This window comes from Bubalus bubalis, chromosome X, assembly GCF_019923935.1.
Source record: "Bubalus bubalis isolate 160015118507 breed Murrah chromosome X, NDDB_SH_1, whole genome shotgun sequence".
Taxonomy (NCBI): Eukaryota; Metazoa; Chordata; class Mammalia; order Artiodactyla; family Bovidae; genus Bubalus; species Bubalus bubalis.
In genome coordinates, this window is record NC_059181.1 from 14351699 (window position 1) to 15505131 (window position 1153433).

Consider the following 1153433-nt stretch of genomic DNA (forward strand, 5'->3'; position numbering starts at 1 on the left):
TGTTGAAATATGCTGTGGTTTCTGAGTTTTGTTGTCAGTTTCCCTTCCTCTTGATTCATTTCAGAAGATGTTTAAGTTGTCTTCAAGTGCTTCATGGTTTATAAGTCACCAAAATAACTTAAACCTTGTATAGTTATGTGTTTTAATAGAAGAAATTTATGATGCCAACAGCCAATTTTTATGACGTTATCTTTGTTTTCATGTAGGTACCTATGAAGTACAATCTAGCTTACTGAGGCTGTCAGATCATTGGCTCTGTGGATTCCAGAGATTAATTTGGGAGTTTGTGACCCTTATTGATTACATGTCCTTTGGAAATAATACATATAGCCATCCTCAGAGTAAAACCTTTGTCTTTTCCATATATGAAGAAAACACAGTTATCTCCCAGATAATTTGAAGTCTGGGATTTGAAGCTATCTTCCAAAGGGCACAGACACCTCTGTAGATAACTTATTTCATGAAATAAAAACAAACAGGTCACATTTCAGACTTTGGACTCATGCAAATTTATACACACTTAGAAGGTATGTGTGTCTTCAGAACATCTTGGTTCTTTCTGGTGGTTTATTTATTTTTTTTTTTGAGTACTGAAGCCAAAGCTCAAGACTGAAGCTTTCTCAGTGTTAATGGTGGTAAACCTCTGTTCCTCCCCCAGCCTCCAAATTTAAAGGAATCCATGTGACTGTCATCCCTGCTTGCTAACTCTAAATAAATATATTCTCTTGGGGTTCTCCTTTAGAGTTTATCATCAAAGCTGTCTGATGTTGATGGATCAAGTTTTCAGATAATTACAAGTATGCAGTATTAGTTAATAAAGCAGTTTGAAAGATCATTGGATGAGGCAACTTTTCTTTGGAAACAGTACTTTTCCATGCAGATAAAAAAAATCTGTCTTAGCTCAGCTGCTGTAACAAAACATCACAAACTGCATGGCTTAAAGAACAAACATTTATTTCTAACAAGTCTGAAGCATGGAAGCCAGTCTGGAGGAGATCAGAATGCCAACGTGATCTGGTTCTGCTGAGGGTCCTCTTCTGTGTTATAGACTGGCAGCCTCTCTCCATACCCTCACACAGTGGGAACACAGCAAGTTAGTCCCCTGACTGCTTCCTCTAAGGCAGTAATCCCATCACGAGGGCTCCAGTCTCATGACCTAACCAGTTCTTAAAAACCCCACCTCCCAACACCATCACATTGGGATATTAGGGTTTCAACGTACGAACCTGGGGGGAGAGAAACATTTAGTCCAGAGCCATATTTAAGCAGGTAAATTATCATCAAAAGTAAAGAGCATGACTTCGCATACAGAGCGCTTTATTCTTCTCCCACTTGTAAGTAGACTATGTCCATTGATGACAAAGATGTTTCTGTTTCCCCAAAGAACCCAATAACAGGCCCAGGAGAGAAAGAGCAAGGAGCACTTGAGCTGCAACCACCTGCTGGGGGCCAACACTTGGTCTGCACAGAACGGGGCACTAGATGGTTGAGTCAATTGGCTGAAGAGTTAACTGTGTCTTTATTTTTACCACTAATTAACTGGTACATTTTAATGCCATATAAGCAGCTCTGAGCCTTTTTTTAACCCTGTTTCTATACATACCAGTGCCTCTTAAGGGTAGAAGTGCAGTTCTTGGTGACTGTGTGTATGTGAAATAATCACAATTACATGAGAATCAAAGTCCCACATCCTCTACTTGCCACTCTTCTCCCAACAGTATTTTATGCAAGGGCAGAAGACAAAGACTCAAGTGCAAATGGAGACAGAGAGAGCTGAGAAAGATGACTTGATGCTTATATAAATCCCATTTTTCCACTTCCTTTGTCATGTATTGATGACTCCTCTCCAATATGGGCAATCCCAGGGCTTGAAGAATCTTAAAATGCTCTTCTGGCAACACATGGGTGAGCCGATCAAGGCAGCCACGCTTCTCCTTGGTAGCAGTCACATTCGGCAAAGAAGGGCTAGGCCGTCTCTTTGAACACCTGACTGTAGGTCACGTGATTGTCTGTGGCCAGAGCGTTTTTCAGACACTGCCAGAAATACGGGTGAGCCTGTGGGTTTGTTGGCCACTCAAGGACAGAACTGCCACAGAGCCTCTTCCGGAGTTGGAGAAACTTGGACTTCTGAAGGGGCTTCTCAAGGAATATCAAGATGATTACATCCACTTTTTCATCCATGAGCCTCTGATGGGATAAGTAAAATGCTATCTTAAAATTTTCAGTCTTTGCGTACTTGTCTGTCATCACAAACACTGTCTTTTTGCTAAGCTGTATGCTCTGGGAAAGATTTTCCAGAACAGGCTGCCCTGGTAACCAGTCCCTTTCCTCAAGACATAAATTAAAACACTTCTCTCTCGGGTCTTCCAATTTGGCCACCAGCTCGTCCAAAACCCACTCTGTCACTGCTGGGTCTTTAGTGTCATATACAATGAAAGCATCATAGCAAGAATTGGGTGATATCAGACGTCGATACCCTTTTATTTTGGCTTTACAGAAATGATAACTATACCACACATCCCAGAAATAGAGATGGTTTGCTGTTGTGATCATCATCAGAGAGAGAACTGCTGATATGGAAAGTGAGAGCAGGATGAAGTTAGTCAGATCTAACTCACAGGTATATAGATCCAGAGAGACTACACTCTGGCCCTTGTGTGCTCCTGGTCCCATGCAAGTCACATCTGTGGCCAAGTAAGGAATAGTCACCTCAGTATGGTTAACCCACCAGACAAACCACACAGCATCACAGTTGCACAGAAATCGATTGTGATGCAAAAACAAAATGTTCAGATTGTTGAGGACGTTTTCTGGAAAACTCGTCTTTTGGATAACCTGAATTTTATTTGAACTGAGGTCCAGATGTCGCAACTGGAAAGCACCTTGGAGAAAATACTTCGTCAGGCACCTGATTTGATTATTCTTAAGTATGAGTTTCTTGAGGCTGCGGGAACAGTTGGATAATCTCTCAGGGACAGTCTTCAGCTGGTTGAAGCTGAGGTCCAAAGTTTCTAGATTCTTCAGACTCTGTAGTTTTTCCCAACTGAAAGACTTGAGCCCATTTTTGGCTAAGGAGAGAGTCTTTAGATTTGGAGGCATACTATCAAAAACTCCCAAAGGTAAGAAACTCAGAGAATTTTCAGAGATGTCTAGCTCTTCTAAGTTTAGCAGATTCTTAAAGAATTTTAAGTATCTGTTATCACCATCTCTCCATAAAATATCCAAATGGTTGCCTCTGAACTCCAGGATTTGAAGAGATTCACTCTCCATGGTCCTGCTGGTGGAGGTAGCAATATCATTATAGTTCATCATCAGTTTCTTCAGAACCTTGAGGTTCTTGGTAAAATTTAGCATGTGAGTAATTCCTTCTGATTGAAAATAATGGCTGTTACTACTTATATCTAGGACTTCCAGGTTGTGTAGCTCCTCAAATGCAGTTGAGTAGAGTAAATCAAGCCGATTGTTAGAGAAGTCCAAATATTTCAACTCCACTAAAGGCTGAAATTCACTTCCATTGAGCGTCTGGCTAATGCTATTTCCTGATAAGTTTAGGCATTTGAGGAAAGAAAGATGCTGGAAATCAGAAGGCTTGATAAAAAATATATTATTTCTACTAAGGTCCAAGGTCTGCCCATACATATAACAATCTTCATTAAGAGGTAAGAAAGAAGGAGGCTCTTTGCTCTTGGACCGGCAACTCCTTGCATACTCATCATATCTGAAATAATGCAATGTTTCAAGGACCTGAGGCCCATGGCCTGCTACAGAAGTTCTCATGTTAGAGCAGAAACCACCTTCAGGTGAATCTCCCGAAGGTGATATTTTATTCACTGAAAGATCTATGAATTTCAATGTTTTAAATTGGTTAAAAATGCTGAGGTTAGCAATTTTTATAAAGTTAGTGCCAAGATCAAGAACTTCAAGATTGGGAAGATTATGTAATGGGAAGAGGTTTAAACTATTCAGCTCTTTAAAGACATAGCCTTTGATTCGCAAAACTTTCAATTTTTTCAGTGAAGAAAATGCATCTGATAGATTTATAACTGCATGGTAGACCTGAAGATCATAATTGAAAGACAGATCCAAGTTGACAAGGTTATGAAGAAGATGTAAAAATTTGGCATCCCCAATTTCTTTGGCCAAGAAGTTTTGGGAAAGATCTAGTTCTTTAAGTTTGTTAATGTTTTTAAACCATCTTTGGGGCACGTGCTGTAGAGAGTTACTGTGTAGACGTAAGACTTGCAATTCTGTCAATGCATCAAAAGCATTTGGATCAATCTGTAGGGGAGAATTATTTTCACAGGGTGTGCAAGGAAATGGAACATTATAACAACGAGGGCAATTTCCACTCAGATCAAGAACTTGTAGTTGACTGAGGTTATTAAAATCATCTTCTTGGATTTTTGTAATGATGTTATTGTAAAGATAGAGTTCTGTCAAACTAGATGGCAAAACAGTGGGGACAGCTGAGATATTGTTATCTTTTAGGGAGAGCAATTTTAAATTTCTCATATTTAGGAAAGCATCTTTTTCGATAGTAAATGAAACATTACAAGGGTTACGATAGTAACAGTTTTGGCCCAGGTAGAGTATTTCTAGGTTGGCCAGTTCTGTTAGATTCTCCTTCATGATCAAAAAGATGTTGTTGGCCTCCAGACTCAGCAGCTGTAAGCTGGGAGGAAGATCCTGAGGTATTTCTAGAAGCTGGTTTCCATCCAGGTAAAGAGATTTTAAATACGTGAGTTTGCTAAAGCTGTTGGGTTTAATCTGTAGCCTTTTGGTGCACACGTTGTCTTTTGGCCCCAGTCGAACAGGTATGCAGTTGCATCTGAAATCGATCTCCACCAGATGGTCCAGCCGGTGGAAGGAGGCTGGAGAGATGCCTGCTATGTGGTTAATGGTGAGGGTAAGGTTGGTGGCATTGGCAGGAATACCTCCAGGAATTTCTGTCAAATGCTTGTCTGTGCAGTCCACAATCACATGGGCATTTGGGGCATCCAGAGTGACATCACAGGGCAGAGTTTTAGGAAACCATCTAGCCCCAAGGAGTTCAGAAATTAGGATCATGTTAAAAAGGATAGGAAACTGTCTCTTCAATGTCCACATTGGAAACACCTGAAAGTATAAGAAAGAATAAATCACCCGTTTAAAATACACCAAGATCCAGAATTTAAAACTCCCGTTTGCTGCCTCTCTCTTGCTCCATTTGAAAAATCAACAGCTTAGGTTTATCGTTCTCAACTGTCTAAATAGCATCCCTGCCCCCACCCCATGACTGTAGTTGTCAATTACTGAGGTTCATAAAAACTTACATATTTCGCTTTCAGCATCTTAGCTTTTGTTATATCGCTTTTCAGATAGGGGAAGCAGCATTTTCCTATTCCCTGTTACTTATAATGTTACAATGGAAGAGCCGTCAATATGCTGCCAAAGTCTGAAATGCAACTACATCTGGTAAGAAAACCTTTAGTGCAATTAACATTTGCTTGTTAAGCCCACTCTGGTACACATTACAAGAGTCCTTTCCCACATCTGAGCTTCTTAATATGCTAAGTAGGGAAACACTTTACAGACTGAGACACAGCTCAGCGATATTAACTGATCTGTTTATGGTCACCCAACTCCTGATATTTTGGCACTGCTATCTATAAGCCCATTTTCCTCTTGGACTATTTTTGGAAATCATCTCCAAGATGACTTGGGGATGAACATTTTCCCTACACATTGGGTTTACGTTACACAGATTAGGAAAGGGGATAATATAGTAGGGTACCGCCTGGGTGATCCCCAATTGATCAAACAGGATACTCATGGGAATGAAAGGGGAGGGGCTTTAATAATTTATGCCAAGACTACAGGCACAAAGACTCTCTCAGACAAACTGGGACATGTGGGAACCTACTCTTATGGGTAATTCTTGGGCATCTATGTTTAGTATCAGAAACACCTGGACTCTGGGCAAAAAAGACCTTAAGAGGGAATATGGGACATAATGAAGAGTTTTACTAACCACCCTATTAACTCGAGCTTGCCTTGCATAGGGGGTAGTTTAACCATAGACTCGCTCTCAAGTTTCAGAATTTCTTTCAATATTTTCCTCCAGAACACTGGTTTTCATTTTGCCTGTGTTCATCCATGGGATGATCTAGCCTGGGTCTCTACAACAGCTTTCCAGCTCAATTAATGCTTTCATCCCCTCAACTGACTGAATCAACCAGTCATGCTCATATCTAATAAATCTACTGCCTACTTCCCTTAATTCCTTTAATAGGGGATAAATAAGCAAAATTTTCCCTCAGCATTTTCTCTACTGCAAGATGGTTAAAGAAGGAGTTCAAAGAGCTTCTTCACACATCTTTGCACACTTGTTAATTTATTATCATTTTATTAAGTCTTTTCCTCCCATTTCTACATGTTTTCTTGCACCTGTCCACTTTTCTCCTTGTCTACTCCCACCCCCTACTCCACTTTGCCAGGAGGTTTCCCCTGGACTATCATCACACTGGACTCAAACCTGGTCTCCTTGACTCCCATTCTCCTCTACAATTTATCCATCAAGAGCATCAGAGCAGTCTTTATAAACATGAATCAGATCAACCACAATGATCACTCATTATGTTTTGAATGAAGTCCAAAGTCTTTGCCATTGTTTACATCATGCATGTTCTGACTCTAGCCTACCACACTGACCTTGAACCACTTTCCCCCTTCTTTGACCACATGGCAGATATCCGGCCTGTTTTCTGTTCTGCATTTGAGTCAGTCTTGGCACTTGCTGTTCCCGCTTCCTGAAATGATCTTTCTCCTCTTCCCACAGCCAGGTCATTCTCATCCCCTGGGTGTCTGCTTAAATGACACATCCCCAGAGAGGCCATCTCTGAGCAACTTGTCTAAACACCCTCCCATGTAATAACAGTGATAAAGACAGGAGCAGTAATTAACTTAGATAGCATTTAGCATATGCTGGGCAAAGTTTGCAGTGCTTTACATATATTAACTCACTCATTTCATCTTCATATTAACCGCATGAGGGCAGCATTACAGGTCTTTGATCCCTTATCCACAACCTTTGCAACTAGATGTGTTTTGGAACTCAGAATTTTTCAGATTTTAGAAGGCAATGTGATGCATGTACCTCATATTATGTAACACTCCAAATGGAATCTGGGGCAGCATCTCATAATCAAACACATAAAAATTTGTGCAATAAAGCACAGGATTGTCCACTCTAAGTGGGATTTAAAAAAGAAGAACAAAAACAACAAACACTAGATCATCTGGTTCTGGTCTAAGATTCATCTCCAAATGAGTTCAGATTAAGTTGTGCTTACCGTCAGCTGAGTTAGGACAAAGCTTTCAGTTTAGGGATTCTGGAATTGTAGACCTCTATTATTATCCCCATTTTACAGATAAGTCAACTGTGGCAGAGAGAGGTATATGTACTCTGTATTAGACTACTGTGCTTTATTTCTTTCATAGTCTTTAGCACAATCAGAAATAATCCTGTGGATCATTTATGTGCTTCTGGTTTATGTGCTTATTTGTTTTATATATATTTTGCATGAAAATGTTAGCTTCGAGAGAGCAGGGTTTTGCCCTCATGTAAAACAATGTCTTGCACTTAATGCTGATTATGTTTGCAAAATACATGAATGAAAGAATAAATGCATAAATGAATGAACAGTGAAATACAGTAAAATAGTTAAAAGAAATCCTCCTTGGAGTAGGTTAGGTGTACAACATAATGATTTGAGATATTGCAAAATGATCACCACAGTAAGTTTAGTTACCACACATAGTTCCAAGTTTTTTTTTTTTCTTCTGATGAGAACTTTTAAGATCTACTGTCTTAGCAACTTTGAAATACGCAATACACCATACTTACATGACATTCCCAGAAGGCCAACTGCAGTTTTACTCTAAGGGGAAATTGCTTGACAATATTCCTAATGATGACATGTGATGATTAACTCCTAACTGTTCCAGGCAATTTTATGAAAGAAATGCCTTAGGACTGAAGTTAGCCTAGGGGGGATGGGAAGCTAACTTTATTTTTTTTTAATTGGAGGATAATCACTTTACAATATTGTGATGGTTTTTGCCATACATCAACATGAATCTGCCACAGGTGTACATGTGTCCCCCTTCAACTTGAACCCCCCTCCCACCTTCCTCCCCATCCTATCCCTCTGGGTTGTCCCAGAGCACCAGCTTTGGGTGCCCTGGAAAGCTAACTTTAGTTTTAGTTCTATAAGCAGGGATGGAAGGAAACATAGCTTCGCTAAGTGAGGTTTTCACTGCCTGCAGCCTGAATTCTAAAGATGATTAAGACTTCCTTAATTTGGGGCCTTCTGGGTTTGAAAAAGCCAACTGCCTTACCCCAAACAACAGCAGATGTCATGGATACAGCTTTAAGAGGAAGTAAGTGTATGTTCACACACATTTTTGTAGCACTTTCCATTAAGCATTTTCTAGAAGACAGTGAAAGCCAGCCCAGGGCCCCCAAAATCTGATTAGGAGTGCTGCCTTCTTCTTGACTCAGACAGCCTCTGGGAAGTTGATTAAATTGAGAGACAAAAACACTGAGGGAATACAGAATCTTCAGACTTAAGTGGTCTAAAGCTGCTCTGGCCAATGTGATAGCCACTGGTCACGTGTAGCTGTTTCAATTTAAATGAATTAAAATGAAGTGCAATTTTCAAATTCAGTCTCTCAGTCACACTAACCATATTTCAAGCACTCAAAGTCACCTCAGGTTCGTGGTTACTGTATTCAAGCACACAGATACGGAACATTTTCCACCACTGTGCAAAGTTCTAGTAGACAGAGCTGGTCTAGACTAGAGGTTGGCAAACTTCTTCTCTAAAGGGCCAGACAGTCAATATTTTAGACTCAGTTCAGTTCAGTTGCTCAGTCGTATCTGACTCTTTGCGACCCCATGAACTATAGCATGCCAGGCCTCCCTGTCCATCACCAACTCCCAGAGCTTACCCAAACTCAAATTTATTGAGTTGGTGATGCCATCCAACCATCTCATCCTCTGTCGTCCCCTTCTCCTTCTGCCCTCAATCTTTCCCAGCATAATTGAAGCTATTAATGTGGGTACTTAAATAACCACTTAGAGCATAATGAATCAAGGTGGTAAAAAATAATTCTCAGCTCACAAAACAGGTAACAGGACAGATTTGGCCCATGGGTCGTAGTTTTCAGGGCCCCGGTCTGGGCAAAAACTTCCACTTGCACATGGAATTACCTCAAAGCAAATTCAGTTCAAGTCTGCCAAATATGAGAAGAAATCATATCACCTATAAACCTCTAAGTTGCCTCATGGGCCACTAATTTCAACCAATAGCTTTTAGCCAATTATTTCATCCTCACCCCAAGAAATAGGTTCACTGACAATGAGGACACTGAGATGCAGAAACTATAGAACTTGCCTGCCAGGAGATCTGGCATGCAGTGCTGGCCCTCAGCAATTCTCCTGGCTTACCTTCCCAGAAGTCTAGGTATCAATTCACCCATCTCTCCCTCTAGGAGGTAAAACACTCTAGGGGCTGTGGCCTTATCTGTCTTGACCATTTCTGATGATGCCTGCCACCTAGTCAGCACAAGACAAATATCGGGCAAGTAAACCAAGGCTTTGAACGTTCTTAAAATCCCGTGGAAGGCTCACATTCAATGATCACAAACAGTAAAGTCTTTCCAAAGATCAGATTTTTGATAAGGTGGTGAGGAGGGACCAGGAGGGCTGGGGGCTTCTCAAGGAAGGAAGGAAGGAAGGAAGAAGGTGAAGTCGCTTAGTTGTGTCTGACTCTTTGTGATCCCATGGACTGTAGTCTACCAGGATCCTCTGTCCACTAGGGCTTGCCTAGTGGCTCAGAGGTTAAAGCATCTGCCTGCAATGCAGGAGACCTAAGTTCAATCTCTGAGTCAGGAAGATCCCCTGGAGAAGGAAATGTCAACCTACTCCAGTATTCTTGCCTGGAGAATCCCATGGAAGGAGGAGCCTGGTGGGCTACAGTCCACGGGGTCACAAAGAGTCAGACAAGACTGAGCGACTTCACTTCACTTTCACTTTGTGACCCCATGGACTGTAGTCTACCAGGATCCTCTGTCCATGGGATTTCCCAGGCAAGAATACTGGAGTGGGTTGCCATTTCCTTCTCCAGGAGATCTTTCTGACCCAGGGATTGAACCTGGGTCTCCCGCATTGTAGGCAGACACTTTACCATCTGAGCCACCAGCAAAGTCTGAAATCGGAAAAGAGCCACAGAAGAAAAGGGGATGGTATCCAAGGGAGGCCCTGGGGAGCAGACCTACAGAAGGACTCCTATGCAATCTGTTTTCTCAGAAGTTCTTCCCCCTGGAACCTGAAACCTGAGTGGGAGCACAGAACTCATTTGTCTCTCCTGGGAACAAGCACAGCCAGGATGGGACTGTCCCTGACTTGTATTCAGTCGCTGAGTCCCAGCCCAGGCAAGCTGGATGCCAGACAAGCCTTCTCGTGGCTCTCTGTGCCAGCTGCCTGGAACTCACAGATGGGTTCTGATCAAGCAGGAGAGGAAGAAAACTGAGTCAATGAACAAAGCCTTTTAAATGTGTTAATGAGAAATAATACCTTTCAGGCTTCCAAACAGAAAAGGTATGTTTGAGAAGATGATTGTAAAATGTGAAATAGTCCTTTATTCCCAAATTTCCCAAAGTATGGAAACTTCCCCTTTCAAACCATGGGGAACTACATGGCTTCAGAATTAAGCTAGGACCTTCGCTTCAAATAAAGGCTATTTTTAAATGTAAGTGTTCATTCAGCATGATATGAGGTCTGTTTTTTCATTTCATACAAATAACCCACATTTTTTTTTTTGCAATAATTGCCAAAGACATACATCTTTCAGGAATTTGATTTGTAAAATAACATAATTCACCATAATAGGCCTGGCTTTAGTCATGAATCATAGCTGATTACACATGTAAATATACTGGGTAAATTTGGATGCTCAATTAGCAAGCTAATTATGGTAAAAATGGGACTGTTTGCTTTTGTACTCACAGGTGTTCTGTTCTCTCAGTAAATCACCTTTTTGTTAAAATGGAAAATATAGAATTCACATTGACTAGTCATCAGACAGTCATTTGTGTGTGTGTGTGTGTGTTTTTTATAATGGTCAATTACCAGGTATTTATTATGTTCTTAGATGCCAAAGAAGATGCTTTGTTTATATTACATCACTGAGCCCTGACAATGAAGTTTAAAAGACAAATATTCCCATTTTGCTGATGAGAAAACAGGGATCAGAAAGGCAGTTTCAAACCAAGATTCAAACTCCATTTTAACCAATCATCTTCCAGTTATTTCATATTGTTCCAACAAATGCACTTGGTATGCTATATACATGCATCTTGGTTAATTTCCTTTTCAGTTAAAGGATTTTTGGTCATCTAAGGTTTTGATATTGTGCTATTTGGAGTTTTCATAATAAAAATGTCCAAATATTATGAAAAGGTATTTATGATTTGAGTGGGACCAACTCGAGGGAAAAAAAGAGACTTTTCAGATCATATAGTTCTTAGGTGTGCATTCATATCCAGTAATGCTATGCTAGCATAGTTCATGGATTTATAAATTTAAAGGCAGACTGAGCTTTAGCTTCCTAATAAAGACATATATGCCAAGGCCCCCAGATGCAAACATGCTGGAATCACCACAAAAATGGCAACAAAGGAGGAATAGAGAGTAAAAGGAGATGAATTCAAAGAGGGAGGAGCTGTAGTCCCACATTGAGGGTTCCTACAGGGCCTTGTCAACCATCCCAACAAGGAATGGAAGATCGATCCATTGCAAATTTTTAAGTCAAAGAGTGCCATGGTCTGACTTCCATGTTACAAAGATCATGCTGGTTACTGCCTTGAAAGAGACAACAAGGGGTGAGGTTGGAAGTGTGGAGACCAGTCAAAAGGCTATGATGGTAATTCAAGCAAAAGCCCCAGCTGGCTGGGGTAGAGGTGGTGAGAACTAGCCAGATACTTGGATAGATTTGGAAGGTGAAGCCAAATCAAATAGGACTTTCAAGTTCTTGGAAGAAAATGAGAAGAGGGGTTGGAGGCAGCCAGCATTTCTGAGAAGCTTCCTGCAAAGGGGAACAAAGATGCTGGCAGTAGTTCCCACGGCCAAGAGGGTCAAGAGGATTTATTTGAGGATGGGAGGAATAACGGCACATTGTAATGATGGTGAGAGGGAAAAAAACTTTTTTCCAAAAACCCCATCATTAATAATAGTACCAATGACAATGCAGGAGAGATGGGAGAATGCTGGTGTGTGGAGCCCAGGGAGGGAAGCAGGGAGGTGACCCAGTGCACTAGTGGAGAGATTTGGCTTTAGCAAGGAGCCTAACAATTCCATCCTTAGTATAAGAGTCTGCAAACTGTTCAACTATCTCCAACCTCCTTAGAAGCTGGGCAGGCTTTTGGGACTGTCTGGAGGACAGCAGCAAAGTAGGACTGCACAACTTCCAAGGCAGGGACAGACAAGGTGGGAGACTTGCACGGCACCCGGTGCTCCATCTTTCCCTGTCTCTCTCTCCACCTGAACTGGAGTCCTAAGCCACCAGCCTTGGAAGAAGCCCAGGGACAGCACAGCTGCCATGCTGGGGAGACCACCCAGAGACAGGGGCAGCCTGCAGCTGCGGAGCTTGCCCATCTGGGCACCAGACCTGTGAGGGCGGAGCCCAGCCCCTGACATCGACTGCAAGTCGAGGGGGAACACACACCAGCGCCAGAGCCACCTTGCTGAGCCCAGTCAACCTGTGGGCCCGCCACTCCTAACACTTGAGGACAGTGGTTGTTTCGAGCCAGTGGGTTTGGGGGTGATCTGCTCCACTGTGGTGGGTAACCAGACCATAAGTCAAGCAGGACAGGCAGGTGTAGAAGCTGTAGGTGGGCACATAAGTGGGGAGGAGCAGGTGGGTAATCTCTTCCAATTGCTGTGATGCTCTCGGGGAGACGGTGAGCAGCCGGCAGGAGGGGCTGGTGGGGCGAGGGAGAGGGGAAGGTGGAGAGAGTCCTCTAGGCAGAGGAAGTCAGGTGTGATTACCTGGTGGCAGGGAAAAACCCTTCACCATTCGGTATTTCATCTGCATTCCCCTCGCAGTCTTTATTATGTAATTTTCCATAGCCCCTGATCTGGTTGGATGAAAGGCCTACAGAAAAATTCTTCACAGAAGGAAATTGACCTCAAGGTGAGAACGAGTGAGGTCAGGGAACACTCACGGTTACACTCAGTTAAGAGAAGATCTGCTCCCTCCTTCGCTCATCTACCCAACAGACTGTCTGAAAGGCCAGCATACTGGGCATCCTCTGTGGGCTGTGACATGCCAGCCTTCAGGGGACCACAGGTCAGTGCCCTCAGATACTCCTCCCATTATTTTCAAGATGAGACAGCAGGAGAAAAAAAAAGGCCACATTGCTTGAGTTGAAAAGGAAGTGTTGGAATATGCATTTCCAGTGCAGGGAGTCACTGAAGCCAAGCTACTAAAGCAAAGCAGACCATGGCGCAGTGGGGATCCCCCACATGGACGGGCTGGGTTAAAGCAGAAGTGATGGCAGGCTGCAGAATCATGAGACAGGGACCAGGAAGAGACAAGGAGTGGGGCTCAATTGTGGGAAATCCTTGAATTCGAATTCAGTAAACTTTTGTCATGTTGCCGTGACACTGAATTGTTTGATAACTAAATAAGCATTGTATATATCACCCTAGGGGCTAACCAAGGTCTGCGAATAATGGAACTTAACAGATGTGATATTGTTTTATAGGCCAGACTCCACTGGGAATTTCCCTACTAGACTTACAATGACCAAATATCCCCTTTTTGCAAATTTTTGAAATATTTCTAATTATAGGCTAACCCCTGAAAAGTGTAATTACCATAGACATCAAAGTTTCATTATATAACAACCAAAAGATTAAGTACAAGGACATAACCCATTTACTTAAAAAATAGACTTTTTATCATTTCCTTTCTCCCATTTTAGCCCAACAGACCTAGTTTTCAAAATAAAAGAGTCAAATGATATAAAGGAGTCTTATATAAATTAGAAATTCAACAGCTACTTTGCATCATAACAGGCACCAAAGACCAGAAGAAATTACATCTTACTTGACCTCATACCCTACCCTCTTTTTGCCATAAAGGAAAACTGTCAACTTGGCAGACTTTTTCAGTAAAGAGCCAGTCAGTAAATATTTTGTTTTGCAGGCCATACGGTCTGTATCACAGCTACTCAAATTTGCCACTGCAGTGCAAAAGCAGTTATAGACAATATATAAACAAATATGCAAATACTAAAGCTAATTGTGGGCACAAAAATTTGAATTTAATATAACTCAAGGGTCACAAAGCAGTATACTTCCTTTGACTTTTTCAATCATTTAAAGAGATTAAAAAAACCTCTTAGCTTGTGGGCTATACAAAAACAGGTGGCAGGCTGGCTATGACCCACACCCATTATTTGCCATTGCAACCTAAACTTTGAGGGACTTCTGAGATATACAAATGATCTATTCTTGGGGTGCAAAGATGCTGGTTCGTTGGTTGATCTGTAATGATTGCTTTTAATTTTAGTATGATTTCCCCTATTTTTAAATAATCAGTTTTGATTAGTTTAGTTAATGGACTGCTTTGTTTGGCCATGAAGGAGTGTGCTATAACTAAGAGCAGAATAATGTTTTTATTTGTAAAATCGCTTAACTACTGTTATATCTTGGCATGTTGCCTCTAACACTCATCTCCTCCTTCCTGTATCTATTTCAAATAGTGAGAAGCACTTCAATACTGCCAGGTGCTTCATCTAGTAAAGTTTTGATTTTAAGTTCTTATTCTGTCATCTAAGCTGTCTCTGACATTAGTGAATCACTTTCCCTCATGAGCCTCTGATTTCTCAACTATAAAATGGTTTGAATACAGGGCTTTTTTGTGAAACTATTGAGAAAACTATTGAGAAACTATTGAGAAAAACTATTCATGCAAACTGTCATTCCAGATGAACCACCATTTAGCAAGCATCTAGTATGTGCATTAAAAACATCAGGAATAAACAATACTTCACTACTAGATTGCTTTTTCCATTTACCATTTTATCATGAGTACTTTCTTATGTCATTCAGTATTCTTTTAAAAAATATGAGACTTCCCTGGCAGTCCAGTGGTTAAGACTCCAGGCTCTCAATGCAGGGTCACAGGTTTAATTCCTGGTTGGGGCACTAAGATCCTGTATGTCAACCAGCACAGCCCAAAAAACCAAAATTAAACAAATAAATAAACAGATGATCTGATGGTTATATAACATGCTACTTAATGTCAGTCAGTCAGTCAGTTCAGTTGCTCAGTCATGTCCGACTCTTTGTGACCCCATGAATTACAGCACGCCAGGCCTCCCTGTCCATCACCAACTCCGGGAGTTCACTCAAACTCATGTCCATTGAGTCGGTGATGCCATCCAGCCATCTCATCCTCTGTCGTCCCGTTTTCCTCCTGCCCCAAATCCTTCCCAGCATCAGAGTCTTTCTTTTCCAATGAGTCAAATCCTCGCATGAGGTAGCCAAAGTACTGGAGTTTCAGCTTTAGCATCATTCCTTCCAAAGAACACCCAGGACTGATCTCCTTTAGAATGGACTGGTTGGATCTCCTTGCAGTCCAAGGGACTCTCAAGAGTCTTCTCCAACACCACAGTTCAAAAGCATCAATTCTTCAGTGCTCAGCTTTCTTCACAGTCCAACTCTCAAATCCATACATGACTACTGGAAAAACCATAGCCTTGACTAGACGGACCTTTGTTGGCAAAGTAATGTCTCTGGAGGACCACAGTTAATGAACCCTTTCCCAACACTGGACATGAGATGTTCTCTTTGCTATGCTGCACCGACTACCTTCATAAATTGCTTGCGACATCCCTGATCATTTCTTTAAGAAGAGCTTCTAGAAGTGGAGTTTCCATATCAAAGGGTCTGAACTATAACTATTAATAAGATCGAATAATTTCCCTATGCTTTTTGACCTTTTCTGTTTTTTTTAAAAACTGTTTTCATGTTTTTTCTTATAAAAGGTATCCCAATTTTTTTCTTAAGGACTACATTATCGCACTTGAAGCCCACATTGAAGCCCTGAGTAGGAGTGTGTGCTGGGCTTGGTCTAGGTAGAACAGAGGGGTCTCCAGCACGGCTTCCAGGGTTGAGCTGCCCAGCCAAAACCACAAGCTCTTAGTCTCTTGAAGCCCCGGCTCCCTCATCTATGACTTACAAGGCTGCTTAGAGGGTGAAATCGAAACAGAGACGTCCAGCCCTAAGCACAATGCTCACTGTAGTAAGCAGTCAATAAATGTGAGCTCTCTTTACTACCATCAATCCTATCACGCCATCCCTCAAGGGGCACAGGCAGATGTGGGCCTGGGTTTGCCTATAAACAGACATCTGAGTTTCTAGGAAATGAAACTCTACACTGTTGCTTCTCTGTCTCTTCACACAGTGTCCTGTGGTTAAGTCTTCATTAGACCTTAGACATGAAATGAGCCTGGGAGCCCACCTTCCAATCTAGAAGTCAGAGTGGGTTCCTGGTACAAGTACTCCATTGTGTCTAGTTGGGGTGACAAAATAATTTCAGCAAGAAGTCACTGATGTCTTTTTCTGATGAATTTTGTGGCATGCCTAATAACTCACACCACATGCAAAGGATCTGAATATACAATCTGTTATTTGAGCCTCCACAATGGCCCAGCAAGGCAACTAGAGAGCCATAGTAATGTTCATTTTATAGTATAAAAAAAAAGCTGAGTTTCAGGGGGCTTAAGTGATAAACCTAAGGATCACTCACTAGTAACTGGGATAGTGAACACAACAGAGTCTCTCTGTGACTAAACTTTAGTCAAGCTCCTCTGACTCAGCCTCGATATTTGGGCTTTTGTCTTCATGTGGCCATTTTTCACAAGGATCCTGTTAGGTTGGTTTAGGAAGAGCCCCTCACCACAGTTTCATTATCCTTGCTATCTGATCAAATACCCCATCTCTACCACTCCCCATCTTCCTGGCCTGCTTTCAGCAAGAACCCTGTCAGGTGGGTCGAGTCAGAACCACCCCACGCCCTGCCACCGCTGATGTTTCCTCTTAGTAATTTTCCACCCGCTGACCTTCACTCCACTCCTGGACTATAAATCCCACATGCCTCTGCACTATTTGGAACTGATCCCAGTCCTATACTGCAGTCTCGTTTCCCCGATTGCAACAGTTCCTGAACAAAATCTGCTTTTACAGCTTTATCTACTGTCCGGTTCTGGTTTTCTTGGACTGCATGGGAGCCCAGGCTCCCTGTATTCCTAGTCCTATGCATCCTGCCCACTCCCTCCCCTGCATACTCGTTTAGACACCACCAAATGCTAGAAAAACACAAAGGAACCTCAGTAATTTGTATGGTAATAAAGCCCAAAACGAGGGCTTCCCTAGTGGCTCAGTTGGTAAAGAATCTGTCTGCAATGCAGGAGACCTGGGTTCAATCCCTGGGTCAGGAAGACCCCCTGGAGAAGGAAATGGCAACCCACTCTAGTACTCTTGCCTGAAGAATTCCAAGGATGGAGGAGCCCGGCAGGCTACAGTCCATGGGACCACAAAGAGTTGGACACGACTGTACGACTAACTTTCAAAACCAAAAACGTGGGGTGAAAAAAGTTAGACCCATAGAAGCTATTTCCCCAATTCAAACATTTGCTCCTCCTCAGGGCAGGATGCATTAATTCTTATAGGAAGGAGAACACAGCAAGTATTGATTAATCTTAATTAATCTTAATTAATTGAAATTACTACCGTCTGAGCCACCAGGGAAGTCCATAGGAAGAAGAACACAGCAAGTATTGATTAATCTTAATTAATTGAAATTACACAATACCCCCCTGATTAATCTTGGTTATGAAAGATCATGAAAGTTTTCCTCAGTAAATAACTGAAGTACAGATAACTTAAACATCTCTCTTGCTAGCCAGTTTCAGTTCTTCCACAAAAAAGGACAAATAACACTTTTTAGGGATCTCTTAGCTGTCCTTACCATTTTCAGTCTTCTTCCAAAATGAAACAGAGAAGTCTGGTTGAAGAGAGCAGAACATGAGAGGTGTCAAGATCAGCCTGAGATGGACCCAGTAGCATCAACTAAGATAAAGAGAAAACACCAAACTTTACCTTGCAAAGACAGCAAAGGATTGATGCTTCAAAACGTGCTGGAAAGGCTGCTTTAATATACGCTGTTGAAAACACCTATTAATAGTATTTACTTCCTCAAGTCCAAGTATCAAGCCCAAATATACAGACGAGAGACACACTCCATAAAACCATTTCCAGCATTATTGTAAAAATCTGACTTTATCTTCAAAGAAGTGACATTTGAGACTACCAAAACTCTTCTTCAGATTCTAAAAAAAAATTTTTTTGCATATTATTTGGGTCCCTTCCCCTCTCTCCCCTTCTCTCTGAGAATGGCTCACAGATCTAGGTGCTTAAATGATCTGAGTTTTTCCCAATGTTTAAAATACCTTTCTTTGCTGCATGGAGTGAGTCCAGGTCTGGAGTCTTCTGAGGTGAAGAGATGAGCTGTGGAAAACCTACCTAAGTCATGGAGACTCCAGGCTGCCAGTCGTGAACCTTCTAAGTGCAAAGACTGGTTAAGGGGTAGGGGGAGGAGTGTGACTATTTATGCCATCACAGACATGAGGTTTGCAGAAGCAGCAGGTTCCTTTTATTTCTACCACCACAGTCAGGGCAACCTCATGTCTAAATTCAAGCAACTTGGCTGGCTGATGTTTTTTTCTAGAAGTTTCTCAACTGGCGCACTCCTGCCATTTCTGGTGAGCTACATCTTTGTGGCATTTTAAGATGCAGAGCAGCAACCCTGACCTCAGCCCACGAGATGCCAGCCACACTGCCCCTCGACAATCACAGATGTCTCTAGACATTGTAACATAGCCCCTGCCCCTGACTGAGAACCGTCATTCTACAGGTATCTTTGAGACATGTCTACATTTCCCTTGTTCTCTCTTAGGCTCAGCTGAAAGGGACTCTGGTTTCTGAGCAGGGGCAGACTTGGTTCTCTCACTTGAGTGAAATGAGGGCAGCTATACTCGCAGTCCAGGGTCAGGTAAAACCGTTTCTCAAAGTGGGGTTTCTGGTAGACTCATTCCCTTCTGAAGTGATTACTGGGCCTTTTAGGGGGTAGAGTCAAAATATCGGTGGTTATGTTTAAAAGTCCACCTAGTCGATCCAGAGAGAATTTGAAAATTGCCAAGAGTGCCACAGGAAAACCAGTTGCTAACCATCAGTGATATCTACTGGATTGAAAAGCGAGCAGTGCCCTAGATCAGCTGAAAAACTACTAGATACAATAATAAATGATCTTTACTGGGAGTTTATTTTGAACCGGACTGTTCTAACTGCCTAATATGTATTATTTCATTGACTACTAAAAAGAATGAAGAAATATCTTCTTAACCTTAAAAAAAATTTTTTTTTTTTTTTTACAAATAATGGAATTAATGCAGAAAAGATACTGGACTCTCCTCAGGTCACATACCATGTAAATGATATTCACACAAGCAAAAATTAAATGCCTTCTTATCAAACCATTTTGCCATGCAAATAATACATAAAAATTAATAGCTTTCTCACATATTTTGTTGTTTGGTTGCTAAGATGTGTCTGACTCTTTGAGACCCCATGGACTGTAGCCTGCCAGGCTCCTCTGTCCATGGGATTTCCCAGGCAAGAATACTGGAGTGGGTTGCCATTTCCTTCTCCAAATAAACATTTCCTTCTCACATATAGACAGTAACTAATCCAGATGCATAATAGAACTTCCATGTAAAAGAGCAACAAAAAAATATGAAATATTTGGGAAGAAAATTGTCATGAAACGCTTGGGAACGAAGAGGGTGGTAGATGGGCAGGGGTCAATGACGCCTTACCTCGCAGGCTGCTTCCTATCCATTTATTTGCCCCTCCGAATCCGCTCTCCATGCCTTCCTACCCAGCTATGTGTCTGGGCAGGCTGAGTTGTATGAACTTCATCACTAGCTGGCACACTTCTGGTTGAGTTCGGCCAAGGCAGAGAGAGGTCAGAGCACCCCTGGGCTCCCTTCCTCTCTAAGGCTGTGGGTTGGCTACAACCCTCCAATGAGGCTCTCATCAGGTGATGCTCCAGGGCCACTCTTTGTGAATTCTACTGTTTCCTCACCTCACCATTTTAGGCCTGGGGTTGTAAAGATTCAACCCTTGAAATGCTGAACCCTTGTTTCTGATTTCCCTATATTCTGTGCACACTATCAAGAATAGTGACTTTTCCCAATTCATCAGTTTCTTATTCTGAGTGTGCCACATGTTTTTCTTGTCAGGAACCTGGAAGACACAGAGAAGATGTAAAAAGATAAAGAGAAATAGATCGTTATTAGGGCTAGAGGTCACAGCAAGGCATTTTTGGTTTATCACAAAGATTAGGGTTATGCTATCCATAAATGTTATCTCCTCTGGATAGTAAAGGGTACATGACCAGATAGCTCTTATAAAAATGAGCCACTGGATCTGACTGGGTTAAGATCCCCAGTGAGAACAGCCAGAAAGAAAAAGTAACAAGGGGAGGATTTTTTTTCTTGATCTCTAAATGCTTCAGTGGCATAGTGTCGGCACATCAGTGAAAGGGATGAGACAGCAAATTTTAGTAAAAGCATATATGGGGAGACAACCCTGGTGGTCCAGAGGTAAAGAATCCACCGTCCAAAGCCAGGGACATGGGTTCAATCCCTGATCAAGGAACTAAGATCCCACACGCCACGGGACATCTAAGCCAACACACCAGAACAAAATATCCCGCATGCTGCAGCTAAGACCCCATGTGGCCAAATAGATAAATAAAAAAATGTTTAAATGCACATCTGGGGTATTAAAGTCACATCAATGGCAAAAGGAAATATTAAGATAACATTGGGCAACTGGCTTAAAGTTTGGAAAAAAATTAAGCTGTAGTCTTACCTTGTATCTTACATCAAAATTAATTGCATATGGCTCAAAAATTTAAATGTTAAGACCCTAATGCTGGGAAAGATTGAGGGCAGGAGAAGGGGATGACAGAGGACGAGACGGTTGGATGGCATCACTGACTTAATGGACATAAGTTTGAGCAAACTCCGAGAGTTGGCGATGGACAGGGAAGCCTGGTGTGCTGCAGTCCATGGGGTCGCAAAGGTCAGACATGACTAAGTGACTGAACAAGACACTGAATATTAAAAATACTAGAAGAAACCATGGATAAATGTTTATATAATCTTGATATGGTAAAGCCATTCTAAGCACAACAAGAACAAACAAAAACTCAACAGCAACAACACCAGAGTCTGAAAGAAAACATCAAAAAATTTAGCTACAAAAAATATATCTGCTTACTAATCTATAAAGTGAGGGATGAGGCCATGTGATCAGTAAGGGCATGCATTCATGTTTTATACTCTAAGATCTTGAGAGATTATGATACAATTCTGTGTTCTTGTATTGTTATTCATCTTTGATTCTGTCTGCTAGGTCCCCAGTGATATTGCAGACCCCTTGAGTCAAGAAAGTGTTGTCCCCAGCATCTTATCCATAATTGGTACTTACAAATCATTTTCATGATGATAAAATGAAAGTGATCATGAAAACCCACATAATTCAATCTCTTAAGTCAATTTTGAGAGGAGTCAGGGTGGCCCCCATGAGCTACCCACATTTGGGTGACATCGTGGGCCCAGGCTGCCGCAGGTTAGTTGGCTCAAGAGAAACGATTGGATGACGAGGATGTGCTGTGCATGCTAAGTCACTCCAATCGTGTCTGATTCTTTGTGGATGAAGAGGATAGAGTGCTTCTATTTATCTTGCAAGAACAGGCTTCTCGTTGGCTGGGACACTGCTTACTTGGTTTTCTAAGTCTCAACACATTTGTTTTTTCCTTTTGGATGCTCAGTCGTGTCTGACTCTTTGTAACCCTATGGACTGTAGCCCACCAGGCTCCTCTGTCCATGGGATTTCCCAGGCAAGAATACTGGAGTGGGCTGCCATTTCCTCCTCCAAGGGATCTTCCTACCCAAGGACTGAACCCACTTCTCTTGCGTCTCCTACATTGGCAGGTGGATTCTTTACCACTGCATCATCTGGGAAGCCCCTTTTACATCTGAAAGGAAAAAATCTACTTTTTCCTTTCAGATGAAAATAAAAGAAGATGGAACTGCCCTTGGTGGGTAGTTAAGGTTTAGGGTAAAGTGAAAGTTGTTCAGTTGTGTCCAACTCTTTGTGACCCATGGACTATACAGTCCATGGAATTCTCCAGGCCAGAATACTGGAGTGGGTAGCCTTTCCCTTCTCCAGGGGATCTTCCCAACCCAGGGATCATTCCCAAGTCTCCCACATTGCAGGCAGATTCTTTACTAGCTGAGCCACAAGGGAAGCCAAAGAATACTAGAGTGGGTAGCCTTTCCCTTCTCCAGGGAGCTTCCCAACCCAGGGATGGATCCCAGGTCTCCTGCATTGCAGGCAGATTCTTTACCAGCTGAGCCACAAAAGGTTGGTAAATGTAGCAAACTGCAACATGTGGTATTAAAAGAGTGTTTGTTGTTTGTCTGAAGTTCAACTTTAATTGGGTGTCCTGTATCTTACTTGGCAGTCCAAGCTTTGTGTCATACTTTCATCTAGAGAATTAAACACTGATGATTAAGTTTCTGAAATGAAAAGGCAGGCCAGACTTCTGCAGGATCCAGAGTGCTCAGTGAACAGGTATACAGCTGGGGACAGAAACCCAAGGTTTGAGCCCCAGCACTGCCATTTGATAGACGTAGACATCAAAGAGGTTGGGTGGAAACTTAACAACATGCATACTTTCCTAAAGCTGATGAGAACCTAAATAAATCCCTAAATCAATTGCTCTAGTCCACCTAAGGCTGTGGTCCTAGCATGGAGAAGTAGAACGTCTTAACATTTCTTTATTTGGGCGAGGATGGGAGTGATAGACCCCAGTGCTTCCCCAATTTCTGTTGCCTGTTTCCACTCTTGCATACTTAAAGCCAGGGCTCGCTTGAGCAAAAAGAGAAAGAACTTTAACGACAAGCGTCATAGTACTTTTATAACAAGGCTAAAATTTTAACCCTTTCAGTTAGATACAGCCATGAATGTCTTTCAAATAAAAAACTTTATTAGGAATTTGCAGATGCCATGAATGTGCTCTTTATAAAGGACACATGGAAACAGAACACAGCCTCCATAGTTCCTTCGTATATAGTATATTTTTAGCACTGTAAAGTCCCAGTGTCATAATTAAACTTGTCTTTTGTTTCATCCCCCCTCCTCCTTTAAACTGAAATGTGAGGCAGTTCTCTGCTTAGTCCTGTAAGTTTCATTTTATCTTGAAATGAAAGTGTTCTGAAAAAGTCCTTGACAGGATATGCAAATTCATACAACAAAAACCTTCTTTCATGTTGAGGACTGGTCCCATGTAAATATTAGTTTACCAGATGAGTCCAAAGGGTCAGGTGCTTTGAAAGAAGGCCCTGATGCAGATACTGGAGGGCAAGACTTAGAAAGAGAAAGGCTATTTATGGAGGTAGTGGTCGCTAAGCAGTTCTGCCTGCTGCCTTGGAAAATCAGAAGCAGTTTTGCCAGGTGGGCATCACAGATAATCCCTCTCACCATCTGGTTTGCGTAGATTCATAAGTGGATTCATTAGTAGTGAGGTATAGTGACAAGAACACTTGCTTGGGATTCGAGAGACATAGCTTTGTAGTAAATATGTGACCTCACACCTATACATTTCTTCATGTTTGAGTCAGAAGCACCATCACTCGAAAAGTCTAAGAATAAAACACCTGAGAGACAGCTATTGTTAAAACCTGGTTTGCCCATAAGGAAGTTGATACTCCAAGAAATCATATATCTAATATGCAAAACCAGTTGTAATTCATGTTTTCCCGACTCCATTGCCCATGTTCTTTCTGAAAGTCATCTAAACAGTGAAGACCTCAGCAATTTAACCAGATAAGAACAAAAAGTATGATTTTTGAGTTTATTTTCCATATGTGATGTAACTATTCATATAAGTGGTCATCTTTCAATGATCTATTGCTGTGTAACACACCACTCCAAAACGTTCAGCTTAAAACAGCGACCATTATATTTGTTTACCCTTCTGTCGTTTGGCTGGGGCTCTGCTGGGCTGTTCTTCTGTTTGTCTCAATTGAGGTCTCTCACGCAGATGCAGTCAGATGGCTTTGTTCACAAGTTTGGTGCCCCAGTGGGGACAGTTGGGAGGCTGTGACCTTTTGCTCTTTTACTTTCTATGTGGCTAGCTTGGGCTTCTTCTCATGGTGTTTGGGTCCTGTTGCTGTTGTTCAGCTGCTAAGTCGTGTCCAACTTTTTATGATCCCATGGACTGTAGCACACCAGGCTTCCCTCCACCATCTTCCAGAGTTTGCTCAAGTTCATGTCCATTGAGTCAGTGATGCTATCTAACCATCTCATCCTCTGCCACCCTCTTCTCCTTTTCCCTTCAATCTTTCCTAGCATCAGGGTCTTTTCCAATGAGTCAGCTCTTCCCATCAGGTGGCTAAAGTATTAGGTCCTAAGAATAAGCATTTCAATATACATAAGCCCTAATACGCAAGCACTGAGCCTTGTTTGCATCATCCTTCCTAATATTTTATTTACAGTAAGTCCCCTAGATACAAACCTTCAAGTTGCGAACTTTCAAAAATGCAAAACATGGAGCTTACTAATGAAGACTTGATGGGATTGGATGCCTAAACATCCAAGGACGAAGACAGACTAGAGGAAGGAGTAACTGAAGAACCAAAGAGATTCACAACTAGGGGAGTTTCTTTACTTGAAGAGGCACTGTTAGTTTTTGAGGCACAGGAGCCAAATGTAGAACAGTACACAAAGGCTACAGCAGCTGTTTAGAATGCAGTCCAGTGCTACTGTGTCATCTATGACTAGAGAAAAGGAGTTACTTCCCTCATAGCTGTCGGTAAAGAATCTGCCTGCAATGTAGGAGACCCTGGTTCGATTCCTGGGTCTGGAAGATCCCCTGGAGAAGGAAATAGCTACCCACTCCAGTCTTCTTGCCTGGAGAATCCCACGGACAGAGGAGCCTGGCAGTCTATAGTCCACGGGGTCTTATGACTTAGTGACTAGACACCACCACCACCACCACCCAGAAATCACTGGATCAGTTTTTTCAAGAGGGTAGATAGAATTGAATCCAGTAGAGTCAGAACCTGTGCCATCAACATCAAGTGTAAGTGACACTGCAGCTCTACCATCTCCCACCTCCTCTTCCTCCCCCAGTCAGTACTTCTTCTTGCCTGTTCACTTGATGCCAGCTCCTGTATGCCAGCTGTTGTACTGTACTACTGTACTTTTCAAGGTGCTATACTTTAAGATTAAAAATGTTTTATTGTGTTTCTGTTTTTTTATGTATTATTTGTGTGAAAAGTATTATAAACTTATAACAGTACAGTACTATATAGCCAATTGTGTTAGTTGGGTATCTAAGCAGTTGGGTATCTAAGCTAACTTTGTAGGACTTAGGAAAAAATTTGACTTATTACTACAAATGCATAAAATATATTATAATTTAGAACAGGAATTGGTTTGATGGAGCAATTCTATTCATAGGAATTATAACAAGGATAAAATATTTTTAAATTCTCCAAAATGTACGAGCTAGCTTGTACTGATTTGTGGCATTAATGGTGGTGCTTTGTTCTTTTATATACTCTCTGCTGCTCTTTATATTTTCTAAATGTATAAATGCTGATACACTCACATGTTAGGAAGAGCCAGCCAAACTTGAGAGTTTCTTTGTGGCTGTGACATTAAACCAGCTGAGGTTCTTAACCTCAGCTACACACTGGAAAGGGATCAGTACAAAGTGACTGATGTCTGGCACCCAAAGATTCGGATTTCACTACTCCTGGGTGAGGCTTAGGTTACCCAGAGTTTTCCAAGCTGCCCGATTCATTTCCAATTGACAGACAAGGTTGAGACCAACAGGCATAGTAATTCTCTTGATTGACCTTTGTTTAACATATGATTGGTTGACTTGCATTCTCCCTTCTATTAAAAAAAATGTTGACTCATCTCCAGGACCTATTTAACATTTCAAGTCAGTCGGCTACTAGTATGTATGCCCTTCTGTGTCCACCAGTTGAGTTGATTTCCAAGATTCAATTGTATTGGTTTCTAAATCTTTTTATGCCAGTTACATGTTTTTAAATAAATATGAGTATAAGCAGAGACAGAGTTAAATGTTTTTGACCGGCAGCCAAAGCAAGCTGCTTAGAAAAGAAAACCACAATGGTTCATTTTTTCTTCTCTTCTTAAAAACTTATTTTCATGATGGATCATTTTCTGTGTCAGGTTGGCCAGGCTTCAGTGATCCATTGTTTGGTCAAACATTAGTCTATATCTTGCTGTGAAGGTACTCTGTAGGTGCAATTAAGCTTTACAATCAGTTGATTTGAAGTAAGAGATTACCCCAGATAATCTGAATTGGCTTCAGAGCAAAAATCGAATGTTTCCAGAGGAGAAGGAATTTTGCATTAAGACTGTCACACAGAAATCCTGCCTGAGTTTCCAGCCTGCCACCTGCCCGGAAAATTTCAGATTCGCAAGCCCCCACAATCATCTGACCCAACACCTTACAGCAAATTCATATCTGTATCTATTTATCTTATTGGTTCAGTCTCCAAAGAATCCTGACTAAAAGCTGTCCGGTGAGATGTGGGTGAGATAAATGAAAAGGGGAAAGTATCTGAAAAGATTCTGTACTCAGACTGTTGTACACATGTATTTAAGTTCTCACTCCAGGCAAAATTTTAAAAAATAAAGGTATTCCAGGCAGTTTGTGGAAGACAGGTAATCACGGACCTGTACTCAAGGGGTCTTGGCTGTACCTGAAGACAACTGGTGAATATAACCGCCAGGCACTCTGAAAGCTTGCAGGTAGTGCTGTACTTGCCAGCTAACAAGTTCATCTGCCACAGGTTCCTGGATGCTGAGGGAATAAAAGAGACTCGAGGTCAGGCACAAGGACTTTAGTACTCAGAGCACAGCAGGCACTGATTCCCTTTATCCCACCAATGCCACAGACTGGCCCCGGGTGTATGCTATACACGAAGTGGGTTTGCAACACAGCTGAGGGACCCTGAGTATAGAGAACCCTAACATTCATGATGGGCTGCAAGCAAACCTAGCTGAACTTTGCCCAGGGGGAAATGCTGTCTTTATTAGACCAGACAGCAAACAAACCTGCCATCTGCCTCAGAAAGGGAGGCTATGTCTGTCTTCCAAAACTAGCCACTATCTTCTGCTTGCTATACAAACATCCTTGACAAGATGATCCGAACCAATGCTCTCAATGCCTCTGCTAATGAGATGTAGAGAACTGCAAGAGACCTCTGGAGAACTGTATCCCCAAATAAGTCCATTTATATAATTCAAGTTAAAACACAATATTTAAGTCATATATAGATCCTTTTTTTAAATATAAATGTATTTATTTTAATTGGAGGTTAATTACTTTATAATATTGTATTGGTTTTGCCATACATTGACATGAATCCTTTTTTAATAAGAGTCCTTGGGGAGGGAGGAGGGAGGAGGGTTCAGGATGGGGAACACATGTATACCAGTGGCGGATTCATTTTGATACATGGCAAAACCAATACAATATTGTAAAGTTAAAAATAACATAAAAAAAAAATAAGAGTCCTTGCCTTGGGTGTGGAGAAAAGGGAACCCTCCTACACTGTTGGTGGGAATGTAAATTGCAGCCCCTATGGAGAATAGTAGGGAGGTTCCTTTAAAAGCAAGAGTTGCAGTATGATCCTGCAATCCCACTCCTGGGCATATATCCAGACAAAACTATAATTTGAAAAGATGTATGCACCCCAGTGTTCACTGCAGCAGTATTTACAATCACAAAGACATGGAAGCAACCTAAAAGTCCATCAACAGCTGAATGGATAAAGAAGATGTGGTGCATATATACAAAGGAATACTACTCAGCAATAAAAAAGAATGAAATAGTGCTATTTACAGCAACATGGATGGACCTAGATTATCATACTAAGTGAAGTCAGTCAGACAGACAAAGAGAAATATCACATGATATCACTTATATGTGGGATCTAAAAAAATGCTGCAAATGAACTTATAAAACAGAAAGAAACTCACAGACATAGAAAACAAACTTATGGTTACCAAAGGGAAATGGTGGGGGAGGGATAAATTAAGAGTTTGGGGCTAACAGATACACACTACTTTATCTACTGTAGAGGACAGGAACTATATTCAATATCATTATAATAAGCTATAATAGAATAGAATCTGAAAATATATGTATATACACACAAATCTATAAAACTGAACCACTTTGCCCTATACCAGAAACTAACACAACACACTGCAAAACAACTACATTTCAATAAAAAAATAAATAATCCTTGAGTTAATTGACTTTTGGTTGTTGTTGTTTAACTGACTAACAGTATTGAAAAAAATAGTATTAAATAAAACTGCTTCTATTATTTTTCTCTTGGTTCCAGCTTCCTTTCTAAAGATACTCCTGTAAAAGAGATTCCCATATTAATAAAACCATTGGAAATTCCTTAGACATTAAGAAGTGTGTGTTGAACTCATTATTACAAATGATTAAGTACTGCTAATTTTTAACATTTTTTGGTAATAACTATTTTTGCAAATGGAATCTTGTACTTTGTGTTTCTAGAAAATAAGCTTTGCTGTTTTCCATCCATAAAACCAAAGTATTAACAATAATTCAAATATTCCAAGCTACTAAGTACCTGACAATTATAGTTTGGAGGTAAGTGGAAACAAGTATCAAAAACTTCTAATCTAGGTACATGTGAATCTTCAGATAAATTGAAAGCTTCTATTCTTTCCAAATGTCCATAAGTAGGCATAAATGTCCAGAGTAGGCATAACTTTTCAGCTGAATATATGAATTATGATTAAGTATAATTAAATTGATTGTAACTTACTAGAGTCTTCTTTAAGAAGGAAAGGATCTTCTACGCAATGCATGAACTCAGTCATCAGGGATGATTCAAGCTTGGCTGCATAGTGGAATCGAGTCACTGGAGGTCTTTAATAATCCTAATATCTGGATGCTTCATGGGTCAGTTAAGTCAGACTCTCCAGGGGCAAGGCCCAGGCATCAATTTCTTTCTTTCTTTTTTTTTTTTTACTGAGGTGTAACTGACATACAGAATTATCAGTTTTGGCTATACAATCTGATGATTCAATACTTGTATATGTTGTCAAATGATCACCACTGTAAGTGTAGTCAACATCCATCACCACACAGAGCTACACATTTTTAAAATTAATTTCATTTTATTTTTTTTGTAGTTGTTTACAGTTGGTTTTTTTTTAATTTTATTTTATTTTTAAACTTTACATAATTGTATTAGTTTTGCCAAATATCAAAATGAATCCACCACAGGTATACATGTGTTCCCCATCCTGAACCCTCCTCCCTCCTCCCTCCCCATTCCATCCCTCTGGGTCGTCCCAGTGCACCAGCCCCGAGCATCCAGTATCGTGCATCGAACCTGGACTGGCAACTCATTTCATGCATGATATTTTACATGTTTCAATGCCATTCTCCCAAATCTTCCCACCCTCTCCCTCTCTCACAGAGTCCATAAGACTGTTCTATACATCAGTGTCTCTTTTGCTGTCTCGTACACAGGGTTATTGTTACCATCTTTCTAAATTCCATATATATGCGTTCGTATATCGTATTGGTGTTTTTCTTTCTGGCTTACTTCACTCTGTATAATAGGCTCCAGTTTCATCCACCTCATTGGAACTGATTCAAATGTATTCTTTTTAATGGCTGAGTAATACTCCATTGTGTATATGTACCACTGCTTTCTTATCCATTCATCTGCTGATGGACATCTAGCTTGCTTCCATGTCCTGGCTATTATAAACAGTGCTGCGATGAACATTGGGGTACACGTGTCTCTTTCCCTTCTGGTTTCCTCAGTGTGTATGCCCAGCAGAGGGATTGCTGGATCATAAGGCAGTTCTATTTCCAGTTTTTTAAGGAATCTCCACACTGCTCTCCATAGTGGCTGTACTAGTTTGCATTCCCACCAACAGTGTAAGAGGGTTCCCTTTTCTCCACACCCTCTCCAGCATTTATTACTTGTACACATTTGGATAGCAGCCATTCTGACTGGTGTGAAATGGTACCTCATAGTGGTTTTGATTTGCATTTCTCTGATAATGAGTGATGTTGAGCATCTTTTCATGTGTTTGTTAGCCATCTGTATGTCTTCTTGGGAGAAATGTCTATTTAGTTCTTTGGCCCATTTTTTGATTGGGTCATTTATTTTTCTGGAGTTGAGCTGCAGGAGTTGCTTGTATATTCTCGAGATTAGTTGTTTGTCAGTTGCTTCATTTGCTATTATCTTCTCCCATTCTGAAGGCTGTCTTTTCACCTTGCTAATAGTTTCCTTTGACGTGCAGAAGCTTTTAAGGTTAATTAGGTCCCATTTGTTTATTTTTGCTTTTATTTCCAATATTCTGGGAGGTGGGTCATAGAGGATCCTGCTGTGATGTATGTCAGAGAGTGTTTTGCCTATGTTCTCCTCTAGGAGTTTTAGAGTTTCTGGTCTTACGTTTAGATCTTTAATCCATTTTGAGTTTATTTTTGTGTATGGTGTTAGAAAGTGTTCTAGTTTCATTCTTTTACAAGTGGTTGACCAGTTTTCCCAGCACCACTTGTTAAAGAGATTGTCTTTTCTCCACTGTTTATTTTTGCCTCCTTTGTCAAAGATAAGGTGTCCATATGTGCATGGATTTATCTCTGGGCTTTCTATTTTGTTCCATTGATCTATATTTCTGTCTTTGTGCCAGTACCATACTGTCTTGATAACTGTGGCTTTGTAGTAGAGCCTGAAGTCAGGTAGGTTGATTCCTCCAGTTCCATTCTTCTTTCTCAAGATCGCTTTGGCTATTCGAGGTTTTTTGTATTTCCATACAAATTGTGAAATTATTTGTTCTAGCTCTGTGAAGAATGCTGTTGGTAGCTTGATAGGGATTGCATTGAATCTATAGATTGCTTTGGGTAGTATACTCATTTTCACTACATTGATTCTTCCAATCCATGAACATGGTATATTTCTCCATCTGTTAGTGTCCTCTTTGACTTCTTTCACCAGTGTTTTATAGTTTTCTATATATAGGTCTTTAGTTTCTTTAGGTAGATATATTCCTAAGTATTTTATTCTTTCCGTTGCAATGGTAAATGGAATTGTTTCCTTAATTTCTCTTTCTGTTTTCTCATTATTAGTGTATAGGAATGCAAGTGATTTCTGTGTGTTGATTTTATATCCTGCAACTTTACTATAGTCATTGATTAGTTCTAGTAATTTTCTGGTGGAGTCTTTAGGGTTTTCTATGTAGAGGATCATGTCATCTGCAAACAGTGAGAGCTTTACTTCTTCTTTTCCAATTTGGATTCCTTTTATTTCTTTTTCTGCTCTGATTGCTGTGGCCAAAACTTCCAAAACTATGTTGAATAGTAATGGTGAAAGTGGGCACCCTTGTCTTGTTCCTGACTTTAGAGGAAATGCTTTCAATTTTTCACCATTGAGGATAATGTTTGCTGTGGGTTTGTCATATATAGCTTTGATTATGTTGAGGTATGTTCCTTCTATTCCTGCTTTCTGGAGAGTTTTTATCATAAATGGATGTTGAATTTTGTCAAAGGCTTTCTCCGCATCTATTGAGATAATCATATGGTTTTTCTTTTTCAATTTGTTAATGTGGTGTATTACATTGATTGATTTGTGGATATTGAAGAATCCTTGCATCCCTGGGATAAACCCCACTTGGTCATGGTGTATGATCTTTTTAATGTGTTGTTGGATTCTGATTGCTAGAATTTTGTTAAGGATTTTTGCATCTATGTTCATCAGTGATATTGGCCTGTAGTTTTCTTTTTTTGTGGGATCTTTGTCAGGTTTTGGTATTAGGGTGATGGTGGCCTCATAGAATGAGTTTGGAAGTTTACCATCCTCTGCAATTTTCTGGAAGAGTTTCAGCAGGATAGGTGTTAGCTCTTCTCTAAATTTTTGGTAGAATTCAGCTGTGAAGCCGTCTGGACCTGGGCTTTTGTTTGCTGGAAGATTTTTGATTACAGTTTCAATTTCAGTGCTTGTGATGGGTCTGTTAAGATTTTCTATTTCTTCCTGATCGAGTTTTGGAAAGTTGTACTTTTCTAAGAATTTGTCCATTTCTTCCTCGTTGTCCATTTTATTGGCATATAATTGTTGATAGTACTCTCTTATGATCCTTTGTATTTCTGTGTTGTCTGTTGTGATCTCTCCATTTTCATTTCTAATTTTATTGATTTGATTTTTCTCCCTTTGTTTCTTGATGAGTCTGGCTAATGGTCTGTCAATTTTATTTATCCTTTCAAAAAACCAGCTTTTGGTTTTGTTGATTTTTGCTATGATCTCTTTTGTTTCTTTTGCATTTATTTCTGCTCTAAGTTTTAAGATTTCTTTCCTTCTACTAACCCTGGGGTTCTTCATTTCTTCCTTTTCTAGTTGCTTTAGGTGTAGATTTAGGTTATTTATTTGACTTTTTTCTTGTTTCTTGAGGTGTGCCTGTATTGCTATGAACTTTCCCCTTAGGACTGCTTTTACCGTGTCCCACAGGTTTTGGGTTGTTGTGTTTTCATTTTCATTCGTTTCTATGCAAATTTTGATTTCTTTTTTGATTTCTTCTGTGATTTGTTGGTTATTCAGCAGTGTGTTGTTCAGCCTCCATATGTTGGAATTTTTAATAGTTTTTCTCTTGTAATTGAGATCTAATCTTACTGCATTGTGGTCAGAAAAGATGCTTGGAATGATTTCTACTTTTTTGAATTTACCAAGGCTAGCTTTATGGCCCAGGATGTGATCTATCCTGGAGAAGGTTCCATGTGCGCTTGAGAAAAAGGTGAAATTCATTGTTTTGGGATGAAATGTCCTATAGATATCAATTAGGTCTAACTGGTCTATTGTATTGTTTAAAGTTTGTGTTTCCTTGTTAATTTTCTGTTTAGTTGATCTATCCATAGGTGTGAGTGGGGTATTAAAGTCTCCCACTATTATTGTGTTGTTGTTAATTTCTCCTTTCATACTTATTAGCATTTGTCTTACATACTGCGGTGCTCCCGTGTTGGGTGCATATATAATTGTTATAGCTTCTTCTTGGATTGATCCTTTGATCATTATGTAGTGACCATCTTTGTCTCTTTTCACAGTCTTTGTTTTAAAGTCTATTTTATCTGATATGAGTATTGTTACTCCTGCTTTCTTTTGGTCCCTATTTGCATGGAAAATCTTTTTCCAGCCCTTCACTTTCAGTCTGTATGTGTCCCCTGTTTTGAGGTGGGTCTCTTGTAGACAACATATGTAGGGGTCTTGTTTTTGTATCCATTCAGCCAGTCTTTGTCTTTTGGTTGGGGCATTCAACCCATTTACGTTTAAGGTGATTACTGATAAGTATGATCCCGTTGCCATTTACTTTATTGTTTTGGGTTCGAATTTATACACCATTTTTGTGTTTCCTGTCTAGAGAATATCCTTTAGTATTTGTTGGAGAGCTGGTTTGGTGGTGCAGAATTATCTCCTCAAGTATTTTCTCATGGTCTTTCTTTTTGTCTTCTTCTTCTGGGACCCCTATGATTCGAATGTTGTAGCATTTAATATTGTCCTGGAGGTCTCTGAGATTGTCCTCATTTCTTTTAATTTGTTTTTCTTTTATCCTCTCTGATTCATTTATTTCTACCATTCTATCTTCTAATTCACTAATCCTATCTTCTGCCTCTGTTATTCTACTATTTGTTGCCTCCAGAGTGTTTTTAATTTCACTTATTGCATTATTCATTATATATTGACTCTTTTTTATTTCTTCTAAGTCCTTGTTAAACCTTTCTTGCATCTTCTCAATCCTTGCCTCCAGGCTATTTATCTGTGATTCCATTTTAATTTCAAGATTTTGGATCAATTTCACTATCATTATTCGGAATTCTTTATCAGTAGATTCCCTATCTCTTCCTCTTTTGTTTGGTTTGGTGGGCATTTATCCTGTTCCTTTATCTGCTGGCTATTCCTCTGTCTCTTCATCTTGTTTAAATTGCTGAGTTTGGGGTGTCCTTTCTGTATTCTGGCAGTTTGTGGAGTTCTCTTTATTGTGGCGTTTCCTCACTGTGTGTGGGTTTGTACAGATGGCTTGTCAAGGTTTCCTGGTTAGGGAAGCTTGTGTCGATGTTCTGGTGGATGGAGCTGTATTTCTTCTCTCTGGTGTGTAATGAAATGCCCAGTAATGAGTTATGAGATGTCTATGGTTTTGGGGTGACTTTTGGCAGCCTGTATCTTGAAGCTCAGGGCTGTGTTCCTTTGTTGCTGGAGAATTTGCTTGGTATGTCTTGCCCTGGAACTTGTTGGCCCTTGTGTGGTGCTTGGTTTCAGTGTTGGTATGGAGGCATTTGATGAGCTCCTGTCAATTAATGTTCCTTGGAGTCAGGAGTTCCCTGGAGTCAGGGTTTGGACTTAAGCCTCCTACTTCCAGTTATCAGTCTTATTTTTACAGTAGTTTCAAAACTTCTCCTTCTATACAGCACCATTGATAAAACATCTACATTAAAGATGAAAAGTTTCTCTACTGTGAGGGTCACTCAGAGAGGTTCACAGCGTTACATGGAGAAGAGAAGTGGGAGGAGGGAGATAGAGGTGACCCAAATGAGATGAGGTGGAATCAATAGTGGAGAGAGTGGGCTAGCCAGTAGTCACTTCCTTATGTGCACTCCACAACTGGACCGCTCAGAGATGTTCAGGGAGTTATACAGAGAAGAGAAGAAGGAGGCAGGAGACAGAGGTGGCCAGAAGGATAAAAGGGGGAAATGAAAAGGAGGGAGACAGATCCAGCCAGTAATCAGTTCCCTAAGTGTTCTCCACCGTCTGGAACACACAGAAATTCACAGAGTTGGGTCGAGTAGAGAGGGGTTAGGGAGGAGATACAGGCGACCTGGTGGAGAAAATGGAGAGTCCAAAGGGAGAGAGAGCAGTCAAGCCAGTAATCTTGTTCCCTAGTGAAAAAATGGGTCCTGAAGATTGGGTTCTTAAAGGTACAAAATTGGTAACAAATACATAAAAGCAAAAATTAAAAATCTAGAGTAGAGTTTGGGATTTCAAAAATGTGATGTTAATGAAAAGAAGAAGGAAAAGAAAGAGAGAAAAAACGAACAAAGAAAAACAAACAAGTTTGCGAAAATTATAAAGAAACTACAGGTACAAAATTGATAACTAATACCAAAAAGCAAAAGTTAAAAATCTAGAGTAGTTTGGAAATTCAAAAATACAATGTTAAAAAAAGAAGAAGAAAAATAAAGAGAGAAAACAAACAAACCAACAAAAACAATGTCGCAAAAATTATAAAGAAAATACAGGTACAAAATTGATATCAAATACCAAAAAGCATAAATTAAAAATCTTGAGTAGAGTTTGGAATTGCAGATATACGATGTTATACAAAAGAAGAAGAGAAAGAAACAGAGGAAAAAAAAAAAGTCACAGAAATTATGAAAAAAACTATAGGTACAAAATTGATAACATATACCAAAAGGCTAAAATTAAAAATCTAGAGTAGAGTTTGGAATTTCAAAAATACAATGTTAAAGAAAAGAAGAAAAAGAAAAAAAAAAAACACGGTCAAAAAATTATAAAATATATATATGAAGTTTGCTGAAGAAGAAAAAAAAAGGGTCTTTTTTTTTGCAAAGTAATAGTTATAAAAGTGAAAATTAAAGGACAATAGAGGACTTAAATTTTTTTTTTAATTAAAAAAAGAAAAAAAAAGAAAGAAAGATTGATCGTAAAAATAGTAAAAATATATCTAGGTCTTTCTCTGGTTTTGTTGTGAGTATTGTGGGTTCAGTTCATTTTTGGCTAGTTCCTTGGTCTGACTTATATTTCTCAAGATCTATAGGCCCCTTCCTATGTAGTCTGTAGTAACCACAGGGTTTTAATCTATGGCCTGTAGCTTCCAAGGCGTTTCCCTCTGTCTAGCTTCTTCTGTTTGCTGGTCTCTTCAGTGTCTGGTTCCCGCCCTGACACAAAGGGGACGGTGGAGGACACTATTTTTTTTTATTTTATTTAGGCTCACTTGTTCAGCCGCGCTGTGGGGAGGGAGGGAGGGATGCTGCAAACAGAAAACACTGGCGTGCACTCGCAGTGCCTCAGCCACACTGGGTCTGCCCCCGCTCACGGCGCGTGTAGCCTCCCTGCCCACACTGCTCGGGCTCTAGGTTGTTCCGCCGGGAACAATCAGAGGCCGGCCCTGGGCTGAGCTCCCAGGTCCAAGCCGCTCAGGTTCAGGCACTCGGGTAGTCCTCAGAGGCGCAGACTTGGTTGGGCCTGCGTTTTGTGCTCTTCCCAGATCCGAGCAGCTCAGGTGATGAGGTGTTTGGCGGGCGCCAATGCTGCGACTTATCGCCTCCCCGCCACTCGGTTATCTGGGTGTAAAACCGGCGCACCTTCTCAGGCAGATGTTGACCGTCCAGACCCCCAAGAAGTCTTAGTTAGCAAAGAAGCCTGCTTACAGTTTTATAGATAGTGTCTCTCTTGGGCTGCGATTGCCCCCTTACAGCTCTGGCTGCCTGTCACCGGAGGGGGAAGGTCTGCAGCCGGCTATCTCTGTTCAGTCCTTTGTTCTGTGCGCGGGCCTGGCCGTGTCTTAGGTTAGGGCTGGCTTTTCGCGTGGTAGATATCCCACAGTCTGGTTTGCTAGCCCAAATTATTTCGCTCAGATAGCGCTCAGGACATTCGGGCCCGATTCTTACTCTAAGGGACACAGCCCGCGCCGTGCTTCCCTGCCCAGCCCCCGCTTGCTAGTGCCGTGTGCAGGCGTCTGCGCTGCTTCTCCGCTGGGGGAGTTACCGTAGGGCTCACAATCTGCGATTTTTAATTGTTTATTTATTCTTTTTTCTCCCTTTTATGTTGCCCTCTGTTCTTCCAAAGCTCGGCACAGATTCAGCAGTGAGAAGGTTTCCTGGTGTTCGGAAACTTCTCTCTTTTTAAGACTCCCTTCCTGGGACGGAACTCCGTCCCTCCCTCTTTTGTCTCTTTTTTTGTCTTTTATATTTTTTCCTACCTCCTTTCGAAGAGTTGGGTTGCTTTTCTGGGTGCCTGATGTCCTCTGCCGGCATTCAGAAGTTGTTTTGTGGAATTTACTCAACGTTTAGATGCTCTTTTGATGAATTTGTGGGGGAGAAAGTGTTCTCCCCGTCCTACTGCTCTGCCATCTTGGCTCCTCCCCCCTAATTTCATTTTAAACAATATTTTATTTATTTTTTTTCTTTACTTTCAACAAGGGAAAATAACTTTTGTGAGTACATTTTTGAATTTATTGCCAGCATCATCTCTATTTATATAATTGCCCACATTTCCTTCATCTGCTTTTATGTACAAAACAATAGTATCACCCAGCAGGACTATTTTAATTTTATTTTATTTAACTTTACAATATTGTATTGGTTTTGCCATATATCAACATGAATCCGCCACAGGTATACACATGTTCCCCATCCTGAGCCCTCCTCCCTCCTCCCTCCCGGTACCATCCCTCTGGGTCGTCCCAGTGCACCAGCCCCAAGCATCCAGTATCGTGCATTGAACCTGGACTGGCGACTCATTTCATATATGATATTATACATATTTCAATGCCATTCTCCCAAATCATCCCACCCTCTCCCTCTCCCACAGAGTCCAAAAGACTGTTCTATACATCAGTGTCTCTTTTGCTGTCTCGTATACAAGGTTACTGTTACCATCTTTCTAAATTCCATATATATGCGTTAGTATACTGTATTGGTGTTTTAAGCTCCTTGGGGGCCCCATATGCAACCAAGTTGCCAACTACTAAACTACAGGACTTAGCCTTGCAGTATAGCTCTCAAACTTTATTGTATGGAACCCCATGCCTGCCACACCTGTTTCTGATCCAATAGGTCTGGGGAGGGACCCAAGAATCTGCATTTCTCCTAAGCTCCCTGGCAATACAGATGTCACTAGTCCAGGGCCACACTTTGAGACCCACTCCCTACAGAATTATGGTTATGTTAAAAACATCCGTGCCCCAGGGTGGTTATTTCAAATCTCCCCACATTAGCATGACTCTGAGAAAGGACCAGGCAAATGCCATGTGTGCAACGAAGACTTTTTTTTTTTTTTTGGAAGGAAAGTGAACAACCAACTCTGCAGAAGCAAGAATCCCAGGCTGATGGAAGTACCACACCCTATTTTGTGCTTTTCTTTTTTTACTGCCCTGAGACTTAATGATAAACTCCTTTAAGGACCAACAAAGACCCAATAGTAAGCAGTGGCCCAATACTTGGAAATCTCCACCCCTTCCCCAAAACAGCAGGAATAATCCTCCCACTCATCACCCAGCCCACATATTTCCAGCAACTGACACACACTCGCTTTCTGAGATGGCCCACACTGTCTGTGGAGTGTGTTTCTTTCCAAATAAATCAATGCACTTCTTACCTGTCACTTTGTGAAGGGAATGTTGGAGGAAACACCTGGATGAGAGGAAGGGCCTCCAGTGGAAGAGCACGAGGCCCATTGACCAACTACAGCATTTCTTCTAAGAACAGTGGCCTTAACTGAGCTGGTCACTTCATCCTTGGGCCTTAGTTTCTTCATCTGAAAAATGAGTCTAGAATGTTTTATCTAATTCCGAAATCTTATCAATTCCATGACATTTGACAAAAGAGGTGATGGGCTCTAGGACGTGACCATGGAAGACTCTGGCCACCTGTCACATAAGAGTTCAGTCACTGAAGGCCCAGGACTCCCATCACCTGGGCAGTGCAGAGGGATCTTTGCTTTCTGGATGTCACTGAAGTCAGACTAAAATCCAGCCACCTCTTTAAAGCTTACCTTAATCAGTTTCTTGACTCAAAAAACACATCTTGTGATCCATTCTAAAGCTGAAACCATTCTGAGAGGAAGTGGAGGGAGCAAGAAAGCACTTCATGATTTATTAAAATCTCACCATAATTCATGGTCGACGTAGGGATCACTGTTTGAAGCCCTGTGTCAAAAGGATAATGCAATTATTTTGGTGTAAATTTCACATTGTAGCAAGTACTGGTGTTAATATATTTAAAGTACCTTATGGGGACTTCCCTGGTGGTCCAGTGGTGAAGACTTAACTTTGCCATGCAGGGGGCGTGTATTCAATCTCTGGTTGGGGAGCTAGGATCCATATGCCTTGTGGCCAAAAACCAAAACCGAAGCAATATTATAACAAATTCATAAAGACATTTCAAAAGTGTGACTTATGACTACCATTGTCTTATCCACTTTGTTTTAAAATGCTTTTCTACTTGAGACTGAACCAGCAGAAGGATGGAGCTCCTCTGGAATTCTGACCTTAATGTCAGGACAGAGGATTAACAAAGAAGGTCCTGGTTAAAATAAATCTATGGTTCTCAGTAAGGAGCAATTTTGCCCCCAGGGAATACATGGCAATATCTGGTGACATTTTTTGGGTTGTCAAAAATGTGTGTCTTGGCCCCAAAGGAAGGAGGCAGGCTGCCACCGGCTTCTAGACAGTAGAAGCCCAGGGATGCTGCTGAACATCCCATGATGGGAAGGACAGCACTGCAACAAGGAATTCTTTAGTCCAAAATGGCAATAGCACTGAGGTTGAGAAACCCTTAAATAAACAGCACAGGGAATTCTACTCAATACTCTGTAATGGACTATATGAGAAAGAGTGGGTATATGTGTGTGTGTGTGTGTATATGTGTGTGTGTGGATATATATATATATATATATATATATATATGTACATAGATGTGCATGCTCAGCTGCTTAGTCGTGTCCAACTCTGTAATTTCATGCACTATAGCCCACCAGGCTCTTCTCATGGGATTTCCCAGGCAAGAATACTGGAGTGGGTTGCTATTTCCTGCTACAGGGGATCTTCCCAACCCAAGGATCGAACTCATCTCTCCTACATTGGCAGGCAGATTCTTCACCACTGAGCCACCAGAGAAGCACATATGTGTGTGTGTGTATATATATATATGTACAGTGTATATATATATGTACATGTATGTATATATGTACAGCTGATTCACTTTGCTGTACACCTGAAACTAACACATTGTAAATCAACCATACTCCAGTAAAAATAATTTTAAATTAATAAATATGTGCAATTCACCCACCCCCCCTCAAAAAAAGAGAAGAAATAGATTTTCTGGAGGCAAAAGGAAATGGCCAGAGGGATGAAGAGGGGCAGGAGCAGAGGGACTCTGTCCCTGAGGGGAGGTGTCTGACCCCAGAGAAAGGCTGTGCTCCTTTGTACATCTGGCTTCCTTCCCCCACCCCATCTTGAAATGCTTCCATCAGGGACATTGATTGAAGGTAAAATTGGTTCTGAGGAAAATACGTACTAAACATAAGAAGCTAATAAACACAGGGAAAAAATGATTAGCAGCCGAAGCACACCAGAAATGGCTATGAAAACAACAGAGTATCTTAAAGCAGGTATTTAACCTGGTAGAGATGTAGTCATGCACCTTTGAAACAAGCTTGCCTTTGTTCTATTTACATGTAATGCTGGGTATGAGCGTCTTGGTAGGCTCAACATAAACAATTCTGATTGCAGATTTGTTTTTTTACAATACTGAAAGAAAAATACACCAACAATATTAAAAACAAACACAAAAACACCCCACAGCACTGCCCTTGCTCCAAATGAAGGATTGTGTCTACCAGGGTGGGGCGATCATCCTTCCATGTTGCCCACATCACACACCTACGTATGAAACAATCCATGACGTGTTCCATTTATCTGGTACTTTTCATCAGAAGCCCATCCTAACACAGTGATCTTCTAGCAATTGCTCCACCAAGAATGAATGGGTGAGTAAGTGTGAGACCCCCTTCTTCACTTTGCCGGTGGAAGAAACCATCAAGGCAGGCCGGAAGACTCCAGATACAAATCTTCCATTTGACATCTGTCTGAAACAAAATGTTCCTAAGAGTCAAAATACAGAGAAGACATACTTCTAATGGATTATAGTTCCTATAACTTGCACCATCTCCAGTGACAAAGGTTGAGACTCCATTTATGGCTGCACCAACGCAAACCAGTAAGGAATTACTGACTGAAAACACCAGCCTTCTTTGCTAACTGGTTGTCCCCCATGTGCTCTTTTATCCACAGGACATTGTCCATGAATTGTGTCTTCATGGACGCGCTGCTCTTTGTAGGCTATGAAAACCATCAGTGGGGAAATGAGTGCACAGTTACTGCAGAGTGGGGTCTGTCCCTTTCAGTACTTTAGGAGGCTGCTCCACAGACCTGGTCCTAAAAACAGGATATTCTGAGACTTCAAGAAATTTGGGACCCTTCCTTGGTTCCTTGGATGAGTTTCAGTGGCACTTTCTGAGTTCTTTTTTGTTTAGTGCGGACCATTTTTTTTTTACAGCGTTTATTGAATTTGTTACAATATTGCTTCTGTTGTTGATGTTGTTTTTTTCGCCACAAGGCACGTGGGATCTTAACTCCCCAAGCAGGGATCAGACCTGCACCCCCTGCATTGGAAGGTGAAGTCTTGACCACTGGATCACCAGGGAAGTTCCCATGAGTTCATTCTATAGCAAACATAAGTGAAAATGTGCCCCCAAAGGATCACTCTGATGATCTGACACAAATTCAATGTTGCTGCTAAGTCACTTCAGTCGTGTCTGACTGTGCGACCCCATAGATGGCAGCCCACCAGGCTCCCCCATCCCTGGGATTCTCCAGGCAAGAACACTGGAGTGGGTTGCCATTTCCTTCTCCAATGCAGGAAAGTGAAAAGTGAAAGTGAAGTTGCTCAGTCATGTCCGACTCTTAGCGACCCCATGGACTACAGCCCACCAGGCTCCTCCGTTCATGGGATTTTCCAGGCAAGAGTACTGGAGTGGGGTGCCATTGCCTTCTCCGAAATTCAGTGTAAGGCCTCACAATTTTTCTGTAATTCATGGTCAGTCTTGGTGTTGAGGCAGGAAGATACTACATTGAATACTCCCTTCAAAGCAGAGGAGGGTAATGTCCGTCAGTGAACATTTGGGATTCTCTGCCTTCTACCTGGACTGTTCCCTGGGGTCTCTAAAGGTCACTTACAGCTTTAAAGGCAGCTCTACCAAAGGACTGGCAGTCAAGTCAGACCTTGAATATTTTTCCTAAGAGTACCCCTTTTTCCCTCTTTTACTTCTAACTAAAGCCTTCAGCTTCTACAGGTAATTGACAATGGATTTTTTAAAAAACTGTGATGCCACAGGTCACTGGCACGTTGTTAGGCTTGTCATATAGCCTCCTTTTTGTTGCAAATGGCACAAAGCCAGTTCAGAGCCACGAGCATGGGATCCTTTAGCCAAGCTGATGCTGGTAATCCAGAACCATCCATGTTAGAAGAAAGAGAATTCGAGTGACCAACCTGGCATGCCCAGGACTGCAGGATTTCCTGGGATGTAGGACTTCCAGAGCTAACACTGAGCAAGTCCCCTGAAAGCCCAAACATGATATTCACCTGATGGGGAAGGAACCATCTTTGCCACATTAGAACCACAGCCTTCAATTAGTAGAAACAGTCCAGCTAAACCTAGCATGAAGTCACAGCCTATTAAAACTGCTGGGACTTGACCAATCATCTATCTCCTCATTTTGACAAAGATACCAGACTCAGAGTGGTTGTCGACCTTTTCCCCGGGTCACACAGCTTGCTGGTATATCAGGAACCAGATCCTGGAACGCAACACTCCCAATTTAGGGCACTTTCCACTGCATCACATTTTTTGCTTTGCTCTTATCACTCTTGTAGAATGAGTTCATCTGAGTTTTCTTTAGGACTTGGCTTTTAAAATAGTGAAAATTGCTGTTTATATTGGGCAACACTTTTTTTTTTTTTCATGTTGGGATAGTGAATGGCATCAGGAGGCTATAACTGGCCTCAACTGGCCATTCACATTACTACATGGCATCCATTCCTGTCATTTTACAGCCCAGTGAAAAATCTTCAGCACGCAACCACTAGTCATCACAAGATGCCACCCTTGGTGGAGATGGTCACATGCCAGGACGATGTACCCCTGGGTGACCAGCTGGTTTGTGACTAGCTCACGGGCACACAGATTAGCATCTACAAAGTGCATGAAAATCTTGCTTCTTCATACCTTAGATTCTTTCAGGGGGAAGACATAAGATGCCTGTTCTAAAAAGTTGAGGTTAATGTAGAAAACAATCAGTTTTAAGTACTTTACAGGTATCATCTTATTTAATCCTCATCACTTCCTCTGAGTTACCATTATCCTGTTTCAAATACAAGGGAACTGAGGCATAAAAGGGTAATTAGCCAGCCCTGAAAGGTTCTGTTGTTGTCGTTGTTTTAACTCTAGTAAGCAGTGGAGGGTTCTGAGCCTCACGCTCTTTCAGAGGAGAAAACAAGAGCTCAGGAGAGCAAACCAATCCAGAACGTGGACTCTGGAACGCAAGGGGAAAGGTGGAGGGCTGTGTTCCTGGGGTGCAGGAGATAAACCAATATGGTGATGATCTGCAGTGAAAAGGAGCAACTGTCGACTTCTGCGTGCAGCACACACAAAGGATAACGTAGTGCTTCGGCCCGACCTCCATCTTCATTGGCTATCCTCACTTAACCATAGTAAGTACCAAACACCTTATGCTGTCCTGCATCAGTCCATGCTGGAGTACAGCCACTGGTTCTGGAGAATCCCACCATGATGTACCATTGGTAACAGTCCCTTCACAAAGTTCCTTCTCAGCTCCCCAGCCTCACTCGATCCTCTGAACCCCTTAGTATCGCATCTTCCCCTTTGACTTTTAGCCCGTGCACCCAGGAACTCAGCCAGTGGGTTGGATAGGACCTACCACATGAAATCAAACACTTCTGAAGAAGTGTGACAGCATTAATGAAACTGGCAAGTTGAAGTGATTTTGATATTTCCATCTCTCAATTTTCTTCCTCCCTTCTAGTACATTCTATCCTGTTCTGTCTTAAACTGTGATCTTCTGCAGTCGGCTTAGTTTTAGTTCTTTATATTTAACTGGGAATGTATTTCACTGGCACCATTTAAGACAGAATGGTGCCACTCTCAACATTAGCCACACATTAAAGCTGAACTCTCCTGGGAGAACCATAATTAGAAACTTACTTTGTCCCCACAAGAGTAACTTAGAGCATCACAGAACAGGTAGTTGTTTTATGGGAGAACAAAACTCTTCCTGGTGCTTCTGAAATCAAAGCATGTGAAAAACTTTTAAGGGGCTGACATTTAGGTTTGATCAGTTCCAACTATGAACACAACTACTCTGATATGAAAACACACAGTGCAGTCTTCAATTTTATAGGAGACATCTAGAATTCTTAAGTGGCCCAGATACTATGCTTTGGGGCAAGGAAACTGCTCACCAGTTCTTCAGAAACACCTTCAAAATGGAGAAGAGCTGACTTCAATGAACTTCTGCTTTTTCTATAATTTTATATGCTGGGCTCTAGCCATGCTATAGCAAACACTTCAAGGTACCCCATAAAAAAAGTCACTCCATCAAAACATATTACTCCATAATGATTATACAAGGTAGGAAAGAAAGAAGGAGCATGATTTTATTGAAATCTTTTAGTACAGTGTTGGAAGATCTTCGAATCCTATATTCTAAAGCAATACAAGCACTGCAAATGATGTAGTTCCTGAATCTAGTTGACATCATCTCTACCACAGGAAAGTTATCATACAAATCTCTTGAAGTTGATGGATGTAATTTAAGTTGAAAATGGAGCAACTTTGGTATATTTGTATTTCTCTGGATCCCCTTTTTGGCTAGATGTACACCAAGTCAATTGCCATTCAGCAGAGTTGGATAGAACCAGTATGTTTGATGGTCATTGAAATGTTTCCGCACGAGCAGCAAGGGATTGCATGAGCTCAAATTAAGCAGCTCTCAAGGCCATCTTCATCATCTTTCTTTGAACTGGACCATCAAATGCCACTGCGTAGGGCTAAGTCAAGTCTAGTTAGTTGACAGATGTACCAGAAGTACTTTAAAATACAAAATGAAGCTAAATAACCGTGGAAACAATCAGCTCTTAATTCAGAGAATGACAATATCACTTTCTTAATATCTTTATCTGAATATCATTTTTGAAAATGAATTTTAAAATTATATGTCAGCTCTGTAACACATTTAGATCTATGTGTTGGACTAAATCTTCAATGAAATCACTGCTTTAAATCAACTGGTTTTAGTCACTGTTAATGTGTCTATGCTGGGATGCCAAGATGTCTAGCTGCGTGCATTCATAACTACATTTTCACTCCACAGAAATTGAAGAAATACAGATTATCACTCATTTTTCAAAAAGAATAATTACATACATCTCAATAGACTATATATCTCAAATCAACTCTGTCTAGATAGAGTCCATTGTATTGCATAGGTGACTTTAGCCATTTTAAGGTACAGCAAAATGCTAGTTTCTGCAATGATTAAAACAATCCTTTAAACTTTGATTTAACCTCTGCTGTGATGAAGTTTGAAATCTTAAAGATTGCTATTCAGGTTTGTTAATAATTTAAAGAGACCTCATTTTTCCACCCACTGAATTTAGATCCGAGACTTTGCTCTGAGTTTTGAGATCCAGCAGGAGGAGGAGACTTTTCTTTCTTTTTCCTGGGCTTTGTCTATGGAGGCACGTTTTCTTTTTTGTGGGTGGAAGCACTCAGCTGGTTGTCCACCAACGTGCCCTTAGTACAATTCAGAGTTGCTGCTTGCTGCCTGCCACCGAGGAGGGGGCACCTCACTCAGGAGCCGTCAAAGGTCACCTGTGAATAAAGCTCTCTTCCCTCCACCATCACTCCTTGGGCCACCACTGAACATTCACTTTATGGAGCAACTAATGCTTACCTATTTGTCCTTTATTTGGCAGGCCCTTCTCACCTATGTAACAGCTTTAGCTAAAATAATCTATTGCCTAGAAGGTCTGCTACTTGTGATTACAAAAGACCAAAAACCACGAGGTCACCCACCACTAAGGAGATAACGTTTAAACGTGTATTTGGAGGCACCCACCAAAAATGTACCCTTTTATCATGTCAAAAGCAAAATAGAGATGGGACTAGTAAAACTAAGAGGACTTAGGGAAGAAGTCCTTGTTGCAGTGGAGAGCCACAACATAAAACTCTTGAGGAAAAAGGCAGAGTAAAAGCTAGAGCTAAAAACAGGACGTTAAAAAAACAAGATGGCAGGACATGAGGTGCATCTGGATGGACAGAGCTTGAACGTGACCCCGAACCTGGAGATTATCTCAAAAGAGTTTCTCAATCAGATCTATTGCTGAACAAACTTTGGGAATTTTAAAACAGTGTATTTCACGAAAAGTGACAGTTATGCTTTTCAGAAGGGGCAATAAAAAATACACTGCTTCTGGGGTGTCTATTGTTTACCAAAAATAAACGTGCCAGTGGCCATCTTCAGCTATTGATGCATTTCATCCTAATTAAACATAATGATAAAAATGGTTTCCTGGAAACCTGACCACTAAAAACAAATATTCAAAATTCAGGGTATTATTAATTCTCTAAGGTTCACTCAAAAGTGAAAGACTAATTCTCTACAGGGTTTCACCCAAATGTCCATAGACATTATCATTTTATATTTACAAAAAGGCTTTAATCTGAAGTGACCTTTGGTAGCCCCGAAATTCTTAAACTATGAACTTCCACAAAGAAATTATAAACTTGAAAGTTGTGGCCTCAAAGTACTGACAGAACAAAGGGCGGGGGGGAAGGTCACTTATCAGAACAAGTCAAGGTAACAAAAACATTTCTCCTTTAAGACTGTTCACTTAAAAGATCAAATAACCACTACCCTCCTCACTAAAGTGAAAATAAATGGTTGAGATCTTTAAGAGGGGGAAAACAGTGGCCTTGGAGTATACATAGACCTGATGCTTTCACATTAACATAACTGCTCAGTCCCAAAGCTAAAAAAATCAGACAAATGCACGCAAGTTAGAAGCCAGACCAGGCTTGCTCCACACCTCACATCTTTACAGTGGGACGTGGCTGAACAGGTAAGACACAGATTCACCGTTGTGGGTCCTTCGGATCGCCTCAGCCAAGATCATCGAAATGTCAATAACCTAAACACCAATGAAAAGACAGAAAAGGGGAGAGGAAAGTGGGACATCTCAGTGATGTTTAATTAGAAACGTAGAAGCCAGAAAGCCTAGAAAAGCTTTCTCCAGCACATAAGATATGCTACTAGTAAACCCCCAGCCCACATCCACTTCTTCTGAGAGGACAGTTTGTGCCTGTCTTCAGAGTACAATCCTGGGTGAGGGATCCTGGAAGTGAGATTTTTCAGTGTAGATACTTCAAAGGCTGTTCAGGGCTGCTGTTAACCAGAGACATCCTTTTCTTCGGGTGTTTGTTGTTTTTAAATTATTTTTACTCAATCATTGCATAGAGGATTTTTGTCTCTCGGTTTCTGAAAACACAGATACCATAGCATCTAACGATAAAGCTGTAATCACCTAACTCCAAGGTCAGCATTAGAACAGCCATACACAATGGAGAAGGCAATGGCACCCGACTCCAGTACTCTTGCCTGGAAAATCCCATGGACGGAGGAGCCTGGTAGGCTGCAGTCCATGGGGTTGCTAAGAGTCGGACATGACTGAACGAATTCACTTTCACTTTTCACTTTCATGCATTAGAGAAGGAAATGGCAACCCACTCCAGTGTTCTTGCCTGGAGAATCCCAGGGACTGGGGAGCCTGGTGGGCTGCTGTCTATGGGGTCGCACAGAGCCAGACATGACTGAAGAGACTTAGCAGCAGCAGCAGCAGCAGACAATGCATAAATGCATAGGCATGGCTGTGTTACAATAAAACTTTATTTACAAAAGCAGATGGTGGGCTGGATTGGGCCTGCAGGCCTTAATTTACTGACTCTCAACTACTGAGAATCAGACATGAAAATCTAAGGCAAAGCTATTTTGACCATTTTCAAACAAATCTCCTGGGGCCAAATGAACTGCGTTGCTCCCTGATAGATGAGAAATCACAAGGCGGATCACTCTGATCCATCTTCATGCTCTAATGATGGGAACGGAGGCTTCCAGCAATGAAAGGACTTGCCAAGGTTCACCAAGCTACAGAGGCCAAACAAGAATTCAAACCCTTTGACTTATTTCAGGTCAACTGGTGTACAGCAATCATTGCCACCTCTCTGGGGGCCCCCAAGTCAGGAGGGATAGGAGTAAACCCTTGGTATAGCCTTATCATTTCAAACAGAAACCTTGCACCCATTAAACACTAACTCCCTAACGCCGCTCCTGGCAACCACCACTCTACTTCCCCTTTCTATGCGTCTGACTACTCTAGGGCCCTCAGGTTAAGTGGAATCTAGTTTAAATATCACACAGCATTTGTCCTTTTGTGACTGGCTTCTTTCATTTAGCATACCATTTTCAAGATTCATCCATGTTACTGGATGTGTCAGAATTTCCTTCCTTTTTAAGACCAAGGAATATTTCACTGTATGAAGAGACCACACTTTGGTTACCCATTCAACTGGCGGTGGACAGTTTGGTCATTTCCACCTTTTTATTGCGACTAGGGCCTACTATGAATGTTTGTGTACAAGGTTTTGTTGAACACCCGTTATCAGATTCAGGGGAATAATCCTAGAGGTGGACCTGGTGGATCATACGGTAATTCTGTTTAGCTTTAGCACAGTCTGTTTCTTAATGGTCTTTACTGTGGCTTTATTCACTTACTCTTTATAACTTTGACCTCTGTTGACCCCAGCTTTTCCCAGATACTAACATGTATCAGACCTTCCCATTACAGGAAGCTACAACCTCTGCCAACATCTGCCTTAGCAAGGGGTCACACATGCAAGATGCAATGCTATTTTTTGGGATGTGAGCTAAGTGTCTCACTGCATGGCTCTGCCAGCAGTGTAGCCAGTACCTGAATCTTGGAGCAGTGCTTCATCTTGTCCTCTTGGGGAATAGTATTTGTCACAACAACAGCCTCAAAGGCAGCATTATTTATTCTGGAAATAGCTGGCCCAGAGAAGATCCCATGGGTAAGGATAGCATACACTTTGGTGGCTCCAGCCGAGAGTAGTCTATAAAACAAAAGACAAAAAAGTTAAGTGCGCACAAATATTCTTGAAACATTCTCCCCTTTGTGTGAATTTAGAAGCAATAGTGTGCTCCATACAGGAAAACATGAAACCAATTTCACTCACATTTATTAGTCTAAAACATGATCTTTTAAGCTATGTGCTGACCAAACACTTTGTATTTCCTTACATCAGGGAGTATCACCCTTGGCTTTGGGCCCGGACACTTCTTTGTTGTGCAGCACACATCCCTGGCCTCTACCCAATAGCAACACCCCTCCCCTCAGTTGTCACAACCAAAAATGTCTCCCGACATTGTCAAATGTCTCCCAGGAAACAAAACTGCCCAGGTTTAAAAGAGCAAAGCCAAAACGTCCCATGTTGACATACAATCAATACAAAAAGGTGAGCTATTCTACACTCTTAGTTTTGCTCTGTCTTTGAAACCTTCTGTGCACTGGACCCTCCCAGCACATCTCAGTACATGCATGCTGCAGCCATGCACAGGTGGGCAGTGGCTCCTAGGCAGGATAGCCCAGCTCTAAGCCCCTGGAAGGCCACAGCTGAGAAAGCTGGAGTGAAAGCGAGCAAAGGAAGGGAGGGCCTGAAGAGGCCGAAAGACTGTCTTTTCCCCTCTGTGCTCAGTTTCAGAAGCTTCTTCTCTGAACTTTTAAAAAAATACACTGCAAGTAAAACCTTGAAAACGAACACCACGCCATAAAGGACCACGGTTTTTTCCCTACCAAGACAAAAAGAAATGGGTGTAGAAACTGACTTTGGTCTGAAAATCCACTACTAAGCAATCAGTAATAATTAGGAGGATGGAGCTCGGTTTTTAGCAGCTGACGCTTCTCCTTTCTTCATGAGATGGCCTAGCACTTTCCTGAAGGGTCCGGAAGCACCCTCATACTTGTCTGCAGCATGGCAGATGGTGCCACAGGTGTCGGCCATGTCATCCACAAGGATAGCCACGCGGTCCTTCACGTCGCCCACCAGGACCATCCGGTCCACTTCATTCGCCTTCTTCCTCTCCTTGTGAATCAGTGCAAACTCCACGTTCAACCTGTCCGCGATTGACGTGACCCTGCTCAAAGACATATACAAACACAGATTTAGTGAACACAGACTTCTGGTTATTGCAGGGGGTGGGGAGGAGGCTGGGAAGAAGGGATAGTTATGAAGTTTGGGGTGGACGTGTATACACTGGTGTATTTAAAATGAATAACCAACAAGGATCTACTGTATAGCATAGGGAACTCTGCTCAATATTATGCAACAAACTAAATGGGAAGAGAATTTGAGAAAGAATAGAAACATGTAAATAAATAACTGAATCACTTTCCTGTACACCTGAAACTAACACAACACTGTTAGCCAACTATACTCCAATATAAAATTAAAAGTTAAAAAGATACATAGGGAAAAGAAGGAAAAGAATTACAGCTGAAGTCTGAAAACATATTCCCAAAATTACATTAGAAAACTCTCGGTTTACAAAATAAGAAAAAAAAAAAATAGACAGATGTGTCAAATATTGTCAAAACAAAAAAGACTGTGCTCCTCACAGCTGTATTTTAGGACTATTGTAACCAGCCCCACTCAAGATAATGCAGGAATCAGGCCTCGCCTGAAAAGCTGGGCCTGGTGTGGGGTATGTGCTAAGCAACCAACACGGAGGAATGTGCCAGGACATGGCTTTGCGCCTGGGGCAGCTGGGGAAGAAAGCCAGGGCGCCTTGACCATGGTCTAAAACTCCTGACAGTCAACAGGCTGGTGTTTACGGGCATCTTGTAAAGTCAGAGGCCCAAATGAAAGTAAATTATTTAGAAAGTACTAACTGCTCAGTTTGGGGAGCAGCCATGAGGGACAAAGTCCTGTTTAGCGAAGCCATGTAAGCTGCAGGCTTATGACAAAGGGTTTGACTGCACTTGAGGCCTCTGAGATTGTAATCACAGTCCAGGCCTCTGCCCATCTACAGCAAATGCTCAAAGTTATCAGCCCTGAAAGGCCTGAACTGGCTAAAGGAGAAGTTGGCAGGCTAGGCTTGCTGCTGAGCCCAGGGCATTCTACATTTTTCCTGTGAAGAACAGACTTCAATGATGAAACTTAGCAATAAAATAATCCCACTGACATAAGGGAACATGAAATATCCTGTTTCACTTCTTAAAATGACAGCCTCTTATTATGCAATGCAGCTGAAAAAAATTTTTGAAGGACCAAAACACAGACTCAGACACAACCCAATTTTGTATGCAGTCACTAGAGGATACAACCTCTGGATGCTTAAGTCCTGGCACCACTCACTGTGTCCTCCTCAAATGGTGATCAAGTAGAGCCCGGCCCAATCATTGAGGAGAACCCACTTTCTGGGGCCAAGAGGGCAGCAGGAAGGGGACTGTGTACCATGGGTTACTCCTGCTTGTTTCTGAGAACATTCAACAACTGGTATCATTTGTAACTGTGGTAGACAAAGTTATACATATTATATACATAGAGGTATGTATGTATACCTAATAGAATTTGAACACTGACAAAAATTTTGCCCCATAATCGCCTTAAAACATATACTACTCTATTTATGCCAATTTCATAAAAGATATGCTCTTTAAACTCCAATTAAGGAAAGCTAGTTTCTCAGAACATAAGACAGATTTTGCCAAGAAAAGCCTCTTGAACACCTTTCATATGAGCATATAAAAATTTTGTTTCTATGTAAGGATCAGGAAGACCTCGGTAGGGCAGGGCCAAGGTCCACAGCCTCACACAGGGACGCACCACCACGTGGGGTGAAGGTGGCATCGCCTGTGTTCACATGTCTGCCAGGTGATCTGCTCTCCTGAGTCTGCGAATAAACACACCAGCAGGGGGCGCAGCGGCCCGAGTGGGAAGGAAGCTGAGCTATGCAGTTTGGTGGGTAGGGTGGGGGTCAGGGGGATAGAGGAAGGCATGGAACATGAGTGGGGAGCCCCAGGCACTTCAGGTACCCAATGGCAACGTCAGAAGCAAAAAATCAGGGAAACTATTCCTGCAAAAAAGCTCCAGGGTTGCGACAATATCCCTATTTCTCCACAGGTTCCAACGCTTCTCTTCCAGGTGTACAACTGTGACTTACTGCCTATTCCTAACATACAGTTGTTGATACAGGGTATTATACAGAAATCTCAGGCGGAAAAAGCTAGAACAACAACAACAAAAATACATAGTTCAACTTCTATTTCTTCTGGATACACCATTACAGTCTTTACAGAAGAAAAAGAAAAGGAAAATCTGAAATAGTTGCACCAACTTCCCGAACCAGTTTTATGTGAATATTGACCATCTCAACAGTGGCGTGCTTCCTTCCTAAGGTCTACTTTTTTCTCAGCTTCAAAGACTACCCACGAGTGACCTCTTGTGGTGATATTAAGTTTTACCTGGAACAAATTAAGCTTCAAAGTTTTTTCTACAGCAACAAGTCCCAATTTCTCAGACACCTATTTTTGTCTGTGTGTGTGAAAAACAACTTATCACATCAAGCAAAGAAGTCACAGATAATGTCAACTGCATGTACCATGTGTTACTTGCGAGGCTATTTTGTTGGTTGGGGAATAGCTTACTCTAGGATATGCGAGATGTGTAGCAAAAATTTAAGGGAAAAGAAACAGAGGTGACAAGAATTCTGAAATGCACACCCTTAAAAAGTTTGCCTTTCCCAGCAGAGAGGGAGCAGCAGGGTAGTCTGAGTGGAACTTATCTGAAGGGGCTCTGAACAAAAACAACATCTTGCTGCTGGCCGAGCTAGCTGATTCTGTTATTATTATTATTATTTTTTAGCAGGGGTTAGCAAGTGCATGAGGGAACTTGGCATATAATAAAAGATGGTACTTCAAGTCAAAGGGAAAAGAATTGATTACTTAACAGTTTGGGGACAATCTAGATAGCTGGGGACAGTGGAACTTGGATTCTTCATTCACTGTTTATTCCAAAACAAGTTTCAGATTGAAGAAAAATCAAAATATTAAAAAGGAAAAAAGCAACCCTTAAAATACTTAAAATCAGAGGAGAGGAAAAATGTTAAGGGTGAATCTTTCATAAACCCAGAAGCCATAATTTGAAAAAGAGATAAATATGACTACATAAGAATGTTTTAAGAGTCTTGCAGAGAAGAAAAACACAACAAGAAGTGAAAAACTTGGAGAATTATTTGCTACACAGAGAAGCAAAGATGTCACTTCCTGCCTGCATAGAACTTCTAACAAACCAGAGGAAGAGGCGTCCAGCTGATAGAAGAAGCAAAAGGTAGGAACAAAAAATAAACATGCTGGAAAGAGCGCTCAACCTTATGCACAGCAACTGGAATTAACAGGAAGACATGCCCTGTACCACTCAGCTGATCTGTAAAGTAAAAAGAAGTTTGATCAAGTGCTGAGCAAATGAGCCTGTGTATGAAGTCACTGGCATGCATAGTCGGGAATGTCAACTGGTCTTTTCCTTCTTAACTGAAGTATACTTGATTTACAATGGTGTGTTAGTTTCAGGTGTATAGCAAAGTGATTCAGTTATACATATGTGTGTGTGTGTGTGTGTGTGTGTGTGTGTGTGTGTATACTTTTCAGATTCTTTTCTATTATGGTTTAAGATATTGCATATACTTCCCTATGCTATACAGTAGGTTCTCGCTTGTCTATTTTATACACAGTAGTTTTATCTGCTGATCCCAATGTTTTATCTTCTTTGAAAGACCCAATTTTGCCCCTGTCCATCAAAACCGAAATAGCTCATGCTCTTGGACTTGGTGACAGTAGTTCTAGGAACACTTGTACTTCCACTACTTGCACATGTATAGGAAACGTGAAAGTGAGTGTCCTGCTGCAGGAACATGCCTAAGAACACCAACAACAGGACCAACTCAAGAGGAATGAGAGACTGGCTAAAGGAATCCCTACGCCTACACACAAGGGCCTATTACCCAGCCGCCAAAACCAAGAAAGCCGCGCTCCTGCACAGCTGTGGAACGCTTGCTAAGGTGGAACACACTTTTAAAAAACACAGAGAAGTATGTGCAGCATATTATCATCTGTGTGAAATAAAAAGGGAGATACATGTTTCAATAGCATTTCCAAATGCTATTGGAAAGACTGGAAAGAATAGAGGCCTCTCAAGAAAGAGGTGGGACACATCACCTCATCCAAAAAAAAAAAAAAAAAAAAAACGGGAGGGGGCTGGGATGGGAAAAGACAAGGCCACACAAGTTTGTGGACGGAGCTCTCTTCACGTCGCCCTTCCTAACGGAGAGCCCTCTCCCCACCAGAGAAGCAGCTGTGCGCTTCTACCCAGGGACCGAGTCCGGAGTCTCGGCGTGCAGTACAGCACTCTATCGAATCGGCGTTCCACCGCCTTCACCCTGATCCTCAACTGTCTCTACTGACTGCTCAGTACACTTCCTGAGGCCATTCAGTGTGCCTGCGCTCTGTTGCTTTTAGTGCCAAGCCAGTTTCTGGCCAGCATCCTCCTTTTCCAGCCTAGCACTGTTCTGTGGCCCCACGAGGTGGGCTGCCCGCCGCCCAGTCATCTGCAAGCAGGGGCTCTCCGGGGGCTGCACCCTCTCGCTTTCCTAACTTGGATCATCAGGTGGTCTTCATCGCATGAGGTGGTCTTCGGCGGGGAGTATTTCCTGAACAGCTGGGCTTGTGGAATTCTCCCTCTGCCGTTCTGCAGCCTGGGGTCCATTTTCCCAGCACTGGGACCGCCACATCAGGGTGCAAGTGCAAATCCCACCACACATCCAGCCGTAGCATAGACCCTGAGCTGGCGCTCTCACAGGTGGCGCCTTTCTCCCTGCCCTCTCCCTTCTCTCCGGAGGCTCCCCTGTGGGCACTAGCCTCTGCCAAGCCACTCGTCTCTTCCTGGATCCGACCCATCACCCAGGTCACCCTGAGCGCAGCTCTCAGCCTTTTTTATTTCTTGGCCACAGTTATCTCCCTTTCCCTGGCAGTTCAGTTGGTAAAGAATCCACCTGCAATGCAGGAGACACCGGTTTGAATCCTGGGTCAGGAAGATCCGCTAGAGAAGGGATAGGCTACCCACTCCAGTATTCTTGGGCTTCCCTTGTGGCTCAGCTGGTAAAGAATCTGCCCGCCATGTTGGAGACCTGGGTTTGATCCCTGAGTTAAGAAGGGAAGGGCTACCCACTCCAGTATTCTAGACTGGAGAATTCCATGGACTGTATAGTCCATGGGGTTGCAAACAGTCAGACACGACTGAGCGACTTTCACTCACTCACACACTCACTCATCTCCCTTTCTCTTGGGGTGCTCTGTCGACAGGGATTTTAAAACTGTTCTATTTTGGCTTCCATTGCTAAGTGTTTGTAGTAAGAAGGCCAAGCTTGGTCAGTTGTGTTGTGAAGTGAAAGCCTTATTTTCCAATTAGGCTCATGGCTTCTATCACCAGAAATAAAAGCTTTTTAAAAACTCAGAACATTCTTTGCTGAAAATAAATGTCTATGTGTATTTTTTTTTTTCTTTCGTGAGTGATGAAATATTAAAGATGACAGCTCTCTGCTCTGGAGGTGAAGCCTGTTGGCTACTTACTTGGTCATCTGCAAAATAAACTGGTAAGTCATTTAAGACATGCTTCCTTACCTAACACATACAGCAAGGAAAAAGCAGTTAGCAAACCCAGAAACCTGTCTCGTGTCACCTGAGCCTGCGCAATACCTTTTGGCGCCCCCAGCATCAGGTGAAACAATGATACAATTTTTCCAGTCAGTGATGTTCTCCCGAATCCACTGCAGGACCGCAGGCTCTGCATACAAGTTATCCACGGGGATATCAAAGAAGCCCTAAGGGGAGAAGTGGGTGTCATGTTATAACAGGGCTTTTTAAAAAAGATCTTCTCTGCAATGAAATAAAATTAGAATTTTTTAGTCAAAAGAAGCCTTTTAAACAGATTCCCCTTTTACTTCTTTTTAAAAATATTTTTTCAATTAAAGTATACATTGTATTTCTTTTTAAAAAAATGTTTTTGTAACTGAAGTATAGTTGATTGACAATGCTATGTTAGTTTCAGGTATACAGCCAAGTGATTCAGATATATATATATATATATATATATATTCTTTTTAAGATTCTCTTCTGTTATACCTTACTACAAGATGCTGAATATAGTTCCCTGTGCTATACAGTGGGTTCTTGTTGTATATTTATTTTATATTTTATCCTTCCCCCCACATTTTCCCTTTGGTAACTATAAGTTTCTTTTCTATGTCTGTACAGACTCCCTTTTCTTAATTCAAACGGAATTAAATCAAAAGACAGATATGTTCCAGAAGCAGATTTTGGTTTAGCTGGTATCTTTGGGGACATGGTCTATTACCTTATGATCACCGCTATTCTAAGAAAAGGAGACTGGCTTTGTAGATAAGTGGGGGAAAGATTTGCTTAAAGCTAATCTTAAGCATCTTATTGTAAGCCAAATAATTCACAGTTTACTGTACTGCAGGGCAGGCATACTGTAATTCGGCCTGTTTTATAGATGAAGGAACTAAGTTATGAAGAGTATTTAAAAACTTAACTCTCCCATTCTAATTATTGGCAGAAGTTGAGGTAGAATTACAGAGTTTACTACCAAGAAGCCATTCCTGCTCCTCCAAAATTGAGTGGAGGCAAGGTGGTGGTGGAGATGGGCGATATCAATGTTAAATTATCTAAGTTTGGTAAAAAAGACGAAAATCCCAGAGAGTCACCATATACAAACTTAAAAACACAAGTAGTGTTACCTCCTTTGAAAACTAACCTAACAGAGAGTTAGGATTTAACCACTTGCATTAAGCCCTCATTATAACCAAGAACAATAAAGCAAATGCTGGAACCTGTATCTGAGAGGCATGCAGGTCCATGGTGATGATGTGATCCGCTCCAGCGACAGACAGCATATTGGCCACAAGCTTTGCTGAAATCGGAGCACGACTCTAAAATACAAAGGCACAACTTTTATAATAAGGGAGAGATGGCGACATCCAGATTTCTCCCACTGAGATCTACAGGAGAAAGATGAATCACAGATGTGTTATTACATGTAAAAAGAAGTAACATTAATAATTTAATCCCTCAATAATTTGAATTTAGTAATTTAAATTAATTAATAAAGAAAGCTATAGGTTATAACAGCAAAAGAGACTCATCCCAGTTTTATTCACCAAATACTAATTATTTATTATTGGGAGACAGTGTGCCTGACACTGGATACAGAAAACAAATATCAAAGAAGCAAAAATTAAAGATAAATACACATAATATCACAATTTATGTAATTCCAATTGTGACAACTAGGTAGAATAAAAGGTACTGAGAGAGAAAGTGAGAGGGAGACAGAGAGAGACACAGATAGACAACAGCATGAAAGACAAGAAGTTAAAAGACATTAGTTGTCAGAGGCCCCTCTAAGGAAAGTGCTTCTTCTTTTTTTTTTTAAGTTCACAACTGAGCAATTTAAAAAAAATTTTTTTTAATATAAATTTATTTATTTTAATTGGAGGCTAATTACTTTACAATGTTGTATTGGTTTTGCCATACATCAACATGAATCTGCCACAGGTGTACAGGAAAGTGCTTCTTAAGGCGAGGCCAGCAGAGGCAGAGACTAGTGGTGCAGAAAGAGCCCATGTGACATCATGGAGGCTGGGAGGTCACTCACATCCAAGGACGGACAGAGCCTAGTGTGGCTACCTGGTGGTCCAGGATGCAGCACAAGGGGATATCTGAAGGGAGGCAGGGCTACATCTTCAGAGCCCCAAAGGCCAGTCCTTAAAGCTGAGTTTCTGCACTACAGCTAGAAGCAAAGGCTGTTACGAATTCAACAACAACCAGAAGGAAGAAAGAACAGCTTAAGGTGATGGATCAGCTGATATTTAGAGAAACAGACCGCAGTGTGACACTGTATCTTCTTGAAGGTACCTAAGTTCTTCATAGCTTTAGCTTCTACACCATAAGTGGACATGAACTCTGCCCACGTCAAAACAATCCAAGGGACTATACAGGCATGATTGGGCCTATGGAAAGAGTTCAGCACTTTGCTATAAACCAAGCATTCTTACATACAACAAAAAAGAAAATGTAAGCTTAATAGAAGATTTTATTCAAACTTACAATGTTATGTAAGTTTCAATTATATCTCAAAGCGGAAAACAAAGATTTCATTCAAAATAGTAATAAATGATCTCTGTTAAATACACAGACACGCATACAGTATATTCCTGTAAAGACACACACAGGAATTAAATCAAAATGTGAACCGATTATTTTTATTTTCTCTAGTATCATTCTTTTCTAAAAAAAAGAAATTATATTTTACGATAATTCACACCCCCCCACACACACACTTTTTTTTTTCACACACAAAGAATGAGAGGAAATATCCCAAATGTTAACAATAAATGTTTCCAGAAAGTGAGATGATGGGGAAATAGTTTTCTAATTTTTTGTGAATCATTCGACCTGCTCAACTAACTCAGGTTTTTTCATCATGTAACTCCCCTGCTCTGTTCCATGTTGTCCTTGAGATAAAAAGCCCTCCTGCCAGTGTGGCTCTAGCTACTTAGAAGTGGTCTGCCCTGCACCCTCAGCTTCAAGGAGGAGTCCTCCCCAGAGCGGGCTCTGGGCCCCCTCTCTCCCTCTTCTGGAGAACACTGTAAGCCTTGCCGTCTACACCCACACTCCCACCTTACCCTTAATCTGCCCCTACCTCTGCAGACCCTGTATGTCTGATCCTCCAGATCTGGTTCCAATCTCCAAACTTTAGGCACTTGGAGAATTCCAGAGGGGAATGATCTGTCCGTTATAAAGGGACACAGCATTTGGCCCCCACCACGAGGGACCACCGTAAGCCACCTGCTTAAAGATGGACATCAGAAGATCGTTTGCGTAGAATGCATACTTCACAACTAGACTGTGTGTCCCTCAAGCGCAAAGGACTGGTTTTGGAGATGTCTGCATCACCTGCAACCCCAGCTCTGTACCTTGCATATGACAGTTCTTCAGTGAATATTTCATAACAGGATTTCTAGAACACTGAGTTTCCAAGGCTTAGTCATTCACCCCACTGACTGGGAGAGTTACTTAGTCTAACAAAATTCCAGGGTAATTAAAAGAACAAATCCATCGCTGGGAATGTGATTCACTATGCTGATCAACTTCCTGTAAGTTGATAACCTGCAAAAAGATTCCTCTGTCTCTCCACGGCATCAAGCCATTCTTACTTCTGAGAGCTAGAGCACAGGAGCAATTTCTAAATCCATACTTTCTTCTCTCCTTCAAACTCTGTTTTAGAAGTTAATTTTCAGACCATCTTTCATGATTTGCCTTAACACCCAACTGCATCTTGCAAGAAAAATGATTTACAGGTTTTAACTGACTTTATGGTTAAGAAAGAGAAAAAATTAGTATGGCATTTCAACAAAGGTAGTCAAGGTACAGCAACTGCAAATAAAACGGTTGACTCCCCTAATGAAAAATGGTTAAAAATCAAATATTTTGTGAGCCAGACCAGTCTGGACAAAGATTCTCCAGAGAGTCCAGATTTCATTCAGCATATTAGCTGCTGCCCTGATAAAAACCGTAAACTTTGAATCAGTTCTAATGAGGTGGATGAAACTGGAGCCTATTATACAGAGTGAAGTAAGCCAGAAAGAAAAACACCAATACAGTATACGAACGCATATATATGGAATTTAGAAAGATGGTAACAATAACCCTGTGTACGAGACAGCAAAAGAGACACATGTATAGAACAGTCTTATGGACTCTGTGAGAGAGGGAGAGGGTGGGAAGATTTGGGAGAATGGCATTGAAACATGTAAAATATCATGTATGAAACGAGTTGCCAGTCCAGGTTCGATGCACGATACTGGATGCTTGGGGCTGGTGCACTGGGACGACCCAGAGGGATGGAATGGGGAGGGAGGAGGGAGGAGGGTTCAGGATGGGGAACACATGTATACCTGTGGCGGATTCATTTTGATATTTGGCAAAACTAATACAATTATGTAAAGTTTAAAAATAAAATAAAATTTAAAAAAAAAAGCGTAAACTTCACAAGCTTTAAAAATGGAGATTATAGAAATTTGTGTCAGCACAACTGTCCTCAATTTTTCCAGTTAAGAAATCAAAAGAAACAATGTGATCATTGAAAATAGGTCTTAACTTTGAAAATTTTGAAAAACAGCCCTCTGTGATTCCTTTTTTGCTATCAGTTATTCTCCAACAATACGGCGTACCATTTCTGAATTCTGGGTTCCTTCTACTACTACTGGTGCCAACTCTCAACTGCTATCGTGGCCTTGCTTCTGTGTTGCTGACAGTGCTCACCTTGTCTCTTCTACCAGTGGTTAAGTTCAGAAAGTCGTGGGATTGTCTGATTGAGGTAAAAGAGAAAAGTGCCCACCGTATTGTTTCCAAGAAATGTTCCAACAGCAAAGTGACTAAGTAACAGTGAAACAAAGGAAAGAAACTGGTGTTCAAAATGGTCTCCACAAGAAAACCTATCTAAATGTCCAATAATGGAAGCTGGATAAAGAGATAGTCGGACAAAGCAGATTCAGGGGATAGTTAAGCCCACTGGGGGCTCTGGAGGGCTCTTTGCCAGCAAGATGGCAAGTAGAGGCCAGAGGCCAGGAGTGACCTCACATCCCCTGTGGGAGCAGGAGATCAGCCACATAGACCCGGCTGGTGTCTCTATATCATGATGATCAAATGGAAGAAACAAAGTTTGAAAATACAATCTTGGAACAACAGGTAAGTTCCAATCAGATACTTGCAAACAAAAAAATGCAGGTGTCTCAGTATTTGTATCAGTTAAAAAGAAAGTTAGGATAAAAAAAGACAACCAAAACCCAAAAAACCAGCTAGGGTTCCAAACTGTTAACACAGTGGGAGATGGCCAAGTAATAATAAAAGTAGTAATTTACTGAGAAAGCAGTAATGTATCAAATGTCTTAGTGCCAAGTGCAAAGGCTACTAGAAATAAAAGGAAAATCTGATGACAAATGGCAGAATACAGAATTTACTAAACCTCCTGTTATGTAGAAGAGAGATGGTAGCAGAATATTAGCTTCTCTAGTACATAGACAAGAATGAAGATGCTGAATAATCCCATGGAAACGCACAAATGGGAGGAAGAGCTAGGACGACAGATTACACTGAGGGAACAAAAGAAATAAATTTAAATTTAGCAGCTAAAAACGCACATAAAACTTGCAAATCAAGTCTGGAATAAAAGCAGCTTGACAAATGATACGTGGGAGGTCATATGCCTCACCAGAGCAGATGGGACCTACACATAAACTAAAGCCAAGTTACAAAGTGAAAGACACACACACACACACACCTCCCCACATACTACACACACTCCAATATTTCATGGCAATGGCAATTACCTGCTATTCAATATCCATAAACAAATGTTTTATGGACATATAGCCATGCCCATTCATTTACATTTGTCTCTGTCATACAATTAGAGCTTGGTAGTTACCACAGAGACCATGCAGACCTTCACAGGAAAACCTTGCTGACCCTTTCTAACATATATAATGAGTCACATTTCAAGTGCAGAATGGAGTTCTGGAGATCAAATTTTTAGTGGGCAATTCACTGACTAGGTGTCTTTAGCAGAGTCTGGAAACCACACCTGAAGGAGTTGACATTAAAATTTACGGGGACCTTGCTACAGGAATCCATATTTATAAACAACTTTTTTCACATGAGGGGAATCTTATGTACTGTTGAGAGATTTGCATTGTTTCAGAAAATCAATTCTGGAAACAAATGGAGGTGCACTGGAGAAAGTTTCTCTCGTAACTAGTTATCCAATCACAGGGCAACAGTGTGGCTGCTGAACTAAAAGGATTCACTTGGAACTGACCATCTATTCATAAAACACAAAGAGGGCAACAGCTTAAGTGTTGCTCCCATAGAGGGTTGAATGGTAACCCCAAAACTCATGTTCACCCAGAAGCTCAGACTGTGACCCCATTGGGAAATCAAGTCTTTGCAATTTGATTTCAAAGCAAGACGGTGATCAAGATGAGATCATTCTAGATCAGGGGGCTCCCTAAATCCAACGACTACCCTTTTATAAAAGGGGAAAGGACACACAGACACAGGAAGGTAGCCATGTGAAGACGAGTCGAGATGGCAATGACGCTACCAGAGGCCTAGGAAGGTCAGGAGCCCGCAGAAACGGAAGAGGCAAAGAAGGCTCCCCCTGGCGTCTCCAGAGGGAGTGCAGCCTGCTGGCACCTTGACCCCTGACATCTGGCCTCTAGGACAACGAGGGTGCACATTTCCGTCATTCTAAGCCTTCCAGTTTATGGTCATTTGCTTCCGCAGCCCGAGCAGAGTAATACGATCCCTTTGCAAGTTCCCCTCCACCTTCCCTGATTTTTCTTGAGGGCAGAGACCATATCTTCTTCAGTTTCTTCTACAACCTCACAGGGCCTCCTACAATGCCAGTGTTGCAAAAAGGATAATTCAACAATACCAACTTCATTCCTGTGGGGGGGTTAAAAAAGGGATACTGGTGTAAAGTTAACTTGGTATCCTGAGAGAACTGTAGACTCACACACAGCTGAGATGGTGCATCCTTACCCCAGTTTTTCATGGTGACATTTTGCAGCCCTAAGGAGGAAATCACAACCGGGATGCTGACATGGATACAATCCAGGGGTCTGCCTGGGACTTCATCAGCGTTTTACACTCAACAGTGTGTGTGTGTGTATGTGTTTAGTTCTACTCCCCACCACAAAGACACACACCAGTTTCATCACAAGGACTATAGTAAGAGTATTTTCAGACCTGCAAAAATACTCTTTACCTGTTTCTGTATCTACAAACATGACGGCTGATTCAAAGATAAACCTTAAATAAGGGCAAGAAAGCATGTTTACTCCATCACGACAGTAGAAGGCCAACATTTCCCAAGGAGTCGGAGGTATAAAGTGAGAAAATAAACGCAGCCATCAAGCCAGAGCCAGTTCCTCCAGCAGCTGCCCTGCACGCATACCTTGTCCTTCTTGTCTTGCCGGGCGTAAGGGAAGCACGGGATCACAGCGGTCACCCTGGAGGACGACGCAATCTTGCAGGCGTTGATCATGATGAGTAGTTCCATCAGGTTGTCGTTGATCTCGCCACAGCCACTCTGGATGATGTACACATCTTCCCCTCTCACACTTTCACCGATCTCCACGCTAGGGAAAGGAAGGTGCTGCTGTTAATAGCTAAGCCTCCCTGGGACCACTCCTAAGGGTTGTGACTCGCGAGTACTCAGCAGGCGGTGGTCCTTGAAGGTAGGACATCTTCCACTGAGAGGAGACAGAGCAAAATCAGCAAAGGGGAAGAGGCACACGGGCAAGGTCTGGGCAGATTAGGCACAAGCTTCCAACACTTCTTACCCGAGTGGAGTTGCAGAGGACGTGTGTATTCCCCCCCAGCAACCAGCTGTGACAACACAATCATAGAGGAAGCCCTGTCATCCCGGGAAGCTCATTGGAGACTCCGTTGCCTTGGGTTTTCTTGGGGGCCAGGGACTCAGTGTTAACCACATGGTTCACTATTCAGCAGGGACCCTTTTCCATGGGCAATGGGGGAAACCTTGCGCAAACTCAGTTCCCAGAAGCCAGCCAAGGGTCATCCTATAAAGGGGCCTTTTTCATATACGAGGGACTCTAATATGCTCTTTAGAAACTGTCTCTGGCCTGTTACATTAACTCTTTTTTGGCTCAGTACTGTATTCTAGTTTTTTACTTTCATTACTGTTACACGTATACATTGCTTTAAAAATTCCAACCATTCTGTAAGGCCTGTAGCAAATAAAATAAGCCCAGAGGCAGCCAATTTCATCTCTTGATGTGGTTTTAACATATTTATCTTCAAAGTCCCTCACTAATGCTTGGATTGCTTCATCTGGATTTTTCATTTTAGGCATCACGGGTTGATTTCTCACTCCGGACCATGAGGACTGACCCGTCCCCTCCCCATCCCATCCCCTGCATCAAGCGCAGCCCTCCCATCTCATGTCGCCATCCTCTCAGCACAGATCAGTTATCTGCCAACCAAATCTGAGGGCTGCATTTTAACTGTGTCGGTGCCATTCAGAGCCAAGCCGTACAGTAAACTGAAAACCAAGTTCACGTTGCCTTTCTGTACACAATTTTGGGGGGTGGGTTGTTCACCTTGGAGGAAGTGATGCTACCTCTTCATCTACTAAGTTTTCCAATACAAATGGCAGCCTCAACACTGAGCTAACAAACGAAACCCCACAATGTCAAGGTCAAGGCCTCGAGCGTGCCCTCTATTCCACGGCCTGCTCAAGGCTCGCCACCCCCCCCGCCTCCCCCCTCCCTCCGCTGGCTGACCTGGGTTCTCTTCCTGCCTGCACACAGCTGCCTCCTGGGGATTCCCTTCCCCTGTCTCCTGCCCTTGATTTCCCGCTCTCTGTACCCTTTCTTGGTGCACTTGCTGGTTTTGCTGATGGACATCCTCTGGTAGCGTCTTGAAAAAAGCAAACAGGAGCTTAACTCTTTGAAAACTGCCTGCCAGGAAGTTCCAAGTGTAGGATTCTGGGGGTTCAACAAGAGAATGAGTGAATACAACACTGGCATACATATACAATCAGCTGTGCCCTTTCTCTTGTGATCAGAAGCCAATTATACCCAATAGTATTGGAAGAGCTGATTATTTCTAAAGAAAATGGAAATATAAATGGTATTTGGAATACCATATAGTAGGCTATCTGAACCAACGGAAGCTTCTATCCAACTTCAAGTAAAATAATTAGAAGATAAAAATGCCATTTTTCAATTTGACATGATCTGGAAACAGTTTTGATCATAGTGGGTCAGCCTCCCATGTACTCTGTGCTCTGCCATGGATGGAAAAGGTACAATGCCAGCCTCAGGATGAGCATATGACAGAGTTTGATGTACTCCTCTCAAGCTCAAGTACTAAGGAGCTAAATGTAATTCCTTTGTGAACATCACGTCAAATGTGAGGTGAAGTTGATTGGGAAATCCCGGTATTATAGCTCAGAGGTTGACAATCTACAGCCTGTGAGCTGAGAATAGTGTGGTGGGCAAAATGATGGCCTACCAAAGACATCAATGTGCTAATCCCCAGAACCTTTGAATATGTTCATTTACAGGGCAAAGGAGAAGCAAAGTGGCAGATGGAATTAAGAATACTAGTCAAGTCACCTGAAAACAAGAGAGATTATCCTAGACTATTCTAGTTGGCCCAATGGGATTACAAGGGCCCTTAAACATGGCAGAGGGAGAGAGGTCAGAGAAAGAGATCTGAGGGCCGAAGCAGGGTCAGAGATGTGCTATGTGGCTGGCCCTGAAGATGGAAGAATGGGCCAAGAGCCAAGGAAAGTGGGCAGCCTCTAAGAGCTGGGAAAGCAATGGGTGGATCCTGCCCTAGAGCCTCCACAAGGAACACTGACCCACAATGGATTTCTAACCCGCAGAACTGTAAGATGCAACAGCAACAGAGCTGCTATGGGCCCATGAAACCTAAAATGTTATCTGGCCACTTACAGAAAGTTTGCCAACAACTCCTGATGTTATGATTTTTTAGCCCCAAATTTCAGGGGGATAAACTTCTTTGCCCTATTTTTTCTAAGGAACAACCTCAATCCCCATGGGGAAGACAGAAACTACGTATGATCACCATGGCAACTTTTTCCCAAAGCTATTCCTGATTCTACTCATATAGATGGTCACGACTGATCTTTATTCCAGGTCTTTCAAAAATTGTGGGCAGAAGGCAGCATCCACTGTTCTTCACTGATCCTGAAATAAGGCTGATGAGTTTATCTGAGCCAACAACAAATGGGTGTGGTAATTAAAAGACAGCCACGGACTAACACGTTTTCCACCAAGAAGGGCAATCTATGGCCCCTCCCCGTGGACCTGGGAGGACTCTGCAATTGACAACACAATGTGACAGAAGTGTCGATGCCCTGACTTCGGGGTCCAAACCTTCACAGACTGGGAGCTCTGACTTCCTGTGTTTTGAAGTCCTTGTGCTTGGATGCTAGTTTCCACGCTCTAATAAGGAAGCTCCAGCAGCCCTGTAGGGAGAGGTACAGGGGTTCCCAGCCAAGCTCCCAGGCCAAAGCTACTGCCAACTTACCAGCCATGCAAGCCAGCCAGCTCAGAAGTGGATTCTCCAGCCCCAGATGCCAACACGTGGGACAGAAAGAAGCCTTCCTTACTGAGCCCTGCTCAAGTCAGTGTGAGAGTCAAAGAAATAACGATCGTACACAACAGATAACCAGGACTTTGGGTCTTACAATCCAGGTAGCCACTCTGGGCAGGTTAACTGACCAGCAGAAAGGGTTACAGACGCCATCATCCCTGCTGTTCTAGGACGTCATCACAGCCTTTCAATGGTCAACTGGAAAGCTGGAACTGACATCTCCCTGTGGAGCTTAAATGATTTAGAGATGAGAAGGTAAAATCATGAGGCTCTGTGTCCAATTAGGCAGTGTTTTTTAAATGGGTAATAGGAGGAGTTGAGGACCAGCAGATGCCAAACCAGATTTATGGTCCTGGCTCAGGAAGAGATTTAGGAAGGGGCCCCTGGACCTGAACTGAAGCATTTTTCTCTTCCTTTCGCCCTTCTGCTTTTCATCTTTAGGACCACACAGTAAAAACCAGATTACCAGATTACAGGGAGGCCTGTTTGTAAAAACTCAACCTCTGGGCCTAGACAGTTCATGGGGAAGAGGGAAGTCAGGAAGTTAACCTCTGATAGTCTAGATATTAAAAACATAAAATATAACTATACAGCAATTCCCAGACTTCATGGTGAGTGGTTTCTGATACCTCATGATTTCTAATTACCTGGCAATTATAAAATACTCAGAAACAATAATTTTTTCTTGACCTATATGACACCACCTCTGGAACACAAACTGTTATTCCTTTCTTCTGAAAGCTACTGAAACTTGAACAGGACTGCTAAATATTGTCGTATTCAAACCTAAATATACTATCCTTTGCCAGAGCCCTGACCATCCTAGGAGACTTCTGTATGGAACTCTGCAAAGTGGAATTCTTTAGCTGAAAGACTCGTGCATTAATACTACCTGCTACTCATTCACAAATGTGTCTTCACTTATATTATCACCAGGGTCATGTAATGGAAGAAGGAATTCATGGAGCCTAAAAAGCTGACTCAATAGCAAACACCACCTTCTCTCTCTGTCATAACAACCACTCCTCTGTAGCTAAGCAATCTTTGCCTATGCCAAGGTCATCAAGATTTTTCTCCCATGTTTTCTCTTAGAAATTTCCAGTTCTAGGTTTTACATTTAGATTTAGGATTTCAAGGTCATTTCTGAAATGGTAGGAAGTATGGATGGAGTTGTTTGGGGTTTTGGTTTTGTTTTTTTTTGTTTTTTTTTTTTTTGTTTTTTTTTTGCAGCTCACCAACACTTGTTCCAGCCCTGCGTGTTGGAAATGTTGGCTGAACTGGGTCTTTGCCAAAGATATTAAAATGATTGGTAACTTAAAAAAAAAAAAAGATCAGTAACTGAGTATCGTGGTAGATATTTAAGGGGGGAGGGAGAAGGAATGGGACCAACTTGAAATGAGTTAAGAGCTGCGTGGACGCAGGCAAGTGGAAAGAAAGTAGCCCCTGGCCCGGCTTCCGAGGGGGCCACCAGCCTGACCTCACTGAACGGAGGTCACCGCTTCTTGCGGACCTGAGACATGGGGGGCAGCAGTTACACTCAAGCTATGGCCTTGCTGCTGGACACTGCAGTGTCCCAGGACGATGAAGAAGCTGGAGAAGGAAAAAAAAAAAAAGTCCATCATCTCTGAGGCAGAAAAGTTAGCACAAGGGATCCCAGCACGTGAGCCCTGAAGTTCTCAGGCTCTTTAAACCCTTTGCAGGTCCACACCTGCTGGATAACTCAGGAGCTGGCACCCGAGCAACTCAGGACTGTCACCTGGGGAGCTTTCAACATGCGGACCCTCACAGCCCTCGGAAGAAACCTCCGGGAGCGCGGCGAAGCTGCATTTTCCACAGCCCAGGGCGAACCCAGCGCGCCGCCCGGACTGGGGACGTGGGCGGGACGTTCCCTAGCGCGCCCTGGGTTTGGGAGCAGCGCTGCCGGCAGGAACGCGGACCCCGGGGCGAGCACGCCCCGGGCCATGTCCCTGCCCGCGTGCCCCGCACTCGATTCGGCTCCAGCCGGCTGCACCCACCTAGCCCCGCGGGCCGCCCGGGGGGTCGCTGTTCCCGGCTGGGGCCGCTCTCCTTGGCTTCTCACGGACGCCGCGGCGGTGGCGCGGAGGCCGCGTCGTGGCCGGCCCGCCCCGGAAGGGGGAGCGGGCGGCCACAGAGGGGGTCTCAGGCAGACGCCGGCCCCGGCCGGGCCGCTCAACCGCGCGCCCAGAGCCCTCCCCGGCCGGGCCCCCACCTGGTCTCCTGGTTGCTGAACTTCTTGGTGATCACCTTGCCCAGCTCCAGGCCCAGCCGGTCGGCCACGCGCTGGGACAGGTCCTGGTGTGAGCTGCCGCTGAAGAGCACGATGTTGGGCATGGTCGGGCGCGGAGTTCCGAGCGGCGCTGGGCGGCTGAGGCGGCGGTCACTCGGCAACCGGTGGCGAGAGCGGGAAAGCGCGACTGGCGGACACCGGGGAGGAGCGGAGTTAAAGAGGAGCTGGAGGGGGCGGGGCTGAGGGGCGGGGCCTGGGGAGGAGGAGCTGGAGGCGGTGGCACTCAAGGGGCGGAGCTGCGGGGTGGGAGGAGTGGGAAAGCGCAGCCGCGGGCTTCGGGGGAGGAGCTGGAGGCGGGGCGGAGGAGCGGCAAGGCGCAGCCGCGGTCCAGGAGGCCGAGCTGAAGGAGGAGGAGCCGCGCGGTGGGAAGCGTGGGTTAAGCGCCGCCGTGAGTTCCGGAGGCGGAGCTGGAGGGGCGGGCCTGAGGGAGGAGGGGCTGCAGGAGGAGGCGGAGTGGGAAAGTGCGGCGGCAGGACCCGGAGGAGGAGCTGGAGGCGAAGGAACTGGAGGAACGAGGCGGGGGACGAGGAGCGCGAGGCGCGGAGACGATGGAGGCTGGACGGGTAGCTGGAGGAGCGAGGGAGGGCGGGGCGGGAGGGGGAGAGCAGGAAGAAGAGCCCCGAGGGTGTTGCAAGGCGTGGGCTGCTGCACACCGAGGGCTGTGGGATGAGAAACACTGGGTGGCCTGGCTCCGTGGGAGAGCTCCAGGCTCTAATCTTGATCTTTCCGTCCAGCTTCGCGGGGGAGAGTCAGTGAACCTGCTGAACTGCGCACAGATGGAGGGTGCGGGAAGGGGGGAGGGAGATGCCTCCCAGCAGGAGCGCCTCCCAAATAAAATACCCTCAAACCCGTTGCGGATCGCTAGGGCAGTTTACAAGGGTCTGCACACTGGCCTGCAGGCGAGATCCACATCCTGCCTGTTTGTACCAGAGAGCGAAGCATCGCTTTACACTTGACCATTTTTGGATGTACCTGATAACAGCTACCATGCCATTGAACCCCGATTAAGAGAAGTATTTTCCTTTCTCTGATTAATGGGTGTCTGCTGCAAAAAACAAACAAACAAACAAACAAACAAAAAAAACACAACACACACACACACACCAAAAACTGTAAATTAGAGTTTGGATTTCATCAATAAAAAACATTGTGAAGTTTTTCCCTCTCTTGTTATTTAAGTACCTCCATAATAGCCTCTTCATTTTGCCTCTTGGCCCACAAAGACTAAATTATTTACCATCCAGTCCTTCGTTAAAGAGCAGAATTGCCCCGGGTCCTTGAAAAAGCCACAATATCAGCGATCATCTGAGCCCTGACAGCAGCTAAGGGGCAAAGTTGCTTTCGATGTTGGATGGAGCCAAGGCCCCTCCAGATTCCCCATCTTTAGGTCGACTCGGTGGCCCTCGTATCAGCTTCACAGCCTCCTACCTGTTGCTTTCTCAAGGACCTGACCCCAGGAGCAAGACGGCCCAGGTGACTCCCAGCCACAGCCCTCCACATTCCTGGAGGCCCTGCCTTCCCTTCTCTCCCTGCAGACAGAGCAGAAAGGTTTTCTCAAGAAGCAAATACAAAACTAACACAACATTGTAAAGCAACTATACTCTAACAAAAAATTAATTTTAAAAAATAATAAAATATATTTTTAAAGGACATGGCAGTAGTTCACTATTTAAGAATGTTTGTGGCACAGGGAACTATATTCAATATTTTGTAATAAACCATAATGGAAAAGAATGTGAACAAGAATATATATATACACATATATATGTATATATATAACTGAATCACTTTTCTATACATCAGAAACTACTACAACATTGTAAATCAACTACACTGCAATTTTAAAAAGATAAATAAAAAGCAAAATTTCTAAAAGCAAAACAACAACAGGCAAAGAATCAAATACAGTCCCAAAGCCAACCTCTGGGCACAAACCAAATGCAGGGGAAAGGAGTGTGTTACACAGGGGTAGAGGGCCTATGCATTCATGATGCTAGTCACAGTTTAACGTTCTCAATGTAAACAAATTAAACAGGGTGGATAAATGGCTAGGTTTTACCTTATGTTGCCAAGAATTGACTCTCCATCAATAAGAGAAAGCCACTTGCAGGCAGGGGGTTCAGTTCAGTTCAGTCGCTCAGTCGTGTCCGACTTTTGTGACCCCATGAATCGCAGCACACCAGGCCTCCCTGTCCATCACAAAACTCCCAGAGTTCACTCAGACTCACGTCCATCGAGTCAGTGATGCCATCCAGCCAACTCAGCCTCTGTCGTCCCCTTCTCCTCCTGCCCCCAATCCCTCCCAGCATCAGAGTCTTTTCCAATGAGTCAACTCTTTGCATGAGGTGGCCAAAGTACTGGAGTTTCAGCTTTAGCATCATTCCTTCCAAAGAAATCCCAGGGCTGATCTCCTTCAAAATGGACTGGTTGGATCTCCTTGCAGTCCAAGGGACTCTCAAGAGTCTTCTCCAACACCACATTTCAAAAGCATCAATTCTTCGGCACTCAGCTTTCTTCACTGTCCAACTCTCACATCCATACATGACCACTGGAAAAACCATAGCCTTGACTAGACAGACCTTTGTTGGCAAAGTAATGTCTCTGCTTTTCAATATGCTATCTAGGTTGGTCATAACAGGGGGTAGCCTGCCCTAATTCAACTTCATATTCTTGGGCTATGGGTGATTGTTGGGATTATTCATACCATTAGAAATTTTCATCTGGGTCCATATACTCTGTGAATTAGACTACCTAGCACATCAAGTGTTTCTTTTAAACTCCTGCATCTGCCTGCTCACCAAAAAATTGGCCAAAGCCTTAATTTTGGCAGCACCTCTGCCCCTTTTTCATTCCACCTGGAGATGTGCATGTGCTCTATTGTTTTAGGAGGAAAAACCCTACTTGGAATGACTTTTTATCTATGTGTTTTATGGATAATCACTGTAGCAATGAGATTCATACTCATACTCAGCCATATGCTTAAAGTTTTCATTGAATGACTTTGCCAATGTAATTATTTTAAGCTTGCCTAATAAAATTTACTACTAACAGTATTACTATAATTTTTATGTCCTTAAAGTTTCTCTCACAGACAAAAATATATACACATTCTCAGAGAGTGGCCTCTTGTTAGCATGGTGGGGCTGCAGTTCTTTGATAACAAAACATATGGACTCTATGAAACAGGAGAAGTTAAAGCCCTGGTCCTCAAAGTCTGTTCATGGTTGGGCATTTGGAAGCTATTATTGAAGTGTCACAAGCCACAACTTCAATACTACCAGGGAGAAGCAATATCTGAGTTGGGGCAACTAATAAAAATGGTTGTGGGCACAACACTTTGATGAGTTACTCTGCTTAAATGCTGAGTGTAAACAAGGGGAAATGTACCACTGGGATGGATCTGAGCTACCTAAAATCACTAGGAGTAGCAGACTGTCCAAAAAGCTGATTTTTATTTAAATGTGAATACTTTCTCTCCCAAGCCACTTCATCCTTGATCCATAACACCCAGGTTGTGGGGAAATCTTGGTCTAGAGCAGCTCTATCAGCTTTGGCACTACTGAAATCTAGACTGGATAATTCTTTGTTGTGGGCCCTTTCCTGTTCCTTGTAGGATGTTTAGCAGCAACCCTGGCCTCTACCAGTAGCAACTTCTCACCAGCTGTGACAACCAAAAGTGTCTCCAGACACTGTTAAATATCCCTGGAAGAGTAAAATCACCTCAGGTTGAGAACCACTTGTCTGAATGAACCACCATCCCTTTCTTCCTCCACATGAACCTCTCCTTGGAGCTGCTTGGGCTTCCTCACAGCATGGCTGCAGGGTTCCAAGATGGGTCACAAAAGAGTTCTCAATGAGTGAGAGCTTATCAAGCCTCTGATTTTATCCTGTTTGCTCAGGTCCCACTGGCCAAAGCAAGTCGCATTGCCAAGGCCAGTGTCCAAGTGGTAAGGGACAACATAAAGGCATGAATACTAGGTCTACCAGATGTCTACTCCAGTACACTGACTTCTTGGACAGAATGTGGGGTTGAGGAAGCCTCCAGGAAAATGGGACACACGTTCAAAGACTCAAGATTCAGAGGATGAAAAGAACATCTACTATGTTTACATATGATCTCAGACAACAAACATATTGTAAAATATTATTTTAGGATAAAATATTAATGGAGAAAATTAAAATGATAAGGTATTTCCATTGCTGACTTCTATTTTCACTGACTCATGGATAGGTTCACTGACTCGGATAGGGCTGAAATGGGAAAACACTGATTTGACTTTGTGTACTGTTTCTTACCTTATATTACCTGCCAATCTTTTAGCCAATTTCTGTCTATATAGTGAGAGCTCTAAGTATTTGCTGAATGAATTTATTTTCAACTATCCTAAGGCTGAGAAATGGAAGAAATGGCTCAAGTCACATGGCTAGTAAAAGGCAGCAAGGGGATTAGAATGCAGGCCTTCTAGCTCAGCCCTTTGTTCTCTGGAACAGTGCTGTCCAAAAGAAATGTAATGCAAACCATGTATGTAATTTATATGTTTAGTAGCCATATGTAAAAAGAGTAAAAAGAAACCACTGAAGTTGTCTTAATACACTATTTAATCAAATATATTCCCCAAATATTATTACTACTACTTATAATCAGTATTTAAATTATTGAGATATTTTCCATATTTATACCAAGTCTTAACATGATGTACACTTCACCTATAGCACAACTCAATTTAGACTCACTATAGTTCAAGTACTCAATATCCACACATGACTAGTAGTTGCCATATTAGAGAGAGAATCTCTAGAACACTGGTTCCTAAGAGCAGTGCCAAGACACACTGATTCATCCATTCTATCTTGTGTCTTTATTAGGAGTATAACAAATAATTTACAGCTAATTATAAAATGCTAATGTTTATAAATAACAAAGTATAAGTTAAAATGAATGTAAGTTTATTTTTCGAGTAGTGGAATTTTTCACTCATAATCAAGTATTTCTTCCAATTTTTATTTTGATATCTTTTCCTTTTACTTTCTATTATTTAAAGAAAAATACTTCCTAAATACTGAACACCCATAAACTGATCGCCTAGATTGAGCAGCTGTCACATTTTTGCTATATTTGCTTCATCTGTTTTTTTTCTGAAGTGTTCTACATTACAGTCATTGCATACTGACCTCAAAATTATTTAGTCTGCATCTATAAAAAGATATAGATATCACACAATAAACAAAGATTAACTCAAAACGGATCAAAGACCTAAAGATAAGAGCCAAAACTATAAAATTCTCAGAAGAAAACACGGGTATAAATCTTCAGACCTTTGGATTAGGCAATGATTTCTTTATTATGACACCAAACACAAGCAAGAACAACAACAAAAACAGAGAAGTTGGACATCAAAATTAAAAAATTTTGTGCTTCGAAAGACACCATCAAGAAACTGAAAAGACAATCCAAAGCATGGGAGAAAATGTTTTCAATCCATGTTTCTGATGAAAGACTTGTATCTAGAACATATGAATATGACCACAACTCAATAAAAAGACAAATAATTCAAAAATGGGCAAAGGAACCTGCAGCTTTATTCCTAAGTGCCAAAATTTGGAAGAAACCAAGATGTCCTTCAGTAAGTGAATAGATACATAAACTGTGGTAGATCCAAATTATATACCAGTATGTATTCAGGGATACAAAGAAATGAGCTATGGAGTCATGGAAAGATACAAAGGAACCTCAAAGGCCTATGGCTAAGTAAAAGAAACAAACAGAAAAGACTACATAGTGTATGATTACAACTGCCTGATATTCTGGAAAAGGCAAAACTACAGAGACAGTAAATAAGCTCTGGTTGCCAGGGGCTGGGTGGAGGGAGGAATTAATAGGTAGAGCACAGATGATTTTTAAGACATTTTTAGGCAGATTATTCTGTATGATACTATAATGGTAGATACATGTCTATAGATTTGTCCAAACCTATAGACTACACAACACCAAGAGTGAACCCTCATGTGAACTACTGACTTTGGCTGAGGATGACATGTCAACCTTGGTTCATCAGTTGTAACAAATGTAGTACTTGGGTACAGAATGTTGATAGTTGAAGAGGAAGGAGGTATGTTAAGAACTCTCTGTACTTTCCACTCCATTTTACTGTGAACCCAAAACTGCTCTTTAAAAAAAAAGTCCATTAAAAGAATGAGAAAAATAGGCCAAGGGTTTGAACAGATATTTTTTCAAAGAAAATGAACAAAAGGCTAATAAACACATGAAAAGATGATCAACAGCATTAGACATCAGGGAAAGGCAAAAGAAAACCACAGTGATACCACTTCATACCCATTAGGTTGGCTATAGTCAAGAAGACAGTGACAAATGTTGGTGAGAATGTGGAGAAATTGGAACCCTTGTATACTGCTTGAAGGCAGGTAAAATGGTACAGCTGCTTTAGGAAACAGTTTGGCAATTCCTCAGTTAAACACAAAATTGCCATATGACCCAGCAATTCCACTCCTAAGTATATAGCTGAAAGAATTGAAAACAGGTACTCAGAGAAACAATTTACATGAATGTTTCAGTTCAGTTCAGTTCAGTCGTGTCTGACTCTTTGTGACCCCATGAATTGCAGCACGCCAGGCCTCCCTGTCCATCACCAACTCCCAGAGTTCACTCAAACTCATGTCCATCGAGTCGGTGATGCCATCTAGCCATCTCATTCTCTGTTGTCCCCTTCTCCTCCTGCCCCCAATCCCTCCCAGCTTCAGAGTCTTTTCCAATGAGTCAACTCTTTGCATGAGGTGGCCAAAGTATTCTAGTTTCAGCTTTAGCATCAGTCCTTCCAATGAATACCCAGGACTGATCTCCTTTAGAATGGACTGGTTGGATCTCCTTGCAGTCCAAGGGACTCTTATGTTTATAAAAGCACTATTCACAATAGCTAAAAGGTGAAAACAATCCAGATGTCCATCAACTGATGAGTGGGATAAACAAAACATGATCTTTCCATACGTGGGATATTGATTCAGCCATAAAAAGCAATGAAGTTCTGATCTATGTGATGACATGGATGAACCTCGAAAATAGTATGCTAAGTGAAAGAAGCCAGTCACAAAGGACCACATATTGCATGATTCCATGCCTAGAACAGGCAAATCTATAGACAAGTACATTAAAGGTTACATAGGGCTGGGGTATGGGAGGATGGAGGGACTAGGGGTGATGGCTAAGGCTGTGGGGTTTCTTTGGGACTCAGGAAAATGTTCTAAAATTGATTATGGAGATGGATGTATAACTCCATGAATATACTAAGAGCCATTGAATTTTATACCTTACAAGGATGAATAGTGTGTGAATTATATCTCTAGAGATTTTTAAAAGGCCATTTCTTTATGACTCCAATACTATCATATTATCTAACATATTAACTATCATCTAACATATTATCTAACATAACTATCATCTAACATATTAACGTGTCAGGTTGCCCTCCTATGAGGGATATTGAGGATGACCCTGGCTTAAGGCGGTGATAGTCCGATTCCTTCATTATAAGGCTCTTTTCTACCCTTGCAAATGCTAATTTTCTAATTCTGTCATCCCTTCCTGTCTACAAATATTCACTGGAATTCTCCAGTAAAAAAGAGCATCCTTTATCTTCTGAAGCTATGTAGTTACCCTCAAATATAGTTTGTACTAGAAAATCGAGACTAGAGTTTCATTTTCTTCCTTTTAATGACCAGTTTTAAGAATATGGAGTTCAGTAAGAATGTCATCTCCCACTGAAAGGAAGGCGTGTCCTTGGAGATCTGGCAGGCCCAAGGTCCTGAGCAAGGACGGACAACACAAGCCAGGAAACCCTGTGTCAGCTCTTTCCAAGGCAAGGAGAGAGGACTATGTCTGCAGGATCAGGGAGCCGGCTTAAAGTGGTTGCTGCTGCTGCTGCTACTAAGTCGCTTCAGTCATGTCCAACTCTGTGCGACCCCATAGACGGCAGCTCCTCTGTCCCTGGGATTCTCCAGGCAAGAATACTGGAGTGGGTTGCCATTGCCTTCTCCGCTAAAGTGGTTACTTCTCATCAAAGGTGGGACAGTGTGAACAGCAAAAAGTCGTAGAAGGATAATGGACTGAAATACACAAAATATCTAAAAACCAGCAAGTCCAGAATAATAGGCAATAAAATGAAAACCAGAACAAAACAGGAATAGAAGTAAATCTCACTAGAACCCAAGGAAGATGAATATTAAACTAACTCCTTTCCATGAAAATTGGTCATTAGAGAGTTTGCTTTCTTGAGAGGAGAGGTGAAGGTAGAATTAGCTGATTTCTTGGGTAATTACATATAATCTGATGCTGCCCAGGGGAATCTCCTTTTCATGTAGGTTGGATCAGTCACTTCTGGAAATTAGATCAAAGATAAAGACTTCGCTGCCCTCAGTGATCCTAAGAGAGCTGGATATGGCATACCTAATTCAAGTAGAGGAGTCCAGCAAGTTAAGCAGCACAGGAATTCCCAACCAGGGCATAGATGGGAGTGTGAGGAAGTTTTATAATGGCAGCGCCAGAGGTTCTTCAAGCGAATAGAGGGTTTTCAGGGTGGTGAGAAGGTGGGGGAGCTTTCTGACGAGAGGAGCAACACAAAGTCAATTAAACTGAATTGAGTTTCATTTTACTGTGAGCCAGACAGATAGAGAAGGGAAGGGTCTAAACTAAGTAAGGACCAAAAAAGCAAGTTGTTGCAAAACCCTTTCTAGAATAAGGTAGTCATTGAGATAAGGAATAATATCGCACATGCATACAGCCAACACTTTGGCCACCTGATGCAAAGAACTGATCTGTTGGAAAAGACCCTGATGCTAGGAAAGATTGAAGACAGGAGGAGAAGGGGACGACAGAGGATGAGATGGTTGGATGGCATCACTGACTCAATGGACATGAGTTTGAGTAAGCTCTAGGAGTTGGTGATGGACAGGGAGGCCTGGCATGCTGCAGTCCATGGGGTCGCAAAGAGTTGGACACGACTGAGTGACTGAACTGATATAGCACTTGCTACATGGCAGGCCTTCACCTCAACCCTAACGAGGTTGGTCTTATGACTCTCATCTCCATTTCACAGGCAAAGAAACTGGGAAACAGAGAGGTTAGGTAACTTGCCCAAGGTCCCACAGTTATGTAGTGGAGTCAGGCAGCTTTTACTACTGTACCCACTGCCTCTTACATCACTCCATCATGTCAGTAGGAGAAACTGAAGAAGGCTTTCCATTTTAGATCAATGTGATGTACAAAAAAAGGTACTTCTTCCTTATGATAATATTTCCTGCTTCTAAAGAAATCACAGTAACACAATTTTGATAAAGATGATCCTGCCCACTGAACATTTCTTGGGATGTTGTTGGAATGCTTTGGCCTGCCTTGTCTCCTTTGATCTTTCTATAAGCTCTCTTTACCATCATCCAAGCCCGTGACCTGGAAAATCCTGATGATTTACATATTCACATCTCCAGCCCAGACCTCTCTCCTGAGGGCTAGGCATGAATATCCAACTCTATAGTGGGTGGGTAAACCAAGGCCAAATGCTGTTCATAGCCTATTTTGTTAATTAAGCTTTACACATTCACACGCAGATGAAAATGGTCATTGACATGTTGTCTATGGCTGCTTTGTGCCACAAGAACAGATTTGAAGAGTTGTGGCAGAGATCATGTGACTTTAAGGCCTCAATATTCACTATATTTTACAGAAAAAGCTGGGCCTCTTTGATAAGAAGTCTTATTCCCACCCCCACCCCCAGCTTTGTTGAGGTATAATTGGTATATACCTTGTGTAAGCTTGACATATACAATGTGTTGTCTGTTACACTTGTATATTACAAAATGATGACCCTTATAGTGTCAGCTAACACCTTCAGCACATAATTACCATTTCCTTCTTGTGGTGAGAACAACTAAAATCCATTCTCCCAGTAAATTTCAAATATATAATACAGTAGTATTGGGTTGGCCAAAAAGTTTATCTGGGTTTTTCCACATGATCTTACAGAAACACCTGAATGAACTTTTTTGGCAACACAATATTAGATATAATCATTATGCTGCACATGAGATGTCCAGATCTGGTTAAACTTACAGCTGAAAGTATGTTCCTATGGCTAATATTTCCTTTTCTCCTTCACCCCCTACTTCCCCAGACCTTGATTCTCATCTTCTCATCGCTTTTCATGTGCTGAGGTTGTTGGTTCTGTTTGTAAAGTCTCAATCTCAAAGTCTGATCTCTTCTGTCCATTGCCATAGCCACCAGTCAGCCCCAGCCTTGGCCTCCGTGATATTCGTACTAAGATCTTAGCCTCTCCGGTCCCTCTCCACACAACAATAAGAATGATATTTTTTAAAAATCAAAGCCAATTATATCACATCACTTTCCTGCTTACAACCTGTCGATGGCTTTCCATTGTGCTTGGAATTTGGCCCTGCCTAACCCTCCAACTTCACATGCCCTCACTGACCTTCAGCTTCTCTCATCTCCTGCCTACACCACAAACAGCTCTCTGACCACAGGACCTTTTCACATGTGTCTTCCTTTCTTTAGGAAGCTCTTTCAACTGACTCCTCCATCACAGGTTTGGCTACTTTGCTCTCTTGGGCTCAGTATATAACTGTCACTTCTTTAATCTCCCCACAAACCACAATTCTCTTTCCTCCCCTCGTTTCCACTCTACTTTTTCTATACCTCCTTGGTCCCTGCCTTCATAGCATTTATCTTAATATATAATTGTCATTGTGCTGCCTCCAGTTGCATGTTGCCTATTGACTAGACCATAAGTAACACAGTCCGGGATTGAGTCAGTCTTGGTCACAGATTTATCCTCAGAGTCTAGCACAGGGGTTGGCCAGATGGTAAATATTCTCAACTTTATGGACCATAGGGTCTCTATTACAACTACTTAAGCCTGCAATTGTAGCACAAAAGCAGTCATACATGTAAATAAATGCACACGGCTGCATTTCAATAGAAATTTATTTATAGACACTGAAATTTAACTTCTGTTATGTTACAAAATATTATTTTTCCCCAAATATTTTAAAGTATAAAAACCATTCTTAGCTTGGAGGCTGGACAGAAACAGGGGACAGGTTAGATTTGGCCTGTAGGCCATAAGGAGTTTGCCAATCCTTCATCTAGCACACTGCTTGGCAGATTCTCATCATTTTTTTTTTTTTATTTTGGGGGGAATAAAGAAGACAGACTGGGAAGAACTTAGAAATATTCTCCAACCAATACTCCTTAAATTTGCATGTGGATAGAGCAAACACATGGTGAAATGAAAATGTAATTATTTTGCAACTGACATGAGCAACACAGACAGCAACCAAAAATCCCCTCATCATTTGGCATCCTCCTAAAGATTCACTTCTCTTTATGCTGTGCAGACACAGCCATTCTCATAAACATTCCGGGGATAAAACGGGAATTATAGTATCAAGTGACCCCTAGAAAATTCTTAGAGTGATAAGGAATAACTCAACAAAACATGTTTTTCTGATCATCCTGTAATAAGGGACACTCGTGCACAAACACACCCTTCATCTTTCCAGTTCTAGCAGTGATTTTTGTCTCTCTGGATCCTTTTCTTCTCTTTCCCCAGAATACTGAGTAGCTTTTCCTTGGAGGAATTGGTAGTGAACCCCAAAATAGCACCCAATTTAGTGGTGCTTCTGCTGTTAGTTGGGGTCATTTTATTCTTGGCTTAGTTCTGTGGACCACCATCCTCTCTTCCTGCCATCAGGGCTGTGATACAATACAATTTCTCATTATGCTGCCGTATTACAGATCTGTTTCTCAGGCTCAGAGGAGTCAGTTAAACAGATAGAAACTGTTTATGCCACCTAATTATTTTAGCAAAGGTGGCGGGGAAATGTTGAAATCAACGTTTTCTTGGTGTTTATTGAAAAAGTGTTTTGTTTTGAAAGCTGTTTATTTTCTTAAAAAGATAAAATGAATACTTTTGGAAGCCTTTTTCTTCTTCTCCAAAATAAAATTCTAAAGTACGTCAATGAGTTCAGCATGTACTTTCCGAAGGTTTATCATATGTAAGAATCTGATTTATGAGCATAGTTTTATAACAAAAAAGATGTTTATTTCCCTGAATGCTAACTGTATGATAACAACTATCTACCCCTCAGTCCTCAAAGGCATGAAGTGATTTTCTTAATCTTCTAAAAGAGGAATAATGTGACCTTATTCAGGCTTGAAAAAGCTTCAGCTCAAGTGTCTTTGGGGAAAGAGCCATACTTTGTCAATTATTAACTCCACTGGCACTCCTTCAGGGTTACACTATCATAGCAAGAGAAAGCTGCCGCAAGCCATGATCACAAATTGTAGTTCAAACGCACTCCTCTGGAATATTTAGGTCCTTAAATTGCAGGTGCTTTAAATTAATCCAATAAAATACATTTAATAAACACCCATCTTGTGTGAAATACAAAGCATCAAGTATAAATTGTATCAGTTTAATTTAGAAAAAGTAAAGCGGCCAAAGTTAGAGGTGGGCAAGGATTTAAACTCTCTGTTATCTGTGTATAAGTTTGATTTTTTTTAAAACATTGAAACAGAAGATAATTGCTCATTCTTAAATAACGGGTAGGGTAAGCAGTCCTTTGTAAACTCGTGGGATGCAAAATATCTGACTATAGGTCACTGATGAGATGAACATATCTTACAACTCTGATGGGAATACAATTAATATAAAAATCATACATATATAAAATTATAAATGTGTTCCCTTTTAGTCTCTAAATAAACTAAGTTGTATCATCCAAGAGCGCTTACCAAGTAACCTAAGGGGTACCATCTTGCTCCTTAATATTCTAATACTTTCCAAATTGTTCCTGATTTTTAAAAATTGTCCACATGATCTTTTCCTTGATGCAGCTATGACCAGCTAAAGGATGCCCCTGTCTGAGCTGTAATTTGACACAAGGAACCACATCTAACTCATCCAATGATGTCCCCCTTAAATGGGTATCACAAGGCGATGGCACCCCACTCCAGTACTCTTGCCTGGAAAATCCCATGGATGGAGGAGCCTGGTGGGCTGCAGTCCATGGGGTCACTAAGAGTCGGATACGACTGAGTGACTTCACTTTCACTTTTCACTTTCATGCATTGGAGAAGGAAATGGCAACCCACTCCAGTGTTCTTGCCTGGAGAATCCCAGGGATGGGGAGCCTGGTGGCTGCCGTCTATGGGGTCGCACAGAGTCGGACACGACTGAAGTGACTTAGCAGTAGCAGTAGGGCCCCAGGGTTAGGTAGCTCCTGGATTTGTTGCAGCCCAGGGGCCACCAGGCTGTGTGTTTCACATCTCAGCTGGCTCAGCCTGTAGATACCAGAGCTTTTGACATGGTATGGACTGTGAGAACCATGGCTCTTCAGACATGGGGCCACCAACACTCCCTGCTCCAGCCAGCCAGGCAGCCAACACTGGCACTACCCTCACCTGCCTTCAAAGCTGCCAGAGAGCCATACTGTCTGGGGATTTCTTATCTAATCAGCAGAGAATATATGTTAATAGCAACCATATTATTCTCAGTGCTTAATCCACTTTCAACTTCTGATGAAGCAATAGCAAATTAATAAAAACATTTTCCAGCCACTTTTTCTAGCTGGGATATGAACATATTTAATATCTCCATTAATTGACCAAGTCGCATAGCCACCTGATGATTGGTTTTCAGGACATTCAATGACATGGCAAAACCTGTCACTAAGTTTATACTGGAATGCATGTTATTAATGATTCTTATTAGTCATAGCAGCTACTGTCTTGCTATTTACCATTTAGTAGAAAAGTATAGCAATTTCAGGTGAGACATGAAATGACTGATATTTAACCATTTATGACCTACAAAAATAGCTATGGCCTGTGATTCTACCTGGTAGTTCTAACAACTCAAACACCAGTACTGTGCAGTACACTCCCTCATAAATATGCTTTTCTCTTGGCCAGCGGTTCTCAATCAGGGATACTTCCCCCCCCCAGAGGACACGTGACACTGTCTTGGGTGCTAATACTGGCATCTAGTGAGCAGAGACCAGTCTCAGACACAGCTAAACATCTTACATCACAGGACAGCCCCCCACAACGAAGTATCCAGTCCAAAGTGCTGAGAAATCCGGCTCGAGGTGGATTTAGAGACAGACAGTCATGTACGTGTGTGTAGCTGTGTCTTACAGCTACAGTTTTTTCCTTTTCTCCTGGCCCTTTAGTCATGCTTAATCTTTCGTAGTACACACCCTGTATTTCATTAACTTGGTGAAAGAAAAGCCATTGAAAATAAGAAGTTAGGAAATTGGCAGGCCACAGATGAATACAGAAGCTTTCCTGTGATTATGAAAGGGTGTTTTCAGAGAAATGAGCGATGCCATGATCTGCTCCTTACCAGTGCACTCTCATTTTCTTTCAGAGTTGTCACCTACAACCTTCCCTAGTAGATCTTCTGACCTACCAACATTGGTTTACCCAATCATCTAAAGATATTGCGTTGGCCATAAATTTCATTTGGGTTTTTCTGTAAGGTTTTGTGGAAAACCTAAATGAACTTTTTAGCCAACCCAATGTATTGTTCTTTTTGGAATTTTCACTTTCAGCCACCGCCCCCCCACTCGAACTCAGTTGTACACTAGCCCTCATTTCTGACTTATTTGTGCCAATACTACAATAATGCTTATGGACATTTGGCTTGTTCAATGTGTGTCTTATAGCTGAGTGGATGTATTTCACACCTGTTCTTTTATATACAGTTCACGGGTTTGGACTGTGTGGGTTCACCTCTAAGCAGATATTTTTCAACAGTAAATACCACAGTAAGGGGTAGATTGAATCACAGAGGAAGAGGTACCTCAGATCAGGAGGGTCAACTAGAAGTTATATGTGGATTTTCAACTGTGAGGAGGGTCTGGCCACTAACCCCTGTTCATTGTAAAATAAACCCTGTGTTGTGGAATCATTTTAGATACACATAAAAGTTATTGAGCTTGCATAAAAGTTCCCAGAAACCCTTCACTGAGTCTCCGCTCACATTCAGATCTTACAAACTGGGGCCTACTTGTCAAAACTAACATTGTTTCAACACTACTACTAAACTCCAGACCTGATGTGATTTCACTACTGTACCATTATGTTTTTGGTTTTTTCCTTCGGTTCCAGGATTGGATCCAGGACATCATATTGCATTTAGTGTAGCTTCTTATCTTTTTTTTTAAATTGATGTATAGTTGATTTACAATGTTTTGTTAGCTTCCAGAAGGAAGCTAGATAATAGTTTGTAACAGGCAATTTTATCCTTCATCATTCAAAATAAGAGGCACAATTCAAACTGTTCTTTATAAAAAAGTGTGGGGGTTTTGGAAAGAAAAACTTCTAGGTAAAACCTTGTTTCTCTCTGCAGAAGTCTCCCCAGCATTTTTTCTGAATTTTTCTATCTTTGTAATGTAATTCTAGTCAAATACTAGTTTATTAAGATAGTTCAAGGTCTGATTTGCATGCCGTAATCTTTAATTCAAGACAATAAGATGCTATTCCTTTGGAGTTTTTTTTCCCCCAGTTTTAAAAATTGACAGTATATGATCTTAACAGATACCACTGAAAGAACCAAGAAGTGAAATATGTGTTAGCTTCGCGTGTACAGTTTTTTCGGATTCTTTCCCCTTACAGGTTATTACAAAATATTGAGTATAGTTCCCCGTGCTATGCAGTTCATTAGTTTTCTTCAATATTTCTTATAGAGAAGAGTTTTTTGACAGAATAGCAATTGCCTCAATTTTCTATTTCAAGGCGAAATGCAACCTGACAGAAAACTTCATAGTCTGGGCCAGAGTGAGGAAATCAGTGTCATAATTTCAGTCCTACGTTCTTTGGTCATCATAATGATGTCACTGCATTGTTGCCTTTCACTTGAATGACTTGCTGACTTTTAAAATAGAGAAGATTTCATCTAAAAGCCAGATCTTTGAGTTCACTTGAAAAATCAGAAGACCTGGCAGTGCTGGCCCTGCTTTTGTGCTGAGCCACAGTTGTTTGTTCCGGAGTCGAGGCTGACCCCTTTTGAGGGGCAGCAATCTCCTCTCTGCCGTGTCTCCGCAGGCTTTATTTTATCCCCATAGAGGCCAAATGTCAGTTGTCACTTTCCATCCCTTTGTGCCTCTGTTTGTCATTCTACCTGGCCCTCGTCACACATTTCCTTTGCTGTCTTGGCTCTTGCAGGCAGCTGATTTAGTTTGTCTACCTCCAAGCCTTAGGACCCACTTAAATTAGACAGCAAATAGCTGCCTGGCTCCAATTATCTTGGGCCTGCAACTCAGGACATGCCTGCAATCTGGAGAAATTTAATTATCCTCCTAGACAGTGAAAGTGTTTTCACTGTTGAAAGAAAAAAACACCAAAGAGCATATCACACAGGTCTGTATCAATGTTGCCTTAAGATGGAGTCTGTTTTTAAGCAGGGGATTCTGCACCGGCCTCAGCAGAGCCTGGCAGTCAAGCCTGAGATGGGGAATGGAGACCTGGGCTGCGCTCCTCACGGCCAAAGACCTGCATCCTGCCTTGTAAATGCTTGTAGAGAATTAAATAACAACTCAATTTCCAAGTGAATGATGCAGCCCTAAGAAACAGGTACCAGTAGCACGGTCGAATTGTAGATTTTTGTTTCAGATGCAGTTGGTTGGCAATTATCCTTTTCATTGTATGTATGTGGAACTGGAGATTTGCCATTTTAGTTTAATTCCCCAAATAATCCTTATGTTAGAAATATGTTTATATTTTCGATTTCTTTCAGAGAAAGGCTTTTTTTAAATTGTATCATCATTGTTTTGGTAATAATTTTCCATTTTTATTCTGCATATTTTGTATAATTTAGAAAATCTAAAATATGGAAAGTATATTAGTCTCATGGAGAAGCCAATCAAAGGGAAGGAACTAGAGCTTCCTATTTTTCTGAAATAGTGTGACTTCCAGTGAACTTGTTTTTCTAACAGTAAAGGAAATTTACAAATATTTCATTTCTTGATTCTTTCAGTGGTATCTATCAAGATCATATTCTGTTGGTTTTTAAAACTGGGAAAAAACTCCAAAAGAATAGCATCTTATTGTCTTGAATCAATGTATGGCGAAACCACCACAATATTGTAAAGTAATTAGCCTCCAATTAAAATAAATAAATTTATATTAAATTTTTTTAATTAAATTAAAAAAATAAAGATTACTGCATGCAAATCAGACCTTGAACTGTCTGAATAAACTAGTCTTTGACTAAAATTACGTTACAAAGATAGAAAAATTCAGAACAAATACTGGGGAGACTTCTACAGAGAGAAACAAGGTTTTTCCCAGAACTTTTTCTTTCCACAGCCCCCACACTTCTTTATAAAGAAAGTTTGAAATGTGTCTTTTACTTTGAATGATGAAGGATAAACTTGCCCGTCACAAACTGTTATCAAGCTTTCTTCTGGAAACAAAATTATAAAACTATCCTTATCATATTTGGCTTTAATGTCTATTAAGTCCATATTATGCATTCTCCAAGCACTGTGCTAAGTGTTTGCATTCATTATCTCCAATAACCCTCCCAAGAGCAGAAGAATTGTGAATTACAGGCTTCTATGATGGCTCAACGGGTAGAGAGTCCACCTGCCAATGCAGAAGATGCAGGTACGATCCCAGGGTGCAGAAGATCCCCTGGAGAAGGGCATGGCAACCCACTCCAGTATTCTTGCCTGGGAAATCCCATGGACAGAGGAGCCTGGTGGGCTACAGTCCATGGGGTCACAAAGAGTCAAACACGACTGAGTCACTAAACACAGCATCCCTATTTTATAGGCACATAAACTGCAGGGTGGGGAGAGTAGGTCACGTGATGGACAGCTGGCAAGGGACAGAGCTGGGATTAGAATGCATGTGTGTGCACTCTCCTGTCCCTGCCCACTGCTATGGCTTTATGTCCCATGCTTCCTACGCATTAAGAAAAAAACACAGGTACTTCCCTGGGGGTCCAGTGGTTAAGACTGTGCACCCAATGCAGGGAGCCTGGGCTCCATCCCAAGTCAGGGAACTAGATCCCACATGCCACAGCTAAGACCCAGTGCAGCCAAATAAAGGAGGAAGCACAAGCTGGAATCAAGATTGTTGGGAGAAATATCAATAACCTCAGATATCCAGATGACACCACCCTTATGGTAGAAAGCGAAGAAGAATTAAAGAGCCTCTTGATGAAAGTAAAAGAGGAGAGTGAAAAAGTTGGCTTAAAGCTCAACATTCAGAAAACTAAGATCATGGCATCCAGTCCCATCACTTCATGGCAAACAGATGGGGAAACAGTGTAAACAGTGGCTTACTCTATTTTGGGGGGCTCCAAAATCACTGCAGATGGTGACTGCAGCCATGAAATTAAAAGACACTTATTCCTTGGAAAGAAAGTTATGACCAACCTAGACAGCATATTAAAAAGCAGAGACATTACTTTGTCAACAAAGGTCTGCCTAGTCAAGGCTATGATTTTTCTAGTGCTCATGTATGGATGTGAGAGTTGGACTATAAAAAAAGCTGAGCACCAAATAATTGATGCTTTTGAACTGTGGTGTTGGAGAAGACTCTTGAGAGTCCCTTGGACTGCAAGAAAATCCAACCAGTCTATCCTAAAGGAGATCAGTCCTGAATGTACATTGGAAGGACTGATGTTGAAGCTGAAACTCCAATACTTTGGCCACCTGATGCAAAGAGCTGACTCATTTGAAAAGACCCTGATGCTGGGAAAGATTGAGGGCAGGAGGAGAAGGGGATGACAGAGGATGAGATGGTTGGATGGCATCACCGACTCAATGGACATGGGTTTAGGTAGACTGTGGGAGTTGGTGATGGACAGGGAGGCCTGGCATGCTGCGGTTCATGGAGTTGCAAAGAGTCAGACATGACTGAGAGACTGAACTGAAATTAAAAAATAAAAAGGAACATAAAAGCAATTTTTTGTCCCTAACCCTAGCCACCCCTGCCATTACCATGAGCACGAAGGTGAGTTCAGGGGTCCCCTGGCCTCTGGTTTCCCTGGTGCCTGCCTCCAGACTAGATCTCAAAGGCTCAGCACTGGAAATATAATAAATGCAGATTTTTGATTCATGTGCTTGTTTATACTATTCTGCTTCCTAAAGGGATCTGGGACAGCACAGAAAGATAAAAACCAACATACTAATACAAGTTTTAAAAGACCAAGTGGATTTCGAAGAATTAACTTAGAAAGCCAATTTCAAAGAGAACATTCAAAAGAGCTCTGAGCTTCCAGGTGGGCAAAGGAGGCCAGGAACTCAAAGTCGTGTATATGACTCTCCTGAGAAACACTGCAGGGGTGAAGGGACATCTCCAGACTCAGGATTTTGAAAGAAGGCATCTGATACTTACTGAAGGTCTGGTTGTAGGAAGAAATGAAGGACCACTGGCCTTTCATTTGGACAAACTCAGCAGCTCTGTTCTTAACCCATCAATTTTACGAGCTGTTATACATGAGGACAGATAATCCAAGGCAGCAAAAAAGGTTCACTTCCTTCCTTCCCAGGAATTGCTGGGTGATCCCCAGCTGAAGGAGGCTTATGCTCACAAGTAAACACACTTCAAAGGCCATTCGAAACACAAAACTGACAATATTTTGAGAAGAGATCAAACATGTATTTGAAGAGAAACAGTCTTTGCACAGAAAAGGAAAGGCGAGAATGATGCTGAAGGTTGAGAAAGGGTCAATGTGGATGCTCAGGGGTATAAACAAGATCTTTCAATTAGCTGAGTTGTTCATGTTAAGAGTATGGGCATGATGTTCTTTTGAATACTGATGAGCTGAAACAAGCCTTTAAAAAAATGTTCTCAGAGAAAGTATTTTTAAAAAGAAGGAAAAAAAAAAAAAAAAAGATGTTCTTCATATGCCTGGAGAAGTGACCTAGAACCAGCATGAAGCCATCACAGGAGAAGCATCACTGGCTTTGAAGTGACAATGATTAGGTTTGGCTGTGGGGTCTTCCAAGACTAAGCTTGTGAATTACAAGCTCTCAGGTCAGAAGCACAGGTCAGGGCAGGCGTTTCTATTTCTTCTGCAAGATCTAGAATCAGAGCAGCCCCATCCTGTTACACAAACAAGGGGGCACTGTGACTCACATGACTGTCCACGTGGTTTCTGGAGTTGTGCAGTGTACAACCTATGCAACTATACATGGCAACCCAGAGAGAGGGGAACCCAAAGGGGCTTTGGGTTCTTTTTCCTTTTTTTACTGTCTGCTGGATGAATAAGTATACACGTGAAGAGCCCATGACTTGGACAATATTTCAATGAGCTTAGCCTTAAATCAAAAGTGATCCTGAAAAGGTGAATGAAGAGTTGGGTTTTTAAATTGAGTAACTAAAAATACAGAAAAGGGTTTGGTATCTTAAGAGATGCTGTGGCAATTTTTGGCATAAAGAGAGGAAGCCTTTCACAGAGTACGAAATCATCTCATATAATTAGAAGAATCCAGATTTTCCTACATTCAATTTGCTTAAAATGAAGGCCATTGAAAAGCGTAGCTCCAACTCTGTGAGTGGAGCCCTCTGACCTTTTCACTCAGTCAACCAAAATCCCACTCAGACCCTCCTGCTCTCGGTCATCACAGTGCTACCTCTGTGAGTAGCTTGTGTCCAGAAAATAAGAGGCACCTATACAGATACTTAGAGCAGCCAAGGAGATGGTTGTGCTTGCTGCATGCAGATTAGATGAGAAAACCTCTGCCAAATGCTCTTGCCACCAGTGAAGTGCCATACTCATGGAAGACACTGTTACATGGGGACTTCCCGGGTGGTCCAGTGGCTAATACTCCATGCTCCCAATGCTGGGAGCCTGGGTTCAATCCCTGGTCAGGGAATGAGATCCCTCATGCTGCAGCTAAGAGTTCACATGTTGCAACCGAAAGATCCTGCATGCTACAACAAAGAACAAAGATTGTGTGTGCTGCAACTAAGATCCGGCACAGCCAAACAAATAAGTATTAAAAAAGACACCACTGCATGGAAGTACAGGCTAATGACCCACAGGCTAGTAGACCCCATGGGAGTCTGTGTGTGAAAACCCCAGGGAAACTTCAAAAATTCTGATGTCTGGGTCCCTCCCAGACATGGAGATTTCCATGGTCTGGGATGCAGTCTAGTTTTGGCATTTTTTAAAGATCCTCAGGTGACGTTAATGTGCAGACAGGAACAGGCTTGCTCTGCAAACTTAGCTTCCATCCACGCCAGCGGTCCCTCATTTAGCTTAACAGATGTCAGAACTACTGCCACAGTTCATTTCTCCCCCGTTCTCCAAGCAAATCTATCATTGGTTCCTTTTGTATGGATGACGATGACAATAATGATGAAAGTGCATAGAATAACTCAGGACACTTGCCCACTTAAGGATTTCTTAGGAGAGACCTTTACTGGATTATAACACACTTGACAAAAGAGCATAGCCATCAATTTCATCTAATGTCTGTTTCCTTTCCTTTCCTTTAGTGTGTCATGTGCCAGCTTGAAACTTTTAGTGGAACTACATTTCATCTTTGCATCAAATGTTTTTGACCATCTGCTCTGCATAAGGCACTTAAATTTTACATTTCAGGAATCAGATCACAAGTCTTGAACAAAGAACAGCATGTTCAACAGAGAAGATGTGCAATTACTTTGGCCACTAGATGGCAGGAATCTTAAGCCCAGAGTTCAGTAAATCAGAGCTTTCTTCTACAAAAACAAATCAATGGCCCCAAGGTGAGGATGGGGCAGTCTTAGGTGGTGTTTTAAAGAAAATGCCATTTATCTTTGATGCCTCTAGATTTCTTTTCCCCCCATATGTTTGGGGACTCTGCTCCCATCAGGTACAAATTGACCCCACCTGGCTGCATGCCTCCTGGTTCTGCTCCACCTCCTGGTTCTGCTCCGCCTCCTGGGAGCTCTACCTCTCTCCTTTCAGTGTGAGTCATTACATTTTAGATCTACTGGTTAGAGCAATTTAGCTTATAACAAAGGATGTAGATGACTGCTGCTGCTGCGTCACTTCAGTCGTGTCCAATTCTCTGCGACCCCATAGAGGGCAGCCCACCAGGCTCCTCTGTTCCTGGGATTCTCCAGGCAAGAACACTGGAGTGGGTTGCCATTTCCTTCTCCAATGCATGAAAGTAAAAAGCGAAAGTGAAGACGCTCAGTCGTGTCCGGCTCTTCGAGACCCCATGGACTGTAGCCTACCAGTCCATGGGATTTTCCAGGCAAGAGTAATGGAGTGGGGTGCCATTGCTTTCTCCATGTGGATGACTATATCTCAATTAAAGACAAAATCACAAGAGTTGGGAACAAAAACAAGTGGATGCGGCTCCCCTGGTGACTCAGTGGTAAAGAATCCGCCTGCCAATGCAGGAGACACAGGTTCGATCCCTGGTCCAGGAAGATCTTGCAAGCCATGAAGCAACTAAGCCCGTGCACCACAACTATTGAGCCTGTGCTCTAGAGCCTGGGAGCCACAACTACTGAGCCTGTGTGCCACAGAATTTGTGCTCCGCAACAAAAGAGGAGCCTGCACAGCAACGAAAACCCAGCAACAGCCAAAATTAAATACATAAAATTTTATTTAAAAAAACCAAGTGGATGATTCCTGTTGGAACTCTCAAGCTTAGGCACCTTAAACCTCATTCTGGGAAAATGATAGATCTCTCATCAGCATATATACACTTTTGCAAATGAAGTGTTACTGACAACAAGCTAGAGTAATATTTTACAATGGAAAGCAAAGAAAATCACATTCAGGGCAACAATGATTGTGGGCTCAGATCAGTGTTCTTCTTGAAAAGTTTAGAAAAGTCACACACAGATTTTAATTCATGAATACCTTACTTCAGTAACTTTTAAAGACTTACCTAGATGGAAAGCCACTTGAATACAGCCATAGATGAGAAGGAGATAGCCACTTGGTAGTGGGTATGGATTTGAGAGGGGAATCAATGACCTGGGGATTTCTCCTAGGTTTCTCGCTACCCTAGAATTCAGATGAGCTATGTCACCTCTCAGAACCTAAGTTTTCTCACTTAAAAACCAACATAGTCGCAAATACTCTCATCATTTGTCTTTTTTTTTTTTTCAATTGAGTTTTACTTTTTATCAGTTAAATAGTGATGGTTTAGAACAGGGGTTGGCAAAGTTTTACTCTGCAAAGCGTGAGATAGGACATGTTTGAGGTTTTCTGGGCCACGTGGATTATCCCAGTTACTTAACTCTGCCACTCTGTAGTGGGGAGGCAGCCAGATGTATTCACAAAGGTCCTCATAAGTGAAGGAGGCAACCAGGATTAGGCAGAGGCAGAAGAGATGTGACAACGGAAGCAGAGGTTGAGATGAGGCAGGGCTGTGGGTCAAGGAAAGCAGGCAACATAAATCATTATGTGATACATCTTAAAATGCTGCTGCTAAGTCGCTTCAGTTGTGTCCGACTCTGTGCGACCCCAGAGACGATAGTCCACCAGGCTCCCCTGTCCCTGGGATTCTCCAGGCAAGAACACTGGAGTGGGTTGCCATTTCCTTCTCCAACATCTTAAACTAATACAATGTTAAATGTCAATTATATCTCAATAAAAATGAAAAATTAAAAAAAAACACCATGTTCTTTGCTTAGTGGGATTTGGAATGGAACAGTGCTTCATTTAACTGGCTACGTTTAATTGGAAACCCCGATCATTAAATTGATACTTGTGTGTTTCAGTAGAGACCAAAAGAAATTAATAATATGAAAATTTGATTTTTTGAAACTTAGTATCCCTTTGAAAATAAGTCAACTTAGGTATTGTATTCCATTTTAAGCATTCTAATAAATATATTAAAAGCTTTAAAGTGAGTAACCAGTCTCTGTATTTGAATGTATTTCTTTCTTTTCTGTTTTTTTGTTTTCTTTTGGCAGAGTTAACACTTTATTTTGTTTTTGGCACGATGCTTGGCTTGCAGGATCTTAGTTCCCCACCAGGGACTGAACCTGGGCCCCAGCTGTGAAAGCCCAGAGTTCTAGCCACTAGAATGCCAGGGAATTTCCAGGGTTAACATTTTACACCAAGTCTTTCTGATGCAGAAGCCCAGAGCCATCAAACTGCCCGATACCCAGAGGCAATATTTACACAACCTCCTTCAATCTCTTTTCTTCCTTCTAGTTTTATTGAGATACATGTGTTATTATACTGAGAAATAATTAGCATATAGCACTGTATAAGTTTAAGGTATACAGCATGACTTGACTTACATACATCATGAAGTGATTATCACAGTAAGTTTAGTGAACATCTATCATCTCATATAGATACAAAGTTAAAGAAAAAAATTTCCTTGTGATCAGAACTCTTAGGATTTACTCAATATTCAGATATATAATCAGCAGGGTTAATTACATTTATCATGCTGTACATTATAGTCCCTATAACTTATTACTTATCTTATTACTGAAAGTTTGTACCTTTCAACTGCCTTCATCCAATTCCCCCTCCCCCAACCCATCTGTGATAATCAAAAATCTGACCCCTTTTTCTATGAGTACGTTTGTTTGTCTTCAAAGTCCAGTTGACCTACTGTGTTATTTGCTGGTGCACAACATAGTGATTTGATATTTCTATACATTTCAAAGTGATTATCATAATAAGCATACTTAGGATATGTCACCATACAAAGATAAGATGTAGTTATTGACTATATTCCCCACACTTTACATTTCATACTCCTGACTCACTTCTTTTGCAACTGAAAGTTAGTGTTTCTTAAATCTGCCTCACCTAGTTCTTTCCTTCATCCACTTCCCCTTTCTGTCAGGCAACCACTTGTTCATTCTCTGTATCTATAACTCTGTTTCTGTTTTATTTGTTTATTTGTTTTGTTTTTAAGATTTCATGTATAAGTGAAAACAAAGTATTTGTCTTTTTCTATCTGATTTATTTCACTTAGCATAATCTCTAGGTCCATCCATGATGTCACAAACGGCAAGATTCTTTTTATGAATAATATTCCATTATACATGCATATAGATATAGGTGGATAAACAGATCATAATTCCTTTATCCATTCAACTATTGATAGGCACTGAGGGCTGGATGAATCACAAGCTGGAATCAAGATTGCCAGAGTCAAATATCAACAACCTCAGATATGCAGATGATAGCACTCTAATGGCAGAAAGCAAAGAGGAACTAAAGAGCCTCTTTTAAAAAAATTAATTTATTTAATTGGAGGCTAATTACTTTACAATATTGTAGGGGTTTTTGCCATACATTGACATGAATCAGCCATGGGTATACATGTGTTCCCCATCCTGAACCCCCCTCCCACCTCCCTCCCCATCCCATCCCTCAGGGTCATCCCAGTGCACTGGCCCTGAGCGCCCTGTCTCATGCTAAAGAGCCTCTTGATGAGAGTAAAAGAGGAGAGTGAAAAAGCTGACTTAAAACTTAACATGCAAAAAACTAAGATCACGGCAACCAGTTCCATCACTTCATGGCAAATAGGAAAAAAGTGGAAACACTGACAGATTTTATTTTCTTGGGCTCCAAAATCACTGCAGATGGTAACTGCAGCCATGAAATTAAAATACGCTTGCTCTGGAAAGGAAAGTTATGACAAACCTAGACAGTGTATTAAAAAGCAGAGACATCACTTTGCTGACAAAGGTCTGTCTAGTCAAAGTATGGGTTTTCCAGTAGTCATGTATGGATGTGAGAGTTGGACTATGAAGAAGGATGAGTGCTGAAGAAATGATGCTTTGAACTGTGGTGTTGGAGAAGACTCTTGAGAGTCCCTTGGACAGAGAAGAGATCAAACCAGTCAATCCTACAGGAAATCAATGCTGAATATTCATTGGAAGGAATGATGCTGAAGCTGAAGCTCCAATACTTTGGCCTCCTGATGCAAAGAGCTGATTCGTTGGAAAAGACCCTAATGCTGGGAAAGACTGAGGGCAAGAGGAGGCAGAGGATGGGATTGGATGGTATCACCGATTCAATGGACATGAGTTTGAGCAAACTCTGGGAGATGGTGAAGGACAGTGAAGCCTGGCGAGCTGCAGTCCATAAGGGTGACAGAGTCAGACACAGCTGAGCAACTCAACAACAAGGCACTAAGTTTGCTTCTATATTTTGGCTATTATAATAAATGCTGCAATAAGGGTACATATACCTTTTCTATTCCGTGTTTTCATTTTCTTTGGATAAATAACCAGGAGTGGAATTTCTGGATCATAATCTTTGCAGGAATCTTTATACATACATAGAGGCTGCACCAATTTACATTCTCACCAGTATATGAGGGTTTCCTTTTCTCCACATCCTGGTCAACACTAACTTAACTGTTTTTTTTTTTTAAATAAATAGGTATTCTAACAGGTGGGTGGTGATATCTCATTGTGGTTGAATGTATTTCTTTAAAGTCTACATAGAAAATGATGGATTCGTGATAATTATCTGGAGAACATGTGGCCAGAAAGCATTTTGATGTTTTAGCCTCCATTTAAATAACCAATTCATTTGGCCCACGTGAGTGCATTTTGCACTTAGTTTATTCTCACAAGTCCATCAAGATGATGTGCTTCATAAAGCTAGAATATCCATAGAGACGACACGGAGGTTCTTAAGTGGAGTACGCTATGAAAAAGCAACAGATGTTTCAAATGATCTTCAACCCAAATAGCATCTCTTCCGCACTGTTTGGCAGCAACTGTAGGGCCTTATATATCTTTTAAAAATATTCCAAGTTTTTGGCTGAGAAAAATTACTGCTCCTCTTCAAATGGGCCCCCCTATTTCCCACACTTTTCAGAGAGTTGATAATCCATGTAGCTGGAAGTAAAGCCGGACTTTTCATCTTTCTCAGATGAATGTGGATTCCATAAACCCCTCTTTCTCTCTAGTCTCACAGCCAAATCTTGTATCAAACAGAAAACCCTGTTTTGAAACACCTCCCTGGACAGGTGACTGCTGCTGCTGCTGCTAAGTCGCTTCAGTCGTGTCCGACTCTATGCGACACGGCAGCCCACCAGGCTCCCCCGTCCCTGGGATTCTCCAGGCAAGAACACTGGAGTGGGTTGCCATTTCCTTCTCCAATGCATGAAAGCGAAAAGTGAAAGTGAAATAGCTCAGTCGTGTCTGACTCTTCGCGACCCCATGGACCGCAGCCCACCAGGCTCCTCCATCCATGGGATTTTCCAGGCAAGAGTACTGGAGTGGGGTGCCATTGCCTTCTCCGGGACAGGTGACTACTGGTTCTTAAATTGGGGGCCCTGAACCAGCAGTATTAGTATCACCTGGAAACTTGTCAGAGAAGTAAATTCTTGTGCCCCACCCAGACCTAGAGGTCAGACCTAGGCTTCTGAAAGTCCTGGGGCTGGGATCATGTTGCATACTCCAGTTGGAAAAGTCCTGTTTTGGAGGACTTTGGGGTAAAGTGATGGCTATTTAAGCCCCTGGCACAGTGTTTGACATACTGAAGATAATAAAATTTTCAGAGAAGAAAACTAAGAAAGAATCACTTAAGACATACAATATTGGAGGAGATAGCCTAACGGGACACAGTACAGCCTTAATTATTTCTAAAGGATCAAAAGAATATATATGTGTGTATAATTCAATCACTTTGCTCTACGCCTGAAAGTAACACATTGTAAATCAACTCTCCTTCAATTAAAAACACCCACAGAAACTTAATGTAGCCTTACTGGCTCCACCATCAGAAAGCCGAGAGGACTCCCTTTGTCCCCCTCCCACGGGGCCCTTTATTCTTGACTGACCCCACTGTGCCCTTGGCTTGATCATGTGCGCAGCCTCCAAGTCTTGGGAAACCGGCTGGGTATAGATTTGCGATAAGAAGGTACATGGATGGCTGCAGGCAGCCCCGAGGCCAGGGTCAGTGCACAGAAGGGAGGCTGGTAGTGACCTTTGATCACTCGGGCTTGGCATAAATACAAGGAAAAAGCAACATGCGGGGGCCGTTATCAGCCTGCACCTGACAGCAAGGCAGCTTGAGTAGGACTCCAGAGCAGTTGGTGAGGGGGGTGCCAGCTGAGCTGTGGGAACAGCAAACACGAACTTCTGGAAGGCTGAGATGAGCTTGTCTCTGATCGGCTGGACAACTTGGGGGACTGCAGAGCTCAGTGAGGCTTGTCCCTCCCCTTTGGGGTGCCCTGGTTTCCTTTTGTGGCCGGAACACTCATGGGTCCTCTATATTATGTAGCCACACTGCAGGAATTACTGGGATCTTTCCAGCAATTGTATCCTTGTCCTGTTGGGACAACCAAGCAGTCATTAGAAACAAAAATGACTGACAGGTGATGGTTTTAAAAGGTGCCTGGAGGAGTGTGGAGAAAAGGGTAACTTTCCTGCACTGTTGGTGGGAATGGAAATTAGTGGAGCAACTATGGAGAAGAGTATACAGGGTCCTTAAAAAACTAAAAATAGAGCTACCCTATCATCCTGCAATCCCACTCCTGGGCATATATCTGGACAAACTTTCAAAAAGATACTTCCCCCCTAATGCTCATTGCAGCACTATTTACAATAGCTAAGACAAGGAAGCAACTTAAATGTCCATGGACAGAGGAATGGAGAAACATATGTAGTGGATATATACACAATAGAATGTTACTTGGCCATAAAAAAGAATCAAATAATGCCAGCAACATGAATGGATTTACAAGTTATCATACAGAGTGAACTAAGTGAGACAGAGAAAGACAAATGTCATATGATATCACTTATATGTGGAATCTATATATGACACAAATGAACATATCTATGCAATAGTCTGATAGAATAGACTCGTGGTTGCCAAGGTTGATGGTGATGGGGGAGGGAAGGATTAGGAGTTTGGAATTAGCAGATGCAAACTATTATATATTGAATGAATAAACAACAAGGTCCTACTGTATAGGACAGGGAACTATATTCAATATCCTGTGATAAACCATAATAGAAAAGAATATGAAAAAGAATATATACACATAACTGAATCACTTTGCTGTGCAATAGACAATGACAACATTGTAAATCAATTATACTTCAATTAAAAAAAAAGCCTGCACTTTCCCACGAATGTGTTCATTTTACTTCATCTTAAAACACTAATGGCTAACATTATCAGGGCTTATTACAGGTCAGACACTCTCCTAAAGACATCAATGAACTCATGTATTTCTTATGAAAACTCTGTGATAGCAGCTGTTTTACCCCCATCTTACAGATAAGAAAACTGAGGCACACAAACATTAGGTGAACTCACCCAAAGTCAAGACTGGGATGCGCTAAGAGCTAGGAAAAAGGGAAATACATATTTTTAACTGTATTAACTGGAAAAGTGTTTCTGACTCAAAAATAAGTTCTAAAATCTACAAAACAAACTCCTAAGTTCCAAAAGATTTCTTTTATTAATGAAAGCTTTTACAGTAATAAAAGACTCAGTTTATTCATAAAAGGAAGGCCCTACAGGAAAACTTTCCTTAATAAAGCCTGTGATAAAGAGCAGCAGTAAAATCTTACCTGCAAAAATAATTCCATGTATCATTAAATCTCAAAATTTTTTAAAAAAAAAGATCATTTATAGCTCAGCAGCCTAACCAGGGATTTGTCCCTGGAGAGTCGTATTAAGTACTGAATTATGTGTCGGTGTTCTCAGCGCTACCTGGTGGGGTACTCTATTCTAATCATACTTCAAAGCGGCTAAAATAGAGAATTAGCATAAAGCCAGGGCCTAAAGGGCTATTTGGAACCCAGGTTTATTACTTTTATTCACTCAATAGTAAACATTTAATGAGTATCTGCTCTTTGCCAGGGATATCTCTGGTTACTTGAGAATAAATACAGATAAAACTCATCTCTGCCCTCAAGGAACTCAGTTTTACTGCAATAAACACATACCACTGCAGTTCATGAGAGTATAAGACAAAGGTCTCAGGAGATGGGAGGTCAGACTTCCCTGGGGGAGATCCGAGGTCAGAGAGCAGGGCCTACTTCACACGAGTCATGAAGTTCTGGCAGAGAGACTGAAGTTTGAGGAGGTTCAGAAATGCCCCAAGGGGTTGTAAATGACAGCTTCAAGACCCAGAATTGGAAGCCAGGTCTTTCTCCACCTGATCCAATGCTCTTTCCTCTTTACCAACACGAGAACGAATCTTAAGTGTAATGGATGACCAACTCGCACGTGGCAGATGGTTCCAAGGCACTCCAGTTTGATCCTCCTATATCACCTGTCGGAATGTTTGGATTCTGGCAGTCATGAGGGAATTGGTCATTGAACACAATGGTTGCAAGGTGAGTCTTAGAGCAATGGTTTCCCAAGTGTGAACCCTGGACAAGCAGCGTCAGCCCCACTTGGGAACTTGGTAAAATCCAAGCCTCTTAGCCCCACCCTAGACCTGCTCACAGAACACTGACTGAGCTGGGCTTTAACAAGTCCTACAGGTGATACCGATGGAGCTGAAGTTTGAGAACTGCCATTTTAGAGACGTTTAGCAACACTTGTTTTCACATTTGTCTGCTTGCTGACCAGTTGTCCAAATGTTGGGGCTGTATTTCATGCCTTCAGTTAGCTGGGGGACTAGGGTCTTGCTGCTTGTGTAGCTGGTGGATGAAAAACATCCTGTTACATAGGAGCTTGTTAGAATTGCAGAATCTCAGGCTGCCCCAGAGCTCCTAAATCAGAACCTCTATTTAACAAATGCCCAGGTGATTCATATGCATTTTGAAGTTGGCGAGGTGCTGGGCCAGATAACACCCATTTCCAAAGTTCAGGTTGTATAGTTCTGTGAGTTTAAATGTGGTCACAAATCAGATTGTATTGAAAGATTTTTTTTTTTTTAAGTACAACTTTGCCCCTGCTCCCTGGAACTGTTTCATCACTGTGGTAATACATTTTTAAAAGCCCTTGGTATTTTAGTTCATTTTAAAATTTTATTTATTTGACACTGGCATATGTATGACTGAGTCCCTTCACTGTTCACCTGAAACTATCATGATATTGTTCATTGGCTATACCACAATACAAAATAAAAAAGTTCAGAAGAAAAAATAATTATTTTATTTATTTTTGCTTTTTTGGCCTTGTCACGGGTCATGCAGGATCTCAGCTCCCTGATCAGGGATTGAACCTGTGCTCCCTGCAGTGGAAGTTCAGAGTCCTAACCATGGCACTGACAGGGAATTCCCTCAGTTCAGTTTTTAAGACAAGACATTTATTTGGTGCTTGCTGTGTGCTACATATTGTTCTGAGTACCAGGAAGACAAATGTGAGTACGATTCAGGTACTTCCTTAAGCAGAACAGATTAAAAAACAAAACCAAAGACCTAATGCTGTGTGAGTAAGGCAGTAATAGAAGTATTAAGACATGGGGAGCTCAGAAGAGAAAGCTTTGCTCTTGATTGGGGTTGGAGGTACAATCATGGAGGGCTGCCTAGGGAGGTGACCTCTGAAGTCTGATTGGAAAAACTAATAGGACTTCATTAGTTGGACAAAGCAGAGGAAAACTTCAAGACAGAGAGCTAATTTCCTTGGAAAAGGTCACTTAATATCGTGATTACAAATGCAAGAAGTATTTATCAAAAATCAATTGTTACTATACTTTTAATCTGTACTTATTCCTGTCTCAGGCACTTAGGAGCACTGCTCTGTCTTCTGCTCTATATTCTCCAAGTCAGATAAAAATGTCTTCCTGGATTTAGTTATTCTTTCCATTATGCTTTTTCATTTAAGATACGTTCAAGTGTGATTTAGTGATATTTTTACAAGATTAAATGTTATAATTATGTCTTATTCCACATCCATTTGCTTTTAACAGTATGAATATTGTATAATAGAAAAATAATTCTAAAATATAGAGCAATCCTTCACTTATAACAACATGAATGGGTGACATATACAGGCTGGGTTTCAAAAATAATTTTTTTTCTTTTCAAATTGCAGTTTACTCCCAGGAATGTAATTCTTATTTAATAAACCTGAAAATAAAACAGTACTTTCACCCCATCACACACTAGAGAATGCAATTTACATATATTGTTCAATTTCCCCTGACCCCATCAGCTGTGTGGTAATAAAAGGGATCAACTTAATGGAATTTAACCATGGCTTGGCTGCTTTTGTGCCCACCTAACAATGTAAGCTTTTTCTTCCCTTTTAATGTCTCATCCAGTTTTTCCTGGGAGTTCTTGATAGTATCTCACGTAAGTTCACCAACAGGTCTAACCAGAATGTGTGATATCTGCCTGTTCTTCTGCCTCCATTTGTTCTTATGATCTGCTCCCTGGAAGCTGGCGGACAGCACCTCAGGCTTACCCCATGCCACGTCACCACAATGGAATCTGGCTACAGGTGTTCCCTCCAGGGAGTTCCAAGTGAACCAGAAGCAGAATGAATATAACTTAGATGGGATACACATCACCATCCCCAATCTGTCCACCCTGTGCTATTTTAAGCCTCAGAATATGCTGCTGTTCCATAGGATCTGATCAGAGATCTGACGCTGAGGAAAATCGTCTACACCCATGGAAAAAAATAAAAGTGGATTCCTACTTTGCCTTCATATTAAAAAAAGTTTTGACAGGTTTCAGATGGATTAAAAACTAAGTATGGGGGGGGGAGAGAAATCAGGAGTTTGGGATTAATAGATACACACTACTACATATAAAATAGATAAACAACAAGGACCTACTGTATAGCACAGGGAAGTATATTCAATATCTTGCAATGATCTACAATGGGAAAGGATTTGAAAAAATATATATGTGTATGTATATGTATATATATCACTGAATCACTTTGATGTACCCTGAAACTAACACAACATTGTAAATCAACTATACTTCAATTAAATAAATAAATAAAACTAATAAATAAATAAAAGTACATGTCAGCAAATGTTAAAAAAAAAACACCCTAAATATGAATGGTGAAACTACAAAGCAAGTACAAGAGAATGTGTGAGGATACATTTCTCATGAACAATTGAGGAAGGACTTTTAAACAAAACCTTCAAGGCCAACATCATAAGATTAAAGACAGATGGGCTTGATTATTTCCATACTAAGCTTTTCAGTTTTTAAAGGAAACTATGGACAAAGATTACAAACGATGGATTGGGAGAAAATATTGGCAATGTCCCAAACCAATGAGGGCTTTATATCTAAATGCATAAGAAATATCTGCAAATCAACATTAAAAAAACTTGATTGAAAATTGGGAAAGAAACATAAAAGGAAATTAAAGGAAAAAGAATCCATATGGTCAACAAATCTATGAAAAGAGGCTCAAACTCCTTAGGTATCAGAGAATGCAAATTCAAACAATAAAGAAGGATAAATCCATTAACCAGGCAAAGTCAGAAAGCTGGACAATGCACATTGTTGGTGGGGTACACGAATCAACATCTTGTGGGTATGTAGATAGGTGCCACCATCTTGGTCACATTAAGGACACACATACCTTATGAGCCAGTATTTTTGTGTTTCATGTGGGTGTGTTGCTGCTGCTGTTATATAGGAGGACAAATGTGTAAAAATGATGTTTTACATAGGAGGACAAATGATGTCTCAGCTTTGTTTGTAGGAGAAAGTTGAAGATCATTAGGTGTTCATCACTGAAGAAATGGATAAATAAAGGTGGTAGATGTACACTGTGGGATATTTTATAGCAATAAGAAACCATGATCTGACCAAAGAGTACACATAGCAACATGGGGCAGATCTTTCAATAATAATAATATGAAAATAAAGATCAAGATGATAATTGGAAAAGAAAACATAGGCAGAACACTTGATAACATAAATCAAAGCAAGATCCTCTATGACCCACCTCCTAGAATAATGGAAATAAATACAAAAGTAAACAAGTGGGACCTAATTAAACTTAAAAGCTTTTGCACAGCAAAGGAAACTATAAACAAGGTAAAAAGACAACCCTCAGAATGGGAGAAAATAATATCAAATAAAACAACTTGACACACTAAAATATATAAGCAGCTCATACAACTCAATATCAGAAAATCAAACTACCCAATCAAAAAGTGGGAAAAAAGACCTAACAGACATTTTTCTCCAAAGAAGACATACAGATGGCTAACAAACACATGATAGGATGATCAACATCGCTCATTATTAGAGAAATGCAAATCAAAATTACAATGAGATACCTTACACCGTTCAGAATGGCCATTATCAAAAAGTCTACAAACAATGTTGGTGGGGATGTAAATTGATACAGCCACTATAGAAGACAGTATGGAGATTCCTCAAAAAAACTAGGAATAAAACCACTATATGGCCCAGTAATCTCACTTCTAGGCATATACCCTGAGGAAACCAAAATTGAAAAAGACACATGTACCCCAATGTTCACTGCAGCACTATTTACAATAGCTAGAACATGGAAGCAACCTAGATGTCCATTGACAGATGAATGGATAAAGAAACTGTGGTACATATACACAATGGAATATTACTCGGCCATAAAAAGGAACACATATGAGTCAGTTCTAATGAAGTGGATGAACCTACAGCCTTTTATACAGAGTGAAGTAAATAAAAAAGAGGAAGATAAATATCATATACTAACATATATATGGAATCTAGAAAGATGGTACTGATGAATTTATTTGCAAGGCAGCAATGGAGAACCAGACATAGAGAACAGACTTATGGACATGGAGAGAGTGGAGGAGAGGGTGGGAAGTATGGAGAGAGTAACATGGAAACTTACATTCCCATATGTAAAATAGATAGCCAATGGGAATTTGCTGTATGACAGGGGCTCTGTATCAACCTAGAGGGGTGGGATGGGGAGGGAGATGGGAGGGAGGTTCAAGAGGGAGGGGACATATGTACACCTATGGCTGATTCACGTTGATGTTTGACAGAAAACAACAAAATACTGGAAAGTAATTATCTCTCAATTAAAAAATTAATAAAATAACATCTTCAAAGAAAAAGATGATAATTAGAATGAGATCTATTATACAATCCCATTTGATTAAGTCATGATATATGCAAACAAAACAACACTCCCTTTTTCTTTGAACTTACCAGAAGACGTGTTATTCAGATGATGTACCTCCTGTACTGATTTAATTTCTTCCATTCCCTTCCTTTCCCCTCTCCTTCTCCCTCCCATGTCTTGGTCTGTTTGATTATCCAAACTGTGTGTGTAACTGTCAGTAAACACCCACTAGGAATGTTTTTCTACACTCTAGCCATGCCATCATGAAGAGGAACAGAATAATGTATAGAAGAGTTTAACATGAGCCTAGATACTCGAGAGTACTTCTGGGTTCTTTGGTCTGTGTTAGTGTTAGGGAATACATAATTTATTGCAGAGAGAGCAATCAATCTCTTTCTCTCTTTCATCTCTATCTCTACCTTTATCTTGATCTCTCATCTCTCTCTCTCCCTAAGAAACCAGCCAGCCTAATTTGGTAGCCTGCTTAGAAGGAAACCTCAGAGAAAGCAGATTCAGACCATCTTAGCCTGCTCCTCTGATTGCTTTTCCTGCTCTTGTAATCGTCATGGATCATTGGGCCTGTCTAGGAGGGAATCAATATCTAGTGAAGTTGAAGAAAACCTATTTCTCAAATTCCACACTTCAGCATACCTCCTGAGAAAAATCATAACACGTATGCACAAAGAGACAGGTACAAGAATGTTCATTGCAGCAGTGTTTTTAATAGCAAAACAACAACAAACTAAATATCCATTAACAGCATAATCTAAATTCTAATATGCAATAGACAACTGAAAAGCCATAAAGGTCAATGAATGAAAGCTCTCTCTCTTAAAAGGCATAAATCTTTCGAAACTGATGTTGAATAACAAAATCAAAGTGTGGAAAGGATATGTACAGTATGATACCATTTACATAAAGTTTAAAAACATACCAAACAATATTACACATTTTTAAGGACATGTAATCATGTGGTAAATATATGAAGAATTGCATGGGACGGGTACAAAAGCAAAATCAGGCTTGATGATATCTGAGGAGGGAGGCACAGGGCACTGGGGAAAGTTACTCAGAGTATTCCAACTGTCTTTGATACTCATTTCTTTACAATCAAGATCCAAAGCCATATGGTAATTTGCTAGGATCTGACAAATCTGGGTGACAGGTACACAGGAATTGACTGCAGAATATTCTAGATAATAATGTATGCTTCAGGTGTGTCATACAAAAAATCACAATATTAAATCAATGTGTTAAAGTAGAGAGAGAAACAAAGTAACTCACACATGTAGTTGTGTATACCTAGAATATGGCCAGGTCACGTATTATTCACCTATGCCCTCCACACAGTCCATTGAGCACACTGTAACCAAATCAGAAGTGAAACCAGCACTCTGTAGTTCATTAAAAAGAATTTTATGAAAACAACATAGCTGATATCTCTGAAAAAAATATCAGTTCTGTTCACTACACACTAAATAATGACTACAGAGAAAACTGAGAGGGGAAAAAAATAATAGAAGGAAAACAATCTAGAATTGAAGAAAGGCATAAAATCTCAGAAGGAAAAGATGCACTAAATTCCAAGCAAACTGAACAAAATACAATTCCAGATCTATAGACAACCTTGTGAAATTCACATTGTGAGTAAACAGAAGAAACAGATCTGTGGGGAGATGGCAGATCCGCTAAAGGAATGAGAACATTCAGCAAACTGACGTAAAAACATGATGGAACAATGACATCCATCCAAGGAATGTCATTTGGAACCTGGAATCCCATATGCAGCCAAATGATCAATTGAGCAAAAGGGCAAAGTGAAGGTATTTTCAGATATGCAAGATTCAAAAAGGTATCATTCCATGAAATCTTTACAAGAAAATTCCCCTAGTAATCCTGGATACAGGAAACTGTGGGGTCCATTCTAAGAAAGTTGGGAAGGGAAAGTCCTAGGATGATATTTATTCAGATAAAAATAGGTTTATACTAGAAAAGGAAGTCAGATGGCTCTAGCAAAGAGGAATGCCTTCAGGAGGAGCTTATTCCATAGGACAACACAATGGAGGTATTGGACCTGTTAAGGCTTTGATGGACCCACGAGGGAGAGATTAAAGAAGGCTGCAGGCTCTTTGTCACTCCTCCAACTGAGAGCTATAGCCTAATTCTCCTCTTCTTGACAATGGTGAGGCCTCAGGTGACCAATAAAATTTTACTGAGTGACTTTCCAGACTAGGTCATATGATTTGAAGTTTCTGCCTAGTTCTCTTGGGACCTGGTTCTCAGGTGACCAGTAAAAATTTACGGAGTGACTTTCCAGACTAGGTCAATAAGATTTGAAGTTTCTGCCTGGTTCTCTTGGGACCCTCGCTCTTGACATGCTCCATCTTGGAAGCCAGCCACCATGTAAAGGTGCTGCAATCTTGAAATTGCTATGTTGTGAGAAACCCAAACCTCACGGAGCAGTCTCATGAAGACTCTGTTTGACAGCCTCCAGTGAATTCTTGGCTAGTTGCTAGCCACATTAAGAAGTCATTGTGAAGCCCTGTCAAGCCTCAGGTGACTCTGGCCTCAGTCACCACTTAAACACAGCTGCATGAGACACTGCAAGTGAGAATCAGCCAGCAGAGTCCAACCCCAGACCCAGGGGGGATGCTAATAGTTCTTTAAGCTCCTACATTTTGAGGTGGTTTTTAATGCAGTGCTAGATATTCAGAATAGTGTATTTTAATTTCATGAGAAAGAAAAAAGGAAAACCTATAGAAACTTCAGGAAAACTTAAAAAAAAAACCTAGAAACTAAATACAAAGGAAGCTATGATATGATTTTGAAAAATCAATGCTATTTAAGGAAAGAGTCTATTTTATTTTGATGCTTTGAACATTCTTTCAAGTGACTTGGGAGCCATGATATTGAAGGTGGATAAAATGAATCCTCTTATCATCACAATACAAACGCTGATTATTGGCTTGTAAATTGTACAGCCAATCTAAGTCTAATGAATGACTTCATTTTCATGAGAGAAATGAAAATGCTACCAATCTTGACTAGGAGGAAACAGTAGGACAACCTTGCACTTATAAGGAGGAGGAATCAGATTTAGTTAAAGGGGCTCTATGAAGCAATGGCACCCCACTTCAGTGTTCTTGCCTGGAGAATCCCAGGGACGGGGGAGCCTGGTGGGCTGTCATCTCTGGGGTCGCACAGAGTCGTACATGACTGAAGTGACTTAGCAGCAGCAGCAGCATGAAGCAATGACACTGAACTTCTGTTAGGCAAATGTAGGGCAGAAAACTAGCTTGCTTTGGCATATATATGACCATTCTGGCTGCTATAGAACTTCTCTAGGTTGAATGCAATTCAAATTGTGTTCTGTCTACTTTCTCTTGTCTTATGAAACTTCTTCCCTTAATGTCTCCTGATGTCGAAAATGCAATCTGGTGAGAGTTCTCTTAAATATGTATGCGGCTGTTGTCATCTCTTTTGGATCTATTAATCATAGCCACTCTGTTTGTATTTCAATGTTTAAACACATTTTAAGTAATTTAAGCTTCAGTCACAAGAAAAAGTTTAGTGCAGAAAAAACAGTGATTTTCAGATGCGCACACTCATTAGAATTATATGGTGGCTTCTTCGATCCTATTAGTGGACTGCATCCCCCGCCACCCTCCCGCCCCCCAGAACCTGAATCAGTGGGTCTAGGTAGAACACAGGAATCCACATCTCTATGTTACCAGAGGGTGATGCTGCTGATGCTGGTCCAAGGGCCACACTTTGAGAATCACCAATTTAAGATACAATGAATTCACAGTAAACCCTTTCTTCTTTCCTTCCACATATAGGGGTCTCTGTTTTACCTTCTAGAAGAGCTCTGGATAATATCATGGTTTTTGCAAAAGCAGTTGACTATGATGGTTTTCCAGGCTGTAATGGTTTACAAAACATTGGTCCCTAAACATTGTGACCAATATTGCTTTTAATAACAGTGTAAATGATATCAATGTGGTGCTACTCATGGCCTAAAATAGGAGGAATGAGTGAAGAAGTGGTGAGGGGGAAAGAAAGATATGCTGGGGAAATAATTTGCTCCATTCCACATCAATGAGGAATCAACAGGGACCGTCTAAAGATGACTGAACAAGAAGCAGAGGTTTAACTGTAATATTTAAAGTTAGATAATGAAGACTAGAACACAGTAACACCCCTATTAGATATCGGATGGGGAGGAGAAGGAAAGGTGAGCGGTAACATAAATAAGTGAATTCCTCATCGTTCAAGAGGTGATTGGCAACGATTGTCCATAGTCGGTAAGTCAACAAATTGTACTATTTAGAATTAAGGAGAAAATCACTAGGAAAATTAAAAACAGAAACTGGTGAAATGGGTTGTCTCTTGGAACTGGGACTTAGTGGGGAGTTTGGGACGGGAGATGGTTGCTTTTTATTCTATAATTTCTTTGGTGGAATTTAAGTTTTTTAAAAATACATGCTGTATTTATTTGATTAAAAACAATTAAGCTAGCTACTTGGCCCAAACCTGGTGAAGAAAACTGCAATTCCTGAGTTCAAATTTTGATTCTGACAACATCCATGATTTAGGGCCAGTTATATTTGGATTCTCTAGCCTCAATTTTCTTTCTTAAAAAAGATAGATTATTAGGTATAAAATAAGCTACAAGAGGATATTGCACAACACGAGGGATATAGCAAAAAATGAAAAATAATCAAGGCATGATAATAATTTCTTAGAGGTTGTTCTAGGAAATAGATGCAATAATTATGCATGAAAATCATTTGGCATAGTACCTGGCACATTTGCCTGAATAAATGTTAGGTATTGTTATTAATGTCATTCTAATCATACTGGTAACAGAGTAGAAACCAAATTTGCAATAGTGAGGAACAGAGGCAGATAGGAGGCAGAAAAGACAAGCATGTATTTCTGGGTGATGTGACACTACATTTATTTACATCACAGGCATGTGCACGGGTGTGTGTGTGTGTTTGCCTTGTCTCAGCTTTCTCAGAAATCAACGGAGTATGAACAGAATACTTCAGTATAGCCTGATTCAACAATATAGTTTTACATAGCTTTGCAAAACAAAGGGAGAGAATCCATAAAGAAATGAGCCCTGTTCCATATTCATCTCTGCTGAAACCCACATGAAGGAAAGAGCATCCTTTCAGGGTACTCTGGCCAGCAGTGCCAAGTGGGCATGGAGGGCAGTTGAACTTCACTGTGTGGGCTCCACTTCAGATGAGTAACTTAGGAGCAGGTGACCTGGAGCCCATTCATCCCCCTTCCCATAAATACATGAGAAAGGCATGGTTATGCTGGCTGAAATTTAGCATCTTTAATAATTCATCTGCCAGTTTAATTGATTGATGTAACCTGACCTCAAAGTCATACTTGACTCTAAAATGAGTGCAAAGAAAAAAGTCATACTGCTGCAGAAAGTTTACCTGTGGACTCACCACTAATGAAATCCTGACCTGTACAGGTCAGTGCATCATAATTATTGGAGTTTCCAGCCCCAGAGAAGCCTGGCGTATTAACATGGAAGTAAATCTAGAGAATGGGCCAGGGCCAAGACAGAGCTGGCCAAAGGCTGTCCACGCGGCCTTTGATGACTTATGTCAGAGCTGTGGGTTCTGAAAGCCTTTGAAGTTTGTATTTCAAGTGTCTACACTGTATATTCTGTTCAGAGGAATATGTGACCTGTTGAGTTTGTTTGAAGGCTGAAGGAAAAGCCTTAGACGGCAGGGCTTGCAGCCCCCAAGGTGGTCCCCATGATTCCTGCCCCTGCTGTTCACGCCCCATCCAGCCCTCTCCCCTTGAGTGTGGGCAAGACCTGGAACATGCTTCTAAGCAACAGACTATGGCAATGGTGAAGAAATTTTGGAGATGTACTTACGGTCCCAAATCAATTTAATTTTGAGTTGATTAAATGAGTTTATTCTGGGAGGACCTGACTTAAACCTCTTTGCAAACTTGATAAAATAAGCAACCACGTTGGAGATGGCCCTGTGGCAAGCAGTTGTGGGCAGCCTCTATGACCCTGGGGTAGCCTCTGGTCTCCAGCCAGCAAAACAGCAGGAATAATGGCCAGTCCTAAAGCTGCAAGAAAATGAATTATTCTAGCAATCTGAATGAGCTTGGAAACAGAGTTATCACCAACCAAACCTTCAGATGAGAATGCAGCCCAACCTAAACCTTGTTTGCAACATTTTGAGACCCTGAGCAGAGGACCACTTAGGCTGTGCCCAGATGCCTGATCTCCAGAAACTGTGAGATACTCAATGTGTGTTATTGCAAGCCACTAAGTTTGTGTTAATGTGTTACTCAGCAATAGAAAAGTAGTACAGAAAGGTGGGGGCAGGGAGTGTCAGGGAGATAAAGAGGGGAAAGAAGACAAAGGCAATAATGAAGACAATAATGGATAGTGGAGATTCAAGTTAAGTTGGCTATACCTTCCTTTATTCCTTTCTACCTTGTATATATTTTAAACCTCAGAATGGATTGGGTCACATCTGAGTGGACTTGGGATCGGGCTTGGAACCCAACCAAGAAGGAAGTTGGGCCCAAGAACTGGTGGAAAGATGGGGAAAAGCAGGGGAAAGTTCCAGCTCTGGACTGAGGGTTGGTATGGCATCAGACTGTGTTTTCAGGAAAGACATATTTCAGGGAACAAACTGCATATGCTGCCTGTTAGGTCAGTATTTGACAAAATTTCCATATGCCATAGTATGTGGTAATCGTCAGAAAATAATCTATAGTCAAAATTCACAGCAGATTTTCAGATCTCGGGGAAAATGCAGTTATCCATGTAAATCATACATGATCATCTAAGGCGTCCAAAGGCTAAGAACAAGTGAGTGTTGTTTGAGTCTCTGTGTGTGTTGGCATTGTTCAGGGGCACTCTAATGAGGGGTACTCTTCAGCTACTACTGTTTCCATTATACACACCCTTTACATGTCTTTAGCACGGCCTGTATGAAGCCTATCAATTTCCCTCTTAGACTTTACTGCAATCTGTCACAATTATGCTTATTTTTCTACATTTTTTGTCTGTTTGTCTGCTAGAGCTTCATTGTCCAATATGGTAGCCACTAGCCATGGGTGGGTGTTTAAATTTAAATTAATTCAGTTGCCATGTTGGAAGTCCTCAATAGCCACATATGGCTCTTTGCTACTATATTGTACTTCAAAGATTTAGAAAATTTCCATTATTGCAGAAAATTCTATTGGACAGTACTGAATGCTACCCATTCAGTCATTTTTACCATGGGCTTCAGACCCTTTAAACACCTAAGTACAGAAAGTCTTCATTCTGGGTGGCTCTGATATATGTGAATCTCCATTAACAGAGTTTAGCAAAATACCAGTCCCCCAACATGGTTTAAACTTTGGTTACCATGGTATGTTAACTGTGAGTAACTCCATAAAGTACAAATTTTGCTACTAACTCTTTAATCAAAAAACCACTATATAAATAAAAGATGGGGACTTCCTTGGTGGTCCACTGGTTAAGAATCCCCCTTACAATGCAGGGGACATGGGTTCTATCCTTGGTGGATAATTAAGATACCACATGCCACGGAGCAAATAAGTCCTTGTCCCACAACTACTGAGCCCACGTGCCACAACTAGAGTGTCCATGCACTGCAACTAAAGATCCCAAGTGACACAACTAAGGCCTGATGCAGCCAAATAAGTAAATATAAATAAATAATAAAAGATGAGCATGATGATCAATGACTAATCATATCTCCTTCAAAGTCTGCCACTGATCAGTCAATGAGCATCTGGTATTCAGTTCATGCACAGACAGCAAAGCATGAAGCTGTGCTTCCTCCCTTTCTTCTGAGTGATAAAATGGAACCATATAACATTTTATAAAAAATGGATGATTACAACAGGGAACTGGCCAATGAAGGCAAAAGTGCAACAAAGAAATAAAAGTGGTTACTCTGGAAGTAGAATTATAATCGAATGTAAACGGAGTAACAGAACAAGTGGGTGACTGTGGGAATGTCATCACTGTCCTCATTTGGGATTACAGATATGCAGGTCGGCTGGAGGGATGCAGGGAAGGCGAACTTAGTGACATAAAAAAGGGAAGTGGTTGTGATGAAAAGGATGAAGCAGTCCCCAAGGAAGTGACACTGGGGAAAAAACAGTCACATTAAGGAACTCTTAGAGATATTTCACAACAAAGAAAGCACGGATGATAAAATGTTGGAAGTTGATCCATACTGAGAAAGGAGTATGGCAACTTGCTGAAGCATCGTTATCGTTAGTCGCTCAGTCATATCCGACTCTTTGCAACCCCATGGACTGTGGCTCACTAGTCTCCTCTGTCCATGGGATTCTCCAGGCAAGAATACTGGAGTAGATTGCCATTCCCTTCTCTATGGCAACTTGCTAAAGCATACAAAGATGCTAATTCCATACTGTAAGTTGTTGTTGTTTGGTTGCTAAGCCATGTCCGACTCTTTTACAACCCTATGTACTGTAGCCCCCAGGCTCCTCTGCCCATGGGATTTCCCAGGCAAGAATACTGGAGTGGGTTACCATTTCCTTTTCCAAGGGATCTTCCTGACCCAGGGATAGAATCTGCATCTCCTGCCTTGGCAGGCACATTCTTTACCACTAAGCCACCTGAGAAGTCCATACTGTAAGTTACATGATGCAAAAAAGGCAAGTACTGTTCAAACTACTCTTTATAAGGTTTTACAAAAAGACTCATTTTAATTCTCAGAGTTTCTAATGTTTTAAATGACTGTGTACTGGATAAATAGGCATTTTATTATATTGTCGTATCCCTATACATTAATAATTGATAAGAGAATGATATTTTGACTAAAAGTCTTTATGGATCACAGAACAATTGTAATTTTTTCACAGTATTAAGATCACTTTATGCGTTTTGGGCCTGCATGGTCTTCTCTGCAGTCCTGTACTACCATACAAAGTGAAGACTGTCTGCACTGACTTACTCTGAGCCCCTTCTTTCTTGCGAAATAACAAAGGATTACCCATTCTAGAATGGGTGTTCCCTTTTTGGCAGAGACCATGTCAATCATATTGTACTCTGCCTCCAGAACCTAGCAGAGCGTGTGCCCAGACTAGGACATTGTTAACAGCTATTTGAACAAATGAATGGACTCACCCTGGGAGCTGGAAGACAGAAAGGAGTTATGGGTCATGTAGTCAAACAGCAAGATGTGCCAAGGGTACTAATTCAACAGGAAAACAGAACTATTACTTGGTTGGAGGTTACCAAGAAGACTCAGCTTCCCCAATCCCACCTATATTGACAGTCGAAGCTAATTCTTTCTAACGTTGTGAATGACGAGACTGCAAAGGACATCCTAGTCAAGAATTTTGGTTTAGACTGCAGAGTGAAAAATGAAGGGAATTCCCTGCTGGTCCATTGGTTAGGACTCCATGCTTTCACTGCCAAGGGCCCAGGTTCGATCTCTGGTTGGGGCGATAAGATCCCAGAAGCCATGCAGTGTGGCACGTTAATTTTAAAACAACAGAAAACTGAGATGCGATTATAAATATGGAGGCAAGATTAGGGCAAGTTCATAAGAAGGCAGTGGGTTAATTTCAAGTTGAATGGTGAAATAAGTTATCCCAATACTTGGGATAATTGGTTATCTACTTCTTTCTGCTATGCAGGATTTAATTCCATTATTTTCTACAGCAGAAACGGTTGATAAAGACATGGATTGTTCTTCCATGGATTTCCTATGTATAGGCTTTGAAATTTATTCATTTTTTAAATTAAAAAAATTCTAATACAATTTCTGAAGTTACTTTCCAAGCTTTGAAATGAAAAAGTGAGAAGCGTAGGCTAGGGAATAGGTAGAATAAAAAGTACCCAACTTAGTGATGTTCAAGTTGGTATGAATAAAATTCGGTTCAAAAGGTAAGATTCCAACCCTTTGATCTTTCAAAGCTGAGAAGTTATTTCTGCAATCTGACTTGAAAGTTTTATCATAGTTTTTGGACTGCCAGAGGGGAAACTTGCACTGAAACCCACAAAACTAAACTGAAAACAATTCACACAGACAGACAGACACACATACATCTATATACTCAAACACCTCTTTTGCACCTCTATACTCTCAAACACACACCCTCCCTAAAATCAACCCCTTTCACAGCACAAAATCAGGTTAGAGAAACAATGTAATAATATCCATATATTTTGACTCCTGTGAAGATTCTCAACTGTTTAGAACAGAGAAGGAAGCAACTGAACATAGCTAATTTGCCTTGTTTTTCAATTTCAAAAATAGTTAACACAATTACGAATGGTGATAATCAGTCCAAGAGAACAAACATTGCCAAATTAAGAGTAAACCTGGAGGAATAAATCACAGAGCCATCCTGAGTAGCTCAGAAATAACATTCAGAGAATTACTGACACTTAGAACTATATAAAAGAAGAACAGAAATGCAAATTGTCTTTCCTAAGATGGAGCATGATGAAAGAGGAAATTCACAGCAAAAGGAATCGATCTATTGTAATGTTGTTGTGGCTGGTCATTTCAATATAGTCAGTTCTTCTTCTCTGAAACATAATTTCTTTTGTGATTAGACTAACTTCAGCTGGGCCGAGGGGTCTGTTTTAATTTTAATGTCTAATGCAATTGCATGATTTGTTGGATTTTACTGGCAGCCTAATGCTGTGAGGGTAATTCATCTGAGTCCTCCGTCTTTCCATGTCAATCAGATTCTTCCAGCCAATCCACTTACATAAGATATGGTGAAACTGAGACTCAGAAAAGGGGCAAATGTGTTCAGATTGAGTCAAAAGTTACACTCATAAATACCTACAATAATAATAACATTAGCATAGATATTGAAAAAATTGAAAGCAGATGTCCTAAATTGTTGACAATGATTGTCTTTGGGGGTTTCTTCATTATTTCTGTAACATTTCTTTGATGAAATTAGGGAATTATTAATTTTAAAAAGTGTAAAAATGGCATTATGATTATGTTTAAAAATTCTTATCTATAGTAAGTGCTTACCGAAATATTCATGGATTAAATGCTATGATGTCTGGGATTGGCTTCTACATACGCTGTGGAAGGAGGTGCCTAGAAATAGAGAAAATAAGATTGGACATGAATTGGTGTGTGATGAGTACATATTGAGTCATTATATGATTGTGTCTACCTCTGTATATGTTTGAAAGCTTTATAATAAAAGATTAATTAAAATGATAGGTGATACACCTTGAAAACTAGGCTTCAGACTAAGTGTAAAGGACCTTAGGGACAAGAAATTTTCATTCTCTGGTTCAGTGGTCTTCACACTTCAGTGAGCGCAACTCTGTCTGTGACAATATCCCATACATGCACCAGGCATATGCTTATTAATTGATTTATTTAAAATGATGTACATACACCACTGTGCTCTTAGGCCGTTATAAAACATACACAAATGTAAAAAAGGCTAGATAAAAATAAACACACGGATCATTCTAATACATTCTTCCTACACTCTAGTGGATCTGGACCCCACTTAGGAGCAGCACTAGCAACAGGGGAGCTTTTGAGGTTTTCTAAGTAGTAAAGAGTTTGTTTATATGAAACAAAAATTTATTGGTGCACCCAAAGGTTCTGGGAGATTGATTAGAAAGACCCAGAGCTATTTCACTGAGGCCTCCGAAAGAAATTAAATGGACTGGGACGGTGTTCTAACTGGAGATGTCACGTTCTTGTACAGTTCTTTTATACATATGCAGTACACTAATGTATTCTGCACAGTCAGGATACAATATGCATATAAAACAAACAGCCCCCACATGTTATCTTGGGCAATATATTTAATGCAATGCTTATGATGCTAATGATATATAACACTGAGTACTTACTGTCTGCCAGGTATTGCAGTAAGAACTTCATATACATATTTTTACTTAAAACTCATGACAATCCTATGGAAATAGATCTTATTACTGACTTCCATTTTACTAGAAGGAACTTGAGACTGAGAAAAATTGACTATCTTTCCCAAGATGAAAGGAATAGAAAATGGCAGAGCCGAAATTTAAATCAAGAAGTGTCTGACCCCAAATTTCATGTCCTTAACTATGAGACCATATTGCCTCCATATGGAATTAATGATAGCGTCCAAACCATGAGATCATTGTGATGATTAAATGAGATAATATATATGTTTCACACATTGTCTGACATAGAACACAATCCTATTAATATTTTAGTATACAGAATATTTACCAAAATTTTCCACAGTAAACACCATTAATACTTCTATCAAACACCAATATTTATAATTGTAATCAAATAATGTTTTATTAAACATTGTAATAACACATGTCTAAACTCCTTTTGTTTGCTACCACCTATAAATATGGGTGGCTTTTTTTTACTGAGTCTCTATGGAACGACTGATGAGAGAGATAGCAACTGGGGACTGTGTTATGCCTACAAAAATGGAAATATTTGCACTGGGCACACTCCTGTCATATTTTAAGAAGCCACCTACATAAATAAGAGTGTGTGTAGCTTGAACACTAAAAGAGCCATGAAGTACATATGTACATTATCAACTTTATTTTACAACTGCAGAATTTGAATCCTTTTGCTTTGACCCAAAGATACATTTTTAGAGAGACGATGGTTCTAAAAACTTCTTTGCATTACATCAGGTTCACTTAAAGCGGTCAAGTTTACCACTCTTTTTTTTTTTTTTAATTTTTTCCCAGTTTACATATTTCTATCAGCCAATCCAGACTAGAACATTTCATAAATACTTCATTATTTATTTAAGTATGGCTTCCATATTAGAGTAACTATCTTTCCCTGATTTTCTGTAACATTCCAGATTCAAAACTTTGTCCCAGTGTTAGGCTGTCATTGCAAATTTGGTTGGAAGCATGGGCTCCTGCAGAGGGGATGCATGAAGCTCTTTGCTGAGAGCTGTGATTTGTGATGTGACTCACAGCCTGATGTGTGGTCTGCTTCAAGTTACTGGACCTGCATTTACTTGTGAGGATCATTTTATGTTCCTTTTTGTAGTTTTGCAAATACTTCTCTAAATGCTCTGTCACTCTGAAGGGAATCCTATGTTTCATGGCTGAAATGGCAGGCATAGAGATTGTCTTTGGTTTGTATATTTTGACACTGAGTCAAAACAGAGCTTTCTTTTCATCAAACAATTTAATTTTGGTATTCTGAATTACTTTCACTTTCCATAATTAGTCTATAAGTAGGTATTATCCAGAAACCTGCCCATCATTCCCTCTGTTCTTCTATTTGGGAAGTACATTCATTCTAGAAACATCATGAAGAACATTTGTGTTGACACAATAGAATCCATTCCCACCCCATTTCTAGCCCAAATGGCATAAGCCAAAATGAAATATGTAGGATTCTTAGAAAAAAGCATCAGATAACCAAACACTATGAGCAAAAATTAATTTATTATATATATTCTCTAATAATTCATAATAGCTTTTTGAATTTTAAATTTTTTTGCTATTTCCAATGCTTAAAAATCATAGCTTTAAAACATAAGTACTGTTTTATATACATTGTGATTTTTCTTTCCTTTTCTTTTCTACTTCTAAATATGAATGATATGGTCTCCAAGTATCAGCTTGGAAGGAAAGGGGGTAGGATTCATTGTTTTGCTCCAACACAGTAGAAATTAAAATTTCACATCACATACCTGGAGTTTTGACTATATGAAAAATAGCCAAATGTCACCACTTTCTTGTATATTTCTTTTACATGTATATATGTATAATATAAACAGAATACATCTGGATTAGTACATTGCAACTTTTCATCAATGTGACTTTTATCTCCTATTTCATAGAAAATAACAAAATATACAGAGAGAAGAAAGGAGACGTCTGTTCATCGTACACATAAAGTAAATAAAAGTTCATGTATGGCTTTGCAAAGGTAGATTATGATGTGACTTTCATACTTTATTTATTTAAAAGCATCTTGAGAGAACGTGTTAGTGTGCTTACGAGAGCAGCCATGGTGGTTGAATGTCGCATCGAGAGTCCAACATTGGGATCACCAGTGGTCTTTCCAGTGGCTGCCTCAGCAGCTTTCAGGAGACAGATGTAGTTTATGACCACTTCATCGATCTTCGCTACTATTTCCTGCCGCTGTGTTTCGGAGTTCACGACTTTAACTAATCGCATGCAGGCTTCTGTTAGGCAACAGAGCACTTGAAAGCTGGAAGTCATAGCTAGGAGCATCTCTTCTGGGCTTTTCTCAGCCATTGCCATTTTCCGACAGGCACTTCCCAACTGTCTGGACTCAATGGATAATAGCTGCTTGTACTGAGAAAGTGTTAGGTCATATGCTTCAGGGCGTGACTCCTCTTTCTTTCCCTTGGTTGCCCTGACAAGGCAGAGCAGCTCATTGGCATCATTTTGGGCTGCGAGGAACCCATCGGGCATTGTATATGTGCTCTCCTTAAGGGCATTTATCCTTGCAATCTGGGCATCAAAAGCTAGGTTGCTGAAGTCCACATCATCTGGGCCACTCAAGTCTTCGGCCCAGACCTTCAGCACTGAAGCTCTGGACAGCTCTCCTCCTTGCTTCTGAATTCCAACAGCCAGGGGTGGGCTGGTTGGGTCTGGCATGGCTTGAGTCATCTGTGGTCGAAAGAGGCAAGAGACTTGATGGGTGGCCTCTCCCTCCTCTTCATCCTCATCACCATCTTCATCCTGCCCTCGGTTCAGGAAGCAGTAGCTGAAAGGTCCCCGGCATCTCCAATGGCTGCCTTCCAGCTTCCGCAAGGGCAATGTCCTATACAGCTTTGAGTCTTTGTGGGCCACCGGGGACTTTTTGTGAACTTTCCCCTCAGAGCTAAAGTGCATCGAGCTTTGGGAAAAACTTTTGGTGAGCTTCTTCCCTAGGGGGAGTTCTGCTCGCCTTTCTGAACTGGTCTCCTGTGCTTCTGTGATACCTGGACACTTTAAGCTGACCGCACCCTGGCTTCTCTCCCGGAAGGTCTCCAAACTGACAGATCCTGAGAGGATACTGCTGCTCCGTCTCAGAGCCCTCTGGCTGGGGGATGTCCTGAGGCTCCCCCTTCTCAGATCCAGTGGCCACCAGCTCACAGCCTCTCCATAGGCCTGGTTTGCTTGGGAGAAATCGTTAGGGTCTTGATTTGGAATTGGCACCTTTGATTCCGAGTGAATGTTTGATGGTAGCAGGGTGGGATCAGCTTCAGGATATTGAGACCAAGCTGAAGGCATGCCTCCTCGTCTCTCCTTCCCAGGCTCTGTCAAAGCTACACTAGGGGTAGCAGAAAAACAGAGAATCATTAAGCACCTCATGGGTGGTCATTTTTACTAAATCTCTATGTGATGTCTGTTATCTCCCAAGGATATATTTGAGAGAACACATGTCTTACAGAGATTATTCAAGCATATTTATGGCTTTGAAGTTCCATTTTAAGGAGTTAGATTAATCCTGGCATTGACTATCTTTTTAAAAAGAAGTGGCCTAATTTAATTAATGCAAATTAAATATACTAATCTTTTAAAGAGGACCCCATGAGGTTTTCCTGGTACAGGGTTTGAAGCTGAGACACTGGGAAAGTGCCAGAAAAGTTGTCATGTGAAAAGCACAATTTCCACTTCATAGAATTTTTGTGAGAAGCAAGGGGGTAAATTAGGTGAAAGCTCTTTGTAAACTGCAAAGTATCCTTTTACAAGTTTAGAGGAAAAGATGCTAGCTAGGAGACGAGTTAAGTAACATTCAGAGATGGGTTTCCCAAGGCAGGTGAAACTAGTGGTAAGTTTTGACAAAGGAGATAATCTTAAAAGGGCATGAATGAAAATTAACTGACATATACTGACTCAATGGACATGAATATGAGCAAACTCTGGGAGACAGTGGCGGACAGAGGAGCCTGGCATGCTGCAGTCCATTGGGTCGCAGAGTTGGACACAAATGAGCAACTGAACAAGAACAAGGTCTCACTGACATCTACTGACCTACTGGAAAAGACACTATATGAGGGTATAATTTGAAATTGGAAAGTATGAAAGAGCGTCTGTTTTTGTCCCATGATGGCCAGCCAAGTGGATCTTGGAGACTGATAAGTGCCCACCTGGTGGCAGAATGGTGAAGATGAGCACAGAAGATAGCTGTGCTCATGTTTCTACCTGTGCTTATTATTATTTTGGGGGAAATAAAACAGCTCATCATGTACCCCCAGACCTTCCTGACACTGCAGTAGGCCTGACACCTCAGAATACTCATCTTGGAGAGTTTAACAGAGTATGGAGAATCTGGAAATATTGCTGAAAGGCAAATGATCTCCCCCAATCCCTCCCAACTCCCAGATCCCCTGCTCTATTATCCTTCCCTGCTTCTCAAAAACGAAATGGCAAAATGAGAAATTTGATATCTTGAGAAGGAAATCAACATTTTGTGATTCTTATAACTTAAAAGTGGCACTGGGCCTGGCTAAAAGTCTACATTTAGAATTCAGGAAAAAAAATATTGCTCCATTAAATTCTAAAAGCAAGACAGAGCAGGAATCTAAAGGGCAAATGCCATTTCCGCTATTGCCCAGATCTAGAAACGTATGTATTAAACACTGGGGGACCAATGATTGAGAATTAACCTGGCCGCAGTTCAGCAGCTTTTTCAAGAATAAAACCCTAACTTTTACTTTTCTTCCAGATTTTTAGTTTTAGTTGTAAATTTGTTTTACGTGCTCCTGGCGGGTACCGCAAAGTGCTAAATCAAGAATTTTCAAGAATAAAACACTAACTTTTACTTTTCTTCCAGATTTTTAGTTTTAGTTGTAAATTTGTTTTACATGCTCCTGGTGGGTACCACAAAGTGCTAAATCCATCATTGCTGTACCTGTGGTTTCCTTAATCTTGGGGAGTCGATGACATCCGTCTCTCAGTGTGCCAAACAGGGGTTCGGCATTAATGGCTGTATGCAGGGCAGGCACCGTCATCCGCGGACACATCCCTTCTGTCTGTGGGTGTAATTCCTTAAAGGTGGCCCCATGGTTGGGCAGCCCTGGGGCTCTCTCCTCGGAGGGAAGGTAACTCACGCCTTTTGCGGACGCCTCGGCCATCAGGTGCTTCCCCAGGGAGGGGCAGAGGGGGGACTCCACCGGAGTGGCGCACGTGCTGCTGCTGCTGCCCGTGCCACAGCCTGCATCCACCGAGGAGCCTTGAGAGCTCTGGAGAGAAAAATGGCCCTCACTTTGCAACGACGACATCCTCTTGGCCAAGTGGTAGTCACAAAGGCGGCCCACGCCCTCCTCTGCTTCCGGGAGCTTGGCTGGACGGTCACAGCCGGACGGGTCGGCATCCTCCGGGTTACCTAAGTCTTTGGCGGAAGACACACAGGTGACGTCTGTTAAGAAGTGGTCCCGTGGGCCAAGTCCCGAAACCTCGATGGCTTCTCCCTCGGGAGCCCTGTCATCCTTCCCTTCGGTGTCCCTGCTCCCCACACCCGAAGCTCTGGGAAAGGTGATGCCTGGTGCTGCTTCCAATCCAGTTTTTTCAGCCACAACGCCCTCAGTGGCCACGTACCATCTTTGGCTGTCCTTGCGGAAGGCAGTTCTCTCCAGGTTAAAAGTGCTGAGGTGTTGACTGTCCCTTGAAGACACAGTAGCAAATTTACCACCTTTGGCGTCCTCTTCTGCCTCAGCTGTTTTGATCCCCTGCTGTTTTTTCCCTGGCATGCTCCCATTAAGGGGTGCTTTCCCCTCCCCATCGGCCGGCTGGCTTTTCCTTTTGCTGGTGCAGGAATACGCCATCGGCCCAAGGTGCAGTTTGCCAAAATAGTCAGTGACTGACTTGGTCTCCATGGTTTCGGGCTCCATCTCCATGTGGTCCGAGTGAAGCATCTGCTTGGAAGGCACAACTTTGGGCGGGAGGTCACTCACCGGACGGGCGGCCAGAGTGTGGGAGGCCTTTGGAGGCAAGCCCCCAGCAGGGCTTTTGGAGGCGGGGAACTCTGTCTGCTCTTCCGCCAAGGGGTGGTAGCCTTCGTGAGTGGCCAAGAACATGCGGGAGAGGTTTTCTGACTGCTTCTGGGCCGTGGCCAGTTCAGAACTCTCCGTCATTTCAGAAGAGTTAGTCTCATTGCCCGAGTCAGAGGAGGACTCGGGACTATAAGCCCGCAAGATGGCTACACCTGCAGGCCGTAAAAAACAAGAAGCGGTTAATGGATGCATCACAGGCACTAGGAGACACGTAAGAACATGGGATTCATTAGTATTAAAAACAATACCAAGTTTTTCCCTTTTCAGTAAGGACTCTGAGTTTATTGCACAGTTGTTCCGGAAATAGGGGGAAAAAATTGCCACATGTTATTAAAAAAAAAAAAATGGAAACCACATACACGAAAAACCCATGATGGTAGTTTCAGCACATTTGGGAAATGGGACATGCGTGAAATGAAGGACATATGACAGGATTCCAAGGGCGGATGGCTTGAAGGGATGGAAGGATATGGCTATCAGTGAATAAACGTAACAATCGTGAAAGAACCTGAATTGTCACTGGTCTGCGGATCTTCTGACACGGACAGAGCTTCCAGAGTGTCCAGTGTGGAAACGCCAGTGTTATCCAGGCCTGTGTCACACTTGCCCTCAGTGCTGGTGGGCACAGCGTCGATGAGGGACACGGGGATCTCGTCGTTCTGCAGGGTGCCACCTGGCTCCTTGTCCTCGAGGAAGGAAGCGGCTTGGCTCTGAGAGTCCTCCTCATCGGAACTATCTCTGAAGCCAGGTGGGGGCGCGGCGATGGCCATGTTCAGGGAACGCAACAGGAAATCATCCTCATTGTCGTCCCCTTCGGGAGGGGGCAAGGACGTGAGGTCGATGATGTCATCGCTTGAGCCAGAGAGGCTGAGAAGGGCCGGCTGGCTCATCTCTCCCACCACGAGGTCCTCCTCACAGCTCACCTCATCCTCGTCCTCCGCGTCATCTGTGTTCTCTGCGTAACAGATGTCGTGCAGCAGGGGCTCCTCTATGCCCTCCGCAGCCTCGAAGTTCTTCACGTCGCCTATGTTTGCGTACACAGAATTGGCCACGAACTGGACGCTCTCTGCGTCTGGAGTGAGACCCAAGCTCTTCATGTCGTTGGCACCGCTTATGTAGAGGTTGCTCTGCTTCTCCAGCAGTTCTGGACTCTCGTCCAATAGCCTTTCATAGCCGAGGGTGGGGGCAGTGACCCCCTCATCCAAGGCGAGATCTCCAAAAATAAAGGACACTTTGGCTCCTCTCGGAGACTCCTGTGCTTTCTTAAGAGTTTCTGGGCCTGAGAGGCTCAACAGGGACCGCTGAGCTAGACTTCTGTAGTCTGCCTCACATGGAGCCTCACCCGGCTGGGTCAGCTGCTGGGTCAGCTCATCTGAGTTATAGGTGTTGTCCACATACAAGTGCCGGTGGTGGTCTTTTGGACACAAGGTGCCATCCGGAATCTCAACTGCCTTCTGCTTTGCATCTATGTATGTTATCTGAGCTTCCTGCTCCTCTTCACCAATGAAGGTGGTCATTTGGGGTATACAGTTCCACTCGGGACCAAGCATGTTGTGCTTTCCTTTATTTTCAGTTCCTAAAGAGAAAGAGTCATGCAAAGACACATTACTGTGTGGGCTGGTTTCTGGGGGCACTTTGTCTCTGTTTCTTAACTTAATGGCTTGTAGCATCACTTTTGTGAATATGGTTATTATTCAGCTTTCCAAATAAGGGAGTAGTTGATTTAGGCTTCAGATATAAGGATTTCTTGGTTAGGAGAATTCTATTTTATCAAGTAGCAGAAAATAGAACTGCTACTTGATAAAATAGAATACCATCTGAGAGTAGGGCACTACAGCTTCATTCCATCTGATCTCTGGTTTTAGTATTTACAAGACCTTATTTATGTCTATAGATGTGAATATACAACATACCTTTATTTTTTTTAATTTTATTTTATTTTTAAACTTTACATAATTGTATTAGTTTGGTTCAGGATGGGGAACACATGTATACCTGTGGCGGATTCATTTTGATATTTTACAACATACCTTTAAAAAATCCTTAAAGGTGATAGTCCAGTGGGTTGTTATTCTGGGAAAGATTGCCCTTTTCTTTGGAAAGTGAAATCTAACATTTCCCACTTTGCATAGGGAGATGCTGGACTTTTTCCTCACTGAGTTAAGAGAAGGTCAAGGATCCTCATACTTCTATCATGTATTTCAGGAAATATTGTAATGACAATATAATAATAAATATATATGTATATAATGTATAGTAACACAAACTGTAATACTACATATTGCAATGGTAGCACTAAAACTCCTCTTTAGCCTTTTCCTGTCCTAGTGGGTTTGCATATTTTTACATATAAGTGCCAGCACACATGCCCATAAGCTAACATGCACACACAGGCAGGATGTAGAAGGTGGAGCATCAACAAGTCATGCACTCCTCTCTGCTATTTCTAAGCATAGTTAATACTTTGATGAATTTCCATCTTTATTTGTTTCATGAAAACTCCCAAAGATTTGTTTAATGTTCCTCCAGAATTAAAATGGCAAAATCCTAATTTAAACAGCATTGTGTTATTTGATCTTTAAGGGTCTTCCAATAGAGAATTCTGCTGTGGAAATTTTGCTCTGATATTTACCAAGACAGGGCAATGAGTCACTGTGTCAATATTGCTTTGTCAATTCCAGAGGTGACATTTTGAGGAAATGTTAGGGCCACATATTCTCCCATTTGTTTCCTCAAATTGCCCTCTGGCCCAAGTTTGATTAATGCCAATATCAGATATACAAGAGATAGAGGAAAAATAAAAACAAAAACAGTTTTACTGAAGAGGTTTTGGCTCTCTCCCAAATATATAATGGACTCAATGTTGAAGAATGTTCCAAGTCATTTTACTCAATATATGTATTTTCATGAATACCAAGTAAAGATAAAATTTGAAGACACTGAGTTACACAACAGGCATATTTACATGTGACATAAATAAATACACCTGTGGGGGTTCAGCATTGTTTTATTAACAATGACATGAATTATGACTGGCTCTGTGTGTGAGAGCATGTGTGTGTGTGTGTGTGTGTGTGTGTGTGTGTGTGACTAGTGCAGGTTGTTGTGGGGAGGGAGAGTGGTTGAGCAAGGATGTAAGAGAGCTCTTGGTTTAAACCCAAAGGTTGGCAGATTTTTTTCTGTAAAGGGAGGGCCAGAGAGTAAATATTTTAGGTTTTGTGGGGTCAACAGCTCCATTCAGCAACTACTCAACTCAACTGTTGTAACATGAAAGGAGCCATAGCTGACAAATAAGCAAACAGATGCAGTGACTTGAATGGTGACCCTGCAAAAGTTATGAATGTGACCTTATTTGAAAGGAGTCTTTGCAGATATAAGTAAGGATCTTGAGATGAGATCATCTGGAATTATCTGTGTGGGACCCTAACTCCAACGGAAAGTGTCCTTATAAGAGAAAAGCAGAGGGACACTTGGGCCATACACAGAAGACGGGGAGGCTGAGTGAAGATGGAGGCAGACACTGCAGTCATGCAGCTATAAGGAATGCAGATGGCCACCTGGAGCCGGAAGAGGCAAAAGATTCTCCCCTAGAATCTCTGGAGGGGGCCTGGCCCTGCCAGTGCTTGGATTTTGAACCTCTAGGCCCCCAGACTGTGAGAGAACAAGTTTCTGTTAAGTCCTCAAGCTTGTGATAATTCGTTACGGCTACCCTAGATATTTAATACAATGTACATACCTGAGTTTTAATAAAATTTCATTCACAAGAACAAGACTTGATCCATGGGACATGGTTTGCTGACCCCTGGTTTAGACCAACAAGAAAACTGAATAGGTCAGCAGGCTAAAAGCAATTTAATAAGACTTTCCTAAGGCCCAGAGATGCTTAACTATATAGGTTCAGGGATTTGCAAAGTACTTGAAGGGTTAATTTTCAAGACAGTGAAGAAGAAAGAGGGGTTTACTGTTCCTAGCTAGAGGTCTTGATGAAGGTCTCTGATCAGTTTGAGACAAGAAGAAAACACACACTCTCTCTCGGCTTTCTTCTAGAAGGGTGTGCTGATTTGGCTTCTGGAATGATCTGGGAGACACAGAAGGATGTTTCCTACAGATGAGCTGGCCTTAACAGACTTCAGACTCTACAGGTTTTGAGTCTCAGGAGATCTTTGGGGGAATTTCTGAAGAGAAGGGAGGCTTTTCAGCCATTAGAGGAAGCTGAGCTCCGAGCTGCAGCTCTGCTTGGGTCAACCAGTTAGTTGCTTTTTGGAGTGTGCCATCTCTCTCCCTCATCCTCTCTTATTAAACACAAGCATGCACACATGCAGGCTTGTGTGTGCTATTTGGAACATGTGCCCTCACCCTCAGGCTTACTGTCAAACCAAGAGAAATGACCGAAAGGTTGAAGCTCCCTTACTTCCCTATGGTGATATGATACTTTTTGGAACTAAGTTTTTGCCTCATGAAACTTTATTCAACAACACATTGTGAGTCTCTATAAATTAGACAGAACTGAGGCCTCTATTACTGTAACCATTTGTAGAGTGGTAGCTTTGGCTTTCCTCTTGCACCTATACAATCTTAACCATCCATGGGGAAAAGGTTTGATTTTAACAATACACTTTAGGATTTTAAGATTTTCCAACGCAAAAGGAATATGTTAAATTGTGGAACCACTCTTCGTAATTTCAAAAGTCACAGTTCAATTGCTCTAAATCTCCTCGCTCAATGAAAACATGTGGTCATAAAGATATTCACCACTTAACCCAGCACACACATCCACCTCCTCTTTGATTCAATGTATTTTTAATCAAACAGACACTTCAAGGTGGGTTGGGATGAAATCTAGCTGCAAGTCACAGTCGCCTTCCATCATGCCTTGCTCAACTCTCTGGTTTTCCTTTACCCTTTGACTATAACTTTTTTCACTCAACAAGCTGTCACAATAAACTGTGTACCAGCCTATCTGTATGTGTGCCTAGCTTCATATTACTATATTTTCAGGGAATAATAATTTTTGTTTCCTGATAAGTTTAAAAGTAGATTTTCCTTCCCTTCTTTTTTCTTCCATTTTCTCTTCCATCTTTCAAAAACTGACAATGGAATTTGTTCCCTCAGAATTTCCTTTTCTTTTAAAATAAACTCAAATTATGGAGCCTCTGATTATACATTTTTCATGGCTCAGTATCTCTGACTTGAATGGTAGGCTCTGTCCATCAGCCATATTTACTGACTGTCCACTATAGATGGAGGAAAAAGTTCAAACACTGAAGAAAAATATGCAAACTATTCTATATAGAATGGATGAATGATGAGGTCCTACTGTACAGCGCAGGGAACTATATTCAATATTATGGGGTAAACCATAATAGAAAAGAACGTGAAAAGAATGTATATACATACACACACATATATGTATAACTGAATAACTTTGCTGTACAGGGGAAATTAACACAACACTGTAAATCAACTATACTCTAATAAAATAAATTTCAAAAAATAGTTCTAGAATAAATGAAAACCATCTTCCCTCAAAGAAACTCTCAGTTTAACAGCTACAACCCACCTTATCTGCACTTTTGGGGCTACTTCTTCGTGTCAAAGGGCTGAGATGAATTATTTGATCTTTGCCATTTCGATGCTTCTGCGAAAAAGCTAATATGATGTCCAGGGTCCCTTCTAGAGCCCCAGGTCCCAGGGTTGGACAATTTCCATGTCTTCCCAAGATAGAGGTCCCAGAACCCTGGACATGAGTCTGACGTGGGAGGAGGCACTTGGTGTCTGGATGTAGGGCACCTTAATGAGGGACCAGCTGCTTATAAAGTTGGAGGCTCACAACTGCTGGGCATTCCATCCTGAGTTCTCTGCACCCTGACTGAGTTCTGGGAGAATGAGGCAGTTACAAATCAGACATAAAGGCTGAGACCTACACCCTTCACAATAATTAAATCACTGCTTTGGAGCTAGGTACCCAATATTTGCTAAGTAACATGTGAAAGAAAGTGAAAGTCGCTCAGTCGTGTCTGACTCTGCAACCCCATGGACTATACAGTCCATGGAATTCTCCAGGCCAGAATACTGGAGTGGGTAGTCGTTGCCTTCTCCAGGGGATCTTCCCAACCCAGGGATTGAACCCAGGCCTCTCGCATTGCAGGCAGATTCTTTATCAGCTGAGCCACAAGGGAAGCCCCATGTAAAATGTGATTTAAAAAAAAATCAACATTTTCATTAAAAAAATAGAACATATCAGAAGTATTTGGAGGTTTTTGTGTTAAATTTGGACATTAGATGCTTTTATGGGTATACTTTTTAATTTTTCAAGAAATATCCTTATTTTATTATTTTTTGAAATATTAATCACTTTAAAGTAAACAGGTTTGTTTCATATATGATATAAATGTTTCAATGCCATTCTCCCAATCATCCTACCCTCTCCCTCTCCCACATAGTCCAAAAGACTGTTCTATACATCTGTGTCTCTTCTGCTGTCTCGCTCACAGGGTTATTGTTACCATCTTTCTAAATTCCATATATATGCATTAGTATACTGTATTGGTGTTTTTCTTTCTGGCTTACTTCACTCTGTATAATAGGCTTCAGTTTCATCCACCTCATAGTGTATACCTGTGGCGGATTCATGTTGATGTATGGCAAAACCAATACAATATTGTAAAGTAATTAACCTCCAATTAAAATAAATAAATTTATATTAAAAAATAAAATAAAAGCGATACGGGTAAAAAAAATAAAGTAAACAGGTTTGGTCAACATGTCTTAGATCATTCTTTTTAATAATTCAAACCACAACAACAGCATTGTACCAGATTGGTTTGTCATGCTAGATTTTGCTTCTGCAGTGCTAACTCACCCCTAGTTTATATCAGCAATACATTGTTCAGTCTCAAAATATGGAATCCTTTTTACGTCTCCCTCTTCCTATATTAGCCTGTACGTCTATAATGATTAAATCTGCTCATCTCTCCTTAAAAGGAAACATCCTTATTACTGTTGTCAGTTGGCATGGGGAAGGGAGGCCGGTGCCTCGTGAGTGTGGGAAGAGAATACCTGTGTCCTGGGTCCCTGTGTTTTTCTTGTTGGCCATGTTAAATATCGACCTCCTGGAATCCACAAGCAGACGGTAGTATCCAGCCGTTAAGCAGGCCAGGTTCATGGCATCCGAAGACTCCATCAGGAGCGTGATGGGCTACACAGAAGAGAACGCTTTGGTTAAAACCATCCCCCCTTAATAACCTCCCTCAAGTGACAACAGTGACATTTGTGCTTATGAAATGTGAACAAACGAACTTCTGGAGTGACTGTTTCACTGGAGAAACACAAATGAGGGAAAGGTCAGGTATAACAGAGAGCCTGACTGAAAAAAGTTCAGGTGACACCATTTTGAAAGTCTAGACATTTGGAGTCTTTTCCAAGTTATATTGGGTTAAAACACATAACACTGGTTTTGTTTCAAATCATTAATATTTTTAAAAGTCACAGGTAAGGAGTCAGTTAACAGATACGAATTCACCATCTGAAAAAAAATCACAGGAAGACTAAGTTTGGGTTCATGGTGAAAATTTGTTTTGAATTGAAGTAAAAATCAAGTGGAAATTACTGTTAAGACTGAATGAAAAGTGTTGAAGAGATCCAGGGAAATGATACTTCTAAAAGAAATTGTAAATTCACAGGGAGGGGAAAATAGACATGGGAGTTGAGAAAAGTCCTTGCCCCAACTTTCTAGAAACATAATTGGATGAGGATCTTGGGCATACAGGGAAGCAACTATTCTCGTTGAGAAAGGAAGGGTGGATATGCTGGTGTGTTCTTGTTGAAAAAGAGAGAAAGTGAGAGGAAAATAAGGGAGCAAGAAAAAAGCAGACAACCGGAGAGGCACAGAAACAGCGAGATGACAGGTCCCTTGCTTTCACTGCCAGGGGTAGGACACTGGCCAGGACGATGGCCTTGGGTGATGAAACCTAACTTCCGTCCCAAGGCCCTAATCAACTCGAGTTGCTGCCTTTTCCTTCCATTTCAATGGCAGTCTCCCTCCAAGCAGCCCAGCAATTCTTTTATATAAACAGGAAACCATCCACAGGTCTTGTCACCTCCTTCTGTTTGAGATAGATTATCCCTGTTATCAGGTCTGTGATGACTGCACCCGATACACCCATTCTTATGCCCCTTTTACATGACAGGCTATCTTGCTCTCAGCATCTTCGGTCATGGACCAGGACAGGTATGCCAAGTCTACCCTTGGACATTCACTGCCATGAAGTCAAGTGCAGTGCCCTGGATGCAGCCCATGAAACACCATGGGCCATGGCCAGCGTGCCTGAGCTCCACGCTCTCCCTTGATGTGTCCCTTCTGTTGTGTAGAAGCCCATTTCCACGTTCTCCTCTCACCCTCCCACAGCACTGGGGGGTGGGGTGAAGCTGGGAGTGGGTCCTTCCCCCGTTCTCAGAGCACAACTTCTCCCAGTTCAACCTGTTTCCTCTGCAGACTCACTGGGCCTTTTCTCTACAGAAATGTCACATACATTAATGCTGCCAAAATCCAATGACTCATCTATGACTGGGACAAGACGGCGGGGACAGGGGACCTGGATTGCTTCCTGTCAACTTCTGTTTGGGGAGGAAATGTCTGCCCTCTGAGGACAAACTCAGATGGCTGTTTCCAGTGAAATGGCCATGATATTGAAGGGGCCAGATGTTCGGCCACCACTAATTGCTACAGCGTGAAAAGACAGATTGACTGAAATAGTCAGTCTTTCCAAAAGAATGAGCACATATGCATGCTACATCAAAAAGGAAATGGGGAATCTAAACAAAGTTGGGAAGACTCTCCCTGACTCTCTACATAAGAATCACGTGTTCTAGAAAGTAAGTAGGGAAACATTTCCCCACTCCCCATCACTCTGGAGCCAGATGTGACCTTAGACCCAAACTCATTTGCTTTCTCACATAGAGCTGAAGAGATGGAGCTCAGGGAAAGAGAGGGACTTGTCCCCTAATCACAGAGCCATCTAGTGAGGACTGGAGCCCTCATGTCTGAGTTGAGTGGATTTTTTCTTTACCCATTTCACCACTGATGGGCTGCACAGGTTGAAATTTTGCTTGCTTTGTAAATATCAGAAGCACTATCAGGAAGCAAGGTCATATGTCAATATCTGAAAGACTTACCTTCACATCCAGCACATGGAGCTCCACCCTCACCAAGCTCTCCTCTTCAGTAAACATCTCAATCCTGTTGACATGGCTGAAGTCAGCTAAAAGAGCCACCAGATTGGTTTTGGTGTTTATGACGTGGCTTATGCCATAGCGGGGTCCCACCAAGAGGGTCACTTCTGAGCGCTTTTCTGCCTGCTGAGAAAGACATGTCCACAAAATTTTAAAAATACCAGACTTCTGGCAATTCCCTGGTAGTCCAGTGGTTAAGACTCCATGCATTCACTGCCCGTGGTACATGTTCCATCCCTGGTTGGGGAACTAAGATTCTGCAATTTTCATGATGTGGCCAAAACAAATAAATAAATAAAATAACAATGAAAATGCTCTGAAGCACCAGGCATAGTTGAACCTGAGAGTCTGTTTTTCTAAGATTACATTTTCTTTAGAAAGTATTCCCGGGTTATATTGTACTAAATCATCCAATTAGAAGAACCAGATATATGATTACAGCAAGGCTCTGATAAATTATGAATAATGTAGGAAGTAAATGTTATCATAGTATGCATATTCATTATCATCAGAGGCTATCGGAAATGAGGATTTTTTTTCTCTTTTTCAAATCATTCTGGCCCAATGATTTAAAAGGAGGCCATTGTGAGAGTGCACCAATTCTCTCGGCTCTTCATATTTCCTTTTCTGGGGCATTCTGCAGTGATATTATCTAGCTTAACATTTCTTCTGATATTTTCAGACTAGGGTGCAGTCAATTAGAAATGAGGGCTGGAAAAGATTCACAGCTGATTTGCTTTTGTCATCAAAGGCAGCTCATTCAAGACAGCCTAGGCAGTGACATTTTGAAGGCCTCTGTGACTTCCACAAAAAAGCAAGAAAAAGAAATTACCACTAATGTTGCCTTGAACACACGGCCCCCATACAGTCGGAGGTCACTGAGGAACTTGAGATAATGGACCTTGGCTTGCAGTGCGGAGAGCTAAGGAGAGAAAAGAAACCTCAGGTGTTCACTCCATCAGGTGTGATTTTGTTTCTGCTGGAGACCAGCCGAAAACAAAGGCAAACGAGAAGGATGCTTCCACTGCCAACAGATGGGGTGTGACAAGGGCTCTTCATGAGGAATGAAACTAAGCTGATCAAGGGCTGTAACAGGACATCTAGCTTAAAATTTTTTCATTGGGTGGGGGAGGGGGGGAGTATAGATATGCTGGGCCAGGGCATTCAACAAGTCAGAACAAGATAATAAAATTCTCCACTGAAATGGGGTGTGCAGAGTTTGTGGGGGCTCTTTTGAATACATACCTTCAATCCATAGAAAGCCTTTTAAACAGGCTCAACCATCCCATCTTGTTTCTTCCAGTCTTTGTAAGTTTTTAGGGAAAATGAACTTTTTGAGCATCGATCATTGTGGAAATGTTTGAAATTCCTATCTAAGTCTCTAGTAATGTAATTCCAAGAATCTAGCGAGTTTCATAAATGATTGACAAATGAAATTTTATCCAGTAAAATTGATCCTTAAGAAGACTTAAAAATGTAGATTCCCATATCCTATAAAAATACTTGATTGAAAAAGTCCACATTTCAATGTAAAATATGATATAAAACTACTATATAAATATAAAATAGATAAACAACATGGTCCTACTGTGGAGAATAGGGAACTATATTTAATATCTTTATAATAATCTATAATGGAAAAGAATCTGAAAACAAATATATAATATATATACACACACATATACATATAACTGAATCACTTTGCTGCATACTTGAAGCATTTTAAATTAACTATATTTCAATAAATCTTTTTTAAATTTAAAAAAAAATGAAAGAAAGAAAAAAGTCCACATTTCATAACAAATGTTCCAGAAGAGTTTGTTAGGGGTGAAATTTTCCAACAAGGTGCAGAATATCAAGTGGCAAGGGCTGTAAAACTCTGTTTTCAACTGCAGATAAATTGCCAACTCATTTGTTAACTGTACCTCAACGCACTATCCTTCATATAATTGTAACTTAGGACCAATCATCCAGCCTACTTCTTTCAAAAATCCAAAGCACTTTGCAAATTGATGTGAAAGCAAAACACTCACTCTTAACTAGAAAAAATGACCTTTATAGAAGGACAGTGATAGACCGATCTTAGAGCCGTTATCCAAATTATTACAAAACCAGTGGGCCAGGCGTGGGGGAAAAAATATCACACCAAGTCAATTAAAAGAAAAGTAGCTTTGGGCAAATCAGAACTGACATTTAGAACATCTTGACCCATGACATCCTGCTATATTTTCATAGGCTGAATACTTACAGAAACTGAGAAGTAAGTCAAAGGTGACTGGTAGTGTGTCGAACTTGATTACATGTTTAAAAACAGTCATTGGGGTGATAAGGGAGCAGAAATAAGTATGTGTTAGCCAATAAAAAGGACTTAAAACCAGATACTAAGACCAAGAAATTACCCACAGAAATAATTTGTACTCCAGTCACACATATATCAATGGCCGATATCATTGAGAAAATGTTCTTGGGTTGGCAGGCTGCCTTCAGTTTTACAGTTTACATAAGGCTCCTTCTCTCTCTAGTTTCTAAAACCTTTTGCTTTTTATTACCAATAAACATAACTCTCTATTCTGACCAACAGTATATTTTTAAATGTTCTTTTTGTTTCTTCTACTCGATTAAAAAAAAAAAAAGATTTTAATGCTAATGATGGTGAGTGACAGAACTGAACTTATCTTCTCTCTAAAAGTACAATTCAGTTCATTGGTTGTCAATTGGGGTGATTTGGACAAAATCTGGAGACATTTTTGTTTGTCATGATCGAGAGGATGGGTGCTGACATCTCGTGGATAGAGACCAGAGATGATGCTAAATATCACACAGTGTGCAGGACAGCCCTTCTCCCCAACCAAAAATGATCTGATCCCAAATGTCAAGAGAGCCAAGGGAGAGAAACTTTGGTTTAATTAATGTGGCATCAAGTCTGCAGGGACCCTTACTGACTGCTGTGCACTTAAGCTGGTCTGAGTGGTATGCAAAACTATGATGAAAATATGAAATTATTTGGCAATTCTGTCCTCTAATCCCAAGGTCTTAGAGGCTTTGCAAGGTTATCCTGCATGCACATGTGAATGCGCACAAACTCTGTACAATAAGGAGTCTATAGTGTGCAAGGAATAAAGAGGTCTCCATAAGAATACTTATTTTTCATTAGTCTTAGAAACATGTGAATAGTTAAAGTAAGAGAAGGTTATATAGTGTTACAGCTTCTGAAAATCTGGTGCTAAGTATTTTATTCATGGGCTAATTTTAAACATTTTAAAAAATGCATGCAAGCCTCTCTCTTTAAAATCCATTTTCTATTAAGATGCAAATGTGATACCTTTTTACCGGGTGGTACCAAGTTTTGATTTGCTTTGACAAGGTGTGAAAGTGCTTTCTTTATGTTCTTCTCTTTCATGCTTTGCAGCACAGCAGAGGGAAGAAAAGTCTCTAATCCCCATTCTTTTCTGCAATAAAGAGCAGACCTTTAATTTCACATTCTCGTGATGATTAGTTATCTAAGACAAAATGGCGCTCTGATGTTTGTTGGAACAAACGAATTCTTAGGAAGGCAGAGAATGGAGACAAGTCCCCAATTAGGGAAGCAACCTTTAATTTACACTCAGGAAACATACTATTTGATCATTAATCCATATGTTTGCATTTTAAAAGAAATATATTCCTCACTGTCCAGAGAGGAGCATTTGGGATCAATGGAAATTGAAGAGACACTTTATCCATCCCACCTCTGAGTCTCTTAAAACTCACTCACATGTCTGCGTTTGTACTTCCAACAACTTTTCCCCATCCCTTTGTTTATTCTCATTGTCACCTCCCCTGTCTGCTCACGGTCGTCTTTCTCTATTCTCTTAGAAGGATGAGTATACCTCCTTCATGGTCCCAAACCATTCTTTCCTCCTCATCTCCCTCGCCAATGGTGATTTCTTTAGAAACACACAATTCTCTTTTCTCCCACCCAGATAATGTCTATCTAACTCCTTCCATCAATAGTTCTTGCTGAGGCGGGGAGCGGGTTGCCCGTATGGAGTCAGGGCAGGGTTTAGGACCCTTAAGTGTGTTTGGTACTGAAAGGGAGATATAACCATCTCTCATAGGTGCGGCTATACTAGGAAAAAACAAACAATGGGATTGGGTTAGTATATTCTTGCCAAGAATCTATTTCTCCAACAATGACTAGAATCCTATCCTAAGACGGTTCCACGTTTTGAATTCTAGGAAATTTATCCTAATCGGCCATGTGCCCAACCAGTATCTTCTAAATTATATGAAGACTTTTGAGAAGGCTCTGGTTATTTCTCCTGGTCCAGATTCTCTCTAAAGAAAAGTAGGAAGTCAGCCTCCCTCCACTTGGCCATTCACACGCTTTTCCCTAGTTAAGATGGTGTTTTTCATGATCACCATTTGCTTCCTCCTCCTTCTCCTCAACTTGTACTTATTTTCGCCCATCATTTGGCACTTCTTATGGACTACCTTGTAATTCTACTTATATCATTATTTTACATCATTATTTTTCATTCTATGTCTTGTCTTTATAATCAGATCACAAATTCTTCAAAGGTTAAGATAACAATTTATACTTATTACTATTTTCTCTTCTCCTAGTAGAAATATCATATAAAATGTTCAGTGAACATTTGTTGTGTGAATGAATTAATTAATGAGAACATTCATTAATCATCACAGGCTCTGCAAGATTCTTAGGCAAGCTAGGTATCTCTGGAAGTTTTTGACTGTACCATGTCCAAACTGGTAAAATGTGGGTACAGAGAGTAGGAACAGAGATGCATTTTGGTTGTCTGAAAATCATCTCAAGTTGTGCAGGCCACCTTTTCAAATGGGATCCAATTTCATCTGTCCCCCAAAACCTCAGAAAGCAGATTGGGTGAGGGTGTGAAGGGATCCACTTGGGTGTGAGACCTCTTTGTGAGCTGAATCTCTCTTGGCTTCCAGAGAAACTAAGAGAGAAAGAAACAAACCATCTGCAAAAAGAAGTGCACTGAGATTGGAAGGCCTATGGTTCTCAAACTGCACACAAGGATCTGTCCCTAGGCAGTGACAGGGCAACTGAGAATGGCAAGATCAGGGCGTTGGGAGTCCACAAGCTGGAAGCTCTCATCTTCCCCACAAAAGGCTCTCAAGCCTGCTCAGAAGAAGCCATTTTGCTGTGTGGGAGGGTCAGCCTGCCACTGTGGAACCTGGGGAGGCTTTGCAGGCAGCCAGCCCATGGGAAACTTCTTTGGGATGGAGGGTTTCAATCAGCCATATACAACTTGGAGGTGGAACAGACACTAAGGCTTTCAGTGTCACATGAAGATGAGGCTTCAGCCCCACCGTAAACTTTGAAACACAACTATTTCTTTTTCTTAGCATTAGAGCTGCCAGGATTAAGAAAATGGTGGCTGCCTTAGGCAACTGGATCACCCACCAATGGGAAGTATACAGACTGGGAGACAGAGGGTTCGCTTTTAAAGGATGACTTATATGAGCTTGTCAACTGAGGGCAACATAAATTGCTTTTTTCTAAGAAGGCAGGCTCTTTTCCAGCTAAAGAGGTAGTATGCTATTATAAATGCCATATTCAGCAAGAGAAGGTATTTATGTTCCAAACTTTTGATTCATGAAGCAAAGTTTGTATGGCATCCTTTCCCATGCTGTCACAGTTCTTTATTACCAATACCAACTTACCTGATTATGACTCAAGAAATTACTTTTTATATGGCATTTTGATCATCCGAAGGTACTCTCTGGTTATGCACACCGTTTTCTAAACCCAGGTCTTCAAATGATCACACAAACAACAGTGCAAAGAGGAGTCCCACTGCCTTGGTTCAAATCCTACCCTCCCTAGTTAATAGCCAGTGTGATTTGGATAAGTTACTAAGTTATTCTCAGCTTGCTCATCTGTAAAATGGAGTGACAGTTCTACACTTTTCATAGGGAGGTTGTGGGAATCAAACAGCTTAATGTCTGAAAAGTGCTGAGACCAGAGCTTGGCTTGGAGCCAAGTTCATTTAGGAATTTTAAAATGTACGCTTCATTTGCAATGTGACCTTCAATTTAACCATAGTTCTCTGAAGATGGATTACAGAAGAAATGGTCTCTTCCACCGAAAACGAACAGAACATTCATATATTTTGCCTCTGGTTAACAGATGCTCTGCCACAAACAAGATCAATTTTGGAAATAGACATACACATCAAAAATACCCTTGGGCATTAAGGAGACAGCATCTTTGTCTTCAAAATGGTTCGGAGAGTCAGCACTTACTCGATGTACTTGAGAGAGATTTTCTGCGTTTGCTTGGTGGTCACGGTTGCGATGTACATTTGCAGCGCTGCCAGCCTCAGGGCTATGTCATATTTCAGCTCCGGCCCAAACCTCTCCTGAACGACATCGTTACAACTCTGAAAAGACACCAGCAGAGGGCGCAGCTTGTCAAAGGATGCATCATGTCGCCCTAGAGTGACACGCGTTTCTTCTGTGTCCCACCTTCACGTCCACGTGAAAGTGAAGTGAAGTTAGTCGCTCAGTTGTGTTCGACTCTTTGCGACCCCACGGACTGTAGTCCATCAGGCTCCTCTGTCCATGGAATTCTCCAGCCAACAATACTGGAGTGGGTTGCCATTCCCTTCTCCAGGGGATCTTTCTGACCCAGGGATTGAACCTGGGTCTCCTGAATCGCAGGCAGATTCTTTACCATCTGAGCCACCAGGGAAGCTGCTTGGAATTGAGTCAGTATTTAAGTATACGCACACAGATCACACAAACATTGAACATTCATCACAAGTGAGCTGCTAATTAAATATTTAGCTTTTTGTAAAAATAACGAGGCATTTAGGAATGGAATTCCCAAACACAGGTGTCACGACGGAAAACGTGAAACCCTGGTAGCATGACGTGGCTTGTGGAGCTAGGCTACTGGGACTGGAATTCTCGGTTCCAATCCTCTTTCTCCACTTTCAGCGTGTGACCTTGGGCAAGCCCCTTAATTGTTCTGTACCTCAGTTTCCTCTTCTGTGAGTTGGGGATAATACTCCCCATTCACTGAGTTGTGAGGAGGATTAAATGAGTTAACAAGGTAAAGCCCTTAGAACTCCATCTGGTAAATTGGAAGCTCTCATACATGTTAAGAGCTGTCATCAGCAACATCACCCTCTTCCTAGCATCCAGAGAGGCTTCAGGGAGGCAGAATTAGAAGGCGATGGAGAGTAGCAGCTCTGGACCTACACCTGCTCGGGAGTCCTGGCTTCACTAATGGCTACCTCTGTGTATAACCTTCAAGTAGTTAACTTTGCTCTTGCAGCCTCAGTTTACTCATCTGTACAATGGGAATTCATACTAACAACGTGGCCGGAGTAGGGAGGGGAGTGAGGATGTGAGATGCACGCTTTGTCACAGTGCCTTGGTGCATTCAGTGAAGGGTGGCTCTTGAAATTGCCAGTCCGTTCCAGTGGGGAGTGCCCTCACTGTGACTTTGAGGGAGTCTCTTGGCTTTACTTTGTTCACATGTAAAAGGGCAATGCCTACCTCACAGGGTTTGGGGTGAGCATCAGATTGAAGAGGTGCTGAGACAGTGCTGTAACATGCCAAGCCCTTCAGGACCACACGGTTTGAGGGTGCCATTCTCACTTCCTCATGGATCAAACACTGAACCGAATGGTGATGATAAACATGGTCCCGAATAAGCATATTATGCATGTGTGTTTACTTATCTTTGTTATGGGAAACTAAACTCTTGGGCTAGAAAATACAGCCTGTCTCTGCCTTCTTTTATTCTTTGCCTTGCCTCCCAAATGATTTTAAACAGAAAACTGTACCAGGACTTGCTTGGCTCCTTTCTAAGATAAATACATTTATGACTACTTCATGCATTGATTTGACTGAATGGGAACATGTACCCTTGCAAAGGTTTGTCTAGTCAAAGCTATGGTTTTCCAATATATTTCCCAAATGTATGTATGTGAGAGCTGGATTATAAAGAAAGCTGAGTGTCAAAGAATTGATGCTTTTGAACTGTGGTGTTGGAGAAGACTCTTCAGAGTCCCTTGGACTGCAAGGAGATCCAACTTGTCATTCCTAAAGGAAATCAGTCCTGAATATTTATCAGAAGGACTGATGCTAAAGCTGAAACTTCAATACTTTGGCCACCTGATGTGAAGAACCAACTAGTTGGAAAAGACCCTGATGCTGGGAAAGATTGAAGGCAGGAGGAGAAGGGGACGACAGAGGATGAGATGGTTGGATGGTATCACCCATTAAATGGACATGAGTTTGAGTAAACTCCAGGAGTTGGTGATGGACAGGGAGGTCTGGCATGCTGTAGTCCATCCATGGGGTTGCAAAGAGTCAGACACGACTGAGCGACTGAAGTGAACTGATGGTTTCTGCACACAGTATCTGCCCTTTGGATACCTCCCCATGGCGCTCTGGCGCTATGGAGTTATGCCCTGCCTACCTGCTCTGGCTCTCTGCCTCTCAACCCACCCCTCACCCCCAAGAGTGAAGCCACATTCCCTCCCCTCCATTCTTCATATGCTTTTCCTTCTCCACTTCTCCTTAAAAGTCTTGTCTATCTGGACTGGACTGCACTCTGGTTGGAAATGGGTATAATTAGAGGCAGGAGACAGGGCGGCTCTGAAGGAAGACAGCCTCTGGGAGCAATTCCAAGCTGCCATTTTGTTTTTGTGGCATTAGATCTACCAGTTATTTCCAAGAGCTCAGGACTGTCCACAATGGGGCACCATGCATTTCAGGGTCCAGTTAGGGTCATTTTGAGGGATAGGGTGCCAGGCCATAAAAGGCATTCAAAGAACCATTTTTTTGATATATTACTTTATTTTAGGACTGCTAAAAGGACTTGCACAACAGATGTGAAACAGGATTTTAGCATAGAATTTAGAGACAAAAGGTCCAAGTGGGATCCTAGGCTCTGTCAACCACTAATCAAATGACTTTGGACCTGGCATTCCATCTCTCTTGAGTCTCAGTTTTCTTATCTGAAAAAAAAAATAAGCTAATGACAGCTAACTCTCAAGGTTGCTAGTATACCTGTGAGGATGTTTCATAATACGGACTGTGCTTTATAAAGGTGAGTCATCACTATCACTTCTCAGAATTGCGACTGAGGTTGTTGTTTCCCACTCCTGTATTTAACCAGACTTCAATTTTTTTGTCTAGGTGATTAGTCACTAATTACATTATATAATTAGTTCAGACTGATCCCAGAGAACTACTGTGACATATGACTTATACATATTTTTGGTACAAATTATGCATTTATTACTCTCAAGTGCATTATTTAAAATAGTTACACATGCAAATGGTGGTCGCTGATTTGCTTAACAGAGATCTCAACAGACTCCACTTTAGACCTACAAAAATTCATTTATAATGAACATGTGAGATACTAAAAAAAAAGAAGATACTGCTAAAGTGTTAGAACACATTTTGTAGCCTGATTATCCTGTTTACCAATTGGTGTACCATCTTTTTAAAAAAATAGACGGTGGACAGTAAAATGTCAGCAGAGCTTATTATAATTATGAATTAGAAGAGTCTGGATTATTAGGGCTTAGTGTTATTAGATATGTTAAAATCTGTAAAATACTTCATGGTCCATTAATGGTTAAGACATTTCTATATATTATCACTATTGAAACCTCTGTGGTCATTGTCATGGCTCACCTCATCAATGGCCACTGCCCTCAGTAAGAGCTCACTAAGTTGAATTGATTTTTGGCTGTGTAATGTGATAGACACTGTTTCTGTTTCCTCTTTTGTTCTCTAGGCTAATTTTGTTGCATCCTTTTAGTACCTTAAAATCAACACTTGGGACATAGAACCATTTGCAGGTCCATGGACTCATGCTAGACACATACGTAATTTTAGACAAACTGCATGTTCTATGATACAAGGCATTTTGAAACAGGGGTCTGAATCCAAGAAATTTTCATTTCCTGTTCTCAGTGAAGGATAAATAAGATGATGATAGATTAATTTTGGTCTCTATCACCCACCATAACATGGTCCCCGCCCCCGCCCCTGCCCTGCTACCCATCACTGGCTACTCCTTGAAGGAGTAGCTAGTCCACCAGCCAAGCAACACTCAAGGTAAGAAAGCAGAAATATCTTCAGTCTTCAGCTAGTCCCAGGGCAAGAGTCCCAGCAGGTTTTCCTGTTCTCAGGACAGTTCCACAGATATAAAGGATGTATCTTTGGAATAAGAAAGATCTCCATGAACTGCATTCGATTTGAGCAAACAGACTTAAATAGAACCATGCTTAGCAGCACTCCCGGGGTACTTAAAAGGTCTCCCCTCCCCAAAACAAACACAACTGTGTTCTTCTTTTAGAAATGCAATAAATTTGTGATGTTTAAAACAGAAGCCGAGTAAATGGTTTTAAAGCATCATCTTGTTAATGGGATGAGTATATAATTACAAAGAATGACAACTGAATGCATATCGTGTTCTATAGCCATGTGCTGATAGGCACCAGTAACTATGTATTTGCAACTAATAAGCTTAAAACATAGTATATGGGATGTGAGTTGCAGTGGCAGAGCCCTGGGTCGGTTCTCAGTAGGAATATGGGGAAGATGCAGTAACAAGTCAGCTGAGAATCAGGCTGTCCCATGCAGTCAGTTCTGGGTTACCTGGCCTTTGGGGAAGAGAGAATATTGTTGAGGGGTCCAGGGAACCAAAGTTTAACATTTAAGGAAGTCAAACTCATGGCAGTTCATTGTTCTGGGTAGAAAATGGAGTGAAGTGCACCGCACATCTCTCTTTTTGGAGTAGGACTACCTTTTCCTGATGATTTCAGGTTATCTACATGAACGGTAAACATCCTACTGAGCTCTAAATACCACAGTCTCCTCCAAAGAGGTGGGAAACATTTAACAGGCCTTTGCCTGAGTGCCCTCGTTGGTTGAAATGTTCCAGCATGTTCTGCTTTTCTCCTCCCACTTAATTTCTGCTCTCCAGGGCTTATTGCTACTTCATTTATGTCACTATTCCTAACCTCTGACATTTATCTTTTCTACATCTCTCTGCCAACTTCTATTTTCTTTTCATACCCAACTTTTTAAAGATCACAAAAGCTTTGCAATGTACAAGAAAATACTGAGAATAGTAAAACAAATACCAATTTATCCACTACCCAGAGTAAAGGAATATGTCTTTTCTTTTTCCTACATTCTTTGCTTTTTATTTCTTACTTAGGGCTCCAGCAACCTTTGACTTAACAGATATCCCCTAGCCAAAGAGAGCAGCATTTTTTTGCCTCCTTTTTCTGTGGGGGAAGGTTACATTAAGGTTTATAACCTCTTTGTGTAATTCTAATGTAGATGCTTAAGTATTAGGTAAGTGGGTTCTTACTGTTTAATGTGATTATATTGGGAATTTAAGAGTAATGGGAAGTGGTTATAGAGAAATATAGGAATATTGCCTAAATATCAAGTGGATCAATTCCCTTTGGGACACACTAGCAAAGATTCTCATTTCTGGAAGCCTTATTTTTTAAAAATTATATCCCAGAATCAGACAGAGACTGCAAAACATACTTTTACTGCCTTGAAATTAGTAATTCTACTACAATGAATATCATGATGTTTTAGAACAATCTAAACACCAAATAAATGAATGAACAAAATATGTAAATAAAAGAGAAGGGAATTCTTACAGAAGAATGCCAATGAATAACTGAAGAAGAAATAATGGAATTAGGCAAATCATTTTCAACCATTACAATAATAATATTATTATTTGGGCAAGCATCATCAATGAATACTGAAATGAACAGGTGAAATGATAAAAAGGGAGTTGCAAAGTGACTTTCTGCAAATTACTTATTAACTAGAAAAGGGAAAGTAGTAATTTCTGGAAAACATTATTTAATGTTTATGTTGACAAGAGTCAATGTGTAAAACTTCCTAGGAAAAAAAAAGAGTCAGGGTGAACCTTACCACAGAGGGGACAGAACGATACCATGTGCTTCCTGATACAATGCACTACAGAGGGCACGGAGTCACTTGAGTTGCTTTTCTGCCCCCAGTGCAGAGCCCCATCTAATCACGAGAAAACATCAGAGAAACCAAAATTGAGAGATTTCTACAAAATAACTGATCAGCATTCTGCGAAACTGTCAAGGTTGGGAAAATTAAAGAAAGGCTGAGGTAAGGCATGCTCCAGATTGAAGGAGACTAAAGTGACATGCCAACTAAATACAAAATGAGATCCTGGAGCGGATTCTATTCTAGAAAAAATGGATATAGAGGACAGTTTTAGGACAATGGGCAAATTTTGGATATAAACTGTAGATCATATAATGGAAATGTATCAGTGTCACATTTGCTTATTTGGTTAATTGTGTAATGATTATATTGGAAAATGTCCTTGTTACTACAAAATACACTGACATATTTTGGGGTAAATGAGTATGGTTTTAGTAACTGACATTCATATGGTTCAGAAAAAATATTGTGTGTGGTGGGGGGCGAGGAGAATGTGTGCACACACTGAAGATAGAGTAACGTGGTATAATGGGAATAACTGGTGAATCTAGGTGATGGATATGAAAGAGTTCATCTACTACTCTTGCCACTTTTTCACAAGGATGAAATCGAAATCAAGTGAAAATTTAAAAAGCACCATGGAACTTTACTCAATATTTTATAATAACCTATAAGGCAAGAGAATCTGAAAAAAAATATATATATATACTTTATATATATATATATATATATAAAACTCAATCACTGTGCTGTACACCTGAAACATGATATTATAAATCAACTATACTTCAATTTAAAATCAAAGCACCATGGAATCCTTTTATAATACATTAAGCTTGGGGGAGGTGAGGGACAAAGAGAAAGAAGATCCCAAATGAAAGAATTCAGGGAGGAAAACCCCACAGTTTATTCATCCCACAATGTTAGTATGAAACATGTCCCAGTTATCACATACCTGAACATACAGATACTCAAAAGCAACTGGATCTCGCCTTAAAAGGTCAATTGGATCCTTTGGGACAAAGCTGATTCGGAAAAGACATCTCATCTTATGGGAGCTGGGCCTCTGGGTGACCTAGAAGAACAGACCAATGACAAGACTCCTTCAGGGCTGGCAGAAAGGTCTGTGGGCAGAAGCGAAGGCAGCTTTCTCCAGACACTGAAGAAGGAAGTGGTTGAGGTTATTTTAGTATCTATCATCCATACTCATTCCCTGAAAACTGCACATACCTATGACTTAGGTCATGTTCCCCCACAGCAGTCCCTGAAGTGAGTTTCAAAAAGGAACTGCTCCCAGGAGAGGCCAGTGAGGGAGGAGAGGAAGGATGTCAGACAGCAGAGGAACCAGCTCAGGTCAGCCCAGCAGAGATGGCTGTGGGGTGTCCCGGGGAGATTCTGGTGGGAAACTTACCCCATGGATCCCCTGGGTGCACAGATAAGTCACTGGTTTTGGCCTCTCCCAGGGGGATGTGAATTTCCAGGTATGGATAGGATGGGTGCCAGCGGTCTGAGGGCAGTCCTCTGAAGATGCTGGCTGTTATAAGTGTCAGTCACACACTCAAGGGAGGCTGGGGGCAGGGCACAATAGGAGCCCCGGGGGAAAAGCGCAGAGACGGTCCACTACTGTTTATTACCGCATACCACTGTCATGGCTTTCTCCCTTAGACTCTAGGATGACGGTAGCAGTGAAAACGTGACAGTGACAACTTGCATGACATCCAACTGAAAGGCTGGGGGACAATCGTTCTGGCCCAGTCACTAAATCTGGAGTCCAGAAGTTTCCAAAATTACCCCAATTTCTACTCTCATGATTTGTTCAGATTGTTCAAAGGGGCTGAGAATATACCATAGGTCCTTCAGGGTTAAGGACCGTGAATCCTTTTGAGTTGCTTTCCTTTCCCCTAGCATACTGTGTGACACCTACTAGGTCTTAGTTTCTTAATTCTTTCTGTAACAAAAGGGAATCAGTCAATGGACAGTAGGTGATTCACATACAGCTGAATGAATGAAAGACACTGGACTTCAAGAAAACAGGTAAAAAATAAAATAAAATAAAATATTTTAAAAAAGAAGGTAAATTTAACTTCCCTTAAAGAGGAGGTCAGTGCAATGAAACTAAAAGCGTGCAACACGAACCCACACAGTTGTTCGACTTGCAGCTTTGTGCATCTGGGTGTCCGTTCTGATGCACTTGCATGCAGTTTCATGCACTTTAACTACTTTTCTGCAGCAGAAAAATCTGGCAAAAAAAAAATGTCTGTGGACTGATATTTAAAAGTTCAAAATATGATGGGGATTTCCTTGATGGTCCAGTGGTTACAACTCTGTGCTTCCACTACAGGGGGGCACGGGTTCAATTTCCTTAGAGGAACTAAGGTGGGGCATGCTGTGCAGAGTGGACAAAAAGTAAATAAATAAATAAAAGTTCAAAATAGGGAGTTTCCTGGCTTTCACTGCCATTGCGTGAGTTCAATCCCTGTCAGGGAATTGAGATCCTGCAAGCCATGCGGCGAAGCCAAAAAAAAAAAAAAAAAAAAAAAAAAAAGAAAGAAAGAAAGAAAGAAAAGAAAAAGAAAAAGATGTTCAAAAGAAAAATAGTATTAATAACAGCTTTATTGAGTCCCTGGCTTCCATGCGCACACACTCACATACACTCTGAGAATCTACATTGCTGACTCTGCTATACAGAAGAATTTCAAAGGAAAAACATCCCACATGTAAAGGTACACTGGGCATCCTGAGAACCAGCTTTCCAGCTGTGGGCAGGATTGCAAAACTGAGTGAACTCAGGAGCCCATAAGCTCTAGGCTGGTCATCACTGGCTGATCATAAAGCAAACCAGGATGGAGGATATGTGGGACCCTAAGAGAGCTGGGTGCTGGCAGGGCTGCTGTTGCATGTAACAGTGACATCACAGGGGGTTTGCCAGAAGATCTGCTCTGATATTAAGTCAGGGGTCATCGTATCTCTGGCTCCTTTAATTAGTGGCGGAGACTGGGGTTTGATCCCTGGGTTGGGAAGATCCCCTGGAGAAGGAAATGGCAACCCACTCCAGTATTCTTGCCTGGAGCATCCCTTGGACAGAAGAGCTTGGCGAACTACTGTCCATGGGGTCGCAAAGAGTCGGACACGACTGAGTGACTAACAGTCTCACTTTTCACAATCTGTGCTGAATTTTCCATAAGCCACCTTCAGTCTATTTTTATCAGTAGTAGGTTACACTAGTTTTGGGAAATAAATGCTGCTGCTAAGTCGCTTCAGTCATGTCCAACTCTTAGCGACCCCATGGACTGCAGCCCACCAGGCTCCTCAGTCCATGGGATTTTCCAGGCAAGAGTACTGGAGTGGGTTGCCATTTCCTTCTCCAATGCATGAAAGTAAAAAGTGAAAGTGAAGTCGCTCAGTCGTGTGGGAAATAAATGAATGGAATGCAAAAACATGCTTTAGACTCATTAAAAATGGCAGTCCATAAGAGTTACAGTCTCTAAAACAAGCAAAAACCCCAAATTCTTGGACATTTTAGGTAGTATGTAAATAACAATATTATGTTCTAGATAGAAGTTTAGTGTCAAACTGCTAAAAACTCAGGTAGAGTTGCTTAGCAGTTCCTTGGGGGTTTCCATCACAGGTAAATGTTTTAAAACAATTTTTGTTATTGGACATATTTCTTATACTTACTCCTCCTTTCTGTCATGCCTATAAATATTTTACAGGTCAAGTTTTCATATGTATTGAATTCAAAGGCGTATAGCCAATTTGTTTCAGGATATTTACACTACCAATTTTCTGTCTAGAGAGAATATTCAAGTTTCAGCACTTTGTTATTAGTTGTGATGAAAGACAAAACAAAGCCTCTTTTAGAAAGATAAGGGAAGAATCATTGTTAGAGGGTTTTTGTTTCCTTCTAATGTTTTAAGAGGAATTTAAAAATTGGAGATCAACCTGGAATGAGAAGTTATGATTACCTAGCATCAGAAGAGATTTTTGAAAGAATCTCTAGGTGGTAGATGGAAGTTCTGGGGGAAGGCAGGAATATCAAAAAGTTGTGGGAGGTTTCCATTAGACTCATAGTAACTGGCTGTCCGCCCACATCCCTTTGGCATTTACTGCTCCAAGGTGAAGGCTGGTACTGCAAACACCTGTGACCATCTGCCAGTCCAGGGCAAACGAGCACAGCCAGGGAGTAGCTGTCCTTGGGAGAAGCCCACCCCCAATTATGGAAAGGATGTTAGCAGACAAAACCCCAGTCCCCTTTCCCCTTGAGGGGGATACCTCTGAGGCGTGCTCTCTACTGGTTCCCAGTGTCCCCAGTGGGACTGAGCTCCAGCTGTCCACAGTGGGAACTGGCTTGAAAACATTCTTTAGTGGCAGCCCCTTATCCCATTTCCCCTCCTATTCCTCTCCCAGTATTTCCCAGTGTCGCCTCCCAAATAAACCACTGGAGTCTAAATCCTTGAAGGTTGGCTTATGGGGGAACTCAACAAAACACTGGCCTTTCACATATGGGGTTCTGTACATCAGGGGTCAGTCCCCTATACAGTGAATATATCAAGGGTCATTATCCAATAACGATGAAGAATATATCAAGGGTCATTACCCAATAACGATGAATATATCAGGGATCATTCCCCTATAATGATGAATATATCAGGAGTTGTTCCCCTATAATGACAGATGTCATTCCCCTATAACAAATAAAGAAGTCATCTGGTTCCAAGCATGTTTTGGTATAATAACAAACAATAATAAACAATTAGATGAGATTTAAAATATCAACAGGTAGATAAAAATAAAAGGTCAAGTTTAGAGAGGAATATAAATGAACACAAATACTGACTTTGTAAGAAAGTCATCACATTAAGTTTTACTAAATTGAAAGAGGTGAGAATACCTCCAGGTCCTGATGTGTGGCTTTTAATTGTGTGACAACCAAAAAGCAACTAAGCGTGATGACACTTTTTGCTACTCCATCCATGTGGGGGTGACTTGACTGCCTGCCTCTCCTGGTGTCTGCTCACACCCCTGTCCAAAAAGTCCCCTCTTCACTGAACTCTCCTACATAAGAGATATTTGGTGAAATCCCTTGTACATCCAACAAAGACCACGCCTGTGTGGAATCACAGGCAAAGTCATGGCGCTGTGCTGAGTTCAGCAGCAAAGCAGCCTGCCTGGCTCCCCAGCTAACAGATGGGGGTGGCACCTTGGTGACCAGGAGCTGGGACACATTGAAAAGTGAAGTCACTCAGTCATGTCCAACTCTTTGAGACCCCATGGACTGTAGCCCACTAGGCTCCTCTATCCATGGAATTTTCCAGGCAAGAGTACTAGAGTGGGTTGCCATTTCCTTCTCAGGGGGATCTTCCTGATCCAGGGATCGAACCTGGGTCTCCCGCATTGCAGGCAGATGCTTTACCATCTGAGCCACCAGGGAAGTCCCCTGAGCCACCAGGGACACATTGGTGGGTCACATATTTATAGTGGGCAGGACTGGGTTGGGGATTTCAGGCTTTCAAAAAAAAAAAAACTCCGAGGTAGGCACTCAGAACTTAAAAGAACGAAATATGATTTGGGCTTCATTTAAATAATCTCAGAAAGCATTTCTTTTAATAGTTTCTAGAAATCAATTAGCCACTCCAGTGTTCTTGCCTAGAAAATCCCATGGATGGAGGAGCCTGGTAGGCTGCAGTCCATGGGGTCGCTAAGAGTCAGACACAACTGAGCGACTTCACTTTCACTTTTCACTTTCACGCAATGGAGAAGGAAATGGCAACCCACTCCAGTGTTCTTGCCTGGAGAATCCCAGGGACGGGAGAGCCTGGTGGGCTGCCGTCTATGGGGTCGCACAGAGTTGGACACAACTGAAGCGACTTAGCAGTAGCAGCAGCAGCAGAGATCAATTATCGGAATAGGTGAATAAGTCATTACCATCACATAACATATATTTCTGCAGAGCCACCGCCCCCAGTGAGTCACTGCTGAGCCTTTGACAATTCTGCTTGTGAGAGCAACTGACAGTCTATGAAAAATTGACGAAAAGGGAAACATCACCTTGAGGTGTAAAATCCATTATGAATGCCAGCACTTCCTTTAGTGGGGCTGCCCAGGGCTGTGGGGAAGGCGGTGAAAAGATTCAAGGACAAGGGAGCTTGGGGCTGGGCGGCCTCTGCTCGGCCGGGCAGCATGGACCACAGGCAGCATTCACGCACCTGAGTTAGGGTCTCCTGTTCATGAAGCAAAAGCAGCTTTGTTCCGGCCCCTTCCGTCCTCTGCTCCAGCATGAGGGAGAAATGTTCGATGCCTTTGATGGAGAGCTTCTCTTGAAGGGTTAAGATGACATCCTTACAGAGGAAACATTGAAGATATGTCATCAAAATCAAGGTAGTCCTTTTAGATTCCACATATAAATGACCTTATATGCAAAACAGAAGCAGACCCGCAGACATAGAAAACAAACTTGTGGTGATCAAAGGGGAGAGGGGGGAAGGATAAATTAAGAGATTGCAATTAACCTATGCACCCTACTATATATAAAATAGATAACCAACAAGGACCTAGTGTGTAGCATAGGGAACTCTGTTCAGTATTTTGTACTTATCTCTAAGGGAAAAGAATCTGAAAAACAATATACATAGAAATATACATATCTATATTTCTCTATATAAGTGAATCACAGTACTGTACTCCTGAAACTAACACAAGATTGTACATCAATTCTACTTCAGTTAAAAACCAATCCAGGTACCCTCTGGAGTTAGTAGTCAAGATAGCCAAGGAGTTTACCATGACTGAAAAGTGTACAAATAGGCTGATTTTTCTGTTTTGTACGTTTGATTGATTCTTAAGCTTGATGCTCCAAAGACCCCCCGAAAGATACAGATACGGGGCCTTCTTTCTCTGTTTGACCTTTTCCTGGCCAGCCCCCACCCCAATTCTTTATGGACTTGAGACACGGAGAGGCAGTCAGGTGCACGGCTAGAAGAGGATTTTACCTATCACCTAAGGTCTTAGAGAGCCTGGCCACAGATTGTGCAGTGAAGTTGGCTCAGACACCCTCATTCTAAATGGGGAGGCAACTGAACCACCCCTGAAAGCAGTCTACCCCAGGGCTTGGCCTGCAGGCCAAATCCAGCCCACCACCTGTTTCTATAAAATAAGTTTTGTTGGAACCCAGTCTCACTCATCTCTTTATGTATGGGCTGCTTTCGTGCTCTGCCTGGGCAGACCTGAAACTGGTGGCAACGGAGACTGTGCGGCCTGGGAAGCCCAAAATATCTGCTATCTATCTGGCTCTTTACAGAAAAAAGAAAAAGCTTGCCAACCCCTCTGTAAGCGCACATGGTGGTGGTAAGGAAATGGGTGGTAAGGAAACGGGTTCTGCAAACAGTCGGGTTTCTACCCTGGCTCTCTTCTGTATCCGCTGGCAGCTTAGGGCCGGTTACTTCACTTTGAGGTACCTTAGTGTCCCTGTCTGTCAACCAGGGATCATAAAGATACCTGCCGCAGAACAGATAGCAGGACTATACGAGTTCATACATAGACAGCACTGATTACAGCACTGCTTGGCACACAGTTAGGGTATCAAGTTGATAAAAGAAATTTTCACATAATGAGGTCTTGGGAAGTCATTCCAACTTATGCATGAGTTAACCTGAATTTTGCTAACTCGAACAGTCTGTCTGTGGCCTATCAAACATTGTGCACCTGCTTTAATTATTAAAGTAAAGGGCCCATTGACCAGAAGTCATGAATTCCCAGGTTAAAAATAAAGATGAAATGTATCCTTTCCTGGGATGCCAATGCTGGTCTTTCTTTGATGATAGGACTCCCTACCTGGGTGCCAAGGCCAGATTGACTTGTTGTGTACATGCTGGTCTGGGTTTGTTTTGAAATCCTGAAGCAATGTATTGCTGACCTGTTTAATGTTCTTTTTTTCTGACAAGATATAAAACTGTGCTGAAAACCATGATTTTCCTAAAGCATTCTGGGAAGCTGGCTTCAGGTCTATAGTCCTCAGTTTGCCTCAAATAAAACTGTTTTCTATTCCGATTTTTGATTGTTTATTATTTTCATCGATGTAACAATATACGTATATCAGCTTCTATTTTAAATCTCTGAGGAGGGTAGAATGAACAAGCTGTGTCAGTAATCCTTTATATGATTAAACACTTATGATCAGAAAGGTGTTCTATACACAAGCACAAGTGTACTGCAATGCAAACAAATGTCATCAACCATTACTTTTTCATGTACTTGAAAACTAGTAAATGATCTCTCTTCAAATATAATTAATACTCAGATGCTGAAAATCCCATAGAGCAGTGGTTTTCCACCCAGAGAAATTTTGCTCCACAGCAACATTTGGCAATATCTGGAGATACTTTTGGTTGTCACACTGGGGTTGGGGATGCTATTAGCATGAAAGGAATTATTTGATCCAAAGTATCGCCAATGTCAAGAGAGAGAAACCCTGCCATAGAGAAAAAAATTTTTTTTAATTGATCTTTTTTGAGGTTTTGATTTTTCTCTGTGGATCTTTTTAAATTTCCTCAGGGTCCTTTAAAACAAAGATCCCCATAACTACTCACCAGGAAAAAAAAATCATTCAACAAAAATTCCATGACTAATACTGAATTTCATAAAGGGATTCTCTTTCAGAATTTTTGTTCAAGCCTCAGAAAAAAACAAAACCAGCCTCTGTGTGGCAACACATCCTTTATAAAACATTTTCCTGAATCACCCGGAAGGACATGTGATAGCAATAACATTACCCTATTGTAAATCTGTAAGCAAGAATTTTGGCAATTTTTCTTAAACAGTGTCATATCCCTTTCATACCTATACTATTTCCATTTTATGCCTACCAGTCTGCATCTATTGTGATAATAAGGCTATTAGGCACAAGCTAAGATAACTTTAATTTGATGTGAATTCTTCACATTGCTCCCCATCTTCTCACTGTCATCTGCCATTCTCAGGGAAATCAAACTTCGTCTGGGGTGGCTTCCTATAATAAAGAGGCCGGAAGGAATTAACAACAGGGCTCTCTCTCTCTTTTTTTAGGGCTCTCTTTTAAATTTAGATTTATTTCAGTTAAGAAATGCATTCAAATCTTCACCCATATCTTCAGATGGGTAAGGGGTCCAATGGCAAGGAGCTTTTCTGACCAGTTGGTATCATAGAACAAGACACAGTATCAAAGGGAGTATCTCTTTGGAGTTAGGTCAGGGGTCTTCAAACTAGAGCCTGGACCTTTCATTTCAAATCTGGCCATGGCCATTTATTTACATATTATTATCTGTGTAGTAAAAGATTAGTCTTGACTAAAGAAAGGTTTGCTTCTTTGCCCCTGGCTCTTGGGAGGTAACTTTTAAGCTCTTGGCAGGTCCTGCTTGGTAGGGGTGTTTTTGTTCATTGGGGAGTCTTGGGCTATAATGGATAGTCTATGGGATTTATGGTGGGGATTTATGGGTATGGGATTTATAAATGGGATTTATGGTGGGGGCCTTGAGTCATGTGCTATCAGCTTATCTCTGGAGGGTCAGGGTACTAAGGTCAGCTACACAGGTGGGCAGCTGTGTTTAAGTGGCCAATCCCCAATAAAATTTCTGACCATCAAGGCTTGGGCAAGCTTCCCCGGTTGGCAGAACTCTGTGCGTGTTGTCATAGGTCAGTGCCGGGAGAAATAAGCATTGCTGGCACAACTTCATTGGGGGAGTATGGCTGCGAGCTCTCTGGCTGCTCTCTGCTGCCCTGGGCACCTTCTCCCCTTGTTGATTCTTATGTATAGGCTTCCGCTGTAATAAACTGTAACTGTGAGTATACCAACTGGCTGCATTCTGTAAGTCCTTTGAGTGACCTTCTGAACCTACCTGTCTCTGACTGCTTTCATGGCACAACAACTGAGTCAAGTAGTTGCAGCAGAGAACAGCTGGCCCACAGAGCTTAAAATATTCACTCTGTGGTCCTTTTCAGGAAAAGTTTGCTGACCTCTAAGTTACTTGATCAATAATTGGAGTCACATCTCCCCATAAATTGATTTTGAGAAGGAAAAAAAGGAAAAGGACTTTTTCAGTCATCACCACTTAAAATTAGCAGTCTTATACAAAGGAAGTTAATATTTCATCTGCAATGATTTAAGGGTGATTTAAATGCTCCATCATCAATCTAATATTGTCTGCTCTATTACCTGCTAAATCACTACCTATTTAAAGCAATTCAGAACAAGCTGCTTGTGGTAGCATAGCAATAAGAACGCATGGCAAGTTGGCCTTGGCAGAAGTGATTCCACTCATAAGGTCTATGCTGATTAATTAAAAAAAAATAATGAGAATTAGAGGCTGACTATTGATAGACATTTTTAATACAAAGTGTATATTCTCTTGATACATTATGATACAGCTCATCACTAGGTACTTTTTATTTTTACCTCAATAAAATCTTTTTTATTGTGTCATTTGAAGAAAGCCTAATTTAGGCTGATGGAACATTAGGGAGGAATCAATTTCTGAACACACTTCTGCTCAATAAAATAGTGAATATGCACTTTTTTCCCCCAGGAAGGAAACATGGGGGAAAAGAATCCATATGCTTTGTAATAATCCCCATTAGGGAGAATTCACCTGTGGTTCTGAAATAAGAGGATTGCTCTGTGACTCCTCTTTTCACACCTGCCTTAAAAGCACGACTCACTTCTGCCTTTTTATGTATCGTTTTCATGAAATTGGTTACAGCAATTCAAAGTAAATGTTATCTTTACATTATTCTATCCCTTATTTTTGCTGGACACTAAAGTAGCAGGCATTTAATTAACAGCTAACATCTTAATCTTCTCTGTGGCTGACATGGCTGAGAAATCATGCTGGCTTTGGGCAGGGTGCCAAGGCTTCTTGGTGACAGTCACACTATTTTAATTAATTTTCAGTTGCATTAAAATGACTAGTTCTCGTATTTCATGACTGATAGCATATTATATTGGTTTGCAACACAGAGCAGAACCTTCTTCATTTAAATCTTTTGTTTGGGTCTGTATTTAAGTATTCACACACTACTGTATTTGGAAACAACCAAGACAATCTCAGATATAAACAGATAATTCTAAATGAAGCTGCCTACACAAAACTCACAGTGGGACTTTCATGTGATACCTGGTAGTCTCCAGGTACAGAGTTCAGTGGGTCCTCTTACCTTTATGGAGGTGCTGGAGTCAAAGCGAAATGATTTGGTTTGCCCATTTTCCAGATAGACTTTCAGGACATTTGGCATAAAAAGAAGTGAATTATCCTTAACAGTTTCCTATTTAACAAACAAACAAACAAAAAAAGAGTTACATGTCAGTCGAATTAGGATTCTGCCCCTTGTGGCAGCAGCAATTTATTGTAATCACAACATAAAAAAGAAAAAAAATCAAACTTTCTAAGGCCAACCAAACTATCCCTCTGGTGATATCTGAGTTCAGTTGTTTATAGCAAAAATCTTCTCCTCTAGCTACAGATAACTCAGTTGATTCAACTGAAAGACCTTTTCCTATCAGATGAGGCTTTATTTTAAATTAATTTAAATCAAGGCCTCCCACTGGAAAGCACAATAACAGAAATAATTCCTTTGTAATTAAAGCAAATGTTTGGGACCACAAGGCCAGATTTTAGCATAGCAACATGTCTTGAGCAGAATCAGGACCAGAAATGATATTGTTTCATGTGATGCCTGTTGGCAGGAGTCATGATGGCAAATCATAAACATTAATAAGCTTCAAGTTGAAAGTAATTTTGTGAAGTGATTTTTAAGCCACTTAGACATGTTCCTTGGGCTTCCCTGGTGGGTCAGCTGGTAAAGAATCTGCCTGCAATGCTGGAGACCTGGGTTTGATCCCTGGGCAGGGAAGATCCCCTGGAGGTCACAAAAAGTCAGACATGAATGAGTGGCATGTTCCTTAAACTCCAAGGGATATATGAGGAACAGGTTACTGTGTTAAAAGAATAAAACACTGTAACAAACAGATAACTTAAAAATAAGTCAAAAGAGATACTTGAAACACAAACAAAAGTAAACAAAAGAAATGTGTTTCTTTGAATTCTCTTTAACTGGAAATAGGGAGGGATGAAATGCGGAATAAGAAGCCAACATGGGTAAGTTCCACAAACATGTGGTTGGTCAAGAAGTCTTAGGAATGGAGGGAAAGCCAGCAATCATGAAAGCATAAGTTCCTTGTGTTATAGATGAGGAAATGGAGACCAGATGGCCACAGATTTGCTAACGTCCATCAGTTGGTCCATGAGAATTCAGTTTCCAGGTATGCCTGAAACAGGCTTTGGCCTTTCACTTCCTGTTTTTTTCTCTGACTCCCCTCTCCTCCTCTCTACTCCTGTGGGTTTCACACATGACTTTCCTGCTGCCTTATTCATTGAGTGAGTGAGGCTCCATGTCTAAAAGGAAGGCCACACAATGACTCAGAAGAGGAAGAGGAGACTGGAAAGGAAGCCAGTCACAAGGCTGAGCAGCAGACAAGAGACTGAACGTCCCTGCCATGTTCAAGCCTGTGGTTAGTCCATGGTGGATGAAGGAGATGATCGACCCCCAGAGCTGTCCTATATCCTATGTCCAAGCGGAACAGACGCAGGGCAGCAAGTTTTGGCAAGAAGACACTTGCACCATGAGTGCCTTGCCAAGGATCTGAAGGCTTATATCTTCAAATTCACATCCAGGACCACCCTCAGGGAAGAGTCTGTGGCCCATAGCAAGTATATCATGGATGACATTTTATCCCTGTGAGTTTACTTAAACAACAAAACCTCAACACCAAAAGCTGGCACTTCAAAGGTCCAAAAAATATGAGTGCCCTGGAGGGTAGCTTTCTAAAAACTAAAAACACTAGGCTCTATTTTGGGGGAGAAAACTGAAAATAAGCATGCCATTGATAGTTGCATTATTCATTTTGAAGATCAATTATGTGCCTGAGTAGCCATGATTCCTATCAAGACTTATTGATGGAGATCTGAGCAGTATTTCCTCAGTCCTGGTTGAATACAGGAGACTTTTCCATCATTTTAACTTCTTTCCCTCTTGATTATTTGAAATAATAGAGACATTTTATTTTGGATAAGAAAAACTTAGAGGAAACCCTTCTCAGAATATAGAAAGGGCTGTCACATGGAAGAATGCTTAGTTGGCAGAATGGGGAGAAGTACGTGAAAGTTTCAAAGGGGCATAGTCTACTCAACAGGAGGCGAGGTCAGAGATCTCAAATCAAATGAATTCCTTTGCAAAGTAGTGAGGTCCCTAAGCCTAGAAACATTCAAGGAAATAATGGACTATTATGTATTCTGGGTTTGGTTAAGAATCCACCTTACACAATTAAAAAAATAAAAGGAATCCGCCTTGCAACACAGGGGACACTGGTTCAATCTTTGGTTCAGGAAGATTCTGCATGCTGAGGAACAATTAAGCCCAGGGACCACAACTACTGAGCCCATAGTCTGTGACTCCTGAAGCCCTCTGGCCTACAGCTCATGCTTCCCAGCTAAAGAAGGCACCACAATGAGAAGCCCTCACACGTCAATTAGAGAAAGCCCATGTGCTGCAACGAAGACCCAGCACAGCCAAAACACAAAATAAAGAATAAAATAAAATAAATAGATCTTTTTAAAAAAACGAAGGAGGAGGAACACAGCAGGCACAACCTGGTGATCTCTCAATCCCTTTACAATCTTGAGATTCAATACCCCGTGAAAGCCAACAACCGATTTTGAACTGATCATTCCAGTGGGGCAATTGGCTCTCTGTGAGTCACCAGTAGGTGACTGTCAACTCACCGACACTTGGCCATTGATGATGACCTCCTCGGAGAACCGTACTTTGACTGGATTGGACTTTAATCTTGCCTTTTTTGCAGCGCTAATAAATGCTGATTTGGGAGACTAGAAAAAAGAAAGATCTGATTATTGGTAACATAAGGTCAACCTGGTAAGAGTTGTTTTCTATCTTTATCTTCCTAGATATTTAACATTTTTGCTCAAAAGGGTTTGGTACATGCCCAATTCAAAGACTAAATATGAATGATGGATGCAATCAAAACCCTGTCATGCTCATCAAGTAATAAGTTTGATTTAGCCACCAGACCAGAACTATAAACAGCATATGCCATGTTCTTCCAGAGCACATTTCCAAGGATCTTTTAAAATGACAGTCATGGAAGTATGTAAATCCTGCCTTCAATACAGAGCTTTGAGGGCAATGTATCAATAGAAGGTGAGGGGGTGGCCAAATCTCATGTTCAGTTTATAACAAGTTGATCATTAATAATCTATTTTAACACAGTGGAGAAGAGCCACTGACAGTTCTAAAATAACTGATAATCTCATTGTTATTTAGGGCATATTAAGGGCATATGGGACCGTGAACAGGAAAGGGTACACACACACATATGAAAGATGCCACACTTTATGAGTCCAAAACTTGAGCTTCAGCCTCTTGTTGGTAACCTGTGATCCTATAATCTTACTGGGCAAGGTAGCAAAGAGGCCTTGATTTAGGATTGAAAGTCAACTAAATCACTTTGCTTTACAGCAGTAATTACTAACACAACATTGTAAGTCGATTATACTTCAATAAAATAAATAAATAAGAAATAATTATAAAAAATAGAAAGTCAACTTCATGTTCTGCCTCCCCTTATAGGCCCTTTGTCTTTCGTTGGAAAGAGGGGCTGAGAGATTCAGTTGTCGCCCCTCAGAAATGCAAAGGACAATGAGAAAACCTGCTCAGAGGATATGATCTTGGGAAATGGACTTCATCTGAAAAGTAGCCTCTTTGCACAGTTTTCATGAAGCCCAAGGGGAAGGGAATTCACATGGTAGGTGTCTACCACATTGCAAGTACCACCTGTTTATTCTGCATTCTCTATTGAACCTAATATAGAGGTAAATAGTTAGCCTGAATCATACAATTGCAATTTTAAAATCCTACAATTGCAAATACTGGATATACCACGTGGTTCAATCTAACGTTCTTCATACTATACAGTTCTAAGAGATTGAGGATGTTGTGTAAAGAATTCTAGCAATTAACTCTAGAATCAATGGAGGCTCAACCTCCTGTGTACTGCAATCATCTCAAAGCACGAAAGCCAGTTAAGAGTATCCCATATTTTGAATTTCAAATAAAATGAAAAAAAAAAAAGATTTCCATCTTTTTCAAACACAAGTATACTTGAGATCAATTTAAAAACAATATATTGGAATGGATAAGTTAGGTGTGGTCTATCCATACAATGGGCTTCCCTGGGGCTAAGTGGTAAAGAATTCGACTACCAATGCAGCAGACTTGGGAAGATCCCCTGAAGGAGGAAATGGCAACCCACTGAGTAATCTTGCATGGGAAATCCCATGGACAGAGAAGCCTGGCAGGCAACAGTCCATGGGGTTGCAGAGTTGGACACAACTTAGCAAGGAAACAACATCCATACAATGGAATACTATTCAGCTACAAAAAGCATGAAATTCTGATACATGCTACAACATGAATGAACCTTGAAAACATCATGGTAAGTGAAAGAAACCAGACACAAAATGCCGCATATTTTATGATTTGATTCCACTTACATGAAATGTTCAGAATAAGAAAATCCAGAGACAGAAAGCAGATTAGTGGTTGCCAGAGGCTGAGAGGGTGGGGAGAATGAGGAGTGACTGTTTAATGGCTATGGGGTTTCCTTTTGGAATGATGAAAATGCCCTGGAATTCCAGAGTGTCAATGGGTGCGCAAGATTGTGAATGTACTCGATGCCACAGAACTGTACACTCAAATGTGGAAAATTTATGTTATGTGCTTTTTTTGTGATAATAAAACAAAATCATTGTTGGAAAAACTCATTATAAAATGTGTATGTGTATTCCTGGGTGGAGTCTGCCTTAATGCTGAGAAAATTCTGTTATTTCAAAAGTTCCCCTGTATCTTAAGGGCGGTATGGATGGATGGTTTGGCCTCCAGAATTTCAATTCCCCCATTTATGCAAGATGTTAAAGGGAATGGCTGCCCTTTAAAAACAAAACGAAGTGAAACACACCTGCCACCCTGCAAAATAATCTCTGAATGGCTGCTCCTAAAAAGAATAGCTTTGAGCATACTCAATGTGACTTAAAAGTCCTACTGCAAAGCTGAAGTCGTGGTACAGAGGTGTTCTCTTTGGTACCATAATTACAGGCCAAGCTTAGTCATAATGAACGAACAAATCATATAGTAGTGAGTTCATTTAGTTTTGATATGCCATTTTTTAGCTAAAGGGAAAACATTATTTTCCAGTAATGATTTTAAGCAGGGGATATTTACACTGGCACAATGTGTTTAGCTCCAGTGAAGCGGCTGTAATAAAGCTACCCAGAACAGGCATTGCTAATTAGATGAGATATTTGAATGTGGGAACACCCCACTTTCTCAGCATTGTTTGGGAATGATGTATTTCACATGTGTTCCATGCGCCAGATGCTGAGGTTTATTCCATTATGTATCTGAATTTCTAAATGTAATATTTTACCTCATTTTTCTAAAATGTTCTACATAATTCCTTGCCTCAATTAAAAGTATATTTAACAGAATGTAGTTTTCCACACATCTCATTTGCTGCATAATCTTAGAATGCAGTGATGGTCCTATGGAAGTACATAAGGTTATTGCCCTTAAAAGTGGCCCCTTAGAGCAGAATTGGTCAAGAAGGGGAAGGTTGTTTCATAGCTAATGCATGTCTACCTCTTGGAGATCCATTCCTGAATTTATTGGGTTGGCCAAAAAGTTTGATCGGGTTTTCCATAACAGCTTATGAAAAATATTGAACGAACTTTTTGGCCAACCCAAAGTTTCCCATGCCCTAGTAACAATCCTGGTAACTTAGGAAAACCAGAAAAGAAACTAGATAGCCAAGGTAAATGTTACTTTATACGTATTTTGAAGTCAATAGACTTGGGATAAAAGTCCAAGAATCTACACAAGTTGTATTTTGTTGTTGTTCTGGATTTGTGACTATTTCATATAATAGATACACATTCTAAAAATTACTTTTTGACAATAAAAACATAAGCTCTTCAAGTCTGAAGGTTATTGAATTTGAATCAATAAAGTAATGATTTCTTCCACTGACTAGAGTTACTTCTGGTACATGAGGTATGTAAACTAGTCATGACTACAGTTTTAACTGAGGCATTTCTCTCTGGCTAAAAAATATACAATGTGCACCACCCAAAAACCTGATGAATTAATTCCTGGCCACATGCTGACCAGGAGGTGCTGATCAAAAGCACTTCATATCCTGTGGTGGAAATGACAAATAATTACTATTTAGAATAATTATATTTTCTTGCTGTTAATTAATTTTACGATTAAAAGGCCTCTAATCAACCCCTGCACCTCTTTTCAAATTCCCTGTTGCAAAGATGGCCATGATAGATAGCTGACATTCTTCCGATGTTCTTAGATGTTCTAAGTCACTAGGACTTAGTTTGAAATAAAATTATATAAGATAAATTTTCTGAAGCTGAAGTGTAAGGTCTTGAACTTGCATTCCTGTAGCTCTAAAGTACTACTTGTATAGCAAAGATTAACTAGCTTACAGTTATCACTGGGTGACTGGAGTTCTTCCAAGCAGACCCTAGGACCAGAATTCATAAGATGATAGCTGATTTGGGAGATGCTCCTAGGAAGCATGGGCAGGTGAGCAGGGGAAGGTGAGGAAGCCAACTAAGCATTCATTGTTTAGTCAGGCACCACGGTCAGCAACTGGAGTTGAACCATGCTGGGAAGGTCTGAGAAACAAGGCAGGTTACATGCCTCGAAGTTGACTGAAGAAAGAGGGAACTGGGGTATTTATCTACCAGCTCCTGTTAATCAGTGATGAGAGGTGGCTGCTCTTCTGGGAGTGAGAATTCCTAGTGGAGTGCTCATAGAGCACACTGGCCTGCTCCAGGAGCATGGCCCTGTGGTGAAAGGGCCCACAGGCAAAGAATCCCTGGTGCTTTCAGTTGGAAATTGGGCCAGCATGCTCACATGCCAAGGGGATATGTTCTGGGTCCTGATAGCATCTACTAGAGAGGAGCTTCCATGAGGAGGTGTGTAGCCTCGCTCAGGCATGTGGAACACAGTAGAAGGTAGACAGGAAGTGAGAGGCAGACAAGTAGATCTCTCAAGTCTTTGGCCTAGAGGGAAGGTGAAACATGGTAGCATAGGGATGCCAGAAATGAGAGTAACTTAGCCCAATCCAAATGATCTGGGGTTATGTGAGGGGAGATTACACAGACTGTTTAAATACTCACTGTCTCAGGTAATGTTGGATTGGGATGCTCTGAAAGTTCTAGACTTGGAAACTATGGAAAGGAAAGAAGGGAGCAGCTGGCCAAGAAAGATCTGGAATTAAAAATGGTAACAGTATAAAGGAATAAGATGGTGTGTCAGAAGAAAACAAATAAAATCCAGAAGTAACCCAAATATTCCTCTTCTAAAATTCAATCCTGAGGAAATGTTACTAAATACAGATAAAGATTTACACACAAAGATGTTCTTTGCGGATTTATTTATAATAGAAATATATGAGAGACAGTGGGCCTAATGATGGATGCTGGTTAAGGATCTTGGTTCAATGTAGTGTTTTACAGACTATATATAATGCTTATATAGAAACCTTGATGACACAGGAAAATGCTTGATATACTAAGTAAACAAAGCAGAATAAAAATGTACATATGATATCAACTGCGATTCATGGGGTCACAAAGAGTCGGACACGACTGAGCGACTGAACTGAACTGATAGACTGGAAGTAAATAAGGCAAAATGTTTACTCTGGGTGTCTTTGAAGAAAAGTATTGCCAGCACATATTTTTCTGCTTCTGCATTTCCTTCTGCTCTTCCATGATTTTTCTCTAAGAAATAAGGTAAAAATGGTGGCTACTGAGGCCCCCATAATACTTAGAATAAGAAGGCAAAACCCATTAAGAATTATTTCTCATCAAATAATTTTGGGAATCCTGAGTTTTCTCCCAGACCCCATTGACCTGAGCCTCATTGGAGGTTGATTGCTATGGCTGGGTCATGTTGGGGTGTCCTGGGAACACATGGAGTGTGCCAAAAGGTGTAAACACTGGCTCTCTGTCTTGACTGGATCTTATTATGCAGAAGAAATACAACATAAAAACTGCTGACCAATAAGTTGCAAAGAAATTGAAATGCTAATTTCTCTTGTCTGTAATAAAAGCAGAATTAATTGACTTTCTTTTGGTCTAGTGAGTCCTTCATTTCTGTCAATTTTGGTTGCCAAGAAAATGTTTAGCAAATACATAAAATCTTTTTTTTTTTTTTTAAAGCCATTTGCTTGCAGGAAAATCCAAACACAAAAATAAAAGTAAAAATCTACAGTCTCTTTTCTCATTTGCACTCCTCTCTTCATTTGATGTATCTATTTAAGTAACTTTAAGGTTTCAATTCTTTCGGTTCAGAGGAGGAAAAAGCCACTTTGGACTGGATCAAAAAGAGAAGGCTTTAGGTGACACATTGATTCCCAAATAGGGGTGATTTTGGTCCCCAGGGATATTTTTGGTTGTGACCACTTGGGACAGCATGCTACTGGCATTCAGTCGGTAGAGGTCAGGGCTGCTGCTAGACACACCTCCCAACAGAGAATTCTCCAGCCCAACAATGCTGATGTTGAGAAACTCTGAGGTAGCATGCAGAATCTGTACTGAGACTTGAAAGGTAAGAAGGATTTGGTGAGGCTGAGGAGGTGGCAGGTAGAGTATGTGAGGAGCATTTCAGGAGGAAGGAGGGTTGGTCAGAGGAAAGTCAAAGTTGAGCATGCATCTACAATAACTGGCCAGGAGCAAGTGACTCTGAAAGGTGCAACCTCTGGCCGTAAGAACAAGCAACACTCCTGAATGTTAATATAGCACAACAGCAGAAGCCAACTGAACTCCCAGAAAATTCCAGATTATCTGTTAAAAGTAAGTTTCATGATTCACGAATAGTAGTGAGTATTGATATGAATAACAAGTCATGCAGACTGAAAAGGCAAAACCAGCAAGCAAAGCCATAAGACAAAACCCTTAACTTATACGCAAAACTCCTCTAGGCTTACTGTGCTGGGTAAAGTGCTATCCCATGTTGGAAAAATAACGTGGTTTGGAGTACAATAGTTCTGATCTTGCATTGCTAATGGATTATAAAGTAGGGAGAGAGAATTCAGGAAAGACAATGTAAACTTAAAGTATTACCAGGAATTTCTGGTTGGTCAATCACTTCCATATGACAGACATTTACATTGGCTTTACCAAAATGTATCTGTTCACTGCAGAGAAATGAAGAAGAGTGGATAGATCTGAAGTAGGTGTGAGTGACTACTGGTTTAAATGAAATAATCTGAAGACAGATGAGCTGTACTTTCTAAGGAAGGAATCACCAGGTCATGAGGTAGTGGATGTGAAAGGCCCTTGGATGGGATGCCATCTGACCCTCTCCTCACACAGATGAGGAAACTGGGATTGGAGCAGCTGTGGGAGTCACCTGTTATACTGTTGGGAGCTAGATCTCAAATTTTGGTGCTTTTACATCGTACTGTCTCCTTAGATTTCAAATCCGTGTGTGTGTGTGTCTGTGTGTCTGTGTGTCTGTGTGTGTGTGTGTCTGTGTGTGTGTATCTAGTTGTGTCAAACAGTTGGTACTAAAAGTAACACTCAATATTAAATTTTAATATATGTAGCAATGTTCCCCCATGGCATACCTTAATGTCTCGTGATCTTACTACAAACTTGAGTACATATTTTTTCCTGCCTAAAATGCCTAGCCTATAGTGCTTAGGAAGAAAATTTTATGACAGGGGAGATGAAGAATTTCGTCAGAAGATGGAGACTGGCAAATACCAGAGCCTTTGAACTGATGTAGAAATCTTTATGGGGAAGAAAAAAGAAGTATAAGCAGGTTGGAATTTCTGCTGTTCTACCTGAAGGCCACACAACAAACATTTGGGGAAAAAAATCTGAAGGAATTGGACTTGGTATTTTTTAGTTCACTGCCCATGTGTAAAATTCACAAGCAATGGTAAATCTATAGAAATAAATAAATAGTTAACCAGTGGCTGCTCAGGATTAAGGGTAGGAAAAGGGATTCACTGTAAATGGGAATAAGGAATCCTGTTGGGGTGATACACGTGTTCTCAGACTGGATAGGGGTGTAGTGGTGACAGTTGCATACCTCAATAAACTTTATAAAGATCACGGAATTATATACTTACAATGGATGAAGTTTGTGATATGCAAATTACACCATGATAAAGTTGTTTTAAAAAAAATTATGGGAACTCAAGGCAGTACAATTTTAATCATCCTCCACCCTTCTGACAACCTACTGAACTGTCCAACATCTGCACCAAATTATTATTATTCTTTGTTATTAATTATATATATATTTAAAAGTTTATTTATTTTTAATTGAAAGATAATTGCTTTACAAGATTGTGTTGGTTTCTGCCATACAGCAATTTGAATCAGCCATAGGTATACATATATCCCCTCCCTCTTGAACTTCCCTCCCACCTCCCACATCATCTCACCCCTCTAGGTTGTCACAGAGCCCTGGTTTGAGCTCCCTGAGTCATATAGCAAATTCCCGCTGGCTCATCTATTTTACATATGGTAGTGTGTGTGTTTCCATGCTACTCTCCACACTCATCCCACCCTCTGCTTCCCCGCTACCCCATGTCCACAGTCTGTTCTTTCTGTCTGAGCCTCCATTGCTAGATACCATATATATGTGTTAATATATACTATTTGTTTTTCTCTTTCTGACTTACTTCACTCTGTATAATAGGCTCTAGATTCATCCACCTCATTAGAACTGACTCAACTGTGTTTCTTTATATGGCTGAGTAATGTTCCATTGTGTATATGTACCACTGCTTCTTTATCCACTCACCTGTCGATGGACATCTAGGTTGCTTTCATGTCCTAGCTATTGTAAATAGTTGTTTTGAATGATATCTTTATTATTTTATACTTTTTTAAATTTCGTACTGGTCCTAACCACTTACTAAGGCCCATCAGGTGTAAGTCCAAGATATTTTCAAATCCATCCACCTCTTCCCATCATTACTCTACTTCAGATCACAATTATTTCTCACTGGAATTACTCCCACAACCTTGATCATCTGCTTCCCAGGGTCATATATCAGCAATCAGCATATTCCAGTTATTTCTCAACTTTAAAGTCCCACCAAATTATTTAGATGGGGATAAGGAAAATAATCATGCTTTAACTTCTTACAATTAGATATTCCCTTTAGACTTGTGATTCTCAACCTGGAAACTTAAAAGAATCACAAGGAAATTCTTGAGTTTTGTGTCATTTCCAGATGTGAGAGGCACATAGGACTGAAAAGCTGATTTCCAAGATATTTGGGAAATGCATCACTTTCTTTTCTCTCCAATGAAGGGTTTCTATCAGAGTACAAAATACATATAATCAAGATTTTGGAACTGGTACTATGAATGCATGCTATTTCTCTCTGCTGTTATTCCCTGGAGTGGAGTGGGAGGAGGAGACTGGAAATCTGAGAACACACACAGGCACTTTTACTCACAGGACACTTACAGGGTAAGGCTGAATAACAGTGAGGAGTATCGACTCTTTGCAGCTTCTGTAAGAGAGAGGAAAAAAAGTATTTATGACTTGCACAGAGCCTGGGCTCTACCGGTGATGGTGCTCTTTTGAAACAAAATGTGTGATGTTGGCGAATGTTCCAGGGCAGAGATTCAAAAGGCTCAGAAGTGAGCTTTCAGACCACAGAGAAAACCAGAATCAAATGTTTACCCAGTGGAAAGCCTCCTGTTCGATTTATATTGGGTGATATAATCTGCAACACTGAACAGCAGGGCCCTAAAATAAAACTCGCTGAAGGAAGGTCGGATTTTAAAAGCATCAACTGAGTCTCTCAAAATTGATTCTCCCCTTCCGACTTTCCTTTAGCTGCTTAAAATGTCTGTGCAATTTTCTGGAAGGGGATAGATTTTTAAAAATGCTATCAATTCACTGAACATCATTATCTTCTTAGGGTCAGCATCAGGAAAAGAAAAATGTCATTGTAGGTTTCTTATGTAAAAACAGGATCCCAGCAAATGTGACTTCCCATGCTGTGTGGCTTTCTAAGGCCAAGTTAACAATGCCTAGGATCTTGAGCCGATAAACATTTCAGAAGGGCACTCATTGGGAAATATTGGTCACCATAGTGAACACTGTGTACCAAAGAGCAGGACAACGTAACACAATGTCATGGTTTATTTAATTTCCCCCAAGTAACCCAAACCTTTCAAATAACTTGACCCCTTGAGGAAAAATCTTATTATAGGTTGCAATAGTTTTTCTTCCTTCCTTTGTTCCTTTTTTATACTGAGTAGGAGAAAGGTCAGTTGCCATTTTGTTGAGAAGGGGCTGACTTTTTCTATAGTTTAGGTGGTAATTAATTACCTGCTTTTGTGACGTCCTGCCCAAATGATTCAAGAGAAGGGGATCTATTGCGGTGCTGTTCCTTTGGAGAAGTTATGACAAATTGCATTTCTAGCGTTAAGTACTTTTCAACCCCTCACTATAAGCCCATTGCCTGGGGAAGACCATGTGATTTGCACAGGAGTGGTGGCGGCTGGGCCCTGATGGAGGGAGTGTGGGTGGGGAAGAAGAGAAATCAATGGGGAGGAAAAAGAGGACTAGAACTCAAGAACTGGATGAAGAATCAGAACATTTAGGATGATGTTGATGGTGGGAGAGGCCTGTCTGATCCCATCAATTCCTAGTTGCCAAGGGTTGACAGAAAGCCCCACTAACTGGAGTGGCAAGACCGTGTTCCCATTAGATGGAATAATAGAGCAACAGCGTAATCAAAGGAGAATTTGGTGAATGAGACAAATGACAGTGCATGGCTGGTGGCCATGGAGCCTCGTGGAGCAGTTTTGGGGAGAGTCTGGCACACCTAGGCAAACTGCAGCCTCACAGCACTAGGACCGAGCCATTCCACTCTGGTTCATATCCCAAGGAAATCCTCCCACTAGCCTCTGAGGGAAAGTGGATGAGGACGTTCCCAGTCAGGGGACGCATGGACGTGAAACACTGGAGGCAAGGTGGGCGTCCATCTCTAGGAGGGTGGGCATGTGGTGTGGGGGCCGAGTGTCATGTAATGATGTGGCAGGAAGAATCAGAGTGTGGTAGCCGTGGTGTGTACCTGTTGATCCTGCTTGGCCTGCTCTACCCAAGGCTGTCCCCAGAGCCCTTAGCAGTAGGCAATGGGCTCAGAACATATCCTGGGGGCACAGCTGATTGGACCCAAGTGTTAGAATGAGGCCACTGGATGTCCTCTCTCCAGAATCAGAACTAAGAGATACAGACAAAGAGCTGGAAGCTGAGTCACAATCATGACTGAATAAGAGGAAAGGTTACAGATGCCAGGGTCCCCTGAGCAGGCCTAGTTCCCACCATTCCTGAGGGCTGGTTGTTCATCATTTTACATCAATAAAATGACCAAAGTCAAATATCTCAGTATGATATCTGTTGTCAGTTCTGGCAATGGGCTTTTATTTTTCATTTCACTCATCTGTAAGTACTTAATTATCACCTGCCAGACAAAAAGAATTAACTCCATAGTGCTTTGTGTCCCTTAGGATTCTAATCCTAGAAGGAAAAAAAGATGGAAGTCACATGTGTTCATATATTAGAGAATGCCACAATGATTGAGGCAGGTTCAGCTGAGGCCTGATGCCAGTCACCCCTAGGTGCCAAAACAGTGTGTTATATACTTTCAAAGGAGAGAGTAAAACCAGAGTTTTGGACCCTTTTTCATCTTGGGGTATTAATCATGACTTAACTGAAACAAAGGTAACAGGGAAAGGCCAGTGCAAGCAGCACATGGCCAAAGAGCAGAGGCTATGTTTGAAAGATTATTACCCTTCCACAGAGACAGACTCTAAGTGTGCAATTCCTGTGATGATATCTGGAAGACAGTAGATATGGTGCCCTGGGGTCATTTAATAAAGGCAGTGCTCAACTGAGCTTCTTCCAGGGCAAGAGGGCCTTATTGGAAAGATGTAGAAGCTAAGGAGTGTTGGACACAGCCAGTCACTGGGTACTCTCTGATTCAAGGGACCTGCAGTTGGAACAACCCAACAGAGAAACATTCTAGAAATCTGCACAGGTACCCATAAGTCAACTGTCATGATCTTCCATGGATAGAGGAAGCCAATACTGGATTACCTTGGTGTCAAAACAGTGAGAATTTCCTGCTTTTTACCTCACTGTCCTGTCCTCATTTCAATGTGGAAGGTGCCAAAGCTGGAGAAGAATCTTGGGGAACTTAACACAGTGCAGGCTTCTCAGGTTAGAAATAGGGGCAAGGGAGAAATTTTGTGGCATTGGCAGTTTTGACTATCATGTGACAAATGAACATATTGATGACAGAGTAAGAGTTGTTGTGATTATAAGTATTCAAATGACTGGAGAAATTTTCTGAACATGCTTAATATATTTGTGGACCTGCCTGAGATTTGAATGAAGACCTGCCCCTAGAGAGCTGTTCTGAACAGGCAAAGAGGGAAAAGAACAGTTGCTTTACAATTTTATCCTGAGACCTAACTGCTACATTTACTCCCAAGTTTACTTTATTTAAAACTGACTTGAATAGATCAGATTATTTGAATCCAAATAGTCCTTAACTAAGACAGTGAGTGCTTAAAATCTGAAGAAGAAACAATAAAATGGTAAGTGCAAGAATGAGGGGTCTGATGTGGTAGGGTGGGGGAGAATGAATGGGCCCACGAGGCTGTGGAAAAGATGCTCATTTTCCCTAGAGCAATGCTCACTGGCACTGTATTTGTAATTTGTTCATTTCCAGAAAAAGAAAAAAATATTCACAGCTCCAGTACAGTCTGTTAGGAGCAGACAAACCCCTGGGGAAGGACTCATTATTCATGTTAGATGCTAACAGAATAAGCATAGACTGCATTAGCTTCCTATTGCTGCTGTAATAAATTAGTGGCTTAAAACAGCACAAATTGGTTATCTTACAAGTCTGGAGGTTAAAAGTCTGAAATGGGCCTCACTAGGCTAAAATCAAGGTGTTAATAGGGCTGCATTCATTCTGGAAGCTTTTCCAGATTCTGGAGGCTTCCTATATTCTTTGGTTCATGGCCTCTTCCTCCATTTTCAAAAACAGCAATGTAGCATCTTCCAATTTCTCCTTGAGTCTCCTGCCTTATTCATTCACCTATAAGGGCCTTTGTGATTACATTGGGTCCACCTAGATAATTCAGGAAAAACAGCTCCAACCTTAACTGAATCACTTCTGCAGAGCCACAGGATCTGGGCATTATGATGTGGATCAGTATTCTGTCCTATCACAGAAGCCAGCTTCAGTAGTTATTTTGTGCTGCATAACAACTTACCATAAACTTAGCAGCTTAAAACAACACACATTTATTATCTTACAGTTTCTATGAGTCAGACATATGAGTATGAATTAACTTGGTCATTTTATCCAAGTTCTCTGATGAGACTGCCATCAAGTGCTGCCCAGGGCTAAGGTCTCATCTGAAAGCTCCACTGGGAAAGATCCAATTCCAGGTAGACTTTTTACAGTTTTTGGCAGGATTAAATAGTTTCTTTTGGGATTGTTGGACCAAGGGCCTCAATTCCTGCTGGCAGTTGGCTGTAAGTCACCGTTAGGTCCTCGTTACATGGGCCTCCTCAACATGGCAACTTGCTTCATCAAATCAGCAAAGGAAAAGGAGACAGAATCCTTTGGCAAAACGGAAGGTATAATTTTATGTAACAGAATCACAGATGTGAAATTCCAGCACCTTTGCCATATTTTTTTGGCAAGAAGCAAATCACAGGTCCCACCCACATTAAAAGAGAGGGAAATACACAAAATTGAGAACATTGAGAGACAGGGATCATCCATGGGGCCATCTAAGATTCTGTCTGCAATACCAACAAAGAAAGATTCACAACCAATTAATCTGTAAGTGTCTCAAAGGTAGTGTCCATGTATGACTTCACCTTACACAGAATATTTTCCTGTCAAGCATGTCAGAAAGAAGCACTGCTCAGTATACATTATTAATTTGAAAATGGAAACCATTTTCCAAAATATGTCTATTATATTTACAGCATTTAAATTCTGTGTCTATAGTAATTCCCTTTTACTCATCTGAAACATATCCTATATTGATTTTAATTTTACCACTTAATGAGTAAATGATGCTGTCTCAATTAAAATAAAATATTCCAATATGTTATTTATCATTAGAACTAGGGATGTGTTTTTAGTCTGTTTTCTCTCACCTATAATTATTTAATTATAATCTGCCAGACAAGAACTCCATAATGTTTTGAATTCCTTAGAATTCCTAACCCTAAGATCCTAGGAGAAAATAAAGAAGATCAAAGCCGTTTAAAAATAGCCACAACAGACAAATTAGAATTTGGAATGAAAAATGGCTCATTCAAGTAATCAGATAATTTCTTTTTATGAAGGCTTAAAACAGCTAGGGACTTGAAACAAATCCAGTTAGGAGCACATTTAGAGAAGTACAATTTCATACTGAATGCCAAGCGAATTTTCTACTCTTAAAGATTAATTTCAAATTAGAGTGCCAATATTTTTTTAAATGATTGAATTTGTGAAAAACACCACTTTAATCCCTATATCACAGTGCTGACCTGCATAGGAAAATATAGTCTAATCTACCCTAAAACACTCCTATAAAATTTCCGTTTTATTCCTCTCTTTTCATTCTTTTAACAAAAGTCTTTTCTTAGATTTTTTTTGATGGAAAATCCCTTGAAACATGTTTGGGACACCCAACGTCAGTGGTTACACGTCATTCTTTGGCATCACAACCCATTTTAAAATTTCACTGGATGGGATTCTGTTGCAGTAAGTGAAGAATCTCAGATTCTAATGAGGTTTTCGGTATTAAAATCCCTTTCAAAAATGAAGCTAAAGTTTTTGTTTGTTTTCCCTTAGAGCAGAATAGCTTGACACCTTTCTTTGACTTTCCCACTTGATACCTACATGATCTTAATACTGCAGTATATAATCACATTGGCATGCACTATTGTATATTTCCCTCATAGACTGAATAAACAGATTTCCTTAACTAATACAGAGATCAACATGAATTTACGTGTGAAGAGCAATGAGATTTCCTCAAAGATTGGGAAAACAGAATAAAATGAAGCAAAAACAAAACAAACTAAAATATAAAGAATATATTCCATGTCAAAATTCAGGAGGAGTCTTGTTTTTTTTTTTTAAAGGATCTAAACAAGTGAACAATATGATTTTCAACTTCTCCAGTAGAAGTCAGGAATCAATTCATGAAGGCTGAAAAGTTAGGCTTTTAAAAGGAAAAATAAAGAGGTAATTTAGGGCAATATATGAAAGATTTTGTGAACTGTAAAATCACATCTTAACATAATTCAAAAGACTGATAGGCAGTATTTTTATTTGGAAAGAAAGGTGGTAAGGCACAGTGAAATGGTGTTTGAACTCTCACTTCTAAGTACACATAAGTCTTTCTTCTTGTTGAACTTCAGAGTTTTTCAAAGAAGATAGAAAAATATCCTTTTCAGCTAGCTAGTGCATCTCAGCCCTTAAACTCTCTGCTGGTGGATAGTCACTCTTTATGGAAAGAAGAACAGATAAACAGTATTTCTCCAATGATGCTTTACTCAGAAGAATATCGCAATCCTAGGTGTTGGCTGAAAAGCTTGTTCGGGTTAATCTGTACCATCTTATGGAAAAATCTGAACAAACTTTATGGCTAACCCAGTATTTTCTCTTCTTACCTGAACCTGGAGATATGAAAAAAAAAACAAGAGATTTCTGATGACTAGTCATAATATAAAGTCAGTTGCTGCAAAGCTGGAGGAAATAACACTGTCCCTCCATTTCAGAAAAGTCACCACAGGACTACTTGAAATGGAGGTTTAATGCTTCATCCAGTTGACCTTTCTACCATTCTCAACAGAGACTGCAATTATCCACTATATCAGTTCCTAACAGGTGCCGAAGCCATTAGCTGGAGAGGGTGGAAACAGCTAACAATCAAGCATGCAAACAGGGTCAACACATTAAGTGTGATCTGTCATGGACTTCATGAAACATCAACACTCCCCACTGTTGCTGCACATTGCCTTTACTTCAGTAACTGCAAAGAGGAAGAACCGGATTACCTGTCATTTTATTACTAAGGTTCAAGGGATGCGGAGAAAGGAAACAGGCATAATGAAGCCACCATAGTTATCAGGGCAGCAAAGACAGAGGGGATGGGTCAGAATTCACTTGTCCAGGAGCACTGGCTTGCCTTCTACCAATTCTACAATCTCTCTCACTACCATTTTCTCCTTGAATGAGGGGTGATATTGCTGACACAACCATATGCTGCCTGCAAGAGATGAACTTCAGCTTTAAGGATGCACATAGGCTCAAAGAAAAGGAATGGAGAATGATATTCCACGTAAACAGAAACCAAAACAGCACAGTAATATACTCATATCAGACAAAATAGGCTATAAGGCTAAAAAGGTAACAAAAAAAATCACTATAATGATAAACAGGATCAATTCATTAAGAAGACATAATAATCATAAACATATTGGGTTGGCTAAAAACTTCTCTTGGGTTTTTCCATAAGATGTAATGGAAAAATCCAAGCGAACTTTTTGGCCAACCCAATATATGCACCCAATATCAGAGCACCGAAATATACTAAGCAAATACTAACAGATCTGAGGGGCTTCCCTGGTGGGTCAGTGGTAAAGAATCTGGCTGCCAATGCAGGAGACTCGGGTGCAATCGCTGGGTTGGGTGGCTTAGACAGTAAAGTGTCTGTCTACAATGCTGGAGACCCGGGTTCAATCCCTGGGTTGGGAAGATCCCCTGGAGAAGGAAATGGCAATCCACTCCAGTACTATTGCCTGGAAAATCCCATGGACAGAGGAGTCTGGTGGGCTATGGTCCATGGGGTTGCAAAGAGTTGGACACAGCTAAGCGACTTCACTTCCAGTATTCTTGTCTGAGAAATCCCAAGGAAAGAGGAGTCTGGCGGGCTACAGTACATAGGGTCGTAAAAGAGTTGGACATGACTTAGTGACTGAACAACAGGTTTGAAGTGAGAACAAGTTTGGTACCCAAAGCAACAGTGAAGAGAATTTAAGGAAAGATTCTTATTAAGTACTATGTTAAAGGGTTCACCCTGAACAACTGCATAATCATACTGTTTATCTTTTCCCATCTGTACGGAGGCTCCAAAGACGGTCCTCAATGAACCATGCTTTTGAGGACTCACATAACTTTGTGTAGTCTTCTCCCACTGAATCTGGACTAGTTCTGTGACGTACTTTTGACAAATAGACTATTATGGAAGTGACAGTGCATGACTTCCAGGCCTTGATTAGAAGAATCCCAGAAGCCCTGCAATGTCCACAGGGGTATCTTGGAACATTCACTCTATGAGAAGCCAGCTGTCAGAGAAGCTCAGCAACCCCACCATCACCATGTTGTGAGGAAGCTAGCCCTGTGCAGAAGCAGCGTGGGGAGGGAGAAACTGGCCTGGTCAGACACAGTGGTGTCAGCTGTCTAAGTCCAGTGACAACACAGGTATGAAAAAGCCACCTTGGATAGCCAGTCCAAACAAGTCTTTATCCAGCTCCTGCTCTAGCAGTCGACTGAACTGAAGCCACAGGAGTGACAGCAGTGAGAACCATGTGAATGAGCCCCATCAACCCACAGCATCATGAGATAAGAAACTATTTTCTTAAGCCATTTCATTTGTTGGGTGGTGACAGAAAACTGAAACATCATCTGTCCATAAAGAGTTTGCAAACTATTTTTTTAAAAAACAGCCAAAGGAGTCAAAGGGATTTGAAATTGAACATGGCTCCCTTATCAAGGAAGGTTCAGTATCCAATCTAATGACTCCACAGGATATTCGAAATGGACACTTTAAAAAAAAAAATTTGTCCTACAAACGTAAGTGGAAATGTGGAAAAGGAGGCTCTAATTGTTGGGCGTGGGGCTAGCACAATTGTAACATTAACTATGGGCTTTTGGAGATTGGGGTAGTGGGGAAAAGAACTAAAAGCTCAGGGGAAGGAAAAAGATCCAATCAGAGTCTTGGACTAAAAATGCTTCACTACAAAAAAGAATTTTGAAGGCACGATTGGTGTTACCTTGTGGGGTATGTATTTGAACTTGCTAGAGAAAGGATTAAAGCACATTATAATTTTAGGTTTAGAATTCATAGCTTACATACAATCAATGACTTGAATATAAACCTAGGGAGAGACCAGAATTCTTTGAACAGTCCAATTCACATTTGACAGATTGCATTAAAGGCTTAAGCTGTGCTTTTCTTTCAAAGAATATTAGGCTATTGGGTTAAAATCCATATAAATGATGCAGTGACTATCAAAACTAACATTCTAATGAAATTGTATCATTTCGAATTCTTTTCTTAAATTGCATTTTTTAAACCTTTGTATTAAAATTTCAGGTTAGGCACTCTGACTTTGTAAACTGCTACTACTAACAGTTTTATTTGCATAATAATATTTGGTTTTAGTTTGACCTAATTTTTTTGTTCAATTAAATCATTTCTTTTTTTTTTCTGAATGAATACTACTTTTGGCCTTTGAAGAATCTTTAATGGATGAAACTGGTACTTGCCTTTAAGATTGAAAAAGGGCAGCAGGATCTCTTGCAATAAAAATTATTTTACACATCTATATTATACTAAATGGTTCTCGCCTCATTCATTCCTTCAGTAAGTATTGAGTATCTAGCAGAAGAGAGGCATTTGGGATATGGCAGGAGGGCATTTGGCAGTGTCGAGACATTTATGGTTGTCACAATGAGGGTGGCTGCTATTGTCATCTAGTGGACAGACACCAGGGATGCTGTTAACATCCGACATTGCACAGGACAGCCACCTACAACAAAGAAATTTCGGCCCAAAATGTCAGCAGTGCTGAGACTGAGAAACCTGAGGCTACGTCCGATGTACCTCCACCTCCCCCCCACCCCAGGAAAACTACTATCCTGGCACCGAACACAACAGAATACTTTGATCCCCAGTGGGAACTTATCTTAATATAATCACATAGCATAAACGATTTTCCTTTCTTCTTTCACTTTGAGTTGTGTTTAAGATAAATCCAAGTCGTTCTGTGCCACTGTGTGAATGTATCACAATTTCCTTATCCATTTTACCATTGAGGGATATTTGAGCGATTTTCAATTGGAGGTCACAAAGAATAGTGTTGCTATTAACAGTCTTGTGTATGTCTTTTGGTGAACATATGTAGGCATTATTGTTTGGTATATTCCTAGGAGTGGAACTGCCAGGTCATAGGGTATGCAGGTGTTCAAGCCAAGACCTTGTTTTATGGGGCTACATCATTCTTTCCAGAGCTCATGATATTCATATGTCTTAAATTCTATTCTGATAGTTTTCCTTTACCTTATTTCTTCTACTCTTCTAAGTGTGTGACCAAGCACTTTCTATTCTGCTGGCTCCTGGAATAAGCTGCAGTCCATCAATATATACATCAATATACATCTTACATCTGTAAGAGCAGGGAGCTTGGACTAAATCAGTAGTTTCCAAATTGTGCTCCATGCAACCCTTCTCAGACAGGGACACATGTCCGTGGAAAGAGCCCTGTATACCCCTGTATTTCTTCAACTGGAAATCCTCCACTGATTTATGCATTGAGACTGTGGGTTAGAGTTCTATTGAAAAAAGGGTTCTATTGCTAAAAGCAGTAGGAAAACCAATGGATAAAATGACTGCTATTGCTTTATCAAATTCCAATAAACCTTCTTAGCCTGCAAATCTAAATCCCATTTTGAGTTTCCATGAAGGTGTCCAGCATGCTCTGCTAATTTAAACTTCTTTTCCTCAATGAAAAGCACAAAGAACAAAGGTTTATTGGATTTTGTTGCTTTTCTATTCTTTATATTTTTAATAATGACAATAATATTACTTGCAATTTTATACTGCAATTGTAGAGCAATTCAGTAATAATCACGACACCCTAGGAGCTAGGTAATATTATTATCTTCATTTTACTGATAAGAAAATGAGGCTCAGAAAGGTTATAGCACAAAGGTAGTGGCACAGAACGACTTGGATGTATTTGACTTTTAATGAAGTCAAATGTCTGGAAAGTGGTGTTTTCTTCCTGGCTTTGGCCAAAAGAAGAGGTACATACTGACCAGAATGCCAGATCCCAGGTCAGAGCTTCCACTTCCAAAGGCCTTGTGTGTTCCTGCTTGCTTATTTACTCTTTCCATAAGCATAAGCACATCACACTCTGGTCCAAAGAGGATGAAAGGCTTGTGATGCAGACTTGCACCGAGCCTGCCTCTTCCAGGCAGGCCCTGCCAAGATCAATGGAGCTACTTCAACAGTTTCCAGATGTGTGAGAAAGAAATGCTTATTTCTAGCCACAAAAGGACAAATATTGGATGATTCCACTTAGATGAAATATCCGGGATAGGCAGATTCATGCACACAGAAAGTACACTGAGCTGACCAGGGACTGAAAAGTGGGAAGAATGGTGAGTTCTTGCTCGGTGCGTCCAGAGCTTCTATTTGGGGTGATGAGAGTTTTGGAAATAAGTAGTAATGAAAGTTACAAAACATTGTGAGAGTAATGAATGCCTCTGAATTGTACACTTAAAAGTGGTGAACATGGCAAATTCTATGTTATATGTATTTTACCACAATAAAAGAGACATGTTCGTTTTTATTAGCCCCTGAGATCTTGTGGTTATTTGTTATGAAGCAATTGCTGACTGATTGATACATCCTCTAATTGTGTGACAGGTGTCATGTGGAAAAGACTGAGAGTTTGATGGGACAATGAATATGAGTAAGAGAAGAAGACTCACTGTCTGGTCTGCCAAATGAAATCTCTCCATGTTAAAAATAACTCAGGGTGTGGGCCATGGAAGGAACAGATTGCTGGGCCGATTAACAGAGACCATTTATCAGTGGCTTATGGCATCTCAGGGTCATTGCCATGGATGCACTGCTGTCATGGGTTATGTGACATGACCGGAGGAATTCAGTAAGCTGAAAACACTTTGAAAACATTAAATAGTTTGAAGCCCATACACATTTGTAGCCTAGAAGAGACTAGTAAGAGACAGGTAGTGTCATATGCTGAGTTGAAGCTGTTAGAAAGTGTAGTTCATATCCTGAGTCAATTCCTGAAGAAAAAAATCATATTCTTATGCAATTCAAGTCAATTAGGCTTGACAGCCGCTTTCCATTTCCCTCTTAGTTCTCAAGACATTCATGTTTGATTCTGCTCTATCAGCGCTGACTTCACCTTCTGCTCAACAGTCCTGTAGTGCTCGCTCAATACAGGAATTTAATATATTTTTTAAGCGAAAACATGAAACAGAGGTCCAGGGATTGTCATGGAATACGTGGCACAATCACCAAATGGGAGGTGGCAGTTGAAACCTTTATACATACACTGAGGGGCACGAGATTGTTCAAAAACAGAGGCAGTCGCCAAAAGTCTCAGCAGCAAGTGATGTGACTGCAAATGGAAATAATAATAATAATCATAACGGTAATAATCATAATAATAGGCTTGTTCAGAGGATTGTTGTGAGCAGAAATTATAGATGGGGGAAATGCTTTTCGTATCTTGGAAGAAAGGTGCTATGTAAATTCCAGTTCTTTTTCTTTTTGTTATTTTCCCTTAAATACTGCCAAAAAAAAAAAAAAAAGATCCAAGTGGGTGGATGAGAGCAGGATTTCGGGAGGAAGGGGAGAGAAAATAATTTAAATAAGCAAGTGATGGAAGTACTACTTGGTCATTGCCTTGGCTTTAATAACCTTCATCCACCTAGCCACACAGCTATGTAGGTGGGGGGTGATTGTGAGATTCTATTTCCCCTTCTTGATCCTAGCCAGGAAATAACTAGATTTTATGTTCATTTTTTAAAGAGCATTCACTCTGTCTTGTCGACGTGGGTGTTGCTTTCACTTCCATCACTGTATTCTGTGTTTTTAGCATTGACTGAGAATATTTCTCCCAGGGAACTGTACATGCCAGGTCCCAAGGGCGGACAGATACTGGGGCTCCAGGGCAGAGAGTCAGTGAGCAAAGGCCAGTACGTGCACCTGTTGTTTGGAACTCAGCATTTCAGAAGGCAAGGCTGAAAGGCAGCTTGTTGGACTCCATGGGGATGGCCAACTTTGCCAAGTGAGATGGTGATGAGAAGCTTATGGCTTTCATGACAAACAGGACATGAATTGTTTTTCAAATTAACTCATTCAATAATAACCTATAAGTGGTGTGTTACAGTCCCCTACTATTATGGTGTTACTGTCGATTTCTCCTTTCATGGTTGTTAGCATTTAATAACCTATAATGGAAAAGAGCCCGAAAAAATATATGTATATACAAATATACACACATACATGTGTGTATATTTATATATGTAATTGAGTCACTTTGCTGTACACCTGAAACTAACACAACATTGTAAATTAACTATTGCTATTGCTCGCATGCTTAGTCATGTTCGATTCTTTGCGACACCATGGACTGTAGCCCAACAGGTTCCTCTGTCCATGGGATTCTCCAGGCAAGAATAATGGAGTGGGTTGCCATTTCCTTCTCCAGGGGAGCTTCCTGACCCAGGGATCGAACCTGTGTCTCCTGCATTGGCAGGAGGGTTCTTTATCACTGTGACACTTCAGTTTAAAAAACGGTTTTAAAAAAAGTAAAAAAAATGAATTCATTCAATAACCACATTTGGGGAAATGACTTTTCTTTCATCAAGCAGTGGAATGCCTCCTGTCTCCTTTCTCCTTGATCTACTCGGAAGCAATCTTGAACCATCTTACTGAGTCACACCATGTTCCTTCTCAAAATATGACGATTTCCAAAAGCATCTCAGATTCAAAGAAAGATTTTTCTCCCAGTAGTGGATACCCCTGGTAGCTCTCCACTTACACTTCAGCTTTAAAGACCACTGGACTTGATTAAACAAATGTTTGACATTCCCATCCTACGCACTGATGACTATTCTAGGCTATATGGATACACTAGTGAACAGAGAAAACAATCCCTGCCTGTCTGGGACTGTCATTCTCTGGAACTATCCAGGACTTGGGAATTTGAAAAGAGGATGCCTTAGCTGGCTGGCCTGGGTGAGGCCTTCCACCTCTGGCTACCTGTTTTCTCATTCAGAAGATGCAGAAATGGGACCAAACCTCAAACGACGAGTTTCTCCTAGAGACCCAAAGCTATTTAGCCTTCCAGTGGATGAGTTCCTTATATTAATCAAGCTGTTTTGTTCAATATAATTCACCTAAAACTTCCTGTGACCTCATCTTCAACAACAAGTGATACCCTAGGTTCTTCCTTCAGGACAGTTCCTAGGAATCACTCCTTTGAAGTCTTCCCAGATTACCTCATCTAGTTCCAGGCCTATTGGTGTCCATGGCAACCTGTCAACATCCATGGACAGCCCTGCAGGGGCGGGTGGGAGGAAAGACTCTGCTTTTCCCTAAAGAAAAGAGGGAACAAATTGGAAAAGAAAAGAAATAACTTTTTTGGCTCCATGAAGCCACATGGCTTTTATCAGAAGGTTTCAATATACATCGGAATGGGGATGGCCAGGATCTCTGTGGAGACAACAGTGATCATTTATTTCACACCTATTGTATGCTTTGTTGTTGTCAAGTCGCTGAGTCGTATCTGATTCTTTGCAATCCCATGGACTGCAGCATGCCAGGATTCCCTGTCCTTCACTATCTCCCAGAGTTTGCTCAAACTCATGTTCATTGAGTCGGTGATGCCATCCAACCATCTCTTCCTCTGTTGTCCCCTTCTCTTCCTAACCTCAATCTTTCCCAGCATCAGGGTCTTTTCCGATGAGTTGGTTCTTCACATCAGATGGCCACAGTATTGAAGTTTCAGCTTCAGCATCAGTCCTTCCAATGAATATTCATGGTTGATTTCCTTTAGGATTGACTGGTTTGATCTCCTTTCAGTCCAAGGGACTCTCAAGAGTCTTCTCCAGCACCACAGTTTGAAAGCACCAATTCGTCGGTGCTCAGTCTTCTTTAAGGCCCAACTCTCACATCTGCACATGACTCCTGGAAAAACCATAGTTTTTACTACACAGAACTTTGTTGGCAAAATGATGTCTCTGCCTTTTAATACGCTGTCTAGGTTTGTCACAGCTTTCCTTTCAAGGAGCAAGCGTCTTTTAATCTCATGGCTACAGTCATTGTCCACAGTGATTTTGGAGCCCAAGAAAATCAAATCTGTCACTGTTTCCACTTTTTTCCCTTCAGTTTGCCATGAAGTGCTGGGACAGGATGCCATGACCTTCAGTTTTTGAATGCTGAGTTTTGAGCCAGCTTTTTAACTCTCCTCTTTCACCCTCATTAAGAGGCTTTTTACTGTATGCTAGAGACTGTGTAAAGCAGTTTGCACCCAGTATTTCTCATGTACTCCTTCAAGTATGTTAGGGTTTGGGTGCTATTATTCTCTGGAAATTAAAATACTTTGAGCCCAGGAGCCAGAAATAAAAGAAAAAATAATACTCATTTACCAAAGTACATATACTCTTGCTGCAGGAGGAGGGTCCTTGCTAGCGTGACCCCGAGGCTGGATAAAGTAGGATAAGGGATGAGAGACACCTTGACCCACATGTCTTCATAAACACTGCTGCCTGCTATTGTTGTTAAGCTATTATTGTTTTTATTATTAATTCCAGTTTCCAGAGCCCTGAGGGAGAGCATGTCAGAAGATACAGAGGAGAGTCTAGCCCAGTGATGGAGTTGGCTCATGTCACTGCTCCCCACCCATGCACACTGCACATTCTTGGGGCTTCTGTCTGAGCTCATCATTGCTGAGGCTCCGAGAATAACTCCTGCAGGAGAAGATAGGATGCTCTAAACTGCTGTCAGCCGTGAGTCTGGATAGCCTGGGAGTGTGGTGTTTTGCAAAGCAGGTTTCTAAAGCAAGATCTTGACACCTGTCCAGGTCGGCAGCCTCCCAGGATAGAATTCAGTCTCCAGGGTCTCAGGCCTTGTCAAGTCATATAACACTGTCTGTTGCCTGGGTGCGTATCCCTATCAGCAGCGGTCCATGAGGGAGATGGTAAGGCAAGATCGGAAACCATCTGAGTTCAAGTCATCAGAGCTATGTCAGCTTCCATTCATTATTTATCACTGACGGCACCAGTCCTCTGATGGACTGCTTGACCCTCATCCTCTCTAATCTTTAAAATCACTCTGCAAGGTAGATTTCATTATTTCCATTTTACATGTGAGGAAACAGGCTCTCTTTAAAGAGGTTAAGTATCTTGTCCAAGGCCACACAGCTCATTCGAGGTCGAGTCAGGAATCCAACCCAGACTGCCTGTGTCAATGTTCTTTCCCTCTGTCCTTGGTAAAGTCATTATCAGTAATCAGAGTGTCCACATGCCCAAGTTTTGCCTTTCTCTGTTGGCTCATCTGAGCTTCCCAGAGAGGATACATGCTGTGTTCACCTTGACAGGCTGCAAAGCATGTTTCCATATTGTGTCTTTTAATCACCATAATGCCAGTGACAGGTAAGTTTCACTTCCTCCATTTGGTAATCGACTAAACTGTGGAGCAGAAAGGCTAAGCAATTGGATCACTTCACCCAGAAGGGCAGGGTTGGACAGTTGTAAAGCAGAGAAATGAAGAACGGGGAAAGAGCAACTTTAACTTGTGGGAGATGGGAGGCAGTTGACAGAGAGCCTCAGGGAAGGCAGCTCTGCAGCTGGGTCTCGATGGATGGGTAGGAGACTGACAAGGAAAGGGGTTCACAGGTGCACCAAAGGACCTAACAGTTCTGCAGGTAGGAATGCTTTGGGTCTGTTTAGGGAAGAGTGTATTTCTAAGCATAACTAGCACACAAGGTTGGGGTGGTGGTTCTTGAGGAAGAGAAGAGGTAGAAAGGATGCCTGGGAGAGCTGAGTGCAAGACACTGTTGATGCAAGGAATCCTGGAGAGAACCACTCTAGAGTAGCAGTGTCATTATAGAGGGAGAGGGTAACATCAAATGCTAACAGCTGGCAGAAAGCATTCTGTGCACAGGAAACGAAGTGGAGTTACAGGTGAAAATTTAAATGTATGAGTACAATTTGTGTTTAGTGGGTGTCTTACAGCAAAGAAAGCTCTAAAATGCCTGTTGCTACTACAGGAATTTACAAAACCCATTCATTTTTTTCAGAAGGAGGCCAGACACAGAATAAAGGTTTTGAAAACCAAGCAGCCAAATAGGGATCTCACTAATTCATAAATTCATTCACTTTTCTTTTCATTCAAACATATAGGTACCTGGGACCATGCTATGCTATAGGGAAATGAAGAACGTATCGGCTCCTTGTCCTCAAGAAGCCCGCAGTCTAGACGCAAGAATTAGCGTCACTGCAATGAAGGTGTCATGTAGAAGCATACATGGGAACATGGTGGTATGAAGGGGGAAGGGTCAACACTTCTCAGGGTTTATGTGAAGAAAGTTACACTCGACGAAGCATTTGCAAAGTAGGAGGTGCTTCAGCTGGTCTTCAGGGATGGAGGAGGAGTTTACCAGGTGGGTAGGGAAATGAAGGAATTCTGGAGCTATGGAAATAAGTCCAAAGGAACTAATGTAGGAGGGAAAATGGTCCACTTGGGGGCTGTGGAAAGGTGGGCATAAGGCCATAGCAGAGAACAGACAGGGAAAGAGGTTGCCCAGGAGTGTGGGCCCGATCACAGGTCTTCAAGCTATGTAAGCCGTGTGCACTTGACCTCAGATAGCTGTGACCCTGAGGTGGGTGCTTTAAACTGGGACTGGTAAAATAGTTTTATTTTGAAAAGTTGTCTGAGCCAACAGTGCAGGCAAATATTAAGGTTGTTGGGGAGAAGATGACTCAGTGATGAAGCCATGGTAATACCTCAGAGAAGGTGGAATGATGGCTTAAATGGAGTATGTAAAAATGGTGATGAAGAGGAAGGGAGATACAAACACGATTTGGAGGAAACCCGTGTCCAGAGGCCTCACCATCTAGATGGTGTCTACGAATGAAAAAGTAAAAGGCACAGATGGAATTAATGAGATGGAAACTATGAAAGAGGTTGTTCTGGTGCCAGAAGTAGCTAGAGCTCTTGGGTATTCCTAGCAGTTAGTGATCACAGCCACTACCTTCCAATTCACGTGGATCAGAACTGGAAATATGAAGAGCTCTAATGTGACTGAACTTGTCCTTGAATATCAATAATCAGGCAAATGGTACTATGGAGAACAGTACAAAGATTTCTTAAAGAACTGAAAATAGAATTGCCATATGATCCTACAATTCCACTCCTGGGCACACATTCATAGAAACCTCTAATTTAAAAAGATACATGGACCCAATGTTCATAGCAGCACTATTCACAATAGCCAAGATATGGCAACAACCTAAATGTTCATTGACAGAGAAATGGAGAAAGATGTGGTATGTACATACTATGGAATACTACTTAGCCATAAAAGAGAATGAAATAATGCTATTTGCAGCATCATGGATTGACCTAGAGATGATCATACTATGCGAAATAAATCAGAGAAAGACAAATATCATGTGATATCACTTACATGTGGAATCTAAAAAAAATGATACAAATGAACTTCATTACAAAACAAAAATAGATTTAGAGACATAGAAAACAAACTTATGGTTACCAAAGGTGAAAGAGGGGCAATAATTAGGAGTTTGGGATTAGCAGATACACACTACAATATATAAACTAGACAAACAACAAAGACCTTATGTATAGTGCAGGAAACTATTAAATATATTCAATATTTGTAATAACCTATAAGGGAAAAGAGTCTGAAAAACATATTCTTGCCTGGAGAATCCCCACTGATAGAGGAGCCTGGCAGGCTACATACAGTCCATGGGGTCACAAAGAGTTGGACACGACTGAGCGACTAAGCACACACATGTGTGTATAACTGAATCACTTTGTTTTACACCTGAAACCAACACAACATTGTAAATCAACTATATTCCTAATTTTTTAAAAAAGTCAACCAAGGAAAGATAAAAAAAAGAAGAAGGCGATGGTAAGGGCTCTGAACTCTTGTTTCAGTTGATAACTTTTACATGCATGTTAGGGAAGGGGGAAATTGTAAAACAGAGAAATGTTATTTCTAACCTCGGTAAGGAATAGAGACGATGCCACTAAAGAAGCTGTAATTCAAAGATGAGGGCTTTGCGTGGTGTTTCAGTGGTAAAGAATATGGCTGCCAATGCTGGGTTGATCCCTGGGTTGAGAAGATCCCTGGAGAAGGAAATGGCCACCAACTCCAGTATTCTTGCCTGGGAAATCCCATGGACAGAGGAGCCTGGTGGTCTACAGTCCATGGGGTCGCAAATAAGTCGGACATGACTGAGCCCCTAAAATAACTCAATGATGGCACATCCAGTGACAGCCTGTAACCAACTACAGGACAAAACACACCCTCTTACCAGGAGGAAAAATCAGGTTGAGGAAGAATAGGTACATAGCTCAAGCTACCTGAAAACAACACCCAAAATCTTATGAAATCTAGCAATGTTCTAATCCTCTGAGAGTTGACAGATTGTCAGTGGATGACGATCATATTTTCACTGATGGAAAGAGGTTGTGGGATTTCTATTAAATTTTTGAAGTGTGCTTTCCATGTTTGAATTTAGCCTCAACCTATGAAAACGATTTACTGTAATCAATGGCTATAATTTCTCCATGACAAGGTGTAGAGAAATCCTGTTTTCCTGTCTATTGGGAAATACTGCTGTGAACATGAACTTGTACCGTACTAACCTTGCAACTGAATTCTGAGACCTTTCTGCTTTGTATTAATAGGTTTATAGGCTGTACTTGGACTGACTATATGAAGAAAGGATGTATTTCACTCACACAACCTCTCCAATTGCTACATGAAGAATCATAAAAAGATAACTTTTCAAAAGCAGGTATCCACTGGGGATAAGAACAAGAAAAAACAAACAAATAGAAGTAGTGGAATAGCTTCCATGCTTAGGACCTAAAGGTCATTTCCCTCTATTACATGTCCCCAAATAGTAACAGATCAGAGTTTTGGCAGTATCATTGTTGTTTCTTCTTTTTACTTTCAAGGCTATGTAGAATGGAGAGGGTATAGGCTGGTGATCTCCATTTTTAATCATCCTATATTTTCTATTCTTACCACCATATGGAAGCTTAATCTCATTCCAGAACCAGAGTTAATTAAAAAGAATGCAAATGAAAAACATACGCAACAATCTTCTAAAAATCTTAACAAATTTTTGTGTTTCACACTAATTATGCTTTTCTTGAGTTTCATTAATCTGCAAGGGGGATCAATATTCAACTAGGCAAAACAGAAAAATGTCCCATAAAGTGGTGAGAAGATAAAAGGCAGAAACTGAGTTCAAGAGTGAGAGTTTTCAAAATTACTTGATGTCTAACACAAAACTACTATGTATAGGAAAACAGTATGAAACAAAATATAACAAGGCCTGAATGGATTGTAATATGTTAGAAACACTGGCCAGTGATTAGCAGGAAATATAAAGTAGGTAGGAGACTAATGCTATGTGAAAATTATTTTGATAATATTATAAAGTCTAATTTTTCATATATGATGAACAGTAGCAACGTTAAAAAAACCCCACAAAACACGACTATACAAACACACATTAGGAGTTCTTTTAAAAAATGCATTTTCTTTGCCCAAATGAGACCTTACTGGCTGTTCTGAAACTCAGGTAATGTATCATATAAATATGTCTTTAAACATATGCCCTGTAGAACTGTTAGGAAAAGTCTGAAAAACAGAACAGCTGAAGGAGTCAATCTGCATAGTTAATAATTCACTCTACATGCTTTGCTCTTATTAACATGTAGTTTTTCCACATAGATGGACTGCTGTTCAATTAACGAAAGGGAAATAAAAGTCCACCAAGTAGATCCCAGAAAATGATTAAGCAGGAATGGTACTCTGAGCTTCAGTTGGAAATGTGACTATCTGGTCATCCTTCACCTTCTGAGTTGTGCCAGATTCTAACCTGGGCTGGGTCTGCAGATTGAGGAGACGTGGTGGGGAGTGGCTGGGGCTTAAGATTCTACTCGGCTAGAGTGGAGCAGCAAGGCCACCAAGAGAGGCCTCTTGTTGCCCTCTCAGCTACCTAGATGAGAAGATGAGTCAGTTGTGGGAGGTCTTATTCAAGCTTGGGGCCCTCAGAGCTACTGCCATCCAGTCTATGGCTAAGCACAGTACTAGAATCTCCTGATGGTGAATCATGACCGAGAAATGGGGAGTGTGTCCCGTGGGGATACTGGAGACAAAATAAATATTATGGTGACAGCAAGAGCCCTACAACTATTTTGAATCCTATACCGTACATCCTCAACAATGCTCTCTGCATAGTGTATGTAGTTAAACATTTAAGTCATGCCTGAAAGATTTTAATCAGTGCCTGAGATAGTAAGATAGAGCTCAAAATTAGCTCATTTTATGCATAATATAAACCATATATAAACTTTGTCAAATATAAAGAACAAGGCTACACAATTACAGGCGTATCTTTCTAAATCAGGTCACTTTGACCATTTCCCTGTGTCCCAATTACACAATTGCCCCAAATATTGGTGTGAAAGATTTATTGCTGGTGGTTTTGTGTGAAAGGCACTCCTTCAATTGAAAGTTAAACCCATGTGACGATTCCTATGGTAGGCCATATTGCTTATGGTAACAGCATGATGACATGGTCTCCAGTGCAGAGTCCATAACTTACTAACAGAATTCTTAGCAACATAAACTTATTTGCTGACTGAAATTATTTCCGTCAACTCCAGTTGTCTCATCTCATTGACTGGCACCATCATCTACCTGGAGTTCACACTTGAAATTTTTGGAACTTACCATCCATTCCTCACTAACCATCAATCTCCTCATCAAATACACCACCAAGTCCTACTAATTATTCCTCTATGACATACTTTGCTCTACTCCCAGGATGATCTGTGCCAGTCAGATGTTACTTCTCAGCTGGATTCTTCCAAGAACTTCTAATGGCTTCTCTGTTTCCATTCTTCTCTCCTTATTCCATTCTCCATGAAGCAAACAGCCAGGGTGATAGTTTACAGTGCAAGTTGGACGATTTTAACTGTTTAAAGCCTCTCAAAGGTTCCCTCTTTTTCCTACAGTAGAATCTGGACTTCTATTCAAGGAATATATCAAGGGGTCAGCATGTCTTTTCTGGAAAGGGTCAGACAGCCAACAGTTTAGGCTTTGTGGGACAGATCATCTCTTGTTACTACGTACCTTCACAGTTGTTGTACAGAAGTAGCCATAGACAATATGTAGATACACAACTGTGGCTATGTTCCAATAAAACCTGATTTACAAAAATGGGCAAGGGGCCAGATACACTTACTTACTTACAGATAAGTAAGTCAGAGAGACAAATACCATACAATAACACTTATATGGGGAATTTAAAAAATGATACAAATGAACTTATTTATGAAACAGACTCACAGACATAGAAATAAACTTAAGGGGAAAGGAGGTGAAGCGATAAATTAGGAGTTTGGGATTAACATATACACACTACTAATCACGATTGTGTGATCACTCACCTACAGCCAGACATCCTGGAATGTGTAGTCAAGTGGGCCTTAGGAAGCATCACTACGAACAAAGCTAGTGGAGGTGATGGAATTCCAGTGGAGCTATTTCAAATCCTGAAAGGTGATGCTGCGAAAGTGCTGCACTAAATATGCCAACAAATTTGGAAAACTCAGTAGTGGCCACAGGACTGAAAAAGGTCAGTTTTCATTCCAATCCCAAAGAAAGGCAATGCCAAAGAATGCTCAAACTACCACACAACTGCACTCATCTCACACGCTAGTAAAGTAATGCTTAAAATTCTTCAAGCCAGGCTTCAGCAATACGTGAACCGTGAACTTCCAGATGTTCAAGCTGGTTTTAGAAAAGGCAGAGGAACCAGAGATCAAATTACCATCATCTGCTGGATCATCGAAAAAGCAAGAGAGTTCCAGAAAAACATCTATTTCTGCTTTATTGACTATGCCAAAGCCTTTGTGTGGATCACAATAAACTGTGGAAAATTCTGAAAGAGATGGGAATACCAGACCACCTGACCTGCCTCTTGAGAAATCTGTATGCAGGTCAGGAAGCAATAGTTAGAACTTGACATGGAACAACAGACTGGTTCCAAATAGGAAAAGGAGTACGTCAAGGCTGTATATTGTCACCCTGCTTATTTAACTTAAATGCAGAGTACGTCATGATAAATGCTGGGCTGGAGGAAGCACAAGCTGGAATCAAGATTGCTGGGAGAAATATCAATAACCTCAGATATGCAGATGACACCACCCTTATGGCAGAAAGTGAAGAACTAAAAAGCCTCTTGATGAAAGTGAAAGAGGAAAGTGAAAAAGTTGGCTTAAAGCTCAACATTCAGAAAACTAGATCATGGCATCCGGTTCCATCACTTCATGGCAAATAGATGGGGAAACAGTGGCTGACTTTATTTTTCTGGGCTCCAAAATCACTGCAGATGGTGACTGCAGCCATGAAATTAAAAGACACTTACTCTTTGGAAGGAAAGTTATGACCAACCTACACAGCATATTAAAAAGCAGAGACATTACTTTGCCAACAGAGGTCCATCTAGTCAAGGCTATGGTTTTCCCAGTGGTCATGTATGGATGTGAGAGTTGGACTATAAAGAAAGTGGAGCACCAAAGAATTGATGCTTTTGAACTGTGGTGTTGGAGAAGGCTCTTGAGAGTCCCTTGGACTGCAAGGAAATCCAATCAGTCCATCCTAAAGGAGATCAGTCCTGGGTGTTCATTGGAAGGAGTGATGTTGAAGCTGAAACTCTAATACTTTGGCCACCTCATGTGAAGAGCTGACTCATTTGAAAAGAACCTGATGCTGGGAAAGATTGAGGGCCGGAGGAGAAGGGGATGACAGAGGATGAGATGGTTGGATGGCATAACCGACTCGATGGACATGGGTTTGGGTGGACTCTGGGAGTTGGTGATGGACAGGGAGGCCTGGCGTGCTGCAGATCATGGGGTCACAAAGAGTCGGACATGACTGAGCAACTGAACTGAACTGAATATACAAAATAGATAATCAACAAGGTCCTTCTATAGAGCACAGGGAACTTTACTCAATATTCTGCAATAACCTATAAAGGAAAAGAATCTGAAAAAGAGTATATATGGATAACTGTATCACTTTGTTGTATACCAGAAACTAGCACAACATGGTAACTGCACTATATTTCAATTTAAAAAAATTAAAAACAAACAAAGAAAACAAGAAACAGGCAACAGGGTAGATTTGGCCCATGGGCCACAATTTGCCAACTCCTACTTTAGAAGATCATCTATCACCCGTTCCTGTCTCCCTCTGTCATCTTTTCACACCACTTTACCTGTTGCAGGCCAAGGACGACCACAATGCTCGTTTCTCTTCTCCAAGCCCTCTAAACTCTTTCTTCGCCTGATTGACTTTTCCCATCCTCTCAGTCACAGCAAAAAATGTCACATTCTCATCATTCTCCCCTACAGGGCCCTGCTCTTTTCCTTCATGTCACGTAACATAATTTGCTATTGTCACGTAACACGATACGTTGTTATATATTTATATATATATATAGTTGCTACCATTTTAGAGGTGGGGAAATTAAGACTCAAAGAGATGAAATATATTTACTCAGGAAATGTTTATTAGGCACCCGCTGTGTGCTAGGCAGGGAAGTAACAAGCACAAGCACCAAGCACAAGCACCTACTGCCCTGCCTAGCACACAGCGGGTGCCTAATAAACATTTCCTAAGTAATATATTTCATCTCTTTGAGTCTTAATTTCCCCACCTCTAAAATGGTAGCAACAATACTTGCCCTAGCAGATTGCTGTTTTGATTGAATATGTGAAGAACCCAGGTAAGTGCCGAGACCCAGACATCTCCTGTGTGTTTGGTTCTCTCCTGTGTACAGCTTTTTAGCGACTGGATGATGTCCACCTATTTATTTTTTCAAACAACATTCTGGTGGTTGGTGGTCTATCAATCCAGTCAGAACATTCAAGCTATGTTAGCTACATATTCATAATCTGAGTTAAAGATGAAAAAAGTATAGTTTTCTTTTTATAGAAGAAAACTTCATAGTTATTCAATCAATTCACTCTCAAGTCTTTTTTTTTCTAGAGGTAATTGTCAGTGAACTGGAAAGTTAGGTTAGAAACAAATGCTGGATTAGGTACAGGTGATCTCTGATATTGGATTTGATGGGTTTCTAGAGAGCACAACAGAACTTGGACTTCTTATGCACCTTTTTCTGCTTAAGATGTCCTTGGATGGTCTAGGATGTGTTGATGGAAAGCAGCAGGGATAAATCAAATGCAAGGACAGTGAAAGCACCGAGGTGATCAGTATACAGAGCACACACACTGATCCCAAGGGCTTTCATTCCTCTCATTCAGCACCTGGACTTGACTCTTTGTTGAAGAAATATCCTTACGCTACTGAGTCCACCATTGCCAGAGAACATGGAGGGAGCGCAGTGACCTTAAAGTACCTGGAAATTTATATTCCCCAGGAGGCAGTCACTACCAGGGAAGGCCCTGTGATAGAGGAGGAATACAAACATTCCTTCTTTTGGCCTCTGATGGGAAAACTATTAGGTGTGACCTAGGAGATATCCAGAACTCCCTGTGGAATGAACCAAACTTATCCACCCGGGACTTTCCATCTTTGGCTTCCTTTTCTTCAACATTTCCTAATTTATTTTTCCTGGGAACTCTTTCCATTAGATCATTTGCACATGAATCCTCATCTCAGGGTAAGCTTCTGTGAGCCCAACCCAAGACACTGAACAAGTGCTCAATGAAGAAAAACTGGTATTCATTCTATAATTGTCATTTCGAGCTCATGTCTTAATGGTCAAATTTTTGGTAAACTTCTTGTGGAAGGTATACACAGACAAGCCCAGCTTACTTGAAAAGTTTAACTAAATGCCATTCAACAATTTCTGGACAATAAAGAGTGGGAAAAGAAAGCTCAAAATATTTGGAGCTTGCAAGTAAATAAGAAACAGACCAGATTAAAACCAAAATCTCCTATGTCAGGGTCATGCTGGGAACATTTTCTCTCTATCAAAACATATTGAAATAACCATCATTAATAAGGATCATTCTTTTAAAAGAATGACTGGAAATGTTCTTTTAAACCAAAGAAATGCCAATCTGCATTAGTCTTACATAAAGACTTCTCTGAGCAAAGAGGTAATTACAGCCTGACAGGTTCCTAAAATAGCCTTGATTCTGTGTTTCTTTTTCAATCCAGAGGTGGGCAGATACCACCCTGGTGCCTCTCTGAATTACAGCTTATAAAACTTAGAAGAAAAAAACCCGAGATCTATTGAATTGTAATGTTGAGACTATACAAGCCTTGTAATACCTTCTACTGCTGCCTCGTCTCCTCACTGTCCTTTAAGGAAATGAAGTGTAAGTTTTCTTCTCCAATGGTCATGATTCCATCACTTCTTGTGTTGAAAACAGTGCTACACGATTTCTGTGCGGTCAGGTTCTCTTGGCATCCATGTTTGACTCTGGACTCTGCTAACTACTGGCTCTGGGAAAATACTCCATTCCTTGAGCCTCTAGAGCCTCACGTAGAGCATAAAGAAAACCTTTTCTGTTAATGCAGCATTCTGTGAAGGTAAAAGGTACCCTCTATTCACATATTAATCATGGAAGATTCATATAGCATGAAAATAATACTGGCATAGGCAATACCTTCTGTGGATCAAATATTTCCCATGTTACTTTACAGATACTTTTGCACGAAGTCATTTTTTATTTAAATCTAGGCTTTGATGTCCACAAGTGTTACATTCTCAACCTTTGAATCTCATAAAGCAAATCACACATGTACCATAAAAAGTGGTCTGGTATTCACTTCTGAGAAAAATATAAGCCACTTAGTTGTCAACAGAGCATCTATGTTGTATTTTTCCACAATATAAGATTATTTCATCTTTATTAAAATAAAAAAACCACACAGGATTATACTTTAGCTTGGGAGAATCACTATTTGTTTATATTTGTGTGCTAGGTCTGCTCAACAATTACTCACATTTGAAAGTATTATATGACCATAAGAAATACTTTATTTTTATAAATACTTTTGTATAATTAAAACTTTTTGATAAAATTTGTAGCCATTGGAGGCTGATGTCAAGTGGGTAAAATAAATATTGAACATCCTTGAGTTATACCATAAATAAGAGAGAAAGTAATGAGGATGGCAAAGTCCAAAACCTAAGGACATCCCCAGTAAAACAAGGTGAGGACATATCTTTATGAGCACCAACTAGGAGCTGGTGGAGATAAACCACCAAGGCACCTGTTTGGGAGTCTAATGGAAGGAAGGGGAAAAAAGGAGCTCTGATAAGATACCCCAGAATGCCTACAGGCCCTCACAAGCAGTGGAGATGAGCACCCAGAGGGAACAAGATGCGGGCATCCCTCATCAACAGAGTTGACAGGCATCAAGGCAGAGCAGTCAGGCACAAGCATGTCATTCCCTGCGTAACTGTCATGCTGATGCTGTAAGAGGGCCAGGCAGCAGCCACATTGGTTCCATTCTGACAAAGTGGATGTAGCACACTGATTCACAGCAAATGGGGGAGAAATTAGAAAGTTTATGAAGAACAGAGGTAGGTAGCTTCTGGCCTTAGAGGCATTAACATGAATTATGAGTATAAAGTGGCTTTCCTAGTGACTCGGTGGTAAACAACCCGCCTACCAATGCAGGAGATGAGGCTTTGATCCCTGGGTCGAGAAGATGCCCTGGAGGAGGAAATGGCAACGCACTCCAGTATTCTGGCCATGGACAGAGGGGCCTGTAGTCCACAGGCCACGGGGTCCCAAAGAGTTGGACATGACTTGGTGACTAAACAACAACAATAAATGAGTATAAAGGTATTACTTCAAGTCAAATGTCCAGGGAGCGAGCAAAATGGCAAAGAAGAGGTTACTTAGCTAATTTCAAGTAATGTTCATAATAAGAAAGCAGGAGACAATAGCCAGAAAATTTTAAAGGTAAGTTAAGTGTGGGGGTGGGGGTAGACATGGCTATTACACAAAGGCGTTAATCTAATGACAACCATTAGAACAAAAATATACATCTTTCTAATTACTAGCTGTGTGAGTATGTATGTAAAAACATGATGATAAGATGCAGTGATTGGTAGGATATAGAGTTAAGTGAAAAAGCAAAGTGAATAAAAGTGTCTTGTTTACTATCATTTCTAAGAATGGAGATAGATTACACTATATGCTCATATTAATGCAAGAATGAACCATAAAATGAAAATTTTTAAAAAGTGTTAAATAAGTGGAAGGAAACAGTGAGGCAGGACAGATAGAATTTACACCTACTTCTCTGAATATACATTTTGTATATTTGACTTGGGAATCATGAAAATATACATAATTATAAAGCAAAGTTAAAGAAAATCCCTAAAAATTGATTGTAAAATTTAATAAAGTACCTGTGAAACCAGTGGGTGGCATGGTTATAGTTATACATAATTTTAAAACAAAATCAAACAAAAGAGCCATCCCTAACAATTGTAAGTAAAATGAAGTAATTGTAAGCAAACTGGAATTTGCGAATCCAGTTAGAGGCAGAATGACACAGAGAGGCACAACCTCAAGTGATTTTAAAACAGTACTTTGAACATCCTTGTGGGGTATGCCATAAAAACAAATAGAACTGCAATAAACATATCTTACAATGTGTTTAGTAATTGGGTTATTTGCACTAGTGCTGTTCTGCTGAGACTGGTGTGTGTGTAGAGTGGGATAAAGTGGAGAAATTATGATGAGAATTGGGACTCAGAGTTTGAGAAAAAGGAGACAAAGATTTAAGACAGATGAGGTTACATAATAGCTTTTGGTCCTGATTTTGAATCAGACATATCATTTTGGTATGAGCTCATGATGTATTTTATCTTGAAAAAGTTCGCAAATGTCTTCATTCTGTCCTTATCAACGAGCACACCAGCGCTCAGGTTACTAAATACAATTTCGAACTAGAAGGAGTCCTGGCTCCTTGGAGAAATGATAGATTTCAGATGTGGAGCAACAAACAAACAAGCGGGATCTTGAGTATCTTCCCTTGTCAGAGTCAAGGCACTAACAAAGACTATTAGGGTCCTGTAGGGAGGATTCAATAGCTCTCTGTGCAAGGCTTTCACTTACCAAAGAGGAGACAAATTGAGCTTCAAAAAGAATAATAATATCAATGGATTTAAATAGTCAAATATAATGAAATCCATGCATTCAGAAGGACACATAAAAACAAACATGGTTTGCGGGAATGCTGACAAAACAACTATTTTTAAAACTGGTTTTGAAAAGTGGTAAATAAAGGGATGGAAGCAAGTGACTGTTCTTCCTTTCCTATGAATTATTCCTCAGGGTAACCAAATACTTTATAGAGTTATTCAGCTTATAACTGAAGAAGAAATGATGGAATTAGAGTATCAGCTCTTTGTAATCATTCATGAATTGATAGCTCTTGGCAAGATTATTAACAACTGCTTACATCACAGAAAGATATTATCAGATACCATAGACGTTTAGAGGATGAAAATACACAGCATCCTCCATAAGAGAGCGGATGAGATTCTTCAGCAAACAGGAGGGCAGAACATGTGACATGACACTCAGGGACACAGTCAGCAAAATTCAGGCTCTGGGGATCTCTACAGGATAAATAAGTTATTTCTTTAAATATACACAAATCATATTCAAAGACAATTAAAGAAAAAGAGAGGGGAGTGAAAACTACAGATTAAAAGAGTCTTAAAAGACATACCAGCAAATCATAGTATATCGACTTTATATAGATCTTGATTCAAATATACTGTAATAAAGGTGTGGGGGAGAATGGCTACATGTATATGTATGGCTGAGTCCCTTCACTGTTTACCTGAAACTATCACAACATTCTTATTCACTATACTGCGACACAAAGTGTTTTTGGCGTTAAAAAATAAAAGTAAAAATACAGAAATAAATAAATAGTTGAATAAAAAAAACACACAAATATACTGCAATAAGAAATTATTTTATGAAACCAAGGAAGATATTTGAGGACTGACTGAAAATCTGATTCAGAAAATACTGTTAATTTGTAAGGTATGATAATGCTATTGTGAATTTTATTTTTTATAAAGAATGCTATTCCTTAGAGATACATATTGAATTATTACAGATGAAATGATGCAATGTCTGGGGTTTGCTTCAATGTCATCAAACGATAAGGAAGTGTCTTGGGTATGGATGATTGGCCATGGGCTGATGGCAACTGAGCCTGGGTGATGGGAACACTAACTGACTATGCTATTCTCTACACTTAGGATTTTGTTCAAACTTTTTCATAAAATAATAATAAAGTAATAAATGTGTCCAAAACAACCTGCAGCCATGAGTGACTAATTGTAGTGGCAGTTTTTCCTTTGCAGAACCAACTTCCCCACCCTTCAGTTCAGTTCAGTTCAGTCGCTCAGTCGTGTCCGACTCTTTGAGACCACATGATCCGAAGCACGCCAGGCCTCCCTGTCCATCACCAACTCCCAGAGTCCACCCAAACTCATGTCCATTGTGTCGGTGATGCCATCCAACCAGCTCATCCTCTGTCATCCCCTTCTCCTCCTGCCCTCAATCTTTCCCAGCATCAGGTTCTTTTCAAATGAGTCAGCTCTTCACATGAGGTGGCCAAAGTACTGGAGTTTCAGCTTCAACATCAGTCCTTCCAATGAACACCCAGGACTGATCTCCTTTAGGATGAACTGGTTGGATCTCCTTGCAGTGCAAGGGACTCTCAAGAGTCTTATCCAACACCACAGTTCAAAAGCATCAATTCTTTGGTGCTCAGCTTTCTTTATAGTCCAACTCTCACATCCATACATGACCACTGGAAAAACCATAGCCTTGACTAGATGGACCTTTGTTGGCAAAGTAATGTTTCTGCTTTTGAATATGCTATTTAGGTTGGTCATAACTTTCCTTCCAAGGAGCAAGTGTGTTTTAATTTCATGGCTGCAATCACCATCCACAGTGATTTTGGAGCCCAGAAAAATAAAGTCAGCCACTGTTTCCACTGGTTCTGCATCTATTTCCCATGAAGTGATGGGACCAGATTCCATGATCTTAGTTTTCTGAATGTTGAGCTTTAAGCCAACTTTTTCACTTTCCTCTTTCACTTTCATCAAGAGGCTCTTTAGTTCTTCTTCACTTTCTGCCATAAGGGTGGTGTTATCTGCATATCTGAGGTTACTGATATTTCTTCTGGCAATCTTGCTTCCAGCTTGTGCTTCCTCCAGCCCAGCGTTTCTCATGATGTACTCGGCATATAAGTTAAATAAGCAGGGTGACAATATACAGTCTTGATGTACTCCTTTTCCTATTTGGAACCAGTCTGTTGTTCCATGTCCAGTTCTAACTGTTGCTTCTTGACCTGCATATAGGTTTCTCAAGAGGCAGGTCAGGTGGCCTGGTATTCCCATCTCTTTCAGAAATTTCCACAGTTTATTGTGATCCACACAGTCAAAGGCTTTGGCATAGTCAATAAAGCAGAAATAGATGTTTTTCTGGAACTCTCTTGCTTTTTCGATGATCCACCAGATGTTGGCAATTTGATCTCTGGTTCCTCTGCCTTTTCTAAAAGCAGCTTGAACATCTGGAAGTTCACGGTTCACATATTGCTGAAGCCTGGCTTGGAGAATTTTAAGCATTACTTTACTAGCGTGTGAGATGAGTGCAATTGTGTGGTAGTTTGAGCATTCTTTGGCTCTTAGATACTGATAATCCAGGTGGGGCTGATCCCATTTGCATCACATGACCTGAAACTGGCCCCCCTCCCCCTACCACTCAGCCAGAGCATAGTCCACTCCCTGGGTGATAATGACTTGTTTAGGAGTGGTGTGCCAACATACCTGGCCAATGAAAGTCCTGTCTGGGAAGCGTGGGTGGATTTAGTAGGAAGTGATGGTCTTTCATCCACTTGGCTCTTTAGGATAGTAGAATGCAAGTCTAGCTGAGCTATTTAAAATTTGAAAAGATGATGCTAATTCTAAATGATGATTTAACAAGTGCTGCAATCAATATGCCAGCAAAGTTGGAAAATTCAGCAGTGGCCATAGCACTGGAAAAGGTCAGTTTTCATTCTAATCCCAAAGAAGGGCAAAAGAGCCTGATGCTGGGAAACATTGAAGGCAGGAGGACAAGGGGATGACAGAGGATGAGATGGTTGGATGGTATCACTGACTTGATGGACATAAGTTTGAGCAGACTCTGGGAGCTGGAGATGGACAGGGAAGCCTAGTGTGCTGCAGTCTATGGGGTCACAAAGATTTGGAAATGACTGAGCGACTGAACTGAACTAACTGAAAGAATGTTCAAACTACTGCACAATGGCGCTCATTTCACATGCTAGCAAAGTAATAGTCAAAGTCCTTCAAGCTATGCTTCAACAATACATCCACTGAGAACTTCCAGATTCACAAGCTGGATTTAGAAATGGCAGAGGAACCAGAGATCAAATTGCCAACATCTGTTGGATCATAGAAAAAGCAAGGGAATTCCTGAAAAACATCTGCTTCTGCTTCACTGACTAAGCTAAAGCCTTTGACTGTGTGGATCACAACAAACTGTGGAAAATACTTAAAGAGACAGGAATAACAGACCCCTTTACCTATCTCCTGAGAAACCTGTATGCAGGTCAAGAAGCAACAGTTAGAACTGGACATGGAACAACAGACTGGTTGCAAATCAGGAAAGGAGTATGTCAAGGCTGTATATTGTCACCCTGCAGAGCACATCATGCAAAATTCTGGGCTGGATGGGTTACAAGCTGGAATCAAGATTTCCAGGAGATTGCCGGTATCATCAGATATACAGATGATACCAATCAATCAGCAGAAAGCAAAAAGGACCTAAAGAACCTCTTGATGAGGATGAAAGAGGAGAGTGAAAAAGCTGGCTTAAAAATCAACATTAAAAAAATGGAGATCATGGCATCCAATCACATCACTTCATGGCAGATAGATGAGGAAAAAGTGGAAACAGTGACAGATTTGATTTTCTTGGGCTCCAAAATCACTGTGGACAGTGACTGCAGCCATGAAATTAAAAGACGCCCTTTGGAAGAAAAGCTATGACAAACCTAGACAGTGTAAAAGGAGAGACATCACTTTGCCAACAAAGGTCCGTATAGTCAGAGCTATGGTTTTTCCAGTAGTCATGTATTCCCATGAGAGTTGGAACGTAATGAAGACTAAGTGCTAAAGAATTGATGCTTTTGAACTGTGGTGTTGGAGAAGACTCTTGAGAGTCCCTTGGACTGCAAGGAGATCTAACCAGTCAATTATAAAGGAAATCAGTCCTGAATATTCATTGGAAGGAATGATGCTGATGCTGAAACTCCAATACTTGGGCCACCTGATGTGAAGAGCTGACTCATTAGAAAAGACCCTGATGCTGGGAAAGACTGAGGGCAAGAGGAGAAGGGGGCAACAGAGGATGAGATGGATGGATGGCATCATCGAGTCTATGGACATGAGTTTGAGCAAACTCCGGGAGATAGTAAAAGACAGGGAGCCCTGGTGTGCTGCAGTTCATCAGGTGGCGTGTTGTCGGACACGACTGAGTGACTGAACAATGCAAGTCTAGAGCTGAGGTAAGTAGTTTTACTGCTACTGGGATAGAGCTCTCCTGAGAAAGAAGCCAGGACAGGAAGTAGGTGGAGCTAAGAGATGGAGGGCAAAGGATTCCCTGTACCACATCCTTTTGAGTTCCACCAGCCAGCAGATTCCCTTTTTTGTTTAAGCCAGATTGAATTCCACTTCAGCTTGGCCTGAAAGGCTCTTATTAATCACAGCTCTGCTACTTTGAAGATATATACTGTATATTTGAGAGCTCAAAGAGAGGGACTTCACAGGGAAAGAAAACAAATTACAGGGGAAGGCTACTTTTAAGGGCCTCCCACATATTTTATTACTTTGTCAAATAATGGAAACTGGTATCTCATAGTGTTTAAGAAACATAATACACACAGGAAATTAAAGGGTGAGAAATGTGTGCTGTATTTTTTTTTAAATCTTCGCACTTTTGAAAGCGTTCTCCAAATGTGGTAATTTTTATTATAAATCTCGAAAGAGGTTTCTTTTGTTATTGTGTTTAGCTATTCAGTTTTAAAATTACCAAGCTCTAAGTTACCCGAATACCCCAAAGTGCTCTATCAGAAAGAACATTCCGAATGTTATTTCCTGAATTCAGAGTGAGCTGATGCTGTTGATCGGGTTCAATGAAGAACAGCCTGTTCCACCTCTAATATCCTTGATTTAACATTAAATATAAATGAAAACACCCTAGGGTAGGGTGCTCGGAGCCTGTGATGAAAACTCATCTCTGACATGCTTCTTGTAAAAATCCAAGAATGTCAGCCCACAAAGCAATCCCATTTTATTAGACACAGAGATGTAGACTATTTTGTGCATAAAAATATAAATAGAACAGCAGCAAGAGGCTAAAAGGGAAAGAAGGATGTTTAACAATGATAAGTTCTCACATGGGGGGAAAATAACAAATCTTTTGTTTTCAAGGTCTTTTATTATTTGACCTAGAATCGGTAACAAATTTCACCTTGGTTGTTTACGCTGGAAATTCTCAGAATACAAAAACCCACAGATGTTGAAATAAACGTGAAATCCTATTTGGAATCATAACATATTACAACTGCTTCTGTCTAAATGGCAAGATCTACACTTTGGGGGTCCTTTTTTGTCTAACCGTATATATCACATGGAGATAATGTCTGTTTTATCTTCTCAGTTGTTTTCAAATGGCTTTATTGACTGCTTTTTAATGTCTACTACATGGTGATACATAAATTTGGCACACTTAATAAAGACTGATTTAAAACATACAGAATACTAATAAGCAAAGGTGTTGAAATTAAGGCCAATTTGAGAGACATGAGCTCATATGTATGGATGTGGAATTGAAAAGTATTTCAGAGTGGACAAATGACACTAAAGAAAGTCCCCATTTTCCTTGCTTCTGCATATCATCCAACATTTAAAAAAAGACTAGGTGTTTACACTGGTAGTAAGAACATGCCATTTCTTTGTATTACTAAATAATGCACCTTTACTCTGAACTCCTGACTAGTTGGCTGGTGGGTAACACATTCTTAGTTATGTCTTGGAAGAGTTCCCCTTGGCTGGGTCATGCAAGGGTCCTGGGGATGATAATCAGCTCTCAACATTCAGGAAAGATACTCTGATGGCTGAATCCACACATCCACCACAGACTGGCTTGCTCAATATCTAAGGGTCCCTTGGGCACTGAGGGGCAGCAAGGAGTCAGAGAACATGCACACCAAGGAAGCACTGGGCTGACTTCTGGCTTCATCAAGTATTGCTCAGCTGACCTTGACCAAATCACAGCACTTTCCAGTTGAGTTCAGAGCCTTGCATTTAGTTAGTACCAGTCCTGTTTCCTGAACTACGTGTGTGTGTGCTCCGTCGTCCAATTGTGTCTGACTCTGCGACCCCATGAATTGTAGCCCGCCAGGCTCCTCTGTCCAAGGAATTGTCCAGCAAGAATGCTGGAGTGGTTGTCATTTTCTCCTCCAGGGGATCTTCCCGACCCAGGGACTGAACCCGTGTCTCCTGTGTATACTGCATTGGCAGGCTGATTCTTGACCACTGAGCCACCTGAGAAGCCCTTAACTATCAATGAGTCCAATCACAGAAATGTGCCAGAATTTGTGTATGTGGCCCAGAAAAAGGCTTAATAAATGGTGGCTGCTTTCCTTTCGCTTTTTTTAAAAGATATTTCCGAACAAGTGCCTCTTTCAACAGCTTCTGTTTCCATGAGAAAAAAAAAAAAGGTAGCAAAGAGTGTCAGAGAGTACAAAATTTCTCTGTATCTTACTTGTTCAAAGAATCCTTTTCTGCCTCAGATTTATGTCAGTACATTTTTATAGATACTATTTATAACTAAAATCCACTATCTTACCATTCTGTTTATGAACTTGGGGGTCTCTGCTACCATACCAGCTGGGTTCCCAGCAGGGAGAGGGTGGATGTTGATAATTGCTACCTCCCTGCTCCCTTCTCCCTACTCTGTTGCTTGGGAACAGGGACAGGACTTTCCTCATTACCTCCTTCCTCTCTTCTCAACCATCTCCTGGATATGGTGCCATCTTGGAACATTCTACCCACTGGAACCAATCATCTGCAGGAATTTGAAATTTGCACCCTCTTGAGGAAAATGTATGATGCATTGTCTATTGACCACAAGAAGCTCACGCTGGAAGCATTTCATAATAATCATCTCCAGTGGTCCTCAATGGGGTGGGCGCATTCCCAGTGATGGGGGGAGCACCACCAGGTTTTAGTGAATGAGGTCAGTTGTTAACTGTCCTTTCATTCAAAGACAGAGCTGTGCCATGAAACATGATCTCGGATGGAATACCTATGGCTCTCTATCCCCACGTTTTGATGGGTGAGGTCTCTCAAGCCTATAGGCTAATTCGGTCGGCACTCTTGTTTGTGTAAATAACGTTTTATTGGAACACAGCCATGTATGTTTGTTTACATATTAATTATGGTTGTTTATGTGCTAGATGGCAGAGTTGAGTTGTAGCAGAGACCATGGCCTGCAAAGCCTAAAATATCTACTGTCTGGTCCTTTGCATAAAAAGTTTGCTGACCCCTGGTTTAGGTTATTCATAACCTACTCTCAACCTCAGGAGGGCACACGCCAAATATCCCTCCATCTTTCCACACCCCATTCCCCCATTTGACAAAACACTCTTGTTCCAGCCGGAATACACAGCATACCTCATCCTACCACTGCCCACCTGTGTGGTCCCACAAGTCAAGTTCAACGCCAATCACTTCTGAGTTCTAGCACCTGCAGCATGAGCCTAGCTACCTTTGAAAACTCTGAGGTTTAGGGCTTTTAAATTACTCCCCCAAGATATGTTAAACCTGAAAGATGAGACTTCTACTCAGGGTCCTCTCTGGTTTTGGTTGACTTCTGGGTTTGTGCTCCAATCCCCAGAAGCAGCAATGATGGTATCTGACATACAGAGACGGAGAAGGCAATGGCACCCCACTCCAGTACTCTTGCCTGGAAAATCCCATGGACTGAGGAGCCTGGTAGGCTGCAGTCCATGGGGTCGCTAAGAGTCAGACACGACTCAGCGACTTCACTTTCACTTTTCACTTTCCTGCATTGGAGAAAGAAATGGCAACCCACTCCAGTGTTCTTGCCTGGAGAATCCCAGGGACAGGGGAGCCTGGTGGGCTGCCGTCTCTGGGGTCGCACAGAGTCGGACACGACTGAAGCGACTTAGCAACAGCAGACATACAGAGAACAGCAGGTGACAAGTGACAAAGTGCTCCCCTGTACATCACCTCCTTCGACCTTGAGGCAAAGCCTTCCAAGTGAAAATTCTAAGTGATGATGCTGATGGTAACCTGAACAAATACAAAAGGAACTCAAATTTATGAGGAGTGGGGTTTCTGATCTTACCCCACTAAGAGTTTTCAGTTCAGTTCAGTCGCACTGTCATGTCTGACTTTTTGCGACCCCATGGACTGCAGCATGCCAGACTTCCCTGTCCTTCATAACTCCCGGAGCTTACCAAAACTCATGTCCATTGAGTTGGAGATGCCATCCAACCATCTCATCCTCTGTCTTTCCCTTCTCTTCCTGCCTTCAGTCTTCCCCAGCATCAGGGCCTTTTCCAGTCGGTCAGTTCTTCGAATCAGGTGGCCAAAGTATTGGAGTTTCATCTTCAACATCAGTCCGTCCAATGAACACCCAGGACTGATGTCCTTTAGGATGAACTGGCTGGATCTCCTTGCAGTGCAAGGGACTCTCAAGAGTCTTCTCCAACACCACAGTTCAAAAGCATCAATTCTTCGGTGCTCAGCTTTCTTTATAGTCCAACTCTCACATTCATACATGACCACTGGAAAAACCTTGACTAGACAGACCTTTGTTGGCAAAGTAATGTCTCTGCTTTTTAATATGCTGTTTAGGTTGGTCATAACTTTCCTTCCAAGGAGCAAGCATGTTTTAATTTCATGGCTGCTTTTAACTTCACCATCTGCAGTGATTTTGGAGCCCAAGAAAATAAAGTCTCTCACTGTTTATATTGTTTCCCCATCTATTTGCCATGAAGTGATGGGGCCAGATGCCATGATCTTAGTTTTTTCAATGGTAAGTTTTAAGCCAGCTTTTTCACTCTCTTCTCTCACTTTCATCAAGAGGCTCTTCAGTTCCTCTTCTCTTTCTGCCATAAGGGTGGTGTCATCAGCATATTGGAGGTTATTTATATTTCTCCTGGGAATTTTGATTCCAGCTTGTGCTTTATCCAGCCTAGCATTTCACATGACATATTCTGCACATGAGTTAAATAAGCAGGGTGACAATATACAGCCTTGATGTACTCCTTTCCCAATTTGCAACCAGTCTGTTTTTCCATGTCCCGTTTTAACTGTTGCTTCTTGACCTGCATACAGGTTTCTCAGCAGGCAGGTAAGGTGGTGTCGTATTCCTATCTCATTAAGAATTTTCCAAAGTTTGTTGTGATCCACACAATCAAAGGCTTTAGCATAGTCAATGAAGCAGAAATAGATGTTTTTCTGGGACTCTATTGCTTTTTTGATGATCCAGCAGATGTTGGCAATTTGATCTCTGGTTCCTCTGCCTTTTCTAAATCTGGCTTTCAATGAATAGCGGGACAATATTTTGAAATATTCACTGATATTCACCTCCAAGCCCATTTCTTTACTCTGCACGGTCTGCTGTTTTGTTTTTCCTATGGTCAGCCAGACAACATGTAATCATGACTGCAGGACAACACAACATACCTAGATAAATACCTAAATTTCAGGAGCTAAGGGCTAGGAAGGATATTCTATAAATGAGAGTGAAGCTCCTTCCTCTCCAGAATGGGGACTAGCAAGAGGCTGGGAGAGATGGGGAGTGTCTTGGGGAAAGCAGAAGAGCACCAACTTGTGGGTGCCTGGGAAAGGACAGGTGTGCTTCCCCTCGTTTGAGAAGCTGATTCTCCGGGAAGAATCACTTGGGAACCACCACATAGCCTTGTGAAATTAAAGACTACAGTGACCTATGTCTTCTTTCCTAGCAAGAAGCTGGAAAGTGACAAGATCACAGAAGGAATTAGCCTTGGAATTATTCAGTGTCCCATTATGGCTCCGGAGGAGCAAGTGTACCCAAAATGATAGAGACATGGCTTTGGAAGGGTTGAAGATGGTGAACAAGGGATAACAAGTAGCTCCCTGCCTATGTGAGTGATCAAAAGTGGACCAGATGGGCACAAAGATGTCTCAGTGAATTCTAGTGAGATCGATGATGAGGCCAAAAACAGAAACACACTTCACCTTTCCAACGCCTTCTCCCATTGCACCAAGCCCTGTAAATGTAGACTCCACACCACAGCAAATGAGATGAATTGACCATGCCCTAGGATAAGGATTTGGAATAAAATTTAGATTATGACACATAACAGATAAATAACAATGCACATCTGAGGGTATGGCCTGAGATTTCTGCCAACCACAGCCTCCACTGTGTTGCCTGTAAAAACACAATCTGGCCTTGAACACCTGAGACCCTCTATTAAAATATCTAGGGAATTAGGTTTATAGCTTGATCCTGAGCATGTTCTGACCACAGGCTCACCAAGATAATTTTTTTTTCTTTTCAGCTACTTATACAAAGGGCATGGAAGAATTTATAAATTGCTAGTTCTAAAGGATTAATAGAACATGGCATAAGGCCAATAATTATCTTTTTCCATTTTTGTTCTTAATTCAAGTAAAGTACTTGTTCTTACAAGGTAAGACATTCAGTAGTCTCAAACATAGAAGATCACTAAAAACATGCCCGACCTTACATTTTTCTCTGCTTCTTCCATCTCCAACATTGCTTTTCCATACATGAGTTGCTGTTATAACCTTTATAAACTATGGACTCAAATCTCCTTTTCTACTTTATCCATATTAGAATGTTTCCCCACACTTTCCATCTTCTAGAATCCCATACTTCTTTCTCCCCAGGCACTATAATTTGTAATTGTCAGAAAATGTGTACACTGCAAGTGTGTATTAGGTGAGACCACCATCTGTAACCTCAGCATACTGAGGGGCTGTTCCTTTGTGTTTTCACTGAAAGCACTTGCTGGTTTTACTACAGGGAGGCTTTATTATGTCATACACCATCATGCATGTTTTATTTGCGAGATGCTCAGTAGATGTTCATTGCTTTGTTGTTTTACTACTCAGCACCAAGAGGCATCTAAGTCCAGCTGAAATTAGGAAGGTGACCTTCTGAATATATTCTTCTATAGACACAACACTCTTGGAACATGATCTGATGAGGAGGGACTGACAAAAAGACAGATATTATTGTTAGATGGGTCCCTTCTAATTGCTTCATTTCACTCTTATTAAGCTTACCAGGCTCCCACTGACCGCAGCGAGCAGGTACTCCTGAGCTCTTCCTACAAAAATCAAGACAAGCATTGGGCCAACTGGTGATAGGAGACAGGCTATTTTGTCTAACCTAAAATTGGAGTGGAGGTGTCGATGGGGTGAAGGCACTAAGATCCAGATTCTAGAGCCCTTTCCAGCTCTGTTGTTTGCTGGGTTCACTAAGAACCTAATACACTAGATAGCTGGCTTGGTCCCTTTGAACTACCAGGGCCCAGTCATTTGTACTAGCTTTCTACTACTCCCACTGCATATCCCCTTCGTGGCCCTGAGCAATTGTCCAGGTTAAGCAAGTGCTTCAACCTCTCTAAGCCTCAGTTTCCACTCTATAATGAGGGTACAATAAACACTATGTGCCCGCACGGCTGTTGTGAAGGCTACAAAGGAGGAGCGGGTTAAGAGCATTCACTTAGGAGCCGGACTTGGTTTTCCTCTACTGCTTACTAGCTGTGGGATCTTGAGCATATTTGTTAACTTCCCTGTATCTCAATTTCCCCATCTGTGCATCCTGTGCATGCTAAGTGGCTTCAGTTGTGTCTGACTCTTTGCGACCCCATGGACTTGTAGCACATCAGGCTCCTCTGTCCATGGGATTCTCTAGGCAAGAATACCAGAGGGGGTTGCCATGCCCTTCTCCAGGGGATCTTTCCGACTCAGTGATTCTTTACCAGCTGAGCCACCAGGGAAGCCCAATAATACTGGAGTTGGTAGCCTATCCCTTCTCCAGCAGATCTTCCCAACCCAGGAATCGAACTGGGGTCTCCTGCATTGCAGGCTGATTCTTTACCAGCTGAGATACTAGGAAAGCACTGATGAGGGAGGACAGAAGCAAATGTTGAGATTGTGATTCAGGACATTTATCTAGGCAATGGATATTTCCATGTCTGCCAGTTGAAAAGTGAGTGTCTCTCAGGAGGGTTTGGAGTTCCCAGAGACAAACGTAAGATCCATTTTACAACTCCCTCTCTGTGTATAAACCTGCCCATCCAGGCAGGACCAACAGCCACCCTCTACCACCATCACTACATTCCTGCGAATTCTCGTTCACCCCCATGGAACATTCTCACCCAATACCCAACACGATCCTCCCACTAAATAGAGTGCAATTACTTAGTAGTCTCCTCTGTGAGGGTAGGAATCCTGTATTTATACACTACCAGCATTCTACATGACATTTGCTATCCCCTTAATGCTCAATAATTGTGAGCCCTATAAATTAATTAAATAAATTAAAAAAATGAATCTAATTGGATTGGCTAGCCTTGGGGGAATGGAGCATGATTCCTAATGTCTATGAGCAATTATATGCCACAGTTTTTTACAAACTAAAAATTTGGAGACTGTTTTAAGTTAATTTGTCTAATTGTGAAAAGCCAAGGGAAACTACCCTTGGATACTTCTAAAGAGAAAAGATATGGTAATTTGCAAAGGGCATGAATTCTTCAAAGATTTCAGTCTTCCACCACTAGAAAGTATGAGTTAGAGTTAACAATTTAGAAAACTATGAAATGAACGGAATTCATCTAATTTCAGTTGCTGCAATTATAGTTCTTTTTGAGGATACATGAAAAAACCCAAATGTGGTTACTATAGCAGTAAATTGGTCTCCCAGAAACTCATTTTCTCAAGAAAAAAAAGTCTACAATAGAGCAGCCAAATGATAAGAAAAATAACCCACAAAGAAACACAAATATATCTAGAAACAAAAAATGATCTATGAGCAAAAGTGGCAAAAATGGGGGAAAAAAAAAGACCAAAATAAGACCATGTAGGCAAGTAAGTGGATGCCAATTTTTAAAGGGAGAATTTTACGTGTTATTAAAAAGATGAGGGTTTTCCCAGATTTCCTCAATGGGTAAGAAAATGAGATATTTTATCAAACAGAAAGGGAATTCATCTTGTATAAGATACAGACGTTAAAACATATATCGGCTGAGAAGCCCAATAAAAAAGAGACTCTTTTACAAGAGCTGAATTTTCAGTGCAGTATACATATGGCAGATAGAAGACTAAACTGGCAGAAAGACACATGAACATTTTCTAATGGATGAACTTTTTCATTAGTGAGAAATGCACTACTTGAAAATTCTGGTTTAATGAGTTTGAAGGTATCTGTTCCAATAACTACACAGCCAGCTGCATCTCACCTCTGTGAATTGCACTGCCACTGTACTTAAGATTTGTTTGATTAAAATAAAGTACCCTGTTACTTTTATAAAGGTACATTTACTGCCCTGAGATTAAAAGGGAGTAAGTTTTAGGATGATGTGCTCACCCTCTCAGTACATCCAGGCCTATGTGTGTGTGTGTTTTAATTTTTTAATGTGTTTTATTTATTTTTGGCTGTGCTGGGTCTTTGTTGCTGTGAGGGCTTTTCTCTAGTTTCAGCGAGCCAGGGCTACCCTCTAGTTGTGGTGCTCGGGCTTCTCATTGCGGTGGCCACTCCTGTTGCAGAGCACATTCACCTACTGAGGACTTCAGTGGTTGCAGCACCTGGGCTCAGTAGCTGTGGCGCACTGGCTTAGTTGCTCTGTGGCATGTGGGATCTTTCCAGACCAGGAATGCAACCTGTGTCTCCAGCATTGGCAGGTGGATTCTTTACCACTGAGCCACCAAGGAAGCCTCAGGCCTATGTGTTTTTATCACTAACAAAACCCCTTCAAATCTGACAATCCCCCCATGTGGCTAAGGTGGGGGCTTGTCTGTCTTGAGGGGTCCCAAATGAATAGATGTGATGTAAGCTCCCCGAAGGCTCACCTGTCCCTGTAGATCGGGTGCCTAGCTCTGTGGCCTGCATCTAGAGTAGGTGCTGTAAAAACGTATGATAAATTGGTGAAAAAAATGTATGTTTTCGTGAGGCATGGATTCATTTATCTCACATTGAATCTCACGGAATAGCTGTAGGAGGGCTTGAAGAAAACCATCTAAATCGTCGTTTTTTGCAAAGAGTGCTGTTCAGACCCACTCCCTTTCAACACATCGTTAGTGGGCACCTCCTGCGGGCCTGGCATTGGACCTTGCTGTGGGGACATGGCAGAGGACAACACAGACAAGGTTGCTTTTCATGGAACTCGGGATCCAGGTCACCTGATTTGACAACATCAAGCATCACTGCTGAATCAAACTGTGTCCCTGTCATCCATCACTGAGACAGCAGCCAAAGGATGCTCAGACTGCATTCTAAAGTCAATTGCAAACAAACGGGATTCGTCAGAACTTTCTAAAAGGAGGCAATTGACTTTAGAATGTAGTCAGAAGCGATGCCGCTTCTGTCCTTCTCCTTCTAGAAAGAGTGGGGGAGAACCAAGGAGCTGTGAGAAGGGCCATGAGGCTGTGAGAGTTCACGTCCCTCTGTCAGGGATGAAGTCAAGTGGACATCTTAAAATATAGCCAGTCTGCCTGGTGCCGTACCCAAGAGGTCTTGCAGGAAAGCTAGTGCCAAGACACTGCCCTCCTCTTCCGCCACCAAAGAACCCACAGGTGAGTCTCACAGAAGAGCCAGTATGGGCACTTCAGGAACACAATGGGGGTGACAGCCAATGCTAATCAGAGGAGAAGCCACAGTTCACCCCAAAAGGGCTCAAACTGTGACCTCAGCTCACCCTCGGCCACCTTAGGGATGTGGAAGGGGGCCGGGCTGAGATAATGGCAAGAGAGTTTTATGTACCTGCTTAAAAAGCATGAGTGCTTTCCACGTCAACCCGTTTCAAACACCATGCCCCATCATCAAGAATGTGGGAATCCTGCAGTAATCATAACCCCATCCTGAGTAAAATCCAATACATATATCATTTGGATTTTAATCTAAATTTGGCTTAACCAAAGAAAAGGTGATTGGTTACCTTAAAGTTTCCTAAAACAGGGGTCACACCTTTTCTGACAAGATCAGATAGTCAATATGAGACTTCCCTGTGGGCCCCAGGTTGCTCTGAAGGTACAGGGAGCAGACCTTCTTAGATCCTGCTCTATCTAAATGAATGGGTATGGCTGGTTTCCAAGAAAACGTTATTTATGGGCTCAGAAATTTGAATTTCAAATTATTTTTCTGTGGCACAAAATATTCTTTTATTTTTTGCCCAACTCTTTTAACATGGTGAAAACCATTCTTAGCTCCTGGCTGTCCAAAACAGGTGGCGGTTGGATTTGGATTGCAAGCTGTCGTCTGCTCTCCGCTCTTTTAATTGGTTCATCTATTCAACTACTCTTCACTGAGCTCCATTATATAAAAAGTGTGATACAGATTTTTGTTTACAGAGATGCCATTTTCTTTCACCATGCTTTAAACCAGAAGGGAAAAATCTTTTTCTGAAAAAAAGAAAAAATCTTTCTAAATGCCCTGAAAGGATGGCTAGAACATGATCACACGCTTAAGATGACTTTTTCTCCATCTCTGTCTTGCAGCAGGTGATTTAGTCACAGCAAACACAAACAGAGATATTTTATTTCTTCTGTCATCCTCTGAGCACAGAAATCAATAACACTGATCACAGGAGCATGTGTTTAGGGGACAACATGAAGACCGTGCAACCTGTCATCAGCCCCACCTCTCCAGGATGTGAGCCCACAGAAGGCTCAGAGCCTGCCGGCCCGAGGTGTGTCCCCCCGACACCTACATGCATTTCAAGAGAGACTGGTTTCTAAACGGTCACATTCCAGCTCCCCCCAAGGGCTCTACATGGCGGCAGCACTCCTGACCCCTGCGTTCCTGGTCCCCAGGAAGAATGGCTCCTGCCCTAGGGTGACTGACATGCACCTCAGTGCTTGCTCCCCGGGAGGAACTCAAGGGGATTTGGACACCCCACGAGCACAGGCACTTTGCCATCCAGTTGGGAAGGCTCCACTCTGAGGCCAGCACTAAAGTAGGGTGACCAGACCAACCACCTCAGAAGAAGGACCATCTCAGGATGTGGGCCCTTTGCTGCTAAAACTGGGAGGGTTGGTTACCCTAAAAATAAGTGTCTATTTCTGTTTCTCTGTCTTCTCACCACTGTCCCAGTTCCTCCCAGGATGTGTGACCAGACAGCACTTCGGGGTAAAGCAGAAACTGAACTAAGCTTGGGAAAGAAAGTTTCTCCAGAAAACCCTAGAAATACATTTTTGCCTTTCTCAAGGTACAGATGTACCTTTCTGTTATGAGAGAGCGTTAAGTGTTAGAAGATTCCTATCTCAGTTTATTTAAAGTGTCCTGAGAGCCTTCCGCTTCCATCTTGCTTCAGAAGATCGGTTTATAAAAGATGTCACACAAGCTCGTTAGTATCCCTTGATGCTGGGCAGTACGAGGGGGTCCATTCATCTAACAGATACAGCTTCATTTGGAAAACTTCGCAAGACCCCTTTGCCCTAGATTCACCGTGGAAGTAGAACTCTTGTGGGCTTCAAAGAAGACTGTTGACCCTATTTTAACATCACATAAAATACATTTTCTGACACCCCTTTACGAATATCACATAACATTATTTACATCTATGCTGAAACTAAACCAATAAACCAAGCACATTTTAAAAACTGTTCTACTTTTGACCTAATGATCCTGTTACCTTGGTTGATGATTTGAAAATTCAGTAATGAATCACAGTCAGGTATGAAAAATTAGTGAACTGCATGTTTCTGTATCCATGCGATTACGTTTAGAAAAGTATTCACCACTTAAAATGAACTCAACAACGGCATGTTGATCTCCTTGATTATGGAATATCAATGTGTTAGTTATTTTGAAAGGAAACAAAAATGCAACACTTGGTTAGAGCAGTGGTAATACGACTGTTTCATTCAGCGTCTGCAGTCTGAACGTTTGCAGAACAGACAAGTAGGTGTCTATTTACAGAGCCTGGTGATTTACATTAGAGGTCAGTGTCAACAGCACTTTCAAGGTGATTGGGTCTGCTTGTGTTTCTGCTCTGAAATGGCCCATGGGAAGCCCTTCCTCTGCAGAGTGAGGTCTCAGAATTGTGCAGCCTCCTGATGGAGCCCGAGTGAGCGAATCACTTACCTGACTAAGTCGATGACTCGCTCCCTTGGTGCGGCGCTGACTGCCTCATCGTTGATCATTACAATCTGATCTCCCGGGATCAGCTTGCCTTCAGATGGGCCACCTGGAGACAAAGGAAAGTAAAGAGCAGGTGAGAAGCCCAGTGGTCATCCGTCCATGTGTAGCCTCGGCTCCTAGTCATGACTTCTTGCGAGCAATGGATGTTATCAGCAAAAACAAACCCCACCCATACATGGGTGTTCACTTCAATATCCTTGCCAACATTAGACAGAACTGGGGAGGTGGGTGGGAGCTTTGGGGAAGCGCCCAAGGCCCAGGGTGCACCCGGGCTGATGAAATCAGAAGCTCTGGAGGTGGGATTCAGGAATCAACATGGCTCTTAAACTTTCCAGGCAAGGTGGAGACTGGTAATGCTTCCCGCACTTTAACAGGCATATGAATCACGTGGGAATGTGTTGCCCTGCAGACTGACTCTGTACGTGAGGAAGACAGCAGGGGGACAGATGGCCTGTCCCACAAGGTCCTGGTGGCTGCTGAGGCTGCAGGCCAGCTGCCCACACTCTGAGTGTCAGGGCCCTTAGAAGAAGGTGTTTCCCTGACAGGTAGCTGGTCAGCAGGGCTGATGCCTGGCAGCCGAAGTTTCGACCACCTGAGCACACCTGGATTTGAACACAGCTACATTTGCTTCTTCTGTACAACAGGGAGACGGCACACTGTGGGGGCCTGGAAGACAGCTGAACACGAGGGTGCCAGGAAGGACCTGCGGGATTCGACTTTGTGTTATGCGTTTTGGGGAAGAGGGTTCAAGGAAGCAGGGCTTTGCTCTCAGCAACTGGGGGGAATTCTATTATGAGCATTTAATACGTATTGCCTGACAGGTGGGAGGAAGGAAGCTGGCTTTGGTAAGAAGCCGTGGTCTACCATGACTGCTGGGAGATGAGGGCATTGGGTTGTTTCTATGGTTTGGACTGTGTCGGGATGTTTGTGGTGGGGCTCACATGTGATTGCAGAGGATTTGTCATCCATCACAGCCTCTTTCAATTGTTTTTCCAAGGAGCAAGTAGAGAACAAATATTTGTTGAGCATTTATTGTGTACCAGGCAACAGGCTAAGTGCTTTAACTAGTAACCTCACTGAATGCTATAATCCCTTCCATATAATGACATGACTGAGGTTTACACAAGGGAAAAGAATTGCCTGGAAGGGTTGGACTGGGTCTCAGCTTAGGTCTGTGAATGCTTCCATGTTCAAGGTGGCCAGCATCTCTTTTGAACTTCCTCCTCTAACTCAAAACCTGGTCACTGACAGGTCTCTTGACACATAAACTGAAAGACATAGCTGCATGAAGCACACATTTGTACTAAACAAAACCTGAAAACAAATACTTTGATAATATGAATTGCTTTCACATGTCTAATGGAATTATCCCCTAAATACTGATCTGGTGCTATATGGTACTGGAATTTTAATTTTTTTTCCAGAGGTCTATCTGGGTAATAGGTACAACTGAAAGGTTATTTTTCAAACATTGTCAATTCATGTAGTGATTGAAATGGACACAACACTCAGAACATGGAACTCAAAGTAATTCAGCTGTTGTCTACCCACCAGACATTTGGCATACATGTCTCTCAATCTGGAAGAGACATTTGTCTCCTTTCTGCGGAGTGAGATAGAAGGGAGAACCTTTATGTGGCCCTGTATCAGTGATAGAAAATACTCATTTCCAGATGTGGGAACTGAGATTCAGTGTTTGCACACAAAAGGAATTCTGAAAGTCACTTGAGGGACTTTTAATGATGACTGGATTACATATGAGCAAGTCACTCAAATTCAAAGAAATGGTTAGAAGTCAAATGCTGTTCAAACACAGAAAAATCTCCAAAGTAAATGTTTGCAGAACGGATGTTAACTAATCTGATGAGAAAACCATATGCAGATGAACAAGACTTAGTCTTACATTTGACCTATGTTTTTTGATCACATGGAAATACTCTTTCTTAAGCAAGAATTATAGGAGGAAGCAATATACAGTGCCTTCCGGAACATGAAGTGGGGGAATACTTCAGAGGACTCTCATGCCCTTTACTCTGAAGGCTGGCTGGTCTACTATAGAATAATCTGATCTTACCATTGGAATCACTTAACTTCAATAGAGTTATTTTATGAGAGATACAATTTGTATGACTGCATTTTAATTCTTAAAAATGACTGGAAACAGTGCTCTTTGACTTTAGTTTTCGCTTTTTCTATTCTTCTCAAAATTGTCTTAAAGTAGGTAAGAGTGTAGGAAAGTTGAGGGCAAGGAAGGGAAGAGGCTAAAGGAACAGTAAGTCAATACAAGAAAATGAAAAACCAAACCCGAATCTCCAGTTAGCACTGAGGAGGACATATACATTGGAGAATTCCACAGAGATGTTAAAGTGTCCCACTATTACAAAACTGCATAGCCAATGGGACCCTGTTGAGGAAAAAATGTGTGTGCACACACATACATACATATAGTATTATGTATATGTTTATATATGAATGATACATAATACATGCAAATGTATAAACAGAATGGTCTTACTATATGTATGCTCTCCATGTATATGTTAATAATGGTTAACACTCAGTAGTTGGAACTCAGGTGATTTTTTAAAAACCTTTATCCTCTTACTACCTACATTTTTTTTAAGAAGAGTATATGGATTATTTCATTATTATAAAATACAAAAAAATCTCTTTTATTTTGAGAATAAAATTCTCAAGTGCATCGAGTTCAACAACTATAATCTATAGCTAATAAAATAAAAAGCTCAGCAGACAAAGTATGAAGCTGTGTGATGAAGCAGTGGTAGGAGTGAACAGGAAACTTACTCTTCTCTGCACAAGTCTAAAGAGGTTGATTGTATCTGCAGTCCTTGCCCTGGGCCATATTGTGTCAAAATGAGGAAAAATGAAATCCACTTTAATGATCTATACTAGCCCACTAGTTGGCTTTCATTCCCCCTAACTGACAGACTCAACTGGCCGAATATTTTAGAGTTTAACATTAACAGATATTAATCTGGCATCCTTCCAATACATTTCGTTCCCTCCCTATGGTCCTCCTTATCCAAAGGATGTAGAGAAGTTACATCACCCTGAAATGGAGGGGAGTTAACACAGAAGCTAAAAACAACCTAATAAGAGCAGAGGCAGGATTCAAGTCCATCAAACCCAGGCAGTCTGATGCCAGAGTCTGCACTCTTGACTACAGAATTTTCCTTTTGAACTCTGTTACTGATTTGAAAAATACTGGAGAAAAACAGCATAGAGGATACTTTCCTTTTGTCTGAAAATAAATCCAGTACAAGTTCATTAAAATAAGTATATAAATACACATAATTAATAAATAATAGAAAGAGCATGGTTTCTGGCAAAGGCAGCCCACATCAGGCAATGATACTACAGTCCATTATATTCAACTGTGTTGACAGTGGGACATCTCTACACTGAGAATGACTGAGACCAAGTACATTCATTATCTGATCCTATGAGAGAATTTAAGAGATTTGCCACACACTGTATCAGTTAGCATTTACAGCATAACAAGACATCCCCAAACTCAGTAGGGTTTCCTTTCATGCATATGGGTCTTTAGAATGATTGTGGATTGGCTGATCAAGGGCAAAGTTAGCTGGGCAGTTGTGCTGTACACTGAAGGTAGTCTGTAACAGCTCTCAGCTGCAGGCTGGTTGCCTTACAGGTTCATTTAGGAGATCAGGATGAAGGGGTAGCAGCCACTTCAGGGAAACTCTTCTTACGTCTATGGCAGAAACCCAAGAAACAAGCTCAACTAGGCAAGCACATTTCAAGCCTTTGCTTATGTCATCTTTATGTCATCATCTAATATGACACTGGCCAAAGTCAATCATCTGGTTCAACCCAACAGCTATGGGGTAGCGAAATATCTTCTGCCTCTAGTGGAAAGAGAGAGGAGTACATTTTTGCAAAAGAAGGCAACCACTCCCAAAGACCTAAATCCTAGAGAAACTTAACGACGATTTTGTGGTAAGGAGTTTGTCCGGAGCTGACTGAAAACAGCACAATGCCTGCTTCTTAATACATGCATTCATACATTAAGAAGTGGGTCATCTCCATGGTAACAAATGATGGATGGGTGTTTTGCTAAGTCTGGCAATATGATGGATTTGGAAGTTTAAAAGCTTGTTTGCAGAGCCATTTTTGTACCTCTGCTGGTCTGGCTTTATCCAGGTGCTGGGAAAACTTAACTAGACTTCACAGACTGAGACGGGACAGTATGAAACTTATGAAATGGAACAGTGGTCGTGCTGGCAAAAGGTCCTGGAGACCAAGCAGCGGGGTTGGGTGCTTACCTGGTGTTACTGAGCGGACGACCACGGGCTTCTCACTCCCTGCCACGAAACCAAACCCCAGCACAGGGTCCCGCCTCATCTCCACCCTCCGTGGGGCTGGAGGGATGATTGGGCAGCTCTCCAGCCGAGGGTCATCAAATGGGATTGCTTGCGTCATGTGACTGTGGGCAAAGCACACACAAGAGAGAAGAGGCATCAGTGTATGAGTTTCAGGTCACAGCACCTTCTCTAGCTGCAAAACCGTCTATTCTCTGTTGGGGAGAGAGCACGGAAGACGTGGGGAGATGCACTGCCACGCTTCTTCCTTGAGCACCCCAGGCCCACATCTGCTTCAGGCCTTTGTACTGGCTATTTCTCACCCTGAAATCCTTGTCCTTCAGATATGTGTGTGGCCCAGTCTCATCTCTCTCAAGTCTGTGCCTAAATGTGGAGCTTAAAGAGGACTATCCTGGTTACACACGCACACTTAAAATCGCAACCCTGTCTCCCCCCTTTCCCTCTTCTATTTTTTTTTCTGTTGTTGTTTCAAACACTAATCACTTGCTAACATGTTATGGAACCTACTTAATCATTCTGTTCTCCACACCAGAATGTAAGCCTCATGAAGCCAAGGGATTTTGTTTCATTCTCTGATTTATCCCAGATGCCTAGAATAATGCCTGACACATAGTGGACTCTCAATAAATAATTGAATTACCGAGTAGAGAAAAAGACAACTCTTTATCAAATTATAGCTGATCTGCTGAGAAAGAATCTCAGAATATTCTGGACCTTTAGTGGGTAACACGTATGGCTTCTGACTCCAGTGAAATTGAAGTGATGGGGATCATTTGGGTGGCAATGGGTTATCCTGGTGTCAAATACAGTCCCCCTTTTCAAAGTTGAGGAATTAACTCTTGGTGTTTCTATTCCAGAAAAACATTTAAATTATTTAAATGCTTTTGTTAACACCTAAACTTTGGAAGGCTTATCGATAATCTAAACTTGAAATCTGTACAGCCTTCAAAAATTTTCAAAGTGCTTCCATAAACAGCTCATTTGATCCACAAAACAATCTTAAGCATGAAAGAGCAGAACAGGTATTACTATCTGCATTGTGCAGGGAGGAAACTGAGAATGCTGGCTTATTGTCATTCAGGGCCCATGTGCCAGAGAGTCAGGTCGAAAATCAGCTCCTGTAAGTCTTCACTCATGCACATCATCCAAGGCAGACTTCATTGGAGAAGAGTTATTAGTGTGAACACTAGAAATCTCCTTAAATATGTAAGCCAAGATTATTTCAGTGACACAGACTTAATTCAATTTTTCTCTCTCTAATCTTCTTCAATAAGGAAAAGAAGATCATTTTAAAATACCTTGAAAAGATGCTACTCTACACACCATCTGGACAATGTATTGTTTAAATGTAATCAAGAAGGAAAGAGAAGGAGGAACCCTGTGGTCCTTCAGTGTAATTCATAAGAGTTGAGAAAAATCAATGAAAACCCTCTTTTTGGCATATATCACTGGCTAGGAAAAGAGAAGTTTAAAATCCCTTTGAAACAGAAAGGAAGGAAATGTCTTTTCAATCCAGCAGTTGGTGATCTGGAACACCAGCAAAAAGAGAAGTCGCAAACTAACCCTTTGCAGGTCATGTGCTGACACTCATCTGTTACCTCCTTTCATCTTCACAAAGCCCACTGATAGAAGGAGTTGGACCCCACCACCTCCTCTTTGTAAATACCCAAAGAGGAAGAAGAACTGGGCCAGGATCACACTCTTCTCAGGTGTAAAGCCAGGTGCTATTCACATCACGTCTTCTGATTCTAAGTGTCATGTGCTTGACCAGCTACATCATTGGCAAGGACAGTGCAGAAGGAGAACGCGGGGCCCTCCTTCCACCAGGACTGAGAACTTCAGGACAGTAGAAGGTGAAACTCGGTCCAGGGTCCAGTGTGACTGCAGCATCACATGCCCATGAGTTTGGCCTTGGTAGGGTGCTATCTCCAATGTCTCACTGGAGTGGTGGCCTCCACAGCAGTACCTGAGGCAGATGGTCCCTTGCCTTCCTGGTGCTGGCCCCGCACTCCACTGAGGCAGGGGCTGCTTCCCTGCACCCCACGGCTCACGGCCATGCCTAGCCACCAGGCTGGCCCGCTCTGGGGGCACCCGCTGACAGTAATCCTGGTTGATGGGCTCGTCTACCACTCTCTATCTGGTTACCCTGGTCTCCGCTGCCTGCAGGCCCTCCTCCATGGAGGGCTGGAGGTGGACATTGCTGGAGCACCTGAGTATTTCTTCAGACCCAGTCCCTTGCTGGACTTACACCTTTGTGCTCAGGATGTAGTGGCAGCAAGGCAGCCACCAGCTACAGCAGCCTCCTGCAGCCATTGGCTGGAGCCACAGTGGGCCCCTGGCTAAGCAAGAGTCCATGGGTGAGCAAAAGGTCAACCAGTGACTACTAGTGGCCCCGCTCAGCTATTGGTCGGTTCCACAGTAAGCTCCTCCCCCAACTGAGGGAATAATCGTAACTGTCAGTCAGGGAACTTTAGTGGTTCTGCTCAGCTATCAGTCGGTTCCACAGTAAGCACCTCTCCCCAGTGAGGGAACAGTGGTAACTGTCAAGCAGGGAGCTTTAGTGGCCCGGCTCAGCCATTGGTCGGTGCCACAGTGGGCCCCACTCCCTCCTTCTGACATAAAAGGAACCTGAATTATGACTGAGGGAAGGTGGTTTTTTGAGGTGCTCATATGCCATCTTCTCAGTCTGTCAGCTTTCAGATTAAAGTTATTCCTTGCTCCAATAACTCGTCTCCCAGGCCGGAAACAGGCGTGGCTGTTTGAGCCTGTGGGTGAGTGGGGTTACCTGGGGGTCACGGACACTGTGCTGTTCTCTTGTGTCCTCTGTAAGAGGGCTCCATCTCAGAGTGTAACAAGAGAGAAGAACAAACCCGACTCCATATTGGATCTGTATCTTTAGCTCTAACCCTTGTGCTCTGTTGTCTCTGCTTAGTTAAGCGGCCTCTGCACCTTTGTAAAAGAACATTGCCTTGTTCAAGGTTTATAGGAACATTGTAACCAGACCTATGTAAGAAGAAAGAATACTGACACCAAGAAGTTTGTAACAACCAGCCACACCCCTATTCCCTTTAGTATAAAAGAATTCTAACTCAGGTAATATGGGACTTCTGGACACTAGTTCACCATCTTCTTGGTTTGCTAGCTTTTTCAATGAAGCTGCTATTCCTTGTCCCCAAAACTTGTCCCTTGATTTGCTGGCCTGTTGTGTGGCGATCGATTTGAGCTTGGGTTCAGTAACATGAGTGTGCTGTACTGTAGCTACATTTTGAAATGCATCTCTCCTTTTATCCCCAGAGGGAAGAAAGGAAAAAATGGAGAGGAAACACACATTCTTTGGCCCTGAGCTCCGAGTTTGCAACAGAATCCACAGAAGACATATTCTAAATGATGAAGAGATCACAGAGGTGACGTAGCTTTCTAATAGTCATAGAAGTTATGTTACAGAGAACCAAATTCTGGCTGGCATAACTCAGTTCCAAGTGTAGAGTGGGACTAGGGAAGATGAGTCCCCATGTTACTGCCAGTACTGTGAGAAGCTTCCAGCAGTGGTGCCCAAACTTTACTGCATATTAGAATCATCTGGAGAACATTAAAAATCCCTAATGCCCAGGTTTCACCCCAGACTAACTATATGAGAATATCTAAGGGTGAAAGCCAGGATCACTTTTCAAAAAAGATTTCCCAGGGGATTCCAAAGTGTAGCAATGTTTAGGGATCATTCATCTGTGCAGTGGAGAAGGCAATGGCACCCCACTCCAGCACTCTTGCCTGGAAAATCCCATTGACAGAGGAGCCTGGTGGGCTGCAGTCCATGGGGTCGCTGAGGGTTGGACATGACTGAGCGACTTCACTTTCACTTTTCACTTTCATGCATTGGAGAAGGAAATGGCAACCCACTCCGGTGTTCTTGCCTTGAGAATCCCAGGGACAGGGGAGCCTGGTGGGCTGCCGTCTATGGGGTCGCACAGAGTCAGACACGACTGAAGCGACTTAGCAGCAGCAGCAGCATCTGTGCAGGGAAGGGTATGTTCTAGTACCTTCTAGATAACAGGAAAAGGGACCACAACTAATGTCCCTAGCAACCTCCCATAGCATCCACTGCAAATGTAAGTTAAAATATTTACAGCATCTCTAGAAAGATCATCTTCTTTCCACTTACATGATTAAGTAAGTCTCCAATTTTTAATTCATCATTCACTTAATAAGTACTACAATATTATTTTATTAATATCTGACATTTATTAAACATTAATTTCATGCTAAGCCTTTTTTCAAGATGCTTTCCATATGTTAGCTCATTTAATTCTCCAAAACAACTCTAAAATGCCTTCATTTATTCATTTCGTTAACAAATGTTTATTGTACGCCCACTGGCTTCTCAGTTCTGGGGACACAACAGGAATGAAAGCAGAATGAAAAATATGTTCACTCTAGTGGGCAGAGACAGGGAATAAACTAATGGATAAGACATATGGCTTATCAGGTCATTATAAGCACTAAAGAGAAAAATAATGCAGGGAGGAAGGCTACAGAGTTGGTGGGTGAGGGTATTGCCAAGTAATACTAGGCATCAGAAAATGATTGGAGGAGGTACATTTCAGCAGTGCAAAGGTCCTAAGGAGAAGTGAGAGTAGCCAGTGGTAGGGGGGAGGTGGAGGCAGTGAGGGGAGTGGTAAAGAACTGATGAGTGGTCGAAGATGACACAGATTCTAAGAAGAACTCTCTCTGTTTTTCGTTCTGAGTAAAAGAGGAAGCAGTTGGAAGTTCTGAATGGAGATGATGCGCCAAATACCATACTGAGAACAGACTGGAGGGCACCCCGATGAGCAGGGAGGGCATTTCAGGTCCCACTGCATCAGTCCTGACAAATCATCACGGTGCCCTGGAACAAGATGGGGGCAGATATGGCAAGATACCCTTGGACTTTTAACATATTTGGAAGTCACTTTGACAGAGGAGGGTTGGGCTCCTACTTTGGAGCATTCTTCCTGCACACACAGGAGGGTCCCAGTGAGGATGGACCTATGAGCCTGTTATCTAATGCAGGTCCCGAGTCCTGATGTACCCAAACTGCAGGAGACATTTACTCTTTAAGGAGCTACATGAAACACACAAATGCTCAGGTATAGGGCCAACAGGGGAACTGGTATGCTAGTCTGGGAATGAGACTCTGGAACCAGACTCTCTGAGTTCAAATCCTGGCCCTACCATTATCTAGCAGTGTCATGCAGACAAATAACTTCATCATCCTGTACCTCAGTTTCCTTCTCCAGGATAATAAAGGATAAGAAAGGTGATCATAAAGGAAACAATCTCGTCAGATCACTGTGAAAATTAAGTGAATGAACAAATGTCAAGCACTTTGCAAACTCTCTCACATGTGGGAAGCACTCAAAAAGCATCCACTGTTATTTTCATCTCTTGAGTGCAATGAACAGAAAGGCATAGATTTCAGACATTATGAACTCATTCAATCTTAAAATATGAAAACAAACTCAATGTTTCAATTGCCTATAGCCCAATGCTCAGTGAGATGCCTCACAAACCCTAAGCTCTGAGGCCTTCAATTTGAAGAATCGTATCAAATGCAATGACAGTAAACACAAATATACATTGACATGCATGAAGTAAAACAGTATCAGAATACAGAAGAAGAAAATCTAGGCTCCTCTAGCAACTGAATCAAGATTAGTAAGTTTTCCTCTTCTGTGTTTCAAAGACTGTTAAGTGATCTTGGAGTGAATGAGTGAGACTTAGGAGCAGGCCCTTTCATCCCACAGAAGATCTGCCCTCAGTCCCTAATACTTCCCCACCCCAATAAAGTTTGAAACTTACAAGCAGGTGTGTATTTTGTGATTGCTGCCTGTTCTAGTATTTTCTCTTTTGTTTATTATTATTTTTAATTCTATTTGTTTTGCTTGAACTTAGTGGATAACGTTCCACTGTTATTATCATTTTCTTGCTAAATAAGTTATATTTTCAGAATACATTATCTATAAATAATCAACCCCTGTCTCTTTGCCAGTAAGAATGGATTCACACTAAAATGTTCCCCCGTGAAACATCATTTTGCCCTTTGTGTTATGCAAGTATATTTTGGCTCTCTCCCTGCAATAGTTTTTATAAAGATGCTTGAGTTCTTTTATAATGAGCTGAAAAAGCAACATCTTTTTACCTGCTGAACATGCTTCAGTGAATTCTGATGCTGAGCCTTGAGGAATACAAATGATGAGCTACACAAACTTTCAGCCCCTGCCCCAATCTTCTCCAAAAAAAACACACAAATAAGCTAGACATCTCTGACCTAAAAATCCATAGTGTATTAACTGAGATGGAAAATGTGTCCACTGAGATTAAATGAACAATCTTCCTATTTTTGACAGATTCATTTCAAAAGGAATGATAGGAATTCTGCTGCCTAACTTCTCAGAACAAAAGGAAAGGGCTTTCTTTGAACTCAAGAAGCTTTTCTTCCTCAGCAGAAATAAAAGACTGATACATCCAAAGTATCACAAAGAACTATTTTGACTAGTAAAATGTGCCCTGTAAGAAAACCTATTAATACAGTAATTTCAGTTTTCCATTCACTTATTAGACCCAGTGAAGTCCTTTATTGGAATACGTGCTGAGCAGAAAGATCTTGGAAGAAGCAAAATTAGAAGCCATTACCCTTGGTGGGGAGTTAAAGAATATAGAAAGATGGCAGCAGGTGGGATCCCTAGGAAGTTAAGATTGGAATGAAAAGGAGTATAAATAAACACACATGCCTTAGTTGTGATTGAGAAGGTCATTGTTCATATTACCTTTCAGGGATGGGCAACTGAGAGCATGAGAGAGCATGAGAGCATTAAGCATCAACATATAATATTCCCATCTAGGTAGCACTGGTATGGGGTGGAGACAGAGGCATTCTTGATTTGCCACTGGATGTGATTTGCCACTGGACGCCACAGTGCTTTTCAGGGCCTTCTCACCGGACGCATGACACACTTCTCCACCTCTTGACTCTGTTAACAGCTCATTGCCCAAAGCATGTCACATGATTGAGCCCAGAATGACAAACAAAACACACCTGTGTGGGTGGAAATGAGCTCTTGCTTTTCTCTTGTCACCATGAGAAGACATTCTCAAGGTCTCTGTCTCCCCTTCAGCTTGGGCTCTGGAATGGACACATGTGGAACAGACCAGAACTGGAACCTCAGTGAGGAACCAAGTGAAACACAGCTGCCCCTCAGCCTAGATCAGCCAGCTGAATGAAGAGTAACAAATGATGGTTGTTTTATGACATCAACTTTGGGGGACGTTTGTTATGCACCAAAAGTTCACTCATACTATCTGTAGTTTGTATTTTCAGTAGTATTTAAAAACTCTGAAATACCACATCCAAAAAGGATGCATCCAAAAAGGATGCTCTCTACCAACCCTATTCTCCATACCACTGATGGCTAAATATATCACATTTTACAAACATTATAGGCACTTCCAAAGGAAACTTCTCCCCTCAATATCCCAGTTGACATGCTGGCACAGGCACTTCCTGCTCTGTTCTGCATGACTTTCTCATATCTCTGACTGGACTTGAGTAAGTGGTGGCTCCCAAGCCAACATTCCAGAAGCCCTGTTGTGACCTGTAAGGGGCCCTAATAAGAAAGGCTCTGAGCAAAAGTGCTGAGCCAGACCAACTAGAGTTCCCCAGAATACGGATGTCAGTAGGAAGGAAAAAGAAAGCAGAAGTGTGAATTATTGAAGTTGATAAGTTACAACTCAGAGGGGATCATGAGGTAGATTAGACCCCAGGAAATGTCTCCAGTAAGTCAAAATTAGGATGATGTGTGCAAAATAATACACTGAAATGAATTTTTGCTTTCTTCTCATTGAGGTTTTTTCTCTTCCATAACTAGTAAGGTAGACAGGCTTCATTCAGTCCCTTGCCTTAGGGAAGATGCATTTACAAGGGCCCAGAGCAAAAGCTGACACCAGAAACCCTCTCTCTTGACTTGTTTCCTTAAAGTCTGAGCAACTTGGCTTAGGAGTCAAGGGCAGAGGACCCCTGTGAGGTGGCAGAAAGTTCAGGAGAGTTAGCTTGGTGGTAAGTCTAGCAAAGCACCAAGATCCATAGGCTGAGCCTAAAGAAATGTCAGAGTCAGTGAACTTCAAGGGACCATGATGGCTTGGAATACAGTATCTTAGGACTGAAGACCACAAAAAGGCCTGCTGGAATTTCTGCTCTGCAGAGATTTCAGGGACTTTTGAATATTCCACATGATTATACTCGAATTGCTAATCAGCAGAAATCTAATATGACAACACACTTGAGTTGAAGGATAAGATTTATACTGGCTATGTGAGTAAACTGCATCTTTGAGGGAAAGGTGAAAGGAGAATTGAAAGAGAAGTGATGCCACTGGAGAGAAACCATACTGTGGAGTGATGTCAAGCTAGGAAATTCAGGAAGTATTGCTAATGAGGGTCCTAAAACTTCTCTGAATCTGGAACTACCTCCTAGAGCTGCTTCTCATGAGGCTAGGAGGCTCTACCACACTGCATTTCCATTCTCATACATCCATGGGATTCCATGTCTTTTAGGATATAATGTATTTTTATACTCGACTGCCCTCAGTTCCTTTTTTTAAAAAAAAAAAAATCTGGACAACCCTCTGTCTTCTGGAATGAAAAGAGCCCAAACAAATCCCACCCCTGGAGGTGAGTAAAATTTAATATAAACACATATAACCAGACATGATGTGTTTCCAGGACACATAACACAGTGAGTCTCAGGCTTTTTGCCTTCATGAATATATATGCAGATTATGAGTTCAGGGGAACTTAACTTTCACTAATCAATTCCACAAGCCACTGTCAGTCAATTCCCACAATATGTCAGGAGCATTTAAAGATTTAGAACTGTTTAGTCAAGCTTGGAAACTTACATAGTACTTGAAAAGCCAAGAGAATCCACAATCCTTACTTAAACTTGTTAGAGAATTTTAGGAGGGTTTGGGAAAAAATGGGGTTTTTTCTTAAAGGGTAGACAAAAGATGAAAAAATTCAATTCTTTTCAAATTAATTTATAGATTTTATGCCATCAAATAAAGATAACTCAACAGTTCTTTTAAAGAATTCAACAAAGAGAATTCTAAATTTTATATGATAATATAAAAGACACTCTGAACAAGAAAAATACTCTGGCCATAGAACCCTACAGGATACTGAGACACTGGGACAAATAAAGATAAGTATAAAATGATGGAGTAGCAGCTTTGACTACAACAAAACAAAGGTTCCAGGGTAAATTTAGATATAAATGCCTGCTTGAGAGAATTCAGTGCAAGCTTTGGCACCAAAGAAAGTGAAGTACTTTAGCATGTTAACAATATGGTTGCTTTCAAAACAAAACCATTAAGTGCAGTAGAGTGACTATGAAAATCTTTTGTCCTACTCAGGGGTAACTACCTGGTAACAGTGAACTAAAAGAGTTGTCTCTTCAGAATAAAGGGGGTATTATAATAATGAATGAGAAAGTAGCTTATTTTTTAAAAGAAACTTGGATTGTGGTAAGAATATAGGGAAACAGATGTTTGCAAATGATTCTAGCATTATGTGCTTGTTTTATTGAAAATTATGCAAATATGTATCTATCAAGACAGCAGCCTTTGAAAACCTGAATATGAATTTTTCTAACCTGTTTAAAAAACCTCCAAATGAAGCATTTCAGTGAACTCATTTGTGAAAATATGATAAATGGCAACATCTTCCATTTTGTTTGTGAGAACAGCTGAAGGACATCAAGGAATACAGAAGCTTTCCAGCTGAATTTCAACAAAATCCCTTGCATGGATGGAAATGTAAAACAGTATTTCCTGATCTAATAAACAAGCTGGTGAAACACTCTGTCCATTTGTCTCTTCTTATGTTTCTATAGTTCCCTCTTTTCTCCACTGACAGTGATTGAAACCAAGTAAAGAAATAGGCTGAACTTGCAGCCAAACCTTCAAAATTTATCCAATGAAGCGGTAAATCAAAATGCTCAAACACCCTGAATGACTTTGTTGTCATTTAAAATATTAAATACTTGTTAATGCAGCGGTAGTAGCAAAAATGATTAAATGATTACAAGTCATTAAAATGTGTATTTCATCTTCATCTGATTTTAACATCTATTCCTTATGGCCACATATATATTATATATACATAACATGAATACTGGAGAAGGCAATGGCACCCCACTCCAGTACTCTTGCCTGGAAAATCCCATGGATGGAGGAGCCTGGTAGGCTGCAGTCCATGGGGTCGCGAAGAGTCAGACACGACTGAACGACTTCACTTTCACTTTTCACTTTCATGCATTGGAGAAGGAAATGGCAACCCACTCCAGTATTCTTGCCTGGAGAATCCCAGGGACGGCGGAGCCTGGTGGGCTGCCGTCTATGGGGTCGCACAGAGTCGGACACGACTGAAGCGACTTAGCAGCAGCAGTAGCAGCAACATGAATACATGAATTTATATTAAGGGGCTATGTGTTTAAAACTTTTTTACTAATAGGCATACAAAAGCTACAAATGTGGACATTTCTGTTCTGTATGATCTAGGGGGTTCCTGATTTATGGTGTGGCTCTAAAAGGTATTCTATATACTCAATGATTTGAGAGAATAGCATTGAAACATGTATATTCTCACATGTGAAACAGATCGCCAGTCCAGGTTTGATGCATGAGACAGGGTGCTCAGGGCTGGTACACTGGGATGAACCTGAGGGATGGGATGGGGAAGGAGGTGGGAGGGGGGTTCAGGATGGGGGACACATGTACACCCATGGTGGATTCATGTCAATGTATGGCGAAAACCACTACAATATTGTAAAGTAAAGTGGAGAGTGAAAAAGTCGGCTTAAAGCTCAACATTCAGAAAATGAAGATCATGGCATCCGGTCCCATCACTTCATGGGAAATAGATGGAGAAACAGTGGAAACAGTGTCAGACTTTATTTTTTGGGGCTCCAAAATCACTGCAGATGGTGATTGCAGCCATGACATTAAAAGACGCTTACTCCTTGGAAGGAAAGGTATGACCAACCTAGATATCATATTCAAAAGCAGAGACATTACTTTGCCAACAAAGGTTCGTCTAGTCAAGGCTATGGTTTTTCCTGTGGTCAGGTATGGATGTGAGAGTTGGACTGTGAAGAAGGCTGAGCGCTGAAGAATTGATGCTTTTGAACTGTGGTGTTGGAGAAGACTCTTGAGAGTCCCTTGGACTGCAAGGAGATCCAACCAGTCCATTCTGAAGGAGATCAGCCCTGGGATTTCTTTGGAAGGAATGATGCTGAAGCTGAAACTCCAGTACTTTGGCCACCTCATACGAAGAGTTGACTCATTGGAAAAGACTCTGATGCTGGGAGGGATTGGGGGCAGGAGGAGAAGGGGACAGCAGAGGATGAGATGGCTGGATGGCATCACTGACTCGATGGACATGAGTCTGGGTAAACTCCGGGAGTTGGTGATGGACAGGGAGGCCTGGCATGCTGTGATTCATGGGGTTGCAAAGAGTAGGACACAACTGAGCGACTGAACTGAACTGAACTGCATTAGCCTCCAATTAAAATAAATAAATTAATTTAAAAAAATGGTAAAAGGTGTTCTATATACTCAAACAGAATGGACAGAATCACCGATATCCCAAAGCTGCTCACAGCTCTCAAAAAATCAGGCTCTCACATTCAGAAACATTCAGCAGCATTTTTAGAAACCAAAAAAGGAAGTTGGAATGCTGTTGATGGGAAATGGTGCCTTTCCACCCAGTTTATCTGATCCTACCCCAGGCACCAACATGAGACAGAGTGGCTAGCCCTGGGTTTGAGTGCCTAAGGCACAGACAAGTTGGTGGTTCTGGCATGTGCTCTTGCTTTGGGCTCCACTAGATTGAACCCTTTGGGGTTTGGAAATCTAACCATCCCAAATCGAAGATGTCATGGATATCTGTTCCTTACAGAGCATGAAGTATTGTATGGCTGGGCAGACTTTTTCTTCTTGATAGATCACCTTTTTTTTCTTTTTTTATATATCTATAGGAAAATATATTTTTGAACAAAAGACTTGATAACAATGAGCTAAGCCTTTCTCAAACATGTTAAAATCATTACTTTAGGTCTGAGAGTTTGTCTCCATCAAACTGGATTCTACCCATATTTTAGTGTAGTATGTGGTGGGTGGTGAAGACACAGGAGGCCCCCTCCCCATCCCAAGGGGCAGTTGTATATCCCTGTGATCTATGCATATTTGAAAATTTATTTTATAAGTTTGTACTTAGAAAGTGAAAACAATCCCATGGTTCTTTTACATTCAAACTATAAGAATGTGTGCAACAGAAACCCTGATCTAAGGCAATATTTTAAAACATGAATTGATTTTAATAAGATATTTTTAGAGAGATGATTAGGCACACTTTATAAATTTCATGATTTTCTAATCTTTATACAAAGGATTTCAAAAAGCGATTAAGTGGTAAGGGCTCACTTTGATGACTAAGAACTTATGATGGAAGTTAAAATTCACTGGTAAGGAAATCACAGAATCAAAGGTTTAAGCCAATAGTCCTGTGTTAATTAAAAACTTGTGACCTCTTAATCTTTTCTTCATTAAAATAATCATTCTTACCCCCTACTTAGAGCATTTAGTTTTCTTAGACATAAAACTACATGACTGCTTAGGGTTACACATCTGTTCTGTTCTGGGTTGGGTTTGTTTGCTTGTGTTCCCCTTGTTCTAAGCCCCATTACAAGGAAAAAGAACCTCAGCCCCACATCCCCTAGATCCACGCCTGGATCCTTTTCTATGAGCTCTGTGTGTTGGGATCTTGCTCCTGTGGAAGGCAGTAGGTGGGCTGCTGCTCTCTGGTTTCCATTGGTTTCAGCCAATGGAGGTACCTGTAGGGGAAAGCAAAGAGGAGGACAAAGAGATCAGGGTATTTCACTCTCCTGCTCCCTCCTTGGTTTGGTCCAGGTCTGAAGTGACTTCAGCCACTCTGAACACTGTTCCTGTCACATCAGGCCCCTTGCACAGCTCCAAGGTCACACCATGCTCCATGGCAGGCCTCTTGAGCCTAGTGATGATAACAGGTCCCAGCTGCTGCAACTCCCTGGGTGCCTCCATGACACTTGTTGGTTTCCTTATCTGAGCCCACATCCATCCATTTCCTGCCAGAGCCATGCATCAAGCCTCTCTCTTCCATGAAGCAACCTTGTAAGTCCCAGGAAACAAACTCTGTCTCTGGCATGGCACTAATAAGGAGTCTCCTTGTGCTGGCTTCCAGTGATCATTGTAATTCTAGCTTCTTTTTTGATTCTTAGCTGTGAGATAATAAACATCTCTGATGTGAGAGAAGCATTGAGATCAATTGTAGGGGATTCCCTGGTGGCTCAGATGGTAAAGAGTCTGCCTGCAATGCGAGAGACCCGGGTTCAATCCCTGGGTCGGGAAGATTCACCTGGAGAAGGAAATGGCAACCCACTCCAGTATTCATGCCTGGAAAGTCCCATGGGTGGAGAAGCCTGGCAGGCTACAGTCCATGGGGTCGCAAAGAGTCGGACATGACAGAGCGACTTCTATTTCTTTCACTTTCTTTGAGATCAATTATTCAACTGATATTTAATTATAAGATAGCAACCATATGTGTATTTACACCAGTGCTTCTCAAAAACAAACAAAACCAAAAAACCTTCTAAAATTACTTATGAAATAAACATTCTTTCTGAATGAAACATATTTTCTGCATATAAACCTTTAAAGACAATGAAGACACTGAACTGATGTGCTGACCACTGTGGAATCCATTTCAATTTGCCTAATTTGACTGAGATGCAAGCTCTTTTTATCTTGAGGTATGCTCTCTTTGTCTCTCTGTCCAAGTGTTCTGAGTAAACTTTTATCTTTGGTCAGCATTACATACAGTCAAATTTGCAAGACAGAGAATATCACTGAATTTGAGAGCTGGATGATCCTGACTAATGTTTTTATGTTTTAGAAGAGTTGATATGCTCATTTGAAGATTTTATCTACCATTTTCCTTCAAGTTGGCAGAAGGACTTTTCAAATTCAGTTAACATCAGTCTCTTTTGTTATTTATGCTGGATCAAATCTATCAACCATTTATTCAACAACTATTTAACAGAAGCTTTCTATCTGACTGTGCCCAGAATATGGCTATGTTTCAGACCAACAAGCTTATATTACAGTGCAGGCATCATCAAACTATAGTCCATGGGTTCCAAATGTGATTTCTGCCTGATTTAGTAAATAAAGTTTTATTGGAACACAGTCATACCCATTTATTTATGCATTGTAGCTGTTTCCATGCTATCATGGCAGACTTTAGTAGTTGTGACAGAGACTGGCCCACAAAATCTAAAATAACTACTATCCGGTCCTTTACAGAACAAAATTGCTAACACCCCTACCAATGGAAGGACTGAGACAATAAAAATCAAATAAATATGAACTATATCATGTACTGTCAGAGGCTGGTAGTTTTTATGAAGAAAAATACAGTAGGATAGAGAATAAAAGGGAGTGGATTGTTTCAACAAGATGGGAGTGGAGGCCTCTCTAAGGAGGCTATTTCTGAGATTTGAATGAAGTGGGGAACTAACCTGGGAAGGTACTAATGAGAAAAATATCTTAGGCAGAATAAATAGATGCATAATGAGACCTTGAGAGAAGAGTCTCAAGGCAATTGTTTTAATCAAGCATTCATGCCTTTAAGAAAGCTTTCATGAGCATCAATTTACTATGAAGTTCTCCTTGGTTCTATGCTTTCAAAGAAATTCACAGCCATTAAAGAAATCCCAACCCTGTAAGAGGAGCCAGATAGATAAAGACTTGAGTATAACAGATTGCTGACTTCCCTGGTGGCTTAGTGGCAAAGAATCCATCTGCCAGTGCAGGAGACCTGGGTTCAATCCATGGGTAGGGAAGATCCCCTGGAGGAGGGCATGGCAACCCACTCTAGTATTCTTGCCTGGAGAATCCAATGGACAGCAAAGCCTGGCAGGCTACAGTCCATAGGGTTGCAAAGAGTCGAACACGACTGAAGCGGCTTAGCATGCATGCATGCATAAGAGATTGCTAGAGGCAAATGTGATGGAAGAGTTCACTCCATACTTCAGGGGGACAGTTCATGAGAGTGGTCAGGGTACCTCAAGGGCAGTGAATGGGGACCGGGAAAGACTTCACACAGAAGATACCCATGAAGTGAGTCTATAGATATGAAGTGGTGACTACCAATAGGAACGGAACTATACTCCCATCCAAGGGAAGAGTAAGCAAAGCCATAGAGGCATAAAAGAAACTGGTGTTGGGACAGCTGTGAGTGTTGCTTGTTGGATAATGGGGGAGGGTGTTTAGGAGACAGCACAGTATCTAGGAGATAGGAGGTTACAGAGGAAAACTACAAGCCGTGTTAGAATGCTGCCCAGTATCAGCCAGACACCTTTATGTAAGCAAGAGCATGTCCTTCCTGGAAAGGTCAGAGGCTCTAAAATCTATCACACGATTAGGATCTGGTATGCAATGGGTTGAGGGAATAAAAATCCTGAAATTCTCTCCACATTCTAGGAGATGAAAGTAAGAAATCTTAGAAAATAAGATAAACATAGTTCTTAAATATTAACTTGAACACACATATTATTAATTTTATTAATGAATCAGAGTATTATTCATTTTGAAGGCTATAGTTCAAAGGACCACAAAATTTAAAAAGGACTCAGACTGAAACATTTTTCCAGTCATGTTTTCAGCCTTAGCAAATGAGATGCAATACATCTAGGATCTATTAGGGCTTGTATAAATTAATGTCCAAAATAGGTCCCACTAATTCAAGATCAAATTTATCCTTCAAGGACTCAGTTCTATTTGTCAATACCACCACAGAAAACCATTTCAACAATTAGTCTTTTATCAACATACAGTTCATCTACTCAGAGAGATTTTTGTCATCATTAAAGACGATGAATTTAGCGCCTACAAAATGCTTATTGACTGTGTCTTGTGAATCTAATTGTAGGATCTAAAAGGGTAAAATGTTTGTCAGTTTCCTTAAAGCTGCAAAATCTCTACAGCTAGACTGGTAATCAATTACTTTAATTGAGTTCAACTCAATGTGTTTAAGAGATGACTTTTATGTTAATGACACTCTAATGTGTCAGAGGCAATAACAGTCAAGTCACATCCTTGAGTTGATTGAGATGCTGAGCAGAGCTGGTGGCTCTCAACCTCGTCGCCTCACACCAACTCTAGGTATGCATTACCCCCAAGACCACTCAATCTTAGATTGAGATTTACTGCTGATTAAAAATTTAAAAGATAGGTAATCTAGGCAGGTAGCCACATAATGAACACTCATAATGATATGCATTGTGTGGCAATAATCAATATGAACCGTGTGAGATCTGGGGGAGTGTAAGTTAATGGGAATTGAATTTGAGAGAAGGCTTTTGTGGTTTAGTCGCTAAGTTGTGTCTGACTCTTGTGAACCCATGGACTGTAGCCTGCTAGGCTCCTTTGCCCATGGGATTCTCCAGGCAAGAACACTGGAGTGGGTTGCCATTTCCTAGAGAAGTCTATAGAATACTTCAAATACCACTAGGGGAACTTATGGAGACTTCATTTGTACAACCACATTAGAAAAAAATTTAGCTGCAAGCCCAAGCTTTTTTATTCTCAGCCCTGACTTCAGAGCTGCTGGGTAGGACCTAGGAGCACAGATCTTGAGATCGTGTCAATGGTCCTTCCGTGACAGTTGGTGAGTGGTCCTGTGGTTTCAGGACTGCCTTCCAGCTAGAGTAGAGGTGCTAGTGAGCAAGCTCAACCTCACCTGGAAAGCACTGGGAGGAAACCAGAGTATTTCATTGCTCAGAACCCATTTAAGCAAGAAAGGCCTTCCATTTCAGTAGGTAGAAGAGAAAAATCACCGAGAGTAAAATGATCAGTATCTTCCAAGGTAATGATTTTCCCACCACCTGACTCTATTTCAAAACAAAAATATTAAACTAAATAAAGAATGTGAAACAGCATTATGATCAGGCTTGAGCTAATTCACTTCAGTTGTGTCTGACTCTATGCATCCCCATGGACTGCAGCCTGCCAAGCTCCTCTGTCCATGGGGTTCTCCAGGCAAGAATACTGAAGTGAGTTAGTTGCCATGTCCTCCTCCAGGGGATCTTTCCGACCCAGGGATTGAACCTGCACCTCCTGCACTGAAGGCATATTCTTTACCACCTGAGCCATCTTTCCATGATACCTACTTCGATGCTTAAAAATATTTCATTTTTTCAGACCCAACTTAGATGATAATGTAAATTATCCTTTAATTCTTTGCATTAGTTAGTCTAGTATTATTGAGGAATTTGCATTTTTAAAAGGCATTCGAGGTGATTCTGGTACAGGGTTCAGGATTACATTTTGAAAAGCCCTGGCTCAGTGGGAGACATCCAAGGAGGGAGCTGAAGAGATGAAACAGGCAGTCAACTTCATATATCTTGTACTTTGCAGTCCCCTCTCACTGGTGGGACTGTCAATCATCTTAATTCCCAGTGACTTTCTTGAGAATCTGAGTTCCCAGATGGAGAAGCATTTATGGGAGGCAACAGCAATTCTTGATGACAAATAATTTGATGACTTGAATAAACATTTGCCATTATGTGGGTATGAATACAGACCTCTGTTGAGGGTTGGAAAGCATATAGATTAAAGGCACTTGTTTTAAAACTCGTATGTTCCACTGTTGAGAACTGATGTACCATCGTTTGTGGACAAAGGAAACAGCTCTTCATTGTTTCATTTTAATTTCCGGTGTTGCTCGCACACAGACTGGTGGTACTGGGACTTGGGAACATTCCTACCCGAACATCTGGAGTGCAAGCCAAGTTTATTTTATAGACCTTTACTATGGCAATTTGCATTTCCCTTTGTCTCAGTAAAGAGAATTTTAGGAAAAATTTTACTTCATTTTATATTGTTAGATTCACTGGAATAAGCTCAAAATAGCTCAAGCTTTCAGAGGCCATGCATGCTTAATGGCGTATTGAAATTTTTAAAGAGCTCAATTATTTTCCAGAATAATTAACATGTGTCAGCAGTATCCATTTTACTAGATGCAGATTTCTTATGATCATAAATTAATGTTTAACAAAATATGGAACATAGGCATTTTCAATGACATATATTTAGCAATTTTATGCATGCCTAATTAACTTGTCACAATAGTATTCATTTAATTCAATTTAACTGAAAGCTACTTTCAACCTTTATTAGTGTGACACTTATTTTCTGGGCCACACAAGCCACAGGGGAAAGAAATCAAAGACCCAAGATAAAACTCTGGGAGATTTTGCCCCAATCCCTCCCTACTTTTAAAAAAGGACTTTAAAACTTTATGATCATCTCTCTTCCTCACAAGTGGTTTCCATTCTCTTCAATAATTTATTTACCTAAGTTTTAAGTCATATTTTTAAAATCAGGCACTGTGCTAGGCTCTAAAGAAAAGAACCAGTACCATCATAGCAGCAGGTGCTGCTAACATGCACTAAGCTTGCCAAACACTGTTCTCAATTATATTGATATACATGCATTACTATATTTATTTTCACAACAAACTTTAGAGTATTCTTATCAATCATAGTTGAGGACACTGAGGAACAGAGTGGTAACATTCAAGATAAGAAACTAGAAAATTAAAGGCCATATTTAGAATCTTGGAGTAGGAAGGGCATTTCTCAATAAAATGTGAAATCTAGAAGCTCCAAAGAAAAGACAAACAGGTTCAACTACATAGTAATTTAAAGAGGTGAAAACATAAATTTGTAAGACAACACACTGGAAGAAAACATTTGCAAGATATAGAAAAAATATATAATATACATAAGAGATAAAGAGCTTACACAGTTAAGAAAAAAAAGGTAACCCAATAAAAAATAATCAGTGTGTGTGTGCCTCCTTAGTCACATCTGACTCTTTGTGACCCCATGGACTGTAGCCCTCCAGTCTCCTCTATCCATGGGATTCTCCAGGCAAGGATGTTGGAGTGGGTTATCATTCCCCTCTCCAGGGGATCTTCCCGACCCAGGGATCAAACCCAGGTCTCCTACACTGGCAGGTGGATTCTTTACCACTAAGCCAACTGGGAAGCATATGATCAGGCACATGACTAAAAATAATGATGACCACTTATTTTCCCTTAAACTGTAAGGTGGTGGTATACAACTGTTTCTGAAGGGTCATCATAAGTTTTGAAAATTTCAATGCTTATGATACGTGTCTTAGCAATCTCATTTCTAAGCCTATATCTTACATAATAACTGGGTAGAGCTATGTACCCAAGGATACGCACTGCAGCATTGTATTAGGGGGGAAAAGAAGAAAGAAATATGGGAATAAAGGAGTTCTCTTGGAAACTAAATATATAATCTCATAGTTAATTCAACAGAATGCTTGAAGAATGAATTTTTTTTAAATCACAGAAAGTTGAACAAAAAGACAAAACATTGACAACAGAAAAGAAAAACAATTGCAGATGATTAATTCAAAATATCCAACATACAATTGATAAGAATTCCTAAAGTAGGTGTTAACTCTTCTCAAAATGTTAAAAAAAAATTCTAAAATAGAAAAAAAAGGGAGAAAAGGAATTATCAAATAAATGAATCTCAATAGTTTCTAAGCTAAATGACCTGAGATTTTAGCCTGAGAGCCCTTAGCCTGACAATAAAATCACCTTCACACCTGGATGCATCACAATGAAACTTTAATACAGCAAGGATAAAGAAATTATCTTTAGAGCCATAAAGAGAAAAGATACATTGAGGATAAAGGAATGAGAACCAGATCATTATCTGACTGCAGGACTAGAGGCTGGAAGGCAATGTAATTTGACTTAAGTCTTCTGTGGGACAATCATTTTCAACCTAGATTTCAATGTCAAGTGAGAACACAAAATAAAATATTTCCAGACATACAAAGATATAGGAAGTTTACTTTCCACACATCTTTTTAAGCAAGTTATCTAAGGATGTGCTCCAACAAAATCAGGAAAGAGAAAGACCAAGAAAACCATGGCTTCTACTTGGGATAAGAAAAGTGAAAGTGAAAGTCACTCAGTCGTGTCTGACTCTTTGCAACCCCATGGACTGTGTATAGTCCATGGAATTCTCCAGGCCAGAATGCTGGAGTGGTTAGACTTTCCCTTCTCCAGGGGATCTTCCCAAGTCAGGGATCGAACCCAGGCCTCTGACATTGTAGGCAGATTCTTTACCAACTGAGCTATCAGGGAAGCCCTTGGGATAAGATAAGCCCTCATGTCACAGACAGTTTTGCAGTGGCCTAGGAAGGCATCCGGAGAAGGCAATGGCACTCCACTCCAGTACTCTTGCCTGGAAAATCCCATGGACAGAGGAGCCTGGTAGGCTGCAGTCCATGGAGTCGCTAGGAGTCGGACATGACTGAGCGACTTCACTTTCACTTTTTACTTTCATGCACTGGAGAAGGCAATGGCAACCCACTCTGGTGTTCTTGCCTGGAGAATCCCAGGGACGGGGAGCCTGGTGGGCTGCCGTTTATGGGGTCGCACAGAGTTGGACACGACTGAAGTGACTTAGCATAGCATAGGAAGGCATCATGGAGAAGGGCATGGCAACCCACTCCAGTATTCTTCCCTGGAGAATCCCATGGACAGAGGAACCTGTTGGGCTATATAGTCCACAGGAATCACAAAGAGTCGAACACAACTGAGTGACTAACACAACACAACAAGGAAGTCAAAAATCCAGATTAGAGCCGGGGGAGAAATTGAGGTGGGATTTGCCTGAGAAGAGGGTGGTTTGAGAGATCTGGTTCTATTATTCAGAAGGACAAAATATTTAAGGCAGGATAAGCAAAGGGGAAATGAAAAACAGAGACTGCTGGGGAAAAAAAAAAAGTAAAACAGTGGCAATATAACAGCAATAACTAGGTATACAGTAAATAATATTTTTTTTTTAGTAATCAAAATTAAAACTCTTAATTGAGTTTTAAAGTTTAGTTTCAACCTATAGATAAAGGCCAAAAGACTCAATAATTATTACAGGATAATTATACATGTTTCCATACTTTGTATTATTAAAGAAAAAATATGGAAAACAAAAAAAGGGTTAGGAGCAGTAAGCAAGAAGGGTGCATGAGTTATATTTTCAACATACTAAGTGAAAATTACTAGTATCAGAACATGCTGTTTTCAATATAAGGAAAAAGAAATAAAAGTCTAATCAGTCAATTAAAACCACAAAGATAAGAGGCAGTCATAGACGTATACTGGAAGAGGTGTGGGAGGAGGTGGTGGATGGTGCAACCAATCCAGCTCTTATCTGGCAGAGTATGTAACAGTCAGTTCAGTTCAGTGGCTCAGTCGCGTCTGACTCTTTGCGACCCCATGGACTGCAGCAAGGCAGGCTTCCCTGTCCATCACCAACTCCTGGAGCTTGCTCAAACTCATGTCCATCGAGTTGAGTTGGTGATGCCATCCAACCGTCTCACCCTCTGTCATCCCCTTCTCCTCCTGTCTTCAATCTTTCCAGCATCAGGGTCTTTTCCAATAATCTGGCTCTTTGCATCAGGTGGCCAAAGTATTGGAGCTTCAGCTTCAGCATCAGTCCTTCCAGTGAATAGTCAGGACTGATTTCCTTTAGGATTGATTGGTTTGATCTCCTTGCTGTCTAAGGGATTCTGAAGAGTTTTCTTCAAAGCGTCAATTTTTCGGCACTCAGCCTTCTTTATGGTCCAACTCACATCCATACATGACTACATAGCTTTATCTAGACGGACCTTTGTTGGCAAAGTAATGTCTCTGCTTTTAATATGCTGTCTAGGTTTGTCATGGCTTTTCTTCCAAGGAGCAAGCGTCTTTTAATTTCATGGCTGCAGTCACCATCTGCTGTTATTTTGGAGTCCAAGAAAATTAAATCTCTCACTGTTTCCATCGTTTCCCCATCTATTTGCCATGAAGTGATGGGATCGGATGCCATGATCTTCATTTGTGTATGTTGAGTTTTAAGCCAGCTTTTTCACTTTCCTCTTTCACTTCATCAAGAGGCTCTTTTTCCTCTTTGCTTTCTGCCATAAGGGTGGTGTCATCTGCATATCTGAGGTTATTGAAATTTCTGCTGAAAATCTTGATTCCAGCTTGTGCTTCAAGTAACAGTAGACAAGGTCTAAAATTGGCAATACTAGAAATAACAGTTTAAGCATATTACTCAGATCAGGAGTTGGAAGCTTTTTTTCTGTAAAGGTCTACAGAGTAACTATTTTAGACTTTTCAGGTCATATGGTCTCCATCATGACTATTCAACTCTGTCACTGGACAGTCATAAAGAATTCATATGACTGCTTCAATAAAACGTTATTTATAAAAAAAGGCAGAGGGTCAGATTTGACCTAAAGGTCATAATTTGCTGAGTCTAGATCTATATGGGAAATTACCACATTTACAAAAACAAAAGACAATAATTTTCCAAATTATCATTAGGGACACCTTACAGATTAACACTTAAATTTCCTTCTTCATTTAACATTTGGAAGGAATCTTTTCTCTTGCTGTTCAAAGTCAGGTGAAGACCACAAATGGTCTACTAAGATTAAACAATGGTAACTTTTTTTTTTTTTTAACCAACATAATTTTTATTTTTTTTTATTTTTTTTTAAATTTTATTTTTAAACTTTACATAACTGTATTAGTTTTGCCAAATATCAAAATGAATCCGCCACAGGTATACATGTGTTCCCCATCCTGAACCCTCCTCCCTCCTCCCTCCCCATTCCATCCCTCTGGGTCGTCCCAGTGCACCAGCCCCAAGCATCCAGTATCGTGCATCGAACCTGGACTGGCAACTCGTTTCATACATGATATTTTACATGTTTCAATGCCATCCTCCCAAATCTTCCCACCCTCTCCCTCTCTCACAGAGTCCATAAGACTGTTCTATACATCAGTGTCTCTTTTACTGTCTCATACACAGGGTTATTGTTACCATCTTTCTAAATTCCATATATATGCATTAGTATACTGTATTGGTGTTTTTCTTTCTGGCTTACTTCACTCTGTATAATAGGCTCCAGTTTCATCCACCTCATTAGAACTGATTCAAATGTATTCTTTTTAATGGCTGAATAATACTCCATTGTATATATGTACCACCGCTTTCTTATCCATTCATCTGCTGATGGACATCTAGGTTGCTTCCATGTCCTGGCTATTATAAACAGTGCTGCGATGAACATTGGGGTACACGTGTCTCTTTCCCTTCTGGTTTCCTCAGTGTGGGAGGAAACCAGCAGTGGGATTGCTGGATCATAAGGCAGGTCTATTTTCAGTTTTTTAAGGAATCTCCACACTGTTCTCCATAGTGGCTGTACTAGTTTGCATTCCCACCAACAGTGTAAGAGGGTTCCCTTTTCTCCACACCCTCTCCAGCATTTATTACTTGTAGACTTTTGGATCGCAGCCATTCTGACTGGCGTGAAATGGTACCTCATAGTGGTTTTGATTTGCATTTCTCTGATAATGAGTGATGTTGAGCATCTTTTCATGTGTTTGTTAGCCATCTGTATGTCTTCTTGGGAGAAATGTCTATTTAGTTCTTTGGCCCATTTTTTGATTGGGTCATTTATTTTTCTGGAGTTGAGCTGTAGGAGTTGCTTGTATATTCTCGAGATTAGTTGTTTGTCAGTTGCTTCATTTGCTATTATCTTCTCCCATTCTGAAGGCTGTCTTTTCACCTTGATAATAGTTTCCTTTGATGTGCAGAAGCTTTTAAGGTTAATTAGGTCCCATTTGTTTATTTTTGCTTTTATTTCCAACATTCTGGGAGGTGGGTCATAGAGGATCCTGCTGTGATGTATGTCAGAGAGTGTTTTGCCTATGTTCTCCTCTAGGAGTTTTAGAGTTTCTGGTCTTACATTGAGATCTTTAATCCATTTTGAGTTTATTTTTGTGTATGGTGTTAGAAAGTGTTCTAGTTTCATTCTTTTACAAGTGGTTGACCAGATTTCCCAGCACCACTTGTTAAAGAGATTGTCTTTAATCCATTGTATATTCTTGCCTCCTTTGTCAAAGATAAGGTGTCCATATGTGCGTGGATTTATCTCTGGGCTTTCTATTTTGTTCCATTGATCTATATTTCTGTCTTTGTGCCAGTACCATACTGTCTTGATAACTGTGGCTTTGTAGTAGAGCCTGAAGTCAGGTAGGTTGATTCCTCCAGTTCCATTCTTCTTTCTCAAGATCGCTTTGGCTATTCGAGGTTTTTTGTATTTCCATACAAATTGTGAAATTATTTGTTCTAGCTCTGTGAAGAATGCTGTTGGTAGCTTGATAGGGATTGCATTGAATCTATAGATTGCTTTGGGTAGTATACTCATTTTCACTATATTGATTCTTCCAATCCATGAACATGGTATATTTCTCCATCTGTTAGTGTCCTCTTTGATTTCTTTCACCAGTGTTTTATAGTTTTCTATATATAGGTCTTTAGTTTCTTTAGGTAGATATATTCCTAAGTATTTTATTCTTTCCGTTGCAATGGTGAATGGAATTGTTTCCTTAATTTCTCTTTCTGTTTTCTCATTATTAGTGTATAGGAATGCAAGGGATTTCTGGGTGTTGATTTTATATCCTGCAACTTTACTATAGTCATTGATTAGTTCTAGTAATTTTCTGGTGGAGTCTTTAGGGTTTTCTATGTAGAGGATCATGTCATCTGCAAACAGTGAGAGCTTTACTTCTTCTTTTCCAACTTGGATTCCTTTTATTTCTTTTTCTGTTCTGATTGCTGTGGCCAAAACTTCCAAAACTATGTTGAATAGTAATGGTGAAAGTGGGCACCCTTGTCTTGTTCCTGACTTTAGAGGAAATGCTTTCAATTTTTCACCATTGAGGATAATGTTTGCTGCGGGTTTGTCATATATAGCTTTGATTATGTTGAGGTATGTTCCTTCTATTCCTGCTTTCTGGAGAATTTTTATCATAAATGGATGTTGAATTTTGTCAAAGGCTTTCTCTGCATCTATTGAGATAATCATATGGTTTTTACTTTTCAATTTGTTAATGTGGTGTATTACATTGATTGATTTGCGGATATTGAAGAATCCTTGCATCCCTGGGATAAAGCCCACTTGGTCATGGTGTATGATCTTTTTAATGTGTTGTTGGATTCTGATTGCTAGAATTTTGTTAAGGATTTTTGCATCTATGTTCATCAGTGATATTGGCCTGTAGTTTTCTTTTTTTGTGGGATCTTTGTCAGGTTTTGGTATTAGGGTGATGGTGGCCTCATAGAATGAGTTTGGAAGTTTACCATCCTCTGCAATTTTCTGGAAGAGTTTCAGCAGGATAGGTGTTAGCTCTTCTCTACATTTTTGGTAGAATTCAGCTGTGAAGCCGTCTGGACCTGGGCTTTTGTTTGCTGGAAGATTTTTGATTACAGTTTCAATTTCCGTGCTTGTGATGGGTCTGTTAAGATTTTCTATTTCTTCCTGATCGAGTTTTGGAAAGTTGTACTTTTCTAAGAATTTGTCCATTTCTTCCTCGTTGTCCATTTTATTGGCATATAATTGTTGATAGTACTCTCTTATGATCCTTTGTATTTCTGTGTTGTCTGTTGTGATCTCTCCATTTTCATTTCTAATTTTATTGATTTGATTTTTCTCCCTTTGTTTCTTGATGAGTCTGGCTAATGGTTTGTCAATTTTATTTATCCTTTGGGTAACTTTTTAAAAAACTGTTTATTTTGTATTGGGGCAGAGATGATTAACAATGTTGTGATAGCTTTTGGCGAACAGCAAAGGAACTCAGCCATACATATACAAGACAATGGTAACCTTCCCCCAGTATTTAGGACAAGAACAGTCAACAGATGAAATGAACTTAAAATCAAAGCTTTAATCCAGCATCTCTCCAGGTAAACCACTGATAAATGCATCCTTTTGGCGATTTTAGAATTGAATACAACTGGATTCTGAACTCCTTGAAAACTGGGTAATATCTGTTTACTTTTAGTTTCTGCCACAGTAAGTAGTACAGAGTTGGTGTGCAAAGAATATTGGAAAATACAAACTTACTATACCTGTTCAGTTATTTTATGTTTCATTTACCAATATTTCATGGGGTTTCACAAAGAACTTCACTGGTACCATGCCCCATTTAAAATTTCAGAACCGTGGTTTCAGGTTTAAACTTGGTATAGTCAACTTGACTTTAACTAGTTAGATGAACAGAGAAGCTGTACATCCAGATTATGAATTAGGGCTAGAAACTTTTGCAAATAGGTGCTGATGGTAAAGAACCCACCTGCCAATGCAAGAGACATAAGACACATGGGTTCCATCCCTCAGTTGGGAAGATCCCTTGGAGTAGGAAATAGCAACCCACTCCAGTGGGCTACAGTTCATGGGTTCTCAAAGAGTCACACAGGGCTGAAGTGACTTTGCACTTTTGCAAGGCTCCCTTCAGGCTTTAGAATTGCATGACAAGTAATGGGTCTTTTTCTACAGATATTTGAACAGCTATTAAAGATATGTTTAGGAAAAGAACCAAAATGCAATTGTTGATAACTGGCACTTTAAAAAATATTACTTATTTTTGGCTGTGCTGGGTCTTCATTGCTACGCACACTTTTCTTTTTTTTTTTTTTAAATTTTATTTTTAAACTTTACATAATTGTATTAGTTTTGCCAAATATCAAAATGAATCCACCACAGGTATACATGTGTCCCCCATCCTGAACCCTCCTCCCTACTCCCTCCTCCCTCCCCATTCCATCCCTCTGGATCGTCCCAGTGCACCAGCCCCAAGCATCCAGTATCGTGCATCGAACCTGGACTGGCAACTCGTTTCATACATGATATTTTACATGTTTCAATGCCATTCTCCCAAATCTTCCCACCCTCTCCCTCTCTCACAGAGTCCATAAGACTGTTCTATACATCAGTGTCTCTTTTACTGTCTCATACACAGGGTTATTGTTACCATCTTTCTAAATTCCATATATATGCATTAGTATACTGTATTGGTGTTTTTCTTTCTGGCTTACTTCACTCTGTATAATAGGCTCCAGTTTCATCCACCTCATTAGAACTGATTCAAATGTATTCTTTTTAATGGCTGAGTAATACTCCATTGTGTATATGTACCATAGCTTTCTTATCCATTCATCTGCTGATGGACATCTAGGTTGCTTCCATGTCCTGGCTATTATAAACAGTGCTGCGATGAACATTGGGGTACACGTGTCTCTTTCCCTTCTGGTTTCCTCAGTGTGTATGCCCAGCAGTGGGATTGCTGGATCATAAGGCAGTTCTATTTCCAGTTTTTTAAGGAATCTCCACACTGTTCTCCATAGTGGCTGTACTAGTTTGCATTCCCACCAACAGTGTAAGAGGGTTCCCTTTTCTCCACACCCTCTCCAGCATTTATTACTTGTAGACTTTTCTCTAGTTGTGGCAAGCCAGGGCTGCTCTCTGGTCATGGCACATGGGCTTCTCATTTCAGTGGCTTCGCTTGTAGCAGAGCATGGACTCTAGGCATGCAGGTTTCATTACCTGTGGCACGTGGACTTACTTGCTCCACAGCTTGTGGGATCTTCCTGGATTAGGGATTGAACTGGTGTCCCCTGCATTGTCAGGTGGACTGAACCACCAGGGAAGTCTGATAACTGGCACTTTTAAAAGTTTGTCTATGACCATGGAAGAGGCAACCATATTAAAGTTTCCCATTATTTTTCAGGACATTGCCTTCCTTCCAGAAATTTAAAAGCAGATTCTCATGGGAATTTAAACTGTCAGAAATGAATTGCTTGTTTGTATTCCCCCCACAAACATCATATCAAAGTTAAAGCAAAGAAATAAAACTCTGTGGTTTCAGTTTAAATAAAGTCTCCTCTCCACACTGGGGCATAACCACAATTCATCATTTAATTATACATCGTCTCATATGATAATTATGCAAAGCAGACTTTCATTACGTCTCAAATTGAGCCCTGAAAACTGTGGATTTGGTGTAAATAACTGGAAATCAATCTACCTTTCTTTTTCTGAAAAGTGTTGCCTTTGAAATGTTATGGCTATAAGTATTCTTTTATGAGCATTATAAAATCATGCACAATTAAGAAGCAAATTAAGCGTGAAAAGGCCACAACTCACTTTTGACAGCCATGTCTCAGAAAGGGTTTCATGGGTAAAAGTGTACAAAAATGGAGCCTGGGTAGGGAAAGGGTTTGAGCACCTGTTTTCAGATCATATCGAATTTCAGGGTTTCTAGGTAATAATAATTGCTAATACTTTTTTATCTTACCTATGCTGCATGAAAAGATATTTCCTGTGTGACTATGACTGAAAAGTAGAATGTAAGTCTTTCTGTATTCAATTTCAGAAATATTGAAATCTGAGATTGTTCACATATCTGTCCTCTGGGTTCTCTCCCCACAGCGTTTTCCTTGAATTCAGAAAATTTGTGAAGGAGCGGTTGAGTGGATGGTGGCCTGATCTCTGGAAAGATAACTGCACTGCTTGCTTTCATGAATATTATCATTAGAGAATAAAAGGTTCAAATGAAAGACCCAGCTGGTGTCAGAGAACTGTTCCGTGCGCAGGGTTGGGAGGGTGGTGAGGGACCCCCGTATAGTGGAATGGGGTGCAGAATTGTACATTATGAATATCCTAAGTGTCACTAAGGGTAAATTTTAGGTTATGTGTATTTTACAACAATAAAAAAATGCATAGAAATATTTCCTTTTGAGGGACTAATTTTCTCCCTGAATCTCACTCATTCCGTTCTAGGCTCCTATGGGGGGGCACTGGTAAGAGAGGAAGGGCAGTATTAAAAAGGAATGAAATCTCCCTTGCAAAGCAACAAGCATTCAATTTCCTGAACCACTATGCATGAGATCTTCCCTGAGGAAGGGAGTGGGAGAGGAAGGAGCGAGCAGGGTATCTCCGAAGAAAGAATCCGAAAGAAAAGAGGCTACAATGAGCATGACCTGGTAATGGAAGGTTTTGCAATAACATTCAGGCAGGTTTCTGGTCTGATAAATTGTGTTTGTCGTTCTGAGCCACAGACTCCTTGCTGTGGAATTAGCTTTTTGTCCTTGTAGCTCTTTGTATCATTGAGCCAACAAGTGACAGCTAAAGTCTGTGCCTATAAGGTCTGGTTAATAGTTTCAATAGCTCAATTAAAAAAGACTGGCTACTGATCTGGATCAAACTTACAGGCAACACTCAGCACTGAAGAATGTTCAACTCCGCAGTAAATACCAAGAGTATGCTAAGAGACCAAGATACAAATGTCAGATCCTAAAGAAGTCACTTTATTTGAGAAGCCATAGGAAAAGGTCTCCTAGGCACTGGATCCATACTTCCTGGGTTTAATGACAGCAAAGACTAAGTTTTAAGTGAGGTTGAGACTGAAAATTAACTGCCTGGAACCAGCTGATTGGCAGAGGTTCTAAGTGACTGGGCTTAGTTTCTAAGTGGATTTTTAGCTTTTTGAATATTTGGCCAAAGCCAGTTCTCCAGTATTTCATCAACTCTTGGCTCTGGAAAACTGGAAAAGGAGGGCGGTCACAGCCTGCAGTGTGAGGGGGCTTGATGGCTTTTGTCTACAAAATCCATGAAATGTTAAAAATAAAATCTCAAAAGCATTGTTACATAATGATGAAGACATAGAGCTAAATATTAGCTGCCAGGTTGAATAGAGCATGCCCAGTCCAGTCCCCGACTCATGATCACTGCACCTGGGCTCTGTTGGGAGACCACAAGGATTTGGAAACAAGGCCAGAAAGAGGTTGCCCCTTAAGCTGGAACTACTTGAAACAAGAAGAGATCTGCTGAAGTAACTCTCCTTAGTAGATGGGTTTGAAATATATCTCCGATGATACTACACTCTGCAGACTAATCCAATGACAAAAACTAAGATGGTTCTCAAGGGCTATCAAGGACTCAATTGCATTGTAACACGTAAAATTGGAATGGTGGTCTGAAGGGTGTTGAAATATGTCGGGAGCCATGTTAGGCATTACTGATAAAATGGAGGCACGGCCACAACCCCCTCTCTTTGTCCTGCAGGCACAGACCTGGGATGAAGGAGTTAGGCCTTGTAATTCTGACTTGTCTTTTCCTCTCCTTGGCTGAGTTGACTGAAAAGAATATTAAGGTGCTTACTGTTCTTGAGAGGAGCATGAGAAGGCACAAAGTCTTCTGCAGCTGTGCTCAGAGAATAATTCATAAAGTTAATCATTGACATTTGTTCAAGGACTTTTACAAAAGAGTGTTCCAGGGTGAGCACACAGGCCGCAGCTTGAGACCATGGGAGGAATTGCTATCTGAAGCCTATTTTTGAGGAAAGTGTTTATGGCAAAGGAGTTTGCTGAATTTAAGGCTTAGGAATAATTAAAATAGGTAGAAGCTAAAGATTTAAGGGATGCTGTAATGTTAGCATATTCTACTATAGCTTATAAAGATTAGAGACTTTAGAGATATTTATAGCTAGAAGCCCTTTCTTAGAAATAGTGAGCTTAGGATACTAGGGGCAAACAGGACTTAGAAAGATAAGAATTAAACTGAGGAATGTGGTATGCAGCCCAGACATTAACATGAGTTACAGTGTATTCACAAGTATACATGAGAAAAAGTAGATAGAGAATCGCTGAGGAAGGAACTCCTTTTGAGGGGCAACAATGATTTATGGCCTGGAGAAGGAAATGGCAACCCACTCCAGTATTCTTGCCTGGAGAATCCCATGGATGGAGGAGCTTGGTGGGCTACAGTCCATGGGTCACAAAGAGTCGGACATGACTGAGCTACTTCACTTTCACTAATGATTTATGGAGACAACAAATCTGGGTCAGTGGGAACTAAAAATATCAAACCTCTGACCTAATGCTTTTGTAAAAGTATAAAAGAAAATCATAAGCTTGAAATAAACAGGCAGTCCAAGAAAACTGAGAGGCTGCCTCAGTTTCTCGCCGACACCACTCATCTCTTCAGGTTGATTCCCTGGCTGCTGGAGCTGGACTCCGGCGGAAACAAAGCAGGATGAAAAAGACAGATTCATAGACTTCATTCAGCATTGTCAAAGAGACAGAAAATTTTTATCTGTGATACAATTCTTGCTGTTTGGTGAGTAAGTCGTGTCCGACTCTTTGTGACCTCATGAACTGCAGCACACCAGGCTTCTTTGTCCTTCACTATCTCCCAGAGTTTGCTCAAACTCATGTTCATTGAATCAGTGATGCCATCCAACCATCTCATTCTCTGTCATCCCCTTCTCCTTCTGCCCTCAATCTTTCCCAGTATCAGGGTCTTTTCAACTGAGTTGGCTTTTCACGTCAGGTGGCCAAAGTACTAGAGTTTCACCTTCAGCATCAGTCCTTCCAATGAGTATTAACGGTTGATTTCCTTGATCTCCTTGCTGTCCAAGGGACTCTCAAGAGTCTTCTCTAGCACCACAATGTGAAAGCATCAGTTCTTCAGCACTTAGCCTTCTTTATGGTCCAACTCTCACATCCATACTTGACTACTGGATAAAGCATAGCTTTGACTATACAGACCTTTGTCGGCAAAGTGATGTCTCTGCTTCTGAATATGCTGTTTAGGTTTGTCAAAGCTTTCCTTCCAAGGAGCAAGTGTTTTTTAATTTCATGGCTGCAGTCACTGTCTGCAGTGATTTTGGAGCCCAAGAAAATCAAATCTGTCATTGATTCCACTTTTCCCCCTTCTATGTGCCATGAAGTGACAGGACTGATGCCATGATTTTCGTGTTTTGAATGTTGAGTTTTAAGCCAGCTTTTTCACGCTCCTCTTTCACCCTCATCAAGAGCTCTTTAGTTCCTTTTTGCTTTCTGCCATTAGAGTGGTATCATTTGCATATCCGAGGCTGTTGATATATCTCCAGATAATCTTGATTCCAGCTTGTAATTCATCCAGCCCAGAATTTTGCATGATGTACTCTGCATACAAGTTAAATAAGTATGGTGACAATATACAGCCTTGACAGACTCTTTTCCCAATTTGGAACCAGTCTGTTGTTCCATGTCTGGTTCTAACTGTTGATTCTTGACCTGTACACACTACTATAGAGTTAGATATATTTTCTTTCATTAAAGTTAAGTTTTACATGTTAGAGTAAGGGAGTTTTCATTGGGCACTTCTATACATAAGATAAAATATTTCCATGACTGTCCAATTTATTTTATTTGACTCACGTCTATACTCTTTAAGCAGCCCCCCCCCCCAAGTCTATTACTTCAGTTTTCCTGGTACCTAGATGGAAGATGGGAATATTCATTTCTTGAAAAGTTACACTTTTCAGTGTGAATTAATAAATAATATCTGATTTGGCATCCTAAATTTTTTGTGCAACAAGGTGACATATGTATACAAAAAGACATAGCCATATACATATATATCATGAATTCTCTGTGGGAGTGATATCACTTCCAAGAGGGTGAAAACTGGTTCTTAGCAGGAGGGGCACAAAAATCTTACTGTTTTTATATACAAAGCATCAATATACATGCAGTATGTAAACTTATAAACAGTATAAGTATTCATGATATTAAAAAATCAAGAAACAGTGATATAAATATACATACTATCTACATGGATGTATGTACTTCTGAATTTCTGAATTAATACTAGTTATAAACATATTTACAATTATATGATTGACTGAAAGATAGATATATAGAGCTTTTATATCTCTAACTATTTTTATATCAGTTTGGATTTTGTGTGAGTTCGTCAGTTCAATATGATGATTATCTCACAAAGCTATGCCACATCTTAGACCTGCTAATTACCCACTTCACACAGTGGATAACACCCAACAAGACAGTCACAAAGGTACATCCTGGGCAGATCTCAATGCAAGATCATCTCAGCAGCAACACCAAAGAGTGGACAGTCCTCACTCTCATCCAAGTGGCTCTCCTATGTGGCACTGAGTTTAAATGACTAATAACTCCTTCTTCCTTGCCCATCCTAGCACATCCACCTCGGGGAAATTGGATTGTTTCAGGCTCTTCACACTCTCTCACATCTTTGGCCACACAGCTCTCTTGTGGAAAGCCTCTGCCACCAACTTCATCTGAAGTAAAATCCTACAGATGATCAACACCCAACTCGAATAGAGGCTCTTCACCAAAGCCTTCCTAAGCCTCACTCTAAAAAGAAAGCGTCCACTCCGCAAGCTTCCCTTGCTTTGTTTCTACTTCTCCCACTGTACTTGTATTTTGCTCACAGGCAGCTGTCTCAATAAAGGTGGTCAATTCCACTGAACTGTGAGTGAGTGAGTGACAGTCACTCAGTCGTTTCCGACTCTTTGCAACCCCTTGGACCTAAGCCCACCACACTCCTATGTCCAGGGAATTCTCTAGGCAAGTATGCTGGAGTGGGTTGCCATTCCCTTCTCCAGGACATATTCCTGACCCAAGGATTGAATCCGGGTCTCCTCCACTGCAGGCATATTCTTTATTGTCTGAGTCACTAGGGAAGCCCCTAGCCTACTGAAATGTAGGCCTCTCTAAAACAGAAGGTTTTTTTTGGTGATTTATTTTAGAGATCCAGAGCACCGAAAACAATGTCTGGAATGAATAAACTGTTGTGGATTAAAACTAAAGGGTCATCTGCCCCCAGTAACTAATAAACACCTACTGAGTACCCACTATGTATGACACTTTTGCTTCTGTGGGAACAGAAGGATGATGACTAAGATGGAATTCGTTTTTTCAAGGGGTTTAGAGTTCAGTAGCGTCTTAAGACAAGTTCATGGATTGACAATTTTTCAAGAATTAGAGGCTTAATGTGACAGCTATCAGGGAATACAGGCCATCCTTGGACCCTCAGAGACCTCTGGCCAGTCCAGGTGACAGACACAGCTCATTAAACTGGCCTCAGAGGGAATGCCCACTCCTACACATTTTCTTTCTGTAGACAGAAAGCGACTACAATGCAGTGAATTCTTCAAATTAAATTATCTTTTCCTTTTAAGGTTCCAAAGAAAATGCTGAAGTTGATTTCTAAAGTTTTAGACCCAACATTTGTAGCACTCGGTTGAAGAGAGCTGAAGTATGGAAAGAGCTCCATCGCAGGGCCACATGCACACCATGGAGAAGGCACCCTCCATTCATTTCATCCTGCCCTGACCTACAACCTGCCTCCTATGACCCTGACAATGGATTTGTTTTGCTTTCTTGATTTCCCATAGAAGAGAGCCTGAGGGTGCCGTTGCAGGAGAAGGGACTGACAGGTTTCTAGTTTGACAAATTTAGCCTGCAGGCCTTAAGCACCTGAGGATGTACTGTGGTATAAACCCAGACTCCCTGAGACAGACTGCCTCCTGTATCCTCGCAGACCCTGACACACTTCAACTATCTGTATTAATGGGGCTCTGTTCAGAGCAAGAATCTCTTTTTACTTTTCTTCCCCAACTTAAGCACTATTAATTAAATGTCTAGATTGAATCTCTTTTTGTTATTTTGGTTGCATTAAGAAAAAGAATCCATCCCAAATGAAGTCAAAGCCCTTATTTTCACTCTGAACTTGGCTATCAGTGAGAAAGGAAAAGTTCTATTTCTAGAAGGAAAGAGCATTAGTGACTAGAAGTGAGGGGTTTAGGGTCTCCTGCCATACATTAAATGAGATTTGAGAACATATCAAGGGCCACTCTTCCCTAGAAATGGACATGAAATTGTGCCTATAAAGCATGGATGGGTACTATTTAACTTTCTACTGCTGCCATGACAAACTGCCATAAATTTCAAGGCTTAAAACCACACAAACTTGTTATTTTATAGTTCTGGAGGTCAGAAGTCTGAAATGAGTCTCATGGGCTAAAGTCAAAGGGCCAGCAGGGCTGGTTCCTTTCTGGAGCCTAGAGGACAATCTGTTTCCTTGTCTTTTCCAGCTTCTAGAAACTGCCTGCATTCCTTGGCTTCTGGTCTCCTTTCATCTTCAAAGCCAGGTATGGCTGGTCAAGCCTTCTTCCCATTGCATCACTCTGACGCTAACCTTTCTGCTATCCCCTTGCACATTTAAAGAGTCTTGTAATGACACTGGACATACTTTGGTTGAACCAGGCTATTCTCCCCGTCTTCAGGTGAGCTCATTAGCACCCTCAATCCTGTCTGCAACCTAAATTTCCTTGTGTCATTTTACATAAGATATTTAATCCCTGGGGGATTAAGACAGGGACATCTTTGGATGGCTAACCAAATGTATCTTCCTGGGGAAAAGGGGTTATTCTCTGTCAACAGATTCCCAAAGAGGAAGTTAAGAACCACTGGATCCATGCTACAACATGTCCTGAAACTCTAACACAGCTTGAATCTATTCATGTTATTGACAAGCTCCAAGGTAAAGGATTTAAGGCCATCTACCTGGGTCTCAACTTTATCCAGACTGAGTAATAAACAGGGGCACAAGAGACATGAGGAATGATTCTGAAAAAACACATCTTTACTGATAAAAATTAATTGATTCCTTTTCTTTTTTGGCCCATCAAGACAAAGCGTCTTAGATGGTTTTTACTAATGACACAACAAATGAGAAGAAGAAGAGGATAATTGACTTGCTAGATTCTTAAGAGGACTGAGAGCCAATTCTGATGATCCAGAACACTTCCACCATCCAAATAACCATGCACAGTAATTAGGTTCTCAAGGAAGGACATCACTGGAGAGACCTCCTTAATATGTCATTTCAGTAGGTAATGATGGATCAAGTTAGGAGGAGAGCCAGACAGCCAAGCTTTTGTGAAATGAGAGTTTCTTTATAACTCTTATGAGTTATTACAGAGTGAATACTGATACAAAAGCTGTCAGGAAGGGAGACTTATCTTGGTAGATTTTCCTGTTTAATAAGTACCGTCAGGAGATACAAGAGTGTCAGAAGAGAAGCCTAATTTTTAATGGGTAATTTTATTGGGTTGAAGATGTTAATGAATGCCAGTTATGAGACTTCTAGCTGCCTTTCCATGTGTATTTGAAATGCTACTCTGTGCTATAGGTTACTTTGAGTTTAGTCGTATCTTTCCAAGTTCCTGTGCACTCAACAGAACATTCTCATCTCTACCACTCCAACTGGTCTACGGCCAAACCACCCTGAATGTGCCTGATCTTGTCTTCCACAGCACTTCTTATAAACTGCTGGTCTTAGTACCCCTTCATATGTTTCAAAATTATTTGGGACCTCAAACAGGTTTTGTTGAGTTGGATAAATTAATCAATATCAAGTGTGTTGGAAATAAAAACTGAGACATCAAAAATATTTCTTAATTCAGTACAATAATAATAAACCCATTATATTGCAACATAAGCAACATATTTATAAAACATAACTACATTTTCCCAAACAAGAAAAACATGAGGAGAGTGATATTGCTTTCTATCTTCACACATCTCTTTAATGCCTGATTTACAGAAGATGGTGGGTTTCTCATATCAGCTTCTACATTCAATCACTTGTAGATCCAGAAAATGCCTTTGTATCCTTGTGATAAATGAGACTGAAAAGGGCTTCTAATGTTGCAGTATTACTACAGGAATAGTTTTGATATCACATACTCCATGATGGGACTTCAGCACTCCCTAGGGCTCCCACTTTGAGGACTGCTGCTCAGATACATTTTTCATCAGGGAATTACTACTATATGGTCCCTTGATAAATGAGAAACATATGGGTTGCAGGGAACACACTGGTCATAGCAAACACCCTCTTCCAGCTACACAAGAGAAGACTCTACACATGGACATCACCAGATGGTCAATACCAAAATCAGATTGATTATATTCTTTGCAGCTGAAGACAGAGAAGCTCTATAAGTCAGCAAACACAAGCCTAGGAGCTGACTGTGGCTCAGATCATGAACTCCTTATTGCGAAACTCAGACTTAAATTGAAGTAGGGAAAACCACTAAACCGTTCAAGTATGCTGCTGCTAAGTTGCTTCAGTTGTGTCCGACTCTGTGCGACCCCAGAGACAGCAGCCCACCAGGCTCCCCCGTCCCTGGGATTCTCCAGGCAAGAACACTGGAGTGGGTTGCCATTTCCTTCTCTAATGCATGAAAGTGAAAAGTGAAAGTGAAGCCACTCAGTCGTGTCTGACTCTAGCGAACCCATGGACTGCAGCCCACCAGGCTCCTCTGTCCATGGGATTTTCCAGGCAAAAGTACTGGAGTGGGGTGCCATTGCCTTCTCCGAATTCAAGTATGACCTAAAGCAAATCCCTTATGATTATACAGTGGAAGTGACAAATAGATTCAAGGGATTAGACCTGATAGAGTGCCTGAAGAACTATGGATGGAGGTTCATGACATTGTACAGGAGGCAGTGATCAAGACCATCCCCATGAAGAAGAAATGCAAAAAGGCAAATGGTTGTCTGAGGAGGCCTTACAAATGGCTGAGAAAAGATGAGAAGCCAAAAGTAAAGGAGAAAAGCAAAGATATACTCATTTGAATGCAGAGTTCCAAAGAATAGCAAGGAGAGATAAGCAACCCTTCCTAAGTGATCAATGCAAAAAAATAGAGGAAAATAATATTATGGGATCATTCTATTAATAATAATAATAGAATAATTCTATTCTAAGTATAGAGCTCACTTCAAGAAAATCAGAGATACCAAGGGAACATTTCATGCAAAGATGGGAACAATAAAGGACAGAAATGGTATGGACCTAACAGAAGCAGAAGATATTAAGAAGAGGTGGCAAGAATACACAGAAGAACTGTACAAAAAAGAGCTTCATGACCCAGATAACCACAATGGTGTCCAAAGGCAAGTGGGCCTTAGGAAGTATCACTATGAACAAAGCTAGTGGAGGTGATGGAATTCCAGCTGAGCCATTTCAAATCCTAAAAGATGATGCTGTGAAAGTGCTGAACTCAATATGCCAGCAAATTTGGAAAACTCAGGAGTGGCCACAGGACTGGAAAAGGTCAGTTTTCATTACAATCCCAAAGAAAGGCAATGCCAAAGAATGCTCAAACTACTGCACAATAGCACTCATCTCAAACGCTAGCAAGGTAATGCTCAAAATTTTCCAAGCTAAGTTTCAACAGTATGTGAACCATGAACTTCCAGATGTTCAAGCTGGACTTGGAAAAGGCAGAGGAACCAGAGATCAAATTGTCAACATCCACGGGATCACAGAAAAAGCAAGACAATTCCATAAAAACATCTACTTCTGCTTCATTGACTATGCTAAAAACTTTGACTGTGTGGATCACAACAAACTGTGGAAAATTCTTCAGGAGATGGGAATAGCAGACTACCTGACCTGCTTCTGGAGAAATCTGTAAGCAGGTCAAGAAGCAACAGTTAGAACTGGACATGGAATCGACTGGTTCCAAATTGTGAACGGAGTACACCAAGGCTGTATACTGTCACCCTGCTTATTTAATTTATATGCAGAGTACCTCATGTAAAATACCAGGCTGGACGAAGCACAAGCTGGAATCAAGATTGCTGGGAGAAATACCAATAACCTCTGATATGCAGATGACACCACCCTTATGGCAGAAAGTGAAGAGGAACTAAAGAGCCTCTTGATGAGGATGAAAGAGGAGAGTGAAAAAGTTGGCTTAGATGATGGCATCCGGTCCCATCACTTCATGGCAAATAGATAGGGAAACAATGGAAACAATGAGAGACTTTATTTTCTTGGGCTCCAAAATCACTGAAGATGGTGACTGCAGCCATGAAATTAAAAGACGCTTGCTCCTTGGAAGAAAAGCTATGAAAAACCTAGACAGCATATTAAAAAGCAGGGATATCAGTTTACCAACAAAGATCCATATAATTAAAGCTATAGTTTTTCCAGTAGTCATGTATGGATGTGAGAGTTGGACCATAAAGCTGAGTGCCAAAGAAATGATGTTTTTGAATTGTGGTATTGGAGAAGACTCCTGACAGTCACTTGGACTGCAAGGAGATCAAACCCGTCAATCCCAAAGGAAATCAGTCCTGAATATTGGAAGGACTGATGCAGAAGCTGAAGCTCCAATGCTTTGGCCACCTGATGTGAAGAACTGACTTGCTGGAAAAGCCCCTGATGCTGGAAAAGATTAAAGGTAGGAGGAGAAGGTGACCACAGAGGGTGAGATGGTTGGATGGCATCACTGACTCAATGGACATGAGTTTGAGCAAGCTCTGGATGTTGGTGATGGACAGGGAAGCCTGGTGTGCTGCAGTCCATGGGGATGCATAGAGTCAGACACGACTGAACAACTGAACAGAAATGAACTGAATGGGCTGCAGAGGATGTGTGCTTGGGCTGAAGTCAGAGAAAAAGAGAAGCTTTATTCTACGATTTAAAAATATTATCACTTTAAATATATTTACTTTAAAATAGTAAGATGCAGAGATAGACTGGGGGCTCTGGTCTCTCAGTCAGTCTCTAACAGTACTGCCTGAGAAGAAGGACAGTCTTCTCCATGGGTCTGGTCTCCTTATTATGCATTTTGTTCTGAGAGTTTTCAAGCTTGAAGAATTTTTAAGCAGTCAATAACTAGTGACCTAGGAATAAAAGCCAATTTCATTTTTAGGTCCCATTTAATAAGTAAAACAGAGAATGCACTATTATTCTTTAAAGGTACAAAGTCAAAGCACTTTATCAGTGTTCACTTTGAAAATTTCCTGGCTTTGCATTCACTTGCATTCAATAACTAATTTCAAATGTTTTATTTTGTCCCACCTTGAATATCAGGTGCTTCAGTTCACTCGGTCAGTCGTGTCCAACTCTTTAAGACCCCATGGACTGTAGTACACCAGGCTTCCCTGTCCATCACCAACTCTCAGAGCTTGCTCAAACTCATATCCATTGAGTCAGTGATGCCATCTCACCATCTCATCCTCTGTTGTCCCCTTCTCCTCCTGCCTTCAATCTTTCCCAGCGTCAGGGTCATTTCCAATGTCAGTTATTTGCATCAGGTGGCCAAAGTATTGGAGTTTCAGCTTTAGCATCAGTCTTACCAATTAATATTCAGGACTGATTTCCTTTAGGGATTGACAGGTTTGATCTCCTTGCAGTCCAAGGGACTCTCAAAAGTCTTCTCCAACACCACAGTTCAAAAGCATCCATTCTTCAGCACTTCGGTTCACATACTATTGAAGCCTGGCTTGGAGAATTTTGAGCATTGGTTTGCTAGCGTGTGAGATAAGTGCTATTGTGTGGTAGTTTGAACATTCTTTGGCATTTGCCTTTCTTTGGGATTGTAATGAAAACTGACCTTTTCCAGTCATGCGGCCACTGCTGAGTTTTCCAAATTTGCTGGCATATTGAGTACAACACTTTCACAGCATTGTCTTTTAGGATTTGAAATGGCTCAGCTGGAATTCCATCACCTCCACTAGCTTTGTTCATAGTGATGCTTCCGAAGGCCCACTTAACTTCATATTCCAGGATGTCTGGCTCTAGGTGAGTGATCACACCATTGTGGTTATCTGGGTCATGAAGATCTTTTTTTGTACAGTTATTCTGTGTATTCTTTCCACCTCTTCTTAATATCTTCTGCTTCTGTTAGTTCCATACCATTTCTGTCCTTTATTGTGCCCATCTTTGCATGAACTATTCCCTTGGTATCTCTAATTTTCTTGAAGAGACCTCTAGTCTTTCCCATACTATTATTTTCCTCTATTTTTTTGCATGGATCACTTAGGAAGGCTTCCTTATGTCTCCTTGCTGAAAAGCCCTGTTCTAAAGAATGACTGAAATGTTCATATCTTAGTACATGGGCATATCTTTTCCTAAAGGCAGCAACTATTCTCAATGGGACTCTAATCACTTCTCCTTCAATCATATCTTTTAAGGAGTTTATAAAACCCTAACATGATTATCTTAATATGTTTATAATAAGATTTGAAAATGGTTGAGGGAATTATATGTTCAGATGAACATATGCCACTAACAAATCAAAGCTATCTGGGAAGCCATGGGTTAAGCCATGGTTTAAAAAAGTAAGAGTACTCCACATGGAGTTTTTTGTTGTTCTTACAAGAATCGCCAGAGGTTTCAAGTCTAAAGCACACTGTAAACCTCCAGAAAAGGTCTGAAATGCATGGTGTTTGGGGACCAGGAACTATGTTTTTTTAGGGAGACCTTTGGACAGGGCTACCTGAGGAACAAACTTGGAGAAATCATGTCTTTTTAAGACAAAGCAAGCCATTTCAGAATTTCATGTATGTCATGAAAATCCAATCAATCATATTGATTTTTTTATTGCTATTTTCTTCAATTTATAAAATTGTGAATTTTTAAAAAAGAAATACAAGTAAAATCACATTTAGTTTATACCAATATTTACTGTCTACCACACAAAATAACTCTTTTTAAGCAAAGTTTTGGTGACCTCATTATGAACAGATCATAGCTTTAAAGCTTCAAAATTTTTCATGAAGTGAACAATAGTAACTAGGAAATCCCTTTCCAAAGTCCTTCAAATCTAGGAAAATGTATCAAATCATGTAACTATAGACACAATCATTCAGATGGTGATGAGTCAAGAATAGAAGCTTCCAATGGAAAGGTAAGAAAGAGAAGGCCAAGGGCCTCTAATGGAGCGCTTCAGAAAAGCCAGAACATGGCCTGATTATGGGCAATTACAAAGTGGAATTAAAATTTATCATCTATAATTATGGCACAGAATTGCTTTTCTGAGCTATAATCCCCAATCACTAAGACACAGTTCATCACGATAGAAAGCCTGAAATGGCTCTTAGGAGGAAGGAGAAACAGGCAGAAAAGGAGAGAAGAAAGCCTACCCTCGTTTAGTTCCCATTAAGTCAAAGTCAGGTTCAATGTCATATAAATGCACACGTAAAAAAATTATAAGCACTCCATACTTAGTGTGCAAAATGCCCAGAAACTGGGGGGGGGGGGGGACTGTTGCCATAGCAACACCTATCGGCAACTAGCATAAATATGTTTTCTATGCAATTTAATAAAGATTTTCATGTTGTGATCATTTGTGTAGTTTTCATTTAATTATTTCACAGGGCATTGCCTGGCTGAAGAGTAAATTATTCACTGTGGGAGAAGAGAGCTCAACAGTTCAATAAATTAAGGTCAGACTCAATGACTGGGTAGAGAATTTTGACCTCAAAGTTGAGGTTTGGATGTAGATTACTTGGAGACATGAAAAACACAAATGGCAATTATTTTATTTACTGAAAGCACAGTACTTCTGTTTTTTGTACTGTGGTTCTGGGGAGAAAAAGTTGGAAGTAGGAACCTGTTTAGTATTTAGAGCTCAGAGAGAGGATTTGTGAGTTTTCAAAGAGATTACCAAGGGGATGTGCGCTAAGGGGCTGATGGAAAGGGCAGGGAGGCTTATGGGGGAGGTGAAGTGACTCTCTGTGACCCCACGGACTACCAGGCTCTTCCATCCATGGGAGTTTCCAGGCAAGAGTACTGGAGTGGGTTGCCATTTCCTTCTCCAATGGGGAGAGGCCCTGGGTTAAAATCCTAGGGCAAGTGGCTCACCTCCAGGCAACTCTTGGGAAATTTACATTTAATGCATTACACTGACAAATATCTTGCTCTTGCTGCATTTAATTTCCTTCCATTTTCCAGGGCCCATTGTATTTATATTACCTCTTACTGGATGATAATTGCATTCAGTAGCTAGCCTACATCCTGTATAAGACACTGGGTCAGGCTATAGAGGACAAGGTTTTCAGTCCCTGCCTTCTAGGTGTTCAGTAGCTCCTCCTCTGTTGATGGCTCTACATTCCAATATGTTTCCTAGGCCTCCCAGTTCACACATTCACCGCACCCTCCAACTGCTCAATGCCTGGCTTATGGAATGACCAATATGATGAAGGAAACTTGAGTTTCAGAATTAGTGGGTTAAAGCGTCACTTCACCATTTAATTACATCTTTAATTTTGGAAATGTTATAGTTTTGTAGAAAAGTTTCAAAGATAGCAGAGAGAGTTTCTGTTAACCCCTTATCCAGTTTAAACTCAAAAATAAAAGCAAAAATAAACAAATGGGACCTAATTAACCTTAAAAGCTTCTGCACATCAAAGGAAACTATTAGCAAGGTGAAAAGACAGCCTTCAGAATGGGAGAAGATAAGAGCAAATGAAGCAACTGACAAACAACTAATCTCGAGAATATACAAGAAACTCCTACAGCTCAACTCCAGAAAAATAAATGACCCAATCAAAAAATGGGCCAAAGAACTAAATAGACATTTCTCCAAAGAAGACATACAGATGGCTAACAAGCACATGAAAAGATGCTCAACATCACTCATTATCAGAGAAATGCAAATCAAAACCACTATGAGGTACCATTTCACACCAGTCAGAATGGCTGCGATCCAAAAGTCTACAAGTAATAAATGCTGGAGAGGGTGTGGAGAAAAGGGAACCCTCTTACACTGTTGGTGGGAATGCAAGCTAGTACAGCCACTATGGAGAACAGTGTGGAGATTCCTTAAAAAACTGGAAATAGAACTGCCTTATGATCCAGCAATCCCACTGCTGGGCATACACACTGAGGAAACCAGAAGGGAAAGAGTGTACCCCAATGTTCATCGCAGCACTGTTTATAATAGCCAGGACATGGAAGCAAGCTAGATGTCCATCAGCAGATGAATGGATAAGAAAGCTATGGTACATATACACAATGGAGTATTACTCAGCCATTAAACAGAATACATTTGAATCAGTTCTAATGAGGTGGATGAAACTGGAGCCTATTATACAGAGTGAAGTAAGCCAGAAGGAAAAACACCAATACAGTATACTAACGCATATATATGGAATTTAGAAAGATGGTAACAATAACCCTGTGTACGAGACAGTAAAAGAGACACTGATGTATAGAACAGTCTTATGGACTCTGTGGGAGAGGGAGAGGGTGGGAAGATTTGGGAGAATGGCATTGAAACATGTAAAATATCATGTATGAAACGAGTTTCCAGTCCAGGTTCGATGCACGATACTGGATGCTTGGGGCTGGTGCACTGGGATGACCCAGAGGGATGGAATGGGGAGGGAGGAGGGAGGAGGGTTCAGGATGGGGAACATATGTATACCTGTGGCGGATTCATTTTGATATTTGGCAAAACTAATACAATTATGTAAAGTTTAAAAATAAAATAAAATTAAAAAAAAACATACACACACACAAAAATAAAAAGCTCAACATTCAGAAAACGAAAATAAATAAATAAATAAATAAATAAACTCAATAACAGTATGCAAGCATGGACTATAGTTCAGACAGTATTTGGATTTCATCAGTTTTCCCATTAACATCCTCTTTCTTGTCAGGATACAGTCATTTGTCATGTCTCTTTAGTCTCTTCTCATCTGTGAAAGTTTTCCAGTCTGCCTGTATTTTTCATGACCTTGACAGTTGTGAGGAGTACTGGTTGGGTATTTGATAGAATGTCTAAAATTGGGTTGCTCTCACATTTTCCTCATGAGGAGACTAGGTCATGGATTTGGGGAAAGAATATCACTGAGGTGATGTGTCTCTCTTATTACAATAACCTTGATCACCTGGCCAAGATGGTGCTTGCCAACTTTCTCTGCTGGAAAATTATTATTATTATTTTACTCCTTCACATACTCTATTCTTTGAGCTGACAAGGAAGAGGGGGTGCCACTAAGGTCTACATCTTAGAGAGAAAAAGTATATCAATTATTTGGAATTCTTCTGTAAGGAAGATTTGTCTCCTCTCTCCCACTAATTTATTTGTTAAATGATTCATTTTTACTATAGACTCATGTTTACTTGAGATTTACTTTGGGTTGTAACATAATACTATGTGACTGGATAAACAACACGGTCTTAACTGTATAGCACGGGATGGGAAACTATATTGAATGTCTTGATATATTATCCAATAATGGGAAAGAATATGAAAAATAATATATTCCTTCCTTCATTCACTCAGTCGTGTCTGACTCTTTGCAACCCTGTGGACTGTAGCCCACCAGGCTCCTCCATCCATGAGATTCCCCAAGCAAGAATACTGGAGTGGGTTGCCATTTCCTTCTCCAGGGGATCTTCCCGACCCAGGGATCGAACCTGGGTCTCCCGCATTGTGGGCATATGCTTTAACCTCTGAGCCACCAGGGAATGAGTCACTTTGCTGTACAGTGAAAATTAACAAAACATTGTCAATCAACTCTATGTCAGTAAATTTAAAACAAACAACTCAAAATAAAATTGATACTATGTAATTATTTTATTGCTCTAATTTTCCAGGCTTGGACAATGGGTGGTCTTTTTGATTGGCTGCTATGTCCCTTTAACTTTTCTTTTTTGTTTTCTTTTAATATTTCCTTACTTCCGAGCATTACAGGATGCCATAGTCTGTTCTTTCCCTGTTCTAATCCCCAAATCAGCCATTTCTCCAAGGAGCCCTGTGCCCTTTTATTGGAAAAAGGATAATTCTTTCCTTTTAAGAGGAGGCTTTTTATAGGAGTCATGTGCCTTAACCTGAAAGTTGATCTTACTTATTGATTCCAAGTAAAATGACTTATTGAATATAAAACTCACTATATTCTGTAAATACCTATTTAGCGAAACAGTACAAATTGTGAAAGTGCAGGTTCGGGGACAAGCCTATTGGAAAAAAAATGTTGTACTTCTATAGCATTAATTTGTTGTTGTTTAGTCCCTAGGTAGGGCTTCCCTGGTGGCTCAGATGGTAAAGCGTCTGCCTGCAATGCGGGAGACCCAGGTTCGATCCCTGGGTCAGAAAGATCCTTTGGAGAAGGAAATGGCAACCCACTCCAGTATTCTTGCCTGGAAAATCTCATGGATGGAGCCTGGTAGGCTACAGTCCATGGGGTCGCAAAGAGTCGGACACAACTGAGTGACTTCACTTCACTTCACTTTACTTTAGTCCCTAAGTCATACCTGTCTCTTTGCAGCCCCATGGACTGTAGCCCACCAGGCTCCTCTGTCCATGAGATTTCCCAGGCAGGAATACTGGAGTGGGTTGCCATTTCCTTCTCCAGGAGATCTTCCCAGTCCAGGGATCAAACCCATGTCTCCTGCATTGGCAGGTGAGTTCTTTACCACTAAGCCACCAGGGAAGCTCATAGTCTGAATACTTAGAACTAAGTAGTGTTTACACAGAGAAACATACGGCAGAAGAATTCCTTTTTCTCAGATGGAATGAACTCTACCAACCCATGTTTCATCAATTTGTCATTATTTTACCATAAAACAAAAGCTTTACCATAAAAGCTTCCCAGGTGGTTCAGAGGTTAAAGCATCTACCTGCAATGCAGGAGACCTGGGTCCGATCCCTGGGTCAGGAAGATCCCCTGGAGAAGGAAATGGCAACCCACTCCAGTATTCTTGCCTGGAGAATCCCATGGACGGAGGAGCCTGGTGGGCTACAGTCCACAGGGTCGCAAAGAGTCGGACATGACTGAGCGACTTCACTTCACTACCATAAAATAGAAACCTGAGCCATTAAGATTTGAAAAATCTATCATTCAACTAATCTCCATTTACGAATGTTTGAAGGAGCACACTTACTCAAATTTGGAAAGTAAATCCCATGAAATGTGAAGTGTGATGCTCAGACAACATCGTATTAATATCATCTAACAAGCATCTTGAAGATACGTCCTCACTAAAACTCAGTTCTTAGCCACATGCAACATTACTTGAAAATGTAGTTTGCAGCAGTGTTTCACAACCTACTTGTCGGAATACAGTGGGGTCAGAATTACTTGGCAAGTATTTCAGAGCAAAGAGCATTTAGGGGAAAGTGAAGTTCCCTGGGATTCCCACTTGACAGTTAAAGTTGTGTGTCAACAAGTAATGCCCCATGAATATTTTCATGTTTCTGCATGGTCTGCACTGGCATCTGGGTTAAAGGAGGCCAGAATTGCAACATTCAAGACTGAGGCCTTGGTAGTGATAGAGACTTCTGTCTCCCTGGAGTCATTTGTTTACATGTCAGTGTGCCAAGGTAGAGACCTTCACCTCTCCTCCCCAGACAGGATTTGTTCCATTTTAGAACAGTTTGATCCTCTCTTTCTCCAGAAAGTATGATTGATGTGTCAGAAGTTCCTATATAAGCTCTGGGTTATAATTCTGGAGTTCTTCTCTTGTGATGTGAAGCCTGGATATACAGGTAGACATACGTGGCTTGCACTGGTTTGCTCTGAAAAAAGAAGTGGGACTTCGGGAAAAGTTTCTCTGTAACCAGTCTGTCTCTAACCCAGAGGACTGGTGTGTGTGTATATGTAACTTTGACAAGCTGATTTGTTAGACTGAGGCTAACATTTCAGACCTTTCACAGCTTCAGGCCTAACACAGCACCGATACTTCAAGGAAACCAGGGCTGTGTTTCCATAGGCACCCACTGGTGTGGTGATACCTGTTACTTTTGTCTATTTTTTCCCCTGATATGTCTGTGCCCATAACATGAATGCTACTACAATATTTTGGATGTCACCCTGATGAGAAACGCCAAACATACTAAGATCCAAGGTTTTATGTGGGAAATATCTTTCCTTTATGCTTTGCTTTGGGTCTCAGCAGGCAAGGGCAGTTCACAGGGTGTGTGTTTATGTGAATTTTCAACTCAATTTCCTGTGTTTCATTTTGTTTCCTCGTTCAACTAGCACCATCTGAAGAGAATGAAGGATTTAATCATAACACTTTGTACATCTTTTGCACATTTTTTCCTCCCAAGGAGCTAAAATGACTTCACACTGAGTTCCTCACAGATCAAGAAAGAAGTCTCAAAAACTGACTTTTCACTGGGGCAGAACCGGGAGGAGCAGCCGCAGGAAACCGGGAAGCGGGGTCGGTGCCTGTCTGTGCTCCGGCCCCGCACAGACTGGAGCCCACGAGCTCCAATGGCTGGGGAGGCCCAGCGGCCACACCGGCACTTAGGAAGCTGGGAGGCAATATATTAAAAAAGAAAGAAAGAAAGAAGTCTCTGAGGTAGTTACACTGAAAATATTTTCCTAAGTGTTCAGATGAAGAAAATGGGGCCAGAGATACGTCTGCCTATGGCCAGTATGAGAAACCAACAATATGGGTCAATGTCCTGGATATCACAGTGAAGAAATATTTAAATATTTCATTTGGGTTAGTAAGAAGACAGAACTTAACATTTTCAAGTTACAGAAAGATTTAGTTTCCCAACTTCTCCAGGGAGTAACCAGCCCACGCTTCCTCCATACACAGGTTCATGTAAGCAGGACGTAGGTTTTTAAGCCTAAATCACATACATTAAGCTAATGGAAAATGACATAGAGTTCTGTGAACAATGCTGCTTCACTTACTAAGACAGACTGAACTAGATATAGGTAGCATTTGATCAATGAATGGAGGACTGGAATCTGTAGATGTGGGTTGGCTGAAATCTATCCCATAGGGGGGAAAAAAAATCTCCCCAGTTTCTACATACCTACTAGGACTGGAGAAGTCTACTTATCCTCTAGCCTGATGGCTACTTAACATCTAATTGTCATAGAGTCAATGAAAGCTTTTAGTGAAAAAGACATTCACAGACCTATGATATTCTGTCTTGTTTTTTCTTTGCAAATATAATGTGCCATTTAGTAAGTCCTCCTAGTTTCCCCTTAGGTCTGATTTGTAATGTGGATCATCCCAATATTCATCTTTCAAACACTACTTCCTCAGGTTCATAAAATGTGCTGCAAGAGAAAGCTGTGAGAGCCATGAAAGCACCACTCTTTTGCTCAAAGATTTTTGAGGTTCACTATTCTTAACCTCAAACCAACCTGGTGCCTACAGTCTTAATGAAGAGTGCATAAACCTGCAAAATAATATGCACAATTCTATGCATGCATAGTCTAGGGAAAGGTTCAGTACTGTTATCAGATTCTCCCAAAGGGTATTAGACCCAAATTAATCATTTGTGGTCTAAGGCAATTTTTTCCAACCTTAATTTCATTATCATCCCTAAGAAGCCCTTTAGACCTGTTTTCCTAATACACTTCCCCATACCCCATGAAATTTCAACATCAAAGATCTACCATGTATCTGTTTATGTACAATAGTTATTAGTGCTTTATACATAAAAAGAATAAAGCAAAACTTGTCCCCTGAGAAGCAATTTTTGTCCCACTCAGAGGTGGGACATCAGCCTCCACCGAGAATGCATTGTCTGCAAGGGTCACAACTAAATTGCTCGCAACTCCAGCTCGAATCCTACCCAAGCTGGCAGTGTGTCAGGGACATTGTTCTAGCCTCAAATCAACCCCCACAACCATAAATTTCACTGGTCCAGCAGTTGTATGAAGGTGGTATTAGAGTCACTGACTTACTGTTCCTTGAGCTACTTCAAGGCATTTCTATCTCAGCAGCTTATTCAGAGCATTGTCAGCTTTGGCGTGGTGTTTTCCCCTTAGAACTCTCCTTTGCTTCCATGACACGGTTCACGCACATATATACTAGGAACATGGCATAATTTTTAAGACTTCAATCTCTGGGGTAGATGGTAGGTTTGCCTTGACCACGCCATGATGAGAAAACTCAATTTTGAGCAATGGCGATAACAATAATGTTTATTTAGTAAGTATCTATTGATTTTTCCAGGGACATTTCCCCTTGTCAGTTCTCTTTTGAGGAACAGCTAACCTCATCCTCTCATCCCATTTGAGGTGACCCCAGTAACCCGGCTCATTTGGTAGAAGCAGGACTTACTTGAAAGTGAAAGTCGCTCAGTCATGTCTGACTCTATGCAACCCCATAAATAGCATATTGAAAAGCAGAGACATTACTTTGCCAACAAAGGTCTGTCTAGTCAAGGCTATGGTTTTTCCAGTAGTCATGTATGGATGTGAGAGTTGGACTGTGAAGAAAGCTGAGCACCGAAGAATTGATGCTTTTGAACTGTGGTGTTGGAGAAGACTCTTGAGAGTCCCTTGGACTGCAAGGAGATCCAACCAGTCCATTCTAAAGGAGATCAGTCCTGGGTGTTCTTTGGAAGGAATGATGCTAAAGCTGAAACTCCAGTACTTTGGCCACCTCATGCAAAGAGTTGACTCATTGGAAAAGACTCTGATGCTGGGAGGGATTGGGGACAGGTGGAGAAGGGGACGACAGAGGATGAGACGGCTGGATGGCATCACCGACTCGATGGACGTGAGTTTGAGTGAACTCTGGGAGTCAGTGATGGACAGGGAAGCCTGGCGTGCTGCAATTCATGGGGTTGCTAAGAGTCGGATATGACTGAGCAACTGAACTGAGACTATACAGTCCATGGAATTCTCCAGGCCAGAATACTGAAGTGGGTAGCCTTTCCCTTCTCCAGGGGATCTTTCCAACCCAGGGATTGAACCCAGGTCTCCTGCATTGCGGGCAGATTCTTTACCAGCTGAGCCACAAGGGAAGCCCAAGAATACTGGAGTGGGTAGCCTATCCCTTCTCCAGCGGATCTTCCTGACCCAGGAATTGAACCAGGGTCTCCTGCATTGCAGGTGGATTCTTTACCAACTAAGCTATGAGGGAAGCCCAGGACTTACTTAGGTCTGGCCAATGATCCTATTCCATTAGGACTGGCTACCCAATTTGTGGGATGCAATGGAAAATGAAAATGCAGGACCCCTGGTTCAAAAATTAAGAATTTCAACACAATGGCAGCAGAGAATTAAAAAAAGCATGGGAGCATTCTAAGTGCACAGTTCCAGTGAGGCTGCGCAGATAACACACCCATGAAGCAAGCCCTCCATTTCATACTTCCAGCCGCAATGAATGGTTCAGGGACAGACACAAAAGCAAGAGATGATTGTTAGGCTTATGCTTTGTGTGGGAGGGACAGCTAGAAAAGAGAAGCACTCTTTCTGCCAGTCCTAAAGCTTGTAAGAGGTAAGCCTGAGACTGAAAGTGGACAAGATAATCTGCCTGAAAATGAAGCCAGCCCAGAAGAAAACACACTGACAAGAAAGGGCAGAAATGAGTGAATTTTGCTAACATTGTTGGAGCCTTTGGATCCATCTCTACCCCTGAATATTAGGCAAAAAATCCTTCTTTGTTCTCAAACCAGTTTGAATTGAAGTTTCTGTCACTTGCAACCAGAAGTCTTAACTAACAAGATTACATTTCATGGTTGTTAGCAGGACAGTCTCAGGAACAGATAAATATTAACTATTATAATCACAAGGATCTTTTCTTCAAACTCCTCTAACACTTTGCTAACCTTATGCTCTTCATATGCATCGCAGGTTGCTTTATACTGTTAATTTATGTTTATGATAAATAGATTTTAAGCTTTTTGAGAACAAAAGTTATTTTTTAAAATTTTTTTCATAGGATCTAGAATATGACATGGTTGTATTAAAAATATCATGTGAACTGATTGATCATTTAGCACTTTGAAGGAAAATTAAATACAGATAAGTGTGTTTACAATATATAATATGACAGAGGCAGAAAATTCTCTGAGGTAAAATACAAGATTTTTGAAGCTTGTAATTTATTATGACTTGTAGCTAAAGAACCTTTTCTAGGAATATGCATCCAAGAGGAATGTGGAATTCAATGGGAAAGATGTTTTAACCTATTGACGTATTTTTGAAAAATCATTTCAACTGTGAATGATTATTAAATTTTTCAGTCTTCAATTGATTGAATAAGTAGAAGTATTTGAGGAGACATTTAGACATTTGTACTTACTGATTTTCTCAAGGCCTGGGAAAAGTAAAAATTGGTAAGTAATATTAACAATTTCCCTCTGACTGAGAAATTAGTGTTAAAGCTGTCAAAAAAGATGAGGAAAGATGAAAACACTAGGGAGAACTCCTACTCTCAGGTGCTGAGAAGTGACAAAAAATATATACAGACCAATTATTGTTCAGATATGTGACATGCCAGGTTTATAAAGAGAAAACAATAATCTACTGAGACTCACTGGACATAATCAGCACTTGCAGCTAATGAAACTCTTTACCATCAAATTTGTATTTATTATTTTATTTTATTTATTGATTGGCAGCACTGCATGGCATTTGGGATCATAGTTCCCTGAACAGGGATGAAACCTGTGCCTCCTGCAGTGGAAGCATGGATTTTTAACTACTGGACTGCCAAGGAAATCCCTCCAAATTTTTATTTTATTTTCTCATTTTGCTAGTAGCAAATTTCCAAAAGGTATACCATTGCTCTTTTGAATTTTTAAAGAAATCATGAACTATTCACTTTTCTCCCCCTTAGAGTCATTATGAAGTCAAATTGTTTTAAAGCCTTGTCAATACACCTCCTCTGAAGTCCCTCAGGTGACTATGGGTTTTTCTCTGATTTTTTGCAGTAGGGGCGGGGGGGTCCCTTCTAAATTTTCTCTTGCGGACTTCCTTTTCTGTCTATTCAGGCTGTTCATTTTTTAATTCCCTGGGTTCATAACTCTGTGGTTTTTGGCAATTCTAAGAGAAATGAACTTCAGATAAGAAAACAGACATATATATTGGAATATAGGTTTTAACAAGGGAAAAATACTAATTACAAAATCATAGACTTTTATATTCAAGGGGAAATATAAAAGTTTTTAATTGTGTATACTGTCTGATATTTTACTGTGAGAGTTAAATCAATATTTTCTTCAAATGATTTTGAAAAAAAGAAAACTCAAAAAAAATTAAATAAAAAATATGTATATCATCTTTATCATTATTTTCCTTCATTTAATTATATATTTAGAATTGTTTTCAATTTCTATGACTATGAGGTTTTTTAGTAATATTGCATTTATTTTTTAATTTAATAAATTTTGTCCAAAGGGGAGAAAAAGTATCAGGAACTATTACTAAATAATTTCTGCCATTTCTTAAACTCAATAAATTTAAATAAACTTTGTAATCACAAAGAATTTGCAAAAGAAAACTCGTACTTTCTTTCTCAAGTAAGTCTTGGCTTTCCTGGACTGAAACCAGGCAAGACATACTGAAAACAGACTAGATATTCTTATTCTTAAGAGAATAAAATCTAATTTGAAGACAGCAACTTTCTCTTCCCTAAATTTACAATTTAAAAGAATTATTCAACAGAGCAAGTCACAAGACCCCCACACCATACAAGTTTCTATAACTAAATGCTTCTTTGAGAAAGGTACATTCTTTCTTAAATAAAAGTTTCATGCAGACTTCAACACAGTATGCCTTAAAGATAAACTTATTTTGCCACTTTGTCAAGTATTCCAATTTTTGTTAACTTTTCTCGATTAACTAATCCTCTCTAATAATACTTTGCTTTCCTCCAATAGTTCCCTTTTGCTTTTGTTTTCTTAGACTCAGTAAGGATTTACTAGAAGGTATGGGCTTCTTCCCTTAGAAGAAATGGAGTAGCCATCATGGTCAACAAAAGAGTCTGAAATGCAGTACTTGGATGCAATCTCAAAAATGACAGAATGATCTCTGTTAATTTCCAAGGCAAACCATTCAATATCACAGTAATCCAAGTCTATGCCCCAACCAGTAATGCTGAAGAAGCTGAAGTTGAACGGTTCTATGAAGACTTACAAGACCTTTTAGAACTAACACCCAAAAAAGATGTCCTTTTCATTATAGGGGACTGGAATGCAAAAGTAGGATGTCAAGAAACACCTGGTGTAACAGGCAAATTTGGCCTTGGAACACGGAATGAAGCAGGGCAAAGGCTAATAGAGTTTTGCCAAGAGAACACACTGGTCATAGCAAACACCCTCTTCCAGCAACACAAGAGAAGACTCTACACATGGACATCACCAGATGGTCAACACCGAAATCAGATTGATTATATTCTTTGCAGCCAAAGATGGAGAAGCTCTATACAGTCAGCAAAAACAAGACCGGGAGCTGACTGTGGCTCAGATCATGAGCTCCTTATTGCCAAATTCAGGCTTAAATTGAAGAAAGTAGGGAAAACCACTAGACCATTCAGGTATGACCTAAATCAAATCCCTTATGATTATACAGCGGAAGTGAGAAATAGATTTAAGGGACTAGACCTGATAGATAGAGTGCCTGATGAACTATGGACTGAGGTTCGTGACATTGAACAGGAGACAGGGATCAAGACCATCCCCATGGAAAGGAAAGGAAAGTGAGGTCGCTCAGTCATGTCCGACTCTTTGCGACCCCATGGACTGTAGCCTACCAGGCTCCTCTGTCCATGGGATTTTCTAGGCAATAGTACTGGAGTGGATTGCCATTTCCTTCTCCAGGGGAATCTTCCCAACCCAGGGATCGAACCCAGGTCTCCCTCATTGTAGACAGATGCTTTACTGCCTGAGCCACCAGGGAAGTCCTAAGAAATGCAAAAAAGCAAAATGGCTGTCTGGGAGGCCTTACAAATAGCTGTGAAAAGAAGAGAAGCGAAAAGCAAAGGAGAAAAGGAAAGATATAAGCATCTGAATGCAGAGTTCCAAAGAATAGCAAGAAGAGATAAGAAAGGCTTCCTCAGGGATCAATGCAAGGAAATAGAGGAAAACAACAGAATGGGAAAGACTAGAAATCTCTTCAAGAAAATTAGAGACACCAAGGGAACATTTCATGCAAAGATGGGCTCGATAAAGGACAGAAATGGTATGGACCTAACAGAAGCAGAAGATATTAAGAAGAGGTGGCAGGAATACACAGAAGAACTGTACAAAAAAGATCTTCATGACCAAGATAATCACGATGGTGTGGTCACTAACCTAGAGCAAGACATCCTGGAATGTGAAGTCAGGTGGGCCTTAGGAAGCATCACTATGAACAAAGCTAGTGGAGGTGATGGAATTCCAGTGGAGCTATTTCAAATCCTGAAAGGTGATGCTGTGAAAGTGCTGCACTCAATATGTCAGCAAATTTGGAAAACTCAGCAGTGGCCACAGGACTGGAAAAGGTCAGTTTTTATTCCAATCCCAAAGAAAGGGAATGCCAAAGAACGCTCAAACTACCGCACAATTGCACTCATCTCACACGCTAGTAAAATAATGCTCAAAATTCTCCAAGCCAGGCTTCAGCAATACATGAACCATGAACTTCCAGATGTTCAAGATCGTTTTAGAAAAGGCAGAGGAACCAGAGATGAAATTGCCAACATCTTCTGGATCATCGAAAAAGCAAGAGAATTCCAGGAAAAACATCTATTTCTGCTTTACTGACTATGCCAAAGCCTTTGACTGTGTGGATCACAAGAAACTGTGGATAATTCTGAAGAGATGGGAATACCAGACCACCTGACCTGCCTCTTGAGAAACCTGTATGCCGGTCAGGAAGCAACAGTTAGAACTGGACACGGAACAACAGACTGGTTCCAAATAGGAAAAGGAGTATGTCAAGGCTGTATATTGTCACCCTGCTTATTTAACTTATATGCAGAGTACATCATGAGAAACGCTGGGCTGAAAGAAACACAAGCTGGAATCAAGATTTCTGGGAGAAATATCAATAACCTCAGATATGCAGATGACACCACCCTTATAGCAGAAAGTGAAGAGGAACTAAAAAGCCTCTTGATGAAAGTGAAAGAGGAGAGTGAAAAAGTTGGCTTAAAGCTCAACATTCAGAAAATGAAGATCATGGCATCTGGTCCCATCACTTCATGGTAAATAGATGGGGAAACAGTGGAAACAGTGTCAGACTTTATTTTTTGGGGCTCCAAAATCACTGCAGATGGTGATTGCAGCCATGAAATTAAAAGACGCTTACTCCTTGGAAGGAAAGTTATGACCAACCTAGATAGCATATTGAAAAGCAGAGACATTACTTTGCCAACAAAGGTCCGTCTAGTCAAGGCTATGGTTTTTCTTGTGGTCATGTATGGATGTGAGAGTTGGACTGTGACTAAAGCTGAGTGCTGAAGAATTGATGCTTTTGAACTGTGGTGTTGGAGAAGACTCTTGAGAGTCCCTTGGACTGCAAGGAGATCCAACCAGTGCATTCTGAAGGAGATCAGTCCTGGGTGTTCTTTGAAAGGAATGATGCTAAAGCTGAAACTCCAGTACTTTGGCTACCTCATGCAAAGAGTTGACTCATTGGAAAAGACTGATGCTGGGAGGGATTGGGGGCAGGAGGAGAAGGGGACGACAGAGGATGAGACGGCTCGATGGCATCACCGACTCGATGGACGTAAGTTTGAGTGAACTCCAGGAGTTGGTGATGGACAGGGAGGCCTGGTATGCAGCGATTCTTGGGGTCGCAAAGAGTCGGACATGACTGAGCAAGTGAACTGAACTGAACTGATGGGCTTAATCTCTCTACAATGTGGAGACCCAGTTTAGATTCCTGGGTCAGCAAAAACCTTTGCAGAAGTTAATGTCAACCCATTGCAGTATTCTTGCCTAGAGAATCCCATGGACAGAGAAGCCTGGCAGGCTATAGTCCATGGGTCTCAAAGGGTTGGACACAAATGAGCAACTAACACTTTCACTTCTAACTAACACAACTAACACAACAAAATGCTTATTAATGAGCCAATTAACCAATAAAAGATTTCTCAGCCAAATGAGGCAGGATAGTGGATGTGAAGCTCAAATAACCTTTCTATGCTTATGCATTACCTTGGATAATGGATAGGCCATTTTTGGCAGCTTCAAAATTGAAAATTCTGACATTTAACTGATTCCTCCTGTCCAAATCTGGAGGGGAGTATAAAATTCAAGCATAACACCTATAAAATAGTGCCATGCCCTGACCTTGGCCTTTTTATTCTTGGAGGTTATTTTTAATATTTTCCTTTTATGAATGAACCCATCTAATCACTAAGGCTGCTATTTACTGAAAGACACTGCTGTTGCTCAAACATTTCCGTGCTTTTTCTTTGCTGTCTCCTCCTTTTAAGCAAAATGACTTTTGAAAAAAGTTGGTATCTATTGTGCTATGACATCATTTAGCAAATACAGTTAATATTTTAAAGACAGAGCATTTCCTGAGAAAACGTCTTAAACAAAAAGCATACAGTATTTGGTTTTCACTATAACCTTAGAGTTGCAGAGGCAGATAACATACATCGCTAGTGTCTTGTTTACAAAACGGGAACTTCAGTTATCTAGATGTCTCTAGGTTGCTTTCTTTTCTTGTTCTTTTTTTAAAAATCAATGACTTATTAGGTATGACTCTATTGGTTTTCAATTCCAGATAATGTACCTTCAACTTTTTTTTAAGGGGAAAGCATGAGCGATTAATCAACCCTGTGAATATCAAATGAAAGACATACAGGTTCACTGTAGCCCATAAAGAGATGTACAATGGTAGCCGTTATGATCACACATGAATGGGTTAGTTGGTGACTTTGGGGAAAAATGTGCAAAGCTTGACATACTGTTCGTATCTAGTTGCACAGGATGTAGTGGCAAGAGACTGGCATTTTGGAATACTCTAGACATAGATAAAATTTTGTTTCTACCATATACTAATCATATGACTTCAGCTGACTTCATCTCTTAGTCTTGTTGTCTCATTCCTTTAAAAAAAGGGGTGCAGACAAATGATGCCTAACCCAGAAGATGCTATTAAAAATAGCAAATGAAGCAACTGACAAACAACTAATCTCGAGAATATACAAGCAACTCCTACAGCTCAACTCCAGAAAAATAAATGACCCAATCAAAAAATGGGCCAAAGAACTAAATAGACATTTCTCCAAAGAAGACATACAGATGGCTAACAAACACATGAAAAGATGCTCAACATCACTCATTATCAGAGAAATGCAAATCAAAACCACTATGAGGTACCATTTCACGCCAGTCAGAATGGCTGCGATCCAAAAGTCTACAAGTAATAAATGCTGGAGAGGGTGTGGAGAAAAGGGAACCCTCTTACACTGTTGGTGGGAATGCAAACTAGTACAGCCACTATGGAGAACAGTGTGGAGATTCCTTAAAAAACTGGAAATAGACATGCCTTATGATCCAGCAATCCCACTGCTGGGCATACACACTGAGAAAACCAGAAGGGAAAGAGACACGAGTACCCCAATGTTCATCGCAGCACTGTTTATAATAGCCAGGACATGGAAGCAACCTAGATGTCCATCAGCAGATGAATGGATAAGAAAGCTATGGTACATATACACAATGGAGTATTATTCAGCCATTAAAAAGAATACATTTGAATCAGTTCTAATGAGGTGGATGAAACTGGAGCCTATTATACAGAGTGAAGTAAGCCAGAAAGAAAAACACCAATACAGTATACTAACGCATATATATGGAATTTAGAAAGATGGTAACAATAACCCTGTGTACGAGACAGCAAAAGGGACACTGATGTATAGAACAGTCTTATGGACTCTGTGGGAGAGGGAGAGGGTGGGAAGATTTGGGAGAATGGCATTGAAACATGTAAAATATCATGTATGAAATGAGTTGCCAGTCCAGGTTCGATGCATGATACTGCATGCTTGGGGGCTGGTGCACTGGGACGACCCAGAGGGATGGAATGGGGACGGAGGAGGGAGGAGGGTTCAGGATGGGGAACACATGTATACCTGTGGCGGATTCATTTTGATATTTGGCAAATCTAATACAGTTATGTTAAGTTTAAAAATAAAATAAAATTAAAAAAAAATTAAATGAGTTCATGCTATGTTACAGAACTGGATCTACAGAAGGCTCACTAAACTATTTACTACAATAGCTATTACTAGACTTCCAAGTCTAGCCTACTTCTGAACAAGTAAAATCCCTGGTTCATGAGATAGAAAGCATTCATTTAATGAAACAAGGAGGCCATTAGTCCGAAGTGGTTCTAATGTCTTCGAGGCCACCTTGTGCAAACCAAAATCTAATCCTGTAAAGGCTTGAGCCATTTGGGGAAGTTTCACTCAGTTTTCCTGGGTATTTCCCATGGATGCAGGAGCTGTATGTGTCACTAAACTTCCATTTGTTTTTCTCTTGTAAATCTCTTTTATTACAGGGGTATCAGCCAAGGACCTAGAAGTGTATGGGGAAAATGATTTTTCCTTCCCTATGACAGGAATGCTTCTGAATATATCTGTTTTGTCTTAAGCCATACATAATATTCCAATATACTTCAATTGGACTTTTTAAACTGGAATGATATATTTTAATGAATATATATTCAAACTGAAAAAATATATAATATTATAATGAAGTCTCTGGACATTCATAATACCATAAAACCCGATTTAACCCTAAAAGTAAAAGCAGCTCTTTTGTCCCTTTCTTGTTTGCCCATTCTGTTCCTCTCTAACCTTAAAAGAACCCGATCACTAGGCAATTTAACCTAACTCCTGACTTATGCTCTCCAGAATATACACCATGCCTCGCCTAACCTATTGATTGTTTCACCAGATTGAAAGAAGAATGAAGAATTAAGTAAAGAATAACTAGCTCTCTACTCTCAACAGCCCCCTTAGCAATCCTACAAGCAGATCACAAGAGCAAGATAACAACCAAGAGTCAGCCAGTCTGCACGAAATGGAGAAGGATACAGAACCAACCTTCTGCCTCTAGGATCACTGAGATTCTTCCCTTCTTTATCTCTTTAAATACTCTCCTGCTGAGGAGAAGGTTGAGAGTCGGTCTTGGGACATGAGTTCGCCTTCTTGCCAGATAGCCAGCTTTTCTGATTAAAGCAACTTTCCTTTCTATTGACACTTGCCTCTCCATTTATGGGCTTTTGAGCTATGAGCAGTGGAACAAGAGTTCAGTGACAGAGGGAGAAAAAAGGAGATTTTAGTTGAGTGGACAGATAAACATAGTAGAAAAGATCCAAAGGGCCTTTGGATGCACCTTGCCCTCTATGATTCACCAGTTATGTGGAAGTAGAAGGTGGAGGTGAAGGCTCATTGACAGAATGAGAATATTATTATTTTTGCCCCAAATCAAGAGTGATAAGATACAATATTTAAAAGAAAGAGGAAAATCAACAATAAGAACAGAGAGGAAGATGGTGAATATTTTGAATGGAGCTCTTGCCCTGTGAGTGGAGAAGGCGATGGCACCCCACTCCAGTACTCTTGCCTGGAAAATCCCATGGACGGAGGAGCCTGGTGGGCTGCAGTCCATGGGGTCACGAAGAGTTGGACAAAACTGAGCGACTTCACTTTCACTTTTCACTTGCATGCACTGGAGAAGGAAATAGCAACCCACTCCCGTGTTCTTGCCTGGAGAATCCCAGGGATGGCGGAGCCTGGTGGGCTGCCATCTATGGGGTCGCACAGAGTCGGACACGACTGAAGCAACTTGGCAGCAGCAACAGCTTGCCCTGTGAGAAAACAGCCCACAGAGACAAAGCAGAGCATTCTTGTCAAGGAGTGGGGTGGGCTGTGACCCACAGCTACCCACAGTGTGGGCCTCCTGACTTTCTTGATCGCCAAACCCAAGAACACAAGAAGAAATACATTTTATTTACTGACCTAGTATACATATATATTTATTTATAGTGAAACAAAAGTTTTCCAAAGCAATATATATACTATGTGCAATGTAGCCTTTTTTTTCCTATTCTAATCTAGGTCATAGTTTTAAAGGCTGGTTGTGACTTAATGAATTGATTTCATGATTCACTAATAGATCATGGCTGCATGTGTGCATGTTAAGATGTTTCAGTCATGTCCAACTCTTTGCGACCCTATGGGCTGTAGCCTGCCAGGCTCCTCTGTCCATGGGATTCTTAAGGCAAGAATACTGGAGTGGGTTGCCATGTCCTCCTCCAGGGGATCTTCCCGACCCAAGGATCAAACCTGCGTTTCCTGTGACTCTTGCACTGCAGGGGGATTCTTTACCACTGAGTCACTGGGGAAGCCCCAGATCATGGCTACTTTTTGAAAAAAAGTGATGTTCCAGACAGCCTTTGGAAATCTTCCAAGGATATGCTCTTTAGCTGTGATGCTAGATAATGTTTGAATATTACAAAAGTCTGTATAAAACACTATATTACCCATAGTTTTTTCTCTATCATATTTTTGATATAAAATTGTGACCTATTCAGGAAGAGGCTAAACAAGGTGGAGAGAACAGGGAGAAAATCTTTTCTTCTCTGTATGCATCTGATTTTCTAGATATAACTTTGGAACCAGGTACAATTTTAAATATAGAACAAGATAAAATTTAAAAAGGAATGTTTATAAATAAAAGCAAAGTGAAACAAAGGAATCTAATTGTGAATTGAGTTCGTGACATATGTGCAAAGGAAGGAAACATTTCAAGTAAATTTAAAGCACAGAAATTTGACTAAACTTCTCTAGTGTTCTCCTAGGAGAGAATAAAATGAAATATATATACATATATATTCACATAAATACATATGTGTATGAGATATATGTGAACTGCATATACTTATACATGAGGGAATATGTTAATATTAGAACATACGCACTACATTCATATATACTTAAAAATCTCAAAGACAGAATATAAACATCTAGACACATACAGATAGATATATGTGTATGTATCAGGAAGGAGATTTATGTGCATCAAAAATGACTAATGTTCTATGAGATAAGGAATATTATTAAGTCAATCTTCCCCACTCAAGGCCCCAAAGGAAAAAAAAAGTGCTGTTTATATACAGAGAACAATTTTTTTTACTACCTCATTTGCCTTAGAAAATGAATCCTCTTTAATAAATGAGTTGGAAAACTGCTTTCAAAGTTGAAGCTGCCAGTGCAGTACTATGGTTCTTAAACTTGACACGCTATTCTGAAATATTCAATAGTACACCTCAGTGCATCAAAAATAAATCATTCCCCTCTTTTCTGGGGAAAGATATCAGATATAATGCTCTTCTTCATTTTTTAATATTCATGAACTTTTTATTCTTCAAAGAAGATGTAACATCTTTGAGGCCATTAAACATCAGTTCAGTGCAAGAATTTTTTAAAATACCTTGACTTGGTTATTTCCCATATGCAACACAGAACTCTACTCTAGAATGTTAAAAGAACATATTGTCTATCAAATTGATAGGTTTTAACTATGGCTTAAAAAACCTATGAATCTGAAGCCTCTGCTACACACCTGCCACTGTCCAATATGCAGTTATAATTTGTTACTTCCTTGTTAGAAAAGCATTTTTCGAAGGTCCAAAGTGTTTTATTTAAGAAAGACATAAATTCAATATCTTTTGATTCTAACTAAAATTGCCCCATCACATATGTAAATATTTAAGCTGCTGCTGCTGCTGCTAAGTTGCTTCAGTCGTGTCCGACTCTGTGCAACCCCTGAGACGGCAGCCCACCAGGCTCCCCCATCCCTGGGATTCTCCAGGCAAGAATACTGGAGTGGGCTGCCATTTCCTTCTCCAATGCATGAAAGTGAAAAGTGAAAGTGAAGTCACTCAGTTGTGTCCGACTCTGAGTGACCCCATAGACTGCAGCCTACCAGGCTCTTCCGTCCATGGGATTTTCCAGGCAAGAGTACTGGAGTGGGGTGCCATTGCCTTCTCTGAAATATTTAAGCTAGAAAAACCAAAATATCATAGATCCTCAGGTTCAGAGATATAAATCTCACTAATTAACGTTATGTATAAGATACATTAGTTCCCTCGCTATCCCACATCTATAAGTAATGTATCAAGGAGATATTAATGGGCACTTCTAAAATAAATGCAGGAGGTTCTGTGGTTCGAAGAATTTGGAAAATGATGGGCTGAAGAGCATGAAAATGCTTTCTTTACTCAGAACATATTATGCTAATGAGCATTTTGATTCTCAAAAAAAAAAAAAAAAAAAAAAACAAGGCTCCTTTCACAGACTTTTTTCTTGGATCAATGTTCAGTAAAACATTTAGGATAATGCTGATCTATTGGTGCCTGGATACTGCCAACAACAGGTAATTAGATTTGGCAGTGTGGTGCCCATTAAATCTTTTTGTAGCTCTGATTCAGAACTTCCATTTTCTGAACTGGATGCAAAAGCTGGCAAATTTAGAGGAAAAAAACAAATCCATTTAGGAAGATACACTCTGGGATTTTGTATTAGAGACCTTACACAAAATATAAACTCATTTAAAAAATTAACCAAGAAAAGTTACATTAATATAAGAAATAGAAGAAAAATGAAAAGCCATCTACAATTTGAGTCATCTAATTTTATGGGAAATCAGGAACAGTTAATATTGATATAAGAAGTGGAGAACTTTTGAATGTGCATATTGTAGGAATCAGATTTGCAAAATATATCACATTTTTTTTCTGCTCAGAAAGGTGGAAATAAGCTGGGTTGTTAGTACTACTGAGTTGACCCAGGGGAGGAAAGCTCTGTGGGGACCTAATGTTATCCCCTGAACCCAACTGATGGAATCCTTAATTGTACTGGCTTTTCTGTCTAATAATCTGGGAAATCTTGTGTATATGGACATCTTCAGAAGCTTATTTTGCTGGTTACAGCTCCATTCTTTCAATGCAGAACAGAAGATCCCTGAGGACACAGTAGAGAACAGGAAGTTTTCCAAAACAGCATGAGTTTTGAAAAAAAAAAAGAAAAAGAAAAATCAAAATCAACCTGCGACTTTGAAGGAAGCAAAGTTGACCTCAGAAACATCTACTCTTCGGGGGACTGTCCATGGTCCTGAGTTGTCTCCATGAAAAACGAATGGTGGAGAGTCAAGCTCCCTAGCTGTCAATATCTTATTTGCTTTAAAACAAACAAACAAACAAACAAACAAACAAAAAACAAAAACCAGCCTCCCCTAACCTTCCCTGTGGCTCAGATGGTAAAGAGTCTGCCTGCAATTCAGGAAACCTGGGTTTGATCCCTGGGTCGAGAAGATTCTCCTGGAGAAGGAAATGGCAACCTACTCCAGTATTCTTGTCTGGAAAAATCCCATGGACAGAGCAGCATGGTAGGCTACATAAAATCCATGGGGTTGCAAAGAGTCAGACACGACTGAGTGACCTTTCTTTCTTTCTTATTCCTTTCCCCTGACCTGTGCCTGACCTGACCTGATTAAAACAACCATCTTCTGCAAGGCCCAACCACACAAGACTAAGCTTGTCTACCATGGCTTCAATTGTTGACTTCCATGCTGTAGACTAGTAGTCCAGTTCCTTAATGGTTTCCAGTATATTACTTCTAATTTAAACAGTACACAGAGAGGTGTAGAAACAATTTTTAGGTACTCAACAATGATTTAAACCTAAAAAATGTTCATTAAAATAGACATAGTGTAGTCAGAACCTCTGATTTTAGAATCTATTCATTAAAAGTCTATTTATTTTTGTTTAGAATTCCTTCTATTCTCTGAAAAATTAACTTATCCTGTGCCAACATACATAATTTTTAAAGTTGGCATTGTTATTGCAAAAACCACAAATGATCATTGCAGAAAGGTAGAAAATATGGATTTAAAAAAAAACACTAATTTTCCTGTTTAAAAGTATATTGCATAAATTAGTGGAATCATACTTTCTTCTGTCATAGATATTTTGCTATAATTATTTTCTCATAAAATTTAAAAGTCTTTAAAGGATAGTTTCAATGGTTGAAAACCAGCTTCTCACAGGTCTATCACACTAAAGGTTACTATAAAGTTGGATAGTAAGGTTGCTTTCAGTTTTCTCTATTGTTAAAATATTCAAATAGTTTTATACGTAAATCATTTTTACATTCATGATTATATAGAGAGGCTGCTGAGGCTGCTAAGTCACGTCAGTCATGTCCTACTCTGTGTGACCCCATAGGCGGCAGCCCACCAGGCTCCTCTGTCCCTGGGATTCTCCAGGCAAGAACACTGGAGTGGGTTGCCATTTCCTTCTCCATATAGAGAGGCTATATCCCATGAAATAGTACTACGAAGCCAAAGGGAATGAATTATTTATTTCTTTCAGTTCTAATAGTTTGTATATTTTAGTCATATAGTATTAGAACAATAATTTTAGGCCACACAATTTTCAAAACCCTTGATAACTGGCTTACAAATAATAACTGTACGTAAGTGACCTCATTCAGTTTGATTAGCAATATACAGAATTTTATATTGCAAATATAAAAAATCTGGTGGGGGGGGGTGCCAGATGAGAGTGGCAATACACAAAGCTCAGGTATTTCGTGTTATTTCATGAAGATAGTAATATTTTTGGTTGAGGCAAGTTACATCTGATGTGAAATCTTAGTGTGTTACGGTTCCAAGAGGATCCTGAGCAGAGGTGAAGGGGGGCAGACAACATGGCCTCAGGCTGGAAGGTAGCACTCACTGTTGATGTTCCATCCAGGGCCCCTGGGCATTCACCCTACATACCTACAACTTTCTGCCTGAGGGCTTTTATTTAGGAAACTGGAGTACCTTGGCCAGAGAGCTTTACAAAAAGGTGTCAAAGTATTCCCCTGGAGTCATTCTTTAATCAACGACTAAAGCCTTGCCTGCCTGCCCTTGGTTGGATGGATAACTGTGAGGTTTGATCTGAGCCCAAGGGAGTCATGTATTTGATAGGGTACCTTTAGCTACTTCCTTTCCCTCTTTGTGTGTGTGTGTGTGACAGGGTAGATCTTTTTGATAACCTATCAGTTGGGTAAAGAGTTGAAGAAGACAACAGAATGAGCCTCATTTATATATTGATTTATTCTCCCACCCATCAGCATTTGGGTGATGCCCATGTTCGTACTATGGGAACACTATTCAAATACTTTCCTGCAGTCTCCTAGTACACCTGTATTCCTCTCATGCGTACATACCTCTTCTGCTAAATGGCAAGTTCCTTGATTATGGAAAAGCGATCCTACAGGCTGGGGAGGGAGACTCTCATTAGGAATGGGTCCCAAGACTCCCTTGCCGTTGATACCTTCCGCCCCTCCAGACTTCTGGATTTTGAGTCACTCCAGTCCCCCAGGAGGATGCTGTTGGCCTACCTGGAGCCCTCATTCCTGAACTGCCACTAGTGAACACTATGGGAACCGCTGGCATTCTGGCCTCCAAGTGTACACAAGCTAAGTCTCCAGGGCAAAGCCTTTGATGGAGTCCTGACCTCGCTGGCCAGTGGGGGCTTACGACCAGGTGCTATCAGAGGGGTCCTGAAATGGGAGACTGGGCTGGCTGGCATCCCCTGAATGGGAGAAACTGGACTTTGCAGCAGGAACCTTGGAGTCCTAGCACCAGCCCTAGCAGAGAGAGGAAGAAGAATTTGATCTTCCAAATGCCAACATGTATTGAGGATTTACAATAAGACAGACATTGGCTCTGACAGCTTTTTGCTCACTAAAGCAGATATCAACAAACTTCCAGAAAAGGGCCAGATTATAAGTATTTTAAGCTTTGTGGACCAAAGGGTCACAACCACTCAACTCTGTTATCCTGACCCAAAAAAGCTACAGACAATACACCCACAAAAACGTGTGGCCCTGCTCCCATTCAATTTTATTCATAGACGCTAGAATTTAAATTTCTTATCAAAATGTGATAAAATATTCTTCTTCACTCCCTCCCAATGCTTTAAAAATGGTAAAACAGATCTTACCTTGCATGTTTTACAGTTAAAGGTGGTGGGAGGTAGTTTGTGGGCCCCTGTACTGCAGTGATTCGGAGCATGGCTTCTGGAACCAGACAACCTGGGTTTGACTGAGTTCTGCCATTTGCAAGCGGTATGACATTGGGGGATGCAACTTAACATCACTGGGGAAAGGTCCCTACTGTGGAGGATTGTTGAGAGGGTGACCTCATCAGTGAAGTGCAAATAATACACATATAATAAATATTATGATGACTATGAAGCATTCATAATCATTGTCTTGGCATATTTACATGTAAACCCCACCAAGATCACACAGGTCAGGTACCAGTGTTTTAGTGGAGAACATGGTCAGTGGCAGGTCAAGCTTCAGCTGGCCCCAGCTCCACAGTATTTTCTAGGTGCACCCAACTGCCACTTCAGTCCCTGGGGTTGTTCAGTTGCTAAGTCCTGTCCGACTCTTTAGGACCCCATGAACTATAGCAGGCCAGGCTTCCCTGTCCTTCACCATCTCCCGGAGTTTGCTCAAACTCATGTCCATTGAGTGGGTGATGCCATTCAACCATTTCATCCTCTGTTGCTCCATTCTCCTCCTGCCCTCAATCCTTCCCAGCATCAGGGTCTTTTCAAATGAGTCAGCTCTTCACATCAGGTGGCCAAAGGATTGGAGCTTCAGCTTCAGCATCAATCCTTCCAATGAATATTCAGGGTTTATGGCCTTTTGAATTGACTGGTTGGATCTCCTTACTGTCCAAGAGATTCTCAAGAGTCTTCTCCAGCACCCCAATGCAAAAGCAAAAATTTTTCAGTGCTCAGCCTTCTTTATGATCCAATTCCCACATCCATACATGACTACTGGAAAAACCATAGCTTTGACTATACGGATCTTAGTCAGCCAAATGATGTCTCTGCTTTTTAATAAGCTGTCTAAGTTTGTCATAGCTTTCTTTATAAGGAGGAACTATCTTCTAATTTTGTGGCTGCTGCCAACGTCCACAGTGATTTTTGAAGCACAAAAAAGTCATATCTGTCACTGTTTCCATTGTTTATCCATCTATTTTCCATGAAGTTATGGGACCAGATGCCATGATCTTAGTTTTTTTGAATGTTGAATTTTAAGCCAACTTTTTCACTCTCCTCTTTCATCCTCATCAAGAGGCTCTTTAGTTCCTCTTTGCTTTCTGGCATTAGAGTGGTATATCCGCATATCAGAGGTTGTTGATATTTCTCCTGACAATCTTGATTTCAGGTTGGGATTCATCAGCCCTGCATTTTGCATGGTATACTCTACATCGAAGTTAAATAAGCAGGGTGACAGTATACAGCCTCAACATACTCTGTTCCCAATTTTGAACCAGTCTTTTGTTCCATGTTCTAACTGTTCCTTCTTGACCTGCATACAGGTTTCTCAGGAGACAGCTAAGGTGGTCTGATATTCCCATCTCTTAAAGAATTTTCTACAATTTATTGTGATTCAGACAGTCAAAGGCTTTAGTGCAACCAGTGAAGCAGAAGTAGATGTTTTTGTGGAATTCCCTTGCTTTCTCCATGATCCAACCAATACTGATAATTTGATCTCTGGTTCCTCTGCCTTTTCTATATCAAGCTTGAACACCTGGAAGTTCTCGATTCACATACTGCTGAAGCCTAGCTTGAAGGATTTTGAGCATTACCTTACTAGCATATGAAATGACCACAACTGTAAGGTAGTTTGAACATTCTTTGGCATTGCCCTTCTTCGGGATTGGAATGAAAATTGACCTTTTAGAGTCTTGTGGCCACTGCTGAGTTTTCTGAATTTGCTGGCATATTGAGTGCAGCACTTTAACAGCATCATTTTTTAGGATTTGAAATAGTTCAGCTGGATTTCTATTACTTCCACTAGGTTTGTCTGTAGTAATGCTTCCTAAGGCTCACTTGACTTCACATTCCAGGATGTCTGGCTCTAGGTGAGTGACCATACCAACATGGCTATCTGGCTCATTAAGACCTTTCTTATATAGTTCTGTATATTCTTGCCACCTCTTCTTAATCTCTTTTGATTCTGTTAGGTCCTTGCCGTTTCTGTCTTTTATTGTGCCCATCTTTACATGAAATGTCCCCTTGGTATCCCTAATTTTATTGAAGAGATCTCTAGTCTTTCCCATTCTACTGTTTTTCTCTATTTCTTTGCCTGGTTCACTTAAGTTGTCTTTCTTATGTCTCCTTGCTATTCTCAGGAATCTGCATTCAATTGGGTATATCTTTCCCTTTCTCCTTTGCCTTTCACTTCTTTTGTTTTCTCAGCTATTTGTAAGGCCTACTCAGACAACCATTTTGCCTTCATTCATTTCTTTTTCTTTGGGATGGCTTTGGTCAGTGCCTCCTGTACAATATTACAAACCTGTGTCCATAGTTCTTTAGGCACTGTGTTTACCAGATCTAATCTCTTGAAGCTATTTGTCAAGTCTACTGCATAATAGCAAGGGATTTGATTTAGGTCATACACGAATGGCCTAGTGGTTTTCCCTACTTACTTCAATTTAATCATGAATTTTGCAATAAGAAGCTGATGATCTGAGCCACAGTCAACTCCAGGTCTGGCAGTTGAAATTAATGGATCATAATATACTGCTGCATGGGAGAAACATGAGGGAAAATCCCTATATTCCCAACTACAGCTAAATTATATGGTAACTGAGTATATTTGTGCACTAGCCTGGAATTTTGCCACCACTTTTAATACCACTTCTATGGCAAAGCCAGGTTCAGTTTCTGGCTTACAAACCAATAATTGGGAAACATTCTAGTCATAAGAACAGAGTATAATAGAGCTGCCTTGTGGGCTATTAAGAAAACAGGAATAAAAACAGTTGGGAAGAAATAAAATTCTCACAATTTGGGATACAATATATTTCATGAAGTGATAAGTACTATACAGCTAAACTTCATTAGGAAATGATAAGTGAAAGCTTGGACAACTCTTTCATTGACATACTGAAACTGCAGCTCAAGAAGATGGCTTTAAATGCCCCTTCCTTCACTCACCCTGTTTCCAGCTGTGACTAGCAGTAGTTTTCAGCAGAACAGCTAACTGCTGCACAATAAATATAAGTCAAATGGCTAAGTGATAATTAGGGAAGCATTCATTCCTGTTTCTAAGATGTGCCCAGGGCTGGGGCTCAGGTTTAGTTTCTCAAGTTTTCCTTAACATGTGGAGCCAAGTCAGAAAAAAATCACTTACATAAAGGGTTGGCCCAAGCACTGAAGTGCAAAAAGATGATTCCAAGCTCCCTTGCCTTCCACCCTGCTGATCTCCTTGCAGTTTACCACTAAACATCATTATCATGCTCTTTCCAAACTAAGCCACACTATGGGAGGCTGCATCAAAGACTGCACATTAAAAAAGCTCAAAGAATCCTTTCCCTCCACCCCTCCCTCCTCCCCAGCAGGACAACTCATGCCACACAGTTCCCAAAGGAGTTAGGCCCATTTGAATTAATTTTGGACATCTCTGGGGTTTATCCTTTTTTGAATGTTGTTCACTGTGACTGCTCTAGGGCACCCACTAGCCAGGAAGCCTTTGATGTATCTTATACTTTGGTCCTGATGCCAGTTAGACAGAAACAAGAAATGCCCTTATTCTGCACCTGTTCCAGGGGGAATGGCTCAGTTTGAAGGAGCTAGGGAGAACATCTGCAGAATCAACAAAATTCTGTGATTTGGTGTCTTTTTTTTTTTTTTGATTTGGTGTCTTAATATAAGGAGCCGAATAAGTTGTGGTGAAAGGCGAGACAGTCACGTAGACAATTCAACCCGATCAGATTTAAATATCCAACAACAAAACATGGTAGGTCTTGAGACTATGAAAGAAGCAATATTTCACCAAGTTCCAAAATGTTAAAATTACACAGAAAGGGTATTTACTCTTGGCACCCCACTCCAGTACTCTTGCCTGGAAAAATCCCATGGACGGAGGAGCCTGGTAGGCTGCAGTCCATGGGGTCGCCAAGAGTCAGACACAACTGAGCAACCTCACTTTCATTTTTCCCTTTCATGTGTTGGAGAAGGAAATGGCAACCCACTCCAGTGTTCTTGCCTGGAGAATCCCAGGGACGGGGGAGCCTGGTGGGCTGCCGTCTATGGGGTCGCACAGAGTCGGACACGACTGAAGCGACTTAGCAGCAGCAGCAGCAGAAGCAAAACTATGTTAAATCCAGTCATGTGATGAATGGAGGGGGGCAATTTACAGCGTTATTGAAGAAAGGATTATTGTACATAATCTGACTCCAGCGAGCTCAGCTCCAGGACCACACCCTAGGTACCAACAGTAGTAGCTTGGCATATAGCACTAGGTTCCTGAGAAGGACTTGGCTGAAACTGCTGGTTGTTCGAACCCTCCAGTAGGCTGAGAAGGCAACCCCCAGATTTTAAGGGATAAAATAAATGACAGTGAGTTCATCTGGGGTGTCTACTTCAAGTTTCAACACACAGTTGGAATCTTTGCTCTAAAGTCTTCTCAGTAACTGACACTGTATTAGCAAGTGTCAGTAACTGACACTTGCTTGAGCATCTTTCAACCCTGAGAAGCTTTAGAATTGAGAACAGAAATAACCGAGAGATTCAAAAGCACCATATTACTATCTCCTGGCTAAGGCATCTGAACAAATATGGTATTGTCCTGTCTTGTAAGAGATAAGAGAATCTGGCTTGTTAAGTTGATAGCTGTGATTCCCAGATAAAGTATACAAGTGAATGATCAATTTAGTCTTTTTATTTATAATTTATATGCATATTCAAAATTTAAAAAACCCCTCTGTTTCACCATATTCATTTATAAGTTTGGTTTATTAGCTTTGTAAGATTTATTTTGAACCCCGGAAGGTTTTCTTAATAAATTCAGACAATGCACATACTTTAAGAGAAATTAGCATACATATATATATATACACACACATATAATACACATATATTATACACATACAAATTAAAGTATTTAAGGTTTTTTTTAAGATATTTAAATACTAAAGTGCATACACTGGAACACTACTGTTTGAAGGCTGCTATAAATTGAGTGCTCAAATACTCTATATTCTGCTTAGAAAATCAACTTAAAAGCCAGAGGGAAATTAGTTTGAAGTGTAAACTGTAAAGCATTGCATGAGAATTACTTAAACCAAACAACCCCTTGAAGAGGCTTTTCTGGGGGAAAAAAAAGGTGCTCAGAGAGGTACAAAGACAACTGAAAGGGGATAGTAATCATACTAGGTGACTCAGCCTGGACCAGGCAAGGAACTAAATTTTCACACTGTGTGTCCCTTATCCTCATAAGTGTACTCGCGTCTCTGAATCAGGATTCAACAAACTGTCTCTGTGAAAGGTCAGACAGTAAGTATTTTGGGCATTGTGGGCTGTATGGCCATATTGTAACCCAAATCTGGCCACTACACTGCAAAGGCAGACATGGAGTATAGTAAATAAATGGGCACGAGTGTGTTGCAAGAAAACTTTTATAGACAAAGACGAGCTCCCGGCTGGTTCCCTTAGGTCATAGTGTGCTGACTTCTGCTGCAAGTGAAGGGCAATTTTACCTATCTTATAGATGAGAAAACTGATTCAAGTCTGAATGTATGTGCTCCCTAAATTTCATATGTTGAAATCCTAACCCCCAAGGTGATGGTATTAGGAGAAAGGGTCTTTGGGAAGTGATTAGGTTAGGAGGGTAGAGTCCTTATGATTGGGATCTGTGCCCTTGTACTGATAAATGAGAACCTGGAGAGCTGACCCCCTTCTTCCGCTCTGTGAGGACACTTAATACTGAACTTTTTAGTTTCTGGAACTGTGAGATTATACATTTCTATTGCTCAAGGCACTAAATCTCTGATACTTTTCACAGAAGCCCCATGTACTAAGACAAAGAAAAGGTAAATGATTTGGTCAAAGTCCTATAGGCAGTAAAGGTGGAACAGGCACGTGAACCTTGCCTGATTCCATGGTGTCATGTTGCCTTGTAGGGGTCAAGACTTCAATTTCCTGGTCTACAAACCAAATGATCTGAATTCTGATGACCTGTACTACCTCTTCCTCATACTGGAATTAAAAAAAAAAATTTTGTGCCATGGAACCCTTTTGACAGTCTAGCAAGGCTATGGAATCCCTCTAAGAACAGAGTTTTTAAAAACAAAATACACAGAATTACAAAGGAAATTATTATACTAAAATATGGTTATCAAATGATATACTTTTAAAAAGGCTACAGCAGGCTTCTCAGTTTCAACACTACTGAAATTTGGAAGTGAAACATTCTTTCTTGGGGGAGGGGCTGTCCTGTGCATTGAAGGACATTTAGTAGATGTCAGTAGCAGGTCCCCTGCTAGTTGTGTTAAATGAAAATGGCTCCCTATATTGTCAAATGTGACCTGTGTCTCTTACAGACAATCACTGCCCTATTAATAGACGTGCTTCTTCATTAGCAGGTTCAATGAGGAGATATAGTGGAGGGTCTACAAAGCACCCAAACTTTGAAGCAGTCGTGAGCATCATGACATGTTGATAATAACAAAAACTCTAACGTGACATCAGATATATTTGTGGTTTCTGTTGGTGACCAAGTACCAGGCACTGAAATACTACTCTAGTCTGTTGTTTATATTCCTGACTGAAGAAAATGCTCACTGACAGTCAGAGGTCAATGAAAGTAAAAACCTAATTCAACCTTACCCACCCCCACTCTGTGCCCCAGTGTGGGTTTATGGAGTCTGTGAATCCTGTTCACGGCATTCTTGGAAATCCATGAACCTCGGGTTGGGAACCCGTCTTCTGGTTAAGACATATAATGAAAATATGACATTAGGAAGTCAGCCTGTACATAATTAATTTTAACAGATGATGAAGATCATTTAATTGAATGTACTATATTACAACAAACTTCTGACTCTGGTAGGGTAAGCCGTTTCCTCAAGGTCAGGCAGTTGCTTAGCAGAAGGCTCAGGATTTGGGCTGCCTTATTTTTAGCTAAGCCATCATCCCCCAGCAACCCACACTGACTGCTTTTCTCATTTGTGTTTCTTACACACATTGCTGACCTCCTAAACACTACCAATTCTCAGATCCCAAATTCCTCCTCAACAATTTGACTTGATCCCTGACCTATGAACCTTAATTGATTGTGGATATTCGAAGAGTTTAAGGAACATGAGACTAAAGATTAATTCTGAGGACTGTAAACAGAGCACTAAGCTGGGTGAAGGGAAGCAGAAGGGAGTGGGGAGGTTAGCTTTGACAGCTTCATTAGGGATCTGGAGTAGGGGAAAGACAGTAGGCTTGGATATACTCAAATATTATTATTGAGTTGGAGGAGCTGGAAGCATTAGAGAGGGGAAAGATAATAAAAAATCACTCAGGGATGCCACAAACAAGGGCAGGAGGTAAATGAAATTCTGGATTGACAGGCGGCTGACAACATGACTGTGTCAACAATAGTGGTATCAGCCAAGTCACCCACACTGAATGATACCTGCACAGCCTTGCCATTCAAAGTGTGGGCCACAGATCAGCAGCAGCAGAAGTGCCTAGGACCTCAGAAACAGAGACTCTCAGGCCCCATTCCAGGCTTCAGTCAGAATCCACATTTTAATAGATCTCCAGGTGGTCCACTTTCAAGTCTGAGAAGCACTGCTTCAGAAAATCTGAAGTCCAAGAAACCTGAGAGTTCCCAAGAAGCATGGCTGTACCATTTATAGAAAGTTAAACGTAAGGTTATTATAGGATCTGAAAGGAAATTCAACTTTGATGTGAGTTTCTGAGACCATTTTTTTTTTTTTAGTATTCCCATATCCCTTACTACAGTTGAAGGGATGCTAACTGGCTTCAGTTAGCCAGACTGGTAGTTGCTTTGCATAATGTTTTATGATAAAACACTGAGAAATCTAATAGGATTCCAAAATGTTGATATGAGTGGCACAAAGTTTTGTTCTCTAATAAAACTACTCTTTATTAAAATTTGTTAAAGCAGATGGAATAACAAATTATGGATGAAAAAGCATCAAAGCTGTGGATTATCATAAAAAAGAGGTAGATAAACCTAGAGTGAAGTAAATCAGAAAGACAAATATCGTATATTACTGTATATATATGGGACATAGAAAGATAGTACTAACAATACTACTTGCAGGGCAGCAAAGGAGACACAGACATTTGGGCAACAGTGGGGGAAAGAGAGGGTGCGATGATTTGAGAGAGTACCACTGAAATATATACATTACCATATGTAAATAGGTAGCCAGTGGGAGTTCGATATATGACAGAGGGAAACCAAAGCCAGTGCTCTGTGACAATCTAGAGGGGTGGGATGGAGAGGAAGGTGGGAGGGAGGTTCAAGAGGGAGGGGACGTATGTACCCCTAATACCGATTCATGTTGCTGTACAGCAAAAATCATCACAAAGTAATTATACTCCAACAACCACAAAAAAGAAACCCTAGTGAATTTTCTACTTCCACTTCTCCTTCTATTGTCACTTTAGCCATTGAGGGTCTTACTACTTCCTTCTACCCATTCTCTCCTGTCTCCCAAACTGATTTCTATCATGCATTTCCTTGGATGTTAAACAACACTCATATTATATCCAACCACTCTTCCACTCAGACACCTAATCACCCACCCACTCATCACAATCTTTCCATCCATCCTTCCACTCACATGTCAATTCTTCAAGTGCTGACCATCAAGTACCTGGCACCAACAAAATATTGAGATTTTAGGTGTTGTCCCTCTTTCTAAGAAGCTTTTATTCTCTTGAGATAGAAATTACAGAGAATTACTTGGCTCTTCTATACCCCTCTCTGATTTCTCAGATCTTACCTGGATCTGATAATCCTGTCAATTCTAGCCTGAAAATATCTTCTGATTTTGAACTTGCCAGCTTCATTGCCACCTTTTCCCTATATCTTATTTTGTATTATTTATCAACTCTCCTTGAAATATTATCTTAGCCTCTATCTACTATTTCTGGCAAATTTTCTACCTGATTCCACAGTTCCTTTCTAAGGCATATGTGAGTATGTGTGTGTGCTCAGTCGCTTCAGTTCTGTCTGACTCTTTGTGAACCTATGGACTGTAGCTTGCCAGGCTCCTCTGTCCAAGGAATTCTCCAGGCAAGGTAGAGGGGGTTGCCATGCCCTACTCCAGGGGATCTTTCCAACCCAGGGATTGAACCTGCATCTCCTGCATTGGCAGGTGGATTCTTTACTGCTGAGCCACTGGGGAAGCCCTCTAAGGCATACATTTCACTACATTATTGTACTAATTAGCGATCTTCAGTGGCTCTCACTTCCCGGATGTAAAGCCCAAGCTCGGTGGTATAGCATTCAACTTCCTTTTCATAATATGACTTCAATTTATCTTTCTAAACTCATTTCCTGCTATGAAAATTCCCCATTCATGACCATATTTCCAACATTCTAGCCATACTGTAGTTCCATAGCTCTGGAATGTATCACACAACATCATGTTTCTATGCTTTTCATTACACTGTGTTTTACACTTGGAATACCACTCCTACTTATCTTATTTCTTAAAAGTCAACTGAAATGTTACCTTTCATGGGCATTAAGTTGGGGAAAAAGAGGAGTGTCAGAGAAAGTTTCAGAGCAGAAGTGACATTGTGCTTATTTTTAACCATGAGAGACATCCCTCTTTTCTATATTCTCACTGGGTTTTGAATCTGACTCGGCTATAACATTGTCCATGTGAGTTACAGGTTGATGTACTCCTGTTCCCAAGCTGACTGTGAGCACCTCAAACACAAGAGCCACTTATTATCACAGCTCACACCATTGACATGATGACTGATAAACTTTTGCTGAATAAAATAATTATGCATCCAGCTTCTAAGATAGTTGTCAGTGATCCCTGACCCCTGGTATCAGCTGTCTTGTGTCATCTCCTTCCTTTGGGCAACTTGCTTCTAACTATTAGAATATGGCAATGTTGGGGAGGTATCACCCTTGTGATAAGGTTGCAAAAAGTACGATTTCCATCTTGAGAGCAGACTGTCTCTATGGACTTCTTGGAGCACATGTTTTGATGAAATGAACAGTCTTGGGAGGCCCACATGACAAATAAATGAAGGTGGTCTAAGGCAAACAGCCAATGAGGAACTGAAACCTTCAGTCCATCAAACCTGGAGGAGCTGAATCCTGCCAATAACTACCACTGTGTGAGCTTGAGAGTGCATCCTTCCCCAATCTAACTTTCAAATGAGTCCTCGAGCCAAGCCAACCCTTTGAGGGTTGAGGCAGAGGCTCTGAGGCAGAGGACCTACACCTTGTGTGTGTGCTCAGCTGTTTCAGTCCTGTCTGACTCTATGCGACCCCATGGACTGTAGTCTGCCAGGCTCCTCAGTCCTTGCGATTCTCCAGGTGTGAATACTGGAATGGGATGCCATGCTCTCCTCCAGGGGATCTTCCTGCAGCAGGATCAACCCCATATCTCCTGCATTGGCATGCAGATTCTTTACCACTGAGCCACCGCGGAAGCCACACCTACACCTTAGTCAGGTTTAAACTGCTGACCCACATAACTGTGAAATAAGAAAATCTGTGTTAGTTTAAGACACTAAGTTTGGGAGTAACTTGTTATGGCAGCAAAAGATAACTAATACAAAGAGAGAACTAAGCTGGGTGGCTTGATAAATAATAATCACTCAAGAATATTTATGGATGATCCTGCATGCTGGGTTAAAAATGAGTAGGAAAAAGTCTTTTTTAAGGTGAGATTTCCTTAAGGACTCCTAATGCTGGATTTTTATACACGGTGCACCCTGCTGGAAAGAATAATCCTTTGGAACAAAGGTCAAGATACTTCAAAGAGGAATCTCACACTTAGCAACACTCCCTATCTTTCTTTCCAGCTTGTCAAGTGTTTATAACCTGAGGAGCCCAGTGCAGGCTGGGTCAGGTCATGGAGGCTTTGTTATCACATCAGAAGTGAAGGAAGCCACCAGGAGACTTCCTGCTGTGAAGGAGTGGAGACATCTAGCTAGGGCAGCTGCTTCCTCCGGAGGCTCTGTCTTTTCTCTGATCTCCTCCTGTACTGCTCTTAAGATATAATTGCTCTGCTGATTTAGCTTCAACTAGATTATGTGGCTGGCACACACTAGATGTTTAGTAAACATTTGTTGAATAAATGAATAAATAAATAGATAAACAAATGTAAGCTCCTTAAAACCAGGGCCATATTTTGTATTTTTTCTTATTTTTCAAAAGTACCAAATGCATGATAATTGCCCAATAAATTTCTGTTGTCTGACAGGTTGGTTGGTAACAACAAAAAGTTTTTTTTTTTTTTTAATCTGTAATTCTTTTCTTTTCTTTAAAAAAATTTTTACTTTAATTTATTTTAACACCAAAAACATTTTGTATTGGGATATAGCCAAATAACAAAGTTATGATAGTTTCATATGAACAGTGAAGAGACTCAGCCATATGTATACATGGATCCATTCTCCCCCAAACCATCCTCCTCAAAAAAGGTTTTAAATGCCACAAGTTTTAACATGAGAAAACATTTCACTTTCCCTACTAAGACAAAGAAATTTCTTATTCTTTAAAATGTCTTTGGAATGAAAATTTAAGAAGCTTCGTTTAATACCTCAGGAGAAGTCCCAACTTTGGCATTTCAGCTGTGTAAGGATGTTGACTAGTAGAACAAAAAATATTGCAAAACATTGTGGTGATACATTAGAGACAGTTTGGAACTAATCTTCGCATAGGTATTTTAAGTATATTTACCTAATGAAGATTCGGCTTAACTACATTTGATTGCCATATAGAAGATAACTAAAATGGGAGAAGGATATTTTCCTTGAGTGGAGTAGTTCTCAGAAGTGTAAAGGAAAATCAACCAACCAATTACAAACCAAAACCACCCAGATTCCAAGGGAATAGGGTTTTGCTTGGGCTTCACGAAGGAGGAAGACAAAAACCAAACTGTAACTCAGATCTCTCTGATGTTGGGTAAGGGACAATTAATATTGCAAGCCCTAAGCCCAAAGGATTAACAAGAAGCACTTATAGTAATAGAAGTAGTGCCAATATAGTAAACAGAAATGTTAATTAACAAAGGAAGAAATGCAGCTAAATACAAGGTGACATAAGTGGAAACACCTCTAGTGAGTTCTCTAGGCGAGGGGCTCAACCAGAGAGATGCTACTCACATGTCATTTTACAGCAAGTGAAAAATCACTAACAGCTTTAATAAAGCACCATGAAGTATCTGGGTCTGCTGTAGTTACTCAACAGATATTTATCCCTCAAGAGATATACAGATTATGAGTTTACAATTTAGAAGACAAAATGATCAACTAGGGCTAGTCTTTTCTTCAGGGATTGCTTGACTATGTCTTCCCAGCTTTCTGAAATGTGATCTTGATTACCTGATAACCCATGAAGCTGACTGAATGTAGCAGATAAAAACAGACTGTAGATAAGAAAAGTCATTCTTCTGAATTTTTTTTTTACTTCTCATTCTAAGACTGAATCTCAGGAGTAGCACTAACAACCTAATGTGTCATGAAAGCTGAAGGATTTAAAAAGTGCCACCTATGGGTAATTCCTCTTAATATGTACACTGATGTACAAGGCAACAATATTATTTTAAAGCATAAGAAATCTTTCTGGCTCAGTAGAAAATTAAACTGTTCTCTCATAAGATAAACTCTTTCGGAAATTCAAAACCTTTCTATTGTCACCCATAGATGATCTCTCTTGAAAACACAAGGAGCTTTATTGGTTACACTTTCTACAATGTTGTAAAACGCATTTCTAAGGCTCATAGGAGCCCCAGATGGCTGCTGCTATCACAAGAGAACAATACAGAGAGTGTGTTATGAGGGTTGACACGGAAGGCCCACCCAAGGAAAAGAATCCAGAGGGAGGCTTTTGAGGTGTGAAAGTGACATTAGAATTCCTCTTAAGTCCTGTAGAAATGGACTTCTCTGAGTCAGCAGCTTCTGCATGCGTCAATTCAATAGCCCACAATGCTGCTTGCCCCAAGGGGCTCCTTGTGAACCAAAATGCAAACTTGGGATTGTATGAAGAATCATACACCAGGATAGGATCTCATTATAAGCTCCTGTCACTCAGTCTGGCTGCTCTAGATTTCAGGAGCAAACATTAAGACCAAAGGTGCTTAAAATTAAAATTCAGGGCACATGACTGTTAATGTCAGACCTAGTTCTTGCTGTGCACCCAGCTCTCGCTGTTGGGAGACTGACACAGACAAACTACACTTTGATGAATTGGTCACGCTGCAGGACCTGACCCAGCAGGGGAGCCTGCTGAGGGCTAGATGCTTGTGGTAACTTCTAATCAGGATTGCTTTTGCGATGAGGCACTATGAAGGCCCTGGAATTTTAAGTTACCTCCCCAGAAGCACTCTGAGATTGAAAAAAAAAATGTATTTCAAAATGCTTCATGGAAATAAAAAAGGATGCTTTATTCAGAATATAGAAAGAACACTGACAATTTAATAATAGGAAGATAAATGACCCCATTTAAAAATAGACAAAATATTTGAATAGTATTTCTCCAGACTAGATACATAAATGATCAAAAAGCATATGGAAAGACCCTCAGTATCTTGAGCTATTAGGGAAGCTCAATTAAAGACAGAAAATCACAAGAATTGATGAGGATGTAGAGAAACTGCTGGTGGGAATGTAAAATGGAAAACAGTTGGCCATTTCTTTAAAACTTAAACACAGAGTTACCAAACGATCCAGAAAATCCACTCTGTGGTATCTACCCAGAAGAAATACAATCATATGTTCACACAAAGCGATTTTTATAGGAACGTTCAAACAGTGGAAATAACCCAAATGTTGACCATCTGATGAACAGATGAATAAAATGTGATATATACATACAATGAAATGGGATTCAACCATAAAAAGGAGGAAACTACTGATACACGCTATAATATGAATGAAACAAAAACATTATGCCAAGTAAAAGAAGCCTGCCACAAGAGATCATATATAATATGATTTCATTTATATGGTATATGTGGAAAAGCCAATCCCAGAGACAGAAAGCAGATGAATAGATACCAGGGATTGGGGCAGAGGATGAGAACAGGAAGTGATTGCAAATGAGTACATAATTAAGTTGGCAGTGATAAGAATATTCTAAAAAAGATACTGATGACAGTTACACAACTGAATTTACTAAAAGGCACTGAACTGTACACTCAACACAAATGACTTTCATAATAAGTTACACTTCAAAAAAATGAAAATAAAAAAATCTATTAGAGTTGTATTAATATATCTCCATACTCAGTATACTCCCCGATCTTCTAGATTTCCTACCTGATTCATTGGCTGTCCAGGAGCATGCTGTCTAATTTCCACGCATTTGTGCATTTTCCCATTTTTCTACTGATTTCATACCAATGTGACTGGAAAAGACACGATTACAATGTAGTTGGAAGATATGATTGTAATCTTCCCAAATTTGTCAAGATCTGTTCCAAAGGCCAACATATGTCCCATCCTAGAGAAAGCTCCATGTGTGACCGAGAAGAACATGCTCCCTGATGCTGTTGGACAGAACACTCTGTAGGTCCACAAGGTCCAGAAAGTGAAAGTGAAAGTCGCTCAGTCATGTCAGATTCTTTGCGACCTCATGGACTGTACCCTACCAGGCTCCTCTGTCCATGGAATTCTCCAGGCCAGAATATTGGAGTGGGTAGCCTTTCCCTTCTCCAAGGGATCTTTCCAACCCAGGGATCGAACAAGGTCTCCTGCATTGCAGGCCGATTCTTTACCAGCTGAGCTACCAGGAAAGCCCCATAAGGTCCAGGGTGTTAGTTAAATCTGTTGTTTCCCCAGTGATCCAGCCTGGATGATCCATTCACTGATGGAAGTGGAGCACTGTAGCTTCCTACTATCATTGCATTGCTGTCCATTTCCCTCTCAGATCTATTCATTTTATATAAACTTGACAAGTCTAGCTTCCCTGGTAGCTCAGTTGGTAAAGAATCTGCCTGCAATGCAGGAGACTCTGGTTAGATTCCTGGGTCAGAAAGACCCACTGAAGAAGGGATAGGCTACCCACTTCAGTACTGTTGGGCTTCCATTGTGGCTCAGTTGGTAAAGAATCCGCCTGCAATGTGGGAAACCTCGGTTTGATCCCTTGGTTGGAAAGATCCCCCAAAGAAGGGAACGGTTACCCACTCCAGTATTCTGGCCTGGAGAAGTCCATGGACTGTATAGTCCGTAAGAGTCGGACATGAGTGAATGACTTTCACTTTCACTTTTCAATTGACTAATCTAAGGAATGGCCGATGATTGGGAAAACATTAGAAGATATGAGCATTTGAATTGGCAGACCCAGTAAAAGCAATCAACCTTACCAATAAATGTGGGCAACCTTCAATCCACTGAAGGTCTGAACAGAACAAACAGGAGGAGAAGCAGTGAATTTGCTGTTTCTGCTTGAGAGAGAATATTTTTCTACTGCCCTTGGATAGCCTCCATAATTCTGAGGCAATTCCTTGTAATAAGTTTCTTCTTACGTATATCTCTATATACCCTATTGGGTCTGTGTCTCTGTAGATCCTTGACTAATAAATCTAATACACTGCTACCTCCAGAACTTTGTACATTTCAAAGTGACAAACATCAGAGATGGAAAATACACATCTGTTTCTAGGCACCAGTCCCACTGGTGATATTTAACTTGAAGTTTGTTTGGAGAACTTGCTTCCTAACAAGTTGTCTTCCTCCTTCTCTTCTTAATAATTATAATAAAAAATAAAATAATTAACACTTAAATACTTCCTGTTCTTAGCACTTTACATGAATAAGTCATTTAACCTTCATCCAGTTCGTTGGAGTAAGTGCTACTCTCGTGCCCATTCTACAGATGAATAAAAGAAGGCACAAAAAGTTAGGTACCTTGCCCTCCATCATACAACTGGGGAATGACACAGGAGACTCAACTCCAGGCAGCCAAGCTTCAGAGCTCACACGATTAATCACCTGGCTTTCCTGTACCTTAGATTTTATTCACAGGTAATAAAAACCCTCCATTACAACATTATCTGGAGGTTACTTTCTATAAATGTACCCATGTGGAACACAACAATCAAGTGTTAGAAAGGATATGGGTCATCTCAGCCAAGAGTGTTTCAGCATCTCAAGGAGGTATAACACCACCTGAGCACTAAAACTTAGGTTCGTTTGTTTCATCAGGGGACCCGAGGCACTTGCATAGAGTCAATTAACTTTTATCTCAGTAGACTAGGAAAAACTCCCCTAGTAAACTGGCTTCCTCGTCATGAACAGATTATAAACTATAATTAAAAGGAAATGAGGAATCAAGATATTTGGGGGGGAAGGGTCTGCTATTATTGGGCTTCCCTGGTGGCTCAGTGCTAAAGAATCTGCCTGAAATGCAGGAGCCAAGGAGCAGCGGGTTCGATCCCTGGATGGGGAAGATCCCCTAGAAGAGGGCATGGCAACCCACTCTAGTATTCTTGCCTGGAGAATCCCATGGGCAGAGGAGCCTGGCGGGCTACAGTCAATTGGAACACAAAGAGTAGGACAAGACTGAAGTGACTTAGCATGCACACATGCAAGCTGCCATTATTAGAAGGCAGATTTAAAGCCCAAAACTATGTGAGAAGTTTGCCACTTGGTAGTCCTCCAACACAGAACATAAAAGAAAGGAAAAAACAACAACAAAGACCACAGAGAAAACAAACAGCATTGGCAACACGGACCCACTCAGAATGAGGACCAAAGGGAACCCTCCCTTCTGAACTTTAGTGCGCCTCATAACAGGGACTCAACAGAGCATACGAGGAGGGAATTGCATTTTTGTAAATCTTGCCATTAAACCAACAGCTATAATAAACGTCTAGAGTTTATAATTTTAGCCTGCCAGTATTAGAATATTTTACTTTAGTGAAGAGTTAGACAAATGAACCCTACATTTGATATATGTATGGGTGTCGGTGCAGGTGAATTCCTCCTGGTAACCTCATAGCCTTGCCTTTTAAATGGCCCTTGGACTCTATTTGGAAATTGCACCTGGGGAACAATTATTCAAATATATTGCCACCCATCCATTGAGTCGGTGATATTATTCAACCATCTCATCCTCTGTCACCCCCTTCTCCTCCTGCCCTCAATCTTTCTCAGCATCGGGGTCTTTTCAAATGAGATGGCTTTTTGCATCAGGTGGCCAAAGTATTGGAGCTTCAGCATCAGTCCTTCCAATGAATATTTAGGGTTAATTTCCTTTAGGATTTACTGGTTTGATCTCCTTGCTGTCCAAGAGATTCTCAAGAGTCTTTTCCAGCACCACAGTTCAAAAGCATTAATTCTTCAGCGCTCAGCCTTCTTTAAGGTTCAACTCTCACATCTGTACATGACTACTGGCAAAAATACAGCTTTGACCACATGGACCTTTGTCGGCAAAGGGATATCTATCTCTGCTTTTCAATAAACTGTTCAGGTTTGCCACAGCTTTTCTTCCAATGAGCTTCTTTTAATTTCATGGCTGCAGTCACCATCCACAGTGATTTTGGAGCCCAAGAAAATAAAGTCTGTCACTATTTCCACCTTTTCTCCTTCTATATGCCACAAAGTGATGGGATGTGATGCCATGATCTTAGGTTTTGAATGTTGCTTTATGCCGGCTTTTTCACTCTCATCTTTCACCCTCATCAAGAGGCTCTTTAGTTCCTCTTCACTATCTGCCATTAGCGCGGTATCATCTGCATATCTGAGGTTGTTGATATTTCTCCCGGCAATCTTTTTTTTTAATTTTAATTTTATTTAATTAATTGAAGGATAATTGCTTTACATAATTTTGTTTTTTCTGTCAAACATCAACAAGAAGGAGCTATAAGTATACCCATGTCACCTCCCTACCAAACTTCCCTCCCCAACCCACCCCTCTGGGTTGTTATGGAGTCCTGGTTTGAGTTCCCTGAGTCAAACAGCAAATTCCCATTGGCTATCTATTTTAGATATGGTATGGTAAGTTTCCATGTTACTGTGTCCATACATTTCACCCAGCAATCTTGATTCCATTCCGCTCGGCATTTCTCATGATGTACTCTGCATATAAGTTAAATAAGCAAAGTGACAATACATAGCCTTGATGTACTCCTTTCCCAATTTTGAACCAGTCCTTTGTTCCATTTCTGGGTCTAACTGTTGCTTCTTGACCTACATACAGGTTTCCCAGGAGACAGGTAAGAGGGTCTGGTAGTCCCATCTCTTTAAGAATTTTCCAAAGTTTGTTGTGGTCCACACAACAAAAGGGGGTACCATTTTTAATTTGCACAAGAAATGCATAGGCTAAATGAGGCTCTGATTTTTTTTTTTTAGAAGTAGGCAGATCACAAGCCAACAATGAACACAGTTTAAAAGTTATTATATGAGCTAAAGGTATTTGGACAGTAAGCCAAAATACATTTGAACAAATCATTCCACAGTTGCCTGTTTTAGTTATAAAAGAGATCATTGCCTTCCTCCAGTGCCATGCTTTTCCAATGCATTTTACTCCCAAGCCTGTCTTCTTTTCATCTTCCTCCAGAGATGTGGTCAAACCCTCTGCCTATAGGAATTTAAAAGCTTCCTTGACTTTATCCTTCCTTTGCTCCTTTATTATTCAGTTCTATTTCCCAAGCCTCTCTCTCCAGGGTCACTCTTTGACCCTGAAGATCTTCAAACTCACATTCCTAATACTTACTTCAGTCATTTACATAATAGCACTCTGACCAATGACTGAAAAATAAAGCCTTTAAGAAGTATATCATCCTAAAGACAGTTCTAGTCTACTAAATATTTAAGCTAGGGAAAAAGAGGCAGAAATAAAGGTGAATAAAAATAGGAAAATAATTGCTTAGCAACATGACAGGGTTTTAACCCAACTCTACAAATTGTACTGCAGATGTGAAGGCGTCTTTAATTTCGACTAATGGTGAAGGGAAAGAGTATCTTGAATATTTCACAGCATATTGTCCTGTATTTCCCAAGTATTCTATGGCAACCAAGTTACTACGACTACTAGATTCCACAGGAAAAGGAAAAAGACTGCATGACCTTCTAAATGCCTTTTTTCAAGACAGGTTGAAGATTCTGAGATTTTACCAAATGTCCTTTATCTGTTCCAGAATGGCATCCAGGATTGCTGTTGTTGGTTAATTGCCAAGTCCTGTCCTACTCTTTGAGACCCCTCAGAATGGAACCCACCAGGCTCCTTTGTCCCTGGGATTCTCCAGGCAAGAATACTGGAGTGGATATCCATTTCCTTCTCCAGGGGATCTTCCTGACCCAGGGATCGAACCCAAGTCTCCTGCATCTCCTGCATTGCAGGCAGTTTCTTTACCACTGAGCCACTGGGGAAGCCCACCAGCTAGGATACCACATCATATTTTGTTGTCATGTCTCCTTAGGCCATGACAGTTTTACCACTACTTTTTAGATACATAAATCAAAAAGATAGACATTTTATTGTGTAAGATAAACTGGTTAAGAATTAATGTTTCTTGTAACTCACAAGGTTCCCAGTGGACACAGTTTTCTAATACAGATTATTTTATAATGAGAAAAATGAGGCCCATAGTGTCCAAATGATGGCCCAGCATCACACATCTAGTACTGAGAGCTAGCATTCTAGCACAGGTGGTTTTACTCTTTCATTTCTGCGCTTATGATAATATAACACTTGTTGCTGGAATATACTGCAATCAAACTACCCCAAAAAAGTTTTTTCATTATATCTTGAATATCGGAGCTCATATAAACAGTTGTAAAGAATCTGCCTGCAAATGCAGGAGACGAAAGACACATGGGTTGAATCCATGGGTCAGGAAGATCCCCTGGAGAAGAAATGGTAATCCACTCCACTGTTTTTGCCTGGAAAATTTCATGGACAGAGGAGCCTTGTGGGCTCAAGTCCAAAGGGTTGCAAAGAGTTGGACACCGACTGAGTGCAGACACACACATAAATAGCCACACTAAGATATACTTCACTGACAAGGCCTTGATGAACTTTTAAGGTCTTCTGAGGAAATAATAAGATCAACTTTTGGTATGAAATTTCTATATCAATAAGTTAAAGAGAATTTTCATTCACTGATTTGTATATCAGCATCTTTCCTAACAACGTACTGAGCAAAACGTTTCAGAGAAAAGTCTATTCATCCAACCAATAATTCATTCACCCACCTCCTCAAATAAAAAAACAAACAAAAAGGACTTGCCAGTGGTTAAGACTCTGAGCCTCCTCTGCAGGAGGCATGAGTTTGATCCCTTGTTGGGGAACTAAAATTCCACTTGCCCCACAGCTAAAAACAACCACCCAACCAACCAAACAAAAAAAGCATCTACCTGTACAAACACACATGCAAGTACTTATTTAACAAACACTTATTGACCAACTGCTATTGCAAAGACAATACTCCAGACAGTGCAAACCAAGCCCTGTTGATCTCTTTTGTCTGCTGTAGTGGGACAGTCATGCGTCTCCAGAAATTTTTGGATTCAAATCAAATGGTATCAAAGTATTTATGTTCATGAATCCTTGTTTTTTTTCTTTTTTTGTGTGGGTTCTAATAGTTTTTCCAGTGGTCATGTATGGATGTGAGAGTTGGACTGTGAAGAAAGCTGAGCACTGAAGAATTGACGCTTTTGAACTGTGGTGTTGGAGAAGACTCTTGAGAGTCCCTTGGACTGCAAAGAGATCCAATCAGTGCATTCTGAAGGAGATCAGCCCTGGGATTTCTTTGGAAGGAATGATGCTAAAGCTGAAACTCCAGTACTTTGGCCACCTCATGCGAAGAGTTAAGTCATTGGAAAAGACTCTGATGCTGGGAGGGATTGGGGGCAGGAGGAGAAGGGGACGACAGAGGATGAGATGGCTGGATGGCATCACTGACTTGATGGATGTGAGTTTGAGTGAACTCCAGGAGATGGTGATGGACAGGGCGGCCTGGCGTGCTGCGATTCATGGGGTCGCAAAGAGTCAGACACGACTGAGTGACTGAACTGAACTGAACTGAAGTAGAAATATAGGCTTGAAAATATGACAAAGTGAACTTTGAATGTTGAGAGAAAAAAGAACAAGTTGAGGAGCCATGAGAAGGAATATTCTTTGAGTTTGGAACAAAAGAAGTGGGATGGTGTCATGGAAGCCAAGGGAACAGCCTAGAATAGAGCAAAAATAAACTGGGGACCTTTATATGGGAGCTTTATAAAATTTGAAAAAGATAATGAGTAGAATTTCTTCAAAACATTATGGACAATTAACGTTTTGAAATTACAATGGAGCTGTTTCTCCGTAGACCATTAGTATGAGCAAGTTGCTATGTAATTTTCACCTCCCTAATAATTATTTGTGCTTGCATTGAGCATTCCACTGTGACTGGGCTTCAAGTTGCTGTCAGTTCCTGTCCCTCAAACCCCCTACAGCAAAGGTGTTGGTTGAAAATGTGTGTGTGGGGGGAATCATGATACGCTCAAAATAAAAATTCTACTTCTTTAGTGGATTTTAACAATGTTATTCCTAGAATACCTTTTAGACGTGAGGGACAGAGGAGCCTGACAGGCTACAGTCCTTGGGTCACAAAGAGTTGGGCACGAATGAAGCAACTTAGCACACATGCAATAAATGTCAGAAGACAATAGAGAGAAGAAGAAGAGGGCATCAGAGGATGAGATGGTTGGATGGCATCACTGATGCAATGGACATGAACTTGGGCAAACTCCAGGAGATGATGAGGGACAGGGAGGAGTCCTGGTGTTCTGCAGTCCATGGGGTTACAAAATGTTGGACACAACTGGGCGACTGAACAATAACAACAGTGACTGTGAGAGCTGTACAAGAACTCTTACTGACAAGAGATATATCATGGAGCTTTTAGGCAACAAGTAGGAAAAAATGGCGGAGAAGGCAATGGCACCCCACTCCAGTACTCTTGCCTGGAAAATCCCATGGATAGAGGAGCCTGGTAGGCTGTAGTCCATGGGGTCGCTAAGAGTTGGACACAACTGAGCGACTTCCCTTTCACTTTTCACTTTCATGCATTGGAGTCGGAAATGGCAACCTGCTCCGGTGTTCTTGTCTGGAGAATCCCAGGGACAGTGGAGCCTGATGGGCTGCCGTCTATGGGGTCGCACAGAGTCGGACAGGACTGAAGCGACTTAGCAGCAGCAGCAGCAGGAAAAAATGGGGCTCTGGAGTCCTTTTTTAACTCCTTACATGACTCACAATGCAGCCTCAAAAGTCACTTTACCAAGGTCTGGCATGGTTCCTTTCATATGAGATTGCGGCCAAGTGCACGATGTTCTAGAGCAAGGTTTAGCAAACTATTATAGCCCATGAGTCAAATTTAGCCCGCCACCAATTTTTGTAAATAAAGTTTTATTGGAACACAATCATGTCCATTCGTTTACACATTTCCTATAGCTTCTTTCACACTACAGTGGCAGAGTTGCACTGTTTTCATTTGAAAGAGAAATGGTCTCCAAAGCCTAAAATATTTACTATTTGATATTTTATAGAAAAAGCTCGCCTATTCTGGAGATGTAAGAGATGTGGGTTCAATCACTGGGTCAGGAAGATTCCCCTGGAGTAGGAAATGGCAACCCACTCCAGTATTCTTGCCTGGGAAAGCCATGGACAGAGGAGCCTGGTGGGCTGCAGTCCACGGGGTTGCAAAGAGATGAACACAACTGAAGCGACATAGCACACACAGCACACACCTTGCTGACTTGACCAAGAGAATTAATAGCCGACAGGAGAAGAGTGGGGAAGTACATACCTTAGGGTGACAAAAAGCATCCTGGAAATGGCATGGAGACGGCTTTCTGAGTCAGCCAATAGTTAGCTCCAGGCAAGTTTCCCTCTTTCCTAGGCCGTTACTGAGAAATGCATGAGAAATGATTTTTAAAAAACCTCAAGAGGAGACGTTTGGAGATGAAGACTGAAGGCTAATTAGTTCTGAACAGATGTAGCTTTTTGAGCAACATGAATGATCAAGGAGTCCTTGTTTATTCTCTCATCCTCATGTGATCACCCTGTACTGGCCAGGCATCCCCTTAAACTCAAGGTGATGACACATAAGGCATGGGAAAAATAGGGGCACCGAGAATTCACTTTCCTCTTGGTTCCCCTTGCTTGCTTGCAAGTGTGCTCCATTGTGTTCGACTCTTTGTGACCCCATGGACTGTAGCCCAGTAGGCTCTTCTGTCTATGGAATTTTCCAGGCAAGAATACTGGAGTAGGTTGCCATTTCCTACTTCAGGAGATCTTCCCGATCCAGAGATCGAACCCATGTCTCTTGTGTCTCCGGCATTGGCAGGCGGATTCTTGACCACTGAGCCGCCTGTTGGTTCTCCTTATCCATCAGCAAGCGAAAGGAAGGGAGATTTGGTGGCGTGTGCTCACGTCAAGAAGTAAAACAAAAATCACTGAGTTCATTTTGTGCATTTCTACTCTCTGTTCAGAATGAAATATGTGTACGTGTGAAACAGCAGTTCCTCATATGAGTTACCTGCTCTGCTATTTGCATCTAGAACTCACGCTGCATAATATATAAATGATTGGGAACACTCACGCTGATGATTAAAAAATTTTGTTTTTGGCTAGTTCCAATGGCATTCAATAGAAAATCAAAGACATGTTGACAGAGACACATAGGAAAAACGGAAAACCTTTACATTTATGAGCACGTTCATCCTGCTGTTTGAACAAGGGGTGTGTTTTCATTTTGGAATGGGCACCAAAAATGAAGTAGCTGGCCCTGCATCTTTAGCTGTGTCCTTTAATATCAGATGGGCTTCCCTTGTGGCTCATCTGGTTAAGAATCCACTTGCAATGTGGGAGACATGGTCTCGATCCTGGGTTGGGAAGATCTCCCAGAGAAGGGAAAGGCTACCCACTCCAGTATCCTAGCCTGGAGAATTCCATGGAAAGCATAGTCCATGGGGTCGCAAGGAGTCGGACACGACTGAGCGGCTTTCAGTTCACTTTAATATGGCACAGATCTGAGAGTCTCTCCCAGCCTTCTTCGGTGAACTGCTGTCACCAAACCTGTGCTCCAGCAGTGGGTGAGTGGCGCACCCTGGGGCACAGAGATGGGACACCACTGCTCTTGACTCAGGCTGATCTGAGTGTCCACTAAAAAGCATTGCCATCTCTCAGCCTTGCAACTAAGAGACTCTTCCCTAGAAGGTGGCTACTAATAAGATGGTTTTATTCGGCTTTTGAGAGGAAATAGAGGTCAGGGCCTGGTGGGGAACAGTTGTCTCCTGCCCCCTGGTGGGCCCCAGGAAGGCACTTCTGCGCCTCCTCCTGGGTGGCAGTGCAGACAGTGATGAAAAGACACCTGCCACTACAGGTGATTCCTTGTTCTCTTCAGTTTAGCCAATTTCCTTGGCTAAATAGCGACGTCCCCTACTTGCCATTTGGGACAGGCCAGAGTTTCCTGCCTGGGTCCCAGCCCTAGGTGATGAGATCAAAATTGCTCTCTGCAAGGGCTGCCTCAGTCCAGAAAGTAGGGACACAAAGGCCACTCAGAGGAAGCAAGGGGTGGTAGGCAGCCCCAAGCTACTATTTCAATTACAGGCTGTGATGGAAACCTGGCCATCCAGGTGCTTGTCCTTTGCACAGGCTGCCTGTCCCTGGGATTCCAAATGGGCTCTGTGACCCACCTCATGTACATCCCCAGGGGCTACATAACAGCTCAGGAGAAAAGAGAGCCCACCCTGTCCAGCAGCCAGCCGGCTGTCGACAGCTCTTCCCAAATGTGCATGTCCCAACTCGGCCGGAATCAAGTAGCCCAAGGGACTTTGAATAATTACATTCCCTTCAGATACCTTGGCCTGCTGGACAAATAAGCAAATGCATTAGGGACGTGTCCTAGATGACGGCCAGATTAAGTCCACCAGCAAAGTTTCAAAAACTAAACGTGTAGGGAAAATGAAATAACCTCCAATAAAGGAGAAGTCTGCCTAGCACAGTTTGCTGTGCCATATGCTAAGGTAGAACTGGAATGGTGGTGTCATTTCAGAGCCTTCCTGTTAAAAGCCCTTCCATCAGCTCTGCAAACTTACCTTCCAGCTGGGAGCAGTGATTATTAACTCAGTGGAGAGGTGCTTTGTCAGATTCGAAAGAAAACAAATCTGCTCCAATGAAGGGAATAAACAGCCCCGAATGTTCAGCCTGGGAAGCTTTCGCATTGACATGACATAATTACCTTTCATTTCGTGTAATGATCCTATCACGTTTACTTTGTTCCTCCACTTCCAAAATTATAATATACCTCCCTCCCCTTGAGTGGATGCTCGGAATCCTAAGGAACTCATTTACCTAAATGGCATTTGCTCTTGCAATGAGGCAATTATTTACATTTTATGCAGAATTCATTGTGTGTACTTGGAAGCGAAACATTTTATTTAAGAATTCTTCACCAAAAACACAAAAATGAGGCAAACTGCCTCTACTCTAGGCTCTTAATTTAAAACCACACAAAATAACAGAGCAACCCACCTCAAATAGATCTCTCCTATTTCTTTTATTGGCACAACTGTTAATTTCTACAAAGACATTCTGCCTTTTATTGCCAGAAACAAAGAGTAACAATTTGAGCAATCTCTCAGATTCATTTGTCCTCTGTTAAGTGTGTTTTTAAAATGTAAGCTTAATAAAGTAAGAAACTGAAATCTGCTTCAAATATGAAATTGATCAACGGGTTGAGGGGTGCAACCAAAATATACACACGGAACTTTATAATTTAACTCTTCTTGACTTATTTTTATTCTTTAAATTTTAGAGAAGGAAAAGTTCAAGGGCATTCATCACATAACAAAAGATTATTGGATTCCTCCACAGAATAACACTAAGACTCTCTTATGAAATCTTGGGGTAAGAATGTAAAAAAAAAAAAAAAAAATACAAAGACTAGCCCTAGAACTATCAAAGTATTTGAAAATAATCAATTGCTTCTTCCCTTTTGGGGACATTTGAAGTAGACCAGATAAAGACTGGAGGGAATACTCAGAGGCTCCCACTTTAGGATGAAGAAAGGTTTTGATGCTGGGAAAAGATTGAAGGCAGGAGGAGATGGGGGATGAGACAGAGGATGAGATGGTTCGATGGCATCACCAACTCAATGGACATGAGTTTGAGCAAGCTCTGGGAGATGGTGAAGGACAGGGAAGCCAAGGGTGCTGCAGTCCATGGGATCGCAAAGAGCTGGACATGACTGAGAAACTGAACAACAAGGCTTTGTTATTTGTAATTTTCAAGATGACAGAATTCTGTCATGTTGACTTAACTGTCTTATGGTTAATAAAAAACAGGGATGGGGCACAAAAAGTACTTGTATTTCTTCAGATTATTCTTTTCTGGAGATAGAGGAGCCAAAAACACATTTCTCATTGACCACTAAATTGACTGGCAGATAGCAATGGCTATATAACTCCCAAGTTGGGCCAAAGCCATACTGGAAAACAAAGTGGAAGTTTCCACATCTCATTACTAGTATCCAATATTCAGGTTTCAGAATTGAATTCCTCTGCATTAAGAAGATAGTGACTTGGTTTAATTACCCCCCATGAGAATTGCTGGTTCAATAATAGAACAGTGTGTCTTGTCCAATATGCACACAGGGTTACATTTGCAAACTTATGGGGGAAAGTGGCCAGAAAACCAGTAGGTCAAAAAAGAAGAGGAAAAAAAAAAAGCCTCTTGAGTTTAGAACTTGAAAAATGAGGGCATGTGGTTTGGAAATGACCCTCCAGTCTGGTCTCCTACTGCCCAGCCCCTCATCCCTTTCCCCAGACTCCAGTGTGGCTCATCTAATCTATTTTGGTGGCAAATGTTTTAATATTTATTTTGCTCATGCTTAAATTTTTTCTTCAGCCTCCAGAAACAAATTTACAAAGCATTTATTTTTGCATTATCTCTACCCACCTCTACAGTTAAATAAGCATATATTGCTTCATTTAATTAAAAAATGGAAAATAAGGAACTCACATTGCTCCCTCATTTTTGACTATGAAACATATTATGTGTCTCTCCTCATGAGAAGAATTGACTCATTGGAAAAGACTCTGATGCTGGGAGGGATTGAGGGCAGGAGGAGAAGGGGACGACAGAGGATGAGATGGCTGGATGGCATCACTGACTCGATGGACGTGAGTCTGAGTGAACTCCGGGAGTTGGTGATGGACAGGGAGGCCTGGCATGCTGCGATTCATGGGGTAGCAAAGAGTCGGACACGACTGAGCGACTGAACTGAACTGAACTGAACTGATGAACTGAACTGAACTGAACTGAAAGGGCTTAAAAGAGATACCACCTGGTTGAGAATAATGGTTGGTCTCTCTGTTAGTGTGAGACCCATGGCAACAATGGCCTGCGTCTTCACCCCCGGCTCCAAAAGACAGATGGTTTCCTTCCTGGGCCTTCCCCTGTATCTAAAGCATATTCTATTGTTTCATATATCACTTCCACCACATTTTAAGAGCTTGGAAGGAAAGAATACACCTTGCTTATTTTAACATCTTCATCACTTGCATGTGTGTGTACTAAGTCACTTCAGTGGTATCTGACTTTTTGTAACCCCATGGACCATAGGCCTCCAGGCTCCTCTGTCCGTGGGATTCTCCAGGGAAGAATACTAAAGTAGGTTGCCATGCCCTCCTGCAGGGGATTTTCTCGACCCAGGGAATGAATTGGACTGTCTTATGTCTCCTGTATTGGCAGGTGGCTTCTTGACCACTAGCGCCACATGGGAAGCCCCATCTTCACCACTTAGCTGGTGCTCAATATACGTGGGGGGGGGACACATGTTAGGTGTAACCAAGGAGTGCTTGTACACGTGAGCAGATAATCAGGCTGCCCAGGCAATTTCTAAGGATGCTGAGTAGGGAGGGTATGGCAGAGTACATTGGTGGGGCTGGGGAATCCTAGGGGTATTGACCAAAGCTTAGTATGGATGAAAAGTCAAAAGTATGAAGGCTTTGGAGTCTTGACAATGTGGTGCAAACACTGTTCTGATTAGCCATAGAAGGTGGAGACCCCAATTCCCGTGAACCTCAGCTTCTTCTGCAAGAAGGAGATTCCTCTGTGTGCTTTAACTATTTCGCAGGACAGTTGTCAAGATGAAATGCAATCCTACATCTTCCAAGAATTTTCTAAACTTTGTTAGTTTGATATATAGTTACCTTATATTATCCAAATCAGAACACTCTGAGAACAAAAGGAGATGCCATCAGAAATTATGCCAGAAGAATACCCATAAATCAGGAACCTCCTGGGCAAACCTGGGTGCACAGTCACTGGTCTATGTCTATCCATCTCGATCTATAGTCTATATCCACTGACATCTATATCTACAACTCTCTTTGTATATCTGTAGCCATTTATATCTGTATCAATGTCTACATGATTATCTATAATCCTTAACTATATCCATATCTATTTCTCTATTTATATCTACAGCAATATGTATATCCAGCTTCATTTATAATTTATGGATGTTATTATTATAAGAAACATCTCAGAGTACCTTACTTTCCCTAGTTTGTCCTAATTTCTCTGCCCGCCCATTGTTCCCTCTCTTAGCCATTTCTCACCAGGATGCATCCTTTCAAAGACTCTTCTCTTGGTAGTTTCTCTCTTCCAATCTGCTTCTCTCCCTTCCCCTGTTCTGCTGTCTCTCTTAATTGTTAATAATAAGAAACTGAGAAATTTTTTTCCCATCTGTCATGTTTCTTACACAATGTTCTTCGTACCTCAAAAAAATTATTTCTCTAAGCATATCAACAAAACTTGTCCTTTTCAATCTTCTTGTAGTGTTGGTGAGAATGTAAATTGTGCAGCCACTATGTAGAACAGTATGGAGGTTCCTAAAAAAAACTAAAAATACGCTAACATATGACCCAGCAATCCCGCTAGTGGGCATATACCCAGAGAAAACCATAATTCAAAAAGGCACATGTACCCTCAATGTTGGGCTTCCCTGGTGGCTCAGAGGTTAAAGCATCTGCCTGCAATGTGGGAGACCTGGGTTCGATCCCTGGGTTGGGAAGATCCCCTGGAGAAGGAAATGGCAATCCGCTCCAGTATTCTTGCCTGGAAAATCCCATGGACAGAGGAGTCTGGTGGGCTATACTCCACAGGGTAGCAAAGAGTCAGACATGACTGAGCGACTTTACTTCACCCTCAATGTTCATAGCAGTGCTATTTTTCATAGTCAGGACATGGAAGGAACCTAAATGTCCACCAAGAGATGAATGGAAAAGGATGTGGTACATATATATACAATGGGATATTACTCAGCCATAAAAAGGAATGAAATTGGGCCATTTGTAGAGACATGGACTGTCACACAGAATGAGGTAAGTCAGAAAGAGAAATACAAATATCATATATTAACGCATATATAAGGAATCTACAAGAATGGTATAGATAATCTTATTTGCAAAGCAGAAATAGTGACACAGATGTAGAGAACAAACATATGAACACCAAAGGGGAAAGACGTCTTTAACCCCATGGAATAGTAACTCTTTATAGAAAACATGTTACCCAGCCCTACTGTAAGTAATTGAGGATAGAAGAGGAAAGATGAAATTTGAACATATCTTAAACTACTCTGAGCCATATTCTGAAATATTTGTAACAATAGAATTGTCTCAATTATCTCAATAGAATTAACAATAGCATTAACTCTGAGAACAGTGAACCCTGGTTCCTCCCATAGCTCTGTCCATCACTTAGAAGTTGTTGTATCTCCATCAAAAACAATTGTCTGATGTGAGTTATCATCTAGATCTCAAGACAAGATAAGAAAAAAGACATTTCTCTTTCAAAGAGAAAATGTAACAGTTGAAAAGTAAATGCAAAGGTGCTAATTACTAACAATAGATTAGTTTTCAAATTGTTCTTTTAACTTCTAAAACTGAGTAGAGAAACACTTTGTAATCTCTTTGTAACGGACATCACTTACTTGGTAAGAGAAAAACTCAGAATGATTCTGATTATTTATAAAACTCATACTATAAAACTCATCAGTGCAAAGAAACAACAAAGACTTTCAAAAGAAATACCATTTTTGACATCTTTAAACAGTATCTTTGAGAAGACTGTGGAAATTTACTCTTCAAGGAAGAAGCTCTGTGGATTTAGATAAGTGATACCGGTGACTTTGGTTTTAAAACTTGTCGTTTAGTAATCAGTGCAGGCTTCTATAATAAGTTGCTGATCTGCTCCTTCATGTTTCAACAGCTGGCATTAGGCCAGTGTAAATGTTAAATTGACACCTGGGCTGGCCCTTAAAAATGTCAGTGACATTGATGGAAATGCATATCTGTAGATCTAGTTGGGGTTCCTAGAATCTCCAACCAATGGGCCATCGTTTGGGTTTGTATCTATCGATTAACTGGCCTCTAATGTACAGGAGTCTCAATCCAACCACAGACAAAGAAAAATCCATTTTAATTAGGGAAGCATGAGTTGTACCATCACAAAATTCATAACCCATGTGTTTTTAAAATTACATTTCTTTGGCAGAAATTTTATTGTTTTGAGTCAATGCATCTAGGCCACCTCAACTGTGCCAATTACATAAATTCATATCCATGTTAATGAAATAGATGGCATAATATAATACCAAAAAATATCATATTTCTACCATTATGAGGGACACAGGCAAACTGTTGAAATTAGCAAACAACAACATAGAGTGTAAAAAATTCCTGGCCTATCTTCGTATCTTCAAGATTCCTGACAGATTCCTTCCCCATCCTATTTAGGAAGGACCCAGGAAGCCAGCCCCACAGTCACAAACTGAGCTCTAAAGAGAAGTCCTCTTCCCTCTGCAGAGACTAGGAAACCACTGACAACACCCACAGGAGTTTTTCCGAAGCTACTCGCCAGCAGTCTTAACTTAAATGTGCTGGACTGTCCAGAAGAGCAGATACTCAATAGCAATCTTGGCAGATGTTTCCATTTTTATAAAAATGATCCCCTATCTCACATGGATCCTATATTTGCTAATCAGTCCATAGTCCTCTGGGCTGAAACAAACAATGAAGCCTGTGGTATTGAAACATTTTTTCCCCTTGGCCTACAACCTCTGTTCACTTCTATTAGGCTAGGGCTAAATATGCTTTGTGATTTCAAATCTTGTTCACTAATTTCTCATAATTAAGAATATTTCACTTAGATTGGAGAAGAAAACAGAGTGGCCTCTTGCTGTTATTAGAGGTACAATATAAGCAACTTTTTTCACACAACTGCAAAAAACCAGAGCACTATACCCTCTGTGAAAAACAGTTTGGTTATTCTTGAAAAAAATGAACATCTAACTATCATATAATCCAGCAATTCCACTCCCAGGTATGTACCCAAAAGAATTAGAAGAAGAGACTCAAACAGATACTTGTGCGCTAATGCTCTTGTGTGCATGCTACATCTCTTAGTAGTGACCGACTCTTTGTGACCCTATGGACTGTAGCACACCAGGCTCCTCTGTCCATGGGATTCTCCAGGCAAGAATACTGGAGTGGTTGCCATGCTCTCCTCCAGGTACTAATGTTCACAGTAGCATTATTCACAAGAGCAAAATGATGGAAACAGCTCAAATGATTGCAGACAAATAAATGGATAAACAAATGGGATCTATCCATACAATTAAATATTGGGTGGGGCAAACACTTCATTTGGATTTTTCACTAAGATCTTACAGAGAAACCCGAACTGCTAGCCAACCCAATATTACTTGGTCTTAAAGGAATGAAATTCTTAGACATTCTACAACATGAATGAACCTTGAGAACATTATGCACAGTAAAATAAGCCAGATTAAAAAAGTACAAACATTGTATGAGTTCATTTATATAAGATACCAGGTATTGGGGTGGGGGGGATAGGGAATTACTGTTTAATGTGGACAGAAGTTTCTGTTGGGGACGATGAAAAATATTTGGAAAATGAAAGTGGTGATAGTTGCAAATAGTGTGAATATAGTTCATGTCCTTGAATTGTACACCTAGAGGCAGTTACGATGGTAAATAAAATTTACCATTATGTTATATGTAACATAACCGTTATATATATAATATAAATTAAATAACCTGTATGTAATATATATTTTAGCACAATTGAAAAAGAAAAGCACCACAAAATATCCAAAACCTTAACTAATGTTAGTGGGAGAAAGTTATAGGACAACCCATAATGCATGTAATCCTCTCTGATGATTTTTCTAGTTAGAGAAGAACCAGTAACATTTCTGTCTTAACCATTTCAAGAAGGCTTTCCAAATGACACTCCTCCATGTCAAACTTTATTCACTCATCTCAGACAATGAATACAACTGGCCTGAGATTCAATAACATACATTTTTGCTCTGGCCCAGGAGGACCTGCAACCCTGGGTATTCTCAGCCTAAAATGGCATGAGCCCAAGAACAAAGCAAACTCATGTCACCAGATATGGAAGGCCCAGGCGATCAGTTGATTGAGTCATGGCCTCCAAGTGCCCAGGAGTCCGCAATTTAAGAATGCTAATTCTACTGAGTCAAGGGTCGAGACAGAAATGTCCCAAAAGGCAAAGTTGGCACTGTTCATGAGTGTTGTGTTCAACTTACTTGATGAAGCAGTCTCGGCCATCCCGGTTTGCCGTCATCTCCCATCCATAGGGTGGTACCTGGTTCAAGCCCCAGGTTCCCGAGGGAGGTGGCCAGCCTGAAGACTTCGTCCTGTGGCTGGAGGAAAAAAAAAAATCATTACACCAGACTCCTGGAAATTTCTTCTCTGACAAATTCCAGAAGGGGCACAGGACTTGCTCCTCACAACTGTGGGCTGTATACTCAGGTGACTACATGAACGATTAGGACGTTTTTAGGTCATGTACTGGGCTCACAATCTGTCTTTACAGTATCTTGTTAGCTTTTCAAAGCAGCCTTACGTATACACATCTTGTTTTACAAGATGGGGAAATGATGAATAGCTCACAAAGATTAAGCAACCGTCCTGAAGACACACAAGCCAATTTTGAATGTTCACACTTTCTATGACACTAGGCACTCCTGGGACCAGATATTAGGACAGATTGGCAAACAAACAGCTATCACAACACAATATAAATGCACACATGAAAATAAATTCCTATTTTTATACATCTGAAACAAATAACTCCAAGCCTCAGTTTTCTGAACTCTGACTAAACTACAAAATTTCCACTTACAACTACACTCCAGTCAAAGTGAGTCAGAAAACCTTAGACAAACTCTCCATTTATGTTGCAGTGAAAATACACATATTAGCTTTTACATTTTCTAGTTCACACCTTAAATGTGACTTAACAGCAAAATGAAAGCGTAGGTTAAAGAAAATTTTCTAGAAGCCTGTCTTTCCAAGAGCAAGAGGAACAAGGAAGTGACTCCGTATCACAAGCAGCTGTGATGAGCAGCGTTGCTCAGTGACAACTGCTAACCAGAGGCCTAGGGTCCCGTTTCTGAGGCATCATTGAATCCTGGCCAGTGCTGTTCTGCCCGGGACCTGCAGGAATTCCATTGTTCTCTCAGGAACATGGGAGACTCCTTTAGAGCCCAACCATGGGAAGGAAATACACGATGTCATTTTAGGATGTCAACCAACATCCTTCACCATTTGTCCTGTCTCTAGGTGATATTTCTCACTCTAGATGGCCTGCTAGATCTTCTAGGTGGTTCCAAATTGTAGATGGGAACAAAGTACGTATGTGTGTGTTAGAGGTTGGGTAAGAACACCTCCAGAGTCTCACACTTAGTGTCTCAATAGTGAACCTGGAGCCCTTCATAATTAGAAAGAATCGCCCCCTCCCCCTGCACCATGTGTAACATGCACAACTTGTACAGCCATCTATGGCAGGCCTCCCACAGTAATATCCAAATCAGAGGTGTCAACCTGCCTGTAAGCAGGGGACAATTTTCACAGGATGCAGGGTAACTCAGCTCCACCCCTACTCCCACCTCATCCACACATTTGACCCTGACCCAACGCTTCTCCCCAAGGGAAACCAGCCCATTTCCTGAAAGGTTTCTGAAGAGGAACTAGCTTGCAGAATTTTAACCACCTCCATTGCCTTTCTTTAACTTCCTTTTCAGTTTTCCCACATCCTCCATAAAGTGTGGGGAGCAAAAGAGTTCACAAATTTAACACAGATCCCACCATAGGGCTAATTCCCACGTGGGGACTATTACAAGAACAGACATGCCAAGTTTCTGTCCTTCTCTGCACACAATCCAGCAGGGACAATATCCTCTGGTGGTTTTTGAAGAGTGAACTGCTTGTCTGCAGTGAGAACTCATGGAGTCTCTACTCCCGCCCCTCCTTCCACCTGACGAGGTGCTAAAAAAAGTCCGCCAATTTCTCCAGAGCACCAGAGGTCTTATTTGGAACAAGCCCTTCAAGGTATGAACAGAGTATATTCTGTTGTTAAAACCTTTTGCAAAAGTACAATAGGAGGCGACACATGGAACATTCTTTTAAGTGAAAGGAGAGAATGCAACAATTTATTCTGGATTACTAAACGACAGCTTGTATCAGAATCTTTATCTTTCCCAGAGGAAGAGAACTTATTAAAAAACAAAAACTGTTTTTTTTTCTCTCATTCTGTTTTTCCTGCAAACTCTAAATTACTAACAAAAATACACTGGCTTCCTAATATAATTTACATGTAAAATACAGGATTATAGTAATAAGCTAGAAGGAGACTGAATTTTATTATAAATAACATTCTGTCAAATAAGGCATGTTCAGGAAGTAGTAAAAAACAAGAGTTCAGCTGCTGCTGTTGGCTGGAAAAAGCCACTCAGTGAGTTAATTCAGGGCAAGGGACATCAAGTGATATAAAACAAATAACTGAATAATTAGTATCAGAAATAACCACATGTTAGTTTGTGATTGTGTTCACATAAAATGCATGGGTCAGAAGGACACTTGTAGAACTTAGCCAACTAAAAGTGCCAGCACGAACTAAAAAATAATCCCTTTTCAAATCTAACCACACATCCTTAAGAAGCACCAAGGACAAAGGTCAAATTCTGGAGGGGTTTGGCTCCTGGGTCTGTGCAGTGTGGGAGCTAGAAGTTCACTGCAATATACAACCTGGAAGCAAACAGTTACACTCTGCTGGGAAGATGCTCCGGGGACCTCCTTTCCTGGCTCTCATCCCTGTGGCTGCACCAAACCCTCTACCACTGCCAGATGCTGCCCACCTCGGAGCTGCTGGCAGACACTCTTTTCCACCAGGAGGGCAAAGAGCTGGCCCCCTGGAGAGCAGAGGCAGGGCCAGCGCACATAAAAGTAGAGTCCACTGGCTGCTTTGCTTTAGAGCCTCCTTGGAAGCAGACATTATCCCCAGGGTGGACCGGGAGCTGCTATGAAGCAGCGATCCTGTGCAGAACTCCTCGCTTCTGGGAGGAACGCTGCCCTTGTGTCTGGTGTGAGATGCATGCCCTTCATTTCCTGCCCCATTTCAGAAAGAGTCCACTCTGAGTTCCTAGGCATCCTTCCCAGGGGCTAAGGTATCTTACAGTATCTCTTCTCTGAATGAGGCCTTACTTTTCTGATGCAAAGACCTAATAGCTTCAAAGGTTCTCTTGACTCCCTCTATGGGGTCTAACTGTGCTGTAAGAAGGAACCATGTGGTTCTGCTCAGCTGCTGGCATGAAGGTAGGCTCCATCAAGCTTATTTGCAAGTACTCCTCCAGCCAGATTTACTGACTTAAAAACACAGGGCACCCAGTTAAATGTGAATTTCACACAAACATCAATTTTTTAGCATCAGTGGATCTCACATAATATTTGAAGTATATTTAACGAAAAAGTTACATTCATCATTTATCTGAAGGTCAGATTTAACTGGGTATCCCATATTTTATCTGCAAACCCTACTCCAGCCCTTCAAATCAATGAACACCCAGATTCTCTGAGAATATCAAAGAGGTTAAAATATCATGGTCAAGAATCTTTCTGATTGGACTTGACCTTAGCGGCAGGACTGAATACTGAATAGACTCTAAAAATTATGATTCAGCAGGTCTGAATTGCGAACAGGAATCCATGAGTGAATGTTGAAACTAGTTCCAATGATTCTTATCTTCAGGTAGAGTTGCTAGTGCTAAGTGCTAAGTTGCTTCAGTCATGTCCCACTGTTTGTGATCTTATGGACCATAGCCTGCCAGGCTCCTCTGTCCAAGGCATTCTCCAGGCAAGAATACTGGAGTGGGATGCCATTTCCTCCTCCAGGAGATCTTCCCAACCCAGGGATTGAACCCACGTCTCTGGTGTCTCCTGCACTGGCAGGTGGGTTCTTTACCACTAGCACCAAACAAAATAAGCTGAAGCTCCAATACTTTGGCCACCTAATGAGAACAGTTGATTCACTGAGAAAGACCCTGATGCCGGGAAAGATTGAAGGCACAAGGAGAAGAGGGTAACAGAGGATGACGATGGGATCACTGACTCAATGGACATGTTTGGCCACCTAATGAGAACAGCTGATTCACTGAGAAAGACCCTGATGCCGGGAAAGATTGAAGGCACAAGGAGAAGAGGGTAACAGAGGATGACGATGGGATCACTGACTCAATGGACATGAACTTGGGCAAACTCTGCGAGGCAGTGAGGTACAAGCAGGCCTGGTGTGCTGCAGTCCACGGGGTTGTAAAGAGTCAGACACGACTTGGTGACTAAACAACAACAAAGCCAAAATATCCACTTAAATAGAATTTCAAATACAAATTGAATACTTTTTAGTATAAGTACATCCCGTGCAACATTTGGGACATAGTTATATTAAAAGATAATTATTTAGTATTTATTCAAAATTCAAATTGAACTAGGATTCGATGTTTTACCTGGCAAGAATGAAGTTTGGGAAATACTTACTTGACTAGTTGCTACTATTCAAAGTTTGGGCTGAAGTCCATCAGCATGGGTTTCTCCTGGGTGTTTGTGTGAAGCGTAAAATCTGCATTTTATTGGCAGCCCTAGGTGATTCATATGCCCACTCAAGTTTGGTAAGTGCTGCTTAAATCAGGAAAGTTCGTGAAGCCTTGCTACACACGGAACCACATGAGGGAACCTGTAAACGACACATGCCTGGACCAATGCCAAGCTATTGGAGTCAGAAATCAGCATTTCATACGCCAAGATGGCCGCTACGACCCAAAGTAATTCTACCATTTTTTATTTAGCTCAGGAGACAGGAAAGGCAGGGTGTGGCAGTCAAGGGAATGTAAGCAGGAGCAGCAGGTTCACTGGTCTGAGGACCAGCAATAGCAGCAGCATCACCCATGAATTTATTTGAAATGCAATTCCTTGGGCAGGATCCAAGATCTACTAAACCCAAAATTCTGGGGCTGGGTCTGACTCAGCAATTTGTATTGAACCAGCCTACAGGCAATGCTGCTGCCCACTTGAGTCTAAGAACCACTGAGTTACAATCAGACTTTCTTCAATCCAGGCTCTGACATTTGCCATAATTTCAAGTTATTCAACCTCTCTAAAACCCTAATCCCAGCCCCTCCTATATAAAATGGCAGTAATAGGACCATATCTTGGGGTCACAAATGCATTTTGTAAAGCTTTTAGTATGCTGCCTGGCACATATTATAGGACTTGCTATAAATCTTTGCTAAGTAAATCTCTACCTAACCCTCAGAACAGCAGAAGTGTGAAAGGCTCTGTCATCTACTTTTTTCCAGCCTGGCAAGAACAGGGTAGGAAGGACCTGACACTAACCAGTTATACCTTTCTGTGAGGTCAGAAGTGGATGAGTTCAATAGAAATAGAAAAAAGTATCAGAAAGGATTTTTTGTTTAAACCAGGAACCATGTGTGTGTACATGGATTCATGGTGCTGAGGGTCAATTTCCACTTGTCTCAGGCCAGGCCTTGAGATTCCTCACAACTCTGATGTTCTGTGACTTCAACCTAAGAGCAGGGCTGTGTGAACCACTTTCAAACACTTAGCTCAGCCGTAAAAATAGCGACCTACATTGGCAGGGCTATTTAAATCACTCCAGAAACTTCCAGCAACTGACTGAACTGGTTTGCGACTTTATATTTGCAACAGATTGAAACTGTCCAGGACAAAAAAGACCTTCATATTTCACAAGAAGTCAGAGCAGCTATGATGGGTATAGACAAAGCTGTAGAACTATTTATGTTGAGACCATGGTTGGAAGCAGCCCATGGTCACTTCCTGGGTGCATGCCACTAAACCCTGGACCAAATCTTGATGGCAAATCTGCTCTGGGAGAAGGCAGTTTCTTAGCAAGCACCTGCAGAAACACACCTCAGTATCAGAAAAAGGGACACCATGGGGGAGAGGGGATGTGTGTCCTGTTCCCAAGTTCCAAATCAGACATGTTCCAATTCTGCCGCTTACTAGCTTTGTGATTCTGGACTCTTGATTCTTTGTGTCTTAATTTCTTCATCTGTAAAATAGAATTGGTCTCCCACAATGTTCCCCTCAACTGGGGGAGGGGGGCATGCCCTCAGGTATCTAGTGGGTAGAGGCCAAGGACGCTGCTCAAAATCCTATGAGGCATAGGATGGCCCCAACACAAAGAATGATCCAGCCCAAACGACAAGTGCCCCGTACTTGCCGAGAATAAACAAAGTAATGAATGTACAGTTCTTAGCACGGTATTTGACATAGGCGAGTGCTCAACATACTTTAGTGGGGGAAAAAAGCCTTCTCAGTGTTTCCACATAAAGTTGAATTATGATAAGCAGAATGGATCTTTACATCAGAGAGAACCTAGCTTTACATCAGAATTCACATGGCCATTTAATAGCTTTATGGCCTTGGGTGAATTACTTGGCCTTTCAGGTCTTCTGTGTGAAATGGAAGTAATGATATCTAGTTCACAGTGATGCTATCCTGATAGATGAGATACAAAAGCCCTGCAGAGCCGGCCTCATTTAGAACAGTCTCATCAAAGGGTAAGTAGTGTTGCAGGAGGTAGTCATGATAGTAATGGAAATAACTTTTGTATTTGACAGGAGTTTAAACAGCACTTGTATATACATAATTACTTTAGATACTCACAAGCCTGTCTCAGCATGCAATGACAGAATGCCTGCCAAAGCATTAGTGTTTCCATTTTAAAGAGGAAGAAACTGAGGTGCAGAGAGAAGGTAAAACTTGCCCAGTGTTTGATGGAGGCACCGGTTTTCTTCACTGGAGTGAAACAGGCCCGGCAATCTTGCTGGGAGACCACATGTTGTGTTATGTAGAATGTACTAGGGATGTAAATAGACAGAGGAGGGCAGAGGCCACCCAAACTCACCTAATACAGTGAGTGTCCAGGAGTGAACCCTGAGGCTTCCCGATCAAATTCTCTCTTATGCAAACTATGTCATAACTAAGTGTAACTTCAACTCAGATGGGTTTCCCTGGCAGCACACACGGTAAAGAATCTGCCTGCAATACGGGAGACCTGAGTTTGATCCCTGGGTCGGGAAGATTCCCTGGAGAAGGGAATGGCTACCCACTCTAGTATTCTTGCCTGGAGAATCCCATGGAGAGAGGAGCCTGGTGGGCTATAGTTCATGGGGTCACAAAGAGTCAGACATGACTGAGCGACTAACATTCAACTCATGTGCTTCCTCATATACCTGGTAACACTTATAACCAATGGCCAGGATGACACTGTATCCTTTGAACCTGATATGGAGAAATGAATTTCAATGCTCATTTCAGATATGAGATAACCCAAGCTACAGCTATTCAGTTATTCATCCCTGACACAGAATGACTCTATACAAATCCAATAAAATAAAACATGACCCAGAATTTGATTATCCTCATCTCTTTGGAGTCACAAAGATGATTTTCAGAATAACCCAAATTATAGAGTGCTAAATATGGTATTATAAGACTTAAAGCACTTCCTCATTTATTTTGCTTTAAGTGATGGCAGGGTATCCAAAAAAAACGACAGAATTCCTAATTTCACATAGCATGCAAGCAGATGACCTTCAAGGCTGATGAGCAATGTGGGTTGAGGTAAAGGAAGCAGAGGGGGAGTGAGAAGAATGAACAAAAGATGATTCTAGATGAATTTACAAAGTCCCCAAATTACAAAGTTCCCAAATTCCACATGGGAATCCCAGTTCAATGTGAACTGCATTTATAAAGGGCTTCCCAGGTGGCGCTAGTGGTAAAGAACCTGCCTGCCAAGAGACAGAGGTTTGATCCCTGGGTAGGGAAGCTCCCCTGGAGGAGGGCATGGCAACCCATCACAGTATTCTTGCCTGGAGAATCCCATGGACCAAGGAGCCTTGTGGGCTACAGTCCATAGGGTCGCAAAGAGTCGGACATGACTGAAGTGACTTAGTATGCACATGTACTCATAAAGAAACACAAGGTACGTGATGATCCTGGCCCAGAATCTTATGCAGTAAAACCACAGCTCCCAGTAACTTCCCTACTGGTCCAGTGGTTAAGACTCCATGCTTTCAATGCAGGGTGCATGGTTCAATGCAGGGTTCAATCCCTGGTCAGGGAACTAAAATCCCACATGCCATGTAGTATGGCTAAAACAAACGAAAAAACACCATAGCTCCCTGTCTGCAGGCAGCTAAGAGTGAAAGTTGGGGAAGGGGAGCGGTAAGTAACACATATAACTAATGCTGAGTACCTAGTATGTACCACGAGTTGTTCTAGGTGCTTGGAATATATAGTGAACAAAATAGACAGTGAAAGCCAGACTCATCAATACAGAAAATAAACAGCCCCCATCACCTGACAGAGATCTGTTTTCCCACCCTAGTATTCCACTAGGACTATGTCTAAGACTACGCTGAAACTTTTAAACTAACTCACCTACATTCCCTGAGCACACGTTTCCCAGGCTCATGTTTCCATGTCTTTGTTCATGCTATTCCCTCTGGCTAAACATTCTTCTTCCCTCACTCAATCTCTCTACCCTCTCGCCATCTGTCCCAAATGGATGCCTTCTTCAAATGCCTACGGAATGGAACTACTGCAGAAAGTAGGCCCTGAATCCCTTACCCTGAAATCATGACCTCGCATCTCTTGACTCACGGGAAGGCACTGTTTGCAAAACTGAGGTGCCATCTACCTTGTCTAATTAGAATAATGATGTGAATACATATCTTCCTAGATTGTCAGCTCTTGAGAGTTAATACAATTTTGAAAACTTCTACCTGTTGCACTTAGTTGGTGCTCAATGAACACTTATGTCTTAATACAGTCATTGCAACTTGAACTCTTCTCATTAGCCTTACCACCTTGAATTGGAATTTTCTCAGGATAATCTGTCAAATCCCTTGGCCAGTTGTGATTTCCTTAGGACATGGGTGTATCTCCTTCATGTTTAGGTCCCTGGAATCTACACTGAACTTAGTAATGGTAGAAGTGCAACGTTTATTGTTTGTAAACAGACTTGTCTTGTTACATTTGGTTTACTGTGTGTATTAGTCACTCAGTCGTGTCCAACTCTGCGACTTCATAAACTGTAGCCCACCAGTCTCCTCTGTCCATGGAATTCTCCAGGTAAGAATACTGGAGTGGGTTGCAAGTAGACTTGGTTTACTAAGGGCCACAAATTTTGGTACGGAAATAGTCATTTTATCATTGCTTTGGAGGGGAAACATAAATGCATGGAAGCAGTAATATAACTTCTTGGTGTCACCTTCTGTGCTTGAATGGCTGTGGGTGTGCGATTTATGTCTCTGCAGAGAAAATGTACAGACATGGACCTCATGGGATTTGCCTCTGAATTCAGCATTGGCTGATAAGCCCACACTCTACGTGACTGGATCCAAAACCACAGTTTTTTAAAATAAGTTTTTAGAAATTAAATTATCAATTTTTGCCTGTTGGGTCTTAGTTGTGGCACATGGGCTCAGTGGTTTCCCTGTGACATGTGGAAACTGGTTCAATGACCAGGGATTGAACCTGCGTCCCCTGCATTGGAAGGCAGATTCTTAATCACCGGACCACCAGGGAAGTCCCATCACAATCACTTTTTGCATCAGCACTGAGTGCAGAGTGGCACATTGAAACTGTTTTATGATATCATTTGTCTGAACAAACGAACGAATGAATAAATGAATGAACACTACTCAAACTCTGGGGCATCCTCTGAAAGGAGTCACGTGACAGTGACTAGGCAGGTCCAGAATTTCTACAAACAGATGCTGCAGCCATGAAAGCAACACCAGGCTCCACAGGAACTTGCTGCCTTGGCATTCCTCAGAGCCTCCTGCTTTGTGCAGACAAAACTGTAATTCAGAGTCTCCAGATCAAAATCAAAAGGCTTAAATCTAAGCCTCATTACTGCTAAGTGTTGAAACCTCAATCAGTGTCCTTGATAGAAGGTTGTTTTAATTTTTCTAGGTCAAGTTTCCCTTAGCTGGAAATGACTTTTCACTGAGGACAAGTTCCCAAGCGCTACCAGAATGTTTCTTCCCCCACCTTCTCATTTTGTGAAAGTGGAGTCCGACAGTCATCCTTGTACACTTCACCTAGAGGAGTGGTCCTCAGGAAGGGGCAATGGTGTCCCCCAGTGGACACTTGCCATTGATGGGAGACACTGTTTTGGTCCTTGCGGTGGGTGGTGGTGGTGTGCTACTGGCATCTAGAGGCTAGAGGCCAAGGATGTCACTACACATCCCACAATGCACAGGATGGTCACACAACAAACAATGAAAACAATAATCTGGCCTCAGGTAGCAATGGTGCAGAGGACGAGAAACAATGACCTAGGTTCATCAACCTTATTTATCTTATTGTGCAACACGGGGTTTCACCCCTCCCCTTCTGCCACTTTCTTCACGCCCTCTGTCTCTGTTTCTATTTGTAAAATGTTTACTTGAACCAATAGACATAGGGACATTTCAGCCCCAAATCCTTGCAGCATCTCTCTTAAGAAAAAGGATATTCTGCTTTAAAATGGCAATACCATATAAAACTCAAATTTAATATTGATATGTGTCATGCCATGCTAAGTTGCTTCAGGCATTGTCTGAATCTTTGCAACCCCATGGACTGCAGTCCACCTGGCTCCTCTGTCCATGGGATTTTCAAGGCAAGAATACTGGAATGGGTTGCCATTCCCTTCTCCAGGGGATCTTCCCGACCCAGAGATCAAACCTGCATGTTTAATGTCTTCTGCATTGGCAGGCGGGTTCTTTACCACTAGTGCCACCTTGGAAGCCCTTAATATTGATATAATACTATCTAATATATAGTCCATATTCAAATTTCCCCAATTTTCCTAATAAGGTTCTTTCATAGGTTTTTGGGGATTTGATTCGGAATCCAATGAAGCCTTACACTAAGCATTCAGTTATCCTGTCCCTTTATTCAATAATGTTTTAAGAGTGCAAAGTTATCCTAACTTCAACACTTGAGAAAAGAAGATGTAAACTTTTCCTTCGACATCCATCAATAACGGCCACTGTTGATAAATCACACCAGAACTTGTTTAAGCACTACTCCAGGAATTCACACAGTGCCTGGCAATGGTAGTGTTGCAGCAGATACTGTCTGTGAGTTGAGCTGACACACGTGTTTAGTTAGAGTCTTTTGGGCAAGGACCATAAATATAGGCAGCTGGGACAGTGCCCCAAAGACTCCTGGATTTTTCAATGGGCAGAGTTCAAGATGAAACATAAATTAATAACCCAACAATCATCCTAGAATTGAAGATGAAGAGATGGGCCAGTCAGGGATGAGAGGCCTCACTCTCTGGTTATTAGGGCAGATTGGGCAAGGAGGATCTCACGGACACATAGCAGGTGCCAAAGCAGAGTTTTGGACATCAAAAGTCCCTCACAGATGTCTTGATAGTCCAGGGGCCTGGACACAGCCAGAATACGTTGTTCACACTTGCTGGAGAACGAGAGACACTTATCTGTCCCTTTGTCCTTCCTCTTCCCAGAAAAGATCTGAGCGGACAAAGGAATCTCTTGAAAAAACAGGACAGCTGGGTTTAGCTCATGGTCCAACTGAGTGGACAAACAGTGCATTGTACAGCCAAGCCCATGTGGTCAATCAGCAACATCCACTGATGCTTGCATCGATGCCCTGCTGCAAGGTTTTGGGGCTGGCTTTGCATCTGATGTCACAACCCTAGAGAACAGTTCTTACTCTCTGAGCTAGAATACAGTCCAAGCACTCTGTCTCTCTTTCAAGCACCAAGTACCCTCATGATGTTACATTCATTTATTCAATTAATCATTCAAAAGATGTTTTCGAGGGCTTTTGTGCACAGCTAGAGCCACGACAAGCAGATAGGGGAGGGTACCATTGATGAGGAAGGCAGGCATCATGGTGCACCATACCTAGGCATGGTCCAGACCTTGGGTATTGCCCTGACTATTTATTTATGCTCCTGAGATATGAGTTCCATGTTAGGAAATTCAGGCATCAGGAGACAGGGAAGTCTACCTTACTCTTCTCCATTTAGACCTCAGGGGCAACTATTTGATCCACACTGACCATTAAATACATTTCCTGCTTCACCTCGGACCCACTCTTTCACTTTGAGCTGGAATATGGAAACTGAGTATGCTCTCCAGACCCAGCAAATGTGTCACGTCTTAGAACTGAATGATCATTACAGGAGGAATGAAAGCCATTGGCTGCACCTTACCAAATGGCCTAATCTAATTTTCAAATGTGTTGTGGAAACACTTTTGCAAACACTCATCATTTTGAGAGGCAGCATTCATGTTCATATTTGACTTATTCATAGCTGATTCATGACCTAATAAAGCTACTCAGTAAGATCAACCAAGTCCAACTGGCTTCCCAGGGGACTTTTTCATGAAACATATACAAAAAATTCAGACATCTTCTGAGTTACCTCTCCATTCTGAACATTATATTTGTGCTATTTGTTGGGGAATGCAGGAATATTCAGATCATTTAAAAATTTTTATGTATGAACATACAAAGTATGTGCTTATCTGGACTGTAGTTTTCTTAATATTCTTCAGTTCAATTCAGTTCACTCACTCATTTGTGTCTGACTCTTTGCGACCCCATGAATTGCAGCACACCAGGCCTCCCTGTCCATCACCAACTCCCAGAGTTCACTCAGACTCACGTCCATCAAGTCAGTGATGCCATCCAGCCATCTCATCCTCTGTCATCCCCTTATTCTTAGATTTCCTTAATAAATTTTAGAATCCTATATTAAAAGTATATCTCAGAACTATCTCTAGATCAAGTTTTTTTTTTTTTTTTTCTTTCTGGGTAAGATAAATAATACTTTAAAATTATCTTCAATTAGGTGCCAGCAGGAACAAAAAGAAAGAGATTATAAAATTGAAGGAAGAGAAGAAGAAAATGCTATGATGATATCTGTACCCTTTGGGAACTAAAAGTAAAAAAGGGTTCACAAGAACACTGGCCTGGAAGGCAGGCAAACAACTTCTAAGTCTACAATTTACAGCAGGGATCCGTGAACACTGGGCTTCCCAGGTGGCGTGGCAGTAAAGAATCTGCCTGCAGTACAGGAGACACAGGTTAAATCCCTGGGTTTTGGGAAGATCCCCTGGAGAAGGGAATGGCAACCCACTCCAGTATTCTTGCCTGGGAAATCCCATGGACAGAGGAGCCTGGTGGACTACAGTCCATGGGGTTGCAGAGAATCAGGAACATTTCCTGTAAAGAGGTGACAGCAAATATTTTCAGCTTCGAGGGTCATGTGGTCTCCGCTGCATTTATTCAACTCTAGTAGCCACAAGGAGAAGGCAATGGCAACCCACTCCAGTGTTCTTGCCTGGAGAATCCCAGGGATGGGGGAGCCTGGTGGGCTGCCGTCTATGGGGTCGCACAGAGTCAGACACGACTGAAGCAACTTAGCAGCAGCAGTAGCAGCAGTAGCCACAATGAGCAAACTAACGGGCACAGCCTGTGTTCCAAGAAGATGTTACTTATGCCCCAAATTTGTATTTGGCCCATCGCCCATAGTTAGGTGACCTCGGATTACAGTGGCACCTCGGAAAATTATTTCTATTTCTGTTCCTCGAGATTCTGATCCAACGAATGAAGGTGCTGGATTAGATGATTTATGAGGTCCTGTCAAGCTCCAAAATGTTCACCTCCATCAACTAAATACATCTCTTTCTCCAAATGCCATCATCTTTAACAGGATGGGAATATACCCAGACACAAATTACACGAAACTGTTTTTGCAACAGGGTAACAGTTCACCACTCAAGGGAAGTGAACAAGATTCCTATTTTCCACAGCATTTGACCCAAAGATAGAACATTATGATTCAATCCATCACATACCTGAATGTGATGGGGAGTTTTAAACCTCTGAACCATTGATCTTGTCTTCTAAATAGGGCCACTATATAGATGAGTGATGTTTCAAATAAGTAATATGCAGACAGTCTAAAGTTGTAATGAAAAACTTGCTAGACTGGCAGCTTTCCAAAATTCAAATCAAGATTTTGGGGAGCTTGCAGGAAGAGTATGACGAGCTGATTTTTTTAGGGTTTTCAAATGTGATGCTGCAAGATGGTTTAAATATGAAGAGGTATGATACCTAATAATATCCACCACTATTGTAGCCTTATTCACATTTTTAAACCACCAAAGGTCATTTTCCAAACTAAAATGTGTCTCTTTTCAATTGAAAATATGCTTGTTTTTGGTTTGCTATTCCAGTGTCTGCTGGAGATTTCTTTATTTACTGCACCTGCTGTAATGTGTTTAGACTGCACCTGCTGATATCCTTAACACAGGAAGCCAGAGGGTTAGAGCATACTTCCACACACCATGACTACTGCAAAACCCACAGCTTTGACTATACACAGACCTTTGTTGGCAAAGTGATATCTCTGCTTTTTAATATGCTGTCTAGGTTTGTCATAGCTTTCCTTCCAAGGGGCAAGCATCTAGTGTGCTCTATTTTTACCTAAAATTAGGAAGATTTCTGGTGGCTTTTCACTTAACACCAATTCATACAGAGATGCATGGCTTTGTTATTGAATTTCCATGACCATCACCTTTCCCTGTCACAAGTCTGAATGCACTATGCAGTTTCATGGCTTTTCTTCATTTTGCTTAACAATTAATACAGAAGCAACAAAAGTGTACATGATCCTAACTTCAGAAATTTAAATTTTTAAAATATTTCCTGCTTAGATAACAAAGAGGAAATCATGATTGCCCTAGATTTCTCATTATCTACACATCTTAAAGGTTATCCAAAACGTGTAAGGCTATAGAGAACACAAGAATATAGAGCACACAAACAGATACACTTGAGAAAAGGTAGCTGTCACTCAGAGCGTGCCTACTACTTTTCTTTATTTTCGGGGACTGGGGGGGTCCTTAAAACAACTGTGAAGATCCTAAAGGAAAATATGCATTCAAAATGTTGCCCATAGTAACACTCTGAGGCTTGCTTAGATTTTGTGCTTCAGTACTTGCAGTATGTGGGCTCAACAGCTGTGGCTCCTGCGGTTTAGAGCACAGGCTCAATAGTTGTGGTGCACTGGCTTAGCGGCTCCATGGTAAGTGGGATCGGGTATTTCTGAATTGGGTATTGAACACATGTCTTCTGCATTGGCAGTCGGATTCTTTACAAAACCCGATGACAGGAAACTTACCCATAAAATAATTTGAAAGCAACCAAGAACAAAGTTGATTGAAAACAGATATCCCTAGAGAAATCATATCCATCTTCTTAGAACCCTTTGCAATGAAGGCCAGCCTCGAGCACCCAGCGGTGCTGTCTCTGCTCTTTGTTCCCCACACCAGTGGTCATAAAAGCACAGCTCATGGGCTTGGCCCACTGCCTGCTTTGTATTAATAAATGAAATTTTAGTGGAATATGGCCGTGCCCATTGATTTATGTATTGTCTTTGGCTGCTTTGATGCAAATATGGTAGAGCGGAGCAATGTGACAGAGACCATGTGGCCTGCAAAGTCTAAAATATTTACTATCTGGAACTTTGGAGAAAACGCGTGCCAGTATCTGCTCTAGAGTACTGAGCACCTTCTGCACATCACTTCTCTAGCTCCTATATTACAAGAGAATAGGTGGTGAGAGAGAGAGAGATGTGAAGAGAGTACGCTCACTAGGGCCACCCAGTAGTACAAGTGCAGGTGACGTCATTCAGTTTATGTCATAAGTGACCCTATATCCTACACAGATACAGTTCTCTCACAGGTTTCAACCTCCTTATATCCAAGTAAGCCATGGACCACCAATATAAGGCTTTGCCTAAACTTCGAGCTCAATGAATACAGTTGAGTGAAACTCAACTCTGGAGTTTTTCTAGGGCACGATTGAAGCTGTGGCATTTAGGACAGTGAAATTACTGAGAGCAATAAGCAAACATCTGATTATACCTGTAACGAAATTAGCAGAAACCAAATGGTCCTATTGGCAGCAAAACAAAAAAATGGCTCTTACAGCCATTTTGTTTGACTGGGATTTTACAAGAGTCTCCTTAATGAATTGCAGCCATAAAATACATGATATTAGCACTACGAATCCTTGGTGAATCTTTACTTCCAAGTCATAGCAGAGACAAAGAGCTCAGTCCATGCCCTTTCCAATGCAAACAGCCCAGAAACACAGCCATTGGCACGCTGCTTTATGGGCTGTGTATTTCTCCTTCTGCTCCAGCAGCCCCATTCATCTGGTATTTTACAGTCTTAGCTGGGCTCCAAGGACCCAGCAGGAAAAAGAGGCAGTAATTGCCTTTTGTAAGCAATTAACTTTTTTCTTTCTTTTAAAATTTCCACCTTTATGTTCATCAATTTTTAAGGATGGAGTAAAAATATACACCGTCTGTCATTGCCTCTGCAAAGGAGACAAAGTCAAATGCTTTGTAAACTATCATATCCATTCCTTATATGTTCTCATGCTCAGCATTAAGCTATCATTCTACCAGTGCAGTGATTCAATACTTTTGCAACTGTGACTCCATACTACTCTTACCAGTTGCTAGATCATAACAGAAAAGTTTCCAAGATGCTTGGGAGTATTTGGCCCTTTCAAATAAATGCATTTAATTTTTTATGGGTATAGCAAGCTATTTCATTGGCTTTTTCCCCCACTACACTTTTTTTTTTAAATTTTTCCCATATGCAGATTCTATTTCATAAGTTTACGTATAAATTTAGAGAATTTATAAAAAAACTTAAAGACAGTTTGGATAAAAAAGACTAATAAGTGTGATGCTTAAATTTAATATTATTGATTTAGACTTGGGTGATAAAAATATACAGCAAAAACGATGTATTTCAGTGAATGTTCTTTCTTAATAACTTAAAATTCACACAATTCCAATAAAGCACAGAAAATAGGCCTTTGTTCCATGAAAGATTAGACTATAAATATTCCAATAAAAGCTCTGACATCCTATGTACAAATGCCATTCCATCAAGGAGCCCTACTTTGTATACGGAAGATAATGAGGTGTGCAGGAAACACACAGGATGGATTGGTGTACCTAACCTTGTGATGGTTCTAATAATGAACTTTGCTGTGTCTGTGCCTCTGTGTTGAATGACAAAAACTGAAAACTCCAACTCAGTGTAACCTATACCCCATGTTGGGTACAAGGTATTGGCTTTAGCCATCCTTTAAAATGCTGGTTAAATTCTCACCTCCTTTTAGAAGCTTTTGCACTCTAGTCCAGTCCACAGTAGGGTTTCTGAAATTCCTGTAGTCCTTATCATCTCACATCTCCACTTGAGTCGTCCACAGGCAACTCACATTCAGCACATCCAAAACTGAACTCAAGTTCATTCCCTCCAACCCACGCCTATGCCTAACTTCTGAATCCATATACAAGGCAACTCCTGTACTCCATGAGAAGCTACAGTGAATTTTCCTGAAAGGTATCTGCCTCCTCTTATCTTTGAGTGTTTAAGCTTTCTGGCCCCTTAAGCCTGGAAGCCTTCTCTAACCCTCCATTCATTCTCCCAGCAGAGCTATGATCCTTCTGGCTTAATAGTTCATCCTCCGAGAAACATTCTATCAGCCTGCTCTTTACAATATGGTAGCTACTCACCATATGTAGCTACTGAACACTAGAAAAGTGGTGAATTTGAAATGAGGTGTGCTGTACTGTAAAACAGAAACCATATTTCAAAGACTTAATAGGAAAAATATATAAAATGTTTCATTAATAATTTGAAAATGTTGATTACATATTGAAAAGATACTTTTTTAGATATACTTATTTTGGATATTTTGGATATACTTATCTTGGATATACATATTTTGGATATACTTATTAAGCAAAATATACTATTAAATCTCATTGTTTCTTTTTATTTTTAAAATATACCTACCAGACAAACTAAAATAACAAACACATTTAGTTCACATTATAATTTTGTTGGACAGCTCTAGGGCACTGGAACAGGATCAAGTGCTCCTCCCAGATGTCTTTATATCCTCCATTCTTTTTATTAATCTGGTAGGTGACTTGTCTATGTTTTGGGCTCTGTTGCCTTAAGCAGGAAACATGTGGTCTTGTTCAGTATTATTCCCATAACTGATGCCCAGTAGGAACTCACATGTTTGCTGAATGAACACAAGAACTACACTAAGAGTCAAGTGAGAGTCATTGACTGCAAATATCTAACGTGGACATTTAAAAGAGTCTCTTCTTCCTCAACAGATTTTTTTGGGTTATCTGAAAAAAAAGGTCTTAACTTTCACAGAACTCAGTAAATACTATTACCTTAAAATTCATTATCAATTCAACCAATAGGAAGCTAAAAATATTGCCTAAGAGTTTTATAGGTTGGGCCTGATGTGGGAGAGTAAGCATTCCATTTAGTTGGGCTGTGCTTAAATCAGGTACAGATGTGGAAGCTCTTTCCCTGGAGGGGAGAGGCTAAGGGCAGGGCTTGGGGGAACAGGGAGGAGGTGGGGGCGGTCAGAAGAATTGATTACAGTTGGGCTGCCAAGCTCCCTAAAGCAGCTGGGGAAATTCCTCACAGGCCACACCACTGAGAAGCTGCAACAGGAGTCAACATTCAGGAAGGGCTGTATCCAGGGACACACCCTCTTTTCTTTCTCCTCCTCCAGACAGTAAGGAGTAAGCAAGTAAGACTGTTCCAAAAGTGCAGAGTATTGCAGTCTGAGTTGACCATTTAACTCTGAAGTGTCTGTGATCTCAAGATGCTTCTGGAAGAAAACCAGAACCTTAATTTCTGCCCAGAGCAAGCAAGTCCATTGCTTGTACCTGATCAACTGCTCATTTTGTTTAATGAACTTCTCCATTTATTTAATGAAAATAACCACATCAAAACATATATTTTTCTCATAGGCTTTTAAAAAAAAATTAACTGGAAACCCACCTGTCCAATCGGCTTTTTAAAAAATTTAACTGGAAACCCAGTTGTCCAATTTGTCATTGCTTGCAGGTTCAAAGTCTATGTAATTAGTTATTATTAATGATATGTTAATAATTTCACTGCTGTGAAATGTTTCCATTGTAGACTCCTGAAGTCATTAAGATTATTGGCTTTATTCACAGAAAGGATGCCAGCCATCAATCATGACACACAAGACACCCTGACACAGGCCACTCTCATTTTAGTGAAAAGAAGGAGTGAGCTGAAAGTAGCTTTGTCTAGAGCACAGGAGCATGAGTTGAAAAGGAAGAGGCACTGCATACAAGAGAAATAATAAACTAGTAGGCTGCAAACCCCATAATTACTATTTATATGCCATCATATCTCATGCATATTACTCTCCCATTGATATCCAATACCTTATGGCTGAAAACTCTTTTCTGGGAGATACAATCAAAAATGCAAAGAGATATTGGAAATTTTGCTTTCCCTTTTCATTTCTTTTCTTTTTTCTCTTTGTAAAATGTAGCTTGCCTAAAGCTTCTATTCTGGAACCTCCTTGATCATCCCTGGAGAAATCGCCATTTTACCTCTCAGAGATTTTTGTTGTGTTTTTCTTCTTACTGACTGCCTGGCTTCCTCTCAGTCTGGGATTTTGGCCATGTGTCCTTGAAGCCAATCTCTGTTTATATAATTGTTCTCATATCTTTCTTGCAATTACTTTTCTTTTTTTATTCTTTTTTTTTTCAGGGGGTGGTAAATCTCACCCTTTGTTACATTTCTTTTTGATCTCTTGCCCGAAGAAGTTTCTCTTTCTGGTAGGCTCCTCTTGTTCTAACCCAAGGAGATAAAGCCACTCTGCAGACATTATCCCATCGATCTGCCCTAAACCCTGTAAGGAGAGTCTCATTTCCTAGGGGAAACAAGAGGGTAAAACAGCTGCATGCTGAACCTTAAAGAAACAGGAACATCAGACAACCCAAAGAAAACTACAGATTCAATGCAAGCCCAATCAAAATTACAATGGCATTTTTCATAGAACTACAATTCACTCTAGAAAAATAGTTCTAAAATTTGTACAGAACCACAGAAGATCCTGAATAGCCAAAAAAATCTTCAGAAAGAAGACAAGAGCTAATGGTATCACACTTCCTAATTTCAAACTACTACAAAGCTATGGTACTCAAAGCAGTATGGCAGTGGTAAAATATAAGACAAACACACCAATGGAACAGAACTGAGAGCATAGAAATAAACCTACACACATACTGACAATCAATTTACAAGGGAGCCAATGGAGAAAGGACAGTTTCTTCAATACACAGTGCTGGTAAAACTAGACACCCGCATGCAAAAGAATGAATCTAGACCACTACCTTACACCATACACAAAGACAATTCAAAATGGGTTAAAGGCTTGAAGGTAAGACCTGAAACTATTAAACTTAGAAGAAAACATAACCTCCTTAGCAATGCTTTTGTGAATCTTTTTCCAAAAGTAAGGGAAACAAAAGTAGAAATAAACAATAGGGATTACATCAAACTAAAAAGCTTTTGCCCAGTGGAAAAAAAATGAAAAGGCAATATACTAAATGGGAGAAGATATGTACAAATCATGTGTCAGATAAGGGGCTAATATCCAAAATATAGAAAGAACCCATACAACTCAACAACAAAAAATGAACTGAGGATCTGAACAGACAGTTTTCCAAAGACATACAGATGGCTAACAGGAACATGAAAAGATGCTCAACATCACTAATTATCAGGGAAATGCAATTTAAGGCCACAGTGAAATATTACCTCACACCTGTCAGAATGATTATTATCAAAAATGTTAGCAAGAATGTAGAAAAAAGGGAACCCTTGTGCAATGTTGGTAGGAATGTAAATTGGTACAGCCACTATGTACCAATGCCACAAAAAAGAATGGTAACCCCATAAAAAGTTCAGAATATATATACCATATGAATTGCCTACTTAACTTATGAGTATGTATACAAAGACCACAAAAACACTAATTTGAAAAGATATACCCACTCATATGTTAAATACAGAGTTATTTACAACAGCCAAGATATGGAAACAGCCTAAGTGCCCACTGATAGATGAATAGTTAAAGAAGAGGTAGTTTATGTATACAGTGAAATACTACTCAGCTATAAAAAAATGACATCTTTGCCATTTGTGACAACCGTTTGGTTGGACCTTGAAGGTAGTATGCTGAATGAAAAAATTCAGAGAAAGTCAAATACCATATGATTCCACTCATATAGAATCTAAAAATTTCAAAAAGATGTGAGCAAACAAAACAAACAAAAAAAACCTTATAGATACTGAGAACAGATTCATAGTTACCAGGGAATGGAGTAGGGGTGAGGTTAAAAGGGTGAAGGGGGTCAAACATGCAGTGATAGACTGTAACTAGAACTTTACTGGTGATCACTTTGCAATGTATAGAGATGTCAAATTATAATGCTGTACACATGAAACTTACATAATGTTATACACTATTTTTACCTAATTGCTTTTAAAAAAGGAAATAGGAACAGACTATCACTCACTTAGATCACAATAGTTTCAGATTTTTATATTTTAGGTTTCCCATTCTTTCCTTCTGAACCTCACCCTTAATTTTTACCCTTAACAAAAGGGTGACTCATCTCTTGAGATGTCTTTCTTTTATACATGTAGTTTAAAATCTGTTGCTGTCTCAAGTAGGAGAGGCACAAACAGGAATAAACACAAATTCAGTTTGTTTTGTTTTTAACTTACTCTCTATTTCATATGCTTCCCTTACATGGTTCCACAAAGGCTTACTTTTCTCCCTCCTATATTAATAATGGTTTTACTTAGATTTCTTCAATGGCATCTGATAACCTGGTAAACGAAGGAACTTCTGGCCAGTTCTCTCTTCCTCTGCCCATTGTGACAGATGGGGCAACTGATGCTGAAAAATTTAACAGCACCATGACAAGCTATTTGCATGTCCAAATTAGATCCATAGCTAGATCTTTAGAATTCACATTCTACACTTTGAAGGTTTTTTGAAAGCACTTTAGAAGAGTTTCGGATTTAATAATTTAAACAACCCTATGAGGTTCTTCCTATACACATTTCACAAATGAGGAAACTGCTACCTTACTTGCCCAAAGTAATCTAGCTACTAAGTGGATGGAGCCAGCATTATAAGCCAGGTTTGTCTAATACATATCGTGGGTCTATACTTTTTTTCAAAACTGTTTCTTTTTTGACAGGCTAAAGAAAAGGATTACCATCCCCTTGAGCTCCCCAGCTATTCACCCATGTTTTGTAGGGCTGCCCCCCACAAGCCCTTGACCTTGGAAGGCTCCCTCCATGGGAACCAAGAGTTTGACCTACTGGAGACCTTCGTCCTGTGAGCAGGAAGGAAATGCCTGCTGAGGGACATGCCATTCACATTATTTTTTTTGAAACTTGAAATGCATGTTCATAAGAGGCATGATGGTACTGCCAGCACATTCTCTCTGGGCCAGGTGTTGCCAAGGGCACAGGGGAAGCCAAGAGCCTGGGGACATTTTCCGGTGCCACCTGTCCCTACCTTGCCACAGGCTGTTGACTGCTTCAATTTTTCAGGGGGTTCCCTAGGGCAGGAACTCTTTTAGCATTCTACTGGGAATGCAAATGTGTAATTCTTTACACTTCTGCTTGGAGATAGGAAAAACAAAACAAAGAAAACATGGCAAGTCCACCAAGACCCTTCGCGGCCCTTTTCATCTATAAACAAGGCCCCCTCTGCACACACGTCAGTTCATATAAAGAAGATTAACCACTGGGCCGCTATAAATAAGAGATGGGCAATAATTATTAACAATGCAGTAAACAGGGAAGTGTATAAATATGAAAAATTTTCATATAATCTTAGAGAAAGAGAAAGAAAAAAAATTTCCTTCCCTACTGATCTAATTATCTCATCATCCATCTTCCCCTAGAATCATCTACAAGGGCAGTATTTCCTGAAAGATGTAATAGCTCAATAATTAGATACAGGCAGGTTCTCTGCAAGAAAGAACTACATAAAATTAAGTCCTTTAAAACCCACATTCTGGGCCAGCATCCTGAGCCTGGGTATTTATGACATTACCAAAGGGAGCCCAGGTCCAGTATTTTAGAGGACTTTGAAACCAAATGGACAAAACCAATCTTAACACACAACTACTACTATTTCCTACTTTGCAAATGAGGACTCTGATGTATGACCAGAAGTAGACTCAAATCTAAGAAACATGTCATATTTTCGAGATCTATGTGCTGCAATTCATGGGGTCGCAAAGACTCTGACACAACTGAGCGACTGAACTGAACTGAACTGAACTGACGTGCTGAAGCAGCATCACCATTATTTCCTAATCACCCATTGCTGATGAGTGGAAACACGTTACAGTGGCAAGTTTAATGAAGTATTTTCATATTAAAAATGCGCTTCTGACACCTTATAAACTTTACAGTTCAAGCTCCTTATTTTATCCATTATCAAGGGCTGAAATACAAGACTGTTCTTCCGTTGGGGATGTTTTAGGTGTGAATGGAATGATGGTGCCAGTCCACTTTGATTAACATATGTTGCAAATTCTATGTACCAGGAGTTGGGTTGGAGGAGACTGGGGCAACATTCTAGGGTTGGGGTAACAACCTCCCTAATAATTTTGTTTTAACCTGGAAATACTTTACAAACTCTTCTTACTCTGTTACTATGAAAACAGTATCAAAATATTGTTGTGGATAAGTAATCAAATAATCAGCTGCTTTATTGACTATGCCAAAGCCTTTGACTGTGTGGATCACAATAAACTGTGGAAAATTCTGAAAGAGATGGGAATACCAGACCACCTGACCTGTCTCTTGAGAAACCTATATGCAGGTGAGGAAGCAACAGTTAGAACTGGACATGGAACAACAGACTGGATCCAAATAGGAAAAGGAGTACGTCAAGGCTGTATATTGTCACCCTGCTTATTTAACTTCTATGCAGAGTACATCATGAGAAATGCTGGGCTGGAAGAAGCACAAGCTGGAATCAAGATTGGCAGAGAAATATCAATAACCTCAGATATGCAGATGACACCACCCATATGGCAGAAAGTGAAGAGGAACTAAAGAGCCTCTTGATGAAAGTGAAAGTGGAGAGTGAAAAAGTTGGCTTACAGCTCAACATTCAGAAAACAAAGTTCATGGCATCTGGTCCCATCACTTCATGGCAAATAGATGGGGAAACAGTGGAAACAGTGTCAAACTTTATTTTTTTGGGCTCCAAAATCACTGCAGAGCGTGACTGCAGGCATGAAATTAAAAGACGCTTACTTCTTGGAAGAAAAATTATGACCAACCTAGATAGCATATTGAGAAGCAGAGACATTACTTTGCCAACAAAGGTCCGTCTAGTCAAGGCTATGGTTTTTCCACTGGTCATGTATGGATGTGAGAGTTGGACTGTGAAGAAAGCTGAGTGCCGAAGAATTGATGCTTTTGAACCGTGGTGTTGGAGAAGACTCTTGAGAGTCCCTTGTACTGCAAGGAGATCCAACCAGTCCATTCTAAAGGAGATCAGCCCTGGGTGTTCTTTGGAAGGAATGATGCTAAAGCTGAAGCTCCAGTACTTTGGCCACCTCATGCGAAGAGTTGACTCATTGGAAAAGACTCTGATGCTGGGAGGGATTGGGGGCAGGAGGAGAAGGGGATGACAGAGGATAAGATGGCTGGATGGCATCACTGACTCGATGGACATGAGTCTGAGTGAACTCCGGGAGATGGTGATGGACAGGGCAGCCTGGCGTGCTGCGATTCATGGGGTTGCAAAGAGTTGGACATGACTGAGCGACTGAACTGAACTGAACTGAATCATAATATTGAAGAGGAATATCTACACCCTTTGGACTATTATACCTTTAGGGAGCACTGCAACACTGACTCATTGATTGTTAATGATGAGCTGTGCTTCTCAATAACCCCACTGTGTCTAACACGTGGTCTCTAATCACAAGGAGCTTTCAGTATTTAGAATTCACTTCTGTATTCAGTGAGGCAGCTAAAAATAACCTAGTGAAAGCACTGATGCCTGCCCAACAGGTATTTTTTACACCTCCAGCACTGCGTGGCTTACAAATCATTTATATCTAAACCTGCATCAGTTTCAGCTCTATGAAGGAAGACCCCAGGAGAAGCCTGTGCATGGCCTTGCTCTGTAACTTGAGTTCCCAGACTCCATGCTGACCTCATAACAGATATTTTGCTTGCAACAATTCTTATGAGCACTTCCAAGAGATCCTAACTAGGATTGGGGAAAAAACTTGAGTAATGATCTTAAGAATTTTGAGTTGGACAAACTTAGCTTTCACACTGGTTTCCATGTTCACTTTTGCACTTTTCAGTTTGGTGAAAAGTGCTGCTGCTGCTAAGCCACTTCAGTCATGTCCGACTCTGTGCGACCCCATAGACGGCAGCTCACCAGGCTCTGCCGTCCCTGGGATTCTCCAGGCAAGAACACTAGAGTGCATTGCCATTTCCTTCTCCAATGCATGAAAGTGAAAATTGAAAGTGAAGTCGCTCAGTCATGTCTGACCCTCAGCAACCCCATGGGCTGCAGCCTACCAGGCTCCTCTGTCCATGGAATTTTCCAGGCAAGAGTACTGGAGTGGGGTGCCATTACCTTCTGTGTTGGTGAAAAGTGGAAGAGAATAAATTTTTACATAAACATTTTCAAAACTTGCATAATGAATCATCAAGAGCAGCACTTCTTAACTAGGGATGGTTTTGCATGTCCCTATTCCCATCCCCACCCGGGGGACATTTGGTCATTTCTGGAGATATCTTTGGTGGTCCCAAGTGGTGGGGCCTGCCACTAGCACCTGTCGGGAAAGAGGCCAGAGATGCTGCTGAAGATACTGTAGTGCACAGGACAGCCCCCAACACAGAGAACAATCTCACCCATGCCAACTGTGCTGAAATCTAGAAGCCCTGCTCTACAGAGAGGGCAGAGAAAAGTAGACGGAGCAGAGCTGAGAGTCTGTTGAGTCTTGAGCATATACTTAGCTTCAGTTCTTTGTTGCAAAATGAAAAGTCCTTTCTCCTTTGGTTGTGGGTGAATTAGATGAGATGAAGAGGCCAAATTCAGAGATTGGTGTCCTCCCCTCCCTCTCAGGTAAACCACCTTGATAGTCAGGGAACCCACAGAAATGAGTCCTCCTCGACTATGTGCATCGCCATCTCCAACCTCCCACGGTTCTGGAGAGAGCAAATAAGGGACGAGCAGAATTCTGAATAAAAGTCCAACAACGAGCACCACAAACTCACCGACCTCAAATCTCCTTACTCCCTGGCCTACGCACTGGCCAAACAAATCTGCCACTCACATGTACTTCAGACTTTGCTTCTATTCTGAACTGTGCTTTAGGAACTTCCAGATCAAATCCGCCCTTCTCAGAGATCATGATTTTTATTTGTCATTAAATGAAGACACAGCTTTAGCTTCACTGATACACTGGTTTTCATCATGGTTCCATTGTGATTGGCTCTTTGCTGGATTTCACAATAATGATATCTTTGTAGATAGTAAAACTACAGTACAGATATTTGTAATATTGGTATCCTGGATCACAGATTTCCCTTTAAAAAGTGTTTCATCTGATGCTAACCATCAGACCACAGAGGGTAAATCAGAATTTACATTTCAGAGATGTTGAACTGACTGGTCCCACATTAAATGACTGACAGTTTTTGCCTTGAAAGGAAGCAGCACTCCCAAGATTCCATGTCAACTGTCTAAGAGAATGAATGGACTCCCAATAATAGCTGAGACATTTGTGGATATTTTTACCTAATAGATGACTTCATATTCCCTTGCTTAGGATATCCAATTATAAGCCAACAATGGATAATATATTGGAAATAGCTTCAAAGATTTTTTTCCTCTCCTCATTAGCTTATTTTAAGGTTGCCTTTGAAATACTCATCACCTTGCTTCTTCTTGAATACTTGCCAGTGCTTAGCTTCAATAAAGTAATTAAACAAGCCAGTCTACCTCAACCTGGAAAATCATGACCTCTGGAAATAAGATTTTTTCCTGGAGCGATAGTTTGCCAAGAATTTTTTTTTTAAAGGATAAAATAAAATGACCGTTTGAAGAAATGAAAAATAAATCTAGGTTAATTACAAATATCCAAACTATTAAGGTGTACTTATTTCCTACAGATCACCAAAAATTTTATGTCTAAATAACTGTACCCAATGTCCAAGTCACTTTAAGTTAATGACATGACTCGATTTAATTTTAAAGTAGAAAAGAACCATGCTTGTTAAAAATCCCTTTCAAAATGAGCGTTCCCTTAAGGAATCAAGGCATTGCTTTCCCCCCTCAATTTTTGTTGCATTATACCATCAGGATGTATCAAATATTAAAGGACTTAGATTTGATCATGTTACCATTCTATGTGTCCTATACAGGCAGTGTGAAACCAGCAGATTCAAGCACATTTATAACATATCTTTCCTTAGAAGGTCAAGGAGGGCTTTTAGGACATTTCATCCTCTGTGAACGTCTCTCCATAAATTTCTATACTCCTATCATGGAAGGAAAAGAGCAGGTGTCTGCCAAGTCCAAGGTATCAAGGTGACTCACATCTGGGATTCTATGGTAAGAGGGTAGTGACGGGACTTCACTTGGGCCCCATTTAGGGCATGTCAGTCACCTGCAGACCACAAGTCAGGCACACGCCAGAGCAGATAAGCAGTTTCTAAAAGTTAAACAACTTCACTGAAATGAACAGTTTCCTTTCTGCAAGAATTTTTATCACCCTGACTCAACACAGAGCCTGAGTACAGACACACAATGAGCTCCGAGCATCAGGCGACTTAATTCTCTCTTCATCACAGTCATAATGATGGGAGCATCATCTTGCAGGTGACATCTCCCTACCAGCTTCTTTGTTACGTCTCCATTTTTATGCAATCTTGCTGTTAGTTTTTGCTGCCTCTGTATGGTATCTCTTTTGTGTTCTATTCAAAAAGACTTCCTTTTTAAAAGCATGATTTGTTCTAGTGCTTTGATACCATCTCAAGTAGATACAGCTGGAGCCAAACCACTTCCTGACCAAAAAAAAAAAAAAATTTACACACATTTGTTGAAAATAAAGTGAAGCAAATGGCTCCTTCAAATCACTCAATCCACTGAGATGAAATTCATACACAGCCTCAAAGGCAAACATGATGTGTGGGGGTAACTCTAGTAAATGGGATTTCTGACTCATCAGAATTCACTCATTCTTACAAATTCACTGATTCACATCTCCACTCATTTTGTTTTGATCCATTCAATTTCATTTGTGATTGTTATTACACAAATAGATCTTTTCTTAAAGAAACAGGAAGAGTACATCAGTACTTTTTATTACCTTAGGACAAAAGGACACAGAAATCACATCATGCAACGATGATGAGAACAAGGGACACACACGTCCTAATTTTGATCTTGTTTTTTTTTTTCCCCCTTTGATTTAGGTAGCTCTGATTTAGCATTAATTCAAACCATTTACTCAGTATAAAATCAATTCCCTCCATTAGACATTACACATAGAAAGGATCTTATGTACAATAGAATACATGTTTTCCTCCCCCTTTGTTTGCATTAAATTGGAACAGATTCACTTAAAGTTGCATGAAAATCTGTGAAGTATTACCTTAATTAAAACAAAGTAGTGCTAGGGACTTCTCTGTTGGTCCACTGGCTAATACTCCAGCTCCCAATGCAGGGGTCCCAGGTTCAATCCAGGTTCAATCCCTGGATTAGACCCTACAACTAAGATCTGGTACAGCCAAATAAATAAATAAATAAAAAGAATTTTTTAAAAACCATAGTAGCACTATACTATGAAGCCCAACATACACTCTCCATTTCTTAAAAGTAAACAGATGATTTTTCTTGATGACTCATAAACTAGAATTTCATCTTAATCTATTTTGATAAGTCAGACCAGGCCCATGTGGGCTGTGGACCAGCTACTCCTCATGGAAAAATGAAGCCTTACTATTTGGACAGTCTCCCAGCACTGAGGCTGATCCAATAGGGATAAGCAATTAAAATGTCAATCAGAGTGATCTTCGGCTACTAAAATGTGAAGGAACAATTATCAGGAAATAAACGCCTATTTTAGGACATACCATATAAAATAATACTTTATCAAAAGACTATGTGTTTCATTCATTGAGCCCTTCAGCCAGAGATGAAATGTAGTCTTTGGTCATAAAGGAACACCATGTTGGAAATCAGATTTAAAAGCTGGATTGCATGGCAGAAGTTGGCCAGCATGTTTTAGAGGTAAAACTCTTGTAGATACTTCAATTGGCCAAGGTCTGTGTACACTGCTTTTCTTTTTTTCCATCCAGAAGACACTGATGGTAGGCCTTGAATTCTGCACACTGACATTTCCAACTGCTTTAGGGCTCCATCATAAGTATTTCTGAGCGAACAAGAAATGAAGCATGCTTCCCTGTAGCAGGCACACATAAAAGTTTCCATAGCAACACACACGCATAGAGGCACAAGCATAATTCTCCCCATTTTGGGACACAAAGAGGAAAAGAGAAGAGATGGAACTAACTAGAACCCTCTAGAAATGACTTGGTTCAAATATATCTACACTTCTAAAAAACATTTTGATGCTCCTTAAATGTATCTTGCTGCTGCTGCTGTTGCGTCGCTTCAGTCGTGTCTGACTCTATGTGACCCCAGAGATGGCAGCCCACCAGGCTCCCCCGTCCCTGGGATTCTCCAGGCAAGAACACTGGAGTGGGTTGCCATTTCCTTTTCCAATGCATGAAAGTGAAAAGTGAAAGTGAAGTCACTCAGTCGCGTCCGACTCCTAGCGACCCCACGGACTGCAGCCTACCAGGCTCCTCCGTCCATGGGATTTTCCAGGCAAGAGTACTGGAGTGGGGTGCCATTGCCTTCTCCTAAATGGATCTTATCTTCCCTCAGATGCCAACCAAGGCATCTCTTGCTCAACCTCAGCCATTCTTTCCTGCAGATTCCTTTAGGAAGTAGTTTGGGTTAGCCCTCTTGGCTCAGTGCCCTAAGCATGGCCCTCAAGCACTCGCAACAATCTGTGTGCTCTGCATCCTCCACTCACAGGGGTTCTTGCTCTTTCCTTCCTTTCTTCCTCTGTGATGTTAAGACTGCAGGAATTTCAAAATGCAAGTCTCTTGTGAAGTTCTAAAGACACCAATGTGTGTGTTTTCAGAGATCACAGAAGGGAGGAAGGACGGATCATAGGAAGACAACTTTTGGGAGAGATGGATATCAAAAAGAAAACCGAAGATCTCAGTTAGGCCTGCTGAGTAAAGACCAGGGTTGCATTGAGGGAGACAAAAGAGGTACAATCACATGCTGTGAAAGCATGATCCTTACCATTTTCTTTGTTTTTCATTACAGGCGCTTCTAAGGGGAACAACAGCAACACTGGGAAATATATTACTACAGGTTTTGATCCTCGCGTTACATTTTGTTTCCCTGTTTAGTCTCACAGGCATTTCTGAGAACATGAACCAAAAAGCCTTATATTCAGGGGGAGAAAAGGTTATAGTTCCACTCCTATTAATAATTCTCCACTTCAATGGATTAGATTTGTGTTGATAAATTCCCAAATATTCAGCCTGGAAGTAGGCTTGTACCATTTTGGCTTCTTCTATCTGGGGCCACCATCTCATTCAAGGAGAAAAAAATTAAAAAGTTCCACGGAGAATCTAATTTCAAAATGTTTTATAGATTCCTGAAACCTTTTAGGAAGAAAATGCAAGTGTCCAGTGGCATCTCTGCATAGAAGGAACGAGGGCAGGGAAGTCATGGGTCAGGCCAGGCACACAACTCCAGGTTTCCATCCAACAGCAAAAGAGATCAATACTCTGTATGCTTTTTGTATTTTCAGATACACATGGCATTAATGATTTATTGTCAGAAATTGGTCTCTACATTAAATATTTCTTTCCTTCTTTTGGCTTGTTCTCAACAGTTACACATCCCACCATAATCAAGTGTTCTAGGCACTGCATTTATTACTCAATCTATCCCTTCATTTAATCTTTCATTTAAGCTCACAACTCTCTAAGCAAATGCTTATCAGAACTAAGGTCTTCAAATATCAGAAGCCTAGCATCAAAGAGGATTCAAGTGAACTAAGAAAATCTAACTGAAATCCAGCAGAATGTTTGTTCTCAGGCACAAAGGACAATGAAAAGCCAGCTGTTGGAACATTCACTTTAGCATTTCAGAAGGCTTCTTGATTGACTATTTTATAATTAAATCCAACCTCCTTTCTATTTTGTGTCAACAAGACATTCATCCATCAGTACAGCTGAGCTGGGGACCATGAGGATATCAGAACGCTAACCCACCAAGCAAAATACAGTCAGAGACCATCTCATTACATCATTCTCTTCAATCATCACTTCCAAGAGGACAAATGCTTCCAAGTTTGGGATTACGTAATTTTTTCCAAATAAGCCATATTTTGTTACTCCTCTGTTCATACATTAGAGTTGGTAGATGAACGAGAGCTAGACAATATTAGAAAGGCAAAGGGGAAGTTAAGAGTATGTAACAGAGTCCTTTTAACCCTAGATTCTGTCTGCTGTTTTTCAGAGGCAATCACTTCAAAGAAAGGCTGTCCATATAGACTCAAAATACTAACTACTGGGAAATAGATCGCATATTTAGTGACGTAACTGATTATGACCTACAGTGGAGGACTGGGCGAACTGGTCTTGGGCCAGAGACTCTCATCTAGGGTGATGTTAAAGGAAGGAACTCCATTTTTCATCTTCACTTTTCATTTTCAGCCCATTGCTTTGCCAATTCAAAGTGACCACCTCTATTTTTAGTCCTGGAGCAGTACTATGGCCCTAATCCACCTGTCATTCTTACACAATTCAATTCCAAAATGTCTTGTATTAGATTATGGAAACAGTTACAGTTTTGTACATAATTACTGATCAGGAGCATCAAAAGTAACATCAAATGGCAAACGATTCTTTCAGGAGACATTCAGCTCCATGGAGCTTGCCTGGACATTATTTAGCGGACATTGGCTGGAGGAGGCCCCTCTGAACTCTGCCCCTTAGTCGGCTGTGCCTATTGGGGGTTCTTACTGGGTGAACTTGTCTGTTGGTTGTTGAGGCACGGGTGTACACATCTACAAACACATGCACCCCTAACTTTCTTTTTTCAAATGATGGTTAGCATGTTTTAATAATTGAGTATTTTAAAACTAAGGTATGTACATTGGTTTTTAGACATAACACACTTAACAGACTGCACACTTAACAGACTGCAGTATAGTATAACCATAATTTTTATATGTATTGGGATTTGACATTGAAATGTGTGGGATAAACAGAACTTTCTACAAGATGGGACAATGACAACAGCAAAGCTTTCTTGTTGATCAAAGAAAAACGGAGACTGGGGGTGGGGGAGTGGGAGGAGAGGGGGTAGGGGTAAGAAGAAGTTAATGCTTTCGGGATACCAGCACAGTAGCAGCTGCTTTTCATGCCGCTTGTTGGCCAATCTGTGCTAGTTATGCAGTTACAGGGGACAGAGCTAGGGCCGGTGGTGGTCTCACCGCCAGGGTCCTGGTTGAATGGTCTCCCAATGTTCTGTCTCAGATGTTTCTTTTAAAGGTGCTCAGATGCAGTCCAGGTGCTACTGGAGCAAATTCTTGACCTCCAAGAAGGGTCAGGAAATAAATACTTCAGCTTACATCTATCAGGCCAAATCTGGGGTAAACTCTACACCAGGCAGGAGTACGCTCTGCTCAGTTTTGAGCCAGATATTTTGAGGTCCTTTTAGCTATTTTAGGCAATACAGTCTCTGTCACAACTACTTAACTCTGCCCTTATAACATAAAAGCGGCCACAGCTAATATGTAGACAAATGAGCAGGACTGCAAGCCTGTAAAGCTTTATTTATGTAAACGGGCCAGGTCTGGCTTGCAGGCTATAATTTGTTGCCCTCTGTTCCACGTAAATTTTTATCAATTCACTAGTGGGTTTGAGCCTCAGATACTCACAATGCTAACCCACGCTCTGTTTTCTTTAAAGTGGAAAGTGAAAGTCGCTCAGTCATGTCCAACTCTTTGTGACCCCATGAACTGTAGTCCACCAGGCTCCTCTGTCAATGGGATTCTCCAGGCAAGAATACCGGAGTGGGTTGCCATTCCCTTCTCCAGAGAATCTTCCCAATCCAGGGATCAATCCCAGGTCTCCCACATGGCAGTCAGATTCTTCACTGATTTGTTTAGTTTTCTTATTTTTCTCTCTTCTTCACTTCCTTAGTCCTGCTCCTGGAAACACCTCCCAAATAAATGACCTGCCCTCACCTCCTTATCTCAGATAGCAGGCCCAGGCCTTGCTCAATGTCTGTTGACAGAAGTCATGAATGAAGTCTGTTGTACAGAGGCTGCGGTGCCCGAACAGGAAAGGATGCTTACCAGAAGATGCAATAAAGATAAAACAGCTAGTTCAGGACTTCTGTTTACTCTAGAATCAGAATAAATTATATCATCTTTATACTCTGCATCTCATCAATATCATTTAAGCAAAAAAAAAAGGTATGGTAAAGGAACATGTTTGGTTCATGAAGAGCGAAAGACCAGGAGGTAGAGTGGTGACCAGTAAAGTGGTGTTGGTGAATAGGCCCTCAAGCTTACTTCAGAACCTTTGCTCATCAAAGAGTCCTTCTAGAAAACTCTATGAAGAGCTGGTCGAAACACACTCTCAGGATTTAGTGAATGGTAATGACAAGGGGTATCCCTGATAAAAATAAGGAAGCCAGGACAAGGAGAGAGTCAGGAGGCCTCATAAGCTTCTCTAATATTTTTTTTCAGTTCATAAAATTCTTAAAGAAAACTCCTTTCTTTTGTGGGGGGAGGCTACTGGTTATAGATGGAAGGTGCTTTGGGATTTGGCACTATCTATAATCTCATAGCAGAGAAGGCAATGGCACCCCACTCCAGTACTCTTGCCTGGAAAATCCCATGGACAGAGGAGTCTGGTAGGCTGCAGTCCATGGGGTCTCTAAGTCGGACACGACTGAGCAACTTCACTTTCACTTTTCACTTTCATGCATTGGAGAAGGAAATGGCAACCCATTCCAGTGTTCTTGCCTGGAGAATCCCAGGGACGGGGGAGCCTGGTGGGCTGCAGTCCATGGGGTTGCACAGAGTTGGACACGACTGAAGCGACTTAGCAGCAGCAGCAGCATAATCTCATAGCTTACAATAATAGCAATAGAAAAAATATTCTACTCTTCCTTTGGTAATTGTTATATATGATGTCAATTTCAATTTGATTTTTTAATAGATGAATGCTTCAAATATTCACTTGCCAAAATCCAGATGTAACAGTACACTAAACTAACTCAACTTTAAGAAAGTGCCTTTGTCAATTGAGGTTTATTGAATAATAGGAATATGGAAAGTGGGCAAATATTTGACCATGTTCCTGAATGGCATTAAGCGATCTGTAACTGCAGAAAGTTGGTCATGATGAGTTTAATCCTATGGTCAAATATAAGGATCTTAACCTCAGCAGAGTGCATAAGTTTGCAAAGGTTCAGTATTTCAATTTCCACATGAAACAATAAAAAAATATGATATCCATTCTCTATTCTTCTTCTCTATGAAAACAAGGATCTATTTCAAATTTTATGACTGATAGGGCTACATTCTGGAGTAACAATATTCAGATGATACCACCCTCATGGCAGAAAGCAAAGAGGAACTAAAGAGTCTCTTGCTGAGGGTGAAAGAGGAGAGTGAAAAAGTGGCTTAAAACTCAACATTCAAAAAACAAAGATCATGGCATCCAGTCCCATCACTTCAAGGTAAATAGATGGGGAAAATGTGGATGCAGTGACAGATTTTCTTTTCTTGGGCTCTAAAAATCACTGCAGACAGTGACTTCAGCATGAAATTTTACCATGTATTACTTGCAGTAACGACCCTGTAGTAAGTGACTTCACTTTTACTTTTCACTTTCATGCATTGGAGAAGGAAATGGCAACCCACTCCAGTGTTCTTGCCTGGAGAATCCCAGGGACGGGGGAGCCTGGAGGGCTGCTGTCTATGGGGTCGCACACAGTTGAACACGACTGAAGCAATTTAGCAACAGCAGCAGCAGCAGTAAGTGTTAAATAATAAGATGAGATATATAATGTTACAGAGTTTATGAATAATTTTCATTTCCTAAAACTTCTCCTATAGCCTTGCATCAACCCTGTGAGATTATTAGGTTAATGATACTTGACTGAAAAGGTAAGGGAATTGTCACTTCTTGAAGTCTGCTCAAATAAACAGAAGCAGAGCTGATAGAACAACCTGGCACCTTAACTCCAAATCTATGCTTTCTTTCATCCCACTAAATCTTATTGTCTATGAAAAAGGAGGCCTCATATTGTACCGGATGGATTGACATAGAGTGAGGGATAACAATATATCCCCCATAATCTACAGCAAAGCTCAACATCCAAGTTCTATTAGAATCCCTCATTGATGCATTGACAAAATGACTCCTCATGTGGGCCTGCATCTCTTTTTCGTGTCAACCTATGTTGGCAGAACTGGTCTTGATCATCAAGAGGTCATTTTCCTTTGCAAAATCTGCCTCCAGCCATTCTTTGACATTTAATTCACTGTAGCTCATGATCATGTTATTATTCATACTTGCACTGTGGAATCTTACAATATTCTGGAGTTCTTCCAGGAATCTCATGGTTTACAATACACACAAGAATTTTAGAAGAGACTATAGAGCAAGAAAGGTTTTCTTCAGCTTAGAAAATAGGAATTTGTCTAGCAGATGTTCCTGTCTGAAAATATGGTATCCCAAACCTCCAAGGTCCTACTGGCTTCTGGAAAAAAAAAATCAAAGCTTACAGATACATCACTGACACTGTACAGACAAGAGAGGCTTATTGATGGATTCATGTCTGTAAGCACAACTTTTCTAGAATGTTAGTATTCACACAGAAATGTACACATCTAAAACAGAACTTTTAGCTAAGCCAATACTAATGTATATTTTGAACTTTCTAAAATATAATGAATTATCTTTCTCCTGCATTTTTGAAAAAGCACTTTCTAAAACACGTAAAAATCAGTTCACAACCAAAGATTTCCTATGCCAAATTTATTTCAGCTGTATTTTCCAAGTAGAATATGCATGGATAAAACTACTCCACAACAATGCCGAGGAATACAATTTGAACAGCAATTGAATGGTTTAGTATATTAATATGTTAGTATGTTAGTATGTCAGCCTGACGAACTGTGTAAGTAAAAGAGAAGTTCACTGTTGGACAATAAAACCATAATCCATGTGGATCAGTGAAGTGCTTCTTCTACATCGGAAAACACAGTTCTGCTGAATCTGCAGATGCTGCTATCCCTAGGTTTTAAAAGTAAAAGGGAAAAAATGGGCAGAAGACCTAAAGAGACATTTCTCTAAAGAAGACATACAGATGGCCAACAGGCACATGAAAAAAATGCTCAACATCCCTCATTATTAGAGAAATGCAAATCAAAACTAAGAGATATCACCTCACACCAGTCAGAATGGCCATCATCAAAATGTCTACAAACAATAAATGCTACAGAGGGTGTTGAGAAAAGGGAACCATCCTATATGACTGGTGAGAATGTAACTTGGAACAGCCACTATGGACAACAGTATGGGGATTCCTTAAGAAACTAAAACTAGAACTACCATATGGTCCTATAATTCCTACTCCTGGGCATATATCCAGAGAAAACCACGGTTTAAAAGGATAAATGCACCCCAGTGTTCACTGCAGCACTATTTACAACAGCCAAGCGATGGAAGCAACCTAAATGTCCATCGACAGGACAGATGAATGGATAAACAAGACGTGGGGTGTGTATATATACTGGAATATTACTCAGCCATTAAAAAGAATGAAATAATGCCATGTGCAGTAACATGCGGAGAAGGCAATGGCACCCCACTCCAGTACTCTTGCCTGGAAAGTCCCATGGACAGAGGAGCATGGTAGGCTGCAGTCCATGGGGTCGCTAAGGGTCGGACATGACTGAGCGACTTCACTTTTACTTTTCACTTACATACATTGGAGAAGGAAATGGCAACCCACTCCAGTGTTCTTGCCTAGAGAATCCCAGGGATACGGGAGCCTGGTGGGCTGCCGTCTATGGGGTCGCACAGAGTCCGACACGACTGAGGTGACTTAGCAGTAGCAGCAGTAACATGAATGGACCTAGAGATGATTATACTAAGCGAAGTAAGGCAGACAAACAAATATCATATGATACAGCTTATATGCAGAATCTTTAAAATTGATACAAATAACTTATTTACAAAACAGAAACAGATTAAAAGAAAACAAACTTACGGTTACCAATGGGGAAAGGTGGCAGTGGGGGATACATTGTGAGCTTGGGATTAACATATACACACCACTGTACTAAAAATATATAACCAACAAAGACCAACTGTATAGCACAGAGAATCTACTCAATATTCAGTAATAACTTAAATGGGAAAAGAATTTGAAAAAAATAGATATTGAATATGTATAACTGAATCACTTCCTTGTACACTTGAAACTAACACAACATTGTTAATCAACTATGGACCAATATAAAATAAAAATTTTTTAGAGCAATGTAGAAAAGATTTGAAAAAACAAACAAACAAACAAAAAATAGATATTGGGTTCTCATCACACAGGTAACTGTGAGGTTCTGGATATGTTAATTAGCTTGATTATGATAATCATTCCACAATGTATACATATATCAAATCATTAACTGTACATATTAAAAATATAAAATTTTATTAGTCAGTTTACCTAAATAAAGCTGAAAAAACTTTTCTAAAAAAAGAATTAAAAAAAAAATTCTGAGTCCATATTACTCCAACCTGTAAATCAAGGAAAACTTTCTCAGAATTACTAGGGAAGACCTTGCTGCTTTTAAGAAGACATCACAAAAGGCATTTTCCCCATAAAAATATCTTAAGTAAATTATTAACTTCAAAGTAAACAAAAACAACTAACGCAAAACCAAACCAAACCAAAATAGCAGCCTTGCCGTTCTCTCATGAACACACAGGTTTTCTGCTCTTACTTTGTTTTACAAGTATATCTCCTTTTCAAGAAATAGAACATCTTGCTGTTTGGACAAGTGCCAAGGCCTAATTCTCTCCATTATTTGCTTAATTTCCTCTACAAACTGTAGAGAGTTTTGAAAAAGAATGGGAAATAAACACAAGCTCTTACAATGGGCAAGAAAACTCAACATCACCATTGACCTGTTCCTGTATGATTTGACTGGAAGCAACAATGACAAATACGTGATTGGGTTTTATTAAAAAATGAGAGAGACATTACACAATAACATTTTTTGAACACTACTCCACTTTCTGTAGTCAAAATCAAAAGTGGTGATAATTATGCCCATGCTGGGCTGGGAGCCTGGCCTTGCCACTCGGAGCTCCAGGACTGAGGCCATCAAGCATTCATCATGTCTGACCAGATAGTCTGGGCAACTCAGAAGGCAGTTTTGAGGTGGTAATTCACTGAACTACAGGAAGCCCTCACAGCAGTGCATTTTTAGAAGTTGCAATTTTAGCCTCATCAAGTGGTAATTTACAAGTGATTTAATGGTGCTGAATCATGGGCCTGCTTCAACATTTATGAGTGGACATAAAAAGTTATGACAATTTCACAGCAGAAAATGAATATTAATATTAAAAATAGGCTTGGCTTTTAACTGATATTCCATTTCTGAGATGGTAGGGTACTTTTTTCCATGCTTGCTTAAAAGGTAGTCCTGAGGGAGAAAGATGAGAACGGCAGGCATAGTTCAGGGTACTGACAAGGAGGACCAGTGCCTTGTTGGGAACTGGGCAATTTCCAGTTAGACATCTAGTGAGAAGCTGCTGAATAACACAGGGAGCTCAACCTGATGCTCTGTGACAACCTAGAAGGGTGGGATGGAGGCTCAAGAGGGAGGGGACATATGTATACTTATGTCTGATTCACACTATTGTAAGGCAGAAACCAACACAGCATTGTAAAGCAATTAACCACCAATTAAAAATAGATTTAAAAAATACAGCTGTTTCTGCTGATTATAGCAAAGTTTCTTAATCACTTGCTGTCTTTATCTAGTTGCTTAAAAAAAAGCTATCAAGATAGATATTGATGCTTTGTCATGCATTGTATTATAATTTGTGGGATAAGTTTTAATTAATATCTGCAACACATTCATGGCCGGACATCAAACTCCATCTGTATATCACATTAAAGTTATATAAAACATTATTTTTGAGAAACTGTTACAATTGCCATTCACTGAGGAACAGCAATTTGAAAGGGAGGCTTAAAGTCAGAAATAAACCATTCATATTTGTTCTGTAAGATAAAGCCCTTCTCTGTTTTAGGGTTATCTTTTCAGATACGGCAACACTTGTTGGTGTTAGTTTTGTAATTTGGGTGCTGGCTTTGCTTGACCTAATTAGCTCTGTCAGGCTTCCCTGGTGGCTCAGATAGTAAAGAATCTGCTTGCAATGCAGGAGAACCAGGTTCAATCCCTGGGTCGGGAAGATCCCCTGGAGAAGGGAACGGCTACCCACTTCAAAATTCCATGGACAGAGGAGCCCAGTCCATGGGCTACAGTCCATGGGGTCGCAAGGAGTTGGACACCGCTGAATGACTTTCACTTCACTTCAATTATCTCTGTACGCTAGGCAAGAGGATTCAGCAGAGAAGAGAACACTCTACTGAGAGAATTGCATGACATCAGTGCAATAGAGCTCACAAAGTATCTCGTAATATACTGCTTGGAGGATGGTAGAGGTTAGTGAGAAAAGACAATAAAGATGTCTTGACAAAATTTCAAGGAAGGCATGGGAAATGGATTCAGACAAAAATAAAAGATAAGCCAGTGAGGCCATACACTGAGAAAAAATTGCTGCTCAACTGTGGCAAGAGTTGTTATACAGATAAGAATGAAAAAGAGGAAAATACATATGCCCACACATCACCAAGGGTATCTATAGTGGGAGCTACAAGGAATACAGGATCTGAAAAAGAGATTTTACACGTAATCTAAGAACTGACTGTGAGAACAGTCTGAAACTTTGGAGACAAATACAAATACATTATATATATGTAAATGCATGTTTTCCCTGTTTTTGTCCTGTGAGCATATTTTTATTGATGTGGTGCATGCCTGCTCAGAATATCATTTGCCTCAAAGTAGGAGCTGACCAAGAGACCCAAAGACATTTTCTAGAGTAACTGCTATGTGTGTTTAGCTAGACAGATAAATAAATCATATATATATACATATATATATATTGTTGTTCAGTTGCCAAGTCACGTCTGAACTCTTTGTGACCCCATGGACTGTAGCCCGCCAGGCTTCTCTGTCCATGGGATTTTCCAGGCAAGAATACTGGAGTGGGTTGCCATCCCCTTCTCCAGGGGATTTTCCTGACCCAGGGATCGAATTCATATCTGAGTCGCCTTGCTTACCAAGGGGATTCTTTAGTGCTGAGTCCCCTGGGAAGCCCCATTTTTACTGATATATACATGGAAATAAGTTATCCGTCAAAATGTATGATACTTTTCTTGAAGGCCACACTCTGCAAATCCTAGTTGCCTCCTTTTCACAAGGTGGAAAAAGTATCTAATGAAAAGATAAAATGAGAGAACCAATGAAAGACCCAAGTAGGTTCTTCAACCATTTACAAACACAGTCTGAAAAAGTTGAAAATGCCATTATTTATTTTTGGAGGGGTGGAGTTTCTACTTTTCTGAACACTATGAAGAAAAGGTGGCAAAATTCCTAGTCTCTCTGAATCAGTGGAGACTAAGGATTCTGATACTCAGTTCCAATGTGGGGGCAGAGCTCCTCTCGAACAAGCAAGCCTCTGGACATCAGCTGGGTGTCCTCCAATTCAACTCAATTCTAACACTAACTACCCAAAGAAAGCAGTTTAAGAGCAACAGCTCTCTCAGCATTATAGATACTAGGCACAAAGCCAGGTTTACACCTGGGCTTCTGACGGACTAGCTGGAGATTGAAGTTTCTAATGACCCTCTCTTTAGGTTTCAGTAAGTTGCTAGAATGGCTTTCAGAGCTGAGAGAAAAATATTTTACTCACTAAATGACCAATTTATTATAAAAGGATGTAACGCAGGAACAGACAGGTGGAAGAGGTGTGGAGGGCAAGACCATGGAAAATGGCATGGAGCTTCTTTGCTCCCCCAGCACTTTGCTCTCCAAGCAACAACATGTGTTCATCAACCTGGGAGCTCTCCCAACCTTGTCTATTGGGGTTTTCCTGAGACAAGACTTATCCTGATTTTTCCTGAGATTTTCCTGAGACAAGACAATACACAGACAAGATTGATTACCTGATTGTCACTGGCCATTGGCTGCTGAATTGACCTCCAGCCTCTCTCCTCACCCTGGAGGAGGGGCTGAGTCCCAGTCCTTTAATCACAGGTCAGTTCCCCTGGCATCCTGCCCCCAGCCATGGAAGTCTCAAGGACATGAACCTCGTTAACATAACAAGAGACACCTTTCTCACTCTCATCCTCAAGAATTTTAGGAGCTACCCTCCAGAAACTGGGACAAAGACCAAATCTGTCTTTTCTTATTATCTATCACAGTATCATAGTAGGTTTTCCTGAAAAGAGTAAATTCCAGCAAAGACTTGGAGGAGGAGAAGGAAACAGGCCCAGTGGAACAGCCAGGACATAGATTCTAAGGTAGATGCATGGCTGGCAAGTTCAAGGTGAGTGTGTCTGAAATGATCCGAACAGTAGGTGAGATAACAGGCCAGTTCCTGCAAGGTCCTGTCGATTATTCGATGGAAGGACATTGCAGAGTGAGGTGGGGAGCCACTAGCAGAATGTGCTCTTTTGATTTTCCGTCTCTCCTTGATCCGGATAAATTTCACAGCAAACTGAACCAAAAGTAGAGAAACTGAAAGTCCAAAAAGGAGACAGTTTATTGATTCGGTGGTGATTCATCAGGGAAAAGAAAAACTGCCTCAAACATCCTGTTGAAACTTTGTGGAGTGTCCCTTATTTGGGGGACAGTATAGCAGATTCTCCTAGAGGCTCCCCAACTGTTCTCCCTTCTCTTCCACCTCAGTAAATCCCTCTTTCATGCAGTGACAGCGTGGAGACACCATTTCCCTGAGTAGAACTTGGTGAGGCCACATGATTCAGTTCGAATTCATGAGATTGCAATGAAAGAATTCAGTGGGACTTTATGAAAATTGGTTAAAGCTGTGAGATGCAACTCTCCGGCATGTGTTTACTCTTTTCCTAATCTCTGGAATGCAGAGGTCCATGTTGTGTGTTCCCAGGCCAAATTAGTACAACAGGTGAGCTCCAGATTGAAAGCTCGTTACTAGACGGACAGAAGGAAAGGTAGAAGGACCTGAGGGCGTCCTTTGGTGACTGTGGCGTCCATCCAAGCCTTTTCTCCCAGACTTCTTCTACAGGAGAGAGTATCTTCTATGTTGTGAAAATACTATTTTAAAGTTATCACTATTATGCTTCTGATCATCATTTTCTATTACATGTAACAGAACATAAGGCTAACAGACAGAGTTAGGGTGTTTTTGTCATAGCTCTTTTCCTCCTTTAGCTTTTTTAAAAATATTGTTAAAAAAATCACTCTTTGGCTTTTAAATAATACATCCCTCTCTGCCCAGATAAGCATTGTGTCAACTACAAATTGGCACTTGCCACCTAAGAATCCACCTGCAATACAGGAGACACAGGAGACTTGGGTTTGATCCACTGGTCAGGAAGATTCCCAGGAGGAGGAAATGGGAACCCACTCCAGTATTCTTTCCTGGGAAAACTCATGGACAGAGGAGCCTGGCGAACTACAGTCCATGGGGTTCCAAAGAGTTGGACACGACTGAAGGACTGAGCATGCACACACATGTATCTCTACAAGGATTATATCATGAGTTGTAGCTTGACATAAAGTGCATACTTAATAAATGTTCACTTAAGATTTTGCCACTGTAGCCCCAATTCAAGTCATCTGTGTCCCTTTAATTTCATTAGTCAAAATAGATCAAATAAAATCCCCTGATATTTTCACAGGGCGAGCAACAGATATGGAAACCCTCTAAAATAAATGAAAAGCCTTTCAAATAGGAGTTGCATGATTTGTGTCAGTATTACATTTTGCTGCATTATTTTAAGACAAATATTAATGTTAATGTTCACTCTCTAGGTCTAGCCATTCTGATGCTGTGGTTTCAACTACTAAGAAATGACAACCTCGTCTTTCATTTTGAAGGCACTTACAGCTTCCAAAATATTTTCCACTGTGTTAGTGTCTGAACTACTTACAACAATATTCAAATGTACAGCAGCAAAATGGTTACTGTCACTTAACACGAAAGGATAGTGAGGATCAAAAAGTTGGAGCAACTTGTCCACATCCCTGGCTGGGAAGTGAGGACAGAAGTTTTAGACTTGATTCTTCTGATGGCAAAATCCCGTATTAGTTTAATCCCATAGTTTTCATTTCCAAACAATTTCTCAGAGAGCAGATGGATGGCTCACAATCAGTTTGGCTAAAAGAGGTTCTCTGAAAATCCCTTAACTCACAATTTCAAACAGCATGGTTCACCCAGGAATTTCTGCATCTCTGACTAGCCCAGCCAGGTATGAAATAGAGAGCTAATTCCCTTAAGTCTTGTAGTCAGATTGCCTGGCCATCAGAGAGACAGTTTTCTGAGCAGGGGTGGGGGGTCCAAGCACAAGAGAGGCAGACTCTGAAGGGTTGACCATGGAGGGCTCGGTGGGGTGCACACTGGCCCAGGAGTGCTACTCAATGGGAAAAGGTACTTGTGAAATCAGATTTGGCCTTCCACAGTCATTTTATCAAGCTATGTTTAATATGCAATGCATCACAAAACTTGAAATCAAATGTATAAATGTTAAGTGCACAAAGTAGAAGCGCCTCCATTTCACTATGTCCAACCTATGATTCCCTTTATTTCCATAAAGACAGCAATGATTCCTATCAGTTTTTCTTGCATGAAAAATAGGCAAACCCATTTGCCTGGATAATTTAATATTTCCCTGGCATATGCCAGGAATATAATTTTCTTTCCAGCCAAAGATTTCTTAACTCAATCCATGGCAGAAATAATAAAATTTGCAAGGACCTAAACTGTACTTCTTGGGTGAATTTGCCTAGTCCATATCACACAAGATAGCAATGTTTATTTATTTTTTAAATGAAGCTAATTTTATTTAAGTGTTCCTCAGCCAAGAATCAGGTAGTATTTTTTTTCTTCTTTTCATATACATCTTGTCACCTTCTCATTTGCCAACAACATGAAATCTAAAGGATAAATTTCTATTTTTCTCAGCTCTAAATGTACTTACCCTTAAAACAGAGAATAAGTGACAGTGTTAGACACTCAGTTGTGTTGCAACATTGTGACCCCATGGACTATAGCCCACCAAGCTCCTCCATCCATGGGATTTTCCAGGTAAGAACACTGGAGTGGGTTGCCATTTCCTCCTCCAGGGGATCTTCCCGACCTAGGGATTGAACCCGGGTCTCTCGCAATGCAGGAAATTTCTTTCATTTTCTTTACAGCCAAAGATTTCTTAATCAATGGCAGAAATAGTAAAATTCACAAGGACCTAAACTGTACTTCTTGGTTGAATTTGCCTAGTCCATATTACACATGATAGCAATGTTTATTTTTGTTTTAAATGGAGCTATTTTTATTTGTGTTCCTTAGCCACGAATCAGGTAGTATTTTCTGTGTTGTTTTCATACAGAACTTGTCATCAACTCATTTGCCAACAACATGAATTCTAAAGGATAAATTTCTATTCTTCTCAGGTTTAAACGTACTTACCCTTAAAAGAGAGAACAAAGTTCTTAGCAATACACAGATCATTTCATTTATCGGGAGTAGTTACTCTGAATTAATAAACTGTAGGAGAAGCGGATTTTATTTGGAAACAACAGGACACTTCCCCACTGATGAACTGAGTACACAAATATTCCATTACTCTCTGGACATGCACCATCAGTGGATTCTAAAGAGATTCAAGCAATATTTGCTGCATGCACTTAATTACCTTTCTATAAATACCACCTTTGTAAAACAAGCGCAGTTATCACCCATGACACCTAAACACAAATGATGTTTCCCAGAAAAGGTGAAAGTAGAATTCTTGTTGAAAGGACACTTCATATTGTGAAAGCAGACATTTGATGGCTATATTACACTTAGTGTGATGAAATCAAATAGAAAAGGAAGAGTGAAGTTAACAGGAATCAGCCAATGGATGATGCTTATTATTGTATACTGTTTTACTAATAACTGCAAATATGCTTTGTTCCTCAAACAACATTTGACCAGGAAACTGTGCAAATTACAATTCACGTACTTAACCCACATGTTGGTTAATAGAACAGGGTCTTGGACTCATGATGGAATTAGGATAGAAATGATTAGGTAATTGCTCCAGACCAAGAGAAATAGGAAAAGTGTAGGAATCATTAATTAGTCCATCACACTGGAAAACACCATGAAACCCTGAAACATTGTTTTCATCTGAACTTGGTTTCCTCCTTGACTCAGGAACGCTGCAGGAGGAGACAAGCTACAACATGGAACACATTCACAGACACAGAGAATCGTCTATGGTTGTCAAGGAGGGAGGGGGTATGGAGAGGGAGGGATGGATTGGGAGTTGAGGATTAGCAGATGTAAACGATTATATATAGCATGGATAAGCAACAAGGCCCTACACTATAGCATAGGGAACTATAATCAATATCCTGTGATAAACCATACTGGAAAAGAATATGAAAAAGAATATGTAAGTATTATATGTATGGCTGAATCACTTTGCTGTACAAAAGAAATCACCACAACATTGTAAATCAACTATGTGCTGGTGGTTTAGTTGCTAAGTCGTGTCCGACTCTTGTGACCTCATGGACTGTAGCCTGCCATGTTACTCTGTCCCTGGGGTTGTCCAGGCAAAAATACTGGAGTGGGTTGCCATTCTATACTTCAATAAAATAAATTAAAAAATAATAAAACTAAACAGAACTGGGGGGGTGGTTAATTTAGTAATTTTAAACCACAGGAGCCTAGCTAGAGTCCTCCAAACTGTTCACAGTAGACAATGTTTTGCAACATTTCTGTATTTTCAAAATTTCAAGTTGCTACTGACTAGTGAAATGCAAAATCACTACAGTGGGAGTTGACTAACATTCATAAAATAAATAGAATAAAACAGCAGATAGAGTTTATCACACATACAAATGGAAAATATGATTTTGTTCAATTTTGGTTGTTTTTATAAAGATGTACATACATTTATGTGTGTCCTGAAATGTATTGTAAAAATGTATCTCTCACTGTGGGTCTTGATCAAAGAGGATCAAAGCTACTAGTCTAGATAACCACCTCCTTTCTTATGATTTATCTCTCTCACACTCTCATCTTTGAGCTCACAGACCCAAGACACATTAACAAAAGTCTAATCCATTGAAGAAGGCTTGTGATGAAGCACTTTCATTATTTTGAAGTGAGATGACATCAAACACAACACATGAGATTGAAAATCCTTTAGGCAAACCGTATATATATACTGCTAGAAAAGAGACCAGGAAATGCATTGCCAGTCATCAAACACTCAGATTACATATCATCGAATTTCTGAAGTTGCTGTCAAGACTAGAGAGAATGTATGTAAAAGATGCTAGAACACGTCTTAGACATCACAAGCATTCAACCTATGATGTACTTGTTATTCCCAAACCTGCTGTGCTTAGTCACTCAGTTGTATCTGACTCTTTGTGACCCCATGGATTGTAGCCCGCCAGGCTCCTCTGTCCATGAGGATTCACCAGGCAACAATACTGGAGTAGGTTGTCATGCCCTCCTCCTGGGGATCTTCCCAACCCAGGGATTGAACCCAGGTCTCCGGCATTGCAGGAAGATTCTTTACTGTCCAAGCCAACAGGGAAGCCCTCCCAAACCTAGATTTATGTATCTTTCCTCTGTTTCTCCAACTTGAACTTTTTTGCCTAGAAGTTTCCCATTATTTTCATTCTTATGTTTTCTTTTTTTCTTTCTTCCTTTTTTCCTGTGCCTTATGGCATCTTACTTCCACAATGCTGATAATGCCCATACAGGGATCAATCTTTGGGAACCATAGCTCTACATGGACTTTTATGATAACAAATGCATTGGCCACTATAATACAAATCAGCCAGCCACAGGTCATCCACCAGGAAAGCTCTGGAACGAGCTGCCCCAGGTTCAAAGAAGCTCCTGAAGGATAAAAAATAAGGATGCAATTATCCTAATTTGTCTGAATCAAACTCTGATCAGAACAATTGCTCCTAAAATAAATGAAATATTCACTGGAGAGAGAAGAGAAGAGGGTAATGCCCTTTACTTGACTCCCCAAACTCCACTGTCTAGTAGGAAAACAAAACCAAACAAGCACGGTGTCTGCATTTTTGGAGTAAGTAGCAAAGGTCAGTCTCATCTCATTCTCATAAGAAAAGATCCTCACAGTTGCTATTTATGATCCTCTCTGCATAGACTTCTCCACCCCCTTTATTCCCACCTGTCAACACGAACACAGGCTCACCAAAATTAATGAAGGCCATAATTCTGCTTTTGCTTGGGAAATACATTTCTGTTCAGAACCTTATCATTTCCCTTGTACTTAGAAAACCTCAGCTTTAGGAAAGAGACCAGCTTTTTCCTCCCCGTTCTCCACTTCCCAAATAATCCCCATGTCTACTTATAGGTTAATGAAAATCCCGTGTCACTGAAATTAGAGAATGGACAGAATAATCTAGAGGGAGTTATCATGCACTCTAAGCCATGCTCTTGACCTATGACTACACAAAAACCACCAGGCAGACAGGAAATAAGAACCTGAAAAATCAGAGGTTGCTGAGCTGAATTAGAAGTGCCAAGAGGAGCATTTGGCCAATTTCTAGAAAATGGAGAAAGAATGCAAATAATACTGAAGTTGAAATTCTTCAAGGAAAACTCATTCATTACATGACTGGGACACACTTATCCTAGAGACCAAAATATGAACGTGAATGCGTTTAGTCAGTAGCTCTGGGTTTGCTCTCTTCCTCGAAAAGCAGAAACATCTGCGTCCCATGCCTACTTTGAAGGCACAAGAGATAGTGCAAGAAAGGGACAAATGAGCTAGCCCAGAGAAGAATCAAAACCCAATTAACCAAGCTTTCACTGGCCTCCACATCTACTAAGCTTGCTCAAAAATTTAGGTTATTTTATACTTCAGATATAATCTTCTTATATTAAACCCCAAAAACCTAGAAATAATAAAATCATATAATTTATGATCTTTTGCAGTTGGTGGACATTTTCACAAGGAAGCCTTGTCTGACTTCAGATTGAATCCTATCTGAAAATCTCAACTCATCACCTTCCCATCAAACCCTGCCTTCCCATTTCCTTCTGGCATTATCATTCTCTGTTAGGTGGATAAAACTTGCAGTTGACTTTGACTATCTTCAGCAACTTACACAACGAATCACCATCATATATCTTCTGGTGCTTTATGGGGTCTTTCACACCCCATTCTTTTCAGGCCCACTACTACAGTTAATAACAATAATACAAAGTATAACTGTTAGTGTGGAAGCTCATTACACTATGCTGGGAACCATGCCAACTGACCACATTCTTAGAGCCAGAGGCGCTAAGGAGCTTCGTGTTTCTAAACTATTTTGACGAGAAATGTTACAAGTTAGTAAAATAATCACCTTCTTAGATAGAAATTCTTAGAGGGAAGTCTTACCAATGAAAGGCATGTCATCATCACTGTGACAGCCTTAGTACCTGGGAGCTGAGAGAACTAGTTCTCCATTGAGTTGAGAGACCTTGTTCCATAGTTCACTCCTACAGAGGTCATTTTTTGCTACACACTCAGTTCTCAAAATTAGATCTCCATCTGCCTTTCCACAGTCTCTTTTCCTCTGACCCTAGCTTTTCAGTGTGTTCCTTTTCGTTTCTGAATAATGCACAAGGCAGAGACAACATGCCCTACCCCATGAGCCTATCATTTTGCATCCTCGGAGTCTCCCAATCAAGGGAAGTGGAGTGGACCCGATACTGGAGGTACTATCAGAAGGAAAGATTGGGGCAAAAAGCCAACAAACAAGATTAATGATGATCTCAATAGACTTGTTCTTCTCCACTTGCATTTTGTGTACTTAGCTATTTTTCATTTTCATATTTAGAGTTTTATAGGCCAAGCAGAGCATATAGCCCCCTGGGGAGGCTTCCCCTAAATTAGAGGGTTTTAAAATGTGCAATTTGGGCATCAGTTTAAGGCAACTGAATTTTTCTGGAAGATTTTTCAGACAAGGCCATGTAGCATTTCATGGACTTTCAAATTATGCCCTGTAGTTGCCCCACCATGTGCCCTTCAAAGGCTTTATGTTTAGAGTTGCCTCCAGCTGGGCTTTTGGCAGCACAGTAAGGAGGAGGCTGTCCTGAAGTGGATGCTATCTCTGGATTCAAGGGAAAACTCTATTTTTTCTTCTTAAATAGATACATGCAAATAAAACTGAGAGGAGACACTATCCAATGTCCAAAAGGAGCAGCAGGTTCTAGGTCTAGCAAAGAACTATTAGAACTGTTAAGAGAATTATGATGCAACTGTTGGGGGGATAGGGTCCCCAATCTCTTTGGTTTCTATTATGGACTGTCTGTACCTCCTCCACCCCATCCCAATTCATAGGTTGAAATCCTAACCCCTAAGGCAACAGTATTAGGGGGTGGGGCCATTCAGAGGGGATTTATGTCATGAATGGGATAAGGGACCCCAGGGAGCTCTCTCACTTTCCTCCATGTGAGGACACAGAGAGAAGAGGGCTGCCTATGAACCAGGAAGGGGGTTCTCACCAGGCACGAAATCTGCCTTCCGGCCTCCAGAAATGTGAGAAATAAATTCTTATGGATTCGAAGTCTCTGAGTCTATGGTATTCTGTCATGACAGCCTGGATGGAACAAGTTTCTTAAGTGAGAGTCTTGTCTCCCACTGCCCTTCAATCTGTTGTTACAGACCATTCACAGCATTCTGGAGTTTGGACAGCACTGGAGTGGGCACTGCCCATTGCATGGATTACACCCATTCCCATGGATTTCGTTGACTCCTCCCTGCTACCCCTCACCCCACTGATATCCTTGCCTTCTCAATGATCTCAGCAACAGATTTTCTGAGAGGCGGTATCCTAGCTCCCTCAGATCTGCTTGGCTGAGTACTGCAGAGAGGCAGCGATGCCCCTTAACCAGTAACTGAGCCTGCCAAAACCCAGCTTCCCACCACTGCTTGAGAACCATCTGAACTGTTCCTTACACTGCAGAGCTGCCCACAGGGTCGGGCTGGAGTCCCCTTAAGGACAGGGCCTGCAATTGCCCACCTGCTTCTCTTGCTCTTCTTCTCCTGTGTTCTGCTCTCCAGATTCTCAGAACCAACCCTGGGAGCAATTCCTTAAAAATATTATCAGAATACAAATCCTCAAGTCAGGGTCACTTTATCATATATTACATCTCTGTATGGTTTCAGGTAAACTATAGGTCACCCAGTTAAATTTGAATTTCAGATTCGAGGGGGAGTGTACATTAGGAGTTGGGGATTAACATATACATACTCCTATATATAAAATAGATAACCAACAAACAACTACTAATAATCAGCATGGGGAACTATACTCAATATTTTGTAATAATTTATAAGGGAAAAGAATCTGAAAAATAACATATATAATGTGTAACTGGATCACTATGCTGTAAACCTGAAATTAACATACTATAAATCAACTATTTTTTTTAAAAAGAGAAAAAATTGACTTTCAGATATATCACATATACTATTTGGTACATATATATTAAATGGGCTTCCCTAGTGGTTCAGATGGTAAAGAATCTGCCTGCAATGAAGGAAACCTGGGTTCAATCCCTAGCTCGTGAAGAATAATTATGTGAAATAAAAGTATAACTGGCCAACTGTGTCTTCATTTTCTAAATCTGGAAATATTATCTACTGTACTCTCAGAGCAACCAATTGAGATCATCATCTGCTTTTTAGAGGAAAAAAAACTAAAGTTTGGTCAAGTCTAGTTACTTTTTAAAGGTCATACAGGAGTTGGCAGTTTTCTGATTCACATGTGGGAACTTTTTACCTTTTTTTTTTTTTCAGTTTACAGTGGAGACGTCTCATATGCTGACACACAATATTCTCCCAACCCTCTTAGAAAATCAGTTCAGTTCAGTCGCTCAGTCGTGTCCGACTCTTTGCAACCCCATAAACTGCAGCACGACAGGCCTCCCTGTCCATCACCAACTCCCAGAGTTTACCCAAACTCATGTCCATTGAGTCAGTGATGCCAGCCAACCATCTCATCCTCTGTCATCCCCTTCTCTTCCTGCCTTCAATCTTGCCCAGCATAAGGGTCTTTTCCAGTCGGTCAGTTCTTCGAATCAGGTTTCCCCATCTACTTGCCATGAGGTGATGGGACTGGATGCCATGATCTTAGTTTTCTGAATGTTGAGCTATAAGTCAATTTTTTCACTCTCTTCTTTCACCTTCATCTAGAGGTTCTTTAGTTTTTCACTTTCTGCCATAAGGATGGTGTCATCTGCATATCTGAGGTTATTGATATTTCTCCTGGCAATCTTGATTCCAGCTTGTGCTTCTTCCAGCCCAGCATTTCTTATGATGTACTCTGCATTTAAGTTAAATAAGCAGGGTGACAATATGCAACCTTAACATACTCCTTTTCCTATTTGGAACCAGTCTGTTGTTCCATGTCCAGTTCTAACTGTTGCTTCCTGACCTGCATACAGATTTCTCAAGAGGCAGGTCAGGTGGTCTGGTATTCCCATCTCTTTCAGAATTTTCCACAGTTTATTGTGATCCACACAGTTAAAGGCTTTGGTATAGTCAATAAAGCAGAAATAAATGTTTTTCTGGAACTCTCTTCCTTTTTCGATGATCCAGCAGATGTTGGCAATTTGATCTATGGTTCTTCTGCCTTTTCTAAAATCAGCTTGAACATCTGAAAGTTCATGGTTCATGTATTGATTAAGCCTGGTTTGGAGAATTTTAAGCATTACTTTATTAGTGTGTGAGATGAGTGCAATTGTGTGGTAGTTTGAACATTCTTTGTCATTGCCTTTCTTTAGGATTAGAATGAAAACTGACCTTTTCCAGTCCTGTCACTTCATGGCAAATAGATGGGGAACCAGTGGAAAACAGTGGCTGACTTTATTTTTTTTGGCTCCAAAATCACTGCAGATGGTGACTGCAGCCATGAAATTAAAAGACACTTACTCCTTGGAAGAAAAGTTATGACCAACCTAGACAGCATATTAAAAAGCAGAGACATTGCCAACAACGATCTGTCTAGTCAAGGGTATGGTTTTTACAGTGGTCATGTATGAATGTGAGAGTTGGACTGTGAAGAAAGCTGAGTGCCGAAGAATTGATGCTTTTGAACTGTGGTGTTAGAGAAGACTCTTGAGAGTCCCTTGGACTGCAAGGAGATCCAACCAGTCCATTGTAGAGGTGATCAGCCCTGGGTGTTCTTTGGAAGGACTGATTTTGAAGCTAAAACTTCAATACTTTGGCCACCTGATGGGAAGAGGTGACTCATTTGAAAAGACCCCAATGCTGGGAAAGATTGAAGGCAGAAGTGGACGACAGAGGATGAAATGGTTGGATGGCATCACTGACTCAATGTACATGAGTTTGGGTAAACTCTGGGAGTTGGTGATGGACAGGGAAGCCCAACATGCTGCAGTTTATGGGATCGCAAAGAGTTGGACATGACTGAGTGACTGAACTGAACTGAATCATGATTAAACTGATACAAAACTAGGAAAGAAATAAAACTTCTATGGCAATAAAGGATACTTGCTAAATATGTACAGAAAATAACCTACCTAGCTGTTACATTAAAGATATCTTCCACAGAAAATTCAGAAATAGCTAAAAATAACTGCAGTCAGCATATGTTCAACATATATGCATTACTGTCCTAGAGATTCAAGCTAACAAAGTGATTTTTAAAATTGGCAAGAAGGCTTTAGGATTATAAAAGAAGGGACAATATTTTCGTTTCTCGAAGATAATGAATTTGTTAAGATAATCAGTATGTATTAGAATTTTTATGAGAACTGAGCACTTGGCTAGTGACAAGATGAACATGTAAGATCCCAAATGCCACATTCCAACCAGTTAGAATGTATAAACAGTAAAATAGATTCCATTATCAATAGAAAGAAAAAACTAGTAAATATCTTGGAATGAATCTAATGGAGAAAATGTATGTTAAGAAAGCATTCGTTCAGTTCTAATGAGGTGGATGAAACTGGAGCCTATTATACAGAGTGAAGTAAGCCAGAAAGAAAAACACCAATACAGTATACTAACGCATATATATGGAATTTAGAAAGATGGTAACAATAACCCTGTGTACGAGACAGCAAAAGAGACAATGATATATAGAACAGTCTTATGGACTCTGTGGGAGAGGGAGAGGGTGGGAAGATTTGGGAGAATGGCATTGAAACATGTAAAATATCATGTATGAAACGAGTTGCCAGTCCAGGTTCGATGCACGATACTGGATGCTTGGGGCTGGTGCACTGGGACGACCCAGAGGGAAGGTATGGGGAGGGAGGAGGGAGGAGGGTGCAGGATGGGGAACACATGTATACCTGTGGCAGATTCATTTTGATATTTGGCAAAATTAATACAATTATGTAAAGTTTAAAAAATAAAATGAAATTAAATATTCAAAAAAAAAAAAAGAAAGCATTCGTGAGGAACCATATATGAAGATATATACAATGTCAACAGAGATAAAACAACACTATGTTAGCAGCATACTGTGTTCTAGGATGATTGCCTCTCTGAAATGGACAATTCTTCTCAGTTAATTTTACTCAAATCCCAACTACAACATAAGAAAGACTTGCTGGCAATTGGCTAAAATAAATTAATAGGATCCTGGGCTAGTAAATATGCAAAAATAGCAATGGTGGTTTTTAAAAGGTGACCTTGTATATAAAATTTCCTCTCAGTACCACAGTTAAAGCATGAATGCCTGGATCTTCTGGATTTCCCCACATCCATGCTCTCCCTCCTCCAGTGTGGAGATGCCCTGGGCTTTGGGGATTTACCCAGCACCAGAAGTGGCCCTGAGTGATCTCAATCTCTCAAGTCCTGCAGGCAGATTCTTTACCAACTGAGCTATCAGGGAAGCCCTCAAGTCCTGCAGGTGGTTTCATAAGTCAGGTCTCAGTCCAGTCAGATTATTGCATTGCCAGGCCAAATCTGAGACTGATTTAGCATAAGTTATACGACTTAATTCAGGCCCGGGAGACTGAGGAGGAAATTTCCTGGGTGCTTCTAGAGAGGTAAAGACATGGGATGCCTTCTCTTCCTTTGATATTTTTCAGGAGGGACTTCTGGAACAAAGTGAGCCGCCATCTTGCTGTCAGAGATGAGGCCGATGCTGAGAGGAGAGAGGAGCAGGGCCATCACAGGGAATCAGAGTTGCAACCCCTGGGTTAACAACACAAGAAGTACTTTTATAATAATTTCTGAACTATGTAATGACAAAAGGATCTTCTTGGGTACAATCACAGTTAAGTATTTATCACAGGGTATTCCTAAATGGCAATTTCTCATGGAAGCTTTAAAACAGAATAGAATTTCTAATAAATGAAAGCACATGCATTGAAGGAACATACTCGAGTACAGAAGAAATGATATGAGTGTAGAGAAAGGCCGGGAGAGCCAAGGTCTACCACGACCAAAAGAGCTTTATTACAAGTCAGGCCCTTCGATTACTCACCTACATTATTTCCCTCCTCTACATCTGAAGACACTCTGCATTTTGTCACCTCCACGCTTTTAATAAATTTATAGTATTCTTTTGACTGGGTAGACCTCCATCCCCTCTTCTTTCCACCTATCAAGTTATCCTCATCTTGAAAACCCCACTGAGATTTTGCCTGGTTTCCAATACTTCCCTGTTCTCTCCTGGCTAGCCATCTCTTGCTCTTCCAGGCTGACATCACAAAGTTGGCAGTTGAAGATGTATTGCCAGGTGGTCTCTTCTGCTGTTGCTGAGACCTTTACTCACTGCTTAATTTTCCAAATATTTGTCTTCTTTCCAAATAGATTTTAAGGCATTTGGGGATAGGAAGAAAGTCGTATCTTTATGTTGCCTCGCACTCCGACATAGTAAGCTATCAGAAAACATTGTTCAATCAGTTGGATTTCTGGGATCATGTTTTTTGAACCATCTGCATTCTGACCAGAATTTTCTTGCCATTCAGTATCTTCAGCCCCAATTCCACTCTTGGGTATCCTTAACATGTCTTCAAATTGTAACATCTGCTCACTCCCCTTGGGTCAGGTAACTCAGAAGATACAACTGTGAATTTTGGCCAACCCCTGGACAGTGTTATCTCCCTAGCGGCAAGAGACTGATTCAATCTCCATGTTTTCAGACCCTAGGAAATCATCTGTACCTCCGGCACTGTCCACAGAGGAGAGGAGATGTCAATTCCCTAGGCTGTTCTTTATAGCTTAATCCTTTTCCTCTCCTTTCCATGACAGCAGAAACAAATTACTTTTTGTTCTTCACTGTTTTGTTCTGCCCATGGCTTCGTTTATGAAACCAAGCACCAACCTAATAAACGCCTTCCTTGCTGCTAAAAGCTACCATAGCTGCTCAACATTGGTGTGAATACTAACAATGATCAGAGCTCCAGAGCTAACCTATGAAACTTTAAAAGATTATTTCAGATACCAACGTATATTCACAACTCAACTATTTACTTTACAATCTCCCTTTCTTGGAAACTGCTTACACCACCCTCTCTGGCAACTTTTCACATCACATAGCAGGAAAATGCAGTTCATTTTCTATTATATAAAACTGTAGCTACCAATAGTTAGGAATTAACTTAGACCAGAGCTTAAAAAGACTCAAAGCTTCATTGAAGAAATCCTATCTAATCACAACATATTTATCAACAACCAAGCCATTTGAGGTGTGATTAAATGATTGAAAAGACTATTGTAAAGATTCAGTCACAAAATCTCTCTATTGGACAATAAATGTGTTTTATTGAGTATACAGATATTTATCTGGCTATATTTTTATCAAAGGTTCACAAACATTCTACTATAAGGAGTAAAAATAATGAACATGAGGTCTCATATTTCAAAAATAAAAAAACTTTTAGACAGAAAATATTCATTAGAATATTATTAAAAATTGCCTACCTTCATTTACACTAAATAGAATTTCTTTCTACCATGTACAGTCATTCTTAAATACAATGAAACCTAAGAACCACTCAGCATGGTGAAAAGGGTATCTGTACTCTAAAGTCTGGGCAAGCCTTTTGAGATAACCACCAGATCCCACAGATAATGGAAATAAATGGAAAATTCTCAACGGATTCTCAACTGTTCTATTTATCTGTTTGGTTTAGTCTATTCTGTTTTTGTTGTTGTTGTTCAGTCACTAAGTCGCATCTAACTCTGTAACCCCATGGACTGCAGCACGCCAGGCTTCCTCATCCCTCACTCTTTCCCGGAGTTTGCCTAAGTTCATGTCCATTGAGTTGGTGAGGACTATTCTGTTTTAGTTATATATTAATGCAACTATAGGGCAGGTTAGTTTCATGAGATGTGTGTTAAACATTGGGCACTGAACCTTATCTCACATACAGTAGGTGACAGATAAATGTTTTGTGGGTTTGAAACCAAATCTTGCTTGAACAGACTCACATTCATATTGTTATTCAAAAAGTTGTGAGAACATACCACCTTCTTCATCTCATGCCATCAGATATCATGCTAATTTCCTCTGACAAAGGTCCCATAAACCATTATCCACTCTCATGGGATGCACTGTATTTGGCTTATAATCTATGTCCTTTTCCCTCCCAGTCTCTTTGGAGCAGAGAACATACTTATATATGCATTTCTAAGAGCCAACTCATTGGAAAAGACCCTGATGCAGGGAAAGTCTGAAGGCAAAACAAGAAGGGAGCAGCAGAGGATGAGGAGGTTAGATAGCATCACCGAATCAATGGACATGAATTTGAGGAAACTCCGGGAGACAACTGGAAGACAGAGGTGCCTGGTAGGCTACAGTCCATGGGGTTGCAAAGAGTTGGACATGACATAGTGACTGAACAAAAACAACAAAAAGCCCCCCAAACTGCTTGGCATATAATAGGATTTCATTAAATAGTTGCATACATGAATGAATACATTAATTGAAGATAAGTTCCTAAAAGGTAAGAGTCCTTATAAGATGCAAATTGATTTGTAGCTCAAGAATAAGACTGAATTTCTCTATGCAATTTGGATATAAATACTCCTCTGAACCCTGAGTGTTATGGAAATATTTTTATGCAAATAGTGGCACCAGTCAAATGCTTCAGAGAATGGTTTTCATGTTAAAAAAGACTTCATTCCTAAAGAAGAAGAGATGCTTGAAAACAGCACTTAACAAATTTAAAGATGAAAAGTAGACTGAGGGTAAATAAATTGGTCATAATATAAAAGAGTGAAACCCGAAATGGTAATTCATTAATTAGACAGAGGGTACAGCAACAACTTCCTGTCCATCTTCTCATACAAAATATCAATTTCCAGTGGTTGGTAAAGCTAACCTTGTCATGAGAAGAAAAGGCAAAACCAGGAATTAAGCATTGTCCTCGTCTTTTAGAGGGCTATCATCCAAATAAAAAAAATCATCCATCCATTCACTGAACATATATTAATTGAACACTTACTATAAGCACATTCCCATCTACAATATAAGGGCTCCCAGGGTAGCTCAGTTGGAAAAGAACATGCCTGTCAATGTAGGAGCCACAAGAGAAGCTGGATAGCCCCTGAAGGAGAAAATGGCAACCCATTACAGTATTCTTAACTGGAGAATCCCATGGACAGAGAACCTAGCGGGCTATGATCCATGGGATGGCAAAGAGTCAGATACAACTGAATCGACCGAGGGAGCATGAAAACAAGATCTGCAATATTAGGACTCGTAATAAACCCATTTTCAGAGAGATTAGAGACAAAGGAGTTACATAACTTGCCTGAGGTTACACAGGTAGTGACAGCCAGGATTCTAATGAAGTCAGAAAACACTGAATGCTATAGCTAGAACTCAAAGGAATATAGATGGGATTGAAGATGTGATATTCTCAAGATTCAAGTGTACGCTTGAAGAGCAGAATTGGAGGGATGATTTCTGGAGGAGGTGAAATTAACAGACAGACTGAGTGTTCTTCCTGAACAAGAAATCAATCTGTGATTGGGGAAGGGCTATCACTCCTTTAATTTTCCTCACTTTGTGGTATTTTTGTTTCTTTGTTTTTCTTTTGCTTGAGGTGGGCCAGGGTCAGTTTACTTTTCTCCAGTGCTTTTTCCCAAAGCTGATTAAAGTCAGGGAAACGAGGATGGCCCACAGAGTTTCTTCTTAGAATAAGAAGCTCTGATGACAAAGAACAAAAAAAGGCCTAACAAAAAACGAGGGTGTCCAGAATGGCTCAAATTAGGTCATGGGTTTTAGGGCTCAGTCTTCTCTTTGTATAATTTCTTTTTTCCCCTTTGCTATGGCTAATCAATGGCCAATTGCCAATACTTTTCTCTAAGGTAAAGAGCTGTTCCCAACCATCTCTCACACCTGCTAAGCCAAGGATTGAAAATTCTGGAACCACTGGTGGGGTGGCAGGCCATCTTATCCACAGCACTCAGGATCAATGTGACTGAAAGGGAGTTATTTTGTTTCTATAATATATTCCCCGCTAATGTCACATGAGAATACTCTGACAGGAAACCTAACTCCATATTCCTTCCACATATATTAAATACAGACAAATTCCTCTAGCCTGGGGACCATATTCTTTCTCAAAGGATGCTTATTGCCAAACTGCATTTTCAAATAAATGTACTCAAAGGACAAAGTCATGAGGAATTTATGATTTCAAAAATAATTTGCCATAATTTTTAAAAATTTACCATATACAAAAATCACTGTTAACAAAATTTAAAAAGTACAAAATATGTAAAATCTTCAAAAAAATATCCAATTTCATTGCCAAGGATTATATACACAATTTTTATAACTCCAATGGAAATTACATGGAAAAAAAAGGACCCTCACACATCAAAACAAAATAGAGTCTAATGGAACTTTAGGGAGAGAGTAAAATAACCCCATAAGGAAAGCAAGACAGTATCCAGGAACATTAGACCAGGATTTCTCACCTTTATCACTCTTTGTTGTGGGGAACTGTGCTATACACAGAACAAAGTGTTTAGTAACATTCCTGATCTTGACCCACAGCATATCAAAACTCCCAACATACCCACCCTGCATCCAGACAACCAAAACGTCTTCAGACACTGTCGAGTGTCTCCTTGGGGTCAACTGACCCTGGTTGAGAATCATTTCTGGAGAAATAAGAATATATCAGCAGTTATCAGGAAATACTTAAACACCAATTCTAATTTTACAGAACAAATTTACTCTGTATCTATAAAGTTCTGATGACAGATGCATTCAGTAGAGGACAGGAAACAGGGTTTAGCTGGCCCAGAGCTCTGTGAAAACCTAAGAAAGAGTGCCTATTTACATGTAATTTTCACTTGTTTTCCTTTTTTTCCCCACAGAAGGTGACAAGAAGGAACAGGAAATATGACTTTGGTTGACTGGCAATTTCTCATACCTTTCAAAATCGCTCTGACAAGTTGATAGAAGAACATCGTGGAATACAAAGCAAAAAAATTAAACAGGAGGAAGGTGGCATTTCTTTGAGGAATGTGATCTGTCTCAACAAATAAAGGCATAAAGAAACCCGACTAAGCATAAATACGAGCTCAGTAGATTCATCTGTCTAGCAAAGAAGGCAAGGCTCTACTTGATTTTTCTTTATTCTGTCTTCCTGAATCATGGCAGAACAAGTGCCTAATTAGCTACAAAGGGAGAATCTCATTAAAGCAGTTCAGGAATTCTTTTTTTTTTAAAGAAAGACTTCACATATTCAGCCTATAAAAATATCCTCTGGCATTTTACTCGCCTCAGGCCGCTGTAACAAAATACCATAGACTAAGGGACTTGAACAAAATACCATAGACTATGGACTTGAACCGGAGAAGGCAATGGCACCCCACTCCAGTAGTCTTACCTGGAAAATCCCATGGACAGAGGAGCCTGGTGGGCTGTAGTCCATGGGGTCGCTAAGAGTCAGACATGACTGAGCGACTTCCCTTTCACTTTTCACTTTCATGCATTGGAGAAGGAAATGGCACCCCACTCCAGTGTTCTTGCCTGGAGAATCCCAGGGACGGGGGAGCCTGGTGGGCTGCCGTCTATGGGGTCGCACAGAGTCAGACGCGACTGAAGCGACTTAGCAGCAGCAGCAGCATGGACTTGAAGAAGAGACAGTTATTTCTCACAGTTCTGGAGGCTGGAAGTCCAGGAGGAAGCTTCTTTCTGGCTTTTAGAAGCCCATCTTCTCACTGTGTCCTCACACAGAGGGTTGGAGGGTGAGGGGAGGGAAAAGCACAGTGATGCCAATGACCGCCAAAGGCCCATCATATTGGGGGATAGGGCTCAAACATTCAGTCCATAACACTTGGGGGAAAAGATAAAAGCTCAGTTACTGAGCGACTTGTTTTCAGACTGAGGCTTGTCTTTGGGAAAGCCAAAGCACTGTAGAAGAAGCGCTGCATTCACCTAAGGCCAGGGGAATCTTCAACTACAATCTTTCTTTGTAATTCATGCAGCACTTGCAATCAGGGATGTTCAAAAAACTTTCAGGCAGGTAAAAAAATTTTGCGAGATTCCTGTTTTCAAAATGTAACAACTAGCATTTAATTATTTCCCAGATGGAGAGGCTATACAATCAGTGTATGGGATACACAATCAGTTCCTGTATACCCAGTGAATGTGAACTTCAGAAGAGGTCTTGAACCTTATCACTCACTCTCAGTGTAGTCTGTGGACACGCTGCACGAACATCATGGGGTAGCAGGTGAGAAATACTGAAGCTCAGGCCCTGACCCACACTTATGTAATCAGAATCTGTATTTTCTCCAAGATTCCCTGAAAAATAATTACGCTCATTAAAAGTTTCAGAAGCAATGCTCTGGTGAGTCCAATTTCATCATTTAAGACTACCTTGTAGAGTCTTTTGTGGTAACCATGGGAAACATTTTTTTGGAAAATATTCTTTTTAGAGCTTCCTGGAAAATATGAAAAAGTATCTTTTAAAATGAACTCCTGATATTACACGAATAGCAGATTACACATACAAAAAGGGACAATAGGGAACAAGAGACATAGAACTGCTACAGCAATGACCAAGTTAAGCCTTCATTGTAAATATTCTTCAAAGCAAGATATTTCTGGTTAGATAGTTCACATGGAGTATGAGAACTTTACTGAAAAGGTAATGACAAGAGCCATACCTCAAGCTCAAAGGAAAAGTGTTCTCCTACCACTTACTGTACCCAAGGTGGCATTGTCCATCATTTCTTCATGGTGACACTTTTCAGATCTTCCACACAAACCTTCAAAATGCTATCCTAGCATTATCAAGTAAGTACCAAATATCTAATAAGTAATTAAAACTCTGAGTTGGCTTGCTTTTTTCCTTTCCTTGCCCTTTTTTCCCTCCCTCCCTCCCTTGCTTTCTTCTGAGTTTAAGACAACTGACAAGGTTATGTGGTCAGGGAGTTTGTGATTTGAGACTACTGGGGCAGGAGTCGAAAGCAGCTGTTTTGCCCCTTTCCTGTTTGCCCATTTTGTTCCCCTTGTATTTTGAAAAAATCTAATTATAGGAAAGAGATCACTAGGCATTTTAATGTTAACTCCTGACTTATGCTCTCTGGAATGTACACCATGCCTTGCATAACCTGTTGATTCTGTTCCTAGATTAAAAGAAGTATAAATGAAGAATTAAGTAGTTAAATAACGACAAGCTCTCTACCCTCAACAGCCCCCTCAGCAATCCTGCAAGCAGATAACACACTAAAGATAACATCTGAAGAGAGTCAGCCAGTCTGCAGACAGTGAAGAAGGATGAAGAACCCAACCTCCTGATTCCATGATTCAGTGAGATTCCACAACACCCCCACTGCACCTTTTTCCCTTTAAAAACAATCCTGTTTGAGCAGAATCTTTGGAGTTGGTCTCAGGACATGAGTCCACCTTCTCCCCAGATAGCTGGCTTTTCTGAATAAAGCAACTTTAACTTTTACTGACACTTGCCTCTCAAATTACTGATTTGAGCGCTGAGCAGCGGAACCCAAGTTCACTAACAAAGCTTTGTCAGGCCTTGTTAGCTGTCTTTGGAAACAACACCAGGGGCTGAGATTTCTCTCATTTGAAAACAATGAGTCAAAGTTCAGTGTGTCTGTGTGCACTTTCGACAACTCAGTCGTTCAGTTGTGTCTGACTCTTTAAGACCCCCAGGGACTGCAGCTTGCCAGGCTCCTAGGTCCATGGGATTTCTAGGCCAGAATACTGTTGCTACTTCCTTCTCTAGGGGATCCTCCCAACCCAAGGATTTAATGGGAGTCTCCAGTGTCTCCTGCATTGGCGGGCAGATACTTTATCACTGAGCCACCTGAGAAGCCCCACAAGCACAAACTTAATGAACATGAATAATTAGTACACAGTTAGCTCTACAAATGAAAAACAATGTCATGTAATTAAAAGGCAATTGTAAAAATTGTTTTTGAAGTATAACAAGAATAAAGCCGGTCAAGCTGAATTGCAGAGAAAGACATTTCAGTTACATTGATGGGGTTCTTTCTCCTCTGAAGTGTTTTTTCCCCTACTTAGACCACAACAATATAGTAACAGGAAATATATGAAAAAGGTGGAAGATTAGAAGCTTAGAGTCCAGAATCCCTGTGGTGGCAGCCAGAAATGTAATTAAGGAAAACACTCATTTAAGTTTCTCCTCCCTTCAAAACCTAATCTCACATTATTTAGAAAACCTTGGAGAGAAACAATAATTCGGGGTCAACTTTGGAAGAATGTTAGATGACTGCTAACTGGACCCTGTGACCTTATTTAGAATGAAATTATGTGCCAAGAGATTTTAGGAGTTGGAATTTTTTTAAAGGTGTTATGCTTTCTCAAAGCCCCAAAATAAACCTTTCACACAAGAACGCCAGGAACACTAGCTTATTGCCTCTAAACTTTGCGTTTTGAAATCTACTGAGTTCCCGCAGGCAGGATATGAAACACCCAGTTCTCAAGAAAATTCTTTTCCCTCAAAACCCCAGTTCACTTTGAACAAACACAATATACATAGTCTATCACCCTTCCCTCTCCCTCTTGTAAACATCAGCTCTAACAAAAAAGATGCATCTTTCCCATTTCTGGACCTATTCTGTCTTTTTAAAGGTACAAGCATGAAGAAGCAAAATAAAAATTAAAAACCTGTCAAATGGTTGGTCAAAATTCTGGGCTGTTAACCACTTTCATCCCCTAGAGAACTAAATGGCAACCCACTCCAGTATTCTTACCTGGAGAATCCCATGGACAAAGGAGCCTGGCAGGTCCCAATCCATGGGGTTGCATGAGTCGGACACGACTTAGTGACTAAACCACCACCAACAACAACTACTTTCATCAAGAACCAGTCAAATCACATGCAAGAGTGCTACTTACAGAGTGAGACTGGCATAACTCTTTCACACTTTCATGAAAATGTATTGCCTCATTTGTTTTGCAGTAAGCTGTATATTTCACTTCTTACAAAAATGCAAGACTCCTTTCTAGCTCATTTTGAAATCCTGGAGAATCTTTCCTGATCAGTTTGAATCTTGCTCTCAGAGTTCATGAAACCATTATTCTCCAGGGGCCCTCTGGGGCCAGGGACTGAGTCACACACTTTATTTGCATTATCTCATTTCCCTCTTCAAACAGTTCTGGAAATGAGGTAATACTTTCAGATTTGGGGGATTGAGGAAAGAGAAGGTAATTGGAAGAAAAGGCTCCATGCTCAGGTTTTATACTCAAATATCAAAGTCTGAAGTCTATCCCTGGTATGTTACACAGTGTCTTTCTAGAAAACTGCTAATAAATATTTGTTGAACGAAACTGACTTGTAGACGAGGGTCTCCATTGGTCAGATGATGACTTGTGCACTTTTTAAACGCACACTGATATGAAAGCTGCCACAATACAATCTAACCAAATTCTTTCAAATGAAGTTAAAGATACCTAAGCGCTACTATAGCCATCTTACTACTAGAGTCACTGCATGGAAAAAAAAACAAATGAACCTTTTGGTCAACCCAATATTTGTCTTGCAAAATCAGATCCTGAGGCAGGAGGAGGAAGGGATCAGAAATTTAAAAACCATAGGGAACACATGATCAGAAATAATCAAGCCATTCTTTCTAAATTAAGAAAACCAAGTAATATAATCTCCTCCAATAAATACACATGCAACACCAAGAAATTTATTTGTGGTATTAGAGAAATTATCCGGCATTCTGGAAAACTGAAATTCATGCTGAAAGGTTTTAAGAACAAACAACAGAAGAAATGCAATATCTTTGGCCTTTCTAGAGAAAAGTCAAAGAAGTGGTGGCTATTTCCAGCTGTTTGGAAGCTGGCAATAATGATATTATTGGAGGATGCAGCCGGAGACTAACATGATTATGTCTGGCTCAATAACAGAGTTCTTAGCATATCTCAGCCTCGTCACATGGAAACAAACACTGTTTACAGAGAGAAACTGATGGATGTCTGAGTTTTCAGCTGGACCTGGAATAGTCCACAGTGACCAAATCATTGCTCTGTCAATTCTTTGGTGCCAGCTTTCTTTATAGTCCAACTCTCACATACATACATGACTATTGGAAAAACCATAGCTTTGACTAGACGGACCTTTGTTGGCAAAGTAATGTCTCTCCTTTTTAATTTGCTGTGTAGGTTGGTCATAGCTTTTCTTCCAAGGAGCAAGCGTCTTTTAAAATTTCATGGCTACAGTCACCATCTACAGTGATTTTGGAGCCCAAGAAAATAAAGTCTCTCACTGTTTCCATTGTTTACCCATCTATTTACCATGAAGTAATGGGACCAGAACTCATGGGAATGTCTGGGTCAGTCTCTTATGGGGTCACTGCTCCTTTCTCCTGGGTCCTGGTGTGCATGCACAAGGTTTTGTTTGTGCCCTCCAAGAGTTTGTTTCCCCAGTCCTGTGTCAGTTCTGATGGTTCTATGGTGGAGATAATGGTGACTTCCTTCAAGTGGGCTTATGCCATATCCAGGTCTGCTGCACCCAGAGCCCCTGCAGCAGACCACTGCTGACCCGAACCTCCACAGAAGACACTCAGACAGAATTCTGGCTCAGTATCTGTGGGTTGGGCATGCGTTTTTGTGCTGTTCCCAGGTCTGAGCAGCTCAGGCAACTAGGTGCTTGGCGAGAGCACTGCCACAGGTGGGCCATGCATCTTAATCACCTCCCCGGTCCTGGCTTCTCAGTGCCCTGGGTGCACCAAGAGAGCACCAATTCAGATGTGTTGTATGTCTCCTCTGGAGAGCTGATCTCAGGCTGAGACCCTCCTGGCAGATGTCAACCATCCAGGAATCCAGGAAGATGTGGTTAGCAGCTGGGAGCCTGCTCACAGTTTGATGGAATATGCCATCTTGGGGGCTGAGATTGTAGCAGCCCTTTGCCTTCCAGCTCTGGATGTAACAAGCCTGCCTCTCTGCCTATGGATGGGGAGGGACCAGTATGAAGCCAGTTAGCTCTTCTTTGGTATTAAATAAATCCTTTGGTCTGTGAGCAGGCCAGGCTGCACATTAGGTTGTTAGGTTAGAGCCTTTCGTGGGAAAGTTCTCTTTCCCATGAGTGTTCAGACATGCCCATGAGTGTCCAGGAGTCTTTGGTGGAGGCGTGGGGGTGGTGGTGGCCTGCTTCAGGGTCGGAGGCACTGAGTGCAACAATGCCTACATGGGATCTTTTGGAGGAGGTCGCCATTATCTTCATTACCTCCACCATAGTTTGGTCTCAGGTCAAGCAACAGGGAGGGAACACAGCCTGGCCTATCAACAGAAAATTGGATTTAAGTTTTACTGAGCGTGGCTGCTACTGCTAAGTCATTTCAGTCATGTCCGACTCTATGCGACCCCACAGACAGCAGCGCAACAGGCTCCCCCATCCATGGGATTCTCCAGGCAAGAACACTAGAGTGGGTTGCCATTTGCTTCTCCAATGCATGAAAGTGAAAAGTGAAAGTGAAGTCACTCAGTTGTGTCCAACCCTCAGTGACCCCATGGACTGCAGCCTTCCAGGCTCCTCCGTCCACGGGATTTTCCAGGCAAGAGTACTGGAGTGGGGTGCCATTGCCTTCTCTGAGTATGGCCCCATCCATCAAAACAAGATCCAGTTTCCCCTTCAGGTAGTCTCTCTCATCAGGAAGCTTCTACTAGCCTCTTATCTTTATCTATTAGAGGGCAGACAGAATGAAAACCACAATCACAGAAAACTATCTAAATTGATCACATGGACCATAGCCTTGTCTAGCTCAATAAAACTATGAGCCATACGGAGTAGGGCCACCCAAGACAGATGGATCATGGCAGAGAGTTATGAACAAAACATGGTCCACTGTAGAAGGGAATGACAAAAACAAGTCAGTATTCTTGCCTTGAGAATCCCATGAACAGTATGAAAAGGGAAAAAGATAGGACACTGAAAGATAAACTCCCCAGGTCGGTAGGTGTCCAATATGCTACTGGAGATCAGTGGAAAAATAAGTTCAGAAAGAATGAAGAGACGGAGCCAAAGCAAAAACAACACCCAGTTGTGGATGTGATGGGTGATGGAAGTAAAGTCCAATGCTGTAAAGAGCAATATTGCATAGGAACCTGGAATGTTAGGTCCATAAATCAGGTTAAATTGCAAGGGGTCAAACAGGAGATGGCAAAAGTGAACACTGATATTTTAGAAATTAGTGAACTAAAATGGGCTCCTTATTTCCAAATTCAGACTTAAATTGAAGAAAGTAGGGAAAACCACTAGACCATTCCAGTATGACCTAAATCAAATCTCTTAAGATTATACAGTGGAAGTGAGAAATAGATTTAAGGGACTAGATCTTATATACAGAGTGCCTGATGAACTATGGAATGAGGTTCGTGACACTGTACAGGAAACAGGGATCAAGACCATCCCCATGGAAAAGAAATGCAAAAAACAAAATGGCCGTCTGGGAGGCCTTACAAATAGTTGTGAAAAGAAGAGAAGCGAAAAGCAAAGGAGAAAAGGAAAGATATAAGCATGTGAATGCAGAGTTTCAAAGAATAGCAAGGAGAGATAAGAAAGCCTTCCTCAGCGATCAATGCAAAGAAATAGAGGAAAACAACAGAATGGGAAAGACTAGAGATCTCTTCAAGAAAATTAGAGATACCAAGGGAACATTTCATGCAAAGATGTGCTCGATAAAGGACAGAAATGGTATGGACCTAACAAAAGAAGAAGATATTAAGAAGAGATGGCAAGAATACACAGAAGAACTATGCAAAAAAGATCTTTATGACCAACATAATCACGATGGTATGATCACTCACCTAGAGCCAGACATCCTGTAATGTGAAGTCAAGTGGACCTTAGAAACCATCACTATGAACAAAGCTAGTGGAGGTGATGGAATTCCAGTGGAGCTATTTCAAATCCAGAAGATGATGTTGTGAAAGTGCTGCACTCAATATGCCAGCAAATTTGGAAAACTCAGCAATGGCCACAGGACTGGAAAAGGTCAGTTTTCATTCCAATCCCAAAGAAAGGCAATGCCAAAGAATGCTCAAACTACTGCACAATTGCACTCATCTCACATGTTAGTAAAGTAATGCTCAAAATTCTCCAAGCCAGGCTTCAGCAATACAGGAACTGTGAACTTCCAGATGTTCAAGCTGGTTTTAGAAAAGGCAGAGGAACTGGAGATCAAATTGCCAACATCCACTGGATCATGGAAAAAGCAAGAGAGTTCCAGAAAAACATCTATTTCTGCTTTATTGACTATGCCAAAGCCTTTGACTGTGTGGATCACAATAAACTGTGGAAAATTCTGAAAGAGATGGGAATACCAGACCACCTGATCTGCCTCTTGAGAAACCTATATGCAGGTCAGGAAGCAACAGTTAGAACTGGACACGGAACAACAGACTGGTTCCAAATAGGAAAAGGAGTACATCAAGGCTGTATATTGTCACCCTGCTTATTTAACTTATATGCAGAGCACATCATGAGAAACACTGGGCTGGAAGAAGCACAAGCTGGAATCAAGATTGCTAGGAGAAATATCAATAACCTCAGATACGCAGATAACACCACCCTTATGGCAGAAAGTGAAGAGGAACTAAAAAGCCTCTTGATGAAAGTGAAAGAGGAGAGTGAAAAAGTTGGCTTAAAGCTCAACATTCAGAAAACAAAGATCATGGCATCCGGTCCCATCACTTCATGGTAAATAGATGGGGAAACAGTGGAAATAGTGTCAGACTTTATTTTTTTGGGCTCCAAAATCACTGCAGATGGTGACTGCAGCCATGAAATTAAAAGATGCTTACTCCGTGGAAGAAAAGTTATGACCAACCTAGATAGCATATTGAAAAGCAGAGACATTACTTTGCCAACAAAGTTCGGTCTAGTCAAGGCTATGGTTTTTCCACTGGTCACGTATGGATGTGAGAGTTGGACTGTGAAGAAAGCTGAGCGACGAAGAATTGATGCTTTTGAGCTGTGGTGTTGGAGAAGACTCCTGAGAGTCCCTTGGACTGCAAGGAGATCCAACCAGTCCATTCTGAAGGAGATTAGCCCTGGGTGTTCTTTGGAAGGAATGATGCTAAAGCTGAAGCTCCAGTTCTTTGGCCACCTCATGTGAAGAGCTGACTCATTGGAAAAGACTCTGATGTTCGGAGGGATTGTGGGGAGGAGGAAAAGGGGATGACAGAGGATGAGATGCCTGGATGGTATCACGGACTTGATGGACGTGAGTCTGAGTGAACTCTGGGAGTTGGTGATGGACAGGGAGGCCTGGCATGCTGCGATTCATGGGGTCGCAAAAGGTCGGACACGACTGAGCAACTGAACTGAACTGAACTGAACTAAAATGGACTGGAATGGGTACATTTAACTCAGATGGCCATTATATCTAATACTTTGGGCAAGAATCCCTTAGAAGGAATGGAATAGCCATCATAGTCAACAAAAGAGCCTGAAATGCAGTACTTGGATGCAATCTCAAAAACAACAGAATAATCTCTATTCGATTCCAAGGCAAATCATTCAATATCACAGTAATCCAACTCTATGCCCTGACCCGTAATGCTGAAGAAGCTGAAGGTGTATGGTTCTATGAAGAACTACAAGACCTTGACCTTCTAGAACTAACACCCAGAAAAGATGTCCTCTTCATTATAGGGAATTGGAATGGAATGCAAAAGCAAGAAGTCAAGAGCAACCTGGAGTAACAGGCAAATTTGGCCTTGAAGTACAAAACGAAGCATATCTAAGCCTAACAGAGTTTTGCCAAGAGAACGCATTGATTATAGCAAACACCATCTTCCAAAAACACAAGAGAAGACTCTACACATGGACGTCATCAGAGAGTCAATGCCAAAATCAGATTGATTATATTCTTTGCAGCCAAAGATGGAGAAGCTCTATATAGTCAGCAAAAACAAGACCAGGAGCTGACTGTGGCTCAGATCATGAACTACTTACTGACAAATTCAGACTTAAACTGGAGAAAGTAGGGAAAACCACTAGACCATTCAGGTATGATCTAAATGAAATGCCTTCAGTGGAAATTCCTACAGTGGAAATGACAAATAGATTCAAGGGATGAGATCTGATAGACAGAGTGCCTGAAGAACCATGGAGAGAGGTGTGGGACATTGTATAGGAGGCAATGATCAAGACTATCCCCAAGAAAAAAAAATGCAAAAAAGCAAAATGGCTGACAGAGGAGGCCTTACAAATAGCTCAAAAAGAAGAAAAGCAAAAGGCAAAGGAGAAAAGGAAAGGTATACCCATTTGAATGCAGAGTTCTAAAGAAGAGCAAGGAGAGATAAGGAAGCCTTCCTCAGTGATCAATGCTAAGAAATAGAGGAAAACAATAGAATGGGAAAGACTAGAGGTCTCTTAAAGAAAATTAGAGATACCAAGGGAACATTTCATGCAAAGATGGACACAATAAAGGACAGAAACGGTATGGACCTAATAGAAGCAGAAGATATTAAGAGGTGGAAAGAATATACAGAAGAACTATACAAAAAAGTTCTTCACGACCCAGATAACCACAATGGTGTGATCACTCACATAGAACCAGACATCCTGGAATGCAAAGTCAAGTGGACCTTAGAAAGCATCACTACGAACAAAGCTAGTGGAGGTGATGGAATTTCAGTTGAGCTTTTTCACATCCTGAAAGATGATGCTGTGAAAGTGCTGACTCAATATGCGAGCAAATCTGGAAAACTCAACAGTGGCCACAGGACTGGAAAAGGTCAGTTTTCATTCCAATCCCAAAGAAAGGCAATGCCAAAGAATGTTCATGGGGTCTCAGGGTCGGACACAACTGAGCAACTGAACTGATGGTACCAGATGCCATGATCTTAGTTTTTTTATTTTAGTGTTTTAAGTCAGCTTTTTCACAGTCTTCTTTTATTTTCAACAAGAGGCTCTTCATTCCTCTTCACTTTCTGCCGTAAGCATGGTGTCATCTGCGTATTTGAGGTTACTGATATTCCTCCCAGCAATCAATTCCAGCTGTGCTTCATCCAGCCTGGCATTTCTCATGATGTACTTGCATATAAGTTAAATAAGCAGGGTGACAACATACAGTCTTGATGTACTCTTTTCCCAATTTGGAACCAGTCTGTTGTTCCATGTCTGGTTCTAACTGTTGCTTCTTGACCGTCATACAGATTTCTCAGGAGGCAGGTCAGGTGGTCTAGTATTCCCATCTCGTGAAGAATTTTCCACAGTTTGTTGTGATCCACACAGTCAAAGGCTTTGGCATAGTCAATAAAGCAGAAATAGATGTTTTTCTGGGATTCTCTTGCTTTTCCTATGAGTCACCGTATGTTGACAATTTGATTTCTGGTTCCTCTGCCTTTTCTAAATCCAGCTTGAACACGGAGAAGTTCTCATTTCATGTACTGCTGAAGCCTGGCTTGGAAATTTTTGAGCGTTACTTTGCTTGCATGTGAGATGAGTGCAATTGTGCAGTAGTTTGAGCATTCTTTGGCATTGCCCTTCTTTGTTCCTGGAATGAAAACTGACCTTTCCCAGACCTATGGCCACTGCAGAGTTTTCCAAATTTTCTGGTATATTGAGTGCAGCACTTTCACAGCATCATCTTCTGGATTTGAAATAGCTCAACTGGAATTCCATCACCTCCACTAGCTTGGTTTGTAGTGGTGCTTCCTAAGGCCCACTTGACTTTGCATTCCAGGATGTCTGGCTCTAGGTGAGTGATCACAGCACTGTGGTTATCTGAGTCATGAAGATCTTTTTTGCATAGTTCTTCTGTGTATTCTTGCCACTTCTTCTTCATATCTTCTGCTTCTCTTAGGTCCATACCATTTCTGTCCTTTATCGAGCCCATCTTTGCATGAAATGTTCCCTTGGTATCTCTAATTTTCTTGAAGAGATCTCTAGTCTTTCCCATTCTATCATTTCCCTCTATTTCTTTGCATTGATCATTGAGAAGGCTTTCTTATCTCTCTTTGCTATTCTTTGGAACTCTGCATTCAGATGGGTATATCTTTCCTTTTCTCCTTTGCCTTTTGCTTCTCATCTTTACTCAGCTATTTGTAAGGCCTCCTCAGACGACCATTTGCCTTTTTGCTTCTTCTTCTTGGGGATCGTTTTGATCACCACCTCCTGTACAATGCTAGGAACCTACGTTCCTAACACAGTTCTTCAGGCACTCTATCTAGCAGATCTAATCCCTTGAATCTATTTGTCACTTGCACTGTATAATCATAAGGGATTGATTTAGTATTTAATTATACTGCAATATAGGTATATATGTGTGCTTCTTAGGTAATACATAAAATAGAAATATCTAGCACAATTTTGAAGTCCTCCTACTGTTACATATGTCCAGGATAGTGTTGACCACTGGCAATAGTTAGTTTAGAGGCCAATGGGAAGGCAGACCTTTAAAGAAATCAGTTAAATAGGTTGAAGAAATAATAACTATTAGAGTATAGACTCATACTCTGGGATACTGGGGAGGGTCTCTTAGCATAGAAATGGTTTCTATGAGGAGACATTATCAGTGCTGAGGTTTCAAGACATAAAGATGTTATCCTTACCTAAAAATTAAGAAAAAAATTCAATTTAGTAGGCACAGTCTCTTCATTAGTAAGGCAAGAGATTATGCAAAAATAGCAAAAATTTTTCTTAAAAACCATTTTTCTGGAGTTCATAAAACAAAGGGCTTAATGTATGATGTTAATGTATAACTTTAATGAATGATAGCTCCCTCCTTTGTAAAGCAGATAAAGGAAAAGTCCAACATAACTAGAACACAGAGGAAATATATCTCATTTTAAACAAGACAGATAACTTTTTCTTCTTTCCCAACAAGGGATGCAAACTAATCTTTATTGTATGTTCCGTCTCCAAAGAAACAAAAAGGATAAATAAAAGAGAGCTGCTGCAGCTGCTACTGCTAAGTCGCTTCAGTCGTGTCCGACTCTGTGCGACCCCATAGACGGCAGCCCACCAGGCTCCACCGTCCCTGGGATTCTCCAGGCAAGAACACTGGAGTGGGTTGCCATGTCCTTCTCCAATGCATGAAAGTGAAAAGTGAAAGTGAAGTCGCTCACTCGTGTCTGACTCTTCACGACCCCATGGACTGCAGCCTACCAGGCTCCTCTATCCATGGGATTTTCCAGGCAAGAGTACTGGAGTGGGGTGCCATTGCCTTCTCTGAAAAGAGAGCTATAAGACACCAATTAAAATACCCTCTGAGAATATAGATTCATTTTTTGAAAATCAAAATTCATAATTGAGTCCAATTTAAAAAAAAGAAAGAGAAAGAAAAGGAGAAAGAAAGGAGGGAAGGGAAGGAGAGGGGTGGGAAGGGAAGGGATGGAAAAGAGAGAGGGAAGAAGACATTCAGAACAAAAGCTTAGTAAATGTTATCAAATCCTAGTAGCCTGCTCTTGACATTTCAGCATTTTAAAGAAGATGGACTAGTTCTTCCCCTTTAAAATTCTACATGCTGCCCAAAGATGTATAAGTTTCTTTATATTATTAGGAAGACCTGTAGATAAACAGCAAAATTCCTAAAAGCTCAGCCTCTTAGGGTAATTGTGAATCATGCTAAAGTAACATGACTGTGAAATGATCAGAATCATAGTAGAGTGTTACAAATAACATTCTTCAAAGTGAAAGACCAAACAATTTTCAGGAGATAATAACCAACATTCCTCTAAATCCTGACCATTGTAAATAATAAGTTTTGCCACATGAGCAATAAACCAGGAAGAATTTGGATACACCCACATACACACAAGGTGGTAGAATCGAAGACAATGTAGGAAAAAGTTAATTTCAAATGCTGAATAATATTTATACTCATAATATGTAAATGGCAGCTGAGTGCTACTCATAAAATTTTAGTAATGGTAGGAGCCTTAGTAATCAACCTTATCTACCTTACAATTGTAGTCAAAACAAAACAAAACAAAAAAACATGAAACAGAAAATCATACAGTCACATTTCACCTACTTCATAATTTTTCCCCTTAGTAGGCCAGATAGTATGATTTTATTTAGTTCCTAAAGAGAAAATCTTGAACTATGACTGTCTGGTAGCCAATTACTCCTTCTGAGGGTACCATGCATATCTCTTTTTTTGGTTAAATTCCAGTGTTTATACTGTCTGCTGAGACCAAAATCATCTTGTTAAATATCACCTGAAAATACCACAAAAAATATTATTCAGGTTACATAACAAATGCACTGGGAGGAGGGTCAAAGGGGTGTTAGAGGAATTCTGGTACAAAATCCTTTAATCAGATTTTCTCCAAATACATTAATTTGGTCAGACTGTTTTGTTCACACTAAGAACTAAAGAAATGAGAGTTTTCATTTGGGAGGAGCGAATGGATAGAGAAGGTGAAGGTTGTAGGGCTCAGAACTATCTCTATGAAACCAAAATATATTACCCAGCAATATTATTTATCCAGAGCAACTTTGGCCATCCCAAAATGCTCAGTAGGTCTGTACTTGTCATGAAGATTCCCTTAATCTCAGGGTTCATTTGTGTCCATAATAATTCCAGTGGAAGACATACCACCTGAGCATCAGTCTGCTGTTTAATTAGAACACTAGTAAACCCATGGTCAGATGTGTCATTATCTAGAACAGCTTCCATGGAAAACTGGGGATGACCAATGCTTGTCCCAGGCCTTCACCTCCTTGCTTACCTTTGTAGTGCTCACCACCTAAATAAAGTGAGCAGCAGCATACTGATATGGAGACAGTTTCCTTCATGATATCATATAAGGGACCTCGAGAAGGAGGACGCAATCCCAAAAAAGAAAAAATCAACCACTTAGCCTGGAGGCTTTCAATACAACCTGGTACCCATGTTTGGAAACAGAACTCTGAAGTCAGATAGACCTGTATTTGAAGAACTCAAGTCTCTCTAGTCTTGTCACCAGCTTGGGAAAATGACTTCTCTTCGTGGTTTAGGGAAAGATGTAGTGACATGTAAAGCAACACCACAGAGATTAGCATGGAGTGACTTCTCAACACATGTCAGCTCTTCTCCCTGAACTAGACTTTCTCCTTCATTATTTTTGGACTACTGCTTCCCTAAAGACCTACCCTATGATGAAGATTTTCAGGGTCTCTACATATTGATGGGTCTTCAACACCTGACATAGACAGCACCTTTGGTTCCAAAATTTTGTAGTTCTTTTTTTTTATCAGGAAAATATAAATATATATCCCATGGATTTCCAGGCTGATATAAAGTATTTTCAGTATAATATCATTATTAAACTGAGAAGGATCAAGTAAGAAAACAAATAAATCAACTGAGGCTAAGAAACAATATTTTCACTTCATAAAAGGCTTTTTAAATAATTCAAATAAATCTTTGTCACAAATAAAATTGAATTTCATGTGGAACCAATGATATACCTTTTGACCTGTAATCTGCCAAAAGTAGACAAACAGAAAATTGAAAACAGTCACATAAAAGTTACGTTGATAGGAATCTGTGAATAGATCACGGTGTGTTGGGTTGGCAGGAATAGTGAAGACCTCTCTGATTTACCATTAATGTGGAAGGTAAAAGCAACACATATTAAATTATGACTAAGTATTTTTGAAACAAGTCTTTGTGGCAATAACTTCTTAATTCCTTCTAACTTAGTCAAGATATATGCATATAAAACTACTGAAACCATATTAAATTATGACTAAGTGTTTTTGAAACAAGTCTTGGTGGCAATAACTTCTTAATTCCTTTTCACTTAGCCAAAATATACACATATAAAACTACTGAAACCCTTATTTATAGTCACAGAGACCAATTTGGGATTAACAGAGAAAGTCACCATCTTACAAACAGTAAATCCATAGTCCTATAGGCTTTAATTAAAAGACATTCATCATCCAGACATTAAATGAACTTGAAGGAAATAGAAGACAAAAATATCACCTTTTAGATTGCTGATGATTCTGGAATGCTGTGATTGGGAGAGCTTAACATCCCCAAAAATAGCACCAGATTTTAAAAAACAACCCTCCAAGTGGTTTAATTAGTGGGCAAACCAAATCCTCAAAAATAAGTTTGTACATATAAAAGCCAGCATGCAATGTTCCAGGGGCCAAGTCATAGCTGTAATAGTCTGTATAACACACTGCCCCCATATTTAACCAGACGTTTTTCTTTTGGAAAAGTAACTAAATCTACAGATCACTAGGTACCCTTTTCCCTATCAAACTGGAGTCTCCACTTGATATGAAAAATCTCTACACTCCTTCACTTAGCTCATATGGCGTTTATGTGGTGTTAGCTAGAATGTGAGCTCTGAACCCAGACTTAGTACACATGTTGGAACACCACCTCTTCCCCACTTCCTTTACCTTTGTTACAATTTCTGTATCTATAAAATAAATATAATAATAGTTTTAATTCACAGGGTTGATATTAGTATTTGGCTTAGTTTGGGTTTACCCAGGAGCAGACTGTAAGAGAAAGATTCTAATGCAGGGGCGGGGAAAATATTCAAGGAGAATAAAGCAGCCAAAAGAATGTATCATACAGCCAGCTACCACAGGAGTTTAATCCTGTCAGGAAATTTTGGAAATGGTTTAAACTCACATCTCTGAAACAACCCATATGAGGGACAAAGGAGCTGGGGTATTTATACACCAACACTTGTCAGTTGAGGTGCTCCCAGACAAAAGTACAACAGCAAAAACAGTTTCAGAAAGTTCCTCAGCCATAAAGATGCAGATACTGCTGCTTGAAGTCTGCCACCGCACAATGACGTGGGCGAGGCTGAATGAATTAATGTACCTGAAGTGTCTAGACCAGTGCACAGCTCATGGAAAGAGTTCCATAAGTGTGACTTACTATTACATATAATATCAGTATTATTACTATTACTTTGCCCAGAGGCATCACCTAATGCCACTCATATTTATGTCAACGGCCTACTACGAGGACATTTGTTGATGCTCCCAGTAGAGTAGCTATTCCATAACATTTGATGATCATCAATATGTTGAAGCAGACTCAACCAAAATGACTCAAACTGAGAAATCAGGGAATATTAGCATTTGCAAACTATCATCCTATGAGATGAAGTGCAAAGCAATTACAACCTCAAACAGAAATTCCTTTTCCATGAACCACTGAGTCTTTCTTTACCCTCATAAAATCCACCGCCTCTGTCTTGGCTGGCATTATTAGGCATGACCCTGAATGCCTTGCAACAGGCTGCAGCAGAGTTTCTTCAGTCTGCATGCTATAGAAATGCCTGACCCAGAACTGATGTCTGCCAGAACGTGGGTTAAAACATTACCAAAGGAGATAAGCAGACTCTAAAAACGTCCTCTTTTCAAACTGCTGCATCTATAAAATTCTTCCTGGACTCAAACAGGGAGCCTCAGACACCAAGTCAGCTAGACGCAGCAATCACTTATAGAGGCCACAGACACTGGATGACATTGAATCCATGTATGGAGCATTAATTGTGTCTAAGCTAATTCAGACAGTGGCAGCGTGGTGGGTGATGGGTTGGGAGAAGTGACTATGATGTGGAAGACAGATCTGTCTCAAAGTACATGGAGACCTGTTAGGTCTCCATCAATAGAAGTGGTTTAGCCATATTAAATACCAATCACTATGGACCTGTGCTTACTTTTGATGACATGTAATGACAAGAACAAAGTGTTAAGATTTGTCACAAAGCATGGCACATTGAATTATCATATGATATAAATTAGGCTGAAGGGGGATGTGAATCAGGTTGCATGGAAACTGAGCCTTTCAAAAGGATGTGGTGAAGAGACAGACCCCTAGTTCATTACTCAGCATTCATTCTTTTCTTCTTCCCCATATCAACAGCCCAATTTGCTCCCAGGAGATAAATGTGCCCAAGTAAACGACTGTAGCTCCCATCCAGCTTCCCTTCAAGTTATGGGGTGTCAGATGAGTTGCAAATTCTCTGCCTTTTTGACTTCCTCCCTTTCTGATGGAGCACAAATATCATCTTGTCCTCTACAGGGGCCTTGACAGTGGAAGTCATGTGCTAAGGATGCAATGGCAAACAGGCAAGGGAGCTTAGACCTCTGATACAGTCTATGGAGCCACCATATTGAATCTTGAGTATCTATCTCTGGAATGATACAAGATGAATACTTTCTACACTATGACATCTTTAAAATTGGGATAAGACTTACAGTTGATAGTGTTTTAAACTGTTCTCTACTAAGTCATTGCTGTTTGCCTTTAAGATGTGTGGACAATATAGTCACTGCTATTTCTATGGGCTTCACTTCAATGGAATCATGTTCTGTATTGATACAATTCATGTTAAGCTTAAATCCCATTTAAAATGTCTTGCAAAAGATTATACTATGATTCAATGTTGAAATGGAAAGTTACTGGTATACAGAAAGGCATGGAAACAGAGCAGCAAGCTATGAATTTGATATTAGGAAAGCATATATTAATGACTGAAGAACTGAAAAGATTTTCACAGTTTTTTAGTGAGGTGACAAATTCTTTCAGCAGGAAAATACCCACACAAGTATACAAAGCTGTGTTGTAGTGTGCTACAAAGATATATACTTAGAAAACTATTGCCTCTCTCAGGCCAAGCAAGGAGAACTCAATCATCAAAATGTGTGGAGTGGTTATTAGGAATTTGGAAGAAAAATCCCAGAGACAAAAGTGGGGATTATTAAGAAATGCCACATCACCAACACTATTGATGTTACAAGACAATATTGAATGAACAATTGTGGGCATCAGTGATTACGAGTCAAAAAGGCATTCAGAAGGCACTCTGAATATGAGGTTCAGGACTGCCCTAAACAATGTATTCTGCTTATGTTATTTTTCTTTCTGCACGTTCAAGAGTGATACATGAATAAAACTCTAAGCATAGAAAAGTCCAGCAGACAGAAAGGAAAATTCTGAGACCATTTCTGTAAGTCGGTAGTAAGATGAAAGGGGCCTGAAGGAAGGAAAGGCAACAACAAAAACTCTTACATTTAAAGTGGTATTTGCTAGAGGTAATGGCCTCAGAGAAAATATACACTAAACAGCCTTTAGCAAGAGTTGGGGATTAAGGAAAAAATTTTCTTCACCAGGGTTAAAAGTAACAGCATTTTAGGGGATTGTGGGCAGGATCAGTTTTGAGGGATCTGAAACTGACATTTTAACAGCTATTCACCGCTAGCAGCTTTTGCTTTGATTACATTTTTATGATTCCATCATAAAAGGGGCAAAAGCAGAACTTAAAAGTTCCTGATGCAAGGTGGTTACATCTCAAAAACCAATAACGGGGCTTATTTATTGAAGTTGAACACCAATGAGCATGAGCATGCTCAGTCGCTAAGCCGTGTCCAACTCTTTGTGACCTCATGAACTGTAACCCGCCAGGTCCCTCTGTGCATGAGATTTCCTAGGCAAGAATACTGGAATAGGTTGCCATTTCCTCCTCCAGAGGATCTTCCTGACCCAGGGATCATTTATACCCACGATTCCTGTATTGGCAGGCGGATTCTTTACCACTGAGCCACCTAGTAAGCCCACACCAAGGAGCATTATATGGTAATTATGAAAAAAAAATTAGAAGTACAGAGAGTAACATGGATGGATCTTAAAATCCCAAGGCTCAGGAGAAACACACACAATGATACATAATACTGGAAAAAATTTCCTCACATTGAAACAAAAATATATATATAAAACAATGATACTCACTTGAGAAAACACATGCATGCAAAAAGATCCACACTAAACTCAGGAGAATAATTCCCTGGATGTGTAAATAGGAGGGGTACAGGGATGAGATGAAACGAACAAACTATTATTCAATTCAGCCAGTGATGGTAATGGGTCACAAACTGAAAAATAATGAACTACATCTGATGCCTCTTCTCATGAAAAAAGTTTCTGCATAAACTGGAAGTTTAAATAAGCTTCAATAAATAGGCCCCATTCTTCTAAAATTCAAGAGAGAAATTGTGCATATATTATTACATACTTAAAAAAACAGATAAAAGGTAGTGAACACAAAATAACTTAATAAGCACTTTTAAGAATTACTAAAAATGTACCACTATTCAAAGGTGATACTAATCAATACCTTTCCCCCTCAAAATCTAAATAAAATGTAACATTGAGTGATTTTTGGTAATTGCCCTTTTAATTTTATTGAACAATGCTTTCAGTAAAATCAGAAAACATCAAAATTTAATTGAATTTATTTTTAAATCTACTATTCGATGATTAAAATATTCTTCTGTGTTTCTTTAATGTGTTTACCCAAACTTCATTTCTTCTGCTAATTTATTTTTCCCATGTTAAATTCTGGAGTAACCTCGTAGAGGTAAATTCTAGAAATGTGATCTGCATTTCTCTGTGTCACTCTGTTGTATTAATAATTTCAACATGAGAACCCATCTACAAGCTTTGCTGTCTTCAGTAAATGGAAAGATTTATATACTCCTCAGTTGCACTTCTAAAGAAGGGATGTGGAGCACACAAAGAGAAATAGTTTAGGAAATGGAGAAAGCACATCCCTGTTGGTTGGAGAAAAAGGGAAAACTGCATCAACACAACAAGTGTCCACCTACCTTACACCTACCAGGGTTTCTCGGCCTTACCCCTATAGACGGGGTAGGTCAGACAGTACTCTCCTGTGCGTGCTATCCTATGCGTTGTTGGATGTTTATCAACATCCTTGGCCTCTACCCACTGGATGCCAGTAGCAACCAAGCCCCAAAATGTGAAGTGGGCACAATCACTCAGTTGAGAAGCACTACTCTATAGAATAAGGGCAATATCCTGAAATCCACTGCAGAGCAAGCGCTGTGAATTACCAGTGTTCAGGAAAGGCTTAGGCTTCATCGACTGTGTGCCTTGTACCATGGGGAGTACTGTTTGATGCTACCTCACTATGAAGGTGTTTAATAAGAATAACAACAAAAACAGAACCACTAGATATCAAAAACTTACTGCTGCCTCTTGTCCTTTCTTCTAGTAAAGGCCTACTCATTTTTTTCCATGGAGATAAACTCTCCTCCATCAATTATGAATAGGGGGAGGATTGCCCACCAAACTGTCTCACTCACTCCTAGTCAGTGGAGTGAATGGATAATCTCTCTCTTATGGAAGCAAAAGAAAGATAGGAAAAGGGCAGAGGCCATTCATCCTTGTGAAGAATCCTTGAGAAGCCATCCTGTTGCTCCTTCTCAGATTTAGTAAGATGCCCTTATTTTTTATCCTCTCAGATACTGTTCTTTGAATCCTTAGAGTGCCTTCGTTTATTTTCTACTTTGGCTTAATTAATCAGTTTGGGTTTTGGGGATTTGCCATCCAAGGATCCCAACTGGTCAACAATCATTTATTGCACTGAACTATGGGGCTACACTGGTGGCTCAGACGGTAGAGAATCTGCCTGCTAGTGCAGGAGACCTGGGTTCAATTTCTGGGTGGGAAGAATCTTCTGGAAAAGTAAATGGCAACACACTCCAGTATTCTTGCCTGGGAAATCCCATGGACAGAGGAGCCTGGGGGCCTACAGTCCATGGGGTCACAAAGACTCGGACAGGACTTAGTGACTAAACAACAACAAAACCTTGCCTGAGCTCTGTGCTCTCACTGTGGCACATGTTGCCTCAGTCACAATCAGCTAGTAATCCAGGGCCCAGTATGGCACAGGTCCTCTTCTTGTTACAGGAAGCAGACGCGAGGCTGTGGCATGCACCTTTTCCATTCAGGTGGCCGGGGAAGCATTCGGAGAGCTTCCTCAAACAACAAGTGCTTATGTCTCACACAGAGAGATTTTGACTCAATGTGCCATGACAATGTTTTTCAGCAAAGTGCTATTGAAAATGTACTATGTACAAGGCAGTGTCCTTAGTTACTTAATTTGAAATCACGAGTAGAAAAAACAGGAGGAATTATATTTTTAGTTAAAAGAAAACTGAAAATTAGATGTGGTATCATGACCATAGAATTTGGTGGTAATCTCATAAGGCCTGCCCAGACTTTAGAGTATAAACACCCCTTTTGCCTTACTCAGTGGGTCTTAGATTTTAGTGTATTTGACAATGACTATACACGGTTGTTATACCCAAAATCATCTATAATAAACTGTATGGTTGATACTTTTGATAATATGCTAGTTTTGCAAAAAACATATACTTTGGGGCCTTTTATAATAAAAGGGCCAAAAATATATACTTTGCAAATCCAAACCCATATACTTTGTGGCCCTTTATAGAAAAAGTCTGCTGACATGAGAATTTTCTTGTTTAATCCTTGTAACAGCCCTGTGAGTAACAACAACTAATGCATACTGACGAATTTTGTATACAATTTTAAATACATTGTTTCACTTATTGCCTTCAACAATTATCCTACTAGGGAGGTACTATTGGAACACTTATTCTAGAGATAGAGACACTGAGGCAAGGTACACTAACTTTCCCATATCTACATGGCTCATAGTTGTTGGAACTAGTACTGTAATTCATGTCTGTTGACTCTGAAGCTGCAGCTCAGAGTGTTAAATTGCATGTTGTCACTTTCAAGCTATGGCAGTGTAAAAAAATTTATAGAAAGGAAACTCAAATAAGTTGAAGACGGAACACTTATTCCGTCTTTGCTCTCCTGAAGAATGGAGCGCTCCACCTGTCGGATCTAGAAAGAAACAAGATGAAAGACATCCCAAAGAAGCCTTTCTCTCTGCGTTTATCTACGATTATTTCTGGGGTCCATCAGGGAGCTGCACAGGGCCATCTACCTGGCGGAAGAGGCTTGCCCCAGCATCTCGGACACCATGGTGGCCCAGCTGGTGCAGCAGCTGCAGAGATATTCTCTAAGTGGTGGAGGAACTTCATCCCATTGAAATCCCTTTGGCATTTGGGGTTTTGTTTTTCCTTTTATTCTCCATGCCAGGATAGCAAAGCCCGATAGTAAGAAAAAAGACTCCCTCCCTCTTCCTTCCAAGCAATAGGTCAGCTAATGAGAGACTATCACAACTCAGCTGATGGAAAACCACGGCCTGTTTGTTTACTCTAGCCTCCTAACTTCCTTTCCTATAACAGAGTTCTCCTCTCCATTTTTGCAGGGGACTCACACAGGGACCGCCATGGTTGAAGAATTGTGATTCTTTGCTGATCCTGAATAAGCCCATTTTTGCTGTCTACTGGTTTTAGGTCAACAGTACATAGAATACTGGCCCCTCAAAAGATGTCAATGCCCTAATCTCCGAGCTTGTAAATATGTTACTTTATATGGCAAAAGGAACGTGAAGATGTAAAGAAGTATTTTGAGATGGGAAAATGATCCTAGATTATCCTGCTGGATCCCATGAAATTACAAGTTTTTGATAAGTGACATAGGAAGCAGGAGGGGCAGAGGACGAGATGTGATGATGGAAGCAGAGGTCTGAGTGATTTGGGGCCACAAGGCAAGGAATGTTGGCAGCCTCTAAGATCTGGGAAAGGTTAGGAAATGGATTCTCCCCTGAGCCTGCAGAAGGAACCAGCCCTGTTAACAGTTCGATTTTAGTTCAGTGAAATCTACTTTGGATTTCTAACCTTCAGCATGGTAAAAGGATAAATTTTAGTAGCTTCAAGTCAGTAAGTGTGGGGGAATTTGTTATAGCAGCCATAGGAAACTCATATAAGGGCCATATTTTACTTACTTGGGCCACACTTAGTAGACACACAAAGGCAGCAACACAGGGAATTATTATAATTCAAGCCAATGGTCGAAGCTTCAGGGAACAAAATAATGCAGTTTAGCGGGGTTTCAGTTGAGAAATAGCTTCTGGGTGATGGAACTACCAGAAAACTCAAGAAGAACTCGGAGAATGATTGCCTGTATTGACTGCACTGGGTTCAGCAGATCTTCCCTGGAAGCAGATACTAACCCAACCAGCTGTGTAGGGGAGAGAGACCTAGAGAGCATTACCCCAACAGCAAGAGGGGATTTTTTTTTTTTAATTAAGAACAGGCCTTCCTGTAATTTGAGTTGTTTTTTCACTCTAGTATCTCAAAGCCAATTTTTAGATTTCCATGTTAATGCCACTGCCCTCTACTCTGTTAAAAGATATCATTGGGACTTCAGAGATTATTAAAAATTTGACCTATGGGGATGATTATATAAGTACTCCTTGAAATACTAGTCATAAATTTTCCTGAAAACCAGGGTGTGTCTGAATATATTAGCATCATCTAGGGTTTCTCAGCCTGGATGCTATTGACATTAAGAACCAAAGATAAATCTTTGCTGTGGGGGCTGCCCTGCGTTATTGTACAATGTTGAAGAGCCTCTGTGGCCCTTATCCACTAGCTGCCAATATTGCCTCCTCCCTCAATTATGACAAAACATCTCTGGACATTGCCAAATGTTCCCTGACGAACAAAACTGCCCCCGGTTGAGAACCACTAGCATAGTCAAAGACAAACCATATTTTCATACTTCCATCATGCTATGATGAATTTCTACTCTCCTCATCACTACACAGAATGTCACCCTGCTCCACCTTTCAAAAATAAATAAAAAACCAGTGACATTAGGGAAATGATATTGAAAGCATGGATTCTGGGCCAGTATATAAAACTGCCCCATTGTCTCTATAGTGTTCCTCAGATTTTTATCTCAGTTCTTTTTTTTCCCCTTGGATTTTTATATGCAGGTCCTAAACAACAACAACAACAACAAAAACCTGAAATAACAATTTAATTATTCGTTTGCCTTTAGTCACTCATATATTAATTCCATAAGAGTACGAAAATTGACAATGTGCAAATAAACAACAGCTCCTGGGCACAGGTTTTAAGTCTTCATTACCCTCCTGATTTCACATTAATGAGGGAGACAGGACTTTGCAGCAATTTGACTAGAGATTAATAGTGCCTTTGTGCCAATCAAAACCTGTTCAAAATTCAAGGATGACTCCAATGTCACTCTCTAGGGAAACTTTTCTCTGACTTTTTCCATCCTTCTATGGGCTCCCCTTGTTCTATTAGAACATTTATTTCACTCTTTTATTAGACTCAGCTATTCACATGCTCATCTACTTCACCTTGGACTACACTCAGACCTTTGATTGTAACTTCCAATAACAAATTATAGGTGATAAAAGAAAAATTTAAAACTACGACAAAGCAAGTCAAATCCAGAAGGTTGAGACATTTCACAGGACCTGACTCCTTCACAAGTCATTGGCATTAATGAAAAGACAGCTAGTCTAGAATAAAAGAGATACTAGAAATGTGGGCCATTTTTGACTCCTTGTTTGGACAGTTATGTTGGGGACGATTGCAACAGTTTGAATGTGGAGTGAGAATTACATGCTTCGAAGGCCTTATTAATCTGCATAGGTATCAGCACTCTGTTTTGTATGTGTAATAAAATTTCAAGTGGAAGTACTTACGCTATATAATCATGATTTCTGCGATTTAAAGATACTTTCTCCAAATACAGTGCAACATGCTAGGAAGTGAAGTAAAGTGCTCAGTCGTGTTCGACTCTTTGTGACCCCATGGACTGTAGCCTACCGGGCTCCTCCATCCATGGGATTTTCCAGGCAAGAGTACTGGAGTGGGTTGCCATTTCCTTCTCCAGAGGATCTTCCCGCCTCAGGGCTTGAACCTGGGTCTCCCACAGTGTAGGCAGACGCTTTACTGTCTGAGCCACAAGGGAAGCAGATGTGGCAAAACTGTCATGATTGCTAAATCCATGTGACAGTGTTTTGGGATGAGCATATAGGTGTCCTTATACTATCCTCTGCACCCTTGGATATGTTTCCAAATATTCAAAATGAACGATCTAAGAAAGTTCACACTCAGCCACACCAACGACACAAACAGTGTTGAGGTCTGAGGCTGGTGAATGCTTCCTGGGTCACTAACATCAAACTCACAAGAGAAATACAGACCCAAACGGGGCCAGGTTATGAGCCAGTGAAAGGGAAGAACACATTTCAATACAGGAATCAGGAGCAAGTTTGAGCCTCCCAGAAGGTCAAGGCCAATGAATGGCCAGGGGACAGCAGAAAGGATCCACTCAGTATGACAGCTGTGCTGTTTCCATACTGCTGCTAATTTCGTGTTACTCAGGGATTCAATGTGCATTTACTGAGCACTCAGGTCCTGTTTGAGCTGCTAAGGGAGACAGGGACCAACAAGACCTGTATGGCTCTCAGGGAAATTCCATCCTTAGGCTCATGAGGGGAGACAGCAGGTGAGCTGCCAAACAAGTAAACCATAAATGAGAATGGCTAGGGTGCTGAAAGACACTGGGAAACCAAAAGAGGGAGAGACAGGATAGAGTCGACTGAACAGGAAGACGGACCAACTTCAGACTGAGTGGCCAGGACACTGGCATTTTCCAGGAGCCCTGAGTAACGAGGCCTGAAGGAAAAGGCGTTTGGAGAAGAGGGGAGAGAGCGCAACGAGTCTGAGGTAGGAAGAAACTTGGAAAATAAAGAGGCTCTTGTGCCAGAAGTGGAGTGGGGTGGGGAGAGTGGCTGCAAAGGCGGCATGGAAGGTAGGCAGGGGCCAGGTGAGGTCAGCCACGGAGGCCAAGCAGAGGACTTGAGAGTTGATTCTCAGGCGTGGGACATGGTGTAGTACCAGCAGGGGCAGGCCCATGATCTGCGTTGTGTTTTTTGAAAGACCTTTCTGGCTGGTCCATAAAAAATGGAGTGAAAGTGGGAAGAGCTGCAGCACGAAGAGCCATGAAGAAGCAGCTGAAGTCAGCCAAGAGAATGATGATTGGGGGCCCTGGTTACCAGTGGCATTGATTAAGTCAAAGGAGCCTATTCCAGAATCTTGTTCAAGGAAAGGAGGGAGGGGGAGGGGCGAGGGGGAGAGAGAAAGCAAGGAAGACCCCGAGAGGCTTGGCCTGAGTGTCTGCCCTGGTGCAATTGAATAAGATGAGGAAATGCTCTGGATCTTACAAGCAGGGTATTTTTTTTTCTGGAACATGTGAAGCTTATTCCTGCCTTAGGCTCTTCAGACTTCGATCCCCTCTTTGTGGAACGTTTCTTCCCTCAATTATTAGTTAGATCTCATCGGAGAGGCATTTCAGAGATTTCTGTCCTGACCACTCTATCGACGTTCTTAGGAAGGGGCAGGATTCAAGTCTGGAGAAACACTGACTTTGTTAGAGAGAGCCAGAATTAGTGAAGGGTTACCCTAGGCAAAACGCTGGCTGCCCCGCCCACCTCCCCCCTCCTCTTCTTCCTCCTTTTGGCCACCTGAGATTTCCCCAGCACAGGCCAGGGGGCCAGGGGCTCAGCCTCCACTCACTGAATGGGCAGGGCCCCCAGCCGGCACTGAACCAGGGAGGCTGCAGGGCTTCCCTGCAAGGGCCTACCTATCTGAAGCCCAATTTGCCCTTCCAGTAAAAAATGGGCAACTGTGGTCACCTGCCCCCTTGCTCGAAGGTAACTTGTGGACAACAGCTCTGAATAACATTTATCTCCCACAGCACCTCGTCTAATACTCCGTAAATAAATTAACAAGCATCACTTTGCACTACTTCACAAATACACTGTTTGTGGAATAGAAGAATCTAAACATTGCAGACATCAGACCTCAGACTTATTACGGTATCAGAGAAGTCATTATAGTATCTAAAGAATATCTGAATGGTAATATATCTAGAGGCCAATTGACTGCTGTATAAAACCAATATTCTTTAATCATCCTCTGTCCCAATTTAACTAACATATCCAACTTATGTTAGATATTTACTCCTCTTTTCATGTTTCTACATTTATCTCTGGCACATTTGGTCCTTCCAAAGACAGGGAGAGTGCTGGGGGATAAGAATAACAAGGAAAATCTGGAACATGGTGAGGAGCAGAAACGGGGAGCAACAGAAGCCAAAAACTCTTAGAAGCAACTGTCCTTAGACTGTCCTCACTCAACCTGCCAGAAGCCACGGATATAAGCAGCATCCGCATAAACAATTTCATTTGCATAGATGGAGAATTGTATTCTCCACTGAGGGACAAAGAGACAGAGAGACAGACAGATTGAGATTTAACTTGCTTTAGAAGACTCACCAAGATAGAAGGACATCCTATCAACTGACAAGTTAAGTTGTCCAACTTTTACAGGGAAAAAAATTAATGAAAATGGAACTTGAACAATAAATTTCCTTCTAATGACAGGCTTTCTTCAGCTAAGGTCTGGCTTAAACTAAGGGATGTGCAATTTAATTATATTCTTCTAACAAAAATAGAAGAATTAACCCTTTCTCTGAGGCTTGTTAAAATTGGAATTATGAGAAATTTAGTTTCTGAGTTTTGCGTACGTGTTTCTTTTAATTGTGGATCATGACTATAGTTCCAACTGTTCTCTTCAAATCAGTATCATTACAAAATCTTTCATGACTTTAAACTATTAAAGCAGAAACAGTAACACAATGAACTCTAATGAAACTCTTTTGTGATCTTGATACTTGTCCTGAACTTGTTTAATAACCAAACTGGAAACAATATTGAAAGGGCATAAAAATCATATAAGTTAAAGTGGCAGTTTGGCATCTATCCTGGGCCAAAAAGGGTACTAATAATTTCAAGCATAGCGGTAAGAAATTCAAGAAAAATATGCTATCAAAGTCACATTTTATAATCGTGAGATGATGGTTAATGTCTTTTTCCTTTAAACCAAATGAACCTGATTCACGTATGTCATGATGCCGGCTACATTCAAATATGCACTGACATCCAAGGGGGGGACTGATTAGAATTAATACTCCTCCAATAATTTTAGGCTTTGCACTCTGCCAGTTGGTGTCATCTCTCTGCTTTAGGCAGATTTCCCAAAAGGATACAGTAGTTGCCCACTTTCTAATCAAAAAACCATCTTGGTAAATTAAATATGACAAATATGAAGAAGCAGATGGTTCAACTTACTTTTGAAAAATGTCACTGAAGGTTAATTTTACTAATTATCATACATGGACTCATTTCACCTAAATATTGGGGGTGCTACCATGCAGCCCTCTCAAAAAAAGTTTATTAACCAATGGAGTATGAGTCACTCCATGTGTCACTTTCCTCTTCTGAGGAATCAGAAGCGAATGTAAATATTTACAGTGAGTTCCCTGCAAGTCTATTTTGCCAGAGCACACCTTTCAGATAAGTGCTTGAGAAAATGATGTGGGCCAGCATTATGAGATGTAAAGAATACACCAGAGAACATGCGGTCAAAGCAGAATGAATACTGCAGCATAAATATTTGGCAGAAAGCTTCAATGTCCATACTGTTTTCACATTTTGTGGCCTTGAGAAACTAGAAAGATGCCTTTATGTACATGATATCCACAACTGTATCTGTATCTCTATTTCTACATCCCACCCACATCCGTACCTTCAGTTCAGTCACTCAGTCGTGTCCGACTCTTTGCAACCCCATGGACTGCAGCACGCCAGGCCTCCCTGTCCATCACCAACTCCTGGAGTCCACCCAAACCCAATCCATTCCTTCAGTTACATATAAATCCACATCTATATAGAACCTACTCAGTCCTGGGACCCAGTCAAAGTACTACATATGGACCAGTGAACCAAGTAGACAGTATGGCAGTTTATCAAGAAAAATAATACAAAAAGAAGCACCATACAACCCAGCGATTTCATTCCTGTTACATGCAACCCAATGGTCATAAAAGCAATATTTACAATAGCCAAGATATGAAACTGACCTAAGTGTCCATCAATCAATGAATATATAAAGACACACACACACAAACACATACACATATAAAAACACACAATGGAATACTACTCAGTCATAAAAAAGGAATGACATTTTATCATTTGGAACAATATAAATGGACTTGGACAGTACGATGCTAAGTGAAATAAGTCAGGGAAGGACAAATACTATATGATGTCATTCATACGTGGAATCTAAAAAAAAAGAGAAACTAGTCAATATAACAAAAAGGCAACAGACTCATAGATCTACAGAACAAACTAGTGGGGAGAAAAGAGGAGCAAGATGTGGAGAACAGGATTAAGAGGTACAAACTACCATGCATAAAATAAGCGAAAAGGATATACTTTACAACACAGGGAATATAGCCATTATTTCATAATAACTATAAATGGAGTATAACCTTTAAAAATTGTGAATCACTGTATTATACACTTGTAACTTATATAACATTGTACAGTAGCTATATGTAAATATATATAAATATATAAAACATATTTTTATAAAATATATAAAAAGGACTCCAGAGCCTTAAATAAAGTCTCAAGGGAAATAATGTCAAAGAAGATTAGATGGATGAAAATTGATATATTCCAGATATTGTGAATGAAACACTTATTAATGACATCCACTTGATCATTTAAAATTTATCAGATGCACTCTTTATTAAATGAGTAACTGGACACAAGTTTGTCCGTTAATTTTTTGAAAACCTAGCTAGTTTATAATTAAAATGTATCATATCACTACTTTTGCAGGAAAAAACCCAAACACGTAAGGGGCCAAGTTAATGGCTTTTATATCCACAAAGAAAGTTCTGTTCATTCTCCAGCCAGCCCTCCGGGAAGGTATGGGTGGAGACCTACATGTCTTATACCCCACAACCTCCCTGTTTTCCTGAAAAGCCTCCTAGGACTAATTAATCTACTGGTGTACTTGTCAATAGAGCTTAACTCACTATACGATGCCTTAAACTAGCAGTTGGAGGATATAATTGTTATTGGTCAGTGCCCAAAACCGACACCAACAGATGGCTGTTAGTTAAATTTGTCAACACACCCAAATAAGTAGGGAATTTCATGCTTCAGAAGTGGCTAGCTGGATGAAGACTTCTTTTGAATCCTGGAAACGCCAACCTACAATATGCTGGAAGCACATGACCTGCCCCAACATTTCAGTCATCTTTACCTCAGCAATTGTGAAACAATATAAAATCTGTGTGCAACATCACCCACCTGAATCTTTATAAAGCACTATTCTGCCCTGTGTATTTGCCACAGACCAGCATTTTGAGTGAGAACACAAATAAATCCAAACACAGGGGTGAAAACGTCAAAGGCACTGCAACTCTTCCAGGCTCTTCCACGTAATACTTGATGAATAAAACAAATGACTTTTAAACTACATTGGCAGAGGAAGGAAGAAGAGGAGGAAGACAGGAAGAGAAAGGAGAGCCAGAGAGCCAGAGGATTACTGCTGACACCCAGTGTCTATCTACAGTATAATTCTTCGCTCTGAGTAGGAGAACAAGAAAGCTACAGCACTCCCTTAGAAAGGTTCGCAATCAACAATACCTCTTAAAAACATTTATTAGGAACTAGATTTTTAATCTGGTTTTGAAATGCAATACTTAACGGAGAAGGGAAAAGATCATGCAAGAGGAAAAGGGGTCACAGGGTGGAGGGCAAAACAAACTGTATTTGTCAATTTGGTCTTGAAAAGGAACCACCATTCTGTCTCGCCATCTTAAAGACTCATTTTAAATGCCCTCATCTCTCAGGTTCAACACGGAGATTTATCGTACTTTCTCACCCTGAAATTCTAGGATTCCACTGTGTGATTTTAAGTTCTGACAGCCATCAGTCAGTGATGGCAAAATGGGTAAGTCATGACATTTCCAAATCAAGACTACGGCCTAGTCTTATCACACACATACAGTGAATTCACTTACAGGTTCACAGAATGGCTATAGGTTCCCCATCTGGCATAGTCAAGTGCATATGATTTTGTTTAAAAGCTCTGATCTTTAAAAATGTGTCTGGTAGATCTGTAGGGAAATATTTTATTGCCTTGCATTCCCTCAGGGGTGAAAATGCTGTCTTGACAAATGGATTCCCTGAGAAAAAAGTATGTGCAAATTTCTAATCTTCTCAGAGACAGACGTTAGTCAAAAAGCAATGTCAACTTCTGTAATTTTCCTGAAAAGCTAGCTACTATTTCTTCTAAAAACAACAACAACAAACACTCTTGCTTTAAAAAGAAAAACAGACCAATGGTTTGGTTATTTTTAAATGGGCCTCTTCAGTTCAATATCTACTTAATTTTTTTCCAGACCAGAAGGCAAGATAGGCCAAGCCTATCTTAAATTAGATTAATCATGTTTTTTAAAAAATTACTTCTTTGGTCAAGAAAATGGAAACTCACATGGACAAAAAGATGATGCAAAGTGGTCTGAGAATGTTTTCCAGTTTTTACCTTTCTATCTCTTGAAGCAACAGAAAGAAATAAGAGTATTGATGCTTGAAAAATACAGATTAATAGGGTTGCCAGAAAAAAACACAGCACACCCAGTTACATTTGAATTTCAGATAAACATGATATCCATTCTTAATTTTTATTTGTGAAATCTAGCAGATCTACTGCTGCTGTTGCTAAGTCGCGTCAGTCGTGTCTGACTCTGTGCGACCCCATAGACAGCAGCTCACCAGGCTCCCCCATCCCTGGGATTCTCCAGGCAAGAACACTGGAGTGGGTTGCCATTTCCTTCTCCAATGCATGAAAGTGAAAAGTGAAAGTGAAGTCACTCAGTCGTGTCCGACTCTTAGTGGCCCCATGGATTGTAGCCTAGCAGGCTCCTCCGTCCATTGGATTTTCCAGGCAAGAGTACTGGAGTGGGGTGCTATCGCCTTCTCCAAGCAGATCTACTAGTGATTCTTTATTTCTCCTAAAAAACTAGGGAAACCAAGGCACAGACTGACTGACAGAGAAGATAGCTTCAAATTGAATTTGTAGTCTCTGCCTTCAGACCAATGGTGCATCCTGTTCACCTCTTAGCCATGAAGCTTGTTAACTTTAAAAATGGAGTTAAGTGTATATATCAAGTTGGAATCAAAAATATTTTAAATCTTTACCTGTATGTAGACTTAAGATTACATTGAATGGTTTTATCTCCAGGACATGGGAAGTAGAAAGAAAATAACGCAGACACATAGACATGAGTTCAAAATTCATAGAAAGAGGAAGGAAGGGAGTGTGTCCAAGATGGCCACAGTAGTCACATGTGACTCCTCAGGTTTCGATTAATTAAAGTAAAACAAAACAAAAACTTGAGTTGCTCAGCTCTATTGATTTTCAGCACTCAATATCCACATGTGGCGGTCAGCACCGATCTCCACCCTCAGAGAAAGCTTCATCAGACAGGGCTGGCCTAGAGTCTCCTAAGACCCTGCCTGGCACACAGTTATGCCATTCTGGGTCACTGCTATATAAAGCAGTGCTCAGGATGCACCAAGCTTCAAGGAAATCCTCGTCTCAGTCAGAAGTTTTGTTTCTGTGGTTCTCTACTAGGCTACCCACTCCAGTATTCTTGGGCTTCCCTGTGGCTCAGCTGGTAAAGAATCCGCCTGCAATGCAGGAGATCTGGGTTTGATCCCTGGGTTGGGAAGATATCCTGGAGAAGGGAAAGGCGACCCACTCCAGAATTCTGGCCTGGACTGTGTAATCCATAGGTCGCAAAGAGTCTGACAGGACTGAGTGACTCTCACTTCACTTCACTTCCTGTGCTCCTGCTCTACCCCAGTGCTCCTTATCCCTGAGGAACTCATCTAGGAGGCTCAAGCTACAGATTTCAAGCACCTGGCAGAGTGATGCCAAAGAATACAGGGCCCTGGTGCAGAGGATTACTGATTCCCAGGAAGCTCTCCACCAGCTAGCAAGTCTCTTTTCATATTTGTTCCTCACTTTCCTCATTTCTGAAAATGAGGACCAGACAATAGATGAGTTCTAAAGACTCTTCTGGCTTTAAAATGCTGTGATTCTGAGTAAGCAGCACAGCAAGACTACAGTGCCAGGGAGCATGAGCAAATTTAGGTACTAACTAGAAAGATCCTTTCTTGATTTGCTTCCAGTCATCACAGAACCTGGATGAGTTCTGCAAGGATGGTTCATTATATGATCATATTGTGGACTTGTGTTTCATAGATATCTATAGTAGCTACAACTGTGCAGGACGTCACTCCTGAAGAAGTATCTTTCTCTCTCTCAACAATGTCAGGACTCTGACTGTATTATTCTCCTATCCCCATCCTCATTTCAATGATGTGAATAAAGAGGTGGGTTTGATTAGAAGCAAGATATCATTCTCTTTTGAGAATTTTCTGTACTGAAGGGAATGGAAACTTTTCTCTTAAGAAGAATTCTGTGAGAAGTTTATGATGCTAAGCACCAGAGGGTCTCACTTGAAGATAAGGGATTTGGACTGAGCATCTCTTTAGGCCTTCTTTTCCAAAGGACTATGGATTCTATGAGGTACTGATACTTCTTTCCCATGCTGATCTGGAAAACTTTGACCCACAGTAAAGTCTTTGAGACATAATAAGGAATGAATTTAATAGAAGATTTCCACCAACACTCTCTTGATTACATTTTAAATCATGTCTTGAGCCATGGCATTGAAATTTTAAATGAGTGAGAAGGCAGCAAAGAAGAGAGAATTTTCAAAACATATAGAAGACTTTGTTCTTGCCCCCTCAAAACTTAATGTAATTTGGAGTGATTCAAACTGCAGATGCAAAAAAAGATGATAAATACCACAGGCAATAGACCTCAGCATTGGCTTCATCACTCCCAAGCAATATAGTTGTGAGCAAAGTATTGCAATTTCAGGGGTACCAATTTCCAGGCTTCTCTGAAATGAGGAGGTTCCAAGTATGACTCCTAAGGATTCATTCCCATCCACCATTTTGCAATTCTAGGGTGATGTACAAAAGGCTCTTAAAGTTGACATATTTGTTGCAATATCTAAGTATGTCAGACATTCTAGAGAGCATAAATGATGCAGATTAAACCCTGCATCATTTATGTTGGAATCATTCTTGTTGGAAGTTAAAGAATTAACAACAGAAACGATCATCTCACAAACAAAATTTGGTATAAACTGGAGCTTTGGAGAAACCTATACAAAGGTAAAAAGGGATCATGACCAAGTAAAGAGAAAAACTTCATCTCTTGAATATTTATAAATTAATTCATATTTCATGGAATTGTCCTTTCTTTTCTCTTTTTTATTTTTAAAGTTCACACTCTCCCTTTCATGCCATTGATAAGTTCTCTCCTCAGAGTGAAAAAATAAAAGAGCAATGGGCCTGGGTTTGGGTATCCAACTGTTGTTTCCCTACATAATTTTATTACTCTATCACAAAGCTGAAGTTTAATATTGTAGCCTGGTACTTAAGTTAACTGCACTAGAAAACTCCAGCAAGACTGAAAACTACAGCCATCAAAGCTAGTAAACTATCAGACTCCATATTCAATTTGACTTCTGTAGTAACAATTCCATTAATTCCTCTGATGGAGTGAGATGACCTGGGGTTCAGTCTTGGCAGTCATGCTCAGTAGCTACAGGACACCAAATGATGAACTCTCCTTGGTGGCAATCAATTTCACTGTGGAAAATACTACTTCTGAGGTGGGGGGGTTTGGTGAGCAGAGATTTCTAGACTCTAGAACAGGAGTCCCTAACCTCCGGACTGTGGACCAATACCCCTGTAAGATCACCAGCAGCATACGATTAGAAATAAAGTGTACAATGACTGTAATTGACTTTAATCCTGAAACCATCCCTCCCACCCAGGTCTGTAGAAAAGCTGTCTTCCATGCAACTGGTCCCTGGTGCCAAAAAGGTTGGGGACCAATGCTCTAGAGGTAACATAAAGCTAGGAAGGAGAGAACAGTCACAAGGTAACTGAGGCGACCAATAGGTGGTTACACCACTGATGGACACAAACACTGGCTGTCAGACAGATTCAACAAATCTACTGGATGCATGAGGAAGAAGGGAAGAGGAGAAAAAGGAGGGAAAGTACTTAGTGAGCTTAGGGACTGTTTTATATCACATAGTACTGTTCACCTAGCCCACAGAGTCATGAATTATGAGAAAAAAACAGTTTCTGAAACGAGACAAGTACATCAATTAGAGGCACATTATTAATATAATTTGTGTTAAATCTCAAACAAGAGGGATTTTCAACAAGATGTTACTCCATGATTAATTCATTTTAATTATGTTTTTCTTATTTACCTGATTTAAACTTGTCTCTTCAATCATGACACCTTATTAAAAAGCTATCTTCATAGATATAACTTTCCTTCCACAAGCTTCCTGCCTCTGAGTGAGGCTCATTTCACTTTCTAATCAATAAGCTTCATGCTCCTTTGTGCATCTTTTCGTTGACTGTTTTCACATTATTTAATCTGCCTTAGAACTTCCTAGAGGCTTAGATTTAATGCCATAAAATAGAAATGAACAGCCTTTAATCACCATGTTTGCCTGAAATGGTATTAACCTATGTTTAATGTACCTGAGCCCCCAGGGATGTTCATGGTATTTGAAACAGCAAAAAGTATTTATCAAGATTTCATTTGCAAATTTTGTTACTAAAATGCTTGCTGATATCATTAGACATTCTTCTCACATTGAGACAAAGGAAAGATGGTTTCTCTGTTGTTTTGTGAGTCTTAACCTGTAATTAAAAGAATAGCACACCCCATGAACATATCAGTTCAGTTCAGTTCAGTTGCTCAGTCATGTCTGCCTCTTTGCAACCCCATGAATCGCAGCACGCCAGGCCTCCCTGTCTATCACCAACTCCTGGAGTTCACTCAAACTCACGTCCATCGAGTTCGTGATGCCATCCAGCCATCTCATTCTCTGTCGTCCCCTTCTCCTCCTGCCCCCAATCCCTCCCAGCATCAGAGTCTTTTCCAATGAGTCAACTCTTCGCATGAGGTGGCCAAAGTACTGCAGTTTCAGCTTTAGCATCATTCCTTCCAAAGAACACCCAGGGCTGATCTCCTTTAGAATGGACTGGTTGGATCTCCTTGCAGTCCAAGGGACTCTCAGGAGTCTTCTCCAACACCACAGTTCAAAGGCATCAATTCTTCGGCGCTCAGCTTTCTTCACAGTCCAACTCTCACATCCATACATGACCAGTGGAAAAACCATAGCCTTGACTAGACGGACCTTTGTTGGCAAAGTAATGTCTCTGCTTTTGAATATGCTATCTAGGTTGGTCATAACTTTGCTTCCAAGGAGTAAGCGTCTTTTAACATATACTTAAAACTAAATACAGTAAGGAGAAATAGCCTTCAATAAAATTAAAAAGCTTTCCTTTACGTCTTGCTTGCCAATAAGTGTATGTTTTGATTCATTCCTAGTGTAAGTGCTGAATGTTAAGGAAATGTTTTTCTCTTGAAATGGGTAATTAGAACAAAACCCAAATTGTCCATGATGACCTTTAGGGAACGCCTCTCCCATAAGAACAGCTATAGCTCTTTATTATAACTTCCTTTTCTGATGACCATTTCTCATCATGTCCATTTACTACTCTTGATGAAATGCCTTTGGCCTTTGAGCTGAATCTCTTTCTTTGATTCTCCACTGCAGGCCCCTTTGTAGACTCTTGAAATATTAGGTATACATACAAAAATGGCAGAGGCATTTTCATGCGAAGATGATGAGTTGGTTACAGGTAAAACATGGCCATCACCAACTCAACAGACATGAGTTTGATAGTGAAGGACAGGGAAGCTTGGTGTGCTGCAGTCCATGGGGTCAGATACGACCTTGCAACTGAACACCACCATCAACAAGTAAAACAAACACAAAGCAGGTAATTCCCTCAGGTTCATTTTATTTCCTCAAAGCAAACTGAACAGGTGAAGGGGCTCAGCCAGCCCCAAGAGGGTTAGGTAGACCCCAGAATAATTTGAGAAGCCTGTCTATCAAACATAAGGCAGGGCCCCAAGAATTAGAAAAAGCCACCCATCCCCAGCTCAATCCATCCACACAGGGTCATTCTTGGCTGCTCATCACTTTCCCTCCTTTCAGTCAGAGTGAACCATGTAGTCTATATTTGGGTGCCAACTCTCCCCAGCTTTTCTCCCTCTCATACTTCTCACAGGAATGGGCTGTAGCTTTGTACTTCATTTGAGAGGGTTATTCAATTTGATGGCGATTTCAGCTGTGTGGATTCTCTTCCAGATGTTATAAGATCTAAGGCTGAAAATCTGGCTTCAGTGTGGAGGAATTTGTTTCCAATCATGAGGTAAATACCAGTGTTCTTCACATGGTTTTCTAAGGAACGTATGATGCCAGTGAACCTATAAGGCAAGACGTTTAACAAAGAGCAGCAAGAGGGGAGTGTCCTCAAAGCTCATCCGAAAGCAAAGGGTCCTACATATATGTGTTTACCTGTTCACTTTCTCAGTTTCTGAGAGGACAGTCGATGAACTGGTCTGAAAGGCCTTGGTTTACACATTAAGAGAAAACTAGGGAGAAAAACCAGGCATCATTTTAAACTCCTTGTACAGCTCTTCCAAACAACAGTCCCTCTTTCTCTTTGGACTACTTTTCTTGTAGGTAAATGTTTGTATTTTTAATCTACCGTTTGGCTCAATGCCAATCAAGATTACTCTTAGAAGTTCTTTGGTTCTCCTTCTTTTTCATTGTTGTTAATACAAGTTAATATGTTCTCCTTAAAATTTACCAAAGGCACTGTGGGAGAAATATTTTTGAAATATGTATTTTTAAAATTCATTCTACTTCTCTGTAAGACTCAGCATGTAAAGGGCAAAACGGTGTTGGAATTCTTTTCCACTAGGGCATACTTTTATTCAAAATTCAAGTTAATTTAAATACTGACCTCAGGACAATTAGACAAGTAATTGAAGAACTGACTGAGGTCCTTGGTATTACAAAATAAGGTCTGTATTCTTAAAATCAGGCAGCAGGTCAGAAAGTGAACTGGCCTCTCTACTCCAAGTTGTAAGGCTGCATCGTATAGACTAATGGAAGACACAGAATGTCTCAGTATGTTCTTTAACCTAACTAGCCTTATTGTCTCCTCTGATCACATTGAAATTAGCCTTATTGTCTCCTCTGATCACATTGAAATTTTGCACAGAATACCGTTATGTTTGATTTCATTGATAAGCAATAAGCTGTTAGCTGACTTGCCAAGGCAACATCCTTGGACTTTGAGCCCCATCTTTCTGCTCTTGGATGCTTCAGTACCTATTTATGCAAGACTGGTCACAGGAAGGACTCTGAAACCATGGCTTGCGATCAGAAAACTTATCATGAGAAACAGGATATACCCATTCAAACTCCTGGAATAGATCTGGGGCGGGGCGGGGAACATAGGCCATCAAAAAGTCTACCTAATATAACCCCTGAAACCTATGCAGTCCGGCCACCTATCAGCTAAATAGCCTGGAAGAAGCAGTAGAACATTTTCCAAACTAGATTCAGAGGAATACTGGTGGATAATAGAAGTGATGATCTAATAAATAAATTTTCAGGGAGCCGTGGATTATAGCTCCCTCTTGGAGAGTTGTACTATACAGGAAAAATTCTGCCATGTCCTTTGGCAAATCTGCTTTATTTTTGTTTACCCTTGCATTTTCTACATTGACCTGACCAAGTAACCCCGTTTTCCTATAACATCCTTTGAAACTAATATTCCAGTTTAGGCAACACTCCTCTAGTGAAGATGAACAGAGTGGACAGTTCCAGTACCCCTCTCTGTGAGACTCAATAAAGCTCCTGATCTCTGAACACCACCCCCCCCCGCCCCGCCCCACGGCCAGCTCGTTTCTCTCCAGATCCAGGGCTGTAGCAGATGGTTACTGAGATATTCTCTAGCCCTCTCAGCCCATTATTTATACTTTATATTAATGATGGTGGTGTCCTGAATATTAGTGTTGGGTCAAATTCTACAATACTGTAAAGATACTATTTCTCTGTGTGACAGTCACTATTACATTGGGGTGGAGCCTCAAGGGATCATCATGAGCAATCTTCTGTGCCACTTTATGTCCAACAGATAAAATGGGGACAGCTGAGCCAGAAGAAAATACACAGTCGGAAATCGCTCTACTTCTGGTTCTGCCATTTACTCGGGAGACTTTAGACCAATCATTTACCTCCCTTTAATTCCATGTCTTCACCTGGAATTTAAGAGGGTCGAAGAGGAATTTAAGAGGGTTCCCTTCGGGGCTAATAGTCGATGATGTGGGGCCCAGTGGCCTTCTTAAGTAAAGATAAGAATGTGTGGTTGTTGTGTCTCTGCTTTTACAACCTGACATTGACTCTATTGATTATTTCATGTCCCGGCCTTGACTAGAAATGCGGTTTCTAATTACAATGTTGTTCCAAAGAGGACACTGGAGCACCATTTTTGGCATCATTAATATTTCTTCATTCATCAATCTAGTGGCCATTTATTAAAAGGCAATATATGCCATGCATTTTGCTGACCCTGGAGGACACAAGCCTGAGAAAGACAAACCACCGCCACCCAGAAGCACAGAGCTTAATGGAAAATACAGACAAATAATAAAATCTGTTCTATAACAATGTGATAAGGGTTTTGTTTCACATCAGGGTTTCTTAACTTCAGCACTCCCGACATTTGGGACCTTTTTTTGACTCTGTTGGTGGCTGCCCTGAACACTGTAGGATGTTTGCCCACATCCCTAGCTTTTATCCACTAGATGCCAGTAGCACCCCAACCACACCAATGTGACAACAAAAATACCTCCAGATGCTTCCAAGTATATCCTGGGGAGGAAGTGGAAAAATCATCTTAATTTGAGAAACACTGATTTCAACATATTCTTTTATTGTTTGAGAATTTTCTATCTATGTGCTATGTCCTTGATGAGTCTGACAATAAAATTTTAAGCCTAGCAACTTGTCCCATTTTTTGGTATAAGTTCAATTTTCTTAATATTAAGTATGTGCACAAGTTCAAGGTGCCATCCTATTCACTGAGAGCTTTTTAAATATTAGCATTAGTATGACACAATTCGTCACTCTCAAAGGTTTAAAATCTTGTTCTGAAGTGCAGAATACAAGCAATACAAGTCAGGTGAGAAAATTTCAGAAGGGGTTATAAACAAATGAGTTAGGAGCAGATCATTCATCTAATTAATATTTCCTATGACAGGAATGGCACTGTGCAGGGCTCTGAGGAGAAGGCAGTGAGCAAGAAAGATCTTTGTGACCCGGATGAACCCTCTGATTCTGTGTTTCATGCAGAGTGGAAGCCTAAAGCATCTCATGCTGTGGACAGTGCCTCTGATGCAGTGAAGAGGGAGGGAGCAGGGAGCGCTAGGGGAGCGCTAGGGAGCGCCATGACTTTAAAACCAGATGAAGACGAATCATGCCTCACATCCCCCAGGGATCAATCCCAAGAGCATTTAAGCAACACCAGCACAAAATGTGGCTTTTGTTAGGTGAACAATGATTTGGGGCGGGGAGGGGGTGGAGGGTGGGGGAGGCTAGCCTCCACTGGGTGGGTTTGGTGAGAAAAGTACCCAGCCTCCCTGGGTCTTGGCTTTTCAAGTGCATAGTCCACACTGGGTCCCTGAGACTAAAGCCTTCAACAGTCCCCTCCGAACCTCCCCCACTCACAAATCCTCCCAGCTTCACCAGTCCCTGCTGGGCTGGTCCTTCAGATCTCTGTCCTCTATTTGTGAGTCAGCCCCTCTTCCTTATCCCCTGGTTAGGTGTGAGCTACTTGACTCAATACCTGTGATTACAGGAAAAGAGTGCAAGTGTTAGTCACTCAGTCGTGTTTGACTCTTTGCAACACCATGAACTGTAGCTCTTCAGGCTCCTCTGTCCATGGGATTCCCCAGGCAAGAATACCAGAGTGGGTTTCCATTCCCTTCTCTTCTCCAGGGGATTTTCCTGACCCAGGGATCGAACCTGGGTCTCCCATATTGCAGGCAGATCCTTTACCATCTGAGCCACCAAGGAAGCTCACAGGAAACAAGAGCCCTTCTCTATTCCCCCAAGTGCCTCTTGTAGAATTTCTTGCATCCTTTAAATGGAACCAATCAGGAATCTGTATGTTCTGCTCTCAGGAATTTTCTTGCATCACCGCAGCTTTGCCAAGGGGGTGCAAAGTGCCAGGCTCCCTGCCAGCCTTCTTGCTTCTGTCCTAACCACATCTGTTTGGATCCTCTTGCCCTTTAGTTCTTTGGTCTCTGGTCCTTCTCTGAAAGCCTTCAGAACTGGTCCTCTCCCCAGGAGCTCTGTTTGCAGGCTGCCTCCCTTTCAGCTTGGTTCCCTCACTCATTCAAATTCAGACTCAGTATGTAAGAGCACCGCTGGGTGCCAGGCCAAGGGCAAAGACCTTCTTAAGGATGATTTTTATCTAGTCCCCTGGTATAGTTACTCCATTTTGCAGACATTCCTCCTAAAAACCATCTGCCCAGAGGCAACCTCTGGATTTCTGTATCAAAAGTACATTTTCAATCTGAAAAATTTCTTATTTTGTAACGTGGATACAATTTTTTCCAAAATAAGCATGTAACTGAGTAGAAGATGAGATGTTTGGATGGCATCACCGACTCAATGGACATGAACTTGAGCAAACTCTGGTAGACAGTGAAGGACAGGGAAGCCTGGCATGCTGCAGTCCATGGGGTCACAAAGAGTTGGACACGACTGAGTGACTGAACAACAACCAACTGAATAGGGCAGTCTCATGAGTGTGTGACAATATTCTTCTAAATTCCTTAATAATTTTTATTCAACGTTGAGCAAGCTTAGCCTGTCTAAGAGCTAGAACCTCAAAGGAAATGTATTTCCTGGCTGTCACTTTCATGGTTCCTACATCAAGGGAGAGAAGGCATTCCAGCTCTCTCTCAGTTGGCTTCTGGAGAGGGTCAAAGGTTTTCAAGTCTAAACACGGGAGAAGTCATGTGTCCTGTGGCTCTCCACACGGGTGGTGAAGACATCTAGTGACATTGGCTAATTCTGAGACCCCAGTTTTGCAGCCCATAGGCATGTCCTTCATTGCTTTCACTCCAGTTGGTCATCGCAGATGATGGACAGGTCACGGAATCCTGTAACCACATGCTGTTGGGATGGGGTCCATGAAGTTCAGTTAGAACAGGCACCTCTTGGGCTGAGGACCCCACGGGACACACTGAGAGCCATCTGGTAAGGTAGTGGGGACTTTAGAAGCAAGAGTCCCCAGACTCACCCATGGAGTTCATCTTGGCTCCTTTCCTAGTTATGCATCAGTGTTTTTCGGAATCATCCTGGATAGATTGCTTTACCTCTCTGTCGCCCTGTCATCTCAACTGTAAATTGGAGATAGCATGAGCTCTCTGTTTCCCTGTGGTGTTCTGATAATTAGATAATGTCCCCCAAACACTCTGAGCTCTTCACAAAAGGCTGCTCTGTAAACACAAGATATCACAGTTGCTTTGACAGTTCAGTCTAGGAAATAAATCAAGCACAGACATCCCTAGCTTCCAGTGCCATGGACTCTGCTTGTTGGCTTTAACGAGACAGGCCAGGTTGGACCCTCAAAGAAATAATTGCAGCACCATTCGGTGCCCATGGGATTTTGGACACCTTTCTTCAACAGACCAGATGCTTGGTTTAGTTCTAGCAAAATACTCCACACAACGAAAACTCAACTGCTCATCCAAATTAGTGGAAACATTCTGGAATATAGGCCCTGTTTATTTCCTCTACTTTCTATTGTTACAGAGCTGCACACATGCTAACTAAAGGTATTAAGATAATAAAATTTAAGTTTCAATGGAAAATAAAGGAAAACTAGTTTGAATCCCTGTACACGATATTTTTCCAGTTTGCTGTTTTATAACTACTGTAATCATCAATCAAACCTGTCTTTCTGAAAATTCAGAACTTACCTTTTGCAACATATTTGCTATTTACTTTGATATTTTACTAGAAAATATTCCATAGAATTATATGGAATATTTAAGACTTTTAAGAAACTCACCAGAAAAGTATTGATTGGAAAAACCTAATTGATACCTTAAATAAGAAGTTAAACAGATAAACCAAAAAAATGGTAAACATACTTTTATAGGTTAAAAATAACCTGTTGTTATTATTGGAAGAATCTGCCAAAAATCAAAATTGCTTTCCCTATCAAGGCAAAAAGAGGAGTTGCTCCCTGTGCCACAGACTCTCAGTAGAAGCTACTACTTTCGATACCAATTGTCCCCAAAGGTTTTGCATCCCTTCCTCTAAATCTTTGCCCTTGTTCCCATTCTCTCATGCTCAGATCAGATGCACAGTTTTTGGCACGGGAACAACGAGCTACATGTCATGCCATGATGAGTCCCCAGTAATCACCAGCTTGTTGCTGAAGCACAGTGCCACTGGGTGATGCCTGCTAGGGCATGGCTCTTCTTTATGAGAACCCATATTTCTGTGCCAAGTATGCTTTAGTCGATTCTAAGTCTTAGCAACTCTGCTGCTGACAAACTGCATTGCTCCCAATCTAACTTTTTGAACAAATCTTCTGCAAGATATGTACACGTGTGTATATGTATATACGGATGTATATACATACGTATGTGTATCTACCAATTAATAATGCTGATATATATATATATATATGACTACATAATAGGCATATTATACATATCACAAATTGTCACATGTATTTGACTGCTAACTAAAAGAAATATTCAGTTGTATAGAGTGATAAAAGAAAATAGCCCCAGAGATCTAAAGAGCAATAGATTTAATATAAAATTGCGAGTTATATGAACAGTCTATTAGAAACAACGGACTCACATTGTCCACGTGCCCACTAACTGCATCTCAGCTCCCTGAGGATAAATACAATACCTAATTTAATTAAAAATCTATCCTTCTATTTTTAATGCTGCTTGTAAAAGAGCTCGACACCCGGACAGGAGATTTACGAGACAAGAGTTAAGTTTCCAGTCGCAAAATTCATCAATAACTTGGAGAGAACACACACTGCCAAGAGACACTGCTTGCTTCAGAGAGTTTTTACCAGAAAGCCAACACATGGAACAATGATTTACAAAAGCGAGCCTTAAATTTCATTAGGCAGATGACATGTTCTAACTGAGAACTTCACCCTCTCATCAAGATTCTCTCCAAAGGGATTATAGTAAGAACATAAGCTTTTAGAAAGGAACCTAAGGGGAATGTTTCATTTCTCAGGCTTTTTGTAGCACTGAAAGCCCTTTCTTGTTAGATTTTGGGAAAACAAACAGAACCAGTACTTCAAAACACCAAATGAATGTTCAAGATGAGATTTCACCGGAAAGAAAAGAGAGACAGTAAAGGGTCTGTGTACGCCATCAGTTTCTGGGATCAGAACTTTTCTTTACATGAGGAGTGCCTGAGAACAGTCTGCTTTGGGGCCAGAAGTCCCGGACAGCTCTGAGTACTTGGGGATGGGAAAACTCATCCTCGTGTATAAAAGTAACTTCTCTCAGCAGCGAGGAGAAATCTCTCCCTTTCTTCTCCTGACCCACTGGCCAAGAAAACCCAAGGAACCTATCATTTCAAAGAAAGTGAAACATAAGCCCCTGTTTCCCCAGGCAATCTCCCCTCGGCCCACACGTGCCTCCTCCACACAGCACACATTGCACGCTTTACCTTTAAATTCCCAGATTCTGTCACCGGTCCTTTCTACTCTATCCAGCAGGAATGCAAGATGATGCGTGCTCTTCACCCCCAAGTGGCATTTGACTCCACTGCATGCAATCACTCAATGCAGTATGGATGAACGGGCCAAGTTCAGGTTCACTGCCCTACGAGGCTTTATTCCTCACAGCACATGACCAGGGAGCAAGCGTGCGCCGCTGCTGGGGTTGCTCCGCTCCCGTGGAAACTAATGGAAAAAGCATGTTGCCAAAAGCTCTCTACAGGCTCGCTCTCCTCACCCTTGCTGTGACAATGTTAAAGCCGCCGCCTTGAGAAAAAACAAAAGCGAAAGGGACAAACTGCCTTCCCAGAGGAGCTTTCTCTTCCAGCAAAACGTGATCCATGCCACGCTCAGGGACAACAGGTGAAGCCACGGAGGAAGCCTTGAACTTTATGGCCCAGAAAAGCCTGGGCAAAGCTGGCTGGGTCCCTGAGAGGTGCAGGCATCGGGCGTCCTAACCGAGCCTGTTAGCAACTTGCCTGGGGTGTGCAGGGGGCCAGCAAATAAACCTCCAATAAACAATAGAGAACACGGTCGACAGCTTAACCTTGCTCCTGCCTTCAGAGATGCCAGACTGTTGTGTTTGCTCAGGACTCTCCTTTTACCAACATTCAATTTGAATGAGCCAGTGCAAAACGCGCTGTTCATCCACTCCGAGAACAGGATGCGTTTATGTGAAACACGAGGAGAATGCCTAATGGCCAGGCATCCTCTGCATTCCCAGGAGCTTGTATTACAGGCTAGCTTACATTTCACTGCCTGCATGAACCCCTGCCAGCACCTGCTGCACTTCTGCGAGCATCATGACTTCAAGCCAACTTCCCATACACACACACACACACACACACACACGCACGCACACCTGAAACATTGTGATGCCTCCTGCTAAGAGAAGCACCTTTTGCAAGCTCCCATCTGCACCAGGTGACACGCCGGGTGACGGTGATGAGGAGCAAGCTGACTCTGCCAGGCTTCTCTTTTCTCTTTCAATCAGCAACTTTCAAGTCTGGGAAAGAAGAGTGCCAGATGCATTGTGGTGTGTCAGCTGTAGGCTGAGAAGTAACTGCTCTGTGGGTCTGCATTAGAAATGGACTCACGAAAATGGGGCCGCTATAGCTTTAATTCATCTTGGATGTATAACATTAAATACAAGCTTAAGAACAACCCACTGTTCAAAAAACGTGTGATGTTACGTGACACAGTAAGTGTGCCTTGCAGGCTACTGCTAAGGTCCCATCTGATTACAATGACCTGTGACCAGCTGTGAGGGAAAGCAGGTCTCTGAGTACATTTCATTGTACATTTTCTCCTCATGTGGAGCTCTGAGTTGATTGAGTTTCAAAGAAAATATTGTTACAGCGCTTATTTTTCTTCCTTAAAATTGCCCCAACTGTCTAGTGTGGTCTGGTAATTAGCATTGCATGGCCGAGTTTCAGGCAGAATCTTGGTGTGGCCTGGCACTGAGCAACTTTCCTTAAGCTTCTTCCACAGCCTCTTCTGACTGTGGGTCAAATGCACTTGGATGGAGCAGAGAGAGTGGATGAGATTTACGTTCATGGAGTAGACAAATGACTGAGGCTATATGTATGCCTAGCAAGCACCCCATTGGAAGGAAGTACCTGGGAACCTAGTCAAAAGTATTTCCTTGGGAAAAACAGCATGTTGTCATGGAGGTCTGAGGAATTCTGCTCAAAACTATATCCAGGGCTTATGCAGAGCTCTAAGAAGTCACAGTAACCACACTCACAAGAGAATAAGGTAAAAAACAAACTACAATTTCTAAATTATACTTCATCATCCCGTAAATAATGTATGACAAAGGAAATGTCTTTCATTTATGAGACCAGAGTTTTCTCATCCCCTGACTGAGCTTGATACAACTCTCCTCCACCTTTTCTCCTGGATTTAGGTCTGAGAGAGAGCATGCCTTACTACTACTGATGTTTTGAATTCTGAGTGCACAGAATGACATTTTTTAAAAACAGAAAGAAAAAATAAATCTAGTAAAAATCACTCAGAGCACTGCTAGGTAACGTAACTCCTATGAGCTCCTCCTTGAAACTGTAACCAATTTGTCCCACATGGACTAAGGAATTGAGTGTAAGAGAGTGAGTGTGTGTGCGAGCATGCACTGATAGCATGGGAATAAATATCAAGTTATGTAAATCTCATCCTAGAAATCAATGGAAAATTGAGGGATTTTACAAACGGTTGATCAATCAACAAGTTAAAATGAACTCTAGCAGATTCTTAGACTTAACAACAGAGCCCAGTACATCAATTCAATCTCTAATCCTAGTAGTCATTTGAAGCCATTAGTGCAAGACTGGGAAGCACGAGTGGTGATGGGAAGGAGAAACAGACCCGTACGTTGGCACTGGTGATTACGAAAGAAATTCTTCTTAGGCAAACGTTCCACCCAGCTCTCAAACAAGCTATTTATGATTATTAGTACTCACAGATAGCCTGGACAATTGGAAGATGCCTTCCAGCATTTGAGGGAATATGGAAATAGCTGGTATAAAATGGTGACTGTAAGTATCAGTTCAAAAATTCCTATTAGAAGATGCTCAAGATGGATGGATTCATTTATCCATTCATTTCTTCAAACAAGCATGTCCAGAATACCTCCCATGGGCCATGCTCCATGCTGCCTGCTGGGGGAATGGATAATATATGCATACCTCCTGAAAACAGAGACTCCTGGTCTTCATACTCAGATGCTTTTCCTCGTTTCCCCAAGAATACTTCTGTCAGTCCCAGAAACTGACAAGGCAGGATTCTACAGGTGGGATTTCAGACTCCTGAGGAATGTCCCTGGGGTTCTAAACACATGACCCCGCTCTTCCCACACACCTTGGGAGACAGAAGGATAGAAAGCACCAAGGATGGTTGGCCCCTGAAGTGCCAGCAGGAACTACAAATGATTGGCTGTCTCCCATGACCTTTACCTTCTGGTATCAGCTTGGGGTTTTGTTAGATTACACAAGAGGCCTTGCAGATGTAACTAAAGCTATTCATCAGCTGATGTAAAAATGAGATTATCCTGGAATATTCGAGTGGACCCGCTGTTCTCACACGAGCCCCTAAAGGCAGGAAAGGGAGGTGGTAGGGTAAGTCACAGCCCCGAAGCCTGAGAAGGACTCAGTATGTCACTGCTGGCTTGAAGACGAAGAGAGCACATGGAAGGGAAATGGAGACCTCGGTTCTATAACTGCCAGGAACCGTACTCTGCCAACAAGCGGGGAGCTGGGAGGAGTGCCCAGCCTCTAAGAGTTGACAGCCGCAGCACCAATACCCTGATTTTAGCCTCGTAAGACCCTAAGAAAGGATCCAGACATGGGCTTGTTGGACAGCTGATTTACAAAAATTGTAAGACGGACAACAGGGGCTGTTTAACTCACTAACATAGTGGCAATTTGTTGCAAAGCCAAGAGATAACTAATAAAGCAGGGATGCCCATGGCCAACGTTAGTGATCATCCATAAACTCACCATCCAGTTTTGCACTTTCCATTCATTTGGCTCATCCATGGGGAGGGTGACCCTTACCAGGGCCACAGATGTCACTGGATGGACATACTAAACCTAGAAAGACACTAGGTCCAGGACTGGGACACCCAGAGGATAAGAAAATGGAGCACCAGGAGGGGAGGCATATTACAATTAAGTGCCAGACACGGTGTTAGGTTCTGGGGTTCAGATGCAAGGAAGCCAAAGTCCTTGTCTTGCAGGGGGTTACAATAGAATGGAGGAGACATGGCAACTAACTAGAAGGCAAAGCACAACTAAGCGAGATTCCAGGAACAGAGAGTAAAGCCATTCTTTCCATCTGGAGGTGGGGGTGGGTGCTCCTTTGGAGCCACCAGGAGTGTGACTACCCGAAGTGCCGGCTGTGCGTGCACCCTCCTCCAAGGAAAATTATCTGTTACCAGCTATCAAAAAAATCAGTATTTTATATAAAAACGGGCTCCAATTCTGCACTTGTATACCCTATCTGGCTACCCTCACCCTGGTCTGGCCCCTCTTGGATTCCGTCTTCATTTAAAATATTCATATTTTGTTCATCTTGGATGTTTTGCAGTTATTTTTTTTAAGATATTGTGTTAAGATACTGTTTAGCTCCATTGTGGAATCTGGGGGCAGTCTCTTATAGTTTGCTCCCCAGGAGACGCCTCATTTGCCTTACCCTGGGGTGGACCAGGGAGTGAGGGGCCAGGCAGGGCGAGAGTTAGTCCAAGCTCAACATGGGTAATTCTGGCAGGGATCGTCAGGAAAGCTGTTTGCATTTGAATTTAGGCTTTCTCATTGAGGGATTAGAGGACATTCTCTCTAGCTTCATCCTAAGCTTAAAATTCAGAGCCTAAGATTGTATAGATAATGATGTTGCATCTTTAGGCAGCTGGACTCCAAATGCTAACAATGCTTCCTTGCCTGCATACAGATGTATCAATGCTCAGCTTTAAGTCTGTTCGAAGTGTTTATCTACTTTACTGTTAGAGTAATTTCACTCCAAAAATCTCCAGAGCTCCCACTCTGGACACTGAGCTCATCAATAAAGAAAGATGAACAGAATTTAAGGCTTTGGTGAAATTCAAGGAGAGCTAAGTCAGAGTTGGGGTTTTTTCTGTATTCTTCGTCTAATGAGGTCAAACTCCGTCTGCAACTCCACACAGGTGGTGACGCAGCTTGAGGGAACCGTCGGCTGACCTGTGTGATGTAGGTTACCAGTGATCACAGACCCTCTGTTCCTCCTTTGAAAGATGGTCACCTTTGTGGGTTTCGATTTCTGTTCTAATAAAAGGAACGCTGGTATCCAAAATGGTGCTCAAAGGGAACGCTGAGCTTCCCAGTGGCTGACTTCATATTTAATTGGATCATTTTTAGAATGAGGAGGATTCTTTTCCCCGCAAGTTCTAAAAATAGCAGGAGACCACACAGTTTTGGCTTTGGATTATTGACAGAACAATTTGTCCCATTGGCTTTTTGGCTTTGTTTAGTTGGGAGATAATATTATTCTATTGTCAGATTGATGCTGGTTCTTGTAGCTGTGAGTGGGCTTAACACAAAAGGCGTTCTCTGGGCCAATTTAAATCAGCAGGTAGAAATTGTTACACATCTGAATCAAAATAGAGGAGAAAAGTATATGGCACTTGCTTTGATAAACTCCCACCATTTATTATCTGGGACTGAGGTTTTGAAAAGCAAACACTTTGTAGAGTTTAAGCAATCAGCATCTGATTATTACTTAATGACTGAACTCTCTTAAAGGCTCCATAATAATTAAAATGCAAAAAGGCAACAAAATGTCATCTGAGAGTTTGAATTTTTAAACACCCAGATTAAAGCATGGGAAATATAATAGTCTCTCTGAAAAATGAATAATTTCCTTTCCACTAAGTAATCAGTTAGAATTCTAATAGTTCAACAGAACATACAGAGCAAAGTGGGTACATGAACCAGCCCCGAGAAAACGTGGTCGCACATATGGCAGTTTCATACCTGACTTTACAAATCTAGGGCTAAGCTACGCAAGGTTTTTGCACTTTGTATCTAACAAAGACCAAAATATAATGAAACGGTCCTGTAACTGTAGAATTGTCTGATAAGGCAGGAGGAAGAGAGAACTCAGCAAGGCTGTTCCACTAAGTTCTAAAGGACATCCTGGCTACATCATGGCACAACGAGGCCAGGGGTCCACCAGCTCCTGGCCTCTCCCAGGGACCAGTCATAGAAAGATACTATCGGGCCCTGTGGTACTGCAGAACTGAAGTCTTTATTTCACCAGATATGAACGTTTCCATCACTCAGAGCTCGCTCTCCTGTGATGAGGTGTCTCAAACCCCCCAGTGAAGGGAAGGCCAGCTCTGTTAGCATATGACAAAGAGAGAAAAAGACCATGTTCCTAAAAGTCTTTTAGATTTTTCTTAAACATTTCTGGGCCCAAGTTACTAAAGCTAGAGCAAAAGGCAATGGCCTGGCCTAGACAGACTGCTGTGTGTGAGTGTGTGCTCAGTAGTGTCTGACTCTCTGCGACCCCATGGACTGCAGCCCACCAGACTCCTCTGCCCATGGGATTTTCCAGGCAAGAATACTGGAGTGGGGTGCCATTTCCTCCTCCAGGGGATCTTCCTGACCCAGGGATCGAACCCACATCTCCTGTGACTCCTGCATTGTAGGCAGATTCTTTATCACTTGAGCCACCGGGAGAACCCAAAACACAGGGTCTTTGCAGTTTAAGCAAGAATCCAGCTCAGCTACTTTGTAGTGCAAGGAGATGCTGATGGCAGGGATGGCAATAAGCAGGAGGCTAGGAGGGGCTGATGACACCAGGCTTCAGAGGACCTGTATACTTGGGTGGTGACTCTCACACCCCAGGAGGCATACCGGAATCATGTGGGAAGCATGTAAACAAAATCCTGTCTGGCCCTATACCCCAGGGATTCTGACAGACTGGGTCTAGGCTGGGACCTGAAAGCTCCTCATTTGATGTTCACATTTAACGAGGTCAGGAGTCACCCAAGTAAGGCAGGCAGGTTTCTGGCAGTTTCCAGAAGTTATCACATGTCAAACCCAGGGAGGCTACATGTGACTGAAGTTGACCGGACTATAGAGACTGGAAATTAGAATCAAGTCAAGAAATTCTGATGGAGCTCAGGCCTGACCTAGGTCCACACCCAAGATGCTGGGTGAGTGAGGTATGTCCACAGAGGAGAAGTGATTTCTGGAAGTCCTTCAGCATTTCTTCTATGCCACTGTTCCATCAATACATTTGTTCTTATTTTAGATCTTGTGATAGAACACAAAATGCCCAGCTAAAAGTGAATTTCTAATAAATAATAAATAATTTTTAGTAAAAGAATATCTCAAATATCACAAGGGTCAGTAATTTTTAGGATAAATGTATTCCAAATACTACATGAAATAATACCTTTTAGCATCAGTATATGAGAAATATTGCTAGAGTCATACTTGTCCTAAAGCTATGTGTTGTTTACCTGAAATACAATCTCGCTGTGCATCCTATATTTATATTCACTACATCAGGCCACTCCACTCATTTTCAGTCTTCATTGTTATCATGCGCATATTTATTGATCTCCTGTGCGGCCACCCAGCTGAGCATTTCATCTTGTGGCCTTGCGCTCTCCTGCCTCATAATGAGTAACTGTGTTGGGGGCGGACCTAGCTGTGCACATTCGACTCAGCCACTTTCAGAGGGCCTTGCCGCAAATGATTTACCTTTCTTAGCCTCAGACGCCCTCTAGGCAATGGGGGCTTCTTGTGGGATGTAAGGAGAATTAAGTACATTAAGTCCCCTATGTAAGAAAGAGTTCCATTCCAAGACGGTGTTTTTAAATCCAATTTGTTCCTAAATCCCACACAATTAATCTAGATACCCAACTAACACTATCAGCTATATATATAGTACTGTACTGTATGAGGTTTATAATACATTCACATTTTTGAAAGTTCACTGCTTGAAGGTTTGTATGTAGGGGACTTACTCTATGAGTCTACAATGTGCAATGTCCAGTGCTTGGCATATAATAAGACTCCTTAAATGGTTGCAGTTACTGTCCTGACTTCCTAACTAGTTGATTTCAAGGAGATCTTTGACACACTCATATAAAATTGAAGTAAAAAGACACTCTTAGTATGGGAATTTCAGGTTCAACTCTTTAGGCTATGAGTAAATTAGTTTTGAAAACAATATTTAATTAGGGATGTTTCTCCCTTACTTCCCATGCTTTCTCTTTCATTCTCTTGTCATTCCACCTGCCTGTTTCCCACCACTACTTCTCAGATGTGATCATGAACAAGCAATCTGTAACATGCTGGGAGCAGGAGATATTGATCAGGCCACGTTTATATGGGTAACTAATTCCGTAGTGTGTATATATATTTTTTAATCTACATGTTATTTAGATGACTTATACAAAGAAGCACAGATACTAAAAACAAACAAAAAAAAATCACTAAAACAGGTTTAGAAAGTACAAAATTCAAGTAGCGAAGAGGGTGGAATAGTTTTACAAGAAAATCTAGGCTAAAGACAACAATGGCAACCTAACTACGTGCTTCCCAGCAGGCCAGGCAAAAAGGGAAACACATCTATTCGTGGGTTTTGTGTCTAAGAGTAGGAAACATGCTGTCAGGAAGGAGGAATTTTCCCAGCAATAAGATTAATAGATCACCTAGCTCCCCAGACAACACAGTAGGCTGGGTCTATTTTTAGATTTTACTAAAGATACAGAAGCATCCTGGATTCCAAATATTCTGAAGGAAAAAGCCCCTGAGCACAAAGCAATCAAGAAACAAATATTAAAAATATGTTTAAGGAGAAGGTTTGGGTTCTAGCCATTTTAGAAATGACCAGGTGTCTGGCTAAGGGCAACCTTAAGAATTACAATGACACCCCATGTAATTTTTCTTTATTCTTACTTCATCCTTTGTCTTTAGAACACTTGATACATTTTGCAAGCGTCTTCCAGATTCCTTGCCTTTTCGCAAGACTAAATGTTCACAGCACATGGGATGGGTCCTGGGGAGAGGCACTGACCTGGGCTGCACGCAGCTGTCCCAGCCTGGCCGCCTGTGTGCCTCATCCGACTGCCCGGAGCCAGGGGTGTGCACGCCACATGGCCAAGACCAAGGGCAGAGGGCCGCAGCTTCTCAGAGGATTGGCTTGGGCCTCCTGGGAGAAAGGGCTAGAAAAACTCCCAACCCGAGCAGCTTTTGCCTTTTGTTACTTTTCTTTATCTGCTTTCCCATTTCGAAACCTTTGAATGAAGCAACCAATTTGAAGCAAATTCCCTGTGGACATTCTCTGGTGAATTATGTTCATTATTGAACAGCATAGATTTTCTTTTTTTCAAAACAGGAACATTACAGGACTGAAAGAGTGCTTGCTCAATATTAGAAAATGCTTTCAACATGCCAAAAGTTGAGGTTGGTCAGGAAGAGAGCTGTTCATCTTACAGGGGCAGCAAAAATTATCCATACACACACACATCTGTGCCACAGACAAAACATATATCATGCATATTTACATGTAATAGAAGAAGAAAATCAGTATTCTGAATTGATTATTTTCTTTACTAACTGTGGCTAAGCCCAACTCTTCAGCATAAGAAGGTCTGTGTGAATCTGGCCTCGCCCTCCTTCACTCATGGACTGTTGTACTATATCAAATTTAATCCACCACACATTTTATACATCACAGACCTTCTTTATAACAATGGTTTCCACTGACTATGAGACTCTTATTATTTCTCTCTAACTACTAAACTCCTATGGATTGTGAAGACCCAGATTAAACAGCACCTCCTCCATGAAGCCTTCCCAGAATGCTCCAGGCATGGTGATTAGCCCAACGTGGTATTTGCTACAAACCCATGACACTTCCCACAATGGACAATAATGAGTTTTAGTATGTTTCCCATTCTGATTTATGCCTTTATGTCTTCAGTGCTGAGACAATTATCTAGCCAAAGTAAAGATGTATTGAATTGGACTCAATCAATTCAACCAAAAAGAGGGCCTGAGTTAACTAAAAGATACACTCATGCTCTAAACTACTGCTTGTTAAGCCTGGTTTGGAGACAGGATCAGTGTGATTCCAAACACTTGCATGGTTTCATAAATTTTTATAGAATTTTCCAAATGAAAATAAGTTTTGAGTTTAGTTTCTAAATGTCCTTATATTGACCACAGTGCCCCTTGAAAAAGGACGGTGTCTCCAAATGGGAGAAGGCAAACTCAATAAAATTCCACAAAGCTCTATTTTGGGGAGCTACTTTCTAAAGAAAGAGAAAGAGTGGGAGAGAGAGAGAAAGAAGGAGGGGCAGAAAGCATTTAAATTAGGTTCGAATTTATCATATGCTTTTTGTAAATCTGGTGTGAACTTACAGCTTTTATTACATATAATGGTATTTTTACATAACAGGTCGGATGATTAAAATCTGTTGACCTGCACAAACAATAGCAAAGAGCAGAGACTGTAATGGATGTTCCTGATCTACAACCCAGCCATGTAGCCTTCTTCCCTTTTCAGTGCAGTGCCAGCCTTCACTCTATTGGAAGGTCTATGGCATGAATAACTCATATTAGCTGGTTTTGCTAACTTCGGTGATACCTTGCATTCAACTTCTTTTTCCTCCAAAAAGTCAGTTCTTAAACAGTCTCATCTCCAGCTACTAAAAAATGGCAAAGGCCAAAGCATTGGGCTGCAAGGTCCTGTGGTTTTTAACACCTCACTCCTGTCCCTGAGGCTTGGTGCCATGGCCAGGCGTTGGGCTCCAGGGACCAGCTCTCAGCCCTGCTCTCTTCAGAGCTCAGCAGAAGGGCCTCCCTGGGCCAGGATGCACAGCTCATGCCCCCTTCAGCTCTCAGCTCTCCCCAAAGACCAGTCTGGGTCCAGGACCCTGGGATGTGCCCCACAAACCCTGGAGGTTTCTGTCAAAGCTACTGACACATACCACTGAGCTGAGCACCCCTGGGGTCCTATGCCCACCTCCTACTAGGCGGTGCGGCCATCAGAACGAGGACTGTGTCACTCTGGCTCAGTGTCATAATCCTTGAGCTGGCACAGGATCTGGCCCATGGGGACCCTGAGTAGGTGAGTTCACATCCAGTGCCTGCATGGTTGCAGATAAAGGAATAGATGCATGAAGATCGCCAGTACCATGATTAGTTTGTGCCTTTTCTCTCTCTCTCTTCCAGACGTCTGCCACAAAACCCCACCTTGATCCTGGAACTCTGAGCACCCTGCACCATCGGCAGGGCCGGGTATCACTAAGGTCATCCTGTCCAGTCTTCTGACACCTCTGCTCCATCTCACCAGATGCCCATGGCCTGCAGGATCCATCTCCAGTTCCAGATTATGATGTCTGGGCTGCATCATCACCCAACTGAGTCTGTGCCTAAGATTCCCATGGCTCCCAGGCCCCATCCTACGTCCACCAATGCTAAACTTTAGCTCCACCCCTTATAAGGCTGGCCATACACTTTGGCTTTGGTGAAATGCCCTCACCCCTTCCTGGTCCAGCAAACCCCTTTGCCTACTACAGACTCAGCTCCAAAGGTACTTGCACTAATGTTACCCTGAATCCTGGGGTCTTGGTATTATCTTCCTGCCTTCAATTTCTACAACTCTCTATCCCACTCCCTACCATAAGGGAAAACGCCTGGGAAGACCATCAGTTATTTAGTTGTTCATTGCAAATCTGAGCTTTTAAGGGAAGTACAGTCCTTATATCTGTCTACTCCAGTGCCAGGCACAGAATATGACACGTAAAGCTACTGAATGAATGAATGAGGGAGGAAAAAACGTGGCAGAAAAGGAAAAAATGAAACAGAAAACAATTTAACAGGAGCTAAGAGGGGGTGAGAGAGAGGAATAAGGTGGAAAGCTTAAGGCAAGACACAAACAGAGGCAGCTCTCCTCCCTGGAAGGATCCCATGGATCAAGGCAGGTCAGTTCTGAGGAATGGAGAAGGAAGACATGTACAAGCCATGGAATTGTGGGAGGATCAAGTGAGGTCTATCCCAAAGAGACAGGCCTGGCTGGAGGACATCAGGAAGGCTCCAGAACCTGGTAAACCGAGCAGCAGCGTGGAGGAGGAGGAGGAGGAGCAGCAGCAAGGCAGAAGCCAAGGGTGCTCAAGGCAAGATCATTGCTTCATAACTTCCTATTCTTACAGGTCTGTGGAGGAGCCACAATCAAAGAAGACATGGTTAGAGCCCTGTCTTGTTTGCAAAGCCATTTCCCAAAACATCTCAGAAATGCTTCCAGCAGGAGCCACTGTTACGCAGGTTCAGAGCTGTGAGACCATAGCCAAGGGGCGCCTCTTCCCCAAGGTCCCATAGAACACTCTGCGAGGATTGGATTTCAAGCTCAGTCTTCTGCCTCAAATGACCCTTCATGTTGGGAAGTAGATTTAAATTTGTATCTTTGGGTTTCTGCTTGCTGTCTACCTTCTTGAGCTTGGACTGTTCTCACACAGGCAGTTTACAAAGACACAGAATCACAGTAAGGCCCACGTCACAGCACAGAACTTGCTAGATGCAGCAGCCTCTAGACTAGGACACACAGACAGGAGAGCAGGAGCTGAAAGCCAGCCCCATGTACAGCTTCAAGTCCAAAAGGTGGCCGGGGAGGCGGGGTGGGAGGCGGGAATCAGCCGGTCGACATGCTTTTCACCATTTCAGGTCATCTCCTGCCAAGGAAAGCTATGTGAACCTCACTAAGCCGGTCTCTGCAGCTTTGTGACAGGGACTCCAAGGATCCAAACTGGCTTCTAGCTTTTGGGAAAGCTCTTCTATTAACAACACGTGTGTGTGTGTGTGTGTGTGTGTGTAAACCATCTTTCCAACTTCTGTCAACCTGGTGCTTTAACATCTGCCCTCCATGCCATAATATCTCCATGCCAGATAATCCTAGTTTGGACAACCCAAGAGTACACCCCAGTCACCTTGCCTTGGCCTCGTGCCTCCCTCATCATCCGAATCCCACCTACAGAGGAGTTCTCCTCCAGGAAGCACGCTTTTCAAATACAAACCTACCCACCCAGGCCCACAGCCCTAACCGCCTCCTTTAATGGACTCTAACACTCCAGGCTACTATTCTCCTACCCTAATCACCCCAGGGCCATCCCCTCTGCGCCAGAGTCTACTGATATTACCCAGACGAGTGAATCCTAAACCCACATGCCATGCATGAGGCTGTTCCTCACCTCTTCGTTCCTCCAAAATCCACAGTAAAAGCTCTTGCCACAATTCCCCAGCTCCTTCTGCTTCCTAACTGACCCTGGTGCCTTCCCACATGGCCCCTGATGGCACAGCAAGCCACTCTCTTAGGAATTGTGAGTAATAAACTATGTTTCCAATGGCAATCATCTCCTGTCCATTGGTCTTACCATATCTAGAATTTTCTATTCATATACTATATTTCAGAACTGTGTGTGCATGTGTGTGTGTATGTGTGTATATGTGTGTGTTTTGGCATGGGTGTGGGTAGAGGCATGGGTGTGGGTGGAGAATCTGATTCTCCAGTTGTCTTCAGAGAAATTGGAAGTTTCATTTTCTCCCAATATGGAAACATGCACCTTTTCAATACCTCATAGATTTTACACGTAAATAAGGGACGCTTCCGCCAGGCTGTAAGTGAACTCACTGCACAGATGTTTGAATGGGATGCAGCAGTCTGCTGTCCTCATCCTGAAGTGCTCTGTCACCTAGCCTGCTCTCCTGCTTCTAACCACATGGAGCTAATGCCCTGGGCATCACCTGCCTCTCCATTTGCAAGCTGCCCCTTTCGAGGCTGTCAGGCTGACAACTTGGCACCACAACCTTTAAAGAGGCTGTCAAATTCTTCTTTAAAAAACACACGCACGCCACAACAATGGAATGGACCCCCTCACAGTGACTGAAACTTCCAGTGTCTGAACTGTTTCATGTGCCAGATGACAGCAGTGGCAGAAACCCACGACTGCATTTGGTTGGCACTCCAGCTGTTGGCGTGCCACCTACAAGCTGAGCCCAGTGGTTGAACTTTTAGGACTTACACAGTCTGAGATGTGGTCTGCTGATTTCTTGGCCCTGGGAATCCTACATTTCCAAGGACTCAGAAGAAATGGAAACATTTACTTACTACTAAATGCCACACGGCCTATGGAACTGTTTCATTCCAATGAGGCAATTACTTTGAAAGAATAAAACATTCTGCTTGTAGGGATGTAATTTGGACTTGCAAGTTGCTACAGGGTAGTATGAAAACTGTTTGTGAATGATGGCCTTTCCCTTCTAATGATTTCAGACCCGAAGAAGGTTAAGATTGGCTACATGAACTGGAAGAAAAGCAATAGACAGATTTCTACTAAATATTAATTTAGTCGAGCCTCCTTTGCTATCTGGGCTTCCCTGGTGGCTCAGAGGTTAAAGCGTCTGCCTGCAATGTGGGAGAGCTGGGTTTGATCCCTGGGTTGGGAAGATCCCCCGGAGAAGGAAATGGCAACCCACTCCAGTATTCTTGCCTGGAAAATCCCATGGACAGAGGAGCCTGGTGGGCTATACTCCATGGGGTAGCAGAGTCGGACACGACTGAGCGACTTCACTTTCACTTTCCTTTGCAAACAAAACTGTCACCATCAACAAAACATGTCCAAGTTCTAACATCTTGTACCTGTACAGGAGACCTTATTTGGAAAAGGAATCTTTGTTTGCCTGTGTGCTAAGTCGCTTCAGTCATGTCTGACTCTTTGTGACCCCATGGACTATAGCTCACCAGGCCGCTCTGTCCATGGGATTCTCCAGGCAAGAATACGGGAGTGGATTGCCATGCCATCCTCCAGGGGATCTTCCATACTTAATTAAGGCTCAGGAGATCATTCCAGATAGCTGTCTGGACCGTAAATTCAACAACAATTGTTCTTATAAAAAGAGAGAAGACAGGAAAAAACACACAGGAGCAGGCCATGTGAAGCCAGAGGGAGAGACTGGAGTCAAGCTGCTATGAGCAAACAAATACCTGAAGGCACTAGAAGTTGGAAGAGATTAGCAAAGATTCTCCCCTAGAGCCTTCTGACGGAGTATGACTCCAACAACATTTTGATTATGGACTGCTCACCTCCGGAAGGGTGGGAGAAGGAAGACCTTTCCATTGTTTTCATCCAACAGTTTGTTACAGCAACCCTAGGACACTAATATCCTGTCATATGTTCAGTCAAAGTCCAAAAGGCACAAATAGTAATGCCAAACTGCGTCCTTGTCTCACAACATTTGAAAATCGGTATGTTTAACTATTGCATCTAACCCTCTCCCTTGCAAGCAGAAAAGGCTAAATGATAAAATCTCCCTGCCACCAAACAGAAAGATAGGCTCGGTGTCCCAGCAAAGCCTGCTGGTTCATCTCCCTTCTCTCCTGCATTAGGGCAAGCCTGCTCCTCTGATTTCTCAAGTATCACAGAGGAGTGATATCAAGACCTGTCTGGAATCTTCCCCGAGTTAGCAAACTCATTATTCCCCCCGACAATGTTCTTTTATTGTTTATGTGTCCTACAGAGAAGATCTCCTTCATATTGCAACTGAACTTTCATTGCTCTAGCAATGATCCCTTAACCGATAGATAAATATTCTTCAAAGGTACCTTACATGATCAATTCAGGAAAATGCAACATCAGGATTGCACATCCTGACACCATTCAGGAAAGAGTTGATTTGCATTACTTTGTAAGACAAGGCTATTAAACTCAACTATTCCATTGTACTGGATATTAATTTTTTCCAAGAAACTTCACCTTTCCACTCTGAGCTGACAAAACAAGAATAATTTTGAGTGACTTCTATGATCATTCTCCAAACCTCAAAGCTCCACTGAGGCCTGTAGAATTCAAAATACAAACAGGTCTCTTCTTACATGACTTGAGATTTTAGAACAAGAGCTACAAAACACAAAAAAGCCATACACATCCCTGTTTTCTCTAGATGGACAGAAAAAGAAATGAACATATGAAGCAGAATTGTTTAACTGTTAGGAAAAAAAGCAAAACAAAACATCGCCTGTGTGTGTTAGTTGCTCAGTCCTGCCTGACTCTTTGCGACCCCATGGACTGTAGCCTACCAGGCTCCTCTGTCCACGGGATACTCCAGGCAAGAATACTGGAGTGGGCTGCCATTCCCTTCTCCAGGAGATCTTCCCTACCCAGGGATTGAACCCGGGTCTTCTGCATTGCAGGCAGCTTCTTTACCGACTGAGCCACCTGGGAAGCCCCAACATTGCCTGAACACAAACTAATTCTCAAATATACTTATTTCTTGAATTAGTTTTCCAAACACATGGTCACCTTCTCATGAAGTAACATGTAGCATGATTTAAGCATTTGGAAAGCAACCAGTTTTTAGTAGTAAAGAAACTGCAGGGATTAACCAGAGCAGGAGGAGAATATAGTACTTGTGGGAGGATGAAAAGGAATTTCAGCAGTTGGCTGACATGACTACTATCCACCCCATACCCCACCTTTATTCAGATGTACTTGACAAATATGACTACTCTTCATGGTGCAGAATACCAGTGACCAATAGTGACTCACACTTCTTCAGAATTAGAAATTGTGTAAATAACAAAGTAATCATTCTTTACCTCCGTTTTTCCCAATACATATTTAGTTTTGATATACAAAATGAAGCTTAAAGCACCAGGCTTCTCAATGTATGTACATGGACAATAACCTCCATTAAACCATCTCTGTATATCCCAATGAACTGTATATTTTTTTTCAGCTCATATCTCTGAGTAGGCCAATCTTCTGCAAAATTTTGCAGTTATTGGAATTTGGTGTCAATGCCCCTTAACCTTAATACCAATCAGATTCAGAAGAGAATCATCACATGAATCTCTTCACTCTGGAGGCATAACTGGCTGATACAATTTAACTGGTTACATATCTAAAATATCCAAATCTTTTAAAGATCAAGAGGCAGTGGTAAAGCTCATACTGCTAGTCTTTAAACATTCAACCTGATATGCCTGACAGAAAAATAAAAATAGTTTCAAATATCAAAGTATATTATTGAAATGTATAAAAGTAGCATTAAGATCAAACTTAAATCTCAGAAGGGGCTGCCTCTACAGGCTTGATGGAAAGTCTGTGGTGGTCATCACCAGATGAAGTGTAGACTTCTATGTCAGGTCAGTCATTCTGGGCTCTGCAGATGGACTGTTGCCAACTGCATAAGCCAGAGAAGGACAAGAAGAAAACTGCACCCTCGCCCGGCGCACAGCCCTCCAACACAGGTTCTTGTAAGCAAACAAACAAAAGGGTGGAAAGATGAGAAGAATGAACTACAGGAATTCTTATTTTCTATAGATAAACCTAAAAGTAAAACTGACATTCTGAAATGGCTGACACAAAATACTAAGTATCTGTATTATGTCTGTACCCCCTGACACACAATATGCTGCATATTCATAAGAAAAAATTGTTAAGAGGGGAACCTGCCCTGAGTTTCCTTCATCTTATTCATCTCTATTTTTATAGCTTCTATAATAAATTCAAGGTCAAAAATCAACTCTGGACTATTAATAGATCTACCAGCAATCACATTTCCAGCATCATGGAAACATGCGTCACATTCTCTCCATCTAGCATTGATGATAGCTTGCAGCATCCTGTACCCTTGTTTAAAAAATTTTTAAAAGGCAATTATTCCCTTCAGGGCAAGCTTTGTGGCACATTTTACAATGTTGCTGAAATGAGAGAGGTAATATCTATCTGGAAATCCAGTTAAAAGTCATTATTAGGAGGGACACATCTGATGAAGCAAAAAATCAAATTATAAAAAACAGAGCAAGCAAGAGATACCTACATTCTGAACATTGTCAGTAGACTCTCCCTGACCTGTTCTCATAGACATCCAACACTGAATTTCTGAAACTATCCCTTTTCTGCATTGAGAGCTGTAATTTAATTCTCTTTCTCTATGTTTCACAACTTTTTTTCCTTAAATATAAACTAGGGTAAGTAAAGACTTCTCTCAGAGGGTCCCAATGACTGAACTCCAAAATTAATTATCAAAGGAAGGGATTTAGAAAGGATGAATAGAATCACATTAAGAACTGAGATTTTGGTGATGGAGAGGGAATGGAGAAAAGGGACCCCTCCAACACTGTTGGCAGCCATGATGGAAAACAGTATGGAGGTTCCTCAGAAAACTAAAAGTAGAATTACTATATGATTAAATAATTCCACACATGGGAAAATACTGGAACACAGGTATAATTCAAAAGGACACATGCACCCCTATATTTATAGCAGCACAATTCACAATAGTCAAGACATGGAAACACCCTAAATGTCCATCAACAGATGAATGGATGAGGACGACATGGTACATACATACAATGGAATATTACTCAGCCATAAAAAACAATGAAATAATGCCGTTTGCAGCAACATGGATGGACCTAGAGATGATCGTACTAAGCAAAATAAGTCAGACAGAGAAAGACAATACCATGCGATATCACTTACATGCGGAATCTAAAAAAAATGATACCAATGAATTTATTTATAAAACAGAAACAGACTCACAGACATAGAAAAGAATCTTTTGGTTACCAAAGGGGAAGAGAGATGGAGAGAGATAAATTAGGAATTTGGGCTTAACAAATACACACTACTATATATAAAATAGATAACCAACAAAGACCAACTGTATAACACAGGGAACTATATTCAATAATCTAGGGTAAACCAGACTGGAAAATAATATAAAAAAGCATGTATAAATGTGTATTACTGAGTCACAGTTATGCAGCAGAAATTAACATAAAACTGTAAATCAACTATACTTCAATTTAAAAATAAATAAATAAAAGAAATGAGATTTGGGGTCATCAAGCAGAATTATAAAGCCATAAAACTGGCAAGATGAGAGCCTTTACTGTGCAATCCTATAAAATGGAAACATGAAGCTGCTATTATGGAAAGCATCTATTTCCTCTGTCACCAAATAACACAGAATAATATATAAAATAAGCTAGTCACTGTTCCAAATGCATAAACACTTGGATCTTAGCATCGAAGAGCATGGACTTACTCATAACTCATCTTCTCCAGGCAGGAGGTACATTTGCTGGCCTCGGGGTCTCAACGTATTCCATGTCTACACATGGGACATATGGGCACAGGGCGAAGCTTGTAAGAAAAATAATAAGTTGGGCTGTGCTTAGACTACATAATTTGGGAAAACACTAGTAAATTTAAAAAAATAATCATGGTGAGAAAGACAAATATCATATGCTATTGCTTATGTGGAATCTTAAAAAAAGATACAAACGAACTTAGTTACAAAACAGAAATAGATGCACAGATATAGAAAACAAACTTATGGTCACCAGTGGGAGAAGTGCATGCATGCTCAGTCATGCACTCTTTGCAACCCAATTTACTATAGCCCACCAGACCCCTATGCCTAAGGGATTTTCCAGGCAAGAATACTGGAGTGCATTGCTATTTCCTCCTCCGGGGATCTTCCCGACTCAGGGATGGAACCTGTGTCTCTGGCGTCTCCTGCATTGCAGGCAGCTTCTTTACGACTGAGCCACCTGAGAAGCCCCACCAAAGGGAAAAGGAGGGGAATAAATTAGGAGGTTTGGATTAGCATATATACACCACTACATATGTAATAGACAACCAACAAGGACCTACTTTACACACAGGGAACTATACACAGTATTTTGTAATAACCATTAAGGGGAAAGAATATGAAAAAGAATATATCACTGTACTTCAAACTTGAAATCAAAATGAAATTGAAAATTAACTAGGGCTTCCATGGTGGCTTCCACATATATCTATAAACCGGAGAATGGATCAGCAAATTGATACATTCAAGCAATGAAACGCAATTCAGCAATAAAAAAGAACAAAGTGCTGATACATGCTATAGCATGGATGAATCTCCATAACATTATGCTAAGTGAAGAAGGCAATCACTAAAGACAACATCTTGTGCGACTCCATCAATACGAAATGTTCAGAAAACGCCAATCTATAGACATAGAAAAGAGTAGTGGTTGCCAGGGGCTAGAGATGAGAACAGAGATTAACTGTAAATAAGCACAAGAGATTTTATACAAGTCCATAAATTTATGAAAAAAAAAAAAACATTGACTTAAAGTATAAGTGAAGTGGTTGAGCTGCACTATACATTCGTGACACTGTACAGGAGACAGGGATCAAGACCATCCCCAATAAAGAGAAATGCAAAAAATAAAAATGATTGTCTGGGGAGGCCTTACAAAGAGCTGTGAAAAGAAGAGAAGCAAAAAGCAAAGGAGAAAAGGAAAGAAATACCCATTTGAATGCAGAGTTCCAAAGAATAGCAAGGAGAGATAAGAAAGCCTTCCTCAGCGATCAATGCAAAGAAATAGAGGAAAATGATAGAATGGGAAAGACTAGAGATCTCTTCAAGAAAATTAGAGATACCAAGGGAACATTTCATGGAAAGATGGGCTTGATAAAGGACAGAAATGGTATGGACCTAACAGAAGCAGAAGATATTAAAAAGAGGTGGCCAGAATACACAGAAGAACTAGACAAAAAAGATCTTCATGATCCAGATAATCATGATGGTGTGATCACTGACCTAGAGCCAGACATCCTGGAATGGGAAGTCAAGTGGGCCTTAGAAAGCATCACTACGAAGAAAGCTAATGGAGGTGATGGAATTCCAGTTGAGCTACTTCAAATTCTAAAAAATGATGCTGTGAAAGTGCTGCACTCAATATGTCAGCAAATTTGGAAAATTCAGCAGTGGCCACAGGACTGGAAAAGGTCAGTTTTCATCCCAATCCCAAAGAAAGGCAATGCCAAAGAATGCTCAAACTACCACACAATTGCACTCATCTCACACGCTAGTAAAGTAATGCTCAAAATTCTCCAAGCCAGGCTTCTGCAATACGTGAACCGTGAACTTCCAGATGTTTAAGCTGGTTTTAGTAAAGGCAGCGGAACCCAAGATCAAATTGCCAACATTCGCTGGATCATCGAAAAAGCAAGAGAGTTCCAGAAAAACATCTATTTCTGCTTTATTGACTATGCCAAAGCCTTTGATTGTGTGGATCACAATAAACTGTGGAAAATTCTGAAAGAGATGGGAATACCAGACCACCTGACCTGCCTCTTGAGAAACCTGTATGCAGGTCAGGAAGCAGCAGTTAGAACTGGACATGGAACAACAGACTGGTTCCAAATAGGAAAAGGAGTACACCACCCTGCTTATTTAACTTCTATGCAGAGTACATCATGAGAAACGCTGGGCTGGAAGAAGCACAAGCTGGAATCAAGATTGCCGGGAGAAATATCAATAACCTCAAATATGCAGATGACACCACCCTTATGGCAGGAAGTGAGGAGAAAATAAAGAGCCTCTTGATGAAAGTGAAAGAAGAAAGTGAAAAAGTTGGCTTAAAGCTCAACATTCAGAAAACTAAGATCATGGCATCCGGTCCCATCACTTCATGGCAAATAGATGGGGAAACAATGGAAACAGTGGCTAACTTTACTTTTGGGGGCTCCAAAATCAGTGCAGATGGTGATTGCAGCCATGAAATTAAAAGATGCTTACTCCTTGGAAGGAAAGTTATGACCAACCTAGACAGCATATTAAAAAGCAGAGACATTAATGCTAACAAAGTACTTTGTTAACATTACTTTGTTAACAAAGGTCCATCTAGTCAAGGCTATGGTTTTTCCAGTAGTCATGTATGGATGTGAAAGTTGGACTATAAAGAAAGCTGAATGCAGAAGAATTGATGCTTTTGAACTATGGTGTTGAACTGTGTGAACTGTGGTGTTGGAGAAGACTCTTGAGAGTCCCTTGGACTGCAAGGAGATCCAACCAGTCCATCCCAAAGGAGAGCAGTCCAGGGTGTGTTCATTGGAAGGACTGATGTTGAAGCTGAAACTCTAATACTTTGGCCACCTGATGCGAAGAGCTGACTCATTTGAAAAGACCCTGATGCTGGGAAAGATTGAGGGCAGGAGGAGAAGGGGACGACAGAGGATGAGATGGTTGGATGGCATCACTGACTCAATGGATATGAGCTTGGGTAAACTCTGGGAGTTGTTGATGGACAGTGAGGCCTGGTGTCCTGTGGTTCATGGGGTCACAAAGAGTCGGACATGACTGAGTGACTGAACTGAATATATAAATTATACCTCAGTAAAGAGATTAAAAAAAACAAACAAACAAAGAGAAAAGCTCCAAAGGCTTTTTCCACGCATGAGTGCTCAGTCAATTCAGTTGTGTTTGACTCTTTGGCAACCCCATGGACTGTAGCTCACCAGTGGCTTCTCTGTTCATGTGATTCTCCAGGCAAGAATACTGGAGTGGGTTGCCATGTTCTCCTCCAGGGGATATTCCCGACCCAAGGATCGAACCCAGGTCTCCAACACTGCAGGCATTCTTTACCCACTGAGCCACCTGGGAAGAACTCCAAAGGCTTATGGCAAACTAACTGTGCCTCTGAAATGCCTTCTTCCCTGAGATCTGGTCTTTCTGCTTCAGGTTTCTCACATCTGACGCTGCAGTGTATGCTTTCATCCTATGCTCCCAATTCTGCAAGACAGTGACATGTGGACACCTGGGCAGCTGCCACTTTTTGGCTATTATGAATATTGCTGCTATGAACATAGGTATGCAAATATCTGCTCTAGTCACTATCTTCAATTTTGGGGGAGTATATACCTAGAAGTTAAACTGCTGGATCATATGACAAATTCTATGTTTAATTTTATGAGGAATTGTCATACCATGTCCATAATGGTTACATCACTTTACTAGTCTGACTAGTATTGGAACACATATACACCTTAGTGCAAAAACTGTAACTGCAATGTACTAAGCAGATACTGATAACCAGGAAGGAAAATTTATTCTGTTACTTCTCCTTCAGAAGAAAGGTATCATGCTACTCACACTATAAGTTTTTCAAATGGCTTTTATTTCATAGACATCAAATCCAGGTGTATTATATCAAGGAAAAGCCAAGCCTAGAAGCTCATCACACATGGAGACTGCACAAACTGAAGTGAGATTTGGTAATATTCTTCCCAACCATCTTTAGTCTCATGACATTTTAATCTCTGTTCCTTCAGTAGGGAGAGAAGAAAGGCAGCGACACGTGACTCTGTTATTGGACATCAGTTATGGTCAGAATTCTTTAGGATCATTTCATATGATCTTAGCAGAAAGATTTATATTAGTGATCATAAAGCTACTTGAAAACAAGATCACAGTGCACTAAATTTTCTAAAGGCACTAGCAGCAGTATCAGATTTGGGTCTAAAAATCCAGGAAGGTTTTTCATTAGGTAGCAAAGGAATACTGTTCTGGCCTACACCCAAAGCTCAAGATTAACCTTCTAACTGTCCGAAGATAAAAGATGTTTGAATAAAGTATGAAAGACAGTTGAACCCCAGAAAATGACTTCAGCTTGGTTCAGGCTTTCTGTGGCCATTTTCCCCATGCTTGTCAAGATTTGAAGGTTGCCCCTGAGGTCAGCTGAGTTGGAGGCAAGGTTTGGAACTGGCACAGCATCAAGCTGCAAGCCAATCTCCCACTTCTTGGGGCAGACATACCTGTCCCCTCTGAAGCCTGGAGGCAGATATTCCAGCCCAGCTGTTCTTACATTTCATCCTCCATATGAAAACAGCTGATTTCTACGTGGGAACAAACTGTCTTTGGTGGGGGGGGCACATCAGAGAGCACAGGTTGGATGAGATGGACTTTGGTTAGAAACAATTCTTTCCCAACAAAGAATACACCTGTTAGGCAAATGAAAACAATATAGGGATACTTCTGAATTTGTGTCAAGTTATGTTTTAAGTGGGTCTGAGATACAAAGTTAATTAAACATTTTAATAGTTACTGGAAAAAGCAAAATGTGCTGGCAATGCCACTTGGTAGAAACATGACCTTGGCAAGTTACTTGAACCCCTCTGAGGGTCAATTCCGTCCTCTGAAAAGTGAGGGTGATAATAGCATTTTTGTCTTAGAAGACATGAATGTTCAATGAAATCCTGTTGACATTGATCTGCAGCACAAAATGAGTTTTCAATGAATTCTGGCCGCTATCCTCATTAACCAAAAACCACTTCACAACTAATTGCAGCATTCCATTGCTGAGTTCTTCTGTTTGAACTCCCAATCCTTGCCCAAAGGCAAAAAAAAAAAAAAATCAAACAAGATGTGAGATATTCAAAGAGCAAGAATAGCAAATTACAGATCTGCTATTACAAAATTAAGTATAGGGCCTCATAAAGGGCCTGTGTGAGTGAAGAGCTCTAAAACTTAAGGGTCATTAGCTTCACGGCAAATTTGTCTCTACACAACTGTCTTGATGAGCAGCCCAAATATTTTGAGCTTCAGTGGGTGAGTGCAGCGCAACTGGTTTCCAGCCTTCTACAAGGCAGAAGTCACTCTGCCGGGAAGCCTGTCTAGTGGACGGAGAAAAGCGGGAAGCCAAAGCAGTGAAGTGATGAGCTAAGATGGAGTAATCCCACGCAGAGAGAGATAAGTGCTTGTGGGATGAAAACAGCCTCTAGAATCAGCTAGAGCCATTGTCTCTAAAAGCCACTCTGTGGACTGGTGCCGGTCTGCGGTCAATGGCAGGCAGAACCCTGGAGGCAGTTGCATCTGAGACACATCTCTTTCTGGGCCCAGGGGGTCAAGGTCAGTGCAGTGTCTCCCCTCAGCCCACACACAGGATCAGGCCTGGTGGACATCCCTGTCTCAGGTCCTAACTACAGAAGCACCCCACACCTTCTTCCTGGCCTTGCCAAGGACCTCAGCCATATAAGCTCTGCTTAGTCTGACCAGAATAGTCTAGATTTAGAGGACCACTATTTGGATATTCATTCCATGTTCAATTATGAATGTAATAACAGTGGAAACACCAGAGCACAGTCAATACCCAGATGTCATGTCACTACTTGGCTTATGCTGAACTAGCTAAGTTACATTGGGGGTTTTAGTTAGGATATAAAATAGGTACAAATAAAGGTAGTTACACAGTAAAAGGAAAATTTTAGGTTGTCATTTTTCATCATTCATATTTTCAAAATGTGTGTTTAAAATTTTGCAAGTCAACAAAAATTGCCAATTGTTCTCTTTGAGAAAGAATTACATCTTCTTCTGCAGTCTCTTAATTCTGCTGTTAAAACGCCTTCTTGGAAATGCAAACCAAAACTCACAGTGGGGTACCACGATGAACCCACCAGAATGACTGCAATGAAAAGGATAAACAATGAAAACCGTTGTGGGGAGACAGACAAGCAACCCTCATACACTGCTGGTGGGAGGAGAAATTGGTACACCTGAGTGTACAAAAAAGTCCTTTACTAGACTCCTAGATATGTACTCACATAAACATACAAATAGTCACAAGTGGCAGGAAGTAGAATGTTGACTTTGACACTGTTTGTAATATTTGGAAATTACTCAAATGTCCATCAGCGACTGAATGGCTAAGTAATCTGCGGTATATTCATTCAGTGGAATTCTATAAAGCTGAGAATAAATGAACACAGCCCTACGTAAAGTCACTCACATAATGTTGAGTGAAAGAAACTTGATATAAAAGACCACATGCTGTATGACTCCATTAATAAAACGTTTAAAAACAGGCAACACTAATCTGTGTTGTTTGAAGTCAGGATAGATTTTAACATAATCTTTGGGCTGGGGAGTAGTGCCAAAGGAGGCATGAGGGGCCTCTGGTGGCTGGGATGTTCTCTTTCTTGTTCTGGGCCCTGCTGCAGATGCCTACTTACTTCATGAAAATTTCTTGAGTTTGCTTACGATGTGTGCAATTTTCTCTCTGTAATACTTTCAAATGGTCTGTCTTTCTTGAAACGAAAGAGACTGTCACTATAGTAGTACCTCATGCATGAGACTGTGAGATTCCCAAGGCTGGGAACTGCTTGTCTAGAGGCCACCAAGAGACCCAGGCATAAAGAACAAAATTGCATGTTCCTGCATTTTTAGTGGAGACTCAGAAACCAGGGTCAAAGACCAAACATTAGAACATAAGATGCCCTTAGTACGTTTATCTTTTAAGAAATTACAGAAGTTTTGGAGCTCTGGTAAGAAGCTAGAGATGAAAACCTATTTATATGGGCTTCCTTGGTGGCTCTGATGGCAGGGCGTGTGTCTGCAATGTGGGAGACCTGGGTTCGATCCCTGGGTCGGGAAGATCCCCTGGAGAAAGAAATGGCAGCCCACTCCAGTACTCTTGCCTGGAAAACCCGATGGACAGAGGAGCCTGGTAGGCTACAGTCCATGGGGTCACTAAGAGTCGGACACGACTGAGTGACTTCACTTTCACTTTCACGACAACATAGCAATGAAAGAAGGCACCAGAGAAGGGGTTAGAAACACCAATAATGTTTACAAATTTCTGGATTCTCCACACACACTGCTTTCTGGAAAATACTGTAGCAAAATAACACATTATAGGCAAATGTCTTTATTCCAAATGTTCTTTTTCATTTCTTCCCATCTTCTACTTGGGGCACATTTTGCTCTGTGACAATGTAGCATCTTTTGGAGAGTTTAAGCAAGAGTTTTAAGAATGATCACTCTGCAAGGACTTGCCATGAACTTTTTCTACTTAGATTTTCCTTGCTCATCTCCAGTTTTCATTTCCTGTCTCTTGACCTGTTTTTAACTTATTAGAAAGTTAATCTGAAATGTCAGACCTGTTCCAACATACAGTTCTTATCAAGGTAGTTTTAATAAAAAACAGCTTGAAAATTTAATTAAACATGAGACAGTTTATCTCAGCCCGCTATTGTAGTTCCAAAACAACTTTCCTTTTCCATAAAAATACAATCACAATGACCAAGGCAGATGTGGGGCTTGATAAACAATTCTCACATATGAATCTGCTGGTTCTGCTTCTGAAATCTGGCAAAGAGCAGAAGCCAGAAGTTTTGCGCTGAAAAACAATACAACCATTAAGGCGAATCTGAAATGTGAAGATGAAAAAAATATTCTCTACTGGTTTTTTAAAAAATAAACCAGGTCCAGGATGTAAAAATCTAAAATGAAAAATCAAAACCTAAAGAATAGAGGGAACAAGAAACAAAAGGAAAGGAGTCTCTCTCACATGCATCAACAGTAGCTTGCTGCATGCTCTGTCTTCCTTGTTTTGCTCCTGACAATTTGAATGTATTAGACTCAATTTCTGAGATGTCCTGTGGCCACCTGTGTAAGTGTATTAAATGCCCCAACATCTGTTTCATGCATGACTAACTTCAGACAGGGTCTATTAATGATGGACCTAAAGAGAAATAAATGTTTCCCCCTAGTTCCTTTCATGCTCCACTTGAAAATTTTGATTGGTTACATTGTGTTTTAAGTTCCTTTACTGGTTATCTTTGTACTTTCCAGCAATACTTGTAATTTAAGCCTTAGTTGCTTAATGTATTCATTTTAGGCAGTAGCTTTTTACTGCTGGCAAGGAAACAAGAGGAAAGCCACATCCCTGAACTCCCACACCCTCTCCAGCTATGAATTTTTGTCATTTGTGTTAGATAAATTATATTATTAATGACTCATTAGGAAGACATCAAACATTTGCATCCTCTTCTGTAATCCCAATTCCCACAACTGTTTCCACTTCTATATTGAAAAGGACATACTCCTCATTTCAGCATCTCTATTAATTCCTGGTTAAAGAAATCTCAAAATCAAGTCTTTAGTTTTCAGAAGAGCTCACGGATGTCACACTTACTTGCACAGTCAAAGATGTCTCTCTTTTGCCTTTGTTCCTGAGATTCTGGGCTCCCACTGTCCACTTCCCTGGCACTACAGATAAAATGCAGGCCTGAGCTCAGCTGTGGAAATTTCTGGAGGCAGCTTTACAGCTGATGTGATTCCCATGCCTTCCAAGTGACTTGTTTTTTATTGCATCAAGAATTACAGGATTCTTTTCTTCCTTCCCATTTCTGGTATAAACTGCAGGTCTGCTTGTGGCTTATAGGGAAGCCTGGTATGTTGCAAGGTTTGCAGTAATTTTGTGGGTTTTGATTATTTATCTTCCATTGAGATGACCTGATGCCGGACTGACTGCACCCACTGCCTCGCCTCCCCCTGGCCTTCTGCGCACATGGCACGTCTGTGTGACTTCTCCTTCAAGGCCACCTCCCCCTTTGCACTCTAGCCAGGACAGGAGATACCCCTGCCCGGGTCCTGCTCTTTTGCAGACCCTCACGGGCCCTTTCTCATCTGTGTCCCCCATTCATGGAGAGCTCTCTTCCTTCAGAGGTTTGTCTTTTCTCAAGGGCCCCTTCACTTTAAGCTACATTTCAGTGATTGTCACAATTCTCTGTCTTGGTGGGTGGTTTCAGATTTGTTTGACAAACTTTCATAGCTTACTTCCTTGGTTTTAACAAAAAGAGAGTTTTCTTCTTAGTTTTGTATTCTCTTTGCTGTTTTTTCCATTAGATGATGGGAGGAGAATGGGGTTAGAACACCCTAACTCTGACATCTTTTAGCAAATTTCTCCATTATTCCATTTAAAAAATGATTGAGTTCAGTAAAGTGGGATGCAGCCTTAGCCTATGGGCCACTTGTTCTTTAGTTTATGATCAATCCTTGTTTTCTAAATGCTTTCTGAGCGGTCTTCTGGACAGCAAACACTCATTCAAGGTCGGCTTTTCTCTGAGAGAAAGTCCTCCTGCCTGTATGCACCTATTGGAGATGGGAGGCCCAGTGCCAGTGTCTTCGTTCTGCCTGCTGCTGCTGCTGTTGCTGCTGCTGCTGCTGTTGCTAAATCGCTTCAGTCATGTCCAACTCTGTGCGACCCCAGAGATGGCTGCCCACCAGGCTCCCCCGTCCCTGGGATTCTCCAGGCAAGAACACTGGAATGGGTTGCCATTTCCTTCTCCGATGCATGAAAGTGAAAAGTGAAAGTGAAGTCGCTCAGTCATGTCTGACTCTTAGCGACCCCATGGACTGCAGCCTACCAGGCTCCTCTGTCCATGGGATTTTCCAGGCAAGAGTACCAGAGTGGGTTGCAATTGCTGTTCTGCCTAATCACTCTCTTTTCAGGGATGCTCCAGAATTCTTGGGGGCCTCTGATTCACAGATTCCTCCTAGCCTGAGAAACAGAATCACCCAGGAGCCTCATTCTCAGCTTCCCTCTCACACATGGAAATGGGAAAGAAAATGGATGTCTCATATTTTCCTTCACTTATAGCCTAAGAGATTTCAGAGATCAATCTTAGTAGATACATAGTCTTGATCATCTAAATAAGGTTATCAGCTCATTGAAAGGAACACTTGCCAATGTAAAGTCTACAGTTTCATTTTCAAGTTTGGTTCATTGTTAAAATAAGTTGCTGCCCATGCAATGGAAGGCCATGCATGTACACACTTTAAATGACCATAAAGGAAAAATTTACATTACCAACTCTAATGAATTTAATTTTGTAAAATCTGTCCTTAATACTTCGAGTGTTTTCTCTAAATGATTGTTCATAAATTAGATTATCCAGCAGCCAAGAGTCAAATGTACATAGGCTCACTTACAAAATTCTGTTTCAAACAAAAATTGACAATATTAATTTAAATTACATATGATGCTTGGAAAAATTGCAGCAACTATGACATATATGTATGTATAATACAACAAAACATTTAAATAAATGGAAAAATAAAAAATAACACTAGTCATATTTCATTATCATATACTGTAAAATAACTATTTCTATTTTCATCAATAATTTAAATAATACTAATTTAAATAAATACATACTATCTTGGTTTACAAAGTAAAATATTCAAACTTTTCAAACTTCTACAGAATAATTAGGAATTAAGAATTTAACTTCCTATTGCCTACTATATATTTATACTTCTTCCCCAAAATAATCACCTGCAATTTTTATACTAATTTCATAAGCATTAATTCAAGATTTTAGAAGATGATAAATACTGTCAGAAATTTTATAACAGACAACAATAGAGAAGATTAAATATATCAAATACAAAAGGCATATTTTCAAGAGCAGCAATATCAAATTTGTCCAGCCTGCTTTCTTATGCCAAATCCAAAGAAGCAGCTTTCCCTTGATCAGATATGATTAAACAGACTATGCCTCACGAGGCTGAATCATCATATTATCATAACTATCCCCAACCAATTACTTAAAAAAATTTACAACCACTTTGTGACCCTGAAAAATATTATTTACATTAACTACTTGTCTTAGAATATTGAATAATAGATTTCATATCCTATTTATAAATGCCAATTCTACTAGTATGAATTAATGACAGGTCTTTTAAATTTTAAGATTACCCTTTTTTAAAGGGGATATTTTTATTATAGTATTTAGGAAAATAATGAAAGCAACCATCAGAAATAATAAAAATTGTGATTTTAAAACATCTCTTAACAAATACAAGAAAAATATCAAAGAATCAGTACTGTCCCTCAACAAATAAAGGGGTAAATAAAAAACGGAGATGAAAAATAAAAATCCACACCCATTCTTGCCAAAACTAGGAGGCAGACTGAAAAATACTTGTAAGGGGGACTGAAAGCAGCTAAGTATCTACAAGAAGTGTGCTAGAAAGAATTGCTATAGAATTAATAATCTACACAACAATTCTCTGAAGGAGGTATTGTCGTGCCAGCTTTACAGATAAGGCAATCTAAGCAAAGTAATTGTATAACTTTGCCATGGTTTCAGTAGAAATGGGGGAGAGACAGTGAATTCAGACTCACACTCTCTGAGCCCTTCAGGCTCAAGCCTTGTCAAGATGCAGCAACCCCCAAACAGGACAATTTCAGACTGGGCTCTGCCTTTTTTGTTCTTTACTTACAGAATTCCAGTGTAACCAATTTTTTTTTTAGCAAAATTTTATCTTCCGAAGAAACACATTCCACTTACTTCACAGTGAACCATAATGATATTTAATTAATGATAACTTTCAATTAATCATCAACTTGTCATCCTCACAACATACCATGTCTTTGCTTACTGGTTTGCTTTACCATAACTGGCTGCACAATTTTAAGTAGTTCATGTCAACTGCACTAATCTTTATTAAGTATTTACCTTTACAATATACATTAAAAACTTTTTGTTCATATTTATTAAAATATGAACAAATATGAACAAATTCAGAAAACATACTTTAAAGGCAAAATTATATTCTGAAGCTTAAATGAAACACTAAAGATGCCCCCTTTTCTGTTTCTAAAGATTTCTTGTACATAAAAAGACTTAGCTAATGCTTTTTATAAATTCAAAGCAAAAAAAATTCTCAGGCTCATTGTCAATTTTCTAAGCCTTAAGCACATCATACACTGTTATATTTTAAAGAGCTAGAGACATTAATAATTTTTATAAGATGTGAGCAGATTTAGTGTTCAATATAGTACAGAATTAACATGATGGAACTTAACTGGCTAAATTAGTGACAAATTAGATTTTGCTACCATCCCTCATAGCCTCAAATCATGTATCCATAGCATAAAATGCTGGTTTATCTATGGAAATGGGCAGGGAGAAATAAAAATCAGCAACACAAGGAATTACAAAGGAAATTTGGCGGGGAAATACTAAGAGACATGACACTAACATCCAAGATGACAAATGTGCTTGGACTATGTACGTATATGATTTACTGACTGTGGCTCCGCTCTACTTCAACAATTAGCATGATGAAATTAATATCTCCATGACAGGAACAAAGTATGACAATTCCTCCTCCCGCATTTACTAAAGATAATGAACAAGAAGGAAGATGTGTTGGTTTTGACAAAGACTGCACATAGGAGATGCAAGGGAGGAGAAGAAGAGGTAAGTGTAATATCCAAAGATTTAAAAAGTGGGGAAGGGTGTGCTGGCTTGCAGGGGCAACAGAGAGAAGCCAAGAAAGATAAGCAGAAGAAGGCAGAAGAAAAGGAGAAATCTGAGCAGTTACAGACAGGAGTGGGATGTGGACAGAAGTGGGATGTGGGAAAAAGAAGGATTTAATGCGGAAAGATTTGCAGGGTGAGTGATGTCCCTCCCCCTCAATCTACACACAGCCATGTCCTCCAGACCTTCAGCAAGGACCCCCATCCTTTCACAAAGCATCTTGAGGTTGCTTTTGTATTTCCTCTGAATGGCACAGCCTGCTGAGATGAGCCTTAAGGCAAGAGCAGGCAGCTTAGGTAGACACCAGACATGTGGACTAAGGGCCTTTGGAGCCAAAAACAAAAAGCTACACAGGGAAGACAACTGAAAGGTCATTGCTGAAATTTTGGACGACTGTTCCTCCAGCCGGCTTTCACTGCACACTATGATTTTGAATTGCAAATTAAAGGAATGAATGCATTTATGAAATACCAAATAACAAGATCGTAGCTTCACTGGCAGCATACGATACCCCACAGAAAAGAGAAAACAAACTGGGAACATCAAGAGTGACTGGAGAAGGGGCTTTTAGATTTCCCTTATGGATTTAGTAACCAGGGGGTGACTGTTGAGGTCATGCTGCTGAATGATTTTATCGGGACATAGCAAATGTGGAGAGCAATAAGGAAGTGTCATTAGCACTCACAGCTGCAAGCCCATGATGAATCGAGCGCAGGTAAAAACGCTGATGTGAGGGAAGAGAGCAACAGCTTCACTGATCAAAAAAGATATTAACCTCAGAACAAGGGATCTAGAAGCCTGGAATATGCTCCCAGTGATCTCTTTATCAATCCCCTCTGCTCCTCGGGGACAGGTGGGGGGGTTTCCCGTAAGACCTCCTCTCTTGCCCTCTAGTCACCCAACTTAGCAATTTCAATGCTCACCTCCCTGGTAGTGATGCCTGAGTCTGTTTATAGCCTTGACCTGTTTCCTGAGCTCCAGACCCAGATTTCCAACTGACCTGCCGGGCACGGCCAGATGGACAGCCGACTGATACCTCGACATCAGCAAGGCCAAAATAGAACTAACTCCCCCAGCTCTGCGGAGTCTCCCCCCTTTGTGAACGAGGAGTCACAGTACAGAGGATCCTCCCAAGGTCACACAGCAGCTTATAAAGGACAAAGTCAGAAGCTGAACTCAGAACTCTGACCTCCACATGGCAACTCTATCTCATTAATCTCTCCCACCTCCTGGGCATCTCAATGCCGCCAGCCCACCCCCCACCCCCATGACACTGACCTCCCACGGCAGTGTGGCGGTAATCTTGGCTGCCTCTCCTTCCGGTCACTCATCTTTCTTCTTCCTCTCCTATCCAGAGATCCTTATTCATGGATCCTGAGCTCGGATTACATCATTCAGCTTCCAATTAGTATCTACAGCTATACAGTCGGTAAAATCCTGGCCTCTGCCACCACACTTCCTCAATCCGAATCCCAGCTCTACCTCTTACGAGCTGATCAATGATGGGCGATTGATCTCTCTTTTCCTTAGTGTCCCAGTCTGTGAAATGGGAATGGTTCTAATGACACACTATCTCCTTGTGAGGAACAAACAATTTAATATGGGTGAAGTGGACACATGGTTAGTTCTGTGTAAAGGTTCGCTAAGTAAACTGAGTTTGCTCACTTGGGCCTTTGCAGCCTCTACAAGCTGACCCTCACCCACTTTCAGCCACATCATTTCATACACAAGCCATTCGTATCAGGTTGAATCTTCAACGCTCCACAAACATCTTCATTGTACCTTTCTGTCTTGGTTGTTTTTCCAAAGATTTCCTCAGTTTGGAGCAACTTCCAGGGTCTAGAGAGCAAGTGTCAGAGAAGGCAATGGCACCCCACTCCAGTACTCTTGCCTGGAAAATCCCATGGATGGAGGAGCCTGGTGGGCTGCAGTCCATGGGGTCGCTAGGAGTCGGACACGACTGAGCAACTTCACTTTCACTTCTCACTTTCATGCATTGGAGAAGGAAATGGCAACCCCCTCCAGTGTTCTTGCCTAGAGAATCCCAGGGACAGGGGAGCCTGGTGGGCTGCCATCTATGGGGTTGCACAGAGTTGGACACGACTGAAGCAACTTAGCAGCAGCAGCAGAGAGCAAGTGTGAACTTGTCCATCACAACCAAACCCCCATGTCCTCTCTTCCATCATCTGCTCTTCCAGTAGTTGTGTGACCAGGGCAAGTTGTGTGACCTTCCCAAGCCTCAATGTCTTCTTCAAATATAAAATGGGGACTAAAATAGCATCTTCTTTATAAGGGGCTTGAACATCAAATGAGACATATTATACATGTACAGGACAGTACCTGACACAGAGAAACACTCAGTAAGTTCTGGCAGTTGTCTACAGAAAGCTGTCTATTTGCTTTCATATGTCTCACATTTTTAGACTGGAACCTGGGAAGGCTATTTTATTCCTTTTATAGTGTCATGTACTACATCTAGTTACACATAGGTACTATCAAGACCCAGGTCTTTGTTGAATGAGTGAATATCAGTCAATCGTCCTATGTTAGTTGTTGGAACATAACAAATGTGTGGTCAGGTTCATAAATCTGAATTCTATTTTGTTCTATTGACTACCAATTCTAAAAAAAAAAAATAGGAGATTTGGCAAAATCCAGAGGCAAAAGTCAATACTTTGTTAATAAAATATTTTCCTTCCAATTAATTTTTTTTTAATTTTCCATAAAGGACTACAAAAGAAAGCAATTCTATATGGCTTCTGCTGCTGCTGCTGCTGCTAAGTCGCTTCAGCTAGTTGTGGTTAATTATGCTGCTTCTGGACTTCTTGAATTTTAATTCCAAAAGCCTTTAAAACATTTGAAAATGGACATTTTTTTAAACATTACTTCGATCAAGGATTATTCACTCACTGTGTTAGGAGATATGAAATAATATAAGACTATGGGGAAGAGCTGTAACAATAGTCTACCAGCGAAAGTCTAATGTAGCAGAGTACTAAAAGCTCAAGGTTTAGAGGTTGACAGAGCTTAAATCTTGAATCTGTCACCTGCCAACAGGGTGACCTCATGCCACTGAACTGCCCTGTGCCTCTGTTTCTCTAGCTGTAAGTAAAGGTACTAGTGCCTGTCTTGTAAAACAGCAGGAGTACCGGAAAAAAGTAACAGACACTCAGTAAGTGCTGACGCAATGACAGTGACACAATCATAATAATTTGGGAAAACAAAACTGACCTTTTGAGTTGGTAATCAAGATACAAAAGTCCCCATGAATTAGAGATGATCACAGCTTGGGTTCTAGTAAAATCACTAATTCAGCCTAAAGAAGAAAGACCAATGGTTCAGCATAGGGTGCTGTTTCAATATGCTTCTCTTCTGTGCATCATTACTTTCTAATCAATCATTTAGATTCACTTCCTAAAACAATGCAATTCTGAGGAATTATTTCATGCCTTGAAGATAATGGGGAATGCTCTGGGAGGCAAATGTTTATGAAGGACAGTCCTAGCCAGAGAATTGAAGGATGAAAGAATCTGAAATACCATGGACTCCAGACTCAGTTTTCTCACAAATAAACTGACTTGAAAACCAAAATCAAAAATCAAGCCAAAAACCCCTACCAAATTAAACTAAGCTGAGGGCTAGAGTCACGAAGTCTGCAATTCTCCTGAGGTAAGAGTCCAGTTAAGAGATGCCAGCCCTCAAGCCAGTGTGCTGACAACAGCAAGTGCTGGTCAGCTCAGCTAACACGATTTAAATGCCATTACCTTTTCGGGCACTAACAGGAAGGAAAAGGATTGAAGTAACCTCATTGAATCAAATCATTTAGGGAGAACACAGGTTACACAGATACATATAACCATATAAAGAACAATTTTCACTAACTGACTTTTTCTGAATGGTCTATCTTCTTCAAGCTTCATTCTACAAAGGCATAAGGGACCTCACGATATTTTCTGACTGGCCAGTTTATATGACTGTTGCCCAGCATTTATGCCATCATTAGGCTCAAAGGCAGACTTGGTTAAAAGACCTGGGAAAAAAGAAGCCCCTGACAGCTTCTGTAGCTTCCATAATTGAGATAGTTCACAACAGTGTAGTTCATTACCTCAAATCCACATCCCAAATAAATATCATAAACTGGACACTTAAAACTATCACACAGCATACTGTTAGAATACGTGTGCATTCCTTATAAATTCTAACCATATTTTTCTAGTCAGGTACATACAATTTCTCTCTAGCTCCTGAATTAGCAATTCTAAATAGCTCCATATCCTTGGACAATGGCAGTAATGATAATTTTTTATCTTACTTTCACAATGAAACAGATATTGAGCTAATAAATAAACATAACAGAAAAGTCTCTTAATGAATACTTGCCTACAAAAATATGATCTTCAATTTTGACATTAATCATAAAGCAAGGAATGTACGCTGTAAGAATTTAATAATAATTCTGGGCTGTTTGTCTTTGAATTGCTCTAATTGCTCCCTTACTGGTCAAATGTCTTTGAATTTCCCCACTTGAGTCTGTTCTATACAACCTAAGCTCTGAAACTCTGCTTTCTGTTTCCTGCCTGCCCTCCCAATACACAGAAGGAGGCACCATTTCTCAGAGTTTGCTTCACTGGAGCCCTGCCAGCACAATGCCCACCCCTACCTCCCACCCCAGACCTGCTACGCTCCAGTCACTCCACTGCTCTTCACCGTCAAACATCTGAGCTGTTAGCTACAATGCTCTCCATCTTGATTCCCCTTTTTCCTGTCTTTGCAGCTGAAGAAAAAGGCCTGATTTTGAAGCTGGACATTTTTCCTAGGCCACCTGTGTGACCTTTCAGGCTCGGCATGGGATTAGTTTGTTCAGCTAAATCCAAAACATGCTTAGTTTTTAAAAGTCTGTAGAGATGTTATGAGGCATGATCCTTTTGACCTTTCTCCCCAGATCAGCTTTCCCGTTTGAGATGTTCCCTGCAGTGTCTGTGGTGCCCGGAGGTGTGGCTCCATCCATGAACTGGCCGTGTGCCAGGCGCCACCCGAGGCTCCTATTTAAAAGAAGATGTGTCTGTCTTGCTCTATTCAGAAAACACCTCCTCATCTCAGGAAGAGTGATCCAAAGAGAAATAACCCTTCCAACATAGACCTACCAGGTCGAGCTTTGGCAATGCCATTGTTAAGTGGATTGTCAGGTCTCCACATAGAGTTATGCCAGTTGCTGGATACAAAGAACTTACAAAGGTCTAATAATTGTCCAGTTGACAATGGACAGATAAACAGACTGTATACATCATGACAAGCGGCCTCTAAACTGTAAACTTTGCCATAGCAACCTAAGAGGGAGCTAAAGTAAGACACAAAGAAAGCAAGCCTTATTATATCAATCTTCAGACTTGGAGATAGTCTCTTAACTGAGACTTAAATGGGCCATTCATCTTGGTCTCCACCATATTTTTCTCCTTCATGACAAAAAAAAATCTTGATGATGAAGAAATTCATTTCCTCTAACTTAACCACTCATAGGGAAACATTATAGATCAAGATCAAAGACTTTGCATCAAGAACCTCAACTCGACAAAGTCACCAGGAACAAATATTAAAGTGAATCCAAATTCCTTTGAAAAGATGCCTTTGTGCAAATTAGAGTTACAAGTGAGGTGACCGAAAAAAATATTGCCAAAGATAAATGTGTTGGAAGCTGATTTCTCTAAGAGGATAGCCAAGGTCTTCCTTAAGAATGAGTCTCTCCTTACTTTGGGAAATACCTTCACGGAACTTGAGATTATGCAAAGCTCAAGAGTGAAGGCAAAAGGAGAAGAGGGCAGCAGAGGATGAGATAGTTAGATAGCACCACCAACTCAATGAACACGAATCCGAGCATACTCGGGAAGATAGTGAAGGACAGGGAAGCCTGGCATGCTGCATGCAGTTCATGGAGTCGCAGACTCGGACACAACTTAGCGACTGAACAACAACAAGATCAAGGCTTATTCTCTGAAGAAGTTAAGAGAAAAAGAGGCTAAATCTGCTTTGCGTGAGCACATTACAAATATTGATACAATCATTGCTTTCCTGATAGAAACTGAAGTTTGAGTGTCCTGGAATTTGGAGAAGAGAGTTGATGGTTAAAGTGTCTCAGTGGGAAGAGAGATAACCCCAGAAAACGAGAGGATGTTAGACTCAAAGTCTTAGGGGAAACAGGCCCATGATAGACTTCAGTGGTGGGAAAGAGGTGATGTATTATTTAAAAAAAGAATATTAGTGGCCATCAACAGATGAATGGATAAAGAAGATGTGGTATATAGCTACAGCCATAAGAAAAAAAGATATTTTGCCATTTGCAGCAACATGGATGGACTGTGAGGTGAAGTAAGTCAAAGAAAGACAAATACTATGTGATATCATTTCTGTGTAAAATCTAAAAAATACAACAATAAATAAGCAGTTTCACTGATGTAGAGAATAAACTATTGGTTACCAGTGTGAGGAGAGGCAGGGAGGGGCATCATAGGGGTGGAGAAGTGAGAGGTACAAACCACCGGATATAAGACAGGCTACAAGGATGTATTTATTGTACAACATGGAGAATATAGTCAATATTTACAATAACTGTAAATGGAGTGTGTGACCTGTAGCAAATATATAAAAATAAAACAAATTTTTTAAAAAGAAATTATTAGTGAAAATGAAAAAAATCCTTTATAAAAAGTTAAGAAGTTAAGGAGGTTGCACAAACTAATACAGATCTGTGAATTCAAATGAAGTGCCTACCACACAAAAATGCCAACCAATAACTCCTTGAGCTAAAGTTACAAGTGAAGCAGGCACAGAAGCGTGTCTGACTTTCAAGACAGTATTTAACCTCAACTGTATCATCCTTAAAATGGGACAGTAATCTTTAAAGTGTTATTTAGAGGATTAAGTGAGGTAATAATATGTCAAAACATTATTTTTTTAATATGCTCAAAAAATAATATGCTCAAAACAATAGCCAGCATTTATATAAACATTCATTTTAAAAAGTAAGTACTAGTCATTGGAGGAGGGGTGCTAGAGCCATCGTTGTGTGTCTTTCCTTGGGGCTCCTTGGGGACAGGTGCTGTATCGTCAACTTTATAGCATAGCTCGCACATACAGGTGCACAATAAATGCTTCCTGAGCAGAACTGAAAGAACCAGAGCTGTCAGGTAATAACCTCAAGGGCCAAAACACCTCTTCTAGCATCCTACCTATATAAAAACTGGCTTGTCTATCAATGTATTGCTGCCGCTAAGCTGCCAAGTCACTTCAGTCGTGTCTGACTCTATGCAACCCCATAGACGGCAGCCCACCAGGCTCCCCCATCCCTGGGATTCTCCAGGCAAGAACACTGGAGTGGGTCGCCATTTCCTTCTCCAGTGCATGAAAGTGAAAAGTGAAAGTGAAGTCGCTTAGTCGTGTCTGACCCTCAGCAACCCCAGGGACTGCAGCCTTCCAGGCTCCTCCATCCATGGGATTTTCCAGGCAAGAGTACTGGAGTGGGGTGCCATTGCCTTCTCCGCTATCAATGTACAGAGCTCTGCAAATACCATACCTATTGAAACAGAGCAGGAGAAACAGGCTTAATCACTGAGACAATGCAGAAACTTGTTTCATTTCCCAAGAGTGTATGTCATTACAAAAAACACACATTTAGACATTATGAGGGGACAGGGCATTCAAGTCTTGCCTTTGCACTTATCTCCAGACCCACTGCTTTGTCAGCGTGGGCAACACTACCTATCTCAGCCACTGTGGCAGATTCTTGATGGGGAGATGACTTCCAGCACCACAGAGCTAGTAGTCTGGCCAGACCAGAGGAGAAGAGAGGGGAGAGGAGAGGAGGGCAGAGGAGAGAACAGGTGGGGAGAGAAGAACCAAGAAGGGCAGGCTAGAGGCAATGCCATTTGCATACAGATCAAATACCTAGGTTGACACTAGTTAATTCGTACTTCTAAACCAATTTAATGCCGAAGTTGTTCTCTCCCTGAAATAAGAAAATAAGAGAAAAGGTAGAGGATAAAGTTTACTGTCAAACTTACTTTCCAGTGGAAGGTAGATACTGATGATCCTTCAGTAACATTTAACAATTTAAAGGGCAAGAAAGGTAAGGATCCTTTCCAAGATCTCCTGAGAAAATCATATTATTGCACAGGCCAGAAAAGGGAATTTTCAAAGGAAAAAAATAATGAAGAACCACAGATTTTGGTTTCACCTTAACACACACTGGAAAAGACAATTCATCATCTAAGGACCCAGGAAAAGTCCTTCATGGACTATAACTAAACTGAAAGAATTTGAAGATAACCACAACAATAAAAAATTACACAACTGAATGTTTCTTCCATTAAGGTACATACATGACTTCTATGTAAATTATGTGTACTGTCCAAAAGACTCCCCAGTTTTAATTAAATTTCACCCCCAAACACATTTCAATCAGATGGCTAGTTAAAGCATAGAAAGAAAGGGCCATTATTGTAGTATTTGGTCAAAAAAGTTATGTTTACATATTTACTCTGCTTGACATCACAGACCACACGGGGTTGTGAAAGGTAAATCCAAATTTTGCATAAATTGTAAGGTATAACGTACCCATTTGTAGCTGAAAACACAGCCTAGGTTATAAGGCATCCTTAAAGGAGTAAGGGTTCATTGCATTGACAGTGTTCTGTCTCAGTTCAGTCGCTCAGTTGTGTCCGACTCTTTGTGACCCCATGGACTGCAGCATGCCAGGCTTCCCTGTCCATCACCAACTTCCTGAGCTTGCTCAAACTCATGTCCATTGAGTCGGTGATGCCATCCAACCATCTCATCCTCTGTTGTCCCCTTCTCCTCCCTTCAATCTTTCCCAGCATCTGGATCTTTTCCAGTGAGTCAGTTCTTTGCATCAGGTGGCCAAAGTGTTCTTGTCTAAAGCTACCTTCACTGGGTATCATAATTCTTTTTTCATAAACACAGATCAATTTCACATACCTTTTATCTTGGCCACATCTCTGTAACTATGAGCCCAAAAAAGAAACACAGCAGAGTGGCTGCCTTGTTACAAAAACACTCTAAATCCAACAAATTCTCAATGTGGTGTAGGTAATGAATCACATGTGCTTGAAAAATTTCAAGCACATAATTGTCTGTCCATAATAATTTTTGAAAATTGGCCCATTTCTGGAGTTTGTGCATATGGTCCATAAAATGTGTCACTTTTTCTATGATTCACAGACTTTATTCCAATTTTAAAGCAAACAGATGTTTATCTTTAAATGGGGTAGAAAATATAATGCTTTAAAAACTTTTGGTACATTTATTATGGTTAAAAATGGCAAACATCTGTAGTTAGGAAAAATATACTAGACTGCCTTAGTCCTGTGGGAAACCACAAATTAAGGGCTGACAAGTTCCAGGTATTTAAAATGTCTGGCTACGTTGCATTCCATATAAGATAGGGAGCTTAATCGGGATGATATTTACTCTGTCCATATGTTGCTTTCAAATTGCAAGGGCATCTTGCTTTCTGATGCAGTATTTTAAGAGCAAGCTCTTCAAGAATAAAGAAAAAAACAATATAGTGGGCTTATTAGTGAATTTTATTTTTACTTCATAAATATTAAATTATGTCACTAAGCAATTTCAAAATTCTATTTTCAAAGAAATCCAGGGGGGGAAAGTGACTTTCAGAATTCTCAATTAACTCCCAAACCCAAGAGCCTAAGTTTTAATATAAGTTGCAATTCAACTTTGGGTAAAATAAATAATTTACAATTTATCTGTTTCCTAATGGAAAATGAATTCTAATATAAATATTAAAGTGACCTTCAGAACACCATACATTCAATCATATTCCAGCAAATATTCACACTTCAGGTGTGTATTGTGTGCCCAAGGAGCACTTGTGATCAACTCACTTATTTCCTTAGATTTAATGGGGCTAATGTTTCTATATGTTGACTGCTTTGAAAACCAGGAAAATAAAATTTCAGCATGAAGCATTTAAAATTTTTCCCCAAATAAAAGTTTTATATTAAATACCAACCATTAAGGTCTTTTCTTATATATATATATATATAAAATGAAGCAGTATGACCTTGGACACAGCACCTCAGCTACCTGGCCTCAGTTTCTTCATATGAAATTAGAGAAGCCATAGGTTGACCCCATCCATATAGATGGCTTCAGAGGTGAAATTAAGTATTAGCTAAGAAGGTCACTATGGCAAATCAGGCTTTGCACTCACCCATTTACTTTACTTGGACATACTCATGGGTGTTTAGAACATGACATCACAAGGAAAGTTCTCCAGCACTCCACTGACAGCTGGTGAAAACCCACTGATCACCAATGCTTCATGGGCCATAATGGGGTCCCAGAACAAGTTGGCTCTAAAAAAGATTATTCTCTGTGATGCTTGGACTTTCAATAAAAAGAGTTTCTCAGCCCTCTTCTCAGCACCGTTTTCTACAGTTTGCCTGCTCTCTGAATAATCTAGCTCACTAGATTACCCTACCAATTATGCACTATCCCCACAGAATTAAAAATTTTTTATAGCTTTACCATCTATTAGCTGCTAACCTGCATGAACTACGGAATAGCAAAAGTGGTCTCTTACTTGGGTTTGGGGGGCATCAATTCAATTGAAGGTATTCATGCCATATTCATAGGGTGAAAACAACCTATGACTTCTCCAATTTCATAAGAAACTGAGGCCCAGGTAGCTGTCCAAGGTCACACCACTTGAATTCAGTTCTTGATTCCTGGTTGAAGTGCATTTAATTAATAACAGTGGATGTATTCTTGAGTATTTAATAACTTCCAGGCACTTCTAGTGACTATTCTACGTGAATCATGCCATGCAGTCCTCATAGCAGCCCTGTGAAAAGGTTTATAATTAACTCTATTTTATAAATACAGAACCTGAGGCTGTGTAAATGGGATTGGTTTACAGTTCACTGGGAAAAGCTCTATTTTCATCCCCAAGGATGCTGAATATCTGGTTTTTGACTCTTGGCTAAGATAAGGGCAGTGGGATTTGTGATGGGTGTTTTTATGTTTAGGATTTCCCTCTCGGATCAGTTTCTTTACTGATGATTTGCAACTGCCCTAACTGCTTTGATAACCTTGGCAGGGTAAGGACTGAGTCTGGCCCAGTGTCTCCAGGGAAAGGGCCCTGGAGAGCTGGCTTGTGGGAATGACTCTCAGACTCCAGTGCTTGCCCATATATGCTTTCTCTCGCAGCACCATAAAATTTGCCTTTAAACACAAGCGTCATGTGAGTATTTTCTGGGTAGTTCGAGAATATTTTCAGATAGCCAAACCTGGGAAAGCAGTACAGAGGCTTATGGAGACAAGGTGGAAGGTGGCTGAGAACTCATGGCCACCACTTCCAACTGTGAACGCTATAGCCTTCCAAGAGGAAAGCTGACAGTGCAAAGGTGTGCTGTCTGGAAAGGTCTGCACCACACATGAACTTATCTATAGAAGAGAAACACAGAGAACAGACTTGTGATTACCAAGGTGGAGGGAATGATGTGGAAGGGATGGAGCAGGAGTTTAGCATTAGCAGATGCAAACTAGCATGTATAAACAACAAGGTCCTACAGTACAGCATGTCTTGTGATAAACCATAATAGAAAAGAACATATGTATATGTATAATTGAATCACTTTGCTGTACAGTAGAAATGAACACAACATTGCAAATCAACTATACTTTAGTTAAAAAAAAAAGGAAGATCTGTGCCAGAATAAGGGCACCATTATTGCACTCATATACCCAAAGAGGGTAACTTTATCCAATTCTAGTTAGCTTTTTGCTGTGTGACAAATCATCTTCAAATAGAATGGCTTAAAACAACAACTTATGTCCTATATCTCTTTACTTAGTTCCCAACTCTGCAGGCTGGCAATTGGAGTGTGCCCGGCTAGGCAGTTCTTCTGGTATCAGCTGAGTTCACTCAAGGATCTGCAGTCAATATTGGGTTGGCTAGGACTGGTGATGTAAGATGGCCTGAGCTGGGATGGCTCTCGTCTATCACCTGGAGCCTCTCATTTTCCAGCAGTGCAGCCCTGGCTTGTTCTCAAGCGAGTGGGGCAGTGTTCTAAGACAAAGAGAAAAGAAGTGTCCAGGGCCTCTTAAGCATGGTGGGGTCAGGCAGGTGCATCATCACCTCGCCTGAACTCCACTGGTCAAAGCAAGGCACAAGCTTACCCCAGATTTAAGGGGAGGAGAAATAGGTGTCAACCTATTGATGGGAGGAGCTGAAAAGTCACAGTTCAATCAACATGACAAAGGCAAAGATGGAGAAATGGAACTGATTTTGCAATCAATCTACAATACTCACATAGGCTAGGAATGTATAGTAGGAACTTTGGTCTACATGTAATCTTTCTCTCTACAGAAAATGATGAACTATCCAAATGAAACTGTAAATCAGATCCTCTACCGTACTTTCATCTTATGAGGTAGATTACAGAGTTGACTCTCTGGCTGACCCAGACTTGCTCCCTCTGGCAACCTGTATTACAGCCAATTGAATCAACTGCAAATTCAAATACCACATACAGCACGCAGGAAATAAGCAAATGGAAAACAGAGTTCACGATTTGAAAACTTAATATTTTAATCACAGCATAATATAAAGTGATTTTTTATAGGAGTAAGTGAATTTGGTTTGATCAAACTGGGAAGATTTCAGAAGGCTATGATTACTCAGAAAACTCAGCAAAGGCCAACTCTCTTCCTCACAAAGGACAGTCATATTGCCAGAGGAATCAGCTACAGAAATTAGGCTATCTGGTGAGGACTTTCAAAACTACCAAGGACCATGTAACGAAAACTAAGCAATTGCCACATTTTAATTTGAAAGAAGGCTCCTAAACTAGGAAAGCCATTTGTTTCCCAGTCCACAGTATACTACTTTAGAGGACATTATGAAAGACATTTCAGTTCAAAATGCCAGGTGGACAATATATATATTTATCTCTTCTCCCACTTTAGATTAATTAAAGTGGATAAAAGAATAGAAGCAGACTAAGAACTGGTTCTAACAGAGCTAACAGGAAATCGGATGGATTGGCAGCCAAGAGAGGGCAAGTTTGGGGAGGACTAAGGGCTGAGGGAGAGGCAGGATCTGGAGAAGCAGGGGAGGGGTGCTGGGGCTTTTACTGTGCTTCCTAAACTTCTCATCTCATGACTCACATGGAAAATAACATTATTTTGCCTTACTGGATAAAGAGAGAATGCACAAGGCTGGAGGCCAATGTCCCGGGCCTTTAGTTGCCCTGAAATCACCAGGCAGGCATTGATTTCTCAGCCTCCCTGTGACTCAGTGGTTCTCAGCCCAGGGCAACTGTGCCCCTCAAAACAGAGTTAGCAATGTCTGGAGACATTTGTGACCATCACACCTACGGCAGGCAGGAAGTGGGGATTATTAGCACTGAAAGAGAAGCCAAGATGCTGCTCAACACCTTATAGTCTGCAGGACAGACAGACACCACGACAAAGATCTGTCCCCAAATGTTAATAGTGCCGAGGCTGAGAAGCTCTGTAATGATCTATCGGCAGCCCACCACTGAGTCTTGGTACAGAGGCTGCAAAGCTTAGATACAGTCAGAGGCATCTACAATGGAGGGGGAAATTGATGTGACTGGAAAAAATGGCAAAGTTTGCGACCCACAAGTGCCAGGTACAGAACTGGGTGGCACAAGCCCTGGACAGAACGTTGAAAGAATAGTTAAACATCTCTACATGAAATAATTCAGCCCACCCACACCCTCATGCAGAAGTACCCACAGCCATTATTTCCCAGAACAAGAAACGGGGAGATTTTCCCCTAAAGGAACACAATAAATCATCTGAGAAGATCTAGGGCAGAAGGTGGGGGTTACTGGTGCCCCAGATAAAGATCTCCATATTCAAGCATTTAGACATCCACAGTGAAACAGCCCCCACCCCTACCCCTGCCCCTACCCCCTCAGCCTAGAAGTAAGCCCCACTTCAGAGCCTCCTAGGAGCTGTTTGGTACATCTCTTTGAAGAGTACTGTAGGCCAGTGTTTCTTCAACTAGACAGAGCTTAGGAATCGCCTGGGCACCTTGTTAAAATGCAGATTCAGGAGGTCTGAGGTGGGGCCTGAGATTCTGCGTCTCTAAGGAGCCCCAGGGAATGCTCCTGCTCCTATTGTGGAGGTCGTTCTTTGAATAATAAGGATTTGAAGAGGTTGGCAAACAACTGCTAGGCCAAATTCAGCCCAAAGCCAGTTGTGTAACATGTTCCATTGGACAAGGTATCTATGGCTGCTCTGGCGACGTAAGCAGAGGCCACTGGGCCTGTAGTGTAGCCACTGGAGGTGCTGTTCTGCCAAACTTTCAACAATAGGACCACTGCCCATGAATCCAATTATACCCAAATAACCCGACTAATGTGCCTGGATCACAATTCCTGTAAAAGGCCAGGTAGCCAATATTTTTGGCTTTGGGTGCTCAACCATGGTTGCTGTTAGCATTCCCTTCCAACGGGCAACAACCTCGAAGTGAGATTGAGTTCATCAGTGTAGACAGGTTTCAATAGATCCAAGAATTCACACTACATGTCTTCTGTATTCATTTAACATTTTTAAAAAAAGGTATTATACATGAGTCCAATATAAAAAATAGTATATGAAACTGTTACATATTTTACAACAATATTATATTTCTCTAGCATAGAGAAACAGACTGGGATTAATTTAAAATACTTTCTTCTTCTGGCATATTTTAATTTGTGTCTTGCGTACAGGAAACATCACAGAAATAAAATGCAACCCAATGGAGATTACATTAAAGTGCTTATAGCTTTGACAAAGCATCAAACAAAACCGTTTCCTGTCCTCACAGAATTTTGAGTCTGTAGAACTTTCCTTGTCAAGCAAATATTGTAAGATCATAAAACATCAGTTTGTGCGTGGTAAAAAGTCTATTATGAAAAAGTCCACATCCATTATCTTAATTAGAAAATTTAATAGCAGGTGCTTTCTATATATATTGACTAAGGAGAAAGTAATTAATTTGCATGCATCAACCTACCTTTTTATGAACACAGACTCAGGTTGGTAAAAAGAGAAGTAAAATAATCTGGGAATTTACTATTTGAGAACATAAAGTGTATTACTGATGAGCCAAAATAACAAGAAAATTGGGAAAATTTCACTGTGACATGTTTATTTTCAAACTGCTTTTAGTTAAGTGGCAATTTCTGTTTCAAAATACATTACAATAGCAATTTTTCTTCATAATGCACTAAAATTATGCTAAAAATCCTGTTATCCTTGAGAACGACTAATAAACACAAGCAAAATGTGTCATTTTTTTCAAGCTCAAGAAATGCTTTTTTCATGTGGTAAGGCCCACATATAAGGGCAGAAGCTATGGTTTGAACAAAGAATTAGGTGAAGAACAAATTATCACGTGCTAATTTACTGGTCCTGGGCAGCCTTCACTGACTTGATTAATTTCAGACATCATCTGACAATTAATAAAGGGCATATTTTGAAATGTGCGTTAGGAAAGAATATGTTATGACTAAATTCAGTTCCTTGGGAAAAGTTTACACAACTCGAATTACACATTGCTGCTGCTCAGACACTCAGCTGTGACTCTGTACGACCTCCTAGACTGTAGTCTGCCAGGCTCCTCTGTCCATGGGATTCTCCAGGTAAGAATATTGGAGTGGGTTGCCAGTGCCCTCCTCCAAGGGATCTTTCCTACCCAGGAATTAAACCTACCTCTCTTGTCTCTTGCATTGGCAGGAGGAATCTTTACCACTTAGTACCACCTAGGAGAACTACACATTATCAGGCTGGAAAGATAAAATTAGTGAAAGCAAGGCTCCTGCCCAGCCTGAAAATTGTAAAATAGATCTTTGTTGTCTCTTCCTGTTTACCTGGGAGAAATGAAGGTAGGGTTTTGCCTGAGAGAACTTGGAGAGGGAAGGCAACACAGGGCTTTACTTTGAAGGCAAGACATGCAGATTCTTCCTTCTCTTTGTTGGCTGAACCTACCTGTGGCAATTCACGCACCCATTAGTTATTTCCATCTCTCACACCATGAGATGATGGAAGCTATACCAAGATTCACTGCTGCTGCTGCTAAATCACTTCAGTCATGTCCGACTCTATGAGACCCCATAGACGGCAGCCCACCACAGGCTCCCCCATCCCTGGGATTCTCCAGGCAAGAACACTGGAGTGGGTTTGCCATTTCCTTCTCCAATGCATGAAAGTGAAAAGTGAAAGTGAAGACGCTCAGTTGTGTCTGACTCTTAGCGACCCCATGGACTGCAGCCCACCAGGCTCCTCCATCCATGGGATTTTCCAGGCAAGAGTATTGGAGTGGGGTGCCATTGCCTTCTCTGACCAGGATTCAGTCCTCTTCCTTAAACAACTCATCTCCCACAGAGGTTCAACTTTGCTCTTAAAGGAAATGAACTCGGATGTAGACAGATGGGGTTTACATAAATCCAAGCCAACACTGTGGGACTCCAGTTGCCCTTGTGGCTAGAAGGGCCTTGGCCTGGCTTCCATGTAATCGCAGAGGCCCAGTCCCCAAACTGTAGGCTCCTAGAACAGGGTTAGGTGGGATCTCTCCCTGAGCATATGATTACTATACCCCGAAAGTAACCCCTCTGAAGAGGCTTGGGCCTCGTTCTCACTACAACAGACCATGTCTTGGTAACCATCCTCCGATCCATGAGCCACTAAAGGCTGAGTGTTTACTCCTGTTGCTTTTCCAACCTAGATACGGTACTATGAACAGCCCGAAGCCTTACCAGCTCCAGGCTCCCTCTATCCACTGGGCACCCTGTTACATTTGGTTCTCAGTGCTGCAGTCTGTCGGCTGGGGTGGGCACCCTGTTACATTTGGTTCTCAGTGCTGCAGTCTGTTGGCTGGGGTCACACTCATCTGATAGAGGCATTCTGGGGGACAACTATATTTGCTTCCAGAGCCAAGGTTACATCTACCTCCTCTGAGTCACCCCATTCAGAATGGTGGCATCCAATTCTGCTTGCTTTTCAAACTCCAGGCTGCCCTAAACTTGCTACCATTAACTAGCACTCTGGTAGTAAAATATTGACTGTGACCCACAGTTCAAAATAAACATTGCCTAGGAACGCATTTCACATATGCATATCTAAAACATTTATATCATATTTCATCAAATCTTAGGTGTCATTGATTCTGAGACCCACCTTGATTTGAGATGTCAAAACACAAAAAATGAGCAACTTAACAGTAACAAAGTATGAAAACTAAAATTTTGTGAAACAATATTCACACCACTACATATAAGGCACTCTGATTGTTTTCTGTCCTAATTCTGCTTGTGACAAGCTATACGGACTGATTTACCAGCTGCATGATCTAAAGTTGTAACTGGAAAACAGAGAAGGTACCTTACATGCTTACAGACAGGCACAGGCTTCCCATCACACTTCTGATGAACTCCCAACTCAAACCATTGTCTACAGGGCCTGCCTCTGGCATCTCTCAACCTTGCCCCACCACCTCTGTGCCTGCCCATGAGGTTCCTTGGAGGAGGAAATGGCAACCCACTCCAATAGTCTTGCTGGGAAAATCCCATGGACAGAGGAGCCCAGTGGGCTACAGTCCATGGGCTTGCAAAGAGTCGGCCACAAGTTAGCGACTAAACAACATGAGGCTCCTGCCAGGCTGTTCTTAAAGTCCCCTAACCACACCAAGCACCTTTGCCCACCTCATGTAGTCCTCTCTTGAAATGCCCTTCTTGATTTATCCCTATGACTGGCTCACTTCTTGTATCATCTCTGAGGTCAGCTCCTAGTCCCCTGACACCCTTCTGTCTCTTTATATCATGGCACTTCATTTCAATGTCAGGAGATAATTCATGGGTTTCTGCATGTCGTAGGCACTAAGAGCTTTATCCCCAGATGCTGGAATAGTAATCACCTTTGGAAACATCATGAGGAGCACCTCTCTTGGAAGGGATACAGATGAGCAGGTGTGCCAGCAGTTCTGAGTTGGGATTTTCCCAAGATGGGTGTTTGCAAACTGTGATGTAATCCCACTGTGCGCCCAGGATCAATTCAAGGCCCCTGCACATCACCCACTGCAACTTAGGGGCAAAGGAACCAAGGGAAACATGTGCCATCAGGAATGGCTGCCTGATGCATTCGGGCTGACTGTTTGTGTACAGATTAGATTTACGCCGGTGTAGAGGGCCAGCCTGGCAGCTCCACTGCGGCTGAAGGGCTCCTTCCAATTGTTTACAGCATTAACCACATCTGTACTTGTCCCGTCCTCTGCTTATCACCAGACTCCCACAACTAGATCGTAAGCCTCTGGAGGACAGGGATCAGGTGATAACAGAGTCATTATTAATATAAATGTACACTTCTATCCACAAGGTTTATAATTCACAAATTATACAGTTCACTTCTTTGCCCAGATAGGCCCTGTTATGGAAACTCCTAGCCACCTTATAAGTGGTCTAAAAGGTCTCATTTTACAAACATGTGTTCTCTAGAACATATGTCGCTTGACATATTTATTAGCTCAAAGTCTTGCTTGAGGTAATAAATGCTGACAGTTGAGATGCTTATAGTTAAAGCATCAAAACAATAAACTCCATTAACTAGAGTTGGTGAATAAATGTGGCTTAGCCATGGTTTGGGAATATTTTTGATAATTAAAAATTTTTATTTTCCTGCCTTAAAAAGTATATATAGAGAAGTGAATCTTGTTTGATAACTGAGTGTCTCATGCATCCTCAGGGTCTTTGTCATGAATATTAAACATGATTACATTGTATAGAAAGAGGTTCTCTGTTGGTACTTAGTCTGGAAATTAAGATTTTTAATAAACTCCTAATAAGGGTTTTTTCCAATGTTTTTTCTTTCCAGGTACTATTCAATTAGCTACACTTCTATTTTCCTTGTTTTCTAGCTAATCAGGGTTTCAAAGGATGGCTTTTAAAAGCCTTCTAAATGAAATACACAGCAGCATCACATGGTAAATCATATCATTTAGAAAACATACTGCTGGTTATCCCCTAACAGTATAAAACATTGGTGGAATTAATTCCTAACTGCTGTGTAGATGACACTACCTATCTGGGGTCCTGGTTTAATTTTCAAAAGCGGAACGTCTGTTTCTCAATGGATCTATTTACATTTATGCCATGCCAAGCAAAATATAAGAATAAAGTCTGAAGTTTTCCTCAAGGCAGAAACACTGATTTGGTCCTGTGTTTTACTACAAGCACCTGCTGGGGGTGCTTTGCATTCTGGGAGGATGGAGATGCAGGCGCATTATCACTGCCTTGAGTTGTGGGAAAGCAGCAGATGATGGGAAAGTTCAGCCTGGGGAGCCGGGAAACTTGAGGTACAATTCTCAATTGCTCCTACCTTGCTGCATGGCCTTGAAGAAGTCCCCTATCCTCTTTTTGCCTCATTTCCCTCATTTGGAAAATGCGAACAGTACCTGGCTGTGTGAATTAACTAATCAATCATTTTAAATGGCTAAGATAAAAGTGCTTTAGACTCGCAAGCCATTTTATAGGTTGTAACTGCAATCTTCCAAACACTCCATATGTGCGACTCTATTAAGCTAAAAAAAACACCAGCGGTTTCACAGCAAATTATACTAAATGCTTTATAAATTCCAGAGGCAAATGCTGATAAAGGTTCTATAAACAGTGTTTACAATGACAGCCAGGCACAGAACTGTAAAATAACATTATGTGGCAAGCATTCAGAAATAGGATTATTACTGAAATAATCCTCAGTTCCTAAACAACAGAGGAAAAGAAATCCACCATGGTGAAACTTCCAGAACTTCAGATCATCTTCCATTGACATCTGAATGGAAGATAACTGCCAGGAGAGTGGCCAATAGATTTTCTTTGTTCAGTGATAAAAATAGGCACCAGCGGGCGAGGAATACACTGAAAATAGAGACACTAGAAGCCCTTAGGTTTTACATTTCGCCCAAGTCTCTCCAAATGATCAATTCTCCAATCAACGCATTTTTACAGCACTGATCTCATTTCTTCTTGCCGGATCCCTGAGGAAATTTCAGGTTTGACTTTTGGCTGCTATTCCCAAGCCTGTCCTCTGCCCACTAAATGTGGGGACAGCTTGCCTCAAGCATTATTTAGCCAGACCCAGAAGGGCTGCTGAAAAGCTACTTGGGGGCAGCTCAGCCTGCAGACAGAAACTCCCTTCCCACCAGGAGTGTCCAGCACCAGAAGGCAGTGGTTCTCAAACTTGGCTGCACAAAAAATCAGTGGTAGTCCAGGCCCTAAACCATACTAATTACAGCAGAATCCCTAGGGGTGGGTCCGGGCATCAGTATTTTTTTTAAAACTCTCAACACTATCACAAATGCACAGCCATGTCTGAGAATGGGTGCTGTAAGGTACTCCCAAATGAATAATGAATGAAGACAGTGCAGAATACCTCTTTCCCATTGCTGCCTTGTTGCCTACATCAAGGGTCCACAAACTTTGTTTGTAAAAGGCCAGAGAGTAAATACTTTTGGCTTTGCAGGGCCTTCTGTTGCAACCAGTCAATTCTGCATTTGCCACACAAAAAACAGCCTTAGATAATATGTAAATAGTTCCAGGGCCAGACTGGGCACTTGAGCCCTACTCTGCTGACCCCTGATCTAGACTGTGCTCAATTATCTGTCTCTTAGTGCTAGTATGTTAAATACATCATAAAACACACAAATGAAAATTTTCAATGGACAGGATAAATATATGGTTAATTGTGTGTTTGATTATTAATAGTACAGAATGCACTCCTGCGGAACCATTCCTGTTAATATTTTTTACAGAGAGCAATTTGTTTTAATATGCTTAATTAATTTTGAAAATCTTGGTGTCTCACACTATGATACAGCAATCTGAAGGTCTGGCTTGAAGTTCATTGCTAAACTGGGATCAGTGGCTCTCAGAGTGAAAGAAAAAATTCACAGGGATCAGAGGACCCAAATGTTGACTGGCTGAGTTTTCCAACTCATACATCTCAGTTTGCAGCCCACACCCACTGACTAGGCAATCATTTTTGCTGAACCTCTGACAGAAAATGTCCATCTTCCATGGCAATAATCAGTTGTCCCGGAACCTAATGGGAACATGTCAATTTTCACATTTTTAATACATGAGTTCAGAGTCCACTAAAACCTTAACTCTGGAAGCTTTTGAAGTAGGTTAGAAAACTCTGTTTCCAAGAATTTTAAGCATTCAGCTATGAGTAATGATAGAAAAAATTATCATTTTCAGCAACAATATATTCACCTAAGAATATATAACAATGGAAATACAAACATCCATTTGCAAAATGGTCTAAAAGCTTAAAACATGTTTTTCTTGAAAAGCAGTTAACTACTTCTTCAGTGTTTGAATTTTTATTTTGAAATAATAAAGTATGTTTATGTCTCAAAGTCTATTAGCATACAATTAACACCCTCTTGTCACATTTGAAAATAATTTTTGTAAGATATAAAGAACATTTTAAATCTTGACAACACCTTTAGGAAGTGTTTTGCCATGAGATAAGGAGTAAGCCTTCGTATACATCAAGATTTTCATGGCCGTGTCTCATCTCATCACCAAGGACGGTAGTGTCTACTATTTGAAGGTATGTTTTAATTAAACTAGGCATAGTACTGACGTCCTACAGGATGTAACCAACAGCATGCTGGAAAACACTAAGAGCCAAAAAAAAAAAAAGAGAGAGAGAGAAAGGAGCAGGAGTACAGCTGACAACTCCTCCATGTTCTAAAACTTTCACACTTCCCTCTAAACACATGGTCGCATGTGATATGCGGTCACATGCTACACACCAAAATAAGCATTCCAGCATCAGTCTGTACACTGTATGGTACAAAAGTTTCATCTTGAGGGACAGAAAGCAAAGCTTCGCACCTGGATTCACATGTTGCACCCACTGGTACTTTGGAGCCCAGCGCGCCAGAAGGCAGAGTGAAAGGGCTTGGTAAGGATGGGCAGCCCACAGAAAGTGCGCCAGCACCCGCTGTTCTCTGCCCGTGCATACCAACCAGAAAGCTTCTCAGCCTCTAGGACTCTAAGGCACCCACTACAGCAGTCAGTCAGGAAAGCCAGTTCTCATTTGGCCTCCATTCTAACAAGGCAGTTTATGCTTTGCAAATGTCAACACCTGGTAACTAACCAGAGTCATCGCATCCTCATCCCAAATAACTCAGACTTTTCCAGAAAAGATGGGCCAAAGAGATCCAGAAAATCATAATTTTTAAGTCATCTGTGATTTCACCTAAACATTCTTGACACTTTCCCCTAGGTTCTTATTAGAACAAAATAGCATAAAGGAAATATGTTTCGTAACAGTGACAAGACAATGTTTAAGTCTTTGCCATTTACTTTCAATCCAATTTATGCAGTCATCAAGGGCCCTAAAATTCAAATGGGTTCTATATTCAGATCTTAAAATGGCAATAGGAAGTTCATTAAATCAGAACTAAAAATTCTTCATTGAATATAAATTTTAACGATTTTAGTAACATTAAAAAATGCTAAACCATGCATGCCATTTACAATGATGATCCCCGTAACTATAAATGATTTCTACTTCCAAATCAGAGTGCGATCACTGCATTCTAGCAGATACATTCCTGACTTTAAACCGACCTTTGTAATGTAAAAAAGAATGCCATAGAACCCTTGAGGATTTTTATGGTACTCATTGTAACACTGAAAGCAAGCATACCACACAGTGGATTTACCTGGATACCCTTGTGAAGGGGTGCATTTCAGAAGAGGATCTAAAATAATGAGAAGAAAAGGAAAATGTGAAAAAAATCAACAAAACTCATTACACTTGATAAAAAAATAAATACTGTAATCAAGTTTTCAATTGAGTTTAATAAAATCTATTATGCTTATATCAACTGGAAACACACAATGATTGAGAATATTTTTACTTTTCTTTCTCTCCAGAATTTAGATCATCCAATTACCACCTAAGATGTTACTCTTTAAGAAATGTGAAGATGAGCACAAATTATAGCAATTCACTCAGTGTAGATGGGCTACAGACATGTAACATTTGGGATGTATTGCGGTCACTCAGGTTCACCAAGCTTGGCCTTGATATTTGGTTATTGGGGGGAGTGGACATGATAGAGTCTATACCTTCCTAGAAAACTTACTCTCACTACTGTATCAGTTAAGAAAGTTTATACAGGAGTCAAATTTCATATATTTGAATGTATATAAAAGCACCACTGCCTACTAACTGTGTTACCTCAGGTGAGATAATTAAATTCTCTCTGTCAAGTTTTCTCCTTTGTAAATAGGAATGATAATGGTTCCTATCTCTTGAAATCATTGAAAGAATTAAATTTTAAAAAGTCACCCAGTTTACTAAACCTGACTTGTCATTTAAGGTCTGGGCTTTCCTTCAATACCACTTTGTCCCCTGTCAGCCCCTTTAGCTAAGGAGAGCGGTATTTCACCCTCAATTTAAACTGATGATTTAAACCAGATAATTGTAGTGGGAGCTGTCCTGTGCAATATAGGATATTTAGAAGCATCCTTGGTCTCTACTCACTACGTGCCACTCCTTTCCAATTTTGTGACAACAAAATCTATATACAGACACTGCCAAATATTCCCTAAGGGGCAAAAGCACCACCCCACTGAGAACCACGGTATCAAGCTCATATGACAACATTTTGTTTATCGATGCCTATTTCTCGTCCTCATCTGTCCGTCATAAATTTCACCTTAGGCCTTACTCAGTCTTGTAATGTGTCTTGCCTTACTTTACCCTTCAGAATCTGTGTAATTTTAATCCAGGCCTTGCCCATCTTATTCTCAGACACCTACAAATCCTCTAATAATCACGAACTGGTTTTCCCAGGCTGCTTACTGCCTCTTGGTCTTTCCTACGGCCCTTCCCACAAATCCACAAAAATATGAGATGACAGTGGTGGGGTTCAGAATGCACTACCCAAAATAGGGCATCTTGGTATACTGGATATTTTAAGCTGAAAGAATTTGAGAAACAGGAGGTGCAAGAAGGACCCTCTGGCTCCGCCTCCTCCTCCCTCATAAGACCCTCAAGGGAGACATGCCCTCTCCATATCAGAGGAAAGAAACACCCTTATGTCCGAAGACCAAGGGTGGCCTAAAGGAATCTGAACGAAGAGGGGTGGATAAGTTTTCACTAGTTGACTACCCTCAGCTCCCACTCTTCTGTTCTATCCTACTTCTTCACAACTTTCCACTCCTCGGCAAATCTAGCAAAATAGACCCCCTTAACCATTAGGGATATGATCCAAGACCCATAGTCGATGCCTGAAACCTCAGGGAATACAGATCCTTATATATACTACGGTTTTCCCTAGACATGTATACTGATTATAAAGTTTAATTTCTAAGTTCGGCACAGAAAGAAACTAACAATCAGTTCAGCTCAGTTCAGTTCAGTTGCTCAGTCGTGTCTGACTCTTTGCGACCCCATGAATCACAGCACGCCAGGGCTCCCTGTCCATCACCAACTCCTGGAGTTCACTCAGACTCACGTCCATCGAGTCAGTGATGCCATCCAGCCATCTCATCCTCTGTCGTCCCCTTCTCCTCCTGCTCCCAGTCCCTCCCAGCATCAGAGTCTTTTCCAATGACTCAACTCTTCACATGAGGTGGCCAAAGTACTGCAGTTTCAGCTTTAGCAGCATTCCTTCCAAAGAAATCCCAGGGCTGATCTCCTTCAGAATGGACTGGTTGGATCTCCTTGCAGTCCAAGGGACTCTCAAGAGTCTTCTCCAACATCACAGTTCAAAAGCATCAATTCTTTGGCGCTCAGCTTTCTTCACAGTCCAACTCTCACATCCATACATGACCACTGGGAAAACTGTAGTCTTTTTTTTTTTTAAACTTTACAAAATTGTATTAGTTTTGCCAAATATCAAAATGAATCCGCCACAGTAGCCTTGACTAGACGGACCTTTGTTGGCAAAGTAATGTCTCTGCTTTTCAATATGCTATCTAGGTTGGTCATAACTTTCCTTTCAAGGAGTAAGTATCTTTTCATTTCATGGCTGCAGTCACCATCTGCAGTGATTTTGGAGCCCCCAAAAAATAAAGTCTGACACTGTTTCCCCTGTTTCCCCATCTATTTCCCATGAAGTGATGGGACCAGATGCCATGATCTTCATTTTCTGAATGTTAAGCTTTAAGCCAACTTTTCCACTCTCCACTTTCACTTTCATCAAGAGGCTTTTTAGTTCCTCTTCACTTTCTGCCATAAGGGTGTTGTCATCTGCATATCTGAGGTTATTGATATTTCTCCTGGCAATCTTGATTCCAGCTTGTGCTTCTTCCAGCCCAGTGTTTCTCATGATGTAGTCTGCATATAAGTTAAATAAGCTAAACTAACAATAACTAATAATAAAATGGAAAAAATATATACTCTAATAAAAGTAACTTGAATATGCTTTCTCTTTCTCTCAATAATATCTCACTGTACAAAGTGAATGCCTTATTCGTAGTAACCAAGCACTTACACACTGCAAGAAAACTTTTGCAATTTGAAGTGCAACAGGAAAACTAACATAGATTTCTTTTTCCTTCTTCATAATGTAACAGTGAGAAGATGCGTTCTTACCAAAGGTCTGAGCTGAGTATCCAATTCTTTTGCTTTCTTATTGAGTAGAGAACTTTCTTTCACCTTTTCACTTAAAGCACTTCATGGCTTCTCCCTGGCATTTCAGAATCATCAGTATCATTCCTCTGGCACGTTTGGGCCGGGGTTAAGTAAAATCAGGATCACTTGAACACAGCAGTGCAACAGGGCGATAGCTGATAACCTCAGCCCCTAAGTGACTACAGGGTGGGACTCGCTGGACAAATGGACGATTCACACCCAAGGGAATAGAGCTGATGTCGCGAGATTTCATTACAGGAGAATTCATTCCGCTCCTTAGAATGGTGCGTATTCTAAAACTTAACAATTGTTTATTTCTGGAATTTTCCATTTAGTATTTTTGGGCCTCAGCTGACCACAAATAGATGAAACCATGGAAAGCAAAACCGCTGATAAGCGAGGGACAATTATAAAAATGTGTATGTTTAACTGTTTGAGTCTTTTCCTTAGGAAGGCAATCATCATAAGTAAAACATACTAAATAAATGTGTGTGCTTTTCTCTTGTTAATCTGTCTTTTGTCAGGTCCATTTTCAGGGTCCCTTTTAGAGAACCTGGGAGCAAAGAAAGAGAAAGAATTTTTCCTCTTCTACAGTATGAGCCTGTCACTGGAATGCTATCATTTAATTCATATTTGCAGACATGCTGGTGCAAGTAAGTCAATGGATAATTCTTACTACATTCTTTTCAAAACAACAAAATGGAAGATTAACCCAAAAAATCCAAAAGACCCCATTTGCTTGCAATATTAAAATGAAATGGGTTTTGCCAGGTTTCTCTCTGTAAGCAAGTGAAATTCATTTTCAACAGTCTTTAGCCAAATTTCCTGGCAAGCGAAGTCAAAACTTAATCACACAAAAACATTAACTAGTGTATTAGTCACTAGACATAAGATAAATTTATAACTGTTAAGTTGAGAAAGCCATAAACAGAAAAACTACTGAATATCTAAAATATTTTAAGTTGTAACACCATCTAATAAATATGACAGGCAAAATGTTAGCTATAGAAATGGCTGATCCATGATATTTACTCAAATGCCCGCATATTAAGGATTAAGCTTTTTTTCTTCTTTTAAGAATGCACTAATTGTGGTGCATTTGTGTTTCTTTACGCAACCCAGCAGCTGTGGTTCCAAACATGAGCCTTTGAGAAATACATTTAAATGAATATTTATAAACTTTTCTGTAACAAATATATTTAGCAACAGTAGCAGATGCCACTGCTTTCTCAGTGTTAGCTGTGTCACTAATTAGAGTCCCTCTCTAATCACGCTGTCCTGGTCCCAGTCACTTGTCTCTTAACTGGACCACCACCACATTCAGGATACAGACACACAGGCCAAGTTTTTTCAAAAGTCTTAAAACATACATAAACCATAAGCACTTAGGACTAACAACCTCAGATCTTCCCAAAGCAACTGTAGGCTCACTTAAAATTGACATTTTTATGTTATGAGCATCCAATGGGATAGTACCTCGAATACCACTGGGTAATTTCTACGTATTCTTCACCGCCTGTTTGCTCAGTATACAGTCCACAGACCACCAGGCCACTGCACAGAATCCTCAGTCTCACTCCCAAAACCGATTTGGAAGCTCTAGGAGGAAGAGTCTGGAAGTGCATGTTTTTAGCAAGATCTATCTCTAGATGACCTAAAGTTTGCAAGCCACAGCTTAAGATAATTTAGGCCCACGTTCTCCAGTAAGCGGGCTTGATAACTCCAAGTTGGTTTTAATGCCTATCTTTTGTATGTTCAAGCCCCCCAGAGTTCTTTTATCACTGCCTTATTACCTCTGGTAGAACTGATTCAGGTATTTACTCTCTCTTCACTCTAAACTTCTTAAACAGATTATCTGAGATTTACAGACAATTCATTTACTGGGAAGGGGCCACTTCTCTGGTAAAAAAAAAAAAAAAAAGAGCATAGCTACATTCCAAGAAAACTATTTCTAAAACCGGCAGTGGACTAGATTTGACTCGCAAGCCCTAGTTTGTCAACTCTTGCTGTAACCTCCTCAGTGGAGGCTACCTATCTCCTATTCTAGCCTATCTCATGGCGCCATTTCTTAAATTATAAATCCTGTTATCTTACTACCCAACCTCAGACTTCTGTTTACTATTTCTGAAATTGTTCTTTCAAAGGTCATCAATGACCACCAAACTGCCTGATTGTATCACCTCTTCCAGTCTTCATTTTCTCAAATTTGAAACTTGCATCTCCTTCCCTGATGTCCAGCTCTACTGTCCTTCTGATTTTTAAATATTAATTCTCAGTCTCCTCTTGGCTCCTCTTTCTCTATCTCACCCCAAAATGTAAGGATTTTCTAGACTTAGTCATTCCCTCTTTTTTAGGGAAAAGGGAAAGACTAAGCCTGGATGACCTCATGCATCATTCACTCATCATTCCCCTGGAGAGTCTTCTCTGAAATCCCCTGCCAAGGCTCTGGGCATCCTCTTTTTGTCTTCCTATTGCACCATGGATGCATATTAAATTATTACTGTTGGTTTCTTGATCTGCTATTCCACTGTGTAGTAAAAGCAGAGATGGTATCAGTTTGCAGAGAAAGACCACCATAAGAAAATATTCAGTCTCTTAAAAGAGGTAATGTATAATTGCAGGGTATCTGTGATTAGGATGATAAAAATCAAGAATTTCAGGTTGCTGTTTTCCAAAAAGGGGAAAGGAAGGCCATCTAGTTTCTAGTAATAAAAAGTTTAATTATATAAGTCCTTTGTATGAAAAAAAACTGAAAAAAGTGCAAACAAAAGCATCATCTTAAATCTACAAGAACCAGAAACTGTAAAAAGCAATGGAGCAAATTTGGAAAAGAAACAAATAGAAATTTTATAAATAGTAATAGAAAAACTCAATGAACAGGTTTAAAAGAAGACCACACAGAGTTGACAAAAGAATTAGTGAACTGGAAGATAGATTTGAAGAAATTATCCAGAATGTAGCACAGAGAAACAACATGCTGGCAAACACAAAAGAAAGAGGGGAAAAAAAAGAAAAAGGGCAAAATACAGAGGACCTAACCTTCATTTGCTACTGAGTACTGAGCTGAAACAATACACAAAGAATTATCAGAGAATATGTTAGTCTGATAAAACGTAATAGTCCACAGTTTTAAGACATCCCCCAAAATTAACAAAGAGGATAAAATAAATCAAATGCACATCTACAAATGGATATATTCTAAAAAGGAAACAACAAAAGAGACTGTCTTCAAAACAATCATATTTAGACTTAGAGTTGACTTGTCAACAACAATGGAAGTTCCAAGACAGTAGAATAATACCTCTAGTGAATTGAGAAAAATAATGCCCACTTGGAATAATAAAACCAACAAAAATATTTTTTAAGCATAAAAACAATATAAATACACTTTCAGAAAATTAAAATAGATTAGCACCAACAGAACCACACTAAATGAAACTCTATAGTATGTACTTCAATCAGGTAAAAACAGAGAAAAATATGCCAGAGGAAATTTCTAAGATACAGGGAAGAAAGAAAAACATATAAAGTAGCAAATATTTGGGTTTAAGTAAACAATCACTAACTGCATCGAGTAAAATTCATCTTGTGGGATAAATTAAAATGCAGAACAACAACAACCATGTATACGTTTATAACTGAGGGAGCAAGCAAATGGAGTTTCAATATTTTTTTGTTTTGTGGGAAGATTATTAAAGAGTTAACTTTAGACTTTGATAGCTAACAAGTCATGTTTTATTTTCTACAGTAATCACTAAAAGGATAGAAACCTGCCAAACCAACTGGTCCTGAAAATGAATGCCATTGGAGTGTCACATCCATGCCCAGCCATCATGACAGTGGATATACAGAAAGATAGGAAGGAAAAAAAAATCATTATGGGCCCTTCCTTGGTAGGCTCAGATTCTTCCCCATCCAAAAATATATATATATATGTAAGGCAAGAAAAAATGGACAAGGAGCATGGAATCACTGAGACAAATACAAAGCATAGAATAAGATGGTAGATTTAAATCTATACATATAAATATCTTCTCTATGTAAATATTTTAATATAAATACTTACATTAAATATAAATGAAAGCAATACTCACATTAAAATAAGATTAAATATTTTTAAATTTCAACCTTATGCTGCTTGTAAGAAACATAAAATTTAAGATAACAGAAAAAAGTTATAAAATTTAACATAATAGAAAAAAGTTAAAGGATAAATAAAGTATAGGGAAATCAACAGAGGAACATCTACCCATCAGCAGAAATAGAGTGGAAAATCTCAACTATTGATCTCTTTTCCTGCTGGGCAGATAAAGATTTCTAGTAATATTATTGTATGCTACTAGTGAAGTTGAAAATAGTTATCCACTATGACCAACTTCTTAAATTACGTCAACCTAGCTGCATTAGCTTGGAGACAATATTGCTTCTATAAGGAGTCCTTCCTTTGCTCCACATGAATGCTATTTTATGCTGAATATACTTCAAGAAAAACTTGATTTCATTTAATGACAATGATATTTATTCACTGAAGGCAAAGGAGGAAACTGGGCTGGTGATGGTTTCTGAATTTTAACATTCTTCCTTCATTTTTACTGAGGGGATTACCTAGGACTAAGACCAGTAAGACTTGTGCTGACATTGTTTAGCTCATTAGGCTGAGAAGGCATTGCTCTGAACACAAATGAGCAGAATCCAATCTGTGGAGACCAGTTAGGTTTGCTTCTACACAAGCACAGATGTCCTTTCTGATCCAATCAGCAACTCTTACACCAAGGGGATCAGCAAGACTGTCAACAGAACAGAGAAAATCTGGAACACCAGACACAATACAAGGATGTCCTGCCTGAAGGCTGCTCCAAGGCTTCATATAAGGACAGCATGTTTTGTGCACTGGAATAGTACTATAAGTGATTTGCTTCTAAAATAAATATGCTCAGATATCAGACTTTTGTATCTGCATGCCCCATTCCTTGATTCATTCAATAAATATTGATTGTCCACCTATGACTAGGAGCTAGGTATACAATGGTTAGTTAGCTAGAAGGTGGTCTCTACTATCACAGTGTACATAAGCTTAGCAAGTGATCAAATCAGCCTAATTTTATATACGAATTTCTCACCTCAAAAACTAATTTGGTGGTGGTGATTTAGCTAAGTTGTGTCCAATTTTTGCAACCCCATGGACTGTAGCCCCCCAGGCTCCTCTGTCCATGGGATTTCTCAGGCAAGAATACTGGAGTGGGTTGCCATTTCCTTCTCCAGGAGATCTTCCCAACCCAGGAATCGAACCCAGGTCTTCTGCATTGCAGGAAGATTCTTTACCAACTGAGCTATGAGGAAAGCTTTAAAAAAAAAAAAACTAATTTAATTACTGCTAAGTAGTGACAAAGTTTCAAAGTTTTAAAGTAAATTTGGTGCCACGTTTCTAAGTAAACATTAGTCCTCAAGAACTGACAGGCCTTATTTCTTGATCATTTTCCATCAATGGTTTAAACTTTAATTGCTAAGCAGGGAGAGTGACTTTCTAGGTGTCTCTTAGAGATAACTTCATATAAATGAAGTTTCCAGAATCCACTGGCAGCACATAGAGGCAAAACAACACAGAAGCTCTAACAGAACTTGGCTCTGAGCATGAAAGGTCCCCTAGAGGAGAGGCTGGTGAACTACGACACATAGGGGAACTCTCACAGCCACCTGGATTTTGTAAATAAAAGTTTGATTTGAACACAGCCATGCTCATTGGTTTGTATATTGTATATAGCAGCTGCCATGCTATGATGGCAGAGTTGATCAGTTGCAACAGTGATCCCATTTCCTGCAAAAGAAAACATGTTTACTATGTGATCCTTTACAGCAAAAGCTTGCTGTACAGGGAATCCAGAGAGGGACTTTCTCAGTCATATAGAAAATGGTTTCAGCCTCCATGCACAGACAACTGTTGAACAGCCAGAGAGAAAGACCCTTTCAGCAGCTGGTGCATGCCAAGATGGCTCCCTGGAATTAGCTATACCGTTTTTTGATAAAGACTTTTATTAAAACAAAGCATATATCATCATATAATTAAACCATCTGAACACTTGCCCTTAACAAATGCCAAAATGGCTGCTGGGCCGCCTTCACTGCTTTGGTGAACCAGGATCAGGGTCCCGCTCAGAAAAGTGCACGTTGTTCCCAACTTTCCTAGAGAGCATGCTGCCTTCCTGTGAAAGCCTGCTTGGTCATCCACCCCCTACAGTGTCTGTCATGGTACTCTCTGCTGGTTCATCAGGAAGCCTGAAGCTACTGCCAGGACAGTCACTCTGTCAAGAATTCACTGTGCAATTCAAATGCACACACCCCAAACACAGCTAATGGGCCACGTGTGGAGCCCAAACCTATTTCTCCAAGACCCAGCTGGACACAGAGAAATGAAAAAACAGAAACAGAGAGCACATATTCATGACCTCTTTCTGTGGTCATAGTAATAAGATCCAAATATCCTATGAACATTAGCTACCAAGCATCAACATTTGTAGGTCATATTGACCCCAAAAAGACAAAGCTTCCTACAACTGCATGCTGCAGAATCTTCTGGATACAGAGTTAAGCTCTACATTGATCTTGGTGAGACAGTATTTATTTAACTTTCTGAGTGAAGAGTGGATCTGTTGGATGGAATCCAAGGTGGATGTTAATGAGATACAGAGGATCTTGGAATGCAAAGTACCACTAGGGAGTCCCTGTATTTCTATAAATGTGAGCAAAGGAAGCAGAGGCATGCCAGAAGAAGCTAGGACCTCAGTGCCCAGGTATATTCTGCCAAGGCCCCTTATGCCACTGAAAATCAAATGGTCATCCTAACTATTTACATATGACCCAACACACTGTAACCAATCCCCACTTTAGTTACTACAGCAACATGCACAGAGCCTTACATTTACCTGCTCTGGAAAACTTCAGAGACCTCTCTAACTCCTCTCCTTTCTCTGAGCCCTCATCCAATCATTTTCCAAGCCCTGGGCGCCATCAACCTCCTAAGTGCTGTCATGTTTAGCTCTCTCTAATTCAGGCCTCTAGTTCAGCCCTCTTCCCTCCCACAAAACTGTTACAGTGGCTTTTTTGTTTGTTTGTTTCTTTTCTTTTTTTTAACTCCTAGTTTATTGGGTTTAGTTTCTTTGTGTTTCATTTTGGTACAACATACATGCAGCAAAGTGCACAGATCTAAGTCTGAAGTTCGATGAATTTTCACATATGGTTACACTCATGTATGCTTCCACTACCTTAGAGGACCACCCCCCCCAACCTTGTCCCCTTCTCATCCATGCTCCTCACAAACACAGACACCATTCTGATGACTAACACTGAAGGCTAGTTTTACCTGTTTTTTTGAACTTCACATGAATGGAATGACTCCTGTTGGACTTCTGCTCAGCACTGGCCTGTGAGATTCGTCCGACTGTTGCACGCACCATTGTTGCACAGTGATGATGCATTCTTTTTCATTGTGGTACATACATTCACACCGTGGACTACTATATGACAATGTATTTACCTATTTTACTGTAATGGACATTTAAGTTGCTCACAATTTGAGACTATGATGGATAAAGCCTACAGTGACCTATTCTTGGTCATTGATGTCCAATCTCTGCCCCATCACAGCTTCTTGCACAAGCCCACAAATGAACACTGAGACATCAATGTGCCCCTTCTACGACTCCACAGCACATGTATGGGTGCCAATGGCGTCTCCCTGGCTTTCTAGACAAAATTAGACTCCTTGTTCTACCATTCACGGGTCTCTGCTACTGCATTTGACGCATCATCTAGGATATTTCATCCACCTTTCTCCCCTATGTTTATGTTCATTCAGTCAAATTCCTTCTGTCCCCACAGCTCAAGCATGCCCGCACACACCTTCCCTCTTGAGGGCCTTTGTTTCTGCAATGGCTTGGGCGCTGGATGCCCAGTCTCTACAACATTCATTTATGCCTGTGGAAAATACCCACAACCTTTTAGGCTCATATAAAAACTCCAGCTCCCCCACTAAGTCTTGAAAACATCCTATTTCCCATTGTGGAAGTCCATGACATTTGAAGAGTCTTCAACTATTCCCAGTAGCACAGTCATGCTGATTACAGTGACCTCTTCAAAAGAATTTCCAGGAGAACTGGATGGAATGCAGGGCCGGTTACTTTCCTCAATCAGACTGCTGATGCTACTTGTGCCATGGTCCTAAGGACATCCCTTTCTGGGTTTCTGGAATTTGGTTCAGCAAGTAAATACTCACCTAAATTAATCTTTTTAATCACTTAAGAAGTGGGAGAGTTTGGCAAAATAAGAAATAAATCAGTTAGATAATGTTCAGTTTGGGTTTAATTTTAATAAAACAGGGCTTTAAAATATATTAATTTTTTGTGGACACAATAAGAGAAAGAAGAGAATTAACAGGAAAGGTCGCTAGTTATAGCCAGCCTGTGTTGTCACAACAAATATTCATTCCTTGCTGCCTGCCTAAATACTGATCACTGTGAGGCCCTGTGCTGGGAGCTGTGTGGAGGGTAGGGACCAGAGACTATAAACTTTACTCTAAAGGATCTCACAGTCCATTGGAAAAATTAAATGAGAATAAAATAATCCATGGAAAACTGATTTGAGAAAATCTTGGAGTAAAAAGAAAGCACATGAGCAAAGCTTTTTGAGACAAACAAGAAATGAGATCCGTATTTCTGGTTGTGCAGAATATTTCTGTAAAAAGAGATGTTTTCCATTTAGAACCCACATGTAATAGTTCACTTCTATTGGGTCAGGCTTTGGGGGATTTTTTAAAGCACACATTAAGTTTGTAAAACTTGTGACCGAAATCACTTGCCCGACTATAAAGTGGAGATTCAGCAGAGATGGCCATCAGGGTCTTAAGCTTGCATCTTGTCACCCATGGAGTCTCTTACAATTGCCCCTAAGATAGAGTCTTCTGGAGAAGGAAATGGCAACCCACTTGCCTGAAAAACCCCACAGACAGAGGAGCCTGGTAGGCTACAGTTAAGGGGTCGCAAGAGTTGGACAAGACTTAGCGACTAAACCACCACCAAGATACAGTCTTCCTGCTTTGCATAGTAACCCTGTGCAGAAATGTGCACATCTTAATCTAAAAAGAACTACGGAGAGATTTCAACCATAAAATCACTTAAGTACTTTGCTGCTTTGGCCACTCAGCACATTTATGAAGATCCCACAGGGGACTTTGGGCTGTCATCACCACTGCCTTCCGGGGATAATCTTCAGATTCCCTCTAATTCTTCTTCGGTCAGTGTGTCTCTGGGGTTACTTCCCTGTAACCTGAGAAGGTACTTCACTTTTCTGTCAATGATGGAGGAAACTGGAGTGTCATTCAAATATTCTTTCCAGAGGCTTTGCTAACGTGCATTCTCCCCCACTGCCTGTGGGCACAGGCTAATTGGTAGAAAACTGGGTGGCAGGATCCCGGGGACAGTGTGAATCCTCACCTATTCTGCCCTCCTCTACCTGCCTGACCTCTCAATAAATAGAGCTGCATCTGAGTAAGTTAACTGTGCATATGATGCTACTTTCGTGCGAAAAATCAGAGGAAAATCTTTATGAAATCTCTTTTCCTATGAGGAGTTGTACTCAAGTCAAGGTGTGCAAAGAATTTTTCCCATCAGTCATGATTCCTCATTTCTAGTTTCTAATCATCTTTACCCACAATTATGCAGTGGTCTGTAACTAATTGGTAAAATGGCAGAGTAAGAGCTGAATTACACTGTTCATAGCTTGCTGATAGTCACCCAATTAATAAGGTTCTGTCTATGGCATATTGTTCTACAGTGGATGGTACCAGGTCTTCATCATGCATAATTCATTTCATGTGACATGCATCAAGTCAAAATTCAAGCTCATGCAACAGGCATCTATATTTTATATGTGGTTGTAAAATACAATTTTTCCCAGGGTAGCTTCTGCCTCAAACGAGTGAATGAGTGATGAGCAGGGTGCCTTAAAACAGCTCCACTGGGCGGAGGCAGAAAATAGGGATGCTCTGTCTCCACAATAATGAACAGTGACAGGAAATTCACACCTCCATGGCTCCATCACTGACTTATACAGAGTTCTTGGGAGCAAAAGGAAACTATAGGCTATATTATTGCAGGCTTACTATAAAACAATGGTTCTTATCCACTAGAGGGTTTTACACCCCAAGAGACACAAAACAATGTCTAGAGGTATTTTTCCTTGTCACAACTTGGGGTGGGGGGGTGGGTACTGGAAATCTAGTGGGCAGAAATCAGGGATGCTGTTAAACATCCTACAATGTACTGGTGAGATAACAAAGGCCCCACAATAAAGTTATCAGAAAAAAAAAAAAGCAGGGGAAGAATCAGGCACAAATGAAACTTCCATCAACGTATGTGAAAGTCATTACATGGAAAGTTACCAAAGCAATTATTTCTGTCCAAAACATTTCATGTTATTAAAGAAACGTATATAAACATATTATTTTATAAATATACAATTCTCCAAACCAGGCAAGTTTATTCAATCTAAAATGCAGGAAAAAACTCAAAATGTATGAAGCGAAAAATAAATTCTGACATCAAAAAAATCCACAAGCTAAAAAAACAAACAACAACAAAAAAACAGTCATCAGACCTCAAATGTCAATAGTGCAAAGGTAGGGAGACCCTATTTTAACCTAACGTTATCATTTTAACTGTGCAAGGATTTTAGGTGTGTGCTAAATCGCTTCAATCATGTCACACTCTTTGCAACCTTATGGACTGCAGCCTACCTGGTTCCTCTGTCCATGGGATTCTCCAGGCAAGAATACTAGAGTGGGTTCCCTAGTGCCCTCCTCCAGGGGATCTTCCCAATCCAGGGATTGAAGACGTGTCTCTTAGGCAGGCGGGTTCTTTACCACTAGTGCCACCTGGGAAGCAAGGCTTTTAAAATGTAATGGGCCCCAAATTCCTTCTTCATTTTCCATGGTTAGAATCAGCAACTTAAGACCTAAGCCATAATAGATGATATTTGGCACTGACACCCAGGTAAATTGCATCTTTAATTTTATTGTTCACACAGAAATGAAATCACATGTAATTTTCTGAGAAAACCTAGCTGTCAAGGTAGACTGCATGCCCCAAGCAGTAGCTTCTAAGCAGCCACCAAGGCTAAACCTGATCTTTGGTACTTTGACAGTTCTCAAGTTGGACACGTCGGCCTCATGGTTGAGAAGAATGCAGAGTTTGCCTTTAGCCTTTTACACTGCTTGTGCAAGTGAGGTTTTACATAGACTTGAGTCTTTCCTCTTCTAAACTCTGTTTTCCTTCCTGGTGAACACAGCATTTTGGCTGTTGAAAGCTCTAATTTTATGAAGGTTCCCCCCAGAGTGCGACCTTCAGCCTATCTTCACAATTTACAAATTCCTCTCTGCTTCTGTTTTTAAATTCCTGTTCTTATTTGGGTTATTTCCAATAATCCAACTAATAAAGAGGGAGAAGGTATCAGTTAAAGACCTAAATAAGGTTTCTCTAAAAACTGTAATTTAATACACCTAAAGATAATGGTTAAAATGAGAGTTCAATCATGTTTATATATATATATATATATTCACAGTTATCAAATATACTCTCAACTTAAAACCTATCATTTTACTATTTACTCATATTGTGTTCTAATTAAGATGGTTAATTAGACAGAATAAAGCCAACATATGCTTTTCATTTCCATTTAAATCTCAATGTCATCATTCAGTTCAGTTGAGTTCAGTCGCTCAGTCGTGTCCGACTCTTTGTGACCCCATGAATCACAGCACGACAGGCCTCCCTGTCCATCAGCAACTCCCGGAGTTTACCCAAACTCATATCCATTGAGTCAGTGATGCCATCCAGCCATCTCATCCTCTATCGTCCCCTTCCCCTCTTGCCCCCAATCCCTCCCAGCATCAGGGTCTTTTCCAATGAGTCAATGTTACTATAACATTAATTTTGGCTTCCTTCAACTACTTTATCTGTCCAGCCAAAAATCAAAGTTTCATTTTACTTTTTTATTTATTGCTCGTGGGAAGAGATTTTCTTGAATTTTTAAAACAATTGTATACTCAAGATTTTATCCTCTTTAAAGATTCTTCTTGAATGAACATTTTCCTTTTAACATTGAGTATCTTTAGAAAAGGAATCTGTATGTTGGCAGTACCTTCCTTCCTCTTGGGACCAATTAGTTGATTTAATATATGCCATTGAAGGGGAAAGGTACTCTCCCCTCCTCTGTCCCCACTGGGGCTGTAGAGCCCCTCCCCTTCCCTAACATGCCCCCATTTATTACATTACTGTTTACAACCATCACCAGAATGCATATACACTGCCTACATTGTGGTGTGTTCCATGGACCATACTGTACTTGCTTGAACCTTGCACTTGATAAGTGTCTAATGGCTGTATGTAACAATATGAAGTTATACTTTTTGATGGAAATTTTGAGTTTTTATAGCTTTGGATGTATTGTATGGTTCCAAAGGCCCCACTGAAAACTGATTGCAAATTTTACAAAATTTCTTGAGAATTGGGACATTCCTGAACCCTGTTTTTTAACCAACATTTTATACTGACTAAGCTTTTGAAATAACCCTCATTCAATGCAGGAGACCTGGGTTCAATCTCTAGGTTGGAAAGATGCCTTGGACAAGGGAATGGCTACCCACTCCAGTATTCTGGCCTGGAGAATTCCATTGACTGTATAGTCCATGGGGTCACAAAGAGTCAGACATGACTGAGCGACTTTCACTTTCCTATTTTTTAACTAAGATTTTATATGACTAAGCTCTTCCAAATAACAGCAACATTCACTAAGCAAGAGTCATCGTGATAAGTTCAAAATAAGGTTAGTGACATCTGGATACAGGACTCTTTATCTCAGCTTCCTCTGAGTAAGCTAAGGACTTGCCAACTTCACTTAGCATTTATGGACCTCTAATAGGGTGCTAGCAAAAGGGATTCCTCTTAAGATTTTGTGATTATCAAATGAGATATTGGATGCTATGTGCTTACATATTGCCTGACAAATAGCGGCCAGTCAATAAATGTCAATAATAACAAATTACCTAATGTCTAAAAACTACCTCATAAATCATCTAGTTTGAGAAAAAAAGGAAACAAATACTGGTGAGGAGTAGAATTCATAAGCAAAAGAGCAGAGTAAAAATTTCCAATCTACACCTAAAATCAAAGCTAAAGATGTGGATATATGTAACCAAACCAGTCCAGGACAGAAGAACTTCCACACAGCAGCCTCCTGTTACTTAACCACAGGCTATGTGCCAGAACCCGAACGAATGGGCAACCTTCTCTTCTAAAGTAGTGATCTTGGGACTGAGATATGGTTAGTCATGGACTGTTTCCTTTTTCCTTCTTTCCAGCTGCTTCAATGTAGGTCTCTTGTGTAAAGGCAGGGAGCTTCTCCATAATACAGGAAGTACCTTGCAACATGTGTAGCAGGGCAGGGAGAGTCCAGAGACCCAACTGCAGAGGATAAATGTAGATAGGCTTCTCTTTATTTAAATAGTTATGACAAAATCTGACTTATTTATCATATCCTTAAGTATTTACTATTTTACTCCAAGGCCAAAAGGCTCACACTGAGCTTCTATTATTAAGTATCTGACGTGATATCCCATACTTACTAGGGATCTTTCACAAGTTAGGTGAATTTGATCTTAAGTATATATTCATTGAGCATCTATTGAATAGTCAGCAGCATCTTATCCAGAGGGACAAATATCCTTGACCAGGATAATGTATGAAACTAGCAAACAGCTACGTACAAGACTATTATTTTATTTGGAAGAAAGTCATTGCATATACCATATTGCATTTGGAGTCCATTGGTGAATCTCTGGAGAAGCTGACGTGCAAGTTGAGTCTGGCATGAGAGGCCACCAGGGGAGAAGGAGAATAAACCAAAGAAATCAAAGAAGAGCCTGTGTGGACACAGAGAACAGAATGTGTGTATGTGGTTTGGTGATGGCTATAGCCCAGATGGTGTGGAAGACTTGCAGAGAGCTGGAGGGAAGGTTTGGATCAGATGCTAAGGGCTTTTACAGACTCTGCTAAGGAGTTTGTCCTTCATTTGATGGCCAATGACAGGCTAGTTAAAGTTTACAAGGAATGAGAGAAACACTCAGATGTCCTTGTAGGACCAGCATAGTGCATAGTGTGGGAGAGACCAGTGCCAAGATGCCAGCCATAAGCCAGCTGTAACAAGTCACGGAGGAAGCAGTGGTGCATCAGTGAAGACAGTGGAAGCTGGCGTGGAGAAGTGGGGACAGATGCAAGAGACCTTTTAGGAGGCAGAATCTACAGGGGCTCCTGGTCACTGATGACTAGCCTGGGAAAACTGAGTGAAAGATAAAGCTGCTACTCTGCTCACAGAATTTAGAAGAATACTTTTGCCACCTGATGTGAAGAGCCAGCTCACTGAAAAAGACCCTGATGCTGGAAAAGATTCAGGCAAGGAGGAGAAGAGGGCGACAGAGGATGAGATGGTTGGATGTCATCAGCGACTCAATGGACATGAGTTGGCGCAAACTCCAGGAGATGGTGAAGAACAGGGAAGCCTAGTGTGCTACAGTCCATGGGGTTGTAAAGAGTCAGACATGACTGAGTGACTGAACAACAACAAAGTTTCCACATGGTAATATTCATTAGCACCCCAGTGCCTATGACAGAGAATGCCTACCTCTTTGGCCTCTAATATCTGCACAGGATAGTCAGATGCACCTACACTATTGCCCCCTCCCCATCCTGCTCTGAGCCATTCTACCAGCTAGTCCTGGCAAGGGGGCCATGTCCTACCTCTGTTCTTTGTGTATGTGCTTACACTATTTCCTTAACTTAAATACTGTGAGCTTTCATTTTTTAATGTTTAGATATCTTTGCTATTGTTCCAGGTATACCTCAGTTGAAACCTTTCCTTTCTTTTGCTTTTGTTGCAGAGTTTTATAAGTGACTTGTCAAATCCATTTATTTGTGATTCTTGCCTTAGTCTGTGTTCCCACAGTATACTATTCGTATTCCTGCATGCATCTATTGCCAACATGATTTACTTTTGTGTCTCACACAATTGAAACTTCCCGGAGGGCACAGACAATATTTTATTCGTTTTGCATTTCTCATCACCCATGAATATTTGATTTTTGAATAAAACTGAAATGACTAATCCTGGGAATTTCCTAGCAGTCCAGTGGTTAGTCAGATGCACCTCATGTCATGCTTCCCCTGCAGGAGGCATGGGTTCGATCCCTGGTGGGAAAACTGAGATCAGGCAAGCTGTGTGGCACCAAAAAAAAAAAAGAAAGAAAGAAAAAACCCTCAAATGATTAATTGTAATCATATCCTAGAGTACTAAATTTTAGAGTATTGGGGTAGGGAAGTGTCTTGAGGTACATTAATTACCTTATCATTTCAAGTCAGAGAAAAGCAACTCTCCAGATCTACCATCAAGAGGAAGGCCTGATGTGTCAGGGGAAACGGGTGTGGCCAGTAGGCCCACTGGAAGTGGCAGGGGAGTAGCTCTAGTGGGAAAGCATAGGAAGGTATTGGTTAGGACACAGGACCAGTGACAAGGCAAGAACAGAAGGACATGGCCCTACAAGAGGAATGGAGCCCAAAGAGCCAATTTCTTTTCTCTTCCACAGTATCTTATCTCTCCCACCATGCTTTCTTTTCCTCTAATGCTCCATTTTCTCCCACAATCCTCATCTCTTTCCCACAATTCCCTGCTGCATCCCAAGATTTTCCATTCTATCCCATAACCCACCATTTATTTCTTACAATTCTCCATCTCTCTCACAATTTCCCATATCTCCCACAAATTGCCCTTCTCTCCCGTAATTTACCATTTCTCCTACTTTCCTGTTGTTTCCAATTCTCTCTTCTCTCTCAGAATTACTCATCTTCCTAATTACTACCTAACCCACCACTCTCCTTCCACTCCTGCAATTACTCCTTTCACAAAATTATTCATTCTCTCTGCAGATTTCCTATTTTATCCCACAATTCTCTCTCCCACATCTCTCCATCCTCCTAAAATCCTCCATTCTCCCCCACAATCCTCCATGTTTTCCCATAATCCCATCTCCTATAATTTCCTATATTGTCCAACAATCTGTTTGTTTCCCACAATTCCCTGCACTGTCCCACAAGTCCTTGTGTCTGCCACAATCCTCTAGTCTCCCACAATTTCCTGTTTTCCACAATCCCCCATTTTCTTCCACCATTCCTTGCTTTCCCATAATCCTCCATTATTTCCCACATTCCATATTTTCTCACAATCCTCCATTCTTTTCCACCATCTTTCCCTCAATCCTCCATTCTCTTCCACAATTCTTAGTTTCTCCCACAATCCTCTATGCTCCCACAATTCCATTCTTTCACACAAGCCTCTATTCTCCCACAATTCCTCCTTTTTCCCCCAATCCCTCTTCTCTCCCACAATTCCATTCTAACCCCACTTCTCTTCCACAATTCCTTCTCTTTCCCACAATCTTCATTCTCTCCCACAATTCCATTCTTTCTCACAGTCACCCTTCTCTCCCACAATTCCATTCTTTCCCACAAGCCTCTATTCTCTCACGACTACTCCTTTTTCCTACAATCTGTCCTTCTCTCCCATAATTTCATTCTATTCTCTCCCACTCCACCATTCTTTTTCCCACAGCCCCCCTTTTCTCCTCCAATCCTACTCTCCCACAATCACCCCTCTCTTCCACAATTTCATTATTTCCCACAATCCCCCAGTCTCTGCTGCAATTCCTAGTCACTCTCACAATCCTCTACTCTCCCACAATTCCTTGCATTTCCCACCATTCCATTCTTTCCCACAATTCTCTCCCACAATTCCCATTCTCTCCCACAATTCCTAGTCTCTCTCTCAATCCTCTACTCTCCCACAATTGCTTGTTTTCCCACAATTCTCTTTCATCCACAATTCTCAGTGTTAATCAAAATGCATACCATCAGCAGTGGCCAATTCACATACCATGGTCCAGCACTTCAGATCAGTCGCTCAGTCGTGTCTGACTCTTTGTGATCCCATGAATCGCAGCACACCAGGCCTCCATGTCCATCACCAACTCCCGGAGTTCACCCAGACTCACATCCATCGAGTCAGTGATGCCATCCAGCCATCTCATCCTCTGTCATCCCCTTCTCCTCCTGCCCCAAATCCCTCCCAGCATCAGAGTCTTTTCCAATGAGTCAACTCTTCGCATGAGGTGGCCAAAGTACTGCAGTTTCAGCTTTAGCATCATTCCTTCCCAAAGAAATCCCAGGGCTGATCTCCTTCAGAATGGACTGGTTGGATCTCCTTGCAGTCCAAGGGACTCTCAAGAGTCTTCTCCAACAACACAGTTCAAAAGCATCAATTCTTCAGCGCTCAGCCTTCTTCACTATCTGAGCATTTTTCCAGAGTGCAACCCTCACTGCTCACTACTGGACAATTCATTGACTCTCTTTTGTCTTGAATGTCCACTTACTATGTCAGGGACTGTCCATTTATGCACTGGGAAATAACTGATAGAGGCCAGTGCCACTTTAGTGCCACCCACCCAACCTGAAATACACTTGTACTAGAATGAGAAACTAGTATAGGATTAAATACAGTGTTTAATAGAGATGACATTTTTTCACAGCAAAAATTTCTTGATAAAAGAATAATGTGTTATTTTCCTTTCACTGCCCTTAGGTTAGTGGCAACCTTTTAATATTAAGGTAAGTACTCTTCCCTCCCATGTAGTTTTATTGAGACAAATTTAGGGAAGTAATAAAGATATAAACACCACTAATGCACAATCTTTGCTCTAAAGCAATAGTTTTTAACCAGGGATGATCATGACCTCAAGAGGACATGTGGCAATCTCTGGAAATGCTTTTTATTGGTGATACTGGTAAGGAGGCATATTACTGGCTTCTAGGGGTTACAGGTCAGGGACACTGTTGAACATCCCACAATACACAGGGCAGTCCCTACAATAATTATTCAGCCCTTAATTCTATTTAAAATTTCATTAGGGCCTGCTCTAAAGGAAAGTGTTTTCAAAAGCTACAACTGACTCAATCTATGTCTATGAAATGTCTCCCATGCACCAGGTACAACATCAGGCATTGAACACAACCAGCCCAACCTACTAACCAGCCCAAATGACAAAAATTACTGTTGATGCAGATGCCAAAGCAAAGTTCCCCACAGTCTTCAAAAACTTGAAAATGAGAAAATTAGACAAGAGACATGTAAACACTCCTTATAGTAATAATTAAAAAAAAAGACTCCTAGACTGAAGAGAATTAGAAAGATCACCACTTACAGAGAAAGATGATGGTTATCAGAAGAAAAGTTAGTAATCCAAATCAGAGATGAAAATAAGATGATGAACAAGGAAAAGACTGAATCAAGGAAGGTACAGAAAAAATAACAAATTCACATTATTTAAGTAATACATATTTACAATATACCCAGTAAGTACCTTACACAGGTGATGTCATGGGATTCTCATGAAAATTTTGTGTTACTATTTTAAGAAACAGTTCTTTCTGGAAAACAGACCAAAGTAGAGTCCATGCATCCACTGGCTAGAGACAGGGTCCCTTCAAACAAAGTACCCCTTTCCTGAGGGCATTTCCAGAACTATAAAAACCTGAGTCAATTACACATTCAACTGACATCACTCACAACCTCTAGTCTGATTTCAGTCTCAACAAAGCAGCCTTTTGAAAATTTGGATCTTCTGTAGTTTCTCTGCAAGGGAAGAGTAAGACAAGCTGGCATAAACCTTCAGTTGATTCAAGAGTTTTCATTATACTTTTATAAACTGGAAGCTAATGATAAATTAACTTATCACATAGCTCACTTACAAGAAAAGAAGATACTGATGTGAAAGTGAGTATTCCAGTCTGGTTGAGAAATGTATTTCTTTCTCAAGGTAGAGTCTATACATTGCCAATTCAAAAAATTTTACATATATGATCTCTGTGTGTTTACATAAATAAAGTATGTAAATTGACAGTTCAACTCTATGAACTTTCTTAATAGGATTCCATCCTTGAGAGACCAATTTATGCTTAGTAGAAAAACATGATTGTATTCTCAGACTAAGTATTTGAAGAACAGTTCCTTGACCAGGCCTATCAGCTGGCCATCTGTATTCACTTATTCATCAAATAGATATTTATCAGTGACTGTACTGAGAAGTGGAGAAGGCAATGGCACCCCACTCCAGTACTCTTGCCTGGAAAATCCCATGGACGGAGCCTGGTAGGCTGCAGTCCATGGGGTCACTAGGAGTCAGACACGACTGGGTGACTTCACTTTCACTTTTCACTTTCATGCATTGGAGAAGGAAATGGCAACCCACTCCAGTGTTGTTGCCTGGAGAATCCCAGGGACGGGGGAGCCTGGTGGGCTGCCGTCTCTGGGGTCGCACAGAGTCGGACACAACTGAAGCAACTTAGCAGCAGCAGCAGCAGCAGTACTGAGAAGTGAGGATACAGGGATAACGAAGGTGACAGGGTCCTTGCTCTAGTAGAGGCACCCTCTCCAGCTGAGGAGATACCAACCTTACCATTGACCTTTTGCAAAATCATACATTTCTACAAATATCATACACCATCTAGTAAAATCCTTGTGACATATGCACATCACTTGTGGGGTAACACCTTGGTCAAATATATTTTATTTAACTGCTACATACCAAGCGTAAGAACTGTGTGTGTGTGTGTGTGTGTGTGTGTGTGTGTGTGTTTACAGCCATGGGCTGTTGGACATGTTTTTTCTAAAGTGTTTAATTACTTTTTTATTGAAGTATAGATGATTTACAATGCTGTCTTAATTTTAGGTGTACAGCAAAGTGATTCAGTTATACATATATGTTACATTCAGTTATAGGTAGCTATATAGATATTTTATTTCATATTCTTTTCACTTATAGGTTATTACAGGATATTGATTGTGGTTCCCTGTGCTATACAGAAGGTCCTTGTTTATCTATTTTATATATAATGTGTAGGGATTGGTTCAAGATGGTGGAGTAGAAGGACATGTGCTCATCTTCTCCTGCGAAACCACCAAAATCGCAACTAGCTGTTGAATGACCATCAACAGGAGGACACTGGAACCCACCAAAAAAAGATACCTCAGGTTCAGGTACAAAGGAGAAGTTGCAACAAGATGGTAGGAAAGGCACTATCACAATAAAATCAAATCCCATACCTGCCAGGTGGGTGACCCACAAACTGAAGAAAAATAACACTAAAGAAGTTCTCCCACTGTTGAAGGTTCTAGACTCCACATCAGGCTCCTCAGACTGGGGATCTGGCAAAGGGGTTGAGAATCCTCTGGGAATCTGACTTTGAAGGCCAGTAGGATTTGATTAGGAGAAGGCAATGGCACCCCACTCCAGTACTCTTGCCTGGAAAATCCCATGGATGGAGCCTGGTAGGCTGCAGTCCATGGGGTTGCTAAGAGTTGGACACGACTGAGTGATTTCACTTTCACTTTTCACTTTCATGCATTGGAGAAGGAAATGGCAACCCACTCCAGTGTTCTTGCCTGGAGAATCCCAGGGACAGGGGAGCCTGGTGGGTTGCCGTCTATGGGGTCGCACAGAGTTGGACACGACTAAAGCGACTTAGCAGCAGCAGCAGCAGCAGGATTTGATTACAGGACTTCCACAGGACTTGGGGAAACAGAGACTCCACTCTTGAAGGGCACAAGCAAACCTTGTGTGCACCAGGACCCAGGGCAAAGGAACAGTGACCCCACAGGAGACTGAGCCAGACTTACTGTGTTTGAGAGTTTCCTGCAGAGGCATGCATTGACAGTGGCCTGCCACAGGGCAGGGGCACTGGCAACAGCAGTCCTGGGAGATACGGCTTGGCATAAGTTCTCTTAGAGGTCACCATTAGCCTGTAGACTCCAGGTCCGGGTTGCTTCAGGCCAAACAAGTAACAGGGAGAGAGTGCAGCCCCACTCCATCATCAGACAATTGGATTAAAGTTTTACTGAGCATGGCTCTGCCCATCAGAGCAAGACCAGTTTTTCTCACAGCTGGTCCCTCCCATCAGGAAGCTTGCAGAAGCCTCTCATCCTCATCCACCAGAGGGCAGATGGAAGAAACAAGAACTACAATCCTGCAGCATTCAGAACCACAATCACAGAAAGCTAATCAAAATGAAAAGAAATAGGATTATGACCCAGATGAAGGAACAAGATAAATTCCCAGGAAAACAACTAAATGAGTTGGAGACCGGCAACCTTCCAGAAAAAGAATTCAGAATAATGATAGTGAAGATGATCCAGGATCTCAAAAAAAGAATGGAAAAGATGCAAGAAATGTTTGCCAAAGAACTAAAGAACAAAGAGAGATGAACAATACATTAGAAGGAATCAATAGCAGAATAACTGAGGCAGAAGAAAAGACATACATAGTGTTCATATTTTCATCCCTATCTCTTAATTTATCTCTCTTTCCACCTTCCTTTGGTAACCATTAGTTTGCTTTTAAAGTCTGTAAGACTGTTTCTGTTTTATAAATAAATTCATTTGTATGGTATTTTAAATTCCACATATAAGTGATATCATATATTTGTCTTTCTGTCTGAATTACTTCACTTAGTATGATAATCTCTAGGTCCATCCATGTTGCTGTAAATGGCAATATTTTGTTCTTTTTATGGCTGAGTAATATTCCATTGCATATATGTACCACATCTTCTTTATCCATTCATCTGTCCATGGCCATTTAGGTTGCTTCCATGTCTTGGATACTGATATTCATATAATGTTTCAAAAACTTTCTGTAATGAACAAACTCAATTACTTAGATCTCATGGTTCATTGTCTAACTCCTGTTGAGCTTCATATCCATGTGATGCATTGGTGTACAACTTTTGCTGCCATGAAATGCTATTATCTTTTCAAAACAGCATCTTATTTCATTACCTTATTCTAAGAAACATCAGAGTTGTGGGGACCTTTCAGGACCGCCTGGTAAACCAATGGCTTTCTTCAACTCCACCACACCTATTTGCAACAGAAGGGTTTAGTAACATCTTCTTAAAATAACAGATTCTAGGACATGAAGAGAAGAAACAGAAGAAAGGGGTTTACAAAACACTGATACAGGGTGTAAACTTCTAGAGTTCAGAGGACTATGCTCTGTTTCAGTACCTAATCACCACCTTAGACTAGTGAGTCCCCAATAACTACTCCCTGACTGCTGGGTCTACTCTTTCTCCAAGCATACTGCATTGCTCTAGGGGCCTCTCTACTATTCTTAGTCAAAGATGACCTTTAATGAAAATGAAATTTATTGATAAGTATATAAAATTTTTCATCAAGGTATAAAGAAAAAAAACTCGGTTTATAAAATGATTCCCACATTAAGTAATACAATAGCATGCAACTGAAGGACCAAAGTAGAAATTAATACTAAAATGTCACATAAGATTTTTTTAAAATACTGCCACATGAATCCTAAAACCAAAAATACTTAAAAATCACAACAGTTGACTTGCACTAAATTCAAAAAAAATGACCAAATTTTAATTCCCAAGTCTGTGGCATTGGCTCATGCAATACAAGGCGGTGAATCCTAATTTATTAGTCTTTCTTGTTTTATAACATTAGCCACCCATTACAACAAGGAAAATTTAGGAAAGGCAATGAACAAATTAAAGGTAGAACAAATCCAGTGTTTCTGTATTAAAATGGACAGTGACAGCACAAGTGAATTAAGGTATAATAGTTTCTTGCTATTTCAAAGAATGGTACAATTTACATATTTATTCTCTGCTGTTGGATTTCAAATTGTTGCCCTTCTTCTAGGCAATAATTTACAGTGCATACCAATTGCAATCAGGCAAATGGACTCATCTGAAATACTAAATTTCTTTGCCAGATCTGATCTACTTCTGCTACGTAATTCTTAGTATCCTTTTCTCCAATCCTGCATTCCACATTGCTATATTCTTATTATCGTAAGCTGCTAGCATTAGCCTTCTAGCTGCAAACTTGTGGAAGCACATACTTGAATCAGCCAAAGATAGAGTCGAAATTTTCATAACAACAGACCACAGTCACTAAGTATGAACAACCTGCTAGCTGATGGAGAGAACAGTCACTATGAAAGTTACTATCAAACTTTCATTTTAAAAATCTATATTTCATGTTTCATGTAAGAACATTAGTATGTGTACCTGTGTGTATGCTTCCATATACCAAAATGCTTTATACGTGGATTGGATTTCTTGAAGAGATTCATCTTTTGGCTCAGTGTTTTCAATTAGAGACAAGAGACTACACAACCTGGGAAGCATGGTTTGAATACAACAATGCGCAAGGAAAAGTTGTCATTTAAACTGGCATATAGTTTTTGATAAACACTGAATCAGATATGAGAAGACCTTGGTTCAAATATCATGCATGCATGCTCAGTTGTTTTCCAATTCTTTTGCAACCCCATAGACTGTAGCCCTCCAGGTTCCTCAGTTCATGGGCTTCTGCAGGCAAGAATACTGCAGTAGGCTGCCATTTCCTTCTCCATGGGATCTTCCTGACTCAGGGTCAAACCCACGTTTCCTGCATTGGCAGGCAGATTCTTTATCACTGTGCCACCTGGGAAGTCCTTGAAGTATCATACCTCAACTTTTTTGAGTGCGATCTTTGGCATACCAACTAATGGCTGCACACTTGTTTCCTCGATTTCAAACTGAGGATGAAAAGAATTACCTGATATTGTCCTAAAGCTAAGTCAAATAATAACCACATAAGTACTTTACAGTGGAAAGAAATATACAAATACAAAATATTTCTTCTACCACCATTTTATGGGTCAGGCCTTGAATTCATTGTGAAAATATTGCTAAAACAATAATAAAATTGACAACACTGCCCAATGCCACCAACAATAATAATGATAATAGATAATACTTATTTGTTATTTACTTTATTTGTTATTTGTTATGGCCTAGGGAAACGGTCTAAGCATTTTGCACATATTAAGCCTCAAAACAACACTTCTGGGTTGGTACTAACCAATTTACAAATAAACAAACTGAGTAGGTTAAAAGATACATAAGTGGCTCAAAGTTGTACAAAACTGGCAAGTTATTCATTGGGAAAGGAATAATACGGTGAAGAAAACAAATTTACTACAGTGTAAGAAAGTACCATAATGTAACTCTGCTAAGAATAAGACACTTGATTTTGTGTTTTCCCACCAGAAATACAGGAGTGATCATGAGAGTCTGTTTTCAGAAAAAAACAAAAGCAGAAAAGTAAGAAATGGCATGGCCTGGTTAAGAAACCTATGTGACTTTCAGCATTATTAGTAGGCTGCAAAGCAGGAAAAATAGTAGAAGCAAGCAGGCAAGAGTGTGTCAAGGGTAGAAGAGAAGGCTACAGGGACCTGTTGGAACCAGAGGGCAAAAAGTAGTAAGTGAAAAGTAGCTCCAGCATCTAGGAGCTGGTGGATATTCACCACTGGGCCTTGGTATTCTCCTGTTGACCACGGACAACTTCACAGAACATCAGCATCAGACAAAGCCACTTTGTGACCACAGACACACAGTGTGTTGTGGTTCAAGACAAACACAAGACACTATAAATACGTCTGAACTCAGATGAAACCAGAATACTGTCCAAATCATAAAAATGGCCAAACATCATCACTCTAGCTTGGCTAATATAAGTGACTGCTGCTTCTTTACTAAATAATTTTAGCTTTACTTTATTCTTCCTCCTCATAGATAAGATTCAGAGATCCAATGTGTTAATCCTCTGTGTACTCACAGAATTGCCTCAACTTCTGAAGCATCCCAACCACAGCAAAGTCCTGCATCTTGAACACTCCCCAAATCACCTAACACTAGCTCAAATCCTCTAAGTCCTTCTAATGCTCTTTCACCGAGACACCCATGGTTCCCCATGGATTATACTCTCCCTCATTGGAATAGGCTGTAAACCAACTTGTTCAATTCTAGGTGTGTTCCTGGCAGTCACTGTCTGGAAAGCAGCACGCGCTTTGCCATGCACAGATCTATGAATTTTTATTCCCAAGGCAACAAGGAGCAAAAGAAGGTTTTTAAGGGAGAATTGAAAATAACAAATGTTGTTTGGGAAAGTTCCTCTCATAATAATGTGGCAGTGAACTGCACTGGGAAGATGCTGCTGGTGTTAACACTAAGTAGGAAGCAACAACCCTTGTAGAGTAGATGGAGATGGGACCAAGGTAGTGATTGCCACATGAGGAAGGGAGACACAAGTCCAAAGTAGAAGTAAAAAGTGACTCACTGCTGAGGCAGGGAGGGTGGGACTTGGCAATGAGAATGATTGTGATTTCTACTGAGCAAGCTGAGTGAACTTTGCTACCACCGAGAGAAGCAGAAGTGTTTAGGGAAAAAAGATCAATAATAAAAGTTGGTAACTGTAAAGTTGAAATTGCTATAGGATACCCCATATCTGGAGACTGGGGGGAGAAGCCAGTGCCAAGATTCAAGAGTAATTAGCATATAAATGACATTTGAAGCCAGGAGGATTTAAGATCCTCCTGGGATAGAATGTACTGTGAGGCCCTAAAGGGAGCCAAGAACAATTCTTGGGGAATCATAATGTTTGATGGGAATGGAACAGCCAGCAAAGAATGATAAGAAGAATCAAAGAAATATAAGGAAAATTAAAATAAAGCAAAGAACTAGAAATCAAAGAGAGAAAGATTTGAAAAGTAAAGGCGATATCAAGAAATGTTACAAAGTAGTTCAAGGAAGATGAACATCAAAAACTGGCCTTTGGATGTGACAATTAAAACCTCCTAAGGGAACTACTACTCACAAAGGAATGAAGGGTAGCAGAAGGATAGGGAGTATAAAGGAATTTTTATTTGTTTTTTAACCCAAAGGGGCAATTTGAGATGCTAAATGACCCTGGTGATATAGCCAGGAGCTAGAAAGTTTGAATATAGGAGAAAAGAAGTTATAATTAAAGTCACAAGGTAGAGAAAGGAATACGGGGCTTTCTAAGGGATGGCATCCTTAGAATGAAGCTCCCTCTCCTTCTAAAAGAATGGAATAATGCCATTTGCAGCAACATGGATGGAACTAGAGATCATAAAACTAAGTGAAGTAAGTCAGGCAGAGAAAGACAAATATCATATGATATCAGTTATATGTGGAATCTAAAATATGATACCAGGGACTTTCCTGCTGGTCCAGTGGTTAAGAATCCACCTTCCAATGCAGGGCATGTGGGTTCCATCCCTGGTCAGGGAACTAAGATCCCACATGCCACAGGGCAACTAAGCCCACACACTGCAACAAAAAAGATCCCACATGCTGCAACCAAGACCCCAATGCAGCCAAAAGTAAATAAAAAATCAAATATTTTAGAAAATAATAAAAATGAATATGATACCAATGAACTTATCTACTAAACAGAAACAGACACACATATAGAAAAGTGAGAAAGGGGAAAGGGAAGTGAGGTATAAATTAGGAGTTTGGGATTAACAGATACACACTCAGTTCAGTTCAGTCGCTCAGTCATGTCCGACTCTTTGCGACCCCATGAATCGCAGCACGCCAGGCCTCCCTGTCCATCACCAACTCCCAGAGTTCACTTAAACTCACATCCATCGAGTCGGTGATGCCATCCAGCCATCTCATCCTCTGTTGTCTCCTTCTCCTCCTGCCCCCAATCCCTCCCAGCATCAGAGTCTTTTCCAATGAGTCAACTCTTCGCATGAGGTGGCCAAAGTACTGGAGTTTCAGCTTTAGCAGCATTCCTTCCAAAGAAATCCCAGGGCTGATCTCCTTCAGAATGGACTGGTTGGATCTCCTTGCAGTCCAAGGGACTCTCAAGAGTCTTCTCCAACACCACAGTTCAAAAGCATCAATTCTTCGGCACTCAGCTTTCTTCACAGTCCAACTCTCACATCCATACGTGACCACTGGAAAAACCATAGCCTTGACTAGATGGACCTTTGTTGGCAAACTAATGTCTCTGCTTTTCAATATGCTATCTAGGTTGGTCGTAACTTTTCTTCCAAGGACTAAGCGTCTTTTAATTTCATGGCTATTGTCACCCTGCTTATTTAACTTATATGCAGAGTACATCATGAGAAACACTGGGCTGGAAGAAGCACAAGCTGGAATCAAGATTGCCAGGAGAAATATCAATAACCTTAGATATGCAGATGACACCACCCTTATGGCAGAAAGTGAAAGTGAAGTCGCTCAGTCGTGTCCGACACTCTGCGACCCCATGGACTGTAGCCCATCAGGCTCCTCCCTCCATGGGATTCTCCAGGCAAGAGTACTGGAGTGGGTTGCCACTTCCTTCCCCAGGGGATCTTCCCAACCCAGGGATCGAACCCAGGTCTCCTGCTTTCCAGGCAGATGCTTTAACCTCTGAGCCTCCAGGCACAAAGTGAAGAGGAACTAAAAAAGCCTCTTGATGAGAGTGAAAGAGCAGAGTGAAAAAGTTGGCTTAAAGCTCAACATTCAGAAAACGAAGATCATGGCATCTGGTCCCATCACTTCATGGGAAATAGATGGGCAAACAGTGGAAACAGTATCAGACTTTATTTATTTGGGCTCCAAAATCACTGCAGATGGTGACTGCAGCCATGAAATTAAAAGATACACACTACTATATATATAAAACAGATACACAATAAGGACCTACTATATAGCACAGGGAACCATAGTCAATATCTTCTAATAACCTAAAATGGAAAATATTATTTATATATATATATATATATATATATATATATATATATATATATGATGGAATCACTTTGCTGTATACCTGAAACTAACACGACTTTGTAAATAAACTATACTTCAATTAAAAAATAAAATAATTTTAAAAGATTCAATTCCAATGACATATAGGAGAGGAAATGCAAGGCAAATGAGAAAAAGGTCACAAACCAATGAGAAAATACCAAGACTAACATATTTTAAAACCTTTCTGGTAAGGCTCTATTTTGAAACCCAGACTGAAGAGTAAGAAAGAAGTGACGTTAGGAGTAGGTAAACAAATCCAAGGAATAGAAACTCCATGGGTGTGAGGTGTCAAGGAAGGGAAGAAAGATCCAGAAAAAAAAAAGAAAGAAAAACAATGAGGTGTAAACCACTGACTCTCCCTCACAATTCAGTTGTTCAGAAAAGTATGGAAATAAATGGACAACAATATTAAAAATATTCATCGTCTTTTTCCACTCATACTAACACTGTGCTTTATCAGCTTCTTTTCCCAACACACCTGCAAGGCAGGACCTATTATTAGCTCTACTTTATACACAGCCAGAGACACACTGTTCTCTTGACATCAAAGTCAGAACCAGGCCCCATGGTGAACACCCATGTGCCTGTGCCTCACCCCAGTTTCACAGCCAAATTCGAATGTCAGAAGAAAAATATTTACTAAACAATAAATTAACAATGTGCTCTTTTTAAAAGAAGGAACAAATAGTGCTTACTAGTAAATCCTGTTAGGGACTAATACTTTTCCAAGCCAAATGATAAAAGTATAACATACTCTATCTCGAATCATAGCTCATTCATCACCAAGTGAAGGCTGGCCTGGCATGCACTGAAGCTGCTAGTCTTGGCAGAGAAAAACCCTAAAGGCAAAAAAAATCAGCCCCAAATTGAAATGATAGGATGAATTTGGAAAGTAATAAGTATAATTTTTCCAGGGCAGTAGTGCTTTTTCATTTCTTCCTTTAGGTACCACTGGGAACTTAAATTGCACATCTCTACATTATCACTGTCATCTGAGAGATAGGTGCACCCAAATCCCATCATGATGCTCAAGAACTAGCACTACGAAGGGTGTAGGTAGAGATCCTACTCGGGAACACAGGGAGCGTCCAAGCACAGGAGAAGTAAGGGGAAGGGCAGTCATGTAATCCACCTAGCATCCAGGGTACCTTGCAGAAGGAATCTTTTGTACAAAACAAAAATATCCAACTAGGGGGCTCCTATTTCAGAAGGAGCCAATGAACAGAAGGAGGGGGAGTTCATTAGTTCATACTGAGGCCCATATTATATTTCCCCAAACATTCAAAGAACAACACTAACATACTGTTCAGAGACTTTCAAAACGGGTGATCTGTAACCATATAAATGTGAAATGCTGAATAAGAACATATTGAATAGATTTAGGCACTAACAGAAACTTTATTAGAGTCATGCAAGTGTTCCCCACATTAATTCTCTATAGGTTTTCTTAATTTTCTCTGAAAACCTGTTATTATAGCTCCTGGAACCGTGGGGTAACTCAAAATGCAGTGTGGAGAAAGTTACTTATCAACTGTTTGAAACAGAGTTTTCAAAATTTCTTAAATTTATGTTACGGAAATAGCAACAACAAGAGTCCCTAATATTATAGTCCACAAATCCTACATGTGATCTTACGGGCCTGCCTAGGGTGTTATTCTTCCCTTCTTTGTGCCAGCCTGGGAAATGAAGGCGAGAGCAAATACCAGCAGAGGGAAAAATGGAAATCACTCACATAGTTACAGAGCAATTCAATATCTCTTGTACGTTAATTAGTCACTGAGGCAACTCACATTCTGAAAAAGCAACTGAAACGAAATGTTTACTGGAGAAAATGATAGTTCTACTAAAACTTCATTAATTAAGAGCTCACCAATTTAGCATGTGTCATCGGCTGACCTTGTCGGAGCTGGAATTTATCTCTGCACCAGGAAGAGTGTGCTCATCAGTTTAATGGCACAAACGAGATTTTTGAAGACATGCTTAATTTGCCCACAAGAACAAACTGATCTCAAGAACTTGAAAAACACTCACTTAAAAATAATGACAGGATTGATTGCAAAATCATTCCCATCTTCTCATTAAAGTAGTCGCGCCCATTTGGTTCGCCACTTGGCCTTCACCCTCAACACTGGATTCTGAAAGCTTCTTACAGCAACAGACAAAACTTTGCAAGGACACCACTGTCACAGGCACACTCAAGATTTGAGTCCAAGGGGTCTTCTCTTTGGGGGTCTGTGACTTAGGATTTTGATCCTGGGAAACCACAAAGCCAAAAATTGTAAACAATTTGTGCATACAGCATAGACCAGCACTGGTCAGTGGAACTTTCTACAGTGATGGAAATGTTCTAGATCTGCAGTGTCCAATAGGGAGATCCTGGCCACAGGCTATTGAAATGTGGCCAGCGATGCTGAGGAACTGAGTTTTTAATTGCAATCAATTTGAATCCGCTTAATTTCAATTTTAATAGCCACCTGTGATTAATGGCTTCATACTGAATAACACTGTTAGAGACACTCACCTATTTGGAGATTTCTGAACCCACAAACCTTGAAGCCCCATTCCTTTTCTGGCTCCCAGGAAATAAGTCAACTTTTGCTATGAATTAACACTCTTGATTAAACAGCAGGCCATGCCAAAATCACTGCAGATGGTGACTGCAGCCATGAAATTAAAAGATGCTTGCTCCTTGGAAGAAAAGTTATGACTAACCTAGACAGCATATTAAGAAGCAGAGACATTACTTTACCAACAAAGGTCCGTCTAGTCAAAGCTATGGTTTTTCCAGTAGTCATGTATGGATGTGAGACTTGGGCTATAAAGAAAGCTGAGCGCCAAAGAATTGATGCTTTTGAACTGTGGTGTTGGAGAAGACTCTTGAGAGTCCCTTGGACTGCAAGGAGATCCAACCAGTCCATCTGAAAGGAAATCAGTCCTGAATATTCATTGGAAAGCCTGATGCTGAAAATGAAACTCCAATACTTTGGCCACCTGATGCGAAGAACTGACTCATTTGAAAAGACCCTGATGCTGGGAAAGATTGAAGGCAGGAGGAGAAGGGGATGACAGAGGATGAGATGGTTGGATAGCGTCACCGACTCTATGGACATGAGTTTGCGTACATTTCGGGAATTGGAGATGGACAGGGAGGCCTGGCATGCTGCAATCCATGGGGTCGCAAAGAGTCGGACACGACTGAGCAACTGAACTGAACTGAACTGATGAATGTTTACCAGGAGGGGGAGCCCTGGCTGCCCAGAAATGGCACAGGGGTTCCTTTAGGAACTAAACTCCAAACTCCTCCTTCCCTGACTGCTCCTCTCAAGAAATAACCCAGGTCTCCACCTCCGAGCCACTTCCAGTTCAACATTTATACTAGAGATGTGTTTCCTTGGACAGCTTTGCCTTTTCCTCTAAAATTTAGTTTTATTATCTTTTTTTTTTTTTTTTTTGAAAAGAAGTTTTACTAAATACGATGCACTAGTAGCAAAAGAGAAGACTAAAAGCCTGACAAATTTGGGCTATTTTGTACTGCAAGGCTCTGTGCTCCTGTGTCTGAGATTCTAGGGTAGATGGATGTGTGTGCCCTGTTCATCTTCTAGACAACCCTAGGAGCTAAGCCATCCCCATTTGATAAATGAGGAAACTGGGGCACAAAGAGGTCCTGGTCACCTACTGGGAACAGACGGAAAGGGATTTTGAGTCCAGGCAGTCTGGTTCTGGTTCAAGTCTGTGGTCTTGGCCATCCCACTCTTCTGCAGACTCCCCAGCCTACACAGAGAGGCATGCCTCATCTGCACCCAGGAAGCTCTCAGGGCAAAGGGACATAGGAGGGTTGATTCCCAGGGATGTTGAGCTACAGAGCTGTGAAGTCTGTGGGTATGTTGGACCAGGCTTGGGGACCTCATATGCAAGAGAAAAGGGTTATGCAAAGGAACACATTTGTCAGGGGAGGTGCAAGGCAAGAGGTCCCCTGTTTCAGCTCTGAGGGAACTTGCCTCAACTGACTTAAAAGGAACTGTCAGGAATGGCTCACATGAGCCCATCCAAGGTGGTCTTTAAGAAACAGAGACAAAGGTCCATCTCTTTGAAAGCCTAAAAATCACTGTAATCTCTGAAAGAAGACAGCCTTCTAGGCTTGAGAGAGAACAGTGGAAAGGTGGCAAATGTTGCACTGCCATGCAGGGTGGGGAAGATGGCACTAGGGTGGAGGTGGCAAAAGTGATGGTAGGGAAGAAGGTTGGGTCCACCAGAAAGAATGCTGGACCCATCCCTGGGCACTTCTGGGAAGAGAAGGAATTAGCAGAGCAAAAAGACCTGGGACACTGAGTGTTTTTCTGGGGGCAATCAGAGCCTAAGACCACCGTGTTCGCCATAGCACCAGACACAACTGACTTCTGAGCAATGCTGGCAAGGGCAGATGTCTCAGGCTGGCTTCCTCAGAAGCAGACCTCAAAGCAAAGACTTGGGTGAGAACAGTTTATCTGGGAAATAATTCCAGACAGCTCAGATGGAAAGAGTGGGAAAGAAAGAAAAGGAGTGTTCATAAATGAGTGACTACTGTGGGTAGCTGGAGCTCAGTCCTGCTGAGGACCCCTGGGATGGTCCACTGGAGGAGGGAAGGAGCTGGGGTATTTACCCTCTAACCCCTGTCTGTTGTGTCGACCCCCCAGCACTTTTCCCGCCCCCTGGAAGATCAGAACACAGAAAGCAACCACTCAGTGAGCTCCAGGTGTTTGTAACAGGAAGCTCTTGGCAGATCCAGGCACACTGATCGTCCAGGGGGTTTGTGCGGGGCCTTGAAAGAGATGGTTGGACGACATTACCGACTCAATGGATGTGAGTCTGAGCAAACTCTGGGAGATAGTGAAGGAGAGGGAAGCCTGGCGTGCTGCAGTCCATGGGGTCACAAAGAGTCAAACATGACTGAGCGACTGAACTACAACTGAAAGTACTTGCTGCACCAAGTCCTCTGGGTGATATAAAAATCAAGGCCTCCTAAAGCCCCGCCTCATAGCCTCCACTTCATCTTCAGAGATGAGTATCTTTCCTTCCTCCTCATCTTCCCTTTAGTACTTAAGTGGCAGCCTAGATCCCTTGATGAGCTTTTTAGAGATTTTAGAACTAGATTTGGAAATTATGCCCATGACTTGGTCTTCCCGCATGCACGTGGACATAGCTTTTCATATTGAATGGGCATAATACATGAGTGATGGCTGGAATCTGCTCTGCCCGTGTATCAAAACAAATGGGTAAGCCGGTTAGGGAAAGAATATATTCAGAGAACAGGTGGCTGAGAGCATCTGTGCCCAGAAGTAGCAAATGAAATGGGTAAAATGCAAATAGGAGCTGGAAAAAAAATCATTCCCTGGTGTTTCCTATGAAAAAACAGGCTTGGTACTTTGGACTTTTTCGTTAATGTCAAACCCTGAAGTTTAGGTGGGAAAAATTTTATTAAGGAAAGGCACTCAGCACCTTCCTGGAAGATTAGACTCTGTTGAGATCAGTAAGTCAAGGAAAAGAGTGGCCAGGAGTTGAGATCTATGCAGTAACCTCACCCAGATTTCTAATTAGAGAACAAAAAAGTGAGATTTCACACTTCACATGGAGGTCTGACTTCAGGGACATTCATTGTTATTTCTTGCAATTTCTAATACTAGTTAGATCAGACACGCATGCATGTGTGCCAAGTCACTTCAGTCGTGTCCAACTCTTTGCTGCAACACTATGGACTATAGCCCACTAGCCTCCAATGTCCATGGAATTCTCCAGACAAGAATACTGGAGTGGGTTGCCACGCAGTTCTCCAGGGGATCTTCCCGACCCAGGGATGGAACTGGAGTCTGTTATGTCTCTTGCATTGGCAGGTGGGTTCTTTACCACTAGTACCACCTGGGAAGCCCAGATCACACATAAGTGAGACCAATTAAAATATGAAATACCATGCTAGAAATTCAGAAACTGTCCTCTTTCAAACCTTAGTGTAAAGCTTGGTATCTTTGTTCAATAGCCCCAGGTAGCTGTTGAATTCACAAAAAACATGGTTAAGAACAAATACAAATGTGTCATAATTGTACAATTACAAAGACTTACTTTAAACAAATGCAAAATGTCTTAATGATTTTTTTATTGATTGCATGTTGAGATGATCATGCTTTCGATCTACTGGGTAAGTAAAATATGTTACTAAAATTAACTGCACCATTTTATAACTTTTTAAAACATGGTTATTAGAAAATTTTTGATTTCTTATTTCTATTGGACAGTGTTACTTTCTATAAAAGGTCTTAAAATTTATTTTTTATTGTCAAAGAAACATCTCATATTTTAGCTAACCATCAAATAGTTTTCTCTTGCCCCTTTCCCACCCCTTTATGTAGGAAAGCAAAAGGTTTTTGTGCTCCAAGTCAGAGGACTAGAGATGGATCCTTACTCATAATGTCTTGGTTGCAAAAAGGGAAAATTGTGCATCTGTGGAGACCCAACTTGGCTACCGAACTCACACTGAATTCTTGACACACTGCTGCTCCTTCTGGGCCCAAGTTGTAAAGTGGAAGACTGAGCTAAATCAATCTCCAAATCACCCTAATCATATCAATTGCATGTGTGCATGCTCAGTCATTTCAGTTGTGTCCAATGCTTTGTGACCCTATGGACTGTGGCCCGCCAGGCTCCTCTGTCCATGGGATTCTCCAGGCAAGAATACTGGAGTGGATTGCCATTTCTTTCTCCAGGGGATCTTCCCAACCCAGGGATCGAACCCACACCTCCTGCATTACAGGTGGATTCTTTACTGCTGAGCCATCAGGGAAGTCCAATCCCATCAATTAATCTTCCTCAAAGGTCCTTTTCACTCCCAACTCAAAATTCTTCATGATTGCTGGCTGGACACGATGGTGCCTCCTGTCCCCGTTTTCTGTGTTACTGTCACAGGAAGCTGGCCTCATGCCTTTCTGTCTTCTGTGCTTCACAGCAAGTCCTCTGCGTGAAATCCTGAATCGTTGCGTCCCCACACCTTCAAATGTCACCCATCAATCAAAGTCATGCTAAAATGTTACCTTTCCTGTAAGAGCTGTATTTCCTCAGCTGGCAGTAATCTTAGCTCTTCTGGGTTTAACACCATATCTCGCTGCCTTCTAAAAAAGGAAATGCCTCCTATGTTGGGTAGTGGTTACTGATGTGTGTGTGTCATCTCTGGAACCCGGTGGCCCGTACTGAGGACAGGAGCACCCCATTCTGGCTTCCTTCTTCTACCACCTCTCCAGAAACACATTGTGCCCAAAGCATACATGATACAATAGGAGTGCCGCATTCAATGGATCACTTTGGTAGCTGACATGAGCTATAAACTCAATCACTTGTTTCTTTGCTTTATCGTTCTATCCATGCTATTTCTTTTTTAAGAGAAGTTAAGAATGAGCATGCATTTATTCAAAGTAAAGTGGCTGGTTTTTGTTTCAAAGCAGACTGACTGAGAGGCTAATGCAGCCTCAGTTTAAGGGCCCTAATTACAAGGCTCCTTCAGGGGCTCTGGGTGAGGTGCTGGTAATTCATGTTCATCATGTTGCAGTATTTTTCCCAGAGAGGGAGTCTCATGGAGCAACAGCTTCTGGCTTCACAAATATGGATCTGTGCCTGATTTTAGTTCTCTTTTAATTTTTAATTGGAACGAGAAGACATCTAAGCCTTTTCTTTGGTCACTCAAAAAAAAATTCCAGAGGCCATTTGTCGTTGTTCAGTCGCTCAGTCGTGTCCATCTCTTTGCGACCCGTGGACTGCAGCACACCAGGCTTCCCTGTCCATCACCATTTTCTGGAGTTTGCTCAAACACATGTCCATTGAATGGGTGATGCCATCTAGCCAAACCCATGGGAATGCCCTGATTCCACGTTCTGTGCTCTTTGTAGGTCTCTCTGGCTCTGTACATGAAAGACTCATAATAGTTTTGGAGCAAATGAGTCAACAAATGAATAAATAAATGAATATATGAGTGAAATCTTGTGATGTTACACAACTCCATAACAGGGAAACAAACTCTTTTGTAAAATGACAAGGCAGCATGGAAATACTCTCACCTTTGTGGGAGGAAACAAAGTGCAGTGACAACCCAGTAAAGAAACATTCCAGTCAAGGAGGCAAATTAAATCACAAGCATTTCTGATGCCCAGAAATGCAAATGCAGTACAAAGAGGAAGTCTTCCCAAAGTAATTTCCTGTCCATGAAGCATAAAAGAGGAACTCTCTTTTTCTTTTTTTAGGAAATGTATGATGCACACAGACTTTCATGACCTCAGCAGGATATAGACACACAAAGAGCAAATCCTAAAAATACCCTTGAAGTCAAGTTGCTCAGTCGTGTCGGACTCTTTGTGACCCCATGGACTGTAGCCTACCAGGTTCCTCCATCCATGGAATTTTCCAGGCAAGAGTACTGGAGTGGGTTGCCATTGCCTTCTCTGGGAGATCTTCCTGACCCAGGGATCGAACCCAGGTCTCCTGCATTGCAGGCAGACGCTTTACCATCTGAGCCACCAGGGCATCTATTAAAAGACTACCCCCCATGACACTGGCACCACAAGCAACCAGAAGCTTCCATAAACTAAGAAGGTATGCATCTTAGCATATCATATGATTAAACATTGTATTTACATAAAATATTATTTCTGTCATTTTCATTTTTTTAAGTTCAGGGAACAATTGGTATTTGGAAAATAAATGTATGTCAACTTATGCTTGCATAACTTCTAGTGTCTCTGAATGTGTCTGATTTGAAAGCCAAATTACCGTAAGTGCTAAAAATAATGTCACACTGTACTTTGGCAGAAAATATAAAATACAAGCAAGTTGAGTAAAATGGACAGCAATCTTCTTTTTAACAATTTTAGACATTTACTTTTTAATACTTTTAAAGTGCGTTTCTAAAAGAACAAGACCACAAATGGTAGAGGGCAGGAACTGAATTTCCTTAAAAGACTAAATGGGTATGTCAGTAGCAGTGGCAACTAAAATGACAGTCATTTTCCTTTTATTAAGCTGTGGTTCACATAAGAATTGTATTTTCCTTTGAAAATATCTTAGATATGACATTTATTCTCCACTTTGATGAATTTCTCCACAAGTTAGCTAATCATTACTAATGTTACAGATTTCAAACAGGTCAAGGTTCAACCTTTGAACTTTGAGATTAGATGATCTAAAGAGAAGAAAATGCAAACTAGTACATATAGGATGGATAAACAACAGGGACCTACTGTATAGCACAGGGAATTATATTCAATATCCCATAATAAAACATAATGGGAAAGAATATGAAAAAGAGTATGTATGTATGTATAACTTTGCCATACAGTAGAGATTACACAACATTTTAAACCAACTATACTTCAGTAAGTGAATTCCCTGGTGGTCCAGTGGTTAACAATTTGGCACTTTCACTGTGGTAGCCCAGGTTCCATTCCTAGTTGAGAAAACAAGATCCCACAAGCTGTGCAATGGAGACAAAAAAAAATAATAATAAAAATAAAACTATACTTAAATAAGATAATTTTTAAAAGAGAGAGAAGATTAATTAATAAAAAGTCCTACAGGCTTATTTCCCTCTATGAGTCATCCTAACCCAACCACCATGGTCATTTACTTCATCAGGTGCTGTTCAAACATCAAGAGCCTGTATTCTTTCACTGCTTTAATCATTCTACTCATTCCCTTGTCATTTATTTGATGCCACATTCTGCTGTCACTGCCTTCATGATGCCCACAGAAATCCCAATACCAAGACTTAGCTCTACCCTCAACACTTCTCCCAGAAATATATAACTACCTACCCAGGAGGCCCAGTGGCTGCAAGTTCAAAGTCATGATTGACAGAGAATATTCCCAAATGCCCAACCAGTGAATAATGATGATGACATTTATTGAGTACTTACTATAAGCCAGGCACCAAAGTGCTTTACATGTACAATGTCATTTAATCCTTAGAAAACTCTACTACAATTTTCCCTACTTGACAGATGTGTAAATGGAGACAGAGAAAGAATAGGAAACTTATTTGAAATTCACAGGTCACTGGCAGGACAAGGATTTGAATCTGGGCAGGGTCCCCCGGTATCCCTGTTGTCAACCACCAGAGCACTGCCCCTGGTTAAAAGAAAATGTCTGTATCAGTGTGGTCCCCGTATTCAAGGTGTCAGTCAGGCGGATGAGAGGAGCATGGTAGAAATGCAGAATGCTCTACTCAAAACATGAGACTCTGCATTTTAAAGTGATCCCCAAGGGAGTCTGATTCCCACAAAGTATAACAAGCACTTGTCTAAGAAACTCATTAATGACAAAAGATGCAGTACAGACTTTTTGATCACCCTGCAAAATCTCCCACTTTCCTTTTATCTTAAAATGACAAGCCAAAGTCACAAATAAAAGTTGCAAAAGTAAAGAAAATCTGGGGTACTCAGCCCAACTTTAGTTTAACTCACCTGGCACAGGTAATGTTGGCTTAAAAAATATTCACAACCTAAAAGTTGAGAGTTATGTTTTATCCAGTGGGAATTTCTAGGACTCCAAGCCCAGGAGGCAGCCCCTCAAGTAACCCACAGAGAACTGCTCCAAGGAGACAAGGGGAGTAGCCACCTTATAAGAAGTTTTGCAGCAAAGGGCAGGTAGTCTGAGTCCATAGATTATTGTGAATTAAAGAAAACCCAGTATCTCAAGTAAGGAATTTAGTACTTTTCTATGTCTGGGCTCACTGAAATCCTTCCTTTGATAGGCACCTCAGCTAGCTGGGGCCAGTATTCTGTTTTCACATCCTGAGTTTCCTCAGGGCTCACCAGCTCTGGAAGGAGGGCTGCAATAGCTGATGACAATGACATCCTTTTTTTTTTTTTTTTCCAACTGATATGGCAGGAAATACTCCATTTCTCAGTTAGCTGCTAAGAGAAGAGCTCCATAGCAGCTCTTCACACCACTGTGAGAATGGAAACCTGTGTGATGGTGGCTGCTGGCCTATATCTTTCTCCTGGCAGAAAAGGTGAGGCACTGGAAGCTTCACTAGGACAAAATGAGAAACAGGCAAAGCTCATCTACTGTCACCCTTGGCAGGAGTGGGGACTGGAAAAGGTTACCTTGGTGGGGTGATGATGGTGGCAGTGGCAGCTCTGGATGTCGCTCATATTTCAGTTCCTGATCCAGTTGCTCGTTACATAAGTATGTTCAGTTGTTGAAAATTTACTAGCTATAGACTTGGGATTTTTGCAACCATACTATATGTTGATAAAAGTATACATAAAATATGTGAATTTTTTCTATAAAATAGTCTCACTAAATAACAGATAGGCAAAATAACAGTTTTTATAGCAGAGTGGTAGGAATTACATAGTTTAAATGGGAATATTACTACATTTTCAACAAAAAAGCAAGGTATATTCTCTTTTTAGAAAAACTATATATACTTATTTACTATTGGAAGCAGGAAGACTATTCTAGATATTTTGATTTTTTTATAATTTTATTTTATACTCACAAAAATTACAAAAATAATCCAGAGAGTTTCCATGTACCCTTCACCATGCTTCTCCAAATGCTAATCCTATCTTCTATAAATATATTGTCAAAACCAGGAGACTGACTCAACTCCAGCTTCTTTCTACTAAGAGTTCACCAATAAGAATATTCTGCCTTATCATATGATCCAGCAATCCCACTTCTGGGTATATATTCAGAGAAAACCATAACTCGAAAATATACATGCACCTCAATGTTCATAGCAGCATTATTCACAATAGTCAATACATGGAAACATTCTAAATGTCCATCAACAGATGAATGGATAAGGATGACATGGTACCTATCTACAGTGGACTATTACTCAGCCATAAAAAAGAATGAAATAAAGCCATTTGCAGGAACATGGGTGGATCTAGAGATTATCATACTAAGTAAATTGAAGAAACACAAATATAATGATATCACTTATACACAGAATTTTTAAAAATGATACAAATGAACTTATTTACAAAACAGAAACAGCCTCAAGAACATTGAAAACAAACTTAATAGTTACCAAAGGGGAAAGATGGTGGGGGGAGGAATAAATTAGGAGTGTTGGATTAACATACATACACTACCATATATAAAACAGATAATCAACAAGGACCTACAAGTTCTCTGTGCTATTGTATGGCACAGGGAACTCTACTCATTATTCTGTAATAATCTATATAGGAAAAGAATCTGAAAAAGAATATACATATATATATATATAATTGAATCATTTTACTGCACACTTGAAACTAACAAAACATTGTAAATCAACTATATTCCAATATAAAATAAAAAAATAAATTAAAAAAATATTCTGCCTTGGCTGGCAATGTCATACCTTGTGGCCCACTTCATAGATTTATAAAGGAAACAATGGTTCATAAGTGAATACAATAAAGTATATGTTGCTTAATTTTTGACTGTCAGATATTCTTTTAATACACATTATATAAATATATACACATATACATATAAATTGTTATGTAGATATATACCTATATATATATGTATGTGTACACATCTGAAATTGAACAGTAAACAGTCATTAGGTGAACCTGCAAATTAACTTTTCCTGTTCATGACACTTATCACATGACTTGATCATAATCATTTAGTCCTACCAGTTGCCTAACTTCAATATTGGAGTTTCTCTGCATCTTCACCCCGCTTTCAATTCCTTAAGTGAAATTAATGCACTGATTTCAGATTGCAGGAGGTATGCATCAACCAGATGGTCGTACAGTTTTAAGAGAATAGAAAATTATTTGACACATAGCTCAATTAAGCAGTTCATCCAAGACAAACCAAAGAAGGTATTTTTAAATGCATATTTTGGAAGATGATAATGGCATTTGGCATGCTAACTAAGATACTTCATCAGAATGACATTATAAAGAAAAGCTCAGGATAAAAACATCAAACTGATGAAACTAAAGTAAAAAAGAAAGTCTACTGGACCATTGCAAGTAAATGATATTAGGTATAGTGAACACATGGTTATTTTTGCATCTAGGAATTCTTTCTGAAGGGTCCAGGAATGAGTTATTTCACCAGAGACAACTTTCTACTAGCCCATTAGGACTTTGGGAATTAAATGTTACCAAACCTAAATAAGGAGATCCAACCAGTCCATACTGAAGGAGATCAGCCCTGGGATTTCTTTGGAAGGAATGATGCTAAAGCTGAAACTCCAGTACCTTGGCCACCTCATGCGAAGAGCTGACTCATTGGAAAAGACTCTGATGCTGGGAGGGATTGGGGGCAGGAGGAGAAGGGGACAACAGAGGATGAGATGGCTGGATGGCATCACTGACTCGATGGACGTGAGTCTCAGTGAACTCTGGGAGTTTGTGATGGAGAGGGAGGCCTGGTGTGCTGTGATTCATGGGGTCGCAAAGAGTCGGACACGACTGAGCAACTGAACTGAACTGAACTGAAACCTAAATAAATACATAAGTTTTAGAGCCATCTTCTCATTAGTCTCCGAATTTTCTACTCACTTCATCTACCTAACCCAAACTCTAGGTTAGATGTGGTTCAAATACTGACTGAAAGTACACCCCCCTTGCCCGAATGGTACAATGCTGGATAATTGGAGTCTCCACATTCTATCTTGAATTCAGAGTTTCTCAGCCTCAGGAGTACTGACATTTGATCAGTAGTCTTTGCTAGGGGGGATGGTGGTGGCTGTGCTGTGCATTCTAGAAGGTTGAGCAGCTTCTAGGGCCTCTACCCATCAGGTGCAAAGAGCACACCCTCCTCAGTTGTGACAACCAAAAATGTCTCCAGACATTGTATATGCCCACTGAGGAGGAGGGGGTAAAATCACCACTTCTCTGGGAGCATCACTTAGATGGACTTTCAGAGAAAAACTCAGTCCTTTTAACAACAACTAAAAATAATGTGAAGGGCCTAGAAACAGGATGTATCAATGATGTGAGCGGATCCCAAAGATGTCATGAGTTTTTCATTACAGCTTCAAAAAATTTTCCCAATCTTTCCAGTCAATCAACATATAAAAGAAAGCTAGAGCAAGAAGGTTTAAAAGAGCTTTGAAGAGAGTATTTTTATCTCATTAATGAAGGAACTTAGGTCCTCTGAAGAGGTAAGCATTTCTCCACGATCACCCAACAAGCCAAGCTGTCTAGTTTCTAGTCCAGTTACCTTGGGTAGCCCACTTGGCTTCTCTCAAACTCTTTTTCATATAATTCAAAAGGTTACATTTATTGACCAGCTGTAGATCACCTGGTTATGTGACATAAAGCCACAATCCCACTCTCCCACACTGGTAAGCAATTGCAGGAAAAAAAAAAAAAAAAAAGAAGGAAATGGCAATATAACCAAAAAGAACAGTCACATTTCACCCTTTGGAATGTTATGGCCAAGTTGCCACTGGAGGGAAAGAACTGCAGATATATCTTACAGAAAAGGGAGGAATCATTAAGACTACTCTCAGTGAGATGGTAAAACTCAAAGTGACATTGATTTCAAAACTCCCTCAGTATTGTAGTTACAGCCCCCAAATCAGAAACATAACTTCCTGCAGAAGGCTGTGTACCCTAAGGAACTAATGATGTGTTAGCCTTGTCAGTGAAATGGAAAACTTCTGTGTGACAGAGTCATAAAAAAGGCAATTATAGGCACTGCCAGAGACTGTAAAATACAACAGGAAGATGATACTTGCAAAATTATTCCCAACTACCAGCTCACTTGACCCTCAAAATCATCTTAAGATGCTGAGACCCTTGTTTTTATAGTTGAAAGAATGAGGGCTGGACCCCTAAACATTCATAAGTGCAGAGTAGAGCCTGGAACCCAGATTCCCTGTGGAGAAGTCCACTACCTCTGCTCTTCACCTCAGCTGCCCCTAGAGGCAGAGGAGAAGGCTCCTGCTTTGGGTGTTGGTATTCTCTGTACTTCTGAAATGTTCCTGTCCACAACTATGCCAGAGCCTGCGACCATTCATGGGTGTTCCTGTTCTCCCCTGCTTCCTGGGCAAAAAGGAAGGCTAGGTTTTCCAGCGTGCCTTATATCGGTCTGTGTGAGGCTGGTGCATTGTGAGAAGTGAATGTGCTATCTCCAAGGCAGGCCAATCGAAAATTGCCAACTTGAGGTCCTCGCTCTTTTTTCCTGTCTCTACAGATCTAGAGAAAGACTGATCTGCCAGATGGAAGGAGTCTGGACTCCAGAATGACCCTGTGGAGCTGGGCCATCCTGATCCAAACTGCATGGACCAGGGATAAGACTAAGAAAAAAGCTTTTATTGTATCGAACCACTGAAATTTGGGGTATAATTAACTACTACTGTTGCTTCTGACAAAAACAACTAGGATAGCAACACATTTCAGGGGTAACATCCCACAAATTGTCAGGCAATTTCGGGGGGCTACACGTAGAGAAAAGAGTTACAGATGTTCCCCACAGAGTCCCAAGGCCAGTTTCTACTTGTCCAGTGTGCATTGTCATAAAGCCCTTTCCACCTCTGTTCAAGGATTTCACTCCCCAAAGACTTTCCTGCTAACCTCCTCTTCAGCAGGACTTCTAGTGAGAGCTAGCTTTGATAAAAGGAATGCCAGTTTCTTCTCCCATGACTCCGGGAGACTCTGAAAATATCCAAGTGAACCCCTCCTCCCAAACATTTTCTGTACAGAATCTGTGTAAACCAACACAAAAAATGATAGCTTATCATCACTCTGCCAAGAGCCAGCAACCCAAAAGTGAACCAGTAATTTGTTACTGAATTTATCAGGACTTATACTAATAAACATACTTCAAGATTTCACTTCCAAGCATCCCATCTGTCTTAGGAAAAAAGGAGCTATTTAGAGTGCTACACATTTTTTTGTATTATAAAGGGAGAAAAATGGGCTGTCATAATAACCAAGCTTGGTAAAATTACCAGTACTTGGTATTATAGAAGAAATTGGGGGAAATTACAAGGTGCTTTTGAAGTCATGCTTAAACTATTTTTTCCCGTCTAAATGGATAGATCTACAGCGTGCACAAAGAGGGCAAGTGGTTGATTATACAGACATCTAATTTAGTCTCCCAAATCCGGTCTAGGCCATTCTGAACATACAATCATAGGAGATGTATCTCCCACATTATTTCCTGAAGAAAGGACAAAATCATGAAAAGATGCATAAACCATACATATCTTATTTCAAAGTTTTAAATACACTCACAGAAGACTTCTAAGGAATGAGAACCCATACAAGCACAGAAAACTCTGATTATACTTAACTGGGCTTCTTCTTCCTTCTTAGAAGTTGATTGATTTACCATAAAAGCTTTACTAGTAGCTTTACTACTACTTTTCAACAGCTTTACTGTTGAACCAATGAGCAAATCACAGTATCAGAATCTGTTCTATACCAGAGGTTCTTAAATGTGACTGCACATTAAAATCATCTCGAAAAGACTTACAAAATCCTGATGCCCAGGTCACACTCTGGACCAATGACATCACAATCTTTGGGAGTGGGAACCAGGTACTTTTAAAGCTTCCCAGGTGATTACAAAGTACAGACAAGGTTGAGAACTTTGTCCTTGATAACTTCTATGGGCTAAAACCAAAACATAGGCAACCCTTGTTTTCCTCTTAATCCAAAGGCAACAAAGGAACTTCTTCTTCTATGGCATTATGTCAGCATGGTAATGTACAGCAGCATGAGAGTTAAAGTGTTAGTCACTCAGTCATGTCTGACTCTTTGCGACTCCATAGACTGTAGCCGGCCAGGCTCCTCTGTCCATGGAGTTCTCCAAGCAAGAAGAATACTGGAGTGAGTGGCCATTCCCTTCTCTAGGGGATTTTCTCGACCCAGGGATAGAACCCAGGTCTCCTGCACTGAAGGCAGATTCTTTACTATCTGAGCCACCAGGGAAGCCAACAGAGGCCTTCATTTTCCTCTACTGAAAACTGGCTTACTTTGGCCCTTCTTATGAAATGAGGGGAATAGAACAGCTTCTTTTACCAGTATATTTCACAAGAGATACTAGGCTTAATACTTTCCTTTATTGACAAAGGTCCGTCTAATCAAAGTTATGGTTTTTCCAGTACTCATATGTGGATGTGAGAGTTGGACCATAAAGAAAGCTGAGTGCTGAAGAACTGATGTCTTTGAACTGTGGTATTGGAGAAGACTCTTGAGAGTCCTTTGGACTGCAAGGAGATCCAACCAGTCCATCCTAAAGGAAATCAGTCCTGAATATTCATTGGAAGGACTGATGCTGAAGCTGAAGCTCCAAAACTCTGGCCACCTGATGCGAAGAACTGAGTCATTGGAAAAGTCCCTGATGCTGGGAAAGACTGAAGGCAGGAGGAGAAGGGAACAACAGAGGAAGAGATGGTTGGATGGCATCACCGACTTGATGGACATGAGTTTGAACAAGCTTCGGGAGATGGTGATGGACAGGGAAGCCTTGAGTGCTGCAGTCCATGGGGTCATAGAGAGTCAGATGCTACTGAGTAACTGAACTGAACTGAACTAGGCTTAATGGACTTGCCAGGTGATGCTAGTAGTAAAGAACCCACCTACCAATGCAGGATATGTAAGAGACATGGGTTGGATCCTTGGGTTGGGAAGATCCCCTGGAGGAGGGCATGGAAACCCACTCCAGAATTCTTGCCTGGAGAATCCCCATGGAAAAAGGAGACTGGCGGGCTACAGTCCATAGGGTGGCAAAGAGTCAGACATGGCTGAAGCAACTTAACACACACCAGGCTTAATACACCCAAACTTTACATTTCTCTATCTGAACTTCCCCCATTCAGAATAATTTAAAATAATTGTGTCTCCTGAAAATTAGTAAAAGAATGCTTTGAAACCAACCAAATAATAGCTTTAGACATTCTTCAAGAACATTCTATGGCACCATCAAATGTTTCTTGATTTTTAAAATTTGTTATGTTAAACAAACTCATTAAAGTTTTGTGGGAAAACAAACAAACAGTTGCCTACACTTACGTGCCACTTAATTCTACTCAACACCTGTCGTGGAGAAATGAGTTTATTAATTATCACATTGTATTTTGGGGACATAGTAATATAGGGCAGAACCATAATAAAGTGTTTGTGGAAAGCAGCTGCAGTGTGATAACAAGCCCCCCTCATCAAGAACTGAGGACGTGGAGGGTGTCTGGAGCCCCCAGGACAACACCCAACCCGCTCCTCTCCTCTGAACCTCAGGTTTCTAAATCCAAATGCTTATGCAACAGTTACAGGTACCTCACACTTCCCTGATCTTCTCATTAAAAAGCTCTTCTCCTCTGTCTCAGCAAATGGTCATTTTCTCCTTTCAGTTACTCAGCACAAATCCTTAGAAATCCCCCCAACTCTTCTTTCTTCACTCCACACCATCTGAGCCTAGGCCACTGTAGGAGCTCCCCAAGTTGATTCCCTGATGCCAGCCTTGCTCCTTTCTCTAGTCTTGAAACAGAAGTCAGCATGGGCCTGCATCAAGCCATGTCACTCTGATTTTAACTCTCCACTGTCTCTGCATTTCATTCAAAGTCAAAACTGGTCTTTAAAAGCCCTACACAGGTGATGGCCCACCTCACCTTGACTGCACTGTCTGTCACCTCCTGCCACACACACTCCACTCTAGGTACACCTGTCTGTTTGCCAATTCTTTTGCATGCGAGGCACACTATTGCCACTCTTAAGGTTACCAGCCATCATTTTTTTACCAGGGACTGAGAGGTTTCTGAAGACGTAGGACCTTCAGTGCATGTGGGACAAACCAAGATGAGTAGGTCACCCTACCTTTCCCACTCCCAGATGTCTTCCTTGGTGAAACCTTCACATTGGGTCTTAGCTCTGTGTGTGTGTGTTCAGTAGCTAAGTTGTGTCCGACTCTTTGCAATCCCATGGACTGTAGCCCACCAGGCTCCTCTATGGGATTTCTCAGGCAAGAATACTGGAGTGGGTTGCCATTTCCTACTCCAGGCGTTCTTCCCAACCCGGGAATGGAACCCACGTCTCCTGTGTCTTCTGCATTGGCATGTGGATTCTTAACCACTGAACCACCTGGGAAGCCACTACCTATAGCTAAAACTAACTCTTTTCCCCTCCCACCTATCCTTATCCCATCTCATAAATTCCTCTTTCTCAGAGCCTTTATCATCATTTAACATGCTCTATAGTTATTTACATGGTTTCATTTCCTACTCCCTCCACTAATAGGTAAGCCCACGAGGGCTATTTTATTCACCACTGTATTCCCCAGAATCTAGAAGAGTGACTAGCACACAGGAGATGATCAGTAAATATGTGCTAAATGAAATAATTATTTATACTGTATAATAAATGTTCTACATATATATGATTCAAGGTGACAAAATTGTTTCAAGATGAAAATAGCAGATTGATATTATTTCTTGGTGAACTTAAGAACTATAATCAATGGGCAATTAGAAAAATCCATGGCACAAATAAAATTTAGTGACTGTGGGAGAAAATAAACTTGCAATCTGAGCCAAAGTCTACCTAGGGAAGACGGACTGAAAGGGGACAGTTAGTGTGACATAAAATGCCTTTTGGTATTGTTCTTGCATTCAAATGTATTAAAATCCATTATACTTATGAAAGCACATTGAGGTTTTTTTCCCCAAACATTATATAAAATAATTATTATAATGTATCCACCACCAACATCCTAATGACATAAACAACTCATCCAAGAGGGAGTGAAGATACTTAATACCTTTTATTGTCATTAAAGACTGGTAGCATAGCAGGTGCAATACACATCAGAAACCACAATCACCTCATTTCACCCACAACCATCTTCATAAACAAATTTGTATTATTGCAAGGATATGCTGGGGGAGTTTTTGTTTTCCTTCCAAATAAATATCTCATTTTAAGAGGCAAATGTTTGCTTCATGAAGATAAATGGTAAAATTCCCAACAGTTTTCTTTCCCTCCCCACTCTTATGAATACTGGCTTTGATTTCATTTTCTGGATATATTTTGCCATCCAGAGTTTGAGGCTTATAAAATTCACGGCATATGCTGCTCATCAACCAGTACACCAAATTCCAGTGTGAAAAATCAACCCCTTCCTTCCACATCGGCATGTGAGTCATTGCTAACCAAGCTGCATGTTCAAGGGGAGGCGAGGAAGGACACTTAGGGCCAGACCATAACCTGATTCACTATTTATATATAACAAAAGAAAGATTGCCAACACACCCCCAATTCTACTTGAAGTGAAGGTTCAATCAAAGCCTGGCCCTATTCATCCCAGCCCTGTCTGAGGCCACCCAAACGGACAAGCCCTGCTGGGAGGTGGAGGAGTCTTGCTAAGCATTAACCATTAAATCAGCAAATGCTTTGAAGATGACCCTTGTTCCAAATCCCCTCAAAACCTTCCATGGATGGACAATAACATGCAGTTTTGGGGTATAAGCGGCCAACCCCTTCAGCAGTTCAAATTTTAAAAGAAATGTATAACCTGAATTTCCAGGTTGATAAATTAGTCTCTTGATCTGAAATCCACTCAAGAGAGAGAAACTCACTCTTGGGGAAATAACAAAGTAAGATTCCTAGACCTTCAAAGCTGAGACCTAGACTTGGGACTGTAGCAATTGAACTAAGATTTAGAGAGTTAACCCATGAAGTTTCTTGGGCACTTATTACCCTGATCTCTACAAGATCCACATGCCACAGTTTCCGCCCCAAAGAAGAATACCACAGGAACTCACAGAACAGCAGCCCTGTTTCATGGACCTTTGCCATGACCCACAACTTTGTCCTCTTGAGTTCTTACAGCAGTCTCACAGGGAGAGGACTGTTAACTGCCCTTTTACACTTACAGAAACAGGCTCAGCCGCAATAACTTACTTCTTCAAAACTTAAAGTGCCATATATACTGGATACTGGATATACATGAATACTGGGGTCAGTAGCCATTTCCTTCCCTGGGGGATCTTTCCAACCCAGGGATTGAATCCAGGTCTCCCACATTGCAGGCAGATTCTTCACTCTCTGAGCCATCAGGGAAGCCCAAGAATACTGGTGTGGGTAGCCTATCCCGACTCCAGGGGATCTTCCTGACCCAGGAACTGAACCAGGGTCTCCTGCATTGCAGGCAGATTCTTTATCAGCTGAACTATCAGGGAAGCCCTAAAGTGCCAAAGCAGCAATTTGAAGGATGATGTTTTTTTTTTTTTATTTAAATTTATTTATTTTAATTGGAGGCTAATTACTTTACAATATTGTATTGGTTCTGCCAATGGTTTTTATGTGACTCCAATACAACCACTCCCATCAGTTTGTTGAGGATTAAACAAACTCAAGGGCTTTCCAGGTGGCGCTAATAGTAAAGAACCTGCATTGGCAAATGCAGGAGACGTGAGACGCAGGTTTGATTTCTGGGTTGGGAAGGCTCCCTGGAGAAGGTCATGACAACCCACTCCAGTATTCTCGCCTAGAGAATGAACAGGGGAGCCAGGCAGGCTACAGTCCATAGGGTCACAAAGAATTGGACATCAACGAAGTGACTTAGCATGCACGCAAACTCAAGGTTAAGTGACGCATCTAAGGCCACACAGATGGTAAGAGGAAGCTCATGCTCTAGATGCTGCTGCTGCTGCTAAGTTGCTTCAGTCATGTCCGACTCTGTGCGACCCTGTAGACGGTAGCCCACCAAGCTCCCCTGTCCCTGGGATTCTTCAGGCAAGAACACTGGAGTGGGTTGCCATTTCCTTCTCCAATGCATGAAAGTGAAAAGTGAAAGTGAAGTCGCTCAGTTGTGTCTGACTCTTAGCGACCCCATGGACTGCAGCCTACCAGGCTCCTCCGTCCATGGGATCTTCCAGGCAAGAGTACTGGAGTGGGGTGCCATTGCCTTCTCCTTGCTCTAGATGAGGGACTGGCAAACTTCAACCAAAAAGAGCCAGAGAGAAAATGGTTTAGGTTTGTGGACCTCTCGGTCTGCAGCAGATACTCAACTGTGCCACTGCAGCCCAAGAGCAGTCGTGGACATGACACAGATGAATGGGCATGGCTGTCTTCCAATGAAACTTTATTTTCAAAAACACGCAGAGGTTGGATTTGGCCTGTGAGTCGGAGTATGCTGGCTCCTGCTCTAAACCTACTAAACTAAAGTACTTCTAGAAACAATTTAGAAGTGCAAATAAGGTCATTCATATAAGCAATTGATTGATTATTTTTGTGAGTCTTTTTGCTACATTTTATTAGGTAAACTAGAGCAAAAAATAAGTTATACTGTGATAATTTAAAGCAATACCAACTCAGTATTTCATATTTGTTATTAATTTCATGATGGAAAAATTTTTAACGTAGGTATATTGGTCTCATGCTTTTGAATATGTAAAAAGCCTCAATTTTACCACAAAAGAAAAAAAGCAACCAGAAACAGGGATGGTCTGGATGCAGAGATGATCAAGAAATGGCAGAATGTTGATAATTGTTGAAGCTGGATGACATGAGGGGCTGCTTTACTACTTGGTTTACTTTTTGTCTGCTAGAAACTTTCATAACAGTTAAAAACATGAAAGCCTTACTTATGGTTGAATACAATGTGCATGGCACCTTGAATTCCTTCAGGGGGCTAACTCTGTTTTCTTCCTGACCTCTTGCTGGGCTAAGCTGTTTGTAGTTTTTTATCACCAAAATTATGTCTGCAAGTCCTCCAGCTTCCAATAGCCTCTTCCCTAAAGGTCAAGTCCTGGTGGTGTGCATGTGGGCAGGAAAGATGCACTGATGGCATTTTAAGAGGATAAATGCAAATCACCAGCTTTTGAAGTCAGAGGCTCTAGGAAGCATCAAAACATTGCTGCTTTTTTTTCCCCTCAAATCAATAAACCCCAGAGAATCAGAGAGAATTTAGAGCTTCATATATTTTGCATTCTATTCGTGTCAGCTTTAATGATTCTGAAATGCAATTTTCACAGATTTTTACTAAGTAAGGCCTCTTTTTTTCTCCTTTGGGAGATGACAAGCAATCATCTGTGGTCATGTCCAGGGCTCAAGATCTCTGTCCGGGTGAGCATGTTCTCTGCAAGAAGCTTGGCTCTGCTCAGCAAATGTTAATTCAGCAATTACTATGCTCCAGAAACTACTATGCTGGGTACCAAGACATGCTACTCTGTCCTCAGGGCAGCTACTCTTGAGAGGGGACCAGAAATAGGAATATTTGCATACTATTTTAAGAGCAAAGAAGAGAAAAACCACAGGGTGTGAGGAGAACCCAGAGGAGGACCATTTGAGCCAACCTAAAGGCATCTTGGGCTTCCCTGGTGACTCAGTGGTAAAGAATCTGCCTGCAATGCAGGAGACATAGGTTTGATCCCTAGGCCAGGAAGTTCCCTGGAGAAGGAAATGGCAATCCACTAAGAGATACTTGAGTCACTTGGAAGGACAAGAGGAGGCAGCTATACACAGAAAAGAGAAAAGGGCATCTAGGGAGAGGCACCAGCTTCAGCAAAGGCATAGAGTAATGGAACAGCATGGCATACTGGGAGAATGACAACAGTTTGTTATTACTAGAGGGTAAAGTACAGTGCAGAGGGTAGAGTGAGAAAGAGATGTTTCACTCAGTCTCATATGCCAGGCTAAGGAGCTTGGAATGGTACGTTAATTGAGAGTCATGGATGGGTGAACAGGAAACAGCTGTGTACAGTTAGCATTTCAGAGAACATTCTGGTGCCAGAATGGTGCTGGGGATAATGGATTTGAAGGTAAGGTTAATAAGTGAGATCATCAAGAACTGGTGAAATAAAATCCAGTGAAAAATAATGACCCAGAACCCGGCAATGGATGGTGAGAAGTTGAGGAAGTGAGTTCAAAATTATAAACGGGAGGTAACATTGGTAAAGAGCCAGAATTGATGGTTATCACTAGCTTTCTGTTTTGGGTGACTGAGTAGGTCACTTACTGTGGCAATATAAAAGGAAAATAAATCTTAGGATGAAATTGGAGAAGTATTTTTGCAAGAGGTTGCATTTTATGTATCTGGGACATACACAGCTGGACTCGTCATTCTGAAGCTCAGGTAAGAGAAATTGAGACTGATTTTGGAGTCAACATATAGGTGCGGGTAAAATCACAAAAGGATGAGGTCACCAAATGAATGCATATTGATCAAGAAGGACAAAAGGCCAAGGTCACAACCACGGACACTGAAGTCCAAGATGCTAATATAAGAAGAACCTACAGAGTAACAAAGAAAACACTCAAAGTCAAGGAAACTGAGTGAAAACTCTTGCTTCTTCAGTGTGTTCTCCTTAACTCTCACACTAACACCACATGCACTACATTTCAGAGTGCAGGGGGTTTTGCCCCAACCAAACAATTCTCCTGCAACACCAGCTGGGTGTGCTACTATCTATCTGGAGACAGAGTCATTCCCACAGGTTAAGGGCTCAATTCTATAGAATTCCTCCCACTTCAAAAGCCAATCCCAAACCCAAACTTCTGACCAACCAGCTACAAACTGAAAGTTCCCATGACCCCCACCTTGGGTTCAATTAATTTGTTACAGTGGCTTATAGAATTGAGGAAAATATTTCACTTACTAGGTCACCAATTTATTATAAAAGGATATAACTCAGGAATGGCCAGATAGAAGAGATGCCTAGGGAAAGATTTAGTTAAAGGATGCAGAGTTTCCATACCCTCTCTGAGGTTCCCACTCTCCCAGCACCTCCACATATTCACCAACTTGGAAGCTCCCTGAACCTCTTACTTTGGGAATTTCTATGAGGGCTTCATCATGGTAAGTCTGACTGACCATTAACCAAATTTCTAGCCACTCACTGGAGAATGGGGGGTGGGACTGAAAGTTCCAAGCTTCTAAAAATGGCTGTCTTTCTGGTGACCAGGTGCTATCCAAGAACTCACCAAGAGTCACCTCACTCACTAGAACAAAAGACATTCCTGTTACTCAGGAAATCCCAAGGGATTTAGAAGCTTGGTACCAGAAACCCAGGGCTGAGAACTATATATATATATATATATATATATATATATATATATATACACACACACACATACATTTTTATTGTTTCACAGAAACCCAAGAGAGTTTGGTAGAGTCATAGAGATAAAACAAATTATGCTACAAGGAGAGTGTCATCTGGGAAAAGAGGTAATAATCCGTACTTTGCAGAGTTGTTGTGAGAGTTTGAGATAACAGACATCAGCATCTTGCCTAGTGCCTAGCATGTTAGCAGGCACTCGGCACCTGGTAGCCACCATCCTCCACTTGCTCATCAAAAAGACCGTGAAGAAGGTGAGAGGGATTGGGATCAGGAATACAGGTACAGGGGTCATTTCAATAAATGAAGGAACATCTTATCCTCTGAAACTGAAGGGAAGCACAGATGAAGGTTTGTCTAAGTAGGAAATGTCACAAGAGTATAAGCAGCAATTATTGACATCTACTTATGTCCCTGGCACAGGGCAAGATAATTATAAATGTTTTTCCATGGACTCCTCAAAAGAATTCTTCAAGGTACATAAAATAGGCATTAGGCTTTTTTTTTTTTTTCAGGTGAAGAAATGACTCAAAGCATTAAGTTATCCTCCAAGATCATACAGTTAATAAACAGCAGAGTTAAGACAGGAATCCAGGTTTGTTTAAGCAAAAAAAAATTCCCATGTTCTTTCCAATACACTTGGCAGATTAGAGAGGTCACTCATGCAGTCCTGTTTACCATCTCATAGTCCAATGGGCACAATAAGAAGAGGGGGAAAAAATCAAAGTAAATGAAAGATTTATACTGACTTCCATGAAGCTGGAAATAGCAAGATAATAAAATAATAAGAAAAGTCTTTGGCCTCAAGCATCATTAGATGGAAAATGAGTCAAGAATCAAAGCATGATCTTTTTTGGTTGTTTTATTTTTGTTGTTGGGGTTTTTTTATTATTATTTTTGGTGTTAGAAGATGGAAGAATGAGTAAGTCACATCTAGAATTTATAGGATTGTGAGAAAGAAAAAAAAGAAGGAAAATAAAAGAAATTACAAGTGCAATAAAGCCTAAGACAACATTTTCATTTTCAATTAAGAAATTGTCCTCATCTAGGCATATGTGCTTTGAGAATTTGCAAGGAAAAGTCATAAAGCCAAATATTGGTGAAACAAAATGACTTGTAAGTTTCAAACATTTATAGCATAAAGAAAATGAAAATGTTGGCAAGAGACACTACATCAGTAAAACCAAGTAAGAAACATCAACTCTGAAGTATCACCTCAACTAATACGACAATCAAAATTTAAATAAGCTGGATGTTATTTCTAATGCTTGGCAGTAAATATTGGCTGGAAAATATGTTTACAAAGTCACTATACCTTCAGTTCAGTTCAGTTCAGTTCAGTTGCTCAGTCGTGTTCGACTCTTTGCAACCCCATGAATCGCAGCACGCCAGGCCTCCCTGTCCGTCACCAACTCCCGGAGTTCACTCAAACTCAAGTCCATCGAGTCGGTGTTGCCATCCAGCCATCTCATCCTCTGTTGTCCCCTTTTCCTCCTGCCCCCAATCCCTCCCAGCATCAGAATCTTTTCTAATGAGTCAACTCTAAGCATGAGGTGGCCAAAGTACTGGAGTTTCAGCTTTAGCATCATTCCTTCCAAAGAACACCCAGGGCTGATCTCCTTCAGAATGGACTGGCTGGATCTCCTTGCAGTCCAAGGGACTCTCAAGAGTCTTCTCCAACACCACAGTTCTTTAGTCATTAAATAAATGAGAACACCGAGATAATAATTTGATTTCATGAATGCTAGCCACAAACATTTAGAGGATTAGGAAGAACTGAAGAATAATGCCCAAAGCCAGTGTACACTGTTGTGCCATAAATGGGTTATAAGTATGCACAGATATTTAACTAGAGATTCTTAACCAGATATTTCACCAGAGGAAGAAGCCTAGACAGTTGGTGCCTCTGGGTCTGTACCTTCTGTTACAAATAACCTCACTTATTTACTGATTTCTGCTTTTGTCATGACATGAAAAGGCTGGGAAGCAGTGACACACCCATAAATGAGGTGCTATCATCATGAATAGGACATTATGAACAGGATACCCTCATAGGGCCTTCTCTTGACTGTTTCCTGGTCACAGGTCATTGAGATGGTCCCAGATACAAGGTTAATCAAGAATGCCATGCCATGAGGGTGCAAGACTTTCAAACTCATTCATTACCTTGATGGATGGGCATCTGATTACCTGGCCAAATACTCCCTTTAAGTACACTGCAGAATAATACTTCATTTCAAATACCTAGTATATTGGAATTTAAGTTTTGAAACAAACTTACATTAAAAAAATAAACAGAGATGAAATAATCATGTATTCACTGAATATTTGAAATATAGCAGTGGACAAATCATGACCTGTTATTTGACATTATTTCTTCCTCAAGATTCTGACCATGAAATTGCCCTCTACCCCTTCTCATACCACCTCCACACAGGGCTCTCCTGGAAAAATGGCACATAAAAGCTCAATCTTGCCCCTTTTTCAACTTAGGCATAAACTCTGACAATTCTCCTTTATCCTTCTACCTTGTGCTGGGAGTATAGTCACCCATCCCAGTCTCTCCTCCTTTTGTGCTCTGTGCACTGATAATCCAAAATCCTACCCCTGGTGTCAGTCTCTTTTCTAAACTCAAGACTCAGTGTTGAATGAACAAAAGTTACCTAAAATCAAAATTGTTGCTACTTCTGCCACATTTTACTTGAAAGAGAAAATTAAGTGCTTTTCTGCTTTCATCCCAGGAAGGAAAATGCTGAATTCTCAATGCCTATGGCAGCTGTGGGCTGTAGAAGGGTAGGACCTAGATTTCAGAGTAAGGGAAGATATTAATGAGGTTTGGGAAAGGTAAGAATAAGTACTGATAACAAAGGGGAAAGTGGGGGAGAGATAAATTAGAAGGTAGGGATTAACAACAAAATGGGGGCTCTGTTCCACACTTGGAGCAATGAAAGTGAAAGTGAAAGTCACTCAGGTGACCCCATGGACTCCATGGAATTCTCCAGGCCAGAATACTGGAGTGGGTAGCCTTTCCCTTCTCCAGAGGATCTTCCCAACCCAGGGATCGAACCCAGGTCTCCAGCATTGCAGGAGGATTCTTTACCAGAGGAGCCACAAGGGAAGTGGACAGTGAAGAGAGAAGTAGACAATGAAGAGAAGTGGACAATGAAGAAGAGGAGAAAGACAGCGCATAAGGACAAGGAGGCCATCAATCTACTGAACAAATTCAATGGAAGCAGAAATTGAGACTGAGATGAGCACAAAACAATTTGCATCAGGCTTTCCCTATTATCAGCCCTGCTCTCAAGAATCCCGGACACTGGGGAGGCTCTGTGTCTCCCACTGTGTGTTGATTAGGGTTCAACATAATTTCATATGAATCCCAAAGCAAGCTGCCTCAGCTGCCTTCCAGTTTATGCCAATACATTCAATCGCCCACCTGACATCTACCTTCACCTGGATGTCTTACAAATATCCTGGAATCAGTCCCAGAACTAGACAAATACTCTTGTCCCCAAGTCAATCCATTTCCTCTTTTGCTAAAAGACACCAAACATCTACCCTGGTGCTCATCCTGGTCTCCCTGCTAGTCTTTCTCTCCTCACACACAGCCTGTTAGTCATCAAGTCCTGATGATGATGATGGTGATATAAATCCTACCATTTTGCTTCTCTACTTTGAATACTCTTCTTCCTCCAATGCCAAAATCACTGCAGTAGCCTACAAACCAGCTATTTATACGCCTCCCTCGCCTTTGTCCAATCTAAGTTCTTACAAGAATACTGCACCATCATATTTTCTATTAAAAAAATTCCTTCCTGGTGACTCTTCCTTTCTGGAGAAAGGAAAAAAGAAAAAAAAAAAAACTTATTTACATGCTTTCCTGGTAATATTCCCTTGTTCCTGGAGTACACTCTTTAGTCCTCAACTCTAAGTAGAAAATCTCTTGTGTTTTGTTTACTGGAAAATGTCTTTCATTTCACCCCTCCCTTAGGAGTGGTTTTGCTGGATATCTAATTACTGGTGCCGAGTACCTCCCTCACTCACTCCCTTCCTTCATCTATTCCTTCCTTCTCTCTCCCTCCCAGCACAGCCAACATATTTTTACATTACGCACACACATTTTCCAATTACTTTATCTAAAAATATGCTTGGAATAATCCTGTCCATTTGAAAAAATATAATCTTCAAATTGATGCAAGAAGTAGCATGAATAATTAATACCCACTGCTTTTAGTACAGGGCAATGACATTATGTGTGGTATACCTGACTTCAAGACACAGACAGCTTCTTAACTAGACTCACAGAAATCACAAGGGTATAAAATTCATGACACTTTAAAACTATTTTATTAAGAACATTGATAATGTTTCAATTATAAGGACCACAAATGGTTCTGAAAATTAAAATGAAATATTCATAGAAGTCAGTGAGAGTCAGATCTTACCTGAAGCTTTCTGTAACATCTTTGATAAAGGCCCACACCTCCAGTAATGGACCAGTGTTTATAGCTGAGCTATAAGAAAGTGCATCCTAGGGTTAATTTACCAAAGCTCTTCTCAAATTTTGGTTCTGCCTTCCAGAAGCCTGAACAAGAATCCAACACCTTCATCCAGATCACATTCCCCCCAGGACATTCCAACATTCCTGCATGTCTTGACTGTGTATGTACTTTGCTTCAAACAGAGAAGCAAAACAATAGAGACCCCCTGACTTACAGGACACTGTTTTGTGATTTTCCCATCACAACTATTCTGAGAACTGCTCAGATCTGGAAGTCCCACTCCCTCCAGGAAACTCAAATATAATTTGAAGTCCTTTATATACTATTCAAAGTCCTACTTCTAAATAGATTTCCTATACTGAACCTTCCCACCTAAACTAGTGAAATGCAGTTATACGTTAAAGACAGGAGTTATATATGCCCTCCACACATCAGTCTGACCAGGTGAGATTTCTGGGCTTTGATATACTGCACACACCTGAGGCTTTTCCTCCCGGTACATATGGTTTTCCATATGTCTGATCTGAATTTCTGTGGAAGTAATTAACACATACATGAATGCAATCATATGTAGATTTATGCACATGACCTTCAGATTTTCCATGTGACATTTTCAAATTCACATATTCAAGAGCTTCTGAGAACATCATCATCTAAAATCTCTTTCATTTCCTCTAGATATGGTAGAGGAATCAATATTAGAGATTGGAATCATTCAAAATTAGGAAAGACTCTCATGTAATGAAATATTATTATTGTTCGTGGCACTCAAAGAACGGTTAGAGGACATCCTTTTACTGGGTTATCTTACACGTCTTTCCTTAATAAAAGACTATTTCTGATTTTTAAAAATCTCCCAGGTTCATTTTTATACTTGGAATTCAGTGTGCTCATTGGTTCACATAAGCAAACATAGTCCCAAAATGTCAGACCACTGGATGCCCAGAGACTGTGTGTACCGTGGATAAAGCGGCGCCCTGCTGATCTAGAGCCCTGAGTCCTAGGCACAGACCTCATAAACTCTGCAACTTTTCTGAGCCCATCCCCTTCCCTACAAAATGGAGACCCTGGTCTGTCTCACAAAACTTCTTTGAGTTGTGCTCCAGAGAATTACCTAAACATATGGATTTTGCTGAATCTTAGCAGGATTTCTATAAAGCTAATATTTATTGAGGGTTTATTATGTGCCGTGAACAGATGTTTTGGAGCATCCTTTTTTTTAAGCTTCACAAAACTTCACGCATTTGGTTCCACTTTTCCTCCGCCAAGAAAAGTGAAGCTCAGAGAGGTGGGCCACTTTGCTTCACGGAGGCATCAAGGTTTCCCAGAATCTGGAACTGCACTAGTCTGGGTGCAGGCTGTCCAGAAGCAGATAATGAGCCAAGGGCATGTGTGGCCAGACCATGAAGGCAGTTCTCCCCAGGAACACTTGCTGAGAGGGGGGCAGCATTGGGAAGGAGAGGAAGCCGAGAGGGACAGACTCCCCGGAAATGTCCAGTACAGGGTAGCTTAGGCCGGATTCCTGGATTCTGAAGTGCAAAGCAAACTTCAGGGGTGCTCTGACCTGAGCCAAAGGATTTGGGCTTTGACTCCAGCCCCAGCCAGCCACTGCTCAAGAGCTGTGTGTTTGTGTGGAAGGGGTGGGCATAGGGCTGTCACTTTCAGGTCCTTCCAGCCTTTTCTACAATCAAGCAAAGTATGTTCAAATTGGGTTCCAGTAATCAAGGGGAATCACCAAGAAAGGGTGAGCAGAGGGCACAAAAACAGTGCAAATGATGTGAAAGAATCTAGGCCAGACCCTGATGTCATCTGCCCTACCTGTGAACCACGGAGCATGTGCCTGACCGGCCTGTGGGGGACACCTGCTCTGTGGCCAGCTGGGTGTCCAAAGTCTTCGAGGGAACTGGCTAAGACTGTGTCTCGTTTCTGAACATAAGGCCATTTTACCAAGCCTTATATTCCATTTGTGATATTTGGCAGTGTTATTCCTTTTCTGGCAGATCGGTGCTCATAGTGAGGCTAAGCTGAAAGAGGGGAAGAACAGAACTCCAGCTGGGGGCTTTGGTGTCCTGGCCAGAAGCGATGGGAGGGAAGGCCCTGGGCCTGCCTGGACTGTCCAGGAGCAAAGGCTTCTCTGACTGGCGACATCTGACCTGAGGCATCAGCTAGACACAGCATGCACTTTCTGCTTCTCCATCTGCAATTCCACAATCCCCATGCAAGGGGCCAGGCTCCCATCCAATCTCAGCTCCGCTACCTGGGTGGCTGTTTTTTTTTTTCAAGATTAAGACAAAGCACTTTGACCAATGATAGATTGTCAGTTGTGAGCATTTGGCTGAGGATTAAAAGAGCAGAAGCTTCTATTTTTCAGTATTGATCTCTCTTTTTAATGGCAGTTCTATGTTAAAATTTGGACAAAATAAAATTAAACTAATTTAAATGAGTTTTCATTTTCACTGTAGTGAAATCTTTATTTTCTGACCCTATGGGTAGTCAATTGGACTTAAGTACAGAAACTGTCCACTTGAGAGACTTTTATATTATGTTTTGTTCTATGAAATTTATTCTATAATATGTACCAGTCTCTTCAAAGGTATATACCCCTTTCATTAGCAGTGAGTTTTGCTAAAGAAACATCTAATCAAACCTGGAAATGATTTTATAGTGAAGTATTCACATATGGTATTCTGAAAAAAAAAAGTACTGTTAAGAATTCATAAGATGCTATTACTCATCAGAAGTTCAGATATGTTTGTGATCTGCTGTGAAAATAATCATTACCAAATAAAAATGTTAAGAAAAAGAATCCTTCATTTAGGAATGGCAGAAGAGATGGTCAAATGCTCAGTTATAACGTGCTTCACAGACGAGCAGTTTCCAGTTGGTATCACAGTGTGCTCCTGGAAATGAAGTCACCAAGTAAACCTCTCTGGCAGAATAACATCACATGGGACCTTCAGCATAGCAAAAAAGAAAAAAAAAAACTTTTTGCCTTTTGTGTCTACTATACTAAAAAAATTGCACAAAAATGATATAAGCATATATAATTAATAATTAAAATCAACATAAAATAAACTTAAATATGATACTCCATTCAAAAAATTATATTCTAAACTAAGTCCTACAAAATGAGCACTTTGATACACAAGGGGCTTTAGCGTCATCCCCATTACACACATAACTGCACTATGCAAGTTGACGAGCTTGTGTTTTTTGTCCTAAATCTAACTATCCACTTTAACCAATGTTAAATAACTCATTATCACCTTTCTTGTCTTCTGATAATTTAGAAAAGTTTCTGGGGGAATGCCTTGGACGGCTTAAGTCTCTGTAAAAGCTGCCCCAATGGTCCTCTTTTTCTCCCAATACGCTTGGGCGTATGAAGTAGATACTTTCCAATGCACCCCACTTTCACCAAACAGAACAATCAATCAACATGGGTGGGAGATGATGACAGGCGCACTTCTTACCCTGGACAACTAGATTAAATAGCAAGTCAGCAGCGCTCCCTTTGCCCTCCGTGCCACTTCTCCAAGGCACCAACACCCCTCAATGGCCCCAGGAAACACAAGCTCATATTTCTTGGGTGATCCTTCCTTTTCCTTCTCTGCCAGCCAGCCCTGCCTACGCTTCCCCAGTCAATCTTTGCTGCCCTACAGCATATGACTGGTGAAGTTAATACCACATTTTCTCTATGGAACCTAGTTAGACCTGCTACTTTCACAAAAACCAAAGTCCAGGCATTATGCTTCCCTCTACCTTCTCTCTATTTTACTAACATAATTTAATACCACAAAGGACGTACTATATGTACCTGAAACACCTTTAATGTTTTTGTGCCTATAATATTCAAGATTTTGAACAGAAGAATATATTCAAATACTCATAGTATCTGATGTGAAATGAAACAGTCATCAAGATCAAATACATAATGATTCTAAAAAATACTCACAATCTTTTATGCATAAAAATACTGTGACTTCCACGATTCCAATGTGTTTGTTTTCTTAATAAGTGTACATAACTAGGGGAGAAAAAAAAGACTAAAAGGGCAGACACGAGAATGTCACCAGTGGTTATGACTGAGCAGTGGAATTGTATGTCATTTGCTTTTTTTTGTTTTTGTCATTTTTACATTGTTTTCAAACTTGCTACAGTATAATTATAAAAACAGAACACTTTAAAATATACTTTCATAGCTGTTAAATAGAAAATATTTGCACATGACCCTTAACAATTCTCCCCAGTGCTTAGAAGTTTACTAACATGTTACAGAAACTCATAACATTTCCCTGGGAAACCAAGAAATCAATCACAAGGTACTCAACCAAACTACAAGGATGATCTACAAGAATTATCAAAATGCTTCTTGTGAAAATGACTAAGGCAAGAGCATATCATCTCCTGTAAGAGGAATAGGAAGAAGAGTCTTGTTCTTGCTTTTATGTGCAATAAGTGAGGCTTGAAACTGGAAAGAAAGAGATGCCTATATAGAAAATTACTGAGTATCATCAGGTGAAATTATACTTTCTTACCCCCACTCCAATTTCATTAAAGCTCAAACTAACATGTCAGTCTCTTAGAATTTCACCTCTTGAATACTCTTTTTGTGATTTACAAAGAACAACAACATGGTATAAAAGAAGATGGCTTTCTGTGCCAGCTGGGACATAGACAAGGAAGAGTATTAGTGATTGCTTGAGACAACTGGGGAACACCTAGAGAGACTCTCGTGACATTTCAAAATACCTTGAACACAAGGTTACAATCCAAGAAATGTAAATTGCATTCCTATTTTTTATACCAAGCTGCCTCCCTTGTTCACATTACATAATCTCCCTGAGTCTCAATTTCCTCTTCCATAATCTTACCTTATCACTATCTAAAAAAAAAAAATGTGAAAAATAGTAAAGTTATACATGGTTTTTTTTAAGACACTTAGTTTAACAAACTCCTCTTTTAAAGTGCAGATATGTCTGGTTTCAGCTCATGAGACATTCATGGATTAGTGTGAACCACTTTAAACTGGTGACAAATCACACCCTTCCTCTGGGGGTCATGCCTTAGGGGAGAATGAGCAATGATTTTGGAGCATGGGTACTCCGAGGAGGGCACTTGGGGATGGGTTAGCATGGAGCACCCAGAGACTGGAAGCCACTGGAGCAGAAGTACTCAACTGGAAGAGAATTTGCTCCTCGCCCCCAGCAGGGGACATCTGAAAATGTCTGGAGACATTTTAGTGTGTCATAGCTGGAGAGGGGATGCTACTGAGATCTAGTAGGTAGAAGCCAGGAGTCCTGCTTAACACCCTGCAATGCACAGGAGAGCTTGTGCCACAAAGAGCTATCCTATTCCAAATGTCAATAGTGCTGATGCTGAGAATCTCTGCACTTGAGATAAAAGAGTAGGGGAAAGAAAGCGTGAGGCAAGAAAATTCAAGACAAATTTCACCAACTCATAAGTTTCAGCTGGCACCAACGACTGCTCCATTAGACCAAAAAAAAATCTTCTCCTAGGCATATTGCCCACACTTCTCGTTTTAAATCATAGACTTAGGTTGATACAAATCTGGTTTCTGAATTTTTCATCCCTTTCTTTTTAAATGATAAGAATTCCATCTGTTGGCAGATGTAATGATACTCTATGGCCATCAACATTAATGGAAAGTGAGACCTTAATTTTAAGGTGTCCAGGAAAGATTATACTAAAATGTGCTAAAAAAAAATGCTAAACTGGTTCAGGAATCTCATGCAATATGTATCTCTTTTTTGTCTGCACTATTTCTCATCAGTAGAAAAAAAGAACAGAAATTACCATAAGAATTATGCAAAGAAAAAATATGGCTTTTTTTCTGTGACTCTAAGTGGTTTAACAGCATTATCAGAGAATGTGAAAACTATATTCTTAAAAATAACCTCACAATTAGTCTTACTCCATTTTCAAGGAATGAACAGCAAAAAGCCCAAGGAAATTAACAGGCTCATCCTGGAATACGCAGTGGCTCCAAAGCAGGTCCCTGTACACCCTGGGCCATCACTGAAGAAATGATGCTAAGAGTCCTGCAAGTATCTCTCTACCACTTTTGCATTCTGTCTGCTAAGAGCACAGAAATGCAGTCTTTACATATCAGAAGATGGTGGGAGATTGAAATTCTTCATTTCAGTCAAGTGACTACATGGTCAGTGTTTAGAAATAGGAGGACAGATCACTTTATTTTGATGCAACATGAACCAAGACTTCAACTTTTAACAGGGCAGCAATCAGACCGTGAAGCCTTCTTTTTAGTACCCACATGAGGTCCAGGGTTCAGTAATTGCAAGGAAATGAATCACAAGAAGCAGTGGTGAGCTCTCAAAACATCTGTTTGCAAAGCCCAAGATGGGATGAACACACTGGCATCCGTGGCTGCATCAGAAGAGGTGGGAATCTTTTACAGTGAGGGCAACTCTGTGCCAGTCCACCCGTGGTGACTGTATTTGGACATCCTCCTCTGTGGGTCCAAGCCAAGGATCCGGGAGAAGGAAAGATGAGTATGTGACAGAGGCAAAAAGATTGGAAAAAGAGACTGGGTTACATGAAGTATCTTTACTGTTCTGGGTGAGTACACACAGTACATATCTGGGGGTTGACAAAGCACTTGCTGGCACTTCTCAATCCTTGGGACCTCTTGATAAGAAGTTTATGAGCTGAATGAGTTTCAGGGCAGGCCATAGACACAGTTCTTTTGTGAAGGAAGAATTCTAACCACTGTTGCCCTGCTTTCCTTATCATCTTGAAGCAGGGGCGTTTTAAAAGGAAGTCAGGGATGCTAGATTAAAGGGTGGTTCAGGCAGTCAACTGTCTCCCTCTGCACACAAGTGCCTTTATATAAGTGCACACCCACCCTCAACATTCACGGGCTGGGCAGGAACATGGATGGAGGCCCAACTATTAAATGTCTAAATATGTAAAGGCTCCAAATCCACCCAATAAGCATTTTATCCTCTTAATTTGACAAATGTACTTTCTTAACATGCAAGGCAGTTTCAAGTTTAAAAATTTGCAACTCCTCAGAGTCCCATCCACAATGTGGCATCGAGGAGACAGCAACCAAGGGTGCCACAGACACACACACACAAACACACACACACTCATGATGTAGGCCTACGCAAGAGCTCATGTACCTCAACACTGTCGGCCTTCCCTTCAAAAACAACCCTACTTGGCCATCTTTGGTGGGTCTACCTTCAAGAGCCTGGAAGCAGGCAATGAATTGTTGGTGTAAGGAATTCCACGCCCCCAGGTAACCAGCACATGGTCTAGAACAGAAGTTGAGAACTTTCTCCTAAAAAAGCCAATTTTTTAAAGCACACATTTGAGGCTTTACAGGTCATATTATCTCTGCCACAGCTACTCAACTCTGCCATTACTACATGGAAATAGTCAGACAATATATAAATAGAATTGTGTGACTGTGTTCCAAACCAAACCTTTATTTGCAAACATAGGCAATGGACCAGAGGCCACTGTTTACTAGAAACTAGTCGAGAAGGCAGCAGGGTATAGACTCAAGAGGATACATCCCCTTGGTCCTTGAAATTCCCTGAACCATGGGAAGAAGCGTGCCTGGAAGAGAACCAAAGTGGATCTTCTAAAATGGCCCAAAATGGGAGCCACCAGCCATATGCGGCAGCTGAGCACTTGAAATGTGGTGGCTGGTCCACATCGAGATGTGCTCTGTGTACAAAACAGGATTTCAGAGACAGTACCAAAAAAAGCAAAATATTTCTATTGTTGATTTTCTACTGATTAGATACTGAAATGATTTTGGGGATAGGGAGTGTAAAAAAAAAAAGTTATTAAAACCAGGCTTCTTTGGTGGCTCAGCAGTGAAGAATCCACCTGCCAATGCGGGAGACACAGGTTCAATCCCTGGTCTGGGAAGATCCCACAATCTTTGGAGCAACTAAGCCCATGCACCACAACTACTGAGCCTGTGATCTAGAGCCAGGGAGCTGCAATGACCGAGCCCACATGCTACAACCACTGAAGCTGGCACGTCCTGGAGCCTGTGCTCTGCTCCAGAAGAAGCCAGAACAATAAGAAACTCGTGCACCACAACTAGAGAAAAAGCCCACACAGCAACGAAGACCCAGCACAGCCAAAATAAATAAATAAATAAATAAATATTTTTTAATGTTATTAAAGTCAATTCTATCTGGTTTTTCAATCTTTAAATATTGCTACAAGAAAATTTCAATTTACATATGTGTTTACATGCGTGACTAACACTTGTGGATGGCAATAGAGTTTTACCAGACAGGGCTGTTCTGCGTGAGGCCCTAGCTTTCCTGCTGGTCTAAAGACTGCACTGTTGCTGTGGCCAGAGTAAGAAAGCACAGGTAGACTGGATTTCAGCCCCATTCTTATTCCTCCTGGTCTGACCACAAAATGCGTAACCATACATGGGCTAGGACTAAACACTCTTCCAATAAATCAGGAGGCCACCAGTTGGCTGAGCTGCCCTCAGCGAACTCCTTCTGCAATAGGGAAGAACAAATCTGACTCTATATTAGATCTTTTTCTTTGACTTTAACCCTTGTATTATGGTGCTTTTGCTTTAAGAATGTTGTCTATAGTCAGAAATATACAGGATAATCTATTCTTAAGGCTGTGATTTTTAAGGGTGTAATAGTTTTCTATTCACATAGTGATAAAAAATTACAGAACAGAGAATAAATAACATTTGCCTCCACGAAGATTTACAGGAACATCGAGACTTGACTGACACGGACAGCTGCAAGAACAAAGGATTCCGACATCAAGAAGTTTGCCTGAATCAACCATGCCCCTCCTTCACCTTGCCTTTAAAAATGCTTTACTGAAATCTTTCAGAGAGTTTGGGGTTTGGGGGGCCTAAGGCCCCCAATCCTCCTTGCATGGGCCTGCAATAAACATTCCTCTGCTCCAAACTCTGACATTTTAATATTGTCTGGCCTCACTGTGCATCGGGCACCAAACTTGCATTTGGTAACGCTTTCTTAACTGGCAAAAGGGAAACTTCTCTCACTACCTGAAGAGAAGAGAGACCTCAAGTGGAAAGAAAGGAAACCCTTCTCGCATCCACTAAATAGCGAATTGTCTGAAGAGGCATCTATTTGTTTCTTGGGACTCTGATGGAAGGCAGAACTACTCCTCTCCCAGCCATGAACTTACTAAAGGGTCACTTACAGAGCTGGAGGGTGGACTCTAACTGACAGCCAGCCCAACCAATCACATGCAGTTTCTGGGCACACTTCTTTTCTTGGAAGAATGAACACAGAGTGCCCCCTAAAAATGGGGAGCGGTTGGCGACAGAACTGGTTCAGCTGTTTCTGCCTGCTGCTCACTCTACTTTAGGAATGTGGATCCAGGATGGCTGCACAGCTACTGGAATCAATGCTTATCTTGCTTCACTTTCCCACGCAGTCTTAGAGAAAAGCTTCCATCAAAATAACCTCAGTGTGCTTCCTCCATTTGAGGAACCTTTGGATACTATATAGTGATAGGAAAATCTTCCATTTTGTGAATAGAAACAGCCTTAAAGAGATGTCCCTGTTTCTTCCTTCCAAATATCTGCTGTAACAACTTGCAATATATTTATACTGCAAATTCACTAACTAAACTGAAAATCTGCTATAATGAATTTGCACACACATGCACACAAACCTATTAATGCCTTCATCAAATATTAACTACTTTGGTAATTTTTGTTGTATACGCTTTGTGTTATGGAGAAATCCATTGTGGATTGTTACAGAGGATTTTAGTGATATTTGGCAAAAATTGTTTACAGTTTTTGGATGAGTTGGAAACATATTATTTTTCCTTTATAAAATAAAATGATATTAACAGACTGCTTTTATCTAAACTCACCACCCAGCACACTTCTCAGAACTCAGAACAAGTAGGTTTAGAAAGGATGCAATGAATTAAAGCACAGGTTTCATGAGCAGAGATAACTAACAAGATCATTTATTTTATGAAAAGTGTACAATTATTTGAATAATGGTAGGTTGGCTATGTAGGCAGGTACATTAAATCTTCCTAATTACAAGCTGAAAAATAGTAATTCCTTACTCAGTCATAGAAAAGAATGCTATTTGCAGCAACACGGATGGACCTAGAGATTATATTAAGTGAAGTCAGAAAGACGAGTATCATATCACTTATGTGTGGAATCTAAATATGACACAAATGAACTTATCTACAAAACAGAAACAGACTCACAGGCATAAGAACAGACTTGTGGTTGCCAAATGGTGGAGAAGAATGCAGTGGGAGTTTAGGGTCAGCAGATGCAAACTAGCATAAATAACAACAAGGTCCTACTGTAGAGCATGGGGAACTATATTCTATATCCTGGGATAAATCATAATGGAAACGAACATGAAAAAGAATGTGTACATATGTGTAATTGGATCACTTTGTTGTACAGCAGAAATTAACACAACACTTTAAATCAACTATATTTGAATTTTTTTAAATAGTAATTCCTTTAAAATATAGATGTGTTCACACTGAACTTCAGTGATGATTCCTGTGCCTTAATATAGATGATGCACCTACTGAAAGGTTACAGGAAATGAAGTCTGTGAGAGGTCACTGAATGCCAGGAAAATCCACTTCTGGCCATTTCTTCTTTCTATCTGCTGGGTCCACCTCAAGATGTCTTACACTCACCACTTAGCAGACACAGACAGGGGTCAGCTTCCCTATGATGGCACTAGAGAAACAGCTCCACGCAAAAGTGAGAAGTGTACTTTCACTTCAAAATCTCAAATACGGGGGTCTGGCAGCATCACATTGATGAGTAAGTTACAAACTTGTAAATGACAAGCAAGGTACATTTGCTCCTTCTGTGTGGGACAGAGGCTGCCCTGACACCTCCATGGTGATGCTTTTAGGGTCCAGAGTCATGCGAGGAATAAGGATGACAGAACTGTGGTGGGCAGTGGGAGGCTTGGGTTAGAGCTGTGCACTGGACTCACATGGGGACCTTTAAAAAAAATACCCAGCCTGCGGTCTCCTCTGTGATTCCAGTGTAACTGGTCTGGGGTACTGCCTGGGTACTAGAGTTATTTTAAAGCTCCCCAGGTGATTCTGACATGCAGCACTGCAGGGATACTAGTCAAGGAAGAAGAGGCAATGAATCATGAACATCATGACAACCTCCTGACAGGCTCCCGACAGGACAGAAGTCTGCCCAAAGGGAAGCAACAGGGAATTCAGTCACTGGATCGGATACCTAGGGGCTTCACTTTGGCTGTACCTGGAGTATTGGGAAGGTTCTAAGGTCACTCAGTCTAGAAACATCATCTGACTCCGGGTTTCTCAACCTTGGCCCTAGACTTTGCAGTTTTAGGTCGGATCATTCTTTGTGTTGGGAGCTGTCCCGTGCACTGGAGAAAGTTTAGGAGCATCCCTGACCTCTACCCACTAGATGCCAGGAAAATACTCTACTGCTAGTCATATACCCAAAAAGCCTCTGGGAACAAAATTACCCCCGGCTGAGAACCAATGGATGTGATAGAAGCTGCATACTGTAGAGGATCATTTAGTTTCATCCACCAGACACCTCGGAATCCATTACTCAAGAGAACAGGAGTCTGAAAAGGGAGGCCCTGTCTGAAACTGTCAGGACTTGTTTATTAATATATGTTTATGAAAGTATGGAGTGCTCTACTGAACTTGGCCCTGTTGGAGGGATTTGGGAAGAGGTATTTGCAAGAGGCTGAAAGATCTGCAGCAGCATATGTGGATGGAAGGAAGCCCAGGCTGGGATGGCCTAAAATATAAATTACACAAAAGAACTAAAGGTTAAAGAAATCTGACACACCCAGAGGCCTGTCTCTAGGCAGCACTGAGTTGCTAATTCAAATGCACTTCTGCTGCTAAGTCACTTCAATCGTCCCACTCTGTGTGACTCCATAGATGGCAGCCCACCAGGCTCCCCCGGCCCTGGGATTCTCCAGGTAAGAACACTGGAGTGGGTTGCCATTTCCTTCTCCAGTGCATGAAAGTGAAAAGTGAAAGTGAAGTCGCTCAGTCGTGTCCGACTCTTGGCGACCCCATGGACTGCAGCCTACCAGGCTCCTCCATCCATGGGATTTTCCAGGCAAGAGTACTGGAGTGGGCTGCCACTGCCTTCTCCAAATGCACCTCTACCTTCCACTATCAGTGCAACTGTGCTTAAGGCTCCCCAAGAACTCTCATGGACCCAATGCTAATGGCACAAAAGTGACCCACTTGGACAAGATCTGAGTCAGTCCTGTTCCAATTCAAGTCCAAAGCAGATAAATCTCCTGAATGTAATAAAAGTCAAACAGCAATTCTTTACACTGCCTTTGGTGTGCTGATAAATGTCTGAAATTTCTCGTTGTTGTTCAGTCGCTAAGTTGTGTCCAACTCTTTGTGACCCCGTGGACTGCTGCACGCCACGCTTCCCTGTCCGTGGGATTTCCCAGGCAAGAATACTGGAGTAGGTCACCATTTCCTTCTGCAGGGGATCTTCCTGAACAAGGGATTGAACCCATGTCTCTTGCATCTCCTGCATTGGGAGGCAAATTCTTTACCACTGAACCACCAGGGAAAATAAATTTCTTTAGTTGCCAGCTTTTTAAAAGTTATTTGTGATGTCAGATAATTCTCAGGAATTAACGAAAAAAAAAAAAATACTCCTATTGGATTTTTTTTATGAAAGTTCTCCTTGTAGAAATCTTAAAATCTCTGATTGCTCTTTTTATGTTATTTGAATCTTTCTTCTGTCTTTAAAAGAAAATCTAGCTGATAACAATCTTTGGATTTATAGAAACTTCTACTCTCACATGAAATTTATACTTCAATGAAACACTACTCTTTGGGAAGGTGCCTATTTGACAATAACTCACAAACATCGGCAGGTGCAATCAGAACAAAAAGAAAGACGACAGGATCCAGAAAAATAAAACACTGCTTTGATCACTATTTCAAACACCTATTGCATGACTAGTTCAATAAATACACAAATGAGCCTGTCAAACCCAACTCAATTATTGGACACCCCTGCTGTTTTCAGCTTATTGCTCATCTTGATCTAAAAAAAAAAAAAAAATTAAGAACAAAACAACAAACAACCTGTCTTTCATTTTGTGACTATGCACATTGAGAAAATAAGGTGTGATAAGCTGAAATAATGATTATGTGGGGAGGGGGAATAAAAGAGCTCATGCATTTATAGATCTTGAAATCATGTGAACACAAGAGTTGAGGCCACAGCTCAAGGGTAAGTCTACAAAAATACCTTTCTTGTATAAAATGGCAGGCATTGACTGCTGTCCACCAGTAACTGCTCTCTTCCGCAGTGCTTCACCGGACTGCATTGACCAGGTCCCCTTGCAGGTATTAGGGACACATGTTTGCGTTCTAGCCAACTGTGTAGGCAAAGCCACCTATCAGCCTTGCCCTGAAATCTCTCCCAAGATCCCCCAGGTTTCCCCTCTTTTCTGACCATGGGGTACCATAACACCCTAAAACGTCCAAGCCCCTAGACCAGGGTTTTGGCAAACATTTCCCTGTAAAGGGCAGATAGAAAATATTTAGACTCTGTAGGGCACGTGGGCTCTGTCACAACCCTCAACCCTGCCCTTGCAGCAGCAAGACAGCCAGAGACCAGAACTAAACAAACAGGCATGGCTGTGTGCCAGTTTAACTCTCTGGATGATGGTAACAGAAATTTAGATTGCATATCATTTTCATGTGTAACAAAACACTATTCTTCCTATTATTTTTAAGCCATTTAAGCACTGGAAAAATGTAAAAACCATGCTTAGTCCCTTAGACTAAAAAATCTAGGTTCCTGTATGACTGCGTGGAACGGAAACTCTTCTCCCCCGTCCCCCTCGACTTCACACACTGCACAATGACATGAGTAAGAAATTGCACTGTGTTAAGTCTGAGTTTGTTACAGCAGTTGGAATACTTTAATACACAAGTATTTGCATAATCTTTACCGCCATGAAAAGAACAGATAGCAGGCAAACTGTTTCAGGCATGAAGTTGAAGACGTATTTACAATTTTTAATCAAGGAGATTTTTTTGTTCTCCTCTGCCTCCTCCCTCATAGTTTTTAACATTTGTCAAGGATAATCTGATAGGATAATTCCCAAGGGTTTTTGAGACAAATCCTGCCAGTGACCAGTTTCTATATGATGGATACCTAAGAAAAGAAATGATTAGTCTTAAAGAAAGAGGTACAGTTTCCTTCTGGGCAAACGGTGTCAATTCCAACTTAATGTGATAAATTGATAGCACATAATAATTCATATACAGTGACAAATACAAAAAAGTTATCTTCTTATCTGCAGATGGAACCACAGAGACCATTTCATGTAATTCAGAAAACATTGTTCCTAAAGCATTACTATCAGAGAAGGCAATAGCAACCCACTCCAGTACTCTTGCCTGGAAAATCCCATGGGCAGAGGAGCCTGGTAGGCTGCAGTCCATGGGGTGGCCAAGAGTCAGACACGACTGAGCGACTTCACTTTCACTTTTCACTTTCATGCATTGGAGAAGGAAATGGCAACCCACTCCAGTATTCTTGCCTGGAGAATCCCAGGGCCGGGGGAGCCTGGTGGGCTGCTGTCTCTGGGGTCGCTGAAGCAACTTAGCAGCAGCAGCAAAGCATTACTATTCCACCATCTAAGGAATTCTCCAGACAGACACTGTAATTAAGCCCCTAATATTCCTAACTTCATAAATTTTAAAACTGCATTTAAAGAACAGTAAAAGTATATAGAAAGGATTAGTTAATAAAATATTTGTAGTCAGATTATTAGACTCTATTATCTAAGAGCATACACATAAGTTTTTTCAAGAATTCTGTTCTGAAGTTTTAATGACATTTCTCTTATACTGAATATTTAAATAGGCAAACTTTTTATATTTGAGATGTAAAGAGATATGAAACTAAGTTTAGGATGATAAAGTACAAAATATACCATAACTGAATAATGATTACACTTTTAAATTATATATTTATAGGCAATGGTAACACGATCATTTTTATTAATAGAAAAAAATGATTAACAGCTTACAGCAGACTATAGATCACTTTTGTAAAGGCCTAATCTTGGATTGTCAAGAATGGCAAGATTTCCCCTCCCCATTTTTGTTTGTTTTTTTGGTAAAGGGCCAGATAGTATAGCAAATATTTTTGCCTTTGTGGGCCAGTCTATCTCTGTGGCAACTATTCACCTCTGCCATTGCAGTGGCAAAGTAGCCAAAGGTAATGTGTAAAATGAGTACCTGTGGTTCTGTGCCAATAAAACTTTATTTACAAAAGCAGGCCTTGCTCTACTCTGTCATTTTCTGTTGTACTGCTTCCCAGTAGCAACCGAAGAATATATCAAGAAAAAGTTGTCTCACCTCTTAAACCACTGGTATTTAGGAATTAATATAATAGGAACAGGGCTTCCCAGGTGGCTCAGTGGTAAAGAATCTGCCTGCCAATGCAGGAGATGGGAGTTGAATCCCTGGGTTGGGAAGATCCCCTGGAGGAGGGCATGGCAAACTATTCCAGTATTCTTGCCTGGGAAATCCCATGGACAGAGGAACCTGGTGGGCTACAATCCATAGGGTCGCAAAGAGTTGAACGTGACTGAGCACACATGTGCATAATATACAATAATAATATTATATATTAATTAGGACTATAATCATAGTCCTAATATAATAATTAGGACAGATATAGTTTAGTTTCCTGACCAGTTTCCAGAATTTTGTATCAAGCTCTTATTCCTCTCCAAAAAAAGGACTTTAAAAAAGATTTTAAAAAACAAAATATGGGAATGTTTTTTCCTTCTTGATTTTAATTTTAAGACTAAATGATGTCTTGACTCAACTAACAATTTACAGAAATACAAATAACTTGGAAACGTGTTAAGTGCTATGGAATTAAAAGCAGCCAAACCCAGACAAAGTAGAAATTCTACAGGGTAAATGACCCAGTTTCTTCAAAAAACACATTATAAAAGAGAGAGAGAAAGACAGCATAATTAAGGGGGAACCGACGGACACAGTCACTTGCAATGTGTAGACCTTATTTGGATTCTAGAATTCAGACAAGCAAATTACAAAAAAAAAAGAAAAATACTGAGACAACTGAAAATTTGAACACTAAATGCTTATTGTTATTAAACAATTACTGCTAATATTTAGATACAATTTAAAAAATAGGAAAATTGTTGAGAATGAATTAGATCTGGGTAAATACAAACTTTGGGGGCAAACATAAAGGAGAAAGGGGTGGTAGAAAAGATTGTAATGAAAATCTTTCCAGAAATCCTCAGGGTTAATATCTAAATATAGCCTCTCTTTTTAAATTTATGATCAAGTATGAAAGTCATATAATACAAAGATAAATAAAATGTGTTGGCACCAAGAATTGAAAGAAAATTTAATTGGCAATATTTTAATAAACCTTCCTCCCCATGAAGACGGAAGATATTTGTTCAAATGCTAAGAGCACTACTGAAACAGTCCAAGTCTGTTTGCCAACATGAAATATGGTATGAAATGATCCTTTTCTGGCAGACGTTTCATTCATGATCAGGATGAATGGAGCATGTCTGAACTTGCAAAATCATCTATTTTCTGATACAGTTGCAAAACAAATATAAAAAATGAACATTTGCTATAAAACTCAGACCTATACACTGGAAAATGATACAAATAAACATGTCTTAGCTGTAAAGACAATTTTTCAAAAGTAATTTTTATTATCAAATACACTTATTATCAGAACAAAGACTATGCATAAGCAATGCCCTCCTGTATGTTAATTTTAGGATATAAATTTAAACCCTTATTCTTTTTTGTGTAGATCAAGGTTTCTCAACCTTGGCACTACTGACATGTGGGGCTGTCCTGTGCATGGTAGGATGTTCAGCAGCATCCGCAGCCTGTACCTTTCTAGATACCAGTGGCAACACCCTCATCAGTTGAAGTGAAGTGAAAGTCACTCAGTTGTGTCTGACCCTTTGTGACCCCATGGACTGAATGTATAGTCCATGGAATTTTCCAGGCCAGAATACTGGAGTGGGTAAGCCTTTCCCTTCTCCAGGGGATCTTCCCAACCCAGGGATCGAACCCAGGTCTCCCACACTGCAGGCAGATTCTTTACCAGCTGAGCCACCAGGTGGACAACCCCAAATGTCTCCAAAATTGGTCAAGTGTCCCCTGGGGGCAAAATCAGCCCCAGTTGAGCATGATGAGTATAGATCAATTCACATCTTAATATCCAAGAGAAATTAATATCCATAAACACTGAAATATGTTTGGACCCGCAGGTTTGCAGAAACCAATGCTATCTATGTCATGAATATGCCAATACATACCTAAGTTTGTTGTCAAGCATTCTTTCTGACCAGATTCTTGGACATACTTAATTTGAGGATTATTTCAGCCTCCAGCAGTACCAGTCAGTAGAAATCAAAAGTCCCTCAAGTATGTGGATTTTTCTTTGCCAAATATTCCAATCATTTACAGAGAAACATGTGACATCAGAACAAGGACAGAGCACCTCATATGCATTTTAGAAAAAAATCACTTTGTCTGGTTTTTTAACACCCAATCCCACTGCCCAAGAAGATAACTGGAAATTCTCCATTTTCCTTTATTTTTTTCTTCTTTAAAAATATTTGACCAGGATTCATCATTTAAAGTTAAAGCACTTATTTCTACTTTTCCAATGAAACAATATTTTACATTGGAAATTTTTCATTGTGATTGTTTCATAGAAAAATACAGAAGACATATCTGTGAAGGTTCTTTTTTTTCTTTAGCCTTACTTCCAAATGTAGAAATTACTTTTACATTATCTCCTCTTTAATTTCTATTATTTGCCTGCTCATGATAACATTTTTGCATCCTGATTATAAAAGCATACACATATTTGGATTATGAATACATGCTTGTGTATTATATCACTCTTTAAACTTTAACCATATTTTTAAATTATCTTTACTGAATATTTAAATAGAATAATTTTTGAAAATTAAGTACATGTTTACTGAGTGATTTTCTTTTTTTTTTTTTTAATTTTATTTTATTTTTAAACTTAACTGAGTGATTTTCTGATGCTATATTTTTCTCCTTGTTTGTCTCTTTCTGATAAAAGCTACACTCTTTCTATGACTCTATATTTCACAATTTCAAATATATGTGTTGAGAAATAGCCTTCAGATTTAAAAAAACACTGGATAAAAAGTATAATATTGAATAGTAGATATAAAATAGTATACTGAAATCTAAGTACTGCTCTTTAATTTACACTTACTTTCATAATTACTGATGGTTAATCTTCTAAAGCAAGTTAAACATCCTAATTACATATTAGTTATACATGTCAAAAACCTAATTTATTCATTTTTATGATATTGAGAAAGCATGAATTTTGATATCTGAAAAAATTTTAGTTACATGATAGTCAGTAAAAAATCAAGTGTGCTGCAAGATGAAATAAAATTACCCCAAATCTTTGACATCTCTGGCCCCTCTTTTGCTTTGATCATACACAGAACATGGAAGGCTTCTCTTCCCACATGAAAGGCATGGGAAAAGAGAACTACTATTAATTATAATTAAATTTAAGTCTGTAAGAGGAAAGAACATTTTAGTCTCTCTCTTCTTGCTTTACCCCAGTTTGTCCTCAAGGTCAGCACGCATCGTGCTCAAAGCCATCACCACCCATAGCTTCCTGCACACAGAAGTGATGTGTGGTGCCTGCATCCTTGGGCTCTTTCAATGGTTACCACAGTTGAGGTCACTGCATTTCAGCCTCTGATGCTGTACCCTCTTTCCAGCCCCTACACAGGCCAGCACAGCATTTGCAGATGGGATGGCAACATGAGGTCATTAAAGGAACCCACAAAAAACCCACCCTATGCATTCATAAGGCAAGAGTCAGCACATACAATGACACTGAATGAATGAGTCATAAACACATAAAATCAAAATACCACAAGGGCAAGTTCAAAAAGATGGACTCCCCAGTGTTTGATTAAAACTGTATTTACAGACTGTTTTTTACCAGTCTCTCTCTCTTCCCCAGCAGTGTCCAAAGCCTTCACAAGTCATTAGCATGTTTTCTTTTTTCCCAACTTTGCAATTCATAACACTGCTGCCCCATTACTTTGGCTGGTTTTCTGACACCCAATCCCACTGCTGCTAAAGTGCTAAATATACATATATATAATTGCATTTTAAATGGAAGTTAATTCATTTTAATTTTGCTTTTGATATGTCTTAACACCCCTGGAGATGGCTGGCAATGTTCCAGGAGGCTGCAAAGCAAAGATGCCAGAAAGTGCAGTAGAAGGAAATCCAAGAGTACTGCTCAGTACAGTGGCCTCTCCGTGGACTTTCTGCCACTCTGTTCAAGTCAGAGCAAACACTCAAGGACCTGATGCATAACTTGTCTTCAATACTGCCTCAGTTCCTGCCTTCAGGATTGATTCTGCCTCATTTTGTAATTAACCTGTACTTTGGAGGTTCTAATGAAAGATTTATATTGTAAAATGTCAACAGAGCAATCTCTCCTTAGCACAGGACCCACAAGCTGTCACTCTTAACACACACACACACACACACACACACACACACTCATATTCAGCCCTAGTGTTAAAAGGCAGCCAGCCATCTGCCTAGCTTGACCAGGCGGTCTACCAACCCATCCTCACTCACGCTGTTCTTTTGCTGAACCCCGTGGGGCCATTCACAAACTGACAGAAAGGAAGCAAATCATCTGCAGCAGCTGGCTAAGAAATCAATTTCCCAGTGGATTATGGAGAATGAAAAGGCAGAAGACATCCCCCTGGAAGAGGCCACTTCATTCAACAAATATTTGGACAGTCACTATGTGCAAAGACTGTTGGAAGCCTTTGGAAATAAAAAACAAAGCACAAGTCCTGCCTTCGAGAAGTTTCCCTGCCATGGCCCATGGTTGTCTGCCTCCATTTCCAAATCTACCTTTGATCCCCTTTCTGCCCTGTCCAGCTCCAGTCGATGATGGCCTCCCAAGGGGGCTTCAGTGAGACCACCTCGCTTACAACTGCTAACTTCACTAACGGCACCTGAACTTCCCCGGTGGCAGCTTCACCGTTCACTCTGACTCATTGCCCTGAGTTTTGAACCTCTGAGTACTGAACCACTGTAAGTTTAATTAGTAGTTTTTGAAAGAATGAAAGAAAATAATCTCATGGTTGGGCATGATTAGGACTAGGGTTATAAAAATGAAGATCAAATCAAAGAGTTCCAGGAAGTTCTTTTTTTTTTTTCAGGAAGATCTTGAGTCACGCTTAGCTCCCCAAATACGCAGGGTTGTCAGATAAAATACAGGACATCCAGTTAAATTTGAATTTCAGATAAACAATGAAATTTAGTAAATATTTCCTAAATACTTCATGACACATACTCCCACTAAAAAAATCATTTTTTTTTGAAATTTAAATTTAACAGCATTTTTTATTCTTATTTGTTAAGTCTGGCAACTCCACATATATACCATTTTGAGATTCCTTTGGGTTAAGGTATTTCAGTTTTGAATTAAAATAGTTCTCAATTATTTTAGTCCTTTCACAATTATTTTTTTTTTGATGTAAATAGTCCTTACACAGCATTAATGGTCACAGAAAACTGGATTTGTGAATAGAGAACAAGAGTGCAGAGTGGGAGAAGTTGAGAGTTTGAGGCATTTGTATTATTAGTATTGGGTAAGACTACACAGAATTTAGGATTACAAAACACAGCTGGAAAGTAAAAATGGGCCACAAGAAGAGACCAGTAAACAATGGGGGTTTCTGATGGGGTTCTTGGTGGTAACTGTGGTCCTGTTGAATATTACCTCTGCATTCATGTAGACTCCTGTAACATGAGTTATTGTATTACTTTTTTCTGAAGGAAACCTCTACTTAACCTCATAGCATATTTGAAAGGCCTGTGCACTTATCCTTCCTACTATACCATTAGCTTCCTAAAAGCAAGGAATCTCTTATCTATTCTTGCATCCCAGAGACTTCTCTGGTGGTCCAGTGGCTAAGACTCCATGCTGCCAACAAAGGGGGCCTGGGTTCGATCCCTGGTCAGAGAACTAGATCCCAACAGGCCGTAACTAAAGATGCCACATTCTGCAGTCAAATAGATACTATTAAAAATAATAATATTCTTGTGACCCAGAGTTCCTGATTCTTATCTCATTCAGCTCATTCCTGATTACATGGTAAGAAAACATAAATATTTGCTCCTTCTTTTGGTTGACTGAATTGGTATGTCCAAATTAAATTGAAAGGCTGTACAACTCAGTGTAATCTAGTTAACACATCACCCCAACAGTGGTCCCTCTCTGCCCCAATCCCACCTGACACTGGTGTTCCCCAATCTAACCTCTCTAGGCAAGACCAGTATGTTCCACTGGCAACTAAAGAAAGCATCAGGGACGAGAAGAAACAGAAGGAAGACAAAACATGGAAGACCTTTTATTCCCATGTGACCTTTTCCAATGGGTTCCCCTCCTTCACTTTTGTCTCTTCTTTGTCTTAGGCCAGGATCCTATGGGCAACCATGCATCTGTTTGTTGAGTCAGTTCTGGCTTATGTCTACTGTCCCAGAATAATTATTAATAGCTCCCCTTTCACTCTCAGAAGTGCCCTGGTTTGAATGCTCATCACACTCACAGAACATTCAAGAATCATTTTAAGTAGGGAGGTAGCATGGAAATACCCAACAGAGCAGACAAACGTTTGTCCTCAGAATGGCCATGATAAAAGCATTTACCCCATTATCATCAGTGCTTCTCTTCTGCTCTGCTCAAGAAATAGAAATTACAATAACAGACTCATACAGTAGAAAATACTCAGGCTTTCAATCTCATTTGTTGGTTCCCAATTATGCTGAAAAGATGGGCTGCACATAAAGTATCTCCTAAGCTCCAGGAGGTCTTAAAATTGCAGTGAATCACAGTAGTCTCTCCTAGTGAGGAGTACATTACCTTGCTAATCTGAGTAGAGCCAACAAACCTTTGTTTTAAAAATTTAAACCTTTGTTTTAAAAATTTTACCCAAGCGAGTTTTCTGTGCCACTTTGTTAGCTATCTGGCAACTACTGACCTGATCTAATCAATTGAACTACCATTGTTAATGGACCAGATGTTTTTTTAAGTTAATTCATATATTTCTCAGCTTTTTATCAATTGAATAGAAATAAATGTATTACCAAAGAAATAACCCTGTGTAGCAAATACTACAATATATTGTTACTATATATTTTTAATTTAAGACCAAAGGGAAACAATAATTCAAATCAAGAAAGTCAATTAAAAAAAACATTTCTTTGATTATTATTATGTTAAATAAATACTATATGTACAGTGTGTAAAGTTTGCACTACATAATCATTTTTTAAAGTTTAATTTTCATCAGAATTAATATTTTGGTGACATTATCAATAGAGATTAGATTTTTATCTCTATTCTATTTTTGGTTCATTTATGACTACATTTTTTAAAAAAGCTTGAATATATTCTTACCCATGCCCCTAAACATACAGAACTTAGAAGGGACTAGATATTTAGAAGAAGTTGAGCCACATGAGGGCCTTGTGTGTAGACCTGAGCCTGGTAGGCTGTTCACCAATGCTTTGGTGGAGCAGAGGAAAAAAGGATCTACCAAGCTAAGAGGAAACACACCACTGGAGGAACAGCCATGCCATGTGTTAACTGCTTTACAAGCACTGCATCATTTAATTCTTTACAGTGAGGAGGCTGACACTACACTAATCAACTTGCTCTAAGTTTGACATCCAAAGGAAACATTCAGGTCAAGATTCAAGCTGACATCAGAGCCTGAAAATACCCACTATATTCTCTATGTACAAAATATTTGAATTAGAAATATTTTCTAACAGTGCTTTGTAGTTAGGCCTAGAAACAAACACAGAGGAAAGGTGAAAGGGTCAAGAAAATTTGTTCATTCAGTAGTTCTATGTGGACCAGAAATCACTAGAAATTACAGTTAAATGGTGGGCTGCAAATAGGAAAGAAAATCAACTGCTTCATGTCCTGAGTTCATCCATTCACTACGTAGGACTGTCCCTGAGGCAGACCAACCCCTTTGAAAACATGACCTCCTACCAGCTAATCTCACCATACTTGTGAGTCCTCATTATTAAGACTTTGGGGTCCCCCGGATCTTGATTCGCAAAGGTTCAGCTTGCTGTGTGCAATACCATGGGTGGGTGGGAGGATAGTTAGATGGGATTTCCGAGACATGGTGATTTGGTTCAAAAACAAAATGGGAGATTCTGTGACGACATTGATATGCCTCCTGCTTATGTGCCCAAAGATAGTCTGATTAACCTTGGTCTTAGTTTGCCTGTGTTCAGCACCTTATACACTATGGCCATGACGGCTGGCACAGTCATTTCAAAAATCAGGAGATTAACGGCAGTGCCAAAAGTTTACTCAGAGCCAAATCTGTTGGAAAGGATCACTTCCCTGTGGCCCACTTCTCAAGTGATAACAATGTGACTATGAGAGGAAAACAGCTGGTCCAATTCATCTGCAGACATAATTTAATCCTACAGAACTGCAGTGGTTCAAGAGGGAACAAAAGGACTTGGATGATAAATTTTCAGTGGAAGGCAAAAGACACATTTAACGGGAATCAAGAGAATTGAATTCGGCAGAAAGGTCTAGAAAAATAAAGACTGAAGAATGTTATTGAATTTTGCGGAATGGTGTCTTTTTAACTGTCAAGAGAGTTGTTACAGTAAAATAGCAGGATGCAGAGTAAATGCTAAGAATTAAGGATGGAGTGAAAGAGGAGAGAAATGCAAGCAGCTGGCAGAGACAACAAGCTCTAGGATTTCTGGTAAAGAACTGAAAGAGAACACTAGTAGCTCAAGGGAGGAGCAGAACAGAACCAAGACCTTCTCAGGATGATGAGATCAATGTTGGGTTGAAGCCTGGGAGAAAGGTCAACAGAGAGGGAGAGGGGAAAGATGAAGCTGAGGAACAGGGCAATGGAGAGGAAGATGAAACCATTCAGTTAAAAATGAAGGAGACTTGTCTGGTGATCCAGTGGTTAAGACACTGTGCTTCCACTGCAGGGGGCACGGGTTTGAGTCCTGATGGGGGAACCAAGATCCTGTATGCTGGGCAGAATAGCCAAAAAAAAAAAAAAAAAAGTGGTGGGGGGTACAAAAGAAATGTGGAGGGAAAGGGTGGATCAGGGAAGATCCACATGGAGCTCAACCAAGGGGTTCCAGGGGAAGGATTTTAAATGTGAAGGGAAGGAATGAAGGGCAAGAAATGAACACGTCAAGGGCATAGATTATATTCCAGGAACTTATATGCAGAGTACATCATGAGAAACGCTGGGCTGGAAGAAACACAAGCTGGAATCAAGATTGCCGGTAAAAATATCAATAACCTCAGATATGCAGATGACACCACCCTTATGGCAGAAAGTGAAGAGGAACTCAAAAGCCTCTTGATGAAGGTGAAAGAGGAGAGTGAAAAAGTTGGCTTAAAGCTCAACATTCAGAAAATGAAGATCATGGCATCCGGTCCCACCACTTCATGGGAAATAGATGGGGAAACAGTGGAAACAGTGTCAGACTTTATTTTTTTGGGCTCCAAAATCACTGCAGATGGTGATTGCAGCCATGAAATTAAAAGACGCTTACTCCTTGGAAGGAAAGTTATGACCAACCTAGATAGCATATTCAAAAGCAGAGATATTACTTTGCCAACAAAGGTCCGTCTAGTCAAGGCTATGGTTTTTCCAGTGGTCATGTATGGATGTGAGAGTTGGACAGTGAAGAAAGCTGAGTGCCAAAGAATTGATGCTTTTGAACTGTGGTGTTGGAGAAGACTCTTGAGAGTCCCTTGGACTGCAAAGAGATCCAACCAGTCCATTCTGAATATCAGCCCTGGGATTTCTTTGGAAGGAATGATGCTAAAGCTGAAACTCCAGTACTTTGGCCACCTCATGCAAAGAGTTGACTCATTGGAAAAGACTCTGATGCTGGGAGGGATTGGGGGCAGGAGGAGAAGGGGACGACAGAGGATGAGATAGCTGGATGGCATCACTGACTTGATGGACGTGAGTCTGAGTGAACTCTGGGAGTTGGTGATGGACAGGGAGGCCTGGCATGCTGCGATTCATGGGGTCGCAAAGAGTCGGACACGACTGAGCGACTGATCTGATCTGATACTGAATCCTTCATAGTTGGCATTTCATTCAATACTCCTCACATGCTGTGCCATAAGTATGTATTTCTTTAGAAAAGAGGAACCTGAGACTCATAGATACCAAGCAAAATTTGGTGGGCCCAGGGTTAAAACACAAACCTCCTTCTCTCCCTAACTTGAATGCATGATAAAACAGAAAAAGGAAAAGAGATGTTACTGTGGGAAAACATCTTGTCCACATGACAATTTTAGCCATTGTGAAAGTAATCACAATATCCAATGTGATTGTTTATGTGATAATTCCTGCCAGGATAACTCCTCCAATTCCACCAACTTGGTCTTATCTTACTTCTTGTTTTTTAAGAGATAACTATAAAAGGAGCAGATGCCATGTTTTTAAAATTTGATGCATGATTTGTGCAAAGAAGAGATAAAAAACTAATTTATCTTCCATTTAACATAATGAAAAACACTCAATAAAACTTCCAGTTGATTCAGTCTTCTAAAGATGAAAACCAAGACTATTCTCCAGTTCTTAGCTGCATTCTTCATATTTCACCTGGCAACAAAGACAAACTAATAAAAACCACACAGGGGCCCAAGAAAAGACATTCTTGTCCAATGGTCAGCAACCTTGTGTTTCACACCATCAAGGAATTCACAAATGGCTGTCTGTAAGCCAGTTTTAATATTCCAAAAATCTGCTGAAAAATGGGAATCTGCTGCCAATAAGGCTGCCTTTCACCAGAATCGTATCAGCTCAACGTGGTAAATGTAGTGCTTATTAAAACCTTGGATTATTAATGTCAGTGTTGGAAATTGTGATCATGTATGGTGGGCTGCAGTCCATGGGGTCACTAGGAGTTGGACACAACTGAACGACTTCACTTTCACTTTTCACTTTCATGCATTGGAGAAGGAAATGGCACCCCACTCCAGTGTTCTTGCCTGGAGAATCCCAGGGACGCGGGAGCCTGGTGGGCTGCTGTCTCTGGGGTTGCACAGAGTTCGACACGACTGAAGCGACTTAGCAGCAGCAGCATGGTGGGCTAGATCTTCCTACTAGATTAATACAGTGCAGTGCCAGAGTTGAAGGATTTCGAGTTTGTAACTGACCTTAGATAGAAGTAGCAAGTGAAACAACAGGTATCACTTATACCTAATAAACTCCTAAAGAATTTGAAGGTTTTCTTTACCTTTTATTAGTATTTCAATTGTGATGGTGATGACATAACATTACCATAAAACATTCTCTGCACTGAGAGACCCTCGTGAGACCTTCATGAAGTTAAACAAATACAGGATTCTGTGATCAGGTGAGCTTAGCAAAGCTTGGTTTAAACAAATTTCAAGAGCATCCTAAAGAGCAGGGCAACTGAGTCTTTTAATATCTTATAGTGATCTATACATCCCCAAGAGGGAGGAATACAGATATTCAGCATTTTCGAAATGTATTTGACCAAAGGTTTTCTCTTTTGCATGGTATCTGAAGGGGCAGCCTGGGGTTCTTCCAAATATACTTTGGGAGCACTAAAATGGACAATTGATAACTGTATGCCACTGATAAAACCTGGATCAGAAACAGAAAATGAGTAGGCATGGGTAAATCAATTTGACTGTATCTCACCACTTCATTATTACCCTTTACATTTTCTTAACAAATTTCCAGTTCTACACAAACATCCCTACACACTAGTCTGCCAGGCTCCTCTGTCCATGGGATTCCCCAGGCAAAAATTCTGGAGTGGGTTGCCATTTTCTACTGCAGGGGATCTTTCCAACCCAGGGATTGAATCCGTGTCTCGTACGTTTCCTGAATTGGCAGGGGATTCTTTATCACTAGCGCCACCTGGGGAGCCCACACTATAGAAAAAGGACTATAAATCAGGAGGCGCAGAAGCCATTCTCAATTTAACACATGTTCTGTTGGGTCTGGCTCTTCCCAACCATTGGGAAGCCCACAGTTCCTTATAGAGCTGCCTCCAATTACATCTAGTCCTGAATAATTTCCATTAGCCTCTGTGCAGTACCCACCATGGGTCCCTCAAAAGAGACCTGCAAATTTGTATAGAGGTTCCTCCTCGTTCTCTCCAAGGGGCATAAGGGAGCTGCTTTCCATTTAATGTGCATTGCTCTCACTCACTTAACTGCACGGTCCCTCACTGTTCACATTCGTAAAGGGGAACTTGTTTGTGAAACGCTGTAGCTTGCTAACCCTAATCCTAATTCCTTCCAGGAAGGAGTGAGGTTCTTCCTGGTCCGAATGCCTTTGGGTCACACTAAGAGACCTCCACGAAAGTGCCGAAAGAAGCAGAGCTACAATCAGAAAGCTCCATCTCATGCAAACCACTATATACAGAATGGATGAACAGCAAGGTCCTACTGTAGAGCACAGGGAACTGTATTCAATATCCTGTGATAAACCATAATGGCAAACAATATGGAAAAGAATGGATATATGTGTATAAACTGAGTCACTGTGCTGTACAGCAGAAATTAGCACAGAATTAGAAACCAACTAATCACCGGAAAAGACCCTGATGCTGGGAAAAATTGAGGGCAGGAGGAGAAGAGGGTGGCAGAGGATGAGATGGTTAGACAGCATCACTGAGTCAATGGACATGAACTCTGAGCAAACTCTGAGAGATATAGAAGGACAGGGAAGCCTGGTGTGCTGCAGTCCATGGGGTCACAGAGTCAGACATGATTTAGCAATTAAACAACAACAACATAAATCAACTATACTTCAATAAAATTAATTTTGAAAAAACAAAGCTCCATCTCAGGTGTATATTTTTTTGTTATTGTTCCATTTTCAGTTAAGTTACAGAAATCAAAAAAGAGAAGGACAGAAAACACTTTCCCTGGATGCCTGAATGACAATAGGTTTTTAGAGCACTCAGAGCCCTTAGAAAAAGGTGCTACTGATTAAGTATTAGCTTCACTCTGTATGTGAAGCGCCATCAGGATGGCCATCTCTCTTTCCTTAGTTGTGGTTAAACAACTTTGCACCAATTTATGATGAACAGTGAAACAGTTTTGTCCTCATCTTATTTGCTATAATCACTCCTTCTATCTCCTCTTCCCCCAGGTACATCAGTGCTCACTAGTAAGATGTGGCCAGTGGAGGCGATGGAATTCCAGTTGAGCTATTTCAAATTCTAAAAGATATGTTGTGAAAGTGCTGCACTCAATATGTCATTAAATTTGGAAAACTCAGCAGTGGCCACAGGAATGGAAAAGGTCAGGTTTCATTCCAATCCCAAAGAAAGGCAATGCCAAAGAATACTCAAACTACTGCACAATTGTACTCATCTCACACACTAGTAAAGTAATGCTCAAAATTCTCCAAGCCAGGCTTCAGCAATACGTCAACTGTGAACTTCCTGATGTTCAAGCTGGTTTTAGAAAAGGCAGAGAAATCAGAGATTAAATTGCCAACATCCGCTGGATCATCAAAAAAGCAAGAGAGTTCCAGAAAAATATCCATTTCTGCTTTATTGACTATGCCAAAGCCTTTGACTGTGTGGATCACAAGAAACTGTAGAAAATTCTGAAAGAGATGGGAATATCAGACCACCTGACCTGCCTCTTGAGAAACCAGTATACAGGTCAGGAAGCAACAGTTAGAACTGGACATGGAACAACAGACTGGTTCCAAATAGGAAAAGGAGTACGTCGAGGCTGTATATTGTCACGCTACTTATTTAACTTATATGCAGAGTACATCCTGAGAAACGCTGGTCTGGAGGAAGCACAAGCTGGAATCAAGATATTGGGAGAAATATCAATAACCTCAGATACGCAGATGACACCACCTTTATGGCAGAAAGTGAAGAAGAACTAAAGAGCCTCTTGATGAAAATGAAAGAAGAGAGTGAAAAAGTTGGCTTAAAGCTCAACATTCAGAAAACGAAGATCATGGCATCTGGTCCCATCACTTCATGGCAAATAGATGGGGAAACAGTGGCTGACTTTATTTTTCTGGTCTCTAAAATCACTGTGGATGGTGATTGCAGCCATGAAATTAAAAGACACTTGTTCCCTGGAAGGAAAGTTATGACCAACCTAGATAGCATATTGAAAAGCAGAGACATTAGTTTGTCAACAAAGGTCTGTCTAGTCAAGGCTTTGGTTTTTCCAGTGGTCATGTATAGATGTGAGAGTTGGACTATAAAGAAAACTGAGTGCCGAAGAATTGATGCTTTTGAACTGTGGTGTTGCAGAAGACTCTTGAGAGCCCCTTGGACTGTAAGGAGATCCAACCAGTCCATTCTGAAGGAGATTAGTCCTGGGTGTTCATTGGAGGGACTGATGTTGAGACTGAAACTCCAATACTTTGGCCACCTGATGCGGAGAGCTGACTCATTTGGAAAGAACCTGATGCTGGGAAAGATTCAGGGCAGGAGAAGGGGATGACAGAAGATGAGATGGTTGGATGGCATCACCGACACAATGGACATGGGTTTGGGTGGACTCCGGGAGTTGGTGATGGATAGGGAGGCCTGGCATGCTGCGATTCATGGGGTCACAAAGAGTCGGACACGACTGAGCAACTAAACTGAACTGAAGATTTTATTCCTTCCTTCAGCTGTTTACTTAAGAAGGCTTAATGCATAAAGTATTAATAGTATCCTTACTCGGCACACAAGCAGATTTATCTTTTTTAACTCATCTTTCCATATTTTAAATCTTAGTCTGTCATGGGGATTTTATTTAGTTCAGGAATTCAGATTTAGCATATTGTTTGCTTCATATATAGGATCTTGAAGAAAGGAGAAGTATTAGACTATTATTGTTAGATGCCTAACATCTGGCACAGCTTTAAGTAGCTGTGCAGAGAGGCAGAGAAAAGAGGCAGAGAAAGAATGGTTTATTCAAAGACTATCTTTGGTACTACAAGGCCTGTAGAAATTGGACATTTCCTAACTGGTACAAATATGGAAAACAAAGAGGTAAAACATATTCAAATCCATAAAGAAAAGTTATGTCCTTTATCCCAGTAAATCCCAGCAATATTATTCATAGATTTTATTCTAGGGAAATAATTCAAAGTCAGGAAAACAAAACTTATCTGAAGGGAGGAGCAGACCAAAAATCCAGATTTAAAAGCACAAAATCAGAGCCACACTAAATGTGTCACAAAAGGTATGTGCAGTCCCCTGCCTACCAAGAAAGACTTCCAGATAAAGATCAGAAAGAAAAACAAGAAAGGAAACAACACTGCTGTCTGGTCTGAAATCTCTATCACTACAAAACTGCTGTAGTAGCAAAATGTATTACAGAAAAGGAAATATCTTACCTGAAATTCTTCCTCTTCTTTTTACCTTTCTAAATGATACTGATTTAAAACACCCAAGTTGAGTTCCACTTTTATCACATACCTTTGCTCTTGACTTCTTTGAAACCATATCATTTCCAAACCAGTAGATCTCAAGCAGAAGTAATTTTGCCCCCTACCTCTGCTCTGGCAAAATATGGCAATATCCACGGACAATTTTGGTTATTATGACAGAGAGCGTGCTACTAGACAGAGTCTGGGGATGCTGCTAAATATCCTACAATAAATAGGTCAGCCACCACTCCCTACTGCCAAAAATGATCCAAAATGTCAAAAGTGTCAAGGTTGATAAACCCGCCACTAAATCATATAACTTTGTAATGTTTCAAAATATTTTACAAATAAAAATGAGCAAAAGATTTGAAAAGATACTTAAGCAAAGAAGATGTAGGAAAGACAAATAAGCATATGAAAGGATGCTTAGCATCATTAGTCATCAAGGAAATGCAAACTAAACCACAATGAAATACCACTTCATATCCACTAGTATGGCATCTATCAAAAAGACAGATAATGACAAGTGTTGTCAAGGATATGGAGAAACTGTAACTCTCCTTCACACTGGCATAAAATGTGAAATGGTCCACTCATTTTTGGTCAGTTTGTCAGTTTCTTAAAACATTAAACACACAATTCTTATATAACTCAGAAATTCTAGTCATTTACCCAAGAGAAAAAAAAATGTTTAAAAACATGTCCACACAAGACTTCTATGCATATGTATACAGCAAGTTCATAATAGCTAATCACGAGAAACAGGCACCCCACTCCAGTACTCTTGCCTGGAAAATCCCATGGATGGAGGAGCCTGGTAGGCTGCAGCCCATGGGATCTCTAAGACTCGGACATGACTGAGCGACTTCACTTTCACTTTTCACTTTCATGCATTGGAGAAGGAAATGGCAACCCACTCCAGTGTTCTTGCCTGGAGAATCCCAGGGTCGGGGGAGCCTGGTGGGCTGCCGTCAGTGGGGTTGCACAGAGTTGGACACGACTGAAGTGACTTAGCAGCAGCAGCAGCAGAAACAATCTAAATGTCCAAGATCTAATGAATGAATAAACAAAATATGGTACATCCCTACAAGGGAATATTACTAAATAATGAAAAGGGAGCAAGCCACTTATGTGTGAAACAGCATATCTGAATAGCAAGTGCTTAACAAACAGGCTGAAGTGTTTCACAATAAAGACAACTACCTCAAATGTCAAAGAGCTAGAGTAAGAAAATTAAGTGCAGAAATTACTTCTGTGATCTAAAGGACACATTTGGTGCCCACCAGGACATTCATCAGGAGCCCAGAATCCACAAGGATTAATGCTCATTCCCCTGAAACTGATATGGTATTCAGGGCACATTTAAAAAACGAATACTTCTTTGCATCTTGCTCTAAATTACCAGTGATCCACAATTCCATATAATAGTATTCAAGTAATCATTAATACATAGTTATATAGTAATGAATTTAACTTCTAAAATTTAAACAAAAGGTAAGGGAGAAAAATTAAGCTATAAAGTATGAAAATTTTTAGTCTGCCACAGCCATAGAAAAGCATAGAAAGTATAATTATTTGGACCATTAGATTATATTCTAGATCATAATATTAACTGTAATAGAAAAAAATATTCAATGTTGACCACTCTGATTCACTTTCTGGGAACAAAGGAAGACTACATTTCCCAGTACTCTCTGCAGTGAGGGTGGTGCCCATGTCAGTATCCCAGCCAACAGAAGAAATATAAGCTACTTCTAAACCTGAAATCAAGATCCTGCATGTTTGCTATACTTACTGGGGATAGGGATGGATAAAGACTGGGAAAGGATATAACATTTTTTCAGATGTCCTGTTTCTTGATCTGGGTGCTGGTTGCAAGAGTGTGACCAGCTGTCAAAATGCATGATTTGCACCCTCGTGATTATGCACATCTCTCTTTGTTATACTTCAGTGATAAGCTTATTGAACATGATTTTACAATACATCCCTCTTCCTCTTCTATGGCCACTTCCACTCCTACTTCTCTGAACACATGCTCTGACGGCAGACTTGTGAGATGGAAGCAGTTCCTACACAATGCCATGAATGGGGTTGGTTTATTATTGTAGACCAGCCTAATATGTTAACATCATCTGCTGCATGATACTTTGCCTCAATAGAGGATATAGTACCAAAGAATTCCTAATAGTGCTTGTACTAGTATTTAAGATCCAACTACGAAAGTTTTAAGACAGTATTTTTTAAACTTTGGTCCATGAACCATTATATCAGGAGCACTTGGGATGTTTGATTAAAGTAGATATTCCACACCAGAATTTCCAGGAAAGATAAATGGGAACCTGAATTTTTTTAATGAGTTCCCTAGGTGATTCTTTTGCATATAAGAATTTGAGAACTATTATTATAGCATGATAACAAAAGTCACAATAGCTGTTAAAGACTAAACTTTTATTTTAATACCCATAGGTGAGGGTATTAATACAAAGAATTACCCTTTGTCTCCAGTGGATTAAGACATAGGAGTCTGTTTCTCCTCATTAAAGAATCAAAGTAAAAAGCTCTCGACTGAGCACAGGAAAGCTAGATTCTAATTGTAGTTCTACTGTAATTCAATGTATGACCCAGGCAGAGTCATTCAAATTACTGGAGCTTCAGTTTCCTCATTTGCAAGACTTGAAGAGTTGGCCTAGAATCTATGGTTTCAAAAGAAAAACATAAAACTAGTTTAGTAAAAACTAAAAACGTATCATAAAGCAAATGTTATGTGTAAGGCAGTACATAGAAAACAAAGGCATTTAAAAATAAATTAAAAAAAAAGAAAGCATGAAAAGAGAAAACTATATTGACCCACACAGACCTCCAACTACCGCAGTCCATACGGGTGCCTCAGAGAATGCACAGAACCATCCACCTTGGAGCAAAGTTTAAAAAACTCCGATCTAGTTCATCTCTTAGATCCTTTATACATTCTTCAAATGTTGACAGTCATGATTATCATCCTCAAAAGCCTTTAATTAAAGTCGATTCTACCATTTTGTTATTTTTAGAGCTGACTTATTTCCTCTACTCCCATTTGGGGAAGAGTGTGGGTTATGCTAGAACTACAGAAAAGAAATTCAACCAGAATCTATTAACCCTGATTATGAATTCTCTGAACTAGCACAACTAAATCCTCAGACAATTTTGCATTCTTTGACTAGAAAGATCCTTACCCTTCTTGTAATATACTTCACACCAATTTTGCATGGCAGTTCAGAGGTGACAGCCTCTGCAGCCCATCACCCAGGGCCTGTGTGCAGTCCTATAACCAGTCTGCAGGTCTCTGTACTAACTGATACTCGGCTGTTACAGTCAGGGAGGTTCAGTACTGCAACCATTTTTGAAAGTCACTGTAAATCTTTTCACAAAGTTCTTTTAACCAAATATCACTGCACGTGATAGGATATTAACCTCAATTGCTTTTTCTAAAAAGAGTTCATCTCATAGATTCCTAAGTTCTTGTCTTAACCTCTTATTATTTTCCATTCTTTTGAGATATTTTAAAAAATCAAGGATACTCATGAACATGTATGACTAAAATCCTCCGTCAGAGTGCTTATTTCTCAGGTCCAATCAGATAAGAACCAAAATGAAGAGATATCTTGGTTTCTTCTGACACTTTTATGTTGACTAAACACACAATTCAGTGTAAAGGTAAATATATTCCTACTAAAACTTGTCATGTGATTCAATGCATTACATGATACAGTACATAGAAAGAGAATCAAGAAATTAGTTTAAGTGCAATATATGCTTTTTTCTGTAAAAATCCAGAGAGCAAATATTACTCTTTGCAGACCAACTACTCAGTTCATTCACTGTGCTGTGAAAGCAGCCAGATAACATGTAAATGAATGGGCATGACTGAGTTCCACTGTAAGTACTTTACAAAAACAGATGCAGGGCCGGATTTGGTCAGTAGGCCCTAGTCTGCTGACCCCTAACTTAGATGGGAATTTTTATGTGAGAGGGAAAAGACATAACCAAAATATTGTTTCCTGTGATAAGCTAATGATTATGCAGTTTGCCAATTAAGAGTATCAAGCTTACTATCTCAAGAACCCATGGGGTAGGACACTGCGTGCATGCGTGCGTGCGAGCTAAGTTGCTTCAGTCACGTCCAACTCTTTGTGACCCCATGGACTGTAGCTGGCAGGCTCCTCTGTCCATGGGATTCTCCAGGCAAGAATACTGCAGTGGATTGCCATGCCCTCCTCCAGGGGATCTTCCTGTGCCAGTGGATTGCCACGCCCTCCTCCAGGGATCAAATTCTAGTCTCTCGAATCTCCTGCATTGACAGGCAGTTCTTTACCACTAGCGCCACCTGGGAAGTCCACCAGGTAGGACATTAGAAATGTTATTTCCTCTTTTTATACTTTATGGATGGATGGCATCACTGACTCGATGGACGTGGGTCTGGGTGAACTCCGGGAGTTGGTGATGGACAGGGAGGCCTGGCATGCTGCGATTCATGGGGTCGCAAAGAGTCGGACACAACTGAGCGACTGAACTGAACTGATACTTTTCCTTAAAGAAATGAACTCATTTAAATACCAAAGGAAAGTTTCTTCTCTAGTAACCACGCTTATTGATTGGCATGTGTTGAAGACCAACCAAAGTATTTATGATCTACTTTTACTTTCCTTTTACACTTCCCTTTCTTTTGGTAAATCTCAAAACAGCCCCACCAAAGTTTACATTCTAAAAACAATGAAAAATTACACCTGGCAAAGTTAGTCCAATAAGAAAGAAATCAGGGGCAGAACCAGGGATGAAATAAAGACATCAACTTCATCAAACACAATTTTTAAAGTAATGTCCATTGATGTTTTTAGTTGTATGCAGAACACTGTTATACATTCAGTTTCAAGGCAAGTCCCCAGAACCCCCCAGATATATATGTTCCACATGTCAGAGACTGTCACTTGTATCCCATATACAAAGAATTTCTGCAGACCCCAAAAAGGGGTAATGAAGATTTTCATCCTAGGGCAGAGAAGAGGCCTTGCTTAGGCACAAGGAGCAAGGCAGTACCTCCAGGTTGTAAGGTTTGATTTCGACTCGGAAAAACAAATGCACACATTTATTATAACACATATAAAAGGAGCAAACCTAGAGACTTGGAGTAATTCTCAAGATTTAGATTAAGAATTTGATGCTATTTGAGTTCTGGGACCCTATTTCAAAGTGGAGATATCCCCACACCAATAAGCAATTCTAAAACCAGCTGAGTGTCCTCCAATTCAATTCTGGCACCATCTACCCAGAGACAGCATCAGATTCCAAAGGTTAAGGGCCCAGTTCCACAAGACTACCCCTCTCAACCCCCACCCCGATCCCTCTTCAACTGCTAGCTGAAACCCCAGGCTATTATCTGTGCTTCTGACCGATCAGCTATAAATTCTCATCACCCTCTCCTAGGGTTCAGTCCATTTGCTAGAGCAGCTCAGAGAATTGAGAAACATTTTACTTACTAGATCACCAGTTTATTATAAAAGGATCTAATTCAGGAACAGGCAGATGGACAAGATGCAGAGGGCAAGGCCTGGGGAAAGGGTGTGGGGTTTCCATGCTCTCTCCAGACCCTCCAATCTCTCAGCACCTCCACGTGTTCACCAACCCAGAAGCTCTCTGAACCCCAATCTTTCAGGTTTTCTTAGAGGGTTCATCACACAAACATGACTGATAAGTCATTGGCCACTGGTGATTGATTCACCATCCAGCCCCACTCTCCTCCCCGGATATCAGGAGGTGGGACTGAGTTGGTTCTCCTGGCAAACAGTCCCCCTCCTTAGGAGCTTTCCAAAAGTCATCTCATTAACACAAACCTGGTTGTGATGAAAAGGACCTGTTTTGAATAACAAGGCAACTACTTCACCTTATGGCTCTGAAGGGATTCTGGGAACTGAGAACAAAAGACAAACTATTATAACAAAAGATACTCCCATTGCTCTTATCTTCAGGAAATGCCAAGGCTTTGAGAAGCTGTCAGTCTAGAATTCTGTATAAAAACCAAATATATAAGAAATATATATTTTGTCATCTGAATGACAAAATATATATTTCTCATAAACCACAATTATTTCAGATGTTTTCTACTAACAGAGGATGGTTAACAGTAAAATAAATGTGACTTCCAGATACAAAGATGAGCAGAGGGAACCTCTCTGAGCCCAGTATCCTTTATTAAAAGTCATATTCAGGACGCTTTACATTCCAAATTTTAATACAACTGTAACTGGCTTAAATGATAAGGTGTTAGTTGCTCAGTTGTGTCCGGCTCTTTCCAACTCCATGGACTGTAGCCCATCAGGCTCCTCCTCTGTCCATGGGAATCTCCAGGCAAGAATACTGGAATAGGTAGCCATTTCTTTCTCCAGAGGACCTTCCCGACCCAGGCATCAAACCCAGATCTCCCACATTGGCGAGCAGATTCTTTACCATCTGAGCCAACAAGGAAGCACCCCCTTGGAACACACAGATTAGAAGTCTGGATGCCTGAAGCTGCCAGGCTGATGAGACCCTGCTGTTCCAGCCCTCCAGCTCATTAAATCTTCTGTGTCCTTTTACCAGCCATCCTGGAAAAGAAATGCTGTGCCCCATTGGCATTCATGACCCGCAGAATCTATGAACATGATAAATGGTTGTATGACACCACTAAGATCTGAAGTCATTGGTTACACAGCCACAGTCACCAAAACAACTGGATATAAAAACTATTCAAGTCAAGGGTCAGTAAACTTTCTTTAAAGGGCTAGACAGTAAGTGTTTGAGACTCTGTAGACCACGTGGTCCTCGTTACAACTTCTAAAGTCTGCTCACATGCCATGAAAGCAGTCAGGCAAAATGTAAATGAACAGGTGTGAGTGTATTCCAATAAAAGTTTATTTACAAAATCAGGTGGTGGGTGGGGATGGTGGGGGAGGACAGATCTGGTCCATGGAATAAAGTCTGCTGAGCCCTATTCTAGCCAACTTCTTGGAAAAGACTGATGGTGGGAAAGACTGAGGGCAGGAGGAGAAGGGGGCGACAGAGGATGAGATGTTGGATAGCATCATGAACTCAATGGACATGAGTTTGAGTCAAGTCCGGGAGATAGTGAAGGACTGGAAAGCCTGGCGTGCTGCAGTCCATGGGGTCACAAAGAGTTGGGCACTACTGAGTGACTGAACAGCAACAGCATTCTAGGCAAAGGAAGAAATCTACTGTTAGGCCCAAAGGCAGTAATGTGACTGTTTATTCTAGAGATAACATAACCTTCTGTATAGGAAAAAGAAGGTACTCAGAGAGCAGAAGGGCTTGATACTTAGGCTAGATACTTTCTCAACTGGCAGAGAAAGTAAAACATCCTAAGATTGCAGGTAAAAAGCAATACGTGAAAGCTTCTCTAAATATGTAGAGTTGACATTCTCAAAATTGAGATGCAAGCCATTTTTAAAGGTATTCAGTAGGTCAATATTCATTCAACAAGAACTTTAACTGAAAAATATCTTTCAGAAAAAAATGGTTAAAGGCCCATCTATCATTTGGAACTTATAGCAAAAATCAAGCCACTCAACTATAACACTATAGTCAGAGCCTCTTTTGAGGAAAATATGTCCCAGCTTCTTTATTTTTTTTTCCAGGCTTATTCTAATGACAAAATATTTTCCATAAATTCTAGATGCTTTCCTCCCATCCTTCAACCTTTATGTGTGAAAGAACCAATTTAATCTAGCAAAATTCATTTATATTTTATTTTTAAGGCCAGCAATAAGAAGTATCTCCAAAAGTTATGGATTTATTCTTGTTTTCAAAAGCATTAGGGACGAGAGAATTAACTTCTATTGTCTTTGCTATGTGCCAGGTACTTCATCGTAAAGGGGGCCATATCATGATAGAATGGAGACTTGGGGGTGGATTCTATTCTGGAGATGAGATTGGCCAACACAAGCCAGAGCTCTAGAACCTGAGAAGTCAGAGCAAGCTATCAAAATTGGGGCTCAGAAAGACAGGAACCAGGAAGAAACACAGTTATGACCATCTCTGTACCAGGGTTACCCAGAAGGAGGTAGTGAAGGAGGCTTGATTCAGACTCTTAGTCCCAATGTTTTTAGGGCCTCAGCTCACAATTTACAACAGAAAGAATCAAGAAATCAGCCAAACAACTAAACACACAAAATAAGGCACCAAAAAATGTCACTGGGCTTTCTAACAAACTATGAAGAGAATTTAAAAATCAGATGGAATAAAATTAGAATTCCTTTAGACTTGGCTGAGGAGGTGTAAGATTTTATCCTGAAAATGAAGAGAGGATGAAAAAACCTAGCAATCACTAAAGAATTAGTTTAATGACAACCATAAGGTGGTTATGAATTTTTGACTCACCAACCTGAGCTCTCCTGAGATATGAAATCTGTCCCCTTTGAAAGTGGATTCATCAAGAAACTGATTTGGCTTCAGATTACAATGACTTAAACAAGAAAGAATTTAAAGGTCTAATTTAAAGGTCTAGGCTATATGTCAACCAGGCTCCATGAAGTTGGAGTGTACTGGCGTCCCGAGTGCCATGCAGCTCAGCCTCTTTCCATATTGATGCTCTGCCGTCTCCATGGTGCATGCCTTGACCATGCCATGATGGTGTCCTATGTCTGCATTCCATTCCAAAGGAAAGAGGACAAAAATCAGCCTAATGTCCACCTAGTTATGGGGAAATGTGCCCATTAAACAATATGTGGATTTCTTTAGTTTTTTGGCCATGCTGCAAGCAGCATATGGGATCTTAGTTCCTGGATCAGGGATTGAACCACCATTCCCAGCAGTGGAGGCACTGGAAGCGCAAAGACCCTAACCACTGGACACCAGGGAAGTCCAAGTGCTCGGGCGCTTCAGTCATGTCTGACTTTTTGTGACCTCATGGACTGTAGCCTGCCAGGCTCCTCTGTCCATGATATTCTCCAGGCAAGAATACTGGAGTGTGTTGCCGTGCCCCCTTCCCGGGGATTATCCCAACTCAGGAATCGAACCTGTATCTCTGGCATTTCCTACACTGTAGGCAGGTTCTTGACCCACTGAGCCACCTGGGAAGCCCCAGGGAAGTCCAAAGGATTTTTAACTTGCAGAACAGGGGTCAACAAACTACAGTTCACAGACCACAGTCAGTCCACTGACTGTTCATGGTCAAAGGGTTAAGAATGGCTTTACTATTTTTTAAAAATTGTTTACAAAATAAACAAAAGAGAAATATGAGATGGATACCGTTTGTGGCTCTCAAAGCTTAAAATACTAACTATTCAGTCTTTTATACAAAAAGTTTGACAATGTGTTATAGAGGAAGAAAGAATGGATGCAGGGGGAGAATTGAAGTTTCTGCCTGAGCAGTAATTGTATTTTCAACAATGAGAATATTCAGAATTAAGTAAACAACGGATATCACATCACCTCATAGAGTTAGTATTTTTTAGTACATTTTATGAACAATCTGTGTTTATTATCAATATATGTGATTTAAGAAACTCTAAAATATTAACCTTGCCACTTCATGCTGAAAGGAATAAGAAAATTGTGTTTTTAAACAGAACTAGAATATTTCACATGCTTGTTTGCTTTATAAATTTAATTTACTATATTTACAAGAGACTGATTATATTCTTTGCAGCCAAAGATGGAGAAGCTCTATACAGTCAGCAAAAACAAGACCGGGAGCTGACTGTGCCTCAGATCATGAACTCCTCATTGTCAAATTCAGACTTAAATTGAAGAAAGTAGGGAAAACCACTAGACCATTCAGATATAACCTAAACCAAATTCCTTATGATTAGAGTGGAAGTGACAAGTAGATTCAAGGGATTAGATCTGATAGACATAGTGTCTGAAGAACTATGGACGGAGGTTTGTGACATTGTACAACAGGCAGTGATCAAGACCATCTCCAAGAAAAAGAAAGCAAAAAGGTAAAATGGTTGTCTGAGGAGTCCTTACAAATAGCTGAGAAACGAAGAGAAGCTAAAGGCAAAGGAGAAAAGGAAAGATATACCATTTGAATGCAGAGTTCCAAAGAGCAAGTAGAGATAAGAAAGAAAGCCTTCCTCAGTGATCAACACAAAGAAATAGAGAAAACAATAGAATGGGAAAGACTAGAGATCTCTTCAAGAAAATTAGAGATACCAAGGGAACATTTCATGCAAAGATGGGCACAATAAAGGACAGAAATGGTATGGACCTAACAGAAGCAGAAGATATTAAGAGGTGGCAAGAATACACAAAAGAACTATACAAAAAAGATCTTCATGACCCAGATAATCAGGATGGTATGATCACTCACCTAGAGCCAGACATCCTGGAATGCGAAGTCAAGTGGGCCTTAGGAAGCATCACTACGAACAAAGCTAGTGGAGGTGATGGAATTCCAGTGGAGCTATTTCAAATCCTGAAAGATGATGCTGTGAAAGTGCTGCACTCAATATGCCAGCAAATTTGGAAAACCCAGCAGTGGCCACAGGACTAGAAAAGGTCCGTTTTCATTCCAATCCCAAAGAAAGGCAATGTTAAAGAATGTTCAAACTATCACAGAATTGCACTCATCTCACAAACTATTAAAGTAATGCTCAAAATTCACCAAGCCAGGCTTCAACAGTATGTGAATTATGAACTTCCAGACATTCATTCTGGATTTAGAAAAGGCAGAGGAACCAGAGATCAAATTGCCAACATCTGCAGGATCATCAAAAAAGCAAGGGAGTTCCAGAAAAACATCTATTTCTGCTTTATTGACTATGCCAAATCATTTGACTGTGTGGATCACAACAAACTGTGGAAAATTCTTCAAGAGATGGGAATACCAGACCACCTGACCTGCATCCTGAGAAATCTGTATGCAGGACAAGAAGCAACAGTTAGAACTGGACATGGAACGATAGACTGGTTCCAAATCAGGAAAGGAGTACATCAAGGCTATATATTGTCACCCTGCTTATTTAACTTATATGCAGAGTACATCATGTGAAATGCCGGCTGGATGAAGCACAAGCTGGAATCAAGAGCACTGGGAGAAATATCAATAACCTCAGATATGCAGATGACACCACCCTTATGGCAGAAAGCAAATAAGAACTAAAGAGCCTCTTGATGAAACTGTAAGAGTAAAGTGAAAAAGCTGGCTTAAAACTCAACATGCAGAAAACTAAAATCATGGCATCCAGGCCCATCACTTCATGGCAAATAGATGGGGAAACAATGGAAACAGTGACAGGCTTTATTTTCTTGGGCTCTGAAATCACTGCAGATGGTGACTGCAGCCACGAAATTAAAACACACTTGCTTCTTGGAAGAAAAGCTATGACTAAGCTAGACAGCATATTAAAAAGCAGAGACATTACTTTGCCAACAAAGGTCTGTCAAGTCAAAGCTATGGTTTTTCCAGTAGTCATGTATGGATGTGAGAGTTGGACTATAAAGAAAGCTGAGCACCAAAGAATGGATGCTTTTGAACTGTGGTGTTGGAGAAGACTCTTGAGGGTCTCTTGGACTGCAAGGAGATCAAACCAGTCAATCCTAAAGGAAATCATCCCTGAATATTCATTGGAAGGACTGATGCTGAAGCTGAAACTCCCATACTCTGGCCACCTGATGTGAAGAACTGACTCATTGGAAAAGACCCTGATGCTGGGAAAGATTGAAGGTGGGAGGAGAAGGGGATGACAGAGCATAAGATGGTTGGATGGCATCACCAACTCAGTGGACATGAGTTTGAGTAAGCTCCGGGAGTTGGTGATGGACAGGGAAGCCTGGCGTGCAGCAGTCCATGGGGGCAAAGAGTCAGACACGACTGAGCGACTGAACTGACTGACAAGAGTACTGTTTTTGCTTTTGTTTTTGTTTTTGTGGCAATGCCACACAGCTTGTAGGATCCTAGTTCTGTGACCAGGGATCAAACCACAGCCTATGGCAGCAAAAGCGCCAAGTCCTAACCACCAATGGACCGCCAAGGAATTCTCTATAAGTACTTTTAAATCCTTTCTAAAGCTTTTGATTATTTGCATATCCAGTCACTGGAAACACTTCAAAGGAAAATATAATATATTAAATGCATACTTGTAGTGGGGCATATTTAAGAGAATTTAATACACTACCTTCGAAAATGAGTCTGATCATTGGAATAAGTAGCCTTTGTTTGATCTGAGTTAATGAAATAGTACTCAAAGAAAACGTGAAGGTGATTGTCCTTATTTTACTAGATGTAAAAATAGAATAATAAGATTGATTCACTGAACTTCAAAACACAAGAAAAACTAGGATTTTTGCAAGGGTAACTCTAATAAACTGAATATGAAGTTAAAAGCAAAGTTACTATAAATAATCTTTTCCATATGCAGAGGCTTCCCTTGAACATCAAAGAGCTCAGGGGCTGGTAAACAGATCTATAAGCCAAGTGGAGCAAAAGGGAGGGGAGGATTTGGCAGCTAAAGCAGGAGGGCAAGAGATATCCTCCCAGTGGAGAGAAGATGCAGGCTGCTTTGCTCAATCTTCCAGTCCACCATTTCTGCCAGAGCTCCTCATGGAGTAGCTTATCAAAGAAAACTTGGGTATAGCCAGAGGCTCAAGCAACCAGCACTCCTCGGCTTGGTGGATTCAGTCTCATTAATGAGAAGTACAAAAATGCCAGGCAGTCCAAGCCTGTCAGGTTACATGGAGTCGATCTCTCTCCTAGGTCCTTGAGGAGATTGTAAAATAAATGCCAGAGCCGTGAAACAATCACCCACTGAAATCAAACGCTGTTTTATTTTTAAAAAAGTACCTTTCAGAGAAAGATTCTATTTCATTTTGTCACTCTGAAATTATATCCGTGGAATTTTTTTAAAATGCCTAGTTTTGACATTTGGAAATCCTCGTATTTCTGAAAGTCTAACATTTTGGTGTTTGATATTTTAGAATACAACTTACCATTGAATGGTGTCTCTTTAAATTTGGCGAATGTTCAGGCTGTCACTTTCTCTCATACATCTAAATTCAAACTGCAGGTTGTCTGGTTTTATTTCCCCCTTTTGGGAGCCTGTGTGTGTCGGTGTGTGTGTGTGCGAGGGGAGGGTTCCAACACTGACACACGGTGACCGCCTGCAGGGTTTCCAGAACATCAGACTGTGCTCACTCGGAGCATGGCCAAGCTCTTTATAAATGTGTGTTAAGCTACACTCCCTTGTCTTTTAGGAAAAATGAGGACATCCTTGTCTACCCTTTCTGCCTGGCCAGCCCCTCCAAAAAGTCTTCTTCTGCAGGTCCACACCTCACACTCCCAATCAGATTCTTGATACATATTTAAATAGAGGGCGGGTTATTTCAGGCTCCAGTGGTACCAGTCAGTGGAAACTAAAATCCCTCAAATATGTGGATTTCTCTTTGCCAAATATTCCAATCATTTACAGAAAAGCCCAGGAGAGCATGAAGGCAGTTTCCCAGGGTACCCTCTGCTGCCCTCAGGAGATCAGTGTTCACACTGCATGTCATTGGTGACTTCTCCAGACTGATTCCTTGGGGACTCAAGTGACAAATGAGTCACTCAGTTGTGTCCAACATTTTGCAACCACATGGACTGTAGCCCGCCAGGCTCCTCTGTCCATGGAATTCTCCAGGCAAGAATACTGGAGTGGGTAGCTGTTCCCTTCTCCAGAGGATCTTCCCAACCCAGGGATCGAACCCAGGTTTCCTACACTGCAGGCGGATTCTTAACCATCTGAGCCACCAGGGAGGCCCTAACTTTCTCACTATGCTATATCCCCATGCCCAGGAGAGCACATGGCACCAAGAAGGGCTTCTGGAAACTTTGTCCGGAAGAAGAGAGGAAATTTACTGGAAACATTCAGAGGAGGAAGAAAGGAAAGGAAGAAAGGAAAGGAAAGGAGAGAGGAAGGGAGGCGGCATTGAGGAACCAGTTGGGGTGGGGAGAAGTGGCAGGAGAGGGTTGGGATAGGCTGGGGTGGGAGAAGGTGTGGGCACACCACTGTCCATCCCAGACATGCTCCAGGAGAGTGGAAGCCAGAACCACTCCACCACAGGGGCAAGGACACAGAACTCATGCAGCTTCTAACCAGTTCACACTGGTTTGTGCTAACCCATGCCAACTGGTGTTCATTCAAGCTGGCTTTTGCTGGTTCAAGCTAGTTTGAATGATCTGCACATTTTCCCACTCTGACTCAATTAATTTTTCCCCTTTGTATTTGCTTCTATCACTTACTTTACCTTTTGTCATATGGTTTTGTGCATGTATTTAAGAAATGCTTTCAATCTTGTCTTGAATAAGGTGGAGCTATAATACACTGATCTGCTCAAAGTCACAGGGCAATAATTATTCACAAAGGTACGACCACAGAAGGAAAACCAAGCACCTGTCACTTCAGTTCAGTGCAGTTGCTCAGTCGTGTCCGATTCTTTGTGACCCCATGGACTGCAGTACACTAGGTCTCCCTGTCCATCACCAACTCCCGGAGTTTACTCAAACTCATGTCCACTGAGTTGGTGATACCATCCAACCATCTTATCCTCTGTCGTCCCCTTCTCTTCCTGCCTTCAATCTTCCCCAGCATCAGGGTCTTTTCCAATGAGTCAGTTCTTTGCATCAGGTGGCCAGAGTATTGAGTTTCAGCTTCAGCATCAGTCCTTCCAATGAATATTCAGGACTGATTTCCTTTAGGATGGACTGGTTGAATCTCCTTGCAGCTGGTAAAGAATCTGCCTGCAATGTGGAAGACCTGGGTTCGATCCCTGGGTTGGGAAGATCCCGTGGAGAAGGGAAAGGCTACCCACTCCAGTATTCTGGCCTGAAGAATTCCATGGACTGTATGTCACTTAAGTGGAAACTTGGAAGTCAAGGCAGTGGCTTTCATTTCTCAGAATAGCAACATCTGCTACTGAAAAGATTCGTCTCATCTCTTACAAGTGAAATGATTCTAAGAAATGACCATATGAATATCCCTCTACACTGACTTCTCTTGTCAGTTATTAAAAGTTAGGAATTAAACATGAGGAAATGGAAGAGATTCACCTTTGTCAATAACTGAAAAGCACTATTTGTGGGGCTTCTTATCCTTTCTGGAATCAAGGACACTATTGATAATCATCTGAAAGTTAGGAGCCTTCTTCCCAGAAAACAAGCAATGTGTACAGGTAGATCCATTTTTACAAACACTAAGGGACTCATAGACCCAGCCACTTCCACCCATCAGGTCCAACCACTACACTGAAGCCCATCACACTGCAGCAGGGGTTTTTAAATGGTAATCTGTAGATTGGGGTTATGTGAGAAAGTGTCCAGGATTTCTTAGTGGAAAAAGAAAAATTAAATCTGTGCAGTGTATATATATAAATAGATGAGGCTGTAAAATGTCTACAGTCCTTACTCACAGAGGATTTCAATTTCTCTTCTTATTTTAGTTTCCTAAATTAATTTTTAGTTCTGTAAAGTTATTTAAGAAGTGGAGATAGTACATGGTATTGCTTTTTCATTTGTTATTTCAAATATTCAATACAGAACTGGCAAAAAATTAACCTCAAGAACTATACTTTTTTAATATATTATTGTTCTGTAAAATAAGAAAAAGGCATGGGGAAGTCTGCTCTTAGTTTTCTAAAACTCCAGATTAAAACCCCTATACGACATCATAGATATTTAAGGAAATATTTTATGATTGGAAATAATTTATACGTTCATTCAAGATATACTGCACTGATTCACAAGAGGCTAAGAAAATACTTTAGCAGCTAAAACAATTTAAAAAGGCAAAAGCCCATTCAAGTTTAATTGTGTTGGATTCTGTGATCCTTAATGTCACAAATAGTTTTTACATTCAATAATTAAAATCAAATTAAATATCTTATTGAAAGTCACCTTACTTCAGTTAGCTCATTCTAAACAGGAAAACCATTCTCTCAGAAGGATTCATAATTGTTGTAGTTTCTTCCAACTATGACATAATTTTGCCAAGTATTTCCTAAATAAAACTTTTCCATAATATTACTCTTTACATTTTAAATACAGGTAGTAAATGCAACAGATACTTGTATTTAATTGAGTAGAGTGGCTTAATTGAAATAACTGGTTCAACTGTTTTTAAAAATTGATTAAACACATTATTAATTTACTCTAAACTTTTATTATAGCATAGTAAGGTATTATCTTCCTATTTTTGTATGATTTAAAGGAGGAAATCTGAATTTATGAATTTAAAGATATTTACCTTTTAAATATAATTAATAATCAGCTATGCATAAGCAATTCTATTTGGTATAAAGGCCTTGAAAAGGATACCGAAATGAATAGGCTACCAAAGACATAATTTTGATTTTTCTGTTCTAGGATTTCTATTTGGTTATTTTTGTAGAGTTTTCTTCGCTCTCCTGAAATTCTTCATCATTTTACACATTATATCCATCTTTTCCAAAATTTTACAAAATTTTAAACACATTATAGTTAAGTTTTTAAAGCCTTTATCTGCTAATTCCAACACCTGGATGACATGTGGATCTTCAGCTATCGATTACTTTCTTTCTTGATTGTGGGTTACATTTTCTTGCCTCTTACAGGTCTAGTAATTTGTACTTATATAATACTGACATCATCATCATCAGTATTATTATTATTGGCCACCCTGTGTGGCTTGCTTCCTGACCAAGGGCTGAACCCAGGTCACAGCAGTGAAAGTCCAGAATCCTAACCACTAGGCCACCAGGGAACCCCCTATACTGACATTATTGATGATATGTTCTGTACAGTCTGGATTCTGTTATCATCCCCTGAAGAGTACTGACTTTTGTATTAATAGCAGGCAATTATATTACTAGAGGATGACTTTAATTCTGTGGATGCTTGCTTTTTAGGTGTTCTTAGGATGGGTCTATTTCAGTTTTGTCCTTATTTCAAGGGCATAGTCCTCATTCTTGGGACACAGTTCCTACTCCTAAAGCATGGCTACTCTGGGTTCCCATGAAAACCACAAAGTATTTACCAAACTCTATCATGTCACAAAATTTGCACTCTAATCTCTGTTTTCCCACCACAGGCAACTGGTAAAGTCTCTGTTCAGGTCTTTAACTTCCCAACCACTGCTTTCTGTCATGTTCTTTGGAGTCACATGTGCACGTGTAGTGTGAAGGAGTCAACTGGGGATGTGTACATGGATTTGGCAGGGGGTGCCCATCTCTAAGATTCCTTCTTAATTTCCAGGCAACCCTTGAACTCTAACCTCTGAATTGTCCACTAAATTAGAATGCCACTTTCTGCGTGAGCTCTCCCATTGTGCGCCATGCGAAGTGGGAAGCAGACTTGCTGGAAAAGCCAGTCAAGTGTGGATCTCCCCGATGTCCTCTTGTTTGAAGGGTCCCATCTCCTGCGCTTTCTGCTTGCTTTTGCTGTCCTCCAAATAGCTTCCCAAAACTTGTTTTCATAGTTTATAATTTTGAATTTATAATTTGTTATCAGCAAAATGGTTAGCTAGAGATGGTTAGTATAATACCAGCTACATGGTTAGTCCTAGAACGAGAACCTCGGAGACTGACTTTTGATTGGCTGATTGTTTGTTGTTTTTTAATGAAAGAAGTCTTCCTTTTTTCTAATTCACAGTCTTGGTTAAAATACTGAGGAATTTCTATCAAGAGCAAAGAGCTTTGGTTTGGGACTTAATAAGTTTTAAAGTAGAATATTAATGAAGAATAGTGAGGCATATTTTAATGCCAAAAACAGAAAGTCAGAATTGTTTTCTGCCTGCATACAGCATTATAAGTTTTGGCAGAGTTCTACAGGGTGTCTCTCCTTGTCACGTAGATCTAGCATCAAAAGAATGGAAACTCTGGGACACTGCTATTTTTCTAATAATAAATGATGTGACAATAAAGGAAGATGTAGAAAGGTTTATAAACAAAAAGTACAGCCTAATTGAGAAGGGATCACTCCAACGGCCTATTTATGGTGAAGGGAATAGTCTCCTTCTTTGATAGCAAGTAAGACACCACTACACAACCACACAAACTCATTATGATAATTATGACAATGTTTTTAGCAGCCAAAAGTTCGAGTTGTGAGCAACAGAGACAGAATGTGGATAACAAGCTCAAAAGGGACTAATGAAAGGAAATGTAGTTGTTCATGAAGGCTGTTCATGGAGCTCATGAGCACCAGGGCTGGAGGCAATGCCCACAGAGGCAATATTACAGGTCATATCACAGATAAGCACTCAAAAAATACCACTACTGTGGCCACTGAGGACAGACATGGGAATTTGCAGGCTAGAAACCACCAAGGTGAACTTGAACTGCCTCTGCTAGAAATACAGCAACTGAGACCTCTCACAACCAGCTACGGTGGCTACTGCCAACATGCCCCATCAGTAGAATGGACTCTTGCAGCCCTTTCTTCTCTAACCCACGAACAACCGATTCAAGGAAAGGTGTTGGTGTGTCTGATGGGACACCTGCCCCACTGCCAGAGGCAAGAAAGGCTGGAAAGGTGGTTCTGTGGCATCTTCAGGTTTTGAGGTGCCACTGGCTTACCCTCATGACTTTGGAAAGTTCCCACATGCAGGAAGGCCATTTTGATTCCAGGGGGTGACTCTCTCCCAAAGGAAAGAATAAAAGTTCTCTACAATATCCTTAAATCACAAAAGAAAGAATCCAGAAGCAACATTTAAGTACCTACCCAGTCCTAGGCCCTCTTGCTTAGCCCTTTTAAAGCACATTATCTCAATTTAATTTAATTTAATCGCCACAATAATCTTTAAGGCAGGCATGATTTCTTTCCATTTGCAAGGGTTGATTCTGAGGCTCAGAAAGATCACAGAGTGATAAAGACCAGATTTCTCACAGGGTTTACCTTGGTTCAAACTCATATGTTCTTGAAGAACGCAGAAAACATACTTATTAGAAAGTTATGTACCAAATGTTTCCCACTGTATCTTACACACACTGCTGTCCTGTTTGAGCCCTTTCTCAAACTTCCTTATATGTACGAGTCTCAATTCCCTGCTGGCCTCTAAACCCCATGCAGGTCAGAGACAGCTTCGTCTTCTCTGCATCTATAATTAGCCCACACGGTGCCTGAGCACACAAAAGAAGCTCAAGCCTTATTTGCTGAATAAATTGCACAAATCTTGGAAATTCATTTCTGCGATGAACGGTGGAATGCTGAGGTAGACAGAACTGCCCTGTGAAGTTGCATAATTTAGCAGCTTCCCTGTCGGAAGTTATGAAGGAAACAATACAGTACGCCATTTTAATACAGAAGAAGAGAGGATGGCTTTAAGGAAATAAACACCCCAAATATGAGCCATCCTGAGCTTTTGGCACTCTAAGTCAGCTGTGCAGTAACAGGCTGAAAGCACAGAGAAAAAATGCAACTATTTTTCTTAGTTCATACAGTCTATCGTCTTTTCAAGCTACTCATTTCTTCTGAATTCCAAACCCCTTGCCAAAGTCCTACCTTAGCAATTTTTTTTTCAGATAAAAATAAAAATCCTCTTAACTCAAAGGGAATTTGTACAATATAAATTCCTTATATAGAAAAATCTTAAGTCATATTTCAAAATTTATTACTATAATTTTTACACAATGTTGATTTCTTAAGAGGTAAGAGATTTAAGTTAAATAGAGAAAGTGAAGTGAAAGTCACTCAGTCATGTCCAACTCTTTGTGACTCCATGGACTACAGTCCATGGAATTCTCCAGGCTGGAATACTGGAGTGGGTAGCCTTTCCCTTCTCCAGGGGATCTTCCCAGCCCAGGGATAGAACCCAGGTCTCCCACATTGCAGGTAGATTCTTTACCTGCAAATAGAGAAAAGTCTTTCATAAATGGGTAGTGAACAGCTGGAACAGGTTGTGAAATGTTCCTCTCTGGAAATCTTTGAAAATTGGATAGATCCTGCCCCGGAGAAGGAAATGGCACCCCACTCCAGATTTCTTGCCTGGCAAATCCCATGAAAAGAGGAGCCTGGCAAGCTACAGTCTATGGGGTCACAGAGAGCTGGACATGACTGAGTGTGCACACACACACACACACACAAACACACACCCTCTTCTATCTTGGATGAGTGAGCCTACCTGAGTGCATTGGAAACAGGTTTCATGGGCTTCCAGAGTTTCTTCCAGCCTGGGTTACCATCACCACCATCATCCAAAGGCTTTCTTTAGCATCTAGTTAGGCCTGATTTTGTGTCCACATTGGTCAAAGAGTACTATAGGGACTTTGTTTCTATCCTCAGAGTTTAGTCTTTAGTAACCCAGAGAAGTGACTCCTCAGCCTTAAGCAAATAAACAAAGAAATACAATTAGCTCAATTCACAAATGGGGAAATTTACAACCTGTACAAATTGAGGGCAAATAACCTGGGCAGGAGGAATCCAGTTTATGTAGATAAGCAGGGTGGGATTTGGGGAGAAGAACAGATTTCTGTGGCATCAGCTTTTCTCTAGCTGATGTAGGAAAGATGAGAATGTTTAAAATGTCAGAGCACAGACCAATTGGCAAAGGACAAGGGTGAAGGGGAGAGCGCTAAAGGGAAGAGAACAAGGTTCATACACAGGTGATGAGAGCCTGAGACCCTTCAAAGAACAGAGGCAAACTACAGGCCTGCTGTTCTCAGACTAGGAGGAAGAGGCTTTGAAAGAGAGAGAATCTCAGAATGGAACAAAACCAAAGAGCCCGTGAAAGGGAGGGCATGCACTCTCAGCACCCTGGTCCTGAACTGGGCAGCTGGGGGGCCCTTTGGGCAAGAAACCTCAGAGGACAGTGAAACAGGTAAGGCAGATGACATGGGTGGCAGCAGCATTAAAGATCACCTGAGGTTAGAAAAGGGTCAAAATAATAAAGCTCTTCCTCACCTTTTCCCTCCAACCACACATTGTAAAGAGGAGGGTTTTTCAACTGTGGCATCACTGACATTGAGGGCTGGATCATTCTTCATTGTGGGTATTGTCCTGCGCCCTGCAGGATGAATAGTAGTATCCTTGACCTCAACCCACTTGATGCGAGTACCATCCTCCCACTCCAGCTGTGAAGACCAAAAACGTCTCCAGACATTACACAGTGTCCCTTGGGGAGGTGGTGGTGGTGGTGGGGATAAAGTTGCCCTGTTGAAAATCACTAGTAATAGACAATTGAAAAGACTTTGGGAGAAGGCGAGGGTGGGATGATTTGAGAGAATAGCACTGAAACATGTATATTATCATATGTGAAACAGATCACCAGTCCAGGTTCGATGCATGAGACAGGGTGCTCGGGGCTGGTACACTGGGATGACCCAGAGGGATGGGATGGGAAGGGAGGTGGGAGGGGGGTTCAGGATGGGGAACACATGTACACCCGTGGCAGATTCATGCCAATGCATGGCAAAAACCACCACAATATTGTAATTAGCCTCCAATTAAAATAAATATATTAAAATAAAAGACTTTAACCATTTAACCAGAATGAATCTCTCATTTATTGATTTGTATAAAAACGAAAGAAGATCAACCAAATGTCATTTCATGCACAAAGAAAAAGCCAAACTGGATTAAAATCCTCAAAAGGATTTTAGATTTCCACTTAAAATGTATTTGTTTATCTGAGGACCCCTCAGGAAACAGTTTTGATTTCCTGTTCCAACTAAATGTCAAATAAATGGATTCACTTTTTTTAATTAAATCTTTGATCTTGTGACAGTAAAAACAGTTCTGGGAGAAAAGACATTTAAAGGTATCACTGGTCCTTAGTACCTTGGTATAAATGAATAGACTATCTGAACCTTTCAGGGAAACAAGTGCTTTTGTTCTTGTTTTGAGGGAAAAGAGTTAAGATGAGTAAGTAGGACATCATCTCCTGTATGTACATCTGTCCCTGCCCTTCAACACTCTCTTGAGGTCACTGGGACTGAAAGCCTAGACACTATGTTTCCCGGCATCCCTTAGCAGCAAGGCTACCATCTACATCCTGCCTCTGAAAGTCATTCACAGAAACCTGGTAAGAGAAGAGACAGAAGACATTATTCACTGGTGGCAGTGAGAGTCAGATGTGTGGACATCAACAGATGATACACGCAGAGTTTTGCTGGGAGCTTCCAAGCAGCTTCTTAAGAATGACTCCATTAAGTGCTGAAGGTTCCTAAGATATCAGGTAGTGTTTCCTACCTTCCCTGCACCTCCTGAGTTTTTGATTCTACAAACGTTTCCCTGACCTTCACTACTTAATCCCTCCAACAGTGTGCAAGCAGATCATTCTCTATATTCAATCCCTGCCTGCTCAATATACCTAGAGTGGTTTCTGCTTGACTTACTCAATCTTGACTATTACATGGATAAGGCCACAAGATAAAAGCACTGAATACCAGGGCATGAGAGACCCCAAGGAAGAAAGGGAAACACCACCATGAAGTAGGGCACACTAGGTTAGTTTCCTAGAACTGCCATAGCAAATGACCAGAGTTTGGGTGGCTTAAAACAACAGAAATCTGTTCTCTCGAATCTAGATGACAGAAGTCTGAAATCAAGGTGTCAGAAGGGCCATGAACCCTCTGAAGGCTCTAGGGGAAAATCCTAGATTAATAATCCTTCCTTGCCTCTTCCTTTCTTCTGGTAGATGCCAGCAATCCTTGGCATTCCTTGGCTTGCCACTGCCTTTCTTTCATCTCTGTCTCCATTATTACACGGTGTTCTTCCCTCTGTGTATCTGCATCTTTACATGTCTTTCTTACAGCACATATTGGATTAGGTCCCCACTAATCCAATAGGACCTTACCTCAGCTTTATTATACCTGTAAAGACCCTATTTCTAAATAAAGTCACAGGTTGTTGTTTTTGTGGTTTAGTTGCTCTGTCATGTCTGATTCTTTGTGACCCCATGGACTGTAGCCCACTAGGCTCCTCTGTCCATGGGATTTACCAGGCAAGAATACTGGAGTGGGTTGCTATTTCCTTCTCCAGGGGATCTTCCTGACATAGGGATTGAACTGACATCTCCTGCTTGGCAGCTGGATTCTTTACTGTTGAGCCACCTGGGAAGCCCAAGGTCACAGGTACCAGGACATAAAACTTAAGGGCACAGTATTCCACTCAGTACAGGCATCAAAGACCAAATTTGCCTCTTGTTCCTTCTCTCCCAATGTCAGTCTTGCCCGAAGGGTTGCTGCCCTGAACATTATAGGAAGTATGTCCAGCATCACAGGAAATGTAATGTTCTTAGAACTAAACCTCACATCAAATGTGAACACTGCTCCCCCCCGCAACCCCAATGTTTCTTACAGGTGAAGTTATTCCTTCTGAGGGCAGGATGCTTACACAGTCACATACATGGCTCCAGGAAGGTGACAGATAGCTTGATATAAATAAACATTTTTCAGTTCATTCATTCAACAAAAATATTTTGGCAACAACATGCCCATAGCTCTGAGCTAAACCAAAGAAAAGCAAGAGACTGTTAATTTATTGCTGTCATCTTAACCATTTTTATACAACAGTGATGAATATAACCTTCTAGGGCTATCCAACATGTACTGTGGGCACTGTCAATAAGACACACACTGTATCATGTATGTGGGCCAATTTCTCTGCAGATCTCTCATCAGTCAGGATGAGGATGAGAAGAAAAATCTGGCACCCAAAAGGAGCTGCAGTTTGGCAGGCTGCAAGGAAATGAGGATTACAGCCAGAAGCACAATGGCATGAGAGGCAAAAAAAAAGAAAAAACATCCAGAGTAGAAAAAGACAACAAATCTTTAAGCAATAATCAATACATCTAGGCAAGTGTTACAAAATAATGTAAGACATCTGTGTTCACCATCTCTTTATGACTGTAAAACTGGGGAAAGAAACAGCTCTGCTTAATTTTCAAATCACTTTTATAAACAAATACATTAACCCGAGAGGATTACATGAACTTGGAAACATCTATTCATTAATAACTGTCATCTTCCCTTCTGACACACCATGCAGAGCCTCCAGCTTCTTCCCTTCTTCCACAGGAAGTTGTTTGTTACTAAACAGGGTTTTTTCCTGACTCAACTTATAAAAGCACAGAAAACAGTAGCGAGTGCGGGCCACTTTTTTTAGTGTTAAAGCCAAAAGCTCCTCTGATGTGCCAATGCACTTTGGCTTCATCTCATCTCTTGTAAATGGGGCTATTTTAGACCTGAACACAAAGCAATCAATGACAGGACCGACCAGAAATAGCAGGTTAGCCAGGGGACTGTCGGCCACCCCACATTCTCTGGCCCCCCTCTCCTCGAAGGGCCAGCAGACTCAGAGCAGAGTCCTTGCTTTTGCTGTTGCTCTTGAAGGATTTATTAAAAAAACATGAGAGGATGCTTTGTAATTGTTTCTCAATATAGAAGTGGGTATTTCTCTGGTTACAAAAAATATTACATGCTCATTTAGAAGTACTGTGAAAATACAGAAAAACAGGAAAAAATATAGAAATAATAACACAAAATCATAACATCCATAATTAACTGTTTTTCAGTTTCCATGCCAGACTTTAATGTATGCATACATGTAGGGAAAATGTGTTTTAAGGGAAAATTACACATTGCTTAGCTTCTGAACCGTGGAACATACCTTTCTGAGTTCTATGATTTTGATTTCATGGTGGCTCTGAACCTTTCATTGTCTTTGAACTGTTTTGAAACCCCATCAGCTATAGATAACTGACAGTAATGCAAAATAATACTTGTCAAATAAATTTGCAAATAAATTCTGTAAGGTGAAGGTGCAATTGACCACGGTTCCTGTTGAAGAAGCCACTTTTACTGCAGATTCATTTCAATATTCCATTCTACCATCTTACCAGTTCCCGCATTGATAATGACTTAAATAAGATCTTTAACATGTGTTCCTTTTATATCTGAGACTCGTGATTTTACTTTGTTTTGAAAATCGCACTTTAACACACATTATTTATCATTTTGCAATAATGTGATCCTACTGTAACTACTTCTTTGTAGGTTACTTGATTCTTTTAGTAATACATCATAGCCCTTCTCCAAGATGATTAATATAGATTTGTAATGAATGTATATTATTCTAGCTGCAGGCATGTTCCACACTGATGGCTATTTAGGTCATTTCTAATATTCTTCTACGGTGAACAATACCACAATGAACATCCTTGAAAAAAATTACACACCTGTCCAATTCATTCTTTGGGCAGCTTTCTAGAAGGAGAATTGCTGGGTCAAAGGGCCTGCACATCTAAATACAGAAACCTATTGCTGCCAGGCTGTACACATGAGAGGAGCCACTAAACACTATGAACACATGAGAGGAACCATTTCTCATAGGGCAGCAAACTTATCAACCTAGGAGGCCAGCACAGTAACACAGATGAGTTACTCAGGCCTCCTGTCAGAGCGCTGATCTCTGATGGGAACTGAGTGGTGTTCACTGCTCAGGGCCTGCTCCCAAACTCTCAGCAACCAAGGCATTCAAAGAAAACACACATATACTCATCATTTTCCTTAAAATGTAAATTGTCTACTTTATCGAATAAAGAAATGTTAGTGAGAAATTTGGCCTAGCATTAGCTAGTTTAAATAAAAAGCTCACTCTGTGAGATGCCTTGCTTCTCATAACTGACAGAAAAAGTTGCCCAACAAGCTGTATTTCTTGACAATCAAATAAGGACTCATGGGGAGGGGAGAGGAGGTGCCGCCATTAGGTTAAAAAAGAAAAATCCCCAAATCTGTATCTGTATTAATATCTTCAATCAATACAAAGTGTGGACTTAAAGAAATACAACCTAAAAGTTGAAGGTTGTGTTTTATTTGGCAGGAATTTTTAGGACTACAAGTCTGGGAGGCAATATCTTAAGTAACCCTGAAAAAACCATTCTGAGGAGGTGAGGTGGGGAGCTGGGTTATCTAGAAGTTTTGGGTAGGTAGTCTGAATGTCAAAAGATTACTGTGAATTAAAGGAAAACCGGTGTCTCAGGTTAAGAAATGTAGTACTCTTCTCTGTCTGGGATGATGCAAAAGTCTGGGCTCACTGAAATCATTCCTTTGATATCACCTCAGCTATGTGGGAGATTCCCTAGTGGCTCAGAGGTTAAAGTGTCTGCCTGCAATGCAGGAGACCACGGTTCCATCCCTGTGTTGGGAAGATTCCCCTGGAGAAGGAAATGGCAACCCACTCCAGTATTCTTGCCTGGAGAATCCCATGGATGGAGGAGCCCGGTGGGCTCCAGTCCACGGGGTCACAAAGAGTTGGACACGACTGAGCGACTTCACTTTCACTTTCAGCTATGTGGGGCCAGTATCCTGTGTTTTCACATCCTGAGTTCCCTCAGGGCTCACCAGCTCACCATCAGTGGTGGCTGCAATCACTGATGATTATGACATCCTTTGTTTATGATATGGCAGGAAATATTCCATTTCTCAAAAGTATCTAGAAATAATCTAAAAAAATCACTGAGATGTAAGAACCAAATTTTTAACATGCTGTACCTTATATTTATAAAGTTCAAGAGAGTTCAAGTTATCACTCTGGCACGCTTATCCCTGTCCTTTCTGATTATTTTTCTGGTGAAATATTTCCATGTATATATTTCAAAACAATCATTTTCAGAAAAACAATTTTTCCCCTTTAAATGAGTCACTGTAATTTTTATCTTCAAGAGTCATTTTAATTTTATGACCAGAGAGACACAAAGCCTGGAGAAGTCTGCAGAGTCTAATAGGGATGACATTTGAATGTCTTAAGAGTCAAAGAGATGCAAAACCAATCAAACTGTGAAGGAAGCTAGATATCTCAGTGGGAGAGGAAGTCATCTGTGGCAGATGGAAGAACTAAGTAAAATGCCCCTTGAACTCAAATGTAGTCTCCACAGAAGCAATTTAAATACTATCTGGGAGCTTGTGAGAAATGCAGAATAGCAGGCCCACCCAAACCTACTGAATGAAATCCTCTGTTTAGAAGTTGGATATGTAATAGATTAAACTGTGGGTACATAATTTATAGATGATAACATTCTCATCTTCTGAACAGAATTCCTGCAGCCTGGTCACAATAATCTTAAGATGACCTCACTGATGCATTCATTCATGTTTCCAGAATGTTTCTAGAGATATTCTTTGGGTTTCCCTTCAGGCCAACCTTAATAGAAAAACATGAATAGACAGGGTAGGACTTCTGCCCTCAAGGAGTTGATGGTCTGACACATCTATTTGAACAAACATATGTTTATAGATGATCATATGACAGATACTACAAGAGCACTAGAAGTATACATCCCTGCCAGAAAGGGCCGATCTCTCAGATCTACATGTTATTTTAACAAAGACATCCTGCAGCCCTGGCCCTTAGCGCTGCCTTCTGGGAAGCCAGCTTCTGAGAAGTTCCCTACATTAGCAGGTTGTTTTCCCACCTGGACCACAAAACACCTGTGTCTGGGGAACCCTGAACTTCAGTAACTGTGGCTGGTCCTTGCTATGATGTGACTGAATACCAATAAAAACCCTGAGCCCTGAGTCTCAGACAGGTTTTGTTAGGCAGACAAGCTGTAGGCGAATTGCTGTGTTTCTGTGCTGCAAGAGAGAGTGCTTGGACTATGTGGGAGAAGGCGAGGGTGGGAGGATATGAGAGAATAGCATAGAAACATGTACATTACCATATGTAAAAGAGATAACCAGTGCAAATTCAAAGCATGAAGCAGGGCCCCCAAAACTGGTGCTCTGGGACAACCCAGAGGGATGGGGTGGGGAGGGAGATGGGAGGGGTGCTCAGGAGGGTGGGACGCATGTACACCCAGGGCTGATTCATGTCGATATATGGGAAAAACTACCACAATACTGTAATTAGCCTCCAATTAAAATAATTTTTTTTTAAGTGCTTTGTGTTTGGGAACGATAGGGGAAGCCTGTGCATGGATTCTTCCAGACTAGGTCTGTGCCTTTTCATCTCACTGGTCCCAATGTGGAAACTTGCTCTGTAGCTGTGATAAATAAATACGTGAAATCATAAACAGGACTGTACGATGAGTCCCCATAAGTCCTTCTAGAGAACTGCCAAACAAGTGGGTGATTTTTTTGGACACCCAAACAATCCATTTTTCAACAGTTTACCATTTGGATTGAAATTTACACGTTAGTGTCTTTCCAAACACCTGGTCAGTGAATTTGAGTCTGGGGGGCAAAATAAAATTTTTAAATAGATGAAAGAAATTACTTTGCCAAGTTCTTTTTAACTTTGCCTCACCTACCTGTCATCAGTGTTTTTAAAAATAAGAAAATCTATACCGTATTTAACATACATCCACATATGTAATATACACATATATGGTGCCATGTCTTCAATTTCAAAAATGTCAGTTGAACATCAAATGACATAAAGAGAAAGGACAGAATGAAGCCAAGGGCAACATGGCTTCTATTAACCTATCAGCCATAATCTTTTATTCCAGTTACTTGACAAATTAACTGATCTTGAATAAAAGGGGCAAGCCAGCACTGGGGACTTCCATTTCATTTTGGCATTGTTTTCAATAATTATATGCAGGGCTTGCTATCAGCACTACCCCAGTGTTGTGCTAGGAATAGAAAAGTGTGAAAAGAAACAGTATTCCATCTGAAAAAGATCCACCCATTTTTATCAGCATGCCTTTCTTCCTGCTAGTTCTTCTGCAATAGAGAATCTAAAATCCTGGGTCTTCGAGACAGAATTAGAAAATGTCACAATTATTTTCAAACATTTTCTTAAATACTAACCTAAATCATACAAGAGATAGCCAATTTTATAGAATGGTACTTCAATAAACATTAACAGTCCCCACATTTTTTTCTCTACCCCCAACACCTATAACCTGTACACCTGATAAGGAAAAAGCACTCCCCAATTTTGTAAATTCCTCAGTGATTAACCTATAGAATCTTATATTTCACCTCTCTTATCTGCTTCTTCAACTGACACAAAACAGTGATAGGTATATGGGGATATAAGTTAATTTTCATCCATATCCTAAAGACAATCAGGTCATATTTTAAAAGCTGTTAATCAGGAATCCACACTTCAGAGGCGGCCAAGGCAAACACTTCAAATGTATTACCTAAATCTGCACCAGTGGGTTTGTTAATTAGCATAAGAGGCATCAGAAGTCATTTTTCATTGAAGAAAATTTTCATTTTTCATTGTAGTTTTGTAGCCAGCAAAACTACATAGGCCCTACTGCCCTTGTATGAGGAAAGAATAACAATTGGGCCAAACCAGCAGCTAAACACCCAAGAGTAAATCCTCTAAATTCTGCCATACCATCTGGCCTTGAGCACAATCCCTCACCCTCACCCACTACCCACTTGACAGAAAACTGTGCCTGGTCTAGCTAGACACCTGATACCATCCCTGTTTCCAAGAGAACTCTTCAGGCCAGTCCTGTCCAGAGACTCCACTGCCCTTCCAAGAACAGTAACTAGGTTCTGTTTTCTTTTTCATTTTCTTTCTTTCCTTTTGCCAGCTCACTAATTAATATCCATATAAACTTGGATCAGAAGCTTGCTTTCATGTTTACATAAGAACATACCACCCACTAGCCAGGTCATGGAAAAAAAGAGATATAGATCTCCCTTACCTCTCTTTCTCAGACTTTTACCAAGAAACCATTTTTTTTTTTTTCCTATTTTTTTTTTATTTTTTTTAAATTTTATTTTATTTTTAGACTTTACATAACTGTATTAGTTTTGCCAAATATCAAAATGAATCCACCACAGGTATACACGTGTTCCCCATTCTGAACCCTCCTCCCTCCTCCCTCCCCATTCCCTCCCTCTGGGTCGTCCCAGTGCACCAGCCCCAAGCATCCAGTATCGTGCCTCGAACCTGGACTGGCAACTCATTTCATACATGATATTTTACATGTTTCAATGCCATTCTCCCATATCTTCCTACCCTCTCCCTCTCCCACAGAGTCCATAAGACTGTTCTATACATCAGTGTCTCTTTTGCTGTCTCGTACACAGGGTTATTGTTTAAACTATCCAATTGGCATAATGGAGAAGGCAATGGCCACCCACTCCAGTAGTACTCTTGCCTGGAAAATCCCATGGACGGAGGAGCCTGGTAGGCTGCAATCCATGGGATCATGAAGAGTTGGACACGACTGAGCGACTTCACTTTCACTTTTCACCTTCATACATTGGAGAAGGAAATGGCAACCCACTCCAGTGTTCTTGCCTGGAAAATCCCAGGATCTGTGGAGCCTGGTGGGCTGCCGTCTATGGGGTCGCACAGAGTCGGACACAACTGAAGTGACTTAGCAGCAGCAGCAACTGGCATAAATCCCCTCACAACTACTTTCACCCTATTTCACAACGACCTGGCTATATTCTCCAAAAGGCATATATGTTTGTTTCATAACCGATGTATAGCACCTAGATGTTTTTGGTATTAAAGGAATGTTTGATAATATTTTGATGGAAAAATAGGAAAAAGTGAAAGTGTTAGTCGCTCAGTCATGTCTGACTCTTTGTGATCCCATGGACTGTAGCTTGCCAGGCTTCTACATCCATGGAATTCTCTAGGCAAGAATACTGGAATGGGTTGCCATTCTCCAGGGGAACTTTCCAACCTAGGGATTGAACCCAGGTCTCCCACATTGCAGACAGATTCTTTACCATCTGCAGCACCAGGGAAGCTAAGAAGACCATCAGGCCATATTTTGTATTGCATATAAGCCAGGCAAGTAGCACAAAAAAACAAAACAAAACAAAAAACCACCTAACAATGCTGAGATGGACAAATCTACGTAGAAACATGAGAACTGATTCGTAACCAGGCAGCAAAAGTTACCATTTTTCATATTTGACATTGCTCCCCACCTCCGGCCTGCTCTTATTCTTATTTCATACCCTTTTGCCAATGCCTTAAAAGGAACTTTCCCACTGTAGTTGTTGCTTTTTAAAAAAAAATCTGTAACACTCACTATATTTTTTCCAAGATAAAATGCTCTGAGCTATGTATCTGTGGTTTTGTTTTTGTTTTTTTAAGTCAGATAAACACGTGCTACTTTCTGGTATCTATAACACTTTCCACTAAGTTCTTCCTCTGTTGTTTAGGTGGGCCTTCTTCTAGGACAGAGGTTCTTAAAGTATGGTTCCTAGATCAGCAGCAGCATCACGTGTAAACTTACTAAAAATGCAAATTCTCGGACCCACCCCAGACCTAATGAATAAGAGGCTCTGGGACTGGGTCCCCAGTAATCTGAAAATAAAAAGGCTTCCAGGTGATTCTAATAAACACTGAGGTTCGGAAATCACATTTGGCACACACCTAGTTAAACTTGGAAACACTGACTACAGATGTACCCAAGCTGTCACCTTTAGAGAGAGGGGAAGCAGATGGCAAGGAGGTTCATCTTTTTGTCATGCTTGACTGGCAAGTTGAAAAGTGGTTTTGCAAAGTTCACAAAATCTTTTTACCACCACATGAGACCTCCCTCCAGTATCAGTGCAGCTGCCATCTTTGCACATGCTCTCTAGTTATTGGCCTGCTTTCTACAGCTTGCTATGGGCAAAGTTTCAAAACACCTGTTGGTGACTACAGAATACCATCTCTTCTCTATGAAAGTGAAAGTGTTAGTCACTCAGTCGCGTCCAACTCTTTGCGATCACATGGACTGTAGCCCACCAGGCTCCTCTGTCCATGGGATTCTCCTCTTCTCTACAGTATGAGGGAGAAAACAAAAGCAAGCTAATGAAATCATCGTGGATGTGCATGTCACATGGTATCCAGTGGCATCAAGGCTGGTCACAGCAGTGCCACTACAGGGCTCTGAGCCCCAGTTTGAGGAATGTGCCCAGAAATTTTGGTTGCATTTCAAAATGTGATAAAGTTTATTCAACCAAGAGAGAAGAGACAGCTCATTCAAACCAAACCCAAAGCAGAACACTGCCTTCAGGAGAAGGCTTTCCAGAAAAAAAAAAATCGATTCATAAGCATGTTTTGGTTTAATTTTTAACAGATTTTATTTTTTGAGCAGTTCTCAGTTAACAGAATTGAACAGAAGGTACAGAGAATTCCCATATAAATGGATGTTGGTTTTGGGGGGTGTCTATTGAAACAAAGAAGAATTTTCTTTTTTAGCCTGTTGATGTGATGGAACATTAATTTTCAAATGTTGAAGCAGCCTTGCTTATCTAGGATAAATTCCACCTGGTTGTGGTATATAATTATTTTTATACATTGTTGGGTTCAATTTGCTAATATTTTATTGAGCACTTCTGCATCTATGTTCACGAGAGATAACTGGTCTGTAGTTTCCTTGACTTGTAACGTCTTTGGTTTTGGTATTAAGGGAATGCTGGCCACATATAATGAGTTATGAAGTATTCCTTCTGCTTCTAGCTTCTGAAAGAGATTGTAAAGAATTGGTATAATTCCTTCCTTAAATGTTCAGAATTCTTCCTGAAGAATTCACCAGTGAACTTATCTGGGCCTGCTGCTTCCTGCTTTGGAAGGTTATTAATTACTCATTTAATGTCTTTAATAGTTATAGGCCTATTCAGATGGTCTTTTTTCTTGTGTGAGATCTGGCACAGTGTGCCCTTCAAGAAATTGGCCCATTTCATCTAGGTTATCAAATTTTTGAGCAGAGAGTTTTTCATAATATTTCTAATGTGCATAAGATCTGTAGTGATGTGCCCTCTTTCATTTCCAATACTAATAATTTGTATTAATTTTTTCTTAGCTTGGCTAGAGGTTTATTAATTTTATTGATGTTTTCAAAGAAACAGCTTTTAGTTTTGTTGTGAAAACAAAAATAAATTTAATTCAGTTCTACTCGAAAGAAACTCATATTTCTTTAGAGCAGACTGACTTGGAAACGACTAAAATATAATGCAATATGGTTGATAATGTAAAATATTTATGAAGGGCTACTGTAAAATATACGGGAGTGGGGAGTGCCACTGGAATCTAGTTGAGAAGAACCTGCATAAATGGGATGGATGAGCAAGTGTATTCAAGAAGGAAGGACCTGTGAATATGTCTCGTTTACTCTCAGGTGGTCAGCATCTTCTAAAACAGTCCCTTCAAAAATTGTATTCACTTCCATTATTGCCACCTTTTCCACTCTTTCAGCAGCTACAGAGGAAATTATGCTGCACTGCTATATTTGGGTAAGATAAATTCAGGTTCTCTAGATGTCCCCCAAATACTCTTCAGTATAGCTCACTATACCCTCTGCTATAAATGAACTTTGAGGAGATACAAAGGTAAGGTTACAGGGAATATATGAAGATGTGCTGACACATTAATGGATATACTCTTGTGCCAAATACTGAAGAAAAATACTGCGCGATGGTGCAAGTGGAGAGAGGAAACCACATTAAAATGTCAGTCATAATACAGCTTTCTTTCCTCCCCAGAATTCACTCTATGAATGAAAATATTATTATTTCTTTTCTGACATTATCTTCTTATCACCACGCCACAGGCCAAAGACACATTTGAGCCTCAGCTTTACTTACCACTTTGTTGTTAGGAAGTCACTTACCTATCTGAATAGCCACGGTATCAAAACATACTCATTCTGTCACCATCAACGATTATTTAAGTCTTCTTTTGAGGATACTATTGTATTATTACATGACATATAATAAGTAAAATAATAAGTAACAGCACCAACAAGCACTTTGGGAGACCCCATTAAAAAATTAAATAATTACGGAGACATTTTTTTTTTTACCCAAGAGATTCCAGTCACTCTCAAATACTATGAAAGTAAGACAGGAAGGAGGAAAGAGCACCTATCACCACTTTCTTGTTTGATAAGTCAGTGGTGCCTCATGATACACAAGCATTCTAGGTTATTAGCAGGACGGAATCTAACTCATAAGTTTTATGGTCAGGGTGTTATATATGGGTGGTGAGATTTTTAAAAGGTACTTTACATGAAGCAGAGAACTGAAATACCTTGGGGTGGAGGCAATTCAAGGAATTGTAGGCAAACAATAAAAGACATGGAAAGTGCAGATTAGTCGCCTTTAAAATTATTTATGATGTGAGGCCTATAATTGTACCTATGGATTTCCTTTTATAATCACTTAACCATCTTTCTTATGTGTAGTAGTGGGCAGCCAAAAACATCATCTCCAAGGCTGCAGATCATCTGTCATTCTTTTTAATCAGAATGGACTTGACAGTCATGATTTCTTATTAGAGGGAATTTTATGGCCCTGGGTAATGGAATTCAAAAACTACCAAAATGTAATGATTTCTGGTGAATAGGCAATAAAGTTATAGTGATATTTGATGAATGGAGCTCCTGGGAATAAATCGAGTTCCTTCAACTATCACTGCCATTAGCACTCCATTTTTTCCCCTTGTTTCTTATGTGAGGCCAGAAGTGCTTACATTTGCAATGACATTTTAAAAATGACTCTGAACAGTTTGCCCCTTGGAGATGTCTTCTAGTCTAGGAATTGTGAGTATGAGTATGTCAAGGAAAAAAGAACAGAGGGAGTGGGGAAGATACTTTTATAAGTATACAAAACTATTGGGAGGGTGGGCCCTGGCTTAAGGTCTATTGGTGGGAGAGAAGACCTTGGCCTCACCTCATTCCAGTCATTTCAATAAGATTAACTCATGGGTATTGTTAATTATGTACCAAGGCCAAACACCAGCACCAGAATTCTGGTTAGGTGGTTGTGGGCTGGGGGCTGGACCCCTGTACTTTATAAAATCTACACACATGAGTTCTTTGTTCAGTCATGGTGGTCCATAACCGCTTCCATGGTGATTCCGCAGGCACACCCTTTATCTAAGACACAAAAAAATCCTTTTAAGCAGGAGTTGAAGAGTAGAGTGTTGCTTTACCCTTTTGGCCATGAAATAATCTTATTATAATGCAGACCTTAGTTTTGGCCTGAGCACTTACTGGGATAAATGTGCAATGTTGGTGCACAGTCTGGCTCATGGAAGGAAAGTGCAATGGCAGAAGTTTTACTATAATTTTTAATAATAGCTCTGGGTGATGCCTTTTATTGTGATCTGTTTCAAGTCTGAGCATGTAATGGGGGTATTTATCCATTTCAGTATGTGAATGGACACTACTAGAGACATAGGCTTGAACTTTGAAATCAAGCTCCATGCTTCATTCCATGTATGTCCAGGGATTCACAGGAAGCTCAGTGCAGCCCCTCTAAGCCTGTATGCTTAGTCATTTAGTCGTGTCCAACTCTTTGCGATCCCATGGTCAATAACCTCAGATATGCAGATGACACAACCCTTATGGCAAAAAGTGAAGAGGAACTCCAAAGTCCCTCTTGGTGAAGGTGAAAGAGGAGAGTGAAAAAGTTGGCTTAAAGCTCAACATTCAGAAAATGAAGATCATGGCATCTGGTCCCATCACTTCATGGGAAATAGATGGGAAAACAGTGGAAACAGTGTCAGACTTTATTTTTTGGGCTCCAAAATCACTGCAGATGGTGACTGCAGCTATGAAATTAGAAGATGCTTACTTCTTGGAAGGAAAGTTATGACCAACCTAGATAGTATATTAAAAAGCAGCGACATTACTTTGCCAACAAAGGTCTGTCTGGTCAAGGCTATGGTCTTTCCAGTGGTCATGTATGGATGTGAGAGTTGGACTGTGAAGAAAGCTGAGCGCTGAAGAATTAATGCTTTTGAACTGTAGTGTTGGGAAAGACTCTTGAGAGTCCCTTGGTCTGCAAGGAGATCCAACCAGTCCATCCCAAAGGAGATCAGTCCTGGGTGTTCTTTGGAAGGAATGATGCTAAAGCTGAAACTCCAGTACTTTGGCCACCTCATGCAAAGAGTTGACTCATTGGAAAAGACTCTGATGCTGGAGGAATTGGGGGCAGGAGGAGAAAGGGACGACAGAGGATGAGATGGCTGGATGGCATCACCGACTCGATGGACATGAGTTTGAGTGAACTCCGGGAGTAGGTGACAGACAGGGAGGCCTGGCGTGCTGCAATTCATGGGGTCACAAAGAATTGGACACGACTGAGCGACTGAACTGAACTGAACTGGACTGCAGCCACCAGGCTTCTCTGTCCATGGGGATTCTCCAGGCAAGAATACTGGAGTTGGTTGCTATGCCCTCCTCCAGGGAATCTTCCTAACCCAGGGATCAAACCCAGGTCTCCTGCATTGCCCTCGGATTCTTTACCGACTGAGTCACGAGGGAAGCCCAAAACTACTGGAGTGGGCAGCCTATCCCTTCTCCAGGGGACCTTCCTGACCCAGGAGTAGAACTGAGGTTTCCTGTATCGCAGGTGGATTCTTTATCTAGGGAGGCAAGTATTTCTTGAAAGGCTTCCCTTGAATGTTCATGTTTGGTGTTCAAGATTTTTATTCCTATTCCCTAAAGCTGTAGTATGTTTTAAATCAGGATAATTCTCTTTGCAAAGATGGGAAAGTTAGCTTGGGACTTGAAAAATCCAACTGTTTTGCCAACTACTTTGCTAGTGAATACAAACATATGTATTCTCTTTTTTCCCCCTTTCAACCATGTTCTTTATCTACCCAGGTGGCATGCTCCCTTTTCAATATGCAATCTTAGTAAATAATAATTAAAAAGTATTGGAAAACTGTGCCCTTCTGATTTTCAGAGAATTTAAAGAGAACGTTTCCTTGATTTGTCCTGGGAGACCTGCCATTTCAGAAAAAACACTGCAAAACTTAATGAACTAAACATAGGCACCTCAGCCCAACTTTAATTTCTAACTTAGTTCGGGAAAGTCAATTTAGTAAGCTCTAAGAGGATTTTCAATGCTTCTATTTATATTCTGAAGAACACTAGACTGGTATGCAAGTCTTAAAAAGCAATGAACTGTGAATGCCTATCAGGGGGAAGACCTGTTAAACTTACCTCTGTGGAAGATAGCAGGAGGGGATTAGGCCCTTATTCTCTGCAATTTAATCAAGAATCTTCAAGACCAATCAGAGCTGAGCACAAAGCTGTAAACTAGGAAAGTTCAAATATTTGGGGGGGAAATTCTTAAATATAAGTATTAGACCAGATTTCCATCTCTAGGTGAAAGATCAGATAATTAAAGTCTTATCTTTTTCCAAAAGCTTTAGGACTTCTTTCTTCTACTGAGGACTTTTGTTTCAGATGGGGGAAAGACAAAAAAGACCATCTTCCTGGACTTTCCATTAGTGTAAATTTATGCCTTGTGGATTTGGGGAGGATAAGCCCTGCAGGCTAAGGACAGATTTTGGGTGGAAGTCAACCATTGTAAATATATATACCAACATATGTTTGGCCAAGCATGTCAGTAATTTATAATGTGTTTATAAGGCATTCCCTTCTCATTTTCTACTTTAACATCCTAGTTGAATGATACACAGAAATGTACCCTGTTAATCTCAGCAGGTTTGGGAGACCTGGAGAAACAAGCACGTCTGTTATTTTCCTGGTGTGGGCTTAGACAAAGACAGCAGCAATGGCATTCCTACAGATGAGAAAAAAGAAGCTCAGAGAGATAAACTGGCCCAAGGAAACACAGCTCATGAGTGGTAGGAGCAGGCATCCAACCCCACGTTTAACTTCTGCCTCTTTATAGCCAACTTCAGAAAAGGGTACTCTTTGAGCTGCATGGAACCAAGACAGACACACCATAATGAACTGTCCCCTGCCTCCCCTGATAAACTGATTGTGATAAAATGGTTAGTTAATTCAGATCCCCCCAAAGTGTCAAATTTGACAGGAAAAATAAGGTCAGATCTCACTGGCTTAGAATGAATATCTTGGCTGAACTGATCTGTGTGGATGGTCAACCCATTACAACTACAACAAACTCTCCATGGCCCTGGCACTCCCCGGTTCTTTCCTCCTTTCCAGGCATTAGACACATGATTTCACCTAAAAAAGTCAAGTTTTGAGCGGAGCTTATTAAACAATATGCTGGTTCAGCAGAAGGACTGACCAAGACAGAAAGTGATGACATATATACACATACATACATACATGCGTTTACTCTCCTAAGTAACCAGACAAAGTTTTGGATGAAAATAGGGCTTGAGAAATAAAATAAAGTTCCATGGGAAAATATTCACTGAATTAAAATAATTTTCAGGTGGAGTGTTCGATCTTAGGATCTTGACAGTTTTTAAGTAGCTTATGCTAAGAATATAAACATTACACTAAATATACATGAAACAAGACAAATCTTGCTTATATACCTGAGAAACAGAATTTTAAAATTTAGAAAACCCTTTAGAGTGAAAGGAATCTGTTTACTTCTTGACAAGATCTCTGGATTAAGATATTTTCTTACTTTGAGTCATTTCTTCATTATTGCTCACAGCTGCTATTTGCTAAACAGAGTAGATATTTATTACTGGACTTCCCTGCATCCATTCTTCCTTGGTCAGTTTCCTCCACCTTGTTTTTCATTTTAGAACTATCACTTTCTCTCTTGGTCCTTACAGTTTGAGTAGAGCTGAGATTATCTGGTAGAGTAGAAATTATCTGCTACCATTTCCTGGTATCACCAAGGAGAGGAACGCTCTTTTCCAGCTATAAAATACAAGTCTTAAGCTGCCAGTGAGGAAAGGCTGGCTGAAAATGAAGCTAATTCAGAAAAAAAGAGAGTTGATAGGCAGAGGCAGACCATAACTTGAAGAATGGACTGGCTTCATGGCCATGCAACTTAAGGAGTTCACAGAGCTGTGCACTTGGAAGGGCCCTATCCTTGGTTTAAGGTGATGCTATCATCATTTGAAATATTCTTAGAATCTTCAATTGTCATTTTACAATATTTACTTTATCATGTATCTATGTGTTACTCAAACCATCAATTATTATTTTTTGATGCCTTCAAAATAAGTTGCAAATATTAATGGGCCTTACCCATAAATACTTAATAGTTCATATAGTTAGCTAGAATTCAGATTTGTTTATGGACTTTTTAAAAGGTGAAATCAATAAAAATCCCAAACCTTAAGGGTATCATTTAATCAGTTTTTTAAAATTAATTTTTATTAGAGTATAGTTGCTTTACAATGTTGTATTAGTTTCTGCTGTACAGCAACCTAAATGTCCATCAACAGAGGAATGGATAAACAAGACATGGTACATATACACAACAGAATATCACTCAGTCATAAAAAGGAATGAAACTGTATCATTTGCAGAGACGTGGATGGACCTAGAGACTGTCATACAGAGTGAAGTAAATCAGAAAGAGAAAAACAAATATTGTATAAAATCACTTATATGTGTAATCTAGAAAAATCATACATTTGAATTTATTTGCAAAGCAGAAATAGAGACACAGATGTGAAGAACAAATGTATGGCTATCAAGGGGGGATGGGAGGGTGGGATGAACTGGGAGACTGGATTAGACATATTTCAATTCAGTTCAGTCACTCAGTTGTGTCCGACTCTTTGCGACCCCATGAATCACAGCATGCCAGGCTTCCCTGTCCATCACTATATAAAATAGATAACTAATGAAAACCTTATGACCAACCTAGATAGCATATTCAAAAGCAGAGACATTACTTTGCCAACAAAGGTCCATCTAGTCAAGGCTATGGTTTTTCCACTGGTCATGTATGGATGTGAGTGGATGTGAGAGTTGGACTGTGAAGAATGCTGAGCGCTGAAGAATTGATGCCTTTGAACTGTGGTGTTGGAGAAGACTCTTGAGAGTCCCTTGGACTGCAAGGAGATCCAACCAGTCCATTCTGAAGGAGATCAGCCCTGGGATTTCTTTGGAAGGAATGATGCTAAAGCTGAAACTGCAGTACTTTGGCCACCTCATGCGAAGAGTTGAGTCATTGGAAAAGACTCTGATGCTGGGAGGGATTGGGGGCAGGAAGGAGAAGGGGACGACAGAGGATGAGATGGCTGGATGGCATCACTGACTCGATGGACATGAGTTTGAGTGAACTCCGGGAGTTGGTGATGGACAGGGAGGCCTGGCGTGCTGCAATTCATGGGGTCGCAAAGAGTCGGACACGACTGAGCCACTGAACTGAACTGAAATGAATGAAAACCTACTGTATAGCACAGAGAACTCTACTTAGTGCTTTGTGGTGACCTAAATGGGAAGGAAATCCAAAAAAGAGGGGCTATATGTATACATATAGCTGATTCATTTTGAAATTCTTAATAATTTTTGAACCAGGAGCCCTGTATTCATTTTGCACTAGGCCCCACAAATTATGTAGCCAGTCTTACCTAAATACCTTGGCAAGACCTCTAGATCCTGCCATGTCTGAAGTCAGACCTATCCTGGGACCTTTCAGTTGTATAAGCCTGTAACATGTGCTCCTTTTTATATAAATGAGTTTGGGTTGAGATTTCTCTACATGCAATATAGTTCTGATTTGATAATATAACAACAATTAAATGATAATCCTTCCAACCTTCCACTCAATTCTAGAACAATTCTTCAACCAGCTCATAGATAATTATCCATCCTTTTCCTAAAACTCTTCAGTTGTGGAAAACTAACTACTTTGTAAGGTTGCCCATTTTCAAACAACTATAATATTCTTAAAGTTCTCCTTTTATTAACTTGTACTTATTAATTCTATTTCTAATCTCTAGAATTATTCAGATAAATTGTACCTTCTGCCACATGGCAGGATGTCAAATACTTAAAGATAGCTACAATCACATCCCTTAACAATTCACCATTAAGTTAGACCCAATCTCTTCCATTCTCCTTTTATGCAGTTTCCAAATCCTTGAACAGCTCATGTAATATCCAGATTGTTACCATCCACTGAATGCAAACTCCTACTGTGAACTACAATAGATTTCTTCCTTCCCTGACTTTGGACGGAACATGTCTATTAACACAGGCTAAAACAACATCACCTAAGGCAACTGGCTCCAGCCAAGCCACAAAGCTACTAAAGATCCCTTAGGACAGGGTCAGGCCAAGTCTCATCATTTTGCACTTGAACAACTGATCAAGTGCAGGAGTCAGTGAACAACAATGACAAAAACCCAACCCACTGCTGCTTTATGGTAAATTAAACTGTACTGGAACATAGCCATGCTCCATTTTTTACATCCTGTCTATGGCTGCTTTCATGTTACAACGGCAGAGTTGAAATTGGCTGGCCTGCAAAGTCAAAAATATTTATTATCTGGCTTTATAGAGAACAAGTATGTCAAGCTCTGATTTACACCAACAATATAAGCATTTACATTTATTTTTGTTAGATTTCATTTCATTAGTTTGGGCCCTTCATTCTACTTTGGTAAGATTTCCTTTAACTTCATCAATATGTAACCTACATCTAAACTTTTTAATGTCACAGACCAATGGTCTCAAACAAAATTGTACTGTATTACCTATCCCCAGTCTCTTTCTAAATTTTAATTGATGCATAATGAATTGAAATGGGTATTTTATTTAAAATTTTTGAAAAGTATTTATTTTTAATTGGAGGATAATTGCTTTACAATGTTGTCTTGGTTTCTGCCATACATCAACATGAATAAGTCATAGGTATACATATGTCCCCTCCTTCTTGAGCCTCCCTCCCACCTCCCACCCCATCCCACCCATCTAGGTTGTGACAGAGTTCTAGGCTGAGCTCCCTGAATCATAGAGCAAATTCCCACTGGCTATCTATTTCACATATTTTAATGTATACCTTTCAATACTGCTCTCTCAGTTTGCAATGGGCATTTTAGGTAACAAAGGAAATTACCCTTCACCCTAAATTCTAATCCAAAACATGGAGATCTAACACTGGCATTACCAGTTTCATTCTTAACTGGACAAGAAATATTGGAGTGGTGCTATCCACCACTGCTCCATGTTGATAGAAATGTTCTACACATCTGCATTGTCCAGGATGGTAACTGGCCATGTGCAGCTATTGAGGACTGGAAATATGACTAGTTCAATTAAGAATCTCCATTTTTACTGTTAACATAACTCACTGAATTGAAAATTAAATATAAATACGTACATGTGGCTAATGGCTACTATGTTGGAAATGAAAGCCTTAGAGAGTTAAGAACACTAAGCAGTAGTGAAGTTCCATGCTCTCTAAAGCAACTTTAGCTCTCTAAAGTTTTCTTGTTCAAGGCTCTTGCAGGGCTCACAAGAGAATCCCCTTATTTCTCCAGTAATCAATACCAACAGATGACTGGCAGGCTGAAGCCCATCTTGTCCATGATAATTAATGGCAAATGAGGGCTTTCAACTCAGCTCATGTTTGAAAGAATTCTGGGAAAGAAACAAATACATCATAAAAAGGGGCTAGGTTAGCAAGAAAGCAAGCAAACCAGAACACCACAGAAGCTACTTAGGAATTCATTAAGTTTTCATTTTACTACAAATACTTTAGTGAACATAGTAAATTCCTGGGTGGGCACTGAACTTTGTAGTTAGGACTAGGAATGAAAGCCAATTTGTTGGCCTCATTTACATGAAATCACTTCAGGAAGTGAGGCTGGATTTCTTATTCCTTGGTGAGTTCTCCCACCTAATATTTTGGGGTATCTCTTTCATGCATAAGAATCGCCATTACAGCATGTGGAACATATGGAAAACTGACCCTGTTCACAAGGGAGTCTGATGTGCAGCCACAATTTACAATCATGTCAGTAAATATTGATAGCTTGCAAATTTCTATCTTCCATCCAAATTACTCTCTTGAGATTCATACGCATCTATGCAACTGTGGTAGATTACAAAATATGGCCATGATTTTCCCTGTCTTGTGTGCAAAGACCCTTTGCAAGGTGCCTTTGTTGCTCTTCCCTTTAAGAAGGTGAAACTGAAAGTGTTAGTCACTCAGTCATGTCCAACTCTTTGCCACCCTATGGACTGTGGCCCACCAGGCAGGCTCCTCTGTCCATGGAATTCTCCAGGCAAGAATATTGTAGTGGGGTGCCATTCCCTTCTCTAGGGGATCTTCCCAACCCAGGGATTGAACCAAGGTCTCCAGCACTGCAGGCAGATTCCTTACAGTCTGAGCCACCAGGGAAGCCCCTTCCCTTTAAGGGGATGAGTCAGTTTCCCAATCTCTCAAAGATGGGCTAGTCTTGGAAACTGCTTGGCCAAAAGACTGGCTGAAATGACACTGTGCGTCTTCCAAAGCCAGACCTACAAAGGCCTTGCTTCTCCCTCCGCAGACCTGGAAAGCTGCCCCGAAACTATGGAAAGAAGCCAACTTAGTGTCCCCTGCAGGATCAGAGACCACATGGAGAAGAACCGAGGTGCCCTAGTCAACAGCCAAGAGCCTGAGGCACATAAGGCTCTCTTAGACCTTCTAGTCTCGCTGCTGTCCTGGATGGAGGCAGCCATATGAGTGAGCTCAAGAAAACCAGCAGAGGAACTATTCAGAAAACCCACTGAATTGTGAGAAATAATAAATTGTTATTTTAAGCCAGTAAGTTTTAGGATGGTTTGTCACACAACAGTAGATAACAGAAGTTCCAGCTTTCTCCAGGACATCTCCAGGTGCACGTCTCAGAAGCACATCAAATTTACAAGTCCATTAGTCAATGCATGGCCAGCCCCTTCCAGGTTCCACAAGTCTTCCTTGATCTCCCACCCCCAGCCTGGTGAGGGGTCCTGGTAGATGCTTCTCTAGCTAGGACAAGGTATTACAAACTCCTGTACCTTCTCCTAGCTCTCAGGGCATGTACATGTGCTCAGTTGCTCATGTCCAATTCTTTTCGATCCCATGGACTGTAGCCCACCAGGCTCCTCAGTCCATGGGATTCTCCAGCCAAGAATACTGGAGTAGGTTGCCATTTCCTCCTCCAGGAGATCTTCCTGACTCAGGGATCAAACTTGCGTCTCTTGTGTCTCCTGCATCTCCTGCATTGGTGGGTGGATTCTTTACTGCTGCACCACCTGGGAATCCCTAGCTCTCAGGGCATGCACTATGCTTGTTTCAGATCCTGTATTCCCAGCTCCTTGACTAGTATTTGGCACATACTAGATGCTTCATAACTATTTGTTAAATGGCAAATGAACAAATCATGGATTTAGAGACTTCAGCTATCTGGAAATGCAAAGATCCAAAAACAACCAGTGGTCTGGGTGAGGTTGGGGACTGGGAGTCGGTAAGGCAAGACAAACCCAAGCACAAGTTGTGAATTTGCCCAAAGCCTAGGGAATCTCATATTATACACATTTATAACAAACCTAGTGATCATATCGTGTAGATTATAGCAGCCATGACCTGAATGCTCGGCAAGAAGGCCTAAATCAATTGATTAAAAATAAAATCACTCACAGTGGGCAAACTGAAAGGTAACATAAATGACAATTCAGAAAAAGAAAGGAGATAAATGAAATTAACTACAAACAACAGACAGGAGAGGCAGGAAAAATATAGGACTCAGAGCTATTTGGTGTCTTGTCTTACTCAAAGTCCTCACCTAAGTCACCCTAAATGTCTCAACCAGCAGAAGAATGTAAGAGCAAGGAGGGTAGGGATTTTGGTCTCCTTTGTTCAGCGCTACACACCCAGCTCCTAGCCCATCATCAGCGTTCAGTAAACATTTATGAATTGAATGAACAACCTGCAATTATCAAAGAAAACACAGAATAGCTCAATGTCTAAAGTGAGAATGATCTGAGTCATTGGGAAAAGGTTAAAATATATTCATTATGCCAAGTTTAAGAACACAGGGCAGGAAGTAACATATTGGAAAAAACTCTATTAAAATTGCTTTTCAAAGTTTGGACATATAAGCAGTACCGTTCATTCATCTGAAAAATGTATGAACAAGGACAGCCAGATAAGTGGAGTTAGAACATGTCTATTTTTCCTTGCATAGCGAAAACTAGAATGGTCTCTCACATTTTTTTGTATTTTCTACTCTGCCAAGCAAACCAGGTAGAAACAATAAAACTGTAATGAATATCTTAAACCTTTTATTATGGAAATGTTCAAACATACATAAAAGTAAAGATAAGTTCATGCATCTCCACGTGACTATCACCCTGCTTCAATATCAGCCACTCTTGATCAACCTTGTTTCATGAAAATCACATCTACCTTACCTCCTCCACACTATACAAATATTTGGGGATGAATAATTGGTTTAAGAGCCAATTAATTGCTATCACCTATAATCTAGCAGGTGAAATTTCCAGATGTATTTGTATTTAATGGATACTAATTAATGGCATCTTTTCATTAGTGATTATTTCATCTAAGTCTATGAAGAATAACCCACTCATAATGGCTTTTTAAATTTTTTATTCATCCATAGAAAACCAAATGTCATACTAAAATAAATGATTCATTTTTATTTTAATCAATTTTTTATTTGTTGCTCCCATTAAGTCATTTCTCTTCTCAAGCATCGGAGAAATTGTATTTTTCAAACATGACTATGGCAAATCACATAAAAGAGAATCATCTTATGGTTTACCTTTTCCCCTGGTTCAGTTCAGTCACTCGGTCATGTCCGACTCTTTGGAACCCCATGGACTAAAGCACGCCAGCCTCCCTGTCCAACACCAACTCCCAGAGTCTACTCAAACTCATGCCCATTGAGTCTGTGATGCCATCCGACCCTCGTACTAGATGTTTTTAAATGTCACAATTCTATTTTCTGTGCCTTTTACAGATTATATATCCCAATTGTACTCTATTCTAATGTTCAGAATACAAAACATTGCTGTTTTGTAAGAAAGTTTAGATACCAAATAATTCTAAAAGTTTAGAATATTTGAATCCAGTTTTTTTTTTTTTCTGATTTGTCTTCACAATCCCCAGGCCTTCTGCCTCATTTTTAATTTTTTTTCTTTTTCATATTCTTTTTTTTTTTTTTTTTACTTTACAATATCGTATTGGTTTTGCTATACATTTACATGAATCTGCCATGGGTGTACATGTGTTCCCCATCCTGAACCCCCCTCCCACCTCCTTCTGAATCCAGTTTTAAAGCAAACATAACACCAATCATTGTCTTGAAATACACTTGTGTAGTGAGGAAAATTTATCATCTCAAACATATTTTATGATCTAAAATTTTGATTTAAATTATTGAATGTAAACTAAATCTGACTTTGATTATACAGATTTTAACATCACATCTAGTCCTATACTTACACAAACATTTTTTGAGAATAAACTTCGAGGAAATGCATAAAATTCTTAAACAACCTTTTTTCTTGGTTTGAAATCAGTGACTTCCCTACAGAACTTGCTATGTCACAGTATGTTGTTGTTTAGTCACTCAGTCATATCTGATTCTTTGTGACCCCATGGACTGCAGCATGCTAGGCCTCCCTGTCCTTCACCATCTCCTGGAGCTTGCTCAAACTCATGTCCATTGAGTCGGTGATGCCATCCAACCATCTCATCCTCTGTCATCCCCTTTTCCTTCTGCCTTCAGTCTTTCCCAGCATCAGGGTCTTTTCTAATAAGTCGGCTCTTTGCAGGTGACCAAAGTATTGGAACTTCAGCATCAGTCCTTCCAATGAATATTCAGAGTTGATTTCCTTTAGGATTGACTGGTTTAATCTCCTTGCAGTCCAAGGGACTCTCAAGAGTCTTCTCCAACATCACAGTTCAAAAGGATCAATTCTTCAGTGCCCAGATGTCTTTATGGTCTCACATCCATACATGACTACTGGAAAAACCATAGCTTTGACTAGATGGACCTTTGTTGGCAAACTAATGTCTCTGCTTTTTAATACGCTGTCTGGATTGGTCATAGCTTTTCTTCCAAGGAACAAGCATCTTTTAATTTCATGGCTGCAGTCACCATCTGAGGTGATGTCACAGTATAGAAGAGATTAAAGCCAAGGAGTGGGAAGTATTTTGCCCATGGCTGGGTGAGAGGAATTACATTCACTAAAAATGTATTTCACAAGTACTCTGCTGCAGTGGCTCTCAGACTTTACTGTACATGGAAATCACCTGCGGTATTTCTAAAAAATCCTGATGCCCAGGTCACAACTTGGACCAAATGATCTGGATCTCTACAGATGGGACCAATACACGCTGAAGCTGGCTTAACTCCCAGCAGCTCCAAAGGGCCAGTAGTGCACATGTCTTCCCAATTTTGTGTTCAGTGACAGTTGGTGGTGTGCGTGTGTGGTCAGTCACTCAGTTGTGGATGACTCTTTGCAATCCCATGGGCTGTAGCCCGCCAGGCTCCTCTGTCCATGGGATTTCCCAGGCAAGAATACTGGAGTGGGTTGCCATTTCCTTCTCCCAGGGGATCTTCCCAACCCAGGGATCAAACTTGGGTCTCCCACATTGCAGGCAGATTCTTTACCACTGAACCACCAGGGAAGCCCTTAATATGAATAACAGTCGCTAAGACATGTCTGACTCTTTTGCGACCCCATGGTCCTCTGTCCGTGGGATTTCTCAAGTAAGAGTACTAGAGTGGGTTGCCATTTCCTTCTCCAGGGGATCTTCCTGACTCAGGGATCAAACTCATGTCTCCTGCACTGGCAGGTGGATTCTTTACCACTGTGCCACCTGGGAAGCCCATTACACTTATGGTAGTAGCTAGGAATTGGCAATGGTGGGAGTATTTACGTAACAGAAAGGGGCAGACACTATAAATCAGAGCTCTTTATTTTCCAGGGAATCAACTGTTAAGCATTTACCAGCATATCACTGGAGTAGGGACATGAGGGGTGCACAAGTATCAGTATTTTTTTTCATTTCTTATATGATATTATACATGTTTCCATGACACTCTCCCAAATCATCCCACCCTCTCCCTCTCCCACAGAGTCCAAAAGACTGTTCTAGACATCTGTGTCTCTTTTGCTATCTTGCATCAGCAGATGAATGGATAAGAAAGCTGTGGTACATATACACAATGGAGTATTACTCAGCCATTAAAGAGTATCAGTATTTTTTAAAGTTCCCCAGATGGTTTCAATGTGCAGCCAAGTTTGAGAAGCAGTTGTCTCTAGACATGGTGATCCTAAACTTGAAAGGTCATCAGAATCACTTGGAGGACTTGTTAAAATACTGGCTGCATTTCTGATCCAGTGGATCTGGGGTAGAGCTCCAGAAGCTGCATTTCTAACAGGTGAGGCTAAGGAAACCTGTCCAGGGACCACATTTTGAGAACCACCGGTTCAGGGCATTAGTGAATGTGAACCAACTAACAAGTGCAACTATTAGCCCCAGAAATTGAGAGAAGGCAAAATCAATCCAGATAGATCACCTCTCACAATAAAAGCTGGGAAACAAGACCTAAATACTAGATATCTCTATTTATCCACACCTTTCATGTTCTGCCCATTCCTTATCACTTGCCCTCCATTCTCTGAGTACATTCATTCATTCATTCCTATCACCATCTTTTATTGAGTCTATATTATATGTCTGGTAGGATAGGACGTTAGAAATAAAAGATCAAGGAGACAAGATCTAGTCTAGAAGCTTACCTCCTGATTGGAAAGAGAAGCATCTAGATATTCAATCAGAGTAAGGCCTAGTAATTGTATCAAGGTTGGAGGACCACTGACTCAAGAGAATCATGACCAGATGTGACATGCCAGAGTAGCACCAAGAGTCCCTGAGGGAAGGAGGAGTTGAATTTGAGAGGAGGCCAGGGCCACTCTGCAGTGAGTGACTTGAAATTATGTTTTAAAAAACTGAGAGATTGCTTACATCTTCTCCTGGCCATTTGGGCATCCAATACCCCGAGGAAAGTCAAAAAAGCTTTGGTTTTTGAAAACGGGGGCCAGCAAACTGCAGTTCACCAGCATATAGGGCCCACCACCCACGTGAGAGGTGAGAATAGTTTCCAAATGGTGGAAAAAGTACAATAATAATATTTTGTGACACATGAAAGTTATATGAAATTCAAATTTCTGTGTCCATGAAGCAGTTTTATTGGTACACAGCCAAACTCATTCATTTACGAATTGTCTGTGGCTGTTTTCATGTGACAATGAGAGAGCTGAGTAGTTGTGACAGAGACTATGTGGTCAGCAAAGTTGGCCTTTACAGAAATGCTTGCTGAACCCCCTTCTAAAGGCTGAGCCTGTGAAGGTCTAGAGAAGCTTCTAAAGGATGAGGAAGAAGGGAGTGACCAAGGCCAAGAAGAGTTAGAGGCCCCCAACTGGTGGCTTCCACACTGAATGGAGCCTCAGAGCCCCAGAGATCCGGTCTCAGCCCCAGAAGTAGCACATATCTTCTGGGACCATCTAGTGAGAGGCCACCAAGATCTGTGGCCTGTGTGCTTCAGGGAAGGTGCAGAGGCCAAGCTGACCAGGAGGAAGACAGGCCGTCAGCAAAGGCAGCCACTTTCAAACGCCAACCTAGGATTCGAGCATGGCAGCTGCAGTCATGACAAAATGAAGACCAGAGGCCCCACTTTAACAGTCCTGGCCTCCTTAACCCCAGGAATTCTAAAGGAGCCTAAAAGTAGGAGCAGGGACTCTTTCCCCACCCCACGCACTCCACCTGTCAGGCAGGTGGTAGCAAAGCCAGGCTGAATTTGCTTTAGGAAAAGAAACAAACGTGGCATTTCCTGATGCACCTTAGTTCCCAATATTCTGTTCATATTTCAGATGCCCTTCTCTTCGCTTGGCTCTCCTTGAATTTGAATATCAAAGCCATTTTTCTTCCTGGTTCCACTGACATATGGCCAGAGGGGAAAGCTGGTGATCCCTGGAGCAAGATGTCTAAGCACACCTGTGGCCTCCGTCTCAGCACAGCATCCACTGTGGTTGGTTGCAAAGAGGCTATGCCGTGCTCCAAATATATCTGCTGGAGAACAGCCCAGATTTAATTTACTACTACACTCTGGGTGCAGGATCTGTTAATATCTTCCAATTACTTGCCTCATACAACATAGCTATTTTAAGCAGAAGTCACTTAAGGCTTCCTCATCATAGAAAACCTTCCCTTTTCCACAAACTTGTGGTCAGAGAAAAAGTCACAGAGACCTTGAGCTTGGATTCAGCCCACAGTTAGGATTTTATATCTTTGGAAGCAGGAACTGCAGCAGTTTGAAGTTCTTCTGGGGAGAAAGGGAATATACGCTTTGGACAGAGGATGACTTGATTTGGCAAAAGCTGCTTGAATGGACTGTTCAGTTATGCAAATGTCAAGTGGAGACTATAATTAGTAAAGGAAAGGTTTGAAATGCTACAACTGCAACAGTGGCCGATAAGAAAGTTGTTGTAGGTGGAGCCACACCCCTGTAGATAATGTCTGCCTTAAGAAACATTTCTTTTCTTTTTTTTTTTTTTTTTTTTTTTTTTAATTTTATTTTATTTTTAAACTTTACATAACTGTATTAGATTTGCCAAATATCAAAATGAATCCGCCACAGGTATACATGTGTTCCCCATCCTGAACCCTCCTCCCTCCTCCCTCCCCATTCCATCCCTCTGGGTCTCTTTTCAATGATGGATTTGGCTGTCCTTTGCTCACAGCTTCTAGATTCAACTTCTAGATGCCATTTGTAGTCTCAGCTCACGGCCCTTTCAAACCCAGCCCCTGTGGGTCCTTCTCACCTTCCAAATCTCTGACTCTCCTCTTTCTAGCTCCTCCCCCAAGTCTCTGCTAACTGTTGATATGTCTTTCTCTGTCTCCCCAAGTTCATGAACCCAAGGAGCCTCTGGGTTACCTTCAGTCATTGTGACTAGGTGCTGTGAGCTCCATGCTCATCAGCTTCATGGAGAACAGTTCAACCAGGTTTTGGCTCCTGAGTTTACCACAGCTTTTGCCTGGTTTTGTTGGGCTCTGAAAACTGAATCTGGAACCACTATAAGCTTGCAAACCTGCCTTTTATCTCCAGTATCTTGCCAAGTTGTAAGGTAGCTCTTTCACTTGAACGGGTTCGAAGAACACACACCAGGCTCTCCTCTAAAGCGCAAATGATTTCTCTGCTATGTTTTTGCTGTGGGAAATGGCCTTGGCTCTTTCAAAGGCCTCAGGGAGCCCACCAAAGCAAAGTAGAGAGATATCAAAAGCCTGGTTTCTCATTTTGAAAGCTGCTTATATAACCATATCTGGCATAAAGAAAAAAATAAAACTTACAGCCCAAACTGGGATGTACCATCAGTAGAAAAGCCCTGAGGTAAGCCTGTGGTCCTTATGTAGCACATTTCAAGGCTGGCTGCTCTTGTTAGTGCTCCCCCCTGCACCCCCACCCCACTCCCTGCCCCCGTGCTGGTTTGAATCATTTGTTTTTCAGTTTATGGGGTCTCATTCAACAAGGAAAGGGATTCCCTAGTGGCTCAGATGGTAAAGGGTTTGCCTACAATGCAGGAGACCTGGGTTCAATCCCGGGGTTGGCAAGATCCCCTGGAGAAGGAAATGGCAACCCACTCCAGTGTTCTTGCCTGGAAAATCCCATGGACAGAGGAGCCTGGTGGGCTACAGTCCATGGGGTTGCACACGACTCAGCGACTAAACAACAGCATCCACAAGGAGAGTTACAGAAATTAGCAGCCCTTCCTCCATTGTACTTGGGGTTACATAGTATTATGACCCCAATTGCCAGGGAAATACAAAAGGGATTAGTGAAGTGAAGTGAAGTCGCTCAGTCGTGTCCGACTCTTTGCAACCCCATGGTTGCAACCTACCAGGCTCCTCCGTCCATGGGATTTTCCAGGCAAGAGTACTGGAGTGGGTTGCCATTTCCTTCTCCAGGGGATCTTCCCGACCCAGGAATCGAACCCAGGTCTCCCACATCGCAGCCAGATGCTTTACCTTCTGAGCCACCAGGGAAGCCCTCAAAAGGGATACCTAGACCCCAAATGCTGGGTGTCCTGAAATTCAGAAGAAAAGGCCCTCAGATGCTTTCTAATCACCGTTTGCTGTGAGAAACTTTTCTGCAGTGTAACCCCAGCAGCTAGAAATCTGAGACCCAGTGGAAACACCTGCTCATTAGACCCAACTCTTTTGAATCATACCCGAGAATGGAAAGCCACACAAAGAATGATCTCAGCCTGTTAACCCACCAAGGAGTTTCCAGACATTCACAAGACACTGAAGTTACACACAGGAGACAGGAGAGGGATTAGTTAAATCGTGAAGTTCCCAGTCGGATCCTGTGGCTGCTCAGACAGGAACTGGGTTTAAACTCCAGGGCTGAGCTACCTGGGCCCAGGGAGCAGAGTGCCAGTCAGCACTGGGCACAGCTGCTATCAGTCCAAATAATTGTGGCCCCTGGAAGAGTGCAGAGGGTTAAAATCCAGACACTCATGAAGACTGTTTCCATGCAGTTTCACTTTGAGTCTTGGTAAGAAGTATATTTAGCTTGATCAAGTAAAGCAAAGAATGAGCAGGACATTTCAAGTTGCAAAAGACCTACAGAAACATGTGACTAAATCCTCCTTCTCTTCCCTCAGCTAACCAGAAACTGAGCCGCTCCCCACCTGGCAGGGAACAAACAAGCTAACATATTTGCACGAATTTTCAGACGCACAGGCCTTTCACATTTTCAAGTCTCCTGGTTCATCTTATAATATATGGCATTTTGGAATCTCTGCTTTCCCAGAGAAAGTCTAATTGGTTGATTATTCTCAGGTTCATGATTGAACAATCACAATTCCTCGCCATTTCAGCCAAAATCTATGTAAGTTCCACTTGAGAACGTAGAGAGGAGACATCACAGAGGCTGAAAAAGATTCTGTTGAAAATTTCTAGGACTATCAAGAAAGGGTCTGCATCAAAGCACAAAGCAGCTTGGAAGAAAATCCTAGAGGCAATAATGAAGTACTCATTCAAGAAATGCTGCATCACCAGTGCTTTCCATGGCATCGAGGAAAATATTTTGTGGAAAATCATGGACATTAATTACTGCATTGAAAATGATCCATACGGGTCAAGCTCTATGTTTTATATGTACAAAAGTTTGAGGAATACCTTAACTAAGTTGTTTGCTGATATTTCACTTTTTTGTATGCACCAGAGTATTATATGGTTAAAATCTATGCTGAACTCTAAAAGTTAGCTCAAGAAATATAAAAGTATTATAAAGCAATATATACAAGGGCTTGCCAAACTCTTTCTGTAAAGGGCCAGACAGTAAATATTTTCAGCTCTGTGGACCATTCAGTCCACTACTGCAACTATCCAACTCTGACACTGTAGCAGAAAATCAGCCACAGACAACATGTAAATGAATGGGGGTGGCTGTGTGACAATAACACTTTATTTAAAAAAAAAACAGGCACTGGGCCAGATTTGACTTAAGGCCAATTTGCCAACCTATGATCAAAGTGATAAAACATGATGTCTTCACTTCCTAGTGGACACATATAGAAATGTCTGGCAATTGATGAAGTCAGATTCCATGAAATTTGATATATATGCCAATGATACCAACTGTTGCCCAATTGGGGAAAATCCCAACGTCTTTGTTTCCCACCACCTCTTTCCTTCCAGTTCAGGGGGATCATACGTACAAAGTGCTTCCCCTTTGTTCTAGATTTCACTAGTCACCACTTACTTAAGTAATCTTCTCACATATCCACGTTCCTAGCCTCCTTATTACTTTCTCTTCTAACATTCTTGTCTACTGGCATTAGAAAGCTACCTCCATGTGATCAAAATGCAAGCCTCATCATGAATAATAAGTTTAATAGTTGTATTAGGGATGTGCTTTGTCAAAGAAGATGAAAGAAACACTTTGAAGTGAAAGAAAGTAATAAAGAATCAGTGTCTTTACCTTCTAAAATTCTCAATATGGTGCAAAATAACTTTCAGAAAGTGACATCTCCTTACTCTCTAATAAAATCTATTCCCCCTGCTTCAACATGAGCATTTAAAAGGCTCCCTAAGTTTTATTCTTGTGCTGTTTTGTCTTTGATGGCATCACAACAAGGCTGTGCACTGTTCATGTAAGTTGCATGCATATGGTATTCTGATCACACTGCAGGTTAGAGAACTTTTTTTCAATCTAGCTTTGAATTTCTATTACCAGGAGAGGCTATTTGCTATAACAAAGCAACCCCAAGCCCAAAGTATCAGTGGCTTAATTCAGCTGAAGTCAGTTTTCCCTATCCCAGTCCAGGAAATTAGGAGAGGTGTGTGGGTGTGTCGGTGTGTTTTGTTCTGCACAGTTTCAGGGTCCCAGGCATCTTCCATCTGTGAGTTCTGCCTCCTCTAAGCCTTTAGACCAGGAATGCTCAATAGTGTCAGTGCTGACTTTCTAGACCAGCTCATTCTTTGTTGTAGGGTCCTGTCCTGTGCACTGAAGGGTATTCAGCAGCATCCCTGGCCTCTACCCACTAGATACCAGTAACACCCCCCACTCCATTGTGACAAATAAAAATGACGTCTCCAGATACTGCCAAATGCCCCTCAGGGCTACAACAGTCCTTCTTCTCCACATTGAGAACCAGGAACTTACTCAAAAAGATTATCATCACTCATCAGAGATTATGTGTTCTATTTATTCCTGGGAGACTAAATTTATATGTAAAAGTTTTTAAAATATGAAATCAAGTTATCTTTGTTCAGCTAGTACACATGGAACGTGATTCCAATAGCTGTTGGACACAGAGTTCTTCAGCTGGAAAGTCCATTATATCATCTTCCCATAAAAAGCAAGTGCCCTGTTCGTCTGCCTTGAATTATTTCACATGCATTTCAGAACCATTTCACTGGCCACAGGATCAAATGCCATCCATGAGTCACAAAAGAAGCCTTTAAAAGCCTGAGTGAAATGGGTTCCCTTGGGAGTTTTTCCAGACCCCAGGAGGTACCCCTTGATATTCATTCCCTCTCCCTTTAAAAATCCACTATTCTACCAGTTTCACTCCAAAGGAAGGCAACGGGCTATGCACAAAACCACTTCTACAACTGAAACAAAATCCCACGAGATTGTGAAAATAACTCTTAAAGCCAAATGCTGGGACCCCTAATAATTACTTACATTATCCTAATTCCCTTGAAACAGAACTACCTCTCATTCTTGCTGATGCAAAGCTGCTAAAAAGTAATCAAAGACAGGTCTGGGTCTTTTGGATGTACCCATCAACGTTTAGTGGTTACTTAGGAAAGAAAGAGTAGTATAATTACAACTGATAGGTTTTCCCTACAACTGGCACATGCTAGAGCCCTTGAGGTCATTTTTTGGAAAGTGCTGTCTTAGAGGAAAAAGGAATAGTGCACTGGCAAGTATAAACATGCACTAAAACCCTCATGGCTACAATTTGTCTAGGTCAGGAGACTTAGAGGGAAGACCGCTATCAAAATCAAACTTTGAAACCACAAGGTCTCAAGCACCACTTTTTTTCCTCCTCCCCCCACCCCCCAAAAAAAAACCACTGGAAGCAATAAACCCAATTGCGAAAAAATTATGACAATCAAGAATGATCAAATAATAGCCACCAAAGTGAAAACAGTAACTATATAAAGTCTTACCACTTTGCCGACAAAGGTCTGTATAGTCAAAGCTATGGTTTTTCCAAGAGTCATGTACAGATGTGAGAGGTGGACCATAAAGAAGGCTGGGCACCAAAGAATTGATGCTTTTTCAATTGTGGTGCTGGAGAAGACTCTTGAGAGTTCCTTGGACAGCAAGGAGATCAAACCAGTCAATCCTAAAGGAAATCAACCCTCAATATTCATTGGAAGGACTGATGCTGAAGCTCCAATACTTTGGCCACCTGAAGCGAAGAGCCAGCTCATTTGAAAAGACCATGATGCTGAGAAAGATTGTGGGCAGGAGGAGAAGGGGGCGACAGAGGATGAGATGATTGAATAATATCACCAACTCAATGGACACGAATTTGAGCAAACTTAGGGAGATAGTAAAGGACAGGGAAGCCTGGCATGCTGCAGTTCCTGGGGTCTCAAAGAGTCAGACATGATTGAGCGACTGAACAGCAAGAGTGGGAAAACATGGAGAGAAACACTACTCCAGAGAAGGAGAAGGCATAATTGGAATAGTTTATCTTGCTCAAAGTCCTGGGAAAATCTCACCAACGAATATCATTAGATCCTAGATATCTCTGTTGCATGCCACTTACATACTGGGAAGGCCAAAATCCCTAATTGGAACCTAATGGCTCCATTTATCATTTGAAAACCACCTTCTAACAACCATCTATTTCCTTTGTGCCAGAGCACCAAAATATGCCCTCTCTCCCCTCCTTTCTCCTGCTTTCATGATGTGTGACCTGAGGAGGAGGCATCAAAAGATGTTACCAGTGAGAAATTCAAAATAAGATGAAGAAACATTTTTACTTAACAGGATGAATCTGGACATTTCAGTAGTGGAAAAATTCACGAAGGTGAAGAATGTAGCTGGATAAGGTCTACGGCTCATTGTAACATTAGAAGTTAGAGAGGAAAAGAAATCTATCAAATGTCACCAATTTGCAACATAAGCAGATTGTGTGCTCGGTCAAGAAGGAATCTCCCTGACCTGAAAATGCCATGTTCGCCACAGGGAAGGGGACATACCACCCGCTAGGGGTGGAAGTGGAGGAGTCTTACCAAGTTTGCCTGGGACTAAATCCCAGATGCTGCTGTCAGGGTGTCTGTGGTGGGCAGTGAATTCCAAAGCATATGTCATCACCACTGTGACTCACTGCTACACAGACTAATTTACCCTGGCACTCGTGGTCCTCAGTTTCAAGGGCACTAATTGTAAATGTCATTGAAAACGATAAACAGGAAGCAAGTCACCAAAAATAATGCATCTGCTTACAGAACAGTCTGGATTCGATTTACTATTGCACCGTGAGTGGGGAATCTGGTGTTCCAGCTTATTCGCCTCACATAACCACATCTGTTCCAAGGAGAAGGTGCTGCAGTAATTACAAAGCCTCTGTTCCTACAACGCTCTTTATCTTGTTCTTAGAACCACCAGCACCTTTGATTGGGGCTTGCTATGGTGTTACCCAAAATGGACCACACAACTCCACCTAATTAATTTTGAGTTCTACATTGTTCCCAACTGGATAAACATTGTTAAATATGAGAAACCTGTTCCCACTTTAGAGTTCATTATACATGCCACTCAGAATTCTTAATCAGACCCTCCAATAATGATTCCAAGAAGAAAATAACTAGTTTTACCTGCAGTTTCAGATTACTTCCACAATGCAGATTTTTTTATGTTCTCTAACATCTCATGACAGCTACTGTTCTTTGGAGTAGATGCATGCATTCATTTCAGAAACAAAATGTACAAAGGCAGTATAGGTTCAAAGGAAAGAAGGGAATATGTAATGGGATGGTTATCTAGACAGAAGGTTACTTGCGATTTTTGGAAAGACTAATTGCTCTATTTCCTTTGGTGGTGACGATAAAAATCATACTGCATTAAAGAGAGGGAAGAAATCACTTTCATTAATACCCACATTGTTGGAAGTGACACTATCACCTCTGGAAATATATAAAATACGACGAATAATATAAATATTGTCTTTGCTATAACATAGCATTATTATTTAAAAAGGCAGCTCCATGTGATCAGAGGAAGCAAACGATGACAGCACATCAGAGTGGCATTAATTTCTGCCATACACGAAGGAGTTACAAGTGGGGACTCTGAAGTGATGGTCAGATCCTGAGTCAGCTTCCTCCTTAGGTAAGTTAGTTACTGAACCTCTCTGATCCTCAGTGGCCCCCTCTGTAAAGCAGGACTAACAATACAAGCTATCTCATTAAGTTGTTGTGAAAATTAAATACCAGAGTTACTGCTGAGAAAATGCTTATCAAAGTGCCTGAGACACAGTGAGTCCTCAATACGTTTTAGGTAGTTGTGGGAGTAGAAGCAACAGTGGCAACAGCAGTAGTCATGAGAGCAGCAGTAGCAGTATTTTAGTATTAATAGTAGTAGTAGCAGCTGGAGTAATATAAGAGAGTAGTTAGGAATAATATTGGGCTTCCCAGGCGGCACCATGGTAAAGAACTCGCCTGCCAACGCACAAGACACAAGAGACTTGGTTCGATATCTGGGTTGGGAAGATTCCCTGGAGAAGGGAATGGCAACCCACTTCAGGATTCTTGCCTAGGAAATCCCCTGGCAGGCTACAGTCCATGGGATTGCAAAGAGTTGGACACGACTGAGCACATAACATGCACAGGAATAATATTATCTGTAAGTTTTGGAGGTGGAAAAATCATTACTAATATAAATATTAAGATGTGGTATTTGTAAAACTGCAGAACTAAGTAATATTACTATTACTGGTAATATCCCTGGTGGCTCAGATGGTAAAGAATCTGCCTGCAATGCAGGAGACCTGGGTTCGACGACTAGGTTGGGAAGATCCTCTGGAGAAGGTAATGGCTATGCACTCCAGTATTCTTGACTGGGAAATTTCAAGGACAGAGGAGCCTGGCAGGCCACAGTCCATGGGGTCACAGAGTCGAATGCGACTGAGTGACTAATACTTTCACTTTTTTCACTTTAATATTAACATTTCTAACAATGGCATTGGTGGTTGGCAACATAAAGAGCACTGCTATTACCAGTACTCGTAATTATACTAATAATCTAGGCCCCGAAAATCACTGCACAGGCAATAAAAATAATGCAATATAAAATTGGTCTATTTTGTACCAGAAATTATCATTTACTTTGGACATGGGGGTATTCCAAAGACCGTGATATTCCACCTTCCTTTCAAAGAAGATAATTGTATCCTGGACCAATATTAGGAAAAAAGAGTCTCATCTTCATGTAGATAAAAGGGAATGAAAGCCACAGAGAAATCATTAAAGTAGGGGTTATTTATGACTTATGTTGATTACCAATGAGGAGGAAAGGTTGCTCTGAAAAGAATACAGATCTGAAACAGACAACAGAAATGAGCTTATTACTCTAGCAATACGAGTTTCCAAATTACAGCCAATTCTTGATTATCTAGACACAAGTGACCTGGTTTGAGAATGGTGGTGGTCAAAAACATATAGCCACATATAAGAAGATCTACACCAATTGGCAGGTGGCGCTAGTGGCAAAGAACCTGCCTGCCAATGCAGGAGACATAAGAAATGCAGCTTCAGTCCCTGGGTGGGGAAGATGATCCCCTGGAGGAGGAAATGGCAACCCACTCCAGTATTCTTGCCTGGAGAATACCATGGATAGAGGAGCCTGGCGGGCTCCAGTCCATATGGTTGCAGAGTTGGACACAACTGAAGTGACTTATATGCATGCATATGAATTAGAACTTTATTACCAAGAACAGAGGCCACTTGGTGTCTACCTATAACTATCTGCACTATCCTGGTACAGCCAGTTCTTCAAACTCACACTCCTCGCTTTGTAAATGTGAATTTATTTCAGCGGGACTGATACATTAGGGAACTATTTGAGGACAATGCAAATTTCCTGTTTCCTGATGCGCCATTTCATTGAGGAGAAGGACCATGAATTAAGAAAATTGCATGCAGCTGAACAGAGCCACATAGGATCCCACAAAATGTGCTCAGACCCCCCCCCCCCCCCGCAAGGTGTACAGCTCCCTCAGTTCACAGGTCCTCACCTGCTGGTGCAACCTCCATCCTGATTTCAGATCGCCTTCCTCCACATGCACAGGCCAACTTCAGGGCCTTTTGAGGGAAAGTGACATATGTATTGTAGTATTTATGTATTCCCTAACTACTTAGCATGTGCTGGCATTTTTATGAAGTTCTTATCTTTTTTTTTAAACTGTCCTGACAATGTGTTTTTTTAATATTTTAAGTGCCATGCTCTTCACCCGTTTTCTCCACAAGCCTGGTGGGTTTTTATTACATGATCTTGCAATTGCACTATAATTTCAAGAACACATATGTCATATCCACATCTTCCTCAGCCTAAGAGAGAGACCTTACTGCCAAATGTCTATAACAGAATATAGAGCATGGAGACACACTGTGGTGGCCCAGGGCAATGGTCAGGAGAACTGAAGCAGTCCCAAGATCAAGATTTTTCTCACCCCTGGGATGAGGACAAAGTACTGAGAAGACAGGGAGCTCTCACTCAAGAATGAAGGGTAAGAACAGTGACAATGCTCTTGGAATTTCAGAACGGACTCTGCGGCAGAGACTGGCCAGCTGGTCACCAGACCAGTTTTTTCTCTTTATGATACCTATGAAACTACAATTCCCAGTGTCTCTTGTGGTTAGATCAGCCTCACAATGTGTTCTCACCTATGGATGAGAGCAGAGGGGATACATGTGCCTTCTTGTTCACTCTGCCTTCCTTTCAAAATCAGCCTGCTTTATGCACACAAACATGACGTCTTGGAAGATACATACTGAAGATCATACTGAAGACGACAGATGCAAAAACAGAAGGAACTTAGGTCCCTACATCACCACTTGCACAATAGGGAAGAACAAATCTGACTCCATATTAGATCTGTTTCTTTTACTGTAACCTTTATATTCTGTTGCTTTTGCTTCTTCAGAGTGTTGCCTATAGGACTTCCCTATAGGTGGTCCAGTGATTAAGAATCTGCCTGCCAATGCAGGGGATACAGGTTCGATCCCTGGTCTTGGAAAATTCCACATATGGTGGGACAATTAAGCCCATGTGCCACAATAAGAGAAGCCCCCCGCACAGCCAACTAGAGAAAGCCTGCTCACAGCAATGAAGATCCAGCACGGACAAAAATAATTATTTTAAAAAGGGCAAAAAAAGAGAACTATCCCTATGGCCTGAATATATAGGACAGCCCATTCTCAAGACTCTGACCTTTAAAAGTGTAGCTTTTCCTTCATATAAAGATAAAAAGTTGCAGAACAAAGAATAACATTTGGCTAGTTGGAAATTTACAGGAACATTGTGATCTGAGCTATGAGGACAGATGCAAGAACAAAGGATTCCAACACCAAGAAGTTTGCCTCAACCAACCATGCTCCTCCTTTATCTTGCCTTTAAAATGCTTTCATGAAACCCTTCAGGGAGTCCAGGGTTTTGAGGGCATGAGCCACCCATCTCCTTGCATGACCCTGCAATAAACCTTTTCTGCTCCAAACTCCTACTTTTCGTTTTGCTAGGCCTCACTGTGAGTTGCACACACAAATTTGCATTTGGTAACACTTGGAAGAGAGCAAGACATAAAGGATTCTGGTATTAGAGATATCACACAATTTGGAGTTATTTTATTAAGCAGCTTTACCTTAACTTATCAAATCCAGACAGACTGGTCAACATGTCCTGCTGCTGCTGCTGTGTCGCTTCAGTCATGTCCAACTCTGTGCGACCCCACAGACAGCAGCCCACCAGGCTCCCCTGTCCCTGGGATTCTCCAGGCAAGAATACTGGAGTGGGTTGCCATTTCCTTCTCCAATGCATGAAAGTGAAAAGTGAAAGTGAAGTCGCTCAGTTGTGTCCGACTCTTAGCCACCCCATGGACTGCAGCCTACCAGGCTCCTCCTTCCATGGGATTTTCCAGGCAAGAGTACTGGAGTGGGGTGCCATGTCCTTCTCCAATGCATGTATGCATGCTAAGTCACTTCAGTCGTGGCCAACTCTGTGCAACCCCATAGACAGCAGCCCACCAGGCTCTTCTGTCCACAGGATTCTTTTTTTTTTTTTAATTTTATTTTATTTTTAAACTTTACATAATTGTATTAGTTTTGCCAAATATCAAAATGAATCCGCCACAGGTATACATGTTGATTTACAGTGCTAATTTCTGCTGTACAACAAAGTGACTCAGTTATACACACACACACACACACACACACACACATATATATATATATATACACGCACACACACATTCTTTTTTTATATTTTTTTCCATTATGGTCTATCCCAGAACATTGAATATAGCTCCCTGTGCTATACAGTAGGACTTTGTTGTCCACCCAAGGCATACACTTCTTAAACACTCCAGAAAGTGCTCCTGCATTAACCTTTTAAGCAAGAACACTGCAGTGGGTTGCTGTTTCCTTCTCCCCACATGTCCTGGTCTAGCTTAAATGTTAAAAGGTTAATGCAGGAGCACTTTCTGGAGTGTTTAAGAAGTGTATGCCTTGGGTGGACAACAAAGTCCTACTGTATAGCACAGGGAGCTATATTCAATGTTCTGGGATAGACCATAATGGAAAAAAATATAAAAAAAGAATGTGTGTGTGTGCGTGTGTGTGTATATATATATATATATATGTGTGTGTGTGTGTGTGTGTGTGTGTGTGTGTGTGTATAACTGAGTCACTTTGTTATACAGCAGAAATTAACACTGTAAATCAACTATACTTCAATTTAAAAAAATAAATTTTAAAAAGTCATGCCTTTTCTATGCAACAGCTTCTCTACTGTGTAGGGGTTATATAATGTTGAACAAGGCCCTCTCTCCTTTCAAGGAATCTACAGTCTAGCAAGAAGAGAGAGAAACATGAGTGACCATAAAAGATATTACACAGGCAGCAATTCTACTCTAAGGAATATGCACAAGAGAAATCTGTTCATCAGATCATCCTAAGAAGGCATAAGAACAATCAGGACAGCTCTGTTCAATATAAAAATGGAAAATTCCCCAAATAGTCATTAAATCAGAATGGATAAATAAATTGGGGGTCTTCATGTAATGAATACTCTACAGCAAGGAGAATAAGCAGACTACCACTGCATATGAGCATAAGTGCGTCTCACAAATGTTACTGAAGTGAAAGAAGACAGACATATCCACATAGTACAATTTAAACTAAGTTCAAAGACAGTTCAGCCAAATGAACTGACAGTGACAGAGGTCAGGATAGTAACTAACTTCAGGAAAAGGATCTAAGGAGGGCCACTGGACTTCAAGTTGTATCCTAATTCTTGAAGTGGGTAGTGGTTACATGGGTGCATTCAGTTTATGAAAACTCAATGAATCTACACACTTACGATGCAATTGTTCATGACTATCATGCTTCCATAAACAGCTAACAAAATCACAAATGTTACTGATGTCAAGACAGCAGTTTGCAGAAGGTACCTCAGAGACTCAAAGATTCAACGTGTCCACAGAATCAGCTCACTCACTTAGGCAAGTGAGAGACAAAGATTTTTTTGGTGGGATGTTTACTACTATTGGGGCTTCCTTTGTGGCTCAGCTAGTAAAGAATCTGCCTGTAGTGCAGGAAACCTGGGCTCGATCCCTGGGTTGGAAAGATCCCCTGGAAAAGGGAAAGGCTACCCACTCCAGTATTCTGGCCTGGAGAATTCCACGGACTGTATAGTCCATGGGGTAGCAAAGAGTCGGACACGACTGAGTGACTTTCACTTTCACTTACTACTATTGAGAACTTCTGCCTGCTTCCTCATCTTGCAACCCAGTCCTATAACCTCCAGTTCAAACAGCAAATTTTTTTATTTACTACCTAAGTACACCCTCAAGCCTTAGGAGTCCTCAGGAGTCATATTTTTGCAGATACTAAAAACTGTACAAGCAGAATTACAGGGGAAATGGATTTCTCTGCTAACGAGAACATGAATTTTTTTTTTTCAGTAGATCTCTCCTTGCCTACCCTCCCTCCTTTCCTCCCTCCTCCTCCTCATTTTTGCCCTCTCACCCTCTATCTACACACATGAGCACATGCACATACATATGTACATACATATACAGGAGAACCTACAAGATTCTAATGCAGTCACATCTCTTGACTCACTGAGGCAACCAACAGCTGTAAAGTTCAACAGGCTTAGGCCACTCCAGATGCAAAAGAAGACTCTCTGCCCATCAGGTCCTGTCGTGGAATCAATACATGGCTCAATCTCCAGGGTTCGCCATTTCTGTATTGGTTGATGTGTATTACTTAGTGCCCTTTCAGGACAGAAACCATCTTAAACTAGATCAAGAAAAAACAAAACTGTGGCCTGTATAAGTAAACCCACCAAGGTATACTAGCTCCTGGCATGGCTGGATTCAGAGCTCAGATGCCATGAGAATCCTTTTTCCAAGCCTCTTACTAGATGCTGACTCAAGCTTTCAGCCAGAGGTCCCCTGGGACTGGCACATATGGCTACAGGAAGTTTTGGGATTACATTTTTAAAGCCCATCTTCATCGAAGAACAAAGTACTTCCCTGCCAGCTCAGTTCAAAAAGCTCCGGGTGAGAGCTCTCATTGGCTCGGTCTGGGTCACGAGGGCTGAAAATCAGCAGCCACTCACGGATATTATGGCTGGCATGGGGAAAGAGAAGCTCCCAAAGGAAGAGAAGGGATGTTCCAAGAAGAAGGAGGAGTCCCAGAAGTGGAAAAATCACACATCTACAACCCCGGTATTTTTCAAACCTGGGCTGCTCCTTATATAGGGCAGGGGGTCATGAAAATAATCCCTGGGTTGCAATCAGCAGAAATTAAAAATGAAAAAGGATAAACAGAACAGAATCAGACTGTACCCAACTCAATATTACTTTGTGAAACTTTTGTTTTAATTATGGCTATGTGTGTGTGGTATATGTGTGTACTGGGTAACAATGGAAATTTTTCTTACTGTGGGTTTTGGTTTTAAAAAATCAGAGTAGTACAATACTCTAGGCAATCATCAAACATCAGATCTGTTTAACATCTATGCACACACACCTACCCACTCCTGGGAATACTTAGTGGATATTTCATGCCTATCCCCATATCTTCATTTAATGTGATTATGGCTATAGATAATACAAAAAAAGTTTAGCTGAGACATTTTTATTATGAACCATTACACCTTATCCAATCAATAAGAAGATGTTTAGGCATAAGAAATACATGATTGTAAAATTCTTTTCAGTGACACCCAAACAAAAGAGCCTAATAAATTAATTGGTTTTAGCATAAATACCAAGGAAAACTACTTTCAATTTACTTAATTGTTTATAATTATCTTTATAACCTTACTTTCAATCATATGATTAATACATTCTTGTTGGAAATAATGTGTTCGTTACAGAACAGCATGAAAGAAAAGATCATTTTACTGAAATCCTGTCATATAAGAAACACAGAGAAGCACACTCCCCACTCACAGAAAACTCTGGCCCTATGAGCTCTTCCTCATGAGGGCAACCGCTGTCATCAGCCGATGAGTCAGTCGGTAATTACTAGGTATCCATGTAACCATCCCTTTCTGGAGATCAATTTAGCAAATCCTCCCTATTCTCCAGAGCTGGCCTAACCAACAGTTATTTCCTCTCCTTCTTTCCTCCCAGTGTCTCAGTTTTGCAGAGGCATCAGATGGCTCTGTGCAGGGCTGGGGGTGGGATGGGGGTAGTGGGAGCTGAGGTCCTCTCCCACACTAGAAACTAACTTTGAATTCATAGAAACCAGTGCTATTTTGAGTGAGACAGCTCTTCATTATACAGAACTGTTTTGCTCATGTTAGGATGTATCACTGGTTCCTTCCTGCTGTATGCCCATAGGAACCCTGCACCCAACACTACAAACAATTGGCACACTCAGGGTCATTGCCCATCAGTTGCCTGCCAGTTGAAAACCACTGGTTAGAGAAGCAGGGGTCAGCAAGCTTTTTCTATAAAGGGCCACTTGGTAAATATTTTAAGCTTTGTGGGCCACAGAGTTTCTGTTGCAACTACTCAACTCAGTCACTACAGTACAAAAGCAACCATAAATTTTTTGAATGGGCATGGGTGTTCTAATAAAACTTTATTTACAAAACACATCCTAGGCTGTATTTGGTCCACTAGTCATGGTTTGCCAATGTCCACAAGTCTAAACCAGCCAAGCCGATTCCCCAAACCAAGCAGATTTAAGAAAGACATGAGATATCATGATAATTCTGGATAATGCAAGATCAAGGGACTCTGCTATGAGGTTTCAGGGAGAGTTTTCCACACTCCCAAATAAGGGAGGCATTGCAGAAACATATCCTCCCCTCCTTCATCTTTAGCTTTTTTGGTGTAAAGATATCATAGCTGGAGCTACTGTAGTCACTTTGTAACCATAAGAAGTGCAGTCTACATGCTGAGATGGCACATGAGAAAAAACAACAAAACCCAGAGCCCAGGAATCCAGTTAACCAACACTAAAATGGCCCTATCTCTGAATTCTTATGTGAGAAAATAAATTCTCCCCCTCTTTAAGCTGTTAGTTGTGTTTTCTATTACATGCTGATGACAGTATCTTAACAAATACACGTTGATCATAAAGCAGTAAGAGTCATACATTAATTTCTACTGGCATATGAGTACAGTGTCTACATTGACACTTGTTAGCTACCTCCAAAATTCAAGTGTTTATTCTGCAAACAATAGCCTTGTTGTTGTTCTCCAAGTACAGTTCTGAATAAAAGAGAAAATACCAGAGAATAACTACATGTTGATTGCTTCCTCAACATCTTTCCCCTTCTTTCTCCATGATACTGGAACCCTGATTCTGAGCATTAGGATCTCTGGGAAGGTGAGCCATAAATGAACATCTCATTGCCCTTTGCTAGATGTGGCCATGTGATCCATTCTAGTCAAGGAGATTCTAAAGGGAGAAAGTCAGCTTCTGCAAAAGATGTTCCTCCATGATTTAAAAAAAGAAAAAAAGAGCCACACAAGGAAAACACCTCACAGTGCCCCAGCACTTGCTGTTTCCTTTCTCTGAGCCCAGTCATGTTATGATATGATGCCTGGAGCTGTAGCAACCACTTTATACCATGAGGTAATAAGCATGGCACTGGTGAAGCAGAAAGAAGGAAAGAGCTTGAGGAAAGCCCAACCTAGGAATCATCTCCCTCTAGAAATATATTGTTTAAGCCAAAGTTATTCAAGTATTCTTTTACTTGCAGCTAAAATATCTTGACCAATAAACAGATAATAAGAAAGGATGACATTTTTAACTGTAAAACACAGAACCTATTCAGGTTACATATGAACTACTAAGGGCTTTCCCTGTGGTTCAGCAGTAAAGAATCCACCTGCAATGCAAGAGATGTGGGTTCGATCCCCGAGTCAGGAAGATCCCCTGGAAAAGGGAATGGCTACCTACTCAGTATTCTTGCCTGAAGAATCCCATGGACTGAGGAACCTGGTGGCTACAGTCCATAGCGTTGCAATGAATTGGACACAAGTGAAGAGACTGAGCACATCCATGAACTACTAAGTATAGGTGGCCCTAAATAAACTACCCATAGCGTAGTGGAGTTTTGATGTCCACTTCCAAGAAAGCAGACACAGTAGGATAACCTTATAGGGCTAGGGCTGGCCTGGGGGAGTGGTCCACATACGCTTCTGTTTCTTCTATCTTCTAAAGCAATTCTACTTTTCCAATGTGGTTTCTACACTTCCCTTCAAAGCATCCACTCATCATAGCAAAGCACTCAGTGGACAAAGGGGGAAGAGTTTATCACTCTTTTGCTTTGAATCCTTTACTACATAGCATGTGGGGGGTATTACATCTTCTTTGTGGGAAAGAAAGCAAGCACGGCAGGAGGATATAAACATTTACAACACAATTCCTATTCAAGTTGTTTAAAATCTATTTGGGAAGAGAAAAGACTGTTCACAGTGGGAACATTTATAAAGAGAATCATCTGTAAGTGCAAAGTGATATTATCTAAATTCTCCTTTATGCAGAATTTCCCCCAAAGCCCAGAAAGATAAAAATATTTATAAACCTAAATCTGTATCCACAGAGAATTCCCTGATGGTCCAGTGGTTAGGACTCCTTGCTTTCACTGCCAAGGGAGTGGGTTTGATCCCTGGTTGGGGAATTAAGATCCCACATGCTCCACACTGCGGCCAAAAAAGAGAAAAAAATTCTGTATCTGCACATTCATTTGTGATTTTCTTCCCATCAAGAACTACTTTTAATGATGTTTGATGACACAGGACAAGGATCAGCAAACTTTCTGTAGAGGGGCACATGGTTTCAGCTTTGTGAGTCATCTGGTCTCTGCAGCAAACACTCAACTCTCACATTGTATGGACAAAGCAGCCACAGGCGACACATAATGGGTGTGGCTGTGTGCCAATACAACTTTATTTACGGACACGAATTTGAATTTCATATAATTTTCACGTCATTAAATACTGTTCTTCTTTTGATACGGGGAAACCATTTAAAAATGTGAAAACCATTCTTAGTTTTACACAAATATAGGCCCACAACAGGTAGGATCTGGCCCACAGGCTGTCGTTTGCCAACCCCTGATCCCTGACCTAGGACACAGGAAAAAATATGAAATGACTTCTAGGTCAGCATTAAAACTGAGTTATGCCCGTGTACAGTTTTATGTATGTTTCTTCTTGCATTCAGATGATCTTTTTAAAACGTTAACACATATGCCTATAATAGCCAGACTCTTTGATTAAACACACCACTATATTCCAGAGAAATGTAAGTTTATGGAGTTATACATGACCACATCATTACCAGAATGAGATAAACGAAAGGATTAACCAGTAGAGACGAACCAGGCACTTTATTGCCTTCTACGTGTGTTTCATCAACTCAGTTAAATAGCACTCTATTCTTCAGCCTGTCAACATGATCTCAACCGGAAAGCCAAATTATGAACTAATGGCATCATAATCAAATTACGGTCCTAATGGAAACATCCATCAATATATCCCCAGAACATGGTTCTCCAAAAAACACCAAGTTGTCCTCTTTGGTGAACAGAAGATTGTCAGAGGATACAATTTTTAAGACTGCTGTCAAAATGTGGTGGTGTGTGTGCTCAGTCATGTCCTGCTCTTTGTGACCCCATGGACTGTAACCCTCTAGGCTTCTCTAGCCATGGGATTCTCCAGACAAGAATACTGGAGTGGGTTGCCATTTCCTTCTCCAGGGGATCTCCCCAACCCAGGGATCAAACCTGTGTCTCCCATGTCTCCTGTATTAGCAGGCAGATTCCTTACCACTGAGCCACCTGGGAAGGCAAAATTTAATTAAGTTTAAAAAACTTATACATACACTTTGTTGGGTGGTGGGGAACAAAATAAAACATACTTTTTCATTTTATATTCCTATCAGAGAAAGAGTTATCCAAATATAAAAACTGATGGAACTTTGCTTCAGAGTACTCAATTCTATACAAAAAGTAGGAGATCATTTTTATAATCATATGATTTTTCCAGTTTCATCTTAATTTGCTAAAAAAAAACTACCTGATCATCAGTGGTTAGGACTCCATGCTTTCATTGCCAAGGGCCCGAGTTCAATCACTGGTCAGGAAACTAAGATCCTGCAAGCCTTGCAGTGCAGCCCCCCCAAAATTTATATATATATATATATATATATATATAATAGAAATTACTACTAAAATTGTATAGATCTGAAATTTATATTACATCTCTATGACATATATCCTTAATGTAGTAGATCATCTCTTGTGCTTCATTCATCCTAGATAGAGAAAACTAAGTATAGGTTAAAACTGAGTCAGCAATTTAAACTTTCATCCAAGGCAGATTTTTCAACATTTTGTCACATTTTGGGAGATAATATTTACCTAAATTTTGTTGTTGTTTTCTAAGTAAACTTCCTTCTCCCTCTAGATTCCCCCAATCTAATAACGCTTTTATTAATGTCTTATGTGTCCTTTCAGTATTTTTAAACATAAATAAAACTGTACCATTGTATAATTTTCTATGTTCACTTAATAAGTACATTTGGAGATGGTTCTATACTACTGCATAGAGTGTTTCCCTTTTCTTTACATTTTATAGCTGTGTTTCATGCTATCTTAATCTATGTTCTTATAGGTGCATTTCTTAGAATTTGCTTATTCTATGTGTGTGTGTTAGTCACTCTGTCATGTCTGGCTCTTTGCGACCCCATAGACTGTAGTTCTCCAGGCTCCTCTGTCCACAGAATTCTCCAGGCAAGAACACTGGAGTGGGTTGCTATTCTCTTCTCCAGGGGATCTTCCTGACCCAGGGAATGAACCTGGGTCTCCTGCATTACAGGCAGGTTCTTTACCATCTGAGCCACTATCAATAAAATGATAGAAGTTTAGAAACAAATTAAATTTAGAGGGAATATTGCATAATTTCCCCATTTTACAAATGTGAAGAAATAAAGATCTGCTTGCTAAAAATCCACCTGAAGTTTCTACCACCATTATGCAAGTCTTCCATTCCCAAATGCCTCAAGTCTTGTCACTAGGTTAACTTCTGTGACAAATGCTCCTTGTCAACTTTAATACCTTTGAGAAACCAGAATGTCCACAATTTTAGCATAAAATTTAAATACTATTTTAATGGCATCTCAAACTACCTTCTGACTTTTATGAGTTTTGAAATACTCAGTATGCTATTATTAATGTCATAAAAATATGCTCATGAAATCCAAAGACTTCACTGTAAAGATATTCATCACATTATTATTCAAAGCAAAACACTGGAAAGGATCTAAATGTTAATTAAATAGGAAGTCATTCAGTAAACTGTGGTATATATAGCTGTTTATTTCATATGTGTAAAAAAATTTCATGACACAAGAATACATTTTTTTAATTTAAAGATAGAATTGTGTATACAGGATATTATAATAACTATGTAAAATAAATGGAAAGGTTAAAGAAAATAGAAAGATAACAGTGATTATATCTCGCTGGTGGAATGTCAAATATTTATATATATTTTTTCCCTTATACAGTCTATATTCTCAAAGCTTTTTACAATAAAGTTATCTTACTTTTACAATCAGAAAAATCATGTTAAAATTCTGATGATATTATTGGACTCTTGGATTTATATGGGTATCCTCACTTTTTTGAAATTCAAATTTCTTTGTTAATAGTTGATATAATCCTAGGGTTCAAAAAATCTAAAGACAATAAAAATATACAGTGTGGATGGGGACATGGGGATCCACCCATGTCTCCTGTCTACCCAGTCTGTCTCACACATAATCCCCTGTACCCACACTTTACAGAGTTAAACACTGTTGTTAGCTTTTTGTGTATTGTTCTAGTTATTTTTATGCAAACATAACAAACATGTGTATTAAATCTTCCTTCCTTTTTAATACAAGTTTTTCCCTTACTGTTAGCACTTAACAATAAATATATTCAGAGATTTTTTTTTCAGAGATCTTTTTATATTACTACATATAAAGAAGTTCCTTGTTCTTTTTCCCCCCTGGCCACACTGCATTTTATGTTAACTTTTAAGCCAAGTTCTCATAGACCTATTTCTTAAAATTTGCTCATTCAGTGCGATATTTTAGAAGTGCAACATAAAAACTAACCCTCGGTCAAATATGTGCACTTTAACAAGACAATATCTTTCCTTTAGTACAGTGACAATTTCAATTTCTAGTACTTTATTTCCTTTTCCCAATATACTGTATGCAAGATACCCTGATCATGGGTTTGTTTGTTTTTTATTGGAGTATAGTTGATTTACAATGTCCTGTTAGTTTCAAGTATACAGCACAGTGATTCAGTTTTATACACATATTCTTTTTCAGATTCCTTTCCCTTACAGCTTATTACAAAATACTGAATATAGTTCTCTGTACTCTATAGTAGGTCCTTGTCATGGGTTCTTTACTCTCACATTAAAGTACCTAAAGCTCTCAATATCAAATCATTAAATATGATAACAAGCATTGTGTACAATTCTCTCCTGGCAGTAGAGAAACAATGTGTATAATCAGAGAAGACTAGGATATTCAGGACTAGACAAAAGGAGAGAAAACAAAGTGAGACTGTGAGGATCTGGGTCCAGATGTAGAGCTGAGTCTCAACCTGTAGGGCTAGGCAGTGGGCTTCACTGCCAAGGGTCCAACAGGCACAATAAATGAGCTCTGGCATCAGATCCTAAAAGTTAGGAGCAATCTTATCTGCTGAATGAAGTACAGAAGCAGGTATATCTATGAAAATTGATACTTGACCTCACGTGGAATGCAGCACGCTTTCACTCTGATTCATTCATAATTCACCAAATATTTACTCATTATCTACTCTGAACCAAGAAGTTTAATAAAAGTTCTCTTTAAAACAAACAGCCCTCTTCAGGAGGCTTGCCCTCAAAGAGCTCATAAAAGAGACACAGTGCCAAATTGGACTGAATTGTAATATCATATGTGACAGTCAACTACTGCCATGGTAACACTGCATAACAAACCTCCCCAAAACTCAGTGTCAGCCAACAATAAGTGCCTGTTTTCATGCTCATAGGTTAAGAGGATGATGCTGTGCCATGAATCTAGCTTCTGGAACTAGCAGACCAACCCAGACAGTTCTTCATACAGTAATGTTATAAGCGAAAAAGAAATGAACACAGCTTCTTAAGGCCGTCTACCAAAATTGATGCTCTGACCCCTGTCTGTGTTCCACAGGACAAAGCAAGTTACAAGTCCAACAGCAGTGGGTCAGGGAAGGACACTCTAAGAGGAGGAACTGTAATTTCACATAGAAAAGGCTTGAATTCAGTGAAGGTTTAAGAATTGGGAACAAAAGTACAATCTACCACATAGTGAATGAATAAATGTTATGATAAAAGTAGGGCACGTGATGCCCAGCAGAGACTGCGGTACACAGCTAGACTAAATTTCCCAGCCACTCTCGCATTTAGATATGGCCATGGTTGAGGTTAATGGAGTGTGGGTAGAAGGATGTACTTCAATTCCAGGCATTGCCCTTCAAAACCTCCCATCCAGTTTTCCCCCTTTTCTCTCCCATCATCTGTCGCTGAACCTTGGTGGGCAGGGCAACCTTGAATCGCATACTGAGGAGGAGAGAGCCTCCAGCTTCTGGGTGCTCTGAGTGAGTGTGTAGAGCAGAGCTCCTTCAGTCCAGCAGGAAGGCCTGTTAGGGGCTCCAAGTAAGAATAAACCACTTATTCTCATATTGAGGGGTTAACCTGCTAAAACAATTAGATTATCTTAACTAACAAAAGATGCTCGCCAAGCCATTTAACCCAGGATGGGGAGTTAGAAAGGCTACATGGAATAAGCATAGATTAGAAACTGAAAGATAAAAAACCTTTTCTAGGTGAAAGGGGGGCAAGGTAAAGATTGTTCCAGACAAAATGAAGAGTACATTTAAAGGCTCAAAGGTGTGACACAATTTAGGACTTCTAAAAAAGTTCAACACAGTTAGAGGTAGGGAGGATGTGTGTGTGTTTGTTTGTGTGTCCACCTGTGTGTTTGGGGGTTGAATAGGAAGTTAATTAATTAAGGCTAGGGAGAAATAAGTTTCCAAAAATAAGAAACCCAAAGGAAACAAAGCAAACAGGGGCCCGCCCCCACAGGGCAGAGATAAAGAATGTGGATTCTCCCTTGGGGACATTAAGGAGCAAGGAGACAGACAGATAGAGACATCACATTCGCACTTTAGAAAGCTTCTAAATTCACCTCCAAGTGGTACAGTAAGTGTTAACAGCTAAAGACCCCAGAGAGGGCTGCCAGGGCTGGCTGGGAGCGGGGTGTCCCCCTAGTCACAGCTTCCTTTCCCTCTCCTAGCAAAGCAGGCAGACAAGGCTCTAGCCCCAGGGCAGAATTTGAGTCCTGGGCACAGAGCTCAAGGAAGAGCAGTGAAGTGCTCCTGTCAAGGGCACAGAGTAAATATCGCAGGTCTTCTAAGCCACATGATCTCTGTCATAACTATTCAACTTTGCCACAAGTAGCCACGAACACAGAAGCAAATGAGCGTGGCTGTGTTCCAATAAAACTTTATTCACAAATTCTGGCAGGAGATAAGTAAATGAAAATAGAAGTAAACATATCAGGTGGGCTAGAGAGTGCTAATCCGTGCCCTGGGCCACAATGCAGGCAGGCACGTGAGGGGTTTGTGACAAAACTAATCCCAGACTTCACTCGCTGTGTCCCTGAGACTCCCCCTGCCCCTGCCCTGGCATCAAGACTGGTGACCTGGACTGTGATTTTTATAAGAGGCAAGCACTCTCAACTCCAGTTAGACGGCCATTGCAAAATCACCATGGTTATATGTATGAGCCAATGTAGAACAGTCTAGAATTGGTCAAATGGCTTCATGCTCTCCACCATAGCAATCTTCCACCAGTTAAATAATCATGCCAGTTAAATATATAAAGACACTCCTTCCTACATTCAATGGGTGAATTTTAACATTTATTTGGTAAATTTTGGACTATTGTGTTCTTTAAAGCTCATCTTTGTGAGATAATCATCATGTTCTCATTTTCAGTTAAGCAAATCTCACATAATCTTTGAAACATAAGGAAATAACCAAAATAAACATTAAACCTCTAAAGCAAACAGGAATTGTAGGGAAATTGCTTTTCCTTTTCGAACTTGACGCACATTTCTTTCATAAAAACAACAGTATTTTTCTATCATTCAAAAAGGCCTTCTTAAAGTAAAAACTTACTGACACCTATAAAAACTCATTTTAGCATAATACTAATTTTGCTCATTGACCTTATAGGGTAAAACACAGCGTTCTTAGAAGTTCAACTTGATGACTTTTAAACCATTAATCATAGAAAACCACTTCAAATGTCAAAACAAAAATAAAAGTTTATTCTCTGAGACCAGTCCAAGAGACTTGCACACTCCTTTCCATTCCTGAGTTACTGATCCTGATCACTGTTCAGCTCAACAAATTACGATAACTCATTTGTTAATAAGTATTAGAGTGGGTTTGTACATGACTTTATTCACTTATTATCTAGTATAGAGTAGTCATCATATGCCAAATGCTGTAACCATACTTGAAAATACATTTCTAAAAGAAAAGGGCAGGATGAAACTTTCTTATCTCTTTGTCAGGAAAAAATGGGAATGGTAACTTGGTTATCTAAAACTAAGGCTTAGAGTTCTTCAAGATACTTTCCACAGCTGAAGTACATAATGACCTAAATTGCTCAGAAGCAAGGCTACGTATGTTTGATATGTCTTTGCCATGAAGAACTAAAGGCATATAAGTAACATCATATGATATTCATCTTTCTGTTTCTGACTTACTTCACTTAGTATAATAATCTCTAGTTCCATCCATGTAGGTGCAAATGGCATTATTTCAGGAGGAGGTAGGCAGGGATGGAATGGGAGGTTGGGGTTGCTGCTGCTGCTGCTGCTAAGTCACTACAGTAGTGTCCAACTCTGTGTGACCCCAGAGACGGCAGCCCACCAGGCTCCCCCGTCCCTGGGATTCTCCAGGCAACAACACTGGAGTAGGTTGCCATTGCCTTCTCCAATGCATGAAAGTGAAAAGTGAAAGGGAAGTCACTCAGTCGTGTCCGACTCTTAGCGACCCCATGGACTGCAGCCTACCAGGCTCCTCCATCCGTGGGATTTTCCAGGCAAGAGTACTGGAGTGGGGTGCCATTGCCTTCTCCGGAGGTTGGGGTTAGCAGATGCCAACTATTAATATTTTATATAGAATGCATAAACAACAAGGTCCTACTATATAGCACAGGGAACTGTATTCAGTATTCTATAATAGACCATAACAGAATAGAAAAAATTTAAAAACAAAAAAAGAACTAAAGGCAGTCTAGTTTTTCATTATGATGCTCTCAATCAAATCACAAGAAAGTTGAGGTGAACTCATACAGCCTACCTCCAGTTCTCTGTCTACAACTAAATCCACTTATCTAGTTTTCTTTCCATGTGGAAAAAGATTAATGAAGGTCATCAGCCATTAGGACCAGGTGGCTCAAGTGTACTGTAAGGAAATACCAGGCCTTCTCCTGTGGACTTATCAGTTCTCCACACACGTCAGTTGAGGCTATACAAGTACTGCTGGCCCATTCTTTTTCCATCCATGTTAAACTAGAAGTTGAAAGCTTTATGGAAGGCAAGTATCACTCTAACACATATCTCTCCAGTCCAGAAAGCGGGCCAACTCAGTGACCAAAGAATAAGCATGCAAAATTGTCCCCAGTGCAACAAATACCACGAGGGCAGTTATGTGCACTTTTGATGCTCAGTGTCCCTACAGTTAAGTAAATAAGATCAGAAGTTTCAATAAAGACAAGGTCTACATTAACTGTGAATGTGTACTGGTGAATGCGTGTATTTAGTATACTAAATTGAACATGTGTTGACAAAGCTTCTCTCCTTAACCAAACTCTAGCCAGGCTCCTCTGAGCCCTCCCTTGACTAGGTTTCAACCTCGGCTCAGAAAGAACTGAACAAACACTTCCTCAGTTTCTAAAAACTCAAGGGTACACCCTTAGGATGACTTCACCTCCATTTAAAGTGCTTGTCTGAGAAAATTTAAGGCTACAAATGAATTGACTGCTTGTTCCAGCCCAGATCTGAAGATGGGGCCTCTGTCTCTCAGCCACTGTAGGAGGGCAGGAGTCTTAACTTTGATAAGAGCCAGCTGACAAAGCCAGATGGGTTTCACATGGACCAACCCTCTTCTTGCTTTTTCTAATATTTCACTTTCCTGCCTGTACTGACCCCCAGCTCCCTCCCTCCCTCTTCCCTCATTCTCCCTTTAAAATGCCCAGTCACCTCTGTACAACTGGAAGCTGTAGTTGTGTTCACAGCAGTCTCTTTTCCCCACTGCAATAGAATATTACTGATTAAAATCTGTCCATACGATTTTAACTAGTGTCTGGCTCTGCTGATCTCTGACACTGTGTATTTGGTTATGCTTGTGCCCACATACACGTGCTGATAATGTAACGAAGAGAACATAGGAAAAGGCATTGTTTTGCCCAGGAGTCAGTAAACTGTTTCTGGAAAGAGGCAGACAGTAAATATTTCAGGCTTTGCTGGCCATAAGGGCCTTGGAGCATCTATTCAACTTTGCCGTTGTAGAGCAAATGTAGACATAGACAATCAGCAGATGCAGGAGCAGAGCTGTGTTCCAATAAAACTTTATTTATGCACACTAACATTTTAATTCCATATTCTTTTGATTTTTTAAACCATTTAAAAATTTAAAAACAATTCTTCAGTTCAGTTCAGTCGCTCAGTCGTGTCCAACTCTTTGTGACCACATGGGCTGCAGCACTCCAGGCACCCCTGTCCATCACCAACTCCCAGAGCTTGTGCAAACTCATGTCCATCAAGTCAGTGATGCCATCCAACCACCTAATCCTCTGTCATCCCCTTCTCCTCCCACCTTCAATCTTTCCCAGCACCAGGGTCTTTTCCAATGAGTCAGTTCTTTGCATCAGGTGGCCAAAGTTTTGGAGTTTCAGCTTCCATCAGTCCTTCCAGTGAATATTCAGTATTGATTTCCTTTAGGGTTGACTGCTTGGATCTCCTTGCAGTCCAAGGGACTCTCAAGAGTCTTCTCCAACACCACAGTTCAAAAACATCAATTCTTCGGTGCTCAGCTTTCTTTATGGTCCAACTCTCACATCCATACCTGCCTACTGTAAAAACCATAGCTTTGACCAGACAGACCTTTGTCAGCAAAGTAAAGTCTCTGCTTTTTATATGATGTCTAGGTTTGTCATAGTTTTTCTTCCAAGGAGCAAGTGTCTTTTAATTTCATGGCTGTAGTCACCAGCTGCAGTGATTTTGGAGCCCAAGAAAATAAAGTCTGTCACTGTTCTTAGCTCACAGGTTACGTGAAAACAGTGAGCAAACCAGATTTGGCCCACAGGTCAGTTTACCAACCCATGGTTTAACGTATTAATTTCCTTCCCTTGCTTTGATTAGCTTTCAAAGTTCAAGATCATTTGATGATAAGAGTGGTAGATTTAAGGACTGTATTTCTCAACAAATTAGAAAAATGCTGCCAAATTTTCTCAAGGAGTCAAGTATGAAATTAGTGGTTTTAAGTTCATTCCTTAAAGATAAATTTTCTAGTTCACCAATAATGGATATTCTCTCATAGTAAAACATCCATGCAAACTCCAAATGGAATAATAAAGCAATAAAGTTGAACTGAGTGTGTATGTAATCATTAGAGAAATGCAAATCAAAACAACAATGAGATATCACCCCATACCTGTCATAATGGCCATCATCAAAAAGTCTACATACAACAAATGTTAGCAACGATAAGGAGAAAAGGGAATCCTTCATTGTTGGTGGGAATGTAAATTGGTGCAGCCACTATGGAAAACTATGGAGATTCCATAAAAATGTAAAAAGACAACTACCATATGATCCAGGAATTCTACTGTTGGATATATATCTAGAAAAAACCTGATAACACTAATTCAAAAAGATACCAGCATCCCAAAGTTCATAGAAGCACTATTTTCAGTAGTTAACTTATGGAAGCAACCCAGGTGTCTATCACCATACGTATAGATAGATAAAGAAGATGTGATATAATGGAATATTATTCAGCCATAAAAAGAATGAAATTTTGTCATTTGCAGCAAAGTTCATGGACCTAGAGAATATTATGCTAAATCAGACATAGACAAATATGATATCATTATATGTGGAATCTAAAAAAAAACCCAAAAGAATGTACAAAGCAAAACAGAAAGATCCACAAATACAGGAAAAAACTAGTGGTTAACAGTGGAGACACTGAAGGGAGGAGGGACAAGATAGGGTTATGGGACTAAGAGATATAAACTATTTAATAATATGTATAAAATAGATAAGCAACAAAGATACATTGTACAGACCAGGGAATTAGCTTGTAATAACTTTTAATGGAGTACAAGCTGTAAAAATACTGAATCACTATGCTGTACACCTGTAACTAATAAAACATTGTAAGTCAACTATACTTCAGTAAGAGAGAGAAAATGAACAGCTGGAAGGTTCATAAGCAGAAAGTGAGAATTTCCAGGTCATGCTTTTAAACAAGTAAGTTTCACTTCATCTGACAATCTACATCAAATTCTGATAGCAAGAAGGTAAATTCACTTGCCCCAAAGAGAGAGAGAGAGAGATGCCTGAAATATACATAGCCTGAACTAGACATCTTTTCCCAGAACAGCTAACGACTAGACTTTCACAGCTGCAAACTAGCAAGCTCTGGGAAACTAGAGTTAAATATTCCTAAAACAGGAATCTAGTTCTGTTATGAAACTGTTCATCATTTCACCTCATGACAGCCACGAAAATCAGCAGAACTCAGAAAGGACTCAGACGATGAGCAAGTAGCATTTTTAATAAAATTCAAATCCAGAGTCTTTGCGAGTTTTTCGTTGCTAGCCTCCAGAGTCACTATTATCAGTAACATTAATGCAATTACTTGGGTAAAAAGGGAGATGGGAAAAATCTGACCTTTGCATTGCTTCTTTAGCTGCCCTTTTCCCTAGGAAATATTTAATTCTGAATAAGGGAAAGGTAAAGAATAGAAGTTTAGTAGTCTCTAAAAAGGTTTTACATAAAATGTGAGGAAATTTTATATATATATATATATATATATATATATATATATATAAAATTCTTACTCAAATGTATGCTTGGAACAAAATTAGCACACATTATTTGTCACTGCTATATACCACAAAATAACTTGTGAAACTACAAGAAAATGTAAAATAAAGCAGCCCTCAAATTTACCTAACACTGCAAGAAAGAACATTCACATTAATAACTGGGACCAAATAATTATCTCAAAGTGTTCCATTTTGCTTAAAGAAAAGAAATCTTCATTTTTTTTCTATTCATGAACTCATGGCTCAGTTTAATAACACCCCTATGAGTTTTGGGTTTCAAATTACTTCCCTCGGGCAAAGGGGGCATAATCATATGTTTTTCTACTGAACTACATTCTTCTATAAACATTTCAAAGAGTGCATCTGCTTTACACATGAAACAGCTGATACAAAGAACAGTAACAATAAAAAATATATGCCTATTTTTATACTATTACTGGTTTATAAGGCAATCATCTGTAATGCTCTCATCTACAAAGATGTAAAATGATATATAACTGTTACCAAGGAAACAGTGAAGTAAAATTGCATGTAAACTATCAAGCAGTTTAATAACCAGAAAATTAGAAGAACAAGGAAAAAACATCTCCAGATAGAACCATGACACATTGTGCCACCCACAATGGATGCAATCAAGGGTCACTACGCAGAAAGATGATGTAAAGGGTCCCAACTTGCCGGCTAGTCCAATACTTGGCAGGTTTTTGTTTTTTTCTTTTTTAATGATGACCATAGGATGTAAATGGATTCTTAAGGGGCAATTTGTATTCTGACTTTTCACATGATTAAAAGAGTATAGATTCTGGGAACAAATGGTTAAATGTAGGTAGTCTGAAAAGTCAAAACACGTTGTTTTTAATTCCATTGTGGATTAATATTCTCTTGGAATTCTCTGTAATTGCTACTTTCTTTACTCACTGGTGGGACAGTTAGCAAATATCAGACAGCAAATACTTCCTGCATGAACATTTAGAAACTCAAGTTCAACTCACTTAGGAACCAAAGGAAAGGCTAAGGCCTGGGGTAACTGTGTGTTGATCTCTAAACCAGGAGAATTTTAAGTACTCAAGTAACCACACTGATCAAAGCTAAATCCTTTAGGAAGATTATCCACTCCAAAATCAGGAGAATCCTGCAGTGTAAGCACTTTTACACTTCACCTTTGAGAAAAGAACTTGATTTCTGTAACGGTGTTTAAAACACACACACAAGACTTTATTCCTTCAAGGGCAGAAACAAGCAGCTGCAAACATGTGTTTCCACATGCTGATGACCCTCTAAAGGTATTTCTATTTCAGCTTGGGGACCATCGTTGAGCTCACACTGAGAAACAAGAAGAATTCTTATGGATGGGAGATTTCTTAATCGGCACATAAGCTCAGAACATGTGCAGCTTCTCTCTTTAGAATAAACACTCTATTTGGATCACGTTAAGGATAGAAAGTGAAATTCACACTCATTTACTAAATTTTAACCTCTCTTTAAAATAAGATACTAATCCCCCACAGCCTGGCTTGGGTTTTGCAAAAGCTCAGATTTGTGAATATCATGAAGGCATCCTAGAATTGAGTAAAAGAGTATAAAACATCTTTTCACTGATACACAGCACTGTTTCCCCCCAAGCTCTGAAGTTTAAGGACAAAATCTAGGCTCTAGATGTTTCATTAATCTTAACGTTTTTAGCATTTGAGGCAATCGATGGCTATCTTGGTTACTTTGAACTATATTATCCGTTGAACCTCACTTTCCCTTGGGCATCTCTCTGTCCATCACAGATGGCACCAGGCAACTGCTAAACCCTTGCTCACAACCCTTTCCTGTCCATGGTTCATGATTTGACAGCTGTTTATAATCTAGCCACAGGCAGCAGCATGCAGGAAGTTAATAGAATAGAAGTGTGAAGCCACGGCCTTTGATGACATCGGTATGAAATCAAACAATCTGCCACAGTACAATCATCCACCACTCAACTTACCCATCAGCTGTATACCCCGTCTACCCAGACTAAGTTACACTGGAGCCTCTCCCTGGGAAATCTGCTTGGCACATTAAGACCCACCCAATGTGAATAGAGAAGGAAGGTGGAGATGGGCAAGAAGAACAAATAAAGACCGGTGGATGTTAGAGAGAGGCACATCTGAAAGGTAACGTCCAAACTGAATGTTTCTGAAATGACCCAAACATACTTTAGCAAAGCAAAGTCAACATACATTTCTGTCAAAACAAAGTCAATATACATTTCTGACTACTTGACATTACTCACTTTTGCCTGATGCAATCGACACTTCCCACCCTGACAGCGAATTATTCTCTCAGGATTCCAAGGGAGTATAAAGCAGGTCCTAAAGACCTCTGATGTCTCCCTCCTAAGATAGAGGTAGTAACTGCTATCAAGAGCTCAGGCCAGTACTTCCAGAGACCTGGGCAGTAGAGGTGGGGCACAGTCTTCTAAGTCTGCTCACACTGGGCTCTTCCCAGTGAATGCCACTTTCTGGGCTTGCTGAAGTCTCCGGAAGGAAGCGTAAGCAGGGCAGGAGACCTAGGAGGAATGCTCTGACAGATAAAACCTAGGTAGCCAAAAAGTGGGAACGTTCATCCTCTATCAGCACGGCCTGAGAAATCTGCCTGAATTGATGATTTTTCTTCCGTTTCAACAACATGGCCACTTGGAAGCAAATTTCTAAATCTCTCCAGGCTTAAAACTACACAGTTGCGCAAAGAAGAGCTAAAGGTCTTTCTCTTCTGTCTCCATGGCTTCAGCATCTAGGTCACTGCTGGGAACACCTGACAGGTTACCTGGGTCCACCTTCGAGCTCACTTTTCAGGGGTGTGGAGGTCCAGTTTTGGGGTGGGGGGCAGGGGGTCACTTTTGGTCACTGCTGCTTAGAAAGCAGGAACCCAAGCTCTAAGCACTTCTGGTTTTCCCTAGCAGGCGCGATTACAACCATCTTCTCTTAGCCCTGAATTGACCCCAAACACCACTGGGGCTTTTCTTAGGGAAAACAAACTGTCGTGAAGATTGCTCTGTGCGTGAGGGCATGTGTATGTGTGTGTGTGGTCTACAGTCGTGGCTCCACAAGCCCCACCAGCCAGTGAGAGAGAAGTTGAACGCGGCAGCCCCTGGCCACCTCGCTTCCGTCCTAGCTTAAGCTCAGCTGCTCTCTCCGGCTTTTGCTTCTCCCCGAGGATCCCGCAAAATAAAGCACCAAGTTGCCCACGGCGGGGGCCCTGGGTGCACGTGAACCGGCGCGGCCCCTACCTCGAGAGCTTTGCAATCTTCACAAAGCTGAAGACATCCATGCAGGCAGCCGGGGACCCCGAGCGCGGTGGCTCCGTCGCCCCTTGTCACGCCAGCAGCAGCGGCAGCCGCGGCAGCCCCATGGCCGGCCAGGACCTCAGCGCGCCCCGGGGCTCGAGTGGCGGCGACGACGGGTGGCGGCGACGACCCGGGAGAGCCCGCACCTGGAAGCGGCGGCTGCTACCCCCCTCCGGCCGCAGGCTGCGTGTGCATCCCCGGGCAGGACCATTGATGGGCGCCGGTGTCGGGAAAACTCAATGGAGAGGGGGCCGGGCCGGGTGCGAGGGGCGGGGGTGGGGAACGCGGCCCGGGAACCGCCGGGCGCCCCCGGGGAGGGCGCTGCTCTTGCTCCCCGACCCGCCGGCCCCGGCAGCCCCGCGTGCCGAGGAGCGCAGACTGAGCCGGGAGGCGGCGGGCGAGCCCGGCACACGCGCGCGCACCCCTCCCGGCACTGCAGCTGCCTGCCTGCCTCCTTCCCCGAGCCCAGTCCCTTTTCCTCTCCCCACCCCCAACCCGCGGGTGGTGGTGGTGGTGGGGGGGGCTCTCCTGTCACCGCTGCCTCTGCCTCCGGATCCGAAAGATCTGATCTAACAGTCTCGGACACACCGGGGGGCCGTGAACGCTGCCCCCTCCCTCCCCAAACCTAGCGAGAGCCGGGCCACCGCAGATTGCCCAAAGCCTCGGCGGGTTTCATAAACAAAACTAGCGGTCGGAAAGGAGCAGGGATGGTCGAGGCTGGGTCGTTATTCTAGGGGAAGGGGAGGGAGATGCCCGGCGAGGCGGGCTGATTTGGAGAGCGCAGAGTTCCCACCGCTTCCCCGAACCGCTGGAGCGAGACGTGACAGCTGGGTTGGCTGGGAAGGTGTGTCTTTGGACAGCAGCACCGGGAGGGAGTCGGAGAAATAAGAAAATAAGAACGAGAGGCATCGGCGGGGGAGGGGGGGTTGATACACAGAGCTGCTTCTTTCTAGAGGGGCAGAGAGATGAGGGTCCCAGGAGCCAGCGGCGCGGAGACTAATAGGAATGGGGTTTCGAAATCTAAAGGAAGGGAAGGGAGGAGAATGGGGGTCTGGCAGGCGGAGCAGCCGCTTTCTCAAATTGAGCGGTGGGTGAAGAAGGAAAAAACCTTACTCCAAACATGAAAACCAAAACACAAAAACATAAACACATACCTTAGGCAGAGTAAACTCCAAGTTGCAGCCATTTAGAACTCCTAGCCTTCTCTTTTACATAATTATCTGGGATAATCACCCCTCTTCATTAACTCAGTTTTGTCTCCCCCGAGGCTCAGGCTTCCTCGGGCCCCCTTTTTCTTGTTCTTTATCTTCGATACTCAAGGCCTCTTCTCCAAAATCCTTTAAAAATTTCTCCCCAGACTCTGTGAAGGTCAGATGGCTGCACAAAGTGTGTTCTCCCACCCAGAAGCGTTCACCTGATGACAGGGCCACCGCGAGGAAAAGATGCCACCCCCGAAATGTTGGAGGATCTGGCCAGCTCACTTCTAGCTCTCCAACAGGATTAGAGAAAAGGAAATAGGTTTAAAGTTCCCAGACTTCTGCTCCTATCCTGGTCTGTCGCTGCATTTAAAGTCTTCAGTATTCAAGCCTAGTGCTTCCACTTTTTTTTTTTTAAAGGCATTTCTTTCAAAAATTAAACATAAAATCAGTAGCAATCTGAAAGATCTGAATGACTCGAGACTCAGGCACAAAATTACATTATTTTTAAAATAAATAGAATCCATTTTCCTTTAGCTTCCTGTAGACAGACTGGTTTAATTTCATGAACGGGTTACTACTCATGATCAGAAGAGGCAAGAAGGACCTTGGCTTTTGAACCCTCTTTTGTTTGTGTAAAAATAATTATAGTTTGGGTCTGTACTGTGCTTTATAATTTTGAAAGCGCTTTTGCATTTGAGTCTCATAGCAACCCTGTCATATAAGTAGGCAACATGTTTAAAAAAGAGAAATCTTTTCTTTTTATGCCACAATCGATTCTCAATAAATTGTCAGCACTAGACAGATGAGTTTTAAATGCTGGCCTTCCCTTGTGGCTCAGCTGGTAAAGAATCCGCCTGCAATGCTGGGTTCAGTCCCTGGGTTGGGCAGATCCCCTGGAGAAGGGAAAGGCTCCCCACTCCAGTATTCTGGCCTGGAGAATTCCATGGAATGTACAGCCCATGGGGTCTCAAAGAGTTGGACAGGACTGAGTGACTTTCACACTTTCAATTTCAGGTAAGATTACTTGTCTGATCCAAACTCTGCAAAAGCTCTCCATGCTTTTTTGAGCTGAAGTCACACTCCTACAATGACCAGTGAGGCCCTAGATGCCTGGACCTTGATTTCTCTGACATCATCTAATTACTTCACATCTCCCCTCACCTTTACTAGGCCCCAGCAACACTGGCCTCCTTGCATTGTTCTTCAACTCTGCAGGTACCCTCCCACCTCTGTCTCTTTGCAATGGTTGTTCCCTCGGCCTGTAATGCTCTTCCCTCAGATATCTGCATGGGCAGCTCTTTTGCCTCGTCAAGTCTTTGCACAAACATCCCTTCCAAAAAACCACCTCTGAAAACCTCTTTAAAACAGCAAGACCTCCATGCCCTGAGACTCTGAGGCCTCATTAACTGTTTTCCCTCCTTGTTTCCATAGCACTTATCACCCACTAGTATATTATATAATTTATTTTTATGTCTGTTGCTTCTTGTCTGATTCTCTTGCTGGAATAAAACCTTCACAAGGGCAGTTATCTTTTTTGGTTTTGTTTTTTGTTTTTGTGGGTCCCCCCCATTACTGATGGATCCCAAATGCCTAGAACAGTTCCCTGGATGTAGAAGAACCTTAATAGATACTTGTTGAATGAATGAATTTTATGCTTATGAGATTCACAGCGAAACCAGCGCTGGCCAAGCATCCCCAGTGGGAACTGCTCCTTCTCTGACCTCATTGCTGATGTCTGTTCATCTCACACCACTCCTCCATACCCAGCATCCTTCATCCTCCTTTGGCTTACTAATGATAACAATGAAGGCCCTCATAGTCTTCACTAATTAATCCCCTTCACCCTGTCTACCTCTTCCCAAGAGAATAGCCACCAGAACCTTCCTTCATCTCAGAATCAACAACTGGCAGCACAAGATCAGCTCTTGAGAGGGAAGTAAAGCAATGCCTTGGGAGAATGTGTTTTGAAAAAGTGCTCCCTTCTGAGAACAGAACAGTTGGGATGCCCTTTAAAAAAAGATAACCCTATTAATCAAGAATTATGACGGATACCAAATAGCTAGTTATTCAACAGTGACAATGTCAAGAAATAGGTATTATGTTTACTTGTAGAGAGACAGCCTCCCTTCAAGACATCTGGTCTACCTGGAACAGCTTGCTGTTGGGCTTTCAATCTTTGCCAATTTGCGCACTACAGTTATGAATGGTGCAGATGCCGCCTCTCCACAGTCTAATTGCCAACAGGGGGAAACAACGACTGGCTTCTCCAGTTCTTTATACTCCTCTGGTACATTAATTATCTAAAATGTTTTCTAATGGATTGATATATATATATTTTAAAGCAAAGAGATTTCCCCCCTCCTCCTTTGTTTTTCATTGACATAAAAATGGAAGAATCTGCTCCCTTGATACAAGCTAACACAGCCAGTTTATATCTTTAAGCTCTCTTGGCAGAGAGACAAAGATGTGAGTAGCTGGTCTCCAGGCCCTGTTCCCTCTCTGCGTGCCAGGTGTGTGCAGCAGAGGTTGGGATAGGTTTCTTTGTCTAGCATGAAATGGATCTGCCTAAAACAAACAAAAACCAATGTGTGGCATTTGAATACACGTGGTTTTCTGAGGTTTTATTTTCAACCTGGAGACTCTCTAAGGCCCCTTAAATATCTTGTAGAGATTAACTCATTGGAAACTGTACCACCCGGCCGTGAGAATCTGTTTGCTTTGCTTTGCTTGGCTCAAAGTGGCATTTGGTCATTTCTGAGAACAAAACACTTTCAAACACTGTTGAACATATTCACAAATAAGAGACTTAAAGGCATCAGATCCAGAGCAAGACATTTAACTTTTCTGAGACTCAGTTTTCCCAGCTGTGAAATGAAAATGTGTATTTCTACCTTACCTAGAATGAGTCTTTGAGGTTGAACACCAATTCAGAATTGACTACATGTAAATTGAGGCACATGGCTATTAACTCCAGAAGGATTTTCACAACTGTCTTGAGCCTTGGCAGTAAAAGTTTCAGTCCATAAGATCATTACTTTGAATGTGAAAATATCTGCTTAGATTGATCAGAGGAAAACATCTGCTTTGATTGATCAGAGGTGGGTGTTTTGCCTAAAAATCAGTCTCATTGCTTCCTGGTCAGTCACCAGAGCCCTAAGTAGTTGTATCTTTTCTGCTCTGAGGGCTTCTCAGGGAAAAGAGGGAGGCATTTTTTCATTACTGTTAAGACCTTATTTCAAGCTAGTGTCAGGAATCTGCTATTGGGCCAGATGTTCGGTACAGGATGGTAGCTGAGGATTCTTTTGATGCAAATTACAGTAGAGAGAGCCCCATGCATTTCTCAGTTGGACTGTAGCATCTTGGCCATCTGGTCACAGTCTCGAAAACAGAAGTGAGTAGGTAAAAGCAAGGTATCCTCTAACTCAATAATTATTTAAGGAATTCTCCTATGAACCAGTTGCTGTTCTAGGCACTGGAGAATACAGCAAGCAGCAAAACAAGTTTCAGTTTGCATAAACTTTACATTTTCGTAGAGAAGACAGATGATAGACAGCAAAATAGAAAAACAGCAGATGGTGATGTGCAGAGAATTAAAGTCATTTTGATTGAAAGGAAGTCATGAGATGACTAAGATCCAATGGTCAAAGAAGATTTCTCCAAGGAGGTTATCTATCAACAGATGAATGGATAAAGAACATGTGGTATATACATACAATGGGATATTACTCAGCCATAAAAAAGATGAAATAATGCCATTTGCAATAAGGATGGACCTATAGAATATTATGCTTATGAAATAAGTCAGACATGTAAAGTAATTAGCCTCCAATTAAAATAAATAAATTTATATTTTAAAAAATTTTGAAAAAGAAATAAGTCAGACAGAGAAAGACACTCTATGTCATTACTTATATATGGAACCTAAAAAATAACACAAACAAATATATATAGCAAAACAGAAATGGACTCAGATATAGAAAGCAAACCAGTGGTTACCAGTGGGGAGAGTGATGGGGGAGTATAGGAGATAGGATTAAGAGATAAAAATGACTATGTATGCAAACCTTTCTATGGTTTACAAACAATCACCTTTAAGGCATTGCTTTATATCACCCTGTTTGTGTGCATTCTTTGCTAAAGCATTCCATCCTGAGCATTCCATCCTTGTTAACCAAGCACTGAATTTTGCCTGGGATATAAAATAAATAAACATGAATTTACCTAAAAACAGTAGGCAAAAAATAAATAAGCAACAAGCATATAATGCATAGTACAAGGAAATATAGCCATTAGTTTGTAATAATTTTAAATGGAGTATAACCTATAAAAACTTGCACCTGTGTGCAAGTTTTTGTGTGAACGTACATTCCATTTCATATGTTACCTAGGAGCGGGACTGCTGCATCATGTGACAAATTTTATGTTTAATTTTATAATAAAACTGCCAATTTCTTTTCTAAAGTATCCATACCATTTTGTATGTATGTATACACAAGCAACATATGAGTTTGTATGTATGTATAGCAAGGATATCAAACCAGTCAATCCTAAAGGAAATCAACCCTGAATATCCATTGGAAGGACTAATGCTGAAGCTGAAACTCCAATACTTTGGCCACTTGATATGAAGAGCTGACTCACTGGAAAAGACCCTGATGCTGGGAAAGATTGAAAGCAGAAGGAGAAGGGGGCGACACAGGATGAGATGGTTGGATGGCATCACTGACTCAATGAATATGAGTTTGAGCAAACTCTGGGAGATGGTGAAGGACACAGAAGCCTGGAGTGCTGCACTCCATGGGGTTGCAAAGAGTAGGACACGACTGAGCGACTGAACAACACACACACAAAACCTATGGGGAGGGAGGTAGGAGGGGGGTTCAGGATGGGGAACACATGTACACCCATGGCTGATTCATGTCAATGTATGGCAAAAACCACTACAATATTGTAAATTAATTAGCCTACAATTAAAATAAATAAATTAAAAAAAATATTGAATCACTAGGCTGTACACCTGAAAATAATATAATATTATAAATCAACTATACTTTAATAAAAAAAGAAATACTCCACCCTCCAGACTCCTTATTCCTCAGTTTTAGTTTTCTCCATAGTGCTTTATATCATAGGATAGTTTAAATTTGTTTTTAATATCCTATTTCCCCTACCAGAATATGAGCTCCATAAAGGGGAAAAAGGGAAATATTGTTGATTGAATGAATGACAGAATACATTACATTTCATAGAGATGAAGTGAATTGCTTAGAGTCACACACACAGTTCATAGTAGAGTAAGGATCAGAACCCCGTGTTCTTTGCACTACGTCAACTAATGCTTCCCGCATCTGAACTAGCACATAATGGATAGTAGATATTTGGAGAGAGAAAGAACAACTAGGAGGGAGAAAGAACGCTTCCTGAAGGTGGTGATGTGTGTGTGTGCTCAGTCGCTTGGTTGTGTTCAAGTCTTTGCCATCCCGTGGAATGTGTAGCCCACCAGGCTCCTCTGTTCATGGGATTTCCCAGGCAAGAATCTTGGAGTGGGTTGCCATTCCCTTCTCCAGGGGATTTTCCTGACCCAGGGAATGAACTCACATCTCCTGCATTGGCAGGCAGATGCTTTACCACTGAGCTACCTGGGAATGCTGAGTCCTAAAAGATATGTGAAATTTAGTTATCTAAAGGCAGAATGGGGCTTTCAAGGTGGAGGGCACAACATAATAAAACAGTCAGGGGCATGGAAGTGTTGTGTGTGCTGGAAATGTAGGCAGTTTGATGTTGCTTGTTCTATAGTGAGAAGAAGGGAGAAGAGAGATGAACCCTGAGGCAGGCAGGGACCAGGTCATGAACTGTATCTTATAGTCAGTGGGCTTCCAATTTTAATTGCATAATGTTTTTTTATTTAAAAGCAATTATTTCTAAGAATCTCAATGCAGAAAGCAAACACAGAGTGCGCTTTCCTTGTCTGAAGTGGAAGTAGATCACAGCTCCGATAGCATCCCCTTCGCCTTCTTTCACTCTGCCAGCTAAGGCACCCCATGGGCTCCATATGAACCTAGTTTGAAAACCATGGTTTTAGTGATGAGGAGTTATAGACTAGCTTAAGGCAGGATACGATCTGGTCAGACAGCAATTTGAAATACATCCTTCTGGAGGCTTTGGGAAGAAGAAGGAACATAAGAAGGCCAGTTGGGAGAATACAGAGGGAGTCTGTGGCAGAAGATGAAGAGATAGAGCATTGTGTTGGGGATAAAATCAGCAGGACTACTTATCTGATTATTTTGGGGAGCAAGAAGGAAGGGGTGTGAAGAAACTCTTCCAGATGCCTAACTTAGATGCCTGGGCCAATGGAAATGTGCCTGAGACAGTGATAATCATGTAGTAGTTTTGTTGGGAAAGGTGATGAATTCATTTTGTGATGTATTGAACTTGAATAGACTGTAAAACACTCAGGTGATGTGCATAGGATGTCAGATGTACACACCCGAACCCAAAGGGCTATAGCGACAGGTAAGTCGGTTCAGCTGCTCAGTGTGTCTGACTCTTTGTGAATCCATAGACTGCTGCAAGCCAGGCTTCCCTGTTCATCACCAACTCCCAGAGCTTGCGCAAACTCATCATGTCCATCGAGTCAGTGAGGCCATCCAACTAATTCATCCTCTGTCGTCCCCTTCTCTTCCTGCCTTCAATCTTTCCCAGCATCAGGGTCTTTTCAGATGAGTCAGTTCTTCACATCAGGTAGCCAAAGTTTTGGAGATTCAGCTTCAGCATCAGTCCTTCCAATGAATATTCAGGACTGATCTCCTTTAGGATGGACTGGTTGGATCTCCTTGCGGTCCACAGGACTCTCAAGAGTCTTCTCCAACACCACAGTTCAAAAGCATCAATTCTTCAGCACTCACTTTTCTTTACAGTCCAACTCTCACATCCATACATGACCACTGGAAAAACCATACCTCTGACTAGACAGACCTTGGTCGGCAAAGTAATGTCTCTGATTTTTAATATGCTGCCTAGGTTTGTCATAGCTTTTCTTCCAAGGAGCAAGCGTCTTTTAAATCCATGGCTGCAGTCAACATCTGCAGTGATTTTGGAGCCCCCAAAATAAAGTCTGTCACTGTTTCCACTGTTTCCCCATCTATTTGTCATGAAGCGATGAGACTGTATGCCATGATCTTAGTTTTCTGAATGTTGAGTTTTAAGCCAACTTTTTCACTCTCCTCTCACTTTCATCAAGAGACTCTAGTTCTTCGCTTTCTGCCATAAGGGTGGTGTTATCTGCATATCTGAAGTTACTGATATTTCTCCTGGCAATCTTGATTCCAGCTTGTGCTTCATCCAGCCTGGCATTTTGCATGATATATTCTGTATATCATTAAATAACCAGGATGACAATATACAGCCTTGATGTACTCCTTTCTCAATTTGGAACCAGTCTGTTGTTCCATGTCTAGTTCTAACTGTTGCTTCTTGACCTGCATACAGATCTCTCAGCAGGCAGGTCAGGTGGTCTGGTATTCCCATCTCTTTCAGAATTTTCCACAGTTTGTTGTGATCCACACAGTCAAAGGCTTTGGCATAGTCAATAAAGCAGATATAGATGATTTTCTGACTCTCTTGCTTTTTTGATGATCCAACGGATGTTGGCAATTTGATCTCTGGTCCCTCTGCCTTTTCTAAATCCAGCTTGAATATCTGGAAGTTCTTGGTTCACGTATTGCTGAAGCCTGGCTTGGAGAATTTTTAGCATTACTTTATTAGTGTGTGAGATGAATGCAATTGTGTGGTAGTTTGAGCATTCTTTGGCATTGCCTTTCTTTGGGACTGGCATGAAAACGGACCTTTGCCAGTCCTGTGGCCACCACTGAGTTTTCCAAATTTGTTGGCATATTGAGTGCAGTACTTTCACAGCATCATCTTTCAGGATTTGAAATAGCTTAACTGGAAATCCATCACCTCCACTGGCTTTGTTCGTAGTGATGTTTCCTAAGGCCCACTTGACTTCACATTCCAGGATGTCTGGCTCTAAGTGAGTGATCACACCATTGTGGTTATCTGGGTCATGAAAATCTATTTTGTATAATTCTTCTGTGTATTCTTGCCACCTCTTCTCAATATCTTCTGCTTCTGTTAGGTCCATACCATTTCTGTCCTTTATCGAGACCATCTTTGCATAAAATGTTCCCTTGGTAACTCTAATTTTCTTGAAGAGATCTCTAGTCTTTCCCATTCTATTGTTTTCCTCTATTTCTTTGCACTGATCACTGAGGAAGGCTTTCTTATCTCTCCTTATTCTTTGGACCTCTGCATTCAAATGGGTATATCTTACCTTTCCTCCTTTGCCTTTAGCTTCTCTTCTTTTCTCAGCTATTTGAAAGGACTCCTCAGACAACCATTTTGCCTTTTTGCATTTCTTTTTCTGGATGGTCTTGATCACTGCCTCCTGAACAATGTCATGAACCTCCGTCCATAGTTCTTCAGGCACTCTGTCTGTCAGATCTAATGCATTGAATCTATCTGTCACTTCCACTGTATAATGGTAAGGGATTTGATTTAGGTCATACCTGAATGGTCTAGTGGTTTTCCCTACTTTCTTCAATTTAAGTCTGAATTTGGCAAAAAGGAGTTCATGATCTGAGCCACAGTCAGCTCCCAGTCTTGTTTTTGCTGACTGTATAGAGCTTTTCTATCTTTGGTTGCAAAGAATATAATCAATCTGATTTTGGTGTTGACCATCTGGTGATGTCCATGTGTAGAGTCTTCTCTTGTGTTGTTTGAAGAGGATGTTTGCTATGACCAGTGCGTTCTCTTAGCAAAACTCTGTTAGCCTTTGACCTGCTTCATTTTGTACTCCAAGGCCAAATTTGCCTGTTACTCCAGGTGTTTCTTGACTTCCTACTTTTGCATTCCAATGCCCTATGATGAAAAGGTCATCTTTTTGGGGTGTTAGTTCTAGAAGGCCTTGTAGGTCTTCACAGAACCGTTCAACTTCAGCTTCTTCAGCATTACTGGTTGGGGCATAGACTTGGATTACTGTGATATTGAATGGTTTGCCTTGGAAATTAACAGAGATCATTCTTTGCAGACGCATAGACTATACGGTCCATGGAATTCTCTAGGCCAGAATACCCGAGTGGGTAGCATTTCCCTTCTCCAGGGGATCTTCCCAACCCAGGGATTGAACTCAGGTTTCCCGCATTGCAGGCAGATTCCTTACCAGCTGAGCCACAAGGGAAGCCCTGTGACAGATCAATGAGGCACAAAATATGATAAAATGTTAATTACCAAATGTTAATTCTTCAGGGAATAGTGGGTGTAAATAATTGAGCAATGTTCTCAGAGCTGGAGTTGGCACCTAAAATAAAAGGGATTCTTGAGAAACGAGGCTAAAAAACTAATAAGAGCAGTAAAGGAAGGATTGCTTCTTTTAATTTTCTTCCTTCCTTTACTTTTTACTTTCTACCATGCATGTGTTAGTATTTTATGGAGTTGGGTGTTGGGACTAGAGGTAACAAGGCAAGACAAGCTGGTTTAAAAGTTTGATTAGTATTAAATAAGATGATGAATCATGCCATACATTTGTAAGTTTTCATTTTTCTAAACTCTTTTTGTCCTATTAGTCCTCGAAATTACCCTGTAAGTTAGACAAGAAAGTTATTACTATCCCATTTGGGTGATGACAAAAGGCAAGATCAAAAAAGCTAAGTGATGACAATAATTTCTATAAAGTATGAGGATTATTATGAGAAGTACTGGTTCCTAGGAATAAGTCTAGTGTCAGGAGGGTAACTTTTGCACAAAGATTTATGGAATAAAAGTCTCTCAAGTTCCACCAACATAATTCAAGTTTTATCTCATATTTGATTATCTTAAAGGAGATTCAAAAACTAAACATGCCATATAGGGCATTAGAAAGAGCAACAGACAAGGCACTAGGATTTCTTGGTTCTGCTCCCATATCCATAAATAAAAGCGACCCTTGAAATATCACTTAACTTTTCTTAGTGTTGACTTCCTCATCTGTAAACTTTTATGGGTTAAAGTACATTTGCATATTCCCATTCCCTTCCTTATTTTGTGCAATGCAGATAGACAGGCGCACCTTCCTAAAGATCAATAGATACACGATATTTTGAGATCTTATCCACTTTGGTAATTCTGTAATCAAGAAGGCTAGATTTTACAGGAACAAATTTATGATCAGAGACTTTTACCAGTCAATTGTAAATCTATGAAATAGAAAATTATTAGCTCATTCTCCTATGAGTTGAACTTTATTCAAAGTTAAGAACCACATTTGCTATATGTACCTTCCAGTAGGCCTTATTAGGTCACCTAATTTTCTTTATATCTTTAATCCCCGCCCTTGCTCACCCATTTTGCTCAGGCATATACCAAAAATCTGTCAAAGTAGGAAGGATCATAATTACTGCTTTCCTACTGAATCTCCTCCTGTCTGATAAAGTATGAAAAGAAAAGGGGGAGGAGGTCATTTAAAAGATTCTAAGAGTGTGTAATTTTCAGAATATGATTCTCACTATGATATACCCTGCAACAATATTTTGAATTCCTATGCAACTTTGTATAAAAAGAAAACCATAAAGGCTCATATGTGTCAGAGACATGTTTTAATATTTCAGACTCATTTTAAACTCTTAGATCTGGACTCACTTTTATGCTATCTTTCTCATATAATGTTCCTGCATCTGGGCCCCTGACTAGACAAAAACTAATCAAATCACTTTGAATAATAACACTTCTGCTTGATGGATAAATTGCTTTAGTTGTGAAGGCTCCCATGAGGGTGAACTTAAAGGAAGATAAATGTACAAATATGGCTGTATTGAAACCTCTTATTTCAGGCTTTTGAAATCTCAATCATTCATTTATTAATTAGTTCATTCAATTACTATTTATTGAACAGCTACCATATGACATCGACTGTATTCTAGGCACTGCAGAGAGGAAATCAAGATGAACAAGACTTGATTCCTGCATCAAGGACTGTAGCAGACACTGTTGCCTATTCAACATGTATGCTTTTTCTCTTCTCAGTGGAAATGAGGTCCCTTTTCAAAGCCACCTGAGGATCCACCTCTGATCCAGTACCTCCTCCTATACACACAAACAGTGCATCCTGTCTCCAGTGAGGTCATCAAGTCTTGGGCTGTGGCTATCATCTTGCGACTATGAGACAACAAGCATGAAGACAGAAAGTCAAGTGGGGTAGAAGACAGTGGGGTAGAACCTGGACAATGTTTAGTTGTAGACCCTACCTTGACTGCTGGCCTTCAAATTTCTTATTTTATGAAATAAATAAGTCTCTTTTCTGCTTAAACCTGTGAAAATCATGTATTCTGTTACTTGCACCTGAACGCTTGCCTAAGTGATACAGGGAGTTAACACTGGTTGTGGGAGGATGGAATGAAATAATTTCTCAGATAACTATAATGGAAGAAATATAATAAGGCAATTATGCAAAAACCTAGAGTATAAGATAGATAACCATTATGATATCCCAGACTGGTATAATAGTTTCCAATTAGAAAAGGTTTCTGCATATATCATCTCAGGATTTATAGCAATCCTATGAGGCAAGGATTATTACCTCCAATTTGAAAATGATAATACAGAGGTTCTAAGAGGTTAAGTCACTTGTCAGACATCACACACAAGCCAAGTGGAAGCATCAAACAGATGCACCGTAATTTCTAACGCATTGCGCTTTCAGCTATACCACAGGTACCTCAACCAGAACAATAGCCAGGGGCCTGGGGAAACCCCATGAGAGGTGGAGAGAAGAGGGTATGGAGTGAACAACAATGCTGAGAGGAAGGAAACACATCAGGAGGGGAAACAACAGAAGCCACCTGAAGAAGGGACACCTTTTGAGCTGGACCCTAAAGGATGGGTGTGCGCTAAGTTGCTTCACTTGTGTCTGACTCTTTCTGACCCCATGGACTGTAGGCCACCAGGCTCCTCTATTCACGGCATTTCCCAGGCAAGAATACTGGAGTGGGTTGCCATGCCTTCCTGGGGATCTTCCCAGCCCAGGGATCGAATCTGCCTGTCTTATGTCTCCTGCACTGGCAAGTGAGTTCTTTACCACTAGTACCACCTGGGAAGCCCAAAAGATGGGTGGGAATTTAGAAAGGGATCAGAGGTAAGACCATTCTAGAAAAAGAGAATATTATGAAGATGCAAGTTACACTGAACAAGTATCTCAATTGAAGTTAGAGAGAAACTAAAGATATAAGGGACATAAGAATTCTGAAACTAGATCATAAATTTCATGCCAAGGAGTCCAAGTTAGTAGAAAATGGGGCTCTGTTTGCAACTCTAGAAGGGAGACTACGGAGGCAGTTACAAAAGGAAATTGAGTTTTATCAACAGAGTTATAGGTAGATGAAGGAGAACAGAGCCCAGAGAAACCAGGAAGAGGGTATCTGTGGTAGTTGGTCCAGATAAGAGAGCTCGTGATGACCTAAAGTGGGGCTCAGTTCAGTTCAGTGCAGTCATTCAGTCGTGTCCGACTCTTTGCGACCCCATGAACTGCAGCACGCCAGGCCTCCCTGTCCATCACCAACTCCCGGAGTTCACCCAAACCCATGTCCAATGAGTCGGTGATGCCATCCAACCATCTCATCCTCTGTCGTCCCCTTCTCCTCCTGCCCCCAATCTTTCCCAGCATCAGGGTCTTTTCCAATGAGTCAGCTGGGGCATCCAAAATTGAAGAAACAGGATGGAGTTGGGATGGTGGTGGGACTTATCTACCGAGTGCAGGAGATGGTGTAAAAGGGAGGAACAAATGAGAAACTTCCAAAAATCCAGTAGAAGCAAGTTTAGGGGAATGACAGAGATGATTGGTCCACTTGCTCCCTCACATCCTAGGAAGAACACTTAATTTAATCAAATCAAACTGTCCCACTCCCTGACTTGCAGAACCACTCAGAGGGTTCTTTCTTGGGCCATTAATCCAGTCTGCATGTGTAATATGGGACCTCTGTCTCGTTTCCTGGAATCACCACCAAAATTCCAGATCCATCCTAAGTTATGTACCTGGCTTTGTGATGTGCTAAAATCCACCTCTCCCACACTATCCTTCAGAGCAGGAGAATGGAGGGAGATCCATTATCCCTTTCTTTCTGAGGCACTAGCTTTGTCTCTGAGCAAGAAATGTGATCTTCTCCTCTCTATGGCTTTTTGTTGTTATTATTATTGTGTCATTCATTCTGGCTTTCCTGGGAATCCTCGCCATCAATTGGCAGACAGATGTCCTTCTCTATGGTTCTTCCTGTGTCCTGCTGTGTCACTGGCTAGTGACAAGCTGTGGCTTAGTTGTCAGCTAACTAATTACAGGACAGTCTAATTACAGACATGTTACACTTGCAAGGTATTATTACTGAGGCCCTGTCTGCCATCACCCAGAAGTAATCTAGCAAAATGCCATCACAATTGTTAGGGGACTGGTATATGGAACGATGTAAATTCTGCCATAAATCATTAGCCCTGGGAATGCCCTTGGATTCTGGGCAGGAGACAGGAGCATAGGAAATGGAGAAAGGTCACTAAGCTGGATTCTTTAGGGCTGTTCAGTGTGGCAAGGCAGAGTTTTCTGTGTCCCTCTCCTTATTCAATCCTTGGCCTCCTCACTCTAAGAGCACTTTTGTTTTTCTATGCTTAAGCTTAATGGCGTTTGAATTCTTATTATGAGGGGCTATCACTGTTAGCAAGGGGAAAGTTTTTCTTATGTCATTTCACTCTGAAGAGACGGAGGATGTAAAGCTATATCTGTGGAGGACTTCATCCTGTCTGAAAGGATTCACTGGATTCCTTCTAGAACAGAGTTGGGAAAGACAGCCTCTACCCACTTGACCCCAGCGTGTTTGCCATGAAGGCTCCAGAAAAGAATCAGGGGTGGAAATTTAAAAGAAGGGTGGCCAGGGAGGGAAAAACTGTCAATCACCCACCAGAAGCTGACTGTTAAGGTGGTAAGATTACTCAGTAAGAAAACTAATCTTGGACATGGTCCTTTGGACTTTCTGTATATTTGAGATTAGCCAAAAATGAGATCCCTTTCTTTCTGGTAACACCCCTGGAAAGCCTCCCAGATATGGTTTCCTTCCAGTGTTGCAGAATCTAAGGGATATCCTTTTAAGTCCAGATGCTTGATATCTCAGGATTATGAAGATCCAGAAGAATCTTCTAGAATATTAATACAACTTATGTTCATTCAAGAATACACAGAAGAACTTTACAAAAAAAGGTCCTAATGACCTAAGAAAAGTTTATGACAAACCTAGATAACCACGATGGTGTGGTCACTCACCTAGAACCACACATCCGGGAGTGTAAAGTCAAATGGGTTTAGGAAGCATTACTACAAACAAGGCTACTGGAGGTGGTGGAATTCAAGCTGAGCTATTTCAAATTTCTAAAAGATGATGCTGTGAAAGTGCTGCACTCAATATGCCAGCAAATTTGGAAAACTCAGCAGTGACCACAGGACTGGAAAAGGTCAGTTTTCAGTCCAATCCCAAAGAAAGGCAAGGCCAAAGAAGGTTTAAACTACCACACAATTGTACTCATTTCACATGCTAGCAAGGTAATGTTCAAAATCCTTCAAGCCAAGGCTTCAGCAGTACATGAATTGAGAACCTCCAGATGTACAAGCTGGATTTAGAAAAGACAGAAGAACCAGAGATCAAATTGCTAACATCTCTTGTATAATATAAAAAGCAATGGAATTCCCCCCAAAACACTTACTTTTGCTTCATTGACTATGCTAAAACCTTTGACTGTGTGGATCTCAACAAAGTCAAAACAACCTTTGACTGTGAAATATTCTTCAAGAGATGGGAATACCAGACCACCTTACCTGTCTCCTGAGAAGCCTGTAAGCAGGACAAGAAGCAACAGTTAGAACCAGACATGAAACAATGGACTGGTTCCAAATTGGGAAAGGAGTATGCCAAGGCTGTATATTGTCACTCTGCTTATTTAACTTATATCCAGAGTACAGCATCAGAAATGCTAGGCTGGATGAAGCACACACTGGAATCATGATTGCCAGGAGAAATATCAATAATCTCAGCTATGCAGATGATACCACTTTAATGGCAGAAAGCAAAGAGGAACTAAAGAGACTCTTGATGAATGTGAAAGAGGAGAGTGAAAAAGCTGGCTTAAAACTCAACTTTCAAAAAACTGGGATCATGGCATTCAGTCCCATCTCTTCATGGCAAATAGATGGGGAATAAGTGGAAACCGTGATAGATTTGATTTTCTTGGGCTCCAAAATCACTGCAGACGGTGACTACAGTCACAAAATTAAGACTCTTGCTCCTTAGAAGAAAAGTTTATGACAAACCTAGGCAGCATATTAAAAAGCAGAGACATCACTTTGCCGACAAAGATCTGTATAGTCAAAGCTATGGTTTTTCTGGTAGTTGTGTATGGATGTGAGTGCTGAAGAAATGATGTTTTTGAATTGTGGTATGGAGAAGACACTTGAGAGTCCCCTGTACAGAAAGGGGATCAAACCAGTCAATCCTAAAGGAAATCAACCCTGAACATTCACTGGAAGGACTGATGCTGAAGCTGCAGCTCCAATACTTTAGCTACCTGATGCAAAGAGCAGACTCATTGGAAAAGAGTTCAATTCCCTTCTTTTGCCAAGTACTAAAGGGAAGACTGGGCTTCCCAGGTGGCTTGGTGGTAAAGAACTCACCTGTCAGTGCAGGAAACACGGGTTTTATCCCTAGGTTGGGAAGATCCCCTGGAGAAGGAAACGGCAACCCATTCTAGTATCCTGGCCTGGAGAACCCCATGGACAGAGGAGGTTGGTGGGCTACAGCGCATACGGTTGCAAAGAGTCAGACATGACTGAAGCAACTTAGCACGCATGCATGCACATAAGACATGACAATATGAAACTCCTAAAAGATAACATTGGCATAAATTGTCCCAATATTTTCTTAGGTCTACCAAGACAATAGAAATAAAAGTAAAAATAAATAAATGAGACCTAATCAAACTTATAACCTTATACATAGCAAAGGAAACCATAAATAAAATGAAAAGATAACCTACATACTGGGAGAAAATATTTGCAAATGATGAGACCAAAAAGGCCTTAACTTTCAAAATACACAAACAGCTCATACAACTCAATAACAACAATGACAACATACTCAATCTGAAAAAGGGCAGAAGACCTAAATAGACATTTGTCCAAAGACATACAAATGGCCAACAGGCACATGAAAAGAGCTACACATCACTAGTTACTAGAGAAATGTAAATAAAAACTACCATGAGGTCCCTACCACCTCACACTGGTCAGAATGACCATCATTAAAAAGCATACAAATAACAAATGTTGGAGGGGACGTGGAGAAAAGGGAACCTTCTAATGCTATTGGTGGGAATGTAAATTGGTGCAGACACTAAGGAAAACAGTATGAGTGAGTGATAGTCACTCAGTCATGTCCGACTCTGTGACCCCATGGACTGTAGCCTGCCAGGCTCCTTTGTCCATGGAATTCTTCAGGCAAGAATATAGGAGTGGGTTGCCATTTCCTTCTCTAGGAAATCAGTATGGAGACTCATTAAAAAGCTAAAGATAGAGTTGCTATATGATCCAGTAATGCCACTTCTGTGCATATACCTAGAGAAAGCTCTAATTTGAAAAGAAGCATGCATTCCTATGTTCATAGCAGCACAATTTACAATAGCCAAGACATGGAAACAACTTAAATGTCCATCAACACATGAATAGATCAAGAAGATATGGTATATATACACAATGGAATACTATTCAGCCATAAAAAGAATGAAATAATGCCATTTGCAGCCACAAGGATGGACCTAGAGAATATCACACCAAGTGAAGTCAGAAAGAGAAAGACATATACCATATGATATCACTTATATGCAGAATCTAAAAAATAACACAAATGAACTTACTTAGAAAACAAAGATACTCATGGTCATAGAAAACAAACTTACGGTTACTAAAGGGCAAAGGGGATGGGAGAGGGATATATTAGGAATCTGGGATTAGCGGATACAAACCAATATATATAAAATAGATAAACTGTAAGGTCCTACTGTATAGCAAAGAGAAATAAACTCAATATTCTGTAATAAACCATAATAGAAAAGAATATTTAAAAGAATATGTATATATATGTATAACTGAATCACAATGCTATACAACAGAAACTAACACCACATTGTACATCAACTATACATCAATCAGAAAAAAAGAAAATACAGAAGAATCAATAGTAAAAGAGAAAATAAGGACACATATAATTATGTATACTCAAAGATGACAATATACACATGTAAATGCAAAACTAAAAAAATGTAATTTCAAAATATAATTATGCATATTATTCATAATAAAAAATACCCAGTTTGCTTTTGTGATTCAAATTCTGTTTATATGCAACTATGTAAGAAGAGGTGGCAAGAATACACAGAAGAACTGTACAAAAAAGATCTTCACGACCAAGATAATCATGATGGTGTGATCCCTCACCTAGAGCCAGACATTCTGGAATGTGAAGTCAAGTGGGCCTTACAAAGCATCACTATGAACAAAGCTAGTGGAGGTGATGGAATTCCAGTTGAGCTCTTTCAAATCCTGAAAGATGATGCTGTGAAAGTGCTGCACTCAATATGCCAGCAAATTTGGAAAAGTCAGCAGTGGCCACAGGACTGGAAAAGGTCCGTTTTCATTCCAATCCCAAATAAAGGCAATGCCAAAGAATGCTCAAACTACCACACAATTGCACTCATCTCACATGCTAGTAAAGTAATGCTCAAAATTCTCCAAGACAGGCTTCAGCAATATGTGAACCATGAACTTCCAGATGTTCAAGCTGGTTTTAGAAAAGGCAGAAGAACCAGAGATCAAATTGCCAACATCCGCTGGATCATCGAAAAAGCAAGAGAGTTCCAGAAAAACATCTACTTGTGCTTTATTGACTATGCCAAAGCCTTTGACTGTGTGGATCACAACAAACTGTGGAATATTCTTCAAGAGATGGGAATACCAGACCACCTGACCCGCCTCCTGAGATATCTGTATGCAGGTCAAGAAGCAACAGTTAGAACCGGACACGGAACAACAGACTGGTTCCAAATAGGGAAAGGAGTACATCAAGGCTGTATATTGTCACCCTGCTTATTTAACTTACATGCAGAGTACATCATGAGAAATGCCGGGCTGGATGAAGCACAAGCTGGAATCAAGATTGCCAGGAGAGACATCAATAACCTCAGATACTCAGATGACACCACCCTTTATGGCAGAAAGTGAAGAGGAACTGAAGAGCCTCTTGATAAAAGTAAAAGAGAAGAGTGAAAAAGCTGGCTTAAAACTCAACATTCAAAAAACTAAGATCATGGCATCTGGTCCCATCACTCCATGGCAAAAAGATGGGGAAACAATGGAACCAGTGACAGACTTTATTTTCTTAGGCTCCAAAATCACTGCAGATGGTGACTGCAGCCATGAAATTAAAAAGACAGTTGCTTCTTGGAAGAAAAGCTATGACAAACCTGGGCAGCATATTAAAAAGCAGAGACATTACTTTGCCGACAAAGGTCCATCTAGTCAGAGGTATGGTTTTTCCAGTAGTCATGTATGGATGTGAGAGTTGTAAATAAAGCTGAGCACTGAAGAACTGATGCTTTTGAACTGTGGTGTTGGAGAAGACTCTTGAGAGTCCCTTGGACTGCAAGGAGATCCAACCAGTCCATCCGAAAGGAAATCAGTCCTGAGTATTCACTGGGAGGACTGATGCTGAAGCTGAAACTCCAATACTTTGGCTACCTGATGTGAAGAGCTGACTCATCTGAAAATACCCTGACACTGGGAAAGATTGAAGGTGGGAGGAGGAGGGGACGACAGAGGATGAGATGGTTGGATGGCATCACCGGCTTGATGGACATGAGTTTGGGTAAACTCTGGGAGTTGGTGATGGACAGGGAAGCCTGGCATGCAGCAGTCCATGGGGTCACAAAGAGTCAGACACAACTGAGTGACTGAACTGAACTGAATGATGAGAAATGCTATTGTGCATGGGACAAACTGAAGGAACCATGAAAAGGAACATTTAAAGAAAAGCAAGCTAAGCTAAGCTAAGCTAAGTCGCTTCAGTCGTGTCCGACTCTGTGCGACCCCATAGACTGCAGCCCACCAGGCTCCCCCATCCCTAGGATTCTCCAGGCAAGAATACTGGAGTGGGTTGCCATTTCCTTCTCCAATGCATGAAAGTGAAAAGTGAAAGTGAAGTCACTCAGTCGTGTCCGACCCTCAGAGACCCCATGGACTGCAGCCTTCCAGGCTCCTCCGTCCATGGGATTTTCCAGGCAAGAGTATTGGAGTGGGGTGCCATTGCCTTCTCTGAAAGAAAAGCAAGCAATAACTTAATTATGCTCTCTGGGTGCATTCCTGCAAGACAACTGGAAACCTGGGCTGAACTATAATGACTAAAGGGGTGGGAATCCTTAGCGAGCATAAAGGCAGGCCATCTTTGCAGTTGTACAGGACATGTACTGCAAAATTTCAGAGGGCATCATTCATATTATATTAATAATAGGTCTGCATATTTGCTCTGAAAATTTTTTCATAAATTTTCAGTGAAGAAAATTAACACTGAAGTGTCTGAGGAAAATAAAGTCTTTTCTATTATAATTTTCACTAGGATGTTATAAGGGCTGCTTAGTTTTAGGTATCATATTAAAGTTTTTGATAGTTAATCTCAGGCCCATATATACTTACATCTGAGGACCTCGGCCCTGGAGGCCTTAAAGTAAAGAAACTTCCATGTCATGGATATCAAATTATTGGTGTGTCCTCAGTCATTCAGTAATGTCCAATTCTTTGTGACCCCATGGACTGTAGCCCACCAGGCTCCTATTTCCATGGGATTTTCCAGGCAAGAATACTGGAGTGGGTTGCCATTCCCTACTGCAGGGGATCTTCTTGACCCAGTGATCGAACACGAGTCTCTTGCATCTCCTGCAATGGCAGGCAGATTCTTTACCACTGTGCCACCTGGGAATCCCTATCCAATTATTGGTAGATCTTCTATCAGTTGATCTGAGAGCTCAGACTCTAGCAATACTCCTACAATCTCCTCATTATTACTTAACATCAAACTCTTTACAGGTGCTCATGTGACTGTTCAGCTCTTCTCTTTTTCCTTCTGGGCAGCTAGATCATATTTCCCAGCATCCCTAACCATTGGGTGTAGCCATATGAGAGATTAAAAGCCATGAAATACAGGTGGAAATGCTGACTTGACTTGTGCAGTTTTCCATTATCCTCATCGACTGACTAAAGGTAGAGAATTCCAAGGGCTTACAGAAGGATGGAGCCACAAGATGGAAAGATCCTGGGTCTCTGAGTGACCATATGGAACCCTTACCAACCCACTTTGCACTGGAACACAAAGGAATTACTTCTATATGAATCTTCTGTAAATTTTAGGTTGGCTGTTACAGCGGTCAGTCGACCCTTCCCAGTACATTGGAAGAGGAAACTAGCCAACAAGTCCATAGGGAGAGTGATAGCATACAGACTTTAACACCACAGAACCTGGAGCCAAATGATTTGTGTCTGAATCTGACTTTTCCTACTTTCGACCTGTGAGACCTTAACCAAATTTAGCTAAACAGCATGTCTCAGTTTCCTCTGACATGAAACTGCCATACTAAGTATACTTAACTCCCAAGTGTGTTACGAGATTTAATACATATAAATTAGCTAGCCTGATGTCTCACCTGTCATGAGCATCAATAACAGCTATTCTGAGGCTGATAGTGGAACACCAATTATGCATATGCTGAAAGACATACTGATGGTAATGATACAAGAGCAGGCTTTGTCACCAAGTCCAGGTCTTCTCCAGGGCCCTCCCCTCAGCATAAAATGCCATCAGTCTTTGACCCAGAGATGAGTAATGCTGGAGAATCCATACACCACCGGAATGGAATATGTTATGAGGCTTGGATATGATGGTATCAGTGAGAACCACACACACAGTTCAGTTTCAACTTGTTCCAGTTTGAGAAGATTCCCAAATATCTGTACTCTGTGAGGGATTCTTCTCCTGAGGGTCCCACCACCTACCATAAGACCATGGCAGAAGGAGGGAAAGTTAGAGCATGCATGGATCACCTTACTCAAAGTCACTTTGCCAAGGTGAAGTGGTTCTCCAATCATTTTGCTTCAGGACTCTTAATACATTTTTTTTTTTTTTTTATTTAAAGTGACCTTTTATTTATTAGTTGCTTTTATTTTTTTTTTTTTTAAATTTTATTTTATTTTTAAACTTTACATAACTGTATTAGATTTGCCAAATATCAAAATGAATCCGCCACAGGTATACATGTGTTCCCCATCCTGAACCCTCCTCCCTCCTCCCTCCCCATTCCATCCCTCTGGGTCGTCCCAGTGCACCAGCCCCAAGCATCCAGTATCGTGCATCGAACCTGGACTGGCAACTCATTTCATACATGATATTTACATGTTTCAATGCCATTCTCCCAAATCTTCCCACCCTCTCCCTCTCCCACAGAGTCCATAAGACTGTTCTATACATCAGTGTCTCTTTTGCTGTCTCGTACACAGGGTTATTGTTACATTTTTAAAATTAATGAATGACCTCAAAAATCTTTTTTTTTTTCACCACTCCGAGCAGCATGTGGGATCTTAGTTCTCTAACCAGGAATCAAACTGGAGCCCCCTGCAGTGGAAGCACAGAGTCTTAACCAGTGGACTGCCAAGGAAGTTCCTCAAAAGTCTTTTGTTTGTATGAAAAATATGTATTGATATTTACTATATTAGAAATCAAAACTGGAAAGTGTTTAAATGTTTATTTTTAAAAAATAAGAACAATAAGCCCATTACATGGTAAAAGTGAAAGTCAAAGTCACTCAGTCATGTCCAACTCTTTGGGACCCCATGACTATACAGCCCATGGAATTTTTGTGGTCAGAATACTGGAGTGGGTAGCCTTTCCCTTCTCCAGGGCATCTTCCCAACCCAGGTCTCCCACATTGCCTGCTTTGCAGGCAGATTCTTTACCAGCTGAGCCACAAGGGAAGCCCAAGAATACTGGAGTGGGTGCCCTATCCCTTCTCCAGTGGATCTTCCCGACCCAGGAATTGAACTGGGGTCTCCTGCATTGCAGGCAGACTCTTTACCAACTGAACTATCAGGGTAATACAAACAATATTTTAAGTGAAAAAGAACTGCATTTCCAAAAGAAAAAATTAGTAAGAAGAATAGGACTGTTTTATATTTTTGAAAATCTCTTTAAGCTCTGGCTTAAAGAAGCCAGCTGGATTCTCATATCTGCTTTTGCATTCAATCTGTGAGATATCACACACTATGAGCCTCCAGAAAACTCCACCAGGCATTCGTGAGAGAATGAGATTGAAAAAAAGCAAAAAAAAATTTTAGTATTACTATAAAAGTAATTTTGACCTTGCAACCCCCCGAATGAGTTTTGGGGACCCTCAGGATCCCAAATGACATTGCAAGTAGAAGTGGTAGGCCATGCCTCAGTGCCCAAGGCTTGCTCAGTTTTCAGTGGCTCTCACTATTGGGTTGTAGGACTTGTGATCTGAATTGACTATATTTTCTTGTAAGTAATCATACATTATGGTATCTTGAGGTAGATGAGGTATATACATTGTCATCATTTGAAGGAGAAATTAAGGCACAAAGAATGTATTTGTTCATCCAAGGTCATACAGTAAAATTCTCTGGAATTCCAGCCTTGAGTTATCTTCCACCCAATCAAAATTCTTATGTGGCCCTGATACTACACTGACATGTCTACTTAGTTCACTCTTGGGTTGGTAAATACAGATAATTTGAGGATAGTGATAAATACAGATAATCTGAGTAGAGTACACTTTTTTTCACAGGTGACCTCAGCTCTTGTCCAATCATACTGGAGGCTATACTTAGCATTTTCTATGCATCCTAACAGAGATCCAACTCCCTGACTCAATAACAGAGACAGATATTTGGTGACAATTTTCTGGCGAAATCTTGAGGGAGGGGGTGGATAAAGATGACTCACACTACACACTACTTACAGGAAAGTCTGTTAATTTCTTTGAAATTTCCATCATTATTTCCCCATTTCTGGTCACTTCGTCTGTCCTTCTCTCTTCTCTCACCTAGTCACTAGAATCTTACTCGCTTCATTATAAAGGAAAATTTAGCTTTCACCCTTAGTTCATAATTCCCACTCTACAAAAGAAAATTCAGTGATTGGTGACTATTGCTGCTCCTTTGAATGCCCCTTAGAGAGCAGAATTTACTTGGCCACATCTGGAATCATTCATTAAGAAAAATATGATGACAAAAGTTTTTTTTTTTTTTTTAACTTCTGTCTTTAATTTCTACTGACTTTCACAAAACTAACCTCAGGATCATAGAGCTTGAGGCAATCTCAACAAAGTCCTCTAATTTATACCCCTGTGAGTATGATACCACATATCTGCTCCTATAAATACATTTATGAAAAGTGAAAAAGAAAGTGAAAGTCGCTCAGTCATGTCCGACCCCATGGACTACACAGTCCATGGAATTCTCCAGGCCAGAATACTAGAGTGGGTAGCCTTTCCCTTCTCCAGGGGATCTTCCCAACCCAGGGATCAAACCCAGGTCCCCTGCATTGCAGGCGGATTCTTTACCAGCTGAGCCACTGCTGCTGCCGCTGCTAAGTCACTTCAGTCGTGTCCGACTCTGTGCGACCCCATAGACGGCAGCCCACCAGGCTCCCATCCCTGGGATTCTCCAGGCAAGAACACTGGAGTGGGTTGCCATTTCCTTCTCCAGTGCATGAAAGTGAAAAGTGAAAGTGAAGTCGCTCAGTCGTGTCCGACTCTTGGCGACCCCACAGACTGCAGCCCACCAGGCTCCTCCGTCCATGGGATTTTCCAGGCAAGAGTACTGGAGTGGGCTGCCACTGCCTTCTCCAGCTGAGCCACAAAGGAAGCCTAAATACATTTATACATCTTATATAAATAAAGAGTCCATGAATTTCTCTGAGCACAGCACTGCAGCCTAAAAGGTTGAGTTTATGTTGTCATTAAAATCTATATTCTATTGCATATTATATCAGGGCAATAAAGGTGATCTCACTATATCTCTATTTCACCTTCATATGTTTGGGGAAATTCTCACATCATTACTATCTTCTACAGGTTAAATAAGCATTAATTTTAAACTCACATGCTATTTTATTTCTCTTTTATCATTTCCTTAGTTTTGCATTGTTGTTATTCAGTTGCTAAGTTGTGTCCGACTCTTTGTGACCCCATGGACTGCAGCACACCAGGCTTCCCTGTCCTTCACCATCTCCCTGAGATTGCTCAAACTCATGCCCATTGAGTCAGTGATGTCATCCAACCATCTCATTCTCTGTCGTCCCCTTCTCCTGCCTTCAATCTAGACCCCCTCAAATTCTTCCATGTGCTCTTTTAAATTTGTAGGCCAAAATTGCACTGAATTTCTAATAAGGTTGATTTTTAACCATGTAATGTATGATATATATGATTGTAAGAACTAGTTCATAATTTTTCCTCATTTTCTATTGATGACATCAGTAACATGACAATTTTAAGATTAATGAGTCTTCTTCCATATCATAGTGAAACTAGCTATTAAAATTAGAAGGCAAAGAAACAGCCCTGGGGTGTGAAGATTCTCAAATACATATATATCACTCAACTTTTTTATAGTGGAAGTTTGGGGACCTATGTGTGACTCAAAACCTCCTTGAACAAACAGGACCAAGTGTTTATTTTTATAATGTGTGCCCCCAGCCCCACAGTGTTGTGGACCAAGGATGTACACCTGGTATAATGTCAACCATCATATCAAATCAAAGTTTAGCCAAATCCCTTGCCTTGAGAATCTGCAATCAGCCAACAGTGGATGATGGATTAAGTCAGTAAAGTCATGTGAATTGGGCCCCTTCGAGCCCCTTACAAGTAGTCAGCATCTTTGGAGAGCAGAGACCTAGAAAAGCAGAGATGGGAGAGGTGTTGCAGTTGTTGACAAAGAATTAAAGAGAAAAAAAGAGATTTCAATCTCAGCATCTTCTTCCATTCTCAAGAAGCTTGGCCACTTTCTGATTCCTGTGTCTGAGAAATTGCATAGTATAAATGTACTACAATTCCCTTCTTCCCATGACCTCGTCTGAGATTTCTAGCTCTTGCAACCAAACAATTCCTAGCCAAGACTATATTTGCCATCTGATGAAGACTAAGGTTTGCCCTGGAAACAAACAGAGATCATTCTGTTGTTTTTGAGATTTCATCCAAGTACTGCATTTTGGACTCTTTTGTTGACTACGATGGCTACTCCATTTCTTCTAAAGGATTCCTGCCCACAGTAGTAGATTTAATGGTCATCTGAATTAAATTCATCCATTCCAGTCCATCTTAGTTTGCTGATTCCTAGAATATCGATGTTCACTCTTGTCATCTCCTGTTTAACCACTTCCAACTTGCCTTGATTCATGGACCTAACATTCCAGGTTCCTATGCAATATTGCTTTTTACAGCATCGAACCTTGCTTCTATCACCAGTCACATCCACAACTGGGTGTTGTTTTTGATTTGGCTCCATCCCGTCATTCTTTCTGGAGTTATTTCTCCACTGATCTCCAGTAGCATATTGGGCACCTTTTGACTTAGAGAGTTCATCTTTCAGTGTCCTATCTTTTTGCCTTTGACTGTGTGGATCACAATAAACTGTGGAAAACTCTGAAGGAGATGGGAATACCAGACCACCTGATCTGTCTCCTGAGAAACCTGTATGCAGGTCAGGAAGCAACAGTTAGAACTGGACATGGAACAACAGACTGGTTCCGAATAGGAAAAGGAGTACATCAAGGCTGTATATTGTCACCCTGCTTATTTAACTTATATGCAGAGTACATCATGAGAAATGCTGGGCTGGAGGAGGCACAAGCTGGAATCAAGATTGCCAGGAGAAATATCAATAACCTCAGATATGCAGATGACCCCACCCTTATGGCAGAAAGTGAAGAATTAAAGAGCCTCTTGATGAAAGTGAAAAAGGAGAGTGAAAAAGTTGGCTTAAAGCTCAACATTCAGAAAACGAAGATCATGGCATCTGGTCCCATCACTTCATGGCAAATAGATGGCAAAACAGTGGAAGCAGTGGCTGACTTTATTTTTCTGGGCTCCAAAATCACTGCAGATGGTGACTGCAGCCATGAAATTAAAAGACGCTTACTCCTTGGAAGGAAAGTTATGACCAACCTAGACAGCATATTAAAAAGCAGAGACATTACTTTGCCAACAAATGTCCGTCTAGTCAAGGCTATGGTTTTTCCAGTGGTCATGTATGAGTGTGAGAGTTGGACTATAAAGAAAGCTGAACACAGAAGAATTGATGCTTTTAAACTGTGGTGTTAGAGAAGGCTCTTGAGAGTCCCTTGGACTGCCAGGAGAGCCAACCAGTCCATCCTAAAGGAGATCAGTCCTGAGTGTTCATTGGAAGGACTGATGTTGAAACTGAAACTCCAATACTTTGGCCACCTGATGCGAAGAGCTGACTCATTTGAAAAGACCCTGATGCTGGGAAAGATTGAAGGCAGGAGGAGAAGGGGACGACAGAGGATGAGATGGTTGGATGGCATCACTGACTCAATGGACATGAGTTTGGGTGAACTCCGGGAGTTGGTGATGGACAGGGAGGCCTGGCGTGTTGCAGTCCACTGGGTCGCAAAGAGTTGGACATGACTGAGTGACTGAACTGAACTGAAGTCTGTTAATAGCCAGCAGTGACCTACTGTGGACCTTTATATTTTTAAAAATAAAAAGTATTCAGCAATTTGGTATAAAAAAGGGGAAGAAAGTGGAGGTAAGAATAATACTTCTTGTTTTCCTTGCTGTCCACTCAAGTGTATACTTAACAGGCTAATTACTGGTTCTTGATGAGGAGAGTTCCAGTGGATAATTCCACTTACTAGTATGGAGACAAGGCAATAATGGACTGTAAGAATGAAAATTAGGAAAGAGTGAGTATTTAGGTTAAAGAGAGTCAAGCAGGCTTTTGGGAGGAGGTAGATTTTGAAGTGGTACTAGGGGGTTTTAGAAATCAATAATAATTAAGAAAAAAAATGAACACTGTAATTCACTGTTTGCTTACTCTTCCTAACCACCGTATGTGGGTTATATTGAGAATAAGAGTATTTTGAACATGAGAAAAAGAATTATCCAGGTGAAATGTGATGTGGGGAACAGGAAAAGAAGCAGTAAATATGGCTTATGTTCAGGAAACAAAATGATTAGAACATGCATATTGGGAGGATCATTTGGTAAGATCTGACAATGAATTTTTTTAATTCAGTAAAACAGGTTGCAGTGAGGGTGGTAGGTATAGCGCAAGTAAAAGAGTATATACAGAAGAGCACCATCTCTGAGTGCAGTGAAGGAGGCATGCTGGATGGAGACTATGGGGCCAAACTATGGGAGACCTGGAGTGCTAGGTTCATGAGGTTAACTTAACCTCAAAGCCAGTTGGTATGATATTTATAAGAGGAATGATAATGTTTCTTTCTGTTTTGGGGAAAAATTGATCTGGGTTCAGTATCATTTAAGGGCAGAGCATGAAAGAGGTAAAGGGCAGCATGAAGAGATGACTGCAGGAATGTGGGCTGAGATGATAAAATACTAGACGAGGAGGGTGGGCATGAAAATGTAAAGAAAGGATAGACTCTGAGCAATGCTGAAAATAAAGACTGATATGTGTGGTGACTGTTTTGATATAGGGAAAAAAGAAAATGGAGAAATTTCAAAGGTTATTCATCTGATTAATTATTCAACAAACATACAGCAATAAATACATACTCTCTGGTGCTGTTATAGTAAAGAACGCTCTTATTTGCTAGCAACCAAAACTGAATCTAGCTATCTCAGGTGTGGAAGGAATGGATCATAATGCCAGGGGCTCACAGAATCAGTGAGAACTCAGAGAATGAGGCTTAGAAATTTGGCAGATCCAAAATTGCCTTGTAGCAGTCTTTCTAACCCAAGTTTCATGAGAAAATTAAGTTCTATCACCTTATAGCATGCGTTATATACAGTATAGTGACTTAACTCCTCTCCTATGCATCTAAAATGGCACTAGTCATATGCTATCTTTGGCAAAATTGAGAAATCTGTCACTCAAATCATTTTCACTTTCTCTGCCTCAAATGAGGTACCCTACTTGAGAAAGCCTGGCTGGGGGCTGAGCAGAAGTCACCACAAGATGGTCTTGCTGCTGCTGCTGCTGCTAAGTCGCTTCAGTCGTGTCCGACTCTGCGACACCAGAGACGGAAGCCCACCAGGCTCCCCCGTCCCTGGGATTCTCCAGGCAAGAACACTGGAGTGGGTTGCCATTTCCTTCTCCAGTGCATGAAAGTGAAAAGTGAAAGTGAAGTCGCTCAGTCGTGTCTGACTCTTAGCGACCCCATGGACTGCAGCCCTCCAGGCTCCTCCGTCCATGGGATTTTCCAGGCAAGAGTATTGGAGTGGGCCACACATTATTCATTGCCTTTGTTCCCATGTGTGCTTAGTCACTCAATTGTGTCTGATTCTTTGTGACCCCATGGACTGTAGCCCACCAGGCTCCTCTGTCACTGGGAATTCTCCAGGCAAGAATACTGGAGTGGGTTGCCATGCCCTCCTTTATGGGATCTTCCCAACCCAGGGATCAAACCCAGGTCTCAAACCCAGGTCTCGTGCATTGCAGGCAGATTCTTTACCATCTGAGCCACCAGGGAAGCCCTTTGTTCCCATATTATTACTCATTTGCTTAAGATTTAAAATTTCAGAAGCATGGAGAGAGTTCAAGTATATGGGAAGGCTTTTTTTTAATTTATTTATTTTAATTGGAGGCTAATGACTTTATAATACTGTAGTGGTTTTTGCAATACATTGACATGATTCAGCCATGGGTGTACATGTGTTCCCCATCCTGAACCCCCTCCCACCTCCCTCCCCATCCCATCCCTCACGGCCATCCCAGTGCACCAGCCCTGACCACCCTGTCTCATGCATCAAAACTGGACTGGTGATCTATTTCACATATGATAATATACATGTTTCAATGCTATTCTCTAAGATCATCCCACCCTCGCCTTCTCCCACAGAGTCCAACAGTCTGTTCTTTATCTCTGTGTCTCTTTTGCTATCTCACATATAGGGTCATCATTACCATCTTTCTAAATTCCATATATATGTGTTAATATACTGTATTGGTATTTTTCTTTCTGACTTACTTAACTCTGTATAATAGGCTCCAGTTTCATCCACCTCATTAGAACTGATTCAAATGTATTCTTTTTAATGGCTGAGTAATATTCCATTGTATATATGTACCACAGCTTTCTTATCCATTCATCTGCTGATGGACATCTAGGTTGCTTCCATGTCCTGGCTATTATAAACAGTGCTGCGATGAACATTGGGGTACACGTATCTCTCTTTCAATTCTGGTTTTCTCGGTGTGTATGCCCAGTAGTGGGATTGCTGGGTCATATGGCAGTTCTATTTCCAGTTCTTTAAGGAATCTCCACACTGTTCTCAAGGAATCTCCACACTGTTCTCCATAGTGGCTGTACTAGTTTGCATTTCCACCAACAGTGTAAAAGGGTTCCCTTTTCTCTGCATCCTCTCCAGCATTTATTGCTTATAGACTTTTTGATAGCAGCCATTCTGACAGGCGTGAGATGGTACCTCATTGTGGTTTTGATTTGCATTTCTCTGATAATGAATGATATTGAGCATCTTTTCATGTGTTTGTTAGTCATCTGTATGTCTTCTTTGGAGAAATGTCTGTTTAGTTCTTTGGCCCATTTTTTGATTGGGTCGTTTATTTTTCTGGAATTGAGCTGCAGGAGCTGTTTGTATATTTTTGAGATTAATTCTTTGTCAGTTGGGGAAGCCTTTTTTAAAAGATGCTTTTAAATGGATCCTGGGGGAAAAAATCAGTGGGGACTTGAAAGTCCTGCCAAAAAGAGATCATCACGTGTAAAGTCAGAAGGTTGAAAGGGCTTGGTTGACCTGTTTTGGAAATGACATCACGGGCAAAAGGGCTGGGGATGTGAGATTGGGGCTGATGGCAGAAGATGAGGTGGGTAAATGTGAACAGGCCTTGAAGGTCTGTTCCAACAAAGAGTTTAGATTTTATCCTCTAGGTCCTAAAAATTACTGAAGTTAGCAAAGTTTGAGAGTGACAAGATCAGACTTTGTTTGTCACAACAGGAATACTGATGAGGGATAAGTTCTAAGAAGGAAAGACTCAAAGAGTAAGGAAACTCCTATATACATGATATGTCAGCAGCAGTGGGCTATTCATCCATGAGCCAAGGTACATAAATCAGGACCCAGAAATGTTTAAATGACTACTGTAGACCAGCACAGCTTGGAAGGGAAGAGTGAGGATTGAAATTGCCAGGGAGCAAGGACACCATCCAGGAATGAATTGCAATTGTCCAGGTGATGAACGATAAGGTTTCACAACAAAGAAGTGGGAGTGACAGTGGGGAGAAGACACTGTAGGAATGATACCAGGCTAAGGAACTGGTCAAGAGATAACCTTGAGCCTAGAGCATGATTGGGTTATGTATGACATAAAGGCACTATCTGAAGTCAATGAGGAAGACAGCAAAGGGGCCAGCATTGGAGGACAGTCAGAGTTAGGGGATGAAACGAGGAAAGGAATCAACAGAGGGGATGGGGCAAAAAGAAAATGTCACAACACCATGGGTCGGGGGGCAACACTGGAGGAAGGGGACACTTAAGAAAGAGAAAGGAATCTCAGAAACAAGAAACAACCATCCCAAAGGGGATACATCTCATCTCTTCTCCCTGAAATCCCTCAGATCCCAGGCTCATTAAAAACCAAACTAAACCACTTCTTCAATCTTGTTCATATGACAGAGAATAACCTCATCTTTTTGCTTCTTTGTGCTAGCTTCTTTCCATCAAAGTCTTATTTACTCTCTGGGGTATTTATTCTTACATTGTGAAAAGTATACTAGAAATAATTAGGTATGACCATATTACTTGGCCTCATCTACTACCTTTAGGAATATATTCCAAGGAATCACTTAAAAATGTGTTCAAGACAGGTTATACCCATAGTGCTCATAGTGTAAACAAACAAAGCAAAATCAAAACAGAATAGACACCCAGTAAGTGAGCACAGCTGGGACATGGTTCCATGTACTATATTCCAACATTTTACTGCACTGTGGATCCAGCAGATACACAGAAAATTTACATGGATTAAAGGAAAAGAAAAAAATAAACCTTAAATGTACCAGCAGAAGTGTTGGAAAGGGGTCATAGAATCTTACAGAAAAAAATAAGATTACATTCTAAAGTTATTTTGTACTTTTATTATCTATTCAGTTCAGTTCAGTTCAGTTCAGTCGCTCAGTCATGTCCAACTCTTTGCGACCCCATGAATCACAGTACGCCAGGCCTCCCTGTCCATCACCAACTCCCGGAGTTAAAAGGTGAGTGCTCAGTCAGGTCCAACTCTGTACGACCCCATGGACTGTAACCCGCCGGACTCCTCTGTCCATGGGGTTTTCCAGGCAAGAATACTGGAGTAGGTTACCATTTCCTACTTCAGGGGATCTTCCTGACCCAAGGATTGAACCCACATCTCTTGTGTCTCCTGCATTGGCAGGCAGATTCTTTACCACTGACCCACCGGGGAAGCCATTAACATAGTTATTTGTGTTTATTTTAAAGATGGCTAGATGGTGAAATATAAACCAGTTATTTCTCATATGTTAGTACAATGAGAAAAGAAATTTCATTTGTTGGATTAAATTGCCACAGATAACACAGTTAAATGTCATTGATTAAATAAAGATCTTGTACAATGTACTTGATGGGGTTTGGACAAACTACCCGAAAATATGGCACCTTGGTAGATTGATTGTTTTAACCTGAAGGAATTTGCACAAACTCTGGCAGAAGCAGGAAGGTCACTATAGCCTCCGCCTGAAACAGGTCATAAGATGCTCATGTGAGAGGCCCCTTCCTCACATTTCGAGGAAAGGAACATTCTGATCCTCCTAAAGCTGAGAAGAATCTGAACAAACAGGCCTTGCTAAGCTCCCCTAGTTTACTACAATTACTTCGTGCTCCTTTAACCTGTCATATTTTTCCACAACTGTCCAATCTTCATCAAGGCTAGCATCCAAATACACAGGTCTAACTATTTCTTTGGTTTTTCATTTCCTTATGAAGGCTCTTGTATCATGTAAAACTTACACCAAATAAATTTGTAGGATTTTTGTCCTGTTCATTTGTCTCTCTCAGTTTGCTTTTCAGGCCCAGCCAGGGACACCGAGAGGGTTAAGGAAAACTTTTTTCTCCCCTAGGTATTCTTACAAGCACAAAGTCAAAACGCCCTGGTGCAAAAATATTTCAACTTTAAAAAGAGGAGATTAAAATAAGAATGAGTACTTAAAGACTAAAAATATCCTTCTCTAAGCTTTTCAGGAAAGTAATATAGGGAAACAGCAAAGAATAAGAACCACTCTGAAAGCGAGAGATTTATTTATTCATTTATTGTGAAATGGGAATTCATGTTTATTTGATACTAGCCATGAGAATTATAACAAAACATTCTCTAGAACAGCAGAAGCACACAATTAAAAAAAAAAAAATGCTTTGAGCCTATTTCCTACTCCCAAACACAAACAGAAAAAAAAAAAAAAATTCACAGAAACAGTGAACAAGGGAAAACAGTTCAAACTTAAGAAAGACAAAGATGAATATTCTGAAAAACAAGAAGAGTGACAGTTGAGAGGAAAAAAGAAAAATGAATAACAGGAGGAAAAACCATTGCAGAAAGTCTCTGTAGCATATAATAGGCTGTAGGAAGGAAGATATTTTAAAGGTGAACTTGACTGAGAACAAGAGTATCTGAAAGAGAATTCCCAGTTGGTAGCATAACAAAAGTGAAAAAAAGTGTTTTAAAAAGGTACAAAGAGATTAAAGGACAGGAAAATATTGGAGTCATTTAAAGTTATATGTATAATTTAATGTTCTCTGCACAATTTTTCATATTTCCAAAAATGCTTTATAATTCCAAATATCTATATAAAATGTTCTTAAATTGCTCCTGAAAACCATTTTCTTTAATACAGTATTTTTCAAGATTCTTAGTTGCAAATAACAGTATTCCAACTCAGATCAGCTTAAATCAAAAAGAAATAATTCACTTATTGTGGCAGGCCCCCAAAGATATCCATGTTCTAAGTCCTCAGAATTTGAAAATATGCCTCTTTACAGGGCATAGGGGACTTCTGCTGATGTGATTAAGTCAAGGATTCTGAGATGGGGTGACTATCTTAGATTACTTCAGTGGATCCAAAGTAATCACAAAGGGCCTTATAAGGGAAAAGAGTGGAGAGAGTCAAAGAAAGATGTGATGGCAGAAGCAGAGGTCAGAGTGATGAGAAGCTATAAACCAAGGAAGGCAGGCAGCCCCTAGGAGGTAGGAAAGGCAGAGCCATTTTAGACTTCTGACCTACAGATTATAAGACAACGAATGCATGGGTGTGTGCTAAATCAGCTCAGTCATGTTTGACTCTTTGCGATTCTATGGACTGCAGCCCACTAGGCTCCTCTGTAAATGGGATTCTCCAGGCAAGAATACTGGAGTGGGTTGCCATGCCCTCCTCCAGGGGATCTTCCCTGGCCCAGGGATCTAACTAAAGTCTCTTATTTCTCTTGTGTTGTCAGGCAGGCTCTTTACCACTATTGCCACTTGGGAAGCTCTTATTTTATACTGGAGTGTGTAGCCTATCCCTTCTCCAGGGGAACTTCCTGACCTAGGAATCGAACCGGGGTCTCCCAGATTGCAGGCAGATTCTTTACCAGCTGAGCTACCCAGGAAGCCCCTGATAATTTGTTATAGCAGCAATAGGGAACGAAGACACTCAGCCACACTACACTGCGTGGCTGCTGCTAAGTTGCTTCAGTCGTGTCCAACTCTGTGTGACCCCAGAGACGGCAGCCCACCAGGCTCCCCCGTCCCTGGAATTCTCCAGGCAAGAACACTGGAGTGGGTTGCCATTTCCTTCTCCAGTGCATGAAAGTGAAAAGTGAAAGTGAAGTCGCTCAGTCATGTCCAACTCTTAGCGACCCCATGGACTGCAGCCTTCCAGGCTCCTCCATTCATGGGATTTTCCAGGCAAGAGTACTGGAGTGGGGTGTCATTGCCTTCTCCAACACTGTGTGGCAGCCCTGCTTAAAACTAGCAACCCCAGAAGAAAAGCAAAATCTCCCTGCCTCAGCTCCAGAAAAGCCCAGAGGAGAGAATCTGACCTGGGTGCTACAGGCCCCACCCATTTCTTGAACCAATTATCGCTAGGGGTTTTCTCTGGATATATACATGCACCCCAGTGTTCACTGCAGCATTATTTACACTACCCAAGACACGGAAGCAACCTAAATGTCCATTGACAGAGGAGTGGATAAAGAAGATGTGGTACATATATACAATGGAATATTACTCGGCCATAGAAACAAATGAAATAATGCCAATTGCAGCAACATGGATGAAACTAGAGAGTGTCATACTGAGTGAAGTAAGTCAGACAAAGGCAAATATCGCTTACACATGGAATCTAAAAACAAAATGGTACAAATGAACTTATCTACAAAACAGAAATAGTCACGGATGTAGAAAACAAACTTATGGTTACCAAGGGAGAAAGGGGGAGAGATAAATTGGGAGATTGGGATTGATATATACACTCTACTATATATATAAAATAAATAACTAGTAAGGATCTACTATATAGCAGAGGGAAGTCTACCTAACACTCTGTAATGATGTATATGAGAATAGACTCTAAACAAGAGTGGATATATGTATGTGTGTAACTGATTCATTTTGCTATACAGCAGAAACTAACACAATATTGTAAATCAACTATACTCCAATAAAATTAAAAAAAAAGACATTTCCTAAGAAACATCGTATTTGAGATAAAACAATAAATTGATAAATGTGGGTTAAAGACAGCAAAGGTATAGTGAAGTGGGGGGTGAACTTGAAGTCAAGAGTCCAGAATTTAAATTTTAGTTCTATCACCAAACATTGAGGCCACCTTGCGCAACCCCTTAACTCTGTTTCTTCAGCCCTAAAATGGAAATAAAACTAAATTGTCTTCTCCCATCCCACTTGTAAAAAATTCTATATTATTAAGTGAAGTTGGCAGCTCAGCATTAAGGAGGACAATTATTACGTTAATAACAAGTAAAACAATTGCAAAATGCAATGTCTAAGTGGCATTGTTTTTAACCTGAGCTGAGGTTGCCCCTTTAAAGACATGGTCACTGTTCAAAGGGGGCTTGAGATGCCAGGGTGTAAGAATTCCAAAGAGTTGATGGTTGGTAGAATCAGATGGCAGATCATCAGGACTCTGATTATTTGGCTTCCTCCTTTTTTACTGACCTGTTATAATCATGTCCTCCCTTTCTGCTCTGATGAGCCTGGTTGTGGTCAAGGCCAAGTGGTGGGTGTGGAATCCAAGAAGGTGAAGTGACCCTTTGGGGTGTAGCTCTCAGAAAATTGTCTTAGAAAACATCAAAAATATGTTCACACTTTCCAAGATATCTTTAAATCTCAGGTGAAAGGAACCAACTCTGGTGTGAATATGGTACTGATTTACTTTAAAGACTTACCAGGTAGCATCAGAGTTGATCTAGAGGTCAGGGGGAGCTCACTAAATACATACTGAATGAATGAACTGGTTTCAAAGTGCTGCTGTTCATCACTTGCTGAATACAATTTTAATTTTGAAAGTGAAAATGTTAGTAGCTCAGAAGTATCCGCCTCTTTGCGACCCCATGGACTGTAGCCTCTGTCCATGGAATTCTCCAGGTAAGAATATTGGAGTGGGTTGCCATTCCCATCTCCTGGGGATCTTCCCAACCCTGGGATCAAACCCAGGTCTCCCACATTGCAGGCATATTCTTTACCATCTGAGCCAGCAATGAAGCCCTAGATTTTAACTTTAAGTTTATATAAAAGAGGCAAAACTCTTGTTTTTCTTTCTGGTTCCGTATCTTTATTATCATCAGCAAGCATTTGCTATCTACTTCCTTCAGACATTACTTTTGTTTTAAAGAGCCTGAAGTCAGGGGTTAAGTGAAAGTTTAAGGAAGCTATACACAGAGATGATTTCAATGATACTAAAACCACAAATAAATATACAACATAAACACATACGAAGGATATTTAAGTTAATGCAAAATCTCGATGTCTAAGATAATGCAGACTGGAATGCGGCCAGCAAAAATGTCATTTTCTGACTTAATGGAGAGATTAATAAATCAAAACCATGAATTATATATGAAGTCTCAGCCAGGGTCTCGGTTATTTTTAGCACAGGAGAGTAACACGATGCTGTAGGTATGGTCTGTGCCAACACCATAACGGGAGGAGCAAGTACCCAACAAAGCAGGACTGCGATGTTTCAATCAACAAAAGCAGAGACAAAAACTCAGCATCTTCCAGAAGAGAGAGCCAGCTTTTCTCCTGTGCAAAACCTAATGGTGAGCACGAAGGAAGGAATCACGAGTGGGGTGGGGGGGGGGGGCTTCACTAGCACATAACAGCTGATGCAAATACCTGACACTGTCTTCAGTGTCTCTGCCTGTCAAGTGATAAAGGTAATTTGCGATGGGATTTTAAGTTACCCTATGATAAACAAGGCCACTGTCTGAAATAAAAATAAACAGGGATAATTAGCACCAGACGAAGATACATTACGTACACAGACTTAAAAAGGAGTCTACAGACTTGAGTTCAAATCCCAGGTCTCTGTTGTCTTCAACAAGCAATTCAACCTATAGAAGCCTTAATTTACTTGTCTGTGAAATGAGAGCAGTTTGTCTGTATCATAAGGTTTGGGAAGGACTCAACTTAATGACCCATGTAAAGTGCTTAGCATGGTGTCCAGTATATAGAAAGTGCTCAATAGTTAATATTTCTCAGAGATACACCTGACAGTCACAAAGGTTAAGTGCATGTGTATAACTCCATATTAACTTTTATAATCATTAATAAATATAACTATTTATATATAAAACTTAAGGGATAGGGTTTAAAAGGTTTTAGTCGATGTTTCACAAAATGAAACAAGTCCAGGCCCCACAGATACTGAAGAGTTTGGGAGCACCTAGTGTGACAATCACATAAGGGAGTTTGCTCTTCAGTGAAGAGAGAAGACAACTCGGGAAAAGAGGAAACCTATAATATGTTATATCAACACCACTTCCCTGGCCTTTAGTGCCACAGGTACTAGATGCAGATAGCAGTCCCACCCACTAATGACCATATTTAAGCTTTAGTGTTAAGAAGGAAATCACAAATAAACCAACCTCTTGGAGACTTCCAAACAGGAGAGATTAAGAATATCTTTTTATTGGATGAATAAACATTTATTGAATATTCACCAAAACGTAAACTCTAGTTATTGTTGGGTGGTAGACTACACACGATTTTTAATTTTCAACATGTCTTTTGATTTGTAGATAATTTATAGATTTTCTAACATATTTATATTTACATATGCATTAAGAACCTGAAGATATTTAAGTAGTATCTTCTTATTTTATCTAAGGTAGGGAATAGGCAGGGGCCTGCAAACTCTAATCTGATGGTCCCCTGTTTTTGTAAATGAAGTTTTGCTATAACCCAGCCACACCCCTTTGTTCGTGTACTCTCCATGTCTGCTTTGGCATCACAATGGCAGAGGTGGGCAGGAGCAACAGAGACCTCAATGACCAAAAAGCCTAACATATTCACCATTTAGCCCTTTAGAGACAGTTTACTGAGCCCAGAGTGAGTCAGTGTGAAGGAAATTCTCAAGCATGGCTTGCCCATTCTGGAATATCTTCTACAAGTGGGCCCCTCCCAACCTATGATGGTTTGGACAAGTCATTAAACTCATAAGTTGCCTTATTTGTAGAAATAAATAAATAAACATAAACCTTTATTGAGTGTTTACTATGCACCAGGCACTCTTCTGAGTGCCTCACAGATTAACTCATTTAGTCCTTATGACTTCCCTGGTGGTTCAGTTGGTAAAGAATCTGCCTGCAATGCAGGAGACAGCGACTCTGTCACAGTCAGTTCAGCTTGACATGGGGATGGCCTCTGTCAGTCAGACTTCAAAAAGTTCACAGATCAGTTTCCACGTGACCATACAACAAAGTGAAATGCAGTCATTAAGAACAATATTCATGAACACTATGGTAAACCCACAGTATTCCCTCGCACACAGACTGGAAAATTACGGACTACAGTTTCTGAAGGGGCTTCCCAGGTGGTACCAGTGGTAAAGAACCCACCTGCCAATGCAAGAGATATAAGAGATCCAAGTTCGATCCCTGGGTCTGGAAGATTCCCCTGGAGAAAGAAATGGCAACCCACTCCAGTATTCTTGCCTAGGGAGTCCCATGGACAGAGGAGCCTGGTGGGCTACAGTCCATGGGGTTGCAAAGAGTCAGACACGACTGAAGCAACTTAGCATGCAGGCAGTTTCTGAAGTATTTATTTGGGCAGTGGAATAATAGGGTGACTTTTTCCCTTTCTCCCTTCCTTCTGTTCTTCCTTTCCTTTCTTTCTTTTGGAGATATATATTGTCCAAGGTTTTTATAATTAATATTTGTTACCTTTGAAATCAGAAAAAAAGTTACACTTGGAAAAGAAAACCTTGATGCACTAGAATTGATCAATATAAGCAACCCCCAGATAATAAAAGGTCAGAATCTTGTCTTAGTAGAAACATCTGAAGGGCTGTGCAATTTCTATCATGGAAAAAAATGAAGGCTTTGAAGGGTGAGATAAAACTTATCAACTACTCTGAAGAGCAACCATGTAGAGGAGAGACGAAACTTAATTCCAGGTAGTTTCAGAGAGGAGAAACTAGGACCGACAGACAGAAGAGGAAAGGAAAATTCAGTAGAGGAGGAAATGCTTTCCCATAATGACAGTGTGCTAAAAAGCTTGACAGCGCTCCCTCTCTGTGGAGGCACACCCTCAGATGACCATCTATAGAAACACATACCCAGATGCAGGCTGATTATCTACAGAAACACCCCAGATGCTGGATGACCATACATGAAAACGCTCGCAGATGCCAATCACAGTACATGGAATTCTACGTCCAGATGCCAATGAACAAAAAGGCACACACTGTGATGCTGAATGTCCTCCCTGCTCACAACCCTTCATAAATGACCATGAACTTGGCTTTCTATCTTTAAGATACTCTTCAGGGCTGGGAGACATGTCCTAAAATAAGTTATGAAGTCGGTAGCATGTCGTCCTAAAACAAATTATAAAGTCGGCAGCATGTCTTTAGGGACAGTGTTTCATGAATATGAAGAATGCTTTGGAATCAACAGCACGGTGACAATTAGCTGCAGAAGAGTTGCATGCTAATACTCAGCTGCTCCTCCTTTCAACCACCTGCTCTATGGCTTCACAGATGCAGGGGATACTCGTTACCCTCCCTTACAAAATGCTCTCAATTAAGAAAAAAAAGAGGGGACCTTCAAAGTGGAAGGAAGGACACACAAGATTAAAGAGGAGAAACAAGGAATGATCAAGTATGGAGAACAAGGAAGACAGCAACAAGTGAATACAAATATAAAACTGTTTAGAGAACAACCAAGAGCGAACACTGAAAATACAGTTACAAAATAAAGAAATAAATGAATTCACACTCTGGCCTTTGAGGTTTATTCACCTGCTTAAATCATGACCTACTTTTGTAGATGTTTCAAAAACTGTCCTGAAAGAAGTTTTACAGGGTTATTTAAATAGAAGGAAAAAGAAAAACCAAAACATCTGTGATATCTATATTTTTATCACCAATTCTCCTACTTAGCTCTATAACCTGCAGAAAGTTAATCTCTCTGAAACTCCACTTGTTCATATACAAAATGAGGATTATACCTATACAGGAATGACAGGACCAATTTCAGCTTCTGAGCTGCCTTTTCTCTAAGAAACTGGAGCATAAACTCTCTGTGTTTATGATTTCTTGTCACATGAAGGTAGTTTTCTGCCTCCTAGAAAGTACCATGTTATAGAGAGGAGAGGACTCAACAGATGAGGCAGGGGAGCTGGCTAGGCTAAGGTCACAGTACAGAATTTAAATAGGACACTGATTTCTGGTTCCCTCATCTAGGAGGCCTTCTCTGATACCCAGCATGAGTTGGGTGTCTCTCCTCTGTACCAAAAGAGTACCAAGCACATCTCTATTATACTACATATGCCCTTTCAGAATTGTCGATTTGCTCATCTGGTAGACTTTTTTTGTCAAGCTTTTGTCTGCAACTACTGCAAAGCTGAGCAGATTGTGGGCTCCCAGTAAACATTCAATAACAATAAAATGGCTTTGGTTTGTTTACCAGGAAAATGGGAGAACAGGTTGAGAGGGTTGTTAATGTCTCTCCTGGTCTTGAGATGTGGATAAATAAAGACCACTGTTCTAAGTCCCAAATCGAGTCTCAAAGAGGTGATTGTTTTTTTGGTTTGGGGGTAAAAGGAGACAGAGTCTCAAAGGAGAAAGACATTGATATAACTAGATCCTTCTCTTCCCATGAAATGGACATTCCTAACTCAGCATCCAGAAGGATCTATTTTTCAAAGAATTCAGCTCTTATCATTCCTGTGCTCATAACCCTCCAAATGATTCCCCATCTTGCCCAGAGTAAAAGCCACAATGGGACCAGATACCATTCATCAACAGATGAATGGATAAGGAAGATGTGATACATATACACAATGGAATACTACTCTGGCATAAAAAAAGAATGAGATCATGCCATTTGCAACAACATGGATGGACCTAGACGTGATCACACTAAGTCAAGTAAGTCAAAGACAAATATCATATGCTATCACTTACATGTGGAATCCAAAGAAAATGATATAAATTCATTAAACAGAAACAGACTCATAGACAAAGAAAACAAACTTATGGTTACCAAAGGGGGAAGGAAGGGGAGGGATAAATAAGGAGTTTGGGAGTCAGTTTATTTCAGTCACTCAGTCGTGTCCAACTCTTTGTGACCCTGTGGACTGCAGCACGCCAGGCTTCCCTGTCCATCACCAACTCCTGGAGCTTGCTCAAACTCATGTCCATTGAGTCAGTGATGCTATCCAATGATCTCATCCTCTGTCGTCTCCTTCTCCTCCTGCCTTCAATCTTTCTCAGCATCAGGGTCTTTTCCAATGAGTCAGTTCTTGGCCACTGATGCTAGAGCTCAGCTTTAGCATCAGTCCTTCCAATGAATATCGAGGGTTTACTGGTTGGATCTCCTTGCTGTCCAAGGGACTCTCCAGAGTCTTCTCCAACATCACAGTTCAAAAGCATATATTCTTTGGCACTCAGCTTTCTTTATGGTCCAACTCTCACATCCATACATGACTACTGGAAAAATCACAGCTTTGACTAGACAGACCTTTGTTGGCAAAGTGACGTCTGTGCTTTTTAATATGCTGTCTAGGTTTGTCATAGCTTTTCTTCCAAGGAGCAAGCGTTTTTTAATTTCATGGCTACAGTGACCATCTGTCATGATTTTGGAGCCCAAGAAAATAAAGTCTGTCACTGTTTCCATTGTTTCCCCATCTATTTGCCATGAAGTAATGGGACCAGATGCCATGATCTTAGTTTTTTGAATAATGAGTTTTAAGTCAGCCAATGCAAACTAGAATACATACAATGAATAAACAACAAGGTCCTACTGTATAACACAGAGAACTATATTCAGTATCCTGTAATGAACTATAATGGAAAAGAAAAAAAGAGCCACCACTCTTTCCATGACCTATAGATAGTATACTGGCTGGTCTTTTCCTCACTCACCTCTCTGACCTCTCTCCCTGGCTCACTCCATTCCAGCCTCCTTACTGCTCCTCCAATTTACCATGTACTATTCATCCTCAGGGTCTAAACCCATGTGGTTCCCTCCTCTGGAACTTTCCCCCTAGATATCCCAATGGCTTGCTCTCTCACCTCCTCCAGATTTGCCAAAAGTCAGCTTCACAAGAAGACTTATTCTGACCACCTCACTGGCAACCTATAGTCTCCCTTCCAGCACTCCCATCCTTTTTGCTGATTTATTTTTCTCCATAATTCTTGTTGCCTTTCTTATACTATACAAGTTACTTTTACTTCATCGGCTCTTTGAATCTGTGCTTTTGTCTGTCTTGATCACTGCTGTGTCCCAGCACCTAGAAGCCTACCAGGCATGCAGCATGGGACTCAATGAATGTCTGCTGGATGAATGGACACAACTAAGGCAGCACAATGAGATGGGAGTGAGGCTCATGAGCCTCAAGCTGCATTGCCTTTCCTGTTTGGCCTTTGGGCTGTTGCTCTAATCTCATGTTTATGGCCTCCTCCTGAGTTCATATTTGCTATGCTCTTCAGCTGTCTTTCTCTTTCAACCTGTGTCCACAGGTTACTCCCTTTCTGGTCAGTGGGAGCTCGATCCCAAGGCAAATTAAGCAGGAGATAAAGCAATGGAAAGGGAAAATGCCTGCATGTACTAATGGAAGGCAAAAAGCTATTATCAACAGAGAAGGCATGGGGTTGACCATTGACCTTATTTCCTGATGTGGAAAAAGGAGGCAAACATCAATTTTTCAATCCCAGACTTTCACAAAAGCTATTTTTGAGTTAATGATGGTTAGAAAAGAGATCTTACAAATAAAACCTGAAGACAAAAAATCTAGCACCGTTTTCTAGGCACAGCTGGTGCTCATGGGGCCTGTTGAAATCTTGAAATCCTATGTCCAAAGATGTAATTCATTATAAGAATGAGGCAATGAGGCAGAACGGAAAGAGCCAAGCTTTGCATATAAGCATTTGTATTTCTTAGTGAAGAAACAAAATTATAATCCCTACTTATGAATTTATTTTAGAATTAAACAGGATATTTTAAGAGCAGCATATTCTATGTATAATTATCCAATCCACAATGGGTGCTCAATAGATGTCAGCTGTCACCGCCACTGCCAACACCACCACCATCATCATCGCTGTTATTTGCAAGGGTTGATCTATCAATACCTAGGGGGCAGTAAGAGAGAAGGGTACTATCATGCTGAGAGAAACAGAGAGGAAGGGACACTCTGTAGGCTGAAAGATGAATTTAATTCAACTAGTTGAGAGTTTCTCAAGCTCAGCACAGTTGACATTCAGGACCACATAATTCTTTACCATAGGTGGTTACCCTATACATTTTGAACATTATCCATGGCCTATACAGATGAGACAAACAGAAATCCCCCAGCTGTGATAAACAAAAATGTCTGTTCAGTTCAGTCACTCAGTCGTGTCCGACTCTTCGCGACCTCATGAATCACAGCATGCCAGGCCTTCCTGTCCATCACCAACTCCCGGAGCTTACCCAAACTCATGTCCATCAAGTCAGTGATGCCATCCGGCCATCTCATCCTCTGTCATCCCCTTCTCCTCCTGCCCCCAATCCCTCCCAGAATCAGGGTCTTTTCCAATGAGTCAACTCTTCACATGAGGTGGCCAAAGTATTCTAGTTTCAGCTTTAGCATCAGTCCTTCCAATGAACACCCAGGATTCATCTCCTTTAGGATGGACTGGTTGGATCTCCTTGCAGTCCAAGGGACTCTCAACAGTCATCTCCAACACCACAGTTCAAAAGCATCAATTCTTCGGTGCTCAGCTTTCTTTATAGTCCAACTCTCACATCCATACATGACCACTTGAAAGACCATAGCCTTGACTAGACAGACCTTTGTTGGCAAAGTAATGTCTCTGCTTTTTAATATACTATCTAGGTTGGTCATAACTTTCCTTCCAAGGAGTAAGCATCTTTTAATTTCATGGCTACAGTCACCATCTGCAGTGATTTTGGAGCCCCCCAAAATAAAGTCTGACACTGTTTCCACTGTTTCCCCATCTATTTGCCATGAAGTGATGGGACCAGATGCCATGATCTTATTTTTCTGAATGTGGAGCTTTAAGCCAACTTTTTCACTCTCCTCTTTCACTTGCATCAAGAGGCTTTTTAGTTCCTCTTCACTTTCTGCCATAAGGGTGGGGTCATCTGCATATCTGAGGTTATTGATATTTCTCCCGGCAATCTTGATTCCAGCTTGTGCTTCTTCCAGCCCAGCGTTTCTCATTATGTACTCTGCATATAAGTTAAATAAGCAGGGTGACAATATACAGCTTTGATGTACTCCTTTTTCTATTTGGAACCATTGCCAAATATCCTCAGGAAGGAACAATCACTCCAAGTAGAGAACCACTGATGTCTGACCAGGAAACAGGAAATAGAAAGCAGTAAAAAGCAGATCTGACTTAAAACGTTTGTATGCTGCTGCTGCTGCTAAGTCGCTTCAGTCGTGTCCGACTCTGTGCGACCCCATAGACGGCAGCCCACTAGGCTCCCCCATCCCTGGAATTCTCCAGCCAAGAACACTGGAGTGGGTTGCCATTTCCCTCTCCAATGCATGAAAGTGAAAAGTGAAAGTGAAGTCGCTCAGTCGTGCCCGACTCTTAGCGACCCCATGGACTGCAACCCACCAGGCTCCTCCATCCATGGGATTTTCCAGGCAAGAGTACTGGAGTGGGGTGCCATTGCCTTCTCCAAAACGTTTGTATACATATCCTTATTTATCTTTGTGCTGTGTAGTTTACAGTGGAAGTTTGGCAAATCATGGTGTGTATGTGTGTGCTAAGTCACTTCAGTTGTGTCCAACTTTGTGTGATGCTATGGACTATAGCCCACCAGGCTCCTCTGTCCATGGGATTCCCCAGGCAAGGATGCTGGAGGGGTTGCCATGACCTCCTCCAGGGGATCTTCCTGATCCAAGGATCGAACTCACATCTCTTATGTCTCCTGCATTAGCAGGTGGGTTCTTTACCACTAGCGCCACCTGGGAAGCCCAGGCAAATCATGGTTCGCTGGTCAAATCCATCCCTTGCTTTTTTAAGTTATATTTTGTCAAAACACAGACATGTTCATCATTTCCATGTTATCTGCACCTGCTTTCACGCTACAAAGGCTGAGTTGAGTAGTTGTGGCAGAGAGTGTATGGCCCGCCAAGCCTAAAATATGTAGTATCTGGCCTTTTGAAGACAAAGCTGTGAGATCCTTGGTTTATAGCACAGATAGACTCTGGAGTCAGGCTGCTTGTTTTTAAATTCTAGTTCAGCTTATCACCAGTACATTTTGCAGCAAGGTCCTTGAACCTCCTGGTGCGTCACCTTCCTAATCTGTCAGTAGGGCTGATGATAATGGTGCCAAACTCCCAGGGTTGTTGTGGGGATTAAATGAATAAAGACATGGGATGTGCTCTGAACAGTTCTGTGAATGTTGTAGGCACTCAATACGTGTTTGCCATTATAATACTCTTCAAGGAGAAACAAAGAAAACATGGTGATCTTACCTTTTAAGGGACTGATTTATATATCAGTAAAGTCTGCTCAGAAAAGAATAAAATCTCTCATATTTCAATAAACTTATTAGTCTCCTTCCTTAAATAATCTCTCACTAATACTTAATGAGCTAATTTCAAAGAAAGGAGAGAATCAAAGGCCTTTGCAAAATGTGAGTTTAAAGTGTCTGATGTTACCATCTACCCCATATACAAGACAGCAAAAGAGACACTGATGTATAGAACAGTCTTTTGAACTCGGTGGGAGAGGGAGAGGATGGGATGATTTGGGAGAATGGCACTGAAACATGTATAATATCATATATGAAACGAGTCACCAGTCCAGGTTCCATGCACGATACTGGATGCTTGGGGCTGGTGCACTGGGACGACCCAGAGGGATGGTATGGGGAAGGAGGAGGGAGGAGGGTTCAGGATGGGGAACACATGTATACCTGTGGCAGATTCATTTTAATATATGGCAAAACCAATACAATATTGTAAAGTTAAAAAATAAAAGAAAAAAAAAAGAAAGTGTCTGATGGAAAACTGAGCAAGAGAAATACAGATCTGTAGTAAAACCCATTGAGTACTTTCTCGTCACTTCAGATGAAGGAAGGCTATGCTTTCTTTTGTTCATTGTCTTCTTCCTTGTCTTATTTTTAAACTTCTAAAAAGGAAGGCTTTCAAGTAATAACACACATTCAAGTGGGCCTGGATGTGTATACAGCCCCATCACAAATCCCTCACTGTGACTAGACTTGGAGCCTCGTTTTACAGGAGTAAATGAAATTCTAGCCTGCCTGCTAGCATGTGCTAGGGTTGTTTGAGATTCTCCAATTCCTGCTTATTCTCCAGGTATCAGCATCAGTTCAGTTCAGTTCAGTCACTCAATCGTGTCCGACTCTTTGCAATACCATGGACTGCAGCATGCCAGATTTCCCTGTCTACCACCAACTCCCAGAGCTTACTCAAACTCATGTCCATTAAGTCGGTGATGCCATCCAACCATCTCATCCTTTGTTGCCTGCTTCTCCTCCTGCCCTCAATCTTCCCAGCATTAGGGTCTTTTCCAGTGAAATGGATCTTCACATCAGGTGCCTGCATCAGTCCTTCCAATGAATATTCAGGACTGATTTCCTTTCGGATGGACTGGTTGGATCCCCATGCAGTGCAAGGGACTCTCAAGAGTCTTCTCCAACACCACAGTTCAAAAGCATCAATTCTTCAGTGCTCAGCTTTTTATAGTCCAACTTTCACATCCATACATGACTACTGGAAAAATCATAGCTTTGACTAAACAGACCTTTTTGTTGGCAAAGTAATCAGCCCATATATGACTACTGGAAAAATCACAGCTTTGACTAAACAGACCTTTTTGTTGGCAAAGTAATCAGCATAGGTACTTCCTTTCTTCTCATGACCCTTGGCATGTTCTCCAAACTACTTCAAATTCCAGAAGGGTTCAGAGGACTTCATGTCTCAACAAGGCTTTTCATCCCATACCCACTGCATCTGTTACTCAATGCCTGTTCATGTGGCTGCCTTGTTTCCCAATCAAATGTTAAATGACTTGTGGCAATGACCTTACCTTGTGTTTCTCATGTGTATCTCCTTTTGCACTATGCTTAGAGGAGGAGCCTGTAGTAGGCACTAAACTAATTAATTAAAAATTACATTGTTTACAGTACATATATTCAATAAAGAACTCACATAATTAAATTATGTATCCACACAACCCTATGAGGCAGTACCCTGGAGAAGGAAATGGCCACCCACTCCAGTATTCTTACCTGCAAAATCCCATGGACAGAGGAGCCTGGCAGGCTATTGTCCATGGGGTGGCAAAGAGTTGGACATGACTGAGCAACTAAGCACATGAGATAGAAAGTACTGTGAAACTAACTTAAAGGTAAGGAAATTGAGGATTACAAAGATTAAGCAACTTGTCCAAGTTCACATTTCTAATAAGTGGTGGAGGCAGGATTTAAACTCATACAGTCTCTTTCCAGAAATTGTATGTTTAGCCGCTACATTATGCTGCAATTAGAATAATTGTTCAATGCAAAAAAAAAAAGAAATAAGGATTAATGTAAATAGATATAGATATAATTCTATGAATCATTGAAGAAGCAAACAACATCATGGTTAAACGGATGAAAAATTTAAACAAATAGCTCACAGGAGTTTATCTAAATGGTCAACAAACATATGAGTAAATACTCAACTGCATGAGTTATCAGGGAAATGCACATTAAAACCTTATGTTGCTATCATGACTTACCCACTGGAATGTCCAAAACAAAAAAGATGGAGAGCAAGGAGTAGAGCAACTGAATTCTCACACATGCTGAATGGGACCACATATTGATATAACTATTTTGTAAAACTGTTTAGCAGTATCTATAAAATCTCAACAAAAGTACATCCCATGACTCAGCAATTCCACTCTTCAGTTTATTTTCCACAGAAATGCATACACAGATTAATTCAAAGGTAAATATTAGAATACTCATAGTAACACCATTCATAATAGACAAAAGCTGGAAACCACCTAAATGTTGATACATAGTAGAATGAATAAAGAAACACCTATATTCTTCTAATAGAATATGACTCAACAAAGAAAAGGAACAACATATAATATCTCATCAATACGGATGAATTTCACAATGTTGAGTGAAGGAAGCCAGTCGGAGAAGGTACCTAGCATCTAATCCAGTATAATACAGCACAGATCCTAGTGAAACAAACCTATGCTGTTAGAAGTTAAGAAAACAGTTATCCTTGGAGAAGGGAGTATGAGTGGGTCTTCTCAGAAAAGACCGCTAATATTCTATTTTTTACTCTGAGTGTTGGTGAATGTGTTCAATTTGTGAAAATTCATTGAGCTATGTGATTAAAATATATTCCCTCTTCAATACAGAGTGTTTTTCCATATCCAGTTAAAATTATTTTGGTTGATTTAAAAAGGAGTAAATTATCAATATTCTCCTTTATTTCCAGACACTGCTTTTTGTTTTGTACATGGTATTTAGATAACAAAAGTCACCATTCCCTGGAGAGAGCAACTCATAACCCATAAGAACCGTTTTTCTGCTTGCACTGTCACAAACCCTTTCATTCTCCAGATCAGTTCACCACCTCCAGTCTTTTGCTAAACACACTAGAACATGTCATTCTTTACACAGAGCTCAGCACTTGAGAATTGGAAAAAGCTTCACAAGCAAGAAAATTGATGCTTAAGAGTCAAGTTGTTGGTCTGATACCATGCAGCCGATTCACAGTTAAGGTGAGAGCTTGGACCCAGAACCCCTGACTCCAGCTGTACTCCTGTCCCCGCTGTTGGCTAGGAATTAGCAGACTCCATGGGGAAGGTCCAGAGTTTACACTCTTCTAGGGCAGCTGACCATCCCTGGAGTACAAAAAAAAAGATGGATGCCTGCAGCAAAGGCCCCAGGAGTTGGACATCCACACACTTCTCCATGAAAACTTGATAGGAATCCAATAGGAGACGATACATTTCTTAATTTTCTTTGCAGCCAATTGTTTCTCTCAGACTATATGTACATGCTAATTTCTGTAGCTGAACAGAAGAATCATAACCTAGTACTTGGTGAGTAATTACATGGTACATTGTGCTATAGGACTGTTAACGTGCTTTGGGGGAAAGAAAGAGAAAAATTTTACAAGCGGCAGTTTTTTGCCTTGTCATTTTGAAGGCCAAAAAAATCTATATTTTGTATTCAAGGAAAACATGTTTAAATTAACGATGTGGGTATTTTTTGTTTCTCCTTGAACAAGGCTTTTGTATCTCTTCCCTGCTTAGTGCATACTGATGCCAGAAGGAGGTGAAGCTACAAAAGAGGCCAAAGTATTACATAACCCAGCCTGGGTAAACAAATCCGTCTACCTGGGAGGCCTCCTGAATCTCGATGCTGACCCTGGGTGATAACAACAATGAGCAAGGAATTCTAAGAGGAGAGCGCTGAGTGCATAAACTTGTACATTAATTACAAGCTGCAGAGCAGCAGAGAACTGAGTTCAGTTATAAAAGAGGGGAAGTTGGCCTGGAAAGCATGTTGTGCCATATTCTGAACTTCTTTTCTCTCTCTGATTTTGCCCTAGCCTCTTAGCCCATTACCCCCTCACCCTGACCTCCCATCCATAGGCCCTCGGTGCTTTTGGTGGATATACCCTAAGGTGACCCTCAAAGACTCACACCTGTGCATAACCCCTTCCTGGGTACAAGTAGGATTTATGATTTGCTTTTAACCAACAGAATGTGGCAAAGACGGTGAGATGTCACTCCTTTCAGTTATGTTACTAGGCAAAGGTGATGGGATATTCAGTAGGAGTCCATCTTAGCAGGTTGGACTGAGAGACTTTCCCTTGTTGGCCTTGAAAAAGTAAGCACCATGTTGTGAGATGGCCTCATGGCAAGGAATGCAAGCAGCCTCTGAGAGTGAGCTGGCATCAGTAAGAAATTTGGCAACCTCAGTTCCACAGTACCAAGAAACAATTCTGTCAACAACATGAATTTGGAAGAGGACTTCAGCAAGGTAAGGCAGCCCAGCTGATATACAATGGCAGCCTCGTGAGACAATGAGCAGAGGACCCAGCTTATCTACATCTAGAGTCCAGATCCACAGAAACTGTGAGATAATACAGGTGTATTGCTTTAAGCCACTAAGTTTGTGGTAATTTGTTATGCAGTAATAGAAAAAAAATACACACTAACTGGAGTAAAGCTGAAAAATTCATGAATATGTTGAGATTAAATTACATGCTCCTGAACAACCAAAGGTCAAAGAAGAAATCCAAAGAAAATTCAAGAAATATCTTAAAACAAATGAAAATGGAAGTATACCATATTAAAACCTATGGGATAGGGAAATGTTGCATGACATCTCTTATATGTAGAATCTAAAAAGAAATGATACAAAAAAACTTACAAAACAGATACTCATAGTTTAGAGAAGGCATTTATGATTGTAGAGGGGTGGGAGGATGGATGGAGGGAGGGATGGTTAGGGACTTTGGGAAGGTCATGTACTCACTGCTATATTTCAAATGGATAAGCAACAAAGACATACTGTATAGGACATGGGACTCTGCTCAATGTCATGCAGCAGCTTGGGTGGGATGAGAGTTTGTGGGAGAATGGATACACGTATATGCATGGCTGAGTATGTTTGCTGTCCACCTGAAACTATTGCAACATTGTTAATCAGCTATACCCCAATACAAAACTAAAAGTTAGAAAATGAAAAATAAAGCCTATGGGGTGCTGCAAAATCAGTTCTAAGATGCAATTTTATAATTATAAATGCCTACATTAAGAAAAAATTCTCAAATAAACAACCTACCTTTATACCTCAAGGAACTAGAAAAATAAGAACAAACTTGGTCCAAAGATAACAAAAGGAATAAAATAACAAAGATCAGAACAGAAATAAATGAAATAGAGGCCAGAAAAAACATTAGAAAGATCAGAAAAAATAAGAACTTTTTAAAAAAAAGACAAACAAAATTGAAAAACCTTTAGGTAGCCTAACTTAGAAGAAAAGAGATGATTCAAGATCAGAAATGAAAAAGGAGACATTACAACTGATACTACAGAAATACAAAGGATCACAAGAGACTACTAATAACCAATTATATGTCAATAAACTGGATAATCTAGAAGAAATGGATAAATTCCTAGAAACATATAGCCTACCAAGACTGAATCATGAAGAAAGAAAATTTGAACAGATCAGCACTGAATAAGGAAATTCGATCAGTAATATTAAAAAACCTCCCAAAACAGAAAAGTCCAAGACCAGATGATTTCACTGGTGAATTCAACCAAACATTTAAAGAAGAATTAAAGCCAATCCTTTTCAAACTCTTCCAGAAAACTGAAGAGGAGGGAACATTCCCAAACTTATTAATAAGGCTAACACTTACCCTGATAGCAAAGTCAGATAAAGACATCACACACACAAAATATATACATAGATAGATAGATAGATAGATAGATAGATATAGATATCCCTGATGAATATAAATACAAAAATTCTCAACAAAATATTCTCAAATTGAACCCAACAGGATGTTAAAATGATCACATACCATGATCAAGTGGGATTTATCCCTGGGATGCAAGGATGATTCAACACATTCAAATCAATAAATATGATATACCACATTAATAGAATGAAAGATAAAAATCATATATCTTAGTAGAAGCAGAAAAAGAATTTGATAAAGTTCAACATCTTTCATTATAAAAAATCTCAACATATTGGATATAGAAGACACATGTGCTCAGTCACTTCAGTCATGCCTGACTCTTTGCAACCCCATGGACTGTACCCTGCCAGGCTTCTCTGTCCATGAGATTTTCCTGACAAGAATACTGGAATCGATTGCCATACCCTCCTCCAGGGGATCTTCCTGACTCGGGGATCAAACCTGCATCTCCCATATCTCCTGCACTGCAGGCAGATTCTTTACCACTGAGCCACTGGGCAAGCCCTTAAAAGACAGATACATCAACATAATAAAGGCCATATATGACAAACCCACAACTAATATCATAGTGAATGGTGAAATGTGGAAAGCTTTCTAAGGTCAGAAACAAGGCAAGGGTGCCCACTCTCATCACTCCTACTCAGTACAGTACTGGAAGTCCTAGTCAGAATAATCAGGTAAAAAAAAGAAATAAAGGCATCCAAACAGTAAGAGAAGGAATAAAATTATCTTTGTTTGCAGGTAGTATGATCTTATGTATAGAAAACCCTAAAGATATCACCAAAAAACTGTTAGAACTAATCAATGAATTCAGCAAAGTTGTGGAATACAGAAACCAACATACAGAAAACAGCTGCATTTCTATACACTAACAACAAAGCACGTGAAAAAGAAATAAAACAATCCCATTCACAACAGCATCTAAAACAATCAAATACTTAGGAATAAATTTAACCAAGGAGATAAAAGATCTGCACACTAAAAATTCTGATGAGAGAAACTGAAGAAGACACAAATGGAAACGCATCCCAAGCTCATGGATCAGAATAATTAATATTGTTAAAATGCCTTTACTACCCAAAGGCATCTATAGATTCAATGCAACCTCTATAAAAGTTCCACTAACATTTTTCACAGAAATAGAAAACAATCCAAAAATGTTTATGGATCCATAAAAGACCCCCAAATAGCTAAAGCAATCTTGAGAAAGAAGAACAAAGCTGGGGGCATCACATTTCCTGATTTCAAACCATACTACAAAGCTATAGTAATCCAGTGTGATATTGACATAAAAATAGACACATAGACCAATGAAACAGAATTAAGAGCCCATAAGTAAACCCTTGCATACATGATTAACCAATATTTGATAAGGAGGCCAAAAATACTAGATGAGGAAAGAAGTGTCTCTTCAGTAAATGGTGCTGTGAAACTGGGGAAACTGGGTAATCATATGTAGAAGAATGAAGTTGGACTGCTATCTTATAGCACTCACAAAAATTAACTTGGAATGCATTAGAGACCTGAAACTATAAAATTCCTAGGAAAAAAGCATAGGAGAAAAGCTCCTTGACGTTTATCTTTGGCAGCAATTTCCTAGATATGGCACCAAAAGCACAAGCAACAAAAGCAAAAATAAATAAGTGGGACTATATCAGTAAATAAGCAGGACTAAAAAGTTCTATACAGCAAAGAGGCTCTCAACAAAATCAAATGGCAATCTATGGAATGGGAGAACAATTTGTAAATCACATACCTGATAAGAGGTTAATGACCAAAATATAAAAACAACTCATACAACTCAACAAGCAAAAAACAAATAGACCGTTTTAAAACTGGGCAAAGGACCTGAATAGACATTTGTCCAAAAAAGACATATAAGTGGTCAACAGGTACATGAAAAAGTGCTTGACATAACAAATTGTAAGGGAAATAAATGCATATCAAAACCACAATGAGATATGACCTCACATCTGCTAGAATGACTATCTTTGAAAAGACAAGTGATAACAAGTATTGGTGACGATGTGGAGAAGAGGGAATACTATGCACTGTTGGTGGGAATGTAAATTGGTGCAGCCACTGTGGAGAACAGTATGGAGGTTTCTCAAAAAATTAAAAAAGAACTATCATATGTTTCAGCAATCCCACTTCTTGGACAAGTATCCATAGAGAATGGAAACGAAATCTCAAAGAGATATTGGCACACCCATATTCAGTGAAGGATTATTCACAATAGCCAATATACGGAAACAACTTAAGTGTCCATCCACAACAGATGAATCAATAAAGAAGATGTGGAGATACATATGTATACACACATACAAGTAGGCATTTTTTGTTGCTTAGTTGCTAAGTCGTGTCTCTTTCATGACCCTATGGACTATAGCCTGCCAGCCTCCTCTGTCCATGGGATTTCCCAGGCAAGAATATTGGAGTGGGTTGACATGTCTTCCTCCAGGGGATCTTCTTGACCCAGGGATTGAATCCATGTCTCCTGCACCTGCAGGCGGATTCTTTATAAAGATATTCTTTATCTTCCTTGAGCCACCAAGGAAGTCTACAAATAGGCATACACGTAGATACTGTGGTTCTGGCTCCAAACCACTGCAATAAAGCAAATATCACAATAAAGTGAGTCACATGAATGTTTTTGTTTCCCCCTAGTCTGTTAAGTGTGCAATAGCATTATGCATTTTAAAATGTACATACCTTAATTAAAATACTTTATTGCTAACAGCCAAAACATGAAAACAACCTAAATGTCCATTAATAGATGGATAAAGAAGATGTAGTACATATATATACAACAGAATGCTACTTGGCAATAGAAAAGAATGAAATAATGCCATTTGCAGCACCATGGATGGGCCTAGAGATTATCATACTAAGTGAAGTAAATCAAAGACAAATACTATATGATATCACTTATATGTGGAATCTAAAGTATGACACGAAACAGAAATGGATTCAAAGACATAGAGAACAGACTTGTGGTTGCCAAGAGGCAGGTGGGTCAGAGAGGGATAGATTGGGAGTTTGGGATTAGCAGATACAAACTATTACATATAGAATGGATAGGGAATTCCCTGGTGGTCCAGTGGTTAGGACTTGGCACTGCCACTGCCATGGCCCAGGTTCAATCTCTCGTCAGGGAACTAAGATCCTACAAGTCATGTGGCGTGGCAAAAAAAAAAAAAAAGATAAATCAACAAAGTCCTACTATATAGCACAGGTCTATAGTCAATATCCTATAATAAACCATAATGAAAAAATATGAAAAATAATGCATATATATGTGTAACTAAATCACTTTGCTATACACCAGAAACTGATACAACATTGTAAATCAATTATACTTCAATTAAAAATAAATTTAAAAAGAAAGAAATTATTGCTAAAAAATGGCAAAACAATTATAATAGTTAACATCAAAGAACATTATGCTAAGTGAAGTAAGTCAGAGAAAGACAAATACTGCATGATATCACTTATATGTGGAACCTAAAAGAGTTGAAGTCAGAGAAACAGAGAGTAGAGTGGTAGTTACCAGGGGCTCGGCGGGCAGGGAGGCGTGGGGTAGGGGCAGTGGTGGGAGAAATGTTGAGATATTGGTCAAGGGGTGTAGACTTTTCGCTATAAGATCAACAAGTTCTGGGATCTATTGCGCAGAATAGGGATTATAACTAATAACACTATATTATATACTCACAAGTTGCTAAGAGAGTTGATATTAAATTTTCTCAAAAAAGAAAAAGAAATGGTGATTATGTGATGGGATGAGGTTTGAGCTAATGTTATACTGGCAATCATTCTACAATATATTAACATATCAACATATTGTACATGTTTAACTTATACAATGTTATATGTCAATTACATGTCAATAAATCTGGAGGAAAAAAGAAAACAAATACAGCACCCTCAGGATTTGCCTGAATTTTCAGGGCCCCTCAAGTCACTTCCCACTCAGACCTCCCTATCTTTGTCCCATCTTTGAAAGAGGTTCTTCCTCAAACATCCAAACTATCTTATTTCTCCAGAGCCTTAAAAGAAATTAATCATTAATCTCTAATAGGTTATTAAGTAGACATTAATCAACCCTGTTATCTGTTCACTCAAAAACTCAGAATTTTTCCAGATGTATTCTCTGACTTATCAACTGCTATAGAACAAAACAAAACAGCAAAAAAAAAAAAAAACCAGTTCTGTGGTCAAATACCTTTGGGAAATGCTGAGCAAAGCAAAGTTAAGCAAATGCCTTCATTTACAAGAAGATAAGCATATGGCATTTCTGTAACTTATTTCACTACAGAGCCATTCCCTCGTTCACTTTTTGGTGTGTATGAGTGGAATTTCACAGGATACCAACCCAGAATGCACACACACACACACACACAAAATGATGAGAATATACTCAAATAGAAAATCTATAAATGATAATAGTTATAGCAGAAGTTATTCTACAATAATGGGTTTTTAAGGGTGTTTTCTTTTCTCTCTAATTTTTATTGCTTGCAAATAGTTTTTAAAAGGTAAAAAATTAGGAATAATAGCTAACATTAATCATCTCAACCTAGAAATTCTTTTTACAAAATTAAGGGGTGATTATTCATAAAACAGATCAATTAATTTTTTTTCAGTATTCAAAAGATGCCCACTGGAGAATACCTTGGTTCTCCAGTGGTTGGAATTCCACGTTTTTACTGCCAAGGGCCAGAGTTCGACCTCTGGTCAGGGAACTACAAGATCCCACAAGCCACGCAGTGCAGCCAAAACAAGCAAAAAGCAAAAGATGCTCACTGGTTTTTATAAAAGATGAATCTCCTCATATATTTAAACTATGCTTCAACTCTTATAAATTGAAATACACATGTTTAGGGCAATAATTGCCATATGGTAGACCCACAAGAAGGTTTCGTTTAATTGAGCTCTTTTAAGCTACATTTACTGGGTAAAATTTACCATCCGGTGGTATATCTATTATGGGACATTAGTAAACACCATTAACAGAGTTAATTATTTAATTGAAATTACTATCTCATGATTTCTTTTCCCCTGCACCAAGTATTAAAATAAAAGGGGTGGAGACCATAAGCATTTTATCCACTGTTTTTAATTTTCTATTCTTCCATTATTTGTGATCCCCTGATGATAAGTTATGACCAACCTAGACAACATATTCAAAAGCAGAGACATTACTTTGCCAACAAAGGTCCATCTAGTCAAGGCTATGGTTTTTCCAGTGGTCATGTATGGATGTAAGAGTTGGACTATAAAGAAAGCTGAGCGCAGAAGAATTGATGCTTTTGAACTGTGGTGTTGGAGAAGACTCTTGAGAGTCCCTTGGACTGTAAGGAGATCCAACCAGTCCATTCTAAAGGAGATCAGTCCTGAGTGTTCATTGAAGGACTGATGTTGAAGCTGAAACTCCAATACTTTGGCCACCTCATGCGAAGAGCTGACTCATTTGAAAAGACCCTGATGCTGGGAAAGATTGAAGGCAGGAGGAGAAGGGGACAACAGAGGATGAGATGGTTGGATGGTATTACCAACTCAGTGGACATGGGTTTGGGTAGACAACGGGAGTCGGTGATGCACAGGGAAGCCTGGCGTGCTGTGGTTCATGGGGTCTCACAAAGTCGGACACGACTGAGCGACTGAACTGAACTGAACTGATGACATCCCAACAGCAACACTTTTCCCCAACTTTCTTCTGGCTCTACTTAAATTCAAGGTATGTTACAGAGGAACCTGGCAGGCTATAGTCCATGGGATCGCAAAGAGCCGGACACGACTGAGCAACTAACACTACTATTTGAGCTTGTCTTAAGGCTCTTATGTTGCCAATCTGCATATTCTCCTATCTGAATCTGTGTGCCAGAGTCCTCCACACACACAAGTGTGCTGTGCTGTGCTCAGTCACGTCTGACTCTTGGTGAGCCCATGGACTGTAGCTTGCCAGGCTCCACTATCCATGGGATTCTCCAGGGAAGAATACTGGTGTGGGTTGCCATGCCTTCCTCCAGGGGATCTTCCCCACCCAGGGATTGAACCTGTGGCTCCTGCATCTCCTGAACTGCAGGTGGATTCTTTACTGCTGAGCCACTGGGGACATTCCTACACACAAGAGTATCTCATGCTAAAGCCACTGGTCTTTCCAAAGCTTCCACCCAATGTGGCTTCTCTCTTCTGCAAGTTTCCTATGCCAGAAGAAGATTCATTTAAGTATTCATTATACCATTCTGCTTTCATTCACATTGAGGCAAGAAAATTTAAAGCCCATTGCTTATTTGTTTTTCTGATATGTCAGAAATTGTTCATTATTTTATATAGTGAACCACCAAAATATCTAACTCTCTTTTGATGATCAAAAATAAGACTCAATATTAACATCAGAAACTCCCCATCACTCCTTCAGAGTACAGTAATTATGTGACAATTTCACATATTTCCTGTGAAATATAAGCTTTTTGCAAAAGGAAGGGTGATTTAGAATGCACACACACAAAACTACATATAAATCAATTAGCTTTTCTCAAAGAAACAACAAACAATAAATAAGGAATTAACTGCATTTCATATTATCATTCCATGTGGTTAAAATCTCACTCTGCTTTAACAATTAATTAATCTCCTCTAGAAAATGACTTGTGTTTGATTCCTGGAAGAAACAAATAAAAAACATCATGAATTGGGCTACATCAGGTAATTTTACAAGTATAACTCACCCACTGTCTGAATAACGTCACACTGAGAGGGAAGAATATTTATGGCGACTCCTTCCTCGCATCATAAATTTCACAGGAACGAGGAAATTTGTCTCATACACAGTGAAGAATACTGATGAAATTTTCGAAGGTAGGCTCTGTCAATGCTAGTGACATTAGGGGATTTCAAATGTAATAAAAAATGAAAAGCACACGTCCACAGTCGTATTTTTCTCCCTCCCCATTAGAATCTAAAATTATACTGAAAGCATTAAGTAAAAGAAACTGATATTCTAAAAGCAGCAATCCAAGTGACATCAGGCATGGGAAAGGTTTGGGGCAGCTCTGCTGTTCCTTCTCAGCCTGTTACTAAACGTGTGTGCCTTCTTCCTCTCTGTTAAGTACTTAGAAGTAGCTAAGACAACAGTCAAATTCACAGCTGTGAAAGAAGCCCTGAAAACCAGAAATCACCAGTAATGACAAGTTCACCACTCAGAGAAACCACAAAGACTGCCTGCCTAAGACCACTCTGCTTGTATTACGCTCTAAGTCTTCCGACTTAGAAAGGGAAAATCTGCTTCTGGGAAAATCTTTAAAAAAGAAAGATATCATTATCCTAGAGGGAAGGAAACTGTTGTCAGCATTAACCGTAACCGAGTGACGACACACAGGTTGTATCCACAAGCAAGATAAAAATAAATGCAACAAAGGAAAGCTTATTCTCATCCTCTGTGCTCTCAGTGTGTGGGGGAACCGAGCAGCAGGCCCTGGTCCACCTTTTGATCATGTGCAAGTCCACTCTGTCTAAGGGGATTTAGCTCATGAAAAGAACCAGTGTGAGAAAACCAGGAAAGATTTGCCATGATAAAGTCTCCTGTGGGTAACTTTAAATAAGCAGCCATTTAAATGGGAGGCAAGGAAAGCAAATAGGTAAATAATTCACACGAGTTGAGTCTGACACATTTTCAGAAGGTAATAAAATGCAATATATATGCCTATATAAAGAAATAATTCAGCTCTGCATTGTTTTAGCTGGGTTGCTCAAGAAATCTATGTTGATACTGCCTTGACCTTGTACAATTACCTAGAAAAGCAGCTGTAATCACTACTGAAAGGGAAGTGCTCATAAATTCCGTTTGAATTATAATTCCCAAATAATCGCACCATAAATAATTTTTAGAATTCTATAATCTTCCTCTTATTTCATTCTTCTCTCAGCAATAACTGTCTTCTATTCCTTCTTCAGGGTCTGATATTTTCTGATGTTTTCAGCATAGACTGTGTTTTTATTTTTGGCTTCCAAGTTTTTGAAGTGCTACTGAGAGCTTTCTGCCCAACTGACGTCTTCTCACAGATATCCACGAGTTAGCTTCTCTTCTCTTTTTCTTACAATCTGCCAGAAGGAAAAAAATCTTCTCTGGCTGAGGAATGTAAGCCAGAAACAAGAGCACTCCCTGGTGGACATCTACAGTGATACTGCCTGAAAAGACATGGAGCACTTTTCCTCCAGTCTCTGTCAAGAAGGGATGCTTAAGAGGAGGACCATACATGTTACTGACCAAATCGGAATTCTTTTGAGAGTAAGTGGAGGTTGTGGAGATAAGGACACCGAAAAACAGACGTAAACCAGGAATGTTTGGGGCAAACATTCTATGGCCATTCTAGATATTAAAGTTAGAAATAGTGAATTTGTTCCTTGGGTAGCTGAAGTGAAACAAGAAATAGAATTTGCTAACTTGTGGAGGGGAGGGAAAAGAGGGGCATAGTTGGTAAATAATATGACTGTCCTCTCCTCATTGGGGAGGAAGTCTTCATTCTAGCTGCACCCAAAGAATAAAACACATTACTGATTGAAAGGATATGGTGCCTGATCTCCCAGAGTTTTACAAAGTCATCAGTTCAGTAACAGTTTAAGATATAAAAACTTAATTTCTGCATCAATGTGTTAGTGATCCAAAAGGCACATTAAGGTACAATATATCTTCGATTTTACTCTGTATTTAACTCTGGAATGTAAAGAGATATTCATGTTTCTAGCCAGTTTATATTGTAGTCATGGTTATTAAGAGGCTTTCTCTATTTTAAGAAGCTGGTTGTGGAATATATTTCAGTTAACACTGCCAGTAGCAGAATGACATGAAGAGGTGGGTTCAAGACCACAGATTCTTACAAAACAAGTGAAATCATCAGGTTATATCTGTGTAATTGGCAGGACTTAATACTATCTCAGCCTGAATGAAAAATATTATATAATAAAACAAAATAAATGGAAATAATCTTTCATGAGTGCCAATAATTTAGATTTATGGGGTCATCTATACAAATCACAATTTCTAATGGATTGCCAAACATGTGTCTGAAGACTTTCATTTCCAGTTGTGTACATTTTATTATCATCTGAAGGGCTAGAAAATTGGAGTCTTAAATTAAAGTGTGAAAATGGGGACATAAACCAATGTTTGTAAAATGGATAGTGTGCAGAGATTCAATAGGCAAACTGTATCTTTCACAAGAGGTTTCATTACAGTTTAATTATATAAGTGGTGAAATTTCATTCTTTCTTCAGTTCACAGAAATATCCTGAGACTGTAAATGGTAAACACAGATATTTCAACTGCCAGGCGCATTGTTGAGGGGGAAGCATTCAATGGATACAGCAGCACTTTTCACATCAAAGTACCATTTCTAGGATTACAATACCCATATTTTACAGAGGTGTGAAAACTCAGCTTATGTTACAGATGAAGTGACCTGGGTATTGAGAAGTTAGTCCAAACGAGGCCTGGAACCCTTTAGAACCTATTAAGCTGCCTGAAGCAGGACTCTGAATTTCCTACTGCCTTACATCATTAGTTGTAATGCAGCTGGACAGACTCACAGCTGTGTTCATACCAATTTCATTCTAATTACATTTCCATGAAATTACACTGCATGGATTTTACTGCAATCAGGAGATGCCCACTGACTCCTTAATGGAAACCTGGGGGAAAGACCCAAGTTTAGTGGATCTCAATTGGGATTGGTTATGTTCCCCCCAACAAGGGACACTTTTGCCAATATCTTAAGACATTTTAAGTTGATACAACCTGGGCCTGGGGGTAGGTGTAGGCAGGTGCCATTGGCACCTAGTTAGAAAGACCAAGGATGCTGCCAAACACCTTACAATGCACAGAACAGTCTCCAACAATAATTACCTAGCCGCAAATGTCAATAGTGTTATAGTTGAGAAGTCCTGCCCTAAACATTCGCAGTGTATTTGAAGTGATTTCCTAAAATGGATCCCTCCATTTGATAAGTCACCAAATCCAATTTAGGTTGATGCCTATGGGCTGTAAAATCAGATACTTTCAATTAGTTTCCCAACTACAGGAATGTATTGCATCTGGAGCTTGGTGCTCTTTATTCAAAGGACCTTTAGAATGTGTTTCTGGAACAGGAAGGAAAGGAAGAAATTCTGAGCTGCCCAGATAAGAAGAAATGGCAAGTGTCTCATTCTTCATAGCCTAAGATGATCTCCAATGAGTCATATCCTTGTAGAATCCCATCCTCTTGGAAGTGACTGGGACCTGTGAGTTGTTTGAACATGGAAAAGTAGATGGGACATTATTCTCATGATGATGCTACATTGTATAAAACTCTTAGAAGATTGGACTAAGACATTATCCTGCTGGCCTTAAAGAGTTAAGCTTCCATGTTGTGAACTGTCTATGAAGTGGGTCATGTATCTAGGAGCTATGGGAGGTTTCTAGGATGTGAGGATAGCCTCCAGTTGACAGCCAGTGAGCAGCCAGTAACCTCAGTCCTACAATCTCAAGGAGATAACCTGCCAAGAATCTGGGGGATCTTGGGAGAGGATCTTGCCCCAGTTGACCTTCAGATGACACTGCAGCTCTGGCTGAGGCCAGAACTGCAGGCTTGTGAGACCCTGAGCAGAGGGCCTAGTTAGGCTGTGTTTGAACGTGAGCCATAGAAACAGTGAGATAATATAATGCGTTCTGTTTTAAGCATCTTGAGTTGTGGTAATGTGTTACTCAGCACCAGGATGAACTCACAACGGAAGAGCACTGTCTGTGGTGCTGAAGAGAAAGTATGCACCGTATGCTACTCTTTATTAATCTGACTTCCTAACACACGCAGAGAGAGTCTGAGGTGATGTTGGGATTAGGATCACTCTGAAATGGCATCTAAAGGCCAACTGGCAGCAGTGAATCAAAAGGAGCCACATATTGAAAAGTCCATACTGTTTCACCAAACAAATTATGGAAAGCCTCCAGATTTCAATTTCACTTATTTTCTCTCCAAAGTGACCAGATCACCCACCCCTAAGTGGGAAGAAACATGAGATGCTTTTCTGTGAGAAACAGCCACGTGGTGGCTTGCCATAGGAACCCTCGGTAGAGCTTTACTAGGTGGAGAGGGCGATTTCAAGGAGATGAAATTCTCCATTTCCAGCTGCAAAAATCCCACAGCCCACCTCCTGCCCTTCGAGGGACTGAACATAGATTAATAAGCAGCGGCACCCAGTCCTTCATCTAGGGTTTCAGGAGGAAGATTCAAATAGAGTTCAGGTGATAGTAGAAGTGACTCAGAGAACCTCTGTCAGTGACACTCACAGGGATAAAGGGGGATGGACGCAAACAGAGCTGTCCCAATTCAAAGTATGTTCACATGCATGGGCACACACACACACAGCAAATGTGGGATCTAAACAAAAGTGCTTGTAATGGAAAGAATAAATTTTGGATGGAGAAAGCAAGTGACACGAATAATCAGAGGAAGATTTACTCAAGTAAACATAAGAATATTTTAAGTGACTCAAACCCTGATGGAAATGAAATAAAACAGATTCTATAAAATAATAAGAAAAAATGAATAAAAAAACAGAATGAGAAGAAAAGGGTGCTGGCAGAGCTGAGGAAATAAGAAAAATGATACACTGTGTGACTAAAAGAGAGCTAGAGATGGGCAGCAATGGTAATGTTTATTGAGATAACATACATGAGGTGATAGGAACTTATCTAAGGCCGGAGGCAGTGTGGATGGAAAAGACTGAGTGCAGATTTAGGGGAGAGAGAAGGGATGCAGAAAAAAGGGTCTATTTAGTAAGCAGGAAGTGAATGAATACAGAACCACTCTTAGGAATTCAAGCAAGGGATTTCTAGATCCAAGAGCAGGCAGAGTCAAGTGCTAAGTGCTAAGGAAAGGTCATCAATGAGTAGACCAAGAGGGGGAAATTTTTCTCTCTACAAAGGAAGAAAAATCACAGGACTTTCCATTGTGGTGCCTTGAGGGTCCTTGATCTTGATGGGCTGCCAAGGGGAAATCTGAACTTTCCAGATCAAAATGAGAACAGCAGGGCTGTATTTGATCAGCTGTAGTTTTCAACTTGGAGTCTTAAGCTGCTAAGAGGAGTCTTTGCCAACCACCCTTCCTTTTGACAAACGGACTTTTGATTTGAGGGTAATTTTTAGAGTCTTTTAGGTGAGATTTCTGTCTTGAGATAGTAAGCTGTCTTAGGAATCCTGGCAACAGGTCAGAGGCTTCTCTCTGTCTCTGTCTCTGTCTCTCTCTCTGTCAAGAATTTAAGCTGCAGTTGGTGCTTTTCCCCAGTATCACCCCATCTAAGGACTACTAACTTGCCAATGGAAAATGGTACTTGGTGCTACTCTCTACAGGGAAATGGAGCCAGTGAGGAGGAACCAAAATGCTTTATTCATGTGTTAGATATACTTTAGCCAACCTCCTACAGAACTGAGCAATGTTCTTAATTCTCTACCCTAAGTGTCTATTCTTAATACAGTACAGAAAAGAAAGCAATGAAAAACATTCCTTGCAGTGATGTTTTTTAAAAAAGACAAACCACAGTTTCAAAAAGAATTCATAGAATAATTTTCTGAAATATTTATTATGAAGTAGAGGCCAGAGTTTGGGGTTAAAGTACTACTAACAACACAGTAGGGAAAGGAGAGGATTAGCCAAATAGGATATGTCTTATTTTGCAATTTCAGATTCAATCTCCAGTGCTCTTTGCAATCAAGACCCATGGGAAGCTAAGTTCAGTACAGGCAAATTAACTCAGCAACCACTGTGGTCATTGGCTATTTTCTGCTAATTTGCTATTTTAAACAAAGTCTGAAAAGTGACTTGCTGCTCTGCAATTATCATTTAGTTCTGGCTAAGAAAGCTAACTTCCCCACAATGCTGGTTGACTGGCAACAGGGAGACCCAGGACACCTGTGGCATCACTGTAGTTCTATGGCATTTTAGAGCAATTAGATACAGATCTTCAACTCTGACCACCACTAGCTGTGTTTTCTTTGACAAATCTCTTAAACTGACTATACCTCCTTTTCCTCACCTTTTGAAAACAAAGAAAGTAAAATGAGTGAAGGATAAAGTCAAGAGGTATCACTAAGCCTGCTTTAAAACATTAAAGGATTAAATGGCAGACTTTAAGGGCAGCACTGGGCAGATTATTTGTATTTTACTATATTAGTCAAAACTGTTATTTCCTTATAGATGTAATTGCTTATGTTGATAACGTGATTGAATTTTACAAAAGAAGAGCATCAGGGCTTTCAAAAAATCTTCCTAACCTGACTATTTTGGCCAATGGTAGGATCTATGAGGAAAGAATCACTTGTCACACGGGTGTGTATGGTGCAGTAGGGAGTGCTTTAGAAGAGAGGAGCAGGAGAAATTTTAGGAGTAAAGCCCGACGGCAGGCTCCTGTCCAGCACCCGTGCCAATGGACTGTCGTTATGCGTTTCTTTATCTCCTCTTCTAGACTGAGTTCATGAAGGGAGAGGACTCTGTCTTTCTCTCTTAGCTTTCTTAATAACAGCAAGTTAGATGGACTGAATGGGAAGAAAGCATAGTTTTGGTGAAGAAGTGTCAAGTCTCCATTTCGAAACCATATCTGATAACATTACTTGTGTTGAACATTTCTCTTATGAAGAAAGAGAAATGGGTCACTAATATAGGTCCTATCTTTCTAGGCACAGCTACTCTTTATTTAATTCTCAGCACTTCTGGTACTATATTTTCTGTGTAGCTGTAAGGTCTTGCCCATCCTCCCTTGGAAGTTCTCATTTACAATCACCAATAGCATCCACTTTATCACCACCAGCACCAGGACACTGATACAGGCATTAAATCCAGAGAAGGCTAAAAGTTTCCAGTTCCACTTCCCTGACGTGTGACTGCCACTGCAAGGAGCAGTTTCCTTCTTCCCTGGGTCCTCATGTCGTTTTTACCACGAGCATTTGTATCTTGTTTCGACCTTTCAGTTCAGGCTGCTGAGCTGACTGTGTTTTTCTCCTTCGTTCTATGACTCAGGCTGGAGAGTCCTGTTGCTCTCATTCCTTGAGGTTACTTGGTGATATCCAGAACGTCCTTAACTCAAGAGGAGAGAATCTGTTTAGATCTGTTCTTATTTTTTCCCCAGATTTCCATTTTTTCTTCTCTCTACTCTATGGTCCTTAAGTGTGTTATTCTTCTTTCCTTGTAGGCAGGAAGAAAGATACTTCTAGAGTTCTCAGAAAGGTGTCTTTGGTTTCTTCACATATCTCACCATCACCATTCCTGTTCTCTTTTTAGAAACCTCCAGGTAGCAGCCCCTGAGTACTTCCACGGCAGCCTGTGCCCTCCCAAATTTGCATATCATTGACAGTTCAGTTGCTCCAATGTTCCTCTTCTCCAGAATTCCCTATATTTTGATCTCCAGCCACCTCTCACATGCTCAATGAGCACAGGCATATAAAAATAATAATTTGGGGGGCCTTCCTCGGTAGTCTAGCAGTTAAAACTCTGCACTTCCATTGCAGGGAGCATAGGTTCCATTCCTGGTTGGGATCCCACATGCCCTGCAGCAAGGCCAATAATATTAGTAATTTCCAACCCAAAAGATAAAAGAGCAAAGTGAAGCATCATCGGCTGGTTCACCTTGTGCCCAGGCAAAGCCATGGACTTCCCCCAGGTTGTAACTATCCCTGATCAAGGCTCAAGGAGGGACTCAAATCACAGCCTGCACAGGCATCAGATCAACTCATTCAGTTTCTGACACGATGTGACCAACTAAATTGCCTTTGTCTTCTGCAAGCTTATTACTCTTTAGCTTCTTTATCACTGGTTACAACCTTCTTCCTACACAGGCTGCTAGCTCCTTCCTCCCTTTACAAATACTGCACTTCTCTTTCAGAAAACCACAATTTAAAGCATTGGGAGAAGAATAACTCTGAACATTGTTGCAAGAATCATAGGATAAAAGAGATTATCTTAATTATGTTACTCAACATGGTGCAAGACCCATGCAGAGCAAATACAGTTTCAATCTCTCATCACTGGAGAAAAGCTAGCAAAACATGTAATACATTTTTGGAACATTTACACGTTCTTATTATCTCAAATCTCATTAATAGAATACAAGAACCATATGCTGAATCAATAATATGCTGTGTGGAAGGAATAATCTCATTTATCTTGCAATGGTAAGGCAGATCTACAGCAGTCCAACTTGCATGATTTCAGGGAGTTAAGAAAACTCTCTTTTTATACTGACTGAGGCTTGAAATTTTACATTATTCAATTATCCCTTTAAGACATTGATCTCTTTGGAAAAATCTCTAAACAGGTATCAGGGAATTGTATCTCCTGGTGGCTCAGAGGTAAAGAATCTGCCTGCAATGCAGGAGACACAGAAGATTTAGGTACAATCCTCAGATTGGGAAGATCTAATGGAGGAGGAAATGACAAGAAAAAAAAAAAAAAAAAAAAAAAAAGGAAAAGAAACAGAAAGGTGCTGTTCCTGTCTGTAAGTCAAGAGGGACATTGCTATGAAGCATGATCAAATATTAACAAGAATGATGTCAGATGTGCTGGGGAACTTACAACATCTGTCTTAACATTGGAGAGTTTGAGGTTTGCTGGGGCCAGAAAGCATTCATAGAAACTCCAGTGCTTGTATTATCCCTCACTGCTGGGTCAAATGCCTACCTGACAGGTCCTTTCTTTGGCTGGTAAGGGTGGACGTGGCGTACAAACAAAGTTTTCACCACTTTGTAAGGAAAAATTTATGGAGAAAGGGAAAGTGGGGAACATGGGTGTTTTGTCAGGCTCTCTCAACCTCATGATTCAGTCTGTTTGCCTTCACTAACGAGCAGGCAAAGAGGAATAGAGATTATGCAGTATTAGGGCAAGAGACCTGGGGCCATGTGACCCGCATTTCATTATCAGCATTGCCACTTGCTGTCTGTGCAAACCTGGGTAAGCATCTTGTCCTCTCCAAGGCCAAATGAATGAAATCGTAAGCTAATAAGGCTAAGTACTTTTCTCACAGGATTGCGGAATGTTTTGAAGGAAAAGTTCTGCCAAATGCTTCATAAAGGGTTAAGTGTTATAAAGATATTAGCTGTACTACCAGACGCGTTGATTGGTGCCACGTGCACCTCAGTGAAGCCACTTCCACTGATCTGTGTGGTATATGCCATGTTTTGTGGGATTTATAGAAGTAAGGGAGGTGGGAAGGGAGGGAAGAAGAGAGAGAGGGGTGGAGAGGGCAGGAAAGATGCAGGAAGAAGGAAGTGGAGGAAGGGAGAGAAACGGGGAGGAAGGGAAAGAGGAAGGAGGTTGAGAGGCATGTTAGGAAGAAAGTAGGGAAGGAGGAGAAAGGGAAGAGAAGGCAGGGGAGAAGGGAGACAGGAGAAGGGAAAAGTGAAGCCTGCCTAAGGCCCCCAAAGGAAAATCTTGACCAGGTCTCATCAATACCGAGGGACCCATTCTATCAGCTCTGTTTACGGGCTCTGGGCAGGTAACTCAACCATCTTATTATTGTCACCTGCAATATGTAGATAATTGAACCAGTCTCTCATAAATACTGCCAAGTAATTTTCTAAGACAAGAAATTGACTCTCCAAAATAAATCCAGAGCACACACTCCCCTGAACGGTCTTAATGACCAATACAGCCTAGTGCTGTGAAGAAACAGAGTGGTTTGCAATGCAAATGTCCAAGAAGCTCTAATGCTCACACTTTAAATGATTCAGTTCAATTATATCTCATCTTTGAAAAGGCTGTTTCATTACATTGACAATATCAGTTCCACAATATATGTCTGTTTTTTGGCCTAAAGGACCATCTTTTATGTGAGCTAATTGTGCTGATGCACTGTCACTGGACCTGTTTTGTTCCCTGCAGTAGTGAGAAGGCTACCGCAATGAATCAGCTCCGTGTACTCATGCTCCCTCAACCTTTACTTATATGGCTCGTTTTAGAGGTGCAATTCACAGCTACAGAACAATCACTTATCTGTTTAAAGCCAGCAGAACTATCCTGAGTTGCAGCCTTGAACCATGGCCTCAACTTAACATTCTAACAAAAGGAGTTAAACAAATCAGACATGATATTAATAACTACTGCTCAAATACATAGTTGTCCATATATATGGGCTTTCTGTGAAATGCCCAGGTTTTTACAAATTCTCCTGTTGTCCCCTCTAAACCATAAAAATTTCCAGAAATTCCTAACTTTCCCTTTTTTTTACATCAAAACCACATATTTTGAAATGCCCCCCACACTAAAATGTGGCATAAAAACTCTTTGTTAAATATATATCCTCATCACCAACAAGGACCTACTGTGTACCACAGGGACCCATACTCAATATCCTGTAATAACCTATATTGGAAAAGACTCTTAAAAAGAATATGCATATATACATATAAATATATAATTGAATCACTTTGTTATACACCTGAAACTACCACAACATTGTAAATCAACTATATTTCAATTAATATATATATGTCCCTATCAATTGTTCAGAAAATATTTGACCTGTCCATTTACCATTTTTAAGGCCAAGCTTTTCACAGGACCCTTGGGCTTCATCCCTCCCTCTTTTTTTCTTTCTTGTTTACTTTTTAAATTACGAAAATATGATCACACATTTACAAGAGACTTGGAAAATACAAATCAAAGTTACATATAGCTCCACTATATATTACAATTATTTTTAAGTAGAAAAATTACAATTTTTAGTTGGTTTCAATAGCAAATTCTCAAAAATTAATAGAATGAATAGACAGAAAAGTAGAAGGATATAGTAGACATGAAAAGCACTACAAACCAATTCAACATAATCAAGATTTATACAATCTTCACACAACAGCAGGATACAAATTCTATTCGAGTTCTCATGGACTATAAACCAGGAGACACTGGAACATATACAGGGACATAAAACAAGGTGCAAAAATTTCATGGTCTAAAGGTATTGAAATCATACAGAGTCTGTTCTCTTATCACTGTGGATTTATGTTAGAAATCAATATCAAAAGATATTTGAAAATAACCCACACATTTTCAAGTGCAAGGTGACATTTACCAAGAGAGACCTTTAACTTAGCCATAGAAAACATCAATAAAGTTAAAAGACCGAAAAACAAAGGGTGATTGCAGAGGAGAAAGCACTTAAATGAGAAATTAATAACAAAATGAGAAATTAAATCAAAGGTACTTAAAGAAACTCCACATAATTGGAAATTAAATGTCCACTTTTAAATGATGGGTGTATCTAAGAAGCCACAACAAGAAAAATTTAAAAATATTTGTAACACAATAAAGATGAAAAGAGAAGTTATCAGAATTTGTTGCATGCTGCTGAGGCTGCTCAATGCAACTACAATTGGAATCTTGAATAAGGCACGAAAACAAATAATGGACACGAGCATAAAGTTTTGTGAAGTTTGAACTAAATCTGTACTTTAGTTAATAATACTGTGTCACATGTTAATTTCCTAGTTTTATTTTTTAAATATAGTATTTTACATTCTCAGAATTGGATTAGAAGTTTCAAGTCTCATTCAAAATATTTTTTTAAATCACTAAGAAAATAAGCTTTCTAGACTTTGAGCTCGGAGAAGGCAATGGCAACCCACTCCAGTACTCTTGCCTGGAAAATCCCATGGACGGAGGAGCCTGGTAGGCTGCAGTCCATGGGGTCGCTAAGAGTCGGACACAACTGAGCAACTTCACTTTCACTTTTCATTTTCATGCATTGGAGAAGGAAATGGCAACCCACTCCACTATTCTTGCCTGGAGAATCCCAGGGATGGGGGAGCCTGGTGGGCTGCCGTCTGTGGGGTCGCACAGAGTCAGACACGACTGAAGCGACTTAGCAGCAGCAGCAGCAGCAGACTTTGAGCAGTAATACTAGCCCCATCCCGCTTTTTGATCACTCAAGCACATCACTTTAGAAATTGTCACCTATCTCTCTTGTGTCTTCAATACCCCCCTCTATTTTATCATTGCCATCCACATTCAAACATCCTGTAATATTTCCAGTATCAAAAATAAAGCTTTCCTAGAAATTCTGTGGCAGTCCAGTGACCACCCTGAGGCCAATGCCCATAATCAACACTCCCCTCCCATCTTTGCCATTTTATCCACAGATTTGACATGGGGATCCCTCTCTGTTCTAAATGCTTTCCTCACAGACTTTAGGGACTCCATGCTTGGTTCTCCTCTCCCTTGTGGCCAATCTCTTAAACTCTCGATCTCTTAATTTCCTCTACCTCCAAACATCAGGATGTTCTGGGCCCAGACATCCTTATTCTGCTCGCTTACTCCTCAGGTAAACTCATGAAACCTTCTGGATTGAAACCGCATCTATCCACTGACTTGGGGAAAATTTGTGTCTTCAGACAGGACCTCTTCTCAGAAATCCAGATTCACATCCCATATCTCAAACTCAATCCATGAGAAAATCCTACTTGTACTTTCTTAGACATATATCCATAATACAGCAACTTCTCACCAGCTTGGCCATGACAACTGGGTTCTAAACTACCATTATTGCTAGCCTGTATTCTTATTCTGCTTCTACCTTTGCCACCTACAACCTAATTTCCATTTGGCAGCCAGAATGCTACTTCTAGACTGTCAGCTCACGATGCTTCCTGAAGTTTCCCATCACACTCAGGGTGAAAGTCCAAGTTCTAGCCATGGCCCTCAGGACTGACCCAATGTACCTCTCTGATCTCACTGCTAGCAGTCCTCCAATTGTTCACTGGGCTCTATCCACAGGCATCTCTCTGAATCTCATTGAAGATGTCAAACATCCTCCTTGCTCAGGGCTCTCACTCCTAGCTGAGATAGTGACAGTGCTCACTTCCTCATTTTCCTCAGGTTCTACTCAAACGTCACCCAGCTGGTGTGGCTTTTTTTCCTCCCTATATAAACAGCACCAACCCAACACTCTCACATGTCATTTCTTTTTCCTTGAAGGACTGGTCACTGCTAGAAACACCATATATTCACTTGTTTTGCTTCTTTCTTTGTTGTCTATGTATCTCCTCTTAACATAAACATTTCAGGGGCAGGGACTTTTTTATAGAGTGCTTGAAATTGAGTCCACCACACAATAGATACGCAATAACTATCATTAGATTTATAGAGTACAACATTTTAATGACAGTCCATCGATTAATCAACTAATCAATGAGTTTGGTAATTATTGATTGTGAACTTACTGTGTGTAAAGAATTTTGCTAAAAGTCAAGAACTCATAGTTAAAGTTAGAAAAATAAGCAGTCTAGTTCCATAACTAAAATCCATTATGGCATAATGTGTTCATTAGATTTTGACAGTAAGGACTGGGGGGAGGTTGAGGATCAGAAGGTCTGGACACAGATCAGTCATCAGTAAGACTGCTGTGCTCTCCAAGTGATGGCTTCCTTTCTCCCTTTATACTTTTCTGAAGAATAAATACTTTAACAAAATCTGAGCTTGTTATTATAATCAGAAACAATCAATGAATCTCTTTTTCTCTTGCTCTTTTTCTCTCTCTCTCGCTCCCTTTGTCCTGCCTCTGTCATCACATTTCCTTCTCTGACTGACCCTCATGCATTCTTGTAAAGACCCTTGTGGATATACTGGGTCTATCCAGATAATTCAAGATAATCTCCCATCTCAAAATTCTTAATCACACTGCAGAGTCCTTATGGCATCTGAAATAACATTTAGGATTAGCACACGGACATCTTTTGGGGAAGGACCTTATACTGCCTAAAATAGTCATTCACTATGAAAACAATAGGAAAAGATGCAGTATTTTGACTCATCAGATCAGTAACTTATGCATGCCAAAACTACAGCAGAACTTAAGAATATTAAATATTATTAACATAAAACATGCTTCACTTGGTGCTTGGCTTTGAGTGAAAGGGTGAACACAGGCAGCCCTGACTGGTCATGAGCATTTCTGGGACCTGGTCAATGTCCACAAACCAGTGGAGGAAAGGAGACGAGGAAATGAGCTCATCTTCTCATCTTATGTGAAGAAAGTTCACTGTGCAAGAAACTTGTTATGGAGCTAAGTGCTTCTTCAAAATCTTGGGGCTGCTGTTATTATTGTTTTATACTGTTTTTCTCTGTCAGATTCCTGGAGTTATAAACTGTAGGGACTAGAGTTTGACTTTTACAATAGTGTTTCCCCTCAAATAATGCTTCCTTTATGCTGCTTCTGTTAAAAAAAAATCCGGAATTTTGAAAATTATAACAAAGCATTATTTTAGGACCTTAAGTCATCTATAATATATGAATCCCACATCTTTATTGCTCTTCAAGCATCTCAAATATTTAAAAAAAACCCTAAATGTTCCAAAATTAATTTTTCTTTCCCTGTGAACAAGCCAAAAGTAGTTACATTTGTTAAAGGTCAAACAGAACTCAAGTTGTTTAAAGGGCAAAAAGCAGAAAAGAAACACTGAATATCTCATCAAATATATTTGTTTAATTGATCCTTCCAATTGTTTCTGTGCACATCATGCTCACAAAAAAGACACATTCCTGGGAAGTTAAATTTCAAGGGTTTGTCTCCAATCATGGACGATTATAGAAAAGACACTCTTAGAATTTGATTTGTTTCCTAGGTAACACCTCTTCAAATCTGGTGTCTGTGTCTCATCATTTTGCTCCTACACACGGATAAAGATCCTAAAACTAAGTGTAAATTTCAGGGACAGAAGATGACTTGAGCAGGCATCCTAAAAGAAGGATCTGGGATGGATATTATTCTTTGGAAGGAAATTTAATTTCTTTAAGTTAATATAAATAGCAGGAAAAAGAAACAAATTTGGAGACTTGCTGAAGCTTAATTCTCTGAAGGATATTGTTATTCTAGCAGGTTAATCTTGGACCCAAACCAAATGATTTAAGTTTCTGAAACACATGAAATATCTCCTAGTTTAACCCAATGGCTGTGGCATAATATAGCTCCCAGGGGAGGAATACAGTTAGATTTAGTTAGATTTATATGTTTAAACAATTGTGGCTGATTTACAAACTTTAACAATGGGTTTAAGGCTAGAAATATAGCATAAATGAGATTCATATAGACTGAAAAAAATGAATAATCTCTCACATAGCCTCAGGGTACAAATTTGGATTATTAAACACAAATATTAAAATGACTTTGATACAAAAAGAGCCATTCCTCAAGGTATAAGAAAAAAGGGCAAACCATAAATTGTGTCTATGTCCCCATCTTCTGCTGTAATATAGTATTCAGGAAATATTTTGTTTAAAATAATCATCAAACGTAGCCTCAAACCACAAAGCCAAAAGCAGAAACAAGAGCAGCCACATTAGGTAGACTGCTGCAGCTATATGTATACAAAGCAAGAAGAGATACTCACATTCAATATGCCGCCATAAGGGTAGGTATGGAAGTGGAGAGGGAGGAAGGAGGAATATCAGGATCAGGCGGCCAGGGCCTGATCCATCTACACAGCTAGCCTGCCAGCCCGTGCCTTTTGAATGGAACTGTCCAAGGTCCTGAAATAGGCGTCTGAACAAGCCTTGATTCCCCTGATTACAATATGAAATTGTTACCAGTCACTGGCATTGGCTGAAGACACACTCTCTTTGTCTTCTGCCACCATGAGTCACTGTGCATTTCCAGCTACCCGCTTCTCATGGTAGCTCAGTACCTGAGCCTGGCCAGAGATAGCTCTGTTTGAAAGGGATAAACCAGAATACCTGGAGGTCACACAGAAATCTGTTTAAAGATTTAATGATTTATTTCCTTCTAATATCCCTGGAGAAGGAAATGGCAACCCACTCCAGTATTCTTGCCTGGAGAATCCCGTGGATGGAGGAGCCTGGTGGGCTACAGTCCACGAGGTCACAAAGAGTCAGACACGACTGAGCAAGCAACTTAACTTAATATTCACTAGCTTCTTCTAAGTCAACACCCACTCAATTTGCCAATTGAGAATGATTTAAAATTCAACAGTATTTGCAAATAGGAATCGTTATGGCCTTTTACAAACTACAGAAGCCTAATTATTCTATTTTCATGTTAAGTGCCTAATCTTCATTTAGTAAATGGAGATTATTAATTACGCACACTGACATTTAAAAACAGTATGAATTCTGTGTACTTATTACTAACTTGAAGCGTTCAAATCATGTAACTTCCTGCACAAATTAGCTCATTTATGTTACACCAGACAGAAAAATCTTAGTGATCTTTATTAAAAACAGACTAATTCACTGAAATGAACATTTTTTTTCCAATTTTTAAAGGGTCTTACTAATTACTATATCAAGACCTAGAAAAAATTTTCCCCCAGGATATACTGTCCGGAATTCTTAAGATTGATTTTCACTTAAAAATTATTTATTTATTTTTGGCTGTGCTGGCTCTTCTTTGCTGTGCCCAAGCTTTCTCTAGCTGCAGGGAGAGAGGACTACTCTCGAGCTGCAGTGCACAGGGTTCTCATTGCAGTGGCTTCTCCTTGTTGCAGAGCAGGGGCTCTAGGATGCGAGAGCTCTAGGATGCAAGGCAGATTTTTAACCACTGGACCACCAGGGAAGACCATTTTTCACTTTTTTTTTAAGCAGCGGAGAAATCACCTAATAAGGTAGATGATGGATTTGTTACTCCTGCATAGGTTAGCCCCACCATTTCTGACTTTTCATTCCTCTGCATCTGACTTTGATGATCAACAGTTCCAAATTTACACATTTAAGAATTTTAAATGATATACTTAAAACATGCTTGGATTCAGGTCCAGAAAAAGACACCTGACCAATAATTCACACATTAGACATATTTCTTAGTCATGTGTTCGTCAGGTTTGAAATGGGAACAGGGAGGCATATTCTGGGAGTACTGATTTATCGGGATATCTAAAAAAATTCAATCACAATTGAAATCTGTGCCAGAGACATGGTACTGAAAGGTACCAGATTATGCCACCCTCAAATATGCCTCTTTGACATATGGATTATTTTCAGCTAAAGGCAATTGAGAACCAGTCCAAATTCTAAAAACAGGGCATAAATTTTCCTTTTGTGAAAGAAATGTCCATTTATAAAGGAAATTTCCATTCATAGAGATGTCTCCCTCTCCCTTACCAGTTGCTAAGGACTCTTACCAACACCTATGCAGAGAGAAGGCTCCTAATTAAATCTGCTGAACAAACCTTATTAAACAGCCTTTGTTTACCATACCTTCCCAGGTCATCCGTCCTTAACTTGCCTCTCCCACACAGAAGCCCCAGACACCTTTTTGTTTGCATTTAAACACAAATTCTAACCACTCTTTTGGATTATTCACAACTGACTGCTCCCTTGTGTACACCACAAGTCACATATTAATAAACTCCTGTTTGTTTTTGTCTTGTTAATTTGTTTTTGGCCAGTCTCATTTATAGGGCCCCAGCTGGAGAACCAAAGATAGGTAGAGGAAGAGATTTTTCCTTCTATACTGTACTGTCTCATAAATTTTCTCCTATTACCACAGAATTCGGTCAGAACCCCAACTCTGATGCAACCTTGTCCTGGAATGTTGAGCAGATGCAATAATCCCTGAATTCTAAGTTTAATCATCACCATAATATCAATGTGATTTTCTACTTTATAGGGTTGTTTAGAGGACTAAAGGAGATTGTATACATAAAGCATCTAGAACAAAAAAAATGTCTGGATTAAGTGGATGGTCAAATAATAATATGGTCTGCCAGATCGGTATAAAATAGAGAGAAAGCTAAACTAATCATTCATCCTGATCTTTGATCACTCTCTAATATTTGAGACAATAGCACGTTGTGCATAATAAAATAGAACTATGGTATCAATAGTCATCATCATCAACAATAAAGAAAATATTATACATGTAATAGTCTGGGTGGAATTCCGATGTCTTTATTAAAACAAAAGTAAATCCACTTAGTTTTTCACTATACATATCACTATACATAACACAAGTGATATGTATCTTCAAACACCCTCTTCCAACAACACAAGAGAACACTCTACACATGGATATCACTGGATGGCCAACACTGAAATCAGATTGATTATGTTCTTTGCAGCCAAAGATGGAGAAGCTCTATACAGTCAGCAAAAACAAGACCAGGAGCTGACTGTGGCTCAGATCATGAAATTCTTATTGCCAAATTCATATTTAAATTGAAGAAAGAAGGGAAAACTGCTAGACCATTCAGGTATGACCTAAATCAAATCCCTTATGATTATACAGTGGAAGTGAGAAATAGATTTAAGGGACTAGATCTGATAGACAGAGTGCCTGATGAACTATGGACGAAGGTTCATGACACTGTACAGGAGACAGGGAACAAGATCATCCGAAGGAAAAGAATTGCAAAAAAGCAAAATGGCTGTCTGAGGAGGCCCTACAAATAGCTGTGAAATGAAGAGAAGTGAAAAGCAAAGGAGAAAAGGAAAGATATACCCATGTGAATGCAGAGTGCCAAGCAAGGAGAGATATGAAAGCCTTCCTCAGTGATCAGTGCAAAGAAATAGAGGAAAACAATAGAATGGGAACAACTAGAGATTTCTTCAAGAAAATTAGAGACACCAAGGGAACATTTCATTCAAAGATGGGCTCAATAAAGGATAAAAATGGCATAGACCTAACAGAAGCAGAAGATATTAAGAAGAGGTGGCAACCTCCCAGAATAATGGAGATAAAAGTAAAAATAAACAAATGGGACCTAATTAAACTTAAAAGCTTATGCACAATGAAGGAAAATATAAGCAAGGTGAAATGACAGCCTTCAGAATGGGACAAAATAACAGCAAATGAAGCAACTGACAAACAATTAATCTCAAAAATCTACAAGCAAATCCTGCAGCTCAATTCCACAAAAATAAGCGACCCAATCAAAAAATGGGCCAAAGAACTAAACAGACATTTCTCCAAAGAAGGCAAAACTAATACAATTATGTAAAGTTTAAAAATAAAATAAAATAAAATAAAAGAAGGCATACAAATGGCTAACAAATACATGAAAAGATGCTCAACATCATTCATTATCAGAGAAATGCAAATCAAAATCACAATGAGGTACCATCTTACGCCGGTCAGAATGGCTGCTATTCAAAAGTCTACAAACAATAAATGCTGGAGAGGGTGTGGAGAAAAGGGAACACTCTTACACTGTTGGTGGGAATGCAAACTAGGACGGCCACTATGGAGAACAGTGTGGAGATTCCTTAAAAAACTGGAAATAGAACTGCCATATGACCCAGTAATCCCACTGCTGGGCATACACACCAAGGAAACCAGAACTGAAAGAGACATGTGGACCCGAATGATCATCACAGCACTGTTTACAATAGCCAGGACATGGAAGCAACCTAGACATCCATCGGCAGACGAATGGATAATAAAGCTGTGGTACATATATACAATGGAATATTACTCAGCCATTAAAAAGAATACATTTGAAACAGTTCTAATGAGGTGGATGAAACTAGAGCCTATTATACAGAGTGAAGTAAGTCAGAAAGAAAAACACCAATATGGTATATTAATGCATATATATGGAATTTAGAAAGATGGTAATGATGACCCTATATGTGAGATAGCAACAGAGAGATAAAGAACAGACTGTTGGACTCTGTGGGAGAAGGTGAGGGTGGGATGATTTGAGAAAATATCATTGAAACATGTATATTATCGTATGTGAAATACATCACCAGTCCAGATTCAATGCATGAGACAGGGTGCTCGGGGCTGGTGCACTGGGATGACCCTGAGGGATGGGATGGGGAGGGAGGGGGGAGGCTGGATCAGGATGGGGAACACATGTACACCCATTGCTGATTCATGTCAATGTATGGCAAAAACCACCACAATATTGTAAAGCAATTGGACTCCAATTAAAATTTTTAAAAAATAATGAAAAAAAAAGAAGAGGTGGCAAGAATACCCAGGAAAACTGTACAAAAAAGATCTTCACAGCCCAGATAATCACGATGGTGTGATCACTCACCTAGAGCCAGACATCCCGGAATGTGAAGTCAAGTGGGCCTCGGAAGCATCACTACGAACAAAGCTAGTGCAGGTGATGGAATTCCAGTTGAGCTATTTCAAATCCTGAAAGATGATGCTGTGAAAGTGTTGCACTCAATATGCCAGCAAATTTGGAAAACTCAGCAGTGGCCACAGAACTGGAAAAGGTCAGTTTTCATTCCAATCCCAAAGAATGTTCAAACTACTGCACAATTGCACTCATCTCACATGCTAGTAAAGTAATGCTCAAAATTCTCCAAGCCATGCTTCAGCAATATGGGAACCATGAACTTCCAGATGTTCAGGCTGGATTTAGAAAAGGCAGAGATCAAACAGCCAACATCCACTGGATCATCGAAAAAGCAAGTGAGTTCCAGAAAAATATCTACTTCTGCTTTATTGACTATGACAAAGCCTTTGACTGTGTGGATAACAATAAACTGTGGAAAATTCTGAAAGAGATGGGAATAACAGACCTGCCTCTTGAGAAATCTGTATGCAGGTCAGGAAGCAACAGTTAGAACTGGACATGGAACAACAGACTGATTCCAAATAGGAAAAGGGGTACATCAAGGCTGTATATTGTCACCCTGCTTATTTAACTTATATGCAGAGTACATCATAAGAAATGCTGGGCTGGAAGAAGCACAAGCTGAAATCAAGATTGCCAGAGAAATATCAATAACCTCAGATATGCAGATGACACCACCCTTATGGCAGAAAGTAAAGAACAACTAAAGAGCCTCTTGATGAAAGTGAAAGAGGAGAGTGAAAAAGTTGGCTTAAAGCTCAACATTCAGAAAAATAAGATCATGGCACCCAGTCCCATCACTTCATTCGAGACAGATAGGGAAACAGTAGAAACAGTGGCTGACTTTATTTTCTTGTGATCGAAAATGCAGATGGTGACTGCAGCCATGAAATTAAAAGATGCTTACTTCTTGGAAGGAAAGTTATGACCAACCTAGACAGCATATTAAAAAGCAGAGATATTACTTTGCCAAAAGAAGGCCTGTCTAGTCAAAGCTATAGTTTTTCTAGTAGTCGTGTATGAATGTGAGAGTTGGACTATAAAGAAGGCTGAGTGCCAAAGAATTGATGCTTTTGAACTGTGGTGTTGGAGAAGACTCTCGAGAATTCCTTGGACTGCAAGGAAATCTAACCAGTCCATCCTAAAGGAAATAATTCCTGAATATTCATTGGAAGGACTGATGCTGAAGCTGAAACTACAATACTCTGGCCACCTGATGTGAAGAGCTGACATTTGAAAAGACCCTGATTCTGGGCAAGATTGAAGGCGAGAGGAGAAGGAGACGACAGAGGATGAGATGGTTGGATGGCATCACCAACTCAACAAACATGAGTTTGAGTAAACTCTGGGAACTGGTGATGCACAGTGAGGCCTGGCATGCTGCAGTTCATGGGGTCGCAAAGAGTCAGACATGACTGAGGGACTGAACTGAACTGATACATAACTCTGGTAAATTTGAAATTTTAGATGTACTGAATAATTTTCTATGAAAATATCAATTTTAAAAATTAATCCTATGAGATATAGATACTGGGAATTGCCTGTCAACAAAAGAATTTGAAAATATAGTGAAAATCAAAATCCATAAAGGCATTTTTTTTTTGGCTTTACTGCACACTTTTATGATCTTACTTTCCCCACCTAGGTACCCAGCAGTGAAAGTGCTAACCACTGGACTCCCAGGGAATTCCTGGCATAGATGGTTGTACAGAGAAAACCCAACAAACACAAAATGATCATATATTTCTATTACTTAAAGTAGTCCAGAATAGGGGCAAAAATGAATGTTTCTCTTTTTACTAGGCCAACCATCTCTGAAAATGCTGCTGCTGCTGCTAAGTCACTTCAGTTGTGTCTGACTCTGTGCGACCCCAGAGAGGGAAGCCCACCAGGCTCCCCCGTCCCCGAGATTCTCCAGGCAAGAACACTGGAATGGGTTGCCATTTCCTTCTCCAATGCATGAAAGTGAAAAGTGAATTTGAAGTCACTCAGTCGTTTCCAACTCTTCGTGACTCCATAGACTGCAGCCTACCAGGCTCCTCTGTTCATGGGATTTTCCAGGCAAGAGTACTGGAGTGGGGTGCCATTTCCTTCTCTGCTCTGAAAATGAGCAGCACAAAATAAGGAGTGTTACATACAGATCTCTTCCACTTATTACTGTATACACGAATTTATGAAGTAAAATACTGACAAATGTCATTCCATAGATTTGGTTATCCTATAATGAATGAATTTTAGTACACTACTATGTTAAAGCAGAAAAGCATATTAACATTTCAATAGATAACACAAAGCACTGGAGAAGTGTCAATATCTGTTGTGCAAAAAAAACTACATAATATAGAAATGGTGGGAAACTTCCTTAATTTATGTCTACCACAAAACTATAGTAAATTTCATTTCCAGTGGTAAAATATTGGACACATTCCCATAAAGCCATGAATAAAGCAATACTCGCAACTCCTTCATCTCAACTAATCAACATTGGACTGGAAGTCTTATCTAACACAATAAAGAATATAAGAAGCATAAAGAGTGGGCAATGACAGATAAAGCTGTCAAGTATTTTTGGTATAATATTCTAATATAATTTTCTACATGGAAAATTTTAGTGGCTCAATAGACAAACCAGTAAAACCACAGAAATCAGTAACATGGTGAGATCAGTTCAGTTCAGTCACTCAGTCATGTCTGACTCTTTGTGACCCCATGAACCACAGCACACCAGGCCTCCCTGTCCATCACCAACTCCCGGAGTTTACCCAAACTTATGTCTATTGAGTCGGCGATGTCATCCAACCATCTCATCCTCTGTCGTCCCCTTCTCCTCCTGCCCTCAATCTTTCCCAGCATCAGGGTCTTTTCCAATGAGTCAGTTTTTCACATCAGGTGGCCAAAGTATTGGAGTTTCAGCTTCAACATCAGTCCTTCCAATGAACACTCAAGACTGATCTCCTTTAGGATGGACTGGTTGGATCTCCTTGCAGTCCAAGGGACTCTCAAGAGTCTTCTCCAGCACCATAGTTCAAAAGGATCAATTCCTCTGTGCTCAGCTTTCTTTATAGTCCAACACTCACATCCATACATGACTACTGGAAAAACCATAGCCTTGACTAGATGGACCTTTGTTGACAAAGCAATGTCTCTGCTTTGTAATATGCTGTCTAGGTTGGTCCTAACTTTCCTTCCAAGGAATAAGCATCTTTTAATTTCATGGCTGTGATCACCATCTGCAACATGGTGAGACAGAAACCTTTACAAAACCAAAGTGCTCCTATATACCACCAATAAATAATTGGAAAATATAATTAGGTAAAATAGGTAGGGCTTTTGCACAAACAACTCTGGTTCGCACATCCATCCATCCACTCACTCATGCACCTACATGAAGAAAAAGAAGAAACAAATACTAAAAAACAAGGAATAAACTCAGTAAGAAATGTGGAAAATATATATGAACGAAATTGTAAAATATCATTGAAGTGTTTTTAAGAAGATTGTAATGGAGGGACCTGACCATATTCTTGGAAAAGAAAACTCAATATCGATAAGAATAGTCATTTCTCACCAAAATAATCTATTTTAATGATTAAATTGGTTACAGATCTTGGTGGAGAAGGAAATGACAACCCACTGGGTTGGGAAGATCCCCTGGAGGAGGGCATGGCAACCCACTCCAGTATTCTTGTCTGGAGAATCCCATGGACAGAGGAGCCTGATGGGCTGCAGTCCACGGGGTCACAGAGAGTCAGACACGACTGAGTGACTAAACAACAATACATATCTTGGAAAACCATAAAGCTACAAAAAAGTGGAACAGATTTATATGTACTGACAAGACAAATAACCATGATACAGTGTCAAGTGAAATGTTTCCCAGAATGATTCCATTAATGCAAAAGAAACATAGTTGCGTGATTGTTTGTACACAGAGCCAGAGTTGTATATAAATAGTAGTATCACAGAGGGTAGAAGGGGTAGGATGAGGGCAGGGCAGTAGAATTGTAATTTATTCCTATGACTGTACGCTTCAGATTTTTACAACAAGCGCTATTTTTCTAATTAAAAACTTTAAGGATATTAAAGACAATAGGACTTGCTTGTGCATGTGCGTGCTAAGTCACTTCAGTCATTTGTGACTCTTTGCAATCCTAAGGACTGTAGCCCACCAGGCTCCTCTGTCCATGGATTTTCCAGGCAAGAATACTGGAGTGGGATGCCATGCCCTCCTCCAGGGGATCTTCCCAATCCAGGGATCGAACCCACCTTTCTTATGTCTCCTGCATTGGCAGGTGGGTTCTTAACCACTAGTGCCACCTGGGAAGCTCTAGAACATGTTTCAGTTCAGTTCAGTTCAGTTCAGTCCAGTCACTCAGCCGTGTCCGACTCTTTGCAACCCCATGAATTGCAGCATGCCAGGCTTCCCTGTCCATCACAAACTCCCAGAGTTCACTCAGACTCATGTCCATCGAGTCAGTGATGCCATCCAGCCATCTCATCCTCTGGCGTCCCCTTCTCCTCCTGCCCCCAATCCCTCCCAGCATCAGAGTCTTTTCCAATGAGTCAACTCTTCACATGAGGTGGCCAAAGTACTGGAGTTTCAGCTTTAGCATCATTCCTTCCAAAGAAATCCCAGGGCTGATCTCCTTCAGAATGGACTGGATGGATCTCCTTGCAGCCCAAGGGACTCTCAAGAGTCTTCTGCAACACCACAGTTCAAAAGCATCAATTCTTTGGCGCTCAGCCTTCTTCACAGTCCAACTCTCACATCCATACATGACCACAGGAAAAACCATAGCCTTGACTAGACAGAGCTTTGTTGGCAAAGTAATGTCTCTACTTTTCAATATGCTATCTAGGTTGGTCATAACTTTCCTTTCAAGGAGTAAGCATCTTTTAATTTCATGGCTGCAGTCACCATCTGCAGTGATTTTGAAGCCCAGAAAAATAAAGTCTGACACTGTTTCCACTGTTTGCCCACCTATTTCCCATGAAGTGATGGGACCAGATGCCATGATCTTCGTTTTCTGAATCTTGAGCTTTAAGCCAACTTTTTCACTCTCCACTTTCACCTTCATCAAGAGGCTTTTTAGTTCCTCTTCACTTTCTGCCATAAGGGTGATGTCATCTGCATATCTGAGGTTATTGATATTTCTCCCGGCAATCTTGATTCCAGCTTGTGTTTCTTCCAGTCCAGCGTTTCTCATGATATACTCTGTATATAAGTTAAATAAGCAGGGTGACAATATACAGCCTTGACGTACTCCTTTTCCTACTTGGACCAGTCTGTTGTTCCATGTCCAGTTCTAACTGTTGCTTCCTGACCTGCATACAGATTTCTCAAGAGGCAGATCAGTGGTCTGGTATTCCCATCTCTTTCAGAATTTTCCACAGTTTGTTGTGATCCACACAGTCAAAGGCTTTGGCATAATCAATAAAGCAGAAATAGATGTTTTTCTGGAACTCTCTTGCTTTTTCCATGATCCAGCGGATGTTGGCAATTTGATCTCTGGTTTCTCTGCCTTTTCTAAAACCAGCTTGAACATCAGGAAGTTCACGGTTCATGTATTGCTGAAGCCCGGCTTGGAGAATTTTGAGCATTACTTTACTAGCATGTGAGATGAGTGCAATTGTGCGGTAGTTTGAGCATTCTTTGGCATTGCCTTTCTTTGGGATTGGAATGAAAACTGACCTTTGCTGCTGCTGCTGCTGCTAAGTCGCTTCAGGCGTGTCCGACTCTGTGCGACCCCAGAGACAGCAGCCCACCAGGCCCCACCGTCCCTGGGATTCTCTAGGCAAGAACACTGGAGTGGGTTACCATTTCCTCCTCCAATGCATGAAAGTGAAAAGTGAAAGTGAAGTCGTTCAGTTGTGTCCGACTCTCAGCGACCCCATGGACTGCAGCCTACCAGGCTCCCCCATCCATGGGACTTTCCAGGCAAGAGTACTGGAGTGGTGTGCCATCGCCTTCTACCAAACTGACCTTTACTGGCTTCTAAATACTTTCAGATTCAAATTCCCCAAAATTAGTTCAGAACCAGTATACCGAACACATACCTGATTCTTCAAGAACAAAATAATACATACATAAAATATACAGATACAAGCAAACCCACAAACAAATTATATGTTTCTCATCTTTCTGAGTATAAAAACACCGAAAAGTGATAGTGTTAGTCACTCAGACATGTCCAACTCTTTGCAACCCCATGGACTGCAGCCCATCAGGCTCCTCTGTTCATGGGGTTCTCCAGACAAGAATCCTGGAGTGGGGTGCCATTTCCTTCTCCAGGGGATCTTCCTGACCCAGGGATTGAACCCAGGTTTCCTGCATTGCAGGCAGATTCTTCACCATCTGAGCTATCAGGGAAGTCCCTACCCACCACATAGGAAGACTAAGTAAGGCACACAGCAAATATCATGCACTAAAATATGTGAACTGTTATTATTCACAGACAGCAAAATCAGAGAAAAACATGCAGTGGCCAATTTGGATATAAAACATACTAAACTACATACATAAGCTTGACTCATTACATGTAAAAACAAAATAGGTATCATAACTATAGGAGAATCATGACTACAAAATACACGATCTTAAACCAGATTTGAGGTTAACAGGGAGAGGGGAGAAAGGAGCCCACAAAGCAGGTGAGAAGTAGTGAGGAAGGAAAGCCAGAAGCTTCACATGGATTTACCAGGCCAATGATCCATTCACCACTAATTTTAATGTAAAATAATGGTTTTTGCTTAAACTTACAGATAAAGGGAAAACAATTTTATCCTTAAAGATAATCTATCATAGAGATAGCATGGAAAATAGGACTCCCCCCCCCCCACTGCATTGGAATTTAATATAGGTTTCTAGGCTATTTTCACTTAGGGCAAAGTTTCTCAGTCCTGGCACAACTGACCAGCACTATAAACCACTGGGTTGGATAATTCTTTGTTGTAGGGGGCTGTCCTGTGTAATATATATTATAGTATGTTTAGCAGTGTCCCTGATCTCTATTTACTAGGGCCAGCAGCACCCCTGTTTCCTAGCTACGACAACCAAAAATGTCTCCAGACATTGCTGAATACCTCCAGGCATGGGGGAGCATGTGCAACACTGCCCCAGGCTGAAAAATCAGTGACTTACCGAAATGATGAACATTCTCCTTTGTCAAGAAATATTCTCTAAATGCATCTTTTAATGATTTTAAAATATTACAACACACGGGCTTCCCTGGTGTCTCGGACAGTAAAGAATCTGCCTGCAATGCAGGAGACCTGGGTTCAATCCCTGGGTCAGGAAGATCCCCTGGAGAAGGGCATGGCAACCCACTCCAGATTCTTGCCTGGAGAATCCCATGCACAGAGAAGCCTGGCAGGCTACAGTCGTTGGGGTCGCAAGAGTTGGACACGACTGAGCAACTAGCACTTTCACTTTCACAACATACAATAAGTTAATTCAAGCATTACATATAATTAGGCATTTTACTTTCATCATCTTTTGTTTCATGATAAATAAGAAACACTTGTACAAAATTCTTTGGTTGGATAACTGATTATTTCCTTAAAATGAACTCCCAGGTTGCGTTATTCAATCAGAAGGCATGAACATTTAAAAAATGCACCCTTGTTCCATTCTCCAGCAATACTGAGCCAAAGACACACTCCTTTGAAGGGAAAATATGTTTTCATACCTATGCTACACTGTGTATTATACTTTATAAAAATTATTTATGAATCAAGTACATTAAAAATGATATACCACATCACTGTATACCATTTTTATTTATCAGCATTTATTTTCCTATTTACCCTTCAATGGGCTTAGTCATTTTATTTGATGACTGAATATTATATAAAATATTATTCTTCTGTATGCAGTGGTATTTTTTGAAGTAATTTCTACTTGTATATGACAGATGTCACCCTCTGTGTTCCCTGTATAATTTCATTTTACTGGCCCTGACTGCATTGCTAGGAAGGATTTGAAATGTGAGAGCAAGACAACAGAAAGGATTTATAGAAATACTCTGAGAGGAAGTGGACATTCTTTTCTACCAGTCCGAGAACAAGAATTTCTTACTTATCTATTGATAAACAGTCTAGTAAATTCAGGCTCTGGAAATGAACCTGAAAGCGAAGATAAAGCAGAGGCAGAAGAACTGTCATCATGAATCAAAAGCTAATATTGAACTGTTCTCTAGCATAACTCTAATATCTGTGTAATAGCAAAGTACAAGAATGGATATTCATAATACTATTTGTGCATTTTCAGAAATATTATATGAAGTACAGTATGGTCTATTTGAGAAGGCAGAATTCTAAGGTGATCTCCATGATTTTCACCCTCTTGATTGCAGTTGGAGATGCCCTAAGCAGAGGACCCAACAAACCCACAACTGGACTCCTGACCCACTGTTTTAGGCCATTACTTAGAGTTACCCAGAATAGAAAACTAATACTGTAGGAGGTGACTAATATTAATTTAGGGTAACTTTCACTAAAATGGTTAAACTATTTGAGCCTGTAAAAATTTAAATTTCAATGATCATATCTGGAAATTTATTCTTTTTGAAGAGCTCAGGCCCCAACAAAGGCTTGATGAGGAGAGGGCAGTTTGTATATTTCACCACCTGTTAAAATGTATCATTAATGCATAACCCAGGATAGTATACTCAAATCTAAATTTATGATCTAAGTTTTTAATATATTCCATTTACGACAAAGATAAGAAATGACACCAGAGAAATAACTAAAAATAGTAACTCTGATTTTGACTCTTTTCAGTGATGCTGATGAGACTAAATTATGCTCTGTTCAAAAACACCATGATCAGTAATGTAACTAATTGACAAATGAAAGCAGAAGGGACATCTGCCAAAATTTGGGTAATTAAAATAAATGCCTGTCTTCATTATGTACACATTAAACTTATCATACAATTACGGTATGATATTTGTATTCTTTGTTTCAAAGAATTTTATAGTATCAATTTTTTTTCTAAAAATAAGCATGAAAAATTAAACTTACACAGTTGCAAAAAGGAAGAGAAAAAGGAAGAAAACAATTTATTCCAAAATAAGGTTTTGTTTTTTTTTAACTATTTAAACCATACCTCATAGGAGTCATTTGAATAGACAATGCATAACTGATAAAATACATAAGAATGATCATTAAATTATTTGTTATAATAAAACACAGAATCACCTCACATACTCATCAATAATGGGGATTGTTAAATATTTTTTATGTTATGTAATAAATGTTATGTAGTCATTAAAAATAATGTTTGTCAGATTTTACTGACATGGACATACCCATAATGTTTTATTGAATGGAAAAAGTTGTAACACAATACATACAGTTTGAGGACATTCTTATTTTAAAAATATTGTGTACATTTTTACACTTGGTGCGAAGAAAGATTTAAAATATAAGGTTTGTGAAAATAAAAGGACAAAGATTTAGCAAAACCAACTGCTAAGAGAAGAGTACATTGGGGAGAAGGAATAAGGAGGAGGCACTCCTTTCATTCATTATAATCTTTATGAATCCTGAATCTACATGGTTCACAGATACAGAATAATGTATAAAGTTGCTCTTTCAATCTAATTTCTAAAATGTCTAATTACACATCTTGCAAACATCAAACCAGATTCAAGCACAAACCCTCAGAAATAGGAGTCATATTCCCCTTCTATCCTCCTAGTCCACTACCCTTCTTCTGCCATATGGCCTTTTATGTGGCTTGTTTGACCATGTCTCTCCTGGCCCCCATGGCTCAAGCCCTCAGGCTTCATCTTTTCCTACCTATTCTAATCCAAAAACTCCTAAAAAATTCTTAGCCAAATGAGGCAAACTTCTTTCCACTTTGAATAAACTTGAGCAGAGAGAATGGAAACATCTATACATTAATAATTTGTGACTTATCACATTACACTCTTATAATTTATTTTTTAATATCAAACACATTTTAGTTAGGTTAACATTTTTTTGATATGTACTTTTTTTTTTTTCCATTTGCTTCTTGGTAGCAAGTTCTGTTCCAGTTCAAACCTTTCCATTTTCATCTGATCAGAGTTAATTAAGCTTAATTCAACAAATTTTTCTTGACCACTTAGTGACCAAAATGAAGATGGCAACCAGATGAAGATGGATGTTCTCAGAAAGATTACACTCTAGCGAGAGGAGGCAAAGTCTTGAACAACAGGCATAATAAAGAAATAAATTACCTGGAGTGGGACTTGGAAGAGAAGAACATGGTAATGAGAAGTGGGGAGTGGGGAGTGCACAAGTCACTTAGATTTTAGAGAAACTAAAGGAAGCTGTGAGGAGCCAGGACAAATCAAGGACTCACCATCACACTGAGGACAGGTCCAAGATGCAGTGGAAGGGCGCTAGACTGTGGGAGGGGAGATGTCTGTGGTCCATTTCCACTTGCTTGTCCCTTAAACCACTGTCTATGCCTCTGCAAATGCATACAGGCCCCTCACTGCAAGCCCGTAATTGGAACTGAGAGGCAATTCATCTGTTTCCTAAATGTTCCCATTAAGAGATTTTGGAGAGGCTTACAATTAAGAACTGGCCACAGTTAGGCTGTTGACCGAAACATTTTCTTCTGGCCTTTTTCCTTTGTAATGTGTAGGTCTTGATTGACCTTGCTCCCACATGAATCTGTTTCCCACCTGAATACATAGCTTAAGTTCAATTCTTAAGAGAGTGTTTTACAAGAACCTGGAATCTCGCAATATGTCATAGATGTAGCAAGAGAAAATATGGTCCAAGTTAAGAATACCCTTATGTTGACTAAACTTTTCATTTTCCTTAACCACTTCTCTACCTTCCTTGATACCTTGGATCATGGCCCTAAACACTGCTGTATTCGGGTTTTATTAATATTAATGTTGGGGAGTTATTGTTGATTTATTATAGGTGACTTTTTGTCACTGTCGTTTGTTTAAAGTAACTGTGCTGTGCTTAATCGCTCAGCTGTGTCTGACTCTTTGTGACCCCATGGACTGCAGTTCACCAGGCTCCTCTGTCCATGGGATTCTCTAGGCAAGAATACTGGAGTGGGTTGCCATGCCCTCCTCGAGGGGATCTTCCTGACCCAGGTATCAAACTGGAGTTTCCTGCATTGCAGGCGGATTTTTTACCAGCTGAGCTACCAGGGAAGCCCTAAAGTAACTGAGAGATTGACTAAGTGAGAGACCTGGAAAGGACTCCAAACACTGGGGGAATCCTGAATACATGGTAACTGAGTGGCTGTGGGACAAACAGATAAAGAGATTGAGATACTCAGTGACCGCTTTGGAATGGCTCATACTTGCCCACTGTCAAAGAGTAACAGAACTAATTAACTGTCCCTTGACTTTCAATTCAGGGCTTTCCATTCCCTCCATTCCCTTTTGTTATGTGAGTCAAGTATACACTCCTTTGCCTACTCAAACACCAAACATTTTATTTGTGGAAATATGTAAAGACATTATTTCAGTACTCAGATGCTCTCCTCCCCATGCCCCTCTGATTCTATGGGTGAGTGAGATCAAAGTTACAATCCCATAAATTTCTTTGATGTGTTGGTTAGACCATCAATATAGCAAGCTGGGCAGAAGACAAAAAGGGCATTTAACAACCACAAGAAACACTTTTACAAGCTTCCCTTCTCTATAAATCTGACATAGTGATTTACACAGGACTCGTCTGAATTTACCTTCAAGTAGCAGAAATAACCTCAAGAATATGGATCCTGGTAAAATCTTGATATCCTGATTAGCACAAAACATCAAAATGGCAAAATGCCATTAGACCTTATTGCTGTGTTTAATCAACAAATCTTATATGTTTCAAAATTTTTTAAAAATCCTTACATGAAAGTCACTCAGCCATGTCCGACTCTTTGCAACCCCATGCACTATACAGTCCATGGAATTCTCCAGGCACACCATAAAAATGTGTCTAAATGATTAACAGACAAAATCGCTGGCTCCATTTAATGAAAAGAATTCTTTCACATTCTCTGCACAGCTTAAAATTGTCTCTACTGACCAAGATATCACTTCTCTCTTTGTGCTTCTGAAGTATTTGGAATATATTTCTACTCACATGGGGTTGTAACCACTTTCTTATATTCCTTTCTGCTAGACTTGGAGGAAAAGGAACATCACCCTAACAATCCCAGTGACTGGTACAACACTGAGCATTTACTAAGTTCATGGATAGATGTATGGATGAACGGTTATATAGCTGTGATATCTATAACACTTCACCACCATTACCACCATATAAGAGTTTATCAATGGTTTTCCTTTTAAATTAGCACACATTTTCTTTTTTTAAAAAATTAATAAATTTATTTTAATTGGAGGCTCATTACTTTACAATATTGTAGTGGTTTTTGCCATACTTGACATGAATCAGCCATGGGTGTACGTGTGTTTCCCATCCTGAACCCCCCTCCCACCTCCCTCCCCATCCCATCCCTCAGGGTCATCCCAGTGCACCAGCCCTGAGCATCCTGCCTCATGCATTGAACCTGGACTGGCGATCTGTTTCACATATGATACTATACATGTTTCAATGCTATTCTCTCAAATCATCCCACCCTCGCCTTCTCCCACAGGGTCCAAAAGTCTGTTCTTTACATCTGTGTCTCTTTTGCTGTCTCACATATAGGGTCATTGTTACTATCTTTCTAAATTCCATATATATGCGTTAATATACTGTATTGGTATTTTTCTTTCTGACTTACTTCACTCTGTATAATAGGCTCCAGTTTCATCCACCTCATTAGAACTGATTCAAATGCATTCTTTTTAATGCTGAGAGTCATGTATGGATGTAAGAGTTGGACTGTGAAGAAAGCTGAGTGCCGAAGAATTGATGCTTTTGAACTGTGGTGTTGGAGAAGACTCTTGAGAGTCCCTTGGACTGCAAGGAGATCCAACCAGTCCATTCTAAAGGAGATCAGTCCTGGGTGTTCTTTGGAAGGAATGATGCTAAAGCTGAAACTCCAGTACTTTGGCCACCTCATGCGAAGAGTTGACTCATTGGAAAAGACTCTGATGCTGGGAGGGATTGGGGGCAGGAGGAGAAGGGGACAACAGATGAGATGGCTGGATAGCATCACCGACTCAATGGATGTGAGTTTGAGTGAACTCCGGGAGTTGGGGTCACAAATTCATGGGGTCGCAAAGAGTCGGACATGACTGAGTGACTGAACTGAACTGAACTGAATATTCCATTGTGTATATATACCACAGCTTTCTTATCCATTCATCTGCTGACAGACATCTATGTTGCTTCCATGTCCTGGCTATTGTAAACAGTAGCACACACTTCCACAGCAAGGTTTCTTTTGTTACCCAGTCTACCTCCCAAAAGTATGACATTTATTATAAAACATAGTTGTGTAGCCATCATACATATCAATAAAATATTATAAATATGTTTAAAGTTCTATGTGTACATTTCTCTCTACACCCTCTAAAGTTTGGATTATTCTGAATTTGTTGTTCATCATTTCCATGCCCACCTTTATATTTTTACTACACAGACATGTATCCTGAAATCACAGATAGTATTATTTGCATGATTTTAAGCTTTATTCACATAGATGATATTGTACTATATGGTATTATCTATATGGATCTTTGTGTAATGTGCTTTTTGTCTGTCAACATGAGATTTTTTTCCATGTTGACACATATAGCTCTAGCTGGGTTATATTTCCTGCTGTGTAATATTCCATTATAGTAATGTACCACAATTTATTTATCCATTCTTCTCTTGATGGCTATTTATGCAGTTTATAATATTTGACTCTGGCAATGTTAATATGAACATTGTATACAAGTGTAAATACATGTGCACAAGTGTGAATCATTTTTAGGTGGGATTGGAACTACAAGGTCATAGGAAATTAATGTCTTTGACTTTACTAAATATTGTCACACTGCTCTCCACTGAGTGTACAAATATATATGCCCACCAGCAACATGTGAAAGTTCTGGTCATTTCACATCCTCACCAAGACTTAATATTATCAACTTTTAATTTTTGCTAACTTCAATGGTATGTACTGGTATGTTATTTTAATTAGCAGTCATCTGATTACTAATAAGAATAAGCTTATTGAGGCTTTCTTTCTGTGAATTGCCTGTTTATACTCTGGTCATGCCAAACTGGGTTATTTGTGGGATTTTTCCTATTGCTGCTGCTACTGCTAAGTCGCTTCAGTCGTGTCCGACTCTGTGCGACCCATAGACGGCAGCCCACCAGGCTTCCCGTCCCTGGGATTCTCCAGGCAAGAACACTGGAGTGGGTTGCCATTTCCTTCTCCAATGCATGAAAGTGAAAAGTGAAAGTGAAGTCGCTCAGTCGTGTCCGACTCCTAGGGATCCCATGGACTGAAGCCCACCAGGTTCCTCCGTCCATGGGATTTTCTAGGCAAAAGTACTGGAGTGGGGTGCCATTGCCTTCTCCATTTTTCCTATTAATATATTCTAAATAATTTATTGTCAATTTTATGTATAATAAACATCTTCAAGTTTGTGGCTTATCTCTTTTCTTCTTTACAAAAGTAGTATTTTTGATGCTTAGAAGCTTTTAATATTTAATGTAGTTAATGTGTCCATCTAGTATCTTATGGTTTGTGCTTTTTAAATCTTATTTAAGAAACTTCCCCTACAGTAAAGCCTCAAATTATGCCTCCTGTATTTTCTTTAAAATATAGAAATTTTAAAGTTTTGCTTTTCATATTGCAAAAACTCTTTAATTCTACATGCTTGGTTGTACTTGACCAATCTTACATGAATATATATATATATATATATACACACACACATACATATGTGTTTATATATTTGTGTGTGTAGCTTTTTTCAAAGAACAAAATTTCAGTTGTGTTGATTTTTTCTATTGTATCTTTGTTTTCTCTTTCATTTCTACTCTTTATTAGTTCTTTCTAATTTCTTTGAGTTTACTCTAACATCTTTACTGAAATGTTTAGCTTTTTAATTTTTAGGTTCTTCTTTTCCTTAGTATAAGAATTTAAGATTGTTAATTTTCTAAGAACCACTACTGCTACATTCCCCACGTTCTGAAATACAGTATTTTTTTTTATCATTCCTTAATTACAAATGTTTTCTAATTCCATTATAAGTTTTTCTTTGATCTATGTGTTAATTTAAAATGTGCTTTTAAATTTCCAAGTGTACAGATACTCATAAATGAATGATTATGTTTGTGCTCCAATAAAAGCTTAGTAATAGACACAGAAATATGAATTTTATATAATTTCCAAATGTCAATAAATATTCTTATTTCTTTCTCAACACTTAAAAATGTAAAGAACACCCTTGGTTGTTAGATTGTCTGAAAACAGGCAGAGAGCCAGATTTGGCCCACAGGCAAAGTTTGCCAACTCCTGGTTTAGAACATTTTCTAATACAAAAAAAGCAATGCTTGTGTTTGCTATTATAATTAAGCCAAGCAGCATTAATAATCACTTATTTTAAAGGATACTTTTGTTTCCACAGCAATTTTCCTAGCTGACAAACTGGCCAACAGAAGCCTCTTATTGTACCACTGAGGACAAAGTCAAATAGCTTGCAGCACATGAGACTGCAGCCTCCTATTTACTGATTGAATAAGATGGTTGAGTCTGCACTGATCTGGGAAAGCAGAACTTTAGAACTAGGACTTCAATGACTGAGACCTGAAATGCTTAAGTGACTTGATCCATTTCTGACACTGGGAGAGTTGCATAAAAAAACCCTACTCATCTTTCAACTCGGTCGCCTTCTCACAGACCTCTCCCCTGAACTGTCCAAGGTTAATGCCCCTGTCGTCTGAACTCACTTTGCTCTTTGCACATACTCCCTGTAGCAGCTCTCAGTGCACTGCTTTTCTCTTTCATTTGAACATTCCTTATTCACCCTCCTATCTCTCATAATGACATCAGTGAAGCCAACGCCTGGAAATGGCTCATTTAAAGATTATTAAATGAATGGATGTGGTCTCCATAGAGCAAAGCTCATATATTTCCAGTAGACAGGACCAACTGACAGAGTAAGAACGAGCTAATCATTTCTCAGATCATACAAGAAGAATGATACGATATGCAATTCCCTTGCATATCCATACAAACCTCAAGATCTTTAGAACACAAGCGTTGTGATGAGACTATAACAAAATTATCTGAGTATGGCTCTAGACTGCCGGTTATAAAGTCATCTTCTAATGCTTAGTCACTTCAGTTGTGTCCGACTCTGTGTGACCCTATGGACTGTAGCCACCAGGCTCCTCTGTCCATGGGATTCTCCAGGCAAGAATACTGGAGTGGGTTGCCATTTTCTTCTCCAATAAAGTCATCTAATCATTGCTAAATTGATTTTTATAATAAAGATGTAAGAACTATGGGTAACTTTCTTCTTAGGCCCAAATAAGATTTTATCATTCAGAAAATTGGTAAAAATTAACTCAAATAGCTGAATTATACAGAAGGGAAAGCAGTAATTCATTTTTCCTGTCAGTTGTATAAAAAGCCTTTCTTATGAAGAACAAACTGTATTCTAATTTGATAATATTTTCTCCTCTTAAAAAAACTGAGTGAAACTGAGAAAAGCATTTAACTTCATAGGACTTACAGTAAATTTTCAAAATGCTAGAGATTGACATGCCGTGCAAAAATCCTAATTTTGCTAAATAACACCATGATAAGTCTATTCCTCTATTTCCACTACTTCATAGACAAGAAAGAACACTTTAACATCAAAGTGTAGGAAAACAATGTTATACTGGTTAAAATGGAGTCCTTTTTTTTTTTTAATTTTTGGCTGCACCCTGCAGCTTTTGTGATCTTAGTTCCCTGACCAGGGATTGAACCTAGGCCATAGCAATTAAAGCACAAGTCCTAAGTTCTGGACTGCCAGGAAATTCCCCAAAATGTAATCATTTAGATTAAATAGATTTAGCTTTTAAAATGAAGGCTAAATAGTTACTATTTTTTATATTATGCTGCAGATTTGAGAAAAGATTTTCAGAGGTCCCCAAAGCTCTAATAATGCAAAAAGTCCAGTGTTTGAGGAATACTGAATTAGACAATATCCAAGGCCTCTTGTAACTCTTTTTAACATAGTTATTTTTCTGCATCATTATATATTAGATACTTCTCTTCCTTATAACAAGCCTCATAATTAAGTCACCAAAGACAGTTCTTTCAGAAGCTTCTAAGTTTTCTTTTTCTTAAACGTGATATTGAATTTGCTTTCTAATCTACATCTTTATCAATTTCAATTATCTTCCTGTTTGATTTACAGGTTTCATCACTAGCTCACTAAATTAGCCATATATCATGTCTTTCACCCCAAAAAAGTCATATGGTTTTCTTTTAAAATGCTTATATGGCAGAACTTCCATTTATGACAGAGGGAAAATTTTGGCAAGTCCTCTCCCCAGCAAACACATATAAAGCTGGACAAAACAGTCACGAACAACCATTTCAGAGCTCCAAAAATTGATCAAAGGCAAACAACAAATAGAGAAGCACTTATTGATGAAAATCTCCCAAGACTTCAGGAGAGAACTGTGGGAGTCCATGGGCTGCTTGCCCAGAGCTGCTTTCATCTCCACTACCTGGTTCAGCAGACAGGAATGGTAGCTCTAGCGGTAAGGCTAGATTGAAACTCAGCAGCTTTACTGCAAGAGAGGGTTCACTTGATTTGGAGCAGGGCTGAAAACCCATTCCCCAACAGTGTTGTCAGTGAAAGCAGCAAACTCTGTAGGAAATTCAAAGGGAAAAGCCACAGTCGTGCCAGCCTCAGGTTCCAGAGCAGAGGGGAATCCAGGAAGGAATTTCACAAGGAGGTAGTCCTGGAAATGAGAACGTGTTAAAAGAAAAGCACTCCACACATCTCCAATTGACTAGGCAAATTACATGTATAGGCAGGGAGAGCTGAACGTGCCCAGAGGAAAGTAAAAGTCGAGGCAGACTTTAAAATTGCCTGAAGTCCGAATGTGCTCCCAACCCACACACACTCACTGGTGGAGTGTGGCAGCCAAACAACTTGAAGTGTTTGAGCACAATCTCTGCCCGATCACTGCCTCAGTATTATGTTATCCAGATACAGCAGTGACGTCTATATATCCAGGATAAACATCTCAACTAGAGGAAAAAATGAGCAGAGGGAATATCAACCACACCTGCCTAATTAACATTTAAAGGACATGCTACTTAACAGCAATATAATACACATGTTTCTTCAAGTATACATGAAACTTTCCTCAGAATAAACCATATCCTAGCCCACAAAAAAAATCTCAATAAACTTAAAGGAATGAATAATTTAAAGTATGTTCTACACAATGGAATTAAACTGGAAAACAACAGAAAGGAATTTAGGAAATCATCAAATACTTGGAAATTAAGCAATACTTTTCTAAATACTATATAGGTAAAGAAGAAATCACAAAGGAAATTATAAAGTGTTTGAACTGAATTAAGACAAAATTACATATACTAAAATTTATTAGATATAGCTAAAGTGTTAGAGGATAATTTATAGTTCTGAAGACTTACCTAAGAAAAAAAGAAAAGTCTCAAAACAATAATCTGTTTCCAACATTATAAACTAGAAAAATAAAGAAATTAGATCCAAACCCAGCAAGAAAGAAATCACAAAGATCATAAAGGAAATCAATCAAATGTACAGTAGAAAGACAATAAAGAAAATCAGCCATAAAAACTGATAAATTTCTAGTCAGCCTGACCAAAAAAAAGAAGAGACAAAACCAAACTCAGGAGTGAAAGTCTGAATATTCCTACCAATTCTAGGAAGGTTAAATGAACAAGAAGAATTATGAACAAATTTATACCAATATATTACACTAATTAGTTGAAATAGACAAATTCCTAAGAAGATAATCCAATGATAGACCTAAATGTAAGAGCTGAAACCAAATCTAAGAGAAGACATAGGAGAATTCCTTTGTGAAGTTAAGTTAGGCAATGATTTATTATATGTAGACATAAAAAGCACACAGTATAACAAAAAGTGGTAAACTAGACTCCATCAAATTTATACTCTACAAAAGACAATATTAAAAAATGAACAAGAACTCCACAAATCTGGACAAAAACATTTCCAAAACACATCGATTAAAAGGTTCAAATCTAGAGTACATAAAGAACTATTATTAACTCAAGCCAACAATAATACATTTGCATGGAAAATTAATATCACAATGTTATACAAATACACAACTCTTAGAATGGTTAAAATGAAAAAGACTGAAAATGTTAAGTGCTAGCATGGATACGGAATAACTGGAACTCTCATTCATTGTAATGAGAATGCAAGGTGGTGTAGCCACCTTGGAAAACAATTTAACATGTATTAAAATTTTAAAGGCAGGAGGACAAGGGGACATCAGAGGATGAGATGGTTGGATGGCATTACTGACTCTATGGACTTGAGTTTGAGCAAGCTCTGGGAGTTGGTGATGGACAGGGAAGCCTGACATGCTGCAGTCCATGGGGTCACAAAGAGTCAGATATGACTGAGTGACTGAACTGAACTGAACTGAAAATTTTAAACATATATTTAATATATATCCCAGAAATCCCACTCTGAGATAATTACCTGATAGAGATGAAATCACAGGTCAAAAAAAGACTGGCATATGCATATTTATAATGAACTTAATCATGATCACTCAAAAACTAGAAATGTTAACACCCTATCAATGCAAGAACACTGGAGTGGGTTGCCATTTCCTCCTCCAATGCATGAAAGTGAAAAGTGAAAGTGAAGTCACTCAGTCATGTCCAACCCTCAGAGACCCCATGGACTGCAGCCTTCCAGGCTCCTCTGTTCATGGGATTTTCCAGGCAAGAGTACTGGAGTGGGGTGCCATTGCCTTCTCTGGTTAATAAACTATAGTACAACCATACAATGAGATACCATTCATTAATAAAAAGGAACAAATTATTGATACATACAAGAACATGGATGAATCTCAAAAGTTTTACATTAAATTAAACTCAAAAGGTCACACACTGGGTGTTTCCACAGGAAAATGCAAGACAATAAGGACAGAAATCAGATCAAGGGCCAGGGGTGACAGGGAGAGGAGACAGGCATAAAGCAGCACAAGAGAACTTTTTGGCATGATAGAAATGTTTTATATCTTGATTGTGATGATGGTTACATGACTGTATATATCTGTCAGCATGCATCTTAAATAGGTACAAAAGGGGAAAAAAGATGATATCAACAAATATTATCTTCATGAGAAAACAAGTTTAGAAGTAGATCCCCTCATCTTCTCACACTAAAACTAATACATCTGTCTAGCAACTTATTCATTTCTTCTAAGTTTTCCAATTTGTTGGCATATAGTTGTTAATACTATTCCTTTATGATTTTTTAAAAATTTCTGTGGTACTGGTTGTTATTTCTCCTCTTTCGTTTGGACTGTAGCACGCCAGGGTCCTCTGTCCATGGGGATTTGCAGGCAAGAATACTGGAGTGGGTTGCCATTTCCTACTCCAGGGGATCTATCTAACCCATGAATCAAACCTGTGTCTCTTGTATCTCCTGCATTATAGGCAGATTCTTTACCCGTTGAGCCATTGGGGAAAGTTCCTGCTAGATAGATACAGCCCACCAAAACAGAATCAAGAAGAAATGAATAACCTGAACAGGCTGATCACTAAAGGTGAAACAGAATCTGTTACACACACACACCACACACACACATACACACACAAAAAAAACCTCTTTTAAAAAAAAAAAAACTCTACAAATAAAATTCTAGAACTGGATGACTTCATGGCAGAATTATACATACATATAAAGTTTGCCATTCTTTATATTTTGCAATATTATTATAATTTTTGTTCTTTGGCCACTCTACAGTCCTACTTTAAGACATGCATCCAGTTCACTCCCTATGAAAACTTTACTACCAGAAATTTGGATGGCTATTTCCCCCAATTTCTTCCAAGTCTCTAGTGAAAAATGTCTTTAATAAAGAATCCATCCATATTCCTCCAAAATAAGCTAGTTACTGTCTTATCCTGACCCTCTCCATTTTTCTTTACTTTTTCCTCACATGTAGTGGCATTACCTGTTTGTTTATTCTCACATATACTGGCAAACATATTTGTGTGTTTCTGTCTGTATTTTTGAATATATATAATTTAAAAGTATACTTTTCCATCTGACAAAGAGTTAGTATCTATATAATATTTGTCAAGTAAATGAATGGAACTTAAAAAAAAATAAATAAAAACTCTAACAAGATAGCTGAGAACACTGGAGAACTACCCAGAAGTTCCATAAGTCAGTGCATTGGCTGTGTGAGGAGAAAGATATGGTGTAACCTATCTGTACAGTACCAGTACCCAGCGTGCATGCATGCTAAGTCACTTCAGTCATGTCCAACTCTTTGCAACCCCATGGACTGTAGCCTGCTAGGCTTCTCTGTCCATGGGATTCTCCAGGCAAGAATACTGAAGTGGGTTGCCATTTCCCTCTCCACCTGCTGCTGCTGCTGCTAAGTCGCTTCAGTCGTGTCCAACTCTGTGCGACACCAGAGTCGGCAGCCCACCAGGCTCCCCCATCCCTGGGATTCTCCAGGCAAGAACACTGGAGTGGGTTGCCATTTCCTCCTCCAATGCATGAAAGTGAAAAGTGAAAGTGAAGTCACTCAGTCGTGTCCAACTCTTAGCAACCCCATGGACTGCAGCCTACCAGGCTCCTCCGTCCATGGGATTTTCCAGGCAAGAGTACTGGAGTGGGGTGCCATTGCCTTCTCTCCCTCTCCACCAGTACCCAGCAAATAGCCATAATCTCATAGCTTCTTAATAAACATTTGTATAGCATAATGGACAGGTAAATGGTTTCTAACAAAGATACTTGGCCAAACTCAGACACTCTGCTAGGTGTGGAGGTAGAATATTAAATGGTGAAATCTAAAAACAAAGGAGTCTATAAATTAATCTAATTCCCCACAGTACCATGTCAATAGTGCCTGGATGTTTGAGAATCTTTGTGCATAATTGTAGTGCCAAATCAGTAAACAGACAAGCACTTTAAAAAGCAATCATGTATAAAGAACAATATGTTTTTCAAATGACTCATTTAAAGATTAAAACAGATAGACAAATCAAAATAAAGAACTTTTGGGGATATAGTTCTCTCTATATAGAGAGAATAGAGAACTTTACAAAATAGAGAATTTTTAACAAATCTTAAAATTCTGTGCAAGTAAAAAAAAAAAATCTGTGTAAGATAAAGCCTGAGCTGAAATAAGGTTCTGTAATAAATTTGTTTCACTTGAAGTAGGCAGAATTTCTTATTTGCATTGCATTTTGCAATAATGAAGCAAACTTAAAAAATTCTCTACAAACTGTTCATTTCTTAGCTCTTGATTGTTTTCCCTCAAATTCAAATCAATTTGTATTATTTCTAAAGAAATGTCAGACAGTTCTCAATTGTTTGCAATGATTCACTATTTTTTCTTGTTCAACTTTTTACTTTGCAAATTTCCTAATAATATCCTTTATAGCAATTTTTCTTTTTCTAATCCAGATGTAATGCATTGCTTCTAATTGTCATGTCTCTTCATACTCCTTCAATCTGGAACAGTTCCTCTGCCTTTCTTCCATGACATTTTCATTTTGAAGAAGAGAGGGGTCAGTTTTGTTGCAAAATATCCCTCAATCTGGGTTTCTAATGATTACATCATGCTTAAGCATTTAAGGTGGGCTTCCCAAGTGGTGCAGTGATAAAAGAATCCACCTTCCATGGCAGGAAATGCAAGAGATGCAGGTTCAATCCCAGGTTGGGAAGATCTGGAGAAGGGAATGGCAACCCACTCTGGTACTCTTGCCTGGAGATTTCCATGGACAGAGGAGCCTTATGGGCTACAGTCCATGGGGTCGCAAAGAGTCAAACATGACTGAGCACAGCACAAGCATTTTAGGCAGGTCCCTCACAGACCTGTTATACATAGGTTGTGCTATATCACATCAGAAAGAAAGGAATGTTCATTTGTGCTAGTATTGGGGGTGTTGATTTGGATCATTTAGCTTAGGTGGTAACCATCAGACCTTTCTACGGTAAAGGAATCTTTTATCCTTTGTAATTAATAAATAACTCATGTAGAAATACATTGATAGTTCATGTGATAGACAGGGAGGCCTGGCGTGCTGCAATTCATGGGGTCACAAAGAGTCAGACATGACTGAGCGATTGAACTGAACTGAACAGTTCCATTACATATATTTTAATACTAAAATATGACATTGTAAGGCATAATATCTTCAAAAAGAAACACATTTAGCCTCATTTGGTATAGTTTTGGAAGAGAAAGATGTGTTTACTTACCAAACAGGTTTTCAGAAGTTATCGTATATTCCCATTATTTTTAAGGCATAGATTTAAGTAGATGTTGATAGAAAGGCTCTATAGAAATTGCCTATTTTCTTCTGGTACCAACATGAGGCTTATTGTTTATGCTTTGTGCCCATGAGCCCTGTTGGACAGTCATTTCTCCTGTTTAAAATTCAAGAGCAGTCCTCTTCATTCTGAAGGAAACAAAATGCTTTTCCAATGTACTGACAAATGTACCATCTCACCAAGTATCAAGAAGCCCAAGAGGCCAGACTGGATCAATAAATAAACTTCCAGCCCCCTGCCTAAGCTCCAATGATTTAGTTCCATTTGAGAGTCCCTTGGACTGCAAGGAGATCCAACCAGTCCATTCTGAAGGAGATCAGCCCTGGGATTTCTTTGGAAGGAATAATGCTAAAGCTGAAACTCCAGTACTTTGGCCACCTCATGCGAAGAGTTGACTCATTGGAAAAGACTCTGATGCTGGGAGGGATCGGGGGCAGGAGAAGGGGACGACAGAGGATGAGATGGCTGGATGGCATCACTGACTCGATAGACGTGAGTCTGAGTGAACTCCGGGAGTTGGTGATGGACAGGGAGGCCTGGCGTGCTGCGATTCATGGGGTCGAAAAAAGTCGGACACGACTGAGCGACTGAACTGAACTGAACTGATGGAGTGTAAACCCTGAAATACAGTTTGAGATCAAGTTAGACACACTTTGTTACAATACAAACTGGTAACCCACTAGAAACGCTACTGGCTTAAATTAGCATGTTATAATGGAAAGAGCCCTATAGTTTAAAACAGCCAGTGTTTTTATCTTAACTCCATCATTTAAACCTAACCTTGGTAATTCACTTTCCTTGCTAAAAATTCATTTATTCTTCTTTAAATTGGGGGTCACAGTATCAGTTCTGTAGGGTTGTATAAGTAATAAAACATTAATGAGTTCTGAAAATCATAAAGCACTTACAGATATTTGCCAACGAGGGATAAATTCCCTTCAAAATACAATTATTATTATTTCCCACATGAAAAATCACTCCACTTAGATCCGATGTTAAATAAAAATCTATTGATCAAAGAATTTCCAAAGCTTTGAATGTCTGAAAATGGAGCATCCTGATTGTACAAATGAAGCAACGCTGAAGAGAACTGAAATTTAGTGATGCCAAGAATCAAACATAAACTGCTCAAGAGACTGACTACTTTCCACACTGACTTCATGGAATGAAGTACAGTTTTAGAAGGAACAGCTGCCAAGTTGGGTTGTCAGCTTACTGCATACCTTTTACAGTGATGCTGGAGCAGTCTACACACAAGACTATGGGAAACACTCAAGCACTGGCTGCTTTTATCAGTCTCGTGTACACACATCCACATCTGCACATGTGTGTGTACACACAATGGTCTGGCAATGAAACCAAAGTGTAACTCCCTTCAAGTAATGACTACATGCTGATTTATGAGTTCATCTAATCTAGTTCTTGAATAAACCACCAGAATAGTAGCTGTGTGTACCTTCCAGTGAAAGAACCTGAAAGGGTGGAGGCAAATGGTCCAGCTGTAATGTAACTGGTGTTCTATTCACAAGCGCTAAAATATGCATTGGTAAAGCTAGTGACTGCACTTGAAGCTTCATGTAAAACAGGATTATGTACCAGATGAAAATGTGTTCAGCTAAATCAATCTCCCACCCTAAGGAAATAGCAGAAGGCAAGAATTGGATGGACTGGGGCTCAGAAGGAACGATAAGCAAGAGGAGCACTGATCTTCTTACCCATTGTCCCCACCCCCACCCTTTTGTCACTTCCTTCTCCAATTAATATGGATTTATGGACATTTATTCCACAATACCCTTCTTTCACTCTCCTCTCAAATCCACTTGGCCAAAGCTTAGCCCTAATAAACCCAACTCCCTACACTGACATCACCTTCACCAGATGCTGACAATAGCTCTAGAGAATTCAAAACAGAATGGATTCGTAATATTGTATTGAAGGAAGTCAGCCTTAAATGGGCCGCAGAACTCCTTTGACTAGTAATCCTTTGTGTTTCTCTGGTCATCCAGTTCCCACAGCAGCTACTCTCAGATGTAACTGTTATGTCTGACATTCCAATAATGTATTTAATGCATAAAATTCCAAGAATGAACACTGCTTAGAAGGAACTTACAATAAAAACTTACATATTAACAATCCAGGTAGTTCATATTAAGAATGATTAAAAACTCTACAAAGCAAGGGAGAGTCTGTCTGATTATGAGAAAAATCACATACATGAATAAATGTATTCATATACATGAATAGTAAATTCAACGGAAATGTAAGAAGAAAATCATAACCAAATAAAGAAATTATTCTAGTAATCATGTTCAAAAATGCTCAAAATGCTCAAAAATCATGATTGAGCTTCAAACTTTCCCCCAAATTTCCAGGTTACTAAGGCAAAAAGACAAAGATCTATTATATGAATCTTATTGAATAGGCAATAGGTGGAAATTCCTCCCGAAAGAGTATTCTTTTTATTTACTAGCAATGAAATTAAAATCAAATGTCTCATGTAGGTCATGAACAACATTTTTTATTAAAATGACAAATACCATGTTAAATTTTGTACGTTTATTTGTAGTGGTGGCTTCTGACAAAGGTAAAAAGCAAAACACTGAATAACAACTCTATGATTCCATGGGGGGCTAAACTGAGCCCATGAATATAACATTTGCTGGTTCAACTTGGTCCAATAATAGAATTAAAATACTCACAGCAGGGTTTCACACCACGGCACTGTTTGTCTTTGTGTGTGTGCTCAGTTCCTCAGTCGTGTTCAGCTCTTTGCGACCCTATAGACGGCAGCCCACCAGGCTCCTCTGTCCATGGGATTTTCTAGGCAAGAGTACTGAAGTGGGTTACCATTTCCTCCTCCAGGGGATCTTCCCGACCCAGGGATCCAACTTGTGTCTCCTGCATTGGCAGGCAGATTCTATACCTCTGAGCCACCTGGGAAGCCCACACCGTTTACCTTTAGGGCCAGATAATTCTTTTGTGTGGGGACTGTCCTGTGCATTGCAGGATGCTCAGCAGCACCCCTGACCTCTAACACCAGATACTGGTAGCACTGCCCTTCCTCTTCCCAGGTCATAAGAAGCAAAACTGTCTTCAAACATTGCTAAATGCCACCTAAGGGGCAAATTCACCCCTGGTTGAGAACCAGTGACCTAGACTAAATTAAAACCAAATGACTCCTCAGCTTTCACCTTCCTAGTCCATCATCTACACTGATCAATTTCACCTTGCCACTGGCCTTGTGGGAAATTCACCATGAGAGACATTGCCACCTTCAACATTTTCACATTTGTTTTTGACATTCCTCTATCCCTCCATATTCCTTCTTAACCTGCCAAAAATCCTTTGCAGATTTAATTTCAAAAGATTTTTATAAATAATTCTTTGCTCTGAATAGAATGCATCATACAGACAGATGATACAGGCTTCTATTCACTACTGTTTCTATCAGAAAACTGACCTCGTAGGGGAAAGCACAACTACTTCTGTGACTCAAAATTGTCCAGCATGTTGAAATATGCTTTTCTATATTCACTCCTCCTCTCTCCAGTCCTTGCATAAATTACCGTGAACTACTGGTATTGGTACTTTATAGTTTTCCCTCTAAGGAGATTGCTGTAGACCACTGTAGACCACTCAAACTATTCTTCTATAAGCACTACAGGTTAACATTTGTTATGTGCATTCTTTATTTGTCAGGTATTATGGTAGATACTTTACAAATATTATCAATGTTCCTCACCAAAACTTTTCTATAGAAGCATTATTGACATCCATACGGTATCTTAGAAAAGGAGATGCTCAGGGTTTGGGGAGAGAAATACAGTAATAGGCACTCAGCTTAAGAGGGAAATGTCTGCTGTCAAAACACTGCCTTCATTTCTTGCCCCTTTGCTTTGTTTCAATTAACATTCTGACTTTCCTTGTCTTGAGTAAGTCAATGGCTAGCTCCAACTTGATTTTTTTCCTTTTCTTTCTTCTCCTTCCTAGTGCTAATGAATAGTGCTTTCTCTAAAAACTTTCCTGGTGGTTCAGTCGGTAAAGAGTCTGCCTGCAATGCGGGAGACTAGGGTTCAATTCCTGGGTCAGGAAGATCCCTTGGAGAAGGAAATGGCAACCCACTCCAGTATTCTTGCTGGAGAATCCCATAGACAGAGGAACAGGTAGACTACAGTCCACGGGGTCTCAAAGAGTTGGACACAACTGAGTGACTAAAACACACACTAACAACAACTTTCATGCCCATTTGTCTTAGAATGATCCATATTCCTTTTGTAACTAAGGAGTGGTTAGATGCCTGTGCTTTGTTGTCATTTTTCAGATTTGCCATAGAAAGTAAATGCTGTTTTTGTTGTCAGCCTAATCAATTACTGCCAGACTTACAGAGATTTCAATTACCACAAAATCAGGCCTCACTGAGTAGCTCAAGATGAGGCTTTCCATGTTGCTGGTCATAATCAAGAGGCCCCAAAACAATTATAAAGAATACCAAGCACCAATAGCTCTACCTGGGGAAGAAGGTCTCATCCGGAGGTTTACTCCATCATCCTGTATTTGGGTGTTCTATTTATTGTGGGGTATTGTGCTAATGGTAGTGGCACGGAACAAGCTTTCTTAGATGACTGTGAAAGATGATACAGTGTAGATACTAACTTTTCGGGAAAGCCCGTTCTTTTGAAATGATCTCAAAGACTAACATTCTCATTGCAGGATGCCAGTGTGCTTCATGAAGTCTGGGAAGTTTCCTATGATTCTGTAAGTCAAACTGGTCTCTACCTTTACCACAATAGCATAATGAGAAAGACAGAGTTCCTGCTAGGAGTGGGGTCCTAATACCTGTAACAATTCTCATTTGATCTGCAATAGTTCTCACTTGACAGATGAGCAAATGAGGCTCAGAAATATTAGGACCATAAATTAGCAAATGGAATGTACAAGGCTGAATTCTAAGATGATCCTCAACATTCCCATGGTATTGGTGTACAGGCCCCATGTAATTCCTTTTCTTTAGATGTGGACATGATCTATGAATATGATGGGAGAGTTACTCCCACGATCAGATTACATTAAATGTCAAGGGTATTTCAGATGTAAAGTCCCTAATCAGGTGATGTTAAATTAATTAAAAGGGAAGTTATCCTGGGTTGTCCAGACCAAAAAGGTGAGCCCTTTAAATGGGGTCGAGGGCTCAGAGAGATTCTCCTTCTGCCTTTGAAAAAGTAAAAAATATGAAGAAAAACAAGAGGGAAGGAACTTCAGAGGTCTCTAGGTGCTGACAGCAGCACTAGGCTGACAACCAAGAAGAAAGTGGGTTCATCAGTGATACAACCACACGGAACTGAATTACAGCAACAACTACATGAATGAGGAAGTGGACCCAGAGCTCCAGAAAAACACAGCCCAGGCAACATCTTGCTTTCAATTTGGTGAAACACTGAGCACAGGCCCAGCTAAGCTGAGCATGGACTCCTGACTCATAAAAGCTGTATGTTTTCAAAGCTGTCAGCTAAGTTTGTGGCAATTTATTATGCAGGAGTTGAAAACTAATGTATCCTTAATGTTGAGAAATAAAATTCAATGTTTGGCAATAGAAGGAGACTAGTGACCTACTTAATAAGCTTGCTTTTTCCATCTTATGGGAACTTCAAAGACGTGGCCAATTTTTAAACAAAAATAATAGAAAAAGACTGTACAGTTTATAAGCAAATGATTCCAATGCATTTAAGACTACACTGACCACTAATCAGGAATAATTTTACCTGTACAGGTAACACATCCCAGATACTAGCTTTACTAACATTTCTTTTGACTAGAAAAAGAAGGCACAATTTAGTTCAAAATAATGCATTAGATATCTATAAATGCATCACAAGGTCCAATTTATAAGAAGCAAAGGCTGAGATGTTTCTGTTTGACTTTTTCTGCATTGAGACTATCTTTCTTACTTGCTTACTTACTTACTGCTTATCTTATTTATACCCCAGCAAATCTGTTTTCAGAAGGCTAGGACTGAGGAATGAGTGCTGACTTTCATGAATAATTTTTGCTGATCACTCTGTTACACTCCATGTAACAGGAAAGTATTGTTTCAGGCCGATTCTAGTTTGCCTCTCATAGATTGCTCACTTATATTAGATGATTACATCAAATGTCTATATGATTGAGGAAATTACAGCTTCTCAATTTAAGATCTGAAGATTGTCTCTTGCTGTAAAGAATCCATTGGACTGATGTGAGAACAAACTGAGTTAACTTTGAGAACCTAAAATTACGAGCCATTGAAAAAAACCTTAGTCATGAGGAGTTTAATATAAGATGAATTTACAGAATAGCAATGAACCCTAAGTTAGAATTACCCAGTTTTTCTAGAAATAAACAGGCTCAAAAGACATAAATCAAAAGGAAGCAGAATCCAAATCAATGTAAGAGGTTACAGCAATCTCATCTTTGTAACCATTAAGAGCTGCCTTGTATGATAATCAGTTGCCAGTTCCTAGAAATGATTATGCAGAACTTGGAATATCACTAGTTATGAAAGTTATAGGGCAAATCCCCACACTACATGGGTGAGTGAACCCAAAAAACAATAAAAGTCCCCATTTCAATTCTAAGAGTTTTTATAATTCTTTTTTTTTAATTTAAATTTATTTATTTTAATTAGAGGCTAATTACTTTTATGATTCTTAAGAAAACAGATGTAATCATTTAAAGAGCTATCCCACACAATGATATGCCTATGTTAGAACACAATTTATGATATATACATCACTTACATATTACAGGAAAAAATTTACACCTTTTTCCTTAGGTAAAATGCAATCTTGACAGTTTGCTCAAACTCTTTAATGGTGAAGGAAGAAAGAACACCCAGCCACAGTTTCTGGTATTTAAGGCCCCATCCCTAGATATTCATATATGGGGAGGGGAATTAAGGAAGGAAAGAGAATAATTAGATAATCGAATATAATGACATGTGCATAACTTTATCAACCATCATGTTCTGCACCACACTGGAAAATTCTACCTCAAACATGTTGGAAAGCACCTCTGATCAAGAATAACCCTCAATATTCATTTCTTGAGAAATCCTATGTACAATGGGCAACACTATGATCTTATTTTCATTGAACCAGTTATCCCTTCTTCAGAGAATGCTCACATTTTTCAGTTAATTTGATTAATATTTGTCTCCTTTATTTTATTGCAAACTCCATGACTCAGGGATGATGTTAAATTTTGATCACAATCACCAGAATATTAAAAAAGGACATCAGTAATCAAAATCTATTAAACAGGCAAATAAAATAATAATACAAAAGAGTAAGGAAGATAAAATGACTTTACCATCCCCTAACGTGCCCATTCAAGACCTCTTATTCCTGTGTCAAGGCAAGAGATGAAGGTGGCTTGGCCTCATATATGTTGATGGAGATAGAAGTAGAGACACTTAAGTTATATTTTGAAGAAATAGTTTGAATAAAAAAGATGTAATCATTTAAAGAGATATCCCACACCATTATATGCCTACATTAGGCATATAATTAGTTAGACATTATATATAGTTAGAAGCTACAGGACTAAAAAATGCATTGCTATAGGGGATGACGAAGAGGAATGAGTCTAGGTAAACTAGCTTATAACCTGATTTACCAAGTGGATGGTTTATTGATATGAGGATCACTGGGACATGAGCAGGATTTGTATTAGTTGTCTACCACTGTGTAGCAAATTATTCCAGAACTTAGAAGCTTAAAACAACAAACACTTATTTTCTCATTGTTTCTGTGGGCCAGGCATCCCAGCGTAGCTTAGCTGATCCCCTCTCTCGGGGTCTCTCACAAGAAAGGACTCAAGCAATCACAATGTTGGCAGTCATCACAAAGTTCAGCTGTGGCAGGAATAACCTCCAAGTGCACACTCAGGTCATTTTTGGTAGAAAGCAGTTCTTCAGTGGTTGTTGGCCAGAGACCATTCTCAGTCCCATGATCACTCTCAGTCACGTAGGCCACTCCATCCAGCAGCTCACAACACAGCAACACAGAGTGAGGAAGCCAGAGAGAATGCAAGCCACGTGGAAGTCAGTCTTCTGTAACCTAATATTATTGGTGATGTCCCATCACTTTTGCTCTATTTATCAGAGGCAAGTCATTAGTTTTAGCCCACACTCAAGGGAGGAGACACAGAGATGTGAATATGAGGAGGCGGGATCGCTGGGAACCATATTGGAAACTCTCTACCACAGGTAGAGACAGAAAAATAAAGAGCTTCTTTTTTCCCTAAAATGTCTTAAGTTTGAACCTAAGTGGCCTCTGAGATAACCAAGAAGATGTGTCAAGTAGGTAACTGTCATGATTCATGAGTCTGGAGCTCAGAGATGTGGGTGAGAAATGGCACTTTGAGCACTGTCAGTTTATACTTAAAGTCATAGGAATAGATAATACCGTCTAGGAAGAAAGTGGGAGGGAGAGACGAGAGGCAATGGCTTGATACCAAGTTCTGAGGAACCCCCAAATTTTAGTTTAAATAGAAGAGGGCAGGATGAGAAAGAAAATTCAAAAGGAGTGGCCAGAGGAGAAGGACAAAAACAAAGACTCTGGGTGTTACTGAACCAGGAGAGAAAGTGCAGAAGAACAAAGTGCAGAAGAAGATGTTGCTGAGACATGGCATAAGATGATGACAGAAGAGTGACTTTATAGTTTTAAAAACCAAAAAGAAATACAGAAAGATCTAATTATATATCAACATGAGGCCAGGTAAATAGATTGTGGTATATTCATGCAATGGAATACTCTGAGTAATAAAAATGAGTGAAAAAGAGAGACACTCCCATCAAAATGGAAAAATCCCAAAAACCTAATGTTGAGATTTAAAAAGGCAATTGTTATTCACCTGGTCTCAATAATACAGTTTTATAACCATTAATGCATAATTGTGCTTTTCTCACTGGTTTAAGAATTTTCTAGTTTAATAACTTCATCATTGTTCACCATTTATTTTCTAAACTGGATATTTGCTTCACAGATATTAGATTTATTGTAAAAAAATTGTTTTGTGTCATCATAATATTATGATTGACCTAAAGTTCCATAAAGTGATCTGATAAGACAATGAAAAAAAAATAAAATAAAAAAATCTAAAATTAAGTATATAGTTTAGAGATCCATTTGTATTTAGGAATAATGTAAAAGTAAGCATAGGAAGTATTTTTAAAAATTCTTGAAAGCAGTGATATCTGGGATGAAGCAGGGAGAATGCAATCAGAGAAAAGTATACAGACAACAGACATCACCTGCTCTGTAACAAATTATTACTTTCAAAAATCTGAAGCAACTATAGGATAATATATGAGTATTACTGATAGAATTTTCTCTTTCTGTTTATATATTTAAAATATTTCATAATGAAAATTTTAAAATAACAAAAATTGACAAGATTTGGCAACCTTTTAAAAGTAGCTTTAAATGGAGTAGTTTAAAATGTGCTAAAGAGAAAATGAGAAGTAAGAAAGGGTAACTTCTCCTATTGAGAAGCTGGACTTCACCCTCTGAGTGATCTTGGAGAAGTTATTTAACCTCTCTGAAGCTCAGTTTTCTCATCTGTAAAATGATGTGTGTGTATGTGTGTGTGTGCATGCATGCTTAAATGTGTATGTTGTTGTTCAGTCACTAAGTCATGTCCAGTTCTTTGTGACCCCATGGACTGCAGCATGCCAGTCTTCCTTGTCCTTCATCACCTCCCAGAGTTTGCTCAAACTCATGCCCATCGAGTTGGTGATGCCATCCAAACATCTCATCCTCTGTCATCCCCTTCTCCTCCTGCCTTCAATCTTTCCCAGCATCAGGGTCTTTTACAATGAGTCAGCTCTTCGAGCTACTCAGGTGTGTATGTGTGTGTACAGATATATGAACATATTCACACATGCAAACACACAAATATATATACATACATCGGTGACTGTATTGCAGGCAATAAATAAATCAGAGCTATAATTCAACCTTCACAGTGAGGACTTAAAAAAGACAATTGTTCAGAGTTTAGCTAGAATGTAGATTACAGAGAAAAGAAATGAAAGGAAGGAGGAAGAAAATGGCAGGGAATACTGCCAAGTGGTATTCAGATCTATCTGTGTTAGTACAAAGAAACTAGAAAAAAGATCTTCAGAAGCCAGCCAAACTTCATGGCTTGACTGTAGTTACTCAACTTTCAAAAGAAAGCAGTGTTCCAGCTCTACCCTTTCTACCACTGCCCTCCCAAAAAAAGCATAAAGGAAAAAAAGAGAGAAGGCATCTCTTCAGTAACTGCTTAAATTAAAAAAAAAAGACGGACTGACACAGGAGCCTAAAGAAGATGATCATGGTAGTTATGACTAGAATGGGAAAGGCAAACTAAGCTCAGAGACCCTGAACAGAAATTTCAAGGGAGTTGATGCTGAGAAGGAGGAATAGAGCAGAATTCCTGAAGATGGATTCAGGAACAAAAGGTCCTAAGAACCTTTTCCCATGTACAATGTGTCCATTACTGGTAGAGAGCCTCTAACAACTTTCGCTTCCTCCCATGCCAGGCACTGTTCCTGGCACTAGGAAACCATGGCGAACATGACAAAGACTATGCCTTCGTGAAGGTTATATTCTAGTGGGAAGAGACAGATAAACAAGCAATGAAAGAAACTGTGATCAGTAGTAATTTAGAAAAATAAAGCAGATGAGCACTAGGTGGGAGAAGGTTGGGAATTAAAAATCCCATGAGCAGGGACACACTCACTAATAAGGTGACTTGTAACATGTAATAAGTATGGTGATGAGAGGCCAGGAAATGAAGGATGACTTGGGGAGTCTGAACTCCTTTTTGTGAATCCTGGCTCAAACAGGATAAAAGACAAGATGAGATTTGATCTGATGGTTTCAAGGCACAGTGGTAGTGGCATCAAGGCCATGACTGTGAGTGGGGAAGGAAGAGATGGGGGAAACACAGTGGTCCAAACAGCTGCATCCAGAGCCTAAGGGCTCTTTCTTGATTCTGATTAGGTTTTAAAAAGAGTTTGAGCTGAATAGTCTACTAAAAGGCAAAACTGAACTGATAGAAGAAATATGTTGTTGGTACCTGACTCTTGCTTGACCTGGGAAAAACTGTGAAGAATGCCGTAATTAAAGGCATCAGTACAGGAGAGAGTCTGAATCCTAAGGGACATGACCAAGGAGATAAACAGATCTGGGCTTCCAGAGACATAATGATGCTGATGATATCTCGAGCGTGGGTGACAAGCCTGGGGTGCCATGTTCCAGCCAAGCTCCATGGTGATTTAACAACACACAATGACCCCAGAGTGAGCTGCTCCTGCTTAAGGGAGACGATAAGGTGCTAAGTGAATCCACAAGTATTTCATCTTCAGGTCCATTTCTGAGAGAAATCCCAGTGTTGAAAATCTTTGATGTGTGTGCCTGTCTTATTTTTTTTTTAACCAAGGAATGCGTGGGGCCTACCTACCAACAAAGGTTCAGCTCAGCAAGTCCTGTGCTACCAAATGGGATCATGACATACATGCTACCAGCAGTTTTCATGAGTGCAGATGGATTCTTAGTTAAAATAATAGCAAATAGCACACAGTGCTTTTTTAAAAAATATATAAATTTGTTTATTTTAATTGGAGGCTAATTACTTTACAATATTGTAGTGGTTCTGCCATACATTAACATGGCTTATATTGCACCTTCCAAAGTACTTTATATGTACTGAGTCACTTTTTTTTTTTTTTCAATTTAAATGTTTGAGAGAGGATTAGGATCTGTAGATTTGAATTTGAACTAGCAATAGACAACCAGATAATCCTTACTTTCTATTCCCTAATAACAATAAAAGCATTGTCAATAGGAAATTAAGAGCAAAACAAAACAAAATCATATACAATACTACATACCTATTAGAATAGCCAAAATCTGAAACAGTGACCACAGCAAATTCTCATGAGGATGTGGAGTAACTGTCCTTCATTGCTGGTGAGAATGTAAACAGTATAGTCACTTTGGAAGACAGTTTGGCAGTTCCTTGTAAAACTAAACACATGATTTCCATAAGATCCAATAAACAAACTCCTTCATATTTACCCAAAAGAGGTAAAAACTTACATCTACACAACACTTGCACATGGATATTTATAGCAGCTTTACTCAACACTGCCAAAACTTGGAATCCACCAAGATGTCCTTTAGGCAGTGAATGGATAGATGAACTGTGGGACATCTGGACATGGAATATTATTCAGTGCTAAAAAGGAATGAATGATGAAGCCATGAAAAGAAATAAAAGTGAAAGTGAAAGAAGGAAGTCTGAAAAGGTTACATGCTGTATGATTCCAACCATGTGACATTCTAGAAAAGGCAAAACTATGGAGACACTTTCGGAAAAGACTCTGATGCTGGGAGGGATTGGGGGCAGGAGGAGAAGGGGACGACAGAGGATGAGATGGCTGGATGGCATCACTGACTCGATGGATGTGAGTCTGAGTGAACTCCGGGAGTTGGTGATGGACAGGGAGGCCTGGCATGCTGCAATTCATGTGGTCGCAAAGAGTCGGACATGACTGAGCGACTGAACTGAACTGAACTGAACTGAATGGAGACACTAAAAAGATCAGTGTTTGCCAGGGGTTAGAAGGGGAGGAAGGAATGAATAGGTAGAGCAGAGAGAATTTTTAGGGTAGTAAAAAATATGCTGTGTGGTATTATAATAGGGATACATGTCATTATGTTGTTCAGTTGCCAAGTCATGTCCAGCTCTTTGAGACTCCATGGACTGCAGAATGCCAGGCTTCCCTGTCTTTCACCATCTCATGGAGCTTGCTCAAACTCATGTCCATTGAGTCGGTGATGCCATCCAACCATCTCATCCTCTGTTGTCCCCTTTTCCTCCTGCCTTCAATCTTTTCCAGCATCAGAGTCTCTTCTAATGAGTCAGTACTTTGCATCAGGTGGCCAACAGCTTCAGCATCAATCCTTCCAATGAATATTCAGGACTGATTTCCTTTAGGATGGATCTCTTGAACCCAAGGGATTCTCAAGAGTCTTCTCCAACACCACAGTTCAAAAGCATCAATTCTTTGGTGCTCAGCTCTCTTTATGGTCCAACTCTCACATCCATACATGACTACTGGAAAACCATAGGTTTGACTAGACAGACCTTTGTTGGCTAAGTAATGTCTCTGGTTTTTAATATGCTGTCCAGGTTGGTCATAGCTTTTCTTTCAAGGAGCAAGCGTCTTTTAATATCGTGGCTGCAGTCACCATCTGCAGTGATTTTGGAGCCCAAGAAAATAAAGTTTGTCACTGTTTCAATTGTCTCCCCATCTATTTGCCATGAAGTGATGGAACCAGATGCCATGATCTTAGTTTTCTGAATGCTGAGTTTTAAGCCAGATTTTTCACTCTCCTCTTTCACTTTCATCAAGGGGCTCTTTAGTTTTTCTTCACTTTCTGCCATAAGGGTGGTGTCATCTGCATATCTGAGGTTATTGGTATTTCTCCTGGCAATCTTGATTCCAGCTTGTGCTTCATCCAGTGCAGCATTTTGCAAAATGTGCTCTGCATATAAGTTAAATAAGCTGGGTGATGTACAGCCTTGATGTACGCCTTTCCCAATTTGGAACTAGTCTGTTGTTCCATGTCCAGTTCTAACTGTTGCTTCTTGACCTGCATACAGATTTCTCAGGAGGCAGGTAAGGTGGTCTGGTATTCCCATCTCTTGAAGAATTTTCCACAGTTTGTTGTGATCTACACAGTCTAAGGCTTTAGTGTAGTAAATGAAGCAGAAGTAGATGCTTTTCTGGAATTCTCTTGTTTTTTCTATGATCCAACAGATATTGGCAATTTGATCTTTGGTTCCTCTGCCTTTTCTAAATCCAGCTTGAACATCTGGAAGTTCTCAGTTCATGTACTATTGAAGCCTAGCTTGGAGAATTTTGAGAATTACTTTGCTAGTGTGTGAGATGAGTGCAATTGCGTGGTAGTTTGAACATTCTTTGGCATTGCCTTTCTTTAGGATTAGAATGAAAACTGATCTTTTCCAGTCCTGTGGCCACTGCTGAGTTTTCCAAATTTGCTGGCATATTGAGTGCAGCACTTTCACAGCATCATCTTTTAGGATTTGAAATAGCTCAGCTGGAATTCCTTCACCTCCACTAGCTTTGTTCATAGTGATGCTTCCTAAGGCCTACTTAACTTTGCACTTCAGGATGTCTGGCTCTAGGTGAGTGATCACACCATCGTGATTATCTGGGTTGTGAAGATCTTTTTTGTACAGTTCTTCTGTGTATTCTTGCCACCTCTTCTTAATATCTTCTGCTTCTGTTAGGTCCATACCATTTCTGTCCTTTATTGTGCCCATCTTTGCATGAAATGTGCCCTTGGTGTCTCTGAATAAATTTGTACAAATCCATAGAATGTGCAATATCAAGAGTTAACTATAATGTAAACTATGGACTTTGGGTGATGATGATATATTGATATAGGTTCATCAATTTTAACAAATGTTGCACTCTGGTGGGTATACTGATAATGGGGGAGGCAGTGCAAGTGTAGGGGTAGGAGGTATATGGGAGATGTATTGTCCCATCAATTTTGCTGTGAACTAATATTGCTCTTAAAAGAATAGTCTTGGGACTTTCCTGGTTGTTAGTTAAGAATCCACCTTGCAGGGCATACAGGTTCAATCCTGGGTTGGGGAACTAAATCCCTACATGCTGCAGAGAAGTTAAGTCTGTGCACAGTAACCACTGAGCCTGCACACCACAACTATAGAGTCCATGCAGCACAACTAAGACCCAACACAGCCAAGTAAATAAATAAATAACAAATTTATTTTAAAAGTCTTAATAAAAATATTTAGAAAAGCATATAAGAGAAAGTAATAGTGTTGTACCATAAACTTTTCCCTTATTTTTGGACAGTAGACCCTTGACCCTTCATTGACCATTTATTCAGCCTGAATGAGCTCTTCTATGAGGGCTGAATTTGATGTTCTTTTGAGATAAATGTTAAAAAAGAGAGAGAGAGAGAGAGAAGGCATTGACTGTTAGGGGCCTGAAATGCAGACATCTCAGTGAAGCCTGCCCATAAAATCAGCTTCTAGGGGTTAACCAGTTCCTGACTGACTAAGAAAGGGATGCTATGAATAGTCACAGGCAGGAAGTCTGGCTTTTCCCATATGGTTGAAATAGGTGAAGCTTATGTGTTCACATGAATTTCCTGCTTAACAGTTCATCTCTTTCTGTTTCTCAGCAGTTGACCCTGTAAAAGAACTCAACAGTTTATAAGAGCCTGGCCAAGGAACCAGAGAAGCAGAGACAGGGTATCTGCTATTGATTGAGCGAGTACTGGAAGTCAGAGAAGGAAATGGACCAGAAGCCACAAGGCAAGCCAGTGAGGAAGTGCACACAATCATCAAAGATCAGGGCAAGTAAGGATTCCAAAGCTAGGTCAATCAGTGAGAAGCAGGATATAAATAGTACTGGTATATGGGGCAAGCACTATTCTAAGGCGAACAGTAGCCTAGTGAATGGAGAAAATAGAAGAACCATGTAAAACTCAGGAGGTCAGATGCAAGTTCTGAAGAAGTGAGACCAGAGTTTGCCTCCAATGAGAGGTTTTGGCTGGCTTCGCGAGAAAGCTGGGCCTTCCTCGAGTGTGGACAAATCCGAGGCCCACGCTAGAGTCATTTGGCAAGGTATTTCCAGAGGAAAGAGTAGAGATAAAGCCATGTTGTGAGCCTCTTAATGAGCACTGTGCTTTGGCCTCACCTTCCAAAAGCAGAGTTTTCAATTTTTTTGGTACTGTACTCTATATATTTAGAAGTAGAAACAATTGATTTAAATAGCTTATTTTGTAAGGATAATGCTCAATATAATTATTCTTTTTAGGCGAGCATTCCTTTAACTAACTTCGTTTAACAAAAGTATAGTTCTCAAGGTCAAATAAGTATACTAAGTAATCTATGACAGAAATGAAAGGGATTCAGCAAAAGAAATCTCCTTTCCCCAAAAGCTTTTCCGGAGAAACACATTTGCAGCATTGTATTAGTCATTATTTTGCTTAAAAGATGGCCAAGGATAGTTATATAAAATCAATTCACTCCGAATTTAATGCACTCTGGTCTACTCAATGCACCACAATAAGTATACTAACCACATTGAGCTTTTCTTCCAACTCAACCACATGTAATAAGCTGCACATTAGATATCCCACAGATTCTCATAATTTTTCTTCCATTTCTTTTGACTTAACTTATTCAATGAACACTTTTCTCTCCAGTGGGGTCTTGGCTTCACCCTCAGCTTTCTTCTACTGACTTCTTCAATCACAAGCTCCCAGGAAGCAGTATAACTTTCCCTCACATCACATCCCAGTCTAATAAAACCCTAATAATAGCTCTCTTCTCTAGGTAAAGTAGTCAATATCATTCCTTCTTTGCTTATCCATCTATACTACTGCAGGAGAAACTGCAAAAACAAACAAACAAACAAACAAAAAAAAACACACAATGAACATCAGCAAAGTGGTTATTTTTCTTGCGCTAAAGTCCCAAGCAGTATGGTAGCTGTGTGATGCCACTGGGGAATCTATGCCACATCTGTCTTTTTGCTCAGACTCAGCATAGAATATGGTTTTCATTTAATGTTTATTGCCTTATGTTTGCGAAGTGGCTGCTTCTCTTCCAATATTATAACTATGCCCTAAGCAGGAAAAAAGGGAATGTGACAAACAAAAGCCACCCAAGTCAGCTATCAGTTGTCATTTTGAAGAACATCCCTGAATACATGTTTTTCCAAAGAAGACATACAAATGACCAACAGATACATAAAAAGGTGCCCAACATGACTAATCATCAGGGAAATACAAATCAAAACCAGAATGAGATATGACCTCCTTTTCCAGGGAATCTTCCAGATCCAGGGATTGAACCTGGATCTCCTGCATTGTGGGCAGATTCTTTACTGTCTGAGCAACCAAGGAGGCCCTCAGTGGATATTATTCAGCCATGATAAAGAAGGAAATCCTGCCATTTGCAACAACATGGATTGACCTTGAGGGCATTATGCTAAGTGAGATAAATCCGACAGAGAAAGATAAATACTTTATGATCTCACTTATATGTGGAATCTAAAAACATGATCTCATAGAAACAGAGATGAGAATGCTATTTACCAGGGCCTAAGGAGTGAGGAAACAGGGAGATGTTGGTCAAAGAGCACAAAATTACAGTTAGAAGGTGAGTACGTTCTGGCGATCTAATGTACAGAATGGTGAGTATAGACAATGACCCTGCACTATACATTTCAAAGCTGCTGCAAGACTAGAGCTTCAATGTTCTCAGACAAAAAATAAATGCTAAGTATGTGACATGATGGAAAAGTTACCTAAGACTATGGTGGTAACCACATATCAACATATAAACATTTCAAATCAATACACTGTATACCTTAAACTTATACAATGTTATATGCCAGTTATTTCTCAGTTTTAAAAGGGGAGAACAATAAATATCAGCTATCTGATGATAGACAAAAGAAATAAGTACAAAAATACACAATGATAAGCTTTGATAAATGGTAAGATGAAAAAGGCCAAGTTGATATGAGAGCATACATTGAAGCAGAGTAATCTAGTGCATGGAACATGAGATATTCATGAAAAACCTATTGAGTGAAACCTGGAAAACAAATAGGAATTAACTAGGTGAGGGAGCACTGTGTTCTCTCCTTGCTACCTCCAAACTGGGGAAATGGCCAAAGAGTCAAAACTGGAAACTTAAGCTTTTAAAATTTACTGTAAAACAAGGACTTCCCTGGTGGTCCAGTGGTTAAGACTCCACGTTTCCACTGTAGGGGCACAAGTTTGAACCCTGGTCGAGATTTCACAAGCCACACAGTCAAAAAAGAAAAAAAAAACTTTATTATGAAATGAACTTGGGTGGGGGGTGCATATATTTTAAAATCCCTGAACTTGGAGATGACAATCTTCTTAAGGTTAGTCTACATGAAAATGAGTCCTTTTGTCTGAACTCACTCTTGGAATTAGAAAAAGAAGCCAACATTTTTTTCTTCTTTTTTCAAAATCCAGTATAGTGCTGCTAGTTATAGAAACACAGTTTAGAAAAACTCACGTACTCTTGCCTTTCTTTACGTATCTTGGGGTCCAACCACAAAGCCCTCATTAAGCTAATGTATTTGTCCTTTACTGTCTAGCATGTTATTTTCTACTGTTGCCTATTGGGAAATAGAGGGAGATTTGCAATTTAATCATGACAACTGCACTTCTACATCCTTTATCCCATTTCTGCATCACACCCTGCCATTGTACAGTTACTACTTCCACAGAAGCTTACACTCAGTAAACTCACAGAGCCCTTGATTCTGTATATTTTCAGCAGCAATTCTGGCACGGCTCTCTCTCTCTCTAGAATTTCTTCAATAGGCACACACATTCATACTCACACCACATATGCACACAAGTACGTATATATTTCTATTTCTGGGGATCCATAGACTTTTAAAATTCTGTTCTTTCCTCTTTAGGATACTGAAAATGCTGATGGAAGAATACTATCTTTTGTTTTCCTTCTTTCTTTCTACACTATCTGGCTCAATTCTCTGTAAATTAGGCACTGAGCCGATAGGGATATCTATTATCCTATCATGCAAGTCGGATCCTATCAAATTTCTGAATTTGTGGAAGTGAGCTTCCAGCTCACAGAACAACTGGAATGTGGCGTTCAAAATAACTTGTAACTATACATCAGGTAGCATCCACTTGGCACTGTAAAATCTCAGTGTTATAGAGACAGGCCATTTACTACTCATAGAATAGAATGCTGAATACCGCAAATGAGAGGGACAGCAGCGTCATCCCTCATGGGCAGCAGCTGTCCCCTCTTTGTTTAAGCAGAGAGAGACAGACCCTAAGAAATCCCCTCACTTTGCTCTCCCCGCCCGCCCCCAGAGTTTCTTGTCACTGTTTCCTGTCTGCATGACTGCACTGTTGACAGCCACGACTTGTGCTGTCAAATCTGAGTCTGGCATCCTCTGGATGAAGGTGTGGGGGAAACCCAAGCAGACACCTTCCCAAGCTTGGCTTGGAGGACATATAGGAGAAAAATGAGACCTGGGTCTACCAGGACTTTTAGGGTCTAGCACAGTCCATGCTTCTCAAGAAAACTAGGAAAATATTAATATAGTCTAAATAATATATCTGATTTGAGAATGATTTTCAAAGAAGTACTAATATGTGATTTATATTAAGTTAGTTCCAAAATGATTCGTTCTCCTATACCAGGATGCTTTCTTCATGATTTAGGTAATGGGCTTAAAGAGTATACTCACATAGTATTTTCCTAAGAGTGCCAAGCTGGGGGATGTTGCTGACAGCTAGACAGAAGCAGTGGAAGTAATTCTAACAAGTTGGAGAACTGCAAGAGTACAAACCTGGTGCAGGTCAATGACAACTTATCTGGGTCAAATCATAAAGGAAAAGATAAAACTAATAACCTCAGAAACTGGCCTAAGTCAGGTTCACATAGTACTAGTAACTGTAATTTGAGCAAAGCAGATCCTGAAGAGTTGGTTTTATGGACTGTAAGGTTCTTAGCTGCTACAAGTAAAGATGACCTCATGTTTAAGACTAGGCGGTTGTATCCACGGGGCAGAGCTAGGGACAGCCACTGCTCCAAAATATTGCTCTTCCTCTTTCTGCACATCTGGATGCTCACCATTCAGAAGTCATTACTTTGGAGTACATACTGTCCACTGGTATTAATTATCTATTGCTACAAAACCCTTACTTCACTGCAAACACTTGCTGTCAGAGTTTGCCCTTCTGTGCTAAGGGCACCCCAGCCCTTGTTCAAAAACAGAAGCAAGTCACTAAGTCAGTTCCACATTCAAGAGGAGGGAATCACACAAGTGAGTGAAGACCAGGAGACAGAGTTCCCTGGTGCCATGTCAGAAGCCACCGACCACACCACTCCTGGCTGTCCTGGTTTTAAATGTTTGCTTTCTGGGGAAAGATCACATATGAAGCTTCTCATATCTAAGTGTAAGTACATTTGTGCGGTTTCTTTGGAATCAAGAGGAAGCTAGATGAAGGCTGATACATAAGAGGTAGAGGGAACTGTAAAAATGGTCAGTGTCTTAGAAAGGGGAGATGGGCAAGAGTTAAGAGAATAGGCCTGACATCACCAGAGCTTGAGAAAATAGTATGGTCAAGTAAATTAAATATGAGTCAGCAAATTGGCACTGCAATGAAAACAAAGGAAGTTTGAGCTGGATAAAGAGGAATATAATACATAAGGGCTCTGGAGATGATGTTCACTGTGTACCCCACAATGGTGAGATCTTTGGGAGACTAAAATCTCTCTTTGACCATGGATATAATGAGCTTGAATGTTCCTCAGACTAATATGCAGAAAATAAGGGAAGGCTGGGGATAAAATGGAAGAAGGCCACAATAAAACCTGTTTATCTTCCCTGAAGAAAAGGGCTCTGAAACACTGAAATACACTGCTAAATCTGTAACTATAAAGAACTCTCAGGGAATTTCCTGGCATTCCAGTGGTTAAGACTCTGTGCTTCCCCTGCAGGGCACACGAGTTCCATCCCTCATCAGGGAACTAGGATGCCACATACTGCACATGTGGCTAAATAAATAAATAGCAAACATTAATGGTATATGGGTCTTATGCCAAGAAATAACAATTCCCACTGAAGTAGAACATGAATTCTGCATTGGTTCTTTAGCACCAGCCTCAATGTAGGTGCTATGGATTTGTCTAATGCAACCATATATTCTAGTCTGAGCTTCCTCGGAAGAAAATTCTTTGTGGGATGCTACTAGGTACAGCCAGTGACATAGTTGGTTTCCATACCTATAAAGAGCTAAGAGAGAAAAAAAAAATAAGTGAAAGAGCAAAGAAAATGTGATAAGCAAATTGAATGAGTAGAAGGGTATAAGAAAGGGCCAATACACTTTCATGATAACAAACAAGACAAACTAAAGAGACTTAGAAAAGAAGGGAACTTGCAAAAAAGAAAGGGTACAAGTGAACTTATTTATGAAGCAGAATCATGGACGTAGAAAACAAACTTATGGTTACCAGCAGATAAAGGATAAATTGGGAGACTGAGACTGGCATATACACACTAGGATGTATAAAATAGATAACTAATAAGAACTTGCTGTATAGCACAGGGAACTCTACTCAATACTCTGAATAGCTTATATGAGAAAAGAAACAAACAAAAAAAACCCACAGTGTATATATGTATATGTATAACTGAGTCACTTTGCTGTACATCTGAAACTAACACAACACTGGAAATCAAATATGTTGTTGTTTAGTAGCTAAGTTGTGTCTGACTCGGCAACCCCATGGACTGCAGCCTGCCAGGCTCCTCGTCCATGGGATTTCCCAGGAAAGAATACAAGAATACTGGAGTGGGTTGCCATTTTCTTCTCCAAAATCAATAATATTCCAATACAAATTTTAAAAAAGGAGGGAACTTCCTCAACCTGATAAAGGGTTATCTACAAATAACCTACAGATAACATCATACTTAATCACTCACTAAGTCACTTCAGTCGTGTCCAACTCTGTGTGACCCCATAGGCAGCAGCCCACCAGGCTCCCCCGTCCCTGGGATTCTCCAGGCAAGAACACTGGAGTGGGTTGCCATTTCCTTCTCCAATGCATGAAAGTGAAAAGTGAAAGTGAAGTCACTCAGTCGTGTCTGACCCTCAGCGACCCCATGGACTGCAGCCTACCAGGCTCCTCCGTCCATGGGATTTTCCAGGCAAGAGTACTGGAGTGGGGTGCCATTGCCTTCTCTGATCATACGTAATGGTGAAAGACTAAAAACTTTCCCCTTAAGATCAGAAACTAGATATGAATGTCTGTTCCAACCATTTTCTATTCAACACTGTACTGGTGATTTTCATCAGAGTAATTAGGCAAGAAAATGAAATAAAAGGCATCCAGAATGGAAAAGGAAAAAGTCAAACTATTTGTGAATGACATGATTTTGTACATGGAAGCAAACAAGGAAAATAATGGAAATTACCCAAAAGTACAGAGGTGATATCATTGAAACAATACTGATATCATATATTTATGTAGCATTTTACAGCTTCCAAAGAGCTATGCATCATTTTATCTTCATAACCACCTGTAAGGTAAGTACTATTATTAATGCACATCACAAGTGACAAAACTAATACTTAAAAAGTGATGTATTTGTTAATGAAGCCAGTTACTAAATATCATAACTGTCACCCAAATCTCCAGCTCCAGGACTCTAAATCAATGCATAATGGTTGCTTGGTTTCTTGTCTTTTAAGAGCAGCATGGTCCAACAGAACTTTCTGCAATGGTGAAAATGGTCTGTATCTGCATTGTTCAATACTGTGGCCACCAGACCCAAGTGGTATTGCACACTTGAAATGTGGCTAGTACAACTGAAAAACTGAATTTTTAATTTTATTTAAATTTAAATAACCACATGAGGTCACCATGTTGAACAGTGTAGCTCTAGAGAGTTAGTCCCTGCTCAAGGACAGAAACGGTATGGACCTAACGGAAGCAGAAGATATTAAGAAGAGGTGGCAACAATACACAGAAGAACTCTACAAAAAAGATCTTCATGACCCAGATAACCACTATGGTGTGATCACTCACCTAGAGCCAGATATCCTGGACTGTGAAGTCAAGTGGACCTTAGGAAGCATCACTACGAACAAAGCTAGTGGAGGTGAAGGAATTCCAGTTGAGTTATTTCAAATCCTGAAAGATGATGCTGTGAAAGTGCTACACTCAATATGCCAGCAAATTTGGAAAACTCAGCAGTAACCAAAGGACTGGAAAAGGTCAGTTTTCATTCCAATCCCAAAGAAAGGTAATGCCAAAGAATATTCAAACTACTGCACAATTGCACTCATCTCACATGCTAGCAAAGTAATGGTCAAAATTCTCCAAGCCAGGCTTCAACAATAAGTGAACTGAGAACTTCCAGATGTTCAAGCTGGATTTAGAAAAGGCAGAGGAACCAGAGATCAAATTTTCAACATCTGCTGGATCAGAGAAAAAGCAAGGGAATTCAGGAAAAACATCTACTTCTGCTTCACTGACTACACTAAAGCCTTTGATTGTGTGGATCACAATAAACTGGAAAATTCTGAAAGATGGGAATACCAGACCACTTGACCTGCTTCCTGAGAAATCTGTATGCAGGTCAAGAAGCAACAGTTAGAACTGGACATGGAACAACAGACTGGTTCCAAATTGGGAAAGGAGTACATCAAGACTGCATATTGTCACTTGGCCTATTTAACTCAGATGCAGAATACATCATGGGAAATGCTGGACTGAATGAAGCACAAGCAGGAAGAAATATCAATAACCTCAGATATGCAGATGATACCACCCTTATCACATGGTGAAGAGGAACTAAAGAGCCTCTTGATGAAAGTGAAAGAGGAGAGTGAAAAAGCTGGCTTAAGACTCAACATTCAAAAAACTAAGATCATGGCATCTGGTTCCATCACTTCATGGCAAATACATGGGGAGACAATTGAAACAGTGACAAACTTTATTTTCTTGGGCTCCAAAATCACTGCAGATGGTGACTGCAGCCATGAAATTAAAAGACGCTTACTCCTTGAAAAGCTATGACCAACCTGGAAAGTGAAAGTGAAAGTTAAGTCACTCATTCGTGTCCGACTCTTTGGGACCCCATGGACTGTAGCCCACCAGGCTCCTCCATCCATGGGATTCTCCAGGCAAGAATACTGGAGTGGGTTGCCATTTCCTTCTCCAGGGGATCTTCCCGACCCAGGGATTGAACCCAGGTCTCCACATTAGAGGCAGACACTTTAACCTCTGAGCCACCTGGCTGCTGCTGATGCTGCTAAGTCGCTTCAGTCGTGTCCAACTCTGTGCAACCCCATAGACGGCAGCCCACCTGGACAGCATATTAAAAAGCAGAGACATTACTTTGCTGACAAAGGTCCGTCTAGTCAAAGCTATGGTTTTTCCAGTGGTCACGTATGGATGTAAGAGTTGGACCATAAAAAAAGCTGAGCGCCGAAGAATGGATGCTTTGGAACTGTAGTGTTGGAGAAGACTCTTGAGAGTCCCTTGGACTGCAAGGAGATCCAACCAGTCCATCCTAAAGGAAATAAGTCCTGGATATTCATTGGAAAGACTGATCCTGAAACTCCAATACTTTGGCCAGCTGATGCAAAGAACTGACTCATTGGAAAAGACCCTGATATTGGGAAACATTGAAGGCATGAGGAGAAAGGGGCAACAGAGGATAAGATGGCTGGATGGCATTCCTGACTTGATGGACATGGGTTTGAGCAAGCTCCGGGAGTTGGTGATGGACAGGGAAGCCTGGCGGGCAGCAGTTCATGGGGTCACGAAGAGTCGGACATGACTGAGCAACTGAACTGAACTGAACTAAATCAGAGACTCCTCCTCATGGTTCTAGTCCCACAGTGACCAACCTATATGCAATTCGTTATTGACTATGAGGAATATATACAGAAGCACAAAGAGAGACAAACCATCCTTGGGAATAATTATAAGTTGTTGTATATCCTCAGAAATACATACAATGACTCTGCAACATATAAACATGTAGGAGTGTTCTAACCAACCAAAAATAGAAGAAATGCTTTCCTAAAAACTACAGCTTTCTTTTCATTAAGGGGGTGGGATGAGGTCAGAAATAATATACCTTATGTTTAAATGATTATATATGTTTTTCTGTTCTTACACCCACTCCAGTGAATTCTTGCTTCTAACTCTACCACTACAGATTTGCTAAATGAATTGCTGTTCTTCTTTAAATACCTCCTTCATGTTTCCACTTTATACTTTTTCTTAGGCTATCTTTTCCGCTGGGAATGTCTTCCTCCGTCTTGTAAAGCCAAACATGACCACATCCTTCAAGGCCTAAGTCAAATTTATAATCTCCTGGAACACTTTCTTATCTCAGCTAGATGATGTCCTTCACCCTTCAACTATTTCATTTGCAACACTTAGTACTCTACCCACATATTATATATAATATAATATACCTACATATAAACTATATGTGTACATATAGTTTTACGTACACATCTTCCCCCTGATTAGACCCAATCAGTAAACCACAACTTATGGACAAAATCTGGTCTATTGCATGTGTTGTAAATAAAGTTTTGTTGTAATAGAGCCATGCTCACTATTTTACAGCCGTATTTTCTATGGCTACTTTGCCCGATAATGTCAGAGTTGAGTAGTTGCAACAAACTGTCCCTCAAACCTTTATATATTTCCCACTTGGCTCCTCACAGCAAGTTGTTTGATCCTGTATCACTATAAGCTTTTGGAATGAACTATAGAAACCTTTTAGAACTAACACCCAAAAAAGATGTCTTTTTCATTATAGGGGACTGGAATGCAAAAGTAGGAAGTCAAGAAACACCTGGAGTAACAGGCAAATTTGGCCTTGGAATACGGAATGAAGCAGGGAAAAGACTAATAGAGTTGTGCCAAGAAAATGCACTGGTCATAGAAAACACCCTCTTCCAACAACACAAGAGAAGACTCTATACATGGACATCACCAGATGGTCAACACTGAAATCAGACTGATTATATTCTTTGCAGCCAAAGATGGAGAAGCCCTATACAGTCAGCAAAAACAAGACCAGGAGCGGACTGTGGCTCAGACCATGAACTCCTTATTGCCAAATTCAGACTGAAATTGAAGAAAGTAAGGAAAACCACTAGACCATTCAGGTATGACCTAAATCAAATCCCTTATGATTACACAGTGGAAGTGAGAAATAGATTTAAGGGCCTAGATCTGATAGATAGAGTGCCTGATGAACTATGGAATGAGGTTCATGACATTGTACAGGAGACAGGGATCAAGACCATTCTCATAGAAAAGAAATGCAAAAAAGCAAAATGGCTGTCTGGGGAGGCCTTACAAATAGCTGTGAAAAGAAGAGAAGCAAAAGGCAAAGGAGAAAAGGAAAGATATAAACATCTGAATGCAGAGTTCCAAAGAATAGCAAGAAGAGATAAGAAAGCCTTCTTCAGCGATCAATGCAAAGAAATAGAGGAAAACAAAAGAATGGGAAAGACTAGGGATCTCTTCAAGAAAATCAGAGATACCAAGGGAACATTTCATGCAAAGATGAGCTCGATAAAGAACAGAAATGGTATGGACCTAACAGAAGCAGAAGATATTAAGAAGGGATGGCAAGAATACACAGAAGAACCGTACAAAAAAGATCTTCACGACCCAGATAATCACGATGATGTGATCACTGACCTAGAGCCAGACATCCTGGAATGTGAAGTCAAGTGGGCCTTAGAAAGCATCACTACGAACAAAGATAGTGGAGGTCCAGTTGAGCTATTCCAAATCCTGAAAGATGATGCTGTGAAAGTGCTGCACTCAATATGCCAGCAAATTTGGAAAACTCAGCAGTGGCCACAGGACTGGAAAAGGTAAGTTTTCATTCCAATCCCAAAGAAAGGCAATGCCAAAGAATGCTCAAACTACAGCACAATTGCACTCATCTCACATGCTAGTAAAGTAATGCTCAAAATTCTCCAAGCCAGGCTTCCGCAATATGTGAACTGTGAACTTCCTGATGTTCAAGCTGGTTTTAGAAAAGGCAGAGGAACCAGAGATCAAATTGCCAACATCCGCTGGATCATGGAAAAAGCAAGAGAGTTTCAGAAAAACATCTATTTCTGCTTTATTGACTATGCCAAAGCCTTTGACTGTGTGGATCACAATAAACTGTGGAAAATTCTGAAAGAGATGGGAATACCAGACCACCTGATCTGCCTCTTGAGAAATTGGTATGCAGGTCAGGAAGCAACAGTTAGAACTGGACATGGAACAACAGACTGGTTCCAAGTAGGAAAAGGAGTTCGTCAAGGCTGTATATAGTCACCCTGTTTATTTAACTTATATGCAGAGTACATCATGAGAAATGCTGGACTGGAAGAAACACAAGCTGGAATCAAGATTGCCGGGAGAAATATCAATAACCTCAGATATGCAGATGACACCACCCTTATGACAGAAAGTGAAGAGGAACTCAAAAGCCTCTTGATGAAAGTGAAAGTGGAGAGTGAAAAAGTTGGCTTAAAGCTCAACATTCAGAAAACGAAGATCATGGCATCCGGTCCCATCACTTCATGGGAAATAGACGGGGAAACAGTGGAAACAGTGTCAGACTTTATTTTTCTGGGCTCCAAAATCACTGCAGATGGTGACTGCAGCCATGAAATTAAAAGACGCTTACTCCTTGGAAGGAAAGTTATGACCAACCTAGATAGCATATTCAAAAGCAGAGACATTACTTTGCCAACAAAGGTTCGTCTAGTCAAGGCTATGGTGTTTCCTGTGGTCATGTATGGATGTGAGAGTTGGACTGTGAAGAAGGCTGAGTGCCGAAGAATTGATGCTTTTGAACTGTGGTGTTGGAGAAGACTCTTGAGAGTCCCTAGGACTGCAAGGAGATCCAACCAGTCCATTCTAAAGGAGATCAGCCCTGGGATTTCTTTGGAAGGAATGATGCTAAAGCTGAAACTCCACCTCATTTGGTCACCTCATGCAAAGAGTTGACTCATTGGAAAAGACTCTGATGCTGGGAGGGATTGGGGGCAGGAGGAGAAGGGGACGACAGAGGATGAGATGGCTGGATGGCATCACTGACTCGATGGACGTGAGTGTGAGTGAACTCCAGGAGTTGGTGATGGATAGGGAGGCCTGGCGTGCTGCGATTCATGGGGTCGCAAAGAGTCGGACACGACTGAGCGACTGATCTGATCTGATAGAAACCATATCTGATTTATTTTTTTAAATCTTCACAAGACCTAGAGTATTGCCCTATATATAGCAGTAACATCATAAATACTTTAAGAATTTTCTGTTTATAAGGAATTAACAGCGTCTGCTTATGTATATCAATTTTCTATGGCAAACATTATCCCACCCAATTTCTCATTTACTCATCAAGACAGCTTCCTGACACAGAAAAAGTAGGTCTCATTATCTACATTTTACACCATGAGAAATTGAGGCACAAAGAGACTTATGCCTATGGTCAGAGCTAGTAAAGAGAGTTGCAAAACTGGGTCATAAACCCAGATCTTCTGATGTCTGACTCTGAGCTACCTTATTCTGCCTCTCTGTGCTTACCTGCTTTCCTCTAAATTGACCTAAGATGGTGATGGAACCCAAAATAACACTTGTCGTTGTATTGTTTTTCAGTCACTCAGTCGTGTTCAACTCTTTGCAATCCTATGGACTATGCCCGCCAGGCTCCTGTGTCCATGGGATTTACTCAGGCAAGAATACCGGAGTAGGTTGCCATTTCCTTCTCCAGAGGGTCTTCCCAACCCAGGGATCGAACCCACTTCTTCTGCATTGGCAGGTAGATTCTTTACCACTGAGCCACCAGGGAAGCCCATATATCTACTGAGTAAATTAATAATCATGTCTCAGGTAACTCATGTTCATTTTTAACAGAATTGCAACTATTTTTATAAAAGAAAGTGAAGTCACTCAGTCGTGTCTGACTCTTTGCGACCCCATGGACTGTAGCCTACCAGGCTCCTCCATCCATGGGATTTTCCAGGCACGAGTACTGGAGTGGGTTGCCATTTCCTTCTCCAGAGTATCTTCCTGACCCAGGGATCGGACCCAGGTTTCCCGCATTGTAAGCAAGACGCTTTACCTTCTGAGCCACCAGGGAAATCCATGTATCTACTGAGTAAATTGATAATCATGTCTCAGGTAACTCATGTTCATTTTTAATAGAATTGCAACTATTTTATGAAAGCTAGTCATTTAAAGTATTTTTATGCTTCTAAATAAAAAAATGTATTTAAAAATTAAATTTAGAGAACTCTCTGGCAGTCCAGTGGTTAGGAGTCTTTGCTCTCACTGCTGAGGGCCCAGGTTCAATCCCTAGTTGGGGAACTAAGATCCCACAAGCCACAGTCCCCACCCTGCTAAAATTAATAAATAATAATAATAATTTAAAACTTAATATATACAAAACTTTACAGAAAATAATTCCCCCCCTCAATTTTTTTCCCCCCAAAACTTCAGAAGACAGAGGAAATGTACATTTCCCACGCTGGTCACACTGCCTCTCCCTGCTCTGTTTGTCTTCCTTACAAAGGCAGTTTCTCTTTTCCATTCCATATCTTAAAGCTATTGACTTCAAAATAGCACCTATCAGATTTAGCCATAAGCAAGAATCATATGCCCCACTGGTATGTTCAGTCTTCACAGGCCAAGTTTATCTAATTCAAATCCATTATCTGTTCAGCAACACCTCCTTACTATTCAGTATTGATTGTTTACACATCCAATATGAAACACTGGAAGAAAAGCAGAGTGGCGAGAATACAGGACATTTGTTTTATGTCTTCCTGTAAAAACCGTCTGACTTTACTCTGAATATATTAAACACTAGACTTATGAATTTTTAAATAGTATTTGTAATGTCTTTGCACTTATATTAGATAACTGCATTGTTTTTGATACACAAATAGGATTCTTTAAAGAAATACCCCCTTCTCTGAAATGGGTCACATTCTTTATAGTTATAAAGTGCCTACTTATTTCTGCCCAGTAAGAAAAAATGGATTCCTTTTGAGCCTGTTTGAGGTGTTAGATTCAGCTTAAATTATGCATGCAATTTAATGCAAATGAAAGGTTTCAATATAAGAAGGTGGTTCTCTGAGCTGGAGGCTATCCTATTGGCAAAATATATACCATCAAGTATATATTCAACTCTCTGTGGACAACCAATAAATGTTTGTAGACTAAAAAAAAAATCAACACTTTTTTTTTTAAAAAAAGCAAAAATTAATATTTTTAAAACTACTGTAATAAGGGCTATTAGAATGTCTATAAACTGAGGAACATGTGTCTAATACAGATGTGACCTCCTTTCTTGGTTCATCACCGTAAAGACTACTGGGCTAGCTGGGGACTCCAAGATTTTAATTCTTATTACACAGAGTTATTCTGTTGTCTTTTTGTCATTTGCTTTTGTACCCTATCTTTGGGTATTTGTTTATTTTTACTCTGCCTTCTGAGAATGACTTCAAGCAGCCTACAAAGGCACATATATATTTGAGATTAAAATGTGTTTTGAAAAGATGAAGCATCTCTCACCCTGTGTGACATGCTACACTACATGAACCAAAAAGACTAGAAGCGTATTGTAAAGTCAAGTGGGCTCACCAAAGCCTCTGTCCCCGGAGTTCTGATGTCAGCAGTGACAGATAATGGAGCCAGATTCCCTGCAATTGAATCCTGGTTCTGAACTCGGTTCTGCACTGCCATGCCATGTGATTTTAGCCAAGTGTCCTCTCCACTCGAGGCCTCAGTTTCCTCAGGCTGAAGTAAGGGATACTAAAATAACATCCACCTTAATTTAAACAAGGTGTTGGAACAGTACCTGGCACAAAGAAAACCTCACCATGCCTTCAAGAAGGAGTATTAGTACTAATCATAGTCATGTTTCAGCATCGGCCTGGCAAACAGTGATTCAAAAGTAATCTCTCTTAGTCAGGATAAACCACGTGAGTTGTTTTTGTTTTGATGCCATCTCCAGTTACTGTCTCCTTCTCAGTATATTTCTCCTTCCTCTTGTCAATGGTGAGTATCCTCACCATCCTAGTGCTCTTCAGGGGGAGGGTCCCATACTGTGGCCACTGACAGGCCAAGCTTTACCCTTGGAAGACTGTCACCAATCTCTACTCAGAATTTAAGAGTATCATAGATTTTAGGTATACCCTTAAGGGCATATTTCTATCATGTAAAGGACGATATAGAAAATGGAGCAGCTTTTAACCTTGATAAAAGCCTTCTCTTGGCATGATGAGTAACAGTGTGCTGCAAATCTGCCACTACTTCTGTCTCCTGACTCCAAACACACTGGTTAACCAGTGGGCTCCAAAGGAGAGAAGGCAGCATTGTGTGAATGAAGGAGCTGAAGGAAGGCACAGACGGCATTCTAGACTACAGCACTGTCAGAGAAAAGCACTGGGAAGGCACATACAAGGGCATTCTGGGTTTGGGAAATTCTGGCGGGGACCTTGTCTGAAAGGCTCTAACATGATCACAACTGCCTCTTGGGGAAGCAATGAGAAGGCGTGGAAAAAAAGGAGATGCCAATTGTCCTGGATATCTATTGCTGCATAAAGGACGACTTCAAAATTCAGTAGTTTAAAACAATGACAATCGTTTATTTTGCTCCTGAATCTGTAAGGTGAGCAGGACTCAGCAGGAAGGATCGTCTCTGAAGCACATAGTGGCAGCTGGGAAGTTCTACTGAAGCTGGGGAATCCAACTCCAACACAACTTATTCACATGGCTGAACTTGGCGTCAGTAGTAATCCGGGCACAGTCCTCTGCATGTGAGCTTTTCCACAGAGATGTTTAGGCTTCCTCAATGCATGGAGGCTGGGTTCCAAGAATGAGTGTTCCAAAAGACATGAAATAGAGATTTCATGTCTTTTAAGGTTCAGGCCCAGAAACTGGCACAGCAACATGCCACTGTAGCCTACCAGTTAAACCATCATCAAGCTTACTCAGGTGCAAGCAGAGAGGATGCAGAATCATGCTCCAGTGAGAGGTGTGTCAAATAGTTTGTGGCCACCTTAACTTGCCACACTCAATGGTCTGAAGTAGACTAAGACTGACATAGCCTCTCTCTCTGCTCCTTCTCCATCACCTCAGCAAAGGAGAGGAGCTGCAGTTGGCCACCTCATAATGATGTAGCCCTTCCTCTAGCCTCAAGATCACAGAAACCCTTCAGTCTTTGAGTTGGCATGTATTAGAATCCCTTCCTTTTGGGGGTACTGATACCTCTTTGCAAAAATCTACTTCTTGCTGCCCTAAAATTGGTCTTTGTCTCACTAAGTCAGATTAAACTGTAAAAGCAAAATGTTACAGCTATGGGGATGGAGGGAGAGATGCAATTACATGTACAGTGTTCCCCTCAGGGGATCTTGGGCCTTATTGGCCACCAAGTGACTTTGAATTTTTGATATGTTTCAAAATGATGACATTCTCAACTATATATTTACAGATAGAACTTAATTACAGATAAGACTTGCTTTTTTGATGGCTTTTCTGGTAGTAAAACTATCCACATGATATTTATTTAGTCCAAGGCAATGGAAACATGTTAAAAGTCCTTGTAAGAAACCCTGAATTTAAAGATATCAGAGAAATCTTGTTTTCAGTTATTTCTGCTTCAATATAGATTGTATCTATTAAATGCTTCTGTTATTAAGTGAAAAAGTGTATATACCTAAGCCCAAGGGCTATTTTGCTAAGAGCCAATTTCCATTATGAGATTTTATAATGGGCTTAAAGAGCAAATGTTCAATATATGATAAAATTAGTTTTTTAAATCCTAGGTTTGATGGGTTCAGAAAATCAAAAGAGTCAGAGGATTCTCAAATAAAGCTAAAAGATAAAGTTGATTTATATGTAGGGACCAAGAGTGGTGACTCCTGCGAGAAGTCTGGAAGAGAGGCAAGGGGGTTCATTGTACCAAGGCTATTTCTTCTAAAAGACTGAAAATTTTCTTATAAAGCTCAGGTTCTTAAATTTCACCCAAAGGGAAAAAGGAAGCATGAGAGAGTTTAATGACTAATGATTTCTTCTCTAAAAATAAATCCCACTTTTAAATGTGGCAGCCTGGGAGGAGACAGACTTGCTCCCACAAGCATGGAGGTAGGAGGCTTGAGTAATAGGGTCACAAGCCACCCTTTCCCCACTCGGCACCAGCCACAGAGTTTTCTGTCACACTTCTGGGAACCTTCTCAAGTCAGAGTTGCTTCAGGATGGGCACAGTGAAGCCATCATTTCCAGGCCTAAAGGCATATCAATTCTTCTCTCGGCAGAGCTCAGAAGGATGACATAATGCATTTAGTGAAGGCTCACATGTCTCTTAAAAGATGATTCATCAGGATAAAAACTAGGACAATAAAATTCTACAGAATGGCTCTGCATCTCTAGGTACTTTGGGATTAAACTAAACATGAGAAATAAAAGAGACTCTGTCTAGACTGGAAATATATATATATATATATATATATATATATATATATATATATAATGGTAAAATAAAAAGAAGCAAGCAAATGATTAGCTTGTCACAAGTTCTTTGTGCTGGGGAGTCTCAATAATGGTCAAGCTGAAGTTAAAATATAAACTGTCAACCCAAGATGGTGCGTCCATGATTTAGGCCATTGCTACTCAAAGTGTGGTCCATGAGACCAGCAGCATTAGCATCACCCGACATGTTAGAAATGCAAATTCTGAGGCTCCATCCCAGACATACAGACCCAGAATCTGTGGCAATGGGGGCCAGCAATCTGTGTTTTACTAGCCCTCCAGATGATTCTTAAGCACGCTAGTGTGCAACAAGCCCCAACTCAGATTGCGGAGAGAGGAAAAATGACAAAATAGACATTTGGTTGACTTAGGCTTAACTCTCAAGAATGCATAACAAAAATGAGGCATAATTCATGTGTTATTTAGGTACTTGGGAAATTGCCTAAAGTTTGATAGGATTTGAGCAAATGCTAATAGATGAAACTTGACAAGTTCACAAATCATTTACTAAAATCACTCATCCCCAAATTACTAAAGATGTACTCCACACTTCAGAAAAGAGTGATGTTAAGTTATGTATGGGGTTTAAGGATCTAAATAATACAAGGAAGAAGTCAGGCAGAGTGCTGGGGCCAGCAGAACATGGTCTTGCCCCTTGGACAGAGGAACACTTGGGCCCAGTACAAAGGTCAAGAGGCTAGGCTGGGCTGGACAGAACATGTTCCCCTGGCAGGGAGAGGCAGCATGGCCAGGGAGTCCACATGGATATAAGGGGGCAGGTGCAGATCACAGACAGCAAGCAGAAACACAATCAGAAGCTTGAAATCTAACCTATTCCAATTTGGTTAAATTTCTAAGTGGTTCAACACCAAGGTGATAAACAATATAAGGGTTTGGGGGTCAGAATCCAAGCCTGCCTTGGGGAGATAGGGGAAGGAGAGACATGACATATTCATGACTGGAACCTCAGATAAGTTAATTCTGTTAGGAACCTATGTGCCTGAAACACCCACACTCAGACCTTTGTCTGCAACCTGACATCAGGTGTAGTTTTTAATAATTGTACATTTTATGTTAATGATGTATGTTTGTGTGATGATGGGTAGATAAAATAGGCACAGTGAGAGGAACCAGTGAAAGGAACCAGGTGACAAATGGGGAAGGGGATCAATAGTTCCTCAGTGGATTCTCAATATGTATTTGTCGAACTGAATGAAATGGATGAGAATACACATACCAAGTTCTAAGTAACCTGTGATAGAATCACTTCCCTTAGTCCAGTGACTGTCTCTGTTAATCTTATCTTATCCCTATTTTACAGATTAAGAAATCAAGGTTGACACAAGGTAAAGCAAATCAGTCCTTTCAGATCTCAGGCCCTCTTCCACTGTCTTGGGCTACAACAGGTAGGAGAAAGTCAACGGGTAACCCAGCTCAATGCTGTTGCTGCTCCTGGGCCATCGCAGATTGGGTTTTTGAGTTTGAGTTCCTGGAATAGGTGGGGGTGGGGGGTTTGATAAGAGTAACTTAAAGTCAAAGTAGCTTCTAGAACAGTTAGTAGACACCTACTCAGTTCCTGCTTATTTTACTATAACTCTACACAACCCAGTAGTATCTTAGGGCCTGGGTCTTTGGGAAAGAAGTTCCAATCTCCACCTTCTCTGTTAGTGGGACTACTGAAATATATGATCACCACGGCAACTTTAGTAGATAGATATTATGTCAGTGTGTCTTTATGTTCCAAATCCCACCTCCTTAGGCTTGAGAAACTCATGCACAAAGGACTCAGTCTTGCATTCTCAATGTCTAATACTATAAAATACACAGTACTTTCTTAGTAATGGTTTGTTGAATGAATGAATGAATCTAGACCTAACCCCACAGGGGATTCCTTCTCTAGTTTCCAAGGGACTGTTCTCACTCATTTATTGAGCATCTACTGTGTACAATGCACAATTCCAGGAAGTGGGGGATACAACAATGAACACCAACAAAGGCTCTCAGTTATCAGCTCTACTGCATTCAGACTAAGGTTTTAAAAACTGGGAATGAGGTAGAGAGGAATAAGAATGTACTAAGGCTACTTTTGACTTGTAACACTGCTTAATTTAACTTGGCTTTTCTGTTATATACTTGCTTTAAATGAGTCCATCACATTGTCATGTGATTAGATGGACAATTCTATGAGAAACACTACTGAGTTTCTCAGAATTGCTGACTTGATACACAACCAAAGCCACCTGCCTATGAACAAACCTAAGAAGATAACAGATTCCCATACCAACATGAGCATAAGCATGCAGGCTATTAATTCTGTGTATCACTCATGCTGCATAAAGGGGAGTGAGGGGCCCACAAACTCACTGGAGATCCAGAAAGTTAATTAAAACACATTCTTCATTGTAATAAGTGCTCTACAAATGCACTGAGAAGGAAGTCCAATGCTCTGAGGCTGCATTTTGCATCTTCCTTTCTAGTAATAAGAACAGGTCTCTGAGGAGCCACTGAATCCTGAGTTTAACATGGAATTTGTATGTCAATGGATGTTCCACAGGCCCCTGGAAAGAGTGACAGCTACAAATACTACTATTTACTCCCTAATTCTGGTTATACACAGACATTACATGCATGGCACGCTCCAGATCACATTTTCTGAAAGCCCAGGTGTTTGTTCTAGTCTGCCAAGGATGGCAAGTCAATCTTCATTCAAAACCAATCAGTTCAGTCACTCAGTCATAACCGACTATTTGAGACCCCAAAGACTGCAGCACGCCAGGCTTCCAGGTCCATCACCAACTCCAGAAGCCTACTCCAACTCACATCCATCGAGTCAGTGATGCCATCCAACCATTTCATCCTCTGTCGTCCCCTTCTCCTCTTGCCTTCAATCTTTCTCAGCATCGGAGTCTTTTCAAATGAGTCAGTTCTTCGCATCAGGTGGCCAAAGTATTGGAGTTTCAGCTTCAGCATCAGTCCCTCCAGTGAATATTCAGGACTGATTTCCTTTCAGATGGACTGGTTGGATATCCTTGCAGTCCAAGGGACTCTCAAGAGTTTTCTCCAACACCACAGTTCAAAAGCATCCATTCTTCGGCAATCAGCTTTCTTTATAGTGCAACTCTCACATCCATACATGACTACTGGAAAAACCATAGCTTTGACTAGACAGACCTTTGTTGGCAAAGTAATGTCTCTGCTTTTCAATATGCTGTCTAGGTTGGTCATAACTTTCCTTCCAAGGAGTAAGCATCTTTTAATTTCATGGCTGCAATCACCATCTGCAGTGATTTTGGAGCCCAGAAAAATAAAGTTAGCCACTGATTCCACTGTTTCCCCATCTATTTGCCATGAAGTGATGGGACCAGATGCCATGATCTTCGTTTTCTGAATGTTGAGCTTTAAGCCAACTTTTTCACTCTCCTTTTTCACTTTCATCAAGAGGCTCTTTAGTTCTTCTTCCCTTTCTGCCATAAGGGTGGTGTCATCTGCATATCTGAGGTTATTGATATTTCTCCCGGCAGTCTTGATTCCAGCTTGTGCTTCCTCCAGCCCAGCATTTCTCACAATGTACTCTGCATATCAGTTAAATAAGCAGGGTGACAATATACAGCCTTGATGTACTCCTTTTGCTATCTGGAACTAGTCTGTTGTTCCATGTCCAGTTGTAACTATTGCTTCTTGACCTGCATACAGGTTTCTCAAGAGGCAGGTCAGGTGGTCTGGTATTCCCATCTCTTTCAGAATTTTCCACAGTTTTTTGTGATCCACACAGTCAAAGGCTTTGGCATAGTCAATAAAGCAGAAACAGATGTTTTTTTGGAACTCTTTTGCTTTTTTGATAATCCATTGGATGTTAGCAATTTGATCTCTGGTTCCTCTGCCTTTTCTAAATCCAGCTTGAATATCTGGAAGTTCATGGTTCATGTATTGCTAAAGCCTGGCTTGGATAATTTTAAGCACTACTTTACTAGCGTGTGAGATGAGTGCAATTGTGCAGTAGTTTGAGCATTCTTTGGCATTGTCTTTTTTTGAGATTGGAATGAAAATGGACCTTTTCCAGTCCTGTGGCCACTGCTGAGTTTTCCAAATTTGCTGGCATATTGACTGCAACACTTTCACAGCATCATCTTTCAGGATTTGAAATAGCTCAACTGGAATTCCATCACTTCCACTAGCTTTGTTCCTCGTGATGCTTCCTAAGGCCCCCTTGACTTCACATTCCAGGATGTCTGGCTCTAGGTGAGTGATCACTCCATCGTGATTATCTGGGTCATGAAGATCTTTTTTGTACAGTTCTTCTGTGTATTCTTGCCACCTCTTCTTACGGTATCACTGCTCTCCTGTCCACACTTATGAAGTACGTGAGAAATAGATGGTCATTTATATAGTCTCTTATTTCTCCAGGTTGCCTTCTTTCTTTATGCAAACTATCTATCACCTATCACCTTCCTAAATTTTCAAATATGCTTCTGTATGACTGTCAAGGAAATCATCAGAAAAGACAACTGACTGAGACTCCTGCATTTTCAGCTCAGTACAATATCATGTGGTCTATCTCAGATTAATATAAGGAATAATACACTGGATATGGCTGTCTCTCAGACTGTATTATAGCAGTTGTCACAACCCACTTTAACTAAAGAGAATGCTTGCTCCCTGAGTGTAGCTGCTGTATCAGGGAGCCCCGTGCATGTGGAGTGAACTCTTAGGGTGGGAGGCATGCCTGAAGTCATTCTTCTTCTGTTCTATAAAGGCAAGCAGTGCATATACCATTTATTACATAACCCATCAGTAGAGTCCAGAATAGCACCTGATCTTCGAGTATACTTGCATTCCTGCAGCTAAATGTATGAATATTCACATGGGGCAAGAGAAACAAAAACTATAAAGAGGTTCATATCAGTCTTTAAAATGCATCCAATGAGTTACAAATTGAATAAAGGTAAAAAGTAGGATTTACAGAACCATTCATTCGACAAATTTTCCTGAAGCTAGGGGTTCGAGAAGCAATAGACACAATTTCCTAGGGAAGGAACTCACATATGTGAAAAGAATGATAACTCAGCATGACAACAGAGCTAGCCAGAGGGTACTAAGGGTGCAGAGAGAGAAAAGATTTCTAATGCAGTTTGGGAAAACTTTCCAGAAGAAGGCAATGCCCAATCTCAGTCTTGAAAAGTGGGAATGTAACCTGAAGAAGGGAAGAGATGGACGAATGTTCTGGGCAAGGAAAATGTACTCCAAGGCAGCTACTGTGGTCAGGAATGACTGAAAAAAGGACACTCAGAAGCTGAACTTGGCATCATGCTTGACAATTTGGCTACAAGTAAACCAACTGTTTTTGGTTTGTTATGATGTTGAACTTTTCTTCTGTTAAACAGTATTGTATATTTAGGTCAAGTTGCCTTTTATTAACCTCAGATACACAGATGACACAACCCTTATGGCAGAAAATGAAGAAGAACTAAAGAGCCTTTTGATGAAAGAGGAGAGTGAAAAATCTGGCTTAAAACTCAACATTCAAAAAACTAAGATCATGGCATCCGGTCCCATCACTTCATGGCAAATAGATGGGGAAACAATGAAAACAGTGACAGACCTTATTTTCTTGGGCTCCAAAATCACTGCAGATGCTGACTGCAGCCATGAAATTAAAAGACGCTTGCTCCTTGAAAGAAAAAGCTATGACCAACCTAGACATCATATTAAAAATCAGAGACATTACTTTGCCAACAAAGGTCCATCTAGTCAAGTCTATGGTTTTTCCAGTGGTCATGTACAGATGTGAGAGTTGGACCAAAAAAAAAGCTGAGCACCGAAGAATGGATGCTTTTGAACTGTGGTGTTGGAGAAGACTCTTGAGAGTCCCTTGGACTGGAAGGAGATCTCACCAGTCCATCCTAAAGGAAATCAGTCCTGAATATTCATTGGAGGGACTGATGCTGAAGCTGAAACTCCAATACTTTGGCCACCTGATGTGAAGAACTGACTCATTGGAAAAGACCCTGATGCTGGGAAAGATTGTAGGCAGGAGGAAAAGGAGACAACAGAGGATAAGATGGTTGGATGGCATCACTGACTCGATGAACATGAGTTTGAGTAAGCTCTGGGGGTTGGTGATGGACAGGGAAGCCTAGCATGCTGCAGTCCATGGGGTTGCAAAGAGTCAGACATGACCGAGCAACTGAACTGAATTGAACTGCCTTTTATTAGGCTCTTACTGGACCTTATCTTTATTTCTCCTGTAATTCTAACCAATGTTCTGGGCATATTTTAAAATAAGAATTGAAATCCAAATATACTTTATTGGTTTTTTTGACACCTTATCTCCATGTAACTCAAAATCTTCACAGATATTTTCACAGCTCTACTCTATGCCAAACTAATTGGAGAAAAATAATCCGAACTTGTATCAAAACCTACAGAAAAGATTTCATGTGGTTGGAGCGGAGGGAGGGCAGAGCAGAGATGGTAAAAGAACTGAAGTAGGTAAGATAAAAAGTAAAGTGGGTTTTTAAAACTATCATTGGAACATACGATTTGGCATAATTCAAAAGTAATAAATCTGAGGAGGCATATAATTTTATCACTTCAAGCTTAACTCTCAAACATGGACCTTTTAAATGCCAGTAAAAGTTAAGATCTTTTTCTCAAAAAGTAGAGCATTCAAAGCACAGAACATCTTTTCAGGATGTGCTCTGAGTGTTGACAAGGAAAGGCTCATCTTTACCACTTTCTGAATATCACTGATGGGCTCCAAAGACAGACATAGCCATCAGCGGCGTGCACAGATGCTCATAACCATTTGAAGAAGAGGTTTTTAGTTGGTGGGGCTGGTGTGCTCCATTTGCTAATTGCTTCCTCTGTAATCTCCCATTCAGACTCGCGTTCTGCCTTTCTAGTCTCCAATGTGATCAGCAGCGGGGGGCACAGATCCAGTCCCCATGAGACTGTTACACGTGCACACGGCACTCTGCCTGTGCAAACTCATTTTGTCAGTGGTAAATTTCAGTGACTTCCGTAACGTGCCCCATCAGATTTCAAACAGGCTTAATGACCTCTTGAGGCTGCAATACACCCAGTACTATTTGTCTTCATGTACATTCTTTTGTCGGGGGCTAAAATAAAACATTTATTCAACTTGAAAGTTTTCTGATCTACTTGTTAGTATTTCTATGTTCATTTATGGCGTTGGGCCATTTCCGCTTCTCTTTCTTCCTTGAGTGTCTTTAGAACACTTACCATATAAGCCAAACTTCAGTTTTGGTCTGGCATAGCTAGTGATGTCTTAATTACTTTTGGATTGAGTAGCAGGCCACGGACAAATACGGCACCTCTCAAGGGAACCTTGAGGACAAGGGTAGAGGTAGGCTATGGGCACCCTGGATAAAGTGATGTGCTAGGTGGGATAGTTCCACAGATGACCATCTTCCAAGGCCTCCCCAAGAAGCAGCAGGCAAAGCGCTTTCTCCATGAGATCCTTATACACCAGCAGTCAGATAGTCAACTGTTATTTACTGTATGTCACACAGACAGATGAAATTACACAGACTCATAGCCCATCTAGATAGGGACCCTGAGCCATCCCTACATTAAAAAACCAAAGCAGATTTCTCTTTTTTATTAAAAAAAGAAAAAGACATCTTCCCAGACAAATGGAAAAGCACTAGTCAACTAGTTCTTTTAAGTGACTGTGCAGCTGTTCCCCATGCAAGCTGTTTGGAAAGACAAGATGTTTCCTAAAGCAGCATTCAAAGTTTGCATAACTTTTCATGAATCCTAAGAAATTTTGGAGGTAGGATATGTCAAGCTGACAAAACAATCATTTCTCCTCTGAGCATGAGCAATCACATTTCCTATGATATAGATACAATGTATGGATTTACCACAAAAAGGCTTTAAATTTTAAAGGTGCCCTTTTATGGCAGAACTTTAAAAAACAGGATTTTGGATGACACTTAGGCAGAAAAGACTATATTATCATAGTCAAGATTTCAGTACAAGGTTAATACACATGGTCACCAAATTGGACTTGCCATCCCAGACCTCTCATCTTTGATCCAGCCCCAGACTCCGAGCTATGGAGAGCCACCTGGATGTCTTGCTTTCACCTCAAATCTGAAAAGGCCCAAAGGGAAAACTCTTCACTTTCTTATCGTTCATTCACCCATACAAAAACAGCAATACAAACAAAGAAAATGTGTGGTTCTGCTTCCCTAGTTTCCAATTCCTTCTAAAGATCCCACCATTACCATAGCCTCATTCAGTCAACATGTGCAGGGGGGATCTAGATGGATAAGCCACATGGCCAGCCTCTAGAGCACAGCATTAAAATGTGTCATAATTTTTGTGACAAAATTATGCATAAAGTATCAGGGAATGAAGATCAGCAGCATCCATCACAGCCTTTCAAGGAGGTCAGAAGATCCTTTGAGAGAAGACAGCACTTAGGTCAAGACTCTAAGGACTGAAAGGAGAGGAGGGCATTCCTGACAGAAAGGAACAGGTATGAAAAGGAAGCATAAAATTTCATGGTTAATTGCAAATAAGTCAGTGGAATCATGGGCTTCCCAGGTCACACTAGTGGTAAAGAACCCGCCTGTCAATGCAGGCAGATGTAAGAGATGCGGGTTCAACCCCTGGGTCGGAGAGATCCCCTGGAGAAGGGAATGGCAATCCATTCCAGTATTCTTGCCTGGAGAATTCCACGGACAGAGGAGCCTGGCGGGCTATGGTCCATGGGGTTGCAAAGAGTCAGACATGACTGAAGTGACTTAGCACACACGCACAGTGGAATTAGAAGGCGAGACAGATGTAGGAACCTAGCAGAACAAGGACAGAAACATGAGCAGACCATGAAGAACTCTATCTACTAATAAGTTTGACCTTTACACCAGTAGGGAATCACTCGAATGACTTGTCCAGATCCATTTAAACAAATTATACCAGTTTTGAAAGTTTGGATTATTGCTCAGAAAATATTTGCTGAACCTCCCTTCTACTTGGAGTATATACGTCCCTGCCCCATTGACTTGGTTTTTGTCATGTATCTTACTTTCAACAAAGGGATACAACTCTAACAGAAGCTTGAAGTACACTTTGCCCTATGATGGCCATGTGAAGAGCATGCTCTAGGAAGCCTCTGTCCCTTCAGCCTGGGCCATGAGACCCACGTTGTAGACATGAAGCCTGGAATTCAAAGCCTGGTCTGTGGACTCCGAAACATGGAACCAAGCCCCACCAAGTTGCAGCCTGAAAAAGAGTCACATTAGCCAATTCAAAGACTTACGAGCAAGAAAAAGAAATGTTTTTTAGTAGTTGGTGGTGTAGTTGCTGTGTCTGACTCTTTGTGACCCCATAGACTATAGCCCACCAGACTCCTCTGTCCATGGGATTTCCCAGACAAGAATACTGGAGTGGGTTGCCATTTCCTTCTCCAGGAGATCTTCTCGACCCAGGGATCGAACCTGCATCTCTTGCTTGGCAGGCGGACCCTTTCCAACTGAGCCACCTCGGAAGCCCCAAATGCTTTTAGTTCAGTTCAGTTCAGTCACTCAGTCATGTCCGACTCTTTGCGACCCCACGAATCACAGCATGCCAGGTCTCCCTGTCCATCACCAACTCCCAGAGTTCACCCAGACTCATGTCCATCGAGTCAGTGATGCCATCCAGCCATCTCATCCTCTGTCGTCCCCTTCTCCTCTTGCCCCCAATCCCTCCCAGCATCAGAGTCTTTTCCAATGAGTCAACTCTTCGCATGAGGTGGCCGAAGTACTGGAGTTTCAGCTTCAGCATCATTCTCTCCAAAGAAATCCCAGGGCTGATCTCCTTCAGAATGGACTGGCTGGATCTCCTTGCAGTCCAAGGGACTCTCAAGTGTCTTCTCCAACACCACAGTTCAAAAGCATCAATTCTTTGGCGCTCAGCTTTCTTCACAGTCCAACTTACAGACCACTAAATTTGCGAATGTTACACAGCATTACTGCAGCAATAGATAGCACATGCCTGTTGGAAAATATGACAAATTTTACCTTGTATTTAACCTACTCCTTCCAAATCCAAAATATCAAGGTGATATTCTTACAGTCCCTCGTTAGAATTGTATTACTGGAACAGCATCCGAATCAATATTTCTGAGTCTGGTTTTGCTCGGTTCCCATGCATCCTGAAGCCTAGTCTAGACTACTTTTCTTAAACACCACCTTCATATCATATCTCATGTCAAAATCTGCAAGACTTCCCATTACATAGCCTTACAGCTTCAAATGCAGATGTTTCCAAACACTACCAAGTAGTTTAATCAGTTCACTGTTTGTACCCCAAAGTAATCTTTTATGCCATATCTTTGTTCAGGCAGAACTTCTCCCCCTCAGCCTCATTTAGAATATTCACTATTTCTTTTCAACTCATCTACAAAGCTTCATTTTATGCCACCTTTCTTCCATGTAGTAATCACCCTTCCCAGACTTCTTAAGAGTTGCAAGGACTATACGTTTCTATAACATTTTTAGTCTACATTCCAGGAGACTTTGTCAAGCAGTGACTTTATATATATATATGTGTATCTTACTTTCCCAAGTACCTTGAAATCTCCTAGAAAGCCAGAACTACATAAAATTTTACTACATTTTCTTGTCCCCCTGCCAAACTCTTTGCAGAATGGCTGGACACAATAGGCAATGGAAATTTGTTTGATACCCTAAAATAAGTTTTCACTTGATCAATACACAGTGATTAAGCCCCTCCTCATGTACCAGGCATTATGATATGTGATGGCTGAGAAAAGATAAACAAGCCATCACCTATGGCCTCAAAAGCTTTACAATTTACAGCAACAACAAATATATACAAAAGGAAGCATCACTGTTTCCCTCTGAAGGAATCTTGTTTCATTTGTTGTATATATTTTAACTGTTTATACCTATTGCCAGACTAAAAGGATGAAAGAGGAGCATGACAGATGCACTTGCTGAAGTCACAGTCATGTCTTACCCAGAGAATTTTCCTAACCTAATTGCCACCACTTTGGGAACATGATTGTCAATCCCTACTTATTTTCTCACAAAGGCAGTGAGGAGGAGCCAAAAGTTCATCTGGGAGGGAATCTTCTGCTAAAGCACACTATTTATAGTCTTCCAGTTTACCAAACAAGTCTCCCCTCTCCCACCCTTCATCTGACAAAGATGTAGCAACTTCCCTAATTTATCAAAGAGTCAGTGTATCACATTACAGAATCAATGAACTAATTAATGGAATTGTATTTTCTAGGTATACACTCTGCTTTTTTTTCTTTTTATAAATGGAGATTCAGTACCTAAATAACTGCATCTTTATACCTGGTACATTTGGGGTAAAATTTAAAGTCCTGTTATTGATTATGAACTAGAACTCAGTAACAGAAGTTTAAAGTAAAATTGCCAAAAGATTCTGAAAAATAGTCTTGATGCATTTACCAAAGATGAAATTTAACTGAGGACCACTTCCAGCCTTCAGTATGTCAGCCACATTAAAAAAAAAAAACTTTTCATTGAAGTACAGTTGATTTACAGTATTGTGTTAGTTTCAGGTGTATAGAAAAATAAATCACTTATACATATACACATATCTACTCTTTTTTTAAGATTATTTTCCCATGGGCCATTACAGAGTATTGAGTAGAGTTCCTTGTTCTTATCAGTTATCTATTTTATTTATAGCAGTGTATATATGTCAATCCCAATCTCCCAATTCATCCCTCCCCACCTTATCCCCTGGTAACCAAAAGTTTGTTTTCTACATCTGTGATTCTGCTTCTGTTTTGTTAACTCACTTCATTTATACCCTTTTTTAGACTCCACATATAAGTGATATCATATGATATTTGTCTTTCTCTGACTTAATTTCACTTGATATGACAATCTCTAGGTCCATCCATGTTGCTGCAAGTGGTGTTATTTTGTTCCTTTTTATGGCTGAGTAATATTTCACTGTATATATGTACTACATCTTCTTTATTCATTTCTCTGTTTATGGACATTTAGGTTACTTCTATGTCCTGGCTATTGTAAATTGTTGCCAACCACATTTTAGCAAACATTACGAGTTGCAATGTTGGACATTTCAGATGCAATTTGATACTAATTATGAGAGTGGATATTTAACCACATAAGTCAAAAATTTTACCTACATATTTATTAGTCCAAGACCATGAAGGTCCCTGGCTATGACAGATGCCAAATCAGAAAAGGAGATAACATCACCATTGGGTAAAAGCCTTCTAATGACCAAGAAGGATAACTACATTAATTTGTGGTGACACAGTGAGATTTTAATAAAGTACTAAGTTTCTCTTTTTTTATTTTTTTTATTGAAGGATAATTGCTTTACAGAATTTTGCTGTTTTCTGTCAAACTTCAACATGAATAAGCCATAGGTATACATATATCCTCTCCCTTTTGAAACTCCCTCCCATCTCCTGCCCCATCCCACCCCTCTTGGTTGATACACAGCCCCCATTTGAGTTCCTGAGCCATACAGCAAATTCCCGTTGGCTATCTATTTTACATATGGTAATGTAAGTTTCCATGTTACTCTTTCCATACATCGCACCCTCTCCTCCCCTCTCCCCATGTCCATACGTCTATTCTCTATGTCTGTTTCTCCATTGTTGACCTGTAAAAAAATTCTTCAGTACCATTTTTCTAGATTCCGTATATATGCATTAGAATACAGAATTTATCTTTCTCTTTCTGACTCACCTCACTCTGTATAATAGGTTCTAGGTTCATCCACCTCATTAGAACTGACTCAAATGTGCTCCTTTTTATGGCTGAGTAATATTCCATTGTGCATGTGTACCACAGCTTCTTTATCCATTCATCTGTTGATGGACATCTAGGTTGCTTCCATGTTCTAGCTATTGTAAATAGTGCTGCAGTGAACAATGTGTCTCTTTCAATTTTGGTTTCCTCAGGGTATACCCTAGGAAATGCCTAGGGTATGCCTAGGAGTAGGATTGCTGGGTTATATGGTGGTTTTATTCCAAGTTTTTTAAGGAATCTCCATACCGTCTTCCATAGTGGCTGTATCAATTTACATTCCCACCAACAGTACAAGACTGTTCCCTTTTCTCCACACCATCTCCAGCATTTATGGTTTGTAGACTTTTTGATGAGGGCCATTCTGACTGATGTGAAGTGATATCTCATTGTAGCTTTGATTTGCATTTCTCTAATAATGAGCAACGTTGAGCATCTTCTCATGTATTTGTTAGCCATCTGTGTGTCTTCTTTGGAGAAAAACGTCTGTTTGGGTCTTTTTCCCATTTTCTGATTGGGTTGTTTGTTTTTCTGGTATTGAATTGAATAAGCTGTTTGTATATTTTGGAAATTAATCCTTTGTCAGTTGTTTCCTTTGCTATTATTTTCTCCCATTCTTGGGGTTGTCTTTTCACCTTGCTTATAGTTTCCTTTGCTGTGCAAAATCTTTTATGTTTAATCAGGTCCCACTTGTTTACTTTGTTCTTATTTCCATTACTCTAGGAGGTGGGTCATAGAGGATTTTGCTTTGATTTATGTCACTGAGAGTTCTGCCTATGTTCTCCTCTAAGAGTTATATAAAATATACAGAACACTTCATGAATTTGTGTGTCATCCTTGGGCAGGGGCCATGCTAATCTTCTCTGTATTGTTCCAATTTTAGTATATGTGCCTCCAAAGTGAGCACTACGTTTCTCTTAGTACTTCAAATAACTGCATGTTTAAAGATCTAACTGCTGAAAGAGCATACAAGAATTCATTGTCTTCAGTTCTCAATCTTTCCATTTGAAGGAGCATTTTCCAAGAAAAGTAGACTATTTGGTGGGAAAGAAACCTGAAATGTTTAAGACAACTCTATTTACAGCTCCCTGGCAACTAAAATGGGAAACTTAAGAAAATAAAGATAGCAGGACCCAGACAAGAGTGGGAAAGATTGGGATGACAAAATTAAATTTCTCTGGGACTTCTTCCAGTCTGATCTGTGACTTAAAAAAAATGTGTTACAGTATGCCACTGCAAAGAAACAGATGTCAGAAAACCCAAATTTGAGCAGAAGTGGTGCTTCAGAGTACCACACTATAGTGTGACATTCTTGATGATCATCTTTGATCTTCAGTTACTTTTGAAAGACTCTTCTAAACTCTTAATTAAACCCAACCTTCTTTGTAAAGAACTATAATTTAGCAGTGAGAAACTTTTCAGAACAAAGACAAAATACATAATCTTGGGGGGAATAAAAGGTCCAAAGACCACATGTTCAAGCTGTTCTGAGCAAAAAGGGAGAGCTGTTGCAAGTATTTTGGAGTGTTAAGTGGAAAAGGGACTGGGAAAAAAGGATTTTTTAAAAGTGATACCAGTATTTCAAATTATTCTGGGCTGACTTCAGAGCCGACATATGGCATTAAAAATGCAAGAATGAAAAGAAAGAACACAGACAGAAAACTGGAATGAAGGACTAAGCATAGAGCTTCCTACAAAATTGATGTCTTCTAGAAGTCCATGGGGTCGCTAAGAGTCAGGCATGACTGAGTGACTTCACTTTCACTTTTCACTTTCATGCATTGGAGGAAGAAATGGCAACCCACTCCAGTGTTCTTGTCTGCAGAATCCCAGGGATGGCAGAGCCTGGTGGGCTGCTGTCTATGGGGTCGCACAGAGTCAGACACGACTGAAGTGACTTAGCAGCAGCAGCAGCAGCAGAAGTCTATGACCTAAATGTAAACTTTAGGTTGCTTGAGTTATGGGATGAATATTGCCCATTATCACTCATTCTCTGGAGAAGTAGCAAGCATAGAAATCTCATTTTATAGGAATTATCTTTTAGATTTAATCTAAACACACACACACACTGAACACAGTTTGCCATTTGTGTCTCTGTGAATTTAAGAATGCTCCTTGAAGACAAGGAAACAAAGCAACAGAGTTGAGTCTTACAGACTCCACAGCCCCTTTTAGCAGCTTCTCCTGGCAGCTTCTCCCTCATCTGAAAGACCTCTCCCACTCTCAAACATGCTATTCAAACAGTATTGTTAAACTTGCTCTATCCTGCTATCTTCTCATCATAAGAGCAAACCATCTGTGGGTTCTCACTGTATTTAGTAACTCAACACCTTACATCTCCGAAGACTATCAACCTTTAAAAGAGAATAAAAAGTCAATGCTAGATTCAAAGGAATGAGCTCCACAAATAGTAGGGGAGGAACTGGGGTGAAAAATAACCTTCCTCTGACCCTCAAGCCCCCTTATGTGATGAAACTCTCCTTTCCCGTATGTATATCCCAGGCTCTTCCAACCCTGGCACCAGTGATATTTGGAGATGAAGAACTCTTTGTCACAGAAGACTGCTGTGCACCGTAGGATGTTTCGCAGCATTTGTGGCCAATAGCATCCCTTTACTCAGTTTTGAAAATCAAAAATCCCCAGATATCGTCAAATGTCTCCTGGGGGACGAAATCATCCAGCCAAGAAGCGCTGGTCTATGTGAAGACAGGCTTTACTTGCAAATACCAGTCATCTTAGAATTCAGTGCCTCAGATTGTGGTTTTTATCCCTGTGCAGTTGCTGTTAGTACATATATTACTCTTTAGAAAACAAAAAACAACACAGGAAACCTTTTCATCACAAAATAATTAGCAGAACTGGACTCCAGTCAAGAGCTTTTGTTCTTATCTCATTGAAGAAAAATTTACACATGAAAATATTCTCAAACAAGGACTCAATACATTGTCACATTCCTTGCCTTCAGACTTGTTTACAAATACCTATTTGAAAAGATATTAAAGGGCAAACAACTATATTCCTTCAGACTCACTGTGGCTTTTGAAATTACTGCATCACAAAAACAGATGGAATGAAAAAATAACTTTTAAGAACATATGAAGAGGCAGAGCTTTGTTTTTGCAAAAATGCTAATATTAGATCCCTGACTTGTACAATACATGTTTCTGGCTCAAGTTAGACATACTGGTCTATAGAATACGTTGATTTTTAAGTGAATGCTATTTTTGCTCAAGTTTTTTATGGTAGTACTACCCATCCCCATTCCTGATGGTTTCCTGAGTTCAGTAGGACTCAACTGGGAGCAATTTTGTCTCCCTCCCCCAGGGTGAGGGATCTGTCAATGTTTGAAGATATTTTCGGTTATCACAACTTAGAGGTGGCAGAAGAGGGAATATAGCTGACATATAGTAGGTGGAGACCAGGGATGCTGCTAAACATCCTATAATGCATGGGACAGCCCCCGATTATTCAGCCCCGAAAGTCAGTAGTACCAAAGCTGAGAAATCCCAGTCTAGACACGTAATTAGAACTCCCGGACACAGCCCCTGATTTGGTTACAACCTATGGGAAAGAGATGGTACCCACATCTTCTCCATTTGCTTAATCACCATGCTGCCTAGGATAGGGATACAGCTACTGGAGGTACCCCATTTATCTATTACTTGAAAAATCCAATTTTTTGGAAAGAGAAGACAAAGAAATAACTTCATTCTTCTTGATTAACGCATTCTTGGTAAACTAAAAAAATTAAAGTCTTGTTGGAATAAAATCCTATCTTTTAAATGGATGAATTGCAACATTTGCAAAAAACAAGGACTATTTTGGAACCTGGTATCTGTTGGTTATACATTTGAACCTCCAGGGGGCGCTTAAACCCTCTACCCGCTGAGAGGCAATAATGCTGAAGGGCCTCCCCAGGGCAAAAGGAGGCCGCATGCTAGAGGGTGGGGACAAACAGTGAGCAGTAAACAGAATTCAAGTGGGGGCAGGGTAAGGAAAAAGAGAGAGAGCTCAAGTGAGGCTAGAATCTTTCTCCCTCTTGAAGTATATCTCTTCACCATGAATTTATTTTCTCTGCATCTCTTTTTAGGAATTCCAGCTAAAATTTTTGAATGAGAGCTCTGATCTCACTTAATTCTTTTTGAAGGTTTATGTAATTCTATCACATTGTTCCAAATTCTCTAAAGGCAGTGAAACTCAACAGAGGACAATCAAAATATTAAGGTACAAAACACAGGTGGTGGTGAAATATCCCATCAAAAGCAGGCATCTCCTTGGGACTCTGGGTAAGCCACACTAGATCCCTGTCCTGAGAGACTAAACACGTGGCAACAGCAATAACATGTTGGTTTTTGTAATAATCCTTGAAAGTATATAAATAAACCAAATATCTGCAAATAGAAATCTTGGGAGCTCTTCTTATGAGTAAGAATTTAAAGCACCAATCTTCTCCTGGGCTTGGAGACTTTTAGAACAAAAAGTTTTAAGTGGAACTGGAAAACAGTTATATATTACAGATGCACCCATATTGCTCATGTAATATTTATAAGCCTCAGAATGATCATTCTGATTATTCCCAGCTGATTTTAACAACGGATTTTTTTTCCCTCTCTTAATTAGGTGCCTGCGTGCAAACAAAAGCCTATTATAGCACTCAAAAAGAACACACTGAATAAAATTAGAGCAGATCTATCTTCTAAATCATTGGATAGTAGTCTAGATATAAAAATAAAATGGTTCCCTGTGATCTGGATGTGAGTGCACTTGTAAGAAAGCTTCAATGATTTCAATTGTCACCCTTTGTAATCTGGGCAAGCAAACCCCAAATCAACTCTAAGTTAGTATTAATATAATGTACCTCAGTTGAGATGCACGCCTTATTGGTGTCAAAGGTATGGTTGCCTCCTTCTCTGTTTAGAGTAGCAATTTGAAAATGTTCTCAGGTGAATAACGGGTAAATGACTAAAATGTAAAGGAAATAATTTTTCCTACTGTTCAAAGCACAGAAGTATTTCAGATTGAAGAGGATGTAAGAAGGATGGATGTTTTAGAAGCAGTCACTATATGTAAGCTTGACTCTGATATCTATTCAACTGCAATTAGTGTCTAAATTTAAGTCCCTGTCTGTGGTCGGAAGAGAGGTACAAAGTTAAGAATTCTGCTGCAGTATGCACCTACCTGGCCTTTTATTGAGGCATCTTATCATTTATGTTTCAAGAAAAAGATAAAATAGATTCAAAGACATGGGATCCACACAGGTTAACAATAAAAAGGCTTGTTTTATATGATAATTACTTGATGTAATCATACTTTGTGTTTATGCTTGAAACATTGGGCCTTATTTTGTTTTCTTTTTTTTTATTTTTATTTTTTAACTTTACAATAGTGTATTGCTTTTGAAATGCTGTTAAGGATTACATTCTGTGACACAAGGACTTCCCTGGTGGCTCAGACAGTAAAGCATCTGTCTCCAATGTGAGAGACCTGGGTTTGATCCCTGGGTTGGGAAGATTCCCTGGAAAAGTAAATGGCAACCCACTCCAGTATTCTTGCCTTGAAAATCCCATGGAGGAGGAGCTTGGTGCAGGCTACTATCCATGGGGTTGCAAAGAGTCAGGCACCACTGAGCGACTTCACTTTCACTTTCTTTCCTTCTGTGACACAAAGACCCTAACGTGACCCTGAAAGGTTGTTGCTGAACCATGCAAAGATCCTGGGATCCTTGGCCTCCTGAGGAGAAGAATTCAATCCGGGGACAGAGACTAGGCTTGACTGCTCAGAACTTTTGTGTAATAAAGTTTTATTAAAGTATAAAGGAGATAGAGAAAGCTTCTGACATAGACACCAGAAGGGGGCAGAAAGAGTACCAGCTTGCTAGTGTTAACAATGGAGTTACATACTCTTCAATGAATCCAAAGAATGTCTGGAGGTTGTAAAGACCTCACCGGACATACTCCCATAATTTACATTTTAAGATAACAGAATTAGCCAGAAGGTTTAATCCAGAGACTGTCCTCATGCAGGATACATTATTATATAATCCTTGTAAAGACCAGACCTATTCCAATAATTTAAAAATAATACATTTATTTCTGCTTTATTGACTATGCCAAAGCCTTTGACTGTGTGGATCACAAAAAACTGTGGAAAATTTTGAAAGAGATGGGAATATCAGACCACCTGACCTGCCTCTTGAGAAACCTATATGCAGGTCAGGGAGCAACAGTTAGAATTGGACATGGAACAACAGACTGGTTCCAAATAGGAAAAGGAGTACATCAAGGCTGTATATTGTCACCCTGCTTATTTAACTTATATGCAGAGTACATCATGAGAAACACTGGGCTGGAAGAAGCACAAGCTGGAATCAAGATTGCTGGGAGAAATATCAATAACCTCAGATATGCAGATGACACCACCGTTATAGCAGAAAGTGAAGAGGAACTAAAAGCCTCTTGATGAAAGTGAAAGTGGAGAGTGAAAAAGTTGGCTTAAAGCTCAACATTCAAAAAACAAATTTCATGGCATCCAGTCCCATCACTTCATGGGAAATAGATGGGGAAACAGTGGAAACAGTGTCAGACTTTATTTTTCTGGGCTCCAAAATCACTGCAGATGGTGACTGCAGCCATGAAATTAAAAGACGCTTACTCCTTGGAAGGAAAGTTATGACCAACCTAGATAGCATATTCAAAAGCAGAGACATTACTTTGCCAACAAAGGTTGGTCTAGTTAAGGCTATGGTTTTTCCAGTGGTCACGTATGGATGTGAGAGTTGGACTGTGAAGAAAGCTGAGTGCTGAAGAATTGATGCTTTTGAACTGTGATGTTGGAGAAGACTCTTGAGAGTCCCTTGGACTGCAAGGAGATCCAACCAGTCCATTCTGAAGGAGATCAGCCCTGGGTGTTCATTGGAAGGACTGATGTTGAAGCTGAAACTCCAATACTTTGGCCACCTCATGTGAAGAGTTGACTCATTGGAAAAGACTCTGATGCTGGGAGGGATTGGGGGCAGGAGGAGAAGGGGACGACAGAGGATGAGATGGCTGGATGGCATTACTGACTCGATGGACATGAGTCTGAGTGAACTCCGGGAGTTGGTGATGGACAGGGAGGCCTGGCGAGCTGCGATTCATGGGGTCGCAAAGAGTAGGCCAGGACTGAGGGACTGAACTAAACTGAACTCCCATAATTTACATTTTAAGATAACAGGATTAGCCAAATCCAGAGACTGTCCTCAGGCAGGATACATTATTGTTAAATGATCCTAAGGAATGTAGAGGGAAAAAAGTTTGTCTTTCTTCCTCCTTGAGAATTCCAGACCCCTCTCTCCTTGGGGACCCCTAAACTTCTTACCAACCTGCCTAGGAAATGACTCTCTAAACCCCACAATGATTCCCACTCTCCTGGTACTGGCATATTTCACCATAATTCATTTTCAAAATTAGTAAGAATTATAGAGGTGCTTAATGCTACAAAAAATAAGGTACTCTGAGAATAAAGAGGGACCTATTCTAGGGTGAGGTGTTGGCAGTGTATGTTACGGAGAGGAGAAAATACAGCAGTTCTACATATACTAAGTTTCAAGAAAAAGCACTGACCATAATGTGAATTAAGATCTTGAAGATGCCAAGATATGGAAACAACCTAAGTGCTAGTCGACAGCTGAATGGATAAAGAAAATGTGATACACACACACACACACACACACACACACACACACACACAGAGTTGTTCCTTGAACAACATGAGTTTGAAGTTGCATGGATCTACTTATATGCTGATTTTTTTCAATAAATACACAAAAAATACATGTAAAAACCATCATGTGCAAGACTTGTATTGAAGAGGATCACTTATCCTTATATAGATATAAGGTGATATTGAATATAAAATTAAATGTTAGTTTTCTTGCTGTTTTGCAACTTTGCTTTCAAAGAATTACAGTATTGTATAGTATATCTGTCTGTCTTTCTCATGTATCAGCCTATCATCAGAAGTGTTTTGTAAATATAACGGCGTTTTCAATACTGAGTTATAAATATGATTTATAGTGTATGACACAAAAATGTTATAAGTATTCATTCATTAGTGTATAGTGCTACCGTATCAAAGCAATCATATCGATTGCACAGTTCAGTTCAGTTCAGTTGCTCAGTCATGTCCGACTCTGTGACAACATGAACCGCAGCACACCAGGCCTCCCTGTCCATCACCAACTTCCGGAGTTTATCCAAACCCATGTCCATTGAGTCGCTGATGCCATCCAACCATTTCATCCTCTGTCGTCCCCTTCTCTTCCTGCCATCAATCTTTCCCAGCATCAGGGTCTTTTTAAATGAGTCAGCTCTTTACATCAGGTGGCCAAAGTATTGGAGTTTCAGCTTCAATATCAGTCCTTGCACAAGGCAACCATAAAGCAATCACATTGCTGCTTATTCATTATCAATCATTACCTCTGTAAAAAAATATGAATTTTCACATTATCTTTTCATTTTGACATCTAGTGTTAATAATACACATAACATCTACAGTATTTTGTAGAACATAAGACAATTCTGATGTAGGTATTGACAATTAATTTTGTAAACAGATGTAAACTCACTGTATCAATACATACAGTAGAATATTGAAAATGTATTTTCTCTTCCTTATGATATCCTCTCTTTCTTTCTTTCTTTTTTTGCCACTCGGCATGTGAGATCTTAGTTCCCTGACCAGAGATTGAACTGGTGCCCCCTGCAGTGGCAGTGTGGCGTCTAACTGCAGGAGCAGCAGGGAAGTCATGCTTATGATTTTCTTAATAACATTTTCTTTTCTCCAGCTTACTTTATTCTAAGAATACAATACATAACATATATAACATACAAAATAGGTGTCAATTGACTGTTTACATTATTGGTAAGGCTCAATGATAGGATGTTAGTAGTTAAATTTGGGGGGAGTCAAAAGTTACATGTTTATTTTCAACTGTGCAGGGGTCAGCACCTTGATCCCTACACTGTTCAAGGGTGAACTGTAAATAAAATGGAATATCATTCAGCCTTAAAAAAGAAGGAAATTCTGCCATATGTGACAATAGATGAACAGAGAAGACATTATGCTAAATGAAATAAGCCAGACACAGTAAGACAAATCCTGCATCAGTTCATTTCTATGTGGGAATATAAAAAAGTTGAATTCATAAAAGCAGAGCATAGGATGGTATTACCAGGGGCTGGGAGGTTGGGGAAATGGGGAAATTTAGTCAAAGGGTATAAAGTTTCAGCTAGGCAGGATAAATACATTCTGGAGATCGAAAGCACAGCAGGCTGATGACAGTTATGGTACTGTATAGTACTTAAAATTTACTAAGAGTAAAGTTTAAACATTCTCACCATGCACACACAAAATGCTAACTATGTGAGGCAATGGGTGTATTAACTAGCTTGACTGTGGTGATAATTTTACAGTGCATATCAAAATATGATGTTGCATACTTTATATATACAGTTTTTGTCAGCTGCAGCTCAATAAAGCTGGAAACAATTTTTTTCCATCGTAGAGCTATTCCTTTTTGTCCCCGAGTTTTCTAATCGTTTCCAAACAAATTTTTGTATTTGTGGGGTGTGATTTATTCTCTACAAAAACACTCTACTCATTAAGATTCCATTTTTTCTAGCAGCCCTGACTTATGTTGCTCATAATAACCATTTCATTACTTCAGTGATTCAGTTTAGATGTCTCCTGAAGTAATTACCAGAAAGATTTCTTTTTCTTCCTCTCTAAGATGGATAGCATATATTCTTTGAATCGGTTTTCAATTCCAAATGTACTTTGTTTCTTCTTCTTTTTTTTTAAAGAGGTACAATGCTCTATGCTATGCTATGCTAAGTCACTTCAGTCATGTCCAACTCTGTGCAACCCCATAGACGGCAGCCTGCCAGGCTCCCCCGTCCCTGGGATTCTCCAGGCAAGAACACTGGAGTGGGTTGCCATTTCCTTCTCCAATGCATGTACAATGCTCTGGATAGCGCAATCTTGCTCAAGTAGCTATGCTGCAATATTCATGGGTAGAGTTCTCTTCTTATTTCTCCACTTAACACCATTTAACACATTCTACCCTTTTGAAACACAGAGAAGGACATCAGCCTTGGAGATGTTTTCCAGGAATAAAACCAATGAGAAGCCCCAATGACATCAGATTGTTCTGAGTATCCATCAGAGCCCCAGAGAACAAAACTACGTGGGCTGACAGATGTCCCTGAGTCCGTTGTGTCCACAGGTGCCATTTCTGAGATTGCAGGACCATACCAGAATACTCCAAAAAGCAAATTTACACAAATGCAGCCATTTTCTCAGAGCTTGTTTTCTATAGTTCCAGCTACCTTTTAATAAGCAGCAGCAGCAAAATTTATCGACCTAAATGCCTTCTTGACATTTTTTTATTCGTTACACATGAGAAAAAAACACTATTTGCTTCATAGTCAAGTACAATTTGCTACTGTTTCCAGGTACAATCCAGGTACCAGGATTTATCCTGTTTTGTTTGTTGGTTTGTTTGACAAGAAAAAAACCTCTGGGATAAATATGATCCTGTGCAACGGAAAGTTAAAATAAAAATCTGATGCAATCCAAAACAAAGGACAAAATAAAGTGAAAATGATCACAGAACTGGTCCCATTAAAGCTGATGAGTCATGGCAAATAAGGAGGAAATAAACAGGGTCTAATAAAGATGCTGAATCACAGCCCTTCAGGGTCTTTTTGAGCCAGGTTAATCTCTTAAATTGGCTAGTCATTGGTAATTCTCTTTAGGCAAAAACTTGAATAGTGATGGGCTTGTTTGATACACAACAGAAGTATTGTGATCTGAGGAATCACATTATATTTGGTAAATTGATCTAACATTTAAAGCTATGTCTTCCAATAAACACATTTAAAGGGTTAACCAGATTGATGCCTTGGCCAGAAAGTAGATTTCCCTTTCCATTTAAATAAAAATCAGTTTACTGATCAAGGTCACAGCTTACCGGAAAAAGGATGTGTAGTCAAGAGTGTTGCGTTTTAGATATTTCTTAAAGGGAAAAAAAAAAGACAGTACCAGATCAAGACTGCATGACTTTTTTTTTTTTTAAAGAAAAAAATAGCTTTTAGAGAAAGCACCTTTATCTTTCACAGTATTCACTATAAAAAGGCCAGTAGGCCCTCCTCTATTGTCCCTTAGTTCTTCATGAAGAATTTGTCTTTAAATTTTTTGTGTGATAAGCTACAGATTATTCAGATACCTCTGTTGCAAGAACTAACATCTCAGGCCTGAAAACTTGAAAAGAACCTACTCCCCACCTCAACATCAGGGAAGTTTAGGATTAACTTGGCAGAAGAGACACTCACCCAAAGAGGGAACATTCAGGAGTGCCACAGAGAGGAATATCATAAAGTCTCCCTGTCCCTATGGCTCTGCCACAGCCTCAACAATTCCCAGTGTAAGAGCCACTGCTGCGAATGGTGGCCTTTTTCTCTGGAATACCCTGATAAAATGCAAACAGCATGTATGGAGAGGGAAGGGTACTCACTGATACCCACTGCTACCGATAAGTCGCTTCAGTCATGTCCAACTCTGTGCAACCCCATAGACAGCAGCCCACCAGGCTCCCCCATCCCTGGGATTCTCCAGGCAAGAACACTGGAGTGGGTTGCCATTTCCTTCTCCAATGCATGAAAGTGAAAAGTGAAAGTGAAGTCGCTCAGTCGTGTCCAACTCTTCACAACCCCATGGACTGCAGCCTACCAGGCTCCTCCATCCATGGGATTTTCTAGGCAAAAGTACTGGAGTGGGGTGCCATTGCCTTCTCCCACTAACTTCATGTAATTCACCACATAACTAGAAATGCTTCAATTTCAGCTGAGAAACTGGCCAGCACTTTATAGACATGGATTTTCAGAGCGTGCATCAAAGACTTTATTTCCCTCCAGGCTCTCTGCTCACCCACAGGGAAACAGGCAAAGTAAGGCTGTACTGTACATGGCTTCTAGGTAGTTCAACTTTCTATCAATTATATTTTTAACTAGGAATTATATTTGTCCTCATGCATTACCCATCAGAAATAGAATCCATCTTCTCTGTGCAGCGAATGCCCCCAAATTTAGTATCCCTCAATGCAAAAAAGGGCTTCCCTTGTGGCTCAGACAGTAAAGAATCTACCTGCAATGTGGGAGACCCAGGTTCCATCCCCAGGCTGGGAAGATCCCCTGGAGAAGGAAATGGAAATTCATTCCAGTATTCTTGCCTAGAGAATTCCCTGGACAGAAGGAGCCTGGCGGGCTACAGTCCACAGGGTTGCAAAGAGTCGGACATGACTGAGCAACTACACTTTCACTTTCTTTCAATGCAAAAAGGTGGGCTTCCCTGGTGGCTCAGCAGTAAAGAATCCGCCTGCAATGCAGGAGCCACAGGATATGAGGGTTCGATCCCTGGTTTAGGAAGAGCCCCTGGAGGAGGGCACGGCAACCCATTCAGTGTTCTTGCCTGGGAAATCCCATGGACAGAGGAGTCTGGCGGGCTACAGTGCATAGAGTGGCGAAGAGTCAGAAGTCAGACTAAAGTGACTTAGCATGCAGAGAACAATGCTAAAGGAAATGTCCATAATGAGGCAGCAGTAGGCAGAAGGCTCAGGCAGCAGTATGACTGCTTTCTTGCCCCATGATTATTTATTTGGATCTTATAAAGGCCTCGCTATATGCCTGGTGTTTCAGAGTTACATTTTCTACATGTTTTAAACCTACCCAACAAGTCTGCAAAGGAGGTAGCATTTTTCTCGATTTTATGGAACCAGAAACTAAAGCTCAAAGATAATTTTCCAAAGCCCCAATGTGTCTGACTGCAATGCCTGCAAATTTTCTCGAGAGCATGCTTTGTCCTATATTCAGAATGGTGTCACTTTCTTTGGATGAAGGCTTAAACAACTGAAAGCACTAGGCGGAGACACAGGCCTCACAGATGCCAGGCATCTGCTCTTGTTCTCCACAGGCCTCTGCCCTCCTTTGTGATGTGATTTATGCTCAGGGTCATCAGTGCCTCATCAGACTCGGATAAAGCAGAGAACCAACAGTCAAATCTCAGCATCCTAAGCCAACAGTCTCATTCTCCTGACTGCGCTTACCTTCTTGACCTGAGCTGATGACCCTGTGTGGTTTTCCTGGCCTCCAGCAGCCCTTCAGGAGCTCTGCTCCTTAGCCTGGTGCAGTGGGGAAACCAGACCTCCTCCATTAATCTTTCCTGCTCTAGATTTTCTGACCGTGTGGACTTCATCTTTCCCGCCCAGTCTTGCCCCACCGCCACCACCATGGCAGGGGTCGGCCTGGGTCAACAGCTCCCGCTTAGCAGCAGCCTCTCTCTGTGACCCTCTCTCCTCACTCCAGCCAGGAGCTCCCACTTAATAACAGCCTAGATTCCAGGCAAACCACATACAGGGCTCAATGTCCTGCACGTACAATGGCATGTGGCTGGCTCAGAAAGAGATGCTCATTACCAAAGCTGCTCAGAGGGCTGCCCCCCAGGCCTCCCACGTGACTTTTCCCACCTTTCAGCTCCCATGGATCTCCTGGTTTATGATGACTACTCTGGACTTTTAACCTTTACCCTTTCACTTTCCTAAAAGTGAAAGTCGTTCTGTCGTGTGTCTGACTCTTTGCAACCCCATGGACTGTAGCCTGCCAGGCTCCTCTATCCATGGAATTCTCCAGGCCAGAATACTGGAGTGGGTAGCCATTCCCTCCTCCAGGGGACCTTCCCAACTCAGGGATTGAACCCAGGTCTCCTGCACTGCAGGCAGATTTTTTACTGTCTGAGTCACCAGGGAAGCTTGCTCTTTCCTAGACCACTTGCAACTCTCCGTCTCTTGACTTTGACCTTTTATCTCAGCAAATCCTTCACCTCCTGGATGACCTGTGTTCCACTTTAAACCACTCCAGATCTCTAGTTCAAGTCTGCCTCTCAGCTTTCAGCCCCTCTGGAACTTATGTCTATGCCCACCCCTTTGAGCTGTAGCCGGGTCTGTCAAGCCCAACTCCCTTTCATCTAAGGAACCTTCTATCACTGTCAATTGCTAGACTGAATCCTAATTCTCAAGAGTTGAGAAGAATTCATTTAACCACCATCCTGAGAGCCTGTGAGCTTTCTTTGGCAGACAACAAGTTTTACTGCTTGTTCCCTAGTGTTCTACAGGATTCTTTATCACAAGCACATCTCTATTGGTCCAGTTTCTTTCTTATGAAGTCGTTAGCTTTCTCTCTTAATGACAAAGGAGAATAACACAAAAGACAGAGAATGAAAACTTATCAGCAAAAAATCACACACAGGCTTTCTTCTAGTTAGAAGATGAGCTTTATAGGCAGTTCTCCACTTTTGTTCAGATATGCTCTGGAGAGCACTGCTTCTCTCACTTTCAGAACCGCTGCAGGTCCTTGTTAAAACACAAATTCTTGCTCAGTAGGTGAAGGGGGAGAGTGTGTTTCTAGCAGGCCGCTGGTGACAGCTACATCAAGGCCTACAATCTGTGCAGGGAAGCCCTAGATCTAGTGACATCTGGGGATGGATGTAGACCCAGCCTCCTCCTTCAGCAGGACATGCAACATTAGATGGCCCTAGTCTCTGATTCAGATCTTAGCCCTCATCTTAGAAACACCACATTTTACAGAAGACATGTAAACAAAACCAAATGTTTTCAAATGTAACAATGATTTCTGTATTCCTAGCTATGGATGGGAGCCTGAATTAATAGACACAGTGGTTGTTGCTTTCCACAAGGGGAGGAGAAAGTGAGGCATTGAAGTGGTGGTTACTGGGCAACCTAAAGAAATAAAGTTACTGAATCCTGGTGCTTAATGAATAAAAGACCCCCAAGGACATGACGCCATGTGAGAGGGAGGCAAAGTCAAGCCTCCATTTCAGAATGTTGCACTGGGCTAAGTCTAGATAGGACCTGACTGAATTGAGACAGGAAAGAGTCATACTTGTTTATTGAGCTTTGGCAGCTTTTACTGGCTGAAAAGTTTTCCCTTTTTTTACTCAACCTAAATCCTTGAGCTTTAATATGAACTAATTTATCTTACATACTCATAAGGCTAGGGCCAACTGATTACTCTCTCTTCTAGATATGGCATATAATTGAAAATTTTCTAAATTTTTTGAATCTCAATAGCTAGCATCTGTAAGGCATTCTATATGTGCTTTCTGTGAGTCAATCTCAGCCAATTCTCTCAACAACACAAAGGATAAGGTAGTCTTTTAGTCCTGTCTGGCAGATGAAGAAAGAAGAGAGGGAGAGCAGGGAATGTGCCTGAGGTCCCAGGAGTGAGCAACAAAGGCAGGATTTGAACTCAGGCATATGACTCTAGCCCAAAGTTTCCCACTAACTATCCTGCCTCTTCATTATTACATGTTTAAAAAAAAACTGGGCAATTACACTATATTTTCTCATCCATGGAAGACTCCTCTGGAATTCTAATAAGAAGTCCTCCAAGTGAACTCAAGAGCAGAAACTAAATATGATCTGAGAACCTAGCTCAAGAGAGAACATAGAAGGGACACTTTACTCTCCTTACTTGTGGTTCTTTCATCCACTTTCTATACTGAATTATGGTTTGGATTTCTTCCCCTACAATACTAGTTGCTGTTCAGTGTATAGTCTGTCTTCTCTGAGCTCAGTATCCTTTATTAAAAGTCATATTCAGGATGCTTTAGCTTCCAAATTTTAAAAATACAGCTGGAACTGGCTCAAATGATAAAGTGTTAGTTGCTCAGTTGCGTTTGACTCTTTGCAACTCCATGGACTGTAGACCACCAAGCTCCTCTGTCCATGGAATTCTCCAGGCAAGAATACTGGAGTGGGTAGCCATTCCCTTCTCCAAGGGATCTTTCCAGCCTAGGGATCAAACCTGGGTCTCCCCATTGCAGGGAGATTCTTTACTGTCTGAGTCACCAGGGAAGCCCTAAATGATAAAGAGGATATATTGATCCACATAACTGAAAACTCCCAAGATAGGACAGGGTCAAGAACCCAGTTCCTTTTCAGCATTTAACATTGCTGTTGAAATTACTGACCACATCTGGGGCCTGCCCCACTTAAGAGTTCTAGGATGTGGAAGGCCAGGGACTCTCATAGCTACTTGCTTCCTCATTTCCACTTGAGAGGAGGACCATCTCTTCCCCAAACTATCAAAGTCCTGAGCTTCACTCTGATAGAACCAACTCATTATACCAGATCCATTATAAGATGCATATTTTCATATTGTAACATCTCTGAAGTATTGCTAAAATTACATCTTACCACTCATATATAGTTAGGTCAGGGTTTTTCCTCATTTTTTCTTCAAAAGTGGAACTGTTAGTTGTCAATCATGTCTGACTCTTTGCAACCCATGGACTATAGCTGACCAGGCTCCTCTGTCCATGGAATTCTCCAGGCAAGAATACAGGAGTGGGTCACCATTCCCTTCTCCAGGGGATCTTCCTGACCCAGGGATTGAACCCAGGTCTCCTGCATTGTAGGCAAATTCTTTACCATCTGAGTCACCAGGGAAGTGGTTCCTAAAATAGTGTGTCCTTTTTGGTACCTAACACTGGGACTAACCAGTCAGGAATGATCTCCAGAGCCACGGCAGCCTCAATCCTTGTACCTAATGCATTACTGCTAGTTCCCATGGAGGAGGGTGGAACAAATGTTGGGAAGAACATTGAAATGTTCTTTAAGTTACTAGGCATGTACTCAGAGAAGGCAATGGCAGCCCACTCCAGTACTCTTGCCTGGAAAATCCCATGGACGGAGGAGCTTGGTAGGCTGCAGTCCATGGGGTCGCTAAGAGTCAGACATGACTGAGCGACTTCACTTTCGCTTTTCACTTTCATGCATTGGAGAAGGAAATGGCAACCCACTCCAGTGTTCTTGCCTGGAGAATCCCAGGGATGGGGGAGCCTGGTGGGCTGCCATCAATGGGGTCGCACAGACTTGGACATGACTGAAGCGACTTAGCAGCAGGCACATACTAACGTGAAAAGTCTAGTGCTAAGTTATTCATTCTTTTATCCCATCATTTATTTATTCACTTAAATGAAAGCATTTATTGAATTCCAACTATGAGCTGGTATTCTTCAAGGTACTAGAATATAAATAATTGAGACATAGACACTGCAACTGACTAGCTCATACTCTCTGCTGCTATTACATTGTTAAATTTTACATATACATATGTTTCTACATAAGTAATACAATTACAATATTATAGTAACTCTGGAGTCATGTTCTACCAATAATAATCAGATAATAATCAGCTAAAGGAAATGGCCAGGCCACAGATAAAGTGCTGTATGGAATTTTATACTCCAAAAGCTTTGCTGCAAGAGAAGGAAGCATGTCTCCTTGGCTCTAACAAAATCTGGGGCATGTAACACAGCAACTCAGGTTTCGATTTTGGAGTAAGAATGGCAGACCCATCCATGGCTAAGATGCATTCAGTGACTCACAGATTCCAGAAAGGAAGGAAATAAAGAAATGTTGGGTATCAGATCATGACCTGCAGATATTTAGGAAGCCCAGTGGAAAAATCCCTGACAAATTCAGCCATTATAAACCATGTGAGACACACAAATGATCTGGAAGAAGGGAAGAACAATTGCCAATTACACATACTGACTATCAGATCAATACTATATTTATTTTCAGGGGAAGCTTAAACCAGGGGACAATAAAACAGAATTGGATTGAGCCAAAGGATGATTATCCAATTTCTATGAGATTCTTGGCTGGGAACAAATTCTCTGTCTCAGCTGTGTATAGTATGAGATAAATAACAGGCATTTGTGATGAGAGCCCCAGTGAGGTCAAACCACATTAGCAAAACTAGCAAGTGCTTTAGGCAATCACCAAAACCTTCCGGGAAAAATCATTTCACCCAGCCAAAGTGGCAGAGATTTGCAGTCAGCAGAAATTTTCTTCCTGACAGCTACTCTTTCTGTTCCCTGGTGGTTCTTATATACCTCCTATTTATGAAGAACAGTGGCATCCTGCAGATCATCTGTACAGAGCGCTATTAGTTAATTTTTGTGATTGAGATGTGGTTGGTTAGTGCTAAGAGCATGCCCTTCTCCCCTGTTTTCTAGGCAACCAGTGTGCTTAGGCATTTATGCTGATCACAGTGTGTGGACTCTTGGCAATGATGAGGCAAAAGTGATCAAAAAGTTTGCACATGATATGGCAGCATCAGACTCCATCTAAGAAGGCAAGTCCCATGCCAAAATGACATCTGTGTACTACAAAGTGCCAAGGGCCTGCAAGAAGATCAGATCACCTGATGGGTCCCAGGAGAGAAAAAAAAAGACACCAGGAAAAGCTCTCCTCTTTAGACTCTCTTGATGAAGGTGAAAAAGGAGGGTGAAAAAGTTGGCTTAAAACTCAACATTCAGAAAACGAAGATCATGGCATCTGGTCCCATCACTTCATGGCAAATAGATGGGGAAACAGTGGAAACAGTATCAGACTTTATTTTTCTGGGCTCCAAAATCACTGCAGATGGTGATTGCAGCCATGAAATTAAAAGACACTTACTCCTTGGAAGAAAAGTTATGACCAACCTAGATAGAATATTCAAAAGCAGAGACATTACTTTGCCAACAAAGGTTCGTCTAGTCAAGGCTATGGTTTTTCCAGTGGTCATGTATGGCTGTGAGAGTTGGATTGTGAAGAAAGCTGAGTGCCGAAGAATTGATGCTTTTGAACTGTGGTGTTGGAGAAGACACTTGAGAGTCCCTTGGACTGCAAGGAGATCCAACCAGTCCATTCTGAAGGAGATCAGCCCTGGGATTACTTTGGAAGGAATGATGCTAAAGCTGAAACTCCAGTACTTTGGCCACCTCAGGCAAAGAGTTGACTCATTGGCAAAGACTCTGATGCTGGGAGGGATTGGGGGCAGGAGGAGAAGGGGACGACAGAGGATGAGATGGCTGGATGGCATCACTGACTTGATGGACGTGAGTATGAGTGAACTCCGGGAGTTGGTGATGGACAGGGAGGCCTGGCGAGCTGCGATTCATGGGGTTGCAAAGAGTCGGACACGACTGAGCCACTGAACTGAACTGATAATCACTGCTCATTAGGGATGAAGATTGTTATAGTGACAAGAGGGGTAAAGGGAACTGAAAGGGAAATGGAGAAGAGACTTGATATACACTTTTAGAAAAGTATATCACTGGAGAAGGGAATGGCAAACTCCTTCACTATTCTTGTCTTGAGAACCCCATGAACGGTATGAAAAGGCAAAATGATAGGATACTGAAAGAGGAACTCCCCAGGTCTGTAAGTGCCCACTATGCTACTGGAGATCAGTGGAGAAATAACTCCAGAAAGAATGAAGGGATGGAGCCAAAGCAAAACAACACCCAGCTGTGGATGTGACTGGTGATAGAAGCAAGGTTCGATGCTGTAAAGAGCAATATTGCATAGGAACCTGGAATGTTAGCTCCATGAATCAAGGCAAATTGGAAGTGGTCAAACAGGAGATGGCAAGAGTGAACATCGATATTCTAGGAATCAGCGAACTAAAATGGACTGGAATGGGTGAATTTAATTCAGATGACCATTATATCTACTACTGCGGGCAGGAATCCCTTTGAAGAAATGGAGTAGCCATCATGGTCAACAAAAGAGTCCAAAATGCAGTACTTGGATGCAATCTCAAAAGCGACAGAATGATCTCTGTTTGTTTCCAAGGCAAACTATTCAATATCACAGTAATCCAAGCCTGTGCCCCAACCAGTAACACTGAAGAAGCCAAAGTTGAATGGTTATATGAAGACCTACAAGACCTTTTAGAACTAACAACCAAAAAAGATGTCCTTTTCATTATAGGGGACTGGAATGCAAAAGTAGGAAGTGAAGAAACACCTGGAGTAACAGGCAAATTTGACCTTGGAGTATGGAATGAAGCAGGGCAAAGGCTAATAGAGTTTTGCCAATAAAACACACTGGTCATAGCAAACACCCTCTTCCAACAACACAAGAGAAGACTCTACACATGGACATCACCAGGTGGTCAACACTGAAATCAGATTGATTATATTCCTTGCAGCCAAAGATGGAGAAACTCTATACAGTCAGCAAAAACAAGACTGGGAGCTGACTATGGCTCAGATCATGAACTCCTTTTTGCCAAATTCAGACTGAAATTGAAGAAAGTAGGGAAAACCACTAGACCATTCAGGTATGACCTAAATCAAATCCCTTATGATTATACAGTGGAAGTGAGAAATAGATCTAAGGGACTAGATCTGATAGACAGAGTGCCTGATGAACTATGGATAGAGGTTCGTGACATTATACAGGAGACAGGGATCAAGACCATCCCCATGGAAAAGAAATGCAAAAATGCAAAATGGCTGTCTAAGGAGGCCTTACAAATAGCTGTGAAAAGAAGAGAAGCGAAAAGCAAAGGAGAAAAGGAAAGATATAAGCATCTGAATGCAAAGTTCCAAAGAATAGCAAGGAGAGATAAGACAGCCTTCCTCAGCAATCAATGCAAAGAAATAGAGGAGAACAACAGAATGGGAAAGACTAGAAATCTCTTCAAGAAAATTAGAGATACCAGGGGAACATTTCATGCAAAGATGGGCTCGATAATGGACAAAAAAGGTATGGCCCTAACAGAAGCAGAAGATATTAAGAAGAGGTGGCAAGAATACACAGAAGAACTGTACAAAAAAGATCTTCACAACCAAGATAATCACGATGGTGTGATCACTCACCTAGAGCCAGACATCCTGGAGTGTGAAGTCAAGTGGGCCTTAGAAAGCATCACTACGAACAAAGCTAGCGGAGGTGATGGAATTCCAGTTGAGCTATTCCAAATCCTGAAAGATGATGCTGTGAAAGAGCTGCACTCAATATGCCAGCAAATTTGGAAAACTCAGCAGTGGCCACAGGACTGGAAAGTGCCACGGGTGGAGTTCCTCAGGTCCAGCCCTGGTGGATCCAGGGAATTCGAAGCAGGGACGGTGTCAGTGAGATCAGGAAACAACTGCTTAATTAAACGTTAATTAAGGATATAAAGAGTGGTTAAATAAGGATAGCTCAGCGAAGAAATTCAGTGAAGAAAAGAGGCTGAATAAAATTCCGAAGCAGGGAATTTACGTCACCTACGAAGGCCACAGGCATCCTCCCATTCTCCCGAAGGAGAGGAGACACTAAGGCCTCCCCGGTCAGATCTTAGAAGCCCAGGCAAAATTAGTAGGCTTGACGAGCTTTCCCGCCTCAGAGGAAAAATTCAGCCAGAAAGTGAAAGTAAGAACGACATGGGGAGACCAAATTTCGGTGAACAAAAGGACGTACTTTATTTTCCAAAGTAGTTTTATACCTTAAGTTGTGCATAGAGGATCATGGGGGAAGGGGTAGAGTCATGCAAGGACAGCAGTTCCTGATCCTAATCGAAGCCAGGCTTTCAAACTTATCATATGCAAAAGTTTAGGTGATTTACATCATCTTCTGGCCAGGAGGCCTGTTAACGTTTTAAGAAACTTATTTTTCTCTAAAGGTGATTATTCTAAAGTCAGGCGCCAGCCTCCAAAAAGCATTGGATAAAGTTGCATTCCTATAGGGCAAAGGTGAGGTGGGCTCAATCAAGAAAAGAATTAACTCAAGGGTCCAAGGTTACAAACATTGAGGCTACTACTTACATTTCTATACACCAATTATATCAATCAATACACTGCCAAGGACACAGTAGGTAAGGGATATGGAGACTTAGCAGCAAACATTGGCCCAACAAGTGAAAAGCCCTTCACCAATACAATTTCTAATCAATCTTTTAACTACTCAAAGGAATCTGTATTTAGACAGTTTTAGAACATCTCCTGCCTCTCACAGTTGGGAGGCTCTGAACAATCACATGTGGCCGGAAAAAACCTATTCAGGCAGGCTAGAGGATTTCCAAAGGAGTTTGTAGGTTGAAACACTGTCACACCCAGGAATTATTAACTGGAGCTGTAAGCTAACTCTTTTCAGAGAGAGGTAGTGGGGGACAGCCCCCGTAAAGTCAGAGGTGTAGGTGAAAGCACAAAGCAGAAAGTAGGCAGACTCTGGTTTTGGGGGTAGATGCTCGAGAATTTCCAGGAAGATTCCTGAGGCTCGATCCCACCTTTGCGAATGCCGAGCCTCCTCCTTCATGACCTTTGCCACGGATGGAGTTCCTCAGGCCAGCTCCCGGCAGGAAAGGGTCAGTTTTCTTTCCAATCCCAAAGAAAGACAATGCCAAAGAATGCTCAAACTACTGCACAATTGCACTCATCTCACACACTAGTACAGTAATGCTCAAAATTCTCCAATCCAGGCTTCAGCAACACATGAACCATGAACTTCCAGATGTTCAAGCTGGATTTAGAAAAGGCAGTGGAACCAGAGATCAAATTGCCAACATCTGCTGGATCATGGAAAAAGCAAGAGAGTTCCAGAAAAACATCTATTTCTGCTTTATTGACTATGCCAAAGCCTTTGACTGTGTGGATCACAATAAACTGTGGAAAATTCTGAAAGAGATTGGAATACCAGACCACCTGACCTGCCTCTTGAGAAACCTATATGGAGGTCAGTTCAATTCAGTTCAGTTCAGTCGCTCAGTCGTGTCTGACTCTTTGCAACCCCATGAATTGCAGCACGCCAGGCCTCCCTATCCATCACCAACCCGCAAAGCTTACTCAAACTCATGTTCATTCAGTTGGTGATGCCATCCAACCAACATATCCTCTGTTGTCCCCTTCTCCTCCTGCCTTCAATCCTTCCCAGCATCAGGGTCTTTTCAAATGAGTCAGTTCTTCACATCAGGTGGCCAAAGTATTGGAATTTCAGGTTCAGCATCAGTCCTTGCAATGAATATTCAGGACTGATTTCATTTAGGATGGACTGGCTGGATCTCCTTGTTGTCCAAGGGACTCTTAAGAGTCTTTTCCAACACCACAGTTCAAAAGCATTAATTATTTGGCACTCAGCTTTCTTATAGTCCAATTCTCACATGCATACATGACTACTGGGAAAACCATAGGTTTGACTAGACAGACCTTTGTTGGCAAAGTAATGTCTCTGCTTTTTAATATGCTGTCTAGCTTGGGCACAGCTTTTCTTCCAAGGAGCAAGTGACTTTTAATTTCACGGCTGCAGTCACCATCTGCAGTGATTTTGGAGCCCAAAAAATAAAATGTCTCACTGTTTCCACTATTTCCCCATCTATTTCCCATGAAGTGATGGGACCAGATGCCATGGTCTTCGTTTTCTGAATGTTGAGCTTTAAGCCGACTTTTTTACTCTCCTCTTTCACTTTCATCAAGAGGCTTTTGAGTTCCTCTTCACTTTCTGCCATAAGGGTGGTGTCATCTGCATATCTGAGGTTAGTGATATTTCTCCCGGCAATCTTGATTCCAGCTTGTGCTTCTTCCAGCCCAGCGTTTCTCATGATGTAGTCTGCATATAAGTTAAATAAGCAGAGTGACAATATACAGCCTTGACGGACTCCTTTTCCTATTTGGAACCAGTCTGTTGTTCCATGTCCAGTTCTAACTGTTGCTTCCTGACCTGCATATAGGTTTCTCAAGAGTCAGGTCAGGTGGTCTGATATTCCCATCTCTTTCAGAATTTTCCACAGTTTATTGTGATCCACACAGTCAAAGGCTTTGGCATAGTCAATAAAGCAGAAATAGATGTTTTTCTGGAACTCTCTTGCTTTTTCCATGATCCAGCAGATGTTGGCAATTTGATCTCGGGTTCCTCTGCCTTTTCTAAAACCAGCTTGAACATCTGGAAGATCACGGTTCACATATTGCTGAAGCCTGGCTTGGAGAATTTTGAGCATTACTTTACTATGAACAAAGCTAGTGGAGGTGATGGAATACCAGTTGAGCTATTTCAAATCCTCAAAGATGATGCTGTGAAAGAGCTGCACTCAATATGCCAGCAAATTTGGAAAACTCAGCAGTGGCCACAGGACTGGAAAATGTCCATTTTCATTCCAATCCCAAAGAAAGGCAATGCCAAAGAATGCTCAAAGTACCACACAATTGCACTCATCTCACATGCTAGCATCTCATTGGGCTGTTGCAAACATGAGTACAGTGTCTGGCATAAAACAATAACTTTCACCATGAACTAGACCCAAGGCTCAAAAACTAGGTGTTGGGAACTGGTCGTCCCCAGCTGGTCACAGGAAAAGAGAATTCAGGAGTAGAGAAGATGGAGTAGAAAGAGTTGGTGGATCTACCCAGTCAAACAGAGAAAACAGAGGACACAGAATTCTAGATGTTGGCCATATCTCTCAGTGAAGATTCCTGTGAATCTTTCACTTTTATGAGAAAAATCAACAGGTCAGTCACTGTAGCATCTGCAATGAACTACCCACTCCAGCTGCCACTCATCAGTCTTCTTAAAGAAACCACAATGCCCAGGAGTTAGCCACTTGTCAGTGTATCCCAGGCTCCTATCAGTCTGGGTCTAAGCTGAAGGAAGTTGGAGAACTTCCCCTCCATTCTTGAGTCTGTAAGATCAATTCTGGTCCTGATGCACTGCAAGGCCAGATGTTCATTGTAAAAATGCAAATGATCAAGGCCCACAGTAAGAGCTCAAGGCACAGGAAATTTACAAATTCAAACCCTTATTGCTATGAATGCATTGTGCAAATAAAAGTCATTCAGGGACTCTTGGGAGGCACAGCTCTAATCGAGACAGCAAATTGCGACTCTAAAGCTAAACTAAGAAATGCATCCATCAGAGTCTCACAAGTCATCACCATATAACAGCACTATCCATGCAAAACCAGTCCATGATGCTGTACATTTTCAGCAGTAATGGGAGTGGCAGGAGGTGGCGTCTCCAATTTCTGAAGGCAATGAATTGGGAAGAAATCCCACCATGGATGAGATATATTTACATCTAAAGTCTTTGCTCAGTTCTAATTCCAGAATAGTAATAGCACTTTATTTTTTAAATGGCTGTTACCTTTTGCCATGAAAAACATAAAAGAAACCCAGATAAATGACTAAAACTCACTCCCAAGCTACTTACTTTCTGATGGCTGGGGAAGTGGGGCCTGAAATGAGAACAATTAGAAGAGAATCCTCCAGTGTAGTCCAAGTAAGTGTGGGCACGCAGAATATTTAATCTATCCTACTTGAAAAAAAAATCAGCTGTATTCATATAAGTTAGTTTCTTAAAAATAAATGAAAGTAGAGACATAAAGGATGAAGCATTCAGGAGTATTATGGATCAAAGCAAGAGTGTGAATTAAAGGATTGTCAGTTGGCATTACTGGAAATAAAAAAGAGAAAAAAGCATATTCGACTTAGCTGGTGTTACTTATTGATTATGCTTTAGAAAATACTAAATTCATGAAAAATTAAGTCTTGGTTAAAGCATTTTGAAATCACAGATTATTTTTATATATCCATGCTATCTTTTCAACCCATTGCCATGGTCAATTGAGAAAAATTAAGGCTAAAATAGCATTATTATGATTAGATGCAAATGTGTCCATGCCATATGAAGGTTTCCTTCATTCTATTCTTTGTATAAAAGCTTCTTTCTTTCCAACTTTGTATATGTTTTCCTCAATTTAAGTTTCTTTTGCGCAGGATTTGTGTCTTAGATGGATTTTCAAGCGCAGCACTTAAAAAATACCACCTGACTGAGTCACTAAATATAAAATATAGAGTTGAGGAAGTATGACAATATTGTGAGAGACTGTGAAATAAATTTCATATTTTAATGCAAAACAAGACAAATTTGTGAATGAAAAATGTTGCCTGCTTTATCAGTAAACAAAGGATGCTATAGCCATCAAGCTGCTTTGGCCTCCCCCACAGTGAGCCCTGAGGGGACCTGGTAGGAGAAAAATGGGCTGCTGGCTGCCAAGCCCTCAGCCGCTGTAGTCACCCCCAATGGTGCACCCTAAGGGGACTCAGGAGGAGAACAAACAAGACACTGACCCTAGACAAAGTGCATATCAAAGGAATGATTTCAGTGAGCCCAGACTCCGGCATCTCCCCATACAAAGAAAAGCACTAAATTCATTACCTTGAGATATCTGGTTTTCCTTCATTAACAATAATCTTTTGACTTTCTGACTACCGGGTCTTTGCTGCAAAACTCCTATAAATCCTCCTCCTCTTACCTTTTTCCTCGGAGATATGAAAGTCCACCAAACAAAACATAAAACTCCACTTTTAGGTTGTGCAGTTTTTCAGTCGACAACTTTAAACATAAAAAAATGTCTCTGCCCTTTGGCCCCCTCATTTGCCTCTACTGTGCACTGTGGATCTACATTTAGGCATCTACCAAACCTTTCCATCAGCAGAAACACTGCTCAGACATAAAGGGCAACGTTCTCCTAGCACCAACAAGACAACTCCTTAAAAGATTATCTTTTTTCTTGATCTTATAAGGGCCCATGATGACCCATGACCTGTTAGGCTGTGTAAACTGTCAATAATTCATCATTAATATACAGTCCTGTCTCAAAAACATATATCTGTGCTTTGATTCCTAATAAGTGGAACAGTTCTCAGAGTTTTCTGCAATTCTGTTTCCAGGTTGCAATCCTCAATTTGACTTGAATAAAATTTTCCATTTCTTTTCTTAGAGCAACTACTTAAGTTTTTCATTGACAAGATATAAGAAAACTATTATTTTCCCCTTTTTAGGAAAGAACCTGCATTGCAAGACTATGGAACATAAGGAGTTTGCTTCTAAATAACAATCAAATCAAGGTACTATTCAAGTTCCATACTGGGATGAAAACAACTAATGCCATTTTCTTTTATATTCATGTATTGTTTGATTTTTATTTTAAATTTAAGATGCTGAGAGAGTGGAAAGCAACAGACAAGAGCCATGTACAACTAGCACAAGAATACTAATTTCTATTCCCAACAACGATGAAACAAGAGGATGCTTATGCTGGACTCATCCTGCCAGACAGCCCAGGGACTCCTGAAGGAATGAAACACTTACCGAATCAAACAATGGGGAGAGCATGTGGTAAATGACAACACCTTTGGTAGCATGTGAATTGATATAAATAAGCAGATACAATATCTTTTTGGACACTGAGGTGAGTTATAGTGAATTGATGAGTCTTATTTCTGATTAAAATATCCATAACAAAATTATTCTGGAGTATGAAGTAACATGTAGGGAAGGAATGCCACTTGTTAGCATATGAAATTATCCAGCCCATATATAAGAAGCTTGATATTTCCCTTCCACTGCATCATAAAGGCTGGGAGAAATCAGTTCTACAACTGATCTTCAAGATAATGACTGTCCATCAAAAGAAGATGTCAAACAAGTTTACAAGAAAATCTGAAAAAAGCAAAAAAGATTACTAGGTATCTCCAATGGGAAAACTATGAACCGAGAAGAACACAACCTTCTGGGTTATCTGATTCTAGCCTATCATTTTCTTTGAGCTACTTTACAACAGTAAATTGTAGATGACAGCAATGTAAAATAATTCTTGCTTATGGACATGCAAATAAATTGTCTGGTGGCAGTTGACTCCCTCAACCACATTCCTCGAAAATAAGGCAGCTTTGTGTCCATTTGTAAATTCACTTCAACATTTCTTTACTCCATACGTATCAATAGTTCACTAGTGCTACTTTGAATTGGCTGTAACATCTTTCTGGGACCCTCATTTAATTAATGAGTTACCTAAAATATTTTACATGTTCAGTTTGTATTTGTATGAATCATGATTTTACCTTTTGTTTAAAATTATCCTTTAACAGGTTCTATGAAGGAAGTTGTTAATAGTCAAGGTCTCTAGAGGGAGATGAGACCAGCCAGTGAGTTCATCTACCTTTTTATTGCTCTAGTTCTCTGGCTTGCCAACAATCACAGCTTTTCTGTAAGGGAGAAAAGGCAATACAACAGGCATTCTTGTCCTCTTACAAACTGGTTTTTTTAGTGTGAACAAATAAATTTTGACTGATGATAAACCATTCTCTTTTGAGTATGATTAGGCTACACATAAGGCTGATTGACTCTAAGTACCACACAAGCCTCATTTCTGAAACTCCAAACCTGAGGGCCAGATACTAGAACATATGTTAGTAGCCAGCCTGCTTTCTTTGGCAACAATTCAACCTCAGTTCTCTAACTTTAACATGGAAAAAAATTTCTAATGCTCTTGAAATATTCTAAGTATATTTTCTGAAAGGCCAGAGATGAAAAGAACAAAGATGCTATTTAAAACTGGTACAGAAGAATGTTTCAAAGAGTTTGCTACACAAAAGAAAGCACAGTGATAAAAGAGGAACTGTCCACAAGCAAGGAAGAGCTAGGTCACACTAGAGACTAATTCAAAATGTGCACACATGTATCATAGGACCACAACACCCATGAATTCCACTAAGGGTCAATCTAACTCTACTAACAGTAAAATGAGCTCTTATTACTATATTCAGCATCTTCTACTGTAATGGCTTTATCTGATTTTTGAGTAGCTAATGTCTCTAAAGCAGTCCTCCTCTCTTTGAAGCTCATGTACATTTTTAATTGAATTTATTACAATACCATCTTTAGGAATGCAATAAATAGAATACACAGTGGAGGTAGCCTCCAGTCTCATTGGGGAAAATGGAATGCTTAGACATGGAGTAGAACTGAGCAATGAGTTCAATGCATGCAGAGAGCTGGAGAGAGCGGAAGCTTTGTGGACACACCAGCGATCAAGCACATGGTGGGCAGTAATAATAGAGCACATCTTTCAGAGGGCATGAGCCATTGCATGGGAAGAAAAGTATCTTTTCCTTCTACTCTTTTAGGTTCTCAGCTGAGGCCACCATAACAAAAGACAGATTAACAAGAGAAAAGCACCCACATTTATGTTTTATGTGACCTGGAAGCCTTCATAAGGAAATAAAGACATGAAGAAATGTCAAACCTAAGTTCTAGTGCCCAACACAGAGAGTCCAACCAAACCAAAACGGAGTATGGAGCACAGAAAGGTTTATTGCAAGGGTCATCCAAGGAGAACAGGTGGCTCATGCTCAAAGACCTGAACTCTCTTTGATGAGTTTCAGGGAAGAACGTTTCATAGGCAAAATCTCAAGGGAGGGCTGCAGGGTGTGTAACCCTCCTCCGGTTGGTGGGGAGGTAAAAGAGTGGTGTTCCTGAAATCTCAGCTATCAGTCTTCCCGTTCCAACAGGTTTGAGGTGCGCTTACTTGTGTTCAGCCTGGAGTTACCATCCTCCACCTTGGTGGGAGGCCTGCATTCCTGTAGAACTCACAGATATGTATCAAATTGTTATGTACATCCCTGAGAAGGAACCAGGACCAGGACAGGTGCCACTGGCTGCACTATTGTTTCTCTCTGCTTCCTCTCACTTCTCTAATTAGTAACTGTTTGAATCTGCCCTTTGGAACTCAGAGAAGGTCTAGGAGGTTGAAACCTTTGTTCAATAAACAAGAAATGGGGGACACAGAATACCCTTTGTATTCAGGCGGGCCCCATGAGGTCCTGCTTGGTTTCAAAAATAGAATGAAGTGTTTTCATACTAGGTCTGATGAAGAATGGAAAGTTGTGGAAATGAGATAGGACAAAGGGTATGAGCTGTGGGTGGTCAACTGGAGGAAACTGAGCAAGCACAGTTCCTTCAGATTCCCTCCAGCATCGCTCCACTTGCAGAGAAAGGAATGCTCCTCTCCTCGGGTATGGGGGAGGGGGGCACCTCTCACTTCAGGGTCTTATGACCTGACTCAGGGGAAGGGCAGAGCCCTTCCTGCTCCTGCCATTTCTCAAATTTCTTCAGCTTAAAATGTTCAATATGCCAAGGTATCATAGTTTGAGGTAGAGTATCCTGAAACCTGTGGGCTTCCCAGATGGTGCTAGTAGTAAAGAACCCACCTGCCAATGCAGGAGACACAGGAGGCACGGGTTCAATCTCTGGGTTGGGAAGATCTCCTGGAGGAGGTAATGGCAACCCACTCCAGTATCCTTGCCTGGGAAATCTCATGGACAGAAAAGCCTGGTGGGCTACAGTCCAAAGGGTCACAAAGAGTTGGACATAACTGAAGTGACTTAGCATGCATGCACATCCTGAACCCTGTAACATTGCCATACTGCTTACCTCTGTCAGAGTTGATTTTGCAACTTGGCAAGAGATGAGCCTGAAATGTGAAGCCGCTGAGGCCCATAGCTGAGAGAAGCTGGGAATACCTTTACCCCCACATTGACCCCTTATTTGTCCTTCAGAAATCTAGGCTCAAAGGGGGACACCTTTCTTTGCCATGTGTTTTAGAAGTTTCCTGTAGTGGAGTGATAAGACTGAGACTATCCTTTTGGAAATTCAATTTTGTACCTGTGGAGTGAAACAATATCCACTAAATAGGTCGTGAGGTTTAAATGAAATAAAATGTATAAACTGCTAGTAAGGTAAAGTAGTTAAAGCTGAGTTGGAGGTCTGTGATTGGTATGAGGTTTCCTGACCATGAGGCATGTAAGTGCAGGCTGACTTAGGTTTAGATTTGTAATGGGGATCAGGCCATGTGAACAGCCTCCATTTTGTGGGGCCCAATATAAGAATTAACTTTATCACTACCTAAGATAAGGTCTGGCTGATTGTTAACACATGGTTTTCTTGTTATTGCTGTCACTGTGGTTGTTTGGGAGGAGTTGTAGCCTCCTCCTTGGTGATAAGACTTTCCTGTGAAAGAAAAGAGTGAAAGTGTTAGTCACTGTCATGTCCAACTCTTTTGGGAGTCTATGGACGGTAGCCCCCCAGGCTCCTCTGTCCACAAAATTTCCCAGGCAAGAATACCAGAATGAGTTGTCATTTCCTTCTCCAGGGGACTTTCCTGACCCAGGGATTGAACCTGGGTTTCCCACATTGTGGGCATATTCTTTACCGTCTGAGCCACCAGGGGTTCCTACTCTGTTAAAAAGCTGCTAAGGACATGAGCAAGGTTAAGAACAAATTCTCAATGGAAATCAGCAGTTCCTACAAGCAATTCATGATCTTATAATGAAAGACAGAATGATAGCAAACAACAGTGCAAACTGTAGAATGCTATGTCAAGACTCCAGGATGATATTAAAAAGGATCTGCATTGTTTTATCGGACAAGGCAATGGCACCCCACTCCAGTACTCTCGCCTGGAAAATCCCATGGATGGAGGAGCCTGGTGGGCTGCAGTCCATGGAGTCGCTAAGAGTCGGACACGACTGAGCGACTTCACTTTCACTTTTCACTTTCATGCATTGGAGAAGGAAATGGCAACCCACTCCAGTGTTCTTGCCTGGAGAATCCCAGGGACGGGGGAGCCTGGTGGGCTGCCGTTTATGGGGTCGAACAGAGTCGGACACGACTGAAGTGACACAGCAGCAGCAGCAGCAGCATTGTTTTATAGAAGCTGTAGTCAGCTGATAGTCATAGTGGACCATGGCACTGAAAAATATAGTGTTAAAAAAATTAACCTTTTTTCGTCCCTCACCTCCAATGAAAGATTCCCCTGCTCTTAGTTGTGTTTCTTAATTTAAATTATTAAGTTTTTCATATAAAAAAAGCACTTCAGCCATGATGATTATTTTTAGTAGGTAATAATGGGACAACCTGCGAACACCCTCTTAGCCACAATGTCCTCTCATTACTGTAATTAATGACTTCCCAGCATTTCTTTGTTCACCAAAATCACATATTGGTATACACCAGACTCACTGACATGGGGAAAATTATGTAATATCTTTTTCAGTTGCAACTCTTCCATCCAGCTTTAAATAGTTTACACAATTCTATCCATCCTCAAAGTATTTTTTAAAAATCTATGCTATATATTTGCATGTGTTTAATGCTAAGTTTGGTTACTGATTCTTCTCTTAAAAGAGAAATTCAGCATTCACCCAAAAAAGCAACATCTCTTTAATTATAAAACACATCAGTTAACTGAACAAAAGTCAACAAGTATGTTTTGTATTAAAGAGAATCTTTTTATTAAATAAATGCTAAGAGGCTTGTGTTTTAAAATGTTCCAGTCACATACAGAGACAACATTAGACTTTATCTGAGCCATAGGGGCTTGGAATATAGGAAAGGTTAAGAAATACCTCCATCCTTTTGTTTTCCAGGGAATGGCTTACTTAATATGGCTTCCCCATATGACTTCCATAAAACTTGTGCATTTACCTAGGACAATGTGAGACACAACCCCCTACATTTCCTTTCGTTGCCATAAGTGATTAGCTAGACTGGTTTTACCACTGACTGGTGTGGACAAAATGCCGGCCAATAGCATTGGAATGCCAAGCCCTCTTGACGCTTCAAGAAAATCAGCTGACCCCAGAGAAAGACATTTCCTGCTCAACTGTTGGAACACACCACTTGCTCATCCCTCTCTGCAATATCGGGGTTCTTTCTAGCCTTATTTACCTGTTCTTATATAAGAAAACTATTTTCTCCCCAGCCTTTGAGATCTTATAGCCAAATTGTTCTCTCTACTGTTAAGTTCTCTTTGCCTAATGCAATGGTCCCTTCCACTTATTACAATAATCCTTGTGAATAAAGGTCTTTCCTTACCTAAATCCGGATTTGGTTTTTATTTGACAAGAGAAATCTGGGTAAAAGTTTTAAACAGTACCATGGTTAAGAATCTTTGACTCCTAAATTCCAGGATCCAAAAAAAGCTCCCTTTCTTTTTATACCCTCTCCACTATTTTTTAATTTCTTAATTTTATCTATTTGCAATGAAGTTAACAATAAAGTGCTTCTTGAAGGAAGAAGGATATTAACACAAACGATAAACTAACAGAGGCAGGTAGGAGACAGGAAGTCTCATTCACTTTTAGCCTAAATGAAAATGGTACCTGATGAAACTGAAAGAAGAAAGTGAAAAAGTTGGCTTAAAGCTCAACATTCAGAAAACTAATATCATGGCATCCGGTCCCATCACTTCATGGCAAATAGATGGGGAAACAGTGGAAACAGTGGGTGACTTTATTTTTCTGGACTCCAAATCACTGCAGATGGTGATTGCAGCCATGAAATTAAAAGACATTTGCTCCTTGGAAGGAAAGTTATGACCAAACTAGACACCATATTAAAAAGCAGAGACATTACTCTGCCAACAAAGGTCCATCTAGTCAAGGCTACGGTTTTTCCAGTGGTCATACATGGATGTGAGAGTTGGACTATAAAGAAAGCTGAGTGCAGAAGATGCTTTTGAACTGTGGTGTTGGAGAAGGCTCTTGAGAGTCCCTTAGACTGCAAGGAGATCCAACCAGTCCATCCTAAAGGAGATCAGTCCTGGGTGTTCATTGGAAGGACTGATGCTAAAGCTGAAACTCCAGTACTTTGGCCACCTGATGCAGAGAGCTGACTCATTTGAAAAGACCTTGATGCTGGGAAAGATTGAGGGCAGGAGGAGAAGGGGATGACAGAGGATGAGATGATTGGATGGCATCACCGACACAATGGACAAGGGTTTGGGTGGACTCTGGGAGTTGGTGATGGACAGGGAGGCCTGGCATACTGTGGTTCATGGGGTCGCAAAGAGTTGGACCCAACTGAGCGACTGAACTGAACTGAACTGAAAATGGTACAGTGGGTGCCTATTTGTGGCCACGTATATGCAAGCTTCAGAGGTTTGGATTCATGTCACCTGATTTCTTTTTGTTGGTTTTGCACCAGCTCTCAGAGCCATCTCGTTATGTCTTGCACTCTGAACCCCACCTGATCTTGGTCTTCTCACTGCATTTTGAATTTAAATGTGCAAAAAGAATCTCCTGCAGAGTTTGTTAAAACACTGCTTGCCGGACATCACTCTCAGTTTCTGATTTTGGTGGACCCTGAAATTTTGCATTCCTGATCAATTTCAGGGCAATACTGATGCTGCTGATGGTCCCCACCTTGACTCTATTCATTATTTGGCTATCCTCAGGCAGGAAGTTCCAACCCCCTTGGCCAGGGCAGCCATCCACAAGAGAGGCGTTGGTGACAGGGGAGATGTTGTATGAAAGTGGGTAGGGTGATGGCTGCAAATACATCCTCAGGGTTAGCTTTTCCCCTTCTAGAATCTCTAGGACAGGAAGAAATGCAAAACATCAAGGCCTTTCAAATACACTTTTTTGAGCTTTGAGTAACAGCTTCAATCTCAAGCATCTACTTCTTGCAATGGGAGGAGAAAGGAGGCATTGGTTGGACTGATGCCAGTTCCCACTGCCTTTCAAAGATTACAATCGGGCTCTGGGGAAGGCAGATTAGGTTTTGCTCCCCTGGGATGCAAACTGCAGCATCTGCGATAAATTTGAGGAGGTGTTACCCTGATAAACACGACTTCCCTTGTATGCTCCAGCTGTGATTTAATGCTCCCATCCTGATGTACCAAGAAGTGTCGATTTTGTAGCTTCAAGAAATAAAAGCACCAAGCTTAGCCTGATGGGGAAGGAGTCTGCATCCTGTTATTCTCTTAAAGCCCCCCTTAGGGGGATAAGGCTCCCACAGGCCCTGGGTCTCCCTGAAACACTGACCAGTGGCTGGACTATTCATGAAAGCAGGACTGACTCACTCACTAGGCACATGAGGCTTGATGCCCAAGCCTCGATCTTGTGAACATATTAAGCACCACTGAACTGGGTGAATTTCTTTAAAAGGTATGTGAATTATATCTCTTTAAAAGGTATGAAACTTTAAAAGGTATACGAATTATATCTCAATCTTTTTGCACAGAGTGATCATAGTCCAAGGCCAACCACAGTCCTTGCTGAGCCTATCCTTGACCCCAAGTAAACTTATAATAATACTGTTCTCACTTAAGAGTTCTGGAAATAAGACACATTCTAGATATGAAAAAAGAGGAAAAGGGAAAAATTCCATCCCCCCGCCCCTGCAAGCTAGCCTAAACCACCATATATGTACACATGTTTACAGAGTTCATTCTAGAAATGTCAACATTATCTGATCTCTTCTTTGGAAACTTGCCATCTCCCTGGAAGGCTCTAACTTGGATTAGGTGTTGGAAGCTGCTCCTCACCCCAACTCTTCCCCTTCTGAACAAATACTCTGCAACTTTCCGGTTTCTTTTTTGTTTTTCCCATAAGGGCTCCCAAGAATAGGAATCCTTGAAGTACCAATAGTGAAGAAGGATGAGTAGGAAAAGCATCTTCTTATGAGACTTCACGGATCAGTCAGTGCATGAGAGGACAGCCATCTGTACATACACATACACCTCACAGCCCACACAATTCAAAAGCCAGACTGGGCTTTTGTTACTCAATGACATCACATTTATCATATTAATGGGACCTCAAAAAGAGACTCTCCAACAGCCTTTTCTCAAAGCCTCTATTATACCTTAAAGTGGAATACTGATAGCCTCTCAGAGAACTAATTCGCAAGCCAAGGAGGAAATTCTAGGAACTTTAAGTAATATCTCATTAAATTCTAGCTTAGCAGAGCTCTCATATGATTAACCTTACACATTTTCAAGACTATTATTTGTTTTTTGAGAACACAGGGAAAATGTTCTAAGGATTCAAATGCTCATGATTGCTAGAGAATCAAGTATTTTTTAAAATGGTATGTCCAAATGCTACATTAAAACTTTAATTAGCCAGAATACCAGGACACCACGAATAATTTGTTAATTCATTTATTTTAAAAAGAAATTTATCAAAAAGCCTTGGTTTTCAACACTAGCTGTTGAAGGTCTCTCTGAAATATATTTTTCTTTTATTATTTTATTTTATTTTCATTGAAGTATAGCTGATTTACAATATTATCTTAGTTTCTAGTGTGCAGCAAAGTGATTCAGTTTACACACACACACACACACACACACACATATATATAAATATCTTATTTAATGATCTCCAAGGTTGTTTTTAATCTATAGGACTCCTTCTTCAATCAAAGTCCTATGTGAAAGCTAACCCATGATGGCTGCAAAGTAGAGCTGTTGAGGTTGGAGTGGGCATTGATGGTTCAGGCCCTACCCACATAGCTGCCCCTTCCCCTCTACAGGGTTGAGAGATAATCCACCCTAGAGGTATTAAAGAGGTGCTTCAGAATCCATTGAAGAGTAAAGTACAATTTGAAAGCCATAATTATTAGCCAGTTTCCCCTTTCCAATACAGTTTCAGGGGGGATTGCTATTTTTTTTAAGAGGCTGAAAACATCAAACATTTATTATCTCACTCCTGTGGGTCAGGAATTCAGGCTTGCCCTAGCTGGATGCCTCTGGTTCGAGGCCTTTCACAGAGCTGCAGTCAAGCTGGTGGTTGGAGAAGGCGGTTTAATATGAAGCCCTGATTGGAAGGGCTCCCCTTATAAGCTCCTGTATGTGGTTGCTGGGGGAGGCTTCAGCTCTTCAAGCAGGTTGATGATGGACTGAGGTCCTGGCTCCTTGGGGACTGCTGTTCCCACCTGGTACCTCACCCTCACCCCCTGCATGAGTACCCTAGAGACAGTGAGAGAACGACACCAAGACAGTGCCATAATCTTTTTATAATGTAATCTCACAAGTCACATCCCACCATTTCTGCCCTATTCTAAATACCTGTCTGCCAGTGTTTAGCTGGATGTTATGTAGCTACTAAGTAAAAAGTAAAAGTAAAAAGTCACTCAGTCGTGTCCGACTCTTTGCGACCCCGTGGACAATAGCCTATCAGGCTCCTCCGTCCATGGGATTCTCCAGGTAAGGATACTGGAGTGGGTTGCTATTTCCTTCTCCAGGGGAGAAGTTACTGCTGCTGCTAAGTCACTTGAGTCGTGTCCGACTCTGTGCGACCCCATAGACGGCAGCCCACCAGGCTCCCCCGTCCCTGGGATTCTCCAGGCAAGAACACTGGAGTGGGTTGCCAATTCCTTCTCCAGGATTGCTATTTTTTTTACGATTGGATGTATTTATTTATTTACCACTACACAGTAGGTCCTTGTTGGCTATCTATTTTAACTCCCAATGTATTTTTAATTAATATTAATAATAGCTACATTTATTACAGGTTAACTATAAACCAGGACTTCCCTGGTGGCTCAGTGGTAAAGAATTCACCCACCAATGCAGGAGATAAGAGTTCAAGCCCTGGGTGGGGAAGATCCCCTGCAGAAGAAATGGCAACCCACTCCAGTATTCTTGCCTGGGAAATCCCATGGACAGAGGAGCCTAAGGGGCTACAGTCAATGGGGTCGTAAAGAGTTGGACACGCTCAGCAACTAAAACAACAACTGTAAACCAGTTCTGTGCTAAGAGCCTTACTTGTTCAAATTACCTCAATTAATCTTGACATCCACCCATGAGCGTTAACTTATAGCCAGTATACAGTCCTTTCAAACAAGATTTGCTCTGCCTCCAGCTCATTATTTGAACAAGGCAAAACCATGAACTAGATGAAGTAAGTAACTTTTGCCTTCACCTCATATCTTCCTCTTTTACTCTCTCTCTCTCTCAGAGCCTCAAGCTCCAGGTATTATCTGTCTTTGTGCCATTAATTTTTTTCAGTGCCTAATTACCAAGTGTTCACTTTGTATCAGGCACTGAGGCTACCAAGACAATCTCTGACTTCCAAGAGCTCAGTCCAGAGGACATTGCCCAGATGCTAGTCTGCTCATTTTAGGAAACTGCTGGGCTCAAAGCATTGACACAGTTCAAATTTTTTGGGGGAAAGCAGCCAACTTCAAATATTTAAATAAAGATCCACAATATCTTATCTGAAACCCTTGGTGCCAGATGTGTTTCAGAATTTAGAAATTTTCAGATTTTAGAAAGGTAAGGTGGTACTTATACCACTGTATTTGTCAGGATAGACTAGATTATACTCCAGGAATGAATATGTCCAATACCTCTGCTCTCTGTCTCTTCAGGTCAGAACAGAGACTGTCAGGATCATTGCTGGTCAGAGTTGGGGAAAGAACGAAAGCTAATTACAAACTGTCTCCTAAAACTTTGACTCGGAAGTGACATAGATTATGTCCGCTCACTTTTCTTTGGCCAAATCAAGTCACATGGTCAAACCTAACTTCCAAGGGGAAGCAAAGTGCCAGCCTCACAATGTGCCCAAAGAGTGAAGAACAGGAAATGTCTGTTACAAAGCCCTTTGGATTTCCACATCATATATTATGCAGCAGAGTCTGCCACGGCAAGGAGTAAGAAAACCCAATATCTGTGCCACAAAAACTGTGAATATTTACACCGAGGGGTGGCTGTAAAAAGAGACGATGTATGACCTCACATTGGTTCAGTTCAGGTCTTGTACACAAATGACTTTGGGGGCCAAACTTAGAAAAGTCTCTGTTTTTCAAGCTTTGGGCATTTCAGATGTAAAGGATAGTAGATATGTGCTGTGATCAAATTTCTATTTTTGCTCAGTTTTATATTTATTTTATTATAATTTGATTCTTTTCCATAAAGACAGTGTCTATTTGCAAAATTAAATGTAAAGGGAGTGTGGTCATGACCTTGAACCTTGGAGGTGGACTTCCAGATCTGCTACTTATTTCTTGAGTATAAATAATCTGGGATGGGGCCTGGGCATCAGAATTCTGCAAAGCTCCCCAGGTGATACCAAGGTACAGTCCCATTAGAAAACTGCTGCTCCTATGGCATTTCCTGAAACAGGAAATCAGCATTCTCTAGTTGGAAAAAACAGTGTATTTGTTTTTTAGCTCTCTTTCCTCAGTAACAGCACACAAAGCTTTTGTGTCTTGCTCTAAGAGAAGAAGGGAGGGAGTTTTGGAGCATAATTGTGGTTTGTGGACATACGTGGTGCTGCTCTCAGCTTATTGGGAGGTGTTGGTTCAGAGAGTGGCTTTCTGTCCTATTTGCCACCATGGCTCAAGGTTCAGGGTACAAGGACTAGCAACTGCTCTTGGTGGCCTCAGTTCTACCCCTGGTGGGTGGTCATGGAAGCAGCAGCCTCTGGATTATCTGAGCATATTCTGCTGCTCCTGGCCTCTCCCTGGGAAAGCTGTTTTTCTCACCTGCCATTTGTAAGTTAGCTTCATACTGCCTAAAATCTATGTTCTATTAATTTTATACAAAATTACAAATGCATGGCCTAAAATCTATGTCCTATTAATTTTGTGTGAAATTACAAATGCTAACATCCCACCAACTGCTGGAAATAGATTTCTTGATAAAAGCTGAAATGAGAGTAAAATTTGTATGGCAAGAAAGGAAAACAATGATCGTAAGCTCCAAATTAGTCAGCCCTGCTAAAGGGTGAAACAAGTAAAATCATTTAAATGGACTACTATGTCAGGGTCAACTTACAGAAAGGGAAACCCCTAATACCACCCTTTATTAATGCTTAACTGCCATGCTCAGGTAAAGGTGTTGGTAGAAACAAGATATTCCAATATTTATTTACGTTCACTCCTGAAACTCCAATAAAAGCACTGTAAAAACTACTTAAAACAACTAATCTCAAAATAGCAAGAATTGAACAGGGAACAAACAACAGCAACAAAATTCTGGAAGCTGGAAAGCAGATGGGTAAGAAGTCAGAAAGTTAGCAGACCGAAAGACTCTCCATCCTAACTTGACAGTGGCAAAAGCCACAATGCAGCTCAATGTATATCACAGACCAGGGGTCAGTGAATCAAGTTGGACTGAAACACAGATATGCCCACTGCTTTCAGTATTGTCTATGGCTGCTTTCATGATACATCAGCAGAGCTGAGCAGTTGTGAGCAGCTGTAATTTTATGGTTGAGCAGTTATACGGTCCACAAAGCCTAAGATACTATCTGCCCCTTTTGAGAAGCTTGCTGATCCCCATCGTACATTACTCCAGAGGATCAGGAACTGGCAGTATCAAGTACCTCAGGGAGTTGGTGAGAAGGTGAAGTTATTAAAAAAAAATGGTTGGTTTAAAGTATGTTTAAGAAGCAATTAGATTTCCAGTTTCCCAGATCCTGTACAAAAGGGACATCCAGAGATTAAATACAAAAGGGGAAGGCGGTTCATAGAAATTAAAAATAGCTCAATGAATGGGTCAGAAAATAAGATTAAATGTTCCAAAACTAGGGGAAAAATATAAAGGACTAGTCTAGTAGTTCAGTATCTGAATATAATAAGATATCTAGAAAGTAAAAAAAATGGGAGACAGGAAATCATTGATGAAATTATTTTTAAAATATCAGGTACTGAAGAAAATCAATGTTGAGAATGAATTTGCCCAGTGAGTGCCCAGCAAAATGGATGACCAGAGACCCAAACAAAGGCCTGTCAACATCAAAGGGTGGAACAGAAAAGATCCCTCCAGCTTCCAGAGAGAAAAATCAGGTCAAATCAAGAGATGAAGAATCAGAACAGCTTTGGTCTTCCCAACAGCAGTACTGGCTCCTGATAGATATACATGGAAGCAATGCCTTCAAAGTTCGAAAGGAAAATGGTGCCATCTGCTTGGCACAGAGAGATATTCAATAAATATTTATTCAAATCAGATCAGATCAGATCAGTCACTCAGTCGTGTCCGATTCTTTGCGACCCCATGAATCGCAGCACGCCAGGCCTCCCTGTCCATCACCAACTCCCGGAGTTCACCCAGACTCATGTCCATCGAGTCAGTCATGCCATCCAGCCATCTCATCCTCTGTCGTCCCCTTCTCCTCCTGCCCCCAATCCCTCCCAGCATCAGAGTCTTTTTCCAATGAGTCAATTCTCTGCATGAGGTGGCCAAAGTACTAGAGTTTCAGCTTTAGCATCATTCCTTCCAAATAAATCCCAGGGCTGATCTCCTTCATAATGGACTGGTTGGATCTCCTTGCAGTCCAAGGGACTCTCAAGAGTCCTCTCCAACACCACAGTTCAAAAGCATCAATTCTTCTGTGCTCAGCTTTCTTTATAGTCCAACTCTCACATCCATACATGACCACTGGAAAAACCATAGCCTTGACTAGACAAACCTTTGTTGGCAAAGTAATGTCTCTGCTTTTGAATATGCTATCTAGGTTAAGCTGCAGCAAACTACCAACCTTATTGCTGATTTGTACTTTCTTTGTTTCCAAGTCCCCTAGAGGAATATTACATGGACAAAATATGACAAGAATATGAACACCCATGCTCATTCCACCTTGCCTGGCACAGTTGTAGGACTCCAGAGGTGATTAGTGTATAAATAGGTATACCTCCACCCTGTCCGGCCACCACTATCTTGCTCCCAGATGTTTTCATTACCCTTGTAACTCTACTCTTGCCCACTTAATAGAATCTTCTCACAGCAACAAGTGAAAAAAATTGCATCAAGTCAATCTCCTACTTGGTATTGCCCAATGACTGACCATTGCTTTCATAATAAATTCTGTACCATGGGCTGGCTACAAACCCTTGCATGACTGGCTCCTTGGCTACTTCTCCAGCCTCACCTCACTAAGTTTCTGGTCTTTTCTTCATAGAATGTGTTGTGATCCTTCTTGCCATGGGGCTACTGCACATGGCATTTTTTTAAACCTGGAACTCTTGTACACCACTTTCACACAGTTGCCTCCTTTGTATCTTTCAACTCCTAGCTTGAATATGACATCCTTAGAGAGGCAACTCTTGAACACTTGATCTAAAGGAGCTTCCTACTTCAATTATTCTCACTCGTATTATGGTTTTCTCTTCCTTCGTAACACTTAGAGCACAGAGTAGCTATTTATTTTATTGTGTCTCTCCACACAAGTGTAGACTCTGTGAGGGCAGAGATAATGCCTGCTTTGTACATCATTGTTTCCATTGTGTTGACCATGCTATGTGTTTAATAACACTTGTTTGAAAAAGAAAATAAGGAAGGAAGGGTAAGAGACATGGAAAAAGCTGACTTCTCAGCTCACCATCGGTAGTTTCATGTACCATACTCAGGTCACTGTAATGACTTGAGATTCCAGTATGGAATTCTGCCCAGATTTCTGGTTTTGTGACACAGGAATTCACCTGAAATTCTAGAGTTTCATCCACAGTACCTAGGTATTGTAGCATCACTTTCTGCTCAATTATCAAGATTCTCCAGCTGGTCCTTCACTTTTGGCACAAGGAAAGGTCACAGATTGCAAAATCTAACCATTCACTTTTAGCATACTTATCAAAGGATGATGATTGCTGGCTTAGATTATCCTGTTAAAAAGTTGATCCGTTTACATGAAATGTTCAGAATCCATAAATCCAAAGAGAAAGCATATTTTACTGGCTGCCGAAGTTTGATACTCAGTTGCAGGAGCTGGGAGGAGAGGGAAAGAGGAAAGGACTGCTCAGTGGATATGGGGATTCCTTTGTGGGTGGTGAAAACATTCTGGAACTAGCTCAATATGGGAGAATATACTAAATGCCCCTGAATTGTGCACTTTAAAATGGTTAAATTGCTGAATGAAAATGTCATTATTTACAAATTTTGCCAAAATAAATAAATGGATCCTATGTGACTTCCCTTTACTTATTCTAAAAATAAGAGACCAGGATTATTGAAGACAACCTAATCCTTAACATCCCTTTTTTAGTCACAAAAATCTGGTCCTAAATGGATAATAAATCTCACTATGTTTGGGGGGAGCTTCCATTTTCTCATTTCCAGTAGATTTTACGAGGTAGGAGGTTACTATTTTACCTTAATTCTACTATAGCCAGAATTCTACTTTGCTTCTTTTGTGCCTTAATTTGTAATTAAAGCTTTTTAAATTAAATACTATTCAGAAAACTAAGATCATGGCATCCAGTCCCATCACTTCATGGCAAATAGATGGGGAAACAATGGAAACAGTGACAGACTTTATTTTGGGGGGCTCCAAAATCACTGCAGATGCTGACTGCAGCCATGAAATTAAAAGACGCAGGCTCCTTGGAAGAAAAGTTATGACCAACCTAGACAGCATATTAAAAAGCAGAGACATTTCTCTGATAATGAGTGATGTTGAGCATCTTTTCATGTGTTTGTTAGCCATCTGTATGTCTTCTTTGGAGAAATGTCTATTTAGTTCTTTGGCCCATTTTTTGATTGGGTCATTTATTTTTCTGGAGTTGAGCTGTAGGAGTTGCTTGTATACTCTGGAGATTAGTTGTTTGTCAGTTGCTTCATTTGCTATTATCTTCTCCCATTCTGAAGGCTGTCTTTTCACCTTGCTAATAGTTTCCTTTGATGTGCAGAAGCTTTTAAGGTTAATTAGGTCCCATTTGTTTATTTTTGCTTTTATTTCCAATATTCTGGGAGGTGGGTCATAGAGGATCCTGCTGTGATGTATGTCAGAGAGTGTTTTGCCTATGTTCTCCTCTAGGAGCTTTATAGTTTCTGGTCTTACATTTAGATCTTTAATCCATTTTGAGTTTATTTTTGTGTATGGTGTTAGAAAGTGTTCTAGTTTCATTCTTTTACAAGTGGTTGACCAGAGTTCCCAGCACCACTTGTTAAAGAGATTGTCTTTAATCCATTGTATATTCTTGCCTCCTTTGTCAAAGATAAGGTGTCCATATGTGCGTGGATTTATCTCTGGGCTTTCTATTTTGTTCCATTGATCTATATTTCTGTCTTTGTGCCAGTACCATACTGTCTTGATGACTGTGGCTTTGTAGTAGAGCCTGAAGTCAGGTAGGTTGATTCCTCCAGTTCCATTCTTCTTTCTCAAGATCGCTTTGGCTATTCGAGGTTTTTTGTTTTTCCATACAAATTGTGAAATTATTTGTTCTAGCTCTGTGAAGAATGCTGTTGGTAGCTTGATAGGGATTGCATTGAATCTATAGATTGCTTTGGGTAGTATACTCATTTTCACTATATTGATTCTTCCAATCCATGAACATGGTATATTTCTCCATCTGTTAGTGTCCTCTTTGATTTCTTTCACCAGTGTTTTATAGTTTTATATATATAGGTCTTTAGTTTCTTTAGGTAGATATATTCCTAAGTATTTTATTCTTTCCGTTGCAATGGTGAATGGAATTGTTTCCTTAATTTCTCTTTCTGTTTTCTCATTATTAGTGTATAGGAATGCAAGGGATTTCTGTGTGTTGATTTTATATCCTTGAGGTACCATTTCACACCAGTCAGAATGGCTGCGATCCAAAAGTCTACAAGTAATAAATGCTGGAGAGGGTGTGGAGAAAAGGGAACCCTCTTACACTGTTGGTGGGAATGCAAACTAGTACAGCCACTATGGAGAACAGTGTGGAGATTCCTTAAAAAACTGGAAATAGACCTGCCTTATGATCCAGCAATCCCACTGCTGGGCATACACACTGAGGAAACCAGAAGGGAAAGAGACACGTGTACCCCAATGATCATCACAGCACTGTTTACAATATCCAGGACATGGAAGCAACCTAGATGTCCATCAGCAGACGAATGGATAAGAAAGCAGTGGTACATATACACAATGGAGTATTATTCAGCCATTAAAAAGAATACATTTGAATCAGTTCTAATGAGGTGGATGAAACTGGAGCCTATTATACAGAGTGAAGTAAGCCAGAAAGAAAAACACCAATACAGCATACTAACGCATATATATGGAATTTAGAAAGATGGTAACAATAACCCTGTGTACGAGACAGCAAAAGAGACACTGATGTATAGAACAGTCTTATGGACTCTGTGAGAGAGGGAGAGGGTGGGAAGATTTGGGTGAATGGCATTGAAACATGTAAAATATCATGTATGAAATGAGTTGCCAGTCCTGGTTCGATGCACGATACTGGATGCTTGGGGCTGGTGCACTGGGACGACCCAGAGGGATGGTATGGGGAGGGAGGAGGGAGGAGGGTTCAGGATGGGGAACACATGTATACCTGTGGCAGATTCATTTTGATATTTGGCAAAACTAATACAGTTATGTAAAGTTTAAAAATAAAATAAAATTAAAAAAAAAAAAGCAGAGACATTACTTTGCCAACAAAGGTCTGTCGAGTCAAAGCTATGGTTTTTCCAGTAGTCATGTATGGATATGAGAGTTGGACTATAAAGAAAGCTGAGCGCAGAAGAATTGATGCTTTTGAACTGTGGTGTTGGAGAAGACTCTTGAGCGTCCCTTGGACTGCAAGGAGATCCAGCCAGTCTATCCTAAAGGAAATAAGTCCTGAATATTCATTGGAAGGACTGATGCTGAAGCTGAAACTCCAATGCTTTGGCCACCTGATGCAAAGAACTGACTCATTGGAAAAGACCTTGATGCTGGAAAAGATTGAAGGTGGGAGAAGGGGACAACAGAGAATGAGATGATTGGATGGCATCACCGACTCGATGGACATGAGTTTGAGTAAGCTCCAGGAGTTGGTGATGGACAGGGAAGCCTGGCGTGTTGTAGTCCATGGGGTCACAAAGAGTCTGACATAACTGAGAGACTGAACTGATTATTTAGGTAATGATATATTTTAAAATGCATCTTGCAACTACAAATCAACATAATCATCCAGAAAATTTCCACAGGGTAAGAGTTTGAAGCAAAGTTACTATTAAAATGCAAAATGTAGCATAAATTTCCGCTACAGCACAACTTTTCAAAGATACATTTACACTGGGAAGAATCAGTAGTAGCTTTTCCCTTGCTATTTTATATGCATCAAAACCAGAAGCCAATTTGAAATAATGTTTAGCCTTTGTTCACCTCCAAAGGTTTAGCATTCATATGTATCTGGGTGGTGTGTTTTCCTCATTTCCTCACCGCACATGTCCTTCCTGGAAGCCTCTGGTCACAACTGACTATTGGGGATTGATGTTTAACAGGGCTCCTGTTGGCCTCACATGCATGGCCTTAGGAAGGAAGAAGACCTGAAGTTCTCAGCAGAGGAGAAAAGCCTTCTCAACCTACAAAGCGATAAAGATATCCCTCCATGCTGCTAAGTAGCTTCAGTCGTGTCCGACTCTGTGCGACCCCATGGACTGCTTCTCCATCCCTGGGATTCTCCAGGCAAGAACACTGGAGTGGGCTGCCATTTCCTTCTCCAATGCATGAAAGTGGAAAGTGAAAGTGAAGTCGCTCAGTCTTGTCCAACTCTTAGGGACCCCATGGACTGCAGCCCACCAGGCTCCTCCATCCATGGGATTCTCCAGGCAACAGTATTGGAGTGGGATGCCATTGCCTTCTCCATCCCTCCATAATAAGTGCTAAAAATAACTGCCATGCCTTCAATCTCCCTTGCCTAAGTCCTCTAAATTAGGGGATAAATCTAGAAGCTTGCTTGAAGTTGACTGGATTTCTTCAAACTTTGAACACTAGATTTTTTCCAACAGAGGTACTGCTCTCTTTAAGATTCTCAATACTTGAGACTGAAATGTTTCTTAAGCAAATGAAACACCATCCATGCTTCTCATTTTGGAATAAGCCTTCATATATGTAAGCTGTTTTTTCTTCTCAGGAAGGGATGATATGTAAGAATTACCTATGGATCTGAATTGGCATATGGCTAACTGTGGGGAGGACGGGCAGAATGTTTCTATATTTCATCAAGTGTTCAGGGCTGTGGGGAATGTGGTTACTAGCAAATACCAGAATGGCCTACAGGTAAACATATGGCACTGCACATAATAATCATCTCCTAAAACCTTCTGAATGTACTGTAAAAAAAATTCAACACTACTTTATTGTACTGCTAGAAATTCAGTGTCACAAAGGGGCCAAGTTTACTGGCAAACTTGAACCTGACCTTCAGCATTCACAAGAAAAGACCAATCACACTGCAAGTAATTTGTCTGTCCTAGGTTGAGGATACAGAAGTGGAAGAGATAGTCATGGTTCATAACTTCGAAGAGTTTATAAGCTTGCTGCTGCTGCTGCCAAGTCGCTTCAGTCATGTCCGACTCTGTGCGACCCCATAGACGGCAGCCCACCAGGCTCCCCTGTCCCTGGGATTCTCCAGGCAAGAACACTGGAGTGTGTTGCCATTTCCTTCTCCAATGCCATTTCCTTCTCAAAATACTACATACTACCCAATTATGTTTGTCAAGAACACATTACTTTCTCATGTGGGAACAGAAAACACTTCCTCAAATGCTCTCTTTACATTTATAATGAAAGTCAGTCTCCCTCACGAATTAAGTAAACCACTCTTACCATGGAGACTTTGCTGGGGGTGGGGAGGGCGTAGAGCTATAGTTTAGAAACCACTGTTTCAAGCAGCCAGAGAGATGCTTCTCCATTTCTCAACAAATTCTGTACCAGTATTGCGCTTGGAGATGCTGAATGTCAAGATGTTCCTTCCAGCTTCAAACTTCCTGTTTCTGTTTTAGATAAACTGCCATGCAGGTTGGCAGAACCACGCTTAAGTGTGAACTCAAGCACACTTTCCTAGCTTAAAAGTTAGGTAGATTCAAGTAAGGCAAGCAAACAGACAAAATCCCTGCAATTTCAAGTCTGAGTACCCACTGCAGTGACCCAGTCAGCATGCAGGGTTCTTTTCATCTTACCAGCACAGTAGACTAAATCCACACCTCTTGGTTGAAATTCTTTGAAATTAAGATTATCAGACAACAGACTGGTTGCCTGGCATTGTCAAACCATCTTGATAAGCTCATCCCCCTTTAAGTATGACTGGCAATGGGCCAGGAGAGCTGGGTATATGCCATGAATAAGCCAGGACTACTTAACTGAAATAAAAATTCCACACCTTAAGCTTTCTTCTGAAGAGTTTAATTTAAAAAGAAAATTAGCACAGAGGCAAACATAAACAAAAGGGCAAGGTTATTGCATGCTTAGCACCAGACTGATCAACTGAATCATAATTAGAAGTTCTGCCACTGAAATAAAGTAATTTGATGCTACATTTATTCTAGCATTATATTGATCATCCCTAAAGAAACAAAACTAACTTCAATAATGTCACCAAATATTTTAGAAACTCAGTTTCAGTCCTACAAATGCACACAATTATTCTCCCCAATTGAGAGTAGGTGGGTACAACTGGTTTCTGAAATAGAATTGATGGTGGAAGTACTGAGAAACAGTAAGGGTTTTGATTCTCTGGAATTTCTGGGAAGTGATTTGGGTGTAGGAAGAATTGAAAATCATTTTGCAGCAATAAAATATAATGTTTGATTTTCTGCTGACTTTTTCCTGGTTTACTGCAACTCCACACATCTGGAAAACTTTCAGTGATCCAAATGAAAGATATTTCCAATGAATCATTTGAGGTTGCTGAGATTAGCTCATAGCTTAAATACAAAAAAGGAGAACAGCCAATGGAAGAGAGGGGACTGCTATGAAAGGCAGTAAGCCCATCTTCATGAGGAGCATTGCAAGGGGATGGTTAGTACAAAACAATAAATACTGCTGACAAGCCATCTTCCAAGAGGAAGAAACAATTCTTTTTTATGATCCATGAATAATGAGGCCAATCTGAAACTGGCAGTCTTTTCCACAATTGGGGCAGATGTCTCCATGTTAGAATCTAGGACTTACAGTGGCAGCGTTTATCTTTCTCTTTTGTGGAAATGTGTACCTGAATTTGGAGTGTCTAAGCCCTCAACCCCTGTGCTGGCATTTGGGGATTTGGTCTTATGAATAATACATAGATATGCACTGAGCAGCTGCTATATGCCAGGCACTATACGGTGGCAGTGGAAAGCAATGCCCCTGCACTCGGTGGAGAGAGAAAAATTATAAAGAGTAAAGCAATCATTCAATGTATACATCAAGAAGAAACTTAGAATAATGGGAATGATATATTAGCAAGGGTAGTCAGAAAAGGTAACTCTGGTGCTACAGGCAGAATTTAAGCAGGCCTGTGAATGGAATCAGGGGCTAGTCCTGCCAAAGATGTGAGTTTCAGGGAGAGGAGGATATGGGCAAAGAGTAGGCTGGACAAAGGTACCCAGGAAAATGCGTGTCAAGTTCAAGGCATTTTTGAATATTTCTTGTATTATTCTCTGGTCCTTAGGAGACCTCCTTTTGCTCAGAGAGGAGAACAGTACTTGCCTTGGGTATTTAATATCTGGAACCTGGTTTGAGACATTCTACTCAAAGTAATGAATGTTGAAGAATTTCATTGCACATTATATAGCTGGAGATTTCTGCTTTAAAATGACACAATCATTTGAACAGTTGACTAATCTCTCAGTTTGAATAATATTTTCCCAAAAAGTTATTAATATTCCCCCAGCATTTTGATATACTTTAAAAAATATTTTTACGAATTAAAAAACTTTATTGAAGTACGACTGATTTATAATGTTGCTGATAAACTTTTTGTATGTTGCCTGAATCATTAATATAACTGGCAGTATTTAATTCATAAAATTAAGGCAATCATGATATCTGAAAGTAGAAAATTTATGACTTTTAGGATTCCTATAACAGGAAAGAGAGAAAGGTAAAGGTTAGAATAAGTTAAGCAATGGAAATAATGTGATTGTGAATATAGAATTACTCAGTAAAGATGAAAATGTATATATCGATTTAAAAGCTTTTTAATTCCATAAAGTTTTTCAGTGAATACTTCATCTTTCTTAATTCATGCCTATAGTAGTTTTATCTGCTAGATTATAATTCATTTTTAAAAGAGGAACTAAACGTTATTAATATCCCTTCATAACAAGTCTCCCACCTAACGGCAAGGGGCAAACACAATCCTGGGCTCAGGATTGTGGTGTGTATAGCCACCTTACAATTAACAACATGATTTAATTAATGACACTACTTCATGCTGATTATCATACTCTTAACAGGACAAGATCCATGGGGTTGAAAAGAGACACAACTGAGCAACTGAGCACGCATGCGCACGTGCACACATGCACACATGCACACGCACACACACACACACACACACACACCAGGAAAAGAAACTTTTCTCTTTTTTCTAATGTAATACCTAAACAATACTTCTGGCCAATTTCATTACAATGTCCTTGTTATGATCAAATCCTTTTAAAGTGACTTGGGAATTCTGAAACACAGGTGACTGTTGGCATGTGTGCATTCATGTAGTCATAAATCTATTAATCAAATATTCACTGAATACTTACCCTGTGCCTCTTCTTCTCCCAATTGTTCTGCTTAAGGAAAATGACAAAAGTGCAACTTTTAAAAAAAATAGCCTTGAGACAGATTAAATACGGCTACCAATTCTTGGTCTTCTCTCATCAAGAAATGGAGGTTATTTCTCCATTTCTCATTTTCTGTTGAATCTGGTTTACTGTGACTGCTTTAACTAAGAATGCAGCAGAAGTCAAGCCATTCTAATTTCAGACTTCCCTTTTAAGAGTACTCACAGTTTCTGTTTTCTCTCTCTTAGAACTCTCACATTTAGGACCTCCAAGTCACTCTGCAAGAAGTCCCATTCTCTTTCTGGAGAGAACACGTGGAGAAGCCAAGTGGAGGGGAGAGCTACTGCGACAGCGTGGGGAGGGAGAGAAGCCTGGCCACCCCAGAGTCCCAGGTGAGCCTCTAGATGACTCTAGACCCAGCGTTACCTGACCACAACTGTGAGAAACCCCAAGAAAGGCCAGCAGAAGAGCTGCACAGCTGAGCCCAGTCAACCAACGGAACTATGAGAGAGAATAAAAGGACTGTTATTTTAAGCCCCTGTATTTTGGGATGGTTGGTTATACAGTAATTAAATAATGAAATAACCCTCAAGGGAATTTGGGGGCTGAGGTCAGTATTCCAGAGGAGGCAATGTGTGGCCAGAGGGTTACAAACTTTCTGCCCTTTACAGAAGGGACTCGCTGAAAAGGATGAATTCCCCTTCCTCTAGTAATGAACAGGCTATTCTGGAGCTACATAAAGGCAGCCTCTTAGACATCCCCTAAGAGGGTGGTAGGTTAAGTCACTGTTTGAGAAGAGATTATGGGACCTCAGAGCCAAGGCACTGTCTCTAGAGGCAGATGCACAGCTCCAGCTCCACTGTACCTCAGGCTTACCCACAGCTCTTTATCGCCCCCTCTCCCAAGGACAAGCAGGCTTACAGTAACTGTCTGATACCTTTCCAAGCCATGAGTATTGCCTTTTCTCTCTTTATCGATGTACAGTTGATTTACAATATTGTGTTAGTAGAGCTCCATCTTGAAGATTATCAGTAATGCCTCCTGCACCCATTCCCTGCTCCCAGGATGATGTCCAAACTCCTCAGGAAGACACAGAACAGACTCTCCACGTCTTCATGTATTCGTTTCCTGTGGTTGTCATAATAAATTACCTATATATAAACTTCATGGCCTAAAAACAATAGAAATTTAGTCTCTCACAGTTTTGGAAGCCAGAAGTCTGAAATCGAGGTGTCTGTAGGACAGTGCGCTCTTCAAAGGCACAAGGATTCTAGAAGAATCCTTGCTTCTTCTAGCTTCTGGTGGCTCTAGTCATCCCTTAGCTTGTGGTTGTATCACTCCAATCTCTGCCTCTATCCTCACATGGCCTCTGTGTACATGAGTTCTTCTCTTCTTATGGGGACACATCACTGGAGTATAGGTGCTCACTCAGACGGGGACAAAAGGCACACCAATATTGCATTTTCTGGAAAACTGTTTCTAAGCCTCCCTTGCATTTAAGTTTGGACCATGAGATTAATTCTCATCAAAGAAATGAAAATAGAATGGTATATTCCATTTCTAGGCTTTTCCACTAAAATTTCCCAAGAAATCATTGCCTTTCTCTTCTTTCCATCTGTGCGTCTGTGCTGCTGCTGCTGCTAAGTCACTTCAGTCGTGTCCGACTCTATGCGACCCCACAGACAGCAGCGCACCAAGGCTCTGCCGTCCCTGGGATTCTCCAGGCAAGAACACTTTAGTGGGTTGCCATTTCCTTCTCCAATGTGTGAAAGTGAAAGTGTAGTCATTCAGTCGTGTCCGACTCTTCGCGACCCCATGGACTGCAGCCTACCAGGCTCCTCCGTCCATGGGATTTTCCAGGCAAGAGTACTGGAGTGGGGTGCCATTGCCTTCTCCGTGTGTGTCTTAGCCTTGTGCAAATTTCATTAACTCTTTGAGTTTTACTTTGTCTGTCAAATAACACTGATAACTGTGTCCCAGGGTTGCTGTGAGAAGTAAAGGAGAGAAAAATCCAAGCACAGAGTAGGTTTTCATTAAATGTTATTTTGTTTTCTTCGTACATCCTTCTTAGGAAGTGAAGAAATTCATCCTGAGGGGAAGTTAAAGCTTAGCATGTATCAGTGTTATCAAAAGAGACATTTTCCTTTGCTGCCTAAATCATCATTTTAAATCAAAACTCATCTTAACAGGACTAATTACTGTATAGAGATATTGTGACTAATTGTATGGGGACTGTAGAGAGTGGAGATGGGAAAGGAAGAATGGAGGCTGTTGGAGCCAACCTGCAGGCAAGAAGACAGGGTCACTGCATTTGGTTAACAGGGCCACTGTGTAGCTGACTGGAGTTTCCTTGTCATAACAAAGCTGGCATTTAAATAAATAAGTTAGTGTTAATCATCAATTGTTATTAAAACCTGCAGTTACTGCAGAAGCTGAAAACATACTTGGCTTTTTTTCCCTCCCTTATTTTTCCCCTGGTCTTAGCAATGTAGAATCTCAATGGTCCGGAAGAAAATTTTTCTATTTTTATTAGAAACAAAATGAGCAGGGTGTGGAAATTATATAAGGAATTTAGACGGTGGAAGGGAGGAGAGTTTGGTGTGTTTGTGTAACGCTTCATAAAAGGATGCCAGCTGTGTTGTTTTTAATTCAGGAATTATAGGGCTAAAAAGAGATTTACTCACCAATAAATATCCATTTCCTTATTCTTCATGGCCATATTGTCCTCCAGTAATTCAGTACTAATTCCAGACCAGTTTAATATTAATAGTTACCCAGCAGATAACACAGCACTGTCACAGATGCTGAGCTCTGTACCATGCATAAACTGAGACTCTGAAGAGGAGCAAGGAGGAGGAAGGGAGGGCTTTTTCTAAAGATACTCTACACTGTTTAGCTTTAAAACCTAGAGAATGGGATATTATGAGGCAGCTTCAATCAACAGTCTTGAAGTAGAAGCATAAACTAGTTTTTGTGGAATTCTGATTTGGGCAGCATTTTCCTCAGTCACTTATCCTCAAATTCAACTCTTCAAGTAGGCAAGAACTGTCACTGGACCCCGCCAATAGTAACTGATTTCTTGGTGCTCACTGTTGGCCCTGAGTTCCTAAGAGTTTTCTGAAACATCCCAGCCAGACCAGTCACACCTCCACAGCACCTATGTCACCTAGCTCCCCGACCCCTTTGGGCAGCCTCCCACGCTCCATGGCCCCTGTCCTCCCCACCACGCAATCCTGTTTGATGGATTCTTATGTATTCATCAGTGATTCATAACAGACATTTGTGTAGTTCCTATTATTTGCCCTTTAGATTTTGACATATAATCACAGCATCTACCTAGAGCAGCGGATCCCAACTGGGGGACAGGTTTGCCTCTCAGGGGACAAGAGTAAGAGGATGTACAGAGTCAGGGGAAGTCTGAGGAGAAGGGCAGTCCATGTTTGGTCCAGAGCCTCAACAACATCAGGATTCAGTGTCAGCTTCTATGATCTATTCACACTTGCCCCACTGTGACAATAAGAGCGGCCACAGCTCTAACTATTATATTTCTATGGAACTATGTCTCAAAGCAAGAAGGAGAGAGAAGCCTTCCATTTCCATATGCTCCTCTGTCAAGGAAGAAAGTTTCTGTCTAGCCCCAGGCCCAATAGTTTCCTGAGGTCACTTTGGCCAGAACTGAATCACATGTCCATGTCTAAGCCTTAGTGGCAAGGGAGGCAGGGAACATAGGTTCTGGCATTTTAGTGGGCGGGGGTGTCTGCTGGCAAGGAAAAGGCCTTGGGAGGTTCCACAAGAAGGCAGAGAACAGTGTAGACGCTGCCTGGCTCTGTCCTCAGAAAGCTCACAGCCTATGGCAGGAAGAATCAGAACAGCACAAGGCCGCTGCTGCCATCTAGAGCTAGAAGGTAAAACACAAAACAGGAGCTGTCAGCACTGTCTGGAGAGGTCAAGGAAGGCTTCACAGGAGACACATGCCTGGCCTTTGTCCTGAAATCCCTGTTTTAGAAAGAGCATCTTCACCCAAGTCAGAAGCTCAGAGAGTTGTCTTTGAATCCCCTCTTTCCACCTTTCCACGTGTGACTCACCCCCAATATATGTCAACACTCTTCTCTCTCCCAGCTCCATACTTTCTCAGTCTTAATTCAAGATCACAGACTTAGTTCAAGATCTCATCCACACTTTCCCTCCTGATTGCTGGACCCCTCGACTTTAATCCATCTTCCACACTACCTCCATAGTTATTGTTCCAAACCTTATATAGGGTCATGTCAAAACTGCTTGCTGACTCCTTATTTTTTAAATAAAATACAATCTGGCCTCCTTGGAGTGCCAGGCCCAGGGCACTGCAGTCTTTCCTCACCTGCCTTCCTAGCCTCACCTTCTGCCTTTAAGCTTCTGTACAGAAAAACAGGGCGATTTTGCTATTACCCAGATATGCCACATAATTTCATGCCTCCATGCGTTTGCACAGGCTACTTGTGCTTCCTTCCCATCCACTTCCCTTATTTGTTAAAGTTCATCATTTTAGGTCCAACTTAAATGTCACCATATCCATGAAGCTTCTTCACTCTCTGTGGCAGAATTAATATGCTGCCTCTTCTGAGTGTTCAGAATGCTCAGAATGTTCTATTGAACCTCTACTGTGTTGAGGAATTCCCTCACTGTATCTAATATACACTTTCAATAGGCCAGGTACTTATAAAAGTTTTTTATATGAAACTCATTTAATCCTCACAGCTGCTGCTGCTGCTGCTGCTAAGTCGCTTCAGTCATGTCCAACTCTGTGCGACCCCATAGACGGCAGCCCACCAAGCTCCCCCGTCCCTGGGATTCTCCAGGCAAGAACACTGGAGTGGGCTGCCATTTCCTTCTCCAATGCATGAAAGTGAAAAGTAAAAGTGAAGTCGCTCAGTCGTGTCCAACCCTCAGCGACCCCATGGACTGCAGCCTACCAGGCTCCTCCATCCATGGGATTTTCCAGGCAAGAGTACTGGAGTGGGGTGCCATTGCCTTCTCCAAATCCTCACAGCAGGCCTCTCTATAATTATCACCCATTTAACAATGGGGGAAGCTGAGGCACAGTGATCTCAAGAACTCTTCTTGGTTTCAAATGCAGTCAATGAGTCCAGAGGTGAGTTCATCATTTCTATACCAGCACTGTGTGATGGAACTTTCTATGGTGATGGACATGTTGCATATCTCCACTATCCAATATGGTAACCATTAACCACACAGAGTATTGAGCACTTGTAATGTGAGACCAGGGTGACTAAGGAACTGGATTTTAAGTTAATTAATTTAAACAGCCATATGTGACTAGAGGCTACCATACTGGACAACACGGCTCTGTACCATATTCTTCTCCATATAAGGGCAGAGACTACAGCTAGTTCATATGCCCCTAGGACCCAGCTTCAAGGCTTGTTAGATTGAAATAGACTTACTTCCTTTTCTGCCATAAAAATGTAGTGCAGCCTTTCTACCCCTACAAATGAGGGACAAGACTATTTTGCTGAGTTCCATTCTGCAGCATATGCTACGCAATTTCTATTATTAGAAAATTTGGTTAACCACTCTAATTGAAAATATTTCTTAAAAAAGCTGTTTTATTACTTTTTGATACCATGAGCTCACAAAGCAACCTCATGTAGCTTAGAAGAGAATCCGACCTCTGTGTTCAGAAATACAATTCCACTTATTGACAATTCTTCTTTATATATACAGGTCAACATCTAATAACATTTTTAAGGTCAGCACACAGCACCAAGGAATAGGAAACAAAAGTCAACTGCAGTAAACACAAGCACATCCTGAAAGCTATTAGTTTTACATTGCTAGAAGGCTATTTTTTGTGTGTGTGTGTGTGTGTGTGTGTGTGTGTCACCATATCCCATGAAGATTTATGCTTAACTTTGGAAGATATCCATATCAAGAAATAACATTAAATTTCTGAACATTATTCTCAAATCAGTGTGAAAATATCTAAGTGACAAAGGCAGCATATGTTTTGTCTTCACCATGTTATTTAATGTATACATAAAAAAGGTTAATTTTTCTCCTCCATTCAGCACAATGCACAGAGAATAATAATATCCATAGAAATAACTTTCCCATGTGGTTAGCTACAGTTTAAAGAACAGGCAGGGTTGTTTGCACATTTTGAGTTTTGTTTTCTTTATCAGGGAGAAAAGAGAGATGGCAAGAACCTGACTGTTAAAAGTTGTAAAGAATTTTCCAATAATCAAAGGATTGTGCTTTAAAGCTGTATATAACATAAGCCTGCAACAGGATACTAAATGGTTTTGTTGAATCGGGGGTTACAAAGTGGTGGCCCTGGGATGTATTTTATTTTACCCACACAATTTTTTTTTTAAGAAATGTATTATCTGAATGCTTTCAGATAGGACCTGCATGCTCAAATGTTTCACTGTTCCCACCATTCCTTTTTGCTTTCTATCTGTTCAGTACTCCCGTCTAGTTTGCCTGTTTGGCCCTCTGGAGGCATTTAAGTTTGAACACCTGGCTAGGCGGTATTCCACTAACTCAGGGCACCCAGACACTTTCCCCTGCAGTCCAATTCTTACCTAGTTATTATTCAAATGACATCATAATTGAAGGACGAGTAATGTGCTACTCAGATGCAACACACCATCAGTTCACCAAGTTAGATTTATTGATCTTTTAAACAAAAAGGACAAATTCACTTCCTGCATTTATGAACCTTCTCTAAATCTAGAGGAATTGATTCATCCAGGAAATATTTACAGAATACAGAGTTGTAGACCCATGTTCTTCAAGTCACAGAATCCTAGCAGAATTAGAATTCTGGGATATATTGGCAGGTTTTAGTGCCTACAGTAGTTAAAATGATTATAATTATCAAATCTACAAATCCCTCCATTTTATTTCCTCCACATCTGTTTTCTCCAGTGTTTTGCTGGGAATCCCAGTGAAACAGGAAACTTGAATTCAGGTCTCACCACCCCTCTGCTCACTCACTCAATCTACCATCTTCAGCTGCTGTCTTTCTCCTATTTCACAGCTTTGGGGAAATTCTTGATCTTTCTTCTACAGGAGGTGCTGAAACACAATCAGTTAGAAACCTGCAAATACTGAGTTTTTCCTTATTTACCAAAGGAAAAATGACATCAAAATGCTTAAGTCCAGAAAGCAACAATGTATTCGAATATTTACTGAACCACGAACCATCCAATATCAACTAGTTTTCCTCTAAGACTCAGGTAACTCAAAGAGATCTTGAAGGTCAAGTTCACTATTGGTCAGGGTTCTCCAGAGAAACACAACCAACAGGATATGCAGAGATAATAGAAAATGTATTATAGGAATTGTTTCATGAGGTTATGGAGGCCAAGAATTCACCCTTCTTCTGCCTTTTGTTCTATTTGGGCCCTTGAAAGATTGGATGATGCCCACTCACAGTGCTGAGGGCGGACTTTATTTACCCAAAATCTACTAATTCAAAGGCTAATCTCTTCCAGAAACACCCTCACAGGCACAATCTGAAATAATGTTTTATCAGCTATCCCTTGGCCTACTCAAACTGACACATAAAATTAACCATCCCAGTCCCATGCCTTATGAAGGAGCAAGGACTGTTAGTGATCATGTAGTTACTCCCTACCAAAACTGAGATCAAAAACATCTAGACCAGAGATTCACAACCCTCAAACCCATCAAAATGATCATGACCCAGAGGGGCAGGACTTGACTTTAACATACTGATGCCTGGGCTCCACTCCAGAGAATCTGAGGTGAGGCACCAAATATTGGCACTTGAGGTGACTCAATGTGCAGCCAGCATGGAGAACCTCAGGTCCAGACTAGCACTCCTCCAAGTACTGGCTTCAGACAGTCAGCATCACAGTGGGAGGGGATGCCCAAGAAAATTGGAATTTCTGCCTACACTTCCAAAAGGGCGACAGAATTAGGATACCTGGGGCCAGGGCTCAGGAATTTGCATATGCCCAGCTCTCTCTGAAATACGTAGGCCTAGTAAAACTGTAAAGCACAGGCCAGACAAAAGTATAGAACTGCAAGTACCACTGGCATTAGAGGCAGATATGGGTATTAATCTCAACTTGCCCACTTAAAAGCTACAGGCCCCCTTTACAGGTGAGTTTCTTTAGCTCTAAAATGGGGTAAAGGTAATGGCCTCAGACTTAAAGGAAATAATATGTTATAAAGCCACAGCATCACAGAGTTGGTGATCCATAAATTCCCTTCCCCATTTGCCATTGTCTAGAAGAAGCCTCTTTTGTGTAATCTCATTTATTCTGCCATAAATTTCAGAAAACAAGCAACTTGGAGTCATGTCCTACAACCGTGATTGAGCAACAAAGTGCTTCCACATCTAGAAATATTGCAAGGATTGATGGAGTATTTTTAAATTGTCTATTTGACCAAAAGAAATCTGCAGGCAGGGTCCCAAATCTTGTTTTGTCATCATGTATACATAGAACTTTTTTACTCCATAGATCAAGATAAGTTCACTAGCTTGTCAGGCCAGTGGACTCAACTGTCAAGTGGCATTTTTGTCCTTGGAGAAATCTGAGTCTTTGTATTTTTTTGTGTGTTATTATCCTAGTAAGTCATTTGCTATCTAACCTACCAGAGCAGTAGTAAACTAAAACTGTCTGTTCACTGTGTCAATCATTTAGACGTGTGCCAGGAGGAAAACATCTTTCTGGTAAATGATCTTTTTGATCTCGAGAAGAGAAAACAATTTGTCCTGTGTTAACCATGTGTTTTTATTTTCAAGGTAACCTTCTAAGGCTGCTTGCTTGCATGCTCAGTCATGTCCGACTCTTTGTGACTCCATGGACTGTAGCCCGCCAGGCTCCTCTGTCCATGGAGTTTTCCAGGCAAGAATACTGGGTGGGTTTCCATTTCCTATTCCAGGGGATCTTCCCAACTCAGGGATTGAACTCATGTCTCCTGCATTGCAGGAAGACTCTTTACCTCCTGAGCCATCTAAGGCTGAGCTAAATATAAAGATGTAAGGCCAACATGGTTACAAAACTTTCACTAAGAGGCAAAAAATAAGACAAGAGGCTGGGAGTGGTTTAGAGAAACTCACTGTCCCCCAAGTGTCAGCTTCTACTGAGAAGACCAAGGGCCATGATTTTCCTTTCTTCAGTGGTTTCTGAGGAGGAGCCCACCTTTGCAACTGACATAGCCTGGGAAAGCCTTCCCCTCTTCTCTGCACTGCTCACCTTCTTCATGCTCAATAGCACTCATTTGTGAAGCAGCTGCACTGAAGTCCCCAACTCTCTCTCCTGCTATTATCATCACAGTAGCTCTCAGTTCCCATGTAGCCCCAAAATGGCTGCCAGCTACAGTCCATCCCGGCTGTCTACCCTGTGCTCCACACTCTTGCTAACCTGGTCTCTGTACCCTACCCACTGAGTCTCTAGGAGAAGCCTCCCTGATGCCAGTACCTATCAGGTCCCACCAAAATTATGCCAAAGAGTCTCTCTCTAGCTGCTGTCTAAGGTGTCATCACAGAGTTGGGGTCCATTCAGAAGGATGAAGAAGCCCTTTGCCCCACCATGGTGTCACAGTTTGGCATTCTGCACCACAAAGCTTCTGTAATTACTCCAGGGTCTCCTAGAGTACTTGAATGATTCTGTTAACCTTGGCCTCTATACTGCTTTCACTGTAGGGGGTTTAAAACCAGCTCAAAGTAGAGTATATGGATGATTTGTCTGAAGAATATGCCAAAGCTGAATCAATAAGGAAGGCTTCTTACTGTGGAACAGAATTATTAACCATGTGAAAGTAGATAGACCTTTCTACTATAGTAGTAGATAGTAGTAGTAGTAGATAGTATAGTAGTAGATAGTAGAAAGTAGTAGTAGAAAGACCTCAATAAAAGAAGGTAGGGAGTTCCCAGCTTGTTGCCTTAGATCAACAACATCACCAAGGTCCCAGGACCATTTCTATCTTTCCACTTTGTCACTGTCAGCATTTTTGCCTTAGTTTGTAACCTCGTGGTTACAAGATGGACACTACAAATCCAGGCATTACATCTTATAACCACATTCAAGGCAGTAAGAAGGGGGAAAGTGCAGTGTAGAGGAAGTGTCTTTCCAAGCTCCCTCTTTTGCCAGGCAGTAAAATCTCTCCTGGATATCCCTTAGTAGTCTTACTCGTATGTCTCATTGGTCAAAAGTCACATGGCCACCTAGTGAATAAGAGGGGCTGAGAAAGGGAGTATTTGTCCAAAGGAAAGGGGATTACCATGCATTTATTTAGACCACCAGTTTATACCACTTTCTGAGACTCATCTTGTATAGTACATACTGCCATCTAAGTAAAACTGAGTTCTTGGGGGCAAGGGAAAGGGGGGAATACTATTTTGGATAGATTAGCTTAGTGTGCCACAGAAAGTAGGAGGAGAAAACACAGTCTTGTTACTTGAGGAGCTACTTCCATTATCACCAAAAATAGACTTACTCTGTACATGTCAATAATACTGTGTATCTTTAAATATAATCATAATATAAAAGTTCAGAAGCTGTGAGGACAAGGTCAGAACTTCAGAGTCCTAACATTAAAGGGAGAACAGCAATCAAAGGATCAATAACAATTCTGTCTTAGTATGGTCACTGTTGATATTCCTAAAAGGTGCTGATGAGTATTGACCTCCCAGGAGTGTTGGAGGTCAAGGCTGATGCAGAGTCAATTCCAACTTGCTTCCTGAGAAGGGTAAAAGTGAGGACCAAGACAGGAAGCTCAATATTGGTTTCAGCTAATTGTGTGAAACCACTTGACTTGATGTTGGCAGGGCAAAATTGAACACTGAATTTAAAACCCAAATTCAACTCTTGCCTTCCTTATTTTAAGACTGTCCCTTATCCTTCATCTGAAAAGGTCAAGGATCAACGGGATTTGATGAAAGAGACATACACCCTCCTTAGCCTCAAGCTTAGTGGCAAAGTCTCTTCTTAATGATGTGAGTTAAGTGAATAAGACAGCATTTTATGAAGTCTACCTTTCATGATGAAGAGTCCTGTCTGGTTTTCATCGAAATAGATATTGTAATAAGCAAAAAATGACAACGGTTTAAACCAGATGATAACGATTTATACCTACTCATTTGAAAGAGAAAGACAGAGGGGATAAGTATGACCACTTCAAAATAAATGACACCATTTCTGCAATAGCCTAATGTTTCACTTAATGGATGTCTGGGTCAAGGAATTTAGACTATATATATAAACGTGGTTTTAATTTGCTCTTCAACCAAAGTTTCATTCAACTTTTCTTCAATAAAAGTGCTATATTAGAATAAATATTAAAATTGAAAATATTACACTTTAGAAAACAACGGCAATATATTCCATTTTGGGGTTGATGTCTGTGCTCAGGACTGATGTATAAAACACATACCAATCATCTCTGCACCCTTTTTCATTTACTTGAGAGATTTGGAAGATGTCCAGTGGTACATTAGACTAGTAATCACACTCAAAGACTATAAACAAAATGAAAAATGGCAGCTATCTCCTGCACAATGCCTTCCAAATCCTGCCTTCCTCGGTTTCCTTTCTATAGGCCTCCAAGAGTGCCCTGCTTATAAACTACATTCTTCCAGTTATTCAGGCCCCAAACCTCAGAGTTATGATATTTATCCTATCAGCAAATCCTGTTGGCCTCATATTAAAATCATGTCCAGAATCCACCCATCTTCTGTAAGCTCCACAACCAGGCCAATGGCTCCAGCCTCCCTATTCACTCCCCTGGATTCTTGCAATAACCTCCAATCTCCTGACCCTTACTTTTACCTTTCTGTCAGCCACTCATTTTCCTTCAGGGAATTCTGCCCCATAATGGGTGTGATAGAGAAGAGGCCACTACCATTTCCATTTCAATTCCATTTAACAGGATGATCTCCCATGCCAAGTACGAGTGGACACAAAGTAAATTCCTACCAATTCTATTTTTCTGGGGTGAGAGTTAAATAACAAATCTCACTGAAAGGAAATTTAATAAGTTGTTAAGTTATCATATCTTTTATATTGGATTGCTTATGATTGGATAAAAAAAAAAACAAAAGATAAACAAGGAACTTGGCACCCGTCAGACCTGAAGACTATTGTTCAGTGGTTTGGACCCCTGAGTCACTAACAGAGTATTTTCCCAAAGACCAAGCATTTGGATAATTCTTTAATACCCAATACTTTTGTATTATTGTGAGGTTATGGTAATAGCAGAAAATGATTCAGGGAAGGATGATGCTATACTGGTAGCAAATAACAGAGAGATGGAAAGGAAGGGATATTTGGAATTGTGTTCTCTATTTTTAGTACAAAATGACCCATAAACATTATTTCACATAGTAGTCCATCTAAGTGCATGTGTACTCATGTTCAAAACTCCTCCTAAAAATAAAAGTATTATCAGGTAACTCAGTGACAACAACAAAATAATCATTAACATATTATCTATCATTTCAGCCTTAAACCTTAGCTCTCTTGAGAAGAGAGAGAAAGATGTCAAGGGGGTGACAATCAAAAACAAAAATAAAGAAATAGAAGTGAAGGATGATAGCACAAAGTGTCAGCTGCAAAGAAAGTCAACATCACTTCTGAGTCAGAGCAAGTAAAAATAAGATTAGGATTGATATCAGGTTTTAATCCACAATAAACTCTTCAGCCATTTTCTTCTGCACTAACAAATTATTCTGCAACATGCCTCTTGCTACAGTCACCAGCCATAGCCTGAAAGGAAACAAATACACTCTCTATCACCCAGGTGCATTTTAGGCATGAACAATTAGAGTGCCACAGAGAGAAATGTACAGCATGATGCCGTTAGGTGCTACATCACAGACATGTCCTAAAAATTTATAGTTCAGACTTCCTGCATTCCTCAGTACAAGGAAAAGCCATTTTGTCATGTGTATGAAGCTGTTGCACAAACATAAGTCTGTCTTTAGGGCAGGTAGATGTTATGTTCACTGCAGAGTGGAAAGTTTGTCAAACTACCTCTAAACCCTTACTCAGACAACCAAAGCAGTCTTCTCATCTCAAAGGCAACTCCATTGTTTTCCCTTCACTCAGACTCTAACCTTGGAAATATCCTTTGCTCACTGGTACTCTCACAGTCCACGACACAACTGGTCAGGAAACCCTGTTAGCTCTACTTTCAGAGGACTTCTAGAATCTGACTTCTCCCTATCTCCAGAGCTGCCATTGTGTCCAACACCCCCACAGTCTCTCACCCAGATTAGTGACAGGTCATGTTTGAGGCTCCTCCTCCAGGTGAGGTTGATGCTGCTGATCCAGGGACCACACTTGGGTGGCCAGGCTTTGGGGTGTGTGTCCAATGGAAGGATATTGGAGAGAGGGGGAGAGATTGGAAAACAGGAGAGTATCCTTGGCTGTGAATAATAGGATATGGAGCCAGTGACACACAGCACGTGAGAGAAGGTACTGGAGACAATCCAGGCTAGTGGAGTCACCTGCCTGCCTGCCCCCCACCCCTTACTTCTGCCCTTGCTCTGAGAGTCTCTTCTCAACACAAGAGTCAGATTGAACCACGCCCTGCTCAAAACCTGCAGGTGGCCTCCTTCTGAGAGCAAGCTAGTCATTACAGTGACTGGTCTGGACCCTCACTGACCGATTTCCTCTCTTATTTCCTTCTTCCCTCTTCCCCACAGACCACTCACTCACAAGGTCCTCTTCCTTTTGGCTTGAGCCTCAGGCTGCTCTTGTTGAGGTTTCTTACCAGGTGTTCTTTGCCTAGGATGTTCGGTCCCAACATATGCATCCTCTGTCCCTCACTTCCTTCAGGACTTGATACAAACATCATCTCAGGGAGGCCTATCCTGAGCACCCAACTCCTCAGTGAGCCCTCATCTGTCCCTCACACTCTTCCCCACTTCTGCTCCCCTTACCCTCTACTAGTTTTCCCACGGCACTTGTATCTTACACACTGTACAGTCTATTTACTTATTACCTTAACCAGTTACTGCCTGTCTTCTGCAGCAGAATGCAAGCACTGTGAAGGCAGGGATTTTCTCAGCTCCATTCACTGATGTATCCCCATTACCTAGCACAGTGTAGGGCACAACGAACATACGTTGAGTAACTGAATGAAAGTAATCTTTGGTGATAATATCACCTACATGAAGGAAAAGCTTTCACTGTGACAAAAAAAAAATTTGAAGAGAAAATAATTTTTTAAAAAAAGTTTGTGTTCTGGAAATAATCACATATACAGAAATAGAGAACAGTACAATCAAGGTCCATCTAGTCAAAGCTATGGTTTTTCCAGTGGTCATGTATGGATGTGAGAGTTGGACCATAAAGAAGGCTGAGCACCAAAGAATTGATGCTTTTGAACTGTGGTGTTGGAGAAGACTTTTGAGATTCCCTTGGACTGCAAGGAGATCCAACCAGTCCGTCCTAAAGGAAATCAGGTTTTTTTTTTTTTTAATTTTGTTTTATTTTTAAACTTTACATAATTGTATTAGTTTTGCCAAATATCAAAATGAATCCGCCACAGGTATACATGTGTTCCCCATCCTGAACCCTCCTCCCTCCTCCCTCCCCATACCATCCCTCTGGGTCGTCCCAGTGCATCAGCCCCAAGCATCCAGTATCGTGCATTGAACCAGGACTGGTGACTCATTTCATACATGATATTTTACATGTTTCAATGCCATTCTCCCAAATCTTCCCACCCTCTCCCTCTCTCACAGAGTCCATAAGACTGTTCTATACATCAGTGTCTCTTTTGCTGTCTCGTACACAGGGTTATTGTTACCATCTTTCTAAATTCCATATATATGCGTTAGTATATTGTATTGGTGTTTTTCTTTCTGGCTTACTTCACTCTGTATAATAGGCTCCAGTTTCATCCACCTCATTAGAACTGATTCAAATGTATTCTTTTTAATGGCTGAGTAATACTCCATTGTGTATATGTACCACTGCTTTCTTATCCATTCATCTGCTGATGGACATCTAGGTTGCTTCCATGTCCTGGCTATTATAAACAGTGCTGCGATGGACATTGGGGTACACGTGTCTCTTTCAATTCTGGTTTCCTCAGTGTGTATGCCCAGCAGTGGGATTGCTGGATCATAAGGCAGTTCTATTTCCAGTTTTTTAAGGAATCTCCACACTGTTCTCCATAGTGGCTGTACTAGCTTGCATTCCCACCAACAGTGTAAGAGGGTTCCCTTTTCTCCACACCCTCTCCAGCATTTATTACTTGTAGACTTTTGGATCACAGCCATTCTGACTGGTGTGAAATGGTACCTCATAGTGGTTTTGATCTGCATTTCTCTGATAATGAGTGATGTGGAGCATCTTTTCATGTGCTTGTTAGCCATCTGTATGTCTTCTTTGGAGAAATGTCTATTTAGTTCTTTGGCCCATTTTTTGATTGGGTCATTTATTTTTCTGGAGTTGAGCTGTAGGAGTTGCTTGTATATTCTCAAGATTAGTTGTTTGTCAGTTGCTTCATTTGCTATTATCTTCTCCCATTCTGAAGGCTGTCTTTTCACCTTGCTAATAGTTTCCTTTGATGTGCAGAAGCTTTTAAGGTTAATTAGGTCCCATTTGTTTATTTTTGCTTTTATTTCCAACATTCTGGGAGGTGGGTCATAGAGGATCCTGCTGTGATGTATGTCAGAGAGTGTTTTGCCTATGTTCTCCTCTAGGAGTTTTATAGTTTCTGGTCTTACGTTTAGATCTTTAATCCATTTTGAGTTTATTTTTGTGTATGGTGTTAGAAAGTGTTCTAGTTTCATTCTTTTACAAGTGGTTGACCAGAGTTCCCAGCACCACTTGTTAAAGAGATTGTCTTTAACCCATTGTATATTCTTGCCTCCTTTGTCAAAGATAAGGTGTCCATATGTGCATGGATTTATCTCTGGGCTTAAAAAAACAAACAAACAAAAAAAAACCTAAATACTTAGAAAAAAAAAAAGCATCAACTCTTTGGTGCTCAACTTTCTTTATGGTTCAACTCTCACATCCATACATGACTACTGGAAAAACGATAGCTTTGACTAGACGGACCTTTGTTGGCAAAGTAATGTCTCTACTTTTGAATATGCTGTCTAGGTTGGTCATAGCTTTTCCTCCAAGGAGCAAGCATCTTTTAATTTCATGGCTCTAGTCACCATCTTCAGTGATTTTGGAGCCCAAGGAAATAAAGTCTGTCACTATTTCCATCAAAAAAAATAAATAAATAAAAATAAAGGAAATCAGTCCTGGACGCTGAAGCTGAAACTCCAATACTTTGGCCACCTCATGTGAATAACTGATTCACTGGAAAAGACCCTGATGCTGGGAAAGATTGAAGGTGGGAAGAGAAGGGGACAACAGAGGATGAGATGGTTGGATGGTTGGATGGCATCACCGACTCAAAGGACATGAGTTTGAGTAAGCTCTGGGAGTTGGTGATGGACAGGGAAGCCTGGCGTGCTGCATTCCCTGGGGTTGCAAAGAGTCGGACATGACTGAGTGACTGAACTGAACTGAACTGACAGTGAAGGCCATGTACCCAACACCCAGCTTCAACAATTATCAACACATGGCCACTCTTGTTTTAGTTATACCTCTATCCATTTCTCCAGTGGATTATTTTGAAGCTAGTCTCAGGAACTGTATCATTTATTTGTAAACATATCAGTATTATCTCTAAAATATAATACAAGGACTATCATCACCCCTAACAATCCAGACAACCCCTTCATCACCAGAGGCCCAGGAAACCACTGATCCAATATCTGTCACTCTGGCTGAATTTCACCTATTCTAGAAATTCATGTAAATGAAATTAGACTCTATGTACTCTTTTGTAACTGGCTTCTTTGCTAAACATACTGTTTTTGCAACTCACCCACGATTCATACTATACTTCAAAGTAGAACAGGAACAGCAATTGTCACCCAGGTGGTACTAGCAGTAAAGAACTCGCCTGCCAATGCAGGAGACATGAGATACAAGGGTTTCATCACTGAGTCAGGAAGATTCCCTGGAGGAGGGCATGGCAACCCACTCCAGTATTCTTGCCTGGACAATCCCATGGACAGAGGAGCCTGGTGAGCTACAGTCCATGGGGTAGCAAAAGAGTCAGGCATGACTGAAGAGACTGAGCACACATGCAAGATGCAGTGAATATTAAGCGACTTACACCCTGATTAAGTCAGATACTGAATTTAGCAGCTTTTAAACTTCCAACCACAAAAATACAGGGTTAAATCCTCACTGTCTAAAGTGTGTTCTGTTGGGGACCAGCAGTGCTGGCATCCTCTGGGAACCTGCTAGAAATGCAGGATCCCAGGCCCTGCCCTAGACCGACTGAATTAGCATTTACATTTCAACAAGATCCCCAGGACACCTTCTAGTTTCAGCAGCACCTGGTTAAGTAGTCTTTGGGGGAACAGTTCAGTAGCCCCATCCTTGTGTCACATGCAGACTGTTGTGTCAGGGCTCCCTGCGTTGGTCACTTGACATGAACTAATAAGCAAGGACTCCTAACATCACCTTGGCCTCTTTGCAAACACCAGCTTGGCAACAGGGGGTAGAAAGATCAGGCAGGAACAGTGTGGGGAAAAAGCAACTAATGTAGTCAAGTTTTAATTTCCTTCTTAAAAATACATCTACTTCTAAGATTTAGGAAAGCTAATTGAATTATCTAAACCACAATAGCCTAAAGAGCTCAAGAAGGGTGTCTGTGCATTTACACAGGGGAAATCATTCAGAACTCAATGGTTGACATCTGAAATGCAGGAATCACATCGAAGAGCATCCATAAGACACAGTTTCTTTAGAGGAAAGAATCTTTGAATTCTTGCATATTTACCTAAAGCAGAAGGGTAGCTTGATTACAGGGGATTACAAAATACTGGAAAGGATTCAGGTGCAAATATAAACAGTGACTTTAAAATGGCTATAAAATCTCAGGATGCTTACACAACCCTGTCAGAACCATAAACATTGACTCAGCTGCAGGAAGGAAACAGACTATGCGAGGTGGAGCTCTCCCTAATACATGGTTGAGAGGTTTCTAGAACAACAAGACACACAGTCCCTGGGTAGGCACTAATGGAAGACCGAAAGGCAGACGTTCCCCATCTTAACCCAAAGTGAGATGAACCTACGCACTGCAACAGTTAATCTGCCCATCCACTGGTCTCTGCAGTGTCACCACCAGCAGCCAGATAGTCTTGTTCTGTTATTCTAAAACTGTCCAATTTTGAAGTTCAGAAAACTTTTTGTTGATTTTAACAGGGTCAGGAGGTGGTCCTAAGATGGCGAAGGAATAGGACAGGGAGACCACTTTCTCCCCGACAAATTCATCAAAAGAACATTTGAACACTGAGTAAATTCCACAAAACAACTTCTGAATGCCAGCAGAGGACATCAGGCACCTAGAAAAGCAGCCCATTGTCTTCGAAAGGAGGTAGGAAAAAAATATAAAAGATAAAAAGAGAGACAAAGAGGTAGGGATGGAGATCCGTCCCGGGAAGGGAGTCTTAAAAAAGAGAGAACTTTCCAAACACCAGGAAACACTCTCACTGACTAGTCTGTGGTGAGCCTTGGAACCACAGAGGGCAACATAACTGGGAGGAAAAATAAATAAATAATAAAAACCCACAGATTATGTGCCCAACAGTAACTCCTAGCAGAGAAGCAGCTCAGACACCTGCATCCACCACTAGCAAGTGGGGGCTGGGCAGGGAGGCGCGGGCTGCATTGCTTAGAGTAAGGACCGGGCCTGAATGCCCTGAGGGCAATCTGAGGGAACTAACTTGGGCTAGCAAACCAGACTGTGGGATAGCTACCTCGCAAAATGCCCTAACCTAAGACACCGCCAGGCCCGCTCACAGAACAAAGGGCTGACTAGAGCTACGTGAAAAGCCCTAACCTAAGACACTGTCTGGCCTGCTCACAGAACAAAGGACTGAGCAGAGCTAGCCGGCTGCAGACCGGCCTATCCCCCTCCAGTGAGGTCAGCCAGAACCAGAAGGGGGCAACTGCGGCCCCAGAGAGGCATTATCTACCAAACTGCATGCAGGCTTCATTGCTAACCAAGACTTCTTGGGATTCTGGACAGTCGACATCTGCCTGAGAAGGTGCACTGGTTGTACACCCAGAAAACCGAGCAGCAGGGATGGGGGAGGTGATAAGTCGCAGCGACCGTGCTTGCCCAACACCTGGTCACCTGAGCTGCTCGGACCTGGGAAGGTCACAAAATGCAGGCCCAACCGAGTCTGCGCCTTTGTGGAGTACCCGAGTGCCTGAACCTGAGCAGCTTATTTAGACCCGGGAAGTGCATACCACCCAGAGCCGGCCTCAGACAGTTCCCAGCAGAGCAACCTAGAGCCTGAACAGTGTAGACTGGGAAAGCACACACGCCGTGAGCAGGGGCAAACCCAGTGTGGCCGAGACATTGTGAGCAGTCCCCACAGACACCAGTGATATTTGTTTGCAGCGTTCCTCCCTCCCCACAGCACGACTGAACAAGTGAACCTGAAAAAAGGGACCACCACTGCCCCCTTGTGTCAGGGTGTAAATTAGACACTGAAGAGACCAGCAAACAGAAGAAGCTAAAACAAACAGAGGGAACCGCCTTGTAAGTGACAGGTGCAATAGATTAAAACCCTGTAGTTAGCACCAACTACATAGGAAGGGGCCTATAGATCTTGAGAAGTATAAGCCAGATCAAGGAACTATCTAAAAATGAACTGACCCCACATTGTCCAAAACAACACCAGAGAAAGTCCTAGATATATTTTTACTATTATCATTCTTTAACTTTGTTTTAATTTTTTATATTTAAAAATCTTCTATTGCTCCTTTAATTTTCATTTTTATAACCTACTATTACTTTGCAAAAAAAAGACCCTATTTTTTAAAGCAAACTTTGTGTATATATATATATATATATATATATATATATATTATAATTTTTGTGACTATGTTTTTGTTTGTTTGTTTTTCTTTAATATTGTATTTTTGAAAATCCAACCTCTACTCTAGATTTTTAATCTTTGCTTTTTGGTATTTATGATCAATTTTGTGCCTTTAAGAACCCAATCTTCATTACCTATTTTTACTTGGGAGCAAGATTACTGGTTTGACTGCTTTCTCCCTCTTTGGGCTCTCCTTTTTCTTCACTAGGTCGCCTCTATCTCCTCCCTCCCCCTTCTCTTCTCTACCCAACTCTGTGAATCTCTTTGTGTGTTCCAGACTGTGGAGAACACTTAGGGAACTGATTAGTGGCTGGATCTGTCTCTCTCCTTTTGATTCCCCCTTTTATCCTCCTGGCCATCTCTGTCTCCTTCCTCTTTCTTCTCTTCTCTGTATAACTCCGTGAACATCTCTGAGCAGTCCAGACTGTGGAGCACACATAAGTGATTACTGGCTAGCTTGTTCTCTCCTCTTTTGTTTCCCCCTCATCTCATCCTGATTTTAATAGGGTCAGGCTTGTTACATTGGATGAACCCAAGGCCCTCTGTACTCCTCTCCTTCTTCCCCTTGACCAAGTGCTCCCAGGGCAGTGACTGGATCTGTCATTCATTCTTTCTTCCTAACAGTTTTCATTATGCTTGAAATATTTCCTCTTGGAACCAAGTGCAACAGCCCTGTGCTAACTTTCTATCTATTCCAATGGATCTCAGCTGGGGGCGATTTTGTCCCCCAGGGCACATTTGGCAATTTCTGGAGACATTTTTAGTTGTTACAACTTGGGGGTGCTAATAGAACTTAGTGTAGGCTGCTAAACATCCCACAATGCATAGGATAGCTCTACAAAGAAGAATTGTCTAGTTCCAAGTATCAATTAGTGCTGCTGTTAAGAAACCATGCTCCTCTCTAGTCTGCTATCCAAGCAAAAGCAAGAATCATATGGTCCAAAATAACTATCTGGGAATCTTTCTGGTCCTTTGAGTTTACATTTCTTGGACTGTAGTTGAGCCTAGCCAAGTTGACACATCCAAAAAGCCATGGCAGAGTTAAATGCCTTATCACACCCAGCTCACCGGGTACAGTACACCTCATTCATGGTTAGTACTCAATACGTGTGACAATTATCCTTACCAGAGCCATAAAAGTTTATTTAGTCCAAGATTCTTATACCAAACTGCTTTCTGCATGTAATGCATTTTGATATTTCGAAACTGAAATTCTCAATTTCAGTTTTACATTGACTTATATTAGCTAAAACATATTTTCATCCCTAACCAAAAATAGATTATTTGTCATCAAGATGTCATAGACTCTTGACAGACAGTATGAAAGCTTAATAAAGAACTCATGGGGAAAATATATGCAAAATAAAGTGCAAGCTCAAGCACCTGTATAGAAAGGAGTTCCTAACAAAAATGTCCTTTATAGACAGAGTCAACTCCAAATTTTTAAAAAGTAAATATACTCTTAGCCAGGATTCCTCAAGACTCTCAAGGTCATGGAAACAAGTAAACACAGAGAAACTGTCACAGAACAGAAAAGACTGGGGAGACATGTCAACTAAATGCCATGAGGTATCTCAATGGGGTCCTTGAACAGAAGAAGGGGTAGTAGAAAAACTGGTGAAATCTAAATCTAGTCTGAAGTTTGGTTAATATAAATACCATTGCAGCATGGAGATCTATGATGTTAACACTGAGAGGAAATGGGTGAGGGCTACATGGAAGCTGTCTGGGCTATCTGTGCAATATGCTTGTAAATCTGAAATTACTCTAAAATTAAAAGGGTTATTTAATAAAATAATAAACAAACCTGAATGATCCTCCAGGAATTTTGATCAAAATCCTGAGGCCCAGACATGTATACAGTGACAAAGCTGCCACTGATTTTGAAGCAAACCCCAGGACTGAGAGTCTTCCCAAGCTTCATTTCTGAAAGAGCATATCCTATTGCCATTTCTTTTATTTTTTGCATAGTATACAGGATTGCAGTTCTCTGAGCAGGGATCGAACTCGTGCCCCATGCACTGCAAGCATAGAATCCAAACCACTGGACCACCAGGGAAGTACCCTGCTCCCAGTTCTTGTTATAAAATCATCCCTTCAGGAAAAGAGAGGATACCTGAGGGACAAGAGAGCAATGTCTGCCCAGGATCCTTGTTGGGATCCCCAATCTCTGACCTAAAGCAGAAGACCCCTAGGAAATGCAAGGCTAGTCTTTTATTCTAGGCCCTTTCTTTAACTATGGAAAGTCCCTTCAGTTTCACTATCTCAGAACTTAATTACTGAGCACAGTAACTCCATTCTCTGCACAGTAGATTTTTATGTACTGATTCTTGTGCCTCTGGTTGTGTCCTCCTGCACACGTGTCTTTTTGCTCATTCTGTCTTCCTTCCAGCACATGCAGGAGTGAAGGAGCAGGTGGCTGTCAGAGCCTTCAGCCCAGACTTGGAGGAGCTCCACTCCCTCAGATGCTCATTCTCCCAAGGAGGGCTGCAGAAGGACTGTCCTGGCGTTTAGTTTGAATTACAACAAAAGCAAGCTCATTGTTGAAAAACAGAGCACAAAGGTTGTACTATTTCACTTGGCAAAGACCTTGGGTCTCCACCTATGTTATTCATTTCTACTCTATTGTGAGCATGAAAGCAATCTATTCAGATAAGCCCTGAGGCAGGATTTAAATGCCAAAGCCAAAATAAGAACAGGAAATAATAAGAAAAAGAAAGGAAGGAAGGGGAAGAGAGAAGGAGAGAAGGAGGAAAGTTAGTTAGTTTCAAAAAAAAAAAAAGCAGTATCATTTTCAACCAACTTAGCAGCATCTGAAAAATCTCTGTCTACTCTCATAGACACACACACACACACACACACACACAATCACACATACGTGCATACATACGGAAGTGCTCAAACCTCTACCTAAAGCTATTGAGCCATCTGATCAAGCATAGAAATAACACTCAGAATATTATATTATAGTATTTGGTCAGTAACTCATTCATCAAATAATTCATTTATTTATCAAATAATAAGTAACTACTATGTGCCAGGAACTGTTTTGGGAGCTGGGGATACAACAGTGGATGAGTCAAAGTTTCTACACTCACAAAAACTTTAGCATTACTAAATAACATTTATCAAAAACACATTAATTGCCAGTTATTGGCCTATGTATTCCCTTAATATGTATTTTTTTCACTTATTTCTCACAGCAACCATATGAGGAGATAAAATTATCACTCTTAGTTTCCAAATGATAACCCTGAGGCTTGTCAAGATCTAGTAAATTACCCAAAGAAACTGAAAGCACATAAATTTGAATCCAGAGAGGGTAATCATAGCACCAGGGCTAATATTGCACAACTAACATTAGATGTCAGCTGTTAACCTATCCTGTGGTGGCATAAAGTGTTGATGGGACCAAAGCAAATGTGAATCTTGCTCTTGACTCCAATGTGGAAGAATTCTGGGGCTTTCTTTCTTTGCTCTCTCTTCCCATGGCTTCTGGGTCTGGGAAGAGGAGTGCCCTTGCTTGCACTTGGTCCTCATTCTTCATTCCTTCCTCTCTCATTCCTGGAAAGGGAACAGCAAGGAGGAAATTGCCTTTCCAGCCCACGCACAGCTGGTGGAAGGAAGCTCTGGCAGGCACCGAGCTCTCCCAGAAGCGGGATTCCAGGAGGAGCTGTTCCCTGCTCCTCTCCTTTGCTCGCCCACTTTTGGATGCACTTCATCCACATGCCACCTGTTATGTGCAGCTCAAAGACTGGCACTGGCTCCCTGTAAGAGCCCAAACAGGGCTCTCTGCTTCAGGTGGAGACCCAAAGAGTGGCAGGAAGATGTGTCTGAAAGAGAAAGCAGAGAAAACGCTGGACTGCAGTCTCTGAGCAATGGCTCTTGGAGACACCTCGAGAGGCAGCTGCCCAACAGGCAAGGCCTGTGTCAGGCAGCTGTGTGCCCAGGAATGAGGAGCAGTGCACATATGGCAGAGCAGGGCCATACCATCTGTCACACACCCATGCCAGCCTCTTCACTTTAGGCATGGTGGGAGTGGGAGGCGTTAGGAGAAAAGCAGCAGCTCACCAAGCCAGCCACACACCAGGGCTCCCCTCTAACGGGCTGTTCCTCTAAACATTTAGACTCCTTCACTGCTGCCATATGGCAGTTGCCAGTGTATACAGTCCCATAATTAAGAGTGTGGAGTTTGGAATCAGAAAACCCTAGGATTGAATTCTGCTCCACTAGGTACAAGTACAGGTCTTTGAGCATCAGTTTCCTCTTTTGTAAAATGGAAGTTATAATAATTACCCCTTAAGGTTGTTGTAAGGATTAAATTCAAGAGTAACTGTAAAGATCTAAGGGCAGCACTTTAAAAAAAAAAATAATAAGTACTAAGTAAACAAAGCCTTTTCCATGCTGAGTCAAGCCTCTGACTGTAAAACATTCTTCTTTTGTAGGTGGTAGCTTTTCTGTCTCAATTTTTGAAAGTAAAAAGAGCAATGGCACTTCTCAGTAAACTTGAATGTGCCTTCAGAGCCCCTGAGGACTGTGGGAAAAGACAGATGCTGGCTTAGTAGGTTTGAGGGAGCCTGAGAATCTGTATTTCTAACAAGCTCCCAGTGATGTTCACGCTACTGGTCCAGGGACTATAATTTGTATAGCAAAGGTCTAGTAAGTGACTTAGCAGTAACAGGAAAACAGCTGTGGTACCCTGGGTAAGCCATCTAACTTTTCTATGCTTCAGCATTCTTAGATGTAAAATTTTTAAAGTTTGTCTAGATAATGTCACATTTCTTTCATGCTATCATGCTGTGATAGATTATTTGAAAAATGGCCACCTACAGCTCCTCCCACACTACCTGCTCTTCAGCAGCATGACTTTGCTGCCCCTCCCATTGAGAGGTGGATCCCCTTCCCTTGATTCTGGCTGGTTCTGGGACTTGCCTAAACCAGGAGAATGTGGCAGAAAGAAAGTTGTATGACTTTCAGTTTCTGGCCTGAGGAAGCTTAACAGCTTTTCTTTTTGCCTTCTTAGGAACCAGATGCTATGTAAAGAAGCTCAGGCTAGACTGTTGTATGAGAAGAGGGGGAGGGTCACCTGCCCCAGCTCTAAGTACCACAGCTGAGGGGCCGAACATGGGAGTATAGCTTTCTTGAACATTCTAGCTCCAGTTGACCACCTAACTTTATGCAGCTATACAAGTGACCCCAGCTGAGATTTCATGCAGCAGATGAATCGCCCTGCTGAGCCCAACCCAGAATTATGAGAAATAACAAATCTGTTTTTAAAGCCATTATGTTTTGGGAGGTGGTTTGTTACACAGCAATTGACAGTTGATATACATGTTTTACTCCCATAGGAGATAATACAACCTTCAAAACCAGAACTGCTGGAAGAACTACAAAGAAACATGCCTACCAACTGGAGAACAGAATGTATGCCAAGAGTTGACTTTTACATTTAGAGATCTTTCTTCTATATTCAGTTTAATTTAATAAGTACTTACTCAGGGCTACTGTGAGAGAATTGAGAGATATAATTTCAAGAAACTTGCAATATATTTGGGAATGGTAATATGCTACAAAGAAAACAATAAGAAAACATGCACCAATTAATAATAGTACACTAAGCCCGAATTTGAGTCCCATGAAACAGAAGACTGGTTCCAAATCAGGAAAGGAGTATGTCAAGGCTGCATATTGTCACCCTGCTTATTTAACGTATATGCAGAGTACATTATGTGAAATGCTGGGCTAGATGAAGCACAAGCTGGAATCAAGATTGCCGGGAGAAATATCAATAACCTCAGATATGCAGATGACACCACCCTTATGGCAGAAAATGAAGAAGCACTAAAGACCCTCTTGATGAAAATGAAAGAGGAGAGTGAAAAAGTTGTCTTAAAACTCAACATTCAGAAAATGAAGATCATGACATCTGGTCCCATCACTTCATGGCAAATAGATGGGGAAACAATGGAAACAGTGACAGACTTTATTTTGGGGGGCTCTAAAATCACTGCAGATGGCAACTGCAACCATGAAATTAAAAGACACTTGCTCCTTGAAAGAAAATCTATAACCAACCTAGACAGCATATTAAAAAGCAGAGACATTACTTTTCCCACAAAGGTCCATCTAGTCAAAGCTATGGTTTTCCAAGTAGTCATGTATGGATGTGAGAATTGGGCCCTAAAGAAAGCTGAGTGCTGAAGAATTGATGCTTTTGAACTGTGGTGTTGGAGAAGACTCTTGAGAGTCCCTTGGACTTCAAGGAGATCCAACCAGTCCATCCGAAAGGAAATCAGTCCTGAATATTCATTGGAAGGACTGATGCTGAAGCTGAAACTCCAATACTTTGGCCACCTGATGTGAAGAACTGACTCACTAGAAAAGACCCTGATGCTGGGAAAGATTGAAGGTGGGAGGAGAAGGGGACAACAGAGGATGAGATGGTTGGATGGCATCACTGACTCGATGGACATGAGTTTGAGTAAGCTCTGGGAGTTGGTGATGGACAGGGAAGCCTGGTGTGCTGCAGTCCATGGGGTCACAAAGAGTCAAACATGACTGAGTGCCTGAACTGAACTGAAGCCTGAATTTGAGAATCAAAATATTTTAATATCAACAATAAAATTCTATGGACACCTAAAAGGAGTTCAGTCAATGTATTCTAGAATTATCACAGAACAATTTACTAGAGGAAGTACAACTTAGGCCTGGATAAATGGAGGAGTAAAAAGAAGTATGTAAAGATTGAGTAATGGTGTTCAAATCTGCTATACAAAAATGAAAAACTCAGTCTTATTGACAAATGCATTCTAGAAAGTTCTCAAAGTCCTTTATACAGAGAATGACAATTTTAAACAGACTTTTGAAATTATTTGCTATAACATATGGCATGTATAATTTCACTAAATTAGTAAATTGTGGAAATTCAAGAGCATTATAGAATACATGTGACAGAAATACAATAGTAGAATTTCAGAGATGTAATACAGGTAAAAATTGGGATGGAAGAGTGTGAAAACCAAAAGATGATGACATAGAACTTTAAAGGTGAAAAGTGTATACAAAATAGACTTGGGACAAATAAATATAAAAGATTCAGTGTATATAGTGATCATCTTGAGCTCTCTCATCCAAATCCCAGTAGTAATACACTTCATTTTGAAAAGTATTTTCTATTAAGTGGTTGCTATTGGCAATGTGAAAACTCAGAATTAAAAATTTCCAATAATATTCCAATAAAATGAGTTCAGTGTTTAAGAATAAAATATGAGGAAAATAAAATTATACTTATTTTTAGTAATATTCTTTATAAACATTTTCTGTAAGAAAAGTACACACTTAAAATCATATTTTAACTGTACTGGATAATAAATCAACCAATCTATTTTTTTAGGACAAGAAACTAATCTTTTAGGCATCCTCTCAAAACTCCATTTATCTATGTTATCATTTTGCTACCTCTTTCCCCATGAAAATCTAAGGGGAAAGAACAGAATCCTGACATACTGGTAATATGAGACCTCAGAATAGTACTTGTTTTAGACAAAAGCTCGAACCCAAAATGATAGCTGAGTGTTCAAGTATTCACAAAGTTTAGCTTAGTAAGGGTATAACGTTACTCTCCAACTAGCATGTAGATCAGTGCCAGGTACATAGTCAGCACTCAACAGTTACTACCTGAACACATGTCAATGCATGCAAGCTTTCTCAAAGACAGCTTTGGAGAGAGTAAGTAAGAAAATACAGGGCTTTTTTCTCAACCTCTTATAGTTAAATCCTTCGAACACTCTTTCATTTATCCATTTAACAATGAAGCTAAAAGGCCAATATTGGAAAGGCTACAGTAATTTAAACTCTAAATAAAGGGTTATTTATTTGTTGAGTACCTATACCATGCTGGGGAAAAACAGACAATAACAAAGTAATACATTTATGGACTGTTAAATGACTGCAAATACTCTGAAGAAAATTAAAGCTGCATTTACAGGAGGAGAGCAGTGAGCATGAACAATTTTTAAGTAAACGGTTCAGGAAAATTTTGTATCTGAGAAGGAGACATTTGAGCAGAAATGTGAGTGGTAAAACATTCCAGAGAAAGGGAGCCATTAGCACCAAAATCCTGAGTCAGAGACTTGCTACAAAGATATGACTAACAGATTACAAAATTAATACTAAAAAATAGAGAAATAGAATAAGCCAAAAAGTTAAAAAATAAAAAAATCAAAGATGTGATCACTGGAGCTGGCTTTGTGTGTATGTGTGTGTGTGTGTTTATATTCTCCACTTCAGGGTTTTGAGTTCTGTATTAGGAAGGAGAGATGACATTTCTCGGGGCAAATAGATTAAAGACACAGAACTTTCAACCCATTAGCTTCAGTCCCCTGGGAGGATTCTGTTCAATCCTGTCAGCCATTATCTATAATACAGGATAACCATCTTTACCTGAGTGGGCTTTGAAAAGGCAAAGCATAGTCCTTGTCAGAGAAGGGTCCTTCAAGTGCATGTTGAATTGCCTCAGGAAAAACCTTCTGAAATCTCTGCTTTTCAAAACACTGAGTTTGTCTGGGCTTTGAAACCAGAAAAAAAAATGGTTTGTCTAAATCGATCTCTTCTCTATAATTCCAACATGTTTCCCAGCTGTTTCCTTCTAGAAATCCCACTTATTGAGACAGTAGAAGAGTCTCTAATTGTCATCTTAAAATATCTTCAGAAAATAGCAGTACATTTTGAGGAAAATTATGAATGGGGAGTACGCATTGGTGGGGCTTGAATTATTGATTACTATTGGATTCACTTTCTTGATTTGTGTTAGAAGAGCTGAGAAAAAGACAAATATGATTCCTCAGGGCAGGTGCATCTTTGCAGAGTAAAGCACTCTCTAATCTGGGCATCTCAGAGGGACACCCTGGTTTCATAAGTATTTAGCCATAAATTCATCCCAGCTACTGAAAGCGTAGATGGAATAATCAATCACACAAATGAGCCTTAATAAGATTTTGCTTTATTTGAGTATATATTCAACTCAAAGCTTTGACATAATAGCTTTTGTGCATAGTTAATTTAATAAAGTCTATTAAATAGAGACAATCTATCGGGCAGCACGTCCAAGAAAGTAATGCCCTTTTCCTCAGGAAAAAATGCTTAAACAAATGTCCTCAGAAAAGAAACTGCTTAAACAAATAAGAATCTGAATTAAGTACGGAGGACTTTATGAATCTCCTGGGTCTGTGGTTGAGGCCCCCCTGCCTCACAGACACTGGAAGACAAAGAATGTGACAATCGTAACACCTCAGGTCTGCTGGGCACTAGAACAGTTTGAATTTTATAGGTGATGTGTATACTCAAGCAGGCCATGTTGACATACAGCTTTTTTTAACATTAAAAATTTTTAATTGTGGTAAAATACACATAACATAAAATTTACCATCGTAATCATAATTTAGTGTACAGTTCAGTAGTGTCAAGTATATTTGCATTGTTGTACAACCTCTGGAAGTTTTTCATCTTGTAGAACTGAAACTCCATATGCATTAAGCAAAAGGACAGCTCTCCATTTTACCTCCCTCTCCCTCCCAGGAACTACTGTTCTATCAATACTTTCTGTTTCTATGAATTTGACTACTCTAGGAACCTCATACAATAGTATTTATCTTTTCGTGTCTGTCTTATTTCACTTGGCATAATTTCCGAAAGGTTCACCCTTGCTGTAGCATTCATCAGAATTTCCTTCCTCTTAAAGGCTGAATAACTTTCCATTGCAAGTATAGACTTTGAGACCCCATGGACTGTAGCCCACCAGGCTCCTCTGTCCATGGGATTTCCCAGGCAAGAATACTGGAGTGGGTTGCCATTCCCTTCTGCAGGGGATCTTCCCGACCCAAGGATTGAACCTGGGTCTTCTGCATTGCAGGCAGATTCTTTACCATCTGAGCCACCATGGGAGCCATATGTATAGACTACATTTTGCTTATTCATTCATCTGTGATGGACACTTGGTTTGCTTCCACCTTTTGGTTGCTGTGAATAATTTTGCCATAAACATGAGTGTATAGCTATCTCTTCAAGATCCTGCTTTCAGTTCTTTTGGATGCATATCCAGAAGTGGAATTACACAATTATTTTGATGGAGCTATTTTTATGGGTCCTCTTGATATAAGAAACACTTGTTGTGATCATTTAGTCAATAAGCCATCCAACTCTTCGTTATCTCCTGGACTATAGCTCACCAGTCTCCTCCCTCTGTCCATGGGACTTCCCAGGCAAAAATACTGGAGTGGGTTGCCATTTTCTTCTCCAAAGGATCTTCCTGACCCAGGGATCAAACCCGCATCTCCTGCACTGGCAGGAGGATTCTTTACTACTGAGCCACCTATGACTCACCAATTTTGAATCAGGTCCCTTGTTGAAAGGGACTCTTCAAAATGTATGATTGGCATTCTGTTACCAAGTCATGCATAGGACAGACTTCCCTGATCCTTATTCTATACTTAACCCCTCCACAATTATGTGAATTTCACTTTCTACTTTATTCATTTGTTATTTTTTGAATATTTATAAATATGCATTAATTTTATAATAAAAAGGCAATAAAGATTATCTAAAGTCTGTTAGAACTAAGTATCTAATGGTTTCTCAACTGTCTCTTAAAACGATCAATTCAAAGGAAATTTATAATGTGAATATTGGGAAATGAATTCTATAGAGAGAGAATATATATATATTCTAATATAATATATTAAAAGATCTGCTAGAAACTTTTATTTGAAGATTTTCTGTGCAGTGTGGAGCTAAGAATAGGAACACAAATTCCTCCTTTTTCCCCTAGTATCCAACATAACACTGACCAATAAAATTAAGTATGCTCAAGAAGCCTCCAAATATCAGAGATGTATATCTTTTAATTATCAAATGGAAAAGGAAACCAGTCAAATTTTTAATTGAGTATGTATTAAGCCTCTGTTGAACATAAACAAAGTAAGGCCATTGTAGTTTTATAGGTGAAACTAATTAACATGAGGTGTTCAGTGGTAAAGAATCCACCAGCAAAGGCAGGAGATGCAGGAGACATAGGTTTGATCCCTGAGTTGGGAAGATCCCCTGGAGAAGGAAATGGCAACCCACTTCAGTATTCGTTCCTGGGAAATCCCATGGACAGAGGAGCCGGGTGGGTTGCAAAGAGTCAGGCATGACTGAGGGACTGAGCACGCACGCACATAGACTATTCAAGATGTCCATGTTAGCTCCAAGAATGGGTGGTCACTCAGCTGAGAATGGCCTTTAAGAGCCAAGGACAGTGGTTAAGACATGACTCCCTGTTATGGGTGGTTTGCCTACCAGGAGATGCTGAACCTACTCTTTACCTCCTCACTTCTAACTCCCACCTTCTCTCAAGCCCACCACAGGGGAGATGAGACCCTAGGATGGAGAAAGGGCATCCATTGGTTTATTTTTCAGTTATCAGAACAGCTGGAATTTTAATGATTTGTTCTTGGGGCCATGCCAACACCATGACATCAATAGGTACCTGAGTCACAAGACCTGTAAAACACAGCTGGGTCTAAACTGCTTCAATAAAGTAATCTCTTCAAATACCAGTGTCCATTTATATTGTTCAAAGTGAAACCCAAGAACTTGCTATGGTATCCCAAGCCACTGTGGATTCAGGTCATCAATAACTGATTTTAGAACATACTGCTTTTAGAAGTGTACTCTATTTAGAACTCTGCCTGGAAGATTCAGTCCCCTTAGCCAGTGAGAATTTGCACTTGTTTGCTTATGGCTGTTTTCAGGTACTAGGAAAGCTTACAAGGAGTCCGGAGGCTCTGTCTCTGTGTAGACTGGGAGTGTTTTCCGAACAGATACTAGGTCTACTCTTTTTTTGTTCCATCCTCTCTGCCCACTCTCCACCCACACATTAGTATTATGTTGTGCATATCTAAAGTATTTGTAAATTTTAAGATGTAATTATCTTCTAGAAAGATTAGAGAGCCCTTTACCAGGATGTCATAAAAAAGGAATATGGATGGATGAGAATCCTTGAGTTACAGCATATGCTAGATGCACCGCTCCTTTCTCTCATGTAAGGACAAATCCTGATAGCAAATTATTGAGAATTTTGGTGAAAAAATTAGCACTTTTCCCCAGACTTATTAAGGTATAAAAATTGACTATTTAACAAACTTCTCAGGTTCTAACTTCTATCTTTGTGCCAGTGAATCCTGATTTGTATTTTCAGCCCAGACTGCTCTCTTTACAGTTCCCATCTACTGGGTATTATTACCTCAGAGGCCCTTTACACTACAACACTGTCCAAAACTGAGCTCGTTTAGCCTCTAAAATATCAGCTCCATAAAAGCTGGGATGTTGTTTTGTTTGCTGTTGAATCCCCAGGACCTAAAATAGCGCCTAGCATGCAGGTGGGTGCTCAATAAAGATTTGTTGAATGAAAATGAATGAGTGAAAAGATCCTCCCAGAAGGCAGTCTTCCAGTAATGCTCCACATGTTACAAGAGGGTTCTCCAGCACTTGAAAGTTAACATTGAACCCTATACCTCTCAGCCCTCCAGCCTCCTCTCTTGAATCAAATTGCCCTCTCTGCTGCTTCATCCCCATTAACCTCTAAATATGCTCAAAATCTACTATCATAAAACAAACTGTTACTTTATTATACAGTTATCTATAAATCTTTTCACTCTATATTCCTATAATTTTGAATACCCTAGAGCTCCCACCAGAGAAGGCAATGGCAACCCACTCCAGTACTCTTGCCTGGGAAATCCCATGGACGGAGGAGCCTGGTAGGCTACAGTCCATGGGGTCGCAAAGAGTTGGGACACGACTGAGTGACTTCACTTTCACTTTTCACTTTCATTCACTGGAGAAGGAAATGGCAACCCACTCCAGTGTTCGTGCCTGGAGAATCCCAGGGATGGGGGAGCCTGGTGAGCTGCCATCTATGGGGTCACACAGAGTCGGACACGACTGACGTGACTTAGCAGCAGCAGCAACAGAGCTCCCACCTCACATCCCACTCTTCCTCTTCTCCGTACCTTTCTCAGGCAAGGAATAGCTCGCTTGGAATGCCCTCCTACTCTCCTGGAAAAGCCCTTTTTGATCTAGCTAGCTTCCTCTTACCCCTTAATTTTCATTGCAGGTATTATTTCCCTTATGAAGCCTTTCCCGGTACCCATCTCCTCCCAGGAAACCAGGCTATGTGTTCTTCCCCTGTGCCCTCATAATATCCCCAGCCAGGCCTTCCCAAATTTTTTCACCTCTTGGTACACATGTAAAATGCTTGAGGCCGAGTCTCAGTCCACCACAGTCCTTGTGCAGCAGCATCCGGGTACACTTGTGACTGAGTCATGGTATGCCAGTACGGCACATCATGGTGTTTCATAACTGCTGTCAGGAGGGCACATCACTACATGCACCCCATTGTGCTCTGATTATCTGCATTTGTGTCTGTCCCTCATTGCACTTGTGAACTCCTCAAGGGCAAGAATTTTGTATTCTCATTTTTTACATTTTAAATGATCACATACTAAAATTGACCTTTCTCTGGATGTACAGTTCTATAACTGTTATCACAATGTACAGATTCCTCCAACAATGACCACAATTAGGACATTGACTAGTTCCATCACACAGGGTTCTATCACATCCTCCTTCTACTTCTAACCCTCATTGGTCTGTTCTGTCACTATACTTTTGTCTTTTCAAAAATGTCATATAAATAGAACCGTACAGTATGTATCCTTTTGAAACTGGCTCTTTCCACTTAGCATAATGTGTCTGACATTCATCCAAATTGTCATGTATATCAATAGCTTGTCCCTTTTTATTGCTGAGTAATATTTCATTGTGAGCATTTAAGACAGTTTGTTTATCCATTCATCCACTGAAAGATATATGGGGTGTCTCCAGTGTGGGCCAATTTCCAAACAGCTGCTATAAACATTTGTGAAAGGTTTTTCTGTGAACACCAGTTTTCATTTCTCTAGGGTAGATACTCAGGAGTGGGATCTTATGGCTTTTATGGCAAATGTATATACACTTTTATGAGAAACCAATAAATGGTCTCCAAAGCAGCAATACTGTTTTGTTGCTACATTGTGCTGGCAATGTATGGCACTTTCAGGGGCTCCACATCCTTTCCAGCACTTGGCATTGTCAGCATTTTTCATTTTTCCCATTCTATTAGGTGTGTTGTGGTTTTTCATTGTAGCCTAGACTTTTATCTTGGTACCCCAGCATTTAGCACATTGGTAGATCCTCAATAAGTATTTACCAAACTGAAATAAACATCCCATTTTTTGACTCCTGTTTCAAGTTCACTAACTTTTTAATTATACTTTCTATAATGAAAGCTTTATGTTTAAAACCAAAGAAGCTGCACAGAAGTATTGAACTCCCTTGTACCCTCCTATACTCACTGCTCCCAAGTCCTAGAGGAACCACTGTTCCTTTTGGAAGATTGATATAGTGATATAATCTATAACTTTCACTCGAACATAAATCAAACTTAAAGACCTGCCAACAAGATTGCTTTGAAAGGCTCACTATCACCGCTACTAGGACTAACAATAAGCATCACCATCGGTTATCAGATAATTGGGTGAGCCAGGCACTGTGCTAGGAGCTATTCCTATAGTAATTCATTTACCCCACCAATCCATGAGATAGGTGTTATCGTCTCTTTACAGACATCGGGACTGAGGTTTAATGAAGCTGACAAATTTGCCCAAAGTCATACAGCCAATAAGAGAAGGCATCAGGGTACACACCCAGGTCAGGCTGGTTCCAGAAACCATAGTCCTAACCCCCATCCTGTGTGGCTCACTCTCCTGAGCAAAGGAACCAGCTGCTCTCTAAACAACAAAAACTCTCTCAAGTCACTTAAAATCTGAAGGATTATCACAGTTCAAGAAAGCAAACCATTCGCCTCATCACATCAGTGTTATAATCAACAATGAGTTTTTGATCCTTCTGATCAACAATGAGGCACCTGGATGAGGGGTGCAAGGACCCCCAGTTTGGAAAGTCTGCTCTGACTGAATGAAGGACAGACTCAGGATTTTAGATCTTATTCCCATGAAGCCAGTAGCAGGAGTGGGACTCAAGTGAGCAGCACTTGTAGTTCTATGAAAATTATCCCATCCACTGAATCTTGAGAGCATCCTCCACAGGAGACATGAGTTGAAGCTATAATAATAGTTGCTTTTTAGGTTGAGTCATAAAAATACAATGGAATTATATATGTATACATATAAAATAAATTAGTAATGTACTAACCTGAATCATCTAATGACTAAGCACATCCAGGGATAACACAGATCTTCAGTCCTTAGAGATATATCTAGCATTAATTCTAATAAAACAAGACATACTAGACTTTTCACTGGATGCATGGAGTTAAAACTCTGGGCAACAAACCATCAAATTGGAATTCAGTGGTTCGGCTTTAGAATTTTTGATTTAAAATATTTCTTATCTCTTTTATTACATACTCTCTCCCAAACTCATAAACAATATGCTTCAATGAGCTTGGAGCTGAATCTGTTTCTTTTTATGTTATTGACCAGGCCAGAAAGAGACACAAGTCTCAGGATCTTCTATCTTAAGGAGTCACTTTCCTTAGCCCAAATATTCAATCATTTCATCCTTCAAGAATGAAATCAACAGGAAAATGTATGCACTAAAAAGTTACCAGATGAAATTATGTCATAAGCAAACAATAGTTTGGAGGGCATAATAACTAGTTCCAAAATGTCAGACCATTCTGTGTGATTTAGTCCCACATAAGGACATAATTTTCTAAATTTTCCTTACAGTGAACTACATAACAGAGAGAGGTTTCATTTGCACTCATGCAAATGAGTTAAACTGGTTTAAAAGGAAGAGTGCCACCAAGTGATTACTGCTGTGGAAAATTACAACAACTCTAAAAAATATTTGGCTCAAAGTCCCAAGTAGTAGAAGTCAAGGGTAATGAATTTTGTCCATTTGGAGAGCTTCTTTAACCTGTGGCAGTTCCTTTATAGTCGTGCCTCCACACAATGTTCCTATAGCAATGCTTAAACACTCAATTATCATATGGTCTACCGAAAGAATATCATTTAAACAAATTCGTAAGTGGCTTAAAATACACAGTGCCAGTGATTAATGAGGAAGCATTAAATAGCAGAATGACTGGAAACTTTCCAATCAGCATTCCAAAATGTATTCATTACTGACAAATTTCTCATCCTTGAAATTTTGACAACCTCGAGAAAGAATTTCGTATTATATAAACCATAATCCACTCAACAATGATCTGAACTTGCTGTAAAACTGTGGTTTTTCTCAAAGGAGAAAACCTTATTTATCAAGACCACAGAACACAGATTAAATACAAACCAATTTGCATAGCCAACATAGCATTTTCTGTTTAAAATTCACTAAAATTCAAAACTTTTCATCCAGACAGATACATTTGTCTCTGAGAAGACACCTTTTTAAAAAAGAAAATAAACACAACATAATCCAATTTCCCTTTCAAAAAGGGCAGTCCAAAGTTTACCGAATTATAGCCTATTATAATACCATATCTAAGGACGAGCAGCTGAAATCAGTTTCTTTTTCCTCAAAATGCCTTTGGACATTCAGTCTTATGGAAATAACCAGAGTTGAGCAGAGTTTTGTACTTTTCTTTTATAGGATATTCCTGCCTCATCTGCAATATTCTTTTGAAATACTAGAATTTCCTGGACAAAAACTCAGAAACATCTCATCACTTTTCTATCAAAGGCATCACTATTGTATAATTCTGACAGATGGCTTTCAACCCTTGTGCAAATAAATTTGTCCAACCAAAAAACACGAGATAATCTCTGAAAACAATAAGTCTCCTGCTATTTACACTTGAGGACTCTTACTCACTGGCATATGTGTGCTCCTTCCTCCTCTACTGCCTTGCCGAAGCCCCAGGGAATGGAGAAGGTCTGCCAAGTTCCTCCTTCAAGATCCTTATCCATGGTAGGAAGCCAAAACAGCCCACCTCTTCCTAAAGATAGAAAGAAAGAACTCAGTTTTTGATTATTTTATAAGAAGAATGTTTGTATCATAATAAACAACTGCCAGACAAGAAGAGTGAGGGGGAAGGAGAGGCGGAATCGATGCTGAGAGGCCAATCGTATTTCATCACTCAGCTACTTGGAAACCAGATATGCTGAGATAATCACGTGCTTTGAGAGATTTGAAGATGCAAAAGAGGAGTAGCTCTGTCTTCTGTAAATTATTAACAGGGACCTTTTTCCCAACCATGAGCAAAGATTCACATGTTACCCATTTCAGAAAAAAAGTAATCATGTTTGGCAGGGAGCACATAAATTGACGAGCCAAGGAACAAGATTTCTGATCTGAGCTCTGCCACTGACCCGTATGAAAAAAAGTAATCATGTTTGGCAGGGAGCACATAAATTGACGAGCCAAGGAACAAGATTTCTGATCTGAGCTCTGCCACTGACCCGTATGAATCAGGACAACTCTGTGCATTTAGAATCAAAGTGATATTACACTGGGAATAAAGCAGCACCTTCTGAAGAGGCCATAACTGCAGTTGCAGCATCTGCCTCTGATGAAAATGAATATTTGCTCCTCCCCCTCTGAAAACTCACTATGGGCTTTTGGCACTATGAGCTGGAATGAAGCCACACCTGCACACAATTCTCACAGCTCTCGTAGATTGCTGTGAACTTCTCTCATGGCTTTCTTGTGTTTCATCCAAATTTGAGATTTAACACGACTGTCTTAAAGCCATTTGAAGTTGCCAATGTTAATGCTAGAGCCTAACCGGTAATTTAAACTCAGTGGGAAAATGCTGATTCAGAAAGCTTTCAGAAAGCATCGGCTTCCAATGACACAGATGGGGACATTTGGGGCAAACTGTGTTTAGTGCTGTGGGATGTCTCTTTTTCTCTAGACCAGGATTTCTCAACCTCAGCATTATTGGCATTTTCAGCTGGAAACTTCTTTGTTGCCAGGCTGTCCGGTACACTAGGGGATGTTTAGCAGCATCCCTGGTCTCTACCCACAGATGCCAGCAGCACCTCCAGTTGTGACACCCAAAAATGTCTCCAGATATTGCCAAATATCCGGTGGGAGGTAGAATCACCCGGGTCAAAACCACTGCTATAGACCCAATTCTTTTTTTAAATTGTGCTTGTGCTTCGTTACTCAGTTGTGTCCGACTCTTTGCGACCCCATGGGCTGTAGTCCACCAGGCTCCTCTGTCCATGGGATTCTCCAGGGAACAATACTGGAGTGGGTTGCCATTTCCTCCTCCAGGGGATCTTTCCATCCCAGGGACTGAACCAGCATCTCCTGTGTCTCCTGCATTGCAAGCAGATTCTTAACCTGTTGAGCCACTAGGGAAGCACTGTGCTGGGTCTTTGTTGCTTTGCACGGAGTTTCTCTAGTTGTGGTGAGCGGGGGCTATTCTTCATTGTGGTGCTCAAGCTTCTCATTGTGGTGGCTTCTCTTGTTGCAGAGCATGGGCTCTAGGCATGCAGGCTTTAGTAGTTGTGGCTCACGGGCTTAGTTGCCCTTCAGCATGTGGAATCTTCCGGGACCAGGGAGCAAACCCATGTCCCCCGCATTGGCAGGCAGATTCTTATCCACTGCACCACCAGGGAAGTCCTAGATCCAATTCTTAACTAAAGTTTTTCAAAATAGGAGGAATGTTATTTACATTTGAGATAGGCTTATGCCAAAGACAGGTGGTACGTAAATAGTCAAGGCTGTGGGCTAACCCGAGGACTCATATGCAGGTGGCCAACTGATTTGTTTTAATGGACATTTAAAGTGGAGAATACAGTGAATTGCCTGGCTGTCCAGTGGTTAGAGCTCTGCAATTCCATTGCACGGGGCATGGGTTTAATCACTAGCTGGGGAACTAAGAAAGCCACAAGTGCCCAAAAATAAATAAATAAAGTGGAGAATACAAACTTCACATTTACCTTTGCCAAACTACTCCCTACTTGTGATGGTTAATTGTATGTGTCAACTTGACTGGGCCAAGGGGTGCCCACATATTTGGTTAAACATTATTTGGGATGTGTGAGATTTCATCTAGATGAGATTAACATCTGAATCAGTACTGAATAAAGCAGACTGCCTTCCCCAATGTGGGTGGGCCTCATCCCAGGGAGAATTCACTCTCCACCTGTTTCCGAGCAGGGACGTGGGCCTTCTCCTGCCCTCGGGCTAGAACTACACTACTGGCTCTCCTGGGGCCCCAGCTTGCAGACGGCGGGTCATGGGCTTTCTCAGCCTCCATAATCATGTGACCCCTTTCCTTATAATCAATCAATAAATCTCTGTATGTATATATACACACACACAGACCTCAGAGATGGCGTGCATTTGGTTCCAGATCACTGCAATAAAGCAAATATCACAACAAAGCAAGCCACATGAATTTTTTGGCTTTCTAGTACATATAAGAGTGATGCTTATACTATTCTATAGTCTGTTAAGTGTGCAATAGCATCATGTCTTAAAAAAAAGTGTGTGCCTTAATTAAAAATAGTTTATTGCCCCCAAAATGCTATCATCTGACAACACAGGGTTGCTCTAAATCTGAAATTTGAAAAAAAAAAAACAAAAACAAATGCAGTATCTGTGAAAGGCAACAAAATGAGGTATGCCTGTAAACACAATAATAGCAGCCTACTTAAATTCAACACTGAGAAAAAGTAGGTGCATGGTTTCAAAAGCAAAAGTACAGAGCAGCCATTCCACAGGTATGGTGGACCTCTCTTCATTAAGAAGACTGGCATGCCTAGGAGAAACCCTGCAATGGGGTAGTTGCCATGGGAGAAGGAACAACCTTCAGAGCCTCAGAATTTCCTGAGTAGGAGCAATGACCGAGAGGAACACAAATTTCTCACGTGGTACAGTGTGTCAGGATGGCTGGCTGTCCACTCCAGGGCCTTACTGTGGAAGTTAGTATAGAGGGGTCAGTCTCTGAAGGGTTGAGGTTTGCGCTTTGTGGTTCCTACGGGAAGGGGTATGAGTGGGTCTGCAAAGAGATATGCTGCATCCCATTTCCTTCGGGATAAGACAGAGAAAGAGTTTTTAATAAAGCAGAAGGGTGTTCTGAGATGGTTAAACCACACTCCCCTCTATGGACTGGATTGTACAAGGAGGAAACTGTGTGCCTTGGTAACTGTCCAGGGTGATCAATGTGGTCTGGATGGGGGAAAGACCCTCCACCTGAGCACTGGGACCCAGAAGCAGGTGCTTCAAGAAATAAAAGCTCTTTATTTCTAGTCGATTTATCATATTTATCCCTTGATTTGGTGCTATGAATTTTTCTTTTCTTTTTTTTTAAACTTGGAAACACTCCTTAATAATGTCAAGAGCTACCAACTGGAGTACAGAAATTTTATCCATATTTACAGCTGGACACCAAAGATCTATTAAATACCTACCAAACAGCCTGCACAAGTGCAAATATGAACGACAGATCACATGTTGCTATCCTCAAATACCTTACATTTGAGGATTGGAGAGAGATGGTAAATATCCAAGAGCAGCAGATCTGAAAGATTTCAATTCGTATTTTCATTTTTGTTTTTACATAAAGTTGAACTGCTTTGCTTAGTTTAAAAAACTAAAGGTACACTTTGAGTGACTTTAAAATTACAAACATATCAACTTTTCTGACTAGCCAATAGAAAAAGACTATATTCTATTGCCCAGTCAAAAAGAAGTAAGATTACTATTTGAGAGTTGAGAAAATAATTTTATACTCTTCTAAAGGAAGGTGTTGAGAATTATTTAGAATTGTTCAGATAAAGTCCTTAATTCTGGGTCTGACATTCAAGGCTTCTGCCATCTCTTTCCAACCTTCCTTTCTGGTCCTGCCTCTCTTCTGCTTTTACTCATACATTCCGTGCTAATTACACTAAAGAAAGCAATGAGCGCCCTGTGATTTTCCATTTCCAGACATTTGGGTTTCTTCTCTTCCTTCCCATTAGAACACCAATTCCCTTCTTCCTGACCAAAATCAATTCTTCCCCAAACACTGGTTTCACAACCCATCTCCTATGATGCATTTCACTCTCTCCAGGAGAATTAATCTTCCCCCTGGGTATTTATAAAGGACATGGTGTATGCATGCATGCTCAGTTGTATCTGACCCTTTGTGACCCCATAGACTGTAGCCCACCAGGCTCCTCTGTCCATGGGATTTCCCAGGAAAAAATACTGAAGAGGGTTGTCATTTCCTTCTATAGGGGATCTCCGTGATCCAGGGATCAAACCTACATCTCCTGTGTTTCCTGCATTGGCAGGCAGGCTTTTTACCAATGCGCCACCTGGGAAACCCAAAGGACATGTTACCTCTGTAAAAGCATCTATCACACTCTGCCTTCCATTGCAGGGACTTGTGCTCAATTTGCTAAACTCACTGACTGTCCTAATACGGTTTTTGCAGATACTTTAGGATTTTCTATATAGCTGATCTGCAAATTAAATCAGTTTTACTTCTTCCCTTTCAAAACCTTATTCCCACATTCCCCACCCCTGCCTTGCTTTAATGCACTGGTTAGAACCTCCAGTATAATTTTGAATGGAAGTGGTGAGAGTGGAAATCCTTGCCTGTTCCTGACCTTATGGGAAGAGCATTCTTAAGTAGTACAAAGAATTGATAAACCAAACTTTATGAAAATTCAAAAAACATGTTCTTCAACAGTGTATGGAGTAGGGAGAACATTTTTGTGTTTCTGAATAAATTTTGCTAAAAACTTGGGATCCTGAGCTAAAATCAACCCTTGGGACAGTAATTTAAAATTAGGTACACACTGAGAGAACTCCAGAGAGATGGACCTAACTCTAGGGGTATATGTTTACATTTCAAGGGAAAATGAGGCTCAGGGCCTTAGATAGCCAGAGACATTCAGGTTTATGTGGTCCTTGAAAAGATTTCACTACATTCCTAAAGATTAGAGTAAGAACCCAGGATTCTTCCATCCTATATCTGAGGAGCCAAAGTTTTATTCCCTCTTTTTGAGAAAAGAGGGGGAGACAGCTGCCTCTTTCTCTTGTACACAAGCAGAGAAAATCCATTTTTCTCCATGTCTCACCTATGGATTATCTGGCCCCTCACATAAGAGGTTTTTCCATCTGACTTTCATTGTGATGCCCCAGGGATGGGGCAAGGGGGCCAATGTAGTGATTATTAGGCAAGTAACACTAACGACAGTCTGTCTCTGACTCAGAAAGCCTCATGAACACATTAAGGATAAAATTAAAGAAGACGAATATTAAGAATGCAACAAAAAGACACTGGGCATGATTTCTGTCTCTCTTGTGGTAGGAGGCTGTAAAGAAAAGGTCTGAGAAATGGCACACACCGTCAGGTCAAAATCAGTTTTTGTGCTCATCTACCTGCCAATTTTCTCATTTTTTTCTTTTATTGTGACAAAATATACATAACATAAAACTTACTATTTAAAGCCACTTTTCAATTTACAATTCAGTGCCACTAAGTACATTTGCAATGTGCAACCAGCACTACTATCCATTTCTAGAACTTTTTCATCATCCACCAAAGAAACTCTGTACCCATTCCACAATAATTCCCCATCACTCCCTTCCCCAGCCCCTGGCAATCACCATTATACTTTCTGTCTCTATGAATTTGCCTATTCTAGGTACCTCGTATAAGTAAAACAATATAGTATTTGTTCTTTTGTCTTTGGCTTATTTCACTTACCATAATGTTTTCAAAGTTCATCCATGTTGTAAGATGTATGAGAATTTCATTCCTTCTTATGGATGAATATATCCCACTGTATGGATAGACTACATTTTATTTATCAGTTCATCTGCTGATGGACACATGGGTTGTTTCCACCTTTTGGATATTGTGACTAACGCTGTGAGTCTCTGTTTTCAGTTCTTTTGAATATATGCCTAGGAGTGGAATTGCTGGATCACATGGTATTTCTATGTTGAACTTTTTAGAGAACTACCAAACTATCTGACAGAGCAGATACACCATTTTTCATTCCCACCAGCAATGCACAAGGGTTCCAATTCTCCACATCCTCACCAACACTTGTTGTTTTACAGTTTCCTTCACTTGTATACTTTTGTAAACTGTTCGGTAATTTTAAGCTTTAAAAAACCTTTTTTTATCTAGAAAATTGGTCTCAATAACTGGCCTTGCCACTCTCAGAAGCAGGAGACCTTTTACTTTAAAAAAAAAACAAAAAACAAAAAAACAAATTTCCATGACAATATCACACACAGTTGGTACAATAAATCTCAAAGTAATCTCACTGCCTCTACAGAATCTGGAGAAACTTTTGATAGATTGCTAAGAACAAGTACATCTTTAAATTTACATTAAAATATGTTATTTTCAATTCCTATGCTCATTTTTAGTACTTCTCCTTAAACAGATTTCTGCCCTTCTCATGTGGTTGACATGGTGTTAACATGAAATGAACATGTTAACTCTAAAAATAAATCATCCACAGAATAAATTATTTTAAGTTAAAACTACCCTTTGAAGAGCAGCCTCCTTGGTGTTTTGTAAAAATGTTTTTCTCCAGTAACAATAAAAGCTGACTTTAATGAAAATTGAGGAAATGTCAACACTACTTTCCTGTTATCTATACACTGTCATTTATTTTTCTATTTTCTGTCATTTTCTCTGTAAAACAGTAAGGAAAATACCACACAGCTTGCTGGAATAAGAACAATCTTTTTCAACTTTGAACTTATAGTTAGAAATAATTTACAGAGAATGAGATTTTATCCTTCCTGCATAAAGAAAAGGAAATGTCATTAAAAACATAAATTGATTATAGCCTTTTGAAATTGAAGGGAAATTTTTCTTCCCAAACTCTTTCTCTCAATCTAAATGCTCCAAGTAATATTGTTCAAGGTTCAGGTAAGTTGGTTATTAAGTAAATTAGCTTTGAATATACAAGTGGCATTCAAAAACCTGTCTAACCATGAAAGATTTAAGTAAGTTCAATTGTACCTGCAATGAAAAATGAGGAAAAGATTAGAAAAGCTCATTACTTAGAATTCACATAGCAATTCATGTTTTCTATGCATCCAAAATCAGATGCAAGTCATTGCTCAAAAAGGATCTGCATTTTTTGTTGGGTGCCCTTCTCCATAAAACTCATAATGGTAGAATTTCCTATTTCCATCCATCTTCCTTCCCATCATTCATTCAATGTCTACTGACTACCAAGAGTGACCTAGGCATTGTTTCAGGCAGTAGGGCTAGAGAAATGAATAATGTCTGGGTAAGTGCAGTGACGTCAGCATTCCCTCCCTGCGGTGTTTGAGACTGCTGGCTGTAGTTTTGCTTCCCTTCCTGAGCCCTTCAAATCAATAATTCCTTATCTAGCACCCCACATCCATCTGCTGTTTGGTTCCTAACCTGGCTTTGGCGGTGGTGGTGGTCTAGTCGCTAAGCCGTGTGTGACTCTTGCAACACCATGGGAGCCTGCCAGGCTCCTCTGTTCATGGGATTCTCCAGGGAAGAATACTGGAGTAGACTGCCATTTCCTTTATCCCTGGGCCCTGCTATGTAAGTGTGCTAAATAGCACTCCTTCCACATGTTGCATCTTGCAAGCCAGTCTCAATCACCCTCCACCTTCTCTCCAGCTCCGAAATTCTGTCTAGCTGTAATGCCCAATGTTCCCAATGAAAGCTAGGATTTAGGATGACAGATAAAACTTAGGACTCCCATTATATTTGAATTTCAAATAAACAATGAATTTTTTAGTGTAAATATATCCCACACAATACTTCAAATGGGACATACTCATACTAAACAATTATCTGACATTATCTGAAATTCAGCTGTAACTGGAATCCTGTATTTTTTTATTTGCTTAATCTGGCAACCCTAGTCACAGCAAATAAACTACATTCCTCAAGGAACTGACCACTGTGAATTAACACGCATGCTACCAGAGGAATCACAGCAGAACTTGCTTGGGACTGGTTCTAGGTTGAGTTCCCCTGGAAGCAGACCCTAAGACATGAATCTGAGTGCAAGCAGTTTATTTGGGAGGTGACATAAAAGAGGGTAGGGGAGGAATCCAAAACAGTGTGCCTTAACCAACACGTTACTGCTCTGGATAAGTGAGAACCCACTTGAGAGATGTGTCCCCCAGGAGACAGAAATGCTGCGATACTGTTCATCAGCTCACGTTTGGCATCAGTTAAGGATCACTCCTGGGGATTTTAACTCCCCTGCATTTCCAGCCAAGCGTGTCTGGGCAGCCAGCTAAAAGCCTCTGGCAGAGAGTGATAGGTGCTTGCAGCAAAGCCAGCAGAGATGGTGAGTGCCAAGCAGAGAGGAATAGGCACTGCCGTGACAGCATCTGCCACAGTGATATCTCTGGATGATGAGCCCCGTATAAACTGAGTTAATTTGGGAATCAAACCTAAGTCCAAAAATTGCAGCAAGTAAGAATTGGGAAAGACCTCAAAGATAATCTAGTCTAATTCCTTACTTCAGAGATCAGGACGTTGAGTTTCTTATCCAAAGGAAAGAGTTACTTTTGGCAGGTCCAAGATGCTGTTTCTATTACTGTAGGTCACCATCAGAGTGATGAATGAGTTGCAAAGAATTTTGATGTTTCCTGACCCGGATCCTACCATTTTACACACAAAGGAGAAGAAACTCTTTGAGCTTGGTCAGGAGTGGGGTGTTGAGCAAGGACCAAAGTGATCTGGGTTTTATGTAGACTCAGAGCGTCCCCCTCACTGTGAACTGAGAAGCCACCCTCCTGCTTGGATATGGGAAATAGAGTAGGGTGTGAATTAGGAATCAGGCCCCTTGTATGCAGAGGTCACCCTGCCAGAGAGCACGTCACTACCCTTTTTCTGTTTCCCACCCATCCAATCCTTTGGCCACCTCATGCAAAGAGCTGACTCACTGGAAAAGACCCCAAAGCTGGGAAAGACTGAGGGCAGAAGGAGGCAACAGAGGAGAAGACAGTTGGATGGCATCCTCAACTCAATGGACATGAGTTTGAGCAAACTTTGGGAGATGGTAAAGGACAGGGAAGCCTGGCGTGCTGCAGTCCATGGGGTCGCAAAGTCAGGCATGACTTAGCAACTGAACAACAACAACAATGCTCAAGTCAACAAGACACTTGGTTTTCCCCAGATCACACCAAAATCTCATATAATGAAAGTTGCCTGAGGAAAGATGGAACTTATCCAGGAGTGCCAGCTTAGGCTCACCTCTTTACTCCATCATCTCAGTATTCCTTCAGAGTGGTCCCATAGAAACTTTAGGGGTGGGCAGAACTCTTGTTCTGATTCCCTCCCAAATTTGGGGTGAAAATCGAGTGGAATCATGGTGTGAAATCTCTAAATTTCTATAGGCTTGCAATCTACAAAAGATAACATAAAATAGATATTCCAGCTCCTGGCACAGAACTGCCACATAGTAGATTCTCAGTTAATGTTTAATGAATGAATGATAAAGTCCTTGAATTGCAACTTATTGCTTACTCTCACTGAAAAATAAATGTATTCCACTTGTTGCTCGGTTTGCTAGGAACCCTTGACTATATGATTTGATGGTGATGTTCATATTCCATGGCCTGGGATAGAGGGTGTAACCAATAGTATTATGAGTAGTTAAGGAAGAGGATGACAAGTACTGGAAGAAATATCCAATGCAAACTTTATGACCTGAAGAAAATTTTAACAGATCTGTCTTTGGAAAGTATCCATGAGGCTTTAATTTATTTAAGCATTTATAATTTAAACCAAAACAAGAAAACCAACCAAGATAATGTAATTGATTCTAACTTATAATTTTTCTCCTGCCATATGTAGCAACTAATAATTTTCTTATCTGGTCCATAAATGACCTCACAGTAGGTCAAGGAAATTTGACTGGGATCTAATGTCATATTTAACATTATTTTTCACTTCTTAACTCAATATGCCAGACCTACACTTAAAGCATTACAGATTGTAAGTGAAGCCACTTATCAGAGTCACTTTGCAAGGTCTTTACTCTTACTTTAGTAAAGCTGTTGGGGAAAGCAGTGAGATAGTAGCAAGCAAGATAATAACTCTCTTCTCTAAGCACTAAACACAAAACCATAGAAACAAATTCAACCTGCAATGCTCTGTATGTCTTCAAGATATCTGTGGTAAAATCTTTTTTTTTAATTTATTTTAATTAGAGGCTAATTACTTTACAATATTGTATTGGTTTTGCAATACAATCAACATGAATCCACCACGGGTGTACACATGTTCCCCATCCTGAACCCCCCTCCCACCTCCCTCCCCATACCATCGCTCTGGGTCATCCCAGTGCACCAACCCCAAGCATCCTGTACCCTGCATCAAACCTGGACTGGTGATTCATTTCTTATATGATATTATACATATTTCAATGCCATTCTCCCAAATCATCCCACCCTCCCTCTCCCACAGAGTCCAAAAGACTGTTCTATATATCTGTGTCTCTTTTGCTGTCTCGCATACAGGGTTATCATTACCATCTTTCTAAATTCCATATATATACGTTAGTATACTGTATTGGTGTTTTTCTTTCTGGCTTACTTCACTCTGTATAATCAGCTCCAGTTTCAACCACCTCATTAGAACTGATTCAAATGTATTCTTTTTAATGGCTGAGTAATACTCCACTGTGTATATGTACCACAGCTTTCTTATCCACTCATCTGCTGATGGACATCTAGGTTGCTTCCATGTCCTGGCTATTATAAACAGTGCTGCGATGAACATTGGGGTATACATGTCTCTTTCAATTCTGGTTTCCTCAGTGTGTATGCCCAGCAGTGGGATTGCTGGGTCGTATGGCAGTTCTATTTCCAGTTTTTTAAGGAATGTGGTAAAATCTTTATGTCTATTTAATGAGAACTTTTACTTCTTGAAATCAATTGTTTTCTAAGACAACAATGAGTATAACCTTAATTCTATATCACTCTGAGTTTTCTTTAGGGACATAGTGTCTTTTTAATCTTTTATTATTTTTAATTGGAGGATAACTGCTTTACGATATCATACTGGATTCTACCATACAGCAATGTGAATCAACCATAATGGACATAGTGTCTTAAATTCTAGGGAATTCAGACATGAGCTCTGAAAAGGATCTTGCACACCACTGAGTCCACTGAATTCATTTTACAAATGACACAATCAATGCCCAAAGAAGTTAAGTAATGTTCTCCAGCCCAGGGATCAGCAAACTTTTACTGTAAACAACTAGACAGTAAATATTTTAGGCTTTGTGGGTCCTATGGTCTCTGCCACCCCTAGTCGGCTCTTTCACTGTAGTGTAAAAGGCAACGTGGTTGGCCATCCATTTTCATGGATTCCACATCCACGGATTCAACCAATCACAGATCTAAAATATTCACAGACAAAAAAATTCCAGAAAGTTCCAAAAAGCAAAACTTGAATTTACTGCACACTGGCAATTATTTACATAGCATTTACATTACATCTACAACTATTTACATATCATTTACATTGTATTGGGAGAAGGTGATAGCACCCCACTCCAGTACTCTTGCCTGGAAAATCTCATGGACGGAGGAGCATGGTAGGCTGCAGTCCATGGGGTCGCTAAGAGTCAGACACGACTGAGCGACTTCACTTTCACTTTACATTGTATTAGGTATTATAAGTAATCTAGAGATGATTTAAAGCATATGGGAGGATGTGTGTATATGATATACAGATATGACACAATTTTACATAAGGGACTTGAACATCTCAGATGTTCATATTCATGGGGGTCTTGGACCTAATCCCCCAAGGATATCAAGGGATGACTGTACTTTGACAAATGAGCATGGCTGTGTTCCAATAAAACTTTATTTACAGAAACTAGTGGGAGCTTGGACTTGGCCTCTAGGCAGTAGTTTGCCAAACCCTGACCTAGACTGCACAGCTGAGTAATGTCATAGCCAGGCCAGACTCAGCTTATATAACCATCTATGTTTATTTATTTAGTCATCTAAGTAATACCTACTAAGAATATACTGAGTGCAAGACATGAGGCAGAATGGTAGGGCATTCTGCTGCTGCTAAGTCGCTTCAGTCGTGTCCGACTCTGTGTGACCCCATAGACGGCAGCCCACCAGGCTCCCCCGTCCCTGGGATTCTCCAGGAAAGAACACTGGAGTGGGTTGCCATTTCCTTCTCCAATGCATGAAAGTGAAAAGTGAAAGTGAAGTCGCTCAGTCGTGTCCGACTCTTAGCGACCCCATGGACTGCAGCCTACCAGGCTCCTCCGTCCATGGGATTTTCCAGGCAAGAGTACTGGAGTGGGGTGCCATTGCCTTCTCCGAGGGCATTTTGGTACAGCTGAATAACCCCAAGTTCAGACTGTAATATTTTGTCTACAGGGATAAAATTTAGCAGTCTCTACTAATTGTGTCTCAAGAAAACATCTTCATTTGGCGATCAAATTTTTGATCATTGAAACTGTCTCTGAGACACAAAAATTTGATCTCCTTTAGAGCTAATAGTGTGATACACCTGCAGTTATAAGTCTCTGTTCTCAAATGCATAGGTGGCCTGATAATTTTATTCCCAGAAACAAGCCATCAGGATTTCCACTATCAGTACCCCTACCCTCCTGCTGGATCATGAGCATTTCTTCCAGTGAGTTTTCACAGAATTTGGCTCACCCTACAACCAACTCCTCCTTTCTAATACAGAGTCTCTGCCAAAGGATATCATGGATATCATGGAGAGGAACCAGTTTCATAAACCAATGATCCAAAGGCACTTGTTCAAGCGAAGCAGAGGACAGGAGAAATGTTCTGAATCTTTCCACAAATATTTACAAGTCCCAACAACATTCTGGGCATACTGGGTTGAACTGTAAAGATAAAACCCCTTTCTAGAGGGGCTTAAAGTAGAGTATGGAGGACATTGAACAGTGAAAAGTCCTGTGAAAATAAATAAATGAGAGTAATTGAATGCAGAGGGATGGGGGCTGTGGAGAGAGGGAGAAGGGGGCTACATAATATACAGTGATCAGGGAAGGTCTTTTTAAGAGGGTATCATTTGGGATAGATACTACATGGTGACAAGGAGCCAGCTTCATAAGGATCATGGTGATAAGAACTGATTCTTAATGCACTGAGTTCAAATGTCCTGAGGTAGAAACTTGCTTGGTGTGAGTTCAGTGTGGTTAGACTAGAGAAAGCAGGTAAGCACAAGAATAGTGTGAGATGATGTCAGAATGGGGGGCAGTGGTGTGCAATCCCTGGCCACTGTGCCTATGAGTCAGTGTTTACAAAGTAGGGTACATGTTCCACAGGGCAGGACCCCAGACCATCTACTGAGGTGAGGGATAAAGAAATCAGCATTTTTATTTGAATATATTTCTATCACAAATAACAGGAAAGGAATTAAGCTTTGTTAATAGGTCATATAAAGACTGACACTGGTGCTCTCTTAGTCAGGATGTCTGAACGTCATGAACCAGGTATGTTACTGGAAACTTTCCGAAGGAAAAGGGCTTTCAAAGGGTTTGCAGGAAGCCTGCAATGTTTTTGTCCTGTTGCAGTTGATGTATGCCTTAAGCGAATTTAGATTATATTCTTCAGCTGTAACTAAATGAAATAAATACAACATATGAATGCTTAAACAGCTCTGTGCAAAGGAATCAAGCACTGAAAATAAGTCAAATAATAAGAAAATGGTACAATTTACATTGTTTCTTCTTTCCCTAGTATAACCTCTTTAATAGCAACAATTCCTGGGTAAAAACAATAATGATCTAATTCAATACTTTCAAAAGTGTTTGTATGCCACATTTCACATCATGGTTCAGTATTTAGATATGTATATAGAGTCCTGTAACTATACACAGATACATAGATATAGGTACATAAGTGAAATAAGAGTGTATCAAAACAATACTTATTAGTAACATACACTGATATTTTATCTTGTTTTTTAAATGTTTTATTAATTTTAAGAGATAGTCATTATTAATATTATAATCTACCAATAGGTTGCAATATGCAGTTTGAAAAATACTGACACAATCAGATCTGAGGAGAAATCAGCCACACAAAATTGAGTTGAGACTATCTAAATATGGATTGACCTCCATTACTGTTAACCATCAATCTCACCACAAAAGTATATTTTTCCCTTTAGAAATTGGCTAATGGTAGCAATGAAGTCATCAGAATTCACAAAATATTTTAAAAACCAGCATGCATGCAAACACCCAGGCCACAAAACAAACCACTACCATATTTTTCAATACTATTAAAACAATGAGACAATACTCATATATCACTTAACAAAATCTTACTAAACTTCAAAGTCTCTTTATATATATATAATCCGGAGAAGGCAATGGCACCCCACTCCAGTACTCTTGCCTGGAAAATACCATGGATGGAGGAGCCTGGTAGGCTGCAGTCCATGGGGTCGCTAAGAGTCGGACACAACTGAGCGACTTCACTTTCACTTTTCACTTTCATACACTGGAGAAGGAAATGGCAACCCACTCCAGTGTTCTTTCCTGGAGAATCCCAGGGACAGGGGAGCCTGGTGGGCTGCCGTCTATGGGGTCGCACAGATAGGACACGACTGAAGTGACTTAGCAGTAGCAGTATATATATAATCTGTAAACATATATAGACATATAAAGACACAGGCATATATAGATAGTCTCACCATTTTTTTTTTTTTTTTTGGACTGAGGTGATATATAAACATTAAATAAGTTTGGAGATCACCATTATAGCTCACAGAATTTGTCTGCCCTGGACCTTCATTATCCATCTGTGGATCTTCAGGACTCTAGAACTGAAAACTGTGATTTTCCACCTTGTTTCTCCTACTATTGCCTAAACTCAATGTTTGCAGTCCTTTATTACCTGAACTACTAGCCTGGAACGTGTACCCACACTGTGAAATCCTTTTCCCCAGTGCAAGTAACTGATGGACATAGGACCTCTAAAGAGTAGGCCACGTAGTTATTCTCATGCCAGACCCTTGTATGATTTGCCTTGTTTTGATTCAACTTACTCTACAATCTGGATATCCTTTTAGAAAAATCAAATGTGTAAAGGATTTGGTATATCCCAATCAACACTCAGTTTACCAGTTACATAATTTACTCTAGTTAGAACTATATTTGGAGAGAGATAAACAAGTCTTCCCTGGTGGCTCAGATGGTAAGGTATCTGCCTACAATGTGGGAGACCCAGGTTCAATCCCTGGGTTGGGAAGATCCTCTAGAGAAGGAAATGGCAACCCACTCCAGTACTCTTGCCTGGAAAATCCCATGGATGGAGGAGTGTGGTAGGTTACAGTCCATGGGGTTGCAAAGAGTCAGACACGACTGAGTGACTTCACTTTCTTTCTTTTAAACAAGTCTAGTCATATAGATACATGAACCTCAGCCAGTGTCTTAGCCTTTCTAGACCTGTTTCCATATTCATAAAATGGTGAAAATACATAGCTCTAATTAATCCTACTACAGGGATCCCCTGCTTTTCAAAAGTTTGCTTTACACTACAATGTTTTACAGTACTTGTTTTCACTAACTTAAAGAAATAAGATTTCTGCTTTTACAAAAAAAAAAAAAAAAAAAAGCCAAAAAGTGAAAACAGTGCTCAGCGTTTTCTTTGTAGCAGCCCTTAGAGAGGCAGCATGAATCCCAAGCAGTGAGAGTGGTACCACCAACCTCCTTCCTCAGGAACTACACTCAGCACCTCAGCATCAAGCCAACACAGCCTTGAACTACGTCTGTGAGCATCTGTGCTTTATCTTATTTTGTGCATACATTAGCAAAATGTGTCCTAAGGTAACTGCCTCTTCGCTTTATATCATTTCAGCTTATGAAAAGTTTCATAGGAACACTTGGCTTTTGGATAGTGGAAAAAACAGCATAAGGGTTAATTAGAAAATCTACAGAATGCACTTTAGCACATTTCTCAGTGTAGAATGGGTACTCCATAAATTGTGGCTCTCATTTTCTTGTGGAGATTCAGTTCTGTGTAGCACATCTTCATATGGTGTATACAACTGTCATAGATGTGCTTTAAAAAATCATACTTTTCCTCTAAGATCAGGAACAAGACAAAGATACCCACTCTTGCCACTTTTATTCAACATAGTATGGGAAGTCCTAGCCAGAGCAATTAGACAAGTGAAAGAAATAAAGGGCATCCAAATGGGAAGGGAAAAACTAAAACTATCACTATTTGCAGATGACATATATGTAGAAAACCTAAAGACTTCATAAAAAAAATTGTTAGAAACAATAAGTGAATTCAGTAAAGCTTCAGGATATAAAATTAATACTCAAAATCTATTGTTTTTATACACTAATAATGTTTTTATACACCAGGGCTTCCCCGGTGGCTCAGATGGTAAAGCGTCTGCCTGCAACGCAGGAGATCCAGGTTTGATTCCTGGGTCAGGAAGATCCCCTGCAGAAGGAAATGGCAATCCACTCCAGCACTCTTGCCTGGAAAATCCCATGGACAAAGGAGCCTGATAGGCTACAGTCCATGGGGTCACAAAGAGTTGGACACGACTGAGCGACTTCACTTTCACACTAATAACAAAATATCAGAAAGAGAAATTAAGAAAGAATCCTACTTACAATTGCATCAAAAAGAATAAAATACTTGGGAACAAATTTAACCAAGGAGGTAAAAATTCTGTATATTGAAAACAATAATAAAAGAAATTGAAGAAGACACAAATAAATAGAAAGATAATCCATGCTCATTAATTATAACAATTAATATTGTTAAAATGCCCATACCAACCCAAAGCAGTAGGCAGATTCGATGCAATCTCTATCAAAAGTCCAATGGCATTTTCCACAGAAATAAACAATCCTTAAATGTGAATGAAAGCACAAAAGATCCTAATAGCCAAAGCAATCCTGAGAAAGAAAAACAAAACTGAAGGTATCATGCTCTCTGATTTCAAACTATATTACAAAATTATAGAAATCAAAAAGTATGGTTTTGGCATAAAACAGACACATAGATAAATGGGACAGAAAATAGACCACAGAAGTAAATCCACACATAATGGTCAATTAATTTATGATAAAGGAGCCAAGAATATACAGTGGGGAAAGGAGAGTTTCTTCAATAAATGGTACTGGGAGAACTGGACAGCCACATGCAAAAGAATGAAACTTGACCACTATCTTACACTGCAAACAAAAATTAACTCAAAATGAATTAAGACCTGAACATAAGACCTGAAATCATAAAACTCCTAGAAGAAAACATAAGCAGTAAGTTCCTTAACATAGGTCTCAGCTATGATTTTTTTGACACAAAAAAGGGAAAGTGACAAAAGCAAAAATAAACAAGTGGGACTACATCAAACAGAAAAGCTCTCTATAGCAAAGGAAACCATCAACAAAATACAAAGGCAACCTACAGAATGGAGAAAATATATGTAAGGTATATATCTGATAAGGGGCTGATATCCAAAATACATAAAGAAGTCATACAACTCAACAGAAAAAAAAATCCAATTTAAAAATGGGTAGAAGATCTGAATAGACATTTTTCCAAAAAAGACATGAAGATGGCCAACAGTTACACAAAAAGATGCTCAACATCATTAATCATCAGAGAAATGCAAACCTAACCACAATGAGGTATTACCTCACAACTGTTAGAATAGCTGTTATCAAAAAGATAAGAAACAAGTGTTGGTGAGGATGTGGAGAAAAGGGAACTCCTGTATGCTGTTGGTGGGAACGTAAACTGTTGGTGGTGCAGCCACTATGGGAAGCAGTATGGAGGGTCCTAAAATCTAAAAATAGAACTATCATATCATCCAGCAATTCCACTTCTGATATTTACCCAAAGAAAAAGAAAACACTAACTCAAAAAGATATCTGCACTCCCATGTTTCCTCCAGGATCATTTACAACAGCCAAGATACAGAAACTACCCAAGTGTCCATCAATGAGTGAATGGATGAAGAAACTGGAGTATAAATACACAATGGAATACTATTTGGCCATAAAAAAGAATGGAATCTTGCCATTTGTAACAACACAGATGGACCTTGAGGGCAATAAGTTGAAAAAAAATGGAGAGAAATAAACAAATATGTCCATCTGTATGTACATAAGGTATGAATTTAACTAAATACATATATATGTTGCACACATATGGCTTTGAATATTTTCAGTGTATTATATAATACACAAAATATATAATACACATACACACAAAAAAAATTCTAAAGTCTTTAGTCCTGGTAGTGAGTGCAATTCCCAGCCAGGTACGTGGGAGAGTTCAGCCTCTGGCACTCTGGCAGAGGGAAAGGCAGCAATGAAGCAGAGCAGGAGCAGCAAGCACAGGGGTTGGGTAGGATGAAAACCAGATGAGGATGACATCCTGGAAGGCCAGAGGAAGCAGGGAAGGTGTGGCAGACGACAGGAGAACTCTGCTGGGGCACGTGGCTCCCCTCTGCTCTCATTACCAGAGGTTCATAGAGTCGGAAGCCCGGGAGACTTGGGTGGAGAGTCAGATGGGCTGACTGGTCACCTGTGACTTAGGGCTGTAGTCTCATACTCCCCTAGCACGCAGATTTGTACACTGCCAGTGTTCCATCCTGCAGAATAATGCCGCAAACAGCTCTTCTTCTCAATGCCAATTACCACAGGAGTGAGGGTGGCATATCTTGCCAAGCTAGTGTAGCACAGCATTCAGGTCAGGTGGCCCTCAGATGGCCAGACATTCACTGTGGGTGACTGGGAAGAGGCAAGGACTGGGAAGAATCTCCCGCTGCCGCCGCCAAGTCGCTTCAGTCGTGTCCAACTCTGTGCGACCCCACGGACTGCAGCCTACCAGGCTTCTCCGTCCATGGGATTCTCCAGGCAAGAACAGGAGTGGGTTGCCATTTCCTTCTCCAGGGAAGAATCTCCCAGAGGAGTTCAAATACAGGAAGCATTGGTCATTGGTCATATTGCTGGCAAAATCCAGACTAGCCTGGCAGTCGGACCCACCTCCCCACACCCTTGCTGTTCTTTGTTGTCAAGAGAAAAAAAATCAAGTCACATACTTTTACATTCACAAATAAGAAAACAATACCATCCTAATGATGTTTGCAAGAAAATGAAAACAATCTTTCCGTCAGATCAGCACTGCTATCTTCGTCACTTTCTGTTTCCATAGACACTACGTCAACTTTGAAAATGATTCATAAACATTCACCTGTATTTTTCAAAGATGAAATGGAAGGGCAGGGATTGGAATCTTGCATTTTATTTTCCACTCTCTGGATAAAGTGAGGTTATGAAGCCACTTATTTTTTTCTCTTGGTCTCATTTCCATCCACCTATAAGACAAATGATATCACGTTTGACTATCTTCTTCACACAAAACACATTATGCATTTTTAAAGAACAGTGTGATTCACTCAGTTTTACTCACTGGCAAAAATCCTTCTTTTGGGAATGTCACAGATGGATGTTCTTCATACTTTTCTACCTCTACCACCCTCAATTTAAATAATGATTAACTTTATGAAACTACTGAGGACAATGAATTATAAGGTTTATTTTACATTTTTCTGCACAAGAGTAAACATTTACCAGAGAAAAGCCCATTTTACTATAAGCAGAAGTCAATATTGCCAACAACATCAAAGAGCAGTAAGGTCAATAGGAAGTGTCCATTAAATCTCTTCCAATTTTGGAATGCATCTTTGTGCCAGGGGATTAGCAGATGAGTGAAAGTCTTCGTGGATAAATGAGGTACCAATTTTCTAGAATAATCCCAGAGCAACAAAAGAATGACAGGATAGTTTTACATATAAAGACAAGAGGCCTGACTGCTGTTGCATTTGCTAAATAACCCCTCAGTCACTCAGAAGAAAGCATGAGTTTTCTCCAAAGAATACGAAAAGCTCCTATTCTCCAATAGTGCAAGCAAATCAAAACCACTGGCCATTTCCCCCTTCCCTTCTACTTACCCTGTTCAAAGTCCTGGCTTACTCTCAGGACTGCTCTAGATCCTCTAGTCAGTTTCCTCTGTTCTTGCCCCTCAGTGTGCCTGGCCATCTGTTTAGTGCTGCCAATGCAATGCCCTTTGAGTGCCCTCAGTCAGCACCCAGGCTCCTCTTGCTCCCACATCTCTTCACTCCTGTTAGCTATCTGATCAGTCTTCATTTATTTATTGCACATATTCCCAGTATAAATTATTTTCACAGATGCATATAAGTGTGTGACTTGCCAAGGCTGCAGCATGTGTGGGAATCCAGTTCCCCCTTCCTCTGCTTCTGCCCGTCAGACTATTGTCTCCCCTAGTTAGCACCTGCAGCAAAGTCACAGCCTCAACTTGTGACAGTACCATGATATCCAAGGCAACCAACGGCAAGGTCTTAAACATAGAATTATTTCAATGCAAGACAAAGCATAACGCAAAGCTGAGGAACAGGCAGACAAAGCGCATGCTTTAACATATGTCTTCATTAATATTAAATTGAGTTAGTTTCTGGGTGGCAAAGAGTTGTTTCACAAATTATACAAAGAAGGAGCACTGTAAATTAAGAAATTGTATGGCCATGTCATAATGCCTGATAAAATGTATTAAAAGCATACTGAGAAAAAAATTAACAGAGAAAAGAATTTTTAAGTTGTTTTTCTCAAACATTTAAGACATCAGTTCTGAGTCTGAAGCACTGAACTAGAGGCAGAAACTATTAATATTATTCATTACTTTGAGTTTACATGGAATTAACTAGAGTTCAAATAATATTTTCTTTAGTCATACATTACATATACAACTTTAATCATACTTTATGACTGAACTATGAAATAAACTGCATCATCAATTCTTGTAATAAGTGAAAAACTTTGTGACTCCCTGCCTACAAACACCCAGGGTAACCTAGGGAGTGCTGCAGATTTCCATAGTTTTCACCAGTTTCACCAGAGTCTCCTCAGATATCCATGAAACCAAAACAAAAGCAGTGTGTTCACCATACAAACACCTCTTCAAGACAACCTCCCTAGCCATGCACCTCCAACCAGGTTACTATCCTTAAAAACTTTGAGTTGGTCTTGGTCCTTTGTCTAAGATGTAGAAGTCAAGATGAGATTAAATGTACAACGATTTTTTTAGTGAAAATGCTTGTGCAAAGAGAAATACAGATGAAGCCAGGCAAGGCTAAGACAGCTGATGCACCCACTTTCTTATGGATGGAAGCAACCCAGACTTCCTTAATGTATAAGTAAAGGTTCGTTTTGCTGAAGGGAGTTCTTGAGTCAAGGTCAACTGACAAAGGAGTTTGTGTCTCCTGGAACAGCATCCCTTATTGTCTTCAAACCTGCTCGGTCACAGTTGGGGAGCAGCCTCTGGGAAGCAAGATCCACAGTGGATTCGAACTGTAGGAGCGGGGGCCCTGGGACAACTGTTCCACAGTGTAGGAAGGTCTACAAGGTGCATTCCCAGGGCTTAAAATACCACTACTACACAGACATTCAAGTTTGTACCTATAAAATAAATCTTGAGCCTCAAATTTTCACCAATCACTACCTAACCCACCTGCAAACAATTTCTAGTATTTTGTTTTAGATACCTTTTTAGTAATTTAAGTACCATTTTCACCTGCCCCACAGGTGACCAAAATGCTTTCCCTCATGTTATTTCCTCCTTCTAATACTTTCATCTCAAACCCTCTTTTCAAGATCCTACCCACTTTATAAGGTCCATATGAAATGTCAATCAACTACTAAGACTGTCCTCAAAATTCTTGCTCCCACCCCATCTGCTCAACCTCCACCCTATCTAGGAACCTTCATGGGATTTCACCTACTTAGACATGAGCATTTAGAACGTTAAGCACTGTCCATCACTTTAGTTGTTATTAATTTTATCACCATCACAAACCCCTGGAAGGACTGCACATACTTCAAATTTGTATTCCTGTAATATTACACAAAAAATAAACTGAATAAATGAATTAATTTATTAGTGAAAGATCAATTCTGGCCTGGTGTATATAAACAACCCAGGTCTAAAAGTAAAGCTAAAAGACCTTCTTTATATCTTAAGTTCTATGCTTGTGCTGATTTTTTAAAATTTTATAAGATAAACAGAAACTATTAAACCCAAGGGTAGCTAGTGGTATAGAATCCGCCTGCCAATGCAGGAGACATGGGTTCAATCCCTGGGTCAGGAAAGATTCCCTGGAGAAGGAAATGGTAAACCACTCCAGTACTCTTGCCTGGGAAATTTCATGGACAAAGGAGCCTGGTGGGCTAAAGTCCACAGGGTTGCAAGAGAGTCAGATACAACTTAGCCACTAAATAAAAACAACAATATTGATTCTAACATTTGAGGCTAAAAATCCCATAGACCTGGGAAAGGACAGCTGCAGTCATAGAGAAATACACAGTAAAATAAGCTGACATAGGAAGTTGACCCAATAAATGACTATTTTGTGAGAGGTTTAAATATAGAATCCTGTTAAATTAATTAAACAAGGCCATTAGATTGAGGTGACGTTAATGCCCTAGAGGCCCACCTAAGTAAACTGAAATTTAAGTTTGTAAATGCCTCAAGGTTACAAGATCAAAATGCTAAGAATGACCAATCAGAAACAGCCAACTAGGCTTGAAGTTATAGCCAATAATTTCCTTACTTTGCTTTTGTTTTCTATGTCTTTCTCCAGGCTCCTGTCAGTGGAATGTCCCTAACCACTTCTGACATGGCCCTGCCTGATTCAAACTGATTTTTGCTCAGAGAAATTCTACAAACTTTTAATATGCCTCAGTTTACCTATTAACAGCTCTGGCATCAGCACAGGGAACCAAAGAAGCCCCAAGAGCCCCCAGGAGCAGTGAGCCAACAGGAAGAGGGGCCTGTGAAGTTGCCCGATGGGCAGTCCGCTGGCTGCCTCCTGAGGTGATGGGCGAGTCCCTCTCAGAGCCTGGACCTTCACACTTTGAGCATTTCTTTTCTCAGATTGGGTCCAGAAACTGCTCAGAATCAGACTGGATCCAACTTAGAAACCAAACTGAGTCCAGGGACAAACTGTGTCCACCTTAAAAATTGGGCCAGGACAGACCAGGTCCAACTTAGGAACCGAATGAGGTCCGATGGCGAACTGGGTCTGGCAAAGAACTGGGTCCGAATTAGAAACTGGACCGGGTCCAGGGACAAACAGGTTCCGACTTAGAAACCGAAATGGGTCTGGGGACGGACTGAGTCCAACTTATTGAAAGAAACCGGAAACCTGGTCCAGGACGGACTGTTTGTTTATTTTTTTTAATTGTGGTAAAAGTCACATAATATAAAACATACTATTTGAACCATACTGCTGCTAAGTCGCTTCAGTCGTGTCTGACTCTGTGCGACCCCATAGACGGCAGCCCACCAGGCTCCCCCGTCCCTGGGATTCTCCAGGCAAGAACACTGGAGTGGGTTGCCATTTCCTTCTCCAATGCATGAAAGTGAAAAGTGAAAGTGAAGTCACTCAGTCGTGTCTGACTCTTAGCAACCCCATGGACTGCAGCCTACCAGGCTCCTCCGTCCATGGGATTTTCCAGGCAAAAGTACTGGAGTGTGTTGCCATATATTTAACTGTAAAGTTCAGTGGCACTACGTACATTCACATTATCATGCAACTCACCATCAAGATGGACTGGGTTTGACCTAGAAACTTCACTGGGTCTGGTATGAGGCCTCAGGTTAATAAAATGTCTTGAAATCAACCTTACTGGACTTCCCTGCTGACCCAGTGGTTAAGATTCCCAGCTTCCAATGCAGGGGGTTCGGGGGGCAGGGTTTGATCCCTGGTTGGGGAATGAAGATCCTGCAAGCCTTGTGGCACAGCCAAAAAATTTAAAATAAATAAAGACAAATTTTTAAAAATAAAGTTATGGGGGGGACCCCCTCTCCCCCCCCCCAAAAATAAATAAAAATGAAGTTAATTTTACCAAAGATAATCTTGAGTTACGGTGGCCACAGTGGAGAACTTTTAACCACCTGAGATGACCTTATCCAGTTACAAGGTGCCCTAGAGAAAAGGGTCTCAGCCAGGCACTCACTATGAAGGGTCGGGAGAGAGTTACTTTTCCCCTTCTGTGGTTTCTAGTGACCAGGACGAGACCCACTGGAACACCTCACTTGCTCTGAATCATGCAGACGGCATTATGGGGAAACTGGCAGGAGCCTGGCAAAGGGTAACAGTTCTTAGCAAGGTCAGCTCTCCTGGATTTGTGGAGCATGGGCGAGAAAGGAAGGGGAAATTTCATGTTGTCCTTTCCTTTCCAAATTCATAAGGGCAGGAAAACACATTGGCTATCGATTCTTTCCTTCCCAGGAATAGCTACTGCCTTCTTGTTTGTCTCATTTTGTGCCCTGAGAACTTAGCTTGGCCAACTGTCAGGTTGGGGACCTTAAACATACAGCCAGACAGAAATACTGACTGTTGCCAGCTGTCAGAGGAAGTAAGTCTTTCTTTCTTTTGGTTATTTAGGGGAGTGGCTCAGGATCTCCAGAGGGTAGTGTTATTTACATTCTCTCTGAGAACCTCCCTTGTACCCATGAGGCTGTTCAACGTGCTGAGAATATTTACTCTTCGATCAGTTGAAACCTCCTGACAATATACTCAAGAAGTTTCTGTGGGTTTTTTTGTTGTTGTTCACTTTTTCTAAGTAGCTCTATGGTCAGAAGTTGGCCAAATTGGAAGCTGATATTCAGAGCCTGGTAAGAACGTTTTTTAGGCCTTCTGCCCAAGCACTATGCACCAAAAGGGAAAGAAAAACATTCTGAAGCCATGGTGGAAGGGTTTATTAAAACATCTCAAAGACAAAGAGCTAGAAATCAATGATATAATCTTTGTTACATAATTTGTCAGCAAGAAAGGTAATTGAAGATGATGGCTGGCAGTTCAATGTCTCATGAAATTTTCACAACTAATCTAAACAGTGCTGCACTCAATATGCCAGCAAATTTGGAAAACTCAGCAGTGGCCTCAGGACTGGAAAAGGTCAGTTTTCATTCCAATCCCAAAGAAAGGCAATGCCAAAGAATGCTCAAACTACCACACAATTGCACTCATCTCACACGCTAGTAAAGTAATGCTCAAAATTCTCCAAGACAGGCTTCAACAGTACATGAACCAAGATCTTCCAGATGTTCAACCTGGATTTAGAAAAGGCAGAAGAACCAGAGATCAAATTGCCAATATCCACTGGATCATCAAAAAAGCAAAAGAGTTACAGAAAAAAATCTACTTCTGCTTTATTGACTATGCCAAAGCCTTAGACTGTGTGGATCACAACAAACTGTGGAAAATTCTGAAAGAAATGGGAATACCAGATCACCTGACCTGCCTCCTGAGAAACCTGTATGCAGGTCAGGAAGCAACACTTAGAACTGGACATGGAACAACAGACTGGTTCCAAATAAGAAAAGGAGTATGTCAAGGCTGTATTTTGTCACCCTGCTTATTTAACTTATATGCAGAGCACATCATGAGAAACGCCGGGCTGGAGGAAGCACAAGCTGGAATCAAGACTGCTGGGAGAAATATCAATAACCTCAGATATGCAGATGACACCACCCTTATGGCAGAAAGCGAAGAATTAAAGAGCCGCTTGATGAAAGTGAAAGAGGAGAGTGAAAAAACTGGCTTAAAGCTCAACATTCAGAAAATGAAGATCATGGCATCTGGTCCCATCACTTCATGGCAAATAGATGGGGAAACAATGGAAACAGTGACAGACTTTATTTTGGGGGGCTCCAAAATCACTGCAGATGGTGACTGTAGCCATGAAATTAAAAGACACTTACTCCTTGGAAGGAAAGTTATGACCAACCTAGACAGCATATTCAAAAGCAGAGACATTACTTTGCCAACAAAGGTCCATCTAGTCAAAGCTATGGTTTTTCCAGTAGTCATGTATGGATGTGAGAGTTGGACTATAAAGAAAGCTGAGCGCAGAAGAATTGATGCTTTTGAACTGTGGTGTTGGAGAAGACCCTTGAGAGTCCCTTGGACTGCAAGGGGATCCAGTCAGTCCATCCTAAAGGAGATCAGTCCTGAATATTCATCGGAAGGACTGATGATGAAACTCCAATAATTTAGCTACCTAATGTGAAAAACTGACTCATTTGAAAAGACCCTGATGCTGGCAAAGATTGAAGGCGGGAGGAGAAGGGGACAACAGAGGATGACATGGTTGGATGGCATCACCGACTCAATGGACATGAGTTTGAGTCAACTCCTGGAGTTAGTGATGGGCAGGGAGGCCTAGCATGCTGCAGTCCATGGGGTCGCAAAGAGTTGGACATGACTGAGTGACTGAACTAAACTGAATCTAAACAGAAGTAAAAACAACTAAATTAAAGAAACAGAAGTAACATAAATGTTTGTAAATGCACTTTTCAACGATAATCATGCTTTATGGTATGTCTACTTAAAAATAGCTTTCACAGCCACTATGGAAAACAGCATGGGGATTCCATAAAAAAGTAAAAACAGAGTCACCGTATAACCAGCAATTCTACTCCTGGGCATGTAGCTGAAGAAAGCTCTAATGAGAAAAGGTACATGCACCCCAATGTTCATAGCAGCACTATTTACAATAGCCAAGACATGAAGGCAACCTGTATGTTCACTGACAGATGAATGTCTAAAGAAAATCTGGTACATTTATACAGTGAAATATCACTCAGTCATAAAAAATGAAATAATGCCAATTGAAGCAACATGGATGGACCCAGAGAGGATCATATTCAACGAAGTAAGTCAGACAGACAGACAAACATCATATGATATCACTTATACATGAAATCTAAAACATGATACAATTGAAAAGTGAAAGTGAAAGTGGCTCAGTCGTGGCCAACTCTTTACGACCCCAAGGACTATACAGTCCATGGAATTCTCCAGGCCAGAATACTGGAGTGGGTAGCCTTTCCTTTCTCCAGTGGATCTTTCCAACCCAGGGATAGAACCCAAGTCTCCCACATTGCAGGTGGCTTCTTTACCACCTGAGCCACAAGGGAAGCCCAAGAATACTGGAGTGGGTAGCCTATCCCTCCAGATCCACTGGAAGATCCAATGGATCTTCCCAACCCAGGAATCGAGCCGGGGTCTCCTGTATTGCAGGCAGATTCTTTACCAACTGAGCTATGAGGGAAGCCCTAATACAAATGAACTTATTTACGAAACAGAAATAGACTCACAGAGATAGAAGACAAACTTATGGTTACCAAAGGGTAAAGGGAGGGGAGGGTTTACTCTACACCAGAAACTAACACAACATTGTAAACCAACTATACGTCAATAAAAATAGTTCCAAAAATATTTTTGGTAACTTAAAACCCTAAAGTTACCTGAGATAAGTTAAATGATGGCTATTAACTGAACATCTAGATCATTTTCAAATAAGATAAAATGCTGAAACATTAATTAATGAACGTAAGTTTATTTACTTTTGGTTTTCTTTTGCAGAAAAGAAAGATATTTGGTTCTACTAGTAAATTTGTTTTGTGTCCAAAACTAAGAAGAATATACTTCTAGAAACTGTGAAAGGTATTTATAAATTTGCCAATCCACAGAATGCTAGTATAACAGACATTCTACACTGCTTACTTCTCAGTTTTCACTAGGGATAAAGGATTCTAAGGGTCAAGATTTTTAATAAATATATGTAATAAAAACCACTTAGAAATAATAAAGGTGAGAAGAAACAACTGTACCTGTAAACTGAACTCGAACCTGAATTCTTTTAGTTTCCTCCAATATCTGCTACAACTCTCCAAACTAGTGTTTACAGTTTTCTCCCATTCTTCTGATTTGGAATCACTGAGAACAATGACTACCCTTGAACCTCCTTGGAAGGGACAATACCAAGTCCTTCTCACTACCCAGATGGCAGTCAAACTTCAGGGACCTGAACCTGGGTACACATCTCCCACTTAAAAAGGGTTTTTCCAGACCTTTAGAACTGCACACCAGCTGGAGACGTAAAATTGACTAGGGAGGTTCCTCCCCAGAAGCAGATGGCATCTTGAGGGAGACAGCTCTCCTGAAATCATGAATCAAAACTGTCATCCCCAGTATGAAATCTTTATTCCTTTGCCTTCCTGCTACTTTCATTTTCCTTCTGTTAATGCTGGGAAGACAATGCCCTTTAACTTTGAGCACTATCGATGCATCTGGGGCTAAGGCCATAGCGACACAACAAAGTCACAAGACTATCTCGCTAAGGTGGTTTAGATACTATAATTGCTATAGATTACTTGTTGGCTGAACAAGGAGTGTGTGTCATAGCAAATATCTCCTGCTGTACCTGGATTAACACCTCTGGTATTGGAGCAAATGCAATAAATTAATCAAGCCACCTGGCTAAAACTGGTTGATACTCCTTTGGGTACATTCTTTGATGTATTTGATAGCAATTGGTTTGATTCATGGAGGCCCTGGTTAAAAAGTATACTTCAGGCTCTTGGTATTATCCTCCTATAGTCAGCATTGTAGAGCCCCTGATGTGCCATGTTCTCTCAAAGTTCTCAAATGTGTGTCCACAGCCATCAGCAGTACATCAGATGGTCTACTGCACTGAGAGACAAAAACAAGATGATCATCAAAAATAATTCTCCCACAGATCAGACATCATAACCGATGAGCTTCACAGTGAGACAAGAGCAACTTAAGTCTGTTGGTGCCTGAAAGTGGCTCTAATACCAAATTTTAAGTCAATGTCTCCTGCATGAGAGGATGACCAAAAGGGGGGAATAGTTTCATTAAAAAGAAAACGTTATTAGAGCTGAGGCGGCTGGAATGCCTTGGTAGCCTAGTTAAGCAAACAAAATCTAAGCTTGTTAAGTTCTTCAAGGTTATGAAATCAAAATGCTAGGGACTACCAATCACAAACAGCCAGCTAGGCTTTAACTAATAGCCAATCAATACTTTCTTTGCTTTCCCCATTTTCTCTATAAAAGTCTCCCCCAGGGTTCCTGTTAGTGGAGTACTCCTAATAACTTCCAGTTTGGGGCTTCCCTCTTTCAACTGACTTTTGCTCAAAAAAACTCAAAATGTTTAATATGTCTCAATTTACCATTCAACAATCTTAATAATACCTCTTCATCTATCTATCTCCTTTTTCTTGATTTCTTTTTCAGATATCACTTATCTCAGCTATTGGGATTCCCTTGTGCCTCAGCTGGTAAAGAAGCTGCCTGCAATGCAGGAGACCTGGGTTTGATCCCTGGGTTGGGATCTTCCCCTGGGTTGGGAAGATCCCCTAGAGAAGGGAAAGGCTACCCAGTCCAGTATTCTGGCCTTGAGAATTCCATGGACTGTATAGTCCATGGGATTGCAAAGAGTCAGACACGACTGAATGACTTTCACTTTCACTCTCCCAGATATCACAGTCAACCTCCTATTTGAACTTGTGACTCCGTTTCCTTTGTACCAAACACAGCTGACCTTTGAACAACGTGGGGCTTAGGGGACTGCACAGTTGAAAATCCAAGTATGACTTTATATATATAGTTGGCCCTCTGTATCCAAAGTTCTTTATCTGCAGAATCAAACAACTGCACATCGTGTAGCACTGTAGTACATATTTATTGAAAAGAAATCTGGTATAAGTGGATCCACATGGTTCAAAATTGTGTTGTCCAAGAGTCAATTGTATATCCATAATTAATACAAGGAAATAAAATCATTAAATGCTTTTAAGTTGCTTAAGAGTCCCATAGCAGAGATTGAACTGTGACTGGAGTCCCTCAGACAGCAAGGAGATCAAATAAGTCAATCTTAAAAGAAATCAACCCTGAATACTCATTGGAAGGACGGATGCTGAAGCTCCAATATTTTGGTCACCTGACACAAACAGCTGACTCATTTGAAAAGACCCTGATGCTGGGAAAAATTGAGGGCAGAAGGAGAAAAGGACATCATAGGATGAGATGGCTGGATGGCATCACTGATGCAATGGGCATGAACTTGGGCAAACTCCAGGAGATGATGGGAGACAGGGAGGCCTAGCGTGCTGCATTTCATGGGGTTGTGAAGAGTTGGACACAACTGGGCAACTGAACAACAGAATGTTGTAAAGTTTTCAATAAAAAATAACCAGCAATAAAAGATAATTAATCAATCTTCATATCTGAGAATAACCAGGAATTTGAGCTTTATGGAAGCCCCTAAAACTCATCTCACCTTACCTGCAGCAATGAAGGAACCATCTATTCCTAAGTTGGTGCAGGAAGAATCCAACTGACTTATGAAATTGTTACCTCTTTCATGAGTTCATTTGTAATCAGGTTTCAAGAACCTCATAAGATGCTTCCAAGGGAGAAACATTTCTCCAAGACAATTTGTCTCTTTTAAATATCATTAAAGTGTGATTGGCAAGGAGCCCTTAAGGATCAGACATCCAGAGGGAGAAGAACATATTACTAATAGCTAGTCAGGTGCCAACTGGCTCAAATTTGCCAACTTTCTTTCCTGGGAAAACCAAGGACATCTAAGCAAAGGGAACTTTGATGATAATCAGGAGACATTCTCTGGCCTCAATAAGCTGCTTGGCAGGAGATGAATCAGGATTGCAAATGCCACCTGGGTCATGGTATGGCTTCAATCACACAGTCCTGATACATCCTGGAAGAAGCTGAACTTCAGGCCAAGATTTCATAGAAAATTCTCCAGCAAGAAGTTCTCCTTAGACCCAATCTCCAAAACATGATTAATTCAAGAGATAGTAACCATGTGTAGTAAGTGCTTAAAATTGACAACCAAGAACCACAGCAATAGAGTCCCTTGGACTGCAAGGAGATCCAACCAGTCCATCCTAAAGGAGATCAGTCCTGGGTGTTCATTGGAAGGACTGATGTTGAAGCTGAAACTCCAATACTTTGGCCACCTGATACGAAGAGCTGACTCATTTGAAAAGACCCTGATGCTGGGAATGACTGAGGGCAGGAGGAGAAGGGGACGACAGAGGATAAGATGGTTGGATGGCATCACCGACACAATGGACATGGGTTTGGGTGGACTCTGGGAGTTGGTGATGGACAGGGAGCCCTGGCGTGCTGCGGTTTACGGGGTCGCAAAGAGTCGGACACGACTGAGCGACTGAACTGAACTGAACTTCTAAAAGATAAAACAATAAACTGAGAAACTCTTCTTTCTAAAATACATGCCCATTGTTGTAGATTGCCAGTGTTCTGGCAAATGTGTTCTTACTTTCATATTGTCCTGAGAAATGTCTCTGTTGCATTTAATTGATAATTTGACTCATCTAAGTCAACAATAATACTCAGTAATTTGCAAGGCAAAAGTTGTTGCTGTTTAGTCACTCAGTTGTATCCGATTCTATGCCACCCCATGGATTGCAGCATGCCAGTCTTCCCTGTCCTTCACCATCTCCCAGAGTTGGCTCAAATTCATGTCCACTGAGTTGATGATGCCATTATCATCTCATTCTCTGTCGTCTCCCCCTCCTGCTCTCAATCTCTCCCAGCATGAAGTGTCCACTCCATCTCAAGATTCTGTCTCAAAGGATCATTCCAAGTTCAAAAAAGCAGAAGTGAATATATTTTGTAAAACTTGTTCATGTGAAAGCCTGAAATTCCTTTTTAACACTGCAGGAAAAACCTCAAAACACTGCATAATGCTGTACTTTCCTGCTTTATGCTTCCTCTTTTTAGCTATTATCAACTTCATACTGCAGATAATAAAAATTGATGGCCTGGATAATTTTGTCCTTGTCTGCGAGTATATTTCTTCCCATGTGCCATAAATGAATACTATTTTAATTAAATAAATGTCAAATAGTTCAGTTCAAGCATAGGAATGGCCTTAATAAGTCTCTATTATGTACACAAGTGTTGAAGAATATGGTGAAGAAACAAATAATATTTTCACATCTTCAACTTTATTAGAACCAGGGTAAGAAAAAATACATTATTTTGACAGCTACATTTTTAAGGATTTCTGCAAGTATATTTGTTTTCTTAATAATCTATATTATAAATATGCATCATTTTGTTAAAGTTATCTTAGGATAGGAAGAAGGCTCATTTACACAGGGGTATTATAAACTGATTCAAAGTACATTTCACAGAATATTTCTTTTCAGAATCAACATTTTTTTCTACAAGAGTCTTCATAGTAAGTATTCTTTTAATGTATATATGGAACATTCTACATGAGAAACTACAGACAGGGCCAACATACCATCCCCCCAAATTTGAAAAGGCTGAGATCATACAAAATGTGTTCTCACCATAGGCTCTGAAAAAGTACTGAAGTGTAATCCACTTTACTGATGAAGTCTGCTGCCTCCTCCTCCTGACACATAAGTAATTCCCAAACAGAAAGTGTGATTGTAAGGTCCAGATGGCACAAAATGGCTGAATGGGAATATCCTAGGCCCCAACTCACCCATCATCCGTTTTTCTGCCCAATGGGCTGGACTCTTATTTTCAGCTAACACCAAGTAAAGAAACAGATTTCCCACCAAAACTAGGACTGTCTCCTTAGGCATACCAGACAAAGATGTTTCACTAACTTCTTTGTGATAAAGAATTAGAAGTTGGTAAAAAAATCTCACTGTGTATCTTTTAGAGGGGGTTTCTGGTATATATTTATACTTATGTCACTGTGGGTACACTGTATATAATTCGAATTCCATGTGGTCAGTTTCAGTTCAGTTCAGCCACTCAGTCATGTCCGACTCTTTGTGACCCCAAGGACTGCAGCACGCCAAGCTTCCCCATCCACCACTAACTCCTGGAGCTTACTCAAACTCATGTCTATCGTTTCAGTGATGCCATTCAAGTGTCTCATCCTCTGTCACCCCCTTCTCTGTCCACCTTAAATCTTGCCCAGAATCAGAGTCATTTCCAACGAGTCAGTTCTTCACATCAGGTGGCCAAAGTATTGGAGTTTCAGCTTAAGCATCAGTCCTTCCAATGAATATTCAGGACTGATTTCCTTCAGGATGGACTGGCTGGATCTCCTTGCAGTCCAAAGGACTCTCAAAAGTCTCCTCCAACACCACAGTTCAAAAGCATCAATTCTTCGGCACTGCGCTTTCTTTATAGTCAAACTCCCACATCCATACATGACCACTGGAAAAACCACATCTTTGGCTAGATGGACCTTTGTCAGAAAAGTAATGCCTCTGCTTTTTAATATGCTGTCTAGGTTGGTAATAGCTTTTCTTCCAAGGAGCAAGCGTCTTTTAATTTCATGGCTACAGTCACCATCTGCAGTGATTTTGGAGCCCGAGAAAATAAAGTCTGTCATTGTTTCCATTGTTTCCCCATGTATTTGCCATGAAGTGATGGGACCAGATGCCATGATCTTCGTTTTCTGAATGTTGAGTTTTAGGCTAACTTCTTCACTCTCTTCTTTAACCTTCATCAAGAGGCTCTTTAGTTCTTCACTTTTTGCCCTAAGGATGGTGTCATCTGCATATCTGAAGATACTGATATTTCTCCCAGCAATCTTGATTCTAGCTTGTGCTTCATCCAGCCCAGGATTTTTATGATGTAGTCTGCATATAAGTTAAATAAGCAGGGTGACAAAATACAGCCTTGATGTACTCCTTTTCTTATTTGGAACCAGTCTGTTGTTTCATGTCCAGTTCTAACTGTTGCTTCCTGACCTGCATACAGGTTTCTCAGGAGGCAGGTCAGGTGGTCTGGTATTCCCATCTCTTTCAGAATTTTCCACAGTTTGTTGTGATCCACACAGTCTAAGGCTTTGGCATAGTCAACAAAGCAGTAGTAGATGTTTTTCTGTAACTCTTTTGCTTTTTCAATGATCCAGTGGATGTTGGCAATTTGATCTCTGGTTCCTCTGCCTTTTCTAAATCCAGCTTGAACATCTGGAAGTTCTCGGGTCATGTTCTGTTGAAGCCTGGCTTGGAGAATTTTGAGCATTACTTTGTTAGTGTGTCAGATGAGTGGAATTGTGCGGTAGTTTGAACATTCTTTGGCATTGCCTTTCTTTGGGATTGGAATGAAAACTGACCTTTTCTAGTCCTGTGGGCACTGCTGAGTTTTCCAAATTTGCTGGCATATTGAGTGCAGCACTTTCACAGCATCATCGTTTAGGATTTGAAATAGGTCAACTGGAATTCCATCACCTCCACTAGCTTTGTTCACAGTGATCACTGCTTCCTAAGGTCCACTTGACTTCACATTCCTGGATGTCTGGCTCTAAGTGAATGATCACACTATTGTGGTTATCTGGGTCATGAAGATTTTTTTCATGAAGACAAAGACAAGACTTTCTTGTCTGTCCTTGCTATTATTTAGAACTCTGCATTCAAATGGGTATATCTTTCCTTGTCTACAAGATGGCTATATCTATAAGATAGTGGAGTACAAGGACATGCACTCACCTTCTCCTGCAAGAACTCCTAAATTACAACTTGCTGCTGAACAACCATCAACAGGAGAATGTTGGATCCCAGCAACAAAAGATACCCCACATCCAAGGGCAAAGGAGAAGCTCTATCAAGATGGTGGGAGGGGCAAAATAGCGATTAGAATCAAACCTCATACCCACCAGAGATGCTTGGAGGGCTCAAACAAACCTTGTGCACACCACGACCCAGAGACCCCATAGAGACTGAGCCAGAACTGTGTTCAGTGTCTCCTGTGGAGGTACAGGTCAGCCGTGGCCTGCTTCAGGGGCAGGGGCTCTGGGTTCAGCAGGCCTGGGTATGGCATATGCACTCTTGTAGGAGGTCACCATTAACCCCACCATAGAGCCACCAGAACTTACACAGGACTGGGGAAACAGACTCTTGGAGGGAACAAACAAAACCTTGTGCGCATCAGGACCCAGGAGAAAGGAGCAGTGACGCCACAAGAGACTGACCCAGACTTGTGCGTGAGTGTCCAGGTGTCTTCGGCAGAGGCGTGGGTAGTGGTGGCCTGCTGCAGGATCGGGGGCACTGAGTGCAGCAGTGTGTACACAGGACCTTTTGAAGGAGGTCACCATTATCTTCACTACTTCCACATAGTTTGGCCCCAGGTCAAACAACAGGGAGGGAACACAGCCCCACCCATCAACAGAAAATTGGATTAAAGATTTACTGAGCATGGCCCCACCCATCAGAACAAGACCATTTCCCCCTCAGTCTCTCACATCAGGAAGCTTCCATAAGCCTCTTATCCTTCTCCATCAGAGGGCAGACAGAATGAAAACCACAATCACAGAAAACTAACCAAACGGATCATATGGACTACAGCCTTATCTAACTCAATGAAACTATGAGCCATGCCCTGTAGTGCCGCCCAAGATGGACAGGTCATGATGGAGAGTTCTGACAAAATGTGGTCCACTGGAGAAGGGAATGGCAAACCACTTCAGTATTCTTGCCTTGAGAACCCCATGAACAGTATGAAAAGGCAAAAAGATAGGACACTGAAAGATGAACTCCCCAGGTCAGTAGGTGCCCAATATGCTATTGGAGATCAGTAGAGAAATAACTCCAGAAAGAATGATGAGATGGAGCCAAAGCAAATACAACACCCAGTTGTGGATGTGACTGGTGATGGAAGTAAAGTCTGATACTATAAAGAGCAGTATTGCATAGGAACCTGGAATGTCAGGTCCATGAATCAAGGCAAAATGGAAGTGGTCAAACAGGAGATGGCAAGAGTGAACATCGACATTTTAGGAATCAGTGAACTAAAATGGACTGGAATGGGTGAATTTAACTTGGATGGCCATTATATCTACTACTGTGGGCAAGAATCCCTTAGAAGAAATGAAGTAGCCATCATAGTCAACAAAAGAGCCCAAAATGCAGTACTTGGGTGCAAGATCAAAAACAACAAAATGATCTCTGTTTGTTTCCAAGGCAAACCATTCAATATCACAGTAATCCAATTCTATGCCCTGACCAGTAATGCTGAAGAAGCTGAAGTTGAACGGTCCTATGAAGAGCTACAAGACCTTCTAGAACTAACACCCAAAAAGGATGTACTCTTCATTATAGGGGACTAGAATGCAAAAGTAGAAAGTTAAGAGATACCTGGAATAACAGGCAAATTTGGCCTTGGAGTACAAAACAAAGCAGGGCAAAGGCTAATAGAGTTTTTTTTTTTTTTTTGAGAGAACGCACTGGTCACAGCAAACACCTTCTTCCAACAACACAAGAGAAGACTCTACACATGGACATCACCAAATGGTCAATACTGAAATCAGATTGATTATATTCTTTGCAGCCAAAGATGGAGAAGCTCTATACAGTCAGCAAAAAGAAGACCAGGAGCTGACTGTGGCTCAGATCATGAACTCCTTATTGCCAAATTCAGACTTAAATTGAAGAAAGTAGGGAAAACCACCAGACCATTCAGGTGTGACCTAAATCAAATCCCTTACAATTATACAGTGGGAGTGACAAATAGATTCAAGGGATTAGATCTGATAGAGAGAGTGCCTGAAGAACTATTGACAGAGGTTTGTGACACTGTACAGGAGGCAGTGATCAAGACCATCCCCAAGAAAAAGTAATGCAAAAAGGCAAAATGGTTGTCTGAGGAGGCCTTTCAAATAGCTGGGAAAAGAAGAGAAGTGAAAGGCAAAGGAGAAAAGGAAAGATTTACCCAAGTTGTCAGTTTACCCATTCTCAAAAATTTCTACTGCTATCATACCCAAGCTAAAGCCAAGTATTTCCCCAAAGCCTAGGTTAGCAAAATACATGTGTGTTAGTTGCTCAGTCGTGTCTGACTCTTTGAGATCCCATGGACTGTTGCCCGCCAGGCTCCTCTGTCCATGGGATTCTCCAGGCAAGAATACTGGAGTGGGTAGAGATTCCCTTCTTCAAGGAATCTTCTCTACCCAGGGATTGAACCCAGGTTGCCTGCATTGCAGATATATTCTTTACTGCCTGAGCCACCAAGGAAGCCCAGCAAAATCTATAAGAAGAGTTTAAAAATTAACAATTCATTTCTTAGTTCTTTACATTGAGAATACATAAAATACTCTTGTAACTCAGTAATAAAAAGACAAACCATTTTTTAAAAGACTTAAATAGATACTTCACCAAAAATGATATACAGATAAATAATAAGCATATAAAAGGATGTATATCATTAGTCACTTGGAGAAAGGAGAACCCTTATATACTGCTGATGGCAATGTAAAATGGTATAGCCACTTTGTAAAATAATTGGCAGTTTTTTTTTAAGTGAAACTTCCCATATAAACCAGCACTTCTACTTTCTGGAGTCTACCCAAAAGAAACGAAACTATATGTCTACACAAAGACTTGTGTGTGAATGTTCATAACAGCATTATTCATAATAGTCAAAAGGTGAAAACAACCTAAATGTCCATCGACTGGTGACTCCATAAACTCAAGGCACTCTATCCATACAATGGAATGTTGCTCAGCAATAAAAAGAAACAAACTACTGATACATGCTACACCATGAATGAACGTCAAAAAACAATTGTGCTAAATAAGAGAAACCAGACACAAGGGATTGTATATCATATGATTCCATGTATTAGAAATCTCAGAAGGGCACATCTACAGCTACAGAAAGCAGATCAGCATTTGCCTGGGCCTGATAAAGGTAGGGGTGAAGGTTGGAGCAAAGGGTTAGGAATTAACTAGAAATGGGCTCAAGACAAATTTTGAGGATAACAGGAAAATTTTAAAACAAGATTGAGATGATGGTTACACAATTCTATGAAACTTACAAAAAATTAAAAAGAAAACCATTGGGTCCATTTAATCCAAAATCTTTATTTTACAAATGAGAAAAGTGCCTTCTTTAGCCCATAAAAACATATGAATGTCTTCCAGCACCTTTTGCTCTGTCTCATATTTGAACTCTGACATTGATTTCTAATTTTTCATGTTGAGGATCCTATTTCTCATGGAATGAAGAATATGCCTTAGAATATAGGGCAAGAAATTTGTGCTAGATTCTTGATGAGTTACTTTGAACTGAACTGACTTGATTTAAATTTATTGGAATAAGTTTGGTGAGTCTGAGCCATTCTCCTGAATCAGATCTAACACTGTGTTTCATCACTTAGTTGTGTCCAACTCTTTTCGACCCCATGGACTGTAGCCCGCCAGGCTCCTCTATCCATGGGGATTCTCCAGGCAAGAATACTGCAGTGGGTTGCCATGCCTTCCTCCAGGGGATCGTCCCAACCCAGGGTTCAAACCCTGGGCTCCCGCATTGCAAGCAAATTCTTTACCATCTGAGCCACCAGGGAAGCCCAGATCTAACATAGTAGCTTTTTTGTTCATTAATTATTCAGCTTGTACTACTGCAAATTCCCCAAACATACACAGAAATACTCATATCCAGGGGTAAACAAAAAATAGCCTCTAGGTTAAAAACAAAAGCCAAATCACAGACTCCTCTCACTGTGAATTAATATTCATTTCTAGTTTTCTACTCAGTCCATGGGATTCTCCAGGCACGAGCACTGGAGTGGGTTGCCTAGCCTTCCTCCAGGGGCTCTTCCTAACCCAAGGATCAAATCAGCATCTCTTATGTCTCTTATATTGGCAGATGGGTTCTTTACCACTAGCGCCACCTGGGAAGCCCCAGCCATATGGAGAGTCCATAGTGAGGGGACAGGCTGGGTGAGCTCTAAGTTTCCTTGAAGATCTAACATAAATCTTTCCCTTCTCCAGGGGATCTTCCCAACCCAGGGATCGAACCCAGGTCTCCCACACTGCAGATGGATTCTTTATCAGCTGAGCCACCAGGGAAGCCCAAGAATACTGGAGTGGGTAGCCTATCCCTTCTCCAGCGGATCTTCCTGACCCAGGAATAGAACAGGGGTCTCCTGCATTGCAGATGGATTCTTTACAAACTGAGCTATCAGGGAAGCCCACATAAATCTCAACTCTGTATTACTCCTGACTACTGTTTATCATTTCTACCATCACCTATTTCTATAGCAGTTGAGCACGAGTTTATTTTTGTCTCACTCTTCTACCACATCTTTAGGAAAGTAAGATTTTTGTCAGATCCAGCATAGAAGAAACAATCTCAGCTTAAAAAAAAGCCTGAATCCAGGAATATTTCAAAATAATTTCCTCAAAATCCAACATCAACATAAATATTTGAGATTGCTAACTTAAAGAATTGACCAGTAGGATTTTTTTTAATAAAAAAGAAATGTATTGAAATAGAACTCCTCTTCAGGTTAAAAATTAAGTGAAATATAAACTATTATTCATAGTAACATAATTTATAGTCAGAAATATAATTCATAGTCTGAAACATAAGTTCAGTCCAACATGGCAATGAGCAGTCAGGATGCCCAAACTCTATCCAAAGAAGTTTTGAGGAAAGTGATTTATTATTTTAAGGATTAAATTTAAGTATTGTTGGGCTCATACCTTTTATTTTATATTTCCCAGTATTAGGGAATGAGTGGGACAATGGGAAAATGGAAAAGACAGTCTCTCTGGGGAATACTATGGGAAAGTTGTTGAGATAATTTTCTTTAGATTTGGCCAAAACCTTTTTTGGTAAAGAAGTACACAATGCTGGCTTGTGTATTTAGAAAGGGGTGGGTGAAAATACAGCAAGAAAAAGCATATAAGCTAATATCTCATTAAGCTGACCACACCCTGATACCAGTTGATGACTGACTTTATTCCTTTTTAATTATCTGGAATGTGCAACAGTGGGAACCCAGCCAGGGTCGATATTGATTGGAAAGATGCATCTTTCTGCATCAAAAAAGTGTCTGATTCTTGGACAAAAATAAAGCACACTAAAAAGCTGCTGCATAGCACAAGGAGCTCAGCCTGGTGCTCCGAGATGACCTAGAGGGGTGGGATGTTAGGTGGGAGGGAGATTCAAGAGGGAGGGGATATATGTACACATATAGCTGATTCATTCTGTTGTACAGCAGAAACTAACACAATATTGTAAAGTAATTATACTCCAATTTTTTAAAAAAGCAAAAAAAAAATGGATGCAGATTTTAACTTTACACGTTACTTTTTTGAACTGTCAGACTTTTTTTTTTCATGAAAATATATTTCTTTTACATTTCAAAACCTAATAAAAGTATTCAAGAACAAAATAGGGCTTTTTCATTTTCCTCATATGCATTTTCCCTGAAAGGAATGGGGGTGGTGTTATATCAATAATGAATTTTAAAAAGAAAAAGCCTAAATTCTGCCATCAAAAATATTTAGATTCAAATTTCATATCACTCCCCCCCCCCATATATGTGTCCTAAGCTTTCACCAGAACCTAACAATTAGGTTTATCTGTTTGTTTCCTCCTTAAATAGTGAGCAACTCTATAGTTGGGTCTTGGCATCACTGATCATTTTTGCTCTTGTGCCTAGCACATTGCTTGTTCATTGAACTAAACCACTAATGTCCTGCCTCCTCCGACTTCCATCTTTGTAATCTTTGCTGAGTCAGCTTCCTACATCCACAGTAGGAGTGACAATAAAAACCTCACAGAGTTGTTGATTAAGATGGTACAATGTATATACAGCACTTGGGCTTCCCAGGTAGCTCAGTGGTAAACAATCTGCCTGCCAATGCAGGAGACGTGGTTTCGATCCCTGGGTTGGGAAGATCCCCTGGAGAAGGAAATGGCAACCTATTCCAGTATTCTTGCCTGGAGAATCCCATGGACAGAGGAGCCTGGCAGGCTACAGTCCATGGGGTCACAAAGAGTCAGGTATGACTTAGCAACTGAACAACAACAACCAATATAAAGCACTTGGCACAGTGCCTGGTGTGTAACAGTCTCCATTCACCCTCACCTCTTTGAAAATAGGTCTCTTCCCAATGAGAAATAGTAATAGTTTTCACAAGGTAAAAAAAAAAACCAGACTTTTTTTTTATCAGACTTTCGTTTTTTTTAATTATTAAAAATTATATGTTACAAATGTTTCTTCCCAGTTTATACATATATATTCATAAAATGTGTATATATATATTTTGTTGTTGTTGTGTCTTTTGGCCACACTGTGCAGCATGTGGGATCTTAGTTCCCCAAACAGATTTCAAACCTGTGCCCCCTGCACTGGCAGTTCAGAGTATCAACCACTGGACCACCAGGGAAGTCATGATCTGACTTTTGAATGCCACTTTGAAGGAGGCAAAGATGGGCCAGGAAAACCATTAGCCTTGGCACGTGTTTCAGGGGTCCCAAGACTGCCCATACATTCTTTGATGTGCGAGAAGAGCTCACAAAATTCAGAAGCCATTGGACCCATGATTACAGGGTATTAGAGTAATCACCAAAGGGGAAAAAGCACAGCAGGAGGAGTCTGAAGGAATCCATGTCCAGATTTCCTCCATTCTCCCCTGGCACCAGGCAGGAATGTGTTTCTTCTAAAAACGAGATGCAGCAAAAGATGGGCAGTTTTCTGCCCAGTGAGGCCTGCTTGAGACTCTGAGTCCAGAGTTTATATCAGGCCTTGGTCACTTCCCTTGTGGCTCAGCTGGTAAAGAACCTGTCTGCAATGAGGGAGAGCTAGGTTCAGTCCCTGGGTTGGGAAGATACCCTGGAGAAGGGAAAGGCCACCCACTCCAGTATTCTGGCCTGGAGAATTACATGGACTGTGTAGTCCATGAGGTCACAAGGAGTTGGACATGACTGAGAGACTTTCACTTTCACTCTGGTCACTTAGGCATGATGACCTTCCACCACTACTGAACTTCCAGATTCCCAGAAGGAAACAGGTGTCTAGGAGCCCAGATGGGCCAAACAACCTAATGCCTGGAGAACGCTTCAAAGGCAAAGTTCCCAGGTATCTACCAAGGGCCAACCTTGTAAAGCAAGCCATTTAAAGACAGCCACCTCGAGCCAGCCATGTTAACTCTTCCCTGCACACCTGGCAAGGGATAAATTGGGCAGAGAGGGCAGAAGTTACAGGAAAGGAGAGTAATCAGAACTGAGGAAAGCAGAGAAAGGAGACAATTGTTGAAAGGAAGAGAGAAAATGAAGTAAAAGGAAGGCAAGGAAAGAAGATACGAAAAGGAAGAAGGTAGACAGAAGAGAAAGTCATCACCTGGCTGACCCAAGCTGACCTTTCCTCCAGCCACCAGACCCTCGAGCATCCTGGCTCCGTGCTGCCCTCCCAATGCCCCACCTCTTCATCCACTCTGTTTATATATATAACTGTTGTGTTGGGCCTGCTGCCTTGGAGTAATCTGGCTGTTCTGATAAGGAGAAAAGAGAAGGGAAGGGGAGGGAAAGCCCAACAGTGATGAGATGGAAATAGGAAAAGGCATTTGAGCTAAATGGAACAAGATGGCAAGAACAGGCTCCGGGGGCCCCTCTGAACTTTGAAAGAAACACACAGTCCTTCCAGCTTTAAAAGACAAGAAACACTGGGAAAATATCATGGCTAAACAGGCTCTTCTGAGTGTATTTTAAATTACAGTGGCCTCCTTGACTTCCGAGAGGTCCTTGCTTACTTCACTCATTTAAATACCTAGAGCAAGTTCTGTTTTTTAAGCTGAAACTTTCTAGGGTTCTTATTCTTTCAACCTTCCCTTTTTTGACTTGCTGAGTTCATGAAAAGGAAAAGAGAAAGAAACTCTTCCTTGCTTTAGTGCCTTTGTAATTGAAAAATATGACAGATCCTTTTCTCACATTCCATCGTTTAAAAAATGCTGTCAGACTAAGCCTTTGCCAAGTTTCAACACCAAGTGAAATCTTACCAAAAAAACTGAAAGATGTATTAAAAGCAGATGGGTTATAGGTATAATCGTACAGCCTACACATGTGTTATGGTTTTTTTTTTAAATAAGCTGATCTCTCTTGTGTTAAAAGTATAATATTAGCTACATTTATGTACTTAACTACATATATATCCTTTTATTATTCCTCTTTCTTATAATCAGGAAAGTTTCACTTTTGTAAAAGATGTATATATTCACCTGGATGAAATGAGACACTCTAGATAAGAGAAGAAATTAGGAGGAACATGATAGCTTGCCATCCTCAGTTGCCTAGAAAACTACCACATAGGAGGAGGAGATATTTTCACAACTTCAGATAATGGTAGTTGAACAAATACAAGATAATTTGCATCAGGCACAGCAAACTCACTTAAGGAAAAACTTGATGTCAGTTAGAGCCTTCTAAAAGTAGAATGGACTGCCTCATTCAGTAATTAAGTGAGGGGCATTGTCACTGAAGGAGCTCATGCCTGGAGCCTTCGTGTTGGTGAGACTCAGTGATCAGTGGAGACCCCGTGGAAGGACTGGCTGGAAGAGTGAACACAGAGATTCCCACAGAGTTTAAAGACAAAGAGTGAAGTGTGAGCCTGGGAAGCTTTATTGACATGGTGTAGATCTCCAAAGTCTTATTGAGATGGGTCAGGGGCCAAAGAAAGCTAAAGAGGTTGGAAAGCACAGTTTAGCACAGACATGGACAGGAATTCTGACTGGATGGAGCAACCTTAAAGATCAGCAAACAGAGGTGTACTAGTTAGGTTAGGCTAGAATACGTGGGGGTAACAAAGTAACCTGGAATCTCACTGGCTTAACATGACAAGAGTTTATCCTTGCTCAAAGTGCATGTCCCAGTGCAGGTGGGTAGGGAGTTCGGTCCCACACAGGTATTCTGGGGTCCAAGCCCATGGAGCTCTGCTGCCTTGTAGCTGCTTCATCTGGGTTACAGAGGCTCCAAGTTCTCTGAACATAAGGAACAGAAAGAGGCAGTGGTACACAGACTCTAAATTACTCACACCTAGAGTTAGGCTTCACCTCTCCTCGTACTCCCATTGGCCAGGGCTCAGTCACAAGCCCCAGCTTAACTATGAGAGAGGCCAGAAAGACAGGGGAGGAGACAGATAATCAGTGAGGTAGGAGGGTGCACTGCCCAGCGGAGGCGCCACAAACATTGTTTATTCCAGCCTACCACCCTGTAAGGCCTTCCCTGCCTGGTATTATACATGTTCTGAATCTCTGACATAGTGACTTACCATTGTCTGAGCATTCAAACAGAAGCCAAAGAATGGCCAAAATCCAAAGCACTAAACACCACATGTGAGCAAGGATGTAGGGCATTCACTGCTGGTGGTAATACAAAATGGCACAGGCACTTTGGAAGACAGCTTGGCAGTTTCTTACTAAACCAAACATACTCTCACTATATGAACCAGCAAATGCTACTCCTTCGTATTTACCCAAATACCAAACTTATGTCTACACAAAAACCTGCACATAGATGTTTATAGCAGCTTTATTCATTATTACCAAAACTTGGAATCCATCAAGATGTCCTCCATACAGGACAGCACTGGAGACACAGACATAGACAACAAACGTATGGACACGGTGTTGGGGGAGGAAGGAGAGGGAGGGATGTATGCAGAGAGTAACATGGAAACATACATTCAGTTCAGTTCAGTCACGCAGTTGTGTCTAACTCTTTGTGACCCCATGGACTGCAGCGCGCCAGGCCTCCCTGTCCATCATAACTCCCAGAGTTTACTCAAACTCATGTCCATTTAGTCAGAGATACTATCCAACCATCTCATCCTCTGTCATCGAACCCTTCTCCTCCTGCCTTCAATCCTTCCCAGAATCAGGGTCTGTTCAAATGAGTCAGTTCTTAGCATCAGGTGGCCAAAGGCTTGGAGTTTCAGCTTCAGCATCAGTCCTTCCAATGAATATTCAGGACTGATTTCCTTTAGGATGGACTGGTTGGATCTCCTTGCAGTCCAAGGGACTCTCAAAGGTCTCCTCCAACACCACAGTTCAAAAGCATCAATTCTTCTGCCCTCAGCTTCCTTTATGGTCCAACTCTCACATCCATACATGACTACTGGAAAAACCATAACCTTGACTAGACAGACCTTTGTTGGCAAAGTAATGTCTCTGCTTTTTAATATGCTGTCTAGGTAGGTCATAACTTTCCTTCCAAGGAGCAAGCATCTTTTAATTTCATGGCTGCAGTCACCATCTGCAGTGATTTTGGAGTCCAAAAAGATAAAGTCTGTCACTGTTTCACCATCTATTTGCCATGAAGTGATGGGACCAGATACCATGATCTTAGTTTTCTAAATGTTGAGTTTTATGTCAATTTTTTCACTCTCCTCTTTCACTTTCATCAAGACGGTCTTTAGTTCTTCTCTTTCTGCCATAAGAATGGTGTCATCTGCATATCTGAGGTTATTGATATTTCTCCCGGCAATCTTGATTCTAGCTTGTGCTTTATCCAGCCCAGCGTTTCTCATGATGTACTCTGCATAGAAGTTAAATAAACAGGGTGACAGTATACAGCCTTGACGTACTGCTTTCCCTATTTGGAACCAGTCTGTTGTTCCATATCCAGTTCTAACTGTTGCTTCCTGACCTGCATACAGATTTCTCAAGGGGCAGGTCAGGTGGTCTGGTATTCCCATCTCTTTCAGAATTTTCCACCATTTATTGTGATCCACACAGTCAAAGGCTTTGGCATAGTCAATAAAGCAGAAGTAGATGTTTTTCTGGAACTCTCTTGCTTTTTCAATGATCCAACAGATGTTGGCAATTTGATCTCTGTTCCTTTGCCTTTTCTAAAGCCAGCTTGAATATCTCAAAGTTCTCGGTTCACGTACTATTGAAGTCTCGCTTGGACAATTTTCAGCATTATTTTGCTAGCATGTGAGATCAGTGCAATTGTGTGGTAGTTTGAAAATTCTTTGGCATTGCCTTTCTTTAGGACTGAAATGAAGAGTGACCTTTTCCAGTCCTTTGGCCACTGCTGAGTTTTCCAAATTTGCTGGCATACTGAGTGCAGCACTTTAACACCATCATCTTTTAGGATTTGAAATAGCTCAACTGGAATTCCATCACCATCTTGGCTAATAGAGTTTTGCCAACAGAATGCACTGGTCATAGCAAACACCCTCTTCCAACAACACAAGAGAATACTCTAAACATGGACATCACCAGATGGTCAATACCGAAATCAGACTGATTATATTCTCTGCAAATATAATCATCTGTTCTCCAAAGATGGAGAAGCTCTATATAGTCAGCAAAAACAAGACCAGGAGCTGACTGTGGCTCAGATCATGAACTCCTTATTGCCCAATTCAGACTAAAATTGAAGAAAGTAGGGAAAACCACTAGACCATTCAGGTATGACTTAAATCAAATCCCTTACGATTATACAGTGGAAGTGGGAAATAGATTTCAAGGATTAGATCTGATAGACGGAGTGCCTGAAGAACTATGGACGGAGGTTTGTGATATTGTACAGGAGGCAGGGATCAAGATCATCCCCAAGAAAAAGAAATGCAAAAAGGCAAAATGGTTGTCTGAGGAGGCCTTACAAATAGCTGAGAAAAGAAGAGAAGCAAAAGGCAAAGGAGAAAAGGAAAGATATACTCATTTGAATGCAGAGTTCCACAGAATAGCAAGGAGATAAGATATCCTCCCTCAATGATCAATGCAAAGAAATAGAGGAAAAGAATAAAATGGGAAAGAGTATAGATCTATTCAAGAAAACTAGAGATACCAAGTGATCTTTTCATGCAAAGATGGGCACAATAAAGGACAGAAATGGTATGGACCTAACAGAAGCAGAAGATATTAAGAAGAGGTGGCAAGAATACACAGAAGAACTGTAGTACAAAAAAGATCTTCACAACCAAGATAATCACAATGGTGTGATCACTCACCTAGAGACAGACATCCTGGAATGCGAAGTCAAGTGGGCCTTAGGAAGCATCACTATGTATAGTTTGTAAGCAAACTATCACATACATTATCACATATAAAATAGACAGCCAATGGGAATTTTCTGTATGACTCAGGGAACTCAAACCGGGGTTCTGTAACAACTTACAGGGGTGGGATGGGGAGGGAGGTGGGAGGGAGTTTCAAGAAGGAAGGGACATATGTATACCTATGGCTGATTCATGTTCATGTTTGGCAGAAACCAACACAATACCGTAAAGTAATTATTCTTCAATTAAAAATAAATGTTTTTTTTTTTTAAAAGGTGTCCTCCAGTAGGTGAATAGATAAATAAATGGTGGGATATCCACACAATGGAATATTAGTCAGTGCCAAACATAAACGAGCTATTAAGCCATGAAAAAAACATGGAGGAAATTCATATAACTAAGTGAAAAAAGCCAATCAGAAAAGGCTACATACTGTTTGATTCCACCTAGATTACACTGGAAAAAACAGAACTATGGCAATATTAAAATGATCAGTGGCTATCAGAGGTTATGAGGAGGAAGACATGAACAGGCAGAGCACAGATGACTTTTAGGGCAGCTGCTAACTGAAATGATTACTGGTATTTGACCATCTAGTAGTTTCCTCAACATCTTTATACAGTATGCTTTATGTCACAATATCTTGGTTAATCAAAATCAAATTTCTATTAATATTTTGCTACTGCAGATGAAGATTTAACCAACTTCCCTCACCCAAATTCCCAGAAGTCCTTCTTCCCCAAATTCTGCACATAGTCATATCTAACGCAAGATTTTGTCTCAAAATTATCCCATCAAAAATGAAGTCCTTATTAAGCCTTTCATATGACATGCAGTCTCTCAATTACTTCATTTTGAATACCAAAGTTATATGTGGGGAAGATACATTAACCTGAAATGACCTCAGTCAAACTCAGTCTGAAAGCTTACAGAGGTCACTTGACATGATATAGGGAAGGTAAATCAATTTAACACAGATTGAGTCATCATTTGTGGAGAAACAACTTCAGACTTCAGCTCTAGGTGCCACTGTTACAAGCTTAAAAAAATCAGATTATTACAATAAATTAAGTGCTTATGTTGTAGAGCTTAATATACATTAGTTCAGTTCAGTTCAGTTCAGTCACTCAGTCCTGTCCGACTCTTTGCGACCCATGAATTGCAGCACACCAGGCCTCCCTGTCCTTCACCAACTCCCAGAGTTCACTCAAACTCATGTCCATCGACTCAGTGATGCCATCCAGCCATCTCATCCTCTGTCGTCCCCTTCTCCTCCTGCCCTCAATCCCTCCCAGCATCAGAGTCTTTTCCAATGAGTCAACTCTTCGCATGAGGTGGCCAAAGTACTGGAGTTTCAGCTTTAGCATCATTCCTTCCAAAGAAATCCCAGGGCTGATCTCCTTCAGAATGGACTGGTTGGATCTCCTTGCAGTCCAACGGACTCTCAAGAGTCTTCTCCAACACCACAGTTCAAAAGTATCAATTCTTCAGCGCTCAGCTTTCTTCTCAGTCCAACTCTCACATCCATACATGACTACTGGAGAAACCATAGCCTTGACTAGATGGACATTTGTTGGCAAAGTAATGTCTCTGCTTTTGAATATGCTATCTAGGTTGGTCATAACTTTCCTTCCAAGGAGTAAGCGTCTTTTAATTTCATGGCTGCAGTCACCATCTGCAGTGATTTTGGAGCCCAGAAAAATAAAGTCTGACACTGTTTCCACTGTTTCCCCATCTATTTGCCATGAAGTGATGGGACCAGATGCCATGATCTTCGTTTTCTGAATGTTGAGCTTTAAGCCAACTTTTTCACTCTCCACTTTCACTTTCATCAAGAGGCTCTTTAGTTTCTCTTCACTTTCTGCCATAAGGGTGGTGTCATCTGCATATCTGAGGTTATTTATATTTCTCCTGGCAATCTTGATTCCAGATTGTGTTTCTTCCAGCCCAGCGTTTCTCATGATGTACTCTGCATAGAAGTTAAATAAGCAGGGTGACAATATACAGCCTTGACGTACTTCTTTTGCTATTTGGAACCAGTCTGTTGTTCCATGTCCAGTTCTAACTGTTGCTTCCTGACCTGCATACAGATTTCTCAAGAGGCAGGTCAGGTGGTCTCTTTCAGAATTCTCCACAGTTTGTTGTGATCCACACAGTCAAAGGCTTTGGCAGAGTTAATAAAGCAGAAATAGATGTTTTTCTGGAACTCTCTTGCTTTTTCCATGATCCAGCGGATGTTGGCAATTTGATCTCTGGTTCCTCTGCCTTTTCTAAAACCAGCTTGAACATCTGGAAGGAAGTTCATGGTTCACGTATTGCTGAAGCCTGGCTTGGAGAATTTTCAGCATTACTTTACTGGCGTGTGAGATGAGTGCAATTGTGCGGTAGTTTGAGCATTCTTTGGTATTGCCTTTCTTTGGGATTGGAATGAAAACTGACCTTCTCCAGTTCTGTGGCCACTGTTGAGTTTTCCAAATTTGCTGGCATATTGAGTGCAACACTTTCACAGCATCATCTTTCAGGATTTGAAATAGCTCAACTGGAATTCCATCACCTCCACTAGCTTTGTTCATAGTGATGCTTTCTAAGGCCCACTTGACTTCACATTCCACGATGTCTGGCTCTAGGCCAGTGATCACACCATCGTGATTACCTGGGTCGTGAAGATCTTTTTTGTACAGTTCTTCTGTGTATTTTTGCCACCACTTCTTAATATCTTCTGCTTCTGTTAGGTCCATACCATTTCTGTCCTTTATCGAGCCCATCTTTGCATGAAATGTTCCCTTGGTATCTCTAATTTTCTTGAAGAGATTTCTAGTCTTTCCCATTCTGTTGTTTTCCTCTATTTCTTTGCATTGATCACTGAGGAAGGCTTTCTTATCTCTCCGTGCTATTCTTTGGAACTCTGCATCAGATGCTTATATCTTTCCTTTTCTCCTTTGCTTTTCACTTCTCTTCTTTTCACAGCTATTTGTAAGGCCTCCCCAGACAGCCATTTTGCTTTTTTGCATTTCTTTTCCATGGGGATGGTCTTGATCCCTGTCTCCTGTACAATGTCACGAACCTCCATCCATAGTTCATCAGGCACTCTATCAGATCTAATCCCTTAAAGCTATTTCTCACTTCCACTCTTCCACTGTATAATCATAAGGGATTTGATTTAGGTCATACCTGAATGGTCTAGTGGTTTTCCCTACTTTCTTCAATTTAAGTCTGAATTTGGCAATAAGGAGTTCATGATCTGAGCCACAGTCAGCTCCTGGTCTTGTTTTTGCTGACTGTATAGAGCTTCTCCATCTTTGGCTGCAAAGAATATAATCAATGTGATTTCGGTCTTCTGGTGATGTCCATGTATACAGTCTTCTCTTGTGTTTTCGAAGAGGGTGTTTGTTATGACCAGTGTATTTTCTTGGCACAACTCTATTAGCCTTTGCCCTGCTTCATTCTGTATTCCAAGGCCAAATTTGCCTGTTACTCCAGGTGTTTCTTGACTTCCTACTTTTGCATTCCAGTCCCCTATAATGAAAAGGACATCTTTTTTGGGTGTTAGTTCTAAAAGGTCTTGTAGGTCTTCATAGAACCATTCAACTTCAGCTTCTTCAGTGTTACTGGTTGGGGCATAGACTTGGATTACCGTGCTACTGAATGGTTTACCTTGGAAAAGAACAGAGATCATTCTGTCGTTTTTTAGATTGCATCCAAGTACTGCATTTCAGACTCTTTCTTTGACCATGATGGCTACTCCATTTCTTCTAAGGGATTCTTGCCCACAGTAGTAGATATAATGGTCATCTGAGTTAAATTCACCCACTCCAGTCCATTTTAGTTCGCTGATTCCTAGAATGTCGACGTTTACTCTTGCCATCTCTTGTTTGACCACTTCCAATTTGCCTTGATTCATGAACCTAACATTCCAGGTTCCGATGCAATATTGCTCTTTACAGCTTTGGACCTTGCTTCCATTACCAGTCACATCCACAAGTGGGCACTGTTTTTGCTTTGGCTCCATCCCTTTATTCTTTCTGGAGTTATTTCTCCTCTGATCTCCAGTAACATATTGGGCACCTACCAACCTGGGGAGTTCCTCTTTCAGTATCCTATCATTTTGCCCTTTCATACTGTTCATGGGGTTCTCAAGGCAAAAATACTGAAGCGGTTTGCCATTCCCTTCTCCAGTGGACCACATTCTGTCAGACCTCTACACCATGACCCGCCCGTCTTGGGTGGGCCCACAGGGCATGCCTTAGTTTCACTGAGTTAGACAAGGCTGTGGGCCGTGTGATTAGATTGACTACTTTTCTGTGATTATGGCTTCAGTGTGTCTGCCCTCTGATGCCCTCTCACAACACCTACTGTCTTACTTGGGTTTCTCTTACCTTGGACATGAAGTACACCAGTTGCAACGGACCACGTAGAAGCACCCCAGCTGCCACAGACCATGCAGAAGTGTGGCCGAGGGGGGCTACCCATTGCCCAAGGTCAGGGGCGGCGGCCAAGAGGAGCTACCCCATGTCTGGGGTCAGGGGCGGCGGCCAGGAGTGCCAGGCTGCGATGGTGCAGGAGCGGCCGGGAGGAGCTACCCCATGCCCGAGGTCAGGGGTGGCGGCCAGAAGGAGCTACCCCATGCCCAAGGCCAGGGGCGTCAGCCGAGAGGAGCAACCCCATGTCCAAGGAGTGGTGGCTGCGCAGGCGCAGGAAGGCCGAGAGGAGCTACTCCACTTTCAAGGTCAGGAGGGGTGGCTGTGAGGAGATACCCCTCATCCAAGGTAAGGTGCAGCGGCTGCACTTTGCTGGAGCAGCTGTGAAGAGATACCCCACGTCCAAGGTAATACACATTAATACGTGAATTATGATAAAATTTCTATTGGCGGCATCACGCTCAGATTCAAAAAGGGCTGTGAACAATTGGAAGTGAGCATGGCACTGTTTTCAAGCAGCTCTATCTAGAGAAGTGTACGTCCATGTGCATGTATGGGAGTTTGGAAAAAATGCATCATCAAATGTGAGAATGAAAAAGGAATCTAGGTGGAATTCCACGCATTTGGGATGGAATTCCCTGGTGGTGCAATGGTTAAGATTTGTCACTTTCACTGCCACGGTCTGGGTTTGATTCCTGGCCCAGGAACTTAGATTTCTCAAGCCACACAGCATAGCCAAAAAAAAAAAAAAAAAAAAAAGGCTATTTTGTAAAACAATACATTTGATATAACACAAGGTTTAGAATACATGTTTAAAATATGTATTTATATAATTAAAGCTTAACTGAAATATGATAGGTAGACATTTGGCCAAAATACTGGGTATTTTTATACTAGTTTGAACCATTTTACTTGCCAGATTCAACCATTTGTGACCTACAAAATATGAAAACAACATACATTTCAAACTGTGTTAAAAGCATACTGCTCAATAATAAAAAGACAATATAATTTTTAAATATGTAAAGGATTTAAATAGACATTTCTTCACAGTAGATACACAAATGGCCAATGAGCACACAAAAAGAAGTTCAACATTATTAGTCATTAAAGAAATAAAAATCAAAACCACCAGGAGATACCACTTCATACCACTAACTTATATGCAGAGTACATCATGTGAAATGCAAGGCTGGATGAAGCATAAGCTAGAATCAATATTGCCAGGAGAAATATCAATAACCTCAAATATGCAGATAACACCACCCTTATGGCAGAAAGTGAAGAAGAACTAAAGAGCCTTTTGATGAAGGTTAAAGAGGAGAGTGAAAAAGCTGACTTAAAACTAAACATTCAAAAAACTAAGATCATGGCATCTGGTCCCAACACTTCATGGCAAATAGACGGGGAACCAATGGGAACAGTGACAGACTTTATTTTCTTGGGCTCCAAAATCGCTGCAGACAGTGACTGCAGCCATGAAATTAAAAGACAATTGCGCCTTGGAAAAAAAGCTATGACAAACCTAGACAGAGTATTTAAAAGCAGAGACATTACTTTACTGACAAAGGTCCATCTAGTCAAAGCTATGATTTTTCCAGTAGTCATGTATGGATGTGAGAGTTGAACCATAAAGAAGACTGAATGCCACATAATTCATCCTTCAAAGTGTGGTGTTGGAGAAGACTCTTGAGAGTCCCTTGGATAGCAAGGAGATCAAATCAGTCAATCCTAAAGGAAATTAACCCTGAATATTCAGTGGGAGGACTGTAGCTGAACCTGAAGCCCCAATACTTTGGCCACCTGATGCAAAGAGCCGATTCATTGGAAAAGACCCTGATTCTGGGAAAGATTGAAGGCAGGAGGAGAAGGGGACAGCAAATGACAAGATTGTTGGATGGCATCACCAACTGAATGGACACAAGTTTGAGCAAACTCCAGGAGATGGTGAAGTACAGGGAAGCCTGGTGTGCTGCAGTCCATGGGGTCGCAGAGTTGGACATGACTGAGCGACTGAACAACAGCAACCCACTAGAATGGCTAGAATCAAAAAAGACAGATAATAACAAGAGTTGGTAAGGTGGAGAAACTGTAACCCTCATACACTGCTAACGACAATGTAAACTGGTGTAGCCACTTTGGGGAACAGTTTGACAGTTGCTCAAAAAGTCAAAACCAAAGTTCCCATATAACCCAGTAATATCAGTTCAGTTCAGTCACTCAGTCGTGTCTGACTCTTTGCGACCCCATGAATCGCAGCACACCAGGCCTCCCTGTCCATCACCAACTCCCAGAGTTCACTCAAACTCACGTCCATTGAGTCAGTGATGCCATCCAGCCATCTCATCCTCTGTCGTCCCCTTCTCCTCCTGCCCCCAATCCCTCCCAGCATCAGAGTCTTTTCCAATGAGTCAACTCTTCGCATGAGGTGGCCAAAGTACTGGAGTTTCAGCTTTAGCATCATTCCTTCCAAAGAAATCCCAGGGCTGATCTCCTTCAGAAAGGACTGGTTGGATCTCCTTGCAGTCCCAGGGACTCTCAAGAGTCTTCTCCAACACCACAGTTCAAAAGCATCGATTCTTCGGCGCTCATCCCTAGGTAAATATCTAACAAAAGTGAAAAAATATGTTCATACAAAGAACTATGCACAGATGTTCACAGCAGCATTATCTGTAATAGCCCTAAAGTGGAAATAACCCAAATGTCCATCAATGGACATAAACAAAATGTGGTCTATCAATACAGTGGAATATTATTCAGACATAAAAAGGAATGAAGTATTCATACATGTAACACATGGATAAACCCTAAAAACATTATACCAAGTGAAAGAAACCAAACAAAGAGAGCCATTATATGATTCCATTTATATGAAATGTCTAGAGTAGGCAACATATATGCAGAGTACATCATGAGAAACACTGGGCTGGAAGAAGCATAAGCTGGAATCAAGATTGCCGGCAGAAATATCAATAACCTCATATATGCAGATGGCACCACCCTTATGGCAGAAAGTGAAGAGGAACTAAAAAGCCTCTTGATGAAAGTGAAAGAGGAGAGTGAAAAAGTTGGCTTAAAGCTCAACATTCAGAAAACGAAGATCATGGCATCTGGTCCCATCACTTCATGGCAAATAGATGGGGAAACAGTGGAAACAGTGTCAGACTTTATTTTTCTGGGCTCCAAAATCACTGCAGATGGTGACTGCAGCCATGAAATTAAAAGACGCTTACTCCTTGGAAGGAAAGTTATGACCAACCTAGATAGCATATTCAAAAGCAGAGACATTACTTTGCCAACAAAGGTCCGTCTAGTCAAGGCTATGGTTTCTCCAGTAGTCATGTATGGATGTGAGAGTTGGACTGAGAAGAAAGCTGAGCGCTGAAGAATTGATGCTTTTGAACTGTGGTGTTGGAGAAGACTCTTGAGAGTCCCTGGGACTGCAAGGAGATCCAACCAGTCCATTCTGAAGGAGATCAGCCCTGGGATTTCTTTGGAAGGAATGATGCTAAAGCTGAAACTCCAGTACTTTGGCCACCTCATGCGAAGAGTTGACTCATTGGAAAAGACTCTGATGCTGGGAGGGATTGGGGGCAGGAGGAGAAGGGGACGACAGAGGATGAGATGGCTAGATGGCATCACTGACTCAATGGACGTGAGTTTGAGTGAACTCTGGGAGTCAGTGATGGACAGGGAGGCCTGGTGTGCTGCGATTCATGGGGTCGCAAAGAGTCGGACACGACTGAGCGACTGAACTGAAATGAGAGTAGGCAAATCTGCAGGGACAGAAAGTAGATTAGTAGTTACCAGGGGCTGGGGAAAGGGGAGTGACTCCTAAAGGGTATTTTTCTTTTTGAGGTGATAAAATGTTCTGGAGCTAGACAGTGCAGTTGTTGCATAACTTTGTGAATATACTAAGAACTACTGAATCATAAACTTTCAAAGGGTGAATATTATGGCATTTGAATTATACCTTAATGATTTAAAAAAGAGGACAGCAACATTTTCCAAATTTTCAGAGGGGACTAGCCCTTACACAGGATTGACTTTTGTGTGGTGTTATTTTCTTGGGTTTTCCTTCTAATCAGCAAAAGGGAGGTTGGGAGAGGCCATAATTACAGACTAAAGTATGAAATGAGATTTCGTTTCTTCCTATCTATATTGTGGTATGAAAAAATTCTGACCCCATGATATGCATAAAGATCTAGCCTTCCAGTTCTCTTAATTCTTTTATTTAAATCTGGTAACAGTAGGCTGGCAGTCCTGTATGAAAACTAGCCTCTCAGTTCAATAGCAGCAGGAGCAGCCCACCTGATTATTCTATTCCATTTTATTTTTCAAAATTGAACTATAGTTGATTTACAATGTTGTGTCAATCTCTGCTATACAGCAAAGTGACTCAGTTTTACACATATATACATTTTTTTTCAATATTCTTTTCCATTATGGTTTATCCCAGGAAACTGGATATAGTTCCCTGTGCTATGGAGTAGGACCTTGTTATTTATCCATTCTAAGTATAATAGTTTGCATCTGCTAACTCCAAACTCCCATTTTACCCCCCACCTTGGCAAGCATGAGTCTGATCTCTATTTCTATAAGCATGTTTTGTAGATAGGTTTATTTGTGTCATATTTTAGATTCCACATATAAGTGATATTGCATAGTATTTGTCTTTCTCTTTCTGATTTACTTCACTTAGTATGAGAGTCTCTAGCTGCATCCATGTTGTTGCAAATGGCATTATTTTGTTCTTTTTTATAGCTGAGTAGTATCCCCTTGTATATATGTACTACATCTTCTTTATCCATTCCTCTGTTGATGGACACTTAGGTTGATTCCATGTCTTGCCTATTGTGAATAGTGCTGCTATGTATATAGAGGTGCATGTATCTTTTTGAATCATGTTTTTGTCCAGATATATGAGAGGAGTGGGACTGTTGTGTCATATGGTAGCTTTATTTTAGTTTTCTGAGGAACCTCCATACTGTTCTCCATAGTAGCGGGGGCCCACTTCAGATGGGATACTCATTCTCCAGTTCGCCATGCCCCCTCCTCAACAGTTATCACCCACTCACATCACCTACCTAGTTCTGAATATATTTGAATTTGCGATTCCTGGTCAAAGAGTCCATTCTAAAAATTAAACTTCAATAAGCAGTGCTTATATTGGCTTCAGTTAGGAATGTATTTAGCTGCAAATAACAAACATCTAAATAACAGTACCTTAAATGCTTAGGAGTTTATTTCAAGACATCTGGAAGTGGGTAGTCACTGAAGCTTGATCAACAGCTCAGTGATAATAAGATCTCCATGTTGTAGAGGCTACTAGCTGTCTATCAAATATTATTTTATCTTTTCTGAGTTACATGAACCTTGAGATTATTTGAAAGGATGATATATAACAAGCTAAAAATGAAATTTCCTGTGGCTCAGCTGGTAAAGAATCCACCTGCAATGTGGAAGACCTGGGTTCGATCCCTGGGTTGGGAAGATCCCCTGGAGAAGGGAACAGGTACCCACTCCAGTATTCTGGCCTGGAGAATTCCATGGACTGTATAGTCCATGGGGTTGCAAAGAGTTGGACACAACTGAGCAACTTTCACTTTCACTTTACAATTAGGAGTATTTCAGAAAGCTCCTTATCAGTGAGATAAGTAAAAGTCACTGAAGGGAACTTACAAGAAGGCAATTTTAAAGGGTTTACACAGCTGGCATACGCCTTCATTTCTCTTTGCTGTTCTCCTTCTTTATGCCTGAAATGAAACTATGATGGCAGGAGCTCTGACTGCCATTTCGAGAAGAGAGGGATCAGGAAGACAACACACAAAATCAAAAGAACATCTGTCCCCGGTTAAATCATATAACCACCATAACAATCTTGGACTCCAGACTTAATAAAAACTGTCATTTAAGCCATCCTTTTATGGGTTTTTATTACTAGCAGTTGAATGTAATTTCTGATTGATACACTGCCAGTGTATCTATAGCTCCTTTGGCTTTTTCACTGAAATATTTAAATTACTGCTGCCTTGCTCATGACAAGAATATGGAGAAGGGGGAAAGGATCTGTCACAGGTTCAGCTTTTGTGTTCACTGAAAGCACTGGGCATTATTCAGGCACAAAGGATATCTTATCTAGTTGTGGATGAAATTAGGAGCACACAAATTTTTCCTTGACTATGTATATACTACTACACTTCCTATTAAGGAAGTTTTGCTAGTTAGGACAAAGATGGCATATATGCAAAACATCCATTGGAGCTCAGAATATACCACTAATGCTCTAGTCCAGGTTCTTTCAATTCCATGTTCCCAACTACCCTGCGCTCTGGAATGACTCAGTTTTCTTACCTACTTTCAAACTAAAGCAAAACACTCACTGCAACAGTACATAGATGTAAATGCACTGAAACCATGTAAGATACAGGTTCATCCAATTCACAATAACTTCCATGTGGAAACAACCTATATATCCAGAGACAATGAATGGATAAAGAAAATGTGGCCTATTTATACAATGGAATATTCAGTTCAGTTCAGTTCAGTTGCTCAGTCGTGTTTGACTCTTTGCGACCCCATGGACTGCATTATGCCAGGCCTCACTGTCCATCACCAACTCCCAGAGTTTACTCAAACTCATGTCCACTGAGTCGGTGATGCCATCCAGCCACCTCATCCTCTGTCGTCCCCGTCCCCTCCCGCCTTCAATCTTTCCCAGCATTAGGTTCTTTTCTAATGAGTCAGTTCTTTTCATCAGGTGACCAAACTATTGGAGTTTCAGCTTCAGCATCAGTCCTTCCAATGAATATTCAGGACTGATTTTTTAAAAATATAGAATATTTTTTAAATGGAATATTAGTCAGCCTTGAAAAATAAGGAAATCATGGAAATGGGACCACATGAATGAACGTGGAGGACATTATGCTAAGAGAAATAAGCCAGTCACAAAAAGACAAATATTCTATGATTTCATTTATATGAGAAAGTGAGAGTAGTCAAACCCATAGAGGCAGAGAGTTGACTGGTGATTGCCAGGCACTGAGAGGAGGCGGAAACAAGGAGAAGCTACTCAATGGATATAAGGTTTCAAATAGAAAAGATGAATAAGTTCTAGAGCTTTGCTGTACAACATAGGACCGGAGTTAACAATAATGTATTGTGCACTTAAAAAAAGTGTTAAAAGAATAGACCGCATGTTAAATGTTCCTACTATAATAAAAAAAAATGTTAAGTTAGATATAGCCAGATAACTGGAAAAATATGTATGTAAGTGTATATATATATATATATATATAAAAACATATAATTTCCACCTAAATGAAAACGCAGCAGCTAAAAAGATCCCATAAGCCATAATAAAGATCAAAGTTGTTGCAACTAAGATTAAGTGAAGCCAAAGAAATAAATATTTTTTAAAAATAAATGAAAACACAGAAATTTTAAATTATTGTAGTAAACTCAACACAGCCCAAGAATACATCTTTTTTTCAGACCCAGTTTAAGCCATGCTGTCCTGAATAGTTAATGATGTCTCCCTTATATCTTTCTTTGACCCTTATATGTGCCTTTCTCACTGTGCTTGTCATTTTGTGATATACTTCTTTGTTTTCTCATCTTTTCCTACTTGTCTAGGAGCCTTTTGAGGTCAGCAACTGCTCTTCTCTATTTCCTTAAAGATAAATCTAATTACTTACCACTGGACAAATGTTCTAAAAATACTGGTTGCTTTGAATGAAGCTCTATATAAAACTCATCACACTTTGAAGGAGGCCCATCAGTATAATAAATCTGAAATTATCTGTACTTGTATTTGTGCACGGAGAAGGCAATGGCACCCCACTCCAGTACTTTTGCCTAGAAAATCCCATGGATGGAGGAGCCTGATAGGCTGCAGTCCATGGGGTCGCTAAGAGTTGGGCACGACTGAGCGACTTCCCTTTCATCTTTCACTTTCATGCATTGGAGAAGGAAATGGCAACCCACTCCAGTGTTCTTGCCTGGAAAATCCCAGGGATGGGGGAGCCTGGTGGGCTGCCATCTATGGGGTTGCACAGAGTTGGACACAACTGAAGCGACTTAGTAGCAGCAGCAGTAGCATTTGTGCAACACACACAAAAAGGAAAACCCACTAAAAAGTACTCGAGCCTCAAGAACTTGACTTTGACAACCTGCAAAGAAGACCAAAGAGGGCATCTTGTTCTCTTTGATGGGTATTTATTATTTATTCTTCTTACCAGAACTCATAGATTTTGTTCATCCTTTTGGTTCCATCAGCACCAAGAGGCATAACGATTGTGAAAGGTCCCCTAATGTCTTTGGTGCCCCATTCCCAGCCTTCTATTTTAGGGCAGAGCCAATGATGTCATTTACAGAGAGGCTTGCCAGGCTCTGCATATGGTTTGTAATATAAATAGATCACATCTTACGCATATCAGCAAGACAGAGGAGGCTTGCCCTCCCCAAAGTCTGCTGAAGTAGAAATTCTCAACAGAAAAGTAGGCAAGCCACCTCTACTTTATACTTCTCAGGGAATTTAAGGATGTGTTCGGCAAAGATTTCAATCTCTGGCAAATTTAGATGAATCCTGGACTATCCAAAGATAAAACATGCCCAAACTAAAGATAAATGATAATCCTGTTTCATTTCAGACTTCTTCCTTCCATTGGGCTTTGTGACTGCATAGTTAATTTCAATTTATGTTCATGGTCTGTATTATAACCTACTGCATTAGCCTCAACATATATTGATTAGATTTTGTTTTGTTGTTTATAAATAAAACCTGATAATTGGGCTTACTCATGAGAGGAGTCGCCATTAAAATAAAAATAAACCACTATGCTTCTGAGCAACAAATTGTCACAAACAGGCAATCTTTCCAATCTATTTCAACACCTAATTATTTTTTTCTTTTAAACACTTGTTATTTGAAAAAGTTTAACACTCATAAGAAGCTACAAAAATAATACAGATGTCTGTGTACCCTCTACCCAGCCTGGCCCAGTGGGAACATCTTTAGTACCTATAGTCCACTGCCAAAACCAGGAAACTGACACTGAGACAATATAGTGACATTAACTAATAATCTTATTTAGATTTCACTCCTTTGTCTCACTTTTTTGGAGGTAAGTGTGCAGTGTCTAGTTCTGTGGCATTTTATTACGTTTAGACATGTATAACCACCACCACAACCAGGATACACATTATTATTATTTTTAAACATCTATGGAAGTCCAGCTATGCACAAAGGACTGTTGGGTGCGTTTATTTAACAATTTCATGAGGTAAATTTATTGTCTCCGTTTTGGAGAAAGAAGACTTAAATAAAAAGGAAAAAGCAGACATTTCCCCTTTTTTTCATCTTTTAGTATCAGGAGTGTGGCAAAGAGACACTCCTGTCTAATGACGCTAAATTCAATGTGAGGGATTTATTTTTTTTAACTTTTATAATCAACCTTTCTTAAGTCAGCTCTCCGATTTTCAAATGTATAAAGTTCACAAAATCTACTCACTTCTTAAAAATACCACCATTAGGCACAAAGTAAGGGAAGAGATCATAAAAGAGAGTCCATCCTACAGTTCAGGACGGCAAAAGCTCCAAGTCTTAAGTCATTTTTGCTTTTCCTCAAAACCACAGCAACTCTATTTCTGTTCTTATTTTTCTCTTGCACCCAGACAATAGTGTTTTTGTCCTCTGCGGATTATTCTAAAAATAAAATGTGAAAGAAGAAGAAACATGTAAAGGTCTCTATCTTTGGTTTCTAAACATTACTTTTAACCTCCTATTTAGTTTAACTGCCATTCCCTACCAGAAAACGCTCTGCCCACTGCACTGTCTTCAGATTCCATGCGGCTGGAAAACGCACATGGCCTTAGTGCTTCCTGCGCCCCTGGCCCTTCTACCACTGGGGGGCTCACAGAGGAAATATGGCGGAGCTCACTGGGGCTAGGGGACATCACTTCCTGTCTAATTTTCACCTCTGCCTTTCAGCAACCATTCAGCCAAGTCCAGCCTAAGCAAGTTGGGACCCCACATAGGAGTTTTCTTCCTACTTCCCTGGCCTCTCCTTCTCAGTCTCTTTTCCCATCTCCTTCTCTTATTTCTGACCTCCAAAGACAGAGTCCTTGGAGCCCAACCTCAGTCTTTTCCCTAAAATACTGATACTCTACCAAGGGTGATTTTTCACCCCAGAGGCCAATTGGGATTGTCAGTAGACATTTTTAATTGAGGAACAGGGTGGGAGGGGGGCAGGGTGAGAGGTGTGCTAATGGTATCTAGTGGGTAGAGGCCAGGGATGCTGATAAATACCCTACAATGTATATTGTAGGACAGAAGAGTCCCTGCAACAAAGAACTATCCCACTCCAAGGGTCATTGTGGATTCCCAGACAGCTCAGTGCTAAAGAATCCACCTGCCAATGCAAGAGCCACAGGAGAGGCAGGTTCGATCCCTGGGTTGGAAAGATCCCCTGGAGGAGGAAATGGCAGTCCACTCCAGTATTCCTGCTGGGAAAATCCCATGGACAGAGGAGCCTGGTGGGTTACATCCATGAGGAATCAGAGAGCCCGACACGACTGAGTGACTGAGCACAAGCACACCGGGTCAACAGTCCCCGCATTATAAAGGCTTGCCCTAAAGATCTTACTCAGTGCCACACTATACCCAGACTCAGTCCACATGCTGCTTACTCCCAGGTTTCAATCTCCAGTCCTGTCTTCTCCCCCATCTCTGGGTGCTTATACACAACTGCCTCCACTTAAATCTATCACGTGCTTCAAACTTAACTTGTTCACAACTGAATGTACTGGCATCCACAAACCTGCTTCTCCCCTAGTCCTTCCCATACTGATGATGAAACCATGCAAAGCAGTCATCTTAGACCCAAATTCTGACTGCAGGAACACTCTGATTAGGATCAAAGAACAGTGGAGCTGTGAGGGATTTCATTTGGGAGACGAGGAGAGCAAGATTCAGTAGTTTTGAGATGTCCCTACATCTACACATTTAACTTGATAGTAGAGCCAGAATGAGAAAGACTGTTTCCTACAGCCAAGTAAGCTGACTTGGCTCCCTCGGGTAAAATACATAGCTCAGTTGCATTCTCTTTTTTCAGAAGTCAATGTTAGACAGCTTCGTACAATGCAGGTCCAGCAAATCTCAGCCCAAGGGCCAATCTGGGGCTGCCACCTGTTTTTGTATGGCCCATGAACAGAATGATTTTACCACCTTGAAATACTTGGGTGGGGGGGGGCGGAAATTCAAAGAACAACAATAATGTATGACATATGAAACTGACATTAAAAACAAATGTTAGTGTCTGTGAATCATGTGTGACTGGGACACAGACACATTCATTAATGTTTTATCTATGGCTGCCTTCATGCTACAGAGCTGAACTGAGAGGCTGCAACATTCACTATGTGAAGGGCAAAGCTGAAAATACCTGGCCCTTTATAGAACAAGGTTAGTGACCTCAGTACATTAAGAGTCCAAATTAAACAAAGAAACATGGATTTCAGTTTCATCTCAACCGGCAGTGTGATCTTTGACTGTGTTTCAACGTCCATGAGCCTTACATTGAATAGGGGTAATGATACTGCCCTTAAAGGATTGTTTAGGAGTATTAGAAGTAATGCTTGTAATGATTTGGAGTACACTAGGAGGAATTCAACAAATACTAGCAAAAATAATAATACTTACTAATACTATTATTACCACAAACTTTACCCCTCAAAATGTCCTCTTTGGTACGCTTTGAGAGATTTTGTGTCAAATGCCTTCTGAAATCCAGGCAAACATGGAACTTAAAAGTCCTAGTCCTTTTCATCCATTGGTTGCATGATAACAGAACAAGTACCCATCACATTATGTTTTTTGGTAACAAGCTGGAGGGTGGTTAATATCTTTATAACTCATATGACATTGTGCCCAATTGTGAATTCCCTGAGTTTCCTGGAAAAATCATCTCCTGAGTAATAAAGGTGACACTACCTGAAAGAGAAAGCCATCAAGACCTACTCCATCCTTTTTCCAACTTTCTTATCCCAAGACTGTCAGAAAATAAGTTTAGTTAACAGAAAATAAGTTTAGTTAACAGAAAACGGGGAAACCAACATTAAGTTAGTGAAGAGCATGTAGAAACAGTCCCCAAACCCCCAGGACCCCACTCTTTCAGATTTCCCGGAGGGCACTGCATGTGGCCAGAGAGGCAGAGCCTGGCTGTGGTTTTGGAACTGGCATCCCCCACAAGCTTCCAAAGATAAGAGATGGGAGCATGGCTGACACTCACCTTGCCCACGGCTGCCCTCGGGGCCTTGACCTCAGCCCTGGCCACATCCAGTCCTGCAGGAGACTCTGCCATCCCTGGGGGCTTCTCGGCCTCAGGCTTGCCTCCTGGCTTACATCTCATTCCTGGAGTGGAAAAGAGGTCAAGCCTAACTCTTTTTCTTTGTGTGACCCCATCCTTTCCCCCTCTCACATCCCGCCATTTTCTCTGGCTCTCCAGGGATTTTGGCTAAGCACAGGGTCCTTTCCAGCCTCCTCACACTTCCTCCTTCCACTGGACTGCCCCTTTCTATGGTACCTTCTGGGATGATCCACATTTCTCATGAGTGACAAGACGTCATCTTGCTAATTAACATACGGCCTAATTATGGTGGTGTTACACTTTAGGAGACAGAATTAAAGTCTGAAGTGACCTAAGTAATTAGGAGAGGCAGACAGAGACAAATGAAAGCAGTAGCAGTACCGTGGGGGTGCCCATGACTTGGCCATGTCCAGTGAGGCTGAGCACCACAGGCCAAGACTCAGGTGCGCGGACACCTCAGGATCAGCTCCGAGCCAGGGTACTGTGGTGCCTGCTTGGAGGTAGCATCCCCATGTAGGGCAAGATGGGATTTTCTTTCCTCCTCCCTCTCTTTATCCTTTCCCTGGCACTGAGTTGCCTCTTGACAAGATAAGAGTAAATGAATTAGAAAAATGCACGCCCACAAAGATTAATTTTCACCCAGTGCTACAGAAGAGACAGGACTGACAGCTTAATTGCTGTGCTGAGGGTGACGCTGCTAGGAAGTGGTCCCTACTCTGCTAGGAAATCTGGCCAAAAACTAGGACAAATGAGGACAGGAGGTGTGCATTCTGGGTTCCCCCAGAAGTTGACCTGGGGTCACGAGTGTGAGTACAAGTCATTTATTTGGGAGGCGCTCTAACAAGCACTGGCAGGGAGTGAGAAAATGAGACCAAGGAGGGAAAGAAGGCAATAGAAGGTATGTTAACAAGCAAGCACTGCAGCTCAACTTGGCTGGGCAAGTGGGAGAGATAGGAGAACAGAGGTCAGAGAACTTTTCCTATAAAGGGCAGAGAGTAAATATTTCAGGCTTTGGGAGCCATGGAATGTCTGTCATGATGACTCAATTCTGCCATTGTAGAAAAAATGTAGCCAGAGACAATATGTAAATGAATGGATTTGCAGTAAAACATTATTTGCAAAACCAGGCAGCCAACCCAATGGCTGTAGTTTGTCAGCCCCTTGCTATAGAAGAGTGTTTCTCAAACTCTCGTGGTGAAGGACCCATTTTTTTTTAAATGTCCAATCCACTGAACAAGACTTTTGTAAATACAACAAAAATGAATCACTGGAAAAGCAAAATTTAAAAAACAGGCATACAAAGTATAAGTCTTTTAAAATTAATTAAAATCAAAAGACACAGAATATCTTGGTCTAGTTGCTTTAGGAAGTTTCTAAATGCCCACTCTGAACTGCTAAGTTATCACAGAAAGGTGGAGTCCTTGATCTCAGCCAAGGCCCTCACCACAGTTTATAGCCCCATGGTCTCTCTTACTAGGTGAGAAGGCTGGGACTGTTACCCACTGATACTTCTATTGTTATCAAGGGCTGCTCCCCAGCACATCAACTCCTGGTCCTTCTGGCCTATCTGGCAAATGGACCATGCACATTTCTGCCATCTGAGAAGGAGAGGCACAGGGGCTCCAGGTAGGAAGTTGAAGGCGAGTATGGGAATGGTGAGGACCAAGAGGTCACTGGCAGGCCACTGTCGGCATCACTACAGTGTGATAGAATAGAAAGACCATGGGCTTGGAATGCAAAGAAATTGAGACAGAAGTCCTGGTTCTGCCACTTAACTTCTCTGTTTCTACATTTTCTTGTCTGAAAAATGAGTATAATACGGTGAGGGTTGGACATTGTTATTTTTTTGCTATTGTTGCTGCTGTTAAAGACTTTATTTTTTTTTTTTAGAGCAGTTTCAGGTTCACAGCAAAATTGAGAATAAGGTATTGATACAAAGAATTCCCATATACTTCCCACCCCATACAAGCATAGTGAAGTCGTTCAATCATGTCTGACTCTTTGCAATCCCATGGACTGCAGCCTACCAGGCTCCTTTGTCCATGGAATTTTCCAGGCAAGAGTACTTGAGTGGATTTCCATTTCTTTCTCCAGGGGATCTTCCTGACCCAGGGATTGAACCCAGGTCTCCTGCATTGCAGGCAGACGCTTTACCTTCTGAGCCACCAGTGAAGCCCACCCATACATGCATAACCTTCCCCATTAGCAACATCCCACCAGAGTGACACAATTGTTACACCTGATGAACCTACACTGACACCACATAATTACCCAGAGTCCATAGTTTGCATTAGGGTTCAACTCTTGGTGTGGTACTTAGGATATGTATCTATCATCATAGTATTATACAAAGTATTTTCACTGCCATAAAAACCTTCCTTGCTCTGCCTGTTCATCCCTCCCTCCCCTCAACCCTTGGCACCACTGCTCTTTTCACTGTCTCCATAGCTTTGCCTTTTTCAGAATGTCAACTAGTTGGAATAATCTTTTCAGACTGATTTCTAACACTCAGTAACGTGCATTTAAGGTGTCTCTGTGGCTTTTCATGGCTAGATAGCTCACTTTTTTTTTTAGTACTGAATATTCTACTGTCTGAAAATACCACTGTTTATTCACCCATTCAAAGGGCATCTAGGTTGCTTCCAAGTTTTGGCAATTATGTAAACATCTGTGTGCAGGTTTTTGTGTAAAAATAAGTTTTTAGCTCCTTTGGGTAAATACCAAGGAACACAATTGCTGGATTATATGGTAAGAGTGTATTTACTTTTGTAAGAAACTACCACACTGTCTTCCAAAATGGCCGTTGCCTCCAACCAGTGAACGAGAGTCCCTGTTGCTCCACGACCTTGTCAGCATTTGGTGTTTGTCAGTATCTAAATTTTGGCCATTTTAACAGGTATCTAGAAGTATCTCATTTTTGTTTTAATTGTATTTCCCTGATGATATATGATGTAGAACACCTTTTCATATGCTTATTTGCCATCTGTATGTGTTCTTTGGTGAAGTGTCTGTTAAGGTCTTTGGCCCATTTTTTAAAAAGGATTGTTTATATTCTGACTGTTGAGTTTTAAGAGTTCGTTGCATATCTTAGGTAACAGTCCTTTATCATATATGTTTTTTGAAAATATTTTCTCATTTTGACTTGAGTTTTAAATGGTCTGATAAAAAGCCCTAGCATATGTGCAACATTTGGGGCACATTGACAAGAACTCAATAATAACTCCCTTTCCACAAAATACACAAATTATACAAAAAGTTAGTGGTAGAAATCTAATGGACTGTATCCCATTAACCTGTATTTTTGTCCCTTGTTCTCCATTTTACATCATTCAGCTGCATTCACCCACCTAGTCTGGGTGTGGTGAAGGTGGTGAGGATGAGTCATAAAGGAGATGGGGCTGCAACAGGAGCTTTAGAGAATGAAAGGGAAAGGGAGGAGGAAATTGAAATGATAAATGTTTATTAAGCACTTATTATATCCTGGGTTCCATGGGATATATATGTAAGAATAATACATGGCCCTTATTCTTAAAGAATTTATGGTTTAACCAGGGTGGATAATAAAATCATGAGATGAATATAAAGTGATACTCATTGATAGTCTCCTATGTGCCAGGGATCTCATGAGATTCTGTGTATACATTAGCTATGATTCAGTTGAGAACACTGCAAAGAAGACACTGTTAACCTCATTTTAAAAAGGAAACTGATGTGCAAGGAAGGTATGTGACTCATTCCAAGCCACATGGCTAGTAAGTGACAGAGCTGAGATTCAAGCCCAAGGCTGTCTGATTCCAATGCTCACAGTCTTCATACACCAAGCTATCGAGAAAAGCTCCTAAGACAAATCATAGATAGTTTCATTGTGAGAAGTGCAACCTGGACTGAAAAAAGAATACACAAAGACTCATAAAAAGAAAAACAATCCATAAGGAAGATACAAAAGAAATGGCTCCACTATAATTGAAGTCTGTGAAAAAATGGAAATAGGAGAAGTAGGGTCAGGTGTTTGAGGGTTCTGACTGGTTTTGATGGTGTTTGCCAAGGATACTCTCAATGAGATTTTTCTAGGAGCTGGAAACAAAAAATCAAAATTCATCTGAAAAAAAAATTTAAAAATTAAACAAAAGTGTAATAAGGCCTGACACTAATATAATGCTGTATGTCAACTATAGAGACTACATGTATACAGGATATATATCTATGTCTATCTGTATCTATCTATAGATATCTATATCTACATATCTATACTACAGCTATACTTGTGTTCAGTCACGTCTAACTCTTTGGGACTCTTTGGGCTATAGCTCATCAGGCTCCTCTGTCCATGGGATTTTTCAGGCAAGAATACTGGAGTAGGCTCCCGACCCAGGGATTGAATCCGTGTCTCCTGCATCTCCTATATTGGCAGGTGGATTCTTTACCACTGGCGCCACTTGGGATGTTGATTATAGCTTCCCAGTTGGTTCAGTGGAAAACAATCCGCCTGCCAATGAAGGAGACACAGGTTCAATCCCTGGGTCGAGAAGATCCCCTGGAGGAGGGCGTGGCAATCCATTCCAGTATTCTTGCCTAGAGAATCCCATGAACAGAGGAGCATGGTTTCTCTACAAAGGTCACAAAGAGCTGGACACAACTTAGCACGCACGCACACATATGTCAATTATATCTCAATAAAAAATTTTAAAATAAGTTTTAAAAGTACATACTATTTAAAAGAAGTGCAATAAAGAAGACTAGTCCTCACAGGAACTTACACGTACTAAAAAGCAGTAAGAATTCGAACAATGAAATACTGGCTCAAGAATAGATACAAATCAGTCAGCAGAAGAGAATCAGCAGCCTAGAAAAATGAGCTTTTTTGTTCAAAATTGAATATTTAATAAAGAAAGCATTACAAAACAGAAAGGGAAAAATCATTTACCATATGTTGTTGAAAAAACAAATTAGGAAAAAAGACGCTCTCACCTTATGCTATATATCAAGTTAAATTTCAAGTGGATTTAAGAGTTTTTTAAGTTAAATATAGAAAATATTTAATTTCTGGTAAAACATGCTTCGAAAAATAATGAAATTTAAAAAAGGAAAATGCAGAAAGCTCTTCTCACATCTAAAGTTCAAATAAGGTATGGTTAAGGAACAACAGTGCTTCAGCTCCTTGGAATGATAGACGGCCATTTGAATAATTATAAAACTATAGCAACATTAAAAAATATTTAGGCTGGACATAACTATGAAAGATATGGCACATTATTTTTCTATTGTTGCTGTAACAAATCACCACAAATTTAGCTGGTTAAAAATAACACATATTTATTATGTTACAATTTTGGAGGTTAGAAGTTTGACATTGGTCTTACTGAGCTATAATCAAGGCGTCTTCAAGGCTGCATTCTTTTCTGGAAACTGTGATGGAGAATCCATTTCCTTGCCTTTTACAACCTCTAGAGGGCACCCACATTCCTCGGCAGATGGCCCATTCATCCACCTTCAAAGTCAGCAAAAGCCAATTGAGTTGTTCTCACATCACTGCACTCTGACTTCTTTCCAGAGTCACATTTCCCTCTGACTCGTCTTCTGCCTCTCTTCCATTTTTTTTTTCAAAAATAATGGCTTTATTGAGATATAATTCACATGGCATACAATTCACCCACTTAAAGTGTACAAGTCACTGGTTTTTAGCATATTCACAGAGTTGTGTAACCATCATTATAATCAATTTTGGAACATTTTTAACACCCCTTCTAAGAAACCTTATAACCATTAGCAGTTACTTCCCCTTCCCCCTCAAGTTCTTATTCCTGGATGAACACTCATCTATTTTCTGTCTCTATGAATTTTCCTATTCTAGACATTTCAGATAAAAGGAATCATACAATACACAGTCTTTTGTGACTGGCTTTTTTCACTTAGCATAATGTTTTCAAGGTTTGCCTATGTTGTGGCAGTATTAATACTTTATTCCTTTTTATGCATGAGTAATATTCCAGTATATGTATATAACATATTTTGTTTATCTATTCATCAGTCATGGACATTTGGATTGTTTCAGGGGATATTGTGAATAATGCTACTATAAACATTTATGTACAAGATTTTTTGTGGATATGGTTTAATTTCTCTTGGACAGCCCTTGAATAGTTAAACATGGTGTTATCATATGACCCCCAGTGCTTGGCTCACCCCACTCTATTCTTAGATAGAGTAAAAACCCAAGAGAAATTAAACCATATCCAGAAAATTTGGAAAACTCAAGCAGTGGCCACAGGACTGGAAAAGGTCAGTTTTCATTCCATTCCCAAAGAAAGACAATGTCAAAGAATGCTCAAACTACCACACAATTGCACTCATCTCACATGCTAGTAAAGTAATGCTCAAAATTCTCCAAGCCAGGCTTCAGCAATGCGTGAACCGTGAACTTCCAGATGTTTAAGCTGGTTTTAGAAAAGGCAGAGGAACCAGAGATCAAATTGCCAACATCTGTTGGATCATCAAAAAAGCAAGAGAGTTCCAGAAAAACATCTACTTCTGCATTATTGACTATGCCAAAGCCTTTGACTGTGTGGATCACAAGAAACTGTGGAAAATTCTGAGAGAGATGGGACTACCAGACCACCTGACCTGCCTCTTGAGAAACCTGTATGCAGGTCAGGAAGCAACAGTTAGAACTGGACATGGAACAACAGACTGGTTCCAAATAGGAAAAGGAGTACGTCAAGGCTGTATATTGTACCCTGCTCATTTAACTTATATGCAGAGTACATCATGAGAAATGCTGGGCTGGAAGAAGCACAAGCTGGAATCAAGATTGGCAGAGAAATATCAATAACCTCAGATATGCAGATGATACCACCCTTATGGCAGAAAGTGAAGAGGAACTAAAAAGCCTCTTAATGAAATTTTCAGTGAAAGAGGAGAGTGAAAAAGTTGGCTTAAAGCTCAACATTCAGAAAACTAAGATCATGGCATCTGGTCCCATCACTTCATGGCAAATAGATGGGAAGACATTGGAAACAGTAGCTGACTTTATTTTGGGGGGCTCAAAAATCACTGCTGATGGTGATTGCAGCCATGAAATTAAAAGACACTTACTCCTTGGAAGGAAAGTTAAGACCTACCTAGATAGCATATTAAAAAGCAGAGGCATTACTTTGTCAACAAAGGTCCATCTAGTCAAGGCTATGGTTTTTCCAGTAGTCATGTATGGATGTGAGATTGGACTATAAAGAAATCTGAGTGCCAAAGAATTGATGCTTTTGAACTGTGGTGTTGGAGAAGACTCTTAAGAGTTCCTTGGACTGCAAGGAGATCCAACCAGTCCATTCTAAAGGATATCAGTCCTGGGTGTTCATTGGAAGGACTGATGTTGAAGCTGAAACTCCAATACTTTGGCCACCTGATGCGAAGAGGTGACTCATTTGAAAAGACCCTGATGCTAGGAAAGATTGAGGGCAGGAGGAGAAGGAGATGACAAAGGATGAGATGATTGGATGGCATCACCAACTCAATGGACATGAATTTGGGTAAACTCCAGGAGTTGGTGATGGACAGGGAGGCCTGGAGTGCTATTGTTCATGGGGTCACAAAGAGTCGGACATGACTGTGCAACTGAACTGAACTGAACTGATGTAAAGGATCATGTCATCTGCAAACAGTGAGAGTTTTACTTCTTCTTTTCCAATCTGGATTCCTTTTATTTTTTTTCTTCTTCTCTGATTGCTGTGGCTAATACTTCCAAAACTATGTTGAATAGAAGTGGTGGCCTCTCTTCCATTTTTAAGGACCTCATGATGATACATTGTACCCACCCAGAAAATCCAAGATAATCTTTCCATTTAAGGCCAGCAATAAGTAATCTTTGTTTCATTTGCAGTGTTAATTTCCAGGTTTTCATGTAACCTAACAAATTGCCAGGTTCAGGGGATTGAGAGATGGGCATCTTTGAGAGGCCATTATTCTGTCTATCACGTGGTTTTCAACTGATGAAGAAAATACATAAAAAGATAACTTAAAGTAGGCTGGCAGGATAGTAAATGAATACCAACCAGACAGTCAAAGGGACAGTGTGCATGTGTGCTCAGTCATGTCTGACTCTTTGCAAGCCTATGGACTGTAGCCTGCGAGGCTTCTCAGTCTATGGTATTCTCCAGGCAAGAACACTGCAGTGGGTTGCCATTTCCTCCTCCAGGAGATCTTCCCGACCCAGGGATTGAATCCACATCTCCTGCACTGCAGCCAGATTTTTTTTTAACCACTGAGCCACCTGGGGAGCCTTGGGTGTTTGAGCTCAAAAAGGCTGGAAGCCATTGATGGGTAAGCAGCGGTCCTTGAGCAGGGCTGAATGCCCGAGGGCAGACGTTCACCCTTTGACATGCCTGTGTCCTGGGGATCTTGTAGAAGCGCAGATTCTGCTTCAGTAGGTCTGGGCTAAGCCTGAGATTGTGCCTTGTAAATGTGCCCCCAGTGGATACTGATGTGCTGGTCCCTGGATCACATTTGAGTAGCAAGGCACTACAATGCTTACAATTCCCAGTCTACCTGGCTTTCAGAAAGATATGTCAGAAAGATATGTGAGCAACATTTCTGGTTTGCTTGGGACTGAGGAAGTTGCCCAGATACAGGACTTTCAGGGCTAAAACCAGGAAAGTTCTAGACAAACCAGGATGAATTAGTCATCCTATTTAGAAATGTGAGGACGGACACTTATTAGAAAAAGCAATGGAGACTTCCCTGGCAGTTCAGTGGTTAAAACTCCACACTTCCATTGCAGGGAGCATGGGTTTGATCCCAGGTCAGGGAACTAAGATCCCCACACACTATATGGCGTGGCCAAGAAGAAAAAGAAAAAACAACAACAAAAATCCTGTGTATTTTACTCCCAACTAATCTCTAATGGATCACAACTGTGTTCTGACCAAGCCTAAACTTTGGCCCCAGGATTCTTCCTCACGTTGAGTTCCAGCAATCACTACCAATCCATTGGCACTGGCAAAGGAAATAAAACCTATTTCCAACTGAAGTTGGAACTAACAGTCAAAAAACATGCTGCAGTGCTTCTTGCTCTCTCCACAGAAATGAGAGACACGATGATGACAATGAGGGTGATAATTACAACCCAGCAAAAATTTGGTGTGTGTTAAGGTCATTTTTCATATTTTTGTAGCAGTAATTATAGGTGAGAATTACTCATTCAGATCCCAATGATAATTATAAACACAGCTTGATGTGATGGGGAAAAAAAAAAAAACACATATCTAAGGAAGGGAAGGTTGGGGTCCAAACAAGAGACATAACTGCCAGGAGCCTGTGTCGCTCTTAGAAAAATGGAAAAATCACTGACCTTACACTTATGACTAATGTTTGGGTCAAATGCTGAGCCCATACTTACAAGCTTGCACTCCATTTCCTTCTTTCTGTTCTCCTTTTACCAGTGGATTCACTTCTCTAGTTACAGACTTATCAAGAAGAGCATTCATGACAGGAGGAATGAAGCCTGATTGCTGAATGACAAACCATATGAGGAATCAGATCCTTGAAGTCAACCTCCAGAGGGGTGAACCTTGTTTGAACTCAACTGTTAACATCGCTTTCACTGAGCTCCAAGTCTCAAAAAGAAGCATCGCCGGCAACTCCTCCAGCCACATTCGCTATCAGCACTGTTATTAGTTATCTATTGCTCTCTAACAAATGACCCTAAAACTTTGTAGACTGAAACACCACACATTTGTTATCCCATAGTTCCTGTCGATGAAGGATCTGGGCGCAGCATAACTGAGCTCTCTGCTTCAGTGTCTCCTGCACGGCTGCACTCAAGGGTAAGGCTCATCTGAAGGACTGAGGAGGGAGGATCCACTTGAGTTCACTCAGGTGCTTGTTGGGAGGAGTCACTTCATCAAGCATCGTTAGACTGAGAGCCTCAGGGCCTCATAGGCAGTTGCTTAGAGGCTCTCCTCAGTTCCTTACCATGCTGGCCTCTCCAGTTGGCTTCAAGTCAGCCTGTGAGCGTGGAGAGAAGGGAACCCTCATACACTGTTGGTGGGAATGTAAATTGGTGCAGCCACTATGCAGAACAATATGGAGGTTCCTTAAAAGATTAAAAACCGAGCTACCATATGATCCAGCAATCCCACTCCTGGGCATGTATCTAGAGAAAATCATAATTTAAAATGATACATGTACCCCCAATATTCATGGCAGCACAATTCACAATAGCCAAGACATGGAAACAACCTAAATGTCCATTTACAGATGAATGGATATAGATGTGATATATATACACAATGAAATACTACTCAGCCATGAAAAGAACAAAATAATGCCATTTGTAGTAACATGGATGGACCTAGAGCTTAGCCTACAAAGTAAAGTAAGTCAGAAAGAGAAAGACAAATACCATGTGCTATCACTTACACATGGAATATAAAATACAACAAAAATGAACCTATCTATGAAACAGACTCACAGACATAGAGAACAGATTAGTGGCTGCCAAGGAGGAGAGGGGTAGAGGAGGAATGGATTGGGACTTTGGATTTAGCAGATGCAAACTTTTATATATAGAATGGATCAACAACAAGGTACTACTGTTTAGCTCAGGGAACTATATTCAATGGCCTGTGATAAACCTTAATGGAAAAGAACATGAAAAAGAATATATATATATATATATATATATATATATATATATATATATATGTTGTGCTCACTCACTCAGTCATATCCGACTCTTTGGACCCCATGGACTGTAGCCAGCCAGGCTCCTCTGTCCATGTGGATTCTCCAGGCAAGAATACTGGACTGGGCAGCCATTCCCTGCTCCAAGGGATCTTCCCAACCTACAGACTGAACCTAGGTCTCCCGCATTGCAGGCAGATTTTTTTTACTGTCTGAGCTACCAGGAAAGCCCAAGAACACTGGAGTGGGTAGCCTATCCCTTCTCCAGGGGAACTTCCCAACCCAGAAATTGAACTGGGGTCTCCTGCATGCAGGCAGATTTTTTTACCAGCTGAGCTACCTGGGAAGCCCACACACACACACACACACACACAGTGATATGCATGCTAAGTTGCTTCAGTTGTGTCCAACTCTGCAACACTATGGGCTGTAGCCTGCCAGGATCCTCTGTCCATGGAGATTCTCTAGGCAAGAATACCCTGAGTCTCTTACATCTCCTGCAAGCATCCCCTACTGAAATCACTGATTCCAAACCAGCAACAAGCATTTCGTGAAGCAACCACAGAAATGTTTCCATTCCTGCCTCTAGAAATGAAAGCACATTTCCCCCATCGCATTATTTAAGGAATAAAAATAAAAGATGATGTGTACTTTATTTGTTGCCATGGTGCAGTAGCAAGACAATAAGGTCCTTAGGGGAACAGTCATAAAAGTCACAATGTCTAGCTTTGGAAAAATTGAGTAAGTCGGCCTTTAGTCTATGTTCATGGATCAGCCATGAAAATTGGTGTCAGAAGAGTTATGTGTCTTAGTTGTTCCATAGTTCTCCCTGACTTCCTAAACTTTACTAAAAACTTAACTCCTCTGAAGGGGGTTCCAGGGTTAACCCTTTCCAGCTCCAACCCTTCTATTTATTGAATAACTTCAAATTATTACTCATGAATAATGTTCCATATATGTCGAGTCAACTATGTAGCTTGAGAACTCCTTCTCCCCATGAGTGTAAAATATTTTAATATTATGGATTATGTCAACCCAAATTACAGACACTAAAAATAAAAACAGAGCTGGGAAGGACCTTAGCAATGATCTGTGTACTAGTTCTCAATCTTGACTCAGAGCATCCCTCCAAACACTTGCATTAGAATCTCTAGGGGTGAGACTTGGGAATCAGTGGTTTTAAAGCTCCCCAGCACCAGAGCCAACGTTTAGAACCATTGCTCTACCCTAAGTGATTTTCCTAACACTGTATGGCTAAATAGTATCAAAACCACCAGCACCATGCTTTCTTTAGAGCTGGGACTGATAGTCTGTATTCTACACTGGGTGTGATCTGAAGGAGTTGTCCCCAACCTTGGCTGCCTAAAAGAGACACTGAAGTCTTTTATTAACACATACAGATTCCTGTCCTCATCCCAACATAAATACTGCTTTCTATCTTTATGAAGCTCTCCAGGTGATTCTAATATGTAGGCAAGGTTAAGCACTACTAATCTAAAATGTGAGCATATAGCATAAAACGTCTCTGCTCATCTTTCTTAACCACAGACCACAAAGTAGGAGGATAAGACTCCAGCATGTCTAAAGGGCTTTATCAGAATGAAGTCATGTCTATTAAGCTTTTAATGTCCAGAAGGGGAATGTAGAATAGACATAATATATTTCAGTTCAGTTCAGTCAGTTCAGTCGCTCAGTGGTGTCCAACTCTTTGTGACCCCATGAATCGCAGCACACCAGGCCTCCCTGTCCATCACCAACTCCCGGAGTTCAATCAAACTCACGCCCATCAAGTAGGTGATGCCATCCAGCCATCTCATCCTCTGTCGTCCCCTTCTCCTCCTGCCCCCAATCCCTCCCAGCATCAGAGTCTTTTCCAATGAGTCAACTCTTCACATGAGGTGGCCAAAGTACTGGAGTTTCAGCTTTAGCATCATTCCTTCCAAAGAACACCCAGGGCTGATCTCCTTTAGAATGGACTGGTTGGATCTCCTTGCTGTCCAACGGACTCTCAAGAGTCTTCTCCAACACCACAGTTCAAAAGCATCAATTCTTCGGCGTTCAGCTTTCTTCACAGTCCAACTCTCACATCCATACATGACCACTGGAAAAACCATAGCCTTGACTAGACGGACCTTTGTTGGCAAAGTAACGTCTCTGCTTTTCAATATGCTATCTAGGTTGGTCATAACTTTCCTTCCAAGGAGTAAGCGTCTTTTAATTTCATGGCTGCAGTCACCATCTGCAGTGATTTTGGAGCCCAGAAAAATAAAGTCTGACACTGTTTCCACTGTTTCCCCATCTATTTGCCATGAAGTGATGGGACCAGATGCCGTGATCTTCGTTTTCTGAATGTTGAGCTTTAAGCCAACTTTTTCACTCTCCACTTTCACTTTCATCAAGAGGCTTTTTAGTTCCTCTTCACTTTCTGCCATAAGGGTGGTGTCATCTGCATATCTGAGGTTACTGATATTTCTCCCAGCAATCTTGATTCAAGCTTGTGCTTCTTCCAGCCCAGCGTTTCTCATGATATAATATATTTAAGCTACCCCAAAATTACAGAAATATTTCTGTGAAGAATGAGGAAGATTTCCAACAACAGGCTTCATTGTTTAAACCTCTAATATGAGAAGAAATATAACACTGATCGTATAAAAATCTATCCAAGGCATAATGTAAGGAAGTTGGTGATACAAATATTATCTTAAATATGAGATATTCAAACATGATAGAAAAAAACAGATATGTTCTTAGGAGCCTTGAGTGAGTCAGTGTGAGAAGGAGTTATTTAGGAGTAAGTAAAGACGTCAAAAATGCTGATAGGGATTCAAACAAGGAAAGTATATTAGTTATCTGTCACTACATAACAAATTATCCTAAAAACCAGCAGCTTAGGGCGACAAGCAAGTATTAGCTTGTAGTTTCTGTGGATACAAATCTTGGAAGCAACTTAGGGGACTGGTTCTGATTCAGTCTCTCATGAGACTGCAGTCATGGTATTGGCTAGGCTACAGTCATCCTAAAGTTTGACTGGGGATGAAGAGTCTGCTTCCAAAATGGCTCTGACGATGGACAAGTTGATGCTGGCAACTGGCAGGAGGCCTCAGTTCCTTGCTATGTAGACCTGTTCATAGGGCTGCATGGGTGCCCTTATAAAATAACAGCTGGCTTTCCCTACAGTGAGTGATCCAAGAGTGAGCAAGGAATAAGTCACAATGCCTTTTATGACAACATCTCAGAAGTCATGTATTACTTTTCTATCTTACATGAAAATATTAGAAGCAAAACATTTAGTCAATGCCACACTTCAGGGGAAAGTAATTAGGTTTTACTTTTTGAAGAACAAGTCAAAGAATTTCTGGACATATTTTAAAACATCACATAAGGCAAGAGAGAAAAGACAAAGACCAGAATGGGCTTGCTAGTAGATCTAAGACAAACTTCATTTCCTGTAAATGACAAGCAACCCAAACTATTCCTTTTTTGACAACTGCCAAGAGGTCCAGCTATAAGCCTTCAGAATGGGCTAGAGAAGCTTCTGGCAGGAAATGCGATTATCTGAGATTTTTAGTAACACTTTCACTCTACAAATATCTATCCACCTGTTTCCTGAAGGCTGGAATTGTTATAGTATTGAGGCAAAAGCCACATCTGGAGAGAAAGGACAACAGAGAAAATGACAACTGAAATAAACACTGATATAGCTGAAAATGGAAATATTTACTCACCCAATCAGTGGGAAGTCTCAGATCACAGAGTTAAACTTCTCATATAGGGAGAGGATGATAGATTCCAAGAAAATTAGGAGAAAGGACTGTGAAATATGAAATAAAATGGAGTCACTACATCAAGGGATTTTAAAATGGAGCTGGGAGGCCATTAAGGAGATGGACCATAAGCACATTCTCATGGGGTGGAGCCATGAACTTCTGAACTGGGTCAAACCACAAATACTCCAAGGACTATGAAACCTGTCACAGTAAGTAACTTTCACTTCCCTCTAGTAACAGCCTTCATATTCAATCAGGTTTAGCCAAGACTAGCTTCTGTCTCCAACTCCAAAATTACAAAATTCTTTGTAATGCAAACCTTCCTTCTTTGCCTTTAAAAGCTCCTTTTACTTCCTCAGTTCAGTTCAATCACTACTCAGTCATGTCTGACTCTGCGACCCCATGGACTGAAGCATGCCAGGCCTACCTGTCCATCCCCAACTCCTGGAGCTTGCTCAAACTCATGTCCATCAAGTCGGTGATGGCATCCAAACATCTCATCCTCTGTCATCCCCTTCTCCTCCTGCCTTCAAGCTTTCCCAGCATCAGGGTCTTTTCCAATGAGTCAGTTCTTCACATTAGGTGGCCAAAGTATTGGAGCTTCAGTTTCAGCATCAGTCCTTCCAATGAATATTCAGGACTGATATTCTTTAGGATTGACTGGTTGGATCTCCCTGCAGTCCAAGGGACTCACAAGAGTCTTCTCCAACACTACAGTTCAAAAGTATCAATTCTTCAGCACTCAGCTTTCTTTATGGTTCGGCTCTCACATCCATTTACTCCCTAGTGGAACACTGTTTGGGTTGCTACCCAAATCAGTGTGCCCCAAATTGCATTCTTTGATCCCCAAGCAACATTTTTTGCTTGATTATTGCCTCCTAGGTTCATTTAGGTTGACAGGACACAAAAGGGTTAGGATGAGAGCTAGGTTGACTGGACTTCAAAGTCCCCACAATTTTGCCCAGGTAGGGCTTCTAGTTGCTAGGTAATTGATCAGAAATACTTCTGGAATTTTGCTTCATACTCTAGACAATGAGAAATACTAAGGCAGACACCTAAGATCTCATTCTATGGAACTCTGAAGGTGAATCTCAAGTTTCATTCTTTGCTTGCTATGTTGTTCAGCAAATCATGAAACATCCTGCACCTCTCCTTCCTCATTTGGACAACAAGGAGAATTAACAAGGACTACTTTAAAGGTTATTGGGTGAGTTAAACAAGTTATTATTTCCCAGAGATAAATCCACGCACCTATGGACACCTTATCTTTGACAAAGGAGGCAAGAATATACAATGGAGAAAAGACAATCTCTTTAACAAGTGGTGCTGGGAAAACTGGTCAACCACTTGTAAAAGAATGAAACTAGAACACTTTCTAACACCATACACAAAAATAAAACCAAAATGGATTAAAGATCTAAACCTAAGACCAGAAACTATAAAACTCCTAGAGGAGAACATAGGCAAAACACTCTCCAACATAAATCACAGCAGGATCTTCTATGACCCACCTCCCAGAATATTGGAAATAAAAGCAAAAATAAACAAATGGGACCTAATTAAAATTAAAAGCTTCTGCACAATGAAGGACACTATAAGCAAGGTGAAAAGGCAGCCTTCAGAATGGGAGAAAATAATAGCAAATGAAGCAACTGACAAACAACTAATCTCAAAAATATACAAGCAACTCCTGCAGCTTAATTCCAGAAAAATAAGCGACCCAATCAAAAAATGGGCCAAAGAACTAAACAGACATTTCTCCAAAGAAGATGTACAGATGGCTAACAAACACATGAAAAGATGCTCAACATCACTCATTATCAGAGAAATGCAAATCAAAACCACAATGAGGTGCCATCTCACGCTGGTCAGGATGGCTGCGATCCAAAAGTCTACAAGCAATAAATGCTGGAGAGGGTGTGGAGAAAAGGGAACCCTCTTACACTGTTGGTGGGAATGCAAACTAGTACAACCACTATGGAGAACAGTGTGGAGATTCCTTAAAAAACTGGAAATAGAACTGCCACATGACCCAGCAATCCCACTGCTGGGCATACACACCGAGGAAACCAGAATTGAAAGAGACATGTGTACCCCAATGTTCATCGCAGCACTGTTTATAATAGCCAGGACATGGAAGCAACCTAGACGTCCATTGGCAGATGAATGGATAAGAAAGCTGTGGTACATATACACAATGGAATATTACTCAGCCATTAAAAAGAATACATTTGAATCAGTTCTAATGAGGTGGATGAAACTGGAGCCTATTATACAGAGTGAAGTAAGCCAGAAAGAAAAACACCAATGCAGTATAATAATGCATATATATGGAATCTATAAAGATTGTAACGATAACCCTGTATGTGAGACAGCAAAAGAGACACAGATGTATAGTCCTTTGGACTCTGTGGGAGAGGGCGAGGGTGGGATGAAGTGGGAGAATGGCATTGAAACATGTATAATATCATATGTTATTACTGGCAAAACGAATCACCAGTCCAGGTTCAATGCATGATACAGGATGCTTGGAGCTGGTGCACTGGGATGACCCAGAGGGATGGTATGGGGAGGGAGGTGGGAGGGGGGGTCAGGATGGGGAACATGTGCACACCCGTGGCGGATTCATGTTGATGTATGGCAAAACCAATACAATATTGTAAAGTAATTGGCCTCCAATTAAAATAAATAAATTTATATTAAAAAAGTTATTATTTTCACATCATTAGAAAAAACACCTCTTGACAGTATGGCAAGATGCCCCACGACTCAACCTCAATATTTCTGCATATTTGCTGATTAGAAGCAGTACCCAAACTTCTAGAAATCTGCATCCTCAATTGTTGCAGTTATTTATTGTTCCAATTGACCCTGCTGTCTGAGGGACCATTTAAGTGAGCCTTCTTGTTCACATACCTATGTTAAGGGCAGACCCACAATCCTTGGGTAGCTCCTGACTACGTGAAAGTAGTAAAGTTAATTATTACACATCAATAAATGTTTTTTGCTTCTTATATCAGTTTTTGGGCTTCTCTGGTAGCTCAGCTGGTAAAGAATCTGCCTGAAATACAGAAGACCATGGTTTGATTCCTGGGTAGGGAAGATCCCCCTGGAGAAGAGATAGGCTACCCACTGTAGTATTCTTGGGCTTCCCTGGTGGTTTAGATGGTAAAGAATCTGCCTGCAATGCAGGAGACTTGGGTTTGATCCCTGTGTTGGGAATATCCCCTGGAGGAGGGTATAGCAACCCACTCCAGTATTCGTGCCTGGAAAATCTGCATGGACAGAGGAGCCTGGTGGGCTACCATCCATGGGGTCACAAAGAATCGGACATGACTGAGCGACTAAGCACAGCACAGCATATTAGCTTTTACCCACAAAAATGTCTTAACTTACCTTTGATATTTAAAAACAATTTATTAAAGTTTCCAACTCAAAAATTAATTATTCTCAGTTTTTTCACTCAATCTACTAATCATATTATTGTACTTCTAAATCTACCAAATTCTAATAATCACTCATGGGGGATCATTAATTAATGCTTGTTCCCATCACCAGTGCAGTTGATTAGAGACTCTCTTTAGTATATTAAACAGCACCTAAATTTTTAATACATTCTATGTCTTTTTTACATGCTTCAATTGTGTAACAAATCTTCACAGGTACTTAAGTCATGTTTATAATCTAATGAATTAAATTTGTAAATATGCTGATAAACTCAAGTTTTCCTGAACTTTCTAATACTGTTACTGAACACAAGTTGGTGTGCCCAATGCACATTCAGGCCAAACAAATCAAAATGTGGGAGTTTGGAGCAGAGAAAGGTTTATTGCAAGGCCATGCAAGGAGAAAGGGTGGCTCGTGCTCAAAAACCTCGAACTTGCAGATGATTTTCAGGGAGAGGTTTTTATAGGCAAAATTTGGGGTAAGGGCTGCAGGGCATGTGACCTTCCTCTGATTGGTTGGTGGTGAGTTAACAGGGCGGTGCTCCAGGAATCTTGAGCTCAGTCAGAAGTTACCATCCTCCACCTGTGTGAGTTCCCACAGAACTCAGAGATATTGATATGTATATTCCTTGAAAAGGATGCTGGACTCTGCCCCAGCACTGCTCTATTCTTCCTTCCTTTCTTCTTTTCTCTCTTTCTTTCATAACACCCATTTATTAACTCACAGTTCTGTAAGTCATAGTCTGAATAAACTTGATTGGGTTCTCTGCTCAAGGTCTCACAAGGCCAGAATCCAATTCTTGACTGGGTTGGGTCCTTTTCAGGAAGCTCTGGGGAAAATACATGCTTTCAAACTCATTCTTACAGGTAGCAGAATTCAGCTTCTTTGCTGGCTGTCGGAAGGGGGTTGATCTCATCTCCTAGAGGCTGCTCTTAGGTCCTTTCCACATAGCTCCCTCTCTCAAGCCAGCAATGCAGAATTTGTCATGTACTGAGTCCCCCTTGTGCTTCTTCTCTGTGATTTCCTCTTCTGCTACATTGTTTCTTGGCTGTTTCTCCTTTGTTTCTGTATTCCCTCCCTTCCCTGATTAGCAACTGTTCCAATTTGCCCTGTGGAACTCAGGAAAGGTCAAGGAGGCTTAAGCCTCTTTCCTTCAAATAAGAAACGGAGATGGGGCATAGGGTGGGGGTCAGGACATGGAAAGAATCTGTACCAGGAAGGGCTCCATAGGGTCCTGCTCTATTTCAGTATTGCTTATAAACTTCATAAAATTTCAAGCTAAAAATCACAAGCTTAAATCAATAACAAATATACATTTTGAATTGGAATCACAAAGCTGACTGGTTATTTTAATAGGGGAAATTCTCTTAAATATTGAAAACATCTTAGGGACTTCCCCAGGGGTCCAGTGATTAAGATTCCATGCTTTCATTGCAGGAGGAAGGGTGTGCTACCAAGTCGGGGAGATACAATCCTACATGTCATGAGGCATGCCCCCACCCCCGAAAGAAAAGAAAGGAAAAAAAACACCTCAAGTAGCAAATATGTATCAATTATTCTTAACCACAAAAATATTAATGCTATACTTTTCATTTTCGTAAAACTTTTTTTCTAAATTCTAACTTTTCCTTGGATTAAAGGCTATGGTTTTTCCTGTGGTCATGTATGGATGTGAGAGTTGGACTGTGAAGAAGGCTGAGTACCGAAGAATTGATGCTTTTGAACTGTGGTGTTCGAGAAGACTCTTGAGAGTCCCTTGGACTGCAAGGAGATCCAACCAGTCCATTCTGAAGGAGATCAGCCCTGGGATTTCTTTGGAAGGAATGATGCTAAATCTGAAACTCCAGTACTTTGGCCACCTCATGCGAAGAGTTGACTCATTGGAAAAGACTCTGATGATGGGAGGGATTGGGGGCAGGAGGAGAAGGGGATGACAGAGGATGAGATGGCTGGATGGCATCACTGACTTGATGGACGTGAGTCTCAGTGAACTCCGGGAGTTGGTGATGGACAGGGAGGCCTGGCGTGCTGCGATTCATGGGGTCGCAAAGAGTCGGACACGACTGAGCGACTGATCTGATCTGATCTGATCTGATCCACTAAGAAAAACACAACTGTTTGCTTAAGCATTGAGCATCTTAATGTTTTCATTCAAGCAGTTATGGCATCCCCCAAGAATGCTGGGTTACCTCTCCAGGTGATATTTAGGCTTGTCTTCGAGTTCCCTGAAGAGAGGCCCTTCCCTCAGTCCTCATGAACAGATGCGCATACATAACTCTCAAGGGACACACTGAAGGCTCTTTATAGCTGACACACTAATGCTCCCCACATAGGGTGGTCTCACAGCTCAACTCCATGTAATCTGATTCTTGAGTCTGCCAATAAAAGCCTGGAATCCTTTCCACAAATCTAAACGATGAGGTTTTGACTATATTTGCTTCATGAATATACTGAACACTTTTTCCTCCAGCTCTAGAGGCTTGAGTGAACCCTACAGTCTTTTCATAGCCTTAGTATCTAGTAAAGTCAGAGTCCTATAGTTATTATAATAATATGCAACTGGAGAATGGATTGTTAGGGCAAATAGAGAAGCAGGAGGAAAGTAGTTTGATGATTCACAGGAGACACGACAGTGTCCAGGACCAGAGTGATGTAACCAAGGACTCTATGAGGCCTTTCCAGGACAGACCTCTCCCCCCATGTCCTCTGCCTGCCTCTTCTCTGTCAAAAAGATGTCTTCCAGGCCTCCTGAGTCACAAAAGCCTGACTCAAGAATTAATGATTGTATTGCTTTTCAAAAATTGGGCTTTATTATAAAATATTTTGGTTTCAAATGACTTACTAGTCAAGAATCTGCTAAATATTATCATGATGGTTAAATCTTATGTGTCAGTTTCCTTAGGCTATGGTTGGTTTCTTGATCAAATACTAGTCTAATGAAGGTATTCTGTAGATGTGATTAACATCTATAATCAGTTGTCTTTAAGTAAAGGTAATTATTCTCCATAATGTGAGTCAGTTCAGTTAAGTCACTCAGTTGTGTCTGACTCTTTGCGACCCCATGGACTGCAGCACCCCAGGCTTCCCTGTCCATCACCAACTCCTGGAGCTTGCTCAAACTCATGTCCATTAAGTTGGTGATTTCATCCAACCATCTCATCCTCTGTCATCCCCTTCTCCTGCCTTCAATCTTTCCCAGCATCAGGGTCTTTTCCAATGAGCCCAATAATGTGTTCCAATAATGTGGGTGGGCCTTATTCAATCAGTTGAAGCTCTTAAAAGCAATAACAGGTTTCCCAGAGGAGGAATTCTGCTTTAAGACTCTACAGAGAAGTCTTGCCCAAGTTTCTAGCTTGCTGGGCTACCCTACACATTTAGACCTGCCCCTATAGATTTCAGACTTGGCAGCCCCACAGTCACATGGGCTAATTCTTTAAAATAAATCTCTTCAATATATGTTATATAGAAATGTATGCATAAGGCACATATATGCAGATATATCCTATTGATTCTGTTCCTCTAGTGTTAAAGAGAGACTGATACAGTTAATTATTCCCATTTTACCTGCAGGCAAAAATTAATAAGCAAACTACATCTAATGATCAAAAAGTAACCTTGGGGCTCCTCTAATTATGTACCCTACCTCATGTACATCTGACGTGTTTCAAATTTTTGATGAATCGAAGAAGGAAGAAGGGAAGGAAGAATTTCCATTTACAAAGTGAACGTTTCTGGAGTCTCTGTTTGGAAACAGAGAGGAAGGTTGTAGCAGCTGGTCTTACTGCTGATACAGACTATCCTCAGCACCTCTTGGAGGGTTCACCATGCGACACTCATAAAAGAAAAGGGCTGATGAGTTGTTCTGCACAGAAGCTGAGAAAAGAGATTTCTAGAGACAATATGCCATTGATAAGAAATTATTTCAAATTGTGAAACGCATCTGTGTAAAAGAAAAGTATGGAAAAACCTGCACATTCTTTTGTTAGCAAAACTGAATTCAGCTAGATAATCTTTCCCATATTATTACAAAGCAAGTTTTACATTAATTAGCAAGCTCTCCCAACAGAATGAAAGGCAGCTGATTTTCTAAATCACTTGCTTACTAATACATGATTGCAATTTAATAGGCTGCTATGAATAACTTATTTTTAGGACATAGGTTTTGCATGCCATTATTTTCACAAAGAGCTGTTTTGAAATATAAATTGGTTTTCATGTCCCTGACAGATTTGTATATATGCAGAAAATGAGAAATACTGTCACTGAATCATAGGACTAAATGTAAAAGCAAAACCTTAATATTTCTCGAGGAAATCACAGGAAAATATCTCTTTGACCTTGAAATAAGCAAGGCTACCTTTAAACAGGACTCAAAAGGTATTAACCATAAAAGAAAAAGTGATTAACCACACTTGATCAAAATGAAAAATCTCTGCTCACCAGAAGACACCATCAAGAAAATGAAAAGGCAAACCACAGACTAGGATAATATTTGTAATATACAATCCATGACAAAGTACATGAATCCAGATGCTAAAAAGAACTGCTCTGTGTGTGTGTGTGCTCAGTCATGTTTGTGACCTCATGGACTATAGCCCGTCAGGCTCCTCTGTTCATGGGACTTCCCAGGCAAGAACACTGGAGTGGGTTGTCATTTCCTTCTCCAGGGGATCTTCCCAACCCAGAGATCCAACCCGTGTCTCTTGCGTCTCCTGTATTGGCAGGCAGGTTCTTTAACACTGCACCACCTGGGAAGGAATACATGGACATACTCCTCTGTAAAAACTCCCTGAACTGTGCACTGAAGACCTTTGCCTTTTACTGCCTATACATTATTAGAAATTTCTTCTTCATGGGTAATTGTTGCTTCCCTGCTTTCCCCATTCATAAGAAAAATTCCAGAATCTACATAGGACAGTCACGATTTTAAAAAGTAAGTTAGACTGTTTTCAAAGGCTCCAGATAGAGCAATATCCTAAGATATTACAGCAACTGCTCTACCATGGTTTTACTAATGTTTAGCTTCTATAAAAGAGGCAGAATGTAATAATTGAATCCTCTGCTCTTTGCTAAAGTGGGCCATGACAGCATGGACAGCATACAGGCACGAGGTCACCTAAGGAAGAGCTAACAGCGCTCCTTCTTTGCAGCTCACCTGTCCTCATCAGTGTAGTTTCACTGGCTCCGGTATGTCATGTCATCTTGTGTCTGTGTTCTATCATGACAGCTGTGTGGATCTCAGGAGTCTGCTGTGGGGCTGTGTCCAGGTGGCTGTCATCCTCTCTGAAAATGCTGTTGGCTCTGTGGCCCCCTAAGCCTCTCCAGTGACCCCCCACCTCAGGCAATCCAAGTAGAACTCCTTGTCTTCCAGAAGCACATGGGTGCTCTCCATTACATAAAAAAGACTCATATTTCCAGTCCACTCTCCCTATGATTGGGTTTCCCAGGTGGCTCAGTGGTAAAGAATCTGCCTGCCAAGCAGGAAACGGGGGTTTGATCCCTGGGTCGGGAAGATCTCCTGGAGAAGGCAATGGCACCCCACTCCAGTAATCTTGCCTGGAGAATCCCATGGACAGAGAAGCCTGGCGGGGTGCAGTCCACAGGGTCACAAAGAGTCAGACATGACTGAAGCGACTAAACAGCAGCAGGAGAAGCTCTCTACAACTACGGCAGATGTCTATGAACTTGGGCTGGGGGACAATTTGAGAGCATGCAAGGGGCTATTTTCACAATGGTTCCTCCATTCTACTTTGTCCCAAACCTCTGATTTAATCCCTACTGGGCTCTGAACTGTGAAGTCTTGACATCTGCCTGGTCCACCTCTAACCCTCTGGCCCTGCCTGCTGTTTGAGGAGTTTGACCCTCAGCTGCTTCCCTATTGGCTTGGACCTTAATAGGCCACCTGCCTCTCAGTGTCCCATGTTACGCCCTGCAGATTCCAAACCCTGGCCCAGAAACAGGGCCAACTCTAGATCCAGGTATGGGGCCATCACTCCACTACCACTGATCACTCTGAATGGAGGTTGAAGAATGATATGTTGAAGGGAAAGCTTCTATTTGAGAACAGTTTAAAGAACTCAAAGAATGCAAGTTTTACTATCTCCAATTTAACAATTTTCCTATTTTGTAAATGTAGTTGAAAAAATTCCTACCATATGTAAAACTTTTTGCCTTTTCATACTGTACACTCCAATACTTTGGCCACCTGAGGCAAAGACCTGAGTCATTGGAAAAGACCCTGATGCTGGGCAAGACTGAAGGCAGGAGGAGAGGGGGACAACAGAGGATAAGATGGTTGGATGGCATCACCAACTCAATGGACATGAGTTTGAGTAGACTCTGGGAGCTGGTGATGGACAGGGAAGCCTGGTGTGCTGAAGTCCATGGGGTCGCAAAGAGTCGGACATGACTGAGCAACTGAACTGAACTATGTCAAGCTTTAGGCAGGCAGCTCAAACTAGAATTTTGATATATGGAAATCCTTTTCTCAGTTTGGTGTTTTGAGGTATATATCTGAATGGGAATTTTCTTTAAATGCTATAATGCTACATACACATAGCCACATTTATGGGATACTAATACTAATACATTTTCATAAATAAAGGGCTGGATTGAGAAAATGATGAGCTTTTCTGTTATCTGAGAAAAGTACTTTACTTCAGATCCATGTATTGACTCTGAGCAAATTTACTGCCTAAAAGAGGTTTTGTTTTGGTTTTCTACCTAGCTGAGTGTAGGAACTAGCCTTAGTTTATAGCAAAATCCAAGAAGCACATCTTTATAGACTGAAGTGAAAAGAACAGTTTCTGCAAAATTAAGTATGCATCACACTTGAAAACCCTGAGGTCAAAGAGAAACTTAGACCCTCTCAGGAAACTCTTTTGTCCTAGGCTGAAATTCAAGACTGAAGTTCAATTTAGAAGCCTGGAACTATCATCTATTATTTTTTACCCTGGCCACTGCACTGTTAAAATGGAAGATGTGGCTAATCAATTACAGCAGCTGAGGTGGAATACTGCATAGCTTGTAATCTCTGAAGCTTAAAAGGAAATCTGTTTACAAAAATTCGGAGATACATCAAAATGACAAGGGGAATAAAAGTGCCTTCATTTTCAATTAACACCAGCCAGAGTTTTAGAAAGCTGTAACATCCTCATTCCCCTTTTCTTTACCTCTTCCAATATCTTCCAATTTCATCATCACCACATTGTGGAAATAGAATTGATGGGATGTTTACCAAACAGATGTTTTCAAGGGATGCTAATAATATATTTACACTGAAAAGCTACTTTTCCAAGGGGACATAAATTACAAGTGACAGAATACAAGGTACACAAGGATGCATTAAAATGTATACCACAGAGCAGACAGTATCACAGGAGATGTTGTCTCATCAGTATTTATTGAACACCTGCTATATGATAGAAAGTTTTCATGTTTCTCCTGAAGATTTAATAACCTTTTACTCTGTCAAATTATGGACTACCTGTTTAGAAGATGACTCAAAAAGAAAAGTATAATAATTCACCATACTCAGAACCAACAGGGAAGAAGTAAGGATATTCAGGATACTATCGTCTTATGACTAAGTGAACAGAGAATCGTATATGTGAGTGTGTATATACATCCTGGTGGCTCAGCTGTAAAGAATCCGCTCCATCACTAATAGACTTCCCTTCCCATGGCCAGTGCCCTCAGAAGGGAACTCTATTAGTGATACAGATGTCCAATTGTTGTTGGTAATTTGTTCTTCCTACTTATTTCTTTGCTTCTCTGCCTGAACATAACTTTCTCATACCAAATACAGGTTTTTTTACCTCTAACTTCAGCCAGCACACATCAGCGAGACCGTTCTTCTGGTAGCATAGCCTCAGTTTCTCGATCACTACTCTGTAAGTCAGTGGTTCTCCAGCAGGGCTGACTCTGTACCCCTAGGGTCTTGGGCAATGTCTGGAGATATTTTGACACAACTTGGGACAGGATGCTACTGGCATCTAGTTGTTGGAGGCCAGGAATGCTGCTCAATGTCCTGCAATGCATAAGCCAGCACCCCATGACAAAGAATGATCCAGCCCAAAATGTTACTCGTGCTGAGATTGAGAAATTCTGCTCCAGACTTAGGAATAATCAGGCCAATTATGTGACTTGCTAATGGCTTAATGACTAGGTCATTTTATTTTAGCATCTCAGATGCAGAGGGTTGAATCAATCAGAGTTCCTGGTTTTTGTCACATTCTCATCACTGGACTCTACAAGGCCTGATTTTCTTTATTTTCTATCCCTATTCCCCAACTCGACCACTCTAACATACTTGATGTGTATCTTTTATTTGTATATGACCTTGGATAGCCCTTAGGGGTGTGTTTGTGCACGTGTTTTTCATTTTTTTTTTCAGGTAAGAAGTGGATTTATTCAGAGTGAAACACACTCCAAAGACAGAGTGTGGGCCATTACAGAGGGCGAGTGCAGCGGCCTCAAAACGAGACGTGGTTAGCTGTTGCTGCTGCTGCTGCTGCTAAGTCGCTTCAGTCGTGTCCGACTCTGTGCGACCCCATAGATGGCAGCCCACCAGGCCCCGCCATCCCTGGGATTCTCCAGGCAAGAACACTGGAGTGGGGTTAGCTGTTATGGGATGGCAATGAGTGGGAGGATTGTTCCAGCCGTTTTGGGGAAGGGGTGCAGATTCCCAGGAATTGGGCCCCCACCCACTTTTTGGTCTTTTGATGGTGCCTTGAAACTGTCATGGTGCTGTGTACATGTGTTTGATGTTACATGCTTGGCATTGGGCTCGAAACCCACGGCATTCTCTTTCTGATTGCACACAGCACTGTTCTCAAGATCCACCCACACTGCTGTGTGTGAATCCAGTATGCTCTTTCTCTAAGAAAAGAGAGAGGCATGCTAAGAAATATTCCTAGAGTATGCTTTCACCACAGTTAACTAATAGCCTCCCCCACTCCCACCAGTGGTGGCGTTTGTAACACTTCACTAGTACAAATGTCATGACAAACACCTTAGAAAATGTTCCTTCTATATCTGTGTGAGAATTTCCCTGAGACATGTATCCAGGAGAGAGACTACTCAGTGCTATTTCAGATATTATCACAAATAGTCTTCCAAGCAATAACGTGAGATATTCAGCATCATTGTTTTCGACTGTAGAGAAGAAACAAAGGAAATGTCCAGGGATTACATACAGTGCCCACCAGCAGAGCTAGGATTTGAACCTGTTTTTTCTGAAGCTCACACCTCACTTTCTCTTGAGAAGCTTCTAGATGTAGAAGAGAATGAAATCCAGAGCAGAAATGTCACTGACAGAACAGTGAGACAGAGGGATCTGTGGAAGTCTGTAAAACATTCTAGAATCTTCTACCCTTCCCCAGATGAAGTATCTTCCTCTCCAGCCTCTTATTATTCTCAAGGTATCCAGGAGCAAATTTCACAGGGACAAATGCACCCATCACAGGGAGGATGAGAAGGACCTGATGGCCTGAGCTTCAAGCCCAAAGGACACTCTGCCAAAAAACCCCAATCGTCTCCTGGTGTTGGAATGTCTTCCCCATTTGTTCTTTCATTCGTTTTCAGCATTAATCAATCCTTATATTCTCTTGCCTTCTAGCTGAATCATGTTTAGAGAAGTCAAAACTGGATTAGGCTGTGTACCAGGCAGGCTAATTAAATCAGGAGGAAGCTAGTGAAATACCCCAGGCTCATAATCTAGATTCCCAGGCCTGGGTCCAAATGCTACTGAACCACTGAGAAACTGTGAGCAGCTCACCTTCTCTGAGTCTCATTGAACTCCCCCGGGAAAGAGGTGAGGTTCAACTTGTTTCAAAGCACATTCAGGGTCAGTAAACGTCCCTCAAGAGCCCTTCAGAATGGCAGGGCGTTTGGGAATGAGAGTGCCAGCACTTGTCCACTTTGACCAATTTTATATACAGTTGTCTCTCCATATCCACAGGAGGCTGGTTCCAAGACCCTCCTCAGACACCAAAATCCAAGGATGCTCAAGACTCTTATATAAAATTGTGTGGTATTTGCCTAAGCCTACACACATTCTCCTGTATACCTACATAAAATCAGCTCTATTCTATGTATAATACCTAACACATTGTAAACGCTATGTGCTCAGTTGCTCAGTTGTATCCAGCTCTTTGCAACCCCATGGACTGTAGCCCACCAGGCTCCTCTGTCCATGGGATTTCCCAGGCAAGAATACTGGAGTGGGTTGCCATTTCCTTCTCCAGGGGATCTTTCTGACCCAGGGATCGAGTCTAAATCTCCTGCACCTCCTGCATTAGTGGGTGAATTCTTTACCATTGTGCCACCTAGGAAGCCCCAAATGCTACATAAATAGGAATAAATACAATGTAATGTAAATAGCTACCAGTGCATAGCAAATTCAAGTTTTCCTTTTGGGAACTCCTTAGACATTTTTTTTCCAGAATATTTTCGACCCATGGTTGATTGAATCTGTGGATGCAGAACCAGAGAAACAGAGGGCTTGCTGTAGCAATGCTACAGATCATACATGTCTTTTTACAACAAAGGGTTCCAGCAAAAATGAAAGATTCTGAAAAATGATGGATCACAGTGACTTTCAAACCCGGCTCAGTGCCAGATATTCTCTCTTTCTGTGACAAATCCCCCTTCTCTTAACCCCAGAGCTCTGGCTTCCTTTAACTTCACTTCTAGAAAACAAAGACACTGAAGGAAAAATCGTGGTAGAGGGACCAGGCCACCTTCTCCGCTGGACACAATAAACCCGGGGTCCAGAGCTCACAGTATGTCTAGAGGCCCACACACATTATTTGCATTTTCATTTCTTTTCAAATCAGAAGAAAAAAGTAGTATAATAATAACGTACAAAAATGACTGCAGCCTGGATTAGATTTGTCTTTAAGCCAAAAGAGTGTGTGTGTGCTAAGTCGTTTCTGTCATGTCCAACTCTGTGTGATCCCATGGATCGCAGCCTGACAGGCTCCTCTGTCCATGGGGATTCTCCAGGCAAGAATACTGCAGTGGATTCCCATTTCCTTCTCCAGGGGACCTTCCCGACCGAGGAATTGAACCCATATCTCTTACGTCTCCAGTACTGGCAGGCAGGTTCTTTACCACTAGCGGCCTCTGGGAAAACTGTAGTAAAATACAATTTTTACTACATATTGGTGGAAGATGGGGCCCACGAAGGCATCATCCGCCCCAGTCGTGGGAGATACATGGCCTCTAGAAGACAGATCTGGGTTCAGATCCCTGCCTTTGCCTTCTTGGCAGCCTGTTATTTGTCTCTGTGTCTCAGTCTCTGGTCAGCTCAGTGGGGACTCAGGTCCCCCCAGGCATTGCTGGGAGGCTTAAGTGAGCACGACTGCTCAAGGCTCTGGTCCACAGGAAGGACAACACCAGCCCTCCTCCCCCTCCTGCATCCTTTTGGCACAAGCCTCCAGCCAGATCACACAGGCAGACATTTCACAGGGCACTTAGCCAAGATTTGCTCCTTGACCTTGCCTCTAAATTTCTACAATCTCCTGCCAGATAATTCAGCCCTGCTTTGTTCCCTCTGTGAGGGATTAAACAGAAATCAGAGAATGGTTTTATAATTACTCCCTGCTTTTCCGTGGAAAAACTGCCAGTGTTGACATAAGCTGATGTAAATGCTGGAGTCCCTGCCTGGACCTTACCCTCTCTTATATTTATGCCCCAGAGCTGAGAAGCAGCCAGACCTGACAAAAAAAGTAGAAATGAGTAGAATGTACGGCTTGATTCACTGGAACGATCTATCCCTGGAAAGGTACACCTTTCAGAAACACACAAAAACTTTTAAACTTCCAGGTGAGTATTTGCTGTTTTCATTGAAAAAATAAGAATATGGCATTAGTAGAACCACTTCAAATCAAGAACCTGCTTAAAATAAAGCAGAACTGATGGGCCACCTTAAAGCCATGGAGGTAGTTCTCTGTATGAAAGTATTAATAGCTAGAATTCATTTGGGAAACTGTGTAGAATGTGTGTGTGTGTTCTTGTGTGTGTGAGTATGTGTGTAGAGAGAGAGCAAAAATAGACATGTACATACACACACGTGTGCGTGCATGCTAAGTTGCTCAGTCGTGTCCAACTCTTTGCACCCCCATGGACTGTAGCCTGCCAGGCTCCTCTGTGCATGGGATTCCCCAGGCAAGAATACTGGAGTGGGTTGCCATGCCCTCCTCCAGGGGATCTTCATGACCCAGGGATCAAACCCGCCTCTCTTATGTCTCCTGCATTGGCAGGCAGGTTCTTTACCACTAGTGCCACCTGGGAAACCCTACACACACACACACACAACCAGTTAAAAGGAAATTAGGATAAAAGAGTGGCCTGGGACCCTAGCCCCACCCCCAGCTGGATCACCTGGACTAAAATCAGGCTGCGCTCATGCTTCACGTAAGCAGCAGCATGCCTCTTACACTCTTTCTGCAGTGAAAGGGGCCTCACCTGAACACAGCTCCCTCTAGGTCCAGTGATGCCCTTCCTGAGACAAAAGGGGCCATAAGTCCCCAGGGACTCTAAAGGCCTTGGGTCTTGTGTAGTTGACATTTCTGGACAAGTCCTGCAAACATTGGACACCCATATCTAGACTTCTGAGTGCCAACCTTTGGATTATTCCACCTTTGACATGGTTGCTGTCAGGCTATCTTATAAGAAGGAAAACTCACAAGGGGCAAGGTGATTCTGCTAGGACGTGAACCCCTGATGCATATGCAGCAAAAAGCCAGACTCCTTTCTATTGGGAGGATGGGGTGCTCACACGTCTTGTCAACCCTGGCTTGATAAATCTGCCCTTTCCCTATAGGACGTACTCCTTATCCCATACTACGTAACATCCAGTTAATCCCACATCTTGATGAATGGCCCAGAGGCAGTCATAGATATAGACTGAGATATTGCTGCTGATCTCTGTCTGAGTGGTAGGGCTGTAGGCAATGGATATTTTCTTCTTTCTACTTCTTGGACTTTGTCAATTTTTTTCCTTTCCCTTAGAATGGAGGAGGGGATAGTTACCATGTAAAATGAACATGGGGACTTCTCTGGCAGTCCAGTAGTTAAGACTTTGCCTTCCATACAGGAGGTACAGGTTCGATTCCTGGACAGGGAGCTAAGACCCCCACATACCTTTCTGCCCCATAACTGGAACAAAAACAACAGAAGCAATACTGTAACAACTTCAATAAAGACTTTTTTAAAAAAAGATCCTCTACATTTAAAATAAAATAAAATGAGTGGGAAACCAAGCACATGGCAGCCCCTCAAAAGAAACCAATCTACTTGGTGAGGTGGTCTGGAATTAACCACCCATTCCTTCAAAGGTGTAATCTATGAGATACTGGTTTTAAAGGAAAGCTAATCTCTGCTTTCATTTTCTCACGCTAAATGTTGCTGAAAGAGAAAGCAGTTTGTGTCTCTTCAGGTTAGCGGATACTAGTCTCTGTTATGAAAGAGTCTCTTAGAAAATGTCTTGTTGCATCTTGACAAGGTTGCTTTCCCTCCAGGACTCTCAGGGAAAGCTATTTTTGTGAGAAATAATAAATCAAGCTAAATAAAAGATGGCCTAAAAAAGGTTTTATACTTTCATTTGTGAGACTGGTACGTGGCAGTACATGAATCAAAGTCACCTCATTTAATTGACTGTCCTAACAAGGGTGGTTATCTGGCTCCACAGCCTATAGGAGAGAAGAGAAGTGGAATAGGGAAAGGATGAAGACAGCATGTGAGAGGCTTAGCGGGTAACGATGACAGTGGTGAGTGGACACAAATAAACCCCTGCCTGGCTCAGAGGGTAAAAACCGAAGCGGTGTCGAGATATTTTAATAGCAGATATCAAGAATTTCAAACAAAATATGTGTGGTACTGTTGGATCAAAAATAAGAAATTGAGTTTGTGTTCCTTTGTTTGTTTTATGAACGGTGCCTGGTACGTGGCAAGCATTTGCTATAGGGATACTGAATGGATAAATGACACAGATCCCTGACAGGAACACAGTGAAATGGCCACACAGATTTTGCTGGAGCCCGTAGAAATTCTATTTTCTTTTTGGCAAGTCATTTAGAAAAATGGATCAGATCTTAAAAATGCCAATGATTTGGGATTCGGCAGTTGTATTTCTAAGAAACTGATCTAACAACATAATCTTAACAAACATATTTTCAATTGATAGGCTATCAGCAGTCACACTGGAAACAAATCAAGTTTCCAATAAAGTGGAATGGTTAAATAAACTCAGTGGACTATTACACCACCAGTATCATAGGATGTTTAGGACAACCTGTAAAAATATAAGAAAATTCTCTAAATTCTTTACATTTATCTATCAATCTATTTATCCATCTACAAATATATATACACATATGTGAACATGTATAATTATATCCATATGTACAAAAGCATATATGTGGTATGATTATACTTTTGAACTAAAAGAATAACTATTATTTCCTATACCAACAGTGGTGGTGGTGGTGGTGTAGTTGCTAAGTTGTGTTCGACTCTTGCAACCCCATGGACTTAGCCCACCAGGCTCCTCTGTCTGTGGAATTCTCCAGGCAAGAATACTAGAGTGGGTTGCCATTGCCTCCTCCAGGGGATCTTCCCAACTCAGGGATGAAATCCAAGTCTCCTGCACTGGCAGGCCGGTTCTTTACCACTGAGTCACCTGGAAAGCCCACCAACAATACTGCAGAGTAATTAAATAGTCACTGAAGGAAAGTTTCACTTTACAGAAGTATTCTAGGTAATAAATGAAGATTGAATGAAAGGATTAGATTAGAATAACACCCAACTAGTTACCTTTGCTGAGTAACAAATTACCCCAGGACCTAGTGCCTGAAAACAACATTGTTTCTAGGGGTCAAGAATTCAGGGCTGGGGCTTCCCTGGTGTCTCAGTGGTAAGGAATCCTCCTGCCAATTCAGGAGACACGGGTTCAATCCCTGGTCTGGGAAGATCCCAGATGCTGAGGGGCAGCTAAGGCCGTGTGCCACAACTACTGAACCTGAGCTCTAGGACCTGGGAGCCGCAACTACTGAGCTCACGTGCCGTAACCCATATGCCACAACACAAGAAGACGGTGCACTGCATCTAGAGAGTAGAGAAGGCCTGTGCACAGCGACGAACACCCAGCACAGCCAAAAACCCAAAAAAGAAAAAGACTTCAGGAGTGGCTCAGCCACGGCTTCTGGTCAGGATCTTCCAGGAGCTGCCACCAAGACGCCATGTGAAGACTTGACTTCCAAGCACACTTGTGGGACTGTGGTCAGGAGGCCTCAGTTCCTTTCCCCCGGTTCTCCTGACATGGCTACTGGCTTTGCTCAGAGCACGGGGCCCAAGAAAGAGAGGCAGAAGCCATGTTGCCTTTTAAGATCTTGCATCACAAGTGGCATACCATCACTTCTCTCATATTTTAGGGGTCATGTACACTAACCCTGATACAAGCCAGAAGGACATCACAATCATCCATGGCTACTGACATCAGAAGAGAGACAGGACCAGATATGAAGAACCACTGAAGTAACAGCAGCAGCCATGAAGTAGTCTGGTCAAACAATTTGAACTTGGATCTGATGAAGCCTCTGCTCCCATCTACATTAGTAGGAACTAGAGGAGCCTAAGAAACTAGGACTTTCCTGGTGGTCCAGTGGGTAAGAACCCGCCTGCCAATGCGGGGTACACAAGTTCAATCCCTGGTCTGGGAAGATTCCACATGCCGCAGGACAGCTAAGCCTGGCAAGCCACAACTACTGAGCCCACAGGCCGAAACAACTGAAGCCCACACACCCATGCTCTGCAGCAAGAGAGGCCACCCCAAGGAGAAGCCTGTGTGCCACAACTAGGGAGTAGACCCTGCTCCCCACAACTGAACACAGCCAGTGCAAAGCAATGAAGACCCAGGGCAGGCAAAAAAAAAAAAAAAACAAAACTCATTAATTAATTTACAAATGATTGAGTCAAATAATCTGAAGTTTGCCTTGGGTAGAAGACACCAAATAAATGCTCTTATCTTCTTTGCTTTACTTTTGTAACAGATGTTGTCAAAAGATATCACCATCTTACCTTCATGATTAATATTCCTGCCCTAACTCTTCAAGCTTTTAGTGTCAAAGTAGATCCATTTACTTTCTTTTGGTGTGATTCAATATTCTTATTTCCACAGCATTATTTAGACTGAGACAGAATTCACATATCATAAAATGCACCCATTTAAAGCACACAATTCTGTGGTTTTTAGTATATTCACAAAGTTATGCAACTATGACCACTAATTCTAGAACAATTCCATCACCCCCATAAAGAAATCCCATATCCATTAGCATTCCCTTCCCAGAGCCCAACCCCTTTACCCATGCCCTCCCCCTTACCCTAGGCAACTATTAAATCTATTTTCTGTCTCTATGGACTTACCTATTCTAGGTATTTCTTATAGATGAAATCATATAATCTATACATTCTTTTGTGACTGCCTTCTTTCACACAGTATGATGTTTTCAAGGATCAGCCACATTGTAGCATGTATGAGCACTTTGATACTTTTCATGGCTAAATAATACTCCACTGTATGGATAGACCACATCTGCTCATCTCTTTTCCAAATGATGGGCATTTGCACCGTTTACACTTTGGGACTATTATGAATAATGCTGCTATGAACATTTGTGCACAAGTTTTTGTATGGACATATGTTTTTCTTTTGGGTAGATACCTAGAAGTAGAATTGTTGAGTCCCATGGTACCTCTGTGTTTAAATTTTTGAGTAACTGCCCACACTTACATCTTCCCTGTGTCTACTACACTCAAGGTCTTACTGGACTGGCTTGCCTTGTTCACATGTTCCTCCTCAACCAAGCACTATGATGGCCAAGAGTCTGTGAGGAGCTGACTGGCCAGTCAATGTCCTTTGCCCAACCTTGGAGCTGGAGAGGAACTCACTCACCTCACATACAAGCCACAAGCCACAGGGGACTGGCAGTGAGGAAGTGGGGTGGCCCTCATAGGAAATGTGAGGAAAGGGGAGCAAAGGAGGGAGCAAAATGCAAAAATGCCTGCCCTGCTGGCTTTCTATGAGTACAGATCTAACCGACCCAAAGAAATGATGAATTGAGAACAAGACATAATCTACTATGACCTTTTTGCCTCTGTCTGGCACTTTGTACGATAGCTTGCATGTCGTCCAAATAATTTTTAATACTTCCACAATTATTCCTGAAGCAATAAATCTAATTCCAAGAAACATATAAAACAAGAAACACCAAAAAAGCAAATGAAAGTCTCCCTACTCTGAGCAACCAGGGTTAAAATTTCAGTGATTTACATGTTTTTTTTATACATATGTAAACATGTATACAAACAAAATATTTATTAACCAACTAGAACATTTCAATTTGACTGGCTCTCAAATTATACCTAATTTGTTATTTTGGAAAAGTCTGGTTTTCCGCCATCAGGTTGACATTTAAATGCAGGACCTCACTCTATTTCTTGCTTTATGTTGACATAATAGCTATTATTACCTAGTACCTGTTTATACTTTATTTTGTCCAACATTTTTAAATGCTTCCATTTGTCATGGTATTTTTACATGGTGTGATATCTGGAATTTACTTCAAAAACTTTAACAGCAGTACAAGAAGTGGGTAAAAGTATGGATAAAAAAGATTGGCTATTAATTGATAATGGTTGAAGCTGATGATCATACCTGGGGCTCAGTACTCTACAGGGTCAAGTTTTGTATATGTTTAACATTTCCCATAATAAAACGCTTAAAAATTAACATTTTATACACGACTGTCCTAGATCTAAGCCAAATTTTTTAGAAGTACTTATTTTGCAATTTTAATTTGAGCTGAAAAAATCATTATACCATCCTTTTCTGTTATAAAATATAAAATATATATCATTGGATAAATTTTCTCTTCTTCCTTTGTCCAAGAGGTACCGTACCATGAAAACATATATTTATGTTGGAGTCCTATGTGGAAAGATTGTCTTTGTTATACCAATGCAAAATGAGTATTACAGAATCATGTAGCAATGAATGCCCAGTTAGACCATTCAATTTAATGCAATGCAGAGCAGACTCCATGTTGACAAATTAGCTACAGAACAACCAACTATGAAAAATGGTGCCACATCAGAGGGGCCCAGGCATCAGTTCTTTGTCAACCTGCCCATCATGAAGGCCAATAGGAGCCATGCACCCTGAAAGCATGTGACGTTACTCAAGCTGACAGGAGGCCAAGCCACGATTTAGCAAATCTCCAGCAAAACCTATGTGATTGCCACAAATGACTATGCATTATTTCTGTAATGCTGCCTTAAACAATGCTATTCTTTACTGTTTCATTCTTTAAAAAAATAACTCCCTGTTTTAAGATGATTAAAATCTGCTCAGATGCTCTTTGGCTGACTTGATCGAAATACACAATTCAGTCATCAACACTGAAAACAGTATGCATTTTATCGCTCTTTTTGAATATCCTGATAGCACACTACTTCTGTGGTGTGTCCCTGGAAAAGATTTGATTTGGTTCATTTAGATACAGGAGATGGGGGAAACAGGAAACTATCCTTAGGAAAAGAATATCCTTAAGATTACTGTTTACAATGAGATGCTAAAGATAAAATCATCAGTTTGGAAGTATTGAACAGTGTACTGGAAGAGTAATTTCTCAACAACATACACTGGGAGGTGTCCACGGAATGCCTCTAGATGTGTCTATGAAGGCAATTAGGCTAAAAAGTGGACAGCCAATTGTAGCGTGTTCATTTTCCCCTGTCAAGGTCCACATCCTTATGAGGTGGCAATTTCCACAGTAATCTAGGAAATTGAAATGAAATAACTGTCATTTCTAAGTCTTCAAAAAAACTCATTACTGGCTCTTTCAAACTATTCTGTGCCTTTTAGAAAATATAGGAAGAGGGCTTTTCTGTTTCATAGTGGATCCTTGATTCCTCTCTCAAGCCTTGAATCGCCAATATCAGCCATCAGCCTCACAAGCATATTTAATGTCTCAATTTCAGTCTCTCTGAAGAAGATACTTCAACAGATGGTTGAAAAGGAAATAGGACAAGAATCAAAGAAGATGGTTTCAAAAGGAAGCTTAGAGAAACTAACCCAATGCATGGTAACTTCATATGGCTAAAAAAAGTGCCAGTCAGCTGGCTGGTGGATTAGAATAAGGTCTGTGCATCACTGTGGACTGATTTTACTTAAGGAAGTAGAAAAGAGAAACAGCCCCTCCCAGAGATCCAGGCTCTGGGCTGGGTTCTAGAAGCCTGATCTCGGCAATCAGAGGGGTGGAGCCCACCTTCAGGCTGAGTGCTCTGGAATTGAAGGGAAAAAAATCAGGAAACGAAAAGATAATACATAGGAAGCACCAATCCAAAAGAGCCAAAGAGGAAGGCAAAATCCACTTCCAGACAAAAGGTGTGAGGAATGAATTCTATTTATTTTTCTTTCATTTCTGAGACAGTTCCTGGAGAGATTCGTGGTGGCTGCATGAGCTGAGAAGGAACTTTCTGTGGCAGGAGGAGGAGGCAACAACTAACTGCTGTCCTAGCCATGCTGAAATTTTCAACCTACAGCACTTCTCGTGTGGTCTGTGTGAAGCCATACCATGCCCAATGCTATTCTAATCAAGCAATGAGGGATCCATGGGAGAAGCTAAAGGAATTTCATCACACTTACAAAACAGACACTTAGTCACAGCTGCTCTCCAGGGAAGTGTGGGTTTTCTCGAGCCCCTTCCTGCATACAATAGGCACACACCTCCGGGGGAGGGTGTGACAGTCTGATCAGGGGCACACTGGGGAACGGTGAGGACAGGACAAGGAAAGGCTGCGTTCCCGCCTGAGTTCTTACAGGCTGAGAAAAGGGAGCCCAGAAGGCAGCGCGAGCTTTTCTGTTCTGGTGTCTCTCACACAGGTAGAGAATACACTACTGTGACCTAGAATGAAATGGCTGTAAAGGGCAATACATCGGCTTGAAAAACAGTTGCAATATTTACTTTTTAATAGACTACATAGTGTTTTGCTTCCCTATTTTAATTTCAAAAGGAAATACTTCCCTTTGGCTTTAATGTAGGTCACATTATAGCAATGAGAAGAATGATATATCTGATTTATATAATGCATACACATAAAAATAGATGAAAAGAGTATCTTTGGTGCTGAGGAAGGAAATTCCTTTCCCTGAAATCCCTTGTGTTTTAAATGGCATACAAACCTCCCCTAAAACCCCCTCCCAAAAAACAAACCAAAAAAAAAAAAATGGTGTGCATACTAATGAAAAACTTTCCACAATTCCTACCCACATATGGGCATGTGTGGATGTGAAAAAACCCAACCATGACCTCATACAGAAGTAATGTATCATGAATGAAATATGAGATATTGAGGGATTACAGAAAAGTGTAGAGGTCAAAAAAAAAATCAGTCACTACAAAATGGGCAAGAGGGTTTTGAAATCATGACTTTCCTTTAGCTTCATTATTTGAAAGCCCAAGAACTCAACTATTTGGAGTCACAGGATAGAGAGCTACTGAATGTATTGTGAAAATTGAAACTATCCAACTGTTTGCCTTCTGCTTACCAAACAGGATTTCACATTAACAAATACCCTTTCCCTGAAGACATTAAGTGATTTTATAGAACCTAAAAGGCAATGGTAATCAAGTAAGGAAAAAGCATGTATCACTCTCAAGTCATAAACAGATTTTACAAATGGTGCTTGATAATATTAGCATGGGGGTGATGCTAATGGTATAAAAATAACAAGTACAAACTCACTACTTGTTCATTATTATATTACTTTAGTTAGTTTCAGGTAGTTTATGTGGGTATTATCAGAATCTGAAATCTCCTTCCTAGATAATTCAAGTCCTTTAGAAAGCAGGAAAAGCACTACAGAATTTCTCTAGACCAGGGGCAGCAAGACAGCCTGCAGGACACATCCTACCCACCACCTGCTTTTTGTAAAGATGGTTGTACTCGAACCCAGGGCTATCCAGTCATGTCTATGTCGTCTGTGGGGCTTTCATTCTCTAATGGCAGAGGTTGAGCAGTTGCAGCAGTAACTGTATGGCCCAGAAAGTCTACATTGTTTACTATCTGGCCCTTCACTGACTGATGCATCGCTGCTCCTGCTGCTGCTAAGTCGCTTCAGTCGTGTTCGACTCTGTGCGACCCCATAGACGGCAGCCCACCAGGCTCCCCCGTCCCTGGGATTCTCCGGGCAAGAACACTGGAGTGGGTTGCCATTTCCTTCTCCAATGCAGGAAAGTGAAAAGTGAAAGTGAAGTCGCTCAGTTGTGCCCGACTCTTAGCGACCCCATGGACTGCAGCCTACCAGGCTCCTCCGTCCATGGGATTTTCCAGGCAGGAGTACTGGAGTGTGGTGCCATTGCCTTCTCCGGACTGATGCACTAGACATTTCATTATTTATCCTCACTGTCCCCAAGGTGCAAAAAAAAAAAAAAAATACCAGCTAGGTAACATCTCAGTATCTAGGGTGTCGTTTACCCGAACATAATTCATGGGATTTACAGCGTTTTGATAGAAAGTCTGCAAATGGGGCCGTCAAGCAGTCCTCCCCTGGCTGTGTTGCATTTTGCTTTCTCCACCAAGACATGGAGTTTGTTTTTTCTCCCTCTGAATCTGGAGTGGCCCTGTGACTTGCTTTGACAGCAGAATGTGGTAGAAGATGCCCGGTGGTTTCTGCTTTGTTCTCAGCACCATGAGCCACCATGTCAAAGTGTCTCCCCTGCTGGAGAGGAGCCACCAGTCCCCAGACCAACCAGGCACCCCAGGCTTGAGTGAAGCCATCTGGGAGGTTGCAGCCCCACCTGAGGTCCCAGCTCAAGGCAGTCACAGGGTAGCACCAGCCAACACCATGGGGAACCGTGTGACAACCTAGGTAATGGGCAGAGTGGTGAGAAGGAATACTGTTGTTTGAAACCATCAAGCTTTGTCATTACACAGCAATCAGAGCACTCAACTTACTGTTCTGATGTCCCATTTGGTATTTCAAAACTTAAAGCTACTTTGAAAGAATTCTAAAACAAGCCAACTCCATCATGTGGTTTTTTTTTTTTTTTTTAATATCTTCAAAACAAGAAACATTCTGTTCAGATGGCAGTGTGAGCAGGTTGGATGAAAAATGTCTCTCCTAAACTACAAGTAAGACATGGAGAATTATCTAAGCAAGAGTGAAATCACCTGGCAACAGCAATAAGACATAAAATATAATCATACCCTAACGTTGCAAAGATTTTTTTTTAATCCATCATCTTATATCAGGGGTTTCAGAATCTCACGTTTGAAGAATACATTTTTCCCTCCATTCTACCTGTCTTATTAAACAGAAAATGGGTCAGGAGAAACAAACACTTCACAGAAACCAAAACCACAGCTGTTGAATAAGTCAGCTGATGAGAGGTGACTTGTAACTGACTAGTGATAAAAGGATCAAAGTTGATAACTCCTCCCAGAAAAAAGAGAAAACAATTGAGAAGAGGAAGGCTATGGAGAAGAAACTGATACAGACGTGAGAAGAAAAGTCCACCTGGTGTCACAGAAAGGTAGAGCAGGGGATTAGATTTCCCAGGGAGTGTGGAAAAGGGCGTTTAAGCAAATATAATTTAAATATCATAGAACAGGGGCTTCCCTGGTGGCTCGGTGGTCAAGAATCCACCTGCCAATGCAGGAGACTCTGGTTCCATCCATGGGTCAGGAAGATACCCTGGAGAAGGAAATAGTAACCCATTCCAGTATTCTTGCCTTGGAAATCCCATGGACAGAGGAGCCTGGGGGGCTACAGTCCATGGAGTCACAAAGAGTCAGGCATGACTTAGAGAACAGAAGGACTTCAACTAACCTTTGAAATACCCTGGCCTCAAAGAGGAGCGGAGAAGGCAATGGCATCCCACTCCAGTACTCTTGCCTGGAAAATCCCATGGATGGAGGAGCCTGGTGGGCTGCAGTCCATGGGGTCACTAAGAGTCGGACACGACTGAGCGACTTCACTTTCACGCATTGGAGAAGGAAATGGCAACCCACTCCAGTGTTCTTACCTGTAGAATCCCAGGGATGGTGGAGCCTGGTGGGCTGCTGTCCATGGGGTCTCACAGAGTTGGACACGACTGAAGTGACTTAGCAGCAGCAGCAGCAGCAAAGAGGAGGCGGGAAGAAAAAAAAATCCAACATGACTGTGGCACCTGCTATAGTGGTGGGAGGATGGATGTTATCTTTCCCCCTACTTTTTAATTGTGCTTTGATATGTCTCTGCCTTTCAGTTTTTGCCTTGGTTTTATTTGGGGGGCTGAAAAATGTTAGTATCATGTGATTTTAAAAAAATAGGGGTGGGTTGGTTTAATAATAAAAAATAATAACCTTATATAGATGAACCTATCTGCAGGGCAAGAATAGAGACACAGACTAGAGAACGGACATGTCGACACAATAGGGGAAGGGTGGGTGGGACAGAGAGTAGCGTTGACATGCATACACTACCATGTGTAAAACAGATAGCTAATGAGAAACTGCTCTATAATTAGCACAGGGTGCTCAGCTCTGAGCTCTGTGATGACCTAGAGGGCTGGGAGGGGGGTTGTGCTGGGAGGGTGGTTTCAGAGGGAGGGGATATATGTGTGTGTGTGTATATATATATATATATATATATACATATATATATATATGTGAGTCACTTTGTTGTACAGCAGAAAAAACACTGTAAAGCAATTTTACTCCAATTTAAAAAAATAAAATAATAACCTTAGCATTTTTAGAAAATGATTTTTGAGTCTAAGTAGGAGGAAGAAAATTAAGCATAAAAAGAAATATATTGAAAAAGAAAAACATAGCCTTATTGATCAATCTAACTGCAAATTTCTTGTGGGAATCCCCCCTCCCCCATAAAAGTGGTCACTTTGACAAATAAAATCAATTTTAAAAAGAGGAAAATGCCTCAAAAATAAATTATGAGTGTTAAAATGAGCCTAACAGAGGACTTCCCTGGTGGTCCAATGATTGAAACTCCCGTTGCCACTGCATCGGGCATACCTTCTATCCTTGGAGGGTGACTAAGATCCCACATGCCACGAGGTGCCATCAAAAAGCAAAAAACTAAATAAAAATAAATGGGCCTAACGACAACTACTGAAGAATAACTCTGAAAATGTAAACAAACAGGCAGGCACAATTTGAAAATGTGGATTGGGTTTCGTAAACTTTACCTGTAAAGCATCAGATAATACATATTTAAGTCCTTGCAGGTAAAAGACAAAGATAATTAAGGCTAACAAATGCACAAATTGCACCAATTGGAGAAGGAAATGGCAACCCACTCCAGTGTTCTTGCCTGGGGAATCCCAGGGACGGGGGAGCCTGGTGGGCGGCCGTCTATGGGATCGCACAGAGTCGAACACGACTGAAGCGACTTAGCAGTAGCAGCACCAACAAATGCACGGGAGCGGGCTTTCTAGAAGCATTTTCACACGTAACCAGTTAGAGTGTAAATCACAAAGATGCGTCTGGAAAGCAATTTGGCAAATGTTTCAAGAACTTTCCAAACGCGTATAACGTGTTGATACCTGTGGAGCAAACAGCGCTGCTATTCGGCTGCTGCTGGGACCAGGGGTTTGAGAAGGGGCTTCTGAAGGAGGGTGGACCTCCAACAAGGATGCTTCTGGAAAGTGCCGAAAGAAGGCGGAGGCTACAACCCGCTGCGGCTGCCAGAGCGAGGTGCCCTCGCGTCCGCGTCCGAGACGGGAAATGCGAGCGCAGCAGGACGAAGCCCCGCCCCGCTCTGTCTTTCCTTCTCCAGTGCCCTCTACTGGCGGAAACAGGAAGCAAAGCCAGCACAGGAAAAAATGCGGCTTGCCAAGCCCCATTTTCAGCAAAACAGAGGACAGCAGAAAGCGGTGCATTTGAAACTGCCAGATAATCACTGAAAAACTGGCAACACTTGAAACCTCTTTATAAAAATTCCCTTAAGAGTACAAGATGTGCTGGATATTTCCCAAATCAGAGCCTTGATTCCAAACATCTTCAAGGGCAGAACAAGCTTCCCTGGTGGTGCACAGGGTAAGAATCTGCCTGCAATGAAGGACACGTGAGTTCAATCCCTGGGTTGGGAAGATCCCCTGGATCCGCACTCTTCTTACCTGGACAATTTCATGGACAGAGGAGCCTGGGGGTAGGGGGGAACTACCGTCCATGGGGGACACAGAGAGTTGGACATGAGTGAGCAAAAATAGACATATAGATGTTTCTTTTAGAGTGATTTCTGGGTGCAAGCAGTTTGCTGCTGCTGCTGCTGCTGCTAAGTCGCTTCAGTTGTGCCGACTCTGTGCGACCTCACTTCATTATTGTTTTAATCATGATTTTGTGAGCGTTCTGACTTGGAAGTTTTACACTTGATCTTAGCCAAAAGGCCAAGGAGTGATGGCTTGGAAGTTTTAAGGACAAAGATGTAGCTTTCCAGTAGTTTTACTTTTCCTAATTTTTCTATACAAAATGCATGATGGAGTATTACTTCTGTTACTTCTAGTACAAACCTGCAATTCTTATTGCCAGTTATAAGAATTTTAAACTAGCAGCTGTATTACAGAGCGTCTATAATGTAACCTGGCATAAATCAAAAAAACCTCAGGCAGCTCTCAGATATGGTTACACATTGAAAGCACTAGGGTGCTGCTGACATCATCCTGTCATGATCTGCTGGTCTGGACTGAACCCAAAGGACAAAGGGTACACACAATTTGTTGAGAAGAGTATTTATTGGGAGGATAGGCTTCTTGTGGACTGATGCACTTTTGACAGGGGATGTATAAAATCTAAGAACATTTAGCTACTTACTCCGTAAGCAACAAGGAGTATTATTGATTTTCTCCTGGCTACAGGGAGAATATTGTTTGACCTAACCCTGATTGTACCATGGTTCAATTCAGTTCAGTCCTTCAGTCGTGTCCAACTCTTTGCAACCCCACGGACTGTAGCACACTAGGCCTCCCTGTGCATCAACTCCCAGAGTTTACTCAAACTCGTGTACATTGAGTCAGTGATGCCATCCAGCCATCTCATCCTCTGTCATCCCCTTCTGCTCCTGCCCAGCATCAGGGTCTTTTCCAATGAGTCAGTTCTTCATCAGGTGGCCACAGTATTGGAGTTTCAGCTTCAGCATCAGTACTTCCAATGAATATTCAGGACTGATTTCCTTTAGGATGGACTGGTTTGATCTCCTTGCAGTCCAAGGGACTCTTAAGAGTCTTCAACAACACAGTTCAAAAGCATCAGTTCTTCAGTACCATGGTATATTTACCATATCATGTCTCAGGATGGTAAAAAAACAGGTTTTAAAATTTGTCCTCCCTCTCAATTGAGAAAACCAAAGAACTGGCTTGCCCTATGGACTAAGGAACCCATGGCCCCTCAGAAATTATCTAATGTGGTGCATTTGCCCAATTCAACACAATATTTGAAATATTTTTCAGGTGACCAATCAACTCCTTTCCATAACACTTGCTCTGGAAACCAATGAGTGCTTTTTACCACTGTGAAGGTTTTATTTCTAATTTCTATGAGCCCATCAAAGAACAATCCCCAGTACCACCTAAAAACACTGTTGTGGGGGAGGGCTCGATATGAGATGAGGTAACGTGGAGAAAGTTTCAAAGAGACTTCAAATTTCCGTCCATTTTCTTTTCTTTAGCTCCCTGTGTTTTAAATGTCTCACAGGACAGCCTCCCTGAAATTTAACACCCAAGAACTCTAGTAAAGCCAAGTCTCTGTCTAATGGGGTAACTTTAGACTCTAGAAAAAAAAAACCCACGTGTCTGAGCATCCAACAATTCTGGCTGTATGACCTAGAGAAGGACTGGCATTTGAATACAAGAACTCTGTACAAGGGCTAGTTCTTTGCAGCACTGTTAAAGGGGGGCTTGGAAAAAATCTGAATGTCCAACAGTGGTAAAGGAATTAATACAGGATAGCATATCCACATGACAGATTTTTATACAGCAATTAAAAGAACTCAGTGTGTGCCTAGTGAGAACACAAACTGATGCAGTTTTGTATAGGTACAAATGTATATTTATACATGTATGTGTATATATATGTATATATGTAAATATGAATCTATATGTTAAAATGTGATGACGAGTATAAGAGCAGGGAGTTTCATGTGCACAATATCTGTCCACACTATACTAAACTCAGAAGGGTCAAGGATTGAGATCCAGGTAATGGTAAAAAAAAAAGAATTTTAGCCAAATCCAAAATGTTTTAGTTCTTTTTCAAACAGTGGCTGGAAACAAATCTTAAAAAATAAAGTCAATTTATGGTGAAAGTATATTTTATTATATTCTCAAGTTTTCTGCAAACTTTAAATTTTTTACAAAATAAAATCCAGGTCGTGCTAGCTACAAGATCTAGGATCTTGGGGTACGTTGCTGTCTTTGTCCATTCTCTCACTTGGTACCTGATTAGAAGCAAAAGCACGTATGCATTCCTTTGGTTAGCTGATGGCTTCTAAACATGCCAGAATTTCAGCAATTTCAGCCAAGGCAATGGACTTTGAGCTGTTCCATACAGAGTGTGCAAAATGAATAGGCACATTTCAATGTTAGCTATTGCCAGATAACTGACCACCACCAAGTTCAGTTCAGTCACTCAGTCGTGTCCGACTTTTTGTGACCCCATGAATTGCAGCACGCCAGGCCTCCCTGTCCATCATCAACTCCCGGAGTTCACTCAAACTCATGTCCATTGAGTCAGTGATGCCATCCAGCCATCTCATCCTCTGTCGTCCCCTTCTCCTCCTGCCCCCAATCCCTCCCAGCATCAGAGTCTTTTCCAATGAGTCAACTCTTCACATGAGGTGGCCAAAGTACTGGAGTTTCAGCTTCAGCATCATTCCTTCCAAAGAAATCCCAGGGCTGATCTCCTTCAGAATGGACTGGTTGGATCTCCTTGCAGTCCAAGGGACTCTCAAGAGTCTTCTCCAACACTACAGTTCAAAACCATCAATTCTTCAGCACTCAGCCTTCTTCACAGTCCAACTCTCACATCCATACACGACCAGTGGAAAAACCATAACCTTGACTAGACGGACCTTTGTTGGCAAAGTAATGTCTCTGCTTTTGAATATGCTATCTAGGTTGGTCATAACTTTCCTTCCAGGGAGTAAGCGTCTTTTAATTTCATGGCTGCAATCACCATCTGCAGTGATTTTTGGAGCCCCCAAAAATAAAGTCAGCCACTGTTTCCACTGTTTCCCCATCTATTTCCCGTATGGGTCCAGATGCCATGATCTTAGTTTTCTGAATGTTGAGCTTTAAGCCAACTTTTTCACTCTCCTCTTTCACTTTCGACCACCCCCAAAGAGTGACTTAAAACAATAAGCATTTATTTTTAGTCCATAATATATGGGTCAACTGGATGGTTCTGTTAACCTAGGATGGGCTTGGCAGATTTTGACTGACTTGTCTATGCATCTGTGGTGGGCTGGTATAGGCTGGGGGTTGATTGGTTGGTCTAAAATGGTTTCACTCACATGTTGAGCAATTGGCTGGCTTTTGGCTGAGTGATGAGACTAACTAGGCAACATGTCTCTTATCATCCAGCACGTTAGCCCAGGCTTGTCCACATCTAAGGAAAAGAAGGGAAGTGAATCAATTCTGGCACATTTTCTTGGCCAAAGCAAGTCCCCAAGCCAGACTAGTTGGTGTTTTCTATGTAGGAAAACAGCTCTCTCGTTGAGATCTACTCAAAGTCAGTCTTACACACGCACACACACACACAGCCAGACCAAATTCAAGGGGGAAGGAAAATTGATTTAAAATTGAAGTACAGTTGATTTACAGTATTAAATGTTAGATCCTACCTCGTAATAAGAGAAACTGCAAATTTACATTTCAGGGGCTAGGGAAACGGAGATGGGGTGTATGTAAAGATTTAGAAACATTCTTCATTCTGTCTACCACACTATGGCTTCTTCTAGACCACCAAATTAAAACAGGGTTTTAATGCTATGATTGGTTAAGTTTTATGAACTACAGATATAAAAGATAAAATGGATTATCATGTAAGAAAAGAAAATCTTACTAGGTTTTCCCTCTAATAGACCATTTTTGTTTTCAGTTTTTGTACTACCCAAACATGTTTAAGCAGCCTTCATCCTCTGACTCTAATAGGTGTGTTTCTATACAGCTCACAAATCATCTCACTCAAAATTATTTTCTGGATAATAATGGGTAACTAATAGAGGCTGACGATCCGAAATTGTCTCAAAAGTCACCTTTACAACAGTGAAGATTGAACAGTAAATAGAACCTGCAGGCTGGTGTAATTTACCTTGTGCCAAAGCAGAGCTCCAAAATGACTTATTAAATCATTCCACTGAAAGTTGTAAATCTGAATGAGAGAAGTACAAATCAATAGAAAAACAGTCAAGCACTTTATCACTTATGCTTTTTTATGACCTTTTAGAAGGATAAAGGTTGATGTCGCAAAGAAATTCCAGAACAGGAAGACTTGTAAAGATGACCTGGCTATGGTTTGCATTATTTTTAATTCACATTACTTTTGCTGTCACTAAACTGTTTGTTAATCTTTTTGGCTTATATCAGAATATCCATATATCATTATTCCTCATGCCCTGCCATGCAGAAGAATTTGGGAGTCAGAGAAGTTTGAAGATCTGCCAACTTCCCATTTTCCTATAAAGGACATTGTATGAAGGCATGGACCTGGGTCTCCTGACCTTCCCGTGAAGTGTAAAGTCAGTGGAGTGAGGAAAGGAGCCTTGCCTGCCTTGGGCAATGATGCATGAAAGAAGACATGTGAATGATTAGATCAAATTCAGCTCTCAAAAAGGGATTTCTGTGGAATATTTTCTTGAGTTTTAGGCATAGCCAATCCCTAGATCACCACGCTTTAACTGAGATGTAATTCACATGCCATAACACTCACCATTTAAAAAATATAAAATTCTGTGTTTTTTAGTAAACTCAGAGTGGGGCAATGATCATGACTGTCTTAATTCCAGAAATTTCCATCACCCTGAAGAGACCTCAGCCCTATTAGCAGTCAGTTCCAATCCCCTCTTCTCCCCATCCTCTGACTACCACTAATATACTGTTTCTATAGTTTGCCTCCTCTGGACATGTCACAGATGGAATCGTATGTGGTCATTTGTGTCTGCCTCCTGCTAGACCCCTTTTGATGAAAGAACGTATGAACCCGGTGTTACCAACTCTTGGGGGATCCCTGCTCTCTCCCTGCCTGACTGGAGGTCAATCCCAGCCTGGCAATCCACCTCCACAAAAGGTCAAAAGCATACAGCCATCTCCTCAAGCTATAAGTGAATGGTTGACATTTTGGCCACAGTCATTTATGGTGATGAAAGAAAGGATTACACTGTAAGTCCCCCAGCAAACATGCCCCAATCCTCTTTTGCAGAAGCAGACCCTTCATTGCTTTTCCTTTGGTCCTCAGAAATATCCACCATCCCCTGAGACCACAATCAGACTGTTCAACACATGAACTCTTGCTTATTCACTCATTTATTGTAACTGTATTTGTTGGTGTGTGAGGACAGATGTAATACATATGCTTTCGATGCCAGAGGTATATTGGCAACATTTTCAACCACAGCAAGGTGATCTGGGCTGGGCCCCTACTGGATGTGCCAGTCTATGTGCAAAAGGAGTAGAGCTGGATAAGCATGTCATCCCACGTGTTGAAGATACTGGGGACATACATTCTGCTTACTGGTCCCACTATTTACACCAATCAGAGGGAAAGTTAAAGCAAAGAAATCGTCATTTACAAATTCACTTTGAGTTTAGAAGATGTATTCCAGGAAAGAGAGACATAGAAAATAGCATTGTTTTTATTGAAACTAAGTAGACACAACATAATTCAATCAGCTTAAAAATGCACTAAGGCTTTGTCCCAAATGAACATCTGGAGGAATCTGGCTTAAGCATAAGATAAGCAGAAGCTAAAAAAAAGTGTCTCTCCAATTATTAACAAAGAAAGAAAGAAAAAAAAAAGATTTAACTAGTGTGTTGAAGAGTCTAATTTCATTCGGGTGTAAACATGACTTCCCCAAGTTACTGCTTTTAATCTTAATCTATTGAAACCCCTTTTCCCAATGGATATCAAGTCTCTTAACATCATCTTGCTAGATTTTATGTAATGATCGAAGGCAAGAAGTATGTTGGCCCCAAACCAGCCCAGAGTCAGGCAAAAAGACAGTGATGGGCTGCAGCAACTTCAGGGAACCACCTCTCAGTAAGGCAGCCAAGGTAGGAAAATCAAAGAAAGGAAAGGAAAACAAAAGTCCTTAACAAAAAAGGCACAAAGGGAAAGCAAAATAAATACACACCTAACCCTAAGTTGAGGAATCAAAGTTACCTTACTGTTTTCCTACAACAAATAAAGAGAAAAGGACAAGACCAGAGTAAAAACTCTCTCCTGGTTCTTTCCAATAAGATCGAAAATCATTTATTTGAAATGGCCAAAAATAACATTTTACAGAAAAGGAACCATAATATTACATAACCAAGTGTAGCTATAAAATCTCAAACATTCAGGCAATGCTTTATTTAAATCACCAAAAATAAGGTTTTATAGAAAAGGAACTGTAACAAGCAAATGTATAGCTGCAAATTTTCTTTTGCCATCAATATCGATTCCCTCTAAAATATTCAGGGACTACTTTGCGGTTTCCAAGCAAAACTAGAATTTGTGGGAGAGTTGCTCAGCCTTATCATAAGAATGAAAACAGTTTGCTAAACAATTTTGTTTAATGCTAACAAATAACTAAAAGACGTGGTTACTGCTAACAAGTACCTCCGTCTACTGAAACAGCCCAACCTAATCACATGTTCATTAACAATTCATTGTGAACACAGCTGCTGTTTTCTTGCCATCACAGATCACGTGTATGGTGGCAAGGGTTAGATGCTGGAGGCCATCGAGGCACCGAGGAAGTAATCCTTAACAGAAATAACTACAGTAGGTAAGCAACTCAAACAAATGGGTCCACCTCTGCCAAAGCCCCCCAGGGTGGGTGTCACATTTGCTTTCTGCATAAAGAAGGCCCACAGACTCCCTAGTTCTTTACTGGGAACCGAGAACTAGATAGAGCAGCTGTTCTTCTAGGACCATCAAAACCTTAATAAATTGCCCTGGGATTCTTCGTGCTGTAGTGCGCCTCACAGGCAGCAACATAGGCAGACTCTGGGAAGAAGTCATCATGATACTCCGCTAAAAACCTGGAAAAAAAAAATAGCCCCTATGATCACCAGAGTAAAGACTAAATACCAGGAAGCAAAACAGGAATTTCCACAACTGTAACATTTCACTCTTTTTGTATTAGGTAGAAAAAAATAATATAATCTTGATTTCTATATACTGATTATGTTCACTGCACATACCCAGCTTCTATGTTAATGACTGTTTCATTGGAATTCTTTGACTAGCAAGTGTACAAATTTCTATTTCTATAGCTTCTAAACTCCACCAGGTGGCAGTCTTGATTATCTAAACACTTCCATGCAAAAAAGCCTCTGAGAATTTCTACATTTTCCTGTTTTAAAAAACAAACTATAAAAAATAAATTATTAACTCAATAAATGTCACCTGAGAAATGCACAGTACTTACATGGGCTAAGTTAAAACAAAACTGAATGGTTTAATCAGTAAAGAGCATTTTGAGTTCTACTTTGCCGTTGCCAAAAGATGCTCTAAGTTCCAGCTTAGTAGTAAAAACTTAAGACTGACTTATGCCTGACTATGGATTGATGTTGAAATATAGCCAGTCACTGAAGAATCTGCAACACAGACACTGTCTTGACACTGAAGTATCAAATATTTCACCATGAAGGGCTCAAACAGGCTCACATGGGCCGCGTTAACTAGCATGCTAAGTAATTAGCTTTCTGTTTGTTTCCCTGGCCTCCTCCCAACTGTCCTAATTCCTAAAAAGGTAAGGATATACCTCTGCGATACCTTCTTCAGTAAAAACCAAGTCAAATTCATTTCAGGTAACTCTTTCTTCTTCGATTGTACCTTTTTTATAGCAACTCTCAATCCACTAATTCTATAGTTGACACGTTTGGATACATTTTCATAACCCATTACAGCTGAACAGTACGGGGATTAGGGCTCCAACCCTCTACAGAGTTGAAAATCCCTGTATAACGATTTTATTAGTTGGGCCCTCCGTATTCACTATTCCTCCAAATTCACAGATGCAACCAGCCACATGGATCATGTAGTACTAAGTATTTACTATTAAAGAAAATCCACATATAAGTGGATTTGTGCAGTTCAAACCCATGTTGTTCAAGGGTCAGCTGTACTATTTTATTTGTAAATCTTTGTACGTAACCTCCTAAAACCCTAATTTCTATTTTGTTTTGGGCATAGCTCAGAATTAGAAGGCTCTCCTGTGCTAACTAGTGGCTGTCTCATTTTGGCATTATTTGATTTCAGTATAACAAAATGTTTATACAAAACAGAGTTGTAGGTTTGTTTGAGGGGAAGGCTGAAGGAGATTAGGGCATTTTTGAAACTTTTTTCTAATAAAATGTTTTAAAGTTGAATTCCACTCATTTGATACATTATTCAAAATACCCAGACAAAGACTCATTTCTCTGGCTGGAGTGTTCTCCACTCCAGTAAATCCTACTTGACTAGCTCTTACAGGTTGGGACCTAAATACAAGGAAAAAGTATCCTCTTAAAGAGAAAGAAAAAACAAGGTCAGGTACACAGGACACACTGGGTGAGGCAGAGTGACAAGCAGCCTGGAACACCAGGAGAAACCAGTCAATAGACATCTAGGTGGGAGAACTGCGCCACAGGCATAAGGGAGGCTGGGGTCTGCGGCCCCAGGTATGCAGAGGGCACAGCCTCAGGGTGAATGATCCAACCATATAATAAAATGGCTCTGTCAGGTGAAGAAAACGCTACCTTTCTCCAAATTCACAAAGTATCAGCACAGACTATTCATCATTTCTCTTAACTCCAAAGTAGACACCAAAATCAGACCTACAAATGTATGTACATGGAACAAAGAAAAGTCACATGCTTAAGGTACTCTTGAATAAAATACATAAAATTAAATAGTTATCAATCTCAATCACTTCTTTAGAAAATTAATTTTCTACTCACATGGCTATCCAACTGGATTCTTCCAGTGACATAAAAAAATTTTACCTCCATACCCTTTGTTTAGAAACCAGATAAACTATGAAAAAATGAAATAGCTCCAACTCCCCATATTACAATTAGTATTAGAACCAACTATACTTAGGTAATACTGCAGAGCTAGCTGCTACATCTGCTGAAGACAAGTTCAAAAAAGTCATATATACGGTGGCAGAGTAACTTTTGACAAAGTAATAACAATACCTCAGAAAGAGATCAAAGTGCTTCAGTAAAGCCTTCAGATTCTTCTCAGAAAAGGACATCTTTCCAAGGATTTCTGGAAGTTTCACTGCATTAAAAAGAAAAGCAAAATCATTTACAACCGGCAGAATCTGGCGATCAGTAGGAGATCCTCTGGGTCCCTGTGATCTTATTCAAACTGAAACTAACATCTATGCTGCCAAACAAAACCAAAACTCTTACTGAACATAGAGTAGTAAGTACAAATATTACAAACACAAAGTGGAAAATAAAAAAGGTAAGAAGAAAGCAGGGCAAAGGATTTCTTACCAAACAAACGCAGCAAGTGTTGTGCCCCATAAATGTAAGAGGGTGGAGGTGGTTGGTCGCCTGGGGGATAACTATCAGGCACAAGTTTCCAGGAGAGGACCTGGGAAAAGCACAGAGAATGCTTTGTTGTTATATCTTCACACTCCATTACCCACAGATCTGTACATTTGGAATTCCAGCAGAAATACACACACTTTGACATTCCCAAGCCGGCAGAAAGACACAGCTCATCAAGTGTCTCATTTCTACCCTGGAGCTGCCCATCCATTTGGCACCTCTGGAGCTGCCTCACAGCTGGACCAGAAAATGGGAAGAAACCAAACACGGAACAGGACAATGACAAGAAGCCAATGTGGAGGTTCTAAAGCCATCCCACCTTCCTTGGCAACGTGGAGACAGTTCTAATCACCTACAATTAAGACAGATTGTGCGCAGATGAAAAAAATATGCCACTGTATCAAATAAACACAAACTCATAAAAATAAACAAGGAAAGAGGGCTTAAAATTGGGGAAATATTCGATTTTCTAATTTTCAATAGCTTCTACCTGTAAATTAGCTGTAACTGTTTTGTCATTCTGCCCCTTCTCCTTTCTTGGAAATTCTGCTGTTTTAGACAATGAAGCAATAAAAGATGTTTTGAGAAAGGTTACCACTGTGTCAAGATTCTCTAAGATTCTGCTATGTTACAGTCACTCTGGAAACTAATTTCACCCACTGAATCAGGTGAAAATAGACTTCAGCCCTGGAAACTGCCTGCTTTTCCTTCACTTTGAATTCTAGAAGTGTGGGTGGATTGGGGGCTTTTGTTAAAGTAACAGTTGAATTTAAAAACTCTATGATGAGCTTCCACAGAAATATTTCAGCAAATTATAGGTCTATTCTACCTAGTTGCTGCTTTGCCTTTTGGGATCTGCCAAGTTTAATCTGGAAATAGTTGGGTCAAAGGAAGACCTCTATAAGACAAAGCAGAAGGATGCCAAAATGAGCCCAGAAAGGCTGATGTAGTCAATTTAATAAAATGAAATTTTAGACATTAACAAGCACCACCATGGTTCCATCTGTCTCCATGCTGAAGGCTCAGGCTTCAGCCCGTGCCTCACCAACCCCACGCTTCTGTGATACACGAGCCTCAGAGCAGGAGTAGGTTTCTGCCCCTTTATACTATCCCTAGCACCGAACTCCACGGTGCACACAGCTACAGCTCAGCAACTGTTTTGACAGTGACACTCAAAGTGAACATGGGGGAATCCACCATCACTGGAGGCACGAAGGGCACACTCATGTGCAAAAGCAGATCATGTGGTTAGTTAGCAAGCCTGGCTACTTCCCTCCCTCAATTCTGCAGCTCAATGTAGTGAATCAGCTCTCTCAAAGATGCATTATGGGGGGAAATAACAGGTTTCCAGTGGAGGAAGTCTCAACCAGGGTGTGCACAGGAATCGCCTGTGATCTCAACCAGGACTACGCCAGTCCAGACCCTCCCTGGTGCGGTTGGGTGGCAAATGGCATTGGTAGAGTGAGTCTCAGGTGGTCAGGATGCAGGGCCCTGGGGAAAATATGCTGCAATGGAGGCTTAATGCAGACGGAATGCACTAAGGTCTCATCATGAGAGCCTGTCCAACCCCAACCACTTTTTCACTAGACCGTGTAGCTGTACCTATCACCACTAGATGGCGGCGTTGCAACAGTGACCAGAGTGGGAATGGCTGTGCCTCAATATTCAGATGTTTTCTGTGAGTCCCCAACTTTTTGGCACCAGGGACCAGTTTCGTGGAACACAATTTTTTCACGGCCCCAGGGCAGGGGACGGTTTGGGGACGATTCAAGTGCATTAGATCTATTGTGCGCTGTATTTCTATTATTACATCAGCTCCACCTCAGCTCATCCGGCCTAAGATCATGGAGGTTGGGGACTGCTGTAAGAAACAGGATTCTTCTTGAATAAAAACACCCGCAGGGCTTTCTAGTCTGAAAACAGGAAAGTTAGGGACTGCTTGCACTAGGAATTTCCTAACCCTCCCTCAACATCACTGGAACACGAACTGGGTTTTCTAGCAGAGGTCAGTCAACTTATAACCCTTGAGCCAAAGCAACCCCCTCATGCTAAAAACAACTGTTTTTTTTTTTTGTTTTTTTTTTTAATTTTATTTTTAAACTTAACATAACTGTATTAGATTTGCCAAATATCAAAATGAATCCGCCACAGGTACACATGTGTTCCCCATCCTGAACCCTCCTCCCTCCTCCCTCCCCATTCCATCCCTCTGGGTCGTCCCAGTGCACCAGCCCCAAGCATCCAGTATCGTGCATCGAACCTGGACTGGCAACTCATTTCATACATGATATTTTACATGTTTCAATGCCATTCTCCCAAATCTTCCCACCCTCTCCCTCTCCCACAGAGTCCATAAGACTGTTCTATACATCAGTGTCTCTTTTGCTGTCTCGTACACAGGGTTATTGTTACCATCTTTCTAAATTCCATATATATGCGTTAGTATACTGTATTGGTGTTTTTCTTTCTGGCTTAACTTCACTCTGTATAATAGGCTCCAGTTTCATCCACCTCATTAGAACTGATTCAAATGTATTCTTTTTAATGGCTGAATAATACTCCATTGTGTATATGTACCACAGCTTTCTTATCCATTCATCTGCTGATGGACATCTAGGTTGCTTCCATGTCCTGGCTATTATAAACAGTGCTGTGATGAACATTGGGGTACTCGTGTCTCTTTCCCTTCTAAATGTTTTTTTTTAATTAAATGAATACTACTTCACAACATATAAAAATCATATGAAATTTGATTACTAGCACACATATTCATTGGAGGGACTGATGCTGAAGCTCCAATACTTTGGCCACCTGATGTGAAGAACTGACTCATTGGAAAACACCCTGATGCTACAAAAGATTGAAGGCGGGAGGAGAAGGGGACGACAGAGGATGAGATGGTTGGATGGCGTCACTGGCTCAATGGACATGAGTTTGGGAAAGCTCCAGGAGTTGGCGATGGACAGGGAGGCCTGGCGTGCTGCAGTCCACAGGATCACAAAAAGTTGGACACAACTGAGTGACTGAACTGAGACTGAGCACACATGAATGAATTTTGGGGCCACCCAGCACACTCATTTGCGAACTATTCACACCACTTTCACAAGCTGATGCACAACCCTGAAAATATTTACAATCTGACCCTTTATAAGAAAAGTTTGCTGACCCCTGTCACCAAACATTGTCTCGTAAAGCCATCCTCCCCTGTGCACAGAAACAAGGAAAGCACACCTGCTAGGCAAGATTTATACAATACCCCCGTGGACTAAGACATCTCCTGAACTCCTGAAATACTCACTATGTATCTCAGTTAACTGGCCTTAAAAATAGTTTCAAACTGAAGCTCTCCTGTCTGTAAAAGGGAACTCTGCTGGTAAGGTTATTCTCAAGAACCTGAGGTAATTTAGATCAAGCTCCTGGAACAATGCTAGCATACAGCATGCCCTCAAAGGGATGGCTATTAATATTACTGTTAAAGATGGGTTTTATATTTTTAAATGGTTAAGACCAAAAGTAGAATAATATCACATAAATGAAAAATTATCTGATATGCAAATGGCAGTGTCCATAAACATGGCTTTATTGGAACATGGCACACTCATTCATTTACACAGTGTCTGGGGCTGCTTTGGAGCTGGGGAGTCTCAACAGTGACTATGAAGCCCACAAGGTTGAAAATATTTACTCTGACTTTTTGCAGAAAAACTGTACTGACAATTGTTCTATAAAATAACAATACTCCTATTTCAATGCTGCTGCTGCTGCTAAGTTGCTTCAGTTGTGTCCGACTTTGTGCAACCCCAAAGACGGTAGCCCACCAGGCTCCCCCCATCCCTGGGATTCTCCAGGCAATACTTGGACTTACTTGAAATAAAAGAGGAATGGAGGTGCAGGGCTATAATCTCATTTTAGATACCACAAATACAATGTTACACATCATACAAAAAATTCTGTTAATATCCACAGCAACAACCTAGATGTCCATCAGCAGACGAATGGATAAGAAAGCTGTGGTACATACACACTATGGAGTATTACTCAGCCATTAAAAAAATACATTTGAATCAGTTCTAATGAGGTGGATGAAACTGGAGCCTATTATACAGAGTGAAGTAAGCCAGAAAGAAAAACACCAATACAGTATACTAACGCATATATATGGAATTTAGAAAGATGGTAACGATAGCCCTGTATGTGAGACAGCAAAAGAGACACAGATGTATAGAATAGTCTTTGGACTCTGTGGGAGAGGGCGAGGGTGGGATGATTTGGGAAGATGGCATTGAAACATGTATATTATCATATGTGAAACGAATCACCAGACCAGGTTCGATGCATGATACAGGATGCTCAGGGCTGGTGCACTGGGATGACCCAGAGGGATGGTATGGGGAGGGAGGTGGGAGGGGGGTTCAGGATGGGGAACACATGTACACCCATGGTGGATGCATGTTGATGTATGGAAAAACCAATACAACATTGTACAGAAAAAAAAATAATAATAATTTAAAAAATTGAAAAAAAAATATCCACGGCAAGAGTAACATGTTTTTTCCAAGCAAACGGGATTTCCTCTTGTAAGACTTTTTAAGAAAACACAAAAGGAAGGGTTCGGTGGGGGTGAACAACAGACACTAAGGCTTTTACCTCATTTATTTCATTAGTTCTTCTGCCTTCAAAGCCAGCAAACACCGCACTCCCTTCCTTGCTAGGGGTCAGAGGAACAGGTGAGGATGATCTGCTATGAACAGGTGTCTCTTTAAAAGGAAAAGACTTTAATTAGTCACCAATTAATTATCCACTAATTAATCATACAGCTACTGAATTAAAGATTGCTGAAAGACCTTTACAAAGAGCAGAGAAGTTATTAATTTTTACCAATAAGACTTCCCTGTCAAGGACAGTACTTGGAATATTATTTGATGGAAAAAAGGAAAGAAAAGGAATCAAGTTCGGAGATATCCCTAGTGGCTCAGACAGAATTCACCTGCAATGCAGGAGACCTGGCTTTGATCCCTGAGTTGGGAAGATCCCTTGGAGAAGTGAATGGCAACCCACTCCAGTGTTCTTACCTGGGAAATCCCATGGACAGGGGAGCCTGGCGGGCTACAGTCCAGGGGGGTCGCAAAGAGTTGGACACAACTGAGCGACTAACACTTTCTTTTTCACACTTCACTGGGATAAACTACGTGCAACATGATGAAACTTGAAAACATTGTATGTTAAGTGAAAGAAGCCACGGACAAAAGGCCACGTATTGCATGATTCCACTGATGAACTCATGCCTAGAAGAGGTAGATCCATATGTACAGGACGTTAACTAGTTCAGGGCTGGAGAGAGGGACTGCAAACAGATGGGTGAGCCAGCGCAAAACTGGTCAGTACCAGGAATCCTGATTGTAGAGCTGAAGGCGTGGGGGTGGGGGGGGCTCCCATCTCCCGCTGGACTGGGTTCAGGAGCACGGTGCCTGACCCAGACCAAGCACAGAGTCGGCATCACCTCTCCCCGGCATGGCCCTCCTGCGGGCAGTGGACCTACTCTTTTCCAGGTGCAGGAACAGCTTGGGCATGCTGGCAGACGTGTCCTGCTGCCGGCGCTTGGGCTGGGGCGAGGCGCTGCTCTCAGACAGCCTGTCGCAGTTGGCAGAGTGGCGCGTGGACCGCCTCAGAGACTGAAAGGCTTCTGGCTCGCCTTTGCGCCTTTTGGGGGTGGTTGGTTCGCCTGAGGTTGGCTGACTCTCTGTGGACTGTGGTGTGGATGGATTCAGCAAAGGTGGGCTTGGAGAGAGCTCCTCTTGGTTCCTACAAAAGCAAGGGGAACACATCACACGCGCCCAGTCCACAGAATCTATGCAAAGCCTGGAGGGGTTCCTCAATGTCCTTCTTCAGGCAGAAAACACAGCCTCCACTCCACTCCAGGAGGCTTAGAAACTTTCACTTCCAGACATGCCAAAACAAATACTTTCTTAAAAGGTACCCAAACATTATTATACCATTTTCACCCTTTAACTCTTCAAGGCACCCTGGCATTAAAGGCTGTGATACCCTTTGTCCTTGTTTTGTATCAGTGGTTCGCAACTCAGGGGTGATTCCACTCTGGGGGGAACACAACTCAGAGGTGATTCCACTCTGGGGGGAACACAGACACCTTCTGGAGGCAGTTTTGATGGTCACAACTGGGAAAGTGCCATTGGCATCCAGTGGGTGGAGGCCAGGGATGCTGCTCGCTATCCTACAGTGCATAGTTTGGCCTCCGCCACCAACAATGATCCAATTAAAAACATCGGTCGAGCCAAGGCTGAGAAACCATGGTGGCGAGACTAAGAATACAACGTCATCTCGTCACAATGTAACTACTGATAGGGCTAGAATGCCACAAACGTTGGCCACATTTTGTGGAAACATGCAGTCCACTCTAGATACTGGGAACCTTGAGGTTTGGAGGAGGGTGTGGGGACATCAACATAGGTCCCCACTGGGAAGGAAGGCAGCCGAAGAAGAGACGGTCATAATGCAGACAATTATCAGACAAGACCTGAGGAGGAAGCGGATCAAGGGGCTGAAGGAGAAAGGAGGGCAATGCTTGGTGCAGCAAGTGGGAAGCTGTCAGTGACTTTGGGGAGCAGAGGGAGGCAGGAGACCAAGATAGACAGGAAACATGCAAGAGGAGATGCAGGGGTGGAAATCATGAAAACAGACCACTCTCTTGGGAAGATGGGCCTGAGGCAGACAAGGAAGTAGCTTACACAGATAGAGGCATGGACTCAGGTGCAGGGGGGACTTTTGTTGAACCCAAAGAATGGAGATTTGGAAATGCTTGGTCACTGAGGGAAGACAGTGGTGACATAGCAGAGCGGGAAAGAAACTAACCTTTATTTGAAGGCCTAAGGCAGCCAGCCCTTCATGCACTTCCTCATTTAACAACTAGCTACAGAAGCAAATGTTCTTTCCATTGTTGAGAGGAAAAGCAAGAGACTCAGATGACACCTCGCCAAGTCACAAATTCAAACCCACACCCAACCTTCTCAGGCCATGCTCTATTCACCCCAATGTCTTTGGAAAGAAGGGCACTGGCTACTCTAAAGCCAATTTCTCTACACTGAAATCTTCACTTGGTAAAAACTTCCAGAGACATTTGAAAGTGAATGATGACTCAAGCTTACCCAAGAAGAAAGAAAACCACCAGGACAGACAGTGGTTTGCAATCTACTCCCTCCTCCAAACGTGTTGGCCCCATAGCATCCAACGGAAATCTTTAAAAACAGATCTAGCTATTTGATTTCTGATAGCTGATGGTTGAACTACAAGCTAACTTACCTATTAGTGCTTGTGGTACTTTCCTTAATCGGAAGAAAAAATTTGGACGAAGTCACCTTTTTATACTGAACTTGTTCATATGGATAGAGCAAAACCAATGGGAGAGTGTAATCAAAGGTTATTCTTAATCCATCCACCATCTCCTTACAAAGGTCAACGCTGGAAGGATTAAAGAGATTAGAGATGCAATAAAATAACAGAACTTTTCAAAATGTCACAATGAAGGTGCATATTTCTAATCAGGAAGTGTTAAACACTATATATTACACCTAAGTGTGCAAAACACAAAGTCTGTAGGTGCTAACGATAATTAAATGGGAGCACAGACGTAGAATATAGAGTGCAGTAAGCAAGTAATTGTAACTTACACACTGAACACAAGTGAATATGCTCAGTGCCACACAAGGAGCCCAAGGAGCCTGTGCTCCGGAAAGCAGACACACCCCAGATGCCCGCAGCTGAAGGGGTTGGTCGTGATGAGCTGACACACCTGTTTTAACTGGAACAATCTACTTGTCTGACTCCACTCCTACTGGGAGTGGAGCGACTGGGAGTGGAGCTTGCCTGGTTCCCAAGGCAAGCTATGAGGACAATTACTCAGATTAGGGTAAAGACCTGTTTGTAAACAGGTTTCAACAAAATTCTCATTCCCCATTCTGGTACTTCTCAAAGCAAAAAAAAAAAAAAAAAAAAGAGTTCGCTCCCTAAATTACATCATTGAAAACTTCTTCTAGTGTTGAGGCAGCGCATATCCTCAATGGATTCACATCACACTCCTAAAGAGTTACTGAACATTCCGGAAAAATGCAGTATTTTGAAACTTAACTGGTTACTGTGTGAATTAAGTGTAACAGTATGTGAACTGTTTCATAGTAACTGAAACAGAGACAGTGTTACCTCTTCTAAATGGAAGTTTATTCTCTAACACCCAGAGTGAACCATGAAATGCCAACCCTCCCTCCCCTACTTACTTCTTTTCTGCTGGGATATAATGCACATTCATGTTGGCGTGTGGCATAGCATGATGGTGACGAGGCCTCTCATTGGCTGAAAAGGCTGCATTGATAGCAAAATGCTTCACGTACGATTCCAAAATAGTTATAATGTTGGTCTGGCATGGAAGTTTCACTAACTGTTAACAAAAACATAAACATTTGATGTACACATTCCATTGGATAAACCATATATTCCAAGAAACAGTGGTCTTGTGTACGTCATTTTTGAAGCTAAAAAATAAAGTCAATTGTGTATGAAGATAATTCTTTAGGTAAATGTGCTTTGAAACTCTCTGACTTTTCTTCTACTGATCATATCCCCATGTATATTACAATAATAATTTAAAGTTAATTAATAACTAATTTTAAAAATAAATGCAAGCAATGATTCTCAGCTTAGGGACACATTAGAACCATTTGCGGAACCTCTAAGATATCCACAGCTGCCACCCCCAACGTCATAGATCAGTTTTCACCTTAAACTTGAAGCCCAGGCATCAGGACTCTGCAAAGCTCTCTAGAAGATTCTAACAGGCAGCCAGGGCTGGAAAAGTCTGAGCACACTTCCATCAGGAGAACACTACTGCCAGAGAAGTGTAAAACCCAACTCAGCACAGAACCTGAGTTTCATTCCGCCAAGGCTCTCAACTTTCTGTGACTGCAAAATATGGCTCTACTACAAATCCATGTTTTATGTGTCCTCCTTGTTTACCCGTTTCCTCCTGTTGATATAGTAACAATCATCCTCAAGCTTCTTCTTCAGAACATCAGGGATTTCTATAGTTATTGTTCTTTCTTCCATTTCCTTTTTTGCATGCAGCTCTGGTCCTTCCTTCTGCAATATCACAATTTCATTTTAACTACCTAAAACAGAGAGTCTACACCCAAAGAAGGACTAACATAAGCACAGCCTACAATGAAACAAACCAGTTAATCCTTGACATTTACACCAGTAATGATGTCACATGTTCTAATGAGAAGTATATTAAAGGCCAAAAGTTAACTTGTTTTAGGGCGCTAACGACATTGAAAATGCTTATTTCTTTTCTTCCCAATTTAACTTTACCAGTGGGATTCATGTTAACTTTGTATTCAGCAAACAGAAGATGCTAAACTCTTGATACACACCATTTAAAAATTAATCAGCACTATAAAAAGTTCACAATTTCATTGCAAAGAAAGAGGTGAAATGGTTTGTGGAAACATTTCATGGGTATAAAAAGCCACAGAGAAGTTTTTACAATAAAAAGGGTTTTTTCCCCTTATATATGAAGTACAATTTTATCACATTTGGTTAAAAAGATGGATTTTTACAAAACATTTCACAACTAGAAAATTTTACCATCAAAATATATGCCAAAGAGTTTTTACAATAAGAACTGTATACCACTTCAGTCTTTTCTTCAATATCACCCTCTTCACTTATTTCTCCATCCTTTTCTTCACTGTCAGAGGAACTGCTTATTGCTAGGTAAAACAAAAAACAGCAGTCAAACCTGCATTACACACTTCCTCAACCCTTACATCTACAATTCCTTAGGATGGCATGGGTATTCTACTGCTAGTAATAATAAACTACTGACCAGCATAAAGTTTAAACGCCGAACACAAATATTGGACCTTTCAGAATAGAAATTTATTTTGAAAAAATATAATACCAACCCCAAGGGGTGCAAAAACCACACAAGTAAATGATCTGCAAGTGTTTAGTCACCTAGGATCTTATCGTTCACTGTCACATTCACAAGTGGAGCAAGGCACCATGAAGAAAACATGAGAATGGAGCTCTGAGGCACTACTATAAGACACTGATTGAGAAGGCACGGGTCATGTGCAAGACCCACCAGGTCTAATTAGGAACTTTCTGACTGCTACTTGAATTATCAAAAACAAATGAGCAAATGTTTTATGAAATGAGCTTACAATGTTTCCTTGTCTAAAGTTTCAGTGAATCTTTCCCCTCAACCCTGCAGTATAGAAGAACTAGGTAAAACTCCTTTTAACCAGAGACAATAAGTCAAGCCACTCACAGTTTTCATCGTTTTCATCTTTTTCGTCAGCAGGGAGGCTTTTTAAGACAGAGTCCACACCAGGCAACCTGCAGCGCTTCTTCTTTCTTCCTGTGCTTCTCCTGAAATGGATAAAGACCACTGAAATGTTGACTGATATGGGTCTTGAGGTTAAAAGAAAAATGCAGTAACAATAATTCTTAAGTATCGAAGATATAATTACATTTTAAAACATAAGTGGTAACCTCCATTTAAAAATACTACAGGATAATCTCTCTGAAAGCACAGTAGTTATTTCGAATACAATAGAAACACTATTTGCTACTATGTTTCAAATATGTTACATGACTTGATAAGCCACGTTTATCAGATTTTTAAACTTTTCTCTGACAAAAATTCTAAACCTTAAAAGGAAACACATTGAGCAAAATTCATGTTTTTGGTATTCTTACAGGCGAGCTACAGCTTTTTTGGCCAATTTCCGCTGTAATCTCCGATTTTCATCAGTGTCACGAAGGACATGATCCTCTGCTGCCCATCTATCCCAGCTAAAGAAACAAAAGAGGAAAAGGGTGTAAAATTCAGTATTTTAGTTTGACATGAAACAAATGTTAAAAAAATTCAGTATTTTAGTTTGACATGAAACAAATGTTAAAAGCACCACACAGGAACAGATGTGTCTCAAAATTACTTACCTTTCAGAAAACTATTTAAATATTTTAAATTACAAAAAGAGAAACCACAACTCATTCAGACACAGAAGCAATGAGAGTCTCCAAAAGCAACCATTGAGAATCCAAATATAGTCGACTCAGAAGTAATCCGAGTAGGCAAGGTTTGACAAAAAAGCAAAAACAGGAAATGAAACTTTCCAAGGAGTGTTTCTAAAACTTAACAAAGAAGTTTGCAATGTTCCTGTGCACAGATGATCAATTTTCAGTCAGGTTTAACAAGTACACTCACCTTCTGTTCCAACCATTAAAATGGATCAGATATTCTGGGATCTTTCTGCCTTTTTCGTCTTTCCCAACAATAACATCGACGATCTGAAACCAGAAAATACCGTCCACAAACAGCAGAACATACAGAATATCAGAAGCTGGATTAGGAAAACTAGATCATGGGCTTTTTTGTAAAAGAAAGGAAAGCATTCTCTCCTTTTTTAGACGGAGAACTGGGCTGAAACATTTTCCCTTTCAATTCCATTTTTTCCCCTGAGTGGATGCCTCAAAATAGGAAACATCCCTCCAACCACCCCCTGATTGGTCTCTGAGTGTGAGAACGGGTGTAGGTTCTGAAGCCATTAGTCAGCCGAGTTGTCACTAAGAGTCCCGGCCTGACAAGCGAGCCTCTGCCGATAGACCTCTGGGAGTTGTAGTCTCCTGGGCTCCGCAGGATCCTCTGGCCAGTTAGGCTCGCAGATTCTGCCACCTCGCCTAGCGGTGTCCCCAGGGGGAAATTCGGGGGCAAATGAAGGGGCGTGTCACCCTCAGGGAGACTCAAGGCGGGGAGGGAGGAGGCACGGCAAACAGAAACGTGAGGCAGGGGCAGCGGGTTGGAGCCCCAAAGTAGAAAGGAAAGCCCGGAGGGGCGCTAGGGCCAGCCCCCACCCGCGACCTGCGAGACACACTCCTTCACGCCACCCAGACCGGAGGAGCTGCTGATGTGGCTCCATTTTCTCCCAACCTCCGAAACTTAGGTGGACAGGCAGGAGCCGCGACACGGCCAACTGAAAACCTAAATGGTGCAAGGCCCTGGAGGACGAAGACACCCACTCAACCTGGCTCTCAGAGAGAATCCAGGCCTACGGGAGGGGCCGAGCCCAGACCACAACGGGCCCAGGGCAACGGCGTCGCCAGTTGACAGCCAGCCCTGCGGTACTATCTATGGATTAGGACGGGGGCCGCTCGATCAAGGCATCGCGCGGGAGCCCAAGCGGCCCTAGGCAGCACAGGACGGGGAGAGTTAACCTCCAGGCAGAGGCCTTGAGCAAGCGGCCTCCTGGACGCGGAGCCCCCGCCGCCCTCAGGTGCGCAAACCGACGCCGCGGCTCCTGCAGCGCGACACCGCTAGCGCTAGGTTTCCGACAGCGCCGGCGCAACCCCCGGCCCATGGCGGAAGCGGAAGCGTCCCAGCCCCGACTCCCCATCGCGGCGTCCCGCGAGCGCCCCCTGCCGCTCGTGCGGCGCCGCGCAGGCCGAGGAGCCGCGAGCAAGGAGCGCCGAGCCCCGCCACTTCCCCCGCTCCGCGGCACCGTCAGCACCCGCATCCGCGTTCGCCTCCCGTCCCGGGGTTCCCGGCCCGCGCCTCCTCCCTGCCCCTCCGCGGCGGCACCTTGGCATCGTACAGCACTCGCGCCTTGGTGGGGTCAGGCTCGAAGCACAGCACTTTCTCCCCTGAATGGAATTTAAATTTCATGCCCTCGCTCGCGCTCATTTGCTCATCGTGGCGGAGGGCGAGGCTCCGGGGCGGGCGGAGCGCGCGCGGTGGGGGAGGGGGGTGGGGGCTGGGAGGTGGCGCGCGGCAGCGGGGGTGGCGGGGAGGGAGCGGGGACTGGCGGAGGCTGTGGCCGGCCCGCCCTCGGCCCCGCCTCTGCCCGCCCCGCGCCACCGCTGGACCTCCGAGCGGCCAAGCGCGCGCGCTCCCGATCGAGCGCGTCCCTGCGAGTCGCCGCCGGGCTCCCGGGTGGCTGGGAGTCGGGCAGCCCGCGGCCCCTCCAGCCCTCCTGGGAAAGGCGGCCGCAGCGGGCTGCGCCCACGAGGTCAACGCGCCGGACGCGCGCCGTCTTGGCTTCGGGGACTGGAGAACCTGGGGTGGGCACTGGCGGCGGGGAAGCTCCCTGGCCGCGCCGACTTGGCCACCTTAGCAGAACGCGGTGGCCACCGCGGGCAGGAAGTCGGGCCGGAGTCGGGTCTAGAGGGGCAGTGGGCTTGATTCGGGGTGGGGGTGGGGGAGCGAAGCGTGGTGGAAGAGAGATTAAAGCATCGGGGTTATAGCGGGGCCAGGATGAGCAGGTGGCAGCTCTGAAGCACGCCGGTGACAGCGGGCGAGCAGTGGGTGGCGAGGCTGATGGGTCTTTACCAGGGTCGTTAACATCTCATGTCTCAGCTTCCCCCACGTGGTTTTCCAACACCCACAACTGGCAGAGATGCTCCCTCGAGGTCTGTCTTCTCCAACACACTGAAACCTCCCTACAGGTGAGAGTTGTTCTAAGGCCGATACTAGCAGGTACAGACAGAGAGGGGATGCTCAGGACGAATGACGGATGCTGGGAGACCCTTTCTTGAAGGACAAACCTCTACAAACAGGAAAGATGGTGCTGGGTTTTCTTTTGAGGAGTGGAAAGCCTTTAGGCACTGTAGAAGACTCATCTGCAAACTGAACTGCCAGTCCCCCACACTCTGGGCTCTGTTCTTGCCTCCAAAAATGTACACTTGCCTCCTCCTTCACTGGGCTCCTGATGCACATCCTTCACATTTCAGTTTGGACACAGCCAAGAGAAAACCCCTTCGCCTTCCCTAGACGATGATGCACCCCTCTAGGGATTCCATCTCAGCCCTCTTGCATTTACTGCCCTGCAGTAGAAGGTCTGTTTACTTGGTAAATGTCTTTAAGATGCTCCACTCCTGAAGTTTGGGAAGGCAGGGCTACAGGGAATCTCATCCAGCTCATCGTTACATACTCTTGCTTGTATGTCCATCTGTGACCCCGTGGACTGTAGCCCGCCAGGCTTTTCTGTCCATGGGATTTTCCTGGCAAGAATACTGGAGTGGGTTGCCATTTCCTCCTCCAGGGGATCTTCCTGACCCAGGGATCGAGCCTGCATCTCCTACATTGCAGGCAGATGCTTTACCACTTAGCCATCAGGGAAGCCAGGCCTGCCAATGCATACTCTTGGCACACAATGAATAGTGATGAATTGATTGACTAGATTACAGACTTATGAAATAGAGGAGGAAATGGCAACCCACTCCAGTATTCTTGCCTGGAGAATCCCATGGACAGAGGAGGCTGGCGGGCTACAGTCCATGGGGTCACAAAAAGTCCCGGCTTAGCAGTTAAACAACAACAACAGTTGTTGGGATAATACAGTGGAGAAAGCAGAACTGGAGCTATGATTCCTCTTCAGGTTGTGGTTTATCTGGGATGAGATCTTGACGATGGTGTTCCCCATAAATGGCAGGGGGACCTCTGGGCACAAATAATTGCATGTCATACTTAAGCCATAATTTAATATTAATGTTTTTCTTTTTCTTGCTGGTAAATGGAGATTTCCCCTCCAGACTCTAAGCTCTCAGAGCAAAACTTGGATGCTTTCTTTTATTTCTCTCCATTTCTACCCCTTATATCCTTGAGCAATGCCTTTTCCCCTGTCTTCCTAAAAAGTCCAAGAATGCACAAGGCTTCAGGATCCTAAAAGTTACAAATCCCACTAATGGGAGCACCCCCTGGCAGCCCTCATCCAGATTAGGACCCCTAGAGAGGTCTTCATGTCTAATGTGGGTGGAGCATCCTTTTCCTCTTGGGTTAAAGGTAAAGAACATGGTGGACTCTGGGATCTGGTCCTACACTTGTCGGTTCCTAGTTTGTGTCTAACCTTGGACAACTGAGTAGTCTCTCTGGGATGCAGTTTTCATACATTTAAAGTGACAATTATAGTGGCTTCTACCTCAGGGTTGTTTTAGGAATAAATCAGTCTATTCAGTGTATATGCCTTTGTGCATAAAAAGTGGTGGGTCAATGCTTGCTATTAATATCAGGCACTTAGTGAACACTTCTACTTGTCCCAATTCATTCAACAAATATTTATTGAGCCTCCTGTGTGCTGGATACTAGACACACAACGTAGGATACAGATATTACCCCTGGCCCCAAAGAGGATACATTTCAGGAGGGGCAGAGCAGCATGCAAGCAAATACAAGCCTCGTGGGTACTCTGATAAAGCTTGCCCTGGAAGAGGACAGACACAAGGGCTTACATCTCTCTAGGAGGAGGGGAGTGTCAGAAAAAGCTCCAGACTGGAAGTGCTCTTGTTAAACAATAAACTAAAGATATTAAACATTTTAAGAGCAGAAATCTATTGGAATCTGGCAGCACCACACCAGGCGTGGTTAGGAGTGCTACACTGTCAGGAGCTCCTGAGAGGCTTTCACAGAGATAAGGCAGAAGTAAGGAAAGTGCTGATTGGCTACAGCATAACCAGTTGGCTGTTTCTGATTGGTTGTCCTTAGCATCTTGATTTCATAACATTGAGGAACTTACAGGCTTAGATTTTGGTTTGCTTACCTAGGCTGCCAAGGCATTAGGGCCACCTCAGTCTAATGGCCTCTTTGTTTAATTGATTAAACCTGTTCGCCCTTTTGGTCATCCTCTCATGCAGGAGAGATTGACTGACAATTTGGTGTTAGTGCCACTCTCGCTCACTCACAGTTAAGTTGCTCTTGTCTCATTTTGAAACTCACAGGTTTTGATGTCAGCTCCGTGAAAGATCTGTTTTTGATGTTCATCTCATTTTTCATCTTGTTTCTGTTTCTCTAAGTGCAGTGAGACCACATGATACACTGCTGATGGCTGTGAACATGCATTTAAGACTATCGAGAGAACACAGCACACCAGGGGCTCTACAATGCTGACTATAGGAGGATAATGCCAAGAGCCTGAAGTATACACTTTGACCAGGGCCCCCATGAATCAAACCAATTGGTATCAAATATATCAAAGAATGTACTAGAAGGAGCATCAACCTGTTTTAGCCAAGTGGCTTGATTAATTTATTGCATTTGCTCTAATACCAAAGGTGTTGATCCAGGTACAGCAGGAGATATTTGCTATGGCACAGACGACTCCTTATTCAGCCAACAAGTAATCTATAGCAATTATAGTATCTAAACCACCTTAGCGAGATAGTCTTGAGACTTTGTTATGTCCCAGATTCATTGACAGTGCTCAGAGTTAAGGGGCATTGTCTTCCCAGTGTTAACAGAGGGAAAATGAAACTAGCAAGAAGGCAAAAGGAATAAAGATTTCATATTGGGGATGAAGATCTTGATCCATGATCTTGGGAGCCCTCAAGATGTCATCTGCTCCTGGGGAGGAACCTCCCTAGTCAATTTTACATTTTCAGCTGGTGTGCAGTTCCAAGGGTCTGGAAGAGCCTGTTTTAAGTGGGGGATGTGTACCCAGGTTCAGTTCCCTGAAGTTTGGCTGCCATCTGAGTAGTGAGAAAGACTTGGTATCGTCCCTTCCAAGGAGGTTCAGGAGTTGTCATTGTTCTCAGTGATTCCAAATCAGAAGAGTGGGAGAAAACTGGAAACACTAGTTTGGAGAGTTGTAGCAGATATTGGAGGAAACTAAAAGAATTCAGGATCCAGTTCAGTTTACAGGTACAGTTGTTTCCTTTCACCTTTATTATTTCTAAGTAGTTTTAATTACATATATTAATTAAAATTCTTGACCCTTAGAATCCTTTATTTCTAGTGAAAACTAAGAAGTAAGCAGTGTGGACCATTATACTAGCATTCTGTGGATTGGCATGATGTTTATAAATACCTTTCACAATTGCTAGAAGTATATTCTTCCTTTTAGTAATTTTTCAGTGTGGCACAAAACATGTTTCCTTGTTAGGATCAAGTATCTTTAGTTCCTCTGCCAAAGAAAGCCAAAAGTGAATAAACCTGTGTTCAGTAATTAATATTTCAGTATTTTATCTTACTTGGAAATGATCTAGATGTTTAATGACTTTCATTTAACTTATCTCATACAACTTTAAGGTTTTAAGTTACCAAGAAGACTTTGGAAACTAATCTTAAGTAAACATATCATAAGGTATGATTATTGTTGAAAAGTACACTTTTAAACTATTACTTACATCTCCTTAATTTACTTCTTTTCAACAATTATGTTTACTCATGAAAATTTCATGAGACATTGAACAGCCAGCCATCATCTTAAGTTACCATTCTTGCTGACAAAACAGAGATTACATAATTTTACTTTATATTTACATAATTTAACTTTAGTTAACTCTGGTAGAATAAAAATGTTCAACTTAATACTGATTAGTCTAAAGAGATGCCTGTTTTAATTAAACCAACACAGTTAAACTAGCTTTCATTTACCAAAGATTATGCTAGACCATGTGAACTTGAAAAACATTTGGGTTGGTTTCTATATTTCTTAGCACACACGATCTATATAAATGTTTGTTGTTTCAGCATATTAGAGTTCTTTACAAATTAATTTTGGCTATACTATCCAAAGGTAGGAAAATAACACACATCTATCACATACATAAACATACAGACAGATGCAGAGATCTTACAGGTTTTGTTTAACATTTTTAGCCATGGGATACATACAATAAGGCAAAACTCACTAGTTTATAAAAGAATGGTTGGATCTAAATTGCATATCAGGCAGACAGAATGAGTTAAGGTTACTTGCTCAGATGGCTTATTTTTTTACTGATATTAGTAGGGAAAAGTTTTAAGATTCTTCGTTCACTCACTCCCCAAATACCTGCTGTTGCTGCTGCTTTTTCTTCTTTTTTCCTGATAAGCATGACTTCTCTGAAGTTTGCATTTCATGAGATGCTTCTGGGTTCCTAGAGAAAACTAGGTAAAACATCATTTACATTTCACAACTATCCCTGGGAGGGAAAGGATCCATAGCCAATGTGTTTTCCTGCCAAAGTGAATTTGGAAAGGAAAAGACAACGTGAAATTTCCCCTTCCTCTCACCCATGCTCCACAGATCCAGGAGATCTGACCTTGGTAAGAACTGTTACCCTTTGCAAGGCTCCTGCCAGTTTTCCCATAATGCCGTCTGCAGGATTCCAAGCAAGTGGAGCGTCCCAGTGGGTCTCATCCTGGTCACTAGAAACCATAGAGGAGGAAAAGTAACTCTCTCTCGACCCTTCATAGTGAGTGCCTGGCTGAGACCCTTTTCTCTAGGGCATCTTGTAACTGGATAAGGTCATCTCAGGTGGTTAAAAGTTCTCCACTGTGGCCACTGTAACTCAAGATTATCTTTGGTAAAATTAACTTCATTTTTAAAAATTTGTAGTTATTAATTTTAAATTTTTTGGCTGTGCCACCAGGCAGGTGAGATCTTAGTTTCCCTGCAAGGGATCAAACCCTCACCACCCCTGCACTGGAAACTGTGAATCCTAACCCCTGGGCCAGCAGGGAAGTCCAGTAAGGTTGATTTCAAGACAACATTTTATTAACCTGAGGCCTCATACCAGACCCGGTCAAGTTTCTAGGTCAAACCCAGTCGGTCCTGATGGTGAGTTGCACGACAATGTGAATGTACATAGGGCCACTGAACTTTACAGTTAAATATGGTTAAAATAGTATGTTTTATATTATGTGACTTTTAACCCCAATAGAAAACATTAAAACAAAAACAGTCTGTCCTGGACCAGGTTTCTGGTTTCTATTCATAAGTTGAACCCAGTCCGTCCCCAGACCCATTTCACTTTCTAAGTTGGAACCAGTTTGTCCCTGGACCCGGTCCAGTTTCTAATTCGGACCCAGTTCTTTGCCAGACCCAGTTCGCCATCGGACCTCATTCAGTTTCTAAGTCGGACCTGGTCTGTCCTGGCCCAGTTTTTAAGGTGGACACAGTTTGTCCCTGGACTCAGTTCAGTTTCTAAGTTGGATCCAGTCTGATTCTGAGCAGTTTCTGGACCCAATCTGAGAAAAGAAACGTGTGAAGGTCCAGGCTCTGAGAGGGACTTGCCCGTCACCTTGGGAGGCGAGCGGGCCGCCCATCAAGTGACTTCAAAGGTACCTGTTTGCTCACTGCTCCTGGGGGCTCTCGGGGCTTCTTTGGTTCCCTATGCTGATACCAGAGCTGTTAAAAGGTAAACTGAGGCGTATTAAAAATTCGTAGCGTTTCTAAGCAAAATCAGCTAGAACTGGGCAGCACCAAACCGGAGTGGTAAGGGGTGTACTGCTGACGGGAAGTGCGGGGGCTGTGGGAGGCTTTTTAAAAATTTATTTATTTTAATTTATTCTTTAATTGGAGCGAAATTGCTTTGTAATGTTGTGTTGGTTTCTGCCGTACAACAGCGCAATTCAGCCATAATTATAGATCTATCACCTCCCTCTTGCGGGAGTGGGTATGAGGGCTTTTATAGCAAAAAGGCATAATCAAAATAAGGAAATTATTGATGGGATGTAGTTTCAAGCCTAGTTGGCTGCTTGGTATTAGTTGTCCTTAGGTTTCAATTTGGTAACCTTGAGGCATTTACAGGCTTAGATTCTGCTTTTGATTTGCTTATATAGGCCTCCAAGGGGTTAGAGTCACCTCTATCTAATGGCCTCCTTGTTTAATTAATTCAAAAAGTTTATAAGGTATCTTCCTCCTTTTCCAGGTTTTGGGTTTTGCTTTTTTTGTTTGTTTGTTTCATATTTGGCAGGGCATTAGAGGATTAAGATAGCCATCAAATCTCTTATAACAGAATTAAAAACAAAATTCTTAATAGGTCATCTAGATTGAGCTGCAGAGATCCCTTCTCTTGGCTGTAGCAACGTATGTCCACGTGCCAAATTTATGCATTGTTCACACTTGGCCTTTGGCTGGTCCAGGTGTGTGGCTGCTGGCAGAGCCTCAGTTTTGTGCAGGTCTTTGCCTTCCCAAATCCTCAGAGAATCATCCTCCCACCAGAGATGGATCGTAGGGCTGGCTTCTGAGTATACATTTGGAACAGCTGGGGAACTTTTAAAACCTGTGGTTGCCTAGGGTAAAAACATGGTTTCCAAAGCTCCCAGGTGATTGCAATGTGCAAGTGGAGGCGAGAACCACGCCTCTCGCAGTGACTGCTTTTGGGCGTGTACACGGGTTACAACCCCGCCAATAAGAGGTTTTCATGGTGAGGGGAAAGCGTGGGGGTGGGCACATCTAGGAAGAGAGGCTTTCCTCCCCCCCTACCGAAAGAGATGGATGTGATATAAATTCTCCTTTTACTCACTGGGTTTTATTATCTGGGCGGGAGTGTCGGTTAAATGCTGCAATCAGTCTTCTTCCATGCTCTGAGAATGAAGGCAAAACCTTAGGGTGGGGTCACTCAACTGGGTCCCTGATACCTTTTTGTGTGTGACTCCCAGAAATTATCCAGCCCTGCTGCCTGACTCCAGGCTTCTTGTTATGCTGTAGACTGGTGCAGCTGAAACTATCCTGATCGCGCCTCTTCTGCAGTTGCAGAGAGTTAAGTTTTTGGCACCTAGCATGATCTTTGTATTCATTGTAATGCTATTGCTGAAATGCCCCCCAACCCCCGGACTGAGAATGTATTAAAAAAAATAAAACAGGGCATAAAGACATAACTGATGGTGAATTCAAAGTAGTCCTTCAGGGTATTCAGGGTTAAATAGGCTTTGTGAATGAAGGGTAACAACCGTTTATGATACAGTTGCAATTGAGATTTGCTCTTTTATGTTTGGAGAATGGCCTGTGGCCTTAATAGTTTTGATGTTGAAACTTTTTCGTTACTTTTGTCTCTAGTGATATGCAGACTTACATTCTAAGAATGTGTTTTGTGGTTAAGGAATATTCTGATACAAACTTGTAGTGACTCGCTTACAAAAGTGGCAATGCGTCTTAATTCTTAATCCCTAAGTGCTGCTTCTCAGGTCAAGTGGGGAATGACCTTTGCTTCTTGGCTCCCACCCTTGGTGTTTCGAATGATATAGAGATGTCCTTCCAAGGTGAAATCCAGCTCTTTACATGTGGTTTCATTATGAAGAGTTCCAGAGTGACACTGTCAATGACTGCCAGCCAAAACCCACCAGGAATACACTTTTTCAGCTTGAGTGGAACCAGTTTATCTCTTTCCTTCAGTCTGGGAGAAGGTATACTGTGGGGAGCCTTGTTAGAGAACTTGGGCTTATGTTGAGTGATTTGGGGCGTGATTAAGGAAGTGGAGCTTCGTTCTCCAGTTTGACGCTGTCTGGAAGACAGGATCATACGACTGGGTATTTGAATACATCTTAACTGGGAGGGGGATCCAACTGAGGCTGAAGCTGTAACTGACAAAGACACAGCCGTCACTTCTTTGCTTGAATAGGGACTGTTTTGTATTTTGTGTTTGGACAGTATTTGAGTTTTGTCTGTTCAGGCATGATTACAGAGTGGGTGTCTTAGTGACCAAGGTCCCTAAACTGGCCTTTTCTGCTCTTCTATGACATTGTTTAAGGCCAGTAGGAGAACAACCAGGCCCAGTTGTGAAGTCCTGACCAGTTCCTGGGTGTCAGAAGCTGCTTTTCTTTTTTTTTTTTCCTCAGTGGCTAAGGTTTATTGGGGCTTCCCAGGTGGCTCAGTGGTAAAGAATCCACCTGCCAATGCAGGAGACATGGGTTCAACCCATGGGTCGGGAAAATCCCCTGGAGGAGAAAATTGCAACCTGCTCCTGTATGCGGTCTCACAGAGTTGGGCACGACTGAAGTGACTTAGCAGCAGCAGCAGCCAGTATTCTTGCCTGGAAAATGCCGGATAGAGGAGCCTGGTGGGCTACAGTCCATGGGGTCACAAAGAGTTGGTCATGACTGAGTGACTAAGCACACAAGCACAAGATTTATGGAGTGTTTCTGCTGTGGTAGGCATGGTACTAAGTACTTTACACTTCAGACTGCATCATCCCCACCACCTTATGAGATGGTATTCTGATTATGCTTATTGAATCGATAGAGAAACTGGGACCTGCCTAGGTAACTGGCCTGTCCGAGGTCGGGGTGTGAGTTCAGCCAGACGCCAGAGCCCATAGTACTCTTCACCACTCCTTCCCAGAAAACCATAATACTGTGCTTGGGTAATCAGACTTAAGGTCACTTTATAAATAATAAGGCTACTAATATATATGAGGTCTGGCTTGAATTTGAAACAAAGCACAAGTATGAAAAATTATAACAGCAGCACATCTGTATTAGGAAGCCTTTTAAAATTATGCTGTATAATGATACTTATTGACATAGAAAATTATTAATGGTATAGTAACAACAAAAGGCATTGAAGAAGGAATTTGGATTTCTGCTCACCCAAGGAGCTTTTTAAACCTGCAGTTTAGACCCCCTGTGACAAAACACTGATGGTGGGCCTCCAGCATCTGTGCACCCAAGAATTCAAACTCTTATTGAACAGGTTAAGCCTAGTGTTTTGAGGGATTAACTGAGGCAGGTATTTGTCAGGCTTTCCTGTTGTGTGATCAAGAACATTCATGGCCAACACCCAGCTTACATTTGGGTTCTGATGATTTCAGAGCTGTGGAACATGGCTGTTTAACATTCTCTATGGACTTTACCCTTATCTAGGTCCAGTTGGTGCTTATCTATATCGATGGCACAGGTGATTATCTATATCGATTGGCAAATTTGAGTAAAGCCACTGTTGGCATTAGATTTGTCGCCAGTAACAAGTCCAGAAAATTTCGTGTCTCAATCCTGGTCAAGATTGAATGTTTGAAGCTGAGGCTTAATCCTTGTAACAGAACCAGATAATAATAGCAGCCACTTATGAAGTGGCTATGTGCCAGGTTCTTTATGTGTCATTTTCTTTAGCCCCATAAACAGTCCTCCAAGGTAGGTACAATTTTTTTTTCTGGCCACACCACATGTCATGCAGGAATTTAGTTCCCTGACCAGGGATCGAACCTGGTCCCCCTGCAGTGGAAGTGCTGAGTCATAACCTCTGGACCGCCGAGATGTTCCCTAAGATAGGTACTATTTTCTCCACTTATAAACAATAAAAGCAAGGCTCAGTGACCTTTAGGGACTTGGCCAAGGTGGCACGTCAGTAAACCTGTCTTTCACTCTGATTGCAGTTCCCATGTCCTGCTACTTTCTCAGTTTACTTGTTAACTTCCCATTGAGTTTTACAAGCTTTGAAAAAAGCATGCAAAAGTCTAAAGAAGTTTTAAATGTCTCTGTCTTTATGCCGCCATGTAATCTCTGCTCTCTGCACCTGTGACATATCAAATTAGGGCTTGCATAGGGAATATCATTTGCATGAAAAAGGACCCTGAGCTTACAGTCATAGAATCATTTCAGTCTTCAGGATATTGAATCATGCCAGCTACAATAGCTAGATTATGAGTCTCCTTACAGTTAGAATTTCAGAGAAATTTACAGAAAATAGTTTTATACGAGGGCCAAAATATCAAATCAGGTTTTCTTAATTTGACCTAATAATGAGAGTCTCCAAATGCCAACGCCTCTGAAATATTAAAACCTAATTGAAGTTTGCATAAGAATTTCAACAGAAGCATTGAATGTTTTATCTCAAATTTGTTTTACTTAAGGCTCATGTGATGTTTCTGAGTAAAATAACTATATTCTTGACTAATTTCAATAAAATGACAGTGTTATAAATAATAAAATCTGCTTCTGTTAATTATATATTGTGAACTGGTGAATCTTGACTGGGGAACAGAATTCATATAAGCTGTAAATTTTGCTGTTAACCATATTCTGAAACTTACTAGTTTTTTGATCATTTAAATGTTCACATTCCAATCAGTGGATCTAGAAGAAAAGCAGTGTTCTTTGGTTTTATCATGTTTGAAAAATGACCCTTTAGTCCCTGTAATTAATTTGTTTTTTAGGTGTTTGGAGAGAACATGGTAAAGAGAATTGAGGTACAGTAAATATTTATTATTAGCTTTAAGTTCTCCCAGGAGTCATGGCTATAGGTTTACTTCCCCTTTCCTCAAATCTATGAGTATTGTTTATAAGATGTCATGTTGACATTGTTTTTAAGACTCTAAGGAAGAGACTACCATATGAGTATATGACAAATGGATCATGAAAAAAGTGGCATAATCATCAGATTAAAAATCATTGGCCTAGATTATCCTGCATTATACTAAAAATGGAAACTTTGGGCTCAAAAGTAACGAAAATTATTTTCATATTTTATTTTTCAGAGATTAATTACTATAAATATGATATTTAAAAGAACATTCAAAATTCTAAGGATGTACAGTGACACATAGGATTCAGCCTCCAAACTCTGTCTATGTACACAATACTCTCCAATGAGGTTTATCATTCACAATGATGATTCTGAGGTATTGTCAGATCTGTTCCATGCGATCCAAAAGATCGGATTCTTGGCATCACTGTCATGTAGATTGTGTGGCAGTGCTGTATCTGGTTAGCCTCACAGGACTTGCCATATTCCTTATTCTGGGAGAAGGTCTCTCTTTTTAGTCACAGGCTGGGCACATGGTCAGGGTTGACCCAAGGTAGTAGTATCTCATCTCCCCACCAAGGTATTAGGCAAAAAAACAGTCATCTCAGTTGTTCAGAGCCAAATAGAATCATTCCCTGTTCTTTCTTGCTACTTGGACACAGAGAGAAAGCAACTAAACTGGGACTGGGTCGACATCTTCCCCGCCTGATGGAGAGGCTGACCTTCATAACAGTGTACGAAACTAATTCATAAAGAGAAGCAGAAACAAGTTGAAATCCTAGTGGGTAAAGTGTCCTGATGATGATGTTTCCTGAATTCTCAGATTCTGCAGTTTTTTCCTATCATAGCTGGGTAGCTCACTCAATCTAAGGCAATGCATTCTGTTTTCTTTAATCTGGGTTTTCAGATGGGTTTCTGTTACTTGCAACCAAGAGTCCTAATGAACATAACAGTCAACATGCTAAGATCTTGCTGATGTGGCCACTATTTTATATGTAGCAAAGGTGGAAAAGTGAGCCAAGTTATTTAAGACACAGTATTTAACAATTTGAAATTAATATGAAGGATTTATTCCACAAACCTTGTACCAAATTTTATTTTTCATTTTATTAGCATCCACTTAAAGTTTTAATAATGAAAAATAAGTATTAGCTGTAATGAGTATTCCAATCTCACCTTGGGTTTGCAAATGCTTTTCTGAGTGTGGTAACACTCAATCCTGACTTGTGCATGCTGTTATGTAATTGTTGGTATGTTGCAGGAGGAGGCTAGAAAGGATGATGAAAGACCAGTTCTCAAGTAGGAACAGAAAGATGCAAAAGGGGCTGAAATGTGAAACTAATTCTGCTTTTCTTTACTCAATACTTGGTTTCCATTGGAAGAAAACAGAAACTAGTGAATCTGAGTCTCAGAAGGGCTGTAACTTACAGCTGGTGAAGTTGCACAGACAAGATATGAATTATTTTGTGGCTATATAAACATGTGACTAAAAAGAGATTGGACTCTGATTAATGCATTAGATGGTCAGATCTGCAACCCTAGTTCTTCATGATGGTACTTCCCCAGATGGCCACCTCAGCCCCACTGATGGGGCCAGCTGGTGACCTGCAAAATCATGACTCCAGACACTTTACTCCCACGTGTCAGAGTCCTGTTTCTAAATAGCCTGCTTGCCCTGTACCTATGGAGTACCCAAAGTATCTCAAATGTAACAAGTTCAAGGGAAACTCGACCTTTCTTCCTAAACTTCTGCTGTGAATCTTAGTGGCTAAATCACCATCCACCCTCTTAGTCAAATCATATACCTGAATACCAACTGTTAACTTTTCCCCCTCACCCAGTCATTCAATTCTACTTTCTAAGTAGCTCTTCAAATTTGTAGTTATTCGTGACACCCTCTTCCTCTCAGCTCCCTCAGTAATCATACACCAAGTCCTAGCACTTAAATAGCTAACCAGTGTATATCTTTTATTCCATCTGAGCTGCTGCCACCCTCATTTGAGCCACTGTCATCTCTTCCTGTGTAATGGGACCTCCTTGACAACTCCTATGTATCTTCAGGGCCTTGCACAATTTCAAGTAACCCATCATTTCTCCAAAAATGCCTGTCAACTGAACTAATCGGTCGGTCAGTTAATTAGTGAATGTTCAGCCTTCAAAGGTCTCAGAACCTGGCATTGTTCTTGGTATATCTCAATTGCTCCAGAATTGCTTGTTGAATAAAAGAAAAAAGAATCTTTAGACTTCAAAAGTCATCTTGATCTCAATTTAATTTAAATTGAGAATGTGTAATAGAATATTACTCAGCCATAAAAAAGGATGAGAATTTGCCGTTTGCAAAAGCATGGATGGACCTGGAGGGTATTATGCTTAGTGAATTAAGTCAGACAGAGAAAGATGAGTACTATATCTTGTCACTTATATGTGAGATCTAAAAGATAAACAAATGAATATAACAAAACAGAAATATGCTCGTAGATACAGAGAGCAAACTGGTGGCGACCAGTGGGAAGAGGGGCAAGATAAGGGTAGGGGATTAAGAGGTATAAGCTACCATGTATAAGATAGGTGAGATACCAAGATGTACAGTACAGGGAATATAGCCAATATTTTATAATAACTTTAAATAGAGTATAATCTGTAAAAGTATTGAATTACTATATTGTACACGTGAGACTAATACAATGATGTAAATTAACTATACTTTAATAAAAATTTTAAAATGTGGATAAATAACGTTAATAGCTTTGATAGAAACCCAAGTCTATATATTTTTATTTTCCTTTTATTTCTCAAAATGTAATGAAAAGGTAAGGCCTAAGCAAGAAAATAGAGATAGACAGATTTTAGTAAAAGTTACATTGATACTCAAAATGGAAATCACATCCCAGAAATTTATCAAGTAGTAACTGTTCATTAGGAAAAAAAATTCAAAGTTATATTTTATTTTCAAAAAAAGAGGAATCAAGTCTTAAATGAAGCAGGCTACCCAGGTAATGAATATTACAGATGTGAGGATTAAAAAATCATTGCAGAAAAAAAGGAATATAGAACATTGCTGCTGCTGCTAAGTCGCTTCAGTCATGTCCGACCCTGTGCAACCCCATAGATGGCAGCCCACCAGGCTCCGCCGTCCCTGGGATTCTCCAAGCAAGAACACTGGAGTGGGTCGCCATTTCCTTCTCCAACGCATGAAAGTGAAAAGTGCAAGAGAAGTCGCTCAGTCATGTCCGACTCTCAGCGACCGCATGGACTGCAGTCCACCAGGCTCCTCCATCCATGGGATTTTCCGGGCAAGAGTACTGGAGTGGGATGCCATTGCCTTCTCCAGTAGAACATTGCACTTAGCAGTAAATTTGGAAAGCTCTTCCTCTGAGATGGAGAATGACACAAAAATGCCCATTATACCTCACTCCTATTCAGTACTGAGGTACTAGCTAGAGCAATAAGGCAAGTAAAGAAGTGAAAGAAAACGTTTGAAAAGGGAAAAATGAAGCTATCATTATTTTCGAATGACACTTATCTATGTAAAAAAAAAAAGAACAAAACTAACGTTCCATCAGTATTTAAGCTATAAGAATTATTTAATGAATACATTTACTAAGGTTACTACAACTATGTGCCAGCAATAAGCAAAAATGAAATTTAAAATACCATTTACAATAGCATAAGAAAAGCCCAATACCTAGAATAAAATCTAATAAAAGGTACAAAAAACACACAGTTCTAGCCACAGGTTCCGGGAAACAAACTCACTCAGAAGGACGATGCAGATAGTGGAGTGCAGTTTATTACACTGGAGGGCCCAAGGCAGAGTCTCCTCTTGGCCAAGGACCCTGACCATATAAGGTATACCCTACGTGTACATGCACAAACCCACCTCCCCAAATTCCCTGACAATCAAAGTTAACCCATGATTCATATGCCTTAAGCCTAGGTAGATAACAGTGGACTATTATCAATAGGCCTGTGGTCATACCCCAATAAGCATAATAGAATGTATGATTCTATTTGGTTACACAGATAATTAGGGTATTCTTTAAGCAATGGAGAGCCCTGGGGCTCTTCCTTCCAGGGTCCTGGTTTTCCAGTTGGTATGTCATTTCCATAGATACTGGGCATATAGCTCAAAGTCCACAGTCCGGCCCAAGATGGAGTCCTGCTTTCAAGATAGAGCCTGTTCTGTTTCCTCCTTCAACACCATTATTGAGATAAACAGACCTAAATAAATGGAGGACTATATCATGTTTATAGATTGGGAGATTCAATATTGTAATTTAGTTCTCCCCAAATTGATCTATAGATTCATAAATACAGTGTACTCCTAGCAGTGTTTTAAAAAGTTGACAAGTGGATTCTAAAATGTACATGGAAATGAAAAGGACTAGAAACAGTCAAGAATATTTTGAAGAATAAGAAAAAACCTAGAGGAATTAGAAGATATTGGATATCATGACTTATTATAAACCTACAGTATTTAAGAGACTGTGGAATTATGTAAGAATAGACAAGCAGACGAATAGAGAGTCCACTGAGAGACCCCCACATGTCACTTGAATTATGTAAAAGCAGTTGTTTCAGTGTGGTGGAGCAAGGATGGTCTTTCTAGTAAATGATGCTGAGTCAACTGTATGTTCATATGAAATAGGTATCTTGACCCCCTAACTCAGCCATCTGCAAAACCAATCTCAGGTGGATTGTAGGCACACATGTGAAAGGTAAAAACAACAAAATAGAAGAAATCTTAAGAAATTTTCTTCACAACTTTGGAGGTATCAAAATGCTTTTAACCGTAAAAAGCACTAATTAAAAAGAAAAAAGTGTACTACATTGAAATTAAGAACTCTTGTTCATCAAAGGGCAGCATAAAAATAGTGAAAAAAATGTGGTCACAGTGTGCGAGAGGATATTTGCAAAGTGAGTGACTTCAGCAGGGGCATGCAAATTACCAAGATTTTATCATATGCCTGCCTGCAAGTTCTTTAAATGGAAATGACCCATGGCTGATTCTTGTTGATGGATGGCAACAACCACCACAATATTGTAAAGTAGTTCAGTTCACTTCAGTCGTGTCTGACTCTTTGTGTCCCCATGGACCGCAGCACGCCAGGCCTCCCTGTCCATCACCAACTGCCAGAGTCTACCCAAACCCATGTCCATTGAGTTGGTGATGCCATCCAACCATCTCATCCTCTGCCGTCCCCTTCTCCTCCTGCCCTCAATCGTTCTCAGCATCAGGGTCTTTTCAAATAAGTCAGTTCTTCGCATCAGGTGGCCAAAGTATTGGATTAGCCTCCAATTAAAATAAATAGATTAATTTTTAAAATTAAAAAAAAAAGTAAATGACAGATAATACCAAATTTTGGCAAGGCTACGGAGCAACTGGGACTCTAATACCTTGCAGGTGGGACTATAAATTGAAACAACTACTTTTGCAAATTGTTTGGAAGGCTTCAGTAAAGTTTAACGTGCAGTACCCTATGACCCAGCTATTGTATTCCTGACTCTATGCCCTCCAGAAATGCATACATAAGTTTACCAAAAGACAAGAAGGTTCATAGTTGTTGTTCAGTCACTAAGTCGTGTCCGACTCTGTGACCCCATGAACTGCAGCAGACCAGGCTTCCCTGTCCTTTGCCATTTCCCAGGAGTTTGCTCAAACTCATGTCCATTGAGTTGGTGATGCCATCCAACCATCTCATCCTCTGTCACCCCCTTCTCCTCTGACCCTCAGTCTTGTAATAGCACCTAGACTATCAGCTATAGAAATATTCAATTGTAGACTGGATACATAAATTGTAATATATTAATAAAATATAGCACAGAGAACAAACAATAAAGGTGAATCTCTCAAGGATATGATCATTTTTCTACTTTTAAAAATTGAATTATAATTAATTTGTAATATTGTGTTAGTTTTAGGTGTTTGGCAAAGTGATTCAGTTATGTGTATATATATGTATATAATTTTCCATTGTAGGTTATTACAAGAAATTGAATATAATTCCCTGTGCTGCCAAGTCGCTTCAGTCATGTTCGACTCTGTGTGACCCCAGAGATGGCAGCCCACCAGGTTTCCCCATCCCTGGGATTCTCCAGGCAAGAACACTGGAGTGGGTTGCCATTTCCTTGTCCAATGCATGAAAGTGAAAAGTGAAAGTGAAGTCACTCAGTCGTGTCCGACTCTTAGCGACCCCATGGACTGCAGCCCACCAGGCTCCTCCGCCCATGGGATTTGCCAGGCAAGAGTACTGGAGTGGGGTGCCACTGCCTTCTCCTATAATTGCCTGTGCTACATAGTAAATACTTGTTGCTTATGTATTTCATATATAGTAGTTTATATTGTTAATCCCAAACTTCTAATTTTTCCTTCCTCCTTTCCCCTTCAGTAACTGTAAGTTTATTTTCTATATTTGTGAGTCTCTTTGTTTTGTACATAGATTAATTTGTATTATTCTTCAGATATCAGATGTAAGTGATACCATATAATATTTTTTCTTTGTCTGACTTGACTTGACTTAGTATGATATTCTCCAGGTCCATCCATGTTGCTACATATAGCAATAGTTCATTCTTTTTTTATGGCCGAATAGCATTCTATTGTGGGTATACTCACCACATCTTCTTAAACCAGCCAACTGTTGATGGGCACTTGGGTTGTTTTCCTGTCTTGGCTATGGTAAATAGTGCTACTATGAACATTGGGGTGCATGTATCTTTTTGAATTAGAGTTGTCATCTTTTCTGGATTGGGGGTGGGATTGTGGGATCATGTGATAGCTCTATTTCTAGTTTTTTAAGGAAACTCTGAGCTGTTCTCTATAGTGGCTGCATCAATTTACATTCCCACCAACAGTGTAGGAGAGTTCCCTTTTCCCCACACACTGTCTAGCATTTATTATTTGTAGACTTTTTGATGATAGCTATTCTGACCAGTATGAGGTGATATCTCATTGTAGTTTTTATTTGCACTGTTCTAATAATTGGTGATGCTGAGAATCTTTTCTTGTGTCTGTTGGCCATCTGTATGTATGTCTTCTTTGAAGAAATGTCTGTTTAGGTCTTCTGCTTATTTTTTGATTGGGTTGTCTGGCTTTTTTGTTACTGAATTATATGAGCTGTTTGTATATTTTGGATATTAATGCCTTGGCAGTCACATCATTTGCAGGTATTTTCTCTCTCAAGGTTATTATTGAATGAAGGAAGCTACATACTGAACAGTACTGGTGGATTATTTCATTTAGTTACAGTTCAAACATGGGGAAAAAGTATATAGTGGTTAAGAGTTGAGATAGTGTTTACCCTTGGGAAGAGGGACAAAAGAGGATATTCTAGGTTCTAGGAATATTCTACTTTGTTATGTGGTCACTAGTTACTTTGGTGAAAAGTCACTGAGCTGTGCTGTACTTTAAAAATTTGTGTATGTCAATTTAAAAAATTACCTAAAGAGTTTGCTTATCAGGCATGAAAAATAAGATGTCAGAGAAGAATTTTTAGAGAATGCTTAGAAATCAATAAGTAAAAAGATTAATGACCTAAAAGACAAAAAACAGGCAAAGAAATACACCACTTAACATGGGAGAAATTTGGCAGAAACATTTGAAAATATGTATAACCTCATTAGTGTTTAGGGAAATGTATCTCCAAATAAAAATTTTAAATTTCACATTCTCAAGTTGGCAAAAATGTAAAGTCTAGATAATGCAAAGTTCTGGTAAAGGTACTAGGAGATGAGATTTCTTAAATGCTAGTAGAAGTACAAATGGGAAAAACCACTTTGGAGAACAATTTGACCATAGATCATAAAGTTGGAGATGCACTATTTTTGATTCACCAGTTCCATTTTTAGGGAGCTATCTAGAAAAATTCTTAACTTTATGTAGCAGAGACAAGTATAATAAGAATGTTCTTTATAGAATTGTTATTGCAAAAGCTTATGAAAATTATTTAAATATATGATAAATGGAGAATGGATAAAATATATAGCATATATTCATATAATAGAATACTACACAACAAATAAAATTACATAGAGCCATTGTATCAAAACCATAGTAGTTAGTAAAACATGATGTTAAAAAGCATATAAAATAATACTGTATCTGATATTTGTATGCAAATGCACAGAAACAACAAACTCATAGTGATGGTTCTTTTTCCAGGAAAGGACAGAAACAGGGCGAGGGAAGGGGCACATTTCAGGGAGCGGGTTTTCCCATTGCATAAATGTGTAACTTATGATTTTTTTACTTAAAAATTACTGAAACAAGTAGTATACAATATAAAGAATTGATAAAACTGTGTGGTAAGCATGCAAGTATTTGTTATATTATTTTCTCTAACATTCTGTGTAGCTGTGATATTTCATAGTAAAGTTTTAGCCAGAAGAAAAGGTGAAACACTGGGCTATTTTCCACAAAAGTAAACCCCTCTGAAAAGGAGAGCTAGTTATACATGTGTGTTGATGACACTTAACTTGATCAATATCTTGTTCCTACATTCAAAAGTACAGCCAAAAGCATTGGGGATTGTTTTCAGATGATAATAGCTGACAATTATACAATGCTTTCTTTGTCAGACTCTTCCTTTTCCTACTCCCTTCTTGTCATTCTGTTTTCTCCCCATCTCTTCCATCTTCCTACCCTTCCTTCTTTTGCTCTTTCAGCCTTTAAAATTGTAAAATATTGCATTTATTAAAAAAAAAAACTGCATACAGCTTAACAAACTGTTGTGAAACAAATTCTTCAAAAACCAAGATTGAGGTGCAGAAACATAGCATGGTCAGCCCCCAGAAAGCCCCATTATGCCAGATTCTGTTCCGAGGGGCACATAGAGGCAGCATGAGGTGGAGCCTGTATTCTACACTAGGTCATTGGTTCCATAGTCTGTGTGATGTGTGTATACACATACCTTTCAGTTTCCTCGTATGTAGGCTGAGTAAGATATTCATATCTGACTCATAAAATTGTTGGAAAAGGTTAAATAATATATTGTAAAGTGCTTATAACAGTGCCTGGTACATATAATTCGCCTCCTGCAAGGAAGTATGGGCCAGCAAACTCACAAAAGAGGCATGAAACAAAACACATGTACAGTTTCCTGATGTAATATTGAAATGAACACGTAAAAGTTTAGGAGAGGGCACACAGTTCAGAACTTGAGAGTCCTCAGGAGACCTAAAGCTTTCCTACCCCTAGTACTTTTACGTAAAGGAGAAAAGTATATTTTGCAATGGATTTGTAGTATAAATTCTGCATTTAGAAAGAGATGTGCATCCTAGGAGAAACACAGCAACAGAGAGACAACAGGCATAGGAAGGAAGATTATGCAGCGTGGTCATTGCTGATCACTATCTCATCAAAAAAGAAATTAGTAAGCATCACGTCCTAGAGGAGAGACTAAGGACATGAAACCACAGAAGCACGTTCCTGGCCTCATGAAACTAGATACTAGTCATATAGATGAATTTACAAATTCAGTGAAAAAATAAGGTAGTGATACAGGAAATACAGAGGGCCAGAGGAGCAATTTCATGTCTGAAGGTCGCAGAAAGGCCTTCTAAAGGAGAATTTATGCTGAAAGAGAATGATTGTAGAGGAAACGTTAGTTGTGGAGCTGAACAGAAAAGCAGAGGCAAAGATTTAGAAGATGTGGCCAAAGCTGACTTTGCCTGAAGTCTAGACATAAGAGAGCACTTTGGGGGCTGCTCAATGCCCAGTGTAGTCTTTTTGACCACAGTGGACAATGGGAAAATGTGGTCAAGTACATCACATTAGCTCGCCATGTTTTCTAAATGCTTATGTTGGATTGTGGCTGATCTAAGTCACTTATCTTATGAACAGCTCTGGGGCTTCTCACTGAGATTGATAGATTAAATGTGATAACGTTATAGTTTATTGAATCTTTTCTACCCTTTTTTCATTGTTTATATCCCAAAGGAAAAAAATACAAATAATACTGGATTTATTTTATAAACAGAAAGTTCCTAGATTCCCTATAAAGACAGTGTCTCTGACCAAATAGAGTTGTGCTATCAAACTTCCCTTTTTTGGAAATCTTTAACAATTTTCATCCAACAATGTTTAAAAAACAGTTTTTAGGATTATAATAAACTGATGTTGTAAAATAGCACTTGGGACAAGTCATGCATTCTTTGCTCATTGTTTAAACTGTGTCATTTCAACTGGACCTAAATATTAATTCACTTTTATTAGTTTTATAATGTTTTCCAGGCAACTTTTAAATGGGAACTGATTATTTTGCAGATAAGTCTCTTACAGACTTGAGACCAATGGACCTTCCAAAAGGATCATGAAAACAGCAAAATGTATAGTGTTCTAACTTTTAGTTCTTTCATAAGTGAGGATGATAAACTTTTAGAATGGCCTATATATATATTTAAACTTACATAATTAAAATTTTATGCACCACTGACTATCCATATCAATGTTGTTTATACTAAAATTTTAAGTTTCAAGGGGCAAAAAATGTGGTTGATAAACTCTAAGTTATGTAATTATTCTGAAAGACAAATGGGGACAGTGGGCTTTAACATGAATTTGCTGGAAGAACTCAAAATAACATAAATCTAAAACCCGCAACATCCCTATTTCTTCCTAATGGCCCTTTCTTTAGCTTTGAGGACACATTAATCCTTTTAATTTCATTTTCCAGTGTACAAACTGAAGGTAGTCATGCCTATTATCTTCCAATTTAATAGCAATCATCAGCCTTTTAAAGACTTTATAAAGGCAGTAGTAAAGGACTAGGATTAAAATTTGGAGATAAAGGTCAGGTTGTACTGGACAAGCAAGCTAGTTCCTAGGAAGCTATGTTGTGTGAATGTGAAAGTTGCTCAGTCATGTCTGACTCTTTGCAACCCCATGGACTATACAGTCCATGGAGTTCTCCAGGCCAGAATACTGGAGTGGGTTGCCTTTCCCTTCTCCAGGGGATCTTCCCAGCCCAGGGATTGAACCCAGGTCTCCTGCATTGCAGACAGATTCTTTACCATCTGAGCCACAAGGGAGCCTTATGGAAGCTATGTTAGGTATGTTCTAAATTTCACTGAATGTGGCTGCTCTGCCTAAGTGACTTTATTTCATTTAGCAAGCAGTATATAGGCATTTTATATATACAGGCTTCCCTGGTATATATGTGGGCTTCCCTGATAGCTCAGTTGGTAAAGAATCCACCTGCAATGCAGGAGACTCCGGTTCAAATCCTGGGTTGGGAAGATCCACTGGAGAAGAGATAGGCTACCACTCCAGTATTCTTGGGCTTCCCTTGTGGCTTAGCTGGTAAAGAATCTGCCTGCAAAGCGGGAGACCTGGGTTCGATCCCTGGGTTGGGAAGATCTCCTGGAGGAGGGCATAGCAACCGACTTCAGTATTCTTGCCTGGAGAATCCCTTTGGACAGAGGAGGACAGAGGAGCCTGGCAGGCTACAGTCCGTGGGGTCACAAAGAGTCAGACATGTGTGAGCGACCAAGCACAGCACACATATAGGCATTTTAAATCACACCAGTTTATTAGTATGTATGTATTAGCAGTATGTATGGGGCTCCAAAATGGTTTGAATTTTCAGAGTCCATTTGAATTGATCCCATTTCTGACATAAAGAGGTTTATTAAAAGGATTTAGGGGACAATGAAATAATTGAAAGGGATGGGAGAGTGAAAGTCATGCAGTTGCAACTGTATACTGATTTCAAAGTTACACAACCATAGCCAGGATCTGGAGTTGCAGAAGCTTCGGCTGCCATAGCCACAAGTGCCACTGCTTATTCATACCTGTGAAGCTGGAGAGTAGACCCCAGGAGATGGAGGCCAGCAACCACACAGACTCATAGCTGTCTGACTGTTTGCAGCTTGCACAATATCTTTTAAAATTAGTCACAGTTGTTGACCTATATACATCACTATGGGCTTCCCAGGTGGTGCTAGTGGTAAAGAACCCACCTGCCAATGCAGGAGACAGAAGAGACTCGGGCTCAATCCCTGGGTCAGAAAGATTCCCTGGGGGAGGAAATGGCTACCTACTCCAGTATTCTTGCCTGGAGAATCCCATGGACAGAGGAGCCTGGTGGGCTATAGTCCGTGGGGTTGCAAAGAATCAGACATGACTAAAACTACTTAACACACACACACACACACACACACACACACACTCTACTATATATGAAATAGATAACTAATGACAACCTATTGTATAGCACAGTGAACTCTTCTCAATGCTCTGCTGCTGCTGTTGCTAAGTCACTTCAGTCGTGTCCGACTCTGTGCGACCCCATAGACAGCAGCCCACCAGGCTCCCCCATCCCTGGGATTCTCCAGGCAAGAACACTGGAGTGGGTTGCCATTTCCTTCTCCAATGCATGAAAGTGAAAAGTGAAAGTGAAGTCGCTCAGTCGTGTCCGACCCTCAGCGACCCCATGGACTGCAGCCTACCAGGCTCCTCCATCCATGGGATTTTCCAGGCAGGAGTACTGGAGTGGGGTGCCATTGCCGGTGACCTAAATGGGAAGAAAAACTAAAAAGGAGGGGTATATGTATAACTAACTTTGCTGTACAGCAGAAACTAACATAACGTTGTAAAGCAACTATACTCCAATAAAAAGTAAACAAAAATTGAATTGTTAGTCACAGTTGGACTTTTATATAATATAACCCAAGGACTAAGTGATAAAAAACAACCACTGTTTACACATCTTGATATAAAATAATAATAGGAGGAGAGAGAAAAAGAAATATGGTTAGTATATAAAGATATATACATAAAATGACAAGGAAAAAATATCTGTAGCTACAATATTCCTCAATTTGGCAACTAATCATGTATATATATTTGCTGTTTACAAATGTCTTTCCTTTTGCCTTTGAATAGTATTTCAGCTGGTTAGAATTGTGTCTATGGTGAGATAATGTCACCCAGTCTGGTGATGAACTTACCACTGCCATGAAAACCAAACAGGTTACCCAGTTCTCCATCTTGGTGCCAAATACTGTTTTAGTCAATTACATGCAGAAAGCAACAACAACAAAACACTAGATATTTCAAGTAGAAAGGAATTTACTACAGAAAATTAGGTGCTAGGAAACTCACTGCAAACAAGGCAAGAGCTGAATTCAGGAGGGCTAATGGTTTAAAGATCGCACCATAATCGCCGTGATTAATAAGTCAGGAAGCAGTTACTGTCAATGTCACCACCACAACTGAGCCCCTTATTCATGGAGCTAGTAAGTAGACCCTGGAATGTGGGGTGCACAGGTACTGCAATTGCTCATGTCCACTTCACTTTTCAGACTCCAAAGCATCAGGAAGATGTCTCTTTTTATTTTAAATTTCATACACGTACAGCTCACTGATGAAATCTAAATCATAATCACAAATCCTAGCCATATGAGAGTCTGGTAAATGTAGTTTTTAGTCCTCTAAACCCCCATGAATACAAGGTAGGAACAAAGAAGGGCATGAGGAAGTTGTGTGCTAGCACACTTATTTTCACAGACATTTATGTTACTTCTTGGCTTTTGTTATTACACCCAGTCTTAGGAGGAGTGTCTTTATGCACACACCATTTCTCACATATCCTAGGAATTGTATTGTTGGCTTAAGAGATAATGCGCGTTGAAAATTTCTATTAAGCACTGCCACTCATACAGAGTGTGTTCTGTGGATCAGAAGTGTTGGCATCACCTGGGAGGTGGTTTGAAATGCAGCATCTCAGGCCTCACCTTCAACCCACTGAACCTGAGTCTGCATTTTCACAAGATTCCCAAGGGTTTGTGTACACATTTCAGTTTGATTAGTACCAGGATAGGGATTGTACATATTGAATTCCCAGTGGCAATATACGTATGGTATTCTCACAGTATCTTCACTAAGACTGTGCTCAGTCTTCTTAATATGTTTCAAATTAATATTTGAAAATAGCATTTCTTTTTTATGAATGAAACTTAGCATCTTTTCAGATTAAATAAGATAATTTTACATCAGTTTCTTTGAACATACATCATGCATCTATTGAATTACTGGTCTTATCAACTTAAGAATGTCTTTAACAGGAAGAAAACTAACCCTTCATCTTTGCAAATATTTCCCCCATTTTGTCATTTTCCTTTTTGTTTATAGATTAATTTCCATACAGAACACACACATATTTTTATCCGGTTGATTTTGTTAGTCTTTTGTTTCATAAATTAGAGATTATTGTCCTATGTTTAGAAAAACTTTTATTGCCTTGAAGCTATTTTAAAGACTCATGTTTTGTTTTGTGAGGATAAAATCTTTGATTGATCAGAATGTATTTTGGTGAGAGGTATGAAATAAGGATCTAACTGGATATTTAGCATTGATGACTACACATCAAGAATTCTTAGCCTGGCATTCATGAATGCATAGAGCACTTAAAGTCCTGAAATTGCATGTGTAGTTGTGCATGGATTTTTATTTTTCTGAAGCAAACATCTGTAGGGTTCATTAGATTCTAAAAAAAAAAAAAAACAAACTAAGAACCATTTCTCTATGTGTCCATTATTCAATATGGTTTCAGTTACTTTCTGAATATTCGTTACCCCCAAGTGTCCAGTCAAATCCTTCTCTTTACCTTCAGACATGGGCATACCAAAGTTGGTGGGGCCCAGGGTAATCATCAGAATCCTAATAAGAGAGGCAAGAAGATCAAAGAAGAATGAGATGGAATGACAGAAATAGAGATTGAAATGATGCACTTTAAAGATAATGGAAGGGGCTAGGAGCCAAGGAATACAGGTGGCCTCTAGAAGTTAGAAGAGTCAAGGAAGTGGATTTTCCTCTGGAGTCTACAGAAGACATCAGCCTTGCTACAGGGACTTTGGTTTTAGCCCCTTAAGACTCATATAGGCCTTTTGACCTCTAGATCTATAGCAAAACACATTTGTCTTATTTTAAGCCACTAATTTTTTGATGATTTATTACGATAGCTATAGGAAGCTAATACATGATATACCATTGGGAAGGCAGCAACAAAGTAGCTCAAGAACTTAACAAATTTGCTAGTCTTATAACAGGTGATATCATGGGCCCAGATGATACAGCAGCCAAGCTCGTCTTAACAGGATACATTTATGTAAAGTTAAAACACACTGGACTTGCAGATCAGCTCTCTTCTGTTACCCTAAAATTGCAAACAACTGGGGCATTACTGAAAAGATGGATGGAACTGAAAGAAATGGAAGTCCATAGAACTTTGACTCTTTTTTCCCATCTGGCACTCTTACCTTCTTTGTCTTACATTCTAAGCACCTTGTGCCATACAACACCTTTCTGTCAATGTATGAAATGTCTAGTTATGTCCCTGTTTCTCAAATAGGGGGAAAATGTAAGCAAAGAGTCTCAAGCAGAAGGGAACATGGCAGTGAGGCATGCCCAAAGGTAAGAAGACACTGAGCATTAGAAAACTAGAACTGAGTTTAACTTGAGGGCAGAGGAGAAAAGTGGAGAAACACTAGCCAAGGCAGGTTTGAATCTAGCATGTGCAATATAGTCTGAATGTTTGTACCTCTTCAAAATTCATTTGTTATAAGCCTAATGTCCAAAGTGATATTATTAAGAGGTGGGGACTTTGGGGAGGTGACTAGGTGATGAAAGCAGAGCCCTCATAATTGGGATTAGTGCCATTATAAAAGAGGCTCCAGAATGCTCCCTCATGCCTTCCACTATGTGAGACACAGGGAGGAGCCAGCAATCCAGAAGAGGGCTCTCTGCAGAACCTGACCATGCTGGCACCCTGATCATGGGCTTGCAGTCCCCTACAACTGTAAGAAATACATTTCTGTTGTTTATTAGGTGCCTGGTCTGTGGTATTGTGTTGTAACAGCCTGAACAGATTAAGACACCACCCACCTCTTGAAAATGGGCACCTGGTGTAGCTTGGTCCCATGCCATCTGAATACCTCACTTCCAAAGCCACACTAAGATAGTGTGACTGTGACAATATGGTCAGACAACCAGAGTTTGTAAACCAGGGTCAACTCATAACTCCAGCCTCTTGCTGCCCAGGGGAATCTGTGGAGCTGAAATTGACAGACTCCTTTCAAGGCCACAGGAAAGAACCTTTAGTAACACTTGGTTCAGAAGATCTCTTTCCTTAACCCCAGTCCCCTGCTCCTTAAAGCAAAGAGTTCTATCATTCTCTAACTGTAGTCAAGGACAGAATTTGTTTGTTTTTAGAAGGCATTGACAGACAGACAGTGTTAGCTAAGCCAGATGCATTGTCATGTTTGGTGAAATCCAAATAGTAACAAAAATTGCTAAAGGGATGTTGAAGAGTTCAAAATGACTGAGGATAGTCATCACCACTGTGGAGGGGCCTCAGAGTGGGTATAGGTAGCAAGAATATCTAAGGTGACTTTGAATGGAGCTGTATTTTGATCATTTTACAAATGAAAATGTGCCAATGTAGTCATGATATAATTAAAAATAAATTTGTAAAGAAAATATCTGTATTTGAGAAGCTGAATGTTGAGGAACTAAAGATAAAAAAGACCCCCAAACCTCAACAGTAAGAAAATAGCACTGAAATCAACTCAGATAAAAGGAAGCAAATGATGCCTTTACATGGATGAGCATAAGCCACCTAGAGATGGAATGTCAAGGGAAAAAGAGACATTAGATACTAAGATGACGAAAGAAGAGTCTGGAATAGAGTCAGGGCATACCACGAATATACAAGGAGAAGCAACTCTGTTATTCGTCTTCATTCCTCTGGTTCTAGAATAGTTCTTTGTAATTATGTATGCCTACATGAACACACATTGGATCTGTTTTCTCTTATTTTATTATCATGTAACATATGATATAGTGACTCTGCATCATAATATTTAAGTTATGGGATATTAAGAGAAAGAGTAAGCATCACTTAAGGACTTATCTCCTCATCTGGGAAAGGAGTTAGTATGTTTTTGGTTGTACACAGGATCATGTTAAGTAGAATTATGACCTTGTTATTGTGTTTGGAGATTAAGCATGGTTAAAGGAGATACATATTAGTGTCAAGCTGACAAGGTGTGGCCTTGTGATGGGTGATTTTATATATCAACTTGACTGGAACATGAGATACCCAGATATCTGCTTAAACATTGCTTCTGAGTGTGTCTGTCAGAGTGTTTCCAGAAGAGATTAGTATTTGAATTGGTGGACTGAATAAAGCAGATTGCCCTGTCTGAGGTGGATGGGCATCATCCAACCAGTTAAGGGTCTGAAGAGAACAGAAAGGTGGAGGAAGGGGGAATTCTGTCTCTGCCTGGCTGCTTGAGCTATCAGTCTTCTCCTACCCTTGGCCTGGGACGTACACCATAGGTACTCTGGCTTCCCAGGCCTTCGGACTCAGGTTGGAATTTATACCACTAGATTCTGGGTTTCCAGCTTGCAGATGGCAAATCCTGGGACTTTTCATTCTCTATAATCTCATGAGCCTTATAATAAATCTCATTTTAGATCTCTCTTTCTTACCTTCTCTCTCAAGATAGATATCTAGAATGAGATTTATTATAATATTTGCATATATATACATAATACCTCTATATTCGTTTCCCCTATTGGTTCTATTTCTCTGAAAAACCATGACCAATATAGAATGAATGTATAAATACTACTTGAGCTTTTATAGTCATTGTGGCCCCGTGTGTCTGTTACTATTCCTATACCATTTATTCATTTGCTTCTTAGAATTGAATCAAGTTCTCAATGAATCCTTTTGTTAATTTCATAAAAACATACATTCCATTGCCCTGACTTTAAGCCTAATGTACACATATGGAAAATAAAAAAATTATGTTGATTAAAAAATAAAGTATAACAAAAGAACTGAGAGAATCAATCAGTAGAGAAAATGGGGAAGTATTTTGGATATGGTAACACTTTGTGTAAATGTGATCTGTAATTACAGTATTCAGTCTCATGTGATAGGCTGAGACTGAGTCCCTGAACTGCTCTTGGTGGTGGGTCCAGTTTCTGTAGCTGAGTCGTTGTCCCTCACAACCTTTTACTTTGTTCCCCTTAAGCAGGGCCTATTTCTTTCTCCTTGGGAGTGTCGATGGATGTGAACTGGTCCTTTGTTTTCTCTGACAATGTGTCCTTCCTCATCAGTGCTGCCAATTTGCAAGAAGACGCGGAAGCTGAGGTGCCTACCAGCATATTGTGACCCTAAGTTTATTGAAATGAAAAATGATAAAAGGCCCAATGTGTCCTAATTCTGCCATATATTATGCTTTTGTAGTAAATAAATTAAAGGGTCTTATGAAAATGCACAGTTATTTGAGAATTATAAATAATTCATTATCGCTGATAAACTTTTAGCTGGAATTGTCTTATCAGATTTTCTATGCAGTTACATGGAACTGTGTTGTGACAATGGAGGTAATAAATGCAAAAGTATTTATAGAACAAGGAAGGGAATGTCTGGAATAAGAATGGCAAATCTAAGGCATGTGTGTTATCCTCGTTCACTTCCCAAACCTGTGGCCAACATCAGACTCTTACCACTTTAAGCCAGATAGAATATCAGAATCCTCCTCAACACAAAGTTCTAGGAAAACACTGCATGTTCATTGGTGTTGACCAAAGACTTAAAGCCTCTTGTCATGTCCAGGAAAATGTAAGGGTATCACAGTGGAGGAACATAGGCAGGGGTGACAGGAAGAGGCTGAGGAGCTGGTCAACATGTTATTGCAAAGGGATGCAGTACAGTAGCCAACTAGGTGATTGCCTTTCCATATTCATAGAGCCAAAGAGCATCACTTGTCAAAATTTAAGTATCAGTACATAGAAATCAGCTGGGGATCAGAATCAGCTTCTGATTCGATAGGTCTGCACTGGATCCCATGATTCTGCATTTCTAACAAGCTGATAGATGTTGCTGACGTTGCAGGTCCAAGGATTGCATCTTGAACAGTGATGATGGAAATTTACTTACAGAGAGTTAACTCATCTGTTGGGCACAGGACTCTGTACTCTTCCTCTGTGTTGTAGAGGAGAGAGACTAGAGTAGGAGTCAGAATACCCAAGTTCAAGTTTAAGTCCACCACTTATTTTGTGACCTAAGTCTTTAAGGCCAATTTTTATTATTTGTAATATCAGAACAGAAATACATACCTTATGCACTACTCAAGGGGATCAAATAGTTATCTTTGTGTGATATTTAGAAAAGGCTCATTAAGTGTTAGTTAACTCTGAACCTGTCACAATCACTAGTATTCCAAGAAGACTCGGAATTTCTGGCTACACACCACCAAAGTATCTAGAAGAAAAATTTTATCAGCCTTCCAGATGGCTGTCGACATGATGCCAAGCATCCAAATATTTGGACTGCATTCAAAACATATTTGACAAGCATTTTTCTCCCTTTCAGATGGGTGTTTTGGCTTCAAGAAGACAGAGTGAGGGGATTTTATGTAGAAAGATGTTATCTATCTAACTTCACTGGCTCTTTTGTATACTTTGGAGCAGCTTACAGACATCGAAGAATGGTAATGCATGCAACATGGATAATCTCAATTTTCAGAAAGCCTTTGATAATGTTCCATCTAATGGACTGCCTAAACCCAAGACAGCGGGGATGCTTGATAGAACCATGGGAAAAGGAAAAATTGGCTAGAGAACAAAACAAAAAGTTTAGAATAAGACAGAATGGAAAATAGATAGAAGATGGGGTTGCATTCAAAGAACAGTGGAAGAAGTCCAGATGTTTGCATTGTGACTGTGACATAGATTGGTGTGCAAACTTCCCAGGTAGCGCTAGTGGTAAAGAACGCGTCTGCCAGTGTAGGAGACATAAGAGATGTGGGTTCGATCCCTGGGTTGGAAAGATCCCCTGGAGACGGGCATGGCAACTCGCTCCAGTTTTCTTGCCTGGAGAATCCACATGGACGGAGGAGCCTGGGGGGCTACAGTCCATGGGGTCACACAGAGTTGGACATGACTAAAGCAACTTAGCACATGAGCTACAGAAGAGGCAGTTAGGACTGTGGTTTTACCATACAAGAACATCAAGCTTGATGGTGATGTGAACTTTATGACACTCTTAACATTATAAGGCCTACATATTAGACTAGAAAGACAGTTAAGGATACTTGAAACCACTTCTGATTTAAGAATTAAAAATAGCCAGCTTCAGCACAAGACTTTTAGTAGAAATTTTATGTCTTTAATTACTTTATCTTAACCCTGGGTGAATAAGAAAAACATATTCTTTTATATCAGTGGTTCTCAACTAGGGGCAATTTTGCTTCCCCTTGACCTCCAGGGCCATTTGGAGATGTGTGGACATTTTTGTTTGTCACATCTGAGGGGGAGGCTGCCATCTAATGGGACAAGGCCAGGGATGCCACTAAGCAGCCTACAGTTCACAGCACAGCTTCTTAACGGAGTTTTGCAGCCCAAATGTTAACAGTGGCAACATGAGAAACCTTGTACTCTGAAGTGCACAGGAGGGAAGAATTCACAAGAGAAGAATGTTCTGTACAAAGCATCTGTCTGAAAAAATAATTTGTTGAATGAAGTACTCATTATCACTGAAGAAAAGTGATCTAATACTAGAAACAGGAGGAGGGGGAGAGACAAAAGAATAGCAGAAATATAAGGAGAAAGATTCCTTCTCAGGCGAAAACCGTGAGCAAAGACATTTAACCTTGCTGTGAACTTTTGTGTCCCCCTCAACTGGTGTTCCTCTTGGGTCTTCTGCTTAATTAACTTCAAATGAATTGGTCTGGAGTTTGCTACAGAACAGGATCTGTAAAAAACTTCTGTTACATTCTGGCATGCAGATGTTTGAGTCTGTACATGCCAACCAGTCCCTTACTGACATCATTCTCTTTTAGAGAAAAATGTAGGTTCAATGAGAGAATGAAGAAGGTAGTTGGAACAAAGAAGGAATTCCAAAAGTTTTAAAAATGTATAAAATTTTCCTTTATTTTATGTAATATAAGAGAAGAAAGTAATTCTTCTAACTAGATGTTCCTAGAGGCACATTAAAAATAAAAACAGGCTTGCTTTCGATAACCACATTCTAGGACCAGTGGAAGAGGCAGCTACCATATGGTGCACATTGAATGATTTCAGGGGTTCTGGAGAGGACTCCAGGCCCTGTTGTCCACTCTAACTCTTGTCATTTCACCCTAATGGCCACTTTAGAAGTTTTGCTTCCTATCACGGCACAAAACATTCTATTCAAGGTTCCTCAAGCAACTTACTCAGCTAACTCAATTTATTACTTAACATGGTGTGTGTGCTTAGCTGCTCAGTCGTGTCCGACTCTATGCAACCCCATGGACTGCAGCTCACCAGGCTCCTCTGTCCATGGGGATTCTTCAGGCAAGAATATTAGAGTGGATTGCCATGCCCTCCTCCAGGGGATCTTCCCAACCCAGGGATCAAACCCAGGTCTCTCACATTGCAGGCAGATTCTTTACTGTCTGAACCACCAGTTAACATGGATATGAACCAGAATAGAATGGAACATAGCTCATAAGTTGAAGAGAAGTGGGAAAAAAGAAAAGAAATCTGGCTGAAAATAGCAGAAAAAGCTGCCTTAATTTGCATTTTATTCAAAATTCAGACTTATTTGTAAGAAGGCAGGGCCCTGAATCATTCAGAATTCCCTCTTTCTTAATTCATTGGAAAGCAAAACATACCTGTGTCAGGTTCTTGGCTAGCAAAATGATGCTTATTGACCTCTGACTAGTTCTACTTAGGAGCTTGTAACATGTACCTCCAGAAGTTTGTCTGGTTTCCCAAAATGAGAGGGTTTATCTGGTGGAAGGGGTGAATTATGTTGACTAATGTCATGCCAGAGCTAAGGACCCCTGAAGCAACTTGAGAAGAACTCTACAACTAAGCCCGTTTTTATGCACAGATATTCATATAAACTGGCAGTGTCGTGAGTTTTAGCGTTATTGTCATCTTTCTTGGTTGCATTATTTATAAAGGTTAATTGATAGAGCCCTATAAATTAATCAATTTATTTTTTGAATTGGTTTGTGAGATATGTGTATGCATGGGAACATAGACACTACATATCTTAACAGATAAATGTGAACATTCTTTTCATCCTTTTTTTCATATTCTATTTTAGATTTTATTAAGGTATTAGTGAATTTTAAAGGTCTATATTCAACATCAAATAGGGCTAGGTATGGGGCTTCCGTGGTGGCTCAGTGGTAAAGAATCTGCCTGCAATGCAGGAGCCACAGGAGACACAGGTTTGATCCCTGGGTCAGGAAAATCCCCTTGAGGAGGGTGTGGCAACCCACTCCAGTATCCTTACCTGGAGAATCCCATGGACAGAGGAGCCTGGTGGGCTACAGTCCACAGGGTCTCAAAGAATTGGACTCGACTAAAGTGACTGAGGACAGGGCTAGGTATAGGACTTTCCAGGTGGGGCTTAGGGGTAAAGAATCTGCCTGCCAAGCAGGAGACCCGGGTTCTATCCCTGGTGCTGGAAGATACCCTGGAGGAGGAAATGGCAACCCACTCCAGCATTCTTACTTGGAGAATCCCATGGACAGAGGAGCCTGGCAGGCTACGTCCATGGGGTTGTAAAGAGTCAGATGCAACCGAGTGACTAAGCAACAACAGGGCTAGCTATGCTTCCCTTTATTACATTTTTGTGGATCCCAGCTTATCATTGAAAAATCCTCATTTTTGTTTGAAAATGGGAAGGAGCAAAAAGACAACAGTGAATCAGTACCACCACTTATCCTCAACTGACCCTTTAGTGAAAGGGGCCATTAAATGCATCTTATATCTATATCTATCTATCTATCTATATCTACCTTGTGTATATATCTTATATTATATATATATCACCATATACAAAGGGGGAGGATATGTTATATATATCTTATATGTATATATTTAAAATGATTCTCAAAGGACACAGATGGCCAGCATAAGTTTCCACCAGCCCCAATGCTAAGCAGCCAAGAATCTATTGAGGTGCTAGTCTGTCTGGCAAATGCTGCATGTAGTTTTATCAAAGTGGTAGAGGCGAGATACTGGGGTGTCCTGAGTACAGAGAGAGTCCCTCACTGGCTCTCCAAATTCTGGTGGTTGTTTAAAAATCCATTTTGCATATGTGCAAGCTTTGGGACCATTTTCAATCACTTCTAAGACTCTCTTTTCTTCCACTTATTTCAGAACATTTAAGAGAGTCATGAGTAACATTGATAATGTGGAAACTTTACAAATGGGAGCTGCTCAGTTTGCATTTGTCGATTGTCATATTTCAGTCATAGATCATCGTCACCATAAAGCATGACTTAAGTCTCAGTATGTGAAGATGACAATTAACTTTCTGCATGTGAGGGATTGATTCATGACTTTGAGTCAGTCAGTCAGAAGAAATGTAGAAGAATATAGAGAAAGCATGCAAGAATGAAGAAGAGAGAGTTACAGATTTCAAACAGCTTAATAAGGAAGATTAAATATCTATTTTTTGCCTAGTTCTTTATCTGCAATAGTCATTTTGTAAATGTTCAGTTGGCACTAACCATTATACATATTTTTGAAGTTGATGTATATGTTTTATGGAAAAAAACTATCAGGGACTTACCCCTGGATTATCCTCTAATGTAGTGTACTCATAGACAAACCCACATTGAGGGCATCACTATTACCAAGCATGTGTAAAGTCCTGACCCTGGAGGGTACAAAAGATGCCTAAGAAAGAGTCTACCCTCAAGGAAACGGCACTAATGATGGTGGCAAGAAGACATACTTCAGAAGGTTGGGTGGCAATAAAAATGTTTTCCTTCTACACCAAGACATGTCGTTGGTGACGGGTACAGCCAATACTTCTTTCCTAGGCAGAAAAATGCAACCCTCTCCCCGCAAAGATCTCTGCATCCTCATCCATGGACACTGAAATGGTACCCTGCACAACAAATCACACTTGCCAGGTATGATTAAGTTAAGGTTACTGAGATGGAGAGATTATCTTGGATTATCTGGGTGGACCCAGTGGTATCACAGGGACTTTCTAAGTTGGAGGCAGGAAGGTCAGAGGCACAGCAGGAGATGTGAGGAGTAAAGGGGATCAGAGTAAGACAGGGCCCTGAACCAAGGAACTCAGACCATCTCTATAATCTGAAAGAAGCAAGGAAACAAATTCTCTCTTAGAGCTTCCAGAAGGAAGCAGTCCTACTGACCCGTTTTGCATTTCTTACTTCTACAATCAATTTGTGTCATTTTAAGCCACTGAGTTTGCAGTAAATTTTTACAACAGCCATAGGAAGCTAATGCACTTGCTATAAGAATGCACCTCATTTCAGTGAACCCCAAAGTCCACAGCTGTCAAAGGGAGGTGAGACAAAATCACTGTTAAGTACTGACACATCATATTCTTGACTAATTAAATATTTAAATATGCGTTCTTCAGAGAATAAGACAGAGCAGAGGAAAAGCAGCCCAAGTACAGAAAGGAGGAGGTGGGAGGCAATGCTTAGTTTTTCTGTCTGAATTTGCAAAGTAAGGAACGAAGGTGGTATGATTTTCAGGACTTCTCCCGTTTCAACTCCATATGAGGTGAAGTATCAGAGAATTGTGGTCCAAGTCTACCAAAGCCATTAATTGTTGGTTTGATTCTCAATAATGAACAAAGGCGGTTTTTTTGTTTTTTTTTTTTTGTTGTTTTTACTGATATCAGTTTTACTCAAACTGATGTTGTGTTGCCATTATCAGGTAAAATTGCAATGTTATGACACAGATTTTTTTCTATCAGTCTACAAAATTTTAGTTGATTTTTTTTTTTTTTTTTTTGCAAAAGAATAATCTTGGTTTATAGAAGACCTTGGGGTGGGGTGGAAATGGACATGAAGGATCAAAGCAGAAGTACTAATTTAGGGATGATGGTACAGTGAAGGTAGCCAGTTCCTCATTGTGAGCCAGGCATCTCTTCCTACTGAAATTCACAAGAATAAGATAGAGTAGTATTACTGCAAGCACTGTAAAAAGAAAATAAATAAAGTAGGAAAGTCACTTAAGAGTGAGAAACCACTTGGTGTTCAAAGAAATATATTTTTATTTTTTAATTGCTATCCTAGGATCACTAAGGGACATGGACTTCTTATCTTAAAGGTCCCAGGAAGCTCAAACTTCAAGAACAGAGGATAACAAAGAAAAAGATCCCTGTACATATAAAATGCCAGATATTCAAGTGGCATTGAGGATCCAAATGAATACCTCAGTAATGATACAGAGACAGTTTTCACCAGGGAATCTGGCCATGATGGGAACTTCAGTGTGAGATGGCAGGGAAAGTAAAAAGGAAACAAAACACCCCCTCCAAAAGAAGAGAGAGAGAAATTAAGGCAAATAAAAATGATTTATGCAGGAACATTGTTGGGAAAGAACAACACTTCAAGAACTGAAGTGAAAGAATCCAAGATGCCACCTTAGTGTGTTAATTGCCCCCTTAGTTCTAAAATCAATTCCACACCCTAGCTGAGCTCTTTCCTGTGCTTCTAGGTTACAGTAACAGTGATGGTTAATAAGAGCCAGCCCCTGTGCTAAGTACCCCCCCATACGTTATCTTCCTGTAGAAGGTAGAGAGACAGACGAGAAAATCAAGGCCTAAGCTACTTGCCTGAGACCTCAACATTTCCAGTATGGAACTGCTCTCAAACTAAAATCTCTCTGGTTCCAAAGGTCATGTTTTCAAGCCCCCCACTATACTGAAGTTAAATTCACACGTGGCTGCAAGAATATTTCCTGGAAATGTCTTGGCCCTTATCCCTTCCATTAGTGCTTCTCTCCCCTTCTGTCCATCTTTCCAGCTGTACCTCCTATTAATTGTACGTTGGAGCCCACCATTTCATCTGTCTTGTTTCTTGGCTCCTATTGTGTGTATTAGTCACTCCGTTGTGTCCGACTCTTTGCAACCCCATGGACTGTAGCCCACCAGGCTCCTCTGTCCATGGAATTCTCCAGGCAAGAATACTGGAGTGGGTACCTATTCCCTTCTCCTGGGGATCTTCCCAACCCAGGGATCGAACCTGGGTCTCCCACATTGCAGGCAAATTCTTTACCATCTGAGTCACCAGGGAAGCCCCTACTGAGAAATTTTCAAATATTTATCCTTCTGCTCTCTGGTCTTCTCGTTAGCTCTCTCTTCTAATTCACAATTCACTATTCAGCTGTATCCACCCTACTGTTCAGCTTATTTACTGAATCCTTTATTATAATCATCAAATTGAATTTATCTATTATCTATCCTTGTTATTTCTATGAAATTTGATTTCCTTACATGCTTTATAAGTTTTATCTGTGAGCTCATTTTTAGAAGAAATGATCTTCTATAGGAATCCTTTAATCAGCCTATTATTCGCCTATCATGGCCATCTTTGTCAGGACTCTACAGGGTGTCTCATAGCCCTTCATCTCTTTAGCTGTGGAGGCATGAACAAGAGACACCCAGGGCAAGTATGCAGCAAATATCCCTCACAGTCATCCTGAAGGAAGTCTAGCAAGTGGTTTGTAGACTAGACTGGGAGTTGGAAAACTATAGCCCATGAGCCAAATCCCCCTCTTGATTATTTTTGAAATTTAAGTGAGCTAAGAATGATTGTTGCATTTTAAAATGGTTGAAAAATACATAATATTTTGTGACGTGAAAATGACATGAAATTCAAATTTCAGTGTCCATAAAGATTTACTGGAACGCACTGTGCCCTTTTGTGTACATATTGTCTGTGGCTGCACTCACCCTACAGTGGCGTTGTTGAGTACGCGAAACAGAGAACACATGGCCCACAAAACCTAAAGTGTTTATGTTCTGGGCCTTCACAGAAAACTTTTGCCAGGCTAGATCATCCCTGTTTGAAAGTGAAAGTACACTCCACAGATGTATGTCCAAATTCTCTGCTGATATAAACTCAGAGCACACAAAATAAAACAGAAAGGCTGTGATTGCCAGTACCTTCAGATACCAAGGAAATATCTAAAATGCCCCCACTTCGCACCATTATTTTCTCAGGAAACCATGCCATTCCTCACGATGACCACCAGATGGCGACTCCAACGGTGGCGCAGAGGTTCATCGACATTTACGTACATGATCCTTGATTTTCTGTCTTAGAACCACAGTGAGGAACTGGTACGGGTACGCAACAAATGGCCATGAAAATAAAGAATTAAGTTCAATTTTAAAAGGAACAGAATCCAATATTATTCTTGTCTCCTTGATCCTTCTTTTCACATAATTTCCTTCAGGAGCATGGGGAATAGAGGTTTGCATTACTTCACTGCTCACTTCTAGGTCAAGGATTCCTGTGTCTTTTTTTCCATAGTATGTAGTATCTATCCCTATAGCTTGTCCACAATTGGGATAACATGTACACTGCTTTCCTTCTATTATTAGCTTAAAATCATTTTGGCATTTAAGGGTATATTTATCAGAATATCAAATTCCATGAGAATATAATGAAAGGAAAACCTACTTTGAACTGACAAACTTATTCCAATCTACATATCATTGGTGAGAGCTCATGGCATAGTCACATAAGAAGCAAGGGGAGCCCCCAAAACAGTGCCAGATGGGGTGGCTGCTTTGCAGTGATCACCTCTCATGATGGAAACGGAGCACAATTGTTGGTGGGCAGCTAGCATGCTGCCATAATGAATATACATCTTTAACTCAAAGCACTTTAAAAAAAGAAAACTTAGTAATTGCTGTAGGTTCAGAAGTGTCTCCTCAAAAGATATGAAGTTCTAACACCCAGTACCTCAGAATGTAACCCTTAGAAATAGAGTCATTGCAGGGCTTCCTTCGTGGCTCAATGGTAAAGAATTGCCTGCCAATGCAGGAGACATGGGTTCGATCCCTGATCTGGGCAGATCCCACGTGCTTCAGAGCAACCAAGCCCATGTGCCACAACCATTTGAACCTGTTCTCTAGAGCCCAGGCACCACAACTACTGAAGCCCTCGTGCCCTAGGGCCCAGGTTTCACAACAAGAGAAGCCACCACAATGAGAAGCCCATGCATTACAAGCAGAGAGTGGCCCCCACTCACCACAACCAAGAAAGCCCGTGTACACTAACGGAGACCCAGCATAGCCAAAATAAGTTAATTCATTAAAAAAAAAGAGAGTCATTGCGGATATAGTTTACCCCAAAGTAGAAAGTCTGTGTATATTCCAGATATATTAGTTATTTAAGTATAATTTAATTGAATTTAAATTAATTGAATTTTAAATAAATTTGAGCAAATTCCAGGAGATAGTGGAGTACAGAGAAGCCTAGCATGCTCCACTCCACAGGGTCACAAAGAAATGGACATGACTTGCAACTGAAAAATAACAACAAAGTAATTTAAATTTAAAATTAATTTTTTGTTACTTTTATGCTGCTATTAATAGTGAAGTAAGTCATGATCATTACACTGCACAAATAAGAAGAAGGTTAAGGAGATGGAGAAGGCAGTGTGTTCTTTACGGATATTTTCTTTTCACTCATCATTCCAGCATCATGTGGTTCTGCCTTGGTTTTTGGATGGAAACAGAAGGATGTTTAATTTCCAAATGCACAGACTTTCAGCCTTTCAGATATCTTTATCACGTGTCTCTTTGTTCAGTCCTATTGGCTCAGACATCTCTGGTGACTAGTCCTGACACCATCCTCACTTTAGAATGTCACGAACCTGAGGAAGCTTAAGAGACTTCTCTCTCAGGAGAAAAGGCAATCTCACTCCGTATGGAGATCTTTGAATAAAACACCCATGCCAAAGGCTTGGTGATGGCAGAAGGTCTTTATAAAGGAATATATATGTATATATTTTTTGGTTCAGACATATTACCTGGAGCAGAATTTCTCTGCCTGGTGTGATTCTGCACCCACCTCCCTCGGGCAGGTTGACAATGTCCAGGCACAGATTTGGCTGTGACAACTGACAGTTAGTAGGTAGAAACCAGGGAAGTTGCTAAACATCCTACAATGTACAGGCAATCCCCCAGCAGAGAATTAGCCAGTTCCAAATTTCAGCCATGCTGAGGTTGAGAAACCCTGACGTAGAGTAACACATGTAAAAATAGTTCATATTGAGGTAATCCTTTTATGGCATTTGCTTTATTCTCAAAGCTGAAGTTTCAAATAGAATAATACAATTATGTAAAGTTTAAAAATAAAATAAAATTAAAAAAAAAAGAATAATCTTGAGAATTCTAAGAATAATACTAACTTTCCGTGAAATTTGATCATGTGCCAAGCACTGTGGTAACTGCTTTATATAAGCAGGAGTGACTTACAAATTCCCAGATCTCAGTTTTGCTTTTGATGTACAAAATTGAGAATCTAGGAAATAGAGAATTTACAATTTTTTGACATTAAATTTATTCCTGAATAGAACTTAATTTAAAAATCATAGAAACAGTGAATAAATCATCAAAGAAGCTTAATTCCATGAGTGCTAACGCTTTTAGGAAAAAAAAAAAATACAAATAAGCATAATATTACTCCAAGATGAACATGTTGAGAATGCTTCATCTTTTTAAAGAATATTTATCCCTTTGAGAAAATGTACATGATTCAATGTTCAATTAAAAATTCAGCTATAAAAGTATGATTTCAATTCATAGTGATACTTTTCTTTATAAATGAGTGCATTGACAAAAATAGTGGAGAAAAAAATGTAGTGAATGAAATATACTAAAATATTATTGTTTTTTGAGGTAAGTTTCTTCTTTATTTTGGTTATTTTATAAACTTTCCACACTGAATGTGTATTATGCATTACAAGAGGCAGAGGGGAGGAAAACAAAGAGAGAGAGACAGAATGTCCTTGGATGGAAACTCTTTTAACACATTCAGTGAATAGAGACATGCTTTTGATTGAACTATTTATGACTGATAATATTGGCTTCATTAATTGTACATAATTAATTGATTGTATGGAAAATTTATTAATTATACAGAATAGGTCTGATGGGATAAATTACCCTCTTTCCATATTTGAGGAAATTTAAGTAAAATTAATTACTAGTTCACCTAACCAAATGTGCTTTGAAAGTCTTCATTTCCTACATGCTGTGTCTATTTCTGCTCAATTTTGTTTTTGAAGGTGTGTGAAAAAGAAACATTTCAAATATTAGCTATATTTATTTCAAACATTCTTGGGTATTTGGCTAAATAGAGAAAAATCCCTGTATTTGTATTTAATGGTTCCTTTACCTATGAATCTAAAAACAGATTGTTGAGAGAAATTAATTCCAACTTCCAACTACCTTTTAAAAAAAAAATTCAGTTTGAGATCTTTCACAACTCAGACTTCCTAGAACTCTGGCTTCTGACCACAGATGCTTAAGATAAATAGTATGGAACAGTCAAAAACCATACCTCAGTATTCTGAGCTTTGTACTTGGGAATGCAGCAAGGCACACTCAGATTCAGGAATCTTCTCTGCTCAGTTACAACCATAGATGAAAAGACTCTGGCCCAAATGTAGGAATGGTCTCCTCAAAGATGAGAAATCATTTTTTCCAAAATTAAACTGACAGGAATTTGAAAACTAGTTACAAATTTCACATTGAGTTAGCAGACAGGCTGTTTCAATTAGGAATGGTAAAAAGAGGCTCATTTCTCATTTCTTTTTATTATTATCCAAAACACTTATAAAAAGAGGCTCATTTCTCTTTATTATTATCAAAAACACTTAATCGACGTTGTACTCAAGTGGTAGCAGACCAGTGGTTCTTAACCAGGGTGATTTTTCGCCCCCAGGGGCCATTTGACAATGTCTGGGGACAGCTTTTGGTTGTCGCAACTTGGTAGTGGGACACTACTGGCATCTGGTGGGTAGAGGCCAGGGATACTAATTTTGAAATGTGTGTTCAATAGATATGTGTGTTCTTGACATTGATTGTATTTCCAAAATGGGTTTAGAATTTTTAAGGTATCCGTTACTGAGAATTGACAGGAGCCTTGAAATCAGGGGCTTCCCTGGTGGCTCAGACGGTAAAAGCGTCTGCCTGCAATGCGTAAGACCCAGGTTTGATTCCTGGGTCGGGAAGATCCCCTGGAGAAGGAAATGGCAATCCACTCCAGCACTCTTGCCTGGAAGACCCCATCCATGGGGTCGCAACCTCCGTCCGTGGGGTGGCAAAGAGTTGGGCACGACTGAGCGACTTCACTTTCACTTTGAAATCAGGAATCCAGGACATTAACATGCAAGCTATGTAACTTTTAATTTACTTAACATTGTAAAAACTAATAGATTTTTAGAATTCAAAGTTGCATTCATTTGTTCCTACATGGGAATTTTTCTTATATTTAAACATGAAGCTAAACATTAAGTAGGAATGTTTAAGTAGGAAATGTGTCGATCATTAAGTTATTTTCTCTCAGCCCAAACTCAGTCTTCTATATTTTCCTCTTGATATTGGGGCTGAGAATCTGAAAACTTCATTTTCCTTGTGCCAGTAGGGTACTGGCAAGGAGGGTACTGCAGGGGAGACTGCAAAGCTGGAGGAGGCGGAAGGGGCTTGCCCTTTTCTGTTTGCTTCTTGTTCCTGTCAGTGTTACCCTGGCAGTGACTCTACCTGGCAGTGGCAGTTGTTTTCAAGTTCCTAGGTTTTTTCCCCCACCCTCATTGTACTACCTTAGAGGTACCAGCACAGGCCAACCTGTGCCCTCTCTTCAGAGGTCTGGGTATTAGTTTTCTGCTGACCTCCTCTGATCTCCTAGGCTCCAATATCCCCAAACTCTTTGCTTTATTTCCTTAGCCTTCGAGTGGTAACTATTGCTTGCAGTTACTTTGTCTGTCTTACCTCAGTGGGTCCTTTATGTCCCTTTAGTACTCCTATACCAGTTCAACCAGTTCCTTATATCTAATTCTTTCTGTTAAAATACCTGGTATGATTGTCGTTTTCCTGACTGGACCCTGATTGAAAAATTAAATCTTTTTTTTTACAAATGATTGCCACAGTATAGTTCTTTATCCTCATCTGCAATATGTAGAAGTATGAAAAATGTAAGTTTTAACACTGCTTGAACTCTGTTAAGAAACAAAACTACCAGAAAATTAACCAGAAAACAGATAAAGCTATAGGTATTGTTAGAGTCTACTATTTTATACCTGGTTTCTTTGCTGCTGCTGCTAAGTTGCTTCAGTCGTGACCGACTCTGTGCGACCCCATAAAGGGCAGCCTACCAGGCTCCCCAGTCCCTGGGGTTCTCCAGGCAAGAACACTGGAGTGGGTTGCCATTTCCTTCTCCAATGGATGAAAGTGAAAAGTGAAAGTGAAGTCGTTCAGTCGTGTCCGACTCCTAGCGACCCCATGGACCACAGCCTACCAGGCTCCTCCATCCATGGGATTTTTCAGACAAGAGTACTGGAGTGGGATGCCATTGCCTTCTTCGACCTGGTTTCTTTAGGCTGACTTAAAATAACATCACATGTATGGAATTACATTCTGTTTCACCGGTGGAAATCTTTTTACAGCGTGTCTTTTGATTGTCCAAATCATTGGACAGTTTTTGGTGGCATCCATCAGTTCCTTTTCAAACTTATCAAACACTCCCTTAGGTTCATAAGGGATGAATGATCATAATTATTTTAGCCTACATCACTGGATGCCCAACCATTCTCCCCCTATTATCTAGAGCAACCAGACACAAAATAAAAACTCATTATCCTCAGAGCATAGCCCAACTCTGCTCCTGAATGTCAGGACTTTCAAAGAGAGTACTCAATTCATTCTGTGAGAGTCTTTAATCCATCTAAAAGAGTTGCATCTCATGGTGGTACATTTTTACCGAAGAAGGCATCAGAGATAAGGTATTATTTGAGTTGGATCTTAGGGGATAGACAGAAGTATACTAGGTGGATGGGAGTGGAGAAGAAGACATGTCTGGGGGAATGCTTTCTGGGGAATTAGTTGTGTGGACTGCCCTGGAATGCAGATGTGGGGGCAATATATGTGGTTAACCATGCAAGAAACATGGGCTGTGGCCGTGCTAAGAGGAGGGCATGGCAACCCACTCCAGTACTCCTGCCTGAAGAGTCCCCATGGGCAAAGGAGCCTGGCGGGCTGCAGTCCATGGAGTGGCAAAGAGTCGGACACGACTGGGTGACTAAGCACCCACACATGCCGTGCTAAGGAATAAAATTTGGCCTGCAGCCAAGAGGAAGCCATTGAATGATTTTCATCAGGGAACTGGCATGAATAGGTCTGTGCTTTAGAAAAATACTTCTGGCAGCCATGAAGGGGTCAGATTAGAGAAGGAAATTTGAGGCTAAGTGAGACCCAAGTGGGGAGCCGTCTCTTTATCCAGATGGGAGAAGGTAAGGCCATGAACCAAGTTGATGGCTGTAAAGGTGGAGAAAAGGATATGCAAGCTTTCCAACATTATAATAATAATAATAAAAACTTAGGACTTACCTGGTGGTACAGTGGAGAAGAATCTGCCTGCCAACTCAGGGGCTATAAGTTCGATCCATGGTCCGAGAAGATCCCACATGCTGTGGAACAACTCAGCCTATGTGCCACAACTACGAGCCAGTGTTCTAGAGTCTAGGAGCCACAACTACTGAAGCCCAAACACCTAGAGCCTGTGCTCTGCAACAAGAGAAGCCACCACGATGAGAAACCCATGTACCACAATGAAGAGTAACCTCTACTCACCACAATTAGAGAGAGCCCTGCACAGCAATAAAGACCCAGCACAATCAAATCAATAAAACAGTAATCTTCAAGGAAAAAAACCTTAGCACCCAAAGCTGGGAGAAGTGGGAAATGGCAACTGAATGCAAGATCCTTGACAAAATGAGAAATATAGAAATAGTGGGTGGGGGCAATTTCACCTTGTCTCTGTCCCCTAGAGGCCCTCTTCCTATCACTTTCTTACCGTGCTTTGGATATGTAAGACATCCAACAAGTATTTGTTGCATGATTTCCTTAATTAGTTTAACCTTCTTCAATTGCTATTCTCAGACCTCTATTTTAGAGAAAAAAATTTCACTTCAGTTTTATTAATAACATTTGAATTTCTATAGTAGATATAGATAATTATTGTGTCACATATGATAATATATCATGAATGGGAGGCATACTTTTTATTTTCCTCTTTTTCTTCTATTTTTTCTCTTTTTTTGGGAAATTAACTTTGACATTCTAATTAAAAGATAAAAAACAAAAGCGAATTGACAGCAAAGTTTTTAGGTATTTTTTTTCCATATTCTTTTTTTTTAAATTTTATTTTATTTTTAAACTTTACAATATTGTATTGGTTCTATACTGAATGTGCAAATTTCCAAATATGCCTTTAGCAGAAGATGAGAACTTAGTGGTGAAGACTTAAAGGTGTGAGGTGGATCTGACAACACTGTGTGAATATGAGCGTTGTGCTTCTGCAGGGCTCAAATTGGCCTCAGAATGAGGAAGAGGAGGAGGAAAGAGCTGCAACATTGGCAGCAGCAGAGGAAGAGGGACCCGAGAAGGGGTTGATATTGAGCTCAATAGTTGACTTAAACCTGCTAGAAACCATATTGTGGATGTTGGTCACAAGTGCTACTAAAAGGAGTGATATTTAAAAACCAATTTTGAGTTCTGTTTGGAATTCCTGTTGTGCTTGAATGTTTTGTAATTTAAAAAATAGTGTACTAAGGGACTAGATAGTGACTTCTAATGCACAGGTTTCCTTTCTTGGGCAATAGAAAAATTCTAGAGTTAGTTTGTATCTTGCACAATTTGTGAATATACTAAAAACCATTCATTTTTACACTTAAAGAAATTTGAATCATAGTTTTAGTTCATGTTTTAATTGTCATCTTATGTTCTGTTAATGAAATTAGTAAACTCATGTGACTTTTTATTGAAATATGGCTGATGTATAGTATTATGTTACAGGTGTACAATATAGTGATTCATACTTTTAAAAGTTTATACCCCATTTATAGTTATTATAAAATATTGGCTATATTCCCCATGTTGTAGCTTATATTATACCTAATACTTTGTACTTTTTAATCCCCTACCTCTATCTTGTCCCTCCCCATTTCCTCTCCCCACTGGTAACCAGTAGTCTGTTCTCTGTGAGTCTGCTTCTTTTTTGTTGTATTCACTAGTTTGTTGTGTTTTTTTAGATTCCACATATAAGTGATAACATACAGTTTTTGTCTTTGTCTGACTTATTTCACTTAGCATGTGCATGCATGCTAAGTCGCTTCAGCCATGTCTGACTCTTTGCAACCCTACGGACTGTAGCCCACCATGCTCCTCTGTCCATAGGATTCTCCAGGCAAGAATACTGGGGTGGGTTGCCATTTCCTCCTCCAGGAGATCTTCCTAACGCAGGGATCAAACTCATGTCTCTTAGGTCTCCTGCACTGGCAGGCAGGTTCTTTACCACTAGCCCCACCTGAGAAGCCCAAGAATACTGGAGTGGTTTACTATTCCCTTCTCCAGGGGATCTTCCAAACCCAGGGATCGAACCTGGTTTCCTGCATTGCAGGCAGATTCTTTACCATCTGAGCCACAAGGGAAGCCTCACTTAGCATAATACCCTCCAAGTCCATTCATGTTGCTGCAAATAGCAAAATTTCATTCTTTTTATGACAGACTAGCATTGCTTTGTGTATATATATACTACCACTTCTTTATCTGTTCATCTGTTGACGGACACTTAGGTTGCTTCTATATCTTAGCTATTTTAAATATTGCAGCTAGGAACATTGGTGTACATGTGCTTTTCAAATTAGCGTTGTTGTTTTCTGATACATACCCAGGAGTGGAATTGCTGAGTCACATGGTAATTCTGTTTTTATTTTTGTGTGTGTGTGTTTTGTTTTTAAGTTTTTGAGAAACATCCATACTGTTTTACACAGTGGTTGCACCAATTTACAGTCTCACCGCAGTGTAGGAGATTTCCCTTCTCCCCATATCCTTACAAATATTTGTTATTTGTGTTCTTTTTGATGATAGTCATTCTGACAGGTGTGAAGTGATATTTCATTGTGTTTTTGATTTGCTTTTCCCTGATGGTTAATGATACTGAGCATCTTTTCATGTACCTGTATTTCCTCTTTGGAAAAATATCTAAGCAGGTCTTCTGCCCATTTTTAAATCAAATTAAAAAAAAAAGTTTGTTTCTTTATTTTTGGCCATGCTGAATCTCTGTTGCTGTGCAGAACTTTCCTCTAGTTGCGGTGAGCGGGGGCTGCTCCCTAGTTGTGGTGTGCAGGTTCCTCACTCTGGTGCCTTCTCTTGTAGAGCACGAGCTCTAGGGCACGTGGGCTGCAGTAGCTGCAGCTCCTGGGCTCTAGAGCACGGGCTCAACAGTTGTGGAGCACAGGCTTATAGTTGCTCCACAGCATATGGGATCTTCCTGGATCAGGGATTGAACCTGTGTCTCTTGCACTGGCAGGCAGATTCTCTACCAATAAACCACCAGGGAAGCCCCAGTCAGGTTGTTTTGTTGGTGTTGAGTTGTATGAGTTCTTTATATATTTGGGGTATCAATCCCTTATCAGTCACATTGTTTGCAAATATTTTCTTCCATTTAGTAGGTTGTCTTTTTGTTTTGTTGATGGTTTCCTTTGCTGTGCAAAAGCTTTTAAGTTTAGTTAGGTCCTGTTTGTTTATTTGTGCTTCTATTTCTTTTGCTTTAGGAGATAGATTCAAAAGATTATTGCTATGATTTGTGTAAAAGAGTGTTCTGCCATCTACTTTTCTCTAGGAGTTTTATAGTATTCAGTGGTGGCTCAGATGGTAAAGAATCTGCCTGCAATGTGGGAGACCTGGGTTCAATTCCTGGGTTGGGAAGATCCCCTGGAGAGTATGGCAACCCACTCCAGTATAGAGAAGCCTGGCGGGCTACAGTCAATGGGGTCGCAAAGAGTTGGACATGACTGAGCAACTAAGCACAGCACTTACATTTAAGTCTTTAATCCATTTTGGGTTTCTTTTGTATATGGTGTTAGAGAATATTCTAATTTCATTCTTTTACATGTAACTCTCCAGGTTTCCCAGCACTACTTATTGAAGAGACTGTCTTATCTCCATTGTATATTCTTGTCCCCTTTGTCATAGATTAATGGACTATAAGAGTGTGGGTTATTAAAGAGCGTGGGCTTTCTCTTCTGTTCCATTGATCTATGTATCTGTTTTTGTGCCAGTACCACACTGTTTTGGATTACAGTAGCTTTGTAGTATAATCTGAAGTCAGGGTGTTCACTTGATTTTTAATAGATTTTATTTTATTTTATTGCTATTTTAAATAGCTCATATATTTACTTGGTTCAAAAGACAAATATATGAAATGCTATTACTTGAGAAGTTTTATTCCTATGAATATTTACTCTTATTTCCCACCTTTTCTTCACAAAAGGTATTATTCTATACACAATGTTATATATGTTGCATTATCCACTCAACAGTGTACCTGGGTATCTTCCCACACTGGAACATAGGAAATTTTCTGACTCTTGGATTTACAGTTGCACAGTATTCCATTAGTGGAAGCAAGAGGATTTAGTTAATCAGTCCCCTGCTTCATCTGTTTTTTTAAACATAAACAAACATCTACATAGAATTTCAAAATGTCAGTGAGTAAAGAAAACACATACACAACTCACACAGATGTATGCTTTCAAATATTTCAGAATGGTTTCAGAATGAACAGAGTAAAGAAACTTCTGATTTGTTAGGTTCTAAAACAATAATTTATAGAAAATATACTATAGAAAACTCATTTGGAATCAAAATACTTACCAGTCACAGAAAAGAAAAATGTCAGTGTCCATAGTGCGATTCTTCTTGTCAATATTTTGAATGAGGATACATTTCTTTTTAAAGTTTATTAAAGGTTCATACAATGGTGCAAATTCTGTAATTTTACATTTAATAGTAAAACAAAGCATTTTGTCATAGAAAATTTATTTATTTTTTGAAGTTTTATTGAGTTATACTTAGTCTATGTCTAAATAAAGCACAAGCAACATGCTTCCATAGATTGCAGCAAAGTAGAAATGTTTAAAGTTCAAACATGCTAAAGGAGCTAATTTTTTACTTTCACATTTAATAGGAAACAATCAGCCTTTTATGATTGATAATAAATTTAATTTAAAAATCTTATTCAAAGGAATCTTAGATTAATCCTAGATTTAAAAATCCAGTTTTTAAAACCAAGTGGTCAGTTTTGCATGTGTTCATACTCTGTAACAAAGCTGAGATTCAGATGGCAACCTTTGAAAAAAAGCCAAGAGGTTGAAAGTCAGTATATCGGATTCTTTTCCTATTCATCTTGATAAAAAGCACTGACTTTATATCATTTATACATTCAGTAATTATATCCCATTGTGTAGGAAATAACGAAAAATGAGGAACAATCAATAAAATAGATGGTGTGCCAGAAAGAAAAATCCATTCAGACATTTGTTAGCATGAATGATTTGATCATGCTAACACTAGTTTTTGAATAAGTATTATCTATAATAAAATATATTTCCCAGTGAGCTAGAAGGTGAGACGATCACAGGTGAATCTTTTGACAATTTCATTGAGTATCTGTTAGTTGTTTTCCATGTAATATACATTGGCAAGTCTTGATGGCCAAACGTAGCATGTATGACTTTTTAAATCTTTGTGATAGTCACCAGAATAATCTCATTTAAAATCTAGCTTGATTTTTAAATGCAACTGATTTTGGCACTTTTAGCAAAATGGTATAAGAAGTTGTTTTTTGAAAATTGTTTTTCAATATGGCCTTCAAAAGGAAATTTATTTTCTTTCCCTGGTCTATAGAGCAATACCAACCAAAAGTTCCTCTTTTATTGCTCTTGTAACATTCCCATATCACAAGGAACTTTTGCTCAGTCCCTTATAACTGTGCTTTCTAAGTGTTCATTAGCTAATTCAATCTATTATTCAGTTTATGTATTTTTAAAAGTCTGTTATGTGAAAAGCCATGTACAATTTGCTGTTTGAGAAGTAAAGTGAAAAGTGTATGCCTGCTTAGTATACATGTAGTAAAACAAAATAGAAAGACATGAAAATTTAAATAGTAACATATGGAATGGATAATATGAAGTGTACCAATATAAGAGGAGGAGAATGCAGGTAGGATACTTGTGATTGCCCAGTACCCGGAGTGAACAGATACCATGCGTGATGCAGAGAAGATCAAGGTGTGTATGGATGTGAGTTTGGGTGGCTTCACATCACAAAGAAGGAAAGATAGCGATAGGCCATGGACAGAATTTGGGTGAGCAGAAGGTAAGGAAGGTCAGCAGGCATGGAGATACTTAGTAAGAAACCTTGGAGAGGAAGAAGTCATTCTGTTTGGGGGCCAGTGACAATGCAAGTGTGGCTGGGGTCAAACATAAAAGGAGGAAAATAGGAAGCCTGGGAAACTGAGGTTGGAGTCAACCAATGAAAGGTCTTGAGTTTGGAAATAGGGACAAATTTGCCATTTATTTTCTCCATACTGGGTACCATTTATTCATTCACCAAGAATTTATGGAGTGTTGGGCATGGTCCTGAGGAGCTGGTCATGAAGTAGTGACTAAGATGCTCAGAGTCCCTGCTGCCCTGGAGCCTTTGTTGTAGAAGGGGAAGACAGAAGATAAACCACAAAGCAAATTAACAAGATCATTTTAGCTACTGAAATCATGGTGAAAATAATGAAATAGGATGATGAGAAAGACGATGATTGAGGGCTATGGACACATTTGAATTACATATATGTGTGTTTTAAAGCAAGGAAATAACACTATCAAAACCATGTCTTGATGAAGTTCCATTTGTCTTGACTTGATAAACACACAAACACCAGTGGTAAAGAGGAGTCTCCTGGCCTCCTCACCTCTTATGAGTTTTATAAAACATTTACTGAATGGAGCTTTTCTGGAGACTATTCTTTAATTTTGTTTTGTACGTTAAGAAGATCTCTAATGATAGAGATTTTGATCCAAGTAGAATAGTGAGTTCAAGGCAAGTTGTCACCTTTCCAATGTAGGTCAACAGGAAGTTTCTTTTGGGGGTTTTGGTTAATGATAACATTGTAGAATGGGCCAAGGCTTTGGAAAAGGAGTGTTTGCTTGACCCATCCACTGTCAGTTACTGTCCATGTTCCTTCATGATCATTTCCACTGAATGTTATCATTCTTAAGGAAAAATAAATATTCCTAATGACTATTGATTTCAGTCTGTGTTTGCACAGGTTACATGAATCAACAGCATTTTAGGCAGTGCAGATTTGCCCAAATGAGTCCCCCCACCCCGCACCCTGTGACCAGATGGGCAATGTTAAGCCAACAGCATAGTCAGCAAAAACTGCTGGTAAATATGAACAGAAATGAGTGTTTCAGATAAGAAATGATCTCCTGGATGTGCTGCCAGAAAACAACTGTGTGAGTTTAGCATTCTGGCTGAGGATTTCTGGAGCAAGTCAATTTCATAATCTCCTAAACTCTGCTTGAAAATGCAGATCCCAGCAGTTTGTTCTATTGGTCTCTCACCATGAAAGCACATCTTCCTTTCCTTCAAAAGTTTTATTCATTTTCCACCTCCTTTCAACTTGTAGCCAGAAATTCATTGCAGTATAGCATAAAGAAGTGGACTTTGAAGTCTGAAAGATCTGCGTTCATAAAACAGCTCTATCTGGATGGCTCTGGGGATCATTTCACTTTTTAAGCCTCATTTCCTCTTTCATGTAGATCACTGACTAAATGCTTACCATATCTGAACTTTAAATAATGTAATGACGATAAACCATAGTATGTATATGTATGTGTGTGTGTGTGTATAAATGAATGGATGAATGAATGGATACCTTGCACATAGAAGATGATATACAGACAAATGTTTGAAACTAAGCACCCCATTCCTCCGCTTCCCCCTATAATTCCTTGTTTGGAAAAATTGCCATTATTCTGTATGTGTACCTAGGCTATTTTTTTCTCTCCCTGTTTCCATAATGTCTTAGAACTGTGATTTTCAAACTTTAATATGCATACAGATCACTTGGGGATCTTGTTAAAATGCAGATTCTGATTCAAAGAGTCTGAGGTGGGCCTGAGATGCTGCCTTTTTTTTTTTTTATGAGTTCCCAGGTGACACTGTGGCTGCTGGTTCATGGAACATGGTTTGAGTGGCAAAGTGTTAGAAGGAAAATTGAAAAGATAGTATTAGGAATGCACTCAGCTACATGTAATATAACATCTAAGAGTACTTTATCAAATTTTGTTCTCACACATCAAGAAATCTAGAGGTGGCAGATTGCTGCTAGCATTACTTTTGTGATTCCATGATATCTTAATTTTCCCTCATGTTTATTGGTGAGTGGCCACAAAATGGGTGCTGCAGTTTCATGCTTCATTTTCACATTCAAAGCATCAAGAAGGGAGAAGGCCCATGCCAAGCTGTTTTCTTTAGTCACGAGAACAGAAGCTTTTTCAGAACTCTCTGAAAACTTTATCTTATGTTACAAGTATCATCTTGGTGTCACATGGCTAATGTTGCTCCAAGATAGCATGGGAAAATGAGTCTTCTAGGAAGAAGGAGAGAGTGGGTATTGAGTGGGACACTAGCAGAGTCTGCCCTATGTTCATCATATCTTGGATAAATAACTTCTATATAGCTCTTCTTTGATACCTAACCTCTTAATATACACTTAAAATATTCGTAATAACTTCTGTAGGCTGAATGTGTATGTGTTCCCCCGAAATTCATAAGTTGAAACCCAATATCCACTGTGATGGTTTTTGGAGGTGAGGCCCTTGGGAGGTGATTAGGTAATAAGGGCAGAGCTTTTATGAAAGGGATTAGTGCCCCTATAAAAGAGACCCCAGAGAGATCACTTGTTCTTTCCACAGTGTAGGGATACAACAGGAAGATGGCCTTTTATGAACCAGGAAGCTGGCCCTCACCAGACATTGAATTTTTGCTGGCATCTTGATGTAGACTTCTCAGACTCCAAAACTGTGAGAAATAAATATCTGTTGTTTGTAAGCTACCCGGTCTAGGTATTGTTACAGTAGCCCTAACACACTAAGACAGTAACTCTTTGAAGATTTACTTAGCTGCTTTAATTGGTCAACTGCTTTTTATAGCTCTTATATCACACAAGACTAATATGATCTTCAAGACTACAGAAAATATAATTGTGGGTAAAAAAAGTCAGCTTTCAATTATTTAAGAAAATATTCAGATTCTTACTGAACATACACCATATCACTTAAGTAATCCAGACTCTTAAATACTTTAATTTATATTTAATTAGGTCTCAGTGAAGGAATTAGATGCTAGGAATAATAGGTCAAAGGGAACATGGGAATGTTAATCCCTTAACTATAAATAGAAGACTAGTGATACACAGTAAACACAGATCAAAATGAAGTTCAAAAGGCATGCCTGAAATAGGCTTTTGCAAATGGGACTTCTAAGGAGGAATTATTTTAGCAAAAATAGCTTCTATTTTAAGAAATCATGCATGCTAGACTAATGTATTTAGTGGCAAATAAATTAGTGGATGTCTAATAAAATTTTGTGAAAAAGAATTCTTAATATGAAGAGACAAGCAGATTTATTTTCTAGGAAAATTGAGCCAACTCTTAGGAAATGAGAAATATAAATTTAATATTAATATTAAATTAATTTTCATTAATATTAGATACCAATAATAAAATCAGATTTCAATTACTCAAGACTATATTGACATTTCACCCGCTTTATTTACTGAATCAGTCAGTCAATACACATGAGATCTTTAAATAGTCTGTTAGGGACTGTAGACTAAGATTTTAAGTAAACATAATTACCTCTGTGTCCTAGTATGACACGAACCAAAAAAAAAATCTGTTTCCAGAGATGATGTGCAAAGATATGGTTTTGACTTTAGATACAGATTTGGATTGAAAACATTCACCTGCCACCTTCTTCAGCTGACTGATGCTAGACTATTTCCACACCATATTACTAATGTTGACCATGTAGGATTGTTCTGAAAGTGAAATGAGAGGATAGGTAGGGTGTCAAGCACTCAGTAGGCCTTCAAAAATGTTCTTCTTTCCGTCTCTGTACCTTTCAGAGAATACTCAGTCTGCTTTCTGTTACTTGGTTTTCAGATACTAGATTATCAGAAAGGTGCTTTGAGGGAAAGTATAGGAGGCAAGAGACTGTGAAAGCCTAACAGAGTGGCTCTATTATTTTAAAGTATTATAAGCCCCCAGGACATCTGAAATAAATACTAAAATAACATCTAGAAGCAAATGTAAATGATTTTTACAATTCCCTACTCTTTGATTGTTTGAAAGTCTCAACCTTTAGCAAATTTGGCCATAGTACAGATAATTAAGAGTTGATTAATTCCATTGACTAGATTTAGGCTCAAGGACAGCTGGTTTGGCTTCATACTTTGTTAAATAACATCTTTTTAAGAATCCATGTCAATTAGTGTCTGAACTTAAGAAGTCTTAACGGCAGAGAGAATTTGGGTGGCAAAGATCATTTCCAAAGAAAATGGGTATGCTACTACTGCAGAAACGAGGAGCAACTTCCTACTTGACGTTTTGGAGCAAACCAGGCACATTCACCATTACAGCAATATCAAAGTGGCTGGTTTCTTTTTCTGTGACACAGTAATCATTGTTACCTATTATGTCTAAAATCATAAAAATGATTGATCATATTTTTGATGCAGGATTAAAGCAGGCAAGGGATAGAAGTAGGGCTAATTTACCCATTATATCCTATGAGCATATGATTAAGGCTTTGGGGCTTTTTAGGGGTTTAAAAATATTTAAGACACAAAATAAAATTTATAGGCTCAAGAATACAAAGTTAAAATTGTAAAATGAATAAATGTTTAATTAAATGTCCACAAAGCCTAACATTATGTCAACTTCAATAATTAATAAACTTAGTATCCATAAACATTTCAGTATATTTGAAAACCATCAGTAAGTTATATTTTCTCACTTTGTGAGAGTTGGTGTGTGTGCATGATGAGTGCTGAGAAATTATAACCAGTTCATAAATCAGAAGTTTCTTGTAGCCAAATATCATAAAACATAATTATAAAATCATTAAATTTTTTGCAGCAATTGAATTATGCTTCCTTTGAAATGTGGGTTTGTTTTAGTATGTTTTATTTAACGTAGAATGGGGACTCCAAAAGTTAAGCGAGCATACTTAGACCAGCCCTTGTAGTAAAGACCTGTTGTTCAGTCACTGAGTTGTGTCCGACTCTTTGTGACCCCATGGACTGCAGCGTGCCAGGGTTCCCTGTCCTTCACTGTCTCCTGGAGTTTGCGCAAACTCATGTCCATTGAATCAATGATGCCATCCAGCTATCTCATCCTCTGTCGCCCTGTTCTCCTCCTGTGCTCAATCTTTCTAGGTATCAAGGTCTTTTTCAATGTGTCAGATCTTCACCTCAGCTGGCAAAGTATTGGAGCTTCAGCTTCAGCATCAGTCCTTCCAATGAATATTCAGGGTTGATTTCCTTTAGGATTGACTGGTTTGATCTCTTTGCTGTCAAAGGACTCTCAAAAGTTTTCTCCAGCCCCACAGTTTGAAAGCATCTGTTCTTTGGTAGAGACTTGATTGTATATAAAAAAGTATGAGTTGAACACCCATCTTATAGAAATCCTATAATATAGAAAACTCAGTAATGTGATTAATATTTGATGTGCAATTATGGCTGTTATTGGCAGAAGAAATCTCTAAGTTTTATACTTTAACAAATAATTCATCTTTAAAATCTTCTCTCATCACCTTTCTTTTCCTCTGTCCTTACTGATTCCACATTTTAAGATTTCTCAAATATAAAATTCTAGACTTGGTTTTTATGGAGTGTCAGAACATACTTCTAACTGACACGATTATCTATAGCTATGAAATTAAGGCTTTGTCTTCCTGGTATCAACATTGCCCTGTCCCATTGCCCTTCGAGATAGCCCTTCACTCCTTCTCCTTAATCTTCATTCGTTTACAAGTTCGTTCAGCATTTATTAAGCCTACTATACCAGACAGTGTGATAGGTTTGGGGAATGTGAAGGTGCCTGCCTCAAAGAACCGGTAATCCAACTACCTAGAGTTACTGTTATGCAAACACGAGCACTGTCCAAACAGACATACTCCAGTCCTGCTGAAGCACTGTTTATTGGTGGGAAACTGAAGGAAACAGAAGCAGTGGCCAGTGTGCAGGTCTCTAGGGCAATGCACAGAAACCTGGCAGGACCAGACACTAGACCCTAGGAGAGGGGAGAAATAAAATCGAGAGGAAACTTAATCCAAAGGACAGCAGAAATAGAGAAAAAGGAAAAACAGAAAAGAAAAATTGGAACAAAGGAAGAGCATACGATAAGATGGAAAAAGGAACCCAAATAGTTTATAATCATAATAATTGTAATTAACTCTCTAGTTAAAAAGCAATGATCAGCAGCCAAAATTTAAAAAAAAATTTTTTTCTAAGTTGTATTGTTTACAAGAAAGGTCTACAGTAAAAAAGCACAGAAGTGTTGGGATTAAGATAATTAAAAATATTATATCAGATAAATATTAATCTAGAGTTGATATATCCATATATCCTCAAAATAGACTTTGAGGCAAAATATGTTACTAAGAGGGCCACTAAATATCAATAAAAGTTTTAATGAGTAAAAAGTGTTGACAGTTTAAAACTTGTGTTGTCTAATAATAGAGCTTCAAATTCTGTAAAAATCAGATCAGATCAGATCAGTCGCTCAGTCGTGTCCGACTTTTTGCGACCCCATGAATCACAGCACGCCAGGCCTCCCTGTCCATCACCAACTCCCGGAGTTCACTGAGACTCACGTTCATCGAGTCAGTGATGCCATCCAGCTATCTCATCCTCTGTCGTCTCCTTCTCCTCCTGCCCCCAATCCCTCCCAGCATCAGAGTCTTTTCCAATGAGTCAACTCTTCGCATGAGGTGGCCAAAGTACTGGAGTTTCAGCTTTAGCATCATTCCTTCCAAAGAAATCCCAGGGCTGATCTCCTTCAGAATGGACTGGTTGGATCTCCTTGCAGTCCAAGGGACTCTCAAGAGTCTTCTCCAACACCACAGTTCAAAAGCATCAATTCTTCGGCACTCAGCCTTCTTCACAGTCCAACTCTCACATCCATACATGACCACTGGAAAAACCATAGCCTTGACTAGACGAACCTTTGTTGGCAAAGTAATGTCTCTGCTTTTCAATATGCTATCTAGGTTGGTCATAACTTTCCTTCCAAGGAGTAAGCGTCTTTTAATTTCATGGCTGCAGTCACCATCTGTAGTGATTTTGGAGCCCAGAAAAATAAAGTCTGCCACTGTTTCCACTGTTTCCCCATCTATTTCCCATGAAGTGGTGGGACCGGATGCCATGATCTTCGTTTTCTGAATGTTGAGCTTTAAGCCAACTTTTTCACTCTCCTCTTTCACTTTCATCAAGAGGCTTTTGAGTTCCTCTTCACTTTCTGCCATAAGGGTGGTGTCATCTGCATATCTGAGGTTATTGATATTTCTCCCGGCAATCTTGATTCCAGCTTGTGTTTCTTCCAGTCCAGCATTTCTCATGATGTACTCTGCATATAAGTTAAATAAACAGGGTGACAATATACAGCCTTGACGAACTCCTTTTCCTATTTGGAAATGGAAAATATCTGTAAAATATCTGTAAAAATATCTGTACAATATCTGTAAAAATAGATATTGATAAATTATAAGGAGAAATAACAAACTTACCATAATTGAAATAATTTGTACTTTTCCCTCTCAGTAATTCATAGATGAAGAAAACCATAATGATATAGAAGTTACAAGCAAACTTGAATGTATATGTATATATATGCATATATAGAGAGAGAGAGAGAGAAAGAAAGGTTGATTATAGTAAACAATTGTGCTATATATTCTTTTCAAGCACATGTAGAACCTTATAAAATTTGAATACATACTGGAACATAAAATAATCTCAACAAATGTCAAAGAACATTATCATACATCTCATCTTTTCTGATCACAACTACATTAGAAATCAAAAACATTTGAATCATCAGGTGGATGAAACTGGAGCCTATTATACAGAGTGAAGTAAGCCAGAAAGAAAAACACCAATACAGTATACTAATGCATATATATGGAATTTAGAATGATGGTAACAATAACCCTATGTATGAGACAGCAAAAGAGACACTGATGTATAGAACAGTCTTATGGACTCTGTGAGAGAGGGAGAGGGTGGGAAGATTTGGGGAGAATGGCATTGAAACATGTAAAATGTCATGTGTGAAACGAGTTGCCAGTCCAGGTTCGATGCACAATGCTGGATGCTTGGGGCTGGTGCACTGGGACGACCCAGAGGGATGGAATGGGGAGGGAGGAGGGAGGAGGGTTCAGGATGGGGAACACATGTATACCTGTGGCGGATTCATTTTGATATTTGGCAAAACTAATACAATTATGTAAAGTTTAAAAATAAAATTAAATTAAAAAAAAGAAATAAAAAAACAAAACAATAGAAAACAAAAACATACCCTACACTTTTGGAATTTAAGGAAAAAAATATATATATAGTTTAAAGGACAAATATTGGAAATTTGAAAATACTTGTAATTTAAATATATTAAAATACTATTTCTAAAATTTGGGGGATGCAACTAATGTGATATTTAATAGGAAGTTTATAGTCTCAGATGCTTAATTAGTTCAGTTCAGTTGCTCAGTCGTGTCTGACTCTTTGTGACCCCATGGACTGTGGCACACCAGGCTTCCCTGTCCATCACTAACTCCCAGAGCTTGCTCAAACTCATGTCCATCAAAGTGGTGATGCCATCCAACCATCTCATCCTCTGTCGTCCCCTTCTCTTCTTGCCTTTAATCTTTTGCAGCATCAGGGTCTTTTCCAGTAGGTGTAAAAACCTTTTCGTGTTAGGTGGCCAAAGTATTGGAGTTTCAGCTTCAGCATCAGTTCTTCCAATGAATATTCAGGACTGATTTCCTTTAGGATGGACTGGTTGGATCTCCTTGCAGTCCAAGGGACTCTCAAGAGTCTTCCCTAACACCACAGTTCAAAAGTATCATCAGTTCTTCAGTACTCAGCTTTCTTATATTAGAAGACTAAAAATAAGTGAAACCTCCACATTAGAAAGCTAGAAAAAACACAGAATAAGCTCAAAGAATGTAGAAAGATGAGAATAATAGATAACGTAAATTAAAAGAAATATATAATAGTTCAAATAAAAGCCAAGTCATTTATTTTAAAAGATTAACAGCAGTGACAAACAACCGACAAAACTCATAAAATAGAGAAATCAAAAAGCCAAAAGCCCACAAAACGGTACTAAGAATATAAAAAGGACTGACTACAGATGCCGCAGAGATCCAAACGCTAATGAGAACGACTGGCTTAGACTGTGCACAGGTTTTATCCAAGAGAGAAGTTAGAAGAAAGAGTATATAGCATAGGTTGAGTGCCGAGGTAGAAAGGAGGAAGTCTTCTGCTTTTCTCAGAGAACTAAGAAACAGGGATCTCAGTGAGAATGAGAAAAGCAGATAGGGAATTTATAGCTCCTTAAAAATAGAAAAAAAAGTGTTAAGTGTTAGTCACTCAGTTGTGTCCAAATCTTTGTAACCCCATGGACTGTAGCCCACCAGGCTCCTCTGTCCATGGAATTCTTCAGGCAAGAATACTGGAGTGGGTAGCCATTCCCTTTTCCTGGGGATCTTCCCAACCCAGGGATCAAACCTGGTCTACTGCATTAGAGGCAGATTCTCTACCGTCTGAGCAACCAGGTATAGCTCCTTGACTATCCTGCAAATCACTGTCATTGATCTTTTTTACACCTTTTCACCAGAATTTACTCCTCTAAAAAAAAGGTACAGGTATTTCCTTTGACAAAGACTTTGGAGGCATGTAACTTAGTAGTCATGATGCCTTTGGCCAGAGCATTTGGGCAACCCCTCTCATGCTTAGCACCATCATGGTGCTAAGTACTTTGAGAACATATTTAATTTTTCAACTCAGTGTAAAAAGCCACTTGGATCAACCCTGATAAGAAAGATGAGTCAAGGTGAAAAACGTATTTTGAACCAAAAAAATCTATAACTTTACAGAAACAAGTGTTATTTGCTTCTTAAATAGCATTAGAAACCCTTTGTATAAAGGATTTCCACATATTCCAAACAATGATAATACACACAATCTCTATAGGTGGTTATGTTGGAGTACTCATTCAGCTGGCAGGTCTTTAAAAAGAAAATTTGAATTACCTTACTTAGGATAATTACTCATTTAATGTTTTTTTTTTTGATTGAGGAAATAGATTAATAAACCCACTTAATATTTCATAGGTGCTCAAAAATGGAAATTATTTTGTCAATGTTTAATATCTTTACTATAATACATATGTTAAAGAGAACATACAGTCCCTACTCTGAGGAGTATATTTCTTGATGATCCTTTAAATGAAACTAGCAATAGACTGGGGTATGCATTGATTTCTTTAGTTAACTGTTTAAAATTTACTATATGAGTGATAGTTAAAGACTGCACACATCTATAATAATCAAAGGATTTCTCTAATTCCAATTAGATGATTAATTGACTATTCTTTATTACAGTTTTTTCTGTGTTTGTCCTCCAAGAATTGGGTAATCTTTTCATGAGTTGAATTGAATAAGCTGGGAACTGGGGGTTAATTTTTCTTACACCGATGGTACCAATATCATCACTGGTACTAGTTCAAGTTATGTCACTACTGTTCTTTTCCTGATGCTTTATAATACAAAAATGTTTTTTTGTCATAAAAATGTGACTATAAATTCAGTGGGAAGTAGAAAGTTTATTAATTTAAGTTTATGTCATCATAAGGCTTGTGCACAGAAAGAATGAACAAAAGATTACATGAATATATATTCAGTCTAGAAACTGATTTGTCTGAGTACCATATGCATGTTGGTAGAATAAACTTTGCACCGCATCTTCCTTTTTATGCAGCCAAAAGCTCACAGAGCAGTGCTTTTCCACTTGGATTCCATCATTTATTTTGTTTATCACTTCCTGGCCCTTTCCCACGGGACAGCACCAAACTGATGACTCAGGTTTCAAAAAGCCACTCAATAGGTCAAAGATAAAGTTACTTCTCTTCTCCTGCTAGCCCCCTCCTCCTTGCTTACTTTATCTTCATGTGAACGCTGTTGAACTGCATCACAAGACACACTCGCGTGTGCGCGCATGCGCACACACACACTAAAAAGAGGAGCAAGCCTTTGCAAAACAGTGAGTACATGCTTAGCCCCCAGTCAGATATTTTTGCATCAATCTTTTTTGTTCCTGCAAAGACAGAATAATTGGCATCATAAAGCCATCAAGTTCTACCCGGGTTTCTAAGTTCAAGTCAGAGGCTTGAGTTCTAGGCCCAACACTTGAAACATGTCTTGTGAGTAATTTCAACAGTTGATGTTCTATTCGTTTCAAGACTTTTTTCACTGGTCACTCACCTGCCCCCGCAGCATGGCAAGTTACATATCCACATAAAATATGATGTGAAACCAGTGCCAGATCCCAGGAAGAAAGCTAACGAGAAGCATTATAAGTAATAGCTCTTGAAAAGACTTCGGTGTCAGTCTTCTTAAGTGTACTTCTGGAAGAGTTTGTGTCAAACTATTCATAGTTAAACAAATGTATTGCTCTCTTTGAATACAAGTAATTTTAGAGTTTTTTTAAGCTTAATTTTCCGCATTTTATAAATATTTTCCTTCAGCTTAAATTGCGGAACATGCTAACTATAAATTGTGTCAAAATAGCAATAATATTTCATAAGTCCAGATGTCCTGTTTCACATAAAAGAATGAAGATTTTCCTTGTTTATTTTGGCAGATGAATGAAACAGGTGACCCTTCCATTTGGTCCCACAAAAGCAGTTAACAATTTCTCTTCAGTCAAAACAGGAAGGGAATTTGGGGGGCAACCCTCCGGCATGGGGACCATCTTGCCCTCAGGCCTTTGAAATGTAGATCACAGACTGCTATCACATGTCCTCCATCCAACCCCATTCTCCAGAGATGAAATAGGGACCAAGGGTGTTCAGTAATTGAGAAGGTCCAGGTTATATTAACCATAGATTCACAAGATTGGGTTGAACCCCCAGACACACGGATGGCTAAGGGAGCTTCAACAGATCCAATGACAAGAGTTACGTGGACTCATGGGTTGGCCATTTCTCTTCCTTAGCACTCTCCATCCCTGCCTAAATCCTACCCAGTGGCTGCAGGCTTCTGACAGTAAGTGGCAGGCACCACTGTCTACCTGGGAGCTGGTATTCCCACTGTTTGTTTAACAGAGTTAATATCTGGAGGGAAGTGAGTCCCCTCTACTTGCTCTCTCACAGCCCTCTGTGGTATCGTTATCTGTGACATTCTGATAAGGCTCAGAGTGGAGTGGGCTGTGGGGATCAGCCAGCAAGTCCGAGACAGAGCAGGACTAGAATCTTTGTTTACCCCTGGCCTGTTCTACATCATTGCCTTCAGAAAGAAGCCAGCAATTGCCCATCAGATGCCAGAACATGATATTGCTCCATGAAGACAAACACTCTGTTGCCCTATTCATCTATTGTTTTGTGAGACCAAACTTTGAATGTTCTTTTGCATTTTTTAAGCTTTTAGTTTCAGTATTTAGACCTTAGATCCACAAATGAGTTACTAATATTCCCCAGTGTATAATATATGATCCCCTTCATTATCATTTAAAGCATTTATTCTTCCCCTTTATTTTCCTCTCACATTACACTACCCTGACAGGTTCAATATATGTCTTTACATAGGCGTGTAGTCTTGAAAAAATTTCTCTCATAGTCCACTGTTATCATCAGTCCAGGTGATATCTCTTTCTGATTTTATTTTATCTGTTTTCTTCTTCATTCTGAACCCTGTCTTAGGAATACACCCTAGTATGGTTAATATATATCTTTGAATAAGAATATATTCTAGGAAAATATTCATTGTTGTTTTGCATTTTATATTTAAAATTTTAATTTACATAAATGATGTTGTATTCAAGATCTGATTCTGTAGATTTTGCTTAACTCTATCATTTTAAGATCTGTCTTTTTTGTGTACTTTCAGTTTACTGCTTCTAATCACCGCTTTGTTTTCTATGGGTGACTTTCATTTTGGTGTTTTTAATTTATTTTGAGGTCACTTGTACACAATGGTTTTAGATAGTGGTCCAAATTACTTTTCTTTATAAATAGAGCCAATTTTCAAAACATTATCCAAGAAACATTATTGTCATCAGTTTTGAATGAAATTAGGCTCCTCTCTCTCCTCTTATTTTAAAGAAATTTTAATTGAAATTAATTGAAATGCTTAAATATCCTTCTTTCTTTCTTCATTTGGCTAGGTAAGTCTATTTAATTCAGTTAAATGAACATTTCTCAAGCACCTACTCAGAGCTAAATATGCTGAGTACTGGGAAAGTGAGATGAATTGAAGCCAATGTTACAGTCTAGTAGGGGAGACACTTCCACACTAACAACATAATGTAGAAAATGCAGTAATGAAGGCACATACTGAAGGTTATAAGAACCATGAAGAGACTTCATAGAAGTGAAGTTCAATTGGGCCTTGATTCTTGAAGCAGGTGTAAGTGTTAGACATTTTTAAGGAGGTTAGAGGTCACATTCCAAAAAGAAGAAAAGGCCTCTTTAAGATACCAAGATGTGACAAGAGGTGGGTTTTAATAGCAGCCAGGCAATGCCATTAGGAGAAAGGAACGGTGTGAGTATGAAATGCCAAGTTAGATTATGACTGGTTAAGATCACACATGTTTCTGAGAGCTGGCAGTGGTCATTGCGGTGCTCAACTGGGAGAGGATCCTAATAAAGTTTAAATTCTTGGAGTAAAACTTTGGGCCAGATGAATGCAACTGAAAGAGGAAGAAGCTGATATCAGGGAGACAAATTAGGAGACAGTTGTCAGAATCAAGGGTGAGACAATGAGGGCTTGCTTCACAGCAGTGGCGGCGGGGAAGTGGAGGAGGGGATGGATTGGAGAGGTATCCAGGAACAAAAAACATTTGTAAACCACCAATGGCTCTGGAAGTTGAGCAGAAGGCCTCTGAATTGATTATTGCAGTGTGTCTGGTTCTTACTTGTTTAATATGGCCATGACCTAATAAAACTATGGTGCTAAGTTTTAAGGCTGCAGTCCTATATAGAACTTGAGAAAATTTCTCTCTGGCTTAGGAAAACACTTGATGGGCCTCTGGGCTCTGTAAAGGTCTGTTCCAGGACCTAGTCACAGATGAGGAGTTTGAGGAAAATAGGGTTGTCTACTTTGTGCTCTGGAAAAAATAGATTTCAGCTCTCAGAACTGGTGGAAGTGAAGGGGGACTGAGATCTGTTGAAAGAGAGTAAGAGGATTCTCTGTAACAGCTATGGCTGAGGAAACCCAGGAGTGTTGATGCCCAGTTTCAAATGACTTCTAAGACTTTGTGGTAAATCTTCTCCAGTTTTTTCAATCTTTGATAACCTCTACTATAGAATTCAGCACTTTTTTGAGTTGCACTTTGACAATGAAGAAGAGGAGACTGTGCATCCAGCCTGGGGCAGAGTGGTTTGAGGACAAAGGTAGAAGAAGCCTAGAGAGGTAACTGAGGATGGCAGGGCTCAGGAGTTCAGGGGAGGAGGAATAGGTGTCCAACACTGCAACACAGACACACCCAGAAATCCTTGAAAATACCCAAGTAGCACTCAGGGCTGGTGAAGTGGACAAGAGCCTAGATTTCAGTTACTTTAATTGGAAACTTAAGGGAAGGGTAACTCAGTAGGTCAGAGACTCCGGCACTCCAGTTACAAGATAACCAAAACATTCATACCAGAACCCTAGATACAAAGACTCTAAACCCAACTTGGTGTGCCTTGTGTGGCCTGCATTTCCTCAGTGACTGAGAGAAGATGGGTTATACTGGGTCCAAGATAACTTCTGATTCTAAAATTCTCAACTAACCTGATCAGCTGCTTTAAGTGCTGACTAACATGGTAAGTCTTGCAAGTGGTTTTCAGAGTGTTGTTTTGGTTCACCACATTGTACGCCAGGGTCAAATGTCTTCTCTTGTGTTGATTTTCCCTCAATCACTCTCTGCTGCCTTTATTTCACTTAAATGGGGGAATGTGCCTTATTCACACCCCAAATCTTCAATCAGTTGAAATTTTTTATGCAACTACAAAGAAGGAAATACTGCATTTTTAAAACCTCAAAATGACTTGAAGTGTTCAGTTCATAGCTAGAGGGGATTTAATCCTCTTTCTACCAGGGCCTTGTAAATTCTATAATAAAGAGCATACCTCTCCCCCTTGGTTCCATTTTAAATGAATTGTGCTCCTCTATGACAATTTTGGAATTCCTAAGCACCTTTTCTTGGCTCACCGCTTATTTCACCTCCAGACTTTTGGGGCTACTGCTTTTTCCCCTAATTGTGGACTTGAGATTGCTCTCAAAATAACTTTTACTGTGAAGCTTATGTCTCTTCTCATTGTGGCAAAAGTGATATGGGCAAAACATATACTACTTTTATTTTCTAAAATTAAAAAAACATAGTTGTGCAACAGCCATAAGTAACTATTACAATTATAATATCAATAATAAAAGCATCTTTGTGTCTCTACTCTGTAACAGACAAAAGAGTAGTTGTAGAGAAAAAGTGTTTGCTTTTTAGTATGTACTTTTCTAGCCAGTGGTAGAAAGAAAATATACTTTATTTAATGTCTGTAATTCCCTTTAGTAGTTGTACTCCCTAGAATGCAATTGTTGCCATATCCACTGATGAGTGTTCATAAAAATAGTTGGGACACATTGTAGATTATTATTTAGAAGAGAAATCTATTAATTTTTTCTTTAAATTAACCTGTAAATTAATTTAATTCCTTTAATCTGTTAAAAATTATTGTAGGGAAACAATTATTTTGTTCAGTTCCTTTGCTGAAATTTAGTACAATTCCATTCAAAGTACTTTCTTTTAGGGAGAGGAAATTTGCATTAAAATATGTGTGAAGAAATAAAATTCATCAAATATAAATCATTTACAGAATATTCAAATTGCAGGTGTAAGAATGCCAGTAACTAGATAAAAATGAGGTGGTGTAAGAAACAGAGTAATTTCAAAGAGTAGTATTAACTTGAAACTATCTTTTCCAAAGCATGAAGAATAATAAAGCAGCTATTTTACTGCCAAAACAATTTTGAGTTAACAAGAGAAGTCTGGCTCCAAAAAAGACCACCAGACTTGAAGCTAAAGATAGTGCTAAGAACACACTCAGTTCACCCAGCTCACATTTTTGTGGTGACCCAGTAACAAAGGAAAAGCTTATGGCATCTTTTATGTTGTTGCAAATGGATGTAGGTCTTAGCATTGAGGGCAAAGCTCATTTTCCTATATATCCAAAGATCACTGGTGCACATCTTTTGTGGATAAATATATAAATATTTTGGTTTACTCTCAAAATTTTCTTGTTTTTCTCCATGTTGTGTTACTTATATTTTCCACAGAATGAATGTATTCAACTTCAAAACAGCACCATTCATTGGGAAAATTTCTGTAAAATCACAGATGGTTTCTTTGGAAGCCCCAGTGTAAAAGAAAATCAAGGCACTTCACAGAGGAGGAAAATTTTCCAATAATGCATTGTGTGTACATGTTATGCAGGAAAAAAATGTTGGGTGGCCATTGTGAAATTAATCAACTTTCTGAAGACCAGTTTCATTTCAAAAAAATTGGGGGAGTGGAAATTTCTATTAGAGAACTTTTCCAGGATTAAAAAATTGTAAAAACTAATGGAAACATTATAACGAGTTGCTCTTTATAAACATAAACACTTGGAAAGAAAGAAATTGAAGTATGAATTATGAGCAATCAAAATATTTCCTATTTTCTATCAACTGATACACCTACCAAAATACAAAATAAAATGTTAAGTGTAATTGTACTTATTAATTTAAAAAACACTCATTGAATGTTCATCATGTGTCATGCACAGTCCTAAGCATTTTACAAGTATTAACTCATTGAATTATCATAATAGCCCAGGAACAAAAATGGCTATTGTCCCATTTTTTCAGTGGAGGAAATGGAGGCACAGAGCTGGAAAAGAGCAGAACCAGATGTCAAATGCAGCCCTGATTCCAGCATCTGTGCTCTTCACCCCTTGCTCCATTGCCTCTCAGATATGTCTTTGCTATGTGCATGATTTGCTAGATGATGGCCCATGAAGAAGAAAACAAGGTAAGCTCTCTAACACTGCAATATTCGACAGCCAGAGATGCTTGTAACAGGGGAGCTAAGAGAGCTTTCTTGTTTGTCAGTGCTCCCTGCTTCCCTCCACACCCCTCCTGAGAGCGTGCAAACAAACCCCTTTGCAACCTGTCAATGTGCAATTTCTGACCCACCACCTTTTTTATTTTCATTCCTTCCTATGTTTCTATTCCTAAAAGCCCCATTGGGCAGAGAAGAAGCAATCTGGGTTGATGGAATTTCTCCCCCGCCTCAGCTCTCAGTCTTGGTTCTAAACTACGTATTGTCTTTCCAGGAATGATGAATGTATGAGTCTCATAGATAATCAGGCTAAAGAACCTGGTCCCAGGATGGATCCACTGATATGCATAAACTTTATATATTATAAGAGCTAGTATCTTCTTTTTTTATTGGTGGATAATTGCTTTACAATGTTGTGGTGATCTTTGCTGCACATAAACATGAATCAGTCATAATTATATATATATATATATATATGTATGTAATATAGAACTTCCCTGGTGGCTCAGATGGTAAAGCATCTGTCTACAATACAGGAGACCAGGTTCTATCCCTGGGTTGGGAAGATCCCCTGGAGAAGGAAATGGCAATCCACTCCAGGACAATTGCCTCGAAAATCCCATGGACAGAGGAGCCTGGTAGGCTACAGTCCATGGGGTCACAAAGAGTCGGTCACGACTGAGCGACTTCACGTCACTTCACTATATGGAAAATAGATGGGGAAACAGTGGAAACAGTGTCAGACTTTATTTTTCTGGGCTCCAAAATCACTGCAGATGGTGACTGCAGCCATGAAATTAAAAGACACTTACTCCTTGGAAGGAAAGTTATGACCAACCTAGATAGCATATTGAAAAGCAGAGACATTACTTTGCCAACAAAGGTTTGTCTAGTCAAGGCTATGGTTTTTCCAGTGGTCATGTATGGATGTGAGAGTTGGACTGTGAAGAAGGCTGAGTGCCGAAGAATTGATGCTTTTGAACTGTGGTGTTGGAGAAGACTCTTGAGAGTCCCTTGGACTGCAAGGAGATCCAACCAGTCCATTCTGAAGGAGATCAGCCCTGGGATTTCTTTGGAAGGAATAATGCTAAAGCTGAAACTCCAGTACTTTGGCCACCTCATGCGAAGAGTTGACTCATTGGAAAAGACTGTGATGCTGGGAGGGATTGGGGGCAGGAGGAGAAGGGGATGACAGAGGATGAGATAGCTGGATGGCATCACTGACTCGATGGATGTGAGTCTCAGTGAACTCCAGGAGTTGGTGATGGACACGGAGACCTGGCGTGCTGCGATTCATGGGGTTGCAAAGAGTTGGACACGACTGAGCGATATATATATATATATATATATATCTCCCTCTTGGGGGCTTCCCAGGTGGTGCTAGTGGTAAAGAACCTGCCTGTCAATGCAGGAGACATAAGAGACATGGGTTCGAGCCCTTGGTGGGAAAGATTCTCTGGAGAAGGAAATGGCACCCCGCTCCAGTATTCTTGCCTGGAGAATCCCGTGGATAGAGGATCCTGGCAGGCTACAGTCCATGGGGTCGCACAGAGCTGGACACGACTAAAATGACTTAGCAGAGCACAGCACTCCCCCTCCATTCCACCTCTCTAGGTCATCACGCAGCACCAAGCTTGAGCTCCATGTGTTATACAGCAGCTTACTGCTAGTTATCTATTTTACACATGATATAGTGCATATATATCTATGCTACTTTTTCAATTTGTAAGAGCTAGTATCTTAATTAATCTTGCTTAGTTCAGTCCCACTTTTTAAAATAATTCCTCTATCATCTGTACAGTGCTGCAATACTCAAGAAATTCATTTAAAAAACTGCTGTTTTTCCATGTGAGTTATTTGTATAACTGCTCAGCTCTCCTAGTTAATTCCCATTGTGGTTTCTGTGGAAATAATGAGGCAACTAGCTTAGAAATTGTGTTCTGCAAAATTTCCTTTAAAGCCTAACAAATAATGTAAGTTACATGTTTAAGCTTTGCTTTATAAGACACATTTATTTTCTTCTAAAAACTGATTTTACTACTATGACATTGTCATTTGGTATTTATGTAGCACTAATTCATTGTGGATGAGTGAGTGAACAAAGATGCCTGACACATGAGTGGATTTTTATCAGCATCTGCATCATAAGACTAGCAAGTTAAAGGACTGTGATTGTTTAGAGATTTGGCCAGAGTAACATAGTTGGAGTCAGGAATAACCCCTTGAATCTTGGAGTCTTGTTTAATTAGTCCATCTACTGCTGATCATTTGCATTGTTTTAGATATTTCTGACCTAGAAATCATGACATTGGGGCTGATCTTCATAGCCCAATGTGATATAGGCTCTAGAAAATACCTCCGATTTGCGCAGCTAAAGAATTCAGGTAACACTCAAGATCTCTATCGTGAATTCCCTCCCAAGTAGATACTCCCCTTGAATGTTTGTTTGTTTTTCTTACGCCATATAGAGTGTTTTATTTCCCTGTTGAGTTATTGAGATAATTGTAACTCTGTTGACCTGGCCTCAGAAAACTGGAAAGGATCCTGACTTCCATTTCAGCACCAGTTTCTGGATCTTGTCAGGTCTTGTGTTTGTTTAAAAGATGATATATTTTGAGGTCAAATTAGTCTAAGCACCAAATTTAGGATTTTGTGAAAGAGAAAAAGGCAAAAGGGCAAAGGTTTGAAAAACCTAATGTGAAGAGAAATGTTTGTGTAAGGTTTTTTAAGAATTAATGAAAACATGAAAGGTCATTGAAACACTGCCACTTGCAGGGCTATGAACCCAACTGACAGCAGTGTCTGAAAGCATGAGAACTAGAAAGTACACATGCCCTTAAAGGCAAATGCAATGCAGGGAAGTCAGCCAATGGCATGTGTGCCAAAACTATATTTAGTTTTGGAAACTATAATTTCACTGTAAGTGAAGTATATTACAAAGATTTTTTTTTTTGAAATCACAGAAGTACTGTCTTTTCAGAGATTATAGATCTGTGGGTTGAATAGGAACTCTTGGTCTCGTGAAGATAAATGCCATTGCCAATCAGGGAAATATTTTTAAAGCCTCTAACAGGTCTATTAAGAGAAGCCAGACTTTGCTTTTCTCATAAGGACAATGAAGTGAACCTTGGGAAAAACTTCAGGTCTATTAAAGCTTACTCTTCACATTTGCCTTTGTTGCTCAGGGCTTTTAAGGTCACCACCATTTGCCTTTTTAATATATTTTATTGAATATATTTTATTGAAGTATAGTTCATTTACAATATTTCAGGTGCACAGCACGGTGATTCAGTTATACAAATACAAATGTATTATTTTTTAAATTATTTTGCATCATAGGTTATTATATTAACTGTAATTCCCTATGCTATACAGTAAGTCTTTGTTGCTTGCTGCATATCTATTTTTTAATCAGAAATCTAGCATTCTATTCATACTAAGTCAAACAACTGGAATCTAAATGTCATAATTTTTTAGTTAGGCAAAAATTCATAAGTTTTCTAAAATATATGTTATACATGTTTTTATATATGTATACAAAGGCTTTTCTACTACACTTGATAAAGGCTTGAGAAAGAACATTAAAAAAAAGAGATGGAAAAATTGGAGAATATAAACTAAATGAAATGGGAGCACTGAATATGAAATAGAAAAAGTGAAACAAAATAGAAAAAATAGAAAAAGTGAAATAAAAGTAAAAGATCATACAATCCAGTTGTTTTTAAACATGACTGCTCATGAGAAACATATCTGGAGCTCTGGAGAAAAAAGCAATACCTGAGCATTTGTATTTTTAAAAAACTTTCAAGATAATTCTGGTATGCATCTGGATTTTAAAAAGTGATTATGGGTTTTTCTATTAGATCCTAGTTTTGCTGATATAGAGTATTATTATTTTTCTCTTGACCAATCATGATACAATGGTATTAAGTGAGTAATCATTACATAATCACAATAGTAAAAGATGTTTATCAATTTTCACAATCAATAGCCAGACAAAAATAAAGAATAATTATAGTTGCAAGCTATAATGGGAACATGATTAACTTTACAATATAAAGTAATTACCTAAAATTTGGGGGGTTCAAGCAGAGTGATGTGGTAAGTAGAAGTGCATACAGGCACATGTTTTCATCCACCCAGTCAGTCTATGTCTTGTGGTTGGTGCATTTAATCCATTTACATTCAAGCCAATTATCAATATGTAAGATCCTATTACTGTTTTCTTAATTGTTTAGGGTTTTATTTTTTTTGTAGGTCTTTTCCTTCTCTTGTTTTTTTTTTTCCTGCCTAGAGAAGTTCCTTTAGCATTTGTTGTAAAGCTGGTTTTGTAGTGTTGAATTCTCTTAACTTTTGCTTGTCTGGAAAACTTTTGATTTCTTCATCAAATCTGAAGGAGAGTCTTGCTGAGTAGAGTATTCTTGGTTGTAGGTTCTTCCCTTTCATCACTTTAAATATATCATGCCATTCCCTTCTGGCTTGTAGAGTTTCTGTTGAGAAAGCAGCTGATAGCCTTATGGGAATTCCTTTGTAAGTTACTTGTCATTTTTTCCTTGTTGCTTTTAATATTTTATCTCTATCTTTAATTTTTGTCAGTTTGATTACTATGTGTCTTGATGTGTTCCTCCTTGGGTTTATCCTTCCTGGGACTCTGTGCTTCCTGGACTTGGTTGACTATTTCATTTCCCATGTTCAGGAAGTTTTCAGCTATTATCTCTTCAAATATTTTCTCAGGTCCTTTCTCTCTCTCTTCTCCTTCTGGGACCCCTATAACGCAAATGTTGATGCATTTAATGTTGTCCCAGAGGTCTCTTAGGCTGTATTCATTTCTTTTCATTCTTTTTTCTATATTTTGTTCTGTGGTAGTGATTTCCACCATTCAGTCCTCCAGGTCATTTATCCATTCTTCTGCCTCAGTTATTCTGCTGTTTATTCCTTCTAGTATTATTCATCTATGTTTGTTCTTTAATTCTTCTAGGTCTTTGGTAAACATTTCTTGCATCTTCTCAATCTTTGCCTCCATTTTTTCTCCAAGATCCTGGATCGTCTTCACTATCATTATTTTCTTTTTCTGGAAAGTGGCCTATCTCCACTTCATTTAGTTGTTTTTCTGGGATTTTATCTTATCCCTTCATTTGGAACATAACTTTCTGCTTTTTCATTGTGATTAACTTTTGTAATATGGTTTCTGTTTTAGCTGCTGTGAGACTGTGTTTCTTCTTGCTTCTTCTATCTGCCCTCTGATGGATGAGGCTAATAGGCTTGCGTAAGCTTCTTGATGGGAGGGAACTGTGATGGGAAAGACTGGGTCTTGCTCTGGTAGGCAGGGCCTTGCTCAGTAAAGCTTTAATCCAATTATCTGCTGATAGGTGGGGTTGCACTCCTTCCCTAGTAGTTGTTTGGCCTGAGGCAACCCAGCCCTGGGGTCTATAGGCTCTATGGTAGGGTTAATGGCAAACTCCAAGAGGGTTTATTCCAAGGGGGACCTTCCAGTGTCCCTGTATCTGTCTGTGATGAGCCCCTGCTGACCCATGCCTCCACAGGAGGCCCTTTAACCCTGGCAGGCAGTTTGGGATCAGTCTCCTGTGAGGTCATTGCTTCTCTCCACTGGGTCTTGGTGCACACAAAATTTTGTCTGTGCCCTCCAAGACTGGAGTCTCTGTTTCCCTCAGTCCTCTGGAAGGCCTATAATCAAATCCCACTGGCCCCCAGCGCCAGATTCCCTGGGAATTCCCAGTCCTTTGGTCAGTTCCCCAGGCTAGGAAGCCTGATGTAGGGTTCAGAACCTTCACAATAGCACAAGAACTTCTTTGATATTATTGTTCTACAGTTTATGGGTCACCCACCCAGTGGGTATCGGATTTGATTCTATCGTGATTGCGCCCCTCCTACTGTCTCACTGCAGGTTCTTCTTTGTTGTTGGACGTGGGGTATTTTTTATTTTTTTGAGGGTTCCAGCATCCTCCTTTTGATGATTGTTCAACAACTAGTTTCAATTTTGGTGCTGTCACAGGGGGCAATGAGTGCACATCCTTCTACTCTGCCATCTTGAACCAGAAGCCCCCTTTGCCTTTTTGATTATTGTCTTAGTCTGAGTTTTCTATAGGCAAATAGAAATCAAGGAGGGCTACCACCTCCTCAGAAACGTCTTTTTTCATCTCTGTAGCTAAGGCAGCCCACAGTCTCTGTGTTTTCCACTCTTTATAGCACATAGTAGTCCTTGAAGTTATATATTAATTTGTTTATGTATTTGCCATGTGCCTGCCTTTATAATTTGATAAGCTCTTTGAAGGCAGAGATGCTTTTTTTTTTTTTTTTCTGTTTACTGCTATATATCCAGCACAGAGGAGAATTCCTGGTGCATAAGTTGTTGCTCAATAAATATTTGTTTACTGTTTGAATAGATGTATAAAGCCATGATCACCCATTTTAAGGCAAAACATTTCAAGAGATGCTTTGACTAGAACTTGGAGGTTCAAACATACCTACTGACAACTGCTTGTGTATGAAAACTATTTGACTAATTTGAGACAGGTCAGTCAAGAGATTTGTGCTGAAGTTTCTTTCCCTAGAAGGATCATGTGTGAAAATCAGCATTTCGAAGGTGTCTTGTGGTTGCCACACAAAGGGGGCTCCATTTTGGAAGAAGTTTCATTTCCATTAGCAATAGAGCCTAAAAGCTGACAAAGGAAAAAAGAGGAGAAGAGGTCTTTCTCACCAGCAGGTTACTTTCATTTGCCTTTTTCAGTCTTATCAAAGGAAAGTGTCATTGAATCCAATGTCTACCTTTAAAAAGTTGATGATGTTCTACATTAGACTGATAATTTGAGCCCTAGAAGAGAAAGAAGCTAGTTGACCATGGGTTAAACCTTTTCAAATAAAGAGAGGCATCAACAAAATATGGCATGAAAGGGCTCTCAGTCATCTTTATCAATTACTCTATTCCTCCAGGGTAGTTTGGGATTATGTTTTATCTGGCCCTTTCATTTCCAGTGTTTTTAATTTGCCTTTTAAACAACAGTAAATGTCAAACCAGGACACTGAAGCAATCTGTGAAAACAAATACTTTATCTTGCTGGAAATCAGTAATAATAAATCCATCTGGCTTATCCTTAGAAGTCTTAGCCTCTGGATCTGGTCAATCATCTGAAAATCCCACGACTCTCCTTTGGAAACTTTTTTTCTAGCAAGATTCTGACTCAAAAAAAGTATATTCTCATCTTTGCAATGATTTCTCCAGTAAGTTAAAAATGTACAAAAAGAAAAAAGCCCTCTTTTAGTTATAGCCAATATATATTTTGTATCAATAATACTCTTTTCTTAGTTGGTGGTCTCAAGAGATGCATTAATGAATAAATCAAGAGATGGATTCCAAAACTAGTTTTAGCTGTATATATTCACTGCATCTCTCAACAAATCTTGAAACAGATTTTAAATATACACACACAAACATATATATATCTCAGAACTATTTGGCTCAGTTGAGTTAAAATATACTGAGCTGGAAATGGTGAATTTTATGGTATGTAACTCATATTTCAGTAATGATGTTTTAAAAGATGAACTGAGCTAATTAATGTCACAGATGCAATTCAGAATAACAAATAACATTATAGAGGATGACTTCGCTGTATGAGGTGGCAAGAATTCTAGCTCCAGTAATCTCTCATTCATTCACTGACTTACTCATTTTTTTTCATTTAAATTAGTGCCTACCTTGTATCAGGCATTGTAGAATATTCTGAGGATATAAGATGAATAGAATACAGTATCCCATATCATAGGCATATCATTTGTCATTTTTGTGCCACAGATTTCTCTATTTCTTCAGTAAATGGACTGGATACTGTGCTTTTCTCCTTGTATGAGTCTCATTGCTGGTGGAGATAGTAACAACTAGGTCAAAGAAAAGAGGCATAGATTTGAGGACATACTGAATGCATAAAAAATTGCCTTGGCACTGCTGAACTGTAAGTGCCTACTGTCAATAAAGTATATATTTTTTAAAATTCAGGACTTTTTGAATAAAAGGTTTATGCAATCAAATCAAAGTGGATTATTTCCTCAAATCAGGCTCTTGAGTAGTTTAAGCATATTTTTTTCTATTTTCTTAATGATCCACATTTTGTCACATTGTCTGAGCCAAATAAATTCTTTCTTGGCCCTCTCTGCTTTATCAACTCAATCTCCATTTAGAAAGACACCGTTTGGTCCAACATCAATTTTAAAATGCCTCAGGGATCATCTGGCTCAAGTCCACTGACTTTCCATTGACAAGAACTCATCTGGGCAAGAGGAGCCCTTCTGAGTAAGAAAAGGGAATTTAGTAACAGTAACTTCGTATAACCTTAGAACCCAGTTTGTCAGGGTTGGCCTCCTTTCACTTTATAGATAACAAGAATTTAATGAGCTTACCACCACTCTAAAGACATCAAGCAAATCATAAAAGGCAAATAATGGCCTTCTACTCAATTTCTTATGAAGTTATGACGAACCTAGACAGCATATTAAAAAGCAGAGACATTACTTTGCCAACAAAGGTCCGTCTAGTCAAAGCTATGGTTTTTCCAGTGGTCATGTATGGATGTGAGAGTTGGACTATAAAGAAAGTTGAGAACCAAAGAATTGATGCTTTTGAACTGTGGTGTTGAAGACTCTTGGGAGTCCCTTGGACTGCAAGGAGATCCAACCAGTCCATTCTATAGGAGATCAGTCCTGAACACTCATTGGAAGGACTGATGCTGAAGCTGAAACTCCAATCCTTTGGCCACCTGATGCAAAGAACTGACTCATTTGAAAAGACCCTGATGCTGGGAAAGATTGAAGGCAGGAGGAGAAGGGATAGAAGATGAGATGGTTGGATGGCATCACTGACTCAATGGATATGAGTTTGAGTAAGCTCCAGGAGTTGGTGATGGACAGGGAAGCCTGGCGTGCTGCAATTCATGGGGTTGCAAAGAGTCGGACATGACTGAGCAGCTGAACTGAACTGAACTCAATTTCTTATTCAGTACACATGAATCAAACTAAACACAGCTTGTTTATGTCTTTCATAAGAGTATTGTGTCCAGTTTGGGGTTTACAACTTAAGAGGAACATGAAGTAGGTCAAAAGTGCCCCAAAGAACATGTTTAAAGCACTAGATAGTGATACTGGGAAAAACATTTAAAGACTTATCCTGGAGGGAAAAAGGCTAGAACTCTTTCAATAAGTGAAAATATGCACAAGAAACATACCTCTGGCTGCCTAATTCCCATCTGCATTCAGAAATTATGAAGGGCAAGTTCAAATTAAATGTATGACATTCCCGTTCATGTTTTAGGATGACTGTGATCTTTTGGTCTTCTTAGCCAGATTTCCTTGTGGCTCAGATGGTAAAGAATCTGCGTGCAATGCAGGAGACCCGGGTTCGATCTCTGGATTGGAAACATCCCCTGGAGAAGGGAAAGGCTACCCACTCTAGTATTCTTGCCAGGAGGATTCCATGGACAGAGGTGCCTGGCAGGCACCATAACATTGCAAAGAGTTGGACATGACTGAGCGACTTTCACTAGCTAGATTCAACATTCATGAAGTGCAAATGGGAAGTAGATGGGTTTTGACATTGGACAGGTATGGGTGTGAAGCACTAATTTATGAAATGGTAATAAGAATATTCACATCACAGTAATATTGTGTAGAAATTATCTGTGTAAAGTTCTTGACATGGAATAGGTGCTTTTAAAACATTAAGCCCCCTTTCCTCCTTTCTTCCACACCTGACTCCCATACCCAGACACTCCCAGTCTTGGCTATGTGGTCTAGATCGGGGTTCCTAACCTCTGGGATCTAATACCTGATTATCTGAGGTAGAGTTGATATAATAATAATAGAAATAAAGTGCACAATAAATGTCATGCACTTGAATCATCCCCAAACTACCCCTCTGTCCCCCAGTCTGTGGAAAAATTGTCTTCCACAAAACTGGTCCCTGGTGCCAAAAAAGTTGGGGATGACTGGTCTAGATCATGTGAATCAGGAGATTTGTGTGACATTATTTGTCATACATCTTCCATAGAAAATATGTTTTAAAAACCCAGTTCATATTGTGTGTTGGGATTAACTTACTGGCTCCATCATTGACTACTTGTGTAAATCCTGGCTCTGCCATTTACTAGGTAACTTAGGCAAGTTTTTAACCTGTTAGTGACTTGGTTTCCTCATTTGAACAATGAAGATAATAACTACCCATGTAATACACTTGACAAAGTACTTGATGCATATTAAGGGTTGGATTTTATTACTATCACTGTTACATTATTAGGTATTTGATTTGTGATGGTACATAGACAAGCTTAGACAAGCCATAAGCTAAGCTAAGCTAAGTCACTTTAGTCATGTCCGACTCTGTGCGACCCCATAGACAGCAGCCCACCAGGCTTCCCCGTCCCTGGGATTCTCCAGGCAAGAACACTGGAGTGGGTTGCCAAATTTATTAGCATGGATTACAAAATAAGGCACATAGACAAGCCATACTATGTGCCTTATTTTGTAATCCATGCTAATAAATTTTATTAATAGGTAATAATTATGTGTTTGTTATATATCAGTGTGTTATTCACTCAGTCGTGTCTGACTCATTACAACCCCATGGACTGTAGCCTGCCAGGCTCCTCTATCCATGGGACTTTCCAGGCAAGAATACTGGAGTAGGTTGCCATTCCCTTCTCCAGGGGATCTTCCCAACCCAAGGATCAGACCTGGGTTTCCTACATTGCAGGTAGATTCTTTATCCTCTGAGCCACCAGCAAAGCACATAGACATCTCATAGTCATTAAGTCCATGTATCAGAGAAAGTACTGAGTCTCTGAAGAACTAAATAATTTTACCCAAGATTTGTTGGTGTCCCTCCTCCCTCCCTTTGTCTGTCTGTCTGTCTCACAAACACATGCCCCTAGGACTCAAACTTGATGATGTCCAACTCAAAGGCCATGCATTTAATGAAATAGCAATAGTTTTGATAAGCAGATGCCTATATCATAATTGCTTTTTTTAGTTCTTCCACAACAAGTCAAATCAACAAAAACACCTTCCTCTGGTTCAGTTCAGTTCAGTCGCTCTGTTGTGTCCAACTCTTAGCAACCCCATGAACCGCAGCACACCAGGCCTCCCTGTCCATCACCAACTCCCTGAGTCTACCCAAACCCATGTCCATCGAGTTGGTGATGCCATCCAACCATCTCATGCTCTGTTGTCCCCTTCTCCTCCTGCCTTCAATCTTTCCCAGCATCAGGGTCTTTTCAAATGAGTCAGCTCTTTGTATCAGGTGGCCAAAGTATTGGAGTTTCAGCTTCAGCATCAGTCCTTCCAATGAACACCCAGGACTGATCTCCTTTAGGATGGACTGGTTGGATCCCCTTGCAGTCCAAGGGACTCTCAAGAGTCTTCTCCAACACCACAGTTCAAAAGCATCAATTCTTCAGTGCTCAGCTTTCTTCACAGTCCAACTCTTACATCCATACGTGACCACTGGAAAAACCATAGCCTTGACTAGACGGACCTTTGTTGGCAAAGTAATGTCTCTGCTTTTTAATATGCTGTCTAGGTTGGTCATAACTTTCCTTCCAAGGAGTAAGTGTCTTTTAATTTCATGGCTGCAGTCACCATCTGCAGTGATTTTGGAGCCCAGAAAAATAAAGTCTGACACTGTTTCCCCATCTATTTCCCATGAAGTGATGGGACCGGATGCCATGATCTTAGTTTTTTGAATGTTGAGCTTTAAGCCAACTTTTTCACTCTCCTCTTTCACTTTCATCAAGAGGCTCTTTAGTTCTCACTTTCTGCCATAAGGGTGGTGTCATCTGGATATCTGAGGTTATTGATATTTCTCCTGGCAATCTTGATTCCAGCTTGTGCTTCCTCTGGTGCCTGAGGATAATTCCAATTTTCTGAGATGCACAGGGTGAGAGCCAGCAGAGACCTGAAAAGCCAAAGATAATTAGAATGGGGCTGGGAGGTTGATTTACGATTATTGATTGAGCCCTTAGTCTTACGTGATATGAAATGTTCCAGCACTGGGAATACAAGGGGAAATCAATAAGTGATGGCTCTTGCTGCATGAAACTTTTAATCTTGGCAATGTCAGAGCTTGAACATACATAATTGCACTAATAAATACCATATAACTACCATTTAGACAAGTGCTATGATGAAGAAAAGATCTGAGAGTAGAGCACATATAACATCTACCTAATTTAGCCCAGAAAGGAGAAGAAGTCAGGGAGAACTTCTCAGAAGAGTGACATTTGAATTGAGACCTGGAAGGTGAGAAGGGATTTATTTTGCTCAAGTTTAGTTGACTGGGCTAGTTAGTATCCAAACCTGAATTATACATTAGACCTATGATTCTCATTTCTGGGTTTCTCTCACTGCTCTATAAATCAACAAGTTCTGACAGTTTGTTTTTGCCAACTCCATGACACTGCTTTATAAAACCATTTCTATTTAAAAAGGGAGGAAATCCCTTAGATTTGGCTCCCTGATTCACAACCTGCTTATTATCTTTGAGTGTCTTATTTCCATTCCTATATTTTTAAAGACATGGTGGGAGTTCGTTGGTATGTCTCTAATGGGTGTCATCACAAAGCGGTGAACTGTGAAAAATACCCTAGGAATTCCCAATAAATCATACAGGAGGCAAATGAAGGGCATCCAGCTATGAACCTGAACAGTTCTCTTTTTTCAACTAGATCCCTGGAGGTTCTTTCTAGAGCAAACCTTACCAGGATTTGGTTCTACATAACTTTTGAGGAGTTTGATCAGCTCCCACCAAAGGCATTTCTCTTGGGTTTGTTCTGTGAAGTTATTTGTGTCTCAGGTGTGTGCTCAGCCACTTTAATGCAGAATGAATTAAACACCAAAAAAGATACCCTAAAGCATCATAGCCCTCCAGACCTTAGTGTTTTTTTCTGGCTTGAGCCTGTGATACACTTCTGTGTATTGCTCATCAGTTACATAACCAAGTCCCAAGGGCAGAAGTTTCCTGAGGGGCAGAGTGGACTCCATTCTGAAGGAGACCCATGTGGGGGACCCAGCTGCAGCTCAGCTGCTGCTATGACAATGATGTCACCAAGCTTAGCATCTAGGCAGGATGTGCCATGGATCCTTCTTCTCCTTTCTTTTAAAATGAAACACTGAAAAGCATTCTTTAGCCATTCTCTTGCCCTGTTTTAAAAATCTTTGAGATTGCTTTTTTGCTCAATGAATTCTTGGCTCTGGGTTTTATCAAGTTGTTAGAAAGAATAAAAACCAATGGAAATAGTGAGAGACTTCATTTTGGGGGGCTCCAAAATCATTGCAGATGGTGACTGCAGCCATGAAATTAAAAGATGCTTGCTCATTGGAAGAAAAGCTATGACCAACCTAGACAGTATATTTAAAAGCAGAGACATTACTTTGCAACAAAGGTCCATCTAGTCAAAGCTATGGTTTTTCCAGTAGTCATGTATGTATTTGAGAGTTGGACTATAAAAAAGCTGAGTGCCGAAGAACTGATGCTTTTGAATTGTGTTGGAGAAGACTCTGGAGAGTCCCTTGGACTGCAAGGAGATCCAACCAGTCCATCCTAAAGGAAATCAGTCTTCAATATTCATCAGAAGGACTGATGTTGAAGCTGAAAGTCCAATCCTTTGGCCACCTGATGTGAAGAATTGACTCATTTGAAAAGACCCTGATGCTGGGAAAGATTGAAGGAAGGAAGAGAAGGGACAACAAAGGATGAGGTGGTTGGATGGCATTTCCGACTCAATGGGCATGAGTTTGAGCATGCTCCGGGAGTTGGTGATGGACAGGGAAGCCTGGCATGCTGCAGTCCATGGGGTCGCAAAGAGTCAGACACAACTGAGTGACAGAACTGAACTGAGTAGTATAGCTCAAGTAGTATAACAGTTCTACAAACTGGGTGGTTTAAAACAACAGAAGTTTCTTCTCTCATGGTTAAGGAGGCCAGAAGTCCGAAAGCCAGGTGTCAAGAGGATGGCTTCCTTCTGGAGGCTCTAAGTAAGTAAGTAAGTGTTAGTCGCTCAGTCGTGCCCAACTCTTTGTGACCCCATGGACTGCAGCCCACCAGGCTCCTGTGTCCATGAGATTTTCCAGGCAAGGATACTGAAGTGGGTTGCCATTTCAACTTCTCCAGGGGATCTTCTCAACCCAGGGATTGAACCCGGGTCTCCTTTACTGCAGGCAGATTCTTTACCGACTGAGCTACAAGGGAAGCCCTAAGGGAGGATATATTTCATGCCTTTTTCCTAGTTCTGGTGACTGCTGGTAATCCTTGGTGTTCTGTGGTTTGTAGATGCACCATTCCAATCTCTGCCTCCATTTTCACATGGCCTTTTCTCCTGTGTGTATATGTGTGTCCAGATTTTCCTCTCCTTTCTCTTATAAAGACAGCAGTCATTGGATTTAGGACTCACCCTCATTTAGTCTAACCTCATTTTAACCTAATTGCATCTTTGAGGACCCTATTTCTAAATAAGGTAACATTCACTGATTACAGCAGTTAGGACTTGGACATATCTTTTGGGGGAGGAAACAATTCAACTCAGCACAAGAGGTAAAAAACCCTGCTCTCTATTTAATTTTCCTTCCCTTTCTATACTGACTAAAGGCACAATGGAACCATTATACAGTGCAAAATCTAGTGGTTAGTGTTTATGGAATTTTAATAAAAGCATATCCAGGAGGTGATAGGCATGTTCTATATTTTAATTATAGTGGTGGTTTCATAGGTACACATAGCTATCAAAGCTCATTTGTACAGTTTATTGTATGTAGATTATTCTTCAATAAAGTAGGTAAGAAAAACTATATCCCTGAGGCACAATAACAATTGTTTTTCTTTTCTCCTTTCTGTTCTATGCTCCATCCCATCTTGTCAGTAGAAAAACATATTGGACAAATAGGTTCTCCCATTTCCATCCAAAATAGAGAAGTGAAAATCCTGGGAAAAAAATAAAATTTTCAGAGGAAAAAATCCATATTATTTAGTTACTTTCAAAATCAGAAATACTGACAAATGTTTGTACTGTGAACATTTTAATTAAAAAAATATTAAGAATTATTTACATTATTATATAATTCTCCATCTTCAAAAGTAGTTCTAAAACATATGCTACAGAAAGGTTTTAAAATTCGTTTAACCACAGCTGAACCATGTACCACGTTCAGAAAAAATTAACTTACCTTAAGACTCCAAGTGCACCTTCACCCACAAAGACAGAAGAAAGTAAAACAAAGAAGAAATGCCATTGGCACAAAAATCCATGTTCAAAAATGTTTATAAACCCAAATTAAGTTTAGTTGTCAGTTAACTTTATAATATTAATGTTATTATTAGAAGTGTCTTGAATCATTTCAAAGCCAAAAACGAAACTGATGATGGTCATCCATTTCAGATTTGGTGTTGGAAAATTCTTTCAAATGCTAGTTGCAGGTAAACAACAATTGTTTGTTTTATGCTTTGGTCCCTAGAACTCTGCTAAGCACATCTAAATTGCAACTTAAGATTTTTATATAACCTTGCTTTTTACCTGCCTCACTAGAGGGTATCCTGAAAACAGAAGAGTTGGTATTTAGAAATACTGTATTCACACCAGTTGGAAAAATAAACAAGTAACAGGGTAGAACATTGTGTTTATGCAAACTTGCTTTTTAAAGTTGAGAGGATAAAGATGAAACACTACAAAACATAGAAGTGAAACTGCTGGTTGCTCAGTCATGTCCAACTCTTTACAACCCCATGGACTGTAGCCCACCAGGCTCCTCTGTTCATGGGATTTTTCCAGCAAGAATACCGGAATGGATAGCCATTCCTTTCTTCAAGAGATCTTCCCCACCCAGGGATCGAACCTGGGTCTCCTGCATTGCAGGCAGAATCTTGATCATCTGAGCCACCAAGCGGAGAAGGCAATGGCAACCCACTCCAGTACTCTTGCCTGGAAAATCCCATGGACGGAGGAGCCTGGTGGGCTGCAGTCCATGGGGTCGCTAAGAGTCGGACATGACTGAGCGACTTCACTTTCACTTTTCACTTTCATGCACTGGAGAAGGAAATGGCAACCCACTCCAGTATTCTTGCCTGGAGAATCCCAGGGACAGAGGAGCCTGGTGGATTGCTGTCTATGGGGTTGCACAGAGTCAGACACGACTGAAGCGACTTAGCAGCAGCAGCAGAGCCACCAAGGAAGCCCCAGAAAACATATACCATGTTGCTAATATTTGCACAGAAAATGACAGAATGAATGGTGTTAAAAGTGGCTTTTTGTGTGTTCATTGTAGATGGTAACACAGAAATAGGCATTTTTTCCTCTTCATTAATTTTGCTTTTTTTTAAGGTCATAATTGATAAGAGACAGTGGACTTAGACACACAAAGTTGGGGGAAAGTGAGAAATATGAATAAGAATAGTCATTTAGGTTTCTGTATATACTGTCTGAAGAAATTGTCATAGATCTTGATGTTAACTAGACGAGTATGAAAACTGAGTGCCTGTTTTAAAGGCAACTGGCTGCCTTTTAAAGAGTTTTATAGGTGTTTTAAAGAGTTTAAAACTTTAAAGAGTTTTAAAAACTCTTTAAGGTTTAAACTTTAAAGGTGTTTTAAAGGCAACTGGGTGCCTGTTTTAAAAAGAGAGTTCATGGTTCCAGTTCTGGGCAATGTGAAACTGATCCAAAACACTGAGTCAAAAAACTGACCTGTTGGTATATAAATGTAATAGAGGGCAAAGAATTTTCTACACTCTGCTCTGAATATACAGAAACCCAAACTGTCTTTCACTTAACTTAAAAAGTGCCCTGCCTTGAAAGACCATATTGGTATTATTTAGTTGATATTGACAACACCTCTAAAACTTGGAGAGGGAGGTGAAAATCCCAGCTAGACTCTTCACTGAGTTGACTATGAGTCTTTTTTTAAGAGTTTTAAACAAAGATTTCATTAGCAAATTAGAAAGGTTTGAGTAGATCCTTTGAGTGTAAGACCAGGTGAACTCACATGAGGGATGGTCCTTCAGTATAGCTGGATTCATCAAGTAATTCAAAAATATTGATTTTGTACAGATGATAGTACACTCCCATCACTCTGCTTGTTCTCTCCAGGATGCTCTATGCTAGGCACGCTACATACATTAGGTCCTTTACTCATACTCAGCCTTTTGAAGTGAACATGGTTTTGTAGACTGGGAAGTGAGGATGAAAGTTGTAAAGTGATGTGCTCAAGGTCACACAGCTAGATAACAAATCAACAAATTGAAATGCATCCAGAAATGGTCCCAAAGCACTTCCAAATTGAGCAGCTTCTTAATCTGCAATTCTAGTCCTGCAAGAGTTAGTAGTTGAGGTTAGATCACATGGATCTGAGTACTAGCTCTGCCACTTAACTAGGGAGTTAGAAGCTTTTAGATCTTGTTTCCTTCATCTGTAGAACTGGGGGTTAACTATTATAGCTGTGGGTGTGTGTATCTATTGATCTGGATAGTACATGCATAATTTCACCCCAGTGCCTGCCACATAGGAAGTTCCAACAACTATTTTTTGTTCTTATATTGTTATAATAACAATTGATTAAAGGGTTAGGAGCAAGCTGAGTAGATAATCTTGAATATAACACTAAATTTAAGTTACCAGATAATATGGACATGTTTGGTGCTTTGTGTTTTTTCCCTTTAGTGTTTGCATGAATATTTTTTCTGGATATCTCTTTTGGTGTTATAATATTAAATTGTCCTTTAAGGTAGAGAGTCAAACTTATATCTTAGTCTTTTCACCTCACAGTACCAGTTAGGACTCAATCTCTCAAATACTGTTTCATCCTGTAAATCATTATATTCACTATCTAGAGAATAACTATGACACCATTTCTATCTTTTGAAAATGATCATTGTTCCTAAGTGCTGGGTTGGTGTTTAACAAAGTGAGTTTTTGCTGATATTACCCATATAAGATTATCCTGCAAATCGAGATTTATTTCCACTGACATCCATCATTTGTAGTTTAAGTTCTTGGATATTATATTCATTCAGGGAGATCCTAGAATATGAATTTTAAGAAGCCACTCTTGCTTCAGCTGCAAAAAAGAAAAAAATCCTAGCTTAAAATCAAGAAGAATTTTAGGCATGGGGTAGTATGGCTATTTAATTAGAATTCTTAAGGTCTGTAAAAGTTCTTCACCTGTTCTCATATATTCCATGTCATACAAATTAAAATCATGTCCTCCTTTTCATATTTCAGGAGCTTGGAGTTAGAACCTTTGACTTCTATGGGATAGTCAGATACTGTATACTGTTTACCCTAGGTACCACTAAGAATGTAGAAATGATATCAAAGGAATCACAGTCAGTTTGAGAGGCACAGGCAGGATGAAACAAAAATCAGTGATGCTGCTTAAGACTTATTGGAAGCCAATCAGATAGAAGTCTGAAATATTATATGGCAGTAAATCAGGAAGTTCAATGTGATTTGGGACTATATAAGCAATGGGATTATATAACAAACAAGGGTAAAATAGGATGCCCTAACCTGGAATATTGGATCTCAGGATGGAAAAGAAATAAGCAACTGGAGGGTGTCCAGAGGAGATCATCTACAATGATGGTTTTAAAGCAAAATATGAACTTTATAGTGTAGCCAAACCACAAAGTCAGACCCAAGGGGCATGATAGAAATCTACAGATAGCTTGAGGGTCTAGACACCAAGGGGAAAGAGGAATCTTGGCTGGAGATAAGAAAAATTTCAAGGGATGAAGTTAAGAAAAGGGAAATCTAGGTTTAACAGAATATATTCCTTGGTAATAAGATGTATGTTTGTAGAACAGTGTCTCAAGGAAATAGAAAGAACACTGATGCATTTTCAAGGATCCTTGATTAAGAGGATAGCTTGACATCAGACCAAGGTCTCTAGAACTTTCATTAGAATATTCTTGTGCCATGACCAGATGGAATAGATATATTTTTTATCATGAATTTCTAGGATAATTATGACATGATAGTGAACACACTGTTCTGCCCTTTAATAAAAGGTATCCTAAGACTTTGATTAACTTCAACTCTGAGGAAAAAAAAAAAAACCTAAAACAAATACAGACACTACTTTTCAACATTAAATGCCCTAATAAATGAGCAAAGTTTCAGAGACCTGATTTTTAAAGTTGTTGTTCAGTTGCTCAGTTGTGTCTCATTCTTTGTGACCCCATGGACTGCAGCATGCAAGGCTTGTATTCAAAACTATTTCTTTCTAGGCTTTCAGTTATATTGCTTCTGAAGCAGGCTAATGAATTGTAAGAAAGATTCTGGGGATCAACATAACAAAACCAGTCATTTTTTAAATTGGTAAATGAAACCCAGATCTTCCTTAATCAAGCCTGGCATAAAATGGCAGTCAATCAGAAAGGCCAATGTGAATTGGGTCTGTATAAGCAAAAGGGATTATATAACAAACAACAGTAAAATAGGATGCCTTAACTGAGCATGAATGAAAAAGCCATGCACCACAATGACTGCAAAATAAGACTAATAGCAGTCAGATTGGAAATCTCAATACTTAAAAAAAATCATTTAAAAAATCCAAACAATCTTATAAAATCTTTCTTTCCAGAAGTGCCATTACATTTTCCCCATGTGTTTTAAAAGCACATATACTTACACCAGGTTTTTAAAAGGGAGCCAGGGCTTAATTTTATGGATATTTAAAACAATTCGTTCATTGTTTCCTTATGCTGAGGCAAGCTCGAGGTTGATGGAGTCAGGACCTGTAGAAAACAAGATGATGAATGAATTGGATGCGTCTGCTCTAAGCCTGAAGTGGCAATAGAAGAGTCCCTCTGCTCACTGGCTCCCCAGCATCCATAACCAAGCCTGTATGACTTTGTGCCTGGCCAGTATTCTTATTAGCCCTACATCATTGTGGCAGGGTTGCATTTTCAACCCCATGGTCATCTTTTGTGGTTAGAGAAATATTTAACATATATGAATTATAAATACATTTGCCCAACCACCGGAATTGTAAGTAATCCTGTGAAGTGTGGCTTTGCTAACCATGTACTCCAAATGCCAAAATCCAGCAAAGCATAACCAGTTCCATGCATGGGTATCCAAATGGCAGAGACATTGTTTTCTTTGCTAGTGACAAGTTACATGATATTGTGAACTAAGGAAAGGTCAGGCAAGACCCTCCGTCTTTTCCGTCTTCTGGGATTTGTTTGAGGAGGGAAGAAAGCAAATGATAACAATCCCCTACATGTAATTTGATGTGTGCAGTCAGGCAGGAAAGTCAGCAATTTTAAAGGCTATGGCTCTCCACAGCACACCTAATCAACAGCCACTGGAAAGTGTGCTTATGATTCAGGGTGAGAAGAGCTGGGCGGCAGGGAGGGTGATAGGAAATTAGTTTCTCACTTTGTCTTGTGGTGGCAGATGGATCATAATGCTACAGGAGGGAACTCCCTGAGCGCAGTGGGTCCCGCTGCATTTACAAAAGTGGGTACATCAGAGATCCTGGGGTCCAAATGAAGCCCTTTGTGGAAGCATTGAATTCTTCTGTTAATTAGATTTCATGAGGTGACCCTTACTAGACAGTCAAATACCTACGACTGTTTAACATGCTTTTTAAGACGAGAAAGACATTAAATTTTCCCCTGAAAATTTTACTGGGTATAAAACAAGCTTTCCAAAATCCATGTTGGACAATTCTGATATGATACACAACAGAAGGCAAATGTTTGTGTCAACACTTGCATTTATAAGTTCATAGTAAACTTCGGTTTTTTAATAAAAGTAACGGTAAAGGAAAGCCACCTTCCTATTTGCCTAAAATCCTCTTCATCCAGAAGGGGTAAAAGAGGGCACAAGAACACAGTTAAAGTACTCAGGCATTTCCAACGTTTTCTCTGTTCCCCTGCTGAGATGGTTGTGAGATGCGTTACAAAACATAAACGTTAGGTCAGAAACGTAGAAGCCTCGTAGAAGCAGGCGAGACTTTGAACTTTATATTCTAAGGTGCTCCCAGACTTGTTTTCAACAGGGAACATGGACATCGCCAGCGTCTTCCAGCTTCCCAGGAATGTGGCCACAGTGCTCTGCACCCAGAGGCGTCCCACAACCGAACTCTCCGAGACTGCTCGCTTTGTAAGCGCCAATCCCCGCAGCCTGTGGGCTGAAGCTGCGCGGGGCGCCTGCCGCCTGCTCGGCCCCACTAACCCCTCCTCCTCGAGTACAGTTACTGCGCGACCCTTACACGGCGAGGACCCCTCGCCACCCCCCAGTTTTCTTAGTAGGTCCCCATCTCCAGCCCATTCATCGGCAGCCACTGCATTTGAACTGAATCTCTATCCTTCCTTTTTAAAAACAAAAACAGCAGGGGGGGGGGTGGAAATTAGGCAGATTTAACTCCAACTTCAGAGCAGCCGTCTTGGGCTGCCCATCTGACACCAGTGGGTGGGGTGCAATCTGACACTTCCTTTCCTTTCCAGAAACGTGAGTGGAGCTGGCGCCCCCTTCGATCTGGGGGAGGGGAGACCGGGGAGAAGGTCCGCACTTCCGTCCTCAGGGTTTTCTCCCCAGGAGACCCGGTATCAGTGGTGAGCGGCGCTCGCTCTGCGCCGCTCCCAGGTTTGGCGCCTGGAAAACTCCACGTTCTGCTTTCTCCTACTTCTGGCTCCGCCCCAGCTCCAGACCTGGCTTCTCTCCCACCCTAGCCGTCCGGGCCGCCCCCTTCGCGCTGCCTCTAGCGCGAGCATGTGGGGACATCCCCGCGCCAGCCCTGGGCCCAAGGCTGGGTTGAGAATATTAAGAGTCCCTCTCTAGCGGGTCATGGACAGCCGGCCCTGGGGTTCTTCCCTTAGCTCCCTGAGCGCAGCCAGGAATTCTCTCCCACCGTAGCCGCTCAGCCGTTGGAAGGCCCTGGGCGCTGCGCGCTCCGTGTCCCCACTTTGTAGCGAGAAACTAGCACCTTGGGGGAGCCTGGAGCTTGGAGACACCCTTGCGCCTAGCCAGTCAGAGGAGTGGGCGCAGCAGCCAAGTGGTGGCGAGACGCGTAGCTTCAGGGGCCCGGATACGGCGACGGTGCCCTGGGGCGCAGATCGGGTGCCCAGCTCCAGCGCGGGAGGAAGTCCCTCTCACGGCGAGCGGAGAGCGAGGGACGCGCCCTGGGCGCACGCCCAGGAGGCCTCCTCCTCAGCCCTCGGGACCGTCCTTAGGGCGCGAGGAGGAGCTTGCTGGAGACTTCGAGGCTGTCCAGAGCCAGAGAGCCCGAGCGCGGCGTCTCCTGCCTCAGCTGGGAAGGGGGAGTGGCGCTGGCCGCCGGAGCTGGGAACCCAGCGAGCGCCTGACCTTCCTCTTCTTCCTTACCCTCTTCAGGACTTAGGCTCTGCGGGAAGGTTCTCGCCACCGAAGAAGTCCTCCCTCCCCACCCCTTTTCCTAGAAGGCTGGTGATGGATCTCCTGCTTCTGCCCCCACCGGGGCACTTGGAGCGCTCTGGTGGCGCGTGAGCCGGGAACTGCCCTCTACCGCCCTCGGCGATCCTGGGGCCGACGCCGCCTGGCAGCCTCTCCTGAGCCCCCTTGCTTCCTGGCCCCAAATCGCTAGCAGTTCCGAGAGCTGGAAGAGGGTGGCCCTCAGGCACAGCCCGCCGAGATGTCCGCGCAGAGCCTGCTCCACAGTGTCTTCTCCTGCTCCTCGCCGGCCTCGGGCAGCGCGGCTTCTGCCAAGGGCTTCTCCAAGAGGAAGCTGCGCCAGACCCGCAGCCTGGACCCGGCTCTGATCGGCGGCTACGGGGGCGAGGCGGGGGCAGAGGGCGGCTCGCGGGGGACCAGCGGGGGCCGCCTCTGCTCCCCGCTGTCCCTGGCCGAGGGTCTTAGCCCTCGCTCGGCGTTCTCTTCCCGGGGCCCACCTTCTCGGGCCAACCGCCTCCCGCCCCCTAGACCCCTCTGCTCATCCTTCTCCACACCCAGCACCCCGCAGGAGAAGTCGCCGTCTGGCAGCTTCCACTTTGACTATGAGGTCCCCCTGAGTCGCGGCGGACTCAAGAAGAGCATGGTGTGGGACCTGCCTTCGGTCCTAGCCGGGCCGGGCAGTGGTCGGAGCGCCATCCTCTGCTCTTCCGGGGGAGGCCCCAACGGCATCTTCGCTTCTCCCAGGAGGTGGCTCCAGCAGAGAAAGTTCCAGTCCCCACCCGACAGCCACGGCCAACCCTATGTCGTGTGGAAGTCCGAGGTAGGGTCCGGTGCCGCGTGTTCTCGTGGCCCAAGGCTGGCCACCTGGGCAGTTCTTTAATTACTTCTGGTTTACACAGCCAGAGCTCCTCTGAGGGGCTTTCCTGGTGTGGCTGTTCCTCTGTGGCTGATGAAATGGTGTCTGGAAATGGGACGTCCCTAGTGGCCACCCGCATGTGTCTTGTTAGGACTCCTTGGCTCCGCTCGGAGCAGTGGTAGGAGCTGAGGAAGAGATGCTCTCTGTGCGGCAGGTGATTTCAAAGGGTCACTTATCCCTTCACCCAATATTGATATTTTTTGGAACTCCAAATGGTCTAGTTCTAAGCTGTTTGTCAGGATTGGAGGAAATCATATTTTGAAATATTTCTGCCATGTGGTTATTTTACAGAGAATTTGGGAACATTATTCTTGAGGGTGGTGTCGGTATGTGTGTGTAGGTCTGTGTGTTTAGGGATGTAGCTACTACTAGAATTCTCTAGTTTTGATCTTTTCTTCTCCCTAAAGGTTTAATATCAGAGATCTATGGTATTAAGTACTAGTTTAATCCTGGAGAAAAAAAATCTCTGCTTAAGGCTATCAAAGATCATGGAAATATGCCCCAGTTCCACTAAGGGCAACTTGTAGTTATTTCACTAGCTACATGACTCAAGAATCATTAGCAAAAAAAGGGACTCAGAGGGAGCTATTGGTACCTTTAAAAATGTTTGCTGGTTAAAAAGAATGGAGAACAGAAGTAATAGGAAACTGTGGTTGATGTGTACTTGGAAAGCTGCATGCTTTTAGAGAGTAAATACTAGTTGTTTTAAAAATGAACAACTCTTGTTCAGTTCACAAACTCTATAGATTTGCCTTGGGTCTGTTTCCATAAGGGGAGATTCCATCCATTGTAATTAAATATTTTAAAGTACAGTTAGAATTACAGAAATGGAGTGTAACACCATGTAATTGCTGGAGATTTAGACTAAAGGAAGAAAACACAACCAAGAAAAACAGTTAGAAAGTAGTGTCCAACAGCATACCTTGCTCTCTTAACATGAGACAACTAACTATGAAATTTTGGCTTTTATCAGACCTCTTTAGAAAAATCAATATTTAGCAGAAATATTTGCATCACGTGTTAGTAAAATATTAGTTACTGTGTCAAAAATAACTGCTAGTGTTGGGTGGGGAGCATGGATTACAAATACTAACAAACATTGTTGACTGTCCTGCCCATTTTCTTGAGGAAGGTAGACAGTAGAGAGAAAAGTCAAATAGGAGAGGGAGAGATTCTCTCCAAACCAGAGAACTCAGCATTAGAAAGAGGGTCAAGAATCTAAATGCTGAACTTCTGTTGGTCTTTAGAGGAGCCTGGATTCCTACTCTATATCAGAAGCACACATTAGCAGATTATCCTGTAGGAGTTGAAAGAGAAAGAAACGCAAAAAGCAAGCCAAGTTCTTGGATTGGATAGTCACGGACATTCACGTTTAAACCAATTGCATCATTAAGAATGTCTCTGCTTTTCTTTGCAACTGTATGTACTTGGAATATAGTATGCAGAGGCTGTTTGTCACTATTATGATCAAAAGGCAATCTACTGTGGATGATCACAACTGGTTAGAAATTTTCTTCTTATCCATTAAAATCTCATCATCAATGGACAAGTATCTGAACTTCAGCAATACTGGGTGGCTTAAAACTGTTCTATGCAGTGTACAGGCAGTCTGCAGGCTCACCTACCATGACTTTCACCTCTTTTGTAGTGGTTAAAACTAAGTACATAGCCATCTAACAAAAGAACAAAATTTTTTTCATAAAATGTTCGTGTGTGTGTGTGTATATATGTAATCCCTTTAGTCTTGAGGCAAACGTGGAATGATTGGTTAGAATCCTGGCATGAAAGTCCAAGGCTGATTTTGTTTGAGTCCCAGATATCCTAACTTAACCCCAGGGTCTGGAACTTAATGGCCTGGATTACCTTTCAAAGGTTTAACACCCTGGAACCCTCTCAGAAACCAAGGAAGTTCATCCTATTGAGCACTGCTTGTCCTTCTCACTTGTAAGCAAGCTGAGTCCTTTATCCTAAAAGAGAATCTTTACTAATGATGTCAAAAGTCCAGCATATGAGCACCTTCTTACGCTTCTCCTGGTCGCTCTGGCTTGGGGTTTCTCTGCCTCTGCACTATTGACAGTTGTGGCTGAGTGACTCTTCGCTCTGGACACTGTCCTGTGCATTGTAGGATGTTCAGCAGCATCCTGGGCCTCTACCCACTAGATGCCAATAGCACCCCTCCCCACCAGTATGACAGTGAAAAATGTCTGCAGACACTGCTGAATGTCTTATGGGGGTCAAAATTGCTCCAGTTGAGAACTCCAACACCAGTGAGTTGAATGTAGCCCCATAGGATGGCCATCTTGACTGCCCACAGAAGTGCTTTCCAGCTGGCAGAAAGTTTCCTTTTGGGGTCTTCTTCTGATTCCAAAACCATGTAGATCCCTCTTGAGTCTTGCCTACAGATTCCATGGGTCTCTTATAGTTTATTCAACTTTTAGTTTCTCTTCCATTGAATCCATGGGCAAACATGGGAATTCACCTTCATTCAGATGTAGCCAGTAATGGATCACATCCATCTCTATTTAGTTCTTTGAACAGATTCTCTGATTTTAAACTAAATGGTTCAAACAATAGCTCCTGCTCCCAAGACTCTCCTAAATGCCTGTAGCTCTATGCCTTCTGCTCATTCAGAGCTCAGAAATGGCAATTTTATGGCTTAAAACGAGGAGGTATTAGACAAAGTCAGCTACAACTCAATATTTCCTTACTATGTGTTTTAGGATTGCTCTAACAAAATCTGAATCATGGACATGCTGGGTAGAATATCTATTGAGTAGAAAAAGGGAGAAGAGAAAGGGATAAATGGTACTTGGTGATACAGTTGGTGCACACTTCTCAGCTTTGTTCTTAGCAGCCAGGTTCTGTCCTTTACTCTGATCATAAACAAGGGAGTAAGGTCTCATTCTAACCCTGGGGTTCTAATTATTTTGGATCAGAGCTGAGCTGATATAGAGTTCGCCAGCCTCTATCCATGAATTCTTTTTTCTTCATTCACACCACAAGAACTTCTTGAGCACAAGCATTTCTCTATGTACCTGGAATGAAGAGAGGCTAAATTATGGCGTCACTCATTAAAGAGCTCACAGTCTAAGGAGGAGCGTGGATGACTCGACCAGTAGCTGCAGTGCAGAAGGGTCAGCACAGTGAGGGACAGGGGAATGTGATTCACAGTGCTTTGGGGAGGTTTAGAAAACTTCGCTGTGCAGAAAACACTTGAACTTGTTCTTCAAGGGTGACTGCCATTTATCAGAAGAAGAAGGGAAGTGATTCCTTGATGAAACAGAAAGCAATGGACCTGCAAAGGCACAGGGGTGTTAGTGATGCCAGAGTTTCCAACAAAGAGGACTTAGAAGAGCTTAAGTGCAATAGTTTGTTTGGAGGAAGAGGTTAAGATATCTGAAGTTTAATATATGTAGCAACCACATGGTTTTTAGTATAACAACCCAATGAAACCAGAAGTGAGACACATACTTGGAGGCATGCTGTGCTGCTTAGTTGCTCAGTCGTGTCTGACTGTTTGTGATCTGGTGGACTGTAGCCCACCAGGCACCTCTGTCCATGGAGATTCTTCAGGTAAGAATACTGGAGTGGGTTGCCATACCCTCCTCCAGGGCATAATAACTATCTATGGGCTTGGATAAAAATGGCAGAAAGGCCAAAGCACATTGCCCATCTTCCAGGACACCCTTTGGCATCAAATCTGCAGGGAAGTGAAGGGATGTTTTTGAAGTTAGAAGTTTGGTGTGCCTGGAGCATAGGCTATATCTCACTGTATGTTGGACACTAGCATTCAACAGGTTGGGTAGGAGTTTGGACTCTGTGTTTCAAAGAACAGTAGTTCTCAACCTGGAGGCAACTTTGTTCCCAGGGGACATTTAGCAATGTCTGAAGACATAATTGATGGTTTTGAACTGTGGTGTTGGAGAAGACTCTTGAGAGTCCCTTGGACTGCAAGGAGATCCAACCAGTCCATCCTAAAGGAGATCAGTCCTGGGTGTTCTTTGGAAGGAATGATGCTAAAGCTGAAACTCCAGTACTTTGACCACCTCATGTGAAGAGTTGACTCATTGGAAAAGACTCTGATGCTGGGAGGGATTGGGGGCAGGAGGAGAAGGGGACAGCAGAAGATGAGATGGCTGGATGGCATCACTGACTCGACGGACATGAGTTTGGGTGAACTCCGGAAGTTGGTGATGGACAGGGAGGCCTGGCGTGCTGCAATTCATGGGGTCGCAAAGAGTCAGACACGACTGAGTGACTGAACTGAACTGGACTGAACTGAAGACAGTTTTGGTTGTCATAACTGGGGGTGGTGATGTATTAACTTCATTTTGTGGCCATAATAAATTACCCCAAATGTATGGGTTAGAGCAATACGAATTTCTCATCTTATATTGTAGAGGTCAGAAGTCTGAAATAGGTCCCCTTCGACTAAAGTCAAGGTGTTGGCAGGGCCACATTCCTTCTGAAGGCTCTAGGGTCCGTTTCCTTTACTTTTCCAGTGTCCCCATTCCCCCATCTTTAATGCCAGCCATGTTCTAGTTTTTTCTTCCTCAGACACTCTTAAGGATGCTTGCGATTACATAGGGCTCACCTGGATAATCCAAGGTAATCTCATTGCTTTAAGGTCAGTTGATTAGCAACCTTTAATTCTATCTGCAGCCTTAATTCCCACTTACCATGTACACTAACATATTTACCTGTTCCAGAGAGTAGGACGTAGATATCTTTGGTGGGACATTCTTCTGCCTACTAGGAGGGAAGGTGCTAGTTGCATCTAGCTGGGAAGAATCCAGGGCTGCTGCTAAACACTCTACAGTGCACAGGACACCACCCACAACAGAGAATTATCTCAGTTAACTCAATGTCAAGAGTGCCCAGGCTGAGAAACCCTGTGGTAGAGAATGGGGTAATTGGTGATTTTTAAGCATGGGTGTGTAAGATGTTTCAATATGTGTTTTAGAGAGATCACTCTAGTGTTTGTGGGGGACATGCATCAATAGAATGAAACAAGCAGGAGGACAGATACTCACAGGAGATAAGCATGGGGTGACCATGCCAAGCATCCTACAAACAAATGGGAGTTGGCATAGAAACATAGCACTTCTGTATTTCTTACTTTTCCACTTTACCAAATTGTTTTCTTGCACTATTGAGCTACATTGAATAGTTTTGTCTCAATAAACCAGTGGTTTTCAACCAGAAGGTAGGTTTGCAGCCTGGACGTATCTGGCAGTTGTTCAGTCATATCTAACTCTTTGCTATCCCGTGGACTGCAGCACGCTAGGCTTCCCTGGCCTTAAGTATCTCTCAGAGTTTGCTCAAACTCATGTCCATTGAATCCATGATGCCATCCAACCATCTCATCCTTTGTTGTCCCCTTATCCTCCTCCCTCAATCTTTCCCAGCATTGGGGTCTTTTCCAGTGAGTTGGCTCTTCATGTCAGTGGCCAAAGAATTGGAGCTTCAGCTTCAGCATCAGTCCTTCCAATGAATATTCAGGGTTAATTTCCTTTAGGATTAACTGGTTTGATCTCCTTGCAGTCCAAGGGACTCTCAAGACTCTTCTCCAACACCACAGTTCAAAAGCATCAGTTCTTTGGCACCCAGCCTTCTTTATGATATATGACTACATGGTAATGCCTGTTGACATTTTTGATTGCCAGTGCTGAGGCTGGGAACGTGTGTTACTAGCATGATGGGTAGAGACCTGGGATGCTGCTAATCATTCTACACTACACAGGAGAGACTGCCACAACAAATCATTCTCCTGCTCCAGTTTTCAATAGCCCCGAGATTGAGAAACCCTATATAATGTACTACTTTGTACAAGAAACGGAATTCTCAGTTTTGCTTTCTGGTACCATTTTCTCTCTTGTTTCTGGCTTTACTCTGTCATTTCTTCTTCTGTCCTGGTATATGTCAACCACGGCTTTGAATTGGGAAAAATACCATTTTAAAAGGTAATGAAGATAGGGAAAAAATATGGGGTATCTAAACATATGTGTAAGAAAGAATTGAATTGTAAATATGTAATGACGAAAACTGGTATTAAAAGTTAAAACATGGGCAGAGAGGAATATTGTGATTAAAAATAGAGGCTCACCCATGCTGAAAGAGGAAGTAATTAGAGTAAGGCAGCTTCAAACAGGAAATTGACAAAGGGCATTTTACAAGGAATTATGTCTGAAATCTGTTGGTCTCTGGATGGGGGGTGTGTGCGAGAAGCCCGATGGACCCCCTTCACACACCCCGGCCCACCACAATTGCTCCCACACTCACGTGCAACCCCCACAAGTGGGGAGGGGACATGGGGCATGCACCCCGCCAAAAAGTCAGTTCCCCATGGCAGGTGGTAAGGACAACCACAGATGAGGCAGCACCTGGCCCCCACCAAGAGGGGGGAAACAGGCATGCCTCTCTTACCGTCTGGACCGCCCCCCCCACCCGCCCCACCCTGCCACTTCCAAGAGAGCCACACACAGGACACACATCCCTTGGACCGCAAGGAGATCCAACCAGTCAATCCTAAAGGAAATCAGTCCTGAATATTCACTGGAAGGACTGATGCTGAAGCTGAAGCTCCAATACTTTGGCCAACTGATGGGAAGAACTGACTCATTGGAAAAGACCCTGATGCTGGGTAAGATTGAAGGCAGGAGCAGAAGGGGACGGCAGAGGATGAGATACTTGAATGGCATCACCGACTCAATGGCATGAGTTTGTGATGTCTGGGAAGCTCTGGGAGTTTGTGATGGACAGAGAAGCCTAGTGTGCTACAATCCATGGGGTTGCAAAGAGTTGGACATGACTGAGAGACTGAATGGAACTGAACTGATGTCTGAAATCAGCATAATGCCCTAAGAATTTATAACTTGGGAAAATATTCACTTTTCATGTGCTTTCTCTTGGATTATTTCTCTACTATAATTCATTTCATTTCTAAGGTAATTTTTAACTTGAATAGAGGATAATATTAAGACAAGTTCTTCTGAGATTGAACTGAACTTTCACCGGGATTTTGGAATTTGACGATTGGCAAGAGCATATTTTAGACTCTGAAAGGACCTTAGGCAGCATCTAGTTGCAGCCTCCTTACTTTCCAGTTAAAGACAGGGATTGAAAGAGTTAAGTTCAAACTCAGACAAGTTGAGGGCAGAACCACCCTGAAATCCTCCTTGACTCTCAATACAAACTGCAAAACTTCTGGAAAAAGTAAGCAATCATGAAAATCTAGAACTCTGGCAATCCTTTTTTTCTAGCCCCATTACTTAATGAAACAATTTACTCTAAGTTGCCCAAATCCCATGACTTTCTTAGACCTCATTTGGCTGAACTTCTGGGCAGAAGTGACAGCACTCTTCTGCCCATCCCCACTACTCCTCTACGCCACTGCTCCCCCTCCTCTCCTCCCCACTATGCGCAGAAGAGTCCCAGTTCCCTCCCTGCTGCCTGATTCTCAGTCTGTAATGTCTCTTCCTGCTCTTCTGTTTCTGTGCTTGTCATCCACACATCCCCACAGTCCTGTGTTTTTCCTTCAGATCATTCTGCCTCGATGATCTCATTCACTTTTGTGACTTCAGCCATTATCCCTCTTGGGGACACTCATAGTTCTGTGTGCTTGAGCATCTAACATCTATTCCAATTTCTTGCAAGACATCACTCACGGTGCCCACTGGACTCTTCCTGGTCTACATGTCTGAAGTGGAACAAATCAATCCCCTTTTCTCTGAGCACACTTCATTTTCCGTATTCCTTATTCTTGGTTGGTGTCACCATTCTTAGGCCAGTTTAGTTTTACCAGGCCAGAAATGTCTTCAGTTTTCCCCCTCTTTTTTTTTCCCTCCTGTCGTCTCCAATAAGTTATCAAATCCTGTTGTGTTTATTTCTCATTTGCTCCATGCTTGAAAGGATTTGAAGAGGAATGTATCCAAGTTCTTACATCTCTCTCCAGCTGTTCCTTCTCATTGCCGCTGCCTAGTTTGGGTCCTCATTTTCTGTGACCTCCTGCTTGGTCACCCTGCCTTCAGTTTTCCCCTCTTCCCATCTGGCTTATGGGCCTTCTATTCCAAAGAAACAATTGTAATCACATTAACTGCCTGAGTAAAAACCTTTGCTGGGACTCAGTGTGTACAGAATGAAATCCAAACTGCTTAGCCAGTCATTTCAAAGCCTTTTACACTATAATCTTAGCTGACCTCCTCCCCTTTCCCTAGGAATTTTCATCCAACAAAAGCAAACTAGCCACTTATCCAGGTCGTCATTAAATTGTTTGTCAAGTGCCAGCTGTGCCCTAAACACTGGAAGTTGTGGAATAAACAGGCATGGCCCTACTAGGTGCTTACCCCTTTGTGAAAGCAATCATTACCAATAAATAAATTGCTGCACTTCCTCAGAATACAATGGCATTATGACAGGAGGACTGTGGTGGACACAATAATGCCCGCCCCCAGGATGTCCAGGTCCTAATTCCTAGAACCCATGGATATGTTACCTTATATGGCAAAAGAGACTTTGCAGATGTGATTAAGTTAAGTATCTTGAGATGGGGGAATGATACTGGCTTATCTGGGTGAGTCTAATGTAATCACAAGGATCCTTATAAGAAGGAGACAGGAAGGTCAGAGTTAGAAAAGATATGAGGACAGAATCAGCCAGAGAGAGACAGACAGACAGATGTAGAAAGAGACAGAGACAGACAGACAGACACATATACTGATTTCAAAGATGCTACACTGCTGGCTTTGAAAATGGAGAGGGAAGCCATGACCCAAGGAATGCGGCAGCCTCTAGAAGCTGCAAAGGGCAAGGGAACAGACTGTCCTTAGAGTCTACAGAATGACAGCGGCTCTGCCAACACCCTTCTAGCCTGGTGAGACTTCTGATCCCCAGAACTGTAGGAGAATAAATAGTGTTGTTTTAAGCCATGACATTTGTGATAATTTGTTACAGCAGCCATAGGAAGCTGATACAAGTACTAAGGAGGTCTGGGATGTCTCACCTGAAACCAGTAGATAAGGAGGCTTTTGCCAAACAAAAAAGAAGGGAAAAGATAGAATGGTATGTAATTAAGAGGGTCATAATATGCTTCAAGAACTTAGATAAATCCAACTGAAAGCACCTAGAGGAGTAGGAAGATGGAGAAGCATGAGTCTGGCTGGGCCTTGAGCTTCATGATACAGCTCAGGATTTTATGATTTAATTTAAAGGTCTCTGCAGGGATTTTTTTTTCTCTCCTCATTCTGCTTTTGATTGCCTGGTCCCATATCTGAGAAAAGTCCATCATACTTTATGACTTAACCAGATGTCACCTCCAAAGAAATACGTTTTGACTATCATACATGTCATGACAAATTCATGATTTACACAAATGTGAGCTCAGCTTTCCATAGCTAGATTGTAATTTTTTTAAGCCTGCATAGGGGACAGTGTTTCATATCAGAATCTATTCAATGACTGAGGGAATCTGTGTTCTGACAGTGATTCTTCAAATCCTGAGACACACCTTTGAGGCATGATGTCTTAGTCTAAATTTTACTGCATCCTCTTTGGGCCATTGCTTATGATAAAGAGACTGAGATTATAACTGCAAATATGTTCCAATGTGGCAAAAATGGAAAGGGATATGTGGAAATGGAATTAGGTACTGTGTTAGCTAGTAAAGAATGATGTTTTCATTGGCTATTAGGGAAATACACATCAAACCACAATGATATACTAATTCATATGGCAATATAGTCATATGGCTATAATAAAAGAGATAATATCAAGTGTTGGCAAGGATGTGGAGAAATTGAAACTCTCATACACTGCTGGTGAGAATGTAAAATGGTGCACCAGCTTTGAAAATACTTTGGCAGTTTCTCAAAAAGTTAAACATTGACCGTATTACTCAACAATTCTACCTTTAGGTATCTACTCAAGAGAACTGAAAATACATGTACACAAAGATTGTAAGTGAATGTTCATAGCAGCATTGTTCATCATGGCCAAAATGGTGGAAACAATCAAATGTCTATCAACAGATGAATGGCAAACAAAACATGGTGTATTTATGCAATGCAAGATTATTCAGCAATAAGAAGGCCTGGAGTGCTAATATTTGCTACAACATAGATAAACCTTGAAAACATTACACTAAGTAAAAAAAGCTAGTTAAAGAACCATATATTGTGTGATTCTATTCATATGAAATGTCTAGATTAGGCAAATCTCTAGAGACAGAGAATAGGTTAATGGTTGCCAGAAGCTGGCAGTAGGGAGTGATGAGAAGTGACTGCTAATTGATACCTGGGTCCTTTTTGGAGGGATGAAAACATTCTGGACCTTGATAGAGGTGATGTTTGCACAGCCTGAGGAATATACTACAAACCTCTGAATTGTACACTTTAAAAGGGTAAATTTTATGGTATGCAAACTTTAATATCAATTTAAAAAAGAATACTGTTGATGACTTTTAGAGAAAATATATCAATATTGTTGCTACATCATCTTTTCAGTAAAACATAAACGTGAATGAAGAGAGTTATGTAGCAGGCCCAAGCCTAATATGTATTAAATACTGTCCTTGAGGATGCAACGAGGAGGTAGTAACAGCTCTAACAGATTCAATGGAGGAGTCAACAGCCAGCTTGGGATTTTCTGAGACTGGTTACTGTGGAAATTCTGTGTCCTGATTAGTATGCTTTGGAAGCAAGTGCAGAGAAGCTATTAAAAAAATTGTTTTTCAAAATAGGCAGAGACTTTAAAATGTACTTACAATCTTGAAAAATTGCCTGGCCATATCACACTAGAGCTATTGAATAGCCACAGATTTTTAGGAGCCATTAGAACTAAAAGCAAATTGACAAAATACAACACGTCTTGTGCCGATGGACCCAAGAGGATAAGGCTGAATTGGAAATTAATTGAGTTGGGTGACCCCATGGATCAAGATAAATAACATGGTTTTCCTTCGGTATACCTGGACACTTGTGGAAACAGGTGAATTAACTACTATTCATAGGAGCTGAAGGGCTTCCCAGGTGGCTCAGTGGTAAAATAATATACCTGCCAATGCAGGAGACGCCACTTTGATCCCTGGGTCAGGAAAATCCTCTAGAGGAGGAAATGGCATCCCATTCCAGTATTCTTGCCTGGAGAATCCCATGGACAGAAGAGCCTGGTGGGCTACAGTCTGTGGGGTCGCAAAGAGTCGGACACGACTGAGCGATTGAGCATGCATGCACAGAAGCTGAGGTGTGAATAAGCATCAGATCAATTCTCAGCTTGCATTGTCAATAATTTCTTTTCTCGGGGGTTGAGAAACAGTTAGGCAAGCTGAGACCCAAAGGCGGATGGGGAATGGGAAAAATAAACCTTAGGTGACAGTAGCCACATTGCCTCTGGGTTTATTCTAACAAGGTTTCTGCTATAGTTAATAATTTGGTTTATGGAAATCCTGAACCAGGCCACCAGGTTTTCTGGCTTTTGAGCAAAGTAGCATTGTGCTCATAATGGAACTTCCAATTGATTCTTTGCCCACTTATTTCAGTTGTTTGCTTCAGATTGTTGGTGTTGTTTAGTTGCTGAGTCATGTCCTACTCTTTTTGTGACCCCATGGATTGTAGCCCTCCAGGCTCTTCTGTTCATGGGAGTTCCTGGATAAGAATACTGGGGTGGGTTGCCATTTCCTTCTCTGGGGGATCTTCCCAACCCAGGGATTAAACCCGCATCTCCTGCATTGGCAGGCAGATTCTTTATCACTGAGCCACCAGCATAGGTGATGAGAATAATAAGTGAAATAACAATTATTAATAGTGTTTGTAGAATGCTCAGCAGTTTTTTTTATTATTATTACAACAACTCTGTGGGGTGATAGAGTCAACCTTCGTTTTGCAGATAAGGACACTGAGACTCCAATTAAGAGGCAGCCAGACTTAGTTGGAGAAGGAATGAAGTGAATGGGTTAGAGCTGGACTCTGACCCAGACCACCTGGATTCAAATCTCAGCTGTGCTCTGTGACCTTGAACAAATTACAAAGCATCTTTCTGCCTCAGTTTCATCGTCTGTCAAATGGGGTTAATTAAAGTGCCTACCTCAAAGAGTTTTTGTGAGGACCTCATGGTCTGATTACTTGGAAAGTGCCCAGCACATAGGAAGTAATAAAAGATGGTTAGTAGAGCAAGGTTACATAAATTGGAGGATGTGTCCAGGTCACACAGCTAGGAAGCAACAAAAGTAGGACTTGAATTAGAGTATTAGTTGAAAATATTTATTCTGCACCTACAGTGTGTTCCAGGAACCTTACTCTTTCCACCAAGGCACTCAAAGAGGGCTTAGGTGATCAAATGAATGAATAGACCTGACTGAGTTGGACAACAGCAAAAGGTAATTGAACATTTATCTTCAAGTTGTTAAGTAAGGTATACTTTTAATGATAGGCATTGGAGGCTGTCGCCCCAGGGATTTGGACTAGTGACTTGGAACACAGGAATTTGCTGGACTTGCATTGTGGATTTGGTGTAACACAAGATATGCCAACAAGCCAGGGGGTAACCTTCATTCCCACACACTAGTCCCAGTAACTTCATTGCATCAGACACTTTTTGGAGAATACTTAGCATGTTAGAAACTGGATAGCTCCCAGTTCAGTCCCGGTTCTCTAGCTGGCAAATGCCATGTCCTTTCTCACTTGAAGCCTGGTGTTCTCACTTCCTCACGCTACCACTATCATGTGGGCTCAAGCTGACTATTGTTCATGGCTAATCTCATCAACATCTTCCCAGGGTAACAAAGCAGCATCACTAAGTTGAAACAATACCGTCTACACTCAGATGCTTTTTTTGCTCAAAATCTAACCATAACTCTCATTAACATTTCTAGACTGACTTTGGCATTCTATGAACAAAATAGAATGTTGGGATGGAAGAGCCCTTAAAGGTTTTCTATCCAGTCGAGACATCCCTGTGATGCTTAAATCCTATCTACGACATCTCCAGTTTATGCCCAGCACTGGCCCTGCCCCAACAGAGACCTTCAGAGTTCTGCCTTTTGATTATCATAGACACGGTTGACTCTTCCTGGAATTGCGTTCAAAACAAGCCTCCCTAGGACTTTTATCATGCTATAAATGAATTCTGTCTCTCCCCTCATACAGATTATCACAAATATTGCATTATTGTTGTCAGTAAGGAAGTATAGGTTCGCTTATGAAAGCATCTGTTTATGAAAGCATCTGTTATGAAAGCTTATGAAAGCTTCTGAGCATCAACACAAAGTTTGGTCATATTTTCTCTTTGACAGAGAAAAATCATGGGTATATAAAACCAGAATTGAAGAATTGTTTACATGAAAATTAAACTATTGACCTGAAGGTATCTGTCAAATTACTTAGAGAAATCCAGGATTAGAACTTTCTGTCTCTAGGTTCTTGCTGCTAACCCAGTGAGTCAGGTTTCTTCCTTTGATGATTTATAAGACAACTCAAAGACAGGTACAAGTTTCATATTGTATCACAGAGGGTGGCTCTGGGTCTCTCAGCAAGCCCCCAAAGAGGCATGTTGAATCTGGTTTCTAATGGAAATGTATTGTCAAAAAATGGTGTGGTCAGAACGTGTTTGTCAAAATGCCAATAAAATAAACAGGAAAGGCGATATGGAAATAGTAAGCAGCCTTGAATGTCATGGAGTGTGATATGAGTCCCAGGATAACTTCAGAAGCTCAGAGTCATGAACTCAGCAGATATATTGTCGCTCTGCTGCAATGACAACATTTTAATCTTTTAATTTATGATTAAATTGGAAATAAATTACTTTTTCACTGAGGGTGCCCTTTTGAAGATCAGTAAAAAGTGCTATGCAAACGATCAGATATTTAGGTTCTTGTTCAGGGTTCTTATAACTGAAAAAGGTTATTCAGAGTGACAAGATATTTTTTAGAAAGTGAAATAGTTTATTTCTCTTTGCAATATTACTCAGAGTTTCATTTTTTCCCCAGGGGAGAGGGATGGAAGCTAGATGCAGAAGAATCAATATGTCACGATTGTCTACTTTGTCTTTCCTCATCTAGAAATATCCCTTTTGTAGGAAATGTTTAAATAATGCTATGTATCTTACTGATCCCATAAGGTATCATTTCTAATTTATATAAAGATATGGAAGATATAACTTATGTAAATGTTCACTGGAATCTAAAATCATTTTAAAAAGTAAAGTTATTTTTTAAAAGTTCAAACTAAGAACTTTTACTTTCAGAGTTCAGAGTAAGAAAGTTGAATGGTCAAGAAGAAAATTAACTTAGCATACTTACAAAGATTCCTTTTTAGTTATTAATTAAATGTTTCTACGCAGTATTTTGGGCTTCATTCATAGCTCAGTCAGTAAAGAATCTGCCTGCAGTGCAGGAGACCCAGGTTCAATTCCTGGGTGGGGAAGATCCCCTGCAGAAGGAAATGGCAACCCACTCCAGTATTCTTGCCTGGAGAATCCCATGGACAGAGGAGCTTGGCAGGCTACAGTCCATGGGGTTGCAAGAGTCAGACATGACTGAGCAAATAAACCACCACCACCATGCAATATTTTTAGGCTTCCCTGGTAACTCAGCTGGTAAAAATCTGCTGGCAATGCAGGAGACCCCAGCTTGATCCCTGGGTTGGGAAGATTCCCTGGAGGAGGGTATGGCAACCCACTGCAGTATTCTTGCCTGGAGAATCCCCATGGACAGAGGAGCCTGGCTGGCTGCAGTCCGTGGTGTCACAAGGAGTCGGACACGACTGAGCAACTAAGCACAGCACAGCACATGCAAACTTTTTACAAGGCAGAAAAATTAATTTTTTTCTCTTATTTGGAATGACTTCTGCAGAGTTTTAGACCACAATCTATTAGTGTAATTTTTCTGACTGTATGTCTATTCATACAGCTTTTAAGTTCATGATAACACCTTGCTTTAGAAATAAAAATGATTGGTTGGATGTTGCCATATATAATTGGAACATGGATAAATCATTTTCATAAAAATCAAAACTTTTAAAACTTCATGAAAAAATTGTGGGAAGGGCACAAGTTCTGTGTCTTAGTTTGAGTCCCACCAAAGAAAGGACCTGGGTGAATGTAGTTTGTTTGGGAGGTGATCCCGGAAAGCAGGAATGATGAAGAAAAAATGAAATGCCATTATAAATTTGTGTCATAAAATTCACATCTGTGGACAAAGGAATGACCACGATTCTAGCAGGACCACTGGAAAGCTTGCAGAATGCCTCTCAGAATCATCTACCTGTGTTTCTGTTATCTATTTAGGTATAACAAACAATCCCCCAACTTAGTGGCATGACTCTGTGGGTCAGGAATTAAATGATCACAGCTCAGCTGGGCAGTTCTGCTCCACATGGCATCAGCTGAACTCACTCATTTGGCTGCTTTTAGCTGGTGTCTGGGATGCCTGGAAAGTTCAGGATGTCTACACTTATATGTCTGGTGCATTGGTGATCCTCCATGTGGCCCCTCTCCCCTAGAGGATAGCTAGGGCTTCCTCACTGCATGGTAATCTCATGGTATTTGGTCAGCATGACTCACAGGGCCCGCCCAGATTCAAGGGCAAGGGAAATAGATTCCACCTGTTGATGGGAGAAGCAAAAATCACTTGTGGCCTTCTTGGATCTGTTTCAAGCTAAAATATGGGGAGATGGAGAATGTCTCCATTGATTTCTTTTCTTTCTTTAAAAAGTCTTTACTGAATTTGTTACAATATTGCTTCTGTTTTACATTTTGACTTTTTGGCTGCAAGGTATGAGGGGACTTAGCTCTCTGACCAGGGATCAAACTCATATCCCTCTACACTGGAATGCAAAGTCTTAACCACTGGACTGCCAGGGAAGTCATTGCATTGGTTTCTATCCTGAATTGGTTGGACCTTGTAACCTCTTGCAAACGACCTAGTGTTCACTAGAGATGGGACAAAGGTCAGTGTGAGCTTGAACAGAACTAACTTCCCAGCACAATCCTAGCCAAATTCAAAAATTTTAGCACGGGCTTATGGGGAGCAGCAAGTAGAATGTCAACCACAATCTTATTTAACTGAAGGACAGTATAATCATAGACTTCGGAGGTGTGTAAACCTGGGGTCAAATCCCAGAGCCACTATTTACAAGGTACAAATTTCAGTTTCTTCACCTTTAAAGGGAATACAACTGTATTCTCTTTGTAGAAGGTTGTGAAATCAATTGGTGAATGCACTTAGGCCCCATGGGCCATGAGGTGTCATACAGCTATGTCTATTGTTAATTACTCCATCTGCTTCATTCCTAAATGCCGTTATAGGCAGTGAACATGGATCTTATAATGCTTTCAGAGGAAAAAAGGCAACAATACTATTTTTGGCTTTTTAAACTCTTAAGAAAATATGCAGTACCCGAGGCAACTATGTTACAGTGCAGTTTTTCCTCTACATATTAGGTTTTAAGATTTGTGTACAGTAATTAAAATTGTATAAAAAGTGCCATTTATTTCCTGTCAACTTTCATATGCATACACCCATGAGTAAATGGCAAAATAAGCCCTTTCTTATGCAGAGTTGGGACAAAGAAGTTAAGACTATACATCCAATCCTGTAGTAGTTGTTCTTTAGGTAAGAGTTATTATGTTGATTTTGGAGAAGGCAATGGCACCCCACTCCAGTACTCTTGCCTGGAAAATCCCATGAATGGAGGAGCCTGGAAGGCTGCAGTCCATGGGGTCGCTGAGGGTCGGACACGACTGAGCGACTTCACTTTCACTTTTCACTTTCATGCATTGGAGAAGGAGATGGCAACCCACTTCAGTATTCTTGCCTGGAGAATCCCAGGGATGGGGAAGCCTGGTGGGCTGCCGTCTATGGGGTCACACAGAGTCGGACACGACTGAAGTGACTTAGCAATAGCAATAGCAATTATATTGATTTATATGCTGCCCTTAGGGAATTTCCACATATTCTTTAGTTGGCAGTAGCTGCAGCTGTGATACTCCTTACCCTCAACTGGCTATTAAAGTATCATTGTGCAAAGCTACTTGTTCTTAGAACTTACTCCATTGAGATCCTTCCAATTGACTGGATGTTAATAGAACTATAAGCAAGGTGAAAAGACAGCCTTCAGAATGGGAGAAAATAATAGCAAACGAAGCAACTGACAAAGAATCATCTCAAAAATATACAAGCAACTCCTGCAGCTTAATTCCAGAAAAATAAATGACCCAATCAAAAAATGGGCCAAAGAACTAAACAGATATTTCTCCAAAGAAGACATGCAGGTGGCTAACAAACACATGAAAAGATGCTCGACATCACTCATTATCAGAAAAATGCAAATCAAAACCACAATGAGGTACCATTTTACACCAGTCGGAACGGCTGCTATCCAAAAGTCTACAAGCAATAAATGCTGGAGAGGGTGTGGAGAAAAGGGCACCCTCTTACACTGTTGGTGGGAATGCAAACTAGTACAGCCACTATGGAGAACAGTGTGGAGATTCCTTAAAAAACTGGAAATAGAACTGCCATACAACCCAGCAATCCCACTGCTGGGCATACACACCAAGGAAACCAGAATTGAAAGAGACACGTGTACCCCAATGTTCATCACAGCACTGTTTATAATAGCCAGGACATGGAGGCAACCTAGATGTCCATCAGCAGACGAATGGATAAGAAAGCTGTGGTACATATACACAATAGAATATTACTCAGCTATTAAAAAGAATGCATTTGAATCAGTTCTAATGAGGTGGATGAAACTGGAGCCTATTATATGGAGTGAAGTAAGCCAGAACGAAAAACACCAATACAGTATACTAACGCATATATATGGAATTTAGAAAGATGGTAACGATAACCCTGTATGCGAGACAGCAGAAGAGACACAGATATATAGAACAGTCTTTTGGACTCTGTGGGAAAGGGCGAAGGTGGGATGATTTGGGAGAATGGCATTGAAACATGTATATTATCATATGTGAAAAGAATCGCCAGTCCAGGTTTGATGCATGAGACAGGGTGCTCGGGTCTGGTGCAGTGGGATGACTCAGAGAGATGGGATGGGGAGGGAGGTGGGAGGGGAGTTCAGGATGGGGAACACATGTACACCTATGGCTGATTCTTGTCAATGTATGGCAAAACCAATACAATATTTTAATTAGCCTCCAATTAAAATAAATAAATTTATATTAAAAAAACACAGAGGAATACAAACAAGTATCTTGGGTTAGAACAGGCTTTCTAAAGCTTAGAGGCATGAGGTGGCAAATGAAGAAATTTAATTTTTGTTATCATTAGTTGATAATTGATATCAGCTACTGGAGTATTATCAATCATTCTTACCAATCAACTCATTCACCAAACAATTCAGCACATCTTAAGTGTTGAACTCTGGCTTTATCAAAATGATAATTGTTACAACTAATATTTTTGAATGCTTGCCTTGAGCTCGTTATCCTACTACATGCTTTAAAAAGGAATGGATCAGGCATATAGCCAATAAACTAAGTGAGTGACTTGACTCCATTTCCCAGAGTGCATCAGGCCTACACAGCTTACCGATGAAGTCACTGTGATTACATTTCTGAGGCACACCTAGGGACACATGGTTGCCACAATGCAGTGGCAGTGGCAAGGTGACCACAGTGGTAACCACTCTAGGCCAAGGCCCAGAGTGCTCCCAGGAAGTGGCTTACAGAGACATCAAAGTGATTGGCAGTGGCTCATTTGGGGTCATGTACCAGGCATGGCTGGCAGACGCCAGGGAACTGGTGGCCATCAGGAAGTTTCTCCAGGACAAGAGGTTCAAGAACTGAGAGCTGCAGATTATGCGTAAGGTAGATCACTGCAATATTGCAAGGCTAAGATGCTTTTTGTATTTCAAAAGGGAGAAGAAAGATGTTATTCAGTTGCTAAGTCATGTCTGACTCTTTGTGACCCCATGGACTGCCTGGAAGCATGCCAGGCTTCCCTGGCCTTCACTATCTCCTGGAGTTTGTTCAAACTCATGTCCATTGATTCAGTGATGCCATCCAACCATCTCATCCTCTGTCACCCCCTTCTCCTCCTGCCCTCAGTCTTTCCCAGCTTCAAGATCTTTTCCAGTGAGTTGGCTCTTCACCACAGGTGACCAAAGTATTGGAGCTTCAGCATCAGTCCTTCCAATGAATATTCAGAATTGATTTCCTTTAGGATTGACTAGTTTGATCTACTTGCTGCCCAAGGGACTCTCAAGACTCTTCTCCACCAGCACAGTTTGAAAGCATCAATTCTTGGTCACTCAGCCTTCTTTATGGTCCAACTCTCACATCTGTACATGACTACTGGGAAAACCATTGTTGTTCAGTCACTCAGTCATGTCCGACTCTTTGTGACCCCATGGACTACAGCACACCAGGCTTCCCTGTCCTTCACTGTCTCCCAGAGTTTGCTCAAACTCATGTCCATTGAATCAGTGATGCCATCCATAGCTTTGACTGTACAGACCTTTGTCGGCAAACTGATCTCTGCTTTTTAATATGCTATCTAGCTTTGTCATAGCTTTTCTTCCAAGGAGCAAGCATCTTTTAATTTCTTGGCTACAGTCACCATCTTCAGTGATTTTGGAGCCCAAGAAAATTAAGTCTGTCACTGCTTCCCTGGTGGCTCAGATGGTAAAGCATCTGCCTGCAATGCGGGATACCCGGGTTCAATCCCTGGGCTGGGAAGATCTCCTGGAGAAGGATATGGCAACCCACTCCAGGACGCTTGCCTGGAAAATTCCATGGACGGAGGAGCCTGGTGGGCTACAGTCCATGGGGTCGCAAAGAGTCGGACATGACTGATCGACTTCACTGTTTCCCCATGTTTTGCATGAAGAAAGATGAGCTTTACCTAAATCTGGTGCTGGAATATGTGCCTTAGACAGTGTACCAGGTGGTCTGCCACTTTACCAAGGCCAAGTTGACCATTGCTATCATCTATGTCAAGGTATACATGTACCAGCTCTTCCAGAGCTTGGGCTACCTCCATGCTCAGGGTATGTGTCACCCATACATCAAGCCCCAGAACATGCTGGTGGACCCTGTCACCCCTGTCCTCCAGCTCTGTGATTTTGTTCTCAATACTACCGGGCCCCAGAGCTGATCTTCAGAGCCACTGAAAGTGAAAGTCGCTCAGTCATGTCCAAGTCTTTGAGACCCCATGGACTATACAGTCCATGGTATTCTCCAGGACAGAATACTGGAGTGGGTAGCCTTTCCCTTCTCCAGGGGCTCTTCCCAACCCAGGGATCGAACCCAGGTCTCCCGCACTGCAGGCGTTTTCTTTACCAGATGAGCCACAAGGGAAGCTCATTCATTAATGTGTGTGTGGTCAGCTGGTTGCCTACTACCTGAGCTCCTCCTAGGCTGGCCCATCTTCCCTGGGGACAGTGGGGTAGACCAGCTGGTAGAGATCATCAAGGTGCTGGGAACACCAACCTGGGAAGAGATTTGAGAGATGAATCCCAACTACACAGAGTTCCAGTTCCCCCAGATTAGAGCTCACCCCTCGACAAAGGTATTCAAATCGAATGGCCCCTGAGGCCATTGCACTCCACTCTAGCCTGCTCACACTGGAAGCTTGTGCCCAAAGCTTCTTTGATGATCTTCAGTGTCCTGGAACCCAGCTCCCCAGTAACCGCCCACTTTTCCTTTCTTCAATTTCAGTCCTGTCCTTTCTTCAGTTTCAGTCCTGTCCAACTCACTGTCCAACCATCTCTCAAAACTGTTCTCATCTCTTCTCAAATGAGGACCCCAACAGGCACTCCCTTCCTCACCCCATCATCACAAACTTTAAGTCACGCTCAGACCGGCCTGGACTTAGCAGTTGACCAATGCCACAGCTCTTCTCACCAACTCTTCCTGAGGGTGCCACCAACTACCCCTTCCATCTGGGAACCCCCAGGGGGCTGGGAATGGGGGCCATGGCCCACCAAGCTCCTGCCCTGGCTGGGCCCCTGGACTAGGGGGCAGAGGTAATGAGTCCCTCTCCCCACTGCCGGGAGGGAATAGAAGGAAGGACAGAGGATGAGGGGTGGGCATGAGGACTTTCTACCCCTCAGCCCCCTCCCCTCCCCCAGATCTCCACCTCCTTCAACCTCCCTGCCCTCCTGTGTCCCTTGTGAATAGAACCAGAGCAGTGCCTTTCCTCTTCCCTTCCCTGGCCCCTGGGTGTGAATAGATTGTTCTTTTTTTTCCTTAAAACATCGATTCACACCATCCAACCTGGACCCTTCCCTTCCTACAGCTGTGTTCCCCTTCTTGTCCTCTGCCCCTAAGGCTTCCTCCCTCCTCTCCCCACCCTAGAGGGCAGAGGCAGTGGGGGAGCTTCTCATGTCTTAGTTTTCACATTAAGATTTGCCTGTGTACAGACCTCCATTCGATAAATTTTGGCATTAAAAAAAAAAAGCAATGGATCACTAAATCCTCAAAATAATCCTAGGAAGTTTGAAGCCAATAAATGGCAAAGGGAGGATTTAAATCCGCTCTGAGAATTTCACCCAGAAAAGAAAATAACATGTGGTCCTTGTTCCGAATGTTCTCAATCTAGAGGGACATGTAATAACAATAATAATGGCTAACAATTATTGAGTGCTTACTTGAGTCAAACTCTTTTAGAATTACTTTATTCACATGACTTCATTGAGTTCTCATATCAACTGCGTGAGATGTTTTTATTAGCCCAATTATCTAGACAAGGAAGTTTAGACACAGGATTAAGTAATTTTCTCTAAGTTACACAGCTGGTAGGAGATTGGGTCAGGATTTGAATCCAGATAGCCTGTTTTTCCGGAGAAGGCAATGGCACCCCACTCCAGTACTTTTGCCTGGAAAAAATCCCATGAATGGAGGAGCCTGGAAGGCTGCAGTCCATGGGGTTGCTGAGGGTCGGACACGACTGAGCGACTTCACTTTCACTTTTCACTTTCATGCATTGGAGAAGGAAATGGCAACCCACTCCAGTGTTCTTGCCTGGAGAATCCCAGGGACGGGGGAGCCTGGTGGGCTTCCATCTCTGGGGTCGCACAGAGTCAGACATGACTGAAGTGACTTAGTAGCAGCAGCAGCCTGTTTTTAGATCTCTGACTTATAACTGGCACTTCATATAGGCTATTGGAGAAGGCAATGGCACCCCACTCCAGTACTCTTGCCTGGAAAATCCCATGGATGGAGGAGCCTGGTGGGCTGCAGTCCATGGGGTCGCAAAGAGTCGGACATGACTGAGCGACTTCACTTTCATTTTCCACTTTCATGCATTGGAGAAGGAAATGGCAACCCACTCTTGTGTTCTTGCCTGGAGAATCCCAGGAACAGGGAAGCTTGGTGGGTTGCCGTCTATGGGGTCGCACAGAGTCAGACACGACTGAAGCGACTTAGCAGCAGCAGCAGCAGCAGCATATAGGCTATATTCAGAACCTTATCACATGAGATAAAAGAGAGGTTTCTAGATGATGCTCTAAGAATGGATAAAAGGGAAAGTCAAACTCTGCCTGAGGAAGCCAGAGGAGATGATATTTCAGGTCATTCTTCAAATAAGGAATAAGATGATATTTGAGGTCAGTCTTCAAATAAGGAATGTGTCTGGCAACAGGGATGGGGAGGAAGGCAAGTAGAAGAAACAGAATGAGCAAAGGTATGAAAAAATTAGTAAGCAGGGCAGCGTCCAGAAACTAAAAATGGTATGATATGGTTGGAAGGTAGGTCATGAATTCTTAAATTGTTTTGCATATGAATTAATTTTTAACCCAAGCAGCATTTAAGATTGAAAAAAAAAAAAAAGGCAGGACAAACAATAAATACACACTGTCTTTTTAACTTTTAATTTTGAAAAATTTTTTTGGCCCGACCTCCACCTCGTGTCTTGTGGGATCTTAGTTCCCCTACTAGGGGAACTAACTTTGACCCTGGCAGTGAAAGCATTGAGTCCTAACCACTGGACCACCAAGGAATTCCTGAAATAATTTTAGATTTACAGGAGAGTAGCACAGATACTCAGAGAAGGTGATGACACCCCACTCCAGTGTTCTTGCCTGGAGAATCCCAGGGACGGGGGAGCCTGGTGAACTGCCGTCTATGGGGCCTCACAGAGTTGGACACGACTGAAGCGACTTAGCAGCAGCAGCAGCAGCAGCACAGATAGTACAGAGGGCTCCCATATACCTTTATCCAGCTTCCCCTAACATTAATTTCATATATAACCATGGTGCATTTATGAAAACTAAGAAATACACCTTGGTGACAGGCTTGTTACCAAAGTAATCTTGGAAATGCCAACTGAGGTACTTTTAAGAGAAATACAGAACTTACTTGGATTTCACCATTTTCTTTTGTTAACTACAATTATTTCACATTTGTTTGGTTAAAGAAATGGAGTTAAAATATTAATGAGGTCATTTTTATTTTAAATAATTTTTAATTGGAGTATAGTTGATTTACAATGTTTGTTAGTTTCTGCTATACAGCGAAGTGGATCAGTTATACATATATATATCCACTCATTTTTAGATTCTTTTCACATATAGATCATTACAGAGCACTGAATAGAGTTCCCCATGCTATACAGTAGATTCTTACTAGTCATCTTTTATACTCATATATAGTAGTATGTATCTATCTGTCAATCTAATGGGTTCGTATTTTTCACCAGTAAAAGTGGCAAAGGTAAAAATGTTCAGTTCTCAAAGTTAGCAAGTTGGCAAAAAAAAAACAACCTAATAAATTGGTATCAAACTTCATAGAGTTATTTGGCAATACCTGCTAAAATATTATCAGTGCGTGTACTTATTAAAAAAATCTTTTTTGCTTAAATTTTTTCACTTTTTAGTGTTAGTCATTGAGTTGTGTCCGACTCTTTTCAACCCCATGGACTATAACCCGCCAGGCTTCTCTGTCTGTGAAATTCTCTGGGCAAGAATACTGGAGTGGGTAGCCATTCCCTTCTCCAGGGGATCTCTTTCCAACCCAGGGATTGAACCTGGGTCTCCTGCATTGTAGGCAGATTCTTTACCATCTGAACCACCATTAGAGTATAGTTAATTTACAATGTTGTGTTGTTTTCAGGAGTACAGCATAGTGATTCAGTTATACATATATATATATATATATATATATATGTATATATATATATATATTCTTTCTTTTTCAGATTCATTCTTTCAGATTCTGCAGTAGGTTAATACAGAATATTGAGTAGAGTTCCTTGTGATATACAGCAGGCCCTTGTTGGTTATCTCTTTTGCATGTATTAATAGTAGTGTGGATTTCACTGTTTTTCACATTTATGTTCTTTTTCAGTTCCAATTTCAAGATCCCATTTAGTTAGCACGACTTAGTTTCTTCCAAGCAGTCTTTCATGATCTTTCCACATTAAAAAAGTGCCAGCCAGGTATTTTGTAGAATGTTCCTCAATTTTGGTTTGTCTGATGTTTTCTGGTAATTCAAGTGTGGGAAGAATACATGCAACATGATTTGAACACCAAGGGTCACTGTTCATCTACATTAGTAAAATATAATGTGTCTGTTAACTGATACTTTTTAACTAATCATCCACATGCTCCTGTCCTGCCTGTATGGTAGCATGGTCATATGGTTCCAATACTGAGGGTATAGACTGTGGCTGAGGGGCTAAAGAAAGCTGCATCCTAACAGTGACAGCAGTAGCAACCAACGTATATGATTGGCCCTTCAGCCATATGCTTTCTCTCTAATCTGGATTTTCCCACCCTTCTTCTCCATCACATCAGAGACCCTCTCATAGGGTACTGCTTTGTCTGCCTTTATTGCCTCCCTGGGCCATCAACAGCATTTCTTTGGGTGCTGTATTTGTTGGTGTGTGAGATTGGGAGAAATCCAAGATCAAAATGCTCTTTGTCATTCCCCTATCAGAGGGGGTTGGAAGAGCTGAGCTTTGAATAAATATTCATTTACATCAGCAGCATTCCTCTGTGCTTGTCCAGTGCTTACTTCTCTCTTGTTAACAGTGCTAGAATAAACACATAATTCTACCAAAATATTAGCAGTGTGTGCTGTTTTCTTTCACTTGCCAAGATTGTTTTATAATAAATACCATTAGAAAAAAATACCATTGGCCAACGTCCTCAGCAATTACATTAATATCTCCAAAGAGCAAAGTATGGATTTGCGAGGTGCTTTGCAGAGAAAAATGGAATACACCTTTATACTGCATTCCTTGAATATACTGATCTTGTTACGCTTCAGCTTGATTTTAACTTAAAATATTTCTCTTGGTTAACAAAAGTTGATGTCATTATTTTCTATGATACTGACTAATTAAGTATCTTTTACAAGGTAAATCTAACATAAGGTCTCTTTAAAACTTAGCAATACTAAAACAGATGTTTGTAATGTGCTTTCCTGGTATAAATTTGTAGATTAAATTGGATATTCATGTTTGTCAAATAAAATTTCACTCAAATGGAAGAAATGGGTTTTCTCATGATTTTGTCCACTTGTTAATATTATGTCTTAGTTTCAGCTCTCACTTCTGTCCTTTAGAGATGCAAATTATTGTTTCCCTCCTTGGTTGAATCCTAGTCCCATATTTCCTTTTGCCTATAGGATAGTTCTCCTTATAGGTTCCATCTCACTTCAAACTCTAAATGTTCAAATAATTAGTGATCTTTTCTCCCTGAAAAGGAACAGTAACTAAATGAATAAACATATCACAACCAGCTTTTTCTCTAAACTTTCCTGTTTTCTTCCATGATAACCATTTTTGTAGCCTTAGAACCTTGAAAATATTTTTGACTGTTCCTTCTCATTTATATTCTGTATTCATATGGCCCCATATAAGGGAAGACTTATCCCTCTTTCTACACAGTGGTCATATTTATCTTTTTCTCTCTGTCCATCCTGGCACTGACCCTCATGTGTCATGCTAGTCCTTCTAACTAGCTTCCTGAATGAGATTTTTCTCATTTCAATTCATACTTTCTTCTTCCTTAAGCACTAATATCATCATTTGATTTCCTGTTATATAGTCCCTGTTACAAGTAAGACAATATATCAAAAAATGTTTTTAAAAAGACAAAATATGTCATATAGACTCTTCCTATAGTTGTCACCCATTATCAATAGTTTGTACCTTTTGGTTGCTGAGGAGTAAATTTCATGGTATAGATATACCATAGTTTATCTGTTAACCTGGAAAATAGTATTTGGCTGGCTTCCATTTTGGGGTGATTATGACTAGAGCTGCTATAAACATCTGTGTAAAGATTTCTGTGTGAACAGGAGTTTTTATTTCTCCAGGATAAATTCCAGGATGGGAATTGCTGAATCATATGGTGAATATGTGTTTAACTTTATGAGAAACTGTCAAACTATCTATCAGGATGGTTGTACCATTTTGTATTCCTACCAGCAGTGTGTGAGAGTTCTAGATTTTCTGCATCCTTGTCAGCATTTGGTGGTGTTGGTGGATTCAATTTTTATCCATTCTAATATGGGTACATGTGGTATCTCACCATGGTTTTGATTTGCGTTTCTCTAAGCATGAACAATGTTTAACATTTTTTAATGTGTTTATTGGCCCTTCTTATATCCACTTCAGTGAAGTATCTGTTCAAGTCCTTTGCCTATTTTTAATATTTTTATAAGGTAAAATGCTCCCTAGGTTTCTCTAGGTAAGAGCATAATGAGAGCATCCATTTTCTCACACCAGTGGAAACAGAAACTTCTAGCTTTGGAAGGCTGCAGTGTCAGAAAGGTTGTTTCTGGTGAGAATGGCATCTGTCTGGTGATAGTGTGGCTGTTGAAAGGTTGAGATTTTGGAGGTAACATAAACTATAGCATCTGGAGTTGGAGGAGGATCAAATGCAGTTTAATTATTAGGTCAGCTCTATGCTGTTCCCAAAGAAAGGCAGTGCCAAAGAATGCTCAAACTACCGCACAATTGCACTCATCTCACACACTAGTAAATTAATGCTCAAAATTCTCCAAGCCAGGCTTCAGCAATATGTGAACCGTGAACTTCCTGATGTTCAAGCTGGTTTTAGAAAAGGCAGAGGAACCCGAGATCAAATTGCCAACATCCTCTGGATCATGGAAAAAGCAAGAGCGTTCCAGAAAAACATCTATTTCTGTTTTATTGACTATGCCAAAGCCTTTGACTGTGTGGATCACGATAAACTGTGGAAAATTCTGAAAGAAATGGGAATACCAGACCACCTGACCTGCCTCTTGAGAAACCTATATGCAGGTCAGGAAGCAACAGTTAGAACTGGACAGGGAACAACAGATTGGTTCCAAATAGGAAAAGGAGTTCGTCAAGGCTGTATATTGTCACCCTGTTTATTTAACTTATATGCAGAGTACATCATGAGAAACGCTGGACTGGAAGAAACACAAGCTGGAATCAAGATTGCTGGGAGAAATATCAATAACCTCAGATATGCAGATGACACCACCCTTATGGCAGAAAGTGAAGAGGAACTAAAAAGCCTCTTGATGAAAGTGAAAGTGGAGAGTGAAAAAGTTGGCTTAAAGCTCAACATTCAGAAAACGAAGATCATGGCATCCGGTCCCACCACTTCATGGGAAATAGATGGGGAAACAGTGCTCCAAAATCACTACAGATGGTGACTGCAGCCATGAAATTAAAAGATGCCTACTCCTTGGAAGGAAAGTTATGACCAACGTAGATAGCATATTGAAAAGCAGAGACATTACTTTGCCAACAAAGGTCCATCTAGTCAAGGCTATGGTTTTTCCTGTGGTCATGTATGGATGTGACAGTTGGACTGTGAAGAAGCCTGAGCGCTGAAGAATTGATGCTTTTGAACTGTGGTGTTGGAGAAGACTCTTGAGAGTCCCTTGGACTGCAAGGAGATCCAACCAGTCCATTCTGAAGGAGATCAGCCCTGGGATTTCTTTGGAAGGAATGCTGCTAAAGCTGAAACTCCAGTACTTTGGCCACCTCATGCGAAGAGTTGACTCATTGGAAAAGACTCTGATGCTGGGAGGGATTGGGGGCAGGAGGAGAAGGGGATGACAGAGGATGAGGTGGCTGGATGGCATCACTGACTCGATGGACGTGAGTCTGAGTGAACTCCAGGAGTTGGTGAGGGACAGGGAGGCCTGGCGTGCTGCGATTCATGGGGTCGCAAAGAGTCGGACACGACTGAGCGACTGATCTGATCTGATGCTGTTCTGAAAACCTTTTGGAAATTGTTCTGGAAAACTTGGTTCTGAGCCTCTCCATGATCCTCAGGTGCCCAATATCTTTTCAACTCCATTTCTGATGAGCTGGAGTCAGCTTCTCAGAACTTAGACAAAAATTATATACTGCACCAGTTATCTATGGTTAGAATAAACTGTTTAACAAACAACCACAAAACTTGGCTTTGTGTACCATGGAACAATTATTTTTGTACCTTCTGTAGGTTAATGGATTAGTTCTGTTAATGTGGGCAGAACTTGGTTGATCTCTGCTGTGCTGCTTATGCATATGTGGTTATGTAGCATATTGGCAAAAGAGACTTCATCTCTGGTCCACATTGTCTCTCATTCTCCAGCAGACTCTCATGGCAGAGACAGGGCTGTAAGACAGGGAGAAGATGCTCCAAAGTCTCTTGAGGCATAGCCTGCAAACTGTATACCATCACTTTTGCTGTCTACTATTGTTCGAGCCACTAGGCCAACCCAAAATCAAAGAATAGGGGCATAGACTCTGCCTATTAATGGAAATTTCTGCCACATTGCAAGGCCCAATTCAGTAATCAATGCACTCTATATATAAGTGACTTGGAATTTTGAAGTGAGTGTGTATAAAAAGATAATTCAGAAGGAAATACATCAAAATATTAAATTATAATCTCTCCAGATGAATTGAAATCTCCTTTTTGCATTTTTGTATTTTCACTCATCTCAAGCATGTATTACTTGTATAAGTTAAGCAATAATTATAAAAAAATTTTATAGAAGTATAGTTGCTATATAATGTGTTAGTTTCAGGTATACAGCAAAGTGATTCAGTTATACATATATGTGTATATATAGATATCTTCTTTTTCAGTTTCTTTTCTATTATAGGTTATTATAAGATATTGAATATAGTTCCCTGTGTTATACAGTATGTTCTTGTTTTTTAAAATGTATTTAAAGTGAAGTGAAAGTCACTCAGTCATGTCCAACTCTTTGCGATCCCATGGACTACACAGTCCATTGAATTCTCCAGGCCAGAATACTATAGTAGTAAAGGTCCGTATAGTCGAATCTATGGTTTTTCCAGTAGTTATATATGGATGTGAGAGTTGGACCATAAAGAAGGCTGAGTGCTGAAGAATTGATGCTTTCAAAATGTGGTGCTGGAGAAGACTCCTGGAGTCCCTTGGACTGCAAGGAGATCAAACCAGTTCATCCTAAAGGAAATCAACCCCGAATATTCATTAAAAGGACTGATGTTGAAACTGAAGCATCAGTACTTTCTTTGGCAACCTGATGTGAAGAGCTGACTCATTGGAAAAGACCCTAATGCTGGGAAAGATTGATGGCAGAAGGAGAAGAGAGTGACAGAGGATAAGATGATTGGATAGCATCACCGACTCAATGGACATGAGTTTGAGCAAACTCCGGGAGATAGTGAAGGACAGGGAAGCCTGGTGTGCTGCAGTCCATGGGGATGCAAAGAGTTGGACATGACTTAGCAACTGAAGAGCAACAGCAACCTGTTGTAAAAGTGTGTTGGGCTTCCCAGATGGCCCTAGTGGTAAAGAACCCACATGCCAATGTGGGAGAAATAAGAGATAAGTTCCTGGGCTGGAAAGATCCCCTGGAGGAGGGTGTGGCAACCCACTTCAGTATTCTTGCCTAGAGAATCCTCATGGACAGAGGAGCCTGGCAGGCTACAGTCCATAGGGTTGCAGAGAGTCAAGCATGACTGAAGCAACTTAGCACGCACAAGAGCATAAAAGACAGGGTGGTTACTTCTGTCTCTGATGAAGGTGCTAACATTTCTTCCCAAATAGCAAGAACTGTAAATCGTAGCCCTCTGGGGGGTAAACTTGTTTAGATTTTTTTTTTTTTTTTGGTATAAAATTTTAAATGCACCATTTTTACATGGGAACCTCTACTTTTAAACCAAATGTTAAGTGTTTTTGTACTTATTTTTCACAATAGCTGTCAAGAAGTAAGAATATAGAAGGAGAGACATTTTACTCTTAGCTCTTAAGCTTAGGAGACTGGAGTCACGTGAGAAGGAACTCTGTGCTGTGGACTGTTCTGTTTGACTATTGGATGGATGGCTGGATGATGGATCTGTGGTTGAGGTAATGGGTAAGAAAACTGATTTTCTTTCTCAGTGCTTTTGCAAAATCTCAAATTGTTCTTCACAAAAAATGTAGGGAGGTTCTACAGGAGAACCCCTTTATTAAGGAGATTTCAGTTGTAGCCTTTAGTTTTTTTAAAAAAAGCTTTATTGAGATTTAATTCATACATGACACAATTCACTGATTTAAAATGTAGAATCCATTTGTTTCTCATATAGGCCCAGAATTGTGAAAACATCAATTTTAGAACATTTCATCACCCCAAGAAGAAATTCTGTATTCATTAAGCAATCACTCCCCATTCTTCCTTGTCCCCAGCCCCTGGAAACCACTAATCTGCTTTCTCTTTCTGTCTCTTTGGATTTGCCTATTCTGGGCATCTCATGTAAATACAATCATACAATATGTAGCATTTCATCTCTGGCTTCTTTAACTTAGCATAATTTTTTCAAGGTTCGTGTATCAGGACTTCGTTTCGTTTTGTTACTGAATAGTATTCCAACGTGCGAATATTCCAATGTGGGAGCACATGTGGTTTATCTGTTCATCAGTTGATGGACATTTGGGTTGTTCCTGCTTTTGGCTCTTATGGATAATGCTGCAATGGATTCTCTTTTACAAGTCTTTGTGTGTGGACATATATTATCAATTCTTTTGGGTGTATACCTAGGAGTGGCATTTTGGTGTACACTAAGGTTTAAAGAAATTCACTGCTTAGGCTCATCTGGAAAATATGACAATAGATAGTGCTGGAAAGGTAGTGTTTTTTTGCCTAACCAAGGTGTGATTCTAAGGCATGTTATACGTAAATATCTGAGGAGAGTTTCCAAAAAGCAGCTCTACTGATGCTTCTGAGAAACAAGACCAAAGTTGGAATAAGTGCTCGGCATCTTTAGGTGAGTATTTGAAGCAAATGTGCAAATTCTGCTGCTTGTTTCCAAGATATACCACATATATAAGAAATTAAATCTTATATTTAATATTGAATGTAAGGTATATTGCACATAGTTGTTATTACCATACATACATGATGAATTGGAAAAGATGAAATGGCTCCATGCCATGGACTGAAAATGCGTAAAAGAAAGGGCAACGTTATAAACTATCCATTCTGTCAAGAACTATGGGAAAGATATGGATGTTTGTTATTTTTTAAAATGGTATTTTTCTATTGGGAGAAGAGCATAATGAGAAAAAAAGATGAGAAAGCAAGTGATGTTGTCAAGCTTTTGCCAGAATGATATGATTGATAATTACCTGCAGCTGAGCAGAAACCACGTGGGCATGCTTAGAATTTGCTTAAGCAGTTTCTAGGCTTTCTCCCTGTGGGCTGTTGAAATTCTTCAGCCTAAGAACATTTATTTGAACAAGGAGAATATTGCCTTGTTCTGACTATAGAGTCTATTCAAGCATGCAGAATGCATGTTTTGCTGAAATGCTCCAAAGACAGGTTGTGGAAATATTTATAATGTACACATCAGTTTATTCATATAATTTAAATGCATGCTTTTGTAATTTTAATTTTTCTCTAAAGTTTTTCAGTGTCTATAAGACCAAATTTATTGCATCATCCATCACATGTGGTGTGACCTTCTTCAGGCTGAAAGTGCCCATTCAGCATATCACAACTAAAAGGTTCTCCTCCTTCTTAAATGCCAAGGCTTTAAGCTACTTACCATAATTGTCGGTGTGCCAAATCCCAGGCTTTGCGCCACTGTTGCTGAAGAATAAGATAAACGACTTTGGAAGAAGTTTTCTCCCAACTGGGCAATCTTCTCGGAACCATGAATGTCCCCTTCTTCCATGCAAGGGAATAGGTTGTACTATCCCCTCTCTCTGTGAGTATAGTTTCAGCAAGTCCTTGTCATTGCTGTTAATTCAGAGGTGCTGCCAACTTGAAGGGTATGGTGAATGTGAAACAAGGGGGCTCCCCCCCAATTCTTCTTTAGGCATAATATGATTGCTATGCCTTGATCCTTTATGAAACCAGATAGTTAGGTGACTGTTTATCCCAGGGACAAGTCTTTTCCCTATACCCTCTTCCATTTACCAGCCAAGAAAAGAATTGATCCCTCAGTCCATCCACCAGCAAGTATTTGTCAAATACCCATGCCTCTGTCATTGTTCAACGCCTTGTAATATAAAAAACAAAACAAAACAAAACAAAAAACAAAAAACCCTGCCTCAGCCTTCATACAGATTACCATTCTGGTTGGATAGGACACAGGAAAAGTTACAGAATAGCATAGAAATATTAAACTGGAGTAAAACTGTATTGGAATACCTGCTAATTCCATCTAAATTGAGAGGACGGAGAATTTGGAATGATTAGAAGTGATTAACAAAGACCTCATGGAAGGTGGGGGACCTTGAACTGGCTCTGGAAGAAGATAGACTGTCAATATATGAAGTGGAGACTCTTCCAGGCTTCTGAGGTTGGGGAAGAAATATGAGCAATGGCTCAGAGAGAGAAGCAGCCTGAACAACAGCTCCAAGGAAGAAGCAGTCCCTGCATGCATGAGATTATGATTGGAGTTTCAGTTACAGGATAAAGCAGCAAAGAAAGCTGGTTTATAAGCACCTGAGCAAACCATTTACTTTCTTGATGTTTCCTTGTTGGTCTCATCACATGTTTTCAATAGAAGATTCTTCAAAGGACAAGGACAGTTGTGGTCCTTTGAAAAACTGAAAAACTTTTTTTTCAGGGACAGCTGAAAAACTGTTTTTCACTGTTTGCATGTATATATTCAATTTGAAAAATGCCATGAAGCAAACAAAAGCAGAGTTAGGATGAACACCCAGTTCCATGTACAAGTTTCCGTCTTCAATTCAATGAAAAGATTAGTCCTTTTAGGTTTTTGTTTGTTCAGATGGGAAGTAAAATATAGACATGGACCTAGAAGATAATGCAGATGACAGGTTTGTTTTCTTGAGTGATGGATGTGGTATCAACAGCTCGCCTGATGAGAGAGCAGTGAGGATGAATTAGAATGCATGCTCGGTTTTCCAGGGCATTGCTTTTGTCTCCTTTACATTTTATTGTATTTTAAAATTATGGGATCAGAAGCTTATCAAAAACACTGTTGTAAGAGAACACATTGAATACAATTAACAACAGCATTCGGTCCTCTGTTAACATCAGCAGTCATCCAAACGTGTATTTTTTCCTAGCATAAAATCATAGCTGTAGGGCTGATCTTTTGCTTATTAAAAATCACTTAAAGTCTTAATATAAATTGGCTTAAACCTAAAAGGAAGCTTAAACAATCATAATTAAAGTTCACATCTACTTTTAAAACTCAGTGGGATTTGGGAGTTGGTGCTGTAGCAGGTTGGTGATGATCTGTCAGTATTTCCCTCCTCCCTTTTCTCTCTTGTTCTTACTCTTACTACACACACTCTCTAAAATATATGACAAAAGTAAAATCCTGTGAAAATTTATTTTGAAGCCACAGTATCATACAGGTGTCTAATTCAGATGGAATATCTTTAAAATAATTTACAGTATTTTTGTAATCTGTACCAATGTCCCTTTTTAATTTCAGTCTTATGATTCTGCCCCCTTCCACTCCTGCTGCCTTGGCAGTCTTTTCCCCTTTCACATTTCTTAGATTCTGGGTTTTCATTCCTGATTTTTGGCATTCAGAAATCCCTTCAGGTGAGACTTTCAATTCATGCTTTCTAAAACCTCTAATTTTCAGGTTAGCTAAATTATAAACTTTCCCATTTACAAGTGTGGCGTTCCTCTGCAGCCTAACATTTGTCTAAAGATAGAATTCATTATCCATTAGATCGTATTCATTCTAATATACCAAATTAGTGCTTTAACCTTTGTTCTTACTAGCTAATAACATTTTCAATTTAAAAATGTAAGTCTTTTAGTCTGGGGCTACATAGATTTTTCTTTCATCTGTTGAAAATGATTATTTTCTTCCTTTGGGTTGGGAATTAAAACTTGAATTTAATATTAGGAGAGTAGTAATTTGGCCCTATTTTCTCTGTCTGCCAACTGACTCCTTGTTCATCGGACAGATACCAGGAAGAGTTATTGTTACAACTGAAAACAAGTGGAGATTTTAATGAAGGGTATAGAGTGAATTTTAGATGACAATTTTCACTAAAAATATCTAAACAGTTCAGTGTGGTTGTGCAGACAATTCATTTAAATGTCTGAAATTCGGTTATTTGCACACAGAACCCGAACATTATTTCAACTTTCAGTTTTGAATGTATGCCAACTTGGCAGCAACTTTTGAAGATTTAGTTCTGGCAAATTTACCTCAGACCACTGATTTTGCATTGCTTCTGTCAGTATTTTTCAGTGTTACGCTTGCTCTTTTTTTACTTTATCATTTTCTTCAGTCCAACTGTAAACATTATTCAGAATTTATTTTATGTTGGAGTAGATAGTATTAGATACCAATTGCCTAATAAAGGCTCTCTTCCCCACTTTTTGTTTCTTCTCATGGTATTGTTTATATTTTGCCTTCAATAGTTGTCCCACCACTGTTTGAAAACCTTGCACTAATTGTTGTCCCTATCTGCCCAGTCCTCTGATTTGCTTCCTTATGGGAATTCAGAATAAGTTTTGTCCTGACTTCATTGAAAACTGTCATTCTTGTAGCTCTGGCCATATTGTTTTGTCAGGAACGACAACCTTCTTTGTATTATGAACATTATTTCTCATTTTTCTTTCTCTGTAAGGAGGGATTAACCACTATTTATTATCTGAATGTTGATGGAACTACTCAAAAACTAACTTCAGAGAGTCTTAAAAGAATCATTTTAACTTAAGCCACCCAACCACTAATAATTAGGAAAATTAAAAATGCCAATAAAAACATTATCAAAATTTTCATTTATTATAGCTAATACTTCAGAGGAAGGAGTAAAAACAATTACAGAAAAGTTTAATTAGGTTTGGGAAGAACTTGGGGGACAGAAACATATTTAAACTTAGTGAAGTGACTTTTTGAGTCTTTCACAGAGAGACATTTGAATGAAAACTCTGCTTATTATCAAAAGTTAGTTTTTCTTTTTCCTTTATTGGTGTAACAGGGTTTTCTCTCAAATAGGAGCGGAAATAATTAGCCTAGTGATTTTTGCTTCCACACATTATTAGGGGAATAATCCTGATGGAGTGAAAGGGAAAGCAAAATTTAGAATAATTTTTTTTTAAGGTTGGAATTGTTAGGAGTTTATTTTGTGGTCCCAGAAGAGTCTTGGATGGTGGCAGGATTTTGTATCAAACATTATCATTGTTCCCTTTTGTTATATTTTAATGAAATTGCCTGCCCTAAACATCAACTTGACTGTTTCAACTCTTATGTTTGAGATGTGCTGCTGGCATAATCAGACCACAATAAAACCCATGATGTACTGAGTAATGAATGCTATGCAATAAGGACTTTTTAAAAGTGACTTTTCTTCTTCAGAAAAATCTCTATCTTGCTAACTGTTGATTGCATATTGATTAATCAATTATTTTTCCCTCTTGCATCAAATTTTTCTGCTTAAATTTACAGCTTATAAGTGTGTTAATAAGGCACAGCCTTGAAGCAATATTTTAATTATAAAGTAGTTCAGTTTTGGTATTATAGAGCCTTTCATGCAGATATTTTTATCAAATTGATCATAGCATAAAATTTTCTATAACATAGAAACTGGAAAATTCCAGTTTATAACTGACTGAAGTTATTGTTAAATTTGGCCTGACCAAAATTTGGATTTCGTATTCCATGGTTACCAGTGAACTCTCTGTAACAAGCTGTGATTTTCTTGTGATGGCAAGAATGCTGAGTGAGTGTGATTTTTTTTCTGGTGTCAGCCATTCACATGATTTAGGGCTTCCAATTTTACATTATGTACAGAAATGATGATGCTCAACTGGGGTTTGATTTGCTGAGCATGGAGATACCAGCCCCTTCCCCAAATCTCAGTTGATTTCAGACCAGCAAGTCTTTTAATTCTGTGAGCCTTAGACTTAGTTCTAAGGATAAACCTGGGGGAAAAATGCCTTATCTCAATCCCTGTCCTGCAGAATCCTGGAAAATTTCCATAATCTTCTTCCTTAAGCCATTGGGTATCTTTGTTCACTACAAACTCTAGATGTGCCTGTTACCATGAAGCTTTAGGAATTTTTCTGATATCTCTTCTAGTATCCTGATAACTGTAAAGAAGGGGAAAAAAGGGGGGAAAAGACTATGCAAAAAAAGAAGACTCTCATTTACAGTCCATTCCTCTAGTTGGCTCTCTTTCTGCATTGACAGTAAAAAGTTAAAACAAATTGCCATTTTATGTTGAATTCACATTGAATAATAAATGAACAAATAATCTGAATGAACAAATGATCTCTTGCTGGTGCTAGTCAAAATTACTATCTGTTGAGCTGATTGACCAATTTAGTGAACGTGAATGTCTACTACTTAGAGTATTTTTGCTTAGGGTGTTCATATAATTTATGGTAAAAATTAGGACACTTTGATGTGCAATGTTGTACAACTATCACCACTATTTTCAAAACTCTTCATCATCCCCAGTGGAAACTCTGAACTCATTAAACACTCATTTCCCCTCCCCTACCAGTCCCTGGTAAAAACAGAGGTATTTTTCCTGTCTTTATGAATTTGTCTATTCTATATTCATATAAATGGAATCATGTGATATTTGTCCTTTTGTGTCTGTATTATAATTTTGTGTCTGTATTATTATTTGTGTCTGTGTTATTTCAAGATTGTACATGTTGTAGCAGGTATCAGAATTTCTTTTTTATGGCTTAATAATATTCCTTATATATTTATATATTATTTTATTATATATAAAAATATATATTATTTTATATATGTAATGGGGTATAATAATATTAATATATGTGGTAATATTCCATTGTATATATATTGTTTATCCATTCATCTGTTGATGGACACTTTTGTTGCTTTTTTCCTTTTGGCTACTGTGAATGGCACTGCAATGAACACTGGTGTACAAATAAAAAGAATTAGGACACTTTGAAGTGTGAAAAGGTGCACTATCAATAATTATACCAATATGTCAAAACCAATACAATATTGGAAAGTTAAATAAAATAAAATAGAAAAAATAATAATTATACCAGAGTACCCACTCCAGTGTTCTTGCCTGGAGAGTCCCAGGGACGGGGGAGCCTGGTGGGCTTCCGTCTATGGGATCACGCAGAGTCAGACACGACTGAAGTGACTTAGCAGCAGCTGCAGCAACAAGCATAACATAAAACTACTGATCAAACCTCACCTGAAATGTCTTGTTCTTCTCCCTTCCACCTGCATTCAAGTGGTACCCACTTTAGAAGGGCCAGATTCAACTCTCTTCCAAGAAGGATCTTTGGAGTACTTTGGCCTTCCTTTTTCTGAATTATTGAGGCATCAGTGGCTCAAGCATGTCAGAAATTAGAATGTTTTATGTACCTAGGAAAGAATTATGTGCTGTTATTTGATGTGTGTTTGCTCTCTCTTACCATTTAGAATGTAACTTTCTTGAGTGCAAAGACTATGTCTCCCTGAAGCACTGACGAACACTGCAGTGCCCAAAGTCAGGAGAGAAGAAATTCTTGTTGAGAAGTTGACTATATATATATCCTCATATATCCATCTTTAACTCCACATCTTATTATTCTAGTAAGAAGCATTGCCAAAAGAGGAATCAGTGATTCAAAGGTTATGAATAACATTAAGGATTTAGGAATATTGCAGAGTTACTTTCTGGAAAGGTTAGGCCATTAAACATGCCTCTGAGTATTTCACGTGCCAACATTAAATAGTTAAAAAAAAATTAGCCAACCTGAGAAATAGCATCCTTTTGTTGTTTTAATTTCTATTTATCTCATTTTATTTTCACATAACTATTAGTTGGTTAAAGCTTACTCAACATATAAATGAAAATAATTTGCTGTGTATATAGCTTAAACCACCAAATGTAAAAATAAATATATAAATATGAGGAAGTTTGTAAGTGAACATCTATAAAGTGTTCCTTATGTGCTTTATAAATATTATTTGATCCTCCTGGCAACTCTAAGTATGAAAGTGAAAGTGTTAGTTGCTTAGTCATGTCTGACTCTTTGCAACCCCCTGAACTATATAGCCTGCCAGGCTCCTCTGTCCATGGGATTCTCCTGGCCAGAATACTGGAGTGGTTTGCCATTCCCTTCTTCAGGGGATCTTCCCGACCCAGGGATCAAACCTGGGTCTCCTGCACTGCTTGCAGATTCTTTACCACCTGAGCCATCAGGGATAGGTACTACTATAATCCTTATTTTATTGAAAATAGGCAATGAGCAACTTGCTGAGGGCAGCACAGTTAAAGAAAGCATGTTTTAAACTATGCCTAGCGATTTAGCAGCAAGCAGCAGCAGCAGCGATTCAGTTGTCTTAGCTCAGGCTACTACAACAAAATACCGTAGACTAGGTAGCTGAACGCGTGTATGTGTGTTTGTGCTCAGTCATATCCGACTCTTGTGACCTCGTGGATTGTAGCCCGCCAGGTTCCTCTGTCCATGGAATTTTCCAGGCAAGAGTACTGATAGCAGAACAACAGACATTTAATTCTCTCAGTTCTGGAGGTTGGGAAATCCAAGATTAAGGTGCAGGCAGATTTGGCTTCTGGTGAGAACTCTCTTCTTGGCTTGCAGATAGCTGCCTCTCCCTTTGTCTTCACGTGGTGGAGAAAGAAAACTCTGGTCTTTTCCTGTTCTAATCCCATTATGGGGGCCCCCATCCTCATAACCTCACCTAAACTTGATTACTTCCCTAAGGCCTCACTTACAAATACCATCACACTGGGGGTTGTGGTTTCACCATATGAATTTGGGGGAGACACAAACATTCAGTCCATAGCAACAATGTATCAAATGGATGAACTGAATCCTCCTCAATACTGCTTCCATGTATTTGTGAAAGCTGGAAGTTTTTAATTTGACAGTTGAGCTGCAGTTCCTGCTAAGTCTTAATGTATCAAACAGAATTAGAGAAATTGTATTTAGTTCTTTATACTGTGATCATTTATGCAGAATCTGTGGGAGTTAGATTTAGGTCAATTAAAAACACAATGTTCTAAGGGAAAATAAAGAAGAAGATAAATAATCTAACTTAGAGGGTTATTGTTCAAACCAAATTGCTTTGCAAGTGATAATAGTTAACCTGTGATTGGGGCATTTCAATTCTCTGCCTCAAAGGCAGGTTTTAATAAGAAAATAATAATCCCACAGGTTTTATACCAGCAGGATAGGAAATTGCTATGTGTTATATTAGGAAATGAAATATGCCTTTCCAATGGTTATCACCATAAAACACACTTTAAAAATTGATTAAGCAAAACCTGACAGAAGTTGTTTTCTCTCACTTTTATTTTCTTAACTTGATGTTTTTGCTAGAATACATATATGTTAGCTAATCTGTGGCCAGCAGCAAGTGTCTGCATATTTTAACTATTCCCAAACTTCATTAATTGAGTAGCTTGAAAATAGTGCTTCATTTCTAGTTCATATTAATAATTTAACCTTTAACATTGAATCATCAGGAGAATATCAATGTCATATTTAAAGTAAATACTCTTGATGCATTAAAGGACTCCAGTCAGGTATTAGAAAGTAAAACTGTTTTCTCTAGACCAGTAATCAGTAAACTACAGTTCATGGGCCAGATTCAGCCTTGCATGCGATTTTTTTCTCATAACCCAGAAGAATTATTTTGTGACACATGAAAATTACATGAAATTCACATGTCAGTGTCCATAAGTAAAGTTTTATTGGAACAAACACACTCATTTATTTATGTATTGTCTCTGGGTGCTGTTGTGCTATCACACCAGAATCAAGTAGTTATGGCAGAGACTCTACCCCCATGAAAGCCTAAAATAGTTACTATTTGATCATTTGTAGAAAATGTTTGCTGACTCCTGCTCTAGACTTCTGTGCATCTCTTTGCCCATACTTTGTTATCTTTTAAAACAACACTAGAACACACACAACATGGGGAATCATGCAATGTGAAAAGTTCATTTTACCTTTTTAGGGAAGAGATGATTACAGTTTATCTTGATAAATTTTTAATTTAATGATATAATACTTCAGCACAGACAGCTTAAGATCTTTTATCTATGCATATTTAAAATGATCATAGATTTCCAGGGGCCAGAATTATCTGAAGTATTATTTCTGTTCCCTCTAGTGAGTGACATGTCTTTTAGCACAAAGGTCAATAACTCTCTTCATTTTATCTGTTTTCAGCATTTTAAAAACACAGTACCAGGTAGTTCAATGGACTCTTTCATTGTTATTTCATTTAATCTTCTCAAGAGCCCAAATAAATTTTGCATATGAATTTTAGTGATGAGGAAATGGGCCCCCAAAGGTGATGTTTTTTGTTTAATGTTGCATAGCTAATCAAAGATTGCTCCAGAATCTATAGCTTAATTCACCTAATAGCAAAGCTTCACCCAAAGTATTTTGTCTTATTGCTAAAAGAAGAATGTGATTAACATGAGTCAGAAATCTTTCCCGAACTCATTTTTTCTACCCCATACTCTTCGTCCACTCATCCAAATAGAAAACAATATCTATGTATTCATCCATCTTTCCGTCCATCAAATATCAAATGTTTATTGAGTACCTAGTCCATGCCAATCATCATACTAACTACACTAGGCATTAAGCATACAGTTGTGAGCACAAGAGACATGGTCAGTGTCCTCACAGAGGTTACAGTCCTTTTTCATCTACCAGAACCGCATGGAAGATGAGTTTTATTTGCCCACAGATCTTGGGCCCAGGCACCCCCATCACTTGTGGAGTTGGATGTGTACATAGTTCACCACCTGCCCTTTCAGATGTCACTTGAATTGGACTTCTTGAATATCTTGCTTTTTTTTTATGAATAGTCTAAATAGTGGAATGAAGATGTTGTAATTTAATTTTAAATCGGAGGATGAAAAATATGTCAGACATTAGCTTTTTTTAAAAAAATAAGTGTAACACTTTACTTAAGTATTTGCCTCAGAGCTGCTGAATTCTACTAACCACCATGTATATCTTTGGTTATACATTTTTCTTGATCCTGTTCCAAAAGATATTCACCTGTTACTTGTTTTGAGAGAACAGAAGCCAGCAGGGGGTAATTAAAAGACTTGACCTCTAGGCTAAACAGACATTAGGCACTGGTTGGGGAAGCCTCAGATTCTCTTCAAAGAACTTTTCTGGTGAAACTTGGAAGTGCCATATGGCTGCTGGGAGAAGTTTTGTTTTGGTAGTAGTTACTGGTTAGGCTCTGTAAATTTTCCTTTCAGATGTTTGGCTGGTTCTCAAACACTGCCTTTAAGAATTGTATTTTGTAAGTTAAGAGCAGAAGCTATTATTAGCTGTGTGTTTGTGGCTGAAACATGAGGTCAGATTTGGCAGAGAACTGTTCAGGGTGTGTGAAGAGGAACCTCAACCCAGCATCTTGCTGCCACTTGGTGCCTTGAGGAGTAGCTTATTCTTGGGCCCAGAAAGAATGACTTTGCCTTCCAATTTGCAGGATTATGTGCTTTAATAATGAAATGCTGCCTTTGGGAGTTAAGGAGTGACTTGTAGCATTTTCCCCCCAGAATTCAATGTTCTACAGAGGAGAATGTCTACTTAGTTCAGTGACCATGTTGGTCTTACTCATTATTGTACCCCCAGCTCCAAGTTCAGTGCTTGGCATAAATAATAAATATTTGTTAAGTGAATGAATGAATTAAAAATGATGATGAAGAGAAGGTTTAGAAAGATTAAGGACATAGGTTAAATGGAAGAATAGATGTTTGTAGTCAGAGCACATTTGTGGGTTAAGCATTTCCAAAAGATGGCAGATACCCCAAGGTGAGGTGACCTTGGAGTAAATATGGAGTTTTCTGGACCAGAGGAAATTGAGAAACCGTGACATTATGGTTTTCACAGATGCTGAAATCATTAAAGGTAATGGCAGAGAAGAAGAAGGTGAAGATAGAGTAAAGCAGCCAAGTGCCCTCCTTTTGTAGTTCTCTTGGGATGAATTGACTAATTTTGTATAGATGTAGAAATATATGTAAGACCTACAAGACCCACTCTCCAACTTGTATGCATTCATGTGCGTGCATACGTGCAAACCCACACACATGCACACACACGGAGTAGTGTCTGAAGCATCTGAGATGATCACATGACAATAATAATAGTTAAACGCTCATTGTAGACAAATGACCAAAATTAGCCATGGTTGGGAACTATGGAATGATTAGTACACATAATTATTTTCCACTGATAGCAAAACAGAAAATATTTATACACATCTAAAATTTTTAAACAGGGAGAAAACAATTCTAGTTTGCCAAACTGTCTTTATATCCATTTTGTTGAAAATGCTCCGTATTAGGGAAGAAGAGTTCATCTGTTCACTGCCTGCTTGCTTTGATTTTTGTTGGTACTTTCAGGGCAGCTTTGGAGGAAGTGGTTATCATTATTCCAGTTCACAGTTGTACCTAAAATTGCTTATGACTAGAATTTCTTTATGCTCTGATAATCAGCTTGCTGTAGAGTACCACAGAAGGAAACAGTCTTGCTGCTGTTTGAAAGTGAAAGTCACTCAGTCGAGTCCGACTCTTTGTGACCCCATGGACTGTAGCCTGCCAGGCTCCTCTGTCCACGGGAATTCTTCAGGCAAGAATACTGAAGTGGGTGGCCATGCCCTCTCCTCCAGGGGATCTGCCCAACCCAGGGATCGAACACAGGTCTCCCACATTGCAGGAAGATTCTTTCCCAGCTGAGGCACCAGGGAAGCCATGCTGCTGTTTGCATAGATGCAAAATATACAAGGAATATAGCTATTTTAAAAGGAAGCTTTTGTAAAAATAAACTCATAAGGCTTTCAATAAGGAATCCTTCAAATCCTCAATTGTAGACAATAATGCAATTCTTTTTTTTTACAGGTTCATTTATATCTTTAGTAAATCAGAAGATGATGTTAGAGGACAGTTGCTCTTCCATTGTAACAGTAGTATAATTTCACTGTAGCTTTCAAATAATTGTGAAATAGTTTTGTGATTTCTCTTTCAGAAGTTTAGCCATGACAGCAAAATCATAAATATTTCCTCCTATGTCAAACATTTGAGGTGGCAGTTGGATCCACCTAGTACATTTTGTTTCCCTCTAAAATCTCAAATATTACACAAGCCAGTTCTTTTCAAAAGTTGTGGCTTAATAAACAATTGGATAGCAAAGGGATTTATTGCAAAGAAAATGGTTCATCTTTGTCTCATTTTTTCTCAGATTTAAAGTGACATTCAGCACACTTTTATATCACATTGTTAATGAAAGTTTGATAGCTCAGTTGGTAAAGAATCTGCCTGAGTGCAGGAGTCCCTGGTTCGATTCCTGGGGTGGGAAGATTGGCTGGAGAAGGGATAGGCTACCCACTCCAGTATTCTTGGGCTTCCCTTGTGACTCAGCTGGTAAAGAATCCACCAGCAATGTGGGAGACCTGGGTTCCATCCCTGGGTTGGGAAGATCCCATGGAGAAGGCAAAGGCTACCCACTCCAGTATTCTGGCCTGGAGAATCCCATGGACTGTATAGCAAAGAGTCAGACACAACTGAGCAACTTTCACTTCACTTTAATTAAAGTTTACCTATAGCTCTAAAAATAAGAAAAAGAGAAAGTGAGTTGACTGGAAAAATAATCTTTAGAATTTGAATTTTGTGGAAATAGTAGCTTTGTTCTAAATGGGGCATGCTCCCCAAGGGCTTGGAGGTTGCAAATGCCAGTCTCTGCACTCCACAGGGAAAATGATTTCTATAATAACAATCATCATTTAATGAGGGATTATTACTTATCAGACTATGTACTGGGTGAATTCAATCAATAATTACATTTTGTCCTCCCATTATTAATCTTGTGTAAATTCTGTTAAGCCTCCCTTTACGCATGAGGAAACTGAGGCCCAAAGATTAGATAATATACTCAATGTCATGAATCAGTAAGGGCAGAGCCAATGTTTGCAGCCAGGTTTGTGTTCCTGATCACTTTGACCTAATTATGCTGTAGCTGCACTGTGACATTTGTTACTACTGAGGGAAACATGATAATAAAGACAGTTCATTTGTAACCTGTATGTTTATGTATTTATGACTAACCTCAGCTTTTTTATATGTTCTAAAAAACTCTGCAAGTGGTATGATTTTTAGGTATCATTCTGCAACATATTTTCTTTGCGCATCATAATTTTAATTATTCTTGTTAACTTTTATATGGTATTCTACTAAATACTTCATGCGTATATCAATTCTTTTATCTTTTTCTATTGATGAACAGCATTTTCTTCAAAATTTTCTTGGGTGTTCTTAGACCCTTCTTTTTTTATATAAATTTTATGATAAACTTTTGAAGTTCTAAACAATCATGTTGAAATTTTGTTTGGAATTTATATATTAATTTAGGAAAATTGACATATATGATATTGAATCTTATCATAAAATGGTGTACTTCTTCATTTGTGTGAGTGTGCATGCTCAGTCATGTCCAGCTGTTTGTGACTCTGTGGGCTGTAGCCTGCCAGGCTTCTCTGTCCCTCGAATTCTCCAGGCAAAAATACTGGAGTGGGTTGCCATTTCCTTCTCCAGGGGATCCTCCTGACCCAGGGATTGAACCTGAGTCTCCTGGGCAGCAGCATGTGGATTCTTTACCACTGTACCACTTCTTTATTTAGTAAATTGATATTCTCTTTTCTTAGCATTTAAAAATTTTCTAAACATACCTTATGCTAATTTTATTACATGTATTCCTAGGAGCCTTATAGTTATAGCCTTATTGATATTTTGTATGATGTATTTTCTTCCTAAATTGGTTATTACTGGTATATGGTAAGACTATTGATTATTGTGTGTTGAACTTGATTCAGCAACCTTATTGAATTCTCCATTTGTCCTAATAATTTGTCTATAAATTCTTCAGGATTTCTATGAAAGATCATCGTATCATCACCAGTGTGTGACATTTTATTTCTTTCTAATTCTTATACCTCTTAACTTTTGTTTTGTTTTTGTTTATATTGATTATGGCATTCAGAAAAGGCTGGAGTGACAGTGGTGGACTAACATTTTGTTTGAGGGTTTTTTTTTAATGCTTATCAGTTTAAGAAAGTCTCTTTTAATTCTTATTTGCTAAGAGCTTTTAAAATAATGTATGAGTGATGATTTTTATGGATTTTTTTCCTTTAATATAATGTGGTATATTATTAGCTTTATTTTACTTTGAACCATCCTTGTATTATTGATATACATGCTAGGTTTTAAAAATTCTTTCAGACTTTGACGTCTATTTTTATTGTCAGGTAGTTCTACAATTTTAATTATTCATACAAACTTATTCATATAAAATTATTCATCCCTATCAAACTGGTATAAAAAGCATTCTGGGTTCATTCAGAGAACTGGTCAATTTTCCCCATTTTCTGAAGTTGTTTGAACAAACTACAAAACCGTCTGGGCCTGATTGACATTTTCAGGGGCATACTTCTAATTGTCAATTAAATTTCTTTAATGCTTATCTATTCTGTTTTGTGTCTTTTTGAACAATTTTCACAATTTTAAAATTTCTTTTAAATTATCCATTTTATCCACATTTAAAAATTCATTTCATGATGTTCATATTATTCTTTCATGATTTAGAAGCTTTAGTGTACTTGTATTATTAATTATTAAGTTCTGTATGATCAATTATTATTTGTATTAATTATAAGTATATTATTAATATTGTGTATATGTGTATTTTCTCTTAGTATATCTTAAGATTTTCTATTTTATTAGCTCTTTTTAGTAAAAAACTAACTTTCAGTTTTACATATCTTTATTATATCTTATTTCCTATTTCATCAGTATCTACTTTTCTCTTATAGTCTATTTTTCGTGTGTTTTATTTATTCTTGAAATGCATTGAGAATATATCATAAGTCAGGCACCATTGATATATTTGGCATACAATTAGTACAAAACTTTGGCAGTTAATAGAAATAACTGTTCCTGATTTAGCTGATCCAGCCTTCTTTTTAGAATCCCTAATAAGAGGTTCTAGATCTCTAATAAATGTCTAAAGTTGGAGACCCTCAAACCATCTACCCTGATACTTTTTTAAATTAATTTATTTTTTATTGAAGGATAATTGCTTTACGGAATGCTGCTGTTTTCTGTCAAACCTCAACATAAATCAGCCATAGGTATGCATATATCCCCTCCCTTTTGAAACTCCCTCCCCTCTCCCTCCCCATCCCACCCCTCTAGGTTGATACAGAGCCCCTGTTTGAGTTTCCTGAGCCATACATACAGCAAATTCCCAAATTCCCGTTGGCTGTCTATTTTACATATGGTAATGTAAATTTCCATGTTACTCTCTCCTTAAATGGTCTTTCACAAGTCTTAATTTTTTTCTCTTTCCTCTGGTTTCTGGGCAAATTACTTGCTACCAAAATATAATTTACTAATTTACTTTTCAGCTATTTCAGGTCTAAAGATTATCCCATCTTTTGAGTTTTTAATTTTAAAAACTATATATTTTTCCAATTTTCAGTTGATTTCTTTTTACAGTTACCTTTTCTTCTTCCCTTCTGCTTGATTTTGTGTCATAATTTCTTCTATTTTTGCAGATGTGATTTCATGTTATTTTCCTGAACATTTTAAACATACTTCTTTTAAAGAGGATGGGATGATTTGAGAGAATAGCATTGAAACATGTATATTACCATATGTGAAATAGATCACCAGTCCAAGTTCAATGCATTAAATAGGGCACTCAAAGCCAGTGGGCTGGGACAACACTGAGGGATGGGATGGGGAGGGAGGTGGGAGGGGGGTTCAGGATGGGGGACACATGTACACCCATGGCTGATTCATGTCAACGTATGGCAAAAATCACTACAATGTTGTAAAGTAATTAGCCTCCAATTAAATTAATTAATTCATTTTTTAAAAAAAGAAAAAATAAAGTATTTTTCAAGCTATTTTATAAAATTAATTTCGTCAGAGTGAACTAACATTCTGAATATTTATACTATTGGCTGTCTTTTTCAGTGTTATATTTCTTCACATGTTTTATAATTTTGGTTTATAGGCTAATTTTGAGTGGGATGTTTTGTTTGTATTTTTCTGGCTCTCTCTTACTCATTTGTTCTTATTCTTTCATTCTCTTTCCTCTCTCTCTCTCTCTCTCTCTCTCTCGTTAATGGGATCTCATTGTGTCTGTCATTTTTCAGTTGACTTCTACCTGGGTCCCCAGAACATAAACACATTAATATGCTGATTTGGAGTTCCTGTCCCATAGTGAGATTTGAAATAATACAGAGCCAGTCTCCAGCCAGTAGCAGCTTGGTTCGGATCTTGGTCTAGGCAGACTGTGTTGATGCCGCTTGCTTCCATAGGTCTTCAGCTACTTATAATCCAGGATTTCTGAATAAGAAAACTGTTGACTTTTTGGTCCAGATGGTTCTTTGTTGCGAGGGACTGTCTTGTGCATTATAGGATGTTTACCAGCATCCTTTGCCTATACTCACTAAGTACTCATTAGAAGGACTTCTTTCTCTCTAGTTACAACAACAGAAATGTCTCCACACATTGACAGAAGTTATTTGGAGAACAAAGTAACATCTTCCTCCTTGATAACCAGTGGTATAACCTCTAAGTCATGGGATCAATTAGCAATAATTGACTTCTTTTAACAAGCAGAGTGTTCTAGCTTTACATCTAGAATATGACCCATGTTTAGTGCTTCATATTAAATAGAGGACTTTAAATCCCCCACTCTAAAAGAAATTTCTGCCCCTGCCCCTTTCAGGCCCAGCATCCAGCAGGCTGTGACTTCATGCTCACTGCTACTGGTTCCTAAGGATGTATATTGTAGTTTGTATTTTGCTGTTGTCTTTTGGTATTTTCCTTTTATATTTTACTTTCACAATTATCTATATGAAACAGAGGGGACACATTACAACCTAAATTTAAAATTCTTTCTTACCCACAAGTCATGTACACATGGTCAGTCGCTTCAGTCGTGTGCAACTCTTTGAAACCCGGTGGACGGTAGCCCGCCAGGCTCCTCTGTCCATGGGATTCTCCAGGCAAAAATACTGGAGTGGGTTGCCATGCCCTCCTCCAGGGGATTTTCCCCACTCAGGGTTTGAATCTGAGTCTCCTGCGGCTTTTGCATTGCAGGCAGATTCTTTACCTCTGAGCTACAGGGAAACCCAACAGTCAGAAAGAAAGTCATAGAAGAAAGTTTTACAGAAAGTGTTTAAAGTTTTTTCTTTGAACTTGAGTTTTTTTTCCTGTTTGTTCAATTTCTTTAGATACTTTTTTTATTACCTCCCTGCCCCAGCTTGATTATGATCTTTTTCTTCTTTTTTAAAATTTATAACAAAAGCCACTATAAACCTGTTTTGTTTGTAGCCAAATTGTGTATTTAGAGTATTGATCAGACTAAATAAAACCTCTAGATATTTTTTAATGACTTGAGCAGACATGTCTCTATGGCTTTATATATTATCTCTTTGGGACAGAGAATAGGCATTGCATGTTGCAAATCAAGAAAATGAGATTATCCTACAAAGTAAGGAGTAAAGGAAAGTGCTGCCTGTAGTTATAATGCAGAAGCACATTGAAGTCTGTGAGAGAGAAGAGGGCAGCAGGAGATTTAGACCTTGCTGGAAAATCTTCAGGAATGAAGCAAAATGTAGCCAAGTTGGAACCTACTCAGGCCCTGTCCCTCCATGTTAAAGTTAGTTAAGTCAAGTCCAGTATCTATTTATAGTTAAGCCTTGGTTTTCATTTAATGATGTTGGACAAGGATAGGAGAGTGGGGGAGGGGACTGCTAGGATGAAGGGAGGAGGCAAAGCTGCTGAAACTGATATGCTGATCTGTTGTTTGGATCCAGCCCTTCATCACACATAGATTTCTAGCCAAACATAATGAAAATTAGTTTTATTAGAGGGCAGTAATCCATGTCAACATTTTCACTACAAGCTGAGTGAAGACATCAAGTCCCTAAAGACTGAATAAACT

General features: G+C 40.6%; 5 protein-coding genes, 2 long non-coding RNA genes, 2 other non-coding genes and 1 pseudogene across 16 annotated transcripts in view; 3 read left to right on the top strand and 7 right to left on the bottom strand.

Moving 5' to 3' along the window:
• Nucleotides 1-937: 937 nt before the first annotated feature.
• TLR7 (toll like receptor 7) lies at nucleotides 938-20218 on the bottom strand. Of its 4 annotated transcripts, none has more exons than XM_044936432.1 (3): nucleotides 19990-20218; nucleotides 18084-18184; nucleotides 938-5115 (listed from the first exon to the last, which is right to left on the bottom strand). In XM_044936432.1, the coding sequence occupies exons 2-3, from the start codon at nucleotides 18084-18086 to the stop codon at nucleotides 1966-1968; spliced, it is 3153 nt and encodes a 1050-aa protein (XP_044792367.1). In that variant the 5' UTR covers nucleotides 18087-18184; nucleotides 19990-20218; the 3' UTR covers nucleotides 938-1965.
• A 17668-nt stretch (nucleotides 20219-37886) lies between these two features.
• On the bottom strand, nucleotides 37887-41976 carry LOC112582170. 2 transcript variants are annotated; one of them, XR_003106731.3, is made up of 3 exons: nucleotides 40961-41976; nucleotides 39304-39402; nucleotides 37887-39223 (listed from the first exon to the last, which is right to left on the bottom strand). It is a non-coding gene; the product is annotated as an uncharacterized LOC112582170 (long non-coding RNA). The 2 variants fall into 2 exon arrangements; XR_006548887.2 differs by lacking the exon at nucleotides 40961-41976 and having other exon boundaries at nucleotides 37887-38832; nucleotides 39070-39223; nucleotides 39304-39929.
• A 2812-nt stretch (nucleotides 41977-44788) lies between these two features.
• Nucleotides 44789-69026, bottom strand: PRPS2 (phosphoribosyl pyrophosphate synthetase 2). 2 transcript variants are annotated; one of them, XM_006055406.4, is made up of 7 exons: nucleotides 68806-69026; nucleotides 63382-63565; nucleotides 57194-57292; nucleotides 56040-56164; nucleotides 50252-50425; nucleotides 49185-49344; nucleotides 44789-47348 (listed from the first exon to the last, which is right to left on the bottom strand). In XM_006055406.4, exons 1-7 carry the CDS (start codon nucleotides 68925-68927, stop codon nucleotides 47256-47258), a joined length of 957 nt encoding a protein of 318 aa, XP_006055468.1. In that variant the 5' UTR covers nucleotides 68928-69026; the 3' UTR covers nucleotides 44789-47255. The 2 variants fall into 2 exon arrangements, with proteins under 2 accessions (XP_006055468.1, XP_044793501.1); XM_044937566.1 differs by lacking the exon at nucleotides 44789-47348 and adding an exon at nucleotides 48086-48361.
• Nucleotides 69027-115281: 46255 nt separating this feature from the next.
• On the bottom strand, nucleotides 115282-962332 carry FRMPD4 (FERM and PDZ domain containing 4). Its single transcript, XM_025277011.3, has 21 exons — nucleotides 962141-962332; nucleotides 947664-947785; nucleotides 903490-903613; nucleotides 884146-884269; nucleotides 474791-474829; nucleotides 315394-315510; nucleotides 216277-216437; nucleotides 211913-212015; nucleotides 165789-165834; nucleotides 156980-157084; nucleotides 154356-154463; nucleotides 149378-149509; nucleotides 144127-144246; nucleotides 137430-137566; nucleotides 134482-134608; nucleotides 131992-132081; nucleotides 131103-131285; nucleotides 128988-129126; nucleotides 122437-123504; nucleotides 120788-122080; nucleotides 115282-119198 (listed from the first exon to the last, which is right to left on the bottom strand). The coding sequence occupies exons 3-21, from the start codon at nucleotides 903536-903538 to the stop codon at nucleotides 117874-117876; spliced, it is 5466 nt and encodes a 1821-aa protein (XP_025132796.3). The 5' UTR covers nucleotides 903539-903613; nucleotides 947664-947785; nucleotides 962141-962332; the 3' UTR covers nucleotides 115282-117873.
• TRNAG-GCC lies at nucleotides 703888-703959 on the top strand. The gene has a single exon. It is a non-coding gene; the product is annotated as a tRNA-Gly (tRNA).
• On the bottom strand, nucleotides 798129-798235 carry LOC112582445. Its single transcript, XR_003106975.1, has one exon. It is a non-coding gene; the product is annotated as a U6 spliceosomal RNA (small nuclear RNA).
• A 34814-nt stretch (nucleotides 962333-997146) lies between the features above and the next one.
• Nucleotides 997147-1013253, bottom strand: MSL3 (MSL complex subunit 3). 2 transcript variants are annotated; one of them, XM_006055413.4, is made up of 13 exons: nucleotides 1013096-1013253; nucleotides 1011725-1011807; nucleotides 1011214-1011309; nucleotides 1010783-1010883; nucleotides 1010140-1010219; nucleotides 1009465-1009587; nucleotides 1008729-1008889; nucleotides 1007758-1007916; nucleotides 1005980-1006242; nucleotides 1005088-1005197; nucleotides 1000384-1000483; nucleotides 1000078-1000162; nucleotides 997147-997935 (listed from the first exon to the last, which is right to left on the bottom strand). In XM_006055413.4, exons 1-13 carry the CDS (start codon nucleotides 1013195-1013197, stop codon nucleotides 997836-997838), a joined length of 1563 nt encoding a protein of 520 aa, XP_006055475.2. In that variant the 5' UTR covers nucleotides 1013198-1013253; the 3' UTR covers nucleotides 997147-997835. The 2 variants fall into 2 exon arrangements, with proteins under 2 accessions (XP_006055475.2, XP_025131576.2); XM_025275791.3 differs by lacking the exon at nucleotides 1007758-1007916.
• Nucleotides 1013254-1095444: 82191 nt separating this feature from the next.
• Nucleotides 1095445-1102846, bottom strand: LOC123331999. The gene is made up of 3 exons (XR_006548821.1): nucleotides 1102713-1102846; nucleotides 1100409-1100514; nucleotides 1095445-1095711 (listed from the first exon to the last, which is right to left on the bottom strand). It is a non-coding gene; the product is annotated as an uncharacterized LOC123331999 (long non-coding RNA).
• A 401-nt stretch (nucleotides 1102847-1103247) lies between these two features.
• Nucleotides 1103248-1153433, top strand: part of ARHGAP6 (Rho GTPase activating protein 6) — a 790573-nt gene continuing 740387 nt past the window's right edge. For both annotated transcript variants that reach the window (XM_045164531.1, XM_025277133.3), the window contains exon 1: nucleotides 1103248-1103975. In XM_045164531.1, the coding sequence (XP_045020466.1) occupies nucleotides 1103397-1103975 (579 nt within the window). In that variant the 5' untranslated portion in view covers nucleotides 1103248-1103396. The remainder of the gene's footprint in view (nucleotides 1103976-1153433) is intronic.
• On the top strand, nucleotides 1123790-1125945 carry LOC112582324 (annotated as a pseudogene).

Excerpts from the sequence above, each read along its gene's own strand:
- FRMPD4 (XM_025277011.3), bottom strand. The coding sequence starts at position 903,538 with ATGCAAGATTCCAATCCCTGCCCTTCCATTTCATCTTTGAAAAATACA. Across the intron at positions 149,510-154,355 it reads ACTCCAGCACCTCCATAAAG|GATGTCATCTTAACCCTTCA; the intron begins GTAAGAGGACCC and ends TTCCTCTGTAAG. Across the intron at positions 119,199-120,787 it reads CAAGATTAAGGAAACCACAG|CTTTGACAGAGCCTGGGAAG; the intron begins GTACAGCAATGA and ends CCCCTAGTGTAG.
- MSL3 (XM_006055413.4), bottom strand. The coding sequence starts at position 1,013,197 with ATGAGCGCGAGCGAGGGCATGAAATTTAAATTCCATTCAGGGGAGAAA. Across the intron at positions 1,011,808-1,013,095 it reads GAGTGCTGTACGATGCCAAG|ATCGTCGATGTTATTGTTGG; the intron begins GTGCCGCCGCGG and ends TTCTGGTTTCAG. Across the intron at positions 1,000,163-1,000,383 it reads ACACTTGCTGCGTTTGTTTG|TGAAACTTCCAGAAATCCTT; the intron begins GTAAGAAATCCT and ends TTTTTAATGCAG.
- PRPS2 (XM_006055406.4), bottom strand. The coding sequence starts at position 68,927 with ATGCCCAACATCGTGCTCTTCAGCGGCAGCTCACACCAGGACCTGTCC. Across the intron at positions 56,165-57,193 it reads TGCATGCCTCTCAGATACAG|GGCTTCTTTGATATCCCCGT; the intron begins GTTCCAGCATTT and ends TTCTCCCCTTAG. Across the intron at positions 49,345-50,251 it reads ATCTGCCATGCTGCAGACAA|ACTACTCTCGGCTGGAGCCA; the intron begins GTATGAGGGTGC and ends TTTGTTTTATAG.